Source organism: Poecile atricapillus, chromosome 1 (genome assembly GCF_030490865.1).
Source record: "Poecile atricapillus isolate bPoeAtr1 chromosome 1, bPoeAtr1.hap1, whole genome shotgun sequence".
In the NCBI taxonomy this organism is placed as follows: domain Eukaryota; kingdom Metazoa; phylum Chordata; class Aves; order Passeriformes; family Paridae; genus Poecile; species Poecile atricapillus.
The window spans coordinates 145,454,336-146,607,768 of record NC_081249.1 but is presented as its reverse complement, the minus strand read 5'-3'; the positions used below and the strand labels follow the sequence as shown (position 1 = coordinate 146,607,768).

Below are 1,153,433 nucleotides of genomic sequence, written 5' to 3'. Positions count from 1 at the left end.
GGAGGGCTTGCAAGGACAGAAACACAGCGAACTGCTACAAGAAGCACCCAGGTGGGAGTGCTCACAGTGCCAATTCAGCATTGCTTACTAAACCACATTGCTTACTAATCTTCCTGTACCTTCAGCATGAGATGCTGTTGGTGCTGTGGAGGTCACATGCAGGAGGATGTGAGGGTGCTGTGGTTTCCCTGCTCGCCTGTCTCTCTCTCTCACTGCTGGTTAGCAGAGCTGGCTCAAGGTGAGCAAATGTTCCTCACTCCTCCACTTGTCTCACAAGGCCTTGCTATGGAGCTAATCTCAGCACTCCTCACTTTGCTCCTCACATGTTATGCTACTTTTGGCTGGGGTAGAGTTAATTTTCTTCACAGTTGCTAGTATGAGTCCGTGTTTTGGATTTGTCCTGGAAACAGTGTTGGTAATACAGGGATGTTTTGGTCACTGCTGTGCAGTGCTCTCACAAAGCCAAGGCCTTTTCTGCTTCTTGTACCACCCTGCCAGCCGGTGGCTTCAGAAACACAAGAAGCTGGGAGGGCACACTGCTGGGAGAGCTGACCACAGGCACAGCCCACAGGATATGCAGCATGTAAAGCTGTAGGAAGAAGGAGGCAGGGGGTACATCCAGAGTGATGCATTTCTTGCATTTGATGCAAGAAACCATTACAGATGATGGGGCCCTGCTTTCCTGGGGATGGCTGAGCACCTGCCTGCCCATGGGAAGTGGTGAAACAATTCCTTCTTTTACTTTGCTTACACCCACAGCTTTTGCGTTCTCTATTAAACTGCCTTTATTTCAACCCATCCATTTTCTCATTTTCACCTTTCTGGTTCTCTCCCCCATCCCATCAGGGGGGAGATCAATTGGCTGTGTGTGGTTTAGTTGCCAGCTGGGGTTAAGCAGCACATATATATGGACTCAGTATTACAGCCCAGGCTTTACATTCCTGTGTAAGATGTGTCTAGTGCATGTCTTGCTACTGCAGGTATGGAATTTACAGGTTTTCAAATGGCCTTTCAATGCACAAAGAATGGATGGATGGATGGATGGATGGATGGATGGATGGATGGATGGATGGATGGAGTTCCTATTGGATTGAGCTCTGCATGGCAACCTGCTAGAGACTGCTGGACATGATATTACATACATTAGTCATTTGCAGTGAGAATGTACAATAACATCATTAAACCTCTCAAGCCTTGGAAGGTGGCTTTTGTGCTGTTGGGTGGGGAAGACAGTTGTTTTAATTCTGCAGAGTTACATGTGTCTCAAAGCTTCTCCTAGTTCCCTTACCTGATAGATCCTTATTTCTAGTAAAGGAATGGATACAGTTGCTAGAGCAAAGATATTTTTTGTTGAGCTCTTTGTTTTTCTATTGGTCAGGAAGGATCAGCACTGTCTGTTTAACCTTTGTGCTCAAAGACTATACCATATTTCCATACACAGAGCTGTCTCTTGGTGCTTTTCTGCCTCTTGATCATTGGCTGGTCAAAGGGATTCCCTTAAACATTTATAAATATGTGTAAATACACTTTAGACCTATCTGGTCCATCTCATTCTGTCCTTTCTGTAATTGCCCAAACTGAACGCTGCAAGATCCCAGTATCATTTTATGAGATGCATATGAGCCTGTATTGTGCATGGGGATGGGAGAACCATGTTCAGCAGCTTTGCAGCTAGCAGACAGCTGAAGGAAGACAGTCATATGAAAAAGAAATCATATGAACAAGCATATAATGCAGGAAAAAGCAACCAGAGATGTTTGAGCTAAAGACTGGAAAATAGCTTTTCAGAAAAAAACATTGAGGAGAATCAAGCAGAAATTGAACTCGGATCTCAGTTTTTCATGTTTAAAAACACTTTTTCCTTAGTTACAAGATCCTAGCACTTATCAAAGGAGGACCCTTTTTGCATCCTCTCTTTTACTATCCAAGTACTGCATCCTGACCACAAACTACTACTGTCACACTGATTTACCTTTCTGCCAGCAGTTATGGCCTTTGCATCCATTTCTAGCTTACTAGGTGGACAGTTTAGCCTTCTGACATTTAGGGGAATAATCCAGTGAACATAGGTTTCAGCAGAGGCAAATGCAATAATTAAAAAAAAAAAAAAAAAAAAAAAAAAAGAAAGAAAGAGAAAAAGGAAAGACTTTAAAGAGGGAGGAGAATCATCTGCATTTAATTTCTGTGTATGAGTTTTCTGAATTCACATTATGTAGTCTGTGCTCATGACTCTGAGAGCAAAGAATGCAAATTTTAAGTTCAATCCAACTAAATCCACATGATTTCAGAGCTCACCTTAAAACGACAGTACAAACACCACTCATTGTTCCCCAGCTTCATTTCCGAAGTCTGTAACAGCATTAATAGTTATTTCTAGGTGCCCATAACTGTATCATCACTTAGTAACTACAAAGAGCAGAGCATGGAGTCTCCTGGGAGCATTAGTAAGGCACTGCAAACAGCGCATAATCCTTTTTTTTGTGACAACCTCTAGCACTGAAGTCCTGAGAGGAGATGAACAACTGGTGAGTAACATTCCCACAGCTAGAAACTGTAATGAGAAAGTGGTCCAGGCATCTTAATGCCTGATTTTGCAGGAGACTGAGCAAACAGGAGAAGCTAAGTCCTTCCCCAAAGCCCTGGATGGTTGGAGATTTGGGAGAGATGCTTCCCCAGCTGCTTGCTGCCAGCTCCCTGTAGTGAGGGCAGTGGTAACAGCTGTGGCTGAGGCTGGGAGCTGGGATCAGCTCACCCCAGAGCCCCTGGGAGCCTGGGTTGCACCGGCACGCAGCTGCTTGGCCCTGGGGTCAACAAAGCTGTGAACATGTTGGGCTGTGGAGCCTGTCCTTAGGGAGCAAATGTATCGACTGCTGTGGCATGTGAATGTGTAATTGCACTCTAGAGGCCTGTGGACAGCAACAGAGCCAGGAACTGTGTAGATGTGATTACAAATATTGTCTACATGGGCAGTTACATTTACTCACAAACTCTACCATGCTTTTATATTGAATCCCTCTATTAAGGTCACGAGAGCATATTAAACTTGAGATCTGTCCTGCTGGAGTGTGGGAGCAGTGCTCTGGCTTCCTCCTCTTCTTTGTGAGTCCTGTGTGCCATAAGGACAGAAAAAAAGAGCCAAGTACTGAGCTGGTATACTCCTATTAAAACTGATCCAAGAATTATATAATCTCCAATCCATTCTAATGTTCCTTTGCTCAGTCTTGTAAATGATCAGAAGCACCTAGTTTTCTTCCAGAGGCTTTTCAGAGCTCTGTTGGACTTTTTTCTTGCTTTTTATTTTGCATTACAATCTTGTTTTATCCATCCCTAGCTTTACTTTTGTCATCAAGTGTGTTTACTCTATGTACATTTTGAATAAGTGAATCTTACCTGCTTCCAAAATCTTCTTCACATGGATAATCAAAAGGAAGCCTCTTTCTCATAATCATGAGAAGCCACAGAGGGGACTAAGTAAATCAGGGAGTTCACTTGCTCAGAGTGTTGTGTGTCACGGAATTTGTGCCATGGCAATGATTTGGAGAAATACAATGTATGCAATAAGCAAAGAACAAGCAGTAGAAAGAAATTATGTTGTTTTTGTAGACATAGTCAGAAATAGTCTGCAGAATTAATTACTTTAAATGGTTAGGCAAGCTGAAACAATTTAACATCTGTGGATTTTTTTTTTTTTGCCTGCGTCTTAAGAGAGATAGCAGTGATTGGCCAGGCATAGCATGGCCATGTGCATGTCAACTAAATGCAGAACAGTTGTTAGCTCCAGATATTTGCTGAGGATAGGCTTTCTGCGCTATAGAAAATGATGCTGACACAAATGTAGTATGCATTAGAGAGAGATGTGCGTTCAAAAGATAGGACATCATGCCCACGTGGGACTTGCCTTAGGCTTGTTTTTTAACTTGGTGACCTGAGGCACTGGTCTTTTGCTCCTTTTGGTAAAGAGCTTTGGGATCTCTGCTATCTACTCATGAAGTGTATTATTATGAAAGAGTTCCCTTGATTGCCCTTTCCACAGGCAGACTTTGGCCTTTTTCCAAAGGCATATTGTATTTGCATTGATCACACTGCTGACTGTATGACCTTGTCATTAGGAAAGCATGAAACATAAAATATGAGTTACTTGGACTCCTTCTTCTAGTATTATTCATTATTTTAATTTTTGATCTCTGAAAGAGATTGCAGAGCCAGCAGGAGGTCTGTTTGAGACCCGCTGACACCATGGAATTTGTGGTACTTTAATTATCCAAATAATCTAAACAAAGGAAGTTAAACACTGGGTAGTATATGATGGATTGTTAGCTGTAAACTGCAAAAATTAATTTGGCAGCTGGAATGGTTACACAAAACTCTGGAGGCTGCTCTTCTAACACCCCAACTAGGGCATCAGATTAAATGTGCTGGATGCAAATAAAGCTGGAAGCATTCACAGAAAATTGTTTCTATACTCAAAAGTGCTCTTCTTTCTCTGTTATATTTCTGTAATGAACTACTCAGTCATTATGGTGGGCATTCTCATTGTTCTTCAGTTTACAGTCCCTGCATCCCTCTTCACGTTATGTTCTTGAGTGTTTACAGTTTTGTATTCATTTAACATGCATATCAATGCATCAAGCCCAGCAAGTCCACATATTCAAAAAGAACAGAGAGCAATGCTTTCTACCACAGCACATTAGTCTGTGGCTGTGAGTTCTGTATGCCCTGGATGCTAAAAAACATCCGGATTAATAAAAATAAAGATAATATATGAAAAAAAAAACCCCAACCAAAAAACCCCCCACTTTCTTCCCTGTATTTGTGGCAGAAAGGTCTGTCAAGGGTGGTTTAGTGGATGTAAGTACAGCAAAGTTGAAGGAGTCCTTGAACTGCAGCTTGCTAGAGAGTATTCTGAGAAGAATCTCCCTGATCTTGCCCTTTGCTAAGCATCCCTTACTGGCAGTAAGACAATGGCTTTTTCTGGCACCCTCACCTTCTTACAGTTTTGTCCTCAAGGTGGAAGGAAGGATTGGGTCACAAGGACGCTTTTCCCCCTTTCATATCACTGCCCGCCTGGTCTTAGGAGACAAGTGTCTCACAACATCATAATGCTCAGGGAGTGTTAGGAAACACCATAAACCCAAATGCAGCAATGTAGTTTGCAGTTTCTAGTCGTGTTCTTCTTTTCCTTGACACTGTCTTTGAGAAAAGCCATGCAGAGCCATGCAGAGCTAATTACCTGAGTGCCTGCAGCAATTTTTTGTCACACTCAGAACATGCAAAGCATCCTAACAAAAAATCACAGAGAGCTGCCATAATGGAGCACTTACAACAATACTCTGCAACAAGAGTTTATCTCTGTATTTATTTGTGTATTTTTAGCATGTAAAAATATGTTTGTCAAAGTCTGCAGTGCTACCACTACCTGTGACTTTTAATTCATCTCACAGTACCAAGTATTTTTGTTAGCCAGGATTGCTACAATTGACTTCTTAGGAGAATCATCATCTTCTGAAAATAGAAACAAATGGGTGGTCATGAAAACTGAATCAGAGGAGATGGGGAAGAGGAATCTGAAGGTGAATTGTCAAAGAGTAAGTATTAGGAGCAAGGAAAACGGAGCTTACAAGAAGTCAAAAGGCATTGTTCCCTTGTCTTAGGAGATGCAACTAAGAAACTGGATGGGATGACTAAAAAAATTGTACAAGCTTCCCTAGATGGGAAATTGGGCATTAGCCAAAACATGGGTGAAGCTGACAACAGGAACACACTTAAATTCAGAGAGAAGTTTGGGAAAGGAGAGGGTGAGGAAGAAGTGTACAGACAAATTGGAAAGAAGCGACAGAGGGAAAAAATTGGTAGAGAATCTCTTTCTGTAAGCAATCACCTTCCCATTGCTCCACATCACAAGGGTGAGGGATTACTATCACAGTCAGTAACTTCCTTGGTCTAAGTAACAGAGGTCTCTGTAGGGGGACCTAAGTGTCACAGATGATGTGTAACAGCCTGATGCTACAACAGGGAATTTCTGCTTTTATAATCTGAATAACTATGTGCTGCACTCTGTCTGGCCTCACCAGCAAGATTTCAAAGTCAGGCCTTTAGTGGTTGGAAATAACAGGGTTAAGAATGCCTGTGTGTGTGTTAAAGAGCTACTGTTAATTCTGTGGTCACACAGGACTCCACAGGGCCTTGCTGCACCCAGTGCACAAGATAGATGATGCTCATTTAAGGAGCAGCTGCTCAGTATTTTTTCCTTCATTGTTCAGAGTGTGTCTCCATGCCTTACTGACTGCATGCTATCTGCATGGAAGGCAATTACTTTCCTCATGAGTTTTTCTGTGCTGCATATTGCTATAGTAACTGTGTGCCTCACAAATACTAACTCATCTGTTTTCCTTCTTCCCCTTGGAGATGGCAGGGCACTACCTGTGTTTCATGAATGTAGAGATGAATGGAGAGCAGAAGCTGAAGTGTCCAATATTAGAGTGGAACTGCATATTCCACAGCACTTGGTGACACAGAACTTCGCATGCTCTAGCTCCAGCTTGCTTTGTGTTTAGTTCTTCACTACCTCCTGTAATCTCAAAGCCTCAATTGAAGCACCTAGAAAATAATGAACTACTGACCATCTCTGAAAAGTCTGAGTTACTTAAGCTAACATCACATACAAAATCTGTGTCTCAGATTGGGACAGTATCTATTTGTGCAGCTTGATGTTCATCCACCTGTAACCATGACACCAGCCAGTCCCTCATCTCACTCATGTACCGTATGCTTTAGGTACATTGCCCTGGATTACAGAGGCAAGGGAAGCATCAGCTAATAAAGCAGTATAATGAACTGAAAAGAAGTATTGCCCAATAAACATTGCAAACATTACAGAACAAGCCAGTAAGTTATGGATTAGCAGTATGATTGCTCTGTGAACTTGCACATTGTCTTTTTTTCTCTTCTCTGTTATGTGTTTTAATTCTTTCTATATTACACTCCCCAGGGTTCAGACTGTCATTTTCTGTATTTGCAAATAACCCTGCATCTGCTCAAAATTATTTGAACAGCCTGTAAGGTAGGTAAATAACACCAGTTTAGATGGGAGAAACTTGAAGTAAGAGGCCTAAAGTAAAAGAAAAAAAGAGAAGTGTTATAATGATTGCATATTTGTATTTGTACTAGAAAAGAAGCCATTTATGAACCCACAATTCTACTCCTGTGGCAGGTTGAATAAACAGATGAACACAAGAATGAGGTTTTTAGGCAATGATGTGCAGAAGGTGTAAATAATTTAGTGAATACCTATTTAGGAGTGTGTAGATACATGTGAGTCACTGAGAGTAACATAGGAAGTCAATCAATCTTGTCATCTAATCAGTTTAACAAAGGAAAAATATGTTTTCCAAAAATAGCAAGCAAATAAGTCATGTGAGAGATAATACTTTAAATTTTGCTGAGAGTATGTAAGTTCCAATAAGCACCAATCTTTCTCACTTAATTACCCTCCTTGGGGAGCTACATTGCAGGTGCTTTTCATTATTTTCACCAGAAGTTTAGCAATTTCTCTTCACTCTGTCTTTTCTCAGAGCTAACCTTTGCTTTCCAGCTGGGGATAGTTTTGTTTCTAAATTGTTTCTCTATCCCTCACACACCATTGAAGAGAAAAGCACTTTCTCTTCCCTGGTCATCCTCATGTATTTTCCTGAAAAAGAAGCAGCAAATGTAGGCTGGGGAAATAGTGCTGCTGCCTGAAATCTCATCTCTTTGGATGCTAAGCATAAATACAAATCAATGAAGGGAGAGGATTTTTTTTCATTATTAGTAATAACACACTCCTAGGCAGATGCAAGGGAAAAGAAGAGCTTCTCATTAGAAAGCTTGACCAACCCTCTGCAAGATTATATTAAGCTGTTTTCAAGGGTTTATGTCTTATTTTAGCAAGTCACATACCCATATGCCCAGCTGCCCCCCACTCCCACAGCTTGTTTGTGGTCAGTTTACTTCACGTGCCCAAATGGGAGTGACCTCTTGGCTACAGAAAATACTTGGAAATGTTATGTGGAACAGACACTCACAGGCTTTCTGTGGGGTGGTTCTTCAGTTCAGGGAGCATTCAAGCTCCAAGGGTGGCTCTGGTTTTTGTGATTACATCCCCTAGGGTGATTACATGGCCTTAAGGGTGGATCTCCGACCTATGTTGTGTGCATCCATTCCTTTCCACTCAAAATGCTTGGGAGTCAAAAACTTACAGCAGTATTTGCTGTAAGAAGGAGTGAAAGAAATTAATGCTTTCCCTTGACATGGGCTGGAAATTGGGTGCCTCTGAAATGCTACTCTATGCCCTGTGTTTCTAAGCATGCTGAATAAGTTACTTCTAGACATTATGGGACTTGAAACTACAAAAATATTAATGGTAAATTCAAAATGCAAACATGACCCCAGCTCTGTACTCTGAGATCCTTTGCAAGGCAATCTCTAATGGGGGGCATGAAGGACTATGAAGGTGGATGAGTGTGGAACAGAAAATATAACTGTAGTTTTGCAGTTAACAGAATGAATTTTTCTTTCTGGCAAGGACAGTGGCAGAAGGTCTGTTCAGTGAGCTCCCCTGGGATCTGGTGCAAGAGGTAGCTTGGAGTGGAGTTTAGCAGCTTTATCTGCAGGCATTCCTCAGTATTTTAACCTACTGACACTCTGTAAGGGGAGATTTGTTATGTTACCAGATGCCTAACTCCTGCCCTTGGAGCAGGGCTTTGCATTTACAGTCCTTTCCTAGCAGGAAAAGTCTCACAGCCTGTTGACTAATTAGGTTGTTTTAATTTACAGGAACATTAAGCCCTGATTTTTAAATCTGCCATTGAAATGCTGCCACTGAAACGTCCTTGCCTCCACCTCCAAGTTTGCTCCTGCCAGCGTTAGGCGTGACATAAATCAGTGCATCTCTGACTATCTGTCTCTTAGCAGTTGCTTTAGTATCTGTGTGCAGCTTGGCGTGTGGGAGCGGGCCAGAGAAGACGTGTGCTGGGATGTGAGCAGAAATCTGCCATGCCCTGCTCTGTTCCCCAAGGTGGGCAGGTGCACAGCCCACTCCTCTCGGCTGCCCGTGGCTACCACTGCCCCGCACAGCCAAAGGGGCTGGCAGAGCCCCAGCCCTGCTGGGCACCTGTGTCCCCATCCCAGGAGGGCCACGTGGGCAGGTCTCACCCTGCCACCATGCTTGGGTGTCTCCAGAACACTCCAGCTGTGGGTATCTGGATGGAGCCCAGCTGAGCCGGCCCATGAAGGAGCCTCCTTGTTTACCATGTCGTGCTGTTTGCTGCAGCTCTCGTGTGGTGCTGTGCTGGTGGAGAGATGCCAAGGCCAGAAGGAAACACTGCAAGTTGATCACATCCACTTCTTTGAAATGGTGACAGGCTTTCCTGTCATAGTGGAAAGAAATGGTGACTACAGCTTATTAGGTATCCTTCTTTGCTCATCCATGGAGCCATTTTGTGGCCTCTACTCTAAACATAAAGATACACATCTAAAGGTACAAATTCAGCCCACAACTATTTGATAACTACCTTGTACAGTGTGTTCACAAGCACCACACAGAAGTGGAAATGCCCTGAAGAGCAGCATGAACTTTTTATTTGGTACAGCAATTTACAGGAGCTCATCCCAGCTGTGATCTGACCAGTCTCTCCTCTCTTCCTTAAGAAGTTAGCGAATCTCTGATGAAATTGGAATAAAACTTAAATCTTAATTTCTTAGCTTTTCTGGTCTTAGTCTGAGCCTTAGTTTTGTCACTTACATTTTTGTTCAGACCGTTACATTACATATGACACTAAAACCCCTTCTGGATATAACAAGACTCTTAAAAAGCAGGTAAGAAATGTTCAGGAAATTTCTGTATGGTATTTTCTAGGTCATGTTACGGGGTTGGTAAATGCAGTGGGAAAATAAACACTGGATCTGTCTTTGTCACTGTTAATTTTACAAGTAATTTGAAGAATGTATATAATAAAGGGAGCGTACGTATGTTCACATGTGTATAAATTAAGATGTACACATATTAAATATGAAGGTACTTAGTAACAAAGCAGCAACATTTACTTCATTTTCAAGATCTGTTTCATGGATTTTATTTAGGACTGTAGCAGCAGCCAGTCTACAGCAGTTAGCTTCCAGTCATTTCCAAATGAGTCATTTCCACCTACACTAACACATGTCAAAATGGTTCCTACTGTGTGTCTACCTACTGGAAATAAACAGAAAATAACTATATTAGTCTGAACTTCTACAGATTCTTTTACCTTAGGGTCTTAAAGAGGTGTAGAAATAGAGACCTCCCAGCCCTGCTCTTGTGTTAAGGTGTTACAATTATACAGATGGTGGCATTTTTTAAATGGGGAAACTGAGGCAAAAAATAGTTCATTTGGCTAATGTCACATAGCAACTCTGCAAATAGAGTAAAGCCAGACACAGCCCGCTCCCATAGCTTTGCTGCCTACCCACTGGACTGTACTGTGATTAAATCTCAGAAATCTATTTTTTTTGCTTTATTTCCAGCTGGAAGTGATGAAGGTTTTTTCCTTTCTGTTGCTTAGCTACCCCCTGACCTTTGGATAGTCTTTCTCATTGGCTGGGTGAATGCATTTCCCTCCAGCTGCCTGGACACTCATGTGTCTCAGATCTCCCCCTCCAGCAGGATTTCATCAGCTGCCCTGTCTCAACCATGTGTTTCACTTCCCACCTAGCTGAAAGAAATTTTGTTATTTTGCCTCCAGCACTTATCAAACGGTGCTAGAAAGGATGCAAAAACAGCCTTTGTGACTGATGTCTATTTTATCTATTCATTGTATTGCTTAACAACATGCTGTTAATTAATGCTACCCCACTAAATTCTGTGATTATGCTTCTCTGGACTTTTCCACAACCTACACACCAGTGGGTGTAGTGGGTTGGCCCTTGCTGGACAGCAGGTGCCCACCAAAGGTGCCTGATCACTCTTCCTCCTCAGCTGGACAGAGAAGAGAGAATATAATGAAAGGCTTGTGGGTTGAGATCAGGACAGGGAGAGATCACTCACCAGTTAACCATCAGAGGCAAAACAGACTTGACTTGGGGAAATTAATGAAATGTATTACCAATCAAGTCAGAGTAAGATGATCAGAAATAAACCCAAACATTAAAAACACCTTCCCCCAACTCTCTCTTCTTGCGCGTAATGTTTCTCCCAAATTCTCTCCCTCCTTCCCCCAGCTTCACAAGGGGATGGGGAATGGGCTGCAGCTAGTCCATCACATCTTGTCTCTGCTGTTCCATCCTCCTCAGGGTGAAGACTCCTTACACTCTTCCCTTCCTCCAGTGTGGGGTCCCTCCCCAGTAGACAATCCTCCATGAACTTCTCCAACAGGAGTCCTTCCCACAGGCTGCAGTTCTTCATAAATTGCTCCCGTGGGAGTCCTTTCTACTGGCTGAAGTCCTTCAGAAACAGACTGCTCCAGCATAGGTTCCCCCTGGGATCACAAATTCTGCCAGCAAACCTGCTCAAGCATGGACTCTTCTTCCGGGGGGGCACAGGTCCTACTGGGAGTTTGGTGAGCACAGGCTTCCCATGGGATCACAAACACCTGCAGCATCCACCTGCTCCAGCATGAGGTCCTCCAGGGGCTGCAGGTGGCTATCTGCTCCACTGTGGATATCCATGGGCTGCAGGAGGACATCCTGTTTCACTATGGCCTACAGAACAGGTTGTGGGGGATTTGCTGCTCTGGGACCTAGAACGACTGCTCCCCCTTCTTCTCCACTGACCTACTGAGCTATTTCTGTCCCATATTCTCACTCCTCTCTTGCCTGTCCACAATTGCTCTTGGGCAGTAACTTTTCCCTCAACTTATCCCAAGGATGCTACCACCCTCACTGATGGGTTCACCCAGTGGTCAGTCCACCTTGGGGCCAGCCAGCACTGGCTCTGTCAGCCCTGGAGGAATCTTCTAGCAGCTTCTCACTGTAGCCATTCCTGTGGATTTCTGCCCACCCCAACCTTGCCACTCAAACCAAATGCAGTGGGATTTCCTGTTCAAAATGGCTAAAAATACAACAGTATAAAAACACTGAACAAACAGGGATCTGAAACTGAAGACTTGAACATGCATCCACTTGACATATTACTTCACTGATACTAAAAACATTTCACTAACAAAAAATCTTATGAGAAGTCTACTTGATATGGAGGGGGGTAAATCTTTAAACAAGACTTTTGGGAGTGAAAATTTCAGTCTAACAGTATTAGTGGCATTCTATACTACTTCTAGGATTAGAGTTCTAAATCTATTCTCAATTTTGGCTCCAGAAACAAAGGCAGATAGAATAATCAGAGATAGGTTATTTTGAATTATTTATTTATTTTTACCCTAACAGCTTGTGTACATTCTTATCTGGAAATATTTTGCAATTATCACATTTGCTGGAAATGGAGTAGCAGTGGTTGGAAAAAAAGAAAAGAAAGAGAAGAAACATGCCTTGTCAGGCCATTCTGTAACTTGTATTGAATTATTTAATCATGGAGGATGACATCAAATGGAGTGCATAAAATGTAAAGCCCTATGTTAGGCATGAGTATCCTACACCCAACACAAAGCCAGAATTAAATTTTCTTTCTAATGTGACTTGAACAAATCATAGGATGGTTCTTCCTATGTTCAGCCTTTGATGAACCGGCCAAGAACCAGCCAGGAAATGCTGATGATACATAAGCCTTAAATCCACTTCTCTGGGAGCCTTCCAGGAGGCATATTCATCTGTTTGAGATCCATTATGTACAGCTTTCCCTTTAAGAGTTGAGAGGAGGTCACCCTTTCCTTTTCCAAATTGCCAGAAGGAGAGTTGGGAGCTCATGCTGCTGCAGAGCCAACTTTTGCAAAACACTGGGCTCCTGGGGTCAGCTTTCACCCCAGTCAGAAATGCTCAAAACTGTCTGTGACCTCTTGGGAAAGTGTCCTTGCTACCAGGGTATTTGATATTTATCAGAAACAGCTCACATGTCAGAGACTGAGCTTAATTCACAGGAATCTGTACAAACAGTTGAGATCTTCAGATGGAATATACTGCAGAATTGCAAATTATTGTATTTAATCATTGAGCTCTTGAGACTCAGCCCTTTGGAGCCTGGAGGTTTTCATTAGCAACATCGTCATGTAATGTCAAGCTCTTAGCTGAACATAATGAAGATATCCTCAGGATGAGGGGAGAAAAGAAGCTTCCTCCCATGGGAGGGAGCATAAGAAGTAGATATGCAATCCTAACAGATACGTTCCTTCAGGAGAGATGAATTTGTGCATTTCTTCCAGCACCAAAATGAATTTACCAGAAATTTTAAGGCAACCTTGCCCTGCTGCTGATTATGCTCTCAGGTTGTTTTCCTCTTTGTAAGAAAGTGCATCCTGTCTCCCTAATAGACTATGCCAAAATCCAATCTGCATGCATCCCTAAACACCAGGGAAGTTTCAGTTAGATTTAAATTTAGTCTCCCATTCTAACATCCATTCTGTGGAGGGAATGTGATGCTCTAATGCTTTCTTCACGAGGATTTGCTTCTCAGTTTTGTGCTGGGCTCCTCTATGACCCTACATGCTTGCAAATGTCTTGTGACCAAAATGGGCTTGTTACTACACTGGAGTCTTAGATCTGTGGTGCACCAGGGGATGATGAGGGGACCCACAGGCACAGTTTATTCTCTAGCCTACTAAGGTCAGAAGCCAAGCAGATGGGCAGGGAGCTGGAAGCAATCAGCAGTGTAGAAATGAGAACTATTCTCACATTTTTTGTGTGTACAATTGAAAAATGTGGATTTAAAGCCCCTTTGCTGCAAAGTGAATAAAGGAAGGGTATATACCTAGAGTGCCATCAGAAGCGCAGGCACAGCAGCGGCGGACACAGCAAGTACTGATAGCAGGGCAGCTGTAACACCATGGCCTTCATTCTGCTGATATAAACCTGCAAGTTTTTCTTTTTCCTTGATATTTGTCACCTACCCATTCATCCAAACAAAAGAAAAAGGCTGGAAAAGATTGTCAATTGCAGCACATTTGCAAATTCTTCTCTTATCAACAAACTTTACTTCTGTAAACAATTTCTGTGCATTACTAATTTTAAAATACAGTACACATGGAAAAATTATACCTAAAATGCACTAGTTGGGGAACTGGTTCCAAGGACATATAAATATCAATAACTCCTTTGAAGTTCAGCTGGATAAAAAACTATTGGAATGACTGTGAGCTTTCTCCTGGAAGGAAATCAGCGAGCAGTAGGACAACGAGGGAGGCTTTGTGAAATTTTTGACCTTGTAGGGGTTCTGGAAAGTAATGTATTTACTTAGGATTATTTGAGGGGCTTGGCAAATTGAACAGTTAGGGTCTTAGTCATCTTTGCGTGGGAATAGTGTATGCTCTCTGTGTAGCAGCCTTGAAATGAAAAGCCTGCCTGCCTGTCTGCCAAGCAATGGGGCTGTGAGTTGATTCAAGACCAGGACATTGCTTATTCTGGGTCCAGATTTGTATCTTACTCCTTTCTCCATTCTTTCATTTTCTGTTAACCTGTAATAGATCATCCATTCTGGAAGCATGTATTTTTCCTTTTGCATTTGGAAACTATTACTCTAGAGACCTCTACTTTCAGCACTGAGCTACATAAGCTAATGTGTGTGTGTCACACATTGTTACAAGTTCAGAAGATTATTATAGGGCTTGGGGATACCCAAAACTTAAAAATATAGGTCTAAAAAGATAGGTCTAAAAAGATAGGTGAAGTGGTAGCACTCGATCTTTCTAGGTGGAGGCTTAGTGAGTTGAGTGATGGCTGGCACCCCTGGGGCAGTAGGCAATGTGCTGATGGCAGGTCTGCCAGCCTCCCATGCCCGGCTCCACACAATTCTTCCTCCACTGCAGTACTTCTGACACCCTGCTTTAAATCTCAGGCATATATTTGCTTGCCAACTGCAGAAAAATTATTTCCATGGCATTACAGTGCACATGCAACTGTATGTCCAACTTCAACTAATTTGCCTGGCATTTTCTTTCATACCTCTCTGCAAGTTGTTTTTTTCTGATTCGACAACACAAAAGTCATCTTTTTATTATTCTGTATTCCTTAAATTGGAATGTGTTGGCTGTATAATTGATAATATGGACAGGCCATGAGTATACTAACCTGACACATCTTGTTTTATATATCCTGGCACCTGCTGGAATAAACATTCCCAGAATGCAAAGAAGAAAAGGGGTCTCTTCTGCCTCTCTTCACTGGCTATTTTTCCTTCTTTCCTTTTATTTTTTTTCTGTTTTTTTATTAAGTGGTAAAAGTAAAGTAATTGCTACTGTGATGCCTCTGAGATGGGATGATTTATCAGCGTTGTGTAAGGATTAGCTGAATGGGTGGGTTTGGGTGTTATAAATGGGATGTGAAAGTCTGGATTCCCGGCAGTAAGCTTGGCAGGGTTAACCCGCTTGGCCCTTTGTTCTTGTTAGACAAATAAAATGAGTTTCCTCTGAGTGGGTGGTAGAAGGGTGTATTTTGGATGAAATCTCAAACATGAGGTTCTGTGTGGATGTTTAAATATTCTCTGGCATGTTGTGTGAGAGGAGGGATGGGCTAGAGGAGGAGTAGAGCTCTGTGGCTGCAGGAAGCAGTCTAGCCCAGCTGCTGGAAGCAGCTTTGGAGGCACCCCACCAGGCAAATATTTGACTGCTGAGAAACCCAGGCCAGTGTTATGTCCTTGTACTGTGGAAACAGTGTTTGGTCCTTCTGTGGGCTCCATCCTGACTTTTTTTATGTGAGCGGGAAGGTCAGGAAGAAGATGCCTGAAAATTTCTGCTCTACAGCCCACTCACAGCAAAGGCCAACTGGAGCTGTGACTGAACACCCTGCTGTTGGAGAGGTGGTACTTGAGCATTTTCCCTGGCTCTGGAGGGGTTATTCAGCTTCCTGCTCATCATACTTTCCTCTTGGCATGCAGGTGCTGGGGATCCTGTGTAATGCTCCTTCCTGGACCAGACCCAAGGAAGGCGGCTGCATGTATTGCCTTCAGGGCCTCTAAAGCACTCTGCACAGCTGAGAGATGAAGAAAGTCTCTAGGAACCTCTGCTTCACCACCACAGCTCTACCCTTCTCATTGCTCTAGGTAATGGGAATAGAATTAAGGTAATTCTACCAATGGTCTGGGAACAAGGACGGGAGCTTGTAAGAGAGTTTTTGCTTGGCAAAAATTATTTTTTAAATGGGAGCAAGGAGAAGTGTGATAAAAATAATATAAACAAATCTTCCTGCAGTGTAAGAAAAAAGGGAGGGGGAAGGGGAACACACCCACAGAAGAAAGAAAATATGAGTCGGAGAACTGAAGGGGATGGACTATAAAAGCAGTGCAGTCAGTAGCTAATAATCAAAATCAAAGAGAAGCAGAGTAATGCTTAACTTACTTGCAGCTTGTAATTGAAGCCTAATCCTTCAAGTGAAAGGAAGACGAAGCGGAGTTCAACTTCCTAACCTTCATATATGGTAACTGGAGCCAGAGGTAAACCAATTTCTGATTTTTTTCCTAAGGGTTCACAGATTAAAAAAAAAAAACAAATCCGCTGAAATCTTATTAAACTTTTTGTAAATACTGTGGGGCTCTTAAAGTCACTGTAAATCTTTCTCTTGCTTTAGTTCCCAGGTGGTGCTACATTTAAAGGAACGAACTACTTCTGAAATCCTGCCAATCAAATGGAAACCTGCACACCCTGCTCATGTTGATGAGCATGTACACGATCAGAAGAGGAATCACGGCAGGGTTTAGGCTGTTTCTGTGCACTCAGATACCAGTTTTGTTTCTGGCTCTCTCCTCTGACAAGAGGGGCTCAAGCCCACTTGTCTTACTCAGAGTTGGTGCTTGAGTCAAAGTCAACAGTATGATCTGCGTGAGTCACTGCATCGCCAAGTGAGTTAAAGTCGCAAATTGGTTGATCCCAATTATAAATCAAAGAGCACAAATTGCTTCCATTGCTATTCATCCTTAACAGCCTGCTACATTTTATTGCTGAGCATGTATGGGAAGAAAAGATGCACAGAAAGAGCAGTGTAATGATTACAGCAACTAAGGGAGAGTCAGACCCTCCAAACCTGGTATCAGATGCAGTGCTTCTCCACTTTGTACTGCTGAGCCTTTCTCTTGCAATGGCAGCAAGCACATGAAGAGTCAGACATTTCTTATGGCTCTTCTAAAAAGCACACCTGTATCTATTGAATCTTTGGAGTGTTAAAAAATTGATGCTAAGCCAACTGCCACACACTTTCCCAGCAACATCAAATTAAAGGAAGGCATGGTACCATAATTTCCTATGGCTGTTTTAATCTGTTATGGAAAGAAAGCCCACTCATTATTCATAACCAGCCAAATTGTAAATTATCTAAATCTCTCACACAATTTTTAATATGCAGATTACCTTTTTAAAGCAAGGCTGTAGTGTAAGATGAATGATGATCACTTCTCACTATACTAGCAATTACTTTACCAATTCCTCTCCAAATGTGTAATATACTAATATTTGAAGACCATATTCAACAGCAAGGTAAACTGAATGCTGCAAGGGAAGTAATTACTTTCGAATGTAATTTTTCAGACATAATGAAGTCTCTTTTAAATGAATTTAGGAATATTTTCAGAGATCATGTAAACACATCTGTTATCAGCTTTGTCTAACTGCATGCAAACTGTATAGTGATACTGCTTTTACCAACAAATATTTAAAATATGTGCAATTTTACAAGAGAAGTTTGGTTTTGAAGCAGTATCAGCACAGTAATAAACTTTTTCAATAAAAGGCAAAACTTTAAACTACCTATTTTTTTATTGTCCCAATAATTATTGCTCTATGTGGAAGACGGAAGAATAAAGGCAGTCATGACTTAATAGAAAATGTCTGGGTAAAAGAGATGTATTTATAATTTTCTTGACTGGAAATCTAATTTTAATAAGGGACTTGGGTTTGGCTAAATTTCTTAGGAAAGATGGTATGCTGTGTGAATTTTTTCTCCAAAATTAAAAACAAACTGAGAGACTGTTGGTCTATGGAAATAAAAGCTCTCTTACACAAGAGAGTCATGGAAACATGTAGTCAGTTAAGGTAAACAAACTTTTCATAGAATCATAGAACATGCTGAGTTGGAAGAGACCCACAACGATCATTTAATCTACCTCCTGGCCCTCCACGGCACACCCCAAGAGCAACACCCTGTGCCTGAGAGCATTGCCCAAACACTTCTTGGACTCTGTCACGTTTAGTGCTGTGAGCACTTCCCTGGGGAGCCTGTTCCTGTGCCCAGCCACCGTCTGGGTGAAGGAGCTTTTCCTATTATCCAGCTTAAAAACCCCCCAACTCAGCTTCATGGTATTGTTATTCATAGCCATATAAAATGCTGGTGTCTACAGGGCAATTATTATTCTATAGAAATAACAGAAAATATTTGGTAACAACACGGTGAAAATGTCATCCCTAGCAATGTGGGTTGTCATCACCCCAAGCTTTAACAAACTACGTAGGCTCTGGCACAGCAAGCACTCTGCCTAAGAGAGAGATCCTTCAAAGAGTATAAATGAGTTGCTCAGGTGAAACTCTGAGGGATCCCCAATGTGAGCAATGGGTAAAACCACTTCTCAGCTGATTACTCCAGGAAGAGGATTAAACAATGAGGTGTCTGTGAAACCTGTGTCTTGAGCTCTTCAAGTAGCCCCTTCCAGCCTGATATTCCTGGTTTATTTTTCCCTGTACTGCCCTGTTTAACAAGGAAGGTGTTTTGTGGGGAACCTGTCCTTCTTTTGTTTTATAAATGAAGGAGGGAGTTTACACCCTCCTTACATTCTCCTGAACACTTCTGTCTGGGTCTCCTGAGAGTAAATTATGGCTCATGTTGGTGGAGGAGGCTGCAAACCAAAGCAGAGGTTGCAGCTGGTAAGCTTTTTCTATGCTTATCTGCAAAGATTAATATTTATTGCAATTAATAGCTGCAGCACTTTGACCAAAACTGTGGCAACATGTGCTTTTATTTCTGGAGTTGTGTAGATGAGCTGTTCTCTGTGTTGGCCAAATCTCCTTATGCATCTGCACTGTTTTATAAGAAAGCAAAACAAGACTATCCTGTAAAGATGTTACCTGAGCACTCTAGATTTCTGCCAAGATGTATCTGCAGTATTAAATTTTGTGTTAGATTTTTGGGAACTAATCTGCACTTGCCGTGTTTCCTCTGTGCAAACAAAACGTATTGAAAATAATAGGACTGTGTTTTCTGAGGCTCCTGATATTCTTAGGGCACTACTTTTTAAAGAAACATAGTAAAAAGGAAATCTTCAGGCAAGCAGCTGCTTAGGTGATAGCTTTTTTTGCTGAACTCAGACTTCACGAGTCATCTATAATTTGTTGTATGTTGAGGTATATCTTGCTTTTGGGCTTTGGGCTGAAATGTGAGCTTTCTAGTATAAATAATCATGCAGGGATTGGCTTTATAACTCACAGGTCTTAGACTGTCACTGGCTTTGGGTTATGTCCAAGTGTGACATACTGTCGGGAGCTCAGTGCTTTTGATAGCTGATGTGTATACCAGCACCACAATACTAACAGGCTTCTAAATGCCCACAGTAGTAAATTTTAACCTAAACTAAAAGGGTATTCTGTGAAAATGTCTATAGCAACTGCCTTAGCTCCTCACTTCTTGGCTTCCTTTTGCTCTTGTTTTCACTCCACTTCCTCCCTCCATTCTGCCCATATGTGCTGGTATATCCATAATGACCTTCTCCAGTAACAGAGAGAGAAGCCGACAGGTTCCTGCATGTAGCAGGTCACCAAGGGTCTGTAGGCCCTTGAGGAGGGCTGTGCTGGGACGTAGATCCCATAAGGTGGGATACTTTAGGAGGAGAGCCACCTCCTGCTGCAGCCTTCTCCAAGGAATTACATTCTCCCAAGCTTTAGATCAGCTGGAAAGTTACCTTTAGAGAGAGGAAAGGGAGAAATTCTATGCTCACATAATTCAGTTGTGAAAAGTTCACTTATTCCATCTGAAAGAGTTAATAGCATTGAGACAGCTAGTGGCATTGTGATACTGAGTTTTGTGAATTGTTACTGGGAAAGATGTTACTGCCTGTCATTACTTCTTGGTCCCTGGCAGGCAACACTCAGCACATGACAGGAAAAAGATCAGTGATTCCAGCATGGAAACTCTCCAGGACCAATTTTTCCCATACAAGAAATAGAAATCCTAGCTTGAATGCCTGCGATTACAGCTTCAGACAAATATCTCTAGACATCACAAAAGTCAAGAGACTGACAGAAAACATTCTTCTGTGAGAGACATGCTGTTTTCCATGCGGTAATGAACAGCATCTCTTTCCTCATCAAACACCAAGACACTTTGAGGCATACCCATTGATACTGTTCATGGCAAATAAAGTGATGCTAAAGCAACAGATTTGTGCATACATTCAGCACTGGAAATTTTTTCTGGGCTCTTGCAGCTGCTATGGTTACCAGTCACGCGGTTGGCCACCTTCTGTAGTGGAAGTACAGAGTGATTATACTGTACATTGTGTGAAGACGTTGGATAGACCTTGGGGGTGTGAGGTGGGTGTGAGTTTCATACCCACTGCAGAAGAATCTGGAATCAAAGTTCCCTGAAAGAAATACATTTCAATGCTAATACTGCCTAAGTGTTTGTAAAGCAACTGTCTTTGGCTTTTATATTACTTCTAAGGGAAAGAAAATCAACTGCAGGTTGGTCTTCAGAAAGGAGCAAAGCACTTTTTGCTCAGACATCATAGTTTAAATCATCATGCTAATAAAAGGGCTGTTCATTTTGCCTATCCAGGGACATTCTTCCTGACTTTAAGCTGGCAGCATGCCATAGCTGACAGAAACTTGAATTTCTTCTTGATGACATTGCAGCTGTTTAGAAGATAGGCTATTTCCACGTAGCTCAATATCCTGCCTTTTGTTGCCATGAACAAATGGTGCTGACACTTAGGCAGCTTTGATTGAGTTTTCACAAAAGCTGCCACTGTGTGTGAGACCATCTTTGACTTTTTCTTTGTCTGTCAGTGATGTCTGCTTGTGGTTTTGTCTCCAGCTTATAGTATTTTTTTGGACTTTAGTGGCTTCCACCCAAGATTTACACCTGCCATGAACTAGGTTCAACTGTTGGTGCTGGCTCCTGTGAGTTCATTGCTGACAGAAAACCCTCCAAGCCCTCTCATGTTCTTTCCAATTCACTCTTCCATTTTCCACTCTGTTACTGGTACGTTAACTGGGTTGAAATGGTCATATTTATTAGCATGTGTACATAAGATGGGTAGCAGCAATGGCTTGAGATCTTAATGTTTCCTGCTTTCTTACCCTACAAAGAATTTTCTCTATGCATGCACACCCACATGAGCATGATTTTTCTTGCACTTCTATCGCTGTCGGATACTCAAATCAGTCTGGAAACTTAAGGTGTCCTTCTTGCTAGTATGCTAAAGAGGCAGTAGGGATTGTATATATGGAAGTCCTGTATATCCCTAAAGGGCATAAAGAAAACCAAGTAGAGTTTTGTCAATAACAATTTCCCAGGCAATGAAATAGCATGTGAAGTGTTGAGAGAGAAATGGTAAAAAATCCAGAAGAATTTGTTTTTCATTGAAATCTTCTCATGTATTTATTTTGTCAGTGTTCCCTTCTCCATGAGGGTAAGAAAAATCCTTCATTTAAAAAATTTTATTCTGCAAGTTTATTTTCAAAAAGGTTGCTGGTAGGTTGTCATAGACAGGGAAGATTATGATTAACCGAAATGTCATCAGCCTATTATTCTCCACAGAAGCCCTAAAACAGGAATTAAGTAACAAACTTCTGCAAATGGATGGTAGAGAAGCAGAGGTAACAGGCTGATTTCCCAGCTAATGCAGAGCTTTGCTAAATGAATGGAAACAGTGAGATTTTCCTTTTAACTTCTTACACCTCATCAACTCCTATTATCCAAAAAAGACAAAACTCTCTTGTCAAAAAGAAATCTTCAAGATCATAAAGAAAGGAAAAAGTAAATTCCTTTCTATTTAACCAAAAATCTTGTGTTTCTAAGCTTTGGGTTTCCTATTAATATTGCTGTGGCATACATGCTGCTGATCCTTTTTCCAATGTTGCAAGATTAAATCATTGCAATGGTAACTGATGCATTTTCCTTCACAGCGCTAGCAGAATGCTGATGATTTTATCCCATGGGAAGCTCATGCCTGATTCAATCAGACATTCTTTAACTTTTTTAAAATTGTTTTATCAAAGGAAAGACAGAGCAGTACATGTTAGTCTATTAGGTTATACATTAGAATTTAGGATGCGTTCAAGCCATAGAATCTGGATATGAATTTCAAATGCCTCTAAAAAGCCCATGTCACTGTTCTGATATGGGTATATGGCTGGTGTTTGAAGTGGTCAGGGTTTTAGAAGTTTCAGAACACTCTGTCCCTCTTCATTGGACAAGATACCAAACTTTGCCAATGCAGCAACAGAGACAGTAACCCAGCCATGAAACATGCAATGAGGGGAAAGTCTCCTGTCAAATGGCTATAAAACTGCCTTCTGTCCAGAGCTTAACATATCTCTGCAAGTCCTTGTTGACAAGTCAGCTCCTCTGTATGTGAGGGAGCAAGCTGTGCTTTAACACCTTTTGGAATCTGTCCTGCCATGAGCTTAGTTGTGTGACAGCAGCAGACCAGGGTCCCAACAAGCCATCTGCTGGGCACAGAAACTTGACTGTGCTGAAGGAGCCTTTAAACTGTCCATGAATTACGGTTGAAAACCACCTCAATGTGGCAATGAAGTGCTAGGCTGAAGGGAAAAACCTGCAAGGCCATGGGTCAGATTCTTCCTCCTCCCATTCCCATCCTTTAGGGACACAGGAAGAGAAACCATCTGCAAGACCACTGGTAGCATGCTTAGAATATAGTGGAGAATTCATGCAGGTGATTCTTGCAGCTGTCCCCATTTTCCTGCCTCTCTCAGCAGGTGCTGAAGAAGTAGACTGCCAGCCAGCCAGAGCCAGGTCTACAGCTAGAAATCAGCTTCTCTTTGCCTAGAGATATTTAAAAGACCTGTAGGTGTGGCACTTAGGGACATAGTTTAGTAGTGACTTGGCAATGTTAGGTTAATGGCTGGGCTTCATAACCTGCAATGTCTTTTTGAACCTAAATGATTCTAGTATTCCTTTGCTCTTTTTCTTGGCTGTTCTGCGGGAAAAGCATTTGCCCTCCTTTTAGCCTAATCAGTTGGGTTTCCACGTTGCTTTTTGTAAGACCGTCTTACATTATATGGGAAGCAACCAGCTGAGTGATCCACCATTGCCATTTCCACTTCCCTGAGACACAGCCTGAGAAGGGTCCCACTTCCCTGAGAACAGCCCACAGAGGCACAGGAACCAGCTACAGCACAGAGCAGGCAGCCCCAGCCTGCAGCATTGCCGGGTTACCTCCAGACTGCTCCAGGTAACCTGGCAGTGGTGGAGCTTTGTGAGGGGCTCCACATCTCTAGCATGGTGATGAAGTGACAAGATTAGTTGAATCATGCTTTTCCAAACCTTCAGCACAAAGTCCAAGAACATGTTGCCATCTTGTAATAATAATGTACTATTTCTTCTCTCTTGGAAGCACACAATTTTCCAAGATCACAAGCGGCCTTGCAGGTCAGAGGTGGTGACATCTGTTGACACAGTTAAGGGAGCTTTGTTCTAATTATTTAATATAAAATGCTAATAATATTATTTTATATAATAAACTCTTAAAATAACACTCTCAAACTTTACTGCATTTAAGAGCCAAGGTTCCATAAAAGGTCACTTTTTCTCTGTCAATTGCTTTCTTTTCTTCTAAGCTGCAGTAATTAGAATCTAAAGAAACTCTGAGCTGAATAGGGGAATTGAAATCTTGCAATTTCTCACAATCACATATCTTAGTGCTTTGAATAAGGCAAATCAATTTTTGACAATGTTGTCTTTGTGATCTCTCCAAAATGCCTTCCCCCAACCCTAGTGTAACTCTTTTCAAATATTTGCCTTTTTTTTTTTTTCGGATAAGTAATTTTACATTCATTGGCGTTGCTTGCTTGTAATCAGAGAACCATTCCAGCAGACAGCAGATGTTTAAAGACAGTGTCTGCTGTTTTTATTTAAACTGGGGAGGGTTTGATCCCAGGAGATGTCCTACCAAAATCAATGGGGCTGCCTTTCCACTGTAAAAGAAATACTTAGTGGCAAGATGGGTAGAACTGAGCTGCAGAGCTTTCAAGGGAGTGAAGCAGGTATTCAGAAAGAATTGGTGGAAGCTTATTTTGCAATAGTAATTCCCTTGATAGTACTGATGCAGGAGTGCATTTCAGATGAGTTGTGGAATAAACTGAATGACTGGCAATATTCATTGCTGCCTCCTTCCTGTATGCTGCAATGATAGCAAGACTGGGTTTGTACAAAGAGCTCTGGTTTCCTATTTCTACTGTGGGTCTTGTAATCTGCTGAAATAGAGTATACGGTAAAGCAGCCTACAGCAAAGCCGGGTGTGGAGATGGTGGAAAACAGAGGTAAGCAGATGTCTGTAGAAGAGCAAGGAGCTCAGATGTTACTTTTTTATCTTCGTGTGATGTGGGGCTCTCAGATAACTAACAGCTGCATCACTTCATACTTGTGGCTGAAGTTTGTAATACGTAGCACATTGCAAAGAGGTACTTATGTACTTTATTTGTTAGCAAAACACACGACACTGCAGAAAATTTTAAAGGTGTCCCACATAAATATCCAATGAGGGATTTTCAGTCGCAGTAGTTGTGACAATTAAACAGCAGAGGGAATGAAATCCTATCTGCTCTAGACAACCTGCTGTGATATATTTAAAGCCTCTGCTAATATATTACACAGGGGCCCGTTCCAGTAGTTTAGAACAATCCCTTGTGGCCACTGCCACCATTCTTCACGACTGGGATGCCCACAAGAGGCTTTCTTTATGATGAACAGGATTTCTCTTAATCCAACTTGATATTTGCTTGTGGCGTAATTGATGCCAAAGATGCCAAATTCATAATCACTGAGTAAATTTTACTATCACTAGGTAGTAATATACACTTTCAATTCCCTGTTTATTCAGGTTTACTACTTTAATATTCACTTGTCTACACCTTTTATTGTGATAGCCAATCACCTGCTAGTCTTGCTCTTCCTTCAAAGGAGTTTTATATCCTATTAGGTTTTACACAATTTTCAAATCTCACTGCTCCCTTTCTTGCTTTCCCATATTGGTTAAAGTCATGATATCAGCTGAACATTATGCACATGACTCCTTGTAAACACTGAACTGTCCCTTTTATTGCACTCTCAATATGTCACTAACTCTCACTTTTCAGGCCATCAGAGACACAAAGACATTTAAGTTTAAGACAATCAGGGCCCATGAATCCTAATGTGAGATGCTCTTGGCTATAGCTGTGTTTTTTAGGAGTATGACAACAGAAATAACATCAAACAAAATGAGCACATATTGGCTCATCTAGTGACACACCAGCAATACTTTGGGTTGCCATGCAAAAAAAAAAAAAAAAAAAAAAAAAAGCAGGATGTTGGGGAGACAGAGTTTCAGAGTGGTGGGAAGTCAGGCTCATCAGGGAAGACAAGTGATTTAACATGGCCCTTCACGGTAAGTGCCTGCAGCTAGCTGATTGCTAAAGCAGCATTGAGAGGATCTGTAGAGGAGATTAAACAATCAACCAGACCAGATAGCAAAAAGGATGCTGTGATGGCAATAGTTGCAGCAGTTTCTATTGGAAAGGAAGCTGATTCCTTACAGTAGTGCTCTTAGACCTCTGAAGATCACTTAGAGTAGGCATTACTTGATTTAGTATGCATTTCTCAGCTTACCTTGTTTGTAAGCTTTTTTAGCTTGCTTTTTGTTTGTCTGCCCTTAGAGGATTATATAAATTGCTGCTTGCTCCCTCACTTGCCTCTATCAGCAGTTCTTAAGCCTTTCCATTTCAGGTGCACACAGTGACTTGAACCTTAAGCATGTGAATTGTAGGACAAATACTAAATGTCGTAGGGCTACTCATGAGTAAAGTTAAGCCTGTGTCTGTTCTCTGGGGAAAGAGATGGGAGAAGATAGCCTGACATGAGAACCCATATTTGATCAGCCAACCTTTGATAGCTACAGAGTAGTTGCTGTTCTGGTAGAATTCCTAAAATCAAGTAACCAAAACTGAATTTTGAGGTAACTGTGCAGAATGCTTTTTGCAGACCATGAGAGCAATCCATAAAAGTATAGTTAATGACAATATATGATTTTTTAAAATATGATTTTTCAAACCACCAGCCATAAAATATAATGAATAGTCATAAAGAATAGCAGATGGAGAGCGTCTTGTTCTTGCCCGGTCCCAGACTTTGATTTTTGAGTGACTGGCAAATACTAAACCATAAGGGGTTGCATTAAATACTAAACCATAAAGGGTTACATTAAATACTTTGAAGGTGTCAAGATTGATTTCTGGGTAGGTTCATCAGCAAGGTTACTTGTGTCATACAGCTTTACCATGTCACCTAGAAATCCTTCTACTACAAATAAGAAATTACTCTATAAATAGTAAAGGTGTGCCAAAATCCATAAAGCACTGTACAAACCTGATGCTGCTCCTGCCAGGGCTCAGATGAGTAGTGACTCTCTCTGATCTGAGCTGTGATGTGCATTAAGCTGTGACAGTGTGTGCATATTGACACAAAAAAGGGCCTAGATCGATATAGCCACTTGCAAAATGAAGGGAATACATCGTTATGGAACTAATATTAGGCAATGTAAGAGAGGAAATTTGAGCCAAAGATGTTAGTGAAAATACTGAAGACAGTCAGAAGTGTTATGGTAAGTTTAATATCCACACACAACACAGCTGTACAGGGCTTAAGCTCTCATCTGGAAGATAACATCAGGAATATTTTACTCTATGTGCCTGTATTAATTGCATGTTTACAGTTTTAGGAGGGCATCAAGAACCTACTGAAAAGCAGACAGAAAATAATTTTCCAACATATCTTACTTCTAACAAAATGTTTCTCTGATGTTAGAGCAGGAATCTGATTTCTATTAAACCAGCATAAATCTCGAAACCCCCCACCACTCTAATTTTATGTTGGTGATGGATTTCACTGAACAGCTTTTGTCTCCCCATTTCTTAGAAGCAATAAAGATAACAAAAAAAAAGGTGAAATGATTTACAGCAGGAAAAACCTGCAAAGTTATTGCTGGTACATTTTCAGTTATGATGATTCTGTACAATCATAAACTATTTGGTTGTTTGCAAAAATGTGTAGTGTTATTTGTTCATTACATAATTGTTGTACTTGTTGCATCAGGGCTTAAAATTGCTAATATAAGCCCATTTTTAAGAGTGACATAGTAGAAAAATAATGGATTTTCATGCTATTTGTTAATAAATTATAATTAAGAGGTCAGATAGACAAAAAGAGCGAAGAGCAAATTACAAAGAGCAACAAAAAGTATTTGTACACAAAACTCATCTCTTGTAATTCTGAAAGTCCAATCTCAGTAAAGGCCATGTAAGAATTTAGGCAAGAAATACCAGCTAGGAAAAATGCACTGCTGCATTTACACCTATTGCCTTCAATTTGGAGAGTATTGCCAACAACACCACTTACAAGGGACTTGAGCCTGCTTGTATATAGATTTTCTAATGACTACCCCAGGGCAACTACCAGAGAGGATGGCCACATCTTGGATGTCTAGACAGCTAATGCTTTCCTATTTTTACAGTACACTTAGATTTCTGTTGAGTCTAGAGATCACAGGAGGGCAGAACATAAAAGTTACTAATCCATTAATGTTCCCCGTTTGTTTCGTGAGAAGGTTATGAATTGTTTCAGTGTTGAAATAGAGTGACTTCAGGGGTTATCAACAGATGTCTCAGATTAATGAGTCATAGTTAACTGCAATTCAACTAGGTTGCGTTTTGGGGTTTTTCCAGAGAACAGAAATTAACTTCACCAGACAATATAATAGAAAACAATCACTGTGAACTTAACAGCAATATCTGCCTAGCAGGGCAAGAATGGAAGCTCTGTGTGTATTCTTATTACACAAATAAAACACATAAAACTGAAATTGTGGGGGTAAAAAAGGCAGAAATCATAAAACTTGCAGAGACTCTGTCAAGACAGGAAGTCCTGCAAACCATAAATAGATCAGCAGACCCATTTGTGTCATTAGGTGACTTAGGGGACACTGAGCTGAAAGAACATATATTATTTTGCTAAATGGCATGTGAACTCCTAGGGGTTATTTAATACAAATCTTGAAATTTGTAAAAGAAGAGATTTGTTGAAACTCAAAGCACTTTTTAGTTCTGAAAATATTAGGTTTCCAGGCCATCCAAAGTGAGGGGAAATCTAAAGTAAGTCTGGAGATTCTGTGTGTGTGTGTATGTGCACAATGATGTCACTAGGATGCCTCATTAAGACAGACAGACTCACTTAGATTTTAATCTCAAGAAGGTTTTTAGAAAACTGAGAGAGAAACATAAGGATTTATTCACCAGAAGGTGGGACAGGGATTTCTACAGTTATGACAACATCCTGAAGTACAAGCATATCAGCTGCTCTAGATCAGAACTGATAAGAATGTCATGAACTCTTCCTCCAATTTTTAATTGAAGAAAACATACACATACATGTAAGTAGGCCAAATAATTTCTGAATAGGTTTTGTACAGCATTATGTAGGGCTTGTATCTTTTCTAGAGTGAAAATTAAAGATAACTTTTTATTCAGTTTAAAAAACTTTTGACTCTTAAAATCTGTTGTTTTTCAGTTTTGATAATGGACAAGACTGAAATACATTTCTTCCCTGCTTTCACCAAAATTAAATGCACATTTTGACTTTGGCTGGCATTCTGAGACGTAGTTCATTAGTCCCTTGGAAACTGCAGATTTTTTTTCTCAAAACAGCATCTCCAGGTCACTTCTTTTTCTTAGCTCCCTCCCCTGCATAATTGCCCAAGGTCCCATCTTACAAGCTCCCATGTAGTTGTTTTTTTCTGGTGATTCTAATACCACTGTGATTTGATAGTCTTAAAACACTGACAGTACCTCAGACTCTCAAAACTCCAGCTAGCACTCATGCTCAACAATGTCTGTAGCCACATCTATCTAAAGTTTATGCAAATGCACTTGGGCATGTTCCTGTAAATAATTTTTGTGTGGTTATACAAGCTAATTTAAAAACCATTAAGCACTGAATGAACATTTGTATCAACAAACCAGGTTTCTGTGCTCTGAAACCACAATTTACAATAAAAAATTATCTTATTGATTCTGCTTGTGAAAATGTTGTGAAACTTGACAAAGGATGTATATGCAAGACTGCATATTTGACCCTTGAGAAGAAAATGTTTACCAAGTAGCAAGAGAATCTTCCCACAGACTATTGTTTTCAGGCCACAGGATACATTCAAAGCTCTCATGATTTAGCAGAGTAACTCTGGGCTAGGCCAGACCCTTCTATCTTCTACTTTAGCAGCAAAAAATAAATCTATATTGGTGCATTCATATTACTAAAAAGTAATGCATCGTACTCACATCCTCATTGATTTACTTTAAGTAATTCCTTTGTTTCTGCAATTATACTGGCTATAGGTATAGACTGATACAGGTATCATTACAACATAACTAGTTAATAAAAAGCTTGCGATGTGTATTTGTAACGTTCATGACATGTTGAAGAGTCATGGTAAAGAAATTCTATGGCACAAGACAAGACTGCAATTCTCCCTCTTTCATGTATTTAATATGAAATACAAGCTGCAAAAATAAAAGGAAAAAATAGCTTTGTATATACCCAACACTTTACAGTCATCCTTTAAAGTCCACTTCAGTTTCCTACTTGTTCTTAAGCTGAATTCCAGTTGCAGTTGTAAGTTGGATCCTCCTGTTTCAGTACAGGCTTCTTTGGCAAAATATCTGCGAGACTTCAAAGCAGCTGAAACCTGATATACACAGAGCAACAGAAGAGGAAGGTGACCACTGAAGTTTGGATGGCACAAAGTGGTCTTATGAGATCGTAATTTATCAGTCACATCTAAGTAGTCTTCTAGATCCCATATCAGGTTTTCAGACCCTGTGGAAGCAGAAAAGCCAGTCAAAACCTACACATAAAAGGGTGGTGGCTTGAGCAATCACACTCTCTGTGGAAACCCTATGGAATGGATACCAGAGGAGAGGAAATTCTGATTTCCACACCTCTCCCACCCAGATCTTTCTTTTGAACAGAGTGGGCACAAGAGAGAAGGACTATTCCCAGCAGAAATGGTACAATTCAAGCCCGAGATCTAAAAAAAAAAAAATCTCTTGACCCGTAGAGATCTAGGATGAGCCACAAGGAACTGAATAACCAAAACAGAAGTATAGCTACTCAGCATAACTTGCTTAATTTAATTAATGTACTCTGTGAGTATAAATACACTTTTATAATTGTTATGGTAATTATAGGTGGCTCAGCTCTTTCAAAATAGATGGAAAATAATTTCATGTTTTAGCCATGATCCAGGTTCTTTTTGTCAGTTTTTGGACTTCAAAAATCATGAAGTGTTTTCTACCCTCTTCCTGCTATATGAAATCCTCAGGCAAACAACAGAGTGACTAACACCCTTTGCTATGGAAAGAATGAAACTGAGTATTTAGAGAGTTGCCAAATGCAGAATAAACAAACTGATACAACAGTTTCCACTCTCTATCTAATATGGTGATCTCAGTTTGAGTTTCAACATCAGTACTGAAATCCTCAGACAGAACACACTTCCAAACAAATAATATCTCTTTGAATGTCATAATACAAGAAGCAACTTTGCTGAAAAGTGGAAGCTGCAGATACCACAATATCCTCTCGTGGTAACAGTATCATCTCTTTTCATGCAATGTAACTGTTTCTTCCACAATAATTTAAGCCATGGAACCCTGCGACTGCAATTTGTGATTCTAAGAGAGTTCTGGGAATATATCCCAGCACTCTCAGTGATTGGCAGCTCTGTAAAAAGCAATAGCTAGCCCAACTACCCATCAAACAAATGAGTGGTAAGTCATTTGGAATTTCTCCCAATGCTATTCAGTTTTCTGTAGAATTTAATTCTGTTGTGTGTAGGAGAGGTTTCCCAAAGGTTAATAACTGTGTCATTCTATATTTTGCTCAGAAAACTGAGGGCTAGAAAACCATATTTCAGACTAATTGTGTATAAAATACTTCAAAAAATAGTCACCTTGAATTATTGAAACACAAAAATGAAATGTATTTGAGGGCTTTTTATATTTTCTTCAGACTTAACATTCAGGTTTGTTTAAGAATGCTGCTCAAACTATCTAGAAGCTCCTAAGGATACTGGGTTTTGGTTTACTCCCCTTTTAAATGAATCCACTGTTAATGCCCAAGATAAGAAGACTAGGAGGTACCTCCATTCCTTAGTATGAACAGCCCAGAACCCTTTGCTGGAGAGAAATGCTCGTTACAAGTAGAAATGAGAGGGCACTCTTTCATTTTGAGGTGTTGCCAACAGAAGGGATAGTCTTTCCTGCCTGGACTAAACTTTCCTAGAATACAGAGCACTTGGGTTATGTTTCCCTCTGGTCCATATCCATCTCCAACTACTTATTCCACTTCCTAGGCACATGCTGAAAGCATGCTATTGTGAGCTGTTCTTGGTGGGAATGTTCTCCACGGCTACTGCTGAAATTTTGCCATTTCCCAGAAAGGAAAGGAAGAATTCCTGGTGCCAGAGTGTAAAAGTCAGTACTGAGACTCTTTGGACTTTACATGAATATCATCCAGAATATGTTCTTCAAAAAACATAGAAACAACCCCTGGGGTAAGAATCAAACCACATTTCCTCTTCCCAGCTCACTTGTCTTAAATATTACACTCATTTGCAGAATAAAATCTACCTCCTTCTCAAAGTGCTCAGAAAAGCTATGCAGAGATGCCAATTTAAATATTACATTTAAACTCAGTGTGTGAGCCCCATCAGTGGAGAACAGTCCCACAGTCCCACAGAGAAGGAAGACTCAAGGGAAACAGGCAGTCAAAAAAGAAAGAATTCAGTAGCCTTCAGGTAAAAGGGCAGCTGAACTGAAATTTTGTCCTTTCTACTGCTACCACATTCTTTTGCAGTCATGTCTTTTCCTTTCAAGTCTAGTGTTTGAACAAAACTGATATGTTTGTGCCCCTAATTCTGAGGTTCAACCAACACTTCTATCTGTAGCAAGCTGACACTGCCATTGAGTGAAGAATCCTCCTACCTGCTGCCTTGGCTGTTTGTTTCTGTTCCTGTATTTTGTCCTATCTTGTATCAAACATTTATGAGGCCACAGTCTAAACTGGATCAGGAAACTGGTCTGTCTGAATGCTAGTGGTTATTTTTCCTGCTGGGTTACTTTCTAGCTGGAGCAGGTCTCTGAGTTAGCTGTAGAGTCACTTGAACATCTGTGCAGCGCAAAGGTTGGGGCAGCACAGGGCCAGGAACAGGCAACCAAGAGCATAGTGTGGACTAAACAGATTTACTTCTTCCATTAGCAGTGCCTGTGTATGCCATCTTGTGTTGCTTAAACCTTACTCCAGGGAGCCTGGGGCTTGATTTGCAGAAGTATTCACAATTACGAGTGAATTTCTGGGGAGATGCGCTTCTGGAAAAGAAGAGCTATTCCTTCCTAAACACATTGGAAAGCCAGGTGCTAGCTATTTGATCTATTAATCTGGGATAACAATATCACCTTACAGGAAAGGGGTAAAAATGCATTTGTTGCTGTTTGTGAAACATTCTGTTCTGATGAACACTCCAGATCAACCTCATTGGCAACACATCCGCCTTTCTTCAGGGCTAGAGAGCAACAATTTGCAGAAAGGAAGGTGCGGAATTGTGCTCTAATTTTCCAGACTTCACAGAAACTGGGGAGAAAGTTATATAATCATGTAATTGCAATTCATATTATAGATTGTCTATGCCCAAGAAATTTGAAGTAGACGTATATGCAGATGGTGCTTGGGACTTATTACTTAGGAGTATTTGAATTTTCATAAAGCAGTGAAATTCTGCTCATGTTGTTTTTAAATACTTGAATGGTAAGATACAATGGCTGACATTATATCACATCACTTTCAAATTTGAATCAAGGAATCCTCTCTCCAAAAATGTCCCTTTTGCATTACCTTCTTGTCAGGCAAGGAAAATTTCTAATTTTCCTTCTCTTTTCTTGCACTTTCTCCTAAGCCTGTAGTACTATGGCTACTTGACACATTATGCTGTACATTGGTCTAACCAGTCATGTTCTTGCTCCACATACTAAATTAAAACCAAAAGGTAACATCAAAATAATATTTTTAAGTATTCTGATGTGCATCCAAATAAAATGCAGGGTTTGTTTTGCAAAAAACTTTTCAGCCAAGTTTATTAACTGCCTTTATTATTGAAAATCCTTTTTAATTCATAAAGTTAATGGCTATGTACGTGCCTCTGTAAATACACATTTGAGACATGTTCTGAATGTGTGTTCTGCAATTCTTTTCTGAGGGATCCACAGCTGTCTAGGTCCTAAGTGGTTCCCATTAGTACAGTTTCTGAGCTTTTTTTCTCTATTCCAGTGGTTTGGCAGACCATAGAAATGCATAAGAATAACGCAGATCCTTGCAAATTGTGAGAAAGAGGCTGCTGACTGCAAAGCAGGACAGACAGGCTTGGCAAGAGGAAACTGCAATGTGGTTGGGTGCCTTTGTGAGCCCACAGCTGAGAGGTCACAATTCTGGCCTGTCAGACTTGACACTGATCATTTCACTTTGTACTTCCTACTTGACAATCCCTTCGCACCAGCCTTCAGGCTCACCCGCACGCTTTGCTCCATGTGCTGTTTTGTTGCAAATGCTCCTGGCATGCTTTCTTTTCAAATCCTTTTTTGAGAGAAATCCTTCAATATTTCTACTATGTTAAATATACCAAAGTCTGAAACATTTCCTTGCATTTATAAAAAAATACATTTTCCCCATTTCTAGCTAATGTGTATTTCTCACATTGAGTTTTAATGACTTCAAATACTTTTATGCCCTATTAGTAATTACCCATGCCAATTAAATGGAATAGATTTACTTCAGGATGAATTCTTACAAGCTGCAGAAAGCATTGCTTTAAAGTGCCTCTGAAGTCCCTTAGAGAGTTCAAATGACTGTATGAGTTGGCTAGAATTATAACTGGTGAAGTCAGGGAGTGTTTATATCTACTTGATGTCAGAAAAGGCCTGTTGGTGAGTGAAAAAAAGAGAAAAGAACACAGAAGTTATAATCCACAAGATGCTGCCTTTCCTACCAACGCTGTCTAAAGAAGTTGCCTATTTTCCCTGTCCCCAATACCCCAAAGCAAAACTGACCCTTCCTTATGGCAGTATAACTGTTTATGTGCTATAAACTGGATCGCTGAAATGATCCATATGAAAGACAGTCCTCTAATCCCCAGGGTAATAATGCTAGAAAACACTCTAAAAACCTAAAGCCTTCCCTGCAGATAGAGACTTCCTGAGAGCATGAATATCCTGGAATGCAGTGATCTTGGGCTCTATCAAACCATCGCTATGTGAATTGCTTCATCTATTTTTCTGGGGAGTTGTATATCCAAATTGTAATGCTTCTTGGAAGGGTGTGCTGAATACAAACTTGCACATGATCATTGTTCATCAATGAATAAATTACACACTCAGTTTCAGGGTGGTTCAGGTTCTTAGTCAGATTTTCCCTGTGCTTCCAATAGCTCCCACTGGCTCTACTCAGAAACAGTCCTACTATTTACCCTTTCATAAAGCCAGATCTTCAGATAGCAACATAAATATAAATTAATTTACACTCACCTTACTCTTTTGAGGTAAATAATTGTATAATTTTCCCTTTTTGTTTAAAGGACAATACTAGAACAGAAATTGACTTGCCTATGGTAACACAGCAAGTTAGTGGTAGAAAAAGGGTTGGCCTGAAAAATCACTGGAGTTTTTGAGGCTTGTCCCAACACAGGGAAACCAGCCGTGCATCCTTCATTCTGTAACAGCTAGTCAAGCAAAGGCTGGTTTGTGAGTGCTCTATAAAAGAGAAGAGAGTTCTTTTGTTCTGGAATTAGGTGTGCATTATTGAGGCAAGATAATTATTTTGGAGTAAACTCCTTGGTATCCCTCTTATTTTAGATCTTCTGATGAGTTTCTTACATAGGCCAGGGGTAAACTCTAAATTCTCCTTCTCTCCCCGCCTCAAGCCTAATTAATAACTGCTTCTTATAAAGACACAGAAAAATTTGTACTTCCGCAAAAAGAAGATAAATCAATTCTGGATGTCTTGTGAGAACACATATTGCTCTTGAGCACTGCTGCCCCCCTAATCACTAGCTCTAGATGGGGAGAATCATGCAACAGGAAGAATGTGGTGAGAACAGCATCTCACACCAGCAGCCCTCCCACGGGACCCCTGCAGTACCAGATGTCAACCCCTCAAGTCTGCAGGGGCCCAGGAGCAGGAGCCAGCTCCTGGCTGGACTGCAGGCAAGGGCGTGTGCAGATAGCAGATAGGCTGGGCTGCTGCTTGGTATCAGAGCCTCTCCCTCCCTGTGCACCCCTTCTGAACGTCTTCCTCATCTGAAGATCTGACACCGCAGCAGTGTGTGAAGGAGGATCACACAAACGGTTTGAGAATGTGCTAGCCTCATTAACCTCATTAAAGAACTTGCAAGCCAGAGCCTCACCATCTAAACTCCTCTGATGAAGGCAAATTCAGTAATTGCACACCACAGTTCCTAATGCTGCAGTCACATCCAGTGCTGTTGTGTGTATGGACTTGATGCCTGTAAGCCTTTTTGGACTTGGCTTTATAGGATTGGGGCTCCAGCTGCCAATAAAAAAAAAAAATCATTTAAATAAAAATCAAAAATCCCCCAATTTTTTTAAGGTAAAAAATCACTTCAGGTGGGTGATATAAGATAAACATATTTAAATACTGAAAGTGTTCCTGTTTATTTTTCTAGCTTGTCAATTCTACTTTTTGTTCCGTGCCAGAGCAGCACTCGGGTCAGTACTTCATCCACCTATAATGTTTCTTCTTCTTCTCAGGAAAATGAGGCCAGGACTGTTTTTTTTCTGACCCCATAACACCTGCAGGAGTCACAACCTCAAGTTGGGAATCTGTAAAAGAGTGATTGCTCTCTGGAAATCCAGATATTTTTAGAGGTTCAAACACTGTGATATTTAAATAACAGTACTGAAGATCCATTAGGAACATCTTCAGAAGGTATCAAGCCACATGGATCCGTATGTAAGTTTTGTTGGGCTTTGCTGTCCGGACATTCCTGGAAAGTGAACGGGGTGTGAAGCGAGCATCTCTGCGGCAGAGCAGCTGCTCACCACAGCTCGGTTGCTCTAGCTATCACCATGCTGCACACTGCTGGAACGTTGCCAGTCCAAATCACAGTGTCCTAATTTCAGGGAAAGCTTCACTTAAAGTGGTTTAATTGAGATTTTTAACGTTCTGCCAAGCCAAGGACGGTAACAACCACTAGCAAAGTATCCGCAATGTGTTACCCACAGCTTGTTTTCAAGATTCTGGCCATCTGAAAACAGAGCAGTGCTCCTGTAGAACAAGGGGTGATGTTGACGTACGCTATTTTTTTAGATGAGCCTTCCCACATCTTTAATTTGTTATCTGTTTTGGATATCTAAAGGAGAATCCATTTTAATTTGACTGGGAGCAAAAGAGCTCGGGATGTACTATTCGTACGGTACCGGTAGATTTTGACTTTGTGTTAGCAACTACAGTGACCTTCTCCCTCCCGATCTCTAGGAGGCTGGAAAGTGATGCAAATACCAAAATGTAAGAAGTAAACCAAAACGCAGGCGGCCCGGCGCGGGCCTGTGCCGCCCGCTGGGCCCGGCGCTTGGCTGTTGCCATGGGAACGCCGCCGGGGCGCGGGCGGGCTGCGGGCGGTCCCTCTCGCGAGAGCGGCGGCGGGCGGAGCGCGGCGGGGCGGGCGCGGGGTGAGCTCATCGCGGGCTGCGCGGGCGGGGAGCGCCGCGCTCAGCCCAGCCCAGCCCAGCCCAGCGAGCGGAGCGGAGCCGCCGGCAGCCGCCGCAGCAACTTTGTTGGGTGAGTTGCGAGCGGGAGCGCCGAGCCGGGGCGGGCTGCGCGCCGCTCCCCCTCCTTCCTGCGCGGAGCCTGCCGCGGGGAGCCGCCGTGCCGCTGGCCGAAGGGGTGTGCGGGTGGGTGGGTGTGCGTGCGGGGGAAGGGTAGTGGCCCCCAGCCCCGGGGCTGAGCGGCCCCCAGCCCGGCAGGGGTTAACGGGGGCGAGGGCAGCGGGGTCCCGGTGAAAGTGGCCTTCAGAGCTGCCTCCCGCTGCAGCTCCCGGAGCCACCCGGGGGGCGCCCGCCCTGAGCGCCCCCGGGGCGGTGGGAGCCCGCCGTGCCGGCAGCCCCGGGGCGGGTCGGGCGCGGGTCTCCCCGCAGCGAGCCGTGCCGGGTGCTAGGTTCCGGATTTGTGTCTTTTTTCTCCGCAGGAAAGGCAGCCCCGAGCGGGAACAGCGCGGCCGGAGGCGGAGGTGAGCGGCGGCGGCCCGGCCCGCTGCGCTCCGCGGCGGCGGCTCCCGCGCTGCCCGTCCGTGCGGAGGCGGCCGCGCCGAGGGCGCCCTGCGGCGGGGGACGCGCTCCCCCGCGGCCCGGAGCGGCGCACGCCGCTCGCCTCCACGGCTCGCTAGATAACTTGTCTCTTGTTCGCCGCTGTAAGTTGCACTTAAGCCTTTTTTTTTTTTTTTTTTTTCTCCCTTCTTTACTTTTTATAGCCAGCGAGGGTGTAGTCGGACTGGTTTTGTTCTGAGCCGGTGCTGAGTGAGACCGCAGTAATGATAACAATTAGGTGATTTGGGGGCAGTGCCGGTGGGGATGTTCTGAATGCTCTGCTCACGAGGAGGCGGGGTGGAGGAACAAAATGTTTGCGGATGGTTGATTTCTTAACTGGAAGCCTGGAAAAGTGGGAAAACAGGGAATGCCTTAAACTGAATCTTAAGCGGAAGGAGGAGGTGAAGAAGCAAGGCAAGGTAGATGAGAAGGAGATTACCTTCCTAAACCGAGTTTGTTTGCTCTTCCCCTGTTTTATACGGCATGAAGACCTGATGTTAACGTTGTCATGCTATATTTAAAAATAACTGTATTATTTGTACTGGATAGCTGTGATGCAGCTTCAGTTCATGTAATGAGGAATGCACGCATTTATGTCTGGTAAAGCAGCGACACAAAATGGGAATTGCTCAACTTAATGAAGATCTCCTTGTATAACCTTGGCTACAACATCTGTATGTTTTAGATTGTGGGGGCACATTTTAACCCGTAGAATAAAACAGAGGCATTTTTTTTGGATAATACTGCTTACCAAATCGCGTTTAAAAATTTTGTCTGCAGAATGGCTTTAAAAAATTTGAGTGATGCTGCTTTAATGAACCCGTTACTGCATGCTGAATGAAGTGCATCTGTGAGCACGGAGCCCTAGTTGATAATACAATGCAAATTTGTCTTCAGAGTAAAGGTGTCGGATTTCATTAGGTTCCAGATCTGTATGGATGAACCAAGATTGGTGTTTTCTTTAGAAAGCAGCCCTTCCATGATGGGGTTTTGATTGATCGTTTTTATTTCTTTTTCTAACTATGGGAATTAAGCGCTTATTTCCTTTAAATTAAAGCATAAACCAGTTTTGTAAAAGGGAAAAGAGTTTTTGCTGCAGGTACTAACTGGGTAGCAAGTATCTGTGGTCTCTCAGGTGGAGAGTTTGGTTGTTATTTATTTGGAATATATTGCTGGGCTAGACTCCATTCCCCTTCAGCTGAAGTGGTGGGAGAGACATGTGAAAGTATTAAGGTAGAAGTTTGTGGCAATTGTAATCGTGGAGATCTCTAAGCTGTGTTTCAATGTCAAGGCTTTTATGCCTTAGGCCATCAGATGCCATACCAATTATTAATGCAGAAACAGTGTGGGAACTGCACAGTAATTTTTTTCTTGGTTTTAAAAAACCAACCCCATAGGTTCTATTTAGGTAAAGCTAAAATGAGAATTTTCTTGATTGAGTGTTTTGTGTGTATATCTCATTTTGGTGATAGGAAGCTAGGCATAGAAGATTTTTTTCGCCATTTTAAGTGTTTATTTATGGCCAGTTGATTAAAGGATGTGCAGTTGGTTGCTCAACATTGCATTAAGAGGGTATTACTGATGCTAATAAAATGCTTAGTTTCATCATTGCTCTTTGGGATAGGCATACTTAGCTCTCAGTTGTGGTTCATAAAGCGTCTTAGATCATGAAGTCAGAAGCAAAATGGGATGTCAGCTCTGACTATTGTAGGGCTGCAGAAATTTGCTTGATGAAAAAGGCTAGCAGGTGTAGAGGCAGGCACTGACACAGACCTGTGAAAGGGTGGAGCTGCAGCCAGGAGTGAAGACTTAATATGAGGACATGCAATTCATGATCTATTTTTTCTATAATAAAAGGTATTAATGTAATTTCAGATGTGCATCATTGGTTCTAGGCTTGAAGAGCTTCCCTCCACCCCATGTTTATCTGAAATGTTATTTTAAAGTTTGGGATTAACTTTTGGCTAGCTGTTGTTATAAAAACTATGTCCAAATGCAGCCTCTTCCCCCTTTTGCAGCTTTTCAAGGAGTTGTTGTTTTTTGGGTTTTTTTCATCATGCTTATAAGCAGTCTGCTGGCACTTTGGGAGCATTTTGTTCTTGTGTAACTCTTACTGTCTTCTCAGTTTTATAAATCTGTCTTAAATATATCCATTAAAATGTCTATTTCAGAACTATTAATTTTGCTACTATGGAGGCATTTTTTATTTCTGAGATAGGAGAACAAAACTTAAGAACATAAAATATTCCAACTGATTATTTTGAATTTCAATAAGGTCATGAGGATAATTTTAGAAATACATTGGGAAAATGTGAAGTAGGCTAGTAAGGGAATGTATTGAGGCCCATTTGAATTTCTTTTCTCGTCCACTGTTTTGTTCTATAGCATGTCTATTGTAGAGAAGAAAAAGGAACAGTTTTCTCCATATCAGTAGTTTAATCCCTTCAGCAAGGGGGTTGCTGCAAGCTATTGAGTTCTTACAGCTACTGGTTAGAAATCCTGGATGCCCTACTGGGGTAAAGAAGCAGAGCTTCTGCCTTCATCGAAATTTCAGTCACACAGGTTGGTTTCCCTAATGCTGACGTTTTCAGAGGTTGAAATTTATTCTCTTTGACCCTAAGTGATGGCTGTTTGGCAAACAGTTTTGATCTGTTGTTTCCTTGGTTTTCTTGGCTCCATGCAGATTCCTTTTATTTCTCCCCAGCTCTTTAATTTAAATATTTAAAAAGTCAATAAGGCATGATTTATGATCTTAATTTTTTTATCTTTGCTCTGTTTACTTATCTGTATTTTAGATTTTTATTTTATTCATTTATTCAAAAGGAATTTGTTAATAAGCTATTACATGAATACAATAGTAAGTGCAGTTATTTCTTTAATCAGTGTAAATACATAATTTTCAGAGCTGCTAGGTGAGGGATGTGTTGATTTGGCATGTAAAATTAATCATATGTTCAGTATCTTTCTGTGAGTGAAAAAAGTTGCATTGTTCTGTGTTTTATGTTTCCAGGGAGATTTGACTCGAGTGACTTGATTTCAAATATATCTGTCTAAATTGCAGCTTTTAAATAGTTTTAAGTTTTATATTTCACAGGAGTTTAGTATAATGTTTGAATGAGGGCTCTCAAGCTGCAGGTTTATAAAGTGGGATTTGATGGCTCTATGAGACTTGAGATACTCTAATGAAAGGTAGTCAGTGTTTTTTGGGGGTGCAGCCTTACCAGCAATGATGAACCTAAGGCTTGATTGTAAACCTACGGATTATGGTGAGGCTGAATGGCAATAATTTTTGATTTTTAATTCTTATGCAGCTGGCAGCACAAGACTAACACAGTGTAGCAATTTTGGTGTTAGTTTTGATAGTAGTTTTGCACTCTGAACTTTGGGAAAACCGTTAGGAGTTGGAGAGACTAGAACTGTTTGGTTTTTTAACTGCATTTTTGAATATGAATCAGGAGATAAAATAGTTTTAGATGTCTCTTTTTGCATATGTAAAGCTAAATTGTCATTGTCTCAGTCTCTTTAATATTGAATTCTGTGGCACCAGTTTACTGCGTGAGTTATTTGATTTAGAGTCTGCCACATGTCTTTTATGTAAAGTGAGGCTAAGCATTTACAAGTCTTTGTGTTCTTTATGGAAGCATGTTTAAAGAGCACTTATTTTGAATGCAGAGACAGAACTCTTTTCATAATCTTGATAGCTGTTGAATTGTATGATTACTAACCAAGTATTTGTCATGGTTCTTTCAAGGATTTGAGTCTGTAAGTGGAGTGGAGTCCTGCAAAGTTGTGTCGTCTTACTTCTTCAGCTTGTGCTGGATGCTGCAGTGCAGTAGTCATAGTTCTTGTTCCCTGCTTAGTGGATGGATGTCTCTTTTCAAGAGACATCAAGTTCCTGAAAAAGGCATGGCTGTGTAGAACAACCTTTAGAAAAGTGTATCATAGAGATGGAAGAGTTGTTACTGGGACTAGTGGTTCATGTCTAGGCCTGAGAGGCACTTTGAATTTTTTGTCAATGTTTTAATGCTCTTTTACTTTTGGTCTTAGGCTCTGTAAAATGGGAAGAATGCTTTCTTCAGATGGATTATAGAGATTAGTGGAATGATTTTTGAAGACCAAGTTTTATTTTCTAAGTTTTCAAAAGTTAGAGAAACTACTGGCATGTATCATATAGTTGGTTTAAAGTTGGATTGATCTTCGTTAATCTGTATGTTTGTCTTCAGTCCTCAAATAGCTTTTGGGGGTGTTTAAATTTTGTGTTGTTTATTTACCTTTTGAGGTAACAGGATTTGTACCTCAAAAAACTCACATAAACCTCAGAAAGACTGTTTGTTACTCTATTAGTGCAGCTGTGAGATGTGTTGGATTTGAACCTGTGCTTTAAGGCAGCCTTTTAGTTTAGTGAAAGCTTCTTCAGTTAACCCTAAAATATATCCTGTTTTTCCTAACTGGTGATGTTATAGTAGGTTAAAAAACCTCAACTAGCCAAAATCATCAGGAAGCAAGTTCTTCTTCCAGGCTACTAGAAGGTATAGGTCAGAAGTTGAGCATAACTTGGGGAAAAGATGCCTGTTGGGTCTGCCTGTGAGACTTAGTTATGTTTAATGTACTTGGCTGGATTATTTTGTGGATTTTCAAGTTTACTTTTCTGGGTGGGAGAAATTGCCGAGCATCTTCCTTTGCTCTGTAGCCTGCCTTGCTGCCTTCTCTGTGCAGTGGGTGGTGGGGTTCCAGGAGGTGTCAAGGGCTGCTTTTGTAGCATGGCTTTGTTCTGTGAGTTTCTCGAATCATGATGTGTTTTACAGCATCATCAGCTAAATCAATTGTCTTTTGACTTTTGAATAAATAATGACAGGCTTATTGTATGCTGATGTGATGTGAAATAGGATTAATACTGAACTTTTTTTAAGAGTGGCAGATAATATCTGTAAAACGATTGCTGTGGTGGCAGAACTTTCTGTATGCCAGTTCACATCAGCAGCTTTGATACATATCTTGGGTTTTCTTGTTGGTGGTCATGCAGACAGCTCTCTCTTAAGATTTACAGACACTTAATACATGCATTTGTGTATTTGACCAAAGGTTGCTGTTGTGGTTTAACCCCAGCCAGCAACTAAGCACCACTGCTTAGCCCGAAGAACATTTTTCATTGTTGGAACTTTTTCAAATTATTGCAATTTTATTTTTGTGTTGTTTTTATTAAAAGGTACTGGTCTTAGTTGCTCACTCAAAATGAATTCATGCTATCACTGGAAGTATTTGGTGCAGATCTGTGATGACTGGTGTTTATGGGAGAGGTTATTTCCTGGTTTTTAACTTTTTGTTTTCTTTCTTTTTGTTTGAAAGAGTACTTTCATTTGATGTCAAAATTGCTGTTTATATGTGTGGTTTTATCACTTGGTCTTACTACAGCAAATAATTTGGCAGAGTAGACATGGGTCTTTGGCTGAAGGTGGGGACATCAAGTCTCCCAGATCAAAACTTCTTGCATTTGAGTAATTTTACTTTGGACAAAATTTAGTCTGGTCTCCTGAATTGGATGTTGCCAACACAGAGGTGGTTTATTGGCTTGGACCTCTGTGAGCATTAAGGGTTGGGTCACATTTGGTGAACTTCTGGGCAGGGATTTTTAGCTTAGTTTTCCTCTGGGAGAATTCTGGTTTATGCATACCAGAAAACCTATAGAAATTAAAATAAAACATTCTGAGGGTGACAAAGCATTTAACAGACCACCTGAGAGTGACTGGTGAATGTCCATCATTGGAGGCTTTTAAAGCTTGACAGGACAAAGCCATGTGCCACTGGGAGCGATGTGGCAGCCAGCTCTGCTCCAGCGCATGTTGGACTCCCAGGTTAAAGCTCCGTGGGCTCTGCTGGCTGGTAATAGCTGGAGGGCTCCTTAAAGGGCACTGCTGTTGGAAGTGCTATTATAGGTACAGCTTAAACCAACTTCAAAAAAGGAAAATCACCCTTACAGCAAGCTTTTCTTAAAAACTAATGTGAAGCACTTTCCCTTTGGTGTCCAGCCCATTTCATTTCTCTTGCAGGGGTAGCAGCACCGCTGCTTGTGGCTCTCAGGTCACAAACCTGCGACAGGAAACCCCCTTTGCTTTATCTTGGGGCATGCAAGGGAGGCAGTGGGTTGTGTGTGTACTTCTTTATTTATTTTTCTTCAAGAGACTTGTGTAAGCAGAAACATACACATCTTGCTTTTTGGCAGGGCCAAAGAGCACAGTTTTGCTCTTGATGAAGAAACTGGCAAAGATCAGACTTTTTTTTCTTTTTTGCATTTCTGAACTGTAACAGAACTTTGCATGTTTGAAAATTAAAAAAGACAATGGGTGAGGAAACTCAGATTGCAGGCTTAGAAGCGTTAGAGCTATATAAAAGTTGTTACAGCTTTTATCTCTGAACTGTTTAAAGATCTCTTTTTGTTTTTATGGACAAGGCTTCTCACTTTCTGAATTACCAATCCATTTTTTTTTTTTAAATTTTTAAAGGCTATATGTCTGATACTGTTTTTGGAATATTTTTCCATGTGTCAAAAAGAAGGCAATACTGGACCTCAACAAATAAATCCTAGAGGGCCTTCCCTCCTTCTGCTGGATGCAGTTGAGATTTCTAGTATTTTTCTTTTCAAATTGTAAGGGCTGAAATAGGATTTTATGCTTTTAGTCCATGCTGAAGAGCTGCATAATTATGCAGAAGAAAGTTATGGTTTAGCATTTTCATGCCTTGAAAATAAATATAACTTCATGAATGACGTGATATTGGCACTGATTATATACTTTCCAAATGTATTTAACAGCTTGTTGTATGAATCAGAATAAAATAGTTCAATAGACTGCACTGTATTGATCATACAGCAGCTGGAAGAAAGAGCAAAAAACGATGCTTTCCAACAGCTTTTGCTGAAGAAAACATTTAGAAGTGAGGAGAAAAGGAGATACTTCTGTAAAAGCTGTTAACATAGTTTATCCTTTCCTTGGACATTTTTTTTCCCTCGACTCTTTCCCTTATTTTGCAGGCTTTGAAGAGGGATGTATTGACAGAAAGTCAGTTCTAGTTTTGTTTAACTTTCCTGCCTCTCCCTGACTTCTGCATTGTCTAACAGGGTAGTCATTGACTCATACTTGACATAGCTCTGGGAGTTCCCAAATCTAGGACTGTTTATTCCATTGACATACAGAGGTGGTAGGAGAATCTTGGCTAGGATGCCTCTTTTAATATAAACAAAAGGAAGATGCAAATACAGTCTTAAAACGTGCCATCAATTTCAAATTGAGAAGGCTTTTTTAAAAATTAATATCCGTGGGTTTTTAGTGCTTGTCTGTGCAGTGATATGAGTGGTTGTGGTAGTCTGGAGAACTACCTGCCACAGACACTTCCACTCTGCTGTTTGAACTGTGATGCACTGTGGAATAATTTGAGAGCCTTAAGTTAATTCTTGCCTTATCATACAGTTACATCCTGATCTAGGTAAATCCAGAAGATCTGCAGAACTTCACAGAGTTTTTTGTCATGTGCTAAAATCATCAGGACTTTTTTTTTAATCCTGTACTATTGTACTTTCATTTTCAGCTGGAAATTTTTTAGGGTTAATTAATATGCTAGATAACATTTGAGTATAGGGACAGATTATTCTGTCTCCAAACAATAGTTTAGGGATTGGGTGTGAACATGTAATAGTATTCTAGATCTAGTATTCTAGATTTAATCACTTGTATATGTAGTGTTGATGCAGTAAAGACTTTCAAATTTGTTGGTAATTTAAAGCACATCTCCTGTAAAACAAAGGTGTGATAATAAGCAGTAATTAAATGTTGCAAAGAGTGCTCATCATTGTTATTTTAACACTAGTTAGTCATTATCTACTGATTGTTGACATCATTAAATATAATTTTTTAGTATATAAGTTGGTACTTTACATACCTGAGCAACTGAATTGAGGTTTTCCATTCTTGCATTGTTGAAGTATCTTTGTTTGTGCATGTTAAATATAATTATTTGCCTCAAACTGCCAACAATTTTATGCCTGCCAAGGGCAAGAAGGTGCATATTGTGAATGTGCTTTTTAACTGAGTCATAGAATGCATCAGTTCTGAAAATAGGGGCAGGGGGAAGCAGTGATTTTAATTCATTTAGTTGCAGTTGTGTGGAGCTGGCTATGTGAAAAATAATTACAGGCAAAGTAAACATGGCCTCTTGTAGAGGCACAGAGTGCCCAGAGGTAAAAATTCTCTGAAGTGCTGGGCGAGAGCTTAACTATTCCTTTTTTTCTGTAAACCTGCACTTTGCTTAAAAAAACCCACAAAGCAATTGATAGTAGTAATGAAATATTCCCAAGTATGGTGCAGTCTAACTTTAGGTGGCAGGTGTCTATGTTCTTGAAGTAGGGCTTTAAGTGACTTAGGGCCAAACAGACTTGTATCAAAGGCTGATACAAGTATGAAAATTAAGGAGCAGTTGAAGGAATTCTTAGATAAAATCCTCATTTAATCTTTCAGTTACGAGTAATAGGAAGAAGTAATTAGAATTAACAAGGGTTAAATTTGAAGTAATAGGTGAAATGTGGAGCTAGTGGACAGATTTAAAATCAAGTAATGCTTTGATCACTTACTTGTTTGGACCACATTGGGAGATAGTGTTGTGAACATCAGGGAAGCTGGAGAGGATAAAAGTGATCCAGAAACATCCATAGTTAGCATGGTGAATGCTTTTTGATATAGTACCGAAAAAGTAATTTTTTGACTTGTGTTTAAATATTGTAGCTAAAACTATGTGAACAAGTGAATTGTATCATCTGTTTGTGCCTCTCCCTTCTTCTCTCCTTCTTTGCTAAGTGTTAGAATTTGTAAAAGAGGAGTCCAGAGATGTCTCATTTTTTAGCTTTAAAAGTGACAGAAGAGTTGAAGATGTGTTTGAAGGGAGGTGGGAGAAGAATCAGCACAGCTTGATAAAAATTAAGCTTAATGCTTAAAGTTCTGACTAGTTTCTTAAGTATGGATCCTGCTTTCCTCCAGAACACTTAGCTTTTTTTTACCAGGTATTGTCAAAAAACAGAACTAAATTAATGCTTTCTTGAAACTTAGCTACAAATTAGAGCTTTATTCCTTGTAACAGAAGTTACATAAGGATTGTATAAACATTGTACCTGCTTGTGTGGTTTTTCATGTTCACATTTTTACATAGGGAAAGAAGAGGACTTGTGAAAAAGTGCTCTCTATTTTAGTGGCATTTTACAGGTTGCAATAAAAACTCCACTCTGCAGCACTATGTGGGTGTTACTTATTTGCAAGTAAAGTAATTTAATGTTAGTGTTTAATAGTACTTTTGACAATGAAGTAATGGTATGCGTAGTATAATGTAAAATACCCCTAAATAGTGGTTGGTTTCTGCATTACAGTATTTTCCTGTTGCTGATGAAGGAGGTACAAAAACCTCTTTGTGTCAGATGTTCAAAGCTGTTTTGCCAGGTAGAAAAATTCCTTCTGAAGGTGGTGGTGATGTTTTTTTGTTTTAGATCTAGTGTTAGTGCTGAGTGACTGTTCTGTTGGTTTAAAAATGTTAATAGCAAATAGCTATCTTATTTGCTGTAACCCCTCTTTGTTATCACTTTAGTACTTAGCTGAGATGCCAAAAGCTCTTGAAATACATTGTAGCTTCAAGCAGGTTAGGTACTTGAATACTGGCACCCTGGGTTGCAAGTCAGTGTATTTTATTATCCCTGAGCTCAAAATTTTGAACCGAAGGCTTAGGATACTATTGAAGTGCCACTGCTGTTCAGTTTATAACAATGTTAATTAGTGCTGAATGTCATTAAGATGAACATACGCAGTGTTAACGAAACTACTTCTGAAACTGAGCTATTGTCATTATCTCACTGAATGGTTGTACTGGAAAGTTGTTTGACTGCCCCACAAGGAGAATTGAGAAGGGCTTACAGCATGTGTACATCCCTTGGCAGTGGATCACCTGGTCTCAGTCACCTCCTCAGAGATGCCGCATGGTCAGAGGCTTGGCTGCAAGGGGAAGAATTGTTTTAATAGCAATATACAGATTTGAGCATACTCTCTTCTCAGGGCCTTTAGTTGTCTTGTGAACACAAATGACTTCTCCAGTCTCATGATTACATGTGAGGAGAAAGCTGTTGCTTCTGGTAAGGTTAATATCATCTGATCTACTCCTTTCTTCAATCTAGGAAAGAAAGGATTTGTGTGGAAAACGTTCTGTAAATGGTTTCTACTGGTGGCAGAAGCAATTACTTTTGGGAGGAAGTTTGATATCCTTATATCTCACTCCTCCTCACTTAGTTTCAGACTATTCTACCCATCTTGATTTAAAAAAAAAGGGGAAATGAATCAAGCAGAATAATTACAATATTGACAATAGAGAGGTATTTTGTACTTGTCTGTATTTTCATGGACTGGAAAGGGCATAAGACCTAATTGGACATCTTAGGCAAAATACAGAATCTTCTGGATAAGCTAATGTGGTGCAGCATAGTTGCATGACAGTGGTGCCGCTCTGCATTGCGTGCACTCTATTTATTCACGGATACTAATGAGATTGTTTTTTTTATGTGACATTGCTGTAATGTCAGTGCCTTGTATTCATTCATTAGTTTGCCTCACTGAACTTTGTGAAGTAAGGAAATACAGGTGCCCTTGAACAAGGTGTCTTAACACACACATGAGAAATCTGTACTAGTGCTCAGACCAGAAGCTGCCTTGGGCTTTAGATTTCATCCCACTATGGACAAATTTATTTATAACTGCAGAGCTGTGCTGGAGACTTCTGAGCTAGCTCAGAGGAAGGCAGGGACTACATCTGCACTTGTCTGCAGCCTGCTTTTTGCTCCCAGGAGTGGCTCTGCTCAGCTCAAACTCCTCTTCTGCTGTTTGCTGGGAACAGTCTCTGGCCTTATGGGATTCCATCTACATCAATGGCCCCTCAGTAAGCTTGAACAAAACCATGACAGTTATGGATTAATGCTCAGACCTGTGCCCTGGACTTATTTTATTTATTATTAAAGCTTTAGCTGTCAGTGACTACATGGCACAGTGTAGCACTCTGCTGAATTTGTAGTTGCAGGCATATAGCATTTAATAGCAGTAGCGTAGCATTGCGTGTGAGCTAACAGCCTTCCTCTTCAAGCCTGGGGACAGTGTTGGGCTAACATGGCTGTTGCCTTTCTGGTTCTGGCATTAGCCCAGCAGTTTTAGCTCAAAGGTCAGAAGATCAATGGTATGAGCATAATACCTGACATGCTGCAAATCAGAGTAATACTGGAATAGACTGCCTTGGATTTTAATTGCCTGCTAGATAAGTCTGTTTTAGTGAGCTCCTGTGCATCTTGACCTGTAGCAACAGAAGAGAAGGTTTATAAAACTGCAAAAGGGATCAAACAGAATGCATACAAATGCATAGAAATTGTCAAATCTAGGGCCATTTTAATGTACTTTAAAGTATTCCTTTAAATCTGGATTAATATCTAGTGTAGGCTAAATGTCACATCTTCAGAAAGAATTGTTCAAAAGTTATGTGTGAAGTACCACCAGTGTCTTTGCTGACACTGCACCCTTTGAGAGTCAGTCAACATGCCTCTCATTGTCACTTGCAGTTTTTCCATTTTATTTTTTGTCTAGCTCTAACAAATGCATGCATAGTGTTCTTCAGCTCAGCAGGAGCTCGGGTATCTGTGCTGCATGGCAGTCACTGCTGAGATTGCAGTTGCAGTGTTCTGTATTTCCCATAACAGCTTTCAGGCAAGGTTGCTCTAAAAGTTTTAGGATTATTATGTAATCCAGCTGGGGTGGTTATGCTCCATGTGTTCCTTCTACTTTGCTTCTTTCTTGTCCCCAGCTTCCTAAATATTTTTAATTTGCTGGGTTTTGGTTTAGCCCCCTTGTGTGTCCAAAAGTGTCTAACAGGTCTTGTGAAAGCAGACTAACGAGTGGGTGAGATTGAGTCCCAGCAGTGGTGAGAGCTGTAGCACACACAGGGATAAGCTGCCAGAGAAGCTGTGCGATGAATGCAATTTCATGGGAGGAACTTCAGCTGGAGTGTATGTGTTTTTATATACCAAGTCTGAGAGAGATTTGAAGGTACCTTGTTAGTTCATGTAATTGCTTGTTCCCTATAGATTTTTGTCAAGTTTTCCTTCTGGAAAACGTGCAGAAGATGAAATGTAGTGGGAGCCTGTAGTGGCATCTGTGTTTAGGTTGCTCAGTAGTTTGTAGCTAAATGTCTAATGTGATGTCTGTCTTTCCCTCCAGTATGGTTAGTGCTACTGCTGTATGAGCAGCTTTTGTGGTTTTTTTTGTAGAGGAAATCACTTTGTATCAGAGAAATGCCTTCCCTCACCTGGAGTATTTTGAAATACCATCCCCTACCAGTGTTACTGTTGAAAATTGAAATATTGGTTACCAAAAGCTTTTTCATAGTACCTTCCCTCAAGAAGAATCTTTTCATTGTGCTACAGATATGTATAAGTGTTTTTAAGGCTAGTAATCATTTTGATTGTTGGACAGTAAGGCTGCAGGTAAAGCAAAATTTGTAATGATTTATTTTTCAACTTGAGATTGACTAGAAGACAGGTTGCAATGTGAGATTTCTCTTGTTGTAGAGATGCAAATCTGAGTGTTTATATCCATTTCTGAAGGGGAGATCTTTGAATAAGCTGCATATTGACTTTGGTTGTCTGGGACAGTGGCACTGTGAGCCACTCCTGTCACAGGGCCAGACTCCTGTTTCTGCCTCTGGCATCTCAGCAGCTGCTGTACGTGTGCAGTCTGGGATCAGTCAGATTCTGCTTTCCTTCCATTCCGTTGCTCCTGATATTAGAGGCCTTTGATCCCTCTTTCCTTCTAGAGTTGAGGAGAATACTTGTTTCTTCACCTGCACTGACTATTTGCATGGCCTTCTACTAGATGATAGTGATCACAGATACTCTAGAATAACTTTTTGGAGCTGCCATAACGATTTTGCAGTTTAGGTGACAGTATCTGTCAGTATCAGTATCTGACCCTTTTTCAGGCATTTAGCATCAATCAACACTAGGTTTAAGAAGCCACACACAATGTGCAACACACAATGCATTTGAGTTTCTTAGTAAAAGGAAGAGAGAGCAATAGCACAGAAAACCATGTAAATTGGTGTGAAGAGTATATAATAATATATATCCTACTTAAGGTTACAAGGTTAGAACACTGTTCAGTGATGCCCCAAGCAGGACTTTCAATACTGGGTAAAAAGTACAGCGGTCATATGTAAAGTATCAATCTCTTAAATTATTCAGTTGGCTTTAATTAAATCAAAATATTTACCAGGTAGTAGCATGACTTATTTTGCATTACACATAATTATTTAGACCAGTATGATTTTATATAGAATTAGCTCTAATGCACTTCCCTACCACTGATACCAGCTTGGTATCATGTTCTGCCACACTTGATAAAAGTTGAGCATGTGCCTGAATCTCATTTGGATCAAATTTATGATGTTTGGTGATGTGATGGTGCAGAGATAAACTGTAAATGCTTGTGGAACCAGTATTTCATCTCCTGTAACTTCCTGACAACTTTGTCTCTACAAATATTTAAGAAAGTGTACTTTTCAACTCTTTTTGTACCTAACAAATAACTGGTTTTATTCAGTGTTTGAATGGTTCTAGAAGGGTTGGTCTTTGCATGCATTGTACAACCACTGTTGTCTAAAGTTATGAATGGATGCTTTCAGACATGGTAAACTGATCTTCATTGTATTTATCTTTTTGTTCATCATCTGTTCTTAGTCTTATGCCAAACCCAAAGCCTAGTTCTAATTTTATAAAAGGGAAAAAATAATTCAGTCTTAGTGATGCAGATTCTTTCTTGAATTCTCTTTAATCCTTTTGATAGATATGAAACCACAAATCTTTTTATCTGGAGAATGCTAAAGAAAAGAAGGGGACATTAGAGGAGAAGATTTTAATGGGATCATAAATGTTCTGTTTGGATCTGTCTTATTAGACGTTGCTTGGAAATTGAATCTCCTTCTGAAGACATTTACATGTTCCAAGTTCTCAGTATTTGACCTGATTTTATTATGAGCTGCTATTTATGTTTCAAGACATGAATTTGACTCTTTTAAAGTCTTTTGACCTTTCTTTTGCGAAAGGGGAAAACATACTCTTCTAGCCTTGTGACTAAGGGTATTTTTTTAAAACTAAAAAAACCATTCACATAGGATCTGGGGTCAGTTTTCTACAGAATAGGAGATGCCGAGGTTTATAAATAGTGTCTTGGATGCTACAGAATATGTCTGAATCTACGGTGTCCAGAAGTGCAGGGTAAAGAGATTCAACTGTGGTAATGTTGGGAGGTTTTTGGCTACATATTTGTTAAGGGCATGGCTTAAGGTGATTTATTTTTATTTTGAACTATGGCAGATTTTAAAATTTTCTAATTATTATAGTAGAGATTCCATTTAAATGTTTTTATGTTTTAGAAATTTAGAAAATTTTCTATTTTCTATTCAATAGTGGCATTTATCAATAATGTTTAGAAAGAGGAAGGTTTGTTTAGTCTTTCATGTGCTACAAAAGTATCTTCTTACACATTCTGCAGCGGAGGAGTCTTTCCTTGCCCTGATGAATTGAATTTCAGTAACTTACAGTAATAGTGACTTTAACTTAGTCTTTGCTGTAATCTCCCTTTATGCAGGTGCAGAAAGCAAGATGTTCCCTCAAGTCTTCTCCAGAATAACAAGTGCATGAGTCTCAGCCTGTCCTTGTTCCTCATGTACTTCAGCCCCCAAACGGCTTGGTGGTCTCTGCTGAACTTTTTTTAATCCATCTTTGTTACACTGGGCAGGCTATACTAGGCATGCTCATTTAGCTAGGATCTCACTAGAGCTGAGTAAAAGTAAATGTCACTTCTAGGTTTAGACAGGGCACCATCAAGCACTTCAAGGCAGATATTTTTAACTTGCTCTTATCTACATCTTGAGATTGTACGTTTTCAGAAATGTCTATTTTTATTCCTAGATGCATGAAGAACCTTAGATTGAATAATGTTTTACTATATTACTGTTTCCAGAGAGGGTTTTTTACATTGTTTAGCTTGAAGTAGACTTTCTAATTCATAGTCAGTTTGTTTCATGTGGCTGCAGATTTAATCAATGTATTTCTCTGCTCTTTGAAGCTTTTTTCTGTCTAAATTGAACTGGTAGTAGTTGCACCTTGTCTTAGTTATCCTACTGATGCATTTTGCCTTATGTGATGTGTTATATTGCATTTCTTCAAGCTAGGCATCAAGCAAACTGGTGGTTGTCTGAGTGAAAAAGTAGTTTTATTTTTGGTGTCAGGTTCCAGTTTATAAATTACTGTTTGTTTGATCTGTATGCAGGGATGCACTTTACATCATATTTTAATGTGCCTAAGTCGGTAAAAGTCATGCCAGAATAAATGCTTATGGGACAAGCATGCAAGTGGGCATTCTCAGTAACAGTGGGTAGGGAAATGAAGTAGTGGAAGGGAATAGAGAAAAGACAGCAAAGATATTTTTGTCCAATGCAAATCAGTCTTTCACATGGACCAGTGAAAAAAGATGCTTTGCCCTTGCTACTTGTATCTTTTATCATATTTCTTGTGATGTCTGACAGGCTGTATGATGATGCCAGAGCAGAAGCAAGCTGCCATAGACTCTCTTGGTGCGGAGTCCAGGTTATCCAGAAATTGGGTTCTTGGTTTAGGTTCAGACATCTCCTATTTTTTAATATTGTAAATATTGTAAAATGTAATATTTTTAGTCATATAACTTTGATTTTTGCTGAAGACTGACTAAGACTTGCTGGGACCTATACAACATTATTTTTTTGTCAACTGCAGTTCTTACGCCAAGGGCTCTCAGCAGGTTGGATCACTTGCTTCATTTATAAGGTAGCACACAGTGTTTCAAGACATAAGGACAAATCAGTATGCAGCTTTTGCTTGTCACAGCTGTCTTGCCTTGCACCTCATGGGAAAAGATTTATCAGGCATAATTATATCTAATTGAGACACTCTTGTTATCTTCCGAATGTTACTTTTTTCTGTTAATTTGATCAGTGGACACATGAAATAAACATGTATACAGTGCCTATTTAAATGGCTTTGTGCTTCTTGGATTATTTAAATGATTCATTTAATCTGACATGAGATTATGTGGGCTGTCGCATGGAGATTTAACTAGCTTTCTACCTCTAAGAGTTTTATTTCTGTGAAGAAGGTTTAATATTTCTAATCACTTGTACAGGATGAACTTATTTCATAATGCATGTGCAGCTCACTTTCTGTAGTCACAGGTATGGACTTTTTAAACTGCAGCTTGCTCTTTGTAGAACAACTTCTAAAAAAATTCAGTGTTCATGGTTATCAACTTTTTCAACCTTACTGTTGAAATATTATTTGTAGTACATGTAGGTGAGCTGAACCTTACTAGACTTGTAGGAGCTTAACTTTTGGTGTATAAGTGTAATTCAGGAACACTTCATGAGAAAGCAAGGGTGTATTTTAGGATGGGGAGACTGCCTTGAATGAAATTGAGGTGGCTTGCAGGGGGATTATTGTAGAGAAGCTATAGAGATGTTATTGTTTCTGGGTGAAAGTCTGTCTGGTGTCCTGGAAATACAAATCTTGAAATAGAAGTGCTGAGGAATTGGGAATGAAAGTGACAGGAAGGGAAATAAAATTCTTGTTGCTTCGGACTTGAGTTGCCTTTGTGTGAACTGTTCTGTATGTGGAATTACTTGTAGGATGGATAAGCTGAAGAAAATTCGGATATGGTAAATTTGAATTAATTTTTCTTTCTTCCCCATAAAGTGCATTGTTAAGCTTTTTTCTCCATTAAAAAGTGTATTTTTTCAGTGGCAGAAATACAGAAATTTTGATTTGTAGCCTAAGGCAGTCTTTAGTTGGAGGGGAGGTTTGCCTGTGTGTGGGAATTATTCTAAAACTGCTTTCTGTCATCGTTTTCTTCTAAGACAGTGATCTACACCAGATAAACATTTAGAATATGTCTTGACTGGAATATGAGAGTTAATGGTTTATTTTTGCTTAGGTAAGAAGGGTGACTCTGAAGACCTTGCTGTATGTACTTGGCTTTTAATATATACCAAATTTGTGTTTAATTATGGAAGGTGAACCTGCTTTAAAGCAGCTGTGGCCAAGGTGAATGCAGTCCTGTTTGTTTTTTTTATTAGTCACTGTCTTACCAACTGGTGAAACCAAAGAAATAACCTAGTACATATAAATTTACTTCAGTTTTTGATTTCCGTGCTTTTAAAAAAGGCCTCATAAAATGTCACTCTCTTTCCCAAAAAGCTGACAGGAAAAGAAAGAGAACTGCCTGGTAGAAACCCTTTTCTACCTTAGCAGTCATACAGAGTGCTGGTGCTGCTCTTGCCATGCCAGTGTGTTTGTGGCAGGTGCAGTGTGTCTTGCTGTGGCATCACGTGCGGTGCTGTCAGGGAGTGCCTGGAGAAGAGGGGCTCCCAGGTGCTGATGGCCTTCACAAAAGTACTGCACTGGCCTGGTTTGTACTGTGTGCCTTCCTTCTGCATCGTGCATGAAACTGGGAGGGATGCCTGTGTTTCAAGTTCCCTACACTTGTTCATAAATTTGTGTTTGTGGTTGTTTGTGACTTCATCAGACTGATCTAAATTTACTTGAGGGGTATTAAATTTACTTGAGGGACATTAATACTTTCCTGCAAAGGCAACTGAATGCTCAGTGGGCAGGTAGTCAGCATTGTTGATATTTTTTATTTTTATTTTTAATTTTTATTTTTTCATTTTTCCCCTCAGCTGATGCTTTTGAAAAGTTGTCTAAGAATTGCTTCAATTAACAAGCTTCCTCTTTTTGAGAAGCCTTTCCTTTTTACTTGTGGGAGAATAAATGATAGAGTACTTGCTTGATTAGTCTTTGTTTTCATGTGTTTTAGTAGACAAAATGGAGACTGTTCTTAAAAGCTAAACTCCACTTTGCATAATTGCAGCAACACTAAGTAGTAGATCATACAGTAATTAGCTGAACAACTGGCTAATGACCACTGGAAGAGGAGAGCAAATGGGCAGGAGAGGTGTACGGCTGTTGAACCTGTACCAGGTTATATTCTGGTTGAGTGTGTTTATTAAGAAAAAATGGTGCTGACTTAGCATACTGCTTTTCAGTGTGACTCTACTGATCACCATGTCTCCTGAAAGATAACCCTTAACTCCAGACTACAAAAAGAAGTAAAAATTTATACTGGAATATGTGTTCAAAGCATAATCAGATTTCCCTATTTTTATATTGAGGCTAATAACGAATGTTATAAATGTTTTCATTTTCTGTACTTTTTTGTGATAATGGCTTTCAGTAAAGGTGTATGTAAGAATCTTCTTGATGTATATATTTGCTTAAAATTAAATTTTAAATTTAATTAAAAATTAAATATTTAATTTTTAGAATTTACTGATTTGCAGCTCTGGCTGTGTGTAAAGTAAGAGGTGAATTGAGAACTGAATTACAAAACTTGGAAGTAGTTCTGTACATCCAGGCCTACTGCTATACCCTGCTGAGAGACTTTGGTAAAGGTCACCTTAAGTATCAGAGGAAGGTTAATTAGGAAAAATCACCACCAAACAAAAACCCACCGGTTATTTCTTATAATAAATGTATGGATGTGGCAAATTCCCCTACAGCCTTTGTGGATCTGTTCCTGTAGCAGAGCCATGCTTGTTTAAGGTACTGTCGCTTCTGTGTGGAGTGGACGAGTGATGTTCGCAGCAGGCAAGTGTTCAAACTGTTGGTTCAGCTGAAGAGTGATCTTGCCAAAAGGCTTTTTGTGTTTTGAACAAATTGCACAAATTGATTCTTTTGTGTACCTAAAGGATGATGGAGGCATATGGTGCATCCATAATTGAACTTGCCATGTAGTCTTACTCACTTTATCAGTTTGCTCTGTGAATTGCTTATATGGCTGCAACTGTAACTACAGTTTTGCTTGGTAAGGTTTTTACAAAAGAAGAGAATGAGTTTAGAATGCTTATTTTGGGGGAAAAAGGGATTTTTTAGTGCCTGAATCTCTATCATGATGCTGTTGCCATTGCATCAGATCTTCTCCTTCTGATATATTTTAGATGAAGATTATTCATTGGACTTGAACAGGTGTTGACTCTGACAGGAATAAAAATCTGAAGATTTTTGTGAACCCTGTTTTTTAGCTAACAGAATTGATGAGCAGGTTAAAAATTCCTTTATCTTGCATAAAACTCTTGTGGGTATCTGGCTACTGTAATGCAGAACATGCCACTTCTTGCTACATAAATAGAAAAACAGAGGAAATTATGAAGGATAAAGGCAGCAGTCAAATTCAGTTTGTGTGTTTCATTATAAGGCAAAATACCATCATTTGGAGTAGTTAACCCTGGAAAATGGCATACATGAAATGCTTTCCACAATACCAATATGTGGTGGCAGAACACTGTTGAGGGAAGGGAGGTGAAGTTTTTTGTTTATTTTGAAATGTAACAAAAGAACTGAAGTGCCATGTTGACAATGGAGCTTGGAGGAAGCAGTTTTTAAATGAGGTTTAATATATTGAGGTCATGACTGTTACTCAGGAATAACTACAGGGAGTTGCTTTAGGTTTGAAATATTCAAAAATGTATTTAATTTGAATTGAAAGAACTTTTTTTCTTGTCAGATATTAAAGTTCTGCCTGATAATTTTTTGGCATGCAGTGGAAAGCTCGCATTGTGAAGAAGATTGAACAGAAGTGGGCTGAGAAACTGTTTCTTTTGAAGGTCTGTTTCACAGTGTATAGCTAAACTGTATTTGTAATTTTTTTGGTTAATTTTTCTTAACTTCCTTAGATACATAGCTATAGACTATTCATTGTAACAATTTCTGACCTTTTGTTCTAATTGATAATGGAAGTAGAATGACTTTTTAAAAAACATTGTAGGAATTTAGAGGGATTTTGATGGACAGAAGGAATCATCCTGTGGCAAGTTGAGTTAGTACAGTGGCTTTATACTTTGAAGCTCTTGTATTTCTACCAAAGAAAATGTAATTGCTGCAGTGCAATGTTAACATAGATTTGGCTCAATTTTTTTTTTTAAATGCAAAGAGCATCTGTGCTTGAGATGAGTGGAATAAGGGGAATTTACCTGTGTGCAGGTAGATTTATTTTTTTTCATATTTCTTAAAGGCAGCTGAGGAAAGAGCAAAGATGGTTTAAACATACTGTAGTGTTACAGATAAACTAACAACATTGAGGTCTTGTTTGTTCCTTGCAGGTTAGAAAATTATTGAGGATGTTAATAACTTTTTTTTGCTAGTATTATCTTTAGAGCAGTACTTAAGAAGGCTCTTCACTGTAATGAGTTCAGTTATTTTTTCCGAGAATGGTTTAGACTTTGTCTTTAATTAACTGTTTGTGATAGAAAAGTATTTTGTGAATTTTTGAAATTTCTTACGTAATTGCTACCTAAGCTAAATTATACAGAGGTAGCACTTGTTAACCTATGCTGTGCCAAGTGCCCCTCTTTTCTGCATGTTAGTGAGCCTTTCTTCCATGCCCACAGGAGACCTGTGTGGTTAAGACAGAACAGAGCGGCGAGCTTTTGTTTCACTGATTTTGGTGTTTTTTTAATTTTTAATTTGAAAGTTCTAAGCTTATAAAAGCATCAAAAACGGAAATGTGGTTAAGTGCAGGTTTTGGGTGGGTGAGGGAAGGGGGTAGGATTTCCTTCATTCTCCTTTGAAGTTCTGATATTGCGAGATGTCTCTAAAATTTTTGTTTGACACCCTAGGAAAGGGCCTTGCAATATAACCTAATATACCTGATGAAGAACCAGGGTGCCTTACGTGTCAGACTTATACCTGGAACTGCATTATGACTGGCCTCTCTTACTGCTGGATTTTGCTTCTGGGCCCTCTCCACCATGTAATGTCACTGCTGCACAGGTCATGAGGTCATGTTGCTGCCTCAGTCCTCCTCCGCCTCGTACCTAAAATTGAGAAGATGTGAGAGGGACAATTAGCTGCACCAAAAATTTGCTCATGAAGTCACATCCTAAAAAAGAGTGTTGTAACTTTAGGTTTCTGGGTGCTTATATGTTGCCTTCTCTGAAGGCCAGCAAAGCTAGGAAATACATTTTTAAAGAGCTGGTATAACTTAAGAAGAACACAGGTTGTAACAAATGCTACTTTGTGAATATAGCACAGCTGCTGTCTCATTCTGTGAGAATTCACAGCCACAACAATTCTTCTGTATTTCTTTTGATTTTATATCTTTCTGCAATGAGGATGTTAATTGAGACTGTTGTGAATTGTTTTGGACACTAGAAACTGGGATGAGACAAAGTCTCTTTCACAACACAATACACAGCTGCTGGATGAGAATAATCTAGTTATGTTTTAAACTGTACTTGAAATCTATAGGTGACAGATCCCTTGGTTTCCTCTTTTGTTTTCTTTTCCTCCTGTTGGGAATGGGTCACTCCTTTCATTTCTCAGTGCAGTTCTCACCTATACCATGTCAGTGATCTGAGGTATTTATGAATTTTCTGTATGTTCCTGTTGATGAAACATGTGTTTTGTAAACTGTTCTTTTTTTCCCTGTCTCTTCACTCAAATCTGTATCACCGGGTGTCACTGGCAGCTCTCTGCATGGCAGATTGCTTCTGTGAATGTATTCTAACAGGTGTGTTATTTTTTTTGTTTTCCTGGAATTTGTTTTGCAATTTAGTATGAACATACTTTACATCTATATTTCAGTCCGGTTCAAACAAGTTTAGCTGAAGTAGTGGTTGAGTCGTGGTTTTGATGGAATGACTGTTTGGCAAGCATTGCCTGTAAATGCTTTGGTGTTTTCAGCACATAATATTTTGGGACTGCCATAATGCAATTGCATAATCTTACATTATGTGCTTACAAATAAGAGGTGTTTTCAAAGATTTAAAAGGACCTTTGAAGTGCATGAAAAAAAATATTTTTGTTATCATAGACTTTATTTAAATTATTTTTTTTCCCCAATTATGGGCATATTTCTACCTAATATATATCTTCTGATGATACAGGAGTTTATGGGATTTATTTCAGGTTTTTTAGGGGCTCCTTAACGAAGCAGCTTGTTCAACTTTCATAGTCTGTATTTTCAGATGACACATTTGTGACCCATGTGACATTCTCCATTCTCCTCTGTTCCAAATGGTGTCTAGAAAACTTTGGGTTGATCCGACATTCAGGAAGTGCTGCATTTTCTTACTGAAAAATGAGAGAACAACAATTCTTCTTTGGAGAGTGTCTTAGATACATCTTAATTAGTACTATTTTACATGTATCAGTTTTGGGAATTTAAATCTATGCCTTTAACATTGCAGGGTGTATGTAACATTCACCCCCCCCCCCCCCCCCCCCCAATTTTTGAAATAATAATGAAAGGAAATAATAAGGAAAATTTTAAGAGGTTATTAAAAGCCATATATAAGATGCTACAAGGACAAGCAGTTTTTACAGTGTTCTACTGGCTTAAAGGCCCGTCAGCATTGGAGGTGACAGATTTAGGATGTTACAAAGTACCTGACCTTCTGTGGGTTCACTTATCAAATCCAACTATAATTCTGAATTTGATGTTGTTCTGTGGTAACAACTATATATTGCAGGGAAGAAAATTCCTCTTAAATTCCTAAAATCTACTTGTCTTATTGAGATTTCACCAATCCTTATATACAATGGATAACTATTAACTGCTTATATTGGTGATTTTAGCTCTTTTTAATGCCTCCAAAGGCCATAATTATCTATAATTTTTGTATGGAAGACATGCTATGTCTGTTTGTCACTTTTTCCCTGATCCTTCTCTCTTTTTGAACAGTGTGAGTAACAAAGAATAGTCAAAAAAAGAAATGTGGCAGGTTGTATGGGGCAATGATTTTTGTTTTCTTTTCCCTTCTAATCTATCTCAGTTGTTACCACTTGAGGTGTTTTTTCCATTCTGTTGCATTTATAGGCAGTGGATTTCATCTAACATTTTATTTCACAGTCAGACAGTTGCTGTCTGAATCTTCTGTGGCTTCTGTGACTTTCAGACAAGATTGTAAAGCTAAAAAGTTTGATATCAAGTCAAAACAAAGTTTATGAAAGTTTCTATAGCTGGCAGTTTAATCCATATGCATAAGTATAGGTAAAAGTGTATATCTTTGTGGAAGGTTATCTGTGCATCGTTCTCTTCCCTTCTTTCTAGTTACTGGGTCACCATTTAAAAAAGCTTACTGCTGCTGCTTTTCTCCCACTTCATGTTTGCTGATCCGTTGTAATTTGCAGGTAATTTGTTGCTCTCATCCTGTGAGGTTTTGGTTTCTTTAAGACCCTTTGATGAGAGACCATGGTATTCTCCTAAAACTCAAATGTATGTTGCTGAGCTTTCCATGTATTGCATCAAATAGTTTTTGTGTGCTTGTTGTCTCTTTAGCAAGCCCTAAATGCTTGGACTTCCTCGTGGAAGTCAGGGTGCTTTACTACATACCATACTGCAAAGAAATGATGGATGTTTTCCTTTGAACAGGCAAGCAAATTTAGATGAATAATAGAGTACAAAGTATAGATAGGTAAAGAGTAGTAAAGAAGAGCCAAAAGGCACACCTTGTAGTTGTGGCAATGGCATGAGATAACTCTGAATGCGTTTTAACCTGTTGCATTATGCTGCCTCAAACCCAAGCTGCTGCATGGTAGAACTGGAAATATTTGACAGACACACGTTCCCTGCCAATTTCAAGGCAACCACACCCTGACTTGTTTGCTATGCTTACAAAGGTACATTTTTGATTTGTAAACAGTTCCTTATTGTTGCCATGAAATAAGAAGCTGTTTAATGACGTTTTCGAAAGAAACAAGAACTGTAAATCTCAGCTTTTCTTAACAGGTTCTTTTGTTTGAACACTTTAAACTGTTGAATAAAAAGTGTGACTTCAGTTAAGTTTTATTACATACCTAGTACTGAGAGCTGGGGCAGCTCTTTGTGCCTGTTCCCTGCACTTAGGTGGTGGGGGAAGTCCCCCAGGATGCTGCTTTGCCTGAACTTTCTTCCTTGCCCCCTTGCTGGCTGGGTAAATCGGTATGCTGCAAATACACAGCTGTATTTTAGACCTGTGAGTATTCCAGTGGCTGTCTAACAGTCAGATATGTACTATGTGGACAGGTATCTAGCAGGCAGGATTTTGAGAGCCAGTATAATAATGTGAAATAATAATTTGCACTAGATTTTGAGGTTATTTGAAGGGTACCATGTTATGTTTCAGATAGTAAGGGGAAGATGCTTAGAATATTCCTAGTCTGCTTGCCTTCAGAATTATTTCTCTGAGACTTCTAGATAATACTTCTAATAATAGAAAAGTAAATTTCTGGCTGGGCTTTGGTGTTGCAAAATGCCAAACACAAGACTTGTGAAGTATTACATGAACTGAGTTCTGTTACTGTTGCCTTCTGTGAAAAAAATGGCTTTTCACTACTTTTTAAAAAAAGATAACCTAAAACCATAAAGATGACCTCATAAAGTGTTACGACCTTTTAAGTCTATTTGATGTCACAGAATACTTGCATGCAAATGTTGTATGGAAATATAGAGATATTTACACTAGACATTTTTACTTGATTGGATATGGATAATGAGCAGAAGGCTGGTTTTATGTGTAGCATGATTTGGTCAACTTACAGGTGCCTAAAAATCTGCTGTGAATTTAAAACACCAGAGTTCAATTAACAAAGAGAATGTGCTTTTATTTTTTTTATTGCTTTTCTTTTTTTTTTTTTTTTTGGCCAGAAAAAAAATGATAGGAACAAGAAGTAATGCAAAATGACGTTAGAACTTGGTTTGTGTGTTAAGCATGATTCCATTAAGACTAGCTTCTACATTATTACCAAGTATATTATTATAGGTGTACATAACCCTGTATTTTATATATGTGTGCATGCGTGTTTCAGAGTGCTTGTGGTCCTCATAGTCCAGAAGAGCTGCTGCATACACTTCCTATGAAAGTTTTTTACTCTCACGGCTGGTTAATGAATCTGTTGGATAGAACAAGTCCATTAATTCCTGAAAATATCTCCCCGTAGAAATCTGAGCAGCAAAGTCCATCTAATAGCTTAAGCTATGAGTTAAGCTTGCAGCTGTGTCAAAGTACTGGATTTCAGGGAATCAGCTTTTGAGGAATTGGGAGGATGGTGCATCTCTTACTGTGTTTCATTTAATGTTTCCATACCCTGCTACTTAGGGTGTTACTCTGCAGAAGATGAGCTGAACAGAAAAACTTCTATTGCTTACTATGCATTTATAAGTGAAAACAATTAATGTACAGACCTTCAGTGCTGTTCTTTTTATCCTTCATAGGAACCAATTTTTCTGCTTGAGATACAATTCCTCATCTGTTTCCAATGTCAAAGGACAGACAAAGAGCTTTGAAAGCAGTAATTACTTAAAGGCATGTGAGAGTAATATCTTGCATTGGAGTCTTTAGGCTATCTTTGCTTATGCTCTCCCATGTGTGCTTTTTTGATTTGCTCTACTATTTAGTATTTTTTCCCAGTTTAAAATGAAATGTAGAGACAAACTCTATACTTTGTTTGTTTTTAGTTATAAGGCCTTGAAAGACTTTGTTACTCATCAAGAGAAATGAATTTTCAGGGTATGGATGCTGGTGCTTGCATATATTTTATATAATAGACTTCAGTTTGGGCTAATATTTTACTGGCATCAGCCTCTGTACAGCACAGAGCTGCTCTGTGAGAAGTACTGACTTCTCTGTAGCTTGCCAAAAGCTGTATGTGTGTTGGCAGCATGAATGCCATCCTTCGGATGAAATTTTTTGATGCCAGGATTAAGCCACAGAATGTAGAAGGAAAAAGCAACAATATTGAGCCTGTTAAATTAAAAAAAAAAGTTTAAAAAAAAAAGTAAAAAACACCCCCAAAAACGTTAGTCTTTCAGTATAGAAATGATGCAAAATTAAAACCAACAGTTGTGTGATGTGTCTTTGCATTTGGGCACTTAATACCTTTTCCAGAATGCTATGAAATTTGTGGGTGATTTCCTTCTAAAAGAGAACAAGATTATACATTTGGTATTAGATGCTTTGCAATTTGGAGTTTGACTTGCTATCTCAAGAGGGAATAATATTAAAGTCACTGTGTTCTTAGTCCTGAAGTTTTGTGATAATTGTATAAGGTAGTTACATTTCATGAGCAGACAAGACAGAGTGAAGGGCAAATACTTGGTTTTTTTTATGAATGCAGTGGGATTTGAGATGTCTGAGAATATGATGTTTTCAGTAAATGCCCTTTTTCCTACTACACAGTTATCTAATACAGATTCCCTTTGTGAGGGGAAGAGGAGGGGCAGACACTGATTTCTTCTCTGTAGTGACCAATGACAGGACCTGAAGCTGTGTCAGGGAAGGTGTAGGCTGGATGTCAGGAAAAGGTTCTTCACCCAGACGGTGGCTGGGCACAGGAACAGGCTCCCCAGGGAAGTGCTCACAGCACTGAATGAGGTAAAGTCCAAGCAGCGTTTGGGCAATGTTCTCAGGCACAGGGTGTTGCTCTTGGGGTGTGCTGTGCAGGGCCAGGAGCTGGACTCGATGATCCTTGTAGATCCCTTCCAACTCAGCTTATTTTGTGATTTCCCTCATGGAAATGCATTTCTCTGGAACCATGAGCAAAAAAGCAATTCAGCTAAAATTTGGTGAAGATTCCTAAAATAAAGTCCTAAATTTAAATTAAAATTTAAAACCTGGATTGAAGATGAGAATTAAACTTTGTGATAAGTTACAGAATTGACTTATTGCATATATTCTTTAATAGATAATAATCTTGTTCAAAAGTCAGCTCCCACAGTGCCTTCAGTTGGGGAATGTCTGTGTGGCTTTGGTTTCAGATGAAGGTAAACCAGGGCTAAAATTGCACTGCTGCTACATTATTCCTTTCTGCTGAAGCATTCTACTTACCTTTCTTGCAGTAGTACTAAAAGATGGGCGTAGACAGTGAATCATAGAAGCTCATGGATCTGCACAGATTTTTTTGGTTTTGACTTTTTGGATTACTTTTGCTTCAGCCAGAGCAGCGAAGTTATTCAGCTTGTTGTGGACACAAGAGAGGCTTGAGGTTGTGTGTCTGAGACACTGCATCTTCTGTCCATCAGTGAAGTGTTGGATGGTTCCAACGGAGTAGTGAAATTTAGTATTTCAGTATTTCACTGTTAAATGGTGTTGTTGAAACTTGCTTTTGCATATCATCTTAATATAATAATATATATATAAATATAGTCTAACTAATTTCTGTGTTAAGAAATCTTTTTAGAAAAGCATCCCAATTCTGAATAGCTCTTGGCCTGCCTGCCTTCCTTACCTTTTCTCCTTTATAAAAACAATCTGAACAATTTTTTGAAGTTTTGTTGCATCAACTTATTTTCTGTATCTGGTCACTATTTCCAAAAAGCAGAGAACTTAGATAAGTTTATACATTTTTTTGATACAGAAAAATTTGTAGGACAATGCTCTATTGCTGACAAGGCCTATGAAATTTAAAAAAAAAAGTTCTTAATTTTAAAATAGTGATAGACACAATATATCTTCATGAGTGCCTCTACTATTTTATACTGATTACAGTGTATTTTTGAGGGGATGTTTTCAAGTAAAAGTAACGTAAAAAGATGGTATCAAAATAGTAATTGCTTTCAAAACAACATTTTCTGCATCTTGTATTCATTATTTTCTTTATATTCCTGTTTGTTATTTTGTTTTGCTTCCTATACGCCATGAAAGATTGCTTGTATTGTGCCTTTCTAAATGTTGCTTTCTGTAAAAGGCGTTGTGTAACTTGTTTGTCCCTTGGCTTCATTATGGAAAGGATGTCCTGTGGTTGTTTACGCCTGTGGATTGCCATCCTTTCTCGTCAATTTTGTGAATGGTGTTGCATTTTATATTCTCATGCTTTGTCTTATGGTGAAGAGATTTGATGATAGTGAGTTATTGGACTGTTCCTTATTACAAATGGTTTTAAATGAGAGCTACAGTGAAATTTGAAGTAAGGGCAGTTAATAGTATTTCTGAAATGCATGTGGGAGGGTTGTTCAGAAGGTGCCTGCATCAGCTGTGGGAAGTAAGGTGTAGTGAGGATAAACCAGCTTGTATATATTCTTACGGGAACGAGTCATTTTGTAGGGGCCCTGTGTGACTGGGACTAGGAGGTGTAACAATGTTGTGGTACAACATTGAATGTGTACCTTTCTCCTTTCCTGTTTGTGCTTTAAAAAAGTTATTTGCCTATTCAGTAGAGCTGTTTTAGGAACCAAGTATGCTCATTTGGAAAGTAAGAACAGCAGAATATCTCTGAATTTGTGTTGGTTTCTCTATCCCTTCATTCCAAGTGGGTGGTTATCAAGAAATCTTGGAATCCTATGTCTGGTAGAGATAAGCACGAGTGCTGGGAAACAGTTTAAGTCACTTACGTGAAATTTAGCTTCAGATTCTGCTTTAGAAAAAAATGGCCATATGCTGAAAAATGTCAACACATGTTCATAGAAATGAGTAATTATGAAGTGGAACTTGACTTAGTCTCTCTTAGTACTCATATTCATTTAAAAAACATAAAATTACTTTTTCTAAAATAAATTGCTGAAGTTTGTTTGTCCAGCTCCTTAGATAATGAAATCTGAACAATGAAATAGAAATGGTGTGATTTCCAAATGAATATCTTTAAAAAAAAAACAACAACCCAACAATTTTCCACAGTATGTGAAGATGGTGCAGATGCTCAGAACTGGATTATTGAATATGATGTATTCTTCTCCAGTTTAATAAATATGGCAATGAAACGTGCTCGGTCATTGATGTTGAAGGGACTGTTGCATTAGGAATTCAGTTTTACCTCTCAGTTTAGGAGGATCCAGGTTTTTCTTATGTCATGGGCCTAGAGAGATTAAAGTGACTTTTGGATGGTGTGGGACAGAGGGGCTATATCCAGAATTGTCTGGCTTCTGTATTGCTGTGCAAGGATGCCAGTAGCTTTCCCCCTAAATTATTCATAACAGACAACTTGCTCTCAAAGCTGCTGCCTGTTCTGGAACCAGAGGCAGGAGGTTTGCCTTTGTGTAGTACCTAACTTATAACTGAGCATTTGCATTTTCTACAAGACTCTGCCTTGAGTCTCTTATCTGAATATTCTTATCTGAATAGATAAGGAACAGTGAGGAGTGACTTAAGGATTGAATGCCTAGGCTTGCTCTGAGATGGCCATGTTCATAGACATTTCCCCTTTCCTTGGGTTTCTTATGGCTTCTGTTTTAACTGCATTTTGATTCATTATAAAAGGTATTCCTTGGGTCTTCAGCTGCTATTTAGTAATAGCTTGGAATACAGTGTAATGAATGTTGTAAATTTTTTATGTGTTTTTTAAAGTTTTATTTGTTTGTTCACCTTCTTTGTCAGGTCAGCATAAAGAAAAAGGTGTTGCCTTTTAATTTTAGGTTTAATATCTGATAAATTACTTTTAGGCTTGTGGGTTTTTTAAAATTATAAAACATGATAGAACAGTGGAAAGGGGAGTTTGTCTATAAAAAGCCTTATTAGAGACTTTCTGCCTGTCTTCAAGGAAGCTTTATGGAGGTGGAAGGATGATGAGTGGTTCAAAACATCGGTTGGATACTTTCATTAGCATTACCCTACAATTCTTCATTTTATACCTTTGTGCAGGTGAGAGAGAGATGTCTACACAGATGTTGGTTCATTCCAAAGCAGTATGACTTCACAAATTCTTATAAAAACATCATATTGAGGCAGACCAAAGACAGGTTTTGAAAAGGGCCTGTGCTTATCCCACCACCCAACAGGTCCCCCTCCCATCTTCTCTGTATCAGCTGCAGAGATTGTGTGAATGCTGTCTGAGCCTGGCTTGGCTCTTGTCCCAGCCTGCCCTTAGAAGTGAGACCGAGCTTACTAAGGGCAAATTCTTGCCTGAAAGCAAGTGGTTTGGGATATTAATATCTCCAGCTACGCTAATTGTACAAAGAAGTTTGTCCAGGACTTGGATTTGCACAGGGAGGTTTGGTTAATTTTTTTTCCTTCTTGTTTTCAGCCCTAGGTAGGCTCTTTTTCAAATGCTGCTCTTTAGCACCCAATGTGGCAACCAAGGTCACTTTGTTATGTGCAGATCTAACAATAGTGTGTCTAAGGAAGAAAGCAAAGTGCCTTGTTTTCAAAATACAACCTTTGTCTCCTACTGTTTTCCCATGTCAGGAGATGGATTTGATGTTCCTAGTTACTAATTTTATCTAGCGTTAACTGATTAGAATGGCTCATATAATGTTGAGAAGTGACATTTAAAGGTTTCAAATATTAGTCAGAATATTGCTGAAATGAAGCTTGGGTTTATATTTGTTGTACATATATGTTTTCATTGTGTGTGCTTTTAAAGAAAGAAAGGGACTGAAATTGTTATTTTCTCTTCAAATGAAGCTCCTGTGCTTTGCGGCATGTTTAGTTTCTGCACAGCTTAATGTGCGTTTCTGGGGTGAAGAGCTTCTTTTAGCAGCACTGTTGTTAGATGTAATTAGAATGCTTTGTGTAATATGCTTTGGTTGTAATGCAAAGGAAACCCTCCAGCTTATTTGAACAACAATTTTTCTGCAGTTAGATTGGTCTGATAAATAGTTTTAAGTGTGTATTTAAATGTATATAGTAAATATTTTGAGAGCTCTCAGAGTGAGACCCAAAAGGACAGCCAGGTGGGTGCTGGGCAGTACAGCAGAGACAACTGTAGATGCACAGGTTGTGGTTGAGACATGGATCATGATTGTCTTGGATCAGGTGCCTGTCTGCAAGTCTTGTTTGGAAAGATAGAAGTTACTATTTCTTTTGTAAGGCCTAACTAGATGTTTGTGAAAAGATTTGAGAAGCTTTTGATTAATGACTGTATGCAATGTGATTATATCACACAGAATAATAGAGGGTAGGAGGAGAAAGAACAAAGCCTTAAGTTTTCACAATGCTTCAAGAACTACATTGACAACCTTTTTCATATGCTGTCTTTACATTTAAATATAATTTTTGATGCTGTTTTCTCCTTATTCTTTACTACTTCCAGATCAATAACAAAACATGAGAGAAACAGGTCTCTTTTTAAAACATGAGGAAGAAAAAGTTTGACGTAGGTAGTTTGGGCTAGTTGTGTGGGTTTGTTTTGTTGGTTTTAAAAAAAAGTATTTAAACTGTTTTTTCTATATTTTGTTTTATCAAATTTGCAGTTGGAGTCTATCATCTCAATCCATGAAAAATTACTGCTTTTTTACTCCTCCCCCCCACTTTCCTTTTTTTAAAGACACCAGTAAATGGAGAAATTGTAGGCTTTTCAATGTTTGTTACTGCATAATGCTGTAGAGCAATACTTTGCCCTTCTAAATCCAAAACTGAGGGTTTTTTAACCTTAGACACCTGTGTATCCTCCTTTCCCCCATTTTTTTTTCCTGACCTTCATATCATCCCAGTAATGGTTGGGCTGCAGGTTTTTTAACTTACTTTTACATTTATCATGCACCCAGCTCTTTTTGCAACAGAAAAGTAATTTCTGAGTGGCTAATCTGAGGAGGTGTTTCTGGCAGCTGTGGATGACAGATTTGGAATTTGGATGGAAACTTGTTGGAGGTGTGGTGGAAAGACTTGCTTAGGAGTACCAAGGACGCTGTGCCCCAGAAGCTGGCCAGAGAAAAGAAGCAGACCTGGAAATGGCTGCTCTGCCATTTGTTGTGTCCTACAGGATAATGCAGTTGATTTAAATGGGCCATCCCAAATAAGAGCAGTAGGTGAAATTCTTCCAAAATTGTTTTCTACCTTTTTGTATTTAAAAAAAAAAAAAAAAAGAATCCAGTAGGTACAAATCACATGCTGGAGGCATAGACCAGTGGGGGGAAGTTAGAACCTTCCTTATCTTGGCAAGGGTTGTGTCAGAGATGTGTAGTTTGTCAGCTGAATGTAGATGCCTAGCAAGCATTTAGTCTGATGCTAGCAGTTTTTGTCAATAGTAATGCTGGAATATTATGAAAAATAGTAATGATGGAGAACCATCACTTTTATGGGAAAACAGTTGTGTTGGAAACCTGTGAGAAAAGCGACTTCGCTCTTCAGAGGTGTTATTAGTATATACTAATATATACTGAAGAAACAAAGCAACAAGTACATGAATCTCTTGGAAAAAAAACCAAAACCCCAAAACCAAACCCTTCAGCTTCTTCCTTAGGACATTATAATTGTCCGAGTGAAATGCATTTTGGTTTGGTTGTAAAATGATCAGCTCCATTACAGTGGCACAGGTTCATAGACTTTCTGAAAGGATGTTTGGGTAATATTGAAATCATGTAATCTAAGCATGAGTTGCAGGTGAAGTAGAGGCCGATAGGCAATTATAGATTGTATTTTGGTGTTGTGATTTAGTTAAGAAAAATCTAAATTTCAGGGTTAGACTTATGTCTATGAAAATGTTCCACTGGCATTTGTTTTTTTTCTGTACTTTCTTCAGAATGCTTAAAATTGTTAAAAAATAGTTTAACATTAAAGAGATGCCAGTTAGCTGGAAGCAATACCATTATGCTTTTTTCCCCAAAGAATCCATATTTTATTTATATGGAAATATTTTTGCAGGGCTTTATAGTATGAAAGGCACCTTTTTGCTTGTTTGGAATATATAAGTTGCACTACATAGAATGTGCAAAGAACATTTCTTTTACCAAGGGAGAAAAATGGTGAAACAAGAATTTTCAAGGCAAAAAATTAAATGGAAATGCAACAAAGGACAGCATGAGAAAGCAGGGGTAAGCGAGACTGTAAAGGTATGGCTTGGACTGTTGTAAAGCAAGCTTTGTTTGGAATGTCTGTCTTTCAGGTTGTGACAAAAGGGCAACAGCAGGGTTATTTTTCTGTTTAATGAATTTCAAACCTTCGTTAAGACCTGTCCATTATATTAGTAATGGAGTGACAAGACCTGCTTTTTCTTCTGTGTTTTTGCCTGCCTGGTTAAAGGGTGAGGAGGGTGTATGTCTTTCAGTTGGAGGTGAAATTCAAGGGTAGATTTACATTTTGATCCATTTAAAATTTATTCTGTGCTGCACAGGACTAGTTTCTCTTGAAATGATCAGTGCATCTATCTGTGATGGACACAGTCTATTCCTGCTGGAATTGAGATCCAGAGATTGCTTTGCTGTGAAAATATGTAGGTCTGCTATAGTAAGAGAATCTTGCTTAGTGGCAGGACAATGGGTACAATAATTACAGAAAACAAAAGGTGTATTAATTCTTGATGAAAGATCTGGCTGATTATGTTGGAATTGTTTAATACAGAGACCAACAGCAATTACCAATTTCCAGTCGCTGTACAGTTGTTAGTGCTAAAGTTCAGAGACTGCTGGTCATGAGACAATTGGAATTTTGTCACTTTGTTTCATTTGATTAGCTTTTTGCCTTCTTCCTGACTCTTGCTAGTTTTAAAACTCTATCAGGAATAAATTATGTGAAATTCAAATATTACAGCAGCTTGTTCATTTACATTGTACTTCTTGGCTTTCTTGCTCCATGTTTTTTTCCTTTTCTGGGAAACAAGCAAAGGAAAAAAATCACACGAGCTTGGTTTAGTTAGCCAACTGAGATACAGTGCTGGAATTTCAGTGTTGAGTTTTGTCAACTAACATATTCAAGATTGCTTAAGTCTAGCTGATGTTCACATACCAAAGTGATTTTGTACCACACAAACAAATGAATTGCAGTTATTTTTGGATGGGCAAGTCCAGGTTAGGGAGAAGTAAGACAAAGGTCAGAAAACACTGTATCATATGAAAATTATTTAGTCCTAGCAACTCAACAGTAGAATCCGTTTTGGAATATTTGCAATTTTTTCCCTTCATGAAGTTCAACACAACCAATGTGTTTGATAAAACGGTAGCAGAAAAGAACTCTGTGTTTTAGCTGCTTGATAAAAGACCGTAAACTTCAGTTTGGGCAGTCATGGTCAATCTATATGGCCAAGCAACAACAGCAATGAGAAGCAGCAGATGGTTTAACACTTCTTGTGTAATGATGAGAAATCAGATTTTAAATGCAATTGTTTATGCTGAGAGATGTGCTTCCTTTTGAACTTGAGTTGTTTCATAGGCCAAAATTAATGTCTACCAAAATCTGCCAGATGGGTTTTAAAAAAAAAATTGTTACATGTTAACAGGGAAAGATTAGATCATCTTAGATCATCCTGAGCAACATGGTTAGTATTCATATAATTTTAATGTGTCAGTTTTCCTCTTCACTGTTAAAAAACTTTCTTGGGGCCCATTTGGAAAATTTGTTGCTTCTTTTTATTTGCTCTAGTAGTCTTTTGCCACGTTTTGAAATGAAAAATCATTAATTTTATCGTCCTCAAAATGCATGTCTCTTTTTATTAAACTCCAAGCTAATCACCTGAACCTCCTATCAGAACAAAAGCCTGAGACTGAGAGTGTGGAAAACATTGTGTTTGTGACCCCTGAAATAACTCAAGCTTTCTCTTTTTAAAGATGACTTAAAAAAAAAAAAACCCAAAAAAACCCAAGTCTGAAAACTGGGCTAGTACAATTTTAGCTTTCTGCTTTGCAAACCATTGCTGCTTGCTTGTTGGTAAATTCTTTTTTGACCCCTGCATGTGTAAGCATTGTATATATTGGTTCCATTTTCCTTTATATGTTACGTGTTTTTTGGAGCCTGTCAGGTTTACTTGTTAGGTGGTATCCAAGAAGCCAGTATTAATCTATTTCCTAGCAAACTCCATGATGAGGGAATTAAAAAATCCTGCCATGACTGCTTCTCTGGTATCTCATCTTTCTCATGATTTTAGTCTGTGCCTGACTTTGTGCAGGTCAGCTGGGGCTGGTACAAAGATAACCCAGAAAGATGGGGTGGAGAGGAAATAAGTTGTCTGTCAAGTTATGGCTGGTGGTGATTGCAGACTGTTGGGTAATGTGCTTATGATTAATCTGACTTCATCTGTTTGGGGGAAGGTGTGTGTATTTAACTGATGACATTTCATTCAGCTTGTTTTTTTAAATGTCTTCTCCAAGAAAGGGTAGTGGAAAGGAGTGCTGAAGCATTGAAAGGAGGGAGTTACAGCTCTGTCCAACAGGTGCCTGAAAACCCAGGGATCTGGTGTTAATCTTTTTTTTTTTCAGTTGTTACAGTTAACAACTGTCTAAATATTGCTAGATCTTGCTAGCATATATAAATAAATATATACATAAATATATATCTAAAAATTATGCAGTAACTTTAAGGAAATGACACCTTCATGGTACTGGGGCCAGTGGAGTATTTTGCTTAACTGAAGTGCAGCACTACAAGCATTAAACTCTTTCACCAGGATTTTCAGTCCGTATCACTTGGCCAGATGACTGCCAGATGGGTGTGATTTTTATCTTGTTTGCAGGCAGTAGTGCCTTAGAGAGGGGCCTGTGTGTGAGATGGCAACAGGTAGGGGGAAGCCTTTCTAGAGATGAAATATAAATATTTGAAAGCTTAAAGGTTGACTTTTTTTTAAGTGTAGGCTAATCTGTTATTCTCCCAAAATGTAGTATCTCTTTCTCTAGTTAGATGGAATTAGCCATCATTGTTTATGAGGCTAAGCTCAAAACATGGAAATCTTGTATACTTATTTTTAAATGTTATTTTCTGATGTTTATCTTTAACTGTTAAAGTACATAGTCCTTTCAGTTTTTTAAATTTATTTTAAGTCTCTTAAAAATTAATTCTCCAGAGTTTGTGTAAACAGTCCCAGTGTGTAGTAAAAAGCCTGAAAGATAAATAGGACAGCTGCTGCTTACAGTAGAAGGAAGAAAATGTGCTTTATAACTCTTGCATACATATAAAAATTGATTCACTGGGATTTTTCACTAATTTATCTTATAAAATAATTTGGCCCTTGGGATAATTTTAGAAGGTTGTAAATACTCAGAGTATTGGAATTTGTAAAGAATTTGCTTCTTGTGTTTGCAGAACTAATTAATTACATGTTCTTCTGACAGCTAATTTTTCATGTCATAAATAGTGGTCATAATCAATATTTTGCCTTTCACAGGTACTCTGCTGGACCCTTTTTGGGGAAATTCCCTCATTTGGAACAATAGAGTTGAATTGAGAGAGTTTTGCAAAGAAATTGTATGCCGGTTGTTGAGAAGGAAATTATTTTTTTTCTTTTTTTTGGTCTTTCTAAGAAAAAAAACCACAGTTCTGTTAATTGGCTGGATGATGAAAGAATCTCTTGTTTCTTGAAAAAATAAACAACTCAATTTTTGAGTATTAGGACAGAGTTTGATTAGAAGATGTGTTATAACTGATTAAAGGTGAGATATTTGCATGTAAAAAACCCCTTAACAGCATCTGTTTTGCTAGGGACTTTGTTTACAAGGAGCCTGTGCCACTCCAGTGTGAGGCTTCCCAACAACAAAGCAGAAATCATCTGAATTTTTTCAGTGTTTTTTGTTCCTGTTCTTCTTCAAACTTCATATCTAGAAGTAGGTGCTGTCACTTCCCAGGGCTGTTGGATGTGTTGAATGTGTTGCAGTCCTGGTGCATCTTTGCTGGGGAGGTGTTAGCTTTGAAGGAATTCTTCTTCAGGTGGCACGATGAGTTACATGGCATTTGATCTCATGGTGGCCCTGGGCTGAGTTGCCTGCCTCCCTCTCTGTTCTTAGTTAGTGTTAGATGAAGTCTGGAGACATTAAAGACGTGAACATTCCTCTCTGAATGTTAGCAGCAGTATTTATTGGCATTTATCCAGGAGTCATCCTCAAATGGGAAGTGAGGTAAATGACTGCTTCAAGTGTGGAAATGGAGCTGTGAGTTGGAGCTACAATAATGCATAATAATGCAACAGAGGATGGCACTGTCCTGCAGCATGGTCCATTTGAGGACCACCAAGTCACAGTGTGCTGAGGTAGCTCTCAGGGATACCCTGAGCTAGCCCCAGGTAACTTCCTTGCTAACACCGCTCCTGCTGTCATTACAGAGTTGGCTGAGTTTGGTTTTTACCATTGCCAGGTGAGGATTTCTGCGGTATTTGGCTTAAGATTGGTAAAAAGCGCTTCTGAACGTGATTGGATTGGAGGGGGTTTCAACGCCTGAGGCTGTGAGTTTAGTCATTTGGAGCAGATTTCCTCTGCTAGTAGGTGAGGTATTTTTAAAGTTGCTTCCAGAAATTGCTTTTGCCTGCCTGTGTTGCTGTGCCTGAGTCTTTTCTGGATCCAGGTGTGTGTTACTAGGGAGATGATGAATTCCTGGGTTCTGACTGCAAGATATTAAACCAACTGAAACATGGAGAGTTGCATACTGCATAATTAAATAACTTTATAGAATTTGTGCATATCAGATAGAAACAAGCAATCCAAACAGGGATTGCACAATAGAAGATGAACTTGTACATCCTTAACTATATGGCATCTTTCCCTCTGGCAGACACAGCACAGTTTCAATATTAATTGCCCAATGCTTGCAGTATGACAAGTAGTTTAGGTAATTATCTCAGGAACTGGCTTTGTTTTGGCTGCACCTAGTACAAAGTAGGGCCTATTTTTGTTTAATTTATTAGGCACTGTGGTAATAGGAGTATTTATGTAGTAGTGTTTAATTCTTACTGTGTGTACTTTAAAATCATGATCACAGGGAATTTTCATCTGAGGAATGTTTTTATACTCTAATTCCAGAAATCTAAGTTACTGTGTTTCACAAAAAAAACGTGAATGCTTTTATGCTACAATCTGTATTTCATGTAGCTATTGTTCTTGAGCATGGTGTTCACATGACTTAATTGCTCTGTGACTCCTCAGACATAACCCTTGTACGCCTTGCGGAAATCTGTATGCTATGGGGTGTCAAAGCATTCATTTACCACCCGACTGGCTGAAGACAGAGTACATTTTGACAGTCAGGTGACATAACTTGTTACATGAGAATTTGTAGTTCACCAGAAGAGAGAATCGTGATGTGCTGCATTTATTCATACGCACATCCTTCTCCTGGTGCTTGCCAGTGTGAGTGCATAATGCACTTCTTGTATTTCATTGACTCTTTGAGGGGCAGTTGGGCACATCGTTGCCGATGGGTGGCTTTGAGTGATAGCCAAGCCTGTTTTGGGGCAGGACCTGCAAAGTAAGCTACACAAAGCTGAAGGCAAATCTCCCCCCTCATTTCAGCTGACACCTGACAGAAATAAGATTAACTGGCTCTTCCACCCCTTTTTGTGGATTTTTAGAATTAGAAATAGAATGCATGAAGGAAATCCTTCACTGAACCAAAAGCCCTGTAAAAAGGTTCTTCTCAGGTATCATGTCATCCTTGTTCTCTTTCTATTCAGTGCTTTAGTGGTCAAGGTGAATGTAGAAATGCCAAGTGGAATGGCCATGTAATGTATTTCACTCTTCTACCCATGGGAATGAGGGTTTATATAGTAAAATTAACTTTGTCAATTGAGAGAGTCTTTGATTTTACTAATTCATTTGAGATTTGAAAATGACAGTATGTATTTTTAAAAGGTGAACCAGTGGTGTTAATTTGGTGCTTGAAGAAGTGGTTTGAGACTTTAAGACATAATATAAAACATTTTCCTCATAAGCCTTCAGCACAAGATCCTTTTAAATACAAACATGCCCTATGTTCAGGTCATAAATGGCTATTTCATGGAAAAGGAGAGAGGTAATAATTATGCATGAAATAGAAGGGGAAATTCTGTGCTGCTCCTGATGGCTAAAAGCATCTACTGTACTATGAGTTTTGTTTAGGATCACTGTACCATTCTCTGGATATATAGGAAGACCTGTAGTAGAGCATTTCTTATTTCTAATGTCTCTTCACAAAAGATAGCCTTATAAAGGTAAGCTAAATGTGTTTGGGATCACGGATGGGGGAACATTTCCTTTTCAGACTGTTTTCATAATCGCCCATTTACCTTTTCACTTCTGAAATTGTAATTATTTCTAAATCTTTATGATGTCTGTCCTGTCTCACTTCTGGTCTTCTATTCCAGCTTGGAGAAAGAGTATCAAAGTTGTGCTGTTAGGATCCTCAGAATGGATACTCTTCAAAATCTCACATGCCTTTGCTTTCTGTTGCCTTCTTTTTAGACAGCAAAATGCTTCTGCCTAGTGGCACAGCCCTCTCTGGCTGTGTTTCCTGTTCTAATTAGTAAAGCTTTGATTCTGGGGAGGGAAGGATATTTAGTTTTTTCTTTATTTTGGGAAATATAAAGATAGATATACACACACTTCATTGTGACACACATATGTGTATCTATATCTCAGAAGTAAAAGAAAAAGCAATATAAATTAGATCTATTTCCATAAGGTATGCTTCTGCCTACCTGGAGATGAGTTATGCTAGTAGAGGTTTTATTAATGCAGTGATTTTTTAAAAGGCTAAGTATTCTTGGTTTATAAGCAGAATTGTAGAATGGTTTGAGTTGGAAGGGACCTTAAAAGATTTAGTTCCAACACCCCTGTACTTGATTTTAAGTGCAAAATGCAATATAATGGTACAGTCTTCATGCAACAGTGCAGGGTCCTTCTTAGTAGTACTAAAATTTTACTGAGATTTTGTCTGGGGAAAACTTAGACAAACTGGAATAGACACTTTGTTTCTGGTAGTAGGAGTAGGGGGAAAAAGCTGGTCAGCTCTCTTATTCAGCTGCAAGACTTATTTCAGGTTTGAGAGCAGCCCCATTGATCTGATCTAAGAGGAAGTGCAAATACTGTCAAAACATCATTGTCTTCTGGGATGGGCTGTTCCTATAAATTTGCAGTTTGAATGCAATTTTGTATGGCCTGGAGCTGAATTATATGGTCGTAGTTAATGTGACACATCAAGGCAAAGAGGGTTTTATTCGTAGTTGCATCCTGAAATAGTACTGTGATTTGGCACTGGAGTAAGGTACCCGTTTGATGTAAAGCTTTACTGCAGAAGTCTTTCCAGAATTGTTTTGGTCTTGTTCTGTTTTGTATATTATAGAATGTATGCTTCATTGGTAATGAAGAATTATAATACAATGAGTCTGGAGAAAATTAATTAGGAATGATTGCTTTTCTAATTAGTTAGTTGTGATAGAAATCAGATTACTTGAGCCTGAAAGTAAAAAGTCTAGATTTTCTTTTTGTTTGTTCATGTCTTGATCAACACTTTCTATTAATTAAATTGTATCTAATGTTGGTCTTGTATTTTGGATGTATACTGGTGTTGTCTAATGAAGAAGGTATCTGTTAGTAAATGCAATAACTTTAAATGGGAAAACCCATTGATGTAGTAAAAGTTTTAACTAATGATTGTACTAATAAACTTAAGACAGTTTTGGTGTAATTTGTATTTTTCCTAGTGTTGACAGAAGAAAATCAAGTGAGTTATTAAGTGTTTACTCATAGTCTAGCTAGTATAAAAAAAGATTTGGCTTGTTGAAAATACATTTCTGTCAAGTAGACATTTGAAATGGAGTATGTTTAAGATGTTAAAAAGATACTGATCTGAAAGACCCAGTAATAGTCCTGCAGTGAAGTGCTATGATGAAGTTAATCTGGGTTGCTCAGGACTTTTCCAAGTAAGTACTGACTATTTCCAGTGGTGAAGTTTCTATGGACTCACTAGGCAGCTTGCAGCTGTGTGTTCTGTGTTACTTGTTCCAGGAAACAAGTTGCTCTGTTTTTTGCCATTTTGGTTCTGTATGAATAATGGAGACTTCTGGATTCTTGGGGTATATGAGAACTGAATAGCACTGGACCTCTTGTGGTATTGCTTGTTGGGATTCGGGTTTGGAAGACCTGTGGATCTGTTGGAGTTGTGGGGAAGGTAGCTGGGACTGGACTTGAAAGTTGATTGATTTGCTCAGTGCTGGGAGTGAAAGTCATACCAGATTCTTTTATGTGCAAAACATTGCACAAATGGAAAGACAAAATTGAGAACTAAGTAATTGACTTTTGATTGCCTGTGGAATGACTTGTCAAGGTTAAGGATTCCTTGTGTTCCAGCAGTCTTCCTACTTCATCTGAAATACTCATTTTATTCTTTGTGACCTCATATACTCCTTACTTTTGGTAAGGCAAAATGTATGTGTTACTTATTATGAAAATATTTATCACTTATTATGGTCTATGAAAATGCAGGCTGTATGTTTTATTTTACTCACACTTGCCCAATTTACTAGTCCTCTTTCTCCTTTTACTTTGATACTTAACATCTGACCACATCTAGAAGCTTTCCTGGATGCTTGTCTCTCTTCTAAGGAACAGAGTTGGAGTAGCCAGTCAAAGTAAGACTGCTTACTTCAAAAAACATATGCCTAATTATTCACTTAATGTTTCCTCAACTTTGATCTAAGCATACTTATTTGAAAAGAGTCACTGTCCTAATACTGTGTTACTCTTTGGGTGATTGCTCCCGGTATTAATTTAGTAGTGGCAGGGAGGAATGCCTACTGTTGAAAGAAATGAAATAAGAAAAATCTATTTGTCTTGATTTAGTAGTAGTAGTAGTATGCTTCTCTTTACAAAACCAAAGGGGCCCTTGAGCAATATTAAGTTGCTAAGTTTGTGTTCTGGGTTGGTGGTCAGAGCATATTGAACACTGCTGGAGACTATGAATGTGGAAAACCACGGCATTCCAGCTGTGAAGTCCCAGTAATTGGCTTCCTTCTTGTGTCCCAGCAAAGTGCTCTGTTGAGACCAATTTTAGTAGGTCATGCTACTTTCTTTGGGTTGTGCTTTGTTGAGGAATGACTAGACTGGTGGATATTCCCACCCAGCAGGAGTTGGCTATTGGTTAGAAGTAAATTTAAAATCATTCTGCTGTTTGACATGCATCTAACTCTTGGATTTTTATAATGGTCAGGTCGAAGATTGCCCCGGCGTAATGCCATTCTTAACCTTAGCCTGATGCTAAAAGTCGTATCTGATTCTTCATATTTGGTAGTACTGTGTGTAAACTGGGCCCTTGCAACAGAGAATAGTAAAGACTGTCTAGGTTGCAGAGCTGTGTAAGTGTGACTGTGTCAATGGTAACAGCCAAGAGATATTCCAAGAGAAAGGAAGTTGTTGAACTGAAAAACAATATTTAATTTGGCAGTAAATTTAATGTTGGTAATTCTAGGGAGTTTTTAGCTAATAATGTGGGGAAAAACTGTAGTCCAGGAAACATGTGGGGTTCTGAATCTTTGAAACTTAAGTAATGAGAGAGAGAGCAGATTTCCTGTGTGACCAGATGTGGGTGTCCAAGCCTGGATTCAGGCCTTGATTACAAGGTGAAAGAACCTGACTGACCAAGAAGCTTTAATCATATCTTTACCTCATTTCTAGAGCTTGTCTTTTAAGTGACTGTGGCAAAGCTCTTTAATACCATATTGCAAAAGTTTTTATAGTCCACATTCTATAGATTTGTTGAACTTGTAATACTGGGTACTGCATTCCCATCTATTTGTGTATTTTTGGAAGCTAGAGATGTAGACAATAAATTTAAAGAAGTTTTTCTGGTAATAAAATCTTTAACTGTTAATTGATCATGTAGTAAGTAAAACTATCAGTTTGATACTATATATTTTTAACAGGATGTATGAAATGGAAAATAGTCCTCAGTTTGATTTTTATCCCCATGCCCCGCCTTGTAAGAGAGGTTTTGTAATTTTCCAAATGTTGCAGTTCTCAAAACTGTCAATTGTTCCCTCTTTTCAATGAGTTTCTTACTGTGAAGACTTCTTGAAGTTCTTTGTGTTGGTGTTGGACACACCATGGAAAACCAAATGTGCAATTTAGTTTTGTTTTTCCTTAAGAAAATATGTGTTGGTTCTAGAGGGTTCTAGTCAGATTTTCAGTTAAGATGGACCTTAAAATAAAGATGTTGTTGGATTTCCCATTTTGACAAAATTTTCTTCCAGGAGATATTCAGAAATCTTGTTCTGAAGTGCAGATAAAGGCAATTGCATGTCAGAATGTAAGGTCTCTTGTGAAGGGCTTCCCTGTAATACCCTTGTTACAGCATTCCCATCTCCTGTGAAAACTTACCTTCATACACTTTCATTTCAAAATATTTTGGCTTGTTTTTGTTATTGATGGACTGTATTGCTTTTTCTACAAACCAGTTATTTGTGGGCTAAAGGCTCGAGCATTTATGTCTGTGCTGGGGCTGGGGGCTAGACTGACCTGGTGTTTTACTGTCAGTTTTGGGATGTATCCAGTTCAAACAACTAAAGCTGTATGGTGTTAAGGTCTTCAAGACCAAACCAGAGAAACTCCATCCACTTTTCTTTAGTATCTCCAAACCCAGCTTCTCTTTATACCTTAGAGTAGCTGATTGTAGATCTTTTTCTGAAAGAGTTCTGTAATTTCCAAGCATTTTATCATTCTTTTCAATGAATGCTGTTATTGCTTCCTCTGCAGTCTATGTGTGCATTTTTTCTCCAGGTGTGTTCTCTCTTACTAATTGTTACAAGGGATTAAACAGTGCAATAGCACAGGCAGGAGTAAGTTTACTTACTGTTCTGTAAGGCCTATTCAGAGGAATGCAAAAATGCCCACAGGAGAAGGAAATCTACAATAGTACAGCACAATGGTCATAGGGCTGTGACTGTGAGCAAACTAAGTTCACACATAGGTTACTCCTAAGTGAAGAAAAGCATGATTTCTGAGAATTCGGGGCAAAACCATGAGGGATACGGGAGCTAAAATCATCCGTAGTATGATAGCATGGAAGGAATATCAAGTTCAAGGCTTCAAACTATTCAGCATTAACTTGTCTGCTTTTTGGGTTATTGCAATTCAAATCTATTAGCTTGTTTCCATTAACTGTGCTTTTGTAATTTGGTCACTAGAATTCTCATATATATATAGTGATTTAAGTATTTTGATGTAAAGGATAGTGGAAGGACCACAGCAGCTATCTTTTAATATTTATTTAAATCTCCATTCTGAGAGATTCTTTTTAAAGGGAAAGTGAAATACAGGCACTTAGTATTTTAGCCTGGGTTTATTTTTGGTCCAAGTTATATTTATTCATCTCTTTGACTTGTTTGCTTTTTTCTCATGGACAGGAAGGGAGTTTGGAATGCACAATATCTCAAGGAATGTGATGATTTCAGTGACTCAACTGTTTACTCTAAAACATACCAAATAGGTTCCATGCTAAGTGCATAGGGTATGAGTTCATTTACGTACTGGTTATTTGAAAACCAAGGTCTGAAAATACAAAATCAGTATTAGATCCGTGTCTTTCATGTTCTGCTTCTGGAGTGTACTGGAACGAATTTCTTCTGCTGCAATTATTAGGAGCACTCACACACCATATCCTACAGCTCCGTCTTGCTACAAAATGTCCTAAGGATCATGTGAGAAAAATGAATATTGCAGTATCTGTTTCTTCATTTCTGTCCAACCGCAACAGTTTTGCTCATGAATTTGAACTGCAACCATAGGGAGTGCCAGGTCTGATTGATGTGATGGACACACCCAGGGTGTATGCTGAGGGAGTATCTGGGGTTTATAACTCCTACTCATGATGTTTCATTAGTTTATCTTAGAACAGAAGAATTATCTCCCAGCTCATCTGTTTGTACTCCTAGCTGCCTTGATCACAGGACTGAAAAGGAAACTGTAGTTATCTTCTACAAATGGAAAGTCTGGAATCAATTACCGGGATAAAATATCCCAAAACAAAAAAGCAAACCCAAACTTCAGAGTACTAACTATGGTGACGTTGAGCTGAATCTTATTTACACAGGGCTGGGTGTAGCTGCCAGCTAGGAGGGAAGAGGGAGAGGTGCAGCTGTGCATTTGTGAGCCAGAGCAAATAGCTGCCCTGGTGATCCCAGCTGAGACTGTGTTAGCCACACTAGTGGACCAATACTTGTCTCTGAATATGCACCAGGGACCAGTAGCACTTTGGCATCACTGAAAATGATAAATTCTGTTCACTGATAAATTTCATCTTATTTGAGAAGCATGCAAAAGTCGTTTTCACACAAAAATGATCAATGGACTGGTATATGGATTTCTGGACTGGTATAACTAGTGGATTTCTAAGGTCAGCCAGGTGAGATTTGGATGGCAAAGGAATATTCCTTTGTTTGTTGGTTAAGAGTTATAAAGGAGAGCTCTATTTTATTGGCAAAAGAAGTTAGAAAGTTTTAGCCTCTCATGAAAAACCCACCATAAGCTGCTTTTTAGATAGGGTGAGGCAATGTTTTCCCTGGACTGCACTGTAAATTTTTCATATCCAATTTGTTTATTTACTAGTATTTTTTTGCCAAAACCTTATGCTTATATGGGGAAAACAAAACAATATGCCTAAGACATGGGTTTTCTGAATTAGGATTGGGACAGGGTTTTCCACTGATGCTTTAAATGCAGGAGCTGAAATCAGTGTATTGCATTACTCATTTCAAAAAATTGAAAGCAGATTATATTGAAAATGCACCTTCAAGTCAAAAGAGACTTTGCATTCTTGCTCTAGGTTTAACAAAACAGCATAAAAATTTGAAAAGATAGGTTTTATGCTCAAAGTGTCTTCCTACAGATGATGTTTCCAGTAGAGCCACAGTTTTGAATCATGCTGCAGAACATAGATTTCTACAGACAACTTGTGCAATCTCTGCTTACAGAATTGGGACATCCTGAGAATATTTTTTCTGTGTTACATAGAGCACATTAGTACTGAGGGAATAGGTGATTATGTATTCCTTCATGTTGGTAATGCAGAAAAAACATTGCAGTGCCTTTCTTTTATTCCTTGCACACCTGTTGATGCATCACTGTTTACCTGAAATAGTTAATTTTGTGAATGTGACTTTCTTTGTCTTGCAAATACGCTTTTGGCTACACCTCTGATACCACTTCTTGTTGTGTGTGACTAAATACCATTGTGTTAGTACAATGTAAGTAAAGGTGGAGAAAAGAGGAAGAACTCATGTAGCTACATTATTTGATTGATTTCTAGCTATAAAATGGCAGCCTTTTTCCTCAGGTAGTATTTCCCCAGTAGAGAATCTGGAAGTCATTCCAAATTCCTAATATTTGATAATGTAATTATTTAGGGCTGACCAAAAGCAAAGATATTTTCATTTGGCCAAACAGGAAAAAGAATTAATCTGTTTTAAAAATATGTTCTGATTTGTAGTTGAACAGAAATTTTAATTTTACCTCATGAGTCAGCAACAAAGCTTAGCTAGAATTACAAGCCAGGAATAACTAGTACAAAGTGTTAGGAATGAGTGAACGTTTTAAAGGTGTGCTCCAGACAATATCCATTACCAGCTTTGCAAAATAAAACTTGATGAGGGTTTTTCTCAACTTGCGTATATATATATATATATATATATATATATATATATATTTGCCTATTGTCTATTGATTTGCAGGTACTTATGTGAAGGAGTTGTGATATATTTCACACAGTACCTACCTACATGTCCAGTCTCCAGTATGATAATTTTGTGGTCATCTTTTAAAATTTGCCAATAATGAATGAGTTAACTTGTGCTACACTAATGGATGAGCAGACGGGATATTGCAAGGATGTGTTCCAATTTCGATATTTTTTTTTTCTTTTTCCCCAACTGACTAGTTTTAAGATTATAAAAAAGTAACTGAAAATACTTTTTTTTTTAACCTAAGACTTACCTCCTGTGAGGGTAGAGTTAGTTCCCAATTTTAGCGACATGAGGGCACTTAATCTGTGAGCAGTCCAGTTAACTTTAGCAAGAGTATTCCTGTAAGTATAATAACTCAAACATTTGGGGAGAGTGCTCTTTTTTAAAATTTTCATTGTGTTATGTTTTAAAGTATTAGTAGCATTGTTACCTAAAGTTTCAGCAGTGAAAAATGACCTGAATTTGTTATGTTTGAGGAAGCCAGCTTGAGAACTGTTAGGTTTTGAGACATTATTGAGACTGTGAAGAACAACTGGCAAGCCTCTTGTGGCAGTGGCTTCCCTTACTGCAAAGTAGGGAGGTTATGAGGTTTATCTGTATCTGGGGCTCGTATTTCATTTTAGTCTTGCATAAGCTGAGTGACCAGTTCTTCCAGCCACAAAAGCCAAAACCCTACAGGAACTTGTAATTTATGTTCAGATGTGAATGCTGTGCAACTCTTGTTTTGCCTCTGCCAGAGGTTCAGTACAAAGCTTTTCACAGTACAGATCCTTTTCTCACGAGACAGGGAAACATTACCTTTTATAAAGGTCTGTATAAAGTAGTTAGTGTTTGTTGGGGTGTACCTTTTATGAGCACTTCATTAAAAGCAGGAGGACTTACCTATGATTTTATTGCCTTTAGCATTACATAGCAAGTAGCTGTCTCTGTGTACTGTTTCTCAGCTTGCTCCAGCTGAACCTGCTTTTTCCAGACTTGTCCTCTTTTCTCTGAGCTCAGAGTACCTCTTAAGGTGACAGCATGTAGCAGGTTATGAGTTGGAGGCAAAGAAGGAAGGGTCAGACACTTGTTTCAAAGAAAGGTGTTTATGGAAACATTCCAGTGTACCAAAATATTTGATCTTTAAACTGCAGCAGCCCCCTGGAGACCGGATAAGATTTTTATCCTTGAGCTTGCAGAATTGTTTGTTTGCCTTTCTTGTCTCTTTCTTATGTTATGTTTAAGATCCTCCTGCTTGGATTATCTTGCAATATTCACTTCAGTGGCTTGATGGATAGTGGCAAGATCAGCATGGTAGGTGGAAAGCTCCAGTGGCGTGGATATCAATCTTACACAACTAGAAGTAATTTTGGTAAATGCACCCCTTGCCTTCCTGCCGATGTCTCAAACCAGGGAGGGTCATGTGCCTAGCTTACTTGTATTAATCAACATAACTAGAATTCCATGTTAAGTTGGTTGTAAATTTACTTGTTAAATACCGCAGTTTACCAGTGTCCCCAATTATCTCTGCTTAATTAGAAATAATTTTTTTTCTTTCTTTACTCAATTCTTGTGGACGTTAATATTTTTGTATGTTTTATGTTAATTTCCTGTAGGCTCTCAAGGTCTGACATCAAGCTATGGTTACTTGCAAAGTCCACTAAATCCAATGTTTACTGTTATGATTTAGCATTTTGTTGTAGTTCTAGGATTTTTCTGCTCAGCTTGTGTGAAGAAAGACCAAGATCACCAGCTCCTTTAATGCCTTTTTGTTTGGAGTTCAGGGTTAGGAATATTATTGGCTTATTCTGTGTGGCAGAAGGATGCATTTTGAATTAATATGATTTCTGCATTTCTGATTAAAAATGAAAATGACACAATCAGCCTGATAACAAAATAATTTTGTGTGATTTAACTTTTTGCTGATATTTAGCCTTTCTCCCTACTTTGACAGTAATGCCTGTATTAATGCACATATTTGTGTCAAACTGATTGGGTTGCATGAGAATTCAGATAATTATTTCCCTTCTTTCACCTTCCCAAAAGGAAACTATAAATGAGCTGTAGCAGTGTCCTACAATGCCCTTCAGAAACCAGTCACTTTATGAATGTTTCTATTTTATTCTGTAGGTAAAAAGGAAGATGCATTGTGTGTTTTATTTACGTTTGAGGAGATCTGATAAAACTAGATATGAGCATGGATTTAAGTCAATGTAAAGACAATTTGGTTATATGGGAAAAAAAAAAATGGGGGGAAGGGGATTGGAGAAAAGACTTTCTGTTTACAGATATTTTCTTTGCATCTCAGAAGTAAAATAATGTAGGAAGAAACCTTTTTCATTGATGAACTGGTAGTTGACCAACCTGTAGTTTGAAAGGTGGTGGGAACAGCTCGGTTGGTGTAAATGGATTTGTGCAGCAATGGCCATGGGCACAAATGAGAGCTGTGAATGAAATATCTGTAGAATCTGAACTGGAAATTATCCACTATATCTGGACTGACTCATCAGCATCTTGTGTATAAATATTTTGATATGTGTGTTTACAAATGTGAACAAAAGGTACCTGAATGAAACACCATTGTCCCAGAACAGTGAAGTTAGATAATGTTCTTCCTGCAAGTTGTACTGAGCGCTTCACCTCCAGTTCCACTTTCCAAGAACTGAGACCACAGCTGAGCTGCAACCTTTGGCCTGGCATGAAGGGCAAGCGTTCTTCTTGCCAGCAGCAAGCAACCACAACAACATGGATCTCCTTGGCAATGTTTGTATTTGAGTTTACAGAGCTCATCTGGTATCTTCTTGTGCTTGGTACAGGCCCTTGACACTAACTCCCTGCATTTCTTTCCCTGACATCAGAATATAAAGTAAATGCTTTTTCATCAGAAAGCACTGGTAATGAAACCTTTGGAAAAAGGTTAGAAGCATAAGGAATGAGATAGGAAATGGAGATCTGTTTGTTTTGTATGTGCTATAGCCTTTGCTCCTAAAAGAAACCAATTTTTTTTTTTTTTTGATTACTCTGGATTTGTAGTTTTATTACAGTCACAGTGGTGACATTTTGTATATGTTTTAATGCCCTGTTTCTTAGATGACTTCTTTAAAGTACTTCTTTTCTTTAAAGTAGTTCTCATATTAGTGTGCTCCAAAATGTCCCTTCTATCTGAATCATGTACAATCCCTGCCTGTTTCCTGGAATCCAGTCCTCTGTCCTGGCCAGTTGTGCTGGAATAAGATGCCATGAACACCTAACATTGGAGTAACATAATGCAGGAGTATGTATTTTGATCCATGGAACCTATTTCAGATTTCTGTATCTCTGATATAGTACTTCTGCTGCCAAGGTGGCCTTCACTATCTGTATAACTGTTGCAGCTGTGCTTTCCATTCTTTATTTTACAAGGCTTAAAATGTACAGGTATTTGGTTCCCCTTGTAAAACCAAGTTAATCTTTAAAAGATACAACTTGCTGTCACTAACTTCAGAACTAATCATGTCTTCCATGTACTAGAGGGTTGACATGATGTGACTGGCATGGAAACTTTCTTTGAAGAGCTGTGTATCTTCCTGGGGGAGCCTGCAAGTTGTCTTCCTGTTTCCCCTGTCCTTTGCTGGTGAAACTGCTGATAGCATACTGTTCAGGAGCGAGTTGCAATTCATTGATACAATGTGTATTCTTTTTCCACCTTCCTTCTCTCCTTATACAGTATCAAGTCACTGCATACCATTACTAATTTATGACCTCTTCAGGGCATAGTAGTCACTTGATAAGATCTGCTTTGGTCTACAGGGAAATTACTGGTATTTCAATCAGTAAGAATGATACCCAGTGAGCAATATACTAGTTATCTTGTCTAGGTCACAGACAATTAAAAATCCTTAATAAGCTTTTGATTTCCCGTGTTTTAAAAACATGAATTTGTTCCCTAGAGCAAAATGTATTAGGTATTTGCAATTAGTGTGCTGTATATGTGTGACAACTTATAGTCCAATTTGAAAGTTGCTAAACATGTCACCTGTATCATTATTTGGTGGCTTCCTATAGATGTTATTTTTGTTTTAGAAGTAATATTAAGCTTAGTTATTTAGAAGTTTCCTTTTAGATATATATTAATATAGGTATTACAAAAATGTACAAAAATATTTTGTTAATGTTTGGGCTAGTTTTAGGCACAAATTAATTCAGGCAGTTATTGTCTTTTAAAGGCAAAAGTCTTAAGTAGACAGTTTTCTGGGTAGTCATTTTGTGAATGGTCAGGGTTGTGTGAACTAGGTCTTAGTTCATGTATTACAGTTCCGAGATCTACTGATGGAGGGAATCAATTTCACTGTCACAAATCTGAGAAATGCTTATTTACCCTTTATAACCAGGGTTATTACTACTGCCTCCTTCCTGAATTTTGAACTAGCAGTGTCTGTATTGACTGAGTGATGTGGATCACAGTCCTCTTGTTCTGCATGAGATGCATTTCTGTTATGCTCTGATTTAATGGTTGGATGTGCTTGATTAGGCCCTGGTGGTGTGATGGAAGAGGATCTTGTTTGAAAACCAAATTCACTTTGGTGGTTTAGGCAGCACTGGACATAAGACAGTAAAGATGCTCAAAAGGAAAGAGAAGCTTTGGAAAAAGACATACAGAAATGTAGATATTTAATATTGTAGCTCCCTGGATGATTTTAATCCAGTCTGAATTTACTCAGAAAACTGAGGTCTTGTAAGCCTCTGCAGTTTCCCTTGTTAGTCTGGGAATTCTGAGAGGCATTCAGCAGACTTGAGTGGAAATTGCTTTTCATGTCAGAGCTAACCTGCCAGAGAAGATGTGTTGGGTTCCAGTTGAGCTGGCTCTAGTGATCTGGTTTACTAGGTCATCAGCTGGCAATTGATGGCAGAACATGAAAGGGTTGAGAGAGTGGAAAAAGCCAAGACTCCTGCCCTCTGGGCTCCTGCTTCTTCCAGGAGGAGTGTGGTTGGCTGCCTGGAGGAGGCCCCAGGGGCGCCACGGATGCCCGGTGGGTGCCTCTGACCTTCAGTTTGCCTAGCTCATTTATGTCTCTGAAGTGGCATCACTTCTGTTTCACAAAAAGGTGATAAGGAGGAATGTTTGAAGCTCCAGTAAGAAAGTCACACATTGAGTATGGATTAGTCCTAGTTTGTAAGGCTGAACAATTCTGTAATCCATGCAAATCCAGTATGCTAACATAGCTTTTGTGTTTCTGTGGTTAGCTGGGTTAATTTTATGCAAGTCTGACTTGTGGCTTGGTTAATAAGTTAAAGACAGAGTGAAAGTTCGGTAAAAAGAAGAGGATGTTTAATCAAAATTGTAGTCTGAGGACAACCAGGAATTCTTGAGTGTTTCATTCTCAAACCCATGAGTTACTGGAAACAGTTTACTCTGTAAGAGTTGTTGGAACTTGCTGTGAATTAAAGGAATGTTTTAATATGACAGAGATTGAAAGAAACTTGTATTTTGTGGGATTTAGACACACAGAGGTATAGTATGAGAAAGCAGCTTTGCACATGTGAGTTCAGGATCAGTATTTCCAAAGTACGTTTAAAAATATAATTATTTGAAAGCATTTCGAGTACTTTGGTCGCTAAAAGGCATTGTCAAATGTTTTTATTAAGGCACCAGCTTCTCTAAGCTATGAAAGTTGGTTTAATAAACATCCTCTATTACTATAAACATCCTCTTGACCACCTGCCAATTAAGGCCTGAAAGGAAAGAGGAGGCAGGTAAAGCCTTTTACTTGAGCTTGTTTAAGGGCAGATATCCCATTATGTATGCATTTTACTGAGAAACAAGAGGTTTGTGAAATAAGCCTAACAAAAATACAGCTGGAAAAAAAAAATCCCTTTCTAAGTCTTGCAGTGTGGTATTATTTGTGCTTTGAATATAAGTATGCTTAACAAAATATTAACAATTGTAGTTAAAGGTAAGTTGCTGGAAAACCTTAGGCTGTATTTCTCAGATATAAGGTTGTATTTATAAACTTTGAAGTCCACAAAAAAATTCTGTAAAAAGTGAGTAGGCTTTAGCCAGTAATTTCATTAAGTAATGGGTCTGGCATTTTGCTGTTCACTTGTTTTTCCCCCTTTCCTTCCAGATTTATGCACAATTTTTGGCAAAGTAGTGAATGTGAACCAGAATTTGGCTTGATGGAATATTGAATGTAAACACAGTGCACACACATGCTGGTAGACAATTTCTAAGAGGAGAGTTCCTATAATATTTTCTCAATAGCCAGAGTTATTTTATGTTAATTACCATGCAGCCAAATTAGTCTTCCATTACACTGTGTTTTTTCTTGGTGTGAACTGACTTGGAATAGTATGCCTTGGTTTTGCTTGGAGGGTAGGGTCCTTCCAAGGCCCTCACAGTTGTCTCTGGGGTTTCTTATCCCTGCCTACTACAGGGTGGAAGGATTTCGGGACTTGTGTTGAGTGGTGAAATCATGAATCTGAAGGGGTTTTTGTTGTTGTAGGCTACTTTTATTTTCAAGGGATATTTTATTTTAGTCACATTGATGTTATTTACGTCTGATATTTATAATTACAGCTTTTTCCCCCCCTGAAATTATCCTTTTGTATGTGCTCTAATAGTTTTCCTCTTTCAATGCACAGTTAGTTAAGATTTGATTTGCAACATATTGGGATTTATTTTTGTAACTTAATGCAAAATGTGATGTGCTAGAGTGTGAAGAGTGAGTCTGTGAGCATTTGCTATCCTGGTGGCACGCTTTGATGAAGGTAGTTTTCCTTTGAAGCCTGGTACAGTGTTGATATTCCTGTCCTCTGCGAAGCTGTCTGCTTCCTGGTGCAGGGATTACAAGGAGCATTCTTCTGGCTAAAAGCAAACACTCCTATCTGGAGAAGTGCCCTCAGGTAACAGGTGGGTTTTGTTTTGAGGTTGGTGATAGGAGGGTTTTTCATGTGTTGAGTGTAGATATGAGGAAAGGCCCTTACTTGGGCTGTGTTAAAACCCAAATATTTTAAAAAGTCAGGGAAGTGTGAGGAACACTTATGATCAAGGTATTGAAAGTTGGTGTTGAAAGCAACCCAAGATGGTAAATCGAGACACTATTGCAATGTAAGGAAAGAAGTGAGTGAGCAGCATGATAGGAGTCCCTTCTCCTCTACAGTAAGCTTTGTGTTATTGCTGACAGCTGTTTTCAAGTATCTTACCAGCTATTTTGGGTGTTCAGTGAGCAACCAGTCTGTCTGCAGAGAATGTTTGTAAAATTCTTAAAAATGTGTTAAAAATGTATGCATCTTAGAGTACTGTATGAACACGGTGACTGCAATCGTGTGCTGCATATGAGTTTGTTGTGTGGTGTCACCCCTGTGCAGTGGAGTTGTGTTTCCTTAGCATTTTGGCTTTACATGGCTGTGGTGCTTGAGACACTGGTGATGGTGAACTCCTTTTGGCCATCATCTTAACTAAGTATGTAGTCCCTTCTAAAACAGCATAAAAATACGTCTTTAGTTTTGCAGACATTCCCATCTCAAGTATAACCTTTCTGTTTACTAAGCCTAAACTGGAACTGCTAATTATTCTGTACCCAGACACTGAAGTGAGATACGGGGTGGTGGATTGCTTTATTTTGGAGCCCAAACATCTTTTGGTCTAACATGTCACTAATGCTGTGTTCCCCAAATATTTGAAACTGAGCTGGAAATTTTTCTATGTAATTGCTAGATTATAATTTTGGATCTTTCTTAAAAATTCTTTTTTTTTAAATGTTGGAAATCAAGCAGACAATGCAGGAGGCTGGCTTGGATGAGCAGGGATCTTCTAGTAGAGCTCAGGCAAAAAAAGAAAGTGTATGTCCAGTGGAAGCAGACTCTGTTGTCATGGTAGGAATGCAGATGGGCTACTTGCCACTGAAGGGAGAAAATTCTTGTGGCTGAAGCTCAACTGGAGTTGAAGCTGAGCAGTTTGCTGGGTGTGTATAAAAAGAGAAGGGTTATAGGAAATGGGATAACATCAAGTTGGTGACTGGTCATTAGTGGGGTTCTGCAGGCCTCCGTTTCAGGCCTAGTTCTCTTCAACATCTTAAAAAATGACTTAGATGTAGGACTTGAAGGCATGCTGAATAAGCTGGCAGATAATGGTGTCGGTTCCTTGAAGACAGAGAAGTCCTGAAGAGAGACCAGGACAAATCACAGGGCTGGGCAATCACCAAATGGATGAAGTTTTAACAAAGACAAGGGCTAGATTCTGCATCCAGGATGGGGCAGCCCTGGATGTATGGACAGACTGGGGAACGAGAGGCTGGAGAGCAGCACTGTGGGCAGGGACCTTGGGGTCCTGGTCATTGGTAAGTTTGGATATGGGTCAGCAGTGCCCTAGCAGCCAGCCAGGAAGGCCAACCCTGTCTTGGGGGAATCAGGCACAGCTGGGCAAGGGAGGGGATTGTCTGTTCTGCTCTGGGGCAGCCTCACTTCCAGTGGTGTGTGCTGTTTGGGGCACCACAGTATAAAAGAGATACAAAGCTATAGGGGAGTGTCCAAAGGAGGGCTACAAAGATGAAGGGTCTAGAAGGAAAGCCATATAACAAACAGCTGGAGTCAGCTGGCTTGCTAGGCCTGGAGCAGACTGAGGGGAGACCTCATTGCAGTCTGACTTCTCAGGAGAGGTGCTGAGCTCTTCTCTCTGATGCCCAGTAGCAGGATCTAAGGGAATGGCGTGAAACTATGTTAGGAAAGATTTTGGTTGGGTATTAGGACAAGTTTCTTTCCCCTGAGGGTGGTTGAATAGGGAGGTGGTCACAGCATCATCCTGACAGAGTTCAAGAAGCGTTTGAGCAATGCTCGGAGGCACAGGGTGTGATTGCTGCTGTGTCCTGTGCACGGCCAGGAGTTGGGCTTCAATGATCCTTGTATGTCCCTTCCAACTCAGGATACTCTGTGAATCTGCAGTACATATGGGTGGAGAAAGGTCCATTAACATTAACTAGGGTGCTCTAGTTTGGGTTTGATTTGTCTCCCATCTATAGGACATTAGGGCTACAGAAGCACATCTTCAATTCCCTTTACATCAGTCACCTGCTATATTTTTTCCAAATGTTTCTGCTGAATCTTTTGGAATAAGAGTCAAAAGTGCATCCAACCCTAATTTTGAAGTGTATGAAAAGATTTTGAGTATGCTTGTACCTGATAAAATTGGTATTTCAGCGGAAGTTCAAGTGTTTTTTTTTTTTTCAAAAGGATGAACAGTAGTCTGAGGTAACTAGTAAAGCCAATAAGATGAGATTTTTTATTAGTGTGTCTTGGAGCTCAGCTCTCTTGGCAGTTGCTGTGTTAGCAGTGTGAGATGGGATCTGTACTTTCCTAGCAAAATAGAGAACTTTTTGCCTGGGAAGTTCTGGGTGTTGGGGGCAGCTACACGAGCCTGGACACAAGCCCATGTAGCCCCTGTAAGGGCACACGGTGCTTTTGTCCTCCCTCAGCCTGGCTGCTCCTTCCTACCTGCTGTATTTACAGGTGTGTGCAGCTGCAGGGCGGGCTGAGTCGAGGGATCAATCCTGCTGAAAGCCAACACTTCCAGAGACAGGGGAAGAGAGCTCTGCCTCTCCTTTGCCAGAAGCACGTACGTGCTTTATAATGTGTTTGACTGGCCCTGTATGGCCTTAACTGTGCTTGTCCCCCATGTTCTTGCTCTAAATTATTTCAATTCCGTGTAATGCATTACTGATGTTTTCCTTCCCATGCTTTTCCCAAGCCAGTCATCGTGCATTTGTAGCAATGATGCTGTCATATTGTTAAGTCTTACTGTTAAGACTGAGTAAAAATAATTTAAGACCTGCCATAGGCTCCTTGTGGACACTGTTAGTAGCATTATATAACCCTAGGGATTTTCATAGTGGGTCTCCAAATGAATAGGGAAAACAAAATGCTGTTAGGTAATTTAAATGGCCACAGTGCATCTGAGATGGTCTTTTCTACATATTCTTATCTGTAAAACAGTTTGAAGCTTTGTCTGTGTGTTCTCTTGGAATGCAAAATAAAATTAAGTAAAGATTATTGGATTTTTACTTCAGGCATGCAGGAAAGCTTTTTTTAGGTAAGAATGATGTGGACACTATTTCAGAATGATTACCTGACTTCAGGTTTCTTATTATTTAGTGTAAGAGAATAACTTTTTTTTGCTGGAGACATTCCTTTATCTATGTATTTGAAGGAATGTCATGTGGAGTTTATAACTTCTACCTAACTCTCCTGTCACTGAAGCTCACCGAGTTGTGCAACTTTTCAGTTGTTGGATATGAATAGACAACTACTTCTCTGAAAGACTAAAAGAAAACATGCTAATTTTTCCCCTCAAGATTTATAGCCACTTTATTTTCACAATAAATGGGTGGAATATAAACCTTTGCTGGCATGCTTGTTTGGATGAACTACTCAAACAGGCTCTTCTCAAAGCCTATATTTAGAAGAGCATTTATGTTCTGCACTAAAGAATATATGGAAGTAGATGAAGAATGGATGTGTTCCTGTGGATTCCTGACCGTGGTGGATTGTGATTCAAATGGACTAAAGCAGAAGATGCTATTTGGATTGTGAAATTACTGAAAAAGAAATGTTCATTTGCAATATATGGGTTTTACACTTCTCTTACTAATTCTCCCTTTACATTTGAAATTTTTAGCCTGCCATAAGATTAGAGTTTCCTCTTTAATGGAAATCTCTGACACACAGAGTGTATTGGATAAAGAACTGGATGTGGATAGTGGGTGCTTCTGGCTGGGTGAGTTGGGTTCTTCTGTGGCTGAGCTGAGCCTGCTGGAAACAACACGGCTGTCTTCTGGAGGAGTGCAGCTGCTGGTGGAGGTGTTCACACCTCCTTCTCAGTGGTTCTGTGGCTTGGAAAAAAACACAGACTCCCTTATTGCCAGTGTTGTGTTCTCAACACACCCTTTTTAGTTTTAGGTTAGCATCTACCAGTAGCTTCTGCAACTTCTGTAATTTTTGGTCAATTACACTGGTGCTGGAGGTCTGCAGTTTATAACACTGAAGAACCTTTCCTTAAAGAGTACCTTTTTGTAAAGGAAAAATAAACTCTGTTTTTTTAAACATCTAAATAAAAAAACCCCAACTTATATTGTCATTTTATTAAGTCAAACTTATGTTGTCGTTATCTTAAATCACTCTTCTGCCCTTGTACTTCTAGGTTATGTTTTTCCCCAGCATGAATGAACAGTTACTGAAGTGTAGAATCTCAGGTTGAGTCACATGGATGTGTTTAATGTACTTCATTAGGAGTGTGTAGCCTTACTGTTCTGTTTCTTCGTAATCTAATTTCTCATATAAATAATTTTCTTAGTTTGTTTCCTGGAATTGCAGTTTGATTAGAAACAAGGTTGTCGAATATTCCTGTTAGGATAAAATAATGAATTGTTCAGCAGTGTATGTTTCTCTCCAAGGGTTTTAGTTACAAAGTGTTTTGACTGCAGCATTTGTAGATAAACAAATGTGCTATTTTTGTCCCCTTCCAGTCCAAAAATATAGCAGAAGACCCCTGATTTCATTTTGTCTCCATCTCCTAAGTTGGATTCAAGCATCTTGTAATTATTCATTTGGCTTCAGACCGTGATACTTTTAAAGGTTATGGGTCTAGTGTCAGGGTCAGTGTCAGTGTAGTCCACTGACACTAACTGGGTAATTTTTCTGGCCTTGAGTTGAACATTTGAAGCTGTGAATGAACTTTCATGGGTCCATAATAGTTAGCTTTAATAATAGTCTCTGGATTCACAAAGTATTTCTTATATTTCTCTTTTGGTTTGGGTTTATTAAAAGTATTATGTTCAGAGTGTTCTGCAATTCTCAGCTCTTTCTTCCCACAGATAAATAAGCACCAAGTTCTCAGAATGTAGCATACTTTATTAAAGAAATGGCAGCAACTTCAAAATGGACAAGAATCAAGGCAGATTCCAAAACTTGTCTGTTCAGATAAAAATCTGGCATTGAAGAGGCTGCTGCTCTTCATGGCTGGGCATGTAGTTTGAGAAAAATTGTATTAGCACTGAGTTTTCTTTTTTTTTTATGTGCAATTTTACTAATGTTCTGTATCTGCTTCTGCTGCAATTCAAATATTTTCTCATTTGAAACTGAGTATAAAATCTGATTTGTTTTTCCTTTACCCTTTCTCCTTGGAGATCTATCAAATTATCTTCTGCTTTAGATTTAAGCTCTTCATGGAAATTAATCATTCTGAGCCCCTGTGAGGTAAATATTATTTTCATTAATAGGAAAATTGCAAAGCAGACAAGTAAAATTGCTTGTTTGAATTATGCAGAACTCTAGACATGTGGTCAAATTGTTAGACTGCCTGTTTTCAAGAAATTCTTTGCAAAACTTTTCTAATGTAAGCTGTAATAATATTGATACTTTCTAAGCAGACAGAAAAATACTTCTTCTTGTTTCCTGAAGCGTTGTGTAACCAAGAGGACAACTATGAAATATTTTATATCTTGAACTGTGGATAAATGAGCTGTCTACTGAGATGAGTACAAAACAGCTTGCAGTTTTCCTGGGGAAACAAAGAATCCTTTTAAATTTTATCTTTATCTGGCAAAAAGCATGAAGGTCTTTGAATGGGTAGAGAAACATCCACTCTAATGGAAATGACCAAGTCTGCCAAGTGAATCAAATAGGAATGGAGATGTAAGGTGCTTGTGTCTTACAAAAGAACAGATTATCAGTTTCCGTGAAATGCAGGAGAGAATATCTTAAATATCTTTCTTTTGGCTTTTTCAGTAGGATGGAAATAATGAGTTCTGCTTTATTTTAAAGACCCTGTAGAGGAAATTTTTTTTATTCTTGAATGGAGGCTTGTAACATAGCAGAGCAGAAGCTTGGTTACATATGCAAAAAGCTTTCTAGCTAAAGAATTGTGTCTTGTTATTATAGTTGAATTTTCAATTAGAGATAGAAGATACAATTTATGGAGTGTGAAACTTAGAGATTACTAGGATTTTCAGTTTTTACACAGTTTCAAAGCTTTTGAAGACAATAAATTCTCCTTAACAGTGGAATTTTTCATATTATCTTGGATATTTTGAAACTATAGTATGTAGTTAATACCTTTTTTAGTGAATTTTACAGCAGTATGCATCTATACAACTTTTTACTGGGAAGCTTCCTTCTGCAGCAAGTGCTTGTTTCTGGTGTGCTGTGAGGGTGACTGGACTGGAGGCTTATAGAAGTGATGCTCACAGCACAAATGCACTTGACTAGAATCTACATTTGGATATTCCGTGTTTAAATGCCTTTTGTAATAAAGGGCCAAGTAGTGGAGCTTCTGCAATATTCCAGTATGTTGTGAAAGATGGGGCAAATGCGATTTCTTTTCACGTGTTGTTTGATGGCACGTGTTCAGTGACGGCACCTCATTGCTCTTAATTTGTTCACTGTTAGGCAGATCTTTGCCTTCTTCTTTTGGACACCTAATTTGCATATCTAATGTTTTTGCTTAAATTTTGTGTATTACCAATTTATTGAAGTGCTGCTGAAAATCTTTCATACAAAGAGAAATCATTATTGGCCTTTACCATGGGTGCTAGAAGTCGGAAGACCAATATTTTTGATGAATACTTGGCTGCTGGATGACCCTGGCAACTTCTTCTCTTCTCTTCTCTTGATTTTCCCCTTCTTTACATTTTATTTAATGATAAGTACCTTATCTGCTAGGCACTTTGAACACCTATCAGCCTGTGAAAGCATCCTAACATCAGCATATTCTCTATGGTGCTTCCTCTGTCTTTATTGACAAACAGCTTTAAAATCCCAAAGTCTGTTGAGGCACCAGCTCAGTCTTTCTTTTAACAGCAGACAGATGGATTAAAATGAGTCTTCAAATTGTGAATGTGCAAATTCTGTGCTGAATTTGCCCTAAATGTTTTTCCAGCATTTTCTGCTGTAGACAGATTATTAGTTCTTTCTTTGGCAGCAGTAACTCATTCTATAGTGTGAAATCCTGTCCTTCCTTCATAGCTTAGCTGTGACTGCTAGATTTAAAAGTAATAGAATGACTTCTGTGAAGAGTAAACCTAACTTGTAAAGAGGTAATATTAGTATGAAGGATGGGTCATTCATTACCTAATGTAAGGAGGGGGGAAGTGGACTATATTTGTTGATGATTTTCTTCATTACAAAAGGACGTATTTGCATACCTTGCATTAAAGTGCTTACTGTTATCAGAAATAACTCCGAAGTTCACATTTTCATGGTTGTGCTCTGTAAACTCAATGTTTCACTTCAGTTAGTCCAAGTCTGAATGAAAGCATTAGTTCATAGATAAGGAGCTCTTTCAATTAGGCAGCATCCTCTTTGTATAGGTATTTTACTTGTAGCATATGCAGTTAGTAAAGGTAAACATTAAGCCATTTGTATGCTATTACAGTCACACTGTAGAAAAACTAGAGGCTAGAAAAACTGGCCTCAGCATAGAAGTCTCTAAGCCACGGTGGTTGTGAATAATCAGGAAAAGTTATTTAATGCAGGAGAATGATGTTGTGAACATCAGAAGAAGCCTTTTACTGTTAAATTAATTTAAATGAAATTTTGTTTCACTAACACTTTTGAGAAAAATGTTAAGGATTCCAGTAATTGACTCTTGTTGACAAGGCAGCAGAGAAGCTAATGAATTGAATACGTTGGTGCTAATTTTGATTGATACTGTGTAATTATGATGTCAAAGGTATTTAACTTTGTATCAGGCTGCAAATCTGCTTCAGACTTTTAGTCTACCCTGGAGAGAAAAAAATACATAAAATGGGAAAACCCAGACACTCCCCCAGCCTGAGCTATTTCACAGAAGAGTATGAGAGAGTTAAAAGGTTTCACTAGTTAAGCCTACTTCCTTGTCAGTAGCGTATCTCTGAGAAACTCCGGAACGTCTTAGTGTCTGAAAAGCAAAAAGGAGATGTTCTCTCTGAATTTTGATGTCAGCAGCAGCAGAGTATCCTCTTGACAGCCCTCTGTGCTCTTCTAACTTTTTTTCTTTCCTAATAGCTTTGGTCTAACTGGAGGTCTTAAAGCCTGAAGGTAAAAGACAGCCTTCCAAACTAACTTGAGCTGCTCTGTTCTCACCAAGAAGAAATAAAACTTCATTTCTTACCTAAAAGCAAAATTTATGGAGAATACAAGAGATCCAGTTATTGTGGTCATGACTTTTGAAGCAAATGTTCTTGAGACTGACAAGCCAAGCATGAAGGGATATGCTTTCTTAGGATGTAAATTCTGTGTGTGATTCATTTGTTGTGTAATATTGTAATGTATTTTTGGTTTATTAGAATTATATGTTGATTAGTATTGAGAGAGGTTTTATTGTCAAAAATAGTACTTCACTGTTCACCAAGGAGAAAGTCAAGATGGCTATGATTTGAAAGGTTAGTAGTAATCTATACTACCTTATTTTATTATAAACAACTCCATCTTTTCCAGAATTAGGGATTTCAATTGTTAGAACTTTTTATAAACCATTATTTTTTTTTTGTACCTATTTCTCTTCTTGGTTCTATGTTTTTTACCATTTCGTATTCATTCAGATCCTCCTTGTTCAGGAGGTTTTCCTGCTGGTGAGTTTCGTAGCTCCCATTGATACTTCATCCCTATTTGTCTTTCTGTCCCAGAAGAATTGGTACTTCAGTGAGCCTCAGGAGTATTTTATAAGTAATTTTAAGAGCTTAGTTGTAACTCTGCCAAGTGTGCTGCTTTTGCTTGCCATATAGTTTAGGGCAGATCAGGCTTGGTGCTTTTCAAAATCCTGTCTTGCCTGTGTTTCTGTTGTGTATGAGTAATAGGCATTAGTCCTTAACAATCATACAGTTGGAAAGTTGTAGAAGAGTTGAGTTTACATTGTAGTAATGATACTTATCCATTTCTGTCATTCAGCATCCTCAGTGACAGCATGTCTGGTTGGAGATGAAACTTTGGGCTCTGTGAAAGCTTTGGTTGCAGATGGCTTCTCAGGAGTGCTGCTCTGTGGGCTGTTCTATGTTGTGGCAGTGTTCTGTGGGTGCAGGAATTCAGTCATCTGCTAGGCACAGGGCTTTGAAGTTACCAGCCCAAACAGTCAGGGGAATTAGGTGCTGAAGTCCTGTCTCCTTGTGACTGGTTGCAAAATAGGTTGTAGGCTGGTGTCCAATGCCATGGGAGAAGCAGCATCTTTTCCCTGCAGTGAATCATCTCATGTTTATTGAAGTTCACTGGTGAAACTTGTCCTGGCTGTCTTCATTCTCCAGTAGTAATTGTGGTAATAATCAGCCAAAGCACATACGTCAAAAGCCTTTTGTTTTTATTCTGAAGGGAAAGACAGAGCTATTAAAAGTATTTTCATAGGTTTATGATGGCATGAGAACACTTCATAGAGGTTTCTTTATTAGGAATTATAATGCTCATAGGTGATGCCTTCCTAAGGTAAACCAAGAAGGATATTTTCCACTGATGCTTGTTCCTTCCTTCTTTTGAAAAATCTGGGTTCATTAGTAGGACATCCTGAAAGGCATGCTTACTTCTCTTAGGAGATAAATGGTGAAGGCTATGCAGGGTAGGGAGGAAAATATATTTTATAAGTCTCTATGAGAAAGGATCTATCTGAACTTCTTGTGGTTATTTTTTCAGCAGTTTCAAACACTGTTAGATTGTGCTGAGATTAGTTAGTGTTTTCAGACAGCATTCTCTCTCCTTATGTTTTTGAGCAAGCTTTGTCTACAATTTCAATACTTCTGAAGTTATTAATTATATAAGACTTTTAAAGCTTTGAACTGCTGTTCTGCAGGTGACTTGCTGTTTTGTGAGAACAGCTTTTACAGGCTGTGGCAAAGAAGTGGGGGAAGTGAAGCATTCCTTGGGTAGGTGGTGGATTCTGAGATCAGAGGGATGAATCTGCAAGGATTCCTCCTCTTGCTTGTAGTACTGCATATTGATAGCTGGAACATAGCAAGCAACCCTTGAATTGTCTTCAATTAACACGTTTTGGTTTGTTCAAGGGTGATGTCATAAAATAGCCTTTTTCAGTAGAACCAGGTTCTTTCTTCCCTCCCTCCTTACATACGCCTACACTGATGTTTTTTCAGTTCTACAAGTGTGTGTTTTCTCACTCTCTCTGCTGTGTAGGCGGCCTTCCCAATCACAATTAAGCTTCACAGGCAATCTTTTACAAAAAAAAAAAAGAAAAGAAAAAAAAATATAAAAAAGTCATCTTTACACAGCAGGTCTATAATTTAATACCAAAGGAAATGGAGAGTTCTGGGTCAGAATTGGTGTCTCTTAGTAATGCTTGAATTGGCAAAAAATTTCACCCCCCCCAAAAAAACCCCATGAAATTGCTTTCTTGACCACTACCTGTGGAAATTATTTTTTTACATTCTACCTGAGTGATTTGCCAAAATGTCAGTTGCGATGACAAACAAATAGGCTATAAATCTTATACTTGCTTTGTTAAGCTAAGTTATAATTGAGCTTTTCTATCCTAGAATTGGAATGCAATTCTAATGAAAAACACAAACTCAGTTCGTTGACAATATGAAAGTTAAAATGCAGATCTTCTGGGAGTGTTGCCTTATATTAAATATGATTTTAGTTATCTCTGCCGTTTAGAAACTGCTTTTGCTGCACTGCATTATTATTTTTTGTTTACTTGCGGCTCTTTTGCTGATGCACCTCATTTTTCCAAGGCCTTAATTTCACACCGTACTTTGCAAATAAGCCTAAACTTAACTTGCAACAAAAAAACCCTTAGCTGTATTTTTAATTGCTCAAAAAAGATAGCAATAATCATTTTCATGACGTCTGTTGATAACACTATTTGGCATTTCTTAAAAAAATTTTGTTGATGCTATTGTTCTTGACATCAGGTAGGTATTCCAAGTTGATTCCACTCTGTAAAGAAATACTTTTGGGAGAGTAGCAATGGGTGACTTCAAATTTGCTTATCAACCTATGAAATTTCAACAACAATTATTACACAAAGGCCTTGTACCATGGGTTTATGTGCGGTTTGTGCTAGTGTTGCAGCTGAAAGGAACAGTCTTTCTCTGCTTATGCTGTCTGGTACCTTTTCTGCTTCATGTCAGTACAGGTGCTCATGTAGCTGTGCAGCGAACTGCAAAAACCAGGCTGAAGAATAATCTAGGTCTTCTTCTTTAGGCTCCTTACTTAGAGCTGTATTTTAATCTCTCTTTGATATGATTCACTGTACATCTTCTCTAACACGTGAGCTTGGTGGGAGTAGAGTAGGACAAAAATTCATTGGCAGTATGTGCTCTGCCTCCAGCTTGTGCCTCTGCGGAGTTCTCGGGACTGCAGCATAAATCTCCATGGTTACATCTGTTTGCCCAGGCTAATTTTAGAGGACTCCTATCATCTAAGAGATTCAAGCCTTTTGTAGCAATAGGCAGAAGTCAGGTGTTAAGAGTAATTCTGAAATGATACAGATTATAATCTGGGAACTGGTAAATAGGAAGGACCAGCTTTGAAACCTTTAAATTTCCTTCTACACTTGGAGACTTCTTAGGGTACTGCAGCTGGTGGCTTAGATAAAAACTCCTGCTCTCCCTTGTGTTTGACATGTGTTACAGACTTTATGTTGATCAGTGAGGAAAAAAAGTGGGCCACAGTATTGCTAAATGTCCCCTTTCTTTCAGGCATTGCCAAGAGTGTGTTTAATCTCTAAATGCCTGGCAGAATGTGTTCTGGAAGAAAATAACTTGATTCAGAGAAGGGGTGATAAAAGAAGGGTTGGGATTGTTGTAGTGAGAAAATTATCATACAGACTTTCTCAGATGTGTAAGTTATATGCAAAAAAATCAATAGATTCACAGCTTTATTCTCCTTCATTGTCACTTCTGACTTCTTACAAGCACAATATTCAGAATACCCTTTACCTTTTGAAATATATTTCATTTGATTGCTTTCAATTCAAATTTTGTTCATGACCATGATCTTTTTGCTTCTAGGTTTCACTGTGGTATGATTCATCAGAAGTAGACTGTGACGTCAACTGGGAGTTTTTACTGAAGCTGCATGTGTCTGCTTTCTCAGGAATTTGGATAGGTAAGAGCGCATGTTCTGCCTTCTCTACCTTCTGACCTTTTGGAGTACTGCTAGTTGTCACAAACTGAGTGTTGTGTTTGACTGCTGATAGCATGTAATGTTCCATGCAGTGTGTAAGGGGTGGTCTCCAGCAGGATGGTTACCCGTGGGCTGGCTGCCACAGAGTGCCAGACTGTATCCCAGGCTGTTGCTGAACGCTTCCTCTATACATCAGTGTTTTTCCAGAAGGGAGATGCAAGGGAACTAGATGGCTATTCCCTCCCCCCTCCTTTCTACTAGGTATGTGTAGAAGTGTTTGCAAAAGCAGGTTGGGCTCTGTTCAGGCTGTGTGACAGAATGCCTGCTTTTGTCACATTTTCTGAAACATAGCAGTTCTTGTAGGTGGTTTCTTTTAACCCACTTGTGAAACTAAACTGATGTTGTAAGGAAGAAAGGGGTGATTCTTCTGGATGTGCCTGATCCTTGAAAAAGACTGGTTTTTAGTACATGATCTTTCACAGAGTAGTGTATTATATTAGAAGGTAAAATGGAGGCAGCAAGTGTGAGATGCTGCAGTTTTGCCCATGCAGCCTTGCCCTCTGCCTTGTACTAGATGCAAGTCCTTGACATGTGTAATGACCTGGTTCATATGGTATATGAAGAAGGTTAGTAAATGGCAGTGTGTGGGTTTGGGGTGTGGAAGGAGAAGAGATGTGGAGCAGTGGTGTTGGTTTTTCAAAGATGGGCAGGATTGGATTTGTTTTCGGATAGATCAGCTTCCTGATTTAACAGGTTGTGCAAGCAGTAGTGGCTGCCTGGAGGGAAGTGACCAGAATTTGCTATGGACTGCAGGGAGAACAAAACTGGAGATCTCAATTAAGACCAGTTGAAGCAGATTTGTACCCAGGCAGTAAAAACAATCTCCTCCACTGAACATGTTTTAATCATGTGTTTATTAACACATATTGAAACCTATAGATACAGGATATGCAAAAGAAGTCCAGTCTGGAAGTAACAGTGTAAAAAACATTGCTGCCAAAGGAAAAACCCTCCCTTATAACATCAGTTCATCAGCCTGTTGGATGTCAAAAGAAATGAATAGGTTTCTTATGTGAGAGAATGTGCTCTGTAGCTGTTGCAGTTGCCCTGAAGGATGTTGTTGTATTGAAAATGTCAATTTAAAACTCTTCTGAAACACTGTCAGCAAAGCTGCATTGCATTGGCAGAGATTTAGCTTCTGAGGTGGTGACAAAATCTTTCCTTCAGAGAACATATATATACTGGAAACAAGCACATTTGCTCACAGATCTAGTGGAGCCCTTGGAAAAGGCTATTTTAATTATTTTGGCTTTTCCCATGAGTCATTTTACCTTGTAATTTGTCATCATCTTTAGTGTTGGTTTTTACAGAGAATCATTACTGGGGTTTTCTTTGATACATAGCTCTCAAAGTTACCACAGCGGGGAAAATAGTGTCCATGTCTTTTGCACCATACAAAAGTTTGTTTTGTTTTGTTTTTTTTAATATAAAATTTGCGGTCCTAAGAGACTATTTGAAAATCATGATAGTAAACACCGTAGTGGGGCATGGACAGTGAAAAAGGGCTGTCTTGAGTTATGAAGTAAGAGCAGTCTTAGTTATTAGTTTAACTTACAGGTGGAAAGTAAATGAGTAGTTTTTCCCCCTACTATGTTTGGATTCCACAGTCTAGGGTTTTTGTCACATACTTTCCATAAAGAAGGATCAGGTAATTAAACTTCATTTTGCCAGTGGTGTTACCATGTTACACCACTGAAACATTGAAGGTGATAAATTCCTTTTTATTATACACATTTTACCATTTTTGTTTGAAGTGGAAATTTTTCTCAGCGGAATGAAAAAAATTTACCTCTGTGGAATTTAAAAAAAATTTAAATTTCAACCTGTAGCGAATCTAGTAATACAAAGTTGTACTTAAAACCTAATTAATTTAATTCATTTTAGTAACAGTTCTGGTTGCTGGTTGTTTATGAATGTGTGGGCTTGTGGTCTTATAGACCCAGTCTTGTTTACTGAAATTCTTGAGCAGGTTTTACAGTTGGGTGTTGAACATAACCATATTAACAAGCAGCTTTTTTAAGGAACAGTATCGCACTCCAATAAAGCTGATATTTGTTTGTTTCAAATAGATAATCTTAATTGGATTTCTAAGGATATTTAGGTGCAAAACATTCAGCAGCATAAGCTCGGTTTTGTCAATTCCCCATATTCTTCTGTAGATACTGGCAGAATAAAACTCAAAAATTCTGCATGAAATTTTACTTCAGATTGCTTATTTGACCTGAACTTAAAATGAAGAGGACTTGTGGGGAGGGAAGAGGAAGAGATGGCCACTGTGTGCAAGTGGCTGATGTTGACTTTAAGTTACATATTGCTGGTTTTATCTGTACTATTCTTTTCCTGTTGAGAGGTTGAAGTCCTGTGGCTTCATTTGTTCACTAGCAATAAAGCCTTGTTGGGTGGGGGTGGGGTTGAGGTGGGAAAAGTTTTGCTTCAGGAATTCTTGCTTTTTCACAGGGATGTGTTTAAGAGTACGTGGTGCTGTGTTCCCTGCAAAGGAAGGCAGGAGCTATTTGGGTACTGTTTCTCTGAATGGCCAGGAGGAGAGTTGTACAGAGTTGTGTTCCTTATATTTTGCAGGTCTTAATTTTTTCCCCCAGGGTTTAGTTGGTGATTATACAAAGGATCTCTGTTATTAGGACTGTGTAGATTTGTAGTTCAAGTTTCTTCCCCGAGGAGTCTGAAGAAAGTTAGGAAGAGCCCATGAAATTAGTGCTTACAGTCTTGGCCTCTTTATAAAGAAAGGAAGGTGTTCCTTGAGGACTGCACATACATATTTTGAATGCATGTACCTGTGCACACATGCACCTGTGAGTCAAAGGAAACGGACGTACTGGATGCATGTATGTTCCCAAGTTAGTGACTGCCTTGTGTAATGTTTTTGTACTGTAGTATTGCAATGATAACTGCAGTAATTATCTTTAAATGGAAAAGGAGTAGAAAGTGCTTAGTCTATTTTTATGTTCTTTTATGTTTAAAAACATTGTGGTGAATTAGTGGGGTGTGTGATAATTGACAGGTTAGTTAATGTACTAGAGAGCTGGAGAATTGCAGTAAGATCCTTCAGCAAAACTGGATAATATTCTTAATAGCTAAATATGTCCATTTTAATAGGGAATGGGTGTTCATAACAAGAGTCTCACCTTCATTTCGTTGTGTATGAGACTGAAAGAATTGGATATTCAGAAGATAAGTGTATATGAGTGAATGAAGAGAGGAAAGCCTGGATCCCATTAATTTTTGGCTATCTCTAAGCTGGTGAGTGTTTTATGCTTTGACACCTCTTTTCTTAGTCCAGAATGACTGATTATTTAATAGTATGGATTGTAATGATCCACACTTTACTGTTAGAGGCACCTGTTGAAGAGGCAGGCCAAGAATGAGGCATGCTATGTCTGCAAACTTCTTGATTTCAGAATGGTTAGGCACACCCAAGTTAGCATTAATCTGCCTAGCCTGGATTAAAAATGATTGCAAGGATTTAACAGCATGGATTTTTGTATAGCCTGTTTGAGGCTGACTAAAAGTCTGGATGCTTAATCACTGCAATCCTGTGCCCTGGAAATTGAGGGTTTTGTAAAACTGAGTTCTGTAGCTTGTATAAATGTGGAGAGTTGTTGGAAGATTAAATACATACATTATTCTGTGAATTTTTCCTAGTTCTCTCCTTAAGCTGGTAGTAGTGTAACTCAGAACTAGTATGTACTTAGTATTTTGTATGATTACATTTGTATACTGATTAATAAACAAGATGTTTTCTGTTTATTAAACAGAAAAGCAGCTGATTCTGCTGTATTAGCAGTTGATTCTGGTGTATTAACATTTTATGGGACTGGCTGCTGAAGAACGAGCAATTGTCGTGTTTTGATTTTTATGCATTATTCAGCTTGCACATTGCTGAAGTATCTTGTGCTGTGCTTCTTAAACTTGAATAGCAATACAGTTTTGCATTTCAATATTTTCATTGGTTCAGGTGAGTAGTAAGAATCAGCAATTAAATAAATTGGAGACATTAAACAGACCTGGCATCTGTGAAGCACAATAAATCCCCGGTAAGTTCATGTACTTAATGAAACACCAAAACCCAGCAAACAAAAAACCAAACTAAAACAAAGCAACAAAAATAAACAGTCCCTCTCCCCCACCAAAAAAATCAAACCCCCACAACCAAAGAAGCAAAAAACAAAAACCAGCAAACCCCTGACAGAAGAGACAATAGAGCAGCAAAATTTAGACTACTAATGTTATTTCCCTGCTTTTTTACCTGTAGAGAGCAAAATACGCTATTCCTTTGTAAAATGTTTTGAGAACACATGGAACTGCTCCTACTACAACTGCACTGACCATGAGATTTCCTAAATTCATGCTTCAGAACAGATGCATCAACTTGAAGCACAGCATTTCTGTAAAAAGCTTCAAAGAACAATGTTTCTGGCAATTCAGAAATTAACAATTCTTAAATGATTCCATCTACCTAAAAGCTAAAGGTGTCCTTTTATAATTCTCCTTGTTTGAATTCCTTCCTTCTCCTGGTTTCTTTCTTCTTATATGCATTTTAATTTTTTTCCTCCAGTTTTTCTGTACTCTTCTTGAGCTGTAAAATCAAGCTTCTGTGTGCCAGGCGAAGTAAAATAACTGCTTTGCTCTCTTAATTGGTATTCTCGCTTGTTTAAATATTAGTGGTTTAAGATTAGCCACAGCTACGTGTTTCGAGTTTTCTTTTGGGTACACAGATTCAAGGAAGCTGATGAGTAAATTGGAGTGATGCTCAGAGCTGTCACCTGTGAAGATCAGAATTCACACTTTCCACCTGAGATCAGAGAAGATCAGCTTGCTTTTCAGCCTAATTGTATTCACTACTTATGCATAATGCAAACCCACAACTTAATGCTGCTCCATTTGATGAAAGATAAAGATCAGTGCCTGCTAGACAGTAGCTTTGCAGATCCCATCAGCATTAGGCATTAGTCATGTTTTTTATGTATAAAACATAGCATGCATGTCTATACACATCATAATGGGAATGTATAGTTTTAGCACAAAATAACATGTTGGAAGGGACCTCAGGGATTATCTAGGCCAATATTTCTTGGCAAAGGCACAGTTATTTAAACACAATGACCCAGCACTCTGTCCTTCCAAATCTTAAAAATGTCTAATGTTGGGAAATCCACTACTTCTCTAGAGAGATTATTCCAGTGGCTGATGGCTCTCAGTGTGAAAAATTTCCCTTGTGTCCAATTGGAATCTTCCCAGGAGCAGCTTGTGCCCATTACCCTTTGTCTTTTCCATCTGACTCCTTGGAAGAAGGGAGTCTCAACTGCCTTTGTTGCAGTAATAATAATGAAATTAATAAGTAGTGCTTCCTAGTAATCTTGCTGTGTGTAGATTTTTTAGCATGTTGATCTCTTTAGTCTTATGCCCTGTATATGTAGGTGAATTTGTCATTAGTCGCTACTTCATTCCATCAATTCCTTACGTCAAGACTTGGTTCTAATACACACCTTTTCTGTACCTCAAAGCTATGCTATTTATTATATTGACCTTTAATACAACTAATACATTATTTCAGTGAGTTTTTACAGTTTATAGATTTTTTTTTTTAAAAACAAAGGAAGCTTTAAATTTTCTAATTTATCAGAGTACTTGAAAAATCAGCTTTGGTTTTATGCATGGCATATTTACAGAAGCTTTATGTGTTTGAGCTGCAATCTCTCTGATGCCTGCTCGTCTCCAATAGAAAATGAAAGGAGAAGAAGCAAGATTCATCATTAAATCCCATGAAGTTACATTTTTGCATCTATATATGTATATTAGAAAAATTCAAGAGGAGAATTTTCTCTAAATTGGCAAGTCTAGGGTGGCAAAGCCTTTTAAAGTTGAGGAATTGCTTGGATAGAATTAAATTGGGATGTCGTGTGGTGGAATTTTGAGTTTATTGCTGTTGGCATTTTGTGTGCGTGCAAACCTTGTGAGATCATGTGGTAATGGCTCTCTCCTTTAGCCACACCAGTGTCCCAGTTTGTGAGGCTCAGTGTTGGGATGTGCCTGTGGTCAAGGCTACACCTAGAGCATGCTGGCCTGACCAGCCTTTATTTCCTTCATTCCATCTGCACAGAAAAGAAAGGCAGGAAAGCTGCTTCTTCAGCTGGTTGTTGGACCAAATTGTTTTGTCCTGCATGCTTGCAAGTGTTTGCATGCTTCTGGATGTGTAGCTGTGACACAAGAAATGCAAGAGAAGGCAACATCTTTCTCTCTCTCTTCCCCCCCACCCCTTGTTTTGCCATTTTTTTTTTTAACTAACCTTGTCATTACTGGTGTAGCATTGCTCCTAAAGACCTTGATTTCTTCATGTGATAGTGATACCTTAGGGAAGCAGCCACAGTTGTTCTTGCTTCCTCTTTTTGCTGTGTTCTTGGTAATGTGTTTGTAAAGCCTGTAAACCAGAGGTGCAGTAAGTTTGTATGTATTTGTGGTAGTATGGTTATAATTTTTCAGATTATGTGGAAGCACTGAACAATCATTGTTTAATGTAATATTTTTCTTTGTGCTATTTCTTGTTCTATTTTCTTACCCTGCTCTTTTTGCTTATATTTTCTCTCCTGTTCTTGGGCATTTATTTTCTTCAGCATGTCTTGCTCTTTTTATTCCTCTTTTTCTTCCTTCTGATACTTAGGTTAGAGCTCTTTGCAGAAGTTTGCTGAGCAGAAATGTTGAAAAGTTGAGAACCAGAGCACCGTTCCCTCCTGAGAAGGGAGAACTGTTTTAGCCTCTCTTCTCTGAAATAAGTTGCTCTTGGGGAGGGTTGTGTGAAAGAAAGATGAACTGCAAAATTGAACTGCTAAAGCCTGAGGACTTCCTGGCTGGGATTAATTTAGAATCAGCAGTTTATAGCATTTTTTTAAACATGTACATGCTTAGCTGTGAGGGAGTATAAGGGGACAGACATGTGTACCTTGGAGAGCTTTGCTCCTTGTATTGTTTTTGACTATAAAAGGGAAGCAGAGGTACATTTAATTAGACTAAAAACTTGAGGGAGAGAAGAGCAGATAAATGCAGTGGCTATTTAATGTTCTTGCTGTGGAATTAAGTTGTGAGCCAAGTGCTCTTTCTTGGATTATTCTGCAAAGCCGTTGTCATTTTGCTCATTAGTAAAGGTTAATCTGGGGTTTTTAGTTTTGCTTTTATTAAAATGGCTTGGATATAGAAGGCAATTTTGAGGCTCCCACCCATCTTCAGAGACACTACAAAGGTACTCTGAAGAGCTGGTTAAATATTTGGACAAGTTGGCTCCATTTTCTCATACATTGAAATTTAACTGTTGTCCTTCATCCAGAAGTCCAGTGTTGCAGTTAGCTTACTCTGTTTGGTCAAATCAATGTTCCCTCTCCACAGGTTGCATCTGGCAGAGCACAGCAGCAGATGTATATGCAGGAAGATAGGATGGATTTGTAGCTATGGACTTAATGTCTTCTATCTCAATATTTTCTGAATCAGGAAATCCAGTACCTTTTGCTCTTTGTTTCCTTTCTCTTTCACTTCCTAATTCTGCAAGAGCTTTTTTCGGTTGGGAAGAGCAGAATTGCATGTGGAACTGATGGCATAAATATTACATGGTGATATGATAGAGAACCAGTGTTCTTTTCAGAATAATTCCTAATGCTGTCAGTGCATGGGTGCTGGTTTTGTGTTGTTGGTTTTGGTTTTTTTTTGGTGAGTGTTGGAGTATAATTTGATGGATTCAAATATTTTCATAGTCTTCAATATAAAGAATTCTACAAGGAATTGAGAAATGCCAGGTAGTAGTTTAATTGGTTTGCTTTCCATATTTGATTATCTGTTTGGTATAGTCACCTAACAGTGGGTGCTTCAGAGCTATAAGGCATTGCAGCATGTAAAAGATTCTGGGGTTGGGGCTCCTGTTTTCATGGTTAGGGCTTAAACTTTCCTAAGCTTACTCTGGATCAGTAATACCTCTACCGACATGTCCAGAAGTGTGCCTACTGCATTTTTGTTACCTATTTCAACTGTTACGTGTTCACCAACTAATATGGCTCTTCATTTTTCCAAGGGTAGTTGTGCAGTTACATACCTTGAGTCTAGAGGAGCCCCCAGGGAATAAACTAAATGGTCTCGGTGCTCTGAGGACACTTCTGGAATTGTTCATTTACAGAGCAAAGAGGATTGTGACTGACCTTCTTCTAATGTTTTTATATAATCAGGATTTAATCTGTTTTCTAATTTTGCCTATTAAATGAAAACAGAGATTTAGCCTTTCCCTTGAATAAGTAGATTCTGAAGCAAATCAATATAGAAAACCTTTAGAGAAGTTTACTGTGCATGTGGGAAATTGCAAGAGTGTATTAATACGTACTTTGAAGTTTTGGTATGGAAGGGATCAACAAATATGACCATTAGAAAAAATCTGAGGGTGCTACAGAAGCTGCTTGCTCTTTTGTGACCAAAGTACTAGTGTTACTGCTTGTGTTTTTTCCTGACAGATTTTTTTTGTCCAGAATTCCATTATGGCAGAAATAAAAAGTTTTCTTGTCCTTTGGTAAGCTGTGAAGAACTGACATTCTTCTCTTCCCTTTTCCAAAGAAAAACAATCCTTGAGGCTGAGGTTTGGGTTTGGTGCTCTAGCTGTGAGCCAGACAGAGACTACTGCATGTTCTGTAATCTCAACTGAAAATACAGCTTTACCTATAAAACAATTTTTTTTCTGTTAATACCTGTGCAGGGGTTATGCTTCTGTTCTAAATTGACTGGTGAGGTGTTGAAACAGTACATCTTGCTTGGCATTTGGATTGTTGGTGTAGCTCAGGATCATCCTGATCATGGCTGAAGGAATTAAAAATATCCTTCTTTAATGCTTTATAACTAGACAAATGGACTGAAATAAAACAGTTTTTATATTTTTCTTATTTAATATTTTATTATTTATTTATTTTATATTTTATTGTTTATATTTGATTGCTTTTTTACAGTTAACTGTTAACTTTGTGGCATACAGTACTAGTTTATTGTAGCAGAAATGCACCAAGGCCTGCCATTTTCATTTAGTGTTTGAAAAAGTGTTTGTACAGTAACTACTTCTGACAAGGAATCACAGAACTGTATTGAAATGCTTTTAGTAGTAAGTAGTACAAAAAAATCAGAAACAGCTATGTCAAAATGTGTTTGTACTTGGTGGTAGAGGAGCATACGCAAGTGCACAGGATTTCTTTTGAATTTCATAGGACCAAAATTCAAGATGTATTTAAGTGCAGAGGGCTTTAATACATTTAAATTTAAATGTGTTTTAATTTATGTAATACATTTTACATGTATTAAAGCATAGAGAGACATTACTTTTTATTTTGCATTAAGTAGTGTATTTTGTATTATACTGGACGGTGGTCATTTGGAGAATATTTTGCCTGGTTTCACTGGCTGAAAAGCTCCTTTATATCTCTAATGTCTAATGTATCTTTTGTCATCAACTAGATTTAGTAATTATTTTCTTAAGTCCCTTTTAAGTCTGAGGGGTTTTGCAGTAAGTCTTCTAATGCATGATTTGTATTGATAAGAGTATACAGGGTAATGATAGATCTGGCAAGATCAGGCAAGAACAGGAGTAACCTCAATCATTCGCCTTTATTGTAATATAAAAGGTAACACACAGTCCAATATTTTGTGCTTTTCATATAGACCAGATGGAGCTTTGTTGTATTTGGATAGGTATACACTTATAAATCCAGTAATGAACTTTTTTTGTCATAAAGGGTCCAATGCAAAATTGTCTTTATTCTAACAAAATACTTTAAAAAAGAGGCTTGACCATTACCTACCCCCATCTCCAAAACAAAAAGCAAATCTAAGTTCTACCGAGTTGATGATGTAGGATTTATTTTCTGGACTTCAGAAGCTGTTTGGACAGCTGTTTATTCTCTAATACAATTTTTTTTTTGTTTTCTGTGTGTTTTGTGGTTAAGAGAGAGGATTCTTAAGGATATACCTGATATGTAGAAAATCTGTTGTCTGAAAATGCAAGTGTTAGACTAAGAGCCATGAGCATAAATTTGCTGGTTTGCTGCAGATTAATAATACTACTGTCTCTTTTAATCACTGGGCTGTCTGCATAAAGTACTTCTTTGCCTTTTGAAGGCATAGGGGCTTCACAAATTTCTTTATCATACTTGGGAGCTGGTGGTTGTGAGGACTTGTTGGTCAGTAAGATCAGTGTTGCTATAATTAAGAGCGTACCATTGTTTGTTCAGTCTCACAAGTTCCCAAACAATAACAAAATGTAGGACACAAATAGTTTTGGGAATTGTTTCCTGGTGGAAAATATGATGTTAGGAGAGAGGTCAGCCTTCTGTAAGGCAATGGTAATATCATTGCTATTCCCTATTTTCAATAGCATTTATCTCCTTTTTGTTGTGATGGTACTGCCATGTACATGTGGATAAAATAATCTGTGGGGTTAACTTGTTTTACTTTTATTGTGTTGTTCTATGTTTTGCTTTTAATTTGTTTGCCAGATTCTTCGTTTGCTCTCTAAATGCAAATGTAAGGTTTGCTTTTAAAGCTTTACAGAATCTGCCATACATCCAGATAGGTAATTGGAATGTTTTGACTTCTGTTTCTGAAAATGGGAGCTAGTGCATCTCAAAACGCTGCATTCTGCCCCTAGTATCAGAGAAATCACACTTTGTTTTGTATATAGGCCAGTGGTTCCCTTCTTTCCTCTTGCAGTACTGCAGGTACTCTTTCTGCAAGTGGAGGAGTTTTGTATTTCTTGTCATGCATGACTGTTGGATCCAGGCCTCACAGTCTGGTTTCACAGATTATTTGCAATGGCCCTGGTGATATAATCAAAGTTCTGTCCTTCAGCAAATATTTTAGTATGATATGTAAGGAGTCTTGGGTTTTCAGGCAGTTTTTTTATGTTATTCTGGCTTTTAGATCTCTCAACTAGTAAATACACATACGTATTTTTAAAGGAAAAGAGGAATGCTGCCTGTTGGTGGCTTTCTGTCTGCTCTGTGTGTGTGTGTTTGCCATTCAGTTTCAATACATGGATTCATAGAAACTAATGTGCATATGTGAATAATGTACTATTCTTCAATTTCTGGCAGAAAAAAAATGTTACTGAAGGCATTTACATGGTGGTCATCTAATATCTAAACAAGAGTTTCTGAAAGTCTGAAAGGTGGTGTCATATTTTGGTATGTGCTGTTGACACTGCAGCTGTAGTAATTGCTCAGAGTTTGTCTGACCTAAATAAATACTGATTTTGGTCAAGTATGAGTTCGAATTTTACTGCTGTTTCACTGGACAGCTGAAAAATAAACTCAGAGCTAAAATAAATGTGTGACAGAGCCAAAATAAGTGTGTGCATACACTTATTGGTAAAGTCTAAATTGTTTTACATTAGTGGTATAAACACAGTGTATGATACCAGCTGGAGAATGCAACTGCTGTCTAGAAGGAAAAAATCCTCACACTGAACCTTGTTTTAAAATTTGAACTGTATTAAAAATAAAATGTGAAGTGCGAATTGCCAAGTAGAATTAGTACAAATACCAGTAGTACTGTTAAATATGAAATTAATTCTATTTTAAAAATTATTTGTTAATGTTATAAGAAGACCAAGAAAAGAGGAAACTGAACTTGAAAGGAATTTTTCTATTTGTGGAGGGAAGATGAAGGGGAGGAGAAATCTTTTCATGTACATTGTCACCTAAAATAAGTCATGAAAATTAATTCATACATAGACTGCTTTTTTTTTTTTTTTTCATTTACTGTAGATAAGACACCCCTTGGAAAGTCAAATAACTAAAATAAGAAGTTGAAGAATTTTTTCTTCCATTTGTTATCAATCTCTTTTTAGTAATCTTAGAACTAGATTTTTAGGATTTGTTCCTTAGAATACACAAGAATGATGTATGTGGTATTTCAGTGGTAGGACAACGGTGTTGACTAGACTTGAAACAGCTTAACCTCATATACTCAGTAGTCTTATCACCTTCTCAGATTATATTTGGCTTTCAAGATGAGTATCAGGTTTATGACTCTTTAATCTGTGATCCTATATAACTTTTATTTTCTACTTTATTACTCCTAATATGGCTGCTGCATGTTTGTAGGTTTTTAATTTAATGATCTTTTTCAGAGTTATGGTATTTTGTTTTGCTCTCACTTGCATGGATGTTATCAAGTGTGTTTTAGAATACTTGGTTTCTTAAGCTCACTTGGAATCAGGATCATCTCCTTCATATTCCTTGCAACTTCTGCTCCCTTTCCCCCTCTCCACCACCTCCTTAGTTTGGTGTCATTTGCAGATTCTTCAAGGGGACCCGTGTTTGGTCACCAGAATTAATAAACTAAATGCAATCTGCTGCAGGTCAAGTTCTAGCTGGACCAGCCCAAAATCCTTTCTTTTTTGGTTTATGTTTTTTTATACTTAGCCACTGGTTTCCTAAAAGTGAATTTTCCAGTAATTACCCTTATCTACAGTAATAACTTTACATTTATAGTCTCCAGGTTATGTTGAACAGTAGTTGAACTTACATAAGTGACACCTACTGAAGAGAGAACATTATATTGTTTTGCAGTTTCCTGACCATCAGTTATCATTGTCCCATAACTTAAATCCCTTTTCTTTTCCCCAGCAATATATCCAAATCTTTCTAACCATCAGAATTACATTGTTTTTCTTGCCACTTAAGTAATTTCCCACTTCCCTACTATTTTTATGAGACATATACCCTGTTTCATATTGCTCTGGGATCCTTGTCTTTTACTGGTCCTCAAAGTAAATCAGTAATACCTTAGAAATAATTTAGACTAGTTCTTTTATATATCCTAGTGTACATTATTGTAAGTAGCTGGTTTAATCTATGCATTAATTGTTCTAATTAAAACATCAGATTGGGGTTTTTTTAAGGAGAATTTATTTTGAGTGTTACTTTGCTAACTTTCTGGTCTTTTCCTTTTAGAGCCCTAGAATATTGGGGTCCTTCATTTTCTAGACCAGATTCTAAAATTGGCTGGCAATGCTATGTGCCACCACAATTTTAGTCATCTCTGCAGGCTTTGGCAGCCTGGGTAAGATCCAGAATCAATGTGTGGGCTGTCCAACCCAGCATGCTATTGAAAAGCTGCCATTAAGTAACTCATTCTTAATGAACTGGAGAGCAGTGTTGGTATTTCTCAGAATTAAAGAGATAATGCTTGTCCTTTGTTGTATTGTGAGTGTGATTTGTAGCCCACCGCCCCCAGAGACACCTTGGAGAGCTCTGCTGGACTGGTATTTCAATCAGGAAGACTTGGAGGGAATAGCTAATTCTCTGTTGGTATTGCTAACCACCTACTTGTATGTATGGTGTTTTTCTGCAGTTCCTATCTGGGCAAGACTAGGACTGACTTAAAGGTCTTCTTGCCTTAGTCAGAACAGTATAAAAGAGCACAGAGGAGGTTCTTGGCGTGCTAAGATATAAAACACCATACAAACGAATGGCTTTTATGACTATTTTTGTTGTACTATATCTGTCATTTGAGCAGACTAGCTGTAGCTTCAGGAACAAAGAATTATTGCTATGTATCTTATAAATGTACCCTGTAACATGGGCCTTGGCACTGCCTTACTGATAAGTCTCCCCCTGTTCCTGGCTGGAACCACTTAGTGAAGGACCCTGCTTGAAAATGTCTGTTCAAATAACCATAACGTAGCTACATGTGCTGAGAGCTGAAGCTGTGGACACCAGAGTTGATGCAGAAATCACTAATGACACTTTCTAAATGGTGGCTATTTGACAGATTTCTTAGTGGATTACTGAACCAGCACTGAACATCCTTTACTGGTGCTGCCAATTACACAGCTTGAACAGAACACTCAAAAACCTAGCTCCAAAGTAAAGTACTGTACCTCTTCCTTTGTTTAGTTCTATGAAATAGACTGTACTGGTGAATTCAAGACATTAAAGAGGAATGGAAGACAAACAGATGCAAATTCAATCTGGTTTAGTGTTTTTTTTCCATGTAGGTTTTGTGATAACTTCTGCTTGACACATGGGCTTCTGTTTAATCTATCATGTCTGGGAAGGCATTTTAAGTGCAAAACAAGTAGAAAATAGTTCCAAATGGCTGGAGGACTGACAGTGTGGTTCTGCACCAGAGTTTTACATTTGTTTGCCTGTTATGATGGGAAAGGAAATTTAAGGATATTTGCTAAAAATAATAATTGCTAGACCTAAATCAATAGAATTCTGTTTCTAATCTTAGGAAAAAGTTGCACTTTTCAGTAAAGGTTGGTTTTTCTTTTCTATTTATGTTTTTTCCCATTGTTAATGGAAGTAATCTCACTTATGAACAGCTGTTGAAATAATTCAGTGTGCTACTGAAATTGTAGTTGGTTGTTCTGTTTCCTTGAAAGTCGCAAGCAAATTTAAAATTAAAAACCAAAACCAAAAGCACTGCAGGATAAAGTAGGCAGTTTACACAATAGAAGTTGTAAATGGAAAAAAAAATTAAAAAAAAAAATTGAGCTTGGTCTGCATGTTAATTCACTGAATTTTTTTAAACTGATGTGCTTTCAGAAGGCATGGTCCAGGCTTTCCCCATCTGCTGATTTGATGGCTGTTTCAGGGTGTTTCACCTGAGAGGATGGGTGCATGAAGTGTGAACTGCAGTGCACAGCATGTGCACTTGCATTGCCTTGTTAAAGACTGAAGGCATCTCTTAGATGTTTTTCTTAGTTTAGATACATCAAATATTTCATGGTGGCTTGTGTTGCAGTACAGGTTCTGCTGCATTTGCAAAAACTGTCCTACAGGTAACTTTTGAAGCTGTTGTGTTGGGATGTTTTACTGCCTGGAATTTATCCTTTTCTTAGTGACACTGCCTTATGGAGGTAGCATATTTTACATTGACTGCCTACAGCCTTGTTCCCTGTGAAGCCAAAGGCAAGAGTTGCTTATCAGTCTTGAATTTTCGGAGGTTTGTAGCTTACTGTTGCAAGTCAAGTCTGCACTGATGGTTTGCCTTAACTGCCATTCTGGAAATGTTAGTCTCAATTTCTCGACTCATTAGTCAACTTTGGGATTTGCAGCACAGGAAAAATACCCAGTTTTTTTTAGCTTACTCTGCAGTTTAGGTGAATAGCTCTAGCAGTCCCATCACCTGGAAGTTAGAGAGGGGTTGTTATACTGTGAAGGAGCTGTCCCAATTCAAGCTTTTGTTGACAAGGATTTTTAGCTTGGACAGATTTTACACACTCATTTTAGGTTTACTGTTCTGGTAGCTAAGTTTGGTGAAGGACCTTTGTTTTGCCTCACTCCCAGCTGATAACACTGGTGGGACTTGGCAGGGTCTGGTGAGGCACCTGAGCTTTCCCCCCGTGGCCGAGCGCGTGTTCCCGCACAGCTTCCCTGTGCAGTAGCAGCCTCCTGGCGCTGTGGCTCTCCAGAGCGGGAGTGCAGGGACAATCTGTTCCCTGCTGACAGTACCGCCGGTACTGGCATCCAGGGCCGAGGAGAGGGAGGAAGCAGCTGTGATTCAAATACCAGCGGGCTGAAGAACAGAAAGGAAGGAGGAGATGCTAGGCTGGGACACAGAGGACAAGCTCTCAGAGGAGAGGAGCAAAGACTGTAAAAGCCAGAGACTGTTTAAGAGAAAAAGGAGCTACACACTGGGACAAGGAGAGGTGAGAGGAGTCGATTTATAAGCAGCAATGAATAACAAAAGGAGGTTCTGAGGAATTACTTGTTTGGGTTAAAAAAGTTCTGGATGGCCAGGACCATTCTTCTAGAAAAGTACTGCAGTTTGATACTGCTGAGATTTTGTGGCAGGTGCTCTCAATGGAAGATTCCTTTTTTTTCAGGAGTATAATTCTCCATCTCGTTGGCTATTTCAGTCTTGAATTGGTTAACTCTGAACAAGAGTATTTTGTCTGTATATTTTGTTAAATTTTGTTTCTGTTTTACTAGCTGCTGCTTCTTTGAAGAAAGATTACCTGTATCCTTCTTCAAATGCCTGTGGTATTTTCAAGAGGAACCATTTTTCTGTAAGTGGAGGTCTTTTCTATGAACATAAAATTCAAAACATAAATTAGTGGAATGCATTAATAGTAATGTGAGTGTGAAGAGAAGTCTGAAATGTTTAAAAACTGGATGCTTTTTGTACTTAGTATGGTTTTCATGATTCATAATTGAGAGTAATGATCGATGCTCAGGGAAGCTACTTTTTTTTCCTTTGGTCATTTGAAATGAATAGTATACTTCTATTATAAGCTTAGACAGTGATGATAAAAGCAGTACTTGTCTCTGTCAACATTTGTGAAAAATAAGTCTCTGGAGGTTTCTGAATGTTTTATTTAATGATGGGAATAGTAAATCTGTCCTGTGTAGCGTCTGGATGAGCTGTCTTGTATCAAAACATTATTAATTGATTTTTATACTTTGCAGCTGTGTTTTGGGAATAAGTAGTGGAATGAAAGCCAAAAGCTTCACTCTGGATTTTAAGAACTGTACTGAAGGAGTTAAGGGATTGATTTAGTTTTCTGGTTTAGAAATTTTGAGGAGGAGGAGGAAAAAGGAGGGACTTCAGCTGCCTATTAACTTTGTTTGCCAGCAGTCTCAAACTAGTTACATCATCACAGGGGTATGGTTATCCATTTCTGTGCAGATATCTTGGTTTATGAAGACAGGCATCCAGTGAGACCTTTATTGTCACTTAAATCCATTATTACCATTAAATTGTGGAAGTAGAGATTTACTGAGATTGCTGAACTGTAGATTTGTTTCTTCAGTTAGGAATACTGTGAAGGACTTTTCTAGAAATACGGAGTTTCACATTCTGGACACATTCTGTACATTAACCAATTCCTTAAACATTGTGTTCTGTCTTTATTCTGAAACTCATAGTGTAATGTCAGATGGTACAGTATGGATCAAGGACTATGTATGTTTGTAACAAGGCCTGCTTCAGCTCACCTAAGAGATACTGTGAAAGTTTTCTCCCTAGTTTAGAAACACATTTTCAGGGAAATAAGCAACTTCACAAATGGCTATGCAACAGGAATTTGTTGGGTAAGTTGACCCTTGTATGTATTTTGCTCTTACAAGAGGACATTCCTTTAAAGGTTCTAAAGCAGATTAACTTCAGGTTAACTTCCTCCTATTTGGAAGGCATTCTTTTAATCTTTAGGATATAGTAAAGTTTGCTCAACTGGTTTGGAAGCTGAGTGTGCCTGTAATGTGAGGAGATGACTGTAGGCCAGAAATAGAGAAGATGGGAATGGAGGGTTCAGTGTCCCCATTCCTGGCAATGGCCAGCTGCCAAGTGGGCTGAAGCTGTAATGTTACACTGCAGCTCTGTGGCCTCAGGGATGTCAATGTCTGTTTTGTCCTCACACAGGTTGGATAGATCAATGGGGAGGCCTTTAGACAGCTTCAGAGTAGAGATGCTGTTTTGCAGTGCAGGAACATATAGAAGTCTAGGAGAAGCCAGCTGTTTTTTTCTCCTGCTGTAAAATAATGCTCAGAAATCCTGTGGTGCAGCATATTTTGGGGGGACTACTCAGATGAAGTATTGAATTCCATGGACTTGAGGCAATTAAAAGTGAGAGCTGTGTCTGCTACCGTCATTACTTCCTTTTGCATGCATGTGTGGTGATGTACGTATCTGCTGTTTCCCAGGTTTCGATGTGCTCAGGAGACATCCTCCTGCTAGGACCTGTCTGTGGTCTCTTGAAAATAAGTGTTTATCTGAAAAAACAGCAGTTCCTTTGTGACAGCAAGGGCCTGCTGAGGACATGCAGCATGCACTGGAGAAGATTTTTTTTTCCCTTTTCACCTTTCCAGGTTATAGCTTTCTTCTTTCTGAAAGCCGGAAAAGCCACGCTGAGACAAAGGGAGAGGGATATAAGAAGGGCCAAAGTTTGGAAAGAGGGATTTGGGTTAGACACAGACCAGGCTGCCTCAGCTGGCATTACAGGGATTGGGGTGGGAAAACTGGGAGTCTGTTGACCTTGTAAATTGGGAGGGATCATGGGGCTGGAGGTCACAAGTCAGTAACAGCTCTTCATCCACTGTGACAGGGAATGCAGGTCTGAATGTGAAGGTATTGGGAACTGCAGTGGCAATGGATTGATTCTTGGTTGGATTGAAACATCTGTGGTTTTGTACTGTTTTTGTCCTTACCTTTCAATAATGACTTTTACCCAATTGTGTTTTTACACATGTGCTAATCTTTGGAAAGAATTGTGTGAATGAATTTTTTATTCAATGAATAGTGGATGTTCTTGCTACTAAGTTTCATGTAGAAAAAGAGTGAAGATCTGTTTGTCTTGTACTAAAAACAGGGTTTGGATTGCTAATAGGAAGGATTTTCCACCTACTATAATGTAACTGTATAAAAAAAAGAAACTGAAGAGTTTTTGGAGCACCTATAGTTAAAAAATACATCTAGGTGGCCTCTCTAAAAATCAAGATAATTTGCAGACTACTCGAAACACGACAAAAATGGATTATCTGTACTAACAATCCTTTGAGAGGGAATTGTCCTGTGGTTATGAAAGTAGGTGTAAGAAATTCATACTCATATCAGTAGTACCATAAAAAGGCCAGTTCTAACCTTTATTGCTTTCTATATGATTGAAATTCTAAAATTCTCATCAGGCTTTTATTGGTATGTAGAATGAATGACAAATACAGATTGCATAAACCTTCAGTGGTGAAACCTACAAAAAATAGAAGTGCCCAACACAAATCATTTGACCTTTTGTCCCATCTAAAGAAAAACAAGCCATCCATGCCATGAGGGACAAAAAAGTTGAAGCCCTAATTATTGGCTTAATTGCTTATATTTTTATAAAGAGACTTCACAGTATTTCAAGTGATCTGATTTTCAGATGTACAACTACAGGGAATAATTTATGTGAAGGAATTTGAAACAGGAGATGATTTTACAAAAGGTTTGTTTAAAATGTATTCAATGAAAACTGAGAGCTTCTTTTTTCTTCCACCTCCATTATGTAAACCTCTGTACTTGTGCCAATGCTATTTTTTTTCCCAGTTTTAATTCTTACCATCAGTTTCATCTAATCATCCAGATACAGTTCATTTTTTTTTAAAAAAAGATGTAGGAATTTGAAGGTATTTTTGTAATAAATAATATATAAATATCTATCTGAAACAATAGCCAGTAAAAATTGCTACTATAAGGTTTATTTTTATAAGACTTTTTTTCCCAGTCAAGCTCCTATACAGTTTTGGGGTGGATCTGCTTTGCCTGTCATTAAACTTTCAGTACTTACAGCTGTGTTTAACACTTGCAGAGGCTGAATATGGTAGGTTTATGTCAAACACTCAAAACAGGGGTCAGTAAGAACAATTGTACCTCATGTGCCTCCTTGATGCTTAGCAGCAGCATTTTAAAATGTTACAGAAAATGAAAACAATTTCATCATTGTATTATGACAGATTTGCAGGGATCCTAAGTGGGTATAACCAAGTATTCCTGTTCTGTGGATATTTTCATATATTATCACTGTAAAATAATTTCTTCTCTTATTTATGGACTACTGGCTGTCATTGTCTTTCAGGTGCCTGTCAATGTATCACCATAGCTCTTTTCATGTGTACAGACTAAAAATTACCATATCCACAGGGAAAATATTTTAATTGGAGAACTTAAATTTTTTATGAGTAAAAATGTAGCCATAAAAGGTTTTGTCCTTTAAAACTGCAAATGCAGTAAGATGTAGGCTAAATCATAGATATGGACTTAATTCACCTGAGCAATATTTATATTTAACTGTGATATAAAACATATGTAAAATTTACCCTTTGAGACTAGTGCAAATTTGAGACACAATAAGAATTTTGTGTGTGTCAGCATAACTGTGTTTTAACTGACACATTTAGTGTGTGCAAGAGGAGAACCTCCAAAAGCCTTAAAAAAACAACTGAAGGGACAGGACACAATCCTATTAACATACAGTGATCTTTATACTAAATGGAAGATTTATAAATGAAGGTGATGGTTTTTTTTTTAGTTTGAGATTGCTGTATGGATGTTTGTTTTATTTTTAAGAGTCTTAAGACTGAAAGAACATGCTGCATACTTTTTGTTTTTCTCACTTTTGCAGATGTTTATTTTCCTTGATTACATCTAGAGGGCTTCCTTGTGTCCTAGGTAACCTAAGAACTGTGGTAGACAGTGTCAGTTTGAAAACTTTATGGGGAAGATGTAGTGTGCTGTCAGAAAGGTGCTTGGGTGCTTCTGCTCCCAGAAAGAGGAGTCTCTGATGGCTGCAGGGCTTTTTATTTTCTTATACCTACACTGAACTCTTGAAATCTGCAATCACAGCATTTAAGTTTTCACAATAGCTTCCTTTTTATGAATTTCAGTAAAATTTTCTGGTTTGGATGCATTAAGTTTGTTTACTTTGTTTTAAAGCTCACTTGGAATTATTTTCATAATTTCAGATATGCGACATTATTAGGCCCATTTTTTTAATATTACCCAATACTCTAATGCAGGTATATTTAGATTAATACAGAAATCTGTAGGCAGTCATTTGGTTTGAAACAAATATTTCTTCAGCTTGCATAGGTGCAGAGCTGTGTGTCCATGCTGTGAAATGTCAAATCATAAATCCACTGTAGAAAATACTTATGTATGTTTAGTGTCTTTTTTCCTACAATTTAGAAGATGAGATCAGTCTTGAAGTAAAAATGATAAATAAGTAAAATGGTAAATAAGATAAATTGAAAAGTGTCTCAACCTTATGTAAGAGTATTCACATGCAGGGATGACAGTGATTTAACTAAGTAAGTAGTGTGATTTCATATATTCAATTGCTGTCATTTGCGTGCATTGAACTCACTTTCCCCCAAGGTACTTTGAGATAGTATTTCGATCTGTTTTTTCTACGTCAATTTTTCCATGTTTAAGAGTATCTGAATATTTTTCAATTAATGAAATTAATTAATGGATTTAAGCCAAATGTTATGTTTGTGCATGTGCTCCCTATCACTCGTGCACGAAGGATGTGTATATGATGTGTAGCTTCCTACAGTGGAACGGCTTTTTATTATACTTGGGGTGCTTTTAATTTTTATTTCCTTTGTTTACATTTTTTTTTGTGCAGGGTTTTCATGTTGTTTCTTTTACAGGTTTGTTCAACGATCTTATCAGAAAATTATACTGAAAGTGAACTCTTAACTTTTACGTGAGCATGCTGATGACTTTTGCATCCACAGATTTCACTGTACAGCTGGAATAGCTGTGCTTCACTAGTTTAACATGAGAAAGGACTCATTTATTATCTTGATAATCTCTGTGTTTCTGGAGTTAAAGCATATTTGCATCTGGTGGAGTTTGTGGAAGCCAGTTTTTCTCAGTACAGAGACCATGGAAAATGCATTGTATGAAATCTTCAAGAATACTTTTTTTCAGTAAGCGTCATATACCAGATGGCTTTGAAACCTATTTAGCTATCTGTTTTTGTTAATCTTGCTTTGATGCTTCAGACCTCAAAACTTAATTTCCCCACCTGCTGATAAATATAGGGTCATAGGAATTGCCATATTGGGTCAGACCATCTGTTCTTTAATTAGGAGTAGTAACAGATGCTTGGGATGATGATGCAAAAAAAAAAATCTACGATAGGCAGTTATGACAGTAATATACTCTGGGGTATACCTCTGCAATCCTGTTAGTCTGACTTGTGTCAAAAGACTCAAAGACTTTGGTATCTATTCTAACTCTTTGTTATTCAAATATTTTTTGTTACAATGTAATTTTATCTTTTGTTCTTCCCTTTAATTCTGCTAAACTTTTGGCTTGCAGTCCCATATCCCTTAGCACTGTGTTCCCTAGGTAGAGGTATGAAGAGGCAGCCCTTTTTGTTGATGATAAACTTGTCAGCTTTTATTTAGCTGAACATAATCTCTTGTTTTTATGGTATTCTGGGGAGAAAATTCTTCTCTGCCTTTTGTGTGTTGTTTTCTATCGTGGCAGGGCAGGGGAAATCTTAGTCTTCTTTATTTTCCCCTTCATATTGATATTTCCATGCTGCTTGTTATTCTTGGGATGTCTCTCTGTAAGGTTTTTAACTAAACAGTAGTAACTGGATGATTCCAATTTCTCACTTTGTTTCGACTGAGAAAACACTGTTAGTTCCTGGGAGAGAGGTCTTTCTTGCTTTTGAAAATGTATAATTCTTAGGAAATACCTTCAGAATTTTAGCTTTAAATCAAGTTGTAATGGTGAAGATGGATTTGGAAGGGAAATGTTGGCTAAACCTGAAACATTACTGCAAGCAATTACGTGGCTGGGGCAGAGCCCTTTTTTTGGGGCTCAGAGGATGTCTATGCTTCCCTGGGTAGTCCTATATCTGAAATGAGAATCAGCACTATCCCTTTTTCTTACAGCAGCTAGTGTAGTACTTAAAAGATTCTCAAGCTGGGGTGGTCAAATGTTGGGTTTTGGTAGTAGCAGCAGCTGCCTTATTATTTTAACAGCAATTCCCAAGCCATGGGTTGGGGCAGCTACAGCTGGGCATGGAACACAATAGAAACCTGTTGGGTTTTTTGGTATCTTGTGCTGATCAAGAACAAGCACTTGGTATAGAAACCAGCTGATGTAGATCAAGATTAAAAATACCTTTGCTAAAGGGGCTTTAATTCACTTCATTCTTACCAGTTTTGCAGGGGGAGGATTACTTCTTAGTGGAGTACTGCTTGGGTATTGCCAATCTCTTTAAATTGCTTACAATGTTCTGCATACATGCTTAGAAAACTCATGAAACTTCAAGGTGAGTTCAAGTTAGTAGTGAGGAAGTAGATAGGATTTGGGTGAGTGGCTGAGAAGACAAGAAGGGAATTTAATGGTGGGGAGAGAGACAGCTTCTTGTGAGACAGATTAGTGAGGAGAAGTGAAGTGTGGAACCCTATCCTAACTAGCAAGGGAATGCAGTTGTTGTTCTAACCTGCTTCTAAGCATTAGAGCCAGCCGTCCTTGTTGTGCTATGTTCAGGTTTCCAAGGAGATGTGAGATATTTTTATGAAACTGAGAAATTGAGAAATCATGGGAAGAGGAATTTTAAATGCATGTCAAACTTGAAAATACAGTGGCAGGAAGAACCTGTGTAATGTGCAGTATTTTAAAGATAAAATCGAAGTGCTATATGACTGAAATTGTCTTTTTCACCAATGGTGATGACTTTAGTGTTCAACTGAGAGCTATTTTAGGATGATAAACAACATTCCTTTCATTTTTAACTGCTTGGAGGGGAGACTAAGTGTCTTGCAATAGAAGCTGTTTATTCCAAAGTCTGCAAGAATTCTTTACTCAGAATCAGAAACCCTGAAATGTCACTGAGAATTTGTTTGTTTAAACAGTCTGCATATCTAATTCTTGAGCTAGCTATTTGAGTTGAGAGTGTTCAATTAATAGATTTTGCATGTTGAGCAACTCGGGAACGTTCTGTGCCTAGAATGCTGAGAGTGGTATAGGATTGTATGAAATGCTCAAGTTAACTTTTTGAGGAAATGAGGGCTCTTCAGCTGACAACAATGTGTGTGTTGTATATGATTGTTTTGCTTGTAAAAGGTACTCAGATCTAGATTTAGGCTTAAGAGTTCTTGGTAGTTGCAGGGAGTCCCCTGAAGCTGCCAGATGAATGGGCTAATTTTTCTAATTATGAAGAGATAGCTCTGTTTTGTGAAAGACCTCATGATTTAATAATCAAGAGATGGACTTCTGTATTGGTGTGGCATCAGTGTTTGTTACAGAATGTTTTAGTGCAGCATTGTTAAAATTAGATAAATGGGATTGCGGCAGACTTACAAACCAAAGGAGAGACCAGTTATCATTTGTGCTTATTGCAAGTTGCCTACTTGCTGCTGTATGGACTGTTTGAACTTACTCTAGTCATACACTGTTGTAGATTTATTGTGGTTCTGTCTGATTTTCTCTTTCTTCTGTTTATTTCAATACTCTTGTGGTTTCACTTTTATACCCGTGCTGTCACTAAATGTGCTGATGTCTGTTGTTGTGGTTACAGCACTATTTGTGCACCTTTGGTATGGCTGGCAGGTTGAATGGGGCAGGTAGGGCATGTAACAGGAATTCGTGAAACTAAAAATACTACCATGTGGATGAAAATGTGAGGTGGAAGCCTTGAGGGGGGACTGTTGTTCAGAGTAGGTAATGTTGGGGGAGGAATAGATAGAATGATATAATAGATATAATGATATAATAGATATAATGGACGTAGGTAAAAAACATTGCCTCCAACTTCAGGATAACTTATGTTGTGAATTAATCCACAAGGAGCTCTACTGGAAATCAGTCTTCCTCAGAACCACTCGTTTAGGGAAGCCAGCAACCCATAGCATTGTTGGATGCCCAGCTGTGATAGTTATTATTTTTTCCATAGGTCACTGAGAATTTTCTTTACAAGCAGGAAATAATGGGACTTTTAAAGATATATGGAACACCTGATTTAGTTAAAAAAAGAAAACAAAGTATGGATTTTTTAGAATTTCACTAGAAAAAGCACCGCCCTACACCCCCCCCCAAATGTAAAGCAATGTCTTTGAACTTCTTGTTGGAGGAGTCCTTCCTTTTTATTTAAAATGTCTTTTCTAAAATGCTTTTAGTTGTCACATCTCTTTATGATGGTTTCCTGCTGATTTTTCCTTTAAAGACACTAGGTTTTGAATATTCCAGGGAGGAGTCACCTACATTTACTTAATAACATGTCAAACCTTAATTTCATCCTGTCACTGATGACGATATTTGAACATTGATGTGAACAAACAAGTGAGCTGAAAACTTTGTGGTAATGAAAGTATTTGTAATAAATTTGAAAATACTGTTGCTATTGAGAAATCACAGAACACAATGAATTGCAGAAGTTTTGAAGAGCACAAAACTTAAGAGATTTTTATTGATGCAGAAAACCAGATGTCTTTACAAGCTACCACCAGTTGTGGTTTTCATTTAAGCATGCTGATTTCTTAAAGTATCAGGCCTCTGAACTGCTCTGGTGATTTGATTTCTGTCTTTGCTTGAATAACATTCTTGAGATCAAGATAATAGAAAAAGCTGGAGTAACTTCAAAAAGGGACTGAAAATGCAAAAGCTTTGAGTTACAGTAACAAACATTACTGAAGGTTACATTGCCTGATATATAGGAGCAATTAAGTTTCTCATGAATGTAAGGGCTTCAGACTTAGAGGTTGGGTTTAGATGTATTTGGATTCTGTCCTGTGAGGGTAGTGAGGCACTGGAACAGGTTGCCCAGAGATGTTGTGGGTATTCCATTCTGGGAAGTGTTCAAGGCTGGGTTGGATGTGGTTTTGAGCAAACTGGTCTTGTGGAAGGTGTCTGTACCCATGACAGTGGTGTTGGACTAGGCCATCTTTAAGGTCCCTTCCAGCCCAGTCCATTCAATGACATTGGCTTTACATGTGTGGAAAAGGTGAAAGTGTGAGGGCTAAATTAAATGAGGGTCAACTAATGAGAAGAAAATAGGGTTTTCTTCTGTTGGCCTCTGAATGCAGAGAAATCTTCAGTGAGCACTTCAAGTTATGAGACAAACTTTCTCAACTTCGCTGCAGAGAGCTAAGTGAAGATTTTTTTTTTTCTAATTTTTTTTTTTTTAATATTTTTTTTGCAATGAAACCTCAAAACTGAAGAGGAATTTCAAAATGAAAATGAAATGATCATCTGTCAGGAGAGATTCATTAGCTGCTATTCAGTACTGGAAACTGAACAAAATGCTTGTGGCCAGCTAAATCAATGTGAATGTGTTATGTTTTTATATTTTTTCCTTGAATGCATAATGAAACACATCTAAATAATTTTGATTTAGGCATGATTGCAGTTGGTTAAGGTCCACTTGTATTTAAAATTTTTCTGAAAGAAAATTAGGCTTTTCTGAGAATCAGTTTTATTTTAGGGAATGATAAACACAATCTTTTACATAGCTGAGTTCTGTCTCTTCATTTATCCCTCATAGAAAAGTTTAAGTTTCATTAAAGGCATGGTTTGCTGCTCTGAACATTTAACTTGTTAAACCTTGTGCAGTCAGCCCTTCTTACAATGGAGTTCTTCAATAATTTTATCCTTGAGGATGCTGCATAGGGAATCTAAAATTGCACACATCTTGCCTAAGGGAAGGTCTTAATTGTGGTGTGTATTTTGTTGTAAAGTCAGAAGAATTAGTGTCTATGTTAGGTTTAGTAATTAAAATAGTAGAGGTCTGGCTACAGCAAAATGCTCCGGTCGCCTCAAAGGGTGTGTGTCAAGCAAATCTGACTTTTTCTCTGATGTGAGAGAGATTTCTGCTCTGGCCTGCATGGAAGTGTGATATGGCTGAATGAAATTTGGTACTCTGAATAATCATTGCTACTTGTATAGTAACACATCAGCAGCCTCAAAATGGCCCTGTACCTTCTGAGCTGCTGTCTCCTGTCTTTGTGTGTTTACAGGCACAGGCTCACCTGCCCTCTGGTGTCAGAGCTGCATGCAGGGATTGCAGTAGCATTCCCAAGTGTTCAATCTCAGAAGTTGGGAAGGTGGTTATGCACTCCCCCATAAAACAGGGTGTAAGGGAGGTGTCTCTGTAAGTGGTATGTTTAACATGCACAGTAGCTGTGACAGTATAGGCCTAATGCTTTTCTTTTCCGTCTTCTGTAAAACTGTGTAGCTTTCATCTTCTGTTTTCATGTGAGAGGGAAGGCAGTGTGCTTTCCACCTGATTGTTTTATACTTTACATGAGGACTTCTGTTTTACATCCAGGAGCATTTCAGAGCCACACTGCAGCTGATGCACTTTTCATCTCCAGCGCTGTCATCTTCTCTGAAATACTGCCCTTGGATATAGATTCATAGAGTTGTTTTTCAGAAGAGACTGCCAGGTTAATTGGGTCCAACTCTTAACATAATACTGCCAAGTTCTTCAGTGAGCCACATCCCCAAATGCCTCATCTACACTTCTTTTAAATACCTCTGTGGATGGTGACTCTGCCACTTCCCTGGGCAACCTGTTCCAATGCTTGTCAATCCTTTTGGGGACCATGTTTTTCCTAATATCTAGTCTAAGTAACTGGTGCAACTTGAATACACTTCCTCTTGTCCTGTTGCTTGTTACTGTGGAAAAGAGACCAACCCCCACTTTGCTACAACCTCCTTTGAGGTAGTTTTAGGTATTCAAGGAAATGCAGTGGTGTGAGTCAATGCTATTAAAAATGCTGGTGAAACAACATTGTTAAGTAATAGGACACAGTCTCCTCATGATCTTGAATTTGGCCCTTGACTGCAGGGGCACAGCGTCTGCATCTACTTTTGTCCTTGAGACTTTCTATTACTGTGCAATGAAGAAACCACCTTTATGGAGCTCCATGTATAAGATTACCTGTGCTGCTTGCATTATTCAGTTTGTAAAATGAGTCGATGTCTTTGGTGCTAATTAAATATCATCCTCCCAGGAACCAATTATCCATAAGTAGGAACAGCAGAAGCATGATACAGTGTTGCATCCCAGGGAGGATGAAACATTTCCCTATCCAATGCTTCTTCCTTAGCTAACAAGTCATATTCATTTTACCAGTTGCATTTACATGTGAGAACTCCAAGCAGAAACCTCAGGGCATTGTAGTACTTAATGTATAATAAATACTATTTGCTTTTTTTAATGGCTAAATGAAAATGCATTTTAAGCTTTTATCAAGAATCTTTGTAAACATTTTATGAAACTTTAAAACTAATCTTTAATGTGTTTTTTAAGAGGTCTTCTGGCAAAAAAAAAAATTCTTAGTAATGCTGTCATTCATCTAAAGGTGAAAAATGGCTGCAGTTGAAAGTTGTTTACCAATTTCTTAATTGAGTGGTTCTAAGAAGGAAACAAGTATTCTACTAGTAGAAACCTTTGGCAGTTTGGGAATTAAGTTAGTGATGCCAAGTCCAGAAGGTGACTATATGCAGGTCAAGACTAAGGCACATTGATGGGTCTCAAAACCCATCAGTATTTGTGCACTGGTTCCAGGACTCTGTTTCCCATTAAGTTAATCAGATGCTTTTGGATTTTTACAGCTGTTTAACCTGCAGAGCTATTTTAACTGCACTGTGAGATTCAAGAGGCATGTCATATGTCGCTCTCATTAGTTCTCATCTTTACAACAAAATTAGGGAACTATTTGTTTCTTCCTTAAATTTTCAAAATAAATATTTCTGTAAAATATTGACAAAAAAGCCCTAAAAGCTATCCCTTGGCTTTTTAACATTCACAAATATATTGTTTGCTATCAGGCAAAATATTATATAAATAATAATAATAAATATAATAAATAACATAATAATATTTATAAATATAAATAATAAATATTTATATAAAATATCACTGTATTTGATACGGTGTCTCTTGTCTGAATAGACTGTGGAGAAAACATATTCCTTGATCTGCATCTATTCCTTTGTTTACCTGTAGAAAATCTGAAGATCTATATCTGTATTTCATGAAATTTAAAAAAGAAAAAGAATGAGACTGTTCCTTGTGGGGAAATGCCATTCTCATTTTCTGCTTTTAGCTCAGGGATATGCTGCTATTATGATGACTTACTGCTAGCCCCACAGGTTACAGTGGTGAAAGTGTGTTTGCAGAACTTTTTAGGGCAGCTTAAAGAAGCTGCTGGAGAGCATGGTTCATGCTTGGGGTTTTTCAGTTCCCCCTGCTGAAGACAGCACATGCCTCAGGAGTGAGAGTTTCAGCATTTGAAGCAGTAGATTCTAGCAAACAAATTGCATTACTTGAGTAAAGTGAATAATCTGTCTAATGGATGGCACGTGTTATGTCATGGTGTAAGGAAATCAATTCCAGCAGATCCGCAGCTGTTTCCCAGCTTCCAGCTGCTGCCTCCCTTATGCTTCACACCCAAATGGCTTGGAAAGTATTTTTGGTAACAGAGAAGGTGGATTTTGGTGTATTTTAGACATCGTGCACTAAAAAAAGCATTTAATGTTTTGTAGATTGTGTTGCTTTAGAAATTATATGGTCCGAGTCCATTTCTAAATTGGATAGTAACATCAAACTCCAACCAGTAGTGACAATCAAAAAGATAATTTTTTTTAATCTAATCATGCATTTCTCTGACACATAGGATAATCCTTTTATTAATAAGGTTCCTCTGTATTCAGTAAAAACCCTACAAAAGTTGTCATTGTTTTCAGAGTTTTGTATATGCAGTTTCCCTGTGGAGCTTAGAAAATGCAAAAAAATTTTCTGCAAAATACATTTTTTTTTGCTTTCATTTGAAGCAATTGAAGCTTCTTATTGACATTGAAGTTCTCTTGTGAAATAACATTTGACTTTTTTTAATATCTAGTGAGCTCTTAGTTTAATACAGAGATGTCTTTAGAAAAAAAATAGTGTCCTGATTTTCTGTTACTGTCATCCTCACTGGTGGTTGTGAGGAGCAGTGCAGTAAATACTTTAATTCCTGAAGTCATGTGCTTTAGTAGTAAATTAAATGATGGCTTTAATGACAATACTGTATAGTCAATTCTTTTGCAGGAAAATTCAGTGCAGTAGTACTGGTGTTAGAATTTGGTCTTTTCATGCAGTTATTATGCACAGTAAAATTCACAGCACAGTGGAAGAATGAAAAGTGACAGTTGCTTGTTACAATTTTAATGGCATAATAAAAATTATGATCCATGCAAGAACTTTTAATTGATCTTTTTATGCACAAGTATAATCCTGGCATACTGCCAAAATGAAGGTGCATGTGAATGAAATTACTAAGTTTTCTAGCTAATTACATGGATTTATTTCTCCAACCCTTCTCCTTGAAACAACACTTCTGTACAAGGTTGAATTTTAAAGATGCTTACCAGATTTGGGGGATTCTCTTTTTACTTAAATACTTACAGTAATTTTACAGTACTTCTCTGTATGTACTTATTAGAGAGGTTCTTAAATTGGCTTTGTGCAGTAGATTTTATATATGGTGAAATCTGCCACCTTTTTCCTTTTTTGTAATATATTATTCATTACTTTCTTTAACTCTTTGCCAATACTGTACTGTACTGAAATTGTTTTACAGTGGTTGCTGTATGGTCATGTTCAAGTCCTATGTCCTGGTGGAAATGTTCTTTTAGTTGTCTAGTGGGTAGGATATCTTCCTGCATATAGATAATTGACCTAACAGCTACAAGAATATATCTACATGGATATATCTGTGCAGAAATATAATTGTAGATATTATGTCTCTGATAGTTATAATATAAATAGCTTTTCTTCTGAAGGTTCCCAAATTGACATCTTTAATTATTAGATTTGTCACATGCCTAGTCTTTTCCCAAGAGTTGGAGTAAGTGTCAGTATCTGGTGTGTAGGAAAATGGAATGTGACAAGAATAATGTAAGGAGAATGTTTTTTTAACTGCTATTACAGTGCCATTTAACAAACAAGAATTTATAAGCATGTCTGCTCAGACTGGAAGTTATAATCAACTAAAATGAGGTTCTTTAGAAGTTTTTGATGGTCTTCATCATAGATGGTGTTGGTACCCCAGCTTTTAATGTATTATTTTAATGTCCCAGATTTTAATGTATCATCCCAGCTGATGATATGTTCTTCAGAAGACCCTTCATGATGAGCTGTCCATAAAATTTTTGCTTAAAGTATTGATGTGTTTAGCAGTTCACAAAGTTAGATGGGCAGGCTGACATTTCTCACCTTGGGCTTTCAACTGGTGGAATCTTAGTTTTCAACAGAAGAGTGTATTTGAAGTTTTGGTTGCTTCACTAAGAGTTAAATCTCTTGATTTTTATAGTTTAGAGATGCAGATGCTGAAAATAACTGTAAGGCATTTACCTCTATATCTCTTCTGCTGTACAAGTCACTTGTGGAACTTTACAGTTAGCCTGAACATGTCTCAGTTTCCTATGGCCACTCTTTTTCAGATGCATATGGATTGTCTAGTGTAGCTCATGTTGCATGGAAAAATCTTGGAAGGCAGCTACAGCCAGGGTGCAATATGTCACGTTGGCATGGAAGTAATGCTGTATCTGCTGAATAAATAGCCACCCAGCTCATTTATCATTTTCTGCTGTGTGATAGCTATGTCAATTAAAACAGAGGAAATATCCCTGGTTGAGTCTGTTGCTTTGGATGCACTTCTGCCCTGTTCTCTGTGTGTTATGATGTCAATCCTATGTGCCCTTTACCATGGCTTTCTGCACTTCTCTTTGAAACACTCTGCTTGTTTCTCTGGTTTTTGTGCTTTATCTCCTGCTGCTGCTCAGGTCTTTTGCACAGTGTAGAGTTGCAGAGCTGCCCACTTGGAACATCAGCTGTCCGAGCTGATCTGTGATGACTTTTCTTAAAAGGATTGGGTTGAGCTATGCTTGTGTCTATGCATGTTTTGAAAAAATCAGTAAACTAGTGTATGGTATACTGTGTTATATTTCAAGTGTTGGTCATACAGTTTTTGTTTCATCACATTTTTTTTATAATAACTTTTGATGTAAACTGTTGGTAATTTGGCATCAGTTAAAAGAAATATTTGTGCTGATAGATTTAAAAGCAATTTCTATTCCTGCCTTGCTGTGCTAAATGTCATTGTTTTGTTCTGAAAATACGGATTTTTTTTACATTAATAATACTGTAGTTTTGTTTGTGTAACTGCTTATTGATAGAAAGGATATTAGTTTCAGAATCCTTGTACTGTATCAGATGAAAATGTTTCCAAATCTTTGGGAATCTGCATTAGTGTGATGGAGGAGATCAGTGTGGTCTGGGGTGACAGGTCATTGCAATGCGCAAAAGGCTGTAGAGCAGAGTCACAACTTGAGTTTTCTAAACAGGGCTGTTAGTACTCTTGATGTCCTAGGAAGAGACCAATTATGAGTATTTTTATATACTTCAAATCAGCCTTTTTTTGTCCCCTCATACTTCAGTGTCCTCTGAGTTGGTGGTTTGTTAAGTTTCTGATTTTGATCTGATAGTCCAGAACATAAGAGTCTCAGAAATTTCATGGGAGCCCCTGCAGCTCCACTCTCCCTTCCAGGATGATGGGAGGTGTTTGCCCTGTCACCTTCTCTCCTCAGGACTTTGTTTTTGTATAGTAGGAGCTGTCAACTTCTCTGATACCTTAGAGGATCACAGTGTCATTGCACAATGCCAGCTGAAACATCCATTGTTTCCTTTTGAGTCTGTCTGAAGGTCTTGCATTAGAACTGCTGGATTAATGAAATGGGTTTTAATTCAGAAGGATGACGTAGAGTTTATAGGGGCTCACTGATTCTTCTTTTGTGGTTTGAAGAAATGTCCTTCACTTCAAATGAAACACAGGAGTTTTAACCTTCTTGCCATCTCCCAAGAACTTCTCTCATCTCTTTGATATGCTCTAAGCATAAAATCTACATGAAATCCTACATTTCTGCCTTGATGTAGACAAGCCAGTTATGCAACTATTGCTTTATTAATACAGCTTTAGAAAAATCTGTTGTTTAATCTCCTTAAAACTTGTGAGACATTAAGGTTCTTGGAAGCATATCTTTCTATGGTGATCGTAGGTAATAACCTTTCCAGTATTTCATGAATAGAAATTAAATGACATGCCTAAATAAGATGTGTCTGCCCCAGGAAATCTGTTTTGTCACTTAGCAGACACTTCAGTCTCCATTTCAAAGATTTGGCATGTCTTGGAGAAGACCCTCCTTATCTATTCTGCCAACAAAGTAAATCAGCCAGGCTGTTTAATATGTGAGAATTAAAATAACATACAGGGTTTTTTTCTGATCACTAGGGAAACCTCTAGAATCAATAAATATTGATGTGTTATTCTGTATTTTGCATTTTTAACAGTAGAACAAAACAATTTTTGCTGATTTGTAGTCAGCAAATTCAATGCTAGTATTTGACTAAGAAGTGTAGCTGAATTCTAATGACTTTTCCCAACTTCTGCTGCATTAGGCTATGGACAGTTCTCTTCATATTTATATGAAGATATTCTAGCAAATTGAGAAAATTCAGGGGTCACCTGAGAATTGTTGCTGAAATGTCTCTTAATCTGATACAGGAATCCTTAGCACCTGTACTAAATAATATCTTTCCTTGACAATATTATGTTTTATACAGATTATACTCAAGAATACCTTGAATTGTATACTCTGTTAATAATTTAATTATCTTTTTAGAGTTGTCTGGTTTCTTGATCACTTAATAGGTAACATTCACTGAGGATAGCACTAGAGTTGGATTATCCAACTCCAGTGGTTTCGGGGGAGTTACATGGGCCAGTTCAGAGTTTAAATGGCTTAACCTAGGGCAAACCCTAACTATTTTTGCCAGTGGTTATTTGTATTAAGAAGCAGGTGATAGTGATGGACCTGTTCATCACTTCTGATGTTTACTGCAATGTTTCCCTAAAGAGAAAACAGTTAAATGGTCAGAGTAAAGAGCTCATGTTTGAAACGTGATTAAATAAAAACTTCAATCCCTTTCCAAGTGATAGGGGAGATAGTAAGATATTTGTGTGTAATCTGGAATATGTTGTCTATAAGTAGACAGACAGGATGGTATCTTCCATGGTCCAGTGATGAGCAGAAACCATTTTGTTTCTTGGCATTTCTTGGTACACTGATTTCTGAGAGCTTTGAGAACCACCTTAGTTCTTCAAAAGGTTTGTAAGGTTATGCCTTTGGGGATAGTGGGTCATTACTTGATAATTTGAAAGAATGTTAAAGTTATTAAGCAGTGGTTTAATAGAATGAGTGACATCCTTAATTTGTGGGCTTTGCTTAATTTATCTTATGTAGTTTAATGTGTGTATAATTGCCTGGACCACCAAACTGGTATCAAGTTAAACAATAGCTTCCTAACTCCATCCCTCACTTATTTATGTTACCAAAATACTCAAAATGCTAGCTTTTAAAAGGTTATAGAAGGTACTATCTGACAGATCTAGGAGGGTATCCAGAGTGCTGCCTTGTTAATAGTTTTTGACAAAATTGAAGATAAATGTTATAAATAGGTATATATCGATGGTTCAAGATTGTATGGCTTAACAGCTGAGACAGTGTTTGTAGTCTTGTAAGCCCCAGAGGTGGAGAATGCCTGAAGCTTTCTGTTCTTTAGTTCTGGGTCCAATAACACAACATCTTGGCCAAAACATTGAAAAATTGAAAAATATTTAGGAATGTATTAGTAAACTTGCTCTTATCACCTCTGCCACACCTGAGTTACTTTTCCAAAGTATCTCCTTGAAAGATAATTATCATCATAGCAAATGTAAATTGTGAGCGTATTTGTGACTGCAAGAGTTTTGTAAAACGGCTCCTAGAATTTGTGCATTTTACCTAGGATTAGGGTTGGGTGTTGTTTTGCCACAATGTCAATGGGTTTGTTTTCACTGTGGTCTCTGAGAAGACAGGAGGAAAACTACTATGGTATTTCCTTCAGGAGCAGGAGCAAATTCTCTGGTCATATCTCATTGTCATTAAGTGCTGCTTTCAAAGGCCTGAGGAACAGACTTTTCTAGAGACAAAATGCTTCTAAAATTCTGAGAATTTTTCATGCTTATCTTCAGCTGAGATGGAGCTCTCAAGTATGTTGTTGATGTTAGTGAACTTTGATTTTTACTGTAATTTTCTGTATTATGTAAAGCAAGACTGTAGATGAGCCTTCTATTAATAGTTGTCTTTTACTGTCATGTTTCAAGGTTGTATATGTTACTAGCATTTTTCTGTCCGGGCTATACTTGCTAAAGTATCTCTAAGGGTTGCAATTATCGATGCTGTCTTATCTTATCGATGCATGTCTTATATGTTGTACTTTATCTACCGTGTGCAACGTTATGCTAATGCGTTCTGGAAGAAGTTAGCTGAAGGTGTACCTAAAGTGATGAGGCAGTGTGAATTGCCTAAGCTGCAGATATGTTGTAACCTTTCTAAAATCCTGGATGGGTTTGAAGATGGCTCATGCTGGAAATGCTTTTTTTTTCCCCCCTTCACTGATGAGTTACATTACAAATTTGTAAAGCACATTCCAGGCACTGGGGTAAGCAGTTAAAACTTAGAGAGCACAAGTGATTTACTCATCGGATATTTTCCTTTTCATTTTTAATGTGTTAATTTGAAAAAAAAGACTATGAACTGTTCTTTAAACCTAGACTAGAAGTGCTTGAAACCTCATGTAAGAATTTATCATTTGGAAGATGCTGTGAGGTATGAGACCTTTTTTCACTTCAGCAGACTTTTCCAGAAAAACTATCTTTGTAAACCTCAAAAAAAAGTTTGCATTTACACAAAAGGTCTCTCAAAAGTTCAGAAGTATATCAGCAGATACAATCTCTATATTCTCCGTTTCCTACTATTGTCCATGCTATTAACCTGATTTCTCTTTTTTGGGAAAATTGAGCAACTTTCTTTATATAGTCATGGACATGTATTTACTAATAATCCTCTAATGAAAATTTTTCTGATACTTGATATAGAGATATTGCAGTTAAACCAGAAGACATCTACTTCCAGAGAAGGTCGCACCACACCCCTCCACAAAATATTATTTATTGGCTAAAAGTCTATGCTTGTCACTTAAAACCATAAATTCTTGTCCCCACTGCTGAATTAATAAATACAGATATAGTGAAATAAATCTCCTTGATACTTTATCTCAAATTTTGAAAAACAGATTCTTGATTTGTATTTTGTTAATTAGGTTTATTGTTTTCATGGATATCAGTTAAATTGGGATATATTTACTAAAATTATTGAGAGCAGGGATACAGAAGGCAGAAAGAGAGGTCTTGGCTTGTTCCTCTTTCTTTTCTGTAGAATCCTCCAAGAGAGAATAGTTTTGTCCTCTTTTAGCTATTCTTGCATTTTGACATTTTTCCAGTTGCGGGTTCCAGAGAAACTGCACAAGGAGATTTGCCTGGGGGACAGCAAACAAATATGTTCTCCTTTAAGACAGATTTGGAAAGTGAACAGTCTCACGGAACAGTTGATTTGGGCAACCATACTCCTTATAGAAGAATCTAATTTTGCATCATCTTCCTGCTTCAGTATCTCCAATTTTAAAATATTTACCTACATTTTGGGGGGGAGTGGGAAGGGAAGGGAGAAGAAGAGAAGGATGTGATGCTTGGAGCAGTACTGCACCACATTCATTTGAATCTCCAATGGAGAAAAAAATAAGTATCTACAGAATATACAGGAGGATTTGCAGTGGGATTTCATCCCCCCCCTTTGTTCTTGCTTCTTCATAGATATTTAGTTTCCATAACAACACAAGGTAATTGTTAAATGCATGCTGGGGGCTGGGTTTGTTTTTGATTTTTGTTTTCTTTTGCTACTGATTTTTGGAAGTGTATTACATGTGGAGTTTAACCTCAGGAGCAATATGGTAATTCTGTTAATGGCTTTTGTTCTGAAATGAAAATATTTAACTGATAAACATGGTATAATATTTGGGAATGGCATCTTGGTTTTATTACCTTGAAGTTAACTTGTGGTGTAGTATTTGTTAATGAGAAAATATGGATTGAAGCTGAAAGAGGACATACAAAATATCACATCTATTGTCGGTTTTTAAAACAAGTCAAGTCTTAAGCCATTCAAGATATTACATGGGCTTACACACATGTAGAATTGTGATAAACTGCAGCTTGAATACTTACCTCAATTGCAGCTTGAATGCTTACCTGTCTGCCTTCCAGCCAGTACTGAAAAGATCTGAAATACCTACTCAAAAAACCGTGATGATGTGATCTAAATTGCTGGTGCATACTGTCTGCTTTTTTTAGTGTGTTAGGGTAGAAACTGCAAATCATTGCCTTTAAGGACAGTGAGCATATTGTTGCTGATGAGAAGCACTGGTGTTAGTAAATATGCTGAACTCTGGCACTGGCTTGTGAAGGTGAGGAGAGCACAGCTGGTTGCAGCACTTGACAGCAGTCAGAGCAATCCACCGTGTAGCTGAACGGAGCGGGACGTGACGGCGGGAGACACATCTGTTCTTCCTTGTGTGACTTTCTGGTGGGCAGTGTTGCATTGGCTTTACTTCAGACTTGCAGAAAGGACAGAGCTATTGAGAATCCAAGCCAAAAAGCTAAGTTATAAAAGAAAGCAAACCTTGTGCTTCAATTTCTGCTGTGTGCTGAAGCTGAGGAGCTGACATTTCAGCAGCAGAACGATGTCTTCATACAGATGATGAGTACAGGCTGAGTCATGTAATTTTCAGCTACAAAAATTAAAATTAATCTGCTGTACCTAAAGTTTTTCTTTGCTGCCAGCTCACTCTGAAAACTTAGTTATGCCATATTTGCCAGTGTAATTCCAACCATTTTGTCTGTCTTTTCTGTTTTTGTTTGGTTTGTTTCTTTTTTCCAAAGATAAATGCATGTAGGTTTTCCAGCAACTTGCCAACAGTTTGCATCTGAACTGCCACAAGGTCACCTTCTCTCTGCATTACTGTGCTAGGCTCAGTAATCAAGTCAATCAAGTGCTCAATCAATCAGAGCAAGTCTGATTGATTGTCAAAGACCAAATAGTAAGTTTTGTCTTTTTAGGTAGGTTACAATCACTTAGAGGTTAAACAGAAATGTGGACTTTTTTTTTTCTTTTCATTCTGGGATTTTAATTTTTAGTATTTTAATCAAATGGGCAGTAATAGAAAGTTTTAGGGTATTTGATCTTTGTCTGAAATAAGGTTTACCTTATATCATGACTTATCATGACTGTATAATCACTTTAGAAAGAGGGAAATGTTTTTCTTTGAGCTGTATTTCATGAGGTGTAATACCTGTTGATCTGCTGTTCCTGAAGTGGATTATGTAGTGTCTTTGTACCAGTATGATCAGGGTGTGTTCAGAGGAACAGTAAGGGTGTGATGTGCTGAATACCCTTGAAATTTGGGTGGTAGAGGGAAATAAGAGAAGTTAATCAATGTTTTGTGATTCAGAATCTCCAGTGTAGGAATTTGCTTGTTGTGTTTCCATCATAGTTTTTATGAACAAAAGAAATTATGGAAAAAAAAAATCTGGCGGAATTCCTAGCAATAAGGATCAGTAATATGCAGGGTTGCTCATAAATTCTTTTGGATCTGTCAGCATTTTGGTTTATTTCTTATTCCACTACTAAATTGATTTTTTTTTTTTTAAACTCAAGTTATTTATATGTCTTAAATTACTGATGGTTACATGCAGTGGTGATATATGAATTTCTTGATACTGCCTTTGTGCCTGGATGATGATTCCAGATTCTTCTTTTTGAGTATCTGCCTGCCTCCTGTATAGAGTTTTATTTTGCCCTGGACTCAATCAGGATTTTACTATTTAGCCAAAGGTGTCTATGTTTCCCACAGCACATCTTCCAAAGTCCAGATTTGTGTGCTGTACTACTTTTCTTTGTCATTTCTCTCAGGTTCTTAACCACATCTCTTTCTGGTCACTGTAGCCAGGGCTGTCACAGCCATCTCCAGCCAGGCCATCCTGGTTTGTGAAGAGCAGACCCAGCTGTGCATCAGCCTTGACTGGCCCGTGCAGTGCCTGTGTCAGAAGCTTCTTTGTGCCACTCTGCAATATTGCGGTCAAGTTTGAAATAAAAACATGTCTTCCACTTAAATACTGAGTCCTAGCTGATTAAAAGAAAACATGATATCATGTATAAAATTGAATATAAACTGGTATATTCAGTAGTCGTTTGTTTGAATGACAGTAAAATACAATAAAGGGAGTTTCTTTGCATGTATCATCCATGTTTTATGAGACAAAGGCAGATTATCTGCATCAGTACAAGCTTTAAAATCAATAAATTATTTTCACATGTGCCACATAATCATGTGGGAGGCCTTCATTGTGAGCAAGCTGGTGATATTTTTCTTCACACAAGTCTGAAAAGAAATTTCTCTGGTAACAATGGCATTTGCCAATTTGGTCTTAGTTATTTCTTTCTCTCTAGTAAAATGTAATTTGCCCTAATAAGAATTATTGTTTACAGTTTCTTTTTATAGAGAGATGTATATTAACCTTGCAGACCATTTAACTAATGGTTTTCCGATGCTCTGGTTTCCTTATTTTTATCTCTGTCCTTTCAGTGGAAAGTATTTCAAAAAGAAAATTATTAAATGTAAAAGATAGCCTTAAAATTTGATTATTTTACTGTTTCACTTTACTGCCTGATTTGCACAAGAATTGTGTGTAATTTGTGCTTTACAGTTTCAACTGCTGCTTCCTCCTGATGTCTTAATGGAAGCTGAAGAGATCAATGGAAGGTTCACTGCCAAGAAACATTAGTATCGTACTTCTGCAGTTTATTTGGTGTTTAATGACAATGTAAATACTGAAGCATAAACAAATAATGCAGAAATGGGGTTGAAACATCTACATCCTTATTTGAAAACTTCATATCCATATCATGCAATACCTTCATCTTTCAAATGAAGCACACAATGAAAGATCCCCTCTCTATATGCATTAATGTTAAATTTTAATTATCATTCTTCTGGTTATTTTTGAACTGTTTCCCATTTAATAAATATTTATATTGCAGATAGTTAAAAATTTTTGGTGCCTGTGAAGCCAAATAAAAGGCACTAGAGAAAATGTGACTTGAAGGTGATGGATATTGTTCCTAAGTAAGTATTGTTAAATCAAGATGTTGTTCATTACATCTCAAGGCTGAAGGGAAGGAACTTCTGGGCTTCAGTTCTCTTGCCTCTTAGCCATGAACCTTTCTCTTCTTATGGAGTTGGCTGTATTTGCTTCAGGTGTTCTTCTTCATGTCACCTTCTGACACTGCCAGCTGTGACTGGTGGTATCTTACTTTTTAGAGGAAGATGTGTTTGTTGCAAGTGGCCTCATCTGTGGTGTCTCCTTATCTTTCTAAAATGTAAGTTTTTCACAAAACTGAAAAACAAATGGAGTTTTGCCTATTCTTATCCTCCTAGGCAGAAAGAAATTTCCTTATTATTTCAAAAGAGGAAATCCAGACCTGCAGTTCTTGATGTCTTTTCTTAATCTAGCCCATTTGACTGGGTAAGACAGTAATCATTTCATATGCTGGCAACTTTCTTTTGAGAGCAACTATAATTAATATAAAGTGTTTCTTCAGTGTGTTGTAGATTTGAAGGATGGAATTAATTTGGCTTGCTTCCATAAAATGAGGTCAGGTTTGTTTGTGAGGCTTTTTTTGTACACAGCATCTTATTTGTTATATGGATCCTTTTTTTTTTCCTTCTGTGTTTGACAAAAGATTAAATTTTTCTCACTATAAATTCAGATTGTTTTCTCAGTATTTAACATAAGGCAAAATATAATCTGTATAATTTTTGTCGTGGAGTCAGACATTTTCTTACAGAACTAAGTAAGTATGTGGTTTTAAAAAATGCTTTCTTTTTTATATTGGCTGCTTTTGTGGTCTGTTAGTTCCTGTATTTTAAAACAGATAAGAGTAATTATTTTGGAAGACTGATATGGTCTTTGTTACTTGCATCCTACATACAAGCTATTGATTGATGGTTTTGACAACCATATTATATATCATATGCAGAAAAAATTTAAAAGGTATTTTCTGCTCTTTTTCCCATCCTTCCCTGCCATTGTGACTTGGTAAGTCTTGGTCTGCTTGCTAAAGATTCACACACTAGTGAAAATGTCACTAATTGCTGGTACAGCTGGGGGAGGGGGTTGTGTTTTGCTTTGTCATCTTAGGTTTCTTGGCAACTTAAGCTTTTAGCAGCTGCTATACACAAATTGAGGTTGGTACTGATTATTCCCCACTGCATAAGTATGAACATTATTACTGTGTACTAAGATGCAGACTCCAGAAAAGAATAAAATGAACAAAAAGTAATACTGCAGGCACCCAAATCTCTAGATGCAGGATGAAATCCTTTGAAGTCTGGACATCAGCTCACCACGAGGTTGTTGCAAATCGCCTTGCTCGCTGTAGACGCTAATCTCTGTTTTATTTTTAGCAAACCATTAGTCTCTCACAGGGGAGTGTGGGAGTAATTGTCAAAGCTACTGAGGGACTGCTATTAAACCGAATTGCTGTAGCAGGTGTTGGGTGGGATCTCCTCCATTCTTACCAATTAGCAGCTACTGGTTTCACGTTTAAAGACATGTGAAAAGCAGCCCTGTCATGCGAAGATTTCCTGGCCTACCTTGTGCACTGTTAGATTGGGTCTTTTGACAAGTCCTCCTTTTGAAGTTTCTGTTCTTTGTCAACATACAGGAATTTTCACTGTGTAAATCCTTTCCCTAGTCTGTTGGTTTATTTTTCAAGGGGATCTCTTGTAGGGGCACTGCATTTTGTCTGTTTGCTAAGGAAGTGAGGCTTTCATTACTAGATTTGCCTATCCATCAATCCCTTTTTTTAATTTCTTCTCCCTCACTCCAAAAGGGAAAAAACCAAACATCCACCAACATTTTGGATATTAACTGGCTGCTAATTTCCATCTATGAGAGGTGTAAAGTTCTTGGTATGGAGTAAATTGTGAAATTGGTGCTTTAGTGAGGGGTCCTCTTGACATTCATTGAGAAACAGCTGAGTCAAATCTAGACTTTAGCAGTGTTGGGTGGCTGCACGTGCTGCTGCCGCTTGCTTTGCCAGGTGTGTGCATCTGCAGGCTTGGTTCCAGCTCTAGTCTTTCATGTACAGAAGGGATGTACAGATACATCCACTGGGGAGAGGAGAGCACCAGGACTGTACTCATAAATGGAGCCTGTTGGTCTCAGCCATTGGTAATGTGAGTCAGGGCAGCAGGGTGGGAGGTGATGGTTTAGTTTCTGAACATCCTTTATGTTCTATTCTTACCAGTGTTTGTTTTTTCCATCTTTTTTAGCTCAGTTTGTTTCACTGGGGCCAATAGTGTTTCAGGAGTTTATTCTTTGAGTTACCTTGAAAGTTGGAGCCTACAGCTTGGTTTCATAGAAACTCCTCAGTTACCTTTGATTTATTTGTGTTGGAGTGCAATTAAAAAAAATACAAACACCAAACCCAAAACATAAAACCCACTGAATTTAAGAAAGACAAGAAAAGAGAGGAAAGGAGGGTATGAAGCAGAACACAGGTTCCTTATATGGTGTGTTCCTGATCCTACAGTTTACCCAAACTGTTCCTCCTTTTGTGAGTACTATGATCAGGACAAATTAGTCAACAGGAGACTTCTATAATTTTATTGATTCCTTTTTTCCAGGCTTCTCTGAGAAGTGTGTTACAGAGATGTAGATATTCAGGAAGCTTATGGCAGTACAAGACAAGAGCTCAAAATAATTCCCAACAGGGGATCTCCTAAGCACTAAGTTGAGAAATCTTCAGCAGAGTGATGATCCAGCTCTTTTTGGTGATGGGATCAAAGCTAATTAGGATTAATGCTGTTCTCCAGTTCATAACTGCCTTAACTTCTATAAATGAAAAGCAATTGTTAAAGCACATCAGCATTGGTTAAATAATTAAATAAAGCCAGCTCCATGACCATACAAATTGTGAAACTCTGTATGTTCTCAGTTTGCTAGGAATCACAGAAACATCATTTTGTTTGGAAAAATTTGGAAGTGTAAGTCGTGTTAGTGCATTCTATTTATTTGTTTCTCTCTGATTGTTAAAGCTATGGGGTATCAGATAAAAGCTGTTGCTGTGTTGTAACCTGCAACATTAATGGGATGGCCAGCACAAGTTCTGTGCATTACTGGGATTTCACACATGAACATGCTCAGTAGGATTTTAATGGTGAACAGGACTTGTGCTTCAGTCCCCTGAATCTCTGTAGCAAATTCTCTCTCCCTACACCAGGCCAAAGAATAACCTTTTGCACAAGGCACAGAAAATTTGTTTTAAGCTGTTCTCCAGTTTCAGCTGGGTTTTTCTGTCTTGCTTCAAGCTCTTCATTGACACAGCCGTAAGTAGTTGAAATACCACTGTCTTCTGATGACTCTCTTATCTCCTGCCACTGACATGGTAGATAGAAATAGTGATGAAAATGTAGAAAAGGAATACTAAAAATTGAACCTAAAAATGAAGGTGGCATGATGTGTAGGACGATTAATGCCCCAATTCTCATGCATTCTAGCATCTTACATAGTAGAATGAAAAAATTAATCTCATAATTTGGAAATAGTAGAGGAGGAGACTACATTTGCAGGTCATTACTCCATCTTTTAAACACTTTCTTTTCATGTTTTTTATTTTTATTTGGTAAGTGAATCAGAGTCATTCTGTTGTCTTTTGTGAAAATCTTTGATACATTCCTGCATGCATCCTTGGGAAGGAGCATGGAAGGGAAACACAGTTGCTGTGCAGGTTAATAGAGCCAGTGACTAAAGTTTCTGTCTCTACTTCACAGGAAATCCCCTAGTATTCTAGATTTATTAATGTATGCACACTTGTGCACATCAAGGATATAGAAATCACCTTTGTCCCTTGATTTTGGAAAAAGTGGAAACAACACTGAGATTTTGAGCTAATGGGAAGACAATTGGAAATAAATGTATGTAATTACATTGCATATACCTGCATGGTTTTTTCTTAAATGGAAGATGAACTTGGGGATTGTTTCACAGTAGATTTTTGTCAGTGTTTCATTAGTGACTGACAGTGCCTTACTTTTGTCTCATATGTATACATATATATATATAATACGAGACATATACATACATACATGCACACACATATATTTATATATGTATTTTAATATTTATATATATATATTTTTATATATATTTATATATAAACGTTTTATATATTTATATAAAACGATCCAGAAGAGACCCCTATCTTGAAGAGAGATCCATACTACTAAAATGTCTATTTTTATTCTGGCTAGTGACTTCATCAGAGAAGCAGTGCATGCCACACTGCATACCACAGTAATGTGTTCTCTGGCCACAACTGTAGTTTGTTGATAATGGGAGCTCCTTCAGTGATGAACTTCTTTTTCCAATTTGCTTAAAGAATTTAATACCTTTCTATTGCACATCTTCTGTGGGACAGCGTGGTGTACTGCTTGGTTTGGTTGTGTACAAAGAGGTTATGTCAAGTAATTATTTGACTTAAAAGTCATCTTTGTTAGATTAGCCAAAAAAGCCCACTTAAAATCTGATCTTCATCCTGTCTCTGCATTATTTTATAGGATTAACAAGAGGATTCATTATATTCATTTGTACTACTGATAAGGGATTTTTGATGCAGAATAGTAGAGTGAGTACTGGTTGAAAACAAAAAAGTTTTTTTAAGCCAGGTGCTTATGAGCCTAAAGTTAGATTTGTAATTCTTAACCTGTTAGTTCTTAGATAGCTGACATGATGATCTGATCTCAAAAGAAGACATCGAGTTGTTGGCAGTGTGTGACAAACGAGTTTGATTAAAAGGATCACTCCGGTCACAGCTAAGGTCTGAGTGCACCCAGAAGAAACAAAGAGAATCTTGGTATTTTTCTTACCCAAATCGAGGCTTTTAAAGCCACTTGTAGGAGCTCTGCATTATTGAGTCCCTCAGCTTGGCAGTTATAAACCTTTAACCTGACAACATGGAAGTGTTTGAAATAGACTTTAAAAGGTTCTCAAAGCATCTAAGAATGCAGAAGATTAATTTTTAACTATTCACTATATGTGAAATTACTTTAACTGCAGAATATATTAGTACAGTACTATCTGCTTACTTACGTTTTGCTTTGAATAGTGATTTGGATAATAAATTACTTATGTTGCCAGTTCATGCATGAATGTGCTGTTTGTTAGTAAAGGCTTGTTGTCTTCCCATTACCAACATGTTTAATTTTGCACAGGTATTTCAAGGTATCTGGTAATTCTGTGTATGCACCAATGGCTTCTCTCTGCTCATTTTCTCCTCTGCTGATTAACTATTGATCATTACCCACAAGAATTATGTGCTAATACAGCCTCTCTGCTGGCAGTTAGGTTGTTGATTTAAAGTCATATTTGTAAGGATCAATACCCTAGAAACACAGCACTTTTCTGCTGCCACTTCTTCTCATTATCAGTCAGCATCTGTTCAGACTGCTCACCAGATTGTTACTGCACTACATATTACCAGAAAGTCACAAACAGTACAGTAATTTGTTACCTGCAGAGTCATTTCCCAGAAATGACTAATTTTTTTGGCCTATCTTTATAGAAATTCCTGTATTATCAGTGATGATAAAGATGTGCTTTTACAGTATTTTAAGTACATATTCTAGCTGGTGTGCTGATATGTAACTCAGTTAAGAATTTATTTTTTTTTAGTAGTAGTTTAAATAGTTTTCTTTTTATGAACTTTTCATTGTTTTTCATCAGTGGATCAGGAAGAGAATTGAGAGGGTAAAAGGTAGAAAACGCATGAGTTGAGATCAAGACAGTTTAATAGGGAAAGCAGAAGCTGTTCACACAAGCAGAGCAAAGGAGGGAGTTAACTGAGTGCTTCCCATGGGCAGGCAGGTATTCAACCTTCTCCAGGACAGCAGGGCCTCATCACATGCCATGGTGGCTTGGGAAGACAAACACCAGCACTTCAAATGTTCCCCTCTTCCTCCCTCTTTCCCCCACTGTATATACTGAGCATGATGTCACATGGCCTGGAACGTGCCTTTGGTCAGCTGGTGTCACCTGCCCTTGGCTGTGTCACCTCCCAGCCTCCCATGTACTCCCAACTTCCTCGCCAGTGTGGCTGTATGAAAAGCAGAAAAGGCCTTGGCTTTGTCTAAGCCCTGCTCAGCAATAACAAAAACATTTCTATGATATTAACTCTCTGTTTAGCACAAATCCAAAACACATCCCATACCAGCCACTATGATGACAATTAACCCAGCCAAAACTATGACACTGTACTTTGAAGTAAACATTCTTTTCATAATTTTTTCCTTTTTTCAAATGCTTTAGTAATATAGGAGCGATTTATTTACTTTGGGTGTGTAATTTAGATGAAACCACGGTGCTAAGTAAGAACTGAAGAATTAAAATTCTCTTCCGTTCCTCAAAATTTTTCTTTCTTAATCTGTCCTTGGAAGGTGAATAGTTTCCACCAAGATTTTGGATGTAACCAGGATTGTTAAAACTTAATTCTCACAGTAGTAATAATTATCATATTCAGTCCATGAAGTGTAATGAACTCGAGAATTTTAGCATCATGTAAATGAGATTATTACATGTATTCAAAGGGAATTCCATGATTCCTAGATTCTCTAATATTATTATCTAATATCTAATAATAATTATCTAATATTTCAGTGATAATTTGCAGGAGCAGTGAAAAGAGATCCATTGATTTAATTTTCATCTGTATTAGCACTAATACAGCATCATCCCAATTTCTTTGCATGTGTCTTTCATGCAGCCCTACCTTCTTCTTTTTTTCTCTTTCTGCACTTTCCTGTTTTGCTCTCATTCCACATATACTCACAACTAAAATATTTTGTCTTGGTGTACTTTGAACTGATGACTTTTCTTCTTGAAGTTAAATAAGCTAGAGTTGGTGGGAGTTGATGCAGTGACTTTATATGAGTGGGAAGTTATGATACGGATTCTCAAATAACGTGCTTTGAAAAATGGCGATACTGGTCTGTTCCTGATGCCCTCTTTGCACAGTTAATTTAGAATATGTCAGAGTCAAAAGCTTCTTTGTCCCCCTCCCCCCCCTTTTTTTTTTTACCTTTTTTTTCTTTTTTTTTAATTATCAGTTATACAGTACTGTTGCATAGTAGCAGAGCACAGCTCTGTAACATCTCCCCCATGTATACAGATTTTTCAGTTTTAGGTAGATGCTGTTGATGATATACAATGTACTTTTCACCTTGAAATCAAAGCTTTCTTTTCTGTTCTAGAAATAAGCTTTTGTAGTAGTTTTATTATTGGCTGTGATAAATGAATGGATAAATAACATTAAGGAAAAGAAGGTATTAGGTTTCTTGTCTTTCCAGGCACATCCTTTTCCTTCACTGTTTATTTTCTTATTATTCAGATCCTCTGACTGCTAAAATAATCCTTGTGCTTTTCCACTCTTCTGTTTTTGATTTACATCATCTTATTATCCTCCCATGGCTTTGTCAAAAGGTTTTCTGTCTGTGAGCTGTGGGTGGAGAGTGCCACTGTAGCTAATTAATGGTAGTTTAGCGAGCGTGGTTTTGTAGACTTGATCTCTAAGCAGTAAGGGCAGACCCAGAGTCTCCTTCAGGGGACAGCTCAGAGAAGGCTTGACTTAAATGCTTGTGTTTTAAGTTTAGTAGAGGAAAGACAGGGCTTTCAAGGAAAGAGTTTTTTGTTAGAGCAGTTGCTGTGATAGGAAAAGTTCTCAAGCTAGCTTTTAAAATACCCTGGTACATGGTAGTCCTCGTGCTCTGATTGCATATACTTACAAATTGCCAAAACATGAAAATGCTTATTTTTTGTAATTTCACAGACAGCCTTGTGAATACCTAATGTCTGAGCCATTAAACTAGTATTTTGAAGTCAACCTACTTTTGAGAGTAATTTCTAGCTTCCAGAGGCTGCATTAGGCTATACTGACACTCCCCAAACATTTTCTATTATGTTACTTGCCTGTTTCTTTGTTTTTCTACAGGCTGTCCTGACCTAATGATCCCTTTTAAAGGCCATTGCAGTAAAGTAGAATGTGGATTTTGGAAGACAGATTTGCCATACAGAATAGCCAAATTTTTAGCTGAAGCTTTGGACCAATGCAAGTTCTTCAAGGGCTTTGCTCCTGCTATTCATCTGAGATGGCAATACAAGAACATCTATTCCCTTAAGCTGATTTCTTTTACTAATAAAACTTGGTAATTTCATCTTATATAAGAACATAGCCAAGAGCAGTTCTGAATCAGGCAAGTGCTGTATCTGTTTGTATGGAAGAGAAAGGTAGGAGCAAACAAATAGCTGCATATCTCATGTTTTCCTAGTATCTGGGAGTCTGACTGAGGAACTTCCCCAGCTTCATGTTGAACTACTTGTACTTGAAACCAGTCATGACATTTTTTCTTTATGAACTTACCTCGCCACTTTTTTTAGGCTAAGTTTTGGCATCCATAAGTCATAATTATGATTTATAACTAATTATGCATTTTTGTTGGTTGCTTTATAGAAAGTTTCTGTTCCTGCAGTAAGAGAACTATTTGTAATATTTCAGTGGACATGCCATGACTTTCTAGCACTCAAGTTTCCTCCCCCCCTTTCAGAACTTCAAAAACAGACTAAATGTTTAAAAATCTGTTTCACTGTAGAATTTCTTCCAGTACTTGTTGGGTTTTTTTTTCCTAATAAGAAAGAAAAGATTCACCAAAAATTTATTCCCTCTTCTGAAGTGAACCACTCAAGATTATTAGAAATTTAATGTGTTTCATTTCAGAGACATTTTCAGCTAGAATGAGTGCTTATCCTCAGTGGAAATTCTGGCAAGTCTGTATTAACACACAGGGAACCAGAAACTGATCAAAGTACTTTACTTGGAAGGAAACAAAATATTTTCATTATAAAAGTTAGTATTTTGAAGCATTTCTATAATCTTTGGGATCCATGCTCATTAGGCAGTTTTAAAGCTGTGATCTTATTTTGAGCCATATCTCACTACAAAAATTGACTCACTGAAATTGGTAAATGTTGACTGTATGGTTGTCATGAGGTACAAAGTAGTGAAAAAAAGAAGTATTTTTAGATTTAGCCATACTGTGTTTTTAGGTGTAGCATCTTTTTTTGTGTGTGTGCAACCAGGTCCAAATAGACTTCTCTGCTCTAATCTCATTGCTGTGCTCATGGTAGGCTTGAAGAATAGAGTTGATTTCCTGAGGATTTCAATGCAAATTGAGCTGATGGGGTTATTTTTTTGTAATTTTTTTTTCCTTTCCCCACAACCCTTCTCCAAACATATATATGCACATAAAACAGGTTAATCATATTGGCATCTTTCTGTAAAATCCTAGAGACTTAAAGTCATGTAATTACTGAAGTGGATTTCTTTAGTGGGAGGATAAAGTTTTGCTTTATGATGAAAACTGAGTAGTGCTAGCATTAGACTGTTCACTGAATCAGCTGCTGAAATTGTCATAAACAACCATTTTTCTGAAAGCTTTTCGCTAGAAAAAACTCCCATGTTGCAGTATAGAAAGATGAGTTCTTTTAACAGTGATGGGATCACTGAGCAGAATTTCTCAATGGCAGGAGGTACAAAATCATCTTCTCTTCACAGGGTGAAATCAAGACCAAATTTATCTTGAAATTTAACAAGCAGATTGGGAAGCACAGGTATGATCCCTTTCTGGTCAGAAATCCTACAGAGAAATTATAGACTATGCTTCACAATTGCTGGTATTTTCAGCAGTTTTCACATTGTGATCTGGCTAACAGAAAATATACTGATAAAATCCCCATTTTGGAGTAATAGAACAGTAGACATAAAACCAAAAAAGAAACTGTGCATGCTTAAGAAAATGCTGTCCTGAGAATCAAAAAAGGCACATTTGGCTTCAGAGTAGTGTTTGTGTTCCTAACTACTCCTTGGAACTCCAAGGAGGGCCTTCAGCTTGTGAGCAGGAGATATGTGGCTCCAGCTGATGCAGTTGGAATAATACTGGCTTTCACATGAGCAGGAAGGTGCATTAACCTTCAAAGTCTGCTTTTTTGGGGTGGATCTGCAAGGACATGGGGGTTACAGGGTCAAGTGGAGCTGAGGAGTCACCATATTCAGCATGAGGAGGAGCCGCAGCCTTTTTACTGATGGAGAGTTCAAGGAGGTTCTTGTGGTTTACAGCTGACTGTCATGGCTTCTACAAAGTCAGGGGTGGCCAGACAAAGTCACCCTCCACACACAGCCAGCAAGGGTGAAAACTGGTACAAGAATGATATTTCCTTTTTTCAGGAAGGGTTAAGGAACGTTCTTGCTGAACTGTTATCAACGTGATTTTATATAATGAACCATAATCAGAAATAGTATGCAAGCCTGATTAAGGCTGTTGATGCAGTGAAACAGGAATACACCCACACATGTACTTTCTGTAGGTAATTTACTTTTGAAGGTTTAGTATTGGAATTTAAATGATTTCAAATCTGTTTTCATTTTATAAAATGTTTTTCATGCATGTGAACCAGGAACAGATGTAGATATTTCCTTTTACTGACCATGACTGGAGAAAAAAAATCACATAAGGCAAAAAGACTTTTCCATAATACTTCCTAGATTATAATGAAAAAACCTCAAATAGACATGCTTGGACTATGTTTGGGATGTTTGGCTGGAGGCTTATTTTTGTGGTATCTGAGTTGTTGCAGCCTAACTTTGAGAAAAGTGAATAAATCTTGTAGGGAGTAATTTGGGTCGTGGATTAGAAACGCAGCTGATAAAAGACCTGCGTGAACAGATGGGCAGGTCAAACACACACAAGTTTACTTACTCTTTGAGACAACTGGTAGTATCCAACCATCCATCTATATTTTCTTCTTAGGTTTAAAGATACATGGATGACGTGCCAGTACTGCTGGCATATGTATGCTTGTAATAGACTGATTCTTATTTAAATTGCAAAGTGTGTTTTTAGATGTCGCTGCCACCTTGCTTGCTCTTCTCAGTTTGTATCCTGATTTGCCAGCTTGACTGTCTGGATTCATGACTTGAATTGCTTATTTGCTTCTCCCTGGTATTGCAATTTGGTGTAGGCTGCTTCTCACAATGAGCTGTGCACAGACTTTCACGATCACTCCTGAAGAGTTGATGTAGGTGGCCAGGTAGGTATTATTTTCTTGTTATAGCTGGTGGAGATAACTGCCTGCCCTCAGTGACTGGTATGGCTGTTTTTAAAATTTAACTGCTGTCCACTTGGATGCTCTCAGTTGCTTTGACCGTATAGTCTGTGGTAGGACTGTAGAACATAATGTACCTACATCATCAGACCTAAGGGTCTCATCTACATGTTGGTCACTGCTGAAAGAATTTCTAAGTAACCTTTCTTGGTTTTCTGTGTATGAGGAGTTCTTCTGCTTCAATCCTGTGAATCCAGCCTGAACACCCACTCGTAGCACAGCACTAACAAGAAATGAATCAACTGAAATATTTATATCTACCTTCATTATTTTCTAAACCATAAATGTTTCCATCATGCAGGATGCAGATTTCTGCTGAGTAACTGCATGTTTTCGCAGGCAGGTTTTTGTCCCTTTCTGCATTGTTTTATTCATCATTACTAGTAGTAGAAATATTTTAGATGTAGAATAATAGCTTGTGTACTACCAGTCTGACTTTTGCCTCATGTTTTTGTGTACATTCCCATATGGAAAAGGAGAATGACATTGTAATGTTTGTTCATTTAGTAGAGTACAAGGTTTCTGTAGTTGTACACTGTTCCCTGCTAGGTTTTTGGAGCTATTTGTAGGTTTATATGTCATTCTTTTGCGTTTCACACTGAAAGCTTCAGACATCCTTTGCAGTTTTTGAGGTGGTATTGGTAATGGATGTAACACACTCATCTTTGTCACCTGCTGATAGAACACCTAGTGCTCTTAAATTCCTCTCAGTTGTATGGTCCCATCCATGTTTTTCTGATGTATTTTCATATCCCAAAAACTGGTGAAGTCTTACTTAAAGTGGTGTTTCGTTTAGTCTTAATTTTAAATTACATTTTAAAGGAAAATTAACAAAAAAAGCTATATGCTATTCCTTTATATTTATGAATATGGTAGTTTGGAAAATACATGTGTAATGCATATATTTGGGAAATAAATGTGGTTGTCAAGGACAAAAAGCTTTTTTTATGTATTTTGTGAAAAACAGGAAAGTGAATTATCCCCAGGGATCTCTGATGTCATGCCTGTTATGTTATATAAGAGTCAGAGAAGCCTGAAAGATTTTTTTTTCCATTCTGTTGGATTTATGGTTCCTCATAAGGTTAGATTTACACAGTATGCGTGTCAAATGGTAATTTAAGATGGTTTTCTTTTTCGGTCTGTGGAATGACCCCATCTTTAACTCTGAATGAAACCAAACTAGTAAATAAACGTCTTCCTTGGACAAAGACCACAGCCTTTTTAGTTTAGGAGGATCTGTTACATTGGAGGACTGGGAGGGGTTGCCATAAGGACTGCTCTAAAAATACGTGACTTACTGAATCTGTTGCCATGCCTTCTATGTGAACAGTTTAATTGTCTAAAGAAAAACATAATTTCATCCGCTTGTCATGTTTTTCTGCTTGTATGGATAAAGTAGGCTTCAGAAAACACAAAAGATGGTTCCAAAAAGAAGACTGCACCCCGCTTTGGGGTGGAGTATATGGGAGAAATGCAGCATGCAGTAATCCATCAATATCACTCTTAACAGTGCTCTAGGTGGTTGCTAGTGGCAGTCATTTTAGGATCCTTTACAAATTAATAGGTAACTGATTTTGAAGCCTATTTCAGTGTTCCACTGAAAGGACACAAGAGTTTGGCTTGCATGGGATTGCATGTTTGCAAGTTAAATGATTACAGGCAAAGTACGAAGCTGATGATGGAAGAGAAAAATTAAAAGAATGGAAAACATAACAAAAGTGAAGAGTTGCCAAAAATTATAATTGCTTTCTTATAAAATCTGTTGATTACTAATTTTTTGTTTTGTCTTGTGATATATTTAGTCTAAATAAACAGTTAACTTTTTTCTTTAAACACTTTGTTTTAAGATATTTTATTAGGGGGAATTTATTTTTACTTTTTGTTTATCTGCACTTTTAGATCAAGTTCTTTGCACTGATATGCCAGTATAATTTCAAGCACTCAGCAGTATAGTAATACAAAACTTGCAATTTAAAAAAGATAAATTGGCATGTTGATGAAAAAAATATTACTGAGTTTTTAATTTTTTTTCCCAAAAGAATTTGTAGTAGAAGACTATGGAGGATTCAACTGAGTGCATTTCTGTTTGAATGCTGCAGTTCTTTACAATTACAGGATTTAAAAAAAAAAAAAATTAAATTTTTGCTCCAGATTACTGTCTTCTTCTAAGGTTTTTAATTGAGTTCTTTTCTTGGTGTTGCACACTTGACTGCATGTGGCAGTCACTTGAAATGTAAACTGTTGTACTTCTTGGAAGGATTCTTTGAGAATTACATGCTTTATCTGTTCAAACATGTGAACTGTTGAAATAATCTCTCTGTTGCTTTCTGTAGCCCTTGTACGACTTTATAGTCTGGACTGTAATTTTCAATATAATTATTTTGTGCTGTCTTTACTTGGCTAAAGTTCAAATAATCTGAATACCTAAAAGATTCATGCTGCAGGCCATATTCCAGGTTATTAGAGTCAAAATTTCCTGTAGAAACATACAATGAACGTTTGATGGGTTTAGCTTTAATTTTGTTTTCTTCATATAGCAGTAGTGAATGCAGTTCATTAACCATCTTTACTTGTGTAAAACATTAGTAATTGTGGGAAGTCTTTAAATGACATGAGGGTTAATTACCATGTTATATTTAAGTACTTCTGTCTAGAGAAGCTTTGGAAAGATAACATTAACATATTGTGTGTAAATATATGTAGATGTATGTATACAAAGATAAACATGGTATATATTGCTACACCCAAAAAGCAAAACATGTATTTTAGGAGGAAATACTTTAACTTTGTGTTAAAGTCTTTGTCATAAAAGAATACCATTTAGGTAGTTCAGTTGACATTCTTAGCAGGTTATTTGGGGGGGGAGGAAAGCCCTTTCTTGGGTGTGTACTTTTAAATGTTATATTTCAGTAGTAGCTTAAACTTGTTTTTCACTTTGCAAACATAGTGTTTGGTTTTATCTGTGGAACTTCCAGTTGCCTTTTTTTTTTTTTTTTTTTTTTTTTTTTTTTAATACCCTGGAACTGTAATAGATTCAAGTAATGATCTACTTGGTATTTTCACATTACCTGGTAAGGAAGCAAATTGATTGAACACTTATTATGAGACAGTTGAATGTCTTTTGAATAGCTTTTATTGAGGGAGCAAATTGAGGTCTGAAATTCCAAACTGATGGAGTTTGTTCTATCCTGTCGAGGGCCGGGGCCAAAAAGGCTGCATAGCAGAGGATCCCAGGGTTGAGAGGGAAGGGTTGTGCAGGGTGATTGCCAGAAATGCCAGCAGCTTAGAGTGACAGGAGACCATGTGAGACTGGCTGCTGAAGGGGCCTGGGATGTAAGCAAAGGATTGCTGGTGAGGCAGGAATTGATGGATACCTCTGGTGTGGATGTCTGGTAATAATCCCTCTGCTTGTAATTTTCCTGTCCAGCACTGCAGCAGTTCCTTCAAAGCAGGAGCAGCAGTTGCAAAAGCACCTTCAGGAGTGTGTGTGAATGTGGAAGGCTCTCTAGATGATTAATATCAGGGTTGTGGAAACAAAGCTTATTAATTTTAGGTAAATTTTAACTTTTGCTCCTGAAAACCTGCTTTTGTTTCTCCCTTAAACACATGACTTCGTGATCGGCCAGCCTATGGAGAAATAGTGCTTTGTGGAGGTTTGAGAGCTTGGATGACTTTCCTGAAGGCATCAGAACAGCTCCTTGCAATTCTTTTACCAAATCATTAGTTTAGGGAGAAGCAACTGCAGGGATAAAGGACTATTAATGATTAATGGTGTTGAGAAAAAGATCTTAAATGCTAGCAAAATTGTTGAGTTTCAAGCAAGATAAGCACCCCGACCAGCTCCAGCACGGCGGTCACTCTCAGCCGCTCGGTCCATACTCCACAACACCAATGTGATGGATGGCAAATATGTTGATTTATTGCAGGGAAACTTAACATTTTATGGCCTAGGTTCACTGTGTTACTCCCATCTACATACGTCACACCTAGGTGCTATTGGCTAATTGCAAGAGGCCTTGCTATCCTAGCTTTCCGTTAAATCCCGAGTTCTTCTGCACCGCCAGGCCTTAACTACAGCACAAAATTATGGGCTTATGTTTTTTTAATAATCCTTTTATCAAATTAATGACACAGTCTGTTACAAGAAAAATTGTATTAGTTTTGAGTTGCATTCCAGACTACTTAGAAGCAACTGGAAGTTTAGAGATAGTAGGTTAAATACCCTCTTTCCCTCTCTTCCAAGCTGAGGTCTTGCTCATCTCTGATGTTTGTGGCATGTCATGAGATCTGGTGATGACTGTGTACTAGTTTGCTAAGGATGGCCAGCATGAACAGAGCCAGTGGAAGCAGCTTGGAGACCACAGGCTAAGTTCTATCTCTGTTCTTGTACCAGAGATACGCTGGAAACAAATCATGGCCGTGCTGGAGGAGAAAGGACTTTTATGGGCCTTTCTGCTATGCAAATATGAGCAAGGATGCACGCTTCAGGAAAGGGCATCCTTGGTGCTCACTGGAATTTGTAGCTCTTACACTGAACTGTACCAAAGTATCAGCCTGTTTTGGGGTTGTTTCTTAGTCTGGGTGGGGGGTTTTTTTGTGTTTTTTTGTTTGTTTGTTTGTTTTGTTTGGGTTTTTTTGTTTGTGTTTTGTTTTGATTTGTGACTCTTCATAGGTCAGATTGTCACAATATCAGATACTAGCCATTGATTAACTCGGACACTTGTCAGTAAAGCAACTTTTTTTTATACGAGTCCACACACCAGGAAGAACAGTCTGTTTCTGGAACCGTTACCCAGGAATGCAGTATAGCAGCAGCTACAAACTGAGACATAAACAGAGAAGAAGCATCTCTTTAAAATAAGGAAAGGGAGGGGTATAAATCAAGCTATTTTGTAATTGGTAAAAATTTGCTTTCTTGAGAGATGGTATCTGTGAGCTGGAATAATTTGCTCTCATGTTGCCACTGATGTAGACTTGTTTCCTAGAGAGCAAGCACTCCTTTCAAAAGTAAATTGTTATTAGCAATTTTGTTCCAGGAATAGCATACAGTAAGACTTGTCATCATCTCTCTTTTAGATCCTGTAAATTAGCTTCCAGGAAAGGGATTCTACACTTAATTAACTAGATGAGTGACATTGGTACCAAAATGGAACATGATTGTTGAAGTAGGAATGACCAGGTGCAGTCCTTTTCTCACTCTTCCTTTCTGTCTCAGTTAAAAGGAGTTTTAAAGTATTTGTTTCAGCAACAGTTACTTGTATACTTGAGAATTGTGATATCCATGTCTTGATTAATACGTATGAAATGGATGTGAAAACAGAGGATGCAGTTCTGGCTTTGAGAAATTGTTGTATTTGCATGGTGAATAATGAGTAGGAAATCATAACGGAGCAAAATATGCTGAAGTGCACAGGTGGGAGATTAATGTCCCCTGTGTTGCTATATCTGTCTCAGTTTGATAGCTTTTATTATGCTTCATTTACCATCCTGTTATGTCACGAGCATTTACCACTGACTGCAGGAGATTATGATTATTGAGTGTGACTTCATGGTCTTGTGCACAGGGAGGCCAGCTGGTTCACTGTGCTCTGAGCCAGCTGATGGTTTACAACCATGGTTACCAGGGCTCAAAACCTGGGGGAGCAAATTTTGCTGAATGCCATGGTGGATGTGCTCAACTCAGCACCCTTTTCTAGTGACTGCGCCTCCTCTGGGTGTTCGTGAAAGCTGAGTGAGCTTGGCTCTGTCTGTCTGTACTGCAAGAGTGAGAAGCTGGTGGTAGTGACTCACAGTAATTACTGTAACACCCTAAAATCAATGCAACCTTGCCCAGGTTCATGTGTATTTGCATCAACTACTTCAGCAGAGAATGAAGCTAAGAATAAAAAAGTGCTAAATCCTAGCAGATCAGTGCAGGTGATCATGGTGTGTATGGCAACAGATGGCAGCCAGTGTCCTCAGAGCAAAGGTTTTCTTCTGATGGTTGGGGGTGAAAGGAAACATTCAGAGAACAAGGCAGAAGCACAGACCTGCTGGCATATGAATCAGTGAACAAGTTTTATAGGCATAAATTGGTGAAGTGGAGGGAAAAGAAAGGGAGGTTGAAGGAATTTTTCTGTCTATGCAGAGCTGAAAGTTATCACTAACTCAGCTGACACAAAGCCAGCAATTCTGCTGAATTTGAAAAAAAATAAATCTGGAAATTGGTAAAATACCAAACACCATTCTTCAAACATTTTCAGTTGGTAAAAACTTCCTCAGAAAGATGAACCTTTTAGCTTTCCTGCAATTACAATGATGAAAGTAATCCTGGGAAGAAAAGGGTAAAGTTAATAATAGGTAACCAGATAAAGTATTTCAAAAGGCTAAATTGAATTTTTTGTCTCTGAGGAATTAATTTTATGCAATTAGACATTATTTTGTACATATAATATCTGAAGTGGCTGATAAATTAATATTCCCTCCTGGGATTTGTTCTAATTCAGGTAAGAATTTGTGACACAAATATATTATCTTTCATATATAAAATATTTTTTCTTTCTCTCATTTAATTTTTTCTAGCTTTAGAGGAGCTTCTAGTTTTCACGGGCTTATGCTGATGCCATTTCTTTCCCAGTAGAAGTTAGCAAGGGTTGCTGTCAGCAATGTGTGTGTTGATGCACTGCATTTCCTAAATTGACTGTATTTAGGAAACCCCCTGGAACAGAGAAGATCTCAATTAAGTTTTTCACAACTGCTTGCTGTAAAATGTTATTCTGATATCCTACAGTTTTGGCAATTTTAAAGTGTCCCTGGCAATATGTTGCATTTACCACCCTCTACTATGTTTTACTGTTTGGAGTGGAGCAGGTGTGTAGTATGGAGGCTTGGCAAAAGTGAGACTTTCCTAGAAGTTGAAACTGTTTCACTCATTTCTGAATTTTTAATTTTAAAATGCCACTTTTTAATGAGGGCTGATGGAAAAGTATGAAGTCCTTCCTTCAGAACATTTTGAATCATGAATAATTTGGTGCCCCCAAATCTATCTCTGTCAACATCAGACTATTAGGATCATTAACACCCGTGATAGCATAATCTGGAGCCTCATAATGTTCTCAGCAGGTAAGATAAGAGTAATTGCTGAATCTTGTCAAGTAAGACTCAGTTGTGGGTAAAGTCACTACTTTGCAGGGAAAAAGAGCATGATTCCACATAAATTAAAGACAGAAAAAACTGTAATAGAAAGTCTCTGAATTGATGAGTCAGGTGTGAGCTCCTTTTCTCCATTCACCTTAACAAGTCGTTGAATTTTCTGTGTCTAACTGGATCCAAGATAGAAACTGATTACTGTGCAGTAGTTTGAGGTTTTTTGGCTCTCCTGAACTGATTTGAGCAAGATATTACTTCTTGAGCAGCTACTTGTGCTTTGTTGCTTTATATTCCAAAGGTCTCTAGATGAAATCTTTACTGGTAGGTCTTCATTTTTCTAGGTGTTTGACTTTAGGCATGACAAATAAGAAATCAAAATACTTGACTTCCTTGCCTTTTAAGAATGATAGTCTGCAAAACCGTTTCCCAGTTCATCTACATGGTCCTTTTATAAGAGTGGTTCTTTGTCCTACACCTAAAACTTTGGCTTTGGAGGAGGCAGCAAAGTGATTTATAAAGGTATAAATAGAAAGCAAAAGAATGAAGATAGGTTTGTGCTCATTTCGAGTTGAGATTAGATACTTAGTCATCTGGTACTGGTAAAAACCTAAGAATAAAATTTGTCATAAGGATCTGAGACCCATTTTGAACAGATACTTGGACTGCTTTTCTAATTTTTGCATGCAATCTGATAAGCAGATAATTGGTTTTCTGATTATTCTCTTAACTTTCTATTCAGGTTTTTAATTTATATAATCAGTACTAAATTTTCATGTGCCCTTTCAGTAGTTTATGAATCTGGTTTTCATTTACAGCTTTTTATATGTAGCTGTTCATCTGATTATTTTGTTGGCCTCCTTAGTAAGTTGAGATGAATTGGAAAAGGGTACATTTTTGTGGTTATGCAAGTTTGTCCTCGCCATATTCTGTTCACATAGATATTTGTAGCTCTACCTGAAGTTCTATTTTCTCTCTATATTGAAATAGTAACAAAGTAGGAATTGTTCCTCTTCACAAATGCTGTTCTTGGTTTTAGAAGTAGGTACCATACTGCCTATAATTGTAATTGTAACTAATTGTCATAGATTACATATTCTTTGTTAGCAATTTTGCTGCTTATTAAGTTTTGGCAGGTTTTTCAGTTCAAAATAACACCTGTTACTGGTAACTAATGGTGATTGAAATCAAGTGGGATTTGTTCTATCTCTGATGCTGTCATGTTTTGCAAATAATGAATATGAAAAAAAGGTTAAAGTACAGACTGCTGTTATTGTTTATTTTCATTAAAGCTGATAACCAGTGTACCCAGGACCTGTGCTTTAGGAGTGTTTAATGTTATCAAATGTAATGTTTTCACTTTATTTTGATTGGAGCTAATCAAACCTTTTACACCAGATTGTTACGTCTCAAGTTAGACACCAGGCTGGAAAGGTCTAGAGAAATAAACACGGACAGGTGGTTGCAGTCTCCAAAATATTTTACTTAATAGTGATTTAATTCACATAGACACAGTCAGAGGTGGAGTTCATTTCTTCAGAGTATGATATTTACTATTACCATAATCATTTATGGCCTGTATTTCAGCTGCTACAGCAGATGAAGGAGGACAGCTGCAAAAACCTGCAGAACATGAAACAGCTGGTCCCCAGAGTGAGACATCCATAAAGCTGAGTCAGGAACAGAGACTTTCCTTTGGAAAATACACTGTGTGGTCATGTAACTAATGACAAAAAAAAAACCAAAACATATATACAACAGGTCAAGAATAAGTTGCATAGACCACTTAGTTATATTTTTTTTCATATGATTATAGATATGTTTGTGTATCTACATCCTTACTTAGGATTATTACCCTGAAAATTTTTAAAGGAAAAAAGTATAATTTGGGTAGTAGGGAGAGCTGGTGGTGTTTGGATGCTTATATGGTGTTTGAATGCTTGTATGGTCAACACCAAACTTGGGAATTTTTAGAGTTGCTGTGTGAACTTATGCCCTTAAGTTAATGAGAAACTTGTACTACTAGGTTATCTGTTTCAGTAAAACAGCATTTATGGGGGGTGGGAGGAGGTGTATACTTTGCTTTCAGAGATACTGATGGTGGAAGGGGAACAGAGTGGGACAAATCTTGTCTTTCACTGCAGACTGTGAAGAGGAGCTTGTGGTAGTGGATGCTTGTACTTCTGCGTGTTTTATGTTCAACTCTTAGTTTGGGTTTTCCTTTACGATCTCTTTTAGCCAGGCATTCTTCTGCCCTAAATCCTTATCAGTTTTCATTCTATTTTCATTCCATCCTGCCTATAAAAGCAAGCCTGTATAGATCTTTAGGAAGTGCTATGAAGTGTTGCCATTTCATAGAGTTTAATAGTGTTTAAACACTCTTTGATAGGCACTGTTGAAAAGTATCAGCAGAAGATTAGGCTCTATCATGGCACACAGTGTTTGCATTTTCACTTCCTTGATCTGATGGTGCACAAAGTTGTTTCACCAGCCTGATTAGATCTTAGGCTGAAGAGTGTTTGAAAATTGTAAAAAGTTATAGCTGAATATTCAGTAGTTTTGCAACAGCAGCATTGGTAGACTGCCTTTCTAAAGTTATTCTGATTATTTAACTAGAAAAAACCCTGTTATTTCAGCAATATTATTGACAGCACAAAGTTGAGTGCTGCAGCTGACACAGCAGAAGGAAGGGATGCCATCTAGGTGATGACATTGACAAGCTGAAAGAGCAGGTCTGTGAGAACCTGATGAGGCTCAACAAGTCCAGGTGCAAGATACTGCACCTGGGTCAGGACAATCCTAGACATGAGTATAGACTGGGAGATGAACTTTTTGAGAGTAGCCCTGTGGAGAAGGACTTGGGGATGCTGCTGGACAAAAAGCTGTATGGAAGTCAACAGTGCTGCAAGTGCAGAAATCCAACTGTACCCTGGGCTGCATCAAATGCAGCAGGGCCAGAGAGGTTGGTGTCCCCTGTGTTCTGTCCTTGTTAGACCCCACCTGGAATAGTGCGTTCGGGTCTGGATTCTTCAGGAAAAGAAACATGTAGAACTGTTAGAGCAGCTCCAGAGAAAGGCCATGAAGATGATAAGAGGGTTTGAGCAGTTCTTCTAAGACAGATGGAGAGAGCTGGGATTGTTCAGCCTGGAGAAGAGAAGGCTGTGAGGAGACCTTATTGCAGCCTTCCAGTACTAAAAGAGGGCTTTGAAAAAGAGAGAGATTTTTTACCTGAGGAGATAATGATAGCACGAGGGGCTAAGAACTAGAACAGTTTTAAACTAAAAATATGAACAATTTAGATTAAATTATATAAAGTTCTTTCCTGTGAGGGTGGTGAGGTACTGGAACAGGCTGCCTGGAGAAGTTATGGATGGGCCATTCCTGGAGGTGTTCAAGACCTGATCTAATGGGTGGCATCCCTGCCTGTGGCAGGGGTGTTGGAGCTGCGTGATCTTTAAGGTCTCTTCTAATTCAAACCATTCCATGATTCTAAGATTGTAGCAGCCTTACAAGGAGAAGAGCTGTGTTTATGTAAATGGCTGTGCAAATACAGTAGTACCCTGGGTGACTCGCACTGTTCGTGTTATGTGTGATGCAGTCAGCTTGCATTTTAAGTATTCCTTATGTGTTGAGTTTTATATTAAGAACAGCTATTTTAAAAAGGTGCTTTATATGGCAAGTGAACTTTAAACATGCTGCATTTGGAGGCAGAAAGTGCCCTGGCTTGGTATTTAATTAGTGTGGTGCACAGTACTGTGGTTCTGAGGCTGCAGAAAGTGCTGGTTTCCCTGGAAGCATTAGAAAGCCTTGATTTTAGACAATACTCTATTGTCAATGCAGTGCTGGTTCAGCAGCATCTCTGCACGCATTTGGCAAATATTTAAAGGACACATTTTGTGTGATTGGTTCAGCCTTTGAAAATTATTAACTACTTTGTGTTAAAGTATGTACACAGCAATGCAAGATTTAATCTTGACAATCCCATGCTTTTGTCTTCTACCAGCAAAGGATGTATTTGTGGATTATGGTTTTTTAACTCCTCAAAGGGCAGTGTACTAAAGGCTTTGTAATTGCTTCTTTACTGATGAGGTATGGGAAAGCATTTAATTTCTGTGACTTTGTGAAGCTAGAATAATACAGTAGCTATGGTAGACAAAATTTTATTAGCCAGGGAAATAAATGAAACTTTTCTTACCAAGTTACTTCAAAGTATGTGTTTCCATTTAGTTTTAACATTTTTACATGTTGTAAACTCTGGTCAGAGGTAATACATGCATTCTGGACTATGCAGCTAATCTGCAAATAAGGCTGTGCAAAGCACAAAATAAATGTTCTGGACAGCCATCTTACATCTCTTACAGTTTTGTACACTTTTTTGATAATTAGCTTCTTTTTTTTTTAGTTAACATATCAGATATTTACATTAATGGGAAAGTTGAATAGGTAGTGTTAATAGCTAATAGCAACCAAGGATGTGTGACTTGTAAATGGCAAATCTTTAAAGTGTTTATAAATATTGGAGTCCTGATCTGTCTCTTGTACAGTTTCTCTGGGAAATGTATGCTGTATGTATCCTTAGCTGAGAAGCTTCATACTTGTGCTTTGTAACACTGTTCAGTAACCCAACTAAAAAGTACCACTAATCAATTCAGAAGGAAAAATTTGTATTTGTTGGAATCAGAAGCCAGAATTATTTTTTCAGAAGGCAACCCAACAATACCTGGAAAACTCCTCACTGCCATGTTACACAGCGGTGCATTTTTGAGATGATCATCAATGTGATTTACAAACATGTTTGTTAAAAATACTAATTATGTGTAATAATTACCTTGATAGTATCAGTTACCAGAAAAGTTCTGTATTAAAGAATTAATGATTTTCTCTCTTTTTTTCTGTTCTAGGCTTAAGAGAAGCATAAGCGATTCAATTGCAACTCTGACATTTTGGACCACGAGTGATGTTAAAACTATTTGAATGTATTGGAGCATGGCTACTTCTTAAAATGCAGAAATTAAAGGAAATTGCTGCTTATCAAAACCTATTAAATATCTGAATTTTCTAGACATCCTGCATTTAACTGTGTCCTTAAATGTCCATGATTAAGATCTCATGCAACCATTGTATATTTTGGAGACTATTCTCCAGAAGAGAACTGTGCATTTAAAAAGCAGAAATGACTGTGTATTTTCTTGGAACTTACTAAGGTTGAACATACTGAAAGACCATGACCAGCTTGAAGCGGTCCCAGACCGAAAGGGCTGTTGCCACTGGGGTATCAGTCGGGACAGATGGCACCTCAAAAGTCCACTCGGATGACTTCTACATGAGACGCTTTAGGTCACAGAATGGCAGTTTAGGATCTGCAGTCATGGCACCAGTTGGACCTCCTCGCAATGAGAGTTCCCACCATGTTACCTCTACCCCTGGAGTCCCTAAAATGGGGGTCAGGGCAAGGATTGCTGATTGGCCCCCAAGAAAGGAGAACATCAAGGAGACAACCAGATCTAGTCAAGATATTGAAACATCAAGTTGCCTTGACAGCATGTCTTCTAAAAGCAGTCCTGGGAGTCAGGGAAGCTCTGTTAACCTGAATGCTGGCGATTCTGTCATGTTAAAGAGCATCCAGAGCACACTTAAAAACAAGACCAGACAATCTGAGAATCTAGACTCCAGGTTTCTTACACCTGATGGCTATCCCAGTTCCCCAAGGAAAGCTCTTCGCAGAATACGACAGCGCAGCAACAGCGACATCACCATAAGTGAGCTTGATGTGGATAGTTTTGATGAATGTATTTCACCCACTTTTAAATCTGGACCATCTCTGCACAGAGAGTATGGCAGCACATCTTCCATAGATAAGCAGGGAACTTCAGGGGAAAGTTTTTTTGACTTATTGAAGGGCTATAAAGATGAAAAGTCTGACCAGAGAAGCCCAGGCTCAGCTAAACTTGGTGAGCTTCTGATTGCCAGTGGAAGCAAGGGTTCAGGATTCTCTCTAGATGTGATAGATGGACCTATTACTCAAAGGGAAAACCTGAGACTCTTTAAGGAAAGGGAGAAGCCACTCAAGAGACGCTCAAAATCAGAGACAGGAGATTCATCTATTTTTCGTAAGCTGCGCAATGCCAAAGGTGAAGGGGAACTTGGGAAGTCTTCAGATCTTGAAGATAACAGGTCAGAAGATAGCATTAAGCCTTGGACTTGTCCGAAGTGTTTTGCTCATTATGATGTACAGAGTATTTTATTTGATTTAAATGAAGCAGCAATCAACAGGCATAATGTTATTAAAAGAAGGAACACAACGACAGGTGCATCTGCTGCTGCTGTAGCATCACTTGTCTCTGGACCCTTGTCCCATTCTGCAAGTTTCAATTCTCCAATGGGCAGCACTGAAGACCTGAATTCAAAAGGAAATCTCAATATGGACCAGGGGGATGATAAAAGCAATGAACTAGTGATGAGTTGTCCTTATTTTCGTAATGAGATTGGTGGGGAAGGGGAAAGGAAGATCAGCCTTTCCAAATCTAATTCAGGTTCCTTCAGTGGGTGTGAAAGTGCCTCATTTGAGTCGACTCTGAGTTCTCATTGCACAAATGCTGGAGTTGCAGTTCTGGAAGTTCCCAAGGAGAATCTGATTTTACATCTAGACAGAGTGAAAAGATACATTGTTGAACACGTAGACCTTGGTGCATATTATTATCGAAAATTCTTCTACCAGAAAGGTAGGTAAATTTTATTTCTCCCTGAGTTTTAAGAATGTTTTTTTTGTTTTCCAAACATGCAAAATTCAGTTGATACTTAATAGTATTTGCAAGAATTAGGGATTTTTTTAATATAGTGTGTTTTACTGATCGTATGTGCTATATCTGATAGTCTTTCAAATTGTTGGAGTATAATAATGTTGAGGATTTTATTGCTGATAGATGTAGCAATGGCTACAAAGTATTAATGTCTTGAAATGCAGCTTTTGGTATCCACAGAAGTGGGCAGGGGTTTACACTTGAAAGGTAGAAACAAGAAAATCCTAAAATACGAGAACTTTCTTCCCACTGTGCCAGGAGTTGATGTACTGAGGATTTAATGGAATGTGTATCTTGGACAGTTACAATCATCTTCGGACATCCTAATTCACTTAATAACGCATTTCAAAATTTTTTGAAGTAAATAATACAGAAATGAAGATATGTGTAGATATAACTTTATACATACACACACAAATACCTGTGTTTCAATGCCAACAGTGAATCTGAAAAACCAGGGTGCAGTTCTTTTATCACATGGTTCTGCCCTGAAACCAAGGATTATAATTTCCATTGTATATATATGGGAGGGAGAAAAAAGCCCAAAGCCTTTCGACCTATAGAAAAGAGCAAACCCCAAACATTACCCAGATACTCCCCCTCTCTGTCCCCCCTGTCAAAATGATACTGGCACCGGGAGATGCAGACCTCCCTCTGTTCTTCACAATTCTGAAAATGATCATAAAGGATTGCAAACCAAAGTCCTTTAAAAGAGTTCTGTTTTCAGAATTGTGTTGTAGTTCCTGATGGATAGAGCTGGTCTCAGGACTGACCTGGAGAGTGCTTGTTCCTTACCTTCCAATGATTAAGATTGTTTTTCGTCTCTATTTAGTGAATGCAGGTCAAAATAACTTGTTTCTCACCTATAGAAGCAACAGGAATGCCTGGTTAGAATTAAATTGATGGTCTTAAAAGAAAAAAAACTTATTCTTAACTGCATGTTATTGCTAATAATAATATTTTCCATTTTTCCCTTGCCTTCAAAATATGTCCATCTCTCACCTCTTCCTCTGTGTATTGTCCATTGTTTAGCTGGCTAAACAATTGTTACTCTTTCCATAGTCTCCTGTTTCTGCATTCTTTCTAGGGGTGAGAGGTAGCCTTTGCTCCGTGTTTTTTGAAAGTGCTGATCCATATTCCTTTGGACACTTAGAAGTTAGGAAAAATAATGGTTTCCTGGGAAAAGTAAGCTAGATGTGTGATATAGGATAAGGTAGGTTTGGAGGGGAGAGCCTGAGGTTTGTGACCTTTGTGATTATCTTCCTCTGTTTCCCTCTGAAACCATTTGATTCCTTATCAGTCTAGTGAGTTTCACAATCAGCAGCTAAAGTTTCATGTTACAGCTGACCTGATTTACAGCATTTCAGCACTAAGAAGGGAAGACATTATTCCTCCCTTTTCCCTGTACCGGTTCTCTTGTTTCCAGAGAACTTGATAAGCCAGTTGAGTTTACTAAACAAGCAAAGCAGATTTCTTGCCATCACAATAAATTTAGGGTTTACTGCTTGGTTGTTTCTCTCCAGTTCTGGTGAGGGATATTATCTTTCCTCACAGTCACAGAAGTGCCAAAACCATACAGCCAGGTAAGGGATGAAAGAGAAGAAGAGGAAGGAGGTGTGAGTGGAATTTCAGACCTTGGCAAAAACAATTTATTGATTTGCCTTCTTAAAGGAAACCACACCCTCATGCTACTACTGTTCTAGTCACCATTACATTTCCATTTTTTGGTGGATGTAATTAAGAAGAATTGATAAAATCAACATAATCTAGTCCTAAGGGTACTGGTGAGGGGCAGCCAGATATAAAAATGTATGTTATGGAGTAGGATTAGATGGGGAGAAGAAGCTGTGATTTTTTTCCTTTAAGCAAGAAAGGGATTTTAAATTCGCTTTTCTTGTGTTCAGTCCAGCAGAGTCCAAACCAGGGTGTTGTTCCTATCAGAGATTTTTATCTGAAAAGCTGTACTTCAGAAGCCTCATGAGATATCCCAAACCCCAGTTTTCTACAAGTACAAAACACATTTTATTGACCACCCATCATTCCCTGAGCAAACTTTAGACTAAAGTTGATGAGGTGGAATAGTGATAAAACTTGAAGCAGCATAATGGGGGAAAAAAACCTAGCAAGTCAGTTGTAACTGAATTTTTTATGTAACATGAAGCAAGTAATGATGCAGAATTTTTTTTGCTGGAAGAAGAGATTGCATTTTTATTATGTTACGAATGGAACAGACAGTGCCAAAAGACAGTTTCAGTGGAATCAGCTCATCAAGTCAGTAGGCTTTGGGTAATTTTACAGTCTTAAGAAGTATTCTTAGATGAATTCTGATTTGACAACAATAGCTTTTAAAGATCTCAAACCAGGAAAATTTCACAGACTTGGAGAACACCTAGTAATCCTACAGCTTGCAAAGAATAAAAACCAGTGTTGCAGAGAATTGTAAGCCTGAGTTGGTTTTCATTCCAACTGGAAATAACAAAGATGATAATTTGGGACTATATCAATAAAGAACTGCCAGATAAAAATCATCAATGATGTCAGCGAGATTTCATGAAAAATTAGTCTTGTCACATAAAAGAAAAAAAACATAGTTAATCTGTGCCTTAAAAGGATGAATGCCATTGATTTCATATAGGCCCTTTTAATTTCTTCAGGGTAATTTGGTAAAATGCTGATGGTGACTTTTCTGAAGTTTTTAATTGTATGAAATCAATAGCTCATTTTTTACAGGTACTGTTACTTAGATGATAGATCCATCTCAAGTTTTAGTAGTATGTGGAGGAAGGATAAGAGAGCTTCTAGTATTAGTAGCATGGTCCAAATTAATTAAAATATTTTAATCTAGTTAGTGTAAAATATTTGCATGTGACATTTGTGGATGAGTCTTGTAGAAGTTTACTGAATGCAAATGGATGAGTTTTTGTATGTAAAGGAAATTGGTCCCTCTACAGAGTAGTGGAATGGATAAATAGTATTCTGGCCTGGTGTCCAAACTGCTAAATGTGAAAATACTGGAAGAGACAGTTTATTGGAGGTAAGAAAAATGATACTTAGAAAAAGATATTTGGAAGAGAACTTTATAATGGTACTTCCCAAGGCTGGATTCAGTTTCTCCACTTTATAGCTGAACTAATTGTGCAGATTCCCTTTAGATTCTGTGGAGGGGAGTGAACCTTGCACTAGCATATGATTTGCAGTCTCTTCCCTCAATTCACTAACAGAAGCCTATGCACAAGTAACTCACGTGGAAATGTTTATTTTTATAGGAAATGAATGCTACTCTTATGATGCACAAGAAGTATTTACAAGGTGATTAAATAATGGTGTGTTTTAAAAGGTGTATTTGATAGAAGGACTTAACTAAAAGTTTGAAGTCTAGGCATTTATAAGTTAAGCTTGTGCATAAAAAAAACGGAGAGAGGATGAAGCCAGCACAATAACCAGTTTTTTTAAAGTTGTAGATATGTTTATTAAAGACTTATTTAGAATCAATATTGAAATCACAGAGAGAGAAAAATTTGTTTCCATCAGCTTGTCCAAGTGAAGTTCAGAAAAGAGGTCATATCACTCCAGAGGAGCAGTCTGTTTTCTCTGTTCCCATAGTTGTGTCTGGGAGTTACAGTTCTCATGGAAAGAACCAAGAGCATCTGTTTTGCTTCCATCCTCCTCATGCAGTAGTTGCTAATGTTGCTATTTAGGACAAATTTCAGTTACTGGCTTAGAATGAAAGAATTGACTGAGAAGTAAATAGTTTCCTGAACAGGTTTTATAACAAATGAGCTGTTGGTAAGCGTTCCTTTAACTGTTGGCAGCCAGTAAAAATACCCTTTTCCCTAATGCTTTAAATTGCTGCATATTCTATCCAAGACTTGTTGCCTTTCAAGTATGTGGCTAGACTTGCAGAGCTCCCAAAATTCTGCCTGCCGTTTTCTCTCCAGAGAACTACTGGGCAGGGTTTTCCAGTACTGTAAATGCTGAGCTAGGGTTAGAGGAAAATCCTTGATGTGAGTTTCAGTCAGAAGAAAAAGGTTTGGGGATTTATTTCTAGTCTGATGACACAGAATATCAGTTGGACATGATATCTAGAGAGAAATATGATGAAAGCACAAAATAACTTTTTCAGTTAAAATCAAGTGCATTTATTTGGATTTCCTTTGCAAAGGAAACTCATAAATATCTGCCAGGAAAATAAATATTTTAGCTCTGCTTCTTTTACAGGAAGTATCTTTTGACTTATATGGTAAATATTGAACTATTTTTAAAAAGTGTGTATAATTTGTTTTAATGACCAGCTACAATGAAGTCATTATGGGTTTTATTAAGTATGGATTTATAAATTAATTTATGGCTGCTGCTAGTTGTCCTGCTTGTCTGTTAATTAAATTATTTTTCAACAGTTGTTTAGGTCAAATGTCAAGCTCAAGAAATGTTGTTTCCAATTGGCTTCTGTATGGTGTGGAGAAATAAGCTGATCTTCTATGGTATTCATGTTTGACATCAAGTTCTTTAATTATAATGGTGACATAGTCCTAGTTTTCCCAATAAAACAACTAATTAGCTCCCTTTATATTGGATATTAAGCTTTTTACACTTTTACACTTCTTTTCCTGCACTGGAAAATTATTTGATGTAAGGAGATTCAGAATTTAAGGGACAATCAGGTGGAGGTACCAGAAAGTGTACCAGAAGGAGAAGTAGTCAGGTACAGGGATATACTGCAGCTTGCAGAATGAATACCAAGATGGGGTTTAGGGGAGGAGAAAGATAGATGGATAGATGGATAGATAGATAGATAGATGGATGGATGGATGGATGGATGGATGGATGGATGGAAGATGAAGGTAAAGAATGAGCAACCCAGTAGGAAATGTGAGTAGAGGGTGAAGGATGTCCAAAGGAGAGCAAGAAAGAAGCTGTCTGCTGCAGACTGAAGAAAAAGAGAATAAAAGACATTTCCTCTTAGGAGAGAAGTGTAATGATCCACACTAGTTTATGCATTTTTCCAAAGCAATAGGAGCTAATTAAAAAGCTTAATCAAGTGATGCGGAATTGTCTGTGTATTTTTTGTATTTTGTGTATGTATATGCAGTTTCAAACATTCCTCTTGCCACTCTTCTTAAATGTGTTTTCAAGATGTAGAATTATTTCTCCTGAGAAAATGTGCTATCTGAATTGCAGACTAGAGTGTTTGCAGGGTACGCGAGTTTTAACCATCTGTGTGGCTGTCAATACAGAAAATTAATGAATTGTCTGGACCCTTCTAGTATGCATGACCACCATATCTTTTTACTTCAGTTTTTTTCTGTTATAAAATCAAAGCCACATTACTGTTTTTGAGTCACTAAGCAGTTTAGTGTGGAGATGGCCAAGTTATCTCAGGTTTTGGAAGCTGCATGATATGCTGATTAAAAAAATAATCTGACTTTCTCCAAGACTGTGCTGATTCTGCATTGACCTTGCCTGCCACAAACTGGCAGGCTATAAACATCCTGGAAAAAAAACAAACAAAAACAACCTACTTAATGCAGGAGGTAGAAAGACTAGGGTGCTAGTAAGATAATTTGAAATTTTGAACAGCAGAACATTTCTGGCATTTACAGGGCTCATATATGTGGACAAGTATGAAAATGTAATTAGGGTTATATAGATAAGCTAATTTATTAGTAATTTCGCACTCACATTTCAACCACCCAAAGTTTAATGGCAATATTTACACAGTTTTCTACAAGCTATTAGAAGAATTTTGAATTTTAATGACCTTCGTTTAGAGTATTGGCTTTCCATTACTTGCAGAGGAATTTGGTAGACAGCATGTTTCTTTTATGTCTGGCATGCTCTGAAATCTTAAACAGAAAACAATGAGTGAAGGATAATAAAATACCAGACACTGGGGACTTGAGTAAAGCCCTCAAGGGCTTAAAGTGCTGGACAGCTGTGTGAAAGCACTTAGTGTGTTGGAGGGAGATTTTGCAAGAACCAGTAAGTTATAAATTTTAAAAGAATTAAAAGAAATAAAATAAGTAAAAAATATTCATTCATATATGCAGCTTTTGGAAAATGTTGACATGGGACTTACTTTTCTCATGCAATGCTTGACTACTATTTTTTGACTTTTCTCTTGAGTTTTCTTTTAGGGAATGTATGTTTAAATTCAGCAGTCACTTAAGATATGTGCAGCTTCATTTATATATTGCTTCATTAATGGTTATATACCTCTGTCATCAGTCAAGACAGTTTTTTTTAATGCTCAAAAGGTTCTGTAGAAGAGCCTTCAACACCAATCTCTACAACTGTTGAGCTTTGATTTTCGTAAATGTGCTTTTCCAACTTTTTTCATGTAAAGCTTGGCTTTGCATGTCTATAGTTAGACGAATATAAAAATATGTTTCAAAGAATCTGCTATTCAGCTAGTGAGTGATTTCACCAATCCTGTGTTCTCTCTGCTGCCTTCCCCACCAGACAGGTTTTCAACTGAACTTTTAACGCTTTAAGGGTTGAACCCTGTTCAATATTTATGCTAGTCATTTTATTCTTGTGCTTTATTTTTCTGTGGTACTATGATTTGATATTTTTACTGTGAACAAGCCTTTAACTTCTTTCAGCTTCATCAGATTTCCCATTTTAGAACTGAGTAATGTGTATGGAAAAAGCAAAGAACAGTCAAACAAAAATAAATAATCTGCTAAGAAAATAAATAATTCTTTGCTAAGTACATTTCTATTTTATTTGACATTTCTATTTGACATTTCTATTTTAACATAGATTGTTGAGTTTCCCACTTTGGTGCATTTGCCTTCCTTCTTTTTATTTTTAATGGGGGAAATTTGGTGTACTTATTTAGTTCAATGTGAACGAAACAGATGGCAATACAAAAGCTGATGTAAGAGGTGTATCCTGTTTTGGGCCTATTTAAGCAGAGATGCCATGTTGAATTTCAGCCTTTTTGTACAAAAGAAGCTCATGAGAGAAGTGAAGCACAAGAATGACATCCTGGTACCACTTGAAGACATGCTCTTATTGACTCCATGGATCTGGCAGTTTATTTCCAGTGTAACAATCAAGCATGAAAATATAGTTGAAGTGTAAGAAGTAAGACTTTTTTTTTTTTTTTTTTCCTTTTTTTCTCCTCTTCTTATATACAAGAACACTGGAACTATTTTGGGGCAGATGAGAATCTGGGTCCAGTAGCTGTGAGTATAAGAAGAGAGAAGCCAGAGGAAATCAAAGAAAATGGACCTCAGTACAACTACCGGATCATATTCAGAACCAGCGAGGTGAGCAGTTCAGGGGGGATAGTAAAAGAAAATAGAAGTGAGCAGGCAAAACCAGGTGGAATATGTGGTTTATGTGCTTTTCAGCACTGATAATAGATTTCTTCATAATCCAGGAACCTTCTGACAGAATTATGCTACATGTTTATCTGGCACAGAATATTTGTCAGTTACTCCATAACATCCAATACAGAGGAAATGCTGAAGATTGCTTTTTGGTTCAATCTTGAGAAACTTACAGGAGCTATATTAGCTAGATGCAAGCAAAGAGGAGGAAAATTGCTTTCTTGACTTTTATGTGTGGCAGTGGGTATACCTGAGAAATGTACTTTTTACTTTTAAATGCTCAGTAGTATAGAAGTACTATACTAATACTAATTTTCCAGGTAGTAGTTTCCTGTAAAACTTAAATCTGATGAATCATTTGAAATCGTTGGATTACTGTTATCAGTGAGTGACATTTTGCGTATTGGTGTTGGTCTCATGCTAACAGAAATTCCTCAATGTCCTTGATCTCTACTGAAAATTGGAGAAATAGTACGTTTAGCTCCATTGCTATTGCTAGTCAGTCTCAGTCATAATTCAATATATGTGCTGTTTTTCTTTTCTATGCATAGCTCATGACATTAAGAGGCTCCGTGCTGGAAGATGCTATCCCTTCTACTGCAAAGCATTGCACAGCCAGGGGACTTCCCCTAAAAGAAGTGCTGGAGTATGTGGTTCCTGAGCTGAATATCCATTGCCTAAGGCTGGCCTTCAACACTCCGAAAGTCACAGAACAACTTATGAAGCTTGATGAGCAAGGGGTAAGTGCAGAGTTACAGAATTAAATAAATTATCTTAATCTGCCAGATTATTGCCATGAGTTGAAAAATGATCTTTTAGCTTTACATGATTAGAGTCAGTCTGTTGAAATGCCTCATTTAAGCTAAAATTTGTCATCTGTAGGGAGAGTTACGTTGCATTTATTTCCCCCAGTTTTTGCAGAATATTGGGATGTATGAAATCAAGGTCATTTTTCTAGGTAGCCTGAAATTTTAGATTAATGTTATGGCAGTTGTTCATTTAAATTTCCTTTAAAAGAAACTACATTATTGTTTTTCAAAGATTGTGGGAAGGAGGGAGTTCTGTTTTTCTTATTGCTATTCTACGAAGAGGAGAAGTCTCCCATGGTGCTAAATGTTTCACTGTAATACTGCATTGGCTAAACCATGACCAGGGTGCTGCCTGTCTTGTTTTGTTTTGTTGGTGTTCTTTTTTTCTTTCCTCTGGAACAAACTACATGGCAAAATATTCTAAGGCTTTCTTCATATGAATAATTTTCAATGAGGTGATAGTCTCCTTGTCTTTTAAAGCTGGAACCGAGGCTCATCAGTGCTACAACTTAGACTTAGCAGAATGAAAGTCCATGACTGAAGTGAATTTTATGATTATAAACTTCAGTAGCGGCATTTTATAGCTGTGTGCATGCCTTAGTCCTCACTGGCAACCTCTCTTTCCATGCCTCTTGAGTGGATGGACCCAAGATGGGGACTGGGTCCTTCCCATTGTAGGAGAAGATCATGTTCATGACCACCTGATGAACATGAATGTCCATGTATATAAGTCAGTGTCAATGTCCAATATACATAATGTCTGTGGGACACAGTGAGATGCATCCTGTTACCGCTGTGAGGTTAAATTATCCTTAGTTCATATCCTGTATGTTATTAAGCTCCCATAGTATGGCTTTCTAATACTTCAACTTTTAAAAATCATTAAGGGCAAGTGACAGTTAAATTTTTATTATCTGCATCAAAGTATTTTCTGTTTTTGTGGTAATGAAACAGTTTGACACTTCTAGCCGAAGAAGATAAGTACACTCTGTACTAATTAGAAGCTGCATTTTTTCAATTCTAAGCTAACAAAAATTGGGTAGCAGCTGCTCTACTAATTAAGTACACAGAATGTTGATCACTTCTTCTTGCTGAGTGTCACACTGTTTCATTACAGCATGAACAGGTGCCTGTTTGATACAGCAGATAAAATGTTTCGTAAATTTAAGAGTTAAGATTATGTCACTTTAGCCTGACTTAGCCATTAAATTTCACTCAGGAATCCCTTCACTAAGCCAAATTTGTATGCATCAGTTTTCATTAGAATAAGATATCTTTTTATATTTGAGTGCGGTCTTAAAGCAGTTGCTTGTTTTCATATTTAAGAATTTACACTTCATTCAAATTTATCTGCCTTCAGCTTTAAGACTTCTGATATTTTTCTCTGCTACATCTTAAAAGTCATTTTGGTGTGAGATTTTTTTTCCAGCAAAGGTTTTTGTATGCAGTGATTATATCATCTGTTGGTCTTGTTTATGATAAACTAAACAGATTGCACTTTTCAAGTCTTTCACTGCAACATATTTTCTCTGCATTTCATATCACTCTTATGGCTGAGCTCTGTCTCTTCTACTCTTTCAATATCTGCATATGTCATTCAGTGTTAGAATGGGAATATTTTTCTTGCCCTAGTTTTGTACTGGTGGTGCATGTGAAAGTTGCTCATTCCTTACTTCCTCTTAGATTGCTAGAGTGGTAACATCTGCTGTTCATACATATGGTCCACATTGCTTGTCACCTAGCTGTTCTTTTATTTGATTTATTAAAATGCATTCATTTGAATGGTTCTGTGTTGAACAGCAATTCAATCATTTCCTAGGGCTGCACTAGCTTCTTCGCTAATCACTGTCTACTAATCTTTGTCTTGAATGCAGAGCTCATGGTAGGTTACTGTAAGTTTGCTTCCAAATATGATTTAAAAATTTGAATATTAGGGCAATTACTGATTTATTTCAGTTGAAGCTAATCTTTACAGCAATTCCTCATTCACAGAAATACTGAAAAATGTCACTTGGTTCTTAATATAATTCCTAGTTCATAATATAAACTTGCTGACTGAATAAATCCAGGATACACTTTTTGCTGTCTTGACTGGGTGCTAGATAAATACTTAAAGTGCACTTTTCCCACATATATGAATATGTAAATACTTTCAGATTATTAAAATGAAGATGCTACTTTAGTAGTTTTACCACAACAGAATTTGTGCTTCAACTTCTTTTTTAGCTTTTTCATGTAGTTAATACCCTTCTAAGGACTGCAGATTTATCAGAAGGAGGTCTAATAATGGGACTGCATGCCTTTCTCCAGATCTGCTCTTTTTGATTCAGAAATGCCAACTTGTGTTGTCCTTAAGGAAACTTTGTTTTTTTCCAAAAATTAGCAAATCTAAAAACACAGCTAGAAGGCATATCCTGCTCTTTGCATAGTCCTTGTTTAGTTTCTTAGGCTGACATTTTCAAAGCAATAAAACACAGTTGTTTGCTTGCTCATTAGTGCTGCAGATCCCATTTATATTTATGCCCTTGAAAATACTTCCTTCACCTAAAGTTGAAGCTTAAATAGTGCAAGTGTGCTGCATGGGAATAATTTTCTTTGTCCTAACTTCTTTAAGTGAAATTACTAGAAGCTATTGTAGTTAGCAGTACAGCTAAGGTGTTGGTTCCATGAAGCACTTGGATCCATCCTGTTTCTGTGGGACTGGAGAAGGCACATCTGAGCAGCAGATGCCTGAATGGTCCAAGACAAGACCTGCTGCTGATGGTGTGCAAAGTGATGGCAGTTGTTCCGTAGGAACAGCAGCAGTGCCACTTGTCACCACCCTTCCTTGCTCCCCTCCTCTCTCCTCCCTCACCACATGTCAGCAGGAGGCACTGGGACAGATTGCCAGGCTGGCCATGTCCCATCCCTCAAAGTATTAAAAGTCAGGTTGGATGTGGATTTGAGTAACCTGGTCTAGTAGAAAGAGTCCCTGCTGCCCACATCAGGACTTCAGGAACTACATGATCTTTAAGGTGCCTTCCAACCAAACCATTTCATGAATTTGTGCTGTATTTGAGTTTTGTTATAAGAAATTTGGACACGTTTAGAAGTTGCAAGTCAGTGTGTCAGATGATAAAATACGGGATATTCTGTATTGAGGGAAAAAGCAGCCTAGAACTGTTACTTATTATATATAATGACTTCTTCAGCAGGAGTAAACAAGGTTATTTTTACTCTTCTTTTTCCCTTCTTGTTTTCCTGCTGCTAATACTTTATCCCCATCATCATTTGTCCTTGGTAGTAAAGAATACAGTAAAGTAGCAATTTCCAGAGTTTTTAAATTTTAAAATTTATTTTCTTTAGAGACAGTAGGACCACTTCTGAGTGTGTTCTTTAAATTATGCCACCATAAATATAATAGGTTAAAATGAGTGAATTTCAGTTCCATTATGTGTCCGCATCATCCCAGCAAGTTCAAAATCCTTTTCCTCATGGCTTGGGATAGAATCTTCTGAGAGCAAATTACAGTATATTCAGATAACTTTGCTTCCAGAGCCCTTGCAAATAACTGTTTTCACTTCCCACTAACCTGTAGCCCAAACTTGTAAATCTCATGCCAGTTGTGATAGATTCTTACGATTTCATACTGGCATATCTGGTTTATTTGAAATAGAGCTTCTGCAAAAATTCATGTATGGGAGGAAAGATTATTTACTGGGCAATAAGGATGCATTTCTGCCAGTTGCATTTTATGCATACACTCCAAGGCTCTTCCCTGTGCTCCTTCTGAGTTCCTGCCTGTGAAATTGGTTTTGTTGGAGACAACAGTAAATGGCTGTGGATACTGCTTTCTTCCCTTCTGTACTGTAACTTGTCTATCTGTAGTCCAGATGTAAATGATGACAGTATACTCCTTTTGTGCGTGTGTGTATCAATTTGGAATTGGTAGGAACAGTTTGCTTTGAAGAATCACAATTATGGTTGGGTAAAAAATTACTTTATTTAAATCTTCAGCTTCTGCTGTATTAGGAACATCAGCTTCCAAATTAGAGGGAAAATGAAAATTAAAAGCACAAGTGTATTTGAAGATCTATGGTAGCAAATAGTACCTTCAAGGTATGACCAGCATTTTTCAGTTTAGCAGATTTTTTTGCTACTATCATCATATTTAAGTCAGGGAGGACCAACTGAATGTCATGGAGTTTTTCATGATTGCTAGCAGGTGAATGTGCTAAAAGGTGAATAATTTTTATCTTCTTTTTGAAATGAGAGAGAGTTAATTTTGTCACTTGTTTAAGAAACAAGCACATGATGTGCCCTACCCTTCTGCATGGAAGGCTTAGCATAGGATGGCAGTCATGGTGCCAGCCTGAGTGAGAGTCAAGTTCCTGGCATTACTCAGCCAGTGCTTCCCATGTGGTTCAGTGTTAGACATTCACTTGCAAGCTGCAGTGTTGTCCTCCTAGAAATAAGCAACATTCGTGTTTGTTTCCCTTCAGGCAGCATTTTGACATCTTCAGATTAAATCTGATCATTGAGGAAGTTACAATAGAAAACAATTAGAGTATTTGGAACAAGACTAACTTTTGAAATTAGAACCAATATTAGGTATTTTTTCATTCATGAACTATGGGTTTATGAAAACGTGGGAAGTGAATTAAGTGTATAAGTTTCTTCATCACTTGGTATGCACATAAAATTTTAATCTTTTTCCTTTTTCAGTTAAGTTACCAACTTAAAGTGGGTATCATGTACTGCAAAGCTGGGCAAAGCACAGAAGAGGAAATGTATAATAACGAATCAGCAGGTCCAGCCTTTGAGGAGTTTCTTCAGCTCTTGGGAGAGCGTGTTCGACTCAAGGGATTTGATAAGTACCGTGCTCAACTGGATACAAAAAGTAAGACTTTTTCATTATTTTTTCCCCCTTAAGTGAACCAAATGCTTGATATGGCTGCTAACTGTCTTTTTCAAGAGAGTTCTTAAAAATAGCATCTTCGCTGTAGGAAGGCAGTTGCTTAATATAAGTGAAAGCAGAGCACGTGTGTAATTTAACTGTACTCATATGGTCTCTCAACTCTGATAAGAATTGGAGTTTGGTACTCATTTGGTATGAAATTATCAATAAAGCCACAAGAAACCAGTAATTAAGAACAAACAGTTGGTATTGCAAATCTATCATCAGTGTGCTGTCGTAAGGCTAATCAATGCAGCTGGTTCGTATTTTTTTTTTTTTTTTTAAATGATGCACTTACAGACTGTCTCCAAAATGTTTCGTGAACCCATCTATGTCACTCCACCTTGAAAGGTTGATGTACTGCTTTTCTGATGTCTGTTGCATGCAGTTTTTCTTCTAGGCAGTTTTGTCTTAGTCATCCTGTCAAATGTATTCCTCCCTCTGTGCTTTTTCTTTTTTGAGTTATGGAAATTAAACTGGATTTGGCAGCTATGTTATCAGCTCTAACTGTAAAACATATTGCAACAAAATGCGGTGGTAAGATGATCTTGGGTGACCGTAACTATAAAAGAAACTCCCTGCATTTGGAATCAGTCACGTGAAATACCTGTTTATCAGCTAGCACATGCTGCATTCAATTTGTAGATCTGTTTAAATTACTTGGGGAAGTTTTGTCTTGTATTCCTTTTCTGTGAGTACTGGAGCTAACCAGTTCCTATGGAGATCTTTTGCTATTTTGTTCACTTGTAGCAAAGGGAATGAAATAAGGAGTTTGATTCATGAAAGCTGAAAAACATTCATCAGCTTTGGTGCAGCAGAAGCTGTGGTCTTGTCATGGGTCTCCTGGCACAAACAGAATACCTTGCTGTGCTTTAATCCTCCGTCATTCTATATTCTGTTCTTAATTCCTACAGCAATTGCATTGCCATCTCCTCAGTTCTTGACCAGCCTGATCATCAGTCCTCAGAGGGTTCTGAAGCCTCATTTGGTTTTAAACCTAAATTAATACCTATTTTGCACATATTTAACATTGAGCCTGCTTTTTTACACTTGCAATACTTATATTCCCTCTGTTGTAGCTCCTCCCTTGAGAGCATTTTATAGACACATAGAATAGTTTGGGTTGGAAGGGACCTGAGAGATCATCTCATTTCACCCCCCCAGCCATGGCCAGGAACACCTTCCACTAGAGCAGGTTGCTGAAAGATCCATCTTGACCTGGCCTTGAACACTTCCAGGGATGGGGCATCCATAGCTTCTCTGGGAAACCTGTTCCAGTTCTTCACAGTAAAGAATTTCTTCCCAATATCTAATATAGACGTGCCCTTCTTTAGTTTAAAATCATTCCCCCTTCTCCTATCACTACATGTCTTTGGGAAAAGTCCCTCACCAGCTCTCTTGTAGGAAATACATATAATTCTCAAGGTGAGTTTTCCTGTTGCACAGCTCTGAACTGTCATTTTATTGGTTATAAAGATAAGCTAGGTCAAAAATCAAATGGGTATGGAAAACAGAGAAGACATTTATTTAGCTTCTGGTTTTATATTGTGACTTTGTTATTTTCAGTTATTAAAGCAAGATCTTCTCTTCCCTTTCTTCTGGGTTAGTTAAGATGTGAAGAAAAGGAAAATGACCCATATTTTGGTTTTGGTCCATACACACTGGTTTCTAGTATGTGTAAATGCTGTATGATTGGGTTGATTCATCTGCTCAAATATACCAAAGAAAGCTGTAAATGTCTTCTAAGTACTTTTTTTTAAAATTGTCTTCTGAACAGCAGAATTTTCCAGGGATGTTTTGAATTCCTTCTTGTTGCTTCTGACTCAAGGATAGAATTTTGTCAGGCTTCGAGTTTATGTACTACAATGTAGTACCTGTTGAATGGAACCTTTAAGTTGACTGAATCTCTCCTGGTTTTGAGAGTTATCTTCTTGTAATGAAGATTTCTCCTCCATGCTGAGTGCTGGCATATCTTTTTCACATTGCCCAGTAGACCCACTCTTGCTCCATTCTGTATCTAAAAGTACAAAAGGTCTGTATGTGAGCACTTCAGTATGATCATAGAGGACAGGAAATCCTCTAAGTGAAAACTGCTGCTTTCTTGAAGGATTTCCTACATTTACTTTCAGTCAAGGTTTACAGCCTCACATATGTGGAACCTCATCAGCCAGAGCTGCTTAGGAACTCTTTAAGTTGTCTGAAATCTTTCAAGTTAGATTGCCTGCAGGATTACTGAAAAAACCACATATGTGAGCATACATGAGTTCTTAATGAGTAGGTTTAAACAGCAGCAAATGTGAACAATGGCAGCAGACATTTCTAATTGATCTTGATGGTGGTGTGTTCTCCTTTCTGCCAGTACGCTAAGCACAGATGGAAATGCTGAAAGAGAAGGTGCACAACACTCAGCTCTTTGGATAAATTTGCATTTGGAAACACTTAAAGCATATTCTGCACAGGAAATGGGGAAGAAAGCCACTTTGTGGGAGGAGAAGTGCTAAAGACCAGAGATGGTCACAAGAGCTGCATCTCAGGTTGGGGAATATGTGAAGAGCAGAGTACAGCCAGGCAATACATTTTCCATAGCTACCCTAAGTAATCAGTCAGTCCTTTTGCCTTGGCCTTAACACAGAGACCTGCAAAGGAGGGCGTTGTGGTTTTTTACTGGGACTTAGGTTTACAGGTTTTGTTGAAACAGCTAGGTCTACAGCTAGGATGTGAGCTGCTCCATCTTCCAGCTCTCTGCTCTTCTGTTGCTAGAGCCCTGTCTTGAAATAATTCTTGCAATCTCCCTACTCAGGAAATTTTCCTGCGCAAGAATTCTGTTCAGTGACAGGACAGTTGATTGCAAAGATGTGCTTAAAAACAAGTGTCTCTTCATTGACTTGTCAGAAAGGTCAGATCTATGTAGACTACTTTGCTAGTTTCTGTACCTTTGACAATACTTGGCAAGCTGTGAAAAGCATTTGTACATGGAAAGGTTTTTCTCTGCCTGGAGATGAAATGATTTGTATATGTACTATGGAAATATTCACAGTATTTTTAATTTACGCAAATTTAGAGAAGTAAAGTTGTTCTAGCAAAAAACAGGTTCAGAACAGTTATTCTTAGAAATTTTTAGAGTTGGGGTCCTAATTAGTAAGTGTCCATAACAGAGCCAATTCCTTAAAAGGAGGAATCTCATGCATACTATTAACTGGAAGCCTATTTAAGTGTATTTGATCCTTCAAGGGCTTTAGTTTTGGATCTCTGCCCATACCACTGTGAAAAAGAGATGCTACTTTTCAAGTTTTGTTTGTTTATTTCTAGAATTACCAGAGGGGAAACAGTCTATCGCCTGGCAGCCTGCAGACTTTGGATAGGAAATAGAGCTTGAAAATGTCACCTATCCCACAGTGACTAGGAAGCTTATGGGCATCACTTTAAAGTAATAAACATCACAGTGATCTTTCAAATTATAACTTCAGACATTTTACTTTATTTTCCAGTTGTAATGCATGCTTTATTTCCCTCCCCCTCACTTAGTCTTGCTTCTTGATATTTTAAATTGGTAAGTGGGATAAGCTTGATAATGCTAGGCTTGGTAACCAGGATTGTGTGTCCAACAGAGTGGTGGTGTGGTTGATGTGGAAAACAAGGGAAGTTGGTTAATATGAGTTGGGAATTTCATGGTTTATCAATTTGATAAGATTATAAACTAAGCTAATAAGGGTAGGTTTCTGATGTTTATATACTGCATGATTTTCTGATTAAGACACAAGAATATAAACCCATAAGCTATTAAATAGATAGTCTAGGGAATGAATGGACTTCAAATTGACATTTCATTTAGGGGTTGTCAAGAAATCACAATGTTTGTAATGAAATAATACAGATAGATTACCTTTTTATAACTTGCACTATCTATACTATAACATCTTTCCAACTTTGTGGAAATGATAGACTCACTCTTGGGGCTGAGACTTTTGTTGGGAGACCAACAAATCTTAAGGTGTTAAGTTGCTTAAGAAGCAGAAATAGGGATGGGGGAAAATTCTTCTGCATTTCTCTGTGTTTGTGTTACACATATACTTTTGTGTGATACAAAATAAGATTCTCTCTCATTTCTGTCTGAAAACAACTTTGGTATTGTAGAAGTTGATCGTGGGTGCTTGGTGTAATCCTTGTGTATAACAGAAGAGCAGTGTTGACAGCTGCTGACAAAGCAAAGGTAGAGGGAAGCAACATTAAGCTCTGAAAATATTTGTTCTTATGCTTTTTATTGTGAGCCTTACTGCAGGTTGTGGTAATGGTTGTCCTGCCTTATCAGTGTAATTTACTTTTCATTCTCCTACAATTCCTTGGAATGTTTTTCTTTGAAACAGGGAGTCAGATTTTCTACTCATAAGGGTTTTTATAGAATTTTCTAGCACAGAGGTTAAACTGCTGTAGAAGAAGGCTGACACAGTCCTGTGGATTCAGTCAGCAGTGTGCTGGTGGTGTCTGCCACAGTTTTGAGCACTACTGTTCTTAGGAAAAAAAACAACTTCAAATGTGAATCTGTAATCCTTGTGAATACAGCTGTGAATCACTGGAAGAACAGAAGACTAAGGTGGATTTTTAGAGGTGATTAATGATGGAAGGGATAAAGGATCAGCTACTTAGCTAAGTAGCCAGATCCGGTAATGGGGCAAGGCTGGGAAAGCATCATGAGTAACTATGCCTTAAACTGGTGGCCAGAGGGGATGCCTTCAGTGTAAAAAAGTGCTAATGAATTTGAAGATCCCTCAGGCCTCTGTTAAATAGAAGGAAATTGAAATAGATTGCAGTGCTGGCTTGCAGTTTTGACCTTGAAATGATGGATGTTATTCCAGTGCACAGTCTTGGATTTTATTGCAATAGCTGTGATTTGATTTAAAGCAAACACCAATTATGGTGGTGTACTTCAGGAAAAGTATTCTGGACTTCAAAAAAGCTGAATGGTGAGAGAGATGCACAGTCTGTAGTGCATATGGACTTGTGATGGTAGTTGGATTTGAATAGGAGGAACTGTAAAGTGCTTGGAAATAACTGGAATTACTAAATGTGTCATTTGGATTGTAACCTGATTATTTAGATTGCAGAATCAATGCTGTTCTCAGAAAATATTTTTCTGCCCAAAATTAAATCCTGCCAGAGAAGTTAAAAGTTTGGCTTAAATATGTAGGTGTTCTGTAATATTTTTTTGTCAGAATTACTTTATTCCCCCAGTGCCTTTTGAGCTCCTTCCCCTCTTTGGAGGCCTGCCTTCCACTGTCTTACTCCCCGATCTTTTTGCACCTGCTCCTCCCTCTTTCCAATTATTTGCAATATTTTTGTATGCTCTCTTTCTAAAAGATGATGTACAAATCAGTATATTTACAGTTCAACAGATAAAGCTGTTATGAAGTTGCATTGATGTTTATGTGACTTTTGGGTGTATCTGTCCTCCATGGGTGCAGCTAGCAGGCAGAGGGGAGAGGCTGTGCAAGATGAAATTAACCCCTTTCAGCTGTCCTGGTGTTCTAATTAGCATTAAAAAGAAACTAATTAGCATACTTAATATTACTATTAAATAATTAAAAATTAATATTTAGATTGTAAGAGTCTTTTGTTTCTAATTCCCTTTTTGTTATAGATAGGTGATTTGGAAGTACAAAATCTCTATGTGGCTACGATATAGAAAACTTTCCATTTCATTTTACAGATCATTTTGTGTTTCATTTACAGTAAAACTACCTCTGTTTTATTATTCTGAATCTGACTGGGAACGAACTTCTCAACATTTATATTCAAAATCTGGGTAAATAAACTGTATATTTGTTACTGTAAATGAATCACAAACCTCAAATCTGTTATCTTTAGTAATATGATTTCTCTGCTAATGAAAATGCCAAGATAGAGTTTTTAACAGCTTTTTAAAATACATTGTTATAAATAGCTGGGATTATATAATTTAGTAGCATGTTTACATAACTTTGAATAGCCAGAATGCTTTCTTTTCCATATATAAAGCTCATTATTTTTCAAATTGTGTTTGAAAGCAGGCTTTTTTTGCACTGTGGGCTTCAGTTGTATTTAATAGAATATACTCACTATTTTATATTTAAATATATTGCTGCTTAAGTTAATGGCATATTTTTCGAGGTCACTTTTTAGAGTGAAAGAAAGTGAAAACGTTCACAATTTTCCTGTAATCAAGTGTTGTTTTCAACTAACACTTTGTAAACTGAGTAATATCCCCCTGTTTTTTTTTCTTTCTAAACTTTGTAATCCTAGTTTTTATCTCTAGTATCTAGTTTTAGATATTTAGATAACTTTACCTAGTTTTAGTTATTTTCTCTCAACATGGAAGTCTCTCCATCCACATTTAATTATTTCTGTGGCCTGTTTCTGGATCCTTTCTCTTTCTTCTCTAACTTTTAAAATAGGGTGCTCAGAAATCAAAATAGGTGTTATTACCTTAGATTAATATACCAGCATCATAATGTAATTTTTGTGGGCTTTTTCCATCATCAGTTATAAGCGTGCTGGCATCCTTTGTGGGGTTTGGACTGTTCCTGTCCATAAAGCAGCTGCTGTAGTGAAGGTGCTATCTAATTTCATTCAGTTAATTTCAACTCCTGATGTTTACGCTTAAGAGAACTCATCCTGTTCTTATGGTGGGTTATAGGTCCTTTGCTGTTTAATTATGCATGAGATAATGGTATTCATCTTCAGTATCTGCCTGCATTCCTTTCTGAAGTCTTTTTCACATTCCTTACAGTTCAGTTTCATTCTGAAATGCTGGATGATGCCTGAAAATTTTCTCAGACTTTGTTGTCATTTTTCACACTTACGTAGGCTTTCTTCAGGGTCTTCTGGTATAAATTCCCTATTCCTAACAAGTTTTTGTCTGGAAAAAGTATGTAAGAGTGCACAGGCTGTCTTTATGTGACACTTACTTTGGCAGGTGAATAAACTCTGAGTAAGTTCTTACTTGCTGTTATTTCAGCTAGGATTGAGGATGAATAAAAATTCTTGTCTTGGCTGATTTTTTTTTTTTTTATATTAATGAAACTGTGTTTTTAAACTTTTTTTTTTTTTTAAATAATCCTTTTGTCTTCTTTAACTGCAGCTGATTCAACAGGTACTCACTCTCTGTACACAACATACAAAGACTATGAAATCATGTTCCATGTTTCTACTATGTTGCCATATACTCCAAACAACAAGCAACAGGTAAGATGGGTTCAGAAGTAGATGAACTATTAAGTGTTTATGACAACTTTTATTGGTTGCTAGCAAAAAAAAACACTTAAGGAATCAAAAATAAAGGTGGCTGGCTGTGTCAGGGAGATGAGCAAAGCAGATGATTGTAGGTACATCATAGATTTTTCTCCATTGGACTGTTTGCTATTTAACTGTGCATTACTTTGATGTAAATAGTATGCAGTAATGTCAGTAGCACATGTCAGAAGGACCACAGTGTACCTGATGATTTTAAATAATTTTAAACCTTCTATAGCTAAGTCAATTGCCCTTGGAAAAAAACACGACAGGTTTGCCTACAGCAAATTGTAATATGCACAGAGATAATGAGTGGGTGGTCCAGCACACTACATAAGAGTATGTGAGTCAAGATCCTTTATTTTCCCTTTTTTAAAAAAAACTGTATTATACTATTTAGGCTGAACTGCTTTGTTCCACTGAAGTGCCTGCTCTTGTTAAACACTAAGCTATATTGTTTTGTATGATGTATATGCGTTTTATTCTAGAAATGTCACTTTGTACTTCTGCAAATAAAATAGGGATTTTTGTTTTACAATAAAAGATAACATAGAATTCTTTTTCGTTTGCTGTTGTACGCTGAATGTTGTACTGCTCTGTAGCTCACCTTCTCTTGTACTGTAGTCTTGTATTTAGTGAAAGGAACCTACCAGGAAATTATTTATAGCGTGTCTTAAGGACAATGGCAACGTATTTTCAACTTGAAATAAAACCTACCACTGGCCTGTAGAAAGGTGTGAAATGGAGAATGTTTTCCTGCTTCCATGTATCACTGATTACTCTTGACACTCACAGGATTTGTTTTTCCCCTTTGTTTAGCTTAAAATTTTCCCTTATAAATTTGCCCTGTATGCTACACATAGAAATGAAATTGTTATGAAAACAACCATGCCTGAAATTTATTAGGTGAACAACTAATTCTGGTACTTGTTATATCACGCTCAGTTGTTTCACTTTTCCGCTTGAAGTATCACTTGGGAAAAGAAAATGAGCAATAGTAATTTATGATAATGAGAAATAAATAATTGGAAATTTGTGAAAAGTCTGTTTTAACCTTTTTTTTTTTTCTTTCCTCATTAAAGCTTCTGAGAAAACGACATATTGGCAATGATATTGTGACAATAGTTTTCCAGGAGCCTGGAGCACAACCATTCAGCCCAAAGAACATTCGATCCCACTTCCAGCATGTCTTTGTCATTGTGAGAGTGCACGGTCCCTGCACTGAGAGCGTTTGTTACAGGTAGCTATTGCTGCATGCACTGAAAACACGGAATTTGTGTGCAAAGCCAACCATCATTCTTCTCCGAAATTCTCAGTAGGCAAATGTAATGAAAGATGAGGGTCAAGGAGGTTTTGAGTCATATTTAGAACTCTTTTACAGAGTAAATAGACACATGAATATGTAGGTGGAACGTGGCCAGTGAGGAAGCTGTTGCTGTCAGGTGTGAGTACACGCACACACGTGCACATACACGCACAGCACTTGGAAATTATTTTAGAATTGCTTTCTCACTTCCTTTCTATTCTCTTCATTAAGATTATGCTAGATGAATATTTTTGCATTGAAAAGAATAGAACAAAGGAAAAAAACGCTTCCACTTTTTGCTTAGATAATTTGGTCATCTGAGTTTATGCTCCATTTTTGAAATTAAGGGAGTTTAAAAGTGTGACTTAGCTTTAAGAAAGAAGTAAAGCTCTCTGATGGATCTCCATTTCTTATCTTTTTCAGTCCACCAAAGAAATGACAGAGAATTATGCAGCAAAAAATAAAGTCTTAATGTGACCCTAAAGTTAATATGATTAAAATAGAAAATGTTAATTGATAGTAACATATAATAAGGAATTGCAAGATGATATTCCTATTAGTATAATTTTTTAAATTAAATTGCAAGCATATATAAATAATGTTTTTGAGTTACACTTCTTTCTACTATCAGTGAAAGTTCTTACCTTTGTTATATACTGAACTCTAAAGTATTTTCACTTTTAAATGTTGACTGATCTCAGAAAACTTCTATAAAGCATATTGATTTAAAATAAGAAATGTCAGCGCAGCGGATTTAGAGCATGTGTCTTGAAATGAGGTAGCCTTAGAATTAACTTGTTTTTCCTGAAATACAAATATTCACTTAAGAATATTATTAAGGCAAGTGCTTATTTAGAGGAGAATCTAAGACTGCCCTGTATGAATTGGTGTATTGATTATTTTTTTAGTACAGATATATGGCTTAAAGGCTTTTCGCTCCTCAAAAGCTTTTTGTAAAGTTCACAGAGCATTTCTGAAATTGATGCTGAACTTTTTACATATATTAACTCTCCTGCACTAAGAATGCTTGTGTTGGTACTCTTTTTCAGGCAGCTTATTGAAAAATTCAACTCTTGCATAATTTATGTGAACACAGCTTGTTCTTAAACTCTTAGACATATGCTTCAGCTCTTACCCTGTACAGAAAATGATTTTGAAGCAAAGAGAACATAGGAAATGTATCCACGAGGGCTGCAGATGCATCTTCCACTTGAGTTGCATATTACAACATAGATCTACTTTTGCCTGTTACTTTAATTAATATGACTGCATATATTTTCTCCCTTTTAAAAGGCATGTGAAAGGTTGATACTTGTAAACTGTAATAAATTCAAGTATTTGAGGGTTCTGTTTTTGACCTTCAGACTCCTGAATCAACTCATTTTTCAATTGTTTACAACTACAAAGGCTGGAACCTCATTGGTTGCTTAACAGTAATTTTTGCTTTAGTGATGGTACAGGCTTACATTTGAAGGAGAGGGGAAACAGGTATGAAAAATAGTTGGGAGAATGTTGGTGTTCATTTTGATACACAAGACCACCAGAACATTTTATGTTCTCTGTATTGTCTTCGAGATTGAAATACATTTTTTCCCTGTCCTTTCTGTGCAAACACTTGATTTAAATTTGTAGAATTCTATTATGAAAAGTTGTTCTAGGAAACTTTTCAAAGTAAGTTTGACCTCTTTTTCACTGAATTATTTGGAACAGTTTCATGGATTCATAATTCTAGACAAAACAGGAAACCATATAGCATTAAAATGTACTGGAATTTATATTTAAAAACTACATAAAAGGAATAAAATCAAGCACTGTCTTGGCCAGTGATTCTCCCTCACAACTAAGATAAACAATATTTCAAAAGTTTGGCATCTCTGAGCATTGCTCACTTTTTAAAACTTCTCTAGCATGTGTTAAAGATTGAATTCTTATCCCTGTGATTCATTACACTGAATACTGAACCAAACACAATCTTACTGGTAATTTCTGGTAGGTTTTCACTGCATCCAGTAATTGTTAATAACAGACCCTTCGGGTCTGATAGTTGCTTCATTAGCACCCCCTGTTGCATACTTTGAGATATACTGGCATACATTTGAAGGAAATATGATAGTAATGACATCTTTCAGTATCAGTTGCCAGAAAATATAATAATTAAAACACAAAAAAGAAACCAAAGGAAAAAAACCACCCCAAGTAATTCAGAACAGCAAAACAAACAAACAAAACACCCTACCGCTCAAAACCAGAAGACACAGTTGTAGATTGGGTGACTTAATTTTTATTTTTGGTGTTCCTGTATGTCCCTTCAAAAGATTTACTCTGAAATCTTAGTTACTGATTTTTTGCGGGGAATTTCTCTAATTATGTTTAAGAATTCAGATAAAATCAAAATGTGAAAATAATACTAGCCAGTGTTCTAAGTGAAACACTACATACTTTTCTAATATAATCAAGTTTTATCCTATTCTTTATTTCCATTACCATGGTATCTTGGCCAAAGTTAGTTAATGCTTTTTCAGATCTTGTTACAGATACGTGATAAAACCTGTTCGAACTGTTGGAACACTTCTTGTCACAAAACTATCAAAGTTGAGTTTCAGTCTCAGGATAGTTTGCCAAGTGAATGATTCTGGATTGGAATGTCAAATTTTCAGTGGTTCCAAACAACTCTCATCTGATTTATATCAAAAGAGAATTGACAGTTGAGAATAGCTAAACTGGTCCCTGTTGCCTATGGCAATCTTATTGTCAGTCCATCACTTGGTATAGTAACTAAAAGGAAGAGTTGAAAAAGAAGGTTTCTGTTTCTACTGAGTATCCTTGAACTTCTCAGAAGCTTCTTATTTCTGGTATTTTTGGAGTTGTCTTCTATCACTGACATGCAGTATCAACTAGTGAGATTTTCAGTCCAGAAATGTAAAACAATAGTGTGATGCACATATGCATTCAGTCACCAGATGATTTTCTCTGTGGAACTGGCCTTGTAAGATGACTTCATTGTCTTTATCTTTTTAATGTGTTCATTTAATCTATATTTCTAGTGTTGATCATACACTTGGCACTGCTTTCAGATGAGCCTTTCAGCATTAAGTAGCTACATTCTAAGCTAGCCTTTCTAATAGTGCGAGTTACAAATTTTATATCACAACCAAACAGAATTCAGAACACGAGTGATTACTTATCAAACCCCCCTACAGTTTTGTACTTGAAGCACTTTTTAAGCTACCTATATCCAAAAAAAGTGGCTTTCTGTTTATACAGTAAAGGGGGCATAACCTCCACACCTGTAACATTGATATGTAAATTTAGGCATATTGCTGAGAAAAGAAAAGAAAAATTGAGGGAATGTATTGTCTGTAAGCAAAAACTGCTGAATTTGCCTGGAGTGAAACACTGTGTTTCTTCCTTATTCTTTTATTTCATTTAGTGTTGCTGTGACAAGATCCAGAGATGTTCCATCCTTTGGCCCACCTATTCCAAAAGGTGTGACATTTCCTAAATCAAATGTGTTCAGGGACTTCTTGCTAGCCAAAGTCATTAATGCAGAGAATGCTGCTCATAAATCAGAAAAGTTCCGCGCGATGGCCACCAGGACCCGGCAGGAGTACTTGAAAGACTTGGCAGAGAAGAATGTCACCAACACACCCATTGACCCTTCCGGCAAGTTCCCCTTCATCTCACTTGCTTCAAAAAAGAAGGAAAAGTCCAAGCCTTATCCAGGAGCAGAGATCTATAGTTCTGGTGCTATTGTCTGGAGTGTCCATGCAAAAGACTACAGCAAGGGTATGGAAATAGACTGTCTCCTAGGCATCTCTAATGAGTTTGTAGTTCTCATTGAACAGGACACAAAAAGCGTGGTGTTCAATTGCTCCTGTCGAGATGTGATAGGGTGGACTTCAACGGACACAAATATCAAAATATTCTATGAGAGAGGTGAATGTGTTTCTTTGGAGAGCTTCATCAGCAACATTGATGACATCAAAGAGATCGTCAAAAGGCTGGAGGTTAGAATGTTCCCCTTCTTTGCTTTCTCCTCTCACCCCTCGGCCAAGTAAAGCTTCAATTTAAATAATGCCTGGGATTCCTAAAACTATTTAAATTGTTTATAATTAAATTTCTAGGACTTCCCTGCTTTTATATCTCAAAACTGAATATTGCTTTCACTTTTATTAGCTATCAACTAGTCTCAGCTGGCTCTGTGTGTGTGAAAAATACATTAATATATTAAAAAGACCAGGTCCTTCAGATGCATAAGTTGCTCCCACACAAGTGGGAAGTGTCACATTATTTCTTCTCCTTGTTTTCCTTCCCTTTCTCTGTTTTTTAGGCTTGCTGTATCTTGTTTCAAATGAATCTGCAATATCTTTGAGACTAACTTATTATGTTGCCAGCAGGGTGCAGTCCCAATCCCCACCGCAACCTTCAGATATTCTCTGAATGCATGTGATAAATTAAAAATGCAGTGAATCCTGGTATCTCCCTATAAAACATCTGTCCATGCTCATTTTATATCCAATTAAGTTATGAAAGAATGTGCTACATTTCACTCTCTCTCTCCTCTCTTTCCTGTAATTTCACAACTATAGTTTTATAACAACCAGAAAAAAAGGAAATCTAGGCCCTATTAAATTGCTCTTAATGATATTCAAGCTCATGGTACATAGAAGAGTTGGCATAATCCCCAGTTTACCGTGCTTAGTAGCTCCATGCTACCACATTCTGACTGAAAAGTAATTTTGCTGTTTCCTGAAACAGCCAGAAATGGAGAATGTTTTTTTGGTTACTAAAGTGTAAAAGACAGAGATGCCTGTGTAACTCCATGTGTTTTTCTGTTGTGTGCTGCCATGTATCTTCTAAAATTCCTGTGGTTGCAGTAAAAATTCCAAGGCAGAACTTGAGTAAGCAGATTCTACTGAAAATATTAGTTTGAGCAACAAGACTCATTTCAGCTGATTACGTACCTAGGACTGCAATATATATCCCTTGATCGTGTCCCACCGTGATCCTTGGGAGTTGGTTGCTCAAAACTTGAGCCCCTAGACCTCTGTTAGCCCCGGAGGTGTCTCAATGCGTTAAATTCCATCTGCATTTCAATTCCCAGCTTGTGACCAAGGGCTGTGAAACAGTGGAGATGACTCTGCGCAGGAATGGCCTGGGCCAGCTGGGCTTCCACGTGAACTACGAGGGCATTGTGGCAGACGTGGAGCCCTACGGCTACGCGTGGCAGGCGGGGCTGCGCCAGGGCAGCCGCCTGGTGGAGATCTGCAAGGTGGCTGTGGCCACCCTGAGCCACGAGCAAATGATTGATCTGCTCAGGACATCGGTTACAGTGAAGGTCGTCATTGTCCCTCCCTATGAGGACTGCACACCACGCAGGTATTTTGCTCTGAAATTGTATCTTGTTTTGTGGGAAGAGCCACCACAGAGTGTTAGCCTCCAAAAAAAAGTGGTACAATTATAATACAGCATCCAGTATTTTAAGGTTGGAAGAGGAGAGCAGGAAAAACGGCCCATATTCAGTCTCCATGCCACTCAAATATTCATTGAATACCAAAATGTAGTAATAACGTGTGGAGAAGCTCATGTAACCATGGAATTTAACATGGAAATCAAACCATTTTTTAGTCATAATAAAATTCTTTTAGTCATAAAAAATTTTTCTTTAGTCATAATTGTGTGTTTAGCATGCATCAGAATTGATTGTGCACATTCCTGCCTGCTTTCCTATTTGCTGGTAGTTTGTAATGCCTGTGGATATAATTCTTGAAACTAGGAATAGACTTACATGCTTCCATTTTCACAATAAGTAAGGCTGTAAATGATGAAGGTTTATCAAAGGTGTGGATCTGGCCAGCAAAATTGCTGCAAATGTAAAGTCTTCTTTACTCATAGATCTTGTTGCATCTGTCTCACTTCCCATCTGTATTAAGCCTGAAGCTCATGTCAATTGTATTGATGCTTTTATAGCTTAAAACTGTTGCTTCATCAGGAATAAGCGGTATTGCGTGGTTTTTTTTTTCTTGAAGTGGACATTAAATCCCTCCATTTTTCCTGAATTCACACTTAATCTTAAAATTTTTATGAATTCTCAGCAGTGTCTGTAGCCTTCAGCCACACCACTGTCTAATTGCATATTCCTGACATCCTGTATTTGTATCCTAGAAATGCTGCTATATGATTAAAATGCAATGATGTTTAATGGAATAAATTTGCCTGCAGGCTAGCTGAAGGCTTAGGATAGGTTTGCCAAGAAGCAAGTCCAGTTACCAAAGTTCAAAGGGTTCCTTGGAGTGAGAGACCAAGAGAGCATTTTTGTAGTGCTCTTTTTTAATCAGTCTATACCTTTGTAGGTGTAATTGCTAAATCTTTATATACTTAAGACTGGAGCTGAACTTTAACATGTATTTATTATATTGATATGAAATTGTGTCTCTGAGAAATGACCTGGTACTTTCATAAATAAACGAAAAACCCTTGTTTGTTTTTACTGTAAGCAACACGAACTCCTTTTGTAAATGCTACCAAAAGAGGAGCAGAGAGAAAAGGAGTTTTATTTGTCCTTTAGTTGTCAATGGAAAATTGAATACATGTCAGGGATTAAAATGAGCAGTGGCATAAGGTCACCCATGAGATATTTGGAAAGCTTTTGTGCAGTATTTAGCAGCCTGAGCAAATGGAAGGTTCAGATGCAGTCATCATGAAAGGATTAGAGCAGAAAAATCAGTGTGGAAAGCACAGATCCTATTATTTCTGAACTAAATTAAGTACAGCCAAAAACAGGCTTACTTTTAGTGTATCCAAACCCATAGTGGTAAGAGAAATTACTTTTTGAAATACTGTACTCAGAGAGTTTTGTTTTTCCCATCTAGTGAGCAAATGTTCATGGTGGGTTATTGCTAGTTCTAAAATTCCATAAAGCTACTCTTGATCCCCGCATTTGCTCTATCCAAAATCATAAAAGTTCAAGAACTGTCTTGTATTTGTAGCTGTCCTACATGTATTACTAGAGACTGCAGTTAAGTATTTGCACAAAGCAGTGTCTCTTTTGGCAATCAGTTTTCTGCAATTGGAGTCCTTTTGTTGTGTCCTCTGGAGGTCACTGAGTATTTCTACTGCAGTAACTTCTGCAGACCATAACTAAAATGAAGATGCATTCTGCTTGAAATACTACATTCATATGAGAAGCAGTCCCTATCCTAATAAATTGGTTGGCATGAAGCTGGAGGAAGATCAGGGGTGCAGTTAGATAAGCTGACTTGGCAACAGGCACATGTACAAGGTCATTAGGAGATGCAAAAAATATATCCAAATACCCCAGTTCACATTCTCATGCCCTGTGCAGAGGCAGGCCTTGTCATGGTTAAGTCTCTACTAAACCATGGTTATTAAAACATTGCCACTGAACTCATTTAGTGGACTGATTGCTGACCTTGAAGCTAAGGACACAGTATTAAGAGGAAATTGTGCATTCCTGCTTGTTAAACTGTAAGTATGTTGGGGGCGGGGGAAGAGAGAAACCCAAACTAAGTACATAAGCACTAGGGAAAGAATAAAATTGAAATAAATAGGGAAATAAAATATGAAGAGAAAGGAAAAAACAAAGGATATCAATTATCAATATTGTAGTTCAGTTGTAAGTGGCTGTATCTCCTGCTCATCCCTATCTACCATGCAGTGGATCACATCAGAGTGGCCTGGGAGACTTGCAAGTGAAGCTGACCTACGTGTGCTTCAGAAGCACATCTCTTGCCTTCCAACTGGTTATTTAATTTAGACATCAAGATGAGAGGTTAGACCAATGTAAAACCACAAAATGAGTGTATTGTGGGCAGCAAGACCTCAGCACTGACCGTTTCACTTTGTCTGTTCCTATTAGACTGCACAACGTGCTTATGTCAGCATGGCCAGATAACAAATTCTGTCTTGTTTTTTGTTTTTGCAGGGAAGAGATACTATTTCTCACCCCTAATGGTGTAATTGCTTAGAGGAAGAGCTATGGGTTCAAAATTTTGCACTGTTTTTTTTATTTTTCTTTGCATTAGAGAGTGATCTATGTAGAGAAAGTAATCATGATAAAACATACTCACTTAGTATTCACTCAGAGATACATACATTTGTCAAGAGAAATACCAAAATTATCCTAATTGAAGAGGAAGATCACATCTTTTTTCCAAGAGCCTCATTTGAAATGTATGCAGAAGTTTTCCCTGCTTCTTGTGTAGGCTGCATCAGCTTATGTCCTGTTCTAGTCAGATGTTTATGCTGTGCTGTTCCTCAGGAAGCAATGGGCATCTTTGGGGATTGGCATCTACAGTTCCTAGCAAGTCTTTTCATAATGTGCACATTTATCAACTGAGGTACTCCAAAGCCAAAGGTGTTTGAAAGTTATGTGCAGTTCCTTTTTTCATGTGACATGTCTTCTAATGTCTGTGCATCAGAAAGCTGTGTCTCAAAAACAAACATTTCAGGTCTTATTTGTCTGGGTGTGGGTAAGTTCTAAAGCCCACGGCTTTTTAAAGAAGAGGAGATACCCTTCTAACTTATCTTTTTAGCTTTTGTAGCCCAGTAATCAGATGGAGAGTACCAGCTTGACCAACTGGAATGCTGGAATGGATGGCTGTGAACTCTTCTGGAAGGATAGATAAGGACAGGCAATGGGTTAGGAAGTGTTTGATTTATGAAGGCTCAATGATGATGACAACAGGGTTGTTAATGGGTGAGAATCAGGGGCAAGGCCAGCAAGGCAGATTCCATGGTAGTCTGTTGTGGATCACTCACCAGGACAAAGAGGCAGACTCTCACCATCACTAGTTCTTTTTCTTGTGCAAGCCTTCTAAAATTTGTTAAATAAATATTTCTTATAAAGGAAAATCTCATACTTCCATAGAATTGATTCAGCTTCTGTCTTCAGATTTCTCTTCTTGTGAACAGGATGTATTTTTTCTATTTTTTTTATAGCTGCATATTAAATGTCTTCATTTCCAGGAGTTCTTCAGAAAATTACCGTATGCCGGTGATGGAGTACAAAGTGAATGAAGGAATGTCATATGAATTCAAATTTCCCTTCAGAAATAATAACAAATGGCAGCGAAATACGAGCAAAGGACAGGGACCTCATGTGGCTCAGGTACCATCTCAAATCCAAAGTCCAGTACCATCTAGGATCAGCTCTGGAAAAGGAGAAGGAAAAATGCCACCCCCAGAACGAGCCAACATTCCGCGAAGCATCTCTAGTGATGGGCGCCCGTTGGAGAGCCGGAGGTACGTGTCTTATTCACAAGTGGCTTTTCATTGCTGCTCTGAATCTTGCCTGGAAAAATTCACAGGAGTTTTATCTAAGTATCTGAAGACTGCTTTTAATCTTGGTTTTAATTAATCAAAAGACAGCATGACTATGAGTGAAACAACAGTCAAAATTAAATACCTTTCCTGGCACGATTAACCACAAAATGAAGCATGTTGGTATGTTTTCCTGTGTTGGATGATATTCTGAAACTGCTGTATTGTTACTTAAGTTTTAAATGAGTTACAGTCAGAGTTTTAGAGCTGAGTGTTCATGAACTTCTGCATTTTGAAAAAGTAAATGAAAAATTTATCTTGTTCATAGGCTTGGTGGAATCGCCTAAAGCACCCAAGGCAGAAATAGTATCTGACAGGGTTTTTAGCAAGAGAATTATGACTAGTACAGAAAGCAAATTTATCTGACTGGGGAGTGTTCAGACATTTTACGCAAGAGGAGAAATTGTTCTAAGTTTGGATTTCTCCAGGGTGCTTTGGGGTCTTTTGTTGTTTTGAGTTCTTTAAACAAGAAAACAATTATTAAGATAAAGGTTTCAGGTCCATCATGTCACAGTATTTTCATTCTTTCATGGAAAAAGATGTATTTGATAGCATTCAAATGAACTGTCATTGTTTTGATTATCTGTACAAATCTCCCTCTGCATTTGTAGTGAGATCTGTGGAGTGAAACACATTAATAGCTTGTATTTCTTATTTTGGACAATTCCTTAGGGGAAAAAGGGCTTTAGATAGGTTCTGATCATCTTTGTGGATGAAAAATATAAAGCAGTGGTAATAAGACGCATATTGTAGAAAATGTAGAGGAGAGTTGTAATGAAACAACTTAAAATCTTTTTCACGTCCAGAAGAACTGAGGATGGAAAAACGTGTTCAAAGATGGTACAGCCAAGAAACTACCAAGGCGAAATTGAAACTTCTGTGTTGGATACCTTGTTAGGAAATTACAGTCGTTGCTAAGGACTTAATATTCTTACTTTCTTTTCCTTAAATATAGACTTGAAAAGCTCCTGTTTGTGGGAGTTGGAAAAAAAACCTGCAACACTGAAGGTACTAATAATTTCACAACCTGGCTATATTGCCTGTTAAAAAAGGTTGCAGAAGCCACTGAAATGTTGGACTTGATTCTTGAATGATATATTTGGACCAGCATAAAAATTGCATGGCTACAGGCTATATCTGCCTGTTATAGCTGAAGACAGGCAGATGCTGAACTGGAAGGAACAGCTGAGCTGGTGACGTTTTTTACTCTCTCCAATGCTGAGCAATCTCCTTGTGTAGTTCCAGAAAGTATAGTATTACTTGGGAAAAGCTTAAGGCAGTGAGAGACTGTCAGATTCTGTTGAGTTGCTGATTTTTGCAGATGCTTCCATCTCATCATGGTATTAACTAGAGAGCTTGGGTGCAGTCTCAAGTTGGCTTGTGTTGAAGAGGGAGCCTTTGGCTGCCCTGAGAGCAGGGGTGTTAACAACTGTGTGCTCCTTGTGCATAAAATTGTATGCGGGCAGCATCACACACACCTAAGGCATTCAAGATTTATCCAGTCTCTGGAGGCTTCTAGAGGTGGGTTATGCCTGATAAATGTTTGCAAAGTGAAAATTACATTTACTTAGTCAGTATTTGTTTTCAAAAAATGAAACTTTGACTTTTCATTTCCTTCACTTTCGGGGCATGTAGCTGGTTTGTTTTTTTTTCCTCTAGGTATTCTTTTAAGTAGTCTTTTTATTATTATTCAGAAAGGGTTCTATTGGATCTTTCATCCTTAAAAGTATATTATCAAAGTAGGTTTTAAATTTCAGTGGGAATTTTTCTGGATGCTTGAAAAATGTCTTCTCTCATCTTTCTGGTCTGCTAAACATGTTAGTCTTGGGTGAATCAAATTTAAATATATCATCACTTGCATAAGGTTAATGTCTTTCCAGTTAAAGTGAAGAAATACATTTTTGTCATTTTAAAGAAATACAAGAGGGGGAAAAACCTCAACAGTAAGCTTACTGCAAGACTCATTTGTCTTTTCTCTACATGATAAAAGAAATCTTTGCTTTTCAGAAAGTCAGATACTTCTTATTGTGTAAAGTCTTAAAATCAGCAAAGGTGGTATTTTCATAGCCTTCTTAACTACTGTCTCGTTTAGTTTTTTCACCATTATTTTTCATATTTACCCTAAAGAACACTGAGGAGGAAGTGCTGAAATCTGTGCATGTTTCTGGTGCTGGCAGTAGTGATGGTGCTCTGCTGTGCTTTGGTCCCTTTAGTCCATTTAAACGTGTTAGAAATAATTAAAATCTGCATTACCAGTCTTGAGAATTTCATTAGAGGATTTCTTGAGGATTTCACTTCATATTCATCCAAACATCGTCTCCCCATAGAGACTGCTATAGTAGGTGGGAGAGTGTGTTGCTTGACAATCCCTCATTCTTAGAAGGCAGACAAATGCCCAGTCCTGTGTCTAACCAGCAGAGTACTTAAATTTGCCCTGTTTGGATTGTCTTCATGTATCCCAGCTGACTAGCTTATTTTCTCTGATCTTCATAGTACCTGGATCCTTGAATGTTGTCATTCATTTTTGATATGGGTGGCTATTTATAGGCAGGAAAAAAAATCCAAAACTTTATAAATCTTAAAATAAATCCCTAATGTTGCTGCAACATTAAGACTGAAAAATCTAATAATATAAATTCAATAAATGCCAAGTTGTGGCTTATTTCACAATATTAATTATTCCACGTCAGATACTATATAACTTACAACCCAGAATTAATATCAGAAGGATATGTTAAGCTAAAAACAAGAAACCACATATGTGTGAAGTAAACCAGAGCTAATGTTATTGGAGAACATGTAATTATGGAGCTTGACTTCTAAAATTTATTATCCCCACTCTTCAAAATTTACAGGGTTTTTGTACACTTGGTTTCCACACTTTATCAATAAACATTGTGCAAGGAAAGGAGAAGAGATAATGGTAGATAATAATCTGTTCTTAATTTGTCATAAACTCAAACCAGTTTTAACTAACACTTGATTTGACAGATGTTTGAAAAAGTGTGGAAATCAGTGATAAAAGCATGTTGAAGACCTAAGTCTGGAACTGAGCACTTCAGTCTGCAGTTGAGTACTGTTGGATGAAAGTTCAAGGCTCTTAAATTGAAGATTTCTGATCATAGTCAATATTTTAATCCAAATGGAAAACTGAATTACAGCATGACTGTGGTCACACACTGGCAGTAAAATCCCACAGTCTGGAAGTATTAGAACAATATCATTTATCGGTTTTGTGTCATATTGAGGACTTTCAAGCACAGTCTTGCCCTAAGACTCCATACTTACTTGAATGATGCCCATGTAGTCAGTGATAGTAATTATGCCAGTTGTAGATTATAGGTTAATTCCTGCAGGTGGATTCTATTTTAAACTCTTCCTATATATTACCTAAAAATCCTAATCTGCTGCAGTTTATCTTGATCAGTGACATTTTCCCAAATATAAACAAACAGGTGTCTGTGTTCATCTTGCCATCCATCAAGTCAGCATTGTAGTACGCACACTGCCTACCTCACAGGGTTTGGAGATGTGTTATTTAAATGTTCTCATAGCATTCTTCAAATTAAAACATGTACTAATTTGAGATTATATACCACACTTCCTACCAGCTCCAGGACCTAGAGCTGGATGTAGCAGTGGAAAAATCAAAGGTTTGTTGGTATGCATGGCTGTGTGGCCAAAGTCTTGCGATGTAAAAACATCTGAGAAGAGCTGTGCCATGTCATGTCGAGATTTGGTCTTTCTTGTTTGACAAGGGCCATCAAAGGGGACCAGGGAAAAGCACAAGAAATGCTTACAAGTGTAAAGGAAGATTCTCTGCCAGGTCTGTCAGTCCCTTGGCTGTCTGCTGTGTAAGATTGCATGGAGCTGGGTGCATCTGTACTGCTGGGGTTGGTATCTCTTCATCCAGGTTCCTGGATTGGTCTCTTGGTAGTTCTAGACCACCTGCTTGTTCTTTTGTCATGAGGGATAGTGGGTAATCACTGTTTGCTTGGTCCAGTGTAATTCATGTTTGGATGAAGTGAAGCAGAGAGGATAAATTTCTCTAATCCCTGGAGCCACAGAGCTTGTTCAGTGTGTCTTCATACACAAACTCTTCTATACCTCTGGTGTCCCACTGCCTGCTTCTATTTCTTTTCTTGTTACAGTATGTGTTTTCTGAAAGGTGATGATCAAATTGAAAAAGAAACCTCGAGAAGGTACAACATGACAGCATAATTGCATTTTCTGTTTCATTTGCTATCCCCTTCCTCAAAATTGCTGTGGTTTTTTTCCTTTTTGAGTGGAATGGATTGGATTGGTTTCCTTTAAACATGAGAGCATTTGAGACAGCGTTTGCAGGGAATTGTTGTGCCTTGCAGTATTATTAGAACTGTAAAACTCAAACACATGGAAGGTAAGCATGCCAGAATTAAGATTTGCTGTGCTATTTTTTTAGAACTTGTGTAACTGTATATTCAGATGCTTCTTTTGATTAAATTACAAGAATTTCTTTTAACAGAGGACATCTGCCTCATTCAATTCACACAGTGGATGCAGCTCATTAAAGAGGAGCTATTTAATTTTTTTTTTCCTCTTCATTACTCTGTCCCTTATTTACTGGATGACATTCAAATCCTGCTGTAAAGATGCCATTACTAATTCCCCTCTAAGCTTTATAGTGGCACCCATTACTATAGTTTCTGAATGCTTCATGGGTATTAATTAAACTTAGTTTCCAAATTTCTTGTGTGAGATGTCTTTGGCCCTCTTCAGATTAAGAACAAAGGTGGAGAGTTAAATTATGTTCTAATTATTTGTTCTACTTATTTTGACCATCTCATATTTGGAAGTGTGCCCAGCATTGTTAATATTTTATATATTCAAATTATAGCCTCAGTTGACTTCAGCTGTTTTAGGAAGATTTCAGCTCAGAGATATAGTGGGCCTTGGAATCAAATTAGGCTTTTGAAAAATTAAAATTAGCAACAACAAACGAAAAGTTGTCATTAACAAATACAGTAGTGGCCACATTGGAGCGCTCCAGCAAGGGCAAAGAGAGAATTCAGTTTGCCAAGTCAGCACTGACTGTAAGGCCATTTTTCCTCTTCTGCCAGCCTGAGCCTGCTTTGCTTCTGAGTTCTGCAGCTCTTGCAAGAGAAGCTGTAGCACAGTATAAGACCTGTGCCTGTAGAGTTTTACAGGAAAAGGCACCTGTGCATGATCCTGTAATTAGAGTGCCTTAGGCCATAGGCACAAAGTGACCTAGACTGACATTTTTGTTATGATGTGTGTACTACATACCTATGCATGCTGAATATGTGGGGAAAATTACAGCTAATGACATGGAAATTAATTTATTAAGAGCAAGGTAGATGCTTTCAATGTCTGTGTTGTCATATTAAACAAAATAAATGTATGCCCATTCCACTCACTGCCTTCACAAAAGATGATGTTCTTCCCATACTTGGCAAGACTCAACCAGTTCTTTCAGGATGAACTAGATCTGTTAGAACTAAATCATGCATGGGATAATCCCAGTTCAATTGACTGCAATGTAATTGTATCTGTTTAATGTAATGGACGCTTGGCCTAATTTTAAATTTAATTGTGGGACTCATGCACTTAACCGTTTTGGCATTTCTTCTTAAAACTCTCTTTTGAAATAGATAAGAGCCTGCTTTAGTATGGCTTTTAATTATAAATAAAAGGCAGGATCAGATTATTTTAGCTGTAGGGGAATACTGCTAACACAACACAATACACCTTTTGTCTTGGGAAGTACCTTTCATCAAAAGGTTTCAAAGCAACTCAAAAAGTCAATTTGGACTAATTTGCTCTAAAGTTCTTTTCTATGTTTCACACAAATTGAAATGTCTTATAGAATTAGTGTGTTTTAGTGCAGATGTGAACAGTGCTAACAAAAATATGCTTCTGCTTTAAATAAAAGAATATCCTACCTGACTGATTGTTCATCTCTATTGTTCAGACCACAATTTGTAATACAATTTTGTTTGCCCTCAAGGTCTTTCATCTTTGTAAATAAGTTAGAACTCTGTGACATAGCTCTGAAATCTTGATGTTCCTTCTGAACAGTGCTGTCACTTTTTGGTAAGGCATAGGAAATAAAGAAAAGGCATAGCTGAATCTGAAATGAAAACGTAAGCATTTTTCAACAGGAAATCATTTTACAGAAATTATTCTAGAAGTAATTGGTTTCCTTGACATCAATTCTAATTAAATATTGGAAAAAAGGTCATACTTTTAAACTGTGTATTGCTCTGCAAGCATAACTGATTTTAAATGTGTGTGCCTTTTTTATAGGTGAGCAAATGCTAATGAAAGTGCATTTTTGTGTGGCCAAACTATGGTTTTTTTCTTTTTATAGGAGTGATTCTGGGAAAACAAACTGTTTGGCTTATGGGTCCCCAAGTTTTCAAGTCTTGAACCATGTTCTTAGCAATGAAATATTTTAGAATAATTTCTTGATAAATGTGGAATAAGTTAAAATATGTTTGGTAGACTAGAAAGGCATTACCTGATTTGGTATAGTACTTACCGTGGTCAGACCTTAGATAATTCCTCTTTTGTTTCAGAAAAAAAGTTACTATTACTATATGCACTTCATGAAATTCCAGGTGATCAAGATCTGTGATCCAGTCCCACTGCTCTTTCCATTTTAAGATTTTATTAGTTTACTGCTCTTTTGCAAAGTACTTAGGAGGACAATGCCTATTTGATATAAATGTATGTATATATAATGTATACATGTAAATATAAATATATATGCACACACTGTTTTGATATATACACATACATAAGGAACATTAATCAATGCACTGGTGTTTTTTAATTTTCAAAAGTTTTTTTTAACTTTTCAAGTTTTTACAGTGTTCTGGTGAGGGCTAATTTAAAATCTGCCACTCCTTGAGAGATACAGATTAAATGGCTAGGCTAAGGTCTTCTGAATCCTCAGACCTGAGTTGGGTGCTGAGGCACTTTATCTATATGTTTCACTGAAATTATGATCTATATTTCAAATATTAAATTATTTAGCTTCTGGAAATTACAATGTTTTTCCTAGATAAAATTAAAAAAGGCTTTTGTTCACAGTAGAAATTTGATGTTTGTGAATGGCATAACTCAAACTTCACTTAAATCACTGCAAAAGTTTTGAATAGCTTCAGTCACGACCGAGTAGAACAAAGAACTAGCTAGCAGCAGTGAATTCTGCTGGGGTTTGGGAAACAAAATGCACAAAGCTAGCAGTTATCTAAAAAAGCTTTGACTACAGAACAGGATACGAGTTGGGCAGTGTAAGCCTGCTGCTTCCAGCCATTCTGCCCAGCTGCATGTGTTGCAGTTCTAGACTATTTATTTGCTGTATGGTTATTCTGACAGATAAAGGCTGCCTGTGACTCAAATCTGTGTTTTTTAAAGAGTTCTTGGTCTGTTGAGATAGTTTTATATTAGAATGTTAAGTTTTTAGGGAGAATTTTAATGTGGTATGTATAGATTGCATTGCAATTTTTTAGTCCTTGTGTTTTACTGTGAACAAGTTTGGTGACATAGAGGTAAACTTGATACTCTTGGAAGAGTTTGCATAGGCATCTCACAACAGCTAGTTTAAATTCCAGGCAAGAGTTTTCTGAGAATTAGAAATATTTTCTTCTATTTGGTATTTTGATGAGGAATGTCATGTTTCCTTATTCTTTACAATCAATCTGTGACAACAGACTTTAGAAACCAGAATGTTTCCCTAGCACGTGCCAGTATTTCCTTCCCACATTGGCCTTTCTTTCTTCCCATGCATCTAGGTTTTTACAGTTGATTTTTCATGGTTTCCAGTAGATTAATAAGGGGGAAATGTCTGATCCTTGAACTGATAGGATTTCTGCCGTCTCCATGATGCCACTGCTTGCAGCTTAGGCAATTTGCAGGGTGTTGTTGAGCGTGCCTTGCATTGTGATCTTGCTGATGTGAGGTTTCCCTTGCTCTGCACAGGCTGTCCCCTGGCTCCGATGTCTACGTCACCGTTTCCTCCATCGCCTTAGCAAGATCGCAGCAATGCCGTAACTCTCCAAGCAACTTATCCTCCTCCAGTGACACTGGCTCTACTGGAGGCACATACAGACAAAAATCTATGCCAGAAGGGTAGGCACCAGACTTTTTACATATTCTGTTTTGGCAGACTTTTTGTTCCCTGTTCCATTTGTTGTAATGTGTACTCAAGGAGTGCTTACACGGGCTCCTGTCAGCCGTTGTTTACATGCATTAAACCATGGCTGTTTTCAAATATCACTGTCAAGCTTCCTGAAAAAGCCAGTTTTAAAAAGTCCCTTGCTTCCACTTTTACCTTTCAGCCTAACTGCTCTCTCTGATCCTAGTCTACAGCTGCTCAGGTTACTACACAGAGGAACTTATATATATTTCAGTACCTTCATTAAAGGTGCTGGTTTCATGTGGCAAATTGCTTCCTTTCATAGGTTAAGATCCTAAAATAAAAAGAAGTAATAGGTTTGGGACTTTGCAGTCAGTTAATAGTTGAAGCAAAGTAGTATTGAGTGCACCTAAGACTTAGATGTGGAGGCACAAAAGTGCTAATTAATCCACAGCTAGCTTTTTTCACATATTCACGGTCATTCTGTCTTAAGGCTTCCAACTTATCAGAAATCTTCAAACTCTCTAATGCAACTTGCAGAAGAAGAAATTAAATCTGTATCATTTTCAGAGAGCACTGGAAGGAGCAATAAATCAAAGATCTCCAAGTAGAGAAAAAAATAATTGGCAGCAGAAGAGCTGTCTACTACATTTCAAATTACTTCCTACAGAAAAGGTTAAGGGGCAAAACTGCTGATAGTTCACACTGCAAAGCTTCCCTCTGAAGTATTCTTGAGTACTTTGCAGGTCATTGTGTGTAATTCATTTTGGTTTGGGTCTTTTATAAAGTAGAAATATCTTTCTCTCTGTTTTACAAAATATTATTAGTAGGATTAAATGCCATTGTCAGGAGCTGCTTAGTACAAGGCACTGTCTTTTGCCTCTAGGTGCTCTGTGTCAGTCCGGAGAACACTGTTTTGAGCATGTGTTTGAAAAATTACTCCTTGCTCCACAGCACTGAAGATTTGTCCTGCTTGTCCTTCCTGCAGCTCAGTTTGAGGTTTTATGAAGAGTCAATCTCTTCTCTGCTGCTCTCTTTCATGAAGGCTTTGATTCATGATGCTATCAGGCCTGTTCAGGGTCATTATTTAAGTTTGTGCTAAGTCCTGACATTAGGAGATTTGCTCTTAAACCTGTTAAACTTTGCTCTAAGGAAACACAAGATATAGGTGTATGCAGGGCTCTGCAGCTGGAAAAAGGCACTTAACCTCTTTATCCTCTGTAGACTTGCTGGCTCATTCACATCACGCCAGCAGCATTTCTGTGTTACCTTGAATTGCGATGAGCAGCTTGTGCTCCCAATATCGTTCGCTCTTTTCTGACTACGTCATTTGCACTACAAAAAACCTATTGCTGCCGTATGTCCTTAGACCATCACAACCATAGCTGCTTGAGTAAGAAAGGATTTTGACACACTTGAAGGTTTGTTTTGAATTGTCCTCAGAGCACACCAGCACCCATCCCAACCCTTTTCAATCTTTTAAGTTAATTATACACATATGTCACTACAGCATTCTTCAAGCATTTGCAATTTCAGCAGAGATGTGTCCTAGAAACCTTGACTATACTGTCATTTTGGGGTTGAAGTTTTAATTCACTGCAAGGTAACACAGTTTAAATGGAATAATGAAAGAAACAATTAATACATGAAGTTTACATGTTCTTTATTGGGTGCTCTTCAAAAAAGCCCCAATTGCTTAACTCCAGTTATTTTACTTTTCTGTTCTATTTCTATGACAAAAGCATTTTGCTTCTCATACTGTCCTTGTACACATGAATCATACTTACTCAGGAGTTCCCAAACATCTACCAGGCTAAATGGAAAGCATGAAAAATGTGATTGTGAAGGAATGTTTTACTTGCCTCAAGAAGCAATTTAATATCTGTCCCTTTGCTAAAAACCACTGCTGTTCCATGTGCATCTTCTGTTGAGATTGGTCTGAAAGAGCAGGTTCAGGGCAGCTCTCCAATGATGTTTGGTGTCCCAGAATGCTGGTCAGCATTACCCTGGATGTGTTGTTACAATAGGGGAGAGAGATTGTAATATTCAGTTCCTAAGATGTGAGAGGGAATGATGAATGTTAGAGGGAATGATGGGCTGGAGTAAGGGCCAAGGAGGAGCCATGTCCTGAAGGTAATCTTCCAGAAGTGAAGTTCCAGCGTGCTCTAGGTATGCCATTCTCTGAGACTTCCCAATGCAGGAAATCTCAGCCTCACCATTTGTGTATACATTTATTTATTGTTACACAGGGAGACAGAATTGGAAGGTTTCTGAAATTTAACTGACCAGGAGAATGGGTGAGTCCAGCCTCTGTCAGATATTGGTACAAGCAGTAATTCCTGCCTCTAGATTATTGATCCATATCCTAAACTGGGTTTAGGCAAAAACTTCAGTGCCTTTGAGAACATCCAGATTGATCCTGATGTGCATATGTGAGTTCTGTATACTTATGCTGTATTCATGTGCTCGCTGTGGTGTCTACAATAAATGATCGTGAAATGTAAAATTTAATCATGCATAGATTTACAGATTATATACATATGAGCATTATGGAGGTTAGGTAAGAGGACATCACAAGAGAAAGCAAAATATTGATGCAGTGCAACTTAATTGCACCAAGATTTGTTTGGGGTTTGGCTTTTTCTTTTAGATGCCACCTTCTAGTTATTTTGTCATGAAATTATATTCTTCCCATGAGAGTTTGTTTACAAATCTTCAAAGTTAGACCACAGATCAGTGTTTAAGAAATCAATCACCTTTGAAATGCTGTGTTTAGACTTTTTATACGTATCTCGAATTAGTGTTGAATTAATCATGTTTAATTTAGGTATTTGATAAGTGAAATCCTGCTTAGTCTGTGTGACTGGAAAAGGAAAAATGGTACTTTTTGCCTAATTTCAATGTAAATTGTTCATATTCAGAAGGCAGATATATACAGGTTTTCCTCGCTTTTTTATTTCATCAAAATCTATGCTGGCTGTATTAGGGAGCAATGAACAGAAGGGAAGTATGATCATGTTTGGGTGAATTTTTAAAAGGGTGAAATTTCCATAGGTGCTGCACATTACAGGCATGTTCCAGTTGCTTGTCTTTGAGGATGGGAGTGGGATTTTATTGTTCTGACTTGTATGATGTTGCTGTGGTGGGTTTGTTTGAGTTAATAAGTGTGGGAACTTCAGGTGGGATAACCACATTGAGCTTGTTCTGACAGCTGGGAAGGTGTCTGATATTGGAGATAGTGTGGGGCAGTCTGTAAATCACAGAGTGAGTAGACAGCACAGTTGGGGTATTTTATTTTCTCTCATTTTATTAGACATTACAACTAGAGAAACTCATTGATATGAGATGATATATCAGTTTGTAATTATTTTGTGTGTTATTCTGTGCATGAAGAGTTGGAAGATTTTCTTTTTCCTTCAGGGCATGTCTGATTAAAAAAAAAATCTCAGAAATGCATTATTCTTAATGAATTCTTAATGATTGATCTGCTATTTCTGAACCCAGCTATAATTCTTAGAGAGACTTATAAGTGATTTATATGTAGTACAGAACTTTAGATTTAAAGTTTTACAGGCTTTTAGACATATGAGGCATGTAGGCTTCAGTGTGGCACAGGGGCACGGTGTTTTTCTTTTGTCATTAGCTTGTTCTCCTTGAGTTTACTCTGTCTTTATTCATCTTTCTGAAATCCATCTGCCTAATCTGGCAGGATTTGCAAAGTCCATTGAACAGAGTTTTCATTTTGCTCTGTATGCTTTCTTTTACAGCAATAGGTGTATGTCTCACTACTTTTTTGCAGCTATATTTAGTTTGCACTAATCCACTCAGATTATTTTATGATCAAATAATTTAAGAATTTACAGCATTTATAATCCCCAGGATCTGGGAATCCATACTCAACAGTCGACTTTATAGAGGCTTATTTAAAATATTTGGCAGTGTTAATATTGTCCCAAACAAATCCATGTTGTTGGCATATGTCTGCATGACCCAGAGGTATGACCTTACTACTCTCTTGGTTGGAACCCAGGGAAGTGGCTGAGATCCATGGGATTGTCCCAACAAAGTTTCTGATGCTTTCTTTGACTAGTTTGAGGTAGTTGAAAGGATCCAATCTTTCCCGATAAACGCGCCTCATTTCCCTATGTGGTTTTTATTCAAACCTTTGCATTTTACTCACTGTGGTGAGTTTTCTACAACCATGTAACAGTCTGGTCACCTTTTCATGTAAACATCTGTGTAAATAAAACCACATAATTTTCTTTCTTGATGTTTTGATCTGTTTTTTTTTTTTAGATGTAGCATTGTAACCAGTTGTTCTTGACCAAGGATGCTCAATAAATTAATGTATATTGTAATCTTATGCATTACAGCTGATAAATGGGTCTGGAGAGCTACCACAAAAATGAAATGGTAAAGCATCATAAATCCCTCAAGCATTTGTGCTATGTGTTGGTTTGCCCTGTTGTTTGACACTGGCTTCTTCAAAGTGCTTTTTTTTTTTCTCAGTTGTGTGAGTTTCATGTATATTTAAAATGACGGTGTGCTTTGTGTTTTGGGGAGAACAGGTTTGGAATTAGCCGTAGATCCCCCGCTTCCATTGACAGGCAGAACACGCAGTCGGACACGGGCGGCAGCGGCAAATCCACGCCCAGCTGGCAGAGGAGCGAGGACAGCATCGCTGACCAGATGGGTACGTACTGAGCTCTGCACGGGCCACGAGGTGACTTTGGCACTGCCTCTCCTGGCAGACACAGAACCCCCTTAAGCGCGGTGTTTTCAGCGGCTTTGAAAGTTAACCTTGTTCATTGAGATGAATAATTAGGTCTGGGGCGTGCACTGAAACTTCTGCAGTCTGCTTCCTTGAGACCTATGAGTATCACCTGAGGAGGAACTGATTTCATTTCCTTATTTGATTGTGGGATTAAATCTGCCTCAATGCTTTTACCCTGAAGCACTCCGTCCTTTTAGAAGCGGCTGGGCAGAAACACTTATTAATTTGTCTTGCTGTTGAGGACTTGTTTGACCTTACCTGTTCTCCTGAGCAGCTTAGCTTAGTTTAATTTTTGCTTACTTTGTCTAAAGTGCTCGTGATGCTTCCTTTTCAAATGGTGTTATTTAAATGCAAATTGATTATTTGATCATTGAAGTTATAAAAATACCATGTGTAAAATGGAAAAAATGCAGCTGAAGTTTAAATAGTGAAGTAAATCTATAGGTAGGTAATCACCTTCCACAAATGTATACATTTTCACTGCACATGGCAATTAAGCTGTCAGCTGAGGGATGTATTAACTACATAACATCTAGGAACAGAGAATTTATGTTGTTAGGCCTTCATTTGAAGTTCTTGCACATAAGCCTTCTGTTACAGCCATGGCTTGACTTGAAATGATTACAAATAAGACTAACATCAGTGAAAATCTCCTATCTACAAACAGCATTTTTCTAACATGATGACCCTGGCCAAGGTTACTAGATTGTGTTTCTTCAACTTTTTTTATTAACAATTAACAAAAGTATGGAATTCCATACTTTTTTATTGCATCACTGTACAAACACACTAGTGTTTAAGAGAGAATACAGTTCAGTGAGATGAGGAATTGAAGGCATATGCTGCCAGCCTCTGGTTCTGAGGATGTTCTTGGTTCACACACCTTCACAACCTCAGTAAGCTGTGCCTTCTTATCAAAGCCATCTGTCAGTCCCTCCCTCACAACACCCATACTTCTCAATAAAAAACTGTGATTATACTGATCTGCAGTTCTCATTTTGACAGAACAATTTTAATTGCATATGTTTTGAAACCGTGTGATGGTAATGACACATGTAAAAAGGATCTTTTGCTTAGCATTACTTCTGCAGACCAACAGTTGTGTGGTGGTGCTGGTACTGAGTGGAGCTGCCAACAAGTTCTGCTCTACAGTGTCAGGTGTAAACATATTAGCAAAATAAATAAGGCCAGAAAGAATAGGAAAAATTGCATTGTAGGAGAGATGGTGTGAGCATTTGGCAAAGAATGAGAAATGCACAGTGACATAAAATCCCTTTCTTTTATCTCTTGTGTATTGTCCTGCATTCACAGAGTTGGAAGCTTCATCTCTGGTTGGAGATTTTATTGTCAATCTGATGAATCTAGGTTAAAGTTTGATTTTATGACAAATAAGTACATTTCCACTTGGGATAATGTGTCTCAGGGTAAACAAGGCTTTAGATGTAGAGAATCCAGACACCTTCCTGGCCTCTCCTTTGCTACAGATCACCTTTGTTCTGTGTTCACCAACACTGTTTGCTGCCACTTGGCAGGGGAGATCAAGTTTGATGATGATATTACTGGTATTATCATTATTATTCTTTTAAAAATTCACAACTTTAATTTGTTTTTTAAAAAGCTCATAATGCTGCAGATCAAGATGAACAAACTGTAGCTGTGCTGGAGAAAATACTTCTATTTACAATGGATATTGTTAAGTACTTAATGTTTGTAAGCAGATATTCTACTTAAAAGGAACATTTTTAGAAATGGAGAATATATATAGAAGTATATGTAATAACTCATAACTGAGAGAGATTCTTTTTAAAATACTGACCTTGGGCTCTGGAAAGGCAATTACCTACCTAAGAGGCTGTATCTGAACACCCTCTAGACCTCCACAGTTATCTCCTGGGAAAATAAGTTTTATTGGCCAAGTACACTCTTCTGAGTGTTCATGCAAGATGAATGATTAGTTTTCCATTCACTTTTGTCAGGTTTAGTTTAATAATTATTCCTTTTGTACATCTGTGCAGTTTCCACATTCACAGCCAGTAATGTTTAAGATAGTATTGTATCAAGAGATTTTTTTTTTTTTTTTTTTTTTTCTCCCCACTATCTTCAATTAGAAAATGTTTGTTTAACTCAGCTTTGGTAAGAAATATGTGTAATACTTCTCCTGGGGAAAATATGTTCATTTAGATGATCACTGATTTTGCCATTGACCTGCATTGCATAGAATGCCATTTAAGGAAATGTGTGTGTTCAGTCTTTTAAATCTCTTGTCAGCAGTTATCAGACATTTAGAGCTCCAGTGTCAATACCCTGTGAAAGTGAATAGTCTGCTGTTTTAATGCTCTGATATAGTGCTGTTGGACAGTGGGGGCATGATACTGTTCAGGTTTTTCTAACAAAAGTCAGAATGGTGGCAGCTGATTTTTCATGAAGCCTTAATGGTTTACACCCGGCAGGAATGGGCCCCCACTTCCTCCCCTGTGTTCTGTCACAATATGTAACTGGTTTTGTCTAAGGCAGTGTTGGAAAAATTGCAGTGGAAAATGAGGTTACATGTTTTCTTAGCTTGCAGCACTGCTCTCTCAGTCCATGGTTGTGTGCTGTGTTGCAGAGCCAACGTGCCATCTCCCAGCAGTCTCAAAAGTATTGCCATCCTTCCGAGAGAGCCCCAGTGGAAGACTGATGAGACAGGACCCCGTGGTACACTTATCTCCAAATAAGCAGGGTCATGTAAGTTACCCTAAAAAAGGAATTATTTAATGTTTTGCTTTTGCTCCACAAGCTCTTGATACCAAAAGGGTTGTTCAAAGTTATATTTAGAGTGTCAGTTTAAAAAAAAAAAAAAAAGTCTGTTCCTTACGAGAACATGGAGAATGCAGTAGAGCAGGCCTGTTGGTGCCTAAATCCTACATGACAGCATATTGAAATATTTACTAGTTAATAAAGATTTGCTGCCAGTTGAAGAGCAAAGCAACGTCTTGTCTGTTATCTTGTGTGATGTAAAGGATTTGTAGAAATTTGCAAAGCTATTCCTAGATCTCATATGTAAGACTTACAGTTTAACTAGTGTATCTTCTAATGCAGTGCCCAGAAAGCTGCTGCTTTGAGACAGAATACTGGTTTTGGTTTTTCATTTTCTCCTTTTTCACAATGTACCTTAGAAACTGTTGGAAGTCTGTCTGAAAGGACTCCTGGAATCCTGCTGAAAAAAAACAACTTATTTATTTGTTTTGAAGTTCTAAATGGTAAATTCTGTCTTTCTGTCTCTGCAGAGTTAACTATTCATGCCTTTGTGGAGACTGTCACTTCCCATTTTATATACAGAGAGATAGATAAGTACAGCAAAAATTCATAGATTTAAAATGTCTTGAAAATTATTGAAGTCACTGTAATAAAAGAAGCACACTTTAAGCTTTAAATTACTCAATAAGCTGTATCACTCTTTTTATTTGTACAACAAGCTAAAATACTCTTATACAGCTCTTACAAAATAAGAGTTGTTGCATGATGTTACTGAAAGTATTACTTGCATTTATTTAGATATGTGAAAGCCTTTAATTGGTTCCAAGTCTTTAATTTGCTCCTGCTTGCCAACATTATTCTTTCAATGCAATTGGCAGTGTTGCTTCTAGATTATTAATTCATAACAACACGTATTTATTATTTTAAAAAGAAAATACCAAAGAAACCTGTACAGTAGCACACCTGTCTTCATATTCTTAGAAGCACAGACTAGTTTTTAAATTCAGATTGACCTGTTTTTCATGAGATGTATTTGACTGCATAGTGATGTAATACATAACTCATTAGTTTGAGTGCCAAGTGCAACACTGGAATTAATAATGCTTGCATTATTCCAGTTTAGTCATTGTTAAAATAAATCTTTATAATGTGGACAGATGGATATGCGAGTGATGAAGTTCTTAATGAAGAAAAGTAACTTTAATTGGAGATAACTAGGAGTCCAGATCAACTTCATATTCCCCCATTTTCCTGTCAATTCTTTCTTTAGTATATTAAAAGACATGGATACGGATGATTCCTTGTTCTCAGTATGCATCTGTTCCCTATTTCCTTCTGAAAACAGATGCTGTATGTTCTTTTTATATTTGTCTGGGATCTCTGTCTTAGTCTGCTCAGTAAAAGAGGGGTAGACAAATAGAAAACTTTTAAGTCTCCTTTCCATCAATTCCCTTTTTCCCAGGCGATGTGGTCATCCATCAGGTCTGTTGCCTACTGCTTCAGTTCTGATTCTGTAGATGATCAGATCTTAGTTAAGTTCAGTAGAATTCAAATGGATATAAATACCCCAAAGGTAGATGAGCTACCTAGCAGTAAGTGTATGACAAGAAATCCTTCTTGAAATGGGATATTCCAACACTATGAAATTAAGGACATTAAGTTTCTTTGTAAGAGTGGTCTGTAACCAAGGACATACAAACCAGCCACGCATTGGCATGCCCTGACAGAATAATTTAAAAGCATTACATTAAAGCTTCTTTTCAGGCAGTTCTGCTTTTTGGACAACAATTTCACATTAGTTAAATGATGTCTCACTGGTCATTTGCAAAGGACACTCCTGCTGAGGAAGAAAGATACACTAATGCCAAGAGGAGGAAGAGAAGTGGCTATGGTCATCTTTGACTTTTTGATAGGCAAAAAGTTTGGATGGATTACTAAAAAAAAGTTTAGTTGGATTACTAAAATAGCATGCACTTTCTGTGGATTGGTTCTATTTCATGTTCTAAAACATTGTAGTCTTAAAATATTTTTAATTATTGTAGTTATAAACCAAGTCAAAGTCTACATTGCTCAGCCAATTTCATTGCAGAGCAGAACTATGCTTGAAAGGAACTACCACAAGGTATTTTGGGACATAATACAAACAACTTGGGCTTTTCCTGCCTTCCAAATCCATAAGAAAAGTTTATGTGCACTCAGCACAGAGGATGTGCGTTGTGTTGGAATCAAGTTTTTAGAGTTTATTAGTCTGCTCCATGTATCTATCCAATTCTTCCAGGTAGGAGAGCTCCTACTGTACAGTGGTGGCTTTTGTAACCCTTCATCTCCCCCTCTCCATTGTCATAATTTTGTCGTTTCTTCTGTAGTCTGACAGCCACTACTCCAGCCATTCCAGCAGCAATACACTCTCCAGCAATGCCTCCAGTGCTCACAGCGATGAGAAATGGTATGACAGTGGAGAGCGCACGGAATCGGAGCTGAACAGCTACAACTACCTTCAAGGGACGTCAGCTGACAGCGGCATAGACACCACTTCCTACGGCCCCAGCCACGGCAGCACCGCCTCCCTGGGCGCCGCCACATCGCCCCGGACAGGGCTGGCCAAGGAGAAGGTGGCGCCGCTGTGGCACAGCTCCAGCGAAGTGGTCTCTATTGCAGACAGGACATTAGAAAAGGACAGCCACATGGACCGGAAAGCTGAATCTTCCCTCAGCCTGGATATTCACAGCAAGAGTCAGCCAGCCTCCAACCCTCTCACAAGGGAGAACAGTGCTTACAGTTTAAGTGATGCTGTCTCACATACAAGGTAATTTTCACCTCTTGTATGATTGCCCCCCCACACTTATTTTCCCATTCTCACTCTCTAACCTGTCAAAAGTGAGAAGTGGATGTTGAAGAGAGGGGGCTCTACTTAGGTTAATCAGTGTTTTGAAAGACTTCACTGTTCAGAATGCTTGAAAATTAGGACCTTTAGTCTTCCATCTGCTACTGCTTATAGTACTAAGTCTTTAAGAGCATATTCTGTACTAAACTGCTGCTTCTAAGCTATCCTTAAGACAGACATGTCTGATGTGTTCATGAGGAATATCTTGCAACAGCTGCGGTTCATGTGTGGATCATAAAGGAGATCAGTCCATGTTATTAATGAACAGTTTAATATTGGGTTTATTCTTAGTCTTGCAAGTACTCATTTCAGATGTTTTGTCTTTTTTCCCCAGTCTTTGTGTTTGGAAATCTGCTTGCAGTTGGTATGATCAATAATGAGAGCAAGTTGCTTGGGAGTGCTAGCATGTAGATCTTAATCTCATTCCTACTGCAATCTTGTGGGTATGACACCTTCCCTCTCTCCTCAGTTTTGCCACTTGTAAAAATCAGCAATATCAAATATGTGTGTAATGTGCTTAAACATCTCAAATGGAAGATACCTGCTTTACAAGGTAATCAGTGCTGCTAGAAGCAGAAAATATTTTAGACCATTTTCCTAACCCATTTTCCAAGAAGCATTCAGTGTGCTTTTAAAAAATATTCCTACTCTGTCATACTTGCAACAAGAAAAAAAAGTAGGTCTTTGAGGGAGGATGTGGGATCATCATAATTTCTTGGCCTTGTGGAGCCTGACTGTTGCATTTTTGTTCTTAAGGCACCTCTGTTTTGAATGTGTAGCTAAAATACCTGCAGATTGGAAGTCCAAAGCAATTTCTGGTAATTGTCTGGAACAAAGCTGCTGTGCAAGACTAGATGTTTATGAGAACAGCTCACTAGCTCCTCATACAGTAGCTGCAAATCAGGGGTTGTCATAGAGACTGTAATGGTCTCCATGTGCTTTGTCATGGTAATTCTGACTAAGTAATCCATTAATGGTGGTCCCACTCTGGTTTACTGCCTCTCTTCATTGGCCATTTTTGGCACCAAAGCTCATACTCAATTGACAGAAATCCCACCCAGATGTTTGAGACTGGTGTGTTTCCAGTAGCTGTGTATGTATGGAGGAGTTGAGCAAATCTGGAGAAAACACTCCACAGAGTGACTTACTTAGATTTCTGTCATGCTAGTGCGTTCCCCTTTCTTGAAGGTAAAAAGTCTATATATGATGGTTGTTTACAGTGTTACAGCTTTTATTTTAAGATAAGCATGTTTATGTGCATTTTTTAGCACTCAGCAGAATTTGCCACATGTCCTGAAGTACTTGTCTGAATGTAACTGGCAGTGACATAAAATGTTGAGGTTTTTATACAAAATGCTGATTGCAGTAAAGTTAGTAGCATTGTCGTTTGGAAGGATTTTTTCTGAACCCACTTAAGGAATCCTGGAAAATTTATGTAAGTGTTGGAAGCTTTATTGTAAAGCCTGATGGAATGGCATCTTTGTATATCTGAAGTTCTGGTTTCTTCTTCAAGCACCAAATCGGGTTAGTTCCCTAGAAAAGCTGAGAAAATTTTATAGAAAGGAACACTTTGCAGGGCAGGCACACTGTGACAGCCCTCCTCTTCCATACTTTGCAATTCGACTGCAAACTAGTGTCTAGGTTGTTATCTCATTATTTATTATATTATAACATTGTGTCTCCAAACACAGTGTTTTCTCTTGTTGGTGTGGATTGACATAATGTTTCTCTGATGGTATTGAAATTATTCTCTAATTTTGGGGCTGTCACTGAAATTTCCATACAAAGGTTTCCTGGGCTTTATTCTGGAGAAAACAGTTGATGTTTCTTTTGGCCAATTTTTTCTTTCATTTAAAACTGAGATGTTAGTAATGCAACCCTTTGCAAAAAGGAGTGGTGGCAGTTTGCAGCACACATGGGGCATGATACTTGAGAAATGCAGCAATACTTTCACACACATCATTTGTTGTGACAGATTAAAAACAGACTGACTCACGTTCCTTCTTTATTATTTTTCATTTTTGAAGGCTAGAGCATGTGTTTGATGCCCACAATAAAACATAGGCACAGTCTGGGATAAAAAGCTTTGATTTTGTTTCTTGTGCCATCCTCAGTTGGTGGTTGTACATTGAACAGCAGTGGAACCCTAGGTCATCCAGCTGTTTGCTCCCAGCTCTCTCATGGCTTCCTCTGTGGAGGCACAACATTTTGGAGCTGGAGGCTGGTTCAAGTGGCACTTCCAAAAGACAAGCACAGATTATGGAGACTATTATGAAGATGCCTGCTTCAAGGAGGTGAAGGAGGGGAGACGAAAGAAAGGTTCTGAACAGGCTCTTTTCATGAGAAATGAACAGCTTAATTGGTGTGTTTCTCTATCAGTTTCTAAATTGCTATCCTTTGTTGCTTCTCACTTTTTTATCTTTTGCCTGTGGATGCCATAATGTCTGTAATGTCTTTAAAATCAGGTTTCTGAGCAAGAAGAAAAGGAATATAGCCCTAAAAAGATCTCTGTGACAAAAGAAAAGAAAATAACTACAAATTAGAGTGTTTGTGTCTGTAGAAGACAAGAGTGATAATTACTGCTCAGATCATTTAATGGTGCATAAAAGAACTTGTACCTGAGAACTGGTGGCAAAATGTAAATTATAGTGATTAACTTTTACAGCAGAGCTTCTGGCTGGGTTTTATTTTTCTTTTCCACCCCCATTCCCAAAGTCCTTCCTGATGATTGTGCAGATTTCTCATAGCATCCCAGGAGAAGTGCATTATGTAGGCCAGTAATTATACAGAATCATTATAGCTGAATGTCATTAAATTAAGCAGTATGTGCTGATGGCATGAATTCCTTACAAAAAAAAAAATTAAGTCAAACTTTCATTTTTACCTAAGCTATACAGTTTATGGTTTTCTTACCAAAATTAAAAGGATAATCTTGACTATTTGTAATCAAGTACATTTTTTATTACTTCTGATAATTTTAAGATACTTAAAATATTATTTATTGTAGAGTGCTTTTATGAATGGCTCATCTGCAGTTCTTGCAGACAGTCATGTAGTATTTGAATGTTTTCAAAATTCAATCCTTGGTGTCTCAATAATTGAGGTGGGAGATAGGGGACCAATAGCAACCATCTCTGTGTCCTGAGAAAGGGGACTGAATCTCTTCCAGATAAAACTAAGCTGGTCTAGGTATCTGTTGAAGTATGATGAATGCTTCCTGGTGTCAAATATTCTGATAACTTCCCATCACTACCATAGTGCTCCAGCTCTTATTTAGTTTTTGTAGAGTTTACCTAAAGCCTTTTGTTCTTCAACTATGCTCTCAGTTAACAAGTGTGTCTCTTTGCCTGTCAGCATCCTGTTGTCCTGCCTGTGTTCACTGGTAGTATGAAAAGCTTCAGTCATACTCACAGTTCTGTGTGCAGTCCTGAAAAATACTATATTGTAAAAACCACAACACATAATATGCAGTGCACCTTAAAGAAAATAATATTTAAAATTGTATGCTAATTTTACTAGTATTTACCAGGCTGCTCTTGGCATCTATTATATGATGCATATTAAAATAAATATTCAAATAATAATATTTAAAATGCACAAAGGGTATTTATAGCATGTTATATAATAAATATTATACATGCATATGCGTATTATATAAATTTTATGTCAAGCATAATTAATATCAGTTGTTACCTTCTTTCCCCAGTAACATTAAGGATTAACACCATTAGCCTATCCAGGAGCTGGATATTTATTTTTACTGGTTTTTATTAACAAACATTTTGTCACAACTAGCAGTTCCTTGAGAAATACCTGATGGGTTGAAGAATTCTGAGAAGTGGACAGATTCCTTTCTCCTTTTTCCCTACACTGAAGCAGAAAAACTTTGATACTTCATGAGTGTATTTAGGAGGGAGTAAAAATGGCAGTTTATGCTGTGCTAGTGATACCTTACAAGTGGGCTGCTTTACTCAGCATGTGTGGGAGATTTTTTTCAGTATTGGAAAAGACAAAGGGGGAATGAAGAAAAATTTACTGCCTATTCCCCTAGCTCTTAATTTTCTCTGCTTTCTTGCTGTAAATTATGCTTATGTATATGTCTTACAAATATGAAGGTTGTGCTATGCAGTACTAAATATATGAGATTGTTGGACAGGAAAATATCTTGCTGTATTTTCTCAGTCTGCTGTCTTTTGTATAGGCCTTTCAAATGTAGAGGTAGAGGGCAAGAAGAAATACAATTCTTTAATAGAAAATCTGTATTGTAATTTGGTCTGTATGCAAGTGGAGAGGTGCTTCTTGCCCCTGATGTGTGATGGCCCTGGGCTGCAGCAGGCAGCAGAAGGCTGCAGTCCACCCAGGCTCTTCATCAAGCCCACAGCACTTCACTGCAGGGAATTGTGGTGCTTAACTTGAGCTACATGAAAATGAAACATATTTCAGGGTGACTCTTTCGACTCCATCTGTTGTCAATGAAGAGAGAGAAGAAACTCCAAAACATTAATTCTCCCTGCATATCTGAGATACCTAATTTAAGGCAAGCAGATCCACCTCCTTAGGATATTTCTTCATTGACTACTACAGGAGCCAGACAAGTGGCATAGATTAGATAACTGACTGCTTGAGACTAAATGTAGGTGGTATTATTTTCCCAGGTGGCAACATAAATTTAACCTTAATTTTTTTCTGTTTCAGTAAGAGGGATAGATGTGAAAATGCAATTTTTATTAAGTTACAAAAAGATAGGTGAAGAATTTTCTGCTATGCTAAGGAAGAAGAGATTATTCAGTGACTTTATTTAGCCTTCCAGCTAATTTTTATTTCTCAGTCAGCAACTCTTCTTTACCATGGGGCCATCTGTCTCAAGTTCCTTCACTGCAGTGTTGGATACAGGGATGAAAACATGGATAAGTTGTGTAGAGAGCTGGTAGAAATATATATATATACTTATATTATAAAATATATATAATATTATATATATATTTATCCAGATATATAATGCTATTTCAGTATTAAAGCTGTACACAACAATTTCCTGTTATAAATTACTGACCTTTTAAGGTTGTTATAACATATATTGTCTAAGGCCAAGCACTCCTGATAGGAAGGAAGTTCCATCAGATTTGAGTATCAGCATAACAAAAGAGTATTTTCCATTTAAAGCCCCTCTCCTTCTCCCAAAAACGTGCAGTTGGTCTTCCCAGCTCCATTTTCTGTCTTGACAAATGGTGATATATGTTAGAGACCTGCTCTAACTTCTGAATTTAACTGTTTTTTTTCTTCTTGCAAATGCTAAATAAATGCTTTCAGGGTGAAATTCTGGAACCCCTGCTTTGAGAGCTGTATTGGTTTCTTCTTTAGTTTGTTAACTAAAGAGATGTTTCTTGTTGCTTAAGTTCCTTCAAAGTGTGTTTTCTTTTAAAGCCAGGAATTCCAGCAAGAATTTGCACTTTGGTTCTTTTTTGCTAATTCAGCTAAAATCTCATGTATTCCTTTTAAACTGCCTAATGACAATGAACCCCTAGATCTCCTATTTTGTGAAGGGTGGCTGTATTGTATCCTTTGAGGCAGCTTGCAAAATTTTTCCATTACTATGTGAGGTGTTTTTAATGAAACATTGGTGGAAGGCCCTTAAGAAGAGCAATGTGCTTTTGCTACTCTATCTGCTCTTGATAAGAATAACATCTTGTGCACAGATTTCTGCTCTAAAATCAGTTCAACAAGGCTCATATATACACATTTGAGGCAATTTTTGTCTTTATGTTCTTCTCCTAGCACCATGAGCTCACGACACTCTGCCAGCCCTGTTGTTTTCACCAGTGCCAGAAGCTCACCTAAAGAAGAGCTTCATTCTGCTACTTCTCCCCAACTCGCACCTTCCTTCTCCTCCTCCTCTTCCTCCTCGTCTGGTCCTAGGACTTTCTACCCTCGCCAGGGTGCTACTAGCAAGTATCTGATTGGATGGAAAAAGCCAGAAGGGACAATAAACTCAGTGGGGTTTATGGATTCAAGAAAGTAAGACTTTTTTTGTTCTCTTGTTTGATCATTTGCTTTAATTGTGAAAGAAGCATTTTGATCTGTGACAGTTCTCTGTAGAGAAGAGCTCAAGACTGTTTAATACAATGCTTCATCTTCTGTAGAACTTAATCTGTAACCTAGTCTTCTTGGAGTACGGTTTAAATATTTGATAGTTGGCTAATCTCATTCCCTGTTAACTTGTAAAAGTTGGGGGTTTTATCATTTCTAGAAAGCTCTGTGGATTTCAGTCCTATGAAAGCTTATCTTTTCTTGGGACTACTTAAAGGTGACTCAGAATGCTACTTGAGAAAATATTAGAAATCCTCTTATTGTAGAGCCTGAGTTTTACTTAAACCTCTCATCCATGTAGTAGTGCCATGCATGTTGTGCATTAACTCTGGCATTCCACTTTGCCTTGTTAAAATTGCTGCCAGTATCCAGTCTAACTGGCTTAAAGCTTAAGGCAAGCCATATCTCAGCATTACAATATGCAAGCAACTCTTTTGGAAGAGAAATTGAGAAACAACTTACTAGTGAAAATGCTGTTAAGTATGATTCAAAAAGCAAGGAGTTCAGAAAGCCCATTTCAAAGTAATTTATTCAAACCTTCTTGACTGTTACTGAGTCAGGCACAGTATCCCTAGATGATACCAATAACTGGCTGTCAAAAGGAAATGGTGAAACTTTGTGATAACTACCTTATAAAAAGCCAATTGAAATATTAAAGAAATTTGGTGATTTGCTGCTTTTGGGCTTACTGAAGACACATTTCTTTAGCTTTGTACAGAATGCATGCTATTTTAATGAATTCAGTCCCTTATTGGGAAAATGTATTACATTAACCTTTGAATTATTTTATTGTATTACTAGTTGATGTTTTTAAACAAGCTTAGTGCTTCCACAGATATCCACTAAGGTGAGTCTCTGCTGTAGCAGTGAAACTTCTTCCATCCTCTGTGCCCTCTACTTAGTTTCTTTCTTTTAAAAACTTGAGGGTGCTATAATTCTTGTTTCATTCATGCCTCCTGCCCCAGGGCTTTGAGACCTGAATGTGTCTGTTCCATTTCATTTAAGACGTCACCAGAGTGATGGCAATGAAATGGCCCACCCTCGGCTGCGGGCGTCCGCAAGAGACCTGCGGGCATCCCCGAAACGAGCCTCCAAGTCCACTGTTGAGGAAGAGCTGAAGAAATTGATAGATCTTGATAGTCCAACACCTGAATCCCAGAAGAATTTTAAGGTACATCAAAAAGAGAGATAGGATCTTTTCTATTCTCACCCATAACAGGAAAATAAAATGTGAGGCATTCCCTGAATTCTCATTGTGGACAGAAAATAATCTCTTTGTAACTGGTTACTGGAGAACTAATTTGGTGAAGAGTTTCATTATTACAGTCTCTGCAATATTATTGCATATTTGTTACATATTTATTACATATATAATAATATTACATATTATTATATATTTGTGTGCAGATTTAAAGAGACTAATATGCCAAATTGCAGAGAACATTTAGTACTGCTGCGTTATGGAAAATCCTGTAGTGTTGTATTACTTATTTTAACTGTTCTTCCCTGACTGCATCATTAGACAGTGACTTACTGGCAGTATTGAAACTCCTTGCAAAAAGCACACTTTTATACCTCACTAATCCTGTTATCCAAAATGATCCCTAAACTTAAGGCTGTATTTTTGCAGAGTAGATAGAATCATTTCCTGATGTGTTTCAAAATACGTTGAATAACATATAAGTGCATGTATTAATTTTTAGAATCCATAATTTGGAAGAGAATGTCTTGATTTCTAGTCTTCATGTACAGCCAGTGCTTGTCATCCAGAGCCCAAACTGTTTCCACAGCAACCATGCAGAAGGGAGAGCTTTAACTTCTTTTTTTTTTGCTAGAAAAACATGAAGTGGCTTAGTAAAGCTTGTTAGTGTGAGTCCCATGCACAGATTATTTAAGATGTTGCTTTTGAGGCCAGAGATAAAAAAAACAACCTTGTCATTGGCAAAATAGCTTTTTCTTAGGTTTGTGGTAGTTGTGAGGGGAACTGGGTCATGGGTGATGTGAACACCTCCTGTTGGTTGTTCTGAGCAAGAGAATCAGTCTCATTCCAACTTATCTTCCCAAGTTTGCTGTTTTTCTGCTGTGGGGTTAGTGAATCAGTTCTTACCCTGATCTTTATTTCCTGGTTCTACTTTTGATAAATTTAAAAGCAATTTTAGCAAGTTAAAAATATTCTGTCACAGCAATAAATTGCATGTTAAAAGTAAAATTGCATTTTAAAAGTAACTTTATTTTGCACACTGTATGACTTAGATTTCATCTTACAGAAAAAGTCTTACAGCATAAAAATTTTTGACACTTTAAAAGAAAAGAAAGAATGATAATGGCCTGCATTAGTTCACTGCACCAAAAATCCTTCTCTGTTCTGTCTGTTGGCTGACCAAGGCTTTATTTGCCAGTAGAATTCATTCTAGGCTGTGATTTTGTGTGTCTTGTCATCTTTGTTTTATCTCCCCAGCCTTCCTTATCTCCTTCCCTACTATTTGGGCATTGTATATTCTCAGACAAGTAACATTTTCTCTTTTCCCTGCTGTGGTACCAGAACTTTTCATTAGCAGGAGTATAAAAAAAGGCAGTTCAGTCTCCATATGCCATAATAACAACTGTGTGCCAGAAGCTGTCATTTCTGTAGTGTTAGTGGTATGTGCAGGTTTGTATTGTGATGGACAAGTCCTGAAGGAGGCAACACCAAGGGGAGGATTTAATAATAGAAAAGTGGCATGAGAAATAGAAAGTTGGCTTCTTTATTTTCTTATCTTCTGATGATAGCAAGGTTTTGGAAGTAATGTTAATAATTCTGATTCTTAATCATAAAACAAACATGTCCAGCAATGTTCTTAAGTTGAAATTTGTAAGAGGTGAGGGGATTGGCAGATTGTCTTCCTGTGTACAACACCAACAGTCCCTCTTCCATGCTCTTCTCCCACCTTGTAGTTTGGGATTTTGGTCATAGGAATAGAATATTGTCTGTTTAAACATTTTTTTTCCCCCCTCTCTCCAAGAAGGGAGGACTATTTTTATGTGCAAATGAGCAGCTCTGTTTTTAATTGCTCTTTTTGTAAAACCCATTTTCTCCTTTTTTTTTTTTTTGTTTAAACTTTCTTACAGAGCAAATGGGGCTTTGTAAAAAATTCTCCATTAAAGCCTTTGGACCAAATTTCAACCAAACTGTAAAGAAACGTTATGCCTTAGAGATAGCTATGTTGCTACAGGTTTCATGGAAACCAGAGTCTGCTGGTGGGAATGGTCATGATAGCAGCTCTCTGGCACTGGCCTGAGAGTGCAAAACTCCTGCCTACCCCAGCATTGCTTTCTCTTGTGTGGAACATGGAGGAAGCTGGGATGATGGTGGGGGTAAGACACAAGCTGTCTTATTCATGGGACTGCTTTTGATTCAAATACTTCTGAAGACCCACAGCAGTGTGTTAGTTGATCAGTAACAAGAGATTTCTAATTAGTTGGCATTTGCTGGTGCTGTGCCTGCAGGAAGGCAGCCAACCCCGGGCAATGGGAGAATTCTGGTTTGGGCAGCATTCAGGCTCTTTTGTATCCATTTCTCTGCTACACATCAGCTCTGGAGTCAACAAGGGCTGCCTGAGATTTCCACTCCAGGAGAAGTTTGAAGGGTGGGTGTTGAAAGTTAAAATGTGAGACAGGCTAAACAAAATCTATATATGTTACCTAGGTATAACCTCCTTAAAAGCCAATTCCTTCAATTCTTTTTCCTGTCCACTCTGAAAAAATGCTATGTTAACACTTGGTTTCTTACTTAAAAAAAGATTTTAAAAATTATTTCAAAAGTGTCTTTATTGATTATTTTTTCTCATTTCTTTTTATTTGTGTTTATGAATGTATAGTCACACACTCTGTCCTGTCAGTCTCCCTTTCCCAGCACTCCTACCACAAGGCGTGCCTTGCAAAGGACTTTGTCAGATGAGAGTATTTACAGTGGTCAAAGGGACCACTTCTTCACCTCGCGGGCCTCGCTCTTGGACCAAGCCATGCCAAATGATGTTCTGTTCACCAGCACCTACCCTTCTCTCCCAAAGTCGCTGCCGTTACGGAGACCATCCTATACTTTGGGAATGAAATCACTACATGGTAAGTGGATTTTCCATTTTTCAACTTTCAGAGGAATCCTTTGTGAATCATCTCGGAGGAAAATGTTTGTTACAGCAGTTGGTAGTTCCGTCTTGATCTTGCTCAGACGAGGAGAGTCCAGTCACATCCTTGAAAATATAAAAAAGAACCATAATTTAATTTTTTTTCCTCACTTCAGTGGTTGTGAGATGGCATGACTGGTCATGCATTTGCATTGTGGAGGGAGCACAGAAATTTGACTCACTGCCTGCAAGTTCCTTTAATTTCTTCTAAGAGTCACCTAGATCAGTTGGACCAATGGACAAATAATGTATGCCTGGTTATCCACCAGAGGGAACTTCAGGTGTCAGTTCCTTAATGAGGGATTATGGGAACAAAATATGATTAGGAAAATGATACAAAAGTGGATAAATACTAGTGGACGTTTGGATATACAGTTACACCAGATACAGCTTTTATTGTGCCAACTGTTCAACTGTTTTTAAATTAATTTCCTTACCCTATTTATTTTACAGCACTTGAATTACTTATTTTAGTCCCACAGTTAACCATAAAATATCACTTGTAAAGTGCTGTCAAGAAGACTCAGCTTTCCCCCATTAGTTTACTGGGAGGTCTCATTATGATTATTTGATGGGTTGTGTGTTGCTGCACGTGAATGTCTCAGTAAGAAACGAAGTTTTCACAGGTTCCCACTGTACTTCATAACTGACTGTGTTCTCCAGAAATAGAGGTAGATCTCAGGGTTCAGAATCTCAGGATTCTGCAGTGTTTTCTGAGAAGTACATATCTGCTCTGATTTATTCATATTTTAGTGTGTTTCAAGAGGAAAATGCAAGGCTATCAATAGATTCAGCTCACTATAGTGGGCCCTAAGTACAGTCTGTATTTAGCTACACAGGATACATTTGACAGTGAGGGATGATGAAGAAATCTATTTTAAATTCTTTTCATCTGACTGTGATCACCAGGCATCAGTTTTCAGTGTTGAACCTGACATTTTCATGAGCTGTTGTGTCTGTTTAACATGTTTCTTGCATAAGAGTTAGGAAACTGAGCTCTTTTCATTTCTGTTTTTTATATGCACTTAAGTAACTTCGCAGACTTGGTTATGCTTGTAACTGGATGGAGGATTTGGCTTCTGAGGGCTTGGGGTCAGAAGATTAATGATGCCACCTGGGTACAAGTGGAAAGCAGTACTTTGTTTCTTTTCATTTAAATGCTGTATTTTCCAAAAAGAAAACTACAAAACCTTCTTTTGCTGTCATGTTCTTTTCCACACTAAACTGATAACTCCTCCTAGCACATAACCTTTCTACCTCTGTCAACAAAACAAGATTTTCCATTTTCTATAAAATGTAGAAGCTGCAAGATAAAAGGACCAGCTATTTGATTGGCACACAAATTGTCTTCCCACACACACTTCACTGAGAAAAGGATTAAGCAAGCTAGATATTTAGTACCACAAGTATTTGTTGGTTCCAGTTATTCAAAATTCTTTAAATTCAAAGATTCCAGAGCACATCAATTTTTTTAAAGAGGAAAAACAGTGGGCTAAAAATGCTTCTATTTACTCATCTGCCTTAACAATCCATCTCACATTTTTAAAACAGTTAGCTTTTCAAATAGTTAAGTTTTCATCTAATTGCATGTATCTTTTCACTAATTGAAAACTTTTCACGTTAACAACCTCCGAAATAACTCTTTTGAGAGCTAAGACAAGAATCCTCAGTGTTAATATTGAGCCAAAATTGCATTTACAAAAAGTAAATACACACATTAAAAAACCCCCAAGATTTCTGAGCAAATAAGTGAATGCTGCGTGGCTTTTCTGGTCACTGTTCCCCAGGCAACAATATGATTTAGCTGAAGTTCTTATGAAATTATTTTAGTTACTGAAGTTATATGGTTATTAGACTATCCAAAAAAAAAAAAAAAAAGGGGGGGGGGGTGGAGGGGAACTAAACAACACAACTCATGATATTTTGGGATTATATCCTGCCTGTCACACTGTCTTTCTGTGCTGTATGATCCAAGCAGACTCTTCACTATAATCTTCTCAGCTTCCTCCCAAGTGCCCAGTCCATCTTCTCACCCATACATCTCTCTCTTCTAATACTGCCTACAAGGTTTTCAAAACTTCTTTACATCCTGACAGAGGGTATGAGAAAGGAAGTTGTTGCTGCTTCCAAGCTTGCACATGTGACCAGGCATTGCATGCACATATTTTGATTGTCCAGCCAGTAAACTGAAATAAAGTAGATAATTCTTGGTTGACAGTTTGGTATTGCCCTAATTAGTGGTGAAAAATCTAAGTGTTTCCTTTCTGTTGTTTGAATTTGCACAAAAATTGCAGGCATTTTGAATCCTTCTTTCAAGCTTGCCGATGGTTTTTTTTTTCCATAGTGAGCCATGTAACACCTTTCGGGTGGGTGTGGCTATTTTTTAGTAAAGATCTGAAGGTTTCACTGAGCTCCTCAGAGATGTGCAATGCTCTGGAAGTAATTTTAAAGGTTTTCTTCTTCTGATTCATCTTGGTTGGCTTAAGTCGGCTCCCATTGGTTTACAAGATTGTAAAGAGGAAGGAAAAACAACCCACGGTTTTGTGTTGGGGTTTTTTTTTTTGGTTGGTTGGTTTTTGGGTTTTGTTTTGTTTCATTTTCAGAAGCAAATAGATGCCAGGGGTTGTAGAAGCCAGCAAGCGGCAGAGCCCTCTAAAGTATCTTCAGCTTGTGCAGAGGCAGGAATTGTTGGGTGGAAGAGTATTTCCCCTAGGGCCAGTGCTAGGGAATCAGAGATTGGCTTTTGAAGCACTCAGCTGCAAAAGTTACGGCAAGTTAGAAAGGAGCTGAATGTGCTGCCTTTAGAAAACTACTTTGTAAAGGGCTGTATCTGGTCAACTGCAGTTGAACAAACATTCTTCTGAATTTTGGTTTCAAAAGTGCTATGCCGGAAAAGCTAAGAATAGGGTATGCAATCGTATTAAGAAAGGAATTTTCAGGTGTTTTTATGGAGTTTATAATCTATTCTGCATTGCTCCAGGAGAGTTTTCTGCCTCAGACAGCTCCCTCACAGATATCCAGGAGCAAAGACGGCAGCCCATGCCAGACCCTGGTCTTATGCCATTGCCTGATTCTGCCTCTGATCTGGACTGGTCAAACTTGGTAGATGCTGCCAAAGCTTTTGAAGGTAAGTTTTAAGAATATAATACTTAGGAAGCTGGTCTTTGCACACTTCATTAAGGACTGTGGGTTTTGTGGTTGTTTGGGTTTATTTTAATCCTTACTTTTAGTTTTGTTGTTCTCAATTTTCTACTTAGTCTGACGCTTAAGTTCATTTAAAATACTAACTCAAGTAATAAGAGCCTGAAACTTTGTATGTAATATTCAGATACCATTTCTTCATACTGGAATTCCTCGGTACTATGGTTTGGCCAAATCTTTGTGAAACTGGCCACTTTACATTTAATGTAAAGCAGTTAAAGACAACTGGTGTGGGAAAGGCATTCAGCACAAAAGTACAAAAATAAAGTCATATGGTTGGGGAAAAGCACTCTAATGGTTGCTTGCTTACTGCAGTAGCGAGAAGTACATGTAGTGCAGCTGAAGTTTGCTACCAGGATAACTTGGGAAATACACCTTGTTGGTAAATACTTTTTAATTGCCTCTGCATACCCCAAAGATGTAGATTTGCATGTAAGTGTTGTTTCATCCTGGCATTTTCCATCTCCATGACACTTGGTAAGCTGGAGAACTGTGAACTGTCTAGATACATTTGAACTTGAAATGAAATGCTGTTTAGACGAAAGAGAATTTGTTACTGGAATCCAAGGTGTGTGAAACAGAAGTGCCCATTCCTAATGTCTGTATAAATGCTATCCCACCTTCATGGAAATGTTTTTTAACTGATCTTGAATCTTTTAGACCTTATTCAGTGTGGTTGGAGAAGGCTATGAAGTAATTTGATTTCTTGGCTGTTCTCTGGTAGTAGCCTTATATATCACTAGGACAGTGCGTGTCTCTATGAGTGTTCAGGATGTACTTGTGTCCTCTGCTCTGTTGCCACAGGAGTTGTAGGAGCAGCTTGGCTCATATTTCTGCTGTGCAGTCTTGGAATGGTATTCAAAGTAAGACATGGTCCTCAAGACGAAATGATTTTGTAGTGATGGTTTTTTCATCACCACATATGGGTGAAACTCAGGTTTTAACACATTTCTCTGTGGTTGGCAGTTTCTCTTTAAAGGATCCCCTGGTTTTTGGTGAGATTTATTTGACTGTCCTCATTAACCTGAATCCCTCACTTGGTAGGCCCCAGACTCACTTGTTTTTCTCTTTAGAAGTGTGAACACAGTCACTGTGGTCAAGATAACAAACTGACAGCTCAGATGAAGAAAAGCTGGAGTAATGTGTTAGCTGGCAGCTTCATCTCACTACTATAAAAATACATTCAAATTTGACTTGGAGAAGGATCTCAATATAATTCCATTGGTCTTTGGTTGTCTGGTCTCAGTATAATCCCAGTCTCTAGTCTCTGACAGGTGCCAGTAGGGATTGACACATACCAAGGATCCTAAATCCTGATTTGTGATTCTGAACACCTCCTCTACACCACTGATTCATGTCCTCAGCACAAGCCTCTGAAGTTACAAATTGTGATATCTGTACCAGCTGAAAGAAAAACTGCCTGGATCACTGAGCTACCCCAAGCTGTACTATAAAAATTTGGCAAACAGAAAAAGACAATACTCTTCTGTTTCCAGTGAGAGCCCAACAGCTGCTGAGATTAATTTATTAAGCTTAAAGTCTTTATATTGCTGTTTGTCACATTACACATGACAGTGATTTAGAGATCTGTAAGAACATTTGAACAGTTAAAGAACAAAGCAGGGAAGTTTCATATTTCTATGTGAAAACATTTTACAAAGCATAAGGAAAAAATTTCAGGTTCTGAAAAATGACATTGGTCAAATTGCACACATGAACTTCTCTTTCTTCAAGATAAAAGCATTCAAAGGAAGCTAAATATATCTACTAAGTTATTGGGTGGTATCATAGAGTTGAACCCAGGAAGATCTGCCCAGTGCTGCTTGTGCCAGAGCCAGTACTTCCTGAATCCAGTACAGTGGAAACCCTGGTGCAAACACTTGCACTGCTAGTTTGCTTCTGTCAAGTGGACATAAGTATGTCAGATCATCACTTTACCTTGCTTGAAACAGACTGAAATTGCTGAGATGCTGCAGCGTAGCTGTTGTGCTCTGCATGAACAAATAATCATTACTGCTGCCATTGTTTTTCTCCATATGTTTGCCTTCTCAGTTCAGCGAGCTTCATTTTTTGCTGCTGCTGATGAAAATCACAGACCTGTGAGCGCTGCTTCCAGCAGTGATCAGGCTGAGGACCAGCTTACTGCACAGATAAAGCCTTATACAGGGTAAGTGAATACACCAGATGTGCAGGCTTTCCCAGCTACAAACTAAGGAAGAGAGCAGGGATGTCTTTATTTGGAAGCCATCTCCAGGCTTGATGCAATAACTCTTCACAAGTTCTCATTAAGATGGAATTAGGAGGTAAAAATTAAAGAATTGTAAATCTACTTAAACCTTTTTGCAGGTTTTTTTCTTGTCTGAGATGTTCCTGAACAAAGCAATGGTAATTCAAGGCATATACAGTGAATTCAAGTAAAAAGAACTCAAGTGATGGGATGACCCCAAGTAATCATGAATTTAATTTGCTCTGTTGTTTAATGTGCTGCATGTGTTCCACGTACTCTTTATGTTAATTTTGTCACCTCTTGGTGCACACAAATGCATACCTTCATAAAGCCACTTGGTATAGACAAAGCTCCTAGCTACCCCGTGTGAAAATAGTAAATCATATTGATGCCTATTCTTGTTTCCTGCTTTCAACAGTAAAGAATCTCCTCCAACTCTCGCCTCTAAAGTGGACCAACTGGAAGGTTTGCTGAAGATGCTGCAAGAAGATTTAAGGAAGGTAAGCATTTCATCTACAGAAGGATTTGTAAGACGCGTATTTAGTGCTTGGTGGTGCTAATAAGTGTGTAATCCTGCTTTGCCATGCCTGAGCCTGTGACAGTCTCATCCTTGTGTGAGAAAAAGACATTTCTTTGCTACTTTTCTCAGGCTTCTAATTATGCACGGCTGGGATGGGGTGTCTGAATTTGTAGGCGTTTGATTCCTCTGCTTAAATTAGGAGGGTGATTCACAGTACCTCCACTCTTAATTCAGGTGACACTGCAAAAGGCTTGAAGTTAGTCCATAAGAATGTATCCTGCTGATGAAAAGTTGACAGTGTTATCTAAACCTGTAATTTCTGCTGTGGAAACTTCCTGTATTGTTTTAATGCCTACTTGGTCCAAGAAGGATCTGCTGTAGGGAGATGAAATCTCTTAGTTGGGAAAGTATTTGCAGGAAGATTCTCTGCCCTTAGTTAACCATCAGCACTTGTACACACAGAACAGGTCATGCCCAATTTTATGGGACCACCTGGGGAGCCAGCTTCTGTACTGGGACCTAATACAGAGAAATCCTGTTCATGCAAGCAAAATCACTGATGTCCCTTGGACATAAACCTGCATGTTACTGCACATAAAATAATTTAAAAAAAAAGAGACAGATGCTCTCGTAGGAGATTCCTACTGCTCTAGATAGATAGGAGGCATGACCTAAAATTACCACTAAGATCTTTATTTTTCCTTATGCCTAAGGAAAAAGAGGACAAGGCCAGCCTTCAGGCTGAAGTGCAACATTTGCGGGAAGACAACTTGAGGTTACAGGAGGAATCTCAGAATGCAACCGAAAAGCTGAAGAAATTCACCGAGTGGGTTTTCAACACAATTGATATGAACTGAGAATGGTGTATGAGGAAGGAAACTATCTGTTATGAATATTATTACTGGGACTTAAGCTTTAATGCCACCTTAATTATGACATGTGAAAGTATAGTCAGAGCAATTCCCTGTTCTTCATCCTCCAATAACCCTTTTTTGCATCTCTGCGCGCACTCAGAACAATTGCAGATCAACAATCAATGTCTGCCTTTTGTAGAAAAAACAAAGTAAATAATTTTAAAAGGTAAAATAAAATAAAAAAATAAAAGTTTAACTGCTAAAATGTGAATGTCTATTTTTTGCACATTGTCTCTTTATCTGTTATGTACAAAATGATTTGGAGGCCAGGATCAGGCTTGCTGTTCCATCTGCCTCTGTTTCCATTAACTCCTTTCTCTGTTTCAGGTAATCTGCTTTTCCTTGCAGCTTTGGCGAATATTATGACATCTAGGAAATTAGAAAGAAATGTTTACTTTACTGCTCTTCTAACATTGTTTTCTGAAGTATGCCACAGACAAGGGGATGTAATGCAATGTTTTAGGTGTCTCCTTAGCAATTTGCGCTTGGTAACTAGTGCTACCTTCCCATACATTGCAGAGAGCGCGCGTCCATAGTGTATGGTACAGTACAACCAGCATCACAGCTTAGAGAGAGACTAGAGAGGTGAGCCATGGGTGAGGCATATTATCACACATCTATTGCATTAGCATTTCTGGTGGCCGTTGTTTCCTGTGGAAACAATGGCTGCAAGTACCTTTACAAACAGCAAAACTAGGCATGCTGCGGTTCATACCACATCAGGCAGGCTGAGACATAAGCGATCCAGTAACAGTGCTCAGTTAAGTACAGCCCCCTTCCCTTCCAGGGGAGTCTGTTGCTTGCATACGTGCAGGAGACTTAAGCTGAAGTTGTAAAGAGATTAAGCTTTCTTTTCCCCCTCTGAAATGTCACCATGAAAAGACACACAAACCATCACTGTGTACCTGCCCTCCCATTCTGTTTCCCTGGTTTTCTCAAATCACGACAGATTTGAGAAAAGTTTATTCAAGTTGTGTTTTATTGCATGAGAGATCTTACAGATCCTTTATTATGGAAGATAGAGGAATATGTAAAGGGAAATTAGAGAAGTGTATTTTTCAAAGCACCGGGACAGGATTGGAGCTCTGAAATCCCTAGTCCCCAGTGAAATTGTCTCGCAGGAGATTTCCCAAACTGCTTCATGCCAGCAAAGTTGATTTCTTGTTCTTTGAAGGAACAGCTAACTTGCCACAACGTGTTACCTCTACAGAAAATACCTTTTAGGTGTCAAAATACAGCTTTTAAGCACTGCAGTCTGCACAGGCATTGAACTGTGCAGTGTGCTGAGAAACCTTTTCTACTCCCTTCTGAGGGTATAGTTCCTACCTTAGTAAATATTGCCTTCCATAAAGTGCAGTGTATTTGGGGGTTAATTTCGAGAGCATCCTCTCATTCCCCTTTATCACATTCTCAAATACACAGATTAAAATCACTGGCACAGTCTTGTCACAGACTTCCAAGCTCTCTTCAAATCCCTTTTTCACGCTCTTTAATCTTGCTGCACACAAATACACACTACACTTCAACCTCAAACTTCATTTGTGATGCTAATCCCCATGGAGTTCTTCTCTAATGTTTTGTCATGGAAATGGATCTCTTTGGAACTATTTCTGGAGTGCTTTTGTAAAGGTTTAGAATGTCTTGGGTTTTTTAATGACTTGTATGAAGGAGATTTATATAATGCCTGATATTATTTGTAAATGGGAAATATTGCTAACATCTCTGAGCATCCTGAAGTCTTGCTTTTATTCTCTTTTATTTTTAAGTTTGGTTTTATTTTATTTCAAAAAATATTTTGGGACTTGGGGCAGACTATTTATTAGAGTTTTGCAACAGAGTTCTTCTTGTATGATGCCACTGAAGGCTACTTGTAAAATTCTGACAATAAAACTCATTTTAAAGGTTCTTCTAAACCATTTTCTGATTTTGTTGGATTTGTTAAGATTTTCCAGAGTGTCCATTTCTTCCTGTTTTCTTCTTGTACCACTTTTCTCAGTGCTTATTGATACATGAATTCGCTTCTTTATTAGAGTCCTAATTTTTATCCCTCTGAAGGCCATTACTTGATATGTAAAAAACACTTCATCCTTTGACTTTTTATTTGTATTATTGCACAAATGTATCTTCTTCCCATATTTACAAGTTTGCTACCTTTAACAGTTACTCTGGGCTTCACCAGAGTGATCTAAAGGAGAGGCAGTGGTTTTTTTTGTAATTTATCAGGATTTTAGAACTTAAGAACTTGGACTGAAATGAATTTGGGTGAAAAGCAAACTGTCCTGGCTCATCTGCCCAAGGACCCACAAAGCTTTCAGTGTCTCAGAGCCAAACCTGTGAGCATGCAACATCAGGTTTTAGGCTTGGGAGGGTGGGGCAGATAATCTGTTTTTTGTTTTCCAGATCTCCATGTTTCACTTGGGAGATGACCTTGGAAGTGTTTTGAACAGATGTTTTTTTGGCACACTGGATCAGTATTCTGCACAGCTCAAAAATGTGGAACTAGGTCAGTCTGCGGAAAGTGTCTTCCAGTTGACTAAATAAATCCCTACAAGGCATGTGGGGAAAGAAGATTCATCTCTTTCTAGCAGTGAAGTTACTGGACCAAGAGAGCTCTGAAGCAGCAAGAGCAAATAGAAGCATCTGATGAAAAATTAAGGTTGAATCTTGGAAAGAAAACTAGATGCTGTCTTACCATTTGTAATTGGATCCTGGTAGCTGAGTTGAAGGAGAAAGCTTCCTTCAGGTCAGGAAGTTGCCCTGTCCACATTCATAATGAATTCGTGTTAGAGGTTCCCACCTTCCACCACACACAGCACTAAGTCAGCCTAGACTAGGGCAGGATCCAACTTGCAGGCATCTCCTTGCAGCTGGAGCAGTGACTGGCATCAGAAGAAGGTGGCTGTGGGAGCAGTGTGGGTAGTAAGGGCCATCTTCCTGTTTCACCCATTTCTCCCACAGAGTAATGGTTTATGTTCCTGGAAACAATTTAGTATTCTTTGTCTACATACACAATTTAGTTTACCTGTCTACATTGCAGTGCAAAGGTGCTGTTTCCCCGTGACAGTTTTTTAGATGGCTGGATGTGGCTGGTACAGCAGCAGAAATCTACCTTCCCTCCAAATCCCCCAATCAGGGTGTGGGGATGTCACCACAGAGGGGCTGTAGCTTGCATGATGGATAGTAGTCTTCTCAGAAGTGCTGCTGGGCATGGGTACCAGGTCAGAGGGTGGTAACAGTGTGGTAAGGGGTGAGCTGTGAGACGTGGGAGCAGGGATTGTGAGGGGAGAGGCTGGTGGGAAGCTTGTGGGAGGCTGTGTTCTAACTCGGTGAACAAGTAATGTGAGAGCCTTTTCCCCAGCTCTTCTTACTGAGGGAAAGGTCCCCATAAACTAGGCAGAGCCTGGGAGGATTGACTGGTCTGCTTTTAAAACCTTTATGTAATTCTTCTCTCATCTCTTAGTGCCTTCCTTTGGGCTGACAGCTAATAAATCCTCTTTTTAAGCAGTCGGCTCTCTCCTGGCAGATGGTTCAGCATGGTGTTAGTCCTGTATGTGAGCAACTTGCTTTGATGCAAAACAGGAGGTTGCAGTTTATTGCTGGTATGGCCTCCAAAGCTGAATCCCTGGAGGAGAGATGATACCGTCCCTTCTGCACTGCTGCAGCTGGAGCAGACATGGACCGTGCTGAGGTGGTTACTAGTGGATTGGAGTTGAGCATGATGAGGCTTGTACAGGCACCTTCAACTCTTCCTGATAATGGTGGTGGTGAGGAAATCCTTGCTGGGCTTTTTAAGGCAATGCTGGGGGAAAAGAAGTTCATAGAAATATTCAGAGCTCTGCATTAAGATGCCCTTCTCCCAGCAACTTTGGCTGGACATGAGGGGAGCGGGGCTGGGAATTTGTACGAGTTGAACTTGCTGGAGCCCCAAGCCAAGCTGTGGCTAATCGAAGCCACTTACACCTCCTTTCTGTAAGGAAGACCAGCTGCAGCCACTGTCTGGGAAAGGCAGATCCTCTCCCACGTGTACAGCAGCAGCCTGAGGAGTCAGTCAGCTTTGGGGAGAAGCTGCTGAGGACCTTGTGGGGTTTTGCCCCACTCAGTAAGCAAGGTCTCAGGAAGCAAGTCGCTCTGTCCAGCTTTTCCTGTGCTTGCATGGATGTACCTGTCTCCTTTCAGAAGGTAATTTCAGTGTATCACAACCAGCTTGTGTATTTCCCAAGTGTTTTGTGTCAGTGATTTAAAGTAGTCTGGGCAGTTTGTGGCACAGCAAAGTGTGGACAACTAAAAAATCTCCTATGGCAAGTGAAACCAGGGTGCTGCAGTAATGTGCACATCCTTACCAAACTGCAGGGCTCGGGGCTGCAGAATTTATGGTTTATCACAAGGTTGGACTCAGGTTGGAAGGATCTTCAGGAAGTGTCTCATCCAGTTAGATTCTCTGGAACTTTATCCATTTGGGTCTTGAAGAAAAACCTTCAATCATGGAGATGCATGGTCTCTCTGGGCAATGCATTACTTTCTTCATCTTGAAAAGGTTATTAGGGTTATTAGAAGAAAGGTGTAACCTCAGCAGCAGTTGTGGGCTGTGTTTTACCTACATTCCAAAAGACACAGGATTCTGTACCCTCCTTGAAAGTCTGCAGCATGTCCTGTGCCTGGGTCCAGCAGCAGAGCACCCACCTTTGCCATTTTCCCTTTGGTGAGCGTGGCAGAAAGGAGAACCCTGCATCTTGATGGTGGATGCTGAGTGCTGTTTGCTCCACTCCACTGATCAACTTCCTACAGCCCAGTTCTGATTCGTTTCTAGGGATTTCTCTTTTCTGTACTTGGTACCGCTTATTCATGCTTTAATCAGGGCCTAGATTGAGCCCTCTGGTTGTCCTTCACTGTGCTGCCTGCAAGGACTCGCGTGTGGAGAGCCACAGCTGCGGGCAGAGGATGCTCTAGCAGCTGAAGAAGCCTATCAGCTATTGGCACGCAAATAAATCAGAGATTGAAACAAGGATGTATTCCAGGACTAGGACTAAATGTAGTTTCGTAACCTCATGTTGTGTTAGTGACAAATGTCACCAACTAGTAACTAAAAAGAGGTTTCACACCACAGAGGCAAAAAAACTCAGGGACTTGTCCTAGTGCTGTTTGAAAGTTCATTTCTATTCTTTCCTCTTGCTTCCTCCCACCTCTCCTACACTTTTCCATCAGTTTGTTCGCTTTGTCTGGTGGCTGCTGACTGCTGTTCTGTCTCCTGGGATCTGATGCAGGAAAAGGAGCTGCTCCAGTGGTCCTGGCAGTGAAGCTGTGTCTGCCCGTGGCTGAGCTGAAAGGCGAGACTAAGTGGAGCAATTGAAGGACTTGGCTGAATTGAAGAGCTTGACTGCTCACTTACTTTGTGAAAGGAGCCAAGGCACATTTGCATCTCTGTACCTCACACCCAAAAGGAGTTTGCTTAGCTGGAGCTGGGAGGCTCAGTGATAACTTCCTCTGCATGGAAGTAGCAAGCTATGTCATGCCCAAATTGCAGTGTGCCAGGGTTAACGCCTGGGATGTGTCTGCCCACGCACAGCAGAAACAACCACTGTGTGCTTGCCTGGCCCTTCCTCCTTCGAGGCTGCTGGCTCATGCCAGCTCTGCCCAGAGCAGCAGCCAGAGCTCTGCAGTGCCAGCTTCTGCTGCAGGCATTGCATGGATGGGGGACTGGGGACACGTCTCTTCTCCATTTTGATCCTAATAGTGGGATGATATAAATGTACATCTCTTTGTTTTTAGCATTCTTTGTAGCACCTTTATTTTTTTAGAAGAGGTTAGGTGGTTTCAAGCTGTCCACGAGCATCTGATGAAAGCCATTCTTCTGTGTTATGCTTCACATTGGTAGACTGGTCAGTCACCACAATCTGCAAGTCCTAATAACATTATTGACTAGCAGATTGTTTTGTGACCTCCTCTGCTTTATATTCTTCCTCAGGTCAGGCTCAACACACAGCCCAGGGAAAAAGAAGGGGCAAAGAGGGTACATAGAACTGGCTTCTTGCCTACTGAGTATTTCCCTCTTCCTGCTTGCTTGTGCTCTGCCATACTTAAAACTGTTGAAATTGGAGAATTTTATATGTGTGAAGTTTTCTAACTGATTTAGTCTGCTAGAAAGTCCCTCATGGAGGCCAAATATGTGAGAGCTGCACCATGTTCTGCTAACTGTTCAAGCAGCGAACAAGGAATTGCCTCCTTGATGAAGACTTGATCAGGTTATACCTATAGCATGGGAATGTGAGTCTCCCTCTTTGTGACTTTTCTTTCAGTGCTTCCCTGGCCTAAAAGTAACACTCAAACCAGCATTAGTTCCACAGCTCTGATTTGTTTGATCTGATTTTGCAGTTAGCTCTCAGTTCCCCACTAAAACACTGTAGTTTTTAGCAATATTTGATTTTTAAGTGAGCCATCTTTATTAGACAGTCAAAATATGGGTCATAGCTTACATAGGGGAGAGTCATTAGAATCACAGCATGTAGTGTGGGTCTCTGGTCTGCTGTAAGATGTCCTTCCCAAGTCCTGCAGTTTCAGGCATGCAACCTGCATCCTGTTGTCTTTGTGGCTTGAGTGGGCAGAAATGATGGGAAGTGCTTCAGAGAAAGGTGCTGGCAGGCAAAGACATCTCTGTCTGAGGTCAAGAAAAGGCAGACAAATTCTTCACACAACAGTCACTGGAGGAGCTGCAGCAGTCCTGGACAAGAGCCCTTGAAGTGTCTTCCCAGCAATTTAGGGGCCAGCAGAACAGGAAAAACCTGGGCTGCTCAGTGTGAGATGCCAACCATTTCATGACGAGAAAAGGGAGAGACAGAACAAAACTCTGTGTGTAAGTCTCTCTCGTACTGAAGTTTCTCAAGTAGGAAGTGGCAGAGTAGTCTTGGAGCATACCTGTGGGAAAGTAGATTTTGGCTAAACTTCATGAGGTATTGAGAGGGGGGGAGAGAGTTTAAGGGATACTTTCAGCATAGTCTGTTTTAAAATAGACTATTTTTAGTGCTTTTATACAGGGTAGATTTGAAAAGATGAACTGGCAGTGTCTAAATGCACAGATAAAAGCTGGATCAGTTTCACAAGGTGCTGAAGTGGGTTTAATGCTGAATTTCTGCTGGCTTCTGAACTTCACCTCTGTCCTCACATGAGGGGAAAAACCAGTAAGGTTTCCCCATACATAGCTTTGTACTTACGGGCTTTTAGCCACAAACAGTTCTAAACATGAGGTTTGAAGGGAAATGGTCACGTTTTCTGAAGTGCATTTCTTTCAGTTGGGACAGAAACCAGAAGAATTTGAGTCCTCTGGGACCTAAGAAAAGGTTGCAAAATGAGAAAACGAGCCTAGATTTTTCAAAGGCACCACAGGGCTGGCTTTGGAGTCAAACAGCGATCTTCTGAAGGGCCTGGAGTAGGTGGGGTACTCAGATGGCAACAAACCTAGTAGGCCTGCCAGGAGCACAGGGCAGCTCTGTGCTCCAGTGATCCTGGGCCAAGGCTCCAGACTGAGCTCAGGAAAGGCTGGCTGACCTGCTTTTTATCCCATTGCATCAGGTGCTGTGGCTGTTCAGCAGTTCTGCACGCCCAGTCTTCAGGGCACCAGCGTTCATCATGTAACTGCTACTGTGTACTCAGAGACATCTGAGCCTTGCGTGTAAGGCATGACAAAAAATCCTTCCCTGCAATAACTTCACAGCTCAAGGCATTCAAAATTAGTAGCAACTTTTGAGGACACCTTAATGTTAGTACCTTCCACTTTCCTCCAAGTTCTCTATGATTCTGGTTTGATTACACAGACCTGACATGAACTGACAGGCAGATTTTGGGATACACAACAATCCACTATTTGTCCATACAGGACTTTGCGAATCAAACTGTTCAGTGCCTTTTAAAGGTATTTATCAGCTGGTCATGAGGATGCTTTGTAATTCCTAACAGTGTTTGCACTCCTGCCATGAAAAAATGTTCTAATGGATTTGTTTTCACATTTTCAGGCAATGATGTAGCATCACAGACAGAATCAGACTGCTTCTGAAATAATTTTTTTTACAAAATCAAAATACAGAGACATGGGATGTTACGCTTCTGGCCTGTCTGTAGCCATCTGTATATTTAGCACTTTGTCTGATGGCAGCTGAAAGTTTCTGCTGACACCACATCTATGCTATGAGATCTGTTTTAATTTCTGAGACCACATATATCAATAATAACTGAAAAATCTTGTTATCTTTATCAGGGCATGAATAAATCCCAATAAAATAATTTTGTTTATTTGATCTAGTACTCTAGTTGATCTGAAGCAGTACTCCCCATCTGGTGTGCAATTGAGCTCGGGGGTTGATAGTTCCAGATGAGATGGAAGCCAGTCTGGCTCAGTGTTCAGCACTGGGCATCCAGGTACAGATCAAATAACAGGGCAGGCAAACAGGATTATTCCCCTAGAATACACCTGTGGCAATTTGGTTTAGGGACTTCTTGACCAAAGGAGTCAGGTTTGTATATAAACACCTGCAGTTGTCTCTTTTCCAGTCTTAGTCTGGCCTTAATATTACTTTTTGTATGGAAGTACTTTTAAATCTTTCCCACTGCTCTTCTCTGACCCCTGAACTTTCTGCTAAGCCCTTCTGCAGATGGCAGCACCAGAAGTGTTTGGGACACAGATGCACTGCTGTGCTACCCTCACATTCTCCGTTGTTTTCATTACTCCTTCCCAAAGCATCACAAACACTTAATTTTCTAACTGCTACAGAACATAACAGTTCCATAAGCTGACATTATTTTTAAGAATAGGCCCAAGAGCCCATCTTGATATAATGAGGTCAGAAGTTTTTTTCCCATGTCCTTTCTTTTGAATTTCTAGGTTGCAGTTTTCCTGCTGTCTTCTCACCTTGTCATTTGGTAGCATATGGTTGTTTTGCAGCTCTTTAGAGATAACCCTTCTGTTTTATTCAGCATATCCTCATGCCACCAGGAGGTTTGTCACATTTATTACTCACTCATTTGCCAAGTAATTTACTAAGTTCACCAAACATCATGGCCTTCAACACTTGTCCTTCTGATACTGCCCTAGTGAACTCCTGTCATGAAGGTTTGCTCCTTATATCCACCTTTGTTTCCTGTCCTTTAATCATTCATCCACTCATTATGCTGTGAGTTTATATTCCTAGGAACCTTCCGGGAAGCAGCTTGCTTCACAGCCTTCTGTGAAGGAAAGGATCCGTAGGATAAGCAGGTGCTTGTATGCACTGAGCCTTTTTTGTCCATGGCCACTTCAAAGGCTTCTAATAGTTTCCAGCAAGAAGACAACGTGGAAGATGGAAAGTGAGAGACAGGGAATGTACTGGTATTACCTCTCTTCTACAAACACCCCAGTGGGTACGGAGTTCATCCAGGGTGCTGGAAGACTGCTTCATTGCTTCCTCTCTTCAAGGGGATTTGATATTGTATCTTGCAGGGAAGCATCCCAAGTACCACACCATTAGCTTGGCTTCTTTTTTCTCCCAGCTTTTCTTGATAGATTGCCTTCATTTGGCTTAAAATATGCATTGACTCAGGGATAGGAATTTATAGCCTGGTGACTGTCCTTTAGGTTCTATTTTATCCATTGCTGTTTCAGTGAGCATTTGGTTTCTCCAGTTGAAAGTGGAATTAATGGCAATGAAAATGATTGACGAATTACATGCAGCCCACACATAAGGATGATTGAGAGTGAGAGATATACAACTGAAAAGGCTTCTTTCAACTACCTCCTTCAAAGTGAAGTCCAGTCTCCATCATCCACCTGCTCCTTTTCCTCCCAGAGAACACCTCAACTGTTGAAGAGTCTTGCAGTGTCTTCAGACACTTGGATGCATATGGGAAAAAGGCTGGAGAGAGAACCACTGGAAGTGCAACAATGCAGGGATGTGCATGCCCAGAACTCCTGCAATGGAGAAAGGGGTGGGGACCTAACATCTAGCAGGTAAGTTGTAAGGACAGTCCCAAGAAATCCTGTGTTGCACTTGGAGAAGTTGGAAAACCCAATTTAAAAAAAACATCATGGGGAAAAGGCAGGTTTGAGGCACACACAGTCGTCCTGGTTACAGGACCTGGAAGTAATCCTTGGAATCAAGAACAGGACAGCAGGCGGGAAAATAGGTGGGGAGGTGCTGAGGGGCATGAAGAGCTCCCAGGTGTTATAATGTCCTGGGAGTCCCGTTTAAGATTCCCCTAATGCTCTGAAAAGTTGCAAGCCAGTTTCAGTTCCACTTTGTGGCCACTGCCTGGGTTAGACCTTCAGACCATTTCCTTCTCATTATGGATGTCACTGCTCTGAGCAAGTGTCTCGTGGACATTCACAACCCCCTGCAGAGGAAGGAAAAGCAGAGATGAACGCTACCAGGTGATGGGGGGACAGGGATGTAGCTGACACCAGGTAGGTATAGGAGGGTTGCAATGAAGTCAAATGGCAGCTGATGAACAAAGAACTGTTTTACCTTTAGGTTTTTAGTAATGGTGTAAAGCTCTGGACAGGGGCCACTTACCCAGCTGAGCCCTTTGGCACTTCTGTCCTTAGAACCTTGCAGATGCAAATCACAGCTCTCTCTTGCCTGGGTAAAACAAAGCACTTGCACTTATCCCAGAGAGACTAATCCTGCGATGTTCCCTCAGGATGAGCTAGGCATAATGAGACTTTTTTTCTAACTATTGTCTGTGATAAAACCAGAAACCTTTTGTAGGTTATTAGCTGATACAATGATATTCTGATGCACTTTGTAATTCACATTTTATTCATGAGGCCTGACAGCCATTTACACATTGTGCTTCAGGATTGTGTGGTCTCCATGGAGAGGTTTCTTCTTGCTGTGTCAGGTACTTTGGATATTGAAAGACGATGAAAAAATTGTTTATGCGTGGCAGCTTTCCTCCATGTTTTTTAAAAAGGCAGAAGAAAGCAGTAAGCTATTACCAAGAGAGCCAGAAACTTGGCTTCAGGACTCTTTTAGTCTCCTTGGCCTCATAATAATTTGGACCTAGCTGCTTCTCCCATCACTACTATGATTTCTTCAGATGTACTCAAAGCTCTCAGAAACTGCCAGATCCACGTGGCTTTTGCAGCGCCACAAAGTTGATTCTGTTTCACATTCCAGTCACTGATCTTACCAAGCATCCAGTTCTGGGAACAGCCTTGTGACGGCTGGGAACTGCTCAGATGGTGGCAAAAACCCCTTGACTTGGAAAAGATTTTCAGCTGTGGAGAGGATTTCTGATCCATGCCGGATGAAGCTAATAAGATCTGCACTGAATTCAGGATGTGCTGGCTCACATTGGGTAGGATTTTGGCAGCTTGCATGGCTGTCAGATTGCAATGTTACATGCCTTCAATGGCAGACAGGAACAGGGAGAAGAGCAGATTGTGGCTGCCAGGCAGCTGGGAAGTAGCCTGATGCAGTAGGTGGGATCACACATGGCTGAGAACACCAGCTTGTGTAATGATGAATGGGAGGTGAATAGCAGCCATGGAATACTAGCCTTAACAGGTTTTTGTGACCACAGTCTGACAAGGAAAAAACTAACAGACCATTGGAAATATGAAGAATGTAACATCTGAGAAATGCCCGACCTCTGCAAAGTAATATTTGCATACAGGGGCGAGGAAGTGTTAGAAATATTTTTCCTGTGGCAGCTTGGTTAGGACTTCTTCTAGCTGGAGTCCACTGGTCCAGTGAACACAGGAAGATCTTTGACCTTGACCACAAGAAATCAAGCCATAGTCTGTGTAAGTGTGTGTCTAGTATAGCTCATGGATGTTGTGTTTTAGTGGGACTGGTGCTCTGTAAGAAGCTACTTTCAGTTGCTCCTGATTCAGCTGCCCTCAAGGCTTTAGGGACCCTTGAAGGCCTTTCTAGCTGGCCCTGCAGGGCACTCTGTCCACCTCCCTGCCGCAGGTAGCCGAAAGTACATGTGCATGCAGGCGTGGGAGCTTCTCAGCGGCACACGCAGCACTTCACTGGGCAGCAGGGTGTGTGATCCGGGGGGATCAGGCCTTCCCTCACTGCCCTCTGCAGGGCTCCTCTCGCTGTGGGCCGCAGAGCGTCTCAGGGAGCGGCGTGGAGAAGGCCGGCAGGGAAGATGTGCGGAGCTGCTTGGCGGCAGGGAGCGGAGACCCCGATAAGCCACGTGGAGGACTTTTTTTCTTTTCCCACGAAGTAAAAGGAAAGAAAAGGGAAGGGAGGGGAGGCTCCTACAGCCTTCCCTGCGCGGGGAAGGGCCGTGAGGGCTGGGAAGGGGCGGAGCGCCCTCTGCTGGCGCCTGTGGCCCGGCCCGGCCTGCGCCCTCGCTGTGAGGGCGACACTCTTGGACAAAGTCATTTCACATCTCTCAGATTCCCGGCGAGAGCAGTGGGCACAAGCGTTCGACTTTGCGAAGTGTTCTGAAATCTGCTTGTAAAAGATGTCGAGTAGTAACAGTGCTCTCTGCTAATAAAAACCATTGTGCAGGAACATGTTACTGCTGGAATTGTGAAAAGAGATGGTGCAGCCACACTTGGGGACTGCATTGAAGCTCAGGTTACTGCAATAAATTGCTCTCCTTTGCAGACCTAAATCTGATATGTTGGGAGAAAGACCTCGAAGCTTACAGTTACCATTTTTAATCTGTGTGTCCACGTGTTGCTTCCAGAATAAACATTGTGTTCTCTTTAAGAAACCAGGGCTGAATTATCTTTGGTTTTCAGCTGTGTTTCTGAGGGGTAATTGTGTTTCTCACCAAGCAAATGCTCTTGATATTACATAGCTGTCATGAGAAAGAAGATGACATGCTGGTAGTTTGGCAGCAGTTCCCTAGTAAAAGAAAGCATGTAATGATCATATTGCACGATTTCCCTATTTTATTCTTGTTCCATATCTTCCACAGATGCAGGCTGGAGAGTAAAAGAATTGCACATCCTGGTTTTGTAGCAAAACTCACTTTTCTCAAGAAAGCTCCTTTCAACTTTTTGTAAGTGCAAGCTCTGCTCAATCCCTATTTCTCCTCCTACCTTTTTAAGGTTGTAAGCAGTTTTAGATGTGTAGTGTGATTGTCATAGGCCATTTTCCTCCTGCTGCGCTGAATCAAGGCTGTAGACAGCAGAGTTTCTTCTCAGTGGGTAGAATCAGCTGTCAAGTGTTAAGAAATGTGCAGTTTCTACTTCTTACATTAGCAACTGTTGTGGACTAATGGATGTGATTGCTAATCTTAAAGCAGCAGCGCAACATACCCCAGCTACACTTCAGCGTTTCTTGGGATGATGTTTTCGGTTGTTCAGCTGGGTGTAAAGTGGAGGTGGGGTCACTTTAACCAATAAGCATCATTTGTAAAATTGCTGCTGCAAAGCTTTGTCAGCTAAAAGAAAATCACTGACTGTTTTTTGATGCATTTCAGTTATGTAAGTAAGGTAAGTATAAAAATAATGCTGGAATGCTTCATCTGTACATGAAGAGCTGGTTTGCTCACAGGGCTTATGAAACAGAGCTTTTGCCTGATCAGGAGGTTCTTTCCTAGGGGCAGCTGGCAGCTCACTCGACCCAAGGAGCAGCTGGGTGCTGTGTGCTGCTGTCAGTGCTGTCTGGGCCAGTTGTCAGCCGCACTGAGTACATTGATTAAAATGAAAGGGCAACAGTCAGCAAATACTCTGTACCCCTGTGCCCCAACAATTTCCTGAAGGCCAGCCTGCTCTTCCCCCTTTTTACACCTATTGCTATCACCATCAAAAATTTTCAGCCCTTTTTCTACATAGGTTCAGAGCTGAAGCACTCAGCTGTATTCACTTGAGCAAACTGAAAAAGAACAAGCAGTTTGAGGAGTGGTGAAAAATTTGTCCTTACAGATTTGGCTGAAGAGCATTCTATCTCTGTGGTTCCCCCAGGGCAAGACAAACATTTTAGTAATGAAGTTGTATGTAGTGAGCCCAAGCGTTCCTGACAACAATCAGCAAGAACGGAAGACAAAACTTAATTCACCTGCTGCTGGAAGCTCATCTTTCTGCACCTATATAATTTCTGCTAAAAGAAAATGTGGCTCAGCAAAACTCTAAGTACTTCTAAAAACTGACCCCATTTCTACCTTCAAAAAGGACGTGAAAGAATGCCAACAGGTAGCCTGCCAAGCTACTATCTTTCTCTGATGGATTTGCTTCTTCCATCCTCATTATCCTTCTGCTTGCAAGAAATGTTTTGAGAATCTAATTCTTGGATTCTAGGTGAGCAAATGCAATTCCCTGATGTCCTGCTAATGCTGTTGTGGGAAAGAGACTGTATAATACCAGTGGCAACTCATGCAGAGACTTGCCTGTCCTCCTGGAAGCTGCAACACTTATCATCATCACTACTGCCATGATGACGTGAGGTTTGACCTTACCATACATAATGTTTGCAAGTGCTGCAGCCAGCAAAGAGGATGCAGGGTATTTGAACTCAGAGGCCCTTCTCTCTGCTCAGCAAATGCAAGATATTTCAGGTCATCTAGCTATTCTTCTTGGGGAGGCCATCAGCTGCACCATGAGGAGCCAAGGGGCCTGTCAGAAGGCCAAATGTTATGTTCTCAATAAGGCTGGTCCAGAGATCACATTGTCACTCACATCAACACATCATCTCATTTTCCTGCTGGGCTCATCCTTCAGATCAAAATTAGCTCTTTAGCCATTTCTGACAGGTCATGTTCCTTTGCTCCACAGAATTCTCAGCATTTGAAAACAGGTTGAAAAGGCTCATCAGTCCCACAAGTACTTGGCAGTCAGTGCATAGCCAGAACTGCACAATGTTACAGAGCAGAGAACAAATACATGTGTAGTTGCGATTGGGAATATTTCCACCTTCCTACAATGATTTGTTCATCTGGCCAGAAACTGTGAGGCAGTTTCATAAAACTTAACACCATAGGTCTGAAATAAAAGTGTTTTTTGTACATCCACATTGCCAAGGTGAATACATTATTAATTATGCAAAAACAGTCAGTTGAGTGAGTGGTCCATGCCAGGCCAGTTAGCCTGAGTCAGGAGCACTGTTAAAGTTTGATGTGAATTTGGAGAGGAGGAGTGGAGAGAGGCTGCCCCTGCTTAAAACTTTACGTTAATGATGTAGTCACAGCATGCTTGGGATGGGTTCCCCTGACTTCTTACCCTTCTCCTCTAGCCCAGGTCCTCTCAGGACTAAGAAGCCTTTTGTCTGTGAAACTCTGATCCTGAAGTGATCCCAGGCTCCAGCACTCCCCCAGATCTCTGCCATGGTGTGTTCAGCATGTTTTCAAAAGCTTGGGGGAGCAGAGAAGTTGCCTGATACTGACAGATCTTCTATGTACTATGAGGGAGTAAGGCATCAAAGAGCACCAATCTCAGTTTCTGGTCAGAGAACAATGCCTGCCATGCTTTATTATGCACCAAACTGAACCACCTGGTGTAAGGCATTGGAGATGCTTCAAGGGGGAACCATCAATTATAAATCTGCAGCATCTTCTACAATTCAGAAAAACTTTCCTGATGCTCTCATAGTCATTACAGTATAAAGCTATAAAATAATATTAGTAACAGTACTCTGCTTTAACACAGGAAACAAAATAATGTTGTGAACTCTTGGCTAAAAATACAAGGATTAGATCATGAACTAAGCTGTTTTGGCAGAGGGTGGCCTGGAGTCTTTCTAGTCTCCTGCAAAGTATACTTGAGGGTTAAGCCTTAATTGGCTGCTTTACATGAGGAACACAGAAGTCTTCTCTTTACATCCAGGGCTGCTTGTGACACAACACACTTTTGAAACTCTCCGTTAGTTTTATCCCTTTGCAGAAAGGGGTAGGCAGAAATCCAGCTAATTCTCAGTAGCCTCTGTTGTTCAGTGGTTTATTGCCCAGGCTTACTTCCTCCCAAAATAGTGCTGTCCTTAGTTACAACCTTAAACTATTTCTATAAACAGTGTCTCCTCTGACCTTGTCCCTCCTGTGAGTTATTATCCGCTCCCCCCAAGGGACTCAGCAGTTAACATTTCAGAGCTGAAGCTCATGAGACTGGCCTGGACTGCCTGCTGAGGTGAGTCAGCAGGGCAGGAGTGCTTCTGCCCCAGCTTCACATCTTCTGTTTGCAGATCCTCTGGTATCGACTGATACAAAAGCCTGCCTGGCTGTGCCTGGTGCCAAGCATATGAGAGGAAAGGGCCAGGGTGTGGACAGAAGCAGGTTTTTCTGGCCCTCATCTACTAGTATATTGTGATGATGCTTTATGGGAATGTGTGTTCAACACTCAAGCTTTGCTATGCTGTACTACTGAAAGTAAGGGCTTCTTTGATTCACAAGCTGGTTTCACGTGGTCGAACTAGCTCAAATATATTTACGCTGTGCTACTTTTGGTGTAAGGATCCCTGCCTGCCCCAGCTGTGGTGGCCCAATCATTCTCTTGCCAGCTCTTTGTGCACTATGTCCCCTCAGCTGGGTCAGCTGACCGGGGCTCCAGACCCACTGATATCAACCCAGGGACCCTCAGATGTCCAGGACAGGGACTATGCAACTGTCCAGCCTTTGTGCACAGGCACAAGGCAAGAAGCCAGCATCCAGCGTTATGAGCAACACTGTATTGGGTGCAGCTCTTCCGTGGGTTCAGACCCGATTTCCCAACTGCATCGTGTCACTTGGAGCAGCTGAAGACGGGATGTGATGGGATTTGATCTCCCCGAGGGACAGGGTTACGCACCGTTTGCTCAAACACCTCCACGCTAGGTTTCCTATGCAGAAGCGTGTGGTGCCTGCTGCTTGCACCCACTGGGTGGAGCAGCTCCCTGCTTAATGTCTGCTGCCTGCACATCCCTGTCCTGAGAGGATGGGTTCCAAATAACCACAGAAAAAGCAGAGGCAGGCAGGGAGAAAAGTAACACTGAATGAAGAACTGCATTTGGCCAGCTAGAGCAAAGCTGAATTTTACCAGAAAAAAAGGCCGGCATATAGTATAAAAACAAGGTAGGGAAAACAGGTCTCCATGAACAGCTATTGATTAATCAAGAGCCAGTACAGGGCTCTAAAGCCCCTTTAAATCCGTCTTTAAGAACAAGCAAGCAAACATAAAAGCTGAAGCCCTCACAAATGTTACTATTGTAAGCTCCATGACCACATTAACTCAGTGTTGTAGCACTTAGGGCAGGGCATCAGCCACAAAGGGCTCTATGGCTATGAAAAGAACTAGTTAAGATGGTTTAATCAAAATAATTTCCTGTAAAATTCTGATATTAAGGTGAATTCTTAGGAAGGTTTTAAGTTTTTATTTTAGCAACCAAAGTAAACAAAGCAAAGAAAATCAAAGCAATTTGACAGGAAAATTTTAAAATCTGAATGTAGGGAAGTTGCTTTATTCATTTGCCTAATAAACCCCTGATTCCCCCATTTATTCTCATCCTCAGGCAAAAGATTGAAAGGAACTTTAAAAAATGTTAAATTGGATAATTTTTCTTCATCTTTGTTATGATTACCACAAAAGGAATCGTAATTGAATGAACAATTTCAAAACATATTTCTCCTTTCCACAGTGGGGTAAGGAAGACATCCCCACATGCATCCTGTCACAGACAGCAGCATTTAAAGAATACTCATGAGTTTTTACAATTTCTTCTCTTTCTATTCCCCTAAAGTTGTATGAAACATCTAGAGAAAAGCCACAAAAGAGTGAATGATGCAGCAACCACCAACAGCTTCATCCCATGGAGGAGGTGTCCAGAGGAGCATGACCCAGGATCCCCAGGGTTTGCTGAGCACTCTAGAGTCAGTGGTAAGGAAGTTCACCTTCAGTGTTGATAAAGAAATTACTCTCCCTTTACTCTTCTCTTTTTCTGAGTAGTAGCTCTGCATCTCATATCTATAAGATCTCTTGAACCAGTTGTCTCTTCTACTTCTAGACCTTTCTGTTGAAGCAGATCTAGCTTAACTCTATCACAGCCAAACCCAACACAATATGATAAAACTCTTCTGATGGGAGCCCATGAACTCAGCTCAGCTAAAAAACATCTTCATGTCTCATTGAAAAGGTATAGGTATCAAAGTCTTTGAGGTGCTATGAGTCTTCCTTAGCGCCAGTGCACATTCTGGGCCCAGTGCAACTACTGTTTCCCCATAATTCCCATGACAGAAGGACTATAAAAGATGAGAGAACAGCTGTAACTAGAACATTAGGAGTGCTGCTGCTGCATTCTTCTGGCCTAGCAGTAGAAACAATAGAGGGTCATATTGTCTTCCTTCACCACTGCACTATTTTTTCCAGTGCAAGCCAGAGAAGTGTCACTTCCTTTCTCAGTTAAACTTCCAGCTTTAAAACTGGACTGACCTGTTTGCTCTCTTTTATGCTGTAGGAATTTCTAGTATCACAGGAAAAAGAAATCTAATTCACCTACAATTCTGATTTAAGCCCTTTCAGAACAGGAAAAAAGCTGAAAGCATTTCTTTAGCTGAAGTGATCAATGTAGAGACCAAGGTAAAGGTCCATTCTATGTTTTGAAAAAAATATTTATTGTAACTTAATTCCATGCTTTTGTATTGTAACACATTATAACTTCTGGAAGTAGATTTTCCTGAGGTAGGAAGTAGGAGGTAATCATAACTCATGAATGGTCTTTACAGCAGTGAATGGAGTTACCCCAGAGTAAGATGTCATACCCATGAGTAGAGAGCAGCTTTTATTAACACATAGTTGAAGGAGGCAGGGTACACAGGAATCAAAAGAAATGGCATATCAGGGTGCTGCGTAGGAGCTTGAGTATCTGGGACAGAGAGGGAGATGGGATTCTGGGTATTGGGCAGTAGAGGTAATTAGGAGATGTACTTCAAGGAAAAGCTTTCTTTATTGACGCAGGACAGCCACTATATCCTGTGCAGGGAGTAAGCACAAACTCTCTGCATGACACTGAATGATCTTCTGGCACTTTAGAAATGCATTCCTATTGTCATGGAATGCCTGTGTATCAGTGTATCAACACCTTCATTACTTATTCAAGTAATTTGGTTGCTCATCAAATCCTCCTTGAAGTGTGTGGTGCAGGCAAGGGAGGACATAATGTTGAAATTCTTTTGCTGCTTAATTTTCTTCAGTGGATCCTTCCCTGAAGAGCTTCTAATGAGACTGACCTTTATTAGCTAATTAGGCTCATTGAAATGGCACGATTGCATTTAGGTTTTTTTTCCTTCTGTGGATACTCCAGATTAAGTTCTCATTATTAGACAGATTGGAAGGGGACTTGTGACCATGTGTGGAGGTCAGAAATGCACCTCACCTTCCTGCCTCAGCTACTGAAATTGGCAGGGAAGCTGTGCCACATGGTGCCAAATAGTGGGTTTGACTACATTGTGATAGTGTTAACTCAATTCTGTACCTATTTTTAGTGAATTGCATGCTTATGTATGTGCAAAACAGTTGCTATATGGCAGAGACCAACCCAGATTTTACAAACAAATTCAGCATTTACAATGCGGTACAGAAAAATCACTCTGTTACAAGATCAGTCCAGTCCATTCGGCTGTGCTCTACTGTCCTGCTTGAACAATGAAGTTCTGAAGGTTTAACAAATATTGGAGTTCTCAGTCCAGCTACCCTGTGGGTAGGCCCCAGGTTGGTCATGGTAGGCATTGCTTCCAATCTTTGATAGCTCTTCCAGAAGATTCCTTCCTGTTTTCTTCCATCTTTTCCCATATCCAGATATGGAAGTGGCACACAGCAGGGTGCTATGTAGTGCTCGCCAGCTGGAGAAGCAGTATAAATAACCATGAGATGATACTTGATTCCTGCATCACCCTCTTCTTATCTGAGAGTATCAATGGGGTAACTACTCTACCATACTTTACTGATTTACAGGGAGCAAGAAAATCACAGCATCTATCAGATAAAACCAATTCCACATATGTCTTCCAGTTTTAGAAAAGAGTTCTTACAGGATTTCCCCATGCTAAGGAAAAAAAAAATTGTAAAGTTTCCTTTTCATCGTCGCTGCTAATGAAGTCTTCTGATGCTGCTATTGTTAGTTTCTTAAAGACTTGTTGATTCCCTGAGGGTCTAAGCATGAATCAGTTTTATAATCCAACCTTGGCACCTCTTGCTGTTGAGAAGTTTGAGCTATGCTGTAAACACCATCACAGGACCCTGAGGCTGAGCTCCCCCTAAGGATGAATGGGAAATTTTCTTGTGCTCAAGACTCAGACCTACTAAACTGGGGAACATTTCAGCCATCCACCCAAGCACTTTAAGCATGCATTTAACTTAGGGGCATTGTAGTCCTCTTGCCTTGCACACTTGGCTATCTTTTCTTCTTCATGAGGGCAACTTAGAACAATCAACTGCAATAGGAAAGTTTTCCTATAGCAAAACCATTAAAAAGAGGAAATTACAGCAGTGTAAGAAAAACCTAGTAAATAGCTTGTGCTTAATAGTGACATACACATTAAGTCAATCTTAAGGGAATTAGTTCTCCAAGGCCTCAGTTTTTTCTCTTTGTGCAAAAGCAAACTGTGTTTCATTAACACTTTACTTGTGTAGGATTTACGTACTGCTTAATCCCTTATTATCTTGTGTGGTGTGGGCTAGATGTGGTGTTGCTTCATCAGCCTACCTTCCCCTGTGCTCATCTGGAGCTGCAGGACTGTCAGCATCCTCTTGGAAGGTCCAACACCAGTTTGCAGCTAGTCCATTCTGCCCACATCTGACTCCAGAACATCTTCCCCGTGCTCTCCTTTTTAGGGGGTTTGATGTATTCCAGCAGTGTTTGCCTGCTGACAATAAGTCAGATTTATATTTGCATGCATTCATGTAGCAGAGAAATGAATAAATGTAGCTCCCAGTCTGCTTTCTCTAGGACATTTGCATTGTTAATGTTATTCCCTCCCTACTGTGTCCGCTCCTCACCCCTGGAGCAGCATGGCAAGTGGGGTAAGGATAGAATGTCTGAACCTCGTGTCAGTTAAAGACTGAGGAGCAAGGCAGGTGGCAGGAAATCCAGGGTGTTACGGTGACATGACTTTACAGCATGGCTGAACTACTGTGAGTAACCCTGGTAATGTGTAGTTAGTGCAGCAAAGTTACTTAAATTCTGTTAAATTTCTCTATTAGACTGATTGCTATGATTTGCTGGGGACTAGATGTACTTATGGAAGCTTTCCCAGCAATTTCCTTGCTTAACAGTTCTGCTTTTTGGAAAGGCAACAGAAAGCTGTGTGTTCAAGGAGAAGGATGAAAGCATCATAAGGCTGACAATAAATGCAGGCCTTTCCATGACACAATCCAGTAACAGTAGAAAACACGAAGATTTTCAAAAAACCCTGTAAGAGTGCTCTCTCTGTGAGGTGTGGGAATTGCAGCATCTGCCAGAGCCAGTGGCTAATGCAGGTTCCTGGCAGGGCTGAGCAGCTTAAGAACATTTTACTTGCTGCTGGCTAAACCAGGGAATCATTTCACATTTGCATGTGTCCCCTGGGAACAGAAGGATTAAGACACACACACAGTACCATTTCAAGCACATTCCCATTCTGGGAGTGAAGTTATCTGAATTAAACAAATTGGAGGCATCCTACTGTCTCTCTCTAACACAGCCAGGAGAGCTGGGCACTGTCACACACAGATGTGCCAATGTGCACACCTCCAGGAGCAGCAACTGCCTAAGCTCCATCACAAGGACTCCTAGGGGTATGGGACCAGTTCATTCCTGACTGATGTGACATCACCTGGGAACCCTTGGAAATGTTTATAACATTGGTTGTTTTTATCCTCTTTTCAGAGTTGGTATAAAATTCCTTTATACAAGCATTTGAACTCTGATACGCACTCTTAATTTACTGGTCTTCTTTATACTTATCAGAGGAGTGGAAGACATTCTCTTATTTAATGTGTGATCTGAAAGATATTCCTGTTTTACCAAGAAAGTGTATGGAAATGGTAGTTCCTAAAAATACAGGTACAATGGCAAAGACTGTCTTTATAATTTATACTCTGTGCTCATTGTAACTCACACTAACCACTGCAGCAAAAGAACTCATTTGCCATAAAAAAGGATTAGCTATCAGTTTGTTATCATGTTCTCTTGGTATCACACTACTGTGGCTATAATAGAAGTATGTTATGACCTACAGTTTAAATTATTACCCATTCCACATCTCATCTTACTGCTGCTTATTTGTGTCACCAAAATCTTGATGCTCTTTCCTGAATATCATCCATCCATGTGAAACAGTAAGAATACCAGAAGGCAGTTAGAGATGCTATTCACTGGAGTTCAGGGGTACAATACATACTTTTATTTCCAGGGAGTACCCTGTTTACACTGAATTTTCCTGAACATTGTTGGCAGTGATGGTCATGGCTGATTTCTTAAATGTAAGTTGGGTCATCCACAGTGTCATCCCACTGGCTTTGTTGCTTCAGCGGAGCTCCCTGTAGGAGCAAGGGATGACCCCCCAAGAAACTATTCTCTATCAGTGAGTGTTTCTCCTGTATGGAAAATTTTCTGCATGGATTTTCTGAGATCCACACCTACCAGATTATTGCTAAATATTGCCTGGATAAGGAGGAGGTGAAGCAAAGAATCAGGCTAAGGGACACTTGTAAGAAGAACTGACAGGACTTGTGTTGGGGTTTGTATTGCTCATGTTGTTACTGCAGTAACTCCCACTTGAATGTATGTAGATTTTGGAGGTGATAGCCTTTATCTTGCTCCCTTCCTCAGTGCTCCTTCACAAAATATGTTCACACTGAGCCCCAAAATAAAAATAGCTGGTGGCTGTGGGTTAAAAGCAGAGATTTTGTTCCTCTTTGTAGACAGACCAAGAGGTGCGCATAGCTCTATCAGAACCTGGGACACAATGCAAACTATGCTCTGCAGAGATCTTAAACTTCACACTAGCATCCCTCTTTCATACTTTCTGTTTTACTCTCACCCCTTTTGTATAATTATTTCTTCACTTTTTTATCTGGTTTATTTTGTATGAATGCTACTGTTTTTGTTGTGGTCTGAAATTTCTGGAAGTTAGTACTTCAGTTTAGTATATTTGTTATCTTTTGTATTTACAACCCTTCTGGATCCATTCTGAAAACTGTGTTTCAAGGGAATGTGTTGAAAGGGCGTTGGAGGGTGAATACTAGAGATTCTGCATCAAACAATTGCAGTCTTGCACTGGGCACTTGCCCACTGTTTAGCTAAAAGCTGTAGAAACCCCGGGGATTTGTTCTGACAATAGTGAGCAGCCCATTTCCAAGACATATAGTCTTATGGGTTTGACCTGCTTGAAATTTTTTTGAAACTCGTTTGAAATCTGAACTGGTTTTGAGGTCAAACTATAAATAAGTCACTCAATAATTCAGTAAAGTGTTGAAAAAACACTTCAGCAATCTGAGGTAAAGTACGGAGCTTTCAGCTAATAAAACTTTTGATGCCTTTGGGTTTTGTCACTGGAGTAACATTGTAAGCTCTCTGTACATGCAGGTCTGGACTACTTTGAGGGTAAGCATCTAGGTCTTGGATTTTGTTTTCACTGAGAGAAAAACCTGAAATTCTCCATCTTGAGATGTCATCTCGGCATCAAGGCATGTAGTTTCCGAGGTCTGATGTTGTTTAAAGAGGATGATTTAGTATTTTCTCCCTACCTGCAGCATTTGGCTACAGCACCAGTTACACTTCATGTAAGAAAACGACTTGGCTCCCAGGGCAGAGGATGCAGGTGGCAAGTGGCAAGTGCTCAGCATCACCAAGGGCCCATCCTTTTGCTGCAGGATGGCTGGGATACCACAGTCCATTTTCACAGCACCTCAGGGATAAACCTGCTGACCATGCAGCAACCCAGTGCCAGTGGAATGGAGCTGCCTGCCAGCATGTGGCTGAGGGGGTAAAAGCTCTCTTTGTCCTTTGCCATCTTTTCTGCCCTGGAAAGGACATTTGGGCCTAAAAGTCAAGGATGTTTAATGTGCCAGTGGTGGCAGCAAAACTGAAAGCTGGACAAGACTCTTGGTATGGAGCAGATAAACTGTCTCTTGTCAGACACATAAAGAGGCCCTATAATCCCTCCTTCATCCTGTTTTCCACCACCAGCTGGGATAACACACAGCCAAAACAAAATAAACCAAACAACCCAGCTGTGAAGAATTTTAATTAGGGTGGTAATGCTTAATAAAAGTGTAATGCAGAGTAAATTGTCTTTAGGTCACCTCTTGGAAGAGCTCACAAGTGTCCCCTGAACTGGAAAAGGATGGCTGGACTTTTTTTCTCTCCATACACTGCTTAGCCCTGAAGTTCTAAAGGGCGGATATCTTCTCCCTGCTATCTGGGAGCAGGCTCTGCCCTCTTTCCAGCACTGGCAATAGCAGTAGCAGCTCTTAAATATCATGAACAAATTCAGCAGGGGAATATGGGGGAGCAGTTTTAGGGCAGCATGTGCTTGTTCCCTGCCCTCTTAAGTCACCCTATGTGTTGCCTTACTCTTAGATCATATGCTTCTTATATCTGCAGCAAACTTGCTTCAGAGTAGACCCCACTAGCTTTATCCATCTGGCCAGCACTTCAGCTTTATGGAGCTGGAGCTCTTCCATGGTGGTTTTGCTATTCAGTTAAATCTCTGAAGGGAGAGCCATTACTTTCCAAATTCACCCGTCTCCCCTCTCTTCTTTTTACACTGTGTATGTGTGTGTGTGTATATATATATATAAATACACATATACATATGCATATATGTATATTTGCCTTCTTCAAATATACATTCGTTGAGGGTAGCAGCAGAAGTTTTCCAGTGTTTCAGCTGGAGCTTCTGCAGGCCGGTAAGTCCTGTCTGTGTTTGCTGCTTGTGTTGAGGGAGAATCACAGGATTCACTGGCTGAGGATGATGTTTATAACACACTGATCTGAGCAAGGGTAAAAAAAAAAAACAACAAACACCCACAACATTTTTTCTAATCTTCACCAATCAGGAGTAATGTACTCTGGTAAAATGATGGGGAAGCTGGAATGCTAAGGAATACTAAAGAACACTAAATTCACCAATAAATATTTAAAAGGGGATGGTGAAATGTCATTCTTCTGAGAAGAAAAACAAATCTTTGCAGTAGTGGGTAGAAGGGGGAGAGGGAAGGAGGAGGGAAAAGTGCATTTAAGAAAGGACAATATTTCTTTTTGTGATGGGTGGGACACTGGCAGATAACTACCTCAGTGCTTTAGTTAATTGTGATGCAAGTCCCTTCCATTATTTAGATCTTGGGTTTTATATGCATTTTTTTGTCTTTGCTTTAATGCCCAAAGGGAAATGCCAGACTCTGCATGATCAGTTTGCCAAATGGCATTATCTCATTCCACAGTTATGACTGTAGGGATGTGTTTTAGGTAAATGAAGAACAGATTTTCTACTCCTCGTAAATCCTCTCTGTTCCAGTGTCTTGGCCAAAAGTATTTAAGTTAAAGGGATGCAGATAATTCATCTATCCTGGCTTTACAGGATAGATATAAGCAAAAAGTGACAGGAGCGTGTTTTATCCAGTAGTGTACAATTTTACTTGAAATACACAGCCCTAGAAAGTTTGTTGACTATAAATATGACAGGTTTTTTCCCGGTTAGCATGTATGTGTGCAGAATGGCGCTTTGATCTTTTTTGTTCTTGGGTTGGTGTCACTTACTTGAACTCCAAACATTAATGTGTTGGCTCTTTTTTGTCATGTAATCTTTATATTTGCTTATAGTTATGGAAAATAGGTTTTGAGTACATACATACTTAAGAGTTTTTCACTCACTGCAGATGGAGGTGTGTTATGTGCTCATTTTGAACTGTCTTTGGCAAGACAAATGTCAGCCAAACACTAAAGATGATGAAGAATCAAATAGGAAAGCCTTTTTGCATTAAAAAGCTTCTGTCAAGTCATTTTATTACTCTGTCAGCCGTACACAACACGCCTCACAGCTGAAGCCTGTGATCTGCTTGCTATCCTTAGAATTAGTACAATTTCCACTACATGTTTTAGATCCATAAATCAGTCAATCATCAGCACCTCACTTTGTGAGACCTACCTATGCTTTGTGACAGACATACCACTTTTACCAAAAGGACTGGGTTTTCTTCCAGATCACCATGCATGCTTTTGTATGTGTACACACTCCAAAACTGCAAGTGGCTTACTCTGATCATGTTGGCACAGAGGGTTGTGACCTGCCCAAGAATTTCCCTTCTGTAGTGTCAATATTGAAAAAAAAAAAAAAATTCCTAAAATTTTCCTTTTTCAGTTTTTATTTTAAATAAAACCTCAAGCTGACAGTAGCACTTTTATTTTTCATGAGTGTATGGTCTACTTTTTCATTCCCAAGTGCAATTACACATTCCTCTTTGAATATATTTTTGTGTCATCTGAACACATGTTTCTTCAGTAATTTGTTTTGGATCTTTAAACTTGGCTGTATTTGATAAAGGCAAATGACAAGATAACTGCCAAATTTCCATTACTTGCTATTTTCTGAGTTACTAAGTATAAAATTACAGGCAAGAGGAAGGTTAGCTTGGAGGACACAGGGTGTGTTTAGAGACCTCCAAGGCTACTGCATGGATCAAGGAATTAAAACCTGGCATTATGTCAAAGAAGATGAAAACACCTTCAGGCCTCCAGAAAGGAGAAGGATGTGGGAGGTGGGTGACTATTTTGAAACACGGTGGCGGTGCTGACTGTTCTGGGAGAGACCACAGAGGACCAGCAGGGCTTTACAGCAAACAGAGCAAAACTGTGATGGAGAGTTTCTGCCTCAGCAAGTGCTTGAACCAAGAAGCATGCAGAGATGTTTCCCTACAAATTCAGAATAATCCAAGCTTCCCTTTCTAAGCCTGTGCTAGTCACACATACAGACCATGTCCAGTACTTCCTAGCATGACACAATGCCTGTGGGAAATACTTCTGGTTTGCTTCCCTCATTCAGTTCAACTTAAATAATCTGTTGAGTGAATAGATGGCTGGAGCCCTGTATTGCTGAGTATTCTGTTGCCAGGCTAGGTGCAGGAAGAGGGTTGTGTCCTGCAACACCTTGGTGGAGGAGGAATAATATTTCCCTGCATATCTGAGTTTCCTTTTGCACAGCAGTGCAGGACTAGTAGAGCTGAGTCCTGGGATGTTTCAGCTTAGACCACAAATACCCAGTGCATGCCCCAGTTCTACAGACAGCTGCAGGTAGCAGTCAGGCAATCTGAGGCTCTTAGTGAGTATACAGTAAGGAGATACACATCCTCCTGCAGCCCTCTAGCTTTCATACAAGAGGATGTCATGCAGACGGATGACTATCTGATAGTATCTCTTCATGAGAAGGGAGTGGCAGAGAGAGCTGTGATGTGTAGGGTGAGAGTTGTGGTTGTTAATTACCACAGCAGGTGAGATGATGATCTTGCAGCCTCATTGCACCTGGTGTCCTTTCATCTGGTCTGTCTTCCTATAGCTGCCAGTGGTATTTCTTCAGCTTGGTTTCAAGAAAGTGTTCTGTGCAATGTGACTGAGACAGTGCAATTACTCCCATTACTAGTGGATATGCATAATTAAATCCAGAGAGTTAATTTGCTGCTTTGCAAGCTTTTTATTACCCAAGGGGAAAAATGGGATTCCCAGGAAAAGCTCACTTGCAAAGTAGAAGCTGAGTGATGCAGAAAACTCAATTTTAGTGCTGTAGTGCTTAGCTCTTAGGTGCCCTGATGCCCAGTGAAATGAAAAGCCTGGCTAAGTGGATATTTAGGTGCCTAATTAGAGCTACAAAAGCTGCCACACAGTCAGAGACTCTCTGAGTTGGTCAGCAACAAATGCAAAGAAAGGAACAGGAGCCACATGTATAATTTTGAATGATGTGGGCTCTTTCCTTCATTCATGCTGCTCATGCCAAGCATTGATTACCTAGGCAGCTGGCCCAGCTGTTACCCATCATATTCACTGGTTAAGTGAAAGCCTCCTGCAAAAAAATCCTTACCAGGATTTGCTGGTACATTTAGGAGTAACAGAAACACCGCAACCAGCTCTTTGGAAATCCTTTGCCCCTCTTTCTTCCCCCATCTTCCTTATTGTAGCAGTGGTAGTTTATACCACCCCACCACTCCCTTCTTGCAGCTCTCTGCTAGCTCTGGGTTGAAATTCCCATGGGATCCCAGTTAGCAGATACAGCTGCTAAAAAGGGAATGCCTTCTCTGTGAATCCCTGTAGGACTGAAATATTGAGTTTTTCAGTGCTGTCAGGACTTGAGTATGTTTGGGCAGGCCCAGGAGCAGAAATTCAAGCAACCAGAGAGCTTTACTGATGGGATCTTAGGTGTCATGGGGATACAACCAGTGCCAAAGTCAGGCAAAAGCTGAAGAAGGGACCCTGAGGACCTGCATTTTGAACAAAGGAAAAAAAATCTCTCAGTAGATTTAGACTGTATAACTATGCAGGATGGGAGGCATTGGGGAGGCAGCATTATATTGTATTAATTGTCTGGGCAAAGTGAAGACTATAATTCCCCTCAGTGCTCTTCTGTCTGTCAGGTTTCTTGTTTGAAAGTTGAAGACTCTTTAATCTAGAAATGCATTTGACAAAGTTCTCCAAGATGCCCTGTGGGTAGCATTCCTTCCCTGGACCTCAGAGGGCTGACTGATGGAAATGAACAGGACTTCCCATCATGACCCTTCATGACTCTGGGTCAAGATACAAGATAAGCACTACAAGTAGTTGAAATAAATAAATCTACTGCAAATTGATTCCACTTCACAGAAACTTAGTTGCTTTCCTTTATTCCTGTGTCTTTCAGTGTAATTACATTACTGAACTGGGAGCATTTCTGGCACCAAAAGACTTTGAAGGCTTATGTGAAGATGGAGTATTAAAGTCTAGATTCCTGCAGGAGATAACGGTGGAACATAGTGCTATATTGGGAACAGTGCAGTGATGGGAAAAGCAATCAATGATCCTTGGAGGATGGCAAAAAAAAGTGTCTGTGAAAGACTCATTTTTTATGATGCGTTTGGAGGACCACCAATTGGCTGAGGTTAAAAATTGAGATTTTATTAAAATTTTATGAAATGAGGACTAAAGCAGATGAAACACCTTTTAGTTCTCATTAGAGATATCCATGAGTAGGGCTGGCTTAAGGTCAGTGATTTGTACAAGGCTTTGCCTTGCTGTCATAGAGTAATAACTTATTCTTCTGGTTTATCTGGCAAAGATGCAAAGATGGGCAGAGCAGGATGAGCAGCCAGGGAGATTGGAGTAGCTTGTTTGGTCATGGTGTCCCTCTGCCTGGGAAGCCACTGGAATAGCACCCTCCAGCTGCTGTGAGCCTTGAGGATCTCCCCATCATGGATCTGTGTTGCCCTGGGAAAATACCCTACTTGACCTTTACCTAAGGTCAGTCTTTGGCACTTCCTACCACTTGTCCAGCTGAGCTGTTTCACACCCCAGATTTTTGGAGAGGCACTTATTTTCTTAATCAGGTCCTGATTAAGGTACTGATGTTTGGAACCTAAAAGCAGAAGGGCCCACCTTCATATTTAAGACAAAATATTTCTCTCTCACATTTCCTAGCAGGGATAAGGAACCAGCAGTGGTGGGAACCGATCCAGCAGGTTTCACTGCCCACGCTGACAGCAGTGCAGTAATAGACTGATACTAGCAGGGATCAGCAACCCTCTTCAACACGAATGAGTGCATGGTTTCCATTTCAGTCGTTAAAGATGAGCTCTCTGTGAGTGAGGATTTTCACCTTGTCATTCCTGGGCTTGGTATGGTTCACATTAGTATCCAGGATCTGCTGTTCTTCCTTGTTGCTTTTCTTGTAGTTACAAAGTGTCAGAAGTCACTGTGCTCAAGTGTCTTTCAAGTCGGAAATTAAGAATGCTAAGGAAAATAGCCCTCTGGCACACTAAGAGTAATGATAATTATGTTTTTTCCTTATGGATTGCTCATAATTCTCAGAATGGCATTTTCATTCTGGCATTTATTATCCTTATCTGAAAGTGGCTGGATTGGTGAAGCAAGCACAAAGACTATAATCTATGTATCCTAGATGAGGTTGGTGCAGGAAGCACATCACAGGTGATGTGCTTCAGTGCTATGCTCCTGTGCTAACAAACTCCAGAGGAGGGACCCTGTATTTACTAGAAGTGGGAAGTAATGGCTGAAGTTTATCAGAGCAGGTGGAAGCAATTTAAGTAGATCAGGAAAAGCCTGGAGGCTGAGGGAAGATGGAAAACTGAATTTCATGAAAGCTTTTGATTAAAATCTTTTACCTGAAAGATTTCTGGAGTTTAACCCTTTTCCATGGATTAAGCAAAAAACTAATGCCCAGAAGCAACACAGAAACAAACCCAAAATTTGGGGGTTGCTTTCTGAAGTTAATATAATAGTTACTATATTTTTCCATCTAAATCAATCAGTAGTTAGATTCTTCTCATAAACAATGTTATTACTGTGCATATTCAAGAAATTTTATTGAAAAATCTGAAGCATAAAGAAATTGAAAATACTGTGTGCTATCTACTTGGCTTTAGGTACAGTACCTGCTTTAATTAATAATGATGTATCTCTGCAGATCAAGAATAAAAATACCATCCCTTCTATTAATCCTTACATTAAATTTTCAAATCATCAATATTAACTAAGTATAGCTACAGTAAAACAAAGAAGCAGCATTTGTTTGTTTTCACAGGACATTATTCTGTGTGTTACATCAAAGATTTCCTTTCAAATTCACCTGATTTGAAAGGTAGTTTCTCCTGACTGTGCAAATTAGCAGACAAAGTGTCTGTATTTTATCAAATTCAGCTGCACCTTTCTTGCTGAAGTATGTTTAAAAGCCAGCAGATCTATTTTTGTGAGTCATTGCAGTCCATCCTGCTGCTATTCAGTTGAAGGAAACGAATTCTGTAATTTTACTATTTCATAGCAAATGTATCAATTTAGTTAGTAGTGAAAAAGTTCCAGACATCTGTGATGAAGGTTGATCAATCCAGAAGAAATCTGTTCCTCTGCTAATGGGAGTTAGCTGGCCTGGGAGACACTTGCACAGAGTTCTGAACTAGCATTGCAGAAACCAAAAGCTCTGCTTTGAAGCAACAGAAGGGCAATGACTGTACTTTGCATATGCTGAGATATTTCCATGTAAGTTATTTGGTATTGTATTAATCAACCTGTTGTATTTATTATGAAGTAAATGAATAAATGAAGTGGGTCCCAAAATATGACTCTGAGGGTTTTAGCAATTTCAAAGGAAAAACCCAGGGCCACACCAAAAAATGTCTGAGAGGATCCCTTCTGGCTGCTTGAGGGACATGAAATTTTCATTTATTAAAAAAATGGGGAATCTGCCTTTCCTCAAATTTAACTGTGTTCACCATTTGAACAAAACCTACCCAGCATCCTCATGGCTGCTATTCTGTCTCCCTTGTAGGCTGAACAACCATGCCCCCTTCCCAGAAGAAGGACACCAGTTACATAACAGTTCTCAAGCCCAAGAACAGGTAAATTGTTATCATTATATTTACCAAATAAGAAACCTTCCTTGCAGAGCTGTTAAAAGACTGGAAAACAGAGGTGAAAATGTGTGGATGGGTTCACCTTTTAATATTATGTGATCTACCCTGCTTCAGAGGTCCCAGTGACTAAGGATAGCTGTGCCTTCCAATTTTCTCTTCATCCAGTAGGTTAGAGTCATGCCAGGACTTCCACAGGTAAGGGAATACAGCTTGGAAGATTGCCCCAAGGATGGTGATTACTGGGTCCTGGTGGGATGGTGGCCTTGCTCTCGGATCACCTCTATCTAGTTCAGGATGGTCTAGCTCAGGGTGCTGAGGTGGGGCTGCAGCCTGGGGCACACCAGCAGCACTGGATGGCAGTGTTACACAAGTCCAAACAGCTTCTTTTAGGTTTAGGAATAAAGGCAGAAAGCATGCCACGCCTGCGACTGGAAATGTATGGGGTTTGGAGGGGGTGTAAGTCCTATTGGGATGTACTTGACCAGATTACCTTCATTTTCTTCTCATATCCTGTCTCTATTCTTTGGGGACGACTTTCCCATGCTTTCTTTTCTCCCAGTTCTCTTTTTCTTAGTGTGTATTGAGGTGTTTCCCATGCTTCTTCTGAGCTGGCCAGGTACTGAGAAGGTCAGAGATAAACAGCAAAGTTTTGCTAATGCAAAAGCAATATATAAAACCCAAGAATCATAAACCCAACAAAAAACAATGTCTTTTTCCTCCCTCCAGTTCTTTATCTTTAGGCAGAAATGACCAGGGAGAGCAGAGTGCCTTGACATTAGCCCAGTAAATGTGCATTTAACATTAAGCTTGATAGAACCAAACGTACTGGAGGGAAAAAATGGAATTTGTGCAGTTGATAGTTTGCTCCTGTTTTAGAGTTTGCCTGTCACTGCTAATAGCTCAGGGTAGCAATTCCAGGGATGATACTAAGGAAGAGCAGTGTGCATGTAATCCCAGTACTGATACATGCACAAGCACTGTCCCTCCAGAGATGTGTGGAATATTCCTCTGGCAGGGAGAGGGTAAGGCAGTAAAAGCTGCTGAATAGGTATCATTGTAGCTTTGTTCCACCCGCTTGGATCCTGAGCTGGGGTTTTTCTTCTGCTTTTCATCTCATTTATCAGTGTAATACCTGGGTCATCCTTTCATACAGCAAATATAATTACAGTGCAGTTACACTCTGTGACTCTGTTTCATGATACCTATAATTACTGTTCATTCATGTAGCTAGGAGGTTAGTTAATTCAGTGAACATATTACTTATCAGTCTGCTTTCTGAGATACTACCTCACATTTTAATTGCAATTGTACTTTTTGTACATACATCTGAGGCTTCACTGTGCAACAGTCATTTGTATGAGGTTAAACTTCAGATTGAATTCGGCCTGTTTACAGCTACATGGGGTATTTTGTGTGGCAGTAGTATGTCAGGTAAAAAAAAAAAAAAAAGTTAAATCAACATCCAAACCGGTAAGACACACTTATCAGTCCTATGTGAAATCCATGCCCTGCTGATAAGTGAGTGGTATGAAGCACTTAAGAAGGGCAGTGGGGTTGACTCTTAGTTTTATGAGCCTCCCTGTTTTATGTACACTGCTCTAGAGGTGATCCAGAGCTGCCTACATTTCGAATGACTGGCAAAGACTGTGACACATGGCAAATCCTTGGAACTGGGAGAAAAGCCATGGTGAAGATTGCTGCTTCTCCTCCTGCCCATTTTATACAGCTTAGGTACTCTTCTGAAGTGTTCTATTGCTGGGTTCAGCAGATCTTGACTTCCACTCATGTATTATGGCTTTGCATTTGCAGTGGTAAGATTAGTTTGATGATATTTTTCTTTTTTGTTTTAAATGAAAAAGGTTTGCCCACTTTAGTAGCTTATGAGATCAATCACACTTGTACCAGCTGCATTCCAGGAGGCTGCCCTGGGGTGGAGGGAAGAGGAAGAGGCCAGTAATGGCAGCTGTGCCCTAGCTGGTTTGTAAATTGTCTTTGTACATGCATGAAAATTAAGATAATTATATCTCTTATAAAAAGAGGCTGTTTGTGTACTTTTGCTGTTTATATGTATCTAGAAGGAAATTGCAGGCTACTGCCTGCCAAGTATATCCCCAGAAATATTTTTGAAACTGTCATCCATAGGCATTGGATATCAGAGGCTGTTTAATCTCTCTCCTACTTTCTTTCTCTCTCCAAGCCCCCATCTCTCTCTCTCTGGCCCAGTTTTTGAGCAAAAAGATTTTGGCTCTTTATCGCAGTGTAAAGACTTGGTATATCACTTTACTGGTCCCATTTTGTGTCACCACCAGTCCAGCTGACCTATGGATCTCCAGCATTGTAAGACAGATGGATTTTTTGTAATGGCTATGCTTATTCTATAGCCATCATTTAACCTTATTCATTATTTGTATTCAAAAGATTTGGGGAAACATGGAAAGAAACCTAGAGAGGAATATGTAAGGAGTCTGTGTCAGTACCAATCCCTTACATCCATGTCCTGCAGCTTGTTGAGTGTTCATTAAAGGTGATACCTTGGAAAGCAAATATAACCCTCTTCAATAAGCTCTGATCAGTCAGTTATACCTCTTAAAAACACAGCTTAGAGCATATTAATTGTATTTGAATGTAATAAAAACATGAAGTTTGATTCTAAACTGGAAGCAAGCATAGATCAACTAATTTCAAAGGTAGAATATGGAAACAGAGCATCTGGCCTGCTGTGTTGGTACTGTGATTTGTTACCAGGAAATCTTGACAGAGAAAGAAATATTAGAAATAGAGCTTTTTATGACATCACACATTGTGCATTGTGACTTCTGTTTAAGAAAAATATGAAAGGCAGCTCTATGCACACTCTTCCTTGCACATTTCCATCTCTTGTTTGACACAGATACTCCAATATCTATTGAATTTCTTCCTATTTTTCTGTGATTCAGTGCTTCAATTGTTACTATTAGTTACTTGTATTCCTGGAGACCACAGAACCTCCAAATGCAGAGCAAGAACTGCTATGCTTTATGCTGTTCATGACATATAAATTGTGCAGTGTACGGTTAAAAGCACAATCTATCTGTACTTTGGAATCATGGGGATTTTTCTATGGAATAAAATGGGTATACCCAGTCAGTCCGAATGAGGTGAAAACTACTTAAAGAAGAGAGAGACTTAGACATTCCTACTTCTAATTCTAATTGTGCTATTTTTAATACTTCATCAAAATTAATTTCTTATTCCATCTGAATTAATTTGTGGATCTTTTGTTCTTTATTAAATTGCAATTAAAATATTGTAAACTTCTGAATTTCTAGGTGAAGCTAATAGCTGTGAATCCTGGATTCATAATTGGTTACAATGCATAGAGGCAAAAATCTTAATGGTTTTTCTGAGGAACTGATTAATTTGCTCTCAAGAGTGGATATATAAACATTAATTATGTTCTGAAGGGCTTTAGCTATTAAAACCAAGTTAAAAGGAAATACAGGACTGTTTAAATTAGGTGTGCTTTTACCAGAGATGGCCAAAACCACTGGTGTCACCAGTGTTCCACACAGTGCTGTTTGGCACCACGCTCACCTTGCATAAGTTTGACATTTAAACTGTTGCTCAGCACATCCCCCATACAAAACTATCACCAAGCTAAGGATACTTTGGTCAACGACACTTACCTACTTTTTCTCTACAGTTCCAGTTTTGGAGACATGTTATCTTCAATATTGTTGTTGTTCAATATTGTACCTGTTAGAGCAGTTTTTATGACTATTAAGTATTTATGAGTGCTTGCATCATGATTGTTGCAGGCCTCAAATGGGACAAGAGTATACCTACATGTATCTGCACTGCAGAGACTGGGCTTAGAGAGGTGTGGCACTAGGTGTACCTGCTGTGCCTGGGAAGGGCCCAGTTTTGCAGGGCTGAGGCGCCGTGAGCATGATGAGACCCTGCAGCTGTGACCAGTAGCAACAGCTGAGGGCAAAGACTTTTCCCTGGAGCATGGAGGTTTACATCTTTGCACAAATCAAAATTAGTAGTTATCAGCCATAACAATTTTCTGTACTTGTGTTGTCCTTTCCTGAATGAAAATTGAAGAAACACAGTTCTTGAGGCACTCCTCTGGTGCATGCATTCTGAGTAAATTAAAAAACTTCTGTTATTTCTTGTTGGGGCTAATGAGCCTTTCATTTGGGCAAGGTGGTATGTATCAGGACAGTCATCAACTTGAATTTCCCAGCCCATGCTGCTTCAGCTGAATGCCACAGTGGAATCTCACCTGCTGCTGTTGCTGCTGCATTTAATTTGGGCCAATAAGTCTGTTCTCTCCTTGGACCAGAGCTCAGTTAAGATGCTCCTTTTTTAATTAGGTCATCTTATAATATTCCTGGTTGCCTATGTTTTTTCCTCTTGTTCTGTTTTAAAGCGCATTCTTGCACTTCAAGAAGATGGAGACATATTCTGGATGAATGCTGTCTATGAGATAAGAATACAGCCATTCCTCATCCTTAGTTTACTATGACAACGCACTGTTGATACATCTTCAGCAAGCAGAAAAGCAATTTTAGTTTCTTTCAGCTCAACATTTTGCAAAATGTCAAAGCAGCATTGAATTAGAGCAAGAGTAAGGCTGATGGCAGGTTCTCAGCCTGCCTTCTGGATGGCTGCATGGTGAGACAGGTTTTGCAAGCTCCCATAAGAAATGGAACATTAGGAAATTATTCTCTGATCTTTTAGGTTCTACTGTTGTCCCTGAGAACCAATATTTTGATATATTGTCCAAGAAGGATCAGAATGGAATACACGTGTATTCCAGTTTTTAGCTTCTCTAGAAGAGTGGTAAGAAAGACAGAGACATAATGTCTAATACATGCTATGTTTAGTTAATCCACAAATAAATTCAAGGAAAAGATAACTGGTCTGTCCCTACAAGTAATAGAGCATGTTATAAAATGGATCTTTATTTCTGATGGTTTTATATTTACCCTTTTGGATGGGATTCAGGGGCCCTGAGGGGAAAAGGGGGATAGGGTTTTCTTCTCCCCAGCTACTTGAAGTACTAAAGAAATATTCCCACCCATTATAAAAGAAAAGCATGAAAAGTTCTTTCAAAAATTTATTTCTTCACAAATCTAGCACAGTATGAAACACGGAAATTTCATTTTAATATTTATATAATAATCTGTGCCATTACAAATTAGAATGGTCAACTTATCATATGAAGGAGAGAAAACTTAACTTTCCTGTTGATATAAAGAAGGGAAATAATTTCAGAAATAGTTAATTGCAGCTTTTCTGGGAGTACTTGCATTTATTCATCCTCCAAATGGTTAATGGGGAGGATGACAGTGTGTTTCTGCCATTAGCAATCATTTAACCCCCTTCTCTTTAGACACGAGAATCTCATGCTGGTTTGCAGTATTCAGGCCACAGAGATTCAGTTACAGTAGTGGAAGGCTCATACCAACAGCCAAAAACTTGCACGTTGCTTTTTGGCAGGCAGAGCTGCCTGCTCCATTAGGTCAGGCAATGTGTGGGGTTTGCCAGTTTCTGCAAGGTAAGTGCAATTTTGGCCAATGTCCCAAGGGCTGTGGCATCTCTGGAAGAGCTGCAGCACAGCAAGGAGGGGATGTGGTACTGTTTCTCCTGGCTCTGAAATCCCTTTTTCTTGTGGCCCCATCTTAGCTGCTCCCAGTCTTCTCCCTATATCTGGTAGAGAAAAAACCCTCTGGGGCTGGGAAGCCAGGGTTTGGGAACCAGAAAAAAAGAAATCACATTCTGAAAGATTTTTTTTTTTATATTAACTAGCAGAAAACACATCCACTGCCCCTGCGAGGGTGAAGAGTACAATGGCCACTGCAAAAATACCTCGTCTTCTCCCAGGATGCAGTCCTCAGTTCTAGCTACCCATCAAAATATATCCATGAAACACAGAATGCCTTCAAAACAGGTAATAAAACCAATTTGGAGAATGGCAAGATTTCCCTGTGCTAATAGATGGAGGAGGTGAAATCTGTGTATTTTACTGAGAAGATCAGTTACAGTGTATATGGTTTGCAGGGTGCCAAATAATAGAGAGGAATTTCCTGGGAGTCCTGTGCAAGCTTCCTGAGTGCTATAACAGGTGAGTGCTGAAAGAACAGGGAGGACAACCAATGAAAAAATAAGAGAAAAGGGGGTACTTTGAGGTTTGTGGAGTTCAAGCCCAGCAATCATTAACAAAGCTCCAGTTGCTTTCCTTGAATCATTTAAGTAACTGCATGACCACAATTGGTGTTGTGACCAGCAAAGTTGTATGGGTATCCATCCTCTTTGAAAACCCTGGAAATTATTAAACAGTGTGTTGTGTGATTTAAACACTGCTTAAAAAATTTCCCATCTCTTGCTATTTACAGGAAGCCATGAGTTTGAGAGGCTTCAGATATCAATTCCACTCAGTTGTAACAACATGTAGGAGGTTTGGGGTTTTTCTAATTATTGATGTCTTGCTTTTAGAGTGTGCCTTAGTGAGCAGCTCTCTGCAGATGTGAGAGGAGGATCAGCTTGGCTGATGCCATCTGTAGTTCTACTCCCCCTTCTACAGAGGCTGAGACTGATGCTTTGCAGGGGAGGATCTTCATCTCGAGCACCTTATCATCTTAAGATGAATATAGAATGTATTCCCTTGCTTCTATCATTAAAAGAAATATATGGTGTAAGGGTTTAGTTTATGCTATGGAAGAACAAGAGCTTTAGATTTATCAATCTAGGTCCTGGTCTTGCACATGCTGTACTGTTTGTAGCCAGAGCATCAAAAACTTTACATAGTGGGTTACCACACTTCTCCAAAGATCTGTGTAAGGTATCCATCTCCCCTGCTTGAGGCAGACAAGGCAGATATGATATGTAAACTCGGACTTGTGTGCCTGTAAGACGTGGAGAACCTGTGCAATGACAGGCAGTAAGCAGTGGGGAGAGAGAATGGTGTGCACTTGTTAAAAAAGGCTTGCTAATATAGCAGTGCTTACTCACAGCCAGTCACAAATTCACAACTCGTGGAATTTACCAATACTCTAGGTCTGGTCGAGTTCAAGAAGAGCTTGCACAATCCAGATACGGAATAGTCCAGTTTATTGCAACAATAACAAAGAAGGTTCGAGATTGCTGAATGCACTAACTAGAGGGCATTAATATCTATAGGAAAAGCACTAACTAGCGTGTCCCAATATATATAGTAAATTCACTAACTAGAGGGTCCTAGTATATATATAGGAAATGCACTAATTTCGTGGCTGTAATAAGTGTTGTAAATGCACCAGTTACGGGGTGTTAATATGTACCGTAAATGCTAACTAACTACTGGAGGTTGTTATCTACAGGGTCTGTCAAGAGGCCCCAGAAGCACAGCTCTGTGCAGGAGGATCCCTTTCAGTGGCCATAGATCAGCAGTTGTTTGAGCCGATGTAGCAGGCAAACGTACTCTCGCACGGCCTTCTTGTGGGCATTCGGACTGCTCGCCAGGGGCTGAAAGAGGCTGTGTGGTTCAGCCACGCAGAAGCCAGAGAGCAAGCTGATCTCCATAGGAAGCCTCTCATTGCCTGTGATGAAGTGGTGAAGTTGTTTTGTCTCCAGTGAGCAGTGGAGGTACTTCAGGATATCCATCAGTCTCTGTGTCAGGGAAACAGTGTTCAGGAGGTGCATCACCACCATCTTCAAGGCACAGAGGGAAAATCCTACACCCATCGGGAAGCGGGTGAGGAACTGCAGGCACTTGCAGTGCCAGCTGTCCTGGGGGGCCTGCCTGGAAATGTGCATGAAGAATTTTGCCTCTGCCACAGCGTAAGTCTCGGGCCATGTTATGCCTGGGATGCCTACTTCTGTAGGCTGCTGCCCACAAAGACATCTGTGTCTCCTTGCCACACTCCAAACACCATCTCCACCGTGAAGCCTTCCTTGTCTTTGCTAGCCTGAAATTTACAGGAGTGACTGCAGGGCTGCAACATTAAATGCCAGTGGCAGGATTGAGGCAAAAGCAGCCAGGCTGCTCGCACAAATCTGTGGACAGTTTTCTCCACATCCAGATAGGAGCCAGTGCAGAGGGTTTGCAGGAGGCTGGGGTCCTGCTTCCTTATCAGCTCCTCCTCGGAGTGGTGGAGGAAACATAGCATGCCCTCCCCCAGCTGCTCCCTCATGCAAGTGCACAGCAGCTCCACACGGACACAGAAGTTCCTCTGGAGCATCCCTGCGGTGTCCAGCTCCAGGTGGAAGGCATGTCCTGGAGGAGGACTCAGGGGTACAAACACACGGTACATAACATTTTGTGCGTGGGGACTCCAGCCTTCGATGGCTTGTTGTGGCACTGGGTAGAAACTGTTGGATGAGCCTTGTCCAAAGACGTGTGTGAGTTTGTCCATCAGGTCCATTATCAGTGAGCAACCTTTGTCCAGATCCAGAACAGGCAACTGGATGCGCTCCTCTAAAAGGCCTCCAAGGTTCCCTTTGATACTGTGGTCATCGTCTTCTTCGTTTGCGTCGTGCTTGTCTTCTTCATTTCTGGCAGCGTTGGCTTCCTCATCCTCCTCACCATGGTTTCCTTCTTCCTTTGGATCATCATTGCCCTCTTTTCAGCATTGCTTTCTGCCTTAGCATTAACCTTGCTGCTTTTGTCATTTCCATCCTTATTGTCTTCCACATTTGCATCATTGCTATTTCTTTCCTTGCAACAACGTTTTCCTTCTTCTTCTGCTTCTGCCAGAACTTCTTTCTGCACCAAGTTTCTGCTGGACCTCTCCTTGTGGCCACTGTTTGGATCACGTCTAATTTTCCCGAGTCCAAACCACAGCGCAAAGAGAAGGACAAGGACTCCAGCCATGGCCCAGAACTGCCACAGAAGCAGGGCTCCCCAGGCCCCACCACTCTGCTCCAGGTTCTTCTGCTCCAGCTCCTCAAGCAGCTGAGCCATCTGCTGGTTCAGATACTCAGCACGCTGCTGCATGCGCTCCCGTGTGGCCTCATCCAGTCCGTCCCCCGCCTGCTGCGGGTACTGGATGAGGCCTTGCGCAAGCAAGAGAAGGAATGTTGTGGCCAGCATGGCGTAAGGAGCTTAGCAGGGGTTGAGTGGGGAAGGGAGGAAGGTACTGATAGGGGAAGTGGGGACAGGAGCCCCAGGGATTTGAAGGCAGGACAGAGGGGGCCAGGCAGCTGGCAGGCTGAGAGGCCTGTGCCACTGGCTTAGCAGCAGCAGCAGCACCGTGCCCTGCCAAAGGCACGCCCGCCAGGGCCTGGCCTCTGGATGCCCGCTGACACGCGGCTGCCCGGGTACTCGTGTTTCTGCTGTGGGCCTCCTTCGGCGTTCTGCACAGCCTCCTGTCTGCGTGCACACTCGCCGCTCGCCAAGGCTGTGTGGGGCAGCGTCACCTGCTGCTTCTGTTGCTGGCTGCCCCCATTGTGACACAGGTCCTGTGATGTCACAGGTGCCAGAGTGCATCCCGGCCAGGCCAGCCCCACCCTGCCCTCCATCTCTACCTCAGCCCTGGGATTCATAATGGCCACAGGCAAAGACCTGACACACACAAAGAGCAGACCAATGGGTCATAATGGAGCCTTGGGGGTTCTCTTGACAAAACAGGCAGAAGCCCCCCAAAGACTTTCCAATCTGAAATTGGGTGACACGGCCCATGAATGCTTTGTTGCCGGAAATCTCCGGCTGTGAGATGGAACCGGTTGCCTTGGTGCTGACGTGTGCTTTGTGGGGGTGCTCTTGGGACCTAAGTGAGAGCCCTGGGTGTGTAATGGTGAATATTCTGGTGGTGACATGGGGCTTCTCCATGGCAGGATCTCTGTTGCTGCTGCGCCACTGCGAGAGGACCTTGATTCCCTGGAGACATTCCCCAGGGGTGATCAGCTGGTGTAGGAGGGGAGGTGAATTCCAGTGGGCAGCTCCCACTGCTGACAGAGCACAGTGTTCCACATGTCCAACAAGTTCATTTCTGCAGTGCCAAAGCCCTGGAGAGTGTCTGGGATGAGCAGGGTCTTGACTGTCTTCCCCAGGGAACACAAAAGGAGGCACAGCAGTGGTGCCTCTTGCTTGGTCCCTGGCCAGCCAGAGCTGCCAGGGAGAGTTTCAGAGCCCATATGAAATGGTCAGTGAGGCCTGAGAATGCAAGGGGAACACAGGGAAAAAATCATCTTTGTAGCCACCATGGTCTTCAGTGGCTGCTGCACCAGGGAGGCCATTGAGAGGAGCATACTCTGCTGCACCAGTATTTCCCTTTCCTTGCTGTGTCCCACATCCACATCACTTTTTGCCTGTTGTATGAGGTCAGGTGAATGCCATCCACTTCCAATAGCTTTTGCCTTGTTTATCTGTAGCTGTGGAAGCCAAAATCTATCTTAATCAACCAGTTGTTTTATGTTAATTTCCTTGTTCCTGACCATCTGATTCTTTTGACTTGAAGTTTAGGGGAGAACATGGCTTGTGCTTAGCATTCCTTTATGTCCTGTATGGTCTCCGATGTTTCTGTTTTCTTATTACGGTATCTTTAGACCTTGCATTGCAGAGTAGGAGTGGATGGTAAACTCAAGGGTTTAGCAACCTTCATATACTCTTAGTGCTATCATGTTCTTGTGCTACTGCTGGGCAGCAAGCTAACTTTGAGAAATTGCCTGGATGGCAAAGTGGTGCTGTGGCATCTCTCATTAAAAATCTCCAATTGGTTCTCCTGAGGTTCTTTTCTGGTAGCACTGCATCTTAGTTGGATATTGGGGGTTGGTGTGTCTCAGCTTTTAACTACCTGGCTTTTCCTGGATCCGGTCTGTTTATCAGGTCCTCTGAATTCTCCAATCCCAGATTACAACGTCACTGCTGGTGCACTTCTAACTGCTGATGACATCCTGACAACTCCATTTCTTGAGGCAGCCAAAGAGCCCTCAGAGCAGGATATGGACTAGAATAAGAGCTCATACCTGCTTCTGCTGCAAGACATTTCTGAGCATGGATCCCCAGGCCATGCAGATCTTGTTCAGGGTTATGTGCTCCATTTGCTGTACAGGACAGATCATCTGTTGTGCACAGCACTAAGAGGTGACAAATTTTCCCAATTGCCCCAGGGCAGTAGCATGCACATGTAGGAGAGTCTTATTTACAGCATCAGAAAAGCCAGAGCCCACCAGAGCATCAGTTCTGCTGCAAAATGCAGTTCTGCTGTGACACTCTCGGCCCATGATTCCCAACAAAGTGATGCACAAAAACTCACAAACACAGAATTTGTTCTAGCACAACGTTTACTGGCAACTTTGTCCCGAGGGAAGCTCCCAGAGAGAGCAGCAGCAACTCCCTGAGCAAAAGGACTCTCTCAAATATGGAGGGAATTCAATGTCCTGGCGGTACTATGAATCTTGAGTTCTAGGATCCTTGCCATGGCCTCTTCAGAATTGTTCTGTGCAAATGAGCATTGCAGACAGTAACTTGGTGTGGGGGAATAGGAACTATGAATTTTGTCTTTATGACCTGTATTTCTGTATGATGTATTTACTGCGTTTATTAATTCTGTATTTATGAGCCATAGTTCATATATGAACTGTGTATTCTGAATTTAGAATATGAATTTTGCAAACCTAGGCCCAAATCTGTGTTTAGGAATGTTGTTACAATTTCTGGACTGTAAAGAAAATCAATGTGTAAGCTTTCCTAGTGCCAGAATTGAGACATGCGCTATTTTCTTGCCCCATCAGCAGCAGAGTTAGCAGTTTTCCTGCAAACATGGTGCACATCTTCCCATTTCTTTTCAGAGAAATGCATCATTCCATGCTAACTATATGAAAGAAATAACTTACCGGACATGAGTGCCACACTTATGGCAAGAAGGAAAATATGACAGTTGGTTGAAAAACAGCACTTAACACAGCAAACAACAAAAGTGTTCAGGCGATCTTTTATCTGAATTTTCCCACATTTATTAAGGTATCTGGTGAACAGAAAGCAAAGGGTGGTGCTGTGCCAACCTCCTATGGTATGTCTGAAGTCCTGGCATGATATAGAGGAGTGTCAGAAATGGGAGTCCATGTTTTTATCCAGATATAAAGGATCAGAGCCAACCCTTGGTGATGGGGAGTAGGAGGACACATGAGCAGGGTAACATCTGAGGAGAGCAGGTGAGGAAGGAAGGGAAGGAAGGGAAGGAAGGGAGGAAGGGAAGGAAGGGAAGGAAGGGAGGGAGGGAGGGAGGGAGGGAGGGAGGGAGGGAGGGAGGGAGGAAGGAAGGAAGGAAGGAAGGAAGGAAGGAAGGAAGGAAGGAAGGAAGGAAGGAAGGAAGGAAGGAAGGAAGGAAGGAAGGAAGGAAGGAAGGAAGGAAGGAAGGAAGGAAGGAAGGAAGGAAGGAAGGAAGGAAGGAAGGAAGGAAGGAAGGAAGGAAGGAAGGAAGGAAGGAAGGAAGGAAGGAAGGAAGGAAGGAAGGAAGGAAGGAAGGAAGGAAGGAAGGAAGGAAGGAAGGAAGGAAGGAAGGAAGGAAGGAAGGAAGGAAGGAAGGAAGGAAGGAAGGAAGGAAGGAAGGAAGGAAGGAAGGAAGGAAGGAAGGAGTCAGACTGAGGTTCAGTTAAGAGACTTAAGAACAGAATTACCTGCTTTTGAAAAATAAAAGACAGGAAAAAAATTATGGTGAGCAGCATTGAATTTGCTTCCCAAAGAAAGATAGAATGAGAAATAGGAATCCTGATGGACTTTATTTCTGGAGAGTTTTAATTACAATAAACAGCAGCCTACATGCAGTGTCCCAGATCTGTGAAAGCACAGGTATTAAGTAGGGATGCTAATTTCTTACAAAAGAGACATTGCAATTTTATTCTTAAGAATGAAATTGTGCAAAACAGAAGATGCTGATAGCCTACATACATATATATTTCCAGAATCTGTAGTACCTGTAAAAACTGAGTCAGAAGCCCTGAAGGAAGAAGAGACTGAGTAAAGCCTCTGATACTCCGAGAAGTTTTCCTAAAGGAGTGGTATTAACATGTATTGCAATAACCAGATGGTATAACATCTCTCAAATGAGTATTTTACTCTCCATTCTTTTTCACTGGCTCTGGATATTTTTCAGCAGTTTCTGTAGAAGTGTTCTCTGCATAAAATTTGTGGGATGGAGAACGGGCGGTTTAAGGCTACAGAATGTTCCCATGGCCTCTATATCCTCCCCATGGTATTTTTCCCTGCCTAAGGCTGTTTAAAATCTTAATCTGGCTTGGACCAAAAATGCTTTCAGTGTGGAGATGTGTCTAGATGCTATATTAAAACCAGATAGTTTCCAACTATTTGAAACTTACTGATAAAGCAGGCTGCTAAAATATTGCCAAATATTTCTTCTTAAACTGCAATAGCTAAAACTTCAAGATCTGCATAGGAATATTTTTAGATGTTGGTCTTATACAGGGTTTAGACACTACAGTGGTGAAAAAACAACTTTAAGATCATCAGGTGAACACTAGGTAGATATCTCTCTACAGTGAATTACATTTTAACCATGAAAGGATGGCCTAAGGCAGCAAGTGAATCGGTCAGGAAGACAAAAACTGAAGTTTTATTAGTCTCTCTCAGTTGTGTTTTCATCTCTCATGTTTTCTTTGTGGTATCAGTTTTATGTTCCTGGAAGCTCCTTCTAAAATCCAGTAATTGTAACTAGCAATGCAGTGTACAGACACTGAAAACTCTCATCTGCAGGGTCAGTCACAGTGAAAAATAGTTTGATATTCCTGGCAGAGTAAACCTGCAGCCAGTGCTGTGTGCAAAAAGTATCTCTGAAGCTGGTCCTAATTTTTCCTAGTATAGTACTTCATGTTGCTGTATATGTCATGCATTAAACTGCTGGCCTCATGACCTTATTTTAGTGGTGGCTGCAAAGCTGGAAATCTTGGATTTCTTGGAATGTCTTACATGACATCTATAAGCATATTACAATATTGGGATATTTTTGCATTTTCCTTCATAATTTTTACAATTTTCTTTTAAAAATATGTAACAGGATAGGTCAAAAAAGAAGGTTTAATCCCCCAAGAAATAGGTGTGCATGGTTCAGCCCAGTCTTTTTATATTTGGTATCTTCTCAGGTTTAGGAAACAATCCTGAAGGGTGATGGTTTGTGCAAAACTTCAGTGAGAGTTCAGAGTGCTTTGCAGACACAAGTGTCTGAGTTTCTTGTTCCATCATTTGAGTTTCTTCTCTCCCAGCTCCCACCCTTTAACAGCTGTTCTGAGCTGGTTGTCCAGACTCTCACCAAAAGAAGGAAGAGGTGGTGTCAGCTGCAGAGGGCAACATATCCTGTCATCAAATCTGGATCTAAAATAGATGAGTTACTTGTCCCCGGGTGACTATAGAGGAAGTCTGGGAAATTGTCTTAGATGAGGACCTGGCTTTATGCCTATCAGAGGTCATGAGGTGAACCAGTCACTTTGTGTAGGAGAGAAGTCCTACTAGCTGGGTCCATGCACCATCCCCATCATATAATGCAGTCCTTCAAGGCTGAGCTGGGGAATGAGCAGAGTATTTTTTTTCACTTTTATTTGAAATTTATTTCTGATAATGTAAATTCCTGTGAAATTGACTGGAAGATTAACATACACACTGGTCTAGCAAAGACCAAACAAGTGCCTTTGTTTTCAAAAGATGCATTGCCAGGGAAGACAGCGTAGAACCAAGGCTGGGTTTTGCCACAGAGCATAAGTTTTTAAGCTGTAGATTAAAAATGAGAACTGCTGAAAATAATTAAAAAAAATATTACTTAAAATATGTGGTCGTGGGTTTATACATGGAAGCTAGAGGGGGTAGGAAGGAGATAAATATACAGATTGAAGGAAGAGGTAGATGTTTGAGTTGCATCTAAATGAGCTAAAACCTAGTAGCCTGTTACAAATGCAGTCTTGGCCCCCTGTTCCAGCTGCAGTTGTCCTCATTACCTTTGTTTTCCATTGGATCTGCCAGCCAGTGGGACCTGTCCTGTAGCTGTGTGGCTACTAGGTCATCTGATGGAAGTGCGGGGAATGTGTGTGGCCAGGCCTTGGATGAAGAGAGCATTCTGGTAGCAGATGACTGTGATAGATAAGGTGTATATTGAACTTGTGCTCCTTACCTTGGCAGACTAGTGAGTTGGACTGATTGTTGGACACTCCATCCATGGTGGTAGTACTGGGTGAACACACAGCTCCTTGTACATGTGGACAGGATGGTAAAATTTCTTCTTCATTGAGAGCTTTCAGGGTTACAAAGCAAAAAAAAAAGCATGAGATCTAATAAAGAAGCTTGGCTGTTATTTCAAGGTGACAAGTGACCTCCCAGCTAGGCTATGTCTCCAAATGTAGTTGCTAGACTTTTGATTTGTTTTACTGTACTTGAACTATGCAGTTTGGAAAGTCAATGTATCAGACATGCAGAAGCAATAAAGACTTAGCCTGTTCAAGTGGTATAGACAATAGAAATACTTCTGGGGTTTCCTGATCATTCCAAAAACTGAATAGTTGAGCATCTAGGAGGAGAGATATTTTCTTTTATATTCTGAAAGGGTGAGGAGGAGCAGCTGATCACAACAGGATGAATAGAGCTGTTTTTTAAGCCTGTGTCAGTAAATTATAGCTCACAACCACATGAACTGATCTGTGAGTCTTTTCTAAATACATTCTGTATGTCATGAAGGGTATTATTTGGACATGTGATTTAAAGGAACAAAACTTAACATAAGTCACTGCAAATACAAATATTTTACTCAAAGTGAGATGGCTCAATTGAGTACTAAGGACTTTCTTTCTCCATCTTTCAGTACTTACACTTTCCCATGTGATATTGCCATCAGCTGCTGAGCTAAATGTGAAAAGGGCTTTTGGGAGGGAGGGCAATGAGAGACAGAGTCAGTATCTAACAGAGTTAGATACTGAGTTTTTAATATTGTTAGATACAGAGTTAATAATATACTCTGAATACTAATAAAAGTGCACCTGAGAGTATTTCCCACAATTATGTATTTGAATGAAAACATGAAATCTCTTTACCTCTCTTCAATCTCCTTCAAAGCTGGAGTTCTGTTAATATTTTAAAAAAAGATTTTCCTGGGAAAAAATATTAAAAAAAAAAAATAAGAAGAAAGACTGAGTTTCAAACAACTCTTCTGGAGAAGGTAAATTGCGAACTTGTAAACATTTGTACTTAAAATATGTGCTGAGTTGCATTAGCAGACTGTGTTCTAAGAGCAGTTACAGATACTTCATTGTCAAAATGTAAGGATGAGTTCCTTGAAGCTTCACAGAGGATTGCTATAGGTCTTGTAGTACTCATTAATGAGTTGCATGATGACACAAAAAGAAACATTATTAAATTTGCAGATAATTTCAAGCATGAAGAGCCTGCAAGTATTGTAGAGATGATTAAAATACAGTGGTCTTGGTAAATTGCAGGTAGGATCTGAAAAGTGTGGGTAGGATTCAGGATGAATAAGAGCTACATTTGGACAGGAACAAGAACCTACAGAAACACAGGACAGCAAAGAACTCTTCTCAAAGCAATTCTGTGGGAAAATATTTAGCAGGCTTCCTCGAACACAAATTGAACAGAATGAAATTATGCTGGGCTAATGGAAAACAGCTGCCCTGGGCTGTCTTTGCAGGTGCAGAGGGCTCTGCTCAGCACTGGTGAGGCATCAGCAAAAGTGTGTACACTTGTGGACACAACAGAAATGCGAAGCAGCTGGAGGTGGTTCAGAGGAGGGCAATCAGAATGGTGAGGCATTCTAAAAATAAGCTGTAAGGAAAGAAAAGTTATAGTGTCTAATCTGACGCAGAAAAATGGGTAAGAATGGTAAATTCTGTTCCAAAGAGAATAGTGGTAATCTGCTTTCTATAATCGAGGACAAGAAATAAAGGGCTCCTGTTTTAACACGAGATTAATCTGCAATATCAGGATGAAACCTTGTATAGATAATACTTCACTAAATAATAGAATAAACATGTCATCTCCAGCACTGAATGTAAGAACTTGTAAATTTAGGTATGGTTGAGCCTACCCTGAGCAGTGAGACAGACTCAATGATTTTTAGTCCTCTGCTACGCTACAAATTTGTAAGAAGCAGACCCCCACCTTCTACTGAATAATTTACACATTTAGGTAAAATTAACTATACTATTCTGAATGTGCATCACTGCAATCAGCTTCTGAGGAATTTAGCCTCCAGTACCTAAGAATGTAAGCAGGAGCAAGTTGAAAATTTCAGAATTTGCAACTTGTCAAAATTTGGACAGATTTTCACAGAATAGCATATCCTTGTCACCAAGGCCCATCTCCCTGAAACATTTTTAACAATAGTCTCAAAACATGGGCAAATTCAGTTATAAAAATATATTTAACATGGGCAAAAGCCATTTTTTCATCAAATCTTGAAGCTGGTTAAACTGATTTTGCTGAAACATTAAAAACAAAAGAAAAAAGGAAATAAGAATCCAGACTTTTGCTGATCTATATAATGAAAAATTGTGGCCCAGGCAGTTGAAGATGGAAGATTCTCAACCATGCCTGCCACAGGTACTTGAAAGAGGATTTGAAGATTCACTGTTTCATTATCATTTATAAGGCACTTTGAGATCCTGACATGATGTGTATTACATATTTTAAAGCTTTGTGGAGTTGTTAATGGCAATGCAGATTTAAAGCAGTTTCGTGGATAATTAAGGAAAAAAAATAATTAAACTAATTTTTTAAAAAATAAGCTCTATACATGATTTTGAATTATGCACTGTTAAACATTCTAGTTTAACAGAGCAGACCAGTTTGAAATGTGTTTTAATTGAACTGGGCTGTATCTGTCTCTTTACTGTCATGGCTTTACAGGCTGAGCATTGAAAAAAGGACAGCATTTCAAGCAGAGAGCTGCTGGTGTTGTTCTGACTGGAGAGGGGGAAGATGAGAGCAGAACTGAGCCCTGGAATCCATCTCATATTTCACACTGCTGAGATCTGCAAAACTGGCATCTGGATTCCTGGCTTTGTAGGGAAGGGAGATTCCCAAACCTAGGAAAGGACAACAGCACTCCAGTGAGACAAACCCTCTTATGGTCTTCTTGTGTCCAGCAGAGAGAAAGAAAGAATCTTCTTGTCACAGCTATGAGCATCTGAAGTTGCGCTCCAGCTTTGAATTTCCAAGTGTCTTTTCCCACTGTCCCTACTGTGAGCCTAGAAAAATCAGGTTTCCTAGGCTAATAGCTGTGGTTTTTGAGCCCTTCTTCCACCCACTCGTTTTAGTGAATGCTGTACAGCTGACCCCAACTCACTCTTCCCTGTGCAGTACTTTCTCAGCAGTAGACAAGATGGGACAATAATTGAAAATTATTATAAATATAATAAAGAAATGTTAATTGTCACTTAAATTTGAGGGCAAGTTTAAGGACTTTTCTTATGCAAAATGTAGAAATATTTGACTGCTCAGGTTTAACTGATGTTAATAGGAAAAAAATAAAAAGAAACAAAATGAAGTAACTGAATATTCACCAAAAGCATGTCAAATATTAAACTTCCCTGCCAAAACCAGAACATGCAGTGTGATGTTCAGCTACATAAATTAACCAAAGAGGGAGAAGTGGCACCGTCTGATTTAGTTAAATCATCAGCACCCCACATATTTTTGTAACTATTAGAGAAAATATTTTATATACAAAAATGGCTGTGTACATAAAGTGAACATAGATAGATAGATAGATAGGTACATACATACATACATGCATACATACAGAAACACAGAGACACGCATTTCAATACTTGAACTGTGCTGGTGGGTACTATGAATCATTCAAGTGCAGAAAAGAAACATGGCTCATGGTGATGTTTGCAATTTCTTCCATACGGTAAATGCTTTTTCAAAACCATGAGATGATATTTTCTGCATAGTTTAATAAGACAGAGATAAATACTGGTGAGAGAGGAATATAGAATACAAATAATATGATCAGGGCTATGAAAGGCACATCCTGAATCTCTCTGGATTTAAGGGTTTTTCTAAACATATTTCATGCCTTCCTCCACACTTCAGGTTACTCATTCCCACTGAGCAGCAGTTCCCATCACAGCTTATGTAATTAATCATCATAAAATGTATTTTAAACAAAAACAAGGAAAGTCGAAAGGAAACTTCTGCAATATCACAGAAGACAAAAGTCAAGAACGTTATGATGTACTCAACGTAAGCACTGTTTCTGCAGCATTTTCCAGACCAGCAGGTAAAGATCAGCTGGATAAAACCTGAATTATATGGGAATTCACATATTTCTGCCACTTAGTGCCATGAGTTTTCATAATATTTGGCTACCTGACATGGTAGAGTTTGAGGCTCTACCATGTTCAGGAAAACTTTACAAGTTCAGATGGTGTGCAGGCAGAAGGCTGTTCTTAACTAAAGGAAAAAGAAAAACATGATAGATATAAAAAACTGATCTGACAAATTACAAGAAGATGTGGAGAGATCTTAGCAATTTATAGATGTTATAGAAGAATATAAAATCTCTCTACAGTCCTCTCTATAACACAGGAAAGTATGTGACCATGCTAATCTCCTCACTCAGCCAGACTTGTTCAGATATGAGATTGCCAAGGTAGAAGAGAAAAGGATACCTCTGCTGTGTTTGAGCAAGAACCTGGATATTGAAGGAATGGAGTACCGCCCCTTCCAATTAGTTGTATTGCTCTTTGTCCATTTTGGGGTTCCAGGTAAGATAAAGTGAAGCAAAGCTTCCTACACAAATCTCTTTTCAATACTTTCAGCAAACAGAGTCTTCCAGACTTTCCTAGGTGGATTTACAAAGACTGTGAATTTTACTTTCCCACAGTGTTATTGATGGATAAAAATGAGCAAAAGAGTTGCTACTAATGCCGATGTTTTTAGCTTTATTAAAAAACCAAAACAACAAACTCTCAATACTTTTGGTTATGTGATTTTCCTAGATGCAGGATGCAAGTTCTTCCATGCCTGAAATTCACCACCATGGCTTTTCCCCACAGTGATAACAAGTCACCAAGAAGTTTGTTGTAAATCCCACAAAATTTAAAAAGCATTAGAACTGGCACAAATTTAATGTTTGCAAAGGCAGCTTAAATCTCTTTACACAAAGGGAGGAATTAAGTGAAGCTCAGCAAGGCATGCTGCCCTGCTGAATGGTTCCTATTAAGTTGTCTTTGTTCTTTTAGCTTGCATGATCCTTGTAGGTGTAGAAGTATATGTTGGGCTTGACACTGTTTAAGTCAGGTTCTGAAACTGCCAGTGTACATTACTTGCATTTTTCAGTCTGACATGTTCAATTTCTGTGAAACATGAATGGAAACCTCTGTGGGCTGAGATCCCCACAGGAAAATTCTCCCTGTAGAGAAAGCACTCACACTCATATAAACCTGGCAGATGTGGCATCATCTCCTACGCTGTGTTTCCTTCCTTAAAGGATATGCAGGAGGGACTCAGCCACAGCAAGGCTCCTCACACTTGACTCTTGAGGGATAAAATTTCCTGAGAATCTCTGAGATAGAGGTGGAAGGAAGAGACATCTTTCTGCAGACCTAGTGTGTTTTGGTGCTGCATGGCTGAAATATAATTTTTCTAATTGGTCCCCTTTTCTGCTGAATCCGTATGGAACGCAGCACACACAATAGAGATTTAGGGGTTTTTAAAGCACTCTTTCATAAACCTAGGAATCACAGACAGGTACCAGAAACAGTATCTAAAACACCAGTTGTAGAACCCAGTGAAAAAGAGAGCAAGCATCATTTGGTCACAGTGACAGGATGCACAATAACTTTTTTCTTCTGGTAGATGAAATAAGGTAAGTAAAACTAATGTCACCCCACAACTTGCTCCTGCTGAAAGCTGGCATGAGTCTGTACTGCCTGTAAATGTCCAGATTTTCTAGTCAAGCTAGCTACCAATTTCATACAGTTAATTGAATGTTTACAAAACAAAGGATCCTTCTGTAAAAGGCTCGGTAATTCAAGAGTGCCTCTGCAGTCTGATATTAAAAAAATGTACCATGAAATAAACTAAGGACTTTGAGCTGACATTTAAAAAAAAATCTATAATAGGTGCCATAAAAGATGTGCTAAAACCTCTTTAAAACTACAAAGAAACTGTAACATGACTGCTTAAAACAAAATAGGAGAGAAGAATTAATCCACCCCATATCCATCCGCTAAATAAGGCAAGGCCTTATTTAGTTTGCTTTAACAAAATCTGTAAAGCCTATTGCTCTGCTCTTCTAATGATGTAGGCTAAGACACAGGAGATAAGAAAAGCCAAGACACTGAAAGCTGTTGTAAAACTAGGTCACTGTTAAATTAAACATTTTATGAAAAATTGGACCTGCCTTGAACAACTCTGAAAACCTCTTTGCTTTTTTCATGCTCTCTGCCAGAGTGAGACACTTACTCCTCTTTATTGCCTTCATGAGAAAAAGCACCACTTTAGTGACGTCTCAGCACCCACCTCAAGCCAGCAGCTCCATTTTTTCTTGTAATTAACAGCTATTGAATATTTATGAAGTAAGTGCTACGGGGTAACACTTACTCATTCGATCAACAACGCTGTTGGTTTGCAAACTAAAAGGAAAACCCTGGTCCTACCTCAGAGCACTATAACCACTGCAGCTGCAGCAGCTTCTGCTTTTCTGAGCTTTTTAAGCACTGGGAGAGGAGAATGCTACTGGTAGAAAGTTAGCAATATCTATTCCTCCTCTTTTCAGAGGATCACAGGGGATCATGCTGTGCTGTGACTCTTTGCCATGTAAAGAAGCTGTTGGAATACCCTGGAGACTCCGACTGTTGAGCTGTGAGTAAGAGTTAACACAAGCCCTGTGAGCATGTGTGACTCTCGTGTCAGCCACTATATGCAGGGGTTCAAAGTTGTACATTTTGAAGCTGATGAAAGGACCTCCTTACAGCAATGAGGATAATACAGCTTTGAGAGAGCTTTACTAGGCATGGGGGAAATTTTCTACTGCTGCAGTCTTTAATAGAAAATACAATAATTTTATAAACTATGTGGTTTTGTCATTGAGATAAGTCTCTGAGATAAAGAAAAGCTCACCAAATATTTTCAATAGGAAATGTTAGTGAAAATTAAAATCTAGCTCAGGTTCTTCAGTTTTAATGATGTATTAAAGACAGGTGATGTTCCATATGTGGTGTGGACCATGGTGGTCTCTTCTGGCTTTTAGACCTCATCATATAATACAGATGAAAGGGAAGAATAAAACTGCCCTCCTGGCCAGAAAAATGCATGGCTGCCCCTCCTCATGCATTCTTCTCCAGTGCTTACTGAGCATAGCAGTGTTTCAGACGCGAGGTCTTATTCAGCAAACATTGCTGTATGTGTGTAGTTCTACATCAACTTGAGATGTCCCACTGATCCAAACGGAACTGTTTCTGCATCTCTAATCATACTCATCAAACTGCTGGACTCTCCCGCTGGGAAAGAGGCTAAACTGAGAAATGATTGCTGTGATGAACCAAGTCTGACTACATTGTTTTCAGCATGAGGATCAATGCAAATACAAAGCTGGCCTGGTTTTATCAGGTTTTAATTATGTGTCATTTATTTTAGTAGTTAATGCATGAAAGTAAAAAATGTTGCTATGCCATTTTTCTTCATATCATTTATTACTTCAAGGGAGCAAAGAATCAGTGTTACTTGAGAGAAGCCACTAGGCAAAGATTAATTTAATTATAGTATAAAATGGAGAAATAGGGAATGGAATGTTATCCAAACCTGAAATACCATTTAAATTGTATTTGTTTATAATTTTCTTTTCCTTTTATTTGAACTTTTTGATTACCATTTCTTCTGCTGAGCATGATTAAAATAAGCATGGAGGTCACTTTTGCTTTAATGTTTGCATTCAGCTTCCTTTCTCAACATCATGTGCTGCTGTAGTATGGTAATACTCAGGCTGTATATACTTCCAGAAACCATATTGGTAATGTCTTAGAATCTAAATGTTAATAGACATGTGAAATACTTTCTATCTATCTTGTACTTTGAAAACAGTATTTCTATAGAACTTGCATTTTAATCTGAGTTAACCTGATATATTCAAGCACTTAGATTTGTTGGGTACTGCATGCACACTCCTTTGAGGGAGTTGCGAGAACCAACACTGTGTAGAGTAGTCTTGAAACAGTTTTTCCTGAACAGACCTGGTATAAGACACTGAAATATTTCATCGTTGATATTACATGTAGGCATATCCCAGTATAACTTGATATAACTAGTGATTTAAAGTGCTTTGCTGAGAAAATCTCTAAAAAAGAAATCTTTATTTCTTAGGCTGCCATTCTCTCTGCCCTTTGCCAGACAATGTTGTGTGGCAAATAATATATAACATGCTTGGGTTGATCCAAGGGCAATGAAAATTAGTTTAAATTCAAGCTTGATGTAAAGGGAAATGTTTTTTAGATTAATTTAATTTCAAAAAAGTATTCCAACCGTATGCTGTGATGTTTGAGAGGTGCATTCTCTCTGAACAAAGCAATCAGGGAAGGTCCACCAAGATCAAAACGTTTTAACCTGTCACAGAAGTTTTTAAATGCTCATAGCTGAAATCTGAACCAATTCAATTGAATCAACATCCTGCAATTTTGAGATGCAATTTTGAGATGCAGTTTTGAGTGTGACAGGGAACTAAATGTATAGTTGGTGTTGATGAAGGACATTTTAAAGAAGCATGTACAAAGTCTGCAATCTAGAAACTGGCATTTGCAAGACTAAAGAAGGAGTAGCCAGTAGAAATAAAGATGGACATATGGATCCAATAAAAATGGAAATGATGCACAGTTGAAACAGAAATATTTTTTCTTATTAATTTAATATTTGAATTGCTGCAGCAGTTTAGTGTACCAGGCATCACCAGAAATTGTGCTGGGCAGGCTACGGCCATAAAATAACAGGACATCCTGCACATGACAGCTTCTGGTGTCTGTCAGCAGGCTTATGAAATATAAACTGGGTTTTGATAAGATACAGGATGTTAGGAAATGGAGGGAACAGATACACTACACAAGGGCTTTTAAGGCAAGATACACAGGTGTGTAAAGGAGCCTTTCCTCTGTGCAGCTGACAGCCTCATTGTAAAGAGTTTCAACAACAATGAGTCTGATGCATGGGAACCAAACCTTGGAAATCCACAAATTTTGGCACAGAGATGGGCGTGGCTGCCTCCTATCTATGGTCTGCCCTAGTGCATCCCAGCAGAGGGATCTCAGACCTGACGGTCAGTTTGGGGCAAGGTGGGCTTAACTTGCCTTCTGGAGAAAAAGGAATAAAAATCTCATCCAATAGAGAAGTCGGTGGATAATACCCCTAAAGAAGTATGCAAGCTACTTTTCCCACGAAGTTAATGTGTGGAAACTCATCCTAGCCAACAGCAATGTCTTTTGCCCATGGGACAGGTCTGTGTAAAACAGCTGGGTCTCCAAGCTCTTTTGTTGGAGTTGTGGTGCCTGTTAAAATGGATGATAGTGTGCAGAACCCAGGTGTTAGGGAATCTTGGCTGTCGGAGGAACGTGACCAAGAGATGAGGCTTTCCCGGTTTCAGATGGAGGACTTTTGCCAAACACTTTAATTGCGCGACTCAACACATGAACAAGATTGCAAGAGAACTACAAGGCTTGCTTTCGGCTCCATGCCTTTCTTCGGGGCTGCGCCGGGTGCCCCAGCAGCGGCCGGGATGGCGGGACACGGGGGCTGAAGTTCCCCCGCGCTACCGCCGAAGGGCAGCCGGCTCGGCACCGGGAGAAAGCGGCGCCGGGGCCGGGCGGGGGCGGCGCGCCCGGGCCGCCCGCAGCGGGCGCTGCGGCGGCAGGGCCGGGGCCGGGGCCGGGGCCGGGGCTCGGGCCGTCCCCGCCCGGCGAGGGCTCGGCGGAGGGTCGGGGGGCGGCAGCGAGGGGCCGGGCCGGGCGGGGCGCGGTGTGCCCGCGGCGCTCTGGTCGCGGCAGATTTCGCCCCGGCCGCCGTCCCCGCCGCAGCCTGAGGGGCGCTGAGGAGAACGGGAGGTTTTTGGAAGAGGCGCACGGAGGAGCCCCGGGCTGACCGCCGGCCCCGCCCGCAGGCTCACGCCATGCTGTGGGCGCTTCCCCCTCTCTGAGGAGAGGCGAAGGGGCGGCAGGGGACGGCGGCGGCGCGATTGCTAAGGTAATGGGAGTGGGCTGCTCTCCTCGCCGTCTTTTTCCTGCTTATCCGCATCTGTGTGGCGAGCTGTTGTCACTCGGCTGTGCCCTGGCAGCGGGATCCCGGTGCCGGTCCCGCCGCCGAGAGCGGAGCCCCGAGCCGCCGCGGTGGGAGTTCGCTCCCCGTCGGTAGCAGCGGACAGGTGCAAGGCGTGTGCTCGGCGGGTGTGTTACGTGTGTGTGCGCGTATGAGGTGCCCGGCCGGGGGAGGCCGTGCCCTGCCCGGGCCGTGCGGACCCCCGAGAGCACCGTGGCTGCGGTTCGCACTCCCGCGGGGTCCCGAGGAAGGCGGCCCGGCCTGGGGTCCCGGCGCGGGAGCTGCCCGGGCGCTGTCCGGGCGGTGCGGGGGTGCCCAGGCCCCGCGGGGAGCGGCTCAGGGGACGCGCTGTCCCGGCAGGTGTGAGGGCAGCGCACGGGGAGCCGGAGCTCGGTGGGGACACGGCACAAGTTGTGGTGCCCAGAAACCGCAGGCCTTTTCGGGCAAGGACGAGGAGGAGCAAGCGCTGGGGTAGAGCTTGAAGGGGAGCTGGTGCCCTGTGGGAAAACTTGGAAACTGTTTCGCTTCGGTAGCGTATTGCAATAATACACTTCCATCCGCCGACGAAGTGCGTTTGCATGAAGACAGATTGGTGTGTGAGAGTAAAGCTGCCAGGCACTCTCCTCCCAGAATCTTAATCTCTCCGGTGACACGGAAAGCATCTTCTTAGTCACTAGATGTGATGGCTTATGTATAGGAGTGTGTTGCAGGGCCAGTAAGAAGCTTCAAGTGTTTTTGTTTTTTTGTTGGTTTTTTTTTTCCCGACGAAGATGCTGGTTTTTGTATAAATAACGGCACGCTGCCGCTTGTACGGTGCAGACATAATAGCAGCCAGGGCTGCCGCTCCGAGGAGCTGACTACGCCTGTGGCTCTGAGCTTGGTGTCCCGTCTGCCCCGAGCTGCCCTCGCTGGGGCGGCCTAGGTAAGTTGGGGCTTCCTTCAGCTGACCTGTAAGGGACTTGGCAGAACTGCATCCCAGATGTAGCCTGTGTGCTACATCATGCTTCCCTGAAATGAAAGATATGCATAATTTGCTCTTGATTGAATTTTATTTACTGACTGCCAGTGTGTAGGGATTGGAAAGCAGGAAAATCTGTCTTTGATCAATAAAGTCATACTGTAAAACTCACCTTTGTGTTGGCATGTTGCAGCAGATATTGGTGGTTTCCCACCCTAAAGAAAGCTACTTTTCTTCTGTGTTTTTGGAGGAAGTGCTTTGTGAGCTGTTAGTGTGGGATTTTTTTTAAATTTTTGGGTAGAAGTATATTTGATATAAGTTTCCTTTTTTTGCTTTTATTTTTTTTTTTATAATTCCAGATTTATTCTAATCTTGCAGATCAGGAAAACTAGGAATTGTTTACTGTGGGGTTATGATCTATAATACTTCCTCACCAACTGATTTGGAACACTTTCAGTATACTTCCTTGCAAATCTGTTTTAAAAAGAGGTCAGATGTTGAAAAGCAGTTATTGACTTGGGGGCATGTTGTTACTAGCACAGAATAATAGTTCATTGCTTGAATATGTGTGTGAAATGCTGAAATAACTGTTTAGACTCAGCCAATATTGACTTTATTTTTAGATGAGCTGTTCCTTTTTCTAATGACCTGACTGATAGAACAATTGATGAAAAACATTACAATTTCCTTCTTAACTGACTACAAGTGTGACAGATTAGATAACCCTTCTTTTTCCCATTCTGAACTGTATTAGAGGGAAAAACAGAGATTTGCTACACACCTTATACTAAGGTTTATGTTAATAGAAGATTGCTTTTCACCTGATTTTTCTGGTTTTCTTCCTTGCTACCCTTCCCTTCTAAGAAAAGTTGCAATAGGTTGCTGCATAGAGTGATTGTCAATGCTGCTTAGTTTAGTTTCTATCTGACAGTTCCTGTGATGCAGGTAGTACAGATACTTGTTTTAATCAATGATGTACATGGATAAGAGGGAAAGGTATGTCCTCTTAAAGCAGCAGTTACCTCCTTGCCAACCACTTACAAGGTGTTTCAGTGTCTAGCATGTAATTCTGTTGAGCACACTGGTATGGCAGAGGTGAGCAGAGCACTTTTCATCTGTGGCAGTAACTCTGCTTTTGTTAATGTTTCTGAGGCAGCTGAGGAAAGCTGAATGTATGGAGAGGAAATGCTAGGCTATGTTGTCGTCCGTTCAAGCAGGCAAGAAGGGGAGAAAAGGAGAGGGCAGTCCTGTCCCAGCAGACTGCAGGAAACTAACAGATGGCAGGGAAAGAGAAGAAGCTAATATATGTGGAGTAGCAGGAAGAGAAAATAGCTGCAGTGTGTCATTTTAACATGGCACATTGGGATGCTGTGATAGTCTGTGGTGAAACTTCAGGATCTTGCAGTGCCATGGCTCAGGCTTCCTAACAGAAATACAAGGGTGTTGTGGGGTGATGACTTTTTCTTTCCTAGGTAACAATATGAGTTTTCAGCTTTTCAAGAACAAGGGATAATTAATGTGGGGGCTTTGGCTGGGTATACTTTTGATATATAAATCAAACACTCTAGTTGTACAGTGGCAGCAGAACAAGGGTGAACTGCTCTTCTCATGCCCAGTATTACAAGAGTACAGTTTTGCCCTTATGATGGGTTATTGTGTTGTTTGTGCTCATTACCTGGAGCTTCAGTTTCTGGAAGCACACCTTGGCTCCCTGGAGGAGAGACTGTAGGAACAAACAGGTCCACTTCACTGAATGGCCCTGGGCTGTTTCAGGTAACAAATATTGCACTTAATTGTCAGAACTGAAGTGCTCCTGTTTCCTCCTGGGACTCTTCTCAACATCTTCATGGCTGCATTATTATCTATGTCAATTCACACCGTGGCATTATAATTACAAAGAAAACCTGGGTAGAATAAGAAAATGATGTTGATGATTTGGAAGGGTTTTTCTTTGTCAGACTTTGAACTTCTGTCCCCAATGTGGTGTAAGATAGCACTCTGCTTTCTGAAGTATCAAGCAGCATTATCAACAATCATGTCATATATGATATATGATCATGTATGATCAAGCATATAATATGTGAGTATCAAGCATAGCCCTGAGCTATTACTGAATGTGTAATAGTGCATTTAACCCTGTTCATTTGAAGATTGGTCTTCATGAGACAAGCCTGACCAGAGCTGTGCTGGCCAAGCACATTTCAGAAACTTCTAGGTGGCTGTAGGTAGTGAAGGTAGTTTTTTTCAGAAGCATCTGGTCAGTTGCTTTGCTCCTGTGGAGTTACATGTCTGACTTCCTCAGGCTACAAAATTTCCTCTTTGCATCTTTGACCACTTAAGTGTAGTTGCACGTCTTCATATTCTAAATTGAATTATTATGTTCCTACATCTCTAAATCTATTTTTTAATGCAATTTCTGCCTCCATTCTTCATCTTTTAACTTTCAGTCTGGTGTCTGTGAGAACAATTCTTGCATTTTGGTAGTGGTGGATTTATGGGGATTTAGTAGAGTACTTTGAAAAATTTGATGTATCTTAGTATCTTTGAAAAGATAATAATAAATACATAATGGATAGTTCTAAACTGTTTGATTGCAACTTTCCATCAATAATATAGTGGCTTTTAAAGTTTATAAAGGATAATATTAGTGTTAGTGTATCCACAGTGTTTTCTTAATCTATAGCAATTTTACCATGAAAAGGCGCTTCCATGATTTCAGTTAGTGTTTCCAGCATATTGTGGTGACTGAAGAATGAGCTGATTTCTGTTGTGCTCTGTCTATGAAGAGGAGCAAGAAAAAGGAGCTAATTTGTGTTTTTCTTGTTGGTTGTCAAGCTCTAGAAAGATTGTGGAATCAAGAGAGTCTGCTGCTACCCACTTATGTTGCATCAGATCTCATACTATTTTTTAACATCTCTGTGATGGGTGGCAAAGAATGTGGAGAGAAAGAAAGAGAAGAAGATTAAAATTTTAGTGAGCAGTAAGGTTCTGACACTCTGACATCCCAGGAGCTCTGCATTGTCGTGCTGGAAACATCTCTGTTCCCAGAGTCAGCAGCACAGGTGCTGCCCTTTGCCTGCACGGGGTGGTGGGCACCATGAGGCAGTGAGGAGGAATTAGTGCTGCATTCTGCAGGAATCTTCAGGTACACTCTATAAACACGATCCCGATGGGAAAGGACAATATTTCATCTTTTTCATTGTGCTTATAGGACCTGGCATCAGCAGTGAAAGGTTTGGGGGTTAGTTAAAGATCCTCACACTACAGGCCTATTATGCTATGGGGATATGTGTTGAGCAAAGTATGTCCGGTTTATTGCTCTGTCATTTGTTTTGTGAATGTGGGAAGTCACTTAATTTCATGGTGATTTAATTTATCATTTTACAAAAGAAAATACTATTTTCCTGTGTCACAGATGAGCAACCAGTTTTAGATTGTGTTCATCAGTGTAAGAGCGATCTGGCAGAGACATGTATTAGCTCAATTAAACCAACTGTCTTTATAGGAATATTATAGTATAACAGTAGCAGTAGTCAAGTATATTAGTATTTATGGTGTATGTAGCCTGTATTGATATTTGTAGCAGTCCAGTTATGGCATTGTGAAGTTCAGGTTAAATAAACCACGGCACTGGGATTTGTAGGCTTTGCTGAGCTGTGTGGATGTGTAGTGTGTGGACTTGAGCTAGCTAATTCAGGAGTGGCTTAAGTGCTTTTTTACATTGCAATTGCCTGAGTGATTTTTGTGTAATTTGCATCTGGAAATCTGTGTGCTGTTGTGATAAACAGCAGGGCAGTGAAATCATAGTATATTGCATCATGTCCTTGAAGTAGGTGGGATGCAACCAGTTGTGTTTTTGCACAGAAGGGTATTTCATGGGGCCACATCTTCAAGGACACCTGTGCTTTTGGGTAGCAAATTTCCCATTTATTTGATTGCTGGGTACTTGGAATTTTCCATCCTCTTGAGAATGAACAACCAGCAAGAACTCTCAGCACTTTGGGGCATTTTAAATGAGATTATGCAGTCACTGATCAATGCAGGGCTGGATTGGTTCTATCAACTTGCATAAGATTGCTTGGAGGGAACTTCATTTCAGCAAGCTCTATTTGGAACAGGGAGTTTAGGTGGAGTACATCTGAATTTAGAATCTAACAAGCACTGAGGCCTATGGTTTGTTTTGTTTAGTTGTGTTTTTTTAAAAAAATTTAATATTTTCTTGTCAGTCTATATTAGAGCATCCATTATTTTGTGCATCTTCTCATTCAGTTTTATATTTGAATCAATTTTCTTCAGTTGTTTTCAGCTTACTGGATACAGTGTAAAATATAAGGTGTAGCCCATGCCCCAGAAGTAGCTTACTGTAGTTGCAATTAGTATTTTCCATGGTACATAAAGGCAACTTTCAGAGCTGGTGTATTTGATGGACCAGCTTCAAAGAACAGGATGCTCTTAGCACACCTTAACTGATCCAATGGAAGATTTATATTGGAGAATGGATTAGAAGTATACCCTCAAGCTCTGTATTATCAGTACAGTTACCCATTTTCCACAGGGAATGATTCTGGCCAATAAGCTGGCATTGTTGCAAAACAACAAAATACAGCTTCAGCTTTGTAACTGCTACTTCTTGCAGGCTGATAGTGCTGAATAATTACTGGTGTAGTTTGGGATCACCAATTCACATGAAGTTCAAAGTTGAGCTATAGCTATCTCTTTGCATTTCTAAATTTATATAGCACTGACACTTGTTTTAGTTAAATATTCAGCATATACTTGGTATCACATTCTTCGTAGCTATCCTTGGTAACGGCATGTTGGCTCAGAGCCTTTCCAAGAGGCCTTGCGCTCACAGCAGTATTATTTTATTGGAAGGGAGATTGATTACCAGTGAATGCTGCATTTTTTTTCTGAATTCTTTGGAAGAGGGATAGATGTATTGGAGGAAGTTTCTTTCTGGTATAACATCATTCTGGTCCATTAAAAGTAAATTTAGTATGCAAGTGCCTATTTTAACAATTGATTTTATAAAGGGAAAAATTGCCTAGTTAACCAGCAATTTGTATGTCGATATTCACTACCATCAATCTCCATTCCATTTTTCCTTCTGGTTACCTAGGGAAGTCAGGATCTAGTTGAAGTTAGATGCCAAAAATTACTTTATATTGACTTCCACCCTTATGTTTCCTGCATGTAACATCCAGATCCAGACAGTATTTTCAGCAATCTAGAATAGATAAGAATATCTGCAGATTTAGAAATATATAAAATCAAAACAGAGTGTGTGGCAAGCTGGGGGAAGGGGAGGAAAGTAATCCACTTCTATGGCTTATAAGAAGCAGTCTGATCACCTGCCAGGTGACTGAGGCAGATCACCAAATGGAACAACTGGAACTGTCCATCCTGAGTGTTGTCTGTTAGGCAGTGAGCATGAGCACTACCACAGGTGCAGATGGAGATAAAATTTCTCAAGACCATGGAGAGCACCCCTTTTCGAGGTGGTGTGAGGCCTTGGTGATCCCTGGTTAGCAATATTCTGCTTAGACCACTAAACCATTAATACGTGCTTTTTAAATTAACCGACATACATGATTTGGAACAGCAAGTGATTAGTGAGAAGTACCTACAGACACCTACACGTTAGATTACTCAGGGGCTGAATTTAAACTTGTGTCTATCTGCAGGAAGCCAAGTAACTTGGATTGACTCATGTCTGAGAGCTAGTTTGGTGTAAAAGATGGCTGTGTTCATACTGCATATTCTTCTCCAGAGGGGTCTCAGACCTCTGGCCCTCAGCTGGTACTTCTGTGGCCTGAAGATAGTCATTGTTGTGGATTTTTTTTTTTTTTTTTTCCTGCAAGAACAATGTTTAAAGAAAAAAGTGAGTTGTCCTGCAGCCCACCAGAAGGATGAGGTTATGAACTGTAGGACCTGGGATGTGTTGCAGAACCTATTGAGACTGATGCAGACATGGATAAGAAGTAGGAACCCCAACCCTGTGTAAGATGATCCTTGCTGACTCTTGAGAACAAGTGCTGATGGAGAACTGTGATCCCAAATGTGTGTCTGCTTAGGTTTGGAGCTTCACAAAAGAGAACCTGGGCGCAAACTAGCAGTTAAGCACTGTGGGTGATCAGGAGTGCTGAGCTTGCTCCCTGCCCTAGTCTGTGTGGTAATGTAGACATACCTGTAGGATGATTTGAGGCAAATTTTCCACAGGAGAAGCACTTAGTTATAGAACGGTGCTGCACCTTTAGAAAATGTCTGTAAGAGTAGTAGAAATGGGAAATCCCAGCCTTCATCAGGATCCCAGTTTCCCTAAAAAGAAGAAAAAGGAAATATCCTGGAACTGGGTCCTCTCTTCCTGCTCTATTAGAGTTAGGCAAAAGAGTCTTGGCTTGTTCACTGGCCTAGATGTGTGCCCATCTTTCATCCTGCCAGTTGTAGAGTGAGAAAAATGTTGAGCTCCTGTGCTTCAGCATGGGGCTCCCTGTGAGCTTGTACCTCAGAAAGAGGAGGAGTGGAGTCCTTTAGAGACCTTGAATTCTCCCAGTGTGAACAAAACTGCTTTCCCACAAACAAAGAGGAATTTGTTTGGCAAAAATTTGAACATTAAGTGCAGCTGCAGGAAGTGTTTATACTTTGTTCCTTAAAAAAGGCAACAGACTGAGTATTGTTGATAGTACTGCAGTGCTCAGCACTTGCAAGGAGGGACAGAGGGTCTGGGATGATCTTCCACTAGGAAACTATTTTGGGAGAACTTCAGTTACAATTTGATGTCCAAAACAAAGGATTGAAGGATTTTTAGGTGCTTTGGGAGCTATACTTCACTGATTGAAAGCAGACTTCCTTGTCTGCCCCTCCAGACAGGGGAGCAGTGCCATGGTGTCCCAGGTAGGGCTGGACTTTATCACTGCTGACTGTGGCATGGCTCCCTGTGTGTAGCTCTTATGTCCTCCTCAACAGGCTCAGGGGAGGAAATACTTGCAGAGTCTTGACGCTGTGGGCATTGTAGTGATGTGCCATGTGTAGCTCCAGTGTTTCCCAGAAAGGAACTGGTGAAGATGGTGGAGTTTTGATCTCAGCTTCAGTCTCCCTGGCTTTGGTCCATTCAGATGGGTGTTGTGTCCATTCCTCTTTGGAAAGTTATTTCACTAATTATGCAGGTTTACTTCTCAAGGAGGAGTAGAGGTGAATTGTGCAGTGCTTGGACTGAGCTACACCAGTGAAAAGAGAAGGATATCCCAGGTAGGGCCTGGGGATTCTCTGGCTAGTTATTCACCGTAGTCAACAGGATCAGCTTAATGATAAGTTGTATGTTGCCTTCCAGCATACACAACTTGCATGGCATACCCAAGTCCTGGTTTAATGAACTAATAATTAACCAGAAAAAGAACATGAAGACAAGTTTCTCCCCAGTGCAATTTTAGAGAGATTTATGTAATGGTGTGAATTACCAACTTAATATTAATGGAGATTAAATGAATTCAGCATAAGTGATTTTTCTCTCCATCTCTTCTCTCCTGTCGCCTTAATAATGACCTGTTTGATCTAAATATTCTAGCAGATCAGGTAGAGATTTTTCCTATGAGGTAATTACGAGTTCAGCAAGGCATGTGGTTATGATTTCTCAGGCATGTGAAAAGTCATGTAGTCTATTTGTATTTCACTAATTAGAAAAAAGTTAACTAGGTATTAATGACATGAAATTGTAATTTACTCTATGATTGTGTGATAAAGCACTAAATCTCTCATGGTTTGATATTAACGCTACGTGTCAACTGTAAGGTGCCCCTGGGATATATTAATTACATAGCATAAAGGTAATTTTCACTTATTGTCATCCAAAATTATGTTTCAGCTGAGCAGTCCTGATATATATCTCCATGGGAATTCATTTAGCTGATTCTGTTTTCTGTAATTCAGTTTTCCCTTATTTTAAAAACTATCTTATCTCATGTATGCAAGAAATGTTTTGCACTGCAAATTCTGCATATTAAGTTTACAATTTATTTATTTCAATGCAGAACAGGCATTGAAATATGACCTTGTATTAGTTTGTTAAATCCAGGTGATATTTTCAAGAAATTGTTTCACAGGATTTCGTCTAATGGACTTCTTTCTTTCTTTCTCTATTATGTATAAATCCCAGAGTCTATAAGGACTCCTAGATGTGCTAATTTCTATGAAATGCATGGGAGATTTTGTCTGTAAGAGGCTTCTTACAGTAGTCTTGTTTCCAATGGTCTTTTCTGACAGAAATCATGGTGCTTGGGAACACTAAGGGGAATCTCTTAATTTACTGCTTAGGTGCTTTCATTGAGTTTACACATACAGAGGTTAAATGCTGACAGTATATACGGATTAAAATGTAAAGGTGTCTTTCTTTGAAATTTTCTAATTACAGTTCTGTATGAGAAATTCAAAAGGTAAACTGGAAAAAAAATTTTCTTGGTTTTCACAGCATATTTTTAATTGATTATTCTGCCTTAAAGTCCACTCATCCTTTCATGACATATGGGAGCCTTATCTCTGCAGCTTCTGGTTGTTGGGAGAGTGAGGAGCCTGATCAGATAAGAGCAAGAGAGAGAATTCTTACTGTGATTCAGTGCATTTTGTCAGCAGCTGTCTGTCTAATCCAGCGTGCTTATGTTTCTTAGGGGAAAAGCATAAGTGTTCTATAATAAAGAATAAAACATAAAAAGGAAAAATCAGTGAGAGGAGAATGTACCCTCTCTTTTGAGCATATTTTTGGTAATATTTTTCAAAGGCTTAATAGGCCATCTTATCCATAAACAAGAAGTTGAAGACTGCTGATTTTCTCCTTGTATGTGGCAGAGTGAGAGAATGGCTAGCACAAATGGTTTTCAGTTTTTATCACTTTTGCTGCTGAGGAGTCCAGATTGCTGCAAGCATGGCTATTGTCAGAAAAACAGCTGTGGGAAAACAGCATCTTTGAACAGGAAAGTTAAAATTTAGAGACCATTTTTTTGAAGACATGCATTTGGATTTAGATTGCTGGTGTGTGTGGCTGCAGGCTGGGTTGAGTTAGCCCTGATAATACAGCAAACTGCCCAGAGGAGGGAGGAGCTGACAGTACTCTTCAGATAGTAATTGGTGAGGTTCATAGCTGGAGGCTATCTTAATGAAGCTAGAGGTTAAATTTTTTTTTTTAAAAAACCCTATATAAAATCTTTGTTTTCACTCTTCTCAGCTAAGTGTAGCTATTATTTCTTTGCGAGACTAAGCTGGATTCACTTCTGGCTGATACATCACAAATATGTGCTTAGAGAAAGGTTCAGAGGGCAAAATCTGTTTTCAGTCTGTGTAGTGTTGTAGGATTGACTTCCTGCTTGCATCTGGAGTAGACTGAGCTGACAGTGAGGAAAAAATTGTGTAGCTTTTTTTTGGTTTGTTTCTTAAGAGAGGACTTTGCAAGTTGGATGGGGACTTTCACATACAATTGTATTAATTAAAGGGTTGCAAATGTTAGCATGTTAACATAGTAATAGGGTAAAAAAAGCTGTACTTTGACCATGGGCAGTCTCATTTGTGTTTGCAGCAGGCAGCTCTCTGGAGAAGGATCTGGGGATCCTGATGGACAAACTGTCCCTGAACCAGCAGTGCCCTGGTGACCAGGAATGACAATGGTGTCCTGGGGTGCATCAGGAAGAGCATTGGCAGCAGGTGCAGGGAGGGGATCCTGCCCCTCTGCTCAGCCCTGGTGAGGCACAGCTGGAGTGCTGTGTCCAGTTCTGGGCTCCTCAGTACAGAGAGACAGGGAGATTCTGGAGAGGATCCAGGGAAGGGCTACAAAGATGAAGAGGGGATGGAAACATCTTTCTTATGAGGAAGCTGGTCCAGATCAGCCTCAAGAAGGGACAACTGAGAGGGAATCTCATCAGTGTCTGTCAGTATCTGAAGGGAGGGTGCCAAGAAGATGGAGCCAGGCTCTTCTCTGGGGTGCCAAAGCAATAGGAGAAGAGGTAATGGAATCAGAATCAGAAGCTGATGCACTGGAAGCTCCACCTGAACATGAGGAAGAACTTCTTTAGTGTGCAGGTGACCATGCACTGGAACAGTTGCCAGTAGAGGTTGTGGAGTCTCTCTCACTGGAGGTACTCAAAAGCCATCTGTGCTCAACCCCGAGTAACATTCTGTAGAGGATCCTATGTGAGCAGGAAAGTTGGAGCAGATGAACTCGAGTGGTCTCTTCCAACACCAGCCATTCTGTGGTTCTGTGAAGCAGTCCTGCATCACTGTGTGCTGAGCTCCATTCAACCCCCATATGTTAAAAAGCACAGGTGTAGTGGAATCCATGGGACCCAGCATTGCTGTGCTTTCATCTTGAAGAGCCAAGAACATGCTTGTGTCATATCACTGTCTTATTTTATCTGTAGGGTTTTTTTGCTTGTTTGTTTCTTGTAGAATACCAATCTGAAAGAATTCTGTGCTTTTAAAAAGGGTATAAAGGAAAGAGAATAAACAATGGAGTCCTCACAATTCCTCAGGGGCCCTGGCTTGGCCTAAGGCTCATCCCAGCAACAGCAGTGCCTGGCTTGTGTGGAGGGGATTGTCTTGCTTCACACTGCACCTCAGTCCTGCCTTGTCTCCAGCCTTGTTCTCTGAGATGTCCATCCTGCTGTCACTCCTACAAAGGTGGCCCTGCTCTTGCTGCTCCTTACTGAAATCTGGCAGCAGATGCTGGGTGCTCGTGGGAATCACATTTGCGAATTTCTGACTTCCAACAACAGATTGGTTCACTTGTATTGATTACTTTATGTAGATATTATGTAGATCTATGTTAGGATTATGTAGATCTTCAAAGTTAATGGCTCCCTCAATGTCACCGTGCACAGCATGCCAGCTACTACTGCATATTGCACATGATGTTATTGTCTTGTTGCACTGGAGTAGATGAAAAGCTTCAAGAAATGCTATGGGGGAAATATGGAAGCACCAGAAAAGATCAAGTGAGCTGACAGTGTAACAAGAAAACAGAATTTGTAAATATGGATGTTCAAAGTGAATTATGCAATGAGTGAAGCACAGCTAAGTAATGCTGCAGAGGGCTTTTTGGTTAGAAATTGTAATTTTGCTCTTTTAAGAGCATTTCTGAATTGAAAGTTAGTTGCAATTGTTTTCTTTTAAAGCATGCATATAAAATCTCACGTGATATAAGTGATAAATGTGGTCTTTATATACTGCAGGTGAAGCTGAAACTTGTATGACTTGACATATGCTTTCAACTCTGCTTTGTAATTGCCTTCAGAAAGTTACATAAAATCTCAACCCAGTTCCTGCTCCATTCAATTAAGTGATGATAACCTAGAGCCTAATTCTTCAGTGCCCTGAAATCATGACCAAGAAGTATTGTGAAAATGCACATTCGTGTAAATAATTTGAAGTGCTATAATTCAAGAATGCTTTACCCTTCATCATTTGTGCTGTTTAATTGTTTCTGCATCTAATAATTTTGCTAAGAGAATTTATTCCATTTACCTTTTAGCTCACAATCTGGCACAACAGTGTAGTGTTTGGGCTTCTAGGAAGACATGAGGTTTAATAGGGGTTAAAATAAATTTATGTCCTTTAAAATAGTATCTAAATCTTTAAAGGGTGATTTATGTATATATTGTTTGAATCGATCTTGAACTGTATTACTGAGTTTCCAGATCAGTATATGCATGTACAGATGCCTTTGTGCCCACTTGTCTGTGTGCGTGTATGCATACCTTATAAAAGAAAAGCATTAATGGCTCTGGATTGATGTGGATTATTTAACCTTTTTTTTTTTTTTTAAGTTTTCTTAAAGGGGATATCTCGACTGCTTCTGGCTCTAGTGATGGGTGCCATGTTACTGCAGTAGCCTTGTCACTGCTGAGAAAGGACAGAGCTGGGATATGGTCTGAGCTTGTCTGATTCTAGGGTCTTGACTTGTCCTTGGGAGCTGATAACTGACAGCTAGAATGGTTCAGGGCTGTGTTATACAGATAATTATAAGCTATGTATGTATACTATATGCTGGGGCACTTCGTTGCCGGTGGCAATGTGAAGTGGGTAAAAGAAAGAATAGGAAAGTATCTTTTCCCTTAAACAAGGGAGACAGTTTAGTGGTGAACTGTGTTTTAGAAATTAATTCATAGGTTATGCTTGTGTGAACATAGATTTTTTTTCCCCCTCAGTTTTTAATGAAATACATTTAGATGGGATGTTTCAGTACTTTCAATGTTAAAGAAATTGAACTTGTCAGACAGTTTTAATGCCAATGTCTGTACGAGGCAATGTACTTAGGTTAGGAAAGGTCACCACACTGCTCCACAGCAGCCTCTAATTTAAATGTAATTTGTCAAATATGCTGGTGGAAGAAAAACTTAAAATACAGCATTTTACTTGGAGCTTAAAGTGCCTTTCCTGCACCAGGTCCCTTTTCTTCTTTTTTTCTTTTTTTTTTTTTGTTTTTTTTAATAATTCTGTTGCCTCAAGGCTGGCATGACCTGGAGGAGATGAGGCAGCAGTTCCAGTTCTGTGCTTCTAGAAGATAAAGAGTATTAAGTGTGGTCGTCTGCCTGTGTCCTGTTGCCTCTTCCTGGCTGTGTCATGAGAAGAGGTGAGGGAAGCTGTTTGCTCTGGAGAAGAAGCTATGCATCCCTGGTTCTTGGCTGCTGCTCTGGGGTTGTGGAGAGCTGGAAGGGGCTTGGAGCGTCCGCAGGCGAGAGCTGTCAGTGTGTCTGACAGTCAGCTGCACCCGCTGGTTACAGTGGACTTTAACTCTGCCACAGCAAGCTGCCTTGGCTTTTTCTTTGCAGGTACCTCAAAGCTTCTAGAAAAGTCAAAGCTGTTTGTGCTATATAGCAAGGAAAGGAAGTGTGCCAAGTGTTAATTGGATATTCTTCTATTGAATGAGATCTCATGATAAAACTTCAGAACTGTGGGAGAAATGTGTGTATGTGATGACCCAAACCACAGCTGTGTGTGACTTGGTGGTCCTTGCTTTTGGGGCGTTATCCCGTAAACCAATCAGTTATGACACAATGTGATAAAATCCTGCATGGGGTGAAGCCTAGAGTGTAATTCCCTCTGTACCATCCTTCTGTCTGCCTGGGAGGCAGTTGCATGTCCTTACCATGCTCCATTGCAGCCTGGAGTGATGCTGACTTTTGTTCCTGTCCTTGCAGTCTGAGTGACGAGAGGCAAACATGGCCCAAGCACCTACTGATCTGAGTAGTGCGGAAACTGCTGACCCAGAGGAGAGTTCTCCAAATATGATAGTCTACAGAAAGGTAAGGATTTGGAGCTGTGTGCAAAAACCCCTTTTCTATGTGGTTAGCTCATGAAAGAATCCCATGCCCCTTTTGAAGTCAGAGGTATATTTCAGACTGCTTGGATGCATAGCTGGAAGAGTTTTCAGGAGAGCAGGTGTTTCAAACTATAGCATTTGAGAGCTTGGAAGTTGAATTCTTTTCAGTGGAAGCACTTAAGCTTGTTAGTATGAAATATTTGATGACAAGCTAATAACTTGAAATTTGTAACTTTTTGTCATATGACTTTAGGTCATCATTCAAGTTGACCATAGCTAGCTAAAATAAGTGTACATATTTTCCAAGTTTTATCATACTAAGCCCAAAGCAGCCTCCATACAGCAATCTTTTGGTACTTTTTTTCCTATATTTATATTGTGTTTCTTGTTGTATAATTAGCAGTATTTGATTCTTTGTAGGTTATTGTTCTTACTTCCCATGCCTTTCTTCAATTAAAAGAGTATTTCCTCAGGTGCTAGGGAAAAAATGAATTGACAAAGGTGAAGCAACAGCAGTCTAGGATGTTAAAGAGCATTGTTTCACCATGATAAAATGTCTTATTCTGAAGTACTTTGGAGGCAGCATAAAAGGTGAAGGAAAGCTGTCTATTGACCCATTTTCAAAGGCATTGTTTTATTCTGGTGTATGTGAATCCTTTCATCTTTGAAATTTAGTATTTTTGTAGTTTAATGAAATAATGTAAATGTACTTTATTTAGCCTGCAAAATATTTCTGGTGTAGTACGCAGAAGTGCTGTATGGTTCTGACAAAAATTTCTTGCATGGCTTAAATAAGCTACCATTCTGTTAACTTAAGAGCTCCAGATCAAGTTTCCTTGTGTAGTACCATCCTGGGTAAAATTATTGAAATGTGTTGGAGGTACATGGTTATGTCTTCTGCTTGCATGACTGCAATCTTGATGACTTTCATATGCTGAGAAAATAATTTAGGTTTCATATGGAGCATGAGTTGTTTAAAGTGTTACTTTCTGATATCCATAATTTTGGTTTAGTTGTTGTGTATTTGGTTTGGAATCTAGAATTGTTAACATGGGAAAAATTTCTGGGTACTGTGTAGGCTTGTTTGTTTTGAATGTGTTATGAACACACTTTGGCTGCTAATTTGGAAGTAGCACTAGTCGGTTAGTCAGATTATTTTTTTCCAACCTGATTGCTGAGAGGTCCAACACCCCAGCAGGCTGAAGTAGAAGCAGGGTACAAAGGAAATGTCTGGTTGTAAGATCTAGAATTAGGGCATTAAATCTGTGACTCTGCAGCGTATCCACTTACCTGTTCTTGGATACATTGTTTTATTTGTGTGCCTCGCTTTCCATTCATCTTGTGGCTTTTCTACTTTAAGATTTTTCCATTTCTTTGCCTTTCAGTGTTTCATTATTGCTATGTAGAAGAGAGCTTGTGAGTTCTGTGGTATCAAGGAGGAATATAGTCATACTATTTGATTCACCTCTCCTTACTGGTTTTCCTCTGATGTCAGTATTATCAACCCTTTATAATACAGTCACCTCTTGAAATACATAGTTGTCTTTTAGAATAGCATACCCCATGCATTGTGCAGTAACAATGTATTCTCTATTGTCAATTTTAAGCTAACAAGTCCGTCAGGTTTTTTGTGCTGAGTGTTTCTGTTGCTTTATGAATAAAAAACGTTGATATTACCTATTTTTCAGAGTAAACTTTGGTGATTGACTTTCTAAATGTAATTTACATTATTTTAGATATTAGTTTTAATATTAGCATTTGGTATTATTTGATATTTTGATATTAGTTTTATATTAATTAGATGTATTACATGTCAATTTTATGTTCCTTAGTGTTGAAAAATCATATGCAAAATCTGAGACAAGACTATTATTATTTTGATTATCTCTTTGCTCTCCAAATGAATGTTTAGCTCTCCATCTCTCATTTCCTTTCAAATGGCTTGATTGCCAGTAATGAATGAGAAAAACACTGTACTGGACTCCCTGTAATATTGAACACAATCTGCCAGAATACCTTACAGTTCAGGGTTGGTGTTGTGTCACAGTAGAAGGAAAGGTTTGCTTCTCACAGCAGGGATCTCAAGGTGCGATTACTGATCCCCCTTAGGAGGAATAAATAAGGGCTTAGATAGTGGAACCACAGTAAATTGTGCTGTATGAACTGTTCTGTCGCTTATCATAACTGTCATGTTTGTGGATTTTGGGGGACGAAAGCCCTGCAAGTAGAACCTCAGATTGTTAATAATTCTTTACTGAGAGACTCTGGGATCTGTTTGAAGTACGTGTGCCAACAGCTTTGTTGTAGCCTGGTTTTCTATTAGTCACTAATGAAAGGTAGGCACATTTAGAGGACAAACCAGATCTTAGGTGGTATTGAGTGTCCCTTTGGAGCAACCTCTCTCTGTTTTGTTTATGGAGAAAAGCCTGGAACAGGCTGTGCTCTTTATTTAGGTAGGTAGAACTAAGCGGGATGGGTTTTGGTCATGCAGAACAAAATAAACTAATTTATTTTGATATTCTCTATGGACTCCTGCAAACAAATGGATTCTAACTGCTTTGATTGCTACAGCAGACGGTCTCAATGAGATAAGTCTTATTTTCTTCTACTTTTAGTGCTAACCTTTCAGGGGTTGATATTTATCAATTTGTGAGGCATGCTATTTTTTTAATCCAAGGTGCTCAATGTTGCTCCACTATTTTGGATGACACCCGTGTGTGAATTAAGTAGTGCAGATGCATTTGTACAGTAAGCAGTGTTTAGGGTATGATTTGCCTCACCCTACCCTTGTTGAGATGAATTGTACCCCAAACTACATGAGCTGTATTGACGAATTCTCCCGTGACAATCACGGGTATATAGCTGTCAAGTACTTATGTCATAGGATAGACATTTATTATTAAGCAAGCTGCATTCCATTCCATGGGCCTGTGTGTCCTCTCATCTCTCTGTGCATCTCAGTGCTGAGCTCTGGGTTCTCACAGAGATACAGGTGGTGTTGCAGGAAGGCTGGGCTGTCATTTATCTGTGTTGCACAGTGGTACCCAATGGAGGTGTAAGGATGGTGCAGATCCTGCATTGCCGTTTGAGTACTCTGCGAGTACTCTGAGTCTGGCCACATCTGGAGCAGATGCTGACGTATTTTTTGATGGGATTTCATCTGGAAGAGTGATGCACAGTGCTAAAAAGACTGATTGAAATGCACTACCCTACTTTTCATGGGAGCAGGGAGTGACATCCCCATCCTCACTTCAGTCTGCGAGCATCATGTGGGAGCTGCAGCATGGAAGGAAAAAAAATGCAATAAAAGCCAGTGAGAGGAGAAGATCCTCTACTAGCAAATAATAACAGAAAATATAAATTTATTTTAAATGCTGGTCACATTCCCTTGAAATCTAGACACCCTTGATTAGTCTTTTTTGCAAGTGCTGGTGACTGTGTCTCATGGGCCCTTTGGCTCATTGTTACAATAATCCATTGAATAATAATTCCATGTCTGAAAATTCCTCTTCTGCAGACAGTATTGAAAGATAAATGGTTCGCACACATCTTCTGACACCAGACCTATTAAGTGACCTATTATCAAAATAATTTGGCAAATTTTCTTATGTAAAATTGTCATGTCATTGTAAGAAAAATCAAAATATTTAGAGCTTGACTAAATAAGAACTGAAAATACCAATAAGGAGGGCTACCTGAGGAATGTAGCAAGAAGGATGAAAACACATAAATTAAAACCTAAATTGGACAGCAAGGTGTACTTGTTCTTGCGAGAAATCTACAACAGGGAAGAGTTTGCAAACTGTGCTGTTTAGAGAGTTTTAGAACCACTGGACCACGTATGTTCTAAGGCATATCAAAGTGTACTGTCAAAGAAATGATCTGCATTATCTGATGGTAGATTTCAATTTCTGCTTAATTTTTACCACACACATCCTCTATATCTGCTTGCTAATATCAGTACTTAGTGGGTTAAATTTTGAATTTTTATGGTTACTCATGGTAAATCTTTTGAATAAGCAGGAAAATCTAATTTCCAAAAGCAATTACTGCTCTAAGTAATGTAACAAACTTGCAGCTGCCACAAGATGCTTTCAGAAAAATCTGAGTTGTTTGCTACCTTCAGTACTTGGCAGCCTTAGTGTCCTTTAAAATGCTGATTTAAGATCTGAATTGGAATAATTAAAAACAAAAAACCAAAAACCAGAACCCCTTGTTGCAGCACAGGTGGCTGCAACAAACCTTTTGGTCCCCTTACTTCAGGGTATAGGGTGGCAAAAATAAAGAGGGGACAGGCACAATTATGTGACCCAAAAAGTAAAGATCTTTAATAAGCAAAATAACAAATAGATAAACCGGACAACATATGGGGATTCAAACAAAAGGCGAGGGCCAGGAGGGTTACAACAACTTACATAAACTAAGGTAGGGGTGGAGTCTGAGGGGAAGGAGCAAATAACAACTAGGGATTACAAATATGTAAAATAATGCACCAAATCTTAACCAATGATAACAAAGAAACTATAGAACTTTCTGGCAACATTTACATAAAAGTAAACAGTGGGAAATGTGCTTAAGACTTTACTCACCATGGCTAAGGGGATTTTTCCCACAGCCTCCATTGACCCCCACAATCCCCCCTACCCCCCCCCCCAAAAAAAAAAAAAAAAGTAGGCAGCCTTACATTTGCAGATTTTTTCCAGGTGAATTCCAGTGTTCCAGTCATATCAAGTAGTAGCAGGAGTGTTGCTTTCCAACCTGGCTGACTGTGCTGATTGGACAGGAAATAACAGGACAAATAGTTGTGAAGGCAGGCATATACATCCAAAAAATGTATGGACCAAAAGCAGAATGATGGGAGAAGAGGCTGTTGTTAACTCTTCCCATTAAAAAATATAGTACTGGTATTTTGAGCTAGTCAGAAAAATGATTGCTCTTAAGTTGTGCTATGAAAAGCCATCTCAATAGGACACTGTCCAAGCAACCAAAAGCAGATGAGCCTTATAAGGGTATAGTCCAAATGATGACTTTTTGTAAAGAAAGAAAAAAATGAGTTAAAAGTTTTTTAACTATAAAAGTCACTGTTTTAAAGTGAGATGGATTTCATGCATACAGCTTATTTTTTTATTAGAAGAAAGCAGTCTGCATCATTTTTTGTGTCTTCTTAGCCCCTTTGAGGTTTCATGCTCTTTTTATGAGGTGGCAGAACTTAAAATGCATTTTAACCGTTGAATACTTTTTGGCATTCTTTTTATTTGAGTCTCTTGAGTTATATTTTAGGATTCTGCTACATGTAAAGGCCTTCTGAACCTTATTTTTGTACATGAAATCTGAGTTTTTCACACAGTTTCTTCTGTTTTGTAACTGATTCTTTAACATAAAACTGTAAATTGATGATGATGATGCATGGGTTGATAACACTGCAGACCTCCAGACTTCAAATTTTAACCAAGGATTTTTTCTGTACTGTCATTAGAGATTACTTTATGGAATTTTAAGTCATCTTACTCTTAACGTTTCCTGATTTTTTTTATTTTTTTTTAATTTAACTTTGTTTCCAGACTAAAAGCAGTAAGCCAAGATTAAACTAGGACTGAATTTGAGACTATGTTTTGGGACTTCAGGAACTGTAATATGCACAATTTTGGATAAATAATCACCAAACTAGCATTGTAACTGCTGGTAAATAAATTTAAACACAGTCTTGAGTTGACACACAGGTTAGGCAGTGGGGAAACTTTAACTCTGCACTTCTGTATTGCACATTGACAAGGAGGTTTCAGTTAATTTATCACTGCAAATACTCATGTGCCTTGCTTGTAAACAGAAGCTGGCCATTCTTGAGACCTTGCTAATTTCTCTATTCAGCTGATTTATTGTGTCAACAACTTTGATTGCACAGGGTGTTGCATAGAGAGGGGGAAATGCCTGTGCGCCTGTGTTCAGTTGTGGCTGTAATTATGATAGAGCTGGCTGATTTTTATCTAGGGGATTCCCTCTTGGCATTTCCTATAATAACAGGGGTGGCATTCACTAATTCTCCTTTCCATACCTCATACAGTAAAATTCTGGGGATAGTAATCACAGTAAATCTAGTTTTACAAAGGGAGAAAGGCTGTTCAGTGGGGGACAGAGGTGGGAGTGGCTGTGTACAACAAACCTGTCAGGTAGGTGCAGCAGAGAGTCCAGAGTATAGTGGTGATAGGGAAGTCGTAGTCCAGTTATGAGCAATGGCAATGAAAATCAGAAACCCCAAAATGTCTTGGAGAAATATTTCCAGGGCAGGGATAGGTGTCAGCAGTATTACGTAAAAGGCCAGTGATAATGGCCTCTTCTAGGTCATGGTAGAGTCTTCTCTTTTTGTCATCTCCTGTCTTCAGAAGACATGTCCTGGTTGCACAGCATGTACTAGAAACAAGTGGTGAAGTTTGGTGAGCAAAAGCTAGTACTGGTGTGCACACAAATTTTGGTAAATTTGTGATGGATATAAGCAATTTTGGAGTTAGAGGGTGGTTCCTAATTCTTAGAAAAGTGGAGTTCTGGAGCAGTCACTGCAGAGAGTGGTGAGGTGCAGGAAGCCATATGATTTTACATAGCTGTAGGCATGTTTTTGAAGAGGCCTGTATGACATGGTATTTGGCAAAAGTAGACAAGGAGACACAGTGAGCCAAGAAGTCTCTCTAGCTTTACATATACCTTCTTCAGATTACTTTGAGTAGGTAATAATACCTAAAATACCTCCTAAATATGTGTGTGTATTTATATATTAAATACCTTCAAACACCCCTTATTCATGCAATAGCAAGTAATTTGTACTGCTGAAGTTTGACATGTGTTAGTGTCCTTGTACAAAGCTAATGCTACTGACCTTGACTGTAGCTGTCAGGGAAGCCTTGTGGTAAAGCTGGGGTCTGTGGGTTTGATTTCTGCATCAGTTAGACGATATGAATGATTAATGATTGAAGGCATTAGTGTAAAATGGCAAGCAGTTAGTTCCTGGAGGACTTGTATTGTTACGTAGATGCAAATAAGGCTGTCATACCAAGGGCAGAAATATGTTTTTAGAGTCTGGTGGAGGTCATCCACCTGGAAGAAGGACTTTTGGATACTTTGTGGTTTGTTGTTTCTTTCCATTATTTGCCTTGCAGTGATAGTTAAGATTTACCTGAAATTAGATACTCCGATTAGTAAACAGCATGCAAAGTTAGAACTAGGGAAATATTTGTAATGTGGTATCTAGGTAAAGCCTCAAATAACTATTTTTGTGTTTGTCTTTTTAGGTATCTAAATGCATGCATATATATACAGACATGTGCATAAGTCATGAGAAAGAACAAATAACCCTTGTTTTATCTTGGCTATATGGTGTGTCCTAATATGCACAATATAGGAGATAGGTTAAAACGTTATATATAGATGTATGTGTTATGCCCTTTCTGCTGTATCTTATGTGCCTTAAATCTTTCTGTTCAAATAATGCATGCATATATTAATTGGTTTGCATTTCACACATGGCCTTGGCCAAAGTGTAAAGCTGTCCTGAGCATTCGTGTATTGTACACCTCTTTGTAGCTAGAGGTTTTAGTGATAAACATATAGCTTTTTTTTTTTTTTTCTCTTTACATTTCCCTAGCAGTTGCATTATTTAAACTTCTTTAATTTTCTTCCCTCTTTGGGTCATAATTTCTGTGTTCCTGTTTGTGACTGAAACAAACTGTCTCTTGCACCCATAAAAGTCTAATTACAGTGATCTATTACTTTAACTGTTCTCAGAGGCAGAAAAAAGATGAGCCAGGACCAATAGCTATGACAACTTCAAAGTATATTTTTAGCAAAGCAACTAGTGCAAATTTAGAATACAGAGATAAAAAGGGAAGGTTCAGCTAGAGGGTAAGATTATGCTATTCTAGCTGTAGCACTTAGTTCCTTGCAATTTTGGAAATGGTTCTCTTTTATTCCCCTAGCATTTTTCTCATGCCATTTGCTTTGTATTTTTTGTCAGCTTTTGAAATGATAGTCTTGAAGTATTTGCACTGTTTGTTGATTTACTTTCGCATGTTGTTTTGGGCAAATTTGCTGAATATGAGCATTTTACTTCTGCCTAAAACTTTATTTTAGCCATGGGCTTGTTTTGTTTACTAGAAACAAACCAAAACGAAGTGGTGAAGCAGTATGGAGCTGCCAGCCTGACTTATTTCAGGAGGCAGCTTCTGGCTATTTCAGATGCAATCTTGATTTTAATATTAAGACAAAATAGTATGGATGGAATTGGATGAAATGTGCATGAAACTGTGGTGGTTTTTTTTTTTTTTTGTAATGGAACTCCAACTAAACCTTTATTCTATCCTGATTAATAAAATATCACTTCAGGGGATTATGAACTTATTTCAAAAGGCTCTGCAATAAGTTTGAGTGGGAGGATTCGGTTCAATAAATAGAATTACATGTGTGGGACCATGAAAATATGTAAATGGCATTCCATTAAAAAACCACATATTTTGCATCCTAAGAGATTCTGAAGCCTGTTTCTCTTTTTTCATGAGAAGCTGTTATACCATGTTCGAGGGGCAGCAATTACTTTTATTCTTTTTGTTTTATCACTGCTGCTGTTGATTGTATCTTATTTTTCCTCGTCTCTCCAAAGTTTGGAGAAACTGAAATGAGGAAATGAGGAAAGTGGAAAGTAGCCAGTTAACCAGACACTGAAATGCTCAGGTCTGCTTAACGAAGAATTGCTTTCAAATTCTTGAGTATATTCAGTATTTTAGTTCAAAGGCTATGTCTTTTGGGATGGTGAGAAAGGACAAAAGAGTTAATTTAAGTTACATGTCACCTCTCTGTACTTTACTTTCCTTAATTATTAATGGAGTTCATTAATATTACCTTGCATTAAAGTGTTTGGAAATTGTACTTTGGACCAATAATTAAGGGCCTCTGAAGGTAAAGTGAAGCATACTTGTGGCATATACAAGAAGAAATTACAAGATATTGTAGTGGTTTAAGTGGGAATAGAGTAAGTGGAATAGGTAGGAAGACAATTTAATCAAGGAGCACATTAATGAACAAATCTATTTCTTGTTTGAGAGAGAAAGCACATCAAGTCCAATTTCATTCCTACTTCAGTTTTGTGAAAATGTGGTTCTGTGAGACAGAAGTCAGGTAAATGTTTCTCTTGTTATGTTTTTAAGCTCTAGATGGGAATGGTTTTGTGTACCATAGTCTTCTCAGAGTTTAGTGCTGGAGGTGTCACAACTGTTCTCTACCATGGCAGCTGTTGATACAAATAGGTGTGGTGGCCATTGCATATTAAGAATTTTCCATGTTGGTTCTCTTACCATTTCACATCTTTTCCTTATGACTTGTATTAGTTGGAAGTTTCAACAAGGAGATCAGAAGTGGAGGGTTGTGGAGACTGTTTAACAGCCTCTATTTGCAGGCACAATTCTCCTCTGCTTGTTGGCATGATTGGCAGTAGGAGCTGTTTTGGTGTGATGCCCCAAATAAAGAGGATATTTCATTCACTGGTGCTATAATTAGATGCCTTTCCCCATCAGTAAATCCACCCAATTTTGTTAAACATTGCTTGTAGCTACGTATGAATTAGCTCATTCGGTAACTTGGGCAAAATGTCACAAAACCTTGGCAGCACTGGACTCTTGTCACTTTAGCTGTCCCCCTTGGGCTCTTAGTAGTAAAATTAACTGGAGTTCTGTTTATTATATTTTTTTCTATGTGTAGAAAAACAGATCTACAGTAATAGCATTACTGATGTCTGCTTGTATGCCAAGGATAGTCCAACCATTGGCTTGTATCTGGAAAGTTATGTGTGGAAAAACAGTGATTAAACCCATATTTTTTTTAATAACAGGAAAGCATCTGTTTGGAAACAGGGAGCACAAGTGCTTTTTATCTTGGTCCTCTTAGCAGGAAAGGTTATCTACTTTGGTAATGATATTTTTACATTATTTTTTACTGGAAAGCACTTCAAACATGTTGAGTTATAAGAAGTTTTCCTTTCTGCTTGCAAGAATGAAATCTCCATTTTCAACAATGAAAATGGTGTTTAAGTCATTCACAGTGTATTTAGCATCAATGGTGCTCTCTTCCCACTCAAGAGATGTCTTAGGGTTTCAGTGAGCATAGCATACCTTTGACCCAAACCTGTGTACAATTATGACAGACTAAATTTTTGTGAGATGGCCTGTGCTCTGGTTTTGTATTAACTAAACTGTTTTTCTGTGTTACACACATTTGTGACTCATAGTATTTGAAGGAAAAAATAGAGGATTGAAGGATAATGCACCAAAAGTAGGCAGAAAGGATAAATCAAGTGGAAGGGCGAATCCTTTTGGAGAGAGAGTTAAGACTCAATATTGCTTTTAAAAAAGCCGTATTTGCTGACTTAGAATTACAAGAGATATTTCCAGAATCATCAGGGTTGGAAGAGATCTTGAAGATCACCTAGTCCAGCATAACACCACCATAATCACCCCTAAATAACACCCCCAAGTGCCCTATCCAGACCCTTCTTGAAGACTTTCAGACACAGTGACTGTACCACCTGCCTGGGCAATTTATTCCAATGCCTAACCACTCTTTCAGTAAAAAAATATTTTTCAAATACCTAATCTGAACCTCCTGTGGCACAACTTGAGGCCATTTCCTCTTGTGTTGTCGCTTGCGACTTGCAGAAGAGACTGACTCCCACATGGCTACAGCCTCCTTTTTGGTAGTTGTAGAGAGCAATGAGGTTCTCCACCCCAAGCTTTCTCTTCTCCAGACTAAACAATCCCAGTTCTTAAAGCAGTTTTTCAGCAATCTTAGAAGTATTTGAGTCCACTGTGGCCTGCATGCAAGCATTCATATAGTCTGTAGATGAGGTTAATTGTCTTTAATTTAATAAAATGGATTTATTTGAGAAACATTTGGCCCTATAATGAGGCTCTGAGTGACTTCTGAGGCTCAGGCAAAGGCACACGGAAGCTACATGCTTCTACTCCATTTTACAGCCTCCTGCCTTTCTTTTTTTTTTTTTCCCTCCCTTAACTGTTTCATTTGACAATCTGGCCTTTCTCACAGTGCAGCTATTTTAAGTTGGTGAAAATTAACTGAAGGCTGAGTGCCCTTTGGGCCGCTGTTGTCTCAATAGCACTGAGTTCATCTGCCAGGCTAGGGGAGAGTGATGAAAGAGAGACATGGTCATATACTGGGGCATATACCCCATGATGGACACTGCTTTACACCCCTGATTCTGATGCATTCAGATCAAGTGCTAAGAAATAGTCAGTGACCAGAGAAACTGTTTAAATATGTCAAGTTGCAGAAAGCTTCCTGGGGCATTCAAGGACAAGCGGCTCAGATGCTTCTTTCTAAATGAATTACAAAACCATGCAGGAATGGAAACACTGGCTTCATTACTTTAATTATTTTCTCCATAGTGTCTTAATTTTTTTTCATATTTATTATGGCAGTTGAGCAATTTTCTCTGTGGCAGCTGTGCTACTTCAAGAATATTTTGAACAGGCAACTAAAATCCTTAGAATGGGAAACTGGTTAATAGATAGAGATTGTAATGAGAGAGGAGGTGATGCTTTTAGCTTTTGCCCTTGCACCTCACAGCTAGATGTGATCCAAAGAGTAAGAAAACAATGGTATTTTGCCACATCTTGCTGGATCTATTGGAAATCAATTAATTCTTGTTGATTTTTAGGCAGACAGACACCCCTTGCAAAAGGAATTACCCCGGAGATTCTGAAGTAGTATAAATTGAGATATCCAGACAGTACCAGTCTGTCTGTCTTGGCTCTGATGGGTTTGGCTTCTGTATTATTAATTTATGAAGAGGCTTCTTAGATATTCTGTTTGTCCCCCTTGTCCTCAGCAGTTTGGATAAAAATCATACCCATATCTAAATTTACCTTGAAATTTCACTTCAGGCAGTTTTAAGGAGAGCTCTTTGAAAGGTCAAACCCCAACCCTAGGTTGAAGCAGGAGAGTGTGCAGTGCACCACCCCTTGTTGTGTTGTTGACATCCAGGAAGCCAAAGCTTCACTAAGCTGCCTCTGCTGTTAAAAAAGTAAACCAAAACAAAACCATGCAAAAACCCCCAAAACAACAAAACAAAGCCCAGAGAAAAACACCTCCATCAACTGAATAGAATGGGTGACTATGGTCACAGTGCCTAACACAGTGATTTGGGATTGCTGGAAAAGGATTGCTCCATTACCAGTTTGTAACTGTTATGAGCAGGAAGGTGACAAGCAATGTGGCTGCTTTCAGCTGGAGCACTGAATGTTTTATCTGTTTTATGATATTTTGTCTTTGGTGATTTAGTGACCTCTCTGTCCGTGTTCATATGCGTTTACTAAGTTTGGGGTTTTTAGCTTTAGTTTCTTCCTTGGAACGTTGCTGCCTTAGACTGTAAGCATTCACTTCAAGTGCTGAAATCTGATCCAAGAAATGTCTTATTATGTCTGTGGAATGCTTAGTGTACAAAAATTGAATTACTGCTGACAAAATGTTTACCTGATGAAAATCAGTATTATCTTCCTGGATTCCTAAGAATGAGAACTTTGAAGGAAACATCTGGAATGTTTAGTAAGAATTGCTGATTATTACTAGCTCAGCAAGTTTGCAAGCAGCTGAACAAATAGTTGAATTATTATAAAATGCCTATATAATTCACATGGGAACTAAATGCTGCAAGGTGCATTTGTTTGTGGATGTGAATTTTTAAAAAAATTAAATAAAATGTTTATGAAAACTTGTGAACAGGATACCAGTAAGGATTTTATAGGGTTTCTGGTGGTCTGTTTATCAAATCCAGAAATGGAGACCAAGACTAGCTTAAGTATTGCATTGCTTTCACCCAACATTTAGATTTAGATTATTATGCCTCCTCAGTGAGGGCAGGTATTTTAACCCAGTCCTGTGGCATGAGGTACATAGCTCAACTCCTGACTTCTAATATTTTCCCTTCCTACCATGACTTTTTTTATCTTTTTAATTAATACCTTTTATGTTTTGTGAAATGGAAGAGGGGAGGTATAGGAACTTAATTTCTTTCTTATTTTCAGTAAGATCAACAGATTGGTGAACCTCAATGTGTTTTGAATCCATATTCCAGTTAGATGACTTCTTGATCTTGGAAATTTTTCCAGAATCATCACAGAAACAGATTTTCTTCTCTGTGGCTTCCAGGCTTAAAATGGAAATGTGTAGCAAAGCATTTAGGCTCATGTCCAAAGCTGTCCTCTGGATCTTGCTGGACACAGTGGGTCATGGTGCTAATTTAGGCTATTACTAATCGTTCACTCAAGACCACAGGAAAGATCTTGGAACAGGGCAAGTGGTCTTGCATGTTGGAAGAGCAATACAGCCAGAAGAGAGGATTTAAAGTTGTGTAGGTAAAGTCTCAGGCAAAATCAACACTCAGGAAGGAGAGGTGGAGGAACATGCTTTTTCCCATCAGATTATGTGTTGACTCTGTCTCACTGTAACTTTTAATGTATTGTTCCCATCAGAGTTGGACATTTCCATTTGGTGTGAGTAATGCTTTTGTGCTTTGTTTAACCTGCCTCATACTTCAGAACAATAAAAGCATGTCTGTGCTGAAGCAGGTAAAGCTTTCAGCATCTTTCACCTCCCTCTTCATGCCCTAATTAAACCCAGAGTGCTCTTTTTCTCTTAGGTTCGCACAGAATGAAAGAAATTTCCACAGAGTTGTGTAGTGGAAATGCAGCTCTCATGTATTACTGTTGAAATTAGGTTAAGTAAAAGCAGGAGTTCTTGGCCTCTTTTATACATGTTTCTTAATTGTGACTCTTCTGTTTCTGCTATTACTTTGGGTCAGAGCATGAGTAGCCAGGCAGTGGGTATGGAATTAGAAATTTATTTTTTACACGTTGCTGAAATAAAAGCTTCTCCTTGCTGAAAAATTAATTACTGAGTGTTCCAGCACCTTATAAGATATTTATATGTTCTCCTGAGTCCTGTCTCTTCCTGTTATCAAAGTGCTGTCTTGAGAGCAGTTCAGGCAAGAGAGCTGCTCAGCTGTGCTCCATAGTCTTCCTCTCTGCCAAGGAGTCTCAAGACAGCACTCGAGAACAAAGAGATACTCTAGGGAAAATATGAATATTAGATCACTCTGGTTTAATCATTTGGGATACAGTGGCCTCAATTTATGCATCTGACTTTTGGGGGGTTTTGTTGTCTTGATTTCTAAAATGTGCCTTCAAATTTTTAAATTGGTAGATCAAGAGTTCTTAGAGGCATTGGAAATCTCAGATGGGTAATGCTTTTGTGGTACTGTTGTCCGAGGTCTATGTATAAAGAATTTGATGACACAATCAATTATCTCTTACTTTAATGGCTTTTTGTAAACTTTTCATTGTGTTTTTTTCCCCCTTGTCTTTGAAATAGAGAGAAAAGAATAATTTGTTGGATTTGCTTTATTTGGGACTGCACAGAATAGATGGTGGCCTGATTAAATTGCACCTTAGAGTTGCTCATTCTTACAAGAGGAAATACTTGCTAGCATCAAATCTGTTACTTAAACGTAATGGTTACTCCGTTGCTGCAGCAAGGGGTCTCTCAAGACAGGCAGCTGAAGAAAATGTGGGTGAAGCCCAGTTAGAGCCTGTGCTGGTGTTCCCAGCTGCACCTTCAAAGTTACTGTCTTGAAACCTTATGTACAAGTGAAGGGAAACTGAGGTCAGTGGCTTTTCCTGCTTTGAGATGGCGTAGGGAATGTCAGCCTAGGACATGCACATTTTGTCTCTGCCTCCTTCCAGCTTGTCTGTGCAAGAGGATCTTTATAAATAATTGTGGTGTAAGAATAGGAGGATCCAAGAGGCTACTTAGTCTGTATGTTTGTTGCTGACCTCTGTGCATAATTTGGTTCCTGGGTGGTATGTGGGGAAGTTGGGGACCCATTTTAAAGCTCACAGGTCTTTCAGCTACAGAAGTTTGCTCTGTGCCTGTACTGCAGTAAAAATGTTTTGAGACCTTGGGAAGGAAAAGCTGGTACTATTTATCTGTATGCAAGGCAGCTGAAGTATCAGTAATGCTAACAGCATCAATAGTGCTGATAATCTGACTCTGTCAACAGAGCCTTTGAGAGCAAAGCTTCGAAGAAATAAATGCCAACAGCTTGTGTGGCAGGCTCTGAATAGTGCATGTGCTGAAGGGCAGTTGAGAAATTTCACATCATGGTCATGCTGGAGACAATGGGTGGCTTTTTAATATTGGGAATGGGATGGAAGGTTTGATATTTTGATCAGGGTAAATAAACTGCCTTCTGCCTTCTATGCCACTTGTGCTTTTTCTTCCTCTTAGTGACACTGCTATCTCTGTTCTGTCACTTGCATTTTAAGTTACAATGTTTTTATTTATGATTTGGATTGTTTGTGCAAAAAACACATTTAGGTACCTTGTTGTGGCTGATTGAACTAATATTTTTGACATCAAATTTGCAATATGAAGCTACAGAGGAAGTTAGGCATGTGGTGTTCCAGCTTATTCTTTGTTTCCTCTCCTTTTTTTTATTGTAATGATTTTGGGAGTGCTGAAATAATTAATGTGGCCAGTCTTCCAGTGTGTATTTTAGTCTCAGACAAAACTAATATCATGCTTCCACCCACTCTAATTTCAGAGAAAAGTAATTTAGTGATAATAATGTTTAAAAAAATCTAAGCTAAATTTGCTGAATTGGATGTATCTCTATAGAATGGGGCTTCTTTTTAACTCAAGGGTTCAAATTAAAATGAAATAAATACCATAATGTTTTTAGAGATTTTACTCTAGATAATGATTTCATAGACTACTGAAATTCAGCCACTCTTGCCTGAGTAAGTACAGAGCTCAGAGCTAGAAGCTGCTTAATATTAAAAGCTGAAAAAGTGTTCTTTGTGTGAAGATGCTGTAGAAAGATTCAGCTGGATCAGGATGTAGTAACTCGAATTGGAATTTGCCTCAGATGCTGGGACTGATACCTTTATTATCATTAAAAAAACCAAGTAGCTGACATTAAAGTGTGAGAGATGCCTTAATATTGTACTGAGCAAGGTATTTGATCTCACCTAGTATAGAGCCAGCACAGCTTCTGAAGCACACCACATCTACTTTGGACTTCTCCCATCTACTAATTGGACTTGTACTTGCAAAAATGTTAATTCAGATTGAGCTTCTTTAGGATGGTTAATGGCTCCACCCAAAAACTGTGAGCCATTGGATATACTCCCCTTGCCTTCAGCAAGCTTTTGATCAGAACTTGTGGTACTACAAATGAAAAGATTTTGTCTGAAATATTTTTTTTTAATGGAGAAAAGCATGTTTGTGTATGTGTTTTGATGTTTGCTGAACTATATTTATTCTTGTGTGGCAGCTGGAAATGAAAAGAACAAGTGAAAAAGTCAAAGTATATTTTTGCCAAGAGGCGATCTTGTCTATGGTAGGAGCTGGGATATTCTTTTGTGTTTTTTAAATTTAGGGCAACATGATTATTAAAACTTGAGTTCTGCCACCACAAGGAAAGTAAAGGTGGTTCAGTGGAGAGCTACATGCCTGAAAGCACAGGCGACCAAGATGATCAGGAGGCTAAACCATATTCCCATCAAGGCACGCCGTGGGAGCTAGGTTGGTGAACAAGAGGAAATCCAACAGCAGCCTGCAGAGGACTGGGGAGGAATCACAGTGCTGAAGGAGCCAAGCACTTCTCAGTAAAGCCAGATGATCTAACAAAGAACATGGGCTGGGAATTAGTTTAGGAAGCTAGGGTTGAATGCCAGGGAGAGAAAATTTGACTAGAAGGCAGTGCTGCGTGTTTTAAACTGTGTTACCAGAGAGGCAGGATGAGATGTCTGAGGAGGTTTTCTGACCAGGGCAGCCTGTTCTGCAGGTGAAAGGTCCTCCTGTCCTCCCTGCTGGGCAGCCTGGCTCTCTAGGTACACATCTGAAAATGGCCAGAAGTGATTTGAGAAAATAAAGGCTGCTACCTCTAGCCTATTCTGTCTCACCTTGTGGGAGGGGGTTGGCAGCTGCTGGTGTCATTCAATGACATCATTCTAATCTGCTTTGTATAATAAAATTATTTTCATTATTGGATCCTTCTAGATGTGTCCAGCAGTAGTATAAATTATTTCCATCATTTTGCAGCAGAAGACTGGGAGAATTTTTTCAGTTATATAAGCCTAAATCCTCTATATGCAATTTCTGAATATTAATGTGCTAGAAAGTTAACCAGGAAAAGTAAATTTAAGGGTAGTAACCGTTGGACTGTTAGATATAAGCAGCATAGAAAATGTCCTCTATTAGTAAATGCTGTATACATATGGGCAATATTCATATTTTGCAAGTAAAACATAAAAGTGTGTGCATATATATGTGTATGGAATGCATTTTATATGCATGGAGTTTTGCATAAGTACAAGATATGAATATATGTATAGGATTTATCATATATGAAAAGAGAGGGAGAAATATCCTGTGATGTAGGTAGTAGAGAGAAATTTCACAGATTTGGGATTCTGTTTTTCTTACTTCAGTTGACTTCACTCTGCCTCAGTCCGTTCAATGAAAACTATTAAAAGTACTGCTTTTCCTGTATCATTCCCATCCTCTCTCAGTCACGACTTCTTGCTAGTATGGTGTGCCAGAAGATAACTCATGTTTTGTTTTTGAGAAGGCTTTGGAATTTATTTCTGTTCTGATGCCAAGGAAAACCAAGACACTATAAAAATATCAAAAATGAAATGAAGATGCTCCTCTAAAGTCACCATCCTGGAATTAAAGTCATAATCATATTGCATGAAAGCAATTCTGCACTTATGTGGTATAATCTTATAAACCTAAGGTAATAATAGCATTACTGTAAGTTTTGAAGAGTCAGATAACTGACTGGGTGAACACCCCACCCTAGCTGATGCTTGCCCCAGGTGCCAGGTCTGGTTTCCACTGGCTCTGCAGGCAGGCACTTGGGAGGAGCCCAGGGTCGGCACTGCAGGAGAAGCTCTGTGTCCTAGCATAGCCCCCTCGTTGTTTTTAATTATCAGTATAAATATTATTTAATGAATTGAAGACATTGCTCACTAAGTCTAGCCTTTAACCTGTTGGTTTGCTCTGTCAAAGCTAAGATACTCAGTTCCTGCTGCATATATTTTTCTGCTTCAACAACTGCTTGTCTGCAACCACTTCCCTGAATTCTTTTTCATCTGATAATTCTTTTTGCAGTATCTTACTTAGGCTGAAAGCCTTAACTTGTAGAGTATTAAGAAAACCCACAAAACAAAAAAGACAAAACTAAAAGCAACTTGGCAGAAGTCTGTCAGCATTAGTATGTCCCCTCTGGCATATTTTCTGCCTATTCTTTAGAAGAGGACTGTCCTTTCTGCCTGTGCAGCACTTATCCTAATGGTCCCTGGCTTGAACTCAGTTCTGGTTCCAAACTGGGGAGAAGGAGCCCCATCCCAAGGGGAGACACAATTCTTTAATTGCAACTGTCTTGTAAAATGAGAGTAGCGTTTGTCTTCTGATGGATCATAATGGTTTTTATTACTTGAGATGCACATATAGTTTATCATGTAGATGTAATTTTTAAAGCAAAACAAAGTTTTGTATTCCTATAGAACTAGAAATCAAATGAAAGACTAACTGAAATCCTGATTTAAAAAATAGCTTAAATTCTCTCTGCTACACAAGTTTAAAACATAGCTAATTTGACCATCTGCTGTGCAGTGCTAACAGAAATCTGAAAATTTAATTATCTTTGTGTTTTGAATAACTGTGGTTTGTGGAACTGCAGTTTAAAGCCAGTGGAGCAAATAGCTGTGGCTTACTGGGATTGACTCTATTTCTGAACCAGCCTTTTGGCTTGTGGATCTGCCCTCTACCAGCCATCACCTCTCCATTGTCTCTAGTCCTTAGCAGCCAGCAGGTGTATGTACTCCACTAGGTCTTAAATATTATTAAATGTTCTTCTGAGTCCTTGCTCTTCAGTGGCAAATAGCATGAAATTATATTTCAATAAATATCTCTCTCTCTCTCTCTCTATATATATATATATTTGAAATTATATGTTTTATAATTTTAAATTAGAACTTGTGCTGTAGAAGAAACTAATAAATTTTTCTCCTACAGTTTGGACTGGGCCTGAACTGTCTTGAGATGAGCAAACTGAAAGAGGAGACTATGCCAAATTCCAACACCTGCTTTCTGGTTTCTTTTTTTTCCTTCTTTTTCAAAGTATTAAAAAATTGGTGGAAGTTTCTGCTGTGGCTCAAACTTTGAGTTCAAAGTCCTCTGATCAAACATCTTCAAGTTTTCCTTCTGCTGAGGTTTGCCTTCATGTTTGTTTGTATTTTACAATAGATGGCTAGTTTCCATATCCTACCAGTCCATCACTGTCCTCTGCGACTGACAGAGCCAGTGATTCACATGGTAACTCAGATGTTGTAGTGTTGGTGTTGCACTGCCTCTGATTTACACAATGGCAACCCTACCAAATCGGGACATGCTGACTAGCACTTGCTTAATGAAGAGGAAATAGGTTTTTTCTTACCCTCTCAGTGCCAGACTCAAAGCAATTGTAGGGAAATTGAAGGCTATATATGTAAATGTGTTGAATTGTTTATTTTTACCAGTGTGATCTCTTCTTGTCCAGACTGTCTTAATTTTTGCTCCATTTGAGGAGAAAAAAACAGTGTCAAATAACTAAATCAGAGGAGAAAGCCCACAGCCTGATAAAGTGTTGTTTTAAGGATTCTAGAGTGGTCTTTATAATTCTGTGTGAAGTGGAGTAATTTGAAAGATAAAACCTTCAGTTTTCATGATTTAGATGACTTTTCTTGGAATATGTTCAAGTAACTAAAACTTGCCCCCACCCACCATGCTTGATTTGGTAATGAAGCAGCATTAACATTACTTTTTTACAGACTTGCAAGTCAGTGCACTCAAGCACTTCCCTGTTTTGGTCATTAATCTTAAAGAAAATGCTTCCATTATCAAGAAGATCAGTATTTTTTTAAATATTTACAGAAATGCATCAAGAAATCACTTGAGAACAGAAAATGGAAGGACTTTTAAGAGAGTCATGGATAGATCCCTTTTCCAGCTTTAACAGAGTTTACTAAAAATTCCTGTTTTATACTCCACATTACGTATGATCATTATTTATAAAATAATGACATCTTTGTCTCTATTGCTCTAATTTATCTGAAATCTTATTATAGTGTATCTGTAGGAGATTTCTTAACAATATCTTAAAGAAAACAGTGAGCTGCAGGCAATATTTTTTTATATTTGCTGCTATCTAATGAGTCTGAATTTACCTCAGAAGAATTGGTGCAGGCAAATTACCTTCCCAGCAATGGTTTGCCTCTCATCTTGCTTCAATCGTCCTTAAAGGGGGAGAGCTTGGCAAGTGAACTGCAGAGCTTATTCTAAACTCTTTGGGTGTCACCTTAAACCAGCAGTAGAGCAAAAAAGATGAAGATTTATCCTGTATCCAGAATTTTAAAACAGGACTCTGAAAAATGCAGCCCCTAAGTTTTTTATTTAGATGTGCAGGTATTGTGAAGAAGTGATGCCTCAGAGATCTAACTGAGTTGAGAAAGGAGACTCTTGAGTATTGTTTTTGAAAATCAGTTAGGTCCTGAATACTTAAGATCTCCTCGATCTCTAATGCCTTAAAATTGGTAAATGCAAGTAAAGACAATGTTTATAATAAGTGAGTTGCATAACACAAGTAAAAACACAGAATAAAAAATGGTGCAAGGGAAAGCATTTTTTTAGAGTCAGAGAGAGATGTCAGGATGCAAGACCAGATAGTGGATACGGTAGGACTTGGTTGAGGTGTGTGACATCTAATGACATTTTACAGTTATATGGATTATTTTATTACTTCTGTCAAGGAGCAACAGTGTTCTTGTCTGGTTTCTAGCTGAGCAAGCAGACTCAGTCTGAAATGTACTTTTCACCCTTTTATTTCATCCCTTTTCTTTTGTTATTTATTCTTGGCTCCTATCTTCTATGTGTACTCAACAAAGGAGATGCATAAGGACCTAAAACCTGTTAAATGGAAAGACTGAAATAATAACAAATTTTGAGATCTTTAAAATTTAAGTAAAAGAATTATATTTTTAGCATATTCCAAGATTCCCATCATCAGATCAAATGCAATCTAATTCATTCTCCTCTCTTTGTGTTTGAACACTGCCTGATCTTAACCCCACCAAGGCCATGAGAGCACTGCTACTTACTCTTCTAGTCAATTATTGCTTGTGTCCGTGTGGGAACTGTCTCATTGCAATTTTTTGGGTTGTAGTTTCTTCCAGAGCTGCATAGATGGGTACGGAAGAGGCTGGAAATGGCACTGCCCTCATTTAAAAGTCTTGATCTTGGCCTTATTTTTCCCATTCAGAGGCCTGGGTATAATTTGGGGTCTTACTGAGGTACTCTGCCAGGGTCTGGGTGAGGAAAGGAGGATTAATTTATCTTGTATTCTCTAAAGTTCCTTGTGCTCCCAACCTGATCTTTTGTGGAAAGGAAAATGGCATTTTCCTCTGCCATTGGCAGTCTCTAAAAATAGAAAGGTCTATTCTGCAAGCAAAATTTCTTAGGTTACTTTTGCTTATGTTTCTTTTGATGATTCTTCTTTTAGGATTTTGAGACTGAAAACGGACAAAGCAAAGAGAGCTTAATAATAATAATAAAAAAGTTCTTCTGGATCCATACAGTGTTTTCTCCTAGATGGAGGCAACTTGAGAGGAACAAATCCCAATGTCAAAAATCCCTTCCACCAGAAAGGTGATAAGCTGTAGCTGAAAACATGTCTGCATGTATTTGACCCTGGTTTCTTACAGCAACAAGTCTTTTAGAGAATTCTCATTGTGATGCTGAGGATCATAATCCTTCCTACATCAAACAATGAACAAATCTCTGTTCAAATACACTCTGTCACTTTTGAAAATACTGCCTCCAAATAGTTTATACTGTGCTGGATATGCTGTGAAGAGTGGGGGGACGAGGATGGAGGAAGAAGATTAGCCTTTGTCTGCTGTCTGAAGAAAAGAACAAAATCCAACACTGCATGTTAAGGGAAAGAATTGGGATTGTTTAAAATAGGTCAGACATGTATTTAATTTTAAAAGGCTTGGGTTGAGAAATGAGAGAATATAGAATTTTCCATAATGGCCATCAGGTAACCCTGAAATGTAGTGGTTATGAAATAATTACACCCCAGAGGGATTAGAGGCATCCACCATTGCCTGTTGCTTTGTAATGCCTCAGGGATGTGATTAACTTATGATAATTAAAGCTCTTATAATGGAAATACAGTATGAACACAGAGAGTCTGAAAAAGTTTCAGGGTTGTGGCTCAGTACAAAATCTGATGTTCATGTTAACCTGTGCTGTACACATCCACTTACTTTACATGTATTTCCTTGTTGTTTGACCCTTAGTGGGAGGCATGAGTATGTTTCCTGGGACCTGAATGATTGTTGAGTGCTTTGGATTGCATTAGCGTGGTGCTACTGCCAGAGTGATTATCCAAAATGCAGATACCCTTGATAAGGACTCTAATAGCTTCCCTGCTTGCTGGTTTAAAACAGCATGGAGGTGGGGACCATACTCACTGTGGTCTTCAGAATAGCTGAAGGAAGCTGTGGAAGGCATGTATACTGCTTAGGAAGGACAACGTCTGGATCACTGTAACTTCTGTGGAGTTTAGTTGGTACTAAGTCAGAAATACCCCCATTCTCATTTACTTTGGTCCAGTGTGGGTGCATGTATAAGTGGAAATCTGTCACTCTCCATGTACAGACCTGTGGAACATGTTGCTGTCTACTCTATTCACCAAAAGTACTCCCATCAGTTTTCTTTCAACTCTGAGGAAATTGTTCCAAAGAAAATTGTTTAATTTTTCAAAGTATTAAGAATGTTAAGACCAGGGGACCTTGTCTTCACAATACAGATGCGGATAGGAAGAAATCCAAGTGCTGAGAATTTATTTTAGAATTAGTCCCAACCTAAATATTATGCTTCCTTTTTTTTGGATTGTAATTTTGTATAATGCATTTGAAAAATTGGGTAAACTCATCTTAGACAAAGAAGTTAGCATGGAACGAGAGTGTCAATATCAAAAAGATTGGAATTTAAAAATAAATTTTCTGGATTTTTCTCTAGGTGATTCATAGACCCTTCTTGAAAGTTCCTTTCTACTTCATAAAAACTGTATGTGTGTAATATGAAAAGAGAAATGCGATTGTCTCAAAGTAAAAATTTTCCATACAAGAAATTCTGTGAAACACTTTCTGTTTTTGCATTTCCATTGCACCAAAGAGTCTAAACCAAACCATCAGCACAAGAGAAATGCAATGGGCAATGGTGTGGCTTTATCCGTATTGTGTTGTCAGTAAACTTTTCTAAAGAGACATCATAGTTACTTTTACAAAGAGAAAAGTGATTTTCTTGTAAGGCTGAAGATGCACTGCTGGTGTCTGCTGACCTCTGCATAACCTGCTGAGGATGGGGTATTCATGCTAGTAAGTGACAAGATCTACTTATTACTTATGCTTCAGATGTGGGCTAAATTCCCTGTGAAATCTGTGTAAGAAAGATTCAAGTTTAGATGCTTTTGACTACTGCAAAGTTAACACTACTTAGTTTATTCAGAAATGGTTTTGTGTTTCAGTTGTTAGTGGATTTCTCAAGAACGTTTTTTTAGAGAGGTGCAATCTTACCAAGGTGAAACCTGACTATCTTATGTTACATTTTCTTTTCCCTTGATTTAATTCAGTACTCTGACATTTATTTATCATTAAGTCCAACTAGGCTTATGCATGTCTGTGCAAAACAACGTTTCTATGCTTATATGTGTTTATTGACTGCAACATGAGAAATCCATTGTTTTTGAACAGACATTTGTATGCGTTTTTTGTCTTTGGCATGGCAGTGCATCCTTATTTGTGGATTGGTTGGGTACATAATAAACCTCTGTCCTTGAACTGTGAGGAGGAAGGGCATAAGAGGCATGATTTCCTACGCAGTCAAAGTACACTAGTTGTTACCTGGACTTAAAGGAGCTTGTCAAATCATTATTATCTAATTTTCTTTCAGTTAGTTACTTAGTGTTTACTGCTAGTATTGGAGGTATGTTGAGATCATTATAAAGAACATTTTGAGGGTTTTTTCTACTTAAAAGTATGAAGTACTATATACTAGATATAGTGGACACCACCAGAATGTCTGAAACTTAATACCTATGGAGTATCATGTTTATACCTTTTCATACCTCTTCTTCCCCTGGAGCTGAATTAGATGAGATGGAAGCCGAAGGGGCTATTTCTGGTCTTTAGCAATGGTATCCAGCTGATCAGTACAAACAGCTTCTTAAAATGGCCCTCACAAGAATAACTCAACTATGCAAATAAGCTGTCAGAATAAAAGATACCACATTTTAATATAAGAATTTCTTTCCTGTATTCTGTGATGCTGGTTGATCTTGGTACTTTGTGCTCTTCTGCCCAGGTAAAGTAATGCCCAGTGTAGTGGGGTAATGTGTGAGCTCACAGAGGCTTAGCTGCCTTTCCAGGAGCAGGGCAGGAACACCTTTTGCTAACATGTTTGTTTACTTCACTTTGAAAGCATCTGTGAGGATGCTGGAGAATTGGTAGTGAGCTGTTTCTCATCAGCTGGCCATTCTTCAGGCCCCACCATGAGTGCATGTGGTATTTAGGACAAGTGTGGTATCTGAGGCTCTGGAATGTCTTACAAATCAAATCACTAGTCCTTACTGAATTTCTTAATTTGTTTGTTAAGTAGGACAATTTGGTGTTTGAAGGCACTTCTTTCTCCCTTTCTCTACCTCGCCTCTCTCCCCCCTACTCCACTTCTCTTGCCCTTTCTTCTACTTGATAATTTTTAAACATATTCTGTTGATCAGAGGCTAGCTCTCTTAAGCAGTATTGAAAGTAGTCCTTTCCCACTGGGCAGAGGTTAATCAGCAGGTTCATTCAGCTCATCTGTAGTTCTTCCTACTGTCCTAGGTGTGAAGATCTGAAAACTCTCAGACTCGTGTAATACCCTGGACAAAGCTGTGTTTCAGTGACCTTTTGACAAGGGTACTAAACCTATGTTTACCTAAGCTGCTCATGTATTTGAATTAGTTGAAGGTTTTGGTGGTTTGGGGATTTTTATCCCATTTTTTGAGTGAGACTGAGGCCAAGAAATCTCTTTCAGAACTGTCTACAAAAATGAGCTGTGTCTTTTGGGAATGGATCAGTTATACTGTTCAAATTTTGTTAATGAAATTGTTGGTGTTCGCTAGGTGCTCAAATACGGTTATGAATTCCAATTGCTACCCAGTGCTGTTTCTGAAGTCTGAGGATCTTTAAAAGAAAAATACATCAACTACAAATTGACTTGACCACTTTGAACCTTTTGATCGAGATCACTCTGTTCTCGTAGCCTTCATGGCATATTTAACTGACTCTGGATTAAAAAAAATGCACACTGACCTTCAGGCAGAGAGGCGGGTTTTGCCAGAAATATCATCACTAAAAGCTCATATTACCATTTAATTGAATGAGGCTTGCAAAGATTTCAGTTATTTTGAACAGTAAAAATCTTGCAACTTATATTCTTGGAGTACTTTATCAGGTATTTATGGTTATCTTTATTTCCTGAACATTGTATTAAAAACACGAAGAGCAGCTCTGTTTTCAGTTTTTTCTGGATGGTATCTCTCTTTTCCCTTTGGAGAGACCTGAAGGTGGCCATACAATTCAACTTCAAATGAAAAAAAGGAGAGGTTTGGAAATTTATTTTCTTTCACATTGATTCTTCAGAAAATTTAGTTTGAATGTGGCATGATATATCCTTTTAACAATACTAGCTTACTTAATTGCATATTCTATGCATATTGGAGATTTGTAATGGAAGGAGTAACAAAAGCCAGGGGAAACTCACCAGTGCTGCTAAGCACAAAACTCTCTTAAATATATTAATTTTTTGTATTCTTTTTTGTTTCTTGTTCATCTGCAATTGTGCTTACGATATATGTCTTTCTCAAAGGAAAAATGGAATCTTTTGGAGGATGTTCAAGGGCGTGTTGATACTGTCCTGGGAAATACATTTAGGAGCTACTTGGTCTTAAAGGATGTCCAGGTGTCATAATGCACCTTGCTCCATGGTCCCCAAAGCAGTGGTGAAGAGCTCTAGGCTTCAGTGCTTTGTCAGGATGGATTGCTTCATTCACAGTTTCCAAAGGCCTTCCATAAGCCAGACACTGCTACAAACTTTCAGGCATAGTTTATGTTTCTAAAGTCAGCAATGAATACAGAAAACACTGTTTCATAATTCAGTTTCATATATGATAACGTAATCTTGTTACAAAATCAGCTCTGATTTTATGCCCTTGTCCCTTCCCATCATTGTCTACCTAGGATTTGACTATATATATAAATACAGAAATATATAGAAATATGTATCAGTAGACTGTTATTTTCATGTTATAAGAATGCTATGCATTCTCCTCCTTTTCTGAGACAGTGATGGGGTTCATCAGTACAACTGCAAACATAAATGGTCTTCATTCAAGTCATGGTAGATCTGTATGGAAGTGCTCTGATAAATAGAAACCAGAACTGAATGAGTGGTTGAAAGGGCCGAGATTCTGTCGCAGTGCCGACAGAAACTTCAAGTTTTATCTGTTATTTTTAAAAATTAGGTGCAAACCCAAGAGGTATGTTAAAGGAAATAGAATGGTAACAATGGCAAAGTACTTCCCCTCCATACTGGTGAAAATTCCACTGATGAGTGGTTCCTGATGAAGATCTGAGTAGATGATATTTGGTTTAGTCCTGTCCATACTGATGGAAGAATTGAAAGGATAGGTGATAAGACTGAATTTGGCAATTTGCCTGTCTACCATAACTGAGTAAACAAAACAGCTTTTGCATACCACAGCTGACTTTAAAAAATGCATGTAAACATTTTGGTATATTAACCATCTTTTATATTTGAGTTCCAAACTTTTGGATAAAATTTCCTGATTTTCTTGTTTTTGTCCAGGAAATGGAATGCTTTTGCAATGATAATGTTACACTGAACTGCAAAATATTTATGCAGGCACAGTCTTCATCCGTCCTCATAATGTCTTAGGAGCACTCATGTTCAAAAAAGGATGTAGTAACCCCAGATTTTAAGTCAAGGTCTTAAAACATGGCCTGGTAGTCACACTTTGGTGATGAAATGTTGAGGAAAGTATCTATGATGTTGCAAGACCTGCTGACCTACATCTAAGTTTGTCTTTCCTCTGCTTGTCTAGAAATGTTGAACTTTTATGGGGGGCTGATCAGCCTCTGCTTATTATCCTCTTGAATGCTTTTAACTGGACTGCTGCTTTTCACCTGGAGAGCTAAGTCAGGATACTGCAGCAGGGCCTCCTTACATCTTGGAGGTGCCCTTGGTGTGACAGCTGACATTTGGACCTCATATTGTCAGTGAGAGAAGTGACGACTGCTGCACATATGCACTTTGCTCTTGACTTACTGCTGTCCTTGAGCTTAAGGCTTTCAAGTTGGTTTGGTTTATGTTTGCTGTGGAAAGTGGCATTAAGAGAGAGCTTGATTTAGTGCTTATTATGGTCACTTGAATGCTGAAAGGCAGCAGACTTAAATTTCTGTTGTCACCTCTATCACTGACGAGCTTAAACATCTTCAGAAAGTGATTTCTTTTCTCTCTATTTTCTTAGCCCTTTCTTTAGTGTAAATTTTTGTGAGTCATTAACTATTGAGAACTGTCCTTATGTAATACTAGTCTTACCATTTGCTCTTTTCCTGAATCACCACAAGTGTCAGCATTGTGAAAGCCAGGTCCTTGGAAGGGACTGTTTAGGCTTGAATAGGAATAAGCACGAACAGCAACTTACAGTTTCCTTACAGAGCTGACCTATTGAATTCAGAAACAGATCTGAGCACAAAGATATGAAGCAAGTGCAGAAGTGATTTATATTGCAAGTAACAAAGTTATGCTCTTAGGAAACAGTACAAAACTGCATTTATGACTAGCTGCATACTTCTGTATGCATTTCTGGCATTTAATACCATACTCAGGAGTGTGCTGCACTCAGAATAAATGGTAATGTTACTCTTTGTCTGCAGCAGTTAGCATTTCTAAATCTTGAGTAAGGTATGCCCCTAACAACAGAGCACTCAGTGCTGGATAAGCTTGGCAGGTTTTCTGCTTGATGGAAAACTGGGTTTCTCAGAGGTCTCTAAATATTTGCTAGCTAGGGGTCAGCGAGCGGCACACAGTAGTAGCACATTCACTGATGGGAATGTACTCTACCATACCGGCTGCTGTGAGATTGAGCACCCGGCTCTGAGGGGCTGGTGCAGTCCAGTAACATTGTTTCTAATCTATCATGAGCCACAAATGAAGCCCAGTAGATGCCAGCAACCTACCCTTCAGGGATATTCATAAAATCATAGGGTATCCTGAGTTGGAAGGGACCCACAAGGATTATTAAAGTGCAACTGCTGCCTCTGCACAGGACAACCCTGAGAAAGCTACTGTGCACTTGAGAGAATTTTCCAAAGGTTTCTTGAACTCTGTCGTGGTCTCTCTTCAGGATGTCTCTGTTTTTGAAGCGGTTCAACAGCTCCTTCCAATTTAGTATTGCCAGCAAACTTACTCTGTATGCCTTCAAGTCCTGCCTCCAGGCTGTTTATGAAGTTGCTGAAGAGAACTGACCCTAAAATGGAGCCCTGGAGAACCCCACTAGTGACCGGTCACCCATCTGATGTCACCCCGTTCACCATCACCCTTTGCACCCAGCCATGAGCCGGTTGCTCACCCAGGGCGTGATGTGTTTATCCAGCTGTGTGATGGACATTTTGTCCTGAAGGATCCTGTGAGAGACAATATCAAAAGCTTTACTGAAATCCATAAAGATTACACCAACTGGCTTCCCTTGACCTCATTTCAGCATTTCAAGTTGAAATTAATGTGTTTAGGGAACTGAAGAGCTTGGGGCAGCTTCATGTTGCTGTTGAATACTTAAAAATGGGGTTCGTAAGAGAACAGAGTAGAATGTGTAGACTAAAATGTGATGTGGAGAGGTCGTGCAAGTATTTCACTGCTTTGCTAGTAGTTTGCTTTTCAGAATTTGCTTAATGTTTATTAAAAAATTGCACTAAATGAGCACACATGCTCCATTACCATAATTTTTGCACTGGCTTTGTGCAGCATTTAATGTTTTGGTTATTTTAATTTTTAATATAAACCCTGAAGTGAACAGGGCTTGGAAAGTGCAGCTCTTGGTACCGAGCTAAACAGAGTCTAAAGAAGGTTGTTCCAAGTGCCTAGTGCCCATTACCCTCCTCTTACTGGTTGTGTTCTAGTTGTAACAGTTTCACCTTAAATTACAGAAAGTAGAAATAAAATTACTCTGGAAAGTTCTTAGACCTTGTCAGAGAGCTCCATATTCATATACTCTGGGCTTCTGGGAATCTGCTGTTTGTCTGCCCCAGAGTTCCTGATTTTTATATCAATGCTTGGGCTTAAAAAAAGGGCAGGAGGAGTTCCCTGAAGGCATGTATTTGTGAGAAAAAAAGATATGAAAGTCTTCAAGAGCTCCCATTGCTTGAGAAATCTCTCTTATTTTTCCAAAGGGCTTGTAAAATAAAATAGTAGATGCCCCCTCTCTCTGAAATTTAATGTGATCAGTAGAAAGGGTGCAAAAAAAGGAGATCTTTATTGAGAGCTCCTTGACTTTTCTGCTGGGAGATAGTAAAAGAGACATTTTGCTTTTGTTATTATATTTTTTTCCACATTATCTGATCACCATATAAATTCTTTTCGCTTTACACTGATTTATAGAAAACTTAATTTTCTTTAGCCAGATTGTGTCTGAAATAGGCAAGCAGTCCAGAAATAATGTTAGTACCTTCTGCAGAGAACTGCAAATTCCTATGCATGATTGTTTCATCTTGGTCCAAATGTGTTGCTACAGTACTTGCAAAAGAAAATGCTGCAGTAGTCAGATAAAGAACAGCACAAGGTAGAAAAGCTGTACCATGCTATTGCTGGTTTCCAAGCATCATCCAGGGCTTGCAGTGTCAGCCAGAAGTTATTTGCTCCCCGCACTGAGCCCAGGGTAACTCTGTTCAACTCCTTGCAGGCTCTACAAGCCTTGGTCCTCTCTGGGGGTGGTGAAGGAGCAGTTTTCTTCTGCAGGCTGGCCCTGCACCTGCCACTGCTGTTCATCTCCACCCCATGGCATATTATTGTATCTGTTAGGAGGTGTAAACTGCTTTGGGCATTCTTCTAGAGGTGGGGTTGTCTGTTGTATTTTACATTTTATTTTTGTTTGTGTGTTTTAACTAAAGGTGATGGGTTTGGGTTTTAGGGTCGCATGGAAGGCTTTTTCCCCAGCTTCCATAAATGTTAACTATCAAACTGCTCTGCAACTTTGAATGTTAAAACAGTCCTGATCAGGCTGGATAAGGTAGACTGTGATTCAGGTGGCTTGGTCAAAGGAATGTTCATAATGCAGATTATATTGCACAAACAAAAATATGTAACATGTATGTCCTCTCTCACTTTTGGGTTGTTTTGAGTGTTTCAAAAAGTATTTGTAAGAATTATGGATTGAGGGAAAATGGGTGGAATAAATATGAGGTGCCATGAAGCATCCTAAATGGTCAGTTCTGAGAGCTTTTTTTCGCTGTGAAAGTTGGTTTTTATGTTAAAGGACCTTATTATTTCCATGCAGGTGAAAAACATCACTTGGTAGACATGCTGCATACCCTCTTCGGTACTTGAAAAGCATCCAAGCACTTTTTAAGAACTTCATGAGATGGTCAGGAACAAAAAAATCCGGTTTCATATGAAAGCTGTTTTCTAAACCTTAATTCTGTGTCTAACTAAGACCCTTCAGATTTGTTAGTTTATTTATTCATTCATTTATTTTATTGGGGAATGAAACTTTTTGCCCTGATTATTGATACCCACATGAACCTGGGAGACACTGGTCTGTAGCCTTGCAGTGTTCTGGTTAAATGTCCTTGCATTAGGCTGAGAGAGTCTGTTTTAATCTTTCCTGCTGGAGCAGCTGCACTTGGTATACATAATTAAACAGTCCTTAAGCAAGAGAGAGGCTTAGGTCCTACTGTGTGAGCAGGTTAACCCTTAGTGAGTTGAGAGTTGAGCTGTCCTGATTCTAGAAATCTGTCTGCAGCCATTATTTGCTTAGTAGCATCACAAAACTGTAAGATACAAATAATGGTTTTACTTCATGTTTCAGATAGCCATTTAATTTTATGTCAGTGAGTTGATAGAGAAGCCATGTTATATGATGCTGTAATAGTCTGTTGTTCTTGATTGCTCTGTTACAATAATGAGTGAAAATAAACCAACTGCTGTAAGGTTTGTAAGCTGCTAAATGGGCATTTAATTTTATGTGAGACTGTCTAGAGAGATGTTGCACTAATATGGCTTATGAATTGAGCAGTGCTACTGTTTATAGGTGTCTGCAGAAATAAAAGGAAATGAAGATGTTTATAGCAAATGTCTATCTGACTGACAGCTTGCATGTTGGTGGTGAGAGCTGCTGTTAACTCTGACAAAGAGGAGAGTCATAGCCTTGTAAATAGAGGCTTTCCTCAGCTGTAAATGAGTTACATCAGAAAAATGGAGGATATGCAAGAACTTCAGAAACCATTTCAATGAATCAAAAATATTCTATTGAGGCTGCAATTATTCTTTAAAAGAGTAAATAAATGATAAAGTGAAAATAAATGAAAACATTTCAGGTTTTCTATGTCTTTATTGATTAATGTTGATGCCTGAGTCTGACCATGGTCTCATTGGAGTGATCAGCAGCAGTGATCTTTGAGCACTATGATTCTGACATGTGAGGAGAGGTTACGGTTCTTGCTGTACTCTGAGTAGTGTTTTTGCTTACATCAGATATGAATTTGGCCTTTTGCCTCTCTTCCCATTGCAGTACTTCTGTCCTGAACTATCAGTGAATAATTACAGCAAGAGTGCTGTTCTATTGATTTTAAACCCTTCATGAAAGAAGCTTTTTTTGAGAGGTTTTGGTGCAGACTCATTTAAAAGCTTTTTGTTGTTTTTGTTTTTGTTTGTATTGAGCCTGCTGTTACTGGGTTGGTCAATACATTCTGGTCCCCAACAGCCAAATCTGTCTGCTGAGCTGCACCAAGAGCAGGGCCTTCAGAGCATCTCCCACCTGCTGAAGCCACAAGTATGCTGAGAAGACAAACACAGGGGGCTAAGAAAGATCCCAAAACTTCTCAGTTTTGCCTGAGTTGGGCCAGACTCGGTATGGCACAGGCATCAGGATTTATGGTTTTCTCTTCCCCACTATGCTTCCCCTGGAGGAATGGATGTCACCATTTAGTACTTAGAGAGTGGGGAGCAGCTGTGCAGCCTTTCCACATGCAGGTGTTTGTTATCTGTTGAAGGTGCAGGGGGCCAGGGCTGCGTGTGTGCGTTGCTGGCTCACAGTCATTGCGCTGTAACATGCTGTAAAGCTCAGCTGGTACAAGAATATGTTTTCCCCATCTTTCTTTGCAACTTGTTCTTGTGCCTGGGATGCAACAGGAGGATTTTACTGCTGAACCACAACTTTGTGTGTGAGCGCCTTCTGCCAGCCAGTGTCAAGTTGTCAGTTCCTCTGTACCTGTCTTCATTGTTCATTCCATGAAAGTGAGGCACATGTAATACTATGTAAGCAGTGAAATTACTAGGAGAAAATTTCTTATCAGTTGGTTGTGATCTTTCTGCTCTGCTTGTAAACCATTCTTTTAATCTGGGAAGATCACAAATCACCTCCCTGTTCAGCTTGACTCCATCCCTTGTGGGTCCTTTGCTTTACTGGAACTCCCTTTACCTGCAGGAAACAGCGATGAATAAATCAACAGGAAAGAATGGTGGCAATATTTGCACAGACCTGAACCTCTGTGACTTCATTTAAAAAAAAAAAAAAATTGAAATGTAAAACCTAAATAATAGCTAGTGCACAATAACAAAGTGCCTTCCATTTAGCCATTGTGTAGGAGAGATGTAAGTGTGGGGTAATAAATGGCAAGTGTTTATTCTTTTCAGCAATGTCCACCAGGTGCAACACAAGTTGCAATGTGTTTCATTACCTTGAGTTCTCTCACCTTTTAAAAGGTATTTTCTTCAGCTGTCCTGATGTGAATTAAAGTGCCCACTTACTAGAAACTCATTAAATATATAATTTTACATCTGCTTTTCTGGTTCAAAATAAGCATTGATTTGTAAGAATATGCATGCTAATAAAAATTCTATGCAACTGTTTAATTTTTTGTATCTAGAATGCTATATTTAGAATTTATAATGGCTTTATCCATTGCTGCTGTTGCTGTCCTGAAGGACAGTTTCACAAAGGCTTCAGTGTATTGTTGATTGCTGTGCTAAATGCAGCAAGGGTGGAAGGAAACCTGAGGTAGGAATGAGTTTGTTCTTTTTTGTTTATCTTCAGTTTAAACCAATGATTGTTGCTTCTTTTTTTTTTTTACGGTGGAGAAAATATACAGTAACAAAGTGTTGATGTTTTGAATGAAGCTGTTCTGCTGAATATTTAGGTAATATCTAGAAATGGTCTCATCCACTGTGTTGTCATTAGCAATTAATTAGTATGCTGAGAATGGGCTGTCAGTAACTCAGATGTGGAGTTAGTGAAAGAAGTAATTCCATCCCCATCAAAACATAAAACATAATGAAATACAATTTAGAGCTCATCTTTAAATGTCTTTTTTGGCTGTGTCCCCTCAAATGCAGAAATAAAACAGTTATAATAGAAAGTAAAGGTTGAAAGAAAAAATAAATATTTAACTTAGTTTCAGCAATCTTTTAAGTTTTTTCCAAATGTTTATGTTTCCTTTTGAACATGATATAGGGTAGTCTACTTCTGGAAGTATTCCAGTTTAAAGTAAATTTATACTAAAATACGTTTTGCCAGGATATATCAGTTCTGTGATGATTTATGCAAAAAAAAACCCCTACCATTCTCTCCTTTCCCGTCCTTCTTGGGGGATGGTAACCTTGGATGACTACAAGAAGCAGTATAAGCTATTAATTTTTTTAAAATTCTGAAATGGAAAATGTGACTTAGCTATGTTTTCACTCCTTATCCTGCAGTGAAGCATTTGGGACCAGATCCTTCAGTGCTTTGGGTTGACAGAGCAATTTTGGAGTTCATTGGTGCTTGTACTGAGGTGTTCAGATAATTTGGATTGATTTCTATTTGTTGGTTCATGGTATAGCAAAGAGATGAGTAGGCATTTATCCTAAGAGTAGATGACTGTAAATTGCTGATATAATTTCTGTGGAATGTAGAGTGGGTTGAACCCCTCCACCTTTTTTCTGAAGTTAAAAAGCTGGTATTTTAACGAAGACCCATTAAGTGGATTTTCACAAGATTGGCAGTCCTTGCCTTAAAGAATGAAACAATTAAATTAGAGTTTTAGAAAATCTTAATGAATTACATCAAAATAAATCCACAAATCACTTTGGTGTGGATTCTGTTGCTGTTTCAAAACATAGCCTTCCTGTTTTCTAAAAAACTCGGAAAATTAGGTCATTCTTTATTTGTCTAAGGAATTAAGTGACTACATTAAGTAACTACATTAAAGGAGACTGGAGGATAGGTTTTCTGAGAGGCACAAATTCCAAGATCTGTGCTATTCTGATAATAGTGTCGTGTTCGTGTTATATTTGAAACTTTTCCAGCTTATTTCAAATTACTCTAAGCAGCAGTGCTCTGTGCTATTCTTCTAGTAGACTGCTGAAATATTAGTGTTAGCAAACATTTCAACTTGCTCAGCTGTCTTCCAGCTCATCTCCTTAACTTCAGCAAACAGTTTCTTTCCCTTTATTGGTATGGTTCTAAGAAGTCTGTGATTTCCATTAGGAAGAAGGATAATTGGGTGGTGATTCATGCTGTGCATGAAGTCTGGTGCTGATATGAGAAGCTGTAGAACGAGGAGGGGGAACCTGTGACAGGAACCTGTTTGCCCTTGGCAACCTGAACATCCTTGCTTTCTCTTCTGTACACTCTGGTTACTGCATGGCATTAACCATGGATACTGCACAGGTGGCCGCTGGACACATGGGTGCATCAATAGTTCTGAGCTGCACCAGACTCTTTGTGAAAGGGGATATTGAGGGAACCATGAAGTCCTTTTCCCTCAGGGTACAGCAAAGGAGGGATGTCGTGCTCTTTCCCTATCCCACAGGAGAAGAGAGGCCTTTTCAAGCTCAACCAAAAATGACTGGGAAAGAAGGAAGGTGTAGGTCTTGATTTTACCACCAAACACTTGAGATTCATTCTTCCTCAACTGGAAGTGAAAATATGAGGACTTTGATTTATTCCCCACAACTGGGTTACAGAAGAGGAATATTCTGGGAAACATAAAGTTTTGGGGAGAGTGAGAATGAGCTGTGTGTTAGTCTGTGCTGACCTGAATGTGTGCTACTTGTGAGCTGCCACTGAGCCAACTTGGATGTGGCAGCTGTAGATCAGCACCTCTGTAGACACATGCTAATTGTGCACCCACCAAATATGTTTGAAAATCCAATTTGGGCTTTGTGAAAGCCGTGCCTCACCTAGGGATACTGAGGTTGTCCAAGACATCCTAGATTAGAGATTCTAATCCTAGAGATTAGAAAGGATGTTGTGGTGATGAATGGGCTGCATCAGGCATGTGTCTTCTAGTAGAAGGTAGTAGGTGTTTTATAATCACCTGTAGATTGACAGCATTACTGTTTTATTGCATTGTGACAAGTGGGTTTTGGAATGGAAGTTAGATGGAAAGGAAGAAAATTACTGATATTATTTATAAAACCTATTTGCAAGATTTACATTCTCTGTCCTATTTCTGCCAGTGATATTAGTGTTGATGAATTCTTATTTAGAGAAACACAGATCTTATTACATCAAGGGGTAAATATGCAGTGTGATACATGGGGATTAGCTGTGCAAGTCATTATCTTTGACATGCTGTCTTTGCTGCTGTTAGTCCTTCTCAGCAACGGATCTTTTCTATATTTAAGTAATTCTAGCTGAAGAAAAAATGAGATGATTACCATACCCTCAAACCTCTTCTATTGATTCTTGCTAAAGTCAGAATAAACCTGGTCATATGAAGGAGCTGTTTGCTAATTTTGAGCATATATTGTACTTCTGTGAAACAGCAACAGTGGTGGTATTTGTTCATCTCATTTCTCCGGAGTGGTGACAAAGCTAATAAAAGATATCAGATAATGATTTTTATACAGCAAACGTCTGCTGCTAAACAGCCCACTGACAAAATGACATGGTCTTTCAAAGCCTTTCAGCACATGTAAAGCCTCCAGGATTTAACTGATTTGCATGAAACTGAATCTTTCCCAGAAGTTTTTCCCTTACGACCACGCTTCATTTCCAGAAGGTAATTAAACCCTTGGAGACAACTTGAGTGGTAGGAGCTTTGTGCCACAGAAAATCCTGGAGGTGGGACTACCTGTCGCATGATGATAGCTGCTCCCCTTAATGAGCTTGTTACTGCCAGCGTTGGTGTGTCCTTGGTAAATTGTATTTGTAATGTTCCTTGCACCCAGCGACGCTCTGGAGGGGACTTGCTAACAAGAAGGTATTCAGTTCTGCCACTGCAATGACAGAAGGAGCAGGGTGATTGTCCTCTTCTTGCTGGAGAACAGCTTTGCTGGCTAAAGTTAAATCGCTCTGCCAAGGATGAATCATTGGTAGCTCATAAAACTAATTTCTCCAGAGAAAATTTTTGGCTTCTGAAACAGGCAAAGCTGTGGCAGGATTTCCCCGAGAGAAGGCAGTCCTTCCCAAGCACAGATCTTTACCTTACTTCCAATTTCCAAGCTTTAGTACTTCGTCTGTGTATCTAACAGGTTTCAGAGGAAAAATGTTCCTAGCAAAATGCCAAAAAATGAAAATTATTCTTCATCACTCTATCACTGTCTGTTAGGGTCTAGCCTAACCCACAAAGGAGTGGTCTTCCAGGGCTTTGGTTTTTCCCCTTTGCAAGCACTGCTGTGTCCCGGTCCTCTGTCAGGAAACTGCATTAGGGTTGGGGTGTAGTGTTCATAGAGACCCCATTTTTGGGCTGCAATTTTTTTCTGACTTAAAGAGCAAAGATTTTCATAAATGTCTAAAATCTTCCACGATGTTTGACCCCTGCATTTTGTTAATTTGTTTTTCCTTTTGAAATTACTTTTAACAACAATCCATGAAATTTGGCTTTTCTGATTCCTAATAAGCCAGTGCAGTGTGATACAAAAGCAGAATGAATGCTTGGTCTAATGCTTGTTTACCTTTTTATAAAAATTTGTGAAGCACAATGCTTGTTACTTTCAAGATGTTTGGATTTGATGTACTGAAATTTTACCTTTTGACTAGCTGAAAAAGGCACCAAGATGAAATTGTGAGGAAAAGTAAAGGTGTGTATAAGACAAATGAAAGACAATGATGCACCTGAGGGTGCTCTGGGAATCATTTTTAGACTGCAATTAAGCTTCAGAAGCCTGTGTCTTCCAGTCCTACACTAAAAAATTTGCTTTCCTGAATTAGATTTGCAAAGATGCTACTGTTGTCAGTGGCAGCAGCTCCTGGCTCTGTGCCTAGCTGGGCTTGAGCTCAGGATGAGATCTTAGGCTCTTGAAGCAGTGTTTGGGTACCACTTTGAGGTAGATTGTGGTACAACTGTTTGGAAACCTCCTATAGCTATAGTGGAACTGTCACATCTTTGGCACTTTATCAAATAGGGGAGGGAAATATGAGGGTTGTATTTCTGAAATCCATGAAATGTACTGGTTTGGAGAAACAGTAATTTTTTTCTTTCTTTAATTTTGATGGCTTTCTGTTGCAAGGTGAATAAAACAAGTATATTACTGGCACAATGGTTGCACAAATGCACACAACCCTGAAAAGCTTCTGTTGAAGCTTTATTTCTTCATTAGAAGCACCTATACTTTCTGCTGACAGAATGCTTCAGGGGAAGAGAGATGATCTGCTGATTTGCCAAGATCTGACAGTTTTAGTTAGCCACAAACTGAAATTTGCACTGTACTGGAAATCACAGTATTTCAGGTTTTTCCACTCAGAATTGGAAAGAAAAGCTGTTATCTGTTTCTGTCCTAACACACAAACTTGTTTTAACTGTCATGACATGAAATTATATAATAATTGAATAAGAAGGGTGACAGTAGTAATGAATCCAACTGTTTGACTGTCAAAATATTTAGTTTCATTATATTATGATTAATTTGGATGCCACTTCATTAAATATTTGCTGAAATCAGTGTGTATTCATTAGACTTTTGCATGCTATCCCATTTTTACTCTCAAATCAACCACATGGAGATTTGTAACCCCACAAATGTAGAAGAGTCACCCTCTCTATGGCACTAATACTGGCTTGGGCTGTGTTCATTGCTGGGAGGCCCACTGCTGCCCTAGGTGAATGTGGTAGAACTAAGGCTAAGGGAACTTGTAAGGATGTATCATTTATGGCCTCCTCAGGGTTGAATAAAGGAGAATAATGAGGGAACCGCACTTGACTTTGAAATGCACTTGGGATTCATGTAATTTTGCTGCTGGGAACTGCAAGATTTACTACAGTTCCCTGAAAGAAGGTTTGAGCAATGTCTGACTATTAGGTCTCATGATCTGGTGCTAGAAAAGTGATGCACTAGATATTATACATTAATTATATAATACATATTATAATACATATATATATAAATTATAGAAATATAATCACATTAATAAATAAATGAAATTATATTAATGATTATATATATTACAGTAACTACTAAAATACTTCTTCTCTTAAAAACTGGAAATGCACATCTCCCTCCGTGTCCCAGCTAGAGATTCACAATGAGCAGGGGCCAAGTCTTCAGTGTCAATGTGAATGGGGCATTTTGACAAACAACAGACCAACAGCTGTTCCTCTTGTTTTTGCAGGGCTGATCACTGAGTCTAGAAATGAGATCAGGACAGCCCAAACTGGGTCACTGTCCCATGCAGTGGAAACTAGAGAACTCATTGCTGCTTAATCCTTAACTTTTACCACATTATTAGAAGACATGGTAGCAGCAATGCCTAATATGGATCACAAGTGGTAGCACCGTTTATCACAGATGGAAACAAACTCGTTTCATGTTCAGTAGACTGTGAAATGAGTCACAGCTGTTCTTCCTCTGTTGCACAGTGGCACACTATTCTCATTAGAGAGCATCCATGCAATGGCTCTTCAGCCACTTCAGCACACCTTGCTTGGCACACGTTCTCTGGGAGTCAGAGGCAATGGGTCAGCTCCTACAGAAAGGACCAGTGTGGTTCATTGGTTTGAGGCTTGGGTAAAGGACCGAGGATGGTTTTGTCTATTAAACAGTAATTAATATACCTTTCTGTTCAGAATTTTGATGGTAATAACACAACTGTAACATGCAAATGCACTCCAATGAGATTTTTTAGTGATAATGTTAACTTCTCTAGTGTCTCACAACCAAGTATTATTCCAGTCTGTTGAATGTGGAAACTAGAGGTCCTGGACTGGCTGTATCCTAGACTTGTGTGGCCGCAAAAGTCTTAAGGCCCTAAGCAAGATTCTTGCTGCTTTCTACCTTTCTTGTGCTGCTGTCACTGCCTTTACTACATGTGATAGTTCACAGTTTAATAGTTTACCTATGGAAGTTTTAAATGCAGACAAAGACTGTTCCTCTAATTTTCCTTGCATTGCTGCTGGCACAGCTAGCTCTTCCACACCACCTGTGAAGATTCCTGTAATGACTGGAAAACTGTTTCTCCTTTAGGGGCTTATTAGGTTGCTAACTAATAGGCCTGAGGAATGATTTAGTTCTGTTACAGAGCAATCCCAGCTCCTCTGGGTTTGAACAAACCAGCGAAGACAGTAGGGTGATATATATTAACCTTGGCTTGTTTAAGCAGCGTTCAACACACAAGCACAGACGGTGAAGAGCTGTGGTGCTTTGCCAGAAACACTCATGGGTCTCTATTTTCTCTAATTTTGTTTCTTCTTTTACTTCAAGTAGTCATCTAGTCCTATTTGTCTTTAATGAGGTTGGCTTTTGTTCTCTATTGGAAGATTAAAAATAATCACAGTGAAATAACACTCTGCTTGCAGCACCTGCTGCTACGTACTTGGTTTTGTATGCAGGGGAATGACAAGTATTGCCCAACTGCATACAGCCACACAGTTAATAAAGTTTTATTATCCAAGCTGTGCCATTTCACATGAAAAAGAAAGTAGTATGCAAATCTCTACAGTTTGGGGCTGACCTTGCAGTACAGAGTTCATCCTGTGATGCAGAACTGTGCTCTGAATTTTCAGGGTTTTTTATTTCTTAATTATTCCTTATGCTCTTGGGAAAAAAAAATTCCTAAACAAACTTGAAAATATATACAATCGTTAAAATGCCTTGGAGCATCCAGTCTGCAAGAAGTCTGAAGCAAAGTGTCAAGATGTAAGCTCTCCTAGTGATGTTACAGAGTGTAGTGTGCTGCACTGATGTTGAAGATTTTTCCAGCAATTGAAAAGTCAAGAATTTTTTGCTGGGACCTGGACCTGGGGCCTTGGATGCTTGTGATGGCAGTGCAGGCTTCCCTCCTGGTTTCTCAGGAGCTGGATGAGAAGACACAAGTCAGGAACTGGGCTTTGGGTGGTGGCTGAGACATTTGAGCAGCCTGGGCTGCCCAGTGACCTGAGTGCGCTTAGAGGAGACAGGAGCCCTGAGGATGCCCATTTGTCTGTTTCTTCACCCAGGGAAGACAGAGGAGGAAGCCCTAATCTGAATTACTTAAAATCAGCAAAGTGTAAAAATATAAGGACTTTTGACTTTAGTCCCTGGTTTTGCATCTCATCTCTTTCATAAAGTAATCAATCTCAAGTTTAATCCTGTTTAGAAATGCTCTTCACCTCTTCAGCCTAATCTTCTTATTGGGTAAGTTTACAGCCATTTACTCCACTGCTTGTTCTGTCCTTTGTCTTAATTGTGCTTTCCCCCATCTCAGTGATTATGCTGGAAGAGCAATCCTGGCTTCGCTTGGCTTTTGGTCCATAGGACTGAGCAAGCCAAACTTGTAATGTCTGGTAAAAATGTGCTTTTCACTTTTCTGATTATCCTCAAATCCTTTCTCTAAACCTTTCGCAGTTCAAATACTTTTTTTTTTTTTTTTTTTTTAACAGGAGTGACCTGATTAAAAAACATTTCAGATAGGGCTGTGCCGAAGTGTTCTGTGGTAGCATGGCTTTGGTGCACCAGAAGATGCTGTCAGGCTGGGTTATCTTTCCATGTTTTCATTGAGTAGTGTTATCCTCTCTGAATGATAGCCTGGGTGAAAGATGCAGAAATGACATCTCCTCTTCAAAATGAGAGTTATGGCATTGGCTGTTAATTCCTCTGTGCTAAAAATCTGTTGTCATCAATGTGGCAGACTAGCCTAAGGTTAACTGTAGGTTTTCTTTATGGCCAAACAGTCTACTGGTTTCCTGTATAATTTTGGTGTGCTGTTCTTAGCAGATACCTCAAAATCTGCCAGTCAAATACTAGAATCATTAAATGCACTGAGCTCTAGATTGATGCAGTCTACGTGACTCTACTATTTCAGGTAATGAATGCTCAGATCAAAAATGTATATTCATATTATATGCTGAGAGCTTCTACATATCTTTATAGCTTTATACAATTATCTTCCTTTATAAAGGTCACTCATTTCAGTAACATGGATATGTAATTCTATAAAGGTTTGAGCTACTTTTCTAAGTATGCTTTTATGTCTTCTATTTCCTTATGCACGATCATTCCTGATATAGCACAGGATCATTAACAGAAGCACTTCATAAAAGAAATATAGAGAGATTAATAAATAATGGCGTACTCAAAATTCAAAATGAACAAAGATTGAGGATTTGCATTTCTGCATCATTAACCCAAGAAATTACAGGGAGAAGGTACTACATTGGTTAAGTTTAGAAAGGCCCAAAACTATGTCTACAGCAGACATATATTATGGACTATTTATTTATTTATTTATTTTAATTTGTAATTCATCTTGCACTATGAATGTTGTAACTTTGTCAGTTGACATTTTATACTTTGAATACTTTTTCTCTAGGTACCTCAGTTGGTCAGTCGCCATCTTTGAATGTCTTGGGATGATGTTATGAAATTTCTTTTAGTAATTTCCCTTCTTTTAAGGCTTCACTGTATAAAATTATGTTGTTATGACATTGTTTACTTTTGTCTTGCTTAATTATGGGATAATATTCACAGTGGAGGAGTATATGAGGCAGTGAATGGTGTTTGTAGGTGATTAACTGTTCTGTGAAGCTGATACACTTGATAATTACAAAACCTGTTAGTTGTGACTGCATTCGAGCTCCGTGAAAGATTATTCATTTTATATGGAGAGAGGCAAGAATAAGGTAAACTGCAAGGATATTTATGCCTCTCTGACTGCTTGTTTTGCTTTTTCTTTGCATTTGTCTTGGGTACTACTGTAAGAACAGGTGGATTTATTAATAAAATCCCTAGTTTAAAAGTTCAGGAATTTGCCTTACAGGTTAGTTCCTTATAAGGCTGTTCCTTGCCTCAATATGTAACTGATTCTTCTTAAGCTGGGGAAAAAAATGTATAATATTAATTTTTAAGAAGTTATACTATGTAGAATTAAATTTGCACTTTTACTGGAAAAATGCTCAATTTCTCAGTTTTAAAAATTTTGCTAACCTTTTTTCACAGTTCCATATTCACTATACTAAAATCTGCAATGCTTGATAAATATAGTTGGAAAAATGGAGTAGATGTATGGTGGTGTTTCAGATACAGCAGGACCCCACGGGTAGATGGAGTATCACCCTCAAAAGGAGAATGTGATGAGTGGTGCAGAGCTTCAGTTTAAAATGTTTGGTAGTAGGGTTGGTGGAGTAGGAAAGATTTTTCACTTCTAGAAACAGCAATGCATTATGGTCTTAGAAATTATACCTTCTATTTTCACAATTTAAGTTGTATTTTAGCTGACCTGTGGGGAGGTAACCTGTTTTGGTGATATCTATTCCTTTCTTCCATCTAGTTAGATACACCCCCATTTATCATCCTTCTCATTTGGAGGATGTTCTGAACAACTGAGAGCCATTCAAGGAGGTCTGGTGTATGAGCTGGAATGAGAAGTCCTCATTTCCAGAGCCACATCAATTTCAGAATACAATCCTGCAGTCTCCCATTTCTGTGGGGTGGAGTGGGATGTGTGGCATCCTCTTAGGTGGTGCCATAGTTCATATCATCCTACCTAATGTTTTGCTAAATTTCAGCCTCTTCTTCTCTCCTCTGGCTGATAGAACAGGGTGGTGGGGAGGAGTAGTTATTTCTCACTTCTGTTTCAAACTCCATGCCCTTTGGTACTTTGATTTGGAGAACTGGGAAAGGTTTTTGTCAGTGAGGAAGCTCTGGGTTTCCATTGTTTTGCATCTCCTATGGATTATTTGTGATTGTGGATGTCCTTGTAATTCTTTCATACTGCATCAACTGGTTATGAAGAACTCATCACAGCTAATGCAATTACAATTGTGATTTATTAACATCAATGGGTAGTGTTTTTAATACTCTTCTTGCGGAAGTGAAACAGAGAAAGTGGGAATTGTACAGTGATGCTCACTGTTTAGCTAACCAAGATTTTTTGTTGTTGTTTTTTGGATGGTTGGGGTTTTTTTGTTAGTTGGTTTTATTTTGGAGGGTTTTTTTTTAGTTTTCCCATAGCAACAGTGATGACACAGAACATTAAAGTAATCCTCATTTTGGAGATTATTTTTAACAAGAGAAGTGGTGCCAATAGCACAATGGGCCTTTGATCTTCAGGGTTTGCTAATTTTTTGTTTCCTCAAGTACTGTGCAAATCTCTGCTGTAGGAATGTGTTCTATCATGTGCAGAAATCCATCACAGAGTAGGGAGCATTAACTGATCACTAATTGAATCTAACTTGCCTAAGGTCTATGAAAGCAAATTATTTTCTTTGGTAAAGTAAGCATGTGGTATCTCTAAAATGGATTAGTTATCAAAACTTTTTTCTTTATAGGTTATTTTCCCATCGAGAAAGGGGGAAAGGTCAGTGGTGGTGGTGTTTTGTTTTGAGCAATTTCCCAAATTTTGAATTTTTATTTTCATTTATTTTGCACATTGCTTTCAGCCATTTCCTTCCCTGTGCATTTCATTCTCCTTCCCAGAGCTTTTACCAGAATATCTGCAGTTTCAAGCACCGGTGCCTATTTTGGGAGTTTTTCACTGAACACACTTCCAGCTACTTCTTGGGCACCAGACAGCACTCTGTAGCTTGTAGTTATTGGTCAGTAATGTCAGATACTTTGCATTTGTACCAGAGAGAAAACATTTGGTCAGTTGCAGTGAGTTTTCTTTCCCTTTTAGCATTTTATCCCTCTCCCAACCCCAGGCACCCTACAGTTTCTTAGCTAAGTTTCCTAGATGCTTTTTTTTTTTTTTTTTAATATGACTTACTGAAAGGAGACTCTACTAGGCTTCTCATTCTCCTACTAGGACTCTAGAAGGCTTTTTTTCTCACTGAAGTAACAATTTATCATCCATTTCTGTACTCCCAACCCAATTAGAATGATAGTCTTTCAAGACATAAGCAAATAATTTGTACCATAGAGCTTCCTGAAAAGTGAGAAGATAATTTCCTAGGTAGATCTGCCCTAAGAAGGTTGAGAATGGCTGTTCGTTTCAAATTAAGCTTATTCCTAAAAATACAGTGGTGTTATGTGAACCAGTAAAAATGAAATATTGAAATTGTACATCCTACACTACATTACACTTCTGATACGGCAAAGCTGAGCAAAGAAGTCCTCAAAATAATGAATTTTATTAAGCAGAGAATAACTTTGCCTTGAGACTTTATCTGTTTTTGCCACCTACAGTAATTTTAAAAATAGTGGTGGTCTAAGTTATTTACTGACTCATTCTGAAATTTGGCATATTTTTGTAGTAATTTTAGTAGATGGGTAATTTCTTACATTTTAAGACTAGAAAGGGCTGTGAAGTGAGCTGATTTGACCACTTGGGTATGCCAGGAAAATGTATTTTATAAAATTAATTTCTTATATTAATCCCTAAATTAGAATAAATCATTCCATCCTCAGGAGATTAAACCCAGGAAGAGGACAGGAGAAGTGATGTTGCATAGAGCTTATTGATAAATGAGCCTTTTCAAATACTGTTTTTGAGAATAACATCTCTCAGGTAATAATTTCTTCCCACCAGTTCATTAGGCTACTTATGAAATCTTGAAAGACTTCTTAATGAAGTTAAAATTGTCACTGTGAATTTTTTATCTCTGTGTTGCTTATTTAATCCTTCCACGGAACAAAAGCAAAGCCACCCTGAAAGGAAGTGTTTTGGAATAGCTTGGCATGTGGATGCTGCCGTTGATGGACACAGTCAGAGAGGTCTCAGCAGCACCTTCTCTGTTCTAAATGTGTCTAGGGATGTAGCTTAACTGCCAGATCTGCTGCACTTCCCATCCATGCCACTTGGCTGCATCTGGAAGAAACAGCTCATTGCCAGTGTTCAAAGATAAGTTCCTGCAAAAGTTGTCACAGGTGAATTCTTCTGCCTCACCTTGGTTGGTTGAACACTGCCAGTACTGGCACATGTTTCCATCAGTGACAGTCCATGTCACAGCCATCAGCAGTGTCACCTTCATCTTCTTGCAATAGCTGCATGACTCACTAGGTCAACAGGGAAGAACCGTTTCTGGTGTATGGTAGAGGAATTTCAGTGCCTTCTGTTCAGGATCTTCAGTGCTCAGGAAAAAAAAAAAGAAAAAAGAAAAAAAAATATCCTTGGACATTGAAGTGGCAACAGCAGACACATGAATACAAGACACAATACAATGGAATGGTGCAGGCTTATTTGAGACCAGCGCAATTCTGTGTGGATGTTTCATAAGGCAGTATGAGCATTGATAAATCTTAGGTAGTTCTGACCTTGCAAAACCAGTCATAGCAGAGCCTAAAATATATGAAAGATTGCATATGGGGTTTAAGAAACTCTCAAGGGACATACTTCTAAATCATATGTGACATTTGAGCATCTTTTTTTTTTTAGTGTTTGTCTTCTCTAGCCCCTCTGAAAACTCCATGTGAGCTATCTCCCTATCTTTTTTAGGCACTTAAATGTTAGAAATATGACCATTCAAGTTTAACAAGGTTGTTATCACAGGAGAGTAGATATAAACATGTTCTGTTGGTTTTGCCATGGTGATGAAGATGATAGGGTCTCTACTGCAGACTCCTGAAGGTCTCTGCCTGCCTGCCTACTAGGTGCCTGCAGTCAGCCTGAGCACCTTTTCCTGGCTGTACCATGAAATTAATGTAGGCTTGTGCCTTTGGGCAGGATATCATCTCCTGTGGAATGGCACATCTGTTTGGGAACATTTCATCTTTTCAGTTCAGAATTAATTTCCTTCCACTGTCTGCATGAGCTAACTATTACAGGGAGGTAACGAGCTCCTGGCAGCTCCTGCTGTTGTCACACAGTGGAAGGTGTCAGGTGTGGGTTCGTAGCTCGTGTGCAGACTGTTCATCATGATCACATCAGTCACTGTGAGCTCTATTACCTGCAGATCCGTTTGTTCCTAACTTCTCATTTCTGCTTTTACCAATAACTGCAGAGGTGTGTTGCTTTCTAGGGGTGACCTTTTCATCTGTTTTTTTTTACTGCTTTCTGATTCTGAATTGATTTCTTATTTTTGGGCTGATATGGTGGCAGATTGAGCTCTACTGTGTGCTCTGAATCATAGATTTTGTTTTAACTTCTAACCTTTTTTTTACTTTCCAGCTGGAGAAATATGTTCCTGTATTGTTTAGCAACAGTTGCTTTTTATTCTGCTGCTGTAATCAAAACCTGTTTTTTGAAGCTGTGGAACATTTTATTGGAGTATACAAACACTGTAGTCACATGCTTCCCTAGCACCTTCCCAGAGGTGAGAGCAGTGTATGTTTGCGCAAGGGCCACAAGGTAGAGGTGCAGGGAAAGTTTCACTTTCTGTGGTAGAGTTCCAGTGAGAAACTAGACTAGGAAAGGATGAAGCCCCACATCTCTCTTTTCCTGCTCCAGTGTATATTCAAATTATTCAATTCAAATAGTGTCCTGCTTGTACTGTCAGAAGGATGTGTAAGAGAAGGACGTATTGCTAAGAATAAGTAAGAGTGAATAAAGAAAAAGACAAATCTTTTATTTGGTTTGGAAGACAAATAGTTTGTCGCAGATTTGTCAGCTGCTTACTGAGTTCCTTGCAGTTGAGCACAGAAGCAAGGAATTGTCTTCAAAGTCTGCAGGATTTGGGGAAACATTTTGTACAAGTTTTTCCATTTCTTTTCCATCTTGCCTAGTTGTCTTGAATTGATTTTAAAATTATGTTTTGAGTTTTTTGTAACTGTAAACCCAGGATTTTATGATTTTAAGCTCTTAAGTTCTGCCTGGCTATGGGAAATCTATGCTAGAGAAGTCTTGATTTGAGCATTTCTACCTTAAAAGTCTGGCTATGATGGGGTTTGGCTGTGGGAGGCAGTAGGGTCATGTGGCAACAGGATTATGAAACTGAGCTTCCAAGGAAGCTTTCATCTACAGACCTTGCAGGCTGAATCCTTGGGGTGTAAGTGCAAACCTCCCATGACTTGAATACTGAAGAGTTCATTTTGCTTCGTTGTGATTACCCCATAGAAGCAACCCGATTAAGAAAAAAGGAGCAATGCATTTTATTGCAGTTTTTCTGGTTTTTACTTTTAAATCAGTGAAAGAAACTGTTTGTCTATGTCATGTCTAATTCTTTAGTGCTGGTTTGGCCTCTGAAAAATTTGTTTTGTCTTTTTATTAGTTAACATTCATATGGTGCAGTTTGTGTGCAGCATTGGACTTGATAAGATGGGACTATGCCTCGCTCAAACACTGTGTGTGCAGTCACTTAAACTAGTACTAATTATTTAAAATAATATTTTAGGCAGGAGATATTGTCTATGATATGGCTAAAGAGGCAAGTGATAAGAAAGCTGTGCCATGGATTCACAGCTCATTGAGGACACCACGATTCCTGCTTCTCTCTATGTGTACATTTCTGCATGGTAAGTAGTAGGTAGCTTACTCTACTTTGGGTCTTGCATTTATAATAGGGTAAGATTAGATTGAATGTAGCCAGTTCCAGCAGCCTATGCAGGGAATCCTCTAAAAGCTGTAAACTTTTTCCTCTCCCGCAGACTGCATCACTGCCCAGCTGCAGCAGAAACCTTAATAACCCCACTCAAACAAAAACAAAACAAACCAACAAAACAAACCGAAAAATAATTAAAACAAGCAAAACAAATAAAACAAAACAAAAAACCATACCAAAAAAAGCACAAAAGAACCACCTTACAACATCTTTATGAAAGTGAATAACTTAGTCTGGGCTGGAAAAGGATGTTTCCAGCAGTGACAAATAACATGTGGATTGTTCATTGCACGTACAGCTTGGCCAAACTTTATCTTGAAATGTCTGTTGTAGGCAGCTTTATTTCAGGTCTGACAAATCTGTAATAATTATTTTTTGCCAAAGCTGCACTATTGTGCAGACACTCATTTGATGTCTGCAACATATTAACTGTTGTTACTGCACATTTGCAATGCCTCATTTCCATTCCAGGCTTTGGTTATTTTCTGTTCTGTGATAAAAGAAGACCTTAAATTAATTTTAAAAAGAATTTGAAATAGTTAATAATAATAATTTTAATAAAAATAAGATTAAGTAATTATTTAGGTCTGGTTTGCTACCTCAGTTTGGTTATCATGTTGCAAACATCTTGCATTTGAATGAAGCAAATGTGAAATAAATACATTTTGAACTTAAATTGTATACATTTGGAATTTAATTGAAAGACTTCTCAGAGCAGACCAAATTCTGATACAGAGAGGGAGGTGTGGAGATTACAATAAGAAGTTTTAAAGTAACATTCCTCAGACATTTTACCAAGTGTGCTTCCAGAAATTGGAGAGAAGCTTGTTGACCTGACTAGATATTGATCTAAATAATTGAGGTTCTTGTTTGAAGGCAGATGCAACAGTAATATTGATCACTGGAAATTAATCTACATTTTTAGATGCTTTTTTATTTTAACCTGAAGGAGCAAATCTGTTTGTTTCATCAAGCCTGTCTACCCTTCTTATCCAAAGTTCTGCTTTTTTGCATGTCTATTCCAGGAAAGACTTCCCCAGACATTACAGTTCCAGTGTTTCTGCTCAGCTGTGGTTGCAGAACTGCACTTTTTCCTCTGGGTACATTACTGCCCAAACACAACAAAAATGGCAAGTAGATAAACAGAGGGGAAAAAAAATTGCTAACTAGAGGATTATGGATAGTTTTTTAAGAACTATTTTGTGTATGCTTTCCTTGATGATGAGAGTACAAAATGCAATTCTAACAGCTCTAGTCAGTGTAGGAAAGCACTGAAGGACACTTTGACAAGAACTGGATGTCCTTGATGATTAAAACAATAAAAAACCCCAATAAATCTATAGAACTGAGTGGTCCAAGGTGCAAGCCCTTGAATCCAAACCTTTAATTTCTTCTTTCATCTACAGTAAATGCCTTTCTTGAAGATCAAAGTGTAGTAATCATAAAAGGAGTCATGAAGGACCAATGTGACAGAAAAAAACAGGTGAGAGTAGGACCACACAACATTCTAGTTAAGGACTGAAAATGTAAGACAAAGTTGCTGCACCCACAGCCTCATGTTTAATACCCATGCTTTCAGGAAAAGTAATTAAAGTTGGAATTGATGCAGAAGAGACTTGCAGGAATGGCAAGGGACAGAGAACTGGAATGTCCTGGAATGTGCTGAGAGCTGGGAAATACACGGAGAGAAGAATCTTTTAGGTTAGCACCAGGTGTGGCTACGTGGAAATTGATAGCTGTAAGAAGCTTGGAGCTAGGTATTTAGAAGACATTTCTAAGGAGTGAGGTCTTCAAGAGTCTTTGAGTAGAAGGAACATGGAATTTGTAACTTCCCTGAAAAAGACAGTCTGTAAAAACACACAACTGAATTAATAGACTCACAAGGTTTCTGGTTTTCTCTCCCTAAAAATACATTGCAGTTGTTAAGCAACCTTTGCATTTGACTGAAAACCTGTGTTTAGTTTTAGTTAAGGGATGTTGGAAGTGTTGGGAAAATGTGTGCAACTCATTTTGTATTCAGTTAATTACATCCTCCGTGTTTTCTGCTTTTCCCACAGCAGTTTGTGTTTTACTAGACTGGCTTCCATTAATGAAAATGTTGAAATAATGTAATTCCTGACCTCTTGTTGTGTGGAGAAACTTGGAGAGAACTGGATGAATTAGCCCAGGGCTATAAAGCTACAACATCTGGCTGGAGAATTTATAACTTTAGAATTTTTGCACCCAAAAATAAAGAGAAATCAGCTGAAGTCAGCTATATACACTTGAACAAGATGACAAAAATTAGCCATGAAGGTTTTTGTAAGACACAGGGTGTTGTCAGGGGAACAGCCAATCTTGACTTCAACACCTCTATGTAATGTGCAGTCAATAATTAAAGCAAAATTGCATTTAGAAATTAGTAGACAAGACAAACATAGTTATGCTTGCAAGATTATAGCTAATTGTGCTAGTGATCACTTAAATGCCTGTGTGTGCCCACTTTTTTCTACTATTTATGTGGTAGAAGGGGAGCAGCCCTGTAGCATGCCATTGAGATGAAAATATTGAACTTCTGAATGTTACTTCTAAGGGCAGTCTTTATTTTTATAATTTTATAATTATAATTTATAGTTTATTTTTATAATTTGATGAGGAATACAAATACCATAAATTGGTGGTTCTCCCTCTCTAATAGTGATTTTCATTGTTTTCAAAGGTCCCATTCCATTGCAGTTACAAAATGTTGGACCAGACTAAGATTTGGTGACAATTTTTAATCTGCCTTAGATGGTAAAAGATCTGACATATCTAAGAAAACAGAAATGTTTCTGCAATGTTTTAGCTTAGAGATAGGGAAAAGAGTTTGGGTCAAAATTCTGGTTCACTGTAAATGAGACTTTTCATGTGGATGTGTTGCTTTTGATTTTTTTGCATAAATATCTTCCTGGTCACTGAATTGAGACAAGCTTGTGATCTTTTTTTAAAAAATACTGTAAGTGCAGGATGACCTTCTAATTAGGAGTTTCCTGGGATGTAGCAGGTTCCTGCCCAAAAGCATCTTCTGTTGGTGCAAGCCACAGCCTTTGACTCTGTGCACCAAGTTCTCCACTGGTTTGTCCTAAACCAGATTTGCATCTGTATTTCCTGCTATGGGGAAAGGGGTGAGGATGAATGTAGTGACTTTTGTCATTAGGATAGATGATTATGTGAGGCTCCTCCCTTATTGAAAGTCCTTGGAACCCTGTGGTTTAGGGCATGTTCAAGTTTTCAAAAGATGTATATGCTCCTTCATTCTGTAAAGACCTCTAGAGCTGCCTAGATACTGGACCCCAGATGTCTGCCAATTCCTCTTGGGAACCTTTCAGATATTGACTATTAAAAGGTATGCTTTGGAGCTGGCTCAGAGCTGTTTGGAAGATGACAGTACCTATTTTTGTCCCCTGGAAAATGTCTGTAGTTATTGCTCTGTCCACTGCTGTGCTTGTACCATCTGTAAAAGTCCTTACCTAGGTGTACCAAAAAGAGTAGCACTGACAGTATGTGCAAACTTAGTCCCCCACTTCGAAGACTTTTGTGGTTCAGAGACTGAAACGTGGGCTCCCCTCTCACTTCAGAATCAGTTGTTCTCACAGTCTGAGGGATGTTACAGCAGCAGCAGTTCCTTAGGCATATGTGGATAGCAAGGCACTGAAGCCTGGCTCTGCAGAAATCAGTCCTATGCCAGGGGAAATTTGATTATCAGTTCTGCCAAGAATAAATATAGTGTTTACTGAAAATGGTAATTTTATGAAGATACTAATTTTTCATCTTTTGGGATGAAAACAAAATTCTTTAATGGTATAAATATCACCATTCTGCTCAGGGGCAATGCTGGTTCCAGTGTTCTCTCTCTGTGGGTTATTTTTAGGCATCGTCCAGGAGTCTGCCCGATATGGTTTATTTTCTCATGCTTCTACCCGCTGGGGATTCTTAGCAACTCTATGACTTTTTGCAGTCATTTTAGATGTAAAGGTTGTAGAGTTATACTTGTACTTTTCTGAAATACCTGAAGCTGTATTTCTTTTTGAGCGGCATTTCTAATTAGAGACATCCTCAGGTTTTATTAAGCAGGACTTGCTTTTTGTAAACCTATGCTTGCTGGGCCTCATCCCCTGTATGTTTTCCTGCACATTGAATCACAGAATCACAGTATATTTGGAGCTGGAATGAACCCACAAGGATCAGTGTGGGGGCATGCAAAATGATCTGCTCCATCACCTTCTCTGAGGCTGACAGGCCTGTAGTGCCCAAGATCCTCTTTCTGGCTCTTTTTGTACATGGGCTTTACATTGGCTAACTTCCAGTCAGCTGGCACACCCATGGTTAACCAGAACTGCTGGTAAATAATGGAAAGTGGCTGGGTGAGTGCTTCCAGCAGAAGTTCTTGCTTAATTCCAGTAAGATGTATTGTTGTATCTTTCTTTTGAAGCAGAAAAACAAAGAAAATGTGATTAGCACTCATGTCTCCTCCCCCAAATAAACCAAAATATTAGAAGTTAAAATATCAAGAGCAAAGCTGTGGTTTGGGACATTCTCCTTTTTTTTTTTTTTTTTTTTAAATTAGAAAAATGCATAGATTCTTTTTCCCTCATGTTTCATTTTCTCTAGGTGCCAGCTGTGTTTAAAGACAGGAGTTTTAATTTAAAATACACTGAAATTAATCCCATAGAGAAGTAAGAATATCTCAGGCATGAAGGGTAATAGTATTTCTTTACTGTAGGGAGAAAATTACTTTGTTCTCTTTCTAAGAAGACTTTATTACAGTGGCTCCTAAGCACTTTATGAAAGAAGTCACCATCTTGTCCTTCATGAGCAAGTTCTGTTTTCTGGGATTACTGTCTTTCTGTAATCCAGTTTTTTATCAGGTACTGTAGGAGGAAAAGAGCAGCAGGGGCTTTTGGTCTTTGTGCAGCTGAAGAAATGCCAGTCTTTAAAAGAATCTTTCAGGCAAAGCAGAACATGCAATTATGGTAACGATCTGGTCCTGGTTCAATGATGGATGGGAGCCCTTTCCATCTGCTGCAAAGATCAGCCGTTTCCCATGACCCACTAAATTAAGCCTGCACCAGTATCATTACTGGCCCTGTTTGCATATGTGGGCATGAGCATCTGTTTGGATCAGAGGAAATTGTCCTGATCACCTTTACAGTAGTCAGTTTTCTTGCAGAAATGCTGATGACTGGTGGTGTTTTAACTGGACATGTGCAAATGTTGATGAGACATCTGCAGGGTGGTGGTGAATCCTGAAGGAATATCAGCACATCTTTGAACTCCCACACCAGTGATTCATTTTTCTGCACGCTGGGAGAGCAGAAGGGGCCACAGATGTAGATCAAATTTGTAGGGTCCTAAGTCCCTCCGTAACACTATTATAATAGCAAGGGGGTCGGTGAACTTGTCTCAGAAATAGAGGGCTTTTGCTACTGAGAATTACTGTGCACTTGCCTCCTTTTACAGTTTGGTTTGAGAGGTGGGCTGCCCCAACACAGAGTTTTTTGGACATGCCATCAGCTCTGTGCTTGGGGACCTTGTCTCACACTGCTGGGGTCTGACTGTTGACTATTTGATCTCTTTGGTATTAGCTTAGAGTGAATTCTAATGCATGGATGTGGGAGAATTCTTTTAACCTTTTTAAGGGTCATTAACTCAGAAATGGATGCTGCGTCCTTAAGATAATAATCATTACTCCTGGAGGAATTAGCAGGAGAGCTGTCTTTTCTCTGACAGCACAAAGATGAAAAAAAAATGAAAATGTCAGAGTATCCTAGTTGGCATCCAAAGTGAATGAGTCATTCCTAATGCTACTGAAAAGCTAATTCTGCCTTGACTTCAAAGAGAAACATCAAAGATGAGTTTGCTGTTTATCCAGGTGCTAAAGGAAGAGCTTTTCCATGCTGCTGCTACTCTGGCTGAGAGTACGGAGGAGTGTTGTGCTTGCTTGCTATTGATATTGAAATCATTACATTCAAATGAAGCTTATTGAATGCTTATTGCTGACACAAGCAAGGGAACTACACCAGCATTTTGACAACTGCTCTGTGATTTTAACAGAAGAAAAACCACAGAAGAGTAATTAGATAAGACAGCAGGAAATTAGGAGGTGTTCCCTGATTTTCCTAAAGAGCCAAGATAATATTCTTCATGGGATCTGTTCCATAACTTATGTTTCTTGTTTCTCCATTTTTACACCCCAAAAGCCCCAAAGCCTTCTGCATCACTCAGTCTTTGTGGATAGACTGTGTGTCACAGTGCCTGTCAGGCACAGAAAGAGCCTCCTTGGCTATTCCTCCAGACCCAGGAGTTTACCACATGACTGAATGTATTCACTCACTGTTTGTGAGACTCTTGATTCACTTTTGAAGGGAAGATTAATTGAAGACACAAAGCCAAGTGAAAAATGGTATTTGGACTATTCTTACAAACTACTGACAGATTTCTTTGAGAATAAATAAGTTTCTATGAAGAAAAGTGCAGCAGTAACTTCATAAAAGCATTTGAAATGGAAAGGATGGAGATTAATATGACAATTAGAAGGTGAGAAGAAATTGATCTCCTGAAAGGATAACATTGGTTGGAAGGAAGTACTTGGTAGAAGGTTTCCTAATAAGACTCATCGAGGACCAGTTTTGAGAGCAAGTGTAGTTAGTATTCTCACTTACAACCTTTGAACAAAATCAAGGAATGCATTTAGTGAAAGTTGAATTAGCAACACTTTTATGATTTTTTCATTTAAAGCTATATGCTAAGGAAGTGTTCTAGTTAGGCTTGGGTAGTTTCCTGAAAGGTAATACTTGAAAGGCACTGGTCAATTAAAAGGAGAAGATGATGATGATGATGATGGTGAGAAATAAATAAAGGAGAACAGCAGATTTCTGATTTCAGTTAGGGCTTCACTCAGACATTGGGACTAGTGACGTGTATGTTTTCTGGAAGAAATGTAAATTATGAGGATAGGAAAAAAACCCTTATGTCACTCTGTTTTCTGCATAGTTTTTAAACACTGTCTTTAAGAGCTGCTGGGATAAAACATTTTACTTTTTCTAGCTTTTTTTTTTGTTGATTTTTTTCTGTTTTTCTGACATGTGTATTTTGAGGACTTGTGTGCAAACAGTACTCATGAAATGAGAAATTTTTTTTGTTGCCTGGTGCATGCAACCTATCTGCAAATACAGTCTATGCTCCCATCCTCTGGATTTGTCTTGCTGAACTGTAATGTAAGCTGTTGTTTTCGTCCACTAAGAGATGACCCATAGTGCCACATTGATTCTGTCATCTTGGTGACATTTAGACTGAGTTCACCATGCCATTGTTCCTGTTTCCCTTCACTTGTGACCTAGAGCTGATTTAGAGTCTGATCCATGTGGTGAATCGCGTCAATCCTCTGTGCTTTCTCTTCTCTTCTCTCCAGCCATCTATAGTCAAAACCCTTTATACCGTTTCAGCTTTTTGGAAGAGTTACTGTGTCTGTTTTACATCATTAGCAATAGAGGCTTAATATACGTTCACAGAATGAACGAAAAAAGCAAATGTCATGTTAGAAGCATTTTCAGCCGGTGATTTAATTCAAGGATGGGGGAGTTCTGAAAAAAATATTAATAAAATTGAATCTGCCTTCATCTCTTGAAGGTAATATTACTACATGCTGCAAGTGGGTCAGATTTTGGCATTGCAGCTGGGGAAACCTGAGGCCTTACTAGTGCACATAACTTTGGAAAAGTTATATTTCTGATCTGTACTTCAGCTTGCTTATCTTCAGATTAAGGGATAATACTTCTCAAATACCTACTGAAAAGTAATAGCTTTTTGCAGAATCTTTGTAGAAGCTCAGCTAGAGGTGGTCTGAAAACTTCAAATTCACAATTGTCACGTCTAACTGTTGAAAAGTGAGCTTCTACTGCTCTAAATTCAGGGCATGGGAAGAAAGATTGCCTGTTAAAGTCAGAAAGGATGATGAATACCTGGACTCAGAGGCATTTACGGATATGCTTCATTGGAGAGGTTCTAAATAAGATTGGTAGAGGGAAGAGCAGAGCCAGCCAGTCTCACTATTTAATTTCATTGTTTTTCACACATCCTGGCATGTGTATGTGCAAACAGTATATTTTCTGAATAGATCTGAGCTTCATTCATGTTTTCCTGGGGCTTGCTAGATTCAGGAAGCTTTTGAAGGGAAAGTAAGCTAGCTCTGCTTTTTTCCCAATTAATTGTATTTATGTATGTGATGGTTTTTAATACTTGAAATAGTCTAAAATTTGGAGGAGAAAATATCCCCAAAGGTGACATTCTGTGTTTTTCTCCATGCCCACATTTGGATATATATACCATGTGTACACTCTATTCCAATAGAATTTGCCTGCCTACATCAGTATCACCTATAACCACATCACTCCTGATGTACTTCTGTTTGCCCTTCCCGTCTCCACAATTGCGTATAACCTGAGCAACACATGCCAACCTTGCAATGCCCTTTATATTAGAAAGAGATTTCTACATCTCCCTTGTGTCTGGTGACTTGCTCAGCGCTTGTTCATTCTGCCCAGTCTCAAGGTGGTGGGGAAGGGTGTGGCAGGAGGAGAGAACAAAGTGCTGTGGGCTGTAGTGAGCAGCAAGGGAGAATGTGTCCATGGCATGTGGAGTGCACAGGAATGAGAGGAGAGTGCGTGGAAAGGAAGGATGTACAGTGATGGACCATCCAGTGTTGCACAGCATAAGTGCAATGAGGGAAGGCTTTGATGTCTTGCATGCTTCCTATACACTCTTCTGAATTTGAATTATGCTTTTGAATTATTTGGTAAGTCGCTCAAGTGGAACTGCTTAACTCAGTTTGGTTGCCCAAAGGAGAGTCTTCCTGCATGTAGAATACTGTCTGTGTTGGGAGTTAATTATACAAACTGAATAATTAATGTTCTTTTTTGGCAAAATGAATAAAAATAACAAAACAGATTTATTTTCTCTCTGGTACAGTTTATGTAACAGAAAAATACTTCCCATGTGCAAACAGGCAAGCACAGCAGATGAGTCAGGATATCATGATGTTTAAAATCATAAAAAGCATGTTGTTTTTCTAAATCCAGGGTCATCTCAACATTGTTCTCACCTCAGTAAATGTGCACAGTTATGTTCTGTATTACTGTAGAGGAGAATTAAATGATAAACACAAATGCACTTTCATACATACAAGGTACTAATAAAACCACCAAGAGTAAGAAAGAAGGCTATGATTAAAGAAATTGCGTTTTTCCTTCTCTTGAATAGTCTTTTATTGCAGTATCTCAGTAATACTTGATGTGGTATTTGGCGAGATCATCACCTGGAGATGAGGTGTCTCACTGTGCATGTTTCTGTCATTTCATGTCTCCTAATGTTAAGAAATGCAGCCGAGATCACTGTTCATGTCTTATCAAAAATAATCCTGGGCATTATTTTCATTCTTTTGAGAGGTTTCTGCAGAAGAATACTAATGCCAGAGAAGTGGGTAACAGCTTTTTTTATTCCTTTCTATTCATTTTTTTATTTTGTAATTTATCTATATTTTGGAATTCACTGGATATTTGCAGGAAAAAAAAAATCTATAAGATACTGATCTCATTTTCAACCTTAAAAGTGATGTTGTTGCCAAATTTATGTTTTTTAGGGATATTTCTTACGGGATATTTAATATTATATGGCAAATATTCCTCTCTCAGCACTTCAGCATTGTCAGGATTTTTTTTTTTGTCTGTTTTGAAAGTAATATTTTTGCAACAGTTTCTACTTCTGAACTGTATTCTCTCTATGAGTTCTCTCATGTTTTTCCTGTATACTTTATGACATTCCTCAGGCATCTCTCTGCCTGCTTACTTCCAGTTTGGGTCACTGTGTCTGCTGTGGGAGAGCTCTCAGAAGTATCCTGAGCAGACCAGAACAATCCACTGTCTTCATGCACATTGAAATAAATGCCTTTTGTAATCATTTTAGGGGGGGTCTATAAAAACAGCACCACAGTGTTGCTGTGCCAGTTGATTCCTGCTCATTCTACAATCTTAGCAGTTCATTTTAAATACAAAATCTGTGTCTCTGATAGAAGGGTGGTCTAAGTGTTTAGGAACAGGCAAAAAAGATGTGTGCAATCCCAAAGAATTATTGAATCAAGGTGAGTTTAAGAATGTTGATAAAGACTATTTTGTTCTACCACTCTTATATTCCCATTCTTTAGTGGACAAAGTGGTGTCTATTGCACCAGTGAGACCACAAATTCACAACTGAGACAGGGACAGAACACCTTCCCTCTTGCAAGCACCTGCAGCATCCATCAGCATGGAAACTCCTGCCCCTCCAAGGCTGAGCAGCTCCAGAGTGGCTGGGCAGGGTGATTCTGCTGCACATGCTGCAGCACCAGCAGGATGCATCTTATACCCCTCAAGTATTGGTGATGTTGGTATTACTGCAATGTACGAGTCTTTCTGGATTAGTTATGCCCTTCTGGGATCAGAAGCTGTTAACTGGGTGCTAGTTTCTCTGTATTCGATTTTTTTAAAATACTCATTCGCAAAGAATAGTATTTAGTATGTGTTCTGGTAGCTGTCTATTCTTGTATCTCCTGTTTGGTGAAAAAATAGTGTCATTATAAATGCAAGTATTTAAGTAATTAAACTTGAGCAGCACTATTTTCGTACATATGTTAGATAAAACATTTCACCACCAGCTTTAGAAAATCTCTTAGGAAATCTAAGGAACTTCTTTTCTACCCAAGCAGAGTGTGCTGGGTTCTAGCAGGTAAACATGACACCGTAATCTGCTACAGAGATGCAGTTCTAGACCTGTTTAATGAGGCCATAGAATAGTTTGGGTTGGAAGGGACCTTAAGGGTCATCAAGTCCAACCCCTGTTTTGCTTTCTCTTTTTCTCTGTCACAGTGGTTTCCTCCCATTCCCCCCTCAGCAGCAGAAGGCATGACATTGTGCAATGCTTTGTTTTTAGCCACAGTAGATGGAGGTTTTGGCTGTAGACTAAAATACGGTCCCTTTGAGGTACTTGATATGAATCACATTGTTTCAGGAATGCTTTATAGCTCATCCCAGGGCAGTACTCTGAGTGAAAAACTCTCGCACAACACTTATCAGCATTTACAGCTGCTTGCTTATTTTTGATAGGGGTAAGGTAGAGAAATTATACTTAGCAAGTAAATTTTCATGCTGTACATTGTATAAGCTAGTGAGTCTTAATAATCTAGTATCAGCTCTATAGATTTTTATTGCTTGATGGAAACTCTTTAATCCAAGTAGCTGGAGATTTTCATTCCCTCTCCTCTTTCTACCACCTAGTAATATGTTACAATAACATTACGTCAGTGAAAACTCAGTTAATGTTCAGACACAATTTTAACTGACACTGAGTCAGCTGTGTTATTTGGGGTGAATGGAGGGTTTTTTTCATGTAGTATCTCTCAAGTGTTACTACGTCTTAATACTCCCACTCCCTTCTATATATAGATGCTGCATTAAACCAAGAAACATGTGCTTTTCTCTCATTTGAGGATTTTATGCTAGGTGTTTGTGAACTGTTCTGCCTCTTAGTTGTTATGATACAGTAAATGCCTTTTAATTTTTTTTTTTAATTATTCTTTTACTGAAAGGAAAATTTTCTATGAGTTCTCATCATATTACATTTCTACCCTCATCAAACATAAGGCAAGTTTAATAACAAAAGTGTCATGATATGCCAGTCCTGGCTTTTTTACTCTTGTCAGAGGGACCAGTATTGGGAGGAGAGTGGGATTTAACTTCTCAAGTGACAGAAATATCATTGTGCTGAGCAGACTTCAGATACATCAGTGTACGGTCTCTTTCTTGATGACCCCTGGAAGTTTTTCTTACTGTAAAGCTGCTCTAAACTGCAATCAAACATTTAGCAGGTTAAACTAACCATTGTTTTTCACTTCATGTTTTTAAAAAAGGAAGAAATTCCAACCAACTAGCAAGAAAACATGCAGTTTTATTACAAAAAACAACCCAATCTCATTGATTTTGATGAAAAACTAAATTGCAAAATAATAAAAATCAGATTTGAACGGTCTTTGTGTCTGAGGAACTCCTGAGATTTGTTGTACATATGAAAGGGGGAGTAGGAGCAAAAAGAAAAAAGAGGAGGGAGCAATTAAAATGAAATGTCTTTTTAATTTTTAAATTTAACCTCTTTTTTCCTTTAATTATTAAAGCTAACTAGGAAAACTCTAAAGGATTAAGTAAAAAATACTTGGAATACTTAAGAATACTTAAATACTTAATACTTAAAGACTACTTAAAAAATACAGCTGTTTCTAAGTTGCTTATATCAGTGTGTCATCAGTATCTCAATTCAGGTGTTTCTTCTATTGCTTGTATCAGGTGTCCGTAAGGAAATGGGAGAGTTGTGTTTTGATTTCTTTCTGACCTAATAGTGTTGGGAGGGGAAACATCTGGCACTGAAGAATAGGAGCTCAGAAGGAGAACTGAGATCTGGAAGGCATTCCTGGACAAGCAGGGCTTCTGCATGCAGATAGGGAGCTGCAGTGCCAAAATTCACTTTCCAACTCACTGTGCCAGTCTGTCCTGCCCTGCCACTTTCTCTGCGTGAGCTCCTTCATTATTCAAGGCTAGAAGGGGTAACAGTTCAAGTCATTGTTTCATTTTTTATTGCTGTTAGATGTTCTGTGTGTGTGTATGTTTTGTTTTGTTTTTGTATTATTGTAAAGAAAATACAAATGAAGGAGGAGCTTTGTGCACAGGCATGCTTGTTATAATGTCTGCACTGTGCCTTTTCTGTATACTCAAAAAAACTGTGACTAGTCTCCAAATAAATATGGGAGGTGAACCATCCAGAAAGGACCTCTCTCCCCAGCCTTCCTTCATACTTAGGTACAAAAGACTTTTCTGTGGCCAGATTTTCTGGGAATAGATTGTTAAGCTACAGCATAATGTGAATAGCAACCTTAGTTGTGTGGATGTGGTGTTAGTTCCCTCACTTTCCTAATAAACTCAGCAGTTTCTCAGCACTGTGAAGAATTCAGAAGGGCACTTCTGAATGTCTGTCTGCACAAGATCACACATGAGCAGATGCTTCTGGCAGTGGGACAGCCAAACAGCTGACCAGAATCCTGAGAAGCGGTTGAATGATTCGTGTGGTTTTGGTGATGTCTTCGGCTGCTCTGCGTTACTGCAATACTGGGGCACAGTAATTCAGGGTGGTAAAACAAGGTGATGGTGCCAGTCTGCATCCCATGTCTTATGGAGTGGACCCTTTCCCCATTTAGCTGCATACTTTGCTTTACAGTAAAGCCACTGTGGGTTCATTTAAAAGTTTCATTCATTTAAAAGTAGATTTTTTTAAAAATGGAGTCTGCTACAGTGTGAATACAGATACTAGTTGTGTTCTTGCAAATGTTCAAATCACTTAAGTTCCTGTAATTTTTTGCAGGTTTCTCTGTAGAGTTGGTGTTTGATTTACCACTTGATGAGAAATATCTTTGCCTGTGGAAAGCAGACTTGAATTTGGCAGCAATTGCAGTAGTTGTGCATGAAGTCTGCATAGCAATGCAGAACTGTCAGTAGTGCTTCTGCTGCTCTGTGCAAGAGATGGATTAAATGCATTGTATTAAATACCTTGAATTAGGAGACAACAGGAGCATTTCGGTTTTCTGCTGAACAGCAATGATAAAAATCTGTATTTACACTTCATGCTTTAAATTGCCTACACCTCATGGACTGAAGATACTAATTAAGTATTTTTGGGGTTGGCAAATAAAAGGTCTTGAACGAAGGTGCAGTGGTTTTTAACACATATAAAATAAAGCAAAATGGATGCATCTGACCTGGTCCTAAAATGATTCAGGCAGCTGGAAATAGTCCAGGAACCTGTCCTGAACTGCACAGGTGTTACTTGAGATGCCACATGGTTTTCCATTGGCTTTAATGCAACGCCCACTACACAGCATGTGGCAGGAAAAGTTCATACCCTAAACAAGCTGTTCTGTGGTGCAACAGCTTGTCCAAGGGCTTCGAAAGACTTGTATTTCCCCAGTGAACATACAAGTGCTGTCTTTGAGGGGGAGAGAACCCTAACACACAAAGTAATTTAGTTTCATCTGGCTTTAAGCATCAGTGTCACCAGCATTTGAATATTCCCACTTTTCTTTGATATAATTTTATGGTGTTTATCTTGTATCCCTGTGTACTGAACGGAGAGAAAAAGGCACATTGAAGAGCTTCTCCATCTGACCCCCTTTTGCTTTGTGCAGGAGGAGCAGAGATGAGCAGCGGAGGAGCTTGCAGGAATGGTCACCCCGCAGCCATACCTGCAGAGGGCTGTTTTGGGCAGCAAGAAACATCTAAAGATGTCAGGAGAAACAGAGAAAAGTAATTATAGTCATGACATGGACTGGGAGCTTTGTGGTAGTGCAGCCTCTCTCTCTCCCTCCTTCCCAAATAGTGCTGCTGTGTTTATTCCCTTATTTTTGGAGATGGAGGATACAACTGCAGAATACTTAAGTAGCGGGTATGTACTGATGATGCAGCTCCAAAATGTTCTCTCTATGTTCATTAGTGCTTTTATTCAATCTTTTCTGCTCTTTGGATCCATGTGGAGCTATAAACAACTACCTTGTTTCTTCTTGCACTGCTGTCTTGTCAGAGGCCTGCATGGAAGTATCTCCTGTGTTTGATTTACATTAGTTTTTGTTTATATGTATCTTTGCTCTTTCTCCACACAAATACATGTGAATATGTGTGCTGACACGCACACTCACAGTGTCATGGTCCCTGACCATCAGCTTTGAATTACTGGAAAGGAAGTTTTATGCAAAGGCCATCCAGGGACTGTTAGAGAGACAGAAGAAAAGAGTACCCTCTAATCTGCACTTCAGTAGACAGCAACAGTTTGTGGCAGAATTGTGCTTATGAGACTGCTGAACACTTAGGTGTCCTTAATTGCTTAAAATGGGAATGCAAAAATTTATTAGGATTTTGGGTAACTGTGGCTGAATTATCCAAGAAAGGCAAGGTGAAAAACCTTATCAATGTATAAAGAAGTGACATACAGCAAACAAGGTAAAGTCATGTCAAAGAGAAATATAACTATTTTGGAAATAGTTTAAATTAGACAGAAAGGGCAGAAATACCACAGCAGAAACTAAACAAAAGATAACCTGATGTGTCTGTCTATGGATGGATTTATGTGTCTGTGAAATAAACCTCTTTGGGGAGTCACAAAGGTGCTGTGGGGTAGGAACATCTATAAAGTAAAAGTAATAAACAGTGAGCCAGGCTTTCTTGCAAGAAACTCTAGTCAAAGATGCAAAGTCAGCCATATTTCTAAAAATCAGCCGCCACACTCAGGGTTATATTTGCTGTGTATTTTAGGAAGAGGAAGATAAGGGCACTGTAAAAATACTGCTTTCAAGTTTAGAAGGAAAAGTAGGTCACGAGATTTTCGTCCTTCCTTTATTTTTACCCTGAAGGGATTAATCTAATTTCAGATCTAGCAATGCACACAGGCCCATAATCTACAGAGCAGTTTATGTAGAAAACTATAGTATTTGTACCAGCAGTATTTAATCCCAGTGTCTTTGTTCAGAGAAATATATGCAGCAGATGAATGCTGAGTCACTAACTCAGACCTAATAATGTATTAATAGCCACCTTATGGACTTCAGATTTGCAGATTCTCATCTGATGCCAGAAAGTCTGAAAGTTTAGACAAAACAAACAAGGAATAATGTACTCCCAACTGCCTTAAACAGAAATTCTGAAAATGGGATTTGAGCAAAAGACTGAGGTTTTTTTCAGTAGTAATATATAAACAGGATGAAACTTTAGGGTGACAACCTTAACTCTTGCTACTCCATCATGTTTTTTATGATGTTGGACAATAAAGACCATATTTTGTAAAAGCTAAGACCAAACTGTCGGGTGTCATTGTCTAAACTCAGGGAATTTAATTAATAGTGTGGCTTTCTTAGGGGTACTGGCTGAAGGCTTTCTGTTTGAATTGGCTTTGAACTGAGGAGAGATGAGTACCTCTTGTTTTTCGCCTAGAACAGGACTACTTGCATAGTTTCCAGGAAAAGGTTTAATTGCAGGAAGCTGTGAACTCCAGTCTCTGAGCACATGGAGTTTCTCTTTGGGTGGTAGTAGGTTATGTTGCCTCTTGTTGCCTCCATTTACACTGCTGAAGTGTAACACTGCACCAGCTGTCATGATTTTGGCCAATTTGCTGGATGCTAAGATGTGTTTCTGGAGACAGTGCCTGGATTTGTCAGCAGGAGCAGTATCAATTGAGCAATTTAGAGGAGAAGCAATAGCTAGGGAAATTGAGGGGTGTGGTATTTTCTGTCCAGAAGCTTTCTTCCAACTTCAAAATTAAAAATATGGTCATAGGATTTCTGCTCTTCTCTCAGGTGTTTTGTGTAGGTCTAGCAAAGCAGGGTGTAGGGATTCTTCAGAAACAGGCAGAAAGATTTTGAGGAAAAAGCAATTTACTCCCATCTTCTTATAACTTGTGTATTTCCTCTCATTTTTGAGGAGTCCAAAACGACTTTAAAATCTCTCTTTTGAAATATTCAAGGACTAGGAAATCTTGTCTTTATGTGAGAGCATTACTCTGGCTCCCAGGCTGCTTGGCTTGAGGAGCTGGGTAGGAACATTGCTGGAGATCTTCCAGCCCCACTTCCATAAGCAGGATCTCCTGCTTTTCTGTGAGTTACATTGCATGATGAATGCATGCTGGAGCAACTCTGCAGTGCCACCAGTCTGATCCTTTGGGATGCTTGTGGATTAAGAAAGATAAGCAGGTTCAGACTGACAGGTGGGCACCTCCATTTTCAGTTAGTGAAGGATTGTTTCAGTGCAGCTATTGATAACCTGAGTGATAGTATACCCTGGATTTATTTGTGAGAGCCCCTGCATTTCTGCTTAACTTAGTGGTCTTTTGATACAATATTTTCCATGTAAACGGGATCAGAGATGGCCAAGGGGCTGTAGATTTCCTGCATGGCAGGTTTTATTGCTTAAAGGTTTTATTTCACAAATGGGCTAAAGTGGTGTCACTTCTTACTGTAAAGTTCAGCAAAATCTACATGCTGAACAGTGGGGGATGTCTGAGTACCCTGCTTACCATTTCCCTAATGGCAGAGTGGCTTTATTGCAAGCAGTGAAGTCAAACCAGCTGAGTTGCAAATAGATTGCCTCGATGATTTAACTTGCTTTCATTTTGACGGTGGTGAACAACATGGGTTATACAGTAAACCATACAGTACAGTGTTTTCTGACAAAAATAATAAACCCAGGTGCCTGTCATCTGCTGTAGCAAATATTGAAAGTTAAATGGTCATCATAAAGTGGGAGAGTTGTTATCGATCGTTTCTCTCTCCCTTGAAGGGTCAAGGAGATGAGCCACTGTAGTGCAGGTAATCATGTTGCCTTTGGGTTTTTTCCATTAAGTCACAAAATTTCACAATTTCAGTTAGCACTGACTGGTGCTGTGCCTTTGACAGATGAGAAGCAAAGGTTGCTCCAAGCAGTCCCTCTTTGTTTGAGGAAAGGCTAAAGAGTTTCACTGTCTAGCAGGTGGCTGCAATTTTTAAAATAGCTTCTTAATAAAATTTTCTTCCCCCTGGTTTTTGTCTGACATGCTAATTAAGCTCAGCAGGGAAGCGAGTGGCTTGGATTCCTCCTTCACTCTCAGGCTCCTGCAAACAGGCAACAAATGTAGATGTGCTTATTCATTTGTGGCAAGGGGGAAGGCATCCAAGTTCTTGATCTGTGAATGTACAGGAATGTTTAATCCAGAGAAGGAAAACAGGGGCATGCTGTTCCTGAGGCGCTGTGGGCAGGGCAGGGGTGCTAATGAATTGGAAGAACAATGCTAGATGCCCCAGAAGACAGTGGCAAGAGTGTGACAAACAGATTGTGTGAGTAATTACTTTTGCATACCTTCCTGACCATTATCAGCAGGACCGGATTTTTTGATGGAAAAACTTAATTAATAAGTTTAATTTTTTTCCTCTTAAGAAACCTGTGTGCAGGGGCTCATTGGTGGGTGGAATTTAGGACACTGATTAATTGCTTTCAAGAGATCAGCTGTGTGAATCCTGCTAAGATGAAAAAAACAATAAAAGTTGGCAACCTGCTAAGTTAATGTTACAAACACTTGAACAGCACTTCTAAAATAAGGCTTTTCTGAGGACTTCACCATCACTGCTGTTTCAGGTAGGAATTGCTGGAAGAAGAGACAGAGAGGACTGGTGAGCAGCAGAACCACCCATTTTACAGTCTTACATCCCCTGATTGTTTCTTTATCCTTAGAGGCCTTGCCTGGTGCTAACCCCTGTATAAGGTGCTGTGCAAATGCAGACCTGGTATCTTTCTTCTGTGGTAATGCATGACCCCCTGGCCCAGTTGTGTGATTGACTGTGGCATGGGGCCTTGGAGCAGGAGCCAGGTTTTAATTGCATGAGGTTCAGGTTGTGCTGCAGACAGATGTCAGGGGTGCTGATGTCTTGTATCAGATGTATGGGGTTTGACAGATCAGCACGTACCAGACAGAGATCCTCACTTTAAGACCTTGCTGCAGAAAAGAGACTTTTACAGACCCTGGGACACTGTTGGCAGTGGTTTTCATGTCTATATTAATATGAATGTAGTAATTAAAACAGTTGATAAAACATAGTAAGTCTGTGTGTTGTACATGGCATATGCTATGACTGTGTGGCAGCACCAGCTCTTAAGAACTGTGGTTTTTTCATTCTTTCCAGGGTTATATTTTTGGTTCATTTAAAATGTTGTGGCATCATTCACTCTTCATATGGGTTCTTGTGGGTACAAATCCCACCATGTTACAGCATAGCTAGTCCGTGGCAACTTTAAATGTTTGATTATTCTTCCTTAGCATGGGAAAAAGCTGAGAATTGAAACGTGGTAGTTTACAGATGCTGAGTTTTATTTATTCAGTCTATTTCTTGAAGATAGCTGAAGTACAGTTGTCACCTCAAAGTGACACTCTCCTATGTCAAAGAGAGACCCATAAAAATTTGCCAGTCTTCACCCAAAGAAATTGGGAGCTGTGGTCCCCTTTGACACTGGTTTCTTGCATTACCTTTCAGCTTTCCAAATTGGGAGATAGCCTCTAGAGGGGAGAAAATACGAGTTTTTTCCAATGCCTTCTGCAGCTTTTTCTTCCCCACCTCTGCTTCTTCATTTCTCATTAAGATACAGCAGCAAACTTGGAGAACCCAGATCACTGGGTTGGGACATGAGGCAGCAAGAGTGCCTTTCCACTGCTGCAGTGTGCTGGCATGCAGCGCTGCTTGCTGCTTTCTACATGGCGTTGCCTGGCTGCACCCAGTGCCCAGCAGCTGCTTGCCTCCCAGCCATCCACCCTCCCCCAGTCACCTTTTGTTAGCTGGAAAGAATAATAGGAGCCTCCCAGTAGCTCTGTAGAAGACCCTATCCTATCTTATCCTCTCTCCCATAGCTGCATTTCTAGAGTTTGCTACCGGACACTATTTAATTCTTGATGATTTACTAATCTGTGCCGCTGATTTGTGATTAATTGGTGTTATTCCAGAGCAAGGGACATTTGACTAAATTCCCCCTTTGATTAATCTTCCTAAACAAGCTCTCTGCTGACAGCAAAGACAGTGCAATTTGTACCTGCAGGCCAAGGCCTTCTACCCTCACAGGTCACGAAGTAGCCAGTGGCTGACTGGGTTAATCTGACACTATCACCAGAGGCACTGCAGTTGGTGCCTGTTGCTTGCAGAGAGGTAAGTCTTCAAAATTCAGGAAGCAAAACTCACTAAGAAGCTGTATCTAGGGGTGTGGGGAAGAAGGGTAAAGGAGAGAATCAGAAGTCTTGTGCATTTTTGTCAATAGCAAGTGATAGCCAGAAATGCATTTTGCTTGGAGTGCCTGGAGGGGGAAGCTGTGACTGTGTGGAAGGTTACTTTTGGTAGCACTGGGTCTGTGGTGCAAGTTACACAACTCTTTGTATTGCATTTACCCAACAGCCCTCCTTAAACACATTGGAGACTTGCCATTTGCTGCCTTATAATTATTTTGGATGACTTTGAATTTTTCAGATAGCTGGGAGTTGTAATGGGGTAATACAGAAAGGGATCACTTCTAGTTGGGGATTATTGTTTCTGTAATGCTTTCAGTGTCACTGGGATGAGGCTCAGAGATGTGGAATTTTAAGTGAGAGGAATGATGAAGAAGTGCAGTAGTTTGCATTTCACTTGCATGGAGAAACATTGGAGAGCAGATGCTTTGTGTAAATCCTGTGGCTGCACATACTGCACTCTGAATGCTTGTGGTGAAGTCAAACACCTTCTGAAACCCAACTCACAATGGGAACAGTATACAGTACATGATGAATATGGGGAAGAAGAAGCGGAAAGGATGTCTATCCTATAGTTTGATTTAACAGTGCTCGAATATATTAGTCATGTAACAGTGGTAAAAAATCTTCCTTCTCATTCTAGACAAAAATTCATTATGATAAAGCCCAGAGCATTATTCCTCAGGCCAGAATCTTTCTGCTTGCCAGTGGAGATATTAGAGATGGATTTTTCCATATCTTATTCATGCATGCCTTTTCTGCTGTTTCGTTTTTAAATACAGGTGATTTTAAGATGTTCATTTTTCCTCTCCTACACTTGAAAACCTTGGTAGATTATTGAGACCTGCTGTTTAGCATGTCATCATCCTGTATTGTTCTTACTGTGTGTCTCTCTCCACCTTTTTTCCAAAGCATCCTTCACCCTTTCCTTGCATATTCTCCTTTAACTAGCAGACATTGTGCTTTTTTTCTTCAGGAGTTATATGTGATGCATAGTAGCAGTCAAAGTTAAGCATTTTTTTCATTAATACTCCCAAATCTTAGTACTTGCACATCCCGTCATGCTTGTCAGTCACTCGTTTCAAATCTACTTTCTTCATTTGAACTTCTCCTCCTAGGAGGATCCTGTCTTTGGCATTGTGCAACTTTTTTTTTTTTTTTTTGAGATGAGCTTCCTCACTGTGACATTTCTCTTCTCATTCATTATCTCAAAATTTTTCCTGATGGAGTATCCTCTCTCCCATTCTATCGCACTGCTGTAATTAAATATTTCTCTGTTTGGAAAGAGCACTGGGGAAGAATACAGTCCATGGTATTCAAAGATTAGAGTTCAGTCCATTTCACTCTTGCCAGTGTATGGAAACATTAGGAGAGGAGAATTGCAGCAAGGAAAAAAAATGTACTGTATCCTTAAAACTAAAAATCAGAAGTTTTTAATATTCTGAAAATAACTAGCTCATACGGCAGATAAACTCTAGATCTGACAACACACTTCAGAGCACAGAAATGCCTTTTTATGTCAGGAAGGTATATTATTAACTAATCCTCCATTTCTTTTTCATCCCTCTTCTTTCCATCCATTTTCATAAGATGTGCTTTTTTACAGCAAGCCCAAGGAGGGAATGGTGATTTCCAATGTTTCAGGGGCTTGATCTGAAATTCTAGCTGCATAGGTGCTTGTATTAATGGAAGCAACTGAGCTGAAATTCTCTTCAGTGTGTCTGATAATAAGCACATTTCAGTCAAGCTTAAGGATGCAGTTACATATAGAGTAAGTGCACTTTGCCTCTAAGGGCACACAGGGGACCAAATGACAAATTGGCAAACCTCACTGCAGCTTCAGTGCATTTAGAGAATCAGCACTAAAACAGTAATCGAGTGCCTCCTGGATTGTTTTGTCTTTTGAATAAATTGACTGAGATGCTAGACAGATCTGTTTTTCTCAGACAGTAATTCAGAGCACAGAGTGATCATAAAAGCTTGGTGAGTTACTCTTACCTATAGTTGCTGGCCTACAAGATGGTACTTAAGAATTAATTAATTAGATTAATTCCTGTCTAGAACTTCCTAGTGAAAAGCCATGTTTTGGAAAATTAATGCCATCAGTGAGCTCAAGCATATCAATGTTTTATTTGGTGACATCCCATACTTAGATTTTGGAGTCATCACTTGTAATACATGACTTGGTGTTGATGTCACTTGGTCTTATAAAAAAATGCTGGATTCATCTCTGAAAAGAGCTGTGTATTGAAAAGTCCCATTGTAAAGTTGGAAAGGACCTCCACAAGTTATCTAGTCCAGATCCCTATTCAGAGCAGAACTGATGTCTTAGATCAAATTTATTAGAAGAGACCAAAGAAACAATAGTGTATAAACACATTAAAAACTGGAAAACATTGATTAAAAAAAATTGGTTCCTAACTATTTAAACCCTGTTTTTAGATGTTTAAAATTTTGATCACAATATAAACAATTAAAGAATATCTCCTCTCTGCCGAGTAAATAATTTCATGAGCTTTCATTTTAGGAACCAGCAGTCTTGTGCTTTGAAGCAGGAATATGACTTCCAGCTAAGGTCTTGGTTTTTCTGTCAGCTAGATGGAAATCCATACACTGTGCTTTAAATTTGTTTAATTTAAATAACTAAGATTTCACAAGACTGACCATCACTGTCCCTCCTTCTGCCACCCTGGGCTTGAGCACTGTGTCTAAAACACTGAGATGAAGCCTATTTTATTCCTAAGCTCCCTAGGTTTCCACGCAGTGTCTAAGAAAAGGTTGTCTAACTCAATTTCAAATACCACAAGATTTAAAACAGATTTGGGTATTGATTTTATGCCTCATGACAGAATCTTTGGGCTTTAAAAAAAGTTACTCAATTAAAAAGACCCACAGAAGCTCCTGGATTGCTCTGCAGGTAACTAGGTAGTTCCAAATAATATTATAGAGGCTATAAAGGCCAGTGCTCAAAAGACTGTGAAATGCTAGAGGAAAGGTTATCTCCATGACTCTGCATTTACCACTACTGTTTCTAAATTGTGATAGAATCTTTCAAAGTCGATGATTGCACTCTGAATTTTCCACAATACTTGGGTTTTGTTTATAATACAGAAGAGAGATTGAGAAATGCATGACAGCTGAAGCAAGAGACTGCAGGAAGAAAGGGTACAGTTCAAGGCAGCTGAGAGCTGTTGCTGCCCTGGAGAGTTGTATCATGCTTCTTTCTGCCTGTTGCATAATTTTCCTAAGATGCTTTAAGCCAAACTTCCTCATTTGTAAGATAAGATCCTCTTTCACTGAATGAGATTTGGGTCCTGGTTTTCAGAAAGCTTAAGCACCCCAGCCACAAACTGTCATACCTAAATCAGAAGGATCGTGTCCTAAAGCTTCTCACCAGGGTTCCTGAAAGTCAGTGGATGTAGTTTTTACCTTGATCTCTCTGTAAATCTGTTACAAATATATAAAACAATCATGATGCAGTGCAAAAAAACCCCGAAAATTTGTGAAGCAGTTTGGCTCATTTGCGATCCTAACACAGTCACAGTCAGCAGGAAATTAATTCTTCAGGCTTCTGAGCAGAATGTGAGTAGTGCACAGTATGCAAGAGCTGTGAGTAAATGCAGAAGTATGATGAGAAGGCAGTCACACTTAATAGCTGTCTAGAAGCTATAGAAGCTATAACTTCTATGCACTGATTGAGGGAAGGGCTCTGTGGAAAAAAATGTAATGAGCTTTTAAAGTTTATATTCCAAAGTATGCTTGAGAGATGGATTTAGGCTGCTGAAGGAACTGTAATTCAGACATCTACTTAAAGCTTTAAAATGCAGGCTTTAAGTTGCAAGTTTTAAACTTGCACAGTCTTATAATGTAATGAGTTTTTTTAAGTTGTTCCATATGTAAGATGTGAACTTCATAAAACAGTCTTAGACTGACTCTGTCCACCCTGTCTTGTTCCCATTATAACATTCTTTTTAATATATATATACAGATTTTTAATGTCAATACTTGGTTTGTGGTTTGTTTTTTTATACTTGTATACTTGTGTGCTGTCCAACAGATTGAGTATACAGTCACTTGTTTGAGACATTTACAGCAGATGTTTGTATCATGTGGGTAAAATGCTGCTACATCAAAGAGGTAGTTCTATAGGCCATGAGTATATTACTTCATGCTGATGTAAATGACTGCAGAAGATACAAGACTACAGGGAATCAAGTTCCATATTCTAGAACAAAACATGTAATTTTACTGAAAGTGATTTACAGGCAGCGTTTGTTTATGCTTCCCCTGCCAACAGTGCTCTTCTGGATGCTCCATCAAACACTTGGAGGTTTCTAAAATATTGGGCTTGCTGTAACAGGAGACAGGCTGCTTTTTTCATTTTAGAACAGTTAGCAAGCTAGCTTCTTTCACAGATCCATTTCACTGCCTGTCTCTATAAATTTTTTTTAAGTACTCTGAAGGGGGGGAAAATTGTAGTTTGTGCTTGGAATGCCCTCAGAAGTTTGTTGTCTAGAAAGAGAAGAGCAGTCCTTGTTTCACATTATGCATAATTATCTTCTGCTTAGGGATGAAAACGGTCCCACACTGTTCAAGCTTATCTCCCTGCCTTCCCTCTTCTGAATAAATCACTGCCCTGCTTCTGTTTCCCACTTACAAAGTTGGTGCTATATTACTTGGCTCACCCTGATTTAAAAAGTTTTTGTTTGCATAAAAGATGGTGATGGAAAGCAATTAATGTTGTTGATCACTTTTAATGTCTTGAATGCATTAGAGTGGCAACATACAGAAAAAACTCCAGCCCTAAAACATAAAAAATAGGAGCCGGTCAAAAGAGACTGTAACATTAACCAGGGACCACCCAGACTCTTGATTTTCTTTCTTTCCTTATTTAACTTTTTTTTTTTTTCCTTTCTTTTTCTGAGGGCATTTAGATTGTTGAGGAGCTTAGTCCTAAATATCTTCTTAATCCATTTTCCTCTGTTCTCTGGCCTCTCACATCACTTGTGGGAACATGTTCAGGACAGGTGGTCACCTGTATGGCCCAGCCAGCATGGTGTGCCAAGAATCAGCTTGTGCTGGTATGGTGTGCCAAGTCCTTTCTCTTCTTTTGGAGGAACACCTAGTCTTGGAAAAGCATTTCTAGTGTGCAGCTACTTAGAGCATGTTGGCTGTGAGGGGAAGAGTTTGGACGGAGTCCTGGGGCCAGCCATAGTCTCCAATCAGACTCACCAGTGAAGGGAAAGTCCCACTGTGGGAACTGAGGACTGATACAAGGTAGGAATTTCTGAAAGGAAAATGTATCTAATTGTTTTATTAACTGTCCATGCAGAGCCTTGAAATATTTCAGTTTCTGGCATTTTTATTTCAGAAGAAAGATGATCTCTATGCCCCGAGTAACTAGCCTCTGTTCTTGCACACATGCGTCAGGCAGAGCAGGAGTGAGGTAAGATACAAAGTAGAGTTCAAAACCTAATTAATAACTTGAATAATTAAATAGTGTAAAAGCTACAGGCTACTGTTTGGTGAAGTTGTATTGAAATCTGAAAAGTTCACCGATTCTCAGTAATTGTTCAGGTGAGTAATAAAGCTGTTGGGTCAAAGAAAGTACAAAGTATATATTGATGTCCTAGCAGGAAAACTTTATGAAGTTTCTGCAGAGAAGAAAAGCTTGCACTTATTTTAAAATTAGGGAAAATCTACTGACCTGACCAGACCCATAGATAAAAAAATCTGTCTTAAACATAAACATGTATCCATGTCTTAAAGGGCTGAAAATGTGCCACTTGCTGTGTAGTGTCTGTTTTTTCATGCAGAAATACAAATGACTATGGAACACATGTTGTGACTGGCCTGTGGCTGGCTCATGGAGCAGACTCAGTGTGGTGGCACTGGTGAAAGCAAGGGGAATTGAGTGGCTGTTGCTTTGTGTTCTCACCCAGATGAGACCAGAAGTGCTCTGCTATATGAGATGGGTACAGTTTCTGCTATGCAATGGGCACTTCTGTCTGTAGTATTGTCACTGATGTAAAAGCAGGCTGTGGAGATCTGGTTACAGTGTGTATTTGGACCTTTCCTTGTCTCTCTGATTTACCTGCACTTGGAAGTGTGTTTCTGCAGGTTTGGTTCTGAGGGTGCATCGGTGTTGTGCAGGCTTACTGGAAGTGACTCGCACTAAAAGAAGTCATTATTAGTAAACAGTGCTTGTTTGTTGGGTTTTTTTGTGCTGTTCCTCAGGATTCACACAGGTCTCTTGGAAAAGAGACACTTATTCACTGCAAGGAAGTTTTCTTTTCCCTGAGACTTCAAGGGTCAAGCCCACTTCTCCTGATGAGAACACTTCTAGGCTGCGAGTGCTGGGTTACTCTGGTAATACAATCACGATCAACAGCAAAATAGAAGTTCATCTGAAACTTTGTTTTACACTCAAGTCTCAATCAGAAGTGTTTGCCCTGCAGCTACCAGAAGTGGTTGCAGCTAATAAGGACTGCTGCCAACAGTAGTGGGAGGAATTTGGTAGAAATAAATTTCCTTACTTCATTAACATCGTGGATCCAAACTTCTACTTCAGTTTTATCCAAGAAATATTATGCATACATGGGAAACTAAGTAGCATTTCCCTGCCCAAATGCAGAGGTATTGAGCAACATCTCAAAACATGGAGAAATGTTGGGCACTAGAGAATTAGGATGGTGAAAACAGTGCAGCTCCTCCAAGAGCTTTATTTCAAGCTGTTCTGATTGTGGCAGTTTTTCACAGAACGGCAGATGAGAAATAGTTGGTGCTGCTGTTTTTTTAAAATTCTCTGCTGGCATGGATCCCTAACAGTTCCTGTCATGTACCAGGGGTATTTGTTTTAGGATAAAATCAATTTTCCAATTTCTCCCGGAGAAAGTAACTTGTTGACATTTTAGTCCAAACAAGTATACGGACTGACATATCCAAAAGAGTGGGCACAGTAGCGCTTCTTTCCTCAAAGATTTCAGCTGTTGTAGAGATAACTCTATTGTTTTACTACCTCTCTTAAAATGTGTTGTATCAGATTACATTTCTCTTGCAGATCTGAAGGCTCAAGAGACCTATGATTCTAGTTAAAAGTATGTTTATGTTTCTGACACTACCTCCAGATGAGTGTCCGGGTGTATCGGTTTGTTTGTGCAGAGTGGCTGTGGGTACAAGGTGATAAGGACACTGGTGTGATCGAGGGGAAGTGCTTCAGGGAAAAGAAGTCTTTTGGAGAAGAGGCAGCCACAGGGTTGCAGGGACTGTGGGAGACGGCAAGCTTGGTAAGCACAGTGCACATGATTTTCCTGTTTGGCACGTATCTTCCAAAGTGTCCACTGAGAGTTTCAGCAACAGAAAGGAAGGAACTGCCTCTGTGAAACGCTGAATCTTCCTTCACTCTCAGAGAGAAAATTAAGTGTGTTTGCATTTATTGCCTTGCCTTCTGTAGATCCAGCCATTTACCTGCAGATACTATTGCCACTGAAGTAACCTGTATGTGCATATGCATAGATATAGATGTATCTGTAGATATAGATATGCCCAGGTTTCTGGGTGTATTGCTCATGGAAGGGGGTTTCTATACAGATAATGTATGCTTTGTGCCGAAAACACAACCAACTGCTTTTTAGAGACCTTGAAACTAACCACACTTATTTTACAGTAATACAAGAGGCTTTACTTACTGGGATAGAAAGTTCACAGGTCAGGAAACTGTCAATTTTCATTGCCTAGGTATTAGAAAGCTGGCACAATTAAACAAAGCCAGACTGCCTTCCATCTTGAAAATTATGAACTCATATTATATTTTAAGTGCCTTTTGTGTTGTCTGACTCAGAGGAGCATGAACACTGCTCTGCCACTGTTTGGTTTTTGGTTCCAGCTTCCTCTGACTCAATTGCATTTGGCTTTCACCAATTATATTTTTGAGGTTTGATGAGCACCTAGCTAGCTATCTTGATATATCATGTTAAAACTTGGCCTGGATACAGGATAAAATACACTTGTCTGATCAAATATATACAAATAAATCAAGATGAGTAGTGCAGGAATCTGTTGCAAAGCTTGTTTAGTATGATGTATACCAATTTCTAGATGTTATCTCTGTCTTCTAATAATGACTTTTAATTCTTTGCTGACTGTCAATAAAAAAATAATTTATCCAAACTGAAGAGAAAGAACAAAAGATAATAAAATATGCTGAAGCTATGGAGACTTGCTGTCAAAATAAGGCATTTGTCTAAGTTGCCCAGCTGCTCTAATCCACAGGCTATAGACCAAGTGGGACTCTTGTGCTGGCAGAAAGTGCCCTATGGAAATAAAAGGGCTGCCATCATAAAGGAGCCTGGTGATCATTCCTTCCCTCTGCTGCCTACCTTTTTGCTTAGGGGTAGAATAAAATTTAAGCTGCCTCTAGGACATCCATCAACTTTCTTAGAAGGATTAGTCATATTCCAGCTCCTGCTCTTGCAGGTGTAATGCCTCTAATTGTATCTGCAGCTGTGCACTTTCTTCTTGACCTGACTCTCTGGGCTGCAATGGCATCAGTCGATGGACAATTCTTCTCAGGTGGGGCTGCCTCTTCTGTTTTTCTGCTCTTTAAGTTGTGCCTTGGTGGGTTCTTCATAGCTGCAGACTGGCTCTGAATATTTGGACGACCCCTAAAAGCACTCTAAGGAAGATCAAGGTGGGCTTGTCTGGCCACATTGACCAGCTGGAGGAGGCCAGGGATGGAGAGACCTGAGAGAGGGCTGGAGGCATTAGGGTGTCCAGGACAAGAGCTCTGATGTCTGGGTTAGGAAGTGTTTTGGGGAGTAAAGGGCTTTGAGCAATAGGCACACTGGGTTGAGAAGCTCAGATTGTCTTTTTTCTCATAATGTTCTTGTTATGACTTTGCCTTTACAACTTGTATATGAATTCAAAAGGAAGGCGTGGAAAATTTTTATGTTCCCAAGATTCCACAGAGGTTAATTGTTTTTCTTCTTCAAGGAGCTCTTATCATACAGAAGTAGAGCAATCCCGTTGAAGAGCTGAATATTTAAGTCTAGCCTAAACACCAGCAGAATGCAAAATGTTTTGGATGAAGGAAGATAGTCTAAGCTTGAACTCTTACCAAGCTACAGACTTGCTTGAAGTAGAGTGCTGATGTTATTGATCTAACAATGCAGAGATAAAATAAGCATAATATTCCTGCAGCTGACATGAGCAGTGAGGACAGCACCTCCGAGGGGTTTAGAGCTATGTACTCTGAGAGATGACATAAAAGGAAATGTTTGCCTTGTGCAGTTTTAAAGCTCAAATAAGTAGGTTTAGAAGCTGGACCATTAACACTGTCAGTTCCAGCTTGTACATGTCACAGGCCATAAAGCTTCCTGTAGAGAAACAAAGTAGAGAATTTGTGGTTTCATTTGATTTCAGAGATTATTAGGAAATGGTGATTGAGGCAGGAGGTCAGATTGATTCAATAGTCTACCTCTGCACATTTGTGTGCTCTTTCAAGGCCACACACGGTGGAGCCTTTATGGTGTTAGAGATAAGATGTTCTTAAATACTCAGAATTGGTAATTTCAGATTTGCTATTTTTAGAGAATGTATGGATTTTTAACAGGATCAGGAGGACATTTTTGTACTTTGGGGCCAAATGTAATTCAGTGGTTAGATACATTTAAACACAGACCCTAGTCTCTGGGTGGCCTAATCTCCTGCAACCTTCTGTGGAGTTTAGAGTCTTAAAACTGCTTTTTTTTTATGTAGGGAAGGCTGACATTGCTATACCTCAACAAATATCTTTCATTAAAACCTGGTACCTCTTTTCCACACTCCCCACCCTTGGCTTCACTGTGGATATCATTGCAAAGCTGGCATCGGAATCAGCTAGTGTTCTGTATAAACTTAGAGATTTTTACTAATGTTCAAAATTCTATCCTCTGTGGTTCCAGTAATTTTTCCACTTGAATTTTATTTTTGTTTGAACCCTGAATGCAAAATGACCCATGGTCAGGGACTGTTTAGACACTGCTTTTGTGGATTGGAATCTGTGTTGTGGGCAGCGTGAGAGAGAACCTGATGAATTTGATTTCACAGGGGAGTCATTTTTAAGTCCTGTTGAACCAATGTTAGCAATATTGAGTGCTTTAATGGAGTCTGTGTGCCAGTTGCTGACAGGGTTTTCAGCATCCTGCCATCTCTCTCAGCCAGAATCATTTAAAATTGACATGGTGCTGAAAATGAGGAGGCTAAGGAATTTGGATTTGATGACATATCCATATGTAGGCATGTTTTAAAAGTATCAGGATAATCTTGCTTGAAGGTTCTGTACACCAGTGGTGCATGTTTAGTGCACTAAAATGGGATACTTTTTGTATTGGGGCAGCTGTTTCTGGAGATATCAGAATATCTAGAAGTATTTCTCTGAGCTATTATAAGGTACCCTATGCTGGATGTGGTGCACCACATTGCATAGCTCTGGTGATCATGGAAGTACCAGTTGTATTTTGCTAGGAAAAAGCTTTGGGGGGCAAAGAATGTTTATTTAACCTATAATAGCTACAAGATTATGTGCACTTTTGCCATGGGTGTTTGACAATGGGCTTCTTACTCTGTCGTGTGCACCCTGGTTTTCACGGCTTGATTATTTTATAAACCTCAGATATTTTTCTAAAGTGGTGATCTTTAATATTTGGTGATTTTTAATATTTTTTTGTTCTTAATCCAAAAGGTGTCCAGTGGATCTGCAGGCTACTTGGGAAATTTCAGCATGAGCAGTTTTCAAAGCAGGAAAGGTTAAAATAAGGATTTGGTATTTTGAGAGGCCTGAAATATGAGAAATACGGGAAAACATATATCTGGGTTTTACACAGAAAATCACAAATGTTGTAGTCTTTCTGAAAGGAATATGTGCAAGGGATAGTTTCATACTTGGGTGATGGATATGACTGCCTGTTGGCCATGATGCATGAGGTTCCTAGAAAAGGCAGTTCAGAGAAGATTAACTTTTGTTGTTCTTAATTTTCTCCTTGGAGCAGCCTCTCCCTCTCCAGTGACAAAAGAAGAAGCTGGCAAGTTAACTGAAGTCATTGCAAATGCACCCCTTTATTTCCTGAACATAAAATATGGCACAGGCATTCCTTCAGCATGACTGTAAGAATGCTCATTTTGGTATCTTGGCCATGTTTCACTTGTGATAATGGTATCATTGATTCACCTCGTGTTTTCATTGTGTGAATTGACCTCCTTTCCATGAGGGGTACTGAATTGTTTAACTGCCTCGTACAGAAAAAGTTACAGGATCAGTGATTGGAAATGGAAACTGTAGCTTATTTTACTGCTGTGTACTGAGGGCTGTACACATCTATCGGGAACGGCTGCTCTGGTATTTGCCTGGTGATAGCAGACATGCTTGGGAGCAGGGGCTTGGAGAAGTAGGAGAAGAAAAGGGGGGAGGTGGTTTGTAGCTCAGTGATTAAAAAAAGACATACGTGACTCACCCTCTTCTAACAGAGCTGGAGAGGCAGAAGGAAGCCAGCCAGTCCTTTAATCCTTTTCATTGCTTCTGTGGCTGCCCTCATTCATGGAGGTTTAAATTAAAGGATCAAATGTGGAATCTGGGAATTTTTCCAGATACACTTTTGAAGCACTTTTTGACTGTTGCAGAACTGATTGTGCTAAGCAAAGTGCAAACGCTCTGTCTTTGCACTAGAGAATTAACACTTCTGGCTGGATTTCCTTATTCCCAAGTGTAGATTTTAGCTATTTTCCACTGGAGAACCCATATAATTCTAAATTGCATCCCAGCTGTCCTCCCCGAGTTCCTGCTGTTCACCATGGCACTTGTCTGCTGTCCTGTGTGGGTAGATGGGAGTAGACAAACACTTAAACGCCCCCTGAGTAATAGAAATGCTACATGGTTTTAGTTATTCATTATTGCTGACTTTCTAAAGCAGCCTGTGTTGAGATGTATCAACGTGCCTGGCTTCTGTTCTCTCATCTCTCCAGACAGGACAGCCTGGCTGGGCTAGAGACCTTCCATTGCAAAAGGCAAATTCACCTGCCTGAAACATAAAGCTGAGGTCTTGGATATCAGGTCTCATTAAAGAAACTTCGTAAAAAGGAAGTTTTAAAACTATAGGTGGGTCTGGCTTCAGTTTCATATTAATTTCATAAAATTTTGTGACACTTTAAATAAAGTTAGGGTGTTCTACAAATCTGATGTTAAGCAGCTGCATAACAGCAGTCTATGTAGCAGCCTCCTGGAGGTAATTTATTTTGAATGAAAGGTGATGTGGTACCTGCACAGGTTCCCCCGGCTCCCCCAGTCTATCTCAAATATGCACCGTTATAATATTTTTAGAACATCTGAGGTAGTGGATATAACTTACCTAGATTACAATGCAACTTACAATATAATTTTTGTTCTCTAGGGATTTCTGGTGGTTTGCTGACAGAGATGGAACTCAGTGCAGCACAGTGCTTTTTGTTTCCTGGCCTCTGCAGCTAAGTCACTGTGTTTGCAGAGCACACTAATAGTAATATGCAGCTCTTGTAGCTTCACTCCAGACAGAGCTAGACGTAAAATGGCACTCAAATGAATACAAACATGAATTGTTTCTTTGATCTCTGTAGACTTCCCACAGGCTGCTGTTGCAGGTTTTTTCAAGGTCATCAAGTGTTGGTCATAAAGAAAATGCTTGCTTTTGTGCCTGTGGTTGGCTGGCTAGTAAACATATCAGTCATTGAGATAATGGAAAAAAAATCACATTGTTTAGATCAGACACTCTTTGAGCATGGGGAAAAATAATTGAGAACAAATTGTATCTTCTGGGTATTAGAACGGGCAATAGCAGCGAACCTACTGTACGAATAGTTCTGAAGTCTTAATCACTCTGCTGAAATCAGCTATGGTTTCACTAAATCATGATGCAAATGTCCCTTTAGCTTTAAAGCATAGGTGTCCTTAAGAGAATAAACATGTTTGACAACACAGTCGAATTATCCTAGTCGGATTTATTGACATACAGCTTCAGCTGAATTTTACCACTGAAAGAACAGGATGGAATCCGGGGTATTCATGTTCCCAGATATTGTTGTGAGGTAACTCTTTTTCCCAGCTGTTACCAATTCTTGTGAAATAGTCTTTTCATTCAACCCAGCCAAGAGCCTTTAAGCCAGAGATGAGACTTCAGTTTTATTCATTCAAAAAGCACAGGGATTGTGTCTAAAAACCAGTTTGAAGAAAGACAGAGTAGTTCTGTTAAGCCAGCAAGTGATGATGGCACTGAAGTACCTCTCATTCCAGTGAAATGTCATTTGCCAATTGTACTGGCAGTCCTAGGATTGCAAAACAAGAAGACTCTTACAGAGAATGGGCTGATATTTGTAAAGCAATTTGTGATTCCTGGAGGAAGGATGAACTATAAATACATGTATAATAACTAGCAAAGTTTATTGATGTGCTTTGAAGACACTTTGTCAGAACTGGCTTGCTGCAAGGCTGAGCTCACTGTTCTGCCTGGAGTCATGACGGATCTGGGCACTGTCATGTTGCACTTAGCTCAAGTGGGCTGGCACTGCTTGGGGTCCTGCTGGCCAGCTCCATTTAATCACCCAGTGCACAATCACTGCTGAGCTTGCCAAGAACATGCTTGTGCAGTGGAAATGCCCTGCATAAGGTATGTTAGTCTCCTAAAGTTATTTGAATACCTAAATATTTCCACGTATTGGTAAAGAGAAGCCTAGAATAACAAAGCTTAAGGAGAAATTTGTGGTTTTCTTCAGGCTAGGAGTGGATGCAAGGCTTAGATCCGGAATTTCTAGGGGATGCAGTATTCTTCCCATATTTTTTCTGGTCTCCTTCCCTTCATACAAGGCTTTCAGAACTGAACATGGAGCCACAGTCAGACAGCTTCTAGTACTGCATTATGGGTAGCAGACTCCAGTAAAATTTGTGTTGTTTCTTTTAAATAGATTTTAAAAAAATATATAATTACTTAAAACCTTATCTTTGGCTGCAAAAAAAAAAAAAAAAAAAAAATCTTAGATGTGTTCCTAACAAAAAGGCTGCATTGTTTTTTCATTGAGGTTATTGAAATCAACTTTTACATGCAGCACATGAAAAAAACCCTAACTTAAACTCTGTTGTTCTGATACTTGGGAAAAAGCATAAGCAACCTATCCAAAACACCAAACCAGGTATTTTAAAATAAGCACTTTAAAGTAATTTCTAAGTAATCAAATAGCGTCTTTTTCATCAATAAATAAATGCAATCTACTAATTTAATCTGTCTTTAATGGCTTTCAAAGTGATTTTGTCTTGGTTTTTAATACCAGAACATTTAGATATTTTTAAGCTTGGGGTGGCCAGGATGTGGGTGGAGAGATTCCTTTCTTTTCCTCTTGTCATCATCAGAAATCATTTTTCTGGCTGCAGAAATTCTCTCTTGATGCATCCTGAGCACTTTTTGGCAGTAGAGAGTAAACAACAGCCATTTTTTGTAATGCGTTGTCTTTATTTGTGTTCAGCCAGCCTGCAATTTACTGCCTTGAGAGCAGCAAATACTTATCATATTAATTAATTTCTCTTGTCTGTGCAGTTCAAGTGACATCAATTCATGCCTTTTCCCATTTCACATATGATTAAGAACTACTCCTTCCAATGTAGAGATGGAATTGAGGAGCTGGGATTTTGTTCCTTGGGAAGAATAGCTGTGTAATGGATCAGGATAGTTAAAAGCAAGGGAAAGAATAGTTTCTGACTCTCAGATAGTGACAATGTTTTTTCTTTAAACAGCAATTAAAAGTTGCTTCATTTGTAAAAATGTATTTTCAAGTTAATTTCTAAAGCACGTACAAGCATGCCAAACAGAGAGCTATAATTCCCAGAAGAGATCTTGTGATGTCAAAGAAACTTAGAATCTAGGCAAAATATATGCAATACTGCTTGCACATACCTTCTATGAGGATTTCTGGAGAAGGCTTATTGTTTGCACTTGGTAGTGTATTCCAGACCAAGATTTCCAAAGGCCACTGCCCTAACTTGTGTGCCTATGCAAAAATAATCTCTTGCAGTATAGATGCTCACATATCCTATAGACAGTGGCCTAGGTCAGGTGTTAATAAAAATTACTGTACTGTCCTGTACATGTAAAAGAGTCCTGGACCAGGACTCTTCAATTATTTTGTTGCCCTCCTATGTACTGTTCTCTTTCTATCAGATCTCAGGCTGTAATTAACTTTAAATTGATGCTGTGGCTTTTTCCCTGAGAAGAATTTTCCATCTTAAAATCTATATTGCTTTCAGATCCTTTATCTAATTGTAAGTTTTAATGATAAATTTTGTGTGCCCAAAGGGTAAAAATAGCAGCTTTATTCCATTGAATGGCATTCTTCTAAATTAAGTTCTGCAACCACAGCAGAAAAGAAACTTCTGAGTTTTATTTTCCTGCTTCTAGTTCTTGTATTTAAGACTGGGGATAGTCATATTCTGCTAAATGATTCATATATTCTATGATTTACAGAGATAAGATAAAATGTAAGAAAATAAGATAAACTAAATTAGAAAATGTATCTCCTAATATAGCATCTTAGCCATTGTTACGGTACCATAGCTGCAAGAGAAATCAGGTTACCATTTTAACTTCTAAAAACGAGTGCATCTCTTAAAAGCACAGAAGAGAAAAACAAGTTCAGCTTGCCCTAAAGACTCTATGGAAAGAGCTGGAAGCTCCTGCGGTCCTCCATCAGATCTTGGCCAGGGCCACACACACTGGCACAAGGTGCTTGCCCTTGACGAGGTCACCAGGCAGAACCAGCCAAGATGGAGCAGTTCTCCAGAAGAGATCTGACTGCTGACTGTGGTGTGCACCTCAGCACCTAGGGTAGGAGATGCTGCCCTATACATTTAAAGAAAAAGATCTCTTTTCTCTTACTGTGGTTCTTTCTCTTTGCCTCACTGGACTTGAGCTGATAACTCACTTGATAACACAACTTGAGTTGATAACTCACTCGTGGACCCATCTCCATGGAAATGATTTAAAGTCACACCCCAGTTAAAGGCAAGGTTAACTGGAGAACAATGACATATGATTAAAAAAATTCTGTGGAAGCTAGGAAGAGGGCTTGGAATCCCATACCTTTCCATCACTTGTTAAAAGCTGCTGTAGTTTCCCTGTGACAGGTCATACCTGTATCAAATGTGTTTCATGGCTCTCAGTTCCTGATTCTTCAGGACAGTGGATACTCTCTTTGAAATTAGCTCTTCATCTTATGACTGAGTAAAAATCTTTGGCCTAATGCAGAGAGGTTTGCATAAGAATATTGAGAATCTTGACCATAAACCTTTGTCTACATCCTTCAGTGTCATTCTGTTATGTTGTCATTCTGTTATGTTGTTATCTAAAGCCAGGACTAATGCTGTACTCTTTTTACAATGTCATGTTTACAGAATAATGTTGTTAGAGTGAGAGCTGTTCAATTAAAACTCTGATCACATACTGAGTCCTGAAAGAGACAGCTACTAATGCACAAAAAAATAGAAATATATGTTATATATGTTCTGTCTGTTTTTTTTATTTTAAACTGGAGAGTAATGCCAGGCAGTATATCAGCAGCAGTTGCTGGCTTTCACAATTTGTTTGACAGATTACTAATTGCTCTATTTCAAGCAAATTTTTTCAAAGCAGATGACACAAATAAGTGACTTTTGCTCTTTGTTTGGAGTGTTTCTTTATACTCAAGTAATTTGAGGAACACTCAGTACTGCATGGTTAAGACAGTAATACAGCTTTATTTTGTGTAGAAGTTTTCATGCAGACTGGATCCCCAGATGCCTCATGGTTTTGTCATATGGTCTGTTTAAAAAAACAAAACAGCAAAACACCAAAAAGAGGTGAACCCAATCTGAAAGATCTGGGTGCTGGTTTATGTGTCTCTAATTTTGAAGAGGGTGGTTCATGACAGCAGTTTAGGAGTACATTTGGCTATGAGAGACAACGATGGAATGGAATCACTTTCTCAGTGATAAAGAAAGGAGTTTAGTTTCAAGCAAGCTGACACAAGATATACTTCCAGATTTTTTAAAGCAAGTGATTTGCTGAAACAAGTAAAGAACTTTTCCAGATGGCAGGATTTGCAGAAAGATGCTACTGTATTTAACAGCAACAAGATTAACTGTATGGGCCAACAAGAACCAAATGTTAAATCAAAATGGAGAGCAGAGAGACTGTGGATGCTGAATGCGCAGTCATGAGCTTGAAATCAATGTGACTTGATGTTCAATTGTGATCAGTTTGAAAGTAGTGCACCATGGTCATGCTGTTGTGCAAAAGAGAGAATGGAAGGTGTGACTCTGTGAATGCAGCAAGCTGAAATCTGAAAAGGGAGGTAGAATAAAGAGAAACGAAAGGTGATGGTAAAGTCCAAGAGCTTAAGATATAGAATTGCAAGCATAAAAGTGAAGGAAAAAGTAGTGGCCTTTTGTGTTGTCAAGACTTCTAGGAGTTTTTCAGCTTACCTTTCAATTAATCTATATATTTTTGTCTTGAAAAGTCGTAAGAGAGGCTAAAGGTGATCACATACATAATTTGAAAGTTTATGATGTTTACGAAACCCTGGTGACCAGTGAAGCCACTGAATGGAGCGGTGCTCTCAGCCCTTTCCCTCCTTGTTGATGTGGCTGTTTGCTCATTATAGTCAGATGATTTGGGGATTTGAAAGACACAGGTGTGTGTGAAATAACCAAATGCCATGGCAATCTAATGGAAGTTGTCTTCTAACATCTGGGGGACTCTCAAAATGTTTGTGAAGGAATTTAGGGGGCAAGGCAAAGGCTACATTTTCTACAGTTGTCTTAGGCTGGAAGATGAGTGAATTTCCTTTCCATCTTCCTACATTTGTGTCCTCATTTCACAAGCAGAAAAACGAAGTTATATATGAGAAGGGGCAGAGAGGTAGAGTTACCATTTTAATACCATAAAATAGAAAATGTGCAAATGAAAATGTTGGGCTATGGCAGTATTTGCACTATCTCTGATTTTTCCTTCTGTTCATTTATTTTGGTGTCTGGATTCATATGAGTTGCTGCTGCTCTCAGAACTGTTTTGTCTTACATGTCTGAATTGTGCATTCATGCCTAGCCTAGATCAAAACATGAAGTCATTATTATCTGTGAATTTCTTGTATATTTGGCTTGTTAGTGGGCCAGTGATCTGGCCTATAATTGTCAGCACTGGTCTGTAAATTACCATTAAACTACTAGTAGAAATAATTGTAGGTAGTAAAGCTGGTAATAAACTGCATTTTTATGTTACTCAGTAAAAGCAGTGTATTGTCACTCATTTCTTGAGGAAAAATTATGAAATATATTTCCTACCAAAGGCACAATATGCAGTTCACCATTGATATGTAAGTAGTACACCAGTTTATCACTCTGTAGGGGAAAAAGGTAGTTTAAAGAATATGACTAACCTAATGAAAGATTTTAAAAATAAAACCAGATCATTACATCAATAAACAGTCTGAAATGTATGGCCTTTGCACTGATGAGAAGAACTCTGCCTAGGTATGAGCTCTGTGTGTTTCAGTTCTGTGCCTTGCGGAGTTTGTAGGGATTTCTAAAAAACACCATAAAGAAAACAAAACGCCTGAGGAGCTCATAGAGATGGGAGGAATTTTCACTACCGGCACTGTGAAGAAACCTGACTGATTCCACATCCCCTGCCCTCCCAGGAGTGCTCCCCACATTACAGAGTAAGGGCTGACAAGAACCAATTATAAGAATTACAATTACCAATTACAAGAACCAAGTGTAAAAAAAAGGCTTTTATACATCCTTCTATGATAAGCAGAAAAAAAGCAGAACATGATATTCATGCTTTTTGCCGAAATACGGTCAAATCTGAAAAGGAACTGTTTTAACTTGTTACCGAGTTATTGGCCTGTCTAAAAAAATTGGAGCTGGGAAGCTGTTGTTTGCGGCCAAGTTACCTCTGAAACTGTAGGATTTATTATTGAGTTTGCTGAACACATAACTGCAGTGTCACTAGTGAAAAAAAAGATAATGAATGCATTTTAAGTAAGATGTTATTAATGAAGCATTACTCTGTCCCTTTTGTGTTTTTTAAGTTGGGCTGTAAGCAGTTAGTTCTTGCCCCTTTTCCCCTTCTTTAGCTATTAGTGGGACAAATGCCTGGTGGTACTGATGTAACAAGCAACTCCAACAACACATTAATGCCATCTGTTTTCTCATTGAAAGGCCTTGTGTTATCTCCACCATGACCTGCTGAAATTATAAATGCGGTAGATGCCAACATGTAATGTTGGTGGCTCGAAACAGAACTTTGGTAAACTCCCTGGTATCCGTGCCAAAACTGCTGTCAGAAGGGACAATCTGTGGGCTCATTTGTATCCCTGTATCCATCCACTGAAAGAAACCCTTGCTCCTGATGTTACCAAGGAAGAGAGGGAACAGATGCCATTCAGGACACATTTTGCTCCTGAGCAGTATGTGCAGGAAAACCAGAAACCAGATTAACTAATACCCTCTGTCTTTTCCTTGAGTGATAGTGATGCCTAACATGGAGATACTATTTCAGCAGACCACATAATTGGTGGCAGTCTAATGTTTGAGAGGGTATGCTGGCACTCAGTAATAAGCAATGATAATATCCTCTACTGTAAAAGATGTTTCTCTGAAATATTGGATCATTTAAATGCTGAGATATTCAGTGATGCACCAAGCATAAGTCCAAGTGGATTTAGTTTTCTATGAAATTACATTAGAAGAGCTATACTTGGTAAAGTCCTTCTGCATTCCTTGTGCCTTAACTGTGGAGTATGAAACCAGCTGCTGTAACTGATCATGTGTTTAGTGTAAAGTTTTACTTTATGGTCTATCTGAAATGTGGAACAACATGGGAATGTTGAGCCCACTGTCACAGAGGTGGTTGAAGTCCTTGTCCCTAGTACAGATGTTAACCCCTGGTGCATGATGGATTCACTTGTCTTGGCACACATCTGTGCTCTAGTGTGTGGTAGAGGAAAAAAAAATCCATCAGTGAACTTTCAGTCATTACAACATGGCAACTTAAAACTATCATGTGGAGTTAAGCATGTGTTTGGTGACTGAACATACAGGTACTTCTGATCCACCAGGTTCCCGTCTCTTCCTTTCTAGAAAGCAAGTGGATTTCACAGCCCCCAAAGGCCAACCTCTCAATGGGGAAAAACTTGGCTGAAATTTCATGATAGCCACCTCTTTACAGCCCCGTTTGTCAGCTCACGCTATACAATGTTATAACATGTTCAGTAAAATTCAGAAATCTATGCCTTCTGATACAGGTTTCATGCAAGAACCAGTATTTCCCATAATTTTGCTAAAAACTTCTTCCCTGTGAGCAGTCAGGCAAGGAACACGTTCCCCGAAGAGATCATGCTGTGTCTCCTTCCTCAGAGGTCTTTGGTCCCCAAGGGCACAAAGTCCTAAGTAACTTGGTCTCACCTCACAGCCAAGTCTAGTTTGAGAAGATTGTGCTTGAAACTTTCTAAGGTCCCTTCCAACCTGAATTTTCCTGGAATTCTATCAAGTTCTTCAAAGTAAATGAAAATAGTGTCTGCTTAGGAAGACGTATGTAACATTCATGAACTGAAAAATTTGTCTCTAATTCAGGTAACAGCTCAAAACTGCAACTTCAGTAAAACTGTGTATTGATTGCATTCTACATCAGCTTTGTAAAGCAAGACCTGAAGACTGACTTTTAACACTGAAGGTAGCTTACACATTACAATCTTCCTGATTTCTACTGGTCAGTTGGCAGGGCACAGTGATTTGTCCTGTAAGGACTTTTGAAAGTAAGAGAAGTTGCTATGAAACCGATCCTAACAGCTGGATTTAACCTTTTCAGAAGAGCATTTGGAGTGGAGGTGGGCTGCTGACTTTTCTGTTTAAAGCAGGGAAAGGGGAAAAAACCCCACAGAATTATAGAATATCCTGAGTTGAAAGGGATCCACAAGGAACATTGAATTCAACTCCTGGCCCTGCACAAGACAGCACCAGGAATCACACACTGTGCCTGAGAGCATTGTCCAAACTTTTCTTGAACTCTTGTCAGGCTTGGTGCTGTGATCGCTTCCTGGGGAGCCTGTTCCAGTGCCCAAACACCATCTGGGTGAAGAACCTTTTCCTAACACAAAGCCTAAACACACCCTGACATAGCTTGGTGTTTTCTCAGCCCTCCAATTTGTCAAGATCTCTCTGCAGGGCCTCTCTGCCTTTGAGGGAGTCAACTTGATGTAACTCAGTTTACTGTAACTTTTTTTGCCTGACCTGTGAGCCATGTCCTTGTCACCTGCAAACCCCATTTATCAAGCAGTCAGTTGAAATATATTTTAAAGCTAACAGACTCTGTCATTAGTAATATTCTCTATTTTTTCTAATGCTTCCCTTGCTTTAAATCTATTTTGATATTTTCAATTCCACATTTATGAACTATTTGTTTTCATCCTAAGGGACATGTGACATTATGTGACCTTTTCAGGGACATGTTGGGACAAATTCCCCATGTTAATTTTTAATCTGTCCTTGCCAGGTGTTCCTCTTGTGCCTTTAAATAATTTTTCTTCTTCCAGAAATTGCCCCAAAGCAGAAAATTTTACTCAAGGCAGTTCCTTTAATGTAAGCAAATGATAAAAGGGAAAAAGGGAGCTTTGAAATCCACAGCATCTACAGGTTGTTGGTGATGGAAACAGACTGACACTTTGCACAAAATCAAAGTTGAATGGGTGCATAAACAGCTTGTGTTTCATATTTGGTGAATAAAATTAGTAAAATGGTAACTTTAGTGAGATGATCATGATGAAAGTATTGTGTGATTGTGTTCTTTACCATTAGTGGTTTTGTTCAGGAGCAAACTGGCTTTTTGAGAAGCAATTAGTAAATGTAAATGTTCTTTTAGAGATAAGGAGAGAGGCACTGTGGCATGCTTTGAGATAGCAGCAAAAGTTCACTGCAAGTCTGTACCATACTACTCTGCAAGTATGTACCATAGTGAAGAAACATAAGATAATTTTACATAACACGCATCTCAAAATGAGGCCAGCATTACAAACCGTGCCCTGCATTTGCTGCTGGATGCTTTGCATTAATTAGATGTTAATGAAGTTGTTGCTATCCACTTTGGCCTGACATAGAAGTGAAGCTTACTGCTTTCTGTAATATTTCACAAAGCATTTATCCTCCTTTCTGCAGGCAGATTAGCACATATTTCCATTTCCCAATAGTGGTCCTTTTGTGAAACTGTGTGAATCCTTATGGGGCTCTCCTTTCAAACAGATTCCATGTAAGTGTGTATCACATAATGTTTCTCAGAAGTGCTAAGAGGTTTGGAGTCTGAGGAAGAGAGTCCTGGGACCATTGCAGGTCTGTGCTTCCAGCTTTCTCTTCAGGATAAGGTGTAGGACATAACAGGAGTGAAACTGCACTTGCCTTTCAACAGAATTGGGTGATTAACATCCAGAGATCTTTCTGTGGTAAATATTTTAGAGCAATATTCCAGCCTCACTGAGATCAAAACATTTGTATATGTCTCTAGATATTCACACCTATATATGAATACATATATAAGTGCATGCATATATATATATATATATATATATATATATATGCTCATTTGAGGATGCATAAAGTAAGAAAGGAAGTATATACTGTCCGATTTTTTTTTTAAAATGATGGTCTCAGTGGCTGTACAGCAGCAGAGGAAGGTCTGCATTTAATTTCCTTTTAGCCAAGTATGCAGTGAAATCTCCATTCCTTTTTGTTTTGAGCTGCTTCTGTGTAAAACTCCAACTGGGGAACTTCAGCTCCTTCCTCCAAAGATTGCAGTGATGAATGCAGTCAGAAAACGTCAATGAACCATAAAAAGTGCCAGAGTGACTCAGTATATGATTGTTATGTGCCTTGCCTTGGGGTCAGAACTGTGTTTGGGCAGCAAATGATGCCTGGCCAGAATTCTGGTGCACAGGGTGTATTTGCAACACTCTTGCCTGGTGTTAGACATGAGATGGGAATGCTTCATATTTCTCCCCACCACTTGGGAAGATCCAGATCTCCCTCTGCATTCCCTAGGGAGCTTTCCTGGCCCATATGCAATGCTCCAGTTTGTTTATAGCATTTGAGGAGAAGTGATAATTTGAGAAGGTTCACTGGAAACATGGGCATTTCTAACTCCAGAAGAATGAAAGTTAACAGAAGAAGGGAGTGGGAGACACCTTCCCCCTCACTCCCACCTATGATTCTCATCTTTTTCTGTCCCTCAGCTTGGGTATAATACAACATCTAATACAACAGAGATTGCTGAAGCTGTTAAATAGCTCCAGAACAGTGAGCACTACCAAGGAGCCCAGGCAGTAGTGTGGTGAGAGCAGGAAGGACAAGTTCTGTAGATGTATTAATTAATCTGAAAACATGGTCTGCTATTTCCTTCACTAAGGTCTACTAGCTGTTATGATGGAAGGCAATTTCCATTTGTATGTCCATGGTCTAGGAAATAAGCCATGTATTTGATTTGAGGAAAAACAAACAAAAAAGCATAGCAATATTGTATTGTATATTGTATAATATATTGAAATACACAAAATGTTTTGCTTAAATTAAAACCACAAAATGATAATATATTCATAACAATAGACTTAAACTAAATGGGAATTTTGTGTCTACTTTCTATTTTGTCTAGATTCATTGGTTTGTACACCAAGGATTTAGCCAGTTTGTCCGTGTAACTTCTAACAGAGATGTCCTGAGCATGACATACCAGTCTTTTAACTACCAAATATCCCCAAAGGGCATCCCATCTTTCAGTCCTGTGTTTTTTCAGCCCTCCTTCTCCTTCTTGTTGGAGGATTGTACAAACAACCCAGTAAAAGTTCAAGATTTGCAGTCAGAATCTTCACTGTGTAAGGTTATAAAGTCTGCCCTTGCATTAAGAATTTATCTTTTTTTCAGGCTCATTGGACAGTTACTTAAGTGTTCTTAGTTTGTTTTCTTCTATGGCTCTGTTTCTGCACCCTTAAAATAATTGTAGAGATGAGGACGGCCAGATTCATCAAACCGTGCTTCCTAGTGTTGATCTGCGTATGGTCTTGGGGGAAGCAGGTGGGCATCTCAGTACCAATTGCTTTCTGCAGCAACCTAGGGTGTTTGAGTGGGCTGGATGCCACAAGTTAAACCTAAACTGAGTTTCATGACACTGTTTTTCATGGAAGAAAAAAGCAAGGCAGTCCTGAAAGCATAGGGGAGCAGAGATTGAGACTATTCTTATTTTGTTGAGAAGTACTGCAGTATCTTTATTTCAGAAAAACATGTGGAAAGAAGTGACTAATAGTGAATATTTTGTACTTCTGTGGCATCCTTGATCTTCAGTGACACAAATTTTATGGTTGTTTATCTCTTTAACTCAAAAGTATCCTGCAGTTATTGACAAATATTTTCACAGAATGATCGAATAGTTTCAATAGGAAAGGACTTTAATTTAGTGCAATCACCCTGCAATAAGCAGGGACATCCTCGACTAGGAGATTGTTCAGAGCTCCATCCAACCTGACCTTTAATGTTTTCAGGGATGGGGAATCCACTACCTTTCTGGACAACCTGGACCAGTGTCTCACTACCCTTATTGTAAAGAACTTCTTCCTTATGTCTAGTTTAAGCCCGCTCTCCTTTAGTTTAAAACCATTAGCCTTTGTCTTATTGCTACAGGCTTTGCTAAAAAGTTTGTTCTCTTCTTTCTTGTGAGCCCATTTTTACTACTGAAAGGTCACAGTAAGGTCTCCTTGTAGCCTTCCCTTCTCCAGGCTGAACAGCCCCATCTCTGTCAGCCTTCCTTCATGGGAGATGTGCTCCAATCCTCTGATCATCTTCACAGCCTTCCTCTGGGTTCATTCCAATGGGTTGATGTCCTTCCTCTGCTGAGGATCCATCCCTTTTGTAACTTTGCTCTCCAAACTCCTGCTAGCATTTCTGAAGAGCTTGGTAGGAGTAAGTCCGCTGTCAGAAGGTGCTACACGAAGGTGCCAGCAGGCAGAGCAGTCCCTGCTTCCTGTCCTGTAAGCAGGCAGCTACCACTGTGGGTCTTTGCCTGGGTGATGTATTTTGCCCAATGGAGAGACTCCTGGTACTGATTGCTGTTGCAAATTACTCCCTCTTCACTGGCAAGCTGTCAGCCACAAGGTTGTCTTGGGGAGTTAGGGCTAGCTTTGACATGGCACTGTTTTCTTTTTTAATCTTCCACATTTAGGACCGAAGCAAAATAAGCAGCAAAGATTGCTTGTATTATAATTGACGTGTTTCTTTTGCTAGAATATTTTCCTGATTCTTTCCATGGTGTTTACTCTCAGAGGTTGCACAGGTCCAATCTAATTCTATTCTTGAGTAAATTTATATAATTACTGTGTCTTTGGTGAGATGGAGCTGCTAAGGCTCAGAATAAGGTGACTACTATGTGAGTAGTAGAAAATCACCACCTTACTATGGTAGGGGAGAAGGAGAAGGAACATCGCTTATCATTGGGTTGAATACCTGCAATGTATGGTCATGGTTCAGTTTTGCTATAGTTCTTGAAATTTTGATCCTTCTTACAGAGTATAAATAAGACATAATTATGTGAGGTAAAACCCTCAAACTCTGTCTTGATGGTAATTATCTGATGATACTTAGTTTTCCATTCTTTCCCTGCCTTTCCCTCGGTGTGCAACTAATGGAGTTTCCCTTGCACCTGGTCACTTGTATTTTCCAAACACATCCATAAGCGTGGGATTTTGGGGTTCTTACCAGTCTGTTTAATTGGATTGAAAGAGGCCAACTGATTGAAGAGGTTTGGAATACACACACAGACCCATCAATAGACCATATTATCACATGAGCATTGCTTCCTCAGGAACAATGGAGTCTGAAAATAACTCCCTCGAGGAGAGATTTATTTGCATAACTATTCAGATGACATACCTCTGTGATAATTGTAACACAGTTGATAAGATCTGAAGAAAGACAATATTCTGTCATGAGTCTCTAGTGCAGCCAGTCTCAGGGGGTCTCCTTTGTTTCTAATGGTGAGGCTGACAAAAAAAATGAAGCTGGAATAAAACTTGGTGTTAGGAGGAAAAACAACTGATTTGGGGTCATGCAGAACTGAGGAGTAATGGGGGAGTAAATTCACAGTTTTGCTGACAATACCACCAGATGGATAACAGCTTTTCCCAAGCTATCCTTCCATTTTTCACTTGACTGTGGCCGCTTCAAGAGGTGGCAGAGATGTCAGCAGGTTTAGACCACTCCATATTTCACCACCCTGAGAAGCTGACAGTCAGACTACCAAACATGGAGATAGATTCAGAATCATATCACTGTTCTTGAACTTTAAAGGGTACTAAAAATAGCTTGTATCCACAAGAAGAAGTTTGATGTCTTGCATCTGGCATTTGTGATCAACCCCTTTGGGAACACAGGCTAGCAGCTGAAACCAGGTGCCTGGCACTGATTGAGAACTTCTCTCAGTCGTGCAGGTCATAAATGAACTTCTTTTTTTTTTCACTAGAGATTTCTTGTCTTTGAATTTTATACATCTATGTATTCTCTTCTGTTCTTAAGGATCATCAGCAAGGCCCCATCAGCAAGGCCATTCAGCTTTTTTTGCTGTAGAGATGGGAGATGAAAAAGAAAGTGGGTTTTTAACATTAGAAAGCATCTTGGTGCCATGCAGGATACCAGGTTTGCACGGTTTTGTGCTGTGCAATCCCATTCCAAGACTGGACTGAAACTTGTTTATTTAAAGTTGCATCCATATATATATATTCATATATATTCTCTGATTGAACCATATCACTCTCTTGAGTGCATTCGTAACAGGTGTGACTGTTTCACACAAGGTACCGAATAGGATTTTTTTGCTTTTGAGCGGCCCTTCAGTCTTATGTTCACAACAGCAAACCACCACAATATTAAAGTACTCTGCACATCTATGTGCACCCTTGAGATGCATTGGTATGTAGAAGTAATGACTTCACATCTCTAGAGTGTGGACCTCTAAAGAATTTTTTAATAGCATTTTAACAATTCACTAAGAGTCTCCAATCTTTTTAGCAATAAAATCCATCACTTGCTCAGCATGTGGCCTTTAATGCAGCAGGCTTGCTTAAAATCACTACTTATCCAGTTATTATTTTTTTCACATGGTTCACAGCCAGTGTCAAAAAGTATAATGTCCACTTTCCAAGTAAATAGAAAGTCCTTCTGCCCCCCTGTTTCTTTTTGTTAAGTCTAGGGTATTATCATCGCATCTGGGCTTTTTATTTTACTAGTAATAGCAATGTTTCAGTTCACCTTCAGGTTTATATACAGATGGAAATTCACATATTTGCTAGTGTTACTCAGTGAAGTCTATCATAGTGTTTGTATATCATATCCAGCTATCCAGCAGTTAGGAAGCAGAAAAGTTCTCTTCTTAATGGTACCAACATTGTTGCTGGAAGAGTTGATCACCCCTTTACAAAGAATCAAGTATTTCACCTTATATATGATGCTCTGCAATCTGAACCATTAACAACAAGACATGTCTGATGTTGCTCCATAAACTAGTTTGTAATTCTGAGTTGAAAATAAAAATGGAGGTGGTACATTTTCACGTTTACCTGAGGGTTTCTTCTCCTGAATGGAGAGGGAGAAGTGAGCTCCCTCCCAGCAATGTGGGCTTGGTGCTGAGCAGTTGTTAGTGGTCCATGCAGGTATTTGTTTGGCAAGCAGTTGGAAGATAGGGTGGCTGAGATCCAAGTTTTGTTCACAACACAAATCCCATCCATATTTCAGTTTAGACAAAACACAAGTTAAATGATGGGGAGCAGACAAGTTTTAGTGAGGCTTCAAAAGTAATATAATGGATTCCTCCTAATTTCTTTAAATACTTACCTGTATAACTGGGTACATTTATATGCATTTACTTGCCATGTTCTAATGCAGAAATACTGGTGAGATGTTGTCATCCAGAAATGTCCCGTATTGGTACTCCTACAAGTGTGTGTTTGCAGTTTGTGTCTCTCCATCCCTTTTATGGGGGCATGCAGGGAAAGCTGCCATGGAAAAGCCAAGAGGTTTTTCTTGCAGCCTTCCACCATTTGTTCACTGCTCTCCATCATCTCAGGTATATTCCTTCACTGTGCCCCAGGGGACTGTGAGAGCTTGTTTTTTACAACCTGAGTCAGAAAAATACCCACTACCTCAGGTGGTCACTTCTAAGATGCATGGAGCAACCGAGCTTGCAGTAGTAAGTGCTGCAGAAGAGCAATGAGCAAAGATGACAAGGTTGGATGAATAAGTTTGTTAAAGAGGAAATGGAAATATTGACTTGGAACCTATTTTATCTAGGAGCCAGCACAACTCAGTAACTGCAAAGAAAAAGGAAAGAACAGAGGAACAAGCCCTAGATTATAATAGTTCTCAGTCTGGGACTAGGATAGATATTAAAGCCTTTCTTAGTCAACATCTTGCATAAGTGGCATCAGATCTGCTCCTTCCATGTGTTAAAATAAACAATAAAAATGACACAGCATGATTTTATCATTCTCCCTTCCTCCCCCCGATATTTTCCTAAAAGTGTGCCATCCATAAGAATGTTTTTGCCTGTCAGATTCTTGCATTCAGAGTGGAATCTGTAAATGGAACTGAGGTGTTTGGGTTTTGGTGTGTGGGGTTTTTGGCTGTTTTGTTGTTTTTTTTTTCTTGTGTGTGTGTTCATTATTGTCAGTAATAAAATTACCTCCATAATATTTTGTGCTATAGTTACAAAAGATACAGTAATCCCACTTTTATGGCCACTGGCCATCAGCATTGCTTTTATGCAGGCTTAGAAGCTTTCACTTATTTCAGGTACCATATGTTTCATCATATGTTTTGCTTTTAGTATTGTAAAGTTATCCCCTGACCAAGCATTCAGAAACCTTATTTGCATACAAGTTTTGGTTCTTCAGTGAAAGAAATTACAGCTCAGGCCACAGGAAACAGGGCTGGGATTGGAGAGCTACTTGGATGGCAATTGTTCTCTTTGCTAATTGAAAGGGAAATTACAACCTCTAGTGCTTCACTGTTCATTACCATCATCTACCAATAGAGTGGCTTTTCATCTGTGTATTCTGAGCTCTCTGTCATTCTCTTTTAAAAAATTATATTGCTTTTGTTCTCACATTCCCCATTTGGCTGGAATAAAAAACGACTCAGCAGAGTATGTCAGAGCATGCCAGGTCTTCCCCAGATCACTTTTATGGTGATAGGTTGATATAAGCAGCAGTATTGGTCTGCTGTGGGAGTGTTTATTAATGTATGCCCTGAGCCACTCTATTCAGACATGCTATGACTTTTTGTACTGTACAAAGTGCTGCAGGACATGAAAAGCAAAGCTTCTGTATAGTCACGCAATGGGTCAGAACTGTAGAGGCTAAAAATTAGACAAATCCACTAAGCCATTTTACCAAGTCCTCTCAAGCCCATCCATTTTGTTCCTTGCAGTCTTGTTTGCCTCTGTTTTATGTAGTCTCATCCAGAATGCATCACATCTGGAATTTTGCCACTTCCCTTGGGAGACCACCAGAGCCCAGGGCATCTCACTGTTAGAGCACTTCGGATGATACCTTCTGTGTGCTCCTTAGCTACTGTGCTGCTTCTCTGGGATGAGCACTGCCTGCTCATTTCCAGGTGTAGCTGCAGAATTTGCCAGTCTACCAGATTAGACTTCCTATTTTAAAATATGCTTGGGAGGAATTAGTTCAAAATATGGATGTTCTATATCGTGTGCTTTATTTTTTTTAAGGTGTTTTTCCAATATACTGTAATTGTCATATTTAAAATTTCATTATAAAATTAGTGTTTAGTCACACTTTCCATTATCACTCAAACCAAACATTATTCCATCTTTTTCATCAGTGTGTGTAAAGAGTGGGGGACTCTGAAGAACCTCTGCCAAAGTAGTTCTTTGTACAGGTATGGCTGCAGGTACATGTTTAAACCAGATATTGGAAAGTTTCTTGTAATGACAAAGGCGTGTAAACCAAGGGAGAACAGTTTCCTTCTCTCTTCGTCCTCCTTTATTCTGTATTCTATATTTGTATGGAAATAATTACCACTGAGCTGTAAACCAGCTATTTTCCCCTTTTGAGATTTTGGTAGAAGAGAAGTGTTTTGTAATGATAAGGCAGAACTATTTTCCTTATTTTATAACTGGCAGAAGTAGTGTGTATGTAAGTGACTTGTCAGTGAGACAACTGAGAAAAGAATCCATTACATTTAGTTCCTATTAGTAGTAATAAGAGGGATAAAAGTTATGTTAGCCTTTAAAGATCCTAATTAACATTTGTGGCTTTGCTGTACTGATAAACTCACACAAATCCATGAGGTAGAGACTTGATTGATTCAAAGGGGCAAGGGTTTGAAGGGTAGGGAGATGTGTGTAAAACATGTAAGCAAAGAATGTGGTAAGGAAGCAGTGCAACTCCATTGTGGGGTAGGAGATAGAGGGCTCTGGAAGTAGAAAAAGGGAAAATCAGCATCACGTGTAATCTGCTTGAAATTTGAACTTGAGTATCTGCTGAGGAGAGCAGTAGTGGACTAGGAGCCTGTTGTGCTAAGCACAGCACAAACACAGAGCAAAAGCTAGTCCTTGGCTCACGGGGCAGTGGAAGGAAATGTGGCCATTGATGCTGTTCTCCTCCAGTTAGTCTCTGCAGGAGCATCTCTCTGTTTATACTTTCTTGTTACCACTCCATTGCTTCCCTTTCCTTCCTTTTCCTGGAATGTAGGAAATTGAGGAAAGGTCTCCAAGATACACCAAACTCCAAAATTAAATCAGGTCAGGCAATTTCAAAGCTTTTCTAAATTGCTCTTTAAAACCTCCAGAGCGGAATGGATGCTATTTCCAGATCCCTCCAACTTGGGGTGTTCAGTGGTTCAGAGATTCTTATCCACATAGTCAGGGTTGTTCTTCCACTCCAGTCCTCCTTCTCATGAGCCAGTGGGTTATCTTTATGCTGCTAGTTTGTGACTAACTCTAAATGTCACTGGTATACAATATATTTGGGGTATCAGAGATGCTTGAGCTTACTACTGCACTTGACCAGGAGATTGCTAGGTAATTTATATTTCACTAATACATTGCATTCCCTTTACTTGACTAAATGAAGAAAAAAGACCCCTTTACTCAGAGGTCAAAAAAAAGCAAAATTAAGATTGCCTCACAGAAGTTTTTTGAATTTTAGGGTGAAAATCATCCAAAACCTACAAAAACATTTAATCAGAAATATGTTGATTTATCCCCAGCCTCATGTGGAGGCAGGAATTTTGTAACCTACATCTTCATGAAACATTTTGGTTCCTGCAGCACTAAAGTGCTATGCTACTGTATTGTTAATGCTGCTTTATTTAGGCAATTCAATAGCCTTGATTCACTGAAAAACAGAATAGCTCATGCAGCTTTCTCCACCTGTAGGAGATTCCACATCTTCATCTTAATGAGGAAGCCTGTAGTGTGAGGATAGTGTAAAACTGGAAACTGATGAATTAGGGATTTCCTCTTCTGTGTGGCAAATTACAGAACAAGCCCAACTGGCTTACGTTAAACAAATTCTTCCTACTGGAAGAAATAATTTTTAGCATGTGGGCATGAAATATCTGTAATTCTGTGAGTTATTTCAGTCCAACTGCTCATGGCACCAGAGGTCAAAGTACAGTGATACCCATTCTCTCAGTCCATATGCTCTACCACTTCCAGGCCCTGGGGACATGTAATCTGCAACCACACAAATACTTATTATATCATCTCTCCTGGCTCTCAGAATTACCATCAGGATGAAACCTCAATGTCTCTGTCTCATATAGCTAGTCTAGTTTGCTGGACAAACTGTTATTATCAAGTGTTCTAAAAGAGTCCTGCTCAGAATAGCTGATGGTTTGAATTCAGTACATTGAACCCAGATGAATTGTTCTCAGGACTTCAGTGTTTTCTCTCAAGAGTTTAACATGTAGTTCCCAGCTGCCACACACAGTCTTGTGTATTTCAAAAGCCACAGAAAGGTGAATATCCTCTCATCATTATCTAACAACTATATTGGTATTTAAATCCCACCTCCAAGAAAACAGCATGAGGAATTGTAATTTTGTGTTAAAATCTGAACTGCTTAATGAATTTGCTGCTCTCTGAGGGAGGCCTCTTTGCTGTCATGAAATTGCTTACTGAGGTGGAGTTGAATTTTCCTGCTGCATAAATGCAGTTTCCACTGCGTGGTAGGTCATGTAGATTAAGAAACATTTTCAGAAAGCTGAAAAACCACTCAGAACATTTATTCCCTGCAGTTGTTATGAGGGCTGACCAGGCTTACCTGCGAGCATCTTAATGAGGGCAGTGAGAACGGTATCTCAATGTGCGTCATGCAGCACAACACTGACGGAGGCAGTCAGCCCTCATCGAGAGATGTGACAACTGCTTTTGTATTTCTAAGAAGAATCTGGAAGAAGATATATCTTTTCATGATGTTTGCCATTATTTGGTTGCAGTCAATAAGTGTGTGTTTATTAGCTTGGGCCTACTGCTCTGAATAAGACTGATTGTCTCATTAAGGAAAATGAGTCAATGAGAATATTTTTTAATCATTTGCTATTTAAGTGGTGTCACTGTTAGCAGGTAGCTGTTAGTGGCGAAATGAAAGGACTTTCGAGTATGAAAACGCAGTGGAGAAGCAGGAAAGAAATTCTCAGTGATTACAGGTATATTACAGTGATACAGCCTGTATTCCTGGTTCTTAATTCTTACATGTGACACTGATTCCCTCTGTGAAGATGGGTAAATCACTTCACTTCACTTGTCTGTGCCCCACTGCAATAGCGAGTGACAGCTTTTGCCATGGTTGTGCCTGAATTGCCCCACAAGTTTTTAGAAGCAACTATTAGTCATTGTGTTCCTTTTTCTGAAGACCTTGAGAAGGGTGGAGCAGTGTCCACTTAGATAAACACTGCAACATGGCAACTGCCAGTTGTAACATTACCTGCCAGCTTCCCTCCTTGTTTTTTTTCTGCTTTCAGGGGAAAAACAAATCCTCAGTGTTGTGCTTGTATGGATTTGTGTGTTTGTGTGTGTTTAACTGTGGCTTCAGACAGAGGTAATTCACAGGAAAATTACTTTCATATGTTGTTATGAAAGTGGGAAAGCGTTGACAGTGTTTAATATTTAAATAGATTTTGTATTGTATAAGTACCACCGGAGTTGATTTTTTATCACTTGCAAGCACCATTGTACAGGGACTCATGCCTCCACAGAAATCTGACATCTGTCTGAGAAAGAGGCATGGGAGAGTGGTGTGGGAGGGAGAAGTCCACCTTCATGGATTCCATATCATGGTGTAGTAATTCTAGTAAGAGCAAGGAAGTATTTATTAAGGAAACTTGGTTCAGTACATTGTCAAGGCCTTCCTGCAGGCTTTAGAGTATGCATTCTTCTAGCTATTAAACTCTGAATATTTGATTTCTTTTTATATAGAAAATGCATTTTAATAATATTAATTTAAAAAAAAACAACACTTGATGCTGTTAGAACTGCATCTCTTGGCCTGTAGTGGGAGCATAAATTCCCTTCCTCTGTTGATTTAAAATGAACAAGGGCAGGAAACTAATACAGCACTTTGATTTCCTCAGATGCAGTGACCATTGCTGGCTTCAGCGTTCATCTGTTCTTCTCCCAGCTCAGGAGTTATGGTTGGTGATAGATCATCTTTGATCTAAAAGGTCATCTTTGATGCTAGGCACTTCAGCAGGACAGGTTCCTCTGTCCCACTAGTAGTAATCAACAGTATTTCTATGGCTACTTCTTGTAACCCTTGGTGTAAAACACCTGTATTGGAGATCATGTTCAATGTTGTTGGCAAATCAGCAGACAAGAGTTTTCACATTAAAGAAACACTAGTTAAAGCTTTCCATCTGCATAAATATTTCTATTCTTTTGTTACTGTTCTATTGCATTTTGTGAAAGAGGGCAATTGGAAAGAAAAATAATAATGAGAAAAGAAAGATCTCTTTTCCCTTTTGCATGCCTCCTTGCCCACCCCTTCCTCAAAAGAAAAAGTTGCTTAATATGCAGCAAGACACTCAGCAACAGAGAGGATCTCCTGCCACCTTTCTGTGCACCTGTACTCCTACAAATACACTTACACAGAATATGGAGGTTTCTCAAAACACATAATTAAAGCTATAGAAAAACTTTTATTAGTAGAACATAAAGGTGAAGCATCTGGGATAGGTAACACTAGAGCCATGGCTCAAGGACACCTGGAAGATGGCGTCTATGAAACAATCTAGATTTTTGAAGGCTGTAAGATGCCAAAGCAATGTTTTTTTTCTTTTAAGCAAATCCTGTCTTGCCTCAGTGTTGGTTTTGGCTGAGGCAAAGTGTGGCCCTGCTCAGCCACAAGATAACACAGTATAATTCTGTCAGAAGTGGGAATACATTACTTGCTATTGAAGAGCATGAGCTGTACATGACAGTTCTGTTATGCAAAGGGATGTCAGACTGTGAAGGCTGATTACATCTGCAACATCCAAAGGATTTTCAGTCCTTTTCAAATACCAATAGTAGTCAAACAGCCGAGGAATCCCGCAGTGATGCTTTAACCTCCTGCCTCTGTTCTTTTGTTTCAGGCTTAATGAAACATTTTAAATGAGTCACTAACAAAGAAAGAAAGAGATACCACCATGAGTCTTACAGATGCACAAGTCAGATTGCATGTATTCCTGATAATAAGGAAACAATAATTAACATCTGTTATAAATAAGAATTATTTGGTTACAGGAGAGTGCAGGAAATTACAAGCTTGAAGACAGCTTTGAGATGTGTCAAATTTGGTGAGCTTGGTGGGTGGGTGAGTGATTTTTTTTCCCTTGTTCTCATGATGTGAGAAAGAATGAGGTCCACTGCGGGTGGGAAAGTCTGACACCTACAATGCTCAGAGTCCCACATTAATGATGGCTTTTAGATGAGTATGAATAAAAATACCATTGTCATATACCCCAAATTCACAGAAGCCTCCTGCACCTGTTTTAGCAGTTAGTTCATAAATTCAGCCTGTTCATGCCAGGAGCACAAAACTGGCTCCCACAGTCGGAGCAGGAGTTGCCAGTGTTCACATGTGTGTGGCTGGCTGCATGGGGACAGGGTTATGTGTGCATACAGATAAATTAGAGGGTGTAAAGCATAGAAATGCTTCTAGCAGTGGTCTCAGAGTCTCTTTGGGTGCTGGAGAGATCCACCAGCTTCCCTGGAGAAACAGCAACGATTAGATTTTGTGAGTGCCTCCCAGCCAGAGAGGGTCAGAAGAGAGGATGAGGGAATGTGTGCTGCTTTTGGCTGCAGAAGCTTTTAGCTTCAGTGTGGGATTGCTTTACCTCTGGAGATGAAGGCTGAGGGCTTTCATTACAGCTTTTTGCACAATTTTTTGTACAATTACAATTTGTCTAATAGCTGTGTATGCCACTGTAACAGCAAATCTTTTCTGCTTCCGTGTCTTTACCATTTGCTAAATATGAATCTCCTTTCCTTTAAATGAAAGATTGGCCTCTGTAAGCCTAATACAATGATTAGTGTAATGAGTTTATTTAAATTCCTACCATGTTTTATCAAGTTGCTTCTTTATCTTTGCACTGCAGTTCAGGTTTTATATTTTAATATATCAAATGGGAAACTGAACGTGAGAAAAAAAGTCATCTAGCTTGTTATCTGCAAAGGTTTTTGGAAAGCAGATGCTGCATTTAAAAAGGAATGTTTTAATACATTTTTGCAAAACTTGTGGTATAGGAATGAGCGTAGAAAAATCTCATCTGAATTGTAATTCCTACACAGTCACTAATTCTAGAGCTATAGAAAAGCAAGAGTCTTAAATAAGATGCATGAAGAGAACAAAAATCTGCTGTGCCTCACTTTTTGTCAATTCACAGAAGTAATGTGGCTTTGTTGTTTTCCTTACCTTTAGTTATCTTCCAGGCAGAGTTCTTTTGATTCAGATTGTTACTACAGCCAAGAAATTACCTTTAGAGACTAATATTTTGGTTTATCGTTTGAACTACTGTAATAAGTAACAGGTAATATTTATGAAAGGGAAGTTCCACTGAGCATGTTCTGTGATTTAGGTTCCTGCCCGTGGATACTGTGTAACATAAATTTCCCTTTCTACTTGAGCTTTCCAAACCCAGAAGCCACAGCTGACCACAAAACAGCTGTAACACAAGCAAATCACAGCAGTTTAGTACGTTGTTTTCTGAACATTTTCTTGTGATTAATGTGTATTTTCCCTAGCTTTGAAGGGGAAATGAGTATAGTGAGGTGTATTTTTTGTGAGTTGCCAGCCCTAGAAACTATTGATATATGACTGTTGTTGGCCAGAAGATTTGCTTTTTGCTAGCAAATGTTGTGTTAATTACTGTGTTGGAACTGTGTGATCAGTGTAGATAGGAATTATTTTCAAGATGGCATGTGAGTTTTTGTGCCTTTTTCTAGTTTCTGTGGTGGATGGACTGGAAGAGGGGGGGTTGGGGGACAACCCTGTGACAGCAGGAGGCTTGGACACTAGAGATTGTTGAAAATTTCTATTTAGATGTCCTCAAATTGCATGTCAACCCAAAATGCTCTTGCTTACTTGATGAGATTCTTACTTGAAGAAGATACCCAGCCTGCAGGGAAATGAAGGGAAAGTGCAGTGAGGGCAGCAAATACTTAAAGCAAGAAATATTTGCAAAACTTGGCTTAATTTAAAAGTAAGATCGGATTGCTAAAAACAAATTATACCAGCTGCAGAGGTTGGGCATTCCTGCTGTTCTACAATGAATTGTAGAGTATATTTCCCTGTGTTGAATCACTTGAGAATACCCACCCAGTGTGTGCACATTGAAACTAGGATGTAGCTGCCTGTTTTGGTGGTGTCAAACCTCATTTTGGGGAAGGAGATAATCCAAGTTACTGCAAGTCAGCTTCTGTTCCTCTGGAGACATTTCTGACTTTTTAAGCTGGGGCAGGGCTCTTTAACCTGAATTCTCTTTCTCAGTCTTGCTCCCACTGGAGTCTGACTAATGCCAGAGCAGCTCAGGCTCTGGAACTGCTGGAGGGCACTGCCAGCCCCATGGCTCTTCCTGGCTGCTTGCAAACAACTCAGGTGCTGTACTCTGTGGTGTCTGGACTCTTCTTAATCTGTTACCTGCAGCTGAAGTGCTTGTGTTTGGTGAACTAAATGCACTGAAACATATTATTGTGTCAGAAAGTGCAATAATATTTTTGCAAATGAACAGTATAAGAAATTAAACTGTTGTGAGAACAGTTGTTCTTCAGTCAGACATCCCTTCTTTGTATCAAAAACATAAGAGTTTGTCTGATTCTGGAATTAAAATGAACTAGTCCTTGATCACTATTGGTAGCATCTCACTTAGCTCTGTCTCCCAGGTGATTATGGGTATTATGGGTATTAGATGTTTTTTGTAAGGTGTCAGATGGAGTAACTGGGAGCTTTAAAAGGATTAACAACACACCCACACATCCTCAAAAAGGGGACCCAGAAACATCCCTCCTATCTGAGCCTGTTTCTGACAGACATGCAGTAACCACCTCTGTTTTGTGTGAAGGAAGTAAACAGCTATCTTTTCATCAGGAATTGATGACATGACAGTTTAGAAAAATAAAACCTCAAAATGGTTTGCTTTCTTCACCACAGCATTGTTGCTACAACTTCTGGGTTGCTGAGCAGCCAGAAGGTATATATCAGGCACCTGACTTAGATTAAAAAATAAATAAACCACTGCAAAGAAATTATTCCAAGGTTTAAATTTTTGTTCTGTAACTAGCAGCTTCCTTTTAATTAAACAGTAGAGGAATCACAAGTTAGAAATCCAGGTAAGTATGACAGAGGAACCTGCGCAAAAATTTCCTGCCTCACAAGACAGAAGGCAACGGAGCTTTCTTTTCCAGAGAAGGCAATGGGAGTAAGCTGGTACCCAGCCCCTTGCCTGCAGGATCACACCACAAACGTGTAGCAAACTCAAAATCCTGGGCTTTGCAGAAAATCTCCACAAACAGGTGTGGGGCCATACTTACTATAAATGTATTGATAGGCCTTAACAGACAGCAGTGGTGATGGGGTAGAGCAGCATCCCGTGTGAGGACCCCGGATAAAGGCTGTCCCTGCCATTTGTGCAGCACATGTCCTGCCCAGTGGAGTGCTGGGCAGGGACTATCACTGCTCACACTGCAGCTGCTGAGCCCTAGGCAGAGCAGACCCACTTGTATCCAAACCTTTCCTCTGGAGAGCGCTAAGGAGGGAGCGGTGCAGGCAGAGGTCAGGAAGGGTGCGGCTGCTCTCCATGGTGCGGGGCAGTGAGATTTGGCCTGATGGCAGAGCTCCTGCTGATGGATGGTGGCTTCTTCCTCAGTGGATGCTTGCATTGTGTTTTGGGTTCATTTTTGTCTTTTCGGATTCATACCTAGAAATCCAACGTGAGTTAGTCTCTTAATTTTTCTGCTCTGAAGCCCATTGGGTCGGGGAGGGGCTGGTGGGGGCAGGAGAAAGAAGAGAGAAGGACAGGTGATTTCAGCATCTGCAGAGCCCAGAGGAGGGAGTGAGGTGCTGCATGTGCTGCAGACATTGCAGAGACCCCAGAGGAACTGGGGCCCTGCCTTCAGGGAGGGCCTTTGGGGTTAGAACTGAGCTAGCCACACCAGCTTGCAGCATCAAAGCCAAGGCTGCTCCTCAAATCGTGCCAACCATGGAGTATGGCAATGAACTACATTGTTTGAAAGTCTAATTTATACAAACCTCCACCCGCCCATTTGAAAGAAAATGACATTGCAAATTCTGTGCTGTTGTAAGTTCTGTGTAAAATCAGACTGAAGCAGGAGACATGTTGCTGTTCTTAGCCCTTTAATGTGGTGATGCATTACTCCCAGACTATTGCAAGTTACCTGGGGGCAATAATATCGTCAAGCAAACTTAAAAAACAAAGAGATAGAATGTAGAAAAGTGGTTGCTATTATTGCATGCAAAGCTTCAGTCAGTATTACACAAGGAAATCTAAAATAGCCAGTGGAAGTTCTGGGTAGTGCTGAAAGATGCCGTCCCCTCACTGCTCCAGTAGCTACACACGTTGTGGGTTGGGAAGCTCCTGTTTTCTCCTTAAGGGCTGCTTTGTTCTTCTGACCTCTCTCTGGGAAAATACATCCCCACTACATTTGTGAAAGATAGAAAGCCCTTCCTCACTCTCACTTGTATTTCTTCCGCAGTAATTTTACAAATATTTTAAATTACATAAATTCAGTTTTAGAAGCACTAACAATTTCTGTTTCACAATATCTGTGTGGTTCTTTGCTCTTACAGTTCCCAGTTTCTCTTTTAGGATGACTGGGGAGGTTTCCGCACCTTTCAGATTACTGCTATACTATCTATACTTTTATGAAGTATTTTTTATATGTCTTCCCAGCACCTAATCAAACTTTAACTTGCCATAATAATATAGATGATATTCCTTATTTATATGATTTGCAAAAAAAAAAAAAAAAAAAGTGGTCCATTACCCTCTCACTTTTACTGTTATCACAGGGATTATTATAGTCACATGGTTGCCTGACTGTTCTGTATTTCACTTGTTTATGGCACATGAGTCAATTAAAATGACACATTTTCATTGCTGTTAATTAAATTTATAGCATAATCATTAGCAGTTGTTTCTGATGGTTTTTCATTATTAATTCTGTTGATAAAAAGTTCTAGTGCTAACTATTTCCACCAAGAATTACAAGGTCTAAACCTCAGCAGGGGGAAGAAATACTTGAATATAAAATTGTTTTACTATCAGTTTGGAGGTTTTAATGCTTGGATGGTGGTTTGAGAATCAATCATTTTACTCTGTTTATGACTTTGGTTTACATAGTAATTTTCATCACTTAAGGAAACTAATCATGCCAAATGCCTCAAAATGAATCTATATTTATGTCCATTTGCAATACATTTATTTGTAGCTGTTAGGCAATTAAAACGTTTTTAGGCAGACACTTCAAAACAGAAACATTGCAAACCCTCTGCTTCCCACCCTCCTTGCAAAGACATCTCTAAGGAGGGGCACACCTTTGTGCAGGTGTATGCATGTCTGTAGGTATGTCTCTATGCTTGCTCATCACCTGTGCCAAGCTAGGAAGTTCCAGGGGATCCACTCCAACTACAACCAATTCCTTCAGATCCTTTAAGACCCAGTGCTTTCACGGCTTTTGGAGCACAACTCCTGAATGTGCTCCAAACTCAAAGGAGTGTGGGGGAACTTAATTTTCCTCTCTTCTAGCACAGCGGTCACAAAATTAGCAATATTATATAGCAATGTTGCTAACTGGACTGAAATTACTTTTTTTTACCTGGCAGACTGTTTAGGAAACAGATTACCAGAATGGTTGAGTAATCTGGTAAATCCAGATCACATCCATGGTAGATATTATTTATGTTATTTTTTGAGTGCAGAACAGCGGTTCACCAGCCTTTTTAAAGTGAAGTAAAATTTTCTGTGAACAGTAGCACTCTTGAAAAATATTTCTACAACTATGAAATAGGTTGTACCTTTTTATGAGTGCCAGTGTGTGTCCATACATTATTTATTCTAATAAAGGAATTTTCCAAAAAGCCCCTTTTTTGGGCCCTGACCTGGCCTTAGCTTGGCAACTTGCCACTTCATGACACCCTTGGTTCAGTAATTCTCAGTTCTGTGTGAACATCTTCCTCCAGTGTTTAACCACCCCGATTTTAATCACCCACCAGACCTTTACTGTGGTCCTAAAGGCACTATCCCAAATCAGTACAGGTTATTAACTTAGCAGTTGCCATCTTGTCATGGAAGGGTAATGACATTTTGTAACACAGCAATGACAGATGAAAAGCACACAGTGAATCCAAATACTGCTTTCTGGTTGGAAAGGTACACAAGTTCACAAATTCTGTGTCATGTTTGAGGCTACCATGGGGGATTTAACTCTTAGTTTAAATTCGGAACAAATTAGTAGCGAGCATTATGCACTTCCTTATACTATCACTAGGTCAAGAAGCATAAGTAACTGAGAGCAGGAAAGTGCTGGTGTTGGTGCCTATAAATGCTGTCACCTTCTGTGGTAGAAGTCTTAGGCTAAATTTAACCTGCCCTCCAGTCACAGTAACCCAAAACACCCTTAATTAGTGCTCTGAATTTCAAGAGGTAAGAACAGAAGTCGTCCCCTGGGAATGTAACACTGTGTAGGACCTTTCAGGATTGTATTTTAGAGGTAGCTGTGGCTGTCTGAAGAGTTTAGAATTATCTGTACTTCGTGCTTCCTGGTTGGCTACCTAGAGACATCATCTCTAGGAAGGTTTCTGGAAAGCAACTGCTCAGGTGAGATCCGTGCAGGTTGATTAACCACATCCAGAAACAGGGATTTACTCTTTTCTCAGTTCCTTGCCCTTTTTTTTTTTATTAGGCATGCTCTGTATATGAGCTGGTGTTAGGAGCCGGGTTTCCCAGGATCTCAGTGGTCTGAATGGATGTGCAGTTGAGAAGATAATAGTCTTATCAGTTCAAGAATTGCCTTTCAGACTCTATAGGTTGTAATTAATATTTTTTAAAAGATTTTTTTTTTAACTAAGAAGAAATATTAGCAAAAGCTGCCTGCAAATAAGTATGTGAGAAAAGATTGGAGAATGTTCCTGATTGGAGGGTGAATTTAACATTCAGAAAAGTAATCTCCTCTGTAAAAATTACTTGACTTGCTAGAATATATATTTTTAAAGCAGCAGAATAGAGTCTATTTAACTTGGTAATGTACAAGTGGTGCTATCAGTTGTATGTATAGTATTATATGGGGTATAAAAGAAATATATTCTATGCTATGAAAGCTATAAAATTTTATTTAGTCTTTTGAAATGAGAGGTATTGCATATAGCAAAGTGCAGGACAAGCTGTGGAGAGGAGGTAAAAGGAGAAAGGTTATAGAACTAAGCTGGTCAAAGTTAACACAACTGTCTTGCAATTCAGACAGCAGCACAGTTGGCAGTGTTTGAAATTGTGTGCTTTTGAGGGTAAGGCTAAACTTTCCAAAGCCAGCTGTTGGAAACTGGGGACTTCAGAAGTACAGGTTGCACATGTCTTAGAATTTTTTGCCTTTCAAATGAAGATTGGTGGTGGCTGTTAAGTATGACTGGGTGGATAAATAGTGAACTTTTGTGGCAGTATAACCCTTGCCTTGGGGTTTTTTCTGTGTATAAATTTAATCACAGGTTTGGGTAGTTCTGAGTTAAAACCCAATTATTATACAAGTGAATACTGGGTCCTCTGAGCCCTTGGTTTTTCCAGAAAGGCTGGATTAGAAGCTGTCCTGGCAGCTTTATTTATAACAAAGTACCAGAGAGATAATTGAAATGCCTGACAAGCAAGAGAATGGGGAACATACCTCACAGTTAAGTTTCACTGTAAGTGACACTGCTTCTCCTTTTGCCTCTAAATTACACACAGGCCACATAAATCTACTTCAGTCCAGGTATTACAATATCCTATTATAAATCACATAAGAAGACCTGCTTTTGAATTCATCTAGTGTGCTTACAAATTAAGCCAGAACCTACTTTATTTTTTTTCCTCCCCAAACCTATACTAGTCCTTACCATAGTGGATTATGGTTTCAATTTTGTGGTCTAAAGATACAAGAGGGTTGTACTTTCCTTTCTCCAAGTAAACGTCAGGAGAATGAATTTCCCACTTCATGGTTCCCAGCCCTTTGAGTTCATCCTTTGTCTCCAGCAAATCAGAGAGTAGTGCAAATATCAACTGTGACAAATTTGCTGTTTTTGCATCTATGCTAAAAGCCTTGTTTTTTCCCACTGTTCCCTTTTTTGTGTGTGTGTGTGTTTTTTCTTGGAGAAGGGGTGGGCATAACCTAGTTGCAGTTTCTGAAGTCCAGCTGTGTGCAGTGTGGTCTTGAGAGCATTTTCCCTAGGTAATGTTCACTCCCTGCTAAACTACCCTCACTGCTGACAACAGGTGTCAGCAGCAGATTATCCTTGTAGAGGAAACAGAGTTGGAGGGAATTACAGATTTTTGACAGAGATAACAACAGGGAAACCAGCAAATGCTTTTGCTTCTAATGTGAAATCCATGAAAGCTAATGCTTCTGGCATCCACATCTCAAGGTTAGTGGCACTCAAGAAAATAGGGAGAAGAGCAACTCAAATAATAAAGCCAACTGTCTTACAAATTGTCTGAGAGTCCTCAGTTTGGAAAGAAGGTTGAAAGAGGCTTAGTCATGTTTGATGAAGCCATGAAGGCAGTGGATAAAATAAGTGCAGAGTTACTGTTAGAATCCAATTCTGTGTTTTTTTCATGAGGCTCTGCTGCCTTTATTACTCTGGATTATCTTTTAGTGCTTGCATACTCCAGAGGAACAGATAGAGATGCCCTTGTTTTTAAGAAGTGTATGTGAAACTTCCCCCTGGATACTTAAACAGGAAAGAAATGGTGTGTTGAGTGAATTTAACTTAAGGAGAAGCCAATAGCTATCTCCCACAGAATGTGTTACTAAAAGAAAAAAAGAGTTTTCAAGTTTCCTGAAGTCTTTCAAGTGTGTTCACTTTTCAACAAAGTTCTCATTGTCTTTTTTAAATAAATTCCACAATCCTAGCAGTGCAGGAGTTTCTTAATCAGTTGACATTGTAATTGTCTTAGAGTAATCTGTTTTCACATGCAAATTCAGTTCAAGATGCTGAAAAGGGATTCATGTAGGCTGCCAGAAAATGCATGGGAAACACGCTGTAGCTTTTCCAAAACACTTAAGCAGAAGAAATTCTCAGGCAGTGGGGGGGAAACTCCCACTTGCAAGATTTTTATGCCAGAAAAATCTGTATCAAGGGCAACTACCCCCACCCCCAAACCAATATATACAGTGAGAAAATGGTACAAATGTGCTACCAAACAGATATATATATCTATCTATATATATATCTATATATCTATATCTATATATATATATATATATATATGAAGACAGCAAAGTTGTGGATTGAGTGCTTACATGTCTTACTTCCTTTCAGGTGCTCTTTATTATTGTGCATACTGTGAACATAAGATTATGTGGTATAATAGAAGACAGGCATAATGTGAATGAAGCAGTAAAGTTGGAAAATAGAAATTTGCTATCTTAGGCTGTATAAACACAATACATTGATTGTATTTGTCCTTTAAAAATTATTTTAAGAAATGCAATATATGTAGTCTGAAAGGTCCATAGGTCCATGGTAGATCATGAGGTAATGAAGAGCAGTGTGTCTTTCCAGGTGGTTGTAGCAAAAGCAGGTGGTGCAGCATAAGACCCGGGAGCTCTTAACTCTGTGTTCCTATGAGTAACATTGCTTCTGCAGGGAGGCAGCCAGTGTGTGGCATTTAGGTTCCCTCTACTGGTTCAACTTAAGGCCCTGTCCATTAGTGTGTGTGGTGAGATGGTATTCACAAAAAAAACCTAAATTATTTTGTTTTGTGGTTACATTTTAGGATCTTACGTAGTTAGCACATCTGCAAACCACCCCTCTTTGAAAGGTCTGATGATGTACACCTATCCTCCAAATAAGCCATTCAGAACATAAGCAGGTGCTTGAAGTTAAATGCATACTTAAATGCTCTATTTAATAGGAGTGGTGAAGGTATATGCTGCCATGCTTTTCTAAATGAAGATCTTACTGAAGATCTTACTGGGCAGTTAAACAGGCAGTACTTGACACTTCACAAACCATTACCTTGAATTTGTCACCATCTGTAATGTCATTGTCTATACAGCCATGAAAGTGGCACTGTCAGGCATAATGTGAAAGCAATAACAGTCTTTAGTTTCTCTGGCATATTTTGAAGGCTTCATGAGTGAACTGTAGAAGTAAGGAAAGACACTGGTTTAAAAGCAGAATTGAAACTCCAAAGCTAACTTTCTTGCTAGCTTTTCTCCTACCTGTGGGCAGGTGATTCCCTCGCCCTCCAGCTTTATTAACTGGTTTGAGTGCTGGAAGGCATACCTTAAATATAAAGCAGCATGAAACCATCAGCTGTAACATTACTGCGTTACAAGGGGCAGCTGGACCAAGGATAATACTTGCTCTATCATGTCCATACCTTTAAACATGCCGTTCTGCAGTTAGAGAAAGGAGTCCTTTAAAATAAAATAATAAAATCCCTCAAGCCTGAGTTCCAAATAGATTTAGAATTACTATGTTCACAGTCACCCAGTTCTTGCACTTTTGTCTAGACACGTGTATTGATCAGTGTTTTAGAGTGCAGGAGCAAGTAGATTTCTGGTCAGATCCTGCACCACTGCTTTGTGTTCCTGCATTTTGTGTTTTAATGTGTGAAAGGGAAGTCCTTCATGAGCTCCCCTTTGTCATCTAGGTCTCAAGTAGAGAGGACCCCACAGGCTATGGTGGTGTTGCAGTCTCCCATAACCCCTGGGTACAGAAGCACAGCAGCTTTTAATCTAACCCCTTTAAAGCCTCTGGCCTCTGCACTTCTCTTTCTTCCCCTGAAGGAAATGGTTAGGTGGAAAAGGTACTCTGGGCCCTATTATCACTTACATAGTTGCTCTTATTCTAAAATAATTATATTGAATAACATATGGGCATATTTATGGCCAAATCTCCAGTTCTGAAAACTCCCAACTCCTTTGTAGGGCTGATCTGGAGAAGAGTGACATTGCTTCCAAGCTGTGCTTTGCTGTGTTCACCTGAAATAAGCACCATTTCTCCCAAAAGGCTCCTACTCCTCAGTTAAGTGTTGACAACTCAAAACCAATTGCTAATTCCTTATGGCTCCTGGTATAGCTGTAAACATTTTCCCATTGTTCAGCCTACTGTGTGCAAGGTACCGTGCATAATTCCACTGGAAAGCCTCTAAAATCATATATTCCCTACATAAAATCTTTCCAGACATTTGCTTCCTAGTGTGCTTTTGGTCTTTAGTCCTAACAGTTTTAGCTCTACATCCCACAAAGTCAGAGCAGGATTTTGTGGAAACTACTAAGAACTGTAAAATGTGAGCAGCGTACAACTTGGAGATGGAGAAGCTTACTTTTCTTTTGCTTCTTATGTAGACCAGAACCTGTTCTGCCTAAAGAATTGCACAGTGCAGAAGTTGAGCCTGCCTGACCTTGGTGGCAGTGCCCTGAGGGGATCATCCATCAGCTGGGAACTGGAAGATCATATCTGTGTAACAGCGGTGTTCTGCTTGGTGCTGATACCGCTGAACCTGAAGCAGGACTAATGGGAAGAAAGTGGTACAGGTGGACCAGCTGCCAGATGGAAGATTATTTGCTGCAATGCTGCAGTTGCACAGAAGGAAGAAATGGCCAGTTCCTTTTGGATTGCCTGTTTTTTGATATGAGAACCGTATTTGTAATCTGCCTCCTCCATACAGTGATGAGAATAAAAGGCGGTTTCTGAATTCTAGTCTCATGCCAAATTTTATGTGATATTTTGAAATTGCTCACTTGTTTTAAAGAGCTAGAAAATGTTTTAGAGTTATTTGAGGGGATTAGGCACCAGGCAAACCAGCATCTACCCAGCAAAATACTTAAGTCACTCAGTTTTAAAGAACTTAAAAACTTCTAAACCCTGCTCCCCTCCTATCTTAGGGGAAAAAAAAAGGAATGGTAGAGCTTGGTCTTCTCTGGAACTGAAGTCCAGAAGTGCTTGGATTTATTGCTGCTTCAGGCTTGTCCGAATCTGAACTGATCCTAATAAAACCAATAGGATTTGATCAACATGAAATAGTAATCATATGACATTTAATCAGTGCAGGGACCATGGATGTGGAATGTTTATGGTATGTAATGGAGCAAGGATTGAACATCCACCCACAGGTGGAAAGCTGAGGCTGCACGACATGGTCAGTGCTGTGGGGCTCAGTGTGGTTCAGCAGGACAGAGTAATGCAGGTTCATGCACAGCTGACTTCAGGTAAAAACCCTGGAAATCTCAGTGCATGATGAACCCAGGTATCCCTGTATCCACTTGGTGCATGTGTCCTGAGTTTTAGCTTACCTGTGTTGATGGAAGTTTAGAGTACTTTGGTGTAAGTCAATTAAATACTGGTGATGTGCCATGAATATGGCAGAATAACTTCTACTGTTTCAGCACTTCTTGAAAATGTGGTACCAGCTACTTCTAATGAGAATGGTGCGTGTTGTGTGAGGAGCTTGCTCTGCTAGGTGCTTTTTTTAAAATTTTGAGCTCCAGCAGAAAAATGCATAGATTCAAAGCACAGTAACTCAGATAAAAATAATTTTTTTTTTTCATAGGGCAGCTGTGTTTGGAAAAATTTTCAGAAGTTGTGCAAGTTTCCCTACAAAATCTAAATGGAAAAAAAATTGATGGAAATTATTCTCTAAAGTGCATTTGTAAGAAGATCAGGCTTTGATAAAAGAAACTTCCCTCTGCTAAGGGGTGACAATTGTAAAAAGAATGACCTGATTTCAGCAACTCAGAAGAAAAAGCCTTAATGTCAGCTGTCCCCAGGAGATGTGATCTTGCAGCTTTGACAGGAATTCTTGCAAGTGCACTATCCAGAAAGTAAAAAACCTGAATGTTTCTGTTACAGGTTTCAATGCTGGCAGACTTTAAAAAATGTTCCCTGCTCTTTTGGACTGCTTAGCTGACAGTTCTGCGCTTTTTTCTTTTCAGAACAAGTGCCTAGATTATCTACACAGCCAAAAAAGAAATACAGATCTTATGCTATTGTATTCCCACCATGGGAAACTACCCGGTTTTAATCAGGATATGCACAAAAGTTAGGTATTCATAAGATCTGTTTTCCCCATACTCTCTCATATGAGTGAATGGAAAGGGACTGGAGAATAGCATAAACTTACCATCCATGTTGAAAATCCTCCAAGCTAATTTGATAAATTAATCCTGGTTTTTTCTAGGAATTTCATCCCTGGTCTTAACTTTGATTTATCCATGCAAACCTTATGTTTGTATGACATGTTTGTATGACATGGTGCTAATAGTCTGGAACAACTGTATCCATTGTGTATTTTACACTGTATCTGGTTTTAGTGGGATTTTTTTTTTTTTTTGTTAAAACTAAACTATCATGTGACAAGTTGGCCGGCAACTTAGGAAATGGCTGGATAGTTAAATAATGTTGGCATTGAAGTCTTACCCTTACAGTTTTAGATTACTGTGAAAATGATGGAATACTGTTATTGTGGTTAAAACAAGAACTCCTTGCCATCTGTGCAGTGATATTGCCATAAAGAAGCAGGTATATTTTTCTGCTCTGCTTTTGTCATATATTATTCATATTATGTTTGAGAAGTAAAATTAATTCTTTAGCAGATGCTTCCCATATGAATTTTATCTGTTAACTATTATGAAAATCTGATAAATTTTCATTGTTTTTTCATGCTTGTTCATTTAGCAGAGGAGGATGTTTTTTAGTTGTGCCATAGCTGCAATCAATCTTTTAATGGGAGGTGAGACAAAACCTGCATGTGAATAGTTTTAGCCAACAGACTGTGAAAGAACTCAGGTTAGGTGAATGTTAAAAATAGTGAAGGCACAAACTAGAATATATTTTATCAAGTTTCTCTTAATATTTCATAGCACTTCAGCCTTTTCTATCAAAATTGCTTTTTACTAAAAAAGAAGCAAATAGAAATGATTAAGAAGTTCTGATAGTTCTTTTGTGCAAATTAGTGCCCTACACTATGATTTGGCATAATTTAATTTGGCCATATTTGTATTTCTATTTCTCTTCCTGTTTTGGAGAAAGAGAAGAATAACTGTTTGTAAAACACAGTGGGCAAGAAGCACTTTCCACATCCTCGAGGCAATAATATTGTGCCTTGAAGCATGACTAACCTGTCACATTGTATAATATTGCACAGCTGCAAATTTTATTGAATACCGGTAATTTCTTTCTTTAGTGCCTGAATGCAGTTTAATATCTCTTACCTAGTGACTTGAAGAACTGCTAAGTCCTGGTGTTGTGATGCTGGAGAGACTGTGGTGTTTCGAACATGCATAGCAGCTCTTAGGTCTCTTCTTGGAGTTTGGGGTAAATGTAAAACCTTGTGCAAGACTTACACAAGCTTTGTCTTTTGGTGAGCTTTTGTTTGTCATATTTGTTCCTTACTGGTCAGTTCTTCCTAGCTTTTAGTTAATTAATAGTTAATAGAGACTAGCACTTTAGTCTAGGCTGTGGGGATTGATGTTGCTGACTTGTTCTCATCACCCCCTGCTGGTGTCTAGCCCTCTTCCTCTTCCTCACCTCTCAAGTTTTGTTTGAGTGCCGTGTCTCCAAATCTGATGAATGATTACAGATGCCTAGGAAGCTCTGCATCCTTCTGTTCTGGGTGTCCTGATTTCAAAGGATACCTCCACCTATTGTTGGGATTGCAACCTCTGTCAGTTGCTTGCTTATGGATGGAATGAGTCTATGAGAGACATGTGAGCCCGGCTGGTTGCCCTCACCCTGCTTTCAAAGCTGGTATCTCACAGCCCCATCAGCTCTGTGCCCCAGCTTTGGAGATCCTACTGCTGACTGGGAAATTGTGCAAATTGTTTTCTAAGCTCCAGTAGGGTTCATATGGTCATGGAAATACTTTTCCATAAAGAGAGAAAGGGTAGATGATGCCCTTCACTACATGGAAACAGAGCACAGGAAGAGAAAAAACACAAGGGCAACTTCAAAACTGTTTTCTTTCCATGTTTTTACTGTAGAGAGTGGTGGGCAATAAGTAGTAGTGGCCTGTTCATTTGATTATTTATTTTTCTTCTTTTTTTTTTTTTTATTTTTAATATTTGAAGATTCCTGGTCTGATACTATGAATGATAAATTACCAGGATCATCTGGCAAGTTGTCAGCATACTAACTACTTCCAGTGCAGATCTGAGTTGCAGAAGGGGAAGAATACTGGAAAACGACAGCAACACGCAAACAAACACCAAGCATGTATTACTTTATAGAGTTAGGCTGTTCCTGATGGTCATTCAGCTCAAGTAATATTAGAGGTTGCTAGTGAGTGTAGTGTATGGCCTATCTTATTCTAATGTGCATTACAATTATCATGTTGTAGATCGGGCTTATTGCAATATTAATGTCAAGGTGTCAGGGGAAGAGCACTCAAATTAGGTTAAATGGAGTGATGGCATGAGAATTGTGATCACCACTGAGGTAAAGCTAGGTTGCCGTGTCCCGAGGAATGTACTGCAAATTGATACAATGACCAATTTCTTCTCTAAGCCTGTATAGAACTGCAAAATGTTAACTAAAGCATTATCTTGGTTTTCATTAGTAGTAGCTAAATATTTATTCTTAGGTGAATTGCACTGGCAAGACAAAGAGTTTATGCTTCCGGATGAGTATCTTTTTGGAATATGCCTGGTAAGCAGGCACATAGACTAAGAGAAGAGTTAACAGATGCTGTGGATGTTGAAGAAATGCATTTATTGTGAAGTCCTTCTACGCTGCAATTACAGCTAGGATGGCAATCTCCAGGAAAGTATTGAATTGGGTCAATAGCTAAAAAGGCTTGAGAAGAGACATTGATGACAGCAAGTGCTACATATACAGGAATTAAATGGCAGCATGGTGCTGAGTGTGATAGGCTTTTAAATGTTGTAAGGGTGCCATTAACATATAAGTAATAATACATTAGAGAAAATACAGTTATCATGAGATGATGTGTATTTCTCAGATACCTTAACAGGCATTAGTCTCAGAGAACTGCTACTAATCCTATGGGATTGATTACTCTGTGGTAGCTATATTCCTGGGAATTATCTTGTACAGTAGCTATTAAAAATATCTTAGTTGTTATTACTTGAAGGAGCTATGCAGCTGAGTGCTGTCATCACTAAAAGACTGCTGGTATAAGCTTTTCAGACATTTGTTTGTCCTCCCATCACCCCCTGCTAGGATCTTGCAGAGCCAAGCTGAATCCTGTTCTGTGGTTAAAAAGTAAACAAAAATCCTGTGTCAGGTATTCTCATTCATGTGTGGGGAGAGCAAGGCTGTTGCTTCAGATTCATGCTGCACAGTAACTGTGGGACTGGAGTTACTAAAAAGGTTGAGTTTTTCCCCTGGAGTTAAAATTGACAAGTAATCTATTTTAAAGGTGAGGAAGAGTCACCTGCCTTGGGGCTGCCTTTCAGAGAAAGAAGATAAGATTTTTGACAGAAGTAGAAATTTGGAGGAGCCAAGGCAGATAGGGTCCCACCAGATAAGTCATTGGGACTGAGCACTGTTTGCTTGCCAGAGATCAAAAAATTTAAGTACTTTGCATTTATAGGCAGCCTGCCTGCCATGTGAAACGTGGGAACAAAGGAAGTCTCAGCAGCTCTGTTAATGTGTTAGAGTGTTTTTCTGGACTGAGGGTTTAAGCATCTGGGCCCACACCACACCTCCAACACCTACTGACCTTGTTAAGAGCCTGGCCTCTCACTTTGTTCCCAGTCTGTCTGCAGCCTTGCCTGAAGCCATGGGGTTGTGGGATCCCAGGGCTGCCTTTACCTTCTTTGCCGGTGCCTGACTCACTCTTGCCATACCCTTTTCATTTGGTTGCTTCCCAGTGAGATCTTTTCTTCTGTTTACTGCTGATGTGTGTTTGGGGCTCATTAATAAACGTGAATTTTCCATATCAGTAGAAAAGGTCTGTAAGTGATCTTGGAGAATAATGTAGATCAGGGAGGAGCATGCTGTGCAGAACAGCTTGGGCTTCTGCTGCACTTTTCCCTGCACTTCCCCCCATGGTTTATTTTTATTTAGGTGCAACAGTTAAAGGATGATAATAATGTATATCCCAATACCTTTCTGATGCCTCCTGCAACATCTGAAACATCAGGTTTTGCAAATGCTACAGTCCTTGTGAATGACTTGGAGAGGAGAGGGTTGCTTACACTGTTTGAATAAGCCCAGTGACACAGATACTGTTCTGTGTAAATTTCATTTGATGTTATTCATGGAAATGTGACTGAGAACTCCAAGTGCAGCCTATGTGCAAGGCTTCCTTCATAGCTTTGGCAATGCATCTTAATCTTGCTTTTTAGAAATTTCCTGTGCAATTTCAACCTTGGACCTCCTCCCCATCCTGGCTATTACCAGGCATGTAAACATGCATATACGTACACAGCTCTGGCAGCGTGCCTCCCTTGTGCCATGTTTTTATTCCAGCCCTAGGCTTCCAAATTGATCTGAAACATAACTTGGACCTAATCTACAGCACAGCTTATTGCTGCTCATAAACCAGTGTTGATGTTCAAGTCTGCAGTACTGTGGCAGAGGACACAGTGTAGATTAACATGGAGAGGAAAAGCGTTTTATTAGCCTTAATTAGCTTAAAGGTACACTTATTTCTCAATGTTGTAACAAAATTTTAATCAGGAAGGACAGGACACTGCTCTTGGGGTAAGAGGTGTCCTGGAAAAATGCAGTGCTGAAATTTATGCTGATAACAAAATGAAGCAGCCCTCTTTAAACTGTGTGCTCACATGTTTGTTCTCTTGTTTATGATCAGTGACTGTAGCACAGAAAATGGAGAAGGGTAATGTTGTTCATTTACAGTGATAGATGACCAGTGATCAAAACAGTGCCAAGGAGAGAGAAACTGCTGCTGAACAATGAGTAAATTTGGTGTGATTTTTGTTTTGTGCACTGAAACCTTGAGAAATCACTGTTACATATGTATGCATGGTCCAGTTCTTGTACCAGAAGAGATCCTGGTAGAACCTGTGTGGTGAAAGGAAATATGGGCAGGCTTTGGGCTTTCCAGGTCTTGTAGAGTGACACTGGGTAAAATTCTAGCAGAGAACAAGAACTTGATTTTGATTTGATTTGATTTGATTTGCTCTGGTGTACTGAATATTGCCAGTAGTAAGAGATTCAGCAAATATGCTTTCTTAGGTCAGTGGGGCCACAGGAGTGCTTTATAAATTGTCTGTACTTTCATGCAAATGTGTATAGAGCTTCAAAGGTACATCTTTAACTCTACAATTTTCCATTAAGTTTTTAAGTAGTTAAATGTTATTGTCAAATGGACCAGAGTTTGATAGCAACCTCTGTTTTAGTGTACTCTTCAATAGTTTGAGATATTTTCTAAAATAAGCATGCAATTTTCAGAAGTTGCTTTGAAAGAAGTGCCTGTTATCTAGGTGTTGAATAAAACAAGTGTTCAGGATAATCGAATGCATATGTAACTACTTCCTTTGCTCTCAGTGTTAAAAGGAACACTTAAACTGAAAAAAAACCAAAACAAAACCCTAAACTGTTTAGAGTGGGAAGAAGCTGACAGGTATAGAGTAGTGACAATGCAAATAACAACAAAAACAAAATACAGAACAAAATACAGCACTTTTTTCATCATCTGAGCTGTCAGGGAAGAGATGTGACCAGCAGTCTTGCTGTAATCAGCTAAGTCACTTCTCAGAACACTGTCACAGACTCTGCTGTCAGATCTTTGCCAAAGGCAGTTAATATATTCCCCACAAAATGCACAGCTAAAGAAAATGAGCAGTCCTCTGAAATGGGGGTTCCAAGGCAAATACTTGATTTTTGCAATGCAGGCTTTTTTTTTTTTTTTTCTCCTCAGATGAACTGAACATATTGCTCAATTAAAGACTTGTACTTGAGAAAATTGCTGAAGCTATGTAGCTCAAAGTTCAGGTGGCTGGAGGCTCTAAAGGAGGCTGAAACACTGAGAACAGTGAGGCATTTGTTTGTTTTCCAACCACTGTGCAGAGATGTGCCCTCTGTGATACAAGATCCTAAAGACGTGCCATGGTTTGGGTTTGTTGTGAGTCTGCTCTCAGTTGGTAGGCTTTCTCCTGAGGGAGAAGGTAAGTGAAGGGTCCCACAGTGCAGACACATTTGCTCTACTTCAGTCTACCTAGCCTTCTGAGGCTTTCAAGTTACTAGATTTGGGAACCAAAGTTACCTCACTACCGTGACTTGCTGCTTAGAGGCTGGTGTTTCCAGTCACCTGCACAACCAGAGAGATGCTGAGAGCCACACTGATTGTGGGTGGCTCACATCTGGAAAAGAGGAGAGGTAGGGGTTTTAGCTGGTAAACCATTATCTTTCTCTAAAACACCACTGCAGTGCTAGAGGTCAGATCTAGAGGAGCAGACGATGAACAAACAAAAATGCTGTGTGCAAGTGTCCCCTGCACGTCTCGCTCCCTCACCTTGCTGTAGCCTGAGCCTGAAGGGAGCCTTGCTAGAGTGGCTTCAGGTGTTATTACTCTGTGTGTTACCCTCTGCACAAGAGACTGGAAAGAGTATGTGGTCCCAGCCTTAGCTGAAGCTCTTCAGAGCCCAGTGTAATAGATTGAAGCTATTCTGACATGGTGTTTGCACTAAGACATAAAAATACAATCAGCAGTCTGATCTGCTTCTGCAGACTTTTCTGGGGGAATTTGCAAATCCTACCATACACACAGCTGAGGGCACTGGTATCCTAAATTGCTGCAGCAACCCCATATTATCTGCAAATGTTCCTCGTTGCTCAGGGAAGATGGTGAGCTTGGAAACACTGAGCAGCTGCTCAGCATGGTGGGATGGAGACAGGGCCAAGTAATGCAACAGCTTTTCCTTTGCCACACAGTGCTATGGCTAGGTCAACCTGCCTCTTTCAGCTGGGACATTCCTTGCAAGAGGAATGCCTTTTCTTCATTTCCTGGAAGAGCCTGTCAAAGGAGCTGTGGAGAGCAGAGTGCTCTGGGAAGCAGAGCTGCACAGAGGGCTTGGCCAGGCACCCTGCAAGAAGCTGGTGCAATGCTAGCATGGGACCTTGGAGAGCTCCAGGTTTCCTCACTGTTGCTGCTTGCAGAGTGCTCTCATGAAAGGCTGACTGCCTCAGCAGCTGCACCTCATGTCCTCCTAGGGAACAGCAGGTGCAGAAGGTATTTAGTTTTATTATCTAAGATAGTTGCTACTAATTAAAGATTGTAAAAAGCTTTCAAATTAGGTGCAAATTGAATTTTCCTTTTAAAGCCTGTAATGGAGGTGTGTTGCTAATTAAAGATACTTAGCTTGGCTGTGCAAGAGTCATTTTATGTGCCTGGTCTGTGCAGGAAGCTGCATCCATTTTCATTAGCTGTCCCACATGCATGGATGGGCGAGTCAAACTTGATTTATCCACATTAATACATGCAGCAGGTTCCAACAGGACTGAGGAGGCACAGCCTGTCCCCAGGAGCCCAGTATGCCTGTGGCAAGAACTGAGGGTCCACCTTGTCCTTATCCAGAAACAAGTGCTTTTCTTTTTAAGAGGCTGGAAATGCTCGCTGGCAAAAAGCCACTGGTCTTGGGGAGCTGCTGGAATGGTGGTGGCTTGTCCCCCTCCCTGAGGCTGACTGAGGCAAGGAAGGAGCAGGGATGGTAAAAGCCCAGGGCTTGCTCCAGCTTTTATCTGTTTGAGTGATATTTTGGCATTCTATTTTAATGGTGTTGGGGAAGCATTTTTAAAATCCAAGAGAGGATGAGCAAGTAATTTTCCACTTCATCTCAGATTGCTGTCTGTGACTTGAAGCAAATTCTAGGTTTAATTCCCTGGCCTATGTCTGAGTCAGGGAGGTTCTCCATCTTCTTGGGGTTTGCTTTTCTGTAACTCCTTGCCCAGCTGTGAAGGTCACCTGAACTGTTGCCAGCCAGGTAAGGAATAGGTTCATATAGCAATTTTTCTCTTCCAAAATACAGTCTAATGCTCACTGCTCATTGAGTTAATTAGAGCAAAAATCAAAGGTTCATGTCAGTTGCAATTGGAAATGTCCCTGGACTCAGTTTTGGACTCCCAGAGCTAATAGTAGCAGCAGTTGGTGCTATATTTATAGCTTGCTTCTGCCTTAGTGATGATAAGACCTAATTCATAAATGCAATTTAGTGTAATACAGGCACTAAGAGTTTGTAAGAAACAGCATCCTCTAACATGCATACTCACCAGTTATTTTAAAAGTTGTGCAGATAGATAAAGTTGAAAAGACAGAACATACTTTTCCTAAATTTCTCTTTTAAAAGAGAAAAACATCCAAGTCACATGTTTCTACAATTCCTTGAGATCCTTATTGAGAAAAATAGAAACTTGTAGAAGGGCTGCTACTGGTTTAAGAGGCCAGATTGACCTGAGACAGTGCAAAAAAATAGAGCATAAGATTTATCCCTCAACAGCATGCTTTAAGAGACAGCATCTCAAGTCCAGCTGCTGCTTGCACAGCCCCATTTGACTGGCTGTGGAGGGCAAAGCAGGCCATGGCAGGGAGATGGCAGAGGAGCTGTGGCTGTATCCCCACTTGACCTCAGCTGCTGAGGCTGGTTGGTTAAATAACCTGCAGGAAAGAGATTTCTCATTTTGCTTTCCACAGGAGGAAATTCTGATAAAGAATTAGCAGATAAAACAACAGCAACAAGGATAGGAATACAAGTATAGGAGGCTAAGTGCAGGCCTTGAAATATATTGTCCCCAGTTTGTGATGCAAGGTCTCTTCTAGAATCCCACTGCTCACCTCTGCCTATATCTGCAGCCACTCACCAGGTGTCTTGCCTCAAAGAAGGGGAGAGTAGGATATTTTATGCTAGTTTAGTTTTCAGTTCCCAGAGGTCTCAATCTAAAAAGACAGACTTTTTTGATATTTCCATTTAAGACAGAGCTATGTAGCAGCAAACCCGTTTGCACTTACATCACTAAAAAAATTGTTTTGAGCTCAGCAACTGGGGCATGCCAGAAGTTGCCTTTAGCATCATTCAGATGAAGGAAATGCACCAGGTTACACGGAACATTTTTGAATGACTGAAACATCATTAGTTTTAAATAACACAAGAGATCTGAGGAAGGCTGTAGTAAAGAAAAATCCAACAGTAAATCAGAATAATACTACTTGTGGACAATTCATTTCTGTACTTCCTTGTGCAGAAGATATAGCAATTGTTGTTGCTCAAAGACTTTCATCAGCCAAAGCATAGCTGTTGGCACTGGCAACCAGTCTAGATCAGTGGTTTGGCATGAATGTATTCCTGCCTCCTACTCATCATAGATCCTTTAAACTGTTCTGTTCAGCTAGGTAATACTCAGCATGCTGTAAATATCTACTTAATCATTTGTCAGTATTTTCTCAATATATTGGTGCAGAAGTGACCTGAAATTTTCTGTATACATAAGATTGACATATGTAGGAACAGTGCTGTGAGGAATGAACAAACTGTGCACACAGCTTAAGTGTTATAAATTATTACACTTTCACAGAAATGCTCATAAACACTAATGAAATGCTTATCAATGAACTTATCAATTAACTTATCAATGAAAATGATCAGAAAATACTTGGAGCTGTGATTGTAAAAATAGATGGAAAACCTGAGATTTTATCATCAAGAGGAGTTTTTTAATAATAAAAGAATAACAAATTAAAATACGTTGTGGTATTTTATGGAGGAAAAACTTCATGGCCCAATGCCTGTTGAAACTCCCATGAACATGAAAACCCTCTCAGAACCACTGAAAGATACTATATGGTAACTGAGCAGTTTAATTTCTAATAACAGGGAAGAGCTGTTGAGGATGTCACAAATTTAGTGTCATTTGTTCTTAAATCTGCCACATGAATGGTGGTGTGAAAAGTGAGGGTGAATGTGGGGTGGATACCTTTGTTGGTGCTGCGTGAATGGGTATTTCAGCAAATACTGAGTAAAGCTGCAAATATGGACTCCTGCAGCGTTTGAAGTCTTTAGTATGGTTCCCTTTAGGATAAGCTTAACTTGGAGGTACCCTGTGGCACTCACCTATTAAGGTGATAGTTCCTTTTTCATTTTTTGATTAAGTTATGAAGCATGTATTGTTCATACTGGAAACAATGTGACTTTTTCCATTGTCTGAAGTTGAGGGTAAGCTTCCTGTGAGTTTCTCAACGGTAACTAAATTAATTTTAAATAATGGACTCTGGGCTTTTTGTCTTCCTGTTCAAGAATTTGCCCTTCCCTGTGCCCCAAATGTTTACAAGCAGCTGTCTTCCAACTCTGTGCACTACAACCAGCCAGAGCTTTTCCTGTGTCCTGATTCACAACCAGTTGTGCTGGAACCTTGGCAAGGGCAGCAAGCTCTGAAGCAGAGGCAAGAATAGCCCTGAACTGGGATGGAGGCATGTAACTGGTGCTGCTCTAAAACTGGCTGCACTGCAGACTGCTGAGAGAGGAAAGGCTTATTAGGTAGTCTGGTGAGTAGCAGAAACACAGCTTCTCTAAGGTTTGCATCTCCAAATTGACTGCAAGTTTTAGCAGGAACTGTTGCCATGTATCTGGGTCATACATAAGGTCTCTCCTGTGTGCATGCTGTCTGAAGGCAAACAGGTGTTGAGTTCTCCCTACAGGAACTCTCACAGCTGCGGTGCTGACGTGAAGGATGAACTCTAATATGTAACCAATTGTTTTTGTAGAACCAAAGAATTGTCATTGTAGCTCATATCACCCATCCTCACCAAATGTGGGTGTGACAGTGGGTTCAAAAGCATACAGATAGCAAGTTTCAGAAGGAGCATCAAATATATAGAGCAAGACTGAATAAGCAGCAGTTTTTGGAGCCCTCTCTCTCCTGACCGTGTTTTGTACTGCTCAGAGAGCTCTCCAAGCTTGGGACTACAGAGTGACAAGTTCTTGTACTTTCAGAGGAACAGGTGTGTGGTGGGGAGCAGGATGACAAAGGAGATGAGGAAACTGAGGCACTTGGAGGTAAAGATGCAGTGAGATGGGAAGTAACTTCCTGTGAACTGGAAGGGACACCAGGGAACTGGAAAGGGTAGCTGCACGTTCTGAAGTAAGAGAATCCAAATTCCTCTCTTACTACATCTGGAAAGCAAAGGCAAAATGCTTGTGACAGTCACTTGTTGCTAGTAACAGGGTAGTAGGAAAGACAGAAATCTAACCAAGATGGGAAAGAGCTAATACCAGGAAGACGAGCATTAAACCCTCAGGGTGACATGAAATTCAGAGGCTGACAATGCAGTGATTCAGTGACACAAATCTTTTCATCCAGGTATGTTGAAGTTGATATTACATTGAAAAGGTTGTTGCTTACTCGATGGATTCAGGACAGCAACAGAAGTGACCAGACAAATGATACACGGAAGTTGGTGGCTAATCTTTTGTCTGAGTAAGGACTATGAGCAGAGAATAAAGATCTATAGTTGTTTTGTTTTTTATTTTGCAGCATTAGTTGCTTGACCTGAAAACCTGTCAGTAGTCTATATATCAGAAGCCTAATTCTGATAACAGTGTTAAATGTGAGGAAGCAGTCAGACCTTTCTGGTTATGAATATGAAAGGAGGCAAACTGGTGTTGAATTTGTGGTAGAGACCAACCCATCTCAGCAAGCATGTTGGAGAGAGGCTCAGGTCTGGGATGCAGTCTAGAGTAATCCCCTTCCAGCAGCTCATTTATGTGCTGGAAGACACCAGTAAATACCTGCTGGCCATGCTCATATTAACAGCCTTGAACACTCTCAGGAACACCAGCTTTGAAATCACCATGCAGCGTGCAGGCCCTTGGTCTTCTGCCTGGCTGTTCAGCCATGAATTATTGATGGTCTTCCACCCTCCTCTCCCACAGAGCTCTTGTGCACTGCTGAGCAGAAGCAGGTGCAGAGGCCAGCGTGGAGCCGGAGCTGCTGATCTCTGGCTGTCAGGTCTTGTTTCTTTTCATGCATACTTCCTAGCACTAATAGGGGCCACTTGATATTGGTTCAAAACTGAAGAGGGCTTGCAGAGATTTTTTTTTTTTTTGACTTCTTTATCCAGTTACTCAGCCATTAATAATTTTCTTATGAGTGTCTTACTGGTGGGTGAGAAAGACAGAGCTGTGTCATGCTGAGTTGACTCCAAGTATAAGGAGTCTGTTGTCTCACCACTTGGTTAAATAACAGATCTGTGCAGCCTTGTGTTTCCTGCCTTTGTGCTTCAGACAGCTGGTGCTGTGAGGTATTTTAGATGGAGGATAAGTGTCTAATTCCTGTTGATTTTTCACTACTGTTGCTTTTACTTGTTTTTTTTTAATTAAGTTGTTAGCATTAAGTACAAAATCCTGCTCACTCACTTTGACTTATGGTAAAGTAAGTAGTGATAAATCTGTCAGTGCTACTTATTTCAGGGGATTACTTCCTTGCTTTGTCCCATTTACATAGAACATAAAACATCACTTCTAAAGGAATGCTCTGTATTAAAAATTTTGAGGAGTAGTTCACAGTGTACCCTTTGCATTTAGTTTTTCTTCTGAAAACATGAACAGACCCAGCATTCAATTGTGGTTGAGTAAAGAAATTTCGGTTGACACATGCTCATTCATATTTGAAGATGGATTTTTTTTTTTACAGTGTTTGTGTGCATACATGCATATATTTGCCATTAGCCAAGCATTCTCACACAGGTGAGAATTATGTGCATCTGTCCTTAGGGAAGCATTTTTCTTCAAATAAGCATTCTTGGCTTTTTGCAGGTTGTGGGGTTCATGTGTTAATAGAAGGATCCACATTTGGTCTTTCCATCTTAACAAAAAGGTGACGTCATGTCAGAGCAAGAAACTGCTTGGTTTGTAGAAAACAAAGACAAAAACAAAACAAGAGAGGGGAGTAACTGAATTACACTGAAGAGTTACTGAAGCTTACTGAAAAGCTCATTACTCCATCTACCTGAAAAATATAGTAAATTTTTGGCTTCAGGAGCTGTTAAGCTGTTTTTAGCTTAAACATCTGTATCTACTCTCTGTTAGCAGGTTAAGAACAAAGTTCCCCGGGAATCTATCATCAAGATGTTTAAATGTGAAACGTGCATTTATGGTGTTCAGCCAATTAAAACAACAGACCCTAAAAAAAAAAAAAAAAGTTTTTGCTTATTTATTTCTGCCAATCTCCTCTGCTAATAGACAAAGACTAACAGCATGATAAGCTTCACAAATGCAGTAAGCAGAGTGTGCAGCAGCACTGAGCTCGGAGCCCAGCCATGTTTTTCTCTGCTGCCTGATGTTGGACACAGGCAACCCCATATCTCCTTCTCTCTGACTGATTCTGGAGTTGCTGCACCGGTGGTGCTGCAGCAATGTTTTCTTCACCTTCCCTTTCCTGTCAGAGCACCAGTTCCTACCTCAGAGCTGCAATCCAGGAGGGAGCAGTTATCCCCTGCAGCTCTGGTGTGAGCTACCACATTTGGCTTTCAGTTTGAAAGGACTCATGGTTACTGCGCTCCTCTCCTTCCCCAGAAAGGGTTTCAGTTAGAAGGCTCCTGAGCTGCTTATCTAGTTTTCATGTGTAGAAGTATGAATGAGTGAAATGTGGCACCTATTTCAATGCAAGAAGCACTTACCCCATAAGGGCTGCATGTCCTCAAGTCTTTGGACAACTGCATGAATGAGGGAGGGAGGGAGTGGAGGCTTAGGGGCAGAATCTGGCAGCTGGATGGAAGATCAAGCCAGGATAGATAAAGGTGTACAATAGGTTGCTGAGGAGGAAGGAACATAAAGCAAAAAATACTCTTTAGTAAGCTTCTTGAGTTCTTTTGTTGTTTTTTTTTCCTTGCTATGTGAGTTGGAAAAAAAAGAAGTTACAGAAACCCAACTCACTGCTGCAGAACTACATAGTTTTTTAGTTTAGGGTAGAATTTATGTTTGAAAATATATTCTTTGTAAAACAAAGAAGCACTAAATAAATTTCTTTGTGCAAAGTTTGTTCTTATCAACAAGAATCATTATAATCATACTTTTGTTTCTGTTCTTTTTTTGATCGACCTATAGAAAAATTGCTACAAAAATTTAGTGCTCTAAAACACGAGTTGCTGGAAAGCATGCTAGATATCTTTTTTCAGAGGTACTTTTGTTGCTTTGTAGTTGAACAAACTGGAGAAAAAGCTTGGGAGATAATTCCTTAGAGAAAGGAAACTGTAGAATAGGGAAACTTTGAATCTGCCTCAGTAGTGAATAAATCAACACTTCAGTGACGTTAACTGGTAGGAAGATGATTTTATAGCAAAGTGAAACCCCCTTATGCTCTTTTGCTAATGATTTACCATGAAACACTAGTGTCAGAGTTGGCACTAGTAAGATTTGTATAGCACAGGGGTACAAGTCAAGCATGCTAACCTGTAACTCCTTTGTATTTAAAAGTTAAAGTATATTTCTGGGGATCCGAAGCATTTTTTATAAAAGCTGGAATGGGAAAACAATTTAAGCATCATAAAACAATGATCCCAGTGTATTTAGAAAACCATTAAATGTATTTCCCATCTGTGTGTAAAATTACTTTTATTCCATCATGGAATGAGGAGAGTAAATAATTTTAATGTGATCTGTGATTTATATTGTAATTCTAGGTGCTTAAAACTCATTTTATTTATGTGTTGTTCTTAGTATGTTACTCTGTTTCAGTAATTGAATCCATGTGAACTACAACCAAATACCACATCTATCTCCCAGCTGCCATTCTACAATTTAAAAAAAATCAACTCTTGTAACATACTAATGTATTTAACAATTCCATCTTTTGGCATCAAGCATTAAAACTAAAAATTCAGTGAAAAAGATATTCTGGCTAACCATTCTTGTACAGCTGAGATGTATAGGTGTTTAACATTTTTTTCTTTAATCAAACAATGTTCTATAAGCAAAGTATACTAGTACAGAAGCCATTGGTTGGGAAAGTAAGGTAGAGTTTGAAGTTAAAACAGTGTTGTAGAACCAGTTATTCCTGCATAATAAAATTTAGTATGTTTACTGTGTTATTACCTGTGCTAGAAGTTTTCACAGTGTGGAGGGGAAACAGAGCTAATTGAACACAGAATCCATGAGAAAAAATTACCGGTGTCATGCAAAAGTATAATCTATTATTTATGTTTTGGAGCAAATGCCTTCTGCATTTGAAATGAAGAAAATCCACCCATGTGTAGATAAAGATAGCATATGACAGTGATATAAAAAAGGCTAAGAGTAGCTGTTTCATATTCTGGAGGCAGCTCACTCTCCCTCCTTTGACGTGTTCACATGTTGGAACAGCCACCAAGCAGCCACAGGATGCAGTGTCTGCTCTTTTTATTCTGTCCTGTCCTTTCTCAGTGAATAAAACAGCAAGTTGGCATTACAGGGCCAGAGGTGGCTTTTTGTGTTGTCTGCTGGCAGGAGAGGCAGGCCGGAGTGCCTTGTGTTCTTGCTGGGCAGTTCTGTGTTGTGAGCTGTGTTTTCAGCTGTCTCTTACACAGTCCCCTGGAGAGAGAATTATGGTACATCATAAAGTACCAAAAGTAAGCAATCCCTTTCTTTGTAGAGTTTCTGACTTCCAGTCCACAGGTAGTTCTTCCCCATCCTCCCCTTGAATTAGGAAAAATACTGGTTAGGTGTCAAGAAGTAAAAGCCTTTAAAATCAGCGTCTCTGGAAGAGTTCATTTTTAGCCATTTCTGCTCAAGGAAAGTGCACAAGCATTCTGCAGAGCTGGGACCCCTATGATTCCCTTTGGAAAATTTTCAACGAGGTTTGTAAAATAGGGGGTTAAAACAGCAGAACCCCATTTGTGCATTAGCTTCATTAAATGCCAGACTTGAACCAAACAGCAGTTTGAGGCTGAGATTTGAAAACAAAGCTGATGTGGCATCATTTTTATTAACTGCCACATGCTTACTGCACTGTGTTCTTTGATTTATTTTTAGCCAGAGTTTGGAAGGAAAACTTTAGGAGTGGGGAGGTGGAATTTATATCTCCTTTTATGTGAAGAAAGAAAATTATTCTTTTTCTAAGGTGCTATAAATTTTTTTGTTTGTAGCAATATCATTACTGAATAGTTCAGAGCTAACAGCAATGGAACCACTGAATAAATCATAAAGTTGGTGCTGAAGTAAATAACTTCATCCATGGTGAGGACTGTAATTGAGTTGTGGCAGAACTCATAACTACTGTTAGATTTGCAATGTTTTCTTTGCCAAAGGAAAAGCACCAGTCAACCTTGGCATAATCAATGGCAGTTTCAGTGCATGAAGATGTTACCAAGTCCTGTACAGGTGATCATGTTATGCGAATCATGTGCATTTTTAATGCATGCATTCTACTGAACAATCTGTGAGGTTGGGGTTTTTTATTCTAGCAATAGCTACTATCAAAGTCAAGGACCAAAGCACTTGAATGAGCAAAAGCACAGTTGAAGAACCTCTGAGAATCCTATGTTATGCAAACTTTCCTATCAGCATAATTTAGCATATTTGAATAAATGAATTGCCAAATGAAGATAACCTTTGTCAGACAATATCCAATTTGTTTTGATTAATGCTCAGATTTTATCTAGTATTTTTTGTTTTAGTACTGTTCACTATTACATCAGAGAGTAGAGTACTTGAAAAACGTTTCTTTGATAATTGCTAATTGCCCAAATATTATCACCTCGCTAAGAAAATTGCATCCATTTGTTGCAGAGTGTTTAGGCATGGTGTGGGTGGACAGCAGTGGGACTGCTTTTTGTATGGAACTCCTTCCCAGAGGTGGTACAGAAAGTTTCACTGTGCTAAACTCTTCAGCATTGTCTCTTTGTGGGCTAAACCAAGGTGTTTCCAAGACTGGTAATCTTGTATGCATTTGTGGTCATAAACCAAGCCTGTTTTTTAATTTTTTAAAATGTTTTTTGATAGATATATTTAAAAGTTATTAAAAATCAATGTGAAGAAAATGGGTATAGAGGTATCAAGAATAATTAAGTCTACATTCTTTCACTCTCTGACAAATCTTCTCAAAGACTCTACTTTCCCTCTGTTCTAAAATTAAAAAAAAAAAAATTACATTTTGTTTTGTAGTGGTATCTTTTCATCCTGAGTGGAAACTTTGGTGAGTTTTTTATGTGTCTTTGCCTTTTTTCCTAAGTATTTGGTTTTATTATTTTTATGTGTAAAAACAATACTAGAAATTGCAAGGTGACACTATGACAAGGAGAGGAAGAGAAACCAAATACAACCTTTTGATGTTGGTGAATAGGGTTTCTTGTCTTTCTTGTAATTTATAAACTTCCCTGTTTTGCATCTTCAACAGAATTTGGGGGCAAGAGGGATATAGTTTATGTTTATTGTGGTAGGGCACTTTGCAGTGCAAAGAATTAAATGACGCATGAAATGACCTGTCACAGTGTATTATGTGTCACAGTATTACAGACACAGAGGAATGCTTGAAAAAAAGGTAGAAAAATAATTCCTGAAGCCCCACTTCGTTGTTGTTTTGAATAAAAAACATTTGGTTTTATGAGCAAGTATATATATTTCTACATAATTTATTTTAGCTGGGCCACAACAGCCTGTCAAAATAGAAAGAAGAGATATGCTGGACAGTTTCCCTCATCAATTCATTAGAAAAGGTAATGATGAAGATTTGGTGCCAGTGCTACAGCTACCCTGCAGGAAACAATAAGCCCCAACTTTTATGTCTCATGCTGGAAATAACTTATGAACTATTTCCTGCATGACTCCAAGTATCTTCACTACTGTGGGAGAAGTCAAGAACATTCTTATGAAGCTTTGTAAAAAGAATAGAAAATGGTAGTATACTGCATTTCTTATTAAATAATAATATACTCAAGTTTGTCCTACTTAGTTTTGTCTCATTTTGCCTGCAGTTGATAGCAGTTTGATGAAGTTCAGATTGAATCAAGAAGTCCAGAACAGTGCAGAAGTCTTGTCTTATGATTTGTACGTCCTCCTTTCCACTACAAATACCTTTCTGCCCTTTCACAAGGATATGGACACATATCTTCCCTCAGCTGTGGAGTCTAAATCAAAGTGCAAATTCAGACCTTACCACTTTAAGCAAAAAATAGTCACCTTAAATTGGACTGGGTTTTTTGTTTTTTTCCCCTGTATGCAGAATAAGATCAGGAATGCAGCAGATCATTTTTTCCTCTTTCAACTGCAGAGTTTTCTCCCTGTTAAAGATTTTTTAGTGGGGTAGAAAATCTATTTTCCTTTTAAAAGGTGAGACCCAGAGAACAGCACAGCCCTCCCTGAGTGTTTGAGGCGGCTCGATGCTCATCATTATTCAGATATTTAAATATAGCACTAGCAATGCCAATTGAGCATCCACCAACTGCATCCCAACCTCTTATCTGTTTAATATTTATGTATCTGTATTTCATTTTAATAAATAATACATTTAATTGAATACTTCAGAGCAGTTAGGTAGTAGTTGCTGCATTTTGTAGCAAGGGGGGAAAACACTCATGAGGAACAACTTGTCTTTCTAGCTCTGCTCAACATTGTTTAAATCAATTTTTACCAGACCCAGGGATGGCCTTTTCCACCCTGTTGCATTGAAAGGCTCACTGTCACTTGCCAGTGGTGCTGGGAAGAAGGTGGCTGGATAGGCCTTTCCTCCCCTGCCTTGCATTGAAGCAGTCAGGGTGGGAGGTGGGCAACTCTGTGATTCCATCTCCTGAGTAGGATGATGGGCTTTGATTATATTGTCCCATTCCCAGCTTTGGAAAGTGTGAATGTGAGGTCATTTGGGGTTGTGGATTTGGTTTGAAGTGATTTGGGTGCAGTCCTAACCAGCTCTTCTCTTTATTAAGACTTGAGGGACTGCAAGTTCCTGGGTGATAACAGATTAGTGACCCACCATTGCCTGGCATTTTTCTCTCTGGAACTGTCTTATATTTCATGCTCCAGAGAAAAGTGAGATTCCTCTTCAAGGACTGTGTTTATAAATCTTTGGTTCAGGATTGCATAGGGGGAGAGAGGTGCTGTTCTCTCATGCCAGGTCAGGCACAGACCACAGTGTAATACTAAGATTCTTATGTGCAGCTTCTAAACTGGCTTCAATAACTGTCCTTGAATAATATTATAAATTGGAGGCTCAACCCAATGTTGCTGGAAGATTTAAGGTTTCACAAACTTTCTCAGTTGTTTTAGAATAAAAAACCCACAAGGCTTTTTTTATTGACAAGTTTTTTTATATAGGGCAATGTAGCTTTGTCCTGCATGAGAAGGATTAATCGACGGCCAGAACTCAAAGTGAAATTCAGGCTGTGGGAGCTAACCCTGGAAATACCAAAGCTGTTGAAACTAAACTTCCTTCTGGAATTTGTCAATTCAAGTGGTTTGTGCAAGGTTATTTTGGATGGCAGCAGAGTCACAGATTTGCTTCTGAGCCTTCCTGAGGTTTGGTTAACGGGCTTCACCCAGTGCCCTTCCCGCGGTGGGATGGATGAGGGACCCGAATGTGTGCTTGGGAGCAGGCGTGCCAGGGGCTCTGCCAGGTCATGTACAGCACCCAGCCCTGCTGCAGTAGTCCCCATGTGGGCTGTGGTAGCACGTCTGCTCCGCTCCTCATTCGTCACGGTATGAGCAATCTGGAGACCTGCATGGTTTTACATTCAGTGCAGTGATGCAACAGAAGAGAAAATCTCTGCTGTTTCCATGGCAGCTTGTGCGTCGGACCCTGGCTGGAGCGAGGCAGCAGGATGCTGTCAGTCCCTGCAGTCAGTGACTTCAGTAAACCACATCAAAGGAAAGCATCTACTCCTACACTCCCCCAAACACCTCTCGCTATTAGTATATGGGCACTGTGGTGCATATACAGAAACGCAGCTCTAGATTTCGTGTTATAACTTCTTCATATTTCAACCCAAGCTGCTGCTTTGTTTTGATTCAGTCGTCTTTCTGCAGATAGTCATTGCAGAGCACTTCAGGATTCTCCATTCAAATCTTGCTGAGGATGGCGTGGTCAGATAAAGTTAGCACCAGCTGACTGGTGACCTGTGAAAAATGGTCTGGGAGGCTCCATTCTGTCACAAGCTGGCAGATACAAACAGCCCAAATGGTGCCAGCACCAGTGCCTTCCCTTAGCAGCACTGCTGTAAGGACACAGGTACTAACTTCTTCAGTTTTCCCCCAAAGTGATTCCTTCAGTTCAGATCACACACTGAGAAACAGTGTGTAGATCATTCCATCCTACAGGTTTCCTGGCTGAAATAATCTTTGCATTTTTGTGTTTTTCTGTGCCTAGATTTGCATAGTTTGTAAGTTACACAAAAGCTACTTCTATTCAATAAATAGAGTGTGGCAGAGGTGGTAGTTTCTTAAAAAAAGTGTGACTTTCTTCACACTTCTATGAAGACACAATACTGTGGCCACTTGGTTTCCATTGGGGTTTTATTTAAATTTCATATTGTCTTTTCATTGGATATTTATGGTACTTTCCTACTGTTTTAAAAAGCTTAACACTTCTGCTTATGGAACAAAGTAAATATTTGGTCTATTTTGGAGCTAGCCTTAGAAGGTTTCTAATTAGAGCAGTTGTTCTTTAGTGGTGTAAGATCTCAGGCTCATTATATGCATATATGTGGCATCTTTGCCATAAATGTAGAAAGCATGGAAAAAAAATGCATCACTCTTTGGTGCATCACTGCATTCTGTTATGATGCACAGTGGAACAGAGTCACAAGCATTTACTACTGTAATTACAGTAGCACAATCAATAAGCAAGAGTTTATTTTTTATTTTTACACAGCTTTCTATCATGCCAAAATAGCTTCCTCTTTTAAGCAATTATAGCTCATGTAGAAATTGAGCTCATCGGGAGTTGTCTGTCAAAATGTTTTTAATGAAATATTGAGTTTGCATAACACTGACACATTGATGTCTTTTGCTTCTCACTGTTGACAGTGATGGGCTAAAAAGCTTGATTTTTGGGGAGAGAGAAAATTGCATTAGTTCAGCTCATTTGGAGAATCTCTGTTTGCTGAATTAATTTGCTATGCTTTGTTTTTCTGCTGAGTATTAAACCCTGTTTTCCAACTGTGCATATAGTGCCTGAGGGGAGTAGCTCCAGCTCTCATTTTCCGTGACTACGTTTTCTTGTAACGCAGCCCAGGCCTGAGCTGGGGTTGCTGTGCAGAGCTGACACTGTGGGCTGAGATAGGGGAGGCACGATCTGATCCAAAAACTGCTGCCTGCTACTTTGCAGACTCTGGGGTTGCACCTCAGCAGCTGAGTAAGTGTCACAGTTTTTCCCTAGGGATTGTTTTTGTATAATCCAATTGATGTGGTCAAACCTGTCCTTCCCTGTGATGACTTGTGAGTAGATGCTCACTTTCGTGAAGCTCTAGCTGGATTAGCAGCAGCATGCAATTAATCATGACAAATGCCTTGATGATTGTTCTTCACTAGCACCCTCCTATTCACAGCAGAGATATATCAATGCTAAAGCACGTTACCAGTTTCAAGGTGACATTATTAGCTCTGTTTCACCATCCCAATAAACGTATGAAGATCACAGTTAACACTTCCTGAAACACACTCAAAATTGAGGGAGATATGTGGTATACCCTGCCTTTATTTGAAATAAGTTCTGAAATTTAAAAAGTAGCAGAGAGAACTCCGTCAGGAAGAGCACAAGTATCACCAGTGGCCTGACTGCAGCTATCACTGGACATTGGTCAGGTGGGAAGTAGTTGCTATCTATGTTCTGATGCCATTTGGTTTTCCTTGGGACTGTGAAAGGTTGTCAGAGATGGGGAGCATATCTTTTGTAGTTGTGTGGCATCTGCTAGCCGAGGCATCCCAAGTCCTTGGACATATTTGAATTAAGTCTCAGCACCCCTGTGTAGTTCAGTACTATCTGTTACACTGGAGAGGAGACTTGGACAGGAGCAGATGATGCTGATTGCTGAAGGCCGCACCACAATGCTCTGGTAGTGCTGCTCTGCCACTTTCCAGCATTGTCTCAGAGGCAAGATTGTTCTTTCTCCCTTGAAAGGAGCTGTATAGCCCTTATTTTTCAGCTTTTTCTTCTTGTTTTTTGAGCAGAGTGAAATTGTCTGGACCAGTGAAGCAAGTTGGCTTCAGGCATCTTGTTAAATTAACTTTCCTTGTCTGTGCATGCGTGGGCTGTGTGGCAGGAGTCAGCAGGTGCAGAATGTACGGGCACACCGGTAGTGTCAGAGGCACTTATGGGAGTAAGAGCTGGCACTGCGACAAACAGGCTCTTATAAACTTGAATTTCAGTGAAAAGATCAAATGTGCTTATAATTATTGCCATCATGATAGCTGATAGCAGACCGATCCTTTGCTCCGTGTACCATCCAGCTCCCCCAATATGCATGAGAGCTGTCATCAGCCAGGTCAGAGAGGATCTTTGCAACTGCACAGTGCTCTCCCTAACCCTGTACATTTAATGTTGGCACTGATGAGTGATGCTTGGAGGCTCTCCAGCCACAGGTTAGCTGGTGACAGGAGGCCCCAAGGGTGGGGTAGCTGCTGTGAGTAATCAGACAGGCACCTGGTACATACTGAAATATTCAGAAATAGGCAGCAGGAGCTTTCCTGCAGGGTCTGAGGGAATATGTACATCTAACTCAAATGCTAGAATATGAAAAGGGCACTGTTTTCCTGACTAACTCACAAAATAAAATGGCAAAATGGGACCATGAGTGCCTCTGACATCATTATGAGGGTGCTGAGCCAGGGAGTTCCATTAGCTGCTGGTGGTGTCTGGGTGTGGGGCTCTGGGAGGTAGAAAATGGTAGCTTTTCTTCTCTGTGTGTAACTTTGCCCTTCCCTCAGCGTGTCACCTGCAAGTCCAGCCTTGACCAGGGCTCAGCAAGGCTGTGTGTGCTAACTTGCAGCAGAAGGGTGCCTGCTTATACCTTGGTGCTGGGAGAAAGAAAAGCTACTGAAAAGCTGAGAGTTGTTTTCTCTCTTATAATGGCAATGGGGTGTTGGGTGACACTGACCCAAAGTTGCTGGGCTGTGGTTGTTACATTCCTTGTTGTCTTATGACTTAGTTATCCTAATGCATCAACAAATGTAATCTTTTGTTCTGTCCTGCCTCAGAAAAAGGACTTCTCATCTTCCAGTGATAGACATCTTGTTTCTGACAGAAATTCAAAGTCTTCTACTTTGTGCCTTCAGCCTCCTTAGGCCAGCAAAAGTGCTCACAGTGAAAAAGAAGGTCTAATGAATGGTAGCAAGGTAGGCATTAGATTCCCATCACATTCTGTGTAACAGAATCTGCTGGTAACCTCTCATAAACTACCTGCAGTAGTTTGTCTCCACTAATGTGTTTCTGAATCCAGAAACCCTTTTCAATGCATTAAGAGCGGGATAATGAGGGATAAAAACATTCTGGATAAATGTAGGGAGCAGACTTGTCAACAACCAGTCAGGAGGAAAAGCAGATCTAGTTTGTTAGGCATACATTAAAGTGTGTAGCTAACAGTGATAGCAGATAGATGAATTCCTCTGGCTTTCTTGTGGAGATAGCAACTCAGAATCCACTTGGAGGGAAGAATTACAATTCCCTTTACAAAATCAGACTAGATGAAATAGCAGTGACCCACATCAAAGGAAAAAAACCAAAAAGCATTGCTCGTTCTTACTTTTGTTGGGCAGAAGTTAGTTCACTGAAGCTTGCTCATTTAGGAGAGAAAAATGAGGAATGCTTTGTTGCACTTTTTTCTGCCTCCTAGCCTGATGAAATGAGCTGTCCAAGGACTCTCATTCCCTGTCTGCAGAGAGGGAAGCCTAAGGGGTTTTTAATGACATGCAGAAGCTGAAGGGAGAGTCATTAGCACTCGAGTGTCTAGGTGACTCTTAAAAGTTAAGATTAAAAGCTTTGATGAAAGTGACCTTCACACTTCATGTTCCCTCTTTGCTTTTCTCCATGCTTGAATCTCTAATGATCACTTTTTTTCTGCTTTGTCACTGTAGCGCTTATTTTGTGAAATTATTTTATTCCATAGTTCAGCAGGGTGGTAATATCTGCAAGCATTGGGTGGGTGCAAAACAAAGGCTGGTGCAAAGGGTCAGATCTTCTCTTTTAGTGAACTGAACAAAACCTGGAAACATTGCTAGATGCAGGTTTTTAATATTTTAATTGAAATTTGATTTTAACTTTAGGAAAGGATAAAATTATCTTCAAATGTTTGAGTATGCCAAGCTGTCCTCTTCGAGCAGGGCAGAAATTTGCAGGAGAGCACAAGAAAAGCATGTTGGGAGTGGAAAGAATATGTATAACTTGGGGCTTGTAATCCTGTGGGCTCTTGAGCAGCAGACTGGAAATTCTGGGCATGCTGTTGGAGGATGACATGTGTATTTATGTCTGGATCAGTTGAGAGGACAGGAGAGAACAGAGGCGTGGCATTTGAGTAGAAAGGGAAGGAGAAAAGAAACATCCAACAATTTGAAACAAGGAGAGCAGTAAGTGCTAGTAGTGTAGTCAGGCTAGAAGACAGGAGTAAGAGAGAGCCTTTTGGGAAGAAGTTATCTCTAAGGTAGCTTTGTTTATTTTTTATTTAAAAATGCAGTAGGTATTTGTAATTGTAACTGAAACTGAAATTAATGGCCCTGTCTGAGACACCAACACCTGCTTGAATGACTGAAATGGGGAATAGTTTAGGTAAAAACAATATATCTTTCTTTTAAGATAATTAAAGTTTTATTTCACTTGAAATGGAGCTTTTCTTGTAGTGTTAATGACATAAATCATGCTGGTGTTCCTTTAGTTTATAGCGAGCAAAAGAGTAAAAAGTTTATTTTCCTGCACTGAAGTAATTATTTTAGTTCATTTTTTCATTCTGAACTTTTCATTCACCTAGAAAAAAACAGTTTTACCAAACATTACTCTTATGATTCTTGAAGCCCTGAAGTGTTCCTGAAGATATGGGGTACTCATAGCACATTTCAGAGTAGTTTCCTCCTAATATGCATGGAAAAATCTTTCTCTGATGTCAGCTATAAGTACATACAGATGAAGGCACATAAGTAGTCGGTAATACAGAGGGTTTTTCATTGTCTTGCGGAAACAGTTCTTAGTCTGACTGTATTTCTTGGATGAAGTCTAAGACTCAGAATGGAGTCAGGCTCTTTTCAGTGGTGCCAACCAACAGGACAAGAGGCAGTTGGCAGAAACTGATGCACGGGAAGTTCCACGTGAACATGAGGAAAAGCGTTTTTTACTGTGTGGGTGACTGAGCACTGGAACGGGTTGCCCAGAGAGGTTGTGGAGTCTCCCTGGATGCAATCCTGTGCCCTGTGCTCTAGGATGACTCTGCTTGAGCAAGGAGGTTGGACCAGATGACCCACTGTGGTCCCTTTTGGCCTCACCCATTCTGAGATTTTGTGAGTCTTGGTCTACTCTTCACAGGCAGCTGAGCTGCCCTGTCGCCTGATAGGTTGGAGTGCTGTAGCCTTGTAGGTGTGGGTTGATAACAAGTGATGCTGTCAGGCTCTTCTCAACAAAATTAAATGCTTTTTGTCCATTTTTCAGCAGAGCAGTTACCTCTCCAGGTATCTGAGATGAGCAGTTACTTCTGTAGATATCCTTAGACTGGAAAAAAGCCCAATGCTTTGATCAGCAAACAACTTTGCATAAGGCTCTGGCAAAAGGGAAATGTGTTATTAATTTTCATAGTGATTCATAGTTTGTGGGGAAAGTATCATTATTCTATCACAAATTAACTGTCTAAGTACCCAAAGCTCATGTAATATATTGAAAATGTCAGGATATTTTCATCTTTGCTATTTCATTCCCACTGAGAATTTGTTCAGGATGTGTTAAATTAAAAGTAATATATAAACAAGGTGTGAAGAGTTTAGTTAAGTGGTAACCCAAGGTTAAAAACACAGCAATCAAATTCAGTGCCTGAAGTTGGCAGGGAGATTGTCTTACCACCTCAGGAAGACTTGAAATTAAACTTGTTTTGAAATGTAGGTGTTAAATCTGTGAAAAAGCCCTCACTTGCGTATGTAAATGAAGTGGCTTCCCAGAGATGAAGAGAGCACGTTGAGCTCTTAGGCTGCCTTTAGGAGAGAGAGGGGCCATGCTCCCATCAACCTCCCTGCTGTGGTTCTGTTTCATAGCATCTGTGAGGAGGAAATCTTTTGGTAAAATCAGGGCTGTGCTCCTTGTCTGGCTGCCCTTGGCCACCTGTCAACAACAGTGGGTGGGGCTGTGCTGTTGGCTGCTTAAGCTAACAGGGACAACAGCTTTGGGTTTATTTTTGTTGGGCTTCTGAGACCTTATAAACTTGAAGGGAGTTTTTGGAGATACTGAATTTCTACACTGTGCTTGTGTTCAGCTTTTTTGTTCTCCCTGGCGTTGCCTTCAAGTAAATGCATGGCAAATAGCCTTAAAAGGAACAAAAAATCCTTCCCATTTCAGAGTAAGCAGGAGGAAGATTAAGCTCCTTCCCCCGGTAACTGGATCCTCTGATTGCCATGGCTTTTGAAGATGACTGTGTATCTTTCTGTATGTGATAGATTATGTGTGTGCCTGTGAACTAAAAGGTAGCTTGGCTTCCAAAATCCAACGAGTTTTCCTCTATAATAATTTTCTTTTTGGCTATTTACTTCGTGTGCTGACCATGGGACATGTAGCATTCTAGCCAACAAAATGAGGCAGGGAAAGTCCTCCTGCAGCTTTTCAATCTTAGACTCTTCTCAAGCCATAGGAGGTTGGTGACTGTGTGGGACCCTTCGGAAAATGAAAGCTCTCCCAAGGTTACAGTAATGAGGATTCAAATGAATGTGGGAGCAGAGGGGAAAGTGGACTGGATGTGAACATCCTTAAACTGGCTGAAGTGCAATCCCGTTCATCTGTGGAGCAAACACCTTTTTATCACCCCTGGTCAGCAAAAGAAGCACCATTGCAGTTGGATTGTCAGTATTCAACCACTGTCTTCAGAGCTGGTCTATGTTGTCTCATGGTTTCTATTCTCAGGGTTTAAATTTTTAAATGTGGGCAGGTAGCAGTGTCTCTACCTCTGTGTTTGTGCAGTAATACACCTGGTATATTTGAAACCCATTCTACCAGCAGGGCTCCAAAGTGCTCATGTTAAAGTCACCATTTTTCATAAACCACAAAGTCTTTCCGTTCTTTTGACAGATTGAAGACATCGTTACAAGGATGCAAGATGACAAAACAGGTGGAGTTCCCATCCGCACTGTCAAGAGCTTTCTGTCCAAAATTCCCAGCGTGGTCACTGGTAAGAACTGCAGTTGGCAGAGAAGAGAATGTGAGCTGGTGTTTCTGGCTCTAAACAAACATACTAAAGCCACAAAAAAGAAGGGACGTGAGGGAAAAATTTCCACCTCTGCTTAATCTTTTCTATATGTTGTTCTGTTACAGGCTGAAGTATTGAACAAAGATTCCTTAGTTCTGTTTTACTAAACAAGCATTTATATTTCTTTGGGGTGAGTTATTAAAAAAATGTTACGTAGTTTTTGTGGCTATAAGAATATCACCAGTCAGTCATTCCCTATGACAGGGGTAGGACAATCTTATGTAAGAGATCAGGAAAGACAGTTGAAATTGTTTCCTTGCTCATACCCAAATACTCTTACTGGACTTTGATCACAGGTAGAGGAATGTGAAATACCTTTTATGCATGTGTGCTGCTTTGTTAAAGCTCTGTGTACAAAAGTGTGGATGGTGCAGAAACAGGGAGTCAGAACAAAACCATTCCTCTGTGTATTTCCAGACAGAATATCTTCCAATGCAATGAAGACATCTGCCACTGATAGATGATGAGTTTATTCAGGATGACATAAATTGTGAGGATTTTTGGTTTTCTGGTACCTTTTTTCACTGACTCAATAGTAGTGTTCCTGAAGGTTCCTGGGGAAAATATCCACTTATCTGAGCTGAAAATTCATTCCGTAAGCTCAAGTCTGCAGTACACAGACTGGATGTCTTAAGGTCGACTCAGCTAAAAGAGGTTTCTGATACTCTGGTTAAAATTCATAGCATTAAAAAGGTAATTGATCTAGTCACCAAGCCACTGCACGTTACTCAAAAGGAAAAAGGAGGCCTCATTTTTAAAGATTTTAATAGGAGACAGCATTTTAAAACTGTGATTGGCAGCTCTCTGGCATGAAGGAAACTTCTCCCTTGCACTCAGTTCTGGAACAGCATCTGTAATTGCATTGTCTTGAAATGGCTGGTTTTCACAATTCAAGGAATTGTGAAAAGAAGATAAAATAGGAGCAAAACCTCTTTCCAAAGACCATAGAAATTCTCATATTTGGAGGGGAACAGGCTTGGTACCATTCCCTTCAAGTGATTTTAAGGCAGCTCCCTTGTGATACATGGACAGTTCATGAAACCTCAGAGTTTGAAAAGTATGGGAAAACAACAGTCCAGTGGAAAGCCCAAAGTTTTCTCCATTTGTTATTTTTCCTTTCAAATGCATAGATCTGCCTATCTGTAGATCAAAACCAAAACAAATGTTTTGGTTATCAGTGATTGATTGTGATAGATAAGGCAGGAGCACCTACATTTGAGTGGAAGCTAAGGACACTGGGCTTGTTCAGTCTGGGGAAGGAAAAGCTGAAGGGAATGAGAAGCTACAAAGACAGGGTCAGATCCTTTCTCAAGAATGCATGTTGAAAGTACCAAAGACAATCTACACAAGTTGCAGGGAAAGAAATCCCAACTGGATTTACATATAGGAAGAAAGTTGCTTATGGTCAGAGGTGGTGAGCATGAGCCCAGTGTCATGAAGGAGCTGTAGAACCAGTGTTTTACAGCTGTTCAGAAACCCCTGGGCCCAGCTGAACTGAGCAGTCTGACCTAACCGTGAATTTGGCCTTGCTTTGTGTGAAGGTTGGACTGCACAACCTTCAGGGGATCCTTCCTGAATTACTCTTCATCAGTGGATGCTCAGTTTTAGTGCTTGTCTAATTCCACACAATGTAATGAACACACAAGAACTTGTCTTTTCAAAAACTTTGTACTCATTTTGGGAAGAGCTCAATTCTAGACGATGGCATTCTCACACACTTTTATTTCTACCTGAAAAATGGAACAGCAACACAGAGATGTGATTTACTCGGCAGGCTCCCAGTGACTATGATTAACAGGGATTTATTTTTGCTTGACACTTCTATTGTAATTGCTTCTCACAGGAGAAATATAAAATCTTAAAGGAAAAGAAATATTACAGGAGTGCCTTGGTGCTCCAAACAGGCAGCTCTGTTTATAGTACAGTGAAGTGGGTGTTTGATTTAAAGTTTGAATACCAGGGAGAGAACTGCTTGTCTCTGTTTTGCTTTCATCTGTCCTGATGCCTTAGGTGTGAATGAGGTATTGGGTAACAGAAGGAGAATAAGCCTCAGGGAGTTATCAATAATGGTCCTCTCTTGACAAGAGAAATCTGGGGAAAAGGATGAAAAAACTTTTTTGGAATGTGTGATGAGTGTGTGTGGAGATGCTGTGCCAAAGACACATTTCAATCTGCTCTGGAAGCAGATTTGCATGTCCCCAGTCTTTTGGCTCGAAGTAGGTCAGTCAAAGGAGGACACATCACACCATTATCTTCTTGGTTAGGTCTCCACTTTTATGGGCCAGTCACAGAGAATAAAGTAGGATGGGACCAGTCTGTGTGGCACCTGTGTGCATGTGTCAGACATTGTCCAATGTTCAGTTTAGAGTATGGAATATGGAAAAAAATGCCTGAGGGCAGATTTTGAGTAGTGCTGTGATCCGTGCCCAGAGTAGCTTGTCAGCCAGTGCACGTAACAGCAGCTGCTGCAATAAATGGAGTTGCATGTTCCTCTTCTAGTGAGAAAAAATAATTCTCAGTAAAGCTTTTGTTTCTGTAGATGAATTGTTAATTCTATTTTCCCAGTCACCAGATTCTCGTAGGAACACCTCATTATACTAACCAGCAACAAAACTGGCTTTCTTATCTTCTTTTTGATTTTCATATCTTAAAACTAACCTCTTTTTTGGTAGGAGGACCAAACACATATACTTTTTTTCTCCCACTGGTTCAGTCTTGGTCTTACACAACATTGCCAAAACAAGTCAGAAAGAAGTCAGTGCTGCAACAGTATAGCTTTCCAGTACAAAAAGCCTCCTTCATGCTTCCCAGTTTGCCCCACATTCCCAACCTCATTTCAGATTCTCCTGTTTTGTGTGCTGTATGATGCTGTGTATCTTTGCTACCATAATCCAAGGGAGACATGCAGTCTAAAATCGTTGCACTAGTCTGCCCTCCTCCCAAGAGGTTTTGATACAGCTTCAGTCTGTTCCATACCCCCTGACTTCAAGCGTGGCTGTCCCCACAGCCCCGTTTTGAGTGATACCTCCTCCTCCTCCCAGCAACAGTCCCACAGCTGGTCCCTTGCTCCTGCCCTGCTCCTGACACTCACCCCAGCACTCCCTTGTCTTCCTTCTCTGCTCCCAGTGCTGCCATGGAGCACTCATGACATGCCAGTGCATTTCACTCCTGTCCTGCCATGCCTGTCTTATATAAGCCCTGGACCTCTCTCAGCAGAAAGTGCCAGTTTTACTGAAAGGTGCCAGATGGCCTGTCGCTACTTGAGACTCAGGAGCTAAACCAAGTTTAAACTGCTGTGTGTGTCTGTCTGAAGAAGCCAGCGTGTGTCTTGGCAAGGGCCCATGGAGTTGTCCCAGAACACATCAGAATGTCACTTACTCAAAGAAAATGCATTTGGGCGGAGTATGGAAATCCCACGGTGTTGTGAAAGAGAGACTTTATTATTGATAATGTTCCCTGATGATGTTCAAAACAGATGAGTTCTGCTGGAAAATTTTATACACTCACTGAGAAATTAGTTCCCTTGGGGCCAGTCTGAAGGTGTTGGTTGCCTTTTCCCTTCAGAGGAACTCAAGCACATCTCTCATCCAGATACAGCAGCCAGAGGCCCAAGGGAGAAATAAGTTCCTCGTGTCCAGAGTTTGAAAGGCCCCTGTTCAGGTGAACTGAACAAAAAAAGATTGTTGTGGCATGGGGAGCAGGCACAGGACAGGCAATGGTGGCAAGAGCCAGCACTCCTCACCTGGAGGGCAGGCTGCAAGGCTGAGTGCTTGGCCAGAACATTGCTTTCATAATGCTTCTTTTCAGGGGTAGAACTTGCCTTGGTGCCTTATGGAAACTACTGGCACTGGGACCAAAGCCTCCATGAGCTGAGTGCCAATAGATTTGGCCTCCCTAGGCTGTCTGTCCAGTTGCTTGTTTCACCTTAACACAGGTCTTTCACTGCAGGACTGAGTTTAATACAGATTTCCCTCAGCATCTGTGTAGTTTTGTTCTAGATATTTTGTCTTTCCTTTGTAGCTCTGCTTTGAAAAATAGGACACTTGAAATGTGGTACTAACTCTGTTTCAGGCAGTTATTAGATGTAGATAGTCCCAAATCTAAACCAAGTTCAATCTTTTGCTAAGCATGAATTAGTTTTATTAGTTAAAACAAGCAAACAAAGTTTGTTTTTTTTCAACAGACAAACAAAAACAGACAAACAAAAAAAATTTCCAAAATTTAAGTCAATATCCAAACTAATACTGGGTTATAAAGATAGAAAGAACATGCTCATGGGTTAAAATTGACATACGTTTTATGTGCATACTGTATAATTTTTGATGGTTTTCCACACTTCTAAAGAGCAGATGCTGCGCAGTAAATTCAACAGTTTAGCAATTGCTTGGTGGAAACCGGCTTGCCAAATACTGGTTGGGCCTACAAATCCACTTATTTCTCATAAAAAATCAGTTGTTCTGAGCAAGTTGCATTTCAACTAACTCGAGACTGGACTTCTTCAAAACTACTTACATTTCTTTCTTTTATGTAGCTTTTCAAATTGCACCCAGTGGAAATGTGATCCCTCCATCCCTCAATAAGAAGTCTAGTATTTCAAAGCTGCCATGATTCACACAGCATTAGACATGTCAGCAATTACATGAGTAGCACGTGTCTTGCAATTATTTTTTTTTTCCTGTAGCTTTCTCTTAAGCTCTCTACTTGCATGCCAGGAGACAAATTAACCCAGTTAAGGAGTCAAACTCTTATGCTATCTTCACCCTCACCTCCCTCCTCCCTCCCTTTTTCTTCTTAACTGCATCCAGCTTCCTACCTTTCAAATGGTGAGAAGGATAGGGGAGGAGAAGATGAAAATCATTGCCCTGAAGTGTAGCAATTTTGTGCGTGTTGTAAAGATGTAAAGCAACACCTTGTGAAGCAAAAGCCTAAAGGATTTGATTTCAGAGAACAAGGGGGACAGCAGATTAATCAAATAGGACGTGATTGTCAAATATGAGAAAGCAATCAGAATTAACATTTTAAACAGTGGATATTCAATATATCCCTCTCTGCATCTGCACATGTGCACATCTAAATACATGTAAGTAGTGTGTAAGTTTAGTTAGGAATAAGCGTAAGAGTGGTAAGTGTTGCATGCTAGAAATAACCAAGGACGGGTTTGTGCATTTGTGGGCGCTACGCAGAGCGAGCACTGCTGGTGTTTGTGTATCACTGCCCTCTGCTGCAACCAAGCCACAGTTCAGTTCACATCATGCAGCTGCTCACCTTCCTCACAAGTGCTGTGTCTGTGTTGTGCTTTCCCAGCTCAGGAGGGAGTGCACGTGGTGTGTTTTGTGTCCTGCTTGTTCCATAGCAGTGGTTCTTCTGTGCTGTGTGGCATAAAATATCCCAGCCCAAATATTGGGGTATGTGTCTTGAAAACTACTCTGGGCTTGGAGAGCAGGGATGGTTTTCATAGCTGGCTGTTGATGCTATTTCCATGTGTGTCATTCAAAATTCTCCATCCTCTTCAGGACTTCTGATCTCCAAAAAAGCATGCTTGTACATCACATGAAGCTTACATATCCCATAAAAATATGTGCATGCGCTATGGGATAAATCCTAAATGATTACATAAAATTAATCATTGCTTAAAATTACCAATATTGGACACTCTTCATAACTCTGTTCTTTCATATGACAGGACTTGACAGTACTCACACCTGAGATGAGAAATACTAGAGGAAGTGCACATCACAGCAGGGTGTGCATTAAAATTTGGCTTAGGCCACTGAAACACTTACAAAACCCATCCTGAGGCTTTAGAATTATTTCAGTCAATAAAAATGTTTCTTAAGTGCTAAAGCCCAGAATATTATGAGAAGCTTATATTAGAATTGTGAAGGTCCTTCCTGGTCCTGCTTGTCCTTGCAAGGACAATATTTGAACCTCTGCATCTGTCAAGTGAAGCTATGATAAATCAGAAACTTAAATAAGTATGCTGCATGAATATTCCTGTGGCCAAGGAAACTACAATGAAAAATCACCCAAATCACCAAATGATCCAGCTTTATCTTTCTGCAGTGACTTGTCTCCTTTTTCTGGACATCAGAGATGACGTCAGAAGAGAAAGTAAACCCAAGACAACCTTCCAGCCATGTGGGCACAAATTAGAACACAAAATAACAACTTTTCTTATTGATGAACATGATTATAAAAATTGCTGCACTGGAAAGCAACAAATGAGAGCTGTGAGCCTGGAACAAAGCAGATCCATTAAAAATTGCTTATTTTTTCTAATGTATTTTTCCCTACCAAAATTGGCTTTTAGGTCATTTCAGTCTTTCAGTTGAGACTAAAAGCTGGAATAGAGACAGATTGCATGACAAATTACCTGTTGAATTCCAGTGTTTAGATGAATTGGTAATTCGGCTACAATAGCAAAAAATATTAGGTATTAAAAGGGCCTTGTTGCTGACTGTGGTTTTATTCTGAAACACAGCATTTAGCTGATGAAATATTGTGGCTAATGAATAAAGCATTAAAAAGAAAAGTCAACAATATTTCAATGCCTGTAGAAATACATAGGGATGAATGATTAATGCTTTTCTGCATTCATCTCATCTTCAAAAGCACAGCTTTATTATGGAAGGTTGTTTCCAGATCTGAACGACACAGCAAAAGAGCAGAGATTAATTGTTAAGAACTGTGTGGCTTTTGTTTTTGGATGGGAGTGTTGAGCAGACTGTACTCAAGCTGCAATACTTCACCTCTCCTGTCTTCATAGCAACCTGGGAGTTGTGTGGGAAAGGATCTACCAACAGAGTTTTAGTTTTCCACACCTCTTGCTTTGTTTCTGCCCTTCCTCCAGCATTCCTGTGGGCTGCAAAGCATCAGATTCACAGCAGAGCAGCTTTGCTCCTGCTGTCCCCAAGAAGCCACATCCCCCTGAGGAGCATGTGGGGATCTCACCCTTAGACCAACCAGTTTTACTTTGAGGTAGTGCAAAAGCAACAAAACATAAAAGCACAATGATAATCAATAGCAATGTGAAGGCATGAATCTTTGAGTGTAGATTGATAGCCATTACTTTGAATCTGTTGCTTTAATTCAATGCCATTCCAACTATTAGAAAAATAAACAACTGATATTATTAGGTGAATACATCTCCCTCTTTATTCCATGCATAGATTCTCTTCATTGTTATCTAGTATTCTTTGACTTTTTAAAGTCAATGTAATTTTTAGGGTATTATTTATTGGGCAGATTCTAACTTGCATTTTAATTAAAGTTTATTTTGCATAAAAAAACAGTGTTTCTTCTAGGATTGAAATTTCCTGTCTTTAATTAGTGTGTTGTTTTAAAGAGATGCAGAAGTTAGCTTCAATAACTGTAAATCCAGGCTCATAAATAATTTTTACGTGTTAGGTTTGATTGGTGAGTATTGTATGTCTGATATATCTCAGTTAGAACATTGAAGTTACTATTAATGTAGCTCTTGGGGGTGAGGTGAAAAGGAAGGGTTGGCTTTGCTTTTTTGCTTTAAATAGTACAAAGAATTACACAGACCACCAGTTTATTTTTTCCTACCATAAATAGCCAGAAATCACTGGGGCTGAAAGCTGTGCTGGGCAGTGAGAATACATCTCCACAAGAAGCTGTAGGCAAAGGGGTTGGCGTAGTTCTAGATTGGACAAACTGTAGGGTCTGGTTTGTGTTAATACCCTGAATGGTCGATGAATACTTTGTTTTATTCTGCCTGTCCCAGCAGAAATACACAGCTCTTTGGTCTCTTATGTATTTGCACCTGAAAGGCCCAGAGATTTGGCTTTAGAACCTTCTATAAGAAAAGGCAAAGAGGACAACAAAAAGCTTTTCAGGCTTTCCATGAATACCCATTGCTATAAATATATACATTTGCATGTTTTCTTGGGCTTTTTTTTTTTCTCCTGTGTGGATAAATCTCTCAAAACTGCATGCTGGCTTCCCATGGATTTGTTTTGAGTATGGTGTGAACTGATGAGCTTGGATATTTTTGATGTATGATTCACTACCACATGCAGAGAAGAAAATTATATTTTGGTCCTGCAGAGCAATAAAACTAAGCAATTAGGTCTTGGTTCAGTTAATTCCTGTTTGGTGGCCGCGTGCTTTGCTACAAGAGAGTCTCAGGATTCAGCTCCATTGCAAGGCCATTTGCACTGTAAGAATTTTCTCCATGTAGATACCTCCACAATATGGCCAGGATTGCAGACTAACTCCTACCTAGGAATGAGTAATAAAACTGACAGGAAACTTTGAGAAGTTGATTAATGTAATATGCTAAGCATACTCATAGGCAAAAAAAAATGTAGAGACTGATGAGAACAGTAACTTGTGTTTCAAGCAGTGGAAGGTTTTACATCCAATTATTGTAGGGTCTGGTGTAATATTGCATAGAAATTCTGTAATTTTTGAACCTATTTTATTGTGGATAGGATTGTCTCTCTCAGTGTTTTGTTTGGTTTGGGTTTTTTTTGGAAACGGAACTGTTTGCTGGCTGATGCCAAAATGGTTGTGAAAATCACTCATGAGTTTTCCTTTCATGATATTTTACTTTTACTCAAACTATTCATTAAGTTTAACTCCTGTTTCCTGAATAGGTTAGACTGATGGGAAACCACACTTTTTAACAAATGAGATCTGCCAAATGTCCAGGGTTTTGTTGAGTGGTGTCTATGTTTTTTCTCTTATGCGAGAGGCAGTGACAGGTGAGCTTTCTAAGGAAGCCATAGTAGCCACAGAAAATAGAAGTTACCATGTTCTGATAAAATTTTGATCACAAGGCTGTCATTACTAAAGCTAATGAATTGGACAGTGGCATATTCACCACAACTTATTTCTTTTGTCAAGCAAAAAGACTCCAAAATCTGAAGACTAAATCTTATAAAATATGATTTATAATTTTGCACTGTAGCATCTCATGTTCATCATTTACGTCATCACTATATGGACAGTGCATTATCATTTAGTTTTGTGTTTGTTTGGTTTTTTAAGTAGGAAAAGATGATTTTAGAGCTCCAAAGAGCAAAGTGTCTTTGACACTCCAACCTCTTGTTATCCAGTCTGTCTGAACATCCAGGGCAGCCCCATCCTGAATGCAGAATCTGGCACTTGTCTTATTAAAATTTCATCCATTTGGTGATCCCATCCCTGTGATTTGCCCTGGTCTGTGCAGGACTTCTCTGTCTTCAAGGGAGTCAACAGCTCTCCCAGTTTAGTATCATCAGCAACCTTACTCAGTATGCTTTTGAGTCTGCATCCAAGTCTGAAGATCTTGTCAAGTTTGAAGATCTTGACAAGAACTGACCCTAAAATGGCGCCCTGGAGAACCCCACTAGTGACCGGTCACCCATCTGATGTCACCCCGTTCACCATCACCCTTTGCACCCAGCCATGAGCCGGTTGCTCACCCAGGGCGTGATGTGTTTATCCAGCTGTGTGATGGACATTTTGTCCTGAAGGATCCTGTGAGAGACAGTATCAAAAGCTTTACTGAAATCCATAAAGATTACATCAATTGGCTTCCTTTGATCAGCTAGGGGGTTACCTTCTTATGAAAGGAAATTATTGCTGTTGGCAAGCAACAGATCAAGGAAAGGCATCTTTCCTAGTAGGCACCCTTAGTACCTGTATCATGAAGTTATCATCTGTGTGTTCTGGGGATCTTTTGGATCTGTTTGTGCAAGCTGTGGAGTATTCCTGTAGTATGTTAGCATGTCTTGGCACCATCTCTGTCAATGACTTCCTGCTCATTTGCTCCCTGCTCAGCCCACTAGGCTGAGGTGCCTGAGGCGCCTGAGGCAGAAGTGTTACTATAGCCAGCATCATGAAGGGAGAGCATCCCCCTCACAGCTCAGCAATCCCCATGGCTGGGCACTGGCTCAAAGCAGGTTGGCTGGCAAGAAACATGAGGCCATGAGCTTCCACCTCTCTGTGCCAGGGGAAGCCCTCTGGCAGCCTTGATGTCTTCCTGAGGCATCATTATTCTCTAACACTGCTCTACCCTCCCCACTCCTGGCAAATCTGTAAGGGTTGTGACATTAAAGTTGGGGAAGAGGGGGGAGAGATCAGAACAGTATCTAATGCAATCAGGGGAATAAAGATCAAGAGAGTACCTCTTGCAGCCTCTCTACTGTAGTCAGCCTGCTTCTGGAGCCCTGTGCAAGTTAGATTTGAGCATAACTTCTAATTAGGTATCTGGGTCATGTTTGACATGCTCTTGGTTCGGCATTGACGTTTCTGTGCTCCTACTTAGCTCTAAATTTGCCAGCTGTTTTCCTTAAATAATTCCACTTTCCACTAAAGGATTGTGTATCTTATGTAATTACACCCACGGTAGCGTGAGGCCAGTCATAGGGACACGGAAGTAGAAATAGCTCCGCGTTTTACACCAGGCTTGGCATTCCTTAATTGAATCATTAAAATTTGGATTCCCATATCTGCTGTGACAAGTGTCTTTAGCTCTGATGAGCTCTCACTCATAACATCTAGACTTTGTTAGTTTAGGTGCAGCTCTGTCCTCTGTTCCACTGAGTTTTCTAGGCCTTGCCTGTCAGTTGAGAAATGTCGAGATTAAATTCCTTTTCATTACTTCTCTTCAGCAGTCTCAAAGGATTTATTACCAATCTGGATAGATTCAGGGATGAGTTGCATGAATTTTCTTCAAATAGTCTCAGGCCACGAAGTATTTTCTGAAACAGGGATTCACATTATGTGAGCTGAAGTTGTCACAGCAATTTAGGTGCAGATTGTGAGAGCTGGAAAAGTCATGCTGGGGTGTAGAGTGCCAGACCAGGAAAAAACTTTGCATGTGCAGTGACATGTTGGAGATTTGGCATTCTGAGACTACTGTTAAAGCAGAATTCATTCCATTAGGGCCCATACTGTTGAAAGTTAGTTTTAAAAATAGATGTCTGATTTTGTCAACACTCACTCCTCTTTCCTGGGGTTCCTGGGCTATTCTTTTCATCGAAAAGGCAATGCCCATTTTAGGGACAGTTTATTTGAGAACTGTATCTGCACATTGCAGTAGGTGCCTTACTATCCCATTTTAAAAAATAATTATCTTCTAAAATTAAGAAATCCTGATGCTCCTCCTCCTAATTCACCCTTTAGTTCCTGTCTGTTCCTTTTGCATGTGTGTGCTACCTTCCACCATAAGCCACACCCACTGTGGTTTCTTTAAGCCCACCTTTGAAAGACACCTACACGAAGGATGGAGCAGGACTTTTGACAAGAGCATGTTGTGGTAGGACAAGAGGGAATGGCTCAGACTAAAACAGTAGGTTTAGATTAGATATTAGGAAAAAAATTCTTTACTGTGAGGGTAGCAAGGCGCTGGAACAGTTTTCTCAGAGAAGCTGTGGATGTCCCATCCCTGGAAATGTTCAGGGATAGATTGGATGAGGCTCTGAGCAACCTGGTCTGGTGAGGGGTATCCCTGTCTATGGTAGGGGGGTTGGTGCTAGATGATCCTTAAGGTCCCAAGCCAAGCCATTCTATGATTCTATGAAAATAGCCCACATTTCTCAGGGATTAAAGCCAACATGCTCTAATGTGTGGGAAGACAACACACAGGAAACAGAGCTTGGGGGGTGTGAGGAGAGATTGAAAAGCTGTCACACCTTGATTGGGATGGTCATCTGCGATTGCATATTTTCATTTGTGGGTAACAGTGATTGTTTATAGGGACCTGTAGGTTTGCCCTGCAGAACAGGAGGGTGTCCTTTGCAGATGGTACTCAGAGAGGTGGATTAATATGTTGCCACTGTGAGAGGTAAAACCCACAGATGCTTTGTGTCATGTCTGCGTGGGTCCATGGAGCCACCTTGCTGGCTTTGCTAAATTAAAGGAAGGTAGCATCTGTTCTTCAGCTGTGTCACTTGACAGTACCTGATTGAGTCTGTGAGCCTGTTCCTGCCTGTGTCACTCACAGTTCATCCTGTCTGGTCCTGTTGCATAGCAAACTTTATTTCTGCAGAAGGGTTGTGGAATTCCACCACCCTAATGAAAACCTATATAGACTTGAACAGTAATATGAATGGCAGCTGCATTTTCTTTTGTTACTTAAACTTACCCTTTTTTTTAATTCTTGAACTTTGTACATTAAGCTTTTGGTGATGAAAATGGTAATTTCATGGTATGTTTTGGGGGCATGGGATAACATACAACCTACTCTCTGTAAATAATCAGAGGGCTGCATTAGTGACAATAATGTGCAATACGGTATTTTGAGTGAGAACTTGCTGAAGATCCTTTGGCATCCAGAGGGGTCGCACTGTATCTGTTTGGGGAATTTGCTGCAGGTGCTCTGTTCTGAGGTGGGTTTCTACACAACAGTTGTGAGCAAGACTGCAGGATCCCTGCTGGTGTTGGGATACGAGTTTTCCAAAAAGGTAGCTTTTAGAAAATCCCGGCTATAATGGGTATCCATACATGTCGGTGTGCTTGGAACCCTTGTGGCGAAGACAGTATTTTTGCAAGTTCCCCGTAGGTGCTGGGAGGGACAGAAGGTTAGGGCATGTCCTTTTCAGGTGTGTCACTTTTCTCCTGCTTCTGCCTTTTTTCCTCATAACCTGCAGCTGCTGAAGGGACCAGTCTCACCTACTGAGATGTGAGTGTGCAGATTTCTCTGAACTGACGCTCTTGGCTGATGTGGGGCACGTTGGCAGATGGGAACTGCAAAAGGCAGGTTCTAAGGGGTATAGTAAGAATACTCACTTTGTGTCAAACCAATGGCAACCAGCAAACCTCTGGCCATGGGTCCTGTAGTGGACATCTAGGGTAGTATATAAGAAAAAAGGCAATATTTAGCAATATTATGGAGGTATGTTGCTCAGTCTCCGGCTGTCTGGACTGAGGGACATCATGGGGGTCATAGTCAGATGTTTTGCCATTCTGCACTGATTCGATTGTGTTTACATTATTCAGCTCTATGGAACAAATGGTTTTATCTCACAGTAAAGAAAAAAAAAAAGTCTTTCAGGAAGTAGTTTGGAATATGATTAAATATTTTCAGCGTTTTACACTGACACACATAAAATCCTGCAAATGTACACTTTTTAGCTTGTGTGTGACAGACACAAAGGTGTGCTGCCATAGACATGGGTTTTGGTGTTTGACTGGAAAAATTTTCAGGTTAACATGTAGATGTGTAAAGCAGTTATTCGCTCCTTTCCTGACTAATACAGACTAAGAGTTGGACTGGATCAATTGTAGATCCCTTTGAAATGAAGATTTTGGTTGTATTCTAGTCAAGTAACCACCCCAGTTAGTTAGCTGAAGAGACTGGCTGAGAACACTCTTTTGTAGTGCTAGTGCTATGGAGAACCAATTACTCTGTGCAGAAAGATTCTGCACTGATTGCCTTCAGCAGGATCATCTCACCTTTACTGTCTCAGCATGCTTGAAGGTTTCATCTTTCTCTGCAGTTCAAGGAAATTAGTCAACCTTCCTTATCCCATCACATCCCACCTGAACCTGCTCAACCTGTTACTACTCTTGTTTGCCACTTGACATCATTCCTGTTTTCTTCTCTCTGGGCTGTGCTTAAGTCACATGGGTGGTTTTAGCCTTTTATGCTTGTTTAGGATCATGATGAATGGTGGAATTTTGATACAAAACTTGTTTTGTTTGGCTTTTGGTTTTGTTTCTTTCTTTTAGATTTTGGATTTACAGATAGAGCTGGAATGTACAAAAAAATTTAAAAATCCACCAAGTGTGTGGCTTACAGTTAATCAAATACATGCCCTGCAGAATGTTTTGTCCCTTTAATGTAGCATTAGTGAGTACATTCATGAAAGAAATTGCCCACTTACCTTTAAGGGATCATTTTGATATGTGTCATTGGTCATTTTTAATAAAATCTCCGCAGTACTGGAAGACTGATGTGAATTATATAGCTCTTTATTTTACTGTGTATGAACTAAAATGTTCCCACTTTGTGGATTTTTTTTAATGTATAATTTTACACGTGAAAACATAACAAAAGAAAAAAAAAGGGCCCTGAACTAAAGAAAAATATAGGTTTTCCTATAAATCTTAAATTGTTTTACAGAGTTTTGACATCTGAATTGTAAGGCAAAAAGTAATAATCTAATGAATTATAGAATTTATTCTGGGCCTGCATGCCAGCTCAAGAAAGAGACGAATGCTTAAAATCAATCTCAGGCTCCTCCAATATCTCTGTGGCTAGGTGAAACACTTGAAGTGCCCTTGAAATAAGTCTGGCATTAAAAAATGGCTCTAACCATTATGCCAATACATCTTGTCAAAAGCTGGTTAGATGTAGGCTCCTGAGGGCTTTTTCAGTTTTAAAAATGGAACACAAAGCTCTAAAGTAATTTCTGAAACTTGTGTGCAGTGTATTTTTTTAAAAATTCAGAAAGGTTGTCTCTAGGACAACTTTTTGTTGTGTTGGTGTTGACATCCTTTGTAGTCAGGAGATGTAACAAATCTGTCCGGGGTAGTTCTCAAAAACACAAAGTGTTATTAGCCTGCCATGGCCCAGTTTTAATCTGAGGGGAATGTCTTTGTGTATTCAGGGAGGCAAAGGGATACAAACAACTAGAGAGAAGAAAAGGGGAAACAGGCAAGGAAGTGCATTTGTTTTACTTTCAGAGTTACTACTTTGGAATACCAAATTACAGGCAGCATACAGATACACAACAATTGAGTTTCATAAAAGGGAGCATTCTACACCAGCATAAAAATGCAATTGCTTCAAAATAGGTTTAAGACAAAAATATGCATTTAATAACCAGACGATAAAACTGAAGAGATTTTAATGGAAAAAAAACCACAACTGTTGAATCTAAGGTAGCTGGAGACCTACTTATCTCCATTCCTGATATCCTGATAGCCACTGATTATACATCTTGCTAAAAGGATAAAAGCCCCTATTTTTTTTTTTTTCCTACAGATCCACTTTTCTTACATTATCTTAATACTGAGAAAACAATCAAGCCCCATCAACATGTGGCTGTTTTCATTGGCATGTGCTTTGGCAAGGGCTGCTTTGGGTTTGTATGGAGCTCTCAGTCTGCACAGGGAGGGACTCACTAGTGGTCAAACTGGTCTGTATTTAGAAGTAGCTATATTCTTCCCTCACACCAGAACTTAACCAAGATTTCCCAGCCATGGCAGCTTGGAGTGGTGACATTTGCTGGGCCAGCAAGGCAGCTCTGGTGCTACGGAGAGGGTAGACAGGGTCACACCAAAGTCACCTGTATTAAAAGCCTCAGAAGTGAAAGAGCTGAAAGAGTGATAAGCAGCTAGAAGTGCCTCCTGTGGTACCCACTTCCCCATGCTGGGTTGCTGGCCCTCATGGCAGTCTGGCAGTGCAGACACCCTTTCTCCTGCAGCCAGACATTCAGGTGATCTAGAATCTCCTGTACAGGGTGCTCCTGCAGGGTGGGAACCCCACTTGAATAACTCACGTGCCACATGGCCCAAAAGGTGCCAACTGGCCATCCCTGCCCATAATGCTTCAGATGGGCATTGCCAACAACTGTCTAGTTCTAGACCATCTGCAAATGCTTGAAATTTTTTCTCTTTGTTGCCCGTGGTAAACCTACTGTACGCTCTTCTGCTCTGCTTCCAGGACTTGATTGCATATCCTGAAGCAGTTTCTTTTCACATTTAATCTGAAGTGGCAGTGAAATAAACATATCCTTTCCATTTTGTGTTTTCATTTCAAATAATGGAAAAATCTGTTCTCCCATTGAATTTTTTATGTTGTAAAAGATCTTTAAGACTATTGAGTCCAGTCATTAATCTAACACTGCCAAGTCCACTGTTAAACCATGTCCCTGACTGTCCCATCCACATGTCCCTTACCTCTCTGTTATCTCCAGAGATAGTAACTCAATCACTTCCCTGGGCTGCCTGTTCCAATCCTTGATAAGCTTGTAAGTGAACAAATATTTCCTAATATCCAATCTTCTAGCCTTGTCACTTGTTACATGGGAGAAGAGGCCATCCATCGCCTTGCTACAAACTCCTTTCGGGTAATTTTAGAGAGTGGTAAGATCACCCCTGGGCCTCCTCCAGGCTAAACAACTCCTCAGCTTCTTGTCTTGATTGGAGGCCAGAATTCTGTTTCCCATGGGCTGCAGGAAGAGCGGGAGAACAGTTTAACCATGTATAAATAAGTATCTTAAATTGTGTTCTTTTGATCTGTTTATGGTCTACTCATAAAATGCAGTCACTAGGGAGAGGCTACAAGTTGTTGGCCTTTTTCCTATTTCTTCTGGAGGTTTCTGTAATGTCTTGTAGCAGGCTGACCTTGGCTGGACACCAGGAGTCCACCAATGCACCATCATTCCTCCTCAGCTGGACAGGAGAGAGAAAATGTAACAAAAGTCTCACAGGTTAAGACCAGAACAGGGAGAGATCACTCACCAGTTACTGTCATGGGCAAAACAGACTCTACCTGGGGAAATTAAATGAATTTATTTCAAATCAAATCAGAGTAGGGTAATGAGAAATGAACCCAAATATCTTAATAACCTTGTCCCAGAGACACTATAACTTCCACTGATGGGCTTAGCCTACGCCAGTGGCAGACCCCTCTTGGAGCCAGCAGGCACTGGTTCCGTCGGACGCAGGGGAAACTTCCAGCAGCTTCTCACAGAAGCCACATGTGTAGCCCTCCTGCTGCCAAAACCTTGCCATGCCAATCTGATCCACATGCAGAAAGGGCTTATTTTTTTATGTGAACTGATAGCCTCAGTGAAACCTAACAAGAGCAGACTCCAGACTTGGACTTACAAGACCTGCTATGACAGGTATTTTTAAGACCCAGGTCTAAATCTAAGGAGAATTAAAGTCGTAACACCAAAAGCATCTCTGGCAGAAACACAGTCAGTTTGCCAGATGAGCATTCTGGGTTTTATAAGTGTAATTTGAAGAAAGATTGATTTTATTTTTTTTAGTGGGACATTGAGGGAAAACTGGAGATGCTGATTGTATCTTGTAATATTGGATACTGGGAGGGTGTGTTGAAGGATGAGGATAAGTCACTGCCATGAGAGAAGTTTCTTTAAGAAGTAGGTCAATAATTTGTCATGTTGTACTGCACTTTATAATAAGGCTGTCATCTCCACATCTGTGACATGACTATCTGTTTTCAAATTTAAATGCATAAAAGACCCCCCTCATGACTTTAGGAAGCAAATATCATCTCTTGCTTTAACCTCTTCTCTCACCAGACCAGCTCGTGGCAGCAAATTGTTATTTTAGCCACAGTCTGGCAGCCTTTGCTTGGGTTTTGCAGCAAGTGTGGTCAGAGCCATGAAGGGAAGCTGTTACTTGATTGCATGCTTGGTTTCAAATTTGCATGACCGTGTTGTATAGTCTGATCATGCTTGCACAAGACAGCCTGTGAATAAGCTGGCAGCATAATGTAAATACTGCTCTTTCAATTTGTTCTCTCAAGTTGGAAACAATATTCTGAGTTACCTGCCTTGGGACCTACTGTAGTTTGCTCTGAGAATAGTGTTAGCAAAATTTGCACAGCACCGACAGGTTTCAGTCTGTGAAAGTAAAACCAGAAATGAGCCTTTACAGAGTGGGGATTCTGCATATGAGAATAGGACTGGGGGAACATTGGCAAGAATTGGTATTAATGTTCAACACTATGAAGCTGCAAGGCATTTTATGTTTTCCAGTGTTAAGTAAACATGAATTAATTATTCTTTACAGCTCTCCTAAAAGACATTACACTTTCTCCAGCCATATATTTGTCCTTCAGGAACATTATATGTGGTCGTTCCCAAGCCATACAGAAATGTACCAGAATGGAAGTTTGGATTTCCCTGATGAAGTCCAAGTGCATCCAGTGGCAGAAAAGAACTTTGCCATTATTTATGTCTCACATTCAGGTATATGTATGGAATATTACAGAATTCAATGGAAAGCATGTTCACATATCTTAGATTAGCATTTGACCACTTAGATTTTGTAAGCAAAATTTATTTTTGTATACCTGTAGTTTTCAACATCTATGTTCTTATTCCTTGGGCCTGTTTTTTACAGGCTTATCCTCTTGCTTCTTGTATATTTTCTCCATTGACTTCTACTACTCTTTCCCCCTTCTAACTTGCCATGTACATGAAGCATAAACTAATGGAGTGCGAACAGGCTGAGAAGCTTATTTCAGAATAAATCACTATGTTGGACAGAATCTGCTGAGCTTGTGAGATACCATGGTTGTAAAAAGTGACCTGTCATGCTTTCAGCTGGCTTCATCAGAGTTGTGACAGTGCCATTAGCAAGGCAGTTGCTACAATACCCAAAATGCTGGATACAGCAAGGGCAGGAGAAGGCACAGACAGCCCTGTTGGACCAGTGTGATTGCATTTGTCTGAAGAAATTCGGCAGTTTTTAGCCAAGGAATATGAGGTGTGGTCAGAGTTATTCTACACACATTACCATGTGGATGAGGAGGAAAGACAATTCCTTTCCAGTATAACTCTGGGTTTCAGACTTGGTAATTTTATGTTTTCATAGAAAAATATAATACCACTTGGGATGCCTTTGATGTGTCAGAGTTAATTTGACCTGTAATTTTTTTATATGGCCTTTGGAAGAGTATTTTGTACTGAGATTGATGTAGCATGTGCAACATTATATGCATATTCACGATTCTTCCACCTAATCCGGTGTCACTGAGTTACCTTGCTTTTTGTACAGTGGGATTTCTGGTCCCAAATCCTCCAAACATCATGTTTATTCTTGCAGAGGGGATCATACAATGAACAATCCAGCAATTAATCTCTCAGTTGTGTTCCTGAGGAGGAACTATTATCAGTATACAGAGACAAAGCCATAGATTCCTGTATTTTTATCTATTTTTTAGTGTCTGCTTCTATGTGACAAAACATTTTGTTAGTCAGAAGTGACTTCTTTATAATTTCTTTCCCCTCAGTTTAACATGATCTCTTTTTGGATCTGACTTTCTTTACTTGTTTCTATTACATTGCTAGGCAGACGGATTTGCTGTAATACTTCCAACATTTATTTTTTTCTTCAAAACTTCAAAACTCAATACATTCTGTACCTTTTGCTGCTTACATTTCCTCTCTCTTGATTCAGCTTAATTCATAAGGTCATAGCTTTAAACCTTTTTTAGACGTTTTACTTTCCTCTGGGAGAACAAAAGAAGTTCAGGTTACAGATATACCGCCATATGAGTTTTCTTCTTGTGCCCAGGCTTTGCCTTTGCCTCCCCTGCGCCACATAAGTGAATTTGTTCATAAAAGACAAGGTCTATAGCATAGTAAAACACTCAGCATTCTTAGTCTGTCCTGCAAATATTTCCACGTGTACCCGACTTTGTTCTGGGAGCAGGCCTGTGAGCTGGCTGTGCTGGGACAGGCCACTGCTTGCCAGCTCTCCCTGGCCAGTGGGACAGGAGTGCTGTGTCTGCTTTGTTGTCATCTTTCTCGGGGACTTGATGCAAGATACTGGTGACTCGTTGAGGAAAAAGAGGACATCGCACATCTGAATGTGTTCCTTCTGAGCGTGTGGTGCTGGGGTGAAAGTGAAAAGCAAGCAGAGGATAAAAAAAGGTATTCCCCTGCTCTGCCTTCACATGCTTGTTCTCAGATACAACCTGATGGTGCAAGCTGTTGTATTTTACAGTTTTATTGCAATTCTGTCTCTTGACCGCCTGGAACCTTTTCCTCCCGATTCTCTTCCCTGTGAGTGGCTTCAGTGGACACAGTGCTCCTCTCTCTCTCCCATCTGTCTCCTGGGGAGTGGAAAGGACAGGACAGTCCCGGCTTCTTTCCGCCTGTAGTCTGTGTTTGCTGTCCTTACCTCTGAAATCAGTCACGTCTGAACACGATGAGCGGAACTTAGAAGAGGGGTGTGGGCTCAATCTGGTTTTCCAGCGGCCTCGCCTCCCACGGTGGTTCCCGGAGAGCCGGCAGCGGGCAGCTTTGCTTTGGGGGCAGATGCCTGTGCCCGGAACCCCGCGGCCCCAGCGCTGCCCCCCATTCCACGGGTAACACCACCGCTCCCATTCCATGGATAACACCACCGCTCCCATTCCATGGATAACACCACCACTCCCATTCCATGGATAACACCACCGCTCCCATTCCATGGATAACACCACCGCTCCCATTCCATGGATAACAGCACCGCTCCCATTCCATGGTAACACCACCGCTCCCATTCCATGGATAACAGCACCGCTCCCATTCCATGGATAACACCACCGCTCCCATTCCATGGATAACACCACCGCTCCCATTCCATGGATAACACCACCGCTCCCATTCCATGGATAACACCACCGCTCCCATTCCATGGATAACAGCACCGCTCCCATTCCATGGATAACAGCACCGCTCCCATTCCATGGTAACACCACCGCTCCCATTCCATGGATAACACCACCGCTCCCATTCCATGGATAACAGCACCGCTCCCATTCCGCGGGCAGCGCCGCCACCTCCCGGCCGCCTGCCCGCCCGGCCCCGCGGCTGCTGTCGGGGAGGGATGCGGGCTGAGCTCAGCCTCCCGCCTGCCACCGGGGGCGTGGGGCAAGGAGGATGCAGGATGGACAAAAGGTGAAACGAGGGACGGAGCGATATGCATTTTAACTGAGAAGATTGGTGTGAAATGAGAACGATCCGAAAGCATCGGAAGAATATTTGTAATAGCAGGAAAGGTTTGTTTTCCTTGCAATAAGCGTCGGTTTGCCACAAAATCCAGGTGTTTCGGTCCGGGCTCGGTGGCCGGTGCCCGGGACGTTGTGAAGCAGGTTTCCAGCAGCTGTGCTCACTCCTGTGGGCCAGCCCTGGCGGTCGGTGGCCACCGCTCAGGCCCGGTCTGTCGCCGCCCCGCGCGCTCCCCGCTGTCCCCGCGGTCCGTGCTCGCGCAGCGCCCCCTGGCGGGGCCCTGCGGCATCGCCGCTCCCACCGGAGCCGGCCCTGGCGACTGCGGGGCGAGCACACGAGCCTTGGGTGGACACCGGGGAGATGTTTGCTCCTGCTGAGTTTTTTCATTTTGATGTTTACGGGAATATTTGTTTGTTTGTTTTTGCTAGAGTATTTACCTTGTTCTAGTTTCTACAGTCACTCGTGAAACTACTTTCTGAAGGTATTTTAGGGGTTCTCTCCCAGAACTTCTGATGAGTGAAAATACTGAGACCTTATGGAACGCAGTGTTGGTGGCCTAAGAAAAAGCTTTTGCTTAACATAGAAAGGATTTTGAGCTTTACTGTTCAGAAACTAAAAGGAGCATGCATGTGTTTCACTGTGTTACAATCCTGTTCTGTGCAAATCTGCCCAGGCAAACTGCTGAGAAACACTGTAAAGTCCGACGTTGTTCCTGCCACACTCACCAGGACACAGCTGAAGTCAGAGTGCACAGAGCAGCTGATGTGCCCAGGAATATATTTCTAGAGAGCCAAACCAGACTGGGTTTGTCAAGAGTCTGTGGGGACGGTAAAACACTTACCCTGATGTTTGTGAGGTTTCCAGAAAGAAGTGAGTGAAGCTGCTGAGTCTCAGACCGGGGCACTGTTGGATGGCAGTAGGAAAGCAGCAGCACTGTCAGCTTTGTCTCACTGCTGGCAGGTGTTGCACGACAAAGCTCTCTAAAACAAAAGAGCTTCTCTGATCAAGGCTGATCCTCACTACGCAGCAAATGGCTTTATGAAGGCTGTGCTTTGGCCTTGGGTAGCAACCAAATACACAGCTGTGCCCATCCCACTTTCAGAACCTGTTGCTATCAGAAATCACTGCTTATTTGGAGCAACCCATCAACTTTTCCAACTCCAAATCCATACTTGTATTGAGAGGAGTTAAATAAAATGTTGGTTTTCAAATTCTTGGAGGGGAAAAAAAAGAAGGAAAATATTTTGCTAGATTCTCTATATCTTAGAATAAAAACAAAATGTTATCTGAAATTCACTGACAGATATTTTGAAGTTCTAAGATACCATGTATCTTAGACATTTGACATTTGACATTAGATTCAATTATTTAAACTGAAGGGTAGTTGTTCAGTGCTTTCAGCTTCTCAAAATGCTTCTTACTTTCAGAGGTTACTTGGTAAAATAAACTTGGAAAATTCACCAGACAGGAAATGTAATTTTTAAATATAGGTACATAAGAGATGTTTTTACTGTTTGTATTTTGCACATCCTTGTGAAATTAAGAAAAAATAATTTACCTATTTTGAACTTGTTAATTATGGCAAACAGATTTGAACTTGTTGGTTGTTTCAGTGTCATCATTAAATTGTTCTGAAAATTTTAAATTCCCACTGTTACATATCTCTGCCCAAACTTGAAATGCTGGAGCAAGCTGTTGCCAGCAAAATCAACTATTCCTTGCCAGTAGAAGTCCCTTTAATACATGGCTTAAGGAGCCCTGCTTAAAATAAGGCCTCTAGTGTTAGTGCCAATACTGTCTCTTTGTTTTGCATGGCACTAAGTAAATTGTCAGCAATTGCTATAGAGTTGTAATGCATTTGGCTTCACCATTGACTAAAAGAAATCACATGTGCTACCTTAATCCTGCTGGAGAATTGTCTTTGATTGACTGCCGCACCAGTACGGAGCTCAGTGAGCCAACTGCACTCCAGGGCAGCCAGCATTGTATGTGATTGAAAGACCTAGCAGGAAAAGGGGTAGGAAAGCTGTACAATATTGATTATTTTATTTTTAGAACAATGAACTCCTGGAGGGAAGAGAGTTACAGACATTGGGTCATTTAATTTTCCAGGTAATGTGACTATTACTGCATCACTGCAAACACTGTGTGTGGCTCTCAACCTTTCCTGGAGAACATGAGGGGGAAAAAAGAGTAGCAATGTGTCAGGAGGAAGTTGCTTTCTTAGAGGATTTGATGAAGGTAGCTACCCTTCTCTGTAATAGAAATCACAGAAGATCACACTGCAGTTAACACAGAAGTGTGTGATCCTGGGAGAGATCTGTTGTGGCCAGGGCTCTGTAAGAGATTTAAAAATTTACTTCTGCATACAGAATTACTTCAGAAATTCATAGGAATCTGACATAGGTGAGTACTACAATTCCAGGTCTCTTAGCAAATAAATATTGTGCCAAATCATTAAAATGCTATAGCTTTCAGAGCACTTTACTGTCTTGCCTCACTCAGTGACATTTACACCTTTTCAGGGAAACTGTTACAACACTGGTGAGGGAAAGGAGGACCTTGATGTAACAGCCTTTGAAATTCAGTTTGTGAATGAGGACGTGGTGTGAAGTGACCTGATAGTCGCACGCTGAAATACACCACTCGCCTTCTACGTTTTATCAATTTTCTTGTTTCCTGGAGAAGGAAATTAGCTATTAAAAATATATTAATATATGATTGAAATGACAGAAACATTGCCTTTGATTTAAAGGCTGTGCACATGAATTGAAGTAAAAATGTTTCATCCCTAATAAGATCTGACACAGGAATCTTCAAAAGCCTCGATTCCAGCAGTGCTCAGAGTTGCTTCCTTTGCTGTTTTGTTGCCAGATCATTTTGACAACGTGAGGAACAGCGCCTAAACACTACTATGTGGCAGAGAGCCAAATTGCTAAGCTGTATGAGCCACTTCAGTTGTCTGAGTAATGCAAAGGCAGAGCACCCTGGAAAGCAGCTGGAAATTTATGATCAATTGTGGGTGTACAGGTGCATCTCAACACATCCGCAGTTCTTAGCGATTTGCAAAAGGTGGTGTTTCAGGTGCTACTACAAAATGCTGTTGCTAGTGCTGCTGGGAGTACAAGGTACCACTTTCCTGCCTCTTGTACACCTCTGTAAGGGCTCTCGAGGCAATGTGCTCATCTTCTGTGGGTGTTATAGGAGGTATGGATTTAAATGACACAAAGTGTAGAACTGCTAATTCTTTTTGTTTTGCAATTTCATCCCATACTTGTGGTAACAGCAATTATTGATATGAGTTGTATTTGAGGAGAGAATAAGATTTAGGCACAGGTCACACGGTATATCACTAATTTAGGTCAAATTCCAGCCAAATGAAGCAGCAGCAGTGGGGATTGCACTGGGGTTATGGTCTATCCTGGCTTCTGTAGGGTGTGTATGTTCAGTTTTACCAGTGTGTTTGTTGATGGATGCCAGGCCTGTCTTTAGGTAGCACAGACATGATGGCAGCTCAGGTTTTTCAGGTCAGGTGAGGGGTGTTTAGCATGAGTAAATGAGTGTGGCTGCACTGTGGTAAGGCCACAGCTTGGCATGTCTCAGTGTGAGCAAAGGCTAGAGAGGGTCAAAGCACTCTCTGAATGTCAGGTGTGAGGGCTGGGCCAACATGACACAGCTCTGTCCAAGTGCAGTGAGAACAACGCTGTGGCTGGTGTTACACCAAACCATTTATGAGCTGGGCAGGTCAACTGGAAAAAAGACCTTTTGCTGGTATCGCTTTTTTTCCAGTTGAGGACCCGGTTTAAGCTGCCCTGGCAGACCTCTTTCACTGGGATTAACTGTGCATCCATTAAGAGGTTTGCTAACTCAGCCTTACTGACACCGCTTTAAATCCAGGGCTCTCGGTGAGTGGCATCCTTCTGCTCCTCAGCCTGGCTGCCTGCTTCTAGGTGTTGGTGATGGGAGGGCATTGCAGTGTCCTCAGGCACATCTGCTGCTGCTTCCTTTCTTGCCTTGTAAAGCTACCTGAGCTGTTTTCAGATGGGCAGCCTTGTAAGGAAAGAAGTCTGGCTGTGCTATCTCTGAGATGTTAAGATCTAATTTATCTTTATTACCTGGCTAAATTAGCCCACACAGAGCTCTGCACCATCATGTCATTTATTGATTCCTGCCTAGTGAAAATCTCCCTTTACAGGTCTGCATTGTGGAGGGACTGTGTACTTTGGTAGCCTGACCAATATGATGAGAAGACGAAAGTCCCTCTGAATAGCTGGTCAGAGGAAGGAGGTATTAACAGTGTTGAAAGTACACAGGAATTTGGATTTTGCAATTCTAAATCTACATCTTTCAAATTTTGTATTCCACCTTCCCACCAAGCCTCTTTCTTATTTCACATAGAGTACTATGTTTTCAATTTTTTTATTACAAGAAAAGTAAATTGTAAATTCAAGCTCTCAAGTTTGCAGTGAACAAAAAGACTCCTTAGAAACTTTGGCTGCTTTTATCAAAAAGGGGTAACACCCCTGCTGCTAATGGTTATTAATAATTCACCAACAAGATTTAAAGTGAGTATAACATAAAGGAAAACTACTATTGCTAGAAGCTCGGAGCTGTTGTAGCTTTGATGATGCTCCTTGCTGACACTGAGTGGTGCAATTACCACATGCTGATGAAGGAGAGCTGCAATTACCACATTTTCTGAGTCAACTGCTGAGATATTTTTTTTAGTTGGCATTGGTATTTATTTATGTACTTACTGGAGGTAAATTTTATAAAGCACTTCCCCAATATTTGTAACAGAATACTAGAGAGAGACCTAGATGTTCCTCTTCTTTTTCCCCAACCATAAAAATTGTTGCTTTGTGTTAAATCACTACTGTGAGCAGCAGTCTGTACTTCCAACTTAGCTGAAATCACTGTGGATGTCAGTGGGGGGCTCTGTGTTAGAAGAATTGTAGCACAGAGTGCTAAAGGCCTTGAGAAATTTTATGTGAAATCATTTTGCCCTTTATCATGGGGGATGTTAATTTGTTTATTTTTGCAAGCCCAGTGGTAAAAGTGGGAATAATTAACCTCTTTGTCCTAGGTTTACCAAGGACTCAGAACTGGTTGGGGAAGGACCCAAGACATTATTTTCATTTAATAGTGTGATTGGCATGATAGGGAACATAAAAAGCAGCTTGAGTGTCTACTCATACACCTGTGCATTTATTTTTATGTCATTTCAACTTCTTGTGATTTTTTTTCCCCTTGCTTTTCTTATAAAAATATTTAAAGATTGCTCTGAGTTCAGAAGCAAATTGTTTGGAAAATTTGGCGCTAAAATGGGTTCATCTATTTTCAAGAATGAAGTGACAGGAAGGGGGACATATTTTTACCCTTTCAGCAAAAGACTGTCTAGACTGTGAGTTTGGAGGTTATTGACATCAGAGCCCGGGCATGTGGCTTGTTTGCCCATGGAGTGTGTAGATAAGGTCTAGGAAGGAGCTGAACAGTTCACATTTTTCATGGAAAAAAACCAACAAAACAAACAAAAAAATCCTATCCCAACCAGACCAATAAGACACCCCCTGCAATGCAAAAGTATTTAATATTTTTTTTAAACGATCAAAATATGTTCAGAGAATCTTAGTTACAGTCACACTGAAAAAAAAAGAGAGGAAATAACCAAGCAATCTTCTGTATCCTTCTGTAACTAAGTATGTATAACACGTTTCCTCATGTAATATCAGGTGGTTTTTTAAAACGTTTTTAAGACCTCCCTTGCTTCAGTGATACTATCTGCCAGTGCAGTGTGGGGCTGTGAATGATCTGAGATCCAGGATCTCCCAGCTCATCAGCTGTTGGCATCTTGTGGTCAAGGCTCAGCTTAACAAGTCCCATGAGACACGACAAACCTTAGTCCTTGGTCATTGGTGCCACACCTGGCCACACCTGGTGTCTCATGTCAAATCCCTGCAGAGCTCCACTTGTCAGTGCTTGTCAGCTCTGCCATCTTCAGACACAGCAAAAAAAAAGCAGTTGTCTTTCCAGGCCTAAAAAGAGAAATAAAGATGCGCGCATTTGCTGAGGTTTCAGAAACACTCCTGTATTTTTCATTTGTGTACACATACATGTGTGTGTGCAGGTGTAGGCCTTGTCAGGGACATATTTAGTCCATTGGATGACAAGCGGACCACAGTGATCCTGGCTCCTTTGCTCAGAACCAGAGGTACAGACTCCACTTCAGCCAGCAGATCTTTAGAAGCAGCTGGAGGATGGTGCATTGTCCTGTCTGCCTTTGTCATTTCAGCGTGTGAAAGATGGGAAAATCTTTCTACATTTTCTGGAAGAGGTAGAACATCATAGGTTGAGTAGATAAGGTATCAAACACAGGGGGTGGTTACCTCACCTAACCAGCTGCATCTTGCTGATGGCCTCACACCTTGTGAATTTTTTTAATTTATCTTTCAATGTCTTACCATTCATTTGTCATGTTGACAGGCAATGGACAGCAGAGAACACTAGATACTATTAGGGGGTCACAGAGGCTGAAACAAAAATGTAGAAAATAGTAATAAATATAAAACTGCTGGTTGGTCTCTAAACACGTAGCTGGATAAATGGTCATTGTGAATATGTTTGCATGTAGAAATACAGCTATTCTGTTGGTGTTAAGCAACTTCAGCTTCAAAGAGGAGCCTAAGGCAAAAAGATATATTTCATTATATAGATGAGGAGGAAATAGGTGTTCAAAGGATGTTGACTATTCTTGAACTTAAGCATTCTGATTCAGAGGAAATGTAGATGTATAGAGAAGAGCACAGAGAAGATGGAAGCTATTCTTCTACCTGGATTTGATAACACTTCCTATTAAGAAAACATGCTCAACTATTTGTTTTTAGAAGATTTCAAATGCCCTGTTAGTGTACAGTGGGAACATGTCAGAGTCAACAGTTTTCCTTGAGTGTCCTCTAAAAGAGCTTGTGAAATGTGAGACAATACCTATTTGGGAAGGTGAGTTACATGAGGACCACCCACCAGGCTTAATCTAAAGGAGAGATGAAGATGATGTTTTCTGGAAAACTTACAGATAGAGGTATCTGTGTCTTGGTCTGGCAGATGACAGTGTGGTAAAGGAATCACTCAAATCTTCACTGTGTCTTAGAAGGATAAATCTAAATTTTGTCATTTGAAGAAAGGCATAAATAGTATTTCTAGGTGGGCGAAAGTAGACTGCAGTGATAGAAGCAGCCACAAGCAAATGCAAAGCCAATGTGTAAGGGTAACCCTAAAACTTGAAGGTGTTATGGGAGATGACAGTAAGGAGTTTTCATTATGATTGAATATTAATTAGTGACATGGCTATTAATGGTGACAGTAATTAACAGAGGAAAGAAAGACTTGTCATTGTCCCAAGGGTGAGTAATCAGTCTTGGCAGGTGATAAATAATGGTTCAGCAAGCTCAGCAGAAAGATAATCTGTCTGCCTCAGGACAACTGGAGAACAGCTATAACATCTTCCAGGCTCTTGGCAGCATTCAGAAATGACTTCATGTTTTTAACAGAGACAAATTAAAATTCCTGATCTCAAGTGCTGCTTATATTCTGGAGTGACTGATTACAGGAGTTCTGGTTGAGTCAGTACCTTCAGTTTACTTACCCCTTTAAATCTTTCCTGCCCATTTAAACCTTTCCTATGAAGGTTGACAAAGACTGGGGAACCAGCTTTCAGCATTACTTGAATTTTTTGTTGTTGGTTGATGGAAATTGAATAGATTCCTCAGAAGTGTCCTAGAGCTGGGGACATAATCATTCTATGTAGAAACAGAGCGGGATTTAGGACTAAGTCAGGAAGTGTTCCTGTACATCTGGAAAGGGGTCATGCAGAAAGCGCTTCACCTCCTGTGAGCAAAGCAATGCGATACTGTAGATGATTGTCAGGTATCAGCTCTCACATCACTTGGGAATACAGTGCCTAAGAGCTCACTGCAAGCCTGTGACCAGAGACCAAAATTAGGAGAAACAGTGGATTTTTTTTCTTTGTTTGGGGGTGAACTGAAAAACCAAGAAAGATTCTGGTTTCACTTGAACCAAGACAGCATTTTGTGATGTTTTGTTTCTAACAATATAGAAGCACTGCAGTTTGAATCTTCTTGAATTAGCTTTCTAACCATAAGTGTTGTGCTCTGTCTTCAAAATATTTGGGATTTTTGTGAAAGATAAAAGGGAAAACCCATGTTTATAAAATAGAGTATTTTATTAACAAACTTGTCAAAACAACATGGCTCTGAACATATTCCCCATATGTTATTCATCTAACAGTGTTCCCTAGATGTCTTCTCATTTAGCAGATAATTTTGCACCCCTTGTACATATTTTTCTGAATAAATTTATTTTTTTTAAAAAATGACGTGACCTCAGGATGCGTCTGGCAAGGTGGTTTTAGTAGAGAAAAGAAAGTGCTGGCACCACAGCCAGAGGCATTGGTTTGCTGTTCTGCAAGGTACCAACTGCAGTTGTTCAGTGCAAAGAAGTTGATTTAAATTTGAGAAATTGCTGAATGGTAAAATATAGGGAGAGACTACCTTAAGAGGACACAGGAAGAGTTGTGTTGATTTAATGAGATGGAGGTGGGGAGACAAAGTGTCAGCCCTCTATAGAAACAGTCAGGAGAAACTGTCAAGGAAGAAGAATCATTATTTTCCTTCAATGATGATACAGTTATAAAATGCATATAAATTGCACATTAACAAACTTAGGTTGCAAAGTTACAGGAAGAGTTCAGTCTATTAAAAAATTTTAAAAAAATCTGGGATAACTTTCCAAATAGGATAGTGGCAACAGCAAATGCTCCTGGGTGAAGTTGGGAGGTGTGGAGAATGACCGTACTGCTGAAAATACAAGGTTGTAAGATTGATCCTTTAGTATCTGATTTACTGATACCTTCAAGGCAGCTTGAGACAATGCCCAGCTGCTGCTTGTTGATCACATCTGTTTGCGTAGTATTTAAGTGAAATCAGCTGCTTCCCTGATCTTCAGGAGCCCTGCTGATTCCCTGCAGGGGGCAGGTCTGTTGTTTCACCTGCCTTGGTGAATGAGGTACCTTGGGGATGAGGTAGGTCAGGTCCATATTGCTGCCTGCTGCTGAAGCCTGACTGAAGAGGGTTTATTGGTGATCTTTGTAGTGTTCTGGGTCAACTTCCATTGTCAGGGGAGTGGGAGCTGCTGTCCCTTCTGTGTGGAGTAGAGATCACATTTCTAATGGGAGTTTCACCTGTATGGGAGAGTCAGACCTGCAGATAATTACAGAGACCTGGGGTACTAGCAGTGCCTGTTGTCTCTCTCTGTGGCACATTGTGACTCCTGGTCTTTATTATATTTAAGGTTTGCTGAGGGCATGGGGATGCTTTGAGCCTGTGGAAAGCAAAATGTTCTTCTGGAGCAACCATCGTGGTTAGGTTGCTCTTTGAAGTAGCATCTATGTCTGAGCTCAGAAGTGCTCCACACAAATAAGATCATCTGGGATTTGTTTTGTAAGCCTGAACAAGATTGGAATGGGCTTTGAGCAGGCTGGTCCATGGCAGGGGAGTTGGAACTGGATATGTTTAGGTGCCTTCTAGCCCAAGCCAATCTATGATTCTATGAAGTGTTACTGGGGCTATTAACCCTACTGTCTGTGAATACAAATGTTTCTCCAGAAATTGTCTGTATGCTGAGAAGGGCTTGGTGTTATGTCTACATCCAGACAAGGCATTTTCAGGTTGTGATGAATGCTGTCGTAACTTATGGGCTTGTCATATTCCATCCAAGTGTCTTTGCTGATTGCCTTTGACTTTGGAGAACTCCAGTTAGCTGACTTGTACACACCGTTATGTTTAATTTTAAGCTTAACTTTCTAAGTATGTGATTTAGCTAAACTTTTCTGCCCTGTCACGATGTATTTTGGTAACAGACCTTCCTAATGAACAGTGACAAGTTTTCTACTTCTGCAATCTCCATTGCAAGCAGCAGGGGTTGTATACGTGTAGAGGATCCATCGTAGAGAATGTGATGTTCTTTTTAAGATAGCAACAACTTTCATTATACTTGATGGGCCCTGAAAACCAAGTGAATTTCCTGATGGATCTTAAAGGCTCACTCTCCCCAGCCATCATTCAGTTTGTGTGATCACCACCAGGGGACTGCTTACAGGGGCTGTGGTTGCAGGCACTCTGAATACCACCTCCTTCTCTGAGGCATTGCTTGTCTGTGACATGAGCAAGGCCTTCCTGTCTGTTTCAGTTCTCTACATCTACACATTACAGGTGTGAGGTGCCAGTAAATGCTTCTTTGTCTCCATGCAAACCAGGGCTTGCAGAAACTTAACTGTGTATGCTGAGGTGAGAGAGAAAAAAAATAGGAGAGAACAGTTACAGGGAACCATTAGACTATTATCTGACTTCAGGTGTACTTCTATTGCACAGAAAGCTCCATGGGACTTAGTACCTGCCAGTAACCATGTAGCTGCAGTGTGGCACAAGAAGGAAAAACATTCTGAAACCTCAGTGAAAGTAAAAAGCAAGATGGAATAAAGTTCATGTCAATTCTATTGTATCTATCTCAATGTTCTCTCTCTCTAGGGCACTCAATCCCTGTGGTCTCAGTGTCTAATGCTTTCTTAAATTTTTGTTCATTTGTTTGTTAAGGTTCTGATATTGTGCAGTGGCTTATGAAGAACCTCAGCATTGAGGATGCAGGTAAGGTGGCCACAGATGGGGAGAAATAGGTGCTCCATCTGTATTGTGTGTGTCATTAGACAGTAAATACTATATTGCTGCAGTCTGAAATGCCAGTAAAAGAACATGGTTAAGTGTTGGAGGGAAGGAGGAGAAGAGTTAAGAGTCAACATCTTAATTAAGTCTAATGCCTTACACTGCGACACACTGAAATACAATTGCAAGGATTTTAGCCTGTCTGTGAAACTGTTGCTACCTACAGAAGACTGATCGACTTCAAAAAGAAGTTGGTGGATGTGTGTGGTTAAGCAGCCAACTGCAGCCTCAAGTTTTCATGGCGTGAAGAAAGGTAGCCAGAGCTGACAAGACATAAGTGTCTATGTCATTCTTGGCCAGGGTCATAGAATCTGGTAATGGTTTTTAATTTATCAAAAAGAGCAAATAGGTAAATCAGCAGGTAGATAAATGGATAATCAGCCATAAAGAGTGATCAGTGCATGGGCACAGTCCAAATAGTTCACTCTTCAGATAAACCAAAGTCACTTAGGCAAGTGAAGACCTATTGAGAAAAGGGGGAGAAAAGATCTGCAGGTCCAGAAGTTTCTTTTCCTTTTCAGGAAAGGGAGAAAATCCAGAATCTCACCTACCAGTTTTTAAGCTGCCTTACTGTCCCCATGTAAAAACAGAGATAGAGGCAGTGTTGAATCACCCAGCAGGGCATCCATTCTCATGAGTCTTGTCAGGTCCCAAATCTGAATTTCAGCTGTAGACAACAGCTTTATTATCTATCTGGACATGCACGAATAGATGATTTTTCAACTCTGTGAAAGATGATGCAGTTTCTGACAGCTGGCTTTGCTTGAAAATCTGTGCAGATGTGCCTCTGCATTGGGGCAGGTTGTCTGGGCAGCATTAGGATATCTAACTCCCCTTTGCCACGTTTTCTCTAACAAAGGGCAATGCTACAGTGCAGGGATGTGTCTTTGACTAAATATCCTGCTAATGAACTGGTGTTGGAGGTGCTTGTTGGATTTGGTAGAAGCAAGTGAGAGTCACTGATGGAACAGGCTTCACGTCAGCTGTCACCTGTGATGGATAATGTACTTAGAAGTGAATTTCGTACTCTAGGGCTGAACTGGTGTATGCATTTTGTAAACAAAAAACTAACGGGTTAAACAGTTGAGCAGTGCTTCATCTGTATTGTAAGGCTGATTTATGCACTCCAGCTTTTCAGGGTTTGGCTGTAAGTAGTAGGCATGCGGTGTGGGTACAGAGAGGCATGTGGGCACCAGATTTCACATGAGTCATCACCAGAGCTGCAATTGAAAGCAGAGAAATGTGCAGTGCATGTCTTGTTGACACATCCCTGCTGGTTTTTTCTCTTCCACAGGGGAAGCAATACACTTGGGAAGTCTTATTGCTGCGCAGGGTTATGTCTTTCCGATCTCAGACCACGTCCTTACCCTGAAAGATGACGGGACGTTCTATCGTTTTCAGGTTGGTGAGCACCCTGACTCCCTTGTGGCCCCTTCTTCTGTCCCTGTAGTAATACTGCTGAAATCACCCACTCTTTGTACCTAAACAGCCATTAGGTCTATGAAGCCAGGGATTGATGCCATCCTCATAGAGGCCCTAGGAAATTATGAAGTCCTGTCAAAAAAAATTGCTTTAGAATCCTAAATCACTCTCATCTATATTCTGACTTAGTTTTTCACCTAAGTGAATGGCTATGTCTTGTGACTATTTTTGATACCTGAATCCACAGCCCTTTTACTCAGATTTGAACTAAACCAGGAGGAAGAAGATGGTTTTCAAGTCCTGACTCTGATGCAGAATTAAGTAGCCATTCTCCTGTGCAAAATGGACCAGGGCAGACTTAGGAGCTGGACATTCAAGCTTTGGCACAACAGAAAATTCAATTTTTTTTTCCATCTCTTGCTTACAGATTGGTGTGGGAGAGGGCAAGCTTAAGGCTTTGGCTGTTCTACAAAGGATTTGTAATCTTGGCAATCCCCTAAACTGGGACGTCTCTATCCCTCAGTGGTCCTGTGCCTCCAGATGTGCTGAATTTTTAAAGCACCCTGTGCTTGAGTTCCATGCCCTGTCCAAAATCTGCCACTGTCAACTTGCTAGATAACTGAGTGCTTGTGCTGCAACAGCTCCTTCTGAACTGATTGTGTAACTTCAGAAGAAGCAGTAAGTCCAACCTTGGAGTCTTACTGCCTTACCCTGCTGGCTGAATTTGGTTTTCTGTTACATGATTTCAGCCAACTCCCTTATCTTCCTTGTCACCTCTCTTCTGTTCACCCTCCTGTTCCTCCTTTACATGTTTTTACTCTTTTTTAGCTTTTATTTGAAAAGCCATTTCTGCTCTTCACATCTGATGTTGCAGCTGTTCATGCTCACTGCTAATGTGGTATTGTGTTATTGTATGTGACCAATATCATGGTGAAAAAAGAAGCCCAGGAGATCACAGATGTCCTCTTATCTCACCCCACCTTCTGGTTACAAGGCATCGTTCAGACTCAGATTTTTCATTACAATTCCCTTTCTTTTCTGAAAGTCCTGATCCTCCTGTCATGCAAGACACAACAGAAGCAGGGGTAATACTGGTTGCTATTTAGCTTATTTTTCTGTTTCAAAAGAATGGCACTCTAAGAACTTGTCCTGTGCAGTTTTCAGGAGCTACATTTCAGTATAACGTAATTTATTTTTATTTTTTTAAGCCTGTGTAAATCACATCATCAGACTGACTGCTTATTGACTTTCCTTTGTCTTTTCTTACAATTTTTGCATATTCTTTGCCTGTTTTCATTTCCTCCAACACACCACCTTAGCAGTTTTCTGCAAAAATAACCTGATAGAGTCATGCTTCCTTTCCATTACTCTCTTCTTGCTACTTTTTACCTCAACATCAGTCCCTCCTTTAACAGTAGCTTCTTATTTTCTGAAATTCATAAGATGCATATCAGTGAGGAGCACTGAATCATGTGTTGTTTGAATCCTTCGTGCCTTCTCACTCTACTTTGGTGGAAGGAGTAGTCTGTGTGTTAATGTCCTATGCCCATCTGTAGCATTACATCAGTAGAGCAATGTGTAATCAGTAAAACATGCATTCTGCAATTTGTGTGATCACCAGTATGTTATTTTTCATTTATGTTAAAACTGAAATACATATAGTTATAGCTTGTAATTAATTGTAGCAAATGCAATATGCAGACCTGGACAGGAAACAAAAGCACTAAGTTTAGCAGGACTTCTGCTTTCAGAATGACTCTAAACAGCTGAGTTTTAACCTCTGCCATCTGTTACAACTAAAAAGGAAATTGTTTTTTAGTCTGCCAACCACAATGGTAGCTGCTCCAGAAAAGCAAGGGGTATGTAGCATATAGATAAGACCACAAGGTTTGTCATGCACTTAAAAAAATAAAAATATTCAGGTTGCCTGTGAATTCCTGGGGAAAGAGGAGGTTCTGGGGCTAGTGGATAAGAGATCCACGTTCAGATGAGCTGGCAACAGTGCCTGAAATTTCATCAGGACACTGGACATCCTCCTCAAGAGGTGCTTGCATTACAGCATCTCTATTTACCTGCAGTGAGGAACATTAAAGGTTTTTGCAGCATCCTCACTTCTCCTGAAATCTGTAGCATGGTTTCCCCTGAGGGCAGAATTTGGGTGGTAGATTTTGTGATTCTTCTTTTTGTACTTGTAATGTTTCTCTGCATCTGAATCAGTTTTCATCTCTTAAATTACAAAAATGTGTATTCTTTTTTTTAAGGCACCATACTTTTGGCCTTCAAACTGCTGGGAACCAGAAAACACAGATTATGGTGAGAGTATGATTGTTTCATTATAGAAAGTTAATTTGTGATGCAAAATAATTACTGTTGGCAACCTACGCTGTTCATGTGCAGAGTTTCTTGTCAGACAGCAGCATCAGAGGCAGATATGTGCCCATCTCAAATGCACAAATTGAAACCCTGGGGTGTCTCAAGCCCATGGAGCTGTAGCTATTGAGCTCAGTGGGGCCAGGATTTTGCTGTTCGTTACCTTCATTCTCCCACAGCCCTGTTCATTTCAGCAGGATTTGTGGCGAGCAGAATACTGGTTCTTGGAAATCTTAAACAATGCTAATATTGCTTTTGTGGGAGACCATCCTCTGATTTGTTGCTGAATCTGTTTTGTGGATCAATAAAATTTACTTCATCGGGGCACTTATCTGACTGATCAATAATCCAGTACATAACTAACAGCAACCCATAGTTAAAAGTTCTCTGATACATGACATCAGACTTAATTTTGCATTTTTTTAAGATTACCAGATGATAGAGTAAAAGAGAAGACTGAGCATGGTTTATGAGCTAATAAAGTGCAACATGGTGTTTTAAGCATGTGAGTGCCTGCAGACAGGGATAATACATAAAGAAAATATGTCAGTGTTTTTATCTTTAGTTGTCTGCATGCAATATTGCTGTCTCTTCCAGAACTGCTCTTCTTTCACAGTTAAATGATAAAATTAATTGTTGCATCCTGGTGTGGCTTTGGAAGAGGAAGCATATCCATGTGTGCAGTCATAAACCAGGAGCTTCTGGAAGTCGTTTATCTCATAAGCTAAGATTGGTTTAGAACTCCTCCCTGAATAATCAGTTTGGGGTTTTTCCTTCCCGTGCAATAATTACTCATCATTATGGATTCTGGAAATCATTTGCTGGGGTGGAGAAGTAGCCTGCAATGGTGTGTGTCATGTGTTAGTTCATTTGCAGTACTCATCTGCCGAGGAGCTAGCACAGACTTACATGTTAATCCCAGTGAGGGAGGTGCTCAGGGGAAAACACGATACTTTTTTGTATTTGCAAAAAAAATGTCCTGATTTTACAGTCACTCTATATCTCTGTGTGAATTGTGCCTAATATGTATTCTGTAAATACCAGAAAAATAACATGAAGAGAGAAGTTCTGTTCTTTCCTGAATATCAGATAATTTGTTTTGGCAGGCAGATTATTGTGATGCAATGGAATTGAGTGGAGCAGTACACCCCAAAATAAAGCCCTCTATGAGCTGACCCACAGCTGGACAAGCTTCAACTGCATTAGCTCTGAGCCCTGTAGTGACAGATTTTCATCTGTCCCAGAAACCTCTAACATATGCTTATAATCAGACTTTGCATATCTGAAGTCTGTACAGATGGAGTCTTCCCAGGAATTAATCCCAAACTAGCAGTAGACCCAAATAAAACTGAAATCCCAGCAGCAGATCATTTTTTTTTTTTTTTTTTGCATGTGTCCACTTACAGGAGAGGAACTAACTTGCTAATGGCAGGTCACTGCCTTGCATGAAAAAACACTGTGAGACAGCTGCCTCTCACTTCATTTGGTGTCTTAAGTGCCTTACAGAGGAAAGTGCCCTTGAGATGTGTGACTGTAAATGAACTGGTCAGTTCTGGTTGCAATGTGTAATACTGGCTCATTAGATGAATGTTAAATTACAGGAACAGCATAGAATAGAATTACATGAGTAGCACTGGGCCTCTATTAAGTTCAGACCTGACTGCACGTCCAGAGTCTGCTGTGGACCTTGTGTTACAGCCTCTAATGGAAATGGGGTGATGTTTGCAGATCCAGGTGGGGCTTTCCCAGAAGGCAGCCTGGGACTGGTTTGGTGGTGTGCACTGGGCTCATCTTGACCCTCAGAATCCCAAACCACATTGGTTTTAGCAGCCTCTGCCTGCAGCGAAATGTGACAAGGCTTCTCTTAACCATTTGAAATATGTAAGAATAAGAGGATGGAGCATATTAAAAAATGCTCAGATCATGCTTTTAAGGTGGCCCATATTTCTGTTTTCACTTCAATATCCTCATATATTTTTATTTTTTCTTAGCAGAAAAGAAGTGCAGGGATGGTCACTTTGGCATGCGTATTTCCAAACTGCTTATGGGAATAGGTTGCTAATGCTGTATCTTTTACCAAACCCAGAAGAAATGGTGCCTTTCTTGGACATCTCGTTAGGTCCTGGCATCTGCTCTCAGCACTTTTAAATGAGATGTCCCAGATGTTTAGGGCCTCTGAGATTAGTCGTAAGCCATGTCAGCTGGGTGTCCAGCCCTCTCTCATTCCTTGTGTTGCTTTCTGATAAAAACAAGCCCTCTATGTATTACTTTTTTTTCCTTCTTTGTTTTTTTTTTCTTTTTGAAGATCTAGCACTAATAATCTCTCTGTAATTGTTTTCCATTCTGTCTCTCCCTTTAGCCATCTATCTTTGCAAACGGACCATGCAGAACAAAGCTAGGCTGGAGCTGGCGGATTATGAAGCCGTAGGTACACTGCTGCTAGAGTTTAAAGCTGGGGGGTGCAGGGATAGCTTGGCTTGCCAATTGAATGCTGCCATTTTGTGCTTTGGGCTCAGCCTCCACTGTATCTTTTTCTTAGCTGTCAGAACTGTGTGAAGGTTGATATAAAGACACCATCAGGAACATGACTGATGAATGTCCCTGGATTTGCAGTGTCCCACATTAAAGCATCTGCTGTATAATGAGCCCTTCAAGACTACACAGAATTACACAGAAGTTTAGCTTGGTGTTCTGGTTTTAGTTAGGAAATCCTGGTTTATATAGCAGATTTCAGCACAGGAAAATGATGGATTTTCAGGTGCACCATTGGGCAATTAAATTGTTGATGACACAGTTACAAAAGTTGTTAGATATTAGACTTGGAACATTTTCAATATGCTGTATGAGAAGTATCACTGAACTTTATTTAGAGCATGTTTTCTGATACGGAGTTACTATCAATAAAAATATCCCAAACTTGGGTGTGAGTCTGCAGGGTGGACAGGAGTGCAAAGGTAGAGGCAAGAGGGGCAGGGCTGTGTATTTCGTCAAATATCAGCACTCTGAGCAGCTAAACTTTTCTTTCTATCATATTGACTTTCTTCTGTTTACTTGCTCAACAATGTAATAGAATTTTATACATGGAGTTTTTCATTGGAGGGTTTATTAACAAAGTTGGTTCTAGTAGGCTTACATGGTCATGTTTGTTGCAATGAAAATATGTATGTTGCATATATTTAAGGGTGGGATTTTTTTTGTTTTTTCCCAAGACTGAAGTTTTTCCTTCTTCCTTATCTTCTACATTTTGGAACATTTGTGCATGTGGAGAGATTTGTTCATGCCATTTGGTCCTTTCAGTGCAGAGCATGAAAAAATTGCCATTCATCTAGTCCACCCTGGAAATGCATTCCAACTTCCCAAGAGTTCTAATTTCAAGCAGGCACAAAGGAAGGAATATAACAACCTGCATGCACTTACATGTCCTTTTGCTGAGTTTTCTCTTCTGCATATTCTTGATTTCATTATTAAAACCATTAAAATTGCTCACATCCAACCAATTAACTGTAAGTACTCCAAAGATCTATCATAAAGCAACAAAAGGCTGTTCAGTGGCGCACATACTCCCACACACATGCAGTCAGGCTGTGGCTAAGTACTTTTGCACATTGTTGCCTACTGAGAGTAGCAATGCTCCAGTGATGGTAAATAATTAGATCTTGGCAGTCTCTCTTTTTTCCTGTGAATATTGCATTGCACAATTAGAGGTTACTTCTGCATTCAAACTTTGTTCTCTTAATTAGAGACATTCAGATAAGAATGGCACCAACTCTTCCTAAGCATTATGGGAGCTGAAGCAGATCCAGCAAGGGATGTAAACTCAGCACAAGTGAGAGAAACAGGCTTGCAGGAGTGAGAAGCAGCCCTTCTCACATTTTTGGAGATGCAGCAAGAGAGTGCTTCTCCATAGGTATCAGCAGTTACCTGGAGCTTCAAGAGAGACTCTCTACAAAGCATCCTGGAGGGACATTTCATTTTTAGGTTCTGCTTGCAGCATTTACAGACAGTCCCCCAGCCCACATTTATACTGATTAGAGCAGGGGTCTTGATATTATGATTAAGCTTGTATAGTTGCATTCAGATTTTTTATAACTGGTCAAACATAAGCACAATTCAAATATAGCTTCAGTTGGTGATGTTTCATTGGCTTCAGCATATTGACTTCAGCATATTTACTCCAGAGGGCACATGTGAACATAATTTAAAACAAAATAAAAATAATGAAAATAATATCCACAAAAATTTGTGTTACAGATAATTACAAGTTGTTGTTCTTTGTAGCCACAGTTAAGGAAATCATCACGGTTCAGTACAGCTGTAAATCATTTGTTTAACTGTTTTCCTCCATGTGTACAGACTGAAACTGTTACATGGACTTGATGGTAACAGGGCCAAGCTTTATGCCTTGTGTTATACAAGAGTTTAAAGTAAATAATAGGAAGATTTCTTGTTGCACTGAAATGCATGTGCCTGAAAAACGTTTCTTTAAATAAAGGTGATAAGTGTAAAGAGAACAGGAGCAGAACTACAAGTGTTTGTTTATAATGTAAATTTGAAACAGTTAAAGCATCTGTAGTGGAGAAGAGCGTCCTGTTAATTGTCTTACAGACCTCCTTTCTTGGGGAGGGTATGGATATGTAACTTCTGGGTGCCATTTAAGCCTGGAATTCTAGCCATGTTCTGAGTTTAACCTCAAGCTGTGATGAAGCCTAATGTTCAGATCACTACTCTCTCTGTAATGGGTCTGGACCAGAGCTCTTACTTCAGATGTAGAGCAAAACTGCATCTGGAGCCATTCTTTGCAGTAACTGTGTTCATTGTTCAGACAAACAAGCTATTTCCTTTTGTGAATCATCCTGGCAATCCCCAGCCTTCAGTACTGTGCAGCTGCATAATGCTCTCAGCAGTGACCAGGACTGAGCAAGGCAGGGGACGCTCAGGCTTTGCACCTTCACAAAAGCCTGAAGAGAAGAGAACAGTGCAGAGAGGAAGGGAAAGTGAGGATGAGAGGGAAACGTGCAGCTGGCAGCCATCTGCTATCAGAAATGAAAGTCATCAGCTTCACAAAGCTTCTCAGTGTTATCTTTTGGGAACAAGTCCATAATTTTTTTCATACTAGAGCTCAAGCTGTCTTCATCACACTCCATTACTTATCCCTGGCAGGGCCCTTTGGGCTGCAGCCCAAAAAGATGTGTTACAGCCTTGCTTTGCTTGCGATATAGTTCACCTGAAACCAGCATTGACTTCCATGTCTTTAGTTTCTCAGTTAAAAAAAAAAAAAAGGAATGAAATAAATACCCACCATGCTAAATATGCTCTCAAGCAATTGTTGCAATTACAGAAATTAGTTGCTCTAACTGTTTTAATCTTTTGACAGGAAAACTTAGCAAGACTTCAGAGAGCATTTGCAAGGAAGTGGGAATTCATCTTCATGCAAGCAGAGGCCCAAGTGAAGTGAGTAATCCTGGAGCACTGAATTGCACCAGTATTTAGAGCTGTGAAGGAAGGGGATTCTGAGCAGATAAAACTTCTTTGTCAAAATCTCTACTGTGACTAAGCTCAGAAGGTGTTGGTGAATTTTAATCACTGGCAGACTAGAAACAGTAGAGAGCCAATTCTGAAGGTCTGTGCCAGAAACTGAAAGATTATCTGTGCATGGAAATGCTGGTCCGGAGCTCCTAAGCCTGTATTTGCTGTGGGACCTTGGGTATTTCACAAGCCCATTGTGCTTCTCCATTTATGTAGTATTTTTTGTTTTGCAAGAATGAAAAGAATAGAATTTTGTCGTCTGTCTGTGTTACTCTATGCTTGCACAGTATTTCTGAGTCTAAAAATACTGTCACTTCCACGTGATTGTAAGAGTGGTGTTTACAACAGGTATTTCTTCTCATCTTCCCTTGTGGAAGCAGTATGAAGCCTCTTAATGTTTTCATTACTGCTGGTAAATGGATATGGTCCAGGGTTTGTGTACTATTGTCTACAAATGAATACCTAAAACTGAGTGTCCGTTTTGTGCATGTCATTATCACTTATAAAATGGAAAGGTTGGTGAAAATGAGTCTTGAGAACACCAGTACCAAAAGCGTTCCATTGGAAGGAATTTGCACTTTCAGCATTAGATGCTAAAATGTTAAGGAATATCATTTCTTGAAGGTGTGGCTTGAGGTATATGTCTCTATCTTTGATTAACCCTTTGGAATTTTGATGAATTCTTTGCTTAATACCATTGCAATTATGAACCATTTAAATATATGGTAATTATCTTTTAAATTGCAAGGTAATTAAGGGATTTTTTTCCCAACCAGAATAGCAGTGTTTCATTTGGAAGAGAAAATTAGAACTTAGGATAGCAATTGTACTTTCAGTTACTTATAGGCTATTGCCAAGATGAAAAAAAAAGTGTAAGTCAAAACAAAAGTCTGCATTCTGTCTAAAACATATAATTATCACCTAAGAAAGAAATGTAAATATCAGACTTATTGTGATCATTGTTGGTTATTCATCTTTTCTCCGTTCTGTTTTCTTTGAAGCATAAGCATGAACTGGCCACTATCAACTTTTTTGCTGGGTAGTTTCAGCTTCTTTGTTCACAGTTCATGTGATGGTTCAGTCTTCAGGTTACCAGAAAGGCAGGGTTGGAATTCAGTTAATTAAAAGTTTAAGTTAACTGGAAAAGGGGGGAAAAAAAAAATCAAAGATACCTGAAAACATTCCTCCTGCTTACCAAGTTTTGCTTTGTTTTCCACATTTTTGTTTGCACACAGGATTCCCATTGCTATACCCACATTGCTACAAAAACTGCAACTACAGAGTATCTAGCTGCTTTGGGTCTTCATAGTTTAAAACGTGAAATAATGAGCTATCAGTAAGTTTGGAGACAGGAGCTGACAATCTCGGCTGAGCACAAAGTGTCAGTGAAAAGAATTCATGAAGCCTCCAAATAGTCCCTCCAATTTGTGTGTGCTGTGTGGTGTAAGACTGGAGTAGGCTTCACCTTTCCCTTTGGCCAGGTGTGAAGGACTCACTCGGAAAAGTAGTTTTGGGCTGGGTGTTCTTAGTGCGGTACAGAAGCTGCTCTGGCTTTGTGTGAGGACAGAGCTTGTGCCAGAGCTCAGTGCTCATCTCGGCCTTGCAAGGGGTAAATCAGCTAGTGATGCTAAACGGTGAAGAATTTGGTTTTTTTCTGGGTAGGGGTGTTCAGAAACTTCAGTTTTAGTCCCCTGATTCCTATCCTCTTGGTACATTTCTAGCACACACTTAGCCATGAGTCACTGCCCCTCAAAAACAAAAACAGATGGGAGAGAACTTGGTGGTCAGGAATCACCACTGGTGTGGGTTTTCTTTTTTCCTCTCTGTTTTCATTTTCCTGGTGGCAGCAATGTGGGAACCCATCGCAGGGACACTGAGCTTTATTCAGTCCTGCTCTGGCAGCAGAGGCATGGAAGCTGTTCCTCCTTCCATGTGCTTCCTCCAGTCCCTGTGCAGGTAGATCTTGCAACTTTGTGCTGACTTTGTGCTCGTGTGTAAATCTGGGAGAGGTGCCAGATGTCACTTGCTCACTGCTGCCAGAAATTGCCTTGAACAACCTCCAGTGGCCTTTGGGCTGTGTGCTTTGAGTGAGTTGGTTCACTGGCTGAATCAGGGCTGGAATTACTGAGTTCCTGTTGAGCCAGCCCAGTCATGTCTCTCTGGGGCAGGTGCTGGCTTGTAGGGGCCATGCAGCAAGCTCAGCTTTGGTCACCTGTGCTGTCACCCCTTGCTCTGCCAGCGTGGGGGCACATGGGCAGAGCCAATTTTTTGGGGTTGAAAGATCTAAGGAGGAGTGGCCACAAGTGCTGTCCATGCTGTTGGGAATGTCTGGGATAGATTCCTTTGAAATCTGTATTCATGCCAGTGGTGCTGGGCACTGGTGGGGCATTGGGGTGCAATGGGGTCTCCTGGTGGGAACCTCAGTTCAGCACCAGCCAGAAACCTCACCTGGTGCAAACAGGTCCTGGTGGGTCTCATGACATAGGCAAAACCACAAACTTTCCCAGCCTGTCAAATCATAGTATGGGAACATGGTACCAGGAAAAGTTTTCCTCACCATATGAAAAACAGCTGTTAAATTTTTCCACATTAATAGGAAAATCTCTTTTGACGCATGTTGGAGTAAACATCAGTGTTATTTTGTTCATGGTATGTGCCCATGCGAGTGTGACAAAAAAAGTTGATTTCTGAAACTTTTTGTCTTGTCCTACAGCTAGGAACTTTATCAAAGAAGAAAGCATGACTTGTACGTTGACTCATACTCACTTATGCTTTTGTTTTCAGAATTGACAGGAAAAAGGATAAAACAGAAAGAAAGATTTTGGACAGCCAGGAGAGAGCATTCTGGGATGTGCACAGGCCTGTGGTAAAACTATTTTTGAATGATGAGACTTTCCAGGTTTTGACAGGAAAAGTTTTATTACTAGTAAATGTTTTATGCACAAAGATATTACTTTTATAGTCACCACATGGATTTTCCTCACAGTTCAAATGCACCATCTACAAGATTGAGACATTCTGGGCTTGTGTACCTATGGAACTATTGATTTGGAAATATGTTAAAAATATGAACTTTGGAAGATATTTACTGGGCTTATGAAAGAAAAACAGCTTACTCAGTTTGTCTCAGACTTCCTGGCAGAAGTTCCCCCATTAGTTGTTTTCTTTTGGTGCCAAAGTTAGGAGTAAGTGGATTGAATGCTGACATGGCATCCTTGGGTATATGCAATCTCTTGTATAGCAAGAGTAATTTATGGGACACAAATCTCAAGAAAGATTTTTGGACAGGATCTAATAGTGTATTTTATAAAGGTAAGGTAGGATGAAGATTCATAATGGCGGAATAACACCATCACCGTCTCTTTTTAGCCAGGTTGTGTGAACACCACAGAAATGGACATTAGAAAGTGTCGCCGTATGAAAAACCCGCAAAAAGTGAAAAAGGTCAGTTTGAGCTCCTGGTTTTGGTTTTTGGTTGTTTGGGGTTGGTTTGGTTCACTGTGTTTGTTTTCTTTTAATGTAAATCATACTTGACACATACTGTATGAGATTTACTCAAGAGGAACAAACTTTCAGTAGTATGAGTTCTGTTTTGTTCTCCTTGGTGAATTTATTATTTCCATTTAGCAAGTAAAGTTGTGCTGGCTGGGTGATGGGTAGAGCTGAGAAGGGCATTAAGGAGCTCTGTGTCCCAAATGTCTGATGGCTCTGCACTCTCATAAAATTAAAAGTAATTGGCAAAAATACTTAGGTCTCTTTTTAAGAAATTACCTGGGCACAGATAATGAGATGTTTGCCTGCCTTAATAATTTCAAAGGCTGGATCAGTAGCAACTTGGGTGTCTGACTTCCAGCAAGTTTGAGCACTTCTATGTATATGAAGTCATAGAATCAATTAGATTGAAAAAAACCATTAAGATCAGTGACTCAAAACCTTAACCTAACCAAGTCCTTCAATAAACCATGTTTCTGTCTTTTAAATAATTTCAAGGATGGTGACTCAACAACTTCTCTGGGCAGCCTTGTTCCAGTGCTTGATAACTATTTCAGAGAAGAAATTTTTCCTAATATCCAGTCTAAACCTCTCTTGACACAGCTTCAGGCTGTTTCCTCTTGTCTCATCACTTGTTATGTTTCTGGATGGAAAACCAGAGTCCTGAACTTCCATGAGCAGTTAAACTGCAACAGAGCTATTCACATGTCTATTGGAAGTTTTACTGAAGAGCAAAAGCACTAAAGGAAAGGGAAAATTATATTACTTTCAGTGCAGATGTCTGTCCTGAAAATTAATTTGCTACAGGTCAGTCTGCAGGTTTTTGTTTAGAGAAAGTCACATGATCTTGACCCATTGACTTGACCTGGTTAAGAACTTTCTTCAGTATGGAGTTTTACATCAAGAAATTTTAAATCAAGTGTAAGACAGTGGCACAGAATTATTCTCTAGTATTTTCCTTTACCACTTTAGATCACCCCAGTGACAACTCCCAGTGTTCATCCTACAAGTGTTAATGCGCACAGCCTTCAGAGCTCCTAAAAGTTATCAGCTGCATTTTAACATTTAAACAAACTCTTCTCTTAACATGCCTACGGGCCTTCCAAGTGCAGGCATCAGCAAGCATGGTCTGATCTGTAAATTTTGCTCCAGGCTGAATGATTATTGACCTGTTTGGGTATAAAGAGTAGGAAATTGCTGGCTTGTTACCTTACTGCTTTGCATACTGCACTGTTCCTCATTGTGAACAGAAAAATGCTGTAATCTCTTCTGTTTGTTCCTTGGTTCCTCACAGTCAGTGTATGGGGTTACAGAGGAGTCTCAGCCCCAAAGCCCTGTACACCTGCCCTCCCAACCAGTGCGCAAAACAACAAAGGAGGATTTCCGGAAGCAAGTAAGTAGGTGGCTGCATGGCAACTCTTCTAAGAACTGCTACCAGATAAAAAGCATAGAAGGTTACTGAGATATCAGCAAAACCAGTTGCATGATTTACCTGTGCTTGATCCTCACATACTTATCCTTGATCCTCGCTTATGTACAGTATTAGTAAGTATTCACTGAGCAGTGCAGTTGTACGGTGATCTGTATGATGAATAACACTGACCTTTGAATCTGCTGTTATTGTCTATGGACCAGACACAGACAATAAGAAAATAATTCCAGTTCACTGAGGATGCCTGAAAAGTGGGCAGTGACAAAGGCCAGTGTAGCTGGGCACAGGCTGGGGACACGTGGTGAGGAAAGGCATCATTGAGTGTAAGACTGTTAGGCTTTACAGTCAGAACTTTTAGGATGAAGTTATTTGGACAATCATGCCAAGGAATGACCAGCCAACTCACACATCCTTGCCCTGACACAAAGAGCTTTCCCTCAAAATTACTTCACTGCAATAAGCAGCCCTCGCTGAAAGACAAACAGGAATTACTAGATCAGCATTTTACTAAAGGCAGCTTTAAACAAGTTTCTTAGGCAACCAAGTTTTGGATGGTTTTCTGAACTAAACCTGGATGCTACATTTCTTGAGCTTTTTTATCATAGGCCGAAGGACTGGTTGATAGCAGAATGAAAGTGTGTTGTAAAATGTTACTGGTCTTGTGATCCTGGTCAGTAATAGAAATGGGAGAGGAGAATGTGTTTGTAAAAAGGAGATCATATTGTACCCTGAGTAGTCTAGGAACCTTGGCCCCAAATACGTGTCTTTTCTACTTTCAGTTATGTCTTCTGAAGCTTCCCCTAGGGCTTTGCCTTTGGCAATGGAGCCTCCTATTGGAAGCAGTTAATAAGCTTCTAATACCTAGGGAAGGGTCCCATTTCCTTCTGAGTTATTTTCAAGCTGCTTGGAAAGAGAAATCAATAGTGTGTTGGGATATTGTCAATGCATGCTGCAGAACTCATGGATTGTTAATGTCCTTGTCATCTCTCTCCTCAGATAACTTTTCTGAACATGCAGATAGAGAGACATTGTTTAAAGATGTCCAAAGTAGCAGAAAGGTGAGTGTCTGCATTTGGATGATTTCCCATTCTTTCCTCATCTCCAGTTTGACATTTCTAGAAACAGAGCAGGCAGCGAAATACAAAGGCTTTTGACCCCTTTTCTGTGCATCAATCCTTTCCCCTCCTTGACCAGCTGTGCTGCCTGTCTGCTGGCTGCTGACACTTCTGTACTCACTCTTTTGCCACTGAGCAAAAATAGGTGGAAAATGAGGACCTGTAATACTGCAAAAGAAAAGAAGCATTCACAAAAGAAAAAACCTTGTCAGACTTGTTTCCCACCCCTTCACTACCCTAGGGTTTATTTTTAGAAAAGTCATTCCTGTCTCAATTTGAAAATAACCTTTTTCCCCCTTTTTGGCTGAACTCTCAGCATTCATCTCTTGTTAGTCTGGGACAGCTCTGGGGAAGGAGCTGGGTTTGCATTTGTTGCACATGGTGTTCACATCTCTGTTCATACTAGGGTTGTAGGACCAGTTCCTGCTCCCACTCACATGTATATGAAACCCTTAGAGAAGTTCTGGGGTTGTACCTATACTACTCAAGGCACTTTTTTAAGGAGTGGATTTCTAAGCAGTAAATCAAGGCACAATTTGACTTGCAGAATATTTAGTTTTGGTAGAAAAGTATGAATAGGTGAAGAACAAGTCCAAATTTGACTATGACAGCTTATTTACTTAGGTACTTGTAAGTTATGTGCACTTGCAGGGTAATCACTGAGATGAAGGTAGGGATAGCAGTGCTCTTCAGTGACATCACTCTTAAAGCAAAACTGCGTTGAACATGAGGGATAGGATAAGGGCTGGTTCCTTCTAGAAAAATAATAGAGGAATTTTTCTTTAAGCAGAGTAAAATGGGATTATCCCATGAGATGTTCTTTGCAGTGCCTGCACCTGTAGTTAGCATGCATGTACTAAACTAGGTAAATGAAATGGTGACAGGCCCGTTGTAAGTTCCTATTGGCTCATGAAATTCAGCAATTAAAATGAAAACATTTCAAATTAAAGAGAAAATATTCAGAGGCTCCATGAAATCCTGCATGTAATACATTGTGTGATTGAAATGAGCACATTTATGTTTTGGGCTTTTGGATCTTTTTAATTACAAACATGTATTCGTACTTTAACAAAAAAAGTAATTGTACTGAATTTATTTACAATGACCTTAATGGAGTGAGACAGTAATAATTTTCCTGGTTTGAAAGGGTTTTCTTTTTTTAACAATTGCTTTCAAGTTGGAGAAGAAAATTTTGCTATCAAAACTTGTGCAAAATAATAACCAGGAAAAAAACAAATAAACTGAGAACAGTCAAATTACAAAATCGCAAAATAAGCTGAGTGGGAGGGGACCCACCAGGACCATCAAGTCCAACCTCTGTCCCTGCACAGGAGATCACACCATGTGCCTGAGAGCATTGACCAAACACTTCTTGAACTCTGGCAGGATTAGTGCTATGACTGCTTCCCTGGGGAGACTGTTCTAGTACCCAAACACCCTCTGGATCAAGAACCTCACACTTCTAAATAATTATTAATAATTATAAAGAATTAAAATCATGGTTGTGATCTTTATATCTCGTGAGGAGGTGTTTGGTCATGTGATGACTTTGACTATTGATTTGAATATTGGCAATATTGATTGAGAGTCCCAGGATTTGGTGTGGAGAGTGGAGGGAAGTGCAGTCTGGATGTGGAGCATTGCAGAGCAGGTAGGAGGGAGGTAGAGGAGCTGAAGGCACCAGTGGCTTCACCCAGGGGTGAGCACTGGTGAGAAGGAATGAACATGGATGACCTGACTTGCACAGTTGCCTGAAAAAAACCCTGTGCAGCCTTGAAAGCCCCATTAAAATACTGATTACAAGCACTAAGAACAAATTTGCTGTGTAAGGAAATGCTGCTATTATCAAGTCGATTTTCAGTCTGGACCCTGCTCTGGGGACAGTTTAGGTGACAGTGTGGCAGATCAGGGTACAGGAGATGATTTCTTGGCATGCTCCCTGCAACAGTCAAGCCTGACAATGGCACCACCTGCCAATTTTTCAGTATAGCACAAAGGCACTTTCAGAGAGAATGAAGGAAGTAAAAAGGAACAAGTAAGTCAGGAAGCGCTAGGGCAAACAAGTTATAGGAATAAGATACATTCTTTTTCAATAGTAATAGGTAAATTGTATTTATTTTACATTAATTCACACTATTCTTGGGATAGCCCTTGTCAGTCAGAAGAGGAAGGCTCTCCAAAGGATATCTCCAGCTTCTGTGAGAGAAATGCTTGCTGCTAAAGATTTTCTTTTCCTGCCTCCCTGTGCTGCCTCCAGGAGCAGATCTGTACCAGCTGTGGGAACAGGCATCCCTCAGCTGCTCCACACACCTTGGAAACTGTCTTTCTTCCACATCCTTCCTCCCCACTTGGGACCTGCACTCTGTTGGTTTTAGCCATTGAGCTTTGAGAACTGTTGAGCAAAACTAGCAATATAATTCTACCTATTGTTTTCCCTGACTGCACTGCAGTGCAAGTACAATTGCATTAGACATGGCATCACTGAAATGGCTGGGGAAAAACGAGCATCTTCCTACCAGAAGCAATCTCAGTTCCCTAGATGGAAATCTGTGCTATCCTTTCAGCTTCTCATCAAAGTTCCTGTGAAGGCTCAGCAGGCCCCCTTGATTGAGAGACAGTTGGGTTCTCAAGGCAAGCTCTGCACCCTTCAGTCAGCTGTTCCCACCATTTCTTCTACCGGGTATTCAGTTTATCACCCAAAAGGCCAGGTTTGCGTTTTGACAGAATTGCTTTTCCTTAGGAGTCCCCCGCCTGTAGCCTCCTTTAGACAATGAGGCAATGATTCTGCTGCTGCCATTATACCGAATCAGCAAAATGTGCTTAGAAATTCCCCCTTGTTTCATTTTAGTTTTTTTCCCCCTTTCCTTTTTGCTAGTACTTGTACTAGCACCTCTGATGCCTTCTTATTATTTTATTAGGAGCAATTCAGGTTTCACAGCAGATATCTTCTGATTGATCTTTTTTGGCTTTCTTTTCTTTTTTAACCAACCCTCTCTTTCATTGATGTCTAAGGGACTGCTGCTGCTCTGTGAAATTGGACACTGCTCCCTCCTCCAACCCTTGACCCACAGCACTCATGAAATGTAATTAATGAAATGAGATGAGACAGCCCTGAGTGCCCTAAGGGGCAATGGGAACCTACTGTGGTTACAAAAGTGTATGATTTTAATGCCTCATGATAACAGCTAGAACAAACAAAAAAGAAATAATTACTGTAGAGCAGGTCAGGGAAACTTTCTGCCTTTTATGACCCTTTGTTTCGCAGGGTCTTTTCATTTGCCTGCCTTTTTGAGATGCGTGGAGGACCAGTGGTAACGTTTAGTGTGGACAATCACAGTGCAGGTACATTGGTTGTTGAGTATGATGAGACATAATTAATTTAGTTAATTATTTGGAAGATGTAGGCAAAAAAACAAATTGCCTTAGAGTATTTCCAATATAGACTAGAAGAAATTTCTTTTTATTTATTTCATATTTTCTGTCTTTCTTTTGTAAAAATGCACCCCTAACCCCAACCCCAGTGGAATTCCTGAATCATTTATGCAAGCAGACACAGTCCTTTTCCCAGAAAGCTCTTTGAATCTTATCCTAGTGAGGATTAGAGGCTATATGCCTTAACTGACTCACCATGAAGCAAGCCAGTGTAAAGGCCAGGTGTTTTTCCAACACACATATAATTTACTACAGTCTAAGTTAATTATTACTTGTATTTTACAAGAGTGCTGTTAGACTAAATACTACACCAACAAAACTAAAAAGTTATCTATAGGCAAAGCCTTGGTGCTTAGGACTATGACCTCAAAATATTTAAGCATATTCTTAGCTGCAGCCCATGACCCTCTTCAGGTGAGTTTCTCATAGTGCATAAATTTATGTGTACAAAAGTTTGCAAAAATTAAAAGGATGAGAGGCAGTAGTAACATGCAGCAAATGAACAGGATGATGCACACTTCACATTCTTCCCGTGGCTCTCTGGGGAAGTCCTGCTATAGCAATCCAGTTGTTGCCTCATCAGGTTTTTTTGGGGCATCTCAGCAGAGACAAGCTTGAGGAAAATACTGCTGTTGAGGAAAATACTGCAGTGAGCGAGTGGGTGTTTGCAGAGAAATCCTTGCATGCATCATCCCTGGGAAAAGGGTCTCCTGTGGTTGCTGACTAATCCCTATAAATAAAAAGAAGCACACACAAAAACAAAACAAAAATCCTACCAAAAAAAATCCTACCAAACAAAAAACCCAACAGGATAAAAAAAAAGCTGTACCTCTCTGACATGACTGAGCATTCAAACCTTTTCTTTATTCTGTTTTTATTCCTTTTTTTTTACCTGCCAGTTTAATAGCCTACACAGAGCAGTATGTGGAATATGACCCTTTTATAACTCCTGCTGAGCCTTCCAATCCCTGGATAAGTGATGATGCAGCATTGTGGGACATTGAAATGAGGTAAAAAATAATTGTTAGTTTTAACTAATATGAGAATTGTCTTGCCATTTTGTTTGTATGTTCTCCACACTGCCCTGTTTGGAAAGGAGGTTGTATGTCTGAACTACACGATTCAAGAACATAGCTAAAGTCTATCACTGGTGTCTGTGAATTATTCAGCCCTTCCACTTCCATATGGCTTGGTGTATGGGACTCTGTAAGTCAGGTAATGGATGTTCTCAAACCTGTCAAGCACATGTGCACACTCAGCTCTAGGAGCCTAAAGCTATAGGATACTGCTAAGACAAACTTGTTCCACACAACTCATTTGACCCTTGGGAGCCTGCTCTTCCCCAGCTGCAATGCTCCAGCCCTGCTTCTGTCATGGAATCCCATGAAAGATGCTGCTGGCAAAATGGGGTGAGTCACAGAGTAGTGGCCATTCCTGCTGTGCAGAGTGAGTTTGGCACAGGAACCAGAAGAACACAGCTCACGTGTGATGTGTGAGACTTGGCAGGTCAGAGCTGTAATCGGTTGATAGAGTGAGTTTGGGCCTCACCTGTTGATGAACCAGCTGGTTTGTCTCTGTTATAGTGTCAAATAAATTAAATGAGGGAGGAACATCTGTAGGATATTCAACACCTTGCACCTCAGAGAATTTCTCAAAAAAAAACCCACCCAAAAACCAAGCAGAACACTGCTAAAGAAATCATGTTTTGCCCATGTGATGCTGCTGGAAAGGAAGTCTGGCCTTTGTCTGTCTCTTGCCTTCACAGGGTATCCACAATCCTCATAAAGGGGCTGGGATTGTCCTGCCTGCCACTACGCCTTAACAGCTCCCACAGCAAATTTGAATGGAATTACCATGCTGCATATTACCTTCACTGTTCAATCACATCCTGCAGCCAACATCTGCAAGGGCTCAGCAGCTTCTGCAGTGTTTAGTTGCTGCCATTTGGCACTAAGTCTGAACTTGGAGTTCACTTTAGCAAATCTTTGTTAAGAGAATGCCAAGTCTAATCCTGTGTGTTCTTGAATAATAATTTAGAGATGCTGTTGGCCTAAGAAAACTGATTCATTGGAAATTAGTGTTCCAGGGAAAGAACAAGACTGCCCCATTTAAAAACCAAGTAGTTTGGGATGTGAAAATTGCTTTCACCTGCTTCTCTGGTAGTCACAGAAATACATTATTTTCCTAACCTCTGCCCCTCTTCATATAATTTTGGTATTTTTCATTTCTGTTTTAGCTAATTTCTCTCATTTTCTCCATCCTCCCTAGTAGGGCTAGTGCCAGATACAGCCCTTGCAAAACACTGCTCTGCAAGGTAATCTAGGCATCCATTATTTCTGCATCTGTTGACATGGCTGCAAATCCCAGAAAAGATGTCTGTGTCCCTGAAGAATACAATTAACCTGATGTCACAGCCTTATAGGAATTTAAAATAAATGCTTGGCTTCTGCTATGATTTCAGAGTTAAGGAAGGTGATTTTACTGCAGATGAAAAAGAGAAAGCTGTAGTGTGAGGAGATGGAAGAACAAACAGCTCTGTATTTCCATTTTATTCTCTATTGTAAAAAAACTAACTGCATCTGCATCTAGTTGCAACTTGCATGAATAATTAAATGATCTCCAAGATCCCCTTGTGTTGCCTGCAAAGCTGTTTCCTCAGTTAGGAGAGCAGAGCCCTTGCACAGGAAAACAAAGGGCCTCTCACTGCTAGTGGCAAGGCTGGCTGCTGAGTATGGGCAGCCCCGTGCCACTGCAGCTCATGCTCCATGGAAATCAGGACTCAGGAAATGCCACAGAAAGCATTCCATTTTAGATAGCACTTTGGCCTTTATTTTGTGTGTGCTAGAACATGGTGTAGCTGCAAGAAGAGCAGGTACAGATCCCTGGATTAAGCAGGAAATTCCCTGAGCTTAGATTGTGCCTGGCTCTGCACAAGTGTGGCTTTCCCGATGTCCAGGCTGGTTCACATAACAGGTAGGCTGGATCTGCACCCTTGTCTGCAGCACTGCTGGCTCCTGAGGGAGCGCAGCAGGAGCCATCCCGAGTGTGCTGCTCCTCGAGTGAGGACATGCCTATCAATTTTGCTTAGCCTTTACACCAAGAGAAAATGAAAGCAGGCATTTTATTTACCCCTTTGGCTTATTTGTCTTCAGCACAGATCGCCACTGTCCCCTAAGGCTCCATGGTTAGGAATCGCTGTGGACATGACAAGACACACAGTTTAATAGATATGTACTGTTAACAATGGCTCTGCTGTCACAAATGTGAGCAGCTGAGTTGTGTTTTAATGGTTGTCTCATAGTATGACGCCATCACACCAGAAGCTTTCAAACACTTTGTGAGCCCAGATTACACTCTGATGCAAGGCTGTCTCATAGGATCCTCGTTGTGATTCCCAGGCGCCACCTCTCCTCATAGGCATCTCTGCAACATGTCTGGCAATTCGAACAACAGCTTATGTAAGTTGGGCTGTGTTAAGAAATAATTCAGGAGAAAGGTTGCTAGTGATTTTGGGTGCCTCTGCATCTCATATCCCATAGCAGTATCCCAGCTGAGACACAAAAGTCTGATTATCATGGAGAGTAGAAGGAAGATGGTTTTCAGTCTTCTGAGACTTAGGCATGCAAAAATCAGAGGCACTAAAAAATAAAAGACCACAAACCAGTAACCATTTTAGATACTTTGTCTGCACTGCTTCTTAATGGAACTGCTTTTCTAATGCAAATGTGGATCTGAAAATCTGAAGCCAGTTCCAAGTGACCAGGCAGCACTGTGTGGAACACAAGCAAATGCTCTGGAGCTGACCAGTGACCCAGGGAACATTGCTGGGAAATTTCTGCCTTAAGAAATGCATAAGAAATCCTAAGGTACATTTAAGGAGATATGCAAGAAGTGCATAATGAATAATCATTTAGGCATGGTATGCTGTTCTTCAAATTAAGCCTACCAGAAATTGCTCTGAAAATCATATAATTCATGTTCTCTCTTGTTTCACTATATATGTAGCCCCCAAACACTGTCCTTTAATAATTCAAATGATACAATGATTTAAAGTCCTCCCTTTGCTTTAATGATGACCCTTGTCTTTATAGGTTTTTATATTATTTTCTAACTATATTTGTGAAAAATCTTGAGAAAAAAACAACATCTCATCTAATAATCTTCCTCCCTTCACTTAGCAGAAACAGCAACAGCTGCTCGGACAGCAGGCAGAGATGCACATTCCATCTGTTTTTCCCCTTCTCTCTCCAAACAGCAAGGAACCTAGTCAGCAGCGTGTGAAAAGATGGGGTTTCTCCATGGATGAGGTGCTGAAGGACCCAGTAGGACGAGACCAGTTCCTTCGTTTCCTGGAATCAGAATTCAGCTCAGAAAACCTCAGGTGAAACCTTTCCTGACTTGACTAAATGAACGGGACTGATCCTACTCTCTTGCGTAGGTGAAATGAAAGGTTTGGTGTGTCTTGAACTGATAAAAACACCCATTTGAATAAAGATGAGAATGGCAGGATTTGGCCCCCAGCACTGCTACAGATGCCTATACTAGACCTATGTAAGTAATCTCAGTGTTTAGCAGAGCCAGTGTTGTCAGGTATCTTCTGCATGCAAGGGCTTGCAGGTTTGTATGATGTGATGAGATGCAGCACATCACTCCTGAGCTCCCTAACAATATATCGGATTTACATGTGTCTTTGTGGCAGGGCTTGTGTGAGGGACACAGTATGGTCATCATGTGGCTAAGAACTGTTGCAGTATTGGAAGTCACCAAGTCAGGTTTGCAACAACTGCTTTTAATTTTGGCATGTGCTAACTATCCAACAGCTTGTCTCACCTTAACAAGACTCTATTTGTGGGGATTCTGAGTACCTGACTTCTCAAGTTGTGAAGAAGTCAAAACTTTTATTATGAAAAATGATGTAGATACCCATGTGATCCTACATCAGGCTGAGAGCCAGTAAACCTCACTTTTTTTGCAGTCTGAGTAACACTGCAGAGGCTTTGTTGCAGTGCTGTGCTTGTGTCTCAGCACATGGATGGGTAAAGGGACTGGTTCTTGTGGGGTTTTTCTGGGGCAGTTGTGTTCCAGAAGGCTGAGTGAGCATTTGCAGAGAAGGCCAGAGAAGCTTGCAGGTTCACTGGCAGAGCTGTGCCTGCTCCTGGGCTGAGGAAATCTGCTGTCAGTGATCACACAGTCAGTCTGGCTTTGGTCTTTGCTGGTAGTGAGCAGGATTGATGTTCTCTTTTTTACACCAGATAAGAACGTGGTTGCACAACCTTTTTTAGTTTGTCCTTTTTTCATTTTTTTTTCACCTAGAAAATCAAATGCATTACTAAAGCATGTGAACAATTGTCGCTGTAAGTGCAGTCTACCAGCCTGCAAGGTCTGAAAGAGGAATTCCCCAGAAAGTGATTTTTAATGACATTGGAATTTACTATCTTATTTATCAGGTTTCCCTGTCCAAGGAGAAGTACAGAAAGCATGCCAGCAGCAAAACAGTGAAAACTCAATACACTACATTGTTTTGCAAAACCTGAAAGATAACCTGTAAGAAAACAAGGGAGTGTTACTAATTACATAAATGAGCTTGAAATTTTATTGCTAAACAAGTACTGAACTTGCATATGCTTACTGTGGTTATGTACAGTGGCACTCATTTGCAATTAAATTGTAGTGATGAAGTGCAAAATTAATATACTGTATTAAGATACTCTTCAAATGAGTGTTCTGAAATAAATCTGGTATTGTGCTAATGAAATCCAGCAGGTTTTATGACTAGTGTCTGTCCCCCATGTTCATCCTACTCAAACAAATAGAGAAAATTTGATTATGAGAAGAAGGCAAACCTGTACCTTCCTTGGTCAGTCAGAGGTGCTTCTGTTGATGCATTCTTGATTTTGAGATGTAGTGAAGGGAGATGTCAAATCAGTGGGCTGGCATAGACAGGTTAAATCCTGCATCCTTTGTGGAAGACATGGGCATCGTTCTTAGTATGGGAACTTTGCTGTCATTCTTATGGTATCATTACGCTGGTATTGGCTTATGTGGTAATATTATCTCATATTGGATACAAGCCTGCTTAAAGGTTTAAATAACAGGATGCATAGGCAAAAATATTAATGAAGAAAACTGGAATAGAGTGGATTGTTAGCAGTGATGCTTGAGAGAAGAAGGATTCAGGTGAGGCAGAGAAAGCTCCTTAATTCTCACTAGGAGTGTGTAGCATAAAGGAAAGCAGCTGCTGGATGCTTACATATCCAAACAAAATATAAGTTACATTCAACAGCAAAGTTGGGATCTGCCTCACCTAAGCTGACAACTCGGAAGCACATGCTTGCTTCTTATCCAGTCTCCCTTTAGAGAGAGAGAAGAGAAGCTGAAGAGGAGTCAGTGAATCACCTGAGAAGGATTTGTTTCAATTTTAAGTGGAAGCAAAACCAAAGACACCTAAATTACATTGTAAGGTGTACAGTTCTTTATTTGTTATAATATAGTATATAAATATATTAATATATAATACTAATATATTGATATAAATGTTACACAGTTTTTATTTATGCTATCATAAGCCTGTACAGACTGATGCAAATGACAGTGTGCATGGCAGACAACTACAGTTAAGTGAAACACATTCCACCCCAACCCTGGGAAGGGATAGAAAACTTTCTGAGAGCTTAGCATTGAGCACCTCTGTAGAAAAGTAACATTCACAGTTAATCTTTTCAGGACTCTCTTCCCAGTAACTACCCAGAGATCTTGGGACTGTTGTAGAGGGGATGTGTTATCTCTTTGGAGTATCAATAGGATTTTGGGAGTGTCCCTAGGATTAACACTGGCCCTATAGGCCCGTGTATTGTATCTAAGGCAGATCTGAGAAACTGAATGCTGGAAAACCTAGAAATTGGTGGTAGCACTAGAAAAGATTTTGTAAAGTGTGTGCTTGAGAATGCCTGGAAATTAACGTAATTGAGTAATACAGCAAGGGACCAAATTCTGCTCTTAGACCTTGTGTGTGAGTCCCAAATCACAGGGCTGGTCGTGGTGGGATATTTCCATCTCTTCCTAGCTGGGAAAAATTGGTCCCGCTGGGGGTCTTGGGTGAGGCACTGCCAGAGATAGCAGCAGACTAGACTTGATGACCTCCCGGATCCCCTTCCAGCTGTGTGTCTGTGTTCTAATAAACTTGCAGGATCATGTCCACCAGTCTCCTGGGCTCAGCTGAGCCCTGTAACTTACTTATTTACTGGCTGTCCATTATTTATGTGGGAGCAGGAAAGCCAGTCAGTTGGGTATATTTCTCTCTGGTTTTATTTTAACTCTTTTCCTTGCTGTTTTCTTTCTCCTCTCTGTTGTTATCTTTCATCTACAATTTGTTTTGACTCTTGTGATTTTTGAAGTATACTCAAAATATAGCAGACAAAATGCCAAATTTAAAACAAAATAAATAAGAAAGGATAAGAAAAGAAAGTGCATCAGAGAGTTATTATACATTTTTTATGACCTTGGAACCTTCCAAGCCATCTTGAGATTGCTGAGATTTTCATTTAGCTGGTGTGTTGAATTTTTTTTCCCCGAAATTCAAAGAGTGTCAGCTGGAAAGAGAAACAGCAAAGGGGGAATATGGGACATGGGAATTTCACTTGAAGAGAAAGGAGGCTGCACACCTGTTTATAGACCTTAGTGGGAAACACATGACACTTTGTGGGAATGCACTGTGGAGCTGGCAATGCATGGATGCAGGCGCCCTGCACCTCACCGACTGTGAGGAGATACAGAACATGGAGATCGCTGGAAAGGAGTTTTACGTGCAGAAAAGTGTTTATATCCTGCATGACTCCTAATGGTTGAAACTTGTCGCCAAGAAGTCTTCAGAAGGAAAGGAGAAGTTCAGGCAGTGAGAAGAGCTCGTATACGCAGTAACCACACCGAGCCACCCCACAGCCCTGTGGTCCCTAAATGAAACAGCGTTTCCCGAGCGGTTCCGAGGCAGTGCCAGCGCCGGAGGGCTCCGCGGGGTTGCGGTGCAGCGCCGGGTGCTGCAGGACAGTGCGGGAAATGTGAGGCAGGGCCGGGCGGTGAGGGCAGTGCGGGGCAATGTGAGGGCAGTACCGAGCAGTGAGGGTAGTGCGGGGCAATGTGAGGCAGGGCCGGGCGGTGAGGGCAGTGCGGGGCAATGTGAGGGCAGTACCGAGCAGTGAGGGTAGTGCGGGGCAATGTGAGGCAGGGCCGGGCGGTGAGGGTAGTGCCGGGCAGTGCCGGCAGGCGGCGCCGCCGCCCCGCGCTGCGCGGGCCCCGCGCGGAGCCGGGCGCGGTGCCGGCCCCTCAGCGGAGCCGGGCAGGGCCGCACCGCACCGCGGGCACTGCTCGCGGCCGGCGGGCGCTGCCCCGCCGCAGCCATACAAGGGCGTTTCGGTCCCACAGCACGGAAAGAACTTGCAGCAAAAGGAGGGACTTGCATCGTGGACGCCGGCGGGCACCGCGGAGAAGGGAGGGGAGGAAGGGCGGTGAGGCAGAGGCCTGCGGGACGCTTGCCCCGTCTCCACCGACACTGCGGTCTCCTCGGCAGATCCCCAGTGCCCCGGCGTGCAGCTTTGCAGCGTCTGCCTATCCCCAGCTTGCTCACCAAGGACAGGTTTTTGTCGATCTTGGCCGTGCCAAGCTCACCATGCCCAAGATCTGATCATTAAACAACACAAAAATGTGAATATCGCCCTTGTCTGAACTGCATTTTAATTTTTACCTATTGCTTTCATTAATTTCCTGGCTGAGATGTTCAAAGTTATTTCTTGGTGAATGGAAGAAGATTTGTGAATGGATAGAGCTGTGAGACCGGAGGGCTGTGGGATACTGGAATGGAACTACTGAGGCAAGGACAGAAGTGTGCTTGGATTCTGACCTCAGATAGTCGCTTCATAAATTCACTGTCAAGCTAGAGGTATTGTGTCCACCCCCAGGATGGGGATGTGCCACTGCCCTTGACAGTTGTTTCTCAGTTTCTGGAATCACTCGTATTTTACCTCCTGATCAGGATTTTAAATTAATTTTCGTTTTATAATGTACCTCAGAAGCAACCACTCCCCCACTACTCACCCTGTCTTTCCCCAGCAGCCTTTTCACTGGGGGACATCTTTGAACAGCACTGACCGAGCACCTCTGCCATGCCCTGCAGGGAGGTAGAGCACACATGCTGAGGTCCAGGATCTCTTTGTGCTGTGGGGGAGCTGTGGAGGATAAATGCCATTTTGGGATATCTTCTGCAAGTGACAGCAGTTTAATTACAAGCTGGATGAGGCTGGAATGGTTTATGCCACTGACAACGCTTTAGGATACCATATTATCAGCCTTCTCCAGTCCTTACATGCTGTTTTACAAAGAACAAAGAACCTGTGATCAATGCTGCTGTTCCCTCTGTGCAGACAGTCCCTGTGCCAGTCCTGCTCTGCTTAAAGGGCATGTGTGGAAAGGACACACAAGGACTTCTCTCTTCTCCCCTGCCCTGTGTAAGAGGTGTCCACTGGACATCTGTCTGCTACAGAAGGAGAGGAGGCAACACAGGATCTTCACCTGACTCCTTGTGAAATTGGGGCTGGGCTTTCACTTTAGAAATTGCAGGAGTGATTCAGGGAGTGCATGTGCACTTTATAATAGAGCAGAAATTCCAACGCAGTCATTGTATGTCGGCTCCTTTCCTAAGCAGAAACACCTGCTTCTCTCTTGTAAATACTATAAATCCCAGAGGAAGCCCTGCTTATGTATTAGTTTCAGGAGGATTCCTTGTGGCAGAGAACTTGCCTTGGAGTTGAAGCTGTGGGGCTGGGTACCCCTCTTCGATGTTACTTATATTTCCAGATACCAGCTATAGTGAATAGCTTTGAAATTTTTACCAAGACAAAACTCCCCTTTGCCATGAAGGAGGACACCCAGCCTTGGGCATGAATTTACAATTGCTTGCAGTAAAAAGAGCTTGTTCTTGTTACTGTCAGGTTGGTCTGGTTGGTTGGTTTTCAGATTGAGCCAAATGGTTATTAAAATGGATGGCGCTCCTGTTCTGGCAAGCTGTCACTTCACAGCGCTCCCAGTACTCTCACAAGCGTGCTTTCCCAGCCCGCCTCCCCGGCTCCAGGGGCAGAAGATAAGCCAGAAGAAAAGGTTCTCTCTAGCCAAATGCTTGTCTGAAGTGTCCCAGCTACTCTGGAATGATTAGCATCTTTTCTCCCTATGCCTTTTTTGCATTCACATGTTCCCCTTACATCTGAAATTGAATGATAATGTACTTTCAAATAACAGAAGCTACATATGGCATCAGATTATTGCACTTTGAGTACCACCCTTTACTCTCTGCATGCATATGATAAGTGGGGGTGTCACTGTTCATATGACAAGACAGGATATCAGGTGCTTAAACTCTCAATGATGGAAAAGGACCAACCATGCACACTCCTCTACCAACCCCAGATACTCTATTTCAGTTTATAAAATCAAACATCACTCTGTTAGAACCACAAGTATATGACTCTACAGGTAATGATGTAGTGTTCAAGTGTACCCCAGTCTGTTTTACGGAGTCTGCCAAGGAAATGGGAAAGCCATATGAAGGAATGTTGTCAAGTGGCTTGGGTGAGTCAGGGCTGTGGCATGAGACCTCCTGATGGTCGGGAAGAAGCAGCAGACAGCAAGGAGGATTTAGCCTGGCCTTGTATGTAGCATGGATGTCACTTTTTCCCAAACTGACTGTTTGCCTCTATTGCAGGTAGGATACCAGGCTAAATGGGATAGCAGCCTCATTTGTGTGCAGTAACACCACAGTTCCAGGGTGTTTAGGTACTGCCTGCAGCCATTAAGGAAGCAAGGGTCAGGAACAGCACAGGAGTCACCACCCACCCTTACTACCATCGGGATTTTTGTTTGGGGCAGACTCTTATCTTCCTCCTTCCACCACGGAGGAATTTTTGCCTTAGTGGCGCGTTGACGCCACTGAATCATTTGGGGTGAGAAATCAGGACTTCAGTTAAAGTTCAACTGCTTTATAAAGGAGACACCAAATTTTCCAAGTTGTGCAGCTCTTGCGGATGCCCTGAACAAGTGACCCAGACAATCCCTGTCCCCTCTGCACAGTCTGCCCAGCAGAGGGAGTGCATAAGAGGCAGCCGAGGCAAACCCTGCCCTCCTTGTCACTCTGGACAATGGGCACCTTTGCCGGGGGTAGGAAAGAGCTGGTTATTGCAGGTGACTGCAGAGATGCCTTCTGTACCTGTTTGCCTTTAGCTCTCAGCACTCCCTGCAGAGCACTCTTGTGCTTGCAGGGCCCAGGTGTTTAAGGCAGATAACCCTCAGGGATACCTTCTTGCTGGAAGATAAGAGTTGACCAAAACAAAAGGCTACTGGGCACCATGCATCTTCTGAATTAGTCACCTGAAAGAGCATGTCTTTCAGCAATAAATAAAACTGGCACTACCAACAAAATGTCTATTTTTTTTCCCTAGGGTAAAAGACAAAAGACATGTATGTCAGTCTTGCAAAAATACTCTGTGGTCTTTGTTTTTACAGATTAAGATATGGATTATGTCCTTAGTCATCGAAGATATTATCTTCTCAGTGTTTGTGAATTTAGTTTAGTCTGTAAGCATAGCCTAGTCAACAAAATATCCCTGTAAAATTGGAGTATGGCATGACAAGCGTCATCTTTTCTCATGACATCCATCCATCTGAATGCTGGTCAGTTTACAAGTAAAAAAAAAAAAATCTCCAAGCGGTATTGCTACAACTTCACACTGGAAATGATACGAATGTTAAGTTTGTTATTCATTTTACATCCCCTGTGGATGACCGATCCTGCAGGCAGAAATGACCATCACATTGCAGTGCAGCTGTGGGAGGCAGAGCCTGCTCCTCTCCTCCAGCTGCACAGCTCTGGAGGTTTCCTGTTTGCATATCTAATATGACACTTCTGCAGGGGCAGTTTGAATAAGAATGTATCACTTCTTAAAGTCAGTGTTCTGATCTTAGCCAAAATATAAGGGGTTGGTGTAAAGTACATTACCCCTTCCCCTTGAAATCAGGCTTAAATGGCATCTTCTGTAATTCTAATAGATGCAGGATTAGGTTCTGTGTCTGCGAATAAGCCTATGCCTAGGCTTATTCACAAAATCTTACCAAGATTCCTATCTTTTTTTCTTTTCTGCCCTTTTGATTTTTGCCTAGTACAGGTTTTGGTTGGCTGTCCAAGATCTCAAGAAACAACCTTTACAGGATGTGACCACCAGAGTGGAAGAAATCTGGCAAGAGTTTCTAGCTCCTGGGGCCCAGAGTGCTATCAACCTGGATTCCCACAGCTATGAGAAAACAAGCCAAAATGTCAAAGACCCAGGGAGATACACATATGAAGATGCACAGGTTAGTTTTTGGTTTTGTGGAACTACTGTTAATGAAACTCTCAGTTTTAATATGATATTCCACTATCACATTGTCACTGCTCACTCGTAAGAAAAGGGAGACACACAGTTTGAAGTGACTTTGACGATATCTATGCAAGCTGGGTAAATGATATTTTCATTGAATCTATCTATTATAACAGGCTAAGGCTCCTCTGGGAACAAATGTTCCAAAATCTACAAGTCTGCAAGGCGTTGCAAGCTGGAGCCACATCTCAGAGAAAACACAGATGAAAGTCTGCTATACAGTTCAGCTTGTCTGTCTGTGCTACCTGTCACAGAAGTCTGGCATATTTACAGAACGGCCAATGTCATATCTAAACACTGGATAATACACTTTTTCTATATCTTATTTATTTATAGCTAATTATATCCCCCTGCCAAACCCCAAATGCAGCAGCTCCCTCCAACACAACTAGAAATTTGTCCACCAGACAATGCCTTAATGTAATGATAGGACAGTAGGCAATGCAGTGAGCTTAATCCTTCCCTCCTAAGGCTCCAGATTTATCAGGAAAATTTTACAGATAAACTGTACATGGAAAATGCCCTGAGGAAAACAGATAATTTGAGAAAACTGCTACAAGCAAGGGTAAAGCTGCATAACCTCCTGGAAAGTGAAAATATATTTTTCTAATTTTTAAAAAAGAAAAAGGAAGAAAGGATCATTTGGCAAATATTATTAGGGAGAAAATTAAAAGATATCCTCCTCATAATAATTTTTATCACAAGATGTAGTAAAACCAACAGCAAATGAAAATAATTCCTGGGTTTTGGGATTTTTTTTAATTGGCATTCAAAGGCAATTCTTCAAAATACTCCACTAACAAAATATTTTCATCTCAGGGGAGATGTTGTGGACCACTTATACAAGGTTAGGCAATGAATTTTTTAAAACAGCATCAAATACTCTATTTTCCTGAATGCAATCTTGCTCCTTGGGGCCAGCATAGAAGGAATGTACATGAAGTTTCAAGGCTGTCCCCTGTGAATATCAGGCAATTTAAATGCCCTTTTTAAAACTGAGAAATACAGGAGTATGAAGACATTCTGGCTAAAGTGTATTCTTTGCTTGGCATTTGTAGTGAAAAAGAACTTCTTACATCATCTGAAAAAAATGATGACCGCAAAATGCAGGCTAAAGGAGATAGGTGAATAATGGGGGAATTGATTAAATTGATAAGTAGAAGTACTAAGAATAAGATGAATGTTTAGATGATGAGTATTTAATTAGAAGAAGACACAGAGGATTTAGCCTGGAACTGATCAGTTCACAATGTAATTGCCATTCAAAGGGGAGTTGATAAAATCAAGCTGGAGCCCTGGCAGTTAGACTGCAATTTTAGCTCCTTGGGTTAATTTTATTTCAGGGAATTTTTACACTGACAGATGTCCTCAATTCATCTGTTGTGGTTCATGGACACAGAAATATGAGGCAAAGGTAGACCTTCAGGGCCAGCTATGGTTATCTTGGAGATTGAATCTATGCCAAGAGAGGATGGTGCAACGTGTAAGGTGAGCCCAGTTACCTTCTTGTACAGTGGGTTTCTGGTAGCTCACCAAAGGCCAAGCAGACTGTGACAGCTTGACTGCATAGCTGGGAAGGCACTCTAACAAATGCAGGAAGAAGCAGGACATTGTTGAAGGGCCTAGTGCCCTGGTAGAGCTGGGGCAACATGGCTTTTACTGGCTCATCCTGGAGAAGGGACATTTTTGCTTCCACATGCACTTCATGGGAGGCAGTGTAGATCACCCCAGGGTGCTGTAAATCTCCCAGGTACTGCTGTAGTGTTTCTCACAGGTCAGCCTTGCCACCACAGAGGCTCTTGTCCATAAATCTGCAGCAGCTGCCTTATCTCAGCACTCTGGCACCAGGAGCCCATGGGAGCTTCCGCACATCCCACATTCCTAGGGACCCAACCAGATACAATTAATCAAAACACCTATGTAGGAGGGGAAAATATGAATGTTGTTTTGTCCTGTGTAGCTTTAGCACAAAGAGGAAAACAACTGAAATGTCCTTGTAAGTAAAGAAAAAGAAAAAAAACTTACTCAACAGCATGTTTTTTGAATGCCTGCAGGTCTGAGACACTAAGAGGAAGGAAAAGTGTTGGCAGATCTGAGAAAATTAGTTCAATCCTCCTGCAGTGGAAGAATAGGAGAAGGTGATGTGGCACTCTAGTCATGACTTGGGAGATCCACAAAATGCCAATTCTGTATAAAAAGCACTGGAAATTGACACATTGCTGTACTTGGGAAGGGTAAGGTATAGCAGAGCACATTCAGGCCAGCAAATGCTTTATAACAGGAAGTTGAAAGCAAAGCATCATTTGTTATTGGATGCTTTAAGAGTCTACATTGATGTGCTTCTTTGCACAACCTTGGCTCCCAGCCCCAGAGATCTCTCCCAGATGCTGCTCAACCATCTGGTAAGGCAACTAGCCTAGATAAAAACAGGGAGAAAAGGGTCTCTTGGCAAACATGCCTCTCACTTCAAACCTCTTTGTCCTTAGGCCAGTCACGGTCTGAAAGCAAATGGTTTCTCTGTTTAAGAAAATCTCAGCTCCAAATCTTAGTCCTCAAAGCACTCCTAATCCAAACCTGAATTTGGTGTGCATTTATTATTTCAGACAGACCTCTCTCTGAGATGGATTCCTGTTCCACAGAAGCAAGTGTTTCACCATTTCGCCATCTCAGCTTGAGATACTTGCCGTGCTCTGTGTCCCTCCGTGCTGCTGCACTCCACAGTCCTGCACTGCTGGGCTTGCACAGAGCTGCCTCTCTTGCTGCAGCTCCTGCAGGTGCCATCGCCCACCCCGTGCCTGGCTCAAGCTGTGCCAGCACATCTCAGCTCCAAGCAGAGTGTGCTGTGCTGGCTCAGCTGCACTCCCCTCCCCAGCTGTCCAGTTTGTTGGTGTCCCTGTCCTTGAGCAGCCCAGCTCTGCTCCTGGCACTGTTCTTATTGTCAGCTCTGCCAGCTATCTTGGTCTGCCGCACCTTCTGTCATTTTAGTGCTGGATCCCTCCAGAGGGGAGCCTACCAATTTAGCTGATTATTTTCTGCTCTTAAACAACTGTCCTCTGAGTAAAATATTATGATTATCAAACCATTTTCACTGGGGACCAAAGCAGCTTTTAATACAAGGGGCATCACCAGGAAAGGTCAGTTCAATTAAACAGTGAAGTACTTAGCAGGATGTAAGCTCCCACAGGAGTTATCAGCATCATTGAACAACCAGTATGGGGCCCTGCAATACGAAGCAGGCACCACCAGTTCTCGAAAGTAAATAGGTTTGGGTCCATCTGAATGGCCTCTTCTGGCTAATGAAGCTGCTGACAGCCAAAGTAATTCATCTTTACATGGAACACAGAGCTATGAGTGTGACAGTTATGGCTTATCTGTGCAACACCTTATTAGTTTTTTAACCATTCTCCCCTATCAAGCATCTCCTTGCCTCCCTTGAAATGTCTTTCTGCCTTCAGAAAATCTTTAATCCCTTCCTCAGTCCCTTGGTGTTGGGTGCTAATATCACCAGGACGCATTGTGTTTCCTCACAGTAATGTCTGCAGGGACATTTAGCCTACATTTACTGGTAGGCTTCAGAGCCAGGTGTACCAAAGTAAGGCAAGCCACACAGTTGCCTTTGGAATTCCTTTCCTGTTTTCTTTGTTTATTTTTATTCTTCAATAAATAAAATAGAGTTTTACATTGACATTCCTTTGCCTGAACTAACCAACTGTTGTTTCTATGAAGGTGATTCAGGGAAATTCAGTTCTAATCCAGGCTCAGATAGGGATTTTAACTGTTCTTTGCATATCCTTGGCTAATTCCAGGGCAGATTTAGACCATAATGCTAAATTCCAGGCAGCTCAAAACAGAAATGTACCTGTCCCAGCTTTGAAACATAGAATAATTTGAGATAGAAGGCACCTTTAAAGTTCATCTAGTCCAGCTCCCCCGAATGAGCAGGGTACATCTTCAACTAGATCAGGATTCTCAGAGCCCTGTTCCACTTGACCTTGAATGTTTCCAGAGATGGGGCACCCACCACCTCTCTGGGTGATCTGGGCCAGGGTTTCACTATCTTCATTGTAAAAACTTTCTTCCTGAAATCTAGAGATTTGAGCCCAGTTCATGCTCTCTGCTGCCCCAGGTGTAGTTCAGTTTGTTCTGTGATAGAGATACGAATCCTTATAGGATTCATCAGTGGTCAGTCATCAGTTTGCATTTTGATTGTATAGGAAGCTCAAGCTGTTGACAGAACTTGACTGGATCCTATTGAATTCAAAACCAAACTCCAAGTTCAAGCAAGGGTCTCTTGGAAGTGAAATGTCATTTTTTAGCAAGAAGGGAAAATGAGGGGTGACACTGTGTTTTCTAGCATGCACAGGATGTGAAAGGCCTGGTATCTATTCAGTGGGCGTAAAGCACTCCATTTGTAGGTCTGGAGCAAAATCATGGCCTGGAATGAAAATGTGAAAATAATCATTCATTGTGTGTTGGTATTATCTTTCATGTAATAACTTGAAGAAACATTATGCCTGTTTTCCTAAAGTTTTGCCCAAGCACCCCAGTTATATGTATGCCTGTAAAGGACAATGACTAAGGCTGGAGAATTGGGGTAACAGCAAGGCAGCTCTGGTTAGCAGTGCAGGCAGCCAGCAAGGGGACATGGGACAAAACAAGGTGCTCTGCCTTTAAGAGAGGACCAAGTCCACCTGAACTAGTACTGCTCAGAGACCTTGAGCCTATACTGTGGGGAATTGAAAGCACTGCTGCACTGCATCAGTATTTATACATGAATGGTGTGCCTAGGGCTCCTGGAGGCTTTTGACAGCCTGCACCTTCCTGTGGAGGTTAAGGACTGCACAAGGACTTGACCTTTATTCCCTTCTCCTTCTTTGGCTCTGATTCTGTGGGTCTGGAGGAGAAAATCCTTCCTTCCATTGCACTCTGGTTCTCTTCCTTGTATTTGGGTTATGGTGACTATAGAAAACACACAGAGTCTCACTGTTGTGTACTTGTTACACTTAGAAGCAAATGTGCAACCCTTGTGGATTTCACAAAAGAACCTACAAACAAACGGAATCTAAAATCAAGAGCCCCACAAATACAGCCAGAAGAGTAGTTAAGTGTCTGGAACAAAAATAGGGAAGTGATTGTGGAGGCTTATGCTAGTGTGCCTGATGCTGTGCAAAGCAGGAAACTAAAGCAGAGGTTTACATAGGAGCAGATACTTTGTGTTATTATTTTCCTGTTTTGGTTTGTTGGGAGTTTTTTTTTCAAAATGTACATATACACATGCATATCAGAAAGTACTTCTTTTATCTTCTGCCTTCCATTTTAATTTGTTGTTTAGCAGTCATGTTATATAGAAAATATCTACCATCCAGCCTTTTGTCTTCCCTTTCTGTCTCTGAACGCATCAGGGATCAAACTGCTGTCTAAGCTAATGTCCTTCTGTCACACACAAGCAGAAAAAGGGCCAGGAAAAAGTCACAAGTGACCTCTCTCCTTGCAGACACAGTGACAGAAGGCAACAGATCTCTCCAAATGAAAGATCATGGGAATAGGGTAACAAGAACAGTCAGCATATTCCCACAGGACAATAGTCTGCCTGTTATTCAGGGTGCTGATCCTGCCAAGCTGTCTAAAACTACATGCATGAGTATTAACAGTGCCTCAGTGCCAGACATTTTCTACCTCCAAAAAATACCTTTAGATGGATTACATGGGAAAGTCTCTAGCTTGCTCAAAAATTGAATTTGGCACTCAAACTCTGGGACACTTGTGTCAGTAGTGTACACTGTGCTTCTTGGAAGCAAGAAACCACTGCATGTCAGATCCAAAGCAAGAGAATTTCCTCTTCATGTGAAGGTCAGGAAGCTGCTGATACTGTTTCTTTCTCCCAAATAGGTATCAAAAGTGCTTGCAAGTGCATCCTTCCATCTAATTGAGAAGCCAGAACTCCAGGAGTCCATTTCTCATGGAGTTCAGGGTTATGGTCTCTTCCTTGCTAAACCCACGTGCTGCAGGAACACTGTGGTCTTTAATTTTTTTAAGGGGTTGTTGCCTTCTTAAGTGTTCACACTCCTAATTAAAAATTGAAGAAAAATCCCTGGGAAGATCTATCAGCAACACATTTCATATCTCTGCTCAGCCAATAGCAGGTATGAATGTTTGTCAGGATGAGGTTTGTTGGGAAACAGTCAAAAGATTTCAATATACATTTGGACTCTGAGATGTTGAGTTCAACCACTTAATGGCAGCCCAAGATGACATAGCAGCTGATATCTTACAGTCAAAATGTTGATGAGGCATGGAAAATGGTTTATCTAGCCCGTACATGTTCTCTAGGTAGGCATCCAAGCAGGATTGGTGTTCCCTATCTCAGCATAGCCACCTTTACTCAGAAGCTGTGTTCTGCTTGTTTCTGTAGGGCTGTATCCTGCACTATCACCATCTCCTATAGAACATGCAATGCCCCACTGAGATAGAATTTCCTTCTGCTGTGTGAGGTTTTCTGCATGTTCCTCTCCTTGGTGCAGTTCAGCTTTTTGGCAGGATTTTTCACGGAGAAAACAAGGAGCAAGCTGCTGACAGCCTTCAGATGTCAGGGTGTCAACCAAAAGGTTAAGTAGTTACACCTTATAGCTGTACCACAGCATGCACAGGAGGGAAAAACTTCATTGCTGTGGCTCCAGCATATTGTTTGGGAAAGAAACAATTTCCAGTGCCAGTCTCCTGAATGCTACAGAAGGATGTCCCCTCCTCCCAGGCAAAACCTTTGGGCTTTTTGCCAGTAGCCAGGATTTGCCCCATATTGAGAGAATCAGCCTCTTAGCCATGATCATTGTTCTCAAAACCTAAAGCTGCTCATATGGCGTTAGACTCCCAGCAGCCCACTCTTGTCTCCCAGGATAGCCCTTGCTATATTTAGGACTAAATCCTTTTGCAGTACCAGGCTGACCCCTTAACTGCACAGCACTCAACAACCCTTTGCCTCTAGTCCTCTGCACTGTGTCTGCCATGGACCCTCGACAGCTCCACCCTCACGTTTGTGTTTGAAGATATGAAGCAAACCAGTTGTCTCATCAATTTACAGAGGAGACATAGCTAAATTTATGTGTTACTTTCATCAATGTGCTTTTCCATGAAAGATTTACATCGTGTTTCCAACTACGTATCTACAGGGCTAAACAAAGGATTTCTGTGTATTACTCAAAATGAGCTCTCATTGCTTACAGTTATCCCTCTTGCTAAGGCTCTTTTGTACATTCCTGTGCCTTCAGCCCAGTGTAATTTCATTTGTGGGCTGAAAAAAGAAATTACGCTTTTTAGTTTAGCAGGGAGGTTAGTCTATATTACAGGATAATTATTCTTTTTTTTTTTCCCTTAGCAGTAAAAGCAACTTGGTTGAATGTGAAGAAAATGCACCAACTAAAACTTGTTGTAAATTATCATGTCCCTTGAATACTTGAGAGTGGCAAAAAAGATACTGCTCAGATTTTCCACAGCTATTCACTCTTAGGCCAAGACCCTTATGTGCCATTTAGCAAGCTGAAGCATTTATTTTCCAACTATAAATCCAGTAAAGCCTCGCAGTCCTGCAGCAGCTGGAGCACCCAATCCCGCCTGGCCCTGCTAGATGGCAGCACTGCCTGGTACCAGAGAGGCTCCGGGAAGGGGCTCACCCAGGTTAATGCAGACAGGCAGCTCAACACAGGCCCCACAGCGTTTTTGAGAAGAGTGGAAATCCTAAATGCAGAGACCAGAATAAGCAGATCCAGAAGCGCTCTTAGTGGGGATTTGGAAACATTAAAGGGAATTGGAATAAAACATACGTGTTTCCCTGCTTTCTCACCCCCACTGGTGTTTTCCCATCGAGTTCAGTCAGGGCAAACATGAAGGTCTTTTCTGCAACTTCTTCACTGTTTGCCTCATCCCAACTGTGCCTACTATCAACAACTTCAGCTTCCAGAGCAGATGCAGCAATTTTTACTGCTTTTTCTAAAGTGCATTTTATCACCATCATTTAGGTTGAATGCAGTTGATCACAATTGCTCCTATAAAGTGTTGCATTCAGTTTTGGCACAACTGCTTAAGGAGAAGTAGGTCTCCTTTCCTTTCTTTGGCTTTTTGAAATATCGTGGTGATGGTGTGGTAGGGGGTTCTGCTGGTCTTCCTGCTGGAAGAGTACAGCAGAGTTAACAGGACACATTTCTAACAACGCATGGATAGCAGGTTTTGCTGACTGCAGTATGTGTATGTGCTGGCACAGGGGTTAACCTAAGCTCCTCTGCCACAAATGTCTGTGCAGAGCAGAGGTGCCGACAGACAGGCACTAGGCTGCTGCCAAGTCTAATTGGAAGGTGCAGCAGTCACACACCATGTACTTGCAGAGGTCTTCTTTCTCCTTCCCACGTCCTCTTTGTGCTATAGAGACAGCTCTTCCAAAAACAAACTCCAGGCAGGTTCTCAGCTGGCATCTCTTCTCATCCTTCCAGCAAAGACCACAAGGCCTTCACTCAGGCAGCACTCTCTCATGTGTGAATCTGCAGTAAATTCCTCCCCAGTGCCAAGCATACAGGTAGCACAAATATTAGCATTCACTCCAGTATGCTGTTATTTATTTAGTTGTTTAATCTACTGCTTTACATTGCTTGTGGCCTTTTCTTTTAATGGATTTGTCTGACATGCTGCAAATCTGCTTTGCAGTTGGCCAGAGGTTTGGCTGTATGGTTGCAATACAAAAGGGGTCTCCAAATAAGCTCTCACCAGTTAATACCAGGTATTGGTAACAAGGTGGAGGAGTACTCCAAAACAATCCCGAAGATGTGGGATAGCTACAGCAAAGAGGTTTCTGACCAGTTTATGAAAGGCAGAGTGGATCCTTGCAGCTTAAGTGCATCTCAACAGCTATCTAGCCTTAGTGTAAACCCTCCAAAATGAACTAAAAATCATGGAACAGAATCATTAAGGTTGGAAAAATCCTCCAAGGTCATGAAGTACAACCTTTGACCGAACACCACCATGTCAATTAAATCACAGCACTAAGTCCCACCTCCATTCATTTCATGAACACTTCCAGGGCTGGTGACTCCACTGTCTCCCTGGGCAGCCCATTCCCATCTTTCAGTGAAGAACCACCCTTTCAGTGAAGAAATTATTCCTGATGTCCAATCTGACCCTCTGCTGGTATAGTTTGAGGCCTTTTCTTCTCATCCTGTTGCTGGCTGCCTTGGAGAAGAGGCTGACCCCCACCTGGCTACACCCTCCTTTCAGACAGTTGTGGAGTGATAAGGTCTCCTCTAAGCCTCCTTTTCTCCAGGCTGAAGAACCCCAGCTCCCTCGTCTGCTCCTCATATGAGTAACTCTCTAGACCCCTCATCACTTTCATTGACCTTCTCTGGACATGCTCCAGCACCTCAATTCCTTTCTTGCAGTGAGTGGCACAAAACTGGACACAGGACTTAAGATGTGGCCTCACCAGTGCCGAGTACAGGGGGACAATCACTGCCCTGGTCCTGCTGGCCACATTGTTCCTGATACAGGCCAGGGTGCCATTGGCCTTCTTGGCCACCTGGGCACAGCTGGCTCATATTCAGCTGCTGTAGATCAGCTCTCTCAGATACTTTTCTGCCAGGCAACTCTCCAGTCGCTCATCCCCCAGCCTAAAGCATGGCCTGGGGCTGTTGTGACCCAAGTGCAGGATCTGGCACTTGACCTTGCTGAACCTCATACAATGGCATTGGCCCATCGATCCAGCCAGTCCAGATCCCTGCAGAGCCTTCCTGCCCTCCAGCAGATCAACACTTCCACCAAGCTCTGTGTCATCTGTGAATTGGCTGATAGTGCACTTGGTCCTCTCATCAATAAAGATGTTAAACAGGGCTGACCCCAGTTCTGAGCCCTGGGGTCACTACTGGTGACTGGCTGCCAGGATGTAGCCATTCACCACCACTCTCTCAGCCCAGCCATTTTAACAGTTTTTAACCCAGCAAAGAGTGCACCTCTCCAAACTGGGGGCTGACAGCTTCTCCAGGAGAAGGCCATGGGAGACAGTATTGAAGGCTTTGCTGAAGTCCCGGTAGACTTAATGTGCAGCCGTTCCCTCATCCACCAGGCAGGTCACCTGGTCATAAAAGGAGATCAGGTTGGTCAGGCAGGATGTGCTTTTCCTATGCCCATGCTGGCTGGGCCTGATTACTTGGTTGGTCTGTATATGCTGCATAATGGTAGTCAAGATGATCTGTTCCATAAATGTCCTAAATGAAAAACCTGTGTTTGAAGTGAGCAAAGAATTTGCCATTTCTCCTTATTCCCCATCATCATCCAAAGTTTGCAGCTGAGTTTAGGCACAAACAGGGAAAAAATTCTATCAGCAAGTTCAAATTTAAGCGCTTTCTGGAATCTAGCTGGTGTTCAGAGTTCATGAGAACATTGTGCTTGGCCTTCACAGCTCAAAAAATCTCAAGCTTGTCACAAAACATCAAGGTGGGTAAAATACTGGTGGAATTAGGAATGGATGTTTAACCACTGATTCTCTTCTTGTCTCATATACACAAATCAGAGGAAAGAACCAAGGTTTTCTGCTAAAAAGAGACATTCTTAACAGAGAACATAATTCCTGGGATCTACCACATGCCTTGTATGAGATGTTATTATTTTTTTATCATTCAGGTTTTTTCCCACATTTTTTTTCAGTGTTCCCAAGGTTCTGCTATCTGGCAGCCATGCCCTCCTCAGGGTCACTGTGCTTTGACTGCAAGGGGGAAGAGAGACCTGAGATCACATTGCAGCACATCGATTTGGAGCAGGTGCAGCTTTGGGATGGTTCTGCTATCTCAGCCACCTCCCACATTCCCGTCTGGATTGCAAACTTTATTTTTTCCTCCCCCTTTTCCCTCTTGTCAGGAATAATTTACAAAGCCTGTCCTTCATCTCTTTCCAAAGGTAAAGCTCGTGGAAGGAAAATAGCCAAAAGATGCTGAACCTTATCAGGGTTTATTTCCCTACACTTAAGCTGTCAGCTGTCAGGGGCGGGATTTCATGTTGGTTTCACATAATTGTAAAAGAGAATTTTTTTGTGATTTATCTCATTGGTTCCTTTTTTTATCGAAGGGACAATATTTCTCTCTTTTAATGTAATGTTTGTTCTTTATATTATGTAATGGTTGTGGCAAGTGGAATGGTTATGTTATATCCTAAGTGTAACTCTTACTACAGAAGACCAGGTTTGGAGAATGTGCTCAGTTAGAGCCCCCAGGACCACTGCATATTTTTCCTCACCATGGAGGAGATGTGATTCAGGTGCATAAAACACAAAAGAGGGCCTGCCTTTTTCTCAACAACGAGATGCAAGCAGATCCCATTGCCTCTATTGCCTTGGTTCAAGAACCGGGAAACAACAGTCATGGGGATGTTTGATAGCAAACCCTCTCTGCTTGCAGGAGTCTTGTAAGGGATTTGTTTGCTTCCTGGAGATAAAATCCACTGCACTTACAAAAGCAGGTTCTGGTGCCACTTTCCATGTTAGACTGACATTTCCCAATGTGCATCCATTGTCACAGGGGAGTATCAGTACAGCCAGTACTCATCAGCAGCATGCTGTGTGAGGGACTAAGTGACTGGTCAGCTCAAAAAGCCAGCTTGCCGGGGCTCCCTCACACATGTCAAGTCAGTCCCTGTCTCCACTTGCAGCTGCCACTGTAGTGGCCTGAGATGGCAGCTCAGTGCTCAGAAAGAGCTGGCAAGGCTGCAGGGGAGACCAGTGGGACACGTGATGCCTGTCAACAGCTGGCCAAATCTTGAAAGACTTTTTTTTCCTGCCTTTTATCTCATTTTATAAGCTACCTTGTTTAATGGTTTAATAGATCACTTGGGCAGTTTTGTTAGATGATTGTTTTAAATCCTTGGGTTTGCAGTGTAGCTCCCTAAAGGATTGCTGTCTTAGGGCTGGAGCAGGGAGCTGTGAGACTGAACCATATGTGGGAAGTGGTACATGGCAATGGCTGGGAGAGGCTGTACCACCTAGATGAAATGATCCTCCTGTTCTTGTGCAGATAGGGCACAGGAACTTCCCATTGCACTTGTAAAGAAGTGTTGCAGTGGTAATTCTGGACAGACTGCTCACAGTGCAAGAGACCAGAATGTCCAGAGCTGCAGCTGCATTGTTAAGAGTTACACAGATAGTGCATTTACTTTTTCTATTTAGGGAACCAGCAGTAGTGAGTTCATTACCGTGCAATAAACAACAAAATGGAGAATTATCTCAGTATAAGGATGGAAAACTCAAATTTCTTTCCAGGACTGTTGTGTAATGTCAGGGACATCATGCATGTTTTCAGAATGCACTGGGAGATTTCAGTCTTTAATGTGGTGCCATTTCTTTCCCCCATGTGATAAAAAGGTGGAAAAAAACCCAGCTGGTCAGTAAAATAAGAAGTGAGAGACCAGTGGGTTGCAATGATCCAAAGTGAGCTAAAAATCCATGACACAGAAGGACAAGACAATTTGCACAAGTTGCACAGAGCAACTAAATCCAAACCCACACCTCTGCCTGTTGCTCAGGCTTCCACAGAAGAATATGGTCAGTTGTTAGATCTCCAGTAGCCTTCAATATATTTATGAAATGAGGATCTTCTAAACACTAGCTGTAGCTCTTCCCTAGGTAATTGCAGGTTCTAGAATGCATAAGAGAAAATAGCTTGGTGGCAAAGAACAGAGCAGGCTACAAATCAAAACAAGTGTTCCAGCCACTGGCTTTTCCCACCTTCAGCTAGATTTGGTATGTAAGTGGGCCACAATTTTAGCAGAAATCTTCATGGTGCAGTCTCAGTAGGGATCTTCACTGTAGCAATGCAAGTTGTTCTGTACTGTTGCAAATTTCACAGGCAGTCTTTGCTGTTCTGAGCAACTGGCTCAGATTTCCAGTAGGTGCTTCAGAAATGTGGTGTTGTAAAATAAATTACTAGTGTATCATTCATGCCTTCAGTCTAGAAATTGTTGAAAGCAAGCCCTTTGAATTTGTATAATTAAAAAATAAAGTTTGCTTCTGAAGCTATGCATGTCCCTCCTTTTCCTATGCCCAACCTTCTTTCTTCATTAGCATGCAAAGCCTAGGAATTATTATTAATAATTCCCTGTTATTCCCTGTTTGATTATATCTGCGGTGAACAGCTGAAAGCTGAAAGGTAGCAGTGTTGCTGTTTAGTGATTCCAAGATGTGAAAAGCAGAGAAAATGCTTCATACCAATTAGCTAACTGCAGTGGCATCAGGGCTGTGGCTGTACAATAGTCCTGTTTCAGGGAAGGGCTTCAGTTAAGAAGGCAGCTTGTGGTTTATTTCATCTCAGGATCAAAGCAATTTTTTCTCCTTCTGACCACCAGATACTCATTTTATACTGTTTTAAGGTCAAATACATGAAGTTGTTTTGACATGAGCAAGAATGATAGTTGTCACTGGCATGCAGGTGGGTCATATGGCCAACCTAGTGTGTTCTCCTTCACCTCTGTCTGTGTGGCAATGAAAACTGGAAGTTATTTTCCAAAAATGTTATCATCATGTTTCAGACCAGACCCAGTTGTCTGACCACTGGTAAAGAAACCATTTGGAGCCCAAAGAAAGTAAAAAAATAAATCACATCTTGCAAAATGTTAATGTAAATATCCCTGTCACCCACCATGTTGCCTCAGCCACAGCACCTTGCTGCCCACCTCAGCACCTGTCCCACCAGCTCCCTGCATGTCCTGGCTGCTGCAAAGAGGAACACTAAGAGGATGAAGGCTCTGGAGACCCCTCAGGCCCTTTGATGGGCTTTGTAGCCCATCAACAGGCACTGTTGATGGGCTACAAGGTGCCCACTTAGTCATCAGTCTGTCTCCTCATAGTCCTGGAAAAGCACCAGTTAGGCGAGTTTGTTTCCCAGGTAGTTACAAGGAACTTATAAGGAGGACATGGAGTCTCCTAGGAAACCTCAAGAGGCAGCAGTACAGGCAAAACGGTTGAGGCGTGGTTGGGTTTAAATCAACAGAGTCCTGCGTGTATGCTAGTTGAAAGGTTTCAGAGAGAACTGATGTTGAAAATCCCTATTCATCTTTTGATGATCATATCCATGATGTGCATTATTTTCCCTCTTCTTGTCTTAGGGTGTACTTGGCTCTTTCTGTCCTGCATAAATAGAACAAATGTCCCACAGCTGGATGCCAAATCTCATGGCAATCTTGTACACAAGGAGTATGAAACTGTGCCCTACCATGTATTTTTTCTGAAGCAAAAAGGGTAACAGTTGCTAAATAGCTTTATATGAACTATTCTATTGCAAAATCTTGTGCTGTCCTTTGGATAGATAGTGCTGCACAAATGAGGATCATTTAGTCAAGACTAAAAGAAAGGTTGGAAATTAACCAGTAAAAATTGTTCCACACCAGGATGTAGCTCAAAGAATACATTTACACTGTGTCAAAGGAAAACCAGTAGCCCTCCTAGGACTACACCAAATACTGTAAGAAAGCTGAATTAAGCAGTTCTTCTGAGTATAGACAGGTCATTGCTAATTACCCATGATGGTGAAGAGAAGGGAATTCTGCTTGGCTTGTTAACACACTGAAATAAGCTATGTCACTTCTGTCTGGTTTGGTGCTTCTAAAGTTTCATGTACAATGGCTTTAGGGCAGGAGAGAATATTTCACATTGTATAATTCACTATAGATAAAACTGCTCATTAACTCTAAAAGTGCTTCCTTGGGCAATGTCTAAGAGAAAAGTCCAAGGTGCCTGTTTTTCTCTTGAGCTCCTTTAGTGTATTCTCAGTCATTATTTGTTCAAAGAATTTTGATGTGATTTTCTTGGTGTTTGGGATAATATCTTTTGTAAATCCAGGGATAACTAGGAGAAAAGCTGACTGTGTTAAGGGATTCTCAGCAGGAGAGTAAAGCTTAGCAAGGAAATTAGAAAAGAGTATGCAATGCAATGAAACATCACTTTGTAAATTTGAAGTACACAGAGTAAGTGCTCTCAGAGCAAACTGGAAAGTCAAGTAGTTTGACTTAAGAGAAGACCCTAGGAAAGATACTCATCCAATGTAACTTTATACATATGGTGTAGCCATCCACATCAGAGCTAGTCATGTAACTTCCCTGCATAGTCACCATGAATACAGGTGGTTAGGACATTAACACATTGTCTTACTTGAGTGGATGTCTAAAGTGGAGATGAAATGTGTGCAAGTATCAGTTCCCCTCCATGAACAGGAGGAGAGTGCTGGGTGATTGTTCAAGTATCTGTAACTGGTGAAATGAAACCTAATCTACGAGATTTCTTTCCTTATTTCTTCTTTCCAGGGTAGGCACTTTCTTATAATCTGGGGACTTCAGAGAGTTGCAATCTTTGCAGAATAATCCTGATAGTGAATAATGTGTGGCAGTCTTTGGGGTGAGGTCTGTCTCTTTGTTTTGTGTTCATACAGCCCCAGTCACAGCAGGGTCCTGCCCCAGGATGGACCTTGTGTACCCTACCACAACACAGATAATCAATAATAGCAGACTTAATTAGAACTCTGATCAGTCTCTCTTCCTTCCAATTTTCTGTGTTTTAAGTCCCTGTGATGTCTAAATGAGGTTTGATAACATTTCTCTGTCTCTCATTTCCCCCCATCCCACAGGAGCACATTTACAAGCTGATGAAGAGTGACAGCTACGCGCGCTTTCTGCGTTCGAATGCTTACCAGGACTTACTGCTGGCGAAGAAGAAGGTATCTGTTGGAAAGGACATGCTTGCATCTCTTAGCACCTCTTGATTCTCGCCTGCAGCTTGCTGCTAGTGTGAAAATATTGTTTCCTTTTTTTTTCCTTTAAGAAGGGAATGAGCACTTTTGTGTTCTTCACTGGGGGCATGGCATCCACGTGCACAGCCTCAGCATGAGTTTTGGGGAAAACATGGTGACCCAAGGTAAATGTAGCATGGAAAAGTGTCTTGCACAGCTGTCTCCCAAACTCAGTGCAGGCAGTATAATTGCCGGTATTACCGCTTTCTCATGGAAAAGACAGTATGTGATATGAGAAGCAGAACCCATCAATCTGTTCATTACTGGTGCAAAATTTACCTGTTAAGGTTTTCCCCTCCCTAGTCTCACCATGTGATATTCCCTTTGGATGCCTTACCTATAGGTCCCCATGCAGCAATTCCCATACTCCTTTCCCTTGCTTTTGCCTCCCCAGAGAAGCTTCCTTTTCCTCAGAGACAGGAAATAATTGCAATGCATGTAGTAATCAAGAATTCCAGCCACATTGTCTCAGGAAATCTGGGTTTGAGCTCTTAGTCTTCTTGGTATCTGCATGAGCTCTGCCAGCACCATGATTCTGTCGTGAGCCTCCAGATCAAGGTAGCAAAGGAGAGTTACAATTCTTGTCCTCGAGTCCCCTCTTTCTAAGTGGTCTAGGAGATAAGCTACTGATTTCTGCAGTTGTGGCTGTGCTGAAATGCTTCCTGCAATTCCTGATTAATTCCCATAGCTCTATGTGTGTGTCTGTGCATGTGCATGCCATGTACATGTGTGCGTGTCCCACTTGCATTTGGCTCCCAGGACTGTACATATCCTGCAGCCCGAGCGTGTGGTTTCCCATCACCATCTTCCCTGCTGTTTTTCTGCTGCATTCTCTGTGTGCTGCCAAATTACATTGCATCGGCACAATACAATGAAATCCCAGTGGTATTTTTGTCCTGATTGTCATTGTGTGCCCTAAAAGCATGCATATGGTGACAAAAGGAGACAAGCCCCTCTGTCTGCTGTGCCTGAGACTACTGGCAGGTGGATTAGCGAAAGGTAGTGGAGGGCAGCAGTCAGCCTTCTGTTTCAAAATGTCTGGTCTGAGACAGCATAAACCAATGCTGCTTACATTTAGAAGGGTTAGACCTGACTTAGTTCAGAGACTGGGGAATGAAGGAGGTGTGAAGCAAAGTCTTCTGATGGTATAAACCATAAAAGCTTCTGCCATCTTCCTACCCCCAGCAGCTTACGACCCCCCTACTCCCCAGTCTCCATTGAACATGTGAGGGTTCATGTGCTTGAAAGCCAGGAGAGCTTTCTCCTCCCAGCCAAACCCATTCAAACCAAAGGTTTATTTTTTTGCAATTCTTGTTTGCTGTCAGATCAAGCCCTGGATGTGTCAGCATGACATCCTCATCCCCCCACAAACTGCCGCAGGAGCAGGTTTTGGTGTCATGTTAACGCAGCCGTGAAAGTAAGAATCAAGTTCCTTTTAGAAAGAGCTGTGGGTGCATGAGTAAACATAGGAAGGCACGAAAAAGGCAGGAGTAGATCTGTGCAGATGCTCTGTTCACCAGCCTCACATTATGCAGGAGGGGAGTTGGTGTTACTCCAGAGTCTGAAAAGCTCTTTGCAACCACATTACATTGTGTTGGGCAAGTGAATGTTTTGGAAACAGTGTAGGTACAAAGATGATGATAGAAAGAACATGACATTTCTGTATGCTGAGCTGCATGGTCCTATCTTTAGGACATTTGGTGCAGCTTTGAGAGGCAGCCTTTTAAAATTCCTCTAAATAGCTGGAAAGCAAGGGAAGGAAAAGAGGAACCCAGTGACATATCAGAGCCTGCATGGATGGAGGATTTGGTTTAGAACCTGCAAACAAAGTCCTGGATTTACTGATGTGAATAGAAATTCAGTGCAGTTCTTTAAGTTGTGATGAGTACATCTCTCTAAGGCCTGTCTTTTCCCTAAGTCATTATCCTCACATGGCTTGTATATCACACTGATATGACATAGCTTACTTTCATTACTAAAAATAAGTTCTGTCAGAAGCATAGCATAATGGACGTGGGGTAAAAGAGTTGCTTGCACTAAGCAAATGAACTATGGACTTCAATTCCCACATTAATGTTTTGTGGATAAATTTGTGTCATTTGCGATCTTTTGCCCTCCAGCACTGTGTTTTGGCAACTGAGAGGGCAGAAAAAAGGGAAAAGCAGACTGTGTGGCTAGAGCACAGAACTGGGAACCATAAAATCTGTATGCTTTCCCTGGCTGCCCCACTTAATTTCTTGTGTGAGCTTGGGGAAAAGAAAAGTTCAACCTTGCCTGCCCTATATCCTCCTCTTTTTCAAAGGGCAATAATAATAGTGACCTGCTCAGCAGAGAGATGCCAAAGCTTGATTAGTGCTTCAAAACCTACTTCACATTTCTAGTATTTGTGAAATACTGTAAGTTTGAAGAGTTACTTTCTTCTGCACCATACAATAACCACAGATGTGGGAGCTTTCCCTCCCTGCTCTGGGAGTACAGAAATGGAGGGGAAGGAGGGAGACGAAATCATGGGTTGGGATTGAGATACAATGACAGAATTATGAGGGGAACATATTGTTCGCACCACTAACTGATGCAAGACAGCAGACATAGGCTGTATACAGACCAGACATACATACTTTGTTAATCCATTTTAGATGTTTTTTCCTCCGTTCTTCCCAGTGTCATTATTACAAGTAACCACAGTGTCATTGGCTTCAATCCTGCAGATTCATGGTGCTCAGCAGGGAACATGAGGTTGGCCTCCAGCAAGGGTGTGATTGGAAGCAGTGAGCTGCAGAGGGGAAAAACTGGGTGTAGCCTTCTGCCTTGAACAGAAGGCCTCCTCCCTGCCAGGCTGGAGGAGAGATGAGAGCACAGCCCTTTCCTCAGGAGAAATGGCCATATGCCCAGCCCAACTGGAGCTCTGAGCCTCCATTCCCAGCCCCCTCCCTGCAGCAGGTAGAAATCATGGATCTGCTGAAAGCGTCTGGCTCGAGAGTGAAGGGCTGGATGTGCTGAGATCCCAGAGCAACTCACTGTGTTTTATTTGTGTATCTATGCAACACGTCCTGCTGGTGCTATGCACAGTCAAGCACTGACCTGCTCCTGTTTCTGTTGATATGCACCTTGCTGCAGGGTATTTACAGCAGGTAATCACCGCTGCACTGCCCTCCAGCCCTTCTCCATGGTAGCCAAAATGGTGGCTGGATGTCCTTAGACAGCAGTGATCCACCTGTCAGGACAAGTGCTGTGACAAACCTCCTCAGTCAAGACAAGGAGGCATTTTGGCAGGGTGACTTTGCTGCAGAGCAGGGGTTTATTCTCTGGGGAAAAAGCAGTGTAGATTAGTTAGTGCACCGTGGAAGGGGAAGCGAGTGCACAGGAACTTTTGTTAATGGTTAGAAGCAGCCAGACACGTGCTCTGCTAGTTATTTTTGCAGAGAAGGGAGCAAAAGGAACAGAAAAGACCTCGAGGTACTTTCCATTACTCACTGTAAAGGTGAAACAATGACAGTGGTTGGCATCTCTGCATTAGCTGAAGCAGCAGCTGAACTGTCACGGTGCTGGTGTTCATGTCAGCCTGGCATGGGGTGGCTTCCTGCCATCCAGCCCTGCCCACAGGCAGGGGAAGCATCCTGGAAAGGCAGTCACAGCTGTAGTGCAGACAGGCTGTGAAGCCATGGGAGTGAGCCCTGCAACACTGAGGGAAGAACAGGTTGGTATTTTCTTGGTTTAGAGCATTGTTTTGCTCTCCAGCTGGTTCAGGGAAGTGTGAATTCACTGTGATCCTATTCAAATGAACACACAATATATGCAAAAGACTCCGGCCACTTGGTAGCACTGTACGTGCCCCTTTGCTTTCTCACTTTGGAAAGATAGATGTGACTGCCTGAGAAGCCCAGGATCTGCTTCTGGCCTTTTCTGAACCCGGGGTCAGGGATATTATTATCCTTTATTTTTATCTGATGCCATTCCTTCTGGAACACATTATTTTTCACCAAGTTAAAGTTCAAAATAAACCCCACTTCACATCCCAGTCTCATACCAAAAAAAAGGATTCAGTAGCCAACAAAATTAATCCAGGGAGGGAGGGAGGTAGAGAATTCTGCAGATCTTATGTTCAGAAGACTGAGTTTCTATATGTATTTCCCTACCCCTTTTCAGATCCCTGTCAGCAAGGGGATACTTAGGAGCTTCATGCCATGAGGAACCGGCTCCATTTCCAGCACAGACCTTTTGAAGCATTGCTTTTAGCCAGACCCACCATGCCAGCTGCACTCTGAGTTGTCCAGGAAGGTTCCTGTTGCAGATTATGCCCCCTTCTTAGCCCCATCAGGGCACACATGGCCAGTTTGACTCAGTGCCAGGACTTGTCTTTAATGTTGTAAAGATGCTGAGCAATTTTCTCATAATTATTTTTAATAATCGGTGACAGCTGGTTTTCTTAAGTTTTCTTCTACTGTATTTCCACACAAGTAGAATCTGCACAAAGGAACTTAAAGTTTGGATGGTTGGGTAAATGATTAGTCATGAAAAAAAAGAAAAATCTGGAGAAGCCAGTCAATAATTAGTGAATGGCTTCTACGTGGTGAGCTCTATTTTTTTGTATCTGCCTGGGCTGAGAGATTTTCATCTGCAGCAGGGATGGTTGTTCCATATTTTATCCAAATGCATATGTCCTTTGCCATTAGCTGATCAAGTCTGTTGGTGTATTTACTGGCAAAGATTGCATTTTTTGCACCTGGGAGGACTGCATGACATGTCATGCACATGTGTTTGTCTGCCTTTGCCCCTTTGCACACACAGTGTATGTTTGTGCAAAGGCTGCTGCAGCTGCTGCAGCAGGCAATGGCTCCGGGGTCCAGACCCCAGGTCTTGTTCCCAGGACTGAGATAGGTGTGATTCGGTCTTACTATTTTTTTTTATTTTTTTTTTTTTTTTTGCACTTTGTTATTTTTAAATTTCCTTCATCTGGTGTGCAAGGCAGCCTCCCAGCTCAGCCCCGTGCTGCAGAGCTGTGGGCAGGCATTGCCTGCACGGCACACGGCCAACCACACGGGCAAGCAGACAGGAAGAGCCAGCAAGCTGTACAGCCAGCACCCACACCCACGGACATTCAAACTGCTCAAGCCAGCTCATCACTCTGCAGCCAGCCTGCTTCAGCTGCTTTTTATTTCACTAGAAAATGTCATGCTTTGACTCAGAGCTGGATGCTATGGGGACGAGCTTTCCACACATCGAGCTAGTCCCAGCCTGCCACCGCCATGCCAAATGTGCAGAGTGACTGCAAACCGTGCTTTGCAAGGTGCTTCTGTGAGACACTGCTCTGTGTGGCTGCTTCCCCACGTCTTCAGCTGTGGTAGGCAGCAAACAGCCTTGTTTAGGGCTCCCTGCACCAGACAAGCTCTCAGCACCTCAACAAAGGTGCTCATCTTTGAAAACCACCATCCTGCCTTTCTGCTGGATGGGAAGATGCATCACCTTGCTGGTAGAAAAAAACAGAGATATTAAATTTTGACAGAGAGTGCAGGGGCACAATGTGGCCTGTATAGCAGCTCACTATCCTTTGATTCCAGTGCACACCAGAGCTCTACTTCAAAATGCAGTTGGGTCAGACACTGATTTTCCAGCCTGCAGCATTGTCCTGCTGCAGACTTCGAGTGCCTTGCGCCTGCAGGGAGCCTTGCAGAACACTTAGTCTTTTGTTCAGGTATTTCTCCTCCTGAAATTGTGTCTTTAACTTGGCTGCTAGTGGGTCTCACCCCCCCTGCAGGGGACCAGCACAGAGGCCCAGTGCTCAGCTGGGCACTGTTGTCCTCAGTCCAGCTCAGTGGGACATGTTCAGCCAAAGTGGCAGGAATGCAGCTTCTCTTTGTCACCTCTGCTGCCTCGGGGTATAGGGACACCACTGAGGCTACTTCCAAGAGGGAATCTGTGATGTTCTGAGCACTTGCATGGCTCTAATACTCAGCCAAAGAGTGAGGCTGATGTTTCTTTCCCCTTTCCTCTCTTCTCACATGCAAGGAGAGGCAACTAACCCTTGGATTAGTGCATGTTAAATGCTCCTTTGGGGACCAGTGGACTTGCAGTACATCACTGCCTGTCTGCCAACCAGAAAGGCTGCTGTATTGCTTGGTACTAGCTTTGAGGCCTTGGCTCCATCCTCTGTGTGGGCTAAAATGATGTGCCTCTAGCTTTCACTTTTGATAGCACTTTGGAACATTAGAGCTGATTGTTTGGCTTTCTCAAATGGTTGTAAGTGTGGAGGTTGCTTGTTTCCTTCTTCTGGATAAAGAATATTGCTTGTCTTAAAAGGGGCTTACATTTGGTGATGCAGCAGGGACAATCTGCCCCATCTCTCCATGGGATGCTTAAAACTAACCTTGTAGACATCAGAGAGCTGTGAGAGCTGTGATAAACATGCAGAAGAATAAAAAGTCTTTGCCTAGACTCAACTACACAACTTCTTATTCAATTTATCTGGTATGGTTTTGGCTTCTTTATGTCTTCTCTATCTGATTTTTGCACTGGTCCTTTGTCTGGGGGTTGTTACTGCAGCTGAATCTGTGGCAGATGGTACATCAGGTATGTGCCTCTCCAGTGCAGTGCTTGTTTCCAGTGCACTGTGATGCACCATCGTTACTGTGGTTTTCACTTACATGTAGCTTCTTACTCCCTTCATGGCAGTTTTACTTCCATCTTACTACCCCCATTTTTCTGGCTTACCACATTAAAATAAGTGTCTCTCCTGGAAATCAGCAGTGCTCACTGCAGTGAGCTTTCTTTTGTAGCATTGAGTTTCTTCTCTATAAGAATTATTTTCTCTTAGATATTCCAGCAAACGTGCCAATAAATTACTTAGTTCTTCCTTGTTAGTGGTGATTAGATCTCCCTTGTGCCAAATGAACGAAGTGCTGCAGTGAGCAACCTTCTCAGGGATATGTTAATAAAGCCACGATGCAAACCCTTGTTTTCTCACAGTACAATTGAACATCTTCTCACATATGAATAGTCCTGTACTCCAGGTACAAAAATATCAGTACCCCAAACTGTTTTGTATCTTTTCATTGTCTTGCAAAGACGTGCATATGCTGCCTTGTGTTTTGATGTAGCCAAACTTATTGGAAATATGGCTCTACTCTTTGGATAAATAGAAGAGTGTAGGTTCAGTGGCAATGAGTCCAGTGGTGGCTTTCTTCCAGTGCTGTATTCACTCAGATATGGCTTTTTAATATTGTGAAAGCTACTGTGGTTTTTTTCATCTCTCTATGCAAGTAGATGGGAGCCTCCGATAGCTGTTTGGCAGATGTTAACCAGAATCAGAGCTCCCAGCTTGAACAGGAACAGAAGGAAAATTCAGTGAACAAGAAATCAATACCAACAGCTGTAAGACACTGACATATATGAACCATTCAAAAAACTCACAGGGGAAAAGTGACATTCTCTGAGAGTAAAAGTAGTGATGTCTCTCACTCTTTAAGGCATTTTGATTTCTTATGTTTGCTGTTGCAAACATTGATTTCTGCTTTTTACATTTTTTACGACTTTTTCTTCTTGTTGCTTCCTTATATTTTGCTGCTGTTTTGAAAGACTGCATTTAAGCTGAAGGGGTTTTTTTCTGTATTTTTTATCTCCCTACTTCTTTCCCTGTTAAGCCAGAGAATTTGCAAGGTCGTAGAACTTCTCTAGAAAAGTTCACTCGCAGTGTGGTAAGTTTCTTTTCTTTTCCCTCCTTCCTTTCCTCAGAACTTCATTTTCAGTTGGGGGAAATGTGGATGCTTGACTTTTTATTTCATCCTTTATTTTTGCAGCTAGCATCTTTGCAGCTTCTCTCTTAATAACATAGCTCATCTAAATAGTAGCTCTAAAGAAGGGGCTGGGGGTGGGGGGAGAAATGGCATAATGCTCATTCTAGCTTATCGTCATTGCAAAAGCAAATTGATTTTTTTCTAGAATTAAACACAAAGTTGCCCTTTTGCTCCATTCCCACTACAGTATTTGTTGTGGCTTGTCCTTGCACAATGAAGTAGAAGAGCATGGTTCTCACAGCTCCATTGCAACAGTATCTGTACGGTTCCCTAGTGCATGGATAATGATAGCGTCGCATACATATCCACCCACAGCACTGCAGCCGCTTCCTCCGTTGCCCCCATCTGTCAGTGCTCATGTAAATAGTCATGTGTGATTCCCTTTGCCTTGTTCCTGATACTGATACCGGAAAAGGAGCACAGTCACAGCGAGAAACATGACACTATTAAACCTTTCAGACAAGGGGACAGTGGGACCTCAAGGGCAGCGGGCAGATGTCCTCCCTCTTTGTCCTTCATCAGTCTCCAACCTCCAGCCGGTCTGTCCAGAGCTTGGGCAAGACCTGCTTTCCTCACTTGCATAAGGGATCTGTCTGTGCAGCAATTTTTCTACGGAACAGGAAAAGCAGGGAGAGGGAGCAGGACCAGAGGCAGATACTGCTAATGGAGTTGCAGGGATACTGGACAGCACAGGCTGTGTTTTAAGCTGCATCAAAAGCAGCATGGCCAACGGGTTGTACAAGAGGTTTCTGCCCCTCTACTCCACTCTTATGAGACCACAGCTGGAGTGTTGCATCCACCTCTGGAGTCCCCAGGACAGGAAAGACATCAACAGAATCCAGAGAAGGACCACATTAGGATCCATGAAGGATCACAAAGTTGATTAGAGGAATAGAGTACTTCTTCTCCAAGGAAATATAGAGAAAATTTGGTTTGTTCAGTCTGTAAAAGTGAAGGCTTTGTGGTTACCTAACTGTCACCACCCAATATTTTAAAGGAGTTTACAAGAAAGACAAGAGGGACTTTTTACAAGAGCATGTTGTGACAGGGTAAGGGCGAATGAATTCAAACTAAAACAGAGTAGGTTTAGATTGGATGTTAGGAAAAAAATATTTACTGTGACAGTGGTGAGGCAGTGGAACAGGCTACCTAGAGAACCTGAAGATGCTCCATCCCAGGAGGTGTTCAAGGACAGGGTGGATGGAGCTCTGAGCAGCCTAGTCTAATGAAAGGTGTCCCTACCTGTGACAGGGGGGTTGGAGCTAGATAATCTTTAAGGTTCCCACCCAAAGCATTCTATGAGTCCATGATATTCTTGCATGTGTGTGTGTATATATATGTGTATTTATATGTACACTATATACACACACATGGCATATGAATATAGCACCTTTGTACATCCTGAGAGAAACAGGAAGCTGTGCAGGTAAGTGTCAGCTGCTGTAGAGCAAATAAGCCAAGAGCAGTTCTTCCTGACACTGCTGTGCTACTGCGCAAGCAAACCCAAATGTAACATACAAGGCTTTCTAGTACATCCACTGGCAGGCTTCCTGGGGAATGTATTTATATAGCTAATGCATATGCACACATTTAAAATATGTTGATACAAAATATATCACTATGCCCATCTGCATATTTACTACTTTGTAAGAGTCTGCCAGGGAGAGGAGTAGGAAAGATTTTTAAATTTTTTTTTAAAACAAACTATGCAGAAATATTTACACCGAGTGGTAAATTCTACTCCCAGATTTGCCAAGTACGTGGAAGAGTAACTCTCACTTTACTAGACTGGCTGGGTTTATAGTTGCACAGCCAAAGATGGATTTTTCTCTTGCATTTGATTTGAAGGGTAACTTGACAAGCTAAATTTGGGATGCTATGATTAGAATGTAAGTAGCTGTAAAGAAAATTGTAGTAGATTGGTCGGCATTTTAGTTCATTTTTGTCTTACTGGCTAGCATGCTGTAAATATTTTTATCTTAATTTCTCTTAATACAGACATAAAATCTCATCTTCTGATGGCATGGTAGTTACCAGAACTAGGAAGAGTCTGAATTTTTTATACTTTGCATTATGGCAGTTTGTCATTGCCATCTGATGAGAAAATAGTCACTACACTGACATGTCATAATGTCCTCAAAGGACAGTATTACCAAAGTGAGAACTTTATAGTATACTTAGGGGACTGAATTAAGACAAAGTTAATTCTGTATGCTCTAGTTCTCCAAAATGTACTGCAGCTCCCCAGCTGTGTAGGAGTGAAGCAATTCAGCAGTCCATACTTCCAGAGCTTGCACTCTGCTTTAGTGATTGCTCATGAGAGGATCACATATTCAAGCTGGCCCTGAACAGGCGTGATAAAGTGTATGCTTAAGGTTTGGCTGGAACAGACCCCCAGTTTGTCTCTCTTAAGGGAGGAGCACTGAGCCTATTTTGCAAGCAGATTAGTATGAGGTCACATTTTCAATGATGGCTGTAAGAGAAATCTCAAAACCAGTAAGAACTAAAAGTTTATTTGTCTTAAGGAGCCATAATTGAAGTGAAATAGTCTCCCAGATTGACTGAACTATTAATTGCTCGTGGATCTGGGCCACATCCAGACTGCGCTTCTCTGTCTGTCACTGGGAGGGCCAGTGGACCCCTGAAAAATTTTCAGATTTATAGCATGTGACCCAGCATTTTGGGAAATCACAGAATCACAGAATAGTTGCAATTGGAAGGGACCTCTGGAGATCACCTAGTCCAATACTCCTGCTAAGGCAGGGTCACCTACAGCAAGTTACACAGGAATGTGTCCAGATGGATTTGGACTGTCTCCAGAGGCAGACTCCATGGCCTCCTTTGGCAGCCTATTCCAGTGCTCCACCACCCTCAATGTAAAGAAGTTTATGAGACATGTCTACCTAGCCAATCTCTAACCCAGCCCTCTATATCCAAGGGGAAGTCTTCCTTTCTCCAGCCTTCCTCTCTTACCTCCAAAGTCTAGGATTCCCAACCTCAGCACCAAAAACTGAGGCATTCAGTAATTGGGCCTTCTCTGTGTCTTCTGTCATCAGGACATATATCTCCTTCAGCAGTAGCCACACATTTTCCCAAATTTTCCTTTTGCTGCTGATGTAGTCATAGAAACACTTGTTGTCCTTCATATCCCTTGCCAGACTTAATTCCAAATGGGCTTTGGCCTTCTTTGTCACATCCCCACATACTCTGACTGTTCCTTTAATCCTCCCACGTGGCCAGTTCCTTTTTCCACATCCCAGAATCTGTTTGAGATTTTCTAGAAGCTCCCTGCTCATCCAAAGGGGTTTCCTGCCCCCTTTGCTTGATTTCTTGCTATGGGAATACACTGGTCTTGAGCTTGGAAGAAGTAATGCTTGAATACTGACCAGCTCTCTTGGACCCCCTTTTTTCTAGAGCCCTTCCTTTTACATCATTGTACTCAAATCTGGGGAACTTTGGGGAACATTGCAGGTGGCATAGAGCTAGAGTAGGAGCATGGACTTTTTATTTCATCCTTTATTTTTGCAGCTAGCATCTTTGCAGCTTCTCTCTTAATAACATAGCTCATCTAAATAGTAGCTCAGGATCCCTTTCTCGCTCAAAGGAACTTTGCCCTTCCTTACAATGTTGCTTTCAATATCAGAGAAAGCTGACTTGTAGCCAGAAGACCAGACATGTCCAGTGTCTTAGACAGGGAGTCTCCACCTGAGTGAAAAAAATCAAAATTTGCCTCTCTAAATTTGCCTGTTCCGCTTGCTTGGGTCTCACCGTCTCTTGATTGACAAAGATAGGAAAAAATGCAGAAAAGAGAAAGAGTAAAGCTTTGTGTTGACATGCTGCAAAGAGTATTGCAGGCTTTTTGTCTCTTACTTGGGTTAAGCCCCACCCCTGAAAAATCTTTCAGTGCTCCCAAACTGGTCTCCTGCACTGGGTAGAAAGCTGTACACTTGGTTTTGGGAGCACAGACTTGGAGTAAGTGGAAGTTGTTTTACCCTCCTGCTCATCTCAGTCATAACTCAGGAGGAGACAGGGGTTAGCTCCAGACCATTTGACATATTTTAGCAAGACACCATGAAGTTCTTCTAGCCAACCAGAGGCTTTTCACCTTCATCCACATAGATCAATAGGGAATAAGAGAGAACAGGGCTTTGCATAATTTTTTTGTACCAGTCTTCAAATCCTTCAAGACCCACTGTCTTGCCTTCCTTGGCTTGATACTTTTGACCAACAGAAGGTATCTCGTGACTAATGAATGCACAGAGTTTTTGCACCAAATCTGTCTGAAACACAGATGCTATCTGGTCCACATTAAGTATGGCACTAAGAGCAAGATTTTGATAGGGCAGTTTTTACTGTGGTGATGATTCACCTGTTTTTTCCAGGTCCTTATGAGGTATCAGCTGACACCCTAGTGCAATAGCCAAAAGGGGTTTGGCCTCCTGTACCAAAGGGGATGGTTTGCAGTGCCTGTCTGGGTCCCCCTTGGAGCAAGGGAACACCTGTCTGGTCCAGCTTCCAACAGGCCAGGCACCCTCAACCTCCTCAGCTCACCTGAGTGAGTCTGAAGCTGTGATGTCCATGTGTTTCATGGCAGCTTTGTGGTCCCAGAACCAAACATGATCATCAGTCATCTGGTGAGCATCAAAGGGCCACATCTGCATGGTGGAGCAGAACACTACAGGGCACATGCTGCCCAGTGCTGCTGGAGCAGAGGAGTGGCAGATATCTTTTTTCCTCTCTTCAGGTTTTGAAGAGTCCTCAAAAATACATAGGCAGCACAGTGGTAGGATTAACATCACAGTACCTGACCCCTGTGGCCCTATGCCAGGCTCCCATGCTCTGGAATAAAGGTATAAAGCTAGGCTGGCTCTTCCATGCTCTCCAGGGAACCGTCGGTATCATGGAGTTGCAGAGCTGATGGTCTATTGCTTTGGAGCACTTACTAATCCTCCTCATTTAAAAAAGGATGGCACTGTGCATGGTGGCAGGTTTATCTTATTGCAATTTTCCTTTTGAGTACAACAAGGATTGACATTATGAAAGCAGAGTTAGCCTGTCTTCTCTCCCAAGTAAAGATAAATGGCATCATAAAAATCAGACACCATGTATCATATATGTTATAAATAATATCTAGTATTGAGGTAATAACTTAATTTTAAAGACACACATACACACAAATCCATATATCTACATCTCTCTCTTCTGTCATATTTCATCATCTTACTAATTAAAAGGAGCCTGCTATACTATTTTTAGCCCTGCAGTCTCAGCCTAGCTGTTTAAACCACTGTAGTTTCCCGTCTGTTTAGAAATTATTTAATAATCAGATAGACAGAAGCTTAGTTCTCATAAGCTGAGATGATCCTTCAGGGCCAAGTGTTGAAAGAAAATGTATTTTAATGAGTACATTTAGGGGAACTACTGCTGCTTTTTGCCTCACAAAGGAAGCCACCAAGTCTCTGCCTAACTTGCACTGGTAGCCATTTGCATTTAATAAAGGAGGAAATAGGAGGGGGGTCCTTTTTTGTATCTTGAGCATTATTTCTAAAAACAGCAATGGGTGCTTCAGCAATAACAGGGCTTAAACCTATGGATACCAGCCTCAGCAGGTAACTTAGATAAGCCTGGGTCATGATACCCAAACTTGAATTCAAACTTTCCTAAAATGGCTATATTCCAGGGAAGGAATTTTCCCTGGAAGAAAACAGGTATTAAAATTTCTGACTCAGTGTCCAGATGGTGACTCACTGGTAAGACCTGTGGATTTTATTCCCATCTGATATTTCTTTAAGAACAAAAGGCACACCCACATCTACCACTTCTGAGAGGATAAGAGTTCTCAGTCTCAGTGCTCTAAAGGACAAGAGAGTGACCAGAGCAGCGATCTATTCTTTAGGCAGAATTTTTACAGATTCTGGCTGAACTGACAGATGTGGGACACTGTTACACATTATATTCCTGGACTGGAAAAGGTCTTCACCTGAAGAAAGCAAAGAATCTCTTGTGTAAATTCAAGGCAGTGTTGAAAGAAAATAAGGTGAAGGGTGAGATGGTCTGTGTTCAAGCTGTGTGGGAAGTAGAGTGTAGATTAAGGATGTAAGAATGAAAGTTTTCAAATGACCCTTCTTCAAAGAAACCTGGACATTTTGGATGGAACATTTTGTATAGCATGCCAATGAAGACTGAAGATTGTCTCAGTTCCCAGACACAGGTTAACAACTGAATTGACAGACTGGCCCAGCTTCATTAGCCATAGCACAGGCAGAAGGAGAAGCTGGGAAGCAGGAGCTATTGTCATCCTTGTGTTAGCAGCACCAGTCTTGTGGTTTTGTATTCTCACCAGAAGCATTGTAGGCAAAGTCCCACATGACATCCTTGGAGCCAGTGCTCCACCTGCGTTTCTCATGCAAGGATAACTTTTCCAGAAACCAGAATGACCAGAGGTCTTGTATTCAATGTATTTATCATGCTAAGTGCCCAAGATGCCTTCTGTCTGGAGCCTAAAATACCCTCCTCCTCCTTGCGGTGATGCAAACTGACATTATCATGGTAGCATTTCCTTTGCTTTAGTTTTCTGGTATCTTTTGGTAATTTTATATTGAACAATTTGTGTCTCAGGATGTAAATACATCCCAGTTCAGTTCCCAGAGAAATCTACAGTTGCATGTTTAATTTCAGTTCTATGTGTATCTGCTCTCTTGCATTATATACCTATGAAAGCTTTAGTTTCTACCCTGATTGCCTGGCTGTCCCTTCCTCGATTTTCTCAGCTGTCTCCCAGCTCCATGTTGTCACTTTTGTTTTTTCCTGCTGCTGCTTCCCCATCTTCCTGACCCTGAGCTTTATCCCTTGGCCACTGTTACTCATGTTGGTTTTTTATGTCTTCTTGTTTTGTGTACTGTTGGACCAGAGTCCAAGTCAAACTCAGTCCTATTCTTAATTCATGAGTGTGGTGTCAGACATTTGAAATGTGTTGATGGAATCTTATCTTTCTCAGGTGAACTGTGTGATGTTTTGCACAGCTGTGTCACTGTGATGTATTATAAATAGTAACCATGAAAGCAGTGAAGAAGGTGTAAGGCTTGCTGCCCGATGTCATCTTTTTAACTGGTTCCTTGATAATCCCATAAAGCTGTCATATATTTACCACCTTTCCCACTTTTTCGCTTTCCCAGTTTTACCAGCTTGCATAAATAGATCACAGCATTTGAGAACATGGAAAGTATTCACAACTGGCAATAATTACAAAGGTTTAAGCCATTATTGGTAGAGAATAGTGGTTGAAAAAGTGGAAAGTATAAAAAGATGATACACTAAAACACGGGTGAAGTGGCTATCAGAACAGACAGCAAGAAGGGAAGGGATACAGGAATGGATTTCAAAGTTTTTTAGATTTGGCATCAAGAAAAGACATCTGGGAAAAGGGTTATTTTTATCTTTGGAGGGTATTTTACTTGAAAAGAAAATGTGCTCACTTCACTACTCCAGTGATTACACTGGCTTGTACTGAGAAAAGGAACTTGCATTACTTAGGTGATGGGAAGCATCAAAAGAGGCTGCAGCCCATGTTTGCAGCCTGCGGTGTGATTGTTCCCTTGGTGTGACAGCCAGCCAGTGTCCGCAGCTGGGGCTGCAGAGGGCCGGATGCATGGCCTGCACGGAGCATGCACTGACTCGCCACTGCAGGCGGGAATGCACCTCATCTGTTCCTGGTATCATCGTGGTACCTTATCCGGTTTGGTAGGGGTAAGTTGTAACCTGCATGCTGCACAGTCTGCTCTATGCACAAGGGCTCCTTTATGGGGTAAGTATTCATTGTTTCTAGTTGATGAGTTACCCTTCGCTTCCTGAAAGCACTGCTGTGTAGTGCTGCTGGCACAGGATGGCAGCTTCCTTTTGGCCCTGTGAGGGCACAGTGGGTGAGTGATCTTTGTGCATACTCTTTGTGAAAGTGCTTAGGGACCCTTCTTGATGAAAGGCACTATACAGAGTTCAAACACACCCACTATTAATTTGATGTATTTTATTTGAGCCACACACAAGCCCTGGAAGATAAAAGCTGGTACCTTCTAACACAGACAGGTCTAGCTGCCGATACTAAACCATGACCTTAGGTGTTTGGGAGGGAGGGTGTGCTTGGCCCCTGCTGTGATTTCAGCCAAATTTGTTTTGATACTCCGGAGATTTGATATTTCAGTGGTGCATCCATTTTTCTCTGTACAAGACATTTACATATCTGGTTTCCATTTGTGCTGAAGGCTGTCAAACAAGCTGAGTCCTTTGCACAAAATCACACCCTGCCCAAGAGCCAGACCAGCAACATTGTTAGGGCATTTCTGAGGTGGCTTGAATGCTACACCATTGTATACTGGCTGCAGTGATCCATCTGCTCCTCTGTCTTCCCGGGTTTTTCCCAAAGGGAAGGAACACATCCTGAATTTGCAGTCCATAGACATCTTCTACTAACGCCAGAATTTGTTCACTCTCAGCTACAAGGAGCCCAGACTACACCACAAAAAAAGAGGATCTTGTGGTGCTGGTGGGATGGGAGGAGGGCTGGAGGAGGGCTGCAGCTGTTATGAAGCTGTGCCAGGAGTGGGTGAATACACAGATCCTGGTTTGTGCCATATGCAGTGGTGTACTGGTATTTCTCCAAGCAAAGTGCAGTGCCTCATTTAGGAAGTGTAAGAAATCCTTACAACTTAAAATGGGAATAGATTATACTGGATTTAATTGGACTGAAGCTCTGAATTGTTCCCATAAGAAATATGAACTAGAAGAGCAAAAAAGCAATATTAAATATTGGAACTTAACCCATGGTGTTGAGCTTCACTGTGATGGGCAGGAATGGCAAGAAGCTCAGGTGACTTGTCAGTCAAGCCTTAGAAGAGGAGTGGGGCCCACTTCAGGAATTTGCAGGTGATTCATGAGACTGTGCTGGCAAGAACAGGTGAGCATTCTGCATGCTGGGAGCATCTTGCCCCACCTTACCCTCTACAGCCATTTTGCAGCTCCTGTTTTCAGTTTGTGTCAGTATGTTATTTGTGGTATTGTCCACCAGATCTTGTGTGTTAGTTTGTGTTACTTATGTTCATAGTTTATGTGTCTGTGTTTGTTGTTGAACTAAGTTATTTTCCAGTATTGTTTATGTTTTTAATTCAGTTTCTTATTTAACTTCATTAATATATGTTACATTTATCCTGACAGTGTATATCTTAATGAAAAAATCTAATAAAAAAGAATATTTTTAAATGGCACAAAAATAAAGCTTCCCCAAGATCTGCATTGTAATATAACATTGAAAACCAAACGGTGCTGGCAGTGCTAGGGCCATGGAAATCTCTTCAGAAGTAAAATTTGGTTGCAAGACGTTTTCTGTCCACTGCCATCTTGTAGTATGTTAGCTAAAAGACAGGAAAACTGAGCAGTGCTTGTGATGGTGTGAAAAACCTCAGATTCAAGCTGATGGAAGGAGAATTATCTCACCTCCACTGGAGATGCAGACCAGCCCCAATTCTCAGCAAAGGGGGATGGGACAACAGTGCTCCCCAGGAGATGACTTCTCTTCCAGGAAGGTGACGTTTCTGGCTGGAGCAATTGGGCAGCAGACTGGGAAAAAGACAGCCCCAAGTACAAATGAGGGGTAGAAAGCAAGAAGTGGGGCCAGCTGTAGCAAACAAAGCCCCAAGCTGGTGGGTGGAAATTATGGAGGTGAACAGTCAGTGTTGAAAGCACTTTGGTCTGTATTGACATGGCAAATGGGAGCCTGTGCTGCCATCCCTCCTCTGTCCTACTGTTGCAGCCACAAAGCTCCTTATGGGATAAATCCTGCCTGGGTGTTCAGGTAAGTTGTGGACGACATGCATGGCAGCTCTGGCTTGTGCATGCTGGGGTGGGGAATGTCTGCATGCTGAACTGTGCTCTGCTGGGCCCAGCACATCAACATTGTGTGAAACCAAGGGTATTGGACAGAACTAAACTTTCCATTTTAAAATATTTTTTAAAGATAGTTCCCACTCTTTGCTTCTCTCCATACTGTGCAAAGTTCTGGATTTGGCAGATAAAAGCAAGGAGCAAGATGGAAACTTTGGTGGCTCATACAGGAGGTTTGAAAGGAGCGCTGTCCCTTTTTTTGCATCAAATCCAGACACCCTTTTTTCCCTCTTGGTTTCTTGCCTGTGTTAAATTGCTGAATTTTGTTTCATTAAAATAATTGCTGAATGCATTTTACACTAGCTTAGTAGCTGCTCAGCAAAGGCTCAGCCACTAAAGATGCTAACCATTTCCTGTGACATACAGGTTAATCTTTATATCACTGGGCCTCAGTGAACCCTGATGCCCAATCCTCTGCCACATATGTAGCCAAGCAGTTAGGGTGGCCACATACCTGGAAGTCATATTTTAGGGGGCAGTTAAGAACTCCCTGATGTTTTCCTTAGGTTACTCCATATTTTACACTGCCTTCAAGAAATGTCTCCTGTCATGGGGGTGTTCAGGAGGGAAAAAAACCACAAAAACCAAAACTGATTCATTCAGCAGCATAGAGAGAACTGGACATTACCTTTACCAGATGCAGTGAAGCTCGATGTCATTCTTGCCTGTAAACTGTGGAACAGCTCAATTGCTTGCAGGAAGTGAGAGAAAAGGAAGACTTCCTTCATTCAAGATGACACACAACATATGCCATACAACATATGCCCTACCGCTTGTGCTATGCTGTTCGAGTGACAACAGTCTGGGCTTTTAATTGTTGTAACCCTAATTAGTAGTTCCATGACAAATATTTTGGGACTGGAGTACTGGAGATTTCTTTATAGACTTTAGACTGGGACTGGAGTACTGGAGATTTCTTTATAGACTTTAGACCCCATGTAAAAAGTTTACTCCTTACATCCACTCTAATCTTAAGTTATTCAGCATATACGTGTGGCACAGTAAAAGAAGCACTGAAGTGTGCTGAACTTGAGATGGTACGCTTTCCAAATCCCCTGCCAGCACAGCTTAGATGAAATTTCTCCTGGAAATACAGCAGTTGTTGTTGACATTCTCTTTCAGTGAGGAAAGGAAAGGTAGAAATGTGGAGACAGCCACTGGTTTCATGCTAAACAAAGATGGATGGAATGAAAACATAATTTATCTTAGTTGAACCTTTTTAAAGAAATTAGGTGTTGTTTGTGCCAAACTTTCACATCATAATACTCTGAAACATCCTTGCTTTGTAAGATATATCCCCAAGGAAATTCCATCTATTCCATGTGGTAGATGAGACCCAACATGCCCTCCTGGACCTGAACTTTCTTGGCATGTGTTGTACCCAATTAAGAACTATTTCAGCCACCTCCAGCTTCTCAGAGCAGCCTTTCGCCAGACTGACTCAGGCACTCACACCATATCAGCCTCAGTGAAGGGTTGTGGGATCACAAAGAATACAGGGGTGCATCTCACCTCTGCTGTCTCAAGGTGGATGGACACAGGCCACCCTCTCCTGGTTACCCAGATGCCTCTTTTCCAAACACTAAGCAATGACACTAAAGCATGCTGTCACCATCCTGGACTCTTTGGCCACGGACACCCTCTTGGCAAGCAGGGGCAGGTGGGTTTGGATGGGCTGGCTGGGGGTCCTGGGGAGGGTGCTGGCTGCCTGCTGCATGAGCCACTGCCCCATTCCAAAGGAGCCATCCTATGTACTGCATTTAGGCTTTTCTCAGTCAGCTGATGCAAACCTTTTGTGTCTCCTGCTGGACTTTGTGCCTTAGAAGCCCTGCAGGGCTAAACCTGAGAGACCCACAGGCCAGCCCCTCAACTGGTGTAAATCAGCAGCACTTCTCTGAAAACAACTGAGTCATGTTGATTTATATCAGCAGGTGGATTGCAGATCCCATCCAGCTTTTCCACCTGTTATACAATGTTTTACTCCCATCTTGTTCATTTTAGTAATAGGAAAGAGATACCAGCTTTCCTAATAAAATGCAGGTTTTTCCTGATCCTCTTTTATTTTTATTTTAATGAGGATGTCTAAGATGAGAGAATCCTAAACCAAACACCTGCATTCCACCCAACTCCAGCCTGTAGATACCCATATCACTCAGGCCCGTGATGTGAGGCTGACACTTGGCCCTGCATGGGGTTGAAACAAAATCCCCTACATCAGTATGCCTCTAGCTGGGGGCTGAACATTACAACGCTTTAGCTTGTAGTCAAAAATGTCACAGCATTAATCCCTCTACACAATTTCAGGGATCCTTTTGCCATCTGTCCTAGCACAGAGGTGAACACAACAGCCGAGCAGACAACATTGCTGCCTGCTTCTTGCTGTCTTAAAACAGAGTTTCTTGCACCCATCTGTTTGCATGTCCCTGCGCGTGAGGCCATTCCCTGGCACAGTCATCCTCCCAGACAGACGGGCTTTGCACTGGGGACTCATCCCAGCCTGCAGGCGGGAAGTTTGCTGCAGTTCCCAGGGTAACGCCTTTCCCATGAGACGGGGGAGCTGCAGATGGAGTCCACTGCTTTTCCCTGCAACGAGAAGCAGTTTCCACTGGGAAACCCATGAGCGAAGTTTTGCCCTGTGCAAACCACGGCCATTGGCTTGGTTTCCAACCCACCACCTTCTCCAGGGCAGCTGTCCCCTCTCCCCAGCCTGGCCCACTACCGGCGTTTCCCCTTTCTTCTTTGAACACAGGAATGTTGACATGGGGGCGGTACGTGGAGCAGTGTTTGCTCCTCAGCCTTGCTGGAACCTGACGCAGGGAGCTGGCGTAGCCCCAAGCCACCTGCCTGTGAGAAGATAACAAGAGGAGCTGCCTGTCGCAGATTAGTTAGAGTCTGGCTGAATAGGCATTATATAAACCAAGGCTTATTTGTTACCTTTTTTCCCTTAAGGAAGTACCCAAATATTAGTGGAAACTAACTTATCTTTTTTTTTTTTTTTTTTTTTTTTTTTTTTTTTTTTTTTTTTGCTAAACTTACCCATGTTATTCTTCCAGAAATTAGCATCCATATCTTTACCTTCTTTTCCTATAAATAGGATTCAGGGACTGATAATTTCTTAGCACTCTCTGGTATTCCTCAACAGCAGCAAAATGACAGCCCTGGGCTTAGCCGCCCCAAGCCACGTCGCCCTGCAGAAGACTTGGCCACCCCCTGGGGTAGTGCTGGGCCAAGCTTTACGGCAGTGTGTTTAAAAATAATAATCCACCAAAATTTGATTTATAGTGAAAAAAAAAACAAGCAAACAAAAAAAACCAAACCACCGAATGTGTATCTTGAATGGTGTGTCTGCAGAGCCCTTGGATGGAGCTGGCCATTCCCATGCTGAGCCCTGTGTGTGAGGCACAGAGCAATGACTGTGGGCCTCTCCTCCTAGGCAGGACAATCGGCGTGATGACAGTGTTTCCCGCAGCCAGCTGCTGGTATACAGAACATGGACACATTAGGCCATGCATGCTTGTGCAGCTGAACAAATTACTTGGTGAAAGTCACACATCTCAGTAATGAAATGCCGCTTCTGTAGGGAGCAGCTACATCCTCCTGGAACAGCCCTACATGGAAAGAAATTAGAAATCAAAGGGAGATGGGAAGTGTTTCTTTCTCCTAGAGTGTTAACTTGTTTAAAAATATTTATTTCAAATAGCCTGCTAATTTTTACATTGCAAATTTTTCTACATTTTGCGCTTACTTATTTTTACTGAATAATCCATTTCTCTTGCTCTTTTTGTGGCTCTTTCTTTGAAACAGCAATCAGTAAGACTTCCTATTGCAAAGGAAATCTTGGCTAAATATAGTAATGAAGAGGAGGTTGTTTAAGAGCTGCTAGGTATTCTACAGCTCTCTGGTATTCCCTGAATGTTTATTTCAAGCAAGACTATTTTTTCCCTTTAAGAAAAACATCGTTTTTCAAGAGGAAAGCTCACCAAAGAAATACAGCAACTGGTGCAATACCTGAGATAGTTTTTCACTGTTATATCAGTAATTGCAAAGCCATCAGTATTCCCTATGTGGATATACCCTGTCTGCAAATGGAGAACAATGGCTGTAGGTCTTGCAATAGGTCCTGTAGGTCCTTTGCTCCTGAAAGCAGGTGCTGCATGGTCTAATTTATGGAAGGGGTTCAGATGTGCAGGTGACCTTCCTTCTTCCTAGTCCTTGGTCCTGCCAGTTAGTGGGAAACTGTGGATGACAGCACATGTGGGAAAGCTCATGTGGATGACAACAGGGCACGAGCACACGCCCTGCCACAGCCACACTCTTGCACTGTTGGCTTGGAGGAGAGCACAGGGAGGCAAAGCAGAAGTGAAGAGGCACCAACCCAGGAGGCAAGTGACCAAAAAGTGTGTCAAGGTGAGTGACAGCAGGGCAGCAACAAGCTAAGCTGTTTCTGAAATTACTTTTTTCCTAGACCTGCTCCTGGTGGATGCTGTGCAGCTAATACTGATTCTTAGACAGTGGGAGGGATGTCACAGTTTTCACAGGAGCCAAGCTGGGTAGGACTCTGCACCAGCAAGGCAGCATTGGGCAGAATGAGTCACAGTGAGTGTAGGACAGAGCTTTGCTTTTATCAGTTCCCATGAAACTGGAGAAAGGAAATACCTTCACAAGACAGGGTCCCAGGCACAGCCTTGAGTGATAGCCACTGGACATCATTAGGCACAACTCCTCCTTGCCAAACCACTTTCCTGGGGCAAAACTGCAGGCACATGAAATTCTAGAGGCAGGCTCACCCCACCTGCCTTCCTTGTCAGGAGAGCCTGACACACAGAGTGCTCCTCTCTGGGGGAAAGTCCCTGCCCCTCACTCCCAGAAAAATCATTCCACAACATCACTTACACCTCTGGATCTCTTCTGTCTGTCCTTCCCTTCAGGGAAAGTCTCTGGCAAGCAAGCGCCTCACGGGCCTGATGCAGTCCTCCTGACAGCTCCAGCCGACCGCCCCGTGGAAGAGACAGCTGGGACCACTGCCGGGGACGGGGCATTTCAGGGAGAGCAGGTCCCTGCAGGGAAGACAGCCTGAGCAAGTGGACACAGAGAGTCACACACCAGTGGAGCACCTCTCTTCACAGTTTACACCAACACTTCCCTGTCTGCACAGCTCCTTAAGGACCCTGAGCTCTGTGCAGGTACTTTGTTTCCAACTGAGGTTTGGAGGAGCACACTTCACCATACACAGGAAGTCGGCAAGGCAAGGCCTTGCTGTCTCGTTCTTTAAAGAAACAGACCCAACCACAGCTTGGAGAAAGAAGAGCTGAAAGAGATCAGTGTTTTTCCACGTCTCTTTTCTCCCTGGCACAAACATGACTGTAATAAGATGGCGCCGCAATCTCACTTACTCCCTTTCATGTGGCCGTCTGGATCCAATAAAATATCTCCTGGAAGCTGCTTCTCCTTCTCACAAAATCCCAAATGCATTTTGCCTGCAGATTCACTGACTTTAACTTTGTTTTTCTTTCCTATGTTTCTCCTCCTTTAAACCAATGAAAAAAAAAAAAAAAAGCACTATTTAAGTTCATCACTCATTGTCCTTCCAATAGCATGTAGCATGTTCAGAGATGATGGCCAGATCCTCAGCTGAAGTCAGGAGAGCAGGAGTAGTTTTCATCACCTGAGGATCTGCCCCCTTGAGTCAGACTCTGATCCTGGTGCAGATTCTCTGACGTTGGTGGAATTGTTCTGCATGTCTGCATAGTGCAAAAGTGATCAGACTCTGCCTGATGCTCAAAAAGTCATGTTTGAGATGTGCAATGCACGCACAAGCACATGCGTGCACACACGCACGCACACACACACACACACACAGAGTATTTTAAAGTGAGTTGGTTTATATTTTATTTAATTTTCTATTTATTTAAGATTTTCAATACCTAATCAATGATGGATGTTCAAGCTTTTCTCCAAGCAAACCAAACTGGACTCCAGCTCTCGAATCAGAGAGGGCCAAAATCCACTCACATGTGTCCAGAGAAAGGCAACTCTGATGTGGGCAGGTGTCAAAATTCAGCCTACAGAGAGGAGGGAACTGATAGAGATGGGACCAGCAGAAGCAGGGCATGAATGGGCAGGGCCAGGTGACCCTCCCTAAACAGCAGCACACCCAGCTGTGATATGATGCTCAGATAACTGACCCTGCTGAGAAGCATCATTCCCAGAGTGAAATTGTACCATTGGAGGAAATGAGCTTCCACTAAAACTCATCTGACCTGCAGCCCATGAATGCAACAGCAAAAGATGACACAGTAGCTTGTTTCAAGCTGTTGGAGGTATGAAGGTTAGGATGATGACAGGACTGAAGTGACTTTATTAAGAAATCCACTTATACTAGTTGCAGATAGGAAAATGGCCTGCATTCACATACAATATACTATCTATATATAAAAAGAACTTCAAGATCCAGCTGACTTAGTACCACAAAATCTCCGATATTTTGTAAGCAGTTCAGTTCTGAAGCATACATTAAACTAGACATTTCTTGGTCTTCTTCACTCATGCCAAGGCAAATTGGCTTTTTGTACAGGTGCTAGAAACTGCTATATGGCTACAAGTCTGCATTCCTACCTAGGCAAAACCATCTAGCTAAGTAGACAGCTGGCTATCGACAACTTTCACTTCTGAGGCAAGTATTATTCTAATATCTAAGGCCTATGTATGCACAAAAACATGCCAGCATAGTTTCTGTCAGAAAAAGTACCTTCCTCTTTGCCCGTGACAGTTCTCAATCTGATATCTCTTTTATTTCCTGCAGAAAAGTCCTAATATCAATTATACCTAAGGTCCATACACCTGCATGAATGTACAATAGACTACTGAGTAGGATGTTTGTTCTTTACACATGCCTATACCCTATAAACAGCCTGCTGTCTGAGGCCTTCAGACCAAATTCATCCTACACATACATGACACACAAGAGAGTTCCAGTACTGCAGAAGTGCCATGAATGTCCCTGACATTCCTGTTGTTCCCCTGACTCTGAAGAGGACATTTGGTCCCCTCCAAATTCTCCCTTAGCTGTCCTTGCAGGACTCATTTGTCTTGTCCTCTATTGCCCACCCAGCCAAGCAGGTCTTTCTGTAATAGGTTCACATCCATTCAGGCATATGCATATGTGTCCCCTTGGTCATCCCTACAAAAATGCAGAGGTCATCTCTTCTCAGAGCCTTGTAGATGGTGTTTTTATCTCTGTCAAACCCACCAGTGCCGTGCATCACTGGAGTTCTGCAAACCAACAGCTGCTCACACTCCAAGCTACTCTACTGCCAGTGCTGCCCAGCCACAAGGCATTTCCCATGGGAGCTCTGTCTTGTGAACTCTCAAACTGGTCTGCAGAGCATTCCTGAGCAAGACGTACAATATAAATTGTACATTGCAATATAAAACATGAAACTGGTGTGTAGCAAGGAGCAGGGATGGTAATTGGTACATGTGGGTCTCTGCTTTGCAGTGAGTTCCTGATACTGGTGAGGTCTCCTGGGGGAAGAATGGGGCAGCTCCACAGAGGTACTCCTCAGGTCCTACAGCATGGGGGCAGATGTGAAAAGGACTAGAGAATGCTGGTGGGTGATAGGAAGGGTGGAATTTGGGTTATGGTCAGTGCAGGCAGCAGAAATGTCAGACTTTAACTGGGGGATGTGCTGCTGCCCTGTGAGCAACGCACTGTGCTTTGTCTTTCAGCTTCATTCCTGCAGGACAGTCATGCTGGCTGCCACAGTATTTTGCCTGTGGGGAATATTCCGTGTTTGAACAGTTGAGCGTATGGAGGGAATTCTTACAGAGATGGAGAGTATGCATATGGGCCTGCATCAGGGGGCCTGGATGCTGAACAGCTTGCCATTTAAATGCACACTCGTGCAAACTAATCTGCTCAGCAATGGCTAGCTGAGCGGACAGAGCTGCATATCCTCTGGAGGGAAGAATGCTCTGCTCCTCATTTCCTGACTAAATTTCTCCAAAACAAACATGAGAGTAGACAAGGCCTCCTCCTGGGAATACATATCAACTGTTCTTTACATGTCTTTTACTTCACATATGGTGATATTAACATGTAACTACTTCCACATGAACCACATCCTTGAATTATTGCTTTTTAATGACCTTGCTTATTCCAAGTGATGCTACTTTTGTACACCCATTGAGCATTGCAAGCAGTAATCTGCTGCTTTGTAAGTGTCCAGTGTCTTCCAACTACCTCATCATGCTGAAGATGAGTTAGGAAATCAGCTTTCCACCTCTGTTTCTGTTCTAAATGGCATCAATTCAAGGAAAGACAGTCTGGAAAGCTTTTACATGTCCAAGCTGTGCAAGCTAGCTACAAAACTTCCCATACTTACAGGGCTATGGCTGTGAAATATGGCTGTGCACTGTTATTTGGATAACAGAGTATCCAGAGCATTTGTGGCTATTGTAGCAAAACAGCAGCAGGACGAGCACTCGGAAAGGTTCAGCAAGCCAGTGCAGACAGAGTTAGGCTGAAGCAAATGGATTAATGTACTCTCAGTATAACTCAGCACTAAGATCCCATAGAGTACTGTAATAAAGTGGTAGCAGGGCAGCCATAAAAAGTGGCAGTAAGCTGACATAATAATACCAGAATAAATGTAGCAATAAGGTAACACAGGCCACTGCAGTAAAGTAGCATTTTGATAATGCAGCAATAAGACACAACAGGATGCTGCAGTAAATTAGTTTGGGGAATAAGGCAGTAATAACAGTGTGTGTGGACAAACAGTGGTACATTTGTACCAGGTACTGCAGCAATAAAGATAACACAAGATGTCCAAGTAATAAGTTACTACAGTAACAACAACGTGATGCACTGTAAAGTTATATCAGGATGCTTCCATGCTGCAGTCAAATCCTACAAGAGGTGGTAGTGAGACAATGAAGACAAAATATACCCCATTTCAGACTGCAGAACGTGAATCAGTTTTCTGCACCATAACCCAAATTCTGGAATGATCTCAGCAATATCAATCCTCTTGTTCCTGCTTTCAAGGAAGCTGAGGCAAGAGTGTCCCCCCACCCGATAATTATTTTGGTCTGAAAATACAAAAGTGACTCATTGTCTCTTCAGCCAAATTGTCACAGACTAGTGAAGTTCTTTGTTTAGTCCTACTGAGGTGAAACCTTTGTGGTTTTGGTAAGTCCTTTGCCTTCAAAAGGATTTGGCTCTCTCATCTTCTGCCATGGGTGATGCTTTTAGCCTAAAATTATTTGTGTTTTGGGTGGGAGAATGGGAACTCAGGTACAGAATATCTGACTGTACCAGTCTGTTTCCTAAAATGCACAAATAAATGGAGCATCCTGGAAAAGTCAAAGCAACAAGGACCAAATCTGTTCTGTCTGTCATGCACTCATGCACACAGGAATAATCCTCCTGGAACCAGTGTAAGCCCTGGATGCATCCATGGGCAGGCCTTGGCCTAACTCCATTCTCAGTGTCCCCAGCAGAGTTACAGAAGCAGTGTATCTCTCCTTTCCTGCTTTTCCATATATATATATTATTTTTTTTTTAATCTAACCTCACCTTCTGTATGAAATGGTCTTGGAAAAAAATTAGTTTGCCATATCACAATATGCAGCATCATGGGCAAGGAATAGGTCTGTCCAAGGAATTTGCTGTCTTTGTACTCTTCAGTAGAGGAGTCAAGCATTCTGAAAAATAACCAGCAACTGCTGTTATACTCAGTAATCATCGGGAATAAGGGTTTAGTCAGACCATCTACGTCAACAACAGGACTTGAATGGAGTGTGTGTGCTAGATAACAAGATGGTCTCCTGGGAGAAGGATGTAAATAGGGCACGACTGCAGAGTCTTGACTAGCAAGAGCAGCTCACAGCTTCACAATTGCCAACGGATACAAATTTTCTGCTACATCTTTCTGACCCTTTGCACAACAACTGCTATCCTTTTGTGTGGCTTCCTCTGTCTCTAGGTGACTGCTCAGTTCAAGTTTGGAGCAGTGCTCTGATACACCTTGGCTTGACTCTTGCCTTAAACTCCTTGGCTTGCTTTTATTTTGGTTTAATGATTAAGCAGGATTATTAAAGTAGAGCTCACAGTAGGGTAAGATAGGCTAGGTTATCATGATTACGTCGTTTAAGCTGTGAGCAATTTTGAGCTTCTCAGCACTGTTTATAACCTGAGACGGGGAGCAAGCGACGTGGCTGCTCAGCAGAACAGTGAGCTGGTGAACAATACGCTATCTTCATGCCCACACATACTTTGAACTTACTGCTGAGGAGAAGTGCTTTGTAGTGAGAAAAGTAATCTCACGGCAGGGGAGAGTCAGACCTGATCAACTTTTTCATGTGATACAGATTTTGCTTTGCAAGCCCCTAGCATCTGCAAAGCTTGCAGCTAAGAGCCAGCAACCTCCTAATCCTGCTGCTAAGCTTTGGAAACAAGCTTTTCAAAGGCTGTCTTTACACAGCAATGCTATTACTTGAAGGCTTTTAATGTGAATTTATGGCTATTGCCACAAGTGTCAGTGTAGTTGCCCTCCGTATTTGCAATAGGAAATTGTGGATTCACCCCACACAGAGGATGGATGTTAGTGGGCATGATTTAGGAATGTTCCAGTGCCTTCCTGTCTGGGGACCCAGAAGACATGCTGAAATATCTCATCTGGCAGAGGACAGCTCTCTTGTGGGCAATGGCATTGTTCCTTGGATATTGCTATCTGTCAGCAGAGATACTAAACTGAGCTTCTCTCTCTCATCTTTGGGGACTTAAAGCATGCCATCCTTACATAAATAGTAGGTGAGAGCTAGCCCTGAGCAGCACCTTCTATGGGTGGACTAGGAAGTGGAGTAGTGTGGACTGAGATTTCCAGAGCGGTTGTTTCCTTTTGGATCCTCAGCAATATTTTTCATGTCCATCCATATGCAGGTTATTCCTGCATGCTGCACAGCTTCACAAGCCCAGAACTTTGGGCATCTACTTCTTGCCATGGTTCTACATGAGCCTCATGCCACGTGGATTAAAGCACAACAGATTAAAAAAAAACCACACAAACAAACAAACAAAAAAAAAGAAAAAACCCCAAAAAACCCCCAAATTACGCTTTCTACAACATATCACTTCTCCTAAAAGCATCTGGGATTCTGCAATGTGCTCTTTGGGGATCATCTGGAGCCAAAGGAGGTACTGTGGGATTTTCCTCTACAAGGGAAACATTCTGAAAGGCCTCGTGCCCCTGTGGTGCGGCTGGAGGCAGCCAGAGCTGCTTCTCCACAAGGCCAGGTCCCGTTGCCGGCAGAGGGCAAGACCCGGGGAGGGCGGAGCAGTGGCGGTGGGCGGAGGGGCGCTCCAGAGGGCAGGTGGGCTCTGTGGATCCGTGCTGCGTGCGGGGACACGGCCACCATCCCGCAGTGCGGCCCCCGGACTGGAGGGGCAGCGGGGCCGCGGCTGGGCTCGCTGCAGCCGAGTGTTTCTGGCCCAGCACAGGCCCGGAGCCGCTGAGGCTTTGGGCCGGGGCCGCCCGCGGGCAGGGCCCGCAGCCAGCTGGCCGGGCCGCTCCGCCCGCGGGCCTTAACCCTTCCCGAGGAGCCTCATCCTAGCCAGCCGCATGGACAATGCCCAGCCGCAGCTAACACCGAAAATAGAAGCTTGGAAGCTCTGTCCTATGCCAGGGGCTGCAAAAGGCACCTGGTTTGCTGCAGCGGACGTCCGTGCTCCTCAGTGACCCTCATCCCGCACCCTCTGGCACCAGCAACCGAGGCATGGCTCTGCTCCTCCCAGATAAGCCGGAAAGCCGCCCATCAGCAAGCTGGATGCACTGCGTCACAAAAGGACAAGACCTGCGGCTCTCAGGTTCTGAAGGTCCCAGAGGCGAGCAGTGTTTGCAACCTAAGCCCTCCTCACCAGCAAGGTCAGACCGTGCCCGCCTGCAGAGCCAGGAGGTGTGACTGCCAGCGACCCTGCTCGAGGGCTGTGCTGCTTCCCAGACCTGCCTATGACCCCCCACATGGCAGCTCAGAGCTGCTGGGCTTACATCCTTTGGAGCATCTCCGTTTTCTGTGTGCTATTTGTCTCTGCAGGATGTGTAACTTTTGCTGGTTTTGCAGGAAGGGACCAGTACAGGCCAGGGAAATTGTTACCTTCCTCAACTAGACCCCGTGCTTAGTGCTCACAGAGTCCATCATTAATATCTTGGGAATCAGACTCAGAGAGCTGCAATGTGCAGTCCCTTGTCTTGCTTGACAGGCTTATTTGCTTTGTGTGTTTGCCTTCAAGCCGTTTTGCAGCTCTGCTCATCAGAGCATCCGTGCTCCTCCACCCATCATGCTGCCAGCACACCACATCACCATTGCCCTGGATCTTCCCCACAGCCCCTTGCTTCAGCATCTGCGGTTCGCAGCTGCCTTTCCTTAACTCTTGTTTTCCCTGACTCCTCTTAGAGAGGCTGGTCTGTACATCTCATGAAGGGATTGTCAAACTAATACTTTCCTGCAAAAGCTGCCTGAAGAATCAGTCTCTTCACTAAAAGAAACACTTCTCAAGAGCTGCCACGTGCAAGGCTACTGAGCTCTGAAATTGCAAAAGTGGGGTAAGGGGGGATGTATGCGCTTTGGACTCGCCTCTCTGATTCTTAACCCCAATCTGGAATTTGATCTGTGAGGTGAAGTGGCACATCCTGAGCTCAGGCAGTGGCAGCACCTTGGCAAAAGCATGTTTGTAGGATTTGCCTGCATACTGTGCTCAGGGCTGCTTGGCTGTGCTGTCACCTCTGGGACATTTTCTTTATGTTTGTCTGTCATGGCAGCTGCATATTTGTTTATACAGACAGTAGCAGGGATGGCCTCAAATCCTTCCCTCCCTCAGCTGATGCCTGATAACCATATGTTAGATACTCCCTGCTGGGACACAGACAGATCTGGGGCATGGTCTGGACGAATCAAGCTAACTAGAGCTTTCCACAGTCTGAAGAAAGTTCTTTTTGCCAGTTTCTTTAGCCAGCCCTGTACATATACTCCCACATCCAACACACGGGGAAAAAAAATCTTTCTGTGCTTAGTGTGATGGATCATCCACTAAGGACCACCTGCAAGCCCTATCTTATAATTAAACTCCTGAGCTTCTGCATGTCATGCATTTTGGATCCATAGTACCCTACCCAAAAATATCTGTCCTCCTATGATGACCTGCCTCTGGATATGGAGATACTCTGCAATGATGCTGGACTCCTTTGATGCACCCTGCCTACCCCTCTGCAAAACTGCCCTCACAGCCTCACAGCAGAGCTTAGCTGCCTTCTGCCATCCTTTAATTAGTCAATTGTCAGAGCTTTATGAAAAGCAGCACAGCAAACCACAGACTTCTAAAACGTGGAAGCAGTGTCGAGAGCAGTTCTAGGAAGATAGGAAGTTAAATTTGTAGTGTGGGTTTTCTCTTTCTCACCTGGGGTATTATTGACCTGATGAATATGGTGGCAATTCTGCATCACTCTAACAGTGGTTTGGGGGTGACCTTTCTTCTCATCTGCCAGGGCTTTGAGGTCTCTAATGGGTCACGGGAAAGATGTGCCTGGCTGCAGGTGGAGGGACTTGGATCAGCATCCTTTCCTTGGCTCCCTGCCTGACTGTCAGGGCATCAGTGGAGCCCAGTCTCATGGGACTTGGCCATCCCTGCCTGACTTTCTCTTCTGACCCAGCAAGCAGTTCCCAGAAAACAGTCAAGTCACTGTGCTGAGGTGATCCCGCCCTCACTGTCTCTTTGTTTCTGGGGAGTCTTAAGCAAATCAGGTTGCAGAGTATACACAGAACACCACAGTCTCTATGTCAAATGAAAGGGCAGTCCAAATGGAGAGAGAGGGCAAGAGAGAAAGCTCTGTGTTTGCATTCATCTCTGACATGATGGATTCCCCCTTCCTGGAAGCAGCCTTCGCATAAATAAAGCCAGTAAAGGCTTTTATGCAAGAACTCCCTTCACTACCAATAGTCCTGGAGTCATAGATAATAAAAGACCTGGCAGCTCATCTTGCACTGTTTCCTTTAATCAGCAGGATTTTCCCTACTGAATATTCACTGAGGTTGCTTTATCTAGCACACCTCTGAAACCTCCATGGATGGGACCTTAGCAGATGCCCTCAGGAACACATTTTTCCATACCTGAAACATTTTCTGCAAGGAAAAAAAGTCTGACATACCACATAAAATGTCACATCCGAGTAAGTTTAAAAACAGGGAGAGCCATCTGTAGGCCACAAATAGCAAAGGTGTTTAGCACAATAGATTTTTCTTTTCCCTGAGTATTTCCCGTAACGTATTTTTTGCATAGTCTTGAGTTTATTGAACTTTATATCAACATCCATTCCTCATCATGAAAAGTGTAGATATTTGTGGATTATCATGTCTCTTTGACAAAGATATTTGTCAAAGAGACATGCTATTTGACATTTGTTAATCCACAAATATCTACATTTCTTTTTTTTTCTCAAAAAAGAGCCTTTTTCCCACCTTAGACTGTAATGGCTAAGGCTTTCCTCATATGCCAGTTTCTCAAAGACTGCTATCAATTTTGCTGCCTTTGTCTTTCTTTAAAAGATCACTCAGGAAATACAGTAATGTGAAGACAGAAGGGCTGTGCTTGTCCATACGGCACAATTACCCAGTCGTTCGTGTAAGTGAGGTATCACCCTGGCATTGTGCTCTTCGTGGAAAACTGCATGCATGTGTCACACATGTTGTGGTGTAACATATTTGTTAAATCTATTTATTGCACATCTTTGACCACTTTACCTACCTTCATCCCACACTGCCATCTGTTCTGTGGCTACCACCCCCCTTCCACTTTCCTGAGTACCTGTGGAGGGTTGCCAGGAAAATGGTTCCTCCTTTTCTTGCCAAATTTGGAATTTCAGTTGCAAATTTACCCTAGCAAGAGTGCCAAGGGGAGAGAGAGTCAATGCCAAACCCACTCTAGCTTTCCTGTTCAACACATTTTCAATTCTGTCACAGTAGCTGAAAAGGGGAGCTGACTCCCATCAGAAAGGGATCATGCCCAACACTGCAAGAGGAGTCAGCAGTTGTGCCCAGTCCAGAATGGGCATATCATCAAATGCTTTAAAAATGTAAAATCCATAGTATCTGAAAAAAATTCCATTATTGACATACATGATATTCTCAAAACCCTGCACATTTGTCTTCACAGCAAGCAGTGCACCTGCCTGCAGAGTGAAGGTCTTTTTGGAAACAGTTCCAATAAAACATGTTAAAGCCATCTACATCACTCCTGGAATCGTTTTTCCACAGAAGTGTCTTGTGCAATGTCCACAGCATTTTTTGTTTGCATGAAATACAACCATCCTGCAGTCATGTTAAGAGAAAGCTTTATGTAACACTGCTGTGTGAAGTACTGACTGTCTTACTTGGTCAATACATACACATACACACAAGCAGATATTTCCAAAAGCAGTGGATATATCTGCATGGACTTTCCATGGTGCTGCACAAGGACTGCAGCCAGGCAGACATTCCTGAGATTCCCAGCCTGCTCCTGGTGACTCATCCCAGTAAAGCAGTTGCACGGGGGTGCACTTGAAATTATCCTATTTACCCATTTTCCTGTAAGACCACAGGAGCACCCACTGCTCCATGCTGGCAATAGATATAGCAGAGGGAGTAGAGTTTGACTTGGTACAGCAGACTTCATCTCAGCAGGGCGGAAATAGGAAGTGCACTTCAGCTGATGGAAGGTCCCCATGGGAGAGGAGGTTGAGAAAGAGGTCCCAGTGAGTCAGTCCCCTTCCCAGTTTGTCGCTATCCTAGAAAGCAAAGACACAGCTGATGAGCTGGTGGCTCAGAAAGCCCTTTGATCTTCCTAGCCTGCTTCTTTCTCACCATTTCAGCTCCCTTGAGACTGCTGAGCTCCTTCTTGTGTCAGTCTTGGCCATCACCTCCTGCCTCTCCAGCATGCTTGGATAATAGCCTGGAATACAGGATCATTTCCTTGAGATACCTCTTCCATCAGGGATGCAATTCATGATTGTGACAGAGGGGGATACCATCATCCATAGTAGCCTCATTACTGCTATCAACAATGATGATGGGAGACTTGAAATTGCAGTCAGAGCACAAGAGCACAAAGTGTTAACCTCAAACATGCTGGAGGCAACGTGTCCCTGCCTCAGTCACATCCTGAGAGTTCACATACCAGATGACCTCCCTGGTCAGGTGGGGGCCATGCACCAGTTCCAGTTTTACAGGGAACTTCAAAGCACAGTGCAGAGTCTGTGTGGGCCCAGTGGAGGGGTGAATTTGCTCCCGACAGGAAGCATTTTTCTATCCCCTTGGCTAAATTGCAAATGTAAAAGCAAACACAAATTGCAACTGGCTGTTTTCAACATCACATGCCAAAGAACTGTCAGGGTCTGTGATACCACACAGAAGTAGTGCCCAATATTAGAGATGGAAAATTAATTTCTGTTAGCCTATGAGCCTGTCATTCCTGGGCAAAGATGTTTTTGACGAACTCTATTTCTTCTGTTGTTAACAAATTACCCACAAGTAGATTGCAGTATCTCCAAGATTTATTCACTATTTTAATATAATTGCCAAATATTTACTTGCCAGAGAGTTATTCCTAGGGAAATTGTTAATCTGCAGCTCATGCACAGAGTTTGCTACTGAATTGGATAGTTGAAGTGCAAGGAACTATGTTTGGTTTTTCTTGCACATTGAGGTCACCTGGTATTGTCTCTGCCACCCAAGAATATGGATACAATTGTTACAGTGGGGTTTGCTCTATCTTTCTCTGATACTTGTTTTAATTCTACCTTCCAGAAACACTTCTAAGTCAAGTTCTAATTCAAAATATTTCTGGAAAGAAATGAGGTGTGAACACAGTCCAGCCTAAATCATTGTTTATGCATTTGCTGAAAAACTTCAGTCAGTGTCAGTCTCTGTGCTCTGTGCTCCAGATGTAGGTGATACACGGGCCTGTATCCAGCTGCAGGGTAGGTGCCTACAGTATTTATGCAGCTAAAACTTCCATGAAAGTTGTTTAGTCTCCTTGTTTGGGAAAAATCAGCAAGCCTGTATTTCAGCCTTGCCACCCAGCTGTTTTTTCATTCGGATAGATGATTGTATCTTAAGGCTACCAGAAATAGCCAATCCATAATTAAAAGGCTGCTGGGTTTAATGTACAGGCCTACCACTCACTTTAAAGGTTTAAAATAAATCAAACTGCATTTTCTTGCCACTGGCTAGCGCTTCATTTCTTTGAGAGCTGGCACCACTCCAAGACTCAATTTTTAGGTGGAAAAGAGCTGGCCCCCTGGACTTCATGGAATAGGTGGTTCATTATTAAAAAAATAAAATAAATCAGTCTGTTAAAAACAAGTAAAATATCAGGGATTTCAGTAATTTCTCTTGTCTTATTCCATCTATCCATCCATCCATCCATCCATCCATCCATCCATCCATTACTCAATAGGCACTTAAGAAGGAAAAGGTCCTCTTCTCTCAGCATCATGAGCAAAAGCATGTTTTCCTTAAGTTTCTTTGGAGGTAATTCCACATGTGTGCTAATCTGTTTGTGTGTCTGACTATGAGCTATTTCATAGCAATGTGCACGTACTGCTCCTATTTTAATGGAACAGCCAAAACTAACTGACATTGGCTATCCGATCAATTCTTGCTCCCATTTGTTAGACCAGGCATTAAAGGGATGTAAGATACAGTTTTAATTAGTGTTGTGCTGAACCAGCAGCTGAGCTCTTGTCATTGTGATCAAGTTAAGGTTCAAATAAAAGGCTGAGACCCATGGCCCCTCTCTGGCAGAGCTTTTTCTGGCTGACCTAGACCTGCTTGGTTCCCAAAAGGACATGGCAAATCCTTTTGTTAGTAGTCCTACAGCCCTACCCTACTTACCTGTGGTGTAGCTGTGAACCTAAGCTCCCCCTGTAGAAGACCATATGCCTTTCTCCTCCCTGTAGTTAGGAATAGATATTTTTTTGTCTTGATCTCTAAAATATATATGCTTGTTGTAAATTAGGAGAGCTTTTACAAAGACTCCACCAGAAGGCCATCAGAAAGACTACCTGGCTGTTGGATAGTGGAGCTAACTTACTTGTAAATGTGGAGGATGCAACTGGAAAAATGAGAGGAACAGTATACCCAGAGTGACTGAAAGTATATAAGCAGACTGCTGTCAATTAATGGTAAACAAAGAATGGTGTATAATTTCCTTAGTAGTGGAGGCAGCATTTCTTCTGGAAGTTTCCCTTACCCTGGGTGTATTGAAGGACTTGCTGCAATTGCAAGTTGCAGTGCAAATGGGAACAGAAATGTTTCTATAGAGTGTGCACATAGCCTCTATAGGCTCTTTCATGAGCCCTCCCCAGAAGGCATCTGCTTTCTTATTCCTAGAGGGGGAGCCAGCCCTGGCTTCTCCTGTTTTTTAGTGTATTGACCATTAGGCAGAACTAAAATGGCAAATCCTCCTTTCCATACCAGTGAAGGTGTCACTCAGTTTTCACATGACTAGTCTCCACCTGGAGATAGTGCCACTCTCCGTGGCTCCTGGTTTTCCTTGAGCTTCATTGGTGAAGCAATATATAGCCCTCCTTGTCCTTGAGGATCAGCACTCACAGGTATCTAGAAAACACCTGTGCATTTGCAGGGCTTCCACAATGATGCCAGCTGCACTGCCTTTGATGCCAGGAAGGCAGAAGGTGTGACTCTCGGGTTAGCTCACTAGTGATGGCACATGTAGTGGCAAGGACTGTGTGTCTGCATATGCTAAAACATTGAAAACCCTTATTTGATTGAAAGACACTGTCAGGCAACATGATTTCAAAGAGGTTTTACCTAGAAGTTAGTGGTGTTTTGGTTGCAATGCAACCAACTCATTACTTCATGGCCTCTGTGAAGGCAGCAGGCACTGAACTTTCCAACTTTCCCTATAAGAATTAATATATTTAATATTATTAAAACATCCATATTTTTAAGATTTCATTAGTTTTTTTTACCAGTGTATGCAAATAATTTCACACCCTGTGAACCAATGTACTTGTTATTGTTCACCCCAGAAAGAGGTCAGGATTGGGTGCTGTACAGCTGAACAGTGTGTTCATCACCTGAGTACAGCCTCTATGAATAGTGGCATTCTTTCCTGTGCATACAGAAACTGGCTGAGGCAGAGGCAGCGTTGGTACAAGAATGTACTCTGGAGCAACAGACCGACAGCCTGGATTAGTCAGATTTATGAAGTCATAATTTGGTATAGGAGTCTGTGTCCTGGAATACAGCAAACTCCTAAAATTGTGATTGTGGACACTTCCGCATAATCAGAGTTTCAACTCTGCTGTAGGCAATGAAGCAATTCTTGTTTCACCTGAACATCCTGGAGGAGGTTGTGAGAACTGATCTGTAGATGCTGTTTGGCTTCCTATGCTACCTTGAACCATTCAACAGAGACTGACTTTTCCAAGTTCTGTCCTGGTATGCTTTCTCTTCCTTGTGGAAGCATTTCAAACAAGAAGCTGCTTATTATTTCTGAGGTTATCCTTAGGGTGATTAATGTGCTTATTCTTTTAGAAGAATAAATTTTGCCCTGTTGGAGGTTGACACAGTTTTAGGGAGCTCCTCTGAGTAAGTGTCACAGGTTTCCAAGGAGGTGCAGAGATCAATTAAATCCTAAATGAAAGTTCTGTCTAGTGGCACTGCTTATGCAAAGAACCTGTGCCAGATCTCACAACCTTTCACACACATCCCCCCCTCCAAATCACAAACACAAGCTGGCAAATCATGTGAGAAGCTGTGCAGGAAAAAAAAAAGACATTCAGGTGGCGGTCCAGATGGTGCCAATTTTGAGGAAGACATGTAAGCGCATAATTGAGCCCTGCATGCTCCGAGGCATGAAGGGCAGTCCACTGCTGCCAGCACAGGGGACCAGCAGAGCAGCAGCCATGTGTGAGGCATCAGAGGCCCAGACAAGAGTTTCATCAGGAAACTTGACTGCAAAAACACCTGATTTATATTTCCTTATCCCTCTAGTTTTCCACTGGCTTCTTCTTGCCTGAGGAGGAACTTTTACTTGTTCACTCTTGGTCCAGCTGCAGCTGTAAGACAGCTCATAGGTGGGAGTCAGCATTAATGTTCCTGCTGCCTCACAGCAGCCAGGCAGGGCATCAGCTTGAAATCTGCATGTGCCCTAAGTGCTTCATCCTCCCTTTCCCTCCTCTCCCTCAAACATACTGCATTCACATTCCTACCCAAAATGGAGCATGGGACCTCTGAGTGGGTCAGTGAGACGCAAAAAACATCTTTGAAGTTCCACATCCAAGCAGAAAGCCAGCTAAATGAGGAGCTGACATGATACCAAACCAGAAGCAACCATTTCTGAAAAACCCTTGTACATTATGTAGGGATGAAGCTCCAGGAAGAAATTCAAAAAACACCCAGGGAGACTGGAAGACTCCTTAGTGTTGGTGCCCACTTCACTGGGTCTTTTCCCATCCAGTTGCTCTTGCAAATAGGCAACACACGTGTGAGGAAATAACAATGTTTATATTTTTGTAAGAGAAAAATTTGGAACTTAGTCATTAATATTTTTTCTAGTTTTATGCATTTATTTGTTTTGATCCTTCATTAATAGATTTTTTTGGGTAAAATTACAGTAAAAATAGGAAAATCTCAGCAAATGCAGTGGTGGAAGCCAGTGCTCCAGGACTCAGCCTCCTGCAGCTCTCATCATAACCCAATAACTTTTCTCCACAGACAAGTTCACTTCTGGTCTGAAGCTTTGTTGTGCCTCCTTATGTGTCCTGTCATGTTTGAGTGGCTAACAGCAAGGTCTAGGAGTAGAAGGTATTCAAGAACAATTTTGGTTTTTTAAGTGCAGCCACTCTTTCACCCTTCTGCCTCTGTTGGAACAAGAGACATCATCCAGTAGGATGGACAAAGGACTTCCCTCCTAAGTAGGAGAAGGAAGTTCAGTCAAGGTAGAAATGGTTCATCATCACTAGGAAATAGAGAAATCTTCAAATTCCTCTTCTCAGACTACTTTAAAAAAAAAATAAAGGATTTTATCACTTAACTAAAGTATTGATTATTGTCAGCAAGTTCCTGACAAGGAAAATCGTCTGCTCCTCTTCTGGTTGCCACCATGGCTCACTCAATCCATCACTGCTGAGTTTGGTTAACTCATTTCATAGTCACTCAGGAATGAGCAATGATATGGAAAAATGCAGCATGTAATGGAAACTGTGACCTGTCACCTCATGTGGGCTGGTGCCACGGAGGCTGCTAATTATAGCCTGACATGTAAATACTCCTGGAAGATGATTGTACTTATTTGGACTAGTGCAATATTAATTAAATACTTTGATTATTTCTGAGATAGAGTTTGGGAAAGAGGCAGAGGTGTTGTTAAAGGAATTAACCTTTTAATTGCTGGGAATTAAGTTGTCTTCCTCAGAAACTGCAGCAGAAGACTATGTCTGAATTTTCCTCCCTCTTTTCTCTGTCCTCTTGTCCTTGACCTACTCTTTTGAGAGCTCCCATCATTTGTCTGCTTGCTCTTGGTCTCCCCTGGCTCTATGCCCATACCACTTCCTCAAGATCATAACTCACTCGCCTCCTCAAGCAGGGAGAAACCTAAATGGCAGGGATAAGGAAGAGGTTCTTGCAGGGAACCAGGGTGGCTCTTGTCTGAGCCAGAGCCCTGGCTTTCTAGCCTTCTACACTCACAAAATTTCCAACCCAGAAACAGCCAACTTCCAGCTCCTACATTGGGTTCCCCAGCCAAGTACCAACACAGAATCATGGCTCAAGCTGCCCAGAAATGGGAGAGGGAAGGGGAAGCTAATGCAAACCAGAGGAGTTGGGACCACCTCAGCAAAAAACTACTGAAATCTTTGGTGGGTCCAGGAACATCAGGACAAGATGCCACTGCCAGTATGACTCATTCCTAGGAGTAAACAAACAGCAGTGGCAGTGTACAGTAGAGGCAAATATGAGACCAGGAGGTGTGGTGGAACCAAGGAAAAAACTCTTGGCTTTTTACTTTGTGCAAGACACAAAGCTAAGCTTGGGCTCAGCTGCAGGCTCTCTGGAACCGATGAATGTTTTACATGGGGCCTGGGTTTTCAGGGAGCCTGGAGCTGCCTTACAAGCAAGTCCGCTCAGGTGGAGGCAGGCTGCAGTCAGCACTGGCCCGGGGTGTTGGGCAGAGCAGATTGCTCAGCCCAGAGCTTGGCTTCTCAGCAAGCCTCGGGCCACATTTCAAATGAGCTTGCTGCTACCTTCTGAACAGCTCAACAGGAGGAGTTGAGCTGTTGAGTCCAGCAATATCTTTCAGTGACCTTGGGGACAGTGTTTTCGAGCAAGTCCTGCATTTCAAGTGAGCCAAAGCTTTGTGTTGAATGACTCCTCTGTTACACTGTGTGGCCTTGGGACAGTCACGTGTTTGTGCATTCAGCACAAACTGAACCTGCTGTTCCTGTGCCACTCTTGAGGCACACCACAGTATCCCTCAGTCTCTTTCTCCACTGAGTGCCTGGGCAGTGTTCCCTGCTTTGCATGTGTACAGCACCAGAAAAGCCGGCAGCATGGAGGGGCCAAAGTCTTGCACCTCCCAGGGATTTTGTGCCTGGAGGAGGTCCTGCTTATTCACACATGGCTGAACGAGCAACTGGCGCTGTTCTGACAGTACCAAAAACAACTCTTCTGGTGGTCATCAACATACTTGAGTGGGAGTACTGAAGGGGAGCTGAACCTGTGCCTCTGCAGAGAGCACCACAGCTCTGCCATGCCCAGAAAACAATCCTGATCTCCCATTCATCTTTTCATTACAGTTTGTAGGATTGGGGAATTCAATCTCTTGTCTGGAGCAGTTAAGTAAGAGATGGTTGTGGGTCAGAGCTGCCAGTAATGCCAGTAATGCTCTCTCAAGGACTCTCCACAGCTGTACAGCGTTGTTTTCCAGATGAGAGGAAAGGACAGGTGTTATTTCTGCCCCAGGAAGGCAGAAGACATTAAATCAACATACTGAGAGCTGTTGAGAAACAATAGAAGCAATAGGACAGCACAGAGAAAGGGAAAGTTATGAGACCTGGGTGCTGTGGGCCCAAGAGACACAGGAACATGCATGCTAATTTCTCCTTTCTCCTGCAGCCCTAAGGCTCACCATGTGCTACTGGGACATTGACTCAGTAAAAGCAGCGCCGCTGGGAAAGGATGGTGCTGTGCCACTGCCAGCTGCACCCCTGCAAGAGGTGGGATGCCAAGTTCCCCTGCTGTGGCAGGATTTCCAGCTAGGGGCCATGCTGGGGGACACCCTGGCTGAGGGATGGCTGCAGACTTCTCTTCCCTCATCTCCACAGGAAACACAAGCCCTAAAGGCTGTTGCTGAGGAAGGGGACACATTTCCATGCAGGCAGCAGAAGCTCTCCCTCTGGATTGCAGCTTTGCCAATACCCAAGGCAAAGGGCACAGAACTGCTTCCCCTCATTGTGTTGAAGAGCTCAGATCTTGCTCCAGACAATTTCCTTGGGGTGTATTCCCTGGACAGCTGTGCCTTCATCAACACTCCCTTAAAAACACCGAAGATGTGCAGGTTCTCCATGGTCTGTATGTGAGTGAGAGCAGAACAAAGCACAGGAAAGCAGTTACAGGCCAAAGACAAAAGCTCAGGCTCAGAAAGAGGTGAAGAAACACGAGGCATAAGCTTGGAGATGCCGTGTGTCGTGGTTTAAACCAGTAATTAACAAAAAGGGGAAAAAAGGAATTATTTATTTCTTGCTGTGAGATATGGATTAAAATAAGAGCAAACCAGGCATAAAACTTAAAAGGAATAAAGAAGAGTTTATTGACAAACTACAAGAATAAGAACACCAGAATAAACTTTTAGAAAAAACCTTTTCATTTCTCGCTGCTCACTATTCTTTTGTTTACATGACAACAGAGACAAAAACTGTATAATTTTGATGGTTTAAACAGTTCTAATTCTTTCTATAGTCTTTTCCTCAGTTTCTGTAGAGAAACAGAAGTTCCTTTCTGTTAATTTATGGAGTTTGTCACAAGAAAACTATTTTTGTTATAGTTTCTCGTTTCTCTGATATCAGCTGCTCAGAGCTACTGTTATTAAAGCCCACCCCTCCCATTCCACATCACTCTGAAAATGTGTTATGGGTCATGAGTTTGAAGATAGCATTTTTAAGGATAAGTTAGTCAAAGGTAAAAAAGTATTCTTCATCTGCTTCTGTGAGCTTCACTAAGAAACAGTTTTTCTCATTGCCTCTCAAGGCTTCAAATTTCTCAGCACTTCACTATACCACAATTACTTCACTTATTACTCAAATTTACACTTTGAACACCTTATTCCTCTCCATACTCTATTATGAATTAAAGGGGTTTTTCTCAAGACTTCATTGTCCATTTCCATAGTTTTAACAGAAAGATATTTCAGCTTAATTAAAGCATCTCCTTAATTCTCTACCTTTCTTGAAGTCTCTTTTCTTTCTTGCCACTAGTAGTTTATAAAGTCTCTTTTCATGTTGATTACTTTCCTTTTCTCTCTCTGGATGAAAAGATTAATCTGCAAGTTTCATCTGGATAAGAAAGAGTTAAAATCTTGCCCAGGCTTTTGTAGATGGTTCTGTGATCTCTGCCGGAGCAGCAGCTGAAGCTGTCTTCGATAGAAGATTCTTCATGGCTGCTCTGCAGTGTAGTTGCTGTCTCAGCCTGCCGCAGGTCCAGAGCTTTTCTTCTTTACTCGGCAGTTTTCTGGTAAATTCTATTACAGCAAAACCTGCAGCTAAGCCAGGAACCGGCCTGGCCCGGCTCAGCCCGGGGCAAGCCCCCGCCGGCCCCCATCTCCCGGCCGGGAGAACGGCAGGCCCAGCCCGGCTCCCCACCCAGGCCGCATGGCCTGGGCAGAGAACGGGAGGCTTGGAGCTCCGCCACCCTTTACAGCCAAGAAACAAAGAACAACTACAGACTTCTGGGTGTACACTTTAAGGTGGGGTTCACAAGTTGATTCTACTTTTCAATGGCTAAAACTGCTGTCAATTCTCAGCAATGACCGATAATTGGTCAAGAGAAAAGACTCCCAGGAGACCCCAGCAACTTTAACTTTCTTAAAGGTAAAGGAACTTTATGACACCGTGCTAATCCTAAATGCCTCAAATGGGGAGGTGGAGGGGAGGAAAGGTTTTTCCACATAGTCCTTTTCAGGGAAGACCAGACTGAGTCTGATGACTGGACTTGAAGTTAAAGGGTTACAGCTGTTCAAGAGGCAAGTGAAAACACAAATTGATCAAAGCTGCCATTTTTTACCGATAACTTCTTTGTTCAGAGGCACTAGCCACTTCACGCTGATTGTCTCACTGCATAATCACCATTGGCAGCTTCTCTCGCCCTCTCCTAAAGATCCTTTGCATGGATTTTTTCTTTGCAAATGCATTTCCAGACACAATAAGAAAGTTGCAGCATAAATTAAACAAAATGCCTGGAGACTCTGAATCAAAAATAATGTAGAGGAATCTTGGAGTGAGAGGGGAAGAAAGAGGGGAGCTAAATGCAGTGCCTGCCTGCTGGCTTCTCCCTTGCCACGCTCACACCAATTAAGTGTAGCAGTGCAGACAGGGTGGCCAGGGGAGCACCTTTGTGCGCAGATGCTAATTTGTTTGCAGGCTTCAGCACACAATTAATGAAAGTGCTGCTCCATGCATTCCCAAGACCAAAGAAAGAACATTTGGAGGCACAGAGAGTGGAAAGGGTACACACATGCCTGGATCAAATGCAAGTTGGATTTAGGGAAGATTTGTACTGTTCACCTGGCACTTGCCATCAGGATCACCAGTCACTATAAATTCAAGTCCTCTTTCATCATTCAAAAGTTTATGCTGCTATTACAAAATAAGCAGAGGGGAGAAGAAACTTTTAAACACAGATGAAAGAAGTGCAGGGGCACTGAACTTAAATCCAGGAGAAATTGACTTTGTGAGTCTTACAGAGAGTTGTAATGTCAATATGGTAGAGAGAGGATGAGGAGATAGCTGTTTTCATAGTAAAATACTGGGTTTAACTGTGGCAGGTGGATGGATGGATGGATGGATGGATGGATGGATGGATGGATGGATGGATGCAGAGTCAGATTGCTGTTTCTCTACTCCCCCCTCTGCCCTTCCTCTTTATTAGCTTAAATGTGGGGTTTTTTTAAATGATAGGAAATTGGTCCCACAAAAAAGTGAGCAGAAACTAAATGCTCACTCTCAAGCTGACATGAGCCTCTGGCTTTGAGGATGGATTAGTTTTGAAGGCATAGTAGGCACAAAATGAGGCCGGCAAGGGCTGGCAGTGGAATTCCCAGTAGGGACAGGTTCCTTTAAAACACAGATTAAACAGGGAGGAAATGCACAGCGTATGAATATGAATTGATGCTGGGCCTCGCCTGGTCTCGCTTCATTTGATAAAGCGCATTTCCTTATTGCATGTCAATTATTTACACTATTTAAATATGTATCATCAGATGAACATGCCAGTCCTGAAACAGATACACAGATGCACACGGAAACACACATGTGCAGCAGGAAGGAAGGAGTCACACATCAGTCTATCAGGCAGATAAAGAGCAGACACTCCTGTGCTCAGTGAGTCGTGAGGCACCCCTTTGCCCAGTCTCTGATGCATTCCTTGTGCTGCCCCTGCAGAAGAGTTAGCTTTCCTCAGAATAATTTGAATGCAGGCTCTGCTCAGCACTGCGGGAATGTCAGCACCCGGCAGGAGCCCCGCTCCTCACTGGTGTCTCTGCTAATCTCCAGTACGTGGAACTGCTTGTCTGTGAGATAGTTATTCTTCTTTCATCTGCACAAGTTTGCAGCAAAGGAAGCACAGGAGAGCTGTATTTAAATTAGATAAAATCCCTGTGCCCAGCGATTCTCCAAAGTTAGTGTTATTAGTAAAGATGTTAGTAGTTGATATCGCACTGTTCTGGCCTCTACCAATGTATAAAATCTCACTCTGAATTCTCCTGAGACAAAATTGCTTTTCTTACGTGATTCCCATTCTTACAAGGAATTTCTGTCCATGGCTTCTGCTCCAGGTGTGTGAAGGTATGGCTCAGGCTCTGCAGCAAGCCCTGCCACCTCTCAGTTCTATTATTTGCCTCTAACTCATGAGGCAAAATTAAGCTCTACTCTGAATACCCTGACAGACAGAATGTAGACCCAAATTTCGCAGTTTGACTTGGCTGCATGGCCTGGCTACAGAAGGAGTTGGATTTTTCCAAGAGCCATTTGTGCTCTCTGCACAAAGGCAGAGAGCGCTGTGCACAGCTCTTGCACACTGAAGGTTAGGACAAGATTGGACTAGGGATATAAGGACAGGCCCAAGAAAAAGTGGATGCTCCTGAGTTTTACACTCTGTGATTCCTCTGCCCCAGGCTCCTCCCATCTCTGAGAAAGTTCAGAACAACAGGGATGTTGACTGGATTTAGCTAGTTCTGGTGAAATGCTCCTAAAAGGGCAAGTAGGACATGGTATAACAGGTAATTTTGCTGATAATTTTACTAATGAAAGAAGAATGAAACCCTTCCCTCAGCACAAAATTTGATGGCTCAGATTTTTGGCAGGTGTGAAGCAGCATAGTAGACTCAGTGGAAGTCCTCAAGTATGAACCAGCTGAGGTGTTTCCCAGAAAAGCTGACCAAGGCAATTCCATTTACCCTCCTGTGCTCCTGGCCTGGGGCTCCCATCATGACAGGAGCTGCAGCAGCAGCAGCAGCCAGGAGAGCAGGCAGCCATCCTCTACCAAAACAGCAAACCCAAGGAAACACTGCACAGCACACACAGCTGATTTGCATAATCCACACAAAGCAGCATCCTGCTGTACAAATCCTCTCCCTGCAGTCAGGTAATCTTCCATTCCCATCTTCATCCTGCAGTCTCTTTGCTCCTGCTTTCCATCCTGTGAGGTTTCCTACTACTCACCCATTGCCATCCTTCATTCCCACCCAGCCCTCAGCTTCTCTTCACACCAGGAACATGATACCTCTATTGCATCTCTCCACCTCTCTGCTCTTCCAGCCACCTACCTACCACTCCCACATGCAGAAAGATCCATGAGAAATTAGGACATTTAAGTAGCTGAAGTGGAAAGGAAGGGGGAGACTTTCAAATGGTCATTACCCATCTGAGCAGCCTGCCAAGCCCCCCATGGGAAATCACAACAAAATCTGTTCTTGCAGAAACATACCTACAGGCTGAAGCTAGTGGTTTCAGATGGCAGCCATATGACAGTCGTGTGGCACCTCAAAACACAAGGCTTTGCCTGGACTGAGCACTCAGCCTAGGAATAGGGATGGCTGTTCTCCCCTGGCACAAGAAAAATTCTCTGTGCTTCCAAGGTCAACCCAGTAAGTGATACCAGAGGGATCCTGGGTGAAACATTAAAAAAAAACCAAAAAAACAAAAAACCCAAAAATAACAATAACACCACCATTTATACTTTACATTCTGTGCAGCTTCAGCAGGCCAGGTCTAGAGCCAGCACACATCTCTCTACATCTCTTTCTCTGTCAGTGGGCATCTCTGCTGCTGCTCAGTGCCTGTAAACAGCTGGTGTGTGCCCATTTGTTGCACTGACATCTGTCCACAGCCACCTCCTTCAGCTGGAGAAGCTCAGCTCCTGTTCATAAATAATTTCCCAAGCAGCTGCTGTCAGGCCTAGGGAAAAGAACTCAAGAAGGTCACAGAGCAAATGCAGAGCCTCCTGCAGAGCACAGATGTGTTGTGCCCCATGTCTGAGCTGTATGGACTCTCCCAGTCCCTTACTGGGACACAACTCCCTCACTGCCAGGGGTGGCAACATGCTCAAGTCTCCCAGTCCTTGTATAAATACAGAGACAGGATGGGATGACCACCACTGCACCTGGTAGTGCCGTGGAAAAATGGCCCTGAGCCATGCCATCCCCTGGCTGAGAAGCAGAAGCTGTTTCTTTGTTTATCTTCTCATCACCTGAAATGCCATTGGTTCAGATCAGTTTGAGCTCCTCTGTGGCCTTTGGTCACTGTCCTTTGTTTTAAAAGAGCTCCTCAGGCTCCAGCTGCTCAGGGAAGCGGCTGGGGCTGGCCAGGCAGTGGCAGGATCTGACAGGGCCTTACGGTGGGGCAGTTGGCTCTGAGGGGACCAAGCTGCAGACTCCTGCCTGCTGCCTGTGTCCTGGGCAGGAGCCCACAAGGCTGAGCCTTTCTTAGGCAGAAGAAATGGAGATTCTTGCTGCTGAGTTCCAAGCCAGTGCTGCTCAGCAGCTCAGCCCAGCTCTCCGGCTGTCAGAAGCACTGGGGATTTAAATACACCATCATGTGTAAATCCAGTGTTTAAACAAATAATTCTCTCAGAATAACAGGCAGGCTTTTCCACATGAAGCAAAGCTGACACCTGACTCTTCACCTGACTTCTCCCAGGAGAATATTTTAATGAGGCCCACAGCTGTAATATCACACAGAGAACATTAACAATGCTAATTACCTAAAGTTTAGCCCATGAATACTCAAACAACCATACCTTGGAGACGAATTGTTGTTTTGGCCCAAACGAGGCAGCAATGGTTTGCACGGATGGCTTGCAAAGTGAACCAAGGCTTGTGAGAGCATCAGAGACAGCGTTAGGCACAGAGACCTGGCAAGGCAGCCTCCACAGCAGGGCTGATAAATAAAACAGGTGCCTGGACAGAAGGCACTCTGAGATTGCAGAGAGAAATTGCCTTCAGGTGGCCAAATCCCTCCTGAGAAAGCACAAAAGGTGTTGATAGGTCTCTCAGCATCATTCCCATACAGGATCTGCACAGAGAAAAAGCAGAGAATATTGAAGGAATTCTTTGCCAGGCAGCTGTGGCTGGCACCGACTGAGCCTTGCACTGTGCAAGGAGAAGCCAGAAGTCCACACAGATATGCAATGTGTGAGCGAGGCCTCGCCTGGAAGAGATCCAGGGCCTTTGCTTTGTGCCATATGCGCAGTCATCCTGCAGCTCCAGGTCACCGCGGAGGTGCCCGGGTGCACGAGGACGAGTGCTCTGAACCGACCGGCTCCGTGTGCTCTGCCCCCAGTGCCAGAGCTCCGTGTGCAGCACCATAAATACAGCACTGTGTGCTCTGCTGCACAGAGCTCAGCTGCCGCCCCAGCCTTCAGCTCCTCATCACAAATGCTGCAGGGCAATGCACAAGGGCCATGGTGCAGCAGAAAAGGAGGCTTGGTCCACCCAGGTGTCTCTCGGAGAGAGATGGGAATTTTGAGCAGTCTGTGTTGCTCAGCTCTAATTGAGCACAAAAACATCACATGGCAGGCAATAGCCCATTAGCAACACTGCATGCTGAGGGGCCTTTTAATTATTTTTGTGTTCCCAGAGGACTACAGAATGCTCTCCGTAAGCATGGCGTGGGAATGCCAATTAGGTGGCCTCCAGCCCTGCTAGACAAGGTCTGGTCACATCACCTTGCGTCACAGGCTGAACCCTGCCCTCCATTTTCTCCCCAAGTCTGCCGTTCTCTGCCATGAAATATTTATTAAAGGGAACTGCTGCCTGTCACAAATGGTGAGTCTCCCGTCTCCTTGCCAAGGTCAGGCTGCCGGGGAGGTACCTTTGCTCTCTGTAGCATCTCTTCGAGACTGATGGGTATTTCTTCCATTCAGCACAGCCAGACAGCCTTGGGAAGGAGGCTCTTTCAGTTCCTATGGATTCTTATTTCCCAAGAATAAGATGGGCATGTAAACAAGTCACTAAAGCAGAGGCTGTGCAACAGTGAGCTATTGTGGTATCAGAACAGATAGATGAACTAGGGTATTGAAGGAGCACATCATAAAAAGTCACTAAATCAATTTCTGCTGTGATGAAGAGCCACCTTCAGTCTTTGCAAACCCTGTTGTATCTTCTAAGGAAGCTCCTACACTTAGAAATGAAATCCTAGTCCCACAGAAGTGGATGGGAGGTTCACCCTCTTCTGGTGTGATGCTAGGTTTGCACCCACCTGGAGTTTAACTGTGATTTGCTGAATTTGGATTTACTGTTTCATATGGCTTTTGTGAAAAATCACAAATACTTCAACCACAAGCTGTTTGATTATCAACTTTAGTGAGGGAAATAAGCAGGCACAGCTTAACTTGCTCCAGGAACTATAATTGAAGTGTCAAATAGATTTTCTCCCCCTATAGACAGATACTAAAGGGGTAGGAAAATAAATCCACGACCAGGGATAAACTATTAAAGTAAGTATGAGAACCAAAGTATGGTTTGGTTTGAGAACCAAAGTATGGGATTGGATGTGGAGATAACCTTCCTAATAATGACCTCTAAAGGAACTTGGGGGCCAAAAATATGAGGACCAAGGTCCCCCACAGCTGGGCTGTGCCTACTCAGCTGCAGGGAGCCCGATGTTTCAGTACAGCTGGGGCTGGAAGGCCAGCTTGTTCTCTGCAGTGGCTGGTTCCTGGCAAACCTGCAAACCTGTCTCTCCTCTCCTGTCTCTCTTGACAGCCACTGAGTCCCAGCACACTTGTTCTCTCCTTGCACAGCAGCTGTGCCATAGTGCCAGTACTTTCTGGCTCTCCCCTGTGCCTCTTCTGGCTCTTTGGATGTGTTCTGGGCTGTGGGAATGGGAGGGTGGGAGCATGGAGAAGCTGCCCAGCACAGGACCGCACCACAGATTTATGCAGAGACTTAATGATGTTTTCTGGTTTGTCTTTTATTTTTTTCTCCCTTCCTAGTTATTCCTAACATTTTACTTGCTTTTTTGACACCTGCTCAGCCTTGACCTGTCATTTTCTCAGAATTAGCAACGATGCTGAGATCATTTTCCTGTGCAGTGATGGCTGATTTAGAGCCCCTCATTATGCATGTATAATTAGGGTGGTTTTTTTTTCTCCCCAGAAGCATTACTGTGCATTTATCGGCAGTAGATTTCATCTGTCATTTTACAACCCAGTTCCTCATTATCATGAAAAACTTCTGCAGCTCTTCACAGTCTACTCTTGTTTTGACTGCCCAGAAGAGTTTTTCATTCTTAGTAAACTTCTTGCCTCACTTTTCCTCTTCTTTTCCAAATCACTTTTGAAAAGATTTAAAAATACATGTCCATCTTAGATCTTTGGGTAATTTTCCTCCCCTGTGAAAACATATTGTTTATTTACATCTATTGTTGTACTATTACAAATACTTTGTGTCTTTTATTGCAATCACTCTACTGGCAATCACACTGTTATTCAATAGCATTGCACTGGAAAAGTGAGGACAGACATTACAGAAATAAAACAATCAGCAGTCCCATTTTTAGGGACTTAGCAGACAAGGTATATTTGTTTTGATCTGTGACAGTAAATTTCATCTCTCACTGTTTGTTGTGTAATACAGCTTGGTGTTTTTTTATTATTTTTATTTTAATGTATCCACTTCAAAGTTCATTATGCCATTCCAGAGACTAGTGCTGATAAAATCCTCATCTGGATTCAAGATATTGGCAGAAAGACTAACTCCTCAAGTCTCTGGCACCAAGGTAACGTCTTGTCATAAATCCATAGGAAGCCAGATTTCATTAGTTCCCTTGGTCATGGAATTAATTGTTTGCTCTGGCATTGAGCACCTGAACATGGCTTTGGGCAGCAGGAAAAGCAGAGGCATTTTAATGCTGTTCCTCTGCTGTGTTTTACTTGATTTTTGTCTCAGGATTATGAGATGCCAGGGATGTAAAACAGCTACCAGAAAGATAACAGCTGCCAGAAACAGGGCCTTCTGGTTTGTACTTTGAGCTGTGCATACTGTGTAGAGTTAAAAAAAAATAGTGCTTAGAATAATTTAAAGCAGAAATCTGTTACGTTCCTTCAAAATTACCCGTGCTTGGTTTAATAGATGCCGGATTAATTGCGTGCTGTCTGAGAGCTTTTGTTCCCCTCCAGAGTGGCTGTGGTCTGTGCCACAGAGGTGAATGCTACTCTACTGTATGGCAAATTTGACATTGAAGGGCTCTTTGTAGAAATAGGACTGCCATTCTCCCCCATTGTCCCTTTGATTAAACAGTGCCAGCAAAAGAGACAGTTTTGATGGTTGTTTTCATATTGTGGGCATCTGGCTACTAAGAGCTGGGCTGAGATCACCAAATCACAAGCTGCTTTAGAGATGTCTGTTTATGCACGCTGATTCCACAGTGATGTGATCCAGGGAAGTATTTGGATATGCACATTGAGGGGGGCCAGGGGGCAGGGAGGAGAAAGAAACAATTTCTGGGATGTGTGGTGAGGACCATTTGTTGCCTGTGTGTGCTGCTGTTTCCCAAAACAACTCCCCCGGTACCCAAACCCACCACTCTCCAGTATCCCTGAAATAACCCTGGGCTGGGGATACTTTTTCTTCACTTTCACATGAACAGGCTTCCAGTGACCTCTGAGGAACTTTGAAATAAAAAAAAATAAATCTAATATACTACATGTGGACTCATTCATTGACTGCTCCCCATTTAAAACCTCCTTTGCAGATTCTCACATCCATGTGAATCAGCACTTGGTGATGGCTCAGGCCATCCCTCAGATGCTTCAACGTTGGTCACAGGGACTCCGTAAGATTATAATGGCTTCTGGACTAGGTTGCTGGCACCTTCTGTTTGCTGAATAAACTTTAACACACAAAGTTCTTCCCAAAATTTTGACCATCTCTTTTGGTTAGTACCAAAGCAAACAGGGAAGATCTTGGGAAGAGGGCACTTCCATCTCTTTCCACACATCTGTTATCCAAACAGATAAAAAGGCTACAGAAGCGTTTTTCCTTGAACTTTTAATTGAAGTGCTTTAATATAAAAAAACCAGTACATACAAGTTCTAAACTCCTGTTTTCTGCAGTTGTTTACACGTTTTCTAAGTTGCAACAGAATTAGCTATGTAGGTAGTCAACACTGCTAACAAACTACAGTACAAGTTACTAATAACAGTACAAGATGCTTGGAATACATTCTTGCAAATGTGTATGAATACCAAAGAAATCCTACGAAGTTGAGAGGCTTCCAACACCCATTTTCCTCTCCTCTCAAACCTCTGTAGGATTTTGCTTACAGGTTTCCTAACCACCAAAACACGGAAGGGCCGATCCTTGGCTGGTGCAAGCTGCGGTGGCTCCGTTGGCAGCCGCAGAGCAGTGTGAGTTGCCACGATTCACTCTGTGCTCAACAGACACCTCCTGGTGGGGTGAAACACCATGCAGGTTTCCGTGCGTGACAAACTGATGGGCCTTCTGATGGGTCAGTGCCGGCTTAGCTCATTAAACAATACATTTTTTTGCTCAGGGTTTGAAGGCTGATCTCTTTCTCCAAGAAGCAATCAGATCAGGATGACTGAAGAACAGTCAGAAGCACCCCAGATTCTCATACTGCTCTGGGTAAAGCTGGGCAAATTTCCCTTAAAAAAAGCCAAGTTTTGAAGCCACCTCATCACCTCCCCCACAGAAGGCTGGCAAAGCTATCAAGCACTTAACAAAACTGAATGTGAGATAAGAAGAGCAAAGGTCCTCCACACAAGCCATGTTAAAACAAATCTCTACATACAAACATTGTAACAATACAGTCACTTCAGAGTTCCAAAGAAAGGTTCACACTTTACAAAAGAGGAAGAGGGGGGAAAAGTAACACAGGAAGCTGTCCTTACAATTATGTACTGGTTCCCAAACCTGTAACCTTAGTCTGCGGCTGCCAAAAGTAAACAAATACCAAGTAAGATTGTGTGAGCTCCAGTGAGGCCTCACAGGGTATAGCAACAGGCAACCTGGAGGCAGTGTACATAGCTGAAAAGGAATTTGAAAGAAAGACAGGCATTTTCTCCTGCTCTGGTACATGTACATAACCAAAGACACAGTGACAAACACACCACAGAGATGGGTCTTTCCAGCCTTTGAGCCCACCTACCTGTCACCCAGGATTGGTCACAGAAAGGTTTTTCCTCTGAAATGAGATGGTATGTGGGGTTTTCTTCAGGCAGGAACCCTTATTTTTTTTCCCTCACTCAGTTTTTTGACTTGTCTCTGTACCTGCCATGTGATTAATAGGATATTTGGGCTCATCTGAGACTGCTGTGTTTTTCTTACAAGCATCAATACAAAACCTCATGGCCCTGCAGACCAACATTTCAATGTCATGCTTCAATCAGCAGCACCCAAAACTCCTCCAGGCTATTCACCAAGTGGCATTGGATTATTTTGGTAGGAAGACGGAAGCTGGTGAACCCATGACAAGGTTAGCATTTCAATTCATCTGCACATTATGAAAAGACTGGGCTCCAATGTCTCCAGTTCAGACTAAGACACAAAATGGAAGTTCAGTTCTGCTGCAAAGAGGATAAAATATTATTTAGATCCAGAAGTTGGCATATTGTGAAAAACATGGTGGTGGCTCACAGTAAGAATTCTTCAGCTGTATTGCCTTTTCAGTGACTTTGATTTTCTGTTCATGTTAATTTGTGAGTATAGTTTTCTCCAACCACATTTTCTTGACACCACAGTTATTGCATTACAAAAGCCACTACAATGCAATCACTCAACATACACACACATGTTGTATAGATAGGGGTATGTACAGCCAGGAAGTGGGGCAGCTTCCAATCCACAATTTGTTTTTCCCAACCCACAAGATCCCAGTTAGGTGAGACAGAAGTAATCTAGAGCATCCTCAAATGTTGAAAGGAAGGCTCTGAGTATACAAGCAGATAGAAACCCCAAAACCTAAACAACAAGAATTAATGCTAGTGGAACATCTCCTGCTTTGTAGCTAACTAAGTTGCCCTAAAATGGTTCTCACCTCAAATTTTAAGATGCAGAATGTGCAGCAAGTGCAAAGAAAGAGGTGTCCTCCCCTGTGAATGCAGGGAGTGAATGTGCTTTCTCAGTATTGCCTAGAGGTTACCTGGTACACCTGCTCTTCCCTAGCCCACTGTCTTTATAACATCAAGTCTTTTGCTTCAATGCCTAGCTGGTAAGGCTAGACTATTTCATTATGAACAAACTTCAAGGTTAATGTTTTAGAAGATTAGAAACAGATACCCTGATTCTTTTAAAACAATAACATATTGCACACTTCATGCTTCTCTTTATCCTTTTTCCACAGAGCAAAGCATCCCAATGGCAAGTTTTCCATCAGTTCTGAGCTGGCACAGCCAGTTCTAAGAGCTGAAATGTCGATCAGGCCTTCACAGCCTTTGCTTCCCTGCCAAGAATGCTCCCTGCCCCCTGAAGAAACCAGTCCATTCTGAATATTTCTGTGATGTAGACACTCTGGGATCCACAGCAGGTCATCAAATGCTCTTATGCTGGCCAGTCATTAGGAGCACCTTTGATAAATTTCTGTATTTCTTAAACTATGTGTAATAAAAATACAACTACATACAATAAATTTGAAGGACTCTTTGTCCCATTGCCAAATTTATTTATTAGACTTAAAAAGAGCACAGGAAGGTACTCAGCTCTTCAAAAAGTTCTCAGAAATCATGTCAGGAGCTTCTGATATTGTGCAATGTTTTTTCATCTCTATGCTGAGCCAAGTTTTAGAAAAAAACTATTGTGCATGTCACCAGCCTTGCACTGACAAGGCTTTACACAAAAAAATGTGATGAAACTTGCTGATTTCATCACTGCAACATTGAGCATCATCCCAGGTAAATGACACTCCAAAGACCAAAAGAGCCCTTAGGTACATTTGTGTAACAACCTCATCTTCAGACCACCCTGGACCTTCCATGACCTATATAAAAGCCCTTCCATTTTTTGCAGAAGGCTTCCAGGACACAATCTGTCAACAGGAGGCAAGCCACAGCAATGGGTGAGGCCATGGCTGGACACACTCTATTGTTCTACTGTTTTTGATAAGAAGAAGTAGGATGGAAGGAGTCCAGCTGGTCCCCAGAGCTCAAAGCTAGACATTGTTTTAAAATACCTTTCCATTTCCAAAATGAGGAGATGTGATAGCAGAATCAATAAGGTACCTAAAATAAAAGCCTTCAAGTTATTTTTTAAGCCATTTTTAATCATAAACCAGTGCCAGATAAAGGAGAAAGCTTCTGAAGTCAGAACCCAGTTCTTGGATGTTTTGCACTCAGACTGAATTATTCTTAAAAGGGGGAGTAACCTAAGAGCCTTTACGGTCTATTTGTAAATGAGTGGATATTTTTCATTTAAGTCTCTGTAACAGAATAATTTGAAAATAACTGAGGAAACCATGCAATCACAGATGATCTGTGTTCAGTGTGCTCTGCTGAAACTGCTATGACTCCACTGCATTAAGAAAAGACATACATTATTCTGTAGCAATTGTCCATGACACTGAGGCTTACAGCATAAATATTGCAATACCTCATCCAGTTTCTGTATGATACACGAAGTTTTATTGCAGTAATGTCTCATAATAGATGAAGGTGCTGCAGGGTCCTGTTTGGCCAATTGCTATAGGACCCTGGAGTGCATTTCATAAGCAGGGAATATCTCCCATGGGAAGGGAGTTAAGATGAGGATTAGATGCCAAAAGAACCAGCTACAAGCTTCATGTACAATTCTAGAAAAATATTTTCTGTGCCTCACACCCCCATCTTCTCCCAGCCCCTCCATTAAATGGGAGGTTCGTTTCCATGTTTGCAGATAGTGCTGGATGCAAGATAATGGAGCATGGCCCTGCCACGCACAGCCGAATGCCTCTAAATCAAGAAGCCAGTGTTCTTTGCCAATGTGACAGATTGAAAAATGCTTCTGGTACTTCCATGAGTGGGTTACTAAGCAACACTTTGGCTTCCAGGGAGTAGCCCTGCTGGATGTGATCTCATGCACCGGCAGCCTGACCACATCCCCAGCTGGAGCACTGGGGAAAGGAGGGTGTGTGTGCCAGCAGCAAGGCTGCAAGGCTTCGCTTGGCTCTAACACAGGTTCCTTTGGGATGAGCTGTAATCACAACGGAAAAATATCCCAGAGGTGACCATGGGCCTACCCACAGGATGGCTAAAAAGGAAAGACATACCGTTGGGAGAGAAGTAAAGCTTGGAAATAAAGCTTTAAACACCTGTGGTGTATCCTGGGTGGCTGTCTCAGAGCAAATGATGCTGAAGAGGACTGACTCCAGGGAGAGTTGCTAAAAAGCATAGGGGCTGGAAAAGATTTCCATGTGAAGAGACAGAGAGATCAAAAATACTAGAACAGATTAGAAATGAATAAGAGAGGGGAGGATGGAGCTGACTGAAGTGAGGTCTCATACAGGTGAGGAAAATAATGTGCTGCTGTGCACTGTTTCCTGATGTAGCAGTGAGGAGTTGTTTACAGAGAATCAGAGGGCAGTATACTGAAAACTGATGAAACAAGCTCAAACTCCCCAAAGTCAGAGAGACATTTGCCCTGGTTGCTGACTGTTCCATCATTATCTTTTGCTGAGATTTCTCACTTTCCTTTGGAGCTTGTGACATGGCATCACTGGAGCCAGGCTGAGCCAGAACAGGGCACAAACAGACCAGACTTATAGCCAGAGATAGAAATAACTGTTTTCTTGAATGTGTTTGGTGTGCTTAACTATTAAGCAGCCATACACCTTTTCATAAAGACTAAAGTCCATGACTTGGCATCTTTAAGGATATCAGGCCAACCACAAAGTCAGTAGATGAATGTTGACTAAGAGCAGTTGGAAATCAGACCCACTTTTTATAGCATTGGTTCTCTTTCATGTGTTGGTAAGTCATGCTCTAAATTTGTTAGAATGTTGATACACCTTTCCAAAACAAGTAGGATTTTCTCTTTCCTCCTTCTTCTGTAATACCTACTATAGAATTCCAGATTTATTCCTGATCAGTGAGCAATGTTTACAGTAAATAACATTAGGATGATACACAAATATATATATATATATATATATGTATGCATGTATGTATAAATAACTTAAAGTCTCCTAATTAAAAATCAATACCACAGCATCACACAGTAAGGCTGTGCCAGTGCCACTATTCAGAGATCATTACTTCAGCATTTTAAAAGTGAAATTACAAGGTGATGACAAATAGCTTTTATTTGGGAGAAGTGCTATGATGTCATAGATTTGTCTTCTATTTTCCTTCAGAATAATGGGGACAATGTTGTCCCAAATCAAATAAAGTATCAACAGCAAAGATTGTAACTCAATCTTCCTCACCCCCAATTTTAATTGTTGATGGGTTTCTTTCAACCACTTCTAGTGGAAAAAAGAAAAAAAAGTGTATATCAATGGCAAATTCAACCTGAAATGAAAGATGAAGAGCAAGTGAACCAATAAATTAGCATGTACAGAAGCTTCTGGTTCTTATAAGATCTGATTGAGTCACACAGATACCAACTTACTTAAATACTCTTGAGTTTCTCTTTACACCTGCAATTCAATGAAATAAATTATTTCCAGGCCTATACCCATCACTTCTGACCCAGGCTGCAGTTCTGGAAGAAAGTCTAAGTAAACAGGAAGACAGCTGATCTCTTCTGCAGCAGAAGAAATGGCAAGCCATCAAGGTAAAGAGGAAATCTCTCTCACTTTTTTTAAAGAACATTTTATGACTAAAAAGTCTTTATTAACTACTGTATGGCCTTGAGATTAAATAAGCACACAAGCTTGATTCTTTGCAATGATCAAAGGTTTGTTGAACATTTCTAAGGGAGAGACAGAAGCTGATGGTTTGGTTTGGACCTGTCTATTTCTGAATTGTTCTAAACCTTTCAAATCAGTTTTAGTACACACTGTCTCTGAAATACTGTAAGAAAAGAAAAAAGTGAGAATGAACAAGGAAAGATATTTTGTAATGAAGCTCAAAGGAGATGACACTTGGAAATTCCTCATGCACAGCCTTCCCAAAAGGATGCAGGGGCACATCTCTAGTGTTGCACTCCGGAAGAGCTATAAAGGAAGAGTAAGTAAGGTATAAGATTCATGTCTTCTCCTTTGGTTTTCAGCAGATACTTATTTTTTCACTGTTGCTCACAAATTCTGCAGTGGGAGTACATTGTGAACATCCAAATGAGGTCCTGTGTCCAGCAGAAGCACATGTTGAGGCTGGAAACAGATCTGTGCTTCACCAGAACTCATGGGCAGCAGGGGCTTTGGCCTTCCAGGCAGAAGATCTTGAGAAATGGAAGTCCTTATCTTGTAGGCACAAGGGTCCCTGATGAGACTTAGCAGTTTCAAAATCATATATGGCAATAGCAGGAGTCCTATCCGAGTGGACAAAATGCTGGACTGTGCTTTCTCATAGAGAGGTGTGCCATGGCAGCAAAGACCCTTCAGGCTGCTACAGAAAGGAACGCTCTCCCAGCCAGCCAATTCAATCAGTCAAGGCACAGAAAGGAGATGAACATGAAATGAGTGTGTCATCCTTTATCAGTCTTTCCAAATGCAAAGAATAAAACCTGCCCTTCTCTCTCCCTAGCTTCTGAAAGTGGGAAGAGATGAAATATTTCCTGAGTCACTGTGGAGGTGAAACCTATAGTTTGTTACAATGAACTGAATCAGATGGATGACTAGACTGACAGGAGTCTGAAAGAAAATATCAATATTTGAAAAATCAGCAGTTTCAGGTATGAAGTGTTTTATTTTTAACTTCATGCACACAAAGGGCAGTAAGCTGATCTGAAAATAGTAGTTGTCTCATTTCAAAACAGCAGTAACAACATATATTCTAAATGTGCTAATGTAATAACACTTTACATTTTCACCCAACATGGCAGAAATACACAAAAAATATTAATAAACTGTTGGCTCGATTCCCCAGCTGCTAATTGCCTGGCATTCTCACTGGTATACAATAAAAGGGTAGAGCCTAAAACCCCTCCTGTTCCCTAGAGGTACCTGCTGTTCTTTACATTCCCCCTTTCCCCCCCAGTTAAGTGTCTCAATGCACAATGGTGGCGTGTGGGGGGGTGGTATTTCCAAACACCCCAGGGATGCAGCTGGAGCAACAGAAGAGTGATGCACCTCTCCTCTAGCCTGTGCTAAGGCTTGGCCATCAGGACAGCAAAATTGTGCTTGCACAACCTGCAGCCTGGTTCTTTCAAGATAGCCACTGACCCCAAGGGCCAAGGACACTGCCCGGGAGCGTCAGTCACTCTCGCCTTGTCTGCAGTGCAGTGAGACCTTGTGCCCCAGCCAGCACCACCAGAGACAGAGCTGGGCCAGTGCCAGCACTGTCTGCAAAACTGCACCCCAGGAATGGGGACATGATGCTTTGGCCCTGGACGATGGCATCAGCACTGGTAGAATGGGGACATTGCCTGAGCCTGCAAAGCCAGGGGAGCATGATGGGGAGCGGGCTGGGCAGCTGCACTTGTAAATCAGCCCCCTTCAAACCATAGACACCCCCCTCCTCTCCCTGCCCTTCCAACACACCTGAGTTTATCTTATGTAAACCAGACGAGGTTTGCTGCCTGTCCTGAAAAGCCATTCAACTACTGCTGGGGATGGAGGTCATTGCTAGTAATTATATCACCACTGAAGATGGATTTGGCTGCCTGCCAGTCACAACTCCTGCCCTCTTTTACCAGAGAAGCACAGCCACAGCAACTAAGCTCTTTTGTTCCTTCTGCAGGGTTTTGGATCTTTCACATCCAACTCCTGCCTTGTCACCTGCTCCCAGGCAGTGTTGTGGGCCTGTGGCTAGCAGAAATAAATGGTGTAAGGAACAGCTCAGAAGAGCTGGCTCTTCTTGCTCTGCCACAGCCTTGGGTCTGCAGCACCGTGGTGAATAGCAGCACTTAGGGCTCAAACACTGTTTGTAGGCTCCAAGTGTTTTGCAAAGGCAGCTAAGAATTGCCATCCTGCCTTTTCTCCTGAAGCGAGGCACAGATTTGAGTACCTGCCCACAGCAGTGCCACAATCCTTGTAAGTGGAAATAAGCCCCGTGCTTTATAGCTGCACATAGGCAGGGTGTGGGGAATGTCCCACTCCCAGACTGGCTCGGGGCAGCTCTGAGTGCCCCTGTGATGGGCAGCTGGGCACAACCCACAGCTCTGCAGGACAGGCTGTCCCCCATGTGGTCAGCATCCAGAACTGAGCTCTGGGTTTGGCCCTCAGTCCGTGACCATTCCTGCCAATTTGGCTGGGGGCTCCTTCTGCAGACACCTCCTATTTGGGGGGGCTGGGGCAGCACCCCCTGCTCCTGCCTGGCAGCCGTGGTCACCCTGCTCAGCTGCAGGTTCCCTTCCTCCTGTCATCCAAAAGTGGGAGATGCTAAGATCATAATGAACCCAGACCAGTTAGAGAAGGGGGCTTTCCTGACCTGTCTGCCTGCTCCCCTCCATAGAACTTATTTTCTCAAAATTATAGAACTGATCAACTGTTAAAATATCAGGTGACCTCCTCGGGATCATCCCACAGCTTCCCATAACAAGATTGAAAAGATAATCTATTTTTTAATAATGTCCTCCGTAAAATTTACGTTTACTTTCCTCTCAGACTGGTGCCAGATTTTTCCCAATATAAATTACATTAACTTTAAAATTCAAATATTGAAGTGATTCTTTTGAAAAAGATTGAAACAGTAATTTTCAACTCTTTCGCCTGTTCCCCCTTAGTTTTTGTATTAAATAATTTGCCAGATTAGACTTCAGTATATGAATAATTATGGTTCTCTCAAAAGCAGATTTTTTGAAAATAAATTCATTCCACACAGAAAAATCATGCCCAGCTCTACCTGGAATTTTCTTGCCTGTAATGCACACTATCCCTCTAGCAGTGACAAGGTTAATTAATATTCCTTTCTACCCCCATCCACTCCTCACCTCCCAGGTGACCCCTGTCAAAACACATGCTGTAGGTGTAAAGAAAATGCTATAGCCCCATAACACTGCATGGTGCAGGAGAATCTTCCTTTGGGGCAGAAATGACTAAGCTCCTTTTAAAAAGAGATAAAAAATCATTATTTCAAAGTTATTTAGAGTAACATTTGCTTCAAAAGAACACAATGGTGGCTTTGCTAGCTCAAGAACTGGTCTGAGGTATGTTTACAGAATGTAAACTCTGTGCCCTGTAAACTTGATGCAACAACACAGTTATGGAAGCACAGTTTGGGGGCAGATCAGGACCCATCTCATGTTTCTTAAAAGTATTGCCTTTTCCAAGCTATGGGGGAGGCCCTGTGATGGTAACACGAGTTCACTTCCCCAGTGGTACCCCTTGGATGCCCCCGTTCTGTGGTCATTTCTCCATCCCTCTGATTTCTGCGTCTGCCCCAGCAGGTGCTGCCCTCCCCAGCCAGTCTTCCCACCATGGACAGAAAACTGGGCAGCACAGCACACAAACGTGATGGAAGAAGAGCCAGAGGCAAGCCACGGTTTCACACAATACAGTCTGAATTGCTCGATCTCTGGAACAGCCCAAGGTGGCCAACACAAAGTAGATGGCATTGTGGGCATGAAGGAGGTAATGTGCAATTCACTGCATCAGTAAAGACGATTTTCTCTAACTGACCTTTTTTAGGTTATCCAAAAGGAGTTAAAAGTAGAAGGATCATGTGCATATGTTTAGCTAAAGTACTTTAAGGCCATTATGCAGACACACTTGTATTTAAATACATCCTCTCCCACAGTAAACATCTGTTTTCATAATAAGGCCAGGAAGAACAATTACATCATCCAGCCTGACTTCCTTTATAACACAAGCCTTTTTCAGTCAGACATTCTTGTGACTAAATAAGATTGTGTTTAATTAAAATACACCTAAGAATCTGTGTGTTCTTGATTTGAAGTCTCAGAGGCATGCAGGATCTACCATCTCCTGGTAGTTTGCCCTGATTTGTGCTAAAATATTAATTGTCTTGCCTACACAAAAGAGTTTTGAAAAACACCATTGTTCACCTCAGGGACTGCCAACAAACTTGCATGTCCTGCCATAGCAAGAGAGAGAGCAGCACACTGAGCTGGGGTGCTCACGCTGTTTATTGCCCAGAGCAGGTCTCTGGAAAGATTGCCTGACTGCTGGGATGTGTGCCCAAGTCACACATCCCAGCAGTCATACAGGAGGACTATCCCCAGTGGGGCAGCAGGTGACAGGGAATCACTTATGAGAGTTTCTAAACTCTTCTTCACCCCCATGGTAGTGCCACAACCTCTCCACATCTCAGCAAAGCTGGTGCATTTTTCACCTGAGAGGTCAGTCACTATTTCTGAAGTGCACCAACACACATGGCTCTGCATGCGTGCTAAAAGTGTCACTGAGAGGTCCGTTCCAGCCCCTTATCTTGGACTCAGGTAGTGAAGAAGGGAGGCTGTTGCTGGAGGAAGTTCTCTGGATGGAAGAGTTTGTGTCTAATCTGCTGCCAAAGTTACCTGGAGCTGCTTGGCTACACAGCACACAGCATAAAGCTGAAGAGATGAAACACAGCTGGTCCACTGTGGATATGCACCCTGTCACACTGATCTCAGATGGCAAACAATGCTTTGGCATTGAAGATCTAGCAATCTGTCCTTCTGTCATACCTCATTAGTGATGAAACTTCAGCAAGGCCACGGAGGAGCCGTATTTCTGAACATGAAAGGTATTGTTGGCTGCAGAATGGTTATGGGAGGTAAAAACAGCTCTGGATCAAAACCACTAAATAGGAAAGCAGGTATGCACAGTGAACACAGCTCCTTTAGCAATGTCTCTGTCACAGGGATGGAGACCACTGAAATTCTGCACCAGATGGTTCCACCAACCAGGCTCCCTGAGACTTACATGATGAGTCATGAGTGTCTGCTTAATACACAGGCCAAAGAATCATGCATGTCCTCTCTGTTTAGGAATGCAGACATTGTCCTACTCCTCCAAGGCCAGTGTAAGCATCAGACACTGGAAGGTGATGGCCATTTTTACGGTGGAAGTCCCTAGGTCTAGCAGGACTGGTAGCTGAGGACCAGCCTGAACACTAACCCACATCTGCTGATCCCACCACCAGCACCACCATAAAAGTTTCCTCCAGCACACACACTTCTCATTTCCAGTCATTCTTCCCAAAATACCCATTTACTGTGAGAGAGCCCAGTGGTGTCTCTGATGAATACACACTTCACTTCTGGCCACAACAGGATTTTGTATGAGACTGAACCATGTGATGGTCCCAAAATACCAGATCAGCAGGGTTCAGCCACACCAACAGATGGCTGTAAATGCTCATGCAGATCATCTGTGTCCTCCAAGTGTTCCCCAGGGCAGGGCAGCTCCAGACTGGGAGGAAGATGCTTTATTTTATATTTGCTCAAGGGCCTTGTCCCCACAGGTATCAGACACCTGATGCAAGTACACAGGCTTCCACTTTGCTCTCTCCAGATTTGATCCTCAAATTTCTTTGTGCTCTCAGCTCATTGAAGGGCTGACATAGGAAAGCATAGGATATTAAATCAATTTTACAGGTAGCCTGTGCAGCTGCTCCAGGAGAGTCTTGGTCCAATACAATTAGTATAAATACTTTCTATATTTTTTTTCTTAACATGTTAAAATACTCCTGCTCCAGCCTGAGAAGAGGCTGCAAGAGTGGGTGGGAGAATCCAGTAGCTGACACAGCTACTTTTGGTGTGTAAGCTGAACAAAAGGGGAAGATAGTATCTAAATAATGAGAAAAAGTGCACTAGGTCAGTAGAGCTCATCCTAACTAAGTGTAATTAGCAGGAGAAGGAAGAAAAAATAGCTCACCAATATTGTCTCACAATGTCTTTCAAGTGTTTGGGGATGTTTACATTTGCAGAAGAGTTTTGACCAATATAAAAATGCCAAATATAATCTTCAGTATCCTTACCTACTTGTACCAGCAACATGAGCCACATGCTGCTTGGCACTCTCACAAATTTATATTATTAACCCACTTAAATCTATGCATAGAAAATGATACACATCATACCTAAAAAACTGGTTATTCTGGGCTACTTGGCAGTTCAGGGAGTGGTAGGTTTTTAACCTTAAAGACGTATTTTGTAGAAAATATTTGATGTACTTATTCTCCTAGTAATATCTTAAATAATTCAAAGATCTTCAACTGCAATAATTTTTTTTCAATGGATGTTCACACTTAATATTTTCTTCATTTCACATGTAAATCTTTGTTTAAATAAAGTAGAACTATTCCTATTTAAATTTTTTAATCATTATGAAAATTCTTCTTTTCACATTAGGTTCAGCAGATTATTCTTTTCTTTAGAGCTGGGGAACGTTTTTAGACAAATTATGTCATTGGCCAAAAATGTGGTTGCAGAGAATTTGGGGGAAAATTGTTTGGAAATTCAGTTAGATCTTGATAATTACTTTGACAAAAAACAGTAACACTTAGGAAATGCTGAAAGCCCAGATTAGACAATGCCCAGAAAATGCAGCTTTCATTTGCAGAACATTTTAGTTTAGAAATTTCCAAAAAAAATTAATCAAAGTGCTTCATTTGACCTTAAGCCAAAATTGTTCCTTTTTGCAACTTACGTTAGATTGCTCAAAAAAATTACAATTTTCACCTTCTATGATCAATTTAGGATGATGATTTTTCTTTTGTTCCATTTTCTGAGCTAAAAAGAAAGTCAGTTGCATACAAAAGATTTTTCAATCATAATTTTCTGAACAAAAAGAAACTATGTGTCTGGAAGGTATTGTTGGCATTGCAGTGGGATGGTATGCCTGAATATCCTGAATACCAAAGGCATTTCTAAGCATCTGAGTGTGTACATACCAGTACTGCTCTTCCTTACACTTAAAACAGATTCCTAATATCTGCCAAATCAGGGCATTTGATTCAATGGAGAAAGTGTCACTCCAAAAAGTTTTGATCAGTGCTTCTCTAAGTGACAATGTGCTGTTCATGAACTGGGAAGTATTGAACTAAATGCAACTCTCAGAGCACCCCTCTTAAGCACCCATGCATCTACAGAGTGGTTGCAGTAAAGAGTTTTCCAGTCAAGCCTGTGAAGAGAAACACCTGGTGCTGCTCCCAGCTGAAGTACTCACCAACAATTCCTTGGGAAATATCTTACTACTTTTTCATTTAAAAAAAGACTAAACAGAAAGCACGAGGCCACACAAAACTGACTTCTCCGTGTCAGTCTAACAACCCTCCCCCTTCCATAATGCAAGTGAGCCTGTTAATGGCAAGCAGCAACCATGCACAGCAGTGAAGAGATTTCATCCAGATCATTGGGAAAGTACACTGTCCTAGCAGAGCCCAGGAGGTCTGGCATTAGTGACAGTGAGTACCACAGATACCTCTTCCTGTATTTGAGTGTCCGTTCGTTTGGATGTGGATTGTGTCTTTGTGTTCTGGATGGGAATTTTGTGCTGGTATGGCAACACCAGGAGCAAGGTGTTTCTTGACTGCTGGAGCTCCTCAGGCCTGGTAGCCAAAAGCTGATGCTCTCTCTCTGAGCAGTTCCTGGCACAAGTGACAACTCCAGCTCCCTGCAAATGAAGAAATCCTTCTTATAGGGATGACATAAAATCCAGGCACTCAGAGATTATGTCAAGATTGGCTTGAATAGTATATCAGATATTCCAAATATTGGAATTGCCTGTAGCTTTGTGAAGCAGCCTCTGCTGCCCTTGCTTTTGTGTCCATAGGCTTTCTACATGAGCTACAATGCTGCTGGGGTGTGCATTACAATGAGGTGTTATATATTTTCACACTTTCAATAAACCACTTCCCAATGGAACAGAAACCTTTAGCTAATTATTAGCTGCATTTCCAAATTTTCCCCTCCTGATTTAGCTTCCTTTTTACCAAAGATACAAACATTAGCTCCTGAATGCATGATTGATTTGTAATTATTCTTGTCCTGCCCCTCATGTAAACCACAGTCACTCACACTTACAAGCCTCCTCCAGGAGGCTAAAATCCTCTGAGGATTTTAGTCAGAAAACCTCCAATGGTAAGACTGGTTCCTCTGCTCCACAGCCAAGTGACAAGCTCCAACCAGTCATAGTATAGTCAGACTGAACCCCTTGCAGAGGTCGAAACTACCTACCAATTGTAATAAAGACCGCAAAACCCTCACCCTGCCGAGACAAAAACATATCATAGAGCAAGGAAAGTCGTTCCCTTTAACCCAGTCTTCTGACAACAGACTCTCAGATGTTCCAGAGAGGACCTCCCTGTCTGAGGCTTTCTACCCAGGACTTTGACTTCTTAGGAAGTCCAAAGTCACATTTCACAGGCGCTCAGTTCAGTTGACTAAACTGAGGTGACCAATGACATGTGGGACATCCAAAAGTACCCATGACCCACAAAACAGCTATGTTCTGTGAGAGGTGGAGACCAGGCAAGACTGAATAGGATACCACATCACACTAGGGCTTCACATCTATTAATTTTGTTTCTGTCCAATGCTACCTCCCTTTGCTTTGCTACTGTTTCCTTAACCCTGCATGGTTCAGAACACCTTTCTGAAATTTTTCCCTTCTCCCCAGAGACTTTATTGTGATTTTCAAAGCAGACTTCAGTCATTTGTTACCTTCTGGGGGCTCAAAGACTGGTGGATTCAAGCAATACATGTGATAGCCACGGTCACAGTCATCACAGAAGAGCAGCTGGTCCTGAGGCAGGTTTGTTGGAGAGACAGTAGGGAAACAGGGAGAGAAGGAGAGGAGAAGAGAGAAAATGATGTAAATTAGTCTCTTGCCAAGATGAAAACGTAAGTAGGGTAACCAGCAATGCTCAGCTGGGAATGCAGAGCTGCAACAACAGAGACTAAGAGACTACTGGGAATGTAAAAGCTACAAGCATCCCATTTGTTCATCCATGATTAGCCACCATATTCCTGAGAGGCTGCAGAAAGCCTCTCTCAGCACAAAGACAGTTCAGTTTCTAGCTAGAAAATCACAATGAGAAGTGGAGGGATTCCTGTCCAAGATGGCCTCATGATGCAGGAATAAAAGCTGTTATGTCGAGGATATGCTGTACTGAGAGGACAGGTTTTCCGGGGCTCCTGTGTCACCATGTGCTGATCTCATTCCTTCAGAGGAAACCTTTGACTTAGACAGTTTTTCTAAGACTTAGCTGAGTAATTTTTTTTGTGAAACAGATGGAAATTACATGACCCCACCATGTGGTCTGCAGCTCTTTCATATATTTGGGGTGAAAAAAGCTGCTCTGAAGTATCCTGTGATTCCTAGGGCAGAACAGCTCCCCGGGTACAGATTTTTTTATGCTAAAGCACAAACAAAATCTCAGGCTTCAAATTTATTCTGCTCTAGGGAATATAGTGTTAGCTAATCACCTCCAAAGTTCTCCAGCCACTGTCAATTTTCCAAGGTTCTCACAGGCCACCAAGGACCCTTAGCATCAGATTTTAACTGCAAACCCCCATAGGGAGGACATCGCTCAGCTGCAGGCTCTGGAAATCACTGGAGTTGGTGAGGGCTAGCTATCTCACTTCAGACAGTTCCATGTTTCCCAAGTCTTGTAATTAAGTTTAAAAAATCATACCAAGAAAGTAAAGAAAATCAGGGACAGAAGGAGCATACTTTCCTCTCTTGGGTTATCATGTATTCACATCTACTTCTGAGTATCATACTGAAAGTTCCCTGCAACAGGAATTCATGGCCCCCAGCTAATTTCTATTGCATAAGTACACAAACCACAAGTATCAGCATCTTAAGTGGCTCTATATGATACCCATGGTAATTTCAGCAGAGACCAGTGGCTGAATGGGGACACTGGGGAGAAGCCCACCTCTGCTCCCAGGGGTGGCTCTTCCTTGGAGATGCATGGCAGCAGCAGTAAAACCACAACCCACACCAGTGCCACATGCTTCTCAAGGGTGGGTGTGGCAGCAGCTCGCAGTGACGCTTATTCGCATGAAAAGGAAAATGGACTCACATCGTTCTCTGAGGTCCCACAAAGGCTGCAGGATTTGCACTCAATGCATTGCCACTGATAGGTTTTAACAGCCTCAGTCATGTTTGTGGTGAACTGCAGGCAGGTCGGGTGTCCTGAGGAAGATCGGAAACAACGGTCATTGTTAAGGCTCACTTATTGCTTGTTAATTAACCGGTATTGAATTTGGGAACAAAACACACATGGACATGGACTGATCACAACATGGGCTGCAACTAACAGATACCAAAGAGGAAAGCAGGCATTAACCCTTTCGCTGCCGGGCACAAGAGAAAATCAGAGTCATCTCCACCCATTCCCCATTGGCAAAGCAGTTTTATTCAGAGCTCTTAAAAATGGTTTGGCTTTGAGTTGGTTTTTGTGGGGATTTCTTTTTTTTTTTTAAGAAAACAAGAAAAAGGATGAAATCAGAAACAAACCCAATTTCAAAGAGAGACCATCCGTCTTAATAGAAATTGGACTACAGTTTCAATTAGCGTTGTTTCGACCGGAACGAAGGACCTGGTGGAAATTAGGTTATTCTCCATTTCACAGCTTCCCTTCCTGGTGTCCAAATGGGTGGAGCAATTCTGTAAACTTTGCTTAAATGGAAGCAGTAGCGTACAGAGAAGATGCAAGACGGGATGGAAGGATATAGCTTTTAATTTTTTTAAGAGCTCTGCCACTAAAGTTGGTTGGCACAGAAGAAACCAAATTGCACAGCTAATCTTCCAGGATCAAAACAGGAAACCGAAAGGAAAAAAAAACCCAAGCCAACTCCCACAATGAACTAAATGAAAGGAATAAAGAAGGGAAAGCTAGCAGAACAGTCACATCTAATCGGGAAGGACAAATTGCCAGTTACAACCCCCGCCCCTACATGCGTGTCGACTTCAGCTTTGCAAAACAGCGGTATCACAGTAGCAGGGTCAGCAATAGGCTTTCTGGAGGGGAAAATACAAACAAACAAACAAACAAACCAAAGGTAGGATCAGTGTTCCTTCTGCAAAACAAAACAAGACAAATACACCGCTGAAATAAAGTACTGTACTTCCAAACCACCCTTACCTGGCTGAGACATTGCCTAAGTCACCTGCAATAACCTCCTGCCTGTCTTCTTGGAAAGCCCCATATTTAAAATCCTTCTCTGACATACTTAAACATTAGCACTGTGCATAATCAGGGCAGGGACAATCAACTGCTCATCCGTAGAAAGACTAGGAACACAGGTACGCACATCAAGCACTGCCGCCTGCCTCTTCTAGAAACTGGCACCGTAAGTTGCGTGGGGTTTTCCGCCTCTACCCGATCTGCTGTTCCTAGACTACAACCAATGGATTGGGAAAACATCTTTTCCACTTCCACCAGCCTAAATACCTTTTGAAGAGTGGAGAAAGAAAGGCTGTTTCTCCAATAAGAGAAAAAGGCATGTCTATGGTAGGTGTGGGCACAGATGTGTCATCTTCATCACCAGACCTATCAGTAATATTTTGCTGTCTCATCACAGCGCCCATCACCACCCTACGAAAAGTTTCTTTATTTTCCAGCTAGTGAAGCAAACAGTTGCTGAGAATTGCTGGATAAGGAAGTAATGCTGTAGGGAATATACTTCTTTTATGTGTCAATGATACCACCAAATGATGTAATAAGAATTTCTGTTCTCCAGTTGTATTTGCATGGCTGTAATACAACAACTAAGCCTGTCCAGCAAAGAACTGTGTACGCATAATTATTCAAGAAATTGAAGAGAAAATAAAGGATATATTTAGAGAAGAAGGAATCAGTGAAATTGCTCATATCACTCTCAAGCCTTTGAATAAAGAAATCTCTTGACAATACTGATGAGCTCAGATGGACTAAGAAGATCACAGGGTTTTGGAGCCCTTGAAATGCCAGCACAAAACAAATGGCAGTTTTTACTGAGATTTACAGTGGACCAACTAAAGTTCTGGGGACCTTGAAACTGCAACTAAGCAAAAGGAGATGTGAAAAGATACCTTTCCTTGCTGAGAGGATCACATACTTTCTGATACTACCGAACTAGCAAAACCTGACATGACACAGAAATGTTCCTCCATATATGATTTACATTGAATGCAAACCTTATTCCAAGACCAGTAAATAGAACAAATGTGCCATGCTACACATCAGGGAGGAATTCATCCCACCAGCAGAGAGTTGCTTCCAGAAATGTTGTGCAGTGCTGGAATATATCATAGAAAACAACTCATATAGGGAGGTGAATTAATCAGAGAGTTAAATAGCTTCAGTCACATTTGAAAAGAAACAGAAACAATGGAATCAAACTTACAGAAACAAATCCCAGCTAAACGCATGAACATCTTCACGTGCTCACTTGCCTGTGTACACACATTGCTCATTGCAGAGACTCCAGAGACTCCAGCTGAAGATCCTCCCTTTCTAATACAACATGAGGGTCAGGTCCTGTTCACTACTTCATCTCTGTCTCTTCATAGCCATTCCTGCTCTCTTCCAGTTATCAGTCTTGACTGTTTTGTTCCTCATTTGCCTCAAAAACACCTCTGCAGGTCTCCTGTGTGGCATCTCGCATCAGTGGTGTCTCATCCTTGAAGTGATACATCCTATCTCTATTGCAGAGCACTTCTTAAGAACCACACCTACCACAAGCCTAAAAGAAATGGTCTCTTGTGGGCTGAGGGTTCCTTAGAAAAATTAAGAATAGAGCAAGGGCCACAGTAGTTTCTTTTTAGTAGCAATGCAGAAATATTTTGCAAGAACATACCAATTCATTCACTCACTTAGGCTCTCTCCAAATACTATGACTACAAGAGTGGAGCAAGCATAGCTGCAGGTTGCTCTCTGTTAGCCCAGGGCCTATAGTATGTATAATGCAAAGAGAATGTCTTTCTTCAGCCTTTGAGTCAGATGCTCTTTCACATTAAGCAGCATTCCTTGTGGTACCATGACCCCAGCTTAATGTCATTGGAAAGAGTATTTTTACTTATACTATCAGCATGGTGAGGCACTGTAGTATATGGCAAGCATGCCACTAGATACTCAAAATATTAAAATTATTTTTTTCCTTTTCTCCTGGTTTCTCCTTCTTCACTCAAAGAAGAGTGAAGAACTCAAGAAAGAGTTTATTTCTCTTTCTTTTATTTTCCTGCTCCTTTTGTTCAAAACCTAGTGTTTTATATGCTATGAGAACATTCACACATCCAAGACTTTCTGAGGCAGTGTTAGTGAATACCATCGCTGCTCCATATCACAGAACTTCTTAGCATTCCTTCTGTGTCAGAATACCTGAACACAAAGTCCTGTAGCTGCATGTGGCAAGCTACTACAGGTAGATTCAAATTCATTTTTTTCTTTTTCTAAAAAAGAAAAAGGCTAGTTCAGGCCACAATTTTCTTTTGTACACAGAGCAGTCCAAAATGTGATTCAAGTTACAGACACTGTGGTAGTACACAAGCCAGAGAGCTGAAAGGCTTCTTGCTATGTGTTTAAGATGGAGAAAGAGGTTTATTTCACCTAATTGTGTGATGAACAGCATTTGCTGAGACTAAGGTGTGTAGCAGACTCTGTAGCTCAACCTCAGTTAATAATTCAGGTGGTGGCTCCACCCTGGGAAACCCTGGATCACTCTCACAAGTCTGTATCAGCTCTGCAGATCTAATAGGGGGAGGAAGTAACACATATTTATGGTGTCACCAAAGTCAATAGACAGACCTCTAAAATACACCCTGGGAGCAGTTCTGTTGAAGGAGAAGGCAATATGTTAACATTGACAGTTTCTAATCTACCATAACTATTCTCTACCTAAACTTTTGCTATGCTGCAATAGCCATAAACAACAGACAGGGACAATAAAATTTGCAGTGAGGTTTTCAACAGCTCATCCCTTTGTCTTAAAGCAATATTTTAAAGTGTAGATCAGGTTTGAAAGCTCCCTCATCTTTGTCAAAACTCTCCTCTGGATCTGAACTTTGAGACTGAGACCATATTTTATAGTGACATCATTGTTTCACATGCCACTGGCTTTAATTGTATATTATGTTCACCAGATATCTGGTCAGAGGAGTGGGGAGGTGAGCACATTCAGAAACCATTTCTTGCATCTAGTACCTGATACAATTGCAGGCTGATGGGAAAGATAATACATAAATACCCTAAAAATGTCTAAAAATCTCTTCTGCTTACACTGGCTGTAAAACACTAAAGACCAAAACTGACATTAAAGGGCAGGAGCAATCTGCTGCTTCCAGACGCTCTGTGACCAGTGAAGGCCTTAGAACGGCTCATTAGTGCTTTTTCAATAATGGATTCTGCATTGAAAGATTAATTGCAGCCATGTGCTCTGTCACACCCGCCACAGACTATTTAAGTTAACAATCTAATCAATAACCTTTTTTAAACAAAGGCAGAGATTATCTTGAGGGGTAAAAAAATAAGCAAATACTATTTTTTAAAAAAACTAATGTGAAATTATTTATACAGAATAAAAGGAATTTTTACCCAGTTTCCAATTCTTTACATTATCTTCAGAGTATAGTGGTGGGCCTTTTAATCAATAGCGTGATGAAAACCCACAGGCCTCCTGGCTATATTGCATCAGATTTATTCCATAAACTTTCAGGTCTTTAAACAACCATAAATACATATTACAGATATAATGGCCTATGTCACAGGGGCCCCATCCAAATAATGGAAGTTTACATGCAAAGAAAATGCGTAATTTCCTCCTGCTAAGACTGAATAAGGTTTGGGGTTTTTTTGGGGCCACTGCCATCATTAGACAGAATTATTACCATTACTTGTACAAAAGAAGAGAAGCTTGTAATTTTAATAGGTGATACGATTTTATGATTTAAAAAGGTACCCCTCATTTGTCTAAGAAGGAATGCTTCTGGATACGCAGAGTCAACAACAGTCAGATTAGGAAAAGCCCTTTAAAACTCAGACTATCCAAGCACACTGAAAGGCTTGGCTCTGCCAGAATCCCAGGGCTCAAGAAGCTGCAACTCTCAGAAGACCAAACATTCCTAAGGGATGAGGTCGTGGAGCTCTCAGCATTTTCCTGGCCCTTCCTATCTTGCAATGTGAAGGTGTTACAGTGTAGGGACACGTCTCTAATACGTCACATATGTGACAGAATATGTCACACCGTGAACAGAAGCCTTCAAAAGTGTTTGTGGGGTGAGGATCCAAGGCAGCACTTGCCACACTATCTCTGTGATATGGAGAAGCAGGAGTATTTCATTACAGAAAAATGTAACAGCTTTAGACCAGGACAGGGGTAGATGTTGGAGGCTGCAGGTAAAGAGCTCTTGTCTCACCCCCTTCAGTACAGGCCCTGCTGAATCCAGCTTCTTAAGAAAAACATACAGACAAACAGAAGAAAGTCTCACAGGCACCACATTGGGATTTATTATCATCAGACAGGAGAGGAAGTATCACCACTGTGAATTTCTGTGTCCTGACTCAAGTGAGAAAACCTAGCTCTTTCTCCCAGCGTTCCAGCACTGCCAACTCTGCTAAAGAAGTGAGTCCAAAAGGACTCAGTGGTTTCACTGAATAGTCTGGTCGGTCTGATTTGGTCAGAGACCAACTCTCCTCTATTCTAATATGTCACAACATGCCAGTAATTGTGGAAGAATTAATGCCTTTAATAATTGATGGATCTCTGAAACAGCTCAGCTGTAGAAGAGCTTATACTTCCTATTATTTCATTTTCTGGCTGTACAGTTGTTCTGGCCAGCATGGACAGAGCTAAAACTGAGCCCACAGAAAGAGAAGGGGCACTCTGCTGCATTAGCACAAGGACTGGTGGCCAGCTGCACTCCGGAGGTGGTGGTTTGCTTCTCAGTACTGCCAGTTCCAGTGGAAGAACTTAGATAAATTACAAGCAATTGCTCAAATATTTGGCACTGATACAAGAGAGCCCACTTTAATTGTTCACCCAAGGGACAAATAAAACCCCTGTGTAAATGGTAGTGGTTCAGCCCCAGCTGCAGTTTGGCAGGTGTAATTGGAGAAAGCAGAACAGACCTGTGCTTGAAAGCAAGGCCAGGGATCTTGGGGAAGTTATAAAATGGTGGTGTAGGACAGGTAGAACTTGCAGCTCACTCTCCTGCACTGCCCTGCTGTTCCTTTAGCTGTGCAAACACCAAAGGGCACAAGGAGCAAAGGAGTAAGCTCCTGCCAAAAGACCCCTCACCTCTAGGCACTCTCCAGAAAATTTCATTGCCTGAGGAAGGTCCACCTAACCAGCTCTACTCATGCACAGCTTTGACTCCACAACACTGCATAATTTCCTCTGAAACCATTTTAAGCATCAAGAGCATCAGCAGGGATAAGGAGTCTGGGTTACAGAGGGTATACGAAGAGCAAAACTTGGCTCAGGCCACTCATGTGCAAAAACAAAATATGTATGCCCACATGTGCACAGACCCACATGCACACAGGGAGATCAGCTGTGCACAAGGCAGTGTAACTCTGTCTGGCACAGGGTGGCAGGAGGAACTGGATGGGATTCAGGGGTGACCTCTGGAGCATGCAAAGGGACAAGCCAGGAGTGAGTTATTCTGGGTTTTCTAATGGTTTGTCAGTCAAATCACTCTCCACACACCATCCCCGTGGTAGCAGATGCCCCATATCTTACAGGAAAACTGCTTGAGATATGTTTTGAAACAGTTTTACTGCAATTGGTTTGTGTGTGCCTCTCCCTGAGTACACCCCTTCCTCAGCATGCACAATCCAGCCATACGTATCTTAGCAGGGAGAAATGAAAATAAATAAATCAGAGATTTCAAAAGCTTTAAAAACTGCCAGTAATTAACTTTGGTGCACACAAATCACTGCCCTGGGAGAATACCCTGATTTGGGCTGGTGATGCTGCAGCCAGGCCCTCTGCCCTGTGCTCAGGTTTGCCAGAGAGAGGATGAGCCCTGCCAGGGTTTCTGCTGCTCGGTGGATATCCCCCTCCGGCCAGGCATACCTGCCCTTCCAAAAATGCCTGGGACAGGCTGAAATCTGCACCTCCATTTCTTATCTCCCAGGGACTTGGACTGGGGCAGATCGGGGACACAGGCGCGTCCCTCTGTCCTCCCCTCTGAAGGCCAGCCGTGGGGACTCAGGCACACCTGACACGCGCTGCTCTTTTCACTGCGAACACGCTGTGCTAACGCAGAGCTGAGCTGGCAAACTGAGCCTGCACATTTGCATCCTGGGGGATGAGAAACTGCGTCCCAGCCTTAAAGCCAAAGGAGATGCCGCATCTCGAAACCAGACAGCACTCGGCTCCCTCTTCTTCCAGACTAGCCCCTATTAACCACTGTTGGCCGCTAGACAAAATGGCTATTTCTTGCCTAAGAAAAATAATGTGGGAGCACTCAAATAACCTTGTAGCGAAGCATCAGCTTGTTAATGCATTGGTAAGTCATGCCAGCGCTGTACAATTCCTGGGGGTGAATTAGGTCACGGCGACCTCCAGAAAAACCACCAGGCCGCCTGCCGCGCTGCATTATGGGTAACGATCTGCTAATTGCCAGGAGGCGCTTGGGCTGCTCACCAACACCAACAGGAAGGAAACCTGCCTGCAGGCACCGCACGGACTCCATATGCCGGGGACATCGCTCCTAATGACGAGAATAAACCCATTTATAGAACATGAACTGGCCAGGAGGACAAGCACTGAATGCTAATGCTGCCCAGGCGGTGCGGCTCGCCGGGGTTGCTGCCGGAGACCCCCAGCAAAACCCCTGCGTGTGAGGGGCTGGCTTTGCATTTGGTTGCACAGTGAAGTGGGGGTGAGGTAGCTGGAGATGAAAATGCAGGAGTGGGAGGAAGACTGCTTATCCAGGCAAGATGAATCACCACAACCTGGAAAGCCAACATCCCCTTTGCCCCGGGGACATTTTCGTTACCCTTCAACAAACTGCAGTGGAAAAAAACCTCCGGCACAGCTCCGACCTCGTCGCTATGCACTGCAGGCTCCCCAGCCAGGCCAGCTCACACACCACAGAGCTTTCAATCAACTGGCAGGCTCACTAAACCCTTTCAAAATGAGCAACCAAGCAAAAATACTTGGTCATAAACACTAAAAATAGGAATGGAGGATTGGGTTTTGTTTTGCTTTTTAACTTGGTGAAGCCAGCTCTTCCTAGTGCATTAAATCCACCTCCCTGGCAGCCCATTTAGAACATCTCCTCCCCCCTGGGAGAGCCAAAATCCCCAGCTATAATGAGAGGAGTGGGGTAGTATTTAAAATGCTAGGGAAATGGCAGCCTGAATAGCCTTCCTTCAGCACAGTGCCTTTGTCAAAACCCCCCATAAAACAAGGTATCAGCGCTGCCCCTCCTCCCCTCTCTTTAACATGAACAAGGATTCTGCTACCTGCTTGAGCCCCCATTTGCTGTCCAAATACCTAGTCCTTCCCCAGTGCCTCTGGCTTTAAACTGCCCTGCTAACACAGCCACAGATGGCAGCACGCCTGCAGGGCTGCCTGGTGCTGCCCATGATATCAAGGCAGCATATGAAAAGATTCCGGAGTTTTCACACTGACCCAACAAAGGGTGTCTAACCTGAGCCAGTGGCAGCAGTGGATGGGACACATCATCTCTCCAGAGCACTCCAACAGGGGCTTCTCCGCTGGGATTCTGCAGCAGAGCACGATGAAAGCAATGTGTCATGACATGGACACCTCTTCACTAAAAACAGGCCATGCTCACCCAGTCGGGTCAGAGAGCATCAAGACAACCCCATCACACCACTGTGGTCCTCCTCAAGCATCAAGGACTGCGGGGAGAACTTCAGAGGTGATTTTACCCATGAGTCACGGAACAGACATCTCATAAACGCAACTGTCACTTGGAAACAGGGTAAGCTGATTGATTTGGGGAAAGGGGAAAATTTCTGGATTAACTTTCTAGAAAGATTAAGGAATGGCTCTAGAGTACTTCCCTGACAGCATGGTTCCAGAAATTTCAAATCAAATGGCAAACTTCAGAGAAATTATTTAAATGTCATCATTTTAATACTAAAGAAACTTAACTATGCAGAAATCACCATGCCATTGCATAGACAGTGACCTCGTTGCTCTTACATGAGGTAACCACATACGATCTAGGTAAAGATATTCAGCACTTGATGGGTAAATGACTGATAATTGATGTGAACATGCTGAAAATGCATGAGGTCTGTCTTTCTCTCAGAAGCATAATTTACACTGTTGTTAATGTGACTCTGTATTCAGACATAAGTAGAATTGCCTCACTCAACACAAACAAGACCAATTTGGAGCAAGTTACTTCAGTCCCTTGTTGAGTTAAAGAATCCCTTTCATCTGCCAGACAGGCAGTGATCCCCATGCACATTCTCCATTGTTTGTAATGCAGTGCCAGAAGCTGGAAAACACTGATTTTTTTTCCCCTTCTCTGTCAGTTAAAGCCCCTGTTTGGTTGGGAATTTTTAAGTGTCAATAGAGATTTCATCAACAAGACAGCCAGTTTTCGCTTCCCTACCAAACTCCCAGTAACATCAATATCTAGAGAGAAGTAAGTGCTATAACCACATGCTGAAGAGCATCATATGAGCGTGGTAGGAGGGAGTGAAATGTCTTTGTTTACTTTCTAAAAAATGCAGTTTCAAGGTGATCTAAACATCTGAGTGAAGGAGTGAATTTGAACAAAGTAGTTTCAGTCAAAAGTAAGTGGGAGGGAAAAAAGGATTAAGAGTTGGCAGGGCGAAAAACTGATTTTCAGAAAGGTTGAGACATTTTGTACCAGTGTCTCACAAATAAGAAGTTGGACTTTCATTCTGGAGCAATACCTTGCTTCAAAAGTGAACTCAAGGGAATTGTTTTTAAGAAAGAGAAAAAAAGTCACAAATGAAATGTTTCATTCAAGCCTGTGCACAGTTGGCAGTGGGAAAGGGTCATTTCATTGAGAAGGAAAGATTGTGTTTCATTTTGAATCACACCAGAATCTTCTATCCTCACCATGGTATTTTTCAGTTCAGTTGTTTCAATGGCCTTTTTGAGTAAATGTCAAAAAAAGATGTTGCCAGAGATTAAAACTGTAGCTTTTTTTTTTTTTTTCCAGTGGAAGACCACCTGATTAAAATCCATGATCTCTTTTCTTAGAGCTCACCACACCTTCCACCCCAGATTAAGTCCTGGCCAGTTAAGTCCTGGCCATTCCTTAACCTGTAACAAGTGTGTAGTGTTGCTTAACCTAAGCAACCAATAACTCATAGCAGCTAAATACCTCATCAGACTAAACAAGAAATCAGCTAGTTCCATGGCAGTGGACACTAATGTCCCTCATTAAACTGTTCACTAGTCTTGCTATTTTTCAGCACCAAAGGAATTGTTTAACAAAGCCTATACAAAAGTAGAATATTATTGTATTTCTTTAAAGAAAATTACTTTCCACAGCGCTACAACAATCTGTGACTCCTCTGACCCTGCTTTTAGCTGGCTGCTCCATTGGCCAGCAGGACTGTTGCTCAGTGGTTCTCTTAATGGCCAGGAAGTTGGGAAATCCTCTCATAGGTTGGTCTGACCAGGCTCTGGATACCCCAAATCCTTCCACTTCTAACAATTGTTGAGGGTGTTCATCACCTGCAGTGTTCACTTGTCAGCTGGGATCCCACCACCCACAAGATGTCTGGAAATTCTCAGTGATAGCTGCACTGAGACTAATGGAGAGTAACTCTTCTTCACATATTTCCAGACCTGTAAATATGTAAACAGTCACAGAGGAATATAATGGCTATCGACATCCTTAGGAAATTCATCTCTGTTCTTTCAGCTAACTAAGTACTTGTAAAACCTTGTCCTTAATGAACGTCAGGAAAAGGTCTTGGAGAGCTAATTAATGAGGAAGCTGCAAGGAAAATGACAGCCCCTAAGCTGGGGAAGGTCCTTTTCTCCAGATGAAGGAATATACAACTCTGGACCATCTGCATGCTTGAACAGTACAACAGCAAATTCAAGCTAGAGAGAGTTTGTGGACAGTTAAAAACTATCCTAAGCCCCTAGGCTGATGGATGCATTTAGAGACACAGTCAATATAGAAAGATCTGAGGAGTCCTGGAACCTTCTCTTTAGGAATCCAAAGTCCAGATATTCCAGCAATAGATGAGACTTCTGACCCAGAATTCACTGTACTGTAAAACAAGTTTTTGAGCCTGGGGAAAGGGCTGGGAAGACTTTAGTGTTGTTTAACACATTTAAGCCACTCCCAGCAGAGGACTGATGTGAAGCAACTATGATTTTTACCAACAGGGGAAAATTAATTTCTCAAACATAGACTTAAAACCATTCCATGCAAACTCTGCTACACAAAGTGCTACATGAATTTGAAATCTATGTCACACTGGTTAACGCTAAAATAAAAATACCCCTTTCATGACAGGACAGCTTTCTACTATTTCCCATCCAATGATTTCCTCTCACCTTGGGGAGTTGGCCTCAATACTCATTCCTGAAATCATCATATGAAGTATTTAATGCCTATTGGCTATGGAAAGAAATACAAAATAGCAAGCCAAGTCTGCGGCAATGCTTGACAAAACTATCACCACCATTACTTAACATCTCTATTCAAAAGTTTCAAAACAGGAGGCTGTATCAAAATATTTGGTCATCTTCATTCACTTCCTGCAGTCCACAAAGAAGCCACTGACATGAGGACACGTAACAGCAAAGACTTAAGAAATGCAATGGAAGAGGCTTCAGTCCAGGTGAAAAATTACTCTTAATACCTATGCAAACCTAGATATAAACTAGGTTCTACTGAGAACTGGTTATGGAAGATGAGCAGCACTGAGAAATTAAACCCCACTCCAAAAAAACCCAAGCCACTCAGTTTTAAGACATTGAAGGGACGCTGTGTCTGTTTCTACTCACAAGATACCATCCATCAGCTGAGTTGCCAAAAAAGAAGTACCCTCTGCACGCTATCTCAGGCAGGCAGCAGAAGTTCCAAGAGCTTCAGCCCACTGCCCGGATTCAGTGTTCAAATCATGTTGACTTTTCCTTAGTAGTACTGTGGCTGGATTGTAGATCATTCAGTTACCACAGCTGCCTTAGGCAATATTAAGCAAACCTGAATCTAATTAGGGATGGCAATATTAGCCACAACTGTGGTTCCAGAAATCTGTGCTTTTGTGAAGGTAAATGCCATCTTTCTCCCATCATGATTCACCCCCCCTCCATAGAATCATGAAGAATTACAGGCTGCAAAAACAAAATACCATGAAATAACAGATGTGATAGTAGAAATTTCTAACACACACTTCAAGAGCATTTGTTAAAACAGCAGAAAATGTAGTTATGTCTTCAAAAATACACTGGTGAGGTGCCACAGATGGATGCCTCTCACATTATTGAAATTATTGAGTTAGTGCTTAACTGTGGCAAATGTCCATCTTTAGTGCAGCAAAGAAAATACAGTCTTTATACAATAACTTCCAAGGGATAATGGAGGTCTTAAAAACATCAAGCCACAGTTTGGACATACCCAGCCAAAGCTAAGGGCAGTAGTGATTGCTTATGTGCTCTGTTATGCATGCCTTATGTAATTGAGGTCTTACTCATCCATCTTCAACACCAGGGATGGGATGGGGTACAGAGAAGTCTATGTCATTGCTAATGAGAATTAAAAGCTTGGGTTTAGAGAGAAAGTGTTATGGGTTTTCTTTATCATCTATAGGCTGATGGATTTAAATACAAGCAGGGCTCACAAATCCAAGATGCAAATTTAATTAAATTTTTTTTTCTGATTGCAGAGAAAAAATTGGAGTAAATCTTAAACCAGTGCAGTATTCTAGTTCAGGCGAAAGCAAATTAGCTGATGCCATTTTCACACCACCCAGAGAAAACAGGATTCCAGCCCTCAGCCTTGCCAGCCTTCAGCTCAGTCTCAGTGCAAGGAAACACAGCTTTTGGGGCACCCATTAACTGCTGCAGTGCTGAAAGACACTTTTAGTCCCTTCTGCTGCCGTCCCTCACTATCAATGGCAAGAGCCATTCTCCAAACAGGAAAATAAGACCTATTTATATCAGCATAAATCTGTTCAGGGGCTTATCTGTTCAGATAATTTCTGCAAAACTAAATTTTTTCTTTAACATTTCTAATTCCAGGCCTGTGGCTTAAAAAAAAATAATAAAAAGCACAAAAATATTTAAAGCAATAAGACTTATGTAGAGACATTCCTTGGAGTCTGATAGCCTGTAAAAACAGCACTGCCGTGGTGGGAAGGATCCCATTCATCTAAACAATGTGTTGACAGGCATCCATAAAGGCCAATTTCAACATACACGTTCACTGCTGGCTACCTTAGCAGAAATGTCTTGCTCTGTACTCTGCATCACCACACTGGAGACAATGAAAATGGCAATGGATGTTAGAATGGGAGATTACCTAGGCAGTCTTCCTTCCTTCCTTCCTTCCTTCCTTCCTTCCTTCCTTCCTTCCTTCCTTCCTTCCTTCCTTCCTTCCTTCCTTCCTTCCTTCCTTCCTTCCTTCCTTCCTTCCTTCCTTCCTTCCTTCCTTCCTTCCTTCCTTCCTTCCTTCCTTCCTTCCTTCCTTCCTTCCTTCCTTCCTTCCTTCCTTCCTTCCTTCCTTCCTTCCTTCCTTCCTTCCTTCCTTCCTTCCTTCCTTCCCTCCTTCCCTCCTTCCCTCCTTCCCTCCTTCCCTCCTTCCCTCCTTCCCTCCTTCCCTCCCTCCTTCCCTCCTTCCCTCCTTCCCTCCCTCCTTCCTTCCCTCCTTCCCTCCTTCCCTCCTCAAGCATTCAGCTTTGCCCTCAGTCCAGGGTCTCTCTGTCCTCTCCAGCACAGCAGAAAGCTCAAGAGGAGCTTAGAGAAGAACAGAAACAGCAGCACTGACCAGGAGCCATCACAAACCCTCCCCTCCTTTCTCAGTTTTCAGGTACGAAAAGATTATCCATCCCTATGAAATCCTTATGAGAAAGAAGTTCTCTAAGCCTGCAACTCAGACAGTTGTAGGAATATCTGAGATCAAATCACAGTGGGAAAATGGAAGAATCTAGGGGGGGCTATGAAAGCAGCAATCCGCTCCCTCTGTGTGCACTGTAAGACTAGCACAGCTGCCTTCTCAGCATGGTTCAGAGATAGCTGGCACCTGCCCCACCTTTTCAGCTGCCTCTGGTGCCCAGTGCACAAGTGAAAAGGAAGGAAAGATTTTTTTAGCCACAGAACAGCTGAGGACAATCCACTGAGGAGTCCACGAGCTGCTCTATCAGATCCCAAACAGGTTGCAAAGAGCCCAGTGACAGAAAAGGTAGCTGAAACTTCCTTTTTGTTTCCTTCTTGCTCCAATGAATCAGCCAAAGGCCTTGCACAGGTAAAGATAAGGTCTGAATGCAAGCAGTGAAGTTTTTAAGTTGTATTGACTCAAAGAAGGAGTGGAAAGCCAAAATACTAATGGAAATTTAAATTACACCTGTGAAAAATAAAAAATTTATAGGGAAAGGCTATAAAAGAAGACCAAGAATAGTTAATTATCTGCCACAAAGACACACAGTCTGTCACACAGATGTTAAGAATCAGGCAGGTAGGAGGCCATCTGTATAACAGAGCTTTATAAAAAACAACACATTAGCGAAGAGATCACACACAGAGTTTCCTAGAAAGATAGCATACCATCTGAAACAGTATTTCCTCTTTCTCTTTTCATTCTGTACGGCCATATTGTTAACCTAATACATGTAAGGGGAAAGGGAACGTTCATGCCAGCACTGTGAAATGCAAAGGGAACCACAGCTTCTAGTTACTCCAGTGACTGGACTGGAAACAGGATACATAGGGGCAAGATTCCTTAAGGCAATGTCACTAAAATCTATGCAAACAGCTATCATATAGCTTAGACTCCGCCTTTGACTGCAAACTACCTTAATGCAACTCTATTAATCTCATTAAGAAGGCTATTAAAATACAAACACATTTAGGAAGATCCTCTATTATCACCAAATGATAGAAAGCTCTCTTACAATGAGTCCTGTAGAGAAGCACTTTTTTATTTCCTGCCTACCTTCACTACAGCAAGCAACAGGACCATTTTCTGCAGTCCAATGAATGGAGAAGAGAAAGTAAAAGAGAAAAATTAAGATAATTCCTGGTTAATGTCATGGTTCATTAGGAAATACCAAACAAAATCCAGGGATAAAAGCCATAATTTACAAAATGGAAAAGGGAAACGAAATCAATAGAGGAGGAAGTTTTATTTTAAGCTTCAAAGAGAGTATTATAAACAATGGAGAGCTTAGAAAAGTAAATGTACATATATGTTACTCAACAATGTCTTTTTAAAAGAAGATTATTTCCACTAAAAAAGACTGTGGAATTGCTTCGGGAAAGTAATATTTACAGAGGAATATACAGTAGGGATGCTGGAAGCAGAACTTTTATTTGGAAGGAATATTACACAAACTGAACACAGACCCTACAGTTTTCAAATCTTCATTACAATTGTGCGTCTTATATTTTGATGAAATGAAAATTTATTTCTTTTTTTTTTTTTTTCTCTAGAGGCAGTTCCCCATTGCAAGTTTAGAAAGCAACAACATGAGCAAAGCAAACCTATCCTGCTAAAGAACTCAATTAGGACACAAATTCTCATTGAATTTAGTTGGAGCAGGACTACCTTACATGGTTATTTTTTAATTTATGTTTTAATCAGGGAAGAAGTGGAAGATGAGAAAGGGAGTGAACAATTTGCTGCTACTGGCACATGGAAACCTCTCAGTGATGTGAGTTTGTGTTCTGGGTATGCAGGAAACACAACATACACAACAGTATCAGGTTTTCTGTCAGCTTCACCTAGTCAGCATGCATTTTTGTAGACATAGTTTTTTCATTCTGAAAGCCAAAGTAAGCCATGTTAGCAAAAACACTTTTTTTCTGCCTGTGCCCTGAGGGTCAATCCCAATAATTGGTGGTGTGGTTTGCCCTCAGTTTGATTCTCCTCTGTAACAGGGGTGCCAGACAGAGCCAAGTCCAATACTCATCTCCTAGAATACAAGGCTATCGTGCATCCCTACCAGAGTGCATCACATATGACACTGAACAGACCTGTGCTCTCCACTGCAAGCAGATCTGGCGGCCAACAGAACCCTCCGGTGCTTGCATGGAGAAGAATGCCTTTTTCACCAGGAAAATGCATAAGGACTCAGAATTTGGGATGTGGCCATCCCTCCCCGCTGCCTCACAGGACAATTTAGGATTGCAGCTGTGGGAACTCATATTTTTCTCCTGCATAGTAATCCCTGTTGCTTATTGCAGATGTGTAGTTGCACCTGTATGCTTTTCAAAGTCCACTACCACTTCAGAATGGGCTGAAGTGTGCAAGTTTTCTACACATGACATCATCCTTGACAGCAAGATCCATGCCAAGAGCACCTAACGTTTAGATACTTCCCTTACAACAAACTCGCAATCAGCTGTGGATTTACCAAAGCAAAAAAAAGTGGACAGAATTGTTTTCAATTCTTAAGCCCCTCTTTCAGCAGAAGTATTTCACAGAATTGCTCAAAAGAAAACATCTTTTACCATGCAGAAGAGACACATCAATCCTACTGGGAGAAGACAGTCCTTTGAAATGGACACAAAATCTGGTTACAAAAAAAACTCAAGCACTGAGCCTGGTCTTTGCTACTCCAACAGTTTCTGTTCAGATTTGTGCCTAACACAGTACAGCAAAGTAAGTTTTAAGCATCTAACAGGATAATATTATTAAGGAGAAAATAAACCAGAACAATCTTCACTTACCACATCCAATTTTCAAAAAACAAAGATACCCAGCACATGTATGAATGGCTTCTTAAAAGTAAGAGAGAGAGCAGAGTTGACCTTTATTTTCATTATTTAAAAAAAGTTTTTTCTTTAAAGTAAATATTCAGTCTTTATTTTACAGTAAGTGCTTTTTAAAATTTCATGTCTTCACAAAATTGCATTTAAAATTTGAAGTAAAATGTATTTCAAACAAAAATACTGTGCAACTTCAGCACTTCTTTCTTAAATATCGAAATAAATAAAATAGTTGTCTTTTTTCAGTTTGTTTGTCTTTCAGTCAGTTCTATTGTTGATCAATTCCAGTCTGACCTGGGTTTATACACAAACTTAAAAGAAAGTGAAATCAAGACTTCAAAAAACTTCTTTGTATTGCACCAGCTTAGGGCATCCCCAGAACTTCTCTCAACAGTCGGCAGCCAGCTTCCCACAGTCCAGGCTCCTGTGCCAGATGGAACTCGGGTATGGAGGAAACAGGGCAAGGAAAGAAGTATCAAAGCATCTGGGCTTCTCTCAGTCTTCTTCTGAAATGTCTTGCTTGAAGGCTGCTGGAATCCACGAGGGCAGGGCTGACTGCAGAGGGAAAGGCAATACAAAGTAAAACTAAACAAACGCAAGCAGACAGAAAAGTGTGTGTTCAGAAAAAAACAGTAACAGCACAAACCAAACTTCCAACATTGCTTGCACTGTAGTTCCTTGAAAATATAGCCCAACAGACTCAGTTTCAACTGATTGTGGAAGCCATAAATGAACAAAGCAAACAAATAGGATAAGAAAAATCATATCCAAAAGAAAGGCACTGAACACTGTAAATCTTTCTTATTGGGAACATTATTAAATAACTCTCATCATTCAGCTTAGATAGCTGTCTCTACTGAAGAGGTTAAGACTTTTGCTTATGAAATCCTGTTCTAATTACCTTGATCTATTGCTAATTATTTGTAGGGAGCCACAAACATATACAGCATGGCAGAAAAGACATTTTCAAAAGTCTAAACGATACACATGGGGTGTCAGCAATGCAATAACTTCTGGAAAGAATGAAAGATTGCATTTTTCATTGCATTTATTCCATTATTAAGTTACATACTGCTAAGATCCTGAGCAGGATTAGATAGCAAATAAAATAATCTTTATTTCCACAAAATGCATATGCCTCTTCCCATATCTTCCCACATTTCTCATATCAGTTCTAGGCTACATGAAGGTCCAAAATCTTATGAGCTGCCAGAGACCAAAAGAATAAGTCAAAGGTATGAGCTGGCAGCATCCACTTAACAGAGCTATCAGGCCTGGAAATCTCAAGAGCTGGGGTTTTTTCTAAATGTTATTACAGCTTGTCTTCTCTGAATTTGGCAACTTAGCATTCATAGACAGGGACACCAAAATAGTTCTGACTCAGTTTTAGTATTCTATGGTATTAATACAGGTTGGGTTTTTTTCAACACCGGTAGAAGAGAATAAGGATTGGTGGGGTTTATTGTAATGGCTTAGTCAGCAAAAACTCATCCCAGCTGAATTCCTGCACCGTGAGGTTTGTCAAAACAATGCCATGTGAGCATGAACTCATGCATGTGCCCTCATACGTTACTTATAGCTACAAATTTCATATAAATTAGAAAAAAAAAATAGAATATGAAATCGGTGCTTATTGGAAACATTTACATATGTTGCATCACAAAACACACTGGGCAGATTTTGCAGTTTTTATAAGATGACTCCCAGTGGGGTCAATACAATGTTTGCTTGAGTATTTGATTCAGAAAAACTGTTTGCCATGCAGAAGAGGCAAATTGCAGGAAGAGCCAAACTTTGAAAACTCCATAGTTTTATGGTATTTGAACTATTATTTCAGGGCCCATCTCAAAATATCATTGCAAGAGTTAACCAAAGAAAGGCAAAGCAGGCAGGAGAGAACACAGTGGTGCCCCAGCATTGTCCGGACTCTGACTCTGGGTGTAGTTTATGTTTGCTCCATGCATCAGCTGGCAGCAAACTGAGTCTCTGTCTTCAATCAAGAGCCTAAGCTGAGGTCTGTAAAATGGCAAACTGGAACTCAAAATGAATAACTAATGTAAAAGCTCAAAGGCAAAACAATGCGGGGAGGGGACTCTAATAACACATTTTGCTGAAACAAATGGCCATCTCAGAGCTTGTCTACACCATACCAGCAAGCATATTAACAGAGAGGTTTCATTCAATAAAAGCAATAGCTGAGAAAGCCCAGTGGTAATCCTTCTGAAGTCGGTGGTAAAGTTCTCTCTGGCCCTTGTTTCAGCAGCCTAGGCTCATCATTTATGACCTTACCACATACATACAGTGTTATTCCAGGCACCATTACATATTCAAGAAAAAAATATCCAGCCCACAAAACTGGGGAGTGTCTAGGTGAAGGGAAGAGATGCAAAGTGAAGCAAGTCGGATTTCAGTTCCATTCCACTTCCACCATGTGCCTGGTTCTCCTTCTACTTTTTAACTTCTATGCCAGAACCCTGTATTTGCTTAAAATTTTCTCAATGTATATTATCATGCTTGAAATTTATACTGTTTTCGTGACAGAGCTGAGGTCTGTCCCTACTAAAATTTCAACTAATTAAATGTCTCAAAAGGGAATAGGCTCAGTGCCCACTCCATGTAGCCTTTCTTCTCCCTTATCAGCTGCTTAAGCAGCATGCCACTTCCTTTATTCTCCTGCTCCCGTCTATGAATCAGAGTTAGCAGAGGAAGATTCCGGAAACTATATGTTTTCTATGATCCTTTAATATGGAGCAGTGGAAAGGTGCCTGAGGAGATAGCTTATATGATTAAACACAGAAAAGTCTGCATTAAGGGCCTGAAATGAAACATCCCTTTATTAACATTTCACATTGGGGTTGTCTCTATTTTGGTATGCGGTCTGTTGGGAGCATGTGTTTCAGGAGAATCTTTGGACAGCCTTGTGCCAACCTTTCTGTAATAAGGACATCTTTGGAGGAGAACTGCAATAGCCAGGATTGTGATTAGTTGAAGGGCTACACCTTTGAAGAATTTATGAAGAAGAGAAAGTTTCACTGAACTGCTGAAATCACTGGGGAATAAAGAGCATCACATTTCTTTCTGATTTCAAATATAAATTTTTAGTTACAATACAGAATCCACATTGTAAACTTCTTTTATGCCTCCCTAGTTTGGTTTGGGACCTTACATGCTCTTTAAGATACAATTGATATTGTGCAGTTCTCTCATTTCTGAACTGGTTATGCTAGTGTCAAAATCCCTTTTTTTTTTTCTTTCTTAATTGCACATAAGCAACCTTCTCTTCTATATTTTCTGCCTCGTTAACATCATCTTCCCCTCATGAGAGGGTCTTGTGTAGCAACCCCTTTGCTTTCATCTTCCTTCAACTTAGGAGCTACCAACCTTCTATCCCTGTTCCCAGCCTTCACTCCAGGACTACATATCCTGCGAATATTTCATTTCCATATCATCACTCCATGCAATATTCACCATTAACATTGCATTACAACCTAGCTTAAACAAGTACTCTTTTAGCTTCCAGCTCTACATCCTAATTTCCTTGCTGTGATCAATGCCTTCCTATGGTCAGTACCACACTTCTCAGCCTGCTGGACTAAACTCATGTTGCTTATCTCAATCTCATAAAGCATCTTGAGGAATCCAAGAACTACTCTCAGTCCATAAAAGTGAATTAATTTTACCTTACTTGATCTCTCAGGACTACATTGAATGGGTGAGCATCCATATACACATTAATGACATAAAAAACTGTGAGCATATTTTCTATGCTATCTGCAATAAATGCCAGCTGGCAATTTTTATGCACTTTGTGAGCTGTTGTGGCTTCTTTCTGAGGGTACTGTGCTACCCAGTTGTCACAAAGATGGGTGGTTTGGTTGCGAAAGGATTAAGACTGTATGCATTGTTATAGTAACTGCATTTGTGAAACTAAGTCAAGATTTAATGAATTATGGGCATCTGATTATTGTTTGTGTTCCAGAAGAGCCCAGAATGCGTTAGGCATGGTTCACAAAAGACAATGTTAAGGACTCCACTTTGAAAAACTCCATTTACAGTATGCCTGTTCTGCAGTTTATACAGTGATGGAAATTCTTCAGAAAGATGTACTTGGCTAGGTTTCAGCTACCTAATTCAGGTGCTGCAAGGAATGAGCTTTACTAGATAGAGTAGTAAAACATTATCTATCTTGCACTATTTCAGAAGAAAGAAAGGATTGGTTGTGGAAGAAATTAATGTTTTTATCAGTTAAAGTATACTTCTCATTGACGGCATGTCAAAATATAATTGATTTGACACTTGATGGATTATAATAAATCAGGAGAAACACAATAGCAACAGAAAAGAATTATCAAAATGGGGAAAGCTTAAAGAAGGCTTTCTCCTGGCAAGTGTGCATGGCTCTGGCATGCATTGTTCTTTGGTATACACATTCAGAGGTATTTGTAATGCTTTCTAACAGCATCCTGAAGGCAGATTATTAATGTAATCTAGACATCAGTTAGCTTATATTCTGGATCTGTGCCTGTATACTTAGAAGCAGAATTTGGCCACTGCTCATTCCATGTCTAAAGAGAACAATAAAAAAATCAAGAGGCTGAATTATTTCTCTTTTTTCTACAAGGCTGGAAGGTAGGGGAGGGAGTTGAAATTGCTCTCACAGACAGGCTACCCTAGCAAAGAAGCAGGAAAAATGGAGTCCTTTTGGCCTGGCTTCTTTCATTGTACATATCCAAATTCTTTATTGCAAGGTTAAGACTTTTACTCTGGTATCAATAACACACACCCAGTTTAAGGATTAGGCACTGTCCAGAGCAGTGTCTCTTCTGCCTTTGCTCTAAATCAGGTCATGATCTCACCCTGTTTGCATTATTTACATCAGTAAAAAGAGATCTTTAGAACTTAACCTTTCCCCTGCCCCTGGGAGATTTTTGCCTGCACTAGGACAGCAGAATATAGCTACACACTGACTCCTTTTGCATCACTTCTGACTGTACACAAGTCTGGATCCTGCTCTCACAAAACTTCCATTAGCTTTGCCAGGGGCATGAATGTGGCACGTAATTAAAATACAATATAATTCCTGGGACTTGCTGCTACAACAAAGCTCAGTCAGAGGTCTGCTGAAAAGCCAGAGCAAGAAATTTCACAACTGAGTGAAAGACATTTCAGCTCGGACATACCTTTCAAATCCTGCTGTATGTTTCCTCCTTTCTGGGAAAGTCGCTGGGAAGGGAGTCACTCTCTTCTCCATTGCCCTTGGAACTTTAATTAGTATTGCTTTGGTTTATTTCAAAAGAAGCTATTAAAAAGCAAATAAAGTGTCTTGTGAGACACTACAGAGAGAAAAAACAGGGTAACACGGGAAAAAATGCTGTGAATTGAAATTTAAAAATGGAAAGAAAAGTATAGGTGAGGTATTTTTCCATGTAATTTCTTCCAGGATTCTGCTCCTCCTTTTGTTTCGTCTGTGATGTCTATGACTTGCCATTCATATTCCATCCCTATGCTTGGAAATTGCTCTCCATCAAGTGAAAGGTGAAGGAAAAGAAAAAAAAAAGTAGAACACGTGGGGAAGACATGAAAGGGTGCAGGGAGGAGGAGAACTATTGAGTGTAAAGGTGTCCAAAGGAGATGGAAATGTGTTCCCCAAGGCCATGGTCTTCAATGGTGCTGCTTGTATTTTCAGGCTGTAGCATAGCAGATGTATGAGAAGAGCCAGACTTCACATGCTACAGCAAGTGCAAAATCTCAAAATGCAGAAGCCATCACATCAAGGGTTTCCTTGTCCCTTGATAGAGTCCGCCCACAGTGGTTCTCTAGAAACAGTTCTATTATCAAGTAGACATCCATTGCTTTTTTTGTTGTTTTTTTTCTATTTTTTTATTTAAAAAGTAGTTTTTCTAATAATACATAGAATATATAAATAATAATAATAATTAAAAAAAACTATTTGGGTTTGTTGTCTGTTCTCCAACCCATCTGTATTTTTGTGGTTTGCTGATATATATATTAAAAGACAAGAAAATCAACTCTGCTCACTATTAAAAAAAATATTAAATCCACTTTTTATGTTTCCAAAGAGAAAGAAGAGGAGGGGAGGTGGGATAAAACCAAATTAAAATTTAAAAAAAAAGAAAAAAACCCAGGAAAATCAGAAACCTTCTGTCTCTTCAAAGTAGTTGTCAAGAGCTTTAAATGTTTGTGCTTTCAGTGTACACCCCACAGGGAAAACATAACAAAAATAACAAAAAAAAAAAAGGCGGGGGGAGGAGGAAAAAAAAAAACCAACGAACCAAAAACCCAAGAGGACCTAAAATCAAAAAAAAAAAAAAAAGGTAATAATAATCTTAGTAGTGAAAAGGACAGCTCAGAGTTTCTGTGTCTTTTTAGTTATTTTAGCAGCCGCCCTTTTTGTCTGCAGAGGGAGACCTGCCACCACAGCCACCTCCTCGGCTCAAGAGAGGCTCTTCTGCATCGTCCTCGTCAAAGCCATGAAAGGTCGAGGTGTCGCTTTCTGACGTGGAACCGAACAAGTCCTCCGTAGTGCGTGCTGGCGCTGCTTCGTCCCTCCTGCCTTCTCTTCCCAAATGAGCTGACATGTATGATGAATATATCAGCACATGGGTTAAGCAACAGGCATCATCATCATCATCATCATCATCATCATCATCATCATTTTTTTTATCATTTTCATTATCATTAAACAAGTCAGACTATCAAGCTCATAGATGTGTGCTTGTATGTGCCCGCGCACCCCAACAACACGGCATAGGTAGAACTGCAGTAAGAAAAATAACAAAGGATCAGTTTCTCTTTCCAAGAAAAAATCTACAAACACCACAGGTGCCCATAGCTACAGCAGCGAAAGGGTTAATCATGTTTTCCTCTCTTCAAAAGACAGTAAAATATTTCCTCGTGATTACTTAGATCAATTTTCATATATTTTTAGACCATGTAAGTAATGATACACTGTTAGGCTAAGCACAACGGCATCAACAGTCACAAATTTTCTGCTATAGAAATGTAAGCCACTAGATACCTCATCCACCTCAGGACTACTTTTTATCCCCATTCTTCACCTGATCCTAAAGAACCTCCTCTGTAGACAAAATGAAATACATTTTGAAGACTAAGTGAAAGTAACCTAACCAATACTTCAATACAAATTTCATGCCATGTCCTTCAAAAATAAAAAAAAGTCCCAAAACTAATATATACAGTTCAACAACTAAAACAACTGAGATGAGGAGCAACCCATCTTGGGAAACACTGAGAAGTTCAAATTTGTGTGAGTTAATCCAGCTTTCAAGATAGAACAGGAAATTCTCCACACAGAGTATCAATAACGGCAACAACCATAAGAGGACTCCTAAAAAGAGAAGTCAAATACTGAAATCTGTGAAATTGAGGTTTGTTTTCTCTCAGTCAAATTTTTTATGTGATTAATAGTACGACCTTCAAATTCCCTCTTTAGGGAAGGTAGAGAAAAAGATATCTCTTGTGCCCCAGCAAAACTGAAGTGTGAGATTTTAGGGAACAGCTGTTTTTTTCATTCACAACCAGTAGCATGGCATTAAGCAACCAACTGTGGGGTCCCTGCTGCAGCTACAGGAATCAGCCACATAACAAGTACACTGCATTGCTTGAGACAGAAAGAAGTAAATCCTGTTCACAAAAAAGAAAATGGATATAACAAAATAATTGGCAGATAAACCATATTGTAGAAATGTGATTTTACTGACTTTGTGAACAGAAGAAGCAATATAATTTCCATGACCTCTCTTTCAGTGTAATGAAAATGTTCTCCATTTTTATAAAAGAGAAAGATGGCAGACACCAAAGAGGTTTCATTGTTTTAGTTTAGAGATTAATGTGTGGTTATACCTTAATCACTTTCATCACACATCAGTCACAGCCTTGCAGACCCTATGAATGACCCAAGCGGGTCAGAATTTGTAGAAGGATAGCATTTAATGGAACTGATTTTGCACAATTTAGGCTACAGGCTGATCTACTTGTTCTGTCACACTAAGGAATCAAGGGAATTAACGTATTTGTGTTGCATTCTGATACAAACACCATAGCAATGTTTTAAGTAGCAATAAAATATGGATCCATCTCACTGTGCCATATCAGGAAAATGCTGAAATTAGTTATATGGAAATATAACAGCCAAGGCGAAGGGAAATGATCTTCCAAGATGGCACCACAGACCCCATGGACTTCCCCCTTCAGTTATTAGAAGCAAACACGTGTACACTAAAAGGTCCATGTTTCTGACTGCACAGCATTCATAAGGATGCCCCTGGAGAAAACCAGAAGAGTTGCCATTGATCCTCTGGTGACCAGTATCATTTCAGAATATCTTCAGAGGTCACAACAACTGCAGAAGGCAATTTCAGTGAGAATCTAATTGTTCTCCCATTGAAGGTGGTAATAAGCTTACTATGAATTTCAGCAGAAGCATAAAAAGGCTATTTCCTTGGTATGAGAATATTCCACATCACATTTCAGCCATGAAGCAACAGACATCTTTCAGTGACTACAGTACAGAAGGAGCAGCATTCATACTGAATTTCAAGGCCTCTTTGGTTTTCAGATTTCTATATGACCATCTTATTACCACTAGTATCACCACTATACAAAAATATCACAAGTGGAAACTTGGACCAATGCTGGAATATGTAGTTGTTAAAGGTCTCCCAATTCCCTCTACCACCACCACTGCCTCCTACGTGAGCTATAAATAATTGTTCAGCTGGTATAAATTTTTTTTAAAAAAAAAGAGAAAGGAAAAAAAAAAAAAAAAGGAAGGAAGAAAACAACAGCCCAGAAATAAAGACAACTCAGAATGGGAAAGACACAATTGCCTACATTTAAAAAGAGAGAAGGGAAGAAAAGGGAGAAATAAAAACCTCTTTAAACAAAACTAATGATAGTCATCTTGTAAGAGGATAATTCTTGACAGCTAGCCCCATACCTACCCTGTAATTTTCTCCCTCTTTCTTTTTTGGATGAAGAAATGCATGAAATGTGTAATCAATGGGAATGCTTGTCATGCAACTTTCATAAATCTTGTAAGTAATTTATAGTTGTAATTGCAGCATTTGAAGACAGAGACCATTCTGTAAAATTGTCATAAGATTTTCTCCTTCCATGTGAAGAACAACTAGTACATGTACCAGTGTTCCCAAAAGCCAATAAATATATTAAAACCTCATTATTTCATAAGACCCCATTAGCTTAAATATGTGAATCCAACAATGGGGTTTATAAAATAAAATTTTTCAGTCGTCCTTTCCCACAAACACAGAGCAGAGGTAAGATTCCATCCTCTATCCCTTTCCAAATATGCTGCCTTTCTTCAAAATCTTCAGAAGGTGCAAAAACCAAATCACACAAATGCCTTTGTACAAGAAAGATGCGAGAAGGAGTCACCTACCAGAGCGCCCACAGTCTGAGCACGATACAAGTTCCTCAGGCCGGCCACTTTTTTTGTTCATATTGGAGCCTCCGAGGCAGAAGTCACAGTAGTTATTGGGAATGATGACCCCATCTGGTCCTTTCTGGGCTGTAGTTGGGTTAGAAATCAGATTTACTAAAAGAGCATTCACTTGCACATTTTCCCCTTATCCTTGATATGTCTTTTTCTTGCTTCACTTAGCTCAGTGAGTTTGCAGGCCACAGTCTTCCCAAAACATTGCCAATCAGAAAAAAAAGTAAACTGCATAAGCCACCTCCATTTTAAGTATACCCAGGGTTTGCCTGAACTGGCCTTCACTATTTCCTTTCTAATCCCAGCCAGGCTGCTCCCTCTCAAGGACATGCTTCCAGATATGCCTCTACAATTCAGGGACTTGTAACACATACAGGTATAGAGACAGTCCCTAACACAGGATAAGACCTATGTTGTCAGTAAGCCAAACTTGTTTTTTCAGGCAGCAATCATCATCATAATCCCACAAAATACAAATTCATAAAGGGAAAAAGACAGTCTCCAAAACTCAAAAAACAGTGGGAAGATGTAAGGGATAAGTTTCCCTTACTGGTTCTATTTCAAGTAGCTTTTTAGGGGAAAAAAATCTCTAAGTAGCAGGGTGTCCTTGGTCAGAAGGTTGGTCCAAAAGCTCCTGAATATTCACAGGTAAAGCCTTTTGGGGATGTTTCACCCAAGACTTCAGTCCCCTGCAGCAGTCATGTCCCTTGGGATGAGCAGGAAGGGTTCAACACTACCCCAGCACCCAGCACAGGTGTAGAGTGAGCCTGGGGCAGATATCTCAACCAGCAGTTAAAAATTTTTCAGTGAAGAAAAAATGAGCAAGATTATATTATTATTTTCCAGCTAGGGATACTTGGAAAGGAGCAGACACACACTGATCTTAAGCAGAGGAGGAGGCAGATCCCTTAGGAAGAAGAGAAGGGTAGAGGTCTTCTTAATTCCTCTTAGTTGAGCAGAACAGAAACGTCCTTTTCTTGCTCACAACTGCCATTTACCTCCTCTGCTCTCCAGAGAGGGAAAACATCTTCATGTACACTCTAATTATGAGCTGGGGAAGGGAGTGGAGGTAATGGTTGGTCTTTGTTTCTTCTCTTTGAACATAAAAAAATGCAGTTATATACCAGTAGATATACCTGGCCTAGGCCTACTGCCCGAAGAATTTTACAAAAGACAAAATGAAGAACTTTAATCTGTATCATCTCTATTTAATTATCTTTTTAATGCATATTTTGTAACTTGCAGATTTTTAGCAGATGTTTTGACAGCCTTTATTAATGGTCTTTTTGTCCACATTCAAATTTCCCCCAAAGAACAATGACATTCTAAAGGGCTTCTGGTAGCAGTCCAAGACATACACTTAAAATTAAAATTTCCTCCAAGTTCACTCTGCTTTTCTGGTTTGGGTGCATCTAGTTATTAATTTATTTACAGATGTTGATCAGCTGAACTTGTAGAGATTGGTAACTGAAAGATTTCAGGTAAAGTAAAACTTAGAAGAAAATTAAAACCCATAAGACTGCAAATACATCACTGTCTTCCTCCATGGTCATGGAGATCCTGACAGTATTTACTAAACAGTATTTACTAAACAATGGATTCATTGCTCTGAAATGATCCTGGTTGACAGATCTCCAACTCTCTCCAAAAAAGAGAGAAGCTCCCAGTGTTAGATTAGCATTTTGTCTGTTCCAAGAAGGTATTTAATACATTCATGCAAGATAAGCAAAAAAAAGAACAGGAACCAGGTGGAAGTCTAGCACACCAGCTCATTTTAAGAGCTGTAACAAAATAATCATAAAGTTGCTGCTGGTACATATTTTGTGTATAAAAAGCAGACCTCCCTAGCATTTATATTTCCCACTCCAGCCCCTTTTTGACAAAGTTAAGCAATTACCTCTTTATATTATTCTGCATCTACAGACAGGCCACGTGCAATGCAAACTCAGCAAACTCAGAATTCAGTGACTTCTTTTGTTGTTGTTCTTTATTACATTATTTTACCTTTTATCCAAGTGTCTTAAAGTGCCTTACAGATATTAAGATCATATTACTAACCCTCAGTGAGGTCAAAAGCCTCTCTTGCCATTGAATCTAACCAAAGTGTTCTGGACCCTAATTAAGTCTCATGGTGAGGTTGCATTGCATTTTAAAGCTGAAAGACTTGGAGGCAGAGTGGTAAACTGGCTTATTCTCAAACACGCAAAAATTCTGTGGTGAGGCCACAAATAAAAACAAGCAGTCAGGGTGCCAGCCAGCAGACTTAGGAAAGAGCTCCACTTCCAACAGTGCTCATAATGGTGTATTTAACACTCTCCATATACTGACTTAAATTTTTTCAGCATGGATTACGACCATAAGATCTACTGACTGTCAAACTAGAAATGCATCAGGGGAACTCAAAAATGTATACACTGATCAATTCATCTGCAGTGTGTGGGAGAGGTGGAGGGTATTTGTTGAGTGTGATAAAGGGATTCTCCCAGACCATTGTCAGGGGAATAAACATAGGGTTTGATCACTCTTCTCTTCTTCTTTCTTCTCTTTCCTTTCTTTTCCATTTTTCCCCTTTCTTTCCATCCTTGTTTTCTTCCAATTTATTTAATTTTTAGTGTGAATGTCTGTGTGCTCACTTACTAACCTGGCTCAGTAGAGTGTGATAGAGATATCAGGCCTGAAAAGTCACAGACAGAGGAGAAATTCCTGAAGTTACATCAATGATATCTTAAAGAATATGTATCTAGAGACAAACAAGCCAGGCAATGTTATTCTCTTCAATGTTTTGGTTTGGTTTTTTTTTTTTGCTCTAACAGGTGCAAAAACTAGAACCAAACATGAGTTAAGCTTATTTGCTTCATCAGAACCATATAGTGAATTAAGTCACAGGCTAAATCACAGAAGGTTTGAGAATAAAGAGATTCTCAGATGACAGTAAGCAGCGTTCTTACTTTCAAAGGAACTTTTTTTTACATATATCCTCAGAGTTTCTAGTTCTATTTTACTGTCATTAACAAATGATGAAGGAATTAGGAAACAAAGGAAAAATGGCAATATTTAATGTGCAATCTTCATGAATAGGGTATCGTGCAGGAAAAGCCCGACCCTAATCTCACCCCTAAATCAATAAAACTACTTACAAAAGTAACTATGGGAATGGATTCATAAGAAAAAACAATTAATTTCCTAGGGAGTTATGTTGCTGCTTTTCATCTGAGACATAGTAATTAACTAGGTATTCACTTTTTGCATAAAGTAATTCACAAGTAGAAGGTGCAAGTTTAAGCCAAACAGCTCAGCTGGCAAGAACTAACTCCCTAGCAGAGAGTTGACTCATTAGATCATGGTGACTCCCTCTAAGGATTCAGTAAAAAAAAAACAACTCACCCATAATTAGAAACTGTTTTAAAGCAAAGGCTTGAAAACCAGCCATGGCCTTGTCCTATCTTACTCAAAACTCTTCTGATTTTCTTTTACATTACAAACTGCAACAACAGATCAAAAGCTCTGAGGAGTTTTGAATATTGCCTGAGCTAGAGTTTGCTCATAGGACGTACATTTAAATCAGTGCCTCTTGCCATTTCAGCTTAAGGTTGTTTTCAGGATTCATCAACATCTCCCCCAAAATTGAGTATACAATTTTTTTTTAAATACTTTAAAAATTAATTAAGGAGAGATGTGGAAAGATGTGCACAGTTCAAATAATAGCTTCCCTGAACCTGAAAGGTGATTCACATGAAGACAGGATGCAGAGTGAAAATAAAGTCAGTATTTCCAAATAAATTTGGTATGCACTTATTCTGAAACTTTTTTTTTTCTTCTTAGCCTAATCAAGTTAATTTCAAGCTATAACAAGCTGAGCAGAATAAAGAACTTCTTAAAATATGGTATCATCATTCACAGTAGTCTTTTTGCAAAGTAAGTTCAGTAAATTACATAAATTATGTAGTATATCACGCAGTAACCTTGTTCTGTAGACAAAATCTGAAAACTAAGCAAGTTGACTGAGTTAAATATATAAAATAACTTCGGTACATTCCTGATTTTGAAGGCAGGCACTAAACAGAATTCTAGTTTCCCTTCATCCCTCCCAAGAAACCAAAAACCCTGTAAGTTATCTTCCACGTAGTTTCAGTTTAATAATAAAAGCAAGGTGCTTATAATGAAACATCAAGAAATAAGGAATTTTATTTTCTATATCATCTCCCGGAGCCACATGACTCAATAAAAATCCCTAATTTTTAGAGATTAGAAGTTTTCTGTTTCTCAGGGCTGCAGAAAATATCTTGGATGGAAGGCAAGTTCAGAAGCAGGAATCGTTGTCTCTGTTTTTTAAACAGAAAAGATATTTTAAATAGTTTTTCTTCAAAATGTGACCCTTAAATATATACAGACAAACCCCCAAACAAATAGAACCTTGTATCTATCCATTTTTCTGATTTCTAAGTGAAATTATTTTGATGATTTGGATCACAGTCTTCAAAAACTTGGGAGGTGGAACCAGTGCTTAAAAGAAAAACTGGTTTTCTGTTCCAGGGTAAAAAAAATAAGAAGTATGTATGTCACACATACTTCTTCAGCCTGTAGGTAATACAGCACATTACTGAACCATAATTTAAGATATGCATCTAGGTTTGGCAGCATTTTATCCCTGTTTTTTGTCATATCCACATTACTGGGAAGGGGATGGAGAATGCATGGAGTGCATGCCTTGCTGCTGGGTGTGGAGCTGTGCATCATTTATTTCAATGATTACAGTGAATTGGCTACCATCAGAGATATACGCATTCACAAAGGGATTTTTCCTAGCACACTTTGTCCAGCTCTTACCTGTTTCTTCTGGGTTTGGTCCAAAACCAATAAAGCCCACTGGAGGTTTTCAATTCAATTCAAAAGGCTTTGAATCAGGCCATTTACTCTGTTTTTAACAAGGATCTTCAGAGCACAGTAGAGACCGCAGGACCCTGCATGTAGGCCTGCGTCAAGCCAGTGCGCTTCACGATGGAGGAAAAGGGGTGGATTTGATTTTTTTGTTGGGGTTTTGTTTGTTGGGGTTTTTTGTTTAATTTACAAGACTCTTTGTCTGAGATGGGGCCAGTTTTCCTTTCCAGCTCCTCCCTTTTTCTCCCTGGCAAAAGGCAAATCCAATATCTGGCTGCCTGAGCAGGAGAACGCCAGCCAAGAGCCTGTGCCTGAGGTCGTCAAGCCCCTTGGAGGCCTCGGTGACAGATAATCCCAGCCTATGTGTCCATGTGCCCGTCCTGGCTCCCCTGGCTGCCAGCGCTTCTGCCTGGCAGGCCTGGCCCGTCTCCATGGTGACCGTGGGCCCGGCTGGCAGCCTGGCCTTGCCACCTGCCTGCCTCGGCTCTCCAGTGCGAGGAATCGCAGCGCGGCCCCTCCGCTTGCTGCTCGGAATGGCTCTGTGCAGGGGCGGCAGGCTCACGAGAGAAATTACACTGTGATGATTAAATGAAAACGTGGCTTTAAGGAGAAGGCAAAAGAAAATCAGTGCCCGTTCTGTGGCTTTCTTTGATGGAAGAGGAGGGAGATCACTGGCCGGGCATGCACCCCCTTCTGTCCCCGTCATTGCTGGGTGCAGTGAACAGTGATGGGGCAGAAAATGGACTGGGGAGCTGCTTCTGTGCTCAAGGCTAGACCCTGCCCTGGGAAGGAATAATAAAAGAACACAGCTGGAGTGGTGAGGAACAGGCTGCGCACAGCTGAAGTGCACTCACACATACACAGGCAGGCAGGGATGTGCACGGCCATTCTTGGGGACTCCTCACCCTGAATTAAATGCATGGGTTTTTCATTGCAGGTTTCCAGGAAGAAGTGTAAATCAAACTGAATGAGAGGAAATGGCCAGTCACTTACTCTGTTGTTAGCACCAGAGATAAGCATGTTGGCTGGCCCAAAACCGGGAAGTGTTGGGATGCTTGATACAGGGCCCTGCAGCAGGCTGGAGGCGACACATGTGTCAATGCAGTGCTGTTTTCTACCAAACACACTTGGAACTTGGGTGTAACGCTGGGAAACGGCTGGTGTTCTGTTCCCAGAGTCTTGCTAATCAGCCTGCACAGCCCCATGGCCTCCACTAGCCCCATGCTGCACTCCCCCGCACGGGATGGGCATGCCCTTTGCTGGCAGCCGGAGAAGCAGGATATGCTACTGAGAGGTGCTGCAAACCACCCACCCAAAGTATTGCCAGGTCTCTGTAGAAACTGGATTTTATCTACTTTTTTGAGTTAGCTGGTAGTGTGGAGATAGAAGAAGCTGTTGCTTTTGCACAGCTTTTAGCTGAAAGGTTTGCCTTTCCTACAGCCCCTGCTCAAAGAGAAGCGCAGCCAAGGAGCACTACAAGAAGGGCTAGGAGAAGGAGGTACATCTGTAAAAGTCAGAGGAAGCCTCTAAATGTGGGGAAAGGAAGATCATTTGATCATCTCTTTTACAGGAATCAGTGTGGCCCTTAAGTTAAACAGCTAATGAAAGAGCTGGAAGGTGGGCTAGGTATCTGGAAGGTACAGCTAGGAAAATACAGCATCAACTGATTGGATTCAATAGATTTAGGGAATCAGTGTTCCTCCACCTTAAGGCAGCATTTCATAGAATTTCTGTGCACTGACCTTATAGACTCTTCTGCAGGAACACCTAAAGCATCAGCCAAAAGCCCACTGCTAGGAGTAAAACATTGTAACTGTCTAGTGCTTTTATGATGATAAACAGTAGGAGACACAGAGTAGGAAGACAGAAAAAAGAGTCTGACATCTTAACATAAAGAATTCCTGACTTCAAGGGGTACCTCTCTAGAGACTTGGCACCTGGCCACTGAAACACATCATTCCCATTGCCTAAGGGAATATATCCCACCTCTAGAAGGGATTGTAGAGCCCAATATACAACCCCATCTGGCAGCATCCCTCAGTATTCAGGGGAGAATGGCCAGTGCCATGAATTGGGTCCCTGCAACATCTTGTAGGCTTTTATCTGGAAAATATTCACTGGAGGAGTGTGAGAAGGCAGAGAACACCTATTCAGTTCAAATTCAGTCAAAGCATTTAGATTTTACTTGGTTCAAATTCTAAGGAGTAGGAAAAAAAAATGGCACAAAAATCAGGAAGATAGCAGAAAAAGAAAAAAAAATGTAAATACATAAATGAAACAATCCTAAATCAAGAGTTGATGTGCTGCTGAAGCAACACATTCTTCAAAAACCAATCAGTCAGACTGGAAATATTTTCCCATAAGCTACTGAGAAGCACTCAGTGCTTCTCTTCAATGATAGTTACACATCATGAGCAACATTTTAGACGCTGTCCAGGCAGTATAGAAAAGAAATACCAAATTAACAAAACAACCACCCCATTACTCCAATCAAAAGAAAGAAAAATTGAGTTGCAGATTAGCTCTCCCTCTACACAGAAGACGAGTTTGGGATTTTCTACTATGCCATAACTCTAAACAACTATCTATTTTTTAACTCAGCATCGCAAAATACACACACAAAAATCTCAGGAATTTACAGCTGCAAACAGGATTTAAGGGAAATCTTTATACAATCCAAACTCTCCAATCACTACTGTTTCTGCTAGCATTTTGAGTGTTTTTCCTTATGAAAACAAACTCTGAAAAGAGAAAAAACCCAAACAGATTTAACAACTAAGAACTCAACTCAAAGTAAGGTACATATTTTCACTGAAAAGCACCTGCTGCAGGGTATCTTGTTGCAAGGTGAGCATTGATGCATCCTTGCATTCAGAAGTAGCTCCCACCATGGTCCCAGCAAGGATCAGCACTGAGGCAGGGAAAAAGTAGGCCTGATGTAGCTTTTCAAATTGATACTGCTTGTGGAGAGGAACAAACAGCTGATCTCCAACTGAGGGGCTGACTCTCGTCATTTATTCATGGCCAGCCCCCTGCCTGGATGGAAATAAAAATGTTTCAAAGATGACTGTGTGGGGGAGCTGGAGGACAGCTTCCAGGCACACTGAGGTTAGCACATTAATTTTTTATCTCTGGAGACTGGGTATCCAATTATGCTTAGAGTACACAAACAACTTTGGCTGGTCTCTCCAGTAGAGATTTATCCACGTAATAAAATCTGTGATGGAACGGGGCACAACAGGCTGATGCCATGAGATAATGTACCCAGGTTGTTTTGCAGGGCAGATGCTTAAGCTAGGAGAGGGGCAGGAGGGCACAGGAATGCATCCTCCTAAACTACATGTACTGCACTATAGATCAACCTGCACTCAGCACAATGTATGTCATTTAGGATTGTCATTGGCCAAAGTGCTTGTGCGGATAAGATCCTGTTCAGTTGCTGTTTCTGCACAGCCACCTGCAATCAACATTTCCCACAGCAAAATGCCACTGAAAACTCTTCTCCTTTAAAGGAGAGGAAGTTTTTCTCCATGTAGATACACTATCCTATTCTTCCAGGAATTAAGAAAGAGCATTTTATACTAGGACACTCATTCACAGAAACATTTCAATAAATAGAAGTCTAATGTAATTCCTATATCAGAAGTGTCTCAAAATTAGTGAGCACCAGCTGCCCCCAGAGCTGGCCTGTACCCATGGAGAGAGATGGAATAAAACAGCAGGTGTTTTGTGGCAGGCTTGGATGCACCCTGGGCTCACAAATCTCACGGTCTCGGTGCCAACATGTAGAGGAAAAGCCAGCAGAGAAAAAGTCTGAAAATGGTGTCAGATCATTTATTTTTTCAGTGGAGTTGAGGAAAGGGGAAGTTGACTTTTTAAAGGGTTTTCTATAATTTCCTTTTCACAGTTCAATACTCAGGTGAAAAAAAAGAGAGTAGGTGAGAAATAAATTTATGTATAGGCAGAGGCAAGACTAGACACTGAGGAAGGGCTATTTATTTGTGTCAAAGGGCTAGATAAAGCATACAAACAAGCCACTAAAGCTCAAACAGAACACAGGCTCGGCTGTTGACTGTTGAACTATCTTTCATGTTGCAACAGGTAATCTATATGTAAGAAAGAAGGACAGAAGGAGAGAGAGATGTAAAGAGATGTAAACAGACAAACCTTCTACACAGTCAAGGACAGTGAGATGTGCTAAGGAGGTGACAGTCCCAGTTTTTGATGCACAACTACTCAATGGTTCTGTGTTTTAGGTAGGTTCCTCCTATCTACATCTCTTTTCCAATCTCAGGATAATTTTCTGACCTACTCAGATTGGTATGTGCATGAAATAGAGGGGACTGAATATGCAGAAAGACAGGAGGCTTTCAGGTCTTGATCGGTTAGGGCATCAATAGTTGAATCCTGCAGAAGCCATGCTCCCTCCTGTATCACCAGGGCTGCTGTTACTGCAGGTTCTGCCAGGAGCGGAAGCTGTAGAGGAGATGTGGCTACAAAGGAAGGAAGTTCATGCTGCAGCTGCCCGCCTGAACTTTACTGACCTAGTGCTCACCTCCCACGGCACAACAAATTCCAAACGGCTGGTTTGATTTGCCTTCCCTTTTCTAAATCAGGCTGCTCATATCTCTGACACACTGCTCAGCAAATAACCAGATCCTACTCTGCATCATATCTCTGATCCTCCTGTTCAGTGGGTTGTGGATTAGCTGTTTGGATTAACATGCCTCTGCCTTCCCTCCCTCCCACCTACCCCACCCCCCATGCAGAGAGGACTCTTGAAGCTCAGGACCTACAATGCTGCAGACCTGTCAAATCTAATTCATAACACATGCCTAGCAGTTCTAAGGGGAGAGGAAGGATCTGATGCTCTGGCTCCCCACCATCCCCCTGTACAAAGGGACCATTTAATGACTGCACATTAGCAATGTGGACAATTAGCATTCACATGGAAGATAAATGGCAGCATAAATTAAATATCGCCAAGTGGAAGAGCAAAGATGTAAGATCTGAGCTCAAGGCTGTAAACATACAAACAGGCAAAAAAGGAACAAACAGCCACTGTGACAGCTTAACCATTTGGGACAGTTACCTTCCAGCATCTGGGACTTTCCCCAAGGCTGATCTGCACATTTGCATGGCTGTTGCCCATACCTCACTGGCTCCTGGCTGGTTACTCTTTCCACTCAGGAGTCTGGGCATCAGAGAGGTTTACCCCAAAGGTTCTAAATTTCTGCCTGCTTGTGGATCTGCACATCAGCAGCTTCCCTTTGCCACGTGCTCTGGGGGAAAACAAGCCCAAGCAGCTCTCATGCTACTATTTCCCATAGTGTAGAACACACTTTTTTTATCATGGGCCAAAGTCAGCTGCTCCTAACCTTACCGTAGGTTTTCTAGCTCTTATTGATAACTTCCATCATTTCCTAAGCACCAGAGACTGAAATCCCTTGGCATCTATGTCAAGCTGAATTCAGAGCATAGGACACTACCCTTCTTTCTTTGGGCATCTATTACAAGACCATTATCAATATTAATTCAATATAGATTTGCAATATTCCTCTTAGGTATGCAACTATTACTGGCTACTGCAGACTCAGGAAAAAAAAACAACCAACCAACCAAAAAACCCCCAAAGCTGATGAAAATGCTAAGTAAACAAAAGCTACTGGCTGAACAGTGACATTCCCCTGCCTGCCTAAGTAGTCAGTCTTAGTGCATTGACAGCTCAAGTTTATCAACAGCTGGAGAAGTCAAAATTACTCTTGCTGTGAATCTACAAAACATGTGAATAACTAAAAGGTAGAGCATAAAAGTGACAGGAACATAAAGCTTGCCAAATGGGATCACACTGAACAGTCCTTCAAGCTCAGACAGTGGCTAGTAGCAGATGCTTGGGAGGAAGGAAACCCCCTCCCACACCTCCCTGGGGACAATTATCAATTATACTGCTTAGAAAGAAAATGTTTTCCTACTTCCATATTTCTTGCAGTTCTTAAGGTATTAGAAAGTGTTTTTCTGCATATTTTTCCCAATAAGAATTTTATTGCTTTATCACTTTGAACTAAAATAACACATATCACATGCTGATCCAAAAGAACTTGTTGAAAGTGAACAGAGCTATCTACACAAATCCCAAGGTCACAGCAACCATCACACAGTACTGCACTCTGGAAAAACTGAGAAACAGGGGATTAGGGACTTGCAAAAATCAGTAATAGAACAAGTCTCAAGTAGACAATTAAGTCTCCTTAATTTCTTGTTCTGTGCCTAAGGAGCATAGAAGAGACAGTCAAATAGGGTGATGGACCTTATGCTCACATTGAGCATATGTGATTCATCACATAAAAATTTGGACCACTTAGATTTCTTTCAGCGCTGTACCAGTGTGGGAAATTGAGGCACATTTTCCCTTCATGTTCCAGTTCTCCTCCTTGCAGATCAGTTGTTTTCATAGCTTTTGTCAAACTGTAACTAAGAAGCAGCTTTTGGCAAAGTTGAGGGTAAACTGTTTGTGCAGCAGGTGAAGGTGTAAGGGAGAAAGGTGCTGTTATTTTCATACTGAAATACTGAGACATTGATAAATATCTCTTATTTAAAGGCAAAATAAAGGCAGCCCCCTGAAACTACTGGATGTGTATTTCTTTGACATCCTTACTAAGAGCCACTGGGAGGCTGCTTGATGATGGGCAGGTTGGGCATCTCTTCTTTTCCCCCCTCTCCTTGCCACCTCCTCCCCACAGGAGCAGTAATGGAAAAGTGACTTGCTGCAGAGATAATGCTGGGTTTGAAATGAATTTCTGACTAGCTGAGCCAGCACCCGTGTGAGCTGTGGCTGATTAGCTCCAAGCATCCAGGTCCCAATCACTCACAATTGAGCCAGGCAATAACACAAGCCTCCCCAAGGCAAAGACAGGGTGGAGGCAACACCCCTGAAAAGATCTCAAAGGCAAAGGGAAAATCCTACTCACGTTTGTGGTTCTCATTTCGGTGGACAGGGGAAGAGCGGGTCTCCTGCTCGCGGGCTTCATCACCCTCTTCGCTGGCAAGGTGGGTGTGAGCATAGTGGTAGCTCAGCCCAGGCCTGTTCTTGTAACGCTTGCCACAGACTGGATAGAAAGGAGATATGAGGGAGGGGAAGAGAGAATAGAAACATCAGTGTGATCTACAACCACAGCAGCATCCTCTCCAATAATGCTCCCTTTTCCCCTGAGAATGGCACCACGCAGTCCATGCGCCTGCCCAAAACTCTTCCAGTGGGCACTGGTGAAAGGTGACAGAAGGCAGCCCTGCAGCTGCAGGTCCCCAAACAAGCTTTCTTCCCACCATGCTGCCAGCAGTCCTTCCCACAGGCCTAGGCAAATGCACATTCAGTCCCTGCAGATCACAGAGCCCTAATCCTCTCTGCTAAGATTACTAACAAGACTGCACATAAAATTAAATGAAATGCCGGTTCCAGTGGCGATGCTGCACAAAGCACAGCAATGGGAACAAGACTGAGAAGAAAGGATATTATTTTCTTCATTACTGATCTCTGAAAAAAGGAAACAGCTGGGATTTTTTTTTAAAGACTTTCTCTAAAAGGTTAATAAATAGCTTTATTCACAGATTCCCAATTAAGACAAGGAGATGAAAATCATCCACAGTTTCTTGCTAAAAAACACGTGGTATCAATACTTATTTGCCCAGGTAAACTTCATATTCGGCATCCCAATAAACAATATAATGTGTGACAGAGTATCCTGCTTCTGAACTTTCATTTATTTTAGGATTAAGTCAACAGATATTAAGGACAGAATCAAGCAATCCAGGGTGATGAAAGGTCTACATTTTCACAGGGAGCTTACAGCAATAGCAGGCAACATTATAAGATTCATTACATATAAATTGATTTTCTATAAAGTTTTAAATTCACATTATCATCTCAAAAATTTATCACTTTTCATTTTCAAAGCATTCTCTGAATGTTCATTTTCTTTTATACAGCTATTCTGTCTACCAAATACAAATATTGCCAGTTTAAAAGATTAGAAAACAAAGACAAAAAGTTTAGTGCTCTTCTTGCAAGTTTTTAATCCCAGAGACATTTTCAGGCACTTTATTACCTTGATTAACCTCAAGGATTTCACACAGGAATAAATGTCATGTCCAGCAGTCTGTCCTGCATAGCTTAGAAGGCCAAAGGAAATGGTGCCAGAAGGGAGAACAAAATCCTGTTTTTATAACCCCCTGAAAAGGATCTCCAAGGGCTAAATGTCCGTCCACTCCTAAAAACTTAAGTCGGCTCCAATATGTATCCTGCAACATAGATAGATACTTACTTCCCATTCTCCAGACACTTGAGTCTGGGAATGTCAAAGACTCCACAGATAAACTTTTTAAAAAAAATTTAGAAAACATAAACAACAACAACAAAAAACTGTGACAAATCCTCTCATCCCATTTATTCATTTATATATAAATAAAACTTAAAATTTTATACCTTTCTGCTTCTACTCAGAAAACACCAACTGATGTTCCACCTTTTGGAACAGATTACAGAAAATTTTAAATAAAAGCCTATTACAATAATATATTTCATTCTTAATCTCTTCTAACCGATTTAAAAACTCCCTCAAGGAAAATGCTTTTCTTTATTAGAAACATGCAAAACAAGCTCATGATACGTATGAGTGATCTGGAATATTAGATACATTTATCCAACTTTTCTTCATTGTGCAAGGTGATGATCACAGAGTCATCATAACAAGACAGAAGTTTCTTTGAAGTGCAGTATGTCTTGTCCTCAGTCACAGATTTTTTAAGTCTTTGCATGGCCTTGATTTAGAAATGAGACCTCATGCAGGAGGGAAAAGGGAATATTGAGAGAAATAAAACACTCATATAGATATGCACAACCATTCTTTGGAGCATCTGCCTTCATTTTTCCTATGTAAACCTAACTCCATTGCCAGACATTTTGAAGAGCTAGACTGTTGTTAGATGCATCCTCTCCACAAAACATCAGTTTCCCTTCTTCTAGTACCATCCTTGTTTTCTTCCAGTGCATTCTGGAGAGGAAAACTACTTGTCCTTCTCTGTGGTCCTGCAGGGCAAAGGACAAGCAGTGGAACAGATGCTGAACAGAAGTCAAAGCAACAAGATATCTGCAGTTCTGTGTGATTTCCCCCATGTTTTGAATAGTGGAAAAGCATAACACTTAAGTAAACATCAACCCAAAGAGAGCCCACTGCTTAAATTGTTTCAGAATGGTAACCTCCTCTAATTACATAAATGTTGCAGCATTTCTTAGAATGGAGAAAGAGATTTACATTTCTAGCAGATTGACCATCTGCTAGATAAGCTGGATTGGCTCGTGAAGTATCCTACTCTATCTCACTTACTTTTATGCATTTGAAGAAGAACGTTAAAAAAATAATTCTACTGCTATGAATTACCAATACTGTTCAAAGACTTCTGTCAAATTATTTCCAGAACACTATCAGGTGATCAATGCACAAAAGGAAACTTGCATTCCCTGCAGCAAGTCCCAAAACTGTAGTGTTTACTCCATTCCTTACAGGATCCTGCAGGGATTTTAGCTATGGAGTTAAGGATGACATAGGAAGTCAGATGGGTTTCCAGACTCGTCCTTCTTCAGCAAAACAGTATCAGCTCATCAGGAAAAAGCAAGTATCAATATAAACTGAGGTAGTAGTAATTCTGCAGCTGAGTCCTTTCCATTGTGAGGACTTCCAGATGGCCTTCAAGGGTGACAGTAGTCTCAGATATGCCTTGTGAGAAATTGATTTGGAGGGCTTTATAATCAGAAATGTGGCAGATGAGTTTGGTTTACATTGTCCTACCAGATCATTTGTAGGACCAAATATTTGCAGTTCCAGCAGCCTTCATTCTTGGTGTCTAGATTTTTCCATTCTTCAAATTCACTTTGTGTCATGAAGAGTCTGAAGCAATGCCATGAATTGAAGCTGGAGAGATTTCATGTTCCTCAAACAAATTAGACTTTTGCAGGGAGGAAAGGGTCATGATATTAGTCAGGAAAAAGAACCATTGGCTTCCGTGAGACTTTGCTAGAATGAAAGCTTAGTCAGAACTTCATGGTTTCTCCAATAGATTGAATCTTCCTGAATTCACCCTAATCTCTTATTTTCCAGGTAAGAGCACATTTTATTAATCTACCATATCACTGTGCTAAGAAGTAGTTTCTATAAAAGGGTGATCATTAATAAACACTTAGTTCTTATATAACTCTTCCCACTGCAGACTGGCTTTTCAAACATTAATTAATCTTCCTCCACATTCCTGAGTGGGAAATACTATCCTCATTTCAGTTCTGAAAAAAGAGAACCACAGAGGGGCTGAGTTGCCCACACAGTGATCTTTTTTCATTAGCAGGACTTGAATCCAGCATCCCCACCAGTGCTTACACCACATCTTTCTCATTCTTAGAGCTGACAAAAGCATAGTGAGAACTGGTTCTCCCAGTCTGAAATGCATGCTGTTGATTACTTTTTAACACTATGCAGCTCACACATAGCAAGTGAGAGTGTGCCTTTCATAAATTTTGTCCAGTGGCCTTCCTTTCAGCAGCTTTGACTTTTTATCTTCAATTTTCCTTGCTGGATAGGCTCATCATCCTTGCATGTGGTAGATTTCATCCTGAATCTCAGCACTGGGAAGTGGACTTGATCTTTAATTAGGTAGCCAAGTTCAATAAAAACAGTGGGAGTTTGTAGAACGTAAGCCACTCCAATTCCTCCTGCATTCAAAGGATATATTTTTGCTGTGACCTGATGTGAATGCTGCCTTAGGAACAAGCTGGGTAAGTAAGCAGTAATACAGCAGTGCAGACCAAATGTCACAAATGTGGAAGAGGGAGAGATTTTTTTATGAGACCACCAGACAGTCTCCTATGATGAACCTTACTTTCCTTCAAATTTGAAGACTGATATGAATATGTTACAGAACTGCATTACAGGGAGGAAAACAGTATAATTGCAAGCATTGAGTGTTTCATAAAAGAGAGCTCTCTTCTAAGTACTGGGCTGTAGCACCTTGCAATTCTTTGGATAAGCAAATTCTCACTCTGCTTTTACTTCTCAATGAGTAAAATTAATTTAAAATACTTTCCTGTTAAAAGAGGGATTTGAAATGTATGACTTAAAAGACTTCCTCATCAAATATCTAATGGCTGTGTTGCTGTCATTTTGAAATAGTTACACATTTGGTCCTTGGCAGCCTGTGAGCCATGTTTCAGCCAGCTCTCCACATACATTTTGCACAATCTGTCACCAGTATGAGACAGAAGGAAACAATCCATGTTTTTAGTGGAAACAGGAAACTGAAGGAATACATGCTGATTTTTTTTTTTTGGTCACTGAATTTTGGCCTCCTCATTGTCTTTTTCTGCTTTGCTTTTCTCTGTTGCCTCCTGTTCTTTCTTCTCGCTGTGCTGTGTCAAATACTAAATTTTGAGTTAACTTTTGGCAGGCAGTCATTCCTCAAAGTTGTCTTCCTGTCCTACCATTCACTCCACTCAAAAAAAAACCAACCAACAAACCTGTCCTTGTTTTGCACTGATTTGGTAATATAGTCTCCTCTGTTACACTTGTATACAGATTCTGGCACATCTAGAGATCTCATTTTTTACCTCCACTGATAGAAAGACATTACATTAATCTCTCTTTGATCGGTACTTCACACTATACACCTGTTGTATGAGAGCAGATATTTAGTAACCCATTCCATAGGGAGTTTTCTGCAGGTAGAATAGGGAGGTCAATAGTCCTTGTTTCAGTGCCCCCAGAGGACAAGTCCCAGAATCTACCTGCTGTATTAAAATCACAGTAACTTTGAACCCAGTGCAAAACATGCACAGCTCAACAATACAGCTGTGGACATTTCAATAAATGGGTTGCTAGCCAGAGCAAAGGTGAAAACAACTATCCTACATGAGTAGAAAATGTTCAACTGCCAGAGTCAACTCTGTTCCCCTCTTACCATGTGCTCTATTCCATGTCTGTTATTCTGTATTTAAAAAAATATATAAATTTAAATGTCCTTACCTATCTAATCTTGTCTTTTCTACCAATAATGTAGTCAATGGATGCCAAGAATAGCAGCTATGGTGTGAGAGTTGTTTGTCAAGTTCATCTGAACAAGCATCTTATTCTAGATCTTACTCCTTATCTACTTAGGAATTCACTGGAAAGGATAATACCAGGCGGTGATTACTAAATAACCTGCTAGGTCAGCCATCCCTGTGCCTCTTGTGGATACATAACAGAGCAAGTTGCATAAATCCAGTTTCTAAAAGTAATTGTACATATGTGTAAATCTATCAACCACTCATCTTCAAAAATGCTTCTGTCCTCAGAACAGCACATTTAACTTTGTTCTAGTTACTTGTACTTTAAAAAAGCCTTTTGGAGTTTTTCCAAGTGAAATAAGCTTAGTAAACGACCTGAAGAAAATACAGCTGAAAGAAGTCCCAGTTACAGACATAGAAGACATTGTTATCCCTTAGGAACAGTGCAAGGACTGCTAGTCTTGGGCTTCAGCAGAGAAAATGTAGGTTAAGTAACTAGAGAAACCTTAAAATTAAGTTCTTGATGAAAGAATCAGCTTCTACAAAATACTGCAAGGTCAGTGTCTCTGGGTACATAAAATGTTGCATTAGTCACTGATCCATCAGAGATTCTAGGAAGGTTTCAGTCAATGCTCATTTTGCACAAGGAATGGATCTGAATGTACAGTTCAGTCTCAGTTCTACAAAAAAATGTACAGTTCTACAAAAAAAGGATGTGATACAACTATAAGTTGCTATGCTAAAATAGTTTATATGGGAATACAACTAAAAGGAGATGAGGACATATGGGTAAAAGGGTTTTAGAGGTGGTCAAGGGAAATCTTCCATAGGTAGAGTAAAACAGAAAACCACGGTGGAATTATGTACATAGTCCCATGTCTCCATGGGAACTTGATGAAAGCATATAAGTGAGGAGGGGCAGCAGGAAAGTTAGTAACTTGGAGAGATTCAGCAAAGACTAACTTCTCTGGATAAAGGAAGTAGACTTTGGAGCCATGGAACTCAAGCGCAACAACTGATTGCAACTTTTAAACCAGAATAGAAGTTTCTAGATAAAACTTCAGAGAGGGTTGTTCTTTTTAAAAAATAGTAAGTAATATATAATAAACACTATTAAAATAGTAGAAGGCTTTTTAAGAAGACTGCTCAGTAGAAAAAATGGTTCCCCAGCTGAATATTTGACAGTGACATAACATCAGTTTTCATGAAACATGTAGGTATTCATTCATTCATTCATTCATTCATTCATTCATTCACTCTGTACCTCCTTTAAAAATCACATGTTCTGTTAATCATGAAGTAGTTTACCTCCTACTTGCTTGACATCAGAGGCTTGGCTTTGCCTTGCTTTTCAAGCCCTGCTTTCCACTCTTCTTTAAGGCACCTGCTGCTTCTCCTAGCCAGGTGCTCAAGGTACATTTGGGACTGCTCTCATACAGCTGCTGGGCCATTTGGCTACATTACCATTTGCAGTCTCCTATCTCCCACCAGGCTTTCCTGCCACTGTTGTTAATGAACCTATTCCAAGGGAACTCAAGGCACAGCACTATCCAGTGCAACTGGTTGAAAATCTGACCACCTAGTTTTCTACTTGGTGATGTGATGAAACAATGCATTTCATGATTATCCTAGTAATTTTATTGATGCTTCGGTCAAACATTTTATTCTGAACTTCTACTACAGTATATTCTCAATAAAACCAGATTAAGTATTTCAGAATATTTCATTCCACAAAGCAGACACCCAGCCACCTCTTCCTAAAAATGCAGGAGGACAAAATATTTTGAGCTTTGAAAACCTTTACCACATAGAAATTACACATTTCCAGTCAGTTTTCATGTTGGGACCAAGCTTAATACTGGTGTATGTCTGAATGCCTCTACAGAAAAAGGCAGGTCTTTTCAGAGATAGCATTTTTATTTTCCAACACAAGGGGCTGTGCCAGCTGGGCATCACTCTTGCATCATCTTACTGACACACAGCCTAGTTTTTTTCCAAAAACCTTTTTATAACTGATAACATCTATTGATAAATTCTTGTTTCCCATAAATATGAATGTGTAAATATGATAAAATAGCAAAGTAGTTTTTGACTATAAATAATTTTTTGTGCCCATGCAGTTTTATAAGAAAATTAATTTGGTTTAACTGTGTTTATGCATTCTTCTCTATGGTCATTTTCAAAACTCAAATATCAGAATACTTGCAGAAAAAGCAACCTGGAGGCAAATTAAATAAACTGCATAAAAAGCAAACTGTTGGCCCATTAAGCTAATTATTTATACCAATAATGTGGTTGAAGGAATAATGCTTTCCTAAACAGGAAATACATACACTGTGTTTTACCTGTAAGTTTCCATTTAAAACAAACCTATCTGCCCAAAACATCTGCACAAGGAGTACTGCAAACCGATTTCTAACCTACCACAATTAGATTGAGTTTTATCTATAAAAATATTCATCAAATAATTTCAAAGAAAAAAATTAACCCAAGAAATCCACCCAAGCAGGATAATAAGCCAATTATTCATAATTAAGTGTATGTCATGTTTGTATAGAAATTTAACAAGGGCAGGATATACTTCAGGATGATGACATTACAACTGGGACAGTTCTTCCCTTCTGCTCTAAACTCAGGTAAAAGAGTTCTGTTGTCATATAGCCCTTTTCTCAAGTGTCTACAATGGAAAAGGAAAAGTCACTGTGCAAAGTCTGGAGTCCAAAACTCCTTATGACTCACCTATAACTGTAAGTTTCCTAAAAGTGAAAAGCATCAGCCAAATGAAATAGGAAAGTTTATATTTCCAAAACCAAAGATGAAATTTATGCTCCAAAATGTAAGACAAGGGAAAATTCCATCAATACGATGTATGAGAGTCTTGACTTCAGGCTGGATTTCTGCTGCCTGCTTTGATATCTTCAATGTTTAATCTATTCTGTGCAAATCACAACTGTGCATGTTGTGGGTTCTTGGTAAAATCCAAAAGCAGTGCAAGATCAGACAAAAAGGAGTCATTACATTCAAAATGACTACCACTGACAAGTGTCCTTGGATTTAGAAGGATGTTCCAGAAAAAAGATAAAGAAAGATATGCATATACCAGCAAAAGAAACCTGTGGATTTCAGCAAGATACATCTTGGGCACTCATAGAAGTCTTAGAAGACACATTTTAGTTCTTCCAGTGCACTAGGATGGCTATTTAACTGCAGCATAAGTCTTCTGACTCTTCATAACTTAAAGGCTCTTCCTTCTTGACTATGTTTTTGCCACGTGTCATGTCCCATTCATATGCAAGTCTTTCCGTTTCTGGACACTTACAGCCACCTGGTCTCACCAGACAAGAATATGCTTTTGACACATGGAATATAGTTCTTATTCACCATGCATGCTCCTTATTTCCTCATGTTTTTAAAAATCAGCAGAAAATACCCCCATAGATTGACATTGGAAGGGTTATTCTTCTAAGGTCTATAACGTTGCAAGATAGGCAAATAATAGAAAAGGGAGTTCTAGTTGTCCTCAAAACCAGCTGTTTTGGATCACAGAAGTGAAGATCTGCTATTCTCCTACTTCTATTAGTTTTTTTTAGGTTATTGTCTTATAGGCTAGAAGGTACCTGGTAGCACAAATTACAATTGTATGTAGATTCTAGAGTAAGACTTAAGATGGGATGCCTCAAAAATAATCAGGGAAGATAAGTGCCCTTCACAGAAATGACATAGTGAGGCAAAAAAGAATATCAAAAGAAGAAGGAGGGCATCAAGGACTAGACTGTAAAAAAACCCCAAACCATTTTGTAACAAATATTGGACTCTTCACTCATACTAGGACTCTGGTACCCTCCTTCAGTGTTGATGTTCAGCTCTAGTATAATTTTTCTGTTAAGACAATGCCTTGCTTCACCTGCAGTCCAACTGCAAGATGCCAAACAGCAGGGCTGTATTCAAAGGGAATATGTATCAAAACAAAGCATTTGAGATATTATTTGTTTCTTAAAAGAGCTCAGCTTTTGATGATGCCACAAGTCTACTTTCTAGTGAGGGATAAGACCTTCAGAATTTAGCCCAGTGAGATTTTAAAAGGACTGAAGGGAAGAGAATCACCAAATATATCAAGAGACACAACAAGGGTGAAGTACCTTTATCGAAGATTTTTGAGTTATGCTTTTGTTTGTAACTATCTGAAACAGAGAAAGAAATAGAGGGTGAAACTTACATGGAGGAAAAGAAGACAAAAGGCAGAGAAGCCAGAAAAAGAGAAGGAGAAAGAAAATATAAGAGATGATTTATTAAAGGGCAAAGGAAAGTGGAGTCTTGCCGAGAACTTAATTTTATTTCCTTCATGCAAAAACACCAAGAGCATCAGCAGCAGGTGGCAAACATGCAAGTCAGAGAGCAGCAGAATATGTTGCTGTAATATATGAAGCCCTGAGTGCACTGAGCTGGTAGGACCAGGCTGGAAGCAGAATAAGCTGTCTAGTTGCTACTTACTGTCACAAACATAGGGCTTGTCATGATCATCCTGGGAGGCAGCATCATTCCGTCTCCTGCCACCTCCAGATCCCCGAGCCTGCAAGGACAAGCGGAATGTTAGAATTATTCCGTCACCCCTCAGGTCTCCTTGCACCCCACACCCTCCTATGAAAGATGTACAGTATAAACTAAAATCCTCTGCTTCCATACAGGTTTCTCAAAGTGGTCTTGACCCTTCATCTCCTAAGATGTGCACTATGTTAATGGACCTTGTAACGCAATGGAGAACCTCTCCACAGACAGCTCAAGCTGTTCATCCATAGCAGTTGGTCACTGCCAGCACATATTCAGTTGAGTATCGTCACACATTCATTTGTGAAGATGTTCAAATACCTTGCTGAACTGAATATGAATGAATGAATAGATGAACAGGTGTTGAAGTATATCTGCAAACATTAAATCAGCCAGAAAACAGGCCCCAAATAAAAGAGAGGTCAAATTATTTCCTTCAGTATTTTCAAAGGGCCATTGTTTGTGTTGTTATGCTATGTTTTCTAGCTGAAAAGCAATGTTTTGAAATGGCCTTCTGGGACAAAGATACCATGGCTAATTATAAAAAGCAGTTTTGGTCAGTTAGTGGAAAAGATTAGATAATGTGGCTACTTGCAACAACAGAAATTACCCAGAAAGGTCTCTCTGCAGTTCTGTGTTCCTAAAATGAACCAAACTGGCAGATACAGAAACTGAAAAACTTCGTTTCTCCAGCACAGACTGCTCTGTCTTGAGCTCCAGGGGTGAGAGTGGAATTCAGCATTAAAACTACTTGGTCCTGACCCTTCTCAGCTGAGATGTCAACAAGGGAACAGCTCATATCTGTCCAATACTGGAGTTGTGATGTGGAACTGGGAACTGAGCCAAGGCCTTCAATTCTTTCATGTTCACTCATGTACAGTCTGTAAATGACAACAGTTTTAGACTTGATCTTTGTTTGAGGAAGTGATCACAGGTGGATGGCTAAATAGTCCTTTATTAATTCTGCTAGCAACTCTATTCTGGGAAATAAATTGAAAAATTGCTTCTGCTGCTCCTCTTATTAAACTGTTCATATTTGTCACTCTAGACAAGGCCACCTGAGTCAAATCCTGCAAGCCTTTGCATGTGAAAATAAGGAAGGGACAGAGCTTTGTTAGGTAAAGCTGAAGAAGGTGTAGTAATCCTGAGAATACTCGCACCCAGCCATAAAGGGGCCATAGAAACTCCATCCCTCTTCTATGAGCTTGGAACAGAACTAATACTATTAGAATTTTGTTCCACTGGATATCTAAAGAGAAGTAATAAGGAACAGTTTTACACTGGCCTGACAAAGTCTGTCAAAATGGGGATTTATAAAAACTTCACATGTTATTTCCCTGGGATTGCTCAGGTCGAACTCTTAACACAGTCCCAAAGGAAAGACATGGATTTGCAGCTATCTGGATGGGGTAAATACTATTATGTATGACAAGGATAAATCTGCCTTCTGCAAAGACCTCTGTGCAGTCCAGCACACATGTGCAGAGCAAGATTTGTAAGGGTGAACTGAAAAGTGGTTTCACCCTAGAAATGGCCTCAGCAACAATTGTTTGGTGGAAGCTTCTTTACTGACCATATCACATAAAATCATCCTACTAGTCTGCACTATTTTCTCTCTGGCTGCCAGCTTTTTCAACCCCCTCTGGGGAATGAAATCAATCCCAGGCTAGCTCTTTTCTTCCCTCACTACTGCTAAATGTGCTGCAAACTGAATTTCAGTCCATGGTAGCTCGTCCACAACCCTCAACTCATCAGGGAGTCTTCACATAGACAAGTGATTGGCCCTTATAAATATTTCTGCTGGTACCCAGATTAGGATCTAATTTCCCTATCTTACCAGCTACATTGGCTTTTCAGAGCTATGAAAAAGATGTTAAGTCTTACATTTGTCACTAGTCAGTAGCTCTGACTCTATTCACACACTGGGAACATACCTATTGAGTTAGAAGGTAGTATTTTTACATAGGTACGTTTCAGAATATGATACTAATTTAAGGTTTATTGCTCAGAATTTTGCTAATCTTACAGCCAGCTGTTTCCTTTCAAACTGTCCTCTACAGAAATGCAGGGGCATAGCATTCATGGCATGACCACGTGTCAGATACACTTCTTCATGCAATGAACACAGAGGGGAGGATTTTTCAAGTCAATAATTTTCAATGGGACTTGGTTTCCTAAATGTGCTTGGTGACTTTGTCCCACGGGATATCCAGCTGATGAGCAGACAATCTGTACAGGTGCAGCTGTGTACATCTCATATCTCCTTGCAACCTACCCTGCTCAGCTCCTACCACATTGCCCCTGTCCAGCAAAGACACTAAAAATCTCCATCTGTAAATCTACCTCTCCAGCCTTCAGTGTCCTTCCTATGCCCCCTTGATTTCAGGGCTAGCCTTGAGGGGAAAGGAAACCAAGCAGCTGCCCCAGAGGCACTAAACTGAATGCCCCACACTCGCTGTCTGTGCTCCAGGCTGTTGAATTCAGTCATCCATGGCTGCCTTTATTCTTCTGACAGGATGCAGCAAAGACTACAAGACCTGACATGTGAGGCCTGGACCCATGTCCCAGCAGCCTTGAAGCAGCTCTGAAGCAGCCAGAGAGAGTAGCCAAAAGGACAGATGGAGAGTCCAGGATTAAAAATAAAATCATGCTGTAGGGAAAGGAAGGGGCATGTGCAATTTGGAAAGTCCAGAGCAGTAATTCCGTTGCATTAATCCTGCATTTATGCTGTTAGTGCTTCTCACTCCTCTGAATCCCCAAAGGTCACGCTCCACAGGATCTTGTTTCTTATGCATGTCCTTCTCCTCTTCTGCCCTCTAAAAATACCCTAACCAAGTTCTTCCCAGAAACAAAGAGCTGCCCAGGATTCATGTCCCCTAATTTTAAATCCTTAGCCTCAATTCCCTATAATGGTTCAGGCTAGAAAAGGGCTGCCTTTAGAAAACTGAGAAAGCACTTGTGACCAGATGCAATTCAGGCTTACCAGTTTTCAACAGCTAGGTAACCTGGCCCTAATTTTGAAATACTAATTTCTACCACATTTTTCTTTGGTTATTGATGCCATCAAATAAAACTAAAAATTGCTTGAAGTATTTGGCATTATTCAAACTTCTCTTTTTTTGCACTGAAAGAAGCCAGGGCTCTAGCAGATCAGGAGTTAAGTTGCAAGAAAAAAGCAAGCAACCCTGCTGCTCCTACACTTAATAGGGGGCAAGTTCTAGGGCAGAAAATAAAACATAAATGTATGCTTCAAAATGAATGGGACATCTAGTACCCTCCAACTCCTTTCCTTACAGTAACAGAGAAAAACTTCTGTAACATTTTCCTGATCAAGGAAGCAAAATCTTGCATGTAACACTAATTTCAGGACTTTATGTAGGTCTGGGACATATAAATACACCAAATTTCCTTCTCCTGAGCAGTATATCTCTCTTAGATATTCATTGCCTTTCACTCACCCTGACCAGCATGTGCAGTTTACATGAAAGCAGCTTATTAGAACAGAGTTGTTAGCCTGGAATATTAGTTGATTGCTACAGTCAAGCTTATGTGCATGTATTGATTCTATCTCCTGGTTTTGGTTACTGGTTCATACAAATTTTCTGAAACTTACATTTTTCTGGAAAATTTTTTTCCAGGTGGGGGTCTTTGGCTAAGAAAGAAAGAAAGAAAGAAACTGGTTCAGGTGATTTTGAGAATAAGGAAGGTGAAATATATACTTATCCAATTATTAAAGTGCTTTGATCTTATATTAAAGGACTTAAGCTCCAAAATAAAGAGGAGCAGAAAACTGAAACAACACAACAACCAAAGAAGAAACCAAAAGAGAGGATCTGATGCATAAGTACATTGCAAGTATTCAATGTGGTTTCATGTCTCTTATTCAAAAGCTATTATATTCTGCTCATTTGGCCTAAAATGTGGCCCTTCTTGCTTGACTTCTATGAACACATCAAAAGGTACTTCTAGAGCTCCTGTGCCCCTGCAGCATCCACTGGAGCCAAAGAGAGATGAAAATGCTCAAAACTTCTGAGACTTGTGTTCACGTTTATTTAGATGCCTAGGTCATGGGCCCACAATTGAAAATGTTGATTCCAAGTTTAAAATGTTGGCCTCATTACTTAACTGGTACCCTGATGAATTGTGAAGACATCTTAGGTAAGAGAAGGGACACAGTGTCCCCTAAGGATAAAATATTGCCCTTTTTAAGCAAATGGAAGATTTGCCATGGGCTCAAGAGAGCCAGCGTCAGGCACAAAATGCTACCCTGGAGAAAGCTGCAAAACTTAATAACACAGTTCAAGTTACTTTTATTAATACTTTTTTGGCTGTCATGACTGAATTTGCTGCTTTTCTGTAATTAGTAGATATTTTTTAAGGAGCATTGTAATAGCAGGATGTCATCATAGTTATTACAGCTTACATTACAATTGTAAGTACAATACTAAAATAAATTTCCCCTAAATTTTTACTCTCAAAATAGTCCTTTTTTTTTCACAGCAATTCACAAAAATAAAGTGAAAAAATATTAAAATCTATTACATTTAACTGAAAATTACCTATAGTGTTATCACTATCATATATTCAAGGACAAATACTTTGCATACATAATACACATAAGAAATATACACTAGAAAGCAGAGGTTTGCTTTCTTCCTTTCCATTCCAGTAAACTCTCCACTTACCCGTCCTCTAGGCCTGTTCTTTCGTTTTGGAATATCTTCTTCCAAGTCTTCTTCCTCATTCACTTCATCTGCATTTTCATCATTTTCTAAAACCCTCTGTGATTGAATAATAAATAGGAATGGTTAGAAGGAAAAAGGAGGACACATACAAGCAACTACTGCTTTTTACCACAGTGGCTGTGGGTTATTATCATTGATATAAAGCCAAATCAGATCCCAGTACCATTGCTTCCCTCTACCAAAGCGAAATTTGCACTCTTTTCCACTTTGAGATCACTAGGGAATTCCTACTAAAAAAAATACTACTGATATCAGTCACCTATGGTAAAAAGGTTCCTAAGAGAAAATACTGGCATCACTGAGCACCAATGTTCCAAGACAAGACAAATATTAGTATGCATAACTGCAGGCCCTGTCTGGGAATTTGTTTGCCTGGGTTTTTTATTTTCATTTGTTGCAATTTAAATTGTTTTGTTTTCTTCTAATGTTGAGAGTGCACTTTAGGAATACAAAACCAGTGGTTTTCTCCTTGGTAGCTCCCAATCTTCTTTCTTTAGCAAAAATAGAGAAAATTCCTCCATATATTCCAGAATGGATCTAGAAAGCCATGTTTTTCAGGGCTTGCACCACAGGTAAAACTCGAATCTAGAAGCTGGAAGTTTGTTGCATGAGAATGCTGAGGAATTACAGGTCTCATTGAGGTTAACGGTACCAACAGCAATAATTTGTTCAACTAATTATTTATTAGGAATAATACTTCATCAGCTCACATAACTGTGAGATGCCTGGGCCAGGAAATTTAAATCTTTTAACTTGATCTTTTGAAATGTAACCTCTACAGAACCAACCACGGGCTGGCTGTCCTGCATGAAAACATGCACAAGGCAGACATCACATGGAAAAAGGCCAGACAAATCATCACAACACTAATGTGGGAAGAAGTCCCATTGAAATTCCCTCAACCCTTGGCATGTCTGCTAGAAATACAGAGACTGGCCCCAGCCACTCCTGCCATTTATGGTGCTGTGCCATTTTGCAAGGGACTAATCTGGAATCACGAACTTACCCCTGCCATGTGAATATTCATTTAAATTACAGCCACAATGCAGACTCAAATAGTGACATCAAACTGATAGGAATGTTTTTCAGTCTTACTGTATTTATTCCTTCTCTCTAATTTCTACTTAAAAGATATTTGAGAGTCAGCAGAGGGGGAACATGAGCAAATCAGTTTATTTCTTTCCACACACCTCAAGCACCGAATTCTGAATTTGTGGGATAGACTACAACAGGAATTTCACATTTCAAAAAGTCTGTATTTAGAAGACCAGTTACAAAAGTTTATTCTTTTATTTTATTATTTTATTCAGCTCAATTTCTAAGACTAATGCTGGTCAGTGCATTACTAACAAGTTGTAGCACATGACAAGGATCCAGTCATAATTTTTGCTTCTTCTATTTTTGACTGTCAGGAAGCTGTTAATGAGCTCCAACCATCATGAAATACAATTTTACATAATATTGGAGGTACTAAATACTAAGGGTGTAAAAGTTAAGCAGGTTCCAGTTCTGCATACATAAAATGTTTCTTCCAAATTCATACAACTGCACACATTAATTGACTTCATCTTAGGACTGAAGTGCTTGAAAAATGTTGTACATGAGGAGACTGTAAGAAATGTAAGAATGTATGTAAGAAAATAAGCAAACTTACTGATATGAGTTTGTATTTTTATATTGTGCCATATCTTAAATCTTAAAGTATCTCAAAAAAACCCCAACAAAACAGGGGCAACCACATCTTATGTGGGACAGAAATAAGCTAATTTACAACAATAATACTACACAAGAGTTAAGAGAAATCACTTTCTTCCTTTAAAATTAAAGCATCAATTTAGGAAAGAGAGATAATATGTAACCAAGGGAATTTGGTGACACTGCCAGAGTAATTCTTTTAATGCTTTTATAGAAGGGGCATAACCTTTCTGCTGCATGGTCAGAAGGCTACTCTAACTCTTCTCCATCCAACAATAGAGACACACATTCAATACTAATTTACTGTGGGGTAGAATTGTCAATCCTGTTACATATCAACTGTACAGCAGGTCCCAGTGCCTGCATCTATTTAGCAGGGGGAACCCTTATATGTTTCAGCAGAATAACTTTTCTTTTCCCATAATGTATTTCTAAATCAGTTTCCCAGCCCTATGTAGTTTGGTGCAGCCAAGCACCAAGTCATCTTCTCCTGACAGATACTTTGAATTTGGGAGGGTGGCAAGTGTCTGGGACTGAGGTGGGAATTACAATTACGTCTATTCCACCTGCTCACTCTCACCACCATTGAGGCTGGGCTCTTTGGAGTCACAGCACAGACAAGTATGCAAAGGAACAAAAGAGAGATTTGCATTCTCTTATTTGTCACACCGATAAAGGCACTGATTGTGATTTTGATCTGGTACAGTCTAGCTGCCAGGTGCCAAAGTACACACTGAAAGCTGCATACTAGTGAAGGCTTTGGCAATCATTGTTCTACAGACTGAATCCAGATAAGCTGTGCTTGCATAAAATAAAGCAGCAAGACATGCCTTTTGCATCTGCTCTGATGAAACTGGCATCCAGGTGACAGGTCACAGCTACAGCAGTTTAGCTGAAAATCTGTTCTATTTTTTTTGCACCCCCTCCCTGCTCTGCAATGCCTGGATTTATGTCAGTTCCACTATCTCTGAGGTCTCCTTCCTCAGACTGCTGCTGGGGATAATTTGGGAGCTCAGATCACACAGCGACATTCCAAGTCACTTCTCAATTTCCTAAGGATGCTGCACCATGACTTCTTGTGACCTTGGAAGCAGGTGAAAACAGACCTCAGTGAGAGCTCTCAGCTTAACACACCCAGATGTGCTACTGAAGAAGCAAACACAGAGCAGGGCTCCTGCCAAGATTTTCCCCAATCCGTGAGCATGCTTCCTCTTTGATGGTGCTCATCTACCTGTGCAACTGGGAATGGGAGACCAATTGTGCTGCCCTCACCTGTGTGAAATTTCTAACAAATAGAGCAGTAAGACTGAACTCCAGGTAATACAGATTTGATGAAGCCTATCATTTTCTGTTTCATTTGGCATGGGACTGACCTCTCAAAATTTTACTATTTTTAGGTATAGATGCAATATTTTGTATCTCACCCAGAATTACCAATTTTGACACATTGCTAATAACTCTCACTAAAAATCCCTAAAAAAACTCCTGGCACAATGGTGTTTTAGCATCACGAAAGATGTGCTGCTGTGGGAGAGGCCCACTTTCCTAGTGATTTAGGATGTTTTAAAAGTGACATGGGCTTATGCAAGAACCTTTTATATTAGCTGAATTCCTTCTATAACAGACCTACAATTGTGTTTCAGCTTTTAATTGTTGAAGGATGGAATGGAATCTTGACAATTTTCAAACCATAATGCATGTGAAGAGGCAATATTTCTCATACTGCATCACTAATAATAACTGAGATATTTAAGATTACATTTTAAGCTATTTGTTTTTCTTCTATACCTTCAGAAGGCTACCTACTAATAAAAAAATCAGGAAAGGCAATGACACGTTTTAGTCTACAACAGCTGTGAATCCAAATTCAAAAAATCTGAAATCTGAAATCTGTGAAACTCACTTTAAATGTGAACCGTTAAAATTCAGTTTATAATTGTGATCCACCTCAGCTTCTCAGTTTTTTATGTACTTAACTCATAGTGCTCCAAATAAATTCCAACACAGGACCTGTGCAGAACACAGTCAAAGATTCTTGTGACAAGAGAAGCATGTGAGATACTGACATCATTTTGAGCATCATAGTGTAGCACAAAGGTTTGACAACATTTTGGCAGTAGAATGACACAACTTATCAGCAGATATACTGCTCTGCCACAAGACAAAAGACTGCTAGACATAGAGACAAATTGTAAAATCCAGCCCTGATGTCAGGGCATGGGGCTCTCCTTTACCTGGATTTCTTGTATAGTGTCTTCCTCTTTAGTGTCTGTTTTTTTCTCTATTCCCTCTCCACGCAGCAAGGCTTCCAGAGTTGTACTTTCTGAGGTGAACCCATCTTTTTTCAGAGGCAGATCAACTTCTGAAAAACAAAACACACTCACTTTGTGTCTCCCCGTAAGAGCTAACAAGCAGGACAGAGATGTCAAGCAGATGATGAGCAAACTTTCAAACTTGTTTCTGTCTTGAAGGGGAGCTCTTCAATTTCATTTAACCACTAAGAAACTCCATATATAATTAATTTCTATCCTACTGAAAACCTGGTATCTTTCCATTTGCTGTGCTTGTTTACAGGAAAAAAAGGCTGAATGTATTTTATCAGGCGGAAATAAATGGGATGAAATCCTTCTCCTTTGTGTAAACTCCCTATGCTTCAAATAAAGAACAAAACTAGGAGTTTTTAAGATACTGAAATAACAAATATAAAGAATCTGATCTACTGAAGAAGAAAAGTAGCATAATGCAGTTTAGCATCTGGCACAGTTTATGTAGCACATCTTCAGTCCTCATTCTCCTACACCTGGGCATGTTCCACATGTGGGAAAATAGAAAACTTGTGTGGAAGGCCAATGCTGAGACCTTATGTTGAAAAACAGAGACATGTCTTGAATTTTCCTGTAATACTGACTAGATAAAATCTCTGTTTGACTCCAGCTGGTGATACCAGCAAAGAAACACAGTTATGAGCACAGAATCTTGCCCATAAAATGGGAAAACACCCAGTCACTGCAGGAAGAGCCACAGGCTGGCTCAGAAACAGGCTGGGGACAGAGCTCCAAAGACACTGTGAATTTATGAGGAGGTTTGATGCAACTTGCTGGAGAAGTAAAGGAACAGAGCCTTATTCCCCTTTCAAATGCTGCCACTAGATTATAAGGCAGTGCAGCAGACAGGCAAATACAGCAAATTAACTTTAGCAATATGTTAAAATATACCTGGGCTATAATCCAGTTTTCCTTGTAGACCCTAGTCTCTATCCCAGTCATACAGAGACTCATTTAGAGCAATCCCCTGGCAGGGAAACATCCTGCACATGTCTTTTACCTGACACTGCCAGGTATGGATTTCTCAAGTACTCCTTCCTTCTAAAATTAATTCCTTTCTCTAGACTGGTATATTTACAAGTAATGTACAAGAATGATGCTTACAAATCATCATCTGGTGTCCTTAATTCACAGTTCTGTCTACTTATGCTTTAGAACAGTGTTTTGTTCCCCAGTCTGCCTGAAGCTCCCTGCCTTTCTATCACCATGAGCTGTAAATTCTGCAGGGCAGAAATTCATATGTTTTTTAAGTCCCAAATCACTCCTGCAAACTAAATAATGAATGAGCACTTCCACCTGGGACAGTAAAGTATAATCTGTTTCATGGGGGTAGTTGCATCCCAGGAATATCTTTGTTCTATATATGAAAAACTTTAAGTTAGCAAATGATTCAGTGTCCCTGATCAGTACTTCCACAATGTACTTGCTCCAGTCTTCTGAAGTGAGAGAGCATTGCTCAGCCAATAACCACAGAAAATCCAGCAAAAATTCCAGGAAAAGCTATTCTATTCATAGAGGGAAAGGCTGGGTACAAACCATGCAGAAAAACCAAACCACTGGGATTTTAAAGGAAACTCCCAGGACAACCCACACAATGGGATGGGGTCAACTGTGAATTGATCCCCCTTCTCATCACAAGGAGCTCTATTCAATCAGGCCTCTGTTTTCAGCATTAAGCTCTGCATACCCACCCCATTATGGCCCCTTCCCCAACTTCTCCCTGCTTGAGCTATTAAAAAGACAGAAAAGTCAAAAGAGAATCATACAGATTGAATTTCCCTGTATGAACTGCTAGTACCTCCCTCTGGATCCAGACATTTCAATAGAAAGAAGAGACTTTTGACTTGATTTATGTGCAAATCCCAACGCTTGAATCTGAAGTCACTGAGGAACCTCCATAATCATCTCTGGATGTGGGTTTGGCTTGGGTTCAAAGTCCTGTGCTTGGGTGCAAAAGGGCATTTGCTCTGTATTTAGAACCTTGAGGGACTGCAAACCCCAGGGGGTCATCATACATTCAGCAAGCAAAGAAGCTTCAAGCAAGCTCAAGGGCATTGGAAACAAACATGTCTTCACTGTGACAAGCTGTGTCTGTCTCTGGATACCAATACATTCAGCAAATGAATGCATTAGAAAAGGAAATGAGCAAGAAAAGGCTGAGGGATAAGCCTTTTCATATATAAGCCACATATATGAAGGTGGAACTACTACTCATTTGTTCCAGAGATATCAAAAATTAAGTTTGAAAAGAGGAAAAGGTAGGTTTTAAGGTCAAAACAGGCAGCTGTCTTTAATAGGCATGATTGTTCTGTGTGGCACTGCTACTTCCCAACAACAACACTCCAGAAGGACTTTTCATCCAAAACTCTAAGAGCGTTTTCTAGTTGCTAAATTTAACATTCCACTGATAAGGCGTTGTAAGGTAATATTTTTATTCACAGTTGATGAGGAGACAGAATTACCAAGAAGTTAAGTTAGTGAGCTGGGCATCCAGTGAAAATAAACTCAGTGTCTGCCTCACATTTTCCCACTAAGCTGACTGCCATCCAACTCCTTCATTTTCTTCTCCACTGCTAGCTACTATGAATGCACTTTAATTCCTAAAGAGCTCTAGAAAGTGGGAAAAAGCAGACACTATCTTATTTGTAATGTAAAGTTTACAGCATAAAAACCTTCTGAGGTCCAAATACAACCCCTTGTAATGAATTCAGTCTTTGTAATTAATTCAATCCTTCCTGGAAGATGGCTAGTCTGTAAAGGGTACAGTAATGGAGACAGGAAATTATGTTTCCAAGCCAGTTTTTGAATCCCCACAGATAAAAGTCTTCTAAAATCTAAAAGATAGTTCAGTTAACCTACAGAAATAGTTAAGCACTACCAGGGCTCATTAAATTCATTTCACTAAATCCCTTATTTTCTCTTTCCTATTCAACTATCCATGATTTTCCCACAAAAGCAAGAAAAGTATCTTCTACTCTTATGCCAGTACCCTAAAGAAAACTGAGGAGCCAACTCAAAAACCAAAATGTAGTTTTCATGTGAAAGATCAAGGCTTTCCCCAGTTCATGGGAACTGCTATTTGGAACTAAGGTGGGGTCCGTTCCACTCACTCTCCTGCTTATGAAGGTAGCAGCCAGTGCCTGAAGCTTCAAATAAGGCCAGAGGGAGACTCTTCTGGGCTTAAGAAATTAAGCTGCAACCCTGTGCTTGCCTCTGCTTTGATATTGCTCATGCCACACTATGCAGTCACCTCACATGCTGCAGAAGAAGCTATGAATGTCTGTCACGAGAGAAATGCAAAAGAACTTACCTACCCTAACATTGTGTTTCATTCTGAGAGATAAATGCAGTATCTCCCCCAGTTATTCTAAATCTGGCTCTTCTGAAAATACACAGAACAGTCCAGCCCTTTCTGAATTTTGATACACTTTTAGCTCAATGTTTTCCCACCTGATAGAGTTCAACAGTTAAACTATGGTTTTAGAAAGAAAGAGTGTTTCACTTCATCTATTGCCAGCCCCCTTGTTCTTGCTGGGGAAAATAGAAGTTCTTGACCAAAATTTTTGTAATTTATTTTAATTCCTCTCCTTTCATGGATAAACAGTCACAATCTTTCTTATTACTCTGCTGTGGGAAGTTTTCCATATGGTTCTGACAAACCTCCTGAGCTTTTTTTTATTACACACCAGTCTTCCCAAGATGGACCAGTACTGCATCTGGCATTTTCAGATGAAACCACATCCCCCATTTAAACAAATGAATTACAATAGTCTTTAGATTACTCCTCAGGCTGTGTCTTTCAATGGCCAAGTTACTTACTAAGCAGAAGAATTAGGAATCTTGTAATGGGGACAAGAACTTCCTGTAAGGAATACATTCAAACACACAGGTACAATATTAAAACACCCATCCCCCTGCCCATTCCCCAACCACATTTACATTTCCCCAGAGTGCTCTGCACAGACCTTCCCAGCCATGATTGCTCTCAATAACTTCATATTATGTGAAAATCTTTGTAGTTGGCAAAATATTCCCACTCTGCAGCTTGTTCATTACTGTATTATACAACACTGGACCAAGCACTAAACCTTGATGCACCAGCTGTAAGCCTTTATCTACAATGAAGGTTCTTTCTTCCATTATTTTTTATTCCAAAAGTTTTGATCTAAGATAATTCTTAGCTTCTCTTTGGAGACATACCAAAGATCTTCAGAAAGTTTAAGAAAATTGTCCTCTGTACCTATGTAAAGAATTTTAAAGAAGTAGTGAGGCATGCTTTTCCTTGGTAGGAAAAAATGTTGGTTAGAACCTCCTATATCATCATTTCCCAGGTGCTTTATTGCTTATATGTAATTACTGTTTCAATCAATTTCTCAGATGTTCATGTAGAATTTACGTGTCTTTAAATCTTTGAATCACATCCAAATCCTTTTTAAATATAGGTAATAGCATTTGCTATCCGCTAATTGTTCTAAATTCTTTGTAACTTCTAGTTTGTAACACAAGCTCTTCTTCAAACAATACAATTTCAAAGAACATAATCTTTATTACAAGTAATAACTACCAGTAAAGTCACTATAATTAAAAGCTTACTCTTTTATATGAAAATTTTAAGAAGGTTTGTAGATAAATTTCCTTTTGATTGGTACCGCAAGTACAATAGCACATGGTTAATGTAGCAGATACATGAACTAGTTAGAACTATACCAAATGGAAATGTCAAATGAACAAAAATCATCAATGAAAAATAAAATGCTATTTAAGAATTCTTCCTGTTTTAGTAAACCATCGTATTCTTGGTATCACAGCTAAATATTGTGCATATATTAAAACTCAAATATGTGTGTGTGCATGTAATTAAAATTTATGTTTCTTAACTTGGCAGAGTCCCTTTCCTAGTGATTAAATTAACATGGTTATTTCTGCTTACCAGCTCAATGCAGCAACCTTTGTATTTATTAAGGTCCTGAGACTGAAGTGGTAGAATATGAACAAGCGCCCATGCCAGTGTCATTCCTGTGTCTGTTTTCTACTGAACTGCTGCCTCCAAAAGAAGCACATTTTCACAAATCCCACAAAATGGTGGGCTTTTTCAAGTTTTGGTTTGCCAAAACGGCAAAATAGCTGCAAATTCCTATCCTTAAGTAAGCTACATTTGGTTTACAACGCATTGAGAGCTAAGCAACTTTTCAGTGTCTCTTTGAAACATAAATTAAAAACAACCATCCCTTTTTCTATACAGTGCAATGTATTTGTTTTACAATGGATCATTTCCATCTCCACAGTAGCAGCTGCCACCCAAACCATCATCTCTGTGCACTCGTAAGCAGCTCCATTTCCAGTTCTAATTGGGAACAGAGATACTTATTGGGTGAGTTCCAGCATGATCTATCACGCCAGAGACAGCTACTATGCAAACCAAAGCAATCCGGCTTCCAAAAACCTTCTTAGACAAACACTGACTTTGCACATAGATTCTTGCGTTTTTGTTTCTTGGTGCCGTTTTCTTGGAACATAAAAAGTGCCAGAGGAAACTATATGTTACGAGTCCATGAAGTGTTGTTTAGGATGGATAAATCCAAGGATATTACCTTAATAACCACTACCTCTTTAAAATCATATAGGTGGTCTAAAAAAGCCACCTAATTCACAGCAAACAGAACTACTGCTGAGTGAATGCAGCCACTAAGCTCATTAAGAGGATGTGGCAGGATGTGTCTGAAAGTGCAGTGCAGTGGCTCAGCAAGCAATTAAATCCCATGACAGTTTAAAATGAGAATCTATCAGTGTCACAAGAGTGTGAAGCCTCAGCATCTCTGCTGTTCCCACCCCCAGCGTTTTATTTATTATGGTGTACTGGGAACATGGGAAGTCAAAAAGATTATAATGAAATATGCCATATAAAAACCAGATTAAGCCTGCTCTTCTTTGGGGAAATATGCAGAGAGAGAAGCTGTCTGTTAGCTGTCGAGTTTGCAAAAGATACCATCTTTTGGGATGGTGCTCTCTGCCAGCAGACAGAGTGCCCCGGGGGAAATGGTGGTGAAAAACCCAGACAAGCAGCATCCATCCATCCATCATATGCTCATCTCCACATCTCCAAGGCACAAATATAGCGTTAGAGTGCAAAGGGTGGGGGCAGGGGGATGGAATCCCTTAAGAAAGACTGGGGAGACAATGCCTTACGTGAATAGCTGCATTTTGAAGCTTTTCTGTGTGTGCATGACCAGACTGTCCTTAGCTTGTTTGCTTCCTTGCTTGTTGTGTTCATGGCCGGTATGGTGCTTGTTAGCACCCTTGGAACTGATACATTCACAGCAATGACCAGAACCAGGTATACTAAAGGCAGGGCTCTGCCCCTGTCAGCACAGCTCAGCACAGCATATGGACCTTCAGTCCTTCTGCACATCCAGATCTCCAAAACCCTTCTTTCTCTACACATCCTGCTAGCCCAGGGGCAGATGCTCATGGTATTGCAATTGTGATTTAATGCTGATCTTCCGTGGCCCCTAAGATCCCACCCTTTTCTCCCAACGCTCCTGCAATCCAGCACCCATCTGCAGCAAACTTGTCACTGACAGTTCTACACATACATGGTCCACAGAACCTCCCGTCAGCCCAGCCATGGGCTTCCCCTGGGACAGATTACTGATAACACAGACTCTCACAATGAGTCCACAAAGCCAAACAAAGGTCCCTGGAGAGTAGTAAACATCCAATTCACTTTATTTTTAAACCAAACTGTAGTATAGCCATGCTCTACTAGAGATTGTAAGGCTACTCCAGGAATTCTTTGTCTCTCCCACCAATTCCACTCTGAATCTCATGTATATTATCATACTCTCAAGGTAAACTGGACTGTGGTGAGAACAAGAATCCAACCAAAGACAATGATAAACCACTTCTGGAAGCAAGACCACTTGAAAACATGAGAGTATTTATTTCCACAAAAACAAACCATTTTGAATGGGAAAAATAGTTTAGAGGACTCTCTATCCTGTAAAGCTTTGAAATTAATCTTAGAAAATGTTTGAAATTTTAGGCACTACTGAGGTGCTCTAGGGAGCACAGGGAGATTGGAAAATCCCAATGTCTCCCTAGAACCTACTCATGGAAAGCTGCTAGTCTCATGGTGAAGTTGGGGGAGGGCAGAGGGCAGGGAGAGAAAGTGAAGACAGGGGAAGATGTGATATGGGTGGGACAGTTCACTTTCATTCTCTAGCCTGGGCATAAATGCAGAAATATTGGAGGACAACTTTAAGACTGGGATTCAATGGAAAGTTTCTATCAGCCCCTAGTTAAAATATGTCCCAGGAGGCTACGAGACAACAGGAAGGAGAAATAGGCCTGCAGAAAATTGCAGAGGCCTTTAAACATAAGGTTAAGCATTGTTTAGTTTAACACACTATCAAAATGAAGACTTTACAAGCAGCTGTATTTCTCTGGCAGACTAGAATGCCTCTATAAAATCTCTCTCAAAAAAAACCCCAAATCAAAACAGCCCTCTTGTCAGTTGTCTCTTGGAAGTTTTCTACGGATTTATTTCTCAGCACAGATATAAATCATTGTCACATATAATAAGCTGTACCTGCTTCTCAAAGACTGCCAAATTACAGTACCAGGCTAAATGCTGGATCAAGTAACTACCCTTAGGGCTGAAATCATCTCCATTCAGAAATATTTCCATTCAATAGCATTTTTATAGCACTCATTTGTGTTCTGGTCATTCTTGCATTTGTGTTCTAGATGGGCTCACACTGCACCACAACTTCTGCAGCAAGACTGTAGGCACTATCAAGGCACAGAGGCAAGATAACTGCTACAATTTAGAGAAAAATATTAAATAAAAAAGCCTGTTCCTTTGGGTTTTGTGGTACCCTAACAGGGCTTCTGGTCTGTTGGGAGTAAAAGAATAACTTGGGCTACCTATCTGTAAATAGTCATATAGAATCACTCACACAGATAGATGATGGGCATTTTGACCCCTCCAAAGCACCAGAATTAAATAATTAACCAGACAGTTATCAGCAAACACCACTCCCCACCTCCCCACAGGTGAGGAAGTCATGCCCACATTGCACATTCTGCAAAGGGTAACAGGGAGTGGACCTCCACCGCAAGGAACTGCACTGGATGTGACAGAACTGAATAAAAACACTTGTACTGCACACAAACTCATACATAAACCATGTGTAGAGCCAGCCATGCCAACCTTCCTGCAAATTCTGTGAGATTCTGCATAGCTTCTCGTCCTTATCGAGGACAGTGGAGGGATACCTTTAGTAACAGATAAATCTCTGTAATGCAGTTATCTCTCAGCTGCAGTGCACAGGCATCCCAATTAATTCAGTCCAGGCCTAGCAGAGCCGGCACTAAGCCAGAGCTGATAAACCTGCCAAAGCCAATCTGAGTCCTGCAGAGATTCTTGGGAACCTGCTCTGCACATTCTGGTGCTCTGTACTGAGGGGCTTTTTGTGCTCAGTTCTGCCTGGCTCTGTGCGCCTGGGATGTACTCAGTGAGTACTGAACTGCATAAACCAATGGAGAACAGAAAGGCCACAACAAAGTGACAACGATTTTAGGATGGGACAGGGAGAAACCGCCCCAGATGCTGCCTTTGGCATCTCTGCTGTCCCACCAAGTGATACTGAGCCAAATTCTAACAGAGGCACTCTCTGCTTTTCCATCATCTGTCAAATGGAGATAGTCTTCACCTATCCTCTGGGGTTTGGTAAGTCTTGTTTAATATTCATAGGCATTCAGGCATTCAAATAAAGTGCACCAAAAATGCAAGGTGGTTTTACAGATTCTCACTGAGACAGTTTTTAACGTATTTTCTTTCCAGCCAAGAAAAACACTGAAAAAGTAGGACTATTTCCACAGATACCAGATTTCAGTGGCCAGTTCACAAATTCCAAAGGACAAAGATAATATTTACTCCTATGTTAAGATACATCTGACAGATGAAGCTACATAAGTGAAAAATGTTATTATAAGAAGGAAGGCTTGTAATAGAAAAATGGCGTGAGGTGTTAGTAGGTATCCTTTCAGAAATGGGAAAGAACAAAGCAAATTATCTCTGAGATGCTCAGATCTCTTGCCACAAAAAGGCAAGCAATTTCAAAAGGCCTATAAAGGGTTTAGACAAAAAGGTGAACTCTAGAATTAATAACAGAATGGTAAACAGGAAGATTAATGGCACCAGAGAAAATGCAGATGGTGAAGCCCAGCCTGCAGGCTCAGCAAGCCTCTGAATAGGGAGGGGGAAAAAGGCAAGGTGTAAACAAGGTGACCTTCAAAGCCATGGGAATGCCTGCCAACAGGCCAGCCAGAGGGCATCCCGAGACACAGATGTGCCATCTGGGGTAGGCTGTCTCATGACAACGTCAACAAGATTTGTCTTTTTCAGAATTTGCAGGGAGGCAAAATGGGTAGTAGCAGAAAATATGACCATTCATTCAAAAGTGGCACAATTAAGTGCACAGGTTGGAAAAGGATGCCATCCATTTTGTAAAGAAAATACAAAAGAATTCCCTGAATATCCCCAGTCAGAAAGGTCTTGTGTCCACTTGTAAAGACTGCTTATGCAAGGCATGGGGGAGGAGAAACTGGTTTTCACCAAACAAATGTTTTCCTTGAGGGTTTATGCTTTAAGTTTATGGCAAGAAGAAAAAAAAAACCTCAGCACATACTGCAAAGCAGCTCTTTAAGCCCATGATGGTATAAATTTTCCCCATCTTGGCATAAGTCTGTTCACTCCAGATGGCACATTTGGGTTGAAAGCAGGTAAAGATTTCTCAGAGATTTCTATGTCCAGTATTTACAGAGTTCCCTTGTTCTGCCTCAGTGCTTAGTTGGTCCTTCTGTATACCTGGGAGATCTCAGTTCTTTGCCTACAGTAAAAACTGGGAGAGAGAAATCTCCTACCATAGTTCTGCAGGGAGGCCTGGCTCTGTCAGGCCTGATGCTTACTTAGATCATTGTGGTCAACCGGGAAAATTAAAAGGTAAATGCAGTCACACATTTTTTTAAATGCACTAATCAAACACCACAGTGTGGCAGTGCTAAGGGGAACAATGCTATCTCTACATAAGCCTTCTACAGAATAAGCCAAACATGAATTGTTATGATATCCAGAGGCAAGAATATTAGGGGAAAACTAATAAGCAACAACATTACAGCTCACTGTGGAAAAAAAAAAAAGCAGACCCTAGCTATGGGAATCCAGCAGGCAGTGTATTCACACATCTTTTTTCCCTTTCAGCCTGGCTCAAAGTACATAAAATCTGAGTATTTCAGGCAAAAACTGGCCCATCTGAGTTCATTGCTGAAACTGGCTAATTCAGTGCTAGGTGTGCAAACAGATGTGTCTGAATGTGTTTTCCTCTGATGGGCGGCATACCAATGAAGATATTGCCATGACCTCTGGTTTCACAGTAGGAACCACGGGTCCTGGATGAGGTCAGGCAGCTCATGCAAAGTCTGCACAGCCCAGTGCTGTTGTATCAAGAAGGCTTAACCCAAGTGAACTAAATTGCCAGCAGGAGCTGCCATCATGGCTCTGGGCATCAGTACACATCTGTATCCAGAAAGTCCCATCATGTGGCTCTGTTGATTGCTTTTTGAATAGAATAGGAATGGAGGGGTGAAGTACACACCTGAAAACACTAATGTGGCAGTGAGGAAGGAATCAAGAAAACAAGGGAGAAAAACAGCAAGATGGAGGAAAGGTACTATATTCCTTCTCCTTGTCTGCTGCAGCTAACTAGGGCATGCTTGTTCTGAAAACTGCCACAGAAAAGTCTGAAAAATTGAATCTCTGGGCCTTGAATTATGTCTTTTCAATATCTTTCTCCTTTCTCCTCTCTGCTAACAGAGAAACACTGTAAACTCCCAGACCCTGAAAATATACATTTCCACACCTTACAAAATGCAGTGAAAATATATGATAATGGGGTAGAGAGAGAGGGAGCCATGCAAGGGGAAAACAAAGTGAAATAGAGAATAGTTGCTCTTCTCTCCTTTCCTTCTGCTCAGCTTTCATTTTCCTTTGTTCATCTAACACTGAGCCAAACTAAGCCAAAAGGAGCTGCCATGCTGGGCTACAAGATTGATGGCTGCAGGCAGACTCCACAGTGAAGAGACGGATGACTGGTCATTTCCCGCGATGCACTGAAAAACATCCATCCTTGCAGCCATGCTGAGTCCATTTGTGCTCCTTTTGAAATGAGAGATAAACACAGGCAGCCAGAGGCACCTGCCTGTCCTTCTCCCTCAGAAGGACACAGCTATAGTCCTCTGGGTTCCTTGAGAAGGTCACTCTGTCCATCCCTGAACATCTGGCTGTGGGATTTGCTAAGTCTCTCTCTCCCCCGGCAATCATCCATCTATTAGAGCACAGTGCAGGTTGGAAGAAAACGGTGAAGAGAATGGTGTGACAACCTCATCAATCTACAGCTACACGCTCGGCTATTTAGTTTTCTTTACACTGTTCCTAAATATTGGGGGGGGTTGGTGGGGAGAGAATTGCTATTGGTATGAAGGAGGGAATTGTGGAAATGGCAGTGTGGATTGGAGTAAGTCCTTATGACTATTAGAATGTTGTGCATGTACTAAAGCAGTAGGGAACTAATTAAGATTCAGGATTGAAAGGCAAAACAAAAAAGTTGGACGCACTCTTGTTCCATCTGTAGCACTTGCTGAGAGTTCAGATGTACTTGGGGCATCATCTTTAGCAGAAAGAGGTTATTTTTTTTTTTATTTTGCCCGCTCAGATATTAACAGAAAGCTCCCTGGAAGAGTATACTGTAACTATATTTATAGTGCCAGTCCTGGTATAGCAGCTTCAGAGGCACAAAGCACTTAATCCTGAGTCCTTTCTATTCAGTTAATAGTGTCTTTGTTGCTGATACTGTCCTGGTGTCTAGCACTGCTCACACATACAGCCTCTGTGTTTCCAGTTCTCCTGCCGTGCTGCTACCTCACTTAGGCAATGAGCATTACATGGCAGATGTATCCATAGCATCACTTACAAATTAGCATCACTGCAGAAATTCCTGTAACCACGAACCTCACTTTGTCAGAGTAGCACGTATCTGTAACTGTGTCATTTAAAGACATTGCACCAAGGAAATCATGAGAAGATAAAAGCATTCACCATCCCTCAAAAACACAAAGAAATGAGTCACTTGCTTCAAATGTTTATATGTAGTTTTAGCACTCTATCTGAGCCAGCTTTGAAAATTTGTCTTTTATTACCATCCTGCAAAGCTGTTTACTTTAGGCCAAAACCAAAAGGATTTTCACTATAGCTCTTTAGGACATGCATAGGATATTAATCATGACCATATGTTTTCCTGAGACATAAACCCCATACTTGCCAAGGGCAATCACATGCATTCAGAAGGACATAATTTCCATCAAGAGGGGTAAAGTTTTCATCCTTTCTCTTACATCAAGAATTTTCATCAGCTTTAGCTGATGGAAATTGCTGCTTGCTGTTGTCTTTATCAGAACTACCTACCTGCAACAGCTTAGGTCCTAGGCCTAAATTACCTGGTTTGTTTAAGGGGAACCATGCTCCAAGTGCATGCTAAGTGAGATCTGTGGTCCAGAGGACATTGCACATAAAAGCCACATCCACCTATTCCAATGTATTGCATCAAACCTCCTTCCCCAATGGAGTTCATTACTGGGAAGGGATGCTGTACCAAACACCAATAGTGTCAGAATCCTGAAGAATAAAACACCTGTAATAAACTGTTAGTCAATCAAATGCAAAATGCAGGGAATATTGAAATTAGTAATAATCTAGTAAAAATATACTCAGTATCTCTTGGGTACGAGATGATTATGAGGCTGTAAAATGTTTACTACAGAGAATGGGAATGAAGAATGGAAACTTCCACCAGGGAAGGTTGGTAGGAGGTACAGGGATGTGGGAGGGGAAGTCATCATACTCTCTCCATTCTACTCTCAGTAATTCTATAAAGCTTCCATTGTAAGAGTTGAAACTGAACGTTATATTAACATTGATTGCTCATTCTCTTGTATTATGCACCAGGAAAATAACACCTGCTATAAATATTAAAATATTTCATGCTACAAATCAATTTAATTTGCTATGTGTCAGGAGAACAATAAAATTTAATAAATAGGGATTTTTAAGCCATATTTTATGTAATTATATTCCATAATATCTTTGCTGGTTTTTGTTAACATTTTCTTCTATAAAGCAGCACATAGGTTCTACCATACTGTTGACCTAGTAGGCCAGTCACTTCCCTGGGCTCTGTGCAGGATGCTGAGTACCAAACCTGCAAGTCTGGTCCAACCCAGTACTTTACATGTAGATTTAACTTTAAGCATGTGGCAAGTCCCATTAATTCCTAAAAGATCACTCATGTTCTTAAAACCTAAGCTCAGGTGCTTTCCTTTGCTGGGGTTAGACAGCTTGGCATCTTATGAGACTAAGCCCTGGGGGCTTGATCCTATAAACCCTTTTTCATGTGATTACCAGAGAATTCCCAGAATTACTCATATGAGCAGAAAAAATAGATGCAATGAATTAGATTAAAAATACCCATTTCCTAGAATCTTGTGTCCAGTACTTGCATTTGAACAGTACCTGTGCCCCACAAAAACCCTTTTGACAACGTGGCTTATCCTTTTTCAGGCATTTTTACTGGTTATACTTAGAAAAGGGGCAGTAGGTTTGCCAGGAAAGCTGTTCAGGTTCAGTTCTAGTTCTAGGACTCAAACAGGGCATACAGGTTCCTGTCTGCCCCTCCCCATACTGGAGAGCTGGTGATTTGTGCCTTGAGGGAAATGGATCTGACAGGTTCCAGCACTTCCCCAGGTGCCATCCCCTGGTGCTCCCCAGTGGTTTCCATAGCCCTTTCTCCTGGTAAGCTTTGAGCTTACCTTCACTCCCTTAATTTTAAGGTTAAATCTGTTTATTTCATAAATAAATAATCCTGATGCTTACTTACACACATCAATGTTAACTTCATAGCAAGGAGATAAATCCCAGAGCATTCTACCTCTCCAGGAGTAATAATGTGTCTCCTAGAGACACATCATTCTCAGTCAGGCCTCAGCAGCTGGAGAGGCACATGCTGAATAACCTCTTCCCAAAGATGCATCCTAGCAGCCGGGTGTAGGTCAAACACAGTGGCCAAGAACATCAAATGAGCAAAACAATGGGCTGGATAGCTCAGAGAGGGTGGCAGCACCACAAGTAAGCTCTCTCTCAAGCAGCCCAGGTATTTCAAGCCAACGCCATCTCAGCTGTCCGAGCCCTCCCTCACATCTTTGAGATCAAGCCCAGAGAGGTGACCTGCAGTCACACTGTAGAGGCTCCAAGGAGATCAACAGCACAATCCATTCCTTCAATTTAATGGCTAACTGTAGTGACCAAAACAGTTTTCAGAACAGCCTGCCTCTAAAGTCATCATAACTCTATTTTCACAAATATACTAAATACAGCTAAGATGACACACCAGTGGAAAAAAATACCTTTAAGTGGCTGCACTGCTTCTGAAATTACAACAGCTTTGTGTTTGTGGGAGGCTGCACATGCAGCCTATGTTCCCATTCCCAGTGATAAGATCCAGAGAACTCAGAAAACTAGATTTAACAGCTTCCAAAATTGTCTTATCTTGTTCAGTTGCTACTGCTGCCTTAGCCTGATGACTAGAGCCAGAGGGGTTTGGCTTCAGTGGGCTTTTGATCAAAACCCAGAGGGGTTCCAAAGCCCAGTAGCTTCTTCATGCATCTCTCTCTTAATTATGCAAACTGGCTCAGCCACACAAGAACCAAGAGTAATCCTGGGTGATTCATACAAGCCGTCTTAGCTAAACAACAGAGTTCTCCTGGTAAAACTTTGAATATAAAATACGTGTAGTGACCTGTTCCAGATCTTACAAATGAAAGAGAAACTATTCACACAAAGTTAATCCTGTAAATTCTACCAGCATGACTGTGGAGTTTTTGTTTTCTTGACTGGGCTATTTATAGAATATTTGCTTTTATAGAAATTTGCATTTTACTTCCATAACTGCAAAATCATGACATTCCATTTGGAGGAAAATACACATTTACTTACACCCACTGAGCTGAATTAGTCTAAGAATTTGCAGCTTATCACATGTAACAACACCCAGCAAGAGCAGTGCATGATGTGAAGGAGAGCTTACCACAGCCCTGGCAGCCATGACATAGAGAAGGCTGGCTCCCCAGTGCCCAGAAAAACAAAGCAAGAAGAATTACGCTGTGCAAAACTCGAGATATCTTTCCAGCAATTACACTGCACAGCCAGCCTTGCAAAAACTGGCTCAACAATTCACCTGTGGTGAGTCTCTTTATTTGTATATATGGGTGTGTAACAAATTACTTATTTTTTCATCATCATCCTGGTACACATAAGCCCAGGCTGTGCACCAGAGCTGGTACACTTCCATACCAGTTTTGCAAGGCTTTCTGGCCAAAACATTTAATGCTGGTGCTTTGAGGGCTTTGCAAATGGCATGATTTATCCATTCATTTATTTTTATTTAGAGGCCTCCCATACCCCTCCCAATCTCTCTTGGAAGTATTTATTAGGTAACTGTTAGGTACTCCTCTGAGTCAGACAAACGAGACTGATGTTTTAGCACCTCCATTTCACATACTGAGAAGCTGAGAGGAGAAGACATATTCCACTGGCCCTGGTCCTGTGTGGGGCACAGTAGATGCAAGGATGTCGTGGTGTGGTATGACTTGAAGTGCTGAGATGGGCACCTCTACTGCAGACTGGCAACAGGACAAATGCATATTTCACTGCACGACTTCTGTGTCGTGATTCTGTGTCAGTGAATACATGCAGAGACAGGTTCTCTGATATTCTTAGTGCCATGTAAGAATTTAAAATCAAATTTTATCTGGCCAGAGAGCTGGACCAGCAAAGGTCCCTGTTGTAGGTAGAATTTAAAGGTGGTGGATGAGATGGAATAAACTGGTTAAATGTAACCAGTGTGTAATAGAAAGAAGCTGATTGACAAGGAGGCCCCACACTGATGAGTTTTCTCTTGGTGACAGAAAGTCACTTTTTCTAACACAAGGCATAGCTGGATGTGTAAGTGCCTTAAAGCAGCAGCTCTTGCCTGTGGTGCCATGTCCTGCTGTGAAGACAAGATTAGTGGAGAATTGGAGCCTACTGTTTCGATTCAGGAGCATTGATGGACCCATCTGTAAGCTGCAGGCTTAGCTGATGAATAAACACATACTAAAATTTAGGCCAGAAACCCAAAAGAAAAGGCAGAATTCAATATTTGTACTGGTACAGAAAAACCAGCAAAGACAAAAACTGAACACCTTCTGGCATCCCTGCTCTCAGATTTGGATTCACAATATAAAGCTTGATTTTGTTCCAAAGTTCTATGGAAATGTGACGCACATGATAGACCGAGCTCAGGACTCGGCACGGTCAGGATGCAGATGTGCTTTCTAACAAATTAAATAGGAACTGAAAACCACCCATCCTCCCTGTCCCAAAAAGTTTTGAGTTTTTTGGGGTTTTTTTTTGTTTGTTTTCTTCTCCACCAGGTGACAAAAACGGGGATGTGTGAGTGTGAGTGTGACTGAGATCTGCTGCGGGCTCTCGGCAGGCCGGCTGCGGTTCCCAGCGCGCGCAGCCTCGCGCTCGGGCCGTTCCTGCCGCGGGGAATTCCCGCTGGGAGCGGCCCGGGCGCGGAGCTCCCGCTGCCCGCCGCGCCCTCTGCCGGCCGCGCCGCGCCGCCGCAGCCACACAGCCCTAAAGCGGCCAGATTCAAAGGACGTGTCACAAGAGGCGAGGAGACCTGGGGGGCTCCCTTTGCTTTTTAACGCAAAGTAGTTCACAGCGCAGAAAGACTTGGATTGAAAGTAGATTTTAAATGATGTTTTAATTTCAGAGTTTTGGAGAGCCAGCAGCAAAACTCACAGAAAGTTTGCTAATGGGCTTTTGAAATCCGTCTTACGTGAGAAATCCAGACCAAATAATCAGAGAAACAAACCTGCTCCTGTCAAGTCAGCTCCACCTCAAATGCAGGGTTGATCACGTTGATAAAAGCCATGAACAATTAAAAAACCTGAAATAAGCTCTACACAGAAAGTATCTTTTGTAAACTCATATCTGCAGAAATCTGTCAGAAGTCTGAACAGCTGATAGGTTTATATTATAGCCTCCTTCAGGAATATTGTATCCAATTCATCTGCATATTACAGACATACTCTTATTTGGCACCAGAATTATTCTTCCAGTTATGATCCTAAGATAGTCTTAATGGACCTTAAAAAGGAGCCACAGGCAGGTTCTATAACATAACATGACCTTTAATTACAGAGAAAATAGTAGGAAAAGTGTCAAATAGTAGAGAAAGTTTTTGTTAAGAAGAATTGTGCCTCTCTTTACAGTGCTTATAGCAAAACAACACCACTGTCTTGTCGTACGGAACAGGAACCAACATGTGTTTGTGTAGAAATTGCTGAAATCAAAAGTGAAACTAGTCAATATTAATTGGCCAATGGGAGAAACAATGTAAAAGGAAATTCTCGTGGAATTAACTTTTTTGAATTATTTTTTTGGCTCCAATATCTTGGAGTGAAACTAGCCATAGCAACCAGGAGTAGAAAAAATAATATGGAATTCAGCAGCACTGTGTTCTTTTTGGTTTGGGGTTTGACTTCCTGCTGTACCACAAACCTCTGGTTAAAACATCATGGAATTAGTCTATTCCCTTTGTCACTCATTTCTCCATTTTGGAATCAAAGTACTTCCTTCACTATATTTTGTATATCTGGACTGGAAGTATATGGCTCAGATGACTTCACAACAACCCCTGGGATGATGATCTAACATGCTGCTTGAGTCTCGAGATGCTATGCTAAGAGATACTACTGCAAATTCTGTTCTTTGCTTTTTAATGTCATCTTAACTTTATCTTGGTGAAGTGCCCCATCTTAAAGACCACAGATCTCCACAGACGTGCTCAGCATCTCCCCCAAGAGTTGGGAGCACTTCTCACTTCCCAGGAAGCATACAGTGCCTTGTACAATCAGTCACAGTCTCCAAAAGGTAAATAGAGATGCTTTAAAGAGATAACAGCTTATCTGTAAGGATTTAGTTCATTCATCCACAAGCACACTCACCTAGGTATACCCTATATGCTAGACTAAAAACAGATCAGGCATTGTTCAACTGGAACTAAAAATCTGTTTTCAGTACTTGCTTCAAACAACTACCATGGTTCATAATAGCAAATGACAAATATTTTGTTTGCTTTTACTTACCCAGCAACGGGTAAAAAAACTCTATTTCTGTAGCTCAGCTGAACACTGGACTGTCCAGATATAAGTAAGAGGATAGACACTAGCACAGGACCCCAGCTCATTCTCAGCACAGCAGTAGCATAAACAAACTCTACTTCACACCCTCCAAGTGGGTGGTAAGGCTGCCCACTCTGAAACCTCACTGTGGGCTTTCAGTCCAAAACCAAAGGACATCAGCAAATTGGCACAAAAACATTACAGTCATATTCTTTAGACTTACATACCATGTGAAATAAAAGCTCTGTAGGTATGTAGGTATGTACCTATATTTAGCCATCTTGTGAGACTGAAGTAGGACACTACCAATTTAAACTCCACCAGAGTTTTTGGCCACACTCACCATATCTGTTCTCATCTGCACAGGTGCAAAGCTTGGGTAATACCTGCCTGTCAGCAGGGTTTACTTGTAGGCAGTAGCACTTCCACAATTTTGATAGCTGACCCAACACAGAATCATACTACCCAGCACCACGAAACCACTAAGTATATAGGACAAGGATCAATTATAATTTCAAGGGGCCTTGGGTCTAATCCAGGATGTCCCTCTCATTTCTAACCCTTCTCCTTCCAACTGCTCTGATTTTGCGAAGGGCCTGAATCCTACTGCTCGCATTCACAGTGGTGGTAGAGTTATAAATTCTCCTTTTTCTCCGATTCCACTGGAAGTCAGGCTACCTAGCTCAACCCTCTCCCTCACCCATTTCCAGACTTGTCAGGAACAGGAGCTCAGCTCTGCTTCTCTTTTGCTGGGCAGGAGAACAGGCAGCTGAATTAATGTGGAAGCATGAGCTGCTTGCAGCCCTCCCACTGCTCTGTGCCGAAGTGCCATGCAAACACCACTGCTCGATTCTGCAGAGAAGCAGGCTTCCCATACTTGGTTGAACAGAAGTTTATTTTCACAAATATTATATGACTATCAATACCTAGTAAGTTCTAAATTCTGCACCTAGGAAATGTGTCGCCCTGAGAACTAAACCTTCTGATCTTGTTTTCATAGTTTCTAGCCACTTTCCCAGGAAAGTAACTATAAACATAGATGTTTATACATTCCATTAAAGAAACGTCTTTTGATGGACATTTCTCATGACCAGTGTGATTGGGAAGGTGGTAACTTGACTATCCAGTCCCTGGTCATTGTTGAGAATCTATAAATATTGGAATTATGGAATAAATCACTCTCTTTTTCCTATCATACATTGAGCTGTGTCCGTGTGAATCATTTCATGTCCTACAGCAACAGAAATGTATCTGGGAAAACATAATCCAGGAGTGCAGGACAGGCTGTGATCTGCCTGGTTGGGGAGCAGCTCTGTGAAAAGAGACCTCAGTGTCCTGGTGGACCATGAGCTCAATATGAATGAACAGTGTGCTGCTGTGACAAAAAAAATAGAGCCAACAGGATGCTGGGTTGCATCAGTAAGGGCATCACCAGCAGAGATAAGTAATTATCATATTCAGTGCTTGTCAGGCTACACCTGGAATACTGTGCTCAGTTTTGGTCCCTGCTATACAAAAGAGATGTGGACAGTCTGGAGGAGGCATCTTCTATTAAGAATCAGGCATCAACTCACCCCAGGAAAAACATTGTAGTGCACCTTGCATTTTACAAAAAAAACAGCAGACCATTGGAGCATGATTTTCTTCATCAGAGTTTGGTATCACCAAATGTGAAACTCTTATTCACTGAGTCGTGTCATGCACTACACAAACCTTCAAAAGCAGGTTATAACTATAAACCTAAAACTATATAAAACTATGTTAGTTTATAAAACTAAAATAGTATACTATACTATTACTAAATGACTTGTTGTACCCACAAACTGCTGGCAAGACAATAGTTTGATGCTACTTACTGACCAGCTGATGCCTGCCTATGACTTACCAAAACAAAAATCCTAGGTCTGTGTATCTCCTGAATTATGTAGGTGTCTTCTGAATACAGGACCTTCTGAACACAACTTTTTGCTATAAGCCTCTTTGAAAGCCCAGGTGCAGCTCAAGCAGGTATTCACACCCCTGGTGCCACTCCCATTAACTGCTGGAATGACAACTTTTGGAGCAAAGATTCTCTTCTGTGTTTGTTACAGTGGTTGTCTTACAAGAAGTACTTCTATGCAGTTAACATAATACAACTAAGGTTTAGCCCTGATTTGATGTAGAAGTGCATTGCTTGCACATGCCACGTAACAATTATAAATATCTATAAAACTATATCAACAATTCCACAGCCTCCTCTATAAAAATCAGCTGTTTGCACATTAACCACTCTCTAACTGCTGAGATCAGCTCTAAGGAATGAACAGGATGCCTAAGTCATAGGTGAAGTAAAACTATGGAACATGTAGATTAGATTTCTTTTAAATTTGTATTATATGTCCTACAGCTGTCCATTTTAGTAATCTTAAATTTCCACATCTTTGCCCCACACAACCATCTGATGTTTAACTGAGGACTAAAGAAGTCAGCATTAGGTAGCTTCCTAGGTTCAGCATTAGGTTTTACGACTGTATTCCCCTCCAAAATCTACAGTATTTCTGCTGTCCATGTTGAATATAAATTATACTCTCTTTCTCCCAAATCTCAAAAGCTACCTTTAAATGGAGGTCCAGTGTTTTCCATAGGTTTTACACTTTCAGATCAGAAAAGGGAAAAATCCCACTTTTGGCTAGTGAGTCTATTCTGGATATGCACAGATGGAATGAAATTGTTTTGTGGTATAACTGATAAGGAAAGTTAATCACTAGATAGAAATTGGTTGGAAAATAGATTTAAATGGCAGAGCAATATAACTCGCCTTATTTGGTTGCCACCGGCAATGCAACAAAAGTAGCACTCCTGAGATGCAGAGGAGATGTTTATAGCAGTGAAAACAACACAGAGACAGACATGCTGAGGTCTCTTTATCTGATAACTTTGTGGTAATTGCCTTTCATGCCCTGTGGCATGTAGGATGCACTAATTTGGCATTCAGTGAGTACAGCAAAGAAGAATAATGCAAACAAAAAAGTGTCAAACTCTACCCTACTGCTTTATCTTATAAAATTACCAAGGCACAGCAGTACCAAGACATCATCACAAAGTCTAAGGTAGGCACTTCTGTGAGCCAACATCATCCTCTTCCTAGAGTCCAGTCTCATTTTCATCAAAGTATGTGACTGATTTCATCAGCTCTTTCCAAGCAGCTCTGCTGTGAGGTCTAGTTTTTTTTTCTGGTTGAGATTTTGCCCTTGGTTTGAACCCCAACTGAGCAGTTATAGACATTTCTTCCTCTTTTTCAACTGTCCACTGATGTCTCCTTTACTGAAAGTAGGGAGTTTTCAAAAACTATTTCTACCAGAATCAACAGGAATTTTGTCTCTGATTTTAATGGGTTTAGAACTTGTGTCTGTTGCCCTTTCCTCTCTCTCCACCAAGTACTGCATAGAAGCAAAGTCATCAGTATTGCTGAGCACAGCTCAGTTCCCAGGCACCTTCTTCTGTCAAACAGGTTTTTTAAATATTCTTAATTTACATTTGGGGGTTTTCTCCTGCACTTTTTATACTGACAGTGTCTCACCTCTTAAAAACCACATACAGCTGTGAGTATATGTGCTCCCTCTTTCTCATAATAGCTGGCCCCAGAGACAGCAAGCCTTTATTACTAACTGCAGGGAAGAATGCACTACACAACACTCTACCTGACACAGCTGCAGCTCCTCCACATCTGCTTTACAGTCACTCATTCAGCATCCAGACTCACCACTTTGCATATTTTAATTGTGCAAGAGTAGCAAGGACAAGAAGAATGAAAGAATAACGGACAAAGGTACACATACGGTCAGACAGAAATACACAAATGTGGCAAGTGCTCACTATTTTATATTACTTGTTGTTTATAATCTGGTCACACCCCTCATCACCAGCCCCACCAAGAAAAATCTTATCTTATACTTACTGTTTCACACACAGTGGTCTCTTTCACAAAGATCAGGCAGCAGATGCCAGTGAGACTTTGTATTAGTAATGCACCAAGGAAAAAGTTAGTAATACATTGATTCTTTACATCCTTGTGAATTTTCTAATAGAAGCCAAGATTCAACTCTACTGAAGGTAAATTCAGCTCCCCTTGCATTCAATACAAGTTGTTCACATTTTTTATAAGGGATGAGTTGTACGCAGAGGATTTGGTGGTTATGGTTACAGCAAATCAAGTAAGATGCAACAGATGCAATGAGAAATGGTTGGAAAGCAGCAAAGATAAAGTCCAAGGTCTAAATGCCAGGTTTGCATGTATGCCAGCTGCTCTGCAGCTCGGGAGAGGCAGCAAACAAATACTTACCAGGTTTAATTTCCAGCAGCTTCAGCCTGGAATCCTCAGGGGGATGCAAACGCCTCTTTTTGCGCCAGCAACGTGCTGGGTATGTGTACAGCTGACCTGGGGCCAGGCCTGAAGATTAAAGGCAAAAAATTAATCACGTTTCAGTATGTAAACCACAAGCAATGTCTCTAGCATCTTTGTTTTTGCCCTTCCAGCATCTCCTTCTTGGAAGGTTCAATCCTGCAAATCATGAGACAGAGCTACACTCTCAAGGCATCCAGTGCTCCTGAGGCTCTTCAGCACCTCTTGGGATCAGGCCTACAGAGAATCTAGGTCTCACTTAGACACTTCACTCAGCTCACTGAAACCAGAGCTGCACATAAATAATTTGTGATTTCTTCAGGGTAAATAGAATTTCAGACTCTCCTGGGTCACAGGGGCGATGCCTCCTCCACGGGCAGAGAAAGCCCCTTGAGAGAGAAGAGATGATGTTCTGACATGCAAATCTTGAGGCCCTGATGCACAGAGCAGCTCAGGAAATTTTTGTCTTCCAAACGGGAGCAAACCAAGATTCAAGAGGTTTGACTGTAGTTTTGCTTACATTCTGGACTTTTGTTTGAATGTTAATTCTTCATTTTGACTCTTACCTCCTCATGCCTTTACTCTGAATGAGGGAGGAGATACACAATGATGTTTATATCATTGCATGTTCCCTTAAATCACATTTGGCATCACTGGATTTTGAGCAGCCCTGGCTCTCCTGGCAGACACCCTTCAGCCAATGTTCGAGCTATACTTTGCTCTCTTGCATTCAGGACACAGCAGGGCTTTGTGAATGCATCATTTCTAGGGGCACAGAAGCACACCGACAAGTGCTTCAAAGTATCCTCAACTGCCCCAGATAGTCATGGCACACAGAAATACCCAGAAAGAAAAATTGGAGGAATTTAATTCTCTCCTCTGCTTTTCCTGCCCTCTCTGTCTACCAGTTCTGGTTTGGCATCTTTGCCCTTCTGCTGTTGCTGTTGTCTTGAAGGGGCTACAAAGCATGACTTCAATTCCAGACTCATTGTCCTCAAAAACCAGGAAAGACCACATAAGAGAGAGAACAGGAGTGGTGTTGCTATATCTGAAACTGTACCGACAGTGAACAGCTGGACAGCATCAAGGGGGTGCCAGTAAAATAGAACAGCTCATGGGCAGGAGGATGGCCCAAGAGCTCTCTCCTCTCTTCTGAAGCAGCTAGGAGTGAATATCAGCTTGGGAACAAAAGCAACTCACCAGACCAATTGAGAATAATGAAAAAAACAATATCCTCTTACTTGAGGGTGGGGAGGAAGACACAATAACATCATTCACCTCGAGGGAATGTGCTAATCAAATTCTGTAGGTGAGACCTAAGTTACTGGTTTTAAATATTTCAACTGTTGGGAATGCCAGCTCAGACCCCAGCACCTTCCACCTACTTTCAAGGCCTTGGAGCATCTGTGGCGTACTGCCTGAGTACAGCCAAGTGATGGAGTATCTGCAGAGATTCTGGCTGTTTCAGGGCACAGAATGCTATTGGGCTTGGGCTTTTCATGCCCTTCTTACACTTATGCCCAGAAAGCTGGGCATTGTGCACATCCCAAGAAGCACACATTTCAGAACAGTTGCCTAAGACCGGTTTGGAAATAAAAATATGAATAACCACCCCTTATGCAGTGTTTGGACATCCTTCTTCGTGCCACTTTGAAAACATTAGCCACTGCAAACAATTGCTATAATGATGAGGTGGATTGTGCCTGGCTCTGATGTGAGTAATTAAAGAGGTGGAGGCAAGAAGCCCCACCCTTTCTCAGCAGGTCCTGTGCGGGAACTTAAGACAACACAGAAATGGCAATTGGCAGATCAAAGCAGTAGGATAGAGAATCAGCCCTCCATTGCACGGGCCTCCACAGAAAAGCCTTTTGAAGGAATAAGTACCACACCTTTTGTCCCAGACAGAGAGGAGCAAAGATCTACTAGTTTTGGGGGAATATCTGCAAATGCAAGCACTCATATGAAAGAGCAGTTCTGGATTCAGGCAGGACAGCAAAAGCCAACTACACATGCTGAAAGCCCAATTAGAAACTGGAAAGAAGAGAGCTGGGAAACCCTTTTCCTTAGAGGGTGGCAGGTAGATCAATAAGAAACGGATGATCCAACACCCACCTCTGCAACCCTTCAGGTAAGCTCTGTGTTGCTGCTCACAATACACCTGCTCATTAATACACTGCCATCCAATGAACTTAGAACACATATCAGATTTTCACTTCATTCAACCCACCAATGGTACCTTGATTTCTCTACCCTGTTCCTCTTCTATCTCTGTGCTGGCTCACATGAAGTGTAGATCTTACACAAAGGAGAGGCAACAGGGAAAGGGTCAGTTCTGAATGCTCTGAATGCAGCTCCTTCACAGGCAGTTTTGCAGTGAATATGGAAAAAATGCATATTACTGTCTTCAGCCCTCAGTGGGTTGTCTCTCTCTCTGGTACCTTATAGGGCAACCCGAGAAGGTTCCAACCATTTGCTTACAGAGGAAATAGCAGAACCTGCAGTGAGTTATGTTGTTTATCTCATTAGTGTAGGAGAGTCATAACTCAAAGCTCGTGTGAAAGGCCAGAGGAGGAGGGGAAAAGGAGGGAGTTATGTGCAGTATTGTGTGAAATTAACCCTGAACTGTTTATCAGGAGATGCAGATTTCTGACTCCTTTAACAAAGAGGACAGCAAGAACTCAGGTTAATATGCTGAGTTCCTGACTCTTCTCTGTTTTTCAAGTCTGTATAAGTGAAAATAGGTCTTGGAGCTTTGCCATTTATCTTTATCTAGTTTTTCAGGTTAAGGATAGTAAATGGTAGGGAGCACAGCACACAAGACAGATACCAGGATAGCTGGCAGAGAATTTTCAGAGTCCTTTAGTATGGGCACACGTCCACTGTGTACAGACCAAAACCGGACATGCTAAAACTGTAGAGGGATGCCTTGACTCACCCTAATACTACAAGAAATTGATACTACAAGAAACAGATTACGCAAAGACACTCCAGGGAGCACTAAATGGGCTAATAAAAATCAAGAAAGAGGAAAGGAAATATGGGGGAGGAGGGCTGGTTCATTTCACACTGATTATTCTAATTCAAAATAACAAAGTCATCAGATTTGGTGGCCAAGGCAGATGCAGGAGGCTTCTTTCACCTGATACTCTCTGTGAAGAATGCTCCACCATTCGTCTCCAGTGCAGACCTGCAGGAGAAATGTCACCTATCCCCTTCTGCAGGGCAAGCTGCCAAATAGTTCACTATCAGAAGTGAGGAAGGAAAGATTTGCAAAATTAATTTTCTTGAGGTAGTCCACGAAGCTTGTGGCTGAGAAAGGCAAAGAATTAAGACATTTTGGTCCCTGGTGTTATGCTGTAACACACTTGTGATGATTCCTTCTGCATGTGTACAGATGCCAATGAGATTCATACAGTAGATGTATACCTGTATGTATGTATGTATGTATGTATGTGTATATATGTATGTGTATATATGTATGTGTATATATATGTATAAATGTATGTATGTATGTATGTATGTATGTATGTATATATGTATTCTGACTGTGTTCAGAAGGATAAAAATAGTAGCACCTTACTTATAACAAGAGCGAGAGAAGGAAAAGGAAAAGGAAAAGGAAAAGGAAAAGGAAAAGGAAAAGGAAAAGGAAAAGGAAAAGGAAAAGGAAAAGGAAAAGGAAAAGGAAAAGGAAAAGGAAAAGGAAAAGGAAAAGGAAAAGGAAAAGGAAAAGGAAAAGGAAGGAACAGGAAGAAACCTAGTTTATCCAAAGCATAATCTCTTGGGATTAGAGAATTTTCATCTGAAGCAAAAAACTTGACTGTGGTTAGGAAGACACCCTAGAAAAAAAGGGTTAGTTCAGAAGTGTAGACAACTCCCATCTTGTGAACCACATTCAGCAGTCCTGAATTACCTCAGCAGTTTTGGTAGCTATTCTTTGGGTATTTTTAACACTATAAAAACACCTGTTTTCTCCTGCACCAGAAGTGCCTGCATTTTATTATATAAACAGTTTTCTAATAGTCCTGCAAGACAACACTAAAACTACTTTTGATATTTTAGTAATAGGAGGAGCACAAGGGTCCTTCCTTTAGTATATCTTAGAAAAGGGAGAAGGAAAGTTTCATCTGAGACACAGCTAGGCACTTTTCAGAAACAGCAATTGCTTTCTTAGCCCCAGGAGGGTAAAGGAATATCCTATATATTCCTCCCACTTAATCTCCTGTAAACCAGACAGTAGAGGAGATTGGAGCAGGCTTTGCCTTCCCATAATTTCAGATCTAGAATTTGAGAGAGTGGAGGGTGAAGGTGGGAGGGTGTCAATATTGTTTAGAAAACTGGCACATATTTATGCACATTCGCACATGTCACACTTCCAGTATCCATGTATCCCAGGTCCCTTCCTGCCTGGATTCTCTGGGCTGCACTAAAGGGGAGGGGGGGGGGGGGGGGCAGGGAGGAAGGTAGAAATACATTTAGAAATACATGCTGTCAAAAATCTGTTGTCTGAACTAATTATTGGTCAGATACTGAGCTACAACCTAGCCAAATTCCCTTTGTGGTTCAGAAGGACTTCTGTCTGAGCAACACCTCAAGTCTTTGAACTGGTGAATGTCCTTTGCCTTTCAATAAAGGGATTTCAGATGGATTTTCTAACAAAGGAACAACTGACCAAAGTCTACAAAAATAACAGTGCTCTTTTCCCTTGAGGTTCACTGAGCTGTTGGACAGGCATTAGCCAAAGCTCCTTAAGGAAATATGCCAACTTCTCTCTGCACCCAAGGGAACCGCAGCTCCAGAACTGATATCCAAGTTAACCTATCTAAAGTAGAATCGGGATTTATAGATATATTTCTGACCATTAGAACAACATTCATTCCATTAACTGGACTCTCCTATATTTTACTTCAGTTTTATATCCTTCCCAGTATAATTCCTTATTTTCAGCATTTATCTGAGAAACTCCCACCTCCACCTTGGAGATAATTCCAATCCAGTTTAGAGCAGAGCATGGAGTCTTCTGCTACAGACTGGGATTGATAGGATGAAAATAGCTACAATGATGCAGCCTTAGAAACTACCATGTCAGGCACTTCTTAGCGTAGAGAGGGGGAGTAATTAGCATGAGCTCTCTGCAGTTACCAAAGGAAATCCCCTGCAGGCACAGAGGTTTAGCAGTTTCTCTTCTGTGTGGCCTGTAGCAGGTTTGAGCTGCTATTAATTAAACCCCATGAGGGCTCAGTGGCCAGCCCTCCGTACATGCACATGCATACACAGACACAGCACTACCAACCTGGTCCCCTGTGCCTCTTCTCCATCCAGATGTAGCAGTTGTTCTGAGCTACCCCAGTTTGCGAGTCCAGGAAGGGAAGGCGGACGCTTCGCTCGGCACAGAGCCGAGAGTTGTAGCTGCGACAGTGCTCAATGGCTTCTTTGTAGAACTGGTCCCCGAGTCTGCCAAAAGAGACAGGGCAGACAGTGAGAGTGATTGCATGGCCGCTTCCAGCAAGAGTAGGAAAAGGGGACATGAGGTTGGTTTGAAAATAGAGAAAACAAACAGAGAAACTTTGCCTGGACAGAGGCGAATGTTGGTGACACGAGACACAGATGAAGCACATCATGCAGAAAGCGATGTCAAATTCATCAAAAGATCAGGCTGTCAAAAACCAGACACAGATCTTTTCAGTAGCAGTGTGGCTACTGAATGAGCAAATGATGCAATCACACTGGCCCATGACCCTGGGTCAGGCCTATATACACCACAGTGAACTCATTTCATTGTTTCTCTTCCCCTGTAGTTTGTCCAGCCAATTCAGCAAACCAGTCATTTCAAACAACTACTGCAGTATGTTTTAGGCAACCAGAAAGCCAGCCAAGTTTAGAAGAACTTTGCTCCAGCATTTCTGGTGTCAAAGAGCCCGTAAGAGCAAAGACTATAGTTCTCTTACTGTGTGCTTCTGAGGCATTAAAACACAGCCCTTAACAACTAGAGCCATATCCACAATGGTCAGACTAGATGTTTTGTCATAAGCCTTCCAGAGTTTTCCACAGTGAAGCCTGAGGTGCCAGGAGCAGCAGGCTACAGCAGCGACCAGTCAGATCCAGCGTGGCAAATGCTGCTTTTCTCTGGAGCCCAGTGGGAATAACAGTTCTAAAGACAATGTCACTTACTTCATAAATAACTGTTTGTTCAAAAATTCTGTAGAATCTTCATCTTCCCTTGAGATAGGTTTAAAAACTCTGCCTGCTGGAGATTACCAAAATCCTCCTCCCAAAGTTTTCTAAACAGGGAAAAGCATCAAAGTAAAGCTACCCTGAGGACAAAAAACAGCTGTCATGCTGGAGCATTGCAAAGTAGGTGGGCCACACTGCTGAACCTCATTCTTGATCTATTGTCAAGGTGAAATTCACTCGTGACACGAATAGCTAGGAAAGCTACCTGTTAGGGGTAAGTTCATTAGAAAACAGGAGCAGAGTGATAGATCACATAACTTGCTCTGACTCTGATATTCATTAGTGTGCAAAAAGAGTATAGCCCATACAGCAAGTGAGCCAAAGGGATGCGTGCACAGAGATAAAAGGAGCTCCCTTTGCTGTTGTATTAGTTGTCTTCCCCACTATCCTCTTCCACAGTCACAACTGGCATTTTAAAATTTTGCACACCTCTGAATGTCAAATCAGTGCAAACCACTGTTTTAACATCTGAACCTTTTTTGTGACTCACATCTTGTAAGTGACTCCTCAGTTGTACGCTTTGCATGGGAGTCAAACTTTTTTCCTCTTGGCTATACTGGACCAGTACCCTATTGTTGACAGAGGCCAAAAGCAGAGGCTTAGGGAAGAACAAAAATACAGAAAATAACAAGGGGGGCACCTCAAGTTTCCCCTTCTCAGTTCTGACAATCAGAACTTAATTTACTCAAGTCTCAGGTTATCCAGTGATGGGGAGATCAGAATATCCTTTGGCTACAGAGATTTCCTAAGGGTTTTTCAGAGGTTTTGTGCAGCAGTGAACGTCTGTGTAAACATGGTGCCTCTCAGACCTGTCCTCCCCTGCTGACCACCAGCTCCTGGGCAGCTGCCAGTGCAGGGATATTTGGAGGGCAGATGAAGGAGAGAGCTCTCTGGACTGTGCCAGCAAGTGGAGGGTATAGTCATGGGCAGAGCGCATACAGCGGGATCCCTCTGGACACCGAATCCCCTGCAATGACCTCAAACGCCCTTTTCCATAAAAAGGCAGGGGGGAAGGGAAGGGGAACAGGGGAAAAAGGAAAAGATAAGCTGCTCTACTATACAAAGAATGTGACTAGGAAGAAATGAAATCTTATTAAAAGCTGTAATTAAAGTTGTACACTTGTGTAATCAAAGTCAGTAACAAGGAGACCCCAGTTGATCAAAGATTAACAGCTCTTTCCACAAACACTTGAGCTTCCTCAGAGCTATGTCAGATTCCTTCTATATTAAACCAGGGATGCTCTCTAACTCTAAGGAGTTTACTGGAAAGAAAAACATAGCTGCGTGACAAAAAACTGCCACCACTGCATAAGTCTTCCTTATGCCAAAAATCACTTCAGTCATTAGAATATGCATACCACAAAGCATCTGTATTAACAAAAACAATACATCTCAGCAACCCAGACATAGGATCTGACTGGAGATTGCTTCAGTTTCCACCTGGCCCTAAGACTGAAAGTAACTTTAAGTCTTCAAATGTAAAATATTTGGTATTAAATCACACTATCAAGCAGACTAGATTTCAGATTTTTCTAGAGGGGAGAAAAGGGGGTTTGAGATCCTAATGGCAGAGAAGCAACTAAACTAATGAGTCAAATTCACTTTTGACAAAATCTTGCAGTCCAGATGTTTCATTACATTTATCTCAAAGATTTTAAATATGCAATTTTTGCCTTAAAGAAAAATAAAAATTTAGAAGCATTCAGTCATCTCCATATTTTAAGAATGCCTGCCTTGGCTCCACTACAGCAAGCATGATCAAAAAAATGCAGTTCTCTAACTATTCACTGGAAAGATATTCAGATACTGAGACCTTGAGGAATTGCCCTGGCCTTAATTATAAATGGAATTTTTCTTTTTAAGTGACAAATAATAAAATATAGGAAAGCAAATAAATGATATTTCCTTATGATACTTATATGTCAGTAGTAAACAGCTTTCCTGAAATTACTTTTCAGTGCCTAGTTTTTTTGTTTTACCATTAGCCTTTACTGGAGGATTCTGACTCATTCCAAACTTCAGTTTGTTGTTTTGGTTTTTTTCAAAACTTCAAATTTAGAGATATTTTTTCTTTTTTTTTTTTTGTGCTGCATATCTAAACACAGCATGTTTTATCTTATGCAGGAAAATATATTAAAATCAGGGCAAAAAGGGGGAAGTGCAGTCCTATTGTGTTCATCATTGTGGAGTCAGGGAGGTGGGACAAATCCCAGCCCCCTCCCAGGAGGTTTACAATGGAGCTGGAGAACAGACAAGGGTGGGAATAAGACTGGAAAGCACATGAGCTCAAATGAAACTCAAAAAGATCTGTTGAGTTTGAGCAAGTGAGATACGAGAAGAGAAAAAAAATTAATATTATAAAGTGTATCATATGTCAGAAAAAAGATTAATTATCTGTTACATGCTTCATGGTTTTCCCAAACTGTGTTGCTATGGAAGACTTCCACTTCTACTCCTGAAAAAGTATCTGTAAAAACTATGGGGAATTTCCTCATTATTTTTATGAAAAGTATGTATGAGTCAGTGCTGTGCTGTGACTGACTGCAAGGGTCAATTCTTCCCTTTGGACAGGGGAGTTAAAGGTCACACAGACTTGTCTAGATTGATATTAATGACACAAAATCATAAGCAAATGTGCAGATTTTAAAGATGCTGGGAAAAAGAAAGCAAGGAGCAGACATGCACAACTGCTGGACAAGAAAGACAAATCCTACTGAAGGCAGCACAACTGGAAATACAGAACACAGTTGTCAGCACACCGTGAAAAGCACACAGCCCTTCGGTGCAGAGCCCCAGGTGAAACCCCAGATGTTTGGGACAGGCGTGGCAGTGACATTGCTGGCATATACACAGGCTTTGCACTTACATACCAACACATGCACACTAAAATAACCTGGTTCTGGCTGAGTGATAAAAGATCCTGGACTTAGAAAAGAACAACCTATGCTATTGCATACTCCTGCAAAGCTGCATAGGAGGGGTAAATATTTGGTAGAGTTTAGGGTCTCTTCATTGGTGTTAAAAAGTGGGACTGAAACTAAAGAGCAGGCTGAGTGCAATGGAAGCTTGGTGTGAACAGGGAGGTGAGCACTCTGAAAGCCCCAGCAGCCCTGTGGGTGCTGGGACAGCAGTGTGAGCCTGGTGCAAGTCTGTGCAGCCTTGCAGGTAGTCATTGCCATGACAGCAAGCACCAGCATGGAAGATCAGACTCTGTGACTTCCTTGAGGTCACTGTTCTTTTAAGTGTTAAGAAACTGAAGTTTCCAACTTACTACTTTTCTGTATAGTACCTAGTGCCACGCCTCTGCTGTCTAGGCAGACAAACAAAACAAAAAACAAAACAAATAAAAAAAAAAAACAAACACAAAAACTTGCCTGTCTTATAAGCCCATAAATTAGCAACAAGGACCAAGAGGCTGACTTCACTCCAGATGTTCAAGATGTTTCTGTGCTGACAAGGGATTCTGATGGGCCCTGAAAGCAGTGGAGCAACTCTCCACCACTACTTCACAGTCCATCCTGTAAAGTCACATATTTTTGAGGGCACTTACACCTTTTATAACAGCTACAAAATAGGCAGAATCCAGCATGCCCCTCCTGCAGTGCCTAACACAATTCAGGTTAGTACCCAGAGAAGGTGAGCACTTCCTGAAGATCTATAACCAACCATGCTCAACAGTGATAACAGGTCCACATAACCCTGGGAAAACTTGTATAACAAAGAACCACTCCTCCTTAAGTGCAGTTCTTAAATTTCCACCAGATACCTCTGAGTATGAATCCAGATTGTCTTCAGTTCTTGAGGCCAGGCCTCTTTCCAGTCATTTCCCTCTAAACCTATGCTCACTACATGACTAGGCAAGTAAAAACCTGATAGCACAGGAAGAAATGACTAGTCATGTAACAGAAAGCAACAGACTTTTCCTTCTACAGTTTGCAATTGTCCTTAGCCGCGATCAAAAATGTGGGCCTTGCTTTCCTTAAGACCATGGAGTTTTTGTTTACTACACATTTAGCCTCTAGTCTTATATTTTAGTTCATTTGACGCTGTGAGCAGCAGCGAGGACAACCAAAAAAGACCTTTTAAATCAGACCTGGTTTTTCAGCAGCACTGCCATCCAGTTTCAAAGTGGGTGAGATCAGAGAAGTGGCATGAGAGAAGTGATGCAATGCAGCTTCAGAAGGAACTTTTTACTCTTCTTTTGGAGACACTAATGATTGAGTCTGGAAACGAAGCACCAGTGAGGTCTTAGGCCTTCTCACAAAGTTGAACAGAGACTAAGAAATCACGCAGGCACTACCTGAGTTACCAGTTGCCTGCGACCCTGGAGACCATCTTGGACAACTGCATGTCTTGGCAAGTGTTGAGAGAACTGCACTGAGCTGGCTACACTATTCCTTTCCAGCAAGTCCCACAAGGCCCCTGACAGGCAGCTGCTCCTTCTCTCTATGACCTGTGACACAAAGAATGCCACAGGGCTCAATTCTTCAGCCACTTCTGTTTAATATCTATGCAAAACCTTCAGGGAATATGATGAAGTATCTGGGCAGCAATGCCAGCCATTACATTGATGACATTCAGCTTTATGTATCTTTTTCCCCCTCGTGCTGACAGCACTCTCCCAGACCTCACAGTGTTGAAAGCAAGGGTAGCATAGCTGGCAGAGGCTGAAGTCAGAAGAAATTGGAATGAGACTGACTGGAAGTGGGAAGCATTACAAGCTATGCACTAACACTGTTAATGTGGACAATCTTACAGACACAATCACCAAAAGGGCCTTCCTCTCCCTCTCCATTCAGCATAATTCTCTTCTCAAGCTGTGGCCTGGCCATGTTCATGTGTGTTTCTCCACCCTGGACTGGCCTACTCTGACTCTGTACCTCTTGCTAGATAAGCAACAAAGTCAGAGCTGGTTGCAAAAGTGTTGTACTTTCCCTATCACAAAGCAAGCCAAAAAAGTCCATAGTCCCCTGCCTGTCCTCATGCCTTTTCCTCACAGACTCTGAAATACCGCTGATTTCCATGAAGGACACAGTGGACTAAGTTCAAACTGAATGTCTGCTTCTCCTTTCTATACCGAGATGCAACTGGAAACCTGTGCTTAACAGAGTCCAGTATCACCAGGCTCCTGTAACATCTTCAGACAGCAGACCCTCAGCTCCAGAGCATCTCCCCAGAAGATAGAAAACATTCTGCTTCGCTCATCCTCACATTATGTTGCAAGATGCTAACATAACATTCATCAAAAGATCCAAGCAAAAGAAAACATGACATATTCAAGAGTGTCAGACCGCTATTGAGCATTGAACAACAAAGGGCTGGCTAGGCCCCTCCTTTGGCTGCACTCTCTGGAATTTCTAGTTTATAGGCAGTGCCTAATTGCTACAAGCATGCACCCTTTGCAACTGCATAAAGGTAGGACGTGGAGATTCAAGAGGAATAGAGAACGGCTTTCCTGGCGTTAGGTGAAGCATAACAGACTGCTCAAAATCCTACCACAAACTCTAATGGCAAGCCAGAAAGTGCAGGAATGTGCAGATTCAGTTTTCTCATAGTGGTCCATTGCATCTGTCCCTGCACAACATTTTCTAATGATGTAAGGGGTGTGAACGTGAGCAAAAGCAAAACTGGGTTTCCAGATGTGCTACAGAATGACTCAAACTTTCTGGGCTCTCAGTTTTTTTAACATAAACTTGGCAGCTTTCTAAACACATATCTACACTCTCCAAGAGCCAGAGTCATTGGGACAGCTATTTCATTTCTATACATACTGAGTAATTTCACCTAATGGACAGACAACAGGAAGACTGTATAACTTTCCCCAGCCTGGGAAACAATGTCAGAGAAACAATGGCTAGCAGGACTCTATTGGTAGTAGGTAGACTACACAAATCAGACCACAAAACAGTATACAAAGCAGACAGTGTTGCTGGAGCAGCAATGATCCAAGGGTAAACAAAAGACTTTCCAGGAGAGTTAACGCCTTTCATTGGAAGAACTCATGCAGACAGGTCAAAATAGACAAGCTTCTAGCACTTGTTCACTGCTCTGTGTCAGGTGCAGAGACTGTATGTGGTTCAAGGGATTAGGAACCATCAGAGAGCTGATGACAAGCTCCTGAGTCAGCACTGGCACAGCCCAGACATTATAGCAGTCAAGAAGATGCCCTGAGCAACAAGTCTAGGTTGAATCCCAAATCAGTGTAAAATCAATGTGAGGTTTTTTAGCACCCTCCTCCAAGCATTCAGTATTAGCATTCTATGTGAAAGAGCAAAGAAATCCCCTTTTGCAGGTATTTACCAGAAGACTTCCCCTGGTGGGTTGGAAATCCCTGCTGGTTACTTGTGGCCAGAATCAACAGGGTACTCACTGCTTGAATCACGGTGTGATGCTGATTCGTAACAGAGAGCGCGGCCTCGTAGAGTGAGCTACATTCACTACTCTGGAAACAGGCTTAGGCTGTAATTTAATCCACTGTGAAACTACAGGTATCATCTCATGCAAAAAGTCTGTCTTTGAAGAAAAATGACAAAAGGCAGGCTTAACTTACAATTTGAGGAAAATTGATCTGATTAGCCCCATCACAGGTATTGTAGAAGTATGAGAGCTCTGCTGGCATTTCCATTTAAAGAAAAGAAACAGCAGCACAAGTTAATACTGCCAAGAAGAGTGTGGTACATGATGGTATCTTGCTGACAAAAATCTGGCTTTCAGAGTAAAGAGCTGCAGCCATCTTTGTGCAGGAATAGGGATTAGAACTAAAGGGGCTCCTCTTCCTGCAGCTGTGCATGACCCAGCTCAGGGCCTACAGCCACATTCTCAGTTCCCAAAGCCAAAAAAGTGGGATCACTCTGCCCATCTCACTCAGCTGTTAACATGCAGAACTGTTGGCTGGATACAAGAAGTACCTGTGTATCGTACAAGCTGATGTGTACTTATGAAATTAAGTATTTCAAAAGATTAAGTTATCAGCCCCATTCAAATACACTGGACTCTGAACAATTATACTACAGTGCATGTGGTAATTTGTTCACATCTTCTCTTACTTTACTTTCATTTCCATGAAGAGGCATCAGCAGCAGATTCCATGTCATACATCAGGCTGCCTAAGTTGTTTCCAGAGACAGACATTGCATACAATCTCTATTAGACTCAGCACAGTGACCAATTAGGTTAATCTCAGAGGCAGACTCCTTGGGGATATCTCAGAGCATCTATTCTTTTGCAGGCCAGAGTTTCTGTTTTAAAGAGATGCAGCATCATCCAATTAAATGAACAACAGGTGTGAAAGGTAATAACCTAGACCTCTTTTGTGTCTGAAGACAGCGCTCAGAATTCAGCTTGGTCCTAACCTCCCCTAAAAGGTCAAAAATTCCCTCCAATTACTAAAGGAATGAACTAACAAAAACTTCAGCAACAGTATTAGATTGGACATGACAACATCTAAGGGATTTCTTTATATATATTTTTAGAAAAGCAACTCCAGCTGCTGGGGCTTGGGGTCACCAGAATTCTGCTTGGCTTAGTGCAACAATAGTCTTACAGGCCAGATTAGTCAAAGACAAAGTCTATCCACTCAGCTCCCATGGTTCTGATTTCCCACAGTGATCCTATCTTTTGCATTCCTGGTAAAAACCATAATCTATCACCCAAGCTGGCACCAGGAAGACAGAAAACCAGACTTCTACAAATTACTCTGCCATGACTTCCTTTGTAGCTTTAACAGTTCCCCTGCAGAACACGGGTAACACCCTACACTTACCTCAATAATAAATCGTGTGCATTACTTCAGGCACTGTCTGTACTAAAAAGATGCTCAGATCATGAACAGAAATCCTCTCCTAGCTCTAGCTGTGCCAGCTAAAAATATCACCCATTCCCTCCTACCCTGCTGCTTTTCACTGCTTGTCTCCTAGAGCTTACTGCTCCCACACCTCCTGCCAGTGGCAATATTTGCGTGAGCGCTCCCTGACTCAGTTCAAGCAAGGCCATTCGATCTGTTCGAGCAAACCCAGCTGACATTGCCTGGAAGAGCTGAGGGCAAGCTCACAAAACCCCTTCTGCCACCAGAGGTATCTCCAGCAGTACAATCAGCTTGGCTTAGTCTTCAAGTGGCATACTTGTTTGTTTGCAATGGGAAAAAGTCTGTCCACACCATCAGTGGTGACAGCTAGGTCACTCAGCCTGCACAGCCCTCTTGGGAGACACAGAAAATGCAAATGGAAGTTGTTCCCTACCACTTCAGTTACATCACTGGTCCAAATGAGATCAGCTAAGCTGACAGGAGCATTCCTTTTCATGTGTCTCTAAGTATCACATCTTTCATGAAGCTACATATCTCCACCAGAGCTCAACAGGGAGTGAGATGCCAGGAAAGACCATGGGCTTTGGGGGTTTTTGCCCCATGCTTTAAGCCATGTCGGAGTCCCAGCTGTCCAAGCTCTACAGCATGGTCCTGGTCTGAATGACCTCTGCTAGCCCACCTGGAAGTTCTCAGGCTGGGATTTCCCCTGCAACTTGTGCAGTTATTTAGTAGACAAATACACAGTGCCATTCAATCCACGTGGCAGAATTTGAAAGAGGTTAAAATAAACATGCAAGTAGAAGAGTAGTACAAATGTTCCAAAATGGCATGCAAGCTTCCCCACTACACTGAACTGTTATTACATTAATATTTTAGGTACTTCCTGTCCTTTGGCTAGAAAGAGTTCGTAAGCTCACATTTTTCTGTCGACTTGTCTCTTTTGTAGGAACCTTGTATCTCCTGCTGCAAAGGAAATGCCACTCCAGGAAACAATCCTTTTTGCACAGGTGAAAATGATCACACAAGCAGCAAAGCAGAGATTTATATAGATCTAACATAAAACCACATAATTATTATCGTTTACTTCGCCTCTGAGGTCAGCCTTGGGGGAAAAAAATCAGCTAGAGCCAATACTTTAAAGTTACTAATCTTGAATGGGTAGCACTTGCAGATCCTTGGTCACAATCTGTGTGTGACAAACTGAATACACAAGCAAGAAAACACTAAAACCTACTATTCCCAGTCAGTAATTATCAAAACAGGAAATCATGTTTTCTGTTCTCTATAAAGTCATCTCATGCCTAGATAACTAAAGTTATGTTTCTTTGAGTTATTATTTCTCTTAAATCCACAGGAACAATCATTCTGTTACTTGTGTAGATCTACTGGCCTTGGCAGATGTACAGCAGGGATATACTTAACTCCTGCTACATAGGGGAATTCCCAAGATAACTGTGAATTAGATTTCCTTTTCTCACCTCATTCCCCCAGCTCTACCCACAAATGGAAGTAGGGCAGATTACGGTCATTCCTCTGCTGAAGTATCATTATTACTCCTCAAAAAGTAACAATAAAAATTGTAAGAGGTGAAACAGATGCATCCAACACATCATCTCACAGCTCCCCCAGCATAAAGAATGCTCTGTATTGAGAGCACACTGGAACTAACTCAAAGGTCTAGGCACAGGATCTTCTGCACCTGGAGCACATCCCATGGGAGCAAAGCAAACCAGCATTGCAAATACTAAAATATAACTGAGGAGTGGTGTTTCAAACACCTGTGCCCTGGTTTCTGTAGATACTTATGCAGCACCCAAGAGGAACTATTTCATAAAGTCAAGAAAAAATACTTGCCACAACCAGCTTCCAGAAACTCAAATATTTGATTGTTGTTCTCCTAGAAATGGACTTTCCTTCCACTTCTTTTACTTCTGCCTTGCTTCCCGTTCTCAACACCACCTTAATTCAAGTATCACATTGAGGTGGTTATTACTGTAGAACAGTTAAATTAAATATAAAAGCTTTGTTGTTCACTTAACAATTAGCAAAGCCTGCAATACTGTTTTGCTGCAATTATCACTGCAAAATAACAATCCTTTCTTCTGCTCAAATAAAATATTCTTTTGGCAAGTCTGAAAGACTCCAGTTGTTTAATGCATATCCCCATCATGCTAGGGCAGACCTCAGATTCACTTTTGGCCCTATGCATTGACTGGGGTCTTCAAACACTTGTGATGAAACCCTGCCTGTGACCAAGCAGGTCCCAGTTCAGCACAGCACGATATTGAGCATGCAACCCCCTTCAATTCAAAGTTAGGCAGATACTTGAATGTCTTGCTGAACAGAGATGGCAGCTGAACAGAGAGCACATGCTTCAGTGCACTTTCAGAATGAGGTCTTAGAAGCAGATACACGTGGGCAAGGCTGTTCAGGTCAGTTTATCATGTTTTCCCAGCTGGAACTAGCCAGGGCTAACACACTGGTTCCATTTTATTTCTGTATGTAATACAGTGCAGTAGTTAAACCTGCAGGTCACAAAAGTGTAATCTAGGAATCATGAGACAGTCATTAATCAATCAACCAGTGGAAATAGAAGCTGGGTAGATATCATTATCTCTACATTACAGATGAGACACAGAGAGTTTGCATAACAAAGCCATAGAGAAAGAGAAGTCACTTTTCTTATTTCCCAGTTTTGCTCCATCTTTTTCCTCTGAAATTTGTTTCCTTGCTCTGCAAGGCTTCCTTCCCCAGCTGCCATCCAGCAATTTTCTTGGTTCAGAGACAAAGCTGACACCATGTCACGCTGAAGGCTAGTTGAAGCTCTTCTATATAAAAATCAACTAAAGAAATACAAAAGTGACCTTTCTTTTTTTTTTTTCAGATCTCCTGTAAAAGCTACCTGAACACTGCAGTGACACTAACAATGACAAGCAAAGACAATGACTAAACAAGAGTTTGGACATGGAACTAAACTGCATACAGAGTCTCCACTTGTCTGCACCCCAATTAGTACAGAATGGAGACAAGCATCACAGTGGTCTATAAACAGGACAAGAAAAAGATTGACAAGTAACTGAAGGAAAAGAACTGCAGGAGTCAACTGTCAGAGCAAGGAGAGGTTATAGCAAAAGAGAGAGAGAGAGGTTAGCCCATTGCCCTGGAGTAATGGCTAGCCTTTAACACATGGCCTCTGCTCCTGTCAGTATTTCTTCTTGGACAGGTTATCTCAGGAATTTATGCTTTCCAATAATTACCTTTCAGAGGGCTCTCACTTATCTTGCAAGAGGAATCCAACAGTAACCTGACCTGCATTGCTCATGCAATCACCATCCACCCCCTCTAACCTTACATCCCATCTCTCAAAGCAAAAGCAAGCAGCTCTTCCCAGACTTCCAGTGCTGCATCAGCAGCAGTTGATAAATTTACTTGGTGAAGTTGATAAAAATAAGAGTTTTAATGCTTAATGTTACATAAACATAGATGAGGTAGCAGGCAAAAGCAGTAAAATATTACCAGCAGGTTAAACCTTGTGTGCTAATGTTATATTATCCAGAACTCAGGATGAACAGTTGTCTTGCACCACCATAAGCAGCATTTTTACCTAAGGGTAAGTTTTATTATTTTACTGCAGCAGATCTCAGAGCCAGTCAGCATTGGCTTTAATAAATTTTGGGACTCACAGAGCCCTCTAATTAAGCTCTCTTCCTGTTACCCTTCCAATCTACCTTTCCACCACAATGTGAATTGCTTTTCTTCTTGAAACATCAATGCCAAAGGGAAGTCTTTGCTTTTGGCATTCACACCAGAGCCATTTCAGATGAACTTGTCTATCTTTGGTGAAGTATATGTTATTACACTCAGTTTAATTATACTCCCATTCATGCTCTGATCCAGGCCCTCTCAGGTTGGCTTTTTGTGTAAGGGACTCCATTACATCCAGTACAAGCTGATGCGATCCAATTTATTCCCATTACCACACCTAGAACAAGAAGAAGGATTCCTATTTTCTCTTTTGGATTTAATGAGATATCTCTTCAGCCAGTAAGTAGTGATAAGGAAATAGTTCATTATCAAGTTCTGAGAAAATATAAAGCCTGATACAAGAAGTAAAAAGTCATATAACATTCATCATGAAACGCTGAGATCAGTCCAGAACATATGGCCAGGGCACATAGAATTAAATCTCTGTTGCAAACTGGATTTCCCTCAATGGGCTTGCAGTCACTTAGGGCAGGAACCCAGAGGAATCTCTCTTTCCTACGCTGGCTACCCAACTAACTTCAGCCTGGAATAATGTCCATGCCTCACTCCAGCTGCAGTATTTTAAAGGAGTCACATATTGCATTCAGACCCACAAGAACTTTGGACAAATACACACACTCTCCCAGGCATTCCCATACTCCCATAGGAACAGGATGGCACCACAGAAAGAGTTTGATGTAGGGAGAGCATAAGTGGGGAAGGGGGGGGAAGGAGCAAGAGAAAGCTGCTGCTCCCTCATTAAATTTCAATAGGTGCCTAGGCCCAGTAATGCTGCACTACAGTCTGGATTTATGTTTCCCAATTAACAGAATTCACAGCATAAAGATTTCTCTCTTTGTTTTGAAGGGGGAGGAAGAGGAGAAAAAACACATTCCAACCATTTGGCACAGCAAACTTCCCCAGCTATCCTCTGGGAACAAAAAGGGAGGGAAAAAAAAAGGCTTGTCACCACACAATTTAAAATAACCCATCTTTGCTGGCTCCACTGTGTCTCAGGGGTAGATCCAAGTCTTAGCCCCCACCCATTAGGGCTGCAGGCCCAAAACACTTGACATTCATCAGGAGAAACAAAACCGCTCCAAGGCAATGGGAGGGGGAAGGGAAGAGTGTCTCCATGGGCAGGAGTTGAGAAGGGAAGAAAAATAAAGGATCTGCAAAAAGGTCTCATGTAAGGAGGGTAGGGAAGTCTTCTTCCGAAGACTATCATGCATAGATGAATCCTCTTGGTGTAGTTGCTACTGAGCACAAAGCAGGCAGGTAAATGCCCTCTGCCCTCTGTGGCATGATCTCCTTTGTGGTTAACTTGGAAACAGTGATTATTTGAAAGCAGCACTGTTGGCTGTATCATTTGAACAACAGAATGACCATCTCCTTTCTCTCCAAAGTGCTCTCTCTTCTCCTCAAAGAGAACCACAAGCCACATACATGGAACACTAAAAAATCTAATCATCTTTAGTGAGGGCTATGAAAGAAAAACCCTTGAGATCCTCTTCGGAGTTTCTGTGTAACATACACTCATCAGTTACACACTACATTTTTTCAGCATAAAAACTAGGAAGCAGCGCCATGTGACTCAATGAAACACAGAACGCTTCTTGCAGAAAGCAGAAAACAATCTAATGTATTACATAGCTCAGCTTGAGTTCCTTAAAACATCACATCTGAGTTCTGAAGGAATCAGTAGCTTAATCAGAGCCTCTGCTCAACAAACAAGCAGGCTTAGCCAATATTTCAAAGAACTAATGATTGTTCTTTACTCTGATGTAGTCAAAGAGAGAAGCACAAAGATAGAGAGATGGAAAACAACTCTTCTCTGCAGCAGTCAGGAAGAAAACACAATTGCAGAGCTGTACAAGCTAATCATGGTGTGGCAACCTGACAGTGCACTAAAGCACCTGCTCACTGCTTACAATCAACAATCAACATGTAACAGCAATGGCAAAGCATCAACCACAGCACAGCATCGGGTACCACACCCTGGTGATCATGTTGCTCCCTCTCAGCCCTTTCAAGAAGCAAATTTTCAGGTTTGACTATCACTCATCTGCAGCATTGCCTATACAAAGATTGCATATATTTATAAACTAATCACTGCCACATGGATTCTTGGATATAAGGCTGCCATGAATGACTAAATACTTTACTTAAGAGGAGCTTTAGGAACACACACATGGGTTTTGAATACAAAGAATACCTGGTGTTCATTTGACGTTTTATGTGTTGAGATACAACTATTCCAAGTCATTCTTGTTGTGGGGGTAATGCAGAGCTGGGGGAATCTCATAACTTAATTTTCATGTGACCTCTTGCCAGAGAGAAGTTAAATTATAAGAAAATGATACACTTTTATGAATAATAAGTTCATGGCTCTCATTTTTCTCTCCTCCTTTTGGTCTAGCAAGCCAGAAGACTGAAGGAAAGAGGGCAAGTCCAAGTGCAGAGAACATTAAACTAAAACAAACCTTCAGTATGAAGCCAGCTGAAAAACAGTTGGCATCTGGGTCTTCAGCCAGTGGCATCTTAGACAAAACTATGTCTGTTCCTACTAAGTAGTTCCTACCCCATTTTGCCCTTCATAAGTTTGTCCATCAACTGATGAGGTTTCTCAGTTTTGTCTGGTGCATACAAAAGTGGAGAAACCACTAAAAACTGCTGCAGCATCTGGAAAGCATCTGTGGCAAAAATTCCTAGAGGATTCTGAGGTGATAACCAGTATGGCTATAATTTATTATAGGATGACATGGTTTTGAGATTGTTTTTAATATCCCAAGTCTGATACTTTACAGAATCTTTATGCTGCATGCTTGTGCATAGGTTTGTTTGATCTCTGTTTTCTGTTAATTCTGCCTACTTAAAGGAGATAATCTTGATAAAATACTGGAGAAGAATACCAGAACACCTGGTTCTACAGAAAGAAGAGGACTAAGTTCTAGCAATATCCACCTTTTAGAGAGTTGTCAGTGCTCCAAAAATGGCAGTAAAAATATAGTTTGTCTCTGCAATTATCTGCTTCTGTCAGGGTTGCATGTTCTATAGGCACTTGAGGAACATGTTTATATAATGTCGTGAAGGACCAAATGGCTACTGCAGTAATATCATTCCATGTGATTGCAACTCTCAGTACATTTGAATTGAGGAACAGTACAAAAATTTTTAAAAGGGTGGAAGCAGAAAAAATGTAACTTGCTCTTGTAAAGCATTTATCATTGTAACAACAGGTAAATGATGACAAATTACAATTCACCTTCAGTCTGGGTTTAAGGCCTGAATCTGAACTTCAGAAACGTAATTTCCCCATGCCGTTGTACATTTGGTTGCCATTAAAACTTGTATAGACTGAGAATTCCATTTTGATTTCTCCTAGATTTGCACTCACTTTACTAAGGTAAAGAGCTGCACAAGATGGAAGAAGAATGAGGCCACAGCATTGGTGTTGGTATTTGCCTATGTACTGAGGGATTTGTTCAAAGACTGTGAGGCTGAAAAGACAGGTATCAAATCAAATCAGTCCAGTGGGGAAACTTTTAATCATGGCTCCCACTGAACAAAACAGCAATACCATTGGGAATGACACATTTGAATAAGTAAGGAAAGATGGCAAGAAAAGACTGAAAAGGAAGCAGTAAATGGAACAGCACACAGCAGGGACTGTATGTCTTTGAACAACAAAGGACTGGAAATTACAAACTGAAAAATGGAGCCCAGTCTCTACCAACCCCACAAAATAATGTACAAGGCATTTAGCACACAAAGGTCCACAAAACCAGAGTTTTGTTCCCAGTATTCTAAAAACACTTAAGATCTATAGTAAAAAAAAATTACCAGGAGCCTCAAATCCTATAACCTGCACAGGAAAGACAAAAAAGGCATCACCAGTGTTATAGGGCATGCAAAATTCCAAGGGATTTGTGAGGTAAATATGTTTAGATCATGTCAGGAAGTGATCTACATCCCAAGCTACTGAGAAAAGCAAAGAAGGAGATCAAGGAGACAGTAGATGACAAAGTATCTCTAGGACTGTAGACTTCTCCTATCCATCCTTCTTTTCATATCACAATGCATACAAGGGATGATGAGACTTCAAAAATTATGTATAAGGCTTATTCCAAATGATAAAGCTGAACCATCATGGTAGAGGGAAGGAGGAAAAATCAGGTCTGATACAACTCCACATCTGCCCAGATTTGGAAGCTTTACAATGTAGTATTTGATTGGATCTTTACCAATAGATTCCATCTTAAACTTGAGATTCAGGCACAGCTGTTTTAACTGGAAAAGTAGGCAGAAAGAGGACTAAGTCCAAGTTCAAAAAACTTAGCCCCTGACTTATGGGAAATAAGCCTTTTTTTATCCTGATTTCCCCACCTTTCTTCCTGTATTCCAGCTACAACCTACACTTGGTGTTTAACAGAGTCACAGAATGATATCTGTTGCAAGGGACCTTAAAGATAATCTAGTTCCAATGCTTTGCCTTGGGCAGAGACACCTTCCACTAAACCAGGTTATTTTCATATTTTTATCCTTCAAAGCAGTGAAGTATTTATAATATTTCCAAATCAAACCACTCAAAAAATCATGAGTTGAGTCCTGTTTCTGAACTGGTAGATAATTTTAGTTGTAAATATTTCTACAGTCGGCAGAGACCGATATTTCAGCAATAAAACTGGAAATTTCATGCTGTCCCCAGCTTCTAGGAGTTGGAGTTGTTAAGAAAACAACATATTTTGAAAGCATTAACAAAATCACTGTCAAATGCCTAGATAATGAAACCAGAATAATACTAGTATGTTAGACAGTAGCACACATCTTAGCAAAAAATGGCAATTTGAGTTGAGGGAAACCTTTCTCCACCAGGAAGGTCTCCCTCAAATAAACCAACTCTAACTACAGTCTGTTTTTCTCTTATGAAGAAAATGCTCTTCTAGAAGAAGGCTGAACCAGTTCCTGTGTACTTCAGAGTACTCTTGACTTACATCAGTGCAAAAGGAGAATCAGGACACTTTGTACTATTCTTCCCATAGCTCTGTAACAACAAAGGACATTTTAGAGGGACTGTCAAGACTTTTAGAAGGGTGTACTGGAAGAGACAGTTTAGGCTACTAAAATTGAAGTAATTAATTAATCCAAAGGTAATGCCTATCATGTGACTTACACCTTTACAGACTGTGAAACTTAAGGTTTGCAATCTGTTGCAGTCCCTGGAGCTTGATTCTGTATTGAACAAACCAGAAAAATAAATGGCAAGCAGCGCTTGAAGCAGCATCAGGAATTCTTCCTGTGTTTTATTCACCCCTCTTTTATTCAGCCATCACACCCCAAAACTTGGTGACAAAGTTGAAGTGTCGGGACACAGCAGAAGTCCTATCCCATGACATCCTCCAATGACTTCCCCACAGCTACAGAGTCAAGACTGGATATAAAAATGGCTGTTTTTTTTCTGAACAGATATGGCCTCTCCGTTTAGATCACAAACATACCTTTGATTTCCCTTCTTCCTTTCTTTAAATCTCCCAGGTAAAGGGTCCTGAAAACATGAGTCCCTCCAGACAGTAAATGTAATTGTTCCCAATTCTGCCCCACAGAAAACCCATTGAATACCACAGGGCTAAACAAGGGTGGACTTTGTCCTACCTTTCTGCTATAGATAGCATTTTACTGTCACTGAGGGAATAAAATAATCATAAGAGCATAATGATAGCATGTGTTGTGCTAGCTGCGTGCTGTTCTTCACGTGGGGCAATCACTGGCAATTCTCAGATTTAATCTCTCCCCTTCCCCAACCATGCAGTTGATTACTGCTCTCATTCCCAGTTAAAAATCCTTGATCAGAGTAATACACATAAAGGAGTCTCTGACCCCAGCTAAGGGAACCACAAGAGATGACATTTGGTTCTTTGAGAGAGGAATAGATAAAAAGGAAAAATGACAGCTGGAGTCAGGAGGAGCTAGTTAGTGGATTGCAGGCCCAGGAGGGTGCAGGGTGGGGGCCCACGAAAGAGAAACAATAAGAGACTGCAGCCAGACTGTTTCCTCTCCTTCCCTAAATCTCCTTTGAGTCTGCAAGAATGACTGCAGCAGATGTCAGGACCCATGGGGATCTCTCCTTTCGCTTTCTTATCTCTCAAAAAAAAAGTAACCTAGAAAATAGAAGAAATATTGGAGAAAAAAGAGAAATGAACTAATGTATCTGCTCTGACGTGGGAATGAATACAAAGGTGAGCACCACCTTGTAATGACCTGTGGTATGTAAATACACTGAAGCCAGCAGGAGGAATTTTTCTGGGTCTGGTCCAACAGGGACAAACATCTACAGGATCTGTGGTTTCCACTTCAGGATACAAAGGGGAAATACAATAAGCAAGCACCAAGCAAGCAGCAGTAGTGAGGAACATCCCTGTGCTTCTCCAACACATACAACACAGCCAGAGCTGGCTTGCAATCACACCTGGCAAGCGCCTTGGTTCTGGGAACATCCCCAGACAGCGCTCAATATGTGTGTGGATGCGTGTGTGCTCATACCAGGGGGTGTTTCTCACCCTGCAGCACTGAACACACAAGAGTTCGTCCATTTCTAAAACATCAAATCTGATTTGGAATTGCTCAGGACACCAGACAGAAACCAACAAATATTACTCAAAGGCATTTTAGGCCAGATTCGCTGCCTTTGGTGTAATTCCCTTGAAGTCCATGGAATTACCCCAGAGAGAAAGAGTCTGTCTGCTTAACATTTGTGGCTTGCCAAACTGTACATCTGTGTTGGTTCTTTTGTTTTGGAGACAAAATTCTACAAATTATCATTATGAAAGAGGTTAATTTTTCTTGTAGAAAGATCACATTCTCAAGAAGTCCATTTCCATCCACTAAGTCTGTTTTACTCCATTCCACACACCCACAGAGGGACACCATGCTTTTTCAGACTTGCAAATATGTGAAGGTGTACAGACACCAATGATTTTAAACACTTCACAGTCAAAGTCACTCCTTGTCACAGAAGAACTTAGCAATGACAAACCTGGATGAGCCTTCAGATCTTTCCAAGATTCATGTAAGGCATTTTAAAGAAACATTCAAGTTGAAACCAAGTGGTTTTCTTTGTGCATCAGGAGCAAGAGGAAGCCCAGGAACTGCAGAAGAGAAGACCAGGTTCTGACCACAGAACACTCATGTCCATTTACAGAAGGGAAGCTGCACACACTCAAGGCACACTCATTATTAGCAGAGAGGTTTTAATCCAGATTTTTCCAAAATCTGTAATCCCCTCCTTTGTAACAATCGGTTTCAAAAACACAATCATTTGGAGGTTTCCCATTTCATCATTCTGGTAAACCTACTCAAAGAGAAGGAAGTTGTATGAAGTCCTGAAAAATAAAAAAACCAGCCCACTACTGTTTTACTTTGATGGGGTAGTCAGGAGCCATCCATCCAGACCATTTAGTTGACTCAAAAGTAAAAAGTTGTTTGCAGCAAAATACACAGCACCTAATCAAGATGAACCTGAGGTTTAAAATACATCACCAACTCTGAACACTATTTATCTTGGAAGTGGTAACAATAGAAAGCAAGTGATTGATGGCACAGCTTCTCCACCAATGAGGAACCAACGTTCATCTCCTGGGTACAACAACTGAGATTAACTGGGCTCTTCAGCCTCGCCTTAATATTTCTCAAGCACCCAATAATATCCTCGGCACCTTGTCTAGGAAACACGACAGAAGACCCAGCACCAAAACCACTGTACAACATTCAACAGCAGTCTCCCACACCTGCACCTGGAGGGCAAAGACGAATCCTGTTACAGAAAAACGTGTGAGCACTCCAGTCAGGGATCATGTTAGCACATGTTTCTGCAGTGCCTTGCGCAGCAGGGCCCAAATGCAGAGCGGAGCTCTTGGGCACAAGGTAGGTTTCTTCTTCGCTCTGAATTTACGAAAAATCATACAAGATAACAAAAGAGACACAGCAAGTATGGTTTAGGAAAGAATAATTCATCTGCTTTCTCTGTAAACAACAGTAACTCATTACTTGGTTTTCATGTTATTTTCATCTGCAAGGCAAACCTGCTATGATGGGAATAAACCCAGCCAAAACCAAAAGAACAGGGCACCAGTGTAACTGAGAAAAGAGACCAACCATCTGAGAAGGGGAAGTACTCAGAATGTACCATGGGAAGGAAAAAAAAAGAAAATAAAAAGGAAAAGGCAAAGTAGAACACTAATTGAAGACGCAATGTGGATGCAGGAGAACACACAAAGATCCCCCCCACCTCACCCCTGCCATCCGTATGACAGTGCTGCTTTGTGGAACAGAACAATAGGTACATTATACTAACCTATAATTATCCCAAGAAGAATGATAGCAAAGTCAAGGCATTACATGAGCATTGGAATACTGGATACAATCCCATAAGAAGCAAGAGGGTGGAGGAAGAGCTTTAAAAAGAGATTGAAACCTTCCCAGCCCAGAACATCAAAGACAAAATTTCATGTTCTCTTCAAATTTATTTGGGTTTTTCTTTTATTTGATGTGATTATTTAAACACAGTTCCCTTTTTCATGTATTTTTTGGCTTCTTAATGCTGCAATTGGTTCCAGCACTGTAACATCCTCCTTCAACAGCATGGTGGATTTGGTATGAGCAGGAGCTCAGCCCAGTGCATGACTGCACCATGTGTATAAGCAGCAGGAGGCAAGAACGGTGGATGGAGATGAACGCCAGCTCTGGACAAAGAAAAGCAAGGGGCTGGCAATTCAGTGAATGCATAATCCAGGGTTACCAAGGCACACAGGCATGCAATACCTGTGCTCCCATTCCAATCAGATAGAAGGGTTTGAAATACAGGAAGCAGTGAAGCACAACTCTGCACCTGTTTAAAACATGCCACTTGCATTCGTAGAGTTATGCAATATCAGGGAAATACTGAAATAAAGATTTGGAGTTATGTGGGTTTTTTGCTTTTTCTGTCTGCTGAGACAGTGTGTTGCATTAGACACATCCTTGACCCAAAAAGAGTGGAGTAACCTATCAATTCTGCACAATCTGAATGTTTACATCTCAATTTTTCTTTTAATACAATAGTAACTATGACAACCTGGTGTAAACAACTGTATTACTTGGTCCATGCACAATGAATGGTATGCAAAAAAACCAGACAAACATAAGCACTTTTTCCTTTGGTCATTCTAGGTGAACCCTGCTTCTCCCTGTAGAAACTACTGATGGAGCCCTTGCTTCCTCCAGAGAGAATGTCCAACCACTTCAGCACACTGTGTCTCCAAATAATGAGCAAAGATTTTTTTTTAAATCCTGAAAACACTGAAGGTCAGCCCTTGTAGGATGTTGCCACATAACTTGTACTCAGCTGCACTTAAGCCTGTGTGTACCTGGCCTCCTGACTGCAGCGTGGTCAGACACACTTCCAATGGACTACAGGGTAGTTCTGCACTGTAGCAAGGAGATACCAATGCAAACAGTTGTTAAAGGAATTTACAGCCCTGTAGTGACAGGCTACGATGACGGGCAGCACTCAAGCACTGTTTCCTAATGGACTCAGACCTCATTATTGTGCAGTGTTGGAAAGGGAATACAGTAGCACCTGCTTGACAGGAAGCAGGACACCTCTGACCAGCCAGCTGATAGCATTTAGCATCTGTGGGAAGAGCTCGGACTCTTGCTGGGTCCACCTAGGCCCAGAATTGGGCAAGGACCAAACTTAGCAGAAACCATGTGGCCCTGCAGCAGTGCAGGAAACAATCAGCAGTATCTCACCTTTGTGAGAGAAGCTCCTGTGGAGCTAAAAAGACAAAGGGAACTGGAAGGGACTGTTTTGTATTGAGGTAAAAGTTCAATTTGTCCTGCTCAAGGGAGGAGCTCCCAGGCTGGAAGTAACTTGGGACTGGGTTACTGGCTCTAAAGAAGTGAGGTCCTGTTCTTCAGCTGTGTGACCATCAGCCCTCTGTCTTTGGAATTGGGGGGTCAGCTCCTGAGCCAGCCTGCTGCAAGGGGACATGAGCATGGGGCTGAGCCTGAACTTCGCAGGCAGTCAGCAGAACCTGAAAGCAGCTTTTGCACACCAAAAGCCTTCGGTATTGTAATTTTGGGAAAAGAAAGTAGGTGTATGCATTCTCTCTGCATATATCCCACTTGAAGTCCTGCCTGCAGCCATCACCTAAAAGTCAGATCCAATGCTCAAGAAAATAGAAGCTTATTAAGCATTCTCCCACTCACTTTGCTAATGGGTCCCTAGTCCCCTCTCATTTTTGCTGCCCCAAAACAGCAGGGAGAGGAATGGAAAAGATACGGTACATTCCTGTGCTCCATCATGCTTCCTCACACCAAACAGACAAAAAGACAGTAACGTCTGCAAGAAAGATAAGCCACTCTCTGTCTTCATTCAGCAGAGTGGGGGCCTCTCTGTTCTTGCTAACAGGTGTTAATACAGAAGGGACCAAGAAGTGCTCTCAGTTGCACCACATTAAGAAGAAAAAAATTAGCATCACTCCATTAACATGGGAAGAATAGTTCTTGATGTCATGCTCCTGAAGCTGTGAGCAGAATCTGGCATACAAGCAATTACAGGAGTAATTTAGAGAATTACAGGACTCATCCAAGACAGCCAAAACAATAGGGCAAAAATAGAGCTTATTTCAAGAGAATACTGGATAGGGCAGTGCTGACCCTTTTTCTCACTCTAGAACAGATAACTTCAATAACTACAACCATTTTCATTTGGCCGCTATGTAATGGAAAACTTACCCTTGCCATTCACACTTCTCTCACTACAGACACCCAGCTGATCTCATAGCCCTCCTCCCTCTGCCACATCCACACATACACAACTTGCTCCTCTGGGCAGAGCAGCAACTCATATTTCATCTGTACCACGGGCTTCATTTGTAACTCTGCCCACCAAGTGTTGTCAAAAAGCTGGAAAGGATACTGGAATGAAATCTATGCAGCTCTTTGGCCTTCTGAATGATTACAACTATGGAACTTAAACCCGCTAATGTGCTAAGCATTTTCTGGCAAAGCTGGTGGGTTACTACAGTATTTTGGGAGGGGGCAGGAACTTGAAAATATGTCTTCCTTGGGGAGGGGAAGAAGGAAGGAGACAAAAATGTACCGAAGTTAGTTGTGCCGCAGTCTGATACTCAGCAAACTCCTCAAACTTGCAGTAACATTTCAAAGTTCCAGAAACAGCTTCCCAGGACAAAAATAAACTTGTGTGTTCCTGCCAGGTGGATACACAGCACTGCCTTTTGGTGAATGCTTTTTGATTTTCTAGAAGTAGTAATTCCCTTCCTCTTTCCTTGTTCTGACTTTAGTCAAAGCAATTTCTTATAGGTTTATTCTAATGCTTTCCATTTTTTTCAGCAGAAATCACTCTCTCTTTACATCTTTTTTTGACTTAAATCAGATGAGAGCCCGAGAGGAAGCCAACCCAGAAGCACCACAGGCTTTGTTATATGGAAAACCTCCTGGTCTGAAAGTGCCACTAAAGCAGGGATCCAGGCAGGTGCTGCTGAGAAGCCTGGCAAGGCATGGGGAGCCTGTCAGAGCCCCAGGCAGGCACCTCGTGCAGGATGCCCCCACAGCTCATCACATCTCTTCTTGTAAGAACTTTTGTATGTTTCCTTCTCACCCACTCTTCCCATATGTTCTTATAAGAACCCGAATATTAAAGAAAAAGTGCTAAACTCTAGCAATAAGGAACAGCTAGAAACAAAAGTACACCAAATACTATGGTATTTGACGTCCACTCCACTCACACATGTGTAATGCCGCAAGAAGGGAACATATCTGGAGCAAAAGAGTTACAGCCAGAAAGCCAGGGCTCACTCAAATTACACTACTGAGCACGACGGTTTTGCAAAGGAACAAAATTTCATGCTTAAAATTTCGTTATGGCTGGTCTATTTGACCAAGGCAGAAGGTAGAAGTGCATTTGTTATATGCCTGGTAGATAAAAAGAGAAAAAATGTGTCTCCCTTGAGGAAGCTAGTTTATGGTGTGGGTTTCTTTGCCCAATTAATAAGGGGCAGGAAGAGAGGAAATGGCTTCGAGTTGGACCAGAACAGATCTAGGCTGGATATTTGGATAAAAGTTTTTCACTAGAAGGTTATCAAGCACTGGAACAGACTGTCCAGAAAAGTGGTTAAGTGACCATCCTTGGGGGTATTTAAAAGATATTTAATGTGGAACTCAGGTGCTGGATTAATAGTTGGACTCAATGATCTTGGCGGCTTTTTCCAACCTATATGATTCTATGACAATCAACATTATGTGCAAGAGTAGTTTTTGACCTGAGAACGTGTTAAAATTGTAAACCAGCACATACCTGATTAATAGCACTGGAAATATACAGAAACAAACGGCCGAGTCAGTCTCATTGTAAAACCAAGACCTCAGCTTTTTCTTTAAACCTAGCACATTCTGGAGGATGTAATGGTCTCTCTTTCCCCTCTTTAATAGAAGCAGGTCTAAACAAAATCATTGCACATGAGAACTTTTAGTGGGAAAAACCGGGAGTAAGCAGAAATGTCTGCTTAGCAGAGCTACAAGGAAGCAAGAGAAGAGCAAGTAGGCCCCTTCTCCAGACCTCTGTTCAGTTTCATTAATGTTACAATAGTCCCTATTTGAAATAAAATTAAACGCCACCTCTTCGTGCCCCTCAACATCATCAACAAATTCTTCCTACTGTCACTGTGGCTTGTTCTTCTCCTTCTGGAGGGTCTGGGGACTACACAGGGCCTAGGGGTGTATACCAAAAAGAAGCAGACAGCAGTCAATTTCACTACTGAGATATTTCAGACAACATCCTGCCCTTGTTCTCCCAGCTGAGGGCTGCTAGATCAATTGCTTTGTGCCATCTCCCTATCCTGCAGGTGCTACCTGATATAACCTACTTAAGGGTAGAGTCTCAGTGAAAGCCAACACTCTGCCACACACATAAGGACAAATATGCAACACTGAAGGCTGCTGAGCCCTGTTTTTCATCACTCAAGGCTGCAGACCAAAATGTGCAGCACAAACTCAGCTTTACAAAGTGGCAGTCCCAATTCCTGAAGAAAGGTGAGTTGTTAAAAAAACCGATATGATCACAGACAAAGACCCTCTAACTAAGTTAGAAAGTGGTATGTTTATTCACCAGTGGGCAGCAAGGGAGTGTTCCCCAAAAGGTGTGACCACCCCAAACAAGGTTCTCTTCCCTATATTTATTTCCCAAAATCTTACTTACAATACCCAGCACCTCCCATCCCCATTCAGTGTTAAAATGAGGCTATTAGTCCTTCATGCATACACAATTCTTCTCTTGATTTGGGTCGGTGGTCTCCAATTGGGTCAATGATCCTCAAAGGATGAAGTCAGGAAGGTCTTCCTCAGGTCTCTGTGACCCTCTGGCACGATCCAAGGCCCCCTGCTTCACGATCGGTATAGAGTCCAGGTGCCGGTCATTGTTCTCACTGCGTTCAATCTGTTCTTATAACGGTTCACTTACTCCACTTTCTTCTATAAACAAGTTCATAATAACAAACAATATAACAATTAGCTCTGGCTTAAGCATCTAATAATCATTAACCTACCATTTGCTTATCTAACTTACATCTTGATCATTATAAATTGCTTCTAACTCTTATCTAAAATCTTAACTCTTCAAAAAACATGATTCAAATGTCTGCACCAGGCCAGAGAAACTTGCTCATTTCTAGCCAAGTGTAAATGTTGCAAACTTTCTTGGTCAACACAGGCACCTGGTTTCAATCTACAAACACTGCCTATCTCTACAAACCTCTCCTCCTGAGGGCTTTACTGAGTTATACCCTACAGGAGCCCCTCGAGGGATTTATCTGCTCTTCTGCTGATAGAGGAGCTAAAGGCATGGGGATGACATGAACCGTCTCCAAGCACAGGACCTGCTACATTACCTTCAACACCTGCACTATTTTAATCAACCAGACATGCTTTATCTGCTTCCTTGCCTACTGCATGGCCATTCTGTGCCTTCTGTGCCACAGTCCCACAGTCAAAGACAGCAGTCGCTTGCACTGACCTTAAAATAGATGTCCTCTACCCTTCTCCTCCCGCTGTTCCCATCACATGTCTGTCTTGCCCCCTATGCCACAGAAGCTCTCATGCAATCACTAAATGTAAAAGAATGGTGTAAAACCAAAGCAAAATGTTTTAAGCACAATGGGTTCTCTTGCCTTAACCACTTCACATCTGGTAGAAGGAAAGGTAGGGTCAGGTTGGGACATATAGTCAGGAACTGCTGGCAGACAAGCCTGCAGCACTGGCTAAAGCCAATTAAAGACCTACACCATCAGTAAGCAAGTCCTACACATCCTGCACTGATCCAGGGGGGTTTCTCCTTCATATTTTGAAAGAGATGGAAGCAAGGAGGTTTTAGGAGCTGTCTCTGTTGTTTCAATGTTTGTCAAGGATCTTCACCCTCACTCTCAGAAGTCATTAACTTGTTAACTCAGCCTCATTTTATTCTGTTAGCCCCTTCAAAGTTTCTGCCATCCATGCTGCAAAACAAGTGTGATCTTACAGACACTCTGAAGAGGACAAGACAGTTTTCCCAGGAACATTAGTCAATGTGCCCGCTACCTTGGGCCTTACATGAGGCCACAAAGTTCAACTTTCCTGCTATTTTTTCTTGCAGCACCATTTCTTTACCCCCTCTTCTCTCATCCTGCACTACCAATGGTACATCCTTTTATCTATCCACTCTGTCCAGTTTATCTCTGCATGCAAGACATTAATGTGCTTCCAAGACCAAATATAACAAAAACCATGTCTGGGTCTCTCATTAGAGACTACTGTTTACAGAAACCCAGATGTGGTTCCGTATTGACCTAAATGATATTGGGAAGGTGCACCAACCAGAGCCTCCAAAGAAGAAAGAAGCAGTGTTTAGTGGGAGCATGACCTGAGAGACAGAACAAAAATTCCTTCAAAATGGATAATCTGCCCAGCCCTGTCAACAGGAAGAACGATTACTCTTGTGCATTTGTCAACATATCAGCAAAAATTATCTCTTTTTCAAAAAGAACCATTCATAAGAAACAGGTATAAGCCTTGTGATAATGCTCACACTGGATGTACCATAGCAGAATAAGATGAAGCTCAACTCTGCATGTACTACGAATTTTTACCCCCTCTTTCCTCCTTTGTACACTATGGAATCCCATTATACTAAATCCCAGTGGTGATTCAGAAAGAAAAATTTATGAACATTGTATTCCATTTAAATTAATGTTGCTGCCAGTGGAAGCTACATAGGCAAAACAAGGCTTATATCAAAAACTATGAAAGGAAATGACTTTGTCACATGTCCTCTAAGTGCCACCATGTCCCATGGAGAGTCTGCCACTTCCCACTTCATCCCCAAAGCCTTTGCCAGAAGTTACCACCCTTGCTACTAGCCAAGGGGCTTGTGCAAGGATTCCCTAGCCATCAGTTGGGTCAAAAAGTAGAGGCCTACTGCTTAAATTATTTGTTCATGCTAATCTGAATTACTTTTAAAAGAGATATCTAAAAGCAGCTTAGGTGGCATAGCAAGGGGATATTAACTTTCAGCAGAGAAGCAAAGGCAAGCTGAAGGAACAACTGCTTCAGCTGCACAGCTGCAGATCAGAATACATACATATATTGCCTTGGCCTACAGCCATGAAGCGTGATGCAGATAACTACAGAGTCACATGTTCAGTTCAAGTGTAATGACTTCAGCTTTTCATCAAGCTATGATATGTAAACAGCGTGTCTATAAATAAATAAATATGCCTCTCCAATGCTCTCAGTAGCCTCAACAATCTTCTATTATGTGTTAAAACTAACAAACAGACAGAAACTTTGCTGCTTCTGGATCAGCTCACACTGCATCCAGTACAACCACCAAGTACTTGTACATCAAGTACTTGGTGGTGTCTCAAGTACATCACCAGCAGAAGGATTCCAGAACAACCCCTAACTACCAAAGCTGTTGACTCAAGAAATAAATCAGAATCACTTGCGATGCTCTGCAATTTATAAAAAATCCCAGGCACTACAGAGTGCATAGCTGGTATTTCATGAAGCAACATTCTGCCCTCAGTTCTGAGTCACTGTTGAATCAAAGCCCACACTTGATGCTAATGGAATACTGTGCAGATGCCCAAATCACCTCTGAGGTGGAGGTCTTGGCAGACCATGATTGCTTGAGATCCTGCAGAAATTATCATATGAGTAAAATGGATACCAGGGGCAGACCACACTCCACCAAAACTCATCAGTGAATTTGACCTTATGAAAACAAAAGACAAACTTATTCCTGTAGGAAGAAGGAAGAGGAGCTGTGTGGTGATTTTGTCATACTCATGCTAGGCTGTGAGCTCTCCTGGGAAAAAGCACTCGCCTTCTGTTCCATCCACAGGAAAAACCTTTCTGCAGTGGGGTGGGAAGGGTGGAAATCTCTTGTAACGAAGCTTCCAGTAACAGGAATACAACCAACTTCAAAGTTCACATTCCTATCAAAAGGATTTTAACCTCCTGTTAACAGAAGTCATATGGCAGGTCACTGTACAGAAGACACTAGGAAAAGAAAAGCTAATCCACCTCTGTTTGTTTACACTGCAGGTTTGACAATTCTTTGCTTAAATCTGGATATTGCCATTTTTCACAACTTTCATCCAAAGAGATGAGGAAAAAAACAATTTAAAACAACTAGAAGACAAATCTAATGCCTGAGTCTTCTGACTTTGAATTTCATGCTAGCAATCCCTTTTAATGCCTCCAGTTCAGAGTATTTTTCCGACTTCTTCCTCCAAAATTTGTACAGCCAGAAACAGACAACATATTTCCATGTTGTAACTACCTTATAATATTTTATAATGTACATGTACTTGAATAAACCCTATATAGGAAATTCATAACTAAATTTTTAGCCTATAGATAATTCTGTGAACTAAAATAAACTGCCTCCTCTCAAACACCAGCAATTTGGGGCAGGCACACAAAGCTGGCTAATTGTTCCAGGTCTAACTTACTGCTTTGGGGGGTTTTATTACAGCTCTCTAGCCAGCCACCTTGGAATCTCACTAGCAAATTGTTTCAGTTGTGATTTGGACACAAACTTCCTGGTCTGGCACTGCCCAGTTTGAGCTAAGATTCCACTTCAGCACAGCCCTGCTCTTGGAGAGCATAAATGTCTGCCTTTCCTGCAGGCTTACAATCCCACAAGAGCACTTTTGCTCTGTTTTGGCTATTCTACTCCTTTTTGCAAGCAGGAATGCAAAAGCGATAGAGAAAGTAGTTTACTTTTCAGAAATTTGTCATCCAAGATGGTTCAGTTCTAGTAAAGACTCAATTATCTTATTAAATCTGAACCTATTTTGCTATTCCTACCTCTGGCTCTCTGATGTACAGTACAAAAATGAGAATTTGCACAACTGCCTCTGCCTAGTGTACCTAACTTTTGCTCTTTATAATCAGTATAAAATGATGGGACAAGTGAGAAGTGAACCCAGAGCTGTACTTTATCTGTTAGATACCAAAGTACCATCAACTGGTGCAGGTCACCAGACACCTTGACCATCATATTTTTCTCAATGTGGTTCATAGTTAACTATGAGGATCTATTAACAAAAAAAGTTACTGGCAAGTAATAGCATCCTTGTGAAACATGAAAAGCCACAGTTCTGAGCCATTTTAAAAAACTTGTGTTTTTCAACCACATTTTTAAATTAAGAGGAGGAGGGAAAGCCACAAAGAAATACATTGAGATAATTTAATGAAACTTGCACCTTCACAAAGTGTCTTGGGAATCAAAATCCCATCAACAGGAGTCAGATTACAATGCCATCAGCTGTAACTGTCGTACAGTAAGCCTATTTCTTCAGGACCACGTGTGCCAAAAACTGTTCTGAAGAGCAAGGTACCTAAAGAGATTGTACCAATTTCTGCTGGGCATGAAAGTCCTCATCTAGTACCTGCTGCAATGATGATGGTACCACCATACCAGAAACCTCTGACTCAGTTTTGTTGAAGAAGGTTTCCCATTTTCATCAAGCAAAAGAAACTGGGTTAGGTTGAGCAGTTAAAACTGGTGGCTGGACCTAAACTGATTGATGTCACCTGAAATGAAAGCACACATGCTGCTCGGCTAGGAGGCTGTGGCAGCAGTAATTTCTGGAAGCAAAGAAATAACAAGTTGCTTATAATTGCAACAGCACTCATCAAAAGGTGTCTATTTCTGGACTAACAGCATTGGTTAAAACATGTATATGCTTTACTCAGTGCCTTTCTATATGACTTTATTTTGCTTTAGATAATTAATATATTGATTTACCTTAAATCAACTGCTTACCAGTTTACTTTCTAGCTGAACTAATAAGAAGAATCCAGTTATCTCAAATATTCAAGGCCTAGTAATGGTACAGATTAGCAGGGTAGCCTGTGGAAAAGCTTCCATTCCTGATGACAATATCAGACAAGCTCATCAGGAAGAAGATTTAACTCAACAGATCTGTAAATCCAGCAACAAGAACTAACTTCAGTCAAATCTGTTTAAATGTGGTAAGAAGCCTACATGGCTACAACGAGCCTGTAGTAAAGTGTGTTATCTCATTCATCCTAAAGAAGGCCTTGCATATGATGTGGAAAGCATTTACAGGGTCACAGAGTACAAGATATTCTAATGATAAAATTTTGATCCATTCCTTGGTTTCTAGAGACAAAATTTGTCTCTGATGTAGTTCCACTGAAGTAAGAGTTATACCAAAGATGAACTCCCTGGTTAAATATTGTTTGGAGAAAATACTATGTTACAGGAACAAAACAAATAGAGATTTTAGTATCTTTTCTGGCAGGAAAAACAGTGTTGTGGAGAAATTAAAGTGGCAGCTGACCCTACGAAGAAAATCAAGGTACATGTTAAGACTTCAGCACTTGCTTTGCAGAATATCAGAGTTACATTTGTTGTATTAGCTAAAAATACTAGGTGAGAGCACTATAATTGAGCTATATACTTTGAGAACTTGAACTGTTGCCTCTTGCAAAAAAAACCAACACCTGTTCATAAGAATGAAATGGATGGACCGCTCACTGCTCAGAAGTGTCTGGAACAATAACCAAGCCTGTGTTTTGCATTTGCTTTAATTCCCTCAATGGCCATTCTTATCCTTGGCTCAAACTGGAGCCCACGGCTGGCTCTCACTAAAGTCTGGTCTCTCACACAGCAGGAACTCCAGCCTGCTTGAAAATTTTTACTTACTCCTGTGATATACTATGTTCCAGTGCAAATCCTAGGGCCAGTGAGGGAAGCTGTTTCTCAGGTGGCCATGAGCCCACCACTTGGAGACAGAAATTCCTAGTCAGTCATCCAGTGTTTTCACCAGCATCCTTCAGGACAGCCTATGGCACAGGGTCTTCCAGGTGCAGATCCCTGACTTGCCCTCCCCACTATTCTCATGAGTACCTCTGTGCTTACAGTAGATGTACTGAGATTCCTGCTGGAAACTGCTTCCCAACATTCCATCTTAGATTACGCAAGAGGCTCACTCAAGGGCTGAAGTGATTTGTTTAAATACATATTTCTTTGGCCAGCCTGGTACTGTGCCCTGTCATTCAGTAAAGCCACGTTAGATTCCTGTCTCAGGCTTTTTGTTGAGTTTTTTCTTTCCTCCCTGGAGTGACAGGCTAATTAAGGAGTGACAGAAACTGTCTCAGAAGAGTCCTGTTCAAATATCAAAGCAACAGATGCAGCAAGACAGACAGACCTTCACTGCTAGCTGAAGCAGCTCTATCCCAGTGCACCATGCCACCACTGGCTTGTCACATAACATGAAAGAGACTCTGGTTTTCTTTTATCACCTCTTTAAACCAAGAGAACTGTGCAAGTTGTAGGAATTAAGCCAATGAAATTCAGGAACAACAGGAGAATCAAATCTTTGGTGTTATAAAATGAACCTTAAGCAGACAAAGAAAAAGAAGGGGGGGAAAAGTAGTCTCACATGTATCAGAGAGGAATGTTGGCTTTGTTTAGCCAGTGACTTCAGGAAGAATGAAATTACCTTAGCTGCAAAATAAAGTTGAGTCCGTTGTGCCATTGCTATCAGGCAGTATCAGAGTTTGATGTAACTGGAATACATTGCTCTGTAACCCACAAAGGGCATAGGCCACTTACTAATGAACAAGGGGGTGAACAGCAGAGTCATGCAGCTCCCCAGAAACATCCTGCTCTGCTCCCCTGCCTCCACTCTGAGCTCTGGCTGCACAGAGCAAATCTTGCCGCTTTCATTTTGGCTATAACCACCACTCAGTACATCATTAGGACTGCCTGAGCCAAACCCACTGCTCTCCACAAAACCACAGATACTCTAAAGCATTATGTCACCGGGATGGCTCAGGCCTTTGTGGATTCACCTGAGACAGGATATAGGAAACTGTACATAGTACTGTAAGAAAAAGCCCAAGATCGCTGTTTGTCCTCTCAAATAACACAGAACCGCAGTGAACACTTGCTGGAGGCCATACTGAGGTTAGTCTTGTGTGCATATTTTCAAAGGAAAACTACATCTGCCCATACAAAGAATTTTAAGGATTTGTATCCCTCAGCCTGGCACAGATACAAAGGTGATGAACAAAATGTTCCTTCACAAGCTTCTGTTCTGTACCTTACTGTGGTCATTATACCGTCACACAGTGAAGCTAGACTTTCCACTGAGATTCTGACCACTGCCCAGAGATTTCCTGTTTGGTACTATGAAAAAGTGATTTATTTATGATTATTTTTTTAAAATTGCTTAAACTGGGTAAAATTTTCAGAAGACTACATCTTCTCCTTGAGTTACTGCATTTGCACAATTCCATAGGTGGGCATGCCACATTAAGGACAAATGAAACAGAAAGAGTCTAATGTGAGGAATTTACAATCTAAATTAAGCATAGCGCAGCAAAGGTGACAAAAACCAGCAGCATGGGAGGACACACGCCTCAACAGCAAGAGCTTACAGGATCTGTTCAGCAGGCATAATGAACTTAATGATTCTTTTTCTCCTGTCATTTCACTCCCCACTTCCCCCCATTCATAATATTTAAATCTGCAGACAGTGAACTCAGTCTTTATCTCGGTGAAGCAAATGGCAACATTTCAAGTTACTTCAGTAGCATCAGGATTTGGTTTCATATGTGGCATAAAAGCCTAGGGTGCAGAACAGCAAAGGAAGACTAGCCTAAAAGGACTGGATTTTGTGAATGGTTTGGAGGAAAGTTGAGCAGCACAACACACAGGGTCGAAGAGGCATCGTTATATGATACATGAAAATGCACAGAGACGTTTATGGCAGGAGAGTGCTGGAGCAACACAGCAAGCTGAATTAGGAGAAAAGCTGGCACAATAAACAAAGCATTCAGATCCAGGAGGTGAAATTCCATTCCTGATTTCACCTATATAAAGCCACTGACTTAACTGCAAAGAGAAAAAGATATAGTTGAAAAGAATCAGAAAGGTCAAGAGAGAGCAGTGCCGTGTATTGAAGACAGGGATGTGGTGCTAAAGTTGGAAGAGTCCAAAAAACATCACAGGGGGTCTGCCAGGTGTGGGGCAGGAGACACTGGTGGCCCAGGGGAAGATGTGTTTTATCAATCATCCTGTTGTTCTCGTATAATACAAGAGAGGGGGAGGAGCAAAGGACAAGAAAAGGGGCACTAAATAAAGGGCTAATTAAAAATGGCAATTAGTAAGAGCGCTTCAGCCTCTTAATTGAAACAGAAAGCAATAGAATGACCTTTGTTATATGTAAAGAGTCAGCTTTTCTGCTTGAAAAAAATGTAAGTACAATCAACATGAGAGGATGTTTACAAAGGTAAACATGCAGTGAGTGGGCGGGTGGGTAGATGTCTGTAGGAATGTAAAATAATGTAACTTACAACAGTATTGAAAAGCAATATTCCCCAGGTTGCAGGGCATTTCAGACCACAGATCTTTGAGAGAGATTGGAAGGGGAAGTGAAAGAGCATAGATAAAAGAAATATAATCCTAATAGGATCTTAAAAATCATAAACAAAAAATAATGATCAACTGTGTCTTCTCTTCTCCAAAAATACCACAGGGAGTTTCCATGGTACAGTGGAGGCATCAGGGAAGAGACTTCAGCTGTATCAAGAGCCACCATGGGAATTAGCACCATCTGCTCCACAAAGCAGAGAAGGAGGAGAAAGGAGAAGGGATGGGCAAAACAAGCTGAAACTTGGTAACAAACAGCATCTCTACCCTGCAGAACTGCTCATAGAACATCAGCAGCACCATTGAGGAAAAAATAGGCAAGCAAATGTTTTGTAGAATCACAGAATGGTTTGGGTTGGAAGGCACCTCAAGGATCACTTAGTTCCAGCATCCCTGCCATGGACAGGAAGCATCTGTCACATATAAATACTAGAAGTAAAATAAAATATACATGGTGGTGGTCCTGATAAAGAATAAAGAAGGGGAATGATCCCATTCATTTCCTTGTGTACCCTGGAACACTTCCAGCAAAGTCCATAAGGTGACCAAGATTTACAACTGTTGTAAGGATCTGGTCCAATGAGTTCATTTTCTTGCACTGCTGCATTATGCATTTAACAGAGTAAGTTCCAGGGAAGGGTCCTGTCACGATTACTTTATTTGGAATCAGCAGCACTAGTACAGAGGTTCCCCAGTTGGTGTAGACATCATGTTTACACCAGAAAAGGAGAGCCTGTAGAGGTCACGTTTTGTTTAATGGAAAGAACACAACTCTCCACACACACAGCCAAATGTTATTAGTCTCACGTAGCGGAGAGTTCCAGGATTGCAATGAGAGTAAGGCACCCCAAAATCCTGGACTTGCTTACCTGAATAGTCTCACTGACTTCATCCTCACTCCAGATCATCTACAGGTAGCAAATGACTGGTGGAAATGGCAAACATGCTTGGTGCTGGGCTCCCAGGTGCTGCATGGGAACTGCAGCGTTCTGCACTACTGGGCACTGCACTGCTAAGGATTTGTGTGTGCCTTTTAAATGGCTGTAGTGCATTAGGATGGCTAGCATCTCCTGATACACCAAGGACAAGAAGCATGAAGAAGTTATAAGCCTGTAGCAGGAGCTGCTTACCACTTTTGTCCTATGAAAATCTTCTGTGTCTAGTTAAAATATATGTCTTCTCCATTTCTCTAGGGAAGAACAAAAGCCTGCATAGACCAAAATCTGAGTCATCTTAATATAGATTATGTGAAAGGCCTAGAAAGCATCAAATGTCAGAAATAACTTTGTTTTCAAAATACGTGACGGAACTGAATAAAACCCCAGCCTAGTCATTCTTCAAACTTGAGAATAACAAAATATTAATTGTAACTAGATTTCAGCTTCAAGAGGAGGCCTGTATTCACAGGTTGAATGCAACAGCACAGGTAAGCATCTGAGTGTGCACACAAACTGCTCTGGAGCCCAGAATGGCATTTTCCAGCAGTGGAGCACTATTAAGCCGATTTTCCACATTAATCCCTGACAATTATTGAACTGGATTTGTAGTCTTCCTCCTAATTTCATAGAATCATAGAATGGTTTGGATTGGAAAGATCATCTCATTCCAACCCCCCTGCATGGGCAGAGACACCTTTGACTAGATCAAGTTGCTCAGAGCTCCATTCAGCTTGGCCTCAAACACTTCCAGGAATGGGGCATCCGCAACTCCTCTGAGTAACTTGTTCCAGTGCCTCATCACCCATACAGTAAAGATTTTTTTCCCTAATTTAACCAGTATAATTATACTCTCTTTCATTTTATAGCCATTGCCCCTTGACCTATCACTACATGCCCTTGTAAAAAGTCCCTCTCCAGCCTTCTTGTAAGTCCTCTTTAGACAATGGAAGGTGCTGTAAGGTCTCCTTGGAGCCTTCTCTTCTCAACAGTCTCTTAGTCTGTCTTCACAGGAGAGACGCTATGTTTTCTCCATTAGGAAAACACTAGTCCCAGTCAAAGCTCTATACAAAGCATTTACACTATTAACACATGTTATCAGATCAAGGTAAAGTCTAAGTTTCAGCCAAGGGATCTAGGCAGTGGTTCACATGCCAAAAAAGCCCTAATCCTAGAAATAGAGCTAGCACGGGAAGGCCCCCAGGCAGAGTCAGGAAATTGAAGCATACCAAGTGCTTTTCTTCATCTACTTCATATCTCACACAAAACAAAGGATCACAAGAAACAAAGAGAGAGATGACACTGGTCATCTGAGTAACCAGAAATTGAAACTCTGCAGCTCCTCCTGTTTGGGTTACTCTGAAACACTTCAAAAGCAGTTATGAAATCATGCTAAACCTAAAGAAATGCCAGAAAGAAAACTTAGTCTCACCCCAGTTTTTGAGGCTGGCCCCAAGGGGAGAGAGCCTGAGCACTTCTAAAGGAACAAGCTACTAGTGCTACAATTCAAGGCTATCTTTAGCTCCAGCAAACTGAGAACTATTCGCTGGTTATCATAATAGTGCATACATAAATGAGAGAAACAGGATGTGGCAAAACGACCAGAATCATTTAAATTTTATTCCAAATCAAGTCTCTGCCAGCCTCAATGCCATATATGGAACATTTCCCCTGCAGGTGCAAGAGGTTTTGTAGGATTTGCTCTTGCATGTAGTATCCCACAGACTAACATTTTAATAGATACAACAGTTGATTAGTTGAATATTTTTTTTCCGGTGTGGGGGGCGGGGAGGAGAGAAGGGAGAGGAGGTGGAGAAAGAAGTATATAAGCTGCAAGTCTGGAAGGGTTCTTTCGGAGGCCCAGCTGTATAAACCACATGTAGCAATATAACAAACTACCTGGTCAAACCATAAACAAGTTAAAATAAGAGTTTGAGGGAGGAAGACGTGAGGCATTTCACAAGGGAATAGTCTATCTCACACAGGGATGGGAGAATTGATTTTCATGACAGGAGATAAAGCATGGCAGATAAAACTGGATACTGTTTGATCTGCCCAAAAGAGAATGGTAGCTGAAATGGTGACCTACCTGAAGGAGCAGGGATCAGGCTGGGAGAGCAGCAGCCAGGCAAGTGCCATGCCAACAGCTTGCTGCAAAAGCACCAAGGGAGGAGATCCAGATTGCCCCTCCAAAAGGCACAGGGGTATTATTCACTCTACATCAACGGCAGTTCCCCATCCCAGCCTCCACAGTGAGCCTAATCTTTAACAGCCACTCCAAAAACTAAGTTGCACACAATGAAGTACATGTTTTTAAGAGAACCTTGCCAGCAGGAATAGTACATTAATCATTTGTCTTTAGATACAACAGTAAAAGAGGGAAAAGGCTGTCTTCAGTGTCCCCAGGGCTGCCCTCTGTCCTGCCAAGCATATCTAAAGGCTTTACTTCCCTGACTCTGAGAAGCTTCAGTGAGCCCAGAGCCTGTGATAGATAGAGATGTAGCATCATTTGTTGATTCATGAAAGATTCAGCAGAAGACAGTTGCTCTCTGCCCAGTTGTGGTCTCCCTATGACCAACTCTCTGTCCCTCATACAGTCTCCAATACAGTTTTACCTCATTCGCTTATTCGGGTTTGGAAGTTGGCCCAGCACAATGCCAGGAAACATCCCAGAATTGATGCATCCATTCTGGTGCCTTTTGCACAAAATATTGAATCTAAGCAAGAGATCCCTGTCTGTGAGGGGGATTGATTTGCATGTGAGAAATGAGGAAAGAGAGGAAAAAGAAGATAAGTACTGCTGGTCCTCATTTGCCTGACCATGAATCAGACTGGTCTACAGTGCAAAAGGCAGCTGAGCACATAGTTTAGTGTGTGACCTTGTATCAGCTACTCCTCTTCCTTGCATGGCACCTTTCCTGAAAAAAAAAAAACAAAGCTAGCTTCCAAACCAGGTGAATAAGTTACAGAAGGCTAAATATATTCTATTATGCATGAAAGAGCCTCACTTTGTTTCAGTTTGAGATAGGTTGTCAACATACACAAAAAAAGGGCCAGCCAATAAAATTTGCATGAATCATGTACTCCTTGCAACTCCAGGCAACTTTACTAGGAAGAATTCATTTTCACATGCCCCCTGTGTAGTCAGTCAGTCAATAAACAGTCAAGTACCTACTTTGTTTCTCGGAAGCTATCAACAGTTCTCAACTCACTTTCCGTATCAAAAAAGAGTAAAGCAAGTCTTACCAGTTCCCGTGGATTGATTTAAAGTTTTGTGCAATGTAGGGTCCTTCATCAAAGTTCTGCTCCAGAGTCTTATGATTAACACAACTGTAGTTTTCATAGGTATAAAAGTGTTTCTAACTCTTGGGTTTGTAGGGAATACCTTGGACTTGTAACCTAAAGGCTCAAAATTCATTATGTAAAGACAAGCATTCATAATGGCACCATTAAAAAAAATATGGTTTTCAACCTTCCTGAAGAGAAAGATCAGCCTGTGTCACAATTTTCAGATGAGCAGTACTGCAACCCTACACAATGGATCTGAACATGACCTAGCAGTGTGCCCAGGTGGCCATGAAGGCCAGTGGCATTCTGGCTTGGATCAGGAACAGTGTGGCCAGCAAGACCAGGGCAGTGATTGTCCCCTTGTACTCAGCACTGTTGAGGCTTCACCTTCAACCCTGTGTTCAGTTTCGAGCCACTCACTGCAAGAAAGACATTGAGGTGCTGGAGCGTGTCCAATGGAGCTGGTAAAGAGTCTAGAACTTGAGTCCTATGAAGAGCAGCTGAGGGAGCTGGGGTTGTTCAGCCTGGGGAAAAGGAGTCCCAGGTATAGCCTTGTCACTCTCTACAACTTTCAGCCAGAGTGGATTGGCCTCTTCTCCCAACCAGTGACAGGAGGAGAGGAAATGGCCCCAAGCTGCAGCACAGGAGGTTCAGGCTGGACATCAGGAAGAATTTCTTCATAGAAGGGGTTGTTAAGTATTGGAACAGACTTACCAGGGTGGTGGAGTCACCCTCCTAAGAGGTGATCAAGAAATTAGTGGTTATGGCCCTTAGTGCTATGGTCCAGTTAGACAAGGTGGTGATTGGTGTGATTGGTCAAAGGTTGAACTCAATGATCTTAGAGGTCTTTTCCAACCTAAGTGATTCGCTGATTCTGTAAGCAGCAGTTGTCCTGGTTATTATACAAGCTTCTGCTTTCTTCAACATGGCATAGATAGTCAGAGAACTATGATTAAAACTTCTTGGTTTAACATCTCTCATTTACTAAATCCTTTTGCAAAATTATTTTCTCACCTCTGGTGATCTGGGGATTTGTTGCCCTCTCCCACAACAGTACAAGAATCTAAAAGTCTTAGAAAAGGGCATAAATTGACAATACATTAAAAAAAAATCTTTAAGTCAATTACAGTGCTTTGCTTTGATTTTAACCTCAGGGGCCTTGTGAATTATTAAGTAATTTCCACTTAAAAAGAAATAAATCAGAAAATATCAAAATGAAATGTTCTACATGTTCTAAAACTTTTCTGAAAAACATCTTCAACCGTTTGAATTAAGAAATTAATTCAAAAATCAACTGTGTTCTGAAAACTGGATTGTTTTTGATGAATTGGCATACTCCACTCCAAAACACGCAGTGAAAACAGTCCCCAGTTTTCTCTAGTTTTCAAATAATTACCCCAGAAATTCCCTGCTCCCTCTATCTACCTCACAAGTTGAACACACAGCATTCTGTTCTTAGTCAAACCCTAAGGAGAGTTCAGGTAACTCTTCAATAAGAAGCTCCCATCCTGCATTTATATGCATCTTAGATATTCTGGTTATAGACATGTGAACATTAAAAGTTTCAGTTAAAGAATCAGGCAGTGTTTCTTTGAGGTCTTCCATTTCTTTTCAAGGTATTAGAAGCAAGAAAGTTAAAAATACATATGAAATCCAGAGAGAGGGTAAGCTGCCCTTCTAAAAGACTCCACCTTCAACCACACCTTTCATTTCTTTGTACTTCTTCTCCAAGATCAGTAACATTACTGAACTGAAACAAAGTCCACACTTTTCTATTAAATATCTGTTGTAGAACTTGCGTTACCAAAATTCACCTTTGCCTTTTCCACACAGCTTCTCATGACAATGACCTACTCTTGCATGTATGGTATGCATAGCATAGAATTTGTAAACTGGAGGGGTGAGGTGCTTCAATTTAGTTTCCTGTGGACAAGCAGGAACATCACTAGAAACACCATTAGAGCTACCTCCCTTGGAGAGAAGCCATAGGCTTAAAAGGGTTGTGGAGAAAAAAATATCTTCTCATTCCTTTGAATGGAGGAGCCCTTGATCTTTTAAGGCAAGGTTAGGGAGTCTAGTAAGATCTTGCCTGTAAGCATGCCGTAAAGGAAAGAACCTGCAACCACCAAAATACAAGGAAGAGTACTTCTTCTCTTCCTTCATCACCTCCTCCTTTTCCTAAAGTTAATACCTCAGTAAATGTCAACTCCCACTGAAGCAAGTAATTTAACATTAACAGAAGACTTCACCTCCAAATCTCAGAATTCCTTTTTGAATCTGCTGCTGGGCAGGTGCCCCCAGCAGACTGTGCCCCCGAACCAGCTGGGTGCATACATGTACACATACACATGTAGAAGCAATCCCAGCTAATCATGAGGAGCAATCTCAGGTAATCATGATGCACATGATAATTACAGGTTGTCTCTCAATAGGCCCTTTTAAGGCTTTTTACAAGTAGGCATCAACTAACCCTTAAACACTCCTTTAAGTGCATATAGGTTTATTTTTTCCCTTATATAGGAAATGAAACTGAATCCCTGAGCAGTTAAATAACCTGTCCAAGGATGTCTAAGGATGCAAGAAACACAATTGGCTGTTCTGACTCATGATGCCGGAAATCCAACTCTTAGGCAAGCTTCTCATTCTAGTTTCTCCAGGCAGTTTGCAGAGTTCATTAAAATTTTCAGGAAACACAGAATCTGAATTATCCAACTTGACTAGACAGAGAAGAGGAAGGAGGCTCTTCTTTTATATGCTTATATCTCAGCCTCAATTTTCCTGTCCAAATAGTGTTCTCTGAGCTCAAGGGAAAAGAGAGACAGATTTCTAAGCTTTTTGGAACCTGAAGCTAGCAAAGGAGAGATGTCCTCTTACATCTTCAGGTTTCCAGTGGTAAGTGGAGAGTCTCATGCTGTATAACTTTAGCAGGTGTCAGGTGAGAAGGTCAGAGGTTCTGTTTAAAAGCCTTGCTTTCACAGAAAGATGGGAACACCTAAGCAACATGTTCAAAAAGTAACACCAGCTGGGGCAGAGCAGGGTAAAGGGAAGCATGGTAAGGATTTCATAAGTTCTATTCAATTTAGGAACTTCAGGCAGAAACCATTATCATTGCATTGCTACCTCCAGTGTATCCAGCTGAACTGTTATTGCTCTGTGGCTGTACCCTTTATTCCTGGCATTATGTTTTTCTTAGATTATGAGTTTTTCTCGGTGCAGTTTTTCCAATAATAACTGTTTCAAATTCATCTTGCCACTTCAGAATACATGATCAAAAATGACAAATACAACATCCTGTCCCACGCAAAACCTACTGCTTCCAGCACTCACTTAAATTATCTCTATTGACACCTGTGACAAGGGTTTCAGAGGGGGTCTGATGAAATGATGAAGTCAGGTGAACCTCTATTGGGAGCACCTCAGTGTGGCTCTTAACAAGCTGTCTCCAAGATGACTGACAGTCATGAGGAATTGTAATATGCATATGCATGTAAGATTACATAAATAATATCCAGAGAAAGGCATGTTTTGTCATGCTTAACACAAGTATAGGGACCAGCAACTTCTAAATGCTATGTAAGTCTTTCCTCAAGTCCAGGCCTCTGGGATCCAGTTCACCCTTCCTTCTCTCTCTCTCTTTCAATTCCCCAGTTTTAAAAATGGCAATACCATTATATGGCTCCCATCACAGGAATTTTCATATTATAGGTAGTGGTTTGCTTTGAAGATGTGAACTGCTACTCTGAGTACTTTAATTCAAGGCATGAAGAGTGGACAATGAGAGGCATCATAATAACACACTATTTTGACTATTTCTGCACTACACGCAGAGTCACACAGCAGTGATTAAGCATGCAAAATCCTGTACAGCATGGGCTGGATTCAGCATAAAGCCTGGTAAGTCTGTTCACTGGCTGCAAAAAATTCATCAGCACAGTTCTTGAAAATAGAGTTGCTTTCTTGAAGCTACTCTCCCACACATAATTCCAGTGGATGTAGTGACAGGCATGGTAGTATTTAAACAGTGACTGTAAGAAGGTGTAGTACCTTACCACCAAGTCTGCAATGGAGAGAAGCAAATACAGGGCAAATTGTGGCTCCTTTCTTAAGGAGATGTGTTAGGAAAGTGGCAGCAGAGGAAGTAGTCTCTGAGGCACATTGCACAGGATACAGAGGGTTCCTGCCCAGAGCTTCCCTGGTCACCAGCACAATGTCCACTGGCAGTTTTGAAGCCCTATCCTGGACAGGGAACAGAGCTAAGCAGGGAAGTAAAGTCATCCACCAAATTTCTACAAAAAAATTTGTGTGGCAAACTTGAACATTGTGTAGCAACTTGAACAATTTTTTTTTTTTTTCCCACATAATAGATGAGCATCACTCCAAACCATAGCTAGAAGACCTTGAGACCACTGCAACACTGCAAATACCAACCTCCTAGCAAACCTTTCCTGACACAAAAGAGCTTTATTCTTTCCCCTTAAAGATGAACAGCACGATGCCTACACTCCACTTTCATACATCTGTGACTCGTGGGCTGGGCTTTTCCATTGCTTTGTCTTACATGTATGATGTGAAAGACAAGAAAAAGTTTTCCTGGTGTGTGCTAATCATTACTGCAAAAATGAGAATGCAAGGGTGAAACAGTCATTTAGGGCAACATGAAAGTTGATTCTAAAGCCAATATTTTATATGCCAACAGGGCCTGAGTCCCATCTAACCCACCTTGACACATCGTGTGCTGTTGTTAACACCTGATCAGAATGTGACAGGTTTCAAAATGAAGTATTTTACATGCTGTGTTGATGAAGGATATGTCAGAAAAGTGCATGAGCCACCATATCAGGAAAATAATGGAGACTGAAGCTCACTTACCAGATTCTAATTTATACCAATCAGTTTGGAATACAAAAAAAACCACAAAATAGGGAACAACTGAAATTATTCTGGCAGAAACAGAAGGATGGTAAGGGTAAGAGAGACTGCCTTTGTTGTGTTTGATGATGAAGAATGTTGAGAGCTGTTGTTGGGCATTTAGGACTAAATGCATCCAGGTGACATAAAGCCTGTAGGATCTTTATGAGAAAGCCTGTCTGAGAGAAGCAAGGAGGGAGAAGAGCTGGTCTGGTCAGTTTAGCTGCTCATAGGCAGGCAGACCTCAAAGGAATTACTCTCAGGCTTCCCCTCGAGATCTTCTTGCCAAACTCAGTGGGCACAGAACCTGTTAGCCAATGAGCAAAATAAATGGGATTACATTTCTCAGTCCCTATCAGGCCCTGAGAGAAGGAAGTGGGAATGGAAATGGCACCAGAGAGGGAATCTGTTGCAACAAACAGCACCCCTGAAGAAGCATTCACTGTCTCTTTAGCCTAAATAATTGGGCTCTCATGATAATGCATTCACTTAATACCAACTAGACATTTAAAATCCAGCTTCAAAAACTGTTGCCAGAATAAGACTCTGGATGAAGCAGACAACAGGTCTGACTTGGCATGACAAATCCTGCTTAACAACTCAAGGGTTAAGTTTATGAGCCAGAGCAGCCAGGCTCCTTGCTTCTGCTTCCTCCCAAAGCAGTCACCCACAAAGCTTCAACAGGACACTTGTGAAGTTTGTGTCCATGCTGCAGTACCCTGGTGCAGAGGCATCCCTGACACTCTCTTGCCCTTTCCTGCCTCCACTCCTCATTGGAAGGAGTAGGAGGAAGAGGGATTTCCTTCCATTGCCAGTGGGCAGAAAAGCAATCAGATGCCCCAAACTGTGATATCCATTTAGTCCAAAAAGCCCTGAATGCAGAGAAGGGCTTCTGCCTCACACCTCCCCTCAGGAACAAGAATACAATTATCACCAGCTTTGGCACCTGCTGCTGAAGATGTGTTTTACTCTCTTTTGCCATGAGAGTCCTCCCACAGTTCCCTCTGCATCCCTTCCCAAACTCTCCACTTTTCCACATTGGGTCTGGAAAATAAGTCTTGTTGTTTTTCCAGATATGGGCGTTCTCATCCAAAATCCCAACCTTATGCCCAAGGATATCACACCAGGCCCCACAAGCTATCCTCTCTGGGGAACACTGTGGATAGCTAATTGCTCTCGTTTGCAATGATCTCATATGCCCATCCCAGCAGTTCTCAGGGACCAGGACCAGTGGTAGCTGCCAGCTGGAAGTTCTTTGGATCAGAAACTGCTCAATTAGTACAAGGATCTCACAGCCTAGTGGGAGCTACTTACAATACTCATTTCTAGTTAATTTTTTGAAAGGAATTAATTAAAGGAAATGTCTTTAATTTGTATTACAATCTGTCTTTCTGTCTTCATTTCCCTTCTAGCCTACAAAACCTCTTTTCACACCTTACCATGTCTTTACCATGCTTCCTATTCATTCCCCAATGTCCTTTTGCCAGTCACATCCCCAAACAGGGCCTTCCCTAGCCAGCCCTTCTTCAATAAAGCACTTCTGCCTTAGAATCCAGGGAATCATCTTCTCCAAGTTTTCCTGTGTCACCATTCCTTATAGCCAGGCCTTAGATTTGTTTTCACACCCTCCAAAAAACTTGAGAGTTTGCCCCCACCACCACTATCTTACTCTTCATTAGCATATGAGGAGAGCACTGTCATATGAACTTATATTTTAGAAAAGTCTCTATTGCAACTACAGGGAAACTGAGAGATCAGTGAGGAAAAAATCCTGCATACATGCCCCTATCCCATGAGAATACCAGGTTCTTCGAATCAAAAGGCTGCAAACCCTTTAAAGGATTGGATGTCTTCTTATCTGAAGTCCTTTTCTTTGGCTTATTCTCAAAGCAAAGTAGCACACACATGTATGCACACACATTTTCTCTCCAGTCCTTCCCTCAGCCCTGACCTCTTGCCCTGCTTCAACAGTGGTAACTCATCACTTCACTTTGTCACGGGTTTGCCTGTCTTTCTCCATCTCATTTTGGCCTTTCCAGGGATTAAAGGAATAGAATATCCTAACACTAAGAAATATTTCTATTTTCTTCCACTTAAAATAACATCAGGTGAGGAAAAACTGGGATTGAGTTTGGAAGATTGGCAGGGACACTGTTCCTAGGCCTCTTAAAAAGAAGGGTTAAACTGCAGGAGGGGACTCAAAATTAACCCTTTCACAGTGTTATCAACTGCCTTAAAACTTCTAGATGATGGTTTTCAGACACCCAAAAGATAGAGAAAAGCTTTAGCTAGAACTGGAATTGCACACGGATAAAGGAAAGTGAAACTAAGGCACAGTACTCATATAAACTGAAATATTAACACTAAATTAGTGTCTGTGTTTCTATTTTAGTTTAACATATTTTGCTTCATTTTCATGGGCACTTCAGGTGTTCCATACACCCTTCACTACTTCACTCAAAAAGTGGCATATCTTCAACCAGAATGTTTGTTTTCTTGGGGGGCTGGGTGCGGTGTGTGCTGGGTTTTGGCTGTGGTTGTTTTGGGTTTTTTTAGTCTGTGATTCTGCTTCATAACTGGATGCCTTTGGTCACTGGGCAGAGAGTGAAGCCGTGCAGCATACACAGACAATCAGAAGTCACGTTAACAAGGGAAGCCTGAGACAAGACCACCCTCTGAGCACACTCCCTGGCAGCATGGGCAGGGTGGATGCCCTTTGCACAGAGCTACTGTTTGCACAGCATAGAATATCTGTTTGCTAGGCTGTGTTTAGGTGCCTCTCTACACTTATGCAAAGAGCAAGAGGGCATGGCAGCCTTCATGCAGAATGTACATGTGGGCAAGAGGAAACTACATAAAATTGAGAGCAAGACGTCATTCAAATTACCATTTTTTTCCCAAGTCAAAAAGTAGCTGTAATTGGCACACAAGCAGCTCAGAAGCTCAGAGTGTTAAGTTTGGAAACAAATTCCAGGGTGTCATGGTTTAATCCCAGCTGGCAACTAAGTACCACACAGCCACTCACTCACTGGCTCCACACACACCCGGCAGTGGGGAATAGAATCAGAAAAATAAAATAAAAAAATTAAAAAAAAAAAAGTAGAACTCATGGGTTCAGATAAGAACATTAAATAATTGGCACAAAATAAAATATATTAATACCAGTACTAATTATTTTACTGCCAGCCTATCCTCACAATCCACGCGTCTTCCTGGCAGCCAGTTGCAGCAGCCCTGTGAACCCATTAGCAAGCACTGGAAACATGCAACATTATCAAGAAGCAATTGCACATCTTTTGCCTTATATTTGCAATGTAGACTTACATTGACATTGTGACTGCCCCCATGTCTAGTAGGAGTACTCCACGTGGAAGCACGAAGCAGATCCATTAATAGGAGCTGCTAATTTCTTCTGTTGTGGTAAGGTTTTCCAAGGAACCTCACAGTCCCAGCTCTTTCATTTGAAAAGTGTTTAGAGGTTTATTAGTCAAACTTAGAGGAGGTTTGCACAAGCTCCTGGGTCCCCTCCCACACTTCCTGACCTGTAGCAGCTTTGAGGCAGAGCACTGATGCGATCCCAGCACTCGAATCCCAGTAGTAAAAGCGATCAGGTAGGTCTTCTTGGTCACGCTGCCAAAGTTTGTGTTTCATCTCTAAAGATTTCTCAAAAATATATCTAAGAGCTCAAATGCTGATACATAAAAGGACCACATCACAGCTTCGTCCCGACTGTAGAAAGCTGTGTGAATGTCTAGGTAGCACACTGAGAAAATGGGTTTTGTTATGTCTTTTACCCAATGTGTACAGTGTTCTGGAACCATCTACAGATATTTGATCAAGTACCTAATGCAATTATTAATCATTCCACTGAACACCTTTAATTTTGAACAAGAGAATGTCTTCTCATCAGAATTCAGGCATGCTACTGCACAGCATCAAGAGAGGACAACCACCTTATGTGCAAGCGCCATCAGTTGCCTTTCATTATAAATATTAACTTATAAGACATGTCTGCAAATGGCCACAGGAGCAGAAAGAGAGCCACATGGAAGAGCAAAGGTCACCTATGATTGTGAATCTGAGACATGACTGGAAAACTCATTCCACAAACAGTGACCTAGTGAGAGAAAAAAAAAAAAAAAAAAAAAGGCAAAATGAAACCGCAACAGGACAGAAAAGACAATAAAAATTATAGTTCCTCTAGTCAGATCAGACCACTTCAGATTTCCCAGGGGTTCATCCTGACAGCTTTGACACACACACACATCAAACAAGTGACTAATAAATAAAGAAACAACTAATTAAGGGTTTTTTTTCCCTCTAGAATGAATTGAATATAGGTTTTACTTCTTACTCAGTCTGAATGAGATGCCTATGAACAGACATGTAGACTGTAAATTTCTTAAATGTAATGCCCTTTAAAAAAATCAGCATCAAACACTTTGCATTCACTCACAAGTTTTAGCACTTATTTAGCACTTAACAACCATGTATCTCAAACTTCTATTTAAGAAGAGACATAAAGGATTTTAAGTATTCTTTCCATAGGAAAACACTACAGCACAGGACTTGTCTGCAAATATACAGAGAGTCAGTGGTGTAGGCAGAAACTATATGCAAGTCTCTGCATTACCAGTCTGGATCATACCATTTCCTCTGTACAGAAGCCAAAGTGTATGTTTAATAAACAGGTTGTCTCAGGTTGTTGCAAGACCTGGGTGAACTGGCACACCGACTTCCCCCTAGGGTTGACATGCAGGAGCAAACATTGCAACGAACAAAATAAAGCTCTGGTTATTCAGCCAGTAATCATAATTCCATCTTGCATTTCTGGGTCTCTTATTTTGAAACTTCTCAAGGCCTTTCTTGCAACACTGCTAAGTACTGTGTGACTGCCAGAGAACTTGAAGCAAAAATGGCCGTATCAGGTCAGACCAAAGGTCCATCTAACGTGGTCTTAAACTGAGGACAGTACAGAATCCCTAAGGAGGAACACAAAATATGGATATAGTGATAGTCTGCAGAAAACATGCTTGTATCGCATCTCAGCCTCTGGCGAACTGTGATCCAGATATCAAGGAATTCAACAGCCATTGAAGGATCTACCTTCTGTAAAGCTGATGGTTTTTGAGCCCAGGTAAACTTCAATATCCCACACATCCCATTGTAAAGAGTTTCACAGGTTTATTTAACATTTAGCAAAAAATGTGTCTCCTTTCGTTCCTTTTGAACCAGCCTCTTGATAATCTCATTTGATGTCCTGACTTTTGACTTCAAGAGGGAGAATGAACATCCATCCATCCCCTATTTGCCCCTTCCACTATGCTCCTGATCTCAGGAACCTCTCTCATAGAGAGAAACTTGGAAATCTTTTTACAGACTGGAAAACCCAAACCAATTTAGTAATTCTTCATACAGAAATCATTCCTTTTGATCCTCCTTGTTTCTTTCTCAGTACATCTTTCAGCTTATTGTATCCTTTTCAATACAGGGAGACCAAACTGCTCACAGTATTCCAGCATGCTTCAAACCTTGGACTTTATATAGAGTTACAGAAACATAGAATCATTTAGGTTGGAAAAGATCAGTAATGTGTCAAATATATTTTCATAGTAATGATGTTTGTTTTCTTTCCTTTGATACTAACTCCTAACATTCACCCTGCATCTCTTCCTTCCTCTCTCCCTTTCTTTTAATTATTAGCTTATTATTATCTTTACCTATTACTGAGCACAAATATAATATTTTAATAGATCCATTAGACTCTAAAACTTTTCAGTGCCAGTAACCAGTTCTGTCCCTCTTCCTATATACATTAATTTGGGATATTTTTCCCTATGTGTCTTAATTTACATTTATGTAAACTGAACATAATCAGTCATTTTAATGACCTAAATAATTCAGTCTCATGGGGTTCTTCTTCAACACTTTGCAGCGACCTTGTGTTCTTCCCACATGGAGCATCCTTAGTATTATCAGCTTAGTTTGCCACCTCCTCTTCACATTCTTTCCCAGGTCATTTGCAAATATCAGGCAGCACAGGCCCAATTACTGATCCCGCAGAGCCTCCATGGGTGACCTGACCAGTTGAACCTAGCCCACGTTTTGAAGGTTTTAACCATGTGTGTCTCAGCAGGACTTCTCAAGGCAGCTTAGGTTCTCTAAAAGCTTCAAGAGAAGAACATTATCAAAGCCATTTACAAACCAGGCTTAGCGTGCTGGTGGCTGCCAAGTGGGAGTGGATGCCGCTGGAGGAAAGCTCCCAGCTGCATGTGCCATTCCCATTTTCCCTACCCTCCTGGCTGGAAAAGGAGAAACAGGAGTCATCCTCCCTTCGTTCTCCATTTCTTCTCTTCCTACTTCTTTCTTCCCCTTTAGTCCCCTTACTGGACTAGAACTGGCCTTATCCTCGGAGAGACAAACTGGAGCTTTTCCTGCACTGCCAGGACGCCCCGGATTCCCTTGGAGCACAGGCACGTGCAGTCCCAGGGAGCACTGCTGCCACGAGAGTAGATGATGCACTATGTAAGCGTGCTGATGAGTGATTTTGTAAGAGTTATTGCTATAGAGGTGTGTGACCAACTTAAAGCAGAGGAAAAATGCTTCACACAAGCACTGTCCCCTACTGTATAAGCACAGTTGTATTCTAGCCTTTCATCACCATTCAAACAATCTTCAAATAAGCGCAGGTCTACCAATCCCAGGACTCCTTAGTGATATCTGGGAACAAATAAGGATTGGGTCCAGTATCAGCCAGTACATTTAAGCTCAATATCACATTTTATGTTTATACATATGTAAAAGGAAGCATTGAGTGAAATTCTGAGCAGGCCTGTCAGGAAACAAAACCACTCCATTTAACCCTTAAGAGATACTTCTTAGGGACCAGCAACACTTCAGCTCTTCTCAGATCTCTCTAAGTGTATCCCCCTCTGATGCCCTTCCTAGTGTGAAACCCCCATTGATTCCCCTTTCTGGGATCAGATTCTAGTCTGCACACAAACTCTTGCATAATGATTCTTTCCAATTTAAAATTTCACACATGAGAAACTGTTAAGAAGTAAACAAAGAAAACAAAAAAAAACTTCTTAAAATAAAGTGCAGTTTAAATGTAACAGTAAGAAAAAGGAAGAATTCAAAATATTTTAAATTAAAATTTATTTGTGACTTCTCTGTCTGAATTCTAACTTCCCAAGAAGATGCAGCAGGAGGTCTAGCTGCATGTCAGCCTGTTCCCAGCTAGAAACTACCCAAAGAAGCACCATTTCACCCAGGGACAGTTCTTCCCTCTCCCTATTTACTGGGCTGATTTTTTTACTCCCTTAATCCAAAACTAGTTTAAGTGTGATCCAGTGGAGACTTCCAGTGCCAACTAGTACTAGGTACAATTACAGTGTTCTTTTATGGATGCTCTTGGTCTTGTTTTTGTCCTCTTGATTTTGCTTTTACTTTAATCCTTCACAGACAGAAAATAATCTGAGTATACATGGCATCCAAAACATCACAGAGTAGGTCCAAATCTCACACTAGAAAGATTAAATTTTCTGAATAGTCCCATCCTGAAATGTCTTAGTGAAGCAAAGTGCCTGCAACTTCTGTGCGGGAATGTACTGGGAAATTTAAAGGCAGTGGCTGCTCTTTATCATCTAAATGTAAGGAACCACTCAGGATGAGCACAGCTCATCTGACAGAAGCGGTTTTGCAGGTAACTCGAACTGGAAAGTAACTACTAAAGCACAAGAGAATTATTTGAAAGCAGAGAGAATTAATTGTACAGTTGGTATTAACATATGGAAGAAACATTGCTTTAAAAGTTCAAACAGCAACAGTCAGCTGAACAAAGTTGGCAGAAGAGTAACAAATGAATTTTGCAATTGTGCTATTTTTACTATGTAATACCAATACTGTATAAAAGAACAAATGTTGTGTATAAGTTCAATGCCAAACCTAAACCATTGCTAACAGTGTTGTTATGATGCAATTAAAATGTCACCATCATTATTTGCTGAAAAAGATTTTATTCCCTTCCCCAAGCAAGTGTTTTCATTACTGGAGTTTTACTAGGCATGTTTGTGAGAAAGAAAGGTGAAGGAATAACCCAATTCAAATATTTAAAAACATTTAACTGTTCTGGCTCATTGACAACTGTATGCTCTCCCTGTGATTTTTTAAGAGCTGCTGACGCCTCATGGAAAAAACTTTGAAAAACATATTATTGAAAAACAATTTTGCCAATGTGTCATATTTTCTGTCTTATCCCTTCTCTCGCTTTTCACTGGTAGAAGAATCCACATGAAAACAGAACCTTGATTCTTTAGGTAGACAGAACTTGGATCTGAGCTCTGCCAAAGCATGTGGGTGTTTGGATCCTGTCCATTAAAGACATTTAACTTCAGATCCAGGTTCAATCTTCAAAGCTCACAAGAAGTGCTGAGATCCAGGATTTTGTTCTGACCCACCCCTGTTACTAAGAAGCTATCTGCTGTCTGTCCTGTCTGTTAAGCTATAGGCTTCTGCTAAGGATCTGATAGGTGGCTACTGCTGTCAACATTTGCTGCCAAATTATAAGCATCAGGCACTACTGAATATCTGACAAGGACAGAGAGTCTGAGAAACGAAGAGGGGGAGGAGGATGGGTAGAATAAAAGGAATTTTCTCTGGTGGTACTGTTGCCTTGAAATAACATAGACTTGGTTTGTGTCTCACACTGGCATAACTTTTGGACTTCAGTGAAATCACACTGACTGAGTACAAACAAAAACCACAGTCTGTATGAAGCTGAAGGGGTTTTTTTTCACATTCAGTGTGTTGAAACAACACATTCCAGCCCAGCCATAGAAGCTCCTGCTGCCTTGTAAGCACAGAAAACAGAGATTCACCCCAAATATCCCACTCTGTAAATTACTGTGAGTGGAAAAGAAGAGCAAGCCAAACCTTCTCAGCTCAAAAAGATGCCAAACTGGACATAATTTCAAAACAGAATCAAATTTCAGTATGGCCTTGGCTCTTTTCCTGATTTAGCTATGCAGGGCAGAACAGTGGAAATGCTGGGTAGATACCTTCCTTGGGAATGTGGAAGAGGGCATGCTTTTCATGTGACTTTGCCCTTTTTTTGTAAAAACACTTCTTACTTTCACTGGCATTTACCCCAAGGACACTGAAGCAAAGTAAGAGAGGAAAACTAGCATGCACACTACTTGCCTGCTCCAAGAAAAGCTTTTCATGAGAGGATTTACCAACAACTGGGATATCTGAGGATGACTGACAGAACTCCAAGCGCCCAGGGTTTCTGTTTTATTGTTGCCAAATCATGAGACAAAATCCACAAATCTAGGAGAGGACTGCATAACTAGAATTTTGTGAGGGGCAGGCTGACACCTACAATATGCATTGGGAGAAAGAAGAAAACAGCAACAGTGCATAAATAAGCCTCCAGATTCCTGAAGTGCCATCCATCTGCCATCCTCTTATATTGTGTAGTACCATGGTATTAGACAACTTGTCACACAGGCTTTAAAAGGCTACTTAATTTAACTAGAGAGAGATGAATTTGTTCACAGAACTCCACTCTGAAGAACCAATGACTAGCAGCAAATTGATAGATGAAATGGAAAAAAATTACCTACTCTACTTCTAGTTCTCCACTGTCTTGCACTTCATGTGGTCATTTACATCTGGGCGAAGTGAATGTGTAACACTTACAAACCACAGAAGCAGTAATTTAAACTCACTTCCACTGCATTAGGCAGAAGACTGAAGAATCAGGCCCTCTCTTACAAGCAAAATGTCCCTGACAATGAATGATGAGTAAAATACAGGCTGTGTAATTTGACTTGTTTTGGAAAGCAGTCAATTTAGAAAGGTTACCATAAGACAGCAGCAAAAATCTGCCCCTGAACTCCCAACATCTCGAGCCATAGCCTTGTCAATAGTACACAGGGTGCAAAAGATTATGGCCAGCTCAGGCCATTAGTTTCCTTTCTGGGCAGGAATCCCAGCATAACAGATACTTATGCATATTCTGTCCTCATTTTATCTAATTACAAATATCTCTCTAGGGATGGGGAGGGGAGAAGAGGTTTGATCACACGATTTTAGGTCACTTATGCAAGGTCTTGCTGGGATATGCATTGATCCAAAAACTGCTATATTTTAAAAGTTCCCAGAGTCCTATAGTGTGGAAAAAAAAAAAAAAAGAATGTATGTATCATTTTTTCCTATCTCTGTGAGTTTGTGAAACTGACCACTAGAAAAGACTTGAATTGTGTACTGCTATAAATCAGTAAGAAGCATACAGAAATGTTTAAAATGCAATGACATTGATTAAAAAACAATACCATGTTTTCCTAAACACCGTGTGTAAATACATTCTTTCTTTCCTATATTATATCTCATATATGTATATGTGTGTGTGTACTATGCACAGTTTTCTCTGAATAAGACAAAAAACACTGGAGAAAAATGGAATGAAGTAATTTTAAAAACCAAATTTACATTGGTCATTTGGATTTCTACTCAATGGTTTCAACTCTAGTGAAAGATTCAACATTGTTTCACACTGATGAAATCTTAAAAGCCACATTTAGGCATCATCTAATTAAGTAAAACAACTTGGTATTAAACAGACTCACCCCTGCTTTCCCTATATCAACATGGCCTAAGTCTTCTGAAGTCCGAGAATAGATACAAAACTGTACAGTACTCATCACCATCACAAAGTACTTCAAACCTGTTCCTTAAGCATGGGAGGAGCAGAATACAGCAGAACTTTGGGAATTTCTTTTAGAGAAAAATGCAAGAATTGTTTGAAAATCATATGGAAAGACTGGAGAAGTTATTGGCTGAATAATTGACTTGGAAAAGGACATCAGAATTAAACAGACACCCTTCAGGAGCAGAAAACAGTAGTAACAGAATTTTAAAAATGGATCTTAAAGGTCAGGAAGTATAGGGAGAATTGCCAAAGTCAAGAGTTATAACTTGCAAAAGCTATTTAAAAACAGCAATATTCTTCAGGCATCAAAATAAAAGTGATCAAAGAAAGTTCAGCTGGTTTGCAGTTCGAATGGTACATAGATTAAATACAATGCAGGTACAAGCACAGAATTAAAGGAATGCTGTGCTTCACTGGAATGACTGAGGTAGAAGCCACAATGACATTTGTGCAGTCATGACATAAATTCTGAATGATGTCTGCCAAAAAACTGTGGCATGAAACAATACATCTACTAGCAAGCTCTTTAAACAGATACTGCAGATCATGGTCACTACTATATTAGCAGAGTATAACAAACAAAATAAGATACTTATTGTTAACTGCTATAGAACACAAGCCTTGGGAATTATTTCAGGAAGGTTAACTGAGCTTGAGTTTACTGACATGCAATTTTTTAAGTGTAAAACAATCCAAAACAGTCTTGAACAAGGAAACTACAAAGATGCAAGATTGATACCTTATGACAGAGTAACTTGACATCTTGCTTCCATAAGATACTTCTTAGCTATTTGGACTTTTGGAGAATGTTTCATACAGTAGTATATGAGAAATTACTGAAAATGGAGAAGATTTGGCTTGTTAAAAGAATGGTGTGAAGAGAGAAAAACTACTGAAAGAGGGTTGGACACAGAGACAGTAATTGGCTGATGGGAAGTTACTTCTGGAGTTCTGGAAAGGATTGGTCTGGGAGCTGAAATCAGTGTTTCCATTAATGACCTTGGCACAAAAAATGTGTGTGTTGAGAAAAGCTAGCCACTTACATAAGCTGAAGGGACACCAAGGAAATTAAAAGCATCAGACAAGAAGAATTAGATGGAGTGAATTCAGTATAAATTTCACTTAATAACTTGCAGATCATCATCTCAGCGACAGCTGAAAGGACAGAAGAAGAAACATAACAGTATTAGTCTACCACAGGAGAACTATGAACCAGCAGCATTATACAACATAAACAAATGCAAAAGCAAGGTTTTCCGAGAAGAGGTAAAAAAGAAAGTTATTGTAGAAGGCAAAACCACCTGGAAAAAAGTACAACTCTGTTACTCATACTCAAGAAGGCTGAATACGAGTAATCCAAGCTGGAGTAGAGACAACAAAGACAATCAATACTTCAGCGACCAAAGGAAAGGAAAAGATAGCACAGACAGTTTAGTATATCAAAACAAAGACTGACAGGGCTTATAATAGTGTTGCACAAATGTACAAGTCATAGTGGAGAGGAGAGACATGGAGGGAGCAATAGTATTTACAACTCCATGCTGGCACCAGAACAAATGGGAATAAACTGGTCACAAGTAGGGCTAGGCTAGGGATTAAAATGCTATTTCCAGCCACCAGAGCAGTGGGTTCTGGAACCTTCCCAAGAGGAGTAATGGGAACAAACAGTCCAAGTGGGGATTTAAGACAAGGACTTTTCAGTTTATGAAAGAGATTATCTGACATGGTACCAGAGGACTGGACATAAGACCCAGGAACCCTCTTTTAAACCTACATTTCCATTAACTGAGGCACTGTGGCCAATTTGCCTTTGTCTTCTAGTCTGAAAGCGCCCACACAGGACCCAATTAGTGGCAGCTAGGATGGCAGCCTTTATGATATAGGTACCTATAGAAACAGAACTAGGCTCACCCACATGCTCAAGACAAGAAGCATAGACTCTTCCTTTAATAGGCACCCTAGCCCAACCTGACCTTTGATCGTAGCACAACATGCAAGGAAATCATGTTCAAGCCACTCATTGTCCCTTAGGTGCTTTGCCAAGGGACCACTAGAGTCCCAGCCAGCATCCAAACCACTCTTCCAGAGGCAGGTGCAGAGCTCCCTTCAAAGGTAGCCTACATCAAACCCCAGGGCTGAGCATCTCCCAGACACTCCAGCCTCTAAGAACTCACTACTCTTTCATTAAATCCTGTTAGTCAAGTACTCAGAGGAGAACTCTGCACTGCAGGTGCTGCCTGGAACAACCACACAAGAGCTACTGGCCAGCTTAACAAGGCCTTTTGGACAAGCAAAATTAAAACACAAGGGAGGCAAAATGACAGAAAGCAAAAGAAATACCCAGGTTTAGCAGAATCTCCTTACACTAAGACTGAAATTTTCATGCAGCTTTGGGCTCTATTGTAAAAAAGTAGTACTCATAAAGACAAAAGCAATAGGTCAAACTCCTACAGCTCTGAAAATAGATGCATTGGGGGGAAAAAACCTGACAGGTCCTGATTGATAACCATGCTTCAGGGAAGCTGCTCGAGGAAAACTGCTGCAGCAAAGGCTGCAGGGAGTTACTGCTTCAAAACCCTGCTGCGGCAGAAAAGGCACATGTGGCTGCTAGAGCAGGAGATGGACATGGTTAATTGACTGGGAAAGTTTAGCAGAGATGAAATTAATGCAAAGAGCTCAGAGCCCAGGCGTGCAATTCTGTTACCAAGGGAAGGAACCGTTCGGCTGGAATTGCAATCCATTTTCAGGTCAGAGCCTTTCCCAAAGGCAGAGTGCTCACCCCTCATCTGTTCCTCTTCTTCTGTTCTGAGGGGTGCACGGAGGAGAAGGTAGCTGGAAACAGCAGCCTGGGAAATACACTGTCCTTTGAGAGCCAGCCAGGTTTCAACATTGCATGGTCAGTGTGTTCTGCAGTGAGGAATTTAGAAGTTGTGTCAGGAGACAGCCTCTTCTAACCCTAGAACTTTGTGGATAAGTTAGTTGTGGAAACAAAACTAGAAAGTTAATAACAGGGGAAAAGGGAATTTATTTTCAGATCTACTCAGCAGAATGAGTACCTGAACCAGATATGTTTGCAACCTGGTCAGTTGAGAATGCCAGGAGTTAGTTACTGTGGAATTGCAGCAACAACACATAAAAATATAAATTCAAACAATTATTTTTTTAAAAGTAAAGCTGACTGCAGGAGAAGAGAGCAAAGATACAAACACAAACCACAGACCAGATGACACAGATGATCTTCCGCAGTGATGTGCTGCCAACATTTTGATAAGTAGCACCCACGACTGTATTCCTTTCAGCTGGTGTCTCTTTCTCCTCGGTAAGGGAGGACTAGATCTGGGAACTTCTTCCTTTCCTTCCTTTCCTCTGCCATTTTAACAAAGGGGCTTCAAATACACTTTAAATACACATATTTACAAGCAGACACGTAACACTGTTCTCACACCAAGGACTTTGAAATCGTACTGAACAGACTGGTGTACAGCATCTATGTTTTGAAATGCAAAAGTAGTTGCCACTTGGTTCATTTCCATGGTAAAGTCTTTGCATCCCAAAATGCCTTTATCAGCTCTGGGCATAATTCACCACCGTTAAGGAAGGTATAAATAATTTTTTGGTGAACTTCCATCAGAACCAGGCAGACAGTCTTAATTCACTTTTCCACTCTTCAGTTTGGTCATGAAAGTGGTAACAAGGAAGGACTGCGACTCACACTCAACACATCACTCATGCTCAACAACAAAAGCAAAGCAATGTTGACTCAATGGTTGATGGTGTGACTAGTGTGACCATCACCTAGTCAGACAGTGCATGCCATTCTTCCCATGGAAGAATGGAGGAAATTACACTACAAAAAGGAATTAGGATGCTCAATTAAAGCATGATTATAAAGCATTTTTTTGGCACAAAAGTGACACATACTTTACATTCAAATAACATACTTTTTCTAATTCTTTCATGCTGGACTCTCCTGAAATCTTCATTGTAGGATACATAAAGAGGAAATTCTAGGTGGGAGAAATTTTGTATAGCTGCTTTCTGCTCAGTTTGAAGAAATTTCACTTGGTAGAGCTACTCACAGAAGGCCAAGCTAGACTTTTGCAGGTAAAGAGAGACTCTCTTTTAGACCTGTATTTAAACATAAGAAGTTAACTACATTTTAGCAACATTCAGGCTAGTCAGGCTGAGAAGAGAAGTCACTAGAGTTAAACCTGACTGTGACAATGGGTTCATGACTTATCTGTGTTGTACAACAAGTCGGGGGCAGATTTAATTTAGTAGGCACTCATCCGCCATGCTGCAACCACAAAACAAAGCTGCCTCTCCCTGTGCATAGAGGCAAGTCACTGAAATGAGTCTTGCTCCAAGGCAGCCCCAAAATGCATCACCACATAATCCCCATTCGCCTCCAAAACACTCAGGTAGCTCATAGAGTCCATCCTTCCAGTCCAGAAGCCATTACAGCCTCTCTTCCTCATCCTGTATGAGGGAGCTGAAACAAACCTTTCATTCTGGGAAATGACTCAGGAAGAGCATGTGAGGAAGCAGAGCAACAAACAACACATAAGGTGGATATAAATCCAGATAAAGTATTATAATCATTAAAGGGTTGCTGCTCCCTGAAGGTTGGCAAAACGAAGAGAGTTAATTAAAAGCAATCTCCACACAGTGCTGAGCCAGCCTGCCCTGATAAATCAGCAGCCAGGACTGCGCTCATAGAGGTCAATGGGGGAAAAAGGTTGGGAGGCAGGGGAGAGCAAGGAGAAGATAAAACATTTAGCTGAGACTACTGACAAAAACAAATCGGATCTGGTGACAGAAAACAGAGAAGGGTTTTCAACATATTTCCCCCACCAAGACTATTTTGTTAGATTTCAACCTCAGGTATGCCTGTTTGCCACCAACATAACACCAGTAACCTGACTGAGTTTCCATTCATTTGCATCAACACAGGAGGAGAGAGAAGCAAGAAGCCTTTGGGGCCCCATCCTGCCTGTGGAGGTATTAACATCTCTTTCATCCACATGCCATTAGATCACTGAAGGGTAACATCCCCAAGGTTAACAGAAACATCACTTTTGGAGAAGTACATCCTAAAAATTAAAGCATCAGTCAGATATGACAAAGCAGTAGAAGTTCCCATCACCAGCCCTCACCCATCACATCTCACATGCCTCTTAATTTGTACTAGCCCAGCCATAAAAGGTACTAATCTCTGAATTAAAATTGTGATCCTGATTTAATCCACATTTCACATCAATAGGTGTATGTTAATGAACTAAAAACTTGGAGGATAAACAAAAACCTACAATCTTCAAAGCAGCTTTTAGTAGTTCAGAAAAAAAGAAAGGCAAAAGCAATTGGGGTAAGCCTGTAGATACACGTGGGTTCATGATATGATTTCTGAGGCTGGAAACTGGGTAGTGATTTTTCTGAGCACTCAGGAGAGCAGCCTCACACATGATGCCCACCAAAGGAGTTTAGCAGTAAAATAGCTTTATGAACCACTGTTTCCATTATTCCTTATTCAAACTGCTCAGGTTTTAAAGTAATCATAAACATAAAATATGTTTATCCCCACCATTGACTAAACACAGTCTTTCAGGAAACAATATTGAGACCAAAATACTCGAACAGTAACAAATCCATGGATAACTTTCTTCAAAACTGTTCTTGAAATGGAAGTAGAATGAAAATATAGACATGACTTTTCCCTCAAAGAAGTAATGCTAAGTTTGTGTCTCCACAGTAAGTTTCTTTTTCACAATGTTCACTGGGTAGTGAATTATCTGGGCTGTAACTCCAGCCATTTTTGGTTTTTTCTCACAACTCTTTGACTAGTCACATTAGGTTGTAAATACACAGGAATACAAGAAACTCCAAAGTTCCTAGAAGCAGACCAAAAACTTCACAGCCCTGTGACACAAAGCACTGAACTGGTGTTATTCTTCCAAAACATTTTCAAGAGGGAATTTTGTTCCAACAGCCATAATCTATCTTCCTGTGGCTCTCATGAAGCCAACTCAAAGCATAAAAGCAACATAAGCACTGTACTTTGCATTTTGGCAGAAGTAGCATGCCCGCATCTGATCAGATCAAATCAGCCCTGCCAGATGATGCGGTAGGGCAGGCTGGAATTAACCAACTCAGGGCATGGCGTTATTTCACTGCTCTGCACATGATTTTCTTTGCACTGTCCAACCTATCTAGGGTTTTGAGAACTAAAAGGCAGGAAGCATTAAACCATGTGTTGGTAGAAAATTTAGCATAGTGTCTTAACAAAGGTTTTGTATCTTGTACCACAAGCAGGAATCTGAGCAAAAAAAAGGGGGAGAAACTGTAAGTTACATGAAGTTCCTTTCTTCAGCATACTAAAATTTTATATATGTTACGGTTGGAATTTTATATTCATTTACGAAAATTATGAGAAAGCAAGTAGAAAGTTATCAGACTAACAGAACTCATGGTTTTGTATGAATGGAGAGATGATCCTCAGGTTGGATCAGTTCTGCCACAACAGACTGTGGCATTAAATATCACTTCCAGCCTTTCTCACCAGAAGAACACTGATGTAGTCAGTGTCCCCATCAACACCTGAGCAGGAGACTCTCTCCCAACTACAGCTCAGCAGAACATGAAATTAATGCATCAGGATTTGGCAAGCACACGCTGCTGATCACAGCCACCTAGTGCGCACTCATCAGTACCCGTCCCTCCCCTGCTCTTGCTGCTCCACTGGCTCCCTGTGAAGCCTCCCCTCAGACAAGGCTGGAGTGCCAGTAAAACCTTCCATGTGGCTGGAATTGTAACTCTGACAGCACCCAGCTCAGGCAGGTAACCTGAAAACTGAGACACATGCTGACATACTCCTGCTATTCCCATAGCAGAGAGGATGGTGGTGTGAGGAGGGTATTTGCCAGCAGCCGTTTAGACACTGCATTATTCTTTTCTGAGACATCTGCTGGGAATCTGTGGTTAAAATATGCTCTGATGGGAAATAAACCATATATAACAATTAAAAAAAAAAAAAGTATCATGCTTTTAATAAGTTAGGCTATTAAAGATAAATAAGGATTTAAAATTTTTGGAATTCAAGCATTCGCTTACAACATTTGTGTCACTCAGTTTGGACAGCAAAAATACACTGTGCAGTTCTTTCTTCTGAAATAAGAAAGAAGACCACTTTCTGCTTCTCATGCACTCATCCAGCATATATGGGTTTGTTCCACAAAATGTAGAGAAATGAAAAAAAAAGAAGCACTTTCATCTAAAAATTTTTGGTTTTATAGAAGAAAAGTATTCTTAAAGTATGATTCCTTTTAGATTGTGTTGATGAGATAAATTTCCTTTTAAGAAACAAACCAGTGCAAAAACTGGGACCTGCACTAAGGAAGTGATTAATGCTCCTCAGTCTCTGCATCCTGGGCAAGATTGCCAGGCAAAGTCAGAAGAGCAGCACAGCCCTAATGAAGCCCTCAGAACAGGCCTCAAGCAACACTGCCTTGGTGTTGCTTGTCTGCACATGGGAGTATGTCACCCCAGACAGGGAAACCTCAGATCAGAGGTTGGTCTCTCCCAGGGAAAAAAACATCAACTCCCGGAACAGATTCATTCCTCTCCTGCAAGTCCTCGGGGATAAACAATACTGGAATGGTTCTTGCTCAAGGCAACATCACATACAGACAACACAGTGATGAGCCCAGAATAAATACCAAGATTGTAAAATTGATCTACTGAGCAAAGAAATTCAGCTCTGACATGAAAGACAAACCAGAGTAAGAAAATTCCGGATTCGGCAAATTGCAGTGTTAAGAAGGTTTATTCACAGCCAGTGGGGGCTTTGGAATGCCTCATTTCAGGACAGAACAGGTACAGCCAACTGTCAAAAGCTGCAGAAGACACATACAAGATGGACAAAGTCTGCTCTTGAGAGCAACCTTCAAATACCACTCTTCCAGTTTTAGGAAAGCAGAGGAGGAAATCAATTTTCATTAGGCTCCACAAAGATGAGCCACACTACCTTCCCCATGACTCAGACTGACAGAGATCCCCACTTTGCTTTGTGTACCTGAGTTCTGGGTAAAGTATTCCCACTAGGACACTGTGAATCCTATCTAATGGGTATCATGCATGCAGCCCATTGGACATGTGCTTACCTTGAAATTATAATGCCCTCCAAAAAAATCATTCATTTGGGTCTCTGTAGCACAACCCAGATAGTTCAATATTGCTTTTATACACCAGAAGTAATAAGTTTTAAAAACTTTTTCTTCAATGGCAATTTTGAGATACAACCTCCATCCATCCATCCATCCACACAACTAGACAGACTGTGAAAGACTGAAAGACCAACAAAACAAAATTACAAAAGCACTGCAACAACTAATCATGCATAAGTGACTGGTGGAATCAGACATAACACTGTAACAAGCAACATGCCATTTATCAGAGCCTCTCATATTCAAAACCAGTGTATCCTCAGGTCTTCTTTACTTGCCCTTTCTGCCTTCAAATGACTTTGGTTTTATGCTTATATTTCCCTCTGTATACACAGTAACATTCATCCCGTTTTCTCTGAAAGCTGCTGCTGAGATATTTGAAAATACTGATTTCATATGGACAACTGTTTTGATTTGAAGTGTGCCACATTAGGGCTCGTTTATGTTTATAAGTAACATCAGAGCCACACTGGAATTGCTGTAGAGATTTTGGTACATGGTTTAATGTGCCAAACAAACCCTGTTCTGTCAAGCAGAAGAAAATTCCCTTTTGCAAGGCCACATTAAACTCACCTCCACATCACTTGTAAACACTGAATTGGCAACCTGTCTGTCTATTTTATTGCTTCCACCTGCTGAAAGCAGCACTGCACATTATACTTTCACTTTAATATTAAAAATCAGCAACCAGATCCTTATGCAACAACATCCACAAAAAAATAAAAAAAAATTTTAAAAAAATTAGTCTTCATCAGCACTTAATCAGGACATAGGGCTGTTCCAGGGATGTGTAATGGGATACAGGACCTTCCAGTTAAGAGTCCCCAGTCTGAGTTCAAGTCAGAGTAATAACTAATGAAATATTGCCATACAAGACCCCAAGACCCACACTGGTCTCTTGCCAATGTGAAACAGGGATGTGAACACAGCCCGCTTCTTCACAGGTGTCTTATGACACAGAATCACAAGGAAAGTCATTTGGCAGCCCAAAGGTTGGAGTTGGCTGTCAGGGCAATTTTATCTGAGAAGATACGGCAATTGAAAACCCAACTGCTGCTGTGTGTTTGCAGTGGGAATGCAGAGGCAGAACAGGCCTGGTAGATCAGCTCTAGCACTGTGCACACAAATCTGTGATGATCTGTTCCCCAAACACCTGGTAGAGAATAAGCATCCCCAAGCACATCAAAGTTATCCAACAATGCAGTCAGCAGGGAAGTGAGCTAACCTAGCAACTGAGCCTGAGTTAGCTTCTTTCGTCCCAAAGGCTGTCCTGAGCAAAAGGGAGAGTACCAGCACTGCTAAACTACTGGGAGGCAACAGCCCTCTGGTGAGTGTTCAGGCAGAACACTACAGGGTGTGGGGCATGCCGAAGTGGCAACAACCTAACCCATGTTCCACTTAGTGTGTTTAATTGACAACCTGGAATAAAAGTCGTTGGTTGGAGTAAAGACAGAGAAGGGGTGGGAGGAAACCAGCTCTGCTTCTAGACAAGACTGTGTAAATTACAAGGTCTTAATTACATTAAGTGCATTATGGTACCATATGCACATCACTAATAAGGCAGAGATGGAGGAAATGGGACTAAATGCTAAAACTGGAAGTTGAACACCTGCATTGTAGACTTCATCTTTTAGAGAGATTCTGAACCACTTTGTCCTAGTTTAGCCATCCATAAAACAAAGGCAATAATCCTTTCTTCACAGGGGTATTGAGAGGTTTAATTAATTAATGTTTACAAAGTCCATTGAGATTTCTGACTGACATTTGAAGTAATTCAGAATACTTTTAAAATGCATTTGTTTCTTCTACTGTCCCACTCAAATGTCTTCATATTAAAATATCCGAAGGAGAAGAAGATGGAAACAAAAAATATGGAGATACATACACAAAATATGGAGATACATAGTGGGGGGGGAAAAACCAACAACAACAAATTCAGCACTTCAAATCCATTTCTGTCCCATCAAAGCTGTCAGAATGCTGCTGTTTCTACAGATGAAGAAGCATGTGCTTGTCCAAACACCTGCCAACTTTACCTTGCAGATCTTTTAAACTTAGATCTGATATTTTTGTCTGTAGCACCTTGTTGATAAACAAGAAGCTGATAAATGGCAGAAATAACAGGCAGTCATGTCAGGTTGACTGGTTCACCAGAGGAAGTGAAGGGTAGAAGAGCAAAGCAATGAAAGCACAAAAGAGAACCAGAAAGTGATAAGAGAGTGCTGGATAGAGAAAGAGGCAAGTTGAGTAGGGAGAAACCAATCATTAATAAGGGACTCCACACACTGAGCTATTCTATGAAATGCATTCCCACAGATGCTCAGGTACTGGAATACATTATTCAGAGAGACTAGTCTAGCATGAACAAGGCCCCATGTGTGTCCAAGTGCCAGAGACAAACTGAATATTGGACACTCTTAAACGCACAAGCACACACAAGGAGCTGCTTGATACCTGAGCCCAGATTTGTCAGTCCCTACATTGTCCCCCATTTCGGAGCAAAACCTTTGTGTGGCCGGTTTCTGTAGGGGGCGTTTGTGGGTTCTGAGATACAATCAAAAGGCAGACAGAGGAAATGCAAATGTCATTCAGCTCCCGTTCATTGTCAGGAAGGACACATGAGGATAAAACACTGTGCACTGCATCCCTCCCCTATTATGTGTCCTATTGCTTTTGTCCTAATTTATCCCATGCATAATTTATTCACATGTGTATTGTTTCCCGATCAGCAACTTTAAAGAATAAGTAAAAATTATAAAATGTTTTATTAAACAAGTTGTCAACAAAATTACAGATGGTGTCAGACAGCCAGTACCAATTCTGCTTCCTCCACATAGCGTTAGTACTTTAAAAGGCACACAGAGAAAAGCGAACCCAGCACTTGATGTCTATTGTTTCCTCCTCTCACACCCCCCAGGGGCGAGGGGAGGAGAAGGGAGCTAATTATAAATGGCCTCATCCTGTCCTCCGCGACTTTAGCAGCAGCGGGATCGGGCCCCGATTCATTTCGGCACGAGCAGCCCTTCGGCAGGATCCGCCGCGGCTGCCGGGAGCCCCGCGAAGTGCGAGGCGAGGCGGCAAGGTCCCGTCCGCCGGCGGGGCGGGGGCCGGGGCCGCCAGCCGTGCTCCCGTGGCCGTGGCGGCTCCCGGGAGCTCCCCGCCTCCCACCCGCCGTCCCCAGAGGCCACCGAGCCCGGGCTTCCCCGCTGGCGGCAGCAGCCGCGAAGGGCGCACGGAGCCGCGGCGCTCCGTGCCCAGGTGCCGAGCCGGGCGGTGCGGCCCCGGGGTGCGCTGCCGCCGCCCGGGCAGCGCCGGGGGCCGGGAGGGGCACGGGGAGAAATCGCTGTCGCCTGCACAGGCGTCAAACCTGCCGTCGAACGGGGGGGGCACGCTGCCTCTGCCGCGCCGCTTTCAGAGCGCGTTCAGTCCCTCGCCACCCACCCAGGAGGATACTCGGACTTCTCTGATCAACCCCCTGCAACCGCGCTCCCCTGTCCCCGCGGATTTCTATATCCCAGAAGGCGAGTAAATGAAAGCAAAGGATTTTCTGCCAGGACGGAGCGGGAGAGCTGATAAACATGTCAGCACCCCTTCCCAGCTCGAGGCTTTTCTTTCCCTCCGGATCGCAGAGAGACAGCGGCAGAAATCCCTGGAAAACCCTTCAAGTGTTTTTCCAACTCCAGCCGGACAGACTCGAGTCGGGGGGAAAAAAAAAAAGAAGAAAAAAAAAGAAAAAGAAAAAAAAAGAAACACAAACAACCTCGCAGCCCTAATTTCATCTCACAAAACTCAAAGATATAAAAACACCCACTCAGCGCAGCCAGAAAGTGCAAGCGAAGCGTCACCGCCAGGTACTCTGCTTCCCTGCTTTACTAGCAAGAGCGCTGCCCCCGTTAGCAGGGAAGTCGTTTGAAAAAGGTTAAGACAGCTCCGCTCCCCACATACGGTGCCAAATCCCACTCTCCCTAATGCCTTCGGGGATTAGCGGCGTGCGCTGCAGACCACAAGGAAAATAAAGGACGCGATCCAGAAGACGACAACCGGCTCCCGCGGTGCCCCTCAGAAATCAGCTTTATTTCCAGACCGGGAACCCCGGAATACCTCCGCAGCAGAAGTACCTGCCCCCTCCCTCTCTCAAGCTGGGGTCAGAGCCCGTCCGTGCAGCCCTCGGCGGTTTGTGCCCGCTCTCAAGATGGAAACACAATCAACTCTCTTTGCCACTTTGAAAAGCGAAAGCCTGTCATATGCAAAACAGATCCCAGGACTTCCTGCCCAAAATCAGCGACCGGCAGTCCCGAGTCATTCATTTCACCCAAGTCTGCTTCCCTGCCTCTCCTCCTCGCTCCCTCCCCTGCGCGCCCGCCGCGGCGCACCGGCAGAGCCCCCGCTGCCCAGCTTTCCGACCGCCCGGCCGGGAAGCGAGGGGGGCTTGCTTCGTCAAGACATCCCAACTCCCCAGAGATTTGCGGAGGCAACTGGGAGCCGCGGTGGGAGCGCGGAGGCACGGCGCCCCGAGCGCCCCCGCGGGCCGGTCCGTGCCCCGCCGAGCGCGGTGGCGGGGCCAGCCGGCCGGGGCAGCGGGGCAGGACTGTCAAGTGCGTGCACCCCCGCGGGACGCGGCCGCCGCCGACCCCGCGCTGAGCCCCGGCAGCGCCGGGCAGGCTCCCCGCCGCCGCCCGCCGGCCCGCCGCCCCCCGCCCCGCGCCCGGGCGCCAATTAACCCAACAATTTTTTCCTCGTTAATTTCGGCGCGAGCCGCGGGGATGTGTTGCACAAAAAAACGAGCGAGTCGCTGGGGCAGAAAGGAGGGCGGGAGGAGGGACCCGCCGGGAGGCTGCCGGCACCCAGCTCCGGCTGGCAGCCGGCGCCGGAAAGGCGCCTTTTTTCATATTTAAACCACGCGGAATATGTACATTTTTGATTCCTACTTACGCTTTCAGGGGGTTGTGAATGACAGTCGCCATTTTGCTACAATGTAACAGAATATTGTGTCTCGGAGTTCTAAAGGTTCGCTGAAGGGAAGCGGCCAGCCAATGGCAGCGCGGCATACCGGCCCGCCGGCCAATGGCGCGGCGGGGGCGGGGCCGGGGCGCTGCTAGTTATTAGGGGAGCTGTCAAAGCCCAGAGGTCACTCCCTCTCCCTGGAACTGGCGGCGAGCAGGTCTTAAAGGGGCAGCGCCGCCGCCGGGGCCGCCGCCGCGCCGGGGGGCACCCCGCGCTCCCGCCGCGCTTCCCCGCCGCGCTCCGGGCCCGGCTCCGACGCTCCGCGCCGGGAGAGGGGAAGCCGGGCTCGCTCCTCGTCCCCTCGCACCGCCGCCGCCGCCCCCCTGTTTCCCAGGCGGCGTGCCCCGCGGAGAAACGAGCCCGCGCCGCCCGCTCTCGCTCCGCACGCTGCCCGGCAGCGTCCCTGCCGCGCCGCTTCCCTTTCTGCAGGGCAGCGCGCCCCGCCAGGTCTCCGTGAGCCGCCGGTTCTGGCAGCGGCTTCAGGGCAGCGCCGCTCCCCCTCCCCCCGGAATTTCCCTCTCCCTGTCAGTCATCCCGGCCCGCAGCCCCTGCGCCCTTACATAACGCGCGGCGGCCGGACCGCCCGGCCGGCCCCACACAGCCCCGCTCCTCTCTCCCACACAGCAACTTCTGGCGCGCCGGGAGCCGGGCCCCCGTCCCCGTCCCCGTCCGGCACGGCGAGCCGCGGGGGGAAGAGCCCTGAGCCGCGTTTCACCGGACACGCAGCTCCCTGCGATGAGACAGGAGCCGGAGACTGGACCCCGGAGCGCGGCAGGGAGCAGGCAGAACCCATTCCTGGGGAGGCAGAGAACTCCAGGAAGCCTGGGTTTACCTGCAACTAATTAAAGGAGCTTGCGAATGAATTATGGAGCATGACCCAAGTGATTTAAGTGGTGTCAATCCTGATCTCGCTCTCAGAAGTAAACTCACTGAAGTTCACGAAACCGCTCCAGTGTAAATTAGATGCCAAGAGCAGAATCAAACAAAGAAGTTTTCTCCTTTTCTGATAGTAATGTCAGCTTTGTCATCTCCTCCTTTTCTCCCACTCCCAAAGGTCTCATCTCCCTTCAGGCATCCTCTATCCCTCTAAAAATCACAAGCAAGCACCACCAAAACCAAGTCTGCATCCCCATTCTTTGCATCTATACATTCAGAATAAACTCAACTAAAGACAATTGAAACACACTACTGTCAAAGCATAAAAGTGAGGAAGCTAGAAAAACGATTTCATTCACAACTTAATGAATAAAAGATTGGAAGTTGTGATGTTTGTGAGATGTTAACAGCAGTAGAAATAGCAATCTTCCTCGGCTGAACTTGAAAAAATAAAGACTACCAAAATCTCTCTTGCTCAACTATTTTACAAAATAAAACTTCCCAATACTGGGGCAAAAGAGAAAAGGAAGAGGAGTGGAGAACAGAAAGAATATAATTGTTACTCACAGTGAGGACAGGTACACAAGCGTAATGCAGCGGTTTTCCGTTCATTAAGGATTCATCAGAAGTTTGCAAGAAGTTAAAATTTAAGGTCTAGGGTCCCTCTTTCCAAAACATTGCCTATTCCAGCTACTAGGTCAACTAGGTACTGTGCCAGGCGTATATCCCTGGAGAGAAGCATCTCTTCCATCAAAGCAATCTAAGCCATTTGGTTACAGGCACTGCTTAGGAGAAATAAGCTTTCTTTCAGCTGGAGAGTTGCCAAGATGCTGAGATCTATCCCAAAACAATTCTGGGAAGTAATCTTTAAGAACGTTTCCATTATCATATTACATTATATTATTTAATATCGTAGCGGTCCAGGTGACATTGAATGCAACTTCAGACCCTCCTGCTCACTGCTCTCACTGCTCACAGGAAAAGCTAACCACAAACTGCCAACTTGTCATAAGCACACAGTTGATGTGTGTGCTGCAAAGAAACAAATGGCACAGCATGCACCTGAACTGGAGACCACGGACTAGCAAGCTGCACCCCATCTCACTACTATGAGGATTTCTGGTTTGACTTTTCTTGTTGCTGTGATATTCGCTTAATGGCAAACACTTGAGTACTTACTGTAGGATGGGCAATATTCACTTGAGGGATAATAATGATTTTGGCTTCACACATAAGAAAAAAATAGCCTAGGATTGTATCACACTGCAGAACAGGAGACAGATTTCTGTTACTAAGAGAAGGTACCAAAATCCAGTCAAGCTCTAGAAAGCCCTGAGATTTTCTAATGCAAACTGGTGACATTTTCAGATAATTAAGAAACCATGTTTGAGGTCATTTTTAGGAGTTTAATGAGTCCCTCTGGTCCTGTTTTGTTGGATATATAGGCCCATTCCTGCTCTGCAGGCGAAGAGCTCTTGGAGCAGCTTGGCAGGGAGTGTATTGCAAAAATGGGATGAAGCCACACATGCTTCCCTGGCTGCTCCTGTTATTCAGATGCTGGGCCTTTATCAGCTACTAGCAAAAGCAACAAACAGTGAGAACAGGCACAGATGACCTTGGATTGTTGATAGCCCTTTTCCCAGGCAGACCCCACGTTCCTGGCTAGGAGAACCAGTCAACAGCACTGCCTTGCTCAGAGGAATCTCCAGGATGCCCAAGGACAAAGCTGCCATATCAGAGCAGTGCGAAGTCTCACCCTCTGTAACAAAGACATCAGGCTTTGCTCATTTGTCCACATAATTTTCCTGCAGCGTTTTTCATGTACAATCCCACAACAGCCAGATTACCATTTTAGCTGAAAGAAAAGGCACAGAGCACAGAGTGGCATTTTGCTTGTAATGAGCTACAGAACTTGTTTACATGTCTACTATTTGCAAGCATGGGAAACATCACAAACCTATATTAATAAAAATTTCACACCACACCATAGTTACCTCCTATGTTTTCACATATACACCAGTCCCTCATTGGCAGATCATTTATGACCTAAATTTTAGATTGATCTTCCTTCTGATTTTTGTGTATAGTAAGACACGAATCAGTAATGTTACTATTGTTTTATATCCTGAAGGAGCAACAAAGCTGAAACACACTCGGTTACATATAGACCAAATCACAACTGCAGGACATTTACATTTGTACTTAATTACTGTTAATTTTATTCACACTCACCTGAAACATAGTAAGGAGGCTGCAAGACAATATAAATAATTTAAAAGTATAAGGCATATAGGTGGGCATATTCTTAACAAGAGCTTGCCAAATGTTTGGGCAGCCAACACATAAATTTTGAAAAAGGAAGGTAAGTTTTGACATAAATCTATTGGAGTAACATCTATAGTATTAACACAAGGCCTAAGCATGCTGCATCTATGGAGTAAGAGTGAGCAGGGCTTTAGAAGAGATCCCACCACCTCACCTCCAGCCCCTCATAAAGAACTGCAGCTTGTCTCTACCCAAGTAGAAGAAACACAGTGTCATATCTTCTCAGTGTATTGGGAAGTGTCATGTCTCATGGAACACAGTGCTGCTCTCCTGATCCACCTCTGTTTCAAACATTTACTATTTACATAAGACAAGTGCATTTTTTGTAAGGTCTCAGTGATATTCCTGTAGACCCTGAAAAGCCTTATTTTAGCTGACAATATTCCAGACTGTGAAATAATTTTTACCTTGTATTTATTATGTTCTGCTTTCCATTTTATCTTGTTAAGTTTCAATGCAGAGTTGCTGTTTTCTGGAGGGAGGGAAAGTTAGGTTTTTATTATACATTCCTCAACACTTGTGAATTGGAAAGTGAAACGAACTAGACACCGATATTAGAAGCCACAAATCTAATTTTGCTGTGGAGGAAAACATAAAAAAACACAGCTGAAAAAGAAGTGGCTCCTAGTAGATTAACAACTGTTTAATATTCTCAGATATTTCCAGTGATTTACAATTTTCTTTTATCCATATATATGAATATTCGAAGTATCAGATTCAAATAGGTCTAAATAAGACCGTGTGCTGTAATGTAGCTTGTTACAGCAAAACAGGGCCCCACATGCACAGATATCCTGCAAGAGATTTGAAGTCTTAACCCCTTTTTATTTATTAAAGCTGTGCAGGCATCTCTCATACACTGTTTCTTGTCAGCCCTCCTCCTCCCTTTCTTTGATCTTTACCAATAGTTGCTTAGCTGAAAGAGGAGGAAAAGATATCAGAGTGTCAGTGTTACAGACTCAACACCAGCCTTCTACAGACACATCACCAAAAAAAATTTACCTAGTCAGCATAACAAAGATAACTATGGAGATACACAGTGTAAAAATTGGCGCCAAAAATTTATTCTTCACAATTTTGGGAATTGTATTCATGAAAGGGACCTCAAATTTTTAGGGTTTTTTTTGGTGGGGGGAGGGTTGTTGGTTTTTTTTAAGCAGAATTTCTCCTCTATAACTATAGCAACAATTCTTGGATGTCTTTAGTCTATCTTGATTTCAAGCCTGATTCTGTTACCCAGTGTTCTTTATTGTATGCATCATCCAGTTTTCTATCAAGTACACCTGAATTACTTATATGCTGATGTCTGGACTCAAGCCCTTCACTTTTTTAACAGGATGTTCTGATAAAACAAATACATTTTAACACTAAAAAGGAGTCTCTACTAGTAAGAGGTACATGGAGGCATCAATCTGAAGCTTTCAAAAATTTGGGGAGACAGAAGTTGTGTAAGTTCCCGGAGTCTGGTTCAAGTCTGTCCCCAGTTTAACAAACTGCTGAAAATCTATTTACTGTGGCTGCTGGAAGATTCTGTGTCATGCGCTGTTTTTAAATTTTCCCAACAATAATAGAAAATAATGTTATGAACAAGCTGCTTCAAAAGAAGAGTACAGGTCTTTCTGGTAGCCACTGCAAAACCACAGTAATAGTAGGAAAAGGAATCTAATAAAGCAGACACATCCTCTGAAGAACACACATTTAGTAACTATGGTTGCCCTCTCCTTGAGTCATTGGTAAGATTTAGATGGGACAAAACTGAGTTCCCATCAGGAAGCACATGATAGAAAGCACACAAGAGAAACTTGTCAAAGTTTATTATGAAACTCCAACAGAGACACAGATCTGTCTGCCTTATTTCTTGAGTAACTTGCTGGGGAAAAAAAGCAAAAAGGAAAAATAATAAAGGAAAAGAAAAGAATAAATTAAAAATTAAGGAATAAAGAAAAGGTGAACCCTTTGGGCGTCCTTTTCACTTTTTCCTGCATTAAAGGTAGGAAAAAATGTTTTTACATTACATCCATCAATAGGATACAGAGGTGGTACCTTAATCTGAAATAATGCTGTCTCCATATTCTTATTCCTAGTGCAAGGATGAAAGTGAGTTTCTAAGGTGACTAAAACCTTGGGAGGAGCAGGTGGTATAATTTAAGGAACAATTAATGGATGATCTGACTGCCCTAGAAAAGTTCCTCATTGCTACTATGAATGGAGTTCAGGGATACTGTCTGCCTATGGCTTTAACCACCTTTAAACAAAAACTTCAAATGTGGTCCCAAAGGTGGCACAACATGACTTCCTCTTGCCCATGATGAAAAAAATGGAATGTAATACCTTACTAATCAATCTTATTTCTAATAAGCCCAGAGCACGCAATATAATTATGATTCTAAGACAGGTTTAACATTTGGAGTGAGCATAATGAATAGCACTCTACCTGAGAAAATTAACAGCTGAGAAAAACAAACTGCCACACTCATCCAAAGAAAGTGCTAACTTTGAATCTGCTTTTGATTTGAACTGCTTCACCTTTCTTTCCTTACTGATGACACCACCTCAAAGAAAAGAATGAGTATTTTGCTGTAACTATCTGCTTACTCCACTATGGCGATATTTTTTTTAATAAAGTAGTCAGAAGTGAGCTGTCCAGACACAGCTTAAATGTAATGACTGCAATTGTTTTCTTTCAGTATTCAAGCTTTCTTGTTTACAGAGTGAATTTTGGTCTTTGGAACAAACACTGTCACGAGTAGGCTGCTTTTGTAGCACGTGCAGGAGTTATACAGCTAACAACAAAACCAGTCTTTTTAACTACATGGAAAATTGGATTCAGCATGAAAATATCTCACTGCTAACAGTTTTTTTTAGTTCAATACTATTTGTGGAATGCTTTTAATTTCAAGGGGTTTTAAAAATAATTTTAATGACACCTTCAATGGTTTCACCCCCTCTTCCATATAAATAAAAAAAATTAACGTATTTAATTTTTTTTTCTTTCCTTGTATTTTGTTCAATTATTTAAAAAAAAAAAAAATCTCTAACTTAAAATATTTTCCACTTTGTAAAAATTTAAAGTAAGAAAAATAATATCTGGTGGGGTGGTTGCACTGGAAAAACATCCACATAAACTGCCGTTTAGAATTAGTGAGGGATAAGAAGGCACTATCTCATTTTATTGCATTGATTGGCCAAACACCAGAGGAAAATAGTAGTAAGGGAGAAATAAGACTATTTTAGCTATGTGTTAAATCCTGCTAAAGAGAAAGAGCTTCAAAGTGTCACAAAATTGTTCTTCCACTCCCCATCCAGCTTTATCTTGGTAGGGGGAAGAAACAACAAAAAGTTGTGGATAGACCTACCTAAAATACCAGTTTAGGTCAACTTTAAAAGTTGATGACTGCAAATTTCAGTGAACAAATGCAGTACTGGTATAACATAAAGTGATCCTGGAAACCCATCAGAGACAGTTATTGCAGTCAACATCACAATGAAAACAGCCCTGATTTACTTGCTCCCAAGTCTCCCCAACTAGAGCCTGTGGAAATAACCTGATATAAACTTCCCCAAGCCAAACAGGATCTCAGAATAATTTTGCTGATACTTTTTAACAGAGATAACCACATTGGTAACATTGTTTACATAAGTGCAGCATTACCAAAGGCAGTGTGTTACTTGCTGAGACTTTTTTGTCTGTCTCTTTTTAAGCAAAGGTGGATCAGCTCTGCTGTCAGAACATTCCTTCAAATGCAGTAGCCATGTCTCCAACAGGAAGCTCTGCCACACAACTCTTGCTCCAGCCACTCTCCTCACACATCTAAGCCCTTGTGTCTTCTACTGTCTCAGGCTTTTGCTAAAGTTGACAGGCTTTTGCTGACACTGGGACTCTGTGCTGCCTCAGCAGAAAGCAAGTAAGAAGAACTTGTCAAAGTTTACTATGAAATCCCAAGTGACGTAAAAGGCTGTTGGATACTGCTTAATGCAAGACCCAGACTTCTGCTCCCACTGATGATGCTTACTAGGCTATTTCTAAGACTATGCTGTGGAATCCTTGTGCCATTCCAAGAAAAACTCCTAGTGCAGGATTTACCAGGCATATATGTAGACTCAGGGACAGATGCTCATCTGTCGTGTGTATTGCTGATATGGGCCAGTTTCCAGTGAGCTAAGACAGGCTATAAGGGCTACAACTTCCTAACCAGTAAGCTCACAAACCACACACTCTTTCCCTCACAGTGCTACAAGTAGCACTCACAGATACATATTTAACCCATCTTCAGATCCCCAGCTGATAGGACAGAAAGGATTCCTACCCAAGAGCTGAGAGTGGAATACAAGTCTAAACACGACATCATCACTTAACTCCATCAGGCCAACTGTGCCACGTGGAGAAAATCCAAGTTCCCTGCTTCACTATTCTTCCCAGTGCCTACTTGTGATGGGGCTTTTCTTGCTTGTTTTAAAGGTCAACAGCCAGCTAAGAGCATGTCAGCCCATACATTTGAGAAATGAAGAAACAAGCATCTTCAGCATCAGGAAAAAAACCCTAAAAAACCAAAGAAACCTGTGAAAGGAATCCTTACAGCACTTAGAATATTTTGGCACCTGTCATGCCCAGGAATGATCAAGCACTACAGTTTTTAAACTGGGCAAAACTTTGTAAAGCTGCATGTAAGATCAGTCACTTACTAGACAGAACACTGTCTTATGTATGTTGAATTCTGCACTCACTTGCAAAACCCAAAGGGTTTGCTGATCTCACACGTAGCAGAATGTTTCCTCTCATCTGGTGTCTATGGCTAAAGTCCTTATGAAATACTATTTAAAATAACTAGTACAAGTCTGATAGGATAAAAACATCTACAAAGAATGCTGCAGTTGCTGCTGCAATGCTCCAGCTTACAGAAAGTAGAATAGCTTACCAAATTATTATCTTAGGGAGGATTCTCCCTGCTTGGCTCCTGCAACCATCAGCATCTCACTACAAAATGCAAGCAATGGGAATCCAGCCTTCAGGAACCCTGTGCAATCAACAGCCACAAAATAAAGCCTTATGATTGATTACCCAGGTTATGACACTTCAGAAATGGTATAGCAAGCATAACTGACCTGCAATTTTTTCCACTCCCCTTTGGCGCTGCAACAGCTTCTTATTCTTTCCAAGCCATTGGCTAGTTCTTCTCCAAGTTCTTTTTATTAAAACCTTTTATCTCTCCACACAGTAACAATTTCTCCTAGCAATCATGACCATCCACTCTCATCACTCTTTTAGACAGAGGCATTGGCCAAATCCACTTTGGGAGAAGGGGAAGGATAGCACAAACAGTCTGAGTTGTAGTTGCATTTGTTATGAGGGAGAGGTGCTTATGGCTTAAGATCACTCTCATAATCAGACAAGTAATGGTTTCCCTTACTCTCTTTATATAATTGGAATCATTTACTAGCTAACACTTTTCCCAGCTAAATGCATGCCAACCTCCTGAAATGAATTCAAGCTTCTGGAGCATGGAGGTTACACAACAAGGGTCAGTATGCAAAGCCTAGTGCCAGAGATATGCAGCTGTTTCCCTCACTCACACTCCCTCCTTCTGATTATTGAACATGAGAATCCCAGTTGTATTCCAGATACAAATCCAAGCATGTTATATTCCAAAGCTGGGAGCTATTCCAAACTGGAGCACTGGGGACATCCAAGTTTAGCCTACTTGTTAGCATAGCACCCAAAATGCTGGAACCATAGGCATTAATTTTGAAGTCACTGTATATTTAATTTTCTCTCCCCCACCCCAAAATATACTCTAACCTACCAGCAAAGTTCTGTTTCTAGTCAAATTCTTACAAAAACATCCTAAAACATCTGCTTAAAGGCTTGTGGAATCCCTATACCATTTCCAAAAATCATATCAAGGAAAGTTCAGCAAAATAGCAAGACATTTATATACACATAATCATTGATACCATTCATTTGCTAGAGGTGAGCAATACTATTAAACACCTTGTGGAAACAAGCCTGGGAAGAGAAGTCACACAGGTATCAGACAGGACTGGAAAATAATTTAGGAAGCAATAGCTGCTGAGACTTGGATATTACAAAGAAATTATCTAGATTCAGAGGATTGTATGACTAATGCCAAGTCACTAAGTCTAAGAGCCCATAACAATAGGACACCTTGGAAAAACATACTGGAATATTTTAAAAAGAGTGCTGCAATATAGCTGTGTAAGCCTCAGCTCACATAGCCTAAATTCCATATGGGTCCCTGCTTCTAGTGTTTCCTATTAGGTAACTCTGGGAGTTATTGGATTCAGGGGCCTAGCCTTAGTCTCCTTAAGGCTGAAGGTTTGGGCTACAGATGTTAAAAACAAACAGAAAAATCGCTGCCAGTCAGGTTCTGTTCCCATTTTTAATATGCAATTCTAACCTAAAGGCTTGGTTTTGCCAAAGTCGCCTTCAACAGGAGGAAGGGTTGTCCAACATTGTCACAATCAAATCCAGTTTATTCTGCCAGTAAGATTTATTCTGCATTAATAGTGGTATAGACTCAAACAGAACATTGTCTATTCTTATATAGAGTATTTAAAACATGTATGTTGCTGTTCAGATCTTCTGTGCAAATTTTCATACCCTGTTCTCAAAGTCAACGCAGAGGAGGAAGGGATACTATCTAATGTCAGTGTCAAGAGCTGTGACCTGAAAAGAATCAGCATTTCTTTAAACCCATAAGTGTAGAATTTGGCTTAGATACAGTATTTCGTTATGAAAGAATGGGCTTAATAAAACAAAAAGATAGTTTAAAGGAAACCTTCTAAGAGCAATGTGCATGCAATTCTGTCCTGCTACACAGTCATTGCTTAATTCATCTGTTAACTCCCCAAACACACAATACCATACAGCGGGTGTGTCCGGACTAAGGCTCGATGTGTATTACGTACGGTGAGTACCTCTGGGCGTGAGGCGTTTGAGGTCACGGAAAACCCTGCACGGCATATTCCTGCCTCTTTGCCCTTCCTCCTCCTCCTCCTCCTCCTCCTGCTCCTCCCCGCCCCGCGCACCTGGGCCGGCCCCGGGGCGCCCCCGCGTGGCACGGCCGGGGGCGCCTGCAGAGACCGCTCAGAACCATTTCGGCAGCGAGAGTGAACGAGGTGCCTTAAACTTAGCTGTCAGAAGGGCGGGTGACTCCATGCCTCCATAGCCTCGAAGTTCTGACGTCTCGCTGAACTCGGTGCGAGGTATTTGGCTTTACAAATTTTCTGCATAAAACGCCCGAGAACTGCCCGAGTCACGAAAACCCAGCATCAGAAAGCTGCTGGGATGCAGCAACCAAACACTCCCAGGGATGGCCCCTGGATTTCTGCAGTATTTGCTCCTCATCTGGAAGTCACCCTTGCAGCAGGTAGCGGAGGTGAAGACCAGCACACTTCTGCTCTGTGTTATTTTCTCTGCTAAAGTACAAGGGCAGCAGGGCAGTGGGAGAAAGGATACAGTTTGCAGTTGCTGGGATAAATTATAATGTAATCCACACAAAGGAGCAGAATTAAAGCTGTTAAGAAAACCTTTGTTCTGGCATCTCCTAATTATTGTTTGGTTGGTTTTTTTGGGGGGGGAAGGGGGGGGGTGGTGGGAAGAGGCCTAGACTTTGACACCATAATATTACTTCTATTTTTTAATATGTTGTATATATAGAATCATATCTATAAATAGCTGTGATGGGGTATTGTGTACCATTCTGCTTTTTCCCAGAACCCTAAATACATGTCCTAGCACTAGGACAAAGAGGTTACACCTCAAGATTTATATTTGGACCATTCTTTTTACATGCCCACGCACACACAGTCCCTCTTCAGCATTTGGACACACACATGCAAGCACAGACTATCATTTAACCTTTGAAATCACACTGGAAGCCTTGGGACAATCTCAAAACTACATCTGAGAACAACTTTTAAAAAAATCAGCGGTATATACACAGCATTATTAGTTATTTTCACTTTGCTTTACTGGTACAGAGATGCTCCTTGAAAGCCATTTTTTGAAGTGTTTTACCTGCTTTTTCTCTGTTCACTTGAAATCATAGTTCTGTTTGTAACACTTAAATTATTCATACAGCAGCCAACTCTGATTTTATAGGGATGATGATGATGAAGCTTCAGGTGAAAAACGAAACAAAAGGATCAGAGGAACACCTACACATAAGGTAGCATTCTCATGCCAGAATTTTTAGTCAAGAACAATCAGGTAAGAGAAGGATGGAAAACATACAAGACATCCCTATAAAGTTTAATATTTTTTCATACAATGAGCTTTAAAGAATTATAAACAAACTGTATTTGAGGTCACCCAGAATTTATAGTGCATGTCCCAAATAACATGTCACTTTAGTTAGAGCCTATAGAGCCTACAGAGCCAAAGAAGCCAACAAAACATTTATTTAAGTCTTAAATCACAAGGAAGCCAGTTTATTTAAATTGACTTTTCACAAATATGTGTGTGTTGTTCAGTTTATAATACTCTAAAAAAGCCAAAACAAATAATATTATCCAGTGAAAACTGTTTACAAAACCAAACTTATGATTTTAAGATCTGATATTTCTTATTTTAAGAAATATAAAGTTCATATATTATAGCAATGTTTTCAGTCATCAAAGTAGTTTCAAGCTTATTATGGAGAGATTTTTTCCTTAAATCAGAAAAAATAACACATCAACAGTTAATTTTTTTTTTTTTTTTTTTTTTATTTTTTCCTCCACACTACAAAAAACACACCCAAACTTTCTCCAGGAATAAAGATAAACAAAACATTTATCTCAACCAATTGCCTGCAGGGGAAAAAAAACTTTAGCCACCTGTCTCTCAAGCCCTCCCACTTAGCCCAACTTCACTGAAGTTCACTGAAGTTCAAGGAAGTGGACACAGCTTGAAGAACAGCCCTATGGAAACAATACTGTGGTGAAACAGTTTGTCAGTAGCCTTGGCATTAACTCACCTGGTTATACTCTCTAGCATTTTGGAAGCTGGGCAGGATACTTTTGCTGTCACACTAATACAGAATAAATTCTTCTTTTCCACTCAACACTCCCAACCCTTCCCACCTCAGCCAGCCAGTGGTTGGTGACAGGGTAGGATGACATCTACCTGCCATCCAGCCTGACAAGAACCCAGTGTCAGTAACCAACCCAGGCCACTATCCCTGTGTCCAGGAAAAGGGATGTGCATGCAAAGCCTCCTACAGGAAAGCAGGTGGTGTAAAAGGTAAACAAAATGCAGTGAAAAAGTCAAATAAATAAAGTCTTGTAATTTGTCCATTAACATCAGGAGTATTAAAGGACATTGTCACATTACTACACCCAAAAACAAGACAGTGCCTGATTCACTCCTCAGATTAGTTTAGGTAGTCACATCACAAGTCTGACCCAGAATACTCATAAATTACCAAAAACTGTAACATGCACATTTTTTTGATACTTTAAGTCAGTAGGTTTGCTTTGGCCCAGCAAAATGAACTGAAGTGGTGTGTTTTGTGCCTCTCAGGAGATTTGGTGTTCTTAGATAAGAAACCTTTAAATGCTATCCCAGGATTTAGCACCTAATCCACATTCCATAAAAATAATTCTAGAGAATTAAATAGGCTTTACATCAGATCTATCAGGGTGTGTTTTCCTTCTCCATGACCAGTCTTTCCTACTTGCTACCTACACCATGATGCACAACAAAACTGGGACTGTCTGCAGCTTGTTTGGCCAGCCAGAGGAGCGAGCTGGGCCAAGTTACCCAAACAAACTCCACAAGCCAAGTGTCCCATTTCCTGTAACCTTCAGAGATGAACAAAGCTGCACGAAACTCAGCACAAGAGAGGAGAGGCTGAGCCATCAAACAGAATTTACTGTCTTGGACACTGTTCCATGCAGGTGTAGAAGTGCCACTTATGCAGCCAGAGGTTTATGCTGAGCTATCCTCCCACTGGTGTTGTCATCCTATAGTTGTCATGCAAACACAACATAAATACCAGGCACATCTATGAACTCTGAAAATAGAAGTAAAAACAGCTAGTTTCAGAAGCCAACACAGTTTGTCAATAATGTTTTAAGAAATACTACAGAGGTGACTTTAAACTGGAACACTTATGAGTTCATTCTTCCTAATGAGTAGGATGACTCTAACATGTTAAGACTAGTATAGCTTAGATAAAACAATATCTGTATCCAATTGCTTATATCCTTAGATTATATCACTGTAGAACCACCAATACAATGTATTCACGGCATACATTCGGGGAGCAATCAGAAAGCTGTGCATTTCTTCTATGCCACACCTTGCATACTGCAGCTTACTGGAGGCCAGCAGCACAAGAGATCACCAGATTCTGCAGCATTAACTAAGCCTGAATACATTATTTTTAACTGCAACTATCAAGCTCTTATCCTCTTTAGGGACAGCCACATTCTTTGTGTATGTGCTGCATTCAAAAAATTTAATAACATATTTTCCAGTCCCTGCAGCACTGCTTGCCACTACCAGCAATGGGCAGAAAGAAATCAGGGCCACTTAGTAACCCCTTCCCAGTGAGATTTTTCTTTCCATCAAACTATTTTGTAATAATTCAGAAAGCCTGTAAATATTTCCTTTCAGTCACATTACATTTCTAGTGTAATGTTATTTCATCAGAACTAGAATTGGGAACCCGGAAGTAATGGATTTTTCTCTAAACTCCCCACTAAAGTAAGCTCCCCTCAGTCCACCTACTGAAAGGGCATTGTAAGGTGCCAGAAGGTTTCAGTGACCATTTTCAATTAACCTGCAGAGAAGCTTTGGAATGGAACTTTATTCTTCCCACATAACTGAACTCAGAAGGATGCACCTTTCCCACCCCACCCCACCCCTTTTTTTTTGTTGTTTCGTTTTGTTTTTTGTTTTGGAGATTTTCAGAAGATGAGGGGAAGAGGCAGAGGGAAATGAAAAACTGACTCATAAGATATTAAATGGCAGATAAAATGGTGACAAATTGACATATTTTAAAAAGTCCTAACACTGCATGTACACCTTCAGCCTCTGAATTACTTATTGCCAGTCAAGAACAAGATCTTGGGAATTATTTGAGAGCAGCTCACTATTGAACCACAAGTCAAAGACGACACACTCTGGGCATTGTGCCACAACACAGAAATCTATAATGTGCTCAATTTCTCAATACTTTGTACAGTTTGTTAGAGCTAGAAAAGGCACAAAGAAGGATAACCAGAATGCTCAAAAGACATAGAGTAATTTCTGTACAGTCAGTTTGTACAACCAAAAGTAAGAAAAACAGTCCAGCTGTTTGCCAAATATAAGCTTTTTTTATCCTCCTATTATGGTCTGTTCCCAAGTATACCAAATCCTGTAACAAGTATATCCAACCATTGCTACAAGAATTATTGCTTTAGTGAGTCTGCCCCACAGAATTCAATCCAACCAAATTATGCTATGTGTGTCAAAAAAATTCCAAAACAAAATGCAGGTCACCATCCAACTATTTTCCACTTATTTCTTTCATCCCCGTTAATTGTTTGGTATTTTCTTTTGAGAAACACATCAAAATAGTCCTCAAAATTTCTTGTGAAATGATCCTCTCTCATTTCACAGGGCTGATGACTGCATGAATGTATGCACCTGTCTGTAAGAAAGGTTACTAAGTACCTGCAGTCCTTCCAAAAGAAATTTTTAGTGGATACTCACCTCAAGTTAGAAGTACTACTCTATTGGACACAGTATACATGCAGAATAAAGGCATTGATCCACTCTTACAATTTTATCCAGAACGCAAGAGCAATTTTATTTCACTGATTTATCACTGTACAAGGTTCACTCTTTATGTTACTTCTTAGAAGTTTCCCTAGACTTTGAGCTTATGCACAACTCAGTGATAATTTGTATTTCCCTTTTCTTCCACACTTCTGAAACAATTTGTTTCAGAAGTGCTGTTTTCAGCTGTTTTGAAACATCATTCTGAACAAAGATAAAATATGTTTGAGTACTCAAAGTGAGGATGGTCTACCAGCTGATGTAATCACACTTAGCCTTAGGAAAGCAGCCATTTTCTATAAGGAAAATAAGTAAACACTATTAGTCAACTTACACTGAGTCTTACCTAGACAGAGAAAATGAAAAAAAAAAAAAAAAACACAACAAACCAAAAACTACACACCACACACAATTAAATCTTGCTAGGTAATTAACACAGATCAAACCCTGCGGCCTGGTAGTCTCTTAAAGACCCTGGAAGCTCTTAACCACTTCATCTAGAGTTCTGTCATCCTTCCTGATTTCCCACAAGGTTATAGTACAGAATTTATATGATCCTACAGCCAGTTATTTACCTATTCTTTTTCCTTGGGACCTTCAGAGCTTTCCTGCTCCTAGTTAGAAAGTGCTTTGCTCAGGGAAACAATAGCTCAACCAAGCCCATAAACCATCTACTATATTCTACCTCCTCTTTCAATTTCCATTCAATTAAGCTGAGAGCTAAAGTTTTGTTAGTTGGTCTTGGTTTTGTTTTGGAACTGCAAACTGATATATCTTGTATGTGAAACAATTATTGCTTCAGTTCTACAAATCACATAAGCAGTTTCAGTTGTCTTCAGACTTTTGAATATCATCTTACACAACAGTGCTAAGACTACCCTATCTGCAGTGTTGTTTTAATTTAGTAATTTATCTAATATTTCATCCCAGAAATAGTCTATTGTTTTCATTTAGGTGTTGTGTGTCTTGTCTAAAATGTTTTTTATTTCATTATTTTCCGTAGGTACACAGAAATGACAGACCATAAACTGCAGAAAGTTAATTTTATTAGTTTGTACTAATAGGAGTTCCTGCAGTGCTACTCCCATGGGCACGCTTCTGCACTAGGCACATGCTTTGAAATCTACAGGCTGGTATCTATACTGGTAATCACATGCAACCACAACTCACTATTCCTGACTTCTTTTCATTGCCCAGAAGAGCAGCAGTTTAAAAACTAGAAGGGCTCTGTGAAACAGAGCATCTATGGAGCCAACAGTGAAATAGGCATTCCAGTGGACTGGAAGGCAATGTCACTGTCCATCATAAATATCAGGGTATACATGCAATTAGAATTACCAAAGGCACAGCAGTCTAAGAATAACATTTAAGACTGAGCCACAATGATACATCTGGAACCATCCAGAACATATAAATAGTAATATAAATTACTGCATTATATTATATATTACCATATAATATATATTACTGTATGTTATTTTAGTAATACAGGCATATAAATTGTAATCAAACATGAGTAGACAGTATACATTATCATTATGAGACCAGGTATCTGCAGATTAACTTTCCTTCAAACCCTTCCCCTGTCACCAAACAAATCAAAGAACCCACACACACCCTCTACAGAACACACAGATATATGGAGACTGCTTTCCCATGGTAACCTTCCCTCCTCCCACCCTTCTTCTTTCAGGATACGCTCCTGAAAGTCCTCAAAAGAAACTTGCTCACCCCACTTTACACGTCAGTAACAGGAAGCCTCCCACACCAGTCTGCAAACACTGAGCTGAGCTTCCTCCTCCTCCTGCCATGTTCTCCCTGAGAGAGGATTCAGAAGCAAATAAGAGACAAATTCTTACCTTATAAAACTTTCATTCCCTTTCCTTTAAAAACAAAACAAACAAATAAACAAAACCCACAAAAAACCACTTGAAACAAGAAAACCCAACACACATCTTCAAAGATGAGGCTGGGAGGAGGGAGACTAAGGAAGTCACTCCTGCATCATTCAAACAGTACTTTTACAAAGGGAATAGCTACAGCACAATGCATACAAGACAGTTCAGGAAGCTCACACTCAAAAACAGTGTTCATTTACTGTCCATTTCTGAGAACTACCCTCATATAATGCCTCCTTGCACACAAGTCTCTCCAATTACTTGCTTTCCTTTGGATATGAGCAGAACATAGACTTTGAGAAATCAGGTGTTAGGAGCCCTGTTACACTTTGTCTTTAGTTGCCAGGAACTTCAAAGATAAAGTTGTTTTCTGAAAGCAAAACACTGATTTCCTGATTGAAATTTCTGGAGAAGGGTTTTTTCCTGCAATATCACTGGTCTGTACATCTGTTGAAAGCCTCATGTACTTAATATAGAAGTCTTCTAAGAAAGATGATTTCTATGGTCTGTGTCACAAATTTTTCTTCCAGTGGGAAATCAGCCGTCAGAGCCCTGACATCTGCTATTGATGTGTAAAAGCAAAACAGTTCACCTCTCTGTATAAAAGTACAACCTTAATACCCAAAGCAGACAAGGGAGACTATGAAGCAGCACACAAGATTTTGACCTCAAAAGAGAATACTTCCTTGGAGATGCTGACTAGTTCTTTTCCTGGCAAGTTTTAAATACATGACTAGAAATCAATCTTGTACCTGCAAACACTTGGTGTACTAGAGGCCCATAAGCTGAGTTTGGAGAAAAAGCAAAAAAGCTGCTGGTACTCTAAAGACAGCATTATTTACACCAGGAACTTGACCTTCCAACACAGATCTTGAGATTTCCCCCTAAAAAGGGGCAGGACAGCATTATTCAACAGCAGGTTTCCTCACCGTCAGGATTTTCTACTCTACAATGGCTCTGCAAGGAATAGAAGTTACAGTTCCAGTTCAGCATTCTGGCAGTGTAAGCCTTGTTAGCATTCCTACCTGCTTGACAGATCACTTTACCATCTGCAGACATGATTTTTTACCAGAAAAAAAAAAAAAAAAACCCAAACCAACAACAGCAACAACAACAAAGAAAAAACCCAATAAAATTAACAAAGGAGACAGTTTTTGTTCTGAATTGACATGACTGTGATATAGCATCACAGGAAACATGGCAGAGTACAGACATCTCTGTGGTCAATATTGCTTTCAAATCTCATGCCTTCAAATTAGCATTCTCCCCACCCACACACAGAAATAAGTGGTAGTGAAGTCCTGGTTTTGTAGACAGAGATATGTTGATCTATGTGTATGCACACACAACTTTCATAAGTCTATACCACCAGACAGGTGAATATCATTACACACTTAATAGTCCTTAGACTCGGCCACAAGTAATGAGAGAAGTCAAAAACCCACAAAAGACATTCCAGAGTGTTAAGTAATGTCTCATACTACACATAAATAACATTTAAGATATTTATCTAAAACATAAAAAATGTTCAAAAGGACATGTATCCAGCACTTAGCCATTCAAAAGACAGTATGTTATTTCGAAGGAAAAACCTAGTATGAAAATGCAACTGCTTCTGGAACAGACTAAGAAAACCTAACTGGTGCACAGAAGCCTGTGCTATATCACAGGAGTAACAAGTCTGAAACAAAATTGCAAAGCAAACCATTCTTCCTACAGCAAAAATTAAAGGATATGTAACATCCCTCTCAAGTCAGGGTCAATAAGACCTCATTTAAGACATACACAGTTATCCGCATAAAATTTAGCACCAGAGCCTGGATTTCAGCTTGTCTTTCGAAGGAGAGAAATTTCGTAGAATATCCTGTGTTGGAAGGGATCCACAAGGATCATCAAAGTCCAACTCCTGGCACTGCACAGGACCACCCCAAGACTCAACACCATGTGCCTGAGAGTCCGAGAGATTCCCAAGATCATCCAAAAAAATCACTGTGAGAGGCCTTGCAATGACATCAACCAGCCCTTCAGAGTATTCTCAATCCCATCAGGCCCCATAGATCTATAGGGATCCAGCCGTGCACCAGATCCTGCAGAAGCTCAGGGTCAGCTGAGAGTTTATCATTCACACAGCCATGGTCTTCCAGCTCAGTGCACTGGGACCTCCTGACTTGAAATGTGAACTTCAAATTGAATCCACATATGTACAATGGAGGTGAGTTCTGTCACAACAGAGAGCCTTATCTTCTGAATTCCTAATCTTGTGCTGCTTTCTTGCTCTGGAAAACAACTCAGTAAACCTATACTTCAGTCATTTGGCTTTGACCAAGCAGATTAGAGCCAACCTGTTGATATTAGCAAGTATGGGTATTCTCTGTATATCTACAACCATGACTGTCCTGCAGTAACTCACTTTATACACAGGCATGGCAGCCCAGTACTGACACACCTTGGATTCTTGGATTCTAATACTAGAACCCACTAGAATTGTAGAAGCTATACCAGGAAACAGTCATGTGTGATAAACACCTGTATTTCTCTACTAAACTGGCAATAGCAGCCACCAGACTTGTCATTCTGCTCTAAGTTGCTGCTACATAGATCAGGAGTCTCTCTTCAACTGTTCCCTTGATGTCTAACACAATTCAGGTTTGGATTTTTAGTTTTGTTATTGTTGTGTTTTGGGGATTTTAGTTGTTTTGTTTCTTCTAGTTGGCTCCAAGTGGTTGCAGCAGCAAACTGCTCTGCACTGAGCTGCTGCAGTCACAGGAAGCAACATGCAGTCGCTGAGGTGGCAAACAGCCCAGCCCATGTCTCCCATGGGAGAGGACAGACCATAGCAAACAGAAGGTCTCAGATGGGCTGTTACAGACATCACCTCTTGGAATGTGCCAGCCTATCTTAAGAGACCTGTAACACCACAGCTACCAATACACCAGACATTTCTAACAATACACAGAACCACATGTATTGTTGGCACCCACTAATGCCTGCATGCTCTGCAGTCCATCTTCTGATTATAATCAGAAGTCAACGTCCCTCCATAAAGTGCCAGCAAAAGTGTAACCTAAATATTTGTATTACTTTTAGTGACACCTTCCTAAGCACCTAAGTAATTTTTAAATGCAACTTACTTCTGATAAGTTTCACATACAAATTATTATTTTAGACCCATAAGATTAATGCATTATTCATCAGTCTATCCAGTAAATTATGTCTAAGCATTTCTATTTAGAAAAGCATTTAAAAGAAGGCAAGGTCTGACCAGCATGTGTTTCACTCCCAAAGATTGGAAGAGTCTTCAGATGTAGTGTCAGAGCACAATTTGAATTTATATCACATATATTTTATCTATTTAAAAACAATATATATTTTATACTAAAAAGACATACATATATATAAATACTAAGAACTGATACATATCTCATGGGCATGTTTTTTATTGCCTCTGACCTGCAAGGTAGACAAAGCTGATACCAAGAGAAAGAAGCTTCACCTTCTTACTTGGAGGGAAAGTCTGGCTAAAATACGCAGCATCAGTGTCCCTGGACTTTAGGACTATAAATACAAATAAATACACTTTTACAAAGAGATTCATTGGTTCATTTCTGCTTTTAAAATCGATTTTTATAGGGATTCAATACTTGGTACAGAAGACCCAAGACAGTGTTTTGCGCAAGTGCACTGCTGCCCTCTCCTGGGTCAGCTCCGATTCGCTCCCGTCCTTAGAACAGCCAGCAGACCCTCCAGACGAGCTGCACCTCTCCGAGACCATCAGGACCGCTTTGGGAGCTTGAGATTTAAACTAGACAGAATAAAAAAGCGAAACACACACACATACAGAATAAACGCAGGATGTTATTGATCTTTATACAAACTCAATTGTGACAACTCATCACCTTAATTCCTTATGTTCTACAGCAATTTGTTCCTGTGTTTAGATTGAAGAAACTTTTCCTAATATCCACCAAAAGGCTTGTCAAGCATTAGGACAAACTGCCCAAAAAAGCAGTGGAATCATCATTCCTGGAGATATTTAAAATATGTGTAGATATGGCACTCAGGGACGTGGTTTAGTGGTAGACTTGGCAATGTTTGGTTAATGGTTGGACTCAACCATCTTTAAAGGTCTTTTCCAATCTAACCAATTTTATGACCTAATGCCAAAGAATCCAAAAGTTATTTTCTGTTTTAACAGCAGAGCCTGTGGGACAGCAGGGCATTCTGAAAACCAAGATGAAATGGCAAACAGCAACTTTCACAAGAGCTTTGACACTATTACTGCAGGACTGCTGCAGCTCATAATGCAGTGTAAGAACAAAGTTACACAGACTCTGAAATTGCTTTGATTTCATCAGTGTTAGAACAAACACAATTTTTAGAAAAAATCCTACTTTTGATTACTATGCATAAAACTCTAGGTAATCCATGGGCCCAGGTATCCTTCCCACTTACCAAAGCTTAAAGACTTGTCTTTTGTAAGCTGAGCTTTAACAGGCAGAACACAGGTTTAGCCCCCAGAAAGCATGAAACATATGCTTAAGCATACACAGCTTAAGCCTCAGCAAAAGAAGGGTTTAGACAAACTAATTTTAATTTTGAAATGTAACTACTAAGAATGAACACAGGCTCAGACCCTGCAGTTCATCTGAAAGGCAACTGATTAAACTGTAGTAATTCTAAGCCTACATTCAAACCTTAAAGTCTAATGTTATTCATAAAATTTGGTCTTTACAGAATGTTTTAACATAATTTACAAATACATTTCAATCAACTAAATAAGCATAATCTGAACATATATATTTAATCAACTATAGAGGTATAAACCCAGTCCCTCATGTCAAGAAAGTAGAAAAACAGGCAAGGTGGACACAGTGGCAGAGTGCATCCCACAGGGCAGGATGGCCTGGGCCAGTTCATGAACCAGCCTGAGATGATCAGCACTCAATTGTTACCAGCACAAGCACAGCCAATTCCACAAACCCGGAGTAGAAACAACTGGTCACAAAAGGAGTTCTCAAACACTCTCACTTGGAGCCATAAGCATCATGGAAGATGGCAGTGCTGCACAGCTGCAGGACATCCCACAACTCCAACCTGAGTACAGCCTGCAAAACAAACTCTGCACTAGGAAGGCTCAGCTGAGTAGTGGTATATATATCCAGGATTTAGGAACACACTTCAAGGACAGATCTGTTCTCCATGAAAGGGGTCCAGAAAAGGAAGTAAGAATCATCAAAGCTAAAAGTTGTCATCCATAATATCCTAGTGGAATGGTATTCCTGAGGCAGTCTCCAATCTATAGAAAATTATTCAAAAGGGACAGCTATTTCACATATCAAATATGGAACCCAGCTGCAGAGAGCAAAGTAACAAATTGTTTCCTACATTCACAGAAGGAAGAAAGAATAGCAGTAATGTTTTTAAATTGCAGCAATAAGCAACAAGGTAACACATCAGCTAACCTGTCAGTGAGATATAATAATAAATACTAAAATAAAATAATCAGAATAAAGCAACAAAGGCTTTAAGAAGATGTTAGACAAACTATTGCTAAGGAACAATGTATGGGTGGATGTGTGCATCTTATTTATATATTTCTATATTTTATTTCAATGCATACGTGGAAAACCAGTAATCTCTGAAATATCTTCCAGTCTATTCTTTATTAAGTTTCATAGTAAGTACCTGCAACATAAATGAGAAAACAAATCATTTAACACACTTCTTCCCTAATGAGAACTATTTCAGTGACAGGAATCCCTCAGCTTATAAGCAGCATATATTGGTCACAGACCTGGAAAATTGCTCACTGGGCACCAGAAATTAAACAATGAACAAAGCAGAGTACAACAGTACTTACAAAACATTAGGCATTCTGGAATATTACCCACAAGCCAGCAAATAGCATGAAAAAAACACTCCCTAGAACCCTGTGCATAGGTTTTAAATCAAATTTACATACAGATCAAGTACCAACACCATATAAACCATCACTTTGAATCCAGTCAACACCAGTGAGTTTCAGCAACAGCTCACTTTCTGTAGGCACTTTTCTCCTGTTACTGTATTAAAATTCAAAGTTATCTGGTGAAAACTAAAGATTACTATCACTAAACCACTGTGACAAAACAACAAAACATGCCTTAGAATTAGACCATGCTGGTGCTCTGCCTTGTAAAGACATAGAGTTCACAAACTATATGCAAGCCATGGGTGATTTCTCCAGCTATTTGTATCCTTAAGTGAATATTTTCCAAGGCTATTTTAACTCCATGCATTTTGAACTTAAAACACAGATCATGCAAGTGAGAAACATAAAATACTATCTCCCAAAAATTACCTTCCTGTCAAGTAAGAGAACAAACTTGTGTAAAGTCTAAACATTGAAAGCAGCAAAAACCCATTGCCTACTTTCCCAGTACTGGCATTTCTTATTTGTTAAAGCAACCAAAAAAACCTTTCATCTTTTTGGAAGCAAAAAGGCTAAACGTCTAATTTTCCATAATTTATTTAAGTATCGCTTTTGTTTGTTCTAACCTTAATAATTCATTAAATGAACAAACTTTTTTACAATTCTGGTTATAACTTTTTTTAAGGTCCTAGGTGCTAAACGAGCAGGAAGGGGAATGTCACTTTACAAAAAGTGCTTAAGGACACCTCTAAACGATTAAGAAGAAAAGGAGTTTATTACTGAGACTGCAAGGCGATGGTAGCTACCACCACACCCCTCTTGGTGCTCGAAGCAACCGCGGAGCTATCACTGACTGCTGCAGCCCGAGCTTTTCCGCCCTCCTTGTGCCTCAATACTGCCCACCAGTAGAAGGCACAAAATAAGAAAAAAATAAGCACCAAGAAGCCTCAGCGGGGAGAGCCACTTTCAAGGCATTATCTTTTCTGAATCCCTGATAAATTCAGACCAGTTGTAACAGTTTCTGCCCACAGCCGAAGGATGGCTTTGAGGGAGCCAGCGACATAAAGGACCGGAGATACCCTTTCGGTATCTCCTCCAAGCACGCCACCTCCCAGCAAACCCGAGGCTGCCTCTGCCCTGCATTGCTTCCCTACCGTGCTAAGCAACCCCTTCCGCCCCGCGCTGCTCCCCTGCCGCGCTAAGAGCCCCTCATTCACCCACAGCCTCCACGCCCCCAGCGCCGCACCCCGCGCCATCGCCCGCCCTCAGCCCGGCCCCGCCCCCGTCCGGCGCACGCGCCGGCTCGGCCTCCTGCGGTTGGACGAACAAGCTGTCAGTCACGGGGCGGGGCGGCTGAGCACCAATGAGAGGCGCCCTTGGAGTTGTGGGCGGGGCGCTGGAGGCAGCGGGGACGCGGCGGGGCTGGCGCGGGCCCAGCGCGGTGAGGGACGGGCGGGCCCAGGGAGGTGGCGGGGCATGGTCGGTCATTTCTGCCTTTCTTCCTCCGGCGTTTTGGCTTCAGCGCTGCGGAGCGAGCCGCGGAGCTGGTCCGGGACTAGCGGAGAAGTCGACAGGCATAGGGAGCGGCTGTGCTCCGGGTGGCCGGCGGGCCTGGTCGTTACGGGTTGAAGCTGTTTGAAAAGAGGCCGCATTAAGAGACTTGACTTGTGTGCTGAGCCGTTCCAGGCAAGCAGGGGTGAGGTATGTGTGTATGTTTGCTTTAAGAGTAGAAATGCGGAGAAACTACGGTCGAGGCAAGGAGAGGCGTGGATGGAACAGTCACAAGTGCAGCCTCCACCCCCATCGGCACAGAAGACCCAGTCACAACAACCGCGCCCAAAGGCAAGTACAGACAGCTTGTGCTTAGCATGGGCTAAGCCCTTCTTATGCCTAATTAAATGTGCAGGACGGTGACTTTTTAGAATTGAGGGGTTGCCATCTGAAGATCTAGCAGACAGTACTTCTGGTATATCTGTCATCCCTACTGGGAGTGGGATTGTACTGATTTCTGGAAGTTTATTTTGTGTTCACAACTGTACACTGATTTTAAACTGAGATGCAGTTCCATGAGCCAGTCCTTTTAGCTGTGCATTATTGTCCATAAACCCTTCATCAATATGCAAAGATAGTTCAGGGAAGAAAAATATAATTACTTCATTCTACCTGCCTATTTATTTTAAGCCTCTGAGTCTATTGGTGTAAAGTCTGGATCTTTACTGAATGTTTGTAAACATAGTAAGTAATGTAGTAATAACACCACATGTAGCAGATCAGGAAAATGAAACAAGGTTTCAGGAATAATCCCCTGCCTTGAAAACTGATCTGTTCAGGAAAGCGTGTTTGACATTTTAGAACTTACTCTTGCCTGTGTTTGAGCTGTTTTTATGGTTGCTTTCTCATTAAACTTTTGTTTTTTTTAAATGTTTCTAAACCTCATCAGTGAAATTCTTGTTACGGAGAGAATGGCAAAATATTTTTGACCTGTCATCATTGTTTTACCTGCACTGTCTCTTAATGCTGTGCTGTGAAGACGTAGTACTTTCAGAGCTGTTTGTTTGATGTACAATTGCCCAGTTAATCTTTTGCTAAAAAAAGTTAAAGGCACTTGGAGAATCAACAGCCACCTCTAATGTATTAGCAAATAATTTAAGGCTTTTAGGATGTTATATCACTAATGTTCTTGTGAAATTTTTAAGCTGAATGTTTTTCACTGCTTGATTTTCATCGTTTAATGTATGGTGATATGCAGAGTGTGCTGTCAGAGCACTGCAGAATGGTACTCCATTGATGTCGCTAACAATCTGCTTTCTAGATTATTTGTGGGAAAGATGTGTGGGGCAATTGTGAGCCTATCTTGAAGGCAATGCTATTTTTTTAGTCTGGAACAAGAAGAACAACAGACCCCAGTGAATGCAGGTCCCAGCAGCAATGAAGATCCTTCTTCATCCAGTTCAACACAGAACTCTGTAGCACCAGGTAAGAGATGGTGTTCATAGGTCAAAAGTCAGTTCCTATATGCTCATTATATGGAAAAAGTAGTAGTAGCTGCATTAATAATCTGGTGTGACAGGAAAAATACAAAGTAAAGTTAGTGGAGAGAAGTAACATCAGGTCATACAAAAAGATGTACTAAGTAAAGATAGAGAGAACAGAGCCAAATCACTTTCAGGCCCACAAGTGCTTCTCATGTTTGAAAACTTGCGTGCTTAGCCAAGCTGATATAAACTGAAAAAATGCAATTCTGTTTCTCCCTCCAGAAATACTGCTTTAGGAAGAAAATTAACAACTAAGGAATCAAATAAAACAAGAGAGCCTATAAAAAATTACAGCTTGTGTTCAGTTACTCAGTCTTTTGAAAAGTGCAACAATCCACCACTTTGTGGTGTGTCTCTTGTGTGATGTGTCTATCTTTATGCCTTCAGTGTACTTTGTAGTTTGTAATAAATACACTCTGGCTAAATACTTGTTCATTTAAAACAAATGATGAAATAGCAGTGCTTTTGAGAAAGATGTCCTGTTTATATTCTGTTTTCCTGACTCATTAAACAATGCTAGCAAAAACTAAGCCAGTGGGAACTTACATGTCTGTACAACAACAGAGTCCTGAAACAACACTGAGCTTAAAGAGATTGTTTTTATATATCATCGTTTTGTGTTGTGAGCATGCTAGGAGATGCATCCTGCAAGACATTAATTCCTGTGTAATTACTGTGTAACTACTACATGTAGTGTGTTTTTATAAACTTTACTGATTCATTGACTAACTTTTTATTTTTGCTGACCTGAAAAAGGCTTGGTCACTTGTGGCTAGTCTGAAACCTAGAAGAGGCAGACAGGGAGCTGCAAAAAGAGGATATTTAAAATGAAATTTCTGGTAGTAAATAAAGTTTTGAATAAAAACTCTTGAAATGAAGTGTTAACAATTGCCTCTGCATAAATTTGTCCTGAGACAATCTGTCAAAGTATTTTAAATCTATCAAAGTATTTTACTTGTCTGTCTCTGCATTCACACAGACAGTGAAGCACTAAATGAGTGTTTCTCATCCCAATTTATCTTTGGAAGGAGCCAAAGGTACTCTTGATTTTATCTAAATCTTTCCTATGTGCTGAAGAAAAAGTGTCTAGTTCTGGGAAGTGAATCACTTTATTTGGGTTTATTTGATACCTCACTGCCAGTTTTTTTTGCTGTCCTACCAAGTCTTTTAAATAAGAATGTCCCCTCATGATTTATTTATGAAGAAAGACCCTTTTTGTTCTGCAACAAAACCTTTCTTTTGTGCTTTTCTGATTGGTCTGAATTTCCTCTTGGTCAGTGGTGACGTCCTTTCTGTACCTGTGTAAGAACAGCGCAGTTGAACACTATAAATAACCTCTTTTTTTCTCCTGTAAGTGGCTCATCTGTTCTTAGCCTGTGTATCATGCTTGGGACTTGTTGGGAGCTAGAGCTTTGGGTCTCGCAACTCTGACATTCACATGAAGATATGAAATATCAAAGAGCAATAAACAAACTTAGTTATCCATCTGATTTTGCCACTTTTTCTCCTTCATGTCTTCCCACCCTGAAGAACTTCCAGGATTTTATTATGACCCAGAAAAGAACCGCTATTTTCGCCTACTGCCTGGACATAATAACCACAACCCACTCACCAAGGACAGCATTCAGCACAAGGCAATGGAGTGCAAAAGACTGAGACTCTTAGAAGAGGAAGAAAGACAGAATCAGGTATGTTTTGAAAAAGATTGCAATTGTACTTTGGCCCAGGACAGGTTATACACTAAAATCTTCAAGTTCTGACAATTCAATTTCTTTTTCTGCTTAGAATAGTTCTTGAAGCCTTTTGTTTGGTTGTTTCACACAGGAATGAAGTCAAGTCATTACAAACAAACAAAAAAAAAATCTATAAAGATTTGTGCTTATTATAAGAAATGTGCTCAAAATTGCAGTTGTCCAACAGTTACACTTGAGTCAGGATATTGGATGCCAGGTTTCAAATTCCTGCCTTGAGCTGGCAAAGTGGTGTCTTGATTTAAAGTTTTTTTTTGCATTTTTAATAAATTTATTTATTATATTCTGGACCTTGAAGAAACAATACTAATCATAGTGGGTGGGAACACGTTTTTCTTGAAGAACTTTTTTTGACAGCTAAAAATCAAGGTAGGTCTTATGCTTATGTCTGTAAAATCTGTGCTTTTTTTCATAAAGTGTTACAGTAAAATTAATGCTGATGCTGCTTTTTTGTAATGTGGGTAAGATATCTAACAAGGATGCTTTTTCATTACCTGAAAAACATGTCATAACTTTACAAATAACAGCTAAGGTTATATGCTGTAATTTGGGAAAAGTGAACAGTGTTCTTTTTCTTAAGCAATAAAGTTATCCAACCAGCTCTAAAGTCTTCAGTGTAAAGAACGTTTTGACTCTCAAAACTCTTGGTTTGTCTGAGCATTATCAAAAAGATTTCTTACTCCATAATTCTGCTAAATACTATATCCCCATGTCTCCTCAGAAGGTGTTTGCATTAAATTCTAAAAAGTTTGTGAATCATGGAATGGAATCACAGAATGACTTGGGTTGGAAAGGCCCTTAAAGATCTAGTTCCAACCCCAGTACTGTGGAGGGAATGGAAATGGAATGGAAATGCAGCTTAGTAGAACACTAAGATTGCGTGTTTAATATCAGTCTTGTTGTGGTAGAAGATTTTTCTGTCTAAGAAGAATCTGAAGTGTTGTAATGAAATCAGAACGTGACTTTACACATCCAGGTGGTACTGCTGATTATGTAGGGTGAAAACAATGGTTGTTGGGGTTTCATATTTTTCCTCCAGCTTCTGTATTTACAGAAGCACTCCACATCTCACAGGACTATATTCTTATCTATTTACTGTAGTAGATCAGGGAGATGGTGTTGGAATGTGTTTTATATGTTTTGAAAGCTTTAATGTGTGTAGGCTAGAGGAAAAAGTTACCTAAACATCCCAAATGTCAAAGACTCACAGCTGTGTTTGAATCTTAACCAAGTAAAGAAGTGAGTACAATTCCATGTTACTCTTCCAGAAGACAACAAGGGCTGGACTGAACTCATCTGTGCTGTTACAGAAGAGGCAGTTGGGTTTGCTCAGCTCCACAAGTTATTGCAGGTATAATCATTTGATTTCTCTTTGCAGTGCCAAGTTCTGCTGTAGGTGCAACTGTTTCAGTCAAGTTTTCTTGCATTTCTTAGTGTTCCATTGGGATGAGGAGGAACATATTACTTGAAGTCAGAAAAAAATGTTATCTTCTGTTATAGTCAGATTATTAAAATAATGAGAATTCAAATGAGGAAGTTGTTTCCCAATTTTACTTCAAAAAAAGTTCATTTTATGTATGTATATGGATATGCTGTTTTGCCACATTTTACTTTATGAGTATAGCACAGCTTTTTTAGGATAAGTGCCTTTCAATGGACATAACCATTCCCTTGCCCCCCATTAGAACAGCAGAAGGCAAGTTAAGTTAGTGACTTGCTGTGTTGCTGTTCTGGATACTAAAGATGTGCTGGGGTTAAAAATAGTGGGATGAAATTCCAAGAATGTGGAAGATGCTCATGTTCATGGGTTATGCAAGTTAAATTTCAGCATGCTAGTTATTCAGGTATTTTCTCTTCAGTGATTGAGAAGCAGTTCTATATCCTGGCCAGAATTCTTTTCATATGCATTAAATTTAGGCTTACCTGAATTCTCCTCTCTTCAACCCCCTCACCCTCCTACCTGGTTTTACAGGCTAGTCCATGAACTAAAAGTGAACTGCATGCAGAGGAGGAAGATAGAAATTCACAGTCTGGATTCCTCAGTTGCTGGAACCAACAATTTTAAAATCATTGTGGTATGTTATGAGAAATGATAAGTCTTTAAGATAAAGAGAGCCCATCTTCAGTGAAAATTCAGGCTCTTATAACCAAATCACACAGGTCAAACGTAGCTTTTAAAGATGTGTTATTCCTGCTTTGTCAGTTCTTAAAATCTGTGCTTAGTATCTTTAAACAGGTAGGGAGAGGCTGTTCCTTTCTTACAAAGGAAAATTGTAAAAAAGATTGGATATGAAAACATCTTTTGTTGGATTGTTGTTTTGGGTTTTTTTTCTTTTTTTTCACATGTTCTTTTGGAAGGAAATAGGAGTTGAGTGGGTCATTATTGTGGGACTGGGAGGAGGAGTGGAGAAGATCAAGAGAAAGAAATAAAAAATGAAAAAGGAGCATTTTGGGAGTGGCAAAGCCTGTGGTTCAGAGATTCTAAGTAAACATCAGTAATCACTTTATATTTCATGATCTTTCATAGACTATATAGGAAGCTCTCCAGGACCAGCTCCTGGCCTTGTAAACAGAGCACTGCATAGACAGCTGAAGCCAGAAGGGACTCAGAAACAGTGAAAATGTATAGAATTGTTAACATTGGAAAGATCATTTAGTTAGCCAATGACTGAATCCTTTTCTTATCCCTGTTTTTTCTGTGCATGCATTTTAAAGGAATTGGATTTTAGAGGTGAATGGAAAGCAGGTGGTGTTAAAGGGATCAGAATTAATGTATTGTTTCATTCTAGACCTAATGCAACTCCTTCAAGCTGTTTTTCCTGTAAGTTTCCAGTAAGTGTGACTGGTAAGCTTTTATTTTACAGGCAGATGTTGCTTGTGAACGAATATTCACTGTGAACGATGTAGAGCATGGAGGATGTAAATATGGTATCATCAATCTCAGTGGTTTGGGGAAGGAGTCTCTCAGTGTGGAGATGTATGACAACCTCTACTTCACAAACCGCAAAGTATTATTTTCTGTTCCTCCTTTGGTGGTTGCATTCTCAGAACGCTGTTCTTAGGAGGCTCAGGTGGGAGTGCCATGAGGGGTTGGGAAGGGGCTGGGAGAAGAGAATGGAAGAACCTAGAAATGTGAAGCTTGGGTAAACAGAGAACCACAACAAACCTATTGAGAAAGTGCTTAGTAACAGTGATAGTTATCAGGAATGTTATACTACAATTGGAATGGAAGACTACATAGAACTACCAGCTTCCAAGGATAGTGATTACTTTAGACTTGGACTGTAGCTGGCAAAACTGATCTTTGGCTACCAACCCTACCAAGATTTGCATGCTTCTTAAAAATAATTTTGGGAAACTATGTTTATCCTTAAAGCTTACCCTCAAGTTGTGTTTATCCTCTTAAATATGAGGCATATTTAAAACAGGTTTTCATGATCCCTTCATGCTCAGATTCTTTCAGGGATGGTCCCTTGAATAATGGGATGTGCTTGCTGCCTTAGTTTGTGTTTGGTCTGACTTCTCAATGCTGTTCTGAGTATGACGCTGAAATGCTTATGCCCCATTACTGAGTTATTTAGTGGGCTGAGGAGTTGTGCCCAGTGCCTAATTTTATGTCATTTTTGCATGGAAATAACATTTCATTAATTGAGTAACAGATCACAAAAATAGTATGTCTTCTTATCTCTGAAGGTGAACTCTGTGTGCTGGGCATCACTGACTCATCCAGATTCTCATGTTTTATATCCTTTAAAAAAAAGCAAACTTGTCATTCAGGTTTCACGAGTCTGCATCATGCTTCACAGAAAAACTAACTTCAAGGAATAGCTCTCCTGTAGTTCCCCCAGAAGATAAGTTTTCTGGAAAACAGTGGAAGTAATGAAAATCTAAATATGCAGGAATTACTGAGGCAGATGTACAGTTGTTATAGATATAATTGTTCCCATGTTAATAGTAAACGAAAAACCATGTTTTCTGCTGTGGAGAATTCCCACTTCATTAATAGTGTATGTAAATGCCATATCCAAAATGATCTAATGTTTAGAAATTGGCTGAGGCAAAAGAACAGGAGCAGAGAGTTAAGGCAAACAAGTTTTTTCTGAAGTGAACCTCTTTGAAAATGGGATGGTTTGTTTGTGTGTAATTGCCCATTACTCATGCCCATATTGACTGGTGTGAGAGGAGAATGGGAGCAATTCAGTAACATCACCTACAACTTTCAGAGCATGTTCTGCAGGTCTGACTCAAAAGAAGAGGAAAGTTGATGATATGGTAGAGGAAGCGGTAATAATGAACAGTGTGGAGCCCAAAAGAGTAGGGGGAAAAAAATTGAATTTTAACATAGGAGATGGCAGACAACAGGTGTCCTATTAAAGTGCCAAAAGAAATGACATAGAAAAGTATGGAATGGCTTGTGTGAAAAGCCAGGCAATTCCAGACCAACCCATCAGGGGCAGGAGCTCATCAGGCAAGCACACAGCTGGGTTGCTTGGTTTGGTGGGTTCATGCTTTCCCCTAGTGGAGTTAGAGATAAAGTTAAAGTTACCCCACTGAAGCTGAAATGGAGCTTTCAAATTCTATTTTTACCTGGTATAGTCTTCATAAAATATTTAAATGTAATGTAAAGTGACTTTTCCTTGCCTTCCATTTTTCCAATATATCTCCATGAAAAACAGATCTATAATAATGCAGTGTCACCAACATGAGAAAGTGAGAAGAATGATCTATGTAGGCCATGCTTATTATTTTCTTTTTCCTATCACTAGTAAGATACAATAGTATTCTCTTCTTTTTCTGGTAGTGAAAATATACAAGCAAGAATTTGAAATCATTCTAGCTCGTTCTTATGAAAGAAATGAAGTGTCACAGCTTAGTTGTAAACTGTAAAGCACATCAGAGGTCTCAAGGAAAAGTGTTGTGAGCTGTAGCTGTGTCAGGGCATCTTGCTTTTCCCATTTATAAATATTAGGCAGCCTTGTTCCATTCTAGGGAGAAATCAGTTTTCCTTAACTCACTTCAGCAAGCTGTGTCTCATGGGAATTGCAGAAACACCAGGCTGTGCCAGTCTGCTTCCAGCATCATTGTTCAGCAGCACTAACCCAGGTAGGGTGTTTTTGTTGGTTTTTTGTCTCCAAGTTTTGGTAGACATTATGGTATGTAAAGAGCACAAACGAAATATTATTTTAGCATTCTTTTTCAGTAGTTGGTGAGGCTGTTGTATTCCTGTAAGACTAAAACAGCTTAAGAAGTGAAATGATGATGAAAGCAGTATTTGAAGCCCTAGCTTATTTTTAGCTGCTACAGTACTTGACTTTGGCAGGAGAACACCCCACTTGTAAAGTAAACACTTGAGATTTTTCATTAGCTTGGCCTGTAATTAATACTCGGAAGCTGCACACAGTAAATACTCACATTCCCTTACTGTCCAGTCACTGCAGAATCCCTTCTCATAACAGCTGCTCAGATATTCTCAGTGCATAAATCAGAGGTGGAAAGCTGGTAAATATCTCGGCCCATAGCTCCTCGTACAAGCTCCAACCCCAGTTAGTTGTAAGGAAACCTGACTGACTGGGAGAGTACTACATCTAAAGTCTGGCTATAGCTGATCTTTTTTGCTCAGTGTTTCTGGGGGCAGGACTTAATTAATTGGACTTTCTTGATAGATGTTAGAACCATGCTTCTTCAAGTCACAAAGTGCTCTAATCTGACTTCCATTCAGACATGATCAATTAAATTTATACAGAGGAAATCTGTGATAGATAAGAGTAATGGACTAGTTTTAAACTTTTAATGTCTTACTATATATGCAGCCATTAAAAAGAATTGCATAGAGTCAGCATTAACTTGAATAAAGAGTCACTGAGGGTGGATGGCTACTAGGCCAGCATACCCAGCTGCTCTCTAAAACATTTGAAGCCTTTCACCACAGTTAGCTGCCGTGAGTTCCACAGTCCTTTCATCCAGTATACCATACTGACTGTTTAGGTATTTCCAAATTTGATTTCCTTCACTCTCCTAAATAGGTGGTTTGTGGGAGCCTTGCTCAGTAGATGCCAGAAGGAAAGTAGAACTTAACACTATCTAAAACTATGTTATCCATCCATTCTTGTCCACGTCACCTCTGCTACCTGACAGATGTATGTATGATGTGCTATGAAGGAAGTAAGGGGATGTATTCTGATAATTGGCATAAATTCCATGCAAGGGCTACATGAGTAAGGGTCAAATCTAGGGTTTTATTGCTTAATCTTTTTTTTTTTTTTAAATAAGCAGGCATAGAATTTACAGCTTAGGCTTTGGCTAATCTGTAGTTTATAAAGTAAATGTTTTTTATTTCTAGCCCACTCGTCTTTTAAAAAATGGCTTACTTAGTGCTATAAGGCAAATGTTCTCTTTCCTGCCATGGTCAGCCCTCTGATTACTGAATAAATTTAACAGTCTCTCAATATCATCTATTTACATAGACTGTAGGCATCCCATTTACAGTCATGAACTTCCATTTCTGTTTCCTGTCTCTTGAGCAGCAAAAGGACACAAACTGGGTCACTTGCTCTCCTTCAGATTGAAATGTTAAAATAAATGTGGCAATCTAAGAACCTTTCTGAGTTATCATCCTGTCCTAACATTTTATGAACTCTTCATGTGTTGCTCCTGTCTTCTAGGAGCTCGACCTGGAATGCTGTGCAGTTTCAAGATATCCACTGCCTGGTCCTGCGCTTGGTGCCTAAATCCCCAAGCAGACAACTGCTTTAGCACAGGTGATCTATCTGCAAGGCTGGCAACCCCCTGTGTCTCAGTGGGAAAGACTTCATTCATCTCCCATCTGCTACACAAATTACAGCTAAACCAACATCATCTGTCTTTCCTTAGGCCTGACACGACGAGTTCTTGTGACCAATGTAGTGACAGGGCATCGTCAGACGTTTGGAACCAGCAGTGATGTGCTGGCACAGCAGTTTGCCACGCAGGTAGGGAGAACCAGACACCATTTTTTCAGAGCACTGCCTCACTGATGGGCTCTTTATTCTGTTTGGAGCAGGACTCCTCAAGCTGTACATAAAGATGTGCTGTTGGATGGCTGTTGCATAGCAAAGCTGATGTGGTCTCATGCTCTCACACAATTGAATAGCAACAAAAAGATTATCTGATTTCAAACTGTGGCAACAGGGGCAATTTTTGTTAAGATTAGAGGTTAAAAGACAAGGAAGCACAAAGAGCACAGTAATAACATGTAAAATTGTTTTGGTTTTGGCAAATAACCTTATTCTAATAACACTCGGTGTATTGCCTCCACCAAGAAGGAGAAAGTCCCTATAAAGTACTAATGGACTTGTTCACAAAAAATTATGATGGTGAAATAAGAATATGAGAATTCCAGTTCGTGTTTTGCTGTTTATGTTAGACTGAGTTCCTGCTTACCTAGGAAAACTTTTACAGCTGAAGTAAGTAGCTGAGGTTTGAATGGAACTAACACATTGGCTGAAAAACGTTGCAGTGTGTAACTAAAATTCTGCTTCTTAATGCATCTGTTAAAATAATTTGGCAACTACACTGTAGAGCTGAAAAGCATGACACAGACACTGTCTGTGTAACTTGTAAGATCCTTGCAGATGTTACACAGTATGCTTCTTTCTCTGGGATTCTCCCAGACCCCAGTGCTGTACAACGGCTGCCGTTCGGGTGAGATTTTCAGCATTGATGTGCGCCAACGTAACCGCAAGGGGCAGAGCTGGAAAGCAAATCGTCTCTTCCATGGCTCAGCAGTTACATCTATTCACCTTATGGAGGCTGAACATTATCTGATGGCAGCAGATATGGCTGGAAAGGTATGGTTTTGTTGTGTTTAGGATATTCTGTTCCTTTTAGTATCTGGGCATTTACAGCTACTTATCCTACTCCCAAGGGCAGATGTCTGCTCTTAGTATGTAGTATGGAACTGGGTGGTAGTTCTGTTTATGGGTCTTCTTCCAGAGCCCATTATTTATCACAGAATGGTTTGGGTTGGATGGAAACTTAAAGATAACCTGGTTCCAGCCCCCTGTCATAGGCAGGGACACCTTCCACTAGACCTTCATCCAACCTGACCTTGAACACTTCCAGAGATGGGGCATCCACAACTTCTCTGGGCAACCTGTTCTAGTCACTCACCACCTTCACATTAAAGAGCATCCTAATATTCAATCTGAACCTACCCTTCTCAGTTTAAACCCATTCCCCCTTGTCCTGTCACTACATACCCTTATAAATTGACCCTCTCCAGCTCTCTTGTAGCCTCCTTTAGGAGGAGGCTGCTTTTTCAGGCTGAATTCTCAGCCTGTCTCCACGGGATGGATCCTCTAGCCCTTTGATAATCTTCCTGTCCCTCCTCTGGACATGCTCCAACACCTCCAGCCTTTGGGTGCTCTCTGCTTTAATATATCATCTCAAACAATTCCTTCAACTTGCAGATTAAACTGTGGGACCTGAGAACAGCAAAATGTGTGAAACAGTACAAAGGTCACCACAATGAATATGCTCTTCTCCCTCTGCATGTAAATGAAAAGGAAGGACTTCTTATAGCAGGTAGGTTAACTTTTTCCTCCTTCTCTTCATATAGTGTATCACTGGTGGTAATTTTCTTATGCCTGAGGGGTGTTTCTTAAGTACAGCTGTTAGAAACTGTAAAGATTCTTTAAAACTCAGAAAAAAAATAGCCTTAAACATACTGTAATATACTATGAAAATTATGTTATGGATGTACACCTACTGTAATCAATCCTGTAAGGTACTCAACAGCTTTATCTGCTGTGTCCTGCAAAAGTCCCATTATCCTTTCCACATTATGTCTCAAGAGTAGAGCAGAAAACACTTGATTTTAAAATTCAGGGAAACAACATGAAAACAGGAGACCTGGTGATAACTTTGTATATCTTTAGTTGGTGCTTAAGTGGAGAATGTGGTGATGAACTGAAGCATTGGTATGTGGGCCTGACTCCTTGTAAACTGTCTATACCACTCAGATTCATTTTGAATACTGCCACTTACACTCGGATTTTTGTATTATTATATTTGTGGTTGGGAGAGGAAAAGTTGCAATAGATGAAACAAAACCCCTATAGTGTAGTCAAGCTTCATAAAGTCACTGTAAAGACAGTGACCTCCTTTCCTTGGATTTGTCAGTAAGTGGTGGAATAATAAGAATTTTTAATCTGACTTAATTTTTCTCCCCTTTTTTGGCTTAGGAGCTTGATAAATTGAAAAGCACTCTAAATAGTGATTTATTGTACCTTTAATTACCTAACAGGAAATGCACATTTTTCCCACTCTAGTAGTATTCAGTGCAAAATTTTTGTTTTGTAAAGTATGGGTAAGCACTTTGCCTCTTGTGGGTGTAAAAATATTCAGGGTGTTTTCCCCATAGATCCTCTGTTTCTGTGGTGATTATCTCGCTGAATTATTGACATGTAAAGTCCTTCTTGTGTAATGTTGAATTTTGCTTTCCTCCCAGTTGGTCAGGATTGCTATACCAGAATTTGGAGTCTCCAGGATGCTCATCTGCTTAGAACCATCCCTTCTCCCCACCCATCATCCAAAGATGCCATTCCTAGTGTGGTGTTTTCTTCAAGACTTGGGGGTAGCCGAGGAGTTCCTGGCTTACTCATGGCTGTCAAACAGGATCTCTACCACTTCTCCTATAACTGAGGTTACATTCTCCTCAGACCTGGTCTACAAAGCTGCCAAGCTGTATGTGACTTCAGAATCTTTACACCAGTCACCAAGCTGTTGAGTCATCATGTGCTTGCTGCTGCATCTGCTTTGCTCATCTAATTGTGTGAACCTCCTTCAGCACTCCAGCAAATCTTGCTGTGTAAATACATCTCAGACATCTTGGAAATAAAAGCTGAACACTGATGAACCGTAGGCAAGATTCAGCCTCTCTGAAATCTAGCTGTAAGCCTGCCAAGCAGGTAACTTAAAGAGCCTCTGTTGTGCTAGCTGAATTTGCTGTCAAAAGGCTGCTCTAACTTGATCCTAGTTTGGTCACCTAACCTTTAGCTGTGGTCACATCTGCCTCAAGAAGTAGGCTGACCCAGCAGAGTGAAGCAGCTGATGTTGAGAAGCTGAACACTGTAAGTGTTCTGGGGCTTTGTTTGGAGTAGCTTTGGTTGGGGTTGCTGCAACTGCCACTGCTGTACCTTGGAAGCAGCCATGCTCCATGGCTGGAAACAGTTCAAGGAACAGCTGTTTTCCTCACCCCCACTGTCAGTCCTTTTTGCTGGGTCATATTAAACTTTGTCCCTTTCAGATGATGATAGCATGTGACTGCCCTGCCACCATCCCCTCTAAAAAGCAGCAAGCATGGAGCAAAACCTGTTTTCTGGTCCAGTAGCAAAACTGAATGTCCCTGTTAATTTATCATAGTATTTCCTAACCAAGTCCACAGCCCTAACATGCAGTTTGGTCAGTGGTCTGGAAGGCCGGGCTTGCTTGTGCAGCTTTAGCAGGACACAAGCCCAGTTCTACAGACCACATCTTTGGGATTTGGAATCACCTGTGCGAAGTAAGTATGCAGAGGTACAACTGGGGCCTCAGCTGCAAAGTTGTAGGACCAGCTCACAGTAAGTGGATGATAGCATATCTAAACAATGACCATGCGATGGAGCCTCTTCACTTTCTGCCTGGTAACCAGTCTGGGTTGGGCAAGACCATCCTGCTCTCTGCATCTGTAGGAAGCACTGACCAGATCAGGAACCTATGTGAGGGTAAAGGCCCATTTACTAGGATGGGCTTTACAGGAAAGACACATTGCACTTAAGTTTTCTAAAATTCTTACTAAAGGTGTTCCAGAACCATCTTTTCATCCTGGGATCTGCTTAGAGCATTCAGGTGTACAGTTGTGTGATCAGAGATGCTACTTCCCCTGGGGCCCTGCCAGCTCAGTAGATGAGTGCACAGATGGGTTCTAACAACAGCCATGCTGACAGCACATTAAGAGGGCTCACTGAGATGGCCCTGGCAGAGAGCAAGGCTGGGACTGTGCATTCCAAGTGCGTTCTATCAGCAGGCACAGGCTGCACATGCACACAGTGATGAGTGCTGCTGCTCTACAGGGGTGGCCTCACAGCAGTTCCTACTGCAGCACTCTCACCTGGGTCTGTCTTCACTGGAAAGGGCTGCAACAGTGCTGAGCATCCTAGGAATGAAGGGGCTTTCAAGTTCCACACTAAGCAATCCTCTTTCTGCCTTCAAAGTAAGCTCCCATCAGCACCCTCTTAGGCATGTTACAAAGTTTTCCAGCTGTTGCATTTCTTAACAGATATTATTACTATTACTCTTTTGCACCTAAAGCTTTTGGCCAGAGCAACCAATTTATGGAGGGATTGTACCCTGCCATCTTCATTCTGATGGGCTATCAGCTTTGCTTAACCTCACACTGGTGCATGTGCAAGAAAGCTCTTACTTTTTACTCCTCTTGAACAGAAGTATTTGTAATTTAACAAGTGGGTTAGTAAAACTGTTCAACCAGTCACATGTTTTTCCCAGAGGAAAGAGTGAGCTGCAGCAGAAGCACAGTGCTGTAAACAGGGATAAGGCACTTGGGGTTGTGGTATGAGCACCACAAGAGTTCATTTGGGACTTGGTGGTGCAGCCAGTTCATCCCTTTGCATCCCTGCTAAGTAGCCTGAGCTCACTACATGAGGGTGTATCTGGCTTCTGATATGAAGCCTCAGAAGTGCCCTGCAATGCAAGGCACTGTGCAGGGAGATTCCCTTTACAAGCCTCATGAAAATCTGAGCAGAGCCTGTAGACTTTTGTTTCTTTCAATGCATTCCTCTCTCCTTCCATTTTTCAAGTGACTTTGGATAAGAGGGAATTATTTAAATACAGGTACCAGAAAGCATAGGCCCTAGTAAAAACCCTCTCTGACCTGCAGGGCTCCACACTCATTTCTCCTGTTCTCTCACAACCCTCAGTCCCAAGCAATGTGCTTGTTGTTCCAACAGATTGTGTTCTCAGTAGCTCTTCTTGCTCACCAACACTCCAGTGTTATATTTGGTGACTTCCTAACCTTTATTTGTATTTCATTTACCCATTAATCTATACAGAAGACAACAGAGGAGAAAAACTCTCCTCTTGGGGGCAATGTCAAAACTTTCCTGTGTAAATATATTGTCAGAAATAGCTGCTACAAGGGTAATCCAAGATGAATCCCAGAAAATAGTAAAAATAGTTTCTTCCCTGAGTATACATTCAAAGCCCCCAAATCTTTCTTCTACCCCAGTAACAGCCAACTTCTGTTTCCCCATGGGCAGACTGAACTGTTAATTCCTTACAACCATGGTGCCCCTCATACCTCTGGCTTTAGTGTTCCTCTGCAGAGCCTTCTTTCTCACACAAAACAGAGTGGGTGCTGCTCACAGAATAATCTGTGCTGCCCCTTCTTTCCACAGACAGTGTTTATGAGACCAGGAGGTCGTCTGCTCTCCTAATGGTAAGCCTTGCAGGCTATTCCCATTCCCTCTACTACCCTTTGAAAACCAAGGGACCTAATTCCCGGTTGCTTCACTTTTCAATTTGAAAAAATACTCCACAATTTGTCTTGACGGGTTAGGTTAATTTTTGACATTTTCTGTTGCATGCACAATGATGAATGCAGACAGCACAGCTTTCAAAAGCATTTACATTGCCATAGTTAATGCATCTGTTCAAAAAACTGTAGTTAATGCCATCCCACTGCAAAGTCTTAATATTACATCCAATAACTCAGTTGCAACATACTTTATATTGATCTTCTTGCTAGTAAATGTGTGGTTCAAATATTTTCATGTAGGAGCCTACAAAGATCATGAAATCCCTTAAAGGAGAATTAATTCCAAAATTTAAATTAGAATTTGGACTTTTTCAGTTCTCTTAACTCCAGTAATTCCTGTTCTGCAAGAACAAGACCATGCAACAATTATGTCCAGTTACCGTGGGAAACACAAACTAAGAATTGTGGTTTAAAGGTGTCTTATATAACTGAAAATAGTTTCATCTCTTTGTTCCTTTTAGGGAAAATTCATAAAACAAAAGAAAATCTTTTCCTTTCTGTTGTTTCCAGGAACCAAGCGAACACACATGTCCCTGAAAACCCATTCACCAACTAGTGCTTTTGCTGCCAAGACTTCTAATTAAGCCTGCAAAAGCACTAAAAGAGGAGAGGGCAAGCAGGGCAAGAAGAGAGGCGATTTGGCTTCAGTGACAAACTGCAAACAGTTTACAGACAGCAGCTAAAGTACATCAAATCATCTCTTTCATTACACAGCAACAGCAGGACCCTTAGGTAGTTAAAAAGGAACTGCAACAATCTTCCTGTTTGCTACGGTATCAAAACAAGGTATTTCTTTGCCTCAGCTTCTCAGCAAGGACTGAACTAGTGGGAAACTTCAGAAAGTCCAGCCCTGTGCTCCAAGCCAGGCTGCAGCATCGTACATCCAGCAGACACCATTTCCTTGGTCCCTTTGGTTCCCCGAAGCATGGCACAGTGCAGCCCACCCGGCTCCCCTCACTGGCCAAACTGCCAGTGCCTCCCATCAACACCACTCTCAGAAAGCCACAGTCTCACCTTTGCTCTATGTCCCCTGCTGCTATCAGTCATCTCTCACCCCTGATTAATAAAGCTCTCTACACAAAAACTCCTTTAGGTCACATAAGGTTCTTAGATGTAACAGGTAGAAGAACTTCAATTTTAACTTGAAATTTCTAAAGCAGGGAGGAGATTTGCTTCTGGGTTATCTGTGGTAGTGTTGGTCACATCTTTCTGTTGGTTCCAATTTACTGCAGTATATGCACTCATGGTCATTTCTCCTCTGTTATCCTGATGAATACTGAATACTGCAACTAAGAGGTTAAAAAAAGTCGATTTACTTGTCACAAGTTCACACTGGCATTTTTGCGTTTTTAAGTTAAGAGGGCCCTATTCTAACAGGACTAGAAAATAATGCATTTGTTATGAGAAAGGGAGAATTCAAACCCAACTATATACATAGTCTCAAGGTATCCTCTTACAGAAGCTGCTTTCAGAGAAGTTATAATCTAGCAGTGGAGAATTCAGCTTTGGTTCCCAAACCTTGAGTCACTAGGGGCTGCTTGCACACACTATATGTACTACATATGCTGTGAGCTGAATCCAGCAGTCAACACCAACCAAGCAGTCAACCAAGTATTTTCTAGACAGGGCTTTTGGGCTGAGGACCTGGGGACTGAGAGATGCTTGACCCAACTGTTAAAAGCACTTTACAAATAATTGTAATACTTCAAAAATGGAAGCCAAGGCACAAAATTGATAAGCCTTTTCAGGTAATATCTGAAAATATACTCAAGATCACCTGCTTTTTCTTGTTGAAACAACTTCTTTCCTATCTGTTGGTATCATGGTAGCTGTGAAGCACTCTGATGCCTTCCTGACAAGTCATCACCTGCACATCACCATCATACATATGCACCTGCTTCTCTCCAATGCTGTCGAAAAATTACCTTTTAAGCAGAAACAGAAAGATTTAACCAGCTTTTCAAAACATTAGAAATCAGTATGTTTCAAAATCTCTGGCATTCTTGAAATTAGAATTTCTGTAATGCCACAATTTAAACATCTCCTACATAAGGACTTTCACACACACACATATCTATATATCTATATCTATATATCTCTTGCTAGTATAATTTTTTTTTAGTTATATCCAACAAAAAGGAAGTTAAAAAGCTGAATGCATTTTAATTTTGGCTTGAGATAACTAACTAGCTGCCATTCTGCTTTAACTTTGTCACATTATACTGTTGATTTTGAAAGCCCTCATAGCAAATTTTTATTTATTTTGGCATTGACATGATTTCATTGTTGATGTATCTGCACTACAAACAAATACATTTTATGACATATGTACTGTGACTGACAGAATATATATGTCAACATTGCTTTGCCATGAAAGAGTGCCCAGCTAAAGCAGGGGATGGGGATGAAACCTGGATAACAAAAAGCAGACAGTTCTATCCTTGTCCAAATCACTCTGTGTTCTCAAATTACTGGCAGGCAAAGACATATTTGTTGGTGCCAAATTATATTACAGCCATCAGCAATAATTAAATGCAAGGACACTGCCACAATACATTGACTGACAATGTCAGTTGACAAATGAAACACGAAAATTATGAGAGGCTGCCAAAATTGAATTATATTAGTACTTAATCCTAATTGGGCTGGTTATGCTGAAAGCAAAAATCTGGACAACAGTCTGTAGAACTAGGTGAGGAAGCCAGAGTCCTGCAGTGTTAAAGGCCAGGCTCCCAAAGCAACAGGAGCATTTGTGAATGTCTCAGCACAGTCACAGCAGACACCTGGCATAAATACAAGGCAGATCTAAGTTGATGGTGTTTATTTCCACAAATGAACTCTTGTTGACATCAAAAGTTAGCAAGGGTTGTCTTGTCTTCCAGAACACAACAAAAGGTCAAATTCCCAAGGGACACAGACAGGAACATACAGAATACCTTGGCCAACTTCAGTCTGTGCAACTTCACCTGCAAGGCACTGGGCAGGAGAACGAAGAACAGGAAGACCAGTGCAGGGGGTAGAAGTGGGGGAGGGCAGGGAATGAAGGACAAAGCAGTTTTTCTTGTGCAAGTAACTCCACCTTAGAGCCTGTTCCTACCCTGACAACAGCTACGTGCTGCAGCCATGCTGTTCCACCATCTGTCCCCTGGCTGCAAGTCTCAGGTGCAACATGCACCTGGTACACATGTAAGCCAAGAATGGCCTACAGCGTTTGGATAGGGACCCTTAAGTAGAAGTGTCCACATCTATATGAAGCTTACATTTATCTGCTTCACAGAATTACAGGGAAACCCACATCTTCTATTTGAAAGAGGAATCTTCATGCTGAATTGTCATATGTACCTATAATGGAAATAAATCCATCAGAATAAAGAAATCAACAAGGCTAGACTTGTTTTGTGGTGCTTTGGGTAAGGAATTCAGTTTTTTACTGGAGCACACATCTTTTGCATATTGGCAAGTTCATGATTGCTGGTTTACTCGATGGTTTCCATAGCACTTCCTAATTGGAAGAGGTGCAGATGCTGTCAATAATCAAACTGACATAATTTTTCTGGCAAGAGATTAACATCAGTCAACTTCAATCGAACTCAGAACATGCTTTTATCATGTCACATCTCAGACCAATTGAATTCATTATCTTACCAAGTAAGTGTGGCAATGCTAACTCCTAAAGTATTAACATTAGAGTGAACTTCAGTTGACCCAAGGGACACATTATCATCTTGACCAACTGCAACTTCATGGTAATTTCTTCAGTGTAACACACATAGTGATGATCTTCTAGAAATTTCCTGAAAAACAGTCTCCTTCAATCTTTGCCGTTGTCAATACAGAAGACTTTTTCACACAGGAGTTGTGTTACTGTCAGACCTGCCTCATGGTACCATTATGAAACTCACAGTTTATGCTTTTGCATAGCTCCAGCAATGTTGCTGTGAGCTTTTGACAGGTTTTCCAAAAACTCACTCTTGGCAGGTGCTACCCATAACACAAATAGTTCTACCCATCTCTCCTAATGCTTCAGGAATAGAACTCTCACAGGTTTCTATTGACAGTCACACCCCAAACACAACATGCTCCCATGTTGCTTTAGGGATTTTTTTTCCCCCAGGATTTCCATTTCCTTCATGTAAGTTTTCTGTAGAACTTCCTGTCCACAGACATCTCTTAGGGCTGTTTTGTTTATTGAATCCTAATGCGCTAACACTGAATAGCATTGGGCTCCGATAGCATCTATCCCCTTTAAATAGCTAAGGCATTTAATAACCATATTCCATACTGTGTACTCACAGCACCAAACAGTACCAGAAAAAATAAGTGCTATTCTGTACAGAAAACAGCAGGGAACTTAAACCTTAGATATCTTTTTTTTTGTTTCTTCAATTTTGGAAAACAAAGAGACCAAATATAGCTCTCAGCATTCCCCAGAAGAGTAACACCAAGCTTGCTGCAGTTCAAGCACCACGTAAGACTTTGCTTTATAAAGAAACATCACAGAAGATTCAGCGCCAGGGTAATCTATCAAGAAGGGACTCTGATACTGACAGGTTGCTAAGTTACTAAGACCACATATATATTAAAAATGTTTAGACATCATTTCCCTTTTGATTGAGTAGTAGTTCTTGCTTTAACAAGGAAAAAAAATCAGACAAGTTGTTGAAACAGATGCCAAAGATTTTATACAAGGAATGTCATGGCTGCTTTCTCTTTGTGCATTAACATGGTAGTAAAGCCACATGCATGAACAGCACACAGGGCACAGCCTACAAACCAAGAACACATTGCTCACCCATTAAAAAAATAAAGAATACTTTGAAGCACAGAATTATGCTAGATGTACAGAAAGTCTTTTAAGAGAGGATTTCTACCTACTCATGCCCTTACTTGGACAACTGTCAGTTTATGGCAGACTTTTGCTTACAAAAACATAAGAGTCCACTGTAAAATTGGCCAGTACCGAAGGTGTCCTGGAACATCTTCTAAGTCTACTTCCTTGTGTAGGCTGGATGTAGTTGTGAAAGGACAAACACTTTGTGAGCATGTTCTTTCAGAGACAAAGTGAGAACCACTTGTTACAAGGAAAGTCAGTACGCTTGTTCAGAAGATAAAGTTCTTTATAGCAGTTAATTTAATACAGTCTTAAAACAGGGTGTTGGGCACTCATCTACACAAGAGCACATTTAATAAGCTGGGGAAAAAATACCACAGTTCCAGGACACTGCATTAAACTCCAACCACTCCAAGAGGAGGCAACTCTCATGTGGTGAATGAATTCTTGTCTATATAAGCCAAGAAGGGAGCATTTTAGGCAGTTTAATCCACAATGGTCTCTTACTTCTTATAAGTGGAACCACAAATCCACAGTACATGACAGTATAAGTTAGGTTAAGTGGTGTTTTTCATAATAAAATCAGTGAATTCATTGTAGTCCTTTCATAAAAGGATGAAGTCCAGTGAGTGCCAGCTGCTAGGAGCAAAGAAGAAAGGTTCCCATTTTCCAGGTTGATTTGCAAGTTCATATTATTAGAAGAAAGTTCAAATCTGTGCAGTTTCTATGCAACCATATCTGAGAACACAGAGGCTTCAGAGACTACAGGATCACTTAAGAAGTGGGGGAAAAGGAAAGTCATCACAACCCGAACAACTCAAACTTCTTATCTCAGAATTGCCTACAAAACTTGTTCTCTTCTTCTGCTCTGGACAAAACTTTTAACTGCAACGATCTTGCAGAGAAACTTTAAGAAAACCTGAGTACATGAAAACATTGTCAGGGAGAGAAAAACCCTGCTACCTTTTGATCTGGTATTGAAGTTGAAATGGCGAAATCAGAATGCTCTGCCTCGTGCCATAGGATTTTCTTTACCTTTCAGAGCTCTACTGGTCTCTGCCAAGGAGTCTGTGTTAACTTGATACCTCTTGCACTGCAAGACCATTGCTCATATCAAAAGTTCAAACAAACTTGCTAATAAATCTGGGTTTAATCTTCCATGGCCAGAAGGGCAGCACCTCCAGATGCTGAGTTGGTTGAACTACCAGGTGTAATTCATATATCAACACTGGAGATTCCTGGCAGCACAGAGTCCAAATCTTCCTCACAGGACATCACGATCAGCAAGACATTCCAAAAGAAGAATTAGAAGGCCATAATTCTGATCCAATACAGTAAGGAACACCATCCATCATTTGAACTAGGAATATTCAAAGCTTCAATATTCAACCATATTCTTAATATACTAAATTATACATAGTTGATATATATATAGATTTTTTTTTATTATTATTGGAATAAAATACACTGGATTTTGGTTTGCTCATTTACAAGGGAGCTCCCTCCCTTTCCCAGTTACTTTGAAATTAAAACCTAGAGGCTGAATGTAAGCTCATTCCCAGCGTTCCAAGATGGATATAACACGAGAGGAGGCCAGAAACTGGAAACATGCACTCTGGCTGCAACAGGTTAGAAGGTGAAAGGGAGACCAGATATTTTCATTTGTAACCCTGAGAACATAAGGAATTGCAAAGATCTGGAGAGCAGCCTGGGGTTAAAGGTCACCAGGCTTTTTATTGCAGTTAAAGCAAACTCGGACTGGGTGATCCCATCCGCGAGAGGGAACCGCTCTGCGGTCGTGTGAGCACTCGTCACAGAATCCCTGGCCACAGGCCCGACAGTGGTGTTTCGAGAGTTTGATACTGAATTCCTTCCGGCAATTGTGGCAGTGCAGGATTTCATGATCTGGTACCCAGTATGCAGGTCGGGCAGCATCTTTTACCAGACCTAAGGAGGAAGTGAGGTGGGGGATGAGAAAGAGGGAGAACAAAATAATCCATGAACATGAGCATGGAGGCACTCACACACTGCAAGTCATACTGCTGCCATTAAGGGGGAGATGACCTACTGACAGAATCCTTCGGTGCAATAAGTAGCCATTTAGGACATCCTACCATTCTCCCACCTTCAGCCCTCTCTTGAAAGAGTAAACTGTGTCTCTTTTAATAGTAGCATCTTGCCTTACTCAGACTTTTCCAGAGGTTAAGACACTTCCCTACCTTCAGTTTCAGCTGTGGCCAAAAAACCCACCAAAGTCACCAAACTCAATATTCAGGAATGCATGTACTGTCTGAACTGAGAAAGGGATTTATTCTGCCCTTCATTGAGTCAGAAAGCAAACATCCACAAAAGTGAAGGCTGGACACGCTATAGGCCAAGCAGCTGAACAATGATCTGCGCAATGAGTAGGAAGTCAGGTCCAAAACCAGAAGATTCAAATGTGAAATGTTTGCTGTTGTACCTAAACTGCCACCCAGCACATGAAAGAGCAGAAGTTCCCTGCACTAAGCTCACCATTAAAGATCAGACTTCTGAGTAATTAGTAGTAATTCCTCACCATTACCAACCTGGACAGCTTCAAATTCTCAGCCCTCCCCTCAGAAGAACCAAGAAATACCAGCAGTATCCTTGAACACATTTAAAAGGTACTCAGCATCTCTGAAAGAAAACCAAACCTGATAAATTGCTTCCTAATTGGCCAATCTTTAGGGAACTCCAAATGGCAGGTCACTGCAGTGAATCCATCAGGAGAGCATGAATTACTCACAGCTTGGTATGCAGTTTTGCATAACAGGGTGAAAAGAGAAAGTGTGATCTGCAGAAACAACATGCTAAAAACCAAGAGGAAACATCAAGCAGAAGAGGTCCAGAGGGCTGTAGAACTCTCATCCAACAGTGGAATCATAGCAGAGGTGCCAGCCTGTCACTCACTCTTGAAGTTTAATAACAAGTTTTGCTCTCTGAAAATAAAAATGCCTTTAGACAAAAAAAAATCCCAACAGAACAAAACAGAACTCACCTAAGGGAATGTCCATGGCTGTTACCACTGCTCCAAGCGTGTTTTGCACAGCTTCCCCAACCTTCCTGGCAATAAGTGTTCCCCCTTCCTCATCTGAAGGCAGTTCAGCCACATCTGCATGAGACAAGAGTGAAGGGCTCAACACCTAAGTCCACCACCCTTTCTGACAAGTTTCAGCTAATTTACATTAATAAAACCAGCAGCAAACCCAAAAGGCAGGTTGGGACCTCCTAGACTTTATGTTCCCCATCCACAATCTTGGACTGCAGAGTGTTCATTTTAGAAATAATGGACAAAATATATAATCTGCTGTAGCATAAGCACCCCTGCTCTGATGTTAGCACCAGACCATCATACAATTAGAAAATAATTTTTTCAGTCAGCAGCTCAGGTATCTGGTAGGGTCATCCTTCTTCCAAAAGGCATTGAGCTCTTCAATTTCCTTACCAAAAAAACTGTTTGGAAACCCAGTGTAAACAACACTGTCTTACACCCACTGGGAATGGTTGTGATCCAGAAATCAGGGACAAAAACTTCAGGCTAGTGCCCAGGGATAGTTCTGTCACAATCAACTCAAGATTACCTAACTGGATGCCCCTGTTGTCATAGCAGTTGTCACACACACGCACTGGTGCTGGTCCCCAGCCTCGCTCAGGCACTGGACGGGTCTTGGAAGAACAGCCATCACAGAAGCCCTCTCCACAGGCCCGGCAGTGATGCTTTGTGTCATTATCTTTGAAAGGTGTGTTGCACTTCTTACAACTCTAATCAGAACAACAAAAAAGGAAGAACTGTTAGTTCGATCTTCCTGAAGTGAAAAATAGAGAGCAGAAGCCCAGGATGGCAAGTTTCAGCCTGAAATTGTGAAAAATACAGTTACACACAAGACTTGGGTGCTATCAGCCCCATAACTTTACCCCAGGGAAGTGATTTAGAACGGTAGGTGTATAGTGGTTAAGCCAATATATTGCTATGATGCCTTTGTTCACAATCACAAATAAACACAGTCACATCATGCAGGGCTGAATGACGGATACTTGACCTTTGTGTGGGGTAAGAATTCAGAAGGCAATTTTCACTGAAAAAGAATCTGTTTCTGACAAGATACAGGGAATCCTTTCCTAGTTGACCTGTTTGGGCCAGCTTTTTGCATCTGGCATGAAACCAGAGTTTGCACCTATTAAAATAATACTATCAACTGCAGTGGCCAGATTTAATGTGTTAATACTTTGCTTTGAAAAACAAGTTCATGCAAGCCAGGATTTTCTGTGATATTGCTGGGAAGTAGCTCATGAAGAGCAGGGAGAAACCATCTCTATCAGGGCTGGGCCAAGTCTCTGTTCATACTTTCTCTGGCTAAGTCAAGAATGGGAAGAGGAGAGAGCACTTCAGTTTTCTCAAAGTTGTAGGAGCAGGGATTGCTGCAGTAAAACAAGAAGCATTTAGAATCTGCAATGTACTTTATTACTTAAAGAGTAAGGTAAAGGGGTTTTAGCTAGGCACAACCTTTCTCTCCAGTAGCTGCTATTTACCAGAATCTGAGAGTTGGGTTTCCAGTAAGCTGGGGCAATCTGGTCTGTCAACCAGGAGGTCACAGCTTTTGTAGGTCCCAGGCTAAGTTCAGATACTGATTGAGCCATGAAATTCATGCCATCCAACAAACGCTGGGCTGCATTGTTGTTGTCTTTCAGAAATCCATCAGTCTGGAATGAAACAGATATTCATTTGAGAATAAAAACAGGGAAACCTTTTTTTTAAATGCAGATGGCTCTGCAACCCATTACTCCTGTTGAACTGGAGGACAAGCAGGAGAAAAAGATTCACCAGCCCTGCTTTGAAAGACATGAGGAGGTTGGCAACATAGCCATTTCAAGATAGCCAAAAAATGTCTGAAAGCCCTTGCAAAGGCTCTTTCAAACAGCAGGGACCAGCTAAATGAAAGGCAATCTATTTTCTCCATCAACATTCAGAAGAACCAAATTAGCATGTGCATGGCTGCACACATACACAAAGACTATCCAGCAACCAGACTTACCCCTGGCCAGACATGCTCAATTTCTGTCCTCACTACAGTGTTCACAGGGTCTTGGTTGCCAAACCAGTACTGCCGGCTGCGATACACCACCCCGCAGTTGGGGCACTCAATCACGTACCTGCACAAGACAGGCACAGGTTACCTGTCTGGCAGGTCCCATGCACCAGGCAGCACAGAGACCACAGAGAGCAGAGAGATCTCAGCTGCAGTACTCACCCTGACCAGGCATACTTGGCAAGGCCCAGCCAAGGGGAATCTGTGGAAGCAGAGGTTTTTGGCACCACGCTGACCTCCATCCCTCGTTCATAACACGCCTATAACATAAAGACTCAATTAAAACTACATTATTGGGAATCTAAATCTACATCTGGCTGATGTTTGGCAACATAAAGCATATAATTAGCACACAGAGGTCCACAGCAAAGAAACACTCATCAGAATTCATTTAAAAACAAAGCAAAACCAAACCCACTCTCAATAGTAACATCAGGGAAGTATTTCTACATCAATAAAGACCATGATGATAGCCAAAAATTTTCCTGTCTCCTGCACAAGTCCTTCAGCAAAATTGGCTAATACCAAGCACTGGGCATAAGCAAACAAGAGTAACCACGTCAAATATATAAAAGGTCAACATCACCCAGGTTAAGAGCAGCCAGCTTCAAAATTTAGCTAGAAAATGATACATAGCACACAGAAGCGATGAACTCTCCAAGCAAACATACAAGTCAAATAAGGATCATTGTTTCTTGTTAAGGCTATGAGCACCTCTGACATTAAAAATAAAAAAAAGGAAAAAATCAGGCACATGTCTGGGATATCCCTCATTTAATTGGTCATCATTTCCTTTTTCATTCTTCAGACTTTGTCCTTGTATCTTACCTTGCAAGTGTAGACTCTGTTATCATACTGGTGAGAGTATCTGCATCGACTTTTGGATTCATGAGGGACTCCTTCCTTTGCATGGTTCATGCTCTTCTTACAGCCACACCTGAAAATGCAAGAGCATTCCATGAGTTGCTGCTTTTAGACACAGGAGAGATGTCACCAAGATTTCATTTTTATTGCTATCTTGCATTTTTATAGATGTTGTGCCCTCAAACCATCTTAACAACTGTACATACAGCAATGACATAATTTATTATTGAAAGGCAGGCTCTTCAGAAGGTATAATAACTGTTTTACATACAAAGCATCACCACACAACAATTCACTGCAGAAAATGCTCAGCATCACAAAAGAAGTATAACCAGCCACAACACCATGCTGTTATACAGCTCCCAGACTCAGAGCATTGACTGCCATCTACTGCCCTTCCAGGCACAATCTTGGGGCTCTTTCCAGAGAGCTACCTTTCAAGATCTACCCAAATATGGAGCTCCACTTAGACCTAGTGACTGAATACAGCCCCACTCCATGATGTGTGCTTTAGAATTGTTTATACTATTTAGACAATAAAGATGTCAGAAAAAAAAAATCCTAAGAAATTTCCGGGGATTTATTTAGACACTCCTTTCTTCCTGTCCTGCTTGCATTTGGGAAAAGATATGGGCAGCACAGGTTTGTAGCCATGCACAAAAATAGAGTGAGCAAAAACCATTCATCCAGCTGGGATGTGGCAACAGTGGTAGTCCAGTTCACGTAAGAGTTGAATTTCAAGCTACTTCTTCCTGGAAGTACTAGCTGAGGATAGATGATGTCAGGTGTCAAGATGTCACAGAAACTTCACATTCTGTGGCTGCAGGTGAGGGCAGCACTATCATCTAAGAGGATGGAGAAGCATTTCTCATCTACCTACCCACAGCTGAGGCACACAGAGGAGCATGTGAAATATTCATCTGGAAAGAAAGAGCTGTGAGCCATCTGGTCATCAGGGATCTCCCCACTGAACCGGTCACTTAGAGCCTGTCAAACAAAAAAGAATGAACTGGAAAGGGATTAAGGGCAACAAAGACATTTTGCAAGAAAAAGCATGGATTCCTCTACTGGAGGGGGAGGCAGAGGGAGTACACAGCTAACAAATGTGTCTTACTAGCCTGGAAAACAAAACAAGCATTGGAAACCAACCAAGAAGGCAATCTAGCACTTGTATGGAAGTGACTTGAATACTTGTAAGATACTCTTTTTCTCTGCTCTCCTCTCCTCCTGTCTCTAGTTTGAATTTTGTAGTAGAAATAGATGGTAGAAAATTGCATCCGCCTCTGTGCATCCAATCCTTGCTCAAAATAGCAGGGTTCTTCCTAAAAGGGCTTTGCATTCTGGAAACCTCTGAAAAGAAACTTGTAAGATCATTTCTCATAGTTCATGAAACACAGTTTTTGCCTCTTGGCTCAGAAAATGCTGCCCTGAGCTTTCCTCCAGCTACTTGAACAACTGCCCTTCTCTAGTGACATGACAAAACTGAGACAAAGGGATTTGTACCCTTTCCTAGGAACATCCAATCTCAGATTAAATCAGTCCTTAGCCTTGGCACACTTAACTTTTTCAGTTCTTTCAGATGTTATGTTTAGGAAAAAAATAAAAAAACACTGGAAGAAAGCAAATGGTTACAGTTTTTCTTGCTGGAGCTCTCTGAAGGCATTCTCATTCTTAAACCATAGCTGAAACTCCTCCTACAGCTGAGGTTCATGAAGTGGCTGCCTGCCTTTCTCTTCCTCCCCCTCCCCTCACAGGGTTGTGGTAGGTGGAGTGGGTGCATCTTTACTGTCTAACAAGGGTTGACTGCACATACACACAGACTTGTGTATATCTCTCTCAACACAGCTTCCCTCAGATAAGCTCTCTATTTAAACATTTTATTTAACATAATTTCAATGAAATTTGCTTTACATTCTCTTTTAAGCTTGACTGATACTGATACTTTCGAATGAACTCAAAAGTTAGAGGAAGTGGACAGAAATCTATAGCAAATCTTGTGTCCTCAGCAAGTGAAGCAAAAGAAACTAATTTGTAGTCAGTAGTGATTTGAACACAGCAAACACTCTACTGGTCATGAATTTAAGTATACCAGCAGCTACATCTGATCACAGGCTACTTGATTATTGCAATAAAGTCCTAGAAATGAAACTAAAATTAATGATTTCAACTATTTTTCCCCTTGCTGCCTGTCTGCTCCCTCATGCAAAGAACTGAGTACACACCACCTTGACACTTCCCTCTGTGCTCCAGCTACCACTAATGCAGAGCAACCAGAATTATCTGTTCCAACAGCTGTGACTAACACCAGAAAAGACTGCTAACACTACCTCCTTCTGCAGATATGCCCCAGCTCTGCCTGCCCCTCCCCAGTGACAGCTGTGCTCTTCAGGCCAAAGAAAATATGATGTTAATCAGGCAGTGGTATATGGAAAGTTATAGGAAAGACTGCAAATTTAAAGACCCAAAAATCCCTCTGACATCCTAGCAAAGTGAACCATCTAAGAAAATCATTTGCTCTGAAGTAATACATCATTTGGCTTCATAATATCCTAGCTACCTGCACGACTCCTTCCTCCTTTTTGCCTCCTAGCCCTCGGGTTATACTACTCAGTGCTAGGTTTTGCCAACTATTAACTCCCTCCAAGTCTCTTGCATTTTCTCCTCTTCTGCTGAGGTCATCTTTAGGAATTTTATAAAAAAAACCAAAAACCTTTTAAAGTCTCTCTTTGTAAATCACTGTCATTAAGTGACTGTCACTCACAACATCTGTTACTTTTTTCTTCCCAACTCAGCTTTATGTTCTTGCTCAGTTTGGCTCTTTAACTTTTCTTGACCTCCCATGATCTTTACTAAAATGTTTGTTTCAAAGTGAAAAAAAAAACTACTCAGCCTTCCTGGCTGTTATACAAAATCATCATTCTCATGGAAGACTTGCATGCAAGTCTGCATCACTGGTTCAGGTGCTCTGACTTTATGAGCCACAGCTGAGTTAATAGCAACAGTGGTAGAAATAAACACTGTGACAAACTCTTCTTCACTTACTTTTAGTGCTTTGTAGATAACCCCAGGCTGTCTAGGTGACCGAGTAGTATTGTTCTCCAGCTGCTGCTCCACAGCTCGCCTAAGCCCAGAGAAATCTGTTGGAGGATTGTATGTCCTTGTTCCCTTGTAGTGAATTGAGCTGAAAGCCTCAGGAAAACAGCTTAGCTTCCGAAACCGATCCTGAATGAGCTTCTCAGGAACCTCAGAAGGATGATCTATATATAAGAGTATCAGCAAGTTCATGAACAACTGATTGCTTAAAACAGTACTTTAATTGCATAGCACTTTCACATGCAATATAGATCTAGTTTTCTTAATTACTTCTTCTAATACATCTGCATGCAACTATCATTATATTTTAAAACAAAGCAAAGAAACAAACTTTCCAAAAGCAGTCTCTGTTTTGTGATACAATTCTAAGACCAAGTTTCTCAGGTATAACCAGACACAGATTTTGAAACACAGATACCCAGATTAAGGTGCAAGTCAGGACATACTACAAGGAAACACAATGTCAGCACGTTTGTTAGCTCTTCTCACCCAACCATAACTTGGTATAGCTATTCGTAGCACCTGATAAGTGGAGAACCTGAACCTTACATGGGCTGCCTGTTCTCCATGCCAACCCTGTAGCAAGGAAGACCAAGCCTTTATCAACAATTTGTACATGGCAAAGCACTTCAGAACTGGCCACATCAGGTCAAACTCCACAGAGCAAACCACATTCTCCTGCCTGCTTCCAAGTACCTGCTGTACATTTCAGAATAAGGCAGGCCCTATCTTCCCTCCCTTAAAACTACATAAACACACTTATCTCAATTATCCATTGAGACAGACAGTTACAGGTTTCTGCATATCCATATGCTAAGAGATTTCTTTCCTATTCCTACTGTGATCAGAAGTGACCGTAAAAATATATTATTTTTATGACCCTGACTTTGCATAGAGGTGCAAAGTGTCCTTATGGGTCACTAAAGGCTGAACTGATGAAACAGCAAATGTGAATAACTTCATGAAAGGCTGAATTGCTAATCAGCAAATTGGTATATAAGGAAAATATCTGCCTTACAGGTAAGTTAAAATTTATTAAGAAATTACTCCAATAATAACCACAAAGAACATCAAGTTCTTTTACTAGTTTAAAAGCTCACTGTTTAGAAAAGCCACAATGAGAACATGGGTTAGCCAGGACTGCTGAGGTATTTATTACACAAGAGACAGTTCCTAGATGTACACAAACAGTGGGACTGAGCCTCAGCCGCTGCTGCCCGTGGGACAGACTCATGTCAGAGAAGTTCATGGAGAACTGTCTCCCATGGGAGGAATTCCACACTGGAGCAGGGGAAGGACTCCTCTGCCTGAGCAGCAGCAGGAACAATGTGTGATGAACTGACCATAACCCCCATTCCCTGCCTCCCTGCACGGCTGACAGGGGAGGACATAGAGCTGGGAAGGAGGGAGGGAGGGATGAGGGAAAGCTGGTTTTAAGATTTATTTTACTTCTCATTACCCTGCTCTGATTTTGTCAGTAATAAATTCCATTAATATCCCCAAATCAAGTCAGTTTTGTCCATGATGGTATTTGATGAGTGATCTCTCCTGGACCTTATCTCAACTGATGAACTTTTCATCATGTTTTCTCTCTCCTGTCCAACATTTTCATTATGTTTCCTCCTTTGTGGAGGGGAGTGATGTGGCTTTGGTGGCTGCCTGGCGTTCAGCCAGGGTCAACTCACATCAGTTTTCACCTTCATCTGCTATATCACCCATTTCTAAACTCATGAACTTGTATGATGACCCCTCCAGTGGCTGGCAGAACTCATGACTACTCAGTGCTGATGTTCAGCTGTCTAAGAGGATTATTCTAGCTGATTTGGAATAGTCAGCTCACCATGAGGGAATGCTCTTCTAGTTCCACAGCCTGGTTCCCACACTGAAACCAGTGAGAGCAAAACCCAAATCACATTTTTATATGGTAATAAAGAATGCTGAATATTCAGTACAACCTGATAGTTTACAGACAGTGTTTAGCACACTGTAATTGGAATTGCCTACTCACCAGAGCCCAGTAGCTTGGTGTACACAGTCTCATGAAAGATGATAACACCTGGACCCAAAGTTGACAGAGGAACATCTAGGCCACAGCGGGCTGTGGTGGCTTTTAGCTCCTTGGTGAAGTGTTTTAAATAAGCCTCTGAGGCATCACCAAGGAATTTGAAGAGGTCATTGTGGAGCCTGTCAGCACGAGTACGGTAGATGACGAGGTCAGAGATGGCCAGGACCTTCAGCAGCAGCCGTGTTCTCTGGCTCAGGTTCACGGTGGCCCCCAGCAGGCCCTCTGTATCAATGACCACCACTTTGCGGACAGGGTCGTAGGCTGCCCAAACTCCAACTGTGCAAGACTCCTGGGCAGGAGATGTCTTGAAGACTTCCCGGCCATAGAAGAAGGTGTGGTTAAGGGTGTGAGACTTGCCATCCCCTGTGTTCCCAAAGATGGACACTACCTTTAGGTGCTGGTCAGGACTGCAGTCCAATTTCTTAATAAAGTCCTCTTCATTCCTTACCTTCCAAAACAAAAAGAGAAAAATATTATAACTATGTAATTGGAGTAGACAACACTGAAAACACAACTGGTTTCAGGATTCATAAGATTAAAAAGAGTGATTACCTCCTCTTCAGATTTCACCACAAGTTTCTGAAGCACCAAGAAGTACAAAGCAAAACATTAGAATGCAGTTTTGTAAAATGTACACATTGATGGGATGTATGTTGTTCCATCATGTGGCTGTTTTGGAAGTGATGCCTCGCTGTGATTATGTATCTAGTCAACCCTCTAGTACCTCACCCCATTCTCTGAGACAGCCCTTTCAGAGAAGGGAGCACAACACTACTTCCAAGTCTGTCAGAACAGCTACCTGGAGCATGGCAGACTTTCTCAATGGTCTTGGTTCATGGAGCATCAGTCTCCTGGCAAGCATCTAAGCTCAGGTGTGAAAGAGGGGATTGCTTTTACCATTTTAACTTGCCTCATCCACAGAGGCTGAGCACCTGTTTAGGAAGAAAAATCTCTGCCATGCACTTGTGCTGCACCTATCCACAGCCAGGGGCTTTCAGGCACAGGCTGTCCTATTCCCCACTGCTCTCCAGATGATCAATCTTCAGCTGCAAAGTGGGAGCAGAGAAGAAGCAGCAAAACTGTGCACTGGAGTTAGGCACTCAAAGCAGGTCAAACTGGTTCTCACAGAAGTGCCACAACTACCTCAATAATCCACTTCATAATTTACTGTATTGTGCTTTCATAAAAAAATAAAACAAAAGAACACACACATACAAAACCAAAAAGAAGTGCAGGTAACTTCTCTTTAGCTTTACATAGTTTAAATGTCAAGCACTGTGCTGTCTAGGCTAAAGAACAGGGCATTTTCTGTTGAGATACTGGAGCAACAGGAGCAGATAAACAAGCAGTGAAATGAGCTAAGGTTCTGTACAAGAGCCTGCCCTGACCTTGTTGCAGAATAGATCCTTGGCTTTTATAGGTTTCATGCTTCATTCATTTATTTAGCCCTTACTTTTTTTTCTTCCAACAGGTTTTACCCATATAGTATATGACAAGGAAGAATATGACAGAAGCACTTTTTGAGAAAAATTAAATTCACTTTCTTCATCCCGATTCCCTCTTCAAGGAATCCCCACCAACTGAAAAGAGCAGGGCTTCCATCCCCTTTCACCTGCCTCTTAACTTCTGGAAGCTCTTAGCTGTTTTTAACCTGTGAGTACAATTGGAAGATCTCACAGTCTATGAACCAGAAAGGCAATGAGGTAATAAATGGTTTCTTCAAACAAGTTTCTTCTTGGATCAGCAAATTAGTTTAAGGCTCAGCCAGCCCCATTTGCTTTGGTCAAATCTATCAGCAGCACCTAGACTTTGAAGGAAAATAAAAATCAGCCAGAGTGCCAGATTGTGTTTGGGAACAGCGTTCACAAAGAAAAGCTGTGGGCTGTGGGCTTGCAGTAGCTTCTCACAGACTCAAACTATTCAAGGCAGCCTCACAGTGTAGAAGAAAACAGGAAACAAGAGACATCAAAATGCTCTCAAAAGAGTCTTTCCTGGTATCTGGGAGAACATCAAGATACACTGAAATTACAGGGGCACAACAAAGGGTCTGCTTTCTTGGTAGCTGTGATTATTAGCTTATCATTAGGAAGGTAGCTTAGATGATAGATGCAGTTTTGCTTAGTGTCTCTTAAGATGTCTCTGTGCATGAAAGGAAGTTCTTGGTTCATGGAAAAGCTCCTAAAACATTCACAGATTTGACAATATGAAAATGTTATGTGAACATAAGCAAAAGGGAATATGATAATGTCTTCTTCAAAATGTTTTGTATTTCATGCCCACCTCCCAGACTTCTCACCAAAAAGGTGACGTCCTTTTTGACAGAGTCAGTAATTATGTACTACCAAGACAACACCAAAAAAATACCAGTTTTCAAACAGTTGCTTACGTATTGGCAGGACAGCTAATGACTAAGATCTTTTAGCCAGCACTAGAATTATTACTTTGGTAACAGTTTAGGAGAGAGTTTGTGGAACAGGCTGAACCAATAATGTCAGAAGACACAAAGGACAGTAGAGACCATAGGAATAAGGGTAACTCTGAGATATAGTCCCACCATTAAGAGACAGGAGTCAATTCAAAGTCACACCGAATATCAAATCACGAACCCAAAGTTATTGCTCTCTAAGTTATCTCCTTCTAGGCTTTTGGAGACCTCCTTTCAGGACAGAATTCTGGAGTTATTTTAACAAGCTAGTTACCCAGGAGCACAAGAATGCACCAAAGTCTAGCTAGTGCAATGCTTACATCTCACAGGACTTGGTAATGAATGAAAAAGAACTTAAGGCATGAAATGAGTAAATGTCTCCTAGCACACTTTACCAGTGCTCAGAAGTCAGATGACTTCCTGGGCCGTGGTTGCACTTAGTGGCTGCTCATGGTTGGTAGAGAAACAGTAGACCTATCCTCCCTTTTAGAACCTAGTCATAATTTTGGATCCTGCAACATCCTTACAATAAATTCCATGTGGTGGGAGAAGCAACAAAACCAAAAACAAGCCAAAATGACCAAAAGAAGCCCTTCCCTTTGAAGTTGAATATGCTTGTACATCACTGGGTGCTCCTTGCTCTTGTGCACTAGTTGACTGTAACCAATGCTGAGTATAGGAATGATACTCTCAAAGAACCATCCACAACAATCCCTGTATCAGCAGTCAAGTTTAATTCCCTTGAGCAAGCTCCTTTAAGACATTTGAAGTCAGAGTGGGTATAATAAGTGTCAAATCCCTATACTAATACTAACTAGGATACTAATCCCCACTTCTTCATTTTGCTTCTCATCTCTAAAACAAATTGGTATGGTACCAGCTTCTGTTGCATGTGCAAAGGGCTCACGTTTCCATAACTGTGTCCACTTCTGCATTGCACAAGAGCTCCAGATCTCTGACATTCACAGCAGAGAGTAAATACGAAACCTTCCTTATGTTGCACAACAATGTAAATTAAGGATGAAAACTGTATTTCTAAACCAAGACAAAAGCAATATCTTTTCAGCCCCTTCTTGGTTTTGCCATTTCTAGTATCAGAAACTCATTTACACTTTCATTATAGCTCTCAAGAGACTCTCTTCTAAAAATAACAGTTTTTACTGCATCATATGTTATATGATGCAGTAAATATGAATCCTGGTTAGCATTCTTTAATAGTTTTAACAATTGCTTTTAGCAATAGTAGTTTTTAATTTTAGTTGCTTTTAGCAGCTGTCATCCAGCTCCCCATGCAGTCCTTTCACCCAAGTTCAGTTGAATTGGAGGTGAAGGTCTTCAATAGGGAAAAACAGAGAACTTGACAGCTGAAGTCCTCTATAAGGAGGACACAAAAACTCATAGCATGCTGCAGTAGAGCACATTTAGAACTTAAGTCTCTTTATCACCTATACTTGGAAATCTATTGTACCTAACATAACAAGTTTTCTAAATCTGAGCCCTAAGAAAAGTAGAATTGTTTAGAAACAGAACTGCTAAAATTACATTCCTGCCTATGCATTTCTTGGTAACAATGTTATTAAAACAAAAAGGTGTTAAAAAGCCTAGGAACAAAAATCTATAAAATAGAACAGAGTTTCCAATAACCTGTACTCATACAACATTAAATCTGCCTCCAGCAAAACAAACGCATTAAGAGAATCAGACATTTTTACCACAGTTTTCTCCTTCTAAGACTCCTTATGAACCCTTTAGAGCTTGCTAATATTCATGGAAGTGGTGCACAAAGACAGAGCTGTGCCACAACACACAAAAGCTCAAAACAAAAATCAAGAATGCTTGGCATAGTATTCATCAGAGCGCCTTCATTTGCTAGTCTTACACTGTCATTTAGGCTTATGTTGGTACTTTTGTTGTTGTATTTTGAAGTCTTACTCATTGCTTGACCTGGTTTTAAAAGAGTATTTTTAATAACAAAAATATATTTTCTGCAATCAAGAAAGAAGTCATCATATAACTAACTAAATTATTGAGTCAAGGGTTGTCAGGCATGGGAACAGGCAGCCCAGGGAAGTGGTGGAGTTACCATCCCTGAAAGTATTTAGAAGACATGTAGATGTGGTGCTGAGAGACAGTTCAGCAGTTGACTTGGCAGTGCTGAGTTAATAGTTGGACTTGATGATCTCAAAGTTCTTTTCCAACTTAAGTGAGTCTGTGATTAGACAAACATCACACAACAGTGTCTTCTGACACACAACCACTAAGTCAATAAGAATTATATAAATTTAACACCTTTCTCAATGAAGGGAAAGGGACACAACAAGATTTGTAACAGCACATCCAAATGTATACCAGCATAAAATTACAAACATCTGAGACAAATCAGTACAAGCGATCAAAATAATCCAGTGAAAAAAATGAGTATTTACCTTAAAACACTGTAATATTATTTACTTAATTTACTTTACCTTATTTAACACTGGCAATACAAGTAGTGCTGCTCACAGTTCAGATAATATTTTTAAAAGATAATGCTTACAAGAATTCAAACACCTTAAATCAGAAGGAGAAATGGCAAAGCAAGCTAAAAGAAGATCTGCAAACCTTTTAAGCAGTCCTGAACTTCTAAAATAAAACTGAGACAATATTAGGTAATTGATCTTAAGGACAGAGTATCATATCAATTACTAAACCTGGAAATAGAACAGATCTGTTAGATCTGCCCAGCTCAATGTAGCCCAGTTCTTGAAAGCACTGCTCCTAAATCTGTGTTTTAACTCTAAAAAACTGAGCTCCTACCCAGAAGTAGATTCAAAAAAAAGTGTTTGGGTGCATGTCTAAAACCCCAAGTTCTACCGTTAGGTCATTAAATCACAATTTCAGTGTACATTGAAAATAAGAAAGAAATCTATGAAGCAGATTTCTTCCTTTAACTACAGCCAGTAAGACTAACCTGAGAAGAATAAGCTCCACTACAGTAAAGTGCCAGAACAAAAATTCACATCTCTGCAGTGCTCCTCACAATCACGCCTGAAAAGGCAGTGCATGAATGCAAAGAAGTGTAACTGGCCTAACCCAGCAACTCAAGTGCAACAGGCTACTAAAAATACAAGTGGAAATTCTCTACTTTTGCCCCAGAAGAAATTTTTGTTGATATCCACAAGTGTCTCTTGTCATCAAGTGACAAAAAAGATAGTTACCTGTGAGGAAGAGAAACTTTCTGCTACGAAACCCATAACATCAACAGAGCTGTGAGACAGGCCCTAAACCACAGTAATTCAAATCCTTTGTCCTCTAAGACCTTAGGCTAATTCAGGTTGAAAGGGACCTGAGGAGATCATTACTTCCTCTGACTTTCTGAGTATTCCAAACAAGAGAAAAGATTTTCATCATAAGCAGGTGCTCAAGAAGAATCAAAGCTGACTTTTAAGTCCAAGCATCTCTAGTTTTCTACCTTAGGTTGCCTCCTATACCTTCTCTTCTGGATGACTTTCCATGGAAAACAGAATTTATGCCATTACTCAAGTCTTCCACATACCACTTAAAGTTCATAGTACAATTACACGCATTTGATACAGAAATAAGTGCCTCTAAAAGATAAATTTCCTAAAAGTTTGATGAAAATAGAGAACAGAGCAGAAAAGAAAGACTCCAATAATACTGAGGAAAGAGCATGTCTCATGTCTCCCTGCAGCCTCCAAGACACAGCAGTAAGCTGAGCAGTCATGCCCATACGTGCTAGCCAGTAAGCATGCTGCCTGGTGCATGACAGCACACATACTGCTTCTTATTCAGAAGACAGAAAATGTGGACAAGCACTGGATAATGGGAAAAAGACAGCTCAGAAATTAGACTCCATTAATTCTACTGGTCAAAGAGTTACTTGCTAGTATGTAAATGTTTTACAGTAGCCTGAGAAAGTTTCTGCAATGGGTTGTGTCAACAGATTAGTTTATAGAATTGTGTATGTCTACCAGAAGTTACAGTCTGGTATTCAGAAATAAGTTATTAATCACTCATGCAGTGAACACTTACATAATCATTACATTAATCATCATTGTCCTCAGTGATCTCCTAGCCTTCAGCCAAGCTGACAATGGACATCAATATTTTCAGGACTGGAGCCCTATAGAGCCTCAAGCCCAAATTGAAGGACCAGACACCAGATAGAGGGAGGACAAAATAAAGTAAGGACAGACACGCCACAGGGATCTAAGGTTAGATTCCCACACTGCTCCTCAGCTTTAGCTAGTTTTGATCTTATTCCCCATGTGGGTGCAGGTCTGGCTCGAGCAGATGAAAGCATTTAGGGGTGTTTCCTAACCTGAAGGGTTTTTTGCTGTTGATTTGTCTTCACTGCAGTACCACCTACGTGTACTGTTGAGATTTGTTAACAGCCACAGTGCATACCCATGGACAATACTGTCTCTCAACTGAATATATTTTTCAGACCAAAATTGTCCTGTTCCTTCCCACAGCTCTGGCATAAGAATTCAGGTTCAATGTTTTATTGAGCTTGTATGGAGCTTAACAGCATGAATCTCAACAGGACTTAGAGCTCCCTGCAATGAAGGGCAGAGGCTGCCCATGTCTGAGGCCCATGTCTATTATTACAGAGCTCTGAGAGAGTCAAAGACAGAAGAATTAAATCCTGCTTAACAATCCTACCCAAAGAGATCCTATCTCAAACCTTTTAAGACAGTGGTGAAAAAAATTAAGGGGATTGGAGGTAATGCAATATAACTGGACTCCTCCGTAACCAAAGAGGCAATATTGACTGAAATATTGCTATTATTAGGTAAGTTAACCTTGTAGATGACAATTAAGTTATATCAAACTTCTGGAAGCAGAAATAAGACTATAAAGTCCACTAAACTGTTTGCCTGCTGAAAAAGTACTTTTGCAAGGACTGAAAACTAATAAAGACTTTGAGGTGAATGCAACTGCTGTGAAAATAATACCAACATAATAGTATCATCTAACCCTAAAAGAAAACAGTAAATGATGCAAAAATCATGATTTTGTCTCTTAAATACCTTTCAAGTTCCTGTAGATGTTAATTTGACCACAGAACTACCAATTACCACCCCAAAGTCACAGCTCTAGCAGCAGAGATCAGGTCCACATGAAGAGACCTGCCCAGAAGACAGCAAGTCAAACAGCAAGTTCATGCTGTCTGTCTTCCTAAATACTAAGAGTAACTAGATTACCTGTGAGGACACTACTTCTACAACTGTCCTTGTCAAGATGGGCATCTACAAACTTATTTGTATAACAGTTGCATTCTTCCTAAAAAACAGTTACTCTGGTTATTTTTGCAATTTCAGGGTGTTTGGACAGGCAGGCCAAAGGACTCATTCTTTTGCCTTTATGTGATCCTACAGCAAAGCATTAATAACCCAGGTAAAAAAGCCAAAAGTGTGTACTGCAATGACATCTGCCTCCCAGTGATCTGCAGAAAAGAGAAAGTGGAGGTGATGGAAAGGACAGAAGGGCTTGAAGACAGCAAGAGAGTTTTTCTTTCTTGAAATGTACCCCAAAGCACTCACAACCCATTTCTACTGGCAGCATCCAAGAGCCCAAAAGCACTCATTGGAAAAGTGAAAAGAGGTGTACCCATTCTCCCCCGCAAGACTATTTGGTTCAGAAACTGAACTAAGTTCAGGAACTTCTTGAATGAAAGTGTGGGTAATTCCAGAATGGCTTGCTACCAGGTTCTCTCACCAGTGACATGCTCTCTTCTTTCCACTCATGTCACTTCCTGCACTCATGTCAGCATATGGACAAAAGAGACAAGAAGCAAGCAAATTTACTTTAATTAATGCCCAAGAGTACTGCATCGTGAAGAAGGTGCAAGACTGTTTCCAGGGAAAAGCACTGTTTCTAAGCGGCTATGTTAAAAATTAGCTACGAGTCAGCCTGTCAGAGACTGTCAAAGGAGCTGTGTGTTTGCTAAATGGATGGCTCTCTCTCCTACCTTCTAAAAATACTCTTCAAAATACTGGTACATGTCCAGTGGAACACTCCTAACCAGCAATTGCTGAGTAGTTTCTCTACTACTTTATCCCAAGGACAGAAAACAGTGCCCTTAAATTTAGGTGAACTGATAACAGACTATGACGGGAGGAATACTGAAAAATAACAAAGTAATAAGAGAAAAATTCCTAGAGTGTAGGACAGTAAACTCCCAAAAATACCTCCCTAAAGCACAGAGGTGGAAAACTCATCTACAGCACATCAACAGTATTGTGAGACAGAAATTAAATATCCTGATCCAACAGATCACACTGGCCTAAAAAACTCAGATCCTTCAACATTTTCTCTTCCTCCTTTATATCCATGGCAAATATACTTTACGGGACATGGACTAAATTTCCCAGAAATTTAGCAGATTGTGCTACCCTAAAGCATGGGGAAAAAAAACAAAACAGCAAAAACACATTTCCCCAACAGCAAATGAAATAAAAGTGTTACAGGAACTAGCACTATTTGCTGGACAAATGCAAGCAGTCAGACTGAAGAGATCATGACCTTCTTTCATAAGAGAACACAAACATTAGCTCCCATTAACTGACAAAGAATACTTGAGAAGAAAAAGCATTCCTAGAGACTCCATTCTCTCATCCCTAGACTTTATCCAGGTTCAGATCAGTAGATCATACGGAAAAATCATGCTACTTCCATCAGGTTTAGAGGAGGAGTGAGAGAAGCAAAGCAGCTAGCAACCCAGCAGCGTCATCACTATGTATGTGTAACTTTTTAACAAGACGGGACACAGGAGGACACATGGACTATTATGCTGTTAGTGACAGCTTATTTAATGATTGTACAAAATTATCTGCATTTAGACAAAGGCTGTGGGATCTTCTGTGTTACCTTAACTGACTGCAAAGCATTACATAGATCCTGCCCATATTTGCTGAGGGGAAAACCTTATTCCTTAAGGTGTGCAGACCTGCTAGAAAGATTAGAAAAAGCCTCAAGGAATGGTGCTATATTTAGGAAGTTGAGATATCTATTGGCACAACAAAGCTGAAGAAAGGGAGCTTATATGGGTATCTCAGGGGAGACATAGCAATAAATGTACACTCCTTTTCCCTGATAAAATTACACAGCTGGGGAAATTATTTTTGTAACTAGCTAGAGAAAAATTTTTTTTCTTGTCTCCTTAGTAAGTCAGACTACGAAGTCATTACCTTTTATTTTGTTTTGCAACCTACAGATTGGGTAATTTCTTGTGACAGAGCTTGTTTCTGGTCAAAGATGAGCAAACTCTGAAGCAGATTATTAATAACCAAGCATGTCCTCTATCTTCTGGGGTCAATGAAAGACTTTTTCTATTTCTATTAAGCATATGTGCTGAGTCCTTAATTAGGGCTTTGGAAAAAGTGTTATCATAAAAGCCATTAGTGACCCTACAACCAAGTTCTCATCTTGTGGCAAGAACTCCCAACATCTGTTCCCCAAGATAAAAATAACAAGCTGTTGTTATGCATTGTTAAGCATTCAGCCCTGCCTCAAAAGTAGTAGTAAATAAAAGTTAATTGTACAACAGATGCATAACTCTGCTTTATGCTAAAGAGCTCTTTTGCTAGAGTGTTGCATAAAGACAAAGCAAAAATGGAAACTGTTCAAGAAACTGCATAAATGTAAGTACAAGAGACAAAGACAGATCCAGGTGAGTGGAAAAGTTCATGGGACAGTAAGACAGCCTCAGGATTTGAAAGAAGTATCACAAACTGAGTCATGTTTTTGTTGTTGTATTTCTTAATAGATACACAAATACCAGTTTAAAAAACCAAATTAATTGACTCTGACTTCTTATGGGAAGTACCTCCTGTGCACAAGGGGCTGCACTAGTGACAACACAATGATGCTTGTTTGAGAATCCAGGAAGTTAGAGAAAGGAAAGCTGATATCTTGGCAGAGCAGATCAGGAGATTCAGTTGAAGGACTTACACATATGAAAAAAAGAAGGGACGCAGTTTGAGTCTAACAAGACAAACAGGAGATGTAGAAGATGTAAAGACAGCAGTGTAAGTGGAAGATGCTAAGAGTGACAAAGCCAAAGCAATTGACTGAGGAAGTAATCCCCACGATATCATTCTCAGATGAGCAAGGAAACTATGTCAGAGCCAATTAACAAACAGATGCTGCAGTTTTCAAGAACAATTTGATTGAAGCCTCAGCTTTAGATATGCAATAGATAAGGCCAAAAGTCTAATACTGTGTAAAGAGAAACTGCATAACAGAGCTTGAGGAAGAGGGCTTAGAATGGGGTCTAAACTCCAGGTGATGCCAGTTTGTAAAACAGTCAAGATTTGTTTTCTGATAGAAGTCAGTGAGGTCTTAGGAGGACAAGTCCTGGAAGAAGGAAGAAAAAATTCATCATGTAGGTCAGGATGCCTGGGGACTAAGTCACAAGAGTTGCAAAGCATTGAACTGTGTGGTGTGAGACAGCTGGGGCTGGACTCCACGAGGAACAACTCCCTCTCTGTTCTTCCACAGACTTGCAGTGCAAACTTGTTAAATGTTAACAACATTTTTTTTAATGTGAGATAGCCAACCTCTTTTTGAAGTGCTCAGATATACTGTTATGATGAAGATCACAGAGAAGCTTGTATTTCACAGATACAAACTTTAACTGCCATTGGTTTTCTAAAAACAAGCAGTGGTTTAAAAGGGGACCTTTTCTGTCTATGTGGATTTGAACAAGCACAAGAAGTCTTCAGCTTTCTGAGCTTATGCTATGTCTGCAAAGCACAAAAAGCTTTGAGCAGGCCAGCACATCTGTGCAACATGGCACAAAGACAATTATGCAGATCTCAGAATTATCATAGCTGTATCTGTGTAGTGCTGAGGCCAGACTGAGAATTTCCACCTCTCCCCTGAACCAATTTGCTCTGGCACAGCTCCTTATGGATTAATCCACATCGCTTCTGGATCTAGAACTAGAACAGTCATTTGCTTACACACTATAAATATTCTTCAGTTTTAGAGCTACCACCTCCAAGAAGCCAACAGGAACAGTGAGATGAAACATAACCACTTGAGCTTAACAACTCCAGGTTCCAAACAAAACTAAAAAACAAATCTTTTAGTCCTGTATCCCCATGTCATACTTTTGAGTTAGATGTTTGTAAACAAATATACATCAGTGATTATCTTGATCCATCTGCTGCTGCTCCAGCAGCGTAACTAGTTCCATCTAATTTTGGGGTAGGGGGGAGGGATGGTGGTTGAGTTGTGTAGCTTTTGCCATTTGTAATTTTCTAACTTTTAACATTGCTATGGAAGAATCTACCATTGACAGTAAGTCAGCAGTTTTCTCTCTTATTTCCCAACTAATGCAACAATTTTCAAGTTCCAAAGGTCACTAAGCAGTTAAAGATAGCTGAACTACATTATTCTGTTAAATTCTTATCCTGTCTGCTCAAGCTTAAAAAGCTACACACTCTCAAACTCTGAACCTCCATATTTCAAGTCACTAATATTTTGGCATTTTTGGACAAAAAGTTGGTTTAATAAAGAACATTCTAATGATTTCTCTCCAAGTAATGACAAGCACAAAATAAAAGACTGCTGATGACTTTCCTATAGCTAAATTGGCTTCTCAGTATTATCAAGAGCAGATGACTACTTAGCTCTGAAGACATCCTCTATGGTATCTGACAGGCCTTTCTAAATAAAGGTCCTCATGCTCACTAGCAGAATTACCACTATAATAGCATGCACTCTTTAAATTCCAGTTGTCAGAAAATAATTTAATTGAAATCTCTCAAACTGCTTTGATACTGGCTGTGAGATGTCACATATGTATTCAGCTGTGAGGAAGAGAAGATCACTCCAGATGGAAGAGCTCTGATTCAACATCTTGATAGTGAAATAAGATCATTTTTGGAGAGCTTTTTCAACCCAACCCTGTTCTGACCAAATTGCTATGATCTGATAAAGGACCACTGCTGTCCCGATAAGGAAGTTGGCTTTATTGCCCATGACATTTAAATAGCAAATGCACTTGCTTGCAGGAGGCAGCCAAAGGTCTATCTCAATAAGGCTTACAGATTCATGAGTATAAATATAACTTAAACCAGTACAACCACACACAGACACAGTTTGTGAGCAGCTTTGCAGGACAGCCCTGTTCCAAGGCATTTCAGAGCTTGCTCTAGTGGCCAGAGGAGGATTATTGAAAAGTCTGTATCTTAAAGTAATAAATAGTTGCATCTGTCACACTTTACAAGGAAAAGTGTGTGCTTAGGGCTTGGAGGCATACAAACTTAAGACTGCTACAAACCTGAAACTCAGGCATTCAGTTTACAGTCACTGCTGTCCTGCATAGTGTATGTTCTACGTCAGTGCACCATAAGGACTGTCATCCTTTCCTCCCTTTCCCCTTCAAAAGCCAGTTTATGAATCAGTACACCTGAACTGTCAAAACTATGACCCATGTATCTTGCAACTATTCTATATTATTGTATAATTACTGTGTACATACATAAATACGTATGTACACACACTTCGCTAGTATAGAATAGATATGAGATACTTAAGTCACATTTCCTTGTGATGCATGACTGGCACATCAGCTGTTACTATGATGGATACAAATAACTATCAGAAACAAGAATATAATCACAATTCTTTTTAATGATGGTAGCATGAGTATGTTAAATTAGAGGAACCTGAGAGTCTCCAGGAGACTACACATTTTCTTTCAGTGTCTCCTGAATGAGATTTAACATAAGGAATGCAAACTGAAAGTCAGAAAAAAAAGTTCAATTTTTAGTTGTGTAATTAATATGCTCTGTGGCATTCAAACATTTTGCCTTCTAAAATGCTTACCAAATGTAAGGGCCAATAGGAGAATTCTATAACTGCATATACTGAATGCTAGACTTTCTAGAATAGTGCCTCTGGGTAGGCTGCTCCTAATCAACTAGTTCCTATAATTTTTATCAGCAGACCTACCCCAATGGCAATTTCCCCCTCCTTCAACAAAAGGCTAACCTGTAATAACATTTATGACAAGCAACATAGCTTAACCATAGTGTCTGTAGGACTTAGATGGAACACTTTGGACACTTATTTCTATTTTGTTCTACTCCTAAAAATCAGATGTATTTACTGGTGCTAAATGGTAGAAATGGGCTGTAGTTTTGCACTTGGTACAGTGCCCTCTTCTAATCATACAGCAGGAAATTGTCTGCCAGCACTCCCATTTGCAGGACACCTACTGCAATACAATGTATTCAATTTTGTTCAGGAATGATCAGCATCCTGCACAGACAGCTCTTATCTTAGTTATGTGTGTCTCAGTACAGAGTCAATTCTTTCACAGGCTTTGCTTACCAAGTCTCTTAGAGGAGGCTCTTGTCACACATTAGGTTTTAATGAACTTGACCTTTTGAGGAACTCGCAAGCAAGGCCACTTGAAGGCACCATGTCTCTTTAGCCCAAGATGCTCAGTGGCACTTGTACTTTACTGGCCATCATTTTATTACCTTTGCTGCCAATTACATTTCAAGTATAAACCATGCATTACAGCAGCCTGTTAGATAAAGAAAGAAACTAAAGGATCTTTCCTGTTCACAACAAACCACAACAGTTCTTACCTGAATCTCCTCAGTTTCATCCACCAAGAGAAAACTCACAACTTTCTCTGTCATCTTCCTTCTTTTGGCCTCCTCATCCATCCCCTCCTCCTCTTCTTGTTCTTGGGCTTTGCCAGCATGGTACACGGTGACAGGGTGCTTCCTTCTGTTCCCCCCAGCGTGTGTTCTCTTCTGACACTCCACACAGAGGTTGATTTTGCACACCTGGCACCTCACTGCTGCTATCTGCCTTGAGCCCGTCATACTGGCATGCATTATGTTCCCATTGGCACCTTTGCAGGAGTCACAGTACGGGACATGGCCGGGTCTTATACGGGTCCGTTCGTGGTTCCGCAACCTTTCTGGCTGATGCAGCTCTTCTTCACAACGCTGGCACTGCAGGCTCCTGCACTCATCGCACTCAAAGACTGCTTCATCTGTCCCACTGCAAACATAGCTTTCCTGGCACAGGAGTGTCGTGTTCTGTCCTTTCTCTGCAGTTTGCGTGTGGGCACTCATATTCAGATTTCTTTAAAGTAACGTTTTTCCCTCCTGTTTCTGTTTCAAACAATGATATGTGTAAAAGTCAGTTCCAAATTTAGTATTTTCACAAAAGAAAGAAACACAAGAGGAATGTTGCCTGTACTTAATTTTAAATAATTAATATATGCTTCTGTAAGAGTCATACACTGACCTGCCTTGCAGGAAAAGTGTTGTTAAGTGCTAATGAAGCTTTATTTCTCCAAAATAAACTTAGACAATGTGGTTGGTTTCATGTATTATACCCAAATGCTGGTATACATTCTTTCTCTGTTTAGCTGTATAATTTCAGTGATGTGAAAATTCCTCAGCCTGGCGTACTTCAGCAGATACAGCAAGTATTTCCCTGAAGCTGAGAATGGAGACAGCTGGTGACACAGGGACAAAAAAGGCATCAGAAATGCACAAGTGCACATACATGTACACACACACACACACAAAAGGACCGTGTCAAGACTAGAAAATTCTCTGCTTTCACTCCACAGCTAAGCTCCTCCTTCATAGAGTTCACAGTATTTATTTGCTGGGAATTTCCTGATGTGCTTCGCCAGATAAACAAAAATCCGCTCTCTTTGTGCGCTCCTTCTAGTAACAGCGGAAGACGATCGCTATCCCGGTCAGGCTGACAGACAACGGATTTTTTCCCCCTCTCCCTCTACGCCCCAAGTTGCCAGAGCAGAGCCCCGGAGACCAGCGCCCGCGGAGGGCAGCCTGCGCACCCCGCCGCCGCCTTTGTCTCGACCGCTGCCCGCGGGCCGCCTCCCCTGCTCCCAGCCAGCGCGGAGCCCCTCTCGCTCCGGGATGACCCTCGGCGCCCCCTCTCCCCGCCGGTCCCGCGGCCCCGGGCGGGCGCACTTGTGGCTCGTCCGCCCGCGGGGGCTGCAGGCGGACCCCGCGACCCGCCCGCGGTTACGTAACGGCGGTGCCGGCCGGCGCCTCCCCCCGCGCCCGCACCTACCTGGGGCTGCGCCCGGCGCCGCGCCGGCCGGCCAGGATGGGGCAAGCCCCCGGGTTCCTCCCGCCGAGCGGCGGCAGCGGGCTGCAGCCGCGCTGGGACCGGGAACAAAGGCGGCGCGGCACGGGGTGCCGCGAGCCGGGCTATTGTTTACAAGCCGGCGGCCACCTTTCTTCCCCTTCCTCCCGCCGGCACCCGGTGACTAAGGACTCGGGTCCCGGCCGCAGCTTCCTCCTCCCCCCCGTCCCCTCGGCGCCCGGGGGGGGTATCTCCCGGTTCTCCTCCCCCAGGGGCCGACCATGCAGTCGGGGCGCCCGGGGGAACTGAGCAGGGCAGGGCCGGCCAGGACCCGCGCCCCCTGCGCCCGCTCCCCTCGTTGTCAGCCTGGATCAGCTGATCGCGGGGAACTTCGGGGTTATTTTCTCACCGCGGAGACGGGAAGGCGGCGGGCTGAAGGCGGGGCGGCGCTGGCACGCCGGGAGCTGTAGTCCGGGGGCTGCACCGCCCCGGGCTCGCCGCGCCGGCCGGGACGTGCGGTGCCCGTGGCGGGCAGGCGCGGTGCTGCGGCCCTTGCGGTGACGCCGAGGTTTTCTGCTCCCTTCGTTTTGCTTTCGCCCAACTGTCCCGCACCTGCCTGGGTTCCCGGAGGAGCTGCGCCGGAGGAGTGTAAACGGCCCCCAGCAGAGTTTAAAGGGGTGAGATTCGTAGCGAAGCTCTTTCCTCCCACCGCCCGCAAAACGACCAAGCGGCTGCTCCCAGGCCTCCAGGTCTGGCAAACGAATGGATCGCCGTGTCCAGCTGAGGAGAGAGCACTTGGCGCCCAAATCTCATCTGCCATCCGTAGGTTTAAACGAAGTCTCGACAAGGAGAGCCACTGGTCACTGTCATTGCAGCCTTTGGGTTTTGTTTTTTTTCATGACTGTAGCGTCAACCTATGGGTGAACAGCCATCATTTATATAGCTGAAAGAGACTGCAGGTCCAAAATCGAGGCACACACCTGCCCAAAAAATGGCAGATTCACTGTCACAAACCGGAGCTGTGGGAATGGGAGGTGAACGCCGGACAGAGATAGTCAAAGAAACCACACGGCGAGGAAGTAACCTCGGCCAGTAGTGGTTCCAATGAGTTGGCTCATGGGGCGCTAGAAGAAAATAGTGAGTTATTTTTCATTTTTGATTTGGATCATATGCAAAAATGTTTTTCTTGTAGCATAGCCAGTGCACAGACAATTTCTCTTCTAAAGTAACAAGAGTTTTCAGCTGGATGTTTGGATCAAATGATAGTGGTCATTTCACCAGAGGAAGCACATGCACTGTTTTCCTTCAGTGGACATTGCATGTTGATAAGTAACAGACAGCTATAGGGTGCCCCATCCTTTGGTCCTCTGCTTCAGTTTTAGACAAGTAAGTTCTAGAGGAAGCCAAATTATACAATTGGATATCCATGTAGAAGGCAGTGATTACGAGTTTACCTTTGAAGTATCATCATTTCACAAAACTGAGTCAGCAGGTCCAATTACTGTGAAAATGAGGCATAAATGAATTTTCTAACACAAGGAGTGACTGAGGCCCTCTCAGAATTCAAGTGTACTGCTAAAGGACTTTTATTATACTACATTGTACTATATATATATTTGTGTAGGCATATACACGATTTAATTATTTTTCTTTTATGCAGTTTAGTGATGATGAATGAAGACTGGCACAGTTACTCTCTTCCCTATTCTCTTTCATGCTGTTACAATAATGTATTTTCACTCGGTATTTTGCATAAAAGATTCATTTGAGAGACTGACAAAATAGACTGACATCTAAAAAAATGAAGTTTTGGTGAACCAAATATCCTCAGACTGAAAAAATCCTAAATAATGAATATAACTAATACATATGAGGTAGAAACTTTTAAGTCTCACAGTGCTATTCAGAGGAGCCAAAGAACAAGATCAATGAGTCTGGCATTTAAGGGCTAATATCCTCTAAGTGGCTCTATTTAGACTGGTAATGTGACAGAGGGACCCATTAAAGGATATAAGGAAGGGAAGAAAAAATGCATATAAAATGTTTAAAATGCATAGTCTAGAAACAACGTGACCCCTGTATCCTGAGGTGCTGCCTAACATTTTTGGGATGATTTCTCATAGTTGAAATACAAGACAATCAGCAGACAAAAAAACAAACAAAAAAAACCTTAATATTAAAAGCCATGTACTGCAATCTTCATGATTAGTTTGAGCATGAAGCTCTGGTGTTTGCAGTGAGAACTGAAGCAAGTGAACTGTGTTCAGCATCTGGAAAGGGGATCTCAGGTGCCTAACTGAAAGGCAGGAGGATAATACAAGCACTAGGGGTGGGTAATTCTAAAATCCCATAGCAGAAGGAGTAAAGACACAAAAGCAGCTACGTTTACCGGGTGCTTCTGCTGCTATTCTTCCTTGATTAAGAAGGATACAGAAGGCTACAGTTGATTTGTGATTTTGTTGATAGGAATAAATGCAAAATAGCCTATTTAGTTGGCTAAAAAAAAAAAATTAACATGTACATGAGCAAAGCCTTTGCAATGTTTCCTGTAAATAAAAACTTATTACAGCAGTACAAGTCAGTTTGGGATTCACCTTTCTTTTTCAGGCTGAGCTGTTGTCTGAGACAACAACACAGAGAAGATCCTAAAAATTTTTTATACGCTTTCTCTTTTCCTTGGTTTTCCTAGGCATGCTTATAAATTATTTTAAATAATAACAGTAGTCAGTATTAAAATTACTAAATTTATATTAGTTTGAAGGAGATACACGAGCTGCTTGGAATAAACTGTAATTAATATAAAGTAAAAATACTCTTTCTGGGGGGAATTGCATCCAAACTTGAAGTACTTCTTAAATTTACTACTGCTAAAATATATACCCTTACACATCATCTTGTAAAGCAAGGTGATGAACAGGACCTTAGTTCCAGTGCAATTGTTGGCTGTTCAGTTGCATGTATGGCATCATCCCGATAGTTTTAATCTGCTTTGTACCAAAGAAATTGGTCTACAGGTGGAGATTTGTCATTTGACTCTTGAGCACTTTTCTTTAAACAACAGAAAACACAATGCATATTTTTTTACTTTGTTAAACAGCATTTATGCACATATGTTCATTTGGTGGTCTACCTCCTAATAATCTGTAAAATCGTGTTCCTTTCCTTCACAGTCACTTCCTCTTTCCACTTGCAACTTCTTGCCACCAGTGGTGTAACTACAGCAATTACCGTCTTTCGTGTCATGTTGAAAATCGTCTCTTAATGTAGTCTAAATGCTGCAAGTAGGTCAGAGAAACTACCAGTTGTAGACTATAGCTAGGCCCAACAGCACAGTGACATCTTTCTGATGAGCATACGGCTGCCTAAGACAGTAGTGTTCGCCCTTCTTTGCTGTGTAAATCCTTAGGTCTTTTACAGCAGACAGAACCTTCCATGAAAGCCAGCTGTATCCTGGGCTGCATCCCAAACAATGCGGGCAGCAGGTCGAGGGAGAGGATTCTCCGTCTGCGGTACAGCCCGTCCCAACCACCGTCACGGGCGGGTGGCAGCTCAGCCTGGCCTGAGTGTCCGGCTGAGGGGGCCATGACGGCTGACAGACGGGCAAGGCTCCGTGCCACCCACAGCCGGATGCTTTCCAGAGTCTCCAGCCGCCCCAGCCCCGAGCAGCGGCATTGACCTCGATATGGCGGAGCTCCGGGCCGGTCACGGCCCCGCGCCGCCCGTCCGCACTGCAGATGGCGGCAGCGCCCCTCCGCTCCCGTGCCCCTCTGCCCGCCGCCGCTCTATGGTCCGCCGCGTTTCTGCCCGGGCGCGAGCGGGGGCGCTCTGCCACGGCCGCCTCTGTGGTGGCGCTGCGCGGTGCACGCCGGGCCGCTGGCGGAAGAGGCGGGTCACATGACCCCTCGCGGCGCGGCGGCAGCGGCTCGGCGCGGTGTGTTCGCGGCCTAGCGGGGCCTCAGCCGGCCTAGCGCCTCCCCCGCGCCATCCCCGCCCCGCTCCGCAGCCGAGGGGTGAGAACCGAGGGGCTTCGGGGGGAAGAGGGAGGCAGGGAGGAAAGGCGCGCGGCGGTGGCGCCCCGGCCGCCCGCTGGGCGGAGGCGCGTCCGGGGCCGAGCCGAAGCCACTGGGCCGCGGCGGGCGCTCGCTGGGGAGGCGGCTCGGGCCTGGACGGGGCGTGGAACGGGCGAGTGGCCTCGGGGCGGTGCTCGCGAGGCCCGTTCGCTTCCTCTCCCGCTGGGACGCGTGGGAGTCCATTCCGCCGACCCCGGCCGGAGGGACGGGAGCGGCCCCGCGGGAGGCGAGGGGAACTCGTCGCACGCCCGGGACGAGGACCTGCTCGGAGCTTTGCTGGAGCCCGACGCTGCTCCCCGGGCCCCGCCGCCTCGGTATGTGGGTGGGATTTTTAATTTTGCACGCCGGGTAAGCCGATCACGCTAGGAAACGCGATATGTTGCGACAGGGAAGTTACTGTCCTTACTGTGGATTGGAGTAGTCATCTTAAAACACGTGTTAGCAGGTCGTGCGTAAAATAATCAAGAGTGATTCATCCGTGTCAGTAGCCGCTGTGAGTGCACACGGCGTGTTTTTCTCATTATGTCTTTTTCCGTTGAAGAAAAAGACCTTTGTCTTCCCGAAGGAGAGTTTTTTTGTTTAAACACAGGGAATATCCAGAGCACAGCTAACGGCTTTGTTGTTTTTCCTTTTTTTTTTTCTAGGTCTTAAACGGCCTTAGAGAAAGTGAGCTCTCAAAAGTTTTATATTTCTTAGTCCATTCAGACTAAAATATAGGCACACTGAATTTTAGTCCTTTTTTTGTGTGGCAGGAAAGCATTACTTCAGGTATTGCATCAGCATTTATGGGGGGAGTCCAAAGCAAATTAGAAGGAAGAATAGGAGAGTTTCTTGCTTTTTCTGTAAAGGAGCGGCACAGATCAGAGTGCTTAGCGTTTGCCTGCTTCTCTGCCTCTGAGTGCCCATTCAGATAAGTGTTGTAATGCCACAGCCATGTTTCTGTTTTGGGAAGCGTCAATAGCCAAGTTAGAGTGGAAAGTCACTTATTTCACTAACCAGGGCTTTGTATGGGTGCAGAGGCACAGAATTAGGAGTTAAACATCTTAAAGTTCTGATGATATACTTAATGGACCCCTACTTAAAGAGCTTTTGGACTGAGGCTTTCATTTGGGTAAACACATTGCTTTTTGTGTTGGTTTGTAATAATAGTGTGGGATGTGACTGTTCCTTAGCAGTTACTAAACTCTTTCTAGATCACCTCTGGAGAACAAATACTAGTATTTTTGTCCTTAACTTAGGAAATCTATAGTATATTTTATCTCTCCCCATGCCTGTTGGGTTTAACATTGAAATCTTGCTTAGCTTGCTGGCTATTTTGGAGAAAACTCTAGGGGTCTGGGAAAGTGGTCATTTTTATTGAGGAAACCAGTTGGCTTGGAATAGAAGATTTTTCTTCTAGGGAGCTTTTTTTGATGGCAAGCAATAATATAAACAGTACCTTTATTGGGTGACAAATTAGGAGGTTGTTTTTATAACAAAATGGCTTAAATATCCACCCATGGTGTAGAGACCAGTGCACAAGCCTGTGTGATAGTACTGACTTTAACAAACTGGTTTGTTGCATGTTTTCTTCAGCCTGCACAGCTGTTTTGTGGTGCGGAAGAAGTGTTTTGGGAAAATACTGAAAGGAAGTTAAAATCAGATAAAATTGAACTAGATCAGCCATCACTGTTGCTATGACTCCTCATGTATGTATTCTTAAAACACATGAAGTTTGTTTGTGTAAGACTTCAGGGGTTTTGCAGTCAGTTTTAACTTTGTTTAGTGTAATAGTAGTGAGTATTGTAACTGGTTGTTTCATGGGGAACTTCACTGCTTTGAATTTGGTTAAGAAGTTTTGCAAGTTTCTAATGTGCAGACAGAGATACTAAGGATATTAATCCTGTGACACTGGTAGAATTATGATGCTGCCCTGAGTAGATTATAGAATTGTCAATTTAAAGTACATCTGTTAACAGCAATTTTTAATGAATTTATGTTCTTCTTATGATATACCCCTTCATCCCTGTATTTTAAAAAATGGGGTCAGTAAAACAGAAGGTTAAAAGAATGCTATGATTTAAAGAGGAATTACTGCATTAACAGTGCAGCCAGACCAGTACAATCTCTGTCCTCTATTATTGGGACTTCTGGGAGTCAGAGATGATAAAGAAGAGCAGGGCAGCATTGTCTAGGTGATGGTGACCCTTGTTTCATAGTAGTTTCATGTGTGGGCTCAGACACTTGATTCCTGCCCTAAGGCCAGCTCTCTGTGTTTGCTTAGTTGTAAATCAGAGCCAGTGTGCTTCTTGTGGACAAAACTCCATCCCAGCAGGGATCTCACCATGACAGAATTAACCACTCTCAATGGATTTTACCAAACTTTAGAACCATATGGATATCCCTGTACTCTCTCTAAGTTTCAGAAGATTGATGCAGATGGCTCTGCATGTTGCTTGCTTGGTTCCACCAGGACTTAAGTCAGAAGTGCAATGTAGAAAGCAACTGAGTTCCTTCTGGGCCAAAGTTGAACCTGGAATATTATAGCTGTGTTTATGTAGTACTTGCCTTAGTTAGTAGCTCAGGCTGGTTTTGAGCTGGGTCTTCATAGAGTAAACTTAGGTGTTTTGCCATGCATGAAATAATTAATTTGCAGCATAGAGAAATGGCCCAAGGCTAATAAAGTGTGCGTCTATGTTACTGTGTTCACTTAGATCAAGGGTGTGCTCTTGAAGGAAGTCTCACAGTCATCATCACTTAGGAAGTTTATTTCATACTGGCTTGTGCTATTCCAATGGATAAGCTGGATGCCTTTTGGATGAAAATATATTCAAAAATGCGCTCATACCTACAAACTGGCATTTGTTTTAGTGGGGTGGGCTTCCCCAAAACATGTTGTGTGGACGTTAGTTTTGTTTAACAGACTTGTTCCGATTGTATTGCTTCCTGGCACAGACACGGCCTAAACTGACTGCACCTTGAGTCTGAGACCTGGCATCAGTCCATCATTTTGGGAGGTAAAGATGTTGTTATTTCAGTATTTTGAGTGATACCAGGCCAGTTGATCACTGCTTTTATTTCTCCTGTATTTTTGTGGCCACTGTAACATTCACACAAGTTAAACTCTTGCTTAGAGAACTGTTAGTTAAACTGCAGCTGTCAAGAATGCTGCCTATGTTCAGTTTCACTAGAGGTAATGCTTCCATAAGTCAGCTGAGGTTTTAAAAATATATTTGACTGTTTAGTTTCATACTTAGATATTTGAATAAATTGGGGAAGTTGGAAGATTGCCATGTATGTTCCTGAGATCACGGTAAATCTGTCAGAAATTGATCACTGAACTGTACCAGCAGGATAGGAGAATGGTCTGCAGAGAAGTTCCAGATACTGTTCCTGAGATGTTTGCAAGTGAATTCTACATGGATTCAGCTTAACATATCCTATCTTTCCATACCTAACCTTTGATTTGTAGTTGCTTATTAATTTGAGGCAGAGTCACTGTTGGAAGAGTATCTACGTTTGCAGTGTGTTCTCTAGCTCCTGACAGAAAAGAATGTGTGGTGCAGTTCCCTTCATTGTAGCATCTTGGATGCATCTTCCTCCCTCGTCCAGATCTCTCACTTCTCCAGTGAGCACTTTCACTCCTGGTATTTTGATCCTCACAGCTTTCATAACGGAAACAGAATTAAACTGTTCTCTCTGCTGGTTTCACATTAGTAGTTATACAGAGTAGTGAGAAAGAGACCAATACTTTCTTTAGTTCTAGTTTTGATCTTAAATGTCAAAGGCAGCAGAGTTGCTAGGATTGGTCCATGGAAGAATTAAACTTTCTAGCTCCTGTGAAAGTAATTGTACAAATATGGGGGAGAAGGAACAGAATGCTTTGAAATGTACTATGGAAGCCCTGTGTATAACAGTGTGTTCCACATCATCTGCCCAAAAGATTGAAGGACTAAGTTTGTTCTCTTCTTACTGCCTTTTTCCTTTTATGCAGCAAAAGTAACTTTGTCGACTGCTAAGTCTTCGCTTCTTAAAATTTAAATTATAAAAAAACCCCAACCAAACAGTTCCTTCTCTGTGCATATGTAACATCCACTGGGTATGGTATGTTTTCCATCTTTTAATTCAAAGAACTGATTCACCACTTAGTCCCCAGGCTTTATTTGTTGTCATCTCCAAAATGATGGCTTGAATAAAGTGCTTATCAGAGCGAGAGAAGAGATTGCACCTGCAGGCAGCCTGGAAAATTACTTCCCAAATTCTTATATGCTCTACAGGCCATGCCTTAACATCTTGTGGATTCTGATGGTGAAACTGTGTTGTAGCCTGTTTAGAACCATTTCAGACCCAGTAGCTTATTGTTTGTACCATCTACCCCAAAACAGCTTTGAATTTTATCCAGTTTTTTATCAGCTTGAAATATAGGTAAGAATTGGGAGCCTTAAAGATCTTAATTTTGTGGGTTTTCTGTTGGCTTTTTTTTTGGTGTGTGTGTGTGTGAAAGTTTCAACTAGTGGCACCAAGGCAGATAAGGGAGTTCTGTTCCATACCATACGAGTTCCAAATTCTAGATTAATGTCAGCTGATATACATGTAGTCTGAAGAGACAATAAGCAACTTTTACAAAAATAAAATGGCGTACATATTTGTTGCTTTTCTTTGTCTGTACAGTTTTAAAAATTCAGGAATTGCAGAAAGGAAAAGTGTTCTTAGGCATACGGATTCTAAAAGTGAGGGGAGGTTTTATGATTATTAGATTGCATAAAAGCTTTATTGAACTGTTGGAAGAATGTTTCCATTTGCTCTCTTACTTCTTCTGCCATCTTAGACCTTGTATCACAGGAGTGTTCATTGTTTTGCCTAGTGAGATATTGATAAATGCCCTCAGGGCATTTAATTATATAAATTCAGTTAATATAATGAATATATTAAGGAATATTAATATTAATGAATGCTCTTATCACATACCTCGTGTAATTGATGTAGTTGTAAATGTTTCCTTGGGTGAATTATGTGATAGGGTTATATATGTGTTCTTAGACCAGAATAAGTAATTCTGATGTTAGAAGGTATTACCAAATACATTTGGGTTTCTCTTTCATCCTTTCCAGTCTGCTATATATTTATTGCTCATAGTTGTTTCCAGAATCAGAGGGAATTAAGTTTTTCTGTATGATTCTGGTTTCAGATTTATTTTTTTTAGATCTTTCAGATGTACCTGCTATTATGGTAGAGTACTGATACTATCTTTTACTTCTAGTATTTAAGATTAATGGCTTACTCTTGAACAAGTCTGGAAGGTACGTCTCTCCAGCAGGACTTGTTTTCCATTCCTTGCTGTTGAGTGCCGTTGTATTCTGTCTTGAAGAAAGCATGGTACAATTTACAGTTCAGTTAAATGTATCAGAATTTTGCTTGCCATAACTCAGTTTCTCCAGGCAGCTTTGCTTCAGGTTTTGACTCATAGGTGCCTGTTTGGAAAGCAGTTGCAGTGCAGAACTGACACTGTAGGTTGTAAGGCATTCCGTAGAGTCCAATGAGAAACGAAAACGTTTCTGCCAACAGCTCACTGGGTTCTTGTCACTTCTGATACTGTGTCTTCGTGATTCATATCCACATGATCCACTGTGTGTGAACTTCTCCAATGCTTCCTCGCTGCAGTGTGAATGTAGGTATATGCTCAGCAGTAATATTCTGACCAGTTTTGGGTTTTTTAGAACTGAGAGCCAACCTTCAGTGAACACTTGACTGCAGTGTAAGGTTACTGAAACAATACTGGAAGAATGCATGCCTTAGTTGTATTAAGGGCGATCCTGGAGTGTTTTATGGCTGGTTGTTGTCTGTTTCAGGGTCAGTAATATGCATGTAAAATAATAATATTAATAGAAAATGGTATTTGAAATGATCTTTACTCTCTATGGGAGCATGTTGACACCCGGCTCATGGGCTAATGTCCAAGCTGTGCTCTAGGAGATTTGTGGACTGGGAAGTTAAAAATAGATCACAGAACCCTCTTTCAGACTTTTAACTCTATCTCTGCTGGAATTTGAGAATCTCCCCAATGTCCTCTTAACTACAGCTGCCATTAATGCTGAGCATTGTGTTGTCCCAGTTCTTTCTGGTGTCTTGTTCTACAGTTGTATTGTTTGTGATCATTTTTTGTACAACAGAACTACTTGCTTTATTGGAAATGTCTTACAAGATCAGTTTTGCTTTCAGATACTGCAAAGATAGCTTTATTTTAAAGAAACTGCACAAACTGTTAAATGCACTTTATTGGTATAAGAATGTTTTTCACTCCATTCTGAAACACTTCCTTAGAAGTGCTGTTTTTAGTTGAGAAAGAAGACTTCTACTACATCTGTAATGTAATGAATAACTGGGGAAAAAATAGTTTCAGTTTGTAGTTGCATGTCCAAATAAAAATTTAAAACAATTATGGACACTTACCACTTCACTGCTTTTATAATTCACATTTGGGAACTGACTGCTACAAGTTTCCTTTTCTGTCTTTTTGATAGATTGTGACTGCAAGAATGTCTTTTCCACCTCATTTGAATCGCCCTCCTATGGGAATCCCGACACTTCCCCCTGGGATCCCCCCTCCACAGTTCCCTGGCTTTCCTCCACCTGTACCTCCTGGTAAGTTATATTAATACATGGAAATATTTTAGAAATTAATTTCTTGATATTATTCTGAATGCCTTTAAAAGCCAGTAACTTTTGTAAATAATGTATCTTGGGAACTCTGATTTGTGTACCTTGCAGTTGAGTTTCTAGTTTTCCCATATATCATGTCACGGGAGCAGGCTCCTTTTGGTCTACCAAAAACTGTTTACTTTTGACCAGAAATTAAATACAGGACTTTTCTTGAGCCTTTATTCAAGACTGAAGCTGAGTGCTGATTTCTGTCAATATTAGTGTTCCAGAGCCACTGTTTTGATTGTAATCCATTGTAATAGCCTTTGGAAGCTCTTGGGTACACTGAGTACATGTAATGTGACAATAGAGGAGTAACTTTCAGAGAAGGTCCATCTTGCTGCATTATTTTTCTCCATTTTTGATGTCCCACTTTCTTTTGTTTCTTATATTCTTTCCTCCACACATCTTTCAAATTTACAGTTATTTTTATCATTTCTTCTAATCTTCCCAGAATTATTCCTACCTTTTTTCTTTGTTCATCTGTAATATCAGCCTCTGTTTTTTGAGTTGAGGTTTCAACTTGTTGGTCTGGAACAACTTGCTTTCTGTACATTGTGAGTATACATAATGATGACTGGAGTCAGGAAACCATAGAGCAAATGGGAGAGGGGAATACATCAGAGAATTACCCCTTCAGAATTCATCACAAGGGCTGCAGAAAATAACTCCTGTCTTGTCTGTGTTGTCTTAAGCTGTGTTGTGCAGGAGTGTTCTGTAGACAATAGAGGCATTCAAAAAACAGATGGTTGAACTACAAAAATATTTCTGTACATCATTTATCAGGCTAATCTTTACTTGCATTAATTTTTCTAAACATTTTTCTTGAGAACCATGAGATGTTACCTGTTTTCTGATAAAGGCAGAGTTCTTGCTTAGGTAATATCCTGCCATCAAAAATTTCAGGTTCAATTTTAAAATCATACCTCTCATTTTTCCTATCTCCAGTTTATGTATACTAGTGTATAAAACACCAGATGCTTAAAAAAATAACTTTCTAAAATATATTTTTAAATGCTTGATACAGTTTTCTGCTCTGAACATTTTGCTTCTTAGCATGTGTGACAAAGACCTTTTTGTTTTCTTGTTGTGTTTAAATAGTCTCATTTTAGTATTACGAATCTGAATAGTATGTAGAGTGGAGAAGCCTGGTATTACGTGAGAGAAAAATTTTTCTCTGCACAAGAGAAACCTGATTTGCTTACCTGTGCAGACAACATATTTTGACTTGTAGAGGATATGGATCTCACTTAGTATAAGCATATCAGTAGAGATGAAAATGCCACAGATTTTATGAAATTCTGCTCTGAATTTAGTCCATATGTAAGATCACAATTTTAGTGGCTTACAATATTATCTATAGCTAGCTGTTTGGTCGAATATTCATGTCTTAATTACCTCAGCCTGTAATTTTTTGAAAAGTTTCAGATGGCGTTTGCTTGCATAACAATGAAGTTAGGAAAGGTGGTTTGCTTTGCTTAAAGATACTGGTTGCTAAAAGCAGGAAGTTCTAGCATTTCCCAATATTTGTGTGGAAGATTTGATAAGGAGGTGATTCTGATAAATCTGTGAAGATTATTGGATACCCCTAAGGTGAAAAAAACCATTTTCCATGCCAGAAACGCTGTAGTAGGTCAGACCTGCAGTCCATATTGTCTGATGCATTGTGTGGCAGTGGGACTAGAAGGCAGTATTTAGGGTGGGCATGTATCCCTGTCTGCTTTCTGAGTCTCTTGCTTCATACACCTGTAGTGTTAGGGATCTTAGAGTAGGATCTTTATGTTGTTTTTTGTCTTTTTCTGGACATATCATTTATGGACATTTTGGAATTTTTAACTGTTCAGCTCTGTCACCTCTTCAACCAAATTTGAGAAGTTTATTAACTGCTGTGGAAAGTGCTACTCTCTTGCTCTTAAGTCTGTCTTTAAATTCACTGCCTATTTCGTGTCTCCCTCCTGCCTCAGTTCTGATGTGGGAGTTGGGCGAGTTGAGTTTTATGGGTTTGTACACCTCAGCCATGATCAGTGCCTTGCAAACCTCCACACTTCAAGAGCCTCAGTGTGCAGCCTTTCCTTCTAAAGCAGCTGCTTCATCAGGGAAATTGTGTAGTTGCTGTTCTCTGAGGCTGGGTGGCCTTGGGTTGCAGAGACCAGGTCTGTAGGCTGTAGTCAAAACCGTAGGTGCACTGAGCTTTTGTGTAGCAGCTAAACAATGCCTGTGGTCATTGTTTCCTGATGATGCCCAGTATGTCAGTGGATTTTTGTGGCTTCTGCTGAACATTGGGCAGATAGTTTCATAGAATCATCAGTGATAACAACAAGTGTGTTATCGTACACTTTAAAAGTCATTGTGATAATTATAATATTAAAGGGCTGCACAACCAGTCTTACTGGGGAGTAGTTGCTACAGTCCGTGAGATGCCACGGTGTATTTGAAATTGAGTACATGGGAGGGCAATATAGTTTTGATTGTCTGAATGGTTTGGAGGAATAGGAGGCAGTATGACCTTAATATGAAGGGACTGAGGAAGAGGATTGAGAGCTGGAGAAAATGAAAAATAAATAAAGAAAAGCAGAGTGGATGAGGAAAAAAATTGGAAAGTATGTCTGAGGAGAAGTGTTTTAAGACTAAACACTAGAGAAAGTGTAAGAAGTCCAGGGGCAGTAGGTTGTAGCAGTTTATTTAGGATTTTTTGAATACAGCAGTAAGAGATGGATAAAAAGGGAAGGATTCAGAGGGAAAAACAATGGAAGTTTTTTGTAGAATGAAAGAAAAACATAGGATCCCTGTAGAGAACATGAGGTTGACTTCACTGTTCTCAAGTCTCAATGTGTCTGCTGATCAACAAGTAGTTTTGATGAAATCCATTCACTTAATGTATTTAACCTCTAGCAACTGGCATGGAAAGATGAAGAGCCTTTCTTGTGATCAGAGATACTGGCTCATGAAAGTACTAAAAGCTGCCAGTGAATTTGGTACTGTAAAAGAGGTATTACATTGTTTCATCTGATTAAATATTAACTGAAGTATTATTTGTCATTAATTAATGAATATTACTAAAATTCAATGTTATTCTAAGTTAGGTGTTGGAGACTGCCAAGTGAAGTATTTGGCAGCTACTCAATAGAGGTTTTATATGCTGCCTTTATTAAGCTATTCCACAAATAGTGGTGTGAAGCCTGGTGCCATTCTCTACAGGACCTCATTCCTAAAGCCATATGCAGAAACAATTGCGTTGTGGGGATCATGTAAGCTGGGAACGAGATCATCTGTAGGGCATCAGCTGCCTTTGCTCTCAGGAATTCCCTGCCTCATTCACCACCCCAGTGTCTTCTAGAACAATATTGTGGCTAGAATATGCTCTGAAAATAGATTTGTGATAAAGTTGAAATGCTAGTACCAGAAAGTGACCTATGGTCACACAGGATGCCTATGATACCTTAGTGTACTTTGTTGGCATGCTTAAAGGAGTTACTGGTAATCAGCACTGTGAAATTCTTATTTGACCAAAATTGCTGTCTAATTTGAGAACCATGTCTGCAATAATTTCATTTGTATTCATCAGTTTTCAACAGGACAGACTAATATTAATGTATTGTCTTTCTCAGGGACCCCTATGATTCCTGTACCAATGGGCATTATGGCTCCTGCTCCAACTGTAAGTATTGCAGTAGGGATGAGATTATAGCCAAATAAAATAGAGAGTAAAACTTACTGGATGTCAGCAGTGGTTTTGTTTTGCTCTATTCTGTCAGAATTCTACTGTGAAAGAAAATGCTTAATTTTAAATGCTACTATAATTGCAACTGTTACGCTGATTTCTGACCTAGACAAAGTAATGTCTGGAGCTACCAGCTGCAGAGGTGAAGCAGTTATTGTTCTCGTAAGACAATACTTCTCTCAAATACAGTGGTTTAGGCTTTGCCTTTGGATCATGTGTGCTCCTCCTGTGCAGTACTATTAGATCAGGGAGATTCCAGGTCTCTCACTCTGGAGTTTGTAGTTCTGACATAGTTCCCTGCAGGCATTACCTCATCCAGGTTTATAAGGCTATCACACAGCACTGCTGGGTTGTACAAAAACATTCGACTTGACAAGCTTACAGATAAGCTTGCTGTCTCCATGTTGCAGAAAAAGGAATATTAAGTATATAAAATATAAAAAATGAATATAAATTTATATATAAAATATATAAAATTGTATGCTATATCCATCTGTGGGAAAGCAAATGAAAGGTTTCTTTGTCTATCTTACTAATTGCAAGTTGGAAGGGAGGTTTATGATTTTGGGATGGAAAAAAGTGCACTTCAAAATATAAATGTTACTTCTTGACTTCAAGGTGAATTACCTTTTGTGTGATTTTGCAGAAGTGAAATCTCCCCAAAATAGAGAATTTTTTGATAGCTTGTGTTATCCCCTAGAGGAGGATATGTTCATGGTAACCAGTGTGTGTTTAAGACAGAGATACTGAAACAAATTTATTATTCAGTTTTGTGATTAAAATAACTTTTAGTAAGTGGTACTTCTAGAAAGGTATTCTGGGTAGAGAAGACAGTGCATAAGGACTGTTAAGTCTTCGGTGGAAGAAGTGTAGCAAAACGGAGCAGATGATCATGCCTGTCTTTGTACAGTTAATTTGCAGGTGTTTGCTCCTTAACCTAAAGAGGCTTTGGGTTGTGTGTTCATTAAATAAAGCAGTAGTATTTACTAACTGTGTGGAAGCTTTAAGATCATGTGTCCATTGAAGCCTTTGAGCCAGAGTTAGCTTTCTGTTCACAGCTTGGTTTTTACACTACTGGGTAAGGTAATTCAACTTCTGGTGACTTAAATGTTGCAAACTTGTTATTTGTAGGAGAAATAATACCTAATGTTACTGTATGCTCACCTTGAGACCTCCAGTGGCTGTGTTCAGTTACACATTTTATCTTCCTTTGCCAGAAAATGGCCAATTTTTTTGTGTTGTAGAAAGTATTAAAGCCTGTACTGCTTATTGGTGTCTTATTCCATAAGCCTAACTCAGGTTTGTATGAAAATTCAATTTTTAAATAAGTCTGCATTCCTAAGTCTTATGTCTTATTGGTTTAAATAAAAAACCAATCCATTGTTTTATTTTACAACTTCTCCTCCTCTTTTCAGGTGTTAGTTCCTACCACAGTGTCTATGGTTGGAAAACATTTGGGAGTCAGAAAAGACCATCCTGGCTTAAAGAACAAAGAAAATGATGAAAACTGTGGTCCCACTACTACTGTTTTTGTAGGCAACATTTCAGAGAAGGCCTCAGACATGCTCATACGGCAGCTTCTAGCAGTAAGTGCAGCACACTGCTTGTTAAATTTCATCTCTGGCTGATGAATAAAGTAATGATCCACAAACAGTGTATTGAAACTAAAAGCAGAGCTATCCCCACTTACTGGAATAGCAGTTCACTGTGCCTGAATTCAGTAAGTGAAAAGTACAGCTTTTTGACATTATAGATGTCATGAATATAGATGTATTTTATTTTCAGTAGAGTTTACCCTTCTTTAATTTTATAATATTTTGCAAAAAGTGGTTACTTTTTTGTAATGTTTTGAATATAAAATAATAATTAATGATACTTCTCTTAATTGCAGAAATGTGGTTTGGTTTTGAGTTGGAAGAGAGTGCAAGGGGCATCTGGAAAACTTCAAGGTAACAATTCACGCTTTTCAAAATCTCTAGATATACTCTTGTTTTTATTAGCTTGCAGCTTTTTAGTATCTTGACACATTGCTATTCTTAATAATTTTATATTTTAAGATGCTGTAATATGATAGCTGGGAAATACTTTCTGGTAAAGGGCTAGTATTTTCTGGAATTGAAAATGAAGTAATATAATTGAGAAAGGTTAAATGGAAAAGTACCTTGAGAGCCTAGTTTTGCTTACCTTTCTTTTCTGAAACTAAATGATTTTGCAGACTATTCCAGAGAAAGCTTTGCCAGTTTGGGCTTAGCCCCCAAAGGAAGATACTATTCTAACATTTTTACAAGTCACTTCCAATAATATGTATTGTCCTTCTGTGTGAAAGAGGTTTTCCTGATGTAAAATTTACCTTTCCTATTGTCAAGTTGAGCTGATTTAATTTTTGTGACCTTTCTCTAGTGATTGCAGGAAACAATTTTGGTTACCATTTTTTTGCTGTGTTTTCACATCTTGCTAGGTTTGTGGGATTTTTTCTTTTTAAGATTTAGTTCAGTTCCCTCAGCTTTTTTTGTATCTCATGCTTTTTTTGTTTTGCTGTTATAAAATGTTTTTCTCGTTTAAAGCTTTATGTAACTGTTGTGAAGAACCTAGTTTGAAATACCCTTCTCTCTAGGCTAACAGTGAGCTGTTACTTTATGCCCTTGGTCATCAGACAATTGCAAATCTACCTGAGATGTCATCGTATAGCTGCATTTCTTAGTTAAGGCAGATATGTTAAAAGCTTTACAAATACAATCATAGAATAGTTTGAGTTGGAAGGGACTTGTAAAGTTCATCTAGTCCAATCCCCTTGAACAGCAGGACCATCTTCAACTAGGTGAGGTTCCTCTGAGCCCCATCCAACCTGACCATGAAAGTTTCCAGGGGATGGGACATCTACAATGTGTGTACTGCTTCCATCTTATTTATTTGACTGTTAATTACATTGAATTAACATTTCAGTGAGTGAACTTTGAGTTTTTATGGTGTGTACTCCTGGCTTTTAAAAAACAAGTGCCTGCATTCCAACTTTGATTCAAAACATATTTTTAAACAAAGTAAATTACTTGAAGAGCTTTAATGTGTTTACTTCTCATTTCAATCATCCATTTCAGCCTTCGGATTTTGTGAGTACAAAGAGCCAGATTCTACCCTACGAGCACTGAGACTACTCCATGACCTCCAGATTGGAGAGAAGAAGCTGCTGGTCAAAGTTGATGCAAAGACAAAGGCTCAGCTAGATGAATGGAAAGCAAAGAAAAAGGCATCTAATGGGGTATGTATATAATGTGTGATTTGCATTCTTTTAGTAGAATGTCAGTGTAACATTACTTGCTAGATCAGATTGTGAGCATGTCTCAGTTTCTACTCCTTTCTGTGTCTTTTAATTCCTTTTAGGATTTTGCCAGAATCACATTAGTGAGTCTGAAGATATGTTGAAAGGCAGAGAAGTGTAAGCTCTTCATTTCATAGTGTTTGAATTTATCTGCAAGCTACAACTACATTTCTAGAATCAATTCTGTAATTCATTATAAAATGTAGTAATAGGTGCTATATGTTTTGATTCTGTTGCTTCATTTTTGTTTAGAAATTCTTGAAAGTGCTTAAACCCTAGAAGAAGTTAACTCTGTCAATCTGTAAATTGGCTGTCTGAGGGGAATTGAAGTTTCTTTCCTCTCCACTGATGATATTTCGGAACAGATCAATGAAAAAGAAGGAAGTAGATCATTCAGTAGAAGAGATAGGTATCAGGCAGTGGGCTGCTTTCAGACATTTAGTAGATGGGAAAATTACTTTTGTACTATCCCTTTCTAAAGCTAAGGATCTGTTCTGGAATAATTGCAGATATTTGGTATGTTGAATTCTTACTGAGATGCAAAGATACTTAATTGACAAGTTTGCATTGAAGTTAAATGTGTCTGTTTCTTTGCTGAAATAGTGTATTTCAACTCCAAACAAGTTGGCCTTTGTCTCTAAATCCTAAAGTTTTGCATGTGCCTTAAGATACCATTTAAAACAATTTTTTTCTGCAAAATCAAAGTGAGAATAGCCTCTTGTTCAGAAAACTAAAAATGCTAATCGCACTATAGCAAGTAAATTTTAAAAATTCCAGTTTGGAATTTTTCTTAAATGTATGTAGACTACAGTGGAAACACAGATACTTTTATTTCATTTTACCTAACCAGAAGTAGAAGCATAATAATGATGACTTGAAGTACTTGACATGTTTTGACTGGATACTCTGTGTTTGGGATTAAATGCAATGGCTAAGTAAAGCAAGCAGAGTGCTAACTTTATGAGGTTTGAGTGGGATACTGTACTAGCTCTTAGCCTAGGTAAGGGCTTGATGGGAGTGCCCTTTCATTCTGTACTTCCTTGTTTCATGTTGGCATCACCTGTGATTCACAGCTGATGTTACAAACAAGCTTAAAGTATTTCTGGAGTTCTTGTACATCTCTCACAAATTTTGTTTTCTGTGAGCCCCTGTGAGTTACAGTCGGTCTGGGTGGGTTGATTGTAATAAAGCAGCGGGTACTTTTTGTTGAAGGCATCTGTATGAGCCCATTCTCTTGAACTGTAGAATGAGATTGACTCCATGGTTTTTGTTGGGTTTTACTGGATTTGGTTGGTTTTTCGCTCTTTTTTGTGGTGGTGCAAAGAAAGGCTGTGAATTGCTGAGGAGTATTGATGAAGTGCATTGCAATCAAACTGCTTGCAATTCCTTTCACACCATCATTGGTGTGCTGGTGCCACTTGGATCCAAAAGTTTCAAATTTTCTCAAATATTTTGAGTTAAGAAATCAAACGTGTAAACTACAACACGATTTCATATAGAGACACACCAAGCAAACCTTTATCTAATTAGCTCCTCTCCCTGATCACTACTTCTCCCTGGATCTCTTCAATTCCACCCCCTGTCACTACCTTCTAGCTCTTTTCAGCCTGCTCTTCCTTGGCCTGGCAGCTTCTTCAGCTCCAACTGAATCCTCCCTTCCCCCTCATTCTTAGCTGCTGCTCCATCAGACCCTTCCCTCCCCCTCACTCCACCCACCACCTATCGTTTGACGGGATACCCAGCTGGATTCTCAGGTGAGATTCCATTTTTCTAAAAGATTCAGGGGATCAAGAGGTGGGCTACCTTGCTCGGTGTGCAGATCATTGTTCTACCTTTTCATGTAATACTTAGTGAAAGGCACTTCTTTGTGTTCCTTCTCCTGCCTACAGGGTTGAAAGGGGCAGAAAGATGAGGGACTGCAAAATACTTGATCAAAAATTATTACATAAATAGTTTGTTGTGCAAGGAATGTTTTCCCTAATGATGTTTCTTTAATATAGTTCTTCCATTTGAAGTTGCAGCTTGGAAGTTTTAGGTAGGCATTCATATTGCATGGCACTTAAATAGAAGGAGGAACTGATGTTGAAGTGACTTGAAGTTCTGGAATATAAAAGGCAAAACTTTTGACCAAGAGCTGCAATAGCAATTGCCTTTCTGGGAGTGTGTGGGTGCTCTCTCTTTTCCTGTCTACTGCCTTAATCACTATTTTTCTGTTCCATTTTATTATGTTATTTTGTTATGCAATCCTACACTTGCTCTCTGCAGCCATTCCATAAAACTGCAAAAAACTGTGGTATTGCCAGTGTGAAAAGATCTGACTAATATCATGTAGCTGATAATTATTTTTATTTGTAGGTGGTTTGGTTTTCATGTGGTGAATTGTTTTGTTTTTGGTTTTTTTGTATGGGTTTGGGTTTTTTGTGGTTTTTTTTTTAGTTTGTTTATTTGTTTTTGGGGAGGGGTTTGCTTTTTTATAGTAAATACTGTAGGGGCATGACTGTGATGATGAAAGGTGAATTTCTGATAAAAGCATTATTACTCTTAATTTGAAGTCCTGTTTCTTTGCCATTTTTCCTTAGAACTCCAGACCAGAGACAACAAATGACGATGATGAAGCACTGGATGAGGAAACAAAGAGAAGAGATCAGATAATTAAAGGGGCCATTGAAGTCTTAATACGAGAATATTCCAGCGAGCTCAATGCCCCCTCCCAGGAATCTGACTCTCACCCCAGGAAGAAGAAAAAGGAAAAGAAGGAGGACGTATGTGTTTTGATTTTGGACAAAACAGATTTTTTTTCTTCAACTCACCTTTATATAATGGCCAAACCTTGTGCAAATACTTTAAACCTAAACTTCTGATGAGAAAACAAATCAACAAGCATTGATGTCAGCAGCAGTTTCTTTTTTTTTTCTTTTTTTTTTTTTTGAGCTGAAAGCTAGTCAGTTATAGACACCATCCCTTCAGGATGGTTTAGGCATTTAAGCACGTAAACTTCTTGGAACAACAGGTTTGAATCTGGGCGGGACTGAACCAACCTTTCATCCCTCTGAAGGTGGAAATACTGAATTTAGTTCAGTTTAATCTGTATGTGCATATAGGGTTTTTCAGATAAGAACTTTAAAAACAACTGTAAAGAGTTTCTGCATACCATCCACTTCCAGTGAAAGATGCCAGGGCACTATTATAATGCCATGAATTGGTAGTTTTTGACAAAATTCTTCTCTCTGCTTATAGTATGCATTCTTGTAGAGTGCCTTGATCCAACTGGTTGCAGCTGTCTACCCATATGTGGAAGCACTTCTTTAGTTGTGTATGTCTTTGAAGGGATCTTTCAGGGATGAAAGGCATATCGTAATCTTCCTGCCTTACAAAATAACTTTTAAACACGTCTCAGTTTGGCTGGATTTGGTCAGCCAGCTTTCCTATCTTGTGCAATGCGAAAAAAAACGTGTTAAGCAGGAATGAATGTTCTGGTTTAGACCTGCCTCTGTGAACGACCTTTTCATGGATTAAAACAAAATGGAGAAGGGGGAACAAGGATAAGCAAACTCAGACTTAGCTTTTCCAGCAAAGTTTCTAACCATGGGAAAATGGGCTTTCCCACCTACCATTCTGCACCTTATATGAAAGAGATTGGAAAATTTTTGACCAAGATTTTTACCCACTTAAGTCTTCTGCAAAGTACCTATTCCAAGGCAATGATGCAGTTTCAAATGCTTATGGAGTTTAAACGTGGTGCAAGAAACATCTCCCTCAGGGAGCAAGTCTATCTTCCCACAATATTGTTAGTCATGGCCAACCTGAGGTGTAAAAGTGCTGAGCTGAGAATTTGTTTTTCTTTCCTCTCCCTCCCTTTGGGAGAAGATGTTTTCTTTGATGACAATTTGCAAATGAGTCACTGTCTAATGCTGTCAGTTGTATTTTTTTGTTACAAGCACTGTTACAATGTGTATTGTCCTGTGGGTAAATATACGTATATATGGCCATGAATAATGCCAGGTAGTTAAACATTGTGAGACTTGCAGTCATGAAGAGCTGGGTGCTGAGTATGTCCCTGTGACAGAGCGATATTCTCTTAGCTCTGTGTTGTGTAGAACTTTACTAATCTGAGCTAGTCAAGTAGCCAAATAAGCTCTTTTAAAATATGCAGCATTTGTGGGTTGAAATTGCACCCCATCATCCTTCCCATACTGGGAAGGAAGACAAACTTGGAAGTTGCCATCTTTGGCCTGTGTGGATAGAGGTGGGAGTGAAGAGATGGTACAACTAGCTTGTTGTTCTCTTGTCCATAAAGGAGAGGGGAGAGAAAGACTGTTGGGTGGGGGGGAAAGGGAAGGTGGATGCAGATATATTGTGGGGGCGGTGAGGGGGGTGTGGAAACTCACCAGCTTTGGGGCTATTGTCCCCTGAAGAGCTTGGTGTGGAGATGACTCCCGCTGGTGTTAGCAGCAGAGGCTGTTAGTTCTTCTGGGTGAAGGCATGACTGCTGTGGGGGAGTTGAAAATGTGTGCGGGGAGCTGAGAGTGAGTGGAATTTGGTTTTCAATTTCAAGCACGGGGGAACCTCGCTAATTCGCACTAAGTATAAGAGCAGGTGCAATCTACCAAATTCTGCGAATTAGCGAGTAAATAAAATCAAGACATACCCACTGCAAATATTTGTTTTGGCAAGTGTAGCTTAGCCTTATTTCTGATGCTACCATAGCGTACTAATATCCTGTAGCACACTTGTAATTCAGTGAAGTCTTACTAACATGAGACATCACTATGTGTTTTTAAGTAGTTCAGCAAAGGGAGAATTAGCGAGGTTCTTCTGTAACTTTGTTGAATCAAAGAAATGAGATCACAGCAATACAATATTGCTTTGTAGTACAAACATACAAAACATTGTTTTTCAGAGTAGTGTGCAATCTATTTTTAAAAAAAAAAATCTCCGTGGATTTTTCCGCAGATTTTCCGCAGATTTCCAGTGGCCCCACTGATACCTTATCCACTCATCACCAAGGTTCGTTTACATTGTAGGCTTTGACAATGACTATGTTTACTGCTAGTTGCCAGATTTGTGACTCTTGTCCATCTGATTTTTTTTTTTTTTCCACTCATTAACATCAGACTGTCAGGTTTGGTACTGCAGAAGGACTTTATTTATCTCTTGCAAGACTGGTTGAAAACTTCTAACCTTCAGCTTTTCTCTTGTTCTCCTGTGTCTGTACAGATGGCTGTTAATGCTTTTACTCCTGTCCCCCTTGTTTTTTAGGAGGATATAAATGCTATAGAAATGGAGGAAGACAAAAGAGACCTGATATCAAGAGAGATCAGTAAATTCAGAGACACACACAAGGTAGTATTCTTGTTTTTGCACTTGATACAAATTAGGCTTTTTCAAAATCCAAAAAACCACTATTATAAAATTTAGCAGTACATTGCAATATCACTTAAAATGATGTTTATATTAGGTTTAATATACATGTAGCTCTTTACAAGTCAGAAAAAGACAGTTGCCACGTTAAAGTGGCCCGTGACATCTTTATGCTAAGACTTTGATTGCTACTGAGTATATTTCAGTCTTCTCACTTCAGCATGAATAAAGGCAGCTTAAGTTGCTACACATACATTAAGTCAAGATATTTATAAGTGAAGGCTAAACGGGGCTGCAGTATAAGACATACACTTGAGTGTGTTTCTCTAGGTAGATTTGTAACATTATCCAAGATTTTTGAAGAGATGAAACGTGAATTAAATTAAAGTCTTTTATTTTAATAGTTCTAAGTTAAGAGTGGGGGAAGATTAAAACTAGGTCAGTGGTTACCAGACTTACCAAACTTTAGATGCATGGAAGAACTGTAAATTCCCATAAAGCTAATCTATTCATTGACCCCCACCATTATGATAGAGATCATATGGTGACTAATGCAAGATGAAACTCACAGCTTGGAAAGTAACATGGAATAGGATGTAAGTATGAGTTTCTGTTTTTTATTATACTTATGGATGCCCCCTCAGAAAAATATGCAAAGGGGTAACTGGCTTGGAAATGTTTGTGCACATCAAGTCCCACCCACCCCAGGGTCCCCACTTACAGAAGTTTCCACTAATGCTAGTGCATATGTGAATGTTTCTGCTTTGGAAAGTGATACTTGCGGATCGGAGCACAACTATGCATGTGATGTTCTTATTTTAATGTTTAGCTTAAAGTTGTTATTAACTTTTCCCCAATGAGATTGGAGTGGTCCTTGCTTAGGGAAGTATCAACAAGATGCTCTTTTGAGCACACACTTTTCTTTCAAAATACCCCCAAAATCAACATTAAAAAAAATGTTGAAGGTACAGCAAGGTGAAGTGTGCCTGTGTTGTTCAGCTTTACCACATGCAGTCGGTGGGGATGGTACCATGTTTTTATGCAACCGTATCAATATGAGCACAGGTGACTACATGTTATTGTATGTACATGTAAAAGTTGACTAAAGTTGTTCAAGATAGAAACCTGGGGGAAAAAAAATCTAGAAAAAGTCATCTGGAGAAGCTCAGCAATTGAATGTGAAACTGGTTAGTGGTGAAACTTCAGTAGAATTACGTTCAATTCCGAGCCCCGAGTTGCCACATGCACTAAAATGCAAACAAGTAATACCTTTTTTTAAATTGCAAACAAAACAAACAAAAAACAAGCTTCACTGTTTCAGAAGCAGTTGGGCATTTCACTGCCCTTGATCTGTATTTTTGGGGGGCTATTTTGGGTTTCTTAACATTAAAAATCAACTGGAAGTAGTCATTGTGTATATTGGATATGTTTAAAAGGGGCTGTTGAATCCTTAGCAGCGGACTAGTGAGCACAGTGAACCTTTGCATGTTTTTGGTATGAGTTTATAAACAATAACGACAGACTGTCAGGGTATCAGCATTGCAGGGGGCGTCCATTTACAGCACGGACGAGTCTGAAGAGAGCTCAAGGTAAGATTTATAATTCTTCTACCTGTTCATTTCTGTTCATTACTTCAGTTTATCTGATACTGTTCCCATCCCATTACCCTGTCAGGTCCTTTTATTTAGGTTTGCAGAAGTTGACTGAGGTCAGATTTTGATTTAAAAATATACCAGTTTATTTTTTCAATTGGGTTTTAAGAAAGTGGACTTAGGAAAAGAATTTTAATATACCAAAACTTGTGTGTGTGTATTTACACTTCTGTGAATATATTTTTAATAAAAGAAAGAAACCCACTCTCTTGAGAAATCTTACCATAAACAAAGTTTTTGAGAGTGGTGAAAAAGCAGGAGTTCAACTAAAGAAATGTCTATTGGAACATCTAAGATAACCTGTAAGTATCAACCACTTCAGTATGTAAACTTTCTTTAAAAGTATATGAAATTTGAGGTAAGTTGTTTTTAAAAGCTGACAACCTAGTTTAGCATTTGACCCTGCTGAGTTTAACACTGTAAAGCTCCTGGAAAATACTCTTTAGAAATTAGTTTTTCAGCCCAGTGTATATTATAGGATCTAAGTTTTATTTTTTTCACATCAGTTTTCTACCAATTCCTACCATTTTAAGTCCCTTTTTCCTTTTGTGATTTCAATGTATCCAACATGGTTTTGCCTGTATTGTGTTATCAATGCAGCATAGTTTCACTGGATACATTAATCACTAGTGAATTAGCTTTATTTCTGTAATCCTCTGTCGGTTCTCTGGTCTCTGTGCCTATGGCAGAAGAATACTAATCAGGTAAGATTGCTTTTTAAAGTTGTCTTAAATGCTTTGTTTAAAAGAAAAGAACAAAAAAACACAAACCAGAGAAAATGCTGTTTCATTGTTCCAGTTTTTAATTTCATTTCAGTGATGGTAAACGTGGAGCCAAAGGGGATAAACCTGTTTATTCTGCTCAATATTTGTTCAAAAAGTGGTATTCTTGTATCCATCAGGTTGAAATTTGGTATATTTGGTTGTTATTTGGTATATTTGTGAACCGTGTACTTGCTCTTCCTCCCAGAAACATAGCTAATAGGCAAGGTTAATCCAGTGTTGGCGGTCCATGTCCTAGCACAGCATCTGTAAGTTAACACATAACAATTGCTTCCAAGGATGGATTTATCTATCATTCTGTTGATGTATTTTCTATTGTCTTATAGGAATTCTGGTCATAAGAACTGTTTCTATATGAAAAAAGTGGCAATTTTGTACAATTTTTAGTAAAACTGTAGCAGGTAACCCTTAGTTTCTGTGTTTCAAAAGAGCTATTTCCAACCTTTTTTTAACTGTCTCCATCTTGCAGTGGTGGAAGTTAAGATTCTATTCTGCAGAGTCCAGTTCTTACCAGTGAAAATTTAGAACTTTTTTAGGGAGGGAAAAGGGGAAAAGTGACAGTTTTCTTCACTCTTTAACCACATGCACCGTGTGTAAGTGGATATATTTCTTTACCCGAGTTTTCATCTAGGATGGTTTTGGTGTGCCAAGACTTTTTGGAAAACAACTCACTGTCCCAGTAAGCATTCCACTGAAATATATTTTCCTAATTGAACAGAGTTAATTTTATCAGCTGGAAGTTGACTTTACTTATACCCAACTGGCTTATAGGGCCAGTGGAATTTGAGTCCCACCTGAGTCATGACTGGTAGTGCACTCTGAATGTGCAGTTTAGTCAGCTCATAATACAAGGCCAGCCCTACTCTGCTAAGGTTGGAGATTGCTGGTCTGTGTAGATCTGTGCTATTGCACGAAACTTAGTCTTGTGATTGCTGCATTTTGATTTCATACTTATGAGTTCCAAAAAATACCCACCAAACCCTATTTTATATTTTAAAATTAACGGCGGTTTTGGTATTTCCATTACCAGCCTTGTGTGTTGCGTCGGGAATATCCAGTTTGTGTAACTACAAAATTAACTATGAAAGTTCTCTTGTTGGTTTTTAGAAACTGGAGGAGGAAAAAGGCAAAAAGGAGAAAGAAAGACAGGAAATTGAAAAAGAACGCAGAGAAAGAGAAAGGGAACGGGAGCGTGAACGAGAAAGGAGGGAGCGTGAAAGAGAGAGGGAACGTGAACGAGAGAAGGAGAAGGAACGGGAGCGTGAACGGGAGCGAGATAGGGATCGAGACCGAACTAAGGACCGAGACAGAGATCGCGAGCGAGACAGAGACCGTGACAGAGATCGTGAAAGAAGTTCAGACCGCAACAAGGATCGGAGCAGATCAAGGTAAATGTACTTCAGTTGCTATTCATTTCACTTTTTTTTTAGTGCTGTTTGCTAAATGTATAGAGTTCAGTAGATCACCTGCCATTCAAAAGAGAATGATCCTTGTGGATGATCAGAGTAACAGCAGGAAATCCAAATCTGGAGAATACTTGATTTCCCCCACAGCACAAGAATATAAAAACTGCAGTGTGCAGTAAGCAACTCTCCAATTATGACTTAGGCATACTGGTTATATCTCAAATATCTCCTATTTTTCATTATTAGCTTTATTCCTGCTTAAGGTTTTCTTATGTTTGTGATATTTTTTAGCTTAAGCAGGTTCTATCATTTCCTTTGTTACATGGTGAGCCGGCTTCTTGGTTGGATTTTGGGGAGGTTTTTTTCAGTTGTTTTGGTTTGGGTTTTTTGTTTGGTTTGTGTTGGGTTTCTTAGTAAAAGCAAGGGGATTATTCTTTCAAGCTGTAATTAGTCCTACCATATTCTAAATGCTGCTTTCACACTAAATCATCTTGTCAGAAGTGTTTAAATTGTGTGTAAGCCACATATACATGAAAGATTTGTTAAGGATATCCTTTCATTCTGATGGTTTTGGCTATGGAGAACTGCTAACACAATCTGGTAAGAAATTGCCATTTGCTCATGTCTAATTTCTGTAGATATTGCTAGTTAATGGTTAGTGTTCAGACAGCTACTTTTAGTGGGTTTTTGAGTACCCATCAGTAAATATTGGTTTTATGCCTATGTCTATATCAGCTAATTATCTTCTACAACTGCAGGAGAAAAATAACTGCTAAGATGATGTTAATCCTGTGACTGAACGGAGAGGAGGGCTCTGTACTGAACTTTGGGGTTTTCTCTTCCTTCAGAGAAAAAAGTAGAGACAGGGAAAGGGAACGAGAACGCGAGAGGGAAAGAGAACGAGAACGCGAGAGGGAACGGGAAAGAGAACGAGAACGGGAAAGAGAGCGGGAAAGAGAGCGGGAAAAGGATAAGAAGAGAGACCGAGAAGAAGATGAAGAAGATGCCTATGAACGACGAAAATTGGAGAGGAAACTGCGAGAGAAGGAAGCTGCGTATCAAGAGGTAGGTTGGAATTTTTAAGGTTCTTTAAATAAAACAATATTTGAGAGTTGATAACAAACTCTCTAGTATAAAATACATCATTCTCCTTTTCCTAAAGGTGATTTTAATCCTTTGAGTATATGAGCTGGGGCAGAATATGTAAGTCACTATCAAAACAGACATTTTATTCTGTTTATTCATAATTTTATTTTATTCTCTATTTTCAATCACATTTTATTCTCTATTCATAATTTTAAACTACAATTATGCAGATTATTTATAGTACAGCTATTTTAAACAACAGTCCAAACTAACTTTGAAGTAGTACTGCTGTTCTTAATGTTCCTGAGGATTGAAGTGTATTTTCTTCTATTGCAGCGTCTTAAAAACTGGGAAATCAGAGAAAGAAAAAAAAGTCGAGAATATGAAAAAGAGGCTGAGAGGGAGGAAGAAAGAAGACGGGAAATGGTAAGGCTTTTAGTTTGATGTGTAATTTTCCCTGCCTTGTTCTCTTGGTTCCATTTAGAATGCAATATTCTACTGTTATATTTATGGATAGTAAAAGAGCTCTCATTTTGTATGAAGGCCATGTGTGTTTTTATATCAGAAGAATCCCTAGTTAACAGACTTGAAACAGCAGATGCCTAGTAAGTGGGAGTACCATTTGGAGTCTGAAAAACAAAGCCTAGGGATTTGGTCTTGTGAAGGCAGAAGAGTGAGAAGTAGGCAGCTGCAAAATACTGTGATCTGATCGTCACTCACTATCACATCTGTAAATTCTTTCAGATTTGTGACAAAACCTACGGTGTGTTCTCTGTTATGCAGATGGAACTAGACCTGTTTTTTTAACTTCCAACCTGCTCATGTGACCAAACCTATGAGATACGATACAATATTCTTTAATGTATCTAAGCACTTTATAGACTCCTGTCCTTAGTTCATTAGTTGTGAAATTACCACAGTTCCCAATATAACACTTGGAAGTTTTGTTGGAAAAGACACCTTTGGAAGATGGATAATTTTGTAATCTCATAGTTTTGTGCTAAAGCATAAAGAAGTTATTTTAAGTTTTAGGGGTGTTATTTCACTTCATAGTTTCTTAGAGAAGAAGTTGAGGGAGTAGACAATAAGTTAGTAATTGCCTATATTGCAATACATGCAAAGAAACATGCAGAGGCAAGAGGATTATAAAATACTCACGTGGAATCCAGGTTTTCCCTTGTCCTGGTTTGAAAGACAGGTGTCTGCTGAGGAAGGCAGGAGCCTCCCTTGAAATGGAATATGTAAACCCCCTCCCTCCGAATTACTATAATTTTTAAATTAAGGGGCTCTCAGGCAAAGATATGGGAATAGGAATAACAGTTTTTATTAGGAAAATTAAAATACAAATGCAGTAGTACAAAAAAAAAAAAAAAATCATTGACAGACTCAGAATACAACCTGACAGCCTGTTGGTCAGGGTATTGGTAGCAGTCCAATTCAGTGGCAGCTGCAGTCCTCCTGGAGTGACAGATGTGGCTCTGTTAAAGCAGTGATCCTGTAGAAGAGTGTCGCTTCCCTCTGGAGGTCCAGTGGTGGTGTAGATGGGTCCGGTCTTTCTCTGGGAATCCAGTGGAAAAGGCTGACTGTGGTGTTCTAAATGTCAGATTATATCCAGATTGGAATGCTTGGCTCCTCCCTGGGATGGAGCATCTCACAATGGGATGATATAATTTTATCAGTCATGCAGTGAGACTCAATGGTCCATTAAAAGAAGATATCCCCCTGAAGGGAGAGTGGGTCGTAGAAGAGGTAAAGAACACTGCCACACCTGTTTTTAACAGATGGTAATAGAATACATACTTTTGGTTGCATCTTGCATTGCAACCTAAGACATCCCTCTAAATGCATGAAGGGGGAAAAGTTTGAAATTCATTAAATGGTGTTTTCCATTCTAAATCCTCCTGCACACTGGCTATGGATGGCAGTTGTAGAAAGCAGTGTTTCATTTTGTGGTGAAATACAACCATAATCATAATTTGTTTCTCAAAGTCATTAGCACAGAAGTATATTACTGTTGGTTTAATGATGTTGCTTAAATACAGGTTAGAAGGTCCTAATTTAATTTTCCTTGAATAACTGGGGGTTTTGCCATCTTCATTTTATTAGAAGGGGAGAAAGTGTCTCCTCTCTTTCTCCCTCGCCCCCTACAGTGTTAGACCTGCACATTAATATCACATAGGCCTGTACATTAGTGCCACATGGTTTGTATCAGTGCCACAACAGGAGAGTGCTTATCCTAGGAGAAACGGTCAGATTTGTTTCTCTGCATGACTGTCTTAAAAAAGCTCTTGAAACAAAGCAGTACTGATAAATACACTTAGGCTGCTACATTAAAATACCCAGTAGCAGACTTAAAGGATTTTGAGGATCTTTTGATCTTCTTCATCTGTAATATAAAACAAAAAAACCCAGATAAATACATATATGTGGGTGGGGGTTTATGTGTGTGTGTATATATATATATATATGTGCAAATCAGTGACACAATACCAGGGGACCCTCTGGATGCAATACCAAAATTTTTAAATTTTCTGTTTGGGAAACTGTATTTTTAGTTTAAAGCACACTAGATCTACAATTAACTTGCTAGTAACGTTAATAAACTTTAAACTCCTGGAAAGGAAACCAGAAATCATTATTTAAGTTTCCATTCCTTGCAGGCAAAAGAAGCCAAACGATTGAAAGAATTCTTAGAAGATTATGATGATGACAGAGATGATCCAAAATACTACAGGTATGTCTTTGGATTCCTAACAATAAAATCTCCATTGTTCATTTTGACACAGTTGGGGGATTTGTTGGCAGAGGCTTATTGGAGTTTATATTTGACTGGTAATGTGGCAATGTAAGGGTTACAGTTGCCTAATTTTTTTTAGTGTCACTTCATAAGTGGTAGGGGGAAAAGGGAAGCTCTGTACTTCTACTATTTAATGCTTGGGAATAGCTGCTCATTCCTATCACTTTACTTTTGTGAGACAGGGCAGAGGTCAGTGTAACGTCAAAATGAGGTGCTGGGAGCAGGGAGATGGGAACAAGGATGCCTTTAAATAGTTCACTGCAAAGAAGCTGTAACTAATATGAAGAACAAGCTTGTTAATATAAATGATTTGGAACATCCTCAGCATGAGACTAGCTAACATTTCTGTAAAAGAGATTTAACAGAAGTGGTTCTTGTCAAAATCTATAAAACTTGATTCTTTCTCTAAAGAGATCAGCATCCACCTTCTCTGCTTCTGTTTAATGTGGTGGGGTAGATTCTGTACAGTAAAGCTGAGAGCTGATATGTTAAGATTCTTCTGTTACAAAAACAGAGGATGCCACATGCTCTTATCAATCTTATTTTCATTTACTGGGAGATATATCTGTATGTAGGTTTTCTTGCATTGTGGTACAAGCCTCTCGTTGAAATGTTCTCTCAATAAAAAATATGTATCTTTTGTAGGGGTAGTGCTCTTCAGAAAAGGCTACGAGACAGGGAGAAAGAGATGGAAGCAGATGAACGAGACAGGAAAAGGGAAAAGGAAGAATTAGAAGAAATTAGGCAACGTCTTCTGGCTGAAGGACATCCAGATCCAGATGCAGAACTCCAGAGGGTGAGTTACTGTTGGTCTGACAAGAAGACAAATCCTTTGTATTCTGGTTGTTTTGAGCAAAACTGTGTAAGAGATCTGATATTTACTATTTTCTCTATTCACTTCTTCTTATAAAGAAATTCAGATAAGCAGTAGGAACAGTGGAAACAAAAAAACTTTCCACATCAACATCCAGATTTAATGGAGTTCAAAAACAAATTTGAATTAATCAGTATGCCTTAGAAGAATGCCAGTAGTTAAAAGTATTTTTCTTGTCTAACAGTCTTCTACAGAGGAGGATCTTTAGATTCTTTGCAAACAGTGCTGATTTTGAGAGAGCTTCTGTTTTTGCTAATTGTCTGTTTCATTGTAGATGGAGCAAGAGGCTGAGCGGCGTAGGCAGCCACAAATAAAACAAGAGCCAGAATCTGAGGAGGAAGAGGAAGACAAGGCAGAAAAAGAAGAAAAAAGAGAAGAGCCAGAGGAGGAGGAGGAGGAGCCTGAACAAAAGCCTTGCCTTAAACCAACTTTACGACCCATCAGTTCTGCTCCGTCTGTTTCTTCTGCTAGTGGAAACGCAACTCCTAACACACCTGGTGATGAGTCTCCCTGTGGCATTATTATTCCTCATGAAAATTCACCTGAACAACAGCAACTGGAAGAGCATCGGCCCAAAATAGGACTCAGCCTCAAACTGGGCAAGTTTACGTTTTATTTCAGTCTTCCATATGGTATTGAAATAAAAATTGTCAAGCTGAGTAGCCACATGGCTTTCCAAATATGGCATCAGGTTTGATGTATTTCTATCAAGTAGTTATCCAGATGCTGTGCTTGAGTTGTCTTATCCAGAAGATACATTTTATAGAGCTTTCTTCATCCAAAAGCTTGAGGGCAAAAAAGAAGAGACTTTTAGGCATGTTCAAGGGCTAATTTTTGTAGGAATGTTCTGAGCTGGGATTGGTTATTTTCACATGCCTTTTCACCTTTATATATCTGTAAATATCTCTTTCAAAACTCATTGCTACTTTTCATTGCTGTAAGTCTATATTAAATTTAAGACCTAGGTAGTTCTTATGTTTACTTAAGACCTTTTTAAAGAAAAAAAAAAGAAAATTAGATTTTTTTCTTCCTTTTAGAATATCACAATGAACTGATGCCAGTTGTGAGTGAAATTTGAGCCTAGAGTTCCTCAGTACTTTAGCATTTCCTGCTAAATTTAAAAAATTAGTTCTGAGCAGCAGAACTAAGAACATTTGTATTACAGAAGGTTTGTGTATTTATTATTTACTATTTTGATTGAGTTAAGCCAGACTGCACTTTGAGCTCACACTGTTATATCTTGAATGATGGGAGACTGTATGGCATTAGGCTGATGAGCACTTTTCTTATGTTGCAAGCTTTCACTTCTGTGCTCTGTCTTTGCTAAGGTTGTTGCTTGACCATAGTTTTCGCTCAGAGAGAGTGCTAATTGGTTTCAGGGCAGAGAAAGAAGACCCATATTTTTCAAATGGGTCAGAGTCTTGAACAAACTCCATTAAAGATCTTTATCTCTTTTGCCACATTTGAGTTTGAGAGATTAAAAGTCAGTGCCAGGCATTCGCAGACGTTTATGTAGCATACAAACCAGTATTCCTCAAGTAATAGGGAAGAGCAAACTAGTTTGGGTTGCAGTTGATGAGTATGTTACTCTGCCTTTTGGTTTGTAGGTGCCTGCAACAGTCCTAATCAGCCCAATGCTGTAAAAAGGAAGAAACTTGCTGTGGATAGTGTTTTCAATAAATTTGATGATGAAGACAGCGACGATGTGCCCCGGAAAAGGAAACTTGTTCCCCTGGATTATGGAGAAGAAGATAAAAGCAATATCAAAGGCAGTGTCAATACAGAAGAAAAGCGCAAACACATTAAGAGTCTCATTGAAAAGATTCCCACAGCAAAACCAGAGCTCTTTGCTTATCCTCTTGACTGGTCAATTGTGGATTCAGTAAGTTGATTTGTTTAACCATTTTTTAAAAGGCTTAATTTTTCCAAATAAACATTATAATTGAATAGGAAAACAAGGTTACTGGGATCTCAGTGGATTGGAGCATCATTAAGTGGAGTTGAACTTGAGTCCTCTGTTTATTGTTCACACATAATCCTTATTCTGAAGTGTGCGTGTTTATTTTTGTTTTGTCTCTCTCGAATTGCCACTACGAATTATCAAGCAGTTTTGTGGAAGGAGGAAAAAAGACGCTGTAAAAACATGTTTGAGTGGCTCTCAGAAATATTTGCAGATGCCAGATCTCTAAGGGTTATATCATTGATAGCAAAATGTATCTTCTACTAAATAGCTGTTTGAGTCTTCTAGATGCCTATTGGGCAATTGTTGCAACAGAGTAAAGTTTGAGGTAATTATTCATTTTGGTTTTGTGGTGTTTTTTTCCAGACACTAATGGAACGTCGAATTAGACCATGGATCAATAAGAAAATAATAGAATATATTGGTGAAGAAGAAGCTACATTAGTTGACTTTGTTTGCTCTAAGGTTTGTATCTTCTGCGTTCTCTGTGAAGCTGGGGGTTTGCTCCTTATTTAAACTGCATCAGCAACTCCTCTACTTGTGTTTATAATGGCTTGCCTTGGGTTATATTGGGGCTATCGTATGAGAGGCAAAGCAAGTCCTGAGAGTGTGACACAGTTGAAAGCAGAAAGTCAAAAGCAGAAGTTGAATATTTGCCATGCTTACATTATATACAGGTGTGTGTATATATATAAATAAACAGAACTCCGTGGTGTTGAAAGACAACTTACTTGGTTCTGGAAAAAAAAGTTAAATACTTAACAGGTAGATGAGAAATCCAGGTATGAGGAGTGATACAGGGAGAATTTTGCCTTTGTCTTCCATTAGCAGCTTATTGTTGAAGGAAGAGAAGCTTTTTCCCTAAATTGAGAAAACATAATTGGAGATGTAAGAATAGCCAGAAAATACAGGACCTGTGAATCTCAGGAGCTTCCTGGAACTTGTTCTTCAGTAATTTGCCATAAACTAATACTCACTATGATGGATTCTGATGCAGTTTAATACTAATTTTTGCCACAGCTGTTGTTGGAAGCTGATGAACTGCAAATACTTCTTGCATGTGCAAAGCATTCAGAATTCCTTGGACATAACTGGATTTTGTCCAAAAATGTATATAGCATTTATTCTAAATTTTCAGTCTAAAAACATTTGTTTCTTTCAGGTTATGGCTCACAGCTCACCTCAGAGCATACTGGATGATGTTGCCATGGTAAGCAGAACTTCTGTAACTGATATACTTTCTACATTTTACTGAAACTAAAAGTCAATTATGCAAAATAGCAAGAATCCATAACAGAAAACGTGTATTAGATATGATTAAGCACATCATGGTAGCACAGGCATTATTTTGCAGTTTCAGCGCCTAGGTACAAATTACTGACCCCTCTTCAGAATTTCTCAATATTCAGAAATGTGGAACAAAAACTTTTGTCCCTAAGAGTAGATGTCAAAATCAACAATAACAGAACTGTATCAGAAATAAAAGCTTCTGTTCCTTCTCATTCTTATGAATAGATTTTTATTAGTGATTTAGTATATCTTCTCCTAATTAAGGAGAAAAAGGTGATTTTTCTGTAGAAGAGTAAAAGCTCTTTTTTGCCTGTTGTTGGAAGAGAGAATGATGGGCATTATGAAATAATGCTAACGTTCCACCATGTTTTCATACACTGAAAGGTGAATAAAAAATAACTGTCTACTCCTTACTTCCTGTAAGGAAACTTGGAGGCAAGGTTGGTAGGAGCCACATGCATAGTGCAAGATCGTAGACTGTTTTTAGTGTGACTAGTACTTGGGGAGCTTTGGAGAGATGCTGTGGACACTCAGGTTTGTCTAGATTCAATAAAAGCCTAGATAATAAATTCAGGGAAGAGAAATCTATGGAGGGTTTTACAAATAATCCAAGGAAGTTCCAAATGAAAATGAGCAGAGATGAGGAGTTAATTTAACGGAAAATACCACGTGTGAATGTCCTGTTCTTACATTGTTTCCAAGCCTGACATTTCTCTGCCTCTTCCCAAACCACTTTTGGATACTAGTTTACTGGTGCTTCTACCTCTAAGTGCTCAACAGCTGCCCTATACAAGTACATAGTTAGAGCCTGGTAAAGTCACTGATGCTGAACAGACAAACTTGACAGAGTTTCATTTGGTCCCTCTCTCAATGACTTGTATTGTGCTATATCCATTTTGTAGTTCTGATGCATCTACAATTAGTCTTTATAACTGGAATGCATAATCTAAAAATTAATCTATAAAATGTGTATTTCCTACAGGTACTAGATGAAGAAGCTGAAGTTTTCATAGTCAAAATGTGGAGGTTGTTGATATACGAGACAGAAGCAAAGAAGATTGGCCTAGTGAAATAAAGTGCTCTCCTTGCTTCTAGGGTTCCATTTCAATTTTGGGCTTTTTTTCCCCCATTGTTCAGAGACTTTGAATTCTCTCTGTTCTCAGAGACTTGAGACCTGTATTTTTTTATGTAGAAAATGTGAATTTTTTTTGTCCTCTGCTCTGAGGCCCCTTTTACCCTTCTCAATTAGTTATCGAATCCTGCATTGGTTCTCTTTATAATACACGAGGTACAATTACCGGTATGTTTTATAAGCTGCAGCTACTGTACATGCTCTTTGGTAATTTTGTTATGTTACCCTAATTCTTGTAAATATTAAAAAAAAATTCCATTTTGCAAAACATTTGCACTTAATGTGGAACTATATCAGTTACAGATGAAGACAAAGGATTTTGCTGCAAGTTTATCAGTGTTTTTTTGGGAGTATACTTCCCCTTTTTTATTTAAGGAATGATCAAAATACGATTTAAAAATAAGTGTCTTGAGCTGTTTTCACAGAACAGCTTTGTGTGTTCATTTGATCTCTTCATCTGACTGGAAAAGGAGTTCCTTCAAACTTCTCTTTTTAATGTGAACCAGTAGTAGTCTTGGTACTTTGTTGCCTATTAAGAATTACGCATGAAGCTGGGAACCTAATCTCTTGCAGATGCTCTGCTTCTTTCCCAGAAAGTGCAAATCACAGGAAGTTTCTTATTTGCTCAATTAAAACAAGAGCAGGACCTAAATTCAGTAAGTGCTATCTAATGATTTTTGGTTTTTTCTTCTGCTCAATTTCATTCTAGCCCTTATCTACTGTCACTTCTGTCTCCAGAATAATCAGATGTTTTTTTAAAAATAAATTATTTTTTAAAACTTTTTTTTTTATATTTAGAAACAGAGAAAAGCCCTGTTTGAATGTCTCTTAAAAAAAAAGAAAAAAAAAAACCATGAAAACTAAACCAGAAGTTTTCAAACAAAGCTGAAATCTTGTTTTTAGTCATACTGTTAAACTAGCCCTGACTTTTGTTTTCTACTGTATGCAGTCTGTTGTCCACAAAAAGAGGGTAATATTTTCCTGCCTTGTTTGTATGTTTTTTTATAAATAGACTGATATGGTATAAATGATGACATGTACTGTAAACTGCATTTTTTTTATCTCATACCTGGGTAAGAAGTCAAATCTATAATGTGCTGTGAGCTGTTTTGATTGCAGGAGGACTGTGTTCCAGGGAGCAAACGGTCTCAAAATTATTTTTAATTTTTGAAACACAATTCTTAATAGCAAGCAAATTAAGTAAAGGTGTTCCAGTATCTCTATATTGTATTTAACTGAAGGATACAGGTTGACCTGTTCAGAAAACGTAACTGTGACCTTGAGTTACTAGTTCTTTGTATCTGGAGAGGACACTTGAAAACACTGTTCTTAAAAAATGGGATCGTGTAAAGGTTCCACCATGTAAATATTTCAGATATTAAAAATGTATATATTTGATTTAAGGGTTGATATTATTTTGGAGTCTTACGCAGCATGCAATCGTGTTTAACAGTGCTTACTGAAACAAGTGTTCCCAAATTAGGGATGGGTTTGTTTTTTAAAACTACCTCCTGCTTATATTAGGTGACTAGAAGCCTGCAAATTTAGATTCGATCCCAGTGTGTTCTTTCTCATCCCTGTGATACTACACTACACATCACCAAATGTTTGACCACTTGAAGTGTCATGCTCAGATGTTACTTTCATGTTGTGCTTGAATTTCCCTAAGAATGTTTTGGGTTGCATACTTACATGTTGCAATCTTCCTTTTTTTTTTCTGCAACTTGATGGTTGCAACCCTAAGAAATTACTTCCCTGTTCTCCCTATACAGTTCTGCATCACCATTTACAAAAAAGTTTTCAAGTTCTAAATAAATTCAAAGCTTGCTCTGTTTGTAGCAAATACAGAGAAGAGGGAGAGTGAACTTCATGAGTGCCTTTTGACCTGGTAAATGGCATTCTCTCTCATTAGCAGTAGGTAAACAAGACAAATGTGATAAATGCATTGTAATGCCACTGTGTGACAACTTGCCCAACATCCTCATACAGATTCTTTGGAGAAAGCTCAAGTTGTGAAACTTCAGTTTATTTCTGCCCTACACTAAAGCTGTGTGTGCAATGGACATAAGCTTGTACTCTTCCTTTCCTAAGGAGACTGAGGGTGCCTGGATGAGAAAGACATGTAAACTTTAAGCTGGAGTGTTAAATATCTAGGTAAATAAGTATATAGAATCACTGTGATATCAAAAAATCAGTTTTGTGGAAGTTCAGGTTTTCTTCAGTAGTGGAAGAAGAAAGGAATGTTCACTAGATGAACTCTGGTTTGGCTTATCAACTTTTCCTCTTTCAGAATGCAAGTATAAAGTCACTTCTGCTTTACCCCTTACTCCAAGTTTTATGTCTCAGTGATACTGTATTTTGTGTCAGTGATGCTGGGGAATAGAACACAAGTTATGTACTGGTGAAGTTCTTATTTTTTAACTTTCAACATGCACTAACAGAATTATTTCAAGATAAATTTGGAAAATCTGGGGTAGAAAAAGCCTTTTTTGCCAATATTACAACAATTCACTGTCTGGATATATGATTTAATATACACTGTATGTTACATTAGTGAATGCACAGATGAAGAGTATGCTCAGAATGAGATAAATGAGTAAAGTACGGATGTTGCCACCAGGTGCTCAGTGCATCATGCCGTAGTGCAACCCATACTGTGAGGCAAAGTTACTCCAGATGTTCCATACACTGTGTAATGAAAAAATACCAGCATTTACACAGAACTGGATGTACTTGTTTATATGGACCTTATGGTGGAGTAAGGCTTTAAAACTTGACATAACACATGCTCTTATTCTCCTAATAATAATTTTGTGTAATTGCCATTCAGTGTTTGGAATATGTGAGCGCAAAATCTAAATTATCATTTTTCTTCATTAACATGCACTGAAAAGAAATGGGAAACAAGGAGGAAGTAAAATCTATTACCAAGAATTATATATTTTTATATTTTAAGTTGGTGATAGTCTTCTTGTTCTTAGAGTATTTAACTCACCTGCTGGTTTGGTCTTTTTAATCTTGGCTGTTTCCTTCATTCTCTATGCAGGAACCTGTACTAAAAATAATGATCTAGCTAGATGGTCATAGCTCTAAATGTGGGCGGTGGAAAGACCCTAAACAGCAAGTTTAGCTTCTTACGGACTTCCTGTGTCTTACTACTAATGCTTTCCTATTACTGAGAGGGAATTAGACCTTTCACGTTCTTATTAAACAGGCTTGCTACATAACTGCTTGCAGTAGTAGTATTTTGGAAAGTGGATATAGTGAAAACTGCAAGCTCTTGGGTTTTATATTACAATTGAGTCACACTTTTTCGTATTCTGTACATTATCCAGTGTAGGAACATTGAGTACAGAATTAAAAATTAGTACACAGTCGTGCAGTTTGGGCAATATAAGGTACTGTTTAATAGACATTTCATCATGGATCAAACTGATAGAAAAGTTTGGTACAGCTGTATGCTGTGAAATGTACACTGGTTGGTTTAAGTTTTCTGTTTGGTTGTTTCCCCCTTCTAAACTACAAGTAGTTTTATTTGATTAACGCTTAGACATCACTTTCAGTCTAAAAATGGCTTCTTTTAAATGCATTCCATACACCTATGAGCTACTGAAAGTCAAAATTTGTGTTGCAATATTTACATCAAACCTTTTCAGTGCAATAGTTCTGTCCCACTTAATTTTACCATACATTTTCTTGCAGTGTAGTCAAATAGTGAAATACAACATTGTTTTAAACTTTCAGAATTGCATGGTCCCTCAGCTTTTCAGTTTTTTATATTCAGAGTAGTTATATGTATCATAGCATTTGCTATGTTACTTACCCAATTGATTATGCACTTGAAAAGCAATTTTGGATGATATTTCAAATATAGCTAGCAAGATAACTTTCAAATTTGGAATTGACTTTGTTTTTTCCACTTAAGCAGTGGTTTCCACTAACCAGCTCTACTTGGAGGCTTCTTGAGAAGATACCATGTTGACTTCTAATACTGTTTTGTTTTTGAAATACAAGTATCCCTTTAAGTTACTTTCTTAATGCCTTTTTTTGTGGACCATTTTAAAACAGGGTACTGGCATATATATGACTTGTATTCAAAGGAGCCCAGAAATGTATTTTCTCATAAAACCTCTCTGTTTATCTGGGTCCTAGGTTTAAAAGGTCAAGTTAGATTTCCTTTGCATGACTGCTCGCGGCTGGAATTTCAGCGAGTGCTCATTCTCTCTTATCCAGCCAGCCTCTCCCAGCCTTTCTTCAGTTCCCACCTGCGCCCCCGGCCGGGGTTGCCGGGGCCGGCCGCGGGTCCCGCCCCGGGCCCGTGCGGTGGGGCTGCGGTGCGGGCTGTCCCTGCAGCCCCGGGTCCGTGCGGTGGGGCTGCGGTGCGGGCTGTCCCTGCAGCCCCGGGTCCGTGCGGTGGGGCTGCGGTGCGGGCTGTCCCTGCAGCCCCGGGCCCGTGCGGTGGGGCTGCGGTGCGGGCTGTCCCTGCAGCCCTGGGCCCGTGCGGTGGGGCTGCGGTGCGGGCTGTCCCTGCAGCCCCGGGCCGCTCCTCGCCGCCCGTCGGAAGTGAGGTGGCGGCGGGGGCGGGGCGCGGGCCGGAAGCGAGCGGGGCCGGGCTGCGGGCGGCGAGGAGCCGGCGGCGGAGCGCGGGGCAGGGGCGCCGTGCAGGTCCGTCCGGTGGCGGGGGGGCCGGCGCAGCCCCGGCGGGCCGGGCGGGGGCGCGGTGCCCCGGCGGGCCGGGCGGCGCTGGGGGCCGGGCGCGCTGCGCCACCGGGGGCGGGCCGGGCCCGGTATTTGGGCGAGCCCTGCGGCACACGCCCACGGGCCGGGGAGGGTCCCTGCCGCTCCCCTGCTGCCCACGGCGGGGCTGGGGTCGGTGCGGCTGCTCCGGGCCCTGGGCAGCTGGTGACACCGAGCGGGGTCGGGCCGTGTCTGACCCGCACCCTCAGCGCCGCGGAGGCCTCCCAGGGGCTGGGACCGCCGTGCCTCGGCTGCGGCGAGGCTGCTCCGGCCGAGGCTGGGCGGAGGGCGGGGGTCGAGGGTGCCCCCAAAGCAGTGGCAGCTGCTGCTCGTTGCTCGCTTGGAGAAAGCACAGGTTAACTGCGCCGAGTTTGTCTGGTCGATACTTGCTTTGATTTCTCTTCTGCGAGGAGCTTACTTGGGTGTCACCTCTGTTCGTTAGGCTAAATGTAAGCGCATGACAGTGACAGTTGTAACTCCTGTTGTTCTGACCTAGGAAAGCCAAAGGAAGCGAACAAGAACTTTTTTAGACAGGCTATTTTTACATTAACACCTTCATTAGAAAAAAAGGCTGGGTGAGTCCTTTTTCAGGTAAAACAAGCAAAGTTTCAGTTTGTGTCTATTTATGCACAGTTAATTTATAAATTTCATTCATTCATAATTGTTTCAAATACAAATTTCATTTATTTAGAAATATAAAGTTGTTTGGGCAGATGTCCTGAATCCATTTAATGAGCTCTTGAGTTTTCAAAAGAAATTTTTTTAACAAACCATAAATTTTGAGGGTTTTCTGTTGCTGGATTTGTGGTGGCTTTCTTTACCAGTCTATAAGGAGGATTTTGTGGTTGGCGTTTCATTTTGGGTTTCTCTACAGTAATCTAATTGGAATTTTGACATGCTGCTATGTGAAAAATCTCATTTTGATAGTCCATATCTGGATGAAAATTTTCAACTTTCTGCATTGTGGAAAATTCCTTGTCACTGAGAATTATTACCAATACGTGTCTTAAAACAACATTGCTTCTATTCTGTAGCCCAACCAAAGAATTAGAGAAAAACTTTAAAAGAGCAATATAATTAGTATTTATTTTCATCTAATCTTACATTTAAATTATGTTTCAAATTAGACGTGCCTTATTTTAATGGCAAATGTGGATAGGAGGTATTCTAGTGAATACTGCGTCCACTTTCTTTTTCCAAACAGTTTGCATGCTCCCAGTAGACTTGTTAAATTGGTGTTGCTTTCTATTGGCTCTTCACTAAGCTACCAAAGTTAGTAAGCACTGTGCCCAAGTCATGTTAGATACATATTTATTCATAAATAGAGAAACAGCTTCTGTTCTGTTTATGAAAATAGCCTTAGCTCTCTCTTTGAGTAAGATGCTGTCTTGCTACTGCCAAAAGTGAGAGGCTTTGCTTTGTCATGTCCTCTGTTGTAAGAGTTTTTCAAGATCTCTCAGTACACTAGCTGAATATACTAAAGCAGCTGAAAAACATTCTTGTGTTCTTTTCCTGGATTTGTTTTCTTCCATTTTAGTGAGTAAAATTACTGTAAAGAGTTCTGATGAGTGCTGGAATTCACACAAGGTAGGAGCAAGAGCCACTTGGGATGGACTGGCACTCCGCCCTTGAGGCGTATTCATTGTTTATTTTTTATGTGACCAAGCCTGTGATTTGTCTAGGCCTGCTTGTTGTCACTTAATATTATGGGGTTCTTTCTGAAATATACTTAGGTCAGTCAGACTTCCTCTTTCCCCTATGTTACTTTATCCTGTTTTGTTAGGGAGCATATAGTTCTCATAGGACAATTTTATCATCTGACTTTCTTATGGAAGAACATATAAAGCTGTAACATAGATGTGGTATGTTTATGCAGATGTAGCTGGTACATGTAGGGAACTGAATGCATGTTAGTTCTTGAGGCTCAGCTGAAATACTGTCTTGTGTAGCATTAGGTCACTCTTGCAGCATCGCAGTGTTAAGTATGTCTAGATTTTAAATAATCAAGTGTAACTCAGTCATCCTTGAAAATTAGTGTTAAATTTATCAGCAGTCCAAAACAGAACAACTTGGAGCAATTGTGCTCTGCTGAGATAAAACGTGGAAGTTGTGCTCTGAGCAAGGGTGGAATGTTTCTCATTTATTGCACAAGAAGGAATGGAGAACTGTTTAAATTATTAGTTTCTTGCTGACTGATTTCTGTAGCTGATGAACTAATTTGATAACACTTAGAGGTTCTTATTTTTGTGCTGGAAAATCCCTATTATGACCTCTTAGTAGCTGTGATAGAGTTTGTTATCATGGTTAGATACAGAATGGTTGTCTTTGGTATATGTGAACTCCAGAAATTGGAGTGGGGAGGGAAAACCTGGTCATGTTAAGAACAAAGGCTTTTTACACATCTCTTTCCTTTCAGCATCTCAAGAAGAAAGGTCCATTTTGTGTGGAAATAAGTGATTCCCAGAGGACTGTCCCAATGACAGAGCTGTCTGCGCATTTACCCCAGTTTCAGCATGGGCAGCTGACAGAAAACTTCCCTGATACCCACCTCAGCAACACCGTATGTAGCAAACAATTTTAGTACCTAGTAGCAGCTAAATGGGGATGAATAGTTTGTTTGAATTCATTTAATCTTTCTGAACTGTTGTGGTGATAAGCAGTGCCAAAAGAAATATGCTGCGAAATATCTGATGTTCTAAATTCATTCTTATGTACAGATAAGACCTCCCCCAGTTTAAAAGTGATGTTGGAGTGACCAAGCCATCAAGGGGAAAAAAAAAAGGTCAAACACTCTGGTATCAAACACTGACATTTACAGTATTTAGTGAGCTCTCTTGATCTGCCTGGCTGAGGTCTGCTTGATTCACAGGTTTCTCAGTCACAGAGTTAATTTTAGTCTAGGTAGAGCTGGAAGCTTGGGTTTTGTTATTGATATTGCTGGAGAACTGTTCCTATGCAGGAAGAACAGCTCTGTCTTGTCTTACTTGTGAATAATTCTCAAGGTGCTCTCGTGGTTCTTGAGGTTTTGAGGGAGGAAGAACTCAAAACCTGAAGTTGTATATGATTGCTTTGAAAGACCAAAGCGCATACTTGTTGCTAAAACTATATCATTGTACCATATGTATTTTGGAAAAATCGGGTTTAGATTATCTACTTGGGTGTGGTGCCCAGGCTCTTAGCCTTGTCACTTTGTTCCTGCTATAGCTCTTGAATATCAGGTTTCCTTGTGGCACAGAAATGCTCTTGTAGAGGAGGCTGGGCCACTTGTAGACATGTCTATAGCAGTAATTCAAGAGAATGTCCTGCTTCAACTCTCCTATACAATCAGCAGTTTAAATAGAATTTTGAAAGATCCTCAGATAAGCATCATGCTATACCAGTAAAAATATAAAACATTTGAAAAATTAAAACAGAAAAGTGGGAACTTTCCTATTGCATCTTTTCTCCTTTTACTTCTGAGGGAATGGAAAAGGTTTCTTTTCCTCTTGGACAGGTGAGATATTAATTTTTATTGAACACTTCTGCCAGATTAAAAAGGCAGAGCTAAGTGATAAGCTGTGGGCTCACTGTCCTTACAGATAACTTGGTGGTGCTCCTTAGCAGCAAAAGGTTCTGTGGTGTTCTCACTAACAGACTGTATGGATGAATAACTGCTACTTGTGCTTTTACTTTCCATGTTTAAGTAACTGTAGTTTTGATACTAAGGTATAATGATATTTCTCCCCTTTACACATCTACTTTGTTTTTGTACACACCTACAGAAGTCCTTTCCTACTGAAGCATACTAGCTTCTGTGGCTAGCAGGTCAGCATGTGAAATCACTAAGTGCTATAATTTGCCATCTCTTCTTCTAGTCACACACAAAGAGTTCAACCCAGTCTTCAATATCTGCTACTGCATAATGACCTTTTAGCAATCAGTGGTGTACGTGAGAACTGATGAAGTCCATGCCCACTGTCAGACATGGTGGTCTGCTCCTGATGGATAAATCTGGATTTAATAGCCAAAAACTTCTTATCAAATATGCTATGTTTTTATCTCTTGGTTCAGGGGCATTGGTCTGGGTTTGCTATTAACTATTATCCTGATAGGGAAAGAAACACTATCATTTGCTTTTGATATTGTGTATTCACCTGAAAGCGCGTAGTTCATAACTTACATTTGCTTACGGTGTTACAACAGGTGTTACTGACTTTTTAGCTTCAGAGTTTTCACTTTTAACTATGTCTGAGGAAAGTGAAGAGTCTGTTCCTTTGCTTCCACTTCAGCAAGAGTCCATGGCCTCTGCTCTGTTTAATACTGATCAGGTAGGATATAAGTGCACTTTGTTCTTTTAAGCAGTGGGGCAAGTGTATGTCACGTTTAGCTACACTGTAGTAGCCTGAAAGGACAACATATTTTATAGCTTTAAGTGCAAATGAGAGAATAACTTGGTGATGCTGATCTAGTTTTCATGCACTGTGTTTTAGTGTGTAAAGGTCTTTTTTAATTGCATCTTTGTTCCTAACTAGTGAAGGGAGTAAAATGACACATACTAGTCTAATTTCTTAAGTTTTTCTCTTTATATTTGATGTAACAGGTTTTTTGTGGTGGTGTGCTAGTTGATCAGGCTTTTCTTTTGGATGTTTTTTTGTTTGCTCTGTGAAGCTGTAGATTTTTAATTTATTTCAATATATTTCTGTTCCAGAGATGGGGTAAGTGCTCCCTCATGCAAGACTGTTATTACAGCAGAGAAAAAGTGATACATTCAGCAAGCGTGTGGAAACCTAAGTACTCGGTCTGCTCTGCTTATGCAGAGTTCCAAGGCTCTGTTCATCTCCAGTGGATTGCTACTTACGATTTATCATCTTAGGCAGTTTATTTAAATGGTTAAGTTTATTGTTGTAGACTGAGAGAAATTGAGTATTTTACTATCAAAGTGAAAAATGTTACATTTCTGCTCTAATCTCTACAGAAATAGGTTTAGTTGTAGCCAGCATTTCAATTTAATTAAACATGATCTCTTTATTTGCATTCTCCCATATTCTCATCTAATTTTCAATAATTTTATATGAGGACTTTATGCAAAATATCAAGTGATTAGTAATAAATTTTTCATTTAGTAAGAAATCATTTTGAACCCAGCATCTTTTTCAGGATTATTTCAAGTTAATGGTACTAAATTCAAACCAAGGTTGAAACTGTGACTCTAAAAATCTGGTTGTGTCCTGGTTTTAATTGTTTAATTTAAACAATTTTAGTTTGGGGGTTTTTCTCCTCTTACATTGCATTTCCTCATTGAAAAATGAAACAGATTTTCTTAGAGAACAGATCTTGAAACCCTGCTGAGCTTGATCCTGAGGATACCACAAAAAAAGAGGAAGAAATAGGCAGAGCATTTGGTGCATATTGTTACTTTGTACTGCTTTGTAAAAGCGAATTTTTCATGAGTTGGGGAAGTTGTAAAGCTTCAACCTGAGCTTTTGCAGTGTCAGTATTTACAGTTCAAAGTCCAGGGACTTGTGCTCCTTAATCACTTAAGTGCTTTTAAAAATCCCTCTATGAGTTTCTGAGTGTGTACTTATCATTTTGTCTTTTCTGAGGGTGGGGCTAGGAAAATTCTGTAGAGAGAATCTCTAAAACTGTTACTGATTTATCAAAAAACTGCAGTGAATTAATGAGATACAAGTCAGCAGTTACATTTGGAAATACTGCTGAGATCAGGTAGTCAGACTTTATTTAACATTGCACGTTCCAGGAAAAACTACATGAGTAGGAATACTTAAGGAAAAAATCACTAAGTTATTTTCAGTGCTCTTTCTTATGTCCAGATCAATTTTATGAAAACTTGAGTGATATTTTAAAGGTATTGCAAAAGGTATCATCCTTCAGTTTATTGTACATTTTAATCTAAAGCTGCTTTAGTGCACTTAGTCAAACAGAACTGTTCTGCAGGAAGTAATGAGAAGAGAAGTAATGAGAAGAATTCAGAAGAAATGAGATAATTTTGTAAGGAAGCAAAAATATTTTTGTTTTATCTCCTATATTAAACCTCTTGAATTCTGACAGTACAGCACTGATTTTGGACATGGTAATACACTAAAAAAATGAGTGGTCTGTATCAACTGTCACATTTTAGTGCTTGTTTAGAGTGTCTGGTAATGGTTTTATTTCTTTGTAGTCCAGAGCAGGTAAAGCATAGATCACTCTCCTGTTGTGTTCTCTGTATGTGCGCACAATGTATAAAAGGTGAATGCCCCCTGCTCATGGTGCTTCTTGGAGAGGGGACAAAAAATTTGTGACACCAGGAGCCTGGAGTGCAGGCCTGATCATTTACTAATAGGTGATGTTCCCAGTTTGTGCTTTTGCTTCCACTGGAAGTTTACCATGGTCTTGGTGTTTGAATGATACACTTGATGTTTCATGTGTTATACTACTCATGTTTCAGTATTAGGAAGGACAGGAAGCTCTTTTGTTTTTGTGATAAGAGTGGTGGAATTTCTTCAATATCAGTGAAAGGATGTGGCAGTAGTTTCCTTGGGAAAGAAGAAAATCTGCATGCTTAACTTACTGCACGGAAGCTTTGGGAACAAATAGTAGTCTAAAAACAGAGAATTACCTGAGTTTGATCACCATTTCTGTGTCATTCTTACTAAAAGTGTGAGAATACCATACCTCATGAAAATCCATTTTAATATATATTCTACTTAGTATACTCTAGTGGGAGTAACACAGTAAAGGAAGTAGACATTTTCTTGGGATTTTCATGGAGAGGAGATCATAAATGTCTGTTTGGCGTTATTCTTAAGGGTCAATGCAGTTCATTCTTGTCAAGTTACAGGCATTCTGCTGTCATGCATCCTTTTACCAACTGTTGTTTGAACCAAGGGAAAAAGATGCCTTTATTCATCTTTTGAAATTCTGTTTAAAGCAAAGATGACACAGGCTCTTTAGATGCAACCAGCCTACTTTTGACTGTTGGTGTTTTCAATGTAAATGTTTCTAACATGACCCTGTGCTCCCATTCTTTTAATAACTGTGATGCAGTTAATTACTAATGTTTAAATCCCTGCTGTAGCAAGTGTTCTTGGCAGTAAATACTATCTTACATGTTTCTTCCTCAGGGTCATCTTTAGCTTCATGTACAAGCACATGATTGTGGAGAGTTGCTGAGGAAACTGGTTTTTATGTATTGCAGAATGACAACAGTGAAAGACGTCGCCATGATAATAGTGAGCGCAGAAGAAATGACAATGCCGAGTCTGAGACTAATGGGCAGCCGCAAGGCAACGTTCAGCAGGTGGTGGAGCAAGATGAAGAAGAAGATGAAGAGCTAACACTGAAATATGGGGCAAAACATGTGATTATGCTGTTTGTGCCTGTCACGCTTTGCATGGTGGTTGTTGTTGCAACTATCAAGTCTGTCAGCTTTTATACACGCAAGGATGGACAGCTGTATGTATCAGTATTTTCCACTATCTTTTCAGTGGACTTAGATAATTTTCTTTAAACTCCCAATTCTTTTGGAATCTGATTCAAGCAGTGAACTTCCTCTTGCCTCAGTTTTCCCCTTCTCCAGTCCAAAGATAATTTTGTTTTATTCCTTCCAGAAACCAGACTCTTTTCTTTGTGGTACTATTGCCATTTGCTGTTTGTCTAGTGACCAGTGGGGATAATATCTTGGTTGTTACTGCTTGATTCAAATCCTAGTCCTCATTTTAATACTTTATCATGCTGTGTGGTATTTATAAAATAAACTCCATCCTGAACCAAAGCCATTTCACTTGTACCATGCTAGAATACGAAAGTTTTGGAAAAGGAACAAAACTACTAGTGTAAATGAAATAACGTATATGCCATGCTCTGGTTTGCCCATGATGTTTGATAAAGAAATTCAAATGTAAACAGAGTATAACTTCAAGAGGTTCACTTCTGGTGAAGTTATAGAAACTTTCCTGGCAGATGTTTCTGTAGAAGTTTTTGGGTTTTTGGTAAAACAGCAATATTGCAAAAAAAAAAACAAACCAACAATTCCATTGAAAGCTGATTTGAGAGAAAGGGGGCAAAGGAAGAATACTGAGCCTGTCAGAAACTGCAGCATGCAGCAAGTCACTGCATAGAAATAGCAAGAAACTGCATAGAATCACAGAATGTTAAGGAGTTGGAATAGACCTTAAAGATCACTTTAAATGTTCCATTGTGAAAACATTTAGACAAAATGATTCAAAGTGTGTTTGGCTTTGAAATATTTGTATAATAGAAGCATGTCATAAAATATTTCAATGAAACACAAAGTTCTTCTTCACTTTAGAAGCTGTTGATGAAATATTTTTTTTTCTTTTTTAAAAATTTTTAAGTGTTTTCTCCCTGCCTTGCCTTCCCATCACACAATGAAGTAGCTGCCCCAGGAGATTGTATTTAGGAAAGAGTGAGCTGAGTCTATACGTTATTTTGTTGAAATCACAGGGGAGCCTTTCATGGCCAATCCATAGGTGAAATTCCAGCACATGAGTGATAGCATGAGGGAGTGGCAGTGACACACAGCATGGGAATAGCCATATCTCAAACTGTGGGCAGCTGTGGGCTTTGTCTGCTTTACAAAGCAGAAAACAGTAGTAATCTAAGAATGTAGGAAAGGCAAGTCTTCTAAGGAATTCGAGTTTGCCTAATACGATACTATGCCACCTTTCAAGTTTTGTCTTAGTAGAAGATAGATGTGCTTTTACAGCTCTGAATTGAAAGATTACTGCAGTTTTGTTTGATGTTGGCCTCAAATATCAGAAACATCTGTGCATTCAGTGTAATTTCAGTTGACTTTTTGTTTTTGTAGCATCTACACTCCTTTCACAGAAGAGACAGAGACAGTGGGACAGAGAGCCCTGAATTCTATTCTTAACGCAGCCATCATGATCAGTGTTATCATTGTCATGACCATCCTCCTGGTTGTGCTTTACAAATACAGGTGCTACAAGGTAAGTAGTTGTGCTAGTTTTATTTATTAGTACAGATTATTTTGAGAATGGAACAAAATGAAGGCTTATGTGAAAATAGTGGAATTGGTGATTTAATTCACCATTTCAATTTTGTGGCTTCTGTTCATTTGGCACAAAGCAGGGCAAAAGCCCAGTGCTATCAGTGCCATCTGTTCTGTCAGTTAGAAATAGGGTGACATTGCTTTCTATTCTTTTGAAATGGTCATGCACTGAAATCTTTCTGTGGTCAAGAAATACAAAGGACAGACTTAGTCCTATTTTGAGGGCTCCCCTCTCCCACCCTGTCCCCGGTACAGATGTCTCCCATCAGTGTGTGTGGCTGTACACACCAGGCAGTATTCATATCGCCAACACAGAGACTCTAAGGCTCTTTGTGAAAGGCTTCAATCATGTAATGATGTCATCTAGGCAAGTTCAAGCTTAGCATAATTAATTGCAGTGCCACCTGCATGGGAGTTGTCCGTGAAAATTCCTGGTTGGTTTTGGTCTTAGCGATCCATTTGACAATGCTTTGCCTAATAAAACTTGTCAGTATGCAGCTAGGACCTTGAATCTGTTTCATAATTGTGAAACACGTAGTGGGATTCAAAGGTTTGCTTCATTTCATGTTGTTTTCAAGAGGGAGCAATGGTTTTGGTCTTCATGTCTGTGGATGAAGCCCCTTTACAAATTATCTGTGGAGTGTCAGGGGAAATTATTTTTGCCTGACTCTGCGTACATCATGGAATACTGATTTTTAACATATGGACCTTCACTTTTATCATAGTGTGGTGTTACATCTGAACTGACAAATTGTTCTTGTTAAACTGGCAATTCTCTTCATTCTAATGAAGTCAAATAACTACTGTGCTTTAACTAGGTTCCTTGATTCTCCTCAGGTGCTGAAGGCAGCAGCTAGTCTTTACTAAGCTTTTCATATTTGTGGTTTCCTTCTTAACCTTTTAAAGCAAAGCACATTTTCCTTACAAAAATAATTATTCTACTAAAAATTAGAATTATTACATACCAGAAATTTCCTGTGGTTATATTTTATGCTAATTACAAAAATTAATTTATTTTTAAATTTCTTGTCAGAGTATTTCTATGCTGCTATATCAGAATGCTGTGAAATGTAGTTACCTGTCAATGGAGTTCTATTTTACATGCAGTTCTATATGTAGATTATAGTCAAGATTATGGAGAATAGGAAATTTATAATGAAAGAGCATTAGTTCTTCATCTGGTAGGATAATTTGCTTATCCTCACAAGATTTTTTTATCTGAAAACTCCTTTGAAGAAAGGAAATACTACTTCAGCTTTACTGTTGTTAGTTTCCTGTGGTTGTCTTGTACGTGATATGTTAAGCATGGTCCTGATTCTATCTCCTCAATCTAACTAGAAACAGCATCTTTGAAGGAGATTGTATTTGATTAACTTTTTCTTTTTAATTTATTATTCTCTGCATTCTTCATTGTTTCAGTTTGCCTAACCAAAGTCTCACTGCTGTAGCTCATTTTAATTCTCTGCATCCTGCAGCCCATCCTTAATTTTTAATCAGGTTGTAGCAGGTAAAGCCAAATTTGTACCAGCAATCAATTATCATCAAAACTGTTGTTAAATGAAGAGTGAAAATTCTTTAATGAGAGGGCAGAAAACCTGTTGTGATACCCTGCTAGGAAAGCAGCGACCAAAACTTACCAGAAGTACTTTGGAAAAGTCACTTGTAAGAAAAGAGACCAGTGATCTGGAAAATGCTATAGTAAATGAGATACATACTGAGAATAAAGCAAACACCTGTGTGTAAAATGCCAGCTTAGATCAACTCTTGAAACTACCTTCTCTAGTTCTGTTGACAGTAGTTACGCAAGGTGTGTGTAGAAGTTTACTGGACTATGGCCTTGGTGTTTGACACTGTCAGCATTCACTGTTTTTTTAGGATGAAACATTACTATTCACTTTATTTTCTTAAGTGATAGAAGTTTAAGAGCTTGTATTACAAATACAAGAACTACAAGTAGAAGTCAGGAGACAGCTTTCTTTGCTATTTTCTTAAAGTAGTTTCAACTAATTTTACAGAGGAATAAAGTTACTCTTGTTGGTCCCTGCTTTGTAGCTCTACAAGTTGTTGGAAAATTTGGTTCTGTTTCAGTCAATACATACCAATATTCACCTTTGGAAAGGCTCTTTCTCCCACTTGCTGTGAGTGGTGACAGTTTGAAATACTGAGATGGATACTTGGCAGTTTTCCTGCAGCATCTTTACAGGCACCATGCTTATTGCATGTGGGAATTTCTTAAGTCTTTTTGAGAACATACTAGCAAAAGCCAGTCCGTTAGATTAGGAAGTTAAATGACGGGTTTTATTAGATTGAAAGTTAAATTTGAACCTCTTTTGAGAAGCAGTGTGAAGGAGGAAAATGAATGTTTCAAAAATGGCTGAAAATTTTAAGAATGCATATGAAAAATATAATAATAGACTCAATATACTAAATTACTAACTGTAGTGGCTGGGTTCTTAATTTGTCTGAAAGTCCTGGTTGCATCATCCAAGTGTGATTCCTTTAGTTTGTTCATATGCACTTTACTTTTAAGTTAACTTTTGCTAAATATTTTAAGAACATAAAATGCATCCTACTATCTTTAAGAGGAGGACAAAGAAATAACAGTTTTTTAACAGCTTCTGAACACTTTAATCTGGTGTACGTATATAGCAAATTTAGCCAGTTAAATTTCCACTGATTGTATCTGTTCAAACCAGGATTCCTTATGGAGCTTTGATTTCTAGATGATTGCTTCTGATGGGTGGTCTACTTATAATACTGGATCAGGTTTTATAAAAGACATTCTGTGCTGGGACTTTGACAAATGTATGTTCATTCTCAGTTAAGAGATGTTAAGAGTTTACTGGAGTTAAAGGGATCTTTCATCACATCATGTTTTTTTTTTCACTTTGCACAATAAATACCAGAAGAGGACTTCTGTCAGTGGCAAGTCTAAGTGCCTGTCATTTCCAGGTTTAAATCTTTGAGTGTCCCTGCTGAATACAACACTGAACTGTTCTTTGTTGAATTGTCGGGCATGTGAGTCTGCTCCCATTTAAAAATTAGTGATTATGTCTATAGATGACTGATAGAGAAAATAGAAATCCTTATATAGTCGTTCATTGATGACATTTCAACAGATAAGCACTGAAGGTTTTTCTGGGTTCCAGCATTTAATTCTATTATTGCATTCTGAAAATTTGAAATGACAGCAGCACAAAAGTGAATCATGTTTTCCATCTGTATTCATGCTGGATGATTCTGCTATGTTATAATGCCACTGTTACCTAAATGGTCTAAAAATACGCAAACAGTAGTTTACAATAGAGCTAAACATCTACTGAAAGTTCACAAAGCACTTAAAATTCATAACTGTAAAGTGAAATACACCAATGTGCATAGACTAAACATGAGTGTAGCACCACCCAAAGTGATATCTTAAATCATTTTCTTGTTTTAAGCAAAAGGAAAAGTAACCTTAAAAGCATTTTAACAGATGATAAATTTCAAATAAGTCTAATAACATCTGTATTGATGTATTCTTCTCCAGGTGATCCATGGTTGGCTTATCATCTCTTCTCTTTTGCTGCTTTTCTTTTTCTCATTCATCTACCTAGGGTAAGTGAACTAAACCATTAATATGCTATTTTTCATGTATCATTTTAAGTATGTATTTTAGAACTAGGCATAAGAGGAACTAAGAGGAATGATAGTAAGCTATTGCAATAAAATGTTTAGTTTTATATAGGCTGCTAGAGTACAGCCTGTATAAAGAGAGACTGATTTAGGGGTTTATAATGCATCTGATTAGGTACAAAAGCTGTCCATCACATCAGCAGAATAAGCACACCTTGCTTATCAGAATAAGCATATCTTGGGAGGAGCTTGTTCTGCTGGCGTGTCTTCTGATAACTTAATTTTTCATTGACATATGACTCAAGGGCAGTTGTTTACCTCATGGCTTGGATTGTTAGCTATATATGCAAAGGCTGTTTGCATGGAAGTGGTGGAAAAGAGTCAGCTGAAAAGAATCTACTGTCTCACCAATGTATATTCAGTGCTTTTCTTCTCAAATTTGGATGCATGCCCTTGTCCAAACATCAATAAAATTCTGCCAAAATACTCAATACTGTCTAAAAAGAGCAGCCTCCTGAGGGTTTGTAACTAGAGTTATGTCATGAAATTATTATATTCTGTATGTTTTTATGCCACTTGATGACAAGCACTTCTCTTTGAAGCAGCTTAACTTAATTTGGTCTCTGGAAGGAGAATGTGGTCTTCCATCAGTCAGTGAATTTTGCTAAAAGTGATCTGTGATGCCTTTTGTGGTCAGTAGTTTCTGTAACCCTAACAGTGGCTTTTGAAATACATGGCAATTCCTTCATCTGTCCCTCCTGCCTTACAGCAGTGCTGGCTTCCTTTTGCCAGAGGTTCAGAGAGTGAGGGAGTTCATAGATCAATTACACACAATGACAGTAAGGGACATCCTGTTAACACTGTACATCTAAATGGTCAGCTGACAGCTGTAGAAGACAAATTTCCTGGAGGAAACTATTATGCAAATTATAGGGTTCTTAGTGGCTCGATGAGTTGGTAGCAGCAGATTCTGCAAAAAGACATCACAACCATTTCTCCCCTAAGTCAGCGGAAATCATCTGTGCCTTGGTGATGAGGTTTTCCTATTTTGGTTTTACTTATTGAGGTTCTTAATTAGTTTATAGTATTTGGTGTGGCAGGGACATGGTTCATCCAAAAATAAAGCTTTTTACTGAAGTGTTTATGGGGAATAATAGAATAAACATGTATCTTTGAGGTTATCAAGGCATTCCGCAGGCAGCATGGAAGCAGAGATCTTTGCATACCTTTAAAGATCCATTATAACCTCACAAGTTATGATTATTCTGATTTTAAAAAGTTATGAGCATAATCAAAATTATTGATTTTGCAGTAACGTCCTTTTCTGTCAGTTTCTGCTTTGAGAAAGGAAATAGAACATTAAGGAAAATTTTTGAAAAAGCAAAAGAGTTGGTGTGAAGCAAACACTGGCAAAATGAATCCTATTGTGAAGAGTAGTTAAGTACTAGTTGGAGAAAGAATTTTACATTTATGCCACTACATTGAACTACATGAAAAATTTAAAAAAGATATTCAGAAGTTTGCATCTGTAATTTGTTTCCATTGTTTCAAGCAAATGCAGTTTATATTATTTTCCTCTTTTTTAGTGAGGTTTTTAAGACATATAATGTTGCCATGGACTACATTACGGTGGCACTCATGATCTGGAACTTTGGTGTTGTGGGAATGATTTGTATCCACTGGAAGGGTCCTCTTCGGCTCCAGCAGGCATATCTCATTATGATAAGCGCTCTCATGGCCTTGGTGTTCATCAAGTACCTTCCTGAATGGACTGCATGGCTTATCCTGGCTGTCATTTCAGTGTATGGTAGGTGTGGGAGCAAGGTAACAGGTCCTGTGGTGGGAATTTCTTTTATTCCCTGACTTTTCCACTTGTCTGACTAGATTTTTTTTTAAAAAAGTGTATGTATATATATCATCCAAAGTAGCAGATAAGGTGATTGCAGACTTCATAAGTAAGATCATGATCCTAAACTGAGATCAGTTCCCTGCAGCTGAAGGCTTTGTATGACTGTATGATCCTGTCTTTCTTCATGTTTCCTGGATTCTCTAGATTCTTTGGGGAGGAGAACTGAAGCAATTCAAGAGAGGAGGAGATGAGAGAGACCATTTGGATCCTTTTTAAGAGGGTGGAGAACTTTCAGCTTCTCATTTTCCCCAAGAACCTTTGAAAACCCTTGTACATTCAGAATTTAGGAGCTTATTGTTTCGGTACAGTCCCATACAAATACAGAAATATATACAAATATGCCCAACTTATGAATTGCTCAATTTGTGGACATAGAAACAACCTGATCCATGCCTGATATATAGTGAAAAGAAGGAAGGAAGGATTAAGAACACTTTGTGTTGCTCAAAGTCATTTTATATTTAGAAGGATATGGTTGTGAGATCTGTTTCGTTGACTTTTTTTTTTTTAATTCATTGTAGTTGCGGCTTACTCCTCTTTTTCAGAATGATGTCTTGAGAGAAACCTAGATGTAGTTTTTCCATAAAGCTTTAGGGGGCGATGAGCACTTGGTAAGAAGATAACTAAATAGTATCCTAAATACTGATTTAATTTCCAGGCAAGAGTAAAATTCAGTTACTTAGACATAATTAAAACATTACAGCTAAGTGAAGATGTGCTCTTAATTTGAACTTTTTGGAAGGATGTAAGTGTGCTGAATGTGTGCTCTCAAAGTCACTACTCATGATAAAGACTGAGAATCTGTCCAGATGTAATTGCAGGGGTTGATAAGATTTGATTAGCTTTTATACATCAGTGTACTCCTTAAGTGTCTTCCTTCTTCAGAGAGAGGAAAATTCTCCCTTGTGTGTATGCTCATGGATCACAAAACACATTAAGAAAAACTTCCTATCCCCCAGCCCCATTTCCACCCTTCATACAACTGGAACAAATCTGAGTGCTCCAAGCATTCAGCCTTTATTCAGTGACAGCAAAACGAAATGACTCAAGATCAACTTCCAGGACCATGATGCAGTTGTTTTGAGTAAAGGGGATATAAGATTTCAAAGCCTGTGACCCCACACCAAGAATTCTTTACTTGAGTGGGACCAGCAGTGGTGCCAGGGCAGCTGGCTCAGGTGCAGAAGGCCTGCTCTGAGCAGCACAGCTCCTGCATGACAAGTCAGCTGTTCCTTTCAATATCAGATGTAGTTTCAAATTGATTTAAAGACATATGGTGAGTGGACAAGTGCAAAAGGCAGTAGCAATATTAGAGCTCTCTATCTACTCCAATATGCCTGCTTCACAGAAACTAAGTAAACCTCACCTGTTGTCTTAAAATATCCTTTGGCATTAAACTTAGGTTACAAAAAGCTTTCCTAATAGGAGACAAGCTTGGGTATTTCCAAGATGGTAGTTTTTTTAATTATTCACAGGTCAACATAAAAGCACAGGAACATTTGCAGTTACATAATATCTTAAGTGAGGAATATAATGTTTTAAAATTTGTATGCATATTACAGTAATATGTAAAATAGGTTGCGTAACTGAGAATATTAAAAAGCATTGCTGTGGGATACTGAATTACGGCCAATGGCTGTCTTCAAAATCTGTATTCAGGGTGAATTTTCTTACTTCAAGTCTCTCCAAATGTTATAGAAACTAAGTCTGCAGGGGTGTAAGATCTATTTGCTCTTCCTTTCAGATTTGATTGCTGTCCTGTGCCCTAAAGGTCCTCTTCGTATGTTAGTTGAAACAGCTCAAGAGAGAAATGAAACTCTCTTTCCAGCACTTATTTACTCCTGTAAGTAAATTCTGTTAAATTCTTTAAGCTTGCAATCACCCACTCATCTGAAGCAATCTTCTCGTTTTTCTGGGTTTTAATAAGATGCTTTTCAGCTGAATTCTTGATCTGTTCACTTGGGCCTCAGTTTTCATTTCACTATTGACTGAAAAATGTGGAACATCATCTGACTGAGGCATTTCAAGATAAAAACCAGCATGTTTTGTTCCAAAATACAAACAGGAAGTATGGTAACAGACCTTGTTTTGGATAAAGTACTATGTCCTTAGGCTGTGAATTAAGCCTGTTCAAAGGGAGCAATTGTTTCCAGAAAATATTTACCAGTTTCAGTCCTTAAATAGCCTGTGTCTTAGTGTAAGAAACGTGAGAAATTGCTAGAAAGAGGTAAGAGGTTTGTTTGTGTGACTGTTTTCTCAATGACTTGTCCTTTTTGGCAAATTGTTTCTCCCTGCAGTTATGAAAAATAACCCATTGAATTAAACTTGCTGTTGTGACCTGTGTATTAATTAGTACATAATTCCACTGTTTCTCAAGTTCCATGTTGCTAGTTGTAGTCACGTGGATAACAATGAAAGAGGCTAGTCATAAGTCACTGTGCTCCTGGTGCTCCAGACAGGCCTGTATTTGGAAGCAGGGAGTGTGCTGCAGGCTGGCCACTCCAGGGACAAGCTTACAGTGGAGAAAGGGGAGGACTTTCTTTATCTGCCCCTGGTTCTTCATCTGTCACATGTGCACAACATCAGTGAAATGTGGCGTAGCTACATACATGCTACATAGCTAAATAGCTGTTGCTCTGTTTTGTGAGAGGAGAGGTTTACAATGAGAACTTGAATTAAAATACACCTTTTATATGTAACAACATTTGGTTACCTCAAGATTGGAGAATTCTTTGTCATAGTGAAGGCAGAGAACAATTAACTTTGTTATGGATACTGCTTCTGAATTGACATAACTCTGTAACAGTGTTCAAAGATCTTTTTACTTGCAGATAAAAGAACTGATTTATGAAAAAAAAGTAAAGAAATTGTTGATTTTCAGAGTGAGCCTCATATGTAGAATTAATTTGTCTGGCAACAGCTGTTGCCATTTTTTTTCAAAATCTAGTAGAAATAAAATTTTATTCACCAGTTTCTATAAGCGTGTAGTTGCTGGTGCTGGGTGTGTTCCAGATATTGTGCTTTAATGAGAGTAAAATTGCTTGTTGGAAAAGACAGTTGTATTAAAAAAAACCAAAAACATGAGAAATGAGAAATAATGGATTGATGCTAACACTATCTCAGAGTTTCATACATCTGAAGATACAATTAGCTGTTGTGGTTTGGATTTTTTTTGATAGCAACAATGATATGGCTTGTGAACATGGCTGAGGAAGATCCAGAAGCCCAACGCAAATCAAAAAACTCCACTTACGATAAAAAAGGTGAGTTTTGCTTTGACAAACCTTTGTCACTTTATTGGAATACGTGTTTATGGATACTTTTAGTTTTTTGAGGGCCCTGAGTGCTGGAGAAGAGTGAACTCCTGGAGTCCTAATTAAGAATGATGAATCTGTCAGGACCTGAAAAATTGTTTACTTATTGTGCAGTTACTGTTCTTGCATTCATTTTTTTGGGATCTGGGATGTTGGTGTTGAAATTACTCAATATAAAGCTATTAACTGAGCTCAACTGCTTGTCAAATTGGGATGATACAGTATGATACCAGCTCATTTATATTTGTATTAGACAGAAATATGCCTAGGCCTTTTAGCTATGCAGATAGTGTTTAAAACATGGAGTTTGTTTATTTATATATGTTACTAAAGCAGAGTGTAGTTTCTGAATTTAGCGTCATTGAAGGCATCCATGTATATGTAACTTTCAGTAAAGTTTTCTGTTTTACTGGAAAATTAAGCTGACAATGTAAACTAAAGAAGCTAATTAAATATTAGATGAGAGTTTATTCCTTAAATTGTGATCTTTGTGAGGTCACCACAGGGCTTCCACTGTCATGTAGATGTACTTTTGAATACTAGGATTCGAGTGCAAAATGTAGGTGCTGTGACTGCAGAGTGTACATTGACTCATGATTTTTAATGTAAATATTAAAATCCTAAGTGAGGATGGCTTGTGGGTGTGTGTGTCAGTGTTAGATGTTGCTAAGTGTTATGGAATACCTCTTTTTATCTTGTTCTTCTATGATCTTATATGTGGAGAGACTATCATATTTTAGAAGGCACATTTTTGGAGGAGTCTTAAATGCCTTTCTTCCTTTGAGCTCCGGCAAACCGAACCCAGAATGAAGATGCTGACACAGATGATGGTGGCTTTAGTCAGGAATGGCAGCAACAAAGGGACAACAGAATAGGACCCATTGAATCAACACCTGAATCACGTGCTGCTGTTCAGGCTCTACCCAGTAACTCTCAAACAAGTGAAGACCCTGAGGAACGTGAGTATGAACTACTCTGTCTGAAAAGCTTACCAAATCTGTAGCTAGTCAGTCAGACATTATGAGTGCCCAGATACAGGATTCTGTGAGCTATTAGCAAGCTGAAGAGATGCTCTTGCTCCTGATGAATACTGATGTACCTCATAGGAATAATGGTGTTGTTTTTAGGTAGCATTTTGTTTTGTTGCAGGAGTAATATTGTCCAAATTGCTCCTTAGCTTGATACACACACTCAAAACTTTTGTTGCACAAGCTGTTTTCAGACCATTACATGGTCAGTTGCATTAGCCTTTGTCTTTTTCATGTAGTGTTTTGCTGTGCATCACCTCTTTTGGATTTTAGGCCCTGTAAATGGAGTCGTTACCAGATTTTTTTATGCCTCAAGATTAAACTGCTGTAATCCACTTGGTGGGAAGCAGTGTTTAAAACCTGATTGGAGACTAAAGTGAATGCAGAATGCAATGGGCTTGGTTAGTTTTCTCCAGCATCTTGCTAAGGTGAAATATCTTTGGAAGAGTATATATCAGTTACCTGACTCAGATACCTGTTTTAACAGACTCATGATTTCCAGTTGCAGTTCAAGCTGCTATTAGATTTACAAAGCTCTAAATACATTAGGGTGTGCCTGTCTAATAAACTGCTCTCAGTTTATGAGATTATCAGGTACTCCTCTGTTTAAAAATAGAGACTTCTACTTTAAGAACAGTTTCAAAATTTACTTTGTCTCAAACAGTCCAAATTCAGCATGCTGCAAGTCCTTTTTAATTTCTAGACCTTAAAAAATAGCATTAAAATGCAAAAAATTTAGCGAAGCGCCTATTTCAGTTAATTTTTTAATTAAAATGCTCATCTGGCCAGGCTAATAATTTTCTTCTTCCTGTATTCCTGCAGTGAGTAGTAATGATTGAGTCAAACCTGTCAGCCATCATTAGTTCACTACAAGTCTGGAGCATCCAAGCTCCAGGAGTCTGGAACATCTGTTTCAGCAGTTAAAGGGTGTTTTAGTGCTTAAGAGCTTTACATGAATGCACTGTTCTAGGCATTTTATTGAAGGCCTGTTGAAAGAGAGTAGGGTTGCCTTTTTTCTTTTATGCATTTTCTCCTTTTTTTTCTTTCTCCTTTCCCCTCTCCCCCTGCCTTCATAACTAATCAGACATCCACCTATGTTTTGATGTTCTTAGTTCTTGGAACTCCAAAGTGAGTGTCGGGCTGGACTGTAGTGAGGTGGGAAAGTAATCAATACGCCAGATGAAAATAGCTGTTCACCTGATGCTGGCCTTTCTTAATCAACATCTTGGACTAAAAGCTCAGAAAGTAAACTGCCATTCAGGAAATCTTGCAGTGCTTGCTGAAATAATTGAGGATTGTGCTTCCAGAGTTGTTGCTAAGGTGGTAATTGCTATATAAAAGAATAAGAGAGAATGAATTTTCCTAAATCTCACATCTTTGTTGAGTTTTTGTCTCTGTGATGTGTTTTTGCCTCTGTGATGTGTTCTGTACTTATACACAAGTGCTTTTAAGAACTACCTGCATAAGAGTTCTGTAGGAGAATTGGGAAGGCAGCGGAATATTTTGCAGCATATAGGTTTCTAACTGGCAAATAATATATCATCTGCAAGGGCTTTATTTTTTCCCCTTCCTCAGCCAGTATAAAGGAATTGCTCTTCAGTATTTTATTGACTATGACAAGACAACCAAAAGTGGACACCCCTCCACAAATAAAATTACAGCTATCATTGTATATACTGCATTTATATGTCCAGGAAAATAGGAGTATAGGCAAATTCTAATTAAAGGGTGAGTAATTAATTAAAGTAGTGTAGTGTTTCTAAGACATTTTGTTTCACAGGCGTTTATCACTTGATTCAGGAGTGGTACTAATTTTGAAAATAAAATATTGTTTTTAAGCAAGTCTTGTTAATAGTTAATATGAATGTGTATTATTCTTTGATAATTATGGATGTGTAATATTGGTAGACTGATATTTAATGCTGTCCTATGTTCACTTTGCAGGAGGAGTAAAGCTCGGTTTAGGAGACTTCATTTTCTACAGTGTCCTCGTTGGCAAAGCCTCTGCAACAGCAAGTGGGGATTGGAATACAACTTTAGCATGTTTTGTAGCCATATTAATTGTGAGTATAATGTAAAATTATAATAGGGATAGTTTCTAGTGTTTGTGACTGTTGCATTTTGTCTTTGATCCTGTGTATTGGGTGGCCAGACTGAAAACTGGTGAGGACTTTAGCTGTGATTTTAATTGGCTGGACATCTGTCACTAAAGCCTGTAGTTTAGGAAGACATAAAACATAACCTGGAGAATTAATATTTATACAGATATATGTATATATTTTATATGTCTTTTTGCTTGTCACAGTTCCCTAATTTCTCCCTATGTTTTTTGTATTTTGTTTTTTTTCCTTCCCCTTAGGGTCTGTGCCTTACACTTCTGCTTCTTGCCATCTTTAAGAAGGCCTTACCAGCTCTTCCAATCTCCATAACCTTTGGGCTAGTTTTTTACTTTGCTACAGATAACTTGGTGCAACCCTTTATGGACCAGCTAGCATTCCATCAATTTTATATCTAGCAGACATGATGCTGAAATGGATATTTGTAGCAAATCTGGGAGGAGGAAAAATGTTTTTCCCTCAGTTCTCAAGAGAGACTGAAGTCAAATACTCAAGGTTCCAAGGCGGAATCATTTCAACTTCCTCCGATGGTGATTTTTGGTTTGCTTTTTTTTTTTCCTGAGACAACTGCTGCACTGGGCACCATATGAGTTTTCCTCTGTGAAAGTGGCTTCTTCCTGACAGCCAGTCTAAGCCAGGTGCTGTTATATCAGAGGTCATCTGATATACATATCTCTGGTAAGGACCACCTGTGTGAAAATTGCTAATGCTTCCACCAGCAATGTGATCTCTTACCACAGGCTGATTGTTTTCACAGCGCCAAGGGTGCTCAGGACTTCCTAGATGTTAACAGAGGAAGCTGACAAATCACATGGAATTTGTCCCTGTAACCGCTTGAAGAGAGAGAGCCCAATCTGGACTTCTTCAGCAGTGATATTTTGACAGTGGAGTCCCGACTGTGTAACGGGAAAGGACTTCATAGCAATTCAACAAAGGGAGAAAATACTGTCACTCTAAGAGTGCTCCATGACTTCATAGCCTCTGTGCCTGAGTGCATTTGGTTTAGTAAATTTAAAAGCTCTTTTTTTCCCCCACACTGGAACTAGAGCCTCTTCTCAGTTTTAATACTTTGTATTCTCAAGCATGGAGTGCACCTTCTGTACACCTGCTCCAGTTTATGTAGCTGCTTAAACTTGGACTGAATTATTTGGCAGTAGAGGATCATAAGGTCCTAATTTGGATCTTACATTCTAAAAGGTTAATAAACTACATTAAAAAGCAGTTTTGGGACTTACTTCTTGTGCTCTTGCAAATCATTTTGCTCGAACACCATTTCAAACCCTGCGCTTGAAAATAGTCACACAGCACGGACTGCATCACTGGTGGATGTTCCTTCTGTTGGCGTTCTTATGAAATAAGTAGGCGTTTGCAGCAATCCCAGATGGAATTTAGCTTGCCAGATCTAGAGATCAGAGTGCTATTAGGAGCTGTTCTATTGCATCACTGAAATTCTTGGTCATCAAAAACATGGTTTAGAGTTCTGTTGACCTCAGTATTGGTCACTCAGCTGTCTAACAGCTCAGGCTGGCAAGGATTTTTTTTTGTGCAGTAACTTTATTGGTGATGATACTTAAGTTAGGTGAGAGATTGCTTAGTGTCATAGGGAGCAAAATTTGTGACCCTCTTCACTTTAATTACCTCTCTCGTGAGGAACTGGTGATTGGCAAAATGAAGGACAATTCAATATCACTGAAAAGAAGATAGGAGATTTCGAACTTCTTATAAGAAGAGTCTGTTCAAACCTTAAAACTGCTAAACTCTGATTTCTTCTTCATTTGAAAGAACTCATTTATGACTAATTTCTTGGAAATGAGATGGGTGAGATGAAGTTGGTTTTGCCATAAATTCTTACTGTGTACAAGTAATGTTTTTTCTTTTGGAACCACAGGGAATAGATGGGCATTCTGTTTTACTTGCATCTTGTTACTGGAGTCTTTGTCACGTAGAGCAACTGTCAAAATCCTGACACTAGCTCCTTTTACTTTTTTTTCTTGGGGTTTTGTTTCAGTGCCTGTAGATTCATAGGACTGAAACATCAGAGATGCTCACCAACCATTGCCCAAGTAATGAAAGAAAGGATGTGATGTATAAATCTGCTTTAAAACCAAGAAAGGCTTTCTTTGATTGTCTTTGGTAATGTATGTCTTTTTCCAGTATACTTGTTAACTGTAGTGTTAGCATTTACATTTTCATAAAATACATTGTCTTGTCTCATCTAAAGTACTTTTATTCATCTCATTTGTGTGCTGATTTGTTGTGGATAGCATTAATAAACCAACTATATCAGAATTGCTTACAGTTACTTTTCAAGTCAAACTTATTTGTGTTTTCTTGCTTAAATTACTGTTCCATATTTTGTTGCAATGAAGTCTGTCTTAAAACAGGTTGGTTGATGAGGGTTCTAGGTATTTCTGTTATTTTTTGGTTTTTGTGTTTGGGTTTTTTTTGTAAACAAGACTTTGAGTTGTTTTTATACCATTGTAACTTGTCCCTTTCCTGAGCATTATATCTAAGAAAATTCCCTTGTGTGTTTTATTTGGCATCCCAGCTATAGATCCATTGTATAGAACAGGTTTGCTAAGAGTTGGCATCACTGGCATTTGTCTATCTGAGCTGGCTCTCAGTTAAGAGTTGTTACTTAAATGCAGCAGTAATCTCTTTTTTTCTTTTTTTGGCTTCAGTATGCACCGGGGAGCATTAGCTCCATTAAGAGTTGCTTTAGAATCTGTAGACATGCACAAAAGCCTTTTGACATACTTGAATGGGTGTTAGATGTACAACCCAAGGAAGAGCTTGGAACCTTCCAACACTAAACTGCCAGTCTTCCACTTCCCAGAGCTGCTTCTGTCATTCCAAAGTGTTAATTTCTGAGCTAGTGTAGAGTTACAGTGGTGGATACTATAAAATTTGTATTCACAGAAGTTGTTCAAGTTTGTGTTTGAATCTCAAAATTAATTTAGAAAGGAAATTGCTTTCATAGGCAGCTATATGTTAAATTACACTGCTTATTACCAGATCTTAGGTACACCTTCAAAAACCAGATGGAATTTTCTAGATTTGCCCTCTCAGGCCAAATCGTGGTAGCTTATGCTTCAGATGAGATCTTGCAGCTAAGGATTATCTCAGAACATAGGTCCAAATAATGTTCAGTTGCCAATAGGTTTTGTTTGCATTTGGGTTGTTACTACACAAGTGTGAAGGTTGTGTCACTTGTCTCTCCTTTGTCGTGAAACACCTATCTAATTTGAGGTCGTGATTCACCTTGGTTAGACTGCTGTAACTGAAAGATTTCTCATAAGTAGTCTGCATTTTTGAGAGAGTTTCCATTATTATTAAATTAGTATGTTAATGACAGCACATTAAACTGTAGCTCTGAAAGAGCTATGGTGTATCCCGAGTAGATTCATCTCTTCTATGCTCAGGCAGATTGACTGGTAACTGTTGTGTGGCTGTTCCAGTGTTCATACTTCAAAACTGGTATCCCAGTAGCTTTCTCTCCCCATTCAATAGGTCTCCTTCTTTGGCTAGTTCAATCTATAAATGAGAAGACATAATAGTTCTCCTAAAATCCAGGCACTTCCGTTTGTCTCTTTTTTTTCCTTTTTTTTTTTTTTTTCTTTCCCCCCCTTCTATTTGAGGATTTAATCCAGGGCAAAGAAAGAGACCCCTGGAAGTGGGTTTTACAGGAAAGGCTTAGGATGGTGTTGTACCTGTGTATGGCTACTATGGTCACACTCATTCAAATGCCATCTCTGTGAGGTGCATCCTGAAGGTGTAAGAATGTGATGCTGCAACACATTCAGGATAGTTCTGGATGGGTAGATGATGACTTCTTTGAGCCAAAAAAAATCAAGGGCTGTGCTCCACTAAAAATGGCTGATCTCCTCAATATACAAAGCAGACACACAGGCTATTTCAGGCATGGGAGGCTGGTGCTTCTTGGATATATAGATATATATCTGTACCTATAGAGATACAGATTCATGTACTCTGGACCTGTAGATTACAACTCTTCTGCCATTAGTGTGGTCAAGGATTAAATATGCAGAAGTAAATTTTGGGTGGATGGTACTGTTCAACAAAACTTATCAAAATGGTTTATTTAAAAAAATTACTTCTGACAATGTTGTTGAAACAAGTTTAATAGACTGTGGAACATATCTGCACTGTGATTGCATCTCAGTGGTAGCTTGGTCATTGGAAATGTTGAAACATAACGGAATTCTTTTACACTCAAAGCATTTTTTGTTTCCTTTTTTACAGACACTGGTTTGTACATAACCTGAATTGAATGTGAATGTTTTTTAAACACCTTTCTGGTTCTTGATAAGATACGGTTTTGATAATTATTGCAAATTTTCCTGTATTTGTCTAATTATTAAAATAAAAGCTGCATGGATCCTGATTCATCTTGCCTTTACTACATTATTTTAAAGCCATCACTTAAAGCTCTTGGAGGCATAAGCACTGTAGTTATTTCTATTCAACATTTAATGAGTAAGATTCCTTTCTTAAGGCATTTAAGTAGCTGCTGTATTTCCTAGCAATAGAGCTTCAACTGGTTTTTGTAGAATTACTTTCTTCCAAAAGCTACTTTTTGTGTTCCTTAAAGAGTCAGTCAAAGCCTGTTGCAAAAGCACCCGTAAGGTATAATTAAGGCACGAAAAATGAGATTATACTGAAACACCAGCTGGCACAATGAAGATTACCAGGAAAAATACATAGGATGTTCAGAAAGAAAACACTTCATGAACAGTGTTTTGTATAGTTATTTTGGAATTGATTTCTTATCAATATACTTGAAACAGAGCTTTGGGTTTTTTTCATTGTTTTGGAAAAGTATTCACTGCAAAGTTGAAATTTGTTTGAGTTGACTAACTTCTATTGGAGATGGGGTTTTTTGGGGGGAGGGGTTAACCTTTGTTTCTGCATGAAAGACCTAGGGAGAGGTCCATCCTGACAAGTAGAAACTAAGTACAGGTGGTAGGAGGCCTGTGTGGATGAGCAAAAGGAGCTTCTAACTGAGCCCAAATAGGAAGTGGAGAAGAGATGGAAGCAGGGGCAGATGACCCAAATGGAGCAGAATTGTTTTCTGATCTTGCAGGGATAGCATTAAGAAACCAAAGGCCCCTGTAGAATTGCATCTGGCATGAGATGTAAACGGCAAGAAGAAGGGAGACGCGCTACAATTACGGGAAGGCATTTTACAATTATATAACGGCAAAAGGAAGACTTGGGAAATAAAGGTGCCCCTCTGCCCCAGGCCTGCTGAATGGGGGCAGGGTACCTTGTGAGAAATGACATGGAGGAGACTGAGGAACTTGTTGCCTTCTTTGCCTCCGTCATTATTGGTGGGACTGGCTTTTAGGAATCCCTTATCACTGAGAACAGAGGGAAAGTCTGGAACAAGGTAGATGATCTTGGTGGAAGAGGTCAGCTTTAGGGAGCTTGCAGGCAAACTGGATGTACTTAAGTGTGTGAAGCCTGACAGGTTGCATACATAAGTGCTAAGGGAGATGGCTGGTGTCATTGCAAGGCCACTCTCAATAATCTTTAAATGGTCATGACAGCTGGGAGAGCCTTCTGGAAACTGGAAGAGAGAAGTTCAAGTCCTGTCCTCAAGAGGAGCAGTAAAGAAGAATGGGGGAGCTACAGGTCATTCAGCCTTGCCCCAGTCCTTGGGAAGCTACATGGAAAATCATGCTGGAAAGCACTTCCAAGTACATGAAGGACAAGAGGATGATCGGGAGTAACTAGCAGGAATTTATAAAGTGAAAATCATGCTTGACCAACCTCTTTGCTTTCCACAGTGAGCTGGCTGTCTTGCTCAATGAGGGGAGAGAAGTTGATGTTGTTTACTTGGAGTCTTGTAAAGCTTTTCACACCATTTCCCATAACCTCACCACAGACAAGCAGATGAAGTGTAGGTTAGATAAGGGGATAATGAAATGGGCTGAAAACTGCCCCAGTGCTCAGGCCCAGAGGGTTGTGATCAGCAGCACAGTCCAGTTGGAGGCAAATCAGTGGTATATCACAGGGCTCAGTACTGAGGTCAGTGCTGTTCAGTTTATTCATTTATGATTTTAATGATGAAAAGGAGTGTTCCCTCAGCAAGTTTGCAGGTGACACAAAAATTGGAAGCAGTGGCTGATAGACCAGGTGACTATGCAATGATTTAGAAGGACCTCAACAGGTTGGAGAACTGGATGGAAAACAATCTCATGAAGTTTAACAAGGGAAATAGAAAGCCCTCTGTCTGGGGAAGAGTAACCTCAGGTACCAGTACCTGCTGGGGTCTGATCCACTGCAAAGTAGTAGAATTTTATCATAGGCTAAATACTCAACTTGGAGCTACAACCTAATATGGTCATTTAATTACACCTGTGTTTTCTTCCATTTTTAAATGTAATCTTTTGGAGATAGGTAAATAAGATTCCTTTATTGACAGCATCAGCTCTCATGGAGAACTTAGCTTGGTCCATATCAGTTACTGCAATTGAAGTTATGTTTAAGGCTGCTGGCCTGAAATGTCAGGAGTTTGTGGACTCTATAGAGAAAAGCATCTGCCTTCATTGTCAGGAACTAAGAGAACTCAGGATTGGATAAGGAAACAATCAATTGCTTCCTGAGTTTTACAACCTGTATTTGCTGCTTTTCTCTTTAAATTGTGATATGCTGCAGGAAAGATGATTCCAGCTTGGTATCAAGCAACATTGGTGGATAGTACCAGTGTAATTGGATTCAATTTGGTTTTCCATTGGTTTGAAATATGCTTTTAATCTAAACTGACTGGAATAATGAATAGACTTCTGTGTTCATTTTAATTTTCTGATTTCAGTAGTGTTAGATAAGGGTTACCCACTTTGATCTGGGGTAATGCTGCTGTCGGAGTTAAACATTGTACTTCTTGCTGGCTTTGTTGTACAAGTCAGCATGAATGTACTTGGAGAATGCCTCAGAGCACAGCTGGATGTTCATCGAATGTAGCAGCTGCATATTTGATGAATCAATGGTTTATTTAACCATCCTCAGTAATAAAATGCTAATCACTGATACAATAGCATACTCAAGTGAAGAGGGTCCTGCTACCATGTAGTCATTGGCACGCTTACACCCCAGCCCGGGCCTCACTGATACAGTTTGGTAATGGACTGTGTGACAAATTCTACTTCCAGCTGTTTCTGTGAGGGAGGAATTAATTCAGACTCAGACATAACAGCATACCTGGGCATCAAGGGGAACATTTGTAAAGACAAAAATGGCAGCGTGGAGCAGATAGAGGCCTGTTGAGACCCCATGGTGCAGGGGTGCTGCAAGGGGGTGATTATTGTTTGGGGGCAGTGCCTGTCCTGGTGTCTGCAGCCAGCACCCAGCAATAATCACTTCTAAAGCTGTAATCACAGCCACATGGCAGCACTGTGCCTTTTTTACTGTGTTCTATTCATAGTGCTCGTAACAAGGGATTAAAGAGCAGGATAAAAATATATACTTGAAAAAAGTAGAGTGTTATAAAATGATTTCTTTTTGGAGGACTGTATTTAGTACATGATGAATCCTGTAGGGGAGGCATGTATGCATTTCCAGTCACTGCTAAGGTTTCGAAACTATTTTAAGAACAGCAGAACCTGGCTGTTGTCATAGTAGCAATAAACCTTTTAATCCCACTTCCTCTGGAGATGAAGCTGTTGTGTACATAATCTGCTTAAAGATTGTCAAGGCTGTTTATGTGACAGAGAGCTAGGGATACAGTACTGAGAAGATGCTACTTGTTGCCCCTAGAAAATTTAGTACTTTTTGTCTACTTTGATAGTGTTTGAGATTTTCTGAGAGACTGATCTTATGACAAGCTGGTAGGAGAACAGTCATCTGGGAAGCCAGCTTTCATTTATACCAATGTTTTGGCATTGACAACTTGTCATGGTAAAATGAAACTGTTCCTAGGTTGTTCCTTAGCAAGGGCTTGCTGATCTCGTCCTTCTCCCATAGTTTAAAAGCATCCTTTTTTAGGAAGTCCTTTCATTCTGGATGTTTCCATTCCATACAGTCTCCGAGGCTTCTGAGTCAACACTGAGTCGTATTTTTATATTGCTCAATAGTGAATACAATTAAAACTTCCTTGATGTATTTGGATAATGTAGACAGACTTATTCTTAAATGCACATCAGGTAGTCAAGGGAAATCTGCAGACAGCTGAGACGTTCTTCAGCTGTGTTTTGGAGATGGGTTTAGCTGGATAAGGAGAGTTTTAAATGTCATGTCAAAATAATCATAATAGAATTTGGCATCCTGAACCAAAAATGACGTGAGTGTTTGTTCACATGTATCTAGAACTAAAAGAGGCCTTTATTCTCACCAGATCAAATTTCTCAGTAATTACTGACATCTGCGCCACTGCCAGTTTATTTGGTGTAGTCCTGGTTACAGGACTACATTGCATAACCCCATGTCCTGCAAATAATCAGTGGGCATCTTTTTTTTATTTTGAACCAGTATTTCTGTTCAGATGTACTGAATAATAGCAACGGTTTGGGAATTTTTACTTGTTTGTTTTCCTGAAGTCTGCATGTTCTGTCTTGATGGGCACTCAGTCTTCAGGAAAAAATCCCGCTGCAGAATAAATGAAAGAATGTTTCTAAGATTATTTATTGGCAAATTAAAATATATATTTGACCCTCTATAAAGTTTTGATTACAGATAATTATTTTCTGCTCATTCTCCTCCTTTCCATCAACCCTTAATTCAACATGACATGGAAAGATGAATTAGGCAAACCATTGACTGTTGTGTTGTCATCTGATCTAATTACTCCTCGGGGTGTGTTGCTCACTGGCTTAGTGAGACCATAATTTGAATCCTGTGCATCTGAGCTGCCCATGCAGGCTGTGGAGATGCTGGCAGGCCCCAGTTTGCTGTAAAGGACAGGGAAGATGTTTCCTTCTTCTTTCCCCTTCCTTCTTACAGCGTTGACTTCAGGCTCTATGGAAAGGGAGCACCTTCTCAGGCCAAGGAGTCTGGTGTGGGGGGTGAAAGCCCCTTGGACAATCCCCTATGGTCCCCAGGAGATGTCCTTTGTAGTTTCCTCACCAGAAATTTGGTTAGGTGCCATGGAGAATGTCTGCCCAGCAGAATTCCTTATGTTACTCTTTAGAGGGACTTTGCAAATTTTCCAGTTTGACACTCTGAACAAAACCCTTTCTTATTTTAGGAAGAGCTTTTGTTTAGAAACATTCTTAACATTTAAAAATAGTCATTAATATTTTTTGCTCTTTGCTTTAATCTGAAGGACTCATTGCTGTCCTGCTTTTGGTAATTTTTTCATCTCAAATATTAGATGGTTTTATAACATGTGGGAAAAGGTTTTTTCCTCTTCTTAGATGGTAAAAATCCTAGTAAAGGGTTGGAGAGGTTTTTTTAAGTTTATATAAGTCACCTGTCACTACTTGGTATTTTTGTTACCCAGTTGATTTCTGAAGGAGAAATCAACCCAGTTTGGAAATAACTCTGTTAAAGCTATCAGTTTTTATTTTACTGAGCTGTATTATGCTGAATTAATTGTTTTAATCTGGCTGAGGAGTAGAAAGAGGCAGAATGGAAAAAGATACCTCTGTATCCATTAATACCTCTTTGAACACCTACACTCCTGTGACATATTATTCTCATTTGTGTCAAGGATTTTGATCACAGTTTTGGTTGGTATCCTTTTGGTGCAGTATTGTAGCTCAAAACCTGTAAATCATGTCATTTTGTGCAGCTAAACTCTAGTTCTGCCAAATTGCATGAGATATGGTTAATGCTTACAATAGTGGCAAAAATTAAACCTCTTGTTTTAATAGGACAGCAGATTTTATCAATAGTCTCTAAACTCTGCAGGGTGAGATCATCATTGCGTCAATGTCTTACACAGTGCTGAGTATTTTGACACATGGAACAATGGTGTTTGTCTTTTATTAGAAACAAATTGAATAGCTGGGGACAAATGTTTCCCACTCTGGTGCAGGAATGGTCAGTGCCTCCAGGTGCTACTTGGTCTTTAGTGGGTTTTTATGTTTTGTTTTGTTTTGTTTTTTCAAGTGGTCTTACAGTGAACATAGACATGAAAACTCTTTATACTTTGTCTTTTAATGATTTTGTATAAAATGCATTTATTCAAGTAGACTTCCTAGATGATGAAGCACAGAGCTTGCAAATGCTGCACTGGCTGCTAGACATACCACTGGGGATAAACCAGGGATAAGTGAAAGGGCTGCAAGAAAAAACAGATTGGAGGGCTCTAACTCTTTCACTACAGTTAGTGGCAGACTATTTGTCTTTTAAAAAAAATCAATTGTTAACATAATGACCATTGTTAGCTAGGGATGATAACCTTAAGCTGTCTACTTAGACACTACAGTGCTGTCTCACACAACTGTTGTGTGAACCTTGTGTTGTACTTTTGTGTCTGTAATTGGAAAAACTAGAAGTAGATACAGCAATCTAAGTATGTGCCTGAGAAGATAAGGTATGTGAAGCTTTCTTTTGAAGGGTTTGTACCAAATGACTTGCTTTTTCAGCCTGAGCAGTTATTTAAAAGCCATTCTTCCCATTTAAAATTCTAGGATAGTGAATTGTCCCTCTTGTGTTGCTGAGAAAACTTCAAAGAGAGAGTGAGGTAGCTTAATGATTTTTTCCTCAAATGTTCCCAGGGCCCCTGTAAAATACACTAGAAACTGGAACACTCTTGGTCTGCTTTCAGATAGATACTGAAAGAGTATGAATTTTGTGTCTCCTTCTCAGACTCTCAGAGGTATGAACGTGATGGGAAAACTGCATTTCTGGCTTGTGTGTGCCTCTGAGTGAGAGGAGTGGTTGATTCTCTTTGGCTCAGAGACCTGTGAAGAAGCACAAGTGTGTCTCATATGAACCATCCTCAGCTTGGCAGCCTCATACTGCCATTTGCTTCTAGTGCTAAAACCAGCATAGTTGAATGTGGTGTTGTAGTCAGATGTTGTAGCTCCCACCATTATGGAAAGGCACAAGAAGTTTCACTTCTACCAGTGCCATTTTCTACAATTTTCCTACCATCCACAAGAGCAGGAGTGGGTGTTCCCAGTGGTTGCTCTCCTGTTTTGTTCTTAATTAGCTTTGTGTTTCCTTCTTTCATATATCTCAAACCCATATGCAGAGTGAAAGGTGAAATAGAGAAAGAACATGCACAAAAGAGCTGATAGATTTGTCAGTGGTGTCTCTCAATGTAGCATGTACTGTAGTGAGAAGTTTAACATTAATTTTACCTGATTTAATATGGCCATGAAATAACAACAGAGGCACCATTTGGCTGAGGCCACAGAAATCACTGGTGTTTTCAAAATTACAATTGCACAGTCAGGTCCCTAGTAATTACAGAAATATTCTTCCAGCTGAGCTGTCTTTCCTAGAACATGCAGAGGACCTGGACATGATTGCAAAACAGTCCTAGAAATACCTTGCCATGTAGTTTTCAATCCTTCTTCTTAAACTTGTTCATAGAGTTCACTTTTTTTGTCTAAGTTTCAAACTCTTTCTTGGTCCCTTTATGACAAATGTCCAGAACAAAACACTACATTTTCTCTCCAGCAGGGTGGAGGGAAAAGCTGGAGCTACCTCATTCCCTTACAGTGCACTGCCTCTATGTAATGCAGTCTAGCAGTGCTTTATTATTTTCCCCTGCTATGTTGTCACTAATTTCTGTCACTAATTTCTGTCTTAGCAATTTCCTCAACACTCCTAAGACTGCTGTTTGCGGTGTGTCCATGTACACTGAATTCTTGTGGTTTGAATTGTTTTTCTCAGGTATGCTGTTCTGCATTTTTCCCCCAGGAAATGAATTCACTATTGGTGTTTGCTTCTTCCTCCAGTTTGTCTGCAACAGTGGAGTCCAGCAGTGACTAAAGGTAAGAAACTACAGTTCAAGTTAGTCTTGTTGCAGTAGGTCTAGTGATTTTTGCATCATTCTCCCACTGCAATTTTCGCGAGCGCACTTTTAATTCCTACTTCTTCATCAAATAATATTTTAAATCAAATGAAGAATAGTAACAATTCCCATATCTTTGTAGAAACTCCTCTCATGCTACTCCTTGTTTTCATTCTGCATTATTTCAGTAGTGTCTCTTACCCCCTTTCTGTTGCCAAGATTCTGTCTGTATCCAAGGCAACTTAAATAATTTTGAGAGTAAGACAGTGAGAGATGATGTATCAATTACTAATATCCAAGTAGATGGCCTCTGTGGCACTCCCTTTGTGCATCATTGTAATTCTGCTTGATTTAAACTGTTTGGGTGCAGCGTGTACAGTTGCAGAGACAGGGAAGATTCCTCACTAATGAAGACCTGCTGTTTTGTAATGCTGCAGCATGTTCCAGCCTATTCCAGTGCCATGTGTATCACGTGGGATCTGGGCTGACAGCCAGTGCAAATGTTTCTTCAAGGACTTTAGGACATATTCTAATTATGTTTAGATTCTCCCACTCTCTTTTCATCTGAAGGATGTCACTCTGCTCATTTCAAAGTGTGGTGCAAAGTGCTCCATCTGCCAGGATGAGAGGGGTCTGCTGGTGCACTTGTGTGAGAGGCAGTAGGATGGCTGGCTTTGTGAACAACTCTTTAACCTCCAGCTGTGAGAAGTCCCAGGCCTTTGAACGCTGTCAGGGCTTGGCCAGCATCCAGCAGTGTTTTCATCCAGTGCTGGAGGAGATGTAAAATTTCCTGGAAGAAAGAGCTTTATTTCTCTGAGCCTAGCAGGGAAGAAGGGGCAATGAGTTGTTGGGTAAAGCATCTGAAACACTCCATAGCTGAAAAAAGCAACGTTTTGTGGAGAAAAGTAAAAGAAAACTGTATCTGGGGGAGCTCTGCACATGAGCATGTGTATTCTCTCTCAATCTGGTATTGAATGTAGGTGATGGCACTACAGGATCCTTTTAAGGGGAACTGGAATTGCAAAACCTCAAGAGTAAAGGCTGTTATGCAGTACTGTGCACTGGAATGTAATTCTGTTAGGTGGATACAGTGAGCATGGATCCATATCTATGTGCTGTGTGGCAAATGAGACTCTGCCTTTCTGTGGGTGTGTAAAACAGTTTGAAGGGTTTTGAAAAGGTGCAGATTCAGCCTGAAGAAAATGTTCCTGATGTGGGGAGGAAGGAGAGAGGCATGCTTTTCTGTCCTTAGTTTGCAAGTTCCCCAGGAGCAAACCTACATTCTTGTCTCTGCCATGGTCTGTGCCCCCCTGGCCAGATAATCAGTGCTAAATAGCATGGGTTCTTTCCTGGGGAGCCACGTGCAATATCACCTCAGACAAATTAATTTCTCAAGGGTGATATTACATCAGATTCTTGGCTAATTAATGATTCTTATTGTCTAGGCAAGTGCATTAATTAACTGGATACATAAGAAAGTCTGGATCAAACTTCAGAAAGTCGGCCAGACTCACTTAATCCCTTGTGGCTTCTGGGATCACTCTGCTGTGTGATGTGACCTGAGTAATCAGGGTGTTGAGACTGGCATGTCTCGGTCCTGATTCTCACAAGTTCAGTAGTGCTCAGCAGCCATTTGCCACCCTGTTGTGGGTGAAGTGTGTACAGGAGTAAGTTTTTGTGTGAATTCTAGGGCCAGTGTTACTGATGGAACTGAAGAGAGGGAAGGGGTACCAGGGATTCAAATTTCTATCCTGCATGCCCCTAGCAGAACACAAACCACCTTCAAGTGGTACATGGCCCAGTAACTCTGGTTGCCACTGATTGAGATAAGCATTGTCACTGATTTCTATAAAAGATGAGGCTGTTGCAGCATTTGTTGTTGGATAGATCTTCTCCTGGGAAAAAAACCCAGGAATTTAATATTTTGTTCTTTCCATCTTGCCCAAATATAAGATTAGGAGAGAGGAAGAGAAACTGAGGTTAGTTCTCTTTGCCTATACATGATTTGTATTGCTGCAAGCTTACTTACCTCAATACATGTAAGATGAAAGTCAGGCTGTGCTCTTGGGACTGGGTGCACAGGACTGCAGTAGGCGTCTGGCTTGAAGAGGTTTCTTTGTACTTTAATGGGTACTGCAAGGGGTTCCCAAGAGCATTCTTCAGATGAAAGCTGTTTTCCTGTGGACAGGCTGCGCAAAGTCTCATTATTGCTTTGGCTTTTGCTGCACAGCACATATGTTACTGCAGGGCTGTCAGCCCTTCAGTCGATTTCTACAACGCAATAAAAATAAGTAGATTAACCAAGCAAAGAAGATTAGAGACACTTTGGGGAAGGAAAGGGAAGGGAGGAGGATGAGCAGCAGGGAGTATAAAAAGAGACCACAAGACTGCAATTGCCAGACGTCTTGGTGCATGTTGCACAGGGTGGCTTTCTTTGTCCCTTTTGGGTTTGGGTTGGGCAGACTGAATAGAACTGATCCTGACACCATGTCCAGAGAGAAACTGGAGTCACTGGTCAAGAACATGGAGATCATGCTCTCTGAGGTAGAGCAGCTGAAGATCCACTGCACCAAGCAGACAGAGGAGGTGAACCAGGTGGTACAGGAACTGCGCCGAGAGAACAGGGAGCTGACAGAGAAGTACGAGCTCATCTGTCAGGACCTCAAGGAGGCCAAGGAGGCCATTGCCCAGCTGCAGGACACCAAGTTTGCCTTTGAGGCAAAGGAGCGGCAAGCACAGAAGCTCAACCGGCAGCTGTGATGTGGCAGGAAGAAGAAGCAAGAGATTTCTTACCCTGATCTAAGAGTAAACAGAAACCTTCAACTGCTGCAGCTGAAAATCCCTGGGTTGCTCAAAGCAACCCTTTCCCTTTCTTGTCAGACTAAACCTGCATGCTGGAAAAAAATCATCTCTGTGGAGGCAAGATCTCAGGCGCAGCTGGAATTCTGCCCCAGAAGGCTCCTTTGTTAATGACTAAAGACCTCGTTATACTGGGAGAGAAATCTCATTCCAGAATCCCTTGTCAGAGATCTGAGCCATAGGCATATGGAAAGAGCTGCCAGGATTTGGGCACCTTCTCATGCCCTGTAGGGGTTGCACAAGGACAGAGCCTGGGAAAAGAACTGTCACTGCCTTGAGCCACTGGAGAGAGCTGTGCTGCGAGAGTCTGCTGAGATGGAGAGAAGGATCATCGTCTTGACAGCCCCTGTTGCTCTGTTTTGTTCCTGACTTTTCTCTGCTGGGCAGCAGTGAGGCTGTAATGCTGTCCTTAGTAGGGTGTCAGCTTCCTTGCTGCCTGGAAGACATCAGCAAGAGCTTATATCGTGCCTCATGCTTCCAGGAGCTTTCTATCAAGGGCAGGTTGTTCCAGAGGATCTTGTAATGCAATTACAGTCGGTGTTGTCCTCTTCCAATTCCAAAGTGAAGTATAAGAACTGGAAAGGTTTCTGTCTTGATTTCCATTTCAATAGCGTTAAATCCTAATGACTCTGTGTTTAGTATGCTAGAGTTAAAACCTCTGCTGAATATAACACTTTTTTAACCAAAGAGCTATGTTTTGGCACTGGATTTACTTTTCTTTAGCGGAAGTAATGTGTATAAATGGACCGGGAATTACGAGGGATAAATGTATGTGGGCGTGGGGGTGACAATTGCTTGTCAGAGATTTTGCTTTCAACTTTTCTCTCTTCTTCTGTATCTCCTAAGCAGCATTTGTGGTAGTCAGTGCCAAGCCCAGCTACGAGCAGGTGACTTTAGACTCCACAGTGAATAGCATGAGATCTCTGGGGGGAGTGTGGAAAGAGTGCTGAGAGAAAAAAGCTTGAATGTTTAAATGGAGAATAGCTGGAATAGTTCCAGGAGGATCTTTCTTCATGTTGGCTGTGATGTAGCCAGCTTCTTTCTTCCCTCCAAAGCTTTGCTGTATTGTTATCTCTGCCTGGCAAGCTCCCTGTTCCCAGCAAGGGCTGAGGCTTGTGGGAAGCAGAGAAGCTGTTTCCATTGCTGAGGGCCTCAGGGAGTGTGCGGCACCAGGAGCCCAGGTGCACTCTCTGGGGGGAAAGGGAGTCAGCTTGGAGGGAAGGGAAACCCGGCTGCTTTGGTTTCCCTAAAGGTTTGGGCAGAGGAGGATAGTTCAGCAGGACTTTCTCTTGGGACTCAGTCCAGCCATGGTGAAAATAACTATAGTTTTGTCAATCATCACAAAATACTGAGGTCAGACCCAGAATTAGTTGGTTACTGATCCTTCTTTGCCCTCCTCTCTGCCACATCAGTCTATGCCTAGTCCAAAGCCTTTGGAAATTCAGCCCTTGCCTGAGCTCTGGGCAAGACATTCTCAGCAAAGGGCTGATCTTTGTGTGGCATACATGGGGAACAAGTTCTTCTGGTTTTGTTTCATGTGATAACATGTTTTGTTAAATATGTGTCATCTAGGCTTTCATTGTTTTGCTATTTTAGGTGGAACAGATTGGATTATTCAGAAAACATTTGAGAGTTTGGAGACTGTCCTTTATGTTTTCAAATGTTATCTGAGCACAAATGGCCAGCCTTGACCCTTTGCTCCTTGCTCACCAGTGGAGCACAAGAAATCAACATTAATCACTATATTTATTTGTATAAGAACTAAAAATGTTTTCCCTTGAAATAGAATTCAGTTCTCTAGCTCAAATCTGCTTACCACCTGTGATTTCTTCTACTTTTTATATATCATTAAAATGTAAAACCAAAATAAAAGGAAAACAAACAGCTGAGGGAGTGTCTGTTCTGGAAAAGGCATTGCCTCATTTGATGCATGTATATGTTACTTTTTGAATGTGTGTGTTTATGCTTGCTGAATATAATTATTCCTGTTTAAACCCTGTGCATCCAGGAGTGGACAGAGACTCCAGATCTCTCTGTGTTCACAGGTTAATCTCTCTAAATGAGATTCTCTGTGTGGCTGCCAAGTTTGCCCTACGCAATATTTAAATCCATGATGCAGAAAAAGAAAATGGGATTGCAGTGTCCTTATGATCGATTTCCTAATAATTAGCAGGATTCAAAGTGTCTACTTTTAAGGAAAGCTGTTAGAATGATTTCCTGTAAATAACCTAAGATTTGGGGTGGGACATCAGAAAAACTAGATGCGCTCTCGAATGCTAGAAAAAATTAACACCACTTCCCTTCCAATAGACTCAGTTGTGTCCTGGTTTTGCTTTACATGACTTAAACTCAGGAGTAGTTAGGCTGGTTTAAAAACAATGTTCATTCCATTACATGTAGTTCTTCTGTTTTTTTACAGGCAAGTCTTTGTATATCGAAGTATAGTCTTAGCAATGGAATAGTGCCTTCACTTGTATCCCGAGGTGTAGTGTACTGGAGTGCCTTTCACAACAAAGTTTGCACAGAATTAGTCACAGCACTTTGAAGTTGTTTTTTGCTTTTTGAACATTGACATTATCATTACATGCTGCTTTTCTTCTTTAAACGGCATAAGGATGAAGAGCTGAAACTTGGTGTAGCGCTATCAGCTTGTTTAGAAAGCTGGCCTGAATGAAAGTCTCGCCTGATTTGGGTGAGAATCAAAATAAATATGAAGTGACAGGCTTGCCATTTCACTCAACTTGGAAATGGATGAAGAGAGGTATCTAATTCTTTGAATACAAAGAGTAAATTTATTTTAAGGCTCTCTTGGAGAGCACAGCACAGGAATTGGTTCAGTTGTCAAGAAGGAGCTAAGAGAAGAGAACCCTGCCAGACCAAGTGCCTGTGAGTTGCTCTGTTCCTGGAGCAGATTATAGCACAATACTGATGTCTGCATTGGTTTCTACGGTTCTGAGCTGCATTATGTGAAAGTGTCCAAGAAGGGAGACTAGGTAGGAATGAAGCTGATACCTCTGTGTTCTCTTTTGCTGACTTCAGTGGCTGCATGCTGGCAAACCACAATAAAATCAGCTCTGCTTGTAGCTGTATCTGTACAAAAGTTGTACAGGTCAGCTCCTCTGCAACAGTCCTCGGCACCTGAAAGAGTTCATGTGTGGCCAGGCCTCTGCAGCAGAGATAAACCAGTGCAAGAGATACTGCAAGAGGATAATGGGCTTTGATGCAGTTAACTTGTACAGCAGAGCTCATCGGTGTGTGTAATACACTTTCCACCCTTCCTCTGAGGACTTCTAATGTCTCCTGAACATGAAACTGAGCTGCTTTTCCTGAAGGGTTGACAGGATTCATTCTGTATACTGAGAAGCTGTCATTCAGAAGGCAAAAGGACATGCCGATCCTGCAATAGTGAGAGTCTGGGAAGAATGGAGTTACTGGTGCACTATTCAAGTTTGACAAAATCTCAGTTCAGGGTGAATCAAAGTTTACTTTACTGACATTTCTTTAAAAAATAATAAGCTAGAAAATCAGTATGTGAAAAGATTTATTGTCTTCAGAGTAAGATGAAGCCTCCAATTTTCAGACCCTTGTGCAGCTGATGGAGAGACATGCCGTAATGTCCCCAGTAGCAGTGGACTTGATTTGACATCCCAGAGACCTTTATTTCTTTACCTTCTCATTCAGCCATCAACACACTTACCTAGGATATAAGATTACTGTTCAGTATTATCTTGTGCTCAGAAATATTTGAACATATCCCCTGGGAAAAATGCAAGTAGAAGGCTAAATGTAATGGCTGCCCATTTCTCTTGATTAGGCCATTGCTCTTACCTAAGAAAGTGGACATTGTTCTGAAAGCAAAGCTAGGTCCCATTGTTCAGCATGTGACCCAGCCATAATCACAACGCCCCAGATCCTTGCTCTTTGGCTCAATGGTGAAGTGAGTGATCAAGAACAGCAGTTTGTAATGTGACTATGCCATGGTTTCCTGATTACAGTAGTCTCCTGGGAGGTGCAGATTTTGAAACCAAACTGAACACAGATTCTTCTCTTCCTTGCATGAATGTCCAAGCTTCTCTTTTGGAGGCTTTGTGAGTCTTGCCTGAATCTTTTGGTTGCTGCTCAGGGGGAGAGGCCGGGAGGTAGAAGAGTTAGGTGTTAAGTTCCCCCGGGGAAGAAGCAAGGTGTTTTGGTTTTATTTCTCAGTAATTAATTTCTCTGAAGACAAATCTGTTTTGCCCATGACAGTGAGTAAAATTCCTGTATTTATCATGTTTGACAAGTTTTTCCATCAGTGTTTCTTCCTCTGTCGTGTTGAGGATGAGGAGTGATAGAGCATCTTGGTGGGCATCTGATGACCAGCCAAGTGCTACAGTGCTGTAAGTGTTGGACAGCCATAACGAGTTAGACTGATGCCCTGTCCAGCAAAGCATTCAGATCTTTAGATAGTCTTTGGTAACAGCCTTTGGCAGTAAGGAACCCCAGCAGTTTATTCCCATGAAAGGTATAACAAAAGAGAAAGCAAAAGACTTGCTGCTGACCTTCTTAAGCAGAAGACTTACTCTGGCCATGCAACAGTTGAAATCCCGATGCCACAGTTCCTGTAGAGGTTGCTCCTTGCCAAAAGCACTTCAGTGATCAGGCTAGAAGGGATATCGTGTTCAGCAGTACCACTCTCTATGCATTTATCTCAACTGTTCCTTCTTGACTTCGTCTGGGACACCCTGATGCCAGGCTAGCCGCTGGATAGACCTAGTGGCAAAAGGCACATGCCTGTGGTCCTGCTGTGTTCATTCCATAGTGACCCGTCAGCGTCTTCCTGGGAGATGAGAATGGTCTTGAATCAGTGGATTATCTTGTTTCCACTAAAGGGTAAGTGGTGAAAACAATTTCAACACAAAGACCAAGTCCTTTCTTCCAGAGGAAAGGTACATATACAAAACTTTCTGTGAAACCACAGGGCAAAGGTTTACTTCATATTTGCATTGCCTTTTTCTAGGTAAGCACTGGCCTCGAGCTCAAATCCTATACTAACAGCTTCTGATTTTGTCACATCTCTGCTGGAACCAGGAAGTATGAGCAGATTAGTCTTTCCTTTTTTTTTTAATAAAAGAAATTTAGTTGATGTTTCATGTTGCTTAGTTGTGGTAAAAGTCTGGTCTCTTTTTATTTCAGCATCTCAGGAGCTCATCTATTAAGTCTGTATGGGGTTAAAATTAATCCAGATGTGTTTACACAGTATCTGCTTTAATGCAGTAGGCACAGCTGTTTTTTGGATGTATCCTGGCTAGATTCCAACATGAGCAGTCACATTTTCCCTGTCTCTATACTCCCTTGTAGTTTATCAACAAGAACACAAGAACTACAAGAACATTATTAATCTTGGTATTTTAAAAAAAAACATTAATTGAGGGTCCACTGCCATGAGAGGCATTTTAATGATTATGTAATTATAAATTCATCTGAAGTTGTGGAGGATTTTGCCTTCTAGTTTTTGAACTTTTGGGATCGGATTTCAAGCTTTTTCTTGCCAATGGGCTAAAAGCTTTAAACCGATCTGAAAGTTTGGTTTATACATAGAAGGCTAGGGGTTCAGGTGTTGGTTTAACCAAATATCATTAAGCTTACAATATAAGGTAACACCTAGCAGGATGGCATTAGCCGGTGGCTAATTGAGAATACAGGTGGAAAAAGAAAAAGCACGTGCTCATGTAACCGCTTTCTGATGTAAAAAGAAAGGATCACAGCTTGGCCCAAAGCCCAAATTTATTTTTCTTAAAAGAAAATTTGAATCTAAAGAGGCAGGACAATAATTTCTATATTGTTAATTAGGCATTAACAACGTGCAAGTTTTGTTTCTTCTGACAAGGATAACATAGGTAGCCATGCACCTGTACCACCATTAGACGTTCTTCAAGGGTGTGTTGTATCTTTCAATATGCTGTGATTCCCTGCTGCTTGGTGGAGGTGTTGCCATTTTGTGTTGGATTTCCTGTTAGGGCTTATCCTTGTTTGTCGTGGCAGAGCTAGCTTTGACAGGAAAGTACAGGATTGCTTTTGCTTGTGGAAAAGATATGACTTTTATTTGAACTCTGTCCCCTGTGGGATGAGTAATGGTAGGATTTGTGTACCTTTCATGGCTAGCTGCTAGACAGGGATTGAACAGCAGGGATGAAGAGAGCCATATCCCTGGAATAAAATTGCTTCTGTGTATGATGCATTTATGAGTCCGCTAGAAACTTCAATTTGGAGCTGTGCACATCTAGGCTTGTCAAGAGTTGGCAAGGATATTGTCCCTTTTGATTGTCTGAAGCAGCAGCATGGCCAAGAAGACAGTAGTGATACTAGTTCTGGAGATTTCATTGCACATCTTGATGTCTCCCATGGAAGATCCAACATGTGGAGTTACCTGAAGGTAGAAGCTTCATCTTTCCCTTGGAAAGCAAGGTTCTCTCTCTTATGGTTACAAATGAACTGCTGATTAAAAAGGACTCCAAAACCGGAAGGCAAAACATGAAAAACCAACCCAAACTTAAAACTTTAAAGCTATTTCCATAATCTAGGAAACCTCGGTCATAATAATAAATAGGATTGAAATGCTGGTAGCTGTTACAGTTGCTGGACCAGAATCTATTTTTCTAGATCTGTATTTCATTATTTATTTGTTTTATACTAAGCAGAGGACAAAATCGATGGGGGGGGCAGATTTATCTGTTTGCAAAATAAAACAACAGCAACACATAAGTTGTTATGCAATGTTTTCTCTAGTATCCGCATGATTAAAAACACAAGTTTTTCCTTGTAATGAGTCCAACTAGATTCCTTTTCCTTGAACAGTTTTTATGTTGTTAAATTGTTCCTTCACGGGAGTTTTCAGGGGCTTTCTGAATTCCATGGCATTTGTTAGAGGGGAAAAAATAAAGAAACCTGTGCTGCCATTATCTTTGGTTAAATTCAGGTCTGTATCCAAATTGCTGCCATTTTCAGATTTTTAGGGGTCTGCTTAACTTTGCCTAATCCATCAAAGACCCAAATCTAGCTGTGAATTGTATTTAAGTTCGAAGTTTCTTTTGTCAAAAGCTTATTTGTGAACTGTGATTCAGCCTGTAGTTTTAAAGTAAATGTGAAGTTAAACATTTTTTTTTTCAGAGTTAAGAACTTACTGAAAATGAACACTGAAGGGATGTGTGGATAGCTGTCTCTCTTTTCATATGATGCCTACAGCTAAAATAAAACTAGTTACAAAGGGCTCCACCCCTGCAACAACTTCAGACAGAATTTAGAGCTGATGTGTGTGCTCACACACAGACTACAGAAGCTAGAAACAATTTCAAGGCAGGCGTGCCTGTGTGCATGCTTACGACGCTGGCTTTCCAAAGCAAAAGTGAAAACTCATGTGAAGAAACTGAGAGGCTGAAGGGGTTAAATGAAATACAACTCTGCTTTTCCTGTGCAGTAAGGATTAGTAATCAAACAGAAACAGGAGAGAAGAGCGCTGAAGTGCCACTGTTTCAACAAGAACGACTGGAAAGTGGGTTCTGGAGCTTGACTGCAGTGTCTCCAACTTGTGCTCACCTGTCACAGGTGAGCACATGTCGAAGGTAGGAGTTGGCTTTGTGTTCTGGGCTGTCTCCTGATCCTTCTACCTGGATACCTACTCTCTATTAGTCTTTTCAGTGCTGTTCATGCTCCTTAAGCTATTTTTCATTTCCCTACTTTTCTTCTTTTATTTCAGTTAAAAGAGTACAGGGGAGAGACCAGAGTCCTTACGACTGCAAAATTTTATTTCTCAGAAGGGAGGGGGAGAAGATGCTCCATGAGCTTGGTGAACAACCTCAGCGGGGCTTGGCGTGCCCGCAGGCGCTGCTCCTGATGCTGGGGCCGGGGGGAGCAGGGAAGGCGCCGCTGTGAGGATGCGGGCCGAGCCCGCGGGGTCACACACGCGTCTGTCAGCACACAGGGTGCGAGGCAATCTGCTGCCTGCAGAAAGGGAGTTTTGGCACGCGGGAATAGAAGCCTGTCTGGGTGCTACGACTCTTGTGGTCCCTGACTGTGGGCCCTGGAGAGCCACGCTCCTGCTCGTGTGGCAGCAGGTGCTGAGGGGAGGCCGTGGCTCCGCAGCGCTCCCGTGTTGCTTCCAGCTGCGTGAGGGGAGCTGGCAGGGAGGCCCGGTCAAACAGAGCCACCAGAGCTGTCTGTGAAAGCTTTTCGGCACCGGGTCTGCCATCCCTGAGGGAGCCTGAGGTGCGAGGCAGGCCGAGGCGGAGGCTGCAGGGATCCAGGGAGCTGTCCTGGCACGGAGGAGTAATGGTCTGGAAGCAATGTGGGAGAGCAGTAGATCTGCCTGGTGCGCTGGGTGCTCCTTGTGGGTGGGTGGTCGGGTGGAAGTAGAGGAGCAGCTGGTTTGAAACTGAGTTTCAAAGCTTTGATGAAGGTAATGTTAGCTTTGAATGGAGACCCTAGGACTAGGATTAACTGGTGTTAGCACAGAAGCTTACTGAGATGGTGTGTTTCTTTAGGCCTGCCTGTAGAGACCTTAAAATGAGTTTGTCAACACCTTTGTTTGTTACTTTGGAAAGTGTCTATGCAAACACATGCTTACCCTTTCTGCATTGTACTTATGAGGCCCTTCAACAGCTCCTTTGTAAACTGGCTCGAAGCTTACATGTTTTTATCCTGGCTTCTCAGAGATGTACCACACCCTTTAATGCCAGAGCATCCCCAGTCTCTGCAGAGAGTGCAGCCATGAAGAGCCACTCTTTCCGAGGTGCAGTGTGAGGATGAGGCAGTGTGCTGCACGGCCATGTGTGTATTGGACAGCCTCACTCCAGGATTCCAGGACAAATGCTCTACTCTTACACGGAGCAAAGGGAAGTATTTGGGATCAGGAACAAGGGTGGATAAAGTCACCAAGTGTCTTTGGTATGGCACCAATTTAAACTAATATTTGTTCATGTCAGTGAATTAATTGATTGATAAAAGAAAGAAAAGTTAAAACAGAGCAAATTTGCTGTCTCTGGAAGTTTTGTGCTTTTTTTTCTGTCCAATGTGAGATAATTGAGGCTTCAATTTTGGGCCTATTTTCAAGTTCTTATACACTGTGACGTGTCCTGATGCCTTAAAGGTGTTTGGTTTTGAAATCTTTTTCTCCATGAGTTTAAGCGCTTGATGACATCACAGAAATGCTGCGGTTCGATAGTTTCTTTGTAGCATTTGCCTGTTTCAAATCTGTTTGCTAATAAACAATCCACTCTGAATGTAGCATTTGATAGGTGTGTGAGGAGTGATTTGAGGCCATTTTCAAGGAAGGATGTAGAGCTTTGTTTGCTGGTCTCTATATGTATTTATGTTAAAAATAATATTAGGCAAAAACCAAAATTGTCTCAATTTTAAGAGAAAATAGCCACCACTGTGTAAAGAACTTAGGGAATGGATGATCTCAAATGTTGCTGTTCAGTAAGTGCAGTAACTTCTGATGCAGATCACTTCCCTTTGGCTTTGGGATGGGCTGTCTTTGTTCCAGCTGCTTACCAGCTTGGTAAAAGAGAATGCAGGTAGATCTCACCTAATCTAGCTGCTTCAGGGAATTAATTGCTTCTCAAATTAGGCACCAAGATTATTTTAGAGTCTCAGGGAATGGCTGTGTTCAGACTTGCTAAAACGGTTGAGGAAAAGCAGCTTCATTGTTGCAACTGGTTTTCTTCACAGCACTTTTTGAGTCAAAGGTGCAAAGTTTATTATTTTTGGTTTTAAAAAAAAAAAAATAGGAAACCTGAGAGAAAAAAATAAAACAGCAACCAAACCCTCTGATCTTGATATTCTTCTGAATATAATGTAAATAAGGCAAAATACTGTTCTGTGCCTCAGGACATGTAGAGCCTAGGCTACCAGAAGGCTCTCTCTTTGTTCAGTGGGGACCTTAAATGTTAATAAAATGTTAACCATTTTATTCATTCATGTGTGTACCTAGTGACTTATAATACACAGCAAACAAATAGCTTTTTTGTAAGAGGATGTGAGCTCTGTTTTGTATGAGAACAGCACCTAGAATACACAGAATGCAATTACAGTAGTCCTCACAATTAGCATTACAGGCTCATCATCAGCTGAATGAAGGGGGAAATATTTCCCCAGTGGCATATTGATACTCAGTGAGCACCAGAGGAAATAGGTTGCTTTGCTCTTAGGTCTGAGGACAGGACAATTCGGAAGTGCTGTGAGCCCTGCAGTGTACCTGGCACACTGCTGAGCCCAGGCAGTGACGGAGGATTGCTCGCATTCTGGACAGTCATTTGCAGTTATGCCCCACTGCATGATGGACTTGTCAAAAGAACTTACTCCTCTCAAAATGATGCTCTGCTGGATACAGCTTCACAGGCTCATTTTTTAGCACTTCTGGATCCAAACTGTGATTTGTTGTGGTCCAGTCTTGTCTTGGACAATGAATAATAAGGGTTTCTAGATGTTTGGAAAGGGGCTTTTATATTAAAATACTTGAGTAGATGTCTACTCATATGCACAGCCTATGATCAAAACCTTTGTTTATGCTTTCTCACATGGTAATAAGCTCACCTTCCTGACATGCAGACGTGATGCATAGAAAACAAGTGCCATCCACAGATTGTTTATTTCTCTGCCTAGCCCTTAAAGCAGTAATTGGAGGCTCTGGTTTGGGCATCTGTGGGAGAAACCAGCTTCAGAGCACAGAACCAATTTATTTTTAGATCACACCGTTGTCATTTTGCTGTGATCACACCGTCGAGCATGTGCTTCCTTTGAGAGCTCTCCAGGCACTGCAGTGTGATCGCACCCTCCTAAGATCATTTTTTATGAAGTTAATTTTTAGTGACAGATGAAAGATGCTAGGGCCAGTATTCTCAGAGACAGCAGCCCCAATTCCACTAGCATGTATTCTCCCTCCTAAATTTGTTAATCTAAGTTCTGGTTTAGGTTGTGATTTTGTTCCATTTTTGTTTCTTTTAGTTCACCTCATGTTACTCATCTTTCTCTTGCACAGTAATGTAAGCAAGCCCACAGATTTCTCTGGGGAATTTCTGCCTCATAGAACTGAAGGTGTGGCTGCATCACAGTCTGTAGGGGCGATTCCTTAGGGAAGAGATGTACTTGTACAAGTGTGCTGTGTTTGACATGTTTATACATATATATATAACTGAGTTAACTTTAAATGAAAAAACTATCTTGGCTTCCAGAAACAATGTAGAGGCAGCAGCAATCAAAACCCACATGAAGTTCAGAGTAAATAGTCTCGTGTTTTCCTGTCTATTATTAGTCCCCAAGCAGATTTATTTAAAGGTTTTACAGGTGTTCTCTGTGCATATATCCTACAAGCATACTCTTGAATGTAGTGCTAACATCCTCTCACTGAACAGAGATGTGAATCTTGCAAAGAGAATAAGAGAAAAATTTACATGGTTTTAAAATCTCCTCTTGAAATAATGTTCATTTTTTATTTTTATTTTTTAACCCATTGCACAGCACAGAAATTGCTGTGTTTATATTTAGGATGGAATGAAGTTAAATAAATTTTAAGCAATCTTCTGTCATGAAAATCCATTATTTTCCTAAAGAATTCTCAAAAACTTGAATTGTAAGAGATTAGTCTCAGCTGGGTAACATGCTTAGGTGGAGATTGGGGAGTGAAGTCCCTCCCACTGTAAGTGAAGAGCAGGTTTGAGACCACCTTGGGAAACTGAAAGGGCACAAGTCTGTGGGGCCTGTGGGGGTGAGATGTTGTCAAGCCACTCTCTACAATATTTGAAAAGTCATGGCAGTCAGGCAAACTCCCCAGTGACTGGAAAAAGGGAAACATTTTTCCTGTTTTTAAAAAGAGGATAAAGGAAGGCCCAAGGAACTAAACGCTTGTGAGCCTCTCCTCTGTGCCTGGGAAGACTGTGGAGCAGATCCTCCTGAAAGCAGTGTGGAGGCGTGCAAGACAAGGAGGTGCTGCAAGACAAGCCAGCATGGCATCACTAAAGAGCAAATCCTGCCTGCCCAAGCTGGTGCCCTTCTGTGGTGGAGTAACTGCAGTGGTTGACAAGGGAAGACTGGCTGATGTTATCTACCTAGAAGTCTGTAAGACTTTTGATGTGGTCCCATATGAAGAACTTGGCAGTTCTCGTGGATGAAAATCTGGACATGAGCTGTCAGTATGCGCTCACAGCCCAGAAAACCAAACACATCCTGGGCTGCATCCAAAGCAGCATGGCCAGCAGGGGAAGGGAGGGGATTCTCCTCTTCTGCCCTTGTGAGATCCACCTGGAATAATGTGTCCAGGTCTGGGATCCTCAGCATAAGAAAGACATAGAGCTGCTGGAGTGAGTCCATAGGAGGCCACAAGATGCTCAGCGGTCTGGAGCACCTCTTCTATGAAGAAAGGCTGAGAGAGCTGGGATTGTTCAGCCTGAAGAAGAGAAAGCTCCAGAGAGACCTTATTGCTGCCTTCTGGTATTTAAAGGGGACTGAAAAAAAAGATGGTGAGTGACTTTTTATGTCAGCAGGTAGTGATAGCACAAGGGGTAATGGTTCTAAACTAAAAGAGGGGAGATGTAGATTAGATATTAGGAGGAAATTCTTTATTCAGAAAATGGTAAGGCACTAAACAGATTGCCCAGAAAAACTGGGGATGCCCCATCCCTGGAAGTGTTCAAGGCAGGTCAGACGGGGCTTTGAACAACCTGGTCTAGTGGAGGTGTCCCTGCCCATGGCAGGACAGGGGTGGGGGGTTTGAACTAATGATCTTTAAGGTCCCTTCCAACCCAATCCGTTCTATTCTTTATAAACAACAGCAGTGCTCAGTGTCAGGTGATATTTCAGGTCAGTCTAAATAGCTCACAGAAATGAAGCTTATGCTGTGACAGGACAGTAGTAAATGTAAAAGATGGTTAGCCATTCCTCTTCAATTATGCTAGTGTTTGGGGTATTATATCCTTGTCATGCATTTTCCATAGGCAGTGTATGGCTTCTTTTAGCAGTGTCTAAATCAGTCTGTGTGCTTGTCGTTATCCCTACATGCTCCCAGATTTAATTAACAGCTAAGCACAGTGAGACTACCAAAATAGAAGGCAAAATCCTATCTCTACTCCTTATAATAAATCTCTTGCTGCAAACCTAATAGTGGGAGGCTAGTTGCATAAAATTGAATCTGAGCTGATATTAATAGGTAGACAGAAAATTGCCCTCATTAAATAGTGTATTAGCGCCTGCAAAGGGCTGGAATAGTGATTACATTTGCTTGGAAGATGCTGCTTCACTGACCTAAGCCTGAGATACATCATTGTGGATTTTGGAGAGTGAAAATGAGGCAGGTCTGCATCTTCCCCACCCACTCATAGGGTATGGTGTGAGGCTTTACTGGAATCTGTGTGTCTTGATCTTACTCTTGAGCCTGATGATTTTTCAGCTACTGTTTTGTGTGATTTAAGTATTCAGAGGCTGCTGTGGCTTCCCCAGGTGTTGCTGAGCTTTCCTTTACTGTAGAAGTCCTCTGTAAAAAATATTATCAGTCTGTGTCATCCACATGAAGCGATGGCCCGGTGCAGATTCATGTTAGGAATCAACCTGAATCCTGGGTTGAAAATCATTGATAGAGCAGGCTCAAGGATGCTTCTGTGTTACCACTACTCAGGTCTCCAGCCAGCTTTACTGTGTTAGTAAGTTTTTCTAACTTTTTTTTTTTTTTTCATTTAATAAGGTGAATTAAAGATATTCTAGCTGAAAGGTTTTTTTCATAATATACATAACATGGCTGAAAGTCTATCTCCATGGGATTACTTTACTGATGAGGATTCTTCAACTTCTAACATGTATTTAGAATTAATTATTAAATCTGGATACCACTGGTAAAGACACTGCCATAAAAATTCTGCTCAGCTTGTGTTTTCTTTGTTTTCTCTCCTTTCCCTCTAAGCCCTTTCAGCCAGTCCTGTGTTTGAACTCATTTATAAACACTTACCCCTTGCTTTGTATACAAACAGCTCTTCATGAATGTGTTTCATTGCATGGTCGAGACAAAGGAAATTCAGCACCCTTCTGTTTTAACGGGCACATAGATATTATTTGGCTTATCTGCCCCAACCCAAAGGACATAAGATCCATGATTTCCTTTGAAAAATTGTCCAAAAATGGATGATTTATTGTGTTTGGGGAAGAAAACAAGTATATTATTAAGAAGTATCTTGAATGTGATATCATCTGCCTAAAGTGGTGATGTTTCCTGGTTCCTCTAGGCTGTGTGATGTGGTCCTTGTGCTCTCCTCACTCAGCTCACATCATAAGCAAAGGGAGGTTTTTTCCTATCCTTGATCCCTGTTCCATGGAGTCCCTTTGTCTCCCCACCTTCATCTTAGCTTATTTCTCTGTATGTGTTTTTCCTTTTTTAATTCTTTTAGCAAAAACTTAAAAGGTGTTTCTCAGTTGTCAAGGCAAACAAAAGCAAGCTGGAACAAAGATATGCTGGATGGTTTTTAGAGCAAAGCAAAATCATAATGTCTTTAGAAAATGTAGTGAATCTAAAAGCTCAAAGACTGTGCTCTCAGTCAATGACTGAAAAAAATTATGTCAGTGAATAACAGGATGATGATATGTTGCCCATTCTGGCTTCCCACCTCCTTTAACCAAACTTCTAAAAATATAACATCAAAGTGAGATCTGATGTGTTAAAGGGGAGTGAGTGGAGGAAAGGGAAGGAATTTCTGAAAAGGCATGAGTAGTGGGATCCCTGTGGCAATGTCTGCTTTAGTGCTGGATGTGCTAAACTTTACAATAAGCTGCTTCTGTTGATATTGCAGGAGGTAAATACTTATTCTGGAGTCACCAGCCTGTATCTCAAGCTGTGCATGCAAAGGTAGCTTCTGTGTCAGGGTTACTTCAAAGGGAATGATTGATCAATACTAATTCAGCTTCCCAAAAGGGAGTTGAAATGACTTGTAAGGGTTTGCACAGTCAATAATGCTGGGTGGCTTTGCATGTCCAGCTAAATCACATCTAGACTATGCAAGTGAGAACCCTGAAAGGGTCTTCTTGCCTTCTGCCTATGAACCACTCCAAGAACAAATCCTGACCCACGCATGTGAATAGAGAAAACTTGATAAATGTGTGAGCAATGAAACTCATGAAACTTGTTTTATTCTAACTTTGTGATCTGATTCCATAGTGCCTAAACATCTTAAGTTCTTGCTTACACAAGGCTAAGTTATTCATAACATTACTTGTAAGTTTGGATTTCCTTCCTGTTGAAAAGAAAAAGTCACCATCTAAACAGATTAAAAGTTCAACACATCTCTTCATCCTGGTGGAGTATCTTTTCCCTCAAAATACAACTTTATTGCTTTGAGACCCTGAAATTAGACAACAAAGTTATTTTTTCATATATATATACAGGCAATGTAGGTCTTGTTTCCCCAGGAGCATGGATGTTAAGAGGTTGTTTGAAAAAGTAGCCAAGTTTAAGTAAGCAATTTTATTTGTACATTGGAAGGCTGGATTTACACACATAAAGTAAATATAGGAGTCATTAAAACTGTCCTTGATTCTAAAATATACTTCCGGTCTCCATGAAGATTTGACTGGTCTTGCTAAGCCTGCCTGGCCCTGGATAGGAGTTTCTAACTAAATAAAATATTTTTACAGCACCTCACTGCTGACTCCACTATAGAGAAGTCTCCAAGTCTGCCCCTCTGTCTTTTCTAGAACTTCTGTTTGTAAAGGCAAAGGCTTCTTTCCTAAGTGGGTTCAGTGTTAAGCCCTGAAATAAGGGTGCTTAACCCAATTTCCAGTGGTAGTTGAGTTCCTGTGTTCTGTTCAGTTAGGAAATTCCAGCTATCTCTTCTGTAGTCCTCTCACCCTCCTGTTTTGGAATAGAAGGTTCCTGAGCTGCTGAAGTTAGATCCCAGTTTGAATTTCTCCAGTGTTTGGAGAAGCTTGGGTCAGCATCTCCTATAGAAAACAGTCCAGAGCTGAACTCTGAAGCTGATTCTTTTTGACCAAGCTGACAGATGGCTGGAACCACTGCCCACTTCAAGCCTTTTATTCATCTCACTCGAGCGGTTAATGCCAGATGTGACAATTTGCATCTCTTCTGGTGTTTGGGCAGAGGTTTCAGCTGGGCACACCTCTATTTCTGGTTAAAGATCCTGGTTGTTCCTTTCTTGTTGTGAACTCATAAACCTTCTCCCTGAGATAACTCCATATTTTAGCACTATGGCAGGAATTCCTCCTTGTGAGCTTTCCAGCAGCTGTTCCATAGCTTGAGCATAAAGTCACTATTTCCCCTCAGGCTCTGCTGCTGTTTCTGGGTGGAGGAGGGGTGGAGATGCTGTTCTAGCACACAGTGGGAAAAGGGAGCTGGGGAAGGTTGAAGAAATCTGGAGAAGGGCAGGAGGCTCAGGGAGCAGCAGCTGCTGTTGCTACAAGTGAAGGAACTGCAAAATACTGTCCTTTTCATTCCTTCCCCCACATATCCAGCCTGCAGTGAGAAGAATGGCAAACAAGCAGAATAAACTTATGCTTCTCTACCTCAGGTTCTACAAGGAGTTAAAGGGCCATTAAATCCAGAAATAGAACTTGACCCCTTTTTAAGGTTTCAGACAGATTCTTCAATCCCATCTGTTGTGGTTGAAACTAAGGTGAAATCAATGCTGAATTCTACAACTGAGAAAGCTTTTAAAAAACAAGTGTGTTGATCCTTAGTAATCAAATAAAAGATTTGTTTTCCAGTGGGGAATTTCATAGGGTACAGATGGGCCTGTTTTTCCTTCTGCAGATCCTTCCTGGAATCCCTTGACAAGTTTAATAGAGCTGGATAGTCTAAACATTTCAATGCTAAATTTGGGACATACGATAGCAATTTCCATGCAAGTGCAATGGCACAAAATTACAAGCAAGCACCAGAGCTTTAACCTCTTGCTGCTTTGGTGCACAGGTTTGCCCCATACATTGGGATCCAACTCTGTCTCCTCAGAGAATCTTTTTCTCCTGTCTGGCAAAAAACACCTAAGATACTAACTACCTGGGGAATGGGAGCACTGCTAGCCCTGGTGACCTGCTCCTCCAGCCTCTTTTCCAGGAGCCTCGTGTGTTTTGGTCCCAGCTCCCTATCTGCCTCCTGGCTCAGAGGGTAGAAAGAGCTGAGCACACAGTCCATTAGCAGCACAACAAGGATTTGATTTTCAAGGCATATCTGTGGACCTGAGAGGTGGCTGGAAATGGCATATGCGAGAGAGGAGTGCTGGGGAAGAGATGAATTTTTTTTCCTCTTGGTAATAGGAATAGGAGCTGATCTCAAGTATTTACCTCTGGTACCAACACCATTCAAGGAAGCTGCTGCTTTCACAGTGCCTTTTCCTAGTGCTGTGGGCACATTATAAGGTCATTCAGCATTCTTTACCTCTTCTGGAGGGTATCCAGGTTGTTTCTTCCTTGATTTGAATAGGAAGAGTAGTAGTAGCACCTGTGGGTGATGGCAGATACACAATCTTCCCTTGGTTTCCTAAGAATGACTAAACCAAAACTAATGAAAGTCTTTGCATATAAAAAGCTTCTGTATCTTCATTTTCTTATGAATCTTATGATTGGCACTCTATTTAGGGAGAGAAGTTTATCAGTGCTTATTTTCCCAGTTCCATTTTCCCTGCCCTTTACTATTTGGCACATAGGATTTGGTGCAAAGGAATTTTTTAGTAGCTTTTACATCTGAAAGAGGAAGTATTTAAGAACAAGCTTTTTATTCTCAGCATGGTGAATGTTGGGAGTATTAAAATCCATGGTATATATGGACTTGGAGAGTTGTAATAAGATGTGTTCATTGAGGCCTAGAACTATAAGAAAAATGGCTGCTCATCATAAAGTAACATGAAATACTCAAATACCAGATCAAGTAAGTTCCATTTTGGTTATTTCTTGGTTCTGATGTCATATCCTCATGCAACAGTGATTTCATATCAATGTTATCATTGTTAATAGTGATTCACCTTTTGGTATTTTATCTGGATTTAATAGATCAGTCTAAAGGAGCTATAAATGAAGTTTTAATACTAAAACAGATGTTGTTAGGGACTGATGACATAAACATTTCTTCCTTGATGCTTTTGTGTACTATGAAAGGAAAATTTCTCCTTTTACCTTTCCTTTCCCAAGTTAGAAAGAAGCTCAAACTAGTTAAAACTGCTAGGAATAGCTAGGTCATTTTTTTTTTTCCCCTGGGCTTAACTGGTCACAAGGTCATGAGAAAATGGTGATGACAGAGTCAGTCTGCAGTGGCTGAAGTGTCCCTGGTCACAGCTGTGAGCTCTGGTGAGTGGTGGTGTGGGCTGCAACTCAAAAGAGGAAGGATTAAGTAGCAACAGGGAATGCACCAACGAAGTATTGTAGTTCCAAATGTACATAACACACCAAATTAAGGAACTGTTTTATGCTGCCATACCAGCCTACATGACCTGATCTCCTTTCTAGCTCTGCAGAGGGGATATAACTACTCATGGTGGAATCTAGCTATAGCAGTCCACGATGAACTGTTGGATTTTAAATAAGTACAACCACACAAGATGAATGTAGGATACAGAAATGTTAACTGTGGGTTTTTTTACCTCGGGTTGGTTGAAGTCATTGCAATCTTCAAGTATTTTATCAGGTGTATACACAAAGGGATGGGAGGGCAGACATGCAACAGCATGCCCTTCCACTGTGCCTGGGGATGCTGTTCTCATAATACCAGAGGAAAGTTCAGGGAAATGTTCACTCCTAGTAATTACATCCTGGCCTTCTGTGCAGGGTAATTTCAATCTTTGCAGATGCCTTCATCTGTCCAGGGAAGTCTAGTGGTAAAACTACTTTTATTCTGTCCCCTTGATTTTACTTCCACCTCCATTTTTACTTCATGGTATTGTAGCTTTTCCACCAAACAGCAAAGAAGCAAGCAATCCTGATGAGTAATTTTTCTGTTCCCACAGGCAGAGATGAAGAACCTGTTCCTTCTGCTTCTGCTTCTGACAACATTACCTTCTGCATTTTCAGTAAGTAAATGCTCTTCTGAGCATTGTTACAAGAAATGAAAGATACTTCTGTTAAGAAGTGTCAACATCTGTAACTCAAGTGCTTTGTAGAAAGTATTTCTGAAAGAACTAAAAGGTTAAAGTCATCAGGCCTATTGTGGCACATCTTATGAAAAGTCTAACATGGCAATTAAATAATAGAATTCTGCTAGTGCCTTTGGTTCTAGGGATGTTATCTACAAAGCAGTAATTGCTGTCTCCTGCTTCAAAGCTTGAGAGAGTTATCACTTGAAATAGAGAATGGATTTTTGGTTAGTTCATTTTTCTCTTTTCTTTGGTCTTTAGAAGTATTAGCCATGTGGTTTAGTTTTGCTGGGAGAGATTACTTTATGTTAAGCCAATGTGATATTATCAGAAAAAAGAATGCAGCAATTAAGAATTGAGATTCCTGTTCCTTTCTGAGTGAGAAGCAGGACTTTTCTGAAGTAAATGCAGCTTGAGAACAGTTCCCCTGATTTGAAATTAAGCTTTATTAGTGAGCTGGACTTCAGCAAGGTAAAAGATGACCTGCAGAGTAGAGTGGAAGTGTTAGCAAAGGAAGACATTACATGTTTGTTAGGTGTAAAGGAGCAGAGAGCAGGGGTGGGGGGGAAAGAGGCAATTATCACTTGGAGTAAGTGTTTTGCTTTCTAGGCCACCTTTGAAGATCAGGGATGAGAGACCAGAAATCAAGCATAGTTTGTTAGTTGCTGTATTTTCTCTTACAGATGGAAATATGCTTAAATGAGTGCTTGCTGTCTCACATCTAATAAAAAATCATACTGTATGTTAAAAGAACCAGAAATGGAATATATTCTGTTCAGCTAATCTGTTCACCTGCCTATCTCCAGCTTGGAGATTTTGGTGATTTTTTTGGAAGGATATGACTGAAATACCCTGGACTCTGAAGGCTGACATTTCTCTGTAGCATTAGGCTCTACCCCCTGCACACAGTCAATAGTTCCTCCTGAAGCCTTGCTGAATGAAAGGAGAAGTTTTGCTTGGCCACCACTTAAGTTTACTTTCCCTGACATACTGGATCTGTCCAAGTCATACATTTCCTCTGAACACTGTTTCTTTACATGGATCTGCATTTCTAGGTTGAAATGGTGGCTTTTAATTTATTCCAAATAAATTAACATTGTTTAAAGTGCTAATGTGTTGAATAAACTTTTAAATGCCTTAACCAAGTTTAACAAAGGGCAGAAGATGCACAAGGACATCAAAGTTAAAGTCATACAGAAACAGTAAAAATTACTGTGAGGACAGAGAAAGAGAAGATTGTACTATTATTCCTATGGAGGGAAAGGTAGAAAACAAGAATAATTTTACCCTGTACGACCAGTTTGTTTTGCCCTATAACCTGTCTCCAGCTATGTCACAAACGTGTCTAGAAAAAAACATGAAAAGATAGGCAAGTACAGTTTCCCCCAATACACTTCCAGTTTATGAACCCTTTGAGCTTGAGATGTCTCTGTTTCTCTTCTGTGAATTTGGTCAATGTTTCCTTGAAGCCCTAATACCAAGATCCTGCTTTTGAGAGCTAAATATCAACTATCATTTAATTATTTATTAATATTAATAAATAATTAATAAATAATAGCAATTTGGGATAGGATTTGTGTTTCCCCTGTGTGTCACTTAAGCTGCCTACATTAAATCTCCACTGTCATTTTAGTGATAAATCACTTATACTATAATGTTTTCCCATAGTTCTTTGCAGTATGTCTCTGGTTTTCTATTGTCTTTTATTGCCCTGTATTACCTTTATCATCTGCTTTCATTATTTCTGTGGTTTTGGCATAACTAATAAATGTGTTGAGGCATTCCAGTTCCTTATGGAATTCTGCTAAAGTCAGCTCTTGCAGTGGATGGAGATTATACTCCTGCTTTCATCTTTGGGCCACCTGCTCATCATCCATTGAAGAGCTGTTCTGACTGCTTAACTTCCTTCAAAGCTTTAGGTGAAGGATTTTTTTGGAAGTTTTTTGCAAATCTGAGTGTATCTGGCAGGTTACCTTTATTGATGTGTTTGTGAATTGAAGAACTGCAATATTCTTAGAAGGATTTGCCTTTAAAAACCTTATTGACTTTTTCCCAAACATCCTGTATTTATGCAGGTGCCTGCAAGCTCTGTTCTTTGTTATAACTTCTATTAATTTATCAGTTGACGTCAGTTTTACGCTCTGTGAATGTACAGTTCCATGGGTTCCCTTGGGATCATTTTGTAAACTGGTGTCAGATTTTCCACTTTCCAATAATCACATGTTGAAGTGGATTTAGCTGAGAGGGTTGTCTGCTAGTATGTAACAGTTTATCCATTTCAACCTTGAGTTCCTGTTAGGCCCCTTGGATAAACAACTTCTAGTGACTTCATACTGTGTGTTTTATCCACTTTTCCAAATAAGTTTGGGGTCATAAAGTTTACTCACAATCATCCTCTTTGTAGAGTTTTCTGAATGTGCTCCATTTCCTCTACAAGGATTCCAAGAATCAATTTGACTTCTCTGCAATGGCTGTATCTTTTTAGAGTTCTTTAAATTCCCTCCTCATCTCCAGGCCACCCAGAGTTTCTGGAAGCCTTTCCATTTCTGAAAAGTAACTGGTACCTGCTCTGCCTGCTGGCCAGCAACAGGGCACAGTCCCATGGGGCAGCACGTCCATACCATGCCCATATCATGCCCAGCTGACAGGAAATCAGGGTGTGGAAGGAGCCAGCTGTAGGGTGGGACAGCCCAGAGAGAGGTAGCACAGTGAGGAGTGTTGAAGAGTTGAACAGGAAACATGGAAAAGAGCTGGGAACCATGAGGGAGTGGGTTCAGTGATGTAGGGAGAATCTGAAGTGTTTTGAGAAAATGAAGGTGTCAGGGAACTGCTGGATTTTACTGGATGTGTTAGAGGGGATATGCTAATGAGCCATGGCTAGGGTGAGAGTGGGATGAAAGGAGATGTACACAGTGAATGTAAACCACAAGCCATTAAAGCTAACAAAGCCTGGTTTTTTTTCCTCATCTTCGTAAAGAAGCTTGTCTTAATAAGATACTCACTTCTTCTGCACCGCTTTGTATTTTGCTTCCTGCTGTCACTATCTTGTTCACTTTCATTCTTGTTTTTCTAGTTTTGCTCAAATACAATTCTTTGATTGCTTATTCATTATTCATAGAAATGGTACTTGGCATTATTCACTTTCAAAGCTCTTTGCAAGCCTGCTGTGTCTGAGCCAAGATTAATGGTTAAGACAGAATTATAAAAAAATGCTTTGCTGATGTGGTTTGTATTCATTAGCTCATTTTTGGTAGCATTTTTGGCTAATATCCTAGCTGGTTGCAGATGGAGCCACCTTGAAAATGTATATTGACATAGCAGCAGATATCTAAATTATAAACATGTAAGATATACTGAATGTTTTCAGCTCCCTTTCAATTAAGTTTGAGGGTTGGATACCACATGTCATGCAGAGCTTAGCTATGTGGAAATATATTATTGGTGGTCATTACTGTAGTACTGGATAGTTCTTCTGAATATAGAAAGGAGAAGGAAATGGTTCGTATCCCAAAGAGCACGTGGTATAAGGACACACTCCATGTGGGTTGTTTTTGTTGGGGCCCTGAGGGCACTACTAGGCTTTACTCTTGCTGACTGGGCTCTCCACAACCATCCCACTGCCCAGGACCCTCTTGTAGCCTCCTGGGACGGCTGGCTTCTGCCCCAGTGATGCTGCAGTGAGGATCTGTGCAACTCTTCCTGGCCAGCCATGGACCCTGATGAGCCAGGCCCACCTGCAGTTCCAACTCCCAGCCTGGTTTCAGGTGGAGGTGCCCAATTCCCAGGGCTGGGGCTGCTCCCTGGCTTGTGTTGCTCCCTGGCTTGCTGTGTTGTCCTGGGAGAGCCTCCTACTACCAGCCCCCAGCCCACAGGGAACAGCCAACCTTTGGGACACCTTGAAACTTTTCTTTCTTCTTCCCTTTCTGTTATTAATCTTTCTCTCAGCAATTAACTTTTCCCTAACCACTTATTATTCAGTGTTAACAAAGTTGCGTTTTTTCACTGGAGACTTTTTACTTGTCAAGACTTTGACAAAGAAACCATTACAGAAGTGATAGTGGTGATAGTTTTCTTTTGTAAAGTATTTGGTTTTCACCCTTCTCTTCCGCATGTTTCCTAAATGATGCTACAATTCAGGGTGTTGGAAATAAACATTAACCATATTTCAGAAACTGTAAACACCAAAAAGTAGATATTTATCAAATGAAATGATGAAGTGTTCCTTCAAAAATACCAAGGAAGGTTAAAGAGAGAGAGTGTCTGATTTTGACTATAGTTTTAAGCCATGGAAACACTATACAACTGTAACGCCACATGATTAATTTTGTCATTGTGAGCAATATCTGTCTTCAGTGGCTAACAGCTGGACAGGACCCTGTCATCTGCCTCTATTTCCTGCCACGTTTTCCCTGTTGGCACTGACATTTGTGTCTGATCCCAGTGCAACCTAGTAAGCAAGTGAAACAGCTCCAGAAGTCACACTAATGTTTCAGTGTCCAAAATGATGCTTCAGTTGCATCTCAGCAGGCCAAAGCTGTGCAACCTTCTGGACTAAAAGCGAGCAGTGGCCTTGTCCAAAACCTCTCGGGCATAGCGTGGTTATCAGTAACCAAGTGCTTTGAGCAGAGACTGCTGGAGTGGTGTAAAAGGATGTTTTGTTGCTGCTCGTCAGTCTGGAAAAGTGGCACCAAAAAGAATCACAAAATAATTCAGGGTGACTATCTCTGAGTCCTGAAAGGTAACTGAAGAGCAAGGGGTAAGAACTTACCTGGGATGTAGGTTGTTTGCACGTGTGACTGCAGAACTTCACTCCTCACTTGGGACTGTATAGTAAATTGATGTTGACTTTGATAGCTTTCTAGTATTTGAGCTGCAACAAGGCACTCGGAAATTATTCCCACTGAATCACTTGTCCACAGTTGGTGATATGAACTTTGTGGATCACTGCATGCCTCCAATGCCTTTGTCTGGGAAGCACAGTCCTCTTCCCATGCATAGTTTCCTATCCATCTCATCAAACCAACTGCAAAGTCTTTCAAGGACCCCTTTTAAAGTGTTCCTACGTAGTGCCAGCATTTTCTGTCTTTCTGAGTCAAGTCCCATTCATAGCATCTCTTCCAGTGCATGTTTCATACACAAAAATAAACATTACATGGGATATAATAAGCTATCTAGGACACTTTTCCAGAATTCTTTTGTTTGCATGTGATGCATACCGGAATTGTCTTTGCAGATGAGGTCTGGAGGTCTAATGACTCAGAGGCATAGCTTTTTACTTGCTGATGATATCAGATACCGTTGGCCTGGTAACAGCAGATGCTGCAACTACATCAGCAGTTTGTCTGTCTAGGAACTGATGAAAGCAATGCAGTGTTCATAAAAATGGAATCCCTGGCCTTCTAAACTTCTATACCACAGCAGCCTGTATGCAAATGAGCCCTGAGAAACCACAGTGCCAGGGTCGTAGGCAATATCAATATTCCCAGAAAGGATGCATTGCTGGTGTCTCAACTGGTGATAAAACTGAAGAGAGCAGCTGGACATTAACTGACTGCTCTTTGGGAGGTTTTTAGAAGTCAAGGAAGATGGTTGTATGCATTTTCTCTCTTCTCTTGAAACATTAAAATATATACTTTATGCAGATAAAAACTGCATTCTTGCATGTATGTCAGACTGAAGCAAGGGAAGAATGGAACCAAATTAATTTGTAACAGTGATGAAGATTGTATATTTTTCATTCTGAAATCCATGAGGGAATGGAATCTAGTTGTCCTGGCTGACATGAGATAAAAGCATTCCAGAGTGTGAACAGAACAGAAAGAGGCTTTTGGAGCAGAAATCAGCTGACAGCATCTAAAAATGTCCTGTTATCAGGTTATGTAATAATATATTTATTATTTATTATAAACACACAGCTTTATCTTTGCCTGTATTCACGTGTGCAGTTACTGAAATAATGAGGACCGTACACAGATTTCCAAATATGGGAATTGGGCCCTTGTTAATATGTTTCTCTGACACTGTACAGCTTTGGGAGGATTCTTTTGTCTGATGCTCCTTTTGGGGTGTACATAAATGGAGTGATACTGAGAAAAATTACTGTTCCTGCACTCTGTGGATGCATAAGCCTTACAACAAAGAGTCCCTGCAGATTTTACTCTCTATAGAAGGAATAAATAATGCTAGTTCTCTAGGAGGGGTATTGGAATATTTATCAGGGTGGTGTGTGTGTCAAGGAAGGGCTTTCTATCCTAATTGCCTTCCAGTAATCTGACTTTCAAATGCTCTTCCTTTGGATTTTTATCTACATGTTTTCTTCTCCCTTATGCTGACTGAAAGGTCCCTTGTTTCCAGGGTGAGCTAATACTGCTCCTAAATCAGTCAGTTGATACGGGGGAATAAGACTGCCGAGAAACAGAGTAGTAGCATATTTTATTCTTTTGAGGGTAAGGGAGGAGGGATTACAGGGGGAGGAATTAGGTGTCTGAAAGAAGAACTTGGGAAAATAAGATTGCTGAAAAAAACCTTGCTGAAAGCTAAAATACTATTGTTGGGATTATGCCCAGAAAGGCAAATGAGAATGCAGAAGACAAACAGTGAGCTGAATATCTGGAGTGAAAGAGTGGAAGAAGAGTTTGGCAAAGGGTCAGGAAGATGTTGACTTGGCCAAGAGGAGGTATGTAGAAGTGGCTGTAACCCGGGCATTGCCACTGAACCAACAGAGCAAAGGCAAACAGAGTTAGTCTGCACCAGAGGTATTAGAAAAAATTGCACAGGACTTGTGTGAAGAAAAGTAAGTAGCTGGGCTAGGAAGAAAATGTTTCACATTAGAGAAATATAGATGATAATTTTGGGGTGACTCTGCAGCTAGATAGTTGTGGATAATTTGGTAGTAAATGCATAGATATGATTGGCTAATATTTCTGATTGTTGCTCTGCCAACCGCAGGGAATTATTCCTTGAAAGAGGGTGAAGTAAAGAAACAAGACTGTAACTTGGACTTAGAGTAAGGCAGAGAGTGTGCGTGGAAAACTATAAAACCTGTCTAAATGACAAGGGAGGATTAACCCATGCTTCTTGCCTGAGTTGGACTCACTGAATGATTTATTAGACTAGCTCCTATTTCTAGCAGAGGCTTGGATGTTTGTGTCTGGAGACGAGTTAGATCAGATCACAATAATTTTTTACCTTTTTTTTTTCTCTGCCTGCCCACTCTTCACTACAGCAAATAGTGAAGAGTGCCCAAATGGCCTGCACTTCTTCCTCAGTGGTACAATTGTATACATAAACTGCCCTACAGATGAAGCTGCACAGCAAACCCTGTTTTCACAGTGTCAGTCACCACATAACCCTGCACTTACTTTCTGTTTTCAAGCAGAATTAATCCTACTGGATCTTGAAAACATTCTTTTTTTTTTTCCTTAAGATTTTGCCATTTGTCCCACTAACCACACATGTCCTGCTCTATGTGGATCCTATCAGCTGCAGAAGGCCTTTTTTTTCTGAAAATACGATATTTCATATGTTTCCAAGATAATGTATTTTGGTTAGTTCTATCACACTTGTAAATTTTTGTCAATATTAACATGGTTATTTCTCTTAATGTCTGTGTCCAACTTTCTAAATACAAAATTAGTAAGGGTTTTGCTAATGATGACCCAGACCTTGACATAGTCATTGGACACAGTTGAGTAAGGGGAATAAAGGTCCATATATGGAATTCTGTTGCAGAAAAAAAAGTATGTTCTGGAACTTTTCTTTTGGCTTCCTTTACTTTTCTTAAGAATTGGATTTAGAGACAAGGATTTGGGTTTAAATGGCTCTATTGATCTGGTGTGGAGTGACAGTGCTCAAAGTCCCTGAAGCTGTCCCCTGCTGCCTCGCTGAGATGAAGATGTTATCCTCTTTTAAATCGTTATTCAAAAGTGCTGAAATTCTGTGAATAGACAAACAGTCGCGCTATATGGCTTCAGGAAGCTAACACTCCTAGATACCAGAGACCTGATCTTTCTGATGTATTACTGTGTGCCACTTTTCATGTTAGGAATACAACACAGTAAGACAGCCTTTTTTTGTAACAGAACACATAGGATCTCTGCTTCATTTTCTTTTCTTTTCTTTTTTTTTTTTTTTTATTTTCCCCTGTGTTGCCATGTATTTTTGCTGTGTCTGTGGGGGTTTTTTGTTTCCAGGGCCGCCGGATGAAACAGCAGGTTGATGCCTGGGGGAGCTGGGGTGAATGGAGCAAGTGCAGTCGGAGCTGTGGTGGTGGAGTCAGCTTTCGGCAACGGCACTGCTATTCCCAAAGGTGAGGGCTAACCTCCTTTTTTTTATTATTTTTTTTTCTTTAAATGTGTTGTACTGTTACTGAGCTCCTGCAGTTATGTTCCACTGTACATCCAGAAACAAAATGACTTAGTGTTTGATCCCAGGGGAATGAGTCCACTTTGAGATGAACCTCAGTTTCAGTCTTGTCACTGCTGTTTTAAGTAGTGCCCTCTTCAACACTTGCTTGCTTTGGCTCCTTTGACAGAGCACAGCAGTTTCTCTGTGAGATTTGAGGCTGTGCAATCAGGGGATTGGCATGGTAGCAGCTGCTCAATCAGGTATAGTGTGGCAAGCCCTGAGGGAGATGGAGAACAGGCCAGAGCAGTTGGTTTCTCTCCCAAGAGCTGGTGATAGTGCTGAGGTTTCCTCAGGTTTATGATTCCCAGGATGGTAAATTGCCCCAGAAGAAACAGAAGAGTGAATTTGGCTCAAGCAGTGTTACCACTGTGCCACCTCATTTGCAGCAGGGTTAGCTGCATCCTAATGAGGATGATGACTGGTGCTGCACCTGTTGGGAATGATGTACCTTAGAGATCCTGTTGTGAAGGCAAACAAAGCAAAGGAGGAAGAAAAAGGCAGACTCTCAATAATATCCTGAAAAAAAACCAACCTCTCTCTGTTTAAAGAAATGAGAGGAGGATTTGTAATAGAAGAAGCCAGAGTTATGAAGCTGCCACTTCCCACACAGAATAAAGAAAGGTCTCTTTTGAAGGCTGCCCATTATGGTTTATACCTGCCAGAATCCCTGGAGGCCTGTGTCTCCATTTTAGGAACACTGAAATGTTAGACACTGATTGGCTTTTTAGATCAATTTCCTCCATAATTATTACTCTCCATAATTCTCAGCTGGGGTAATTTGACTGGACTAAAGGTGTTGCACACTTTCCATAGGCATGTTTAGCTCTTCCTAATAAGAGACCTATTGTGCACAAAAAAATCAAGATAAATGATGCACAAACAGAATCTGAATTGGCCGCTATCCCTGTGCTGCTCATAACACGTTCTTCTTTCTTGTATGGACACCTCGGCCCTTTGCTGGTGGATGATGGAATAAATCTCACCTTCCATTATTTAGTTGAAATGTGACCCTGAAGAACTGTACTGCAGCTGTTCATGGTGTGCGTCTCATTCATTCCAGAACACAAACCATAGCATGAAATATCACTAGAAAATGCCAGCTTGCTTTAGCGGTAAGGGAGTGCATTTTAGTTATTTTACTGTATCAGGGAACTCTGTGAGGGTGATATGCTCAGTGTGAAGGTGATTTGTAACATCTGCCATGAGATGACTTTTTGCATCTGTATTCTTCAGAGAGCTACATGTATTTTTTCTGTCTTCCAGGACAGAAGGTCCTTCCAGTTGTGTTGGACCAACACGAAGCTATCAGTCATGTAATGTTCAGGTATAGTGCTCTGGTTTAGTTTTTCTTGCCTGTCGCTCCTTTTCCCCAGACAAAGATCATCCTTGTTCAGAAATAAAATGTGATTATTAGTTCCTGTTTCTCTGATGTCACTGATGGATGCAGTTCATTAAGAGTATCTGTTCAATGCGTATTGAAATTATGCCCCAATTTAAAGGAGAGGAAGAAGAATAAACCCCAAATTTTTATTGTATACTTTATGTTCCTCCTTTTTTATAATATTCCACTACAAACATTTTCTCTTCCAAACAGAACTGCCCGGAAGGCTCTCGAGATTTCCGGGCAGAGCAGTGTGCAGAGTTTGATGGGACAGAATTCCAAGGCAGGAAATATAAGTGGCTTCCATATTATGGAGGTAATGATAAACATATGGGGTTACTCTTCATTGCTACCTATCAACAATATGTTTTGAGGTGACTGTAATGTTTTTTATTGTAGTATCCTTGCAGGGTACTTCCTTAGTTGGAGTGGGGGACAGTAGTTGGCATGGAAAAAAATCCTTTTGCCAGCAGCAAAGCATTGCTGTCCTAAAGACACTGGATGCATGGGCCAAGAGACAGCATTGCAGCAATATGTACTTGTCTCTTGTACAGGAACAGCCATTCCTTCAGAAATGTTGCTCAAGGAAATCTGGAACTGATTGCAGCTAGGATCCGAAGTATTAGAGGAGCAGAAGTTCTGCTGTATTTTCCATTATTGTCAAAAGAATATTAGCAGGGCACAAGAGAAGCAAATGTATGTAATTACTCAGTGCTTCAGAAAATATGACATCTCTTTCATCAGCCCATGATTTCTTGAGCAACCAGCTCAGAAGGCAGGTGTGGGAACCAGGGGTCTTTGCTCAATATGGTATCATTCAGTTGGTCAACAAATTATGAGAGGTTTTAAGATGGATTTAAAGGGGTTTTTTGTTGACTGTTAAAATAACAGTTCTGTATCAACACTTTTTCTCATTCTAGAAAGCCCTGTATTCCAAGGGAGTATAAGAGCAATCCTACTAAGGAATAACCAAATATCCACTTAGACCTATGTCCCCTGAGGAAATATTTGCGTACAATGAGATTTTACTAGGGTATGTTTCCAGCCTCCAACAGTTTGTGACCCAGAAATTCATTCAGTATCTGCCACTTAATATCAGTATTACCACTTAATATCAGTAGACCCCTCTGTTTCTGCTCCTGTGATCTAGAACTAGGCTCCTGGTGCAGTATCAAGTTATTATATAATGTTTCTTTTTTCTCTCCTGCCAGCACCTAATAAGTGTGAGTTAAACTGTATTCCCAAGGGAGAAAACTTCTACTACAGGCACAAGGAAGCAGTGGTAGATGGGACTACCTGTGAACCTGGGAAGCGAGATATCTGTGTAGAGGGAGTTTGTCAGGTTAGTCATCTTGATACTTCCTTCATTCGTCATTGGGCCTGTCAGTCTTTCTGTTGTCTCCCTTCATTCTACTTGACCTTTCATAATAGCATCAGAAAAAGTGAATCACTCAGTTTTGAGGTGCTGAGGAGCATGTAGAAAGCATTTCTCTGGCTCTGGATGTGAAATAGTAGATAAAAGCTTTGCTGTTTTCTCTGCCCTATCCTGACTTTCCAGGCTCCCTAGATTCAGGCTTTCTCAATAGATCTGTCCAGCATTTGGCCTTTTTTTCCCCCTCTGTCATCACAATTTATTCCTATTAATGCTCCTGTGCTTTAACAGGCTGTTGGCTGTGATAATATACTGGAATCTGCCAAGAAGGAGGACAAGTGCCTGCAGTGTGGAGGAGATGGCAGCACCTGCTATGGTGTGAAGGGCACTTTTGATGTGGCCAGCCTCCCCAAAGGTACAGATGATCTTAGGTAGTTTGGGCAGGTGAGAGGGAGAGAGTTAAACCAAAAATCAACTGCTACAAGGGCTGGTGGGAACACCTGCTCACATGCTTGTTACAGACATGCTTGGATGTTCACTTGAAATATCTGTACAGTGTGTGGCCTTAGCATCAAAATAGGTACTCTTGGCCTTATCCTGGGAATCACTTCCTTAATCTGCATCCATACTGGAGTACTTGCCATGATGCTGATGTCTTTCTCCAGCAGGTGTTATAAATGCACCATAATAACATCACCATACACCACCTTTGTGAGGCTGTCCAGTGTCTTGATAGCCTCACCAGGACATGTACAGGGTTAGAAATTCAAATGCATCTTCTGCATTTGGCCAATTTTGAAAATTTTCAAGATGTCAACCACACCTGTGGTCACTTCTCTCTATGTTGAGCTCCAATATGATTCTTGCAGAAATTCCAAAGATTTCAAAATGTAGAAAATGGACTTTTCTGAGGTGTAAGGGGAATTTTTTACATGTGGACTGATCTGTGGATAATGTAGGGAGAGGTTATTCAGCATACAGTTAAAATGATGTTGGAAATGCTTTATGTTACCATCAAAAACTCATCTAGTTGTTCTGGCACAAATGAAACCATGAGCATCTTTGGCACAGAAGAGTGGCTGTATGGTACCCACAGTCAGATATTGAATAATCCTTTTTTTTTTTTTTTCAGGTTACAATCAAATCTTTATTATCCCTGTGGGAGCTACAAGTATCCAAATTAAGGAGGTTAAGCCCAGCAGGAACTTCCTAGGTATGATTGATGTCAGAATTTGTGTATCAGTCCATTTGGATTCCAGCCATTATGCTAAAATCTGGTTTTAAATTATGGGCTTATCTTGAGGGCTTGATATGGCAGAGTGAAAAACTGAATATCAGGATCTGAATATTGAGTATCCTTGAAATGTCAGTGACGCACAATTCTGGGCTTCACATTTACTTCATCTTCTCTCCTGTGGAAATCTTGCTGTTGGGTGGGGAATAAAAATACTCAAACCACATTGATACTTCCTGCCTGTAACTTACAAGGAATTTAGCTGATCTAGCCAAATTTGGCTATGAGTTCTACTTGGTGAATGCAAACCCTACCTACTCCTGCCATCTAGAAGTTTGGGGTGGGCTTCTTTTCTCCATAGATTTCTTTGGGGCATTTGTACAGCCTCAAACTGTAGTCATTCTGCAGATGGGGGAAAGGAGGGAGAAAAGGCTGTGCCTAGCTTTCTGGGCAGGGCTGAGGAAATTCCAGTGGAAAAAGCAAATGCTCTTCTGCTTTCTGAGTGTTCCATCACTCAGTGCTTAGGACAAATCAGTCTGGTGATGTCTTCCTTCGTGGAGAACTGGATTCAGTACACATATTGCTTTCTGACTAGAGTATCTGATGAACCAGATAGTGGTGTAAAGGCAGTGGAGTGTGAATCCCACATCTTAATAGCGGCAGGACAGAGGCTGATATCAGCTGTGCTCCAGCAACTAACAGTGGGAAATGCAGGGGCAGGGCAGAAATATGCTGGAGGCATTTGGCTGTGCAACAAAAAAAGTGCTTGATCTGCAGCAAAGCTGCCAAGAAGCACTGTTTGAATGTGGAGCAGTTTCTGCTAAAAAAGCCATACGGGAAGGACAGCACTGATGGAGGATGATGGTCACCCTCATTTGCTTGTGGACACAATATTGAGTGGAAACAGGAGCAACCTTGCAGAGTTCTTATGGTCCTTTCTCTGGCATGTGGGTTTGTCCAGCTGTCAAGAACGTGCGAGGGGAGTATTACCTGAATGGGCATTGGACAATTGACTTCAGCCGGGCGCTGCAGGTGGCCAGCACGGTGCTGCACTATGACCGTGGCTCGGAGGGTGATGTGGCCCCAGAGCTCCTCCATGCCCGGGGTCCCACCACAGAACCCCTCGTGATTGAGGTGAGAGGCTGTGCCTTCCCCCGTTGACACTCTGCTCTTGCTGTGCATGGTGGGAATATGCTGGGAAAAAACAGAGATGTGATGGGGCCCCCAGGAATCTTATAAGGCTGTGGGCCTTCAAGCTAGGCTGCAGAAACAGCACTTGTTGTTGCTCTGGTTCTGTTGCCCAGAAATGAGCAGTGCAAGGCTCAATGTCAATTTCCTGCCTATGCCTTTGGGCACTGACTTAAAGGGAGGCAAGGGTCAGCACCAAATGTTGTTTGGGCAGGGACAGGCTCCAGGACACTGCTTGTTATACTGTGCTGTAGGGCAGGAAATGTACTTGCTGTGACAGGAGCAGCTGGATCTTCTAAAGCCAAGAGGGATGAATGTACCCTTCTCTGAAAAATAATGCTCTCTGGAATATGATGAAAGGCAAGGAGAAAATCCAGTGCAGAGAATTAGTGCTTCTTAAATGGGAGGGGTGCAAGTCAGCTTGACCCCTCAGATGTGGTGGGGAAATGCTGTGAAGAGGAAAAGTGTAATTTCCCTGATCTCCTCCCATGCTTTTGCAGCTCATCAGCCAAGAGCCAAACACGGGGGTACAGTATGAGTATTACCTGCCCCTGCAAGGACAGGCCTCGGGTTACAGCTGGAGCTACAGTTCCTGGAGCGAGTGCAGCTCCGAATGTGGAGGAGGTAAGGGGAGAGGACCTGATCCTTGGTGGCTGGTGTGGGGTTTATATCCACACCCTGCAGGCAGTGTGACAGTGTGCTGCCCTCTGCAGCAGCTTCCCAGCAGTCTCCTGCTGGAAGGCAGCACAGGGATCTGCAGGATGTTGCTAAGTTTTGTCAAGGGAGGGTCATGCACAGAGTCACAACAGGATCATGCCCCATGCCTTGTTCTTATTTTCCATTCCCTAGTCCTCAGACTTATTACTAGGACCTGTTAAGAATCTTTATAAATAGCCTTTGTTTTTATTTGCTTCAGGTCTTCATAGTCTTTTCAACCACTTGAGAGGTCCTCTCCAGAGAGACCTGGTACATTAGTGAATCACATCATTCTCCTCTGCCACAGCCTGGAATATTCCCTCTCTCCAAGAGGACTGTCAGATCTTCTGAGGTGTCCCATTATATTCAGTTTACAGATTCCTGTAGGTGCTAAACTTGCCTTTGCCTGGGTGCTCATACCCTGTAGGAAGCATGAAGAGTTGCAAGTTTTACTCCCATATCTAGTCCTCACAAGACTGACCTTTTGAGTCTAACAGGAGACCCTCAGTTCTGCTGTATACTGCACACATCTTGCAGGGCTCCTTCATGAGCAACTTACGGGTATGGCACTCCCTTTGTGAGTCTCGATCCATAATATAACAGGAAAATTCCCTTCGGCTACACAGAACCATATTGTCTCCCTTGCTCTCCCAGTAGATTCCTATATTGTGGGAAGGTATAATTTCTCCATATAGTGAGAGACAGAAACCTGCACCTGTCTCTTTTTCAGAATGGCTGCAACAGGTGTGGATTCTACACCACTCTAGAAACTTGTCTTGCCAACCCCAGTGCATTGCTAACCTAGTCCTGGGTAGCTTGTGTTGATCAGATACTCTCTTGCTTGTTCCCTAGGTTTCCAATCCCGCTTGGTGTTTTGTACCATAGACAATGAAATTTATCCAGACTATATGTGCAGGAGTAAACCACAGCCAGACAACAACCAGACGTGCGGTCATCAGCCTTGTCCCCAGACAAAACGGTACGATTTCTTTCCTTCTTCTGGGGTCTGACTTCTTCCTGAGGTGCTTTTGGAACCAAGAAAAAAGTGACCTCACTTCTGCCCTCCAGCATGGTTCTCTCCAAGGAGGTGCTTCACTTCTAAGAGAAAGCCAAAGACAAAAGATTGGGATGATAATAGAATGCTGAGCATTTTTGTGTGCACAAGGAAAGGACTTAATACATCCTGTGGTCCTTTTATGGACCAATTAAATTTGCCTTCCAAAATAGGATTGTGGAAGACAGTTGTCTAGCCCATGTAGGAGATATGAAACAGATTCTCTGGTTTTTCTGCTCTTGCACTGGAGCCTACAGAGTAGGTCTGAGCTGGTGTCATTTTCTGTCATTTCTGCATTCCCAGTGTCTGTTCCCTTAGAAAGGGATGAATCCTGGAGCCTTTTCATTCTCCAGCATTTTCAAACCCCTTCACCCAGTGATTTCCACCTTACCTCCTACAGCTGGCTTCACTTGGCTCTTACTGGGCATGCACAGCTGTAACATGCGCATTAGCTACATCTGTGTACCAGTGGAGGCCTCTGAGAGTGCTGGTGTGTGTGAGAGGGCACCTGGGAGCATTTCTGAATACATGTTACCCTGTAGCTACTTGTTTTAAGTTCTTTAAAACCTTTGTTCTGTATATAAAGGACTTCTTACATCTACCTGCCGCAAGCATGGAGTCACAGCGGTGCATGGAGCTCTCAGATGAAGAGGTAACAAGGAGAAGGAAGTTACAGAAAGCACAGGAAGGCAGCTGCTCTCTTCTGCTCTCTACCTAGTTGTCCACTGAAGTGCGCGGGGGCTTTCCTCTTTGGTACTGGTGGTAGAAGTGGATGATGCTTTGCTTTTGATGCTTGCCAGTGAAAATTGTGGTGGAGGGTGCTGGCTGGCAGCTTTGCTTAGGTGGCTGCACGTGCCTCTGGTAACTTGATTCTTAGGGGACTGAGAAGGAGACAATTCCTTCATAGCTTCTGGCTGCTTATTCTCATGTTTTCTCTGGAATCAGGGTAAAGAAGTTCTGGAAGGTTTTTTTTTTTTTTTTTTTTAATTTACTTATGAAGATAAATAAAAGAACATAAATAAAAAGGGAGCATGATTGTTTGGGCAACTGTAACATTGGCCAGCATGGCATAGAGAAAGAGTTTCTTAAAAGCTCTTCTTTTTTGGCATGAGTTCTACAGCAGGCAGAAAAGAGCCTGTAAGGTGTGATGAGTACAAGTATGTGACAGATACAATAATGTACACTGAGATATGAGAAGTTAAAAGTATCAAAAGCAAAACAGTTGTCCCCCAGCAAGCTGTTAATAGCTTAGGACTGGCAATTTTAGCCCTCTGATGAGGGTCCCAGCCTTACGGTTGAACTTGTCTTACAAAGGAAGTGAAACAAGTGTCAGAGCAGTCTTGACTCACAATTGAAGGAAGCTGTAGGTGATCCCATCTGGTAGATACAGCCTTTCCAAATCTGTACGTTTGCTTTACAGGAGGCAGAATACAGTACTTGTGAGGGAGTTCTTCCCATTGGAGCTTTTGAAAAAACTTGATGAATAATTTGTTGTAAGCCCTGGAACCACACCATTGTAAATGGCTTCTACTGAATGTATTTGTTCCCTTTCCAAAGGAAACATTTTACAGTGAAGGCCATTCAGTTTTGCATTGACATGTGCATCTTTAGAAATCAAGAAGGGTGTGTTTAGGAGCTAACCATGTCAGAGTCTACTGTGGAATCCTGTTAGGATGTGAATGTGGATTGGCTGGCTGCCAATTGGTTAAGGGGTGGCAAGGGCCAGCTAGGGAAGTAGCTGGAATGCTGGGGGAGAAAACATGAACTACTTTCACTCCTGGCTGGGCCTTACCTGGCTTCAAGGGGACATGGCAGCTGGCAAGCAGATCACCATGATGCTCCCCCTCCACAACCAGTGCCTTTGGACTGCACTGCATGCTGTATTGGGCAATGAAACATCATACTGTCCCTGAAGCCAGGCCATGCAAGCTGTACCTCCAGCTACCCAGCTCTGAGAAGTTGGAGTGGCCATGGGCAGAGGTTTTAGTATCTAGACAGATTGTTTCCCCTTGTTAGCAAGGATGTATAATTTCTGCAGCAGCTTCAGCAACCAAAAACAGGAAAAAATCTATCTACATTTTTGTGGGCTTGTTGTATGTGTGCTGCAGTTAGAGAATTTGACTAATGGGAGGAATAAACCAGCTTTCTACTGGCTGTCAGCAAAAAGTTAAGCGCTTCTGAGAATGTCTGGCATGGTTTGAGGGCAGTGAGGGCTTGGCTTGGTTTTACTGTTTCTGATAATGTCTGGAGTGTAATGTGTGGATTAGGCTGTTGTGGTAGCTTTTCTTTTAGCTGATCTGGATTGTTTTCTTTGAGCTTTTTCTTTCCTTTTGTTTGATGTTCTATTCCAGGCATGACATTTTTGCAGACATCAGGGGACCAAAAGCCATGGAGAGAGATCTTCCCCTTCTGGGACAACTCTGCATTTCCAGAGAAACAAGTGTTTTGTAGCTGGAGAGATGTCTCTGGAGTAGGACTAATGCTCTGCATTGCCAATTAAGCTGGGCATACTTGGTCAAATGGGAACTTGCTTCTGATTCTATTCTGCAAAGAGACATCATTCCTGATTGATTTCTACAGGGATGTGGCACTGACTCCTCTGTGCCTCCAGGCAGTTTGGCTGGCTTACTATTTTTTGTGCTTGATTCTGTGACCTGCAGGTGGAAAACAGGAGAGTGGGGATCCTGCTCAGCCAGCTGTGGCGGGGGCAGCCAGACTCGCTCCGTGTACTGCGTGGCGTTTGATGGCCAGAGCTCGCAGGGGGTGGTGGATGATGCCGAGTGCATGGCCTTCGCCCAGCAGCCGCGCCGCAGCCAGCCCTGCAACATCTGGCCGTGTGCCACCTGGAGCACGGGGCCCTGGTCCGAGGTCAGTGCCCCAGGGCAGGTAACAGCCTCCTGGCACCTGCTGGAGGAGGATCTGCCAAAGCTTAGGGAGAAAGAGCCAGGCTCCTATTCTGGGACTACAAAAAGCGTGTGCTCCTGGATAGGTGGCGTGCAGAGGTGTAGAACTTGTCCCTGCAGCCCTCAGATACCCTCCTATGAACATATCCCTGTTCCTCAAAACTGTGCATGTCCCTGCATCTCTGCTCTTCTCATTGCATGTTCCTCTTCTCTGGTCTGCCAATCCTTTCTCCACTGCTGTGTTTTTATCAGACCCACCCCCACACCTGGTACTGGCTTGGTTTCTGAACCAGGCCTGGTGAAGGTGGAGCATCATCAGGAGAGCTTCTGTCCATCAGCTGAGGATGTGCAGTAAGTAGCACACCCTCCTCTGTGAAGCAGGAGCTCATGGCTTCTGCTTGTGCTGGCTATTGCCATGTACTTTGCTGTCTTGCATCACCAGCCCAGGACAGCAATACTCTTGAAACACTGGTGACCTACTGTTTGCCCTGTGTCTCCACAGAGCTTCTCCAGACGTTGCCATGTGGTGCATTTTTGATGCTTGTGTGCATTTATATCTGCAGGAGTAGAAACAGTTCAAACTCTGCACTCTCAGTTCAGCCAGACAGGCTTTTAGAAGGCATCTTACATTCCAAGGACTTAGAAAGTAAAGGGAATGTCTACTCAGCTCCTAAATACAAGTGAATTTTCCTCTGTTAGAAGAAGTACACACATGCTTGCAACATTTTGTGGTTGTACTTAGCCTGAGTTGGGCAACAGCACAAAATGTAACTTTTGAGGCATGATCACCTAGACTGGAAAGTCCTTCCACCCCCTCTCCTCCACCCACCTTGTGAGATGGGAGGTGTGACTTCCGGGTTGTGGAATAAGAGCACCATTTGGGGAAGGCACCAAGGGTCATGTTCCTACAAACTGATGCCTGAGTGATTCATTCCAGGGTTCTCAGAAGCAACTTTGTTTTGTGTATTCTCAGAGTTAAAAGGTTACTCTGGTAAATGAATGGCTGAAACTCAGCTGGGAAGCTCATCTGAAGTGATTCAGACTGTCCCCAGGTTAATGCTCTCTGTAAGACACCTTGGTAATTCTATAGAAGTAGGTTGGATTCCAGGAAACACCACTGTGAATTTAAGAAGGCATTGAAAATGTCACAAACTAATTACTAGCACAGAAGTTGTCACAGCTTCATGCTGTAAAAATAGAGCACAAGGTCTTCAAGCAAAAGATGTGAGCAATACAAGAACCTAACCTTTTACCTTCCCTGAAACTCTTTACCTTGCATTGATTTTAATCAGAGGTGAATAACATGAGTTTCCAGATATTTTCTACCATGTTTAGTTCTCAGTGTATTCTGCAGTCTTGATATTTTTCTTCCTTCTTGATAAAATTCATCCTCCACATTTCCTCTGGGGAGAGATCAAGAATAATTATATGAATAGGCCAAGATAATCCAGTAAGCTCCAGATCTCCCAGACTCTACCTCGTGCGCCCATGCCTTATTGTCTCCTTTACAGCATAAACAGCTACTGTGCTAACTCCCACCCCAGAAAATTATTTTAATGATAGCTGGTTGTTTCAGGCAGTCTCAAAATGGTGCCCTGCTCTAATGATAGGGAGCCCAGCCTGGAACTGCAAGAGGAAACCAGGTGCTTCTTTGTAATTGTTGGGCCCCTTTCTGCAGTGCTCAGCCAGCTGTGGGGAAGGAGTGCAGACCCGGACTGTCACCTGCAGGACGCAGCAGGGCTCTCAGGCTCAGGACTTCGCTTGTCTAATGGAGCCTAAGCCATCGGCCACCCAGCCCTGCCTTAAGGAGAACTGCATCCAGGAAGTCGGCTGGCACGTTGGAGACTGGGGTCTGGTGAGCACCTTGCTGTCATGGCTCAGAAATTACTGACTGTATTGCTGTCATGGCTCAGAAATTACTGACTGTATTGCTGTGCTCCTCACAAACAAGCTTTGATCCGTGCAGTCTGCACATTGGCTGGGGCTGGGTGCAAGGACTGCTTCATTACCGGCCCCTTGGCGCACAGTTGTGTTGTAACTGGCACTAGTAATGCTCCAGTTAATCTGATGCCCGCTTTGTGTGCAGCTGCTACAAAAATAAATCCTTCTGAGGGGAGATTATCATTTCAGTGACTGGCAAAATGCAGCCAATAAGCTGAAACAATCCACTCTTGCTGCTTATTCCCAATTCTTTGCTCTGTCGCTGTGATTGGCAGAACAGCTGTCTGGCCAAGTGTGGCTTAGACCTCTAGGCTTCAGGACTGGTCATTGCACTTGGTGATAGGCTTTAAAGTACATTTTTGTAATTATTCAGACAAATTGTGCTTCAGATGGATTAATCCTGTCTTTGTGGTAGAAGCCAGACTGTCTTCAACCTGGGAAAAGTGTCAGGGGGTAGAGATAAGGGTAGATCCAATGCATCAGGTAACTTCCAAACATACTTTTTCATTTCTGTGTTATCAAGACCAGCTTGTTCTGAGCTAAAACATGTTACATCAGCTTCTTCATGAGATGTGGGCCAAGTTTTAGCTACAGCTAAAGAAGTTTCATATCTTAATCTGATCTTTCTCCTGACTTTCTGATATCAGAAGGTGTCCTATCTGCCTCTCTGAATTAGAGAGAAATACCTTCCTAATGCTTATAGAGCTTGCCATGAGCCATGTGGGTTGCACGGACACCTCATGCTATCCCCTTCTCTGTGCTGCTGCTCCCTCTCATCCACAGCTTCCAGTGAGGCAAACTCCAGTTAGCTGCTTACAAGAAAACCACTTGTTTGCTTTCCAGTTGTAATTTGTTGTTCTTCAATGCAAACTGATCCACTCACAGCTGGTGGATCCCCAGAGAACTGAGATGCCTTTATGCCTTCAGGCTGAAATTATTCTCTCCAGCTCCCTGACACATCACTGTGGGTAGCAGCAGCTCATCTGGATGTTACAGGCTGAGTGTGGCACAGAGCCTAATGCTTCAGGGCTGGGTAGAACATCTGGTAAAATTGTTTAAAGTACAGTTTTCTAATTGTTCAGATTATTCCAGCTGAAATATTGTTTGCTTTGTCTTGGTGGAGGAAGCTGTGCTCAGCCTGCAGCTAATCATGCAGCTGTTCCCCACTTCTGTTCTGTGGGGCTTCTGCATGCAGCCTTTGCTGCCTGCTCACTGCCTTGTCTCTGTGCCCAAGTGTTCCAAGAGCTGCAATTCAGGCATCCGGACACGCCAGGTCATCTGTGCTGACAGCGACTCCAAATTCTACAGTCCTGAGACATGCAAAGCCATCCAGCCCCAGAAACCAGCCACCCTGGGTAGCTGCAACACACAGCCCTGCTACCTGCCACAGCGTGAGTCATATTGCTGCACACCCAGCTTTTCCCAAGATGCTTTTGCTTAGGAATAGAAATTCCTAGCTCTGCACCAGCTTATGTTCTCAGCTTTTTGCCTGTCTCCATCCTGTGAGTTTGCAAGGCTATGTGCACAAAGCATCTTCAGAGTACCAGTACCTGTGCTGTTAGAAATATATGCAACAGGCTTGGGAACAACATTGGTGTGTGTCCATTTTGAATCCAGTATTCTATGATGGCTCATCCAGTGTGTGCTGCAGACTGATCCCAGGACTCCCAGTCCAGAAGGATGGTAACTTGGGCAGTCTCAGTAGCTAAAAACTGTAGGCAACTCTCATCCCTCTGTGGACTGCCTCTAAAGGAGTCACAACTCTTCAGAACATTCTGCTTCTCTTCTGTGTCTGTTCTCCATGTCAGAGCTGCAATGCTGACTTTTGTCTGGCTGCCCATTGTAGGTCGCTTGTCCTGACAATCCAGTTGAATCCAAATGCTGCTCAGCAGCTATTCCACAAGAGGAACAAGAACATTTTCATCAGCTTTTGTCTCCTGCTGACTTCTGGATGTATTTGTAGTTATTAGGGCTGGACTAACTGCACTCCTTTTGTGTGTGTCTCTCTTTGCAGAGGTCCCCAGTATGCAGGACACTATGGGATATGATGTCACTCGCCAGTCCTTGCTGACACGTTACAACCCAAACAGTCCTGCCCCAGGTTTGGAAGAATTTTTTTAATTTGGGTTTAATGATGGGGTACTTGGAATAGAGTGTGGTAAGGAGAGGGAGCGTTCTTTTCTTAATTTCTCTCATTTTTTTCATGGGCTCCTAGAAAGTCAAGGAGCCAGGGACACAATTTAGATTCTTTCACACCAACAGTGAGCAATGTTGGAATCTATCCATGCAGAAGACTCTGTACAGTGTATGGATCCCAGGTTCTACCAGCATGGTTTAAGTACTGGCTGGAAGAAATGATGCCCAAAGCAGATCACAGGAACAAGAGATGATGTGAAGGACCACAGCAATGTGACAGGTTTCTCATGGGACAGCAGGAAGAATGGTCAAGGCAATGAGCAAAGCACCTCAGCTAGATCAGGAAGGGTGGGCCAGAAGAACCCCCCTAGATGTGATGCAGAAAATCCTGACAGGTAGCCTGACAGGGCAGGTTAAAGAGAACAGAGAGGAGAAAAGCTGACCAGATTTTCATGCTCACCTGCATAATTTAAGGAGTTCTCTCCTCAGATTCTGATGATGGAAGGATGCTCCCTGGGAATACCATGATCCATAGTACCTCAGAGAATCAGCACATTCCATCCACCAAAGACCACGGCATCAACTTGTTCCCTGTCCGCTGGGAGCCCCAGTCTCGCTCGGCAGGTTCCCATCGGCTCAGCTTCTCTCAGGACACCCCCACACGGACTGCCTCCCAGGACTGCCACCAGAGCCCACATGGCTGCTGTCCAGATGGGCACACCCCGGCGTGGGACCCTCTGGGGAGAGGTTGCTCTTCCAGCACCTGCCACCAAAACAGGTAACTGGAAGTAGATAGGCCTGAGCAGGGAGGCATTGCCTTTCCTGGGAGCTTCCTGAATCTTGTAGCTCGTGCCTGTTGACAAGACAGGTCAGGTATTACTGCAGCCCTTCTGTCTGTAGGTATGGCTGCTGCCCTGATGGAGTATCACCTGCCCAGGGTCCAAACAACATTGGATGCCCACAATATTACCGAGACATTCAAACAAGACAAAATTACCCCACTGCGACCACCCCAGCAGTAAGTACAAAAGCTCTCTGCATTTTAGGAGCTGATCAAATACAAAGATTTAGATTTGATCCTACTGACTCACATTGTGGATTCTGTTGGGCTTCATCTCTGCCAGAAATGCTGAGGAACCAATACTTCAGGCATGGCATCAAGCCCTTTGGCTCACCTTGCTCCTGTTCAGTCTGGAGCATCCACCTGCAATCCTCTACAAGCAGGGTACAGAGCAGGTGGCGGGGAGATGTCTGAGAAGTAGAAGGCCATCCTATGTAGAGCTGATTGAATAATCCTGAGTAATCAAATTTCTACTGGTCAGAAAAAAACAGGGAAAACATGGCTTCTCTTAATCACTTTTTTTTTATCAACTCTGCAGATTAATTCAAGGTGGGGAGGTTGGGGTTGGGGTTGGGGTGCTTGTTGGTGGCAGCAATAAAAACTGGCCTGCTGCTGGGCTGCTTAGGTGCACCTTGCAGACAAGTGCAGTCACGGCTCCATGACTGACAGCCAAGTTTTCCACCCCTTCCCAGGACAAAAGCCTCCCTGAGGCAAACAAACAAACAGTGGTGCCTCTAGCAGCTGGCCATGTGCAGCTGACAGCTTGCACACAGTGCCTTCCTTGCATGCGCTGCTGTCCTTGTGTGTGAGGATAACTCTTGGCTTTCCATTTCTGTCTCCAAGGCAAGCCAAGCCTTGTCCCAGCAGCACCCCTCGGGCGAGTGCCGCGGCTCCATGTACGGCTGCTGTTTTGACAATGTCGCCTCAGCCTCGGGTCCTCGTGGGGAAGGATGTCTCCATAGGCCCAACTACCGTAAGTGATGCTTTGGCTCATTGGTTTAGAAGCACAAAAAGAGTTCAGTAGCTTATAAAAGTTTCCTGTGTAGAGGCTCTGCTCTCTGTAAAATGTAGTAAATACTCTCTCTGAAGAGAACTTCTGCCTGGTGGTTGGGGCAGCAGAAGCTTGGAGGGAGTGTAGAAAAGCAGCCTGAGGATTCAGCTCTGCCAGCTGCCACAGAAATTCTTGCCCTCTGCTGATAGTTGGACAGAAGAGTGTTTGTGTGATCTCTGTCAGTCTGTAGGACTACTTAGGAATTGTTTGTCACTGAGAAGATGCTGATGCAGCCTAGAGTGCTCTGAATGAATAATCCAGGTTTAGGAGGAGTAGGGATCTCCTGAGGAATCAGGACAGTGCTCTGCCTTCAGACAGCCTGTGGGCAGGGGAGGAATGAGAACTACATGGGGAAGGAGGGGTTGCTCAGGGCTGTCTGGATGTCCTCAGCCAGCAAAGTTCAATCCAGTGCCTGCTGTGCTATGAGGACATGAGGGCTACTGGGAAAAAGCATCTCTGCTCCTTTAATGCCCAGCTGTACCCTCTGCAGGCACATTGCTGCTGCAGTGCCTTGCCCTACTGCTGCAGCACAGAGATTGCTTGGTGGCTGTCCCTGTGGTGCAGCCTTGGGGAAGGGGAAAGCTCTCTGGATCCTCTCACCTGAGCCACAGTTTGACAAAGCACCTTGCAGCTGGAGCCCCGCATGCAGTGTTTGTCAGCATGTGGCTGTGATCCCCATGGCTCTGGATTTGTAGACACCTTGGGCCGTGATCCTCTTTATATCAGTGTGCAGGGGTATTCTGTAATGCACGAGTCTTCTTCACAGCTGGGTCTAAGCCACTTGTTTTGTGAGCTGGAACTGTGCCAATGGCAGCCATGTGTCCCTTGCAGAGAGGGAGCCCCAGAGCCTGCTTTGCAGCTGCGTAATTCTCCAAGTAAGGCTGTAAAGCATCTGTCTAGTATCTAGATTCAGAAATGTCTCCAAGGATAGATCAGAGGCAAAAGTGAGGCAAAAAGAAACACGTGAGCAGTTTCTCAGTTTCAAAGCACAGCTGGGTAGGACATCCAGGTATCCTACTTTCCCACCTGCCCTCTGCCCACAGGGCCATCAGATAAATCATCTCAGTAAGTGGCTTGAAGCCCCTGGACTTCAGTGCTTTGTGACCCTCACATCTCCCTCTGTTCCACTGTTTTTGGTAGCGTACCCTGTCACGTGCCTGCTGCCCAGTGCCCACGGCCCCTGCACCAACTGGACCACTCGCTGGTACTTTGTGGGAGTTGTTGGCAAGTGCAACAGATTTTGGTATGGCGGCTGTCACGGCAACAAGAACAGCTTTGCCTCGGAGGAGGAGTGCATGAGAGTGTGCCACAGCTCTGTGGGGGTCAGTCATCTGGAGCTCCAGCCCTCTCCTGGCACAGGAGCCCTGCAACGCCAGCAGACTGGCTCCAGTTCTCATACAGGACGTGCTCAGGGTCAGCAGCAATCATACACAAGAGAGACTGCAAGTCACAGCCAAGAAGGAAGAACCTATGGGGCTTCACTCTCCACACAAGACAGCCACAGGCAGGGCAGCTGGAGGAGGGATGTGCTGCCAGAGGCCTTGCCAAGGACTGGTGTGCTGGAGAGCCAGCGCTGGGACACCCAGCGAAGCAGACTGGACAGCCTGGGCCAGCTGCGCTCCTGGGACACAGCCGTGCCTGGGCCCTTGGACAAGCAGAGCAGCAGTGGCCAGCAGGTGCTGCCCCGGGAAGGCAAGCAGTGGCATGAAGCTTTTGGAACAGATGTTTCCGTGACAGAGGGATTTGGGCACCAGGAGTCTGCAGACTTGTTCCCAGCACAGGCTCTGCACAGGTGATGATTTTCACCCATCCCTCCCCTCTGTTCTGCCAGCTCATTGTGAAGTTTTCTCTGGAGTGAAAATGTTACCCCAGCTGGGACCAGCTAACTGGGAATACCATGTGATGGATTAGCTACACATGTGGCCCCTTGGTGTTATTCAGGCTCTGGCATTACCTGTGGACTCTTTCTCACACACTCCCTGGTCTCTGACAGCACTGAAGTATGGTCTGTGAAAAGACTGCAGAATCCTGGGGTCTCTGTCTGGGAGGCCTTCTTACATTGTAAATGAAAATCCATAGGTGTTTTTCTTGTTCTGACCAACAAATTTAGCTGACTCTCTGACTTCAGAACCTTTATTTCAGCACTGCCTGGAGCAGCAGTGGGTTGTTCTGGGGTAGACTTTTAAGATGTAGATTTTGGGTCGAGATCCAGACAGTGTTACCGTGGAGTGTGTAAAGCTAGATCTAAACATGTCTGCACTGGATCTGTGTCTGTCTGCTGAGTTGAACCTTGTTCCTTCAGAAGAGAGGGGTCACAGGGCTTTCTTCCAGGAGATATTGTAGCATTCAGTCTGTCCACAACAGTCTTTGCTGTATAGGACAGGGTTCCACATGTTGCCCAGTGCATTGGCTCAAAGCTGAATGGACAGCTGGTCCTGCCATGCCTTGTGGTTGTAACTCATCAAGAGTCACATGAGAGGACATAGAGGTGAGGAGGGCAGCAGAAGTGCCAATGGAATCACTTTCTCTTTCAGAACAATCCTGGAGGAAGCCAAGCCCTCTCTTGTGACAGCAGTTGTGGGACAAAACATCCAGCTGGTCTGCAAGACAGGCGTGTCCCCACTCTCCAGAGTGGAGTGGATGAAGAACAGCCGACCGGTGTCCTCTGACAGGTGAGCTCAGCTCCCTTCATTGTAGAGCAGATGGGCTCCTTGCTGGGCAGAGTGCCAAATTTTCAGTCCGAAAAGGACTGTCATGGTTTCACCCCAGCTGGCAGCTCAGTCCCATAGAGCTGCTCACTCACCCCTGGTGGGATGGGAGAGTCAGAAGGGTAAAACTGAGAAAATTCATGGACTGAGATAAAGGAAGTTTAAAAGATAAAACAAAAGCCGTGGGTGCAAGCAAAGCCAAACAAGGAATTCATTCATCACTTCCCACGGGCAGGCAGGTGTTCAGCTGTCTCCAGAAGAGTGGGGCCCCATCACACACAACAGTGACTTGGGAAGACAAACGCCATCACTCTGAACTGCCCCCCGCTCCTCCTCCTTTCCCCAGCTTTACATGCTGAGCATGATGCCATATGGTACGGAATATCCCTGTGGTCTGTCAGGGTCAGCTGTCCCAGCTGTGTCCCCTCCCAGCTTCTCGTGCACCCGCAGCCCACTGGCAGGTGGGGTGAGAAGCAGAAAAGGCCCTGACTTGGTGTAAACACTTCTCAGCAGTAGTGAAAACATCAACAGTTTTCAGTACAAATCCAAAACACAGCCACATACCAGCTACTGTGAAGAAAATTAACACTATACCAGCCACAGCCAGCACACTTTTTTAAAAAAAATAAATAAAGAAGCCCCCATATTCATCTAAGTGCATGAACTGTCCACCTGCTCTGTGCACAGCAGGAACAGGTACAGTCTGCACCAATAATGAGGTGCTGGTTGGAGTTATGGGACAGAGCAAGTGCTGTCCCATAACACTGGTGGAAGGCAGTGGTGGAAGCTGACGTGGATAGTGATAAAGAAAAATACTGTTTTGCTTGGGGCAGTAGCTGGGGGTAAAACTTGTAGCTTAATAATCCAGAGTTCCTCCGGCTGGAAATCTCTGGCACAATTTCTTTTAAACTACTTTTAAACCTGTTTAAACCTGTTTTTCCTGGGAAGTCTGTTTCCAACAAGAGTCTGGAGCCAGTCAGCCCCTTTATGTTACCAAAATCACAGTTAAAAGCCCAGTTATGCTTTTCTGTTTGCAGTTGACTGCTGGGACCCAAGCTCCCCCCTGGAAGGGCAGTTTGCCTCCTTATGAGAGGTTACTGAAAGCAGTTCCCTATTTTCCATCTCAGTTTTTCCTCTGTGTTCCCGACCTCCTTTCTGCTGCAGTTATTCCCCCTGCCTGTGACCCGTGTGTGGTCAGCAGGGGTTTGTGTTTTCTGAGGCAGGGAGGGCAGTACACGGGGCAGCAGCAGGGTTCCAGCAGGGCCGCAGTGCCGCGGTGGGCTGCGGGGGAGGCCAGGCTGAGGCAGCGCTCCCTGCACGTGTTGCAGGCACACCTACCAGTCCGACAGCTCCCTGGTCATCAGCCACGTCCAGCCCGAGGACGCTGGCACCTACACGTGCCGCACCTCCCACAGCAGGACGGAGAGCCGGCAGATTCAGCTGCAGATCACAGGGGAGTCATCTTCTGCTCAGGACCGGAGAGGTAACTCAGGGCTCCTCGTTAATGGTTACTGACCACAGGCTCAATAAAGCCAGCTGCAGGAGCAAACTTCCTCTGCTGCCTAGAGGGAGTGTGGAGGCAGCAGGGCCTCTTTGGGTGTCACCCCATGATAATACCTTAGTCCTAAAATACTTTCTCTCCTCCAGTGCCACCCCGTAAGTGGAATTGTGGCTTGCCTCTAACCTGCCCCGTTTCTAGCACAGCAAGTATGTCCTCCTCCCTGAGAGCTGTCAGCTGCCTCCTGATCCAAAACATAACTGCTGGTGCATTTATGTTTTGTCTTTTGCCTAAACAGGTCCTGCTGGGTAACAAATAATTCCCTGTTCTCAAAAATGCGCCTTATTTCAGAAACAAAAAAAACCAAAAAAACAGACAAAACCAAAACAAACAAAAAAAGGACTAATCTCAAAAGATGGGCAGGAAAGGCACCCTGTAGTCCTCAATCTCTGAAGTGTGCTTTGTCACAGCAATGGTACATGGGGCAGAAGGCATTGTGGCCTAAGGGATGTTGCAACATGTTCACTGACAGAGGGGAAAAAGGAGTCTAAAATTGCTTGCCTGCAGGTCTGTGACTCTCATTAGCAGACAGTGCAGGTTTGCTGCACTAGTCAGCCAGAAGGCAGATGGCTGAAGGGCTCTTTGGCTCCAGTTCAGCAAGCTCTCCCAAGCTCACAGAAACCCTATGCAAGAGGTCACAGTAAGAAGTGTCATTTTATTCACATATGGCATTTTGTTTTGAATAGAGTACCAGAGCCCTGCTCTGGCAGAGGGTGAGAGAGGCCGGGTCCTTCACAAGGCGAATCAGCAGCACCGAGGGTTATCCAGAGGCAGGCAGCTTGAGCCGGCAGCCGGCTCCTCTGTGCGTCAGCAGCTCACATACAGGTAGGTTCACCTACAGCAACAGTTTGTCCACCGTGCCCAGCTGATGAACCATATGGCATCTCTTCATGTAGAAAAGCCAAAGATTGGAAAGGTCCTGGGTCAGCTGTTCCAGGGCACGGTTGGAAAGCAAGCAGTACTGAACTGCTGACAACACGAACGGGAAAAGATCCCAGTTGCAAGCTGTCTTCTGTACTCCCCGAGGGTCTCTTGAAAGAAGAATACTCTGAGCAAAGATGCATAGGGAAACTGGCAGCAAAGGAGCTGGGCTCAAACAAAAGAAGTCTCGAGGCAGCATCCTTAGCTGTTCATGTTAGTGCAGGCAGAAAGAGAAACCTGTTCTGAAAAAAAGCAAAGCAAATAGGAGCTGCTTAACTAGCACAAAATAGACATATGTATATTGAATGAAATTTCAGTTCCTTCAACCTCCACTAATTAATTTTAAATATTTTGTGAGTATGTTTGCCCCAAAACTGTCTCCTCATGTACTGGCATATTTTTTAGCTTCTTGCCTGGTTTTTTATTGTTTCCAGGCCCCTAGAAATAAAGGGGGGGAAATTATTTTTGCCTTAAATGCAGCGTCTTGTGATTCCAGATTAAATAAGACCATGATCTGATCTCTTTTTTTGCGTTTACAACCTAAAACCCAGCCAATTTGCTGAACTCTGCAGCAATCTCCTTAGCTGCTTCTGCCTAAAAGCAGTAATAAGTGATTCACTGAATTAAGAACATTGAGTTAAGGCTCTTTGGTTTTATTTTTTGAGATCAAGAATTCAGGTCATAGAATGGGGGTAGGGTAGATGACGTTTTATTTAACTGTGGGAACATCATGGTTTCATTCCCGTCTAAGACAGTGTTCTGGTGTAGTTACAAGAGAGCAAAGAATATGAGGAGATGAGCGTTGTGAGGACATGACCTCATCTTTTCTGCTGCATGAAGTGGACGGCCAACTCCTTGACCTTGTGTGCAGTCAGGTGACTGCAATAGGCTCTTGACACCCTAAAAAGGCTCATTTTTTGTGTGCCAGATAAGCACCTAAGGGGAAGCTTGCTCTGTGGCCTGTTTAGGACTTTGTACTGTTTGCCATGTGTTCACATTGTTAATGCTCCCTCAGCTGTTATCCAGAGGGTTGCTATAAGAACCAATTTTTCTGTCTGTGAATTAAGCTGGCTGACAGGAGTGCTGCACCAAGCTGTACTTGAGCTGGAGCAGGATTTTATAGGGGCTACTCTTTTCTGAATGTTTGGAATGAATGTTGGTAATGGCAAGTATCAGAGCTCTCATGGGAGTACAGAGACCTCCCTTTGCCATGAGATGCAAAAAATAAGGCCTGTGATTGATAAAGCATTGTGCTGAAGGTCAAGTGCTGAGCAAGGAATTTTCTGCATCTTTTGCTGTGCTTGTGAACTTTTCAGGTTGAAAATGGATAAGAGCGAGCCCACAGTAGTGGAGGCCAATGTTGGGGAGAGAGTCAGACTGCCCTGCACAGTGGAAGCATCACCCGCTCTCACCATTGAGTGGCAGAAAGATGGGCAACCCCTCTCCTCTCCCAGGTGAGCTCCCAGGTGGCTCCAATCGTTCACGAGAAGAGCCTTCTCCTTGCTTTTCCTTCCCTGTCTCCTCTCTGAGAGAACAGAGCTGTTTGCTATGCAGCAAGGGCCTGTCTGGCTTTAGGCTGTCCTCGTTCCTCCATCAGGGCCGGGCCCTACTGCTGGCCTGCCCTGTCCTCCCTCCCTCACAGACAGAAGTTTGAATGTTGAACCCTTGAGGGAACAGCTGTGACACAGGGCCTACAAGTGAGCTAGGGCTCAAATTTATTCAGCTACAAGGTTAGCAGAAAAAGAACACATGGCTAGCAAATTTGCCAAAAACCAGCTGGTCAGTGAGCAAGGGCAGAGATTCACAACAGTGAGAGAGCAGGGCATCTGCAGTGAACTTCCACAGCTACTGGTGCTGCTCTCCCCTCTCTCTGCTCCCAGAAATCTGCTCTAGCAGCACGTTTTTCCAGAGTCTTACAGCATCAGTGCTGGGATTTGAGGACTAAGGGTTGCATTACAACCCCTGCTGCATTTGAGCTGCTAAACTTTTGCTCAGTGGTACTACAAAGCTGTGCAGGAGGCTCAGCTTCATCTGTGCTGGCTGGAGTCCCATTGTGACCCAAGCCCAGGCTGAGGGACATTCTGGCTTTGTTCCCCAGGCACAGGCAGCAGTCGGACGGGGCCCTGGTGATCAGCCGGGTCAGCTCTGAGGACATCGGCGTCTTCACCTGCATCGCCTCCAATGGACGTGACCGCGACCAGCGCCAGGTCCTGCTCCGGCCTCTAGGTACTGGGTGGGTGGAAGCACACATGGCTCCTGTGCACAGGAGTGGGAAACAGGGAGGGCTGTGCAGGGCCACCGTGGGTTCCTTTGCTGGCTGTGCCTCTTTGCTTCAGACCTAGAACTTAACAGACATCCTGAGGGCAAGGGAAGAATGAGTTGTTTTACTCAGTGGTCATCTGCATGTGTCTAGTACTTCATGGTGCTCCAGGCTGCTGGGAAAAGGGATTGATAGCACAGTAAGAGTGACTCTCAGGGTCTTGTTTCTGGGACACTGGTGTGGAATGAGTATAAGAGCAAGAGAAACTAAGGAGATGGTTCTTCTGTGCAAGTGACATGCATGTCTCCAGCTGGAGGAAAAAGCTCTGTTACTTCTCCTTTCTTGGGCCAAAGTTCTAGGAAATCCACATTCCCCACAGCAGCAATGGCACAGCCTCAGATGTGCTGTTTCAAGGCCCAGGAGCTTGTAGCTCGTCATGGGATGTGTTGGACTTTTCCCATGAGGAAATGTTCCTCCTCCCAGGGGGAGCATGGCATTGTCTCCCTGCTAGTGATGATTTCCCTTGTGGTCTAGGAGAGCTGAGGATCACTGGTCTTCTGCCAAGCATCACAGTACCTGAGGGAGAGACTGCTCATCTTCACTGTACAGTGACTGGCAACAATGTGAATATAAGGTGGTCAAGGTGAGCAAAAATGAGATGGAACTTCCCTTTCCTTCTCTCCCCAAACCTCATCATTTACCCTCCAAATACTAATGCAGTTCTGCCAGGTATGGCAGAGACCACAGTTATCAGCCCCACCTAGTATGACCTATCCTTTCTTAAAACAACATGGATGTTACCCAAAAATCCTGGGCAAGATCCCTGTGCAGTGTGGGGGGTCATCAAGTTCATGTTCCAGCCAAATAAGGAGGAAATCAGACATTAAACTAAGATTTCATGGAGTTCAGAAAGGCTCTGCGCTGGAAAACTAGTGACATGAAAATAACAAGAACTAAATGAGTAATCAGAGGAAAGGCTTTAGCTGCTTTTTAAAAAACCCTCTCTACCTAATCATGACAGACATTTTAGGCCCTCTCTCCCAGCTTCCTGTTGCAACAGTTCTCTCCATTCACTGTCACGTGGGAGCAAAGGAGATTTAGAAGTATTTTAAAGTGAAAAGCTGCGGCCTTTTTATCTTGATAGTTTACCAGGAACCTCTGAATTTGTGCAAGTGTTTAGTGAGGGTTGTTTTTCCTGTTTGAAAATAATCAGTTCTGCTTTGGAACCTTCCTACAAACTATCCAGAGAGTTAGACTGGTAAGTGTTGAAATTCCAAGGGTTAGGACTGAAGTGGGCCATCTCACACACAGAGCTTTTTGTCCATACGTAAGTTTGGTATTTGAGCTAGCAAAATGATGCATGTTTCAGAGTTGGAATTAAACCCTTTTCAGTGAAACAAATTTCATTTTGTTGGTAACTAGGAGTTCATAATTCAGGCAGGTTTCCTGCTGGGCACAGATTACTCCAGGAAGAGCTGAACAGACACAATCTTGCTGGTTTTTTTAAACAAACTTTTAAAGGGAGAGGAAAGAGGGCGCATTGTTCACTACCCCATATGCTCATCAAGCAATATGTGATGCTTTCAATGCCAGCCAAACAAGTACTGCCAGACCACAACCTGGAGAGAGGGAAAGGCACATTGGATTTTCTCTTAGCTCCTTAAACCTCAAGAATGTGTGCTAGCAGAAAGGGCAATGTCTTTGCACAGAGCACACAGACACAGCTACCTCCCACGCAGACACTGGGCAACAGATGCAGACTCACTCAGGCTCATGTTACCACCCAACTGTAAGGCTAGGTTGTGCAAAAGATTTCTTCTTTCCTGCTGAACTTGTAAAAATTCACCCCTTTCACAGAAGATCATTTTCCAAAGAGCACAGGGAGCTCCTTTAGCACCCACGGGGGGGGAATAGCGAAATATTTTGTTTTTCCCCACAGGAACGGAGTTCCCATGCGGGGGGATGGCCACCACATCCACTTGTCCCAGGATGGAAGCCTGACTATAAGCAATGTCCGAGAGGCTGATGAGGGATCCTACACATGCAGCGCCTACAGCAGCAGCAGCTCTGTCAGTGCCAGCTCGGAGGTGAAGGTGCTGAGGAGCCGGCCTAGCAGTGAGTACAGCCCAGCCTTCCTGCTTCTCCCGGCATAGTGCCCAGCACCTGGTCACTAGCACACCCCTTGTGTGCACCAGCCCAGCAACAGCCTCAGGCTTTGGGGAGCCTCAGGAGCCCTGCTTTCCATGGACAGAAAAGCAGGAAACACCCCCTGACCAGGGCACTGGGAGCCTAATTAACTTCCTGAGGCCCAAATGCCATAGTGGGTTGAGCAAATAGTTGGTTGCATGATTGGTAGTTGGACTTTGGACACTATCCAGCTATCTTTACATAGAGGATCAATAGAGTAGTCTCTCCTCTCCCTGGAAACTGCATTTTCCTCCTGTATCTCACCAGAGGTGTCTGTTTCATCTTGAAACTCATCATTTCCTTCTTGATGTTGGACTAAATTTAGAACTGGTGGGGTGGAGGAAGCAGTAACGTGCTGTCTTTTGGGAAGGAATAGCAATCTGAGGATCCATTTACAGCTGGTTCACCCTTTGCTTGGCTGCAGCTACTGTGAGTCATGTTGTGGACCTGAGCAGAGAGTGTGTGGACCAGCCCCACCTTGCCAACTGTGACCTGATCCTGCAGGCCCAGCTCTGTGGTAATGAGTATTATTCCAGCTTCTGCTGCGCCAGCTGCGCTCGCCACCGCCCCCAGGGCAGCGCCCCGCACCCCCGTGGGTGACGGCCACCGCCACGGTGACCGATGACAAGACTGGAGGTGTCAACTCTGTTCTTCTACTGCATGGAACAGTTCCAGGAACTCTGCTCTGCTGGAAAGCTCAAGAGGGTGAATTGAAAGCATGTAGTGGGTGTAAATGCTCAAAGGTGGGAGACCCGCCACCCTCAGGTTTATTGTAAACTCCTTTTCCCCTATATGCCTTGCTGTACCTAATCCATCTCTTAAGGGTAGTTGCTGTCATTCACAGAAACCAGATGATAGGAGGGATGTAAGGATGATGTGACTAGAGAAGGCAGATGACCAGCATGAAAGAGGGAGAGACCAATTCTTCGTACAAGCAAGAGAGAAGTGCTCTTAAAAACATAATCTCTGAAGTGTTTGAAGATGGGCCTGAACCATTCCAACCAAAGCACTAATGAGCCATGAACATTTGTTCCTCCAATGAGCATTGCTGAACAAGTGCTCCTGGGGAGCACTTTCCATCTAAATGCAAAGGACTCTGGCCACAAGAAACAGCTTGATGCATTCAGAATTAGAGTTCAGGTCCTAGGAGATTACTGGCTCTCGGGATGCAGCTGTAATGTCATGTTACTGTAGCTGTTTTATTCCAGCTTGGACAAATTTCTAGTGGGGTCAGTTCGATTTCTACTTGACTGCGATCAGCTTTGGAGTGAAATGCAGAAGCAATGCTTCACGGAAAGCTTACGACAAAATAAAAAACTACTTTTAGCCCTTCCTGAACGCTAGGGGTAATTTAGATGAATGTACCAACACCGTTACCTGTTCTGAGATGCTGCAGTTTAAACAGCACTCATTCTAGGAAGGCTCAGCAGGTAATCTTTTTCCCCTGAGCCAGAAGTGTGCTGAGTTTGGGCAGGGGGTAATAATAAACACATAGAAATATGTGTGTAGGGGCATTTCACTTGTCAGAATAAACCTCCCAAAGATCTAATCTCAGTTAAACCCAGGAAAGTGTGGCTCTGCATGTGGCCTGGGCTGATGCCTGCTGTTACAGGCTAACAAGGTACGACTTCCAGATGCAGAGCAGCTGTAGCTGAAAAGGATCCTTCATTTCAAGACCAACACAGAGTGGGCAGCAAGCGTGTACCTGGGGCTCTGAAATCTGAGGCACTAGGGGTGGGGAGGTGAGATTTTATCACGATTATATCATGTTAAGGGCCAGGAAAGGCACTTAGGTATCTTCAGTATCTCAAAATAGAATTACTTTTGAGCAAAAGGATTCTTTTACAGCCTCCACGCTACTGTTCTATCCTAGCATTGGCCCTGACAGTCCCCTTCTTCTTCATTCCAGACTTGGATGGGTTGATCACAATTATTAGCAACATTACCCATGTATTTTTTGCATAGAAGTAGCTATAAGCTGGTGTGTAATGTTGGTATTTTGGTTGGGGGGATGGAGGATTAGGGTTTTTTTTACTTTTGTCTTCTACTTGCATTACTTTAAGGCTTTTAAGAAATGCAGCTAATTCGGGACTGCGCTCATACCACTCTCCTCTCCTTTAGTCCTGAAGTCCTCCAGTCAGGGCAGCAGCAAAACATAGGTGTAAATTGCCAGGGTTGACAGCTTGGAGTTGGTTTGTACTCTAAACCCAGTAAATCAGTTCACATGGACCTAAAAATAAAAAATCCCTGACCTACTGACTGCACCCTCATCAGCACAGGTATGGTTCAGGGCTGGACACACTGCTCTAGGATGTGAACAAACGAGAAAGTCTACAAGCAGCAGGTGACAGTCACAGCTATCTGGGGCTGGGTCCTCCTGTGGTCTGATAGATTCTGGTTGCTAGGAAAGACAAAAATACTTATTTTGCGTTTAAGACCCTTTAATTTGATTAGGGAAAATTTCCTCTGCTGGAATGCAGGGCAGGCCTTACAGTATAAGGTTTGAACTGGAAATCATTGGTTATTTAAGAAAAATGAGATGGTCCTGAAAACATCCACTTGTTTGTACATTTTTCTATTTAACATCTCAGACCAGCATCTTAGATTTCTCTGAGTGTGTGTATAGGATATTTTACCACTTTAGTATATGCTATGATTTTTGCCTTTTGAGACCAGAGGGTCTGTAAATTTCAGTCATTTTGAATCCCTCTGCGTTCCATGTGTGGCATCAAAGTGTAGTCAGGGTCTGCTCAGGAGCATGGTTAGATGTGGATGTATCAGACCCTTTTGTCCCAGAGTAAGTAGCCAGTTCTATAAAATCACTAAGATGTCAGAGGCACTATTTTTAGAGTATGTAAATATTCTGTGTAGTCAGCTGTCATTTAAACTCTATAGTTATATGAGATGGGACCAGGAAGTGCTTTCTCCAGACTTCTGAGGGCTGGAACAGCCCTCTCTGTGCCTGCTGAGGGGCCAGACTTTAACACTGGAAGTGCTTTGGTTGGTGGAGAGTTTATGTTGACCTCCTTTTCATGCACAACCATGGCAGTAAGGGTGGGATCGACAGGCATGCAGCTCCCTGATGTAAATCCATGCCATCAGCTTAACTAAAGGATCTTTACATTTCTTCTGACAAGATCAGCTTCTCCCTCTCTGTAGTACCACTTAATCATCTTCTCCAGGTTTGCTTTTTTTTCATGTGAAAATCAAGATGTTCGTTTTCTTCCCTAAACAATGGGTTGTAGGAAGTGCTTATCTCCAGGGCAGGAGGAGGGTGTAGCTATACTGGGCTATTTTCAGCTTGATCTTGGGGCCCTTCATGCGAAAGATACATAACTAACTGCTTTCTTTCCTACTGTAAATGTCGAGAAATACTTGTTTGCTTTTTAAAAGCTGAAAAAAAACATTGACACCAACTTGAATCCAGAGGGAATGTTTGCATTACTAATCATACCATACTGAACACAGGTAAGAATCTGTAATGTCAAAAGTTGTAGTTTTCTAGACTGTCACTCTAAGACTCACTGGACTCGCCTGGAAATGGAAACTGCTGGCAAGCTCAAATCCAAGGGCCGACAAAGGGAGTGTTTCTTCCCCTTCAGGTTATGGAGTTTGACTTGTTTCCTTTTGTCTAAACTGACGTGGTGCCCATAAGAATGCAGTGAGAACCAGTCACACTAACAGGGTAGATATCAGCTCACTGGAAGAACAGAAAAGAGGTGAAAATACATCACATCATCTCACATGGCTCTTTTTAATAGTAGGGGAAAGACAGAGTTTTTCTTTTTGCCATTACTGAATGTTACTGTCCTCATCTTTTGTCTCTCTGTAAATATTCAGTGATAGAAAATACAGCCAAGCAAACCCAGGATTTGATGTTTTCATTAAAGGTCTCTGTTTTAGAGCTTTAAGTGTTTAATGCGTCACAAGGATATTTTGAAATTGAGTTTTAAAGTTCAACGCATCCTAACAGGTTGTAGAAAATGAGAGGTGTTAAGATACTATTCTTAAGCTGCTAGGTTGGCAAGCAGTGCTCATCCACATTCACCTTACAAGACAGAAGATACTCAGAAGGGCAAATGCTGAAAACTGAGTTAGGGTATGAAATAAATCTTTCACAGACAGTGCTTCTACCACCAACATTTATTTCTGTTAAAGCAGATTATAAATCATCAGTACAAATATATATAACTTACATTTGCTTGTAAGGCCAAAGTTTAAAAGTAAAGTTAAAATGAGATGGTTTTCACAAGTCACCAGAGGCAGAACCTGGACCAGCTGCAGCCTTAACCACAAGGTTTCACAAATCAGTGGGAAAAAATAAAACCAAAGTTAAAAACCTCTAAGAACTATTGACAGACAAACATAAAATGGTTTCCCAGGCAGCCCCGGGATGTAGATATGATGACAGTAAGTTGTCACAGTAGTGTTAGAACCAATAGATTAAGACAAAGAAACTGCAGCAATATATGAAAGGAAAAAAAATCCATACTATATAGAATATGTAGATTGATTCCAATAAAAAACAGTAAATTTTCCCCATGGTTTTCAAACCATGACAATACTGTTCTTTAATTTTCTTTATTTAAAACTACGATATAATGACTTATTGGTTGTGATTGTTGTTGCAATATGCTACTTACAATGAACAGATACAAGAACAAGCTAGAGCCCCTTTTTCCACCCCCCCAATATTACTTACTATAAGAATCAGCGATAAATCAATCTTATGTACAATTTCTTACATCCAAGCCCCTTGTTTTTTAACCTTTGGCAAGATTACTTACAACTCATACAGCTTTTAATATCCAACTATTTAAAATATTCTAAATGCATAAAAATAAAGATTTTGGCTTTACTTTATTCTTTACATATAATATTCACTTTGTTACTCAAAATGGAAGCTCAACTTTTTCCACAAACCTAGCTTTTTGCTAAGGTGACAACATCCCACCCATATCCACCCCCCACCCTACCCAATTTTTCCCTGAGGGGGAACATCCAGGGCTTGCAGGGTATCAGGAGGACACAGGTACAAACATCTGCCTTCCTTTCTGTGAGATGATTGATGTTTCTGCAGAACAGGCTTTGGGACTGGGTGCTTTTTGTTGCTCCATTTGACTTCCAGCTTTCCAAGAGAGGAGGGAATGCAGACTGGGGTGGCTCCAGGATTCCTTTTAAGAACTGCACATTAAATTCTCCGTGTGTTTCCATCCTCCGTAATCGCTCCCTCTTTCTAACCCATTTTTGTCTGAAGGGACCTTTGGGATTATCAAAGCAAACCGATCAGAAACAGTCCCCTCTGCTCCCTTTATCCCTCTATCCTAATGTACAATTTTTCTGCCCCCACAGGAGCGCTTAGAGTTCGATCTCGAATGTCTTCTGCAGGTCGCTGGAGAAGGGGTTGGTGGGGGAGGGGTTGGTGCGCTGCTTTGCCTTGCCCTCCAGAGCCGCCCACTGCGCCTCGAAGGGGTCGACCTGCGGGGCGGGCGCGGGGGGCTGCGGATGCTTGTCCTCGGCAGCCCATTTGCCCCCCTCCACGCCGTTGAAGGCGGCGGAGCCGTTGTGCTGCGCGGGCGGGTGGAAGAAGGGGCTGGCAGTGGCGCTGCTGCTGCTGCTGTCGTACTGAGGGACCGGCTGCTGCTTCACCAGGCTGGGCGACTGATGCGGGTGGGCCGCTGGAGTGTGGCTGGCAGTACCAAAGACGTTGGCCACCATCTGGGAAGGTGTGATCCCGACCACAGGGACACTTGGGGCTGCATAGGTCATCCCGTTTGCCACAGCATAGGGCTGAGCTGGAATAAATGGCGGCTGCATGGGCGGTACCACGCCCACCGGCACAGGCTGAGGCGCGATGAAGGTGCTGACTGGGAAGGCTGGTGCTGACTGGGAGGCTGGAGCTGCTGGAGGAGGCTGGAGCAGTGGCTGTGGTTGTGGGGCTGAGGTTGGCTGCTGTTGGGCTCTGACAGTCTTTGAGACCTCTTCCAACCAGCGGTCTGCCTCTGAGGGAGTACGTCTGTGATTTCCTTGGAAGAGATTTGGTGAGGCTGCACCTGAGGAGGTGCTGCTCCATTCGGTGCCTGGGAAGGAAAGCATGGGCAAGTCACTAATATTTCCACTCCTCATCCTTTACTGGTTAGAAAGACTGGAGGGTGTACACAAGATCACACAGGCCTCCTCCCACCATGACTGAAAGATGCTCCCACCATTGGAAGCATCTTTATGCATCCACTGTTCTGTTCTAGGAAGACATGTATCAAGATGAGGTAGGTAAGAGCTTCTTCACTAAAGTGCAGATTTATGTTTGTTTTTTTTCTTCATAGCAGACATCTAAGACTTTAGGATACGCAGGAAAGTTGCCGCCTGCACTCATAACTTGGTGGCAATGTTCTAGTCCATAATCACTAATCGCGCCTACCTGGGGAGTATCAGCTTCTGAATGCTCAGCTCAGGATGGCTGGACTTGGAACATTAAAGGTGTAAGAAACTGTTCTAAAGACAAAGTCGGGTACTCTTACAAGGCCAAGCAAGGCCGACTACTCTTTCACTAGTGAAGTTTCTCTCGTGGAGTGGCGCTTACACCATGAAATGAAGTAACTGAAACTGCAGCCTCTAGCACATGTGCCCACATGGCTGACAGCCATTTCACCTTACACAGCGCAGACAAGGCCTGGAGGGACAGGCCAGACTTACTAAACATTAGAAATGGACCCCTGAGCCTTTAAGCAACCAACTTAATCCCTCCTTCTGTACATCAGTGAAAAGAACACACAAAAATTATTTTGGGTACACACAGATTCTTTCCCTTTTATACACACAAACTCGTGTACAACTTCATTACTTCCTTTTTAAGCACTGATTTTATAAAATGCTGCCAAAATAAGAATCAGTCCAGGTTATAGACCTAGAACCAGCAAGTTCATCGCTTCCCTCCATCCACTCGTGCAAAATGCTACTACTTCCGGCTTTTGTTCCTGTTCCTTCCACTTGCCATTAAGTGGCACTGACAATTGTCTCAGGGGCTCAATTATGCTTTGGATCCAAGTTCTTACAGCAATGCACCGGATCTACTTCCAATCTTACCAGCGACCATGGCTGCAGCTCCAGTATTAGCAGCAGGAGCATGAGCCCAAGGATTGGTTTCACGAACTGGCATAGCTGTGGACACTACAGCAGCTTGGGATGGTTTAGCAGCAAGCACACAGAAGGCAGAGGCAGTGCCATTAACTAAAATGGGAGCAGACAACATCAGTGCGATTAATTCATGCAAGGCATGCACGTGACTGGAGTATTAGTGGGCCAGGTCATACCTATCAACACACAACACTTTTAGACACTTCCACATGACAGGAGTTTGTGTAATTAGCCAAACTGGACTGACAGTCAATAAAAGGTAGTAAATTTCATTTCACCAAGCCAACACTTGCTAAGAGAATCATGGGATGGTGGATTTTGACATCCTTTAGGAGGCCTTGAGTTCTGATGACTGACTGAAGTTAAAATTGTTTCTACAAGGAAGAGATATGGCTCACCAGTTGTTATTGTACAGTTAATTTTAGATTCAAAAGAAGAACACTTTGTAGATACAAAGTAACAATAACTACATTTAACAAGGAAAGATTCTTTTTTCACACAACTTTTATAAAAGCATAGCAGTGAAATGAATACTAATGGTTGCTATGAATTCTATAGCTGGCATTTTTCCACACCTTTAAGAATTTGTGTAAAAAACCAGTAATTGTGGTGGCACACAATCCCTTCCCTTGTGAGATTTGGTTCCTATGACACACTCCTATGCAGCTCAGGAGGCAGAATGATAGAATAGCCATTACCTCAAAGCCTGTCCCTTTTATAGGTAACTATCGTGTGGTAGGTGCATGAACTTATTGTTAAAAACAAAACCACAGAAAAATTAAACAGACAAGATGAATAAAGCAGGATGCATTCACCCAAAATACTGGTAACAGGACTTGCACAAGAAATTAAGACCATGTGTTACTGGAAAGCAACGTTATGTGCATTCAAGCCTCATCCAGCACCCAAAGAAATCACAAACCTTGAAAGGCAGGAGACTGTGGTGCAACTACTGTCACTGGTTTTGTCATGGGGGCCGAAGAGAAAGGATCTTCTGATGGCGTGCTGAAAGCACTGGTGATCTGAGAGCACAGGGCACTAATGCTGTCTGTTTCCCCTTCTACCTCTGGGACTAAAATGTAAACAGAATTCATTAAATTGAAAGTTTAAAGGATACAGAAACAATTTACAACTACCAATGTGAAACTGAAATGTAATTAGTTCCCTTACGTCCTACGTGTTCTTGCTACTGATTTGCATGATTTGCAGCTTGTTTTTTTTACATTAGTGTTGAGGATCTGGCCTGAAATAGAACACCACATTAATGTATTTTGTGATTAAGTCAAGAAGGCAAGGAGATCGTTGTTCCAGATTTAAAGGATGCTCATATTAGAAAATAAAAAGGGTTTTCTACAGTTTAAGTAGAGATCTAAATCTTTCAGTATAAAAGTGCTAAACTTCTCAAGGGTTTGGCTCTAAGATTTGGCATTTCTGCGAAATGAAAAGACTTACGATAGATTTAAGTGTTCCAACAGTACACTTGTACAGTAACTAGGTGAACTTTAAATGTACTGACAGCAATGCACAGCGGCAAGTTCGGTCTAGAGTTAGTGTTGATTGTTGCAGTTCAGTGGTAGCTGAAATCCCCAGCTCCTGTGCTAAAATCATAAAAGCAAAATCTGAACGCTCAGATAAAATGGATGCTCAGTTTTAAATGAAGCATCAGTATCATGTGGATAATGTAACATCTGGAGTAAAGCTGCCAGCTAACCAGATGTTCTCATTATTACTAATGGCAGTGTTTTCCAAAAGTACCAATCATCAGTCCGTCATTGCACAGAACTGACATGAGCAGGCATAATCAAGCATAAAATAGTGTAAGAAACATAAAATGTCTGCACACAACATGCACCAGATCTAAAATTCCGGGGGAGGCATGCCCAAAAATTGACTCTTTGAGGGATATTCCAAAACAGTGCATGCAGTGGGACAGTAAGCAGCACTGGCAGTGGCATATATGGGAACATGCATCAGAAATGTTCTGAATCATGAAAATTTGAGATTGTGCTGTGCTCAGTGACTATCACTACTGAGCAGTGCGCTATCATTGTAAAACTGATTGGCTCAGTGCTGGTCTTAAAGCACAGGTCACTAAACAAGCGTTATGAAACAAGTCAGACTAGGTGATTTTTGTTGGGTTTGCCACAGTAATTTTTACTTCAAAGCTTAGAATCCTAAAACCAGCTCTGTTGCCAAGTGAGAGTACAGCTGGCCTGAAGGGTAACACCTAGCTAAGGGAACTCAAGGACATTATGCAAGGTAATGAGCACACCAGGAGTTTATGTTGGGATGACTCTTAGAAAACCCCACTAGCATCATGTGAAAACCATACCACGTAATACTGATACAGCCAGCTGTACCACCTGAACAGGTACGTTCTCTTATTGCAATGTGAAAAGCAATTTCATTGCTCCCAAAAAGAATTCAGACAGGCAGAAGGACAGACTGCAGAAGAGCATCACATGATCCCAAGACAAATGGTTAAGGCCTTGAAGGGATCTGTGTCTCAGGATACCCCGACAGTAAGTGGAAGAACTGGTTCAATGACTCAGAGGGAAGAGCCAAAACCTACTAATTCACCAACACCCATTCCTGGAACACTTCAAGCTGTGCTCCAGTACTTCAGATTGCAATTAGAACTGTCTTCTGCATGTGACCCCACATTTGAAATTCTTGCCTGTTCCCAAAACTGAAATTTTCTGACACGGTGATGTTTGCTCATGATAAATGATCAATATGAGGCAGAAAGAAGGATTTACTAGAAAATAAGGAATTGCTTGAAGCCACAGAGGAAAGAAAGGAAGAAGAGACAATTTATGGCAATGTTTCACTGGACCCATTTGGTTTTACCTGAGTTTTTCATGGGGAAATCAGTCTTCCTTTGCACTGTTGAAGGCAGCTCATTTATTCGCAAAGACAACTGGCGTTTAAAAGGAGACATCTTTTGGCTAAGGGCAGGGAAGCCCCTGAAAGACCCTTGCCTGGCAAGCTGTTCTATAGGGGCGTGCCGCCGTGGGATAGCGTGGGGGTTGCTCATTTCTTTATCCAGAGAGGCAGCAACTTCAGCAGTAGGAGAGGTTGGTGAGCCAGAAGAGGGGGCAGTATTGTTTGGTGCAGCACCTGGTGCTACTGTTTTCACTTCTGTTTCAACTGCTGGAGGAAACAGGGTGAGGTTAGAAGAGTAAAGCAAAGTACTGTTCAGCTGCCTACCTGTACTCCCATTTGTTTTGAAAAGAGAAATTGCAGGAATTTGCATAACTAGTACTCTTGCAAATGAGTTTCTAATAGCACCGCAGAAACATAATTTCTGTACACCTTTACTGTCTTCACCACATCACCTGACACACACCCAAGCCCCACAGCTTTCCAAGACAAGCCACTTCCTAGAAAGGATGGCCTCACATATGTATTCTTTCTGGCTGTTCCTGAGATCCCAGCTCTGGAAATACTTGCAATTCATTTATGGCTAAGACCAAAAACGTATTGTGCATTTGAGACCTTTACTTTGCCTCACACAGAACCATGGACAAAATATTACTACCAATTGCATTAAGTGACTTTGGGCAGCACAGCTTAGCAGCAGCAGGGAATAGAACGCAGCTCCAGGACCCTCTTTTAAAAGCCACCCTCCCAGCCCTGCAGAATCAGCAGCAGCAGCCAAACACACTGCACAAGCTTTAGCAGGCCAAAGGTAGCAGCAGCACTTAACAGGTTGGGCTGCAGCTCCCAGCTCCTCCAGGAAATACATTAGAGGTAGAGGGAAATGTGCTGCAAGGCAGATCCAGCCTCTGAGCTGACAAGCCTTGCTAATACCAGACACATTTGCAAGGAATTCCTGTGTCACTTCGGTACTGAATTTAGCTGCAATGTTACTACATAATCATGAGTTAGTTGCAGTAGAAGCTCCTCCAACTTAAAGTCAGCTGCTTCATTTTGTAGGGCTTTTCACAGCACCACAGTGCTCCTGTCAGATAGACCTAATGGCAGAAATGTAGGATCAAGATTTGTTTAAATCATGTCATTAATTCTAATTATGATTAGAATTGCAATGGGGAGATTTTTCCACCTCTAGGAAAACTTCCACTTATAAATAAATTGTCTTTGGGGTCAACAAGCATAGCTCATCAACACAGAAGGACAAAAGGAAATCACACTACCCTGGTATGAACTCTCATTTTACCTGTTCTGTTTTGCAAATATTTTAGAAAAAAGCAATGACTTTTTTTTTTTTTTGACACATCAGCAGAATAACTAAAAGTCTGGTAAAGAGAGGAGTCAGACTAGAGATTTCTGAGGAGCTGGAATGGTAGGAGGAACTAATTATGTTGTCTTGCAAGCTTCAGTACCCATGAGTTGCAGCTGCTCATTCAAGTGAAACTTTTCTAATCAGTCTTTCTTGGAAAGGATTTCACACACCTTCATTGAGTCAAGACTTTGACTCATGCCCTCAAGTAACAAAGGCCTTGTGTTTAAGCTTCATTTAGCACATTCTAAAACTAACGTATAGAAACAAGCAGATGGATGATGAAAACGAAGATTAAAGTTTTGCAATAAAGGGCAGCATAAAACTTGCTGTGGAATCTTCTGAAACAAAAGTCTGACTTTACTGTGAAGCAGGTTATGAACAGTATTTATAATGTTTTTTTTTTGCTAGCTGTAGAACTCCAGGCTTTGTAATAAAACTTGAGTAAGAAGTTCTACTTTCACTTAATTTCAGAACACATTCTCTCCTCTCAAATCAATTAGTCACTAATTCTGAATGTAATTAATAGTCAAACACCTGTGTGTTTTATAGGGAGGGAATGGTTATTCTGGATGTTTTTTGGAAAGCACTCTGTGATTGATCTGTTCTTCCCTCATGCAGTACAGCTCTATAAATACACTCTGAAACTTGCCTTAAAAATCAAAATCAAAATACATTCTTTAATAAGAAAAATGCAAATAATTTTCGCTTCATTTACCACAAGCATTAGACTACACAAATGATTACTTTGTGTCTGGCAAGCTTGTTCTGTTTTTTAAACAATTTTCTTAAAAGGCCTTTTAGCATGGTACCTACAGTGTTCTCTGCCATAAAGCAGCCTGACAAAACAAAGCAGAAGCAGCTTTCACATACAAAGCCACTTGCACCTTTTCTAGAAGACGGGAAATGCTGAGTGAATTTGAGAGCATTTTTCATCTTGTGAAATGACAAGAGTCTGGGAATATTATATGAACATAGTAAGGTTCAAGAGATAGAATGCTGTAAGGACATTAAGCTTCAATCCCTGCAGAGGCTTCGCTGCTGGTTCTGCTCGCTGCAGATGATTGTTTAAATTGCATCCCGTACCTTTAGCATCCGGCATCTGTCTCATAATTTCCTCTCTCTCTGCTTGTTCAGTAGCTGTAGTGACCCTGAATGACCCCTCTCTAGTGAATGTGGTTCTGCTGGCATCAAAGGTGGCAGTCACTCCACACTCCTTCTCTCGCTTCTGCTTTCGCTCCAGGCATGCTGCAAATGCACAGCCCACGGCGTGACTCAACCTTTCCCCCTGCACAAGACAACATTGCATCACACAGTGACTGAACAGAAACATATATGTACTTCAACCATCACAAACTGATAACTTGCCTTTACAAGGCAAATCTAATGAAGGCATTAAAGAAAACTATTTTAATTGTATTTCAGCCTTAAACCTGGTACATAAAGACTCCCAGCTACTAATGCACAAGCTGTGTTCAAGAAGGCCACCCAGGAATGAATGAGATTGTTGGATGATCTGTTTTGTTCAACTGCTACTAAGATGCCAGCACAACAACGTGCCTGCACCGATCCCTTGCCTCTAGATACATCTTTGCACAAAAACTCTCATGAAGCAGCCTTAAGATCAAAGTCCTAAAGCACAGGTAAACGCTATTCTTGGAGAAAGTTAACAGAGGGCTCAAGGAGACACTACCCTTGTGTGCACCTGTGAAAGTTAAAAGTACAGTGGTGACTACTCACACCTATTAATGGTCCTGGCCAAATGCAGAAGTTAGATTCAGGAGTGACTAATGAAAAGCACTTCCATTATTCACCAAGTCAAAAGAATCCACTATCTAATAACTGTAAAATAACTGTAAAAAGGAAATTCAAGTCAGAGGAAGTCCAGCAACCCAGCTGATACAGCTGCTACAGTTGAATCAGAGGCACTATTGCTACCAGTAGATCAACTCATCTATCATAATCAGTAACTGAATTGACCTGTTACTCACAGTGGAAAACAGAAATGTTCCAGCTCCAATGTAAGTTTACTGGGAATTTCTGACTTCATTGTTTAAAGAAAAATGATAAATTATCAAGCACCACTGCTCTGAACATGCAGCTCTGAGGAGTTCACACAGTGAATTTACATGAGGTTTCAAGCACTTTGTATAATATAGGCAGGATTCAACAAATAGCAGACAGAAGAAAAGGTCAGATCAGGGAGTTAAATGACTTACTTACCTAAGTCTGCACAGCAAGAAACTGATTTTAAACCTACTCAAAACTTTTTTGTCACTCAGAAGCAAATAGAATGCTAATTTAATTCAGTTTAGCTCCATCTCTTAACATTCAGATGACTTTTCATTCAAGATAACGCTCACATACAAGATGCTGCATTCATAACCAGTCTGTATTTACTCACTATGATTTTCTCCTGGAAAAACTGTCATTTCTGTTTCAGTTTTTGGCTGTAAACATTTTCAGATGAGAAAATTTTCTGTCTATTCTTAGAAGAGTAGCTCCCTTCTGCTGGAGATTATCTGAGGCTGACTGCACTCCGTCTACACACAGGCTGAGCAGCATTTCTCTCCATGAAAAAGCACCACAAAGGGATGACAAATATTTCAGATACAGGGAGTTAGAATTAAAATAATTTACAAGGACTAAGTAATATCTTAGCTGGAGTCAAAACATACTGCACTATTCCAGGTACTCAATTTTTCTGCCCTTTACTTCTAGCTAAGAGCTGGGAGAGCTGGCCACACACCATATTGAACTTACCGTGTCCTTCACAGCCATGAAACAGTGGCAGATCCAGCGTCTCGTTGTGCCGTCTCGGCAGATGTATGAGAACGCCCGGTCAAAGTTCCTGTCTGGTGCGCAGAAAGAAACCTTCTCTATTGTCTGATCAACTATAAGATCCTAGAGGGAAAAAAAAAATCCCCCCCACAATAAAAGAAATGTGAGGAAATATGGCCAAACACTTAAACAAACCATTGTCAGGAGTAACTGCACAAAAATGAGTTGTACTAAAAAGGGGATAACCTGATGTGGTTGTAATGATCTGTCATCAGTCGTCATTCAGAATCTATTCCCAGTACGAAACAAAAAGAAGAGATGACACTGTCCACCACCCATCTTTGGGAGAGGTGTGCCAGGGAGCCACTTAAGAATTTAGGGATTCAGTTAATTCCTATGACCTCTCCTCTAGACTATGGAGGCACACGTTATTTTATTTTTACAGCAGCTCCATAGTCTTGCAACCAGAAAGTCTTCACTGTGGTTAAAACACAGCACTGAAACTTAGGGGAGAGGCATGCAAGTGTGAAAAGCTCTTGCAGCTGCTACATAAAGAGCACAACTCATCTCCCAGTCAGCTAAGCAGCGATGCAAGACAAAAGCACCAGGAGCACTGGTAGCACCAAATGCTCCCTATTTAATCCCATAGACGGGAGAAGTGTTTCTAAAAAGGAGACAGTGCAGTTTAAGATTATGCCATCCTCATGAAAAATTAGTTTTTTTACTATCTTTTTCCAAATTATTTCATTTGGTTGATGGCTAGTACTTGGCACCTCTGCTGATGCATTCAACCACCAGGAGGCAATAGTTTATTTTCTTTTTAAATCCTATACTTTTAATTACCTCCAGAGTCTGCACGACTTATTAAAATTCAAATTGAAAATATTACATATATGCAGAGATGTTTCTAAAAATAATATATGTATTATTACTTTTACATGAGGCAATCAGTACACTGAATTCATTCACATCAGTATGTTTGTATTAGAAAGTGTATTCCTGAGAAATAGCAACTTTAGCTCTGCTCAGCCATACCACTACAGCAGCCCTAGAGAAGTCTAACCACAAGCAGATATTTGACAGGCAGTTGCACTCCAGAGGGATATGAATTACCTCTGCCTGTCAGTGTTGGATTGGAGAAATAATCTTTTAGGTTGACAAAAGTAAGTGTCAATTGATATGAACATAAAACAAACAATTTCAGACTGACAAGAGTCACAACTGTTCTCATAGCCATGCCATCTTTTAAAATTCTAGTGCACTTGTGGTGATAAGCCTAAAGCTCTTATTTCTAATTAATTGCCTACATTACATAAAACCAAGAATTATTTGCTTTTACTTGGACACATGTGCCTTGGTGGTACACAATGTACTAATTCAAAATAAAAAATTGTAATTTCACAATGAAAAACTGTAAAACAATCTAGAATCATGCCACAAATTTATTAGTTTTCCACTTCAGACCAACATCTTTGCTATTAAGTTTGAGTCTGAAGCTACAATCTCCTTATTTAATTTACTCCCTTCATTGCATTTTTTGAAGCTCTTGTTCATCCACATCCATTCTAGGATTTGGATGCACCAAAAATATTGACTAATATATATATATATATTTGTGAGTTTGCCTATGCATTACTATTGCAACCTTTTGAAGTGGTGCAGAACAAAGTCCAGGCACTCTTCAAGTTCACTGCCAACAGAACTTTTCAGGAAAACAAATGCTTGTTGCAGTAAATGCAACAAAAAATATTGCAAGCTTGTACTACACCTGCCACATTTTACAAAATGTGTCTTGATAGTAGTATGGAATTAACTGGGAAAAAAATTAGCAGGTGTACATATGTTTACAGAACAAGAAATTATTAAACTAAACTACACACTTCAGTCTTCCTTTCAAATCCCAACATTTGCAGTAACATAAAAATTGGTGTCAATTTAAAGATACAGCACATACATTATTACAGAGAGATTTAAAACTTTTGCCCAGGGAAATCTAACCTTTGTTTTCTCATCTACAACTCTGAGTCCATCCGCCGAAACCCACAGGACAGCTTTGACGGCTTTCTTCCCAGACTTTCAAGAAAAGAAAAAAAAAAAGGAAAGAAAAACAAACAAAACAAAACAGTTTTAGGCCAACAGCCATTGCCTCCCATTTCCCCTGTCCAAGAACTATAACATTAAGTGTAGATGAAGTCCATGGTCAGTAGGGTGCCCAAAGCTCAATCCAAGTTGCAAAACATTAAGAGAACCAAGCCAAAGCCAGTATTTCAGAAACAGCACGTCGTGGGGATGGGGAGAGGGCACAGGACAGGTGAGGCAGAAATAAGGTGTACATCCACTGACAGTAAAGAATTCAAGACTGATCAAGTGGGTGAAGAATTCCACTAGAGTCAGAAGACACTCATTCATAAGGAGTTACACCACAGGTAGCTTCTTCAGCACAAGTTTAAATATGGGAAAATTCTTACCTGATATTTCCACCAGCCCTACCCTCTGCCCCAATAGTCCCATGGCAGAATCATGGTATCACCTTAAACCAGTGTAAAAAGTACCCCAAAATCATCAGTTACTGTGTAGCTTATAAAGCTCATAAGCTTAATGCTAAAATCAATCACCCAAATATGTTTCATTAATTTATTAAGACCTAAATGTCTTATCATGGGAGAGAGGTATAAAAATAGGGTTTCTTAACGCTTTGGTGTATATCTGGAAACAGCAGTGGTGTGTGGCAGGCGGGCGCAGCAGAGAGTGGTCTGGCTTTTATCCAAAACCTGACTGTGGGAACTTTCAGCTGCTGCAAGCTGAGGCTAAGTAAAAGTGGGAAACACAGGAAGGCTTCAGGAGCCATTTAAACTACAGATTCTTTCCAGGCTGTTTACTTTCCAAGGGAAAGTTACAGAAAACAGTATAAACACAATATTCTTCTGAAGCTAATTCATCAAAAAGAAAATAGGTCAACATAATTTTACTGACTGTTACAGAGAATTACTACTAGAAAACGAATACCTTTTCTTTTAGTATATCACTTTAATTCAAAATCCCCCTACTTCAGCCAGTTATTAAAATATTCTCTTAATGTGTTTTGGGTTTACATAGTTTGTGGCTGCTAATGGCACCCACTAGAAACCACTGCAGGGAGTGAAGAAAGCAAAAAGGGGTGGGGGAAAGATGATGGGATTTCAGCTAGTGGCTTCAAACTAGAATTGCAACTATTAAAATTTTTTAATAGTTAATTGCAGATATATAAACTTTATATTCTTACAGCAAGTAATGGAACAAGAATACATTCTGGCATAAGCCACTGCATGTTCCAAGTCTGCAACACCAATTTTAACACTTGTAAGAATGAAATATCTTGGAGTGAAAAGTCTCCAATTATATCACGTTGGTTTCATTCTCAGAGAGAGCAGAAAGTGTGAAGAAAAAGGTGCTGGCAGAACTTCTGTTTGTTTTTTTGGGGAGGAACTATCTGTCCCAATTTCGGAAGCAGCAATGACATCCTGAGCATTTTCAAAAAGCTTGGTGAGAAAAGAGAATGGCATTGACATCCACAGAAGAGCATTTAAAGAAAGAAAGAGAGAAAATAAGCACAGCATGAAAGCAAGCTACAGAGAAGTGCTTGCAGAAGCAAGTTTCTAAATGACCATCCAGCCTGTTGCATACCCCAGAGAATGTTTAATTTAGATTCTGGAATGCCTAACGGAAAGAGTGCAATTCACAACAGAAGATACACTTAAATTTAATTATCATATGTGTTAGAAAATATGGCAGCTATGAAAGTTACTTCTACTATTTTGTTTTAAAAGGCAGTATCAATACAGAAAATATAGTCTGTATTTTCAATTCTCAGCTAGTTTCCACAGCCTGGAAGTGCCTATTAATTCCAAAACAAATGGTCTGTGTCCTTAAACTGTTTTTAAAAGAGTATTGGTTGTTTATAAGCCGTAAGTCTTAAAAATCTTTATTTCAAGCAAAGACAAACAATGAAGAGAAGATAATGCCTGCAGGTAACTCTTTGGTTTAGACTGCCATCATTAGATTAAGAGATACACATCTTTCCCCAGCAAACAATAAAAACCTTGCCCCTACAGAAACTGTGAACAGTTCCTGAAGTTTGTATTAAAGCCAAGTTTTAACTGAGCTGGGTACTTCATAAAGCAATACTGATCTTCAGCAGAGCTACTCCTCACTCACTATTTTACCAAATGAGGATTTAGAAATAGCTAACACGTGAACTTCATGTTTCTCAGAATAAAACGAAAAGGCTGAAGAGTTTCCTAAGCCCTCTTTTCCCACTGAAAAATTAGGTTCCACATGCAAGATAACCAAAAATGGGTTGGCTACACTAAGAGAAAAAGAAAATTCACTTTCATCTCCCAATTCCTTCTTCTATATTTATGGTGGATGCAGTGCTTTGAAAGGGCTTATCCTTACAGTCTATACCCCAAACCCACTGCTACTACTGCTGGACAATGAATGATTTTTACATGTAATGAATTCTCTTATCTGTGCCTACCAGCGATGTATAAAGGAACATACTCCTCCAATTCAGTTTCTGTTGGATATACAAATCAAAGTATTACTCCACTATGGGTGGGATATTGCCAAGTAAAAGGTGATTACAGAGTAGACAGGAGCATTTGCACTATTGGCACATACTGGACAAAGATCAAACCTGCTACAAGATACTGCACGGGAAGTGAACTCCAATGCAGGATGGCAGCTTGCGTAACAAATGCTGGGAGGAACAGGCAACTCCAAACAGAACTATTTAAAGCAAGCAGCCAATATCCACTGGAACAGGATGCTCTGAAATGTTGCTACCAAGGGACTCATCTAGACATGCGGATCAGTAGCTTGTCTTCATATTCTAGAGCTTTTAGATGAGACCACTGCCTGAGGAGAGCCACGTGTGGCATCGATCCCCGGGAGCCCGATTTGTCAGTGCTGAGTCAGCACTGATAGAAACCTCACTGCTCAGCACTTCTGGGGAGGTCACTTATCTGCTCCAGCACAAGATTCATTATCTGGACTCATTTCAGAGTCCTCAGATGTCTCCAGGAGGGCAGGTGGGCACTTATCCTAGCACACAACAAGGCTGGAGGACAAAGCAGGTCCATGGCAGGTTGGGCATGACGGAAACCTCGCTGACAAACTGACAGTGGCCTGGAGATGGGCGTCCACCAAACAAAAAGTAGCTGCTTTGATACCTTGTTATATTGTAAGGTAGAAAACAAAGTATTAAGGATGCCAGAACAGAATAATGCATTTTTAAAATACTTTAACTTTCTTCCTAGTTTTTCTGCCTAATATATTTTATCCTATCTGGGACTTGAACACATCTCTAAGATATACCTGGAGCCTGAGGTGTATATGAAGAAAATTTTTCATTTCAGACTCTGTATAAAACATCATGTGATGAGAAATACACACACTCCGTGGAGGCAAAATATGACAAAGACCAACAAATCTGTACTGCTACTCATTACAACAGAAAAGCTTTAGTTTTAAAAGGAGCTGCCTAAAAAAGGCAGCTTATTTGATAACCACAAAAGCCTAACCTGGAGCTATCAAGAGATCTCATTTTTATTTGAAGCTGAAAAAAAAGCATTTTCAATACTAACCACTTGAACATTTCCAGACACAAATCCATCGTATTTATCTTTTACAAGGAGAAAAATATGGACAGGAAAAGCAGCAAACATGTCTAGACTGACTTTCTGAAAGCTGCTAAAGTGTTTTAAATAGCTCTGCAGTTTGGAATTTTATATTAATCCCAATGCAAGGCATGTGGGGAGAAATTATAGATGAGACAGCCAAAAGATATTAGAGTTATTAGTATTTCTCAATTATTAATAAGAGAACAGCTGTCCCTTTTCCTGCAGATTTCCCTAGATGTGGGCTCCTGTTGTAGGCCGAAGCTGCTAATAAAGGTATACTGGTACTGTGGGGATATCTAAACACTATGGATTTAAGAGGCTTCAGTGCTAATTAATGAAATTCACAGGCTGAAGCAGAAGTAGGTCCTTCTTTGTCAAAATATTATAATACAAAAGAAAGGAAATCTAAAATGGCTGTGGTGAAGTACCAGACCTCATTAAATATCAACCAAGATGTAATAGGGAAGATGGCATATTTAATAATTTAAAAAGTCAAAGAAAGATTTTTACCTAAGTGCTATGCAAATACCTTTCCTTTTACATCTTTGCTTTTCTTATGTACCCTGCCATAAGTCAGTACCAACAAGCAGAGAGAAAACGAACATATCTAATTAGGTTGAGGTGGGGGGCTTTCTGTTTGTTTCCAGTTTAGGACTTTGGGTCTGGTCTTTCTAGATTCCAACTCCAGGATTTGACTTGCACACAGGACTGTTCTCATTAATCTGACAGATCTGCCGTCCTCCATATTTTAGCCCCTCACCACCACTACACTTTGGATGTGTGCTTTCCCAGATCAGGGGAAGAAACCAGAATTGGAGAAACAGACATCCCTGTGTGACATCCATCACTATCCAAGTGAACGGTGAAAAAGGATCAGCTGAAAAAACCCTTACTTACTCCCCAAGTAAAGCCCACACCAATCCATGACCAGAGAATAATCTGCTTCAAAAGACTTCAGCAAGTATGAACATTACTAACCTGCTAGTTTCTATTTAAGCAAAGTTTCATTTTATAACAAGATACTTCAGAAGCCGTTATTTTAGATTAACTCCATATGAAAGCTGGATTAAAAGGTTTTACAGGAATTTTAAACACAGAAGTAGGAAACAGATGAGAGGTAAAAGACAGTGTGGTCTTTCTGCCTTGCAGAGATGTAGGCAGCAGGAATAAAACCACCAGTACAGCACATTCTTAGTCAGGGACAAAGAGTTGCTTCCCTTCTATTTAAGACATTGTCCTTGTGAAAATAATATGACAGAAACTGGAGAATGAGCTGGAATTAGGAAAACATAGTAGGTAAATGCCTGATCTCATCTTCATATACCTTTGAATTAGGGCTGTGCTCAAAAAAGGAAGGTTTAAGAGATGGTACACTGCTTTCCCCCAGTGCTAACATTTGGCGATCAACTCATGCTGCCAGGCATCTGAACATGAAGCACTGATAAAGCACAGATCTCAACTGCTCTGTAGGTATTTGCCCAGGTGATGTGAGTTGGCACAAGTTTAAGGGTCAAAAAAGAAAATTTTATTTTTTTCAGGAAGACCAAATCACTTCAGAACACTGGATTTCTGATACAGTCCACAGATATTTAAGTTTCTGTTTCAGTTTACTTTTGAAACCACATTCTTTGATCAAAATATTTCCAAGTCTGTTTTAGAAGCAAATATTCTGAAATGGATTAAGGAACTCTCAACACCCTGATTTTATGGCAGTGCTATACCAGGGATGTAACTCCTTATAGTGCAAGCACAAACAAGGCATTAAACTTACTTTTCCAAAGAAGCCTTTGAAGAACTTCCTTTCCTGGAGGAACAGGGGGGACAAGTCGAGCGCTATTACTGTAGGTAGCTAAAATGTCCCAGGGTTTTCAAACCAACAAGCACACACAAGAATAGGGTTTGGAGGGAAAGGAAGGGGTTTTTAGAGTTATCCATGAGAAGGTGCGACAGGCAAATGTGAAAATAATCCTATGAAAATGCAGATCAAAGGGCACACACACAATTCTAAAAAGCTAATGCCCTGAAATTGGTGGAAAGAAGAAAACCTCAGCCCCAATTTCATGCAAAGTGGTTACTTTATTTTCACTCTCCCTTGTTTAGTCCCTTTTGGTTAGGTTATAAACCAAACTTGGCAGCAGACATGGTGGTTAAACAAGTAAAATACTGTACAGGCTCTTGTGAAATGCAAAGTTCTAACTCCAGAATTGCAGTCTAGTTTGCTCTGTATTGATCACTCTTCCCCTAAGTTAATGTTCTGTATGTTGGAGAAGCATGTATGGCTGATACAAAGCAGGGGTAAGTACTGCTGCATTTTATTCCATTTGTCTGTTGCTCTGGCTTATATGCTACTCTTACACTTCACATCTTATGCAGTCTTGTCTGAAGAACAAGGAATTTCATCATAAGCTTGTGGTAAAACTCAAATACAAATGAGACCCCTCTTTTTTCTTTTTCTAAAGCCTTCCAAGGCTTTATGCAATATTTATACAAGTACTAGTTATTCATTCTACAGCTCTGAACTGATAGGTTGAACAACCTTTAAAATCAGCTTAGGCAGGCAGAGTTAGGCAAGTGCAAGGATATCAAGGGCTGAACTACAGTTTCCTAAATTTCTTCAGGAAAGCAATTATACCGATTGCCCAATCCACATTAAGAAAAAGCCAGCACACAATTTTAAGCATATCTGCATGCAGTTTAGTTCACTTGCTTTGTTTTGTTACCAGACTGTGAAAAGTAAACTACATGAGAGAACACTTCACCAGGCCTGGTGCTCTGCGAGCACACCACATGCTGCTCAGCGTGTGAGGGAAGCTGATGTGAAGCATAGAGCTGTTCCTGCTGTCTTTCCAAATTACTTCACTTGTAAGAAAGCTCTGGTATAGCAGTAACGAGGAGGAGGAGGAGGTAGAGAACTGCAGAAGAGACAGGGAGTGTCTCTGTGACAGCCCCTGACCTCACATTTACACTGTGCAATTCAACCTGTTCATCACTGATACCACTATATTAAAAGTATTGCCACAAATATCCTGAGGCAGTGTCTGAAAATTGATTGATAAACAAGGTTATATTTAAATCAAAGCTATGGTTCTGACGCAAGGCAACAAAAGCCAGGAAACATCAAGTGAAGGAGGGAGTGTCCATCTCAACTTTGCATTTCCCGGCCCTGCTGGTGTATCCCTCTCTGCTCAATGTCCTTCCACTGAACACTTTACCAAGTATCTGTAATATATTTACATCAACTCAGACACTGTATAAAGAACATCTCCAAGCTCAGTCAGCTGAAAATCTTAACCACTTTTGGAGGCAGGAACTGTTATGTATTTGGACAGGATATGCTGAACACTAGGAGGGGAACTAATGGATTAATCACAATGTAGTGTACATAATGAGAAGGGGTTGGATGCTGCTGCCAAGTTGAGCAATTACTATTGCGTTACACTAAATAACAACTTTTTAAAGACAGCAAAAGCTAAAGAGATTCACCAGAAGCTACCTCATTTTTAGGTGACGGTTAATTTTGCTCTCAGAAAAATGCTTGTTAAACAAGATTATTTTTTTAAATAAACTAGACAAGGTTAATGGAAAAGGCATCATGCAAAATGAGTTTTAAACAACACTAAGTTAATGCAGTTTAGAGATAACTAATGCATTTTAAAAAAAAAAATATTAAATTATGTCTCTTTACCTGCTAAAACAAGAACATATATTAAAACAAATGCATAATTTAAAACAAAAAGTGGCAAGTTAGAAACCAATACTACAAGCTAAAGCTGATTTAAAATCAAAATATGACATGAGAGACTACACTTCTGTCTCTATATGATGTTCCCACACCTGAGTCAAATACACTTAACAAGGCCCTTAAAATTACATTCCAGTTGACATTAAATATTTTAATTTCAGTGAAATGGTTCTGAAGAAACCATTTAGAGCTTCATGTTCATCTACAAGAATCTTATCAGATATTAAATGTATACAAAGCTAGCAATATATCTCTACTAAGGGAATAACGTAAGCTACATTGGTAATATTCTATTGAGGAAAGATGCAAGTTCTGTTGATAATACAGACCCATGTTAATAATGAACTAATAGCTGAATATGAGGGGGGTTGATCTATTAATGAGACTGTGATGACATTTCATCAGACAGAAAATTACAGTATTGTTGGTGTGCAGTTTCAGAGCAATAAAACTGTAACAACAGAATACAGTATGGATGAGGGATTCTTGAGCTAAAAGTAGCTTCTTGTACTCAGTTGTCAATTAAGCAATGCCTGAATAAAATGCTCACCATCACTTGTTTGCAAATTCTGCAAGATGCAGCACTCAAAAACAATTACACCCATTAAAGGAGCAGGTAATAAAAAAATCTCTGAAAGGTTACTTCCCACAATAAAGAAACAGAGATATCTGTCTGCATGTTTTCTTTCAAAAAGCAAAGCAGCACTTGAACTTGTCCTAAACTCAAGATTAATGCTGTTCTATATTCTTAGCAAATCCCATAAGATCTTTTAAAACCCAGTAGTCAGTCCTATAAAAGAACAGTCTTCAGTTCCCCAAATGAATTGCCAACTGTTGCACAGCAAGAATTAAGAGTCAAAAATGTATCTGTTAGAGTAAGAAAAGACAGACAGAACTTAATTTTTTGGAAGCTACAGGATACAAATATTTCAACAATTCTAATTTTTATTGACTGGATTTATAAAACCACACCTTACCTGCAGAGAATAAAGTTTAAAATAGCCCACATACACTTCAATGTCATTTAATCACATTAAAAATTAAGTCCAATTTCCCTTAAGTTAGTCCTTCAGTTTAAGCACTACAGCTCAAACTTGTAATTCTTTCAAAACCAAGAGAAAGCCCATCAAAATAACTAAGTACGGTGAAATCAAGGGACTACCAGAAGAATGAACTGCTTTCTTATCACATTCCTCACATGCTGAAATATCACCCAGTGTTTGGCTTCTGCTAAATTAAGAGTGTCCTGAACAGAACAGAGCTTTCAGTAATGGTGATGTCCTAAAGAAATGCCCCTGGTTTAAAACCCACATGCTGGGGGTGAGGGACAGGGCTTGAATAGCAGGGAGCAGCTCCAAATGGACCTTGGATCTGATAGAGTTCAGCAACCAAAGCACACAAAGTAATTTCAGTAATCTGAATCTTCCTCTTGGGGCACAAAGAGAATTTCACCTTTACTTCTCAGCTTCCAACACTGACAAAGGAGACAAATAGCAATTGTAAGAGATGCAAACTTGTATCTGTGTACACACAGACATCAAACAGCAGAAAAAAAATCAAAATTAGCTGAAGAAAAATGTTAATTTAAGACAATGGATAAATTCATGCCATCCAAATTATGACATAATAATGACATAACATGGATTAGGGAAATTTAAATATTTACTTTCAGAAAATACTGAAAAAACTGTAAAAGTTAGATATCTAAGTCTGACGTTTGAATCAATAATTCATGTGGTCAAGAATCACAATCCTAAAAATCCAGATTCCAGAAGAAACTGAGTGCTATGCTTTTACTGTATCTCATTAATTATAAGCTCAGCTACACTTAGCTGGCTCATGGACTTGTAAGATTTTTATAAACTAGAGAACAGCTACTTCAGGGCATAGCTCCCCAGGGAAGAGAATGAAAGAAATTGCACAGAGTAGATACTGCAGTGCTATTTGGTGTGCTAACAGAAAGTATTCTGAGAGAATAAAAATCCGAGAGAGACAAAAACGGATGCAATTGATTATGCGGTCAGTACTTGCAATTTTAGGTATGTAAACTAAATCCACAAAACAAAGAAACTCATTTATATTTTGTGTGGCCCTTTTTAATAAAAATCAATCACTAATCACTGTAGACTGAATGGGAACAGATGGGATGCGGCTTTAACAGGTTACTATACATTAGCTGAGAAAGAAAAGAATGAAAAGACTTGATTTTCATCAGAGCACTAAACCAATTCAAAAACTTTGCAGCAAAACAGAAGGCAGAAAAGATAACCTATAATCCTCTGCTGTGTGCTAGGAAGAAGGGAAAAACAGGTTCAGATGGAAGGCATTTGTGCTCTCAGACTTGGTGAGGAAAGAAAAAGGATGTCCAGGGGCACATATTTTAAATCAGTAAAAGTGCAGCAGAAGGGTTTGATAGACCTGTTTGACAGATTTTGTTGAGCTGCAAGGATTCAAAGGTTTCTTCCACTGAACACATACTGAAAGAATGTATATAGATAAAACATATAAGAGAAGTGATGACAAGCACTGCAGTTCTCTATTAAAAATTCAAATTTTTCATGTCCTTTCTCCTGTTCTTTTCAATGGTATTAAAGCCTCAGCTCCTAGACAGGCTGATCATTGCCTTTCTGGAGTTTGCTATTTCCGCAGGATTTTGCGGTATTATTACTGCAGGAAAGAGATGACAAGACCTCTTCAAATGAGCCACAGAAATACAAAGAGCTTTGAACGAGTGCCATTTACAGGAGCAAACGTTCACAGAAGCCAAACTAAGAGCAGCCCATTTCATGACATATCAGAATTAGGCAGCCTTCAGGCCACTTTGAGTAGATGCAAGCCAGATTATTTCATGCATGACTACAATGTTGCAGTGCATTAGAAAAAAAAGCATCCTAAAACAAGTAGTATTTTGTATAATAATGGTGAATTAAGTCACTATTAAAGTGGCAGGCAACAGAGGGAAAGAGAGAGGGGGAGAAGAAAAGAGAGAGAGAGGGAGAAGCTGTTAAAAAACAATGGTTGAAGTCCCATGTGGGTACCAGCTTAGCCTGAAAGGTCACAGAGAATTTTTACACATTTGTTTTGCAAATAGTTTCTGCAAGTAGAAAGAACAGTTGTAACTCTCCCTCTCATCATCAGATTAGCATGTCCCCCCAAGAGCAGCAGTGCTCTCAAACCAGCCAACTGCTCTCCTAACATGGGTCAAAAGTTCAGTCTTTAGCTGGAGCCCTGCTCTGAACAGACCTTTTCCAGTAACGCTCACAGCCCCAAAGCCAATGTTTTCATTAAACAAATGTACATACAGATTTCAGCCTCTTCACAGCATCTTCACAGATATGCATTCCTCTGGATTCGTCCACTTCGACGTGTCCCAAGTACTGCAGGAAAGAGTATGGGGATAAAAGGTTAATAGCAGCTCCTTAAACTCCCTGGGTTTTGATGAATCCAATATCTGAATTCATCTCAGTGCAGCTTATGTGACAGACACTACCAGCACTTCTTTTAAATCTGCATTTGGAAATTTGACTGTGTATATGACCAGCATCAACAGAAAAGCGTAATACCACTAGAAATTTGGAGGGACAGACAAGCTCTCCTTACTCAGGGAAAAATATTTAATTGAAAAGTACTGAAAACTGTGCTTTCCTGCATATTCATCATGAGCTTTAGTAATATTTTTTTTTTTACTAGCATAGCATGAAAATCTTACATCAGTATAGAGATGATGGTGATTAATTGTTTTTGAATAATGATAGATGTATTTAGTATTGAAAACCAAATTACACTACACAGTAGGATGACCAAATATTTTTGAATGGTAATATCCAAACATGAGAAATTTGCCCACCCCCTTTTTTTAATTGTAAACCAAAATTGTTTATCTTCATTACAACAACAGGCTGTTACATGGACACTGAAACAATAATTTTTCTTACAAAGAGGGGTTTAAAAAAAAAATAAATCTATTCTCTACATACTCATCTTTCTAAGCACTACTTAAAAACTCCCCTAGCAACACAACAGTGAATAGAAATGTCTAGCTTCAAAGCTTTTAAATTTACAACCCAGAATAATATTAGTCTGTAGAGAAACCAGTTACACTACATCAAGAGCATAGTGTTCAGGGTACCATGGATAGTTTAATTTTACACTCAAACTTTTAGCTTTAATTTTTCCAATTTCCCTGCCTTTTCCAATCACAGTGGTTTTTTATACTGAAAGGAAGTGTTCTCTCAGAAAAATTCATGTCCTTATTCAAAGTACTTAACTCTTGAAGAAAACCAGAGAAACTATCAAAACCTTTCTGAAGTTTTGTAGTAAGAGCTATAGGTGAAAGAAACCTCCCTCAATTTACTTGCCATTGCAAGAGTTCTATGCAATTCAGCATTTAGATTCTAGGCTAGCTAGAGAGTGAATAAGTGGTTTTAAAACACCAGAATCAATGCTTGTGTCACTTAATGCAGTAGTAAACACAAGTTTAATAACCTGTTAAGAAGTTGCACTCTGTAACAGACTACTCTGCTGTGAGTTATTTGAAATCTCCTAGATTTTCTTTCATTATTTAGGATACTAGTCTTGGAAAACATTTCACTCACAGCACCATACAGAAGCACCCTCAGATTAAGAGATTCAATTATATGGTGAAAATCAAGATTGTTTCAAAGATTTAATAGAAATTGGAAAGTTGAGGTTTTTAAATGCAAGACAAGATGCTCCAGAAGAGGAGGCTCTATATATCATTAAACTGCTGAAAGACTGACAATATCTTAAGTGACAGAGAGCTTTAGCATTAAATCTTACTGTGTGGCATTTTTTTAAGCAGAGTTAAATGTGGATGGAACAATTCTGGAAGAATTTTATTTAAATCAGCCCTCACAGCTGGAGAACAGCTTGAAAAATAAATTGCAATGAAATTAGAAGGTAAATAAAAGAGATCTGACTCTTTAAAGCCTTTTCAAAATGAGCTCTGTGAGGCTGAAGCCTTATAATTGAACACTGGAGCTGCCAAAACAGCAACTGTATTCCCTCAGTTGAGCTTGCTAAACACTTGCGCAAGATCTTCATTTCTCCAGAACACAAAGTAGAACATTTTAATCCTAAAAATACACAAGCAGTAACAACTAAAGATGCAATTACTATGTGTCTGGAAGTACATATGTACATCATTGACTACTCGGTTGCACCACAACTTCTCTGGGAGAAGTTCCAGAGATGCAGAAATTCTGCTGTACATTTGTCATGAGAAAGTTTTGGGTTTAGTAACTTCTCTTTAAGAGGACAGTGATATAGACAGGAACAAGCCTGAGGTTTATACTGGACAGAAAAAAAATACACGTGTAAGGATTGAACCATCCAGTTTGCATGACCATTTGTATCATAGAGGGCAACTTTCAGATTTCCTGACCGATCTGCACATCTCATTTACTTCAGCGTAGCCAGAATGTTTCCAACTGAAGATTCAAACCATTCAGCCCCCATACTTGGCAACCTGCCTTTTGCTTGGAAAAGGGAGAAACAGAGGAGGGTAAATATTGCCTCATGTCACCCTGCAAAGCAGACAACCATTCTCCCCTGTGTTTCCAAACCTCTATTCAAGTCCCATGTTCCAACTTTCAGCAATCAGTCATGCCACTGCTGCTGGAGACGGCAAGTTTAGCTGCAGTTTTCAATACTGCTTCCACTCCTGTGAATGGAGACATTATTACACATATCAAGTGCATCTATCCACACCAAAGAGGTGCAATCCACAGACCTCACTGAGCATCAATCAATTCTGAATGATAAAATAAATTACACTGTCACACAATACTTCTTTATGATATAGAGGAGAAGAGGTACTTTGTTTGCACTCACATGTTACACTTCTAGCTCTTCATAAAAAAAGAAAAAAACTTGTTCTTGCCATTGCAGAAGCCAGTTTTGCAGAAGCCAAAAGCTCATCATTAGCACTGGTGTTGAACATTTTACAGGCAATTCCAAAATTCCTCTTGTTTGGTTTTTAATTTTTCTGGGATGGAGTGGTGGTGTGTTAATTGCTTATACATGTCAATATACTTTTCCTTCTTGTAAAAATAAATCTTAATTCTGTAACCAGAACACTGTGATCCTCCTCCTTTCATAGCCAAATGCCCCTTAAGCAGCAGGACCCCTTCCAAGTCTTCAAGCTTTTCATCAGTCTGAGAGTAGATATACACAACTCCTGTATTCAACCAGTACTACAATATTTATCTGGCTTTTAATGGACTGTAATCAAAGACAAAAATATTTCCTCAAGAAGACTGGCAAAGAACTCACTCAAAACTGAAAACTCTTCTAGTGTTTATATTTTAAACCGAAGTGCTAAACAGTCAATTTAGTCTTAAATTTGAAATATTGGCTCAACTTACTAGTGCAGCAGCATTTTATGAATGATATTTCAAAATTTAATAAAGGAAATGCAGCTACTAGTTAGAGTCTGAAATGGAAGTTAAACACCAGAATTCAGGACTTCAGGAAAAAAAAACCCAAAAAACTATTGTTAAAGTCTGTTGTTACATCTCTGGAAAGAGATTACACGGAAACTACTTCAAAGCAGATACACAAATCCCCACACTTCCATACAAAACCTTTCAGGATCTTTGAAAGGAACTTCCCTTTCAAACTAAAGGAGAAGAAACACACTGTTGAAGTGCCTGGGCAGCAACTGTCCTATATAAGTAAGATCTCATGCAAATCCATGACAGCACATCACCACAAACACACTCAAGGACTGGGACACGTAAGTACTGGGTATGCAGAAATCCACGTGAACTGCCTAAGCCACACTGTGGTGGATGATGACTTTGAGAACAGCAAGGAAAGGAGTACCCCTACCTATCACATTTACAAAGAGTGTTTCTTGTCACAGGGATTGCTGCAGCTAGCATTCCTGGAGAAAGTGAGTACTTTTCCATCAGGAAAATGCACATAGCAGGAATGCAGTATTAATATTGAATGCACTCCTACTTAATTTCCATAGCAACCAGTGAATGATAGTCATGACATCAGCAATTCTCGGACATAAGTTGTTCTGTAAGAGATTTAATCGTTATACCAGAAATATACCACCAATGCTTTTACAGAAAGCTAAAATCCATGTGGGCAGAGTCCACATACAGAGTAACATAACATAAAAGCTCTAATCCAAATAAAATACTTTCAGGGTCTGTTGGAGAAAAGTCCTTAATGCAAACATTATTAAATAGAAGCACTGCTTATATTAACATGTTTAGCAAAAAGAAGATGAGATTATGGTACAGCAAATAAAACAGAAACCAAAAAACTTTCCCTCTTCATCACTGATTTTATGTTCTTTTTTACTGAAGGTGGTGTTTGGTATCAATCTCAACCCAAACATAAAGCAATCGACACCGGAACAAGTTAAACTGGCACACAGCAAAAGTATCCTTAGAATTTGAAAAGTGCTTGAGGAACAAGTTAAACAAGCACACAGCAAAGCATCCTTATAATTTGAAAAGGGCTTGAGAAACTGTACTCTTTTTCAATGTTTTAAACTTTTTCAAATTTCATCTAAAAACCTACCACTCAAGTTACTGTATCAAGTGTTTCTGGTGAAGTTTTCCTACTGTCTTCTCCCAAATAAATGTTATTGAAATTGCTCCTACTAAATCATCAAGGGCTGATATATCAGGTCAGAAATAAAACACCATCTGTGTCCTAGTACAAGCAATACTGCCCTGATCTTCTTTGTTTTCATTTCTCTCACAAATACTTGGCCGACTCAGTTTTCAAAATTTCAAAGTTCAACAATAACAGCTGGCAAAAAAAAGATCCTTCACCAGAGCTCCTTCAACCTGGACAACTCACTCCAGCCAGTTCTGTTTGTTCAAGTCTGGTAATATGCTTTTACAGTCTCTCTTTGAAACAGACTCAGCTACGCAAATAATTAAAATTCCCTCTGTATCAGCAGATGTCCACATGCACTGTTTTATTTGCAGTAACAAATTAGGTTCTTTGGATTACATTTGAAACTAGATGGACACAAGAAATGAGCTTAACTGAAGTCTTGGCCAAGGTGTCCCATGCTGGGAAATGAGGTGCCATAAAGAGAAGCACACCAGCATTTCTTGGTATTTTTCCTAGAGGCAACAACATTCCTCTTTCTTCCTCTGTGTAAGTTCTGTGGTATTGTTTGCCAACAGTAAGACTGACTATTTGACATCTGCACGTGCAGATATGCTTCTAGAATTGGCATTGCTCAAGAATTAAAGCCTGAGCAACAAAGTTTCAGAGTGAAATGCTGTGTTGAAAGTAGACATAAGCTTAAATACAGAAATCCTGGATATGTCTTAAAGCTGAGCTACTTTTCCACTGACATCTAAGATTTACATTCCAATGTTCAATATTTTATTTCTCTCCTCTCACACTCATGCTCCTGCTTTCTAAATTTATTCATTTGAAACAGACGCTTGCTCAGACAAAGCCACAGAAGCACAGACAACAGAAACTATGATTAAGCATCAACAAAGTTTAATTTTGCTTAATCAAAGCTATAGGTTAGTTAGGATGCTACACATGTCACCAGAAATCAAATGTCTCATCAATCTGCTAAATTCCCCAAAACAGGAACTGTAGCAGCCCATGACTGCTAAATGTCTCTGAATAACGAGGATCAAAAGAAACCAAAGCAGTATCTACACCAGTAGTTCTCTCTATTTTTTCCATCACACCCACCTAAGAGCCACACTGTGCATTTCAAGTACTGGTTCTCACACGACCTTTATCACTGTCAACAGGAGCAACACTGTGAGTCAGGAATATTGAAGATGTAATAAAGATGCTCAATACAGGATACACAAATGCTATATTCTTCATTTTCTTACAAATCCCTAAAATGAGACAAAAAGGGAACTCAGAAGGTTATGTAGGACAGCACTTGCTTCAGGGCAGGATCTACTTCCACATTTACATCAGAGAAGTCAGCCTTGAACTATTATGACATTTCTGTAACTGAAGATCAATAGGCTGGACCTTCTACCCTGTAGTCTCACTGTGGAAAGGGATGCTATTTTGCTGAATTGTTAATTGCATATCCTAAATTGCTAATGCATATCCTAAATTTCCCTTGACATGGCTAAGCACACTATTTCTCCAAGTCCCTTCACAGTGTCATATATGTACTGTCAGACTTTGGTTTTCAACTGTATGCTCTGATGAGCAATTCCTATTTTTCCAGGAATTCAGCACTATTTAATAAATTTATAACTTTCTTCTAAATAAAGAAAAAATATAAAGGAAAATCAAGTGTTGAAAGCATGACGTTTTATACACACACTGCAGAGATGCACACTGCACCTTTTCTTCAACTCCTTTTAATAAATTCAACTTCCATGTATGACACTGGGGATCTCCTAATTTTAAGAAACAGAATTAAAAAGTATAACCCAATGAGAACTTTTTGATTTCCAACACCTAAATTACATTTAAAATAAATATTACTGCAAGGTGATCCAAACTATTTTAATTGTAATATCTTTAAAACAACCTGAAGTTTATAAAACTATTTAGGAATTCCACCCTTGCCAAAGACAGGATATTTTTAAAACTCAGCAAGAAGCTCCATTTAAAACTTCTTGTTTGCAAGGCTATTCAAACAAAACTAAGGGTTGGACACTAGGGTGAAAAGTTTAAAGATTAGGGATTGCATTACATTCGTTTTAGCCATGACAAAAATGCATAGAAATATATTGGAGATAAGCGTCACACCTTCCATTATAATCATCATCTTTTATAATTAGCTGTCCTCCAGCCTTTTTCCCATGATGTTAAATGCTGCAGGATTTTTAAAATGTACCATTGCTTGCAGAGGGTTAGCATTCAATAGGAATGATTACTGTTCATTGCTAACATCAGTTCATGCCTTCAGAGTTACAGATTTCTAGTGTTTAATGTGTAAGGCTGTACAACATTTCAGAAATCAGCAGATTTGTCACATTAACTTCTTAAAAATACTTAACATAGTTTCCAAAGACTGTTCAAGTACCTCAGGCTTTCACAGTGAAAAATATCACATGCTTAACTTAAAGGCACTTCAGCATCACGCTGGTAAATTCTTTCACAGTTATTATTTCAAACCAGAAGTGCATTTAAGACATAATATAAAAGCCACAGTCACCTGCACTAGTACCAATCTTTCCAACCTCAAGAAACAGAATGCAAGCTGTATTTATAAACTTATTAAATATAAAAAGTTATTTTTAATATGAGATTTATAAATTTGACATTAAGCAATGAAGTTTGATACGCAAATTCCAAAACTAAATAGGACATCTGGGCAGCCACAAGCGGTGTGAAGAGCACAAAGTGATCCAAGTGGCCAAACTCCTACTGATGGTGGTTTCAGCAGTGCCACATACAGCTCAACAACCTAAACACAGGGACCCCAGGGGTGAGAACTGGCATTCACGGGCCCCAGTGAGGATACTCTACAGGGCTTGTGCCAGTTCTCTTTCCTTCTGTCTCTTCTTGAACACAAAGCAGTACAGTGTCTTCCAAACATATCCCATCAAAGCAAGGGTTAGATAGGAAACTGTTCAAGAGTACTTGTTCTGAAAAGCCAATTCTTTTATATACGAAAGTACAACTGTATCCATACAATTGCTATTTGTCAACACTAACACAAAAAAACAAATTAACTGCAATGATACCACCTACTCAGCAGCAAACCTTGGATACCAGAGATAGAAATGGGGTTTGTTACTTTTCCACACCAGCTTGTTCACAGACATCTTTAGTCTTCCAGGTTGAATAAAAAAATGCAAGTAAACTTGCAGATGATATACAACAGTAGCCTTAGATGCCTTAAGGTCAAAAGAGACTGACCGCCAAGAATATGGAAGTGACAGAAAAAAGCTAATTAAATTATCCAAGATACAACTGTTGAATCTTCTAGAACACCAGGTAGTAACCAGCTGTTAATATCCTGTTTAACACATCCTTTGTGGTCAGAGCCACCAAGAATTTGCAAGTGTTTTGTTCCTTTAGTTCTCTTAGGTAAAAGGAAATGACCTAATTTTTCTGATTAGAGCCAGTTACTCCAAAGAGCATCTGTATGAATGAAAACCACTTACCCAGAGGGACACTCAAAAAGGCTCTTCACACAAAATAAGCCCTAGTGTCAAATAATTTAGTCATTATACCACAGAACAGCTGCATGTTTTCAGTAAGGTAGTGTCTGGAGCAAGAAAGCAACTTTGAAAATATGTATGTCAGTGAACTTCATTTGTTGCAATTCTAATGTATAAAATTGTACATAAATAAATTATAACACTGATAAGCACAGCTGTAATGTCTGTTACGATATTTGACTTCTAGATAGTTTTAAATATAATCTCTTCATCTAACACCCCTATATACTACATATATCTGGTACAGTTTTTCTCTCAGAGGAAAGACTCATTACTGAAACACAGTGTTTACCTTTCAGTTTGTTAGGACAGTGGAAAATAATTTGTTCCTGAAAACAGACTTCTGCACAGACTGCAACAGATGTACCAGTACCATATTTAATAATGGGGCAACTCTTGTTGAACACCTATAGAAGCTGCAAGCTATTATGCCCCCACACCACCAAAGTTAGGAAAGCAACTTCATTTAAGTTCCCAATGGAACAGCAAAAGTCTGCAAGTCACTATTCTGAACACAAGCTTAACATCCTTTTCATACTTTTGCTGACAGACAAGACCTGAGTCTCCTTGGCTCTTCTTTCAACCTAACTTTAGCCGATTCAAAGCAGTTTACATAGGCACTACAGCAAAGTCAGTAGCCATTGCAAGGCCTAATCTTTGAGGGTCAGGTAACCACCTCAGGTGTGGCTAATTTCCAACACAAAGAACTATCTGTAATTACATCTACACATTAGGATGAGTGAGAAAATATGATCAATACCTGGCTACATGCAACACGGCCTCACCAACTACCAGAAAAACAGACTTAACAAAAAAGAGTGCTATTGATTAAAAGGAACAGTATTCATTCATGACTATCACCAGCTCTAAATTTATGAGCACAGCACTGGAGAGAACCAACTGTGGGTTGAATCTACCTCCCTGAATCTTAAAGCAACGTATATATAGGACATACATAATATCCTATATATAATATCCAATAAAGGAACATAACAGGAATTTTGCCTGTATTTTCACAGAGCATCTTCCCTCCCAAAGGGAAGGCAATCCATAGATGTATCCGATTTGCTCAAAATCCAACAGAACACTTAAGGACTTTAACGATAAGGATCAGCTTTGGACATAGCACAGGAAGAGCTTCAAGAAATATGCCAACACAGAAAACCTTTCAGTAACATTAAATCTGTTTGCAGTACAGCATCCTCCAAGCACAATGAATGAGCAGCTACTGGAGTCCGTATCCAACACTAACAGTGTGAAGCCTGAAGGCAGGATGAAACCCTATTTGCAACATGGCTTTCAAAATGCTTCCACATGCTCTGTAATGTCTAAAAAAGGATAAATCTGTGGTAGCACTCTACAAACACTCAAGCTCTGGACAAAATATAAATGCCCAAAGGCAAGAAGTTAAAAACCAAACCACTTTAAGAGATTTTTTTTTTTTTAGAAGAGAACCCAAGAGCAAACGTTCCCTTACATGTTTGCAGTATCCTCTATCTCAAAAAAAAAATAAAAAATAGAATATTAGAGTCTTACCTATATAAAATGGCAAGTACTGAAAGAAACAAAGCCCACAACTTGGCTGCTACCACACTAGTCCCATGTATTTTACTTTCAAACAGAAAATGCTACAGACAGCTGCAGCAACATTTATCAAGAATTCTCAGGTCTCCACTGAGTACAGATGAAGCCTTCACCACTCCTGCAAAAGCCAGATTCTGGTCTTGCTACTCAGTTATGCTTTGAGCTCTAACGAACTACAGACAATTTTTAGAGAGCGGGCAAGGCAGATCAAAGTAAGAAAAGGCTAACCCTGCACCCCCCCGAACTCCCCCAACATACTCAAGTGTGGTTGAGCAGCTACACTACAGGCAATGGACTACTCTGGAATTCCCACTGCAAAATTTAAAAAAAAATTCAGGTATATTCACCATCTTTCAGATCTGAATGCATTTCTATTCATTAACCATTCTTCCCAAAATATCTCACTTTGTCCTGCTCCACCAAGGAGCATCAGGAAGAAAAGTCACTGCACCAGATATTTAAGGACATAGGAGACTGCATACTTTTCCTGGAATGTATGAATTCCCAAAAAATACCCAAGACAGGCGTTAACAGGATACTCTCCTTCAATAGCACAAGTCCTATTCTTTCTGTGAGCAAAATAGAGTACCACCCACTAAAGCGATGACTCTACATCTGGTTTATCTTGTTCCCTCACAATGGCATACTTCCTGTCTCTATCTATTAAACACCAGTTAACACCCACTCTGCATCTCAAGCCTTATAAAAATTTCCACTTTGTCCATATCTAGGCACACTCTTTTGGACAATAAATTCTAATCAAGTAAGATAAAACACCTCTTAATATCAAATTGTTCTGAATTTAAGTTTTCACCTAATTGCAAGTTCTTTGGATATTAATAGTCTACCATACTGACCAAATCAAGAAACGTCCCCTACATTTACCTTAAAAGCAAATTAGATTAATTCAGTGAATTCTAACTGAAAGCGGACTAATGAGTGCACATAAATCCCACTATGATGACATGATGCAAAGGTTCATCCATTTCTATGCCTTTTCAGCACAGACTAGGCCAAAACCTTTTTTTGACTTTTGGGTGCATTTGCCCAGAACAGATGAATGCTTCATTTAAATACAGGAAGCACTTGTCATTAGAAGTGCAAGTCCTGACTGAGAGTTTAAAAGAAGTCAGTCTTTTAACAGTGTGAAGTGGATCACACACTTTGTGTTCAGTAAAGGATTGAAAAAGTTTGAATAAAACTAAATGCCTAGAAATTGAGCACTCTGCTTTTCAACCCGTGTAATGCCTAAGTTATGAAAAAAATCACCATCCTCAAACTTAAAACTCTGCTCTCTCCTAGACAGTGTTCAACCTCAATCTAAGTTTGAGCAATTACTTCCAAAGCTTTGGCAAAACACCATCTCTGTTTAGTACAGAATTACAGTTCCTTCCTCTTAGTAGAAAAATAACTCAAGACAAAAATAAGCAAGCAGCCATGAACTAGAAATGTTGTATACACTTGAGTATACAAAAGCACACAAACAACTCTAGTAGGGTAAAGCAGGGCATTAACCTTGTGTGAAAGTTCTCATATTTACCACACACCTACAGCAATCCACAAATTCACAAAAATATTCAAGTCAGTTTAAAGAATTCCACCTAGCAACATCACATGTTTAACAATCAGACAGAATTACTTTAAGCATAATAAAGAGAAAAACTAATGAAAGGTCCTTAGGTGTCAGAACCATAGACTTGTACACAGATAATAGGAAATGAGGAAAGATAAGGAAAGCTAATTTAACCCATTAGCTTTCCTCAAGCATCATCTGCTTCCAACCTATTGTAGATCTACTATTAGTGTACCTGGAGGAAGAAAGGGGAGCATATGTAACAAGCTACCCTACATTTTATATTTATTTTTATTCTGGTATTTATTAAGTATTAATATTAAATACTACTCTAAAGTATTTAAATTGTTGTTTCTTAAATAAAGAGGAAAGAGAATTGGACACAAAACAGAAATATACCTATTTATAATATTCTGATAATCTGGAATGAGTTACCAGAATTTCAAAAGGTAATTTCAGTTTCATATGCATTAATAGTCTGTAATATACACACACAAGACCACAGCACAGAAGCATTCTCAGAAGTTAGCAGGTGCTTATAACCTCATGCACCGGCTGAAACCCCAGGTGTTACTTGAAAATATTTTCTATTATGAAGAGGGAGGAAGGCTTGCTTTCCAAGCACAGCTCACCACTTACCTTACAAGTCAAACTGTTACCACAACTACACTTTTAACAGAGAGAACTGAGTACCTTTCCATGCAATTCAAGAGGACTATCATTTCTGATCTTCCAAAAAAATGAAGACAAATATTTTATTACTCCTCTATCTAGCTACATGATTTATTTCAACTAGATAATAAGGTAGGATATCTCAGACTGATTTTCCAAGGCATTTGTTACATGAGACACCTGGTTTTAAGAAAAAAGCCACATCCTCTGGAAGGAGATCTGACTGTAAAATAGGTCAGTGTGTAATGAAGCGTGTCTCTGGTTTATGCTTGCCAAAAAAACCCCAAATTCATGGCAAGAGTACCTCATGGATATCCAAAAGAAAGCAGAAACTCTTACCTTAACAGGAAAGCTACACTTGCCAGTACGAACGCCTTCTTCATCAGTCTGCCACTGATGAGGCCTGCTGGCCTCTGGGACATAGACATCTTTCTTTCTCCTAAAGCTTTGCCGTAATTTGTTCATTTCTCAGATTTTCACGTCCTAGAAGAAGAAAAAAAGAATACTGCCAATAGGCACCAAACACACATTTAGCCACTTTGGGTCAACCACTATCATGACAAATGATGCTGTGATAAACCTGAGCTTTTGAAAAGATGAATGGAAGAGACTGTGAGAGGAAAATATTTTGGGCACAGATTCAGAGGAAGACGGCTATTCACTTCAAAATGGAAAATACAAATCCACATTATTTGTTTAACATCTTTCCACAGCAACTGAAGCATTAGACCCAGGAATAACTATTACTGGGAGCATATGGTTACCTAAAATAGCTGGCAGAGAAGCTCTGAAGAGTGATGCACATGAAATCCTGCCTCCCCAAATTTAAACGCCTACCTAAAGCAACCAAGCAGGACATCAATAGCAAAAGCTTCCAAGGCACTCATGCAAGGCAAGGATTCATAGCTCTAAAACTGCTCCTAAAAGATGCTTGTGCTGTTCACACTTTTACTGAGAGGAACAGTCAAGTCCTTGCTTAGTCTACTGGTACAATTCTTATGGCTAAATGAGAAATGCACTTCTTCAAAAGGGGAAGACAGTGTTGCAATTGCACTTCTGAAGCCTAGAATTCAAAACTTTGTATACACTATGCCTTTCTGTATCAATTTCTAGATACAATCCAATCTACGCTTTAGACATGCTCACCTTTACTAGATTCAAACTACAAGTAGCCGAGAAGCTATCAGAGAAATTTGTACTATTAAAAAGACTCAATATTCACCTAAAGAAGCAAAATCATGTGGGATACAAAGTGGGGAATACTGAAGACATACTGAAAGGCTTCTTGAGATTTGGTAGTCTTTCCTGAAAAAGGAGCCTTCTCACAACCGTGACATCTCATTTTGATTGGAAAAAAAGATGCTGCAGAGTGCAAGGCAACAAAATCTAATGAGATTACTTATGCTTACTTCCCATTAAATTGAATAAACTACAGAATATAGACATTTATGGGTGTCAACAGCTGGCTTATGAATGAAAACTGCTTTAAAACCAGTTAGAACACCATTTTAAACCTTGAAAATAACTAGTATCTTCCAGTCAAAACTATATGACAGGTGAGAAAAATCAACACATTCATGTTTGTGGTATCTGACATGCAACTATTTCAAAGCTGAACAAAAGTCAGAAATTAAAAGCATTATAGAAAATCACTGCCCACCACTAATTACAAATACTAAATTGTTTTGTATCTCATGGTGCACTTTATTCCAAATAACAAAAAGCTGTGTGTTTTGTTACTGACTCCCTAAAACCTCCTTCAGCAGCTGTTAACTTTCTTCTCCTCAAGCAGCAGATGATTAAACAAGCCAGTTCCCACTGTATCTTAGTGGCATGATACTGGCTAATTTCTCTAGAATCTTCTATCTTTCCATCATCTATTAAAAGAAATATTGTAAGATAAGTATTAAGCCAAAAATATACCCATGGATAAAGAAACCACCATATCACTGGGACTGGGTAATTTATGTGTGGTGACGCTAATTGTTCAGGTGCAAATAAGCACAGTAGTCACACAAGTACAGTGGCATTTGAATTCCATTATTCCTGTGTCTTGCAGCATTCTGGAACATTCTTTCAGCATATGAGATAATTCCTGAAGTGTTTCTACACTAGAAAACAGCCACACCAAACACCGCTTTTACAGCAAACACTTTACTCAAAGTTGCTTGATGAGCATTTGAAAGCGACAAGGTGTGACACTGCAAGCAACCCAAATCCAAATGCAAATTAAGTGAAGGCTTGGGATGTACACCAAATGCTATAAGCAACTGTCCCTAGCAGGTACCTAGAACAGCCAGGAGGTCTAACAAGCAGTCTAAGTGCAGGGATGGGAAGTTGCTGAAGGATTCTCAATCACAAATATTCAGTTATAAAGAAGTGTTAATTTCATTCCTTCATAGCTACAAAACGCTCGTAGTAACTAGGAACGTAAAATATTTTCTTGAATTTACTTGAGTGGATTTAGAGATTAGAACATGTGCAAAATAAAAAACATGCTCATTTCTTACCACTCAATAACCTGAAGCAGCTCTATTCTGCTTTCAGCTAGGACAGAGTTAATTTTCCTCCCAATAGCTGGTACAGGGCTGTGTTCTGGATTTTGGCTGAGAAAAATGTCGATAACACATTGGTTTCAGTTGTTGCTAAGGCGTGTTTACACTAAGTCAAGGTCTTTTCTGCTTCTCACCCCACCCTACCATTGAGTTGGCTGCAGGGCACAAAAACTTGCGAGGGGACACAGCTGGGAGAGCTGAGCCCAAGTGACCACAGGCACGTCCCACAGCATATGGCACCATGCTCAACATGTAAAGCTGGGGGAAGAGGGAGGCAAGGGGAAGGAGGTACGTTCACAGTGATGGTGTTTGTCCTCCCAAGTAACCACTGCGTGATAGAGCCCTGCTCTCCTGGGGATGGCCAAACACCTGCCTGCCCATGGGAACCATTAAATTAATTTCTTGCTTTGCTTGCCTGTGTGGCTTTTGTTTTACCTATTAAAATATCTTTATCTCAACCCATGAAGTTTACACTTCTGCTTTTCTGATTCTCTTGCCCATCCCACCAGGAAGACTGAGCAAGCGGCTGGATGGGGTTTAGTTGCCATTTGGGGTTAAACCACAATGCTCTTCTATAAACATTGCTTATTTTACAAGCTATAAGCCATTTTAAAATCTCTGAATGTGCAAAGGCAATTCTCCAAGTTTTAAGAGGAGCTGCAAAGCCTCTGTTCTCCATCAAGGCTTAGAGAGGCTTTACAGCAATATTAGTTATATTTTGTTTTACAAACTGCAGATGGAAGACTCTGCACATCAGTCTAAAGGAATCAGAATTTCAAGGGAGGCCATTCAATCACCTTGGGCAGGTGAAACATACTGCAGCAAATCTCTACGTGGCACCTCAGCTCATAAGGACAGACACCCAATCTTGTCCCTGCTGCAGACTGGCAGTGCCACAGCATGATGAGCAAAACCACTGCTCCAGCTGCTTCAATGAGAAGTGCAGAAATCTGCTCAGCATGCGGCTTACAGCCCAGCTGCCTGACCTCGCACTCCAGTGAGGGACAAATGGACATAGATACTCCACTCTGCCAAGAGGGGCAACAGACTTAAGCAGATACAATTAGATGCAGTAATGCTCATGTGTCAGTTCTGAAGATCTCAAGGTAACTCTGAATCTCAAAAACTTGAGTAAAGAGCAAAGCAAGGACTGAGGACAGCACACAACCACCGTAGCACTGAGAAAAACCGCAGTCTAATTGCCTTATCATAACATTTGCTTATGCGAGCATTCTGTTGGACTTCTCCCTCCCAGGCATTACTGGTGCCCATGAGACTGGCGCCTTATCAGACATTTATTCTGACCAGGAATCTCAATCCCCAGGGGAGGATAAGAATAAGAGCTCCTCAACTACCTTTTGTATGAGAAACTGAAGTGGCATTTTGCCCAAAGTATTTCCTTTTCACCAAAAACCAAACCCATATTCCTACGTGTTCTAATTTTGAGGTCATGTTGGCAACAAACAGTTTAAAAATAGCTTATTCTATCTGATAGAAATGCTGACAAAGAACAAAATTAATTTATTGTCAGGCAACCAGTAAGCTCTCTCCAATGGTCACACTTGGGTTTTCTGAAATATCAGACTTATGGGTAGGTTGCAAAACAGTACGTCCTATAAATACCAAATTTGCTGGTAACATGCATGTCAGGACAACATGGGAAAGTGCTAAATAGAACAATTCACACAGGCTGCATATTTGAAGATTCAGGAAAAAAGCATGTGAATTGCTCCAATTAAGTGCTGAAATTTTTACTAATCTTGTCTGGAAGATTACTAATTACTTTACTAATTCTGTCTGGAAGTCAGAATCTCTGTACAGAAGCTCTAAAGAGAGATGAGTGAGCATTTTCTACTTGAATTCTTTGTAGGGCACTTCACATTTCCATGCAAGCCCTGTGTGCTTGCCAACATAACAGACACCAGCCTAGGCTGCAATAAACTATCAGGGTATTCTCTACTAAACTGACAGCATCACCGTAAAAAACTTGATACTATGTTTTGGGATTATGTAAGGTGAAAGTTATCAGACTTTGATTTTTTTTTATTTAGCCACTTATTTTGGTCATGTAATTGGAAGTATTTTAAAATCACCCAAGAGACAAACTGAAACACCAAAACTCTCTATTTCATTTTCAGTTTCACAAATCCAGCTTGGACCGAGAGAAAGAGGACTCTGAAGATAAACCTAGTGAAAAGTCAAGATAGGGAACTCAAAATCTAATTAAATCACAAAACACAACATTACATCAGAGACAAACTGCCAACAAAGGCTGAAAGCCCTGAGCCTTCTGGAGAAATAAGGAAACAGAGATACACTGGGTCCCGATACATTTCAAGGTTATCTTACTGCAGACAGCTGAGTATCTGACTGGTCATTCCCACTGGAGAAAAAAAAAAACACGCAAAACAAACCCCAACAAAACAAAACAAAACCACCCACACAACATGAAAATCACCACCACTTTTGTAATTCAAGAGATTACAGCATGAGACTAGATGTTAGACCATCTCCCAAAGCACCTACCTACGAAAGGTATCAAAAAGACAAATGAGTTTTTAAATTTATGTTGCCATTTGTTTTTATACAAATTTATATATTTTGGAAACAGAACTCCAAAGGCAATTTAAGGAGTGCTGGATCATCATTATTCTTCTGACCAACAGAAAAACTACCATTTACACCTCTATCAGTCCACTGACAGCTCAGGGGCAGAGTTGTCAGAAGCAACAGACACAACACTGTCATGGATAAAAGTGCATGTTGAAGCAGTCTTGGCTTCACTGCCTTGTGCATCATCAGGTTATGGCTGCAGAACAAATTACTGCAAGATAAACCGGCATGTTAATTCATGTCTTGTTAGCTGCTCTGCTGTACAGCTGTGTTCACTTTTACCCTTCAGTGAGCACAAGCCAGCAATTTACCCTTCAGTGAGAGATGGGTAAACTTTCATAGTAACTGAAGTTAGATCAGGAAGAAGCTGCTGATGATGCAAATTTGGAGCTTAGCTTTGCAAGTGTTTACCCATGCAACCATACCTTTAGATAAGCAATTCATTTACACTGTGGATAGGTGTTTCTTGCAGAGCAGTTGCTGCTACTGGGCAATCCAAACTACAGAATCTGCAGGGCAGAAGGACAATATGGGTACCTGGGCACCTGAACTGCACACACAAATTCAACTGGTTAGATTATAAACTAGCAACCACTTAGAGTTTCAACACTCAGGACAAAGAAACAGCACAAACATTTTTTATCTTTCTTATGAACTCTAGCCTTCACAAAGGTTATTTAATCTGCATTCAATTATCTCTTATCTTTTCTGTTTGCAATGAAAAAGGATAAAACAGGTATTAAGTCTTCAGTCAGTTTTTAAAAACCATTCAGCAGGTTTGGGATTACTATCCGTTTTCCTTCAGAATTTAATACTGTTTCCTATTTACCAACTTAGAAAAAAGTAAGTCATGGGTCAAACAAGGGCAAAGTACTCTCTGCAGCCTGCAACAAATGCAGAGTACCCAGGGGCAGGAGGGAACACGCTCCTGCCCCACACCCACCCAACCCCGGGTGCTATCCTTCTGATTTGTAGTACAAAGTCCTCCTACAAGAATGAACCAGCAGGAGTAGTAGTGACACATGAACAAAATTCCTGGAAGTATGCACTTCAAGCTGCAGGGAAATACAGTTTTAAGAACAATGTATTATAGGGATCATTCTAAAATTTACAAGCCTCCATATAAAACAAATTCAATTAACTTCATGTTATCAGGTTAAGTAATGTAAAAGAAAAAAAAATGGTTTCATTCATACCTGTATTGCCCACTGGCCACACACAGGTGAGGACTAAGCAGCTGCACAACCATCTGCTCCCTTATGTGCTCTTCCCCAGTGAAATACACCTAACACTGCTGAAGGGCCAAGCCAAAAAGAGTCTGAAACTCGGAGCAAAAACCTCATCCATCTCTTAATAAATTTTTCTTGCATTTCTTGACAACAAAGCTTTCTGTATCAGGATGCATTCTTCCTGCCAAAACTACCTGATATTTCAGACCTAAGAGGAAATGCAAATAATCTTAATCTCGTTGACAAAAATGTGTTTACCTAACCTACTTACTAGGAAAACACTCCAGAGACATTCCTCCACATGGCTGTGAAGATCTGTATCCTTAGAAAGCTCAGTGTTGTACACTCTTGCTCTTGTGCAAGTACAACCTGGTCATACCTGTCCACAGACTAATACTTAACAGCTATCTTTTGAGCATTATGAAAACCTGAATCATACTATGAAATCCACATGGTCTGCACCAGGAAATGTGAACAGCCTACACTTCCATATTCCCGAAGAATATTTCACATTGCTTTTTCCAATAAAATTCAGTTCACTGCTGCCACTTCAACATTACTGTAAATTTTGGCTATAACCAGGACACACGGACATCAGTGAGGAAACATGCTTGTTTCAAGTCATTCTCTTGGGATGAGGTTTGGGTTTGGCAGGCTTACCTGCAGTACAAACACAAATAGAAGCAGTTCAAAACATTTAGATCTCTTTTGCTGTCTAATGTACAATTTGAGTCCCTAAATTTAAGATTACAATGTAAGACCATTTCATTTATAAAAAAAGAGGCAAGCTAGGAAGGCAAGTTGATTGCTGCCAAGGTAAATAGTCTGTACTTGCCTATTATGAAGCTGCCAGGATGGAGTTTTACTTCTCTGAAAAATCCTTATTAAGCATTGCTGCTAAGCAAACACTCTTCCCTCCTCTCCCACTTACACAGTACAAAAACATGTAATGTCCTATCTCTCCAAGCCTCCTGTAAAGGTTAGCCAAAACTTGCTGCAATTGCCCTGCAACAGCTTCTCTGCAATTATTCACCAGCACAAGCACACAGAGTTCCCTTATCTTCTAAGGAAGAAAAGGTCACCCCATGTGTCAGATTCTGAATGCAGAACTTTGAGCCTTTTTGTAAGTTTAGATCCCATAAAATCTAATTAAATCCAGCACTGTCACACTGAAGCAAATGAAGGCATGTAACCGTGTGAGCATGCTCACTAAAACGTTAACAGCCCTGTTTCGCAATACAGGCTGACTAACCACATTATTCACCACACGGCCTTCCAACCCATTCACCCTTTCATTACCCAATTAACATCTAATAATACAAAACTACAAGTAAGCATTCTATCAAAGTATGCATAAAGGTGAAGCATTTCTTCAGTTGTTCAGCCAGCAAACACATTTTGTTGTTGTTATTATTATTATTTAGCATTCCAATTAGGGGGATTTTCCTTGTTGGAGATAAATTATTGGATACATAACTGAAAGTCTACTGAAGCAAGCACACCAGCTGTCGAAAACTCACCTTTCAGCAGTGAAACTAATATTTAGATCACATTTTGAAAATGCAGCAGAAATGGCAACCTTAAACTCTTTATGTAAGACCAAAGAGATCAGAGCTGTGCAATAATGTCTCTGACAGCATTCTTTGAAATCATGATGCACTGTTATCACATGGTGTGAAGTACAAGACATCCTCAAATCCATCAGATTTCTTGCTGTCTTATACCTGAACTAAGGTATCATGTGAGCACTCCACAACTTTTCCAGAGCACTGGACAATTCTATCTGCACCACAGATGAGAGTGGAAGAAGGGGAAGAAACAAAGTTATGACAGCAACATTTTACTGGCAAAAGCCAGACTTAAACAAAAATTGCTAACAGTTTATGAAATATCAGGAAATTAAATAATGAACTGTACTCCAACACACTGTTAAGAATTATGTCACTAAAACATTCAGCTACCAGAGGCCCTGTCCTAAAGCTTAGGATTTTGTGAAATACACTTTTCAAACATAAATACCCCCAGACTGCAGCAATTAAACACAGGAGTCTGTATTCCACAATGTTATGTAACGTAAGTATCACCAAAGTAAACATTCAGACTCTTAAACTGTCACAAAAATACAAGTTTGATCATTGTGAGGCAGAAGTTATTGGTAAAGATAAGCAATGCTCCTTCCAGCAAATATGAGATAAATCATTTGCCTCTCACAAACCTGTGAAATTCAGCAAATAAAAGAAAGCAAGCCTCATTTTCTCCATCAATAACTATTCTAAAGCAAATGTCCCAATTCATCAGACACCACAGCAACTGCAAACTCTGACGATGGTCCTAAACAATATGCTAAGAGGTTTAAGAGCAGAGATATAAGGCAGTAATCCCCTTGTTTTGTAGGCTCACTCTAAAAATACCCTGCAGATTGTCAGTCACTGGTGGAAAACAGGTCTCCTAAACACTTGATGTGATACAAAGTGAGTTGAATTGTATTATCTGAAATAACAGAAAATAAGCAGAAGTTTAGTAAAGAAACACTAGCTATGCACCTGGTGGAAAGCAGTTCAAGTAATTCTGCTTTGCAGCTCATCTGCACACATGTAAATAATTTTAACTAACGAACCCATGCCATTTCCAAGTGAGTAATTCACATTTAGGGCAGCTAAATATCAGACAACTCAACAGTTTTCAAACATAAACATCTCAGTTTAAAAGGTACCTTTACAAATACATGCTGAATTTCAGAATTAAATTAGATATAAAAGAAAGTACAAAAAGGGCTGAAACAGCCAAAAAGTATGTTCTTTAATCATTCAATTCCACAAATTGCAGCTTGAAGTTACGTATATCCAACCCCATAAAAATAAATGCATTTTCAAAATTTTAAAAAAAGAGTCTTTTACAAGTAAAATAAGCATCTTTTACTGGTAAATCAATCACAGATCTTAGATTTTTACACTGGACTTACTTCTGTAGGACCTATGAGTATTTTATAAGCAAATAATCAGTGTTGACTAAACAAGGCCAAACACCTGCTGCTTAGTATCAGACAGGGTGGAATATAAATCAGTCAATCATACCTTTGTGCTGTTGAGCTGATCACTCCCTACTACTGGGAGTCCAGAAACATACCAGCACACACCATATTTTTGGTTCCAGTTCTTAAGTGAGAGCAGAGAGGGCAGACAAAATGAGCTACAGATCTAGAGCACACATTTCAGGAACCAACTGCACTGTAAACCAGATTACTAGGAGGATGTATTTTAGCAAGATTTCTAAAAATAGACTTGTATTCATAGTGAAGCTTTACCCTTGGCTCATATACCATGTTTCACAAAAGCGAAAGCCATGGCATTTTGGACACTGATCCTGCAACACTGCTCTACACCAGCCCACAGCATGGTCCAGCCCAGCAGTCCATGTGGCCCACATTCCGGAAACATTTGGAACAACAAACCATAAATTTGTATCAGCTTTCTAAGAAGCCTTCAGGGGGAATGAATAGCTGTGCTGCTGAGTCTATCAGCAAGTAGGATTCAGGTACAGAGAAACTAGGTAAATCCACATGAGTAGTAGTGTGCTCATATACAAAACAGGAAGGAAAACAGGGCTCTCCACCACAACCAGCAATGTTTCATTCATTCAGGTATGCTCTCAAAACAAAATAGTTCAGCAACTGTTTACAGGTGATGCAAAATGTTCCAGAGTAGATTAAACTGATTTTAGAACGACAAGATCATCTCAAGAAATTATTCTGTGATAAAAACAGCAGAGAAAAGCACATGGAAGAAGGCTAAAAAAGCCAACGCAATTATAAATAGCAATGAATATGAATTTAGCTATTACTACAGTCTAGGAAAGGTCATAACTCATGTTTAGTCCTCTAAAAATTTAATTGTCAAATAAGCAAACAGTAGTAAGAATTATTATGAAAGGAGCAGAGCCAAGCCAGCAAGATGCTGCAGCGTAAGATCAGACTGCACTCAGCTCCAGTACCATACAGTTCTTTTAGTTAATATACCCTCCCTGAAATGCAACTGGAAGGTGCAGAAAAAAAGCAAGGATAAGAAGGATAGCACAGACTACTTAACACTGTCAGCTCAAGCACAGACTAGATAGATCAAAGCTCTTCACCACAGAAAACGAATTTTCTAGTGGGGAAAGCTACAAAAATTACAGCATCGCAGTGTTAGAAAATAAAAAAGGAACGATGATTTTCCAATTCTTATGTTGCTGGAACAGTGAAAAAGCAATAGAATTCTCCAGCAGATTTCAATAAGAGTATTTCTCTTCATGATACAAAATCAAGCAGGACAATTCCTAGCTCTGGGAAAGTTTAAAAACTAAAAATAAAATGGAACTTAAAAAAAAAAAAAAAATCCCCAAACCACCCAGATTAATTATTTAATCAAAACTTCCAAAAGTTATTGGAACCTATAGCGAAGAAGGTGCAGCTATCCATTTAGGAAATCACCCAATCCAATTTGACCAGCTGGGAAGTCTTCATGTCTTAATCTGCTATTCTTCCCAGGAATCAGCACTGTATCAGAGAGAATGACTGTGCTATGGAGCCTTTGTTGTGAAGCAACGCAACTCCCAAGCTGCTGTCCCTTCAGGGCCAGCCCAGCTGGCCACACCTCCGTGTTGCAGCTGTCACAGCAGCACAGCAGAGCTGCTCACACCCACCTGCCGCAGCACCACCCGGAGCTCGCTCACTCCAGTGGAAGGATCTCCTTTCCCAAACACTCAGAAGCAGAAGTTTCTATAGCTCGAGACATTTAAATGAGATGCATTTGTGTACTCCAGATAGTTCACAAAATGTGAATTATTGTGGCAACAAGCCACGGGTGCACTAGTCAGTCTCAATTATGAAATGAAAATTAGCTTAAACTGCCACGAAGTGTGTCATTCACAGGATGACAGATGACTGCTTGTTACACCATTACTGCACTGGCCCAAGCACTCCACTCAGTCACTGCCTGGCAGCTGTTACATGGCAGTTCAAGACACTTCAATCGCTCCCATCCTCCACAGCTAAACATAATTAAGGCCCTCTTATCTCTGGGTTTTCTTCAGCTTGTTCACACTAAATCAACCATACTTTTGACTGCAGCCAATGCAAAGAAGGATGAGGGCGAGTGACACAAAAGGCATTTTTAATATTAATTTAGAACTCAAAGTGAAATTGTGAAGCCTTGTACAAAGCTTTTTTGTGAAAAAGTGGTGGGTTTTAATAATAAAAGTGAGCCCAGAGGAAAGATACAATAATTTTTCCTGACTGTCAGAATATCAGAAAATCATTTGATCATCCCTTATTAAGCTTAACAACAGAAAAAGTACACTTTCATGTAAAAGATAGGCAGAATGTTTTTAGGAACGCACTCTGGTGTCCAACATTGCAATTGTGGTTAACTTCTAAGAACATAAATTTTTCTTTACACTAATCTTATTTATTATAGTAGGAATTAATTCATACATTTGTATATCTGTCCAATGCAAGTTTTGATTTGTTCCATAACACTTTTCTCATAATAACTCTTTACAGAACACTACAAGGAACTAACAGAATTATTTCCCAAATCTATTTGCTTTACACAAATGTAATCAAATCAGAAGCTAACTTAACAAAGTCAGATACAAGCTACAAATTCTTTTAAGCACACAGAATGCAATGCCTTCTGAACTCCCTCACCAGTTAAATACCTTTAAAAATATTTTGCAACCTCTCTAGAGGCTCTAATATGAGCCACGTGTTTCACCACCCAGAGAACTCACAAAACATTTAAGGAATCTGTCACCATATTCCCTGTGAGAGATGTCTAAACAGAGAATTCCAACACAATTTCAGCTTTCTGGTACTATTTTGTATACAGACAACTAGCATTCCTTATGATAACACAGCATGTAAAACCTCACTTTGTGTCTAATGTTTCCCATGCTTACTGCAAAGCTTTAAGATCTAAGCATGACTTCAGTGATTTTGAGAATTATATATAGCAACATAACTAAAGAAATATCTTTTATAAACATTTACCTTCCTAAAATCCTGATGTCTGTAATTTCAGGGAAAAAATATTCCCCAAATCCAAGTGTATTAGAATCAGCTACCAGAACAATATTCATATGACAGTAGCAAGAATACGTTCACTTGGTGACTTACATTTTCTTCCCCTCCTCAGATTCTGCTGTAGTACTTTTCTTAAAAATCCTGCTCTCAAAACTATGACCATGACTCTATGGATATTAAAAATGAAAAATTTAAAAAAAAAATCTATGGCCTGAAATGAAGCAGAGGTGGTAAAGTAATAAAGTGAAGTCCAATATGGGCTATAAAAGGTTTTTGGGAACTTATGTAATTTTCTCCCTGTACCTCACAAGACAATGTTTTTTTAGATAATTTCAAGTGTTTCTTTAAAGAACAACCCCACAGTGTGGAATTATTACGCCATTATACCAATTCGCCACAACTCCGGTCAAGGCTGAATTTTTCTTTATTCATGGTGACAGACCTGAAGCCTCTCAGACCTACACCAAAACCTTTCACCTTACTCCTTTCAGTGTTTGCATATATTCATTTGGGGTAAGAGGGGAGAGGAAGGAAGGTGTGATCTTTATGGAATTAAGTGATAAAAGGATACATCGATCGGTCTGCACTTCAGGTTTGAGGTTTTTTGGAAGAACTCCAAGTAAAGTTTTTCATATCTGCTCTTACAAACAGATGCATACTTCCCTCCCCCTCTCCCTCTTCCTATCACTTGGCATTTAAAGCCTTTTTCTTGTAAGGATAGTAATGGCAGTCTTTATGGAGGCTGTAGATAGGAATTCAACTGCTATTGCTACAAAATCTCACAGGCACATTGTTTAAAAAAACAATGATAATAATCTCTCAGACATTTCCTTCCACAGAAGTTACCAGATTTCATGATGGTCATTAAAATTAGTAACATTATTTTTGACCAGCAATAATCTATTATGAATCCACAACTACATGCTCAGCAAGAATTATCACATAAATTATCACAGAAATCAATAAATCCCAGGGCTCCTCTCCAGAATGTTTCTGGGTTTTTTTTTCTATTCTCATTAAAGTCAGTGAAAAGAAAGTTCAGTTACACAAATTCACTTTAAGTATACTTAACAATGAAAACGTATTTCTTTAAATAAATAACTGTATACATCCAAGAGAGATGGTTTCTACCATTTTCACCTAAAATCAAATTAATAATTACAAAATTCCTTCATAATAATGAAGATTTTTCTAATGAAAACTTTAATTAAGAAATGGAAGCAATATGTTAATTTCTCTAACAATCTAGTCAAAATATTTGGTCTTTCCAAGACCACAACAGGATTTTAATTCCAGCCTTTAAACAATATTTAAAGCAGTTCATCTAATATAACACTGGGGTGGGGTGGGGGTATGTATGTGAATTTCATGTCACTACCTGAGACAGACTGCTCCAAACTTGTAAAACTGCTTTACCTACAAAATGAACTGCAAGAACTCACATCAGCATTTTACCTTCTAGTCAAAATTAAGTCTGCGGTAATTCAGAAGGTCAAATCTTAGAATATAATGGATTCAGACTTCCAGGTGATAAAATATTGGGATCTTAATTCAACTTTATATTAGCTTTCTCTTCCCCATATTAATTCTGTTAGCATACAGATTTTATTATCTCTTTCAAGATCAGCATAGAATTTCTGCTACAAAAAACAAACTTGCATTAAAAGCCAAGAATGTGCCTTTGTATGTGTGCTTTCTTCATAAACTGTACTCACATCTCAAAATGATTATTAAGAAAAGGCCAGAATGTGCTTTCTAACACAAACAGTTTAAAATAACCTTCATGTAATAATGAAATACCTCCACTGAAAATTTCCAGATTCTACAGACAAAAAATTGTTCCCATACTCTTGGTGCAGTAAGACACAGAACACTTAGTGAGATGAAGTTAAACTAACTGCTTTAAAAGTTAACCAATCATACATTAAAAGATAAAGTTAAGATATGCAGCTCAAAATGCCAGTGCTGCCTTTCAGGGTCCCAGTTTATCTACACAAGGAGCTAAGACTATCGCCTTCTTCCATGAACACCAAAATCCCATAAATATTCACAAAACTGTCTCACCATTCCTCATTAGCAGTTCTCCCACCCAGCCAGTTCTAAACTATTATGTTTATTTTAGCCCCAATGTGTAAATAAATGGTCAATTAAATATTATGAGCATGAAAAGATCATGCAAAGGCGTTTTAATTTCAAAAGGTTCAAATGAAGATATAATTACAAGCCATATATGCTGAATTAAGTCAGAAACATCTCAAGCCACCAGTAAAACATTTTGTCAGGTAGGGCTCATAAGAACTACAGAAATATTACATATTGTATGTACTGCAATTGAGCACCTATTAAGTCTCTCTAAAATAAGCAGCCAGCTGAGACATGGACAAAAAGACGAAGATATTCATTATTCAAACAAATTAAGCTTTTGACCGTCTTGTTACAGTTGTTCAAACCCAGGAAAAAAGTTCAATATTAACGTCACCCTGAACTAGAGAGTATTTAGTTTTGTTACTGGTATAGAAATGACCTTCCTCACCCCCATCATGATCTTAAGCAAAGCAGGATGCTGTCTACCATATGTGGGATCACACTTCCATCTCCTTCGGGTGAAATGAATTCCACAGCTGCGTGGCAGGTCATGTTCTCCAAGAAGATCAGGCTGTCCACAAGTCAGTACAGGACTACAGGCAGGGCAACAGTGGCAATCCAGCAGCTCCAGTGATGCCAAACAGCCCTCACGAACACGCCAGTCTGACTGAATGACCTCAGCTAGGCTGGAACTGTGAAACCTGCAAATGTCTCTCACTTTTCTAAATCAAGTGTTGTTCACCACAGTAAAACATGTACAGTTATCTGCTGCAACATACAGACTCTGGTAGGAGAGAGTCCCAGAAAGTCCACTGCCCATAAGTAACACATGTTGGAAAACCACACGGCTGCAATAGCCTCTTGAATCATATACCACCTGTCATCATCCCAACTTTAAACTGCTTGGCAAAAGAACAAGAAAAGTCAAACAGGAAATAATGAGCAAAATTTGTCTTCATTCTCAAGTCCATCAGAGCAATCAATGAAGCTTCAAGCTCAGCAAAGACAGAAATATCACCTGATAACCCTGAAATCCTGCACCCAAAGGCAGCCTTTCCTCATCTGCAGCACAGGGCACTGCTCAAAAACCAGACACAGTAGAGAGCAAGTGGCAGAAGGTAACCAAGGCATCACTCACATGAATTTCCCCTGAATAATTCTGATTCTACCATTGCCATATTCTGCATTGCCTGCTGATGGATGCCCACAGTGGCAAGCAACAAATTTCACTCTGGTATGAGTGAGTTTGACATAAAAGCAGTATGAGCTCTACAGTTGGGGCAAGTAGGAAACTGTGCTGCTGCTGCTGCCCAGGCAGACTGATGAAATCCTGCGCCTTGCGTTGCCATCTTGGTATGGAGAACATCACCCTACTTCCGTAAAAGACAGCTGCTTCCTGGGATGGCAACTGAGCTGGGCAACAGAAGACAGGAGGAGGAGGAAGGCAGCCTAAAAATGCCTGCAATGGAACAGCTGGCACGCAGCAGCAAGGCAGGCATGATAGGGACTCAGTGAAAAGGACACTGGATATTCTGCTGCCAGATTCACACAAAAATAAAAGTTACAACTGTGTTATCTTCACCAGCAGCTAGTCACAGAGTCCTCTAATTTGAACAGCACGTTCCTTATTCTGGCAGGTGACTGTAGCACAACTACTCCATTCATACATCACCTTTCTTAACAGTATGCCCTGCCTTCTATTTCTAAGTCCAGAAAATTTTAAAGAAGTAAATCTTACAGAATGTGCAGTTTTCTCTTATACAATAGGTAGCATATAGAATATTGACAATATAGATAACACCATTCACTTAAGAGCTAGTCTTGATGATCCTTGTGAATTCCTTTCAATTTAGAATATCTTGTGATAATCCCTTCTTGCTGGCAAGTTCTGGAAGAGGAGGTCTTGACCACAATCCCTGGAGGACCAAGCATCACATTATGTTCCTTTGAGATTACCAAAGGCACACATTTCACTTGGCCAGAAAATGTCAGTGCACATGGCAGAACTTAGAAAGGCCACCCAAACAGCACCATTCTTCCAGCAGCTTTAGAAATCCTCACCCCTGGGTAACTGATGACAATTGTGTCTTGCAAATATACATCAACAAAACTCAAACAAACCAAAGGTTGTCTACAGCAGAATGGCTAAGGTCTCCCTACTCACTTTATCGAGCACTTGCTTGTACCTCACATTACTTCTCCAAGGTCAGATTTCATTCTAAAGGCTGTCTGTCAGGTGCACTGCAATTATCTATGTTACAGAGCCACCCTTCTACTCTGCTTATGGCTTGCACTGCATCTTCCCAGCTCAAACTCCACCTCCTGAGATCATCTGCACAGCAGCATCTTACCTGCAGCTCTCTGAAGCTGCACACACTGCACCAAACAAACAGCATGTCTAAGGGCAGTGGTCTCCTCCAGTGGTATTACTTTCTGGAAAAGGAAAGAGTTCCCAGACAAGAACAAAAAAACTCATCTCTCTGTAAGAGTTTTTTTCCCAATATCATAGCAGTCTAACCACTGTAGGTAAGAGATGATGAAAGCTTTTATATAAAGCTTTCCTACGAGCATAAATACACAGCTTTGCCAGCACTGAGATTTAAGAAGCTGGATTCCTACATCACAGAACTTCTATAAAGTAGAAGCAGAAAGAACCAAGTAGCCATTACGTATGTTTCTCTGAGCAATTTAGTCTCACGACAGTAAAATTATGCAAGTGTCTATGGGAATTTGAATTACATACCTCAAAAAGTGCTGTTGCAAGCCACAAAACCGCTTTTTCTCAAATTTCACACTAACCAGATTTAAGAGTAATGCCAAATTGGTATTTTGCAGTGGTCAGGCAAAGTTGATGAACTCAGAAATATCACCCAAAAAGATCAATCATCAGTGCAATAACATGTTCTTCAGTTACTTATCTCAGTATTTTACATAAATAAGGCTTCTCAATGAAATCTATCCATTTGCAAATGTAATAACTATTTTCAAAGGCAGCCTTACTTAAGTCAGTCCTTTTTAATTAAGGATAAATTAAGTATTTAATGACTTCAGAGTTCTTGCATCATTTCCTTACTGTCTGTCAGAAAATACTCTACAAAGGAAGGGGCAAAATCATGTTCTCCTTTTGCACCTCTCTCTATTGTGAAATACACCCAGTGAAGCTGACCACCAGCACTGTTTACACAGGGATTATATAGAAACCTCTTTATAAAGTACACAGTGTCTGACTACATAAACTGACAGAGCTTCCTCAGCCCTTCCAAGTCTGAGTCTGAGTGATGACAACACCATAAAGTGACAACAGTTTCCAGGACACTCATATTCACATGGCCTATTGGAGGTTCCTTATCACCAGAAAGGGTTGCAGTCCACGCATCATGTCTGACAGCTACAGTGGGTTTTTCCATGTTCAGTTTCTTTCCTGTACTTGGTCCTTCTGTTCTCAAGTTTAACTCAAGGCTGAATCCTTTCTTGGTCCATCAACCTGAATTTTAGAAGTTTCTTAAGTTTAAACATTACAGTCATTCTGACTGGAAGTAGACTTACTGGTGGTACAAGATGAAACCTCCTGAACTCTGAAACTACAGCAGAAAGAACAGGATGAAATTCAGTGTGCCCTGGATTCTAAACACCAAAGCTGACAAGCAATCACAACTACATAAATTTTTATTCCCAATATTTTGAAATATCAAGTTAGTGATCTACACAGGCCTTTTTTATTCCTCATCTAACTTCTCCCTCCCTGAATTCTTACAAAAAAAGAAGAACTAAAGATGAAGGTGACAGAGTAACTTCACAGTCTGGAATTAAATGTTTTTCATAGCCTTTAACATGAACTTCTGAAATGCAACAGGCAGCTGTAACAAAGCCAAGATAACCGAGGTTATCTTGGATTGTCCTACAACCACACCCAGGAATGCAATGCATGCCAAAACTCCACAGTTGGTCACAGACATGGGCGCAGGAGGAATCAGAATGTGCACTGAGTCACTTTCTCACCGCTGGAATAATGCACTTAGGCAGGCTTGCTATAAATATCCAGTGCTGGAGATACAGGAGAAGATTGGAGCCATTTGTGGGAGCCACAAATACTAATTACACATCAAGCAGAGTTCCAGCAACACAAAACTAAGGAAGAAGAGAAGATTAAGGAAATGGCTGACTTTAAAGCATACAGCCTGCATATTCTGAACTCTCACAGAAACAGAGCAACCGAGAAATAAGACTGCGAAAGAAATCAGAAGTTTGGGCTATGGAAAAATCCCCCTTGTATAATTCACACCAATGCATACAATCCTGTTATTGAATTTATGTTTTCTACATAAAACAAGTAAAATTTGTGTGAAAACCAGATTAACTAGCAAGACAAAAATCCCAAAAAATGTGGCTGACCACATAAGCTAACTTCACAGAACACACCTAAAGTTTGCCATAGCTGAACATATATGTGATCTCCTCCAGTTTTTGCAGTTAAATTGTCTTACTCCCTTTTGTTTGTTGTTTGTTTGTTTGTTTGATGGGGAGGGGAGGGTGTTGTTCTACTAGGAACATTTTTACTTTTCTAAATATTCTCTATTGATGTCTTTTCCACTAAAATGTATTTTTAAAATTTTGTTACTGCTACATTCCTCTTCTGGAAGCCTGGACTTACAAAATAATTAATGTCTGAATAGAATTTTTAAAATTGTCTTAGATTTCACAAGAGTGAAGACACCTAAAGCAAACTTGTAAATTTTTTTTCCTAAAAGGGTAGAGGGGTGTGGGTAGTGCAGAACAGGACTATTTGACATACTTATTTCCCTGATACTGGAAAGAAGGTTAGAAAGCATTCCTAAAATATTTGATAGTCTTGAGATTCACAGTAGGAGACTGTATTTCCTGCTGGATAACAGCATTATTTTACACATAAAAATTACTACGTCAGTAAAATTGAAACAGCTACAACATGTGAAGCTCTCAGCAGAGAGCATCCCGTTGTGCTTGAAGGGAGACTCCAGAAGGGACCAAGGGAATTGCAACACACCAGCAAGTGGGATGACTGAACACTCGCGTAAAACTTAAGTTTCACAGGCAGATGACCATTGTGTGAAATAAATCTATGCTCACTCTGGTACAAAATCATAACCTAGACCTCTAACTGTGATTCTCCTTTATACATTTACTTTGGGAATGGGATAGAAAAGAAACAATGCGCTTTTCATAGATACAGTTACCCAGAGATTATGACAGCAGGCAATGTGTGTCAGTATTACTGACTAAGCATTATATCCCAGGTCTGAGAAGAAAAAAATTTTAAAAATAACAACTAAAACATGAATAAAAAGAAATTATCTCATCACTGGCACAGCTACTGCTAAGTGACATCTTATCTAGCTTTTATAGTGACTAATTATTGACTGGTTTCACAGAATAAATAGGTTTTAAATAGAAGTCTGAATATTCATAGCATCAGCTTAATGAAATGGATATTTAAAACCAAATCCAAGGCAAGACTCAAGTCTTCAAACTAGAGAAACATTTAAATTTATCTACTAAATACACTGTCAGAACACCTAGTGTTTATTTACATTTACATTATATTACATTTCAAAGGTTCAAACTTTCAACATATCAGTAACTAGTAACCTTTTCTGAATCTACTTTAAGTGGTTAAAGATTCTCCCTATGCAAACAATTAGAGGAACTTTTTAACCATCTCACTGAAGTTAAAGGTTTAGCTTGAGATGAGTTCCGAGAACATGAAGAGCACTTCTACACAGTGTTCTCAGCTATATTAGGATACACATTTTGAAAAGGAATAAACTTCTTGAGGATGCCCTGAAATTGGTTTATAATCTTCCATAGAATCTCTCAAAGTTTAAGGCTCACAAAATCTTAAGACAAAAAGATGTGGTATTCAGTTTTTAAGAAATGATGGGGAAATTCACAAGCTTAGTTCAGGAAATAAACATATTACACTGCCAGTCAAAGAAAGGAGAACTGACGAAGTAGACTTCTGTACATAATTCAAACAAATGCTAACAAATACCTCCTTCAATAACTTGAATCCAATCCACCCAGGATTTGATAACTAAAAAACATTCACTTTTACCTATAGTATTAAGTCGCTGGTTTCCACAGCACTCTACTTACCATTTGAAAAAAAAAAAAAACAAAAAAAAACACTCTGTTTTTAAGAACTCAAAAATTACTACCCATACAGACTTGGTCAGTTACACTACAGACAAATCATGATGATACAGTTCCCCAAAACTCAGAGTATGAAAAGGTGAAGTTTTGTAGGAGAGAGAACGTAAGGCAAGAATGTAGCTGTGACACAGGCTTCTCTGGATAGGCTGCCCTGAGACACTCCCTGCAAATTCTCTTCACCACCCACGCCCCCTCACATTAGGCATCCTGATCCACATGCAACAGGAAGGCCCTGGAAAGCCTTCATCATGGGTCAGGTACACTGAAATACTTTGGGGAACCTAAACCAACTGCACATGGCCTCAAATGCTACAGCCGGGGTACCTAACTCGGATCCGGGAAACACTGCGGTGTACGCAAACCAAAGCCACCTTCAGCTGCCTTGTTTTGCACTACTTCTGGTAGTGCCTGCATCAGTTCTGATGGAGAACAAACATTTCTAACAAACTACTAGTCATAATACCTTAGGACAACCCAATCAGAAGCAATAGCTATCTCCTGCTATAGAATCTAGCTTATTGTAACTGTCATTTATTACATTATACCAGAGCAGCAACTGACACATCCACATAAAATTAAAAATATAATCTACTGATCCCCCTTTTTTTTTTATCCCTGCAGTTAATGTGCTCATGAAGTCCATCCTTTTGTGACAAAGAATGAAAACCAATGAGTTTTAAGAGGCAATAGTCCTCCACTTGGATACAACTTCAGTGAAACCTTCAGCAACACCCTGCCTTTTCTGTGAAGCCTGAGCAATTGCATCAGTGGGATGGGCCACTGAAGATGCCTCATTTCCTCTGCATCTTCAAGGCTTATGCAAGGTTTTGCCAGCTCCAGCTGTGTTCACTGATAACATAAGAAAGTTTGTATAAAAAAAAACTGAGAAGGAGCAGGGCAAGGTCCAAAGTGAAACATTTGGGTATGCACAGCATACATAGTATGTTTAGTTCTATAAACTGAATTTAGTGTTATTTGTGAATCCTCCTCTCAATCATTCAAGTTTGTCTTTATGACTGACAGAGCTACTTCATTCTTCAGCACACACCTATAAAAATAACTGTGCAGACAGGATCCCAGGGTGTACTAATAAGACAGTTACAAGCCTAGACAACAGGAAGTTTCAGCCTATTCCAAAGGAGCTTAATACTTAATGGAAGCATAGAGGCCTACAATTACACAGCTAAGTCCCAATATATGCATTTTACAAGATTAGAGCTGGAAAAACTCACCTGTTCCGAGAAGGAAAGAAGCCAAAAGGCAGAAGAGGGAGGCAGCCAGGAAGACATTCCCAGACTTTCTCCCTTCAGCCTTGAATTACAAAAGTCACTGGTGGTTTTCACCCCTCTTGAACTCCCACAATATATTCAGTCAACATGGTTTACCTCATCAGTAAAGACTAGAGCAAATATCCAGAATAAGTATCTCTGGAAAGGAAGTCTACAAATACTAAGAAATACTTTTTTTTTCTTTTTTTTTTTAATGTCAGAAAATATAATTCTCCCCTCCCATTTGGTTATACATACCGTGGTTGTTTGATAGCGGTATATGTTAGCTTCTGAACTTTTGTCCATTTTTCTTAAACAAACTTACTTATTTCTACCACGTCAAGTACACACTAATGCGTGTACATGGGAATAAAAGCAGAGAACCATCACTCCCATTTAGAAAGTAGAAGAGAACCTGATTTACCTGAAAAGATGCAGTTTGACTCCCGACCTGAAATATACTGCAAAATTTACATAGATGGCAATTGTGGTGCAAGGGCAGGGAAGGAGAGAAGTACTAAGTATTCTTTCACTTAAGAATCCAAAATTCTTGCAGTTACAGAATTTTAGTCGACTTTCAAGCAACACTGCCTGACCACTTCCCAAAACTTGAGGCAGCAGAGGTAGTGACTTCAAGATGACATATTTATAGCACACAGAACTCACATACAGCCACTAATTCTATAATTAAACACTAAAACAAGATGCTGTTATGAACACAATGTCTCTGGCAACGTACCACATTCAGATGGACACTGAAGTATCTTTTAGGTAATTGAACTCGATCTAATCTGGAGTTGGTATTTCCTGGCCAATGATGACTAACTCTTCTAAACCATCATTAGGTATCAGGAAATACCCATCCCCAACATCAACCACTATTGAAATATACACCAAAGTATCATGTTTTGAACATCTTCATTCAGATAAATATCCTATAGGCAAAAGTGAGAAGAAGAAAAACCCTTTCCATCAGTTTTCAAGTAGCCAAAATACAAAATCAAGTCCTAATATTAATAACAAAATGTGAGTTAGGGCCAGACTTCCAGTTCACTTGCACAGTTTGACACAATAACACTGGGCTCTTCCACAGCTGTCTTGCTCCCTTCATTCATACACTAAAATGCTACCAGAATTAAACCGATCCAAACCACTACTATGCAATGGTGGGTTAAAGAACTGTGTACAGTGAGGCCATTGGTCTTGCACAGCTCTGCTGTGCCCTTCCCTCTCAGCTTCCCAGGTGCTGCTGCCCTGACTGATCCCAGTCCTCAGCAACCCAAGCAAAGAAAAGAAACAGACCAAAGAGCCTCTGTGCAAACTCCAGCCTAAAGGAGAAGCCATGCCTTTTCATCTCCATTTTCTGTTCCATTAAAAACAGCAGAGGCAAGAAAGCACTTCTTAGCTAAAAACAAACAAAGAAATAAAAAGAACCCATGGTAAGTGAAAGACAACATCACATTTATATTCAGGAAGGCTCAAGAGTGGACAATTGTCCTCTTCATTTCTGCAGAAACCAAAATTAAAGGCTCTCAGTAGGAAAGTCACAGCTCTAATCCCCTTCTCTTCCCCATCTCCCTGAAGGCACTAATAGAAAGTTTTCATCACAGCAGTCAACACATCACTATGTTGTGAATATTAAATCTAACCCAAAGAGACTGCCATGATTTCCTCTCCTATCCTTTTTCCATCTTTTCTTTTTCCCTTTAAAGGCAAAAGATTTGCTCTACAACTGCCATGAGTGCACCTAAAACTATTTCTAATTTACTTAGAATTACAACATAATTTCATCCCTGATGAAATAGCTAGTTGACATTAATTACATTATATTCTTCCATTAGAATTCTACATACTTAGCTTAAGTTAGCATGTGGTTCTGTGCAAGTCAAACACTTCCTAATTAAGTCCTAAAATCCTATCAAATATCAGTACTTAAAACTGCTACCTTGAAGCAAATCTACAGTTTGTGTATCAAGAATGGTTTTGTTTCAACAATCATTCTGGTGAGTAGAGTCTGCTGCCTGAATAAAGCAACTTTTTAGCCTGTTTTTATTTTTTACTTTATTTTAACATAAAAAAAAATCAAAGCTCTTATGAAAATTGATATTCATTCCCAACCCTCCTCCCAGAAGAGCTAACCACTTATCAAACCACTACAGTAGATCTTCTGGCAGCTCTTTAAGCTGTAATCAGAGATCAGACTTACATTCAGATCTTTGGAGGAAAAAACCACAACCACCACAACACAGAGAACACACACACAGAGTCCTCTTCATAATTTAATTTTAAATTACAAAGAGGGCTCCTTTGCACTCATCTGAAAACATGTTACGTGTCAGCAGTAAAATGGAATTCAGATTTTTCGGAGAACACTAAGGGCAGATTTTTTGGACCACCATTCCCATAAGCAGAGTGCTACACCTGGGAAAACACATTAAACTGCTGGTTCAGAATTCAGTTTGCAGGCCAATGAGTAAATAAGCCCCATCAGCGTTAGATGGCATGATACCTCTTGCACTCCTTGTGTTAAGTAGTTCTTGAAATGTTACATCCATGCTACTGAAATTAAATTAGTGTCATTTTTTTCAAACTGGGAATCTTACAAAATGAGGAGCAGTAGCACAAATAATCCAGCAGCAGCACTCACTTAACACCAACTCAGAGCACTGTAAGAACAGAAAGGAGTTCCTACACAGAAAAAGGATCACAAAAAAACTTCCAGCAGAAAACTGCTTTAAGAATAATTATACAAATAAAAAAATCTCTACCAATCCAGCCCTCTAAATCTACTATATAAAGGTGTCTAAAGTCAGTCTGTATAGATGTGAAGAATGTAAATTAAGAGTCATGATTTGGGGGAAAAAAATGAACTGAAAAACAAACCCAACTGCTTCAAAAAACTCCCTCAGAATTTATCTTTCTATTTAAAACAGCTATGTCACATGGAGTAAAACAGCCCACTAAACTGTATCTACAAAGCAAGGCCAGAGTTTTAAACTAACCGGTACAAAGGTCTTCAAGAAACTGAGTTTTCATAAATTATAGCTTTGCACACAGTTCATTTTACAATGTGGACTTTGTAAAGATTTGAGACCTTCCTAGTGACGTCCTTCTGAGTACACAACAATATGAGGAAGTGCTGTAGCTAATACCCCTCTTCTCTGCAGACAGTCACATATCAAAGGTGCATCATTGTTTAAAATGGCTCCAGTTCCAAAGGGTGAAGATCTACTCCCTGTCCTGTCTTGACCTTAAGGGAGGGACACACTGTCCACCAAAACATCCTGTCAGGAAGGCAGTAAGAAGCGTGCAAATTTGGAGATTAGGATAATAAATACACTTCTGCTGGTTACTTATTTTGGCTTTCAATAAAATTGTTGTCGAAGAACACAGAGGCTTTTCTAACCAAGCCTTGTTCATGCCAGAAATCCTGGTGAACATGTCCACTTGGCAGCTGCAGGGAACTAGGAACAATGTATTTGTGAAGCTCCCTGTGTGGTAGTCTTGTGTGAAAGTTTTCTTTGTCACATCCATTCTCCTTTGAAGTTACATGTTTCCTAAAACTGGTTTAGCAGAACAAAACTGCTATTAATTATTTGCTATTTCTTCCAATACAGATATTTGGAATTTATGTGAACATAGTCCAAGTCTGTTCACTAAGTAAAGGGTATGTACCTATTTAGGAAAAAAATGGGATGTTTACTGCTTTGGGGTTTTTTTCCTGTTTCCTTTTTTTCGGACTGCATTCCCAAACCTGTGAGGAGATGCCCATGACATAAGGAACAAGACCAACAAGTATTTTAATCAGGTTCATTTTCAATATTTCTTACGACTGGTACCTAAGTCCTTACAGAACAAGCTGTTTAGATCAATAATAAGCTGCAGGGCTCCTAAATAAACTGGCAATATTGTACCTATTTCTCTCACAAGTAAAATTACTGATTTTTACTGGTCAGAAGGTCTTATTTTCTGAAGTACAAAATTAACAAGAAGACTGGCCCAAGTTACTCAAATGACTACTTTAAATGTGGTTTTACTGTGGTTTTTATTATCAGATCTTTATATTTAGCTACCAGTTCTCCCAAGATGAACAGTGGTCTCTATATTTTTCTTGATGTTTATGTAAGTGGGAAGCATTAAGTAAATAAGCAACATTATTTCAATCTTTTTTTAGTAAAATGTCTACTGAAAACTACACAAAAGCTTAATTCAGGTCAGTGTTATAAACACTAACAGTGTTTACTCACATGAAACAGTTGGACAAGCCTGCTCTCATATTTAGTTCAATCGCTAAGTGTCAGCAATTAGCTTACATCTCTAGATAGCTGCACTTGAAACTGACATGTGAAGGAAAATAAACCTGGCAGATGAGATCTCAAACACTTAGTATTTTTTCCAGCTCAAGCTTTTCATACCTTAGATAAAATGCATTACCTCATTTTCAAACATCAGGTTAACAGCTAAGAATCTGAGAGAGAATGTAATTTTGTCAAACAGCAAAGAGAATTGTGCAAGCAGCACACCTCAAAACACAAAGCCAAGTCACAGAATCAAATTCGAGCTTGCATATTTTAAAACCTAGTTCAAACAGTGAAGCTCACTTTCTTACTGTACTTTTTAACACAATGACAAAGCAAATCAGACAATCCGGACCGAATAAATCAGATGTTGCAATCTGTAGGCTCTAGTTGCATTCCTTCCAATGCATACACATAATTTTCTAAAAAGTAAAGTAAGACTCAGATCTCCATTTCTCAGGAACTAGAAGTATTGCTAAATTCACAGATGTCGTTTAAAATAGTAAATATATTAGTACATGGAAAAGATTCATAAACATTATTTTTTAGAAAGTGTCACTACATTATGAGCTGCTGCTTGGGCTTTGGACAAACTTACAGGAAAAAATATCCCTTCTTCAAAGAGTTGTTACAGAATTGTTTGATTTTCACTGAATTTTTACTGTTCAGCTTCAATTGCACTGAGCAACCTTTAAGTGCAAAAGTTAGTTTTTGAGGTCCAATTGCAGACTGAACAAAGTCTATCAAAAGATTTTCAGGAAGTCCTGGATTGCTTACCTGCCTGTAATGCTCTGGTTCTCATATTACACTGTGCCGTAATTACCTATATTTAAATTGAGAAACCAACTCTGTTTAAACACTTACTGTCACTTCAGTATCTTCAACAAACTACACTGCAGTCATGCTACTGTACACATCAGGGACCTGACTACCATCTCTTTAAAAAAGAAAATCAACTCCATTTAACTCCTGCTTGGATCTAGACATCTGGAATCAAGTATGTACATGAGGAAGAACCACACAGCTGCAACTGTATAAATATTTTTCTTACCAATTCCCTGCCAAGAGCATCTCAAAATTTTAAGATCAATTTCACAGACAAGAAATAAAATTAAGGTCACACAGGCAGAAAAGCTTTTAGGATTTGAGTACTCATATTTGGCATGAGAGGCCAACATACAGTCTCATCTTGGATCACATTTTCCAGATTTTGTTTCCTGTGAACTTCTGGGGTGGAGCTGGTGTCTCCTTAAACTGGCATAATGATTATCACTGATTTTATCACAAGAATTTCTGGCATCCACTTCAAATAACAATCCAGCAGACAACACACATTCCAGCTTGCGTTATTAGGATCAAAACAGGAACCTCTTTCTATTGATATATTCCTTCCAACAAGAGTTATCTAAGCAATTGCCAAACTGATTGCAGTTGATTACAGCATAATGATGCATAGACTCTAGGGTACATTTGTTAGCTGAAAATCCTGCAGCAAATTTAAGTCTTCAGAGGTTTCATTTATAAATAAGCTTGAGAATGCCCCTTTGATATAACACAGAACCTTGGAACCCATAAAGCATCTGGAACAGTATTTCTAGATTCAGAACACTAAGAGAGATTTTTATTTTTTTTTTGTTCACCTCCAGCCAAACAGACTGCATTCTGCCTTCTCATACAAACTTGTGATACCTGTGAGACTTCATAATCAAAATTAATACATATGGTCATCTATCACTGATGCACTAAAAAATGCATTCTTTCTTCTGACACATCTGCTAAGCCAACATAAGTAAAAAGTTAACCACAGAAGCCTGCAAAGGTGTTGTATGTATAGATGAACATCAAGTATCAGCGGTACCAATACTTTGGCACATATTCTTTGCATAATCACATTAATCAAAGTTTGGGGCTTAGTTTGGGTTTGTACTGTGGCTAAACAACATTGACAAGTACCACTATTCCAGGGACTGCCCATATTTTAGGAACTTGCAATGGCTCTTCCATTCATACACCACCATTCATGAAGGAACAAAGCTATGGAAGGATGTCACACACAGTATGAGACCACAGTACAGACACACTGCAGCAGACCAGCTCAAACCCTAGATAACAGAAATTTATACACTGGGCTGTTTAGCAGGGAAGAGCATAATTTATAGCACACAATGATTCCAAGTTCTCCTCCTGAAGTTTGTGAACTATTATTTTTCTAAAATCACACTGAGCATCCTCATCAAGTCCTTCTTGTGGATTCCAATTTCTTGTATCAAATGCTTTATATGGCATCACACAAGATGCTTAACATACACACAACACTCCTATTAAAGCTATTCTGGTCACCTGTAAACACAGACAACTTAAGAGCCTGTTCCTAATCTTCATTCTCAAAGGTTTTGCCTCTTCACAACCCACTTCTTTGCAACCATTAACTACAGCTAATGTATTTTAAAAAATGAGAACTGTGAAGAAAACCTAGAAAGAGAGGTGCTTCAGCAAACAGTAATGTGAAGTGACAATATTTGTTTTGAAGACTTAAGGACAGCTGAACAAGGTATCGCACTTTCACAAAGAAACAACTTACAAATCACACGCAACTTGTGGCAGCAGGGATGACTGAACAGACTGTGGGTTCAGCTACGCAGGGCTAGAAAGCAGGAACTCTGCAAATTTTCAAGGGGAAAACCTTCATATAAGCTGTGATTAAAACCACTTTCACATTCCTTGCCTCACTAAACTCTGACATCAAGCAACATTTAAATAATCGTCCCGAGCTGTGAAAATCACTTCGTCAACACTTCAAGTATCCTTAAAATAAAAGTTTTAGTTTTGTTATCATAGTCTTCTCTAGGAATTTGATAGCTCTCTCCAAACAGTTTTTGCATATTTTAGTTTAATCACCACACGTAAATGGCACTACGCTATTCAAGACAGAATACCAGCAGTCTGCCAGCAGCTGCCAATGGTGTGAGCAGTGAAGTACAGGGATGATGATACTGGAATGCAGACACCTTTCCAGCAGATTTGCTTGCTGACCCTTTTAAAACTTAAGATTTCTGTCAGCCCATGTCTTTAACCTGTCAAGGTCCCTCTGAATGGCAGCCCAGGTGTCTGTTGTGTCATCCACTCCTCCCACTTTGCATCATCTGTGAACTTGCTGAGGGTGCACAGTGCCCATTACTCAGGTGTTAATGAAAATAAACAGCCCAGGCCCTACTATCAACCCCTAGGGCACACCACTGCTAACTGGCCTACAGCTGAACTTTGTGTCACCACTCTGTGTCACCCTTTGAGCCCAGCATTTCAGCCAATTTGCAATCCCTTTCCCTGTCTACTCAGCTAGACCAGATGGTGAGGGTGTTAAGGGAGACAATGACAAAAGCACTGTTAAAATCAAACAGTACAAACTTCTCTTTTCTCCTCCACCAACACAGTCATTTTGTCACAGAGGGCTGCCAGGTTGGTCAAGCACAATTTCCCCTTCCTAAAGCTACAGTAACTATTGTTAACCATCTTTGTGTCCTTCTTATGTTTGGAAATGGCTTCACAGGAGAATTTGCTCCTTCATTTTCCCAGGGGTCTAGGTGAGGCTGAGCAGTCTGCAAATATCCAGACCCTCCTGCCCTTCTTAGACTCAAAAGCAACACATGTGTTCTTTCAGTCCTCAAGAAGAGCCTTCTATTATCTCAGTCTTTCAAAAACAATTCAGAGTGGTTTTGCTACGATATCAGGTCTCTGACCACTCATAGGTGCATTCTAGCAGTTCCCATGGACTTTCTTATAGCAAACTTTTTTAAATGTTCCCTTACTTGGTCCTTCTCTACTGAGACTAAATCTTCATTGCTTCAGACTTTCCCACGAGTCTCTAAGGCCTAGGACTCCAGATGACAAATCCTACCAATACAGACCAAGGTAAAAAAGACATCTAGTACCTCAGCTTTTTCCATGTTTTTGTTCACCTCCCTCTGGCTGGTGATGTACTTGCAGAAGTCTTTCCTGTTGCCCTTCATGTACCTAAACACCTACCTGAAAACTGGGGTTCAAAGCCAATCCTAGTCACACCTCTTCTACATTCCATTCCTCACTCACATACAAGCAGGAGGCACAGTGAAGTTCAGATTCAAAAATGGGTGAAGTAAGGGAAAAGGCACTTCTTGAAAAGCTTGCTACTGTGCCTACACTAACTTAACCATTGTAATACAGTACACACAAAACAAGAAAACAATAACCAACTCCAGATTGCCTCTCCACTCTGTTTAACGCCATGACACAAGTATCATGCTAATGATGGCTGAGCTTGCTCCTGCAGTCAGAAACAGAGCCTGATACGCACTGCAATGAGCACGACTGGGCAGTGACACAGCTGCCTTCTCAAGAGCAGCACAACCTCTGTTTATAACTGTGATGAAAGTGTATGTTACTTTCACAAAATCTAAATGATGCATCCCAGAGATTATGTATTCTGTTTCACATTATACAGATCTTTCATCTTATGTATTAACTCATACCTTACAGCCTGCCCTGCATTTCTAAGGCAAGGCAACATCACATCCGTGTCAAGAGGTGAAATGTTATAACCAACAATTTAAACAACTCACTAGTTCTGGACAGTAAGCATTAAAGATCTCTCTGACTGTACATGGTAAATGACTGAGCTACCAACAAGCACATACCAAAGGCAGCTTTATGCCACAGGACAGTGAATGCTGCACTCACATACAAAGGGAATTGGAACTGTCCTTTAGGGCAATAGGCTGGTTTAAACAAAGTGTCCACAACAAACAGCAGCAATAAAACCTGTAGAGAAGTAGAGACTAGTTGATACTAACAGCCTGGCATCTGTCAAGACAAAAATGAGATCTTACTTATAAAAAGCAATGTATTCCCAAACGTCAGTGTTTTTTAAAACAATAAATTATTTCAAACCTAACTAAGGCTAAGTTAGCAACTAATGAGGAGGGATAAACAAAATCCAGTTTTGCAAAAGTCCAGATATGCTTTAGTATATCCAGCTAGAGGCATTCTAGCCACTCTACCACTGTGTGATATGAGGCAACTCTTGAAGGCACAAAGAGTCTGAATATCTGTAGAAATACCAACAAAGAAAGAAAAGCTGAGGAAACCAACAGTATGTCCTTAATCAGTTCCCTCTAAATCGGTGGCTCCCTAACTGATTTAACAGTTTTTTTAAAAAGCCTTTGAACAAAACTTTAATTAAATCTATTCCAGAACAAGCACCCATTTCGGCTCAGTGCTCTAGGTAAAACTCCAGTGCATTTACAAGTATAATCAGTTCAGTGAAGCTCTCCCTCTTTCCTCTATAAATACAGCTATTTATGTTTGACCCCAACCCACACTAAAACTCACTCAGTATGCAGCTCTTTCATCTACTTCTTTTTGACAACCTGATCAACAGTAGAATGGCAGATGAAGAAAGGTTGAGTGTGATACCTTCAGAAAATGGTCAGAAAGGTTTTTTTCTGTCTGAGTGTGATAGTGAATACAAAGATCTATCTGAGCAAGTGCTTTTACTACTGGAAATGCATCATACCTGCACAAAAAAATACCATTTTCACAGAATCATAGAATAGTTTGGGTTGGAGGAGAGCTTTTGAAGTTAATTTAGTCTAGTGTCCCCTTGCAATGAGCAGGGATATCTTCAATTAGATGAGGTTGTTCAAAGCCCTGACCTTGAACACTTCCATGGATGGGGCATGTACCACGTCTCAGAGCAACCTGTTCCAGCATTTCACCACCCTCACTGTAAAATGTTTCTTCCATATGTTTAAACTAAATAGACTCCTTCAGCTGAAAGTCATTATCCCTTGTCCTGTTGCAACAGACTGCTAAAATGTTTCTTTCTAATAGCCCCTTTGAGTACTGAAGGCTGCAATAAGGTCTACCCAGAGCCTTCTCCTGGCTGAACAATCCCAATTCTTTCAGCCTTTCCTTATAGGAGAAGTGCTCCAGCCCTCTGAGCGTCTTCATGGCCCTCCTCTGCACTCACTCCAAGAGGCCCATGTCCTTCCTGTGCTGATGCATCACTGGATGCAGCACTGTGGGTGAGGTCTCAGCACAGCAGAGAGTGTCATCAGCAAATTTGCTGATGGTGCATCTGATCCTTTTAATTACATCATTAATGAAGACATTAAATAGCACAGACACCTGAGGGACACCATTTGTCACCAGTGTCCTTTGGGACACTGAGCTTTGGTTGCATCCACAAAGTAGTGGAAAATGGCTCAGTGTCCCAGTGGACATTGGTGAGGTGTTTCAACCATCAGATTTAAAACTCAATGGAGCAGGTACCAAAACAAATGACTGTAGAAGAAAACCAAGATACTATGAAAATTAGTGTTATTTATTTAAATTTTACTAATTTTCCAGTTACTACTCTAATTCTATTAACACCCATCCATTCAAAAAACAAAATTATATCTCTTCTCAATATATAATTGAAAATCCAGGTATTATATCTCAAGCATCCCTAAAGGCCAGGACATTCGAAGCCACGTCTGTATTGACACAATTCTGACCAAGGATTTGAAAGCCCGTCTTGAAACAGCACAATGGGTCAGATCACTCAGCATTTTACATCTACAGGCATCTGAGCATAGAAAGCAGACACTGCTTACATCTCTACAAGTCATTTCTGCACACAGCAAGGAAAAAGTGGAATCAACTGACAAGAAGCAATTTTATCAAAAGATTCTTAAATAATTGTTTTTGTCTAGACACTGATGGCATTCACTAATTAGCAGACACAGAGGTCTGTTACAGTCACAGTATTTAGGTTTTTAGTGAAACATGCAGAAAAAAAAGCAGAAAAAAGCTTCAAGCAAAAATCTTACTAGTGATCCACAGGCCAGACACAGCTCATCAGAAAATTCCACTTTAGAGTAGACCAGACAACGGTCCTCTACTACTCAGACTCCTAAAGAAATGGAATTTATTCTACAAAGATTAACTATCATAAATTATCATTTCAATACTGTGGACCATTCCATAATATTACTTCCTTTTTATAAAGAGAATTTCTGTGTTTTTTATCAGATCTCACCCTATTCAATGGCCACTGCTAACAATCTTTAGCCAAAACAAAATTTGTTGTACAATATATATCTGCTTATGCTATGTGAGTCTGGGAGAGAAAAAAAAAGAATTAAGGAAAAAAAAATCATGTACCTTTATTATGGGGACTGTTTTTCCTGCTACTGTTTTTTAATTCCAGTATGCTCAAAATTGAACAAAATGGCAATAGTTTCTTATTCTATTGTATAGATTTCCTTATATATAAGGAGAGGAAACTTACCTTTAAAAAGGAGTTTCTCTTCAGGGCTACATCTATCATAGGTCAGTCTTCAATATGAAAGCCAGCAACAAGCTCATAAACCCTTCCAGAGCACCAAGTGGGAAGACTAACAGTGAGCACTGCTAGGCCAAATTTCTCAAGGAATCTGCTTACGGACATTCAGTTTTCAGAAATATTGGTATGACTAGCACCATGCTACTAAATATTACAATTCAAGTCCCCACCAGGACACTTGCCTGCATTAAACTGTACCTAAGCATACTGTGACATCTGTACACATCTGCTGAGAAAACAACCAGCACTTAACTTTCATAAAGGAAAAACCAAATTAAAAGGCCTTCAGGTGCAAAATATTGGAATTTCCCACTAGCTTTCCCAAAGGTGGTTTCCCAAATTGCTGGTTTCAGAATTTGAAATTTCAAGATCAATATATGCAGCATAGGAAAACTTGAAACAATCCTCCCAAAATACTAGCTTAGAAATGAAACTAAGAAACTATGACCCAAATACACATATTTTACATTATGCTGGTTACCACTGAACGAGAAAAACTGGTTTGCCCACACGGACAAAAGAACAGTATTACTCACCCAACTAATGTTTCCCTAATTCAACTTTACTAAAATGAACATGCTCTGTAGTCTATTCTTGAGGAAAACTCTGTGACAGTACCAAGTGGTCCTACAGTTTCATTATGAATATGCAAAGGGCAGAACATGGCAACAGTGGACAGGCAGCATGTCCTGAGATATGAGCTAAAAGAGCCATAATGCCAACATATCACTAAGGATTAGTACCTAACACAGATGAAAGGTTTGTGTGATAGCTGAATATATGAAAACTTTTGACCCCACCAACACTTTTGAGAACAACTTTTATTGTCAAGATGCAACACTGCACCAGTCAAACAAAACGAAACCCCACCTTCTTAAGCATCTCTGAACTTCCATGACAATCTCCTAGACAAGATATTTATTTAGATACTTTTAAAGTATTTGCTATCACTTGAAAAGCTTTGTCTGGAAACAACCAGATGCCTTCCACTACAAAATTGTTAGCTGTTCTGTTTTTTTCAGAAATATAATATAATATTATTAATTTAATATAATAGTAGTTAATCATAGAAATATATTATATTTAATAGAATAGAATAATTTTGTGGTGGGCTGACCTTGGCTGGATACCAGGTGTCCACCAAAGACATTCCCATCACTCCCACTCCTCAACTGGACAGAGCAAAGAAAATACAATGGAAGGCTCTTGAGTAAATGTAAGGACAGGGTCCTCACTCACCAGTTACTGTCATGGGCAAAACAATCTTGATTTGCAAGTCAAGTTTGTTTATAATTTAATTTATAACCAATCAAATCAGAGTAGGACAATGAGAAACAACTTTCTTCCTGCTTCAGCTTGGGGTATTTCCCATGCAACATTATCCTCCATGAATTTCTCCAACGCGAGTCCTTCCCATGGGTTGCAATTCATGAACCCACTGCTCCATCATGGGTCCCATCCACAGGGTGCAGTCCTTCAGGAACAGATTGCTCCACCAAGGGATCCCTGTGGGATCACATGTCCTGGCAGCAGACATGCTTCAGTCTGGGCTTCTCTTTCCATGGTCCACAGGTCCTGCCAGAAGCATCCTCTAGCATGCCCATAGGGTCACAGTCTCCTTAGGGCACCCACCTGCTTCAGCACAGGGGTCTCCAGGGGTTCCAAGTGGATGGGTGTCTGCTTCACCTTGGACCTCCACAGACTACAGGGGCACAGCCTGGCTCACCCACGGGCTGCTGGGGAATCTCTGCTCCAGCACCTGGGACTTCTCCTGCCCCTCCTTCACTGACCTTGGTGACCACAAAGCCGCTTCTCTCATATGCTCACTCCTGTCTGTCTGCAATTGTTCCCATACAGAAACATTTTTCCTCCTTCTTAAATCTGTTATCCCACCACTGCACAGGCTCAGCCTTGGCCAGCAGCACCTCCAAACCTTGGAGCCATCTGGCACGGGCTATGTCAAACATGAGGGGAGCTTCTCACAAGCCACACCTAAGCCCCTCTTGCTACCAAAACCTTTCCATGCAAGCCTAATATATTATTGCATAAAACTTGAAGAAGACCTAAAATGGAAAACTAGTATTAGTATTTATGCTCAATTTTTAGATATTCTTGGCTATGAAGAGTCAGCTTCAGCCCCCTCTCCCCTGCTTCCTCTCTTCTCATCTCAGGAACACAGTTCTTCAGCCTTACATGTGAAACATCACAGTGAAATATCTTTAAAGTATTACTAGTTTTATAAAAAACACTTATGTAAATATTGGTCCTAAACTACTTCATTATCCATTTAAAGATGAGTACTACATTTTATAGACTTTATTTCAAAAAAATTAAATTTAAAAAAAGCCGCCTGCAGATGAATCAAGCTTTTTAATTCATCTATGTCTATATATAAACAGAGGCAGAGGGGAAGAGTAACTATCTGTTTGTTTCAAAACCAACCACACATGTGGCATTCCAAGGCTATTCATAAAAGATCTTGTGTGTGTGCAGTGAATGGAGCCACCTCTGAACTCTGCTAATGAGGTTTTGCATACAACAGGCTTAAAACAATCCTCCAAGGTATCAACTCATGGCAAGTAGCTATTTTCAGGTACAGCTCATGGGACATTCAATGGGTTTGATGATGAAAAGTTCTTACCGTTCTAACAAATAATTATGAGGTGCACCGCTCTTCCCCAAATTTATCCATTAGAGACCAAGATTTCTCAGTAAAACTACAGACCAACTTCATACATCCTAAAAATAGAACATGACAGTAGTTGGCATCGTACTGTGGTACACTTCTTGTGACGACAAGTGTTGGGTTTTTCTTATATTTAACTCACTGTCATCTTTCATAACAGCCTCCTCTCAAAGGAGAAAAGATGATACACAAACACGCACAGAGAAGGCACGATTACCTTACACAATAGTCATTTCTGCCAGGTATTAGCTACAAAAGTCAGGCTGTAAATTCCCTACTGCCTGATTCTACACTTTAACTGCATTTGGCTTTATTTAAATAAGAAAACAAAGGTTTTTAGCTTTGTGTATTTCTGTAACCTGAATTTATGGTAACATTCAGTTTTATATCAAATCCAAACCTGAATTACAGTTTCAGAGGTCTTTATGCATACCACATTTCTTTCTTCAAAAAGCAGATAGAAAAGACAAAAGCTCTTGAGTGGGAGGAAGCAACAGAGAAAGGGAGGAATGTATCAGCTTGCCAAAAATGTGCCACAGCCTCTACAATACAATGTTAATAATTCTGCCTAATGCAAATGCAATAAAGCTCAGCATTTCATATCCAGAGTCAATCCTTTTCCTATTACTGGACAAAAAATGCACTATAGATTTTTTTATTTTTTTTTAATGTTTTAAGAATGACTCATTTTGCCATTCCTTTAAATTGAAGGTTGCCATCTGAGGTTTCCAATGACAATTTTTCAGAAACTGCTTTCACGTGTATGGAACAGAATACTATCTAAAAGACTCTGTATCACTCTTTCTGGCTTTATTTCTGAAAGTTTTGACATAATTTTGCACCAAAAAAATGTAGTAAAGTACAGTAGCTTTTTCAACTTCGTCAGAAAAATGAGCATAATACAATACTAAACTCCATCTTCCTGAGAGATACTTTGAGAGAAGTTCATCTAAACAACTTAGAACAGACTGATTTGAAACATATTCTGTGCACTATTTGGAGTGCATATAAACAAGTCCTTACCTGGTAAAGAGGAAGGGACAGGGTCTGACTTGTGCAATTCAGCCATAACCACACTGCGGAAATATTTGATTTCATATCCTGCTTTTTACACCGTAAGAACTTTCAAGTTTAGAAAACAAAATACTTTTAGAAGGAACACTCCACACATTCTAATGTTCACTTCACATCTTGGTAGCTCTTGCAACGTCCATACTAGCTATTCAACAAATAATGGAAGAACTGCTAAACTCATTTGTAACCCATGGTTTCTTATATTACTAATTTGAGAATTAATCAGATCATATAATAATAAAATAATGAAATCTTTCTTTTCTCTCTATTTTGATGTCTCCAGACCTCCATAATACAATTATTTGACAAATAAAGAATGAAGTGCAATCTCACTATTTCTATCATAAATTCTGAGCTTCTGAGCTTCCCAAGAATCACCATAATCACAAACTAACCTCTAGTATCATGGTTTCAAGGGAGTTAAATAAAGGCATACAAATACCATATTTAGCTGCATAATCTTACTTTCAATTGGGTTAAATGTTGATCTACCTATGTGACAAATTAATTGGATTAACAGGTAAATAGAAGTCCACAAGGTAAAGAAGAAGGGGCTTCTCTTTTCTATTTGTGTCCAGCAGAGATTAGTGTTACACTTAATACTTCTTGTATTGTACTTATGTCAGCAAAGAAGAATATTCAAGAGCATAATCTTCCAGTATCAGAAACTGATAAATTCAGAGGTAGCAATAAAGGACTAGTTATGGTGACAAATTCCTTCCAACAGTAAATTTACTTCAATATGGATTATGACAAGTCAAATGTAAGATCATGTATACACAAAAAAGAATACAAGCTAAACTAGTGACTATAGTGGATTCTAGTTATGCCAGTAAGAAAGTGAGGACGAGGTGAGTATCTGATGCTGCAACATCGGAACACACAGGCAGGGAAAGCCCATTGGCAGGTCTCCATCTTCATTCCCAACTGGTACTTACACTTCAAGTGCCCACATTTTAAGAGAAGCTCATCCCACTCCCACATGTACATTTTGCTTAACTGACTTCTGCAACAGAAAATAAAGCAACAACTAGGTCATAAACCAAATGACAAAGACTTCAAACTTCCTTTCATCTTTTGTTTTTTCCTGCTAGATCAAGTACCTGGCATTTGATATTAGATGAACATTACCAACTTATTCTTAAACACTGGAATAATTTGCCACGGTATATGAGGAGAATCCAACATTTAAAGTTTAAAAAATATGTGGAGTGTGACTTACAGTGTAAGCTATAGTTCAAATAAAACACAGACTTGTTACTTTAGGTGAAATTGTACTGCATCTAATTTCTAACTATAAAATAATTTAATCTAGTAGATTTACCATTAGCCTACATTAGTCTAGTTCAAAATGGTGCACCAAAGGAAAAAACAAGCAAAATAAGAGAAGAGACTCAATGTAAGCCTTACCTCAACATCAGGAAGTTAAACATGGAGTGGATATCTGTATGCCAGAGACAAGACTGGTTGCATTTTACAGCTGACACCTTTCTCTCTCATAAACAAAGGGAGCTGCTGGGGTGGTGAGCACATGGAGAGACTCAGAGAGATACCAGCCTCTAATGCCTCTAGGCTCAATGAGCTCACCATGGTACGCTTTTATGTAAGCTAACACACATTATCTAAAGAGAAGAATACTTTTTAAGAAGTGCTTAGAAAATATAAAAGAGTTAGACAAAAATTTCAGTCCTACTATGGGTCAAGTTCATCAATGACATCTACCCAAGCACACTTGGACTGCCAACATAAGCCCATGTACTCAATAGGTTATCAGAGTCCTTACATCACACAGAGGGAACTCTATTGTCCAGAAAAGGAATTTCATGAAGGTCAACACTTGGGGTGTGCTTGGCACAAGCAAAGGCCAAACATGTAGCTAGCTCAATATCTGTACCCTAAGCTGAGTAACATACTATAAAGAAGGGGCTCAGCTTGACAATATTTTAACAGAATAGTTTTCCAGATCCTACACTAATTTAAAAAGAACTCTGCCTGTGACTCAAACCATAGGCTAAGACACTCTTCACTAAAAGTCTAGGCATTTATCTTTGCTGCTGTTTTGCATTTTTGGCCTTTTTTTTTTTTTTTGGTGGGTTTTGGTTTGAGGTTTTTATTGTTTGGGTTTTCTGTTTGTTTGATGTATTCTTTTTTGTTACTCAGAGTATACTTGCAGATCAATTTAGAGATGTGCTAAAACATATTCCACACCTCTGAACTTTATAGAGGTATGGGAATGAAAGCTATGTCTTGCTGATAAAGAACTATTACTCTTCTAACTCTATTAGGATGAAGAACAGATACCAGAATGCAAAGTCTGGGTTGGTTTTCTTCCAGAGACAAGAAAAAAGTTACATCAGCTACACTGTCTAAAAGTAGACAAGTCTAAACTTGGGACCCGGTTTTGAACAGCCCCACTGTTTGCAGACTGAATCAATACAAGGAGACAAACTCTCATCACCCAAGATAAAGACAAGCTGAGCTGTAGCTTACATATTGTCCCCTGCAACAAAGCCTGGGACCCACCCAAGTAGAGTCATCCCAAGTCCACAACTCAAAGCCAAGGAGCTACAGAGCTACCTCACACCCTACCCCTTCGTCATAGCCAGCCCAGGTGCAGCACCAGCCCCACACCAACTCCCCAGCACTGGAACCACTTTGGGAAGTGCTTCAAAGTATGGCAGCCACTAATGTTTGAACCTAGCACTAGTTACTGAGCTAACAGTAAACTGTAGTTGATCTTTTCAGAAAGTACAACCCACAGCCTGCAAGTTCAGCCTTTTACTCCATCTGCATCAACAACATCCTTGATAGGGACGCGTTTATTTTTTTATAAAAGACTTTTTACAATTTTTCAGTGTTGACAAAATCCCTTCCACTTGGAACTTCACGGTCAAGTATAATTAAGGTACTGTAACACAAGCTATCAAGAGAAGGTAAACTGCAATCCTGCCAATGAAAGCAATTGTTTCAGTACAGCTACATAAACTTTTGGGAGTCAAATGGTAAATGCTAAATTAAGTCTGTCTTTGCTTTTCTAGTTTGTGACTTTATTAACACCAACAGCTTTCCCTAATACCATAGTTTTTCTTCTAGGCAGACTTCAGGGACTAAATTTAAAACACATTGCACTGATTACTAAACTGCATTTCACAATTTCCTTTGGATTTTGGCAGCATTCTCCCCCAGTTATTAAAGCAAATCTTTCAAACACTCAATCCATTATACTGAAAGTTTCAAAGTAATTATTGTCTGCCTTCATTCAAACAACTAAAGAAGAAAGCAGACAAGATTGTTTTAATGCAGATGTAAGAGAACACTTGTATGTAACTGGAACTTGGTACTTTTTATTGTTAACAGTCACTAAACCTTATCTTAGTCATACTTCATTTGCATATACATTTTTAAGAACACCCAGTTTAACAAAGTGAAGGAACCATGTGAGAAATTCAGCCTTTTCTAGCCTCAACACCTAAAATGCCTTCAAGTTTGAGAGCACAGTAGAAGTGATCACGAATAAATACAACTACTTTCCCACCTTTCTTGTCCAGTATGTCTTGGCTACCTGTACATATTATTTTTCTGTGAAGGACAAACCACCTTCACAACCAGTTACTCCAAAAGGAAAACCTACTTTCCAAGTCTGCATGCTTTAGACTCAAATTCTACTGATAAATTTACTGTCTGCAGAATTTATTTTTCAAAAAGTGCCAGCTGTAAGGATACCAATTACCAAATTGCTTCAGTATCAGCACATTACCCAGTCTCCATACATATATATTCTCTTCACTATATAGCTATTATTTTTAAGTTCCATTTTGTGACTGAAAGCTGTACTAAGAATAATAAAGAAGACTAATACAAAGCTTCTCTAAAGATGAACACCTCATGTTCCTTTGGTAGCAGTTCTAAGATAATGACCTCTAAAATCATCATACTCACCCAAAAAGCAAGCCCTTTTCTTTAGAAGCTGATGTTACCAGTTGCTAAAAGGCTAACTCATTCTTAATGCTTCTAATACTATTTTTGGGTAGCATCAGCTTGCTTTCAGCCTCCTAGAGTCAGAATTTAAAAAAACACCAAATACCCTCCAGGAATTGTCAATAGGCACTTGTGGTTCACACTGCTATCATGCCAGTAGAGTTCAGGCTCACGGGACAAACTGGAAATGGCTATTTCTCCATCTCTACTGCTACCAACTGACCTAAGATTCTCTCTTAGCAACCAGGATGAAACTGCCTTTAGAGGAAGGATTCCTACAAACAAGTTCTCATATTTTAAGTCCTTTTAGTTGGAGAACATTACCCATTTTCAGTCACAGCTGTTTTCCATCCTAGCCAGTGTTTAAGAATTATGTTGTCTGCTTCAGTGAATATATCTTCGTTCTCAGTAAAGCAAATGACAGAGGATTTCTGTGTGTTTATCTGTTCTAACACAAATTCTAATTGTTATATTAATCATGAACGGTACTGAATTTGTAAGCATGAAAAGCTTCAGTTGGCATGACTGAACTAATTGCAAAATGAGATTACAGACTTGTGACTTGTCGTAACTGTGAGATCCTTCCCTCACTTTTGTATCCAGAATTGATTTTAAAAGAATCATACTAGATGTTGTGGCTCCAGCACCCATTAAAAAAAAACCCAGACAAACCAACAAAAAACACAGAAGCTTTGCAAGTCACCTTTATTTAAATAGATAGTCGTCACCATGTACTTAAATCTCTAATTACTTATTTCTTTTCTCTCCTTGAAGTATCTTTTGAACACACCCTTTTTGTCTTCAGAAGCTAATATATTTTTTAACCCCTGGAAAAAAAAAAAAAAATTTAAAAAAATCAAACTTAAAATAAGACCGTGGGAGGAAGAAAAGACTTGTTCTACACCTGCCTCACCCAGGATCATTGCTTTCGTTAACGTAGTGTGGGACCTGAGAGCCACAAGACAGAACCTACCTTGAACAGTAAGAGTTTTAAAGCAACCCTGTACCTTGCTCATGGTCTGAGTAATTCTTAGGTGCAGACACCATTATCCCCATGCTAATAAATCAAGTGACCTCAATGGAAAATAACTGTCCACTGACTTCTCCAGTACTTCTGAAGGAAGATCTTCACTTGCACAATTTAGTCAGCCTGTAGGTTTAGCAATTGCTCTGAAGCCAGAACCTGATCTTTGACCTACAGCAGCAACAGGCAGCAAAGCCCTCCTGAAAACACTCGTGGGATTTAGAAGAATGGTGCTGATCTAAAGGCACAAGAACTGGAAACCATACCCAGGTAAAAGCTTTCTCTCAAGCTCTGCCTGCTTTGAGCAAGATGCCACATACAGAAAGAAGCAGGAAATGTTGTTTCATCTTCTCAGTATGAAAACGTGCCTTTCCAGGATAAGATCTGTACTTTCAAGTTTTCTACAAGTTTTAAGCTTTCCCACTTGAAGAATAATGGAAAACCAGGTTTGACAAGAAGAAAATTAATTTTATTCATGATCATATTTTATTCATGATAAGTTTTACAAAATAAATAGGAAAAAAAACCTTTAAATATCAATTATAAAAAGGTGGACTTCATCCAGTCTTGTTTTGAAGCTGCTCTTCAAAAGCCTCACACAGTGTTTCCACTAATATGCATTCTCACTTTGAACTCAGCATTTTTCCCACTTCTATTTCTCTTCAACTCTTCACTTTGAAGCAAACCTGCCCATATTTATAGTGAAGAGCTTCTTCTTAGGGAAGCTGCATCAGAACAGTCACAAAGTCAGAACCTGAAATAACCGCTAGTCAGAATTAAACCATAAAACTAGCTAGGCTGAAGGCAACTCACCAAAGACAATTCATTCTCACTGTATAATTTAAGAAAATCAAATGAGTTACATAAGTAATCATTTCAGGAGGGAGGATGTCAGCTAATAACTTGGATTATCAATCACTTTCATTACCCTAACATCTCCTTTGTATTAAATAACGCTCAAAGGCATCCATAATTTATAGGTTTCCTCAGGCTCAAGACTTCTCTGCAGCTCTTTTCCTAAGCTGTACCTGTAGGACTCTCTCCACACCTACGCACCAGTCTCACACTTCATTTCACCCAGGCCACTCTGACACCTGTCAGCAGCACATCAGTGCCCATATACAAGCTATTTCACAGAGACGGAGGCATCAAGGAAGTAAAAAATAAAAATTAATAACAATAACCTGTTCAGAAAACAATGCAAGAGTTGCTTGCCAAATTCAGAAGTAATTTTGATATTAGGCCCCAGCAGAACAAGGACAAAATACCTGATTCTGCTTTGCTTAGCATACATAAGCCTCTGATTTTAAAAACCTGAATGCCTGTCCATACATAGTAATTTATTAATTACTAGAATAACTGGTAAAGGCTCTCTCTAAGTACAGAGCATCCAGTTTTGAAGATATTGTAATAAAAATAACCTCTCATTTCTTAAGGCCTTCAATTAAGAGTTACCCAACACACACACACAGCTTATTGAATCTTAGAACATTAACACACAGGAGACCTGACAACTCCATTTGGCAAAAAGAGTCAAATCACAGCTGTGCCCCAGCAACTAAGTTGTCAACTCAGTGTCACACAGCAGAATGTAGGGGGTAGGGAGAAAAGTACACACTCATTTCTCACAAATGATCATTCCTACTACAATTTATGCACAACTAACATCCCATCAGTGAATTTCAAATACTATCAAATTTAGAGGCTTTTAAAACAAAGAGCAGGAATAGATTACAGTGTCTAAATGGCAAAAGCACCTAGGCTTTATAATAGCACACACAGTTCTCACCCACAATAAAACAGAACTGACAACAGTTATGTTGCGAAGTTTGGGGAAAAATTAATTTTAATAAAATCAAACCATACATAATCCCAGTAAGATTTTTCTAGACCAGATGTCCACATCACAGAACTAAAACTGGAGGCAATGTGTTTCAAACCCTGCTATTTTACTGCCTTTTTAAAGTCAGACCTGCACACAGACAAGTTCTTTAGAGAAACAGGAGAATTTAGACCAACAGAGTCAGAAAACACCATAGAAATGGCAAAGATAAAGTACTAACATATAGCTGGATAAACACAGCAGGCATCTTTACCAGGAAAGCAGATCAAAGTGTACTTAATATTCAGTTTCTTCTCCCAGCTTATATGGAACATGCAAGTTTACTTCAAAATAACTTTTAAAAATAGAAATTACTTAGCATTTAACATCGTGGAGTTTTGCAGAAAGGTTGGCTGGAGCAGACTGAAATTAAATATTTCCTCCTATCAAAATAAAGTTTCCTGAGTCTATAATCATGCAGCATTTTGTTCACAGCTAAAATTCTTTAGCCCTTCCATAAGTACAAGGTGTTCACCTCCTTAATAACTAGATGATGTTGAAGAATTTTCCTACTTGAACTCATTTATACTTCAGGTTTCCTTTAGAAAGGCTATTTATATTTAGGCTACTTAGATTTAACAATTATATTTTTTTTCTAAAAACTCTGTATTCTTGGCAGACTTTGGGGACTAATAGCCTGATAATCAGCTACGATGTTCCCAGTCCAGATGTGGGTATCTGGTACTGCTACAGCCTTTTGCAAAGAAAGTAAGTTAATGTTCAGAGGTACTGACTTGATGCTTCACTTACACAGACTACAGTAATGAAGTGACCATGTCACAGCTACCACCTGTAACATGGTAGATACAGTGAAATGATGGTTATACATCTTTAACAAGTGAAAGATGGAATTCTACAGGTTGTACTGAGGCAAGGAGCTGCACCTGCACTCCCCAGTGTCTCAGGGTTTCAAGGGAAGAAATAAAACGCAGCCTTCCTGAAAGCAAGAGCTGATTAAATGAAGACATTTTGGAAACTAACATATAAATGCTTATTTCCATTAGAGCATCAGTCTCAAAAAATCAATGCTCAGAGCTCTCTGTAAGAGGTGGCTCCTGAAATAAACAAGGTTTTGTAGGCAGACTACACAGAAAAAAGCTGCTTAGTCCTTCCCCTGAGAGGCAGAAAGAGCAGTCAGCAAGGGGGTGAAATGAAAACACACATTAAGGGACCACAAGTAATAACCTCCTTCCTCTCACAGCCTAAACTTTGCCATTACTCAAGGTTCTGTGTAAGTGAAATTCTCTAATGGACCTGTTCTTATGCAAGACCAGCACTCGTTCCCTCTAATCATGGCTGTGCAATTCACCCTTACCCACATAACATCAACCTACTGCCATTTGACCAAGCAGCCATCATTTAAAGCAAAAAATCACACACAAAGAGTGTTACATCCACACACTAAAGAGGGGAGAAAGAAGTCCCCAAGTCAGTCACCACTACTTCCACCATTCTCATTTCCTTGAGAAGAGACCCTCACAACAGGGCTAGGAAGGCTATGCTTGCCCTTGGCCCAACTCTCTACTCCACTACATTTTTCGTTTCTTTTTTTTTTGAATGAGAAACACTTTCAAAGTGATGCCATTAAGTACTTTCCCTCAAAAAAAGTTGAAAGACTGTACTTTTTCAAGAGTGGCTCCTTTTTTGTTTACTACCTTGTGCAACCTGGCCTCTCAAAATACACAAACAACTTCCTTTGCTCTAAAATCATCAGCATGTGACTTGTAGATGGAGACTGAACTAGGTTAAACTACCTGTAAATTATTTTCTCTATTCCCTGCACTGAAGAACTTAAATTATGACTCACTCACATTTGAAAGCAGTTTGCAGGAGGTGGCTATACCAACCCAACCGCCCGGTGCTCCCCCTAGCTCCCGTTCTTCCTTAGACAGCGTTTGCCAGACCACTTGGAGACAATCCAGTTCATCACAGCAACAGAAAATACCTTGTGCTGGTTTCATTGAATGATTATGGTTTATGAGAAAGTCAAATACAAAAGGCACAGCAGAAGTACACAATGGACAGTGAGAACAGTTCTTCCAGTAGCAGCAGGTGGGTTAAGAATTCATGAGATATCCTGGTTCATCCTTAGACACCCCCAGTACAGTCACTGCCAGAATCAAAACCATTTGTTTTGATCCTGCTTGGATCAAGGACTTGCTTGGGAAACACATTTTTGAGCTAACAGCTCATACCCTCATCCGTTTCTCTGAATGTCGTAACCCTGTCTAGAGGCACATCTATCAGACATATGTTAGAAGGAATAACCCATTAACCACAGAAATGTTTTAAACTTCCAAAGAGGCTTACAACTATAAATCTCAAGGGTTAAAAGCTACAAAGTAAGAGGACTTGAGTCTAGACTTCTACACTGAGCAGTGAATACCCTTTCATTTCAATGAGATTCTTCCATTTCTGACTTTCCACCATACACAGAAGAACTAAAACATGATTCACTTGGAGTTTGTCATGCCAAGAACCTAAATGTTAATACTGAAAAACTTAAGTCTTCTGTATTTAACCACAAATAATCCATCACTGAATACATCTGTGGAACAAAATTAAAATTAATCCAGATCTCACAAGTCTGCCTTTCACTACTAGACCCTACATCTTTTGCCTTGAAGTTTCTATGGAAAGAAATTAGGAGAATTGAAAAATATATTAAAATAAACATGAAGGAAAAAGAAAAGAAAACAACAGAGGATCCATGAACCACCTTCCTTCTCAACGAACCTGTGCTGTACCATGAACCATTTTAATTTGCAAAATTACCAATGAATTTGCAATTTTCTTTAACATCCTTTATCTCCTGTGTACTACAAGAATTTTGACCAAGTCCTTCACATTGGACTTACTTCACTGATTTCACAGAATCACACAATCTGCTACTACCCTGTTTCTTCCCCTTTCTGATATTCAGATGTTCTATTACTCTCAGTTAGAAGAAACATTCTGCTCCTTCCTTTAAGACCACTACATAGTGATCTAGACTTACTACAGAACAAAGGTGAATTTTAAGCATGTTAAACTACTCTGTTCAGTCTTCAGATGAACCCCAAGTGATATTTCTATAGCCAAACAGATGAGTCACAAAAACCTTAAATGGATGTGAAGAACCTCCCTAATTTTGCTCTGGACAAGACTGAAAGTAATGAACTATGTTACAATCTAAACAGCAATCACAGTAACAAATTTTCCATGCATGTGAACTTAAATTATCTCAACTCATATAGGAAATTATAATATATATAATGTCAGAAATAATACGTATTAGTGACAGTTCTCTTGTTTAAGTTCTTTACAAATGCTATTGGGACTAAAGGCCTGTGGGGAGGACATGGGGACACAATTTCCTATCTTCAGAAAAATAAAAACACCTTCTAAATTGTATGAAAGAATCAGATTAAAACCCAGGAACTTCTGTAACCCAGTTCCAAATTTAAAACAGCAGATAATGAAGTCCCCAAAGTAAACACAGAATTATGGCATACCTCATTTAATACAGTAATGCAGCTTGCTTTAACACCTCCAAATAAATAAGACTGGTCTCCATACACTCCATACCAGAATTACTAGGGGAACATGACCTGTTAAAGAGCATATTGAAGCTAAATACATACTCGTTACTGACACCTAATACATCTACATAAACTGTGTGTTTATGTTTTTGTTTTTAAAAGATTAAAAGACTGAATGTAATGCTTCTGGAAAAAAACAAAACAAAACAAAAAAACTTTAAAAAAATCCCCAAGACCATCCTTACTACATCCCTAAACTAATCACTGTCTTCAATAACAATGAGTGCCTAAAAGAAGCAAGAACTGAGAGTTACCAGAATTCAACGCACTCATTGCTTAGATCTCAAGAGCTATTAAGTCCTGAGTAGGAAGGCTGCTCACAGTACCATGCAAACAGCTGTGGAGAGAAGCAATTCCCAGTATATTTCACACTGGTACCATCTCCAACTTTATGAAATGAGATTACCCCAAAAATTAGGCCTACAACTTAAAGCCAGAATTGTTTAGAGCCCTGGCAGCCATACATGCCTGATAAATAAATACCCCACCACAGGGAAAACCAAGGAAAGTGCAATGTAAAACCACAATTTTTGGTCACGAACTGTGGGCATTATCTATGCCCCGAAGTGTATGAAATCATGTTCTGGAAGATAGAATTAAGTCTAATGTAAATTTCAAAATATGACAGCTATAGACATTTTACACCTACCAAAGAACACCAGTCCTCATGTTTTGAGGGTGATATAATGCAAGACTGGCAAATACCAGTCCCTTTCCACTAAAGAAACTGGGACAACTCACAGCAGATTGATCTGGTATCTCTGTACAGGACTAGACCGGATGCAGTGCCATCTCTCATAGATGAGTCAACACATCATTAGCTATTTCATGATAGCAGCTATTTCAGCTGCAACTGATCCGTTTTTATACGTGTGATGTGTCTCACAGCAAAGACGCACATTAGAAAGCTGAAAGACTGTCTGAAAGAGGAAAAGAAGCTGGTGCAGCATCTACCTAGACTAAACTCTGAAACAGTGAGCTGAACAATGAGCAGTCATTTACAGTGTAAAAGCCACATAAGACTGAAGTAAGCATGTTTGTATATTTCTAAATGCAACTAGAGCCAGAGACAATGTGTGAAGGGAAGCAAAAAAAAAGTCCTCTGTAAAAGAAATATTTCCCATTCTTTGTAGAAAATCTGAAGGAAGGAAGGAAGATTTTGGGACTACTCTTTTTTTCCTTAAGGTAACATTAACATTAACAAGATAAACTGTGTCTTCTTGATCACCACATTAATCATTTTAGCATTTGCCTACACTCAGCCCACACCAGTCAGTTCCATTTCTCACTTGATCTAATGAAAAATAAAGACATCCATTTAGTTACTCCTCTTTACTTGTGCTCAGATGGCTGCACAGCCTTTTCTTGCAGAAACCCCAACTTCTAGGGCCATTATGGGAGGGGACAGAACTAATTCAGGCCACTAGACTGTGAGGTACTATGTGAGGAGCCAAGGCAGTGAGTAGGAGCCAGCTGGTTTAAACAAGATGTTGGTATCTGCTACAAGCAGACAACAAAACAATGTGACAGTACCTGGAGATGTTCTGTCACTGATGGATCCGAGATGTGCTCCCATCTCTGAAACATGAGTCCTGTAACAGCAGCTCACTGCTCACATAATTGGACCTACAGACGCTTCTTTACTAAAAACAGAAGAGCCATCATTACTTGTGCCACAGAAATCACTTATGCATCTAGAAGAAACTTTAGGGAAGAGCTCCTGAATGCATAACCTCTCAGGTGGGATCTTTGGAGGGTGAAGGAGGCAGGCAGGCAGGACCATTTCCAAAATGAACTACATCACAGTAGCTGCATGCACCGGATCCATGTCACTTCCTTTTAGCAACAGCACAGCCCCTCTGTTTGTCCTCCCCCACCCAAAGCACCAGGGCTCAGTGGTTGCAGAAGTGAAAACAGGGATTGATCCTGCTGAAAACAAACCTGGAAAAAGGAAATAATTTATTCAGTTAAAGAAATGAATATACAATCAAACAGTCCTGGGATGTTGAACTGCAATTCAGAAGTGCAAGAAGTTTAGCTGTCATCAGGCATAACTGGAGATAAGTCGTGATCCAGTATTTCAGAAAATTCCAGGACATGCCACATTCCATAAAGGTTTCTTACCTCTGAATACATAATTCATTTTTTGAAATTTTTTTTTGCCTGAAATGCAGGAGATGAAAGAGAGCAATACACTATCAAATCAACCAAATTCCTGCAAGTGAGAGAAAATATCCAACAGGAGAAGGCAAGCCATTTTGTAGAACTTTTTTTTCCACAACCAAGTTATGATAGTCACTCATAGGAAAACACTGCAGTACATTATTATGAAATTAAAGCAGAAAATTGAGCAATGAGGAAATCAAGACAGAATCAGAAAGGTTTTAATCCTGGATTTCCTCAAAAATTATTATTGTTATAATCTCCTTCTTTATCTTCCCTATGTCTTCCAAAACAAGAATTTCCACAGTTCAGGACCTCACCATTTTTGGTTTATCTGTATTCCTACCTCAGCGCTGCCTGCCCCAGAAGAAAGGAAGAACCATGTCTACAATCCTAGAATAACAATTTAACAGTGGTTAAATTTAACAGTAGTTAAATTATGATAGAGCCAATTTTTTTTTTTTCTCTGCTTGAATGATAAATATTCTTTACACCATATGATTTTCAGAATTCGGTCCTTGCCTTTAAGTCAACAAACACTGTAGGCAGACAAACCACCTTGCCTTTTCTAGTCACAGTTAAGTTCCTGGTCTGTGCAAGGAGAAGATGCTGAACACTGTGGATATGACTGACTATTTTGAGAACAAACTGTAACAGGCAACATAAAGAATGCTCAAAGCAAGAGTTAACTGTGCAGAGAATAACTTCTTGCAACTGAAAATAAAATTTTAAGTATGGGACCATATCTGAAATGTGAGATAACGGACATGAATCTGTATTATGTCACATACATCAATAAAAGTCACATCTGAGAAACAAATTCTGTACTTCTAAGAACAAGGAAAACATTTAGATAGTATTAAGCATATACCTCTTTAAAGGGGTGTACCCTACCCCACCCGACAGCAAAGTAATATTCATGTATTTTGGCGTTAGAGTTTGGGCCTAGCAAATCTTACATTGATAAACAATCCACATTGAATACTAGCATGATGCACCTATTCATAACACATGCAGTTTGACAAAGAATTCAGTGACTGTCTTCTACTTTCCAGCAGCAAACAGCAAATCCAAGCCATAGGTTAGATTTTACACATAAAGTCGAAAAGGTTGTTAAAAACACAACTATTTTACTGACGCTTTCAGAAATTATCCTACCAAAAAGATACAGGCCAACTGAATGGCAGTCCTTCATTCCCTTGCAGGAGGCTGGCTTTCTGCTACCAAGCTAAGAGAACACACAGGAGTACCCAGCTGCTCAAAGACTGAGGGGCTTTTTACTTATTGGCTGCTTACTTGACACAGGAAAATCCAGGCAAGGCACAGTTGAGAGACACTTTAAACTAGCAAATGGCCTCTGACATATTCACGTCATTTAAAAAAAAAGGAAGCAATCTTCATGTGTAAATAAATAGATATACAAATGTCATGATACTCTTTCAAAGCTACCCTGTGCAAATGCAGTTAAAGAGCACATCACATAAAATATGCTTCCCACATAGACATTGAAACCTACACAGAAATACCAAACTTTATAGACACAAGCAAAATTGGACATCAATATTAAACTCTGATAATGTTCAAGGTCTGTTAATATGAGAGCACACAAATAATCCTAACTAGTAACTAGCTTCCTGATAATTCAACTGGGGTAGGGGGAGAGGAAAGAAACCCCAGAAAGCCACTCTATCAGTAGGTATGTGCTAAAATACAAAAAGTAAAACCAACATCACAGCCGCTGAATCCTCTAAAGTCTGATTTATGTAAGACCTTAAACTAGACAATCTAATTCTAATACTCAGATTTTCAGACTGGGTTAGGGAATTTGATGCACAGGTGATACACATTTCAACCTGAAATGCAATGACTCAACATAAATGCAGACTCTGCACTGATCAGAACTACAAGGAAGACCTCGCACAGGAACCCTCAGCCCAAAGCACTAAACCTTGACTAGTACCACACTAATGACGGGTAAATTCTTCCTCAGACTTTTTAGACCAGATTAAGCCTCACAGGCTTTTTGGAAACAGTGTCACATCTCATTCTTTTAAATCAAAAACAGTCAGCAGAAATATCATGTTAAGCAGACTCTGACAATAAAATTGCCAGCCTTAAAAAAAAGTATATGCTAAAGACATAGTAGTAAAGCACAGGGAAAGGTTGGAAAATTCATCTGACCCACTGCTGAGACATGAGGCAGCCACAACCCTCAAAGCACAACCTATACAGCTCTATAGTCCTGCAGTTACAGCCACCTGTACAAATCAAATTAGTAACAACTGTCTTTTTGTAACAAAAAGCATCTGCTGCTTTTTTTCCCCACAGAATTTAGATTATTAATTTGAGTAAGAAACAAATACTGGATACAAAACCAACCCCAGCAATTAAGTTTCATGGGACTATGGTATTCAGCTCCTTGCTTCATGTAAACTGGTCTAGTGCTACTGAGTCCCAGAAAAAAAAAAATCCAAGAACAAAATTAGAAGTTTGATGTTAAACACATTTGGAAGGCAGGAACACACTTGCTTTTCCCTTCTACTGTGGGAAAATATAAATCCAACACTTTTATCATTAGTTACTAAACAAAAGCTAGACCCAGCCTATATTAATTGCGAATCAAGTTTCTATTTGTGTCATTCCTCCATATGGGGAACAAATTCCCTCACATGTCTCCACAGATTTTTACTACAGAAGTTGATTAATTAATGCCTTTGAAAGAAGACTATCCTCACTTAAAATCTTAAGGCAACACCTAAAGATATCAGCTAACTAAAGACCCAAGCATTTATGAGCCACTCAGCATTCACAAGGCACATGCTCAGTGGTGCTCATCAGCAAACTGCACAGCCTTGGAAATGCTGAGGTATCTCTAGTCCTGGTGGATTACAGAAATAAGCTTCTTTAACAGTCTAAAATCAGTCCGCTGCTGAGAATGGAGCCTCTACAGAGGCTTGAATTGCATTAATGAAGTTTAAACAACATTTAAAGTAGAAGGAAAGAGAGATCGTTGATGTTTGGAGTTTTTGCCCCAGAAAAATAAACTGATTAAGAGTGGTCACATCCAAATTTAGAATAGCTATCACACAGTAAGAGTGGTTCTGGCCAAGCACGTTTTTTCTTGGTTCAGAAACACTTGTAGCTCTTAGATGAGAAGAAACCCAGGCCACTGACCAAGTACAAACCTACAGAAAGCAGTTCTGAAGAGTAAACTGTCTATGTATACCTACAGTACTGCTTATAATCCAGTTCACCAGGAAGTTCCAGTTTGTTGTTTCCCAGAAAAGGAAAGGTAATCAGAAAAAGATTCCAAACAGTTTGGTCCAAGTCTTAATAAACTGTACTTGAAACCACAGTTTCACTTAGAAGGCTAACAACTTTGATTCTGTCTTCAGTATCAAAACTCATCAGCAAAATCTAAAAAATCCTACAGATTCAGCACTCAAAGAAGCCAAGAGCTTGTTTCAGATCCCCAGACTCTGAAATTAATGGCTGCACATTTTCCTCAAGAGCACCTTTACATTTTGGCATACATATTCCTTTCAAGCAATTTCTCACACGCAAATGAATTTGTCCTGACACACTTTCAGTCACAACTCTGCAGAAAAGAAGTCAGAGTACAGAAACATCTTTAAGCCATCACATCTGGTAATTACTACTACAGAACACCAGGACTCCACAAAGAATTACTGTGTAAAACAAATGCCAAACAAAGCAATTCACATTTTCAGAGCTATCTCCTAACCACACGCTTCAAAGGAGTCTGGATGAATGTCTAATTGCAGATACATAAGACATGATGCCATTTATACGTCCAAACTGGGGTCTGCCAGTTGCAAGTCTTGGTCAATAAAAATGAAGGAAAATAAACAAACAAGAAAAAAAAAAGAAAAAAAACAAAAGGAAAAAAACCCCAAACAACAACAAAACCCACATCCTGCACAGCAGAAGACTCTTCCTGATCTTGCTTATTATTAAAATTTTCTTCTTTCTGATGCAACATCTGCTTTAACTATGCATTATAAAGAACATGAGTTCAAAATGAGCATTTGATGGATCCCACCCTTAGGACGAGAACAAATCCTCTTCCAGACACTTCCTCAGCTGTGTCAGTCTGAGGTTACTGTGCTGAGCACATCCCTAGTTCCGCATCCTCTGCCCATTACTGTTACCACCCACATCAACGTGCCAGCTGAGAGAAATGGAAGAACGCCCTCCAATTTGTTGCGATTTTTACCTGCCAAGCCAGCTTGATACAGTTTGCTATAGGTCTTTGTTAACCCAGGCCATGCTGATGAAAATGTATGGTTGCAGAAAAGCTCAGACAGTTCAATCAGAGCTCCTATGGCCCCATCTTCAACCCCATTTCAATGCAAGTCCCATTTCCACTCCCTGACCTAGATGATTAGCCAGTTCAGACACACGATCCAGCCAAAATTCAACAAAACCAAAAAAAAAAAAGCAATTAACTACTAGCCTAATTAACTCCCTGACTTTACTTAACTTGCAGCCACAAAGGCTTCCTTGCCAGCAGCTGAAGATGCAGTAAAGAAGGAGACATGACCACCAGAGTTTCTGTTTAAGCTGCCAAGTCTATTGACAAGCTTAGGCAAAACTAAAATTGAGCTGCTTCAGCAAAGAGTGGTCACAGCCTCCTCCTCCTCCTATGCAAGCAATAACATTTGTGTAGCCATGAAGTCAGTTCAGGCAGTTGATCCAACTGAAGCTTAACATTTTTCTGTACAACCACTTTCAGCTGGATCAGCAAAGAAAGACTAACAGGGGGAAAACAGATCCTTTTGGTGAAAGCATTGGCAGAAAAATCAAAGCTGCTCTGGTGGTAATGCAATAATATGATTGTAGAGACATGTTAAGTCTTAGCTTGATTGAATTTATGCTGGGTATTCTGCAGCAAAAGAAAGGCAATATGCTCCAATCTCACTTATTAATATTGCGCGATCAACTAAGACTAAACAAGAAATTTGTAATTTTAATGTATGTTCAGTGATCAAAGCAAATTCCAAAAACAAGACTAAGGACAAGCTTTCACATTAGTTTAAACCAAGCTTGCTTGATAAGCTGGCAGAACAAATAAGAATATAAGTAAACTTTGACCCCTCCCCTAAAGAAAAGAACGAAGTCAGCAGGGTGTCAGACGAGTACATGAGTGCAAAAAGTAGGATAGAACTCTAAAGTCATCAACTGGACCAGCTGAGGCTGCCAATCTCTTACTTAATACATTCTGTAAAACATATTTTCTAGAGTCCAAAATATTTCATTTCTATAGTATTAGAGCAATTAAATTTTCTCCAATGTTAGGCAGCTCCATCAATATTACTAGTGATATAAAACCAGCTATAGGCAGAATTCAAGAATCCTGCACAGTGCTGTAATAGGCTCTCACAAACACACAATAAAAAATCTACTACAATATGTTTTTCCCAATAGCTTATATTCCTGGGGAAGGAAGCACTTTTGCAAAGACTTTCACTACCATTTCAGAAAGTTTTTATTCCATCATATCCATTATGGTAGGAAAGAAAATTACTTACAGATCATTCTGACACCAAGCTGCTCTATCAAACTACAAAATGTAAGACTTAGAAGTCTGGCAAGTTTTAAGAGCCCAATGTGTCTTGTTGGTTTGGGTTTTTTTCTTCCCAAAAGCATAATGCTGTCAAGCTACTAACACAAAATCAGAAGGTTTCACAACACTAGGTTGAGAAGATAAACAAACTTGTCTACTCTGTCTAGTTTACATGCGCCTTCAGTTTCCACACATTAAGCTGAATAATGAATGCAGGAAAGTAATTCCCAGGATGAAAAATAAATTTTCTGCTAGTAAGGATTTAAATGGCTGATTTAAATTGCACTTCACATGTATACTTTAGGAAAAAAAAAAATCTTTTACGTGTTATGTTTAGAGTCCTGTAAATCTGAATTTTCACTGAGGCTTTACAGCCTCATGCAATTACAGATTAAAAAGCTTTTACTGTAGGATAACTCAGGTTACCAAGACTCTTAGAATCACAGGCAAGGATGAACACATCTGAAATTCATTGTTTTGGATTTCATTCACATTCTTATTTCTTCTGTAAGACTTTTGCTAAGGGAAAAAAACAGCACTTCCACAGACAATTGCCAAGAGATGAAGAAATGGAAAACACTGATGAACAGAAAAACAATCTCTTTCTCTATGGTAACTATTAACTTCTGCATAATCATAAAGACCATTTTAGCAGTAATCACAGATCAATAAGTCAAATAGAACTGAGTCAGAAATCCATTGAAATATTTACATTTTTTGTTACAAGTCATACCTAGAGTATTACTGTAGCCAAAGAGAATGACTGTGCCTTCCATTTTACTCACTCTCCTCATTCAGGAGCCTATCTCGAGATGCAGAATGATCAAAAATACAAAACGGGAGTGCAAAACAAAATGCCCTAAATGGTACAAATATACATTGTTGACAGGTATAAGCTTCTCCTACTCCAGACAGCTGAATTAGGAAATATTGACAACAACACAGAAAACACAGCAGGACACAGAAAAGGTCCCTTATAATTTCATAAACCATTAATGAGCAGGTTATATAAATCTACTGGACCGAACGAGTTGTAGATCAGAGCTGCTGCAAGACATTAACTCTACTGTTAGGAATACATCATTTCATTCTTGAAGACTGTTCATCTCCATGAGCGCAATGAAGGGAGTTCAGGGCATTCCGAACGGGAGCTGCATTTTAACCCTTCGTGACCGACCGAGCACGGAGCGGGGCGATGCTCCCCGGGCCCGCCGCAGCCCCCGCCCCGCACGCTGTTGCTCATCCATCCCTCTTGCGCCCGCAGGACGGGCCGAACCCGGCCGGCTGTTCCTTTGTGCAGCCTGGCGAGCTGCCGCACACGCACTGAGGCACCGGCCAAGCCACGAACCGGGTGAAAAGAGACGAGCCCCGCTGCTCAAGGGGCCCTTTCCCCTACAACTCCCGCTGCCAGACTGGGTCGTCAGCACCATCGCCCAAAAGCCTCATTCCGACGCCTACCGAACTTCACAGCGCCCCAGCCCCAGCTGAGACGGGGCAGCCCCTACTTCCCGGAGCCCCCACTCGCTCCCACGGCCACGCAGGGGCGGCAAGCGATACAAAGCGCCCGGGAGCGGCCGCGCCGGAGGGACCCTTTGACGGAAACCTGGCCGGGATTCAAGGCCTAGGAGAGACCGCAGGCACAGGAGGCAGCCCCGAGAGAACCCCGTGAAGCGGCGCCGCCCCAGGGGTCGCTCCCTCGGGCCGGCGGCTCGGTGCTCCCCGCAGGGCCCTCCGTTCCGCGGCCGCCCCCCGCAGGCTCCACCTGCGCCGGGCCCCCGCTCCACCGCACCCCGGGGATCGCGCCCCACCCCACCGCCCCCCGCCGGGGCGGGGACCGGAGGGCGCCCCCACAACGCCCCCGGCCTCCGCACGCACTTTCCCGGGGTACCCCTGCCCCGCCTCATCCCCTCCGGTCCCTCAGGCTTCCCCCGCCTCCGGAGCCCCTCCCGCCGCCGGACCCACCCGCGCCCCGCGGGGTTTGGCACGGCCGCGTCGCGCCCGCCGGCGGTTCCAGCTATCGGCCGCCGCGGCGAAGGCCCTTCCCCGCACCGCGGCCCGGCCGTGCTCACCTGCTGCCCGCAGCCGCCTCCCTCCGGCGCCTCCTCCGCCGCCCGTCGCCACCGAGCAGCGCCGCCGCCGCCGCCGCTCCGCCCCCGCCCCCTGGCCGCCGCTCCCGCCCCCTCCGCCAGCCACGCCTACTCCGGCGGCTCATTGGCCAAGCGCCCTGAAGTTCGGCCTTCGGATTGGTGTGAGGAACCGCCCGTCAAAGCCTCGCCCCGCCCATCCCCGCCCCACAGGTCCCGGGTTTTTTATTCACGCCGGGGCTTTGGCGCCCCCAATCTCTCGCTGTCGGTTCTGATTGGCTGACGCGGTGGGAGCAGCGCGCCAGGATTGGCTGCCCGAGGTGCCACTGCGGCGCTGGGCCCGTCCCCCCGGGGCTCGGCTGCGCGGCGCGGCGGGAAGGCGGCGGCCGTGGCCGGCCCGAGGTCAGGGGTCGGGACCCGCCCGGCTCTCGGGCACCTCCCGGTCGGCGTCCCCTGATGCGCCAAGGAGTGATGCGCCTTCCACCCCCCCGTCTCCGGTTCGGTTCAGCCGTGGTTCTTGTCTCCTCACGGCTGCCACGGTGGTGGCACCAGGAGGAGGGTCGCCGCAGCCCCAGTGCCACCTCGGTTTGCCTCCCGATAAACCATATGTGGTGACTGACACCTTCCCTGGTGGCTGCAGCGAGACGTGCTGCTAATGCCAGCTCTCCAGAAACGTGATGCCCTACATCAGCCTGAGGCCAGGCTTGCAGGAAAAACGCGAGCAGGCTCCTTTAACCTCCACGACTGAGACTTTCTGAGAACCACAGTATTCTCAGGATATCCGTCCTTCGGCCCAAGAAACACTGGTATGCCTCCATTTTCGAAGTGGAGACAGTACCAGGTGATGAATTCAGCAGGGAGGATGTGCTTCAAAGGGGAGTCACCCAGGGGAATCCTCTGGGAGCAGCACCCTTACCACTGCACATACGGGGCTTGGCCTGAACGCGTTAACCAGAATGCATATTTCCAACAGCTGCCTCCTCTCACCAGACTTTCGAGCAGCTACTTCATCCAAAATGCAAGCCAGAACAGTTCCCGGTGCATTCAGCTGGGGAAAAAAAAAAAAAAAAAAAAAAAAAAAAGTAATTGAAATTCAAAGATTACATGATGTTTCTCTCCATTATTATATTCTCCTGCATACCCCATCTCCCTTATTCCTCTTTGTTTCTGAATCAAGCAAAGAAACAGAGCAACAAAGAACACGGGCCATAATGTTGGCTGGCAAACATCCAGAAAACAAAGCAACTGAAATCACTGGGAATTTCAGAACATCATGTGCAAAAATCATTTACCAAGTTTACATAGGAAGTGCTCAGGCAGAAGTATGAATGCGACACTAACTCTGAGTTTCAGACTGATACTCTGATCCTCAAGTCATCCCTTGTTCATAAATTAAATTGAGCAGATGCAAGGGTTCTCCTTACATCCTTTTGTATGCCCCTTTGCTTTCCAAGGAAAGCAGAATCAAGGCAGAGACCTGTCTTCCCTCTCAAATATTCAAAAATTATTAGAGGATAAGATATTTCTACCAGTCCCAAGTTTTCTTCTGATTTTATGAAAACATTCTTGACTTAACATAGCTCTTAACATACTGAGTTCCCAGTACCTTCAGAGTAACACTTCATCTTATTCACAGTCTCTGGACTTCTGACAGAAATTTTTGTAAAGCATGGAGCCCTTAATTTCTTATGAAAACTTAATTCCAAATGAACAATTCCCATATTGTCAAGAAGCTCTGCTTCCAAATGAAAAGTATAAAGGAAAAGGCCAGGACATGCTATTATAAATAAAATATAATGTATGCTTCAGCTATTTATAGCTTTTTACAAATATTTATTAGATAGCAAAATTCATTTGTTGCCATTGCGGCTTCTCTGCTCAGCTGATAAGTTGACCTCCCCATATGGTCGTTGGTGACTGAAGGGAAAGGGGGCTGTGCTGGGAAAGGAAAGGAAGATGACCCTAGAGGTCACTTAGCTGGACATGCTGAGCATCCAGCATAACAATCTGCACATTCACAGTGCTGCGCTGCGGGTCCAAGGCACGTTCTGTGTACTCAGTCTTCCCACAGCGTTTCCATGGGAGGGGGAGAAATTACTTCTCCAAGGTCTGATACTGGAAACAAAGCTTCAAATGCTTTGATCTTCATGGATAACAAAGAATTGGAAGATACTTCATAGTATTCACAAGAAACCAAACCAAATTTGTCCCTTATTGCCTTTTCTCTAAGACTGGGAACAGGGCTCGCTGTGTAATACACAGTATTAATGGACTTGATTGCTCCTGTCATGCCCACTGACTCCTGTCAGCTGTGCCTTTCTAGCCAAGATCCTTCCTGGACTCAGTGGGACAGCAGGAGAGTGCGCTATTCCCTAAGGACCTGAGAATATATTACACACACATTCATGACAATGCAAACTCCTTTATCCCCACTGCAGATACCTGGAGGCTTAACATCGTTCTTCCCTATTGGTTATCTAAAATAATGTCAGTGATTAAATCTCCTTTCTCTAATCAGACCATAATATTATCCCTTCTAGGAACAAGCCATGCCAGTATAAATACTACCACATACGCATTTTTATGCTCACCAAGAGGAATTCCATCTTTTTGGCAATGCATATAAAACAATAGGAGCTTGTGTGTGCGGATGAGCACGTGTTCAAAAATACTTCTATAATGTTGTAATCCTTTTTCGGGGAGACCCCTCTGTCCCACCCCCCTTGCTCTGGACTATAAGGTGCCATATTGGCTAGTAGCAACACATATCTACTATGGGAGGCAAATAAGCATTTCTCCTGTCGTGCTCTGAGCAAATCTGAACCAACATGGTTGCTAAGCCAAGGCATTCTATTTGCTTAATATTTTCATCTTGGTAGTGCTGCATCTGAGGTGAGCAAGCAATTTCAGAGTACTTCAGAAAAATTTCAGTATAGGAAACAAAAGGTAAAGTCTTTTTGCAGGGCTTCTGACTAGGAGAAGCCTACAGAAGAAGCAAATGTTGAATAGTGCTGCCCTATGTTAACAAAACTACATGTTAATCTTGAAATAGTGGGCATAAATGTATTTAATGAGCAAAACTATGCAGTTGCCATCATTTGTACAGAAAGGATATGAAGAGTAAGAATCCTTTAAAACCTGTCTTCCTTGGAAAACCATCATCCAAACAGCTTGTCAAGAGCCATGGTCTGTGCATGTCAAAAGGATATTTTCTAGCAGAAGATATGTGATTTATGCAGGAAAAGTTTGACTGTACTTTCTACATTCGTTATTTAGATGTGATTAATGCAACAGGACAAATATTTCATTCAGGTTCTCTTTGCCTTCATTTTAGGATGAGGATTTTCTGCTCATGGCCATTTATTTCTCTCCTTCTGCTGGAGCCTCAAAGTCTGGAGCTTTGTATTTAATCACTGCCTATGGAGTCACTGCAGATGATATCTGCTCAATGCTACCAAATGCTAGAAGGCACCTAATAAAAGAACAAAAATCCTCATAAAATTATTTCAAAATTTAAAAGTACACATGCCCAGTCAAGGTGGTGAGTAAACTCAGTCAAGGGTCCTACTTAAATACATTATTTTAATTCAGCTTTAATTCCAGTATATCTGCTTTAATGTCACATGGTACAAAAGAAAATTGTGCTTCCAAATCCCTCCAAAAAGATAATTTCATAGGGAGGACAGAACCTTCTAATTATGATTTTTACAAATGTGCTTTAATTTGGCTGTTCCATGGCAGGGAAGGCTTCTTTTCTCAGTGGGGCTCCTTGTACAAGATAACCAGGATTAAAGACCACAACCAGTCACTGAACAAGAAAATCCCTGAGAAGAGAGAAACAGCTGGAGGAAGGCCAAAGCTGCTGCCAAAAGATGCTTCAGTGAGTGAGTGCATTCACTCTGATGAGGGAGGCCAGAGGATAGCTCTTGAGAAACAGTTCCTGAATTAGCTTTCAGTCTTGTTATCTGGCAGTGAACTTTATAGCTTTCACAACGAGGAGCAGGCTTCACAATCCAGCCCAGTGTCCTTCCAGTGATGACATCGTGGATGTAGCTGGCTGTATGAGAAAGATTGTCAGCTAAGCAAACCTGTTAGTGAAGGCTTGAAACGCTCTTTATCCTTACTATGTATTAGTTTTGGCATGAGAACAGAACTGATGGTGCAAAAGGAAGGTCACCAGTAAAGTAATAATAAGAAAAAGGATTAAGCTGGGTTTAGCTTTCTAAAAGTTACCAGTTTACATTAATGGTTTGCCGGGAACACAAAGTTTGCATGGCAGTGAACAACTGAGTATCCAATACAGAGGAAACTGCAAAGAATTTGCCCTTTCCACTCATTAGTGAAGACCACTCATAGCTACTCATAGCAGGATCAGGCCTTACCCAAAACTGTTCCTTAAATTTGAGATTTCTATTATTTGAATGGCATGAGGTTAAAATATCAAATGAACCCTACATCTCTTTAAGGTGCTATTTACTTACTTCTTTTGAAGTCACTTGTAACTCTCATATAGGTTGTACTCACCATATTTATAAGTCCTCTTAAATAAAACACGTGTGGCTCTTGGCAATGCAGCTTATATGTTCATAAAATCCAAGTAACTTTGTGCTAAATTCTAAGTAAGAAATATAATTGAGCCTCCAGTTGCTACTCTCTGTGAGCAGCAGCTAGAGATCACCTAATCATACAGAGATCTGTATTACTTTCCTTTTGTTTATTTAAAGAGTTGTACATGACACTTAATTCTTTAGACAAATTCCCTTGAAATATTGGACAATGAATGCAAACAGCGTGTAAACCTTGTGGCTACTCCTAAACAACCATTTGAGTACTCTGTAAGTGATACTGAAGCTCTCCCTCTCTCCTTCGCCGTAGGTCAAAACCCTTTCTTGTGTCACACAGAAAAATAGCAACATTCTTTATTCTTGAAAGCATTTATTATTAGAAAGACTGAATTGTTGAAATAAACGCTTTCTTGTTATAGAGATTTAGCCATTATTATTTTCCACTATGTCCTTCACTCAGAGACTTTGTTATACATCAAAAAAAATCCAATGTCAATCAACTGTCTTTCAGCAGTAGAAAGTGACATCCCTATGAAGATCAGGGCCCTCAAATGAGACTTTGAACCTGTACTGGTAAACACCCAGAACAGCTTTGCTGCTGTCATTACAGATATCCTGGTGTAACTCAGGTCAGGCTCTGTGCACAGCACTCAGCTTCTTCTCTGAAGGATCAGTTGTACGCCAGTAAATTAAGCAGTAACACAAATAACAATCCAGACGCCCAAGTTTTTCAAGTCTTCCCCCTCCCAAGCCTGTTTAGCCATGCTTACATATAATTAAAACCTACAATGGCCTAACTTTTACCATATTTCAAGCGCTTGCATCTCAATTTGGTTAAGGGTCCAGTTCTGTCGAAATGGTTTCAGCTGATAAGATTATTCTGGTAAGCAGGGCTTAACCTTGGGGAAACAAAGAGTGGATTGAAATAGAGCTCGCCCTTCCCTTCTCTTCCAGTCTACACATGCACGCACAGGCTGCGTGCACTCCCCCCTGGCTGTCACCTTGCCAGGCAGATGCGGTGTCCCCGGGGCGCAGATCAGGGGGGCAGAGCGCTGATCAGCCTCTGCCACCTGCTGGCAAAGCCGGAAACGGCCCAGGCGTGAAATCGGAGCCTGAAGTGCTGCCTGTGCATGCCTAAAACCCGTCTCCATTAACTAAAACCATCGTGCCACAATCAGGACAGTCTTCTACTGCCGTGGCTCTTCACGCAGCTTTGGCCACGAAGGCTGTGCCCAAAGAACTCCGTCAGAAAAATACCTACAAAATTAAAATAGCTGTTCTTGCACATATACAAAAAAGGCCTTCATTGCTTAGAGCACAATGGTGTTCTCTGATACTGATTTGTCTGTTGTTTTTAAGGCAATTCAAAGAAACTTAAACCTTTAAGATATCAGTGTCTATTCTAGAATTTAGACTTAATAGCTGAATTTATCCTAATTGGGTCTAACTGATTTCTGCTCCTGAATTGTGGTAAAATTGAAATGTAGGTCTGGGTTGAAACCTGGAAAAAGATGAAAATTCTTTTTTCAGCTTTATATCCGATGCTTGATATAGTAAGTAGCCCACACAGCAAATCTGCACATGCCTTGTGAATGTTAGCCGTTTAACATATTGTGTGCAGCTGATATTCATATCTGTGAGAGGTTAATAACACCCTGTGAACCAGAGGTTTCCTGGGCACACTTGGGTAATTGCTGCAGTTAAATGCTTTAGACTCACAGCAGCCTCTGGAGATGAAATTCTCATGCAAAATTCATTCCCATGAATTACTGCAGCTCATCAAAGATTCTTCTCACAAAAGTACTACATAGTGAATTTCTTCTACTGAAGTTTGGTCTAGATCAGAAACGTAGTCTGGCAATACAAAACCCTACAGTTTTGCCTCAAGCAGGGTCTTGTTCTACCACTCCAGCAAAGCTTCCTATGCTGAAGCTGCAGCCTCTGGAAGCACAGAGCAGCCCTCACCCTGCCCAGCACCACTAACGCTGGCCTTCTGCAATGCCTCAGGCCTCAGAGAGAAATGGGGAGGAAACAAAGGTCTGCCCAGGTTATTAGACAGTGAGTGGATTTGGGGAAAAAAAAAAAAAGAAAGAAATAAAAATAAAAAAAACCAAACAAAACAACCAACTATGTGACATGACAGCCTTTTGGGGTTTTGGGATCCCTTTGATCCTTTGAGATGACACAGCCTTTCAGCAGCCATCAACATCAGAACAAGAAAAGGAGAGGGGGAATGGCACACAAGAATTGGCTCAGTTCAATTTGCGTTTCTATTCCTTGTGCAACACGACCTTATGAAATAACTGTTACCTCATCTCGCCTCTTTAGGTTGCAAAGTAATTCCAGGCTGTCTAAAAGCTTATCCTTACGGTACGCCTTAAAAAAAAAAAAATTACTTTCTGAACGTGCTTAGAGCGTACTGCCAGAACGACGCTTCCTAGCCAAGGAACAGACCTGCCTGCATCGTATCAAGGGGAATCGCCTCTCCTTCTCTACTGCGGGGCGGGGGAAGCAAATATGCCCAGCCCAATTTAAGGGGCGGTGGTGACAAAAGACAAGACATTCTGTTGCACACTGCACCACCGGCACCCCCAGCGCGCGTCCGTCCTTCCGCCGGCAGACGCGCGGGCTCCCTCCCGTGCCCGGGGCGCTCCCGGCGGAAGCGGCGCGGCGGGGCGGGGCGTGGCGGCCATGGCGGCGGAGCGGCCGCGGGAGCTGGGGCGGCTGTCGGCAGTCGCCGTGTACCGCCGGATGGCGGGGGCCGGGCGGATGGAGCGGCGGCGCCGCGGGGCCCCGCTGCCCGCGGGTCGCAAGCGGGCCAAGGCCCGCCTGAGGCGCGGCCGGGCGGGAGGCGGCGGCTCGGAGCCGGAAGCGCCGCCGCCCGCCGCGGCCCCGAGCCGCGTGGAGCCCCACATGGAGCTCCCCGTGGAGCCCCCCGCGAATCCTCGGCCCGAGTCGGCGGCCGCCGGGCCTGACGCGAGACCGCAGGGCGGCCCCAAGGCGATGCCCGGCGGTCCGCGGCCGGCGGCGGAGGACGGCGGCGGTGTGTCCGGGCTGCTGCGGCGGCTGGCGCGGCTGGAGGACAGCCGGCAGCGGGCGGCAGAGCTCTTCCGCTGGCTGCTGGCCCCGGTGGCGCCGGCGGAGTTCCTGAGGCGGCACTGGGAGCGGGAACCGCTGCTGGTGCGGCGGGGCAACCCCGGCTACTATGCGGGGCTCTTCTCCACGGCCGACTTCGACGCCGCCCTGCGAGGAGGAGAGGTTCACTTCGGCACCCACCTGGATGTGACCAGCTATGCCGAGGGAGTGCGGGAGACGCACAACCCCTGCGGCAGAGCCCTGCCCCCGGTCGTGTGGGACTTCTACCAGAACGGCTGCTCCCTGCGCCTTCTCTGCCCGCAGGCCTTCTCCTCCACCGTCTGGGACTTCCTCTCCATCTTGCAGGAGCAGTTTGGCAGTATGGCAGGGGCGAACACCTACCTCACACCCCCGGGTACGCAGGGCTTTGCCCCCCACTATGATGACATCGAGGCCTTCGTGCTGCAGCTGGAGGGAAAGAAGCACTGGCGTGTCTACAGGCCCCGAACAGATGCTGAGATGCTGCCGCAGTTCTCCAGCGCAAACCTCACACAGGCTGAACTTGGCGAGCCTGTGCTGGAGACGGTGCTGGAGGCCGGGGACCTGCTGTACTTCCCCCGTGGCTTTATCCACCAGGGTGATTGTCTCCCTGATGCACATTCGCTCCACATCACTGTGTCTTCCTACCAGAGGAATTCCTGGGGGGACTTTCTGGAGAAGCTACTCCCAGCTGCCCTGCAGATGGCCCTAGAGGAAGACGTGGAGTACCGACGAGGGCTTCCCATGGACTACCTGCAGTATATGGGGGTCGCTAACTCAGACGCAGTCGATGCTCGGCGAACGGCCTTTGTGGAGAAGTTGCAGAGCCTGATAAAGAAACTCATTGACTATGCACCCATCGATGCTGCTGTGGATCAGAGAGCCAAGTCGTTTCTTCATGACTGTCTCCCTCCAGTGCTCACACAAAGTGAAAAGGCGCAGAGTGTCTATGGCTTCCCAGCGCGGTGGCAAGATGGAGGCCCCTGCAATGTTGATATCCTGATAACAAAGGACACCGAAGTACGCCTGCTCCGCCATGGCATCATTAGACTGTGTAATGAAGAAGCAGGTGTGATGCTGTACTACACTACGGAAAACTCAAGAGTGTATCATAAGGAAGAACCCAAGTTCCTTGAGCTAGATCCTGAGTATACAGAAAGTATTGAATTTCTCCTGTCTTCCTATCCAAATCACGTCAGTGTAGATAACCTTCCATGTGAAACCTTGGAGGAGAAGATTTCTCTAACTACACTTCTGTTTGAGAAGGGTATTCTGACTACAAAGAAGCCTCTGGCACAAGTCTAACTCTTATTTTTTCACTAAATAAATGTACACTTGTTTAGAAAAATGTTCTGTCTTGGTCTTGCCTTATGCCTGCTAGATAAGAATCATCAGTTCAGGTCTCTGCATCTCATCTGGAGGTAGAAGGTCTACATCATGGGTAGAGAAATGTTCTGATTAAACTAAGTATTTGCTCTAGGAGCAATTCTTCATGTCTCAGTGCCTAAAGAAGAAAACTGGTTATCTTCTTTTCACCAGCCATGTTACTACACCCTGGGTAACATCAGGAAGGTTGTGAACTTCTTTGCCATCTTGTAAATCATTGTCATGTTTTCACAGTATTTTAAAGCAGCCTGCTCAGCTGTATGCCTACTGTTCATAGATATATTTGGTGATGGTCACCATTCTGTGTGCCTTTGCTGTGCTATGCTGCATATATGGTGTGGCCTTCAGGCCTGTGCTGTGTTGTAAAGATCCCTTGGTCACACGTTTACTTCCTAAAAGTGGGGCCTGCAGGGAGCTCCCACTCAGTTTGAGCAATTGCACCCACTTATGTGGCCATGCCCATAGTGAATGATGCAGTAAACTTTTCTCAGGCAAACATGATCTGCTACATTTGAAATGCTTCAGGCTCACCTGCTTCCTTTTCAGTCCAACAAGAGAGATAAAATATCCTCTCCCAGGGGTTTCCCCACAGCAGTCCCTAGCAATTAAATTATTGGTCTTTTCAAGGCAAGGGGGGCACCCTCCAATATGTTTGGGGTTTTTTTGTGCTGGGTGAAAAAAGTCATTTTAGGACCTATCAAGTTACATAAATATATGCCTGGCTGTGTGGTCAGTTCCCATAAATACTGGCACACCTCTGAAATACTTCCACAGTGCTATTTTATCATAGCAGGTGAGGGATATTTAGTCTTTAAAGCCTCCTGAAGCTATACCCACAGTGAGCAGGGTGCATTATCCTGTGCTCCTTTTGAACTGTTGGGTTATCCAGGTTTTGCAAGATGGCACCCATGCACTCTTAACTGTTTGGGATTTAAGTGTACACTATGCCCTCCAAGATCCCATACTTGCAGTAGTGCCAGCCTTTCCTCCCTTTCTTGCCTGTATGCTTTTGCTAAATACTGAAAATTGGGCTGTGTAAAAGCCCAAGAACATGCTGAGGAGCCCTTGGGGCCTCTTGGCTCTGTGAAGCACTAGTGGCTGGACAGAAATTCTATTGCCACACTCATCCTCTGACCCCTCTGTCTATTCATCCTCACCAGAGGGTCAGCCATTCTTGCCCCACCATTTATGTCCCTGGTAAATATCTCGTGCCTCCGTGGTGTCCTTCCTGGGGTGCTCTATGTGCAGCCACAGGCACCAGCACTGCAGCTTTGCTGCCTGGGGCTGTGGTGCAGAGCTGCACCAGGAGCTCATGCAGCCCTTTCTGCGGTGGCTGCAAGCACCCCCATGTCTGTTTGGAGCACTTTAATGACAACCAAAGACAGCATAAAATCTACTTAGCTTTTCCTTTCCCTGGACTCTGGTGTGATGGGGTGGGCCATTTGGGTGATTCCCCCTCAGCTTTTAATTCTGGTGAAACTGCCTGGGCTAGACACCTTACACGTACTCCTCAGAGATTTATGCAGGACCAGCCAGGCACAGAGTTTCTCTTCTTCATTGTTCTTTCTGCAGAAAGGTATTTCTCGCTGAGACCTGCAGATTATACCAAATTTTTTGAACTAGAAGGTGGTGGTCCATTATGATCCCAGTAAGAAAAGCACTCATATTTTGTAAGGTATCTAAAAATAATGTTTATTAGAGCTAACACTAATCTTACATCCCTTTAGATGCTGAGAACCCCAAGCGAAGAAGCATTTCCCTATGTCATGCAGGCATGGTTCATAGCAGATATTGTCCCATTTCAGTCTTTTAATATATTGTAAGATTCTTGTGTAAGGAAACAGCTCTATTTAGCATATCTACAGTCAAACAGGAAGTGTTTGCAAGGGAATGTCTTTCTGCACTGTTTGATAAGGGCGGGGCCACATAAGTTGTGTTACCTCAGGTCCTGGCAGGGGCTGGCTGTGATCTCCTCTGTAAGGAAGAGCTGAGTTACCGGTAGGGCTTGGGATCTGCACAGGACAGCACAGGCCTGAAGGCCACATTGTACAGGCAGCACAGCACAACACAGGCAGCAAACGCATGGAGCAGTGTCCTTCAGAGGCCACACCATGGCTATTGGAGGGGAACGTTCTGCATGCTGTAAGGCAAGGACCATGCTGAGGGTTCCTTCACAGGCTTCCAAGCAGTGCAGAAAGAAAAATAAAGGTACAGGGAGCACATACACAAATTCTTCCAAGCAGAGCTGAGCAGGACAGGAGAGTTTTGAGAGAGTAAGCCTTTATTTGCTCTTATAACCAGACCCTTGGGGCATAGAAAGAGCATCTTTTTGAAGGACACAAGGATCATTGAGTTTCACAACAACTACATGGGACACAAAAAGTGGGGAGGGAGTTGTCAGTCCCACATGTGCCTGTCACTTTGCCACTTTTGAGAAAGCTGCAGAAATACTCATCTGGTTTAGCTATCACCTGCCAGAATGCTCATCTAGGAAAGGGGAAGGATCAAACATATATGCACTGGAAGGAGAGAGCATGGGTACTATTCAGCTACCACCATCTCTCAGTGACTGAGACATAACATGGGAAGGTTGTGAAGACACCTGCATTTTTTGAACAGCTTTCATGAATTGTGACCACAGGCCCACATGTGAACCCTCAGTCTACAAAATATAAAGAAAAGGGCCTTTACAGGTAGCCAGCTGTAAGAGGATTGACCTTGGCTGGCTGTTAGTTATCTGCCAAGCCAAGCCACTCTTTTAATTCTCTGTAGTAGCAGGAGAAGCGGAGGAACTAAGAAGAGAAACCTTACAGGTCAAGACAAGGACAGGGACTAATTCATCAATATTTTTCCCAATAGCAGGGGTGAAACAGACTTGACTTAGAGAAGATTAATTTAATTTGTTGCCAGTAAATAACAGAGTAGACAGTGAGATAGAAAAACAAAATTAAAAACACCACCTCCTCATCTTTGGGCAGCATGAGCTGGCTGAAAATGTCTCTGTTCAATACGGGGGAACCCTGATCCTATAGGGGAACCCTGATTCTTACAGCCTCCCACTATCAAAACATTTCCACATTAGCTCTAAATAATCTTACTTTTGTCTTGCAACCAGAGCTCAAATTGTGTCATTATGCTTGTTCTCTCTTTGCTATCATAAGGGAAAATTTTGCATGGGAATAGAAACAATTTTTGTGTAGTAGATGCCTGTCATCTGTTCAGAAGAAAAAGTAAATATTGCTGTCACTTTCTTCATGTGGTTTTGCAAACTCTCAGCACTAGACAATCTTCCCCTCCAGGAATCTTTTCAGCTCAACACTGATGAGCATCTCCTCCTCTCTTCCAGGTGAAGGGTCCAGGGGTTGGTCTGCTCAGTTTCTCCAAAGGGGGGGAAGTGTGCCTTGCCATGGCTGCCTTCCTGAAGAACATCATGGCTGCTGCTTCCCCAGTGGGAAACATCCCCATTGTGGGAAGCAATAGGAACATTCCCTCTGTGACTGTTACACTGATTCCTCTCTGTTACAAGGATTAAAAAACCCCACACCTTAACGTTATATGAACACAAAGCCAAGGCCACCAATTCCAAATGTCTTGACTATTCTGATGTCCTTGATGATCCCTTTCAAGCCCCTGGCAACCAAAGCCTGATCCCACTAGAGAAAGCTGAGGCACAGTTCCTATTTGTCCTGGGACAAGATGACCATGTTGTCAAAAGTGAGCATTATGCTACTGAAGTCTGCAAGCTTCTGCAAGCTCAAGGGAAGGAAAATTTTCAGATTCTCTCCTACCCTGGAACAGGGCATTGCATAGACCCTCCCTTTTTCCCTTTGTACCACATAGGAAGCCACCCTGTTTTTCACAAGCGGGCAGTCCTGGGTGGGGAGCTCAGGGCTTATTCTAAAGCTCAGGTTCATGCTTGGTCACAGATCCAGGCTTTTTTCAAAAAGTATTTAACTGTTAACTGTTGCTGCTGGAGATGAATAGGTCACAAGAACACAGCTCGAGGTGTGGTGAAAGGAAGAGAGAATTTTATTTCTTCTCCCAGAAGTCATAGGTTTCTGACCACGGCCAGGGATTGGATGGTCAGGATAACACTTTCTCACTGCACTGGCCATGAGAGATGTCCATCACAAGACGTGTATCAGAAAGTACGTACACATATCTATGTTTGCAGTTACTGTCCTGGGAAAGTCTTTCGAAAACTATGTCAGCAAGCTCAGAAGCTGAGTTTTCAGGGCAACAGTTAACTAATGTGCAACAAATAATGTGCAAGTAACACACAAATTTTAACAACCAGATCTGATAAATTCTGCTATATTTATCAGGTCAAACCTTGTCACAGGTGTACCAGTACAACTACAGTATCTTCCATAACTTTGCACATCCATAACACAGCAAATAAAAGGGGTTGCCTTTTCTGTTCTTCCCTCAACCTTTTTGCCCAAGTGCCAAGAAAAGGAATGGTGGTTTTTGCATTAGTCTTTGATAAAACATGTCATGTGCAAAATGTGCAGTTACATTTCTTGGGTGGTTTCTATTCCTTTAATACTTGACAATGCTTTTCCATGTGGTCTTTACATGCAAGTGCTATCCTCAGGTCATACTATTTGTCTCTGACACTTGTCTCTAATGACAAATTTGGAGCAGGGATTTCACTGCTCTTATGTGTTATTGCAAATGAATGTGAATGTGTTATTGGAAATGGAAACATCTCTAACTTCTGTGTTGCTGGAAATGTGTAAGAATGGCTGCTCTAGACAGGATGCTGGGCTGTCTCTGGTTAAGCCTTGGGACAGGTTGTTTGCCTTTTTTGTTATTGGGGTGAGAATTGTAATAGAGTCTGAAATTTGAAAGTAATGTAGTCATTTGTAGTGCTTTGGTTAGAAGTAGGTTTTACATATTGACTGCTCTCCCATCCAGGGTGGATCAAAGGCCCTGTTGGTCGAAAGACCCTGAGGGCCTCCTGCTCCTCCTCAGCAGAGAAGTCACACTCACTGCAAAACATCTGTGTACAACAAACTGCCACCAGCACCCCCAATTGCTTTGTGAGGACCAAACCAGGGGCCAGGGAGCACCATTTCTGTCAGACCTGAAGGGCTACCACCTCCTTTGTGAACACCATCATCCCATGCCAGCTGAACCACCTGTCCTGGGTTTCTCCATTTTGCAGGTGTCCTCCAGGCCAGCCTGGTACACATGGGACAAACCTCAGAGCCACCAGCTGCCTCTCAGCCCTGTCATGTTTTCAGCACCTGGGCATCCTCATTGTAGCCCTTCCCTGCCCAGCATGTTTCATAACAGATGTTATCAGCAGTACTGTCTGACACCTCTGGGCCTGCCCCAGCATGGGTAAGGCTCTTTGTTTGAGCGTGGGCTAGAAGAGAATGTGACAGAGCAGGAGGAAATCTTGGAGTAGCTCATGGCTATGTCAGGTGCTGTCATTGCACAAAAGGTGCAAGACTGCATGTCCCAAGAGATGCCAGGAGAGCAGTGCTGGGCTAGTGGGGCTGTCTCTGCCTGTGATGTTCCCAGGCCTGCAGCTTGGATGACTCTGAGGGGAAAAAGACAGCCTGTGTGAGAAACCCAGGAAGGAGGGTTGCAGCTGTGCCTGTGCCTGTGTCCAGTCCAGCAGGCTGCTGTAAAGAACTTCCACCACAGCAGATAAGCACCCTATGCATCAACAAGTGTCTGGAGAGAGCAGCTGTATTTTGGAGATCAGAGTATCATAGAATAGTTTGGGTTGAAAGGGACCTTCAATGTCATAAAGTCCACCCCCACCCTGCAATAAGCAGGGACATCTTCAGCTAGATCATATTGCCCATCCAACCTGGTCTTGGATGTTTCCAGGCATGGGACATCCATTGCCTCTTGGGGCAACCTGGGACAGTGTTTTACCATTCTCATTGTAAAAAAAGTTTCTACCTTATGGCGAATCTGTATGAACTGTCTTTTAGTTTAAAGCCATTGCCCTACTAATAAATTTGTCTCCATGTCACAGGCCTCCTTCAGATACTGAAAGGTGGCAATAAGGTGTCCCTGGAGCTTTCTCTTCTTTGAGCTGAGATGCCCCATCAGTGCCAGGGGATCGGCTGTGATGATCCCGCCCTGCCGTGGGTGCCGAAAGGGGCGCAGCAGTGGCTCCAGGCAAAGTTGGCATCTCAGCACGTGTGTGCCCACACCATTCCTGCCTCAATTCCCCTCCCCTATGTGTGGGAAACTGCATTTATAGAAGAAGCCTCAGCTTGAATGCAGTCAGAGTGGACTCAGCAACTCCGGAGCTATGTGGCAGGTCAGTGCCCGCTGCCTGTGCCGGGCCAGCTCCCGCGCCTGGCAGAAGTGGCTGCTCTGGCCCGGCCCCTGCGGTCCTGCAGCCCCTCGCAGCCGCAGCCCCGCGTGGAGCTCCGGGACAGCCCCCGCCCAGGGACTCTCCTCCATGGCTCCCTCTATCCGCCTGTCGCCCGCCGCCCGCAGTCTCTTCGACGAGCCGCTGGCCATCGCCGTGCAGGGCCTCGGCCCGCGGCAGCAGATCACGCTGCGCACGTCCTTGCGGGACGAGACCGGAGAGCTCTTCCAGGCCAGTGCCCGCTACCAGGCGGGCGACGACGGGGAGCTGGACCTCGCCCGCTGTCCCGCGCTGCCGGGAGGCAGCTTCTCCGGCCTGGAGCCCATGGGGCTGCTCTGGGCTTTGCAGCCCCAGAAGCCTTTCTGGCGGCTGGTAAAGCGGGACGTGCAGAGCCCCTTCCTCCTGCAGCTGGAGGTGTTTGAGGGCCACGGGCAGCGCCCCGGGCGGCTCCTGGCCCAGGCGCAGCACGAGCGGGCGTTCCTGCGGGACGGGGTGCGGAGAGTGCCGGTGCGAGAGGGGAGGATCCGGGCGACGCTATTCCTGCCCCCCGGTGAGTACCAACTGCAGCCATCCCGCTTTCTCTAAGCCGGGGTTTTGCTAGTGAAAGTTGTTCCATGACCTCTGTGAAGGAGTACATTGAAGCTCCATGTCTTTTCCCCCGTCCTTGCCTCCCCTCTCCCATGCCATTGAGCATCCTGACCATCCTTTCCAATTCACCTGCCTATGCATGTGCCAGGTCATGGTTGCAGAAGAAGGCAGAGGAATAACCATTCCTTCCTGGGGATTGAAGTTTAAAAAACAAAACAAAACAAAACAAAACAAAAAAAAAAACCACAAAACGACCATGAAGAAATTCACAGCAAATGAATGTGAGTGTGCCAGGAGAGCTGCTGGGCAAGAATCTGCAGAAGGGAGTGGTGGGGAAAGACTCTCTGATAGTCATTGGCATTCCTACTCACTGGAAGGGGTTGGGGCATCTTTCTCCCTCCTCTCCTAATAGCAACTAACTATAGTTATAGTTATTTGGTGACCATGGCTCATCATACTGGGGTGAACATCATCAGTTTGTGAAAGAGGGGAGAGGAGGGGCTCAAAAAAAATTACCAGGGAATAAATCTCTCCAGCTGGAAAAAACAACTATTTAATTGCTCTGGAAAAGGTGCAGAGCACCTTTCTGAAATGTAAGGATTGCCCAAGACACCACCTGTCTCTAGCATCTTCTGGGCAGCTACACCAAGACTTCCCTGCCAGAATCCAGGGTGTGGGAAGGCTGATTTCTTGGATTTAGCATCCCGTCCACAACAAGGCCAGGATTCCCTCCCCTGCCTCACCTCTACCCCCACCTGCTGACCAGGAGAGGGAAGAAGCTACCTGCATACACTTTATTTCAAAAGTGTCCCACTTCCCCTGAGCTGAGGCACTTCCTCTGAGTCCCCTGATCTCCACCTTTTTGCCTGTGTTTTAAAATGATATGCCCCTGCCACAAATTCCCTAGCACTTCGAATTGTTTCCTAGGCACTTTGAGTTGTTTACTAGGCACAGAATAAAAAGCATTTGTCCCCATCCTACTGCCACCACAAACAAGCTTCAACTTAGCAAGCCTGTAAGCTCAGTCTGTAGTCAGTATCTCTTAGTTCTATTTGGAGATGTGTTTCGCAACCATGATTTCACCACTCTCAAATTGTCCTGCACTGAGATAACTCATCATGATTTTCAGTTCCTGAGCCTGCTCTCTATACCACACATCTCCACATTTAGATTCAGGAGTTGGATACTCCTCAGCAAATGACCTAAGGCTGTGTTGAGGCAGAGAGCTCAAAGGGATTTTGCTACAGTATTGTGGCACCTCTCTTGAGCACCCCCGCAGCCTTATTCAGCTGTACCACATCTTCTGGGCTTGTTCAGTGCAAGTCCATAGAGCCCCACAAGAGCCAGCTGAGCCATGGGCTACAGACTGGCCCCTGGCCACACAGCCACTGCTCTGAGTGCTCACAGCCTATGAAGACCCAGTAGATGTGTTGTTGCCTGCATGCAGACAGCCACAGAAGGAAGAGCACAGCAGCACTTTTGACGACAGAGCTCTCCTTGGTCCGAGGCAGAGAATGAACTGAGAGAGAGATGCTGTGCTCTGTCTCTCTCTCCTCGCCTCTGTGATACCCTGCAGCACATTCCCACCATCCACCTTCAGCCTTTTCTGCAGATGCACAAGCCACTGTGAGGCAGGGTGTGAGACTGTGGTAGCAGGGCATCCTCAAAGGGTGGGAGGCATGAGCCCACTCAGGCCTGTGGCTCTCCTGAAGCCAGAAATAGGTGTGAGCTAGGTCTTCTCCACTCCCAAAAAGGTCCAAGGTCACCTTCTCTCGCCTGTGGCTTGTGGAGCTTTCCTGCAGGTTGCAGTCCCAAAACCTACCAGGCCAAAGGAATGCAACATGCAAAGCATTCTCTTTCCCTGCACTGGCTGGGCAGGTTCAGGATTCTCCCAGGATGAGGAAGAGAGAATCCTGGACCAAGAAAGATCCAACCAGAGATCTGCTGATCACCCACTGAATTACTTGTGGCATCCTATGTAGAATTTGATACTGACTGTTGCCAGACATGACTGACAAAGGAACAAAGTACTGGTTTTCAAGGGATCCCAAATATTAGGAAGCAACATACAAACAAAAAAGTTTAACATTTCTAGCTTGTGTTGCACCTATCAAACCACGATACCTTGAGGATTTTTATAGCAGTAGGTAAAGAGCTTGTTGTTACAGGGCTGCTTACAGGAAGAGAATTTGGGACAAGATACTTTCACCAAAGACACTCTGCCTATTGGCCCTAAGCACTATGCACAGTACTGCTGATTCCTAAAACAAGTAAGGGTTTGCACCTTACCTAAGAGGTTCTGCTCCTGCACTTTTTTCCCTCTGCAACACACTCTAAATTTTTTTCAGGTGATGACACTGCACAGCTGACTGATCATGACTTTTCCCCAAAAGATGCTTTTCTGCAGTTCCTGTTTGGTACCTTGTTTGATGCATTCCAAACCAGAGAAACACTGAAAGGAGTCATTTCAGGCAATTCTGATCTTTGTCTTGTTTGCTCCAGGAGAAGACACCTTTCCAGGGATCATTGATATACATGGAATTGGAGGAGGTCTTTTTGAGCCCAGAGCAAGCCTGCTGGCCAATCATGGCTTTGCCACACTAGCCCTGGCTTATTATCAGTTTGAGGATCTGCCCCAGAAACCAAAGGAACTCCACCTGGAATATTTTGAAGAGGCAATAAACTATATGCTGCAGCACCCACAGGTAGGAACACCCATTTCCTCTGGGTTCCAGAAACTGCTCCTGGAAAGTCCTCTCACTTTGCCCAAGTCATCTTTGGAGGAAGTTGCAGAAATACTCACCTGGCAGGGCTAGTCTTTGCAAGGATTTTGGGTGTCTGAGTTCTAGGAAAGAGAAGGGGCATATGTGCACTGGAAGTGGGGGTAGAGAGAGAGATCACAAAGCAACATCACAAGAGACAGATCAGATGTAACCCAGTGGGAAGCATGTGCAGGAAAAAGCCTTCATGAGTTACCACCAAATGTCCACCTACAGTCTCAAGAGTGAAAAGTAAAGAGCATCTGCCAGGGTCTAAGAGTAATAATTCATAGCTGTGACCTAAAAGCTGTCCCCAGATGCATGAAATTATGTCCCCTCACTCCTGTCTGATTTGAGAACATGAGGGAACATCAGTGGTTTGAAGTACAGTGTCAGGAGGAACTATAGGGGGTGTGGGAGGGTGTGCCTGTCATTTGTCCACAAGGAAAAGTAATCATTGCCACCACTTTATTCACGTTGTTTTGCAAACTCTCAGCATTCGACAATCTTCCCCTCCATGAACCAGCTGTTGTGCTTTTCATCTCAGCACTGATGAGCATTTCCTCCTCTCTTCCAGGTGAAGGGTCCAGGGGTTGGCCTGCTCGGTTTCTCCAAAGGGGGTGAAATGTGCCTTGCCATGGCTGCCTTCCTGAAGAACATCATGGCTGTTGCTTCCCTCAATGCCCCTGTTGCTATTACATGTATTCCTCTCTCTTACAAGGATAAAATCATCCCCACTTTGACGTTATATGAACACAAAGCCAAGGCCACCAATTCCAAATGTCTTGACTATTCTGATGTCCTTGATGATCCCTTTCAAGCCCCTGGCAACCAAAGCCTGATCCCACTAGAGAAAGCTGAGGCACAGTTCCTATTTGTCCTGGGACAAGATGACCATGTTGTCAAAAGTGAGCATTATGCTACTGAAGTCTGCAAGCTTCTGCAGGCTCAAGGGAAGGAAAATTTTCAGATTCTCTCCTACCCTGGAACAGGGCATTGCATAGACCCTCCCTTTTTCCCTTTGTACCACATAGGAAGCCACCCTGTTTTTCACAAGCGGGCAGTCCTGGGTGGGGAGCTCAGGGCTTATTCTAAAGCTCAGGTTCATGCTTGGTCACAGATCCAGGCTTTTTTCAAAAAGTATTTAACTGTTAACTAATGTGCAACAAATAGTGTGCAAGCAAGGTCAAACCTTGTCACGGGTGTACCAGTAAAACTACAGTATCTTCCATGACTTTGCACATCCATAACACAGCAAATAAAAGGGTTTGCCTTTTCTGTTCCTCCCTCAAACTTTTTGCTCAAGTGCCAAGAAAAGGAATGGTGGTTTTTGCATTAGTCTCTGATAAAACATGTCATGTGCAAAGTGCACGGTTACGTTTCTTGGGTGGTTTCTATTCCTTTAATACTTGACAGTGCTTTCCATGTCACTGTGGTGTCTACATGAATGTGCTATCCTCAGGTCATACCGAGCTCCCAAATGACAATTTTGGAGCAGAGATTTCACTGCTCTTGTGGTCAATGTGTTATTGCAAATGGAAACATCTCTGACATCTGTGCTGCTGCAAATGTATAAGAACGGCTGCTCTAGACAGGATGCTGGGCTGTCTCTGGGTAAGCCTTGGGAATAGTTGTTTGCCTTTTGTACCTTCTTTCCATCTTTGCTTGAGAAGGAAGTGCTCTGGCTCATGGATATTTCTGGGCCCAAGATGTCATGCAAAAAACTTTCTGTTGAATTTACAGCCATTTTATTCTCCCACATCATGTGGAACATTTGAATCTTTGTTACAGGGATGAGAATTGTAATAAAGTGACTGAGATTTGAAACCTATGGAGTCTCTTGCTGTGCTTTGGTTAGAAGCAGGGTTTGCAACTTTACTACTTTCTCATCCCAGGTGATGGCTTAATAAAGTTGCAGCAACTTGGGATCAAAGGTTGCCCAGGTGGGAACAGGAGACCACAGAAGACAGACACATAGCCCCCTTACCTTCACTGTCTTCCACAGCTTTTGTGTCAGCAAGCATGGAGAAGGAATATTGCTGAAGCCTCCAAGACTCTTTTCCTTAGCATCTGCTCCCGCATATGGTCAAGCCCATGATCAAATCCAGTAGCATAAGCCACAGAGCTTTGTTCTGAACAATAGGAGTAGTTGCCACACATTCAGGACTGGACACCAGACAACATACTCAAATGCTAGATGACAGAACACCTCACCTGTTTGGAGAGAAAGGGTAATCTCCATGGTGAAAGACTTCTGAGACTCTGCCTAGTATCTCTGACCACTTAATATTCCCAATTAGGACAATGTTCAGGATTCCCTTAGTGCTTCCACCTCCTTCACACCTCTAAGACACATGAGTAGCTCAGAGCACGAGGCATCCGTACCTGAATCTGCCAGGAAGAGTCTGGGAGCCTCAAGAAAGAGCTCTCCCTCTGCAGTTCCTTTTGGATCAGAAGATCCATATCTGCGTGAGATGGATTGAATTACCTTCTTTTTTAAATCCTTGCACAATCCATTACTAGAAGAGCCAGATGTTTCCTGACCTACCTAAAAATAATCTGTGAAAGTGCTCCTCCCTTATTGCTCCTGCATCTCTGATTACTCTTCCTAGTATACCTGGCTGTGCAGCTGCCTAGGCCGGGCAGAGCCCGGTGGAGACGTAACCCACCTTGTTCATGCCTTGGGGTAACGAACAGAGAAGCAGAGCCCGCAAGGAGACAAGAAGCAATGGCGAGCTAGTGCTGGTGTGGCTTCTCCCCGCCTCTGCTGGGGCTGGCCCTCGCTGCGGTCCCTTGGCTGAGCGACACAGCACAGCTCGGCCGTCCCATCTCTGTCCCACACCGGCCCTTCCCTGTCCAATGAGTTCCGACTGCGATTCTGCTCGGTGGCTCGTTAAGGTATCTGCTTGTCCTCTCCCCACGTCTCCTGCCCGCAGCTACTGCATGGCCCGGGACAGCTCGGGGGGACACTGAGGAGCTCGCCGAGGCCCAGACGGATTTCAAGGACTAGGCAGCCTTTGGATAAACCCTCCCACAGCCGGGGAAGGCAGTGGGGGGAAGACAGAAGAGGCGGCAGGCATGCAGGGAAATAGGGAGGCAAAGAAATTGGCAGGCACTCAGGAGGGAAGCAGGCGGGCGGGACAAGGGAGCTGACGCCCTGCTCCTCCCCGCCGGGGCGTGCCAGCGGCACTCCAGGCCCGAGCCCGGCCCTGCTTCTGAGGGTCTGCCTCAGAATCCGCCCCCAGAGGCGGGAGCGAGCAGGAGCTATGTGGCAGGTCAGTGCCCGCTGCCTGTACCGGGCCAGCTCCCGCGCCTGGCAGAAGTGGCTGCTCTGGCCCGGCCCCTGCGGTCCTGCAGCCCCTCGCAGCCGCAGCCCCGCGTGGAGCTCCGGGACAGCCCCCGCCCAGGGACTCTCCTCCATGGCTCCCTCTATCCGCCTGTCGCCCGCCGCCCGCAGTCTCTTCGACGAGCCGCTGGCCATCGCCGTGCAGGGCCTCGGCCCGCGGCAGCAGATCACGCTGCGCACGTCCTTGCGGGACGAGACCGGAGAGCTCTTCCAGGCCAGTGCCCGCTACCAGGCGGGCGACGACGGGGAGCTGGACCTCGCCCGCTGTCCCGCGCTGCCGGGAGGCAGCTTCTCCGGCCTGGAGCCCATGGGGCTGCTCTGGGCTTTGCAGCCCCAGAAGCCTTTCTGGCGGCTGGTAAAGCGGGACGTGCAGAGCCCCTTCCTCCTGCAGCTGGAGGTGTTTGAGGGCCACGGGCAGCGCCCCGGGCGGCTCCTGGCCCAGGCGCAGCACGAGCGGGCGTTCCTGCGGGACGGGGTGCGGAGAGTGCCGGTGCGAGAGGGGAGGATCCGGGCGACGCTATTCCTGCCCCCCGGTGAGTACCGGCCGTGCCGGGCTCCTTCTCCCACGGTGCTGCCTCTAATTTTGCCCCCGCACTCCCAGGCCGGGATCCAGACCGCCTCCAGCCTCCCCTGGAACCCCGTACCAGGCAGAGGACAAGGGGGAACGTGTCTCGCCAGTAGGCAGCGGACACTCCTCAGGGAGTGGCCTGATCAGCCCAACCGGCTTGGATCTGCTGCTCGTACTCCTCACACAGAGCAGCTGCCTGTGGTGATGGACATGAAGGCACTGATTGTAAACTTTTTGTTCACAAATGCCATGGGAGGTGGAGTCAGCCAGTCTTCAAGGTACCTTTCCTCTACTTGGCTGTTTTCCAGGAAATTCAGGTGGTAATTCTTTTGAGTAAGTGGAAGACTGCTCTCCTAAACTGTAGAGTTTAAGCCTGTGGCTTCCCTTTCCAGCCTCTCCACACATCCTGAACATTGTAATGCCCTAATTGCTGTAGCCCAAGTTGCCTTTTGCTGACATATTTGTCCCTAGTTCTTCCCTGTTTGTGAGCAGAAAAGGAAAACATTAGACATACTTGCCCTGGCAGCATTTTTGACAGAAAAAAAATGAAAAGAGCCTGTGAGGTTTTCAGATTGCCTGACAAATGCTGTGTTGTCTTTCCATCAGCTGCCCAGTTTTCTGCTAGTTTTCTGCAGGAAACCTCATCTCTTGCATTCCCTTGGTTCTGTAGTAGCCACACCCCCACTACATCCCACCTTTCCTTTCCCCTGTGATACAGAGGTTTTCACCAAGCATGTCTCTGGAGCCCCATGTACTCAAGGAGCATTTCTATGTATTATGTGCCTTCCCCTCTCCCCTTTCTTTCCTGTCTGTCCCATATAAATCTTTCACGACAGTGCTAAAATCATACATGCTGTGCCAGCCAGTGCCCTGGGCTGTGACTTCATCTGTCTTCCTGAGGCTGGAGGTTCTAGTTCTTGCTTGTTACCCACATTGGATGTTAATCTGCAGACACCCGAGGGAAGCCTCATCCTCCCTCCTGAGCAGGAATGGAAGTCTCCCTCTGGACCTCCTCCTTTCCATACTTTGTTAGTACTTTGCAGTAATCCCTCTCAGTGCTGGACTTCAGTCCCTGTCCCATGATGAACCTAACATAAATGCTTCCCTTACCAGGTAAGCAAGGCTGGTTTCAAATGCTTTCTTCTCTTAATCCCAGAATAAACGACTGAGGTGCATTTACACTAAGATTGAAAAGCCGGAACCATCAGAAGATGAAATATTTTTGGATCAGCCTCCTAAGAAATTCTCTAAGGAGAAGCCTTCTGAGTATTTTTGAAGCAGAGTTTGCAGTGAATTTTCATGATACAGAGAACTAGTTGTGATTGTCAAAAGATCCCTTCTCTTCCAGCTGCCTGTTCCCTGATGTTACCTAAAACATTAGCAGACCTGCTAATTTGTGGTAGTTTAATCTTGCAGCAATGAGACCATTTCATTAAAACTGTCACAGTAATTTAGGATCCTCAATACCATTCTGCTGCTGTAATTTTTTTTTCCTTTTTTTAAAAGACACATTCCTCAGGCCTATGAATTTGGAATATAAATTCAAAATTGTGGGTTAATGTGTCCTGTTATGTGGTCTTTCTCAGGAAGTGGCTCCTTTCCGGGTATTATTGACTTGTATGGAACTGGAGGAGGACTCCCTGAATACAGGGCATGCCTGCTAGCCAACCATGGCTTTGCTGTGCTGGCTCTGGCTTTCTACAGCTATGAAGATCTCCCTAAAGGGATGAAAGAATTCCATCTGGAATATTTTGAAGAAGCTGTAAACTATATGTTACAACACACCCAGGTTGGTTTGTTCATTGACTTTCACTACAGTGAACTCTCATTAGTTAGAACCTGTCAGACTGCAGATGGGGCAGAGCTGCTGTACTTAAAATAGCATTGCTGTTGAGTTGGGTGTTATTAATTTGTTTTATATCTTTAACTCCCATTACAATGGTTCTCTGGCAGGTTATTCCAACTCTTCCTTTTGAACTGGGCAGGTAAAACAGTAACACATTGGTCATATACTGGTAATTTCTACTCCATTCAACCCAGTATCAAAACTAGGGTGCTAGTTGCCTGGAGGCTTACTGGACTTGCAGTGGGGATTTTAGATTTATGCTCTGTAGAATGTCCTTTTTGGCTATGGAGCACATAACCTTCTGTGGTCAAGGTCTCAGGGAAACCAAGGAAACTCAGGGAAGTCCACCAATATACATTTGAGGCTGTGTATTTTATAAGCTGTTAAAATCACTCCAAATATTGGTATTTGATAACTGTGGGTGTTAGTAGCTACTTGTGCACTTAGATATCCTTCTAATTCAGTACCTCTTGGAAGAGAACCCTGATGAATTCTTCATCTCCTTATAAGTAGCTGTGAGTGACAGTAGCTGGAATTGCACAAACCAACACTTGGTTTTTCTGAAGAATGAAAATAAATACCTTCCTCAACCTCAGAAAGATCAGTAGTTGTTAAAGGTCTTGGCTGCTTTTTAGTCAACCTTAGCTGCTCGTGCCCCCTCTTTGCCCAAAAAAATCTGAAAATTGCTTCCTCCTTGCATTTTTTTTCCCTTGAGAGCAATACAGTACCATTCCCTCCTATTAACACCTCCACTGTTATTTTCACCGTGTTTTTAATGTGTTGCAAAGTTTCAGCCGTATTTCCCCCTTCTCATATTTCAAAGTCTGTGGGTTTGAAGCCTATTACACTGGTGGTAAGATACAGAAGGTATTAAATTGTGATGCTGTCTCAGAGCCTGTTTGCCCCTGAGAGTCTTTGGATATTGAAGAATTGTGGTATTTGCTAACCTTCTTCCAGTATCCTTATAGAATTTCAGCACCCAGAAATGTGATTTAACTTTTCTATTCTAGTTAATTTGCCTTGTGTAAAAGAAAATGAAGGTAACCTAGTCTAGATTGACTCCAGGGGACTGTACAATTGTCTTAGAAAAATGGTTTTAATAGGTTATATTTTTAAGACAATTTTAATAAGTAAGCTACCTCAGACTACTTTCCGTGAGTTAAATACCAAACATTCTAGGGAAGCAGGAGACCAGTTCATGTGAAGCCTGCTACCCCACGTCAGCTTCTTAATAGGGGAACCTTGAATACAAGAAATACATTAACATAAGTGATGACAATATCATAGTCATTGCTGACTGTAAGCATTTTGCACTGAAAGAAAGCAATTGCAGAGGAGGTCTCCCCTGTTCTTTCTCTCTTCTTCTCTCAATTGCATTATAAATAAAGTGAATCTGGGACTGCACATTTGCAAGCACAGCTGTACGCACTACTTCAACACTGAACCTTGTAGCTTTGTTAGGATTATGCCGCAGTCTCAGCAGGGCTTAGGATCATAAATCAAGCACAGAACAGTTCCCAGGATCCCTCAGACATGGGCCCTGCACACAGGACCTCAGATGTCTGCAGGTGGGGTCCAAATTTGGGACAGACACAGCTGCAAATATGACAACATATTAAAGAAGTGGCATGCCATGGTTCATTGTTGTGGCTTCTCTTCTCTCACCTCCAGGTTAAAGGTCCAGGAATTGGTTTGCTTGGACACTCAAAGGGGGGTGACCTGTGTGTCTCCATGGCCTCCTTCCTAAAGGGCATCACAGCCACTGCCCTTATCAATGGCTCAGTGGCAAACGTGGGTGCAGTGCTCCGCTACAAGGACATCACCATTCCACCCCTTGGTGTCAACCTAAAACGCATCAAGGTTGGCAAGTCTGGGATTGCTGATATTATTGATGCATTGAACAACCCACTAGAAGGGCCTGACCAGGAAAGCTTTATCCCTTTGGAGAAGGCTGAATGTTGCTTCTTGTTCATTGTTGGCCAGGATGATCACAACTGGAAAAGTGAATTCTTTGCAGTTGAGGGGAGCAAACGTTTGCAAGCTCATGGGAAAGAAAAGCCTGAGATAGTCTGTTACCCTGGAGCAGGACACTACATTGAACCTCCCTTTTTCCCAATGTGTGCAGCCTCAATGCACCTGCTATTTGGCAAGCCTGTGATGTGGGGAGGGGAGCCCAAGGCACACTGTGAGGCACAGATAGACGCTTGGCAGCAGATCCAAGCTTTCTTTCATAAACACCTCACAGGCAAGCCATCTGGAACATCCAGTAAGCTCTGATACAAATTAGGTTACTTTACAGATTAAGATCCTGGTGTTTCAAGTTTGTTTTGCTAAATGGCTCAGAATGAGAACAAGGAACATTGGAGAATAAGCTATTAAGTTTCTTGGAGGGTGATGGTGAGCGAAAGCAAGAAAGCAGCTTCCTTTTTACATACGCCTCTAATCTTGGTTAGAGGTCTTGGCCTCCTGTTTTATGTAGTACAGGGTTATAAGCTGTGGAAAACAAATGGTGGTGAGATTGTGTGTGTTTTGAGGATGATGTTGAAGTGGTAGGTAACTCATCCAAGCTAAAAACCGGGATGAAAACGTGCCTTGGCCGCCTCAGAGAAAATGTATGCCATTTCCCAGCTTTGTGTTCTAGTTCCAGTATTCTAGTTTTTCTGGAAGCAGTAATCTGCCTCCAGTAATCTTTCTGTCCTCCCTGTGCACTTCTCCCTTCTTTGTTGCTCCTTCCATTTCTCCCAAACCACTAAAATGCAAATGCCTTAAAAATATCTAATATTTCACTTACCAAAAGCAGCTGTACTGTGCCAGCACGCTCAGGTAACAATTCACATTTATAGGCAACAAACAGCCCATAGCATGATGTGATGTTCTGAGCTTATGCAGTAGAAATAAGACATTTAAACAGTCTGTGGAAGTTCATATGCGTGAAGAAACAACAGAACGTGTCCTGTCAGATGTCATCCTGGAGCTGCTCACGGGTATCTCCTCAGCATGGCTGGGTGTAGCTGTAGAGATCCGCAGCACTGTCGGAGCTGCCTGCCTGCACATTCCCCGAATGCCTTCTCAGCTGCCTGCTCCCAGGGGCTGCTGAGAACAGCCCGGCTGCAGGGCTGGCACGGCGGCTCCGGGAGGCCGAGTGCTGGGCGGCCCTGAGGGGGCCTGGAAGGGGCCGCGAGGCTGCCGGCCCGCTATGGCGGAGCGGGGCTCCGGCTGCACGCCCGCTGCTCTCTGCGCATCGGGGTGAGCGCTCGGCCCCACCGGGGATCGTCAGTAACTTTTAGCACCCAAGCGTGGGGTTGAAGGAGAAGGTGCTGGGTGTTACCGGCGCATTTGCACCGTGTTCCCGAACTCGCACACGCCAGTGCCTCCAGCCTGTATCGGGCCTCTGCTGTCGCCTGTGCATCAGGCCCCTTTGCGTTTTGCATCGACTGTACTTGTAATGGATTAAAGTGAAACTTTAACCTCTACCCACGGCTCGCTGCTCCAGTCCGTTGCATGGTTTGGGGGGGGCGGGAGCGGCCGGGGCTGGCTGCGTTCCGGAGCTAGGGGGCGGGGAGGGGCTCTGCTCTCCATTGGGGCCGCCTGGAGGGGGCGGCGGCCGCGGTACCGATATTGCGGGCGGCGCTGCCACACCGCGCACCCGCCGCTCTCGCAGCCATGTGGAGAGCGCTGGCTGCCGCCGCCGCCCCGGCGCGGGCCCTGCTGCGCACCTCGCCGGCCCGGCGGGCCGCCAGCCTGGCCGTGTCCCCCACCGCCGGCCTGGCGGACGAGCGGGTAGAGACGCGGGTGGCGGGGCTCAGCCCAGGGCAGCCGGTGACCCTGCGGGCGGTGGCGGCCGATGACCGCGGCTGCCTCTTCCAGTCGTGCGCGCACTACCGGGCGAACAGCCGCGGGGAGCTGCACCTGGGCACAGACGCCTCCCACGGCGGGGACTACACCGGCGTGGAGCCCATGGGGCTCTTTTGGAGCCTCGCCCCCGCCGCCATGGAGAGGCCGTACCAGCGGCTCGTCCCCCTCAACATCGACGCCCCGATGAAGGTGGAGGTGTTGGTCCACCAGGGCCACAGCCCGCCCGGCGCCATGCCCGGGCCCGTGGTGGCCAAGGCCGAGGTGCAGAGGTGGTTCATGGCCCCCGGCGTGCGGAGGATCCGGCTGAAGGAAGGAGTCGTAAGGGGCTCCCTTTTCCTGCCGCCGGGTGAGTGCCCCGGCCCGAGACCTTCGTCCCGAGGCTGGCGGGACCCCCCGCCTTCTCTGACCAGAGCAAAGAAGTCTCATAAAATAAACGCCTGCATAGGCTATCACCCGGGAAATCGGCATTCCCTAGCAGCCGAACGGCGCCCTGCAGACAGGTGGCCCTCAACTCTTAAGGAGATATCCCAAGTGCTTGTCGCGACAGGGCCCGGCTCGCTCGTGGCCGCCCCGCCAGGTCCTTCTCGGCGGCACCGAGCAGGGCTGGCACGGGGAGGCGGCTCTTGCGGGACGGGCCGGAGCTGAAGGAGAGCACGGGTTGTAGAGTTTACTTCATTGCCGTGCTCGGCCTGTGGTTTTTCAGGAAGTTTTATGTTTGCTCTGGAGTACCGGAATCTAACATCCAGAAAAGCCGATGCGCTTCACTGTGTGAGCCTGTGCTGAATGTCCCAAGGATTTTACCCTAAGTAGGGCTGAATTAAAAAGGTATTTTTCTTCCCTGTGAAACACAAGCCAGGAAGCAGAGCAGCCGATGAGATTCTAGAAAATACTTTTATATCACCTCTGTTACTACAGAGTTACTACAGTTAGTAGTTGGACTACTTTTGCGGTATAAAAGCAAAATAGATTTATGAGCAAATTCTTCCTGTTCTGCTTACTATTATGAGGTGTGATATTCTGATGGTCTGTGAGTGGTGTTGGAAAATGAAACCTTACACCAGTGATAGTGTTTGTACACTTGAGCTATGAGTTAAACTTCTTGTAGTTCCCTGAGTGTTGTGGGTACTTAACTGCCCTTCGCATTACCTCTCATTTAAAACTACTTGATTCAGCAACTCCTGTAAGTATCACTACAGTTATTAAGTATTTTCATTACAAACCAATGATTTTTTTATCCATTTAGATAAAGATCCAAAGTTCACTGAGGAAAAAAACAACAGAGATTGAACTTTGAATTTCAGATGTTTAGTCAGCATGCTGATTTTCCATCTCTGAGACATTGTTTTGATCTATCCTGTCTTAGAGGATGAGTTTGATTTCTGCTGAGTTCAGTGGGAATCCAGAGATCTGCAAGATGAAACTGCATTTTCCCCTTTAGAAAATCTGGCATTGTAATAGTGTGGGAAGGTCTGGAATCATTGCTTAAATGATATTGCCATCCCGCATGGATCCAGTTACAGCATTATGACCATATCCTTCTTTGTTCCAGGGACAAAAAAAAAGTTAATATTTTTAAAATAGGAATCTTAAATATGAGCCATTCTTCGTAAAAGTGAGAGGACGTGAGTGGGTTTATGATGTAATTTTAATATGAAAGCAGTTTCTCAATACAGGCATAAGAGTTATAGATGTGATTTGTTTGTTTTTAGATGTTGGTGAAGTTGTCTAGCCCATTTTATCCTGCTTTTTAGTGAGCTCTGCGGGAACCATATACTTGGGCACTGTGTTTGCACTCAGAGAGGCAGTCCAGGATCCTTGTGCATGTTAAAGTCTTCATGAGAGAGAAACACATTAATTTATGACTATGTTCTGATTACATGCTCTTGCTAGAAAGCTTTCCGGGTAGGAGTGATGAGTGAATATGTATTTTCTTGCCACCTAGGCTGGCTGCTGCTAAGTAAAGGTTACTGCTGATTATGGCATTATAATAAATTTATCCCAACATATTTTCTCTCAAGTAGAATATTGAACTTCAGTGAGGAAAAGATCAGAACGGAACAAGTAAGAACCCAAAAGCATGTTTCAGTCCATTTCTGACTTCTTAATGCTTTAATTTAGGAGGTTTCCACCATTTAACATGTCTTATACAAAACTTCCTTTTCTCAAATGTGTTGAAATGCCAAAGACCTTTTATTTAGCATGTACAGGTAGTGTCAGAGAGTTAACACACTCTTGCAACAAGCGTGTCCTCTTTGTGCTGAGATGGTTGCAGTGAGTTGGATCAGGGCACATCAGATGTGACATCTGGTGGCCAGGGGAAAAAAAAAAAAAAAAAAAAAAAATTTGCTTGCTTGGGGTCTTTAAAGCTCCACTAAGTAGCATCTTTAGCCTTTTAACCTAAGATCTCCTGGCTTGGTTACAACATGAGCTTGGCTGCAAAAGCACAGCTGTTTAAAATGGTGGTTCTGATTATTTCTGTAGTTTGGTGAGACAGATTGTGCACACGTATGCACATTTACATATATCTGTAATCAGTCATGCACACACAACCACACCCATCCAGCTATCACTTCTGCCTTCCATCTGGTCACAACTGCAGGAGCAATTCTCCTGCCAAGTCTTACAGTTCTGATGTTGAGATAGAGCTAGCAAGTCCAGTTGATTTTAACAATGGGTTATCTTTGTTGGGCTTTGCTCAGTGCAGTTTATTCCAGAGTTTACGTAAGTTTTGTAGAATTTACTTCAAGGGCTCAGTGCTCTTGCCTCATTACTCATAGGCTTGCACTTTGCTAATTAAGATGTGATTGTGGGAAAATAGCTGACTTGGTGTATTATTGGTCTGAGGGCAGGAGGTTAAGACCATGGAAAAATACATTTAGAACAGTTGGGGTTTTTGTGGTTGGTTGGTTGGTTTTAGTTTGGTTTGGTGGGTTTTTTTTAAAGCAAAATCTGTGACTTCACATATTTTTACAGGAATGTAAGGACCTGGACTGATTCTTAGTCTGAAATAGCTGAAGTGGGATACAGCACTGCTTCTCTTAGATCTCTGCTGTGCAAATGGAAAAATAATGACTATTAATAGCAAATGTCTCAAGCATTCTGTATTTTGTTGTTCACTCTTCTCCAGATAGTTTTTTGTGTCCTGTTTGATAACTTCTCCTCTGTATCCCTTCTCTTTAATATAGGGGATGGTCCCTTTCCAGGAGTGATTGACATGTATGGTGATGAAGGAGGCTTGATCGAATTCAGATCCAGTCTCCTGGCTACCCATGGTTTTGCTGCTCTTTCTCTGCCATATTTTGACTTTGAAGATCTTCCTAGGTTCATGAAAGAATTAAAACTTGAGTACTTTGAGGAGGCAGCAAGATTCCTACGGCGTCACCCAAAGGTGAGTGCAATGAGAGATCTCTTGGGACTAGGGAGGATTTAGCAGTTATGCCTAAATGGTGGTGGTGGTGGTGGTGATTTTTGAAACTGGTATTTGAGTATCAGTTTCTGCTGGGCAAGCTTAGGCCCAGTAGTTGCTTAAGCATATGACTGGGGAGAGTGAATTTCTTCCAGCTCAAAGTGTCTGTTAAATTCATGCTGGAGCTAGAAAGATTGCTGATCAGTAGGATAGCGAATGCTGGAGTATCCTCCAAACAGGACCAGTAGTGATAAAAATGTTTGGTTTGTTTAGGTTTTTTTCTTAGATGAGAGCAATTAGTTTTAAGAGATATGACACTGCTCAGTAGTAGCTGAAAGAATGAATTTGATGATGTGGGATATTGCTTTCAGTTTTACTTTCCAGGCTAGAAAAAGACAAGACAAATGCTACTTATCTGATCCTTCAGATGTAATGTGTGAGGTTACTTTATTTTCCTGAGACATGCAAGGCAGTAGACTGTGCTTGAATTTCCTGTTACCTTTTTTAGGAAAATGAGAAAAAAATTGCATTAACATATGTAGTAGGGACCGGTAAGGATTGAGTGATGACATGCCTTGTGCTTGTCTGCATTTTTTATGGGGTTTGGTATCCCTTGGTGTCTCTGAAAAATAAGACTGTAAACAGGAGGAGGAGTCTGGGTCCAGACTGTCACTTTCCAGAAGGTTACATCAATAATTAACTTTTTTTTTTAATAAAACAACTCCAAAGTCAATTAATGGCTAATCCCATTATAATGTATGCTTCCTTTATTAATTTATCTCTCCCTTCTCCACCCCCTATCTTATGTGAAGGTGAAAGGACCAGGAGTTGGAGTGATTGGGACTGGGAAGGGGGCAGAATTAGCACTCTCCATGATCACCTTCCTGCCAGAAGTAGTGGCTGCTGTCTCCGTCTCTGGCTGTAGTTCAAACACGGTTGCAGACCTCCATTATGGTGAGATGACTCTGCCCGGGCTGCGTTTTGATATGAAGAAAGTCAATGTCTCTCAGTCTGGTATATTTGACATTTTTGAAGCTCTGGATGACCCAACAAATCCTGCTACTTCTTCTAGTGTGATCCCCATTGAAAAAGCAGAAGGTCACTTTCTCTTAGTGGTAGGGGAAGGTGATCGGATCTGGAAGAGCTCCTTATATGCTGAGTTGGCAATCAGGCGTCTACGCCAGCATGGGAAAGAGAACTTTAAACTCCTGAGTTATCCAGGAGCAGGTCACAGAATTGATCCTTCTTTTACTCCGTTTTGTCGGGTAGCTATGGATCGTGTTTTGGGGGTGCCTGTTCTGGGGGGTGGAGAGAGCAAAGCACATGCCCATGCACAGGAACACTCCTGGGGAAAGATTCAGGAATTTCTGCACTTGCATTTGGGATGAACACTTAAGCACATAGAAGCTGTTGCAGATTTGCAAGGACTGAACTTGAGCCACCAAAATGACCGGTGATGACTGGTGAATTGAAGGGATTGACTGAGACAAGCCTTGAAATATGAAAATAACCAAATGACTACTTAGTTATAAGTATAAATGTAAAAATAAAGGTATTTATTTGGAGCAGCCTAAGTTAATTTAGCTAGGTAAATAGAGGAGATGTGAAACAACAAGCAGGCTGCAGTATGGTACAAATTTGACAGCTCAAAGTGGTCATGATATGAAGAAGCAAGTACCTGGAGAGAGTAGTAGTTACTTCCTTGCTTGCAGTATTTATACCTCAGAGAATGTTAACAGGTAGCCTGCACCCTCAGCAGTGACAGACAGGATCACACCTTGGCAATGACGGATGATAAATGTAGATAGTCAAATCATGAATGACTCTGGCTCAGAGAATGACTCTGGTAGTCCTAAGCTACCTTACCCCAGAATTCTCATATTTACAGCTGTTATACACTTTGGAAATGTTTTCCATTTACACAAAGCTGGAGATACCTACTTGAAATGAGGTTCATATAGTTACCATTGTGGTCTTCTGGTGACACAGTCTGTTTCTTTCCAAAAAGAACTATGTGCTGAATGGGAAAATGATGAGTACTCTTCCTTGTCATCCAAAGAGAATGGCAGTACTAGCACTGTCTTGGGGATGTACCTGTCCCTGTAATGTCTTGGATTGGTGTTTGACACTCAGGGTATTAAGATTCTGTTGGATAGGTTAGAGCATGTCTAAATACAGCCATTAAGTTAGGTATTAATTACTTGTGGAACTCTTTAGTAATGATGTCAACAGATGCTGACAGCTGTTCTTAGGGAGGAAGCAGAGTTGGGAGACAGAAAACCTAGCCCGTAGATTTAAACTGACTGTAAAAAGCTGTCACCTTATGGTGGTGATTAACTCAGAATGATACCAAACTAACAATGCCCTCCAAAAGAAAGCACCCAAAGCCAAGTCTAGGATAGCTTTTCCATGACTGCCTGAGATTTTTATTTTTTTTTTCATCCAAGTTCATTTTTGGCTAGTGCCTTTTTTCCCCTCACCATTCAGATAGAAAGAAACAACTTCTTCTTAAATTAGTTGATCTCTCAAGAGGATCTAGCTGAAATGGTGCCAGTGCTGAAGGCCTGTTTAAGGAGGGCCTCTATCAACAAAATTTCTCCTTCCAAAGTCATTTTGTCAGACCGGTTTGAGAACTGCCCAGGAAGATGGAAAACTCATTAGTGGTACTCAGTTTTGCTTTGCTCTCAGGGATCTCTCTCCAGTTAACTGTCATGCTGCTGCTCAGTCTCAATAGCTTTCTGCAACTCTTATTATTCTTTATAATTTGATTAATCACATGTTCTTCACACACAATCAATGTCAACTGAACAATTTATCCATCCATTCTTTACAAGAGAAGCTCCATCCTGCTAACTCCACACAAGATTTCTTCATGCCTGGTCTCTAAACTCCCTCGCCTGCTGAATAGGCTTTTTCCAAGCATATCTGCTGCCTGCACCCTCTGCTAACACGAGCAGCCTGAGAAGTCCAGGACCAGAGCCTGCTGTGATGTGCTCCTTGGTGCCACCCATACCTGTCACCCTGCCTTTTTTGCCAAACTCATTTCAAGTGGCAGCTGTAGGAGAAAGGGTTGTCTGTTGTGTGAAGGTTCCTGCCTCATCCTGTGTCTCTTCAGTAGTTGGAGCTGTTATTAATTGTGCAAGAGTAGCACCTTTGCTATCCCTGTTCTGTCACTCTTCCAGTGCCAATACCTGTCTCCACACTGCAGTCCTACCTCAGCACATGCATTGCTATGCAAGATTGCAGTCTGGAGGTTCAGGAAGTAAATGTTAAGTTGTAAATAAAAAAAAAAAAACAACACACACGGCTAAATTAAGAGTTCTCAGACTTTATTTCTAAAGCACAAGCTTTTAAAATAATTCAGTGTTAGACTTTGTGATATATGCAATTTGAAAGATAAGTAAAACACATCCTTTATTAAAAACCAACCATGTGTAAGAATTTGATGTTACGTATTTGTTTGGAAAAGTGAATGATACTTTGTTTTAAAAGGAGGAAAAATAAAACCAGTGTAATTTTACTGTGAAGAGCCTTTTTTTGTGAATGAGAAGGACCTGTTGAAAACCAGACAACTTTTGCACTAGCATTTTGTATATTTACAATGCTACCTGGGGACCCAAGACACATTGCAGGCACTCTGAATGTGTAGCTGTCTCCTGAAGTGTACAGTTAAGAAGTGTACATTAAGAGTGCCTGATTATGGCCTTAGTTACAGCATGTTACTTATATTGGTTTACATTCACAGAATTAATTGTCAGGGTTGGAAGAAACCTCTGGAGACCACCTAGTCCAATTCTGCTAAAGCAGGGTCACCTAGAGCAAGTTACACAGGAATGTGTCCAGGTGGATTTGGACTGTCTCCAGAGGCAGACTGCACAGCCTTCCTGGGCAGCCTATTCCAGTGCTCTGCCACCCTCAATGTAAAGAGGTTGTTATTCATGTTGAGGTGGAACTTCTCGTGTTTCAGCTTAAGGCCGTTTCTGTTTGTCCTGCCACTGGGCACCCTGAAGAGTCTGGCACCATTCTCTTGGCACCCACCTTTGAGGTATTTGTATCTTTGGGTGAGCTCTCCCCTTCTATAGACCAGACAGGCCAAGGTCCCGCAGTCTCTCCTCACAAAAGCGAGGTTCCGGACCCCTCATCATCTTCGTGGCTCTCCACCGGCCCCTCTCCAGTAGCTCCTCTTGTACGGAGGAGCCGGGAACCCGCCACACGAATCCTTTGCCAGGCCAAACGCCCATCACATTCCATTAAGACGAGAGCTCGGGGGACTGGATGAGCTGCAGCGGCCACAGCGGTGGACGCTCGCAGCTGCCCCTGTGCTTCCCCAGCGCCCCGCGTGTGCCGTGAGCCCCGCGCCGGGCTCCGACAAGGCCCGGGCCAGCCCCGCCAGTCCCACAAGGCGCCGCGGGCCGCTACGCGAGTTCCGGGCGGGGCGTTCCCCGCGCCCGTAGCAACCGGAGCGTTCGCGGTATCCACGGCACCATGGTGAGTCCTGCGGCCGGGGCGGCGCCGGGGGCCGGAGCGCTGCCCGGGCCGGCGGTGGCGGTGAGGGGCGGCGCGGAGCCCTCCGCGGGCCGGGCCCGCCGAGCAGCCCGGGCTCGGCCGGAGCCGTGCGGGAGGCAGCGCGGGGCTCGGGGCGGCGGCTGAGGCGGGGCACGGTGGCCTGCTGCTGTGCTTTGGGAAAAGGGAATTTCGGGGATAAGCGAGGAAAGTGGGGGACTCACAAACGTCAGTCAGTACGTGGTTTTAAGGCGGCAGTATCGGCGATCACTACAGCGATTAGCTTGGTATCTGTTGCTGTGCAATTCCGATTTCATCTATTTGAAATGCAAATAAATGTCTGCAAATAAAGGCGAAGTGTCGCTGTTTTGCTTTTTCCTAGGGGTCTAAATTCTGTATATGCTGTGTGTCCAACTGCTATGTTTTGCGGGGTCGAAATACATATTTTGTTGCAACTATTACTAGTACCGGTGTGGTTATTTTTCCCCTTCAGAGATTCTGTTTCTTGTTCCTGCCATGTTGATGGTGACTCTTCAGGGTGACCACTGGTTACTTGGCACTTTGAATATTTTAAGTATTGTGACTTTCTTTAGTCTAAATACCTGTAGAAAATTGTTCAATAGGCAGGTAGAAGAACTCTGCAGATAAGCTTCTTGGGGGAAGTTATCCCTTAAGTAATCTCCTGTGGCAGAAGATACTTTATGATGCCTTACCTACAGAAATTTCAAGTGCACCTCAAAGAAAATGAAGTTCCCAGTATGTGCTCTCCAAATAACCCACTGTGCTGATGTCCATGTTTTCATCAAATTGGCAGAGATAAGTCAACAGAGGTCAGGGAAGAAGCTACTCCTTGTGCTCACATGGATCAGTAGCTTTAAAGCCCAAACTGTTTCTAGGCATGACTTTGAAACAGCAGCAGGCACTGGTCTCATAAATGCATTTCTGTCTTTAACATGAGTGACTGAGTTCATGTACCCAAATGCTGTAGTGACTGGCTGCCATAATTATGAAAAAGGCAGTAAAGTTCCTGCCCAAGAAACCCCAATGAACTGGAAGCCAGCTGTTTTTGTCTGCACACTGTTAGCTGTTAATTGGTATGAATGTGGTTGTTGTAGTGGGAATTTAGGGATGTGATCTGAACCAGAAGAGGTCATGCAGATGTTCATCTTCGGCAGACACTGGGGAGCTATTGCTGTGGCTCAAGTTTGCAGGTCATCTCCAGTGGGACTTAGAGCTAGCTATCACTTGGTATAGACCAGATTGAAATGAATGCCTGTCAGTGGGCAGAAACAGCTGGAACATCTGAAGATCTCTAAATGGAGGTTCATTTTAATATTTGAGATGCATGCTCAGGCTCCTTGGTGTTGCTGGCTCGGTGCCTGTGGCCATTTTTTATATGCAGCTGCCACGGCTGTTGCCTTTACTGCTGGAACCAGAGTTTCCTGTGGTCCAGAGTAGTCCCCAGCACTGAAGCTCTGTGACTGAGGTCACAGCCTGATTTTTGGGGGAAGTAAGTTTGTTGTTTTTAACTTTTACAGTGTGGGGGGTTATATAGCTGATTACCTGAAAGGCTGCTTTTATCCACATCCTGCTACACTTAAGAGCAACAGAGGGCCCTCCTGTATTTGTAGAAAGATGGCTGTTGATCACTGTTTGTAAAAGATTTATCTCTGAAATCTTTTTAATCCAAAAGACATCTTGGAACATGTTTAATGTTTGGAGAAGCATTAAACATGATATTTGCATACTACTGTTTTGGATATCTTTATGTAGTTTCACTAAGACTCTGATGTGAGGTGGAAAAGTAAGAGTTAGTGACAATAGAAAGTTGGTCAGTAGGTCAGTCCTCAAAAAGCCTTAAAAAGCAGCTGTCGGGTTTTCCCAAACTGAATAACACATTTTCATATCACATGGTGTAACTTAATGCAAAACAATTGGAAAGAAACCCCAAATATATATAATCCAGATTGCTCTCGAGTTTTGGCAAGATGTACCTCATTTTCTTCAGTGAATTTTAGGAGGCTGTATCATTTTTCTGATCACAGACTTGCTTTCAGACAGGAAGTTGCTAATGCACAATAGAAACTGTGATGGTTTAAGAGCATTAGACCGGAATTTTCAATGCAGTAACTTTTGATGCCCTTGAATTGAATTTCACCATAAAAGCTAATAAGCAGTGTGTCATGGGGCAGAGAGTAAGATCAGGAAGATAATGTCCTGATATTAAGCCCATTGTTTGCTTCTGAAAATGCAGCAGAGTACCCTAGAAAACAAAATTGCAGGGTACTGCAGGGCTCAAACTTCTTTGACTTGGCTGACCCAAGATAATACAGGAAAGTGGTGGAAGTGGGGAAAACGAGCAGGATAGGGAAGGGAGAGGAAATAGATTTGCAGTGAACAAGCCACTTAAAAAATTCGATTAATATTAACCTAAGTTTGTTTCACTTTTAGGCAAAAGCAACGACCATAAAAGAAGCTCTAGCCAGATGGGTAAGTTACTAGAACAGTGTCTAGCAGCATGGGGTTTGACTGTATTCAGCTCATTTTGTTTTTCAAGTATTGTAAGAAATATGTCTACTTGAAACATCTGCTTTAAGAAGTTTCACAAAGTAAAATGATGATTACTGTTGTTGTCGTATAGTACATTCTGTTGGACTTTCTGTATGTTCCTGTTAAATTGATACAACTGGTAAAGATTACTCTGTTTTGCCCTCCTGCCTTGTTCTGCTGAATATGCATTAGCCTGAAGTCACAAAGATATTCCAAGTTGGGGATGTATTATGTTTTAATTATGCTCTGTTCACTTCACCTAAGTGCAGTCCTTCCCACAGAATAAAGAAGTATGAAATTCTCACCATACTGAATTCAGTGAAACTTCTACATGTCTTTTGACTTATGGTCCCTCATATTGTGAAAAGCTTGACTCAGAATGAGTTTCTTGAGTTTTTTTCTTCTTAAAGTACTCTGTTAATACAGAAACTCATTTGTCTGGTGGTGGCTGACCTGGTCTTCCAGAAAGCTGTGTGTTGGCAAGGATGCTGATGTAATTTCAAACGATGATGTAGGATGCTCTAGGATCAGGTTCACTGTCCACTAAAACCAGTGACAATCTTTATCTAGTCTCTGAATTTTAGATGAAGGCAGATATGCTGTTGGGTGTTCATACACTTCCTGCTAATTCTGGCCAGTTGCTAGAGCAAGGATTTATGAATGTTTTGGTCTCTTGAAGATCTGGATATGATAGCATGGGCAGGTACACTTGAAAGCCAGAAGCTCAAGGTACTGGCCTGTAACTGAAGATTACTTCCATTTTGAGTTTTATCATTGTTTAGTACCTTCAGTATTTCAGGGATTTTCCAGTTATGTTGGTATATCCCACAAACTTCACTCTTGCTCTCCTATTAAGAACTAGAATACAACAACCTGCATACATTAGCATTAGAAGAGGTATGAACTGCGTATTTTAAAAGTTTGCTTTGTCTCCCTCACCCTTTCTGCCCTCCAGAATTTCAGCTCCCTGTTTCCTATTACAGATTTGTTTTTCATTTGCTCCTCTGTCATATGTCTCTTAGACAGAATCAGTATGTGTCAGTGAGTTTCTAATAACATTAGGCATAAAGTACTGAATTTGCTTTTTTGTTCAAGTTATTGGGGGTGAGTCTAAATCTTCCTTTTACTCTTCCTAATCTGGGTCCATGTGACTTGTACAACTGCATTTGGGGTTGTGTTGCATTCCAAATGTTTTTCTTCCCTCTGGTATAAGGGTTTACCTATGCCCTACAGTCAGGGTGACGTTAGTTAAATCAAAGCAACTGGAAATCAAAGCAGCTTCAACTTGGCAAACATGTAAGCTGTTCTTAGAAAAACATGTCTGTTCTACCTATACTTTCTCTGTGGCATACTGTGGTTGTGCAGCTGCTTACAGAAGTACTTGGCAATCAGGATGGAATTTCTTCCTGCAGGTGCTCACTGCTGGCCCAGTATGAGTTGGAAGCTTTCTACCTTACATGTTTTCAGGAAAAATGTATTTTCATTTGTTGGAATAGGCTAATAGATTACAAAATGAGTGTGAATACAAATAGATACAGCACTGTTCTTAGAAAAGAAAATGGAAGTTTCACATTGATATAGTTACTTTGCTTGAACATGTATCACCATATTCCAGCAAAACATCTGACATTTGCTAAATCACTAATTTTGAGTAAAAATACTGTCACACCGAATTTGGTCAGAAACTGGAATATAAATAAGTGTACAGGACAACATAATTTTTTTTAAATTAAATTAAGTTTTCTGAAGTATTTTGGGTGCATAAGAGGAAAAATAATGTTATCAAAACCTGATGTTCTGCTGTGGAATACTAAAAGACTTACGGGATATGATTAATTTAATTACAAAGTAGCTGTATAAACTGGGGCACACTCAGCTATCTCTCTTTTCAGTAGATGCATGAAATGGAGGAGAAAACAAGAGTCCTTGTTTTGAAAGCGCCAAGATTTCTCCTTTGTTAATGGACCTCCAGTCTTTGCACTGAAAACTGAGTGAACTGACAAAATGCTCCCTTTGTGCTGTCAGGGAGGCAGATGTCAAAAGTGCTGCTACTCTCTAAATGGGTGCTTGTTCCAAGTGTTTAGTCAATAATTGCCATCACTTCAGAATTTTGAAAGCTTTAATAGACCATATTTTTTAATAAACCTAAATGCTGAAGTTACATCCATTTTTCCAAGGCTCTGAATTATCAACCTAGGTTGTAAATATGAAATCTTTTGCTGTATTCTCTAGGTGTGACATCTTCCCTCACTCTTTCTAATTAGATTTTTTTTTTTTTTTTTTTTTTGAGATTCTTAATGCTGTGAATCTGTTGAGTTTCTTCCCCAGAACACACTTCCCTGTGGACAGTTTGTTTTGTGAGCCAGGCATAAGTTCTGAAATTTGTGGGTGAAGTGGGAAGGAGGCTTGTCTGTCAGAACTTTTAAATCCGCTTCTACTGTAGATTGGCACTAGCTGAGGTTTCTATATGTCAGTCTTCATGGAAATACCTTAATTCAGAATTTTAACCTTCCATCTATTCTCCATTCTTTATGGCAGATGACTCCTTTATTAAATTGCTCAAGTGTTACACAACTTTTAAAAACCAGCATATGTAATGTATAAGTTATTCTGATATCTTGAAAATAAGCTAGCCTTACCCTTTTTATGCTACATCATCAGGAATCTTGATAACAGTACTCAGAATGCTTTCTCTTTCCAGTAGGATATTGGAATTACTTCTACAGTAATCACTTTTAGAGTAATTCTTTCAGTATAGTGGTTTTTGGTTATTGCATGTAGCAGTGAGTCTCTTCCTCACCTTTTCTTTTCTTTAGGAAGAGAAAAGTGGCCAGAAGGCTTCAGAGGCAAAGGAAGTAAAACTGTACGGGCAGGTTCCTCCCGTGGAAAAGATGGATGGTGCTCTCTCTGCTCTTGTTAACTGCGAGTAAGTTCAATTTAAAATATGTTGGAAACAAAATATTCCCCTCTCTTTGTTTCAGTTTTTCTGCTGTCCACTGCAAATATTTATTTACTGTGTTTAAGTGTGACCTTCAAAGCAGCAGCTTTCTCCTTTTTTTTCTTAACTGAGCTTCTCTTTCTGCATACAGTTGCCCTTTTTAATTCAAAGACCCCTGTAACTTAACTCAGAAGGTGTTAGGGTAGATTCTGTATTAATATTTGTCCCCAGAAAAATCATATACTGTTTCTCAGTGTATAATTACAGATCTGTGTTTGGAGTCTATCAGCTAAATGGTACATTTATGATCCACTCCAAAATTCATGAAAAAAAGAGGCAATTTGGGCAAGACTTTCAGAAAGAGATTAATTTCAGGAATAAACATCCATGCATTTGATAAGGCTAGGCATCAAAAGATAATCCAGTATGTCATGTAAGTAACTTACTGTACTTTCCCAGAAGCTAAATAAAGTTGAAGAAATCTTAATGATTTGAGGATATTTTGAGTCTGTTTACACATTCAGTTCATTTACCATCTAATGAGACAAGAACATATAATTATTTCTAATGCAGTGGTGTTGGGATATGGAACTCTTCCAATGTAGTGATCCCTTATATACTATGAATTGATTATTCTTGCTTTTAAAGGAAACTGTCGCTGTCTACAAATTGCATTGACAGAATCGCCAACTTGAACAACCTAAGTAAGTGACAAGCCAGCTGTCCATTGTGTCCATTGTTTGTTTTCTAGTTGCCTGTTTAGGATATATGCCATCATTTGTTACGTGTGTCCAGCTTTATTTATACCTGTTATTATCCTTTTTTATTCCCTCCCCATAGAACATTACAAGTGACCTTTAAAATGACCAGTCTTACTGGGAATGCATGCTGAGCAGCAGTGGCGTACTACAGCAGGTATTCCTGCACTAGCCTTGACAGTTGTCTCAATCAGTGCAACAATCAAAACATTCCATCCAGTAAGCACTTCAGTACCCTCCCGTGGGCCTTGCTGTGCTGTTCAACACCTAATCAGTTCTAGAGTGATGTCATGACCATTTTCCATGCTCCTGATGGAGACAGTCTGCAGTTCAACAACTGCATTATTGGTTGCAGTGAGGTTGGAGTGTTGTAGACCTGGATGGAAAAATGTCATTCCACTTTGCAGAGGATTGGATATGCTTGGTTTCATTTTGTTCATGCTTTATAAATGGATGTGCCACCTGTCTAGAAGTAGAGTTTCTCTTTCTTGGACAGCTGTCTTTGAAACTCTTGGGTTACTGACTTTGGAACAGAAGTCTTAGTGGTCTATCCTTAAGACTTTGACTGTGGCATGAGGCTCGCAAAGAGCTGCAGGTTTTGAAGTGGAGCTTCCAGACTTTTTGGTTCCTATTAAAATGCTAGCTAGATAGATAAGGAACCTGAAATTTCATCCTTTCCACCTGCACACCAAGAGATCTGTCAGAGAGCAGACTAAAAGATTGAGAGATCTTTTCATAATAAGCTCAGACTTCAAAAGATTTGGAAATACTAGTGAGGGAAAAATATTCCAGTAGTCTTTCCAAATCATTGTTCTGTAATACTTCAATCAAGTAACTATCATCAGAAAAAATAATTAGGCAGTTATACATAGAAGTAAAGCCAATGAAATATTTTAGTGGGGTGGGATGAAACATTAAAAGCCTTTAAAGCATCTTAAATATTTATATTAATGTAGATTCAAAACATCCAGTCTATACCAAGTATTTAATGCTAAAGCCAGACAAACTAGAGCTAAGTTGAATGTCTCTCATCAGGCATCTGTAAGGCAGCTTTATATGCTGCCTCTAGTATAGAAACCAAATCTGCTGTCTTAAGATCAGAACCACTTTTGCCTGAAGAAGAAGCAATATGAATTATGTAAGATCAAAAGAAGGAAGTCAGCAGTTAGAGTTCAGGTGCAAGGTGAAATAGATTTTGTTCAGTATTTCAAAACTGAATTTCAACTAGGTAACCTACACATGAGCAGCTTTGGATTCAGGAGTGTATTTCTGAGCTTTTCACTGCATCAATTCCTACTGATCTGTTTAGATCACATTTTGTTTCCATTAGGTCATTCTTTCTTAAGGCAGCCTGTTGAGAATGCAGTTTGTAAGCAGAATATGGCATTCTATGTGACTTACAGCATCTTCTTATTTACAAAAACCCTGTTTATTAACAAGATTCTTCAAAAAAATTTATTACAGAAAATTTGAGGATTCTGTCTTTGGGAAGAAATAACATAAAGAACTTGAATGGATTGGTATGTGTTTTTTTAGTATCAATTCTTCACTAACAATATAGAATATGAGGTAATTCCCCTGTGTTCATACAAGTCTTTTCTGAATTCAATAAAATTAACTGAATAAAAGGTTAGGCACTAACTTTTTATATTCTCCTTTTGCTATCATCTGTTCTCCCTCTTATGTATTGCTTCTGAATTTTCAGATAATCGTTCACTTTTTTTGGTTGAAATGCTCTTAATGTTTGGAAATTTTGCTACCTTAATTTACTATACAGAAGAATTTTAGAAAGAGAGATTTTGTTGTCTTTAATAAAGATGATCAGAACTTCTATTTGAAAACTGCTGTCTATCTGTAAAGCCATTTAAATTCCTGCCTTTACATGAATATAATTCCTACAGACCTTTTGCACACAGAATTTTCTACCTGAAGATACCTAGGCTATACTTCTTTAATACAAATATTGGTAGTCCTGTAAACACACACACTTCCCGAGAGTCAATCCTTTTTACGTTAACTGGCACCTAGAGCAGCATGGCTTTAGAGTTGATGGTGGCAGGACTGAGTCTAATTAGTAGGGGAAAATTAGCTGAGAAAAAAAATTGGATCAATTTTGTTACATTTGAATTCAGGCCAGAGGAATACTTTTTTCAATCAGTATTTTTAAAATAAATATATAAATTATTTTCTTTCTCAAGATACACTGTTTCTCCTCAAAGCTGTTCTCACTTTCAGAGATGCCTTATCTCTTAAGTGTGAAATGCAGAGTTCATGTGTAATGACTGGTTTAAAAAAAACTCTCTTCTGAGGGAGTTAAGAATGTGATTTCTGGCCAGCAGATACAAACATACCAGAAAATACCAGAATGAATATTGCTCTCACACTGTATAACATCCCTTTCAAAGCATTTGTCAAATTGTATTCTCTTCACATATGTTCACAGTGCACAAGTAGGCAGATTTGTCTCCTCTGCCCCTATTTCTTAAGAACTACTCCAGCCACCTACATCTTATTCTAATATAGTGATTTCTATCCTCATATATAATTTTGCTTTTAATTCCCATGAACACTTGCCATGCATAATAATTAGGGAGCTGCCTAAAAGGAAATGAGGACCAATATACCTTCATATTTTCTCACATGAGGTGACCTGTAGAAGGTGAAGAAGGAGTATGAATACTAAGGAAGATGTATTTCTGCTTATCTGAGTAATCCTCTCATTTTCCAGGAGGCAGTTGCTGAAACTTTAGAGGAGCTGTGGATCTCATACAACTTAATTGAGAAACTGAGGGGTATCCGTGTAATGAAGAAACTGAAGGTTCTTTATATGTCAAATAATTTGGTGAAAGACTGGGGTAAGCCATGCATCTCTACTCCCTAGAGACTTCTGTAGAATGGTGAATGTATGAGTTAAGTCGCCAAGTGAAAAACAGTGCTGTATCTCCTGGAGCTTTGATCCTAACTGACCAGCCTGCAGACATATGCAAAATCCCTAAACATCCACTCATGCAAGAGAGTAAAAATAGTTAGAATATTGAATCTAACTTCTAAGTCCAGTCCAGTTAAGTTCAAGCTTTGAATCACCTTTCTCCAACCTCTTTTAAAACACATCCCTGTACTTTAACCTGACACCAGCTAGAGCCCAAGCAGTCCCTCTCTTGCAGCCCATGCTCTTTGTGTTTGCACTGAATGTGAAAGGAATGTGTGGTACAGATGTACTTTCCATGTTCCACAATCTGATTGGTGTTTTCACCTTTGTGGTTTCAGCAGAGTTTGTGAGACTGGCAGAGCTGCCAGTACTAGAGGAGCTGGTGTTTGTAGGAAATCCACTACAGGAGAAATTTGCCACTGATCAGAACAGCTGGATTGAAGAAGCAACCAAACGGGTACCCAAGCTGAAAAAGCTGGATGGTGAGTCTGGGGCATGAGGCAATTGGAGTGAGTTAAAAGCATAATATAAAGACAACCACAGGGAAATTAAACATAACCTCAGAGATTCATTTGTGTGCTCATGAAATTAATATTCCTCCCTCCTCTTCAGAGTTATTCAGAAATAGTTACTGAGATCCTGGCCATGGTGTTTGATGGATTTTGGAGTGCTAAATCAAAGTGGTCTTGCAACGTACAGTTGGGCATTATTCTGTAGTTACCCAAGTAGTTTTGTCAAATACCTAATAGGGAATGGAAAGATTTAGCATTAAATAAGTTAACAAGGCTCACATCTGCCAAGCTGAATAACAGTTTTCCCAACAAAAGAGGTGATGTTGGAGAATGGAGATAGACAGGGATATGCTCTGGTTTGCTTTTGATGCAAGGACAAAAACTGCATGCAAATTTCCTAAATGCCTGAATATCCTTTTCCATTACCACAGTAAGCCTCTATTTGTGAGTTAGCCTCTCCTGTTTAAGACATTGGTATGAATAGATATTCAACCGTTTAGTGACTAAAAATAAGATCATTCTGAAATTTATTTTTAAATATGTTAATTCCTGTCAATGGAGATGTTAGCTGTTCACTATTATCCCCTGTTTACTAAAGCAATGAAGAGGCGAGCAGGAATGGTAGCACTAAGAGTCAGAATACCAGCAGGGAAGGGAAGAGTGGAGGCATATCAACAAGAGGAGACAGCTTCACTACAGGGAGCGGTAGATGAGAAATCTATTACCAGATTATATCTAGAACCAGATCAACTGCAGTAAAAAAAATTATTAAAAAGTGGAAGCCTGATGAGAGAATTGCACTGCTAGGAAGGATGGACTGCAGTGGTCCATTTAGTGTTGTAGCAGGAAAAATTTTGAGTGTAAAACAAAAAAACAGATTAGGGCACATATTGTGGGAAAAAAGTGCCTGTGGTAGTATAAGGTTAGTCTTACTATCTACCGTAAAACTTGGGCATATATGTCCTGGAAAAGGCAGCACAAAGTAGGGGCCCCACAAGAGAAGGGTGATGTGCTGATTGGTTGTTGACTATCAGTTGAACTGACTTGGTGCATCTCCCAAAGACCAAGTGAGGCTGATCTTTGCAGACCATGCTTTAGTACCTTTTTATTCCCTGTTACCCAAGAAGTTGGAAAAACATCCAACAGAGGAGCTCTTCAGTTGAAGGTTTTTCTAGTTAAGACCAGTTGAGACCAGTATGCAGAAGTTCACGTTGGTTAGAAACAGGCAGGAAATACAACTTTTGACTCTTTCCAGCAGGACAGAAACTTTCAGGTAGATCATAATTAGCTATGTCTTCCTCTTCTTCTTTTCCTCTTTTTTTTTTCTTCTTCTAGGTACCTTAGTTGTTAAAGGAGAAGAGGAAGAAGGAGCAGAAGGAGCAGAAGGAGCAGAAGGAGCAGAAGGAGGAAACTGATGACACTTTCTTGTTGGGTATTAAATTATTAAAGTAATTCCAGATAGCTTGGCACATAAACTTTTATAAAAGTATGTTTTGAAGAAAATCTTTGGGAAGTTTTTAAAAGACCAGCTTATCTCCACAGTCTCTCACCCAAAGAGTTAGTTACCAAAAATTGCTCACACTGGTTTTGTCAAGCTTATGACACCTTCTGTAGAGACTAGTGGAGCTGAGTTTACATGCTGTTTGGCTAGCAAAAATTTATTTAAATTAATACATAGCTATTTTTAATTCCTGATTAGTGGTGCTTGTTGTTCACTCTTGGGTTATAAAAGAACTGTTTTAGCTTATTTGGTGCTGCTGGCCAACATTGAATTGGAAACTCTGAGGCCAAAAAACCAATGTTGTGATTTAGAAATACCTGACAAGCTTTGTTGTGTTTAATTTTGTCATGGGACTTTCTCAATATTTTTCATACGTGAGTTTGCCTTTTCATTCCTTGAAGTCAAACAGGCCCAGTAGTTGCAGACATACGCACAAAAAGGTATTGGTCTGGTGAGTGCTTGTTCCTGGCCTTAGGTCTTGAAAGGGGCTTCTCACATTGGAACTCAACTGCATTGCTTAGGAGGCCATGTATAACTTATATATTTATTTATTTTTAAGAGGCAGTGGAAATTCTTTGCATGGTTTCAGTAAGACTAAAATACCTACTAATTTTGGGGTTTGTCTCTCACTAAGAAATTACTTTAGATTGGAATATGTGGCTTACTAGCCTACAGCTGGTTTCTGGCTTTGGATTGGGTCCTGGTGGACATAATCCTTCTCAGTTCTGGAATCTTCCTATAACGAAGTAGGCTGATAGTAACAGAGAATCTAACAGCAAACAGAAGACCTGGGCTCAAGGACATAAAATTTTGGTTTTGGGGATACTCATTTTTTGTGAAAGCACAGTTATAAGCAGTAAGAAAAGGTATATGTAGTTAGTGGGGATGGTGAGATGAGATGAGGTGAGGTGAGATGAGATGAGATATGAGATGAAATGATGAGATGAGATGAGGTATGAGATGAGATATGAGATGAGATGAGATGAGATGAGATGAGATGAGATGAGATGAGATGAGATGAGATGAGATGAGAAGTGGGCATTGGTAAAAAAAGTATTGAAGAGGTACTGAATGTGCTATATTGCAGGGTAATCAGTTACCAGCTCCCTATGTAGCTATTTCTAGTGAAAAGCATTAAACAACGATGAAGACATACCTGATTGCACTGTGGGATGCCAATAGTGAGGTTTTTCTTCTCTTTGAAGAACAGATGGAGTCACCTGAGTAGATTTTTCTGCAGTTCCTTTTTATTTTTTTAACAAGCTTTTCTTCTAATTTGTGGTACCATCTTTTTTTAAATTGAAGTGGGAACAAGTGTATCTGTTGGCTCCAGCCCAGCCATAGAAGGGATGGGGGCAGAATGCAACTCTTAGTTATTTTGTTTGTGAAGGTGTGGCTGTACTTGAAATCTTACAAGTTCAGAGATGAAATGGTGGAATTGGCCCAGGCAACAGTGGTACTGATCTCAAGCTCCTGCTGTAATTGCAGTAGGCGATTCTCTCTAATCAGTTTTTAAGTGAACACTGTGAAGTAAATGATTAGAAGACAATCACAGTTTAGTTTCAATATATTGTTTCTTAATCTGTGATTATTAGAGGAATTGTAAAGCATTCCAATTTAAGTTGACATTTTCTGAAGAGGTTTGAGTTTGATTTGGATCCATTACTAAAAGTAAGGTCAAGAACACAATGGCAAAAACTCTGGACTCTTCACCTAGCACGAACTATTTCCAGGCACCTGTTCTCTTTACCAGAAACTACATTCTTAGTTAGCTAGTTCACTGGATTTAGACAACTTCATTTTCATTTGTTATTTCTTTAGAAGTATTCTCCTAGCTTTATCATGAGTAAAGGCAGCATTGACCAAGAAGCACCATGGAGGAGTATCTACAGTCAGCAGTCATTTCACATGTCTTTTGAAGCCAAGCCACTCCGTTCACTTGCAGCCAAGCACTCTTGGCAAGGTGGGTGTGCTTGGGCAGTACAGAGCTCGTGGCACACTTAGGCCCTGCTGGCCCCATCTGCTGGGGGAGCCCACAGGGGATTGACTGTGCCCTTGATGACTGTAAAATATGGCTCATGTGAGCCAGAGTTTGACCGACTCAAAACTTGCCTTCTGAATGTTCCCAACAAGCAGAAATGCCAAATTCATCTCTTTGTTTGGAGATATTTTCAGAATAGACCACGTGGTGCTCTTCTCTTAGTACTTGGCCACAAAGAAAAGTGGCTGAAGCTGGGGACCTAGTCTCTCCCAGCACAGCTGCAAGACTGGTGTGTATGGCTGGCTTAGCTCCACACAACTGTGACAGCAGGAAAAAGGAATGATGAGCACAGTCCAATGCCAAGTAATCCTGCTGATTGATTCATTAAATATGGCCTAAGTGTATACATTTCTGAAAGTTATGTTAGATACAGCAAATACTCTACACTTTGGCTATACTGGGACATTCTGAGAGTGGAATAGAAACTTAGTGTTCTGACTATGCTGTAACAATTGAAGTGAAACACAGGTCCATTGACAAGCTGTGAGGGATAGGAGCAGCTCCTGGCTCTTGTAAGTGATCAGTAGAGGCTACATCTATGGGAATCAGTCCAAAACTCTTGTAGGTGATGCTAGAGCTGGGTGGATTGTGTGGCCCACTGGCGTTGGTGCTTTCCACAGATGAAATGGCACAAATTCTCTAGCTCTTTTCTTTGGGGGCTGCATGATAAAAACCAACAAGAAAGGGGAAAAAATCATTATTGAAGGAAGGGGGCATCCAGTCTTAGCATATAATTTAGAACCCTTTTGATAAAAACTGTGTGTCAGTCTCATTGAAACAATACAGCAAGAAAAGAATTGACAGTGGCTTTTGTTTGTCAGGAGATGCTTCATCTCAAAGCTGGTAGCTTCACTTTACCTTGCTTTGCCTAATGAGTTGTGATTACTCTCAAGAACAAAAAAAAAAAACCCAAACATTTTCTCCTCCAAAGTAAAGTTTCCCTAAATTTTTAAATTTGCACTTTAAAATTAGGCACTGGATGTGGTGGAAGAACTAGAAAGGTGGAAGAATTAAAATAGCTGCTTTGTATATTGGTGGTGCTACATGATGTTATGTATAAGGTGACAGTGACACCTTGGCCTGTGTGCCCACAGAAAGAGTGGAGTGACATGCTGGAAGGCCTGGCTTTCACTTGTACATTCTGCTGTTCCCTATCACACCACATCCAATGAAGTGGAAGCACGCTATTATTCATGGATGAAAAGAGCACCCATGTAAAATGTGCAAGCCATGTGGAATTCTGCTTTTCCCAGTGAAGTTACAGAGGACTAGCATCCACTTTATTCCTTAGAGAAATATCCTAAAATTAAATTAGTGGCAGGAACTAGCGAGGTTTTTTGCTTGTTTGTTGGCACACTTACCTGCCTTCAAAGTAGCTGATTGATGTATGCAGTGATTATTGAGAACTGATGGAAAAATGACAGAAAAGACCTGAGAACCAGCAGATGACTCAGGTTACACTAGAAGTAAGCTCATCTAGAAAAACTTCCAAGCAAGAGAGCACTTTTAACATCCCCTTTGGCAATCTTTTGTATACAGTAATTTTGTAGCATGAAAAACTGTTAAATTTGCCGTGTTTAAATTATTTAGGCCTATGTTTATAAATGTTATTCTGTGAAACTTGTTCAAAAATAATATAACCTTATTTTATACAAACGTCTTTGGCTGATGTGTTATGAAATAGTTCAGCTTGTGAAGAGTATTTGGAAACTAAATTGTGTTGTCATTAAACTTTCCTAGCTGCTCAGGAAGCAATGTATTTATAGTATGATACCATGTAAATGCTGTTCCTTATTGCCTCTATATTTTAGAATAGGAAATAACATAAGGCTTTAAAAATGCTGATATATTGTGATTGTTGTCATCTGATACATAAATATTTTTTAATCTTTTAAGACACTGGTTGTCACAATTTGTTCTTAGGTTCTAAGAGAAAAGTCTACTACTGCTATATGTGGGAAAAAAATCCAGATAAGTTAGAGAAATGGCTGGTCTTTCTTTGGTACAAAATTACTAATTCACTTTGAAATTCATTACTTCCATTAAACCCAGACAGGGGAAGGCTAACTGATTCATAAGCATCTCTAATAGAAACTTCAGCCTTCAGTAGACCATGTCACTGAAAGGTAATTTCAAAACTCTGATATAAAGAAAACTTTTCCTACCCCACAGCAGTTGGTCTCAATAATGACAAGAGCAGCATCCTGCAGTGATGGTTGTAATGCTATTTAGAAAACACATAGGGAGTTACTGCAGAACTCCTCACAGTACCAATAACTCAAAGCTTACTAATCACTAAAATGCTTTATAAGGTTTCTTTCAGTAGGTAAAATAACTTCCAGAAGCTTGGACTTAGATCCAGCAGTTAAAAAAAGATAGAACCCAAATTGCTCCAAATGTGTGGGTTTTTTCATTGTCCAAGGTTTGTTTGCACAGCCTCAGATTTAGTGCAAAGTACTAAACTTCAGCACTTTCGCCAGCTGGCTTTGACAGGGAGGCAGATGGATGACTTAAAGCCTTAAAGTCCTGGTCTGTTATTCCAAGTGAAGACAGGTGTTCCCTGTCTCTTCACACACCAAGCAAAATACTTTTTTCTCCAGACACTATTGCTGATCAACTGCCACAGGTACAAGACTAAACTAAAGCAAGGACTTCTACACTGAGCTGAAAAAAATAAGCGTTTTTATGTTTTGGGCTCTCTCTGGCAGGAGTCTTTCTCCTGCCAGCTTTGTCAAAAATATTGAAACAAAAAGGTCAGCATAAATTAACAAGTGTGCTGCCTTAGATCCTAAGTGCAGTCTCACAGGAGACCAGCCAGGCACTGATACACATTTCTGCTATCTGCTTTATGTAGCATTTGTAGCTTTTAAAGACATCATGCCCATAGGTGTGAGAACACCTGTGTAGCCTAGTTAACTAAAAGGTAAAGTACCAAAACAGAAGATGTTTGGAGGATAGATACAAGCTTATTTTAAATCCACAGCAAGAGATCTAACTGCTGCCAGAAGAAACAAAATATGTGCCATGTTACAAAAGCTGTTAAACCCCACTTTAGATGCAGGGAACAGATAAGTGCCTTTAGGACAGTATTTACTAAAAGTTTTTTTCAAACTTTGTCATTGACAAGTGTGACACAATATGATCTACAACTGAAGCCTTCCCAGAATTCACATCTGATGTGGGCCCGTCAGGTACTGAGTTACTCCATGATGGCTTTGCCTTGCCCATGGTCTTTGCAGTTTCAGGTAAGTTTCAGAATCCCACCAACTTTATTTACAGCACAGCAGACCTAGAACTATTCCCCAGAAATTCCTAGCACTGTCAAAGTTGTTTCTGTTTTTCTGGGAGGGTGCTCAGCTTGGAGTGGGACACACATCTCATCAACACTTCTGTAAAGCAGTGGAACTTCAGATTTCTCTGGTCTCCTACACCTGCATGTGCCAGTTACTTTCTTGGATGTAAGATAAAACACATGGCAGGCATCTCAGGGCAGAGGTGAGAAACAGCCTCGAGGGCTGCTATGGAAAACACAGGTGAATGAATATGAAGAGAGAGCAGACCAGCCAGGACTTGGGACAGCCTCCTGTGCGTCACAGCCTGCACAAGCCCCTGGCCACTCCCTCATACCATCAAAAAACTCAGCTAAGAAACTATTTTTTAAACCTCATTTAATAAAAGGTTTTTTTAGATATATAGAGGATATTACGTAAATAAGTTACATAGTACATTACAATCACATCTGCAAGATTTCCTTTAGTGTATTAATATTTTATAAAAAAGCACACAAAAAATAAATTCAGTCCAGTCTATCACAACTGTACAGCAACAGGTAAATATATTTATATATGTACATTTTAAACATGTAACAGTCTTTTAAAAGGTGCCCTAGGCAGCAGACACACAAAAGGAAGTGTCTGCTCACTTGTTAAAATAAAAGTAATATACTTTATTATAAAGCATTTATACAGTAATTACAAAGGCTGACTGCTCCTGTACAGTACACCAAAGCTTCGACTACAAATTTAAAAACAGAACATAAAAAGAATGAACACAAAAGAAGTTTATATCAAATCTGAACTACAAGGGGAAAATACATGTGGAGAAGTTGCAGGAAACTTTTTTAAAATACACAATTACGTTTCTATAAAAATATATGTTGTCTTCTAATCTGGAGAAGTTAAGGGTTTTTTCAGGCTCAGCTGTCAGTGGAATCTTAGTCTTGGAAAGAAAGATCCTTAGACAGCTTGGGATTCAAAGTTTGTGTCTTCCTAACATATGACATGGGAGAGGAGGAGGAAAACTAAAGTAGCTGAACCCAAGTGACAAATTTACATAGAAACTCACCCCCCCAGAAATCAAACATGATTTGTAGACTTGGTTCTCTGTCTCTTTAAAGCTTAATAAACTTCCAGACATAGATCCAAAGATAAAACAGGGTGAAAGTTTGTGGGGAAAAATGTGTATTAGAATATGGTTTCTGGACTAAAATATGAATATTTGAATATGAACTAGAATATGGCACGGGACTAAATGTGCCATTGTATGAAAGCAGACAGGACTCCTATGGCTGTAGTCCTTCCTACTCCCGTTACTTTAAAATACTGTATGTACCTGTAGGAACCTTCTGGTCTGCTGCCTGAAAGAGAATTAAGAAGTGTATAACTGCTGAGAGCAAGAAAGCTAACATTTGTGATTTAAGAAACACTTTTTGAAACGTGTTGGTTTTAATCTAAGCTTGTTGCAATGATAAAAATGACCAAAAGCCTCAGTTTGATAAATCAGAGTATTTTTAGTTAATTTCGACTTTGTCTAGAGTGGGTTTAACAGATGAGTTACGTTTGAGCTTTTGAGTTTCTATCTTTGTTCTGCCTGTGAGCAGCTACATCCCTACCTGTTTCTAGCCAGCAAAATGCCATGGTCCTGCACAGCTGAGTGAAATTCTGTAGGCCTTCAACTTACAGAGACAAGTTCTCTCTGATACCATCAACTGTATCAGTAAAAGAACAAACATCAAATAAATTAAAATGCAGAGAGGTTCTTGCAGCTAGACTGCAAAACACCTGCAACTATATCAGATATGCATCACAAGTGCATGCATCTATCTAGTAATTACATACACACACAGTCTTACAAAACTCAGATGCTATCCCATGCACATCACAAACCTGAAAGACTGAATCTATCTGTAAAGGTCAGGCAGAAGCACAGGCAGAAGGACGTGATCAGAGCAAACTTGACCTGTCACTGCATCTCTGTGGTGCCCAGTGCTGGCATCAAGACTCAAGTAGGTAATGATTTGAAAGACAGCCATCTGACTAGGTGGTATATGACCACCTAGAAGTCTGATCTTGCACTGTAAAATGCAAATCTATTAGTACACATTTACAGAATTGCATTCCATAAATATTTGTTCCCATGTAAAAGAACTAAAGCGAAGAGACATCTTGTTCAAATTAATGTCTTTCTACTGCCTGTTTTCTAAATTAGCAGCAAACCCTTACAGTAAATGGGGATCAATCAATCAATAGGCCTTTAAATGATGGAAAATAATGAGCATGGAGTTTTAAAACAGACATATCAACAGAACATTTGCAAGAATTTTGTTTGGAGTGGGTGTTTTTAAATCTTAACTGGAATAACACAAATTAACACTGTGCTGCAGTAAAGAGCCCCTGAAGTTATTTTTCCCCCACAAAGAGTAGGGACATAACTCATTCCAGATTAGACAAATTCCATTTAAATGCTTTGTCCACAGAAATTGGGGGTTGGTTGTTTAGGTTTTGTTCTTTTTAAAAAAATCAATTACCTGCCAACTTTTGCTAGTAGGCAAGCTCTAATTCAAATGCAGGATCAATTCCAAACTCCAACTGTAAGCCAACAGAAGGCTTGGTTTGCTTGTTTGTCTTTTAAGATGACACTTGGAGGAGCTGTTTTCCTTACTACCATGCCAGAAAAGAAGTCTTCTGGTGGCTACTAGCAATTTGGAAGTATGCTCAGAAACATTCCAACTTGATGTCACTTACTTGGCACATCTAACCTGATTGTGGTCAGCCCTGCTAACCCACAGCTGTTAGAGAGGTTATCCTCAGAAAAAGCCCTTTTCTGATTTTTTTCCAGTGACAGACTGTGTCCAGTTTTTCTGTTCTGTTCTACTTATACTGCAGCAGGGTGGGAGAGAAACAACCAGTACTGGAATCAGCACATAATACACACAACATTTTTATGCAAGTAAAGAAAATTTCTGATTTGTTCTAAAGCACCTCAATGGCTTGTCCTTGACAAGAGATAAATTGTATCAATTTCCTAAAATAGGGAGAATCAGTGAAAGATCTGGCCTTTGGAAGACTGTAATAATTCTTGCAGTAGCTTCACCTACTGTTCCTCCTGACACAGGGTGCTAAAGCTTCTGTTCTCTCCAAGGGCCCTAAGATAATTGCAGACAAGCATTTTCTCCAATTTATAAAAGAAAAAAAGATAAAAATCAACACTGAAATCCTTAAGAGGAAGACTGATTTGCTTAAGCTTCTTTTTAAAGAAGGAGCTTTTAGTTCTTTGCAATTTTTGAATGATTTTAACAGTTCATGATGTGCTATGTGCTTCTTGGTAACAAAAACTAGTCAACAAGATCCATCCAATGTAGGAGCTTGGAACAGTCAACAAAATGCTGAAAGGAACCCCAGTTTTGATAGGAATAAAAAATACAATCCTGACAAAACGTGAAAGTGAAAGTGTCAACTTTGCGAAGAGTGCAGTCCTTAATGATGTTCCTCCTGATTCTGTAAGAGTAGTAACTGTTTCTGCTATTCAGAAAAGTGATTCTGTGCAAAGGCATGGGTATGTCAAAGCAAATACACGATGCACAGCCTCCCAAACAAAAGAGTGAAGCCATCATTGTTGCATAAAACTACAGGGCAAGAAGACTGACACATGACATGCTGGAGTTGTAGCCTCTTTCTATAGTTAACCAGGAATTTATCTAGCAGCTGGAAGGGTCAAGATTTAAAAAGAAAAAAAAAATTTCTGCCAGTCAGGCACACTCTGTAGCTCACATACAACACCATGTCTTGGATCCCTGCTGGGGAAGGCAGGAGTGATCAGCTCCTTCAGTACGGTCTGGTCTGACACAGTGCCAGCACCTGAGAAGCTGGGGCTCAGTTGCTCCTAAGGACTGGATGGAGGGAGGGAGCTGGGCTACAGGATGGAACCAGCTGGCCAAGCACAAGTGATTCTCTGCATCCTTACAAAATAATGACAAATGTGGGCTATAAAGACGTACAGAACAATCCTGTGCAAATCTAACATCTGTCACCTTGGCCACTTCTTTTTAACTCTCTTTCACCAGCAGATTTTGGTGCCCAGACTTTTTGGGCTACTAGATTGTGTCAGTTCTGAAGGAGGAGTTCACCTTTCAGCAAAGAGCACAGCTCATAGCAGGACAACCCAGCAGGCAGCAGTGCTCAGCCACTGGTGTGCAAATAGGTGACAAGCTTCTCCTGTACATACAGTCTGACAGCAACTGTCTGGGAAACCAGGGCCCTGTCATAAAAGCTTGATGATGGCAATTTCAAGGAGTAAAAGAAGGCTGCTACAGGACAGAAGAGTATATTGAGAGGTAAAAACATTCACAGAGGGATCACTGCTGGAGATGAGAGTCCACTCCTCCCATTTCTGAGGTGCACACAATCTGGCACACAAGAAGATCTGGGTTCATTTTCACCAAACAAACTTTGCTCCCATTCATGTAAATTCAAACCCAGCAGTTTTCATTTCAAATTGCACTTTGTGAAGCCCAGACTCCTTTAAGTTAATCAAAGGCTGACTATTTTGTTTTCCAAGATGAGACAACCTGCATGGCCTGTGGTTACTCTAATCCCGCAGGATATTTTTATATCCATTGCTACATTCTTAATGCCATAAGATAACTGACCTCAGGCTTCCATTTGAAAAATAAAACCTCCTCTCAAAAGCAAGAAGAGTGTCTTGCTCATCCCACTTTTCATTTTTGCGAAACAGAGGCAGGAAAGCATAAAAGGAAGAAGAACTTGCTGAGAAAGGAAACAGCTAGAAATCACCAGTGTCACAGTAACTGGATACACTTAGCTCAGAGCAGAGCTTCATTTTCTTGCTCCAGTCTGGAAATCTTTATATCCAAGAGTCCCACTACTACGATTCCTGACAAGAACAAAAAGAAAGGTCTGACTGACCTGAGAGAACTTACTTCCACTGCAGGTGACATTGTTCTATTATGTACCTCTGATATCATTATAAATATAATAGAAATCTTATTAGTCTTAAAAAAAAATCCAAGTTGAAACAAATCTTGTTATCCACCATTCTGTCTTGGTCAGTACTGGCAAGGTGAAGTGGAACATGTGGCGTAAGGAAATGGCAGCACTGAAACCAAAACCTGATGGTTCAGGTAAGAAAAGTGCAAGCAAAATAAAAGTGAGACCACCAAGAGGGAGGTTGGGTCCAGCCTTGCTACTCCCTCCTCTTCTGGCCTGCTGCTATATTTCTCCATCTTCATCTGAGCTGGCGCTGCTGCTCCCGGCGCTGCTGCTCCCACTGTCACTGCTCTCTTCCTGCTGGGCCTGGCGGCGGGCTGCTGCCGCCGCCGCCAACGCCTCCTTCTCTTGCTGCTTCAGCGCCGCTGCCTTCTTCTCCTGCTCCGCGTGGCTCTTCATGTGAGCACTGCGGCTTTTCACCTTGTAGAACACCCTGAGGGAGGCACACATGTACATTAGCACTGGTCTCTCCTATGGCTTCCTTCAACACTGCTCCAGAAGAGCTTCTGCTGCTCTAGCCTCAAGTTCATGAGCTTCAGCTCCGGAACTCCCGCTGGCACTGCGACAGAGCACCTACAGCAAGCACCATGTGCCGGCACAAGGCGCAATGCTGGCAGGAGATTCTGAGCACCCTCAAACCACTCACTTTATTCCTCACTGTAGCCATTTCTCACTCAGCTCTGAATTCAGAGGGGCAGTGCTGGTATCAGAATCATGCACGTGCTGCTTAACACAACACAGCCCTGGTTTTCAGGCGTACCCCTGTGCTGCGGTAATACAATAAGCATGGAGGCAAATGATGGCCCAATGCCACTCCTGAGCCTTGTCCACAGAGCTAGAAACACTTGAGCTTTTTCCTTCTGATTCTACATTTCTGTGATCTGTTCCGCCACCATTAACTATTTGGATTCTGCATCAAGACCCACAAGTGAAGTTCAGACACCATTAAGAATCCTTGTCTGCTTGTCCTGCTGTTTTAAGAGTAAACAACTTATATAGGCAACTGAATTTTCTTGATGGTTATGGTTCTGTTGGCAACAAACCTACTAAAGCTGTGTGAGGAAATACAAATATATTTGACATCCACCAAAGACAGCTGCAAATTTAACCAGATGAACTTTGTACCTACTGGCCTAATAGCTGCTGCTATAATGATGGTGCTGTCTTGCATTTCTACACCTCTGTTCTTAAGTCTATACCATGTTCTTTATATGTGATCTAGCAAATACATAGAAATTTCTTGTTATAAAAATGTAAGCATTACAGAGGACCATTACAGCAGCTGCTTTAAAGTGCAGCTTAACCCCAAACACTGTACACAGTTGAAATGCAAGTGGTATCTCATCACATTTGAAGAAAAACAAGCCTTAATTCGCAAGTATTAGTAGGGCAGTAATTCATTAAAATTATTGCCAATGTCTATGGCCTATATAGAAAGACAGAAAGCTCATTTGAGAAAAAGCTTCCACAGGAGATGCCCTACTGTGATTCTGTGACTATTGCTGGAAGCAGAGTTGGTCTTACCTGCCACATTTTTTACATGGAAATGTGTTTTCTGTATTTTGTGTTTTACTGGTAGCATCTGATTTTATCTTCTGTTTCCTCTTCTTCCTCTGCACTGGAGCAGTAATAGGCTTTCGAGGCTTCACTGTTGTCTCCCTTGGCTTCCTCCCAATCCTTCCTGTGACAGTTGTCTCGTGACTCCTCATATTGGTGTCGCTGGCCTTTGCAAAGAGGAGAAGAGTTAAGGCAAAGTGACACTTAAACCCACCATCAGAAGGAAGACAGTGGCTGAGCTCCTGTACTTCACTCATTCCAGACAAAGGTTTTATTTAATGAGAAAATCTTCAGGCTATTTTAAAGACATTTCTCATTATGGCCCTCTGTGTGCACCAGCCACAAAGAATACATTGCATTTTTCCACCTAACACATCCAGTTCTCCCATCACAGTGCACAGTCTGGTTGACAGCAACACTCTGAGCTACCTCAACCCAACCTCATGCTCCAGAAAAAGTCAGAGATGGAAACTTTTTGCATCTGGAACTTCCAACCTGTTTTCTAAACTATTTGCAGAGTGAAGGTGGCATAGAAAGCACAACATGCACAATGCAGCACTTACTATTGCACCATCCTGTAGTGTCTGTTCATCTTTCAGAGCATCGGCACTCCTCTTTCTGTTATCCAACCCTTCCTCTGCCTCCTCTTCTTCCTCCTCTTCTTCCTCCTCCTCCACATGCCCTTGTTCCTCACTGAAGATGTCTCTTCTGAGAGGAAGAACACGTGCAAACCTATGGGAACTCTTCACCAGAAGATAAAGGAACTGTTAATTTTGATGTCTGTAAGTAAATGACATTACACAGGACACAAATCTGTGAGTCTGGACTCCTGAGGAGAAGCCAGATTGTTTGTGCTTTTGATTTGACCAGTAAATGAGACAACACACAAGACTTCAAACCACAGCCCAAAAGAGGTGAGACAAATTTAGGAAATTACTTACTTTGATGTCAACTTCAGCTTCATCTTTCATAGATCTCTCATTAGCACCATCAATGTCCCCAAAGATTAAGGTCCCATTCCGACCAATTTTCACCTGTTTTTTGTACGTGTAGTAGAATTCCACACACTGAGACACTGTTTTGGTTTTTATCTGTTGTTTAAAAAACATGAAAGTTCAATGGATTACATTATTTTAAAAAGACTTATAAATAATTACTAGGGGTGTGATAATTACACTTTGTATTTTCTTTCCTTAGGTAGTCTCCATTCCACCACAGATGCTGTTCAAGTCTCCTTTTCTGTGTCGTATTTGCCTGTCTGCCTCATCCCACAGCCTATCCCCTACTCCCATTGTTATTCACTAAGAACTAGAAGACAAACTTTCTAAAGATGGTTAATGTAAAGGTGACAGAACCTGGAACATTTTAAGCTTAATGCATCTCTTACCCTCTGAAATGTTCCAGTTGAGCTATCAGGCTTGACAGCAGCCTCTCAGTTTTATGGGGGAGCTTTATTTTGCAGCAGCACTTCAGAGAAGACCAGACCAGAATACCAATCCAAAAATGGAAGTGGAGCTTTGTAGCCCTTTTCCGTTCTGGCCATGTGCATTTTGTAGGCATATGGTGGTAGACAAATTATGAGCCTGGACTTGTGACCATCTACATATTCTGCATCAGTGATTTTTCTGAAACATTTGGAATATATTCTTAGCTTCTGAGCTTTTGCAATTTAAATGCCTTTGGGGAATTTATTCAGTAAATATGTTTGCAGCTCCTGGTTCTATACTCTCCTTCAGTGATTTCCCCCTTGCTGACATGTCATACCTCATCAAAATATGGGAGTGATCATTTTTACTATCATTGTCACAACACTGGAAAGAGAGATCTAAAGGATGCATCATTCTCATATATGTCATATATATATGATATATATATATATATATATATATATGAATGATATATATATATATCATTCTTTGGTCCTCTCCATCAGTGGTGAAGATGTATTTCTTTTTAGTTTTAGTTTAGTTTAGTTTTATCAGCAAACCATTTAACCCAAACACTGCCAGCGCTCTATAAATGTGCTCTGCAGAGGAGATCTCTGCAGCATGGACTGACAGAAGTAATGCAGTTTAAGTACCAGGGTTAAGTAAACAACAACAGCAAAGCAATTATTATTGCTCTAGCTTTCTGGTGAGATTTTATGCTGTGCTGGATGATGACATTTCTCTGAAATCTTTTGAGTGCAGGACCTAATGCTTAAAACTGAGGTTTCAGAAAAATCAAGATTGAACTTCCTGTACTAAATGCTCAACAAACAGTAAAAATGTATCATGAAAAACAAACAAACAAAAGTAACTTACGAGCTTTTGGACCAAGAAAAAGTCTTTTTTGTAGATTGCAATCCCTTTGTTGAACAGCTTTTTTTCAGAAACCTTCCACTTGTCTGATCCTGTAGGTAAAAGTAAGTTGTAATGGAAGCCCATACAATTTCAAATGTTTATTCTTCTACATACTTTTTCTTCATGTTTGCCTTAAATAAGACCAATACACACATGTGAGGGTGCAGTCCCTCCTTGAACCTACTACAGCAAAACTGCAGACTGCTGTTAACTCCTCCCTTACTGCTCCACCTCAGCTCTCCTCTCAACACCTCCTTTGTGTTAGATCTAGTGCTCATCACCGCAGATTAACTCAGTTCAGCTTGCAAAAACCACTCAATTAGATGAACTAAGATGTTGCCCAAGCAAGGTGAAGTGACACACTTTGTGGTGGCCCAGTCATAAGATTTTACAGCAGGGAAATGGTGGGGCAGGAGAACAGGATCTTCTCTTTCAGCAGCAAATCTGTACTTGAAGATTTACTACATCTCCAGTATTCCTCAAATATTCCTTGCCTCTAATAATAAACACATTTTTGAATCCCCTCCTTCCTTATAGATATTATTCAAGAAATATTTGCCAGCAGCTACTGTAGGGATATGTAATAATGAAGAAATGTATTTTCTAAGCTTTGTGGCACCAGCTATTAGACGTCTCTCTACCACTTTACATCAGGTCTTTCAGGTGACTTGGGTCACTCCAGATCACTGAAGTCAGTGTCACACAGCTGACTATTTTCTAATTAGGTGCAAGACTACAAAGGCAGCTTATGGCATTTAAATTTTGCAGAAACACTAACAAGTATCCATGGTTGGCTGAGGCTTCTTCAGCAAGCTTGAAAACTATTTCCCATAAAACCCTTGCTTAACTCCACCCTGGAAACTCATGCCAGAGAGGCTATGATTCTAAGGTTACTACAGCCTCTCTTGTACATACTGGCTATCTTTCTACATTCGCTGTGGCTCAGTGCAAGGGATTACCTTCCCTTTTCCCCATAAAGAAAATCAGAACTCATACCTATCCCAATACACATGCACATGTTCAGAAGGATGCAGTGTTTCTTACATTTAAAGTCTCATAATTAGCACAAGAAAAATTTCTGGCAAGCCATCACTTGACTTACAAGAGAAGACTGCTCTTTTAATCTTCTTGTAATGTAACAGAGTAACCCAAAAAATCAGAAGAGGATTGAAAATTTCCTGTATGATAAGCAGGCAGCACAGAGTTGCAGTGGTTAACAAACCTGTGTAGTGATAATCTGCCAAAGGGTGGGAAGGCGGTCGCACTGGCTTCTTCAACAGCAGTTTGGTCAGAGCTCCCTTGGATAAACACAAGTAAAATAATTAATTTAATGTTTGGGGTATTAAAAACAAAGATCAGGCAATTGATAATCCCTCCTTTCTGTGGCAAGCTAACAGAAAAGAACCAGAACACAGTTTATCACTTGGGACTTTAGAAATCACATTCTTGACTACCCACCTAATCTTGGCTACCACAAGCAAGTGGTACATTCCTGGCACCTCTTCGCATCTGTGAATTGACGCACCCACCAGGGTACTGGGAGAGAGCTAATTCCATAGATAGAGACCTTGCATCAGTTTCCTCTCATTAACCAAAGGCCTATTACACATACATCCAAAAATGCTGCCCTAAATGATACCTGTCTTACACATCCAAGTAATTGTAATCTGATCTCACCTGACTAAGCAATATTTCAAAATAAAACAGCAGCCATGTGACTGAAAGATTACACACACAAAACCCCCACCTCTCAAGCTGCTCTTTAGTTTTAACTTAAGCCAGAAAAGGTTTCAAATTTTGTAGGAAGGAGACAATGGAATTGTGCTTCCACTGGCAGTTTAAACCACCTGAAGAATGAGCTCCTGCTGCCAGAGGCAGTCCTCCTCCTCCCTAACGCCAACAACAGCATTCACAAGATGGGCTGGCAGAAACCTAACACATTCACACAAAAACTACTTTCTGTTTGATCTCTTCTCCAATGCAAGTCCATGCAGTCTCACAAGTGTCAGTGCCAGTGGATGGGAAAAAAGCAGCCAGGCAAAAATGTGGGATACTCCTGACCACAGGGCTGATTTATGCCAGGTTAAATCAGTCATAGAACTGTAAGAGGATGACAAAGCTTTGTTGTTTGCTCTGCTCTGCTCTTTGATATTACCTCCCAAGGGTGTCAAAGGGCAATAATGAAAGTGTATCATGTCTTACAATACTGATATAAAATTAGCAGCACAGCTGTTCTACAGACACAGACAGAGAAGTCAAATGGATCTACCAAAACAGAGGCACAAGACACTGCCCTCTGACTCAGCTTTCAGTCCCAGCCTCTTATTTTTCCTTTCTACATAGTTACCTTTCCAGGAAGACAACATCTAAGACTCATTTAGCAGTCCTGGCTTACTTGCCCTGATAGACTGTCAGTGTGTTTGTTAAAAAGCCAAACATGTCCAGGTTGGAAATATAAAAGATAGTAAGTGCACATTGCACTGTACATCAGTCAGAACCCACTTTAGGGACATACAAGGGACATCAAACAGTGGGAACCAGATACACTGAAAGGAATTTGCAAGGCTCTCCTCTGAGGAATGAGAGGTTACCTGACCTTCCTTAACATCTTTGACCACACTGAGGTGAACAGCTGGGCACTCACCAGAATGCTTCCCTTTTCTTCATGTAAGAAATGCAACGCCAGCTCCTGGTTGGTTCCAGCCCCAGGAAAAATGCTTGAACAGGCAGCAGCTAGCAGGTTTTCCACTATTTCCACAGGGATACCAAGAAAATTCAGAAAAGAAGATTAAAATGAAGTTTCCTACAGGAAATTAAGCATGCTTAATTGTCTCTTTTGAAGGAGGAATAGACATAACAGAAAGTAAAACTCAGAAAAGCTGAATGTCCTTGCAAATCTATCTGGGTCAGATTTGGACCCAGAACTCTTTAGACTACAAGGTCATGCAGCACTATTTACACATGGAGTTTCTTGCAAATCTCCTCCCTCCTCTAATGTCTTCCCACCTCCCTTCACCTCAGACATTTCTTGAATCCACCCTTATATTGTGAATTTCCATTTCACACAACCCTTTTTTCTCTGTCATACCAAATATTTTTTCCAAGCTTGCCCACTTCCTCTTCCCTTCAGGATTTATAAAGGCCACAACCCACATGCAACAAAAGCAGATAGCTCCCCAAGTCTGCTACTAGCCACCACAACTCCTGCTTCCTCATCCTGACTTCTGTCTACAAAAAATTGTTTTTAAAAATACTATTATATCTAGAACATCCCTGAAACATACAGGAGTTGAGTGTGTGTGGTTTTCAAATGTTAACAAAACCAAGGAAGCTTCACTGACCAAAAGGCTGCTCTTGGCCTGACAGAAGCAATGGTCCCAGTTTTTTCACGATTAGAAGAACCAATCCTACCAGCCTCCCCTTGCCCCACACATGGAATCTGATAAACAAGATTTGCTTCTAAAACTTCAAGACCACTCAAACATGTCACTTGAATGGCAGCCCTAAAAGATTTTTAATTATGCCTACAGTAGATATGTGGTTACCCCTGCAACCACTGTGACAACTCTGTTCTCTTTAAGAGCCTTCCATCTTCTTACCATTCTCTTGGGTGACTTTGTTGGTTTCCAAGTCACCCCATGGCTGCCACACCAGCTCTGCTTTATGTTCATCAGCTTCTGCCAGAGATCTGTCTTGGAGTGATGGGATTTCTGCTTGAAAGCGAGTTCCTACATTTATTCGCCTATAGAGAATGAAAGATGTTACAGTCAGGCCATCTTTACAATATCTCTGAAGTCTCCATCTCTGCTAGAAACACTAATGAAGAACCAAACTAAGAAACAAATGCATATACAAGGGTAGGCTCTTGCACGTAACACCAACAGTGTTGTAAGTTACATAAATAACTCAGAAGTTGAGAGGTTTTACATCTATTACCAGTTTCCATTTTTTCATGAGCATAGGTTGAACCTGTATTTAAATTAGCATCCCCTAATAGCTGCTCAAAGAACAGTTATTAGCTTCCAATAATCATCACTTTTTGAGAAGCTTTCATACAAGGTCCTCTTATGGCAGGCTTGTTCCTCAGGCATAAAATAGGTGAGCCTGTTTTAGTATTAACATTTTGTCAGCCAACAGCTGAACCAGAGTCTCTGAAAGTTGTTTTCAACCTAAACATTGCCATCTGGTCCAACTTCCCATTCAAAGCAGGATCAAAATTGATCCTTTATGATCTTAGCACAAGCTGGTGTCTTCTAGGTATTCTTTCTAACAACTGAAACCTAAAATATAAAACAATGAAACCTGTATTGCTCATTTTGTACCAAACCCAAGTCCTATCCTTTTAGCAGCAATCTCATACACCTGAATTAGCAGACAGATTTTTCACTACATGCAACCCACAGAGCACTAAATTTAAGTCAAGTGACCATCCACAGAGATTCTGCTCTGAACTAGGAAACGTGATTTTGTGCACAGAGGTGGGTAAGAACCCCTGCTGAAAGACTGTTCTAGTATGTACTTAATGAAAAAGTGCTCCTCATTCAGATGTCAGTCAGCACCACACTGGTAGATCTTGACATAGTATAGAGAAAAAAGCTCTTTTTTGGAGAGAAGATCAGGCAGTGCCCAGATCCCACGAGGATAATAAAATTCTGGAGCTGCTTCACTAGAAAAAAGTAAAACTCCCTGCTCAGGGCAAGGTTTGCTATAATTCTCAAATCTTGGTGCCCCACACCTAGCACAATTACCAGAGAAGGAGCATGATCTAGTGCAATAAGGAATAGTAACAAAAACTTCTGAGAAATGCCAACCATGTGTAAACCAAACGATGCAGAAGTTAACTGTCCTATACACTTGTTCCAACTTCATCACCCATTCAGCAGCAGCTCCACACAAGAGAGGTGGGATTCCTTCTTGGATTCCTTCCTTCAGAATCTGCTACATGCACAGACTGATGCTAACTTCCTCTCAGTAGGTGATGGTAAGATGACAGCCATAAGCATGATAGATGTAAGCAGGGAAGTTTTAAGCAGGCTGCCATATACTATCTGTCTTTTTCCCCAAAAACACTATTTCCAATACCTGTTGAAGGTAAAGTGACAGGGACATTACACATTTCAAATCACAGCCATGGGCAGGGATGAACTAAAGCAGTTGAAAATGTCACATCTCTGATGCCCCTTGTTACAACTGTTTCAGTAGCTGGTTCTCAAAAATAATTTCATTTCAAATGCACACTGAAGTGGAACATACATGAAGAATGAAGAACCCCAAGAAAACATTTAGGTTTGATTTTGAGTATTTTATAGGTACAAAAGTCTGTTTATAATACTATTTAATTTTCCATTTTTCCTTCACTTGTCCTATTCATCTTGGACAGAAAAAGCACAGTCCAGAATAAAAATGAAAAGTAAGAGATTTCATGCAAGACTGAGAAGACCTTGCTAAAAAAGCAAAGTCAAATAACCACCCTGGTAAACCACCCCTCCTTTCAGAGAACACTGAGATGGACTGCAGAGTAATGTTCGTGTGGAGTCCTCTCATTGCGATTAGTCTTGCTTACTGTTATGGCATGCAGTTTCACAGAGGAGAAAAGGGTTATGGATTATAATCTGCCTTAGAAGTGATGACTGCTTGAAACTGACACTTTGCTGTCACCTGGAAACAGATGAAAAGGTGTTTTTGCAGTAAAAACTTCACTGGGAAATTTGGGAGACTTTGTGTCTCAGGATACAGGCTACTCTGACCTCACTTCTGAGAAGAACAGTGACAACTGGAAAATATGGAGGGAAAGAACATGGGCCCTCTTGAAAGTTGCTTTTCATTTTGAAACTGAACTTGGAATTTGATATCTCTGGGCTAGAAAAAACTGAATTACACCTTATACCTGCAACACCCAAATAAAACTGGAATTCCACCATAAAAGTTGCCCTGGGTAACCTAAATTTGGCCTGCTCTGAGCAGGGGCTTGGACTAGATGATCTCCAGAGATCCATTCGAGTTGCATTATTCTTCTATTCCTTGACTGATGAAGTTTAGATTTCAATACATCAAGAGCTCCTGCCTGTAAGCACCAATGGTGTTCCTGGGATGCCATGGGAGCTGAGTGTGACAACATCCAGAGCTGAGGCTGTGAACTGGGAAGGCAGTTCAGAGCTGATGCATCACGTGTATATTTAAGGCTGCCTACTTCAGCAGTGACCCCACGACTTTGATGCAACTGAACTACAAAACCAATAGGACACAAGGATCTGTGACAACAGCTGCCTATTGTGCCATTTCACAAAGAATTAAGCTTCACATTATCACATTTCCTATTTCAAATCACTGCAATTAAATAACCTTTTGAGAAGCATTAACAGAAGGTTTGGCAAAGCACAAGCAATTAAGAATGCTATATTGGGTAGTCACAAGTTAGAGTCAACTTCTGACAAGACTACAAAGCAAATTAAACATTTTCTTCTAAAAAAAAGTGCTTCCTGCCATATTTTCTTTAAGGAAGATATGTCTACATAACTGACCACAACAGTGCTGTCAAACACAGAATGACACCAGGTTATTAAGTTATCGTCATTAAAAGTTAAAAGCTATCTACCTGCACAAGCATCTGCTCAGTAAGACTTAAGATGACAGTAAGGCAACTCTGCAACCTTTTGGCAAAAGGAGATGAACTTGCACTATTAAGTTACCACGGTTTGACATTTCCAGCAACAAATTTGAAAATTTTCACATGCAACTAAAATCACAACTAACTTTATGTCATTAACTTCAGCAATTTAAGCCAACAGACACAAGAAAGACAACTGCACCACAGAGAGGTCAAAGATCAAGACCTGAGAGGGACACAAAAAAAATCTGTTTAAGAAGTTCCCCTGGATTAATGTGAAATGAACCAATAGGAAAAAGATGAATTAGGCAACTTCCAAAATAAATTTATACAATAATAAATACGCTTATTTCAATGAATGGGCCTGGTCTAGAGGAGGTTTGTAAAGGTGACAAGAAAAATCTACATTCATTCACAATTGCAACATTTGCTCAGGACAAGCTGCTTCCACAAGTGCAGAAAACTGAGCTCCAAACAAGAAGGCAGAATGGAAAAAGGGAGAGAAAAAATAAAATGCTCCAGTCCATTTTTAAAATAGAAACCATTTTGGATAAAAGCAAAAGAAGCATTGCATTTACCTGGGGAAAGTTTGAGCTAAATATCTCAAATGTTACAGGGTATGTTGCAGTTACAGCAGAGACTCCTGACTGCAGAGTCAGATGCAGAGCCATGTGAGTGTTTTTGTGCCATATGGGTGCTTCCATGCCATGAAGATCCACAATTAGATTTTGTAGGTGTTCATTAATTAGGTGTAATAATGAACTGGAACTTCTTTGCTGTAGTTCTGCAGTACTGAGCTTGAACTGATAACGCTGCCAGAGCATTGGCAAAGCTATGCAGAGACATTTGCAACTCTACTCAGATTTAGCAGGATTGGCACCAAGCCTAAGCTCACAATTCCAGCTTCAGTATCTCCAGACTGTGTTCCCTACTGCTGCTGTGTCCACATATGTCTGAGGTTTCGCAGCACACACCAGCTAAAGACTAGCAAGGCTGATTAACTCAGGGCACACATCCCATATGCCACTGGCTGAAACGTTTTCAGGCTGAGCTCGCCTGCGGGGAGCGCAGTGTTCACAGCTGTGCTGCAGCTACAACACACCCATGATCGGACCAGTCCACGTGAGAGCTAACTCCAGTTTTCCATGCAATATTCCATCCTTCCTCTAAAGGAGTGTCACCTTCCCACCCTAAAACAAGCACACAACATACAAACAAGCGCTTGTACACAACACAGGGCAGATTCACCTTTAGGTAACTAACAGTAATTCAGCCCAGAAACAGATGAGCAGTAATAGAAAGCAGTCAGTGTCACCAGAATTACATTTGCCCAAACAAACACTACTCATCATGTAGTGTAATTTTTAATTAAGACAACTTATATTTTGAACCACCAATAAGAATGGTTTTAATGCTTCTAAGAGATATGTTGGTCGTACAGGGAGCAGCTTGAAGGTTTAGGAGGAAGCAAGGAAGCACTTTTACTACGGGACTCTGAATCTACCAGCTACTTACGGTTCAATGCTGACTGGGGTGGCTTCCCCCACCACCGTAAGAATTGGAGGAGTAACTTCTGCACTGTCTGCAACAAGAAGAAAGAACTGCTCAGTTCCACATCTGAGATTTACTTTTCCCACAGATTGCAAATCTAATCAGAGCTGTCCATCTCTCAAGACAGGTACCCAGGCAAAATAAAGGAGTTTCAGATGACCGGGAACTTGCCTTCCTCCCCTCAGTTCAAGATACTGACAATTTGCGAGAGGAACTGATTTTTCATTCCCAAGAACGTCAGCAGGGGGTGTTGCAGGTTCTTTGTGAATGCATTTTAACATCCAAGCCCAGATGGAGCAACACTGCATTTCCTCTATTCTGGCTCCCCAAACAATCAGGAAGAAGCTCCAGCTTCACACAACCACACCTCCTAAGGGCATGACGTTCCTCCTAATGCTCCACAGTTCCTAATCACCAATTAGGCAAGATTGGAAGGTTAAAATGAAACTTACTTGATCTAAGCAGAGTTCTGTGACCACTTTTGGGAGTCATTGGAGGTGGAACCGAATGACTGCTTGAAGAGAGGATAGCATTAAAATACAGCCCAGATCCTTCTCTCACTGGACTAAGGATTGGTGGAGGAGTGTAAGGAGGTAGCTCAAAGTTCCTGTCTGAAGGATGGTCTGCCAGACGAACGGGTGACCGTAAATGGCTCTGATACGGAGTAATGTTGGAATAAACAGGTGGTGCAATAAAGGTGCCAGCTTTTGGTGGTATGAAGAGTGGCTCGGGTCTTGGCCGCTGCTTTGGTTTTCGGGCAAAGCCCTCTGCTTCATCCTTTGGAACAGCATCTTCATGCTGTTAAAATAAAAAAAGATAAAAAAGATAAGATAAAAAAAATTATATTGTTAATTTAATTTAAAACCTCAGATTGACTGAAAAACTTCAGTGAGATGACATTTTTCCATGGCAGCTCAAAATCTGCACAGAACAGTTGGAGGATTTTTCAACAATCAGCAGAAGGGGAAAGTGAGAGGAGTGGAATGCAATGGACACAGGAACTGTTAGGTAGCAGTTCTAGCTCATGTGATTATGAAGTTATATTTTACAAGAACTACATGTACATCTGGTCCAACCTTCATGGCAGCTTTAACAGAGAACAAAAAAGCACAGCAGAACCCTGCTGCAGATACACAGAACCCTTATACAGATACACAGTGACACCAAAGAGTGGTAAGAGAACAGAAGAAAATATAACAGTATTTTATTAGATGATCAAGCATTTAAATGCAGAGAAACCTCCCCAGATGCCTTTTCTCTGATATCTGAACATTCTGCTGTACTTATGGATAGAAGAAAGGGAAAATAAAAAAATCAACCACCTACTCATCACTACCATGCTGCAGGAGAACAACCAAGTGCTGACCTTCGGAACTTAGTTAAAGGTTTTAATTGCCTGAGAATAAATCTTCACTTCAAATTTTGTTCACATTGAGAGAGAAGTCCACTACTTAGAATTTATTGGTATTTATGTATGTATGAAGAAAACACTCTGGACACAGACAATTATGCTAGTCTTATTGACCATCTAGCTTTATTCATTGTTCAGTGAATTTAGTGAGGCACTGCCTGACTTAGCATTAGCTATAGGTCATGAAAAGCCAGCAATGTCCAAATATATGGCAATATTATGATTAAAAAAATCCCCAGACTACATACATTCCAAGTTCAAGCCTTGAGATCAAGCTACTTTAATAGAAAAGTTCATGGCTAAAAACTATGTGATTAAATCTAACAGATGTGGCTCAACTTTGGTTTCTTAGTCTATCCATACCTGACTCGAGGTCTCCATGTTAGTGTTACGATTAGATCGCCTCCGAGTGACTATCACAGAAGGCTTCCTTTCACAAGGAGCTCGATCGCTTGTTTGGCCTCTCTGGAGCTTTCCATCCTCAGACTTTTCCTTTTCAAGGCTCTGCAAGTCAATTTTTCTCACTGGCACAGACACAGGAATGATAAGAGGCACAAGGCTGTTATCATCCCGGGCTTTTTTGGGAGCTGGTGAAGAACTGGCGAATTCCACAACACTTTTTGAAGCTGCAGTAGGTCCTGGAGCTGTTACTAGCACAGTCTTCTTCTCCTCTGAATTATCCAGTTCCTGAGAAGAAAAATAGATTCCTAAGAAGTTTTGTATTACCTACGTAATACATGAGATATCATCTCACTTTCAGTGTATATCAAGTTTCTTGATGTAATTTTCAAGCTGAAATGGATTTGGAAGTGTTACTAAAGAAAAAAGAATATGTCACAGTGTTACTAAAATTTCATAGAATTACCTGAGGATTGTCTGTACTGAACTGCTGGAACACTTATATATATCATTCTTAAGAATTGTTTCACTACATATGTTTTGACATTTTATTTTTCTATATGAATTCGTATCCAGCTTTATAACTTTCAACAAAGGCTCTTTAGTTTTAGTAATGATGAAAAATCGCAGGTTATTAATTTCAAATCTTGGATTTTTGATCCAGGGAAGACTGAACCATGGTAATATCTTAATTAAATCTCTCACACACAAAAAAAATAACCAAATCCAGAGCTAACTTTTTGCGTCTTTTTTTTTTTTTTTTTTTCCCTGACTCTGGAAAACATTAAGCCTTCAAAATAAACCAGGTAACAAGATTGAGCACATAAAATCTACCATATCAAGAAGATCCAGGACTGCCTCCTTTCAAGACCTTTTATTAAGAATTGGGCTAAGCACACACAGAAGGTTTATCCCATAACTGAACCTGCAGTTTACAAGTCTGACTGCTTCTTCACAGAGACTGCAGATGTATACCCCTACCACACAGTGATGGAACACACAATTGTAAAGTCACAAGTGGCATCCACTGTCACAGAATGAGCCTCAGGAGAAAGTAATGAGGACCTGCCTTCATTTCAGATTGGTGACAGGCTCCTGTACTTTCCCATAAAATTACCAATTTTGGATTTGGAGGGCATTCATCATGTTCATCATGCTGATGACATCACTAGAGTCCACTGACTAGATAAAATAAGGGGTCCTTGTAAATTTTTGTAGCCTCTGTCCACCACTTTCTGAGTACAGTAACATGTAATGATAATGTGAATATGTGAACAAACACCAATTCTGACCAATATAAAAATCTCAGGTACTTCCTGAGCGCTGCACAGACCTCTGTAGGTCAAGAGACCTGAATTAATTTGCTGACTACAAGGAGGAAATTATGGCAGCTCAAGAGTGCCATAGTCACCCAAAAATGTTGCCTTCCTCTAGCTTTATGATTGGTTATCCATGCTCCTTTTATTTTCAAAATTGGGGGGCAATCATCAAAGGACTCCTCCTCAGTGATGGGAGAGATGACCCCTCCAGGACAAAAGAAGAAACCTGAATAGTAGCACAGATAGAGAAAAGGCAGCAGTAGGAACTTAACATAAATAGTTGAGACATCCTTAAAGACATTCTGGTCTACACCAAAGTTTTTCTGATCACAAAAGATCACACATACCTAATGTTTACTAAGAGGGGACTTAATTTTGGAATTAAGCCTTTTGCTTCAGATCTCTAAATAGTTCTCAGCTGTTTGGTTATTCCCAGAGGTAAGCAGAAAGGAGTCTCTTAATAAGGGATGGGACCTTAATTTGTAGACCTGCTAGGGTCTACAGCTACCTCAGCATCCCTGTTGCAGAGTTTGGGGCAGAGGGCTGCCGGATAATTGCACAAGTGCAACACATAATACTTCCATTTAGACTCTTGCATGAATACTGAGGTATGAACTAGTCATTTAGAGTCCTCCAAGAAATACACAGAAACCCATCAGATATTCCATCACTGATCCTGTCTATCCCTCAAGCTGTTTCTGAAAAACTTAGAATTCGCAGAAAAGTTTGTTCCAACTGCAACAGCTGGAAGAACTGTTCTAAGGCCACACATCTGTGATCTGATAAGAAACCACATCAGCCTTTTTCAAAAACACCTGCCCACAAAGTGCTTTCTGCCACCATTCTGCATCATTTGCATCAAGGAGAGGCAGCTTCTGTCTGCTGTCAAATCAAAGCTTGTCCGTGAAGGAGGAAAGTCCAGAACAATTCTGTAGACAAAACTTTTATTTCCTTTTGTTTGTAGCAGCTGCTGCCCTGCCCTATGCCAGGGGAAAGCAGCTAGGTAACCAAAATATTCCATAAAGGAATATTTAAATTCAGACACCCTTTAAAACAACAATTGAGATTTGAGAAAAGTTTCCTGTACTTTTAGAAGACAACAAGTCACAGTGAAACCATTAAACTAAGAGTTGAGAATTTACTGAAGCCTGTAGGCAGCAATAAGCTTGCATCACCTGAAAAAAAGGCAGCCACAGGCAGCTCTGGTGCAAAGTGTCAGTCATGACACTGCATGTAGACAGATATTGCTGTCCAGAATATTATTTTTGCATAAGATACACTTATCTAGGCTGGGATGTTCAAACAACTGGTTCATATTATGAATGTTATCTTCTTTAATCAATAACTTAACTCTATGGTCTTCTACATACTCTTCAGATAACCTATGCAGAGAAGGCTTCTAGGTAATTTTTTAACTGAAAAACACTCCTAAGAGAAGCAGACCACTCTCATTCAGCAAATATATTTTCTTCTTTCTCTCTCACACAATATCCAACACCTTAAAGATGTAAAATCCATCAGACCTCTGGTAAGAATTTTATCATTTTTCAAAACCTCATCCTGAAAGCCTGATGAGATCTAAACACAAAGAGCTCTTCTGCTAGTGCCATTATACTTGCATAACTGCAAAGAACAAAAGAGCATCTGTCAAAACACTTCTCTGGTCTTTACATTATGAATCAGACTGTGAGCAGACGTGCCTTCAAACAGCCAATTTCTTGCTTCATCTCTCAGGGCCTTTTCCTTAATGCTCTGTTTGCTTCTTCTTGACACTGTTAGTGATCCAAGTGCAATGTGAATTGCAGGCCTTCTGCAATATAACCACACAATGGCTGGCAAAGTATGAGCAAATACACCATGCTACTAGGTACTACCAGTTCTTTATCAAAGCTGCTGGTTCAACTGGAGCTAGAGCAAAAGGATTGAAGACAGCATCAACCAAGTCACTATTCACTTTCTGCTGTCCAAGAGATGGAGTAGGCTATGGATTTTCAACTCATTGTTTATTAGTTTAGTCCTTTCATTCAAACAGCACATTCCTAGGAGGAAGAGATGGGAAAAAAACAGTGACAGACAGACTAGAATAAAAATGATGATGAGAACAAACCAGGGAATAAAATGCCCTTCCCTTTGTTGTCTGAGTGGATAGCAACACCGGTGTCAAAACTGTAGATAAAAGTAGTTAATGCAAGGTGTATTTCATCACCCTTTGGCAACAAAACTTCCAAGGAAAAGTGTGCCCCCTAAGAAGCACTCAGTAAAACATTAGTCAAACCACAACTCTTAACAAAACATTCAAAAACCATCCCTCCAAAAATCCCCACCCAACTCCAAAGATCCCATCACTTGTCTCCCAATAGGCTAGTTAATTCTGAACTCTGTCATCTTGCCATATGGAATATATACTGTGCAGTTTAGACTGATGGGAAATCAAAAGGTTAGGAGTAGTGAACTACCAAATCAGTCAGCACCAAATTTCTTCCCTATTAAGTCCTACAGGAGGTCTTCAGGCAGGCAGGTCGTTCTACAGCCCTCAGGTCATTCTTAGAAACAGGATGCTGCATGAAACAGGCCTCTGTCATGGCTGGTGTAGGTTCTTCATGTAAGTGAAGCTTTAATAGACTTCTAATATTTGTGAAAAATTTAACATGTAAATTGCATTATGTAATTTTTAGATAGCACATTTTAGAAACACTTCGACTGCTGAAACTGAAAAACTAGCAGGTAGGCCTAAGTCTTTCAACAGAAAAGAAAATGTTAAATTGGTAAAAAGACAACAAGTAAACTGCTTATACTTGCCTCTCAAGATTCCTGATCACCTTGAGATCTAAGCTGAAAACATCCACATTGTCATGCCATGGGCTAAAATAACATTTGGTGTTAGTGAAATAAAACTGTCCCTTCTGGTTTCACTACACTATGTCTCTCTTCTCCCAGATCTATGAATTACAATAGCTGAACTTACATGCCTCCACACCAGAGCTGCCCTTGTTGCACACTTCAAGATACCATCCTATCCTACATATGTACATAAATTCCTTTCCTTCCAGCTCTATTTTGTAGTCTAAAACATGCTATATTGGTTAGGGTCTATACGTTACCTTTACATTCTGAAGAGAAGCCAGCTCAACAGCTTTTTGGGCCAAAGTCAGCAAATTGGCTTCTTGAGAAACACGTCGCCTCCGTCGGGTACTCTGGATTACACCACCCCTGACACTCTGAAAATCATTAGTTCTCTGAGTGTTTTCCTCAGGTGCTGTGGCCTGTTTCTCCTCATCTCTACCATTCTGGGCTGCAGCTTGCCTGTCTGTTTCCATCTGGCACTGCTCACTATTGACCAGGACATCCTTCTGCCCCAGGTCCAGTCTTTTGGGGTGCAAATAGCTACTTTTACTGTGGGCCAGTGACTCAGGTGTTTGCTGTAATGGGACCTCTTGCTGATGTGCTTGCCAATGATGGAGAAATAAATTGCTAGGTTGTTCTTCTGCCTGCTTAGAAGTCAATACTTCTCCTGCAGATGTCAGCAGGCCACCTTCTTTGGAGAGTCTCCGTGACCTTCTTGGAAAGGGAATCTGGGTCTGAGGTAGCACAGTCTGTTGGTTCTGCTCTGTTAATGCCTTGAATAGCTCCTGGTTCCTCTCTGCTTGCTGAAACTGGTGTGGCATCATGTGATGCTGAGGTGCGGCAGCTGCCACATGAGGCTGTGCGATAGAAGTTGTTTGCTGCAGACCAAAGGCTTGTGTGGCAGCCTGTTGCTGCTGCTGCTGAGGATAGAAATTTTCAAAGAGCTGTAGCTGGGGAAGAGCTTGCTGTTTTTGTTGCGCAGTAAATGCTGGACTGGAAGAAGTTGGGGCTTCTTGAAACACATGTAGCAACTCAGGGAGACCTTGCTTTTGGCCTTGGTGACCAAATGCAAGTTGGAAAGGCTGCAGTGGCAGAGTTTGATTCTGCTGCTGCTGTTTCTGCATTTGATGAAAAGAATTCATTTGAGCTTGTTGTCTAACCAGGGCTTGCTGTTCCAGCTGAGCCTTCTGGGACATCATCTGCTGGACAGCATCTCCATATAAATCCAGCTGTGACACAAACACTCCTTTCTCTTGATTTCTTTTAAGGGCTTCTGGGTGGCCATAGAAGCCTGGGGCACCAGCATTGGAGTGGGGACCTTTTGGGTTGCCCCCAAAAACCATACTGTGGTTCCACATTGAAGGTGGAGACTGCCAATGGCTGTCACCCCTCTCTGGCAACCGGTTTCCCATGAGTGAATTCTGCCATTTGACAGCTGTTACTGACTGGGGCATCATCACTGATTCTCCCCTATCTTGATTGTAAACAGAGTTCATCAAAGCAACGTTGTTGGGTGCACTTGTTAATCCTCCTGGATGAGAAATCTCCATAGCTTGTGAGACTGGTATATTCCCTCCATGACCATAGTACTGTCCTTCCTTAAGCTGCTGCTGTGGTTCTTTTGACGGCACAGCTATGTCCTGCTCATTGAAATAGGCAATTCGTTTCCCAGTCCGTTTGCTTGAAGACTTTTGCTGAGCCTGAAGATTCATGGTTCAGTCTATTCTCCCAGCCACACACACAGTATTTATAATCCACCCATCCCTGAGGCTGGGGGAGGAAAGGCACAGCAGTCTTTCTTTTCCATTAGCTTTAGTAATAAAGGGCAGGAAAGAAGTCCAGAAGAAAGTGCATTCACTTCCTTTTTCTTTGTGTGCTTCTCCCACTTCTTTTCACTCTTATACTTTGTGGTTCAGAGGTCAGTAGGGTCCACTTAGTTACAGGTCCTGAAATAGAGAAAAAAATTACAGTGAATCATCAACTGATGTAACTGTCCTCTGAATGCTCATGTGATAAGCAACAATGTGTATGTCTGTCCCATTTCCCATGGAAATGAAACCCAGGATAACAGATGGAAGAAACAACAGATCTGACCTGTCAGAAGAATGCAAAACAAAACAACTTAGCTTTACAAAATAGATATTACACTGTACTTGCATGATGCAACTCCCTATTGCACACAGAATTCTGACTAATCACTTAAGTTCATCCTGAAAGTTTTACTCTTAAACTACCTCTGATCTGGCCAATTAGTTCCACATCTTCCTGTAACCAGAATAACCTGGTTTTAATCTCAACTCAAAACCACAAAACAAAAAACCCTTATTGCTTGCCAAAAGGCCACATTTCCCAAAGACCTTTAAAAGACACGTGAGTACATGAAAGCTGCAGTCAAACATGCAGCAAGATGCTCAATTCAGTATTCTGAAGGAAAAGGGTCGGGCAACAGCCCATCAGTCACACACCACCAATGATTACAGATGCTTTCCAGTCAAGAACTGCCCACCCAGCATCCAACACCTGGGGCCAGGGCTGGCTCAACCTGTTGCTCTCTCTCAACAGCAGAAAGAAACTGCTCCTGCTCAGGTCACACTCACTGAAAGGTAGTTCAGGCAGCTGCTGTTTTAACAGCTGCTTGAAGACATCAGCACATATCTGTTAGTGTAAAGTACAGCGTAATAGGAGAAAGCCCTTCCAGAATGAGCACTCTATGACAATGTTACCCTCTTCTTCCATAAGAAAACCTATCCACAAACTCTAAGAGGCTAGCTTGCAGGATTAAGATCTAACATGCAAACACACATTAGTATTTCTATTCAGACACCTAAAAACATTTTAGATGTTTAGTTTTAAATTCCATTATATTCTCAGATTACCACTACTAACATTCTAGTGTAAATCTCTATTCATATCCTTTTCAGTTTGCATTCTGTTCCACTTTAAATCTCACTTCCCATATACTCCAGGAAAATTACAACAAATTGTTAAAAAACTATCCTTATTACATCCCTTCTGTTATATAATCAAGTTTCTCTTGAGTGGAGCGGGTAAGACTAACACACACATCCCCTCCAATAAAACCTGCAATCTATTTATCCCTCTTTCTAAAATGAAAAGTAATAAACCAAAATTATATAGCACAGTGAAGTCCTGTAACCTGAGCTTCCTCAGATGGATATGGGCACAGTGCAGGTTTTAATACTGAGGTGGAGCTGGGAACATGACGAGGAGGAAAGGACATAGAGTTTTAATTAACTTATGCAACTTCCACCTCAGAGGCCAAGCTTGGCTTCAGTGCTACTGGAACCATGGGACTGTGTTTCAGAGTGAAGTGACTCACTTCCTCAGGCTGTTACATAGCTGTTCCCCCACACTGCCTCCCCTTCACCTTGGCTACAAACCATGGACCTCTGCCACCCCGCGCCATGGAGCCAGGGCATTCCTCCCTCCTCTAAGCACAACGTCTCAGCTCATTTTCCAAGACTATCACAACAGGACGAAAATAACTCTTGGAGAATTATGGACACGTGAGATGGAAAATTCTCTCAAAACTGCAACTAGCACACAAACGAAGATTTCATGAAGTAAGTTTTTCCTACTTGAAAACTTCACTAGGAGAGGAAAAAACATCTTACAGCAGGAAACTGAATCCCTGGTAGCAAAAATGTAGAGGTGGATAAGCTGCTATATGCGTCTCAGAAGCTTTAATGCTATCTATCCTCTCTCCTTGCTTTCTGCAGCACTGCAAATATATCAGAAATAACAGCTAAACCTCAACACCTGAGGTAATACTACTAAGAGTGATTTCTGACAGTCTTACTTTATGAAATCATCACAAGCGAATTCTCTCTCCAAACTAGGCAATATTTTCCTTCTGCTGAAAATATTGATCAATCACATCATTCTGATAAAAAGAATGCAAGGTTTTCTGTATATTAGAAGACATTACCATTAGATCAAGTTTTAACCTGCCAGTTTTCTGAAATTCTGCTCTAGACTTTTTACACTTTGAAGAAAAATAAAACAATAATTGTCAAAAAGACTGCATTCAACATTCAACTTCAAGGGTCCTTGTTTTCAACCAAAAAAAGAGCCCAGTTGATGCTGTTCTTAGTAGTTGTGGCCAGGATTCGCAACTACCACACAGAAAAGTGCCCAGAAGACCTTTAGCAAGAGGACTCTCACATTAGTAAGGAAGCATTGCATTAGCACAACTTTCCAAACCTACTCTTGTGTGGATTTTGGTTCTGCTTTTTCTATTACCAGATAAGAAGACACCAGAGTCATAAGGTCTAACTCAGACCAGCTTAGAACTGCAGCAATCTGGGAAAGGGATCTAAAAAAACTATTAAGATGCAAAGTATTAAAAAGGAGTAAGTTCAGCAATAACCTAAATGAGGAAAAGGAATATGTACAATGGAAGTTGCTATTCAGCATAAAACCCAGGATAGTGAAAAGGACATTACCAGGGAGAAAAGAGATTTAAGGTACTTTGAACAAAACATGCTTACTGAACTCCCCAATTCTCCCAGTTACATGCAAAAGTAACTATATCCTAAGAGATCACCAAGCTAAAGGAGGATTTGGTGCATCTGGCACTTGATGGTAAAAGAAAATATCAAAAAATTAGCTTTTTAGAAGTTCTTTCTATACAGAGAAACTACGTAAAAGTATCTTCTATGTCATCCTAATAATAATAATACTTCATAGTTTAAGCTGCAGTGATAAATATTCAAGTTGCAGCATGACTATGCTTCAGGAAAGCTCACGCTTGGCAGCTTCACTGCATGAGCACTGCTGGCTCTGACTAAACAGGCTTCCCTCCTTGAGGCTGGGGGAATGAGCTCATACAATCATCATCCTAGCCACTTACCGGCTTTGGGGCTTTTTTGATTTGTTTTGCTCTACTTGAATTTCAGCACAAGAGTCAGCCTGCGGTAGCACACGAAACTGGCAACACGCTTCCAGGCTTAAGTGCTTTGGAGCACTTAAGGACCATTCCCTACCTTTGAAAGGTAAAAAAAGGAAAGCACAAAGCCAGTTGAAATACTGTAATTCCAATATTCTGTGTCTTGCCTCCAAATATACTGAAGTGTTATGATACTTAGCATTGCTTTTACACTGCACGGAGAAAAAGCGGAACCTAGCATCAGTATATTTTGTTTTAATAACTCTAAGATTTGGCATGCAACATCATCAGCTATTTTCACTTCCAGGAGCTTCTGACATTCAAGAACTTGTCCTGAACTTTCTCCAGATTAATACAAATTGTACATCACCTCCTTTAATACTATAAATATTTTCAGATTTCTAAGGAATTTCTGATATTGCAAGGCATTCTCTTCTACGCTTAAACAGAATGACAAATCAGATATACATATACCCAATAGGTGCATATGCAGTATTTTCCAGAAGGAAAAATACATAAGGAAAATAACTCATAGCACCTTACTGAGAAAATTTAGTTAGCATTTTTTAGCTAAAAACTTCTCTAGAGTATCTGCACTAATGCATTAAAGAAAATCAAAAACACATATAAAATACCATATGAGCTACATTTATGCAAAGAATGCTGAAGGACTTCCTGAAGTATACAACAGTTCTATGGAGGAGTCTCTTCCTGCATCCAGGATTCTGTTCTGAAATGACGAAGTCCTTTCAAAGGAGAAACTGGAGGGGCACAGGCACTCAGAGCCACTCACTAGGCTGTCACCAGCCCAGCCCAGCCATCAGCAGATTTTACCCAATCCAAAGTAGAATCATTGAGACATTCCTACCCAGCGCAACTGTCTTGTCACAGCTTATTATTAGTCTGAAAAGCCTGCTATAAAACCTTAACTCAAGTTAAAGATAATTTGATTTAGGGAACAAATTAAACACACTCAATGGTAATCATTTAATGTAAAATATCTCTATCCCTCTTTAAAACTTATTGTCTGTATAACTGGCAACTGTTCCCTGTATAACTGGTAACAATCCACCATTATTCCATTTCTATAAATATTCTCTTAACTAAGTATATGTGTATTTGTACAGTTTCACATACCAAGTTCATGACCTCTCACACTGTAGTAATCTTGAACTTTACTCTGCAGCTCACTTTTTGAGGGCTGTGCTGTCCTGTGCTTTGTTCAGTCCATTTGCTACATCAGCTATGACAAGCAAGTTTAAATTGTGCTCATTCCTCATTCTCCTTTGAGATCATTTGCAAATGTTTCTCTCTGACAGAATGCTGCAGAAATGACTCAGGAAAGACTGATTTCTCCTCAAACTTCAGCAAAATTAAGGATGCTGAGATTAATAACAAGTTGTAGTTGCAGTTGTAGACCATTCCACCATCTTAGATTTTAAATTCCTCTCTTTTAGGGTTTTATTCATGTAAAATAAAGTGTTTCTCTGTTCTAGCTAATGTACATTCTCAGCCTTAACTGCAACAATGCTGTCACTGTTCCTTACAGGAAATCTGTCCAATTAGGGTGATGACAATCATTTCTCAGTAAGTCCTCCTGCTGCCAGTAATTGAAATTATGGTTCTCCCCTGTAAGCAGCTCAGTCACTTTCAACCATGATGATGGATTCCAAGAAGAATCTTACATTTAAGACAAATTCAGCAAGTTACCCGGTGTCCTTCTGAGACAGAGCAATCAAACCTCCTCCTACAGTTTGCTCATTACTATGGTCAATTCCCACATTTATGAAACACGTAAAGAATTACAATACAGGTTTTACTAATGAGAAAGAGAAAGAAAGGAAATAGCTTACTTCTAAGATCACATAACAATCAAGGTCAAAAATGAAGCAATATATAATACACTAGCTACCAGTTCCCCCTCAAACCTGAAAGAAAACACAGGTTTAATTAAATCTACCTGTGAAAGATAGAAACTGGATGTGCTATTCATACACGTGAAGAAAGGGCAAAAAAGTTTTAATTCCTTCAGTGCAATAGGAGGTTAGAGGAGGCTCAGCAGGGTACGTTTTGTTTCTGACTTTTGTGGTTTGCGTTTTTGAAAATGACTGGAGGCTTACATGGCATCACAAACTTGTTCCAGCTAGCAGAAATCTGCCTTTGTGAAACCAACACCATTTGCAACAGTCTTGAGTAACAACAGGGAAAAGGATGAAAACGTGGGTCAGTTTCTGTGCTTGTAAAAGATTTTCAAAGCTTATTGCACATAGCCTATGCTTACCCTGCTGTATATGGAAACAGCTTCAATCCCTACTTCCAAAGCCCCTCCCTCACACTCACTTTGTCACATTTTCTTCCAGACAGTTAACTACATCAAAATTCCTGCAGATTGTTTGCAACCTCCCACTCACCACCTTCAGATACCTTGAACAAGAAGGATAACAGCACAGCACAGAAAATAAACCATGTTTGTAAATTCTATACAGCCAAGCACAGCAATCTATGTCCTGAAGAAAGCAGGTGAAAACTCAAAGCAACAACAAAACATAATATTGTGTAAGAAAGCCAAAAGCATAAATACAAAGATGATGGTTTTATGTTCCTGTCACTTTTATCACAACTGGCATGGCATTTTCCAGACATCCAGAATGTCTGTCTCTATAGCAAAAGGTGTATTTTCCAGGAATGTGGCAGTACAGAAGAGCAATACCTAAAGACTAAAGCAAACAAGCAAAACCAACCAAATGAGCAGTCTGCAGTTTAAAAGAAGCCCACTACAAAAGAATGTAATTAGGTATCAATCATCTCCTCTAACACCTCCAAGTTTGAAACTAATCTAGGGAGCTCATCAGATCAAAGTCCTAGAATCAGTAAAGCCTATGAAATGGGGAAGGCTTACTTGTTGTGTAACACTGCATAGCAAAAAAAGGAATCCTACAGCAGGCCTGTAATAAAGACAAAGAGATGAAAGGAAAGCTGCTTCACAGGTAGACAACAAAAGGGAAAACACAGCATCCAGGAAGTTTGGCAACTTCCACTGTTTCCTGAAGGTGACTGCCTGGGGCTAGCAAACACATACCTAAATAAGTAGGATGCATGGCAGACTTTATGATCGACCCAAATTTTCATGTGATTGGGCCTATTTCTATTGCAGAGAAAGACTGAAGCTATGACTGACTACAGGGGTGCCTCTGCCCTGAGGACACTCTTAAAATTACTTTGCTGCCACTTTCACTTTCCCATTTTCGGAGGCTGGGAATTAATAACACTTTATTAAACCACCGTAAATAACCAGAGACTCAAAAGTGAAAACTATCAGCTCTGTGAGGTGAAACGTGAGAAAATGGCCATGCTGTGAAGGACTATGCACCAGCAACATCAGGTCACTTATATTGCACACTGGATACCAGAAACTACTGCTCCAATTGAAACCACTCCTGACATTCAGCACCACCAGAGGGTAATTACCCACAGCAAGCAAAATAACACAAAATGCAGAGCTACCATATTGTCTGGGAAAAAGATACATATCCAAGTTGAAATACATGAACTACACAAATTCATCAATCCAAGGAGAAATACAAATCCTACTTCGAGAAAAAATTTGGTTTACGGTAAAGGAGGTAATAAAGGTGAGACAATGAAAATGCAACTCTTTAAACATGATTTAATTAGGTACATTTCTGTTCCAATGGTCTTCAAATTCAACAAAGCATGCATTCTGATTCTATTTGGACCTACTATTCACATCCATGGATGTGGCTTTACTTATCCCCATCACCATAATTTTTCCACACTCAATCTAAACACACAAATCCATCCTAATATGAAGAAGGATTTGTTGTTTTGAATTACAGGATCTGAAGCACCACAGATGCACCTCACCAGGAAGTTTTCAGGTAACAGCTCAATGAGAGGGAAGTCTTACACTGTTGATGAACACTTAAAAAACACCTATTCTTTGGGGTAGTTTTCCTCAATTCAAGCTCTAAACTTGGTTACAAGTATTGGAGACTTCCTTTTCAAAACATACCTAGGATTTTCTACATAATTTTGTTCTAATGGGTGAGGAAGAAACAAAAACTGCTACAAAGAAAATGCCCATCAAGTGCTGATTAGTCTTATGCTTACAACAAACAAGCCAGAGAAAACCTGGTTTACACAAACAGCTCCACCAGAAGAAAATCAGCATGGATGAGGAAGAAAAACTACTAAACAGACTGAAATTTTAAAACTTAGCAGATAATTAAACAAACAACAAAATGAGGGGAGGGAAAAAGCCACAACCTGATTTTTTTTAAAGGAACTTACAATGTATTTTTTACCAGCTATTGAAAGGATATGTAAGATCTTCACTAATTTTAAAGCAAAACTTTGAGTGCTGTTTCCAAAATAATCGAAATTTCATGCAAACCTCATCACATGGAAACAAATTATTCATGATTTGCACCAGACTAGTCTTTTGTCTCACACTACTGGAGAGGCAGCTCCACAGTTTGGACTCTAGTAAACACATACACAGGAAAGCCCATCTTTACAAATGGCTTTGCAACACAGACCAGTCTTATCCTTTAATAAAATAAGTACTGGTTAATGTTTATAAACTGTACTGAAGTTAAGAATATTTGTAATTATAATCTGTCATCATGATAAACCCTAATCTGAAGAGGCTTGGGCAGTCTTAGAAAGCAAAATGAGCACAGTAATTATGGAGTATGAAATGCTGCTTGCAGGCTTTGTAAAGTTACATGAACATAATCCTTTCCCACTGGAAATGGGTTAACAGTTCTAATTGTGAGCCCTTAGACAGTTATTTTAAGCCTTTTTGTTTGGAGCTGTCTGGGAAGGCAGTTGCTAGCAACAGGGAGACCAACATTCAGGAATCACAGCAGGCTCCAAAGTCCGAATTGCAAAGAGCAGGCCAAAAAGCTTTTCCCTGCCCTCGCATTCACATACCTGACAGGACCACAACACATCCTTCACTCCAAATGCCTCTCCTGCCACAAACACACCAGCTGCAGAACTTCATGGACACCCCAGAGACAGTCCAAATCTCTCAGCACTTCAGCCCTGAGGTGAAAACACATGCACTGAGCTGCAACAGGAAAGACTGCTACAGGTTCAGTTGTTCCCATCTCAACCTCTTCAGCACTCCAGCACAAAAACAGGCTTGCACAGATGTCCAGTGTATGGAACAATAAAGTCTGAGTGTTTTATAGATTCATTTGAGGCTTTGCAAGAGGTAATGGGCTACAAATAAGGGAAGAGAATGATGAAAGTTCATAGAGACAGTGATACTTTCCATTCCTGGAAGTTTCTTCACGAGAAATATAAATGAACCCAATACCTCAGCCTGAGCCCTCGGTAGAGACATTCTTAAGACCATGAAGCAGGCATCATCACTCATCCAAGTCTGGCTGGACAATAGCTGAGACTACATGTACAGGCAGAACCCCTGGGATCTGAGATCAGCTTCCAGCTCTGCTACAGACATGCATCTTAAGCAAGCCACTTCAAATTATTTCATAAAATGAGAACAGTACTTGAAACCAAATACCTTGATATTAATGGAGTATTTTGAGGTCATAAAAGTTGTAGTATCTTTAACAATAACCACTGACAGCCTAGATGGAGAGTGTTTCACAAAGAGCCTAGAAGTCTACTTTCAGACATGACGCAATCAGGGTAGTGATAACCAAAGAAGAGGGAGTAAGACAAAAAGTGAAGGAAAATGGTCACACAATAACATAGTTGTTCTTTTGTCACATGCTTGCCTCTCTCTCACTTGACCCACAAATATCTTTTTTTATCAGCAGTTATCTAAGCTGAAGCAGTGCTGACCTTGGTTTGCCCACATCCACACACTTGCAGCAAACAGATGACAGTATTGACTGACCGCAGTCAGTCTTTAACAGCACTGACAGGGCTTTAGTTAAAATTTCTAAAACTGTGTCAAAAAAGAATTCCTGCAATCACTGTTGACTATAAAAGGGTCTCTTTACTGTGCTTGTCTGTTACAAGGTACAGTAAGCTCTCAGCCATGACTGGGGCTGTCAGGCATTACAACAATGCAGCTAAGCAAATGCACACTAGTACTGAGAGTAGGAACAGTGGAAGATGTGGGCAAGCAGGATCATCACACAGTGGGAAACAGCAAGGTTTTAATTCTCCAGGGGCTAAAAAACACTCTGATTTCTTAACCTTTAATTAAAAAATCAAAGCACTCTCCAGGTGTCTGGACTCAGAGTTCCCTGCCAGTAACCTGGCAGACACCTGCCCAATCTCCTTCTTCTAGCCACAGGGATTTCAGTGGAGGAAGGAAAGAGCAGATGGCTGGCACCAATACTGGATCAAATACAAAGCACTTACATTTCTGTAGTGGCTTACTCATATCCTTACTAGCATTATGAAGTACTTCCACTATGGGGCATAAGTGACATCAGCCTCATATGGACTCAGAGCAAAGTCAAATTTCCTAAAGATTCAGCTCAACAAGCCTACCTGAAACCAAACAAACCACTCATTCTTTACTTCATAACTAGAAAGAAAAAAGAAGTCATTCAATAACAGGATGAGGAAAAGTGTTCTCTATTAAGAACCCTTGCATGAGGAAAAGTGTTCTCTATTAAGAACCCTTACAAAGCTATTTTAAACGGAGCAAAAGACTCAATTGTTAGTAGAAAAAAGTTAAGATCACAATGATTAAGTTCAATACTATGGGAAAAATTAAAGTTTATGCATTAATCCACCTATAGATGGAATTCTGTGAGTGTTAAGCAGATCAGAAGTAACCTGCACTCGCACAGTTTACTCTGTGAGTCCTGGAATATAAATACATTTTAATTGAAGTCATAACATTTTGATTCAATAATCCCACATTACACTTTGAACAGCTGTATTTGCTAAAGATACAGACTATGTAATTGCTATTAACAGGAACAATAAGCCCTTGCAAATTGTGAAAAAAAAACCCCAGGACATAAATAATTGGAAGACCAGAAACTTACTAGAAAAAGCTGATAAGATCATCTGCACTAAACACTTGACCATCTACAAAAGAAATCACTAAGCATGAAGGAAAAAAATAAATTCCCTTACACGATATAGTTTTCACTTTGGAATGAAGGGCTAATGAACTAATCATGTCTTCAGGTATATGGATCCCATTAGTCTCACACCAAAGAAATTCTGAGACTGATGCTCCTTTACAATCCATAATGCATCTAGTCATCTAGTTCTAGGCCAGTTTGGATGGGGCTCTGAGCAACCTGGTCTAGAGCAAGATCTCCCAGCCCTTGCCAATGGGGTGGAATGAGATGATCTTTAAGGTCCCTTCCAAAGCAAACCATTCTGATTTTGTGATAAGGATTTTTTTTTCACACCAGGTAGATAGCACTTTCTTATTTCAAGTTGATTACTTCAAGTAGTACAGCTTATGTCCCACAGCGTCTGATGACATTACAATTTTCAACAAATATCCAAACAATAAGAATAAACATCCAATCTCTCATCAGCAGGCTGACATTTGCTACACAGTTCTTCCCCATTTGGAAAAGATCTATGAATCCACCAAGGCAGAAAAACATTCTACTAGTTGTTATAACACCGACAAATTTTTCCTGGGGAAAGTAGCTGAAGGAAGTTGTCCATGAACAAATTTCATGTTATTGGAATATTCACCATTTATGCAATACCTGGCAACAGTTAAAGCAATATGTTAACACCAATTCATTCAACTTCACGTGTGTCACGTGCAACATTCTGTATTTCTAACAAGTACACAAAGAGAGATAAAGCAGCCTGCTTTGCACTAAAAAGCAAAAAGGTAGCCAAGATGAGGTTATTTTTCTCCATTTCCTTTATCTCAGTTTTGTCCACAGACTGCATTTGCAAGATGCCTGGTAAAGCATCTTAATTTTGAACAGTTATACCAAATCCAGAAACTACTACAGAACACTACTCTTTAAGTATGTCGTAGAACTTCCCCCACCCCGAGGTAACTCTTAAGGTAATTTATATAAAAATCGCAAAGTCTTCTAAAGTACATGAAATTTTACCTGTAGACATTAAAGGTTCTAACATTAAAATACACATGTCAGAGTAAAGTAGAGATCTCTGATACTCCACAAATGCGGTGTTCTATGATGCCTTTGCACTCTCCACAAGCTCTGCCTGGAGATACAGCCAAAGGGGAAAGGCTCCTCCACCAGCATGATCCACGTTGGCTGGCATTTTAGACTTCCTTTTGTTTTTAAGAAAATGACAGCACTAGCCAGGTGTACTGCTCTTATTGTCCATGGCTTCATTCCCTGCACTATAGTACAGAAACCGAATCACAGCAATTTCTATTTTACATGGTTGCATGGCCTCATAATCACAATATAACAGCACTAAAGAATGCATAAAGAGTATACTCTTTATGCACTTATTCTGACAATGTCTCTTTAAGGGACTGAACTATTATTCCCTTTTTATTGAAGACAGCTAAGTCTGGGAGAGGGAGGTTTTAAAATTACTTGCCTGAAGTGGTCTATGACAGAGGAGATAACCTAACTCAGTCTCAGGTTAGTGCCTATCCTTTCAATCATATTTAGTCTCTTACTCAGTTTGAAATCCCATCCTAAGGTTGGCTAAAGCGCACATGAAACCTCTCCAAAACTTTTATTCGTTTTTCAGCCTGCCCACAGGACTGTATGCCATGCATAATAACAAACTCAAGATAAGCATACAGCAGTCAATGCAGGTTTATTGTGGATCTAAAAATATCATGCTAGCTTTTACTAGAGTTGTCATCTGTAAAACTTACTTGCAAATACACTAGCCTTGGCTGTGATGGTGTCCTGGGGACACAGAACAGTTCAACTAGGCAGACCTATTCAGGTGCAATCATGACATTGTTACTAATTTTGCCTAGGAGTTAGATAACAATGCTGAAGAATCTCACCCAATTCCTTCCCTGCATGCAATTACAAAATCCTATGAAGAAAGAAGGGAAGGTATTTATTTATACCTATTAGTCGATTAACATTGATACAAGCTTTCATCCGTTTACATCACTCCATAAGCATAAAAGCACAACTTGGAATCAGAGAATTAAAAAAGGGGGCTCTAAAATCCTGTAAGAGTGCTTTTAGCAAGTACCATGACATGTATATTTCTCCCATCTTTGCAACCACCTTCACAACCACCACTCCAAGGAAAAAGAATTTTTGTTCTTTTCTCACAACTGCAACATCCGAGATGCCACAAACAAGAAACAGCTTTCAGGCTCACAAGGAACAGATGCATTGGAACTGCTGCAGGGACAAGCTTCCGCATCTTCCACTCCTTGCACCTTCTGACTGAATGTTCTGTTTCACCTGGACAAGTTAAGAGCAACCTGTACTGATTTTTAGCAGGAGGACAGCACACATCACAGCAGCTGGACTACAGGAACAAGGGCTCTTTCAGCAGACTCTGGAAAAGGCTCTGCTCTACCACTGCTCCCACTGCCCCTTCTGAGGGCCCCAGAAGTCAGGGAGCACCATGGTCCTTGGCTACTGTTTTGACCTGCAGCAGCAAATGTCAGATTTCTGTCATTGAAGGGGTGAGAGGGGGAAGGGAGGGTCACAACCATCACATATTTGGTTGTGAAATATAGCCAGGTCTCATAGGGAAAAAAAAAAAAAATAGGGTCCAGAGTTTTTTTTAATGCAAGCAGTACATAGTAAATTGGCAGTGTCGTTTTTCCTTTTACATAAAGAAATATGTACTTATCATAGCTATTAACAGGGGGGGAAAAACAAAAAACAGCAACAGAACCAAATCTTAAGAGCTATGCACAAGGAATGCTGTCACAGTGTTACATAAAAAGAAAGGACAAGTACTAATTTGCATATAATTGATGACATTCACCTACTACAGTAAGTTAAATCGTTAAGTCAATGTTCTTCCTAAGTCTTGCACCACTTGTACTTGTGGTTTTGTTCGCTGTCTTACTGAAAATCTTCAACATTGCACAAAAGTTTCTCTTGCCGACAAAACCTGACAAATCAGAGTCACAAAAGTACTGTCAGAGCCACAAAAATGAACAAAAAAGCAGAAGGAAATTCACACTCATTGCTATCTGCACATCAGACCATCAGGAAAAGAAGTTTAGATAAAAGAACACATATAGTTCCTGCAGGTAGCAGGGTAAGTTTGTATCACCGCAGACGTTTCTAAACTCAGGGGCTCTACTTAAGCAAGGTTTCCACCCTCTTCAGCTGTCTTCAGCTCACCTTCTGCAAGACTTGTGACCCTGGTGTTGACATAAAACTTCACAGTAGCATCAGTGCAGAGACAGGGATTCCCCCGAGCAGCACTTTCAGAGGCCCAGGGCTGAAGAATTCACGCTTTCCATTTCAGACTGAGGTCAAGTACGATGGGTGGTGGTTTCCATTCGTGTTGCAACACGCAAGAAGCTAACAAGTGAGAAAAGTATGAGATGACAAAACAACTAGCAGAAAGAAGAAAATCTCCTCTAACCAAAAGTCTATCAGTCCCTCCAGGTGCCTTTCCTCTTGCTCCTACATTTCCAGTAAATTTTGTCCATTTTCTAGCATATGATGCCTTCCAGTTAAACATACTTAGTTCCACAAAGACATCATGGCAGTTCAAAAGACATGAACCACCCATCCAATTAAGCCACAATAATAACTTCTTAGTGTGTCACCCCCTTTTTTTTTTTTAATTTATTTTTATTAATTTTAAAGGTAGCTTTTTATAACTGGTAATTTCTTTAGAGTAATTTTTTTTACTCATATACTTTTTTTTTTACTTTATACCTTACCTGGTAACAATAAGATAGATTTGGTTTAATAAAAAGCTACATAAAATAAAAAGAAGTTGCTTATAATTTTTGTTATAGTTCTCAGCTCCCTTCTTTGAAGAAAAAAAAAGTTTTCTAAAACATTTTGCTTGTTAATATATATTTTATTTTATGCACAGATATTTGCACGGTAAAGAGGAATTAGCAGTCTTTTCTTATATATGGGGAGAATGGTGTGTGCCAATTTTTTCAGTATCATTGGGAAAACTGCTTCTAGTTTCAAACATAACAAAATGTTAAAAATAATTTGAAAATCATACAAGAAGCTCCTCTTAGCATTTAGTAGACACTGGATTTAAAAGTTCAAGTTTTCAAAAGCAGCAGCTGAAAAAACCCCACCTATCAGTCATTTCCTCAGCTTCCAGAATCCTTTCACTAGCTCTCCAGTCAGCTTCTAAAATAAGTATATCTGCAGCTCCAATGTTAAAGAGAGATTGCCTTCCACATTCAGATTTTTTTAGCTTTTTATGCCTTAAGTAGGTAAAATGACACTTCTGGTGGTCTTTAAAAAAATGGTTTAAAATAAAGTCCATAGCAATAAATATACTTTGCTTGCCTAGCTGCATCAGTAAAAAATTCCTCAGCTTAACATGGCACATTTTTTTTCCTGTTCCTTATGGAGAACTAAGTCTTCAGTAACAAAATCCAAGCCCTGTGTGTTTCTTGCTAATAATCTGTGTTCTTACAACAGTCTCTACTACTGAGAGTGACTTAGCTGTTAAACTAAATTAGCCCAGGAACATTTTCCACCATCATTCTGGGAAGGAATGAGGGGAGATGTACACTTGTAAACGGTTAACACTCTCTTCCCTCTCCCTCCAAGCAAAAAGCACACAAAGACATACAAAATGCAAGGAAAACAATTAACCTTCCAACTTCTGAATTTTGGCTTCATTTCCCTAAAGTAGCTTCATGCACGAAATCGACATGTGGAAGGAATAATCCAGGGTGACCAACTTTGCTGAGGCTTGTGGAAAACTGGCCTGTGCAGTGCAGCAAGCTCTCGTCAGAGATCTGCTGCCGCACAGACCTCAGCAAACGTGCTCCACTAAAGCAGCACCATGTCCCTCCCAGGCATTCTGGAAAACCTCAGTGTTTAAAAGCAGTCACTGACCACCTCTTCCCTCCCACACTAAAGTTTAACAACCCTCTTTCCCGACTGCTCCCCTGCCAAGAAAAAAATACAGACATACAATTACAAATGTATGCACTAACTTAAAACCATGTTTTACTCTTGAAGGCATTCAACTTCATCACATGGCCCCAAGGCCTTCTCTGGATTACTGGCACCATGTCTGTCAAGAGACGCCATCAATTTATTTTAAGACACACAGTTTGGTGTTTAAATCTACAAATTTGCTTTCAGTTTGAAGCTGTTTTAAAGCAAAATCCCACCAGTAACCACTCCCTCTTCATTAAACATTTAAAATTTGAAAATTAAGTGATGGACAGTACTTCATTAAAGTATTTATTAAATAACTCCCTCACCCATGAATAAAAAAGGAAAACCTGGGATGAACTTTTACCAGATCCACTATTTTACAATCATAATTCCTTCCTGAAACAGCAACTCTTGTAAGTGCTGTCTGCACACAATTTCAGCTCAGTGCTTTGCTCTATTATTATAAAATATTTTAGGACTTGCATCTGTAATTACTAAATATGTTCCAAATTTGAAATTTTAGTACCTTATTTCTCTGCATTTTGGAGGTAGCAAAACACTGGGTTTCCCCCTGACAGGAGTGCTATGCTCCCCTGCTCTCTCCAAGCATACTGGGACCTCTCTTACTCTGGCCCACTCACACTGCTGTAAAAGAACTGCTCCCAGACACTTCTGCAGGCATCTGGGCACCAATAAATTTTAATGTACACTGCTGTTGTAGCTTATGGCTGGTGTCTCCCTAGCTCATGTAGTTTTTCCAACTCCCTGAGATGCTTATCTCATTCCCACTAGGCAGGAGTAGTGTTCTCCAATCACTGCTAGAAGAAGCTGGTATAAGCACAAATTTCCATTTATAGATCTCTATTAAAAGGTTTCCTCTCTTGCTCAGGCAAACACTGGGCTCAGTATGATTACAATCCATCTGTGCATATATCTGTTAGAAAAGTTATTTCCTCTTACAAAGGGTTATATTTATTTAGCTGCTCCAGTACAGCTGTTCCAAAGCCACTTGGAGTCTAAAAGCATGCTTTTCTGATGTTGCATTTCCCAGTGAAATGCCTCAGCTGCTGAGCAAGAGCCCGAGTGATGGCCTGAAGAAACATTATCTCTCAAAGCGTTTGTGTCCACCCCGCAGCTGAGCTTACCTCCCTGCGAGTCACAAAGCACAGGCTGCCCTCCCAAAGAGGCACCTGGCAGCTCCCCTGCCCTCGCAGGCAGCCTGGCGTGCCTGACACCCAGGTCCCACCTCCAGAAACTGAGCCCCCCAGGGCCAGCCAGGCACTGAACACCCCTGGCAAAGGCAGCCGAGGCTGTAGGTGCTTGCAGCACAAGCACAGAGTCCTGCACAGAAAGGCATTGTGGAATATAGTCATTTTATTTAGGTCTTCAATGAGGATTTTTCAATTTTTTTAATTTTTTTTTTTTTAAATATACAGCCTCTTCTGTTGTTTATACTACTTATTTAGCATCTCTACTATGAATATACACAGCTTCATTTTCAATTTCTGCATTGGAAGGAAAGAAAAGTCACAAAATGATTAGTTATATAACTTTATAGCAAAGTCACAAATTTATTGAAATAAGTTTAAAATAGCACTGATAGGACTGAGGATAAAAAAAAGACAACTGTTTGAAACTAATGTCCAGTACACACTTTAGACTAAAAAAACCCTCCAAAATAAATTAACATTCCTGCCTCAAGGCAAATTTTTCCAGCAATTGTATTCAATAATAGTAAGGGACTGGGACTGTTGCTGAACAGATAAGCTGACATCATTCCAGACACGTAAGTTTTCCACATCTTCCTTTTCATATTAAAAATAATCCAAAAAACAAACAAAGAAAACCCCAATAAACACAAAACCCTACACCACTTCTACCTACTCAAAAAAAAAGATGCTGAAGGAGACACCTTTCAAGCAAAACGGTCTCAGTGAGTCCAGTCAGCTTGCCAAGTGTTAACATGTGCTTTATTTTATTTCTTCATCTGTTGCGTTTCTTTTAAATTTTGCTTGTGTGACACACAAAAGTCAGATCAGCAGTTCTTTCCCTCCAAAGTGATTCATAACTCATCTCTTTCACAATTCAGCATTTGGAAGAAATCTTGCAATGCTGGTGTGAGACTACAAGTTATTTGTGTGAATGAATAAGGGATATGGAATAATTAAGTTAGAAACACAACTTTAGCTTTCAGTAAGATAACTGTAAGCAACATGTTTTGAAGTTATTTCCAGCAACAAAGTTGTTTTCAACTCAACTGACAATGCAGTTGAGAATTTCTGATGGTGTCAGAATACAGAATATTGACAGCCAAGAGAAAAACAACGTTTTTCCATGACAAACTCCCTATTTACTCCATGAAACCTTGCACCAGCTCTGCAAACCAGGACCATAAGTACTAGCTACAAGGAGAACACTACAAGAAAGCCTTCCTGTTTTTACTTTATTATGCACAGTGGGTAATAGTTTTGTGTAAATCGGTCACAAGCAGAAACCCTATAATAGGAAGAGCAAAGTGTTCACTTTGCAGTTGTTACTGTCAGTTTTTGATTCTGTCTGCTGGGTCTCTCTAGTCACATAGAGCAAAAGCAGTATCAGTTTCACAAAATACACAGCTGTGTTTTTCAACATAAATACAACTTCTCTCAACTTCTTACTTGCTTACAATCCAGTATTACCTATATGCAAGGCTGTTGTAGGATGCATTAAGCCATTTTGTCTTGACAGCCTAGTATTAAATTTTCATTAAAATATGTCAACAATATGGAAAAATGTCCAGGGGGAAAAGCAAAGGGTTATAACCTCCATGATAGTTGCTGCAAAAAAATAGCAGCAAGTAATTTTACAAAATATTCACTAAGTTTCCTGCATTCAAAGTCATTAGGCTTTTCCCCTCCAGAAAGGGTCAGTATGTCCTGCCAGTTCATGAGCTCCCAAAAATAAACCAGCTGAGTAACTAAAGATGTCGATAGATTTTCACATTGCCTCCACACGTCCAGAATGTATGGCTTAGATGGTTACTTGTAAACAGCCTGGCATCCTACACGTAACCTAAAGCACTTTCACAAGCAAATTCTGTCACTTACAATTACTCTGTTAGAGCTGTCACTGAACAGAGAATGCTTTTCCACCTCGAAACTGTACTTCTGTCATAAATCAAGTCACTCAAAATGAACTGTCTTCTGTCTTTTTAAAATGCTTTATAGCACATAGCAAAATGGAGCAGTTCTATTCATCTTCACAATAAAAAAAACCACAACAGAGCAGCTGAGAAATGTAAAAAATGCCCTGAACCCATTCTACAAGGGAGAATGTTGATCCACCACTTTCTTTTCTTTCATCTTTGACCTTTTCAGTAACACTACCAAAGTTACCCAGCTGAGAAACAGAAAAGTATGAAATAACTCTGCATAAGAGGCAGACTGAAATCACCTAAGTGCACACAACCAGGGAGATAATAATTTGGTTCACTGACACGATTGAAAGCCAAGTAAGTAACCTGGCTAGGGAAACTACTCAATCTGCTCCACACAGAAATTGGAGCACTCACTTCTATGCACGCATTTGTAGAACGCAATCCAGAAGCCTCCGTTTCACATCTTACGTTTCTAGAACAAACATGACAGGATTAAGCAGAGAACCAAAATTCAGGCTTTTAATCACAATGTCCAGGAAGAAGCGAGTCAAGAGGGCCCATAGTGGATGCTTATAGGCAAACATGTATCTGCAATTCAATGAAAAATTGCTATTTCACCCGAGGATTAAGTGCCTCTATCTGCTGGAGGTTCACAGAGGGTGCCAGAAACCATTTCTGAAAAGCGATGTCAGCTCCTTCTCAAGGAGATGTAAGAGGGTCTGGGCTCCTCTACAAAGCCTGCTGACAAAACACTCACGCAGCCATAGAGATGCAAATTCAAACTCACATACCACACCTTCCCCTCTCAAGAGCCCCATCAATCAACTCCTCTGTATGGGGTAGAATCTCCATTTCTACTCACATGATGCCACTAAATGTTAAGTCAGAGTACGGTTTTGTAGCCTGCTGGTTGAAGAGGATTACCTCACCTTTAAACAAGGATGATAACACGGCATAAACGATATAAGGTACTTGTCAGCAGTGAGCTTGCAAGAAAGGGAGAAGACTGGAAATATTTTGTTGTTGTATGTGCTGTAGCACCAGAAAACAAATGCTTTCCGAATTGCAAAATTATTGTTTACTCTTTCAGTCTGCCTGAAAAGTCCTACTTTTCCTATAGCTACTTAGTCCTACTTATCCCATAGCTGTCTAACAGCTTGTAGATGCAGGAGCAGATTCATGTATTAGATACAGGAAGTTCCATGACTGGAAGATCTAATGCTCTTCTGCATGAGGGCAAAGAGCATGACTTGTTCTAATCTCAGGGTACCTGTTCCTTATTGCAGCCCATTTTAGTTTCCATACAAGCAGCTTGTTGTATCTGAGTAAAAGGCTCAATGAAATTATAAATCATCACTTCCCTTTAAAGGTGGGACGCCACAGAAAGAACAATAAAAGCACTTTAGGCTACTAAAGAGATTAAGAGCAAAATTTTACTTAAGATTTTAAAAGGCTACACAAAGCCACTGCCTTCTCGTGAAAAGTATGGATGTGACTTCTTAAATATTTTTACCCAATTAATATGTTAGAAAGCTCCCCCTCACTTCAATTTCCAGGCCATATTCCTGAAGCAGATCTCCGTAAGAACTGCAGGTACAGGTCCTATCACAGCACTACAACTTCCACTAGTAAATGAGATCCTCAGATTTGTTTTTGACAAAAGGGACACCTATAGATCGCTTAGCTTTCCAAATGTCTAAATGTATCCTGCACCTTTGTAGCATATTATTCAAAGTAAAATGCTAAAAACCTACAGCAAAACCCTATCGCCTCAGAAAATTTAAGTTAAACTGTAGACTTATCCATGAAGCCTAAGACCAGGTGCAGTCTTTTTTATTAATGCTCATGATGTGAAAACATCCTGGTTCCAGCCAGGTCAAGGTTAATTTTTCTAGTAGCCATGAGGGGCACGACTAGATTGAGGTTACTCTATATCATCCCATGTCATTGCTGGGATGGAGGAAAGGGACTCTCTTCCAGGGAAAAGGGGTTGGGAGTCATTGGGTACTTTGTTGCTCTTCCTGCTTCTTATCTCATTGCTGCTTCCAGTAAATTGTACTTATCTCAAGTCAGGATTTTTGCCTTTTGTGCCTTCAACTGTCCTATGCAGCCCATCAAAGTGGGAGAGGAGGGGAAAAAAGAGGGAAACCAGTGTGCGGTTTGGTGAGTGGAGACACTGAATTAGGGAGTACCATTCCTAAACCTTCTCAGAAGAGCAGAAGCAAAGCATCTTATGCAGGTCTGAATTATACGCAAAATCTTCAGCAGATTTCAAACTCAAGAGAATATGGAAAACTGGATTTTTTTGTTTGTTTGTTTGGTTTTTTTTTGTTGTTTCATAAGAAATCACCTTTCTGTATTTGACACCAAAGGGCTGCTGCAAACATTAGTGCCATCTCTGCTCTTCAGCTGAGTAACATGTGAATCAGTTTAAACACTGAGTTTTCTTGTTTGGTTTTTGTCATGTGGTCCTTGGAGCGTGCTATTATGGTAGTACACAGGCTGAAGTAAGCATTGAAAATTCAAGATCAAAATTCGAGTTTAAATACCAATATCTCTCATGAAGGAAGCATTAAGAACTTCTAAATCTAAGTATCTTCCTATATTGTCGCTTTTTTGTGTGAGCATAAGAATGTTTGTTGGTTTGTGACTTGTCTTTTTAAAACAAGAGGTTTTGCTCTTTCATCTAAATGTTATTCTTCCACAAATATCAACACTAACTTGATAGTACTATAGCAATAGCATATTGCTGATCGGGATTGGAACAGATTATTGATTTATCACCACTGGGGAAAAAGAAACACTTCTGTTAAGAAGAAAGGCCATTTCAACATCACTTTAGTCAGCACAGAAGCAGCAGCATCTTGCCAACATGGATGTTTTAACATCAACTCCAAGTATCAAGTACACTGTCCCTTTAACTAAATATCCATGTACATGTGGTCAAGCAATTGCTGGTGTTGACAAGTATTTGGGCCACTGCCCTTGGCCTCATACTTCCTAATGACACCTCTGACAGAGATGCCTAGCAGAGAAATCCATAAAGTTGCTAAAAAGCAGCAGTGCAAGCCGGAGGCCAGTAAAGGGTCTCTAGCCTTGCTCTATCCACTCTGCTAGAAATGCATTTGCTTTATGACCTGTCCACCCAAGCTTCACCTGTCTCCTGTGCTTGGAATTCAGCAAATATGTTTATGTCACTCTCAGACAAAGACCTGCATCGTAGCATACATGTGTGCACAGGCAGGCTAGTTCATTTTAGAATGTTAGGAGAAATTACCTGAATACGAAAACTGAATTTTCCAGTATGCAATTTACATCAGTAATAGTTATTATTATTATTGTTAAAGAGCTCTTCCAGTTGCCAAGAAAACTTTACAAATCAAGGCTTCAAATCTGCATTTTATTTCCTTTGCTAACAAAGCTCTCTGTATTTAAATTTCCTCTCTAAAGGTAAAGTAACTAGGTTTATTTATATTGCAAATTAAAAAAGCCTAGATAGCTTTGTTCACCTTTTAAATAGAAAAATATCATCACGGACTTCAATAGAGCTTCTTGAAGGGCAGCCCCTTATACATAATTAACAAGTGCAAACCCCGAGTACAGTATCAGCTGTATCCCACTTCTCAGGTTTTGAATTCCTCAATTCTTCAAATGTTTATTCTTGACATTTCAAATTCAAAATTAAAATAAATTGTTTATAAGGAGCCTCACATTCTTGTTGTATCTTCTTAGGTGATAAAAGGTCTTTTTATTACAGATCAATTTTTTCTACAGTAGCATGCACAGTACATTTTCTGTAGAAAGAAATCTGCAATAGCAAAATTAAGTTAGCTAGTACCATACCTCAAATATTTCACTTTTAGCCAAAGAAAAATGACTAAAATAAGGAGGAATTCAATACTTCAAAAGGAAAGCAGTTCCCATGCTTCAAAAGGAAAGAAATATCTTAAATATCCTTTTGACTCTTAAATGTATTTAGCAAATCATGATAATAAAAGACCACTTCCATGCTGAAATTAAATCAGAAGAAAGTGAGGCTGATAATCAAATGCAACATTTTGCACAGTTCTTTACTTACAATCACACCCTTTATGTGCAAAGGCTTTCTAGTTACTCAAGGAGGACAGCTTAAGCACCTAATAACCAGAGTGCCTAATGGTACAATAATGCTTCACTAGTATGACAAAAGTCTAGTTTTTAATAGATTCCTTTTCTTCTCCAGAGGATCTCAACATTCCTTAAAACATATTCAATTAAATAAATATTGTTTGATAAGACTAAATTATTTATTTATATGTACTTATATTTTCTAAAAATTTGAAAATACAATAGCTTTCCAAAAAAAAGTCCAAATTAATTTGTATTTTTAATTAAACATTATAGATAGTATAATTGTCCCCAGACAAGTATATAAGATGTCTTATGCAGGATAACATCTAGAGTCTGTCACAAAATATTCAGAGAGAAAAATTCAACTCAGAATTTTCAAAGTCATGAAATCAAACTAAATCATAGGGGCAGTCAGATTTTCCTGCCAGTTTCACATATGTGAGTATTTGGCATCCTAAACTGTCATCACTGGAATCTCCTAAAGCAATCAGAATGTCTTACAGCTGTGGCACTCTCCTCTTACCAGGAATTTGGCAGTGCTGGGATCTTCTTCTCAATCGAAGCGATCAAGTTGTATAAAATCAAATTTAAATAGGAAAATATTTTGCTAAATTCTTCTCCACCCAAGTGTGGTAATTTCCCACAAACACAGCAGACTCCCCTTTCAGGAAGTGCATGAAAGAATACATTATGTAGGGAGAAATAAAAGCCTGAAATCAAAACAGTTTAAGCTCCCAAGAGTATCTTTAAGGATATTAGAAAACTGTAAACAATAATGCAATTCTTGACAAAATACCAGGTGACATATGCAGGAGTTGAAAAGGAAAAGCTCAAGGAATCCCAGGTGTACGCAGGCATAGCAGGTAAGGCTGCACCTAAGCATATGTGATTAAGTCAAGTTTGAAATCATGCAACATCCTCTGCAACTTGAGATCCAAACAGAAATGCACTTTTACCTATGAACTACACCGTAACAAGGCTACTTGGAGATTATTCAGACTTCTGGGACTAGTTTCAACTTTGGACCTCATTACGATGCACAGCGCAGACAAGGTGACGAGCATTTCAGCAGGCTGACCGCCCCACAACATGCAGCTTCAGAGAGCAGGTTCTGGTTTATCCATGCTGAAGGGAAGCAGCCACTCTAATAGCTGGAAATACATCATACAACTCTGTACCACAGACAAGCTGCAAAACCAAACCAGTATTTTAAAAAGTCTTAGCAGTTAAAAGCCCTTCAAAAAAGAAAAGCAAAAACTAGACAAGAACAAACTTCCAGTTATAATTCATGCATATTTTTGTCACCATTACTCTAGAAATAACAAAAGCAACATTATCAAATACAACAATTTAAAATAAACCCCAAAATACAGCATTATATTCAAGGTTAAAATAATAGCACAAACAGTCAAACAAAAAACTTCAACATGGTTTAAAAAAAAAATAAAAACAAACAAAACTTCCCAAACTACTCCAGCATAACAAGGAAAGAAAACATTTGTTTTCAGGGGAACTGAGTAATAAAATGAGATACTTAAGGGTATATAACAAATAGTGTGTGTACACATAAACATACACAAATATTTGTCTTCCTAAAATAAATGACAAGAGGATATACCAGTATATATCATTGTACTGTAATCTCTCCTATGATGGGGAAAACCAAGCAACAGAGAACCAATGTCAGAAGACAATAGGCAGCAAAGAAATAACAAAGCATGAACACCGACTAGATTCCTCTTCATGTCTCTTTACATCCCAACTCTGAACATGTGATGTATCAGTAATGTATTTAGTAAAAAGATTTCAGAACTGTTTCACAGTTTACGACTTCAGGTACTAATAGCACTTAACTCGTTTCAATCCTTACCAATGCTAAAGTCAAACTATATAGAACTTACACTAATTAAGGGTAAAAAGGAAAACATTATTCCATGCTTTGATGTAAGCCTTTCAAAATGTCTTTAAGAACAAACAAAAAATTAACACACACTGAACACGTTGCCAATCCCTTCCAATCTAGCTTTTCCCAGTTTAAACTCTTGATTAACAGACTTGCCAATTCAACAAGGGGCATTCACATAATTTACTTATACATAAAATGAACATTAATTTTGGAGTATGTACATTTCAAAGTATGTACATCATATTATATACAGATCAATGTATTATATTCATTTAAGCCTTGTTATCTGGTGGCTGTCAGTAGCACAAAACACAATAAAAAGCATCAAGAGAGCCTGAAAAGCAAAGAATTAATTACCAAAATAATCCCTGCATCCACATTTGAATGGTTGCTCTTAAATACCTGGACACTGACTGCATTCAAAATGCACATATTCACACTTTTTGCCGGTGTGTAGAGTAGAGCTTTTCCTCATAACTTTTTCAGTCACTGGGGTCGATCAGCAGAGCACTAAGGGCTACAGCTGGAGACCACTCAGAAACAGAAGTGCAAAGCGTTGTGAAGCGCTCATTGAGCAGCCTCCTGCTGCAGCCACATTTGTGTGCCATTTGTGCACCGTGAGCTGCTGGAGCTGCCAAGGAGCTTCTGCACGGAATGCAAGTGGCTGCTATGTAGCTACAAAAACTTAAATTATTACTTGACCAGCCACCTCTTTCAGGGACTTCTCTAACTGATAATGAGGATTTCTTAGTCTGAAGGCTCAAATCACACCAGGGGGAACATGTGATTCCAAGTACATGCAACTCCTGTCTGACATAAAGCTCTCTGCCACACTTGCAATTATTAGGGAAGGTCCTCAGGATATTTCCTTGAATTAGCAGTTCATCCCTCCTATTTACAAATTGCTCAGTGACAAGTCTTCCCTTTGGATGTGACTCATGAGCCTTGGTTTGCCCGTGCCAGAACCTGCAGTTTTTGGGCATGTATTGCAAAACGTCACCACCAGAGCTCCTGCCTCCCTCATCTCCCCATTTCACACTATGAATACTCAAAGAAAAGTGGTTTATTACTCACTTCATGTCCCTTGCACTGGAGACAACATTCATATTTACTACATTTCATTTTAGCATAAACTGTAATTTACTGCAACCAGTACTAAGATTTTATGCAATGCTCCAGACCAAAAAAAAAAAACCAAAAAAACCAAAAAAACCCCAGGGTTTTTGTATTTTGGGTGTTTTCCTTTTATTTTGGAGGGAGTGTTTAGAGAAAGTGAAACAACAAAAAAATTACCTCTTACCAACATTCGCATTCCACAATTTGATCAGCGGGTTAAAAAAAGTGTTTGCTAAATGTTTACCTAAGCACAACAGAAAACTATGTAAATTTCTTGAGTAGAAACCCTTCAAGAAGTGCTAAGCATATAGAAAACACATACACCTTTGCAAACAGGGCCACGGGCTAGACAGATTTCCACTGGGATTCATGGCAGCCCCTCTTGTCTCCTTACATGCCTGGGCACACCTCCACACACACACCACCAAGCTGGCCATTTCCAAAGAAATGCTGCGTGTCCTCAAGCCAGGGGCAACTTAAGGGCTTGATTAGCAGCCTGACAGAACAGTATCACGAAAGGGATGACAGGCTTGAAAATATCTCCTGTGGTTCTGCAGCCACCACTGACAAGTGATCATAAGAGTGAAAATAAATAAAGGTAAACTAACATTTGGAGCATTTATGCAGGCTTTTGAAAAGCTTGCATTGTGCTACAGTCCTCATCATTTCATATCACCACATGCACCTGGATGGGTTAAAGGCTTGCACAGCTACACCTTTGTTTTGCTAACATGCACATAAATGTATATATATCTATGACTAATTCCACTGAGAACCACAGGACAACTCAAGGACATGCAAGTTACCTACTCCTTTGTATACAAGGCCAAAAACTCTCTCCTACCACATTGGTTGTGAAAACCAGAAGACTTAGCATAAAGAATGATTATATTGTATCACTACCACAAATTATTCAAGAAGTCTTTTGAGAACTACTCCAGAGGTAACTTTGACATTAAAACATCCAGTATAACATAGACTGACAAGCCGGTGAAGATACTAAGTACAATTTCAAGAAAAATCTACAAGTAGGATATCACAGTAATGCATGGATTAACATATATTTGTGTAATATGTTTTATTAAAACAAAATGCTCCAATAAACTTACAGAAGGATCACTAAGATAGTTTGACAAATGACAAAAAAAACCCAAAAAAACAAAACACAAAGACACTGTCAGCAGATCCCTTCATTCTTCATTTACAAAGCCACATACATTTTACATGAAGCATTTTCTTGATAACTTAGAAAACTACCAATAATAAGATGATCTGTGTCTTTAGCTAAAATATGTTTCAGTTGAACAACGAAATATTTTAAAGCAGCTTTCTGTTTTTATAATAATTTTCACTGCAGTGCTCAAAATACTTTACAAGCCTTTATGGCATTTATTAAGACATCAGCTATAACAGCTGAACATAACACTTCTAGAAAATTGTCTCTAATGTTAGAAAGGGCAGTTTCTGAGCACCAGATCTGAAATCTTTCAGATCTGATATGCCATAAATTCCAAGTACTCTCAAAACTAAGCTGATAAAAATAACAGGTGACCAGCATTTTTGAAAAACAAATCTTAGGGACCTTAAGTTGTACCCACAAAAACTTTGGAAAAATTATGACGTTCTTTAAAGTCTTAGTTAAAAGCCTTACTAATACAGTGTCAGTGGCACAATTTCTCAGTGCCTCATACTATCCCTCAGCCAACACTGCCTGCAATATCACTGAATCAGACGCAACTTTTGAGTTAAAGCTGAAAAAGCACGCTCTCAGCATATCTCTGGTCAGGTAGTTCTTTCAAGCTCTAAGTTTTTGTGGCCTGACACAGAAACTCTCCCCAATGCTCTTCTCTCCATTTCCAAGCAAGCTAGCTGAACTGCTTATTTTGACGTAGGTCTTTTTCCCACACAGGCACACAAAAAATTAGACCAGAGCAATCATTGCTTTAAACGTGCAGGACTGCAGCAAACCTGCTTGGATTTCACCTGCTATATAATCACTTTGGAAACACGAACCCGCAGATTCAATGAGCTTTCAATTTCTGTCTGCTGTGATTTCAGAAACTACTAGTGGCGTTTCTGCTGAGTGTTTCAGACCTGTGATTTCTGATATCAGCCTCACTCCACTTCTCCTGCCTTCCTCTTCTACTTCTACGAAGAGGTCAGTCTAAGAGGAACGTGGCAGTTCACTGCAGAACACATTCTCTTTTTAGCATTTGCAATGCAAAACTAGGTTTTGTTCGGAACAGAAATCTTGCACAATAGCCTGTGTATACGTATTCGTTCCAACAATGCTGTCCTATGCAATCACTCTGTAATTACACACAGTCATAAAGCTGCTGCTGTTGCTGCTTGGAACTGCAGTCTCGCCCTCTAAACAACCTAATAGTCTCTGCATTAGGACATTTCTTTTTCTCTCTTCCCCTCCCTTAACTGCTTGCTCCAGTACAGATGGCCTTTACACTAAGTTCAGAACACGTAGTCGGAAGGTAATCAAGTTATCATTAAAAAAAATTAGATGTTTTTAAAAGAATGTAAAGTAAACCTCTGCTGAGCAAATAGAATATTTCGCTAATTCTGCAAGCTGCAACCACACAAGACTTTACAAACCAAAAATAAATCCTGCTTACGCCTGTTAAAAAAAACCCTGTAAGTATTATATAAGACTCTCACATACGCGCGTAGGTGTATTGTCAGCTTTTACTGCTAAACTGCAACGAATCGGTCTTTTACAGTTGCTGCCAGAAAAGAGCTGTACACTTGAGAGCACGGGATTTTTCAAAAATTATCTAACAAATTCCTCCCTACCCTCCTCCACTGCGTAAACCCCAGCAGAGCGACCCGACCCTCGGCACGATGCGCGCTCAGCGGCGGCCGGGGCTCGGCGGCTCCCCCGCAGCACCCGGGGCCCCTGCACACACCGCGCTGCCCCGGCCCCGCCACGCCGCGAGTAAACAGAACCTCCCCCCCGCCCCAAAACACCCCCCCAAAATTCCACCCGCGGGCAGCTCACCCGGACACAGACACATCCTGAAAGCGCTGCCGCAGCCAGGCAGCCGCCAAGAAAGCCCTCCGGAGCGCTCCTAACAACTCCGGGTACGGCAGGAGGCGATGGCTCAGCAGCAGAGCCTGGTCCCCCGCAGCAGGCGGGCCGGGAGTGCCACTGCCCCAGCCCCGTGGGGCTGCGCGGCCCGGGCACGGAGCCAGCCGCCCCCGTCACCTCCACAGGTACTTCTGCTCCTCATCCTGCACCCAGCACCCACAAAGCACGCAACACCACCCCCAAAAGAAATGCTCCAGGAAAGACACCCCCTCTCCAAAATGGCAGGAAAACGGAAGCAAATCGTGCAAATTAAAAAAAAAAAAATAATAATAAACGCGCGGAAAACAGAAGAAGGAAAAAAAGAGAACGTGCTGGCTCACCTGCGCAGCCAGGCACGGCGGGCGCCGCGGGGGAACGTGGAGCGGCTGTTTGCAGAGGGGGGGCGGGAGGGAAGAAGGAGGGGGGAAAAAAAAAAACCAACAAACTTTGTTTCTCTCTCTCCGGGACTCAGCGAAAGCGTCACTTCCTAGTGCGTTAAGCGGGGAGGCTCCCAGGCCCGGGCTCCTCAACTCCTCCTCCTCCTCCCGCCTTTCCTCCTCCTCCTCGTCCCTCCGCGGCGCAGCTCCCCGCCGGCCTCAGCGCCTCATCCCGGCACGGGCCTGGGCCCCTGCCCTTGTCCACAGATCTCGGCTTGACCTTCTGCGCTTGGCTGTCGCTGCTGTTGGCAACGAAGGAGAGGAAATCCCCAACGAGTGAGGGGCGGGCAGAGAGTTTGCAGCCTTGATTTGAAAGCCAAGCCCTGCAAAATACTGCCGTGTCCAACACCAGGCGGAAAGCGCCTCTTTGATGCCCCGAGTTCAGAGCCAGCTAACACGGCGAGATCAGGTTTTGTGTCCTTTCTCTCTAAAGAAAATCAAACAGAGCTTTTGGGTTTTAAGGAAACATTTGTACCAAAGGAAAGCGTGCTTTTCTGTTTCCCCCTTTCGGTCCTTTTTCTCACTTTTTCAGAGGAAAAAGTAGGGGGGAAAAAAAAAAAAGGAGAAAGTATTTTAGTCTAATGCAAATCCTCAGGTAATATCTGTACTGTTGGCTGTTTTACCAACACCTGAAATTTACTTTCACAAGAGCACATACTTTTGAGATTTCTAAAAATGTCCAGCTCCTCTTCTGGATTATGGCTTCCTCTGCTGCCTTGGTCTGTGAATAAAAAACACAGTGTGCTGACAAATGCAGGCACGCTACTCTACCCTACTAAGGCAGGAAATAAAAAAGCTGCTTTGTCATTGCTCCCTCTGTAGACTGCTCTGCTACTCGAGTTTGTTAACAATCAATTAAACCTTTTGATTATAAAATAACCTTTAGACAGCATTTACAGATTAGACTCAATTCAGTGAAACATCGAGCAACACAAAAATGCCAAATGTTTTTCTCCAATGTGCACATTGCCACGTGTTTACCTTCATGCAGGCTCAGGTCATTCAGTGCACACAGCAGCATTGCTGGGTTTTCGGGTTTTTTTTTCCTGACAAGCAGGGCAGTTTCCCTTCCAGCATATATTGCCTTATAAAGTGAAATATAGAAGCAATTTCTGCACTGCTCACTGTAGTTTGTGCTTCTTTCACAATAGCTCCTTGCAGAACTTTTTAGCAGGGGAGCTCAAGATGTGTAGAAACAGGAGCCCAGAGAAATTACTTGCCCATGACTACAGATGCATAACCAGGTTATGCTGATGAGTCCCAGGTCAGCAGTCCAATTACCACACCCAGTCTTTTCCTGTCATGGTGCAGAGGATAAGAGTGAGACACATGGTGGTGAAGAGCAAAATAGTAGCCACAGGTACTACTGGTAAACGTCTTTTTCTTTCACAAGCAGAGGTATCATTTGATGCAACACTGTCTCAATAGAACCTTCAAGGAAAACTCTGCTGTAGCACCATTAATACATTTGCTCTTCCAAACTCCCGATAGACAGGAACCATAGGTCAATATCTATTTAAATTAGTACAGAAAGAATATTTCCAGATGTTCAAAAATTACCTGATATGTAAAGCAAACATAAATTATTGAACATATAATAACTATCTGTACTCAAAGGCATCCAACTCATTAGTTTAATTTGCCCTAATGAAGATTGAAAAGAGAGATTCAATAAACTGGAGTTATTTCCTCTCTGTTATGTTAGGCAATCACTGCCTCCCATGAAGCACATCAGATATTGAAGAGATTGAAATTACTTAAGTCAACTGTCATTGGAGGGGGGAACCAAACTCAACCAAAAATAAACCCAAAGCCCACCAGTCTTCTATGATTTTAAATCATATTCTAACAGCAAATTGCACCTCTACTCCAGACAGAACAAATGCATGTTGTACTTCACCTGTTTGGAGGCTGGGAGCAAAATGATGAGCAGGATCTTGTGTTTCACAATACTTAATCACGTAAAAGCAGTAGACAATGGCAGAAACGTCATCATCCGGCTACAGAAGCTAACATTGCGCAGATCAGGGAGTGTGCTTTCTACCCTGCACTAGGAGATACTTTAACTTCTTGGGTTTGATAGTTCCCTCCTAAATAATTTACCAGGTAGATAGGAATCCTGCTGAGCCAAAGACAACATACATGCTCACAAGGACAAAGCTGAAACTCAGTAAGATGCAAAATCTATAGGAAAGGATGACTGTATCTCCTAAACATTCCAAATGGGATAAGAACAAAAACAGGCAAGCAGGTAGGTACACCGACTATTTTATAGATCTAAAATAGAAGAAACACACTTGAAAGACAC

The 1,153,433-nt window shown here is 40.6% G+C and overlaps 16 protein-coding genes and 2 long non-coding RNA genes across 66 annotated transcripts; 12 read left to right on the top strand and 6 right to left on the bottom strand.

Annotated features, from left to right (window-relative positions):
• Nucleotides 1–37,094: 37,094 nt before the first annotated feature.
• On the top strand, nt 37,095–236,571 carry SIPA1L1 (signal induced proliferation associated 1 like 1). 7 transcript variants are annotated; one of them, XM_058842533.1, is made up of 25 exons: nt 37,095–37,206; nt 37,613–37,834; nt 103,122–103,218; nt 106,411–106,554; nt 119,268–119,344; nt 166,115–167,935; nt 175,157–175,287; nt 175,902–176,090; nt 180,864–181,038; nt 188,210–188,313; nt 189,444–189,601; nt 193,098–193,674; nt 194,772–195,046; nt 198,656–198,931; nt 206,996–207,145; nt 211,721–211,845; nt 214,532–214,650; nt 217,029–217,468; nt 223,322–223,561; nt 224,639–224,804; nt 227,512–227,734; nt 230,777–230,923; nt 233,050–233,164; nt 233,643–233,724; nt 234,458–236,571. In XM_058842533.1, the coding sequence occupies exons 6-25, from the start codon at nt 166,438–166,440 to the stop codon at nt 234,599–234,601; spliced, it is 5,334 nt and encodes a 1,777-aa protein (XP_058698516.1). In that variant the 5' UTR covers nt 37,095–37,206; nt 37,613–37,834; nt 103,122–103,218; nt 106,411–106,554; nt 119,268–119,344; nt 166,115–166,437; the 3' UTR covers nt 234,602–236,571. The 7 variants fall into 7 exon arrangements, with proteins under 7 accessions (XP_058698516.1, XP_058698460.1, XP_058698470.1 ...); XM_058842477.1 differs by having other exon boundaries at nt 227,491–227,734; XM_058842497.1 differs by lacking the exon at nt 37,095–37,206 and adding an exon at nt 37,221–37,319 and having other exon boundaries at nt 227,491–227,734.
• A 54,399-nt stretch (nt 236,572–290,970) lies between these two features.
• Nucleotides 290,971–554,818, top strand: RGS6 (regulator of G protein signaling 6). Its single transcript, XM_058860035.1, has 17 exons — nt 290,971–291,285; nt 305,494–305,598; nt 448,745–448,844; nt 480,241–480,291; nt 481,661–481,767; nt 484,050–484,101; nt 486,518–486,582; nt 489,533–489,609; nt 492,469–492,550; nt 493,054–493,128; nt 494,471–494,569; nt 495,605–495,666; nt 500,055–500,165; nt 503,411–503,536; nt 511,359–511,545; nt 527,249–527,338; nt 550,062–554,818. The coding sequence occupies exons 2-17, from the start codon at nt 305,515–305,517 to the stop codon at nt 550,110–550,112; spliced, it is 1,419 nt and encodes a 472-aa protein (XP_058716018.1). The 5' UTR covers nt 290,971–291,285; nt 305,494–305,514; the 3' UTR covers nt 550,113–554,818.
• Nucleotides 554,819–560,652: 5,834 nt separating this feature from the next.
• On the bottom strand, nt 560,653–747,115 carry DPF3 (double PHD fingers 3). Of its 10 annotated transcripts, XR_009280056.1 has the most exons (13): nt 747,055–747,115; nt 679,567–679,727; nt 674,214–674,321; nt 651,458–651,585; nt 647,469–647,564; nt 646,397–646,435; nt 642,730–642,808; nt 633,122–633,259; nt 621,222–621,350; nt 594,970–595,082; nt 593,603–593,684; nt 592,362–592,553; nt 560,653–560,954 (listed from the first exon to the last, which is right to left on the bottom strand). XR_009280056.1 is itself a non-coding variant. In XM_058860146.1 (12 exons), exons 1-12 carry the CDS (start codon nt 747,084–747,086, stop codon nt 592,483–592,485), a joined length of 1,176 nt encoding a protein of 391 aa, XP_058716129.1. In that variant the 5' UTR covers nt 747,087–747,115; the 3' UTR covers nt 591,725–592,482. The 10 variants fall into 10 exon arrangements, 6 of the variants coding, with proteins under 6 accessions (XP_058716129.1, XP_058716429.1, XP_058716220.1 ...); XM_058860146.1 differs by lacking the exon at nt 560,653–560,954 and having other exon boundaries at nt 591,725–592,553; XR_009280075.1 differs by lacking the exons at nt 560,653–560,954; nt 592,362–592,553; nt 593,603–593,684 and adding exons at nt 611,741–612,334; nt 616,960–618,371.
• Nucleotides 747,116–767,425: 20,310 nt separating this feature from the next.
• On the bottom strand, nt 767,426–771,127 carry LOC131587976 (uncharacterized). The gene is made up of 3 exons (XR_009279482.1): nt 771,061–771,127; nt 769,616–769,680; nt 767,426–767,797 (listed from the first exon to the last, which is right to left on the bottom strand). It is a non-coding gene; the product is annotated as an uncharacterized LOC131587976 (long non-coding RNA).
• A 137-nt stretch (nt 771,128–771,264) lies between these two features.
• DCAF4 (DDB1 and CUL4 associated factor 4) lies at nt 771,265–784,592 on the top strand. 3 transcript variants are annotated; one of them, XM_058855532.1, is made up of 14 exons: nt 771,265–771,347; nt 771,632–771,748; nt 772,785–772,882; nt 774,472–774,629; nt 775,961–776,043; nt 776,665–776,767; nt 777,557–777,700; nt 778,386–778,435; nt 779,716–779,795; nt 781,355–781,450; nt 781,563–781,660; nt 782,342–782,518; nt 783,140–783,254; nt 784,180–784,592. In XM_058855532.1, the coding sequence occupies exons 2-14, from the start codon at nt 771,639–771,641 to the stop codon at nt 784,371–784,373; spliced, it is 1,506 nt and encodes a 501-aa protein (XP_058711515.1). In that variant the 5' UTR covers nt 771,265–771,347; nt 771,632–771,638; the 3' UTR covers nt 784,374–784,592. The 3 variants fall into 3 exon arrangements, with proteins under 3 accessions (XP_058711515.1, XP_058711524.1, XP_058711505.1); XM_058855541.1 differs by having other exon boundaries at nt 771,299–771,347; nt 771,637–771,748; XM_058855522.1 differs by lacking the exon at nt 771,265–771,347 and having other exon boundaries at nt 771,354–771,748.
• Nucleotides 784,593–791,922: 7,330 nt separating this feature from the next.
• On the bottom strand, nt 791,923–819,172 carry ZFYVE1 (zinc finger FYVE-type containing 1). 3 transcript variants are annotated; one of them, XM_058855509.1, is made up of 13 exons: nt 818,739–819,172; nt 817,935–818,148; nt 817,262–817,798; nt 803,168–803,672; nt 801,109–801,323; nt 798,947–799,053; nt 798,031–798,139; nt 797,365–797,462; nt 797,149–797,266; nt 796,646–796,816; nt 795,697–795,877; nt 795,114–795,227; nt 791,923–794,041 (listed from the first exon to the last, which is right to left on the bottom strand). In XM_058855509.1, exons 3-13 carry the CDS (start codon nt 817,757–817,759, stop codon nt 793,809–793,811), a joined length of 2,349 nt encoding a protein of 782 aa, XP_058711492.1. In that variant the 5' UTR covers nt 817,760–817,798; nt 817,935–818,148; nt 818,739–819,172; the 3' UTR covers nt 791,923–793,808. The 3 variants fall into 3 exon arrangements, with proteins under 3 accessions (XP_058711492.1, XP_058711473.1, XP_058711483.1); XM_058855490.1 differs by lacking the exon at nt 817,935–818,148; XM_058855500.1 differs by lacking the exon at nt 818,739–819,172 and having other exon boundaries at nt 817,935–818,684.
• A 3,433-nt stretch (nt 819,173–822,605) lies between these two features.
• Nucleotides 822,606–856,276, top strand: RBM25 (RNA binding motif protein 25). 6 transcript variants are annotated; one of them, XM_058855467.1, is made up of 20 exons: nt 822,637–822,763; nt 825,758–825,819; nt 829,324–829,444; nt 833,110–833,159; nt 834,638–834,808; nt 835,114–835,171; nt 836,318–836,478; nt 839,118–839,300; nt 841,492–841,545; nt 841,798–841,881; nt 845,441–845,721; nt 846,588–846,804; nt 847,162–847,251; nt 849,486–849,559; nt 850,268–850,418; nt 850,771–851,095; nt 852,104–852,378; nt 852,823–852,921; nt 853,619–853,666; nt 854,729–856,276. In XM_058855467.1, exons 3-20 carry the CDS (start codon nt 829,339–829,341, stop codon nt 854,819–854,821), a joined length of 2,520 nt encoding a protein of 839 aa, XP_058711450.1. In that variant the 5' UTR covers nt 822,637–822,763; nt 825,758–825,819; nt 829,324–829,338; the 3' UTR covers nt 854,822–856,276. The 6 variants fall into 6 exon arrangements, with proteins under 6 accessions (XP_058711443.1, XP_058711450.1, XP_058711436.1 ...); XM_058855460.1 differs by lacking the exon at nt 825,758–825,819 and having other exon boundaries at nt 822,606–822,763; XM_058855453.1 differs by lacking the exons at nt 822,637–822,763; nt 825,758–825,819 and adding an exon at nt 822,985–823,145.
• Nucleotides 856,277–859,460: 3,184 nt separating this feature from the next.
• On the top strand, nt 859,461–885,016 carry PSEN1 (presenilin 1). Of its 4 annotated transcripts, XM_058851738.1 has the most exons (12): nt 859,461–859,543; nt 862,032–862,175; nt 863,884–863,922; nt 866,793–867,049; nt 868,425–868,566; nt 872,158–872,225; nt 873,830–874,050; nt 875,897–875,995; nt 877,332–877,415; nt 878,252–878,425; nt 880,439–880,557; nt 880,854–885,016. In XM_058851738.1, the coding sequence occupies exons 2-12, from the start codon at nt 862,092–862,094 to the stop codon at nt 881,007–881,009; spliced, it is 1,443 nt and encodes a 480-aa protein (XP_058707721.1). In that variant the 5' UTR covers nt 859,461–859,543; nt 862,032–862,091; the 3' UTR covers nt 881,010–885,016. The 4 variants fall into 4 exon arrangements, with proteins under 4 accessions (XP_058707721.1, XP_058707708.1, XP_058707711.1 ...); XM_058851725.1 differs by lacking the exon at nt 863,884–863,922; XM_058851728.1 differs by lacking the exons at nt 859,461–859,543; nt 863,884–863,922 and adding an exon at nt 860,170–860,190.
• A 17,798-nt stretch (nt 885,017–902,814) lies between these two features.
• PAPLN (papilin, proteoglycan like sulfated glycoprotein) lies at nt 902,815–952,655 on the top strand. The gene is made up of 28 exons (XM_058837689.1): nt 902,815–902,997; nt 914,362–914,424; nt 922,680–922,795; nt 924,157–924,217; nt 924,488–924,590; nt 925,486–925,616; nt 925,938–926,061; nt 926,779–926,859; nt 927,842–928,014; nt 928,569–928,692; nt 929,617–929,743; nt 930,405–930,470; nt 932,479–932,686; nt 934,400–934,576; nt 935,897–936,053; nt 936,677–936,763; nt 937,288–937,576; nt 937,699–937,816; nt 938,483–938,612; nt 939,831–940,482; nt 941,225–941,362; nt 942,727–942,881; nt 943,643–943,781; nt 945,194–945,331; nt 945,976–946,103; nt 946,672–946,780; nt 948,077–948,252; nt 948,749–952,655. Exons 1-28 carry the CDS (start codon nt 902,989–902,991, stop codon nt 948,922–948,924), a joined length of 4,155 nt encoding a protein of 1,384 aa, XP_058693672.1. The 5' UTR covers nt 902,815–902,988; the 3' UTR covers nt 948,925–952,655.
• NUMB (NUMB endocytic adaptor protein) lies at nt 952,453–1,044,684 on the bottom strand. Of its 17 annotated transcripts, none has more exons than XM_058837905.1 (11): nt 1,044,584–1,044,684; nt 987,218–987,361; nt 975,187–975,261; nt 969,914–969,991; nt 964,481–964,555; nt 962,465–962,605; nt 960,788–960,989; nt 958,309–958,611; nt 956,381–956,530; nt 955,408–955,551; nt 952,453–954,404 (listed from the first exon to the last, which is right to left on the bottom strand). In XM_058837905.1, the coding sequence occupies exons 2-11, from the start codon at nt 987,341–987,343 to the stop codon at nt 953,683–953,685; spliced, it is 2,016 nt and encodes a 671-aa protein (XP_058693888.1). In that variant the 5' UTR covers nt 987,344–987,361; nt 1,044,584–1,044,684; the 3' UTR covers nt 952,453–953,682. The 17 variants fall into 17 exon arrangements, with proteins under 17 accessions (XP_058693888.1, XP_058694055.1, XP_058694298.1 ...); XM_058838072.1 differs by lacking the exon at nt 1,044,584–1,044,684 and adding an exon at nt 1,044,477–1,044,569; XM_058838315.1 differs by lacking the exon at nt 1,044,584–1,044,684 and adding an exon at nt 1,043,973–1,043,992.
• Nucleotides 1,044,685–1,048,123: 3,439 nt separating this feature from the next.
• On the top strand, nt 1,048,124–1,053,625 carry RIOX1 (ribosomal oxygenase 1). The gene is made up of 2 exons (XM_058849573.1): nt 1,048,124–1,048,139; nt 1,051,700–1,053,625. The coding sequence occupies exons 1-2, from the start codon at nt 1,048,124–1,048,126 to the stop codon at nt 1,053,580–1,053,582; spliced, it is 1,899 nt and encodes a 632-aa protein (XP_058705556.1). The 3' UTR covers nt 1,053,583–1,053,625.
• A 493-nt stretch (nt 1,053,626–1,054,118) lies between these two features.
• On the top strand, nt 1,054,119–1,057,643 carry LOC131584364 (acyl-coenzyme A thioesterase 1-like). Its single transcript, XM_058849440.1, has 3 exons — nt 1,054,119–1,054,139; nt 1,057,010–1,057,147; nt 1,057,227–1,057,643. The coding sequence occupies exons 1-3, from the start codon at nt 1,054,119–1,054,121 to the stop codon at nt 1,057,641–1,057,643; spliced, it is 576 nt and encodes a 191-aa protein (XP_058705423.1).
• A 2,300-nt stretch (nt 1,057,644–1,059,943) lies between these two features.
• LOC131580741 (acyl-coenzyme A thioesterase 5-like) lies at nt 1,059,944–1,065,345 on the top strand. The gene is made up of 3 exons (XM_058842285.1): nt 1,059,944–1,060,556; nt 1,063,097–1,063,299; nt 1,063,931–1,065,345. Exons 1-3 carry the CDS (start codon nt 1,059,944–1,059,946, stop codon nt 1,064,510–1,064,512), a joined length of 1,398 nt encoding a protein of 465 aa, XP_058698268.1. The 3' UTR covers nt 1,064,513–1,065,345.
• On the bottom strand, nt 1,063,825–1,066,398 carry LOC131580748 (uncharacterized). Its single transcript, XR_009277954.1, has 3 exons — nt 1,066,023–1,066,398; nt 1,065,341–1,065,567; nt 1,063,825–1,064,002 (listed from the first exon to the last, which is right to left on the bottom strand). It is a non-coding gene; the product is annotated as an uncharacterized LOC131580748 (long non-coding RNA).
• Nucleotides 1,066,399–1,066,518: 120 nt separating this feature from the next.
• Nucleotides 1,066,519–1,072,586, top strand: LOC131580733 (acyl-coenzyme A thioesterase 1-like). Its single transcript, XM_058842272.1, has 3 exons — nt 1,066,519–1,067,232; nt 1,068,854–1,069,056; nt 1,070,785–1,072,586. Exons 1-3 carry the CDS (start codon nt 1,066,620–1,066,622, stop codon nt 1,071,388–1,071,390), a joined length of 1,422 nt encoding a protein of 473 aa, XP_058698255.1. The 5' UTR covers nt 1,066,519–1,066,619; the 3' UTR covers nt 1,071,391–1,072,586.
• A 127-nt stretch (nt 1,072,587–1,072,713) lies between these two features.
• On the top strand, nt 1,072,714–1,079,901 carry LOC131583083 (acyl-coenzyme A thioesterase 5-like). Its single transcript, XM_058846891.1, has 3 exons — nt 1,072,714–1,073,314; nt 1,076,154–1,076,356; nt 1,077,187–1,079,901. The coding sequence occupies exons 1-3, from the start codon at nt 1,072,777–1,072,779 to the stop codon at nt 1,077,760–1,077,762; spliced, it is 1,317 nt and encodes a 438-aa protein (XP_058702874.1). The 5' UTR covers nt 1,072,714–1,072,776; the 3' UTR covers nt 1,077,763–1,079,901.
• A 171-nt stretch (nt 1,079,902–1,080,072) lies between these two features.
• Nucleotides 1,080,073–1,095,970, top strand: DNAL1 (dynein axonemal light chain 1). Of its 3 annotated transcripts, XM_058846870.1 has the most exons (9): nt 1,080,073–1,080,862; nt 1,083,329–1,083,367; nt 1,086,244–1,086,353; nt 1,087,014–1,087,069; nt 1,088,588–1,088,643; nt 1,089,852–1,089,978; nt 1,090,391–1,090,534; nt 1,091,900–1,091,996; nt 1,095,201–1,095,970. In XM_058846870.1, the coding sequence occupies exons 1-8, from the start codon at nt 1,080,860–1,080,862 to the stop codon at nt 1,091,977–1,091,979; spliced, it is 615 nt and encodes a 204-aa protein (XP_058702853.1). In that variant the 5' UTR covers nt 1,080,073–1,080,859; the 3' UTR covers nt 1,091,980–1,091,996; nt 1,095,201–1,095,970. The 3 variants fall into 3 exon arrangements, with proteins under 3 accessions (XP_058702853.1, XP_058702862.1, XP_058702845.1); XM_058846879.1 differs by having other exon boundaries at nt 1,090,394–1,090,534; nt 1,091,900–1,095,970; XM_058846862.1 differs by having other exon boundaries at nt 1,091,900–1,095,970.
• A 1,789-nt stretch (nt 1,095,971–1,097,759) lies between these two features.
• Nucleotides 1,097,760–1,151,099, bottom strand: MIDEAS (mitotic deacetylase associated SANT domain protein). 4 transcript variants are annotated; one of them, XM_058844601.1, is made up of 14 exons: nt 1,151,030–1,151,091; nt 1,135,590–1,135,772; nt 1,120,679–1,122,367; nt 1,116,223–1,116,546; nt 1,114,901–1,115,246; nt 1,114,413–1,114,479; nt 1,109,890–1,110,032; nt 1,108,935–1,109,038; nt 1,107,513–1,107,588; nt 1,106,252–1,106,340; nt 1,104,890–1,105,039; nt 1,104,512–1,104,691; nt 1,103,916–1,104,115; nt 1,097,760–1,102,824 (listed from the first exon to the last, which is right to left on the bottom strand). In XM_058844601.1, the coding sequence occupies exons 3-14, from the start codon at nt 1,122,131–1,122,133 to the stop codon at nt 1,102,614–1,102,616; spliced, it is 3,345 nt and encodes a 1,114-aa protein (XP_058700584.1). In that variant the 5' UTR covers nt 1,122,134–1,122,367; nt 1,135,590–1,135,772; nt 1,151,030–1,151,091; the 3' UTR covers nt 1,097,760–1,102,613. The 4 variants fall into 4 exon arrangements, with proteins under 4 accessions (XP_058700584.1, XP_058700595.1, XP_058700568.1 ...); XM_058844612.1 differs by lacking the exon at nt 1,151,030–1,151,091 and adding an exon at nt 1,150,620–1,151,001; XM_058844585.1 differs by lacking the exon at nt 1,135,590–1,135,772 and having other exon boundaries at nt 1,151,030–1,151,099.
• Between the last annotated feature and the right edge of the window lie 2,334 nt (nt 1,151,100–1,153,433).

Bases quoted from the DNA above. Each gene is read 5' to 3' on its own strand.
- SIPA1L1 (XM_058842505.1), top strand. From the start codon at position 166,438: ATGACCAGCTTGAAGCGGTCCCAGACCGAAAGGGCTGTTGCCACTGGG. The intron at 211,846-214,531 runs GTACGTACTGAG...GCTGTGTTGCAG, and splicing joins CAGCATCGCTGACCAGATGG to AGCCAACGTGCCATCTCCCA. The intron at 214,651-217,028 runs GTAAGTTACCCT...TTTCTTCTGTAG, and splicing joins CTCCAAATAAGCAGGGTCAT to TCTGACAGCCACTACTCCAG.
- RGS6 (XM_058860035.1), top strand. From the start codon at position 305,515: ATGGCCCAAGCACCTACTGATCTGAGTAGTGCGGAAACTGCTGACCCA. The intron at 495,667-500,054 runs GTGAGTGTCTGC...TTTACCTGCCAG, and splicing joins ATGTCCAAAGTAGCAGAAAG to TTTAATAGCCTACACAGAGC. The intron at 511,546-527,248 runs GTTAGTTTTTGG...CCCATCCCACAG, and splicing joins ACACATATGAAGATGCACAG to GAGCACATTTACAAGCTGAT.
- DPF3 (XM_058860146.1), bottom strand. From the start codon at position 747,086: ATGGCGACTGTCATTCACAACCCCCTGAAAGC. The intron at 674,322-679,566 runs GTTGGTAGTGCT...TTTAATCTTCAG, and splicing joins GAAGAGGCACAGGGGACCAG to GCCTGGCCCCAGGTCAGCTG. The intron at 646,436-647,468 runs GTAAGTGGAGAG...TTTCTTTCTTAG, and splicing joins AGAACAGGCCTAGAGGACGG to CCAAAGACCCCCACCTGGAA.
- DCAF4 (XM_058855522.1), top strand. From the start codon at position 771,618: ATGTTTGCTTTAAGAGTAGAAATGCGGAGAAACTACGGTCGAGGCAAG. The intron at 776,768-777,556 runs GTATGTTATGAG...TTTATTTTACAG, and splicing joins ACAATTTTAAAATCATTGTG to GCAGATGTTGCTTGTGAACG. The intron at 783,255-784,179 runs GTAGGTTAACTT...CTTTCCTCCCAG, and splicing joins GGAAGGACTTCTTATAGCAG to TTGGTCAGGATTGCTATACC.
- ZFYVE1 (XM_058855509.1), bottom strand. From the start codon at position 817,759: ATGAGTGCCCACACGCAAACTGCAGAGAAAGGACAGAACACGACACTC. The intron at 797,463-798,030 runs GTAAGATACAAG...TTTATGTTATAG, and splicing joins ACAGAGTCTACACTTGCAAG to GCGTGTTATGAACGAGGGAT. The intron at 794,042-795,113 runs GTGAGTTCTGTT...CTTCCTCCTTAG, and splicing joins AGCCATGGACATTCCCTTAG to GTCTGGTAAAAGATGCTGCC.
- RBM25 (XM_058855445.1), top strand. From the start codon at position 828,447: ATGCTTCCTCGCTGCAGTGTGAAT. The intron at 845,722-846,587 runs GTAAATGTACTT...CTCTTCCTTCAG, and splicing joins AAGGATCGGAGCAGATCAAG to AGAAAAAAGTAGAGACAGGG. The intron at 851,096-852,103 runs GCAAGTTTACGT...TTTGGTTTGTAG, and splicing joins AGGACTCAGCCTCAAACTGG to GTGCCTGCAACAGTCCTAAT.
- PSEN1 (XM_058851738.1), top strand. From the start codon at position 862,092: ATGACAGAGCTGTCTGCGCATTTACCCCAGTTTCAGCATGGGCAGCTG. The intron at 867,050-868,424 runs GTATGTATCAGT...TTGTTTTTGTAG, and splicing joins ACACGCAAGGATGGACAGCT to CATCTACACTCCTTTCACAG. The intron at 874,051-875,896 runs GTAGGTGTGGGA...TCTTCCTTTCAG, and splicing joins GGCTGTCATTTCAGTGTATG to ATTTGATTGCTGTCCTGTGC.
- PAPLN (XM_058837689.1), top strand. The intron at 914,425-922,679 runs GTAAGTAAATGC...TTTTGTTTCCAG, and splicing joins CATTACCTTCTGCATTTTCA to GGCCGCCGGATGAAACAGCA. The intron at 926,062-926,778 runs GTACAGATGATC...TTTTTTTTTCAG, and splicing joins TGTGGCCAGCCTCCCCAAAG to GTTACAATCAAATCTTTATT.
- NUMB (XM_058837905.1), bottom strand. From the start codon at position 987,343: ATGAACAAATTACGGCAAAGCTTTAGGAGAAAGAAAGATGTCTATGTC. The intron at 956,531-958,308 runs GTAAAACCAAAT...TTTACATTTTAG, and splicing joins TTTCCCCATGAAAAACTCAG to TCCCAGAGGTAGAAGGGGAA. The intron at 955,552-956,380 runs GTTTGTGATTTC...CTCCCATTTTAG, and splicing joins ACAGTCTCCTGCCTTTCAAG to TTAATGGCACTGCCTCTGCC.
- LOC131584364 (XM_058849440.1), top strand. From the start codon at position 1,054,119: ATGCCCATAGTGAATGATGCA. The intron at 1,054,140-1,057,009 runs GTAAACTTTTCT...CCTCTCTTCCAG, and splicing joins TGCCCATAGTGAATGATGCA to GTGAAGGGTCCAGGGGTTGG. The intron at 1,057,148-1,057,226 runs ATTCCCTCTGTG...TTATATGAACAC, and splicing joins TTGTGGGAAGCAATAGGAAC to AAAGCCAAGGCCACCAATTC.
- LOC131580741 (XM_058842285.1), top strand. From the start codon at position 1,059,944: ATGTGGCAGGTCAGTGCCCGCTGCCTGTGCCGGGCCAGCTCCCGCGCC. The intron at 1,060,557-1,063,096 runs GTGAGTACCAAC...TGTTTGCTCCAG, and splicing joins GACGCTATTCCTGCCCCCCG to GAGAAGACACCTTTCCAGGG. The intron at 1,063,300-1,063,930 runs GTAGGAACACCC...CCTCTCTTCCAG, and splicing joins ATATGCTGCAGCACCCACAG to GTGAAGGGTCCAGGGGTTGG.
- LOC131580733 (XM_058842272.1), top strand. From the start codon at position 1,066,620: ATGTGGCAGGTCAGTGCCCGCTGCCTGTACCGGGCCAGCTCCCGCGCC. The intron at 1,067,233-1,068,853 runs GTGAGTACCGGC...GGTCTTTCTCAG, and splicing joins GACGCTATTCCTGCCCCCCG to GAAGTGGCTCCTTTCCGGGT. The intron at 1,069,057-1,070,784 runs GTTGGTTTGTTC...TCTCACCTCCAG, and splicing joins ATATGTTACAACACACCCAG to GTTAAAGGTCCAGGAATTGG.
- LOC131583083 (XM_058846891.1), top strand. From the start codon at position 1,072,777: ATGTGGAGAGCGCTGGCTGCCGCCGCCGCCCCGGCGCGGGCCCTGCTG. The intron at 1,073,315-1,076,153 runs GTGAGTGCCCCG...TCTTTAATATAG, and splicing joins CTCCCTTTTCCTGCCGCCGG to GGGATGGTCCCTTTCCAGGA. The intron at 1,076,357-1,077,186 runs GTGAGTGCAATG...TCTTATGTGAAG, and splicing joins TCCTACGGCGTCACCCAAAG to GTGAAAGGACCAGGAGTTGG.
- DNAL1 (XM_058846870.1), top strand. The intron at 1,083,368-1,086,243 runs GTAAGTTACTAG...TCTTTTCTTTAG, and splicing joins AAGAAGCTCTAGCCAGATGG to GAAGAGAAAAGTGGCCAGAA. The intron at 1,088,644-1,089,851 runs GTATGTGTTTTT...CTCATTTTCCAG, and splicing joins TAAAGAACTTGAATGGATTG to GAGGCAGTTGCTGAAACTTT.
- MIDEAS (XM_058844585.1), bottom strand. From the start codon at position 1,122,133: ATGAATCTTCAGGCTCAGCAAAAGTCTTCAAGCAAACGGACTGGGAAA. The intron at 1,109,039-1,109,889 runs GTAAGAAGATGG...CTGTGGAAATAG, and splicing joins CAAAGTCACCCAAGAGAATG to TGGAAAACCTGCTAGCTGCT. The intron at 1,102,825-1,103,915 runs GTAAGACCAACT...TGCCTCCCTCAG, and splicing joins CCATGTAAAAAATGTGGCAG to GGTGTTCTACAAGGTGAAAA.